We start from the raw sequence: 1,122,727 nt of genomic DNA, 5'->3' as shown, positions 1-1,122,727 counted from the left end.
ATGTCATGATGTCTGACCCTCGAAGTAGCCCTATTGTGACTCTTACTGTTAGAGCGAGATAGCTATTAAGGTCTTATTAGAACGTGACAAATAGGCTACTTGACAATTTTTTTAAGTTGGTCTTAAATGGTTAATATTTGTCCTATTATATCAAAAAAATTAACACTATATTTTTTGCGCCCTAAAAACCGTAAAACTTTAATTTAAAAAAATATTTTTCTTAGACAGGTGAAAACACTGTCGGCCATGTTTGGCCGATAGATTATCTGTGCTCTGACGTCATGCATTTGTAAACAACAGTATAACCACACTGTTGTTTACAAATGCATGACGTCAGAGCACAGATAATCTATCGGCCAAACATGGCCGACAGTGTTTTCACCTGTCTAAGAAAAATATTTTTTTAAATTAAAGTTTTACGGTTTTTAGGGCGCAAAAAAATATAGTGTTAATTTTTTTGATATAATAGGACAAATATTAACCATTTAAGACCAACTTAAAAAAATTGTCAAGTAGCCTATTGATATTTTGTACTTATCACCGTGGCCACTTTTTTTTGTTTGTCAAAATGTATTTGTGCGTGAGATCTTGACAAACAACGTGAAGTGAGGTTATGTTGACCCAAGCATTTTAAAGAAATAATTGATTTGTTTTGTTGTTTTTGTTTTTGAAGTTATTGAAGTTATTGCAGCCTAGTAACTATACTGCAACCCACCAGAGTTGCAGTATACTAGGCTGGAATAGCCGAAGCGAACGTAAAATAGAAAGAATAACATTTCACAAGTAAGTACCTCTGCTTGAGCGAGAGGGACTGAGGGGGCCACGCTAGTTGCAAATCTGTATATATTTGTGGTAGAGGTCAGTGTACCAAAGACCAAAATACATTTAGTGGTACGGGGAACCTCCATGGTTCAGCTTCTGATCCAAAGATTTCTGTTTTTTTGATAATTTCAAAATCTTATATCAAGATGTCATCATTGAATTATAATGTACTAACGTAGATGTCGTTATCATTATATTTAGCAATATTTAGTTCAAAAAGTTGATTTTGCAACCGATATTCTGTTTGAAAAGGTTTGAATAGAGTGTAAAATAGTTAACATAAAATTTTATTTTAAAAGTTATACCTACTGGTACAAACCTTTAATTATATTATTTTAAGTTCTAAAATGGTATATCCCCATCTACTCCAAAGACTTTATAACAAATTGGAAACAAAATTCCGTGAAGCAGGATTTATAGCTGGGTAATAATAACTGATAGTAATTTTTTATGTATGACGTGTATGAATTGTAATTTTTAACTAACTAACTAACTACACCATTTTCTGTAATTTAATGCTTATGAACTTTGCATCTTCTTAAGTTATTAAGTTTTAGTTTATGGGACATGTTTTTTTTAGGAAATCAGGACGACATATGAAATATCCTTATACACTTTCGGCAAAAATTGCCCAATTTCCTTACTTTTTCTATATGAAAAATAATAATATTTGGATGTATTACCCATTGGGATGTCTAATAGCATTTTATGTATTTTCAAAAATACATGCTATGTCAAACTCCGAAGCAAATGTAAAAAGTTGGGCTGAAACTCAGCGAAAAATTGCTGAAAAAGAACATCATCATTAAATTAATATTATCAGTAAAATGTGCAATGAAATAAATTTGTCAAGATAATCGAGATATTCTTATTGTACTATTTTACATCCTACTTATTTTAATTATTTTATTAATTCAAATGGAGGGCAAATTTTCCTTTATAAAATATTATACTTATGACGTGACGTAGTTAAAAATCGTCGTAAATAACTTTTTCTAAAAAATTATATGAAATGTGCACATTTCATACCCTGTAGATTGGTTCGAAAGTTAAACTTCCCGGACAGTATTAGTCCAGAAAAGTAAGTATGAAATTTCATTTCTGGACAGTAGGTATTACTACAGCTGTCCGGTACTATTCAGGGATAGCTTGCATCCCGGAAACAGACATAGGCTTTTTATCCCGGAAAATTAAAGAGTTCCTACGAGACCTCTGAAAACCTAAATCTATGCGGACAAAGTTACGGGCAGGCATTAACTAATACTGAGCAAAAGCGCGAGCGAAGCGAGCGCGAAATTTTCGATGTGAGTTGAGTTCGGTCGCGGTGGAGTGTGGACACACGTCATTCCGAACTCCGTCCAAAATAATCTCGTGTTTCGCTGACGGCAGCGGTGCAGTGGACGCCCTAACTGCCAAACCGGGACAAGTAACCAACAGACCGGGACACCGGGACACAACGCTTCAGAACGGGACTTGTCCCGGTTTACCGGGACGTATGGCAGCCATACACTAGAGGAACCGCCAATGCGTTGCCAGCTTTTCAGGAATGCCATATTGTAATCTAGTGGGAATATAGTGGGACTTATACAAAATGCGTACCTAAACTGTATAATTCTTTTCCTTTTACCACAGTTTGTCTGTGGCTTTGATTTTAAAACTGTCAAAAAATATGTGTTTAATTTTTGGCTTATTTAATCTGTGTTCGACTCAGAAAAAGAAAAATTGTGTTTGCAGGTGTTGGGTGTTATAACGTTTTTCGTCACTAAAAATTATTATAATAATAGTTAATATTAACTTAATTCTTTAAAATCAGTGCAATGAACGACAACGAAAAGGAAGAGGCTGCAAATTTGGTGCGAATCTATAGGTTTTTTAAATATACCTAATTTATGTGTTGTGTCACACCATATAAAATTGTCTTATTCATACAATACAATACAATTGATTTGTTGTAGAAAGAGGAGTTTGAGTGGGTTCTTCGTGAGGAGGTTCACGCTATATTACACCAGCTCCATTCAGTATTAGTGGTAAGTTACAATTTCTCAATAAAATATGAAGACCTATCTCAATATATAAGCTTAATTAATATTTAAATACATGCACCTATTCAGTCCAAACAACTTCAACCTCAACACATATTGAGTTTGAGAGAAAAAAAATGAGAAAATTAAATTATATTGCACTATTATAGTGAACCTAAATTATGTACCTATGTAACAATTTTTTTTCATACCAGAAACATATTTAAATAAAATATGTATTATGTACTTAATAGTTTTAGATTTTAATAGTCATTGAAATAGTTGTAATTGTTTCTTTTCTTTAGGAATGTGCACATAGATTTCCTGTTCCTCTATATGGAAATGAGGGGCAAAAGCAGGACAAATTCATACTAACATCTCAACCTGAACAACTGAAATGTATTGTTACTCTTACAGGCGATAGTATCACACATGCGGTAAGATTTACTTATTGAAAAATATTGTAATTAATACAAAACTCTTTTCTTCTTTCATTCCGGGCTGTAGATAATAATATTATGGTCTGTCCATCACAAACTCCATTATTTTTTACCTTTTTATCTTAATGTACTGTATCTACAGTATGCGGCCGAAAGTAATGTACATCAATCTTTAAAAAGAGATTTGCAGAGCACTGTCCCTGTCGTTGAGACTGACAAAATGTCATATAGGTATGACTGACAGAGACAACGCTCTACAAAGCCGAAATATATTTCTCATTGCCAATGTACATTACTGTGTGCCGCATACTGTACTAGGATTTTGTCTGAGTGGATTTATGTTTTTATAAAACCTTTAGGGACCCTTTGTTTTCTGTCAGGATGTAAGCTATTTCATCTGATCAAGATCAGTTTGCAACCAGGTAAAAGACATTATTTGGTATGTATACCCTACCATTTTGACTATTGATTTAAATATATTGAAGAGCATATGGGACATGAAAGCTACAGCCAACAGTATCTGTAAAAAAGTATTAATTATGGCACTATGATATTAATAATTTGTTCCATTGTATCAAATATAAAACTTATACTACAAGTACATTGTAATAAATTCCCCTGTTTTAGTGTTCACTTAACCTCTTTCATTAATTTACTAAATTATAGTAAATACATGTAATAAATAACATGCTTTAAACTAAATTTCATAAGTTTCTTTTATCTGTACCATTTGCATTGTTTTTATTATTGAATCTGGTATCATTATGTATTTAAATAAGTGATAGCCTAGTGATCAAAATGTCAGCCTACTATTTGAGGGATCTGAGGTTTAATCCCAGGCAGACAGCTCTAATTTTTCAGAGCTATGTGCATTTCAAACAACTAAATATCACCTGCTTCGCTAACAGTGAAGGCATTAGGAAAACTTCGTGAAACCAGCATGCCTGAGAATTTTTCATATTGATCTAAATGGTATATGAAGACTGTGAAGACCTGTGTGCGCCGGGGATGGGTTGATTATGATAATGAAGTTTATAATGATTTTAGGATATCAGTTTCAAGGTATTAAGACAGATGCATACTATATGCCGGACATCTATTAACCAAGATGGTCCTTGGAAACTGCAACAGATCCAGGATGCGGCCAATCACCTGCAGCAGGCTATCGGTTACATTGACAATGTTGATAAACACTATATATTCAGGTGAACAGAAAACCTTTACGTTCAATTGTACAACTCTAAATCAATGAAGTTGGCCTCCACAATTTATCTATTAATAGATTCTCGCATTGAGGGTTACCAACACACTTTAATTTAATACTAGATAATGCTCATGACTTAATTCCTGTGGATTTTCGGGGATAAAAAGTAGCTTATGTCAATCTCTCAGTCTTTAACCATGCAAAAAATCAAATCTATCCATTGCCTCGTGATTGAATGACAAACAAACAAACTTTCGCATTGTAATTGAGTGAGGGTTCATGTCAATTCATGCTTGGAGTAATTAAAAAAAAAATGATTGCATAATACAAGGGTAGATGTTTCTGTATTGAGATGTACATAAATTACAGATCATCGGAGGAAGTATTACACATCATCCAATGTTTAATTGGCTCTCTGCAAAGAGCACGCACTGCTGTGGTACTGCCCAAGAAAAAAACAATTGATGAGCTTATGAAAAGTAGAAATATGGTAAGATATATTTAAACATTTTCCAGTAGTAAACCATTCCTTTATGTTGATAATAAATGGTTATATATAATATATTTATTTCTTTATAATATACAGTATGCGTCACAAATCACAATAGAGTGGTGATAGCCTAGTGGTTAAGATGTCAGCCTCTATTCGAAGCCCTGGGGTTCAATCCTTTTAAATTTTCAGAGTGATGTCCATTTAAATAATTAAATATCACATTTAAAGAAAACAGTGTGGCTAATTCTGTCGTACACAATCTCTAAACTAAACGAAAATGACACGTTTAAATCTATTATTATCCCTTTCATAATGTTGCTTGTGGAAAAGGATAGCACTAGATTTAGACCTGTTAATTTAGTTTAGTTTAGAGATTGTGTACAAGAGAATCGGCCCCATTGTGGGGAAACATGCATGCCTGAGAGTTCTCCATAAATTTCTCAAAGGTTTGTGAATTCTGCCAATCCACACTTGGCCAGAGTGTTAGATTATGGCCTAAACTTTTCTCATTCTGGGAAGATACCCATGCCGTGGATGATGATAATGATGATGATCCTGATCTTGTCAACTATCTCTTTTTATCTGCATTTTCTTTCAGAAGGCTCTCTCACCAAACCTACCAGAAGACTTAGCGATATCATTTTACATACAATCGCAAAAGCTGATATTCGTCGCATACCAGTTAAGTTCAGTGCATGGGACAATGAGAATTGATTCCTGTCAAGCGGACTGTGCTGTGCCATGGCTTAGTGATGTTTTATTCATGTTAACAGCAGCATTGCATATGTGTCAACAGTTAAAAGATAAGGTAAGTGTATCTTAGACTACATAGCTTCTTGAGTTTTTAAAAATTCGAAGTCGCGACCATCGCGAGCATCATCAATTTAGCAAATAAAGGTAAAAAATGTATGACAAACTAGATGATGCCCGCGACTTCGTCCGCGTGGTTTTATTTTTTTGAAAATTCCGTGGGAACTCTTTGATTTTGATGCAAGCTATCGCTGTACCAAATTTCGTCAAAATCGGTTGGGCCGTGAAAGGCTAGCAGACAGACAGACGGACAGACAGACAGACACACTTTCGCATTTATAATATTAGTTTTTCAAATTCAAATAAGAATTTTGGTGAAGTCCTTGTACTTAATACTCTATTGTCTCGTGTTTATGACCTTCGCGGTAATTTTATTTGATAATATTTTAATTGCTTAGCCTGCGTTATCGTTTGGTTTGATAGATAACCACTCTCATAAATACACAAAAACAGAAAACTAATACAGTACCATAAAAATTCAGTTACCAATTATCACTTTTGCATGTGTATAAAGTTCGATAACGTAATTTTAATCGGTACTTTTACATGTACCGAGTACAATAATATGGAGTTCGATTTTTAATAGGATTTTACCTTCGTCCTAACTCCTAACATATCATTCGTTTTCTAATCAGAATTTACTTGCTTTACAAGCTTTTATACAGAACCACTGGGGAAAGAAAAACCTCTGTAAGTTGCCTGCCAAAGAGAGAAAGTTAGAATTTAGATAACTTACTTTGAGAAGAATATCTTTAGGTTAGGTTTTGATAAACCACCCATTTATTGTGACCCATATAGAAAGTTATAATTGGCGATATTATGCGCGATCACTACTAGGGGTTATCAGTCGTGGAACTATGTTGATTAACAGTTCCGGGGTCTCTAAGTTTTGTTTGATCTATTATGCACATAATTAAATTGAAGTTTTTGTCTTAGTTATCATAAAATGTTTTAAAATAGCAGATTTATTAATTTAGCAGTCTATGTGTGGTTGTGTTTTTCGGTAGGTACCGCATGACTACGTCCGCGTGGATTTTGATTTTCCACGACAAATATACCACGGCATATTATGTCCGTTCCCGGGATGCAAGCTATCTCTGAACAGTACGCGGCCAAAAGTGATGCACATCGATCTTTAGAAGCAGATTTGTAGAGCACCGTCTCGGTCGTTGAGGCCGATAAAATGTCATATGGGTATCAGTGACAGAGACAACGCTCTACAAAGAAGAAATGTCATTCTAAAGGCCGATGTTCATCACTTTCGGCCGCGTACTGTACCAAATTTCGTTCAAATCGGTTAGTATTACGTAAGCAGTTAGGTTTCGTATTTGGGCTTATCTGTGTTCTTGGAAAATGAATCGAAAGGAAACTGTCTATTAATTTTCAAATATTTTGTTCTTTACAGCTGTGCGTGTTCTCACAATATAAGGATTTCACTGTTGGATCCAGATCTGCCTCTATGGTGTTAAACTAACTATCCAATATCCTAGCCTAGCTTAAATAGTTACACTTTGTCAACATAGTTACGAGTAATTAGTTACGTAATTACATGTTAATTACAGTCCATTCTCGTTACGTCCGCATTCTACAATGGTGGAATAATTTTTTTTATACAAAGTGTTTCATTCGAGATGTAATTTTAGATTTTTATATACTTACATAATCTATTTTTCCTTAGCTATATTTAAAGGCAAATAAATAGCAGATAATTGTTTGGAGAAACACGTAAGCGACGCGATTTACCCGGCGCTTTAGTCGAAATAGGTTTGGTTTTTCACATTATAAGATCGCGGTTATGAATCTACTAGCTTTTGCCCATGAATTCGTCTGCGGTACATAATATGTAATTTATAGCCTGTGTTACTTCTGAATAACGTAGTTTTCTAATGGTGAAAGAATTATTAAAATGGGTTCTTTAGTTTCAGAGTTTATCGATTACAAACATTCAAATCTTTCCTCTTTATAATATGAGTATAGAAAAGGGAAATTTTTGTATAAAGAGTTGCACACAGATAATATATTTAAGCAATCTCGTAATCCCTGCTTCTTTCTTTATTGTACCTATTCTTTTTCCCTTACAACTTCTGCTTTCTTCTCTCTTTTTCAAGTGACCAAGTGGTTTCTCGCAGAAATGCGATAGGTAAACAAGTGTTTACCATTTGTCAGCAAAAGAAAAATAATATATTGTATTAGAATATTTCTATTTAAAAACATGAACATAACGTTGATTTTAATTTTCCAATTATTTTTACACAGTTCAAATAAAGTAATGAACAAGAAAATTTAATTTTAGTCGTTCATTCGTTCATCGTTAGTCGTTAGTTGAGTATGTTAAGACATTGTTTAGTAGATTTTCCACATTAGGAAGCGAGTATTGAATAAGAACATAAGGAAGTAATTTATGTAATTGGAAACAATAACAGAAATCTCTGCTTATTATATTCGTGACACTGAATGATGTAAAACGCAATGGACGCGTACGGCACTGGACTGTATATCTTACATTATTTTACTATTATATTGTAAACGATTTTGTTTTTATGAAGGACAGTGTTTCTATCTATCTCTCTTAGTAGGTAATACAGAAATTTTATAAATATCCCTCTCATATTAATAATTTCACATCGTATTTTACTATTAGATAAAAGTTATGATTGTTTAAAAATGTATATATTGTGGCTATTCAGTGTTACATATAACCTCTAAATTAAACTTCTAAATCTATTGCTATCCCTTTAATAATGGTCCATGCAAGAAGGATAGCACTAGATTTGTACATGTCAATTTAGTTTAGAGAGTGTGTACAACAGAATTAGCCACATTATAATATACATTAAGCTGAATTCTCCTATTGAATTGTGATTTAAAAGGGTTGAGTTTTAAAGGGAAGGTTAAGGATACTTAAAAAAATCTTGTCCTCTTTTTTTCCCTATAAAATGAATTGATCCTTTCATAAAAATGAGTCAATAAGTATTTAAGAAAAATGGTCAGTTTAATTCATATTTATGGACTTTTAAAAATTATTTTCACAAAAAAGGACCTGATAGTTTCCCTATAATATCCCCTATGGATTTGGATCTCCCCATATTGTCCCAATTAAAAAAACACACTGTATAGGTATAGAAGGAGAATTCACCTTAATGTTCGAGTGGTAGTTTATTTATTTGCTTTACATGTTATTCTCTATCTATAGTAAAGATACAAAATAAATAAAAACTATGTTGATAAGTGTAAAAATAAACAAACGTGTTTGTTCAAAAAAGTTATCGTGTCCATTGTTGATATTCTTGTTGAATTTGTTGTAACATTTGTACCATAGTGTATAGTATAGGACCTTATAGTATAGGTATAATAAAAGGTATGGGGTGGTAGCCTGAATACATTATGTATTATCATATTATTTAAATGACATTTTATCGGACTATGAGCGTGGAAACGGAGTGTACGTGTATTTGCGCACACATAATATTAATTATGTGTATGTCTCCTGCGTAGTTGGCTAATGGGGCCGATTCTCTTGCACACAATCTCTAAACTAAACTAAAATGACACGTCTAAATCTATTGCTATCCCTGTCGTAATGTTGCTTGCGGAAAGGGGTAGCACTAGATTTAGACCTGTTAATTTAGTTTAGTTTAGAGATTGTGTACAAGAGAATTAGCCCCATTGTCTGTTTGCCGCCGTGGCTGAAATTTGGTTGGAAGGAACATTACACGAACAGTATGACAAGGCTCTTTTGGCACTTGAATGACATTAACAGATGGGCGTAGTTGCGGAACGAAGGCTGCCAGCAAAATAAAATGTCAATTTTACGGAATATATAGAAAATGCCAATCGAGTAAGTTTTATCTAGTCTTAACTGCAGAATAAGAAATTGGGAAAGCCGTCTCTGTTTCCAAATCGAGAAAGAATAATAAAAACCATTTATAGGCTATGGACTTGCAACTTATCATGTTTACCTGCTCAAATACTATATTTACCTAGTGCTAAATATAGCTATAAGATGCAGACACATTTATGCTATAGGTATATTATATTATCAGGATAATATATCGTGATTTTATGTATATGGAACGGCTCTAATATTTACCAAAAACAGTTAATTTCAGATTTTTACTTAGCAACACGGCATATAAGGGGACAGTTCACAAGATCCCGGCGTTAGTTCCGATTTTGACCACGCACCAAAAGAGCCTTGTCGCACTGTACTAGTGTCGTGTTTTTGTGTTTTTGGGTGCAAAAAAATTCTAAGTCTGGTTCTGAAAAAAAAAACTACAAAAAGCCAAGCCAAATAAAACTTATTTACGCTACCACCACATTTAGGTATATACTTGTGGAAAACTCCGATGTATTTTCGATACGTAATGATAATGAATTAGATTTTGAATACAATGACAGCCTTGATTGCATTTAGAACTGTTATGTTGTTCTGTGCATGTGTAACTAAAATGCATTTTGAAAAGTGAACCATTATTTATGTATGCAATACTGTAATGTGGCTAATTCTCTTGTACACAATAGTTCTGATTCTAAGCACAACTAAATTTTAGAGCAATCGCATCCCCTCCTTACTAATATAATATTAAAAGGACTGACACAGTTTGACAGTTTTAATTTAGAGCTGTCATAACTCGTGACTTTAGCTGCCATTCGCGAGCGTATCGTTTAGCAATATTAAAAAGAAGAGGATGCAGATACCTACCCTAAATTTAATTGAGAGAAAGACAGCAGAATCAGCGCCCGTGTCTAAACTTAACTAAATTGAAAGGTCTAAATATAGTACCTAATCTTTCGTAACGCTCGTTACAGAAAAGGATAGCTCTAAATTTATACAATTTAGTTTAGTTAAGAGATTGTGTACAACCAAATAAGCACCACTGAACTTTTGAACTTTGAAAAGGTACGCTTTTTATTAGATATCAAAGATCTGAATATATTGTATATTGAGCTACGTTTTATATACCTACTTAGTTGGCAACTCATTTTACGTATACTATACGTGCATATAACGTACTGCGAATCTGACTATATTACCAGATACATAATATTATGTGCTTTAACATTTATATGAAAGATCTTATTCAGTATTTTTTGGTGCTTATTGTCACAAAATATTGTTATGTATTTCAAATAACTATTTATCCAAACTGTATGCACCATATTTGTACTTATATGTACAATAATTTATATAAAATGTAAATACACATATTTTAGTACTAATTTCGTATTAAAGTTTGAGACCTGTGCTGCAGCTCAGACGCAGCTATTGTTTAGCGTCGAAAGTTTTTTTTCATAGTTGCTTCAACATAGAGTTATATTCCCTGATAATACATTATCTATCTATTATATGTTTAATTTCAAAATAAAAAAAACAGGCAAATTAAAAATATTTAAGAAGTCTAGTAAACACATTTTGATATTTTTATCATGTCTTCATTCTTGTGTGCGAGTGAGCGTAGTTTAATATTATATGCAAATGCTTAAATATACTATATTTGCTATATTCTTCAAAATGGTTGAAACAAAGGGTTGCATTGAAGTTGATTGTATCAACAGACATGTATAGTATTAGTTTTCTTGTGTTGACTATGTTTTCTGCAAGAGGGGTGATTAACATAATTGTTTTTTTTAGATTTTTACGTAACCCCTTCTATTGGTCTTGTCATTGCTCAAATATTTAGAAATCCTTCCAATCATGTTCTGTATTTTTTTAAACCGCCGCTTTTATTATTTATTACCTGGCCCTTACAAACCTTTGTTTCTCGCCTATGTAATAAAAATAATATCACAAATCTCAAGGGAATGATAATGCATTTTTTATAATAATAATGTGGCGCATAAAAATGTGATAATATTTTGTAAGCGATATTAAATTATTAATTAATTGATCTAATTGGATATTATTGTTTATCTTGTTGTATATTAACTCTAAACTAAAATGACCGTTTTTTTAGTGCTATCCTTGTCACCATTTTCGCTGAAAAAGGATAGCATTATATTTTATTAGACAATGGGGCCGATTCTCTTATACACAATCTCTAAACTAAATTAAATTAACAGGTCTAAATCTAGTGCTATCCTTTTCCGCAAGCAACATTATGAAAGGGATAGCAATATATTTAGACGTGCTATTTTAGTTTAGTTTAGAGATTGCGTACAACGGAATTAGCCACATTGTGGCTAATTCCGTTACACAATCCCTAAACTAAGCTTAAATGGCACGTCTAAATCTATTGCTATCCCTTTCATAATGTTGCTTGCGGAAAAGGATAGCACTAGATTTAGACCTATTAATTTAGTTTAGTTTAGAGGTTGTGTACAAGAGAATTGGCCCCATTGTCAACTTAGTTCAAAGATTACAACCATATCAACACCATTGTATAATCCATGCATACCAAATCGTTACAATAACGTGTAATCCGCATGTTGGAACTTACTGCATTTGTTTTATTGTTAAAAATTAATTTAATTTTAGATCAACAATAGAGTCAGCCTAACGAAAGAAGAGACTGGAAAAGCGCGGCAAATTTAGCGGCTCTAGTTAATTTGATAATTTTTACAAAGGAATTGGATAATTTTAATGATATAATAATGTACTTGGATATTGTATATCATGCACCTAATAATATTTCGAATTATTCGAGCACCTTCTAAATTAAACCTCTAGTAATAAACATGGCTTATCAATTTTATTGTTGCATAATCGTTTTTAACTCAAATTTTATTTATTAGTTACTATAATTATTTATATTAATAATTATTTACTTGACACGTTTGACAATAAAATTATTGTGTAGTATTACTAAATTAAGTAGTGTAAAAATTATATTATTGCATAACAGTTCTTGTGGTCGTGTTGTATTTCAATAAATTGAAATGCTGTTACTCTTTTCTTTCATTTTATATATAAGTCCCGCAAATTGCGAATGTGCGTAGCCGCCATTTTAGTGACGTCAGCACTAGACTGAAGTTTCGAGCTGATGGTATATTTTTATTTTGGCTGATGTCAAAATGACGTCATTTCGATGTTAATGAGACATGTAAATAATACGGTAGGCACTGACTAGGTACCCATTCAAGTGCACTAGTAATTATTTCTAGGCTTTTGTTCAATCTGTCTGTCTTAAGGTTCGTACGCATCTGAGCGGCGCGGCGCGGCGCTTCAGTGAGCTTCACGTCGCGGCACAGAGCTTCAAAATATCATTTCTATCATTTTGTATGGCGCATATCGCACTAGAGCGGCGCGGCGCGGCGCTTCACCGCGCGTTGCCGCGCGGCACGGCTGGAGAGAATATTTTGAAGCGCACCGAAGCGACGCGCAGTGCAGTGACGCTAGTGCGACATACCCAGCGGCGCGGCGCGGCGCTTCAGTATGCGTACGTCGCTCGAATAAGATACACGCGCATCTTGTTAGGTATTTAAAGTACAGGCAAGAATCGGCAAGATAGACCTCAAAATAAATAACGTAGGTTTAATTTTTGACACATGACGTGTTCCTCATGCTCTTAGAAGTATATCCTCAAAGGTCCCAACCCCTAGGATGTCGGCTTCCCCCCTTCCCAGTGTCTAAATGTATAAATGTCTCTCCGAGCGTTATGAGAAAACATCAATGGTAAAAATAATCCTGATTAAATAACTATAATATATTATGTACATATTATACCTACCTACTTCATCTAGGTAGAATTAATAGTTTCGGAAATATGCCTACCTATTGTTGTACTTGTGTTTATATTATACTAGCTTATGCCCGCGACGTCGTCCGCGTGGACTACACAAATCTCTAACCCCTATTTTACCCCCTTAGGGGTTGAATTTTCATAAATCCCTTTTTAGCGGTTGTCTACGTCATATTAGCTAGTTAGCTAGCCAGCATGCCAAATTTCAGCCCGATCCGTCAAGTAGTTTGAGCTGTGCGTTGATAGATCAGTCAGTCAGTCACCTTTTTCTTTTATATAGGTATTTAGATATAATATGTACCTGTGTTTACCTGCCTATTTTATATATTCTATTGCACATAAAACAAAGACATTTTGCGAAAATGCTTTTTCTAATGTAATTTCCACAGAACCTAAGGGACTAGCTGATGCCCGCAACTTCGTTCGCGTAGATATAGGTTTTTTAAAAATCCCGTGGAACCTTTTTGATTTTCGGGATAAAACTAGCCTATGTGTAGGCACACATAGGCTACTTTTATCCTACAGGGTATAATCTATCTCAGGTATATAGGTACGAGTAGGTAATTCCCGGAAATGTGCTCACCTATAGAAAAATCTAAATCCACGCGGACGAAGTCGCAGGCATCATCTAGTTGCATTTTTTTTTAGATTTTTAATCCCGTGTGAACTCTTTGATTTTCCGGGATAAAAAGTTGCCTACCTCTGTCAATTCCCGGAATGCAAGCTACCTCTGGTCCAAACTTCATATAAATGGGCCTTTAACAATCCCGTGGAAATTCTTTCATTTTCCAGGATAAAAAGTAGCCTGTCCTTCCCCGGGATGTAATTCAACTTTGTACCAAATTTCATCAAATTCGGTTAAGCTGTTGAGCCGTGAAAAGCTAGTAGATAGACAGACAAATACACTTTTGCGTTGATAATAATATAAGTATGGATATGCATAAATATTTTTTTATAATTTCCATAAAAACTATCATCATCATCATCATCATCAACCGATAGATATGTCCACTGCTGGACATAGGTTTCTTGTAGGATTATATTACCGACCTGTGTGGTATACCTATTGTTTCTAATGTAATTTCCACAAAAACTATTAGGCAATCGCATAAAGAATTTTGTCTTTGACATTCTGAAGTAAATGTGAAATGGTACAGAGTCATTAAGAAGGCGAGGAAACAAAATGTGATATCCTTCTTGATAGCGTGACTTTGGTATGTCAGCAATCCATTTCTTCTTCTTTTTTAGGGTTCCGTACCTCAAAAGGAAAAACGGAACTCTTATAGGATCACTTTGTTGTCTGTCTGTCTGTCTGTCTGTCTGTCTGTCTGTCTGTCTGTCTGTCCGTCTGTCTGTCAAGAAACCTACAGGGTAGGTACTTCCCGTTGACCTAGAATCATGAAATTTGGCAGGTAGGTAGATCTTATAGCTGACATTTGGGGAAAAATCTGAAAACCGTGAATTTAGGGTTAGATCACACAAAAAAAATTAAATTGTGGTCATGAACTAATATTTTAGATTAGTATTTTCAACTTTCGAAGTGAGTGACTATACCAAGTGGGGTATCATATGAAAGGTCTTCACCTGTACATTCTAAAACAGATTTTTATTTATTTTTATGCATCATAGTTTTTGAATTATCGAAATCATACGACTGTAGTACGGAACCCTCATTGCGCGAGCCTGACTCGCACTTGGCCGGTTTTTTCTCTTCGATAATTCGTTCTTCTTCTGCACAACAAAGAAATAATAATCAAATCCTCTTCACTGTCGCTCATCTTGCGACGTTGTTGCTCGTACGCGAACGGGTGTAGAAGTGACGCGCAAGTGACGCGAGCTGCCGCGTACTGAAGTTGTAGTGCGGTAGGCACCGTCGAGCGGCCTGAGGTGAAGCGTTCTGCAGTCGGACTGAAGCGCCGCGCCGCGCCGCTCAGGTGCGTACGAACCTTAATCGTGCAAAATATCGAAAAAAATACCCGAGTACGGAACCCTCGGTGCGCGAATCTGACTCGCACTTGGTTAGTTTTTTTAGTTTTTTTTTAAATCTTGTATCAGGCTTTTGGTTTTTATGCATTGCATGAATTGGAATGTAGCATGATATTTTATGTCATTTTGACTTCGACATAAAATTATATGACATTGACAAATTGACAAATGACAGCCCACGCCCGACAGGCGACAGGTCATCGTGTTTGTGATTTTCTGTTTTTGTTTTCATCAGTTTTCTTTTCACTTTGCTCTCGTTTTTTTCTTTTTCACTAATGTATTAAATAAAATTACTGTTCGATATTATAAAATACAAAAATGATTTCGAGATTCCTAGGATGGTTTGGCCTAGTGTCCGTTATAACGATTGCTTTACTAGGTTTTGGATTTTATCTTACATTGTTAACATTTTTGGTTTCCTTTATTATCGGGTAAGTATTAATTAATCATACAAATAACAATAATATTGCCGTGTACTAATTCTTACACTTAAAGTGATTAATTATGTCATTTCTAGACAGCATTACCATACTAATTAATGTGTTCCTCTTTAAAATGGTGTCTCTACTTGAACAATACTAAAATTGCATTGCTTACGAGTCGTTCTAATTTTTGAGGCTACGACTACGCTCCTATAAGAGCTAACTTATGAATATCAAATAGATTTTAACTGTATGGATGGGGCATGATGGGGCTGTGTGTGAAATCAAAGTTTACTGAATTATATCTCCACTGCCCTGCCACAAATTGTGTAAAGTAAAATGATAAAGATGTGCAAAAAAGCGGAAAATTGGTTTCTTACAAATATTTGTATTACGTCCCTACCTACATAGAGTTAAAGCTCAGTTTGCTTTAAACATTTTAGACAAGATGTGTTGCTGTGCTTCAACTGTTCACCAATGCTATCAAAAATCAGTTTTTTGGACTGAGTATCTTTTTATGTACATTTTGGTACATTCCTATCAATCCCTTATGTAACATTTAAAAAATAAGTTTTTCTAAAAATAGAATGATGCAAAAAAAAAGAAGAATAATTTGACTAGATCTGTACAGAAAAAAAGGTTTTTGTGGAAAACTATTAATTCATGAAGTGTCTAAATAAAATAAATTAATATTTAAGTATTTTTTAAGTTGATGATTTATTTTTATTCTATTTTGCAGGATTTTAACTATTTTGCACTTGAGCTACGACCACAGTAAAGTATTTTCTGGTGACATTGATTGTTTAGATGATCCATTGCAACAGACTAACTTTTCAATACAATCTGCAAAGGTATGTCAATAATAAGTTTGTCATAAATTTTACCATACAACTTGAAATAAATTATTGAACATAGAGGCTAAATCCTAATTCCTATCACAGTGAACTGATTATATTATAAGTCCAACAAAAAGCTTCTTATTTTAAAGTTGGCTATTGCTACATAAAATTCACACAAATGTATAAGATAGTATTCTTACAAATGGTCTTACATAAAAAGCGGTTAACTGTGTAAGCTCTTAGTCATGATTAAAATTGGAAAATGGCAAGTCTCATTAATTCTAAATGTAATTAAAATTACAATTACAAATATTTTCAGATACTAGATTTGTTTGAAAATGAAAAACAATTGCTTAAGTTTGACAGTAGAATAACTGGCAGTGAAACTGTTGACTCGTTTATAAATGAAATAATCTCAATCATTATCAATGACTATGTCGCAACTTGGTATGAGGTTGTGACTGATGACCAGGAGTTTACCTCACATTCTATAAAGAGGCTGGTGGTTGCTGCAGGGGCTAATATAGCTAATAGGTAAGGTATTAAGATTTAATCCATACTAATATTATAAATGCGAAAGTGCGTCTGTCTGTCTGTCTGCTAGCTTTTCACGGCTCAACCGTTCAACGATTTTGACAAAATTTACTACAGAAATAGCTTGCATCCCGGGGAAGGATATAGGCTACTTTTTATCCCGGAAAATTGAAGAGTTCCTACAGGATTTGAAAACCTAAATTCACGCGGACGAAGTCGCGGGCATCATCTAGTAAGTAATAAATTTTCAGTCATTGAAGCTCAAGATATGGCAGTGTTGTACAAAATCTAATAGAAAAACAAACAAAACAAATGTACATTAAATTGAAACTGCTTCAAACTTACTTTATTATTATTACTTAGCACAAACTTCACTTTGGTTTTGTTTTGGGGCATGGGTTATATCTGTAGCGAAATATTAAAAATAAGTCTTAATTATAATAATTAAGATGTATTTTTAATATTTTGCTGCATGCAGGTTAAGTAAGTTATCAAATAATTTAAATATCTATTTAACATAATAGTAATATTATAGAGTTCTCGAAACCAGTGTGAGAAATCTTAATAAAAATGTCATTAACATTAAACATAAACTTGATAAGTTACTTTGTATTTATAATAGGTACATAAGAAGCCAGTGTGGGTTGAATTAAATCTTTAAAATTACAGATTTAATTGTTTTTAGTCCCGCAAATTGCTATTGCGCTGGAACCATGTCCCATAAACATCGAAATGACGTCATTTTGACGTCAGCCGAAAAAAAATACACCATCAGCAAAAAATGTACTGGTTGCTCGAAACTTCCCTGCGCTGCCCATTGCCACCTTTAGCAGTACCCTGTAGTTAAAACACCTAGTTTTATTATTATTTTTCATTGCATGTAACTCCGATTGTCAATAAATATTTTAGAGTGAAATGTGTAGATTGGGTCCATCTACTCTCTACAAAATTTCCTGAAGAACTGACAGTACACTTGAAACTGTTCAAGCAATCGAGAGTTAGATTAAAACACTTGCAGTTACTGAGTGCCAAAGAGGTGAATGGCAGCTCAAAAGCAAGTCCAAAAAAAACAGGATGATAAGAAGACGCATAGGAGAAATAAAAGTGAAACTGATTTGACATGGCCTCCAGGTAAAAAATTACAAAATCTAATTTTTTGCATGGCATTCATGGTAAACTTTTATTGAGCAACATTTCATCAACGTTGATGAAACAATGACGAAGTAACCTACCAGAAACGATGGTTATATAGTATTGTTATAGTATTTTTTATCTCTGCCAGTTGAAAGGTTGCCCAAGGAAATATTGCTTTTGTGTCTTTAGTATTTGACATATATAAGACTTTCTATAAAATGTAAAAATGGTGGTGGGTGTGAAAATACCTTGAGATGTTGAGTGATTCTGGAAATGATAATACCATCACAAGTTAGCCCTTGACTGCAATCTCACCTGGTGGTAAGTGATGATGCAGTCTAAGATGGAAGCGGGCTAACCTGGAAGGGATATGACAGTTTTTATTAAACCTACACCCCTTTGGTTCCTACACAACATCGTACCGGAACGCTAAATCGCTCGGCGCTACAGCTTTACTAGAAAAAACTTTATTTATACACAACAATTTACCATGAATATGTGGCTAAATAGCCTTCATGATTGTTTATATTACTTTCAGATTTCAGTTATTCATTTCTATTTTAATTTCAGATTCCCAGTCATTTGGAAAATCTAAATTCTATAGTAGCACAGAGAATATAAGCAGTAATAATTTGAAAGATCTTTTTTTCGACCTGGAATGCTCAATGGAGAATAAACAAATATGTCGCGATACATTTTGTACAGACTCTGAAAAAGAGTATGGTAAGATTATAATATTATCTTGACGATGAGCAAGCACTATTTTCCTATTATCATAATCCTTAAGAGTTATTTCATAATTATATTAAACTGTTTTACTTGCACTTGAAGGAAATTCCGAAATAATTGTAATTTAGTTTATCCAATCCTCTCAACTCCTATTCAATCCTCTCTCTCTTGCTTAAGAATTCTATAGAGATAAGAAATAACGCCTCATTTTTCGACAATCCTACAAAAGCGATACCGCGGACGGTTGCTAGTTTATATATGAAACTAGCTTATGCTCGCGACTTCGTCCGCGTGGACTACACAAATTTCAAAACCCTATTTCACCCCCTTAGGGTTTGAATTTTCAAAAATCCTTTCTTAGCAGATAACAGCTATCTGCGTGCCAAATTTCAGCCCGATCCGTCCAGTAGTTTGAGCTGTGTGTTGATAGATCAGTCAGTCAGTCAGTCATTCAGTCACCTTTTCCTTTTATATATTTAAAGATTACTAATCTTTATGTGTTGGTTTTTTAAACAGTTCATTATTTTCAATCAAAGACATCTGCAGTCTGACATTGCGGCAATGCATTGCCATTTATATTTTTGAAAATCACATTTTAGCGTTACTCTGTGAGGTGTCAGAAGCTGTGTTGTACCTGGTCGCACCGGAGGAGGCGTGGAAGTGTCACGCTATGAAGTTGCTCCTTATTGATCTGTTGTCCGCAATTGTCCTGAAGCCTTTGATCAATCTGTTGAGTGACCCTGACAATATAAATCGAGCTATTATCAGATCTGTGAGTAACATATTCAGATATTGGTTCTAGAGCCTGACCAGAAAAATAAAATATAAGTCCCGCAAATTACTATTGCGTTGGAACCATGTCTCATTAACATCGAAATGACGTCAGCTGAAATAAAAATATACCATCAGCACGAAACTTCAGTCTAGTGCTGACGTCACTAAAATGGCGGCTACGCGCATTAGCAATTTGCGGGACGTATTCCTCTCTATACTGCGGAAAGCCCGCAGTATAGAGAGGAAAACTAATTTAAACAAGGCCCTATACTTATTGACCATAGACAATATACTAGTGGCGCCCCCAGAGCAAGTTTTTTAAATTCCTGGTCAAGCTATACAAACAGTTATATTCTTATGCTTGATTTTTAAATTAGCATAGGAAACTACGAGAAAAAAACTGGTCGTACGTGTTAGAACACGCAGAAGGCAGGGTTCCGTTGCCATAAAGTATAGTGAAAATTTTGGCGGTAATTATTTCTTAAATATAAGGTTCCTTGTTTTACTATGAAACTATAAAAGACAGGTTAAATAAATCGACTTAGTTGATTTTTCTATTAGTAACAATTTTGATTAAATTGATCCTTTCTCGTAATTAATCATTGAATGTGGTGTTCAGTGTTGTAGAGACTCCTGCCTGTCTTCGGAACTGTTTCTGCTGGTTATTAGGTCATGTGGCGACGCTGACGAGTTAGACGCCACGCTCGAACTTGTTCAGAAGGATATACAGAAACTGGTAAGCAGTATCAATGGAATTAAATGAACTGGTGGCCTGTTTGTAAGTTTTTTAAATATCTATAAGGTTTCTTATAAATCCCTACTAATAATATAAATGTGAAATTGTGTCTGTCTGTCTATCTGCTAGATATTCCTAGGAGTGTAGGAATGTTTAATAAAATATGCTGCCAACAAGCCATTTTATAAAACACCAGGCCTTCAAAATAAATTATTACTTGATTTATTTGTAGCATTCAAGAGACAGTGCAGGGGAATGGGAACTACAGGACCGCCAAAAGTTGTCTTCTTTACAGTATTTGTGTAGAATAATTCAAGCCAGACGTGCAACTTTGGGGCCACAGGAGGGTATGTTAAAATACTGTGATTTTATTGTATAAAACAAATATACAGGGTGTAACCAGAACGCTAGCAAAAATTTAGCGTTATTGTTATACTACCTAAACACAATCTAATACCAATAACCATTTGCCTCATTTAGTAGCTTTAGTTGTTTAGTATTTTTCAAACCCGCAACCATCGTTCACGTTGGCCACTAGCGCCAGTCAGATGTTTTATTTGCAATATATCGTAAACTTATAAAATTATAGGATTTTTTATATATTTTGTCACGTTTTTTTGTGGTATCATATCAGTAATCATCAGTGCTATCACTTGTTTTCGTTTTTGCACGCGTTCTGGTTACACCTGTATTATAATACTCCAGATAGGCAAAGCTCATACAATAGGTACAACCAAGCGAGAAAACATCTAAAAATGTATAAACAAGATAGTATTAGCAATAAGCAATCGAAAAAAATGTTAATTTCAGCTTATAAAATTATATTATGAAATTTTATAATTCATTTTAAATAATTCGCTTTTTTATCTACAAAACGCATGATACCGTAGCCGCCACGTTAATTCCGACTGTGACGTCACATGGATTGAAATTGTAATGTATTTCACTAAGAAAACACTGTTGCTTACCAATCCATATGACGACATGACAGCTCTTGAACCTTAAAAGATGGAGGAGAGCGTTTTCGCGGTGAAATTTGAAATGCATTTTTATTGCACTTATCGGTTGAATAAAATATTTGTAAATTTTATTATCCTTTAAGATCTTTATGACTTTTCAAAAAGTTTTCCTATTGTATTTTAAAAAGTGAAAACAAATTCGTACTTTTCTGCGTGTGTGTATACGCGTAGCTACACAGACAACATAGATATTGAGGCGGGGTTTACGCACCTTTTGACACCTATGAGCGTGCTTATAAAATGGCAGCTCGTTACAAGGATTTGTATGTGGTATAACGCGACGTTATTGAAGGACGAACCAACAAATCAATAAAGTAACAAACAAACACACTTTAGCATTTGTAATATGGGTAGTGATAGGTAGTGATGATGATTTACTTTGTATTTTAGGCGCATCAAATAGTAGCAATACAGAAACAGTTTCAGAAGAAGTACTAAGGACATTAAAATTTCTAAGAGCAATTGCTGCATGGAAATCCAATGCGCAATATTTACTGGAGATCGAGTTGAATGAAGCAGGTATTTTATATTTATTTATTACCAGATAATGCTCGCGACTTCGTCTGCGTAGATTTAGATGTTTTAGAGCGGGTAAAAAATAGCCTATGTCCGCTTGCGCGATGCAATCTATCTTTGTACCAAACTTCGTCAAAACTGGTTAAAAAGGTGGGCGGTGGAACGGTAGCAGGCAGGCATATTATCGGAGGATTCATCGGAAATTCCGACACGGCAGTCGTACCGAAACTAGGTAGGTACTATCTGGTAAATACCTAATACGCAATACAGCCGCGCTTATCTTGAACGCGGTTCTGAATCGAGACAGTAGTGATACAGAATCGCTACAAAAAATCGCTATGGACGATCTTCCTAATATGAAATTCGTCTTAAAAAGCAGACAAAATTACTGGCAATGGGGCCGATTTTTTCGATTTCGATCTCTTAACTAAACTAAATTAACAGGTCTAAATGTAGTGCTATTCTGTTCTGCAGGCAAAATTATGAAAGGGATAGCAGTAGATTTAGACATCTCATTTTAGTTTAGTTTAGAGATTGTGTACAACGGAATTAGCCACATTGTCTTATTATTTTTATTCTGAAAAAGTGTAGTTTTCGTTACTTGTTTTAAAATTCAGAAGGTATTGTTTTCAATAAAAAAATGAAAAAAATGTTGGTGAACTTTAAAAGATTTAAATACTTGATAAAGAAAATGTTCACTTTGTACGTTGTTTTTAGACGCCCCACAAACATCAAAGGCTGTGATCGACAACCTCCGTTCGTCAGCGCTGGAACTATGCGATACATATCTAGCACCAAGCCGAGCACCAATACTGGGAGCCCCTGAGAACTGCCACGCGGAACTAGTGCGCAAGATCACCACCGAGGGTGAAGAGTTCACCAATAACCCCGTCACTTGCTTTGATGACATGCAGAAGTGTGTTTCCGACGCTTTGGAGGTTAGTATAACATAGAGTTAGTGAAAAGAAACGTAAGAAAGAGAGTGACAGAGAGAAGAAATGAGAGAGATAGACAGGGAGAAAGGAGAATAATTATTATGCTTCATGGATGACAGGGCTCTTTCTTCTGTGATTTTCTAAATATATAAAAGGAAAAGCTGACTGATTGACTGACTGACGGATCTATCAACGCACAGCTTAAACTACTGGACGGATCGGGCTGTTTGGCATGCACATAGCTATTATGACGTACCGATCCGCTAAGAATGGATTTTTGAAAATTCAACCCCTAAGGGGATAATAAGCTACTAGTAACTAAGTGTAGCGCTGGAACTGTGCGATACATGTCTAACGCCCAACAAGCAAGAGAGAGAAAGAGAAAGAGAAAGAGAGGGGGGGGGGGGGTGTGGAAAGAGAACATAATTATTTTTCACCAACGGATTTACAAATATGTACACATATTTTCACAGGATGATCCATCATGGCAAGCCGACTTTATGATGGAAAATGAGCAAAGCGGATTAAATAACGTAATAAATAGGTGAGAATATAAAAGTATTGAAATTAGATTAAATCAAATATTTCAAAATTCTAATGTTATTTCATGTTTTGTTTCAGTGACTACAGAGAAAGTAAAACGGAAACTCCCAAATATGCTGGTAAGTAGATGTAAAGTAATCAATGTTACTTCTGAATATGATTTCATGAAAACCATTTCCGATATCAGTAGTAGTAAGGTTTTTGAGCAAGGACTCAGGACCTACATTTAGTCGATTCTATTTTTCCTTACAATCCGTGATTTTTTTTTTATTCAAAATGAGAACTCACTCGCCATTTTAACTCTGTGTCATGTCAAAAGTACGGTTCACCTTTAAATTAAGGACTTAGCCTACTTTTGACATGACAGTTGATACAAAGTTAAAGTGGCGAGTGAGATCTCATTTTGTACGCATTATGATTAAAAATGTAGACCGTAATTAAATCGCATATTCCTAGACGCCCCTATCTTGTCTATGAATTCCAGTGTAAGTAAATGTTGCTTTAGTCACTAGAAATAACTTACTAACTTTTAAACTATCGTGACTGATTTCCATTATATATAATATCTCTCACCCGGCTATACTCACGTGTTTATAGTCGGCGTTACGTTAGTCCTACTAGTTTCGAACCCATCCGGGGTCCTTTTTCAAGGGAGTCAGTTCGCGCACGCGTCGCGGTTAAGTAACCAGTCGGGCTAACGTCGACTAAACACGAGTATAGCCGGGTGACAGATATTATATATATAACTTACTAACTCTTCACAAAGTTACTAACGTATGGTACTCTACAGACAAATGCAGACGAATAATGAGAACCTGTTTGAACCAGTTGCCAAAGCTGTTTAACAAAACGAAGCACAAAGGCAACATCTGTAACAAGTCCTCTACCTTTCCCCGTTCCCTAACCCGACGGGTTCCAAGTAACAAGAACCACACGATACCAAAATGCACCTGTGGGTACACTATTTTCGTACATAATTCGCCTGTTTGTGACTACGTGTTATTTCGGAAAAGTGTATTTTTATCCTAGCTGATGTCCTCTACGTCCGCGTCTCGCGGGAACTGTTTTTTTTCCGTGGATTTTCCAAAAAAAAACTTTCATACACACCTTGTCCTGACTATAACCACAGATAATATATTAAACAAGTACAGATCGCTCACTCTCTATTTAAAATTTTAACTAGTTCAATACTATTACTAGATGGCGTCACTTGGTTCGTATGAAATATATTTTAATATATTATAATAATATTCTTTATTAATCTATAATATACTGAACGGTTAATTCCACAGAATACATCATCCGTCTAAACTCGAGAGAAACTAAATCACAGCCATTGAAAATCTTTTATTCTCAAAAATCAAGTTTTTGAAATAACACGTTGTGGTCGCAAACAGGCGCTTGTTTTATTTGAGCAAGTGTTGCTTTGTTTCAATACACTGAAAATAAAAGTGGGACTAAGTTGTAGTATAGAATGTAGAGGTAGATTTAGATGTGTGTACGTTTTCAGACCAGTTGTACCCTTAGTACGCGTGTGTACATTTCGATAACGTTGATTGAAACATTATTACGTTAGACTAATAACGGCCTAAAGCCTCTAGTTTTTAAGACGGTATCGCTGTTTTCTTTTACATTTTTTCGCTTGGCCGCTACGCTACCTGTAGATTTATAAACGAACTAAAATCAAACATATCGGATTCACTTCTCAAAAACCAAATTCTATGTCGAATTTCTTCATAAGCCAGTGCTTGTAGCAAAATATTTGAAAACCAAGTTTGCAAAGTATGTAGAACTTTAAAACACGGAGCTAAGTACATTTTACTCTGGCGCTATGAATGAAATAATCTCTTAATTTCAGACTGAAGTTCATAATATGGCGATATAAAGTATTTTAACAAAACTTGGTTTCGATGCGTTCAAAATCGTACTAGGGGTATTGGGGCTTTATTCACTATGCCATTCTAAATAAGATCGAGGCTTTTTTGACTATACGTCACATACGGTTACACTCATTATTACTATTTAAAACGGATTTCAAACGCAGTGTATCGTCAAATAAACTTTCATTCATTAATGCAAAGCCGAATATGCTTTGTTTGCGTTTTGAATATCATAGCGACTGAGGCCCCCGTGTAAGCTACTTATCACATAAGTGCATATTTAACTACATAACTATCCAACACCCATATTGCAGGCGAGATGGTCATACCAGTCGTTGGTACCAGGCATAATCGGTCGAGATCCGATATTGTTGGGAGCTTCGCGCAAAAACTAGTAAATGAAAATGCAGGTGAGATTTATTCATATAAGGGCCTTTGTGCACTCATCCATGATTTGACGGATCCGTGAAAAAAATACGAATTGAATGTACGTATCCGTGATTCTTCGAAATGGCCGTCAAGAATCACGGATACGAACTGAATACGGATGAGTGCATAAAGACCCTAACCTTATATCGTCAGTCCATAGTGCCAGAGGGCGCCCCAAGCTATACTTAGTAGGGCGCGGTTTCCACACTAGGGGTGAGATCTATAGAGCGCACTCTGACTTAGCTTAGACTTAAGACAGAGTTAAAACGAGACAGCTATATTTCTCACATAAGTCTGTCGCGTTTTAACTTAATCCTAAGTCCCAGCAAAGTCAAAGTGCGCTCTATAGATCTCAGCCTTAGACTTCTTGGCTTCAACGGCCATCACTTGTACGAGAAGCATGGCCTGGACCCTGCCACTTCAGCTTGCTGATGATTTGGGCTATGTTAATTCTCTTGTGGATTGCTGCATTTTGGATCTTATCTTTCAAGGAAACTTCTAATAAACTACTATGACGTTTTGCGAAGCGTTATGGGTCAAATTGACCCAAAACGCTTCGGATTTGCAAATATTTATATCTATATCATAAATATGTCCGGTTTGGAGACCCCTTTTGACAGACCCCTTTTGGAGACATTATTAGATATTTGTTATCATTAATATCTTTGTTATTGTTCTAGGTCCATCCAATCTAAAATCAGCAAATGCGACTAGTTTATCATTATCTCACTCAGCGATAAGTCAGAGCGCTAAAAACTTGATGTCGCCCTTGACAGCGTATATTATTGAAACAGGTAACCTTCTGACACAAGTAAATAAATACAGGGTGTAACTAGAATGCTAGCAAAAACTTAGCGTTATTATTATGCTACCTAAACACAATCCAATTCCAATAACTATTTGCATTATCTTGTGGTTTTAGTGATTTAGTATTTTGTTTTATTTGCAATATATTGTGAACTTTTTAAAAATACACGTTTTTAGTGGTATCTTATCAGTAATCATCAGCACTGTCAGCTGTCTTCGTTTTCGCTAGCGTTCTGGTTACACACTGTATAAACTAATCATCATCATCATGATCAACCCATCGCTGGCCCACCGCTGGGCATGGGTGTCCTCTCAGACTGAGAAGGGGCTACCCCTAAAAGGAAACTGAAATTCGTTTCATGCTTATTGGGTCTATCCAATAGTCAATGGTCCTAAATTACTAAGGTATTAAACATCTTTGGCCTCTAATCCGAAGGCAGCTTAAAAATAAAATTAGTGCTATACTTGTCGTTATGTTCCCTTAGAAGAAGGATAGCTATTTATGTACTTCGTGAATCTGCTAAATCTAGTTTAGGTAATTCATCTATATTCCGACCTTTTCTTATCAATCTATAGTCTGCGATAGGTTGAAATGGCAATCGGAGCATGAGGCGGGGGGACACCCTGCACACCCGCACGTCACCCGCGCTCGCCCGCACTGGGTTAGCGCGGGAGCGGTGCGGGTGTGCGGGACGTTACCTCCTTGGTTGCCACTTCGACCTATCGCGTACTCTAGGTATAAAGTATAAACTCGTCAGAAAGTATCTATATTAAAAAAATAAACTAAATGATTTGGTGCATTTTTGTGTGATAAAAACATTTTAGTCTAATTTTTTCGTATGTTTTTGTAGCTCTAGTTCTTTTGACACCAGTAAATAAATAATAGAAAGTAGTAATATTCAAAAAAAGTAACTAAATAATTTGGTGCATTTATGTGTGTTAAAAATAATTTAGTCTAATTTCTTACGTTTTTGTAGCTCTAGTCCAAGATAAAGGTAGAACGTTCGGAATATACGCAATCGCAGTGACAAGAGCTTCGGATAACGAAGTTTGGCACATATACAGGCGATATAGCGACTTTTACGATCTGCACGCGGCTGTCAAAGACAAGGTGATGATTTACTATATTTTACTATAGTCATAGCGCATAACTGAGGAGGCTCCTGCGGAGCAGTGCAGGAGGGTAACAGTATAGTAATAGTTGACGAATCACTGAGCTCTCGCGTCACGTCATCACACCTCTTTTTTATCGCTGGGAAATGCCTATGTGGGACTCGCCGGCCGAGAGGCGACCGGAATACCCACTAAAACCCGTAAAACCCAGCGGCGCCCCTGCGCGTCGCCTGGCGACTGGGTCACGTGAACACCGAAGCAATCAACCGCGACCCAGCCAGCGATGTCCACCGGGGACCCACTCACGTCCCCCACCGCACGTCCGAGGCGCACCAGCGATATCCTCCTTCCCTCCTCCGTCGTATTCCTCATTGCTGAGGGTGAAGCCTTTCCATTAATCACTAGCAATTTTCTTGGGTAATACTGAGGGTTTCCAGATTTTTCCGCATACATTTTGACTAAAAGAACAAGATTTTGATTCTTGGGTCAGATGTAAGTGGTAATAACTAGGACCGAGCGACGGCTTAACGTGTTCTCCGAGGCACAATGCAGACGAAAACTTCTAAAGTTCTAAATTTCTGGTCTGGTCTAGTGGGAGGCTTCGGCCGTGGCTAGTTACCACCCTACCAGGAAAGCCGTGCCGCCAAACGATTTAGCGTTCCGGTACGATGTCGTGTAGAAACCAAAGGGGCATGGGTTTAATAAAAACTTCCATACCTCTTCCAGGTTAACCCGCTTCATCTTTGACTGCATCACTTACCACCAGGTGAGATTGCAGTCAAGGGCTAACTTGTATCTGAATAAAAAGAAAAGAAAAAGAAAAGGCTAAATTCGGTCCTCCACAATCGGTCACCCGTCCAGTTATCGACTTAAGTCAACGTTGCTTAACAATTGCAATTAATATCTGTTGTCAAAACTAGGCCACACGTCCCTCTGTATGAAGTACAAAATCAAATCAAATCAAATCTAATTTCTTTATTGCGAATATGAGTAAACAGTGGAGATGTTACAAAAACAAAAAGGTACAGCCAAATTCTGCCTATTAGCATGCAATATGTTCCTAACAACGTGTACATAGTTTTGATAAAACATATTATATAAGTTTTTTTTTGTAGTGGCCGGAGCTAGGTCATCTCCCTTTCCCGGCAAAGAAGACGTTTCAGAACACGTCTCGAAGTGTACTGGAGAGTCGGAAACGTATGCTGAACAACTATTTGCAAAGTTTGACGAGTATATCAAGGGATGCTAGATATATGACACTGTTGTCTTCAGAGTACTTAGGAGGATTTCTTAGTCCAGAAATTCAGACAGAAAGGCACGGCAACTCGGTAAGAAAATTGAATTTGATACTTTCTCTGTAGAGTAATCTACATATCCGTGGTATATTTGATGCTCTATAGACATTATTTCAATCTATTGTACCTACCTGTATTTTATTGAATAAACTTGCTTATGCTCGCGACTTCGTCCTCGTGGACTACACACATTTCAAACCCCTATTTCACCCCCTTAGGGGTTGAATTTTCAAAAATCCTTTCTTAGCCTATGTCATAATAGCTATCTAGATGTTAAATTTCAGCCCGATCCGTCCAGTAGTTTGAGCTGTGTGTTGATAGATCAGTCAGTCGGTCACCTTTTCCTTTTATATATTTAGATAAATCATTCATTCATCATCTAGAATGCCACTTGATTGATTTACTTACTATTAGCAAACGAAGTATTCTCTTTGCTGCAAGGTGCTGTTGTATGTGGTATTTTAAAATAAATATTTAGCACAGTTTTTTTTGCAAAGAAGGGCTTAATATTTCATTAAATTGACAAGTGATAAAACTTGAGCTAAAATTAAATATACAAGATTATTTAAAATCAGTGCTATTTTTAGATTGACGCCCTATTAGTGAATTCGATAAAGGCTGGCATGAGAACATTGAAGAGTATGCCAGACCAGTTCGCTAATACTGTGGATGGCGTTATGGATGGTAAATATTATTCGTAAACCTATACCTATTCGTATCGAAACTTTTTTTATATTTATGTTAATGAATTTATCAGTATCGGTAATAAGTACCTTTAGGATTTTACGTTGTACAGTTTTTTATTTTATTAGTAGGTTATTAAAACAATTTGATTGAAAAATAGTTATTGATTAATAATTTTAGGTTATATTTTACTTTTGGGTATATCTTTTTTCTCCCACTTTTTAGACTTACTTACTATTTGTTTTTTTTTAGTTTTGTTACGTTCTACAATTATTAATAAGTTTCCATGATGAACGCTACCCCTTTCAGTGGGCTCCAAAACACATGCATTCTCCCCATCCTCCTTTGATAGCAGTGTATTTATTTGTACAGGTATTTCAAAAGTGTTTCAAGGAAAAAGTGGCGAAAACTATGAAAACTTCAAGGTTGCAACTTCATCTGATATTCAAGATGTGAGTTTTTATTTAATGTAATCTACAATGTATTGTTTGTTTTGTATTATTTTTGATAATTCTGTAATTTTTGATAATTATTCATTTTATCGTACGGAATTTATGGGCGGCGGTGTTCCCATTAGATTACAACATGGGGTTATTCAAGGGGCGTACCAACAAATTCCTGAAAGGCCGGCAACGCATTGGTGGTTCCTTTGGTAGTGCAAATGTTCATGGGTGGCATTAACCACTTAACATCAGGTGACCCGCCTGCTCGTTTGCTCGCCATTTTTATTTAAAAAAAAAATTAAGAAACAACAAATTAAATTAGACTAAAGGTCATAGCATACGTAACGTTTTTTTTTCTTGTGTCGGACGGAACGGGACGATTTTTTTGACATCGTTGCATTATAAAAATACAGCGACAAAATATACAGGACGATACGCCCCGTATTGTCTGTTTTCTCGTCCCGTATATTTTGTCATATTTTTATATGTAAAGATGTCAAGAAATCGTCCCGTCCCGACTGGCAAAAAAAAATAGACGTTACGTATGTTACGACCTTAAATTAAGGATTTCAATAAATTGTTTGATACGGACCCCTGAAAATTGATGCATAGTGTATAGCTCAAACAAAAATCATTTTATTTTTGTTAGGACGGAGATGAGAGCGTGCCCTTGCGGTTATTGGAAGAAGTGCTAGGAATCCGAGGACTTTGGCTGAGGAGACGACTTCTTGCGCCACTAAGGACTATGATAGCTGACCGCGTTAATAAGTATAAAATATATAATAATAGATGATACCCGCGACTTCGTCCGCGTGGATTTAGGATTTAAAAATCCAGTGGGAACTCTTTGATTTTCCGGGATCAAAAGTAGCCTATGTACTTCCCCGGGATGCAAGCTATCTTTGTACCAATTTTCGTTGAAATCGGCTGAACGTATGGGCGGTGAAAGGCTAGCAGACAGACAGACAGACAGACAGTGATCCTATAAGGGTTCCGTTTTTCCTTTTGAGGTACGGAACCCTAAAAATTAGGTGTGTTGTATGGTTCCTAACGAAAAAGATACGACTTTTAGACAATCCCGTTTAGTTTAAAGTATTGTGCCTCACACGATGAATTCGAATAAGCATAGTAATTATGGGAAGATCCCCCAAAAACTAAAACTAAGGTTGATTAGAAAAACCTTGAAAATTATAATTTATTTATACAAAATCCTTTTTTTCCAGAAAAGTATTAGAATTCGTTTCCTCGTTGACATCGCCTCGGAATATGGTCCAATACTTAAAAACCTTTAAGTAAGTCAAGATTAATTAAAATAATATCGATTGTGTTAATTTAATTGATTGTGATAATTTAATTGATTATTTTTAATAAATCTTAATTTTTCAGGCAATGGTTGACCAATAGAAATAATCCTGGCGTAGCGCCGAGAGACCCTGCGACGAAAGCCAGAACTAGGGTGGCCGCAAAAGTGGCACTATTGTCCGCAGCTTCAGGTATGCATATTATGATTTTTCGTCACATTTTGTCAGTCAGTTTTGTACTTTCTTCAGGTACCGTAACATTTTTACGTGTGTCGCAGCCAGTGGCGTGCAGGCCATAGAGGCATATAGGCACTGCTTACCCTACCATTTGGGATCTACAAAATCATACTATGAAAGCCTTTAAAATTAAAAAAAAAAAAACATTTTTTTAATATCTAATTGGTAATTGGTATTATCATAATTAGTATAGAATTATTAAAAAAACTATAACATAATTAGTTTAAAATAATTATGTTAATATTGGGTAAGTACACTTCTTCAAAAACTCGCCGCCCGGCCTATCGATCGCGATCGCATAACGATCGCGATCGGGATCACGCAGTCGACATCGGACGAAAAGCTGCGTCTCGAAATGCTTACGGTTTAGTATAATTACACAAGACAACGTCTTTGTGTGTCTCACATTTCTCCTAGAAATCTGTCAATGTGTGCGTCAAATTGCGGACCTAATAAGCAGAGCTTCTGTCCAATCACAAGAGAGAAATTTAATCAGACCTGTTTTGAAAACCGCGCGCGATTTAAATTCGTAAAAACATAATATGAATGTTTTATCTGTTGCAATCAAAATAAGATTATGATTCTGTACTTTTTCAATTTAATTAATTTATTGATATTATTTTCCGTAAACTTAAGTACGTTTTAGATTCTAAAAAAATAACATTATGATAAAATTTGAAATTTGTTTATTTGAATAGTTAGCGCCCTCTATTGAGGAGTGGACCCCAAAAGCTTTTCAGTTATCTCAAGTATTAACCTGTCGTTAAGTATTAACTAGATGGCAGCTGTTTAGCTGTGGTGTGCAGGTCATAGAGGCATACATGCACTGCGTTCCCCAGTTGTAATAGCTCAGCATATTTTTCATGATGACCTGCCAGTAAACAGGTTCCCTACCTTACCTACCCTGCCCTACCCTGCCTACCCTGGCTTAAAAGTCTGTGGACGCCCCTGGTCGCAGCCATTTTAAAAACAAGTAATTCAAAAAGTTAAAAAAAAACCCAACTGCGGTTTGCACTGCTGTCTCATGTCCGTCATCCATACTATCCATACTAATATTATAAATACGAAAGTGTGTCTGTCTGTCTGCTAGATTTTCACGACCCATCCGTTCAACCGATTTTGACGAATTTTGGTACAGAGATAGCTTGCATCCTGGGGAAGGACATAGGCTACTTTTTATCCCGGAAAATCAAGGAGTTCCCATGGGATATTTAAAAACCTAAATCCACGCGGACGAAGTTGCGGGCATCATCTAGTTCTTTATAAATGAACAAAATATAATTGGAGACCAATTTTTTTCACGTTTGAAATGACGCCTTATTGAATTTCTAATAAAATTATAGTCTGTGTCACACGGGATGATTTAAGGATTCTAATCTAACAATATCATGCAACCAATGCAACCAAATCTGTTCATTTAGAATTTATGATGGAATACATACATAACAACACGCACACACATAACGAAACAGACAATTATTTTTCTTTTTTGTGGCAGCACAGTTATAGAAACCTATATTACCTCTACACAAAGACCTTTTAATCGAAGCCTCTACATTAAGGCATATTATACGCATGGTTATGTATTATGTTTTTTTTTTATTTGTACCAAAATCATTTACAAAAAAGAGAGAAAAAGTGTATACGTAGTAAGTACGTTATAGGTATATCATCGACTATAACCACTTCGTCGATCACTCATCACCATCATTTATCATAATTTTATCTATAATGTGACTCGAAACTTTTTAAGAGATAAAATCAAAATATGAATTTCAAAATGCTGCAATCTGACAGTGCCACATGAATTAAAGTGCTTTATACAATCTCTCGACTTACAACACGAGTTGAAAGAGCAGCCAATATAAATGAAGCATAAAAATTCATTTCGTTAATTCAATGAAAATTCCGAATATAGAATTTTGAGGTTGGACCATGGTTGAGTTACGCGATTCTTAATTTGGCGATGGGCCAAATGTTTCGGGCTTTATCAATGCGATATGAGACACGCTATTGTGTGGTTGATACTAATTTACTGGGTTTTTAAAATATTGCCTTCGGTATTGGTCACGTTTGTGTTGAAAACTAACCATTTTTAGTCTATTTTGGCGGCGGCTAGTGAGGTGTAAACTAAAACCTTTTCTTCCATTGTATTTCTGATAAACTCTATCTTTGAAAGAGTTTTGCTTCTCGCTTAATTCGACCCCATAATTTCGTCTGTTGTTCGTGTCTTACTAAATATAAATGCGGTAGTTTGTCTGTTGCACTAGGAGTCAGACTTTTGCATTTCAATTTGGAAAACATAGCGTATCGGATTTCAGTGAAATCTGGCAGTAGTGGCATCGATTCTGATGTATTTCTCTATACTGAATTTAGGGTATCTACATGTGTTTCTTTTTAATATTGATAAATAAAGGCCAAACAAATAATTTTAAATTAAATACAAAAATTTTAGTGCTACTCTACAAATTTAAACACTACATGCTGAAGCCTGGCACATAAAGACACGAGGCTTGACAGTTCTGAATTAAATTAACTTCGACTGTCCTTTTTTTATTACATTAGTAAGAAAAAGGCGAGTACTCCAAAATTTAATTGTGACCAGAATCAGTACCAATATGTGATAGAACATACGTCTTATTAGTGGGAGGTCCTGGGTTTGATTCCCGGCAGGGGTTTTATAATTTCTAAATTTCTGGTCTGGTCTGGTGGGAGGCTTCGGCTGTGGCTGGTTATCGGATAAGCCGTGCCGCCAAGCGATTTAGCGTTCCTGTACGATGCCGTGTAGATACCAAAGAGGTGTGGGTTTATTAAAAACTGCCACACCCCTTCCACTTTGGCCCGCTTCTATCTTAGACTGCATCATCACTTACCACCAAGTGAGATTGCAGTCAAGGGCTAAAAAAAATCACCTGGTTAGGTAGTAGTAGTGTAATCCATAGTGTTATACAAATTATCTTAAACACCTAGGAATGTGGTTTTTTCTCTGGTTATTGTTTCAGATGACCTAAAACATATAGTAGGAACCGACGCAGCACGTAGAGGCCTTCTAACAGTATTCGATCTATTCCAAACGCAAGAGATCAACAGGAGATTGCTGTTCGTCTTACTTGAAGGTATTATAACGTATTTTTCCCATGAGATACTTTTAAACAAGCATGTTAGTGGTCGCCTACCTTAAACGCTATCGAAATATGTAAAGTTATATCGATTTCTAATAAATAAATAAAGAATAATAATAAATAAACGTTTATTCGCTGGAATGTGGGTACATGTGGGTGTTACATCAGTTGAGTTGCCTTACACATTCTACCAGATCCTGGTGTGCAAATGGTTAAAGAATATTACAATTACATTAAAATTATTTTAGTTCATTACATTTACGAAATCATATATTTAAACATTACTCAATCAGATAAAATAAAATAAGGATTTCCATGTCGTAGTTAAAAACAAAATAAAATATACAGTGATTACAGAATATAAACCAGTCATTTAAAAAGAAGCAGGACAAGAGCATAGTTCGTCAGTGCATATAAAAGTCCAAATTCATCAATTATATTATAAATTTTTATCCATGAAATAGTCATTAATTTTGTAATACATTTTGTTTAAAAGAAGATCATGTAGTTTCCGCTTGAAATGTAGTATACTAGGCGTGTTTTTTATCACTTCGGGTAGCTTGTTATAAGTTTTTATTGCCATGTAGTATGCACTTTTAGAAAAAAGATTTATCCTCGTGTGAGGTGGCTGAATTTTATTATTCCTTCTTCTGCTTTTCAAGTTTGGATTAGAGAGAGAAAGAGCCAGCGCGTGCCAGACCTTCGTTATTTTATAAAATCAAGATTGGCGCAGAGGTTTAGCCTGTATTATTACCGTATTATTACGATATTAAGGCATGGAGATTTGTTTTTCTAACCAAACCTTTTTTTTCACAGTGACGTTATGCAACTTATTTCCTGACAATCAAATTCCGGATATGTTCAAGAAGTTGTATTCCACTTCACCTCGAGTACCCGTTGCAAAGAAATCAGTTAATGTATGATAGAATATAGTCTCAATCTATCTTTAAAATAAAATCAACGCAATTGTATTATAAAATAATGGCGGAGTAACATTTTACTATGGCATTCCGACTAGCGACCGAATTACGAAAAAAGCGAAGTGTTAATCGACGATAAGTTCGCTTATCTTCGGATAAGTTTCATAGTTTTTAGGCCGAATTCGGGTAAAACTAGCGAGTTAACATGGCTGACAGTGTTTAGCTTAACTTAAAAACCATTCGGATTCACGAATTCGGGTAAAGTCATTCGGTTACCCGATTCGAATAACCGAAGTTTAATTCCGCCATATTTATTTTATTGCGTTCTCGTAACTGAACAATTTGTGGGTTTGCAGTGTTCCTTAACCTTAAATGTGTGTCGTCCGTGTCACTTAAACTTTTTAAGGGTTTAAGTAAAGGTGGACTTTCGAGTCGAGCGTCTGTGACGTCGGTTGCATCGCGTCAGTGACGCCGCGACAGACCGGCAGATTAATGTACTCTGCAAGTTGTAGGAAACGTCATTCAAGCAAAGCAATATTGACGGCGGCGTCAGTGTCGCTGCGGTCGAATGACATTTTCTACATTTGCATAATAAATGCATGGCTAGGGTCTGGAATACTCTTCCTAGATCAGTGTTTCCTGTCAATTATAATCCGGGTATCTTAAAAACAAGAGTGAATATGCACCTTCTAGGCAAACGCGTCCCATCTTAGGCCACATCATCACTTCCCATCAGGTGTGACCGTGGTCAAGCGTGCGCCTATTATGAATAAAAAAAAACTAAAAAAAACTGCCGTTTTGTCGCGGCTTCAATGACGCCGCAGACGCTCGACTCAAAAGTTCACTTTAAGTGATATTTTTTTATTCCACGTGCCACCTAATCTAAATGTTTTGTTTGATATTACTATCATATCTAAGCCATTCTCAATTTAGATCTAAAACCAAGTAGTATTAATAATATTAAGTTAGATAAATAAACAACATTCTTTTCCATTAATTAGTATCATCATAAAAAGGTTAAGTAACAAAGCTCTAATGTCTTGTGAAATAGGTACTTATTATTTAGTGCCTTTTTAGTATTATTGAAATTGTTTTTATGTGACCATTTAGTCTCAGTTGTGTTCGTTACAGAGAAGAGATAATAATATGTATTACAATTTGACATAACCAAATTTCGAGATGCCATTCTATATTAGCAACTATTGCTGTTTATTTTAAATATTTTCTAAAATGGTTAAAAATCTTCAAAGATGTATCTATATGATGTAGAAGTTTAAAATAGTCATTATTTGTGTACTGCTGTTATATTGGCTGTTTCTTGCAGTTAGCTAGAATTAGGAATTAGGCTCAAAGCAGATTGCGCTAGACTCGAAGCGAAGTAACGCTAAGTGTTACAAAGGAAACTGAACGCATCTCTACTACATAATGTAATGTAAAGCAAAAGAAAAACAACAAGTGCGGAAGCGTGCGTTTAAATGTTTTTTTTTAAATTGTTGTTGTTTTTCTAATTTCTTCCTTACAAATAGTGAATTATATACAACTAGATGATAGCCGCGACTTCGTCCGCGTGATTTATGTTTTTGAAAATCCCGTGGGAACTCTTTGATTTTCCGGGATAAAAAGTCTATGTCCTTCCCCGGGATGCAAGCTATTGCTGTACCAAATTTCGGCAAAATCGGTTCAACGGATGAGCCGTGAAAGGCTAGCAGACAGACAGACAGACAGACGGACAGACAGACAGACAGACAGACGAACAGACAGACAGACACACTTTCGCATTTATAATATTAGTATGGATATGGATTATAGTGAAGCTAATGTAGTTCAGTTCGCTTTGCAATATTTCAGAAATGACGCGCCACATGACTCTTCCGTAATGTAGCTTGGGCCTTAGGTACTAGTTAAAACGGTGCTTTCGTTGCGAGTTGAAACTGGATTTCCTAGTTAAAGTTTACGATAACTCAACGAGTTACTGGTCTGTGGACATGTTAGTCGTACTGTGATGTTTGGCTGTAACTTAGGTCGTGTGAAATCAGGCCTTTACTCTATGAAAATACAATCGCAAAATACTTCTTTCACAGTGAATACAATTTTGGACTTTTTTGCCGGTTAGCAAATACAAACTTATATGTAACTAGCTGATGCCCGCGACTTCGTCCGCGTGGATTAAGATTTTTAAAAATCCCGTTGGAGCTCTTTGATTTTCGGAATAGAAAATAAGCTCATGTCGCTTTCTAGGTCTTTATATACCCATGCAAAAAATCTCATCTATCCGTCGCGTCGCTCCGTTGCGACGTGTTTGAAGGATAAACCAACAAATAAACACTTTCGTATTTATGATATGGGTAGTGATAAAAGTATGCCAGAGAAACTTATTCTGTGCAGCTTTGCTTTTTGTGTGATTTGTGGGTGAAATTATAATATTCAAAGTTCAACTACGCTTTAAAACAGTGTAGGTACCTAGTCGTATCAAATCCTGCACAGTTGTGCTACATGAGTGTGACTTGTGTCTATATTTATTCGTTCATCACAACTGTCCTGCTTATAGTTATCAAACTATGTATATAATATTTTAATAAAACGACTGTACGTTTTTTCTAAACTCGAATTCGTTCTAGACTTTGGCGTGCCATGACGTCATGATAAATCCAATATGACGGACATAACAAACAATAAATAAGGTAAAAAAATAAGATTGAGATTTTTTTTTTGATTGAAGGCAGAAGGTGAATGAATAAATAATTAATTAATTTGTGTACGAAAATATGATTGGTTGGTTTTCGGTTATATTTTTGGGAGATTTAGTTAGTTTATCTTGCAACTGCATAGTTTAACCTGTACAGATAAGCCTATGAGGAACATGTATGAAGCTCTATTATTAATTTCGTTCTCCTCAGCCTTTGTAAATATATTAATCTTTTATACATTTTTAAAAATTCAGTCATGTGCCCAATTAAGCTTAATTAAAGCGTAGCTTTTATATTAACTTTGTGTAGTTAAAAGAAATTTATATAGCTAGTTAAATGAAATTTATATAGCTAGTTAAATGAGTCTTAACGCTTATATTAAGACTATTTATTTTTGAATATCCTTATACAGCCATGTTAGCTACCTATATAACTAGCTCGATAAAAAATCCATGATGAGAATTTTACCTGTGAGTTTGCACGAAAAAACATTAAATGAGTGAATGTTTGACGTCGTATGTGACGAGTCTCATAACTTGTTGAATTTCTGTTCGCACCGCAGAAAATCGTGTATAGTCCGTAAAAAATTACTCCTCACGCGCCATTTTAACTCTATAGATTGACTCTGTATAATTGTCATGTCAGTAGTACGGTTCACCTGTAAAATAAGGGCTAAAATCGTACTTTTGAAATGCAATTTGACACAAAAAGTTAAACTGGCCCGTGAGGAGTTAAATTTTATTATTCCACATGTTTTTTTGTAAATGTTTTGTCTCAGTGCAAACTGTTCCAGTGGTAACAAGAATATGTTATTGCAATAATTATATAGAAGTGCATTGCTAGAATATAATTATATTCACATATCAATGGTACCGGTACATGGTAATGGTTTACACCGGTACATGGTTATTTTGGTATTTGGTTATACACAAATCTCCAAACTTCAAACTCCAAACCTTTTTAATATGTCTAAATGTTGTTCGCAATATTTTAATTCTGTCAATTTAGTTGTAGATTTGCGTAGAACCGAATTGAAAATTTGTAAATGTTTAGTTACTTACTTGTTTATAAAATAAAAATACTTCTTTAGCACTTTTTGCATAGTTTTGAAGTTTTATCTAGACAGACTTTATTATCTAAACCATAAGGTACCTAATATAGAAATTAAATTATTGTGATATTTTGTACCTAAATGAAATTTTACCGCAGTACCTTTTGAGTGCATATAATAATACGCATTATGTACTTGGAAAGCCAAAAATATATTTTTGATAATTTATCGTACGTTTGCTACAATTAATTTTGGATAAAACATTAATTGTTGTCTCTAGTAAATTTTTCTAGTGTGTCAAAATGCAAATAATAAGAAAGAGCGGTTTTGAATGAAAGATACATTTTCAGTGTAGATAATGGTATATTGTTTCGAAAATGTGTGTTTGACTAACGATAGGTAGCTAAATATTATAAAAATGTTACATTTTTACCCGACTTCAGAAGCATTGTTGTTTTTATTTGATTTACCTCATTCAGTAAGGAATACGCGGGGTGCGCGCGGATATATCCTGTGTGTGCTCAGTATGAGATTTACATCTCACTCAACGTTGACAGAATTCGAAATCGAAACACAACAACGTTAAAGTAAAAAGTCAAAAATTGAGTAACACCATTTTAATTTCACATCTTTACCGCTTAGAGCGCTGGCTGTAGATATATGGATGAATTTGATCTTTAAAATTAGGTAGACAAGCCCCATTTTACTTTAACACTGAAGTGTTTCAATACTCTAATTATTCTATCAACGTTTGTGTGATGTAAAATCATAACGTCAGAGCGTTCAAGTTTGGTGTCATACCTGCTGCTAGTCGGGTTTAGTTTTTGAACGTCATGTTGTTTATGAATGAATAAAATGTAAATTAGAGCACTAAAAAGTTAAGATATAACCAAAAAGCTATATTTGTTGCAATAATTAAGTACATAATTTAGGTACTTACAAATAACGTATTCATAATAGAAAAACTATAGGTAGGTATATCATGTTTTTTTGTTAATTATTGCGTTCGAAAAAAATTAAAAACCATTGGTAATTCATAGTTATTCTAATTTCGAATATTCTGTTAGTTAAAGTTTTTCGTAGAATATACATAGAGATAGACTATAGGTATTTATTGTTAATAGAAGAAATATAAAGAGAGTAATTTATACTACATTCCATCGGAGTTGTACTAAAATTATTACTTACTATATTGCATTACCTGTAAGAGTTTATTATTTATTTGCTAATAAAAATTAAACGAACATAACTTGTCTTTTTATTCCTAGTTAGCTGTTAAAACTTACCTACTCTACTCATAATCATACAAACAAAAATTAAAAATAAAGTTAATAATTTTACTAAAAGGTGTATAAATAAAAGACGGATATTTCGCATTAAGCTATTAAATATTACTTATTCGGTGAAAGAAATCACCGTGAAGAATCCCCCATGCCGGAGAGTTCTCCATAATGTTCTCAAGTGTGTGAAGTCTGCCAATCAGCACATGGCCAGCGAACGTGGTAAAATATGGGCAAACGACTTTCTAAGAGTGCCCGTGCTCAGTAGTGAGCCGGCGATGGCTTAATGATGACACGCACACGTTATACCTTATAATATCTATAATATAAAAATGAATCACTAAATGTGTTGCTCATCGCAAATCTCGAGAACAGCTGAACCGATTTCGTTAATTCTTTTTTCATAATATTCCTTGAAGTTCGAGGATGGTTCTAACGGAGAGAAAAATTTAATTCAACCTCCCCCTCAATTTTCTAAACTCCACCCGAGCTAAGCCGGGGCAGGTCAGCTAGTTGGGTATAAAAATAATATTGGTAATAGGAAAAGTCAGCAAGAACAATTTTTTAAGTCAGCAATTTTTGGAATTAATTTTAAAAGTAACCCTGAAGAAGTCATGAGTAGCACCGAGCGGTGAGCACGAATGTAAGCGCATTATGCACCGAAAGGTTGCCAAATGAAGGCGGTAAACGCGCGATCACTTTGTGTCGCTCGGCTTGAAGCGTTGGGAGCTAGCCAGAGATACGTGTCCAGTGAGAGACTCCCATTAATGTTACTGCTTTCAGTTGATAAAACTGCAATGAGCCTTGGCCCTTGGCGGATACATAGGTACACTTGTTTATTTAATGACTGCGATCTCACCTGGTACCAGTGGTAAGTGACGATGCAGTCTAAATGAAGCGGGCTAACTTAGAACGCCTAATCGATTTCTAGTTTCTGTATAGAATTGTACTGAAACGCTAAACAACGTGGTGCCAAATGCCAACCTATGCACTTTAACAAAGGTAAAGATAATAGGTTGGCACCAAGATATTACTGAAGTCTTTGGCGAATTTTACTAATTTCTCAATCTTCGATCACCGATATTTAAAGACATTTAAAGATTATAAAATCTAAGTAGGTAGGTATATTTTTTTGCTTTTTGAGGTTTTGCTGGAATTCTGAACCAGTAGAAAACACTAAAACGTTCATTTTTTAACCGACTTCAAAAAAAGGAGGAGGTTCTCAATTCGTCGGAATCTTTTTTTTAATTTAATTAATAGTACGTATGACTCTACATTTTAAAGGTACCTAATTTGAAAACAGCGTCTAATACTAAATCCGTAATGCGAAAGCCATCACAATTTGAACGCGTTTGCTGACGCGGTGGAGATCTTCCCCGCGGATCCGACCGCTATTGTCGCGTTACTCTGTCCGGATAACTCGACACACATTTCTTACAACTTGATAAATCGTCCAAAATAAAAAAGAACATTGAATTCATGAACAAATCGTTTTATACTCTCGAACGTTTTTAAAGGTAGAAATACCTAGTAAGTTGTCAGCATAAACAGTATTGTTAGACGGTTAGAGTTGTTTTTCAAAGCTGGGATGCCTTGATATTGAACTCTTGTCTGTTCAATTTGATATGAAAGTTCGGAATAAAGACAATGTTTCCAAGAAGATATTTGTTGCAGCGGATCGATCCAAGGAAATGAGTTTTAGTTTACATTCCTACTTTAACGACTAACGAAAGGGTATCGACCACCTGTCTCTAGAGGATCCTCGATTATTTCAGCCACATTGCCAGAAGCGAGGGAACAACCTTGAAAAGTGAAAACCACTTCAAGGAAATTTCTGAATATTAAATACATATCAAAAATTGCAGACCGGCAGGATTCGAACCCGCGTCTCCTGGGATCGCGCCCGACGCTCTGACCGCTAAGCTACGGTTCGCCTGCTGCCAGTGGCGAAATTTGTTATATGTATGTTCACTCAGTACTGAAGCGACTGTTAATGCCATCTAGTAGCGACACTTTGCAGCTATCGATACTACTTTCAAAGGCCCATATTACAATGCAGCTCTTTGAACGAGAAATGACGTATTTGCTTTTTACTATATTTTTAATTTTTTATAGTGTTTTTACCTACACTTCAAGGAAATTTCTAAATAATTTTAAATACATATCAAAAATTGCGGACCGGCAGGATTCGAATCCGCGTCTCTTGGGTTCGCGCGGGACGCTCTGTTCTAGCTCTAGGTATTTACTAATCTACTATCTCCCTACTATGGCTATCCTAGACGAGCTTTTAATAAAATAAAATGCTTTCTTACCAAACATCGATGTCACATAATTATTAAACTCAATAAATTAGGTCGAATATGTATATTTTTTGTATTTAATTCAACCTATTTCGTTACCAGCGAGGGGAACGATTCTTCTTTCTTACGTAGGTACGACTTTCGTTTCAAACGGTAAACAATTTTACGGATAGTGATTCAATTTAATTGGGAGATCACTTTTTCCATTCAGGGTAAAACCGTTCTCAACTGGATTACGTAAGTAGGTATAAAATCTATTAGATACCTAGGTATATATACCTACCAATCTCCTGACAAGGAACAAATTATATGATATTATGTAGAATCGTGCATATTTATTATTTTTAAGAATACAAGTAGGTAAGGTCGCACGTATGTTGCACGTGTGCTACGCGTCTGTTGCGCATGTGTGGCACGTCTGTTGCGCATGTGTTGCACGTGTGTGGCGCGTCTGTTGCGCGTCTTCTGCCACGTCACAACTCACAACACACAACAACAGTATATTTGCAGTTTATTTCAATCAAAAAGCTGCGCGTTACTAAAATATAAAATAATTAATGAGATGTATTCTTGAAACCTAGTTAGTACCTACATTAATACGTTTGGTACCTACCTAAGCTAAAATTCTGGTCAACCCTCTTCAAAAGTAGCCTTTACGTAAGTCTACGCACTTACATAATCTAGGTATACCTTGCTTGTTAGAAATTAGCATTTCGTTCCATTAAAAATCCGGGATTTCTACCTTTAAAACGGAATCTGGTGCGAGTACAAAAACAGTGGAAATTAAATTAATACAGCCCGGTGATGTTCGCTCGAAATTTAAGCAGTGCAAGATTTAAAGGAGAGCTCAGTAGCGTATGGTAGGGGACGGGGTAGGTAGGAGGTACGTAATTATACCACGGCTCGCTCTCCGAGCGCAATGTGCAAAATCGCTTACTCGCAGGAAGACCTTTACTATTGGACTTTTGCACATATTTGGAAACATAGAGGTAATCAGACCAAGGCACTCAGAGCGCGAGTCACAGACAGTTGCCGTGCACCTACCGCGGTAGCCTGAGACTCCTGCTGAGAGCCAATATATTATATTTTCATAAATGCGGCCAATCACAACAAGTAATAAGAGGTTGAAGCATTATTTGACGTAGCTTTTTCGCAATCGATCGAAGAAATCGGGTTCATGATCTCAACGGTTTCTCAATTTTAGATGTGTACCTATTTAAAAAACTATTTCGCCCTCGCGTTGTAGCCTGTAGGTAATTTATCTAGAAACACTTTAAACACAAAGGCTTTAACACCATTGCTTCAAACAAGTTGTTTTGTTGTTTGTTTTCTGTAAACAGAACATTTAGATCCAACAAAAATGAATATTCTGCATTACAAAGCGTTTACCATACATAACACTCGACGTATGCGGCTTCTTAAAGTTGTACCTAATCCAAGTAACTATAGGCAGGGCGTACGCCCTATTGTGCTATGGCACCACACTGCTAGCTGTCGCGAAGTGTTTAGGATGTTAATTTAAGGTTTCAGCAATAATAATCGCAGTCTAGACTCTAGAGTTCACAGTTGCAGCAAGAATGGCATAAATTCAGTCAAATACAGGAATTTCAACTATCACGACTTTCTTGCTGGCCCACCTGGTTGGCAATGTATTCGACTAGCTATCGAGTATCGAGTTCCAGTGTTACGGCCTCCGTATCCTGAGTCAGCTCTGCGCTCGGGTGCGCTCCGTTTCCTGTCACCTCGCATACTTTCAGCCGATTTCGTCCCGACGCAAGTGTGGCGGCAATTTTATAATAAATATTTTTATCTGGCTTATGTTGTCAAATTTTCTATTAGGTACCTATAGTGAAAAATAGGTGCCTACAATTGAATTAGGTATATATCTGTAGCACAAGCACAATCAATGTGACAACACTTTCTCGCAACTTTTTCGTCTACAAAGTGTTGCTAAAGCCGCGACAGAGACGTGTCATTGTGTGGTATTTATTTATCTCCTGAATGAACTTTGTAGTCAGGTAAATAAGCTTTAACTTTAAAATACGTATTTTTACGCTTAATTTATTTTATACAGTTATACAGTGAAAACAGTTACCAATTTCAACGAAAACACAACATACGAAAAAGCTAATGCAAACTTGGTCAAATTTGGCCAAGCCAAACTGATGGCTTTAAACGCGCTTATCAATAGTGGGTAAGCTACCTATAAAGTACCTATACAGGGTGTAATTAGAACTTAGTGATTTTATTTTATTATCTATACCACATGGCACATACCTAGACACAATCTAATACCAATAACCACTTGCCTTATACTTGTAGTTTTAGCGATTTGTATTTTTCACACCCGCAATGTATAGCGTGCAAAGTTCGGGGTAACTGCCCCGCCTACGACGTGGCATTGACCCCGCGGCACTTATCTACACAACGTTCGTTGACCTCAGCTAATGTCAGTGTAGTTTTGGAAAATACAGGATTTTTTCGCTTTTTTTTGCTATATTATTACTGATAATAAGATCGGTAATCACCAGTGCTATCATCTGACTCCATTTTTACTAGCGTTTTAATTATAGCTTGTATAGATTGTAAGTTGTAACAAGGTCTCTGGACATCAATATAACGTGATCTCAAGGTAGGTAGGTATTGTCATCAAGGCATCTCCAGCCCGCAGATATCCTCAATCGGAGTGTACCGTCACTTATGTTGACAGTTAATTACGGTCAAGAAGCTGCAAAGTGCAATTTGATTGACAGGCATTCACTGCCTTTGCCTTGTTGCTCCTTGTATTGTAATATGGTCACTGATATTACTTAGTGAAAATTATGTGTTCGTACCTATTGTACAAGAGAATATAGTCTTTAGGATATAGAAAATTATTCATATTTTAAAAGCCAAATATTCTTGTTTCGTGTTACAAAAATTGCACTTTTTCATATGAAATACAAAGCGAATTAAACCAGGTTACGAACAATCAGAATAGTAAAGAGAGTTGTAACTCCACCGGGTCCTGTCATAGGTGTCATTTCTAGTGTAATTTCCTGTATTATTCCCATTTCGCAGCTATGGTAGCATAATTACACATACGATTAACATTGAGGTAGATATTTCAAACATTTACGCCTAAATCCATACGTATACTAATACCTATGATAAATGCGAAAGTGTGTCCGTCCAGTAGCTTTTGATTTTGACAAGACCTGGATACTTTGTATCCCAGAAAATCAAAAAGTTGCCATTGAAAAAACCTAAATTCACGCGGACGAAATTGTGGGCATCACCTAGTTATTCATATATTTTATAGGTAAAGCCTTATAAGCGATTCTCCGGATCCAATCCATACGCAAATACGAATGCGAAAGTGTGTCTGTATGTCTGTCGGTCTATCTGTTTATTAGTTTTTCAGCTTAACTGGTGGATCGATATATTATTTGACAAAATAAATACCACGGGAAAATCCAGGAAAAAACATGCTACTTATACTAAATTTGAATTTAGATAGGTACATTACAGTTTACGTATCTAGGTACCTGTACCTATTTAAGTTCAGTTGAGTCCAGAATTACGAAGATTTAGATGAATGAATTTTTATTTCTAATATACGAATCTTATTTCAATCAGTAAACAATTTCACGGATAGTGATCCAATTTAATTGGGGATCTCTTTCTTTCCATTCGGGACAAAAACCTTCGTCAAGTGGCTTAGTGACAGGAAACAAATGATGCATTTGGAATCGGTGTTGGAAGAGTTTTACTATTTCAAAGTCGACCGTCGAAGTTTACTATTGACTTGTTACCGAGGCAAAAGAGACATCTCTGTGACATAAGAATACATTTTAAACCTTATACCTACCTATCTTCCCAATCTAGTAACTAAAAAAATTGAATAAAAATTATTTATTAAATCACTTCTTCAACAATTAATGCCCGCAACTTCGTCAGCGTGGATTCACTCTCTTCCGTTATAAAAAGTATCTTATATCCATCTCCAGGTTAATAGATATCTCTGTACTAAATAGATTATGCTCACGAAGTCGTCCGTGGATTTAGGGTTTGAAAAAATGTTGTTTGATTTTCCGAGCTCAATTAATACTTTTGATGTCCGTCCCCGAGGTGCAAGCTCACACATTTCTGCAAAATCGTTTTAACAGGGCCGGGAAAAGCTAGCAGACAGGAGAACTTTCGCATTTACGATATTATTGTATAACTAGCTTATGCTCGCGACTTTGTCCGCGTGGACTACACAAATTTCAAACCCCTATTTCACCCCCTTAGGGGTTGAATTTTCAAAAATCCTTTCTTAGCGGATGCCTACGTCATAATAGCTATCTGCATGCCAAATTTCGGCCCGATCCGTCCAGTAGTTTAAGCTGTGCGTTGATAGATCAGTCAGTCAGTCAGTCACCTTTTCCAAGTATTGACTAAGAGTTGAAGACTAAGAGTTACTTTGGTATGCCCTGGAAATGAAAATCTATAGTTGGAACGAAGAAGAAAACCCACGTTCAAGCAATTGCTTACACTATGCGAACAGTGCTTCTCTACAACAGTATTTCTGTGCCATCAAATATTTTGTAACGAAAAACAGTGTATACTATTTTAAAAGGCAGAATAGTTTCCGCCATTAGGTACATTGGCCTTCTCAGAGTCCCTGCGCCAATAAATGTAGGTGGGTATTTAGCAGACTATTTAGTACGCGACACTCCGCCCCCGACTCCACTAATGCTCTTAATTATTTTTGCCAGTGTAAGCTGTTTTTCTGACGGGGGGAATGCAATTGTAACGTTTTGCATCTCTCCCTCGCAGTACTTCTGAGTCGTTCTCATTACGTACTCCGCCGCCGTGGCTCAGATCTCTCTTTAATTAGACTTTAAATCAAGTCAAGCAATGCGGTCAGCCACTCGAATGACGTATGAATAGTCAATCGTCATTAAACTGTTCAGCTTTGGTAGTCTAATGCGGTCGATAGAGTGCTCTAATGCAGGAATATAAAGGGTACTTCTAACGTCTTTTTTACTGAATACTCGGAGCCACTTTAAGGTGATTTACTGTATCTATCTAACCCTGCCGCCGATTTTAGGATCATATTAAAAATGAATGGGAAGGGTAGATAAAAATGCTCTACATTCTTATGAGAAAGGATTGATGTGCGTATTAAGGACACATACTCGTAGACACCGCGTTAAAAATATGAACGTTTTAGTATTTCTCTATTAGTCTATTGCTACGTCCTTATAATATAGTTTTAAGTGGTTTTGGCTAGACGATGGCGAGTCGGCGATCTATTAAATAATCCTTTTCCAATTTAGGTATCTTGTTGCAGCGTTACCTGACAGAAGAATTTATATTTTGTTTGCGTTCGCAAAGAATTTCAATTAAAATTTAATAAGTAAGTATTCCTACAACTTCCCTCTTTAAAAATAGAAACTAGCGTAGTGCATAGGTACTCATAGAACAACAGTAGAAATTAAATTAATGCAGCTCACTGATGTGCACTTGAAAAAGGAGGTTAACTACAGTATTTCGGAGAGTCGGGTTGGAGGTAGAAACTGTATTGTTTCCTAGTATAATTTTGTATTACTAAAAATACTAAACATAAAACATACGCAACGATTGTGCCCTGAAAACGATCAAACATTGTTTGTCAAATATTACGTATTTGTGAAATTATTTGATTGTCTGCGTTCGTGTTTGATGCGTTTGTCAAACAAACTACGGGTTTGTCAAGCAAACTACGTGTTTGGTAAATTTGATTGAAGGCGTGTTTGTCTAACAAACTACGTGTTTGGTAAATTTGATTGACGGCATTTTTGTCAAACATGCATGAAGGTGCACGGCTGCGTTTGTCAAACAAACTACGTATTTGGCAAATTTTATTGACGGCGTGTTTGACAAACATGTTTGACCATTTACGGGGCACTTTAGGATAGCTGTTATAGGTAATCAACGCAATTTTGGAAATAATATTTTCTGAAAGTTCAAATGCAAGGCGTATAAAGGGGAGAAAAGTAAAAGAAATGAAAAAGAAATCTTTCATTAACTTATTTAACAGCATAGCAACGGACCTAATTTCAGCAGAGTGAGGTATTATTTTACAGATTTTCCCTGCATCAGCATAATATCTCAAGTGCGGATGCCATCCTCCTCTTCTTTAAGGCCCATTCTTTTTTTTAAGTGCTCTCAATTGGAATTAAGTTATTCCGTCCAATGTCGCTTGTTTCGCAAAACTCGAGCTGAAAAGGAAGAAGCTCGAGTGTAGCCATTGAAATTCTTTGTGACAAAGTTCGTAATAAGTTCGTTTTTAAATTTGTGACAGTGTACAGAGATGAATCTTTTTACCATTGGAGGCAGATTGGAGGCTAAGTTTTCTTTTGTACGTTGAACAGCGGACTTTTCCGCTTATGATAACCATAAGTCTTATTCTATGTAGGTGCACCTAGGACTTTATTATCAATTTGCTAGCTGATGCTCGCGACTCCATCCGTTTGGATTTAGATTTTTACAATCCCATGGCAGCTCTTTGATAATATGCACATTTAAAAAAAATGTTTTGAAATGCCTATTCTAATCACTTCTCTGTACCCATATTATACAAACACACATGCGGAAGGGTGTTTATTTGTTGTTTTTTTTTTAATTTATTTTGCGTAATGTAAAAACAACTTAGCCAAGTTAGCAACTAAGTGTTGATTTATTGGTTTGTTGTTTGTCCTTCAATCAGGTCGCAAAGGAACAACGGATTTACGTGATTTTTTACATGGGTATAGACCTGACGAGTGATTAAGGCCTTTTATCCTGGAAAATTAAAGAGTTCTCACGGGATTCTTAGAAAACCTAAATCCACGCGAACGATGTCGCGGGCATCAGCTAGTCTAATCTATATTAGCATAGATTTACTGTAAATTAGCCAGTACTGTCTCACGACTGGGCAAAGGCCTTCCTGCGATTTTTCCACGATTCTGTATACTTACTTACTGTGTCTCCTCGGGCCACATAGCTATATCACGGTAATTTTATCTATACAGTATTCCAACTTCATACAAACGGACGAAACGCGAGCTATACCTACGCGCCTTGATCTCGCGGTGCGCTCGCGGTGCAGCCAGTCGCGACTGTGCCGCAGTGACGAACGGACGGTGTTTGTTTTTTAACAATAACCGCGCGAAAGTATTTTATTTGTTTATATATTTATTAGTATAGATATAAAAAAAAGTATATTTACAATCACAAAACTAAATGGAAACACAAAGTAGGCAAATGTAATTAAAATGCTTGAGGCGGGCAGCCCTATCGCATGTTTACATACCGCGCTACTGTAGGTATTTATTTCAAAGATACGGCCGAGTTACAATACTGTATGATAATATTACCGTGGCTGTATATTCATACAATTCATACGGCATAATTGCTTCGGGTTGCCATGGCTTTGGCGTTGATGATTCTGGTAAGTCTGAAAGAAGCATAATTTGCTTACAAGTCATTAAGCATATGGCACACATAACATAGGTACGCACTACGTACAAAAATAAAAGACTTGAAAATAAAATCATATTTCATTTCACATAGGTATCCCGCTAGAATTCACTAAAGGACTACAAGAAAAATTATGAAACTCAGTACTAACACGCAAATTAGTAAGCACTTGCCTAAATGAACTGTAATTATGTCCATTAAGTGATATAACAATGGAAGTTAACCAGGCCAAGTTGTGTGTGGAGGTTGTTGGCGGGTGCAAAGGAAAATTGCGTGACCTCCTCAACTCGTCGGCACTACCTCTCGAGTATGACCAGCTAAACCACTTAGCCAGGAATTCATAACATAAAACTAACGAGTGTTAGTAGGCACTTAGTTTTTACACGGTTGTTGTTATCATAAGGTAATATTATGACCATAAAAATTAAAAGAAGGTAGGTAACAGACTAACAGTGCTTCCAGTAAAAACTGTAAAACAGTTGAACGTTTGTTTATTTTATTTTCCAAGCAGATTTTTAGCGTAGGAGTTCTAAGTACTGGGCTCGATTTTCCGATACGAAGTAGAATTCGAACAATTTAGGAAACTGTATTTTCGTTTTCTACATATTTCCGGTTGGAAAAAGTAGTTTAATTTTTGAGACCAACAAAATGGGTCTATGCTACGGAATCCTCTACGCTTAAGTTAACTGGAAATTAGGGCTCCAGAGTAGCTATTAAGTTAATATTAACTGTGCATTTTAAATTTAGTATGGGTGGGAAAGTATGGATCGGGAAAAATAAATTGTTGAAAAAACGTCATGGTTAGACATTTCCATACAAATAACACGTTAGGTAGGTACGCTACTTATCATTAACTTGGAAAGTTACACGGCCAAACACAAACCATGACGACAACAGTAAGTAAACGTCACATTATGGAACGCATGTGCTTTCTGGAATTGGAATTTTACAATAAAAATAAAGTTTCATGAATAATAATAAATTCTGATTATGATTAACTCTGTAAATGAAGCGGAAGTCAAAATCCTTGAGTGTATTGAGTGAGTATTTTAAAGAGATTCTTTTAGATATTATGTTTTTTTTACGCCGAGTTGATCGAAACAAGTTTAATTTGATTACAGGAACCTCATGAGTCTCGTCGTCACTTAATTTGTTTTTATTTTCTTTTGAATAACTCAGCGCTATTGTTCGCTCCGCATTTGGTAGGTATAAAAGACTTGGTAAAGCCTAGTAAAAACTACAAATACAGGTCATAACAGCTTGTATGAGCTACGATATTACCTACCATCGCATATCGCTTTAACTGTACATGCCTTTATTGTTTTTGAGAATAAATTAAAAAATAAGGAATATTTAAAAATGGCTTGAATAATAAAAATTAATTTGCATCAATATTTTAACACCGTATTTTCCTGTGTAAATAAGATTTACTTCTCGGCACCACACATAAATTGTATGATGCGGGGATGAGTAAAGACCGGCGTTCGATTCCCGATGCAAAGCGATAAAGCGTGTGAAAGATTCATCATGGGTCCCGAGGGACCGATTCCTCTTCCAAGTTGTTGCCGACCTCCCGCCCTCTTGCCCACATATATCATATTTTTCGAAATTTACTTCAACTTAAGCGGGGATCTTTCGAAAGCTTTGGCTGAGATGCAAACTTTTGACATCTTATTCAATTACTAATACATCATCATGATCAACTCATAGCCGGTCCACTACTGAGTATGGGTCTCCTCTCAGACTGAAAAGGGCTTAGGCCATAGTCTGATATACTGGCCCAGTGTACATTGGCAAACTTCACATACTTTTTAAGAATATTATGGAGAATTCTCAGGCGTATACTTTGTTTTAGGTTTTCTCACGATGTTTTCCTTCACCGTTAAAGCAACTGTTGATGATGATAGAATATTCAGATAAAAATATTTAACTTGTGTTATAGTGAATACTGCAATAAATAAAAAGCAATATAGGATAGCATTGCTTCTAATTGAGAGCTCTTAAAAACCCTAGAGACGTAGACGACAGCTCCTATTCGTGAGATGTGCTGATTCTGAGAAAATCTGTAAAATAATACCTCGCGCCAGTTAAGCCAGTCCCTGCTGATGCAATAAAATAAATACTCTAGGGCCACAGAATTCTAATTAAGGTAATAGAAATAATGGGTTTTCTTGTCTAATGACTTGAATACCACGAAACAGCATGTCGCACAATTTTCACAACTCATTCTTACAAAAACAATTGTATTTATCATTATCTCTAGCATCCAAAGCACGGTAAAATAAACTACATAATATTATAATGATAGGTATATCGATACTTTAGTTTTTACACTATTACGCACTCATATTACAATAAACAAGTATTCTTGTCACTATTTTACCACTTCTATACCTATTCTGGATTCTGTTTTGAGACTAAACTACAAAATAACGAAGTCCTTGTTCAGCTTAAAATAATTAAGATTCTTTGTCTCGGGCTACGACAGTTTAACTTTGCTGCATAGTGTCTGCAATCTTGGTGAAGGTTACGATGAATGCGTTTTTACAATATTGCTAAAGCAACTTATCCTTTTTTTTTATTTACTTAGTCGCATTTGCGTCGTGGCTCCTGGGCATAATCTCAATTTTAAGCGATATACTTAAGTGTCTGCAATCGCCGAATAAAAAATATGATGATGAAATAAAATATTATGATGAACGATGCCGATATAATCGAAATGTAAAAAAATCTGGGTATCCCGTTTATAAAAGATATTTATATTTCATAAAATAAATAAAGGTTGTTTTTGCTTTGGTAGGTTTTATTTGTCAATAAACAATAATATTAATTAGCAACAGCATTTACTTAAATTTTGATTCCTAAGTTGTGATAAGTAAAGTATGATAATGAAATATCAATCATGATTGTCTACACCTACGAAAATAGAATACTTACTCATATTATCATAAACGCAAAAGTGTGTAGCTGTCTGTCACGGCCCATCTGTTTAAACAGTTTTGATGCAATGTAGACAGTTAGCCCGGAAAATCAATGAGTTTCATCAGGGTTCTTAAAGGCCCAACTGTTTAATAAATTTTTACATTTGGTACAGAGATAGCTTGTATCCCAAAGATTGATATAAGCTACTATTTATACCGTAAAATCAAAGAGTTCCTATGGGATTTCTTAAAAACCTAAATCTACGCGGACTAAGTCGCAAGCATCATCTAAGTAGTCAAAAATAAATCATGACCTACATGCCTATATACCGTCTAATTCCAAACAGATTCCACGGTAGCTAATCCTTGCACTGATACACAGCTTAATATGCATTCCATTAAACTAATAAATCAAACTGATTTCATTATTTCACGTCGGTTGCGGCACGACGCATTCGGTAGATTACATGAGATTCCCTATTATTAGTGTTGCGATTGTGGATGCAGTTATCTGTCTTGTATAGGGCTGTTAATAATGATTAGAGGTGAAAGAAAAGGCACATTGAATATAAATGAGAGTCAAAAAGCTTTTTGATCAAAGTTACGCATCACTAATTTCATTCTTCAGCTAATGACTGATAATATATTAATTTTCAACCATTTATGTACAATCTACCAAACTCGGTAGATCTTCTTACTACTTAGTTGGCTCACAACTTCTCAAGGGCACGACTGAGAATCGTATAAGTACAAAACATTAGACGAGGAAATAAAACGTGACTATGTCTTTCTCTAATTTAATCAAAGCTCTCTACAAGATAGTCTTGCTTGGTTCTGATTCGATTGTAAAAGTACTTATTTTTATACAATTAGCTTCGCCTGTAACTTCATATGGAAATCTAACAAATTACTTTTTCTCCCACTCGCTCGGAATTGGCTAGTTTACTGAAGAAAGGATTTCACTACAGAGAACTGCTATCGAATCTTTACTATGGCCGCACGCCAGCAAGTTCCTAGAGGACTGTAATGGAAATTGCTGGATCATACTGATGACGAGGTTCTCTATGATGTACACTTTTTTTAGGTACACGATTTAATTAATATTCTGACTTATTACCATTGTTTAATTTTTGTTTTTATTTTTTTGAATACAATTTCTTGTTTTTTAATTATTTAAGTATTTTATTAGGCATTAGGTACATCTTTTTTGACATAATATATTTTTATCATTATTCTTTCTTTTTCAATTTATTTTTATAGAAAAATATTAAGATGGGCAGGTCGCTTGTTTGGGATGCAACTTGTGTAGACACTTTAGCTGCATCCCACATTCAGGCGACCTCCTCTATGGCTGGTGCAGCGGCCATCAGCGCCGAACAGACCAAAAGGCGCAAATATGAAAACCTCGATGGGAGCTTCGTATTCGTGCCTTTTGGTGTGGAGACCTTGGGGCCGTGGGGCCCGGGGGCTCGAGCTCTTTTTGAAGAAATTGCGAAAAGAGTTATCGAGTCAACCGGGGACCCGAGAGCTGGCAGCTACCTTGGCCAAAGAATTAGTTTGGCCATCCAAAGGGGTAATGCTGCCAGCATCTTGGGTACAATGCCTCGCTGCGGTGGTCTCGATGAGGTTTTAGATTTAATTTAATTTATTTTAGTTTTAATTTAATATTGTTTTCTTTTTTTTTTAGATTTAAGTTTATTAATAGTTTATTTGTTTCCATCGTCGAAAAATATAAACCATTCATTTATTTTTATTTTTTATCTTAAAAATAAATTTTCATATAATTATTTTTTCAAGATTTATTTTTTTATTTTGTTTTTTGTATTTTTTAATATTTTTTTCTCTATTTTTCCTTAAATTTTTTGTAATTATTTTTATTCAGGTATTTTTTACATATTTTTTAATTTTAATATTATCTACATTTTCATATGAATTAAAACTTTGTTTCTTCAATAAATTTTTTGTTGTTTCCTCATTCTTTTTTCATGTATTTTTAAGAAGGTATATTTTATTTTTTTATTTTTAAATATTATTTTTAACCTTTTCTCTTTATATTTTTTTTTTATTATGTATAATATACAACACCTAAAGATGTTAAAATTTAATATAGAAAGTTATTTTATGCTGTTTGACAACCCTGGAAGAAACGGCCCGTTGAATTCGCCCTAAATTCATATGATGATCCTTACTCGGCGTGTGCCGTCGACTATGACTTAGGTCTCCTAGTTAATTATAACCGAGACGCGACAATTTAACTGACCGACTCTGACCATTACCTACTTCCTTCTCGCTTACAACTTGGATATTACTACTGTTATAATAATGTTAGATGACCAACCATTTCCCACAGCTGGAAATAGGTCTTTCCGAGAGCGTACTAACCTATGGACCTCTGCATGCCCTCTGCAATGAGAATTAAGCAGTCAACTTCTTAAGGTCGGCTCTTTTTGATGCAAACCGGAGCTCGTCCCGTATTTTCTGTAATTAAAAATACGAATATTGTATCTGTATAGCTTTAAGTTGTGGAGGTAGGCGTGGCACTACTATAACACAGTTTATACCTTTTTCATCATCATGGATAGTAGCCATCGATCATAGATAAGTAGTATAAGGTAACAGAACAGATATATAAATTTTCAATTTCAATTATTGTATAATAGTAGATTATTCAACGTGGGGGTAATGCAATGCAGTATCTTATGGGGGGCGTTGATACTCTACTTTTTACACCTCGGTAGACCATAAAATAATGGCTAATAATATAATAAAAACATTATTCATTAGAATAATATATAATTTTGAGCATCTGTTTTAATAGTCTCCAGAGTTAAATTACTGTTGCTGCGTTGCATTGTCACTTAACATTATAATTTCAACATTATCAAGCCGAACTACAATTTTTTTACAGCTATCTCAAAATAATGCACTGCGTCTTCGTATGTGGCAATGCCATTTAAGAGTTTCATTTCAAATGTCATGTTAAAGTACCGTAACCTAAATTCGCTTTGGACGAAATTCTTGCCGTAAATAGTCAATCCTCGGATTTCCCACTGTGACACTATTAAGTACCCTTCTGTAACGTACCTGCACTCCAAGACATCAGTATAACTCCAGTAAAGATCGTTTGTTTTATGACCCCGTTCCGAAAACGCTTTACTAAATTACACGTAAAATACAAAGGAGAGAAACGTACTGTGTTCGAAACCTGAAAGCTGGAAAGGTGTCTTTTGTGTACAGATCTGGCTAGGTCGATAAGCTAAGTTATAGCTGGCTATTTATTAGAATTTATTGAACATGTAACTTTAAAAAAAGAATTTGTAGAGTTAAGAAATAAATTGTGATTGTTTTTTTTTTATTAGGTAACATGTGCTGGATTAATTTTTTTTTTGGGACAGTTACATAATCTGTACCTAACTGTACGTAATTCAGTACGAAGATATGTTTGTATTTATAATCGTTTTTATAATCTCACTTTGTTGTTTGAAAGGAACTACTTATTTACTTGATATATTTAGTCGTATTTTTTTAAACTCGCGAATTCTTTCGCTTTAAATTAGATTTTTTAAATCCTGAAGCGACCTTTGTTTCCCGGGTGCTTACGTAACCGTTATTTACATTATAACATGCCGTTAAATTACAAATTAAGCCTAAAATCATTACCTACGCTCATTTCCTCACGTTCAGTTGAAAAGTTACCCTAGCGCTTCAGAATATCACTCCTAAATACGTCGAGTTAGTTGTGAGCCATGCTTAATAACCAGTTAAACACAAGTAACAAACAATCAGACTAGCGAGGTGAAGTGTAACCCCCTCGGGACCTGTCATAGGTGTCGTTCCTAGTGTAGAATCCACTATAATACAATATTCCCATTTCCCAACTCTGGTGGAATAATTAAACTCGGATTAAAAGCTTAACTTAATAGTGCTTATATCAGATTCCGTTTACCCCAATATGAACCATATCCTGCAAAAGAAATTACTGCTATACTGCACTTTAGATTTTGGTTTGGTTCTCAATATGATATAAGTATATAAATAAATATTTTATTAACATATTTTAATGCAGGTAACGGTAATTATTAACATATTTTAATGTAGGTAACGTTGATGTTTTTATTTGTTGATATTTCAATCCAATTGCACGGATCGTGGTCACGACGGGTCTGCGGTGCTACGAGAGATGAAGTTCATCTCATCTCTCTTCTTCATCTCTCGTAGCACCGCAGTCCCGTCGTGACCACGACCCGTGAAATTAGGTGAAATATCGACAAATAAAAACATCAAATTAATCGTGGTATGTTCCCGTTATCTACTTTAAAATATGTCGTTAAGCTACAAAATAAGCTTAAAATAATTATTTTGTTAATATTATTTTCGCAATAAAACTCGTACGATTCTCAGCAATGAGGATTTCGTATAAAAAGATTGACTGAATGTACAGCTTAAACTGCTGGGTCTAGTAACTTTTAAAAAGCAACCCTAGACCGCTCTTTAGTCATCGATGTATATCTTCAGTGCTTTCCATACTAACGTAGTTTGAATAGTAATTAATTAAACTTAATAAAATTTTGTTGACACATTCAAAAAACAAATATTTGTGTATGCAGCTTTCCCTGTGAAAGATGTAGTATTAAAGTTATCGGGTTAACAATACAGATTAAGCTAATATGCACTCCTTGGTAAAAATATTAAGTTCGAAGGTTATTAAATTTTATTATTAAATATTATTATTAAAGACACATAAATCTTCGAGCCAGTGTAACATTACATTAGACCCCATCTAAGAAAGAATTTTCAGAAATCATCCCCTAGCAAAGCCGAGATGGGTCAACCAGTTTTGTGTAACATAAAACGTTACTTACTTACTATTTACATAGCATTTACGTTCCTAGCACACCTATTAACAGATTATGATGCATACGTAACAGGACTTGACCAGCAAATAAACTGAGTCATTATTTATTTTTTACTGAAATATGCTTATACAAATTAAACGTAAACCCTAATTGTATTAAATATAAGTTTCGCCGCAAAACCGGCAAGACCCGCATGTCAACAGCATCGCGCTCGCGATAAATCAAAATGCACCAAAATAATTGTATTGATTTACTAAACTTACAAACTTTTGCCATAATTAAAAAACAATATCCAAGCAGTATAATCTAGTACGTCATCGTTAGTGCCCAACACCTCTGATTTATAGTTGGCACCATCAGCATATTATTTTCGATGTAGTAGATATTAAAAGTTTTGATGATTTGTCATCATCATCATCATCATCAATCCAACTCCGGCTTACTACTGAGGGGTCTTCTCTCAGAATGAGAAGGGTTGGACAACCACGCTGTGTAAATGCAGATTGGCAGACTTCACACATTTTGAGAACACCATGGAGTCTGGAGAACTCTCAGGCATGCAGGTTTCCTCACGATGGTTTCCCTAACATTTAAAGCAAAAAGATGGTATTATAATTGCTTAAAATGCTCATCACTCTGAAAAGTTAGGGGTGCGTATCCAGAATCGAGACTCCGACTCTCCGAATAGGCGGCCAACGTTATATTATAATGTACCATGATTAATACGAAGATTTTGATTTAACGATATTTCGACTCAGTTGCATGAGACGTGGTCACGAGGGGACCACGACCATTACGTATGTTGTATGTTACAATATGTCGTTAAACCACGAAGTAAACCTAAAATCAGTAGGCTATCACTGCTTAGGGATAATTTATGCCCGCGGGTGCGCGCCGTGCCACGTACGACGCGATTATAAAAATGTTCGCGATTCAAAAAATCACGAACTTTTTATATGAAGCAGTTTATGCTTAACCGTGTGACGTCCGTGCACGGTCACCACACGTTGAAGCATAAACTGCTTCATATAAAATGTTCGTGTTGTTATGAAACCGTGCCTCGTCCGCGCGTCGTACGTGGCACGGCCCGCGCCCGCCACGTGCTGGCATAAATCATCCTGAATCATCCCATCTGGTCGTCGATTTGGCATAGAAGTTCTTAATCTGGAAGAGGTATGGCAAGGAAGTAGTTCATTAAAGTACCGCAGGTGTAACTTGTTAAAAATAAACTACGCAAGATTCTCTAAGAGGAATGTCGATTATAATTAGCAAGTTTCCTTGCTCTGTGTAGAATAATGTACAGGTGTTGCAATCCTGTTTGCACTTAGCGATTATGCAGAACTTATAAAGCTAAGTGCTGTTATTATTAGACTGTATTAAGTTAAGTACTTGAATACTTTTGTAGATAGGTAGGAGAGATGTAGATTCCGTATCTCAGAAAAATATGACTTGCGTTATTTTTATCCTGATATTTTGGCATTTCCTAAGTATTAGATAAGTAATTTATTTTGCCTATATTGTTCAATATAAAAAAATCATACCCATTTATTAAAATCAATTAAATTAAAATACTTAATAAGAAATTAATGACTATTCAATTTTTTAAAAATATATTAATATAAAATTTGAAGCTAGCCTAGCCTTATCTAATTACTATACAAATCATGCCCGCGTGGAATGGTGCCAAGAATGCTGGCTGCATTTCTGCGCTGGACAGTCAGACTGATCAAATTGCAAATCAAATTATTATCAAAGATAAATTATTATAAAACGACTCGAGCTTAATTTTTTTTGTCTTTTCTTCCTTTTATGAGCCGAAGCCATAATGTACTATTATCGAAAGATTACATAGATTTTAAAATGAGAAGTTGTGCTTTGAAGCTCAGTATTACAGCAGAACTTTGAACAACTTTCGTGTAAGCATTTTGAAAAATATGATATAGAACGAAGACTTAGCCGCAACTTTAAAGAAGAATCGGTTTCTTGGGAGCCTTGATATATTTCCACGTGCTTTATGGATTTATGTCTGGAATCGATGCACCTTTGCTTATCCTTGCATTTAAACTTTGAAGGGACATCTAAACTATAATATCACTAGCTGACGCCCGCATCTGCGACCGCATGGTTTTAGGTCAGTTGGATATCCCGTGGGAATTCTTGAATTTTCAGGAAGAAAAAATCCCATGTCCATCTCTGGATGCTCATCTGAGTATCTACTCTAGGCACCAAACGTCAAGAATGATGCAGTGGTTGAGCATTGAAAACGTATCAGACAGAATATACACTTTCGCATTTATAATATTGGCCTGGATGAAAGGAAAAATGAAAAATGAAGCTCAGTTTTACTGATATCTTTGTTACTGAAATGAGTTAAAAATAAATCCAACACCTTGGACTACTTTACCTACTTATTACCTACAATCCAAGTAAAGTAAGTATCAAATTCTTAATTTGTTTGCTCGTTCCCATACTTTTCAACTGATTATAGTTCAACCGTTGAACTAGTGAAACTTTTTTCCCAGTAGGTAGTTTAACTACGTTTAATTTTACAACCACTTTTATGTATAGTCTCTAAAAACCTAAAGCTTGTAGGTACTTGTACAAAGGGCAATGATAACGTATCTAACATGGATCAGAGACGTTGTAATACAAGGAACTGTATTATAACGTCTTATTATTAGCAACAAGACAGGGAGCCGCAGCAGAAATTGCTGAAAACTGCAAGCGGCGCAAGTATGCTTCTCTTATTGAGAGTTATATTTTTATTCTAAATAATTATTTAGAATAAATTTGAATTATTTATTATTTAGAATGGAAATCACTTACGGTAGTTTAAACGCTAAAATAGTTATATTTTTGTTCTGTTTGCCGTGGAGGGCCATGGAGTCTTAGGGCAAAAAAAAATTTACGAGGCATTTCAACGCGATTAATAGCCTCAGCTGGTGACAGAAGGGCTGGCTCTTTTTTTGCACAACGGATCAGCCTGGCTGGCCAGCGTGGAAATGCAGCCAGTATTCTTGGCACCATTCCATGCGGGCATGATTTGTATATGAAGATAAAAAGGAACCGTATAAAGGCCTCATCACAGTAGAGCTATTGGAAAAGTCGCGAAGATGCCATCGCCCGCAGTACTTCATGCCCTTCTAAGTATTACAGATCATTTACGAAACATTCACGCAACTTCCTGACATGGAGTTGTGAATGAGTCGTGCAGGCTATCGTGTTTGGCGTGTAATCACGAATAAAATTAAAAGGCTAAACTAAAATGACGACATAAAACTCAAATCCCTAACCTAAGGAAGCTTTCGGAGGAAAGATTTTTCAGTGCAATATGGAACAGCTAACCTAAATGTGTACGAGCTCTAAGGATGCACTAGGGGTGACTTCAATAAATGTTGTAAAACTTTCACAAACTTGTTTAGCTTTATTCTTCGACGTTCGACATGTTTGCTTCTGAGATTTGGATGAACGAATTTTCCGTTGTCGCTTTGTTTAACATTGACATTTAACTTTAGTTTTATAAAAGTAAGGGAAAAGACAAAGAATGGAGAAAAGGAAGATAACAAGAGTTTCATGGACGTATAATCTTCTGTAGCTGTAAAAGTTGTTTATGCTACGAGTCCAACAAGGTGAAAATTACAGACGAGACGAGCATTATGATGTAGGCTAAGACAGGATTTTTCAAAGTTTTAAATTTGTATGAAAGTTACATCCATAAACATTGGTATTTAGGCTTTTAGTTCAAAGCACAGAAATCCTCTGTGGGGTCGAGTATACGTTTTTATAACATGATTTCGAAAGAATTCTTAGATTTGCCATTACATCGATTTAAACATTGTATTAAACAACATTAGCTTATTCGCGGATAGTATACAGTTGATGAATTTCTAAATGACAAGATTGCATGGAAATGGTCAGCTTTTCATCCAGCAGCCCACAAGGTAGTGTAATAGTTACATTGCTTATGTATTGCATATTTGATTACAAATTGTAATATTTTGCTCAAAAAAACAAAACAAAAAAAAGAGTAACTACTGAGTTTCTTGCCGGCTCTTTTCAGCAGACATTCCGAACCGGTGGTAGAGTCTTGACTTATCATAAGTGGCACCATGATGTCTATATAAAATAAAATAATTTGATTTTAATTTTTTGAACCTACGTTCTTCCAGAAATTCCATCCCCAAGAAGGTTAAATAGAGTGCTGTAGGTACAAAAAGTGACAGAAATGGGAATTTTATGCGCCTAATTTCACGCGGACAAAGTTGCGGGTAAAAACTTGTTTCATATAAAAAATTGTCCAAGCAGTCGCATGAAAATTTGTTTTTAAAATAGCTCAAACATAATTTCAAAAGAAAGCAGGCAGACGTAACAGATTTTAAAATTAACTTATTACGAACTTTGTCACAGACACGAAGAATTTCAATGGTCGAGCTTCTTCCTTTTCAGCTTGAGTTCGCGAAACAAGCGGCAGTGGATGGAATAACTTAATCTCAATGGCGGGGTTTTGTAAAGAATAGGCCAAAAAACGGATAACGTCTGTTTATAAAGAACAGGAATCACCGGATTTTTATGTGATCTTCGTAAACTAATATTATAAAGGTATACTTATTATGAATTTTGTGAGTTTGTGTTTGTTTGAGATAAACTCTGGTTCTACTGAACCGATTTAGAAAATTATTTCAATGGTAGCAGTTAATGGTTATATTGTAGGTATATTTTTTGAAATTACTACGATTTGGTCTGTTTTCACTCGTTGGTGGTCATACTCCCAACCCACTTAAGTTATTATAACACAACTAGTTTATGCTCGCGACATCGTCCGCGTGGAGTACATAAATTTAAAATCTCTATTTTACCCTCTTATGGGTTCAATTTTCAAAAAATCTTTCTTAGCGGATGCCTACGTCATAAATAGCTATCTGCATGCTAAATTTCAGCCCGATCCGTCCAGTAATTTGAGCTGTACGTTGATAGATCGGTCAGTCAGTCAGTCAGTCACCTTTTCCTTTTATAGGTATATTTAGATTATGAAATTTTTAACCTTACAGAAAATTTATTGTGCGTGGTCAGGCAATAAGTAAAATACCGAAAGTTATGAAAAAAATGAAGTCCCGCGAACGAAGTCAGGAGTAGCTGCTAGTCGTATATATAAAGAAAGTCTAAACATCAACAATCAGTGAAGTTAGAAAGAGTGAATAACTTAGGTACCTACCTTTAATTTGAGCATTACACTGCTACTCAAGAAAGTCATGTATGTAAATCATTCTAGCTTCTAAATTAAAAAAGCAACAGAAAAAGATTGCGCTTTTACTCATTACATGAATTATTTTCTACTCATTACTCGCAAAATCTGGGGTTTAATTTAAAGAACCTTAAAAATCTATAGCGTTTCCACCAAGAAAGGAAAATGTGTCACCATTTTCTTTTCTATTTTTGCAAAAGAAGCAAGAATTTCGCTCGAGGTAACTTGAAGGTGCTAGAGAGTGGAGTGGCCGTGGCGCGCAAACTATGTGTTGTCGTCGTGTCTGTTTATTCATGCTATTTTAAAAACATATAAATGGAACACACAAACGTGGGTGTGCGTTTATTTTAAGGAAACCGTGCGGGGTTTTATGTTGATTACCCGAGATACGAGAACGTAGGTATCATTGCGGTTTGTCACAGTATGGAAAGATTTCTATTAGATGTTGCTGTTACCTGGATTAATATTGGCCGACAAGTACTTATTTACCCAACTACGGCAAAGTCAAATGGAAGGATTATGACTTTAACAGGCTATGTATGTATGCTCCATTATAGCACTTAAACTACTGAGCCGATTTTGATCGACTCGTTATCCAGATGACATAGGAAAGATCTAAATATATAAAGGGAAAAGGTGACTGACTGACTGACTGACTGATCTATCAACGCACAGCTCAAACTACTGGACAGATTGGGCTGAAATTCGGCATGCTGATAGCTATTATGACGTAGGCATCCGCTAAGAAAGGATTTTTGAAAATTCAACCCCTAAGGGCGTGAAATAGGGGTTTGAAATTTGTGTGGTCCACGAGGACGAAGTCGCGAGCATAAGCTAGTTTAATATAAATGAAAACATTATGACAGACGTTACATCCAAAAGAGTGGGGATCTTCGATTTTTTTAGGGTTCCGTACCTCAAAAGGAAAAACGGAAACATTATAGGATCACTTTGTTGTCTGTCTGTCTGTCTGTCAAGAAACCTACAGGGTACTTCCCGTTGACCTAGAATCATGAAATTTGGCAGGTAGGTAGATCTTGTAGCTGACATTTGGGGAAAAATCTGAAAACCGTGAATTTAGGGTTAGATCACACAAAAAAAATTATTTTTCTAATCTAACCCTAAATTCAATTAATTATAACGAACGACAGAAAGCAATCTTAATTCCTAATAATATTATAAATGTGAAAGTGTGGATGTTTTGATGTTTGTTACTCAATCACGCAAAAATGGTTGAACGGATTTGGATGAAATTTGGAATGGAGATAGATTATACCCTGGATTAACACAAAAGCTACTTTTTATCCCGGAAAATCAAAGACTTCCCGCGGGATTTTTAAAAATGTAAATCCACGCGGACGAAGGCGCGGGCATCAGCTACTTTTACTATATTTCAGTGTTTATGAATACTACTAGCGCTACCCGTCAGCAGTTCTACCCGTCCCTGTTTTTAAGAGTAGTAGTCGGGTTTTAGTGCTGTTTTAATTTATCTTGTTTGTGTAACAATAGGTTTTAATACAAATTGTAATTGAAATTTTCATCCCCCGTTCCAGTCCGACGGGGATAATGAGGTAATTTGGGTAATGCCAGGGTCCAATCAGTGTAAGGTCGGCCTGAAAACGTGCTATCACAAAGAGTATCATGCGAGAGAGGTAGAGGGCGCTGCGAGGTCACGTCGGCCGCAAAGAGCCCTTCGCTTTGTTCAACTGCCAACAATGCCTACTCAAGCACCACTACGGTGTACTTGTATCGGATGCAAGCGATGTTTCAGCCACGGATTAGGGTCCGTAGTAATTATACGATATTTATGCCCACTTCAAGAACAACTGTGTGACAAAAGCGATGCTTAGAATATGGCTATGACATAATTAAGACATTTCTAAAATAAGTCAATTTCAACCCTTGTTGTTGTTGATGTAGGCACACACCAAAATCAATCTCCTTTTAACTCCTCACAATAATTGAGTAAAGTCAAAACTCTGGAGATCTTCTACGACGTAGGGTGTCCACGACGTAGATATAACGTAGACTCTATGCATTATAGAAAACAGTGAAAACCTACATACATAAATTAATGTCTAGACTTAAACATTGAAAATATGTCAGATTTACCTTTCTTTTTTGTAATAGCAGACTGCCCCGACTTCGTCCGGGTTGAACAACATAATTAATTCAAATGGTGAAGAATTCAAATAGGTCCAGTGATTCCAGATTGTACCCTCAACATACCTATATACGAACTCTCAAAATTCACACGCTTTCTTTATAATATTACTTAGTAGGTATTTTATATATTCACCCAAAGTAATAGTGTGTCAGATTGTTTGCTAAAACTTTTAAAGTAGTACAAGCCGGGGACTCTAGCCGCAACCCCGCGCCTGAGTCTCGTGAAATTTGTAGCGCTGCCCGCCTCTCTAACCACAGGTGCCACGCTATTTGTTACTACTTGTCCGACACTAGTTTGGTTAGACGAACAAGTCACATGAAAAACCTTTTGAGTTAAATCGACACGGATATATGTCTGACATAAATCTGTTGCCAAAAGGTGCGTATTCCCCAAACCAACATCTATGTAGTCAACAACAAGTTTACAAGCGTATGAATGCCTTTACTTTTTAAAATACAATTGTATAAGTTTTGCCTATCTGGAGTTTTATAATATCTTTGGATACAACTTAGTTAATTAAATTGTAGAAAAAATAAAATTACTCAAAGTACCTACTCTAACAGTTTTGTAACCATTTTTTTTAAATAGAGATAGCGAACAAACGAGCAGGTGGGTCACCTGATGTTAATTGATTACCGCCGCCCAATAACATTTGCAGCACCAGAGGAACCACCGATGCGTTGCCGGCCTTTTAGGAATTTGTTGGTCCGCCCCTTGAAAAACCCCATGTTGTAATCTAGTGGGAACACCGCCAATGGGATGGGATGGAATCATAGTTATCTTGCGCTATTTTTTTACTAATGATACTTCAACAAGAAGAAAAGAAAAGAATTTAATAATGTCAAAATAATTAACGTTTCCAATTGAAATCTATTATATTCTCTTGTATTTTATTTCAATCACCTTTGTAGCGAGAACTTTCATTTAAAGCTTATAGAATTAGTAGTTTTTAATAAAGATGAACAAGAACAAAGCTAATTTCGTAGATTTTAAACGAAGTCAATAGGGCAAAGTGATTTGTCTACTTTCACGAACAAAAGACAAATAATAATAAGAATTCCGCTAGGTGTACAAAAGAAGACACAGAGGTAGATGTTTAAGTACAAAGTCCGGCTAAAAGGAATAACGCCAGAGTGCCTTTGCTTTGTTACACCATGCAACAATAGTAAGAAGGGAAATGATTTTCCATTCCACTTTTTCTGAGGTTCGCAAAATGGCGCGTTTTGTCACGGCAACAAACAAGTCCATTTCGAAGTTTTCCACCTTTCATTTCGAGCAGTAGGCTTAATGTGAGCTTAAACATGTCGACGACGTTCATAGATTTCGAGAAAAACTATCATCGCAGCAAAATAATTAGCCTACAATTTTAGTTTTTAGGATTGAATTAATCAGGGTGTTATGGGACACCCGACAGAAGCGAAGCTATACTCGATTTGTCAAGCCCACTTTTATGGACGTTTCATCTCTTTGTTCGTTTTTGTAATTTAGGTCCGCACCACAAGTTTCGTTTCAAAATTGGTAGATCTACACAATAAACAATTCTACGTCCATTTTACTCTGACATTATATAGTGTTTCAAAATTCGAAATCTATAAACTTATATGTGTTCGAGATGTGCAAACTCGTGCTAAGTTCACAGGTGACAGCCGCCATATCGTTTCTAATGTGTCGCTACTCGTTGCTTTTGCGATCGCATCATTTTGAAAAAAAACGAGGCGTTGTTTTAATGACGACTCTTGCGGGGATTATGCGTTTTATGTAGTGTACCTATGCACTTTTTTTTGTTTTCGCTAAATGAAAGAAGAGACTAGAGATTGTTCTGAATTTCATACCCCTTTAATTTTCTGTAGGTATTTCTATATTATAATTTGTACCTAGATTCATTTAACTATACAAAAGCACTTTTTCAAGTTTATGTAAATAAAAAGTCTATCCTATTTCATTATTAAATACGTTAAATTTTTTGTAAGCAGCAAGTTTCTGCTGAAGAAAAGCTGATGACATCAGCAAAAGTCGATGCTGATCGCAGTACTGAAAAATGCGTCTCTTGCGAAATTCTCCCTTCTTTCATCTCTTTTTCTTTCGTACACTCAATCATTGACAAAAATTTACGATGCAAGCAAGTGTAGATAGAGACTATGTACAGTGACCGGCAGGATGTACATCGACCTTTAGAAAGAGATTTCGGCTTCATAGAGCATTGTCTATTTGAAGTTTTGTTGGTCTCAACGACAGAGACAACGCTCTAAGAAACCACTATCTCTTTCTAAAGGTACAATAATTCCTACCGGGTATAGTAAATGTACGAACTATGAGTATATTATTATGTTTGTATGTAGCTAGTAGGTACCCACATTATTCTCACTGCGGCGGGTGTACCGCAAGAAATAAAACCAACCAAAAAAGAACTCTTTGAGAGTTCTTTATTTCACGGGACCGCGGTAAAGTGCCGTTTAATTGCATGGTGGTACTTTTACGGTTCTCACTTTTATTCGTATTCGATGAATTTAGATTTCTTTGAGCACGCCACGCTCGTTTGAAGCGAGAAATAATACAAAAATCGACGATTTTTTCTTTAATGGTAACAAACATACCTACATGCTACTTGTATACTTGGTTCATTAAGTAGTCGGTATGTACGTTATATTTCACTAGCTTTTAGCTCCGGTTTTTAGTGACGTCAGGTCACCTTGTTGATATTTTTTTGGCAAATTTGCACGAAGTATTGTGAGTATATTATAAAATGCAATTATATTACTGTGCTTTCCAGCTGCAAAAGTACTATTTTCAGAGGTTGTGCATGCTTTTTATTACAGCTGTCTTAGAGCTTAATATTTAATAATGTACTACTTACTGATTTATTTTGCAAAATCTTTATGAACTAACTAACTGATACCGCGACCTCGTCCGCGTGGATTTAGATTGTCAAAACTCCCGTGGGAACACTTTGAATTTCCGGGATAAAAAGTAGCCTACGTCACTCTAAATCAATACGTTGCTCCGTGGCGGCATGATTGAAGGACAAACCAACAAACAAACACACTTTCGCATTTATAATATCGGTAGTGATTTAAGTATGTTGTTGTTGATAAACAACCGAAGTGTGTGTATGTTACATGGACTACTATATAATATTTTATTCAGTAATTTCATAAATTATTTAAAAATATACATTTTGCGTAGCTTTTCAAATATCTACTGATTGGCTTAGGTACCTAAGTATGATGGGAGGTCAATCATGCGAGGCAAAGTGCGAAGCGTACTGCAAAAATTACAGAACTTTCAAGTGGGCAGCTAGAGGGAAACTTCGGAGGGGTGCTTCCACCCCACCCCCGCACACACCTATGTCCTCCCCAGAGACAATAGCGAGCCAATAAAAGTTTTATTGTGCGCTATGATTTTGGAAACATTTTTCGAGATGACTTCTATAAAACTCGCGGTCCGGAGCAATTCTAACAGTTTATTCACGTCCACGAGCTTAACTTTTTAACACATTTATAATATAGCAAGGGATTTTTCTTCAATTTCATTTTTCATCACTCCATTCTGTTTTATGAGTCTCATTCTATGATGTTGCCAGGGAAAATGAATGTCCATTTGCAATGCTATTCTTCAAGCGCACAGCCTCGTTTTCAATGCTGGCGTACCGGCGCAATAACACAAGATTTTGTGTAAAATATCTACCTATTCACACTTATATACATGACATACAGGGACATTTTTAAATAATACTAGCTGGTACTCGCGACTTCGTTCGCGTGGAATTAGGTTTTTAAAAATCCTGTGGAAACTCTTTGATTTTCCGGATAAAAAGTAGCCTATGTCACTCTCATTGTCCTTATCTATACCCATACAAAAATTACGTCAATCCGATGCACCGTTGCGACGTGATTGAAGGACAAACCAACAAACCAACAAACTAATAAACCAACAAACAAACACACTTTCGCATTTATAATAAGGGTACAGATTGCTTAGCGTGTTACAGCGGCGAACACATCGACGAGTACAGCGCTGTAGAAAACAATAAAACAATAAATATTTTTTCTTATACTTGAAACTGAAAGGTATCACAATGATTTACTTGGTCTTCAAAACATTTTTTTAGTCTTTTTCTAGTATTTAACGATACTCGTACTTACTGCAAAATTGATTGACAACTAAATACTGACCGAAAACATTTTCAAAGTAAACATAAGTAATATTTGCCTTTGCTTGTTTTGTATTTAAAACATTGCCAGTTTATTTACCGCTATTATCTTTGTTTAACATGAATAATCCGGAAAGTTAGGGCTATAACTATGGTCATAAATAACCGAAAAGTATTAGGGGCTTATCTGTACGCGTAGCGTAGGTGACCCCTAATGTCATTAGGACACCGCTGCAAATATGGCGCATATTATACAAGGTGGTGATACTTATATAATAAGGCCAAAACGTGCATTGTGTGCAAAATCAACACTTTCTGATTAATGCTGATATTGGATTCTGCCTAAAATAATAGGTAAGCGCGGGGGAAGTGCGGGTGGTTTCCTCCCCGATTGCCATCTTGACCTGTCGCTTACAGGTCACTTGACCTGTCTTACTTTTGTTCCTAATATCGCCATGTTATCATCGAAACAACAACAATGCATCGTACTCATATTGCACCAGATACCCCTACATTACTTTTAAAATGAAATAAGTTACAAACAACTATCCTTATGTACTAAGCACTGAATTGGCTGTTTTTTGGATGCCTTTGTTCATGTTACGTTTGATTTGACAGGTCTCTGGATCACGATTTTTTGGTCTAACTAGGTATAGCCTGCAGTGCACGTAGAGCGCTTTCAGCTTGGGTTTCAACTTGCGTAGAGGCATGTGTCTTGTAAGCTGCCAAAGCACTACATGAAATAGCGCATGCTCTACGAATAGTATTTAACTTATATTAAAGTTGCGCGTATTGCGTGTGCGTCACAAACGAGGGAGAGGATCGCAGGAAGAGAGTGCGTCTGTTATTGCGAGCCGCACAGGTTTTGATGCAAGCGCTGTTGCTAGTAAACATGAGGTTTGCGCATAGGCATCTGGGTAGTTAGCGCATGCGTCTAAAGTTAAAAGCGCACCAATGTATAGTTACAGTAGCCGGCAGAAAATATTGTACATCGACCGTTAGAAAGGGATTTTGGCTTCGAAGAGCGTTGTCTCTGTCATTCATACCTATGTGACGTTTTGTCGCTCTCAACAACAGAGCGCTCTACGAAACCGCTATCTCTTAAGGTCAAAGGTCAATGCACAATATTTCCCGCCAGGTACTGTAGACCTATGTACATTGTACAACATAGCCGTTCTATCAATCTGTTTATTAATACTTTGCAAACATTTAATTCACTTTCCGGAAACTTTTAACTTTGCTCGCCCAATGAGTTTTGACTGTAACAAATTTTGAAATAAGACAGACGAATTCGTTTGCGAAATAGAGTTTTGCTTTACAAAGAAAATATTTTACCGCTTTGTATTTTGGATGTTTGTGAGGGCAGTGGTTAGAGTGGAGGGGAAAGGGGGGAGATAAGAATCAAATAGATGTTGTTTCGTTGCACGGCTGTGTCGTAGAGTCGTAGAGCATATGCTGGCGGAGGCGACAAATGGTGTCAACATCTTGACACTTGAGCTGAGAAATTACGATTCTGGCTGAGATTATACACAATATACACACCGTTAACATTGTTGCAGCGGGTCACATGCTGTGTCCAGAAATATGCATCAGCATTTAGGATCTGAGGACCAGATGACAGGGAGCATGAAAAATTTAGCAAATACCTACTAATCCAACCCCGTGCTATTATAGCGACAAAAACCGGCCAAGTGCGAGTCAGACTCGCGCTTTGAGGGTTCCGTACAGACAGACAGATAGACAGACATACATACATACAGATAGACAACAAAGTGATCCTATAAGGGTTCCTTTTTTCCTATTGAGGTACGGAACCCTAAGAATAAAAATATGATATCGATCGTTTGTGATATAGGTAGGTACGTAAACAACCGTTAAAATGGAAAGAGATATTTGAACCCAGCAGTAGATTATTATGTTTAGCTGTAGTGCATTTGCCAATACTACCTATTCTCTACTTCAGGTCTTGCATATATAACCGTTTTTTATATTATTATTTGTCACGATTTATAACTTAAATGCAACATGTACCTATAGTTCGTACAAAGTGATTTCACACGCACCATTTGCGTAACTCTGTGGGTCAACTGTCATGTCAAAAGTACTGTCTCTAAAATCGTGATTTTGGCAAAAAAAAATTACATATAAAGTTAAAATGGCGCGTGAAAAGTCATTTTGTACGCATAATACCTACATTACATGTACGAAGTTTTGTTTATAGTAACGGCTAAAACTTAAATATAAACAGTCATACATCAAGGGACTCGGCGAAATATTTTAATGGCCTTAATTCGCGTGGACGTGTTGCAATAAAAACACGCAACGAATTTAATTTAATTTAAGGTCAGAAATATATTTTGAGCTGCTATAAAACGGCGTATGTAAAACGCGTGGGAAAAGTGCAATGGGTACGTAACAACATTAAATATTTCTGGTAATATTGCGGTTACCTGCGACAAGCAGTTGTGCGGTATTTTCAAAGAGATTTTTATAAATAATTGCTTTTGTACTGTATATTCCAGGGCTTTAATGTGCGTGTATTTCAGCGTTAAAAGAATCGTGGCGCGGTTTTTGTTGGTAAAAATTGCAAAGGGGACAATTTCATTTCTACGTTAACAATTCATTCTGTGTATATAATTATGACGTTGTGTTTCCGTTCTATTTACGCTGGACTTTTGTCTAGAGAATTATGTGAAAATGTTGGCGAGAGTCAAGACCTCTCGAGCGCGGTATAGTTTTTACCTGTAGTGTGTTTCGTCTGACGTAACCGTCATGAAACGTATTTTGGCAGCGCGATAAGGAAATGACACAAAGAAAACAAACTACAGTCCGCTTCGGCCGAAAATTTGTGATGGCGAGCGACGGGGGTCGGGGAGGAGTGGTGCGATAGCGCGCCCGTCAAAGTTATTGGAACGGTGTCAGAGATGGCTCGCGACGGATATCTATCTACCTGCACTCCTTCCTGGCCTCGAGGACTGTTGCCAGAGAAATTACTGTATTATTTTACAGCTAACGCGACGCCAGAGCAAAAACGAAAAAGTTCTAAATTTACTGCGTCGTCCTCTTTTACCTAGCCCACCTTTGTTCGAATAGATTTGCTAGATTTTCGTTTTACAATGAAAAGCCTTTCTTTTATTTTAAATTGTGCTTCAGAGAACTTTAATCAAAAAATCAATCGTATATTTTTTAACGTTGTGCTAATCGTGTAAAGGAAAATTTTCTTTTTGTTTTTTGACAAGTGCTTTACCTTGAGCAGATAATATGACATTATTTGTATACGTAGAATTAAAAATAAAACTGCTGTTTATAACTCACGGCTTAAGGTGGCTACAACAATGGACGTCTGTAGCTACTATGATGATAGATACTATCACGAAAGTTCATACAGGTTTCTGGCTTATGTTATGCTTCACTATCTAGCTCTTAGAATGAGAAGAGTTTAGGCCATAGCCCACCACGCTGGCCAAGTGCAGATTGGGCATTGGGCACACTTCACACACCTTTGAAAAAATTATGGAGAACTTTCATGCATGCAGGTTTCCTCACGATGTTTTCCTTCATCGTTAAAGCAAGTGACATTTTTTTCTTAAAATGCACGAATAGTTCTGAAAAGTTAGAAGTGCGTGCTTGGAATAGAACTTTCAAACGCCCGACTAGGAGGCCAAAATCTTAACCAGTAGGTTATGAGTATCACCGATCTTTATGTCAAGCTTGCAGGTGTGTAAAATGTGCCATTTTAATATGGTTAAAAATGTTCCACTTAGAATAGAAATGCTCTTTTATATACACTTGATACTTATTTTTAAGTGTGCTTAAGATAAGGCCTGCACGTTGACGTTAGGTTACTTGCACAGACAGGTAACCCAAATCGATATTACAGGCATTGTAAATTCACCGACCTCTTTCGGACACGCGAACACGATTGACGCGTTATCGTTTTGTCTGAAAATAGCCTTCCACGTAGCTTCCACGAAACAATTTCTATGGGAGACCCATTTAATTTAACGGACAATGTATATAGGGAGTGCAGAGGACCGATTTGTCAAGGGAATGAATTTCAACAAAGGGCTCATTCATTTGAATGGCAACTTGTTGTACTCGACCGTTTTAATTTCATAAGTCGTTTATCATAATCAAGCGAGGGGGTGCCCCGGGAAGTGAGGGAGGGGTAGTTGCCTGTTCATGTTCACAACCCATGTCACTGTCTACGGCTATGAAGGAAATGTCACATGCCTTCGGACAATGCCGACGTTTCGTGTATTCGCGAAATGCGTTGCAGCGAAGAAAATGTAACGAAAATGATGCCCAAGAAGCGGGGTTTCAGCGTTGCAAATGATACAAATATCATATCGTCTTCCACTTCATAACCTTGTCGGGTAACGTCGGAATTCCAAGCGCATTTTCGCGACGTTGTTGCCTAGAAAGACATTATCGAATGACGTCATTAATAGTCAGTGAGGCAGCGCGTGCCAGACCTTCGTTATTTTAAAAAAGCTGAAAGTTTCTCTGCGTCCCCAACGCTAGAAGGAACGTTTGTTTGGATATTTGTTTGGATCGTGGTGGCTTTGGGAGATAACGGGTGATAAAGGTTACGAGTTTAAAGTCTATTTTTTAATATTTTCTTCGGAATAGTATCAGAAATCACGTCATCTATTGCCAGACACTTAGTGTCATGGCAACGCCCTGCCAGACACCCTTTAACTTTTAAACTTTAAGGGTGTTTGGCAGAGGGTTGCCATGATATGAGGTCTGGCACGCGCTGGCTCTCAGTTCTTAACTTACTTTTTTATCAAGCAAGTTAATTTTTGCCTATAAACTTTACTGTTGGTAAGTAATGACACAGCAGAAGTAAGTGAGTGTATAAAGTGCTTTCTATTATATGGCATCGTAGCTTCATAACTTTCTTATATTATTACCTTAGACACAACTGAAAACTAGTGTTGTGATCCCCGTCTTAATAATACCTAATAGTTGAGTATCCTTGATTGATTGATAGCCCAGTTCCTCTGGTGCTGCAAATGTTCATGGGCGGCGGTAATCACTTAACATCAGGTGACCCGCCTGCTCGTTTGCTCGCTATCTCTATTACAAAGAAAAAACATTTTGTAGCATTGCAGCTCCATACAATATACACTACTTTTAGGAGATGTACTTTACTATCAATTTTAATTAAATAAATTTGTAGTTGTAAAGAAAATGGCTCTCGGTATTTAGGTACCCACCTTTTCTTTAAACCTATTCAACTTATTTTTTGTGAAATTCCTCCGAATTTTCGTTCTAAGATTTACGTTTCCTATTGCCCAAGGTCAAAGCGACCTTTTAAAAGATTTAAGATCTCGTTATAGGAGGTAATGCGACAGGCAATAAAACCGTACGTTCTATACAGAATGTATGAAAGCGTTTTGTTACCGGGGGCGACTGTCCGCAAATGTCAATAGTGACCAGATTTATAGATTTTGATGATTTGACTCCCGATAAAGTTAGGGGGTTTGTTGGTAAAAAAATACCTGCTAGCTGTAATATTGGTTCCTTAAAAAGAAGAGTGAGTTCTAGGCTGGCGCGCTCCACCTTAGAATACATCATCACCTACTATTTGGTGTGATTGCAGTAGTGAAAATATTTTTAAAAGATAAAATTTAATTACGAAGGCTCTATATTGTTAGCGCGTTTTGGAATACCTAGGTGTAACCAGAACGCTAGCGAAAACGAAGATAGGCGATGGTACTGATGATTACTGATATGATACCATAAAAAACGCGAAAAAATATTTAAATAAAAAAACTAAAGTTCACCATAATATATTGCAAATAAAACATTTGACTGACGCTAGAGGTTAACGAACGTTGCTTAAGTATAGACCACTCGGAGTCAATGCCGCGTCGTAATGCAGTGGGCATTGACCTGATTTTTACACGCTATACATTGCAGGTTCGAAAAATACTAAATCACTAAAACTACAAAATGAGGCAAATGATTATTGCCATTGGATTGTGTTTAGGGTAGTATAACAATAACGCTTAGTTTTTTCTAGCTCTCTGATTACACCCTGTATATCTAATTACCTAATTAATTTGCAATGATTTCGTCATAATATAAAGAAAATATAATGTAACTAGCTTATGTTTAACTAGCTTATTCCTGCGACTTCGTCCGCGTGAACTACAGCAAACCCCTATTTTACCCCCTTAGGGGGTGAATTTTCAAAAATCCTTTCTTAGCGGACGTCTGCGTCATAATAGTTATCTACATGCTAATTTTACCCCGATAAGTCCAGTATCTGTGCGTTGATAGATCATCAGTCAGTCACCCTTTTCTTTATATATTTAGATGAAAACATTACATTAGCAGATATAGTAATGTCACTTAAATTTCATGAAGCTTGCGTTTATATTATTGAAGTACCTGAGTATTTGAAAATTAAACGAGCATTCCACGTACCTATTGTATTTCTATAATAACATTTGCAATTCCGAAGTATACGGTCATACAAAGCAAAGCAGTATTTAATTTACGATTTCCCTTAGCAAATATTCAATAGCGAAACTAGTTCATACAAATAAATGGCCACCTCCATTACGGCGCGGTGAATTCGAGTAGGTAGGTAGTTACTAAATAGCTTGTGCCAGCCGACATCCCTAATCTAATATGCTCGTTTCGAGATTTGATGCCTGGCCGGGGACTGCAATCTTCGACCTAGAGCGCCGGTAACTATGTCGCTCGCCTCTCTATATTACTGCCGATAATGGTTAACCGGACCCATGCTGACATAGACTAACTACCCGCATACAAGTTTCAATATGTTGCACCGACGATTCTGTTTTAGAATATAAATTAACTCAATTCAAATTACGACCCACTAGATCGCCGTTTCAAATGTTGTTTGCAAGTAAGTAAATGCAGGCTACTTGGTAATTCCGTTCCGCGAATGTGGTCGACGTAACTATCAGATCAATTTTGTCAATTTGCATAGATCATTAGGTTTGACATTACTGTCGAAAGTGCATTTTGCGGTTAGAATTCGGCGAATTGCGAAGTACAATGGCGTCGCGTTGAACTTTATAGTTCGCAAATCATTCAAAAGTAAGCTATATATCGCTTCTATTCAGTAACAAGTTTACTCTATCCCGACACTGGAGCGAGCGATCGAAATCTAAATAATAAAGATCGCAAGCCAGCCCCTCTGTAGGGTAGGCTTAGTCGTACAAAATTGGAGTAATAAAAGAGGAATGCTTGCGAAAGTTTCGCAATAAAGCCAACGAGTATCGACTGTTAAGAAGTAAAGAGTTCTCAAGTATAATGGTCCGTGTACATAAGTCGTGGTTATTTATACTAGTTTAAACTTCATTCTGATTCCAATTGTTGTCTATGAATCGGAATGTAAAAGGGGCTTTTTTAATGTTTAAAACGAACGCTTGTTGTTTTCAAACAACGCTACGCAACAAAGCTACGCTTCAGCGTAGCTTCTTAACGGAAGTTTGGGATGTGGACCTAACTCGTATAATATGCACAAAACAAAAAGTCCGAAGTTGCATCATGGTAGTTTGCACAGGTCAGACTTAGGAGTAAATAACGAGCCCGGCTAAGATGTGTTTTTGTACCATGCAATGTACAATGCGCTGAAATATGAGATGGATTAAGGACCATATCACTTTGTTAAGCTCTTGCTTAATCAGTGGCGTAAATAGAACGCAATAAAACGACCAAAAAGAACTGAAACAAATGTCTCTTGAAATAGAGACGTATATATCTTGAATCATTAGCCCGGTTCCCAAGCGTGTCGCAAAAGAAATTAGAGGAGTACAAGCCGAAGGAAAACCAATAGACAAATTATGGGTCTGACATAAAGTAACGGGTCCCGCTTCGAGGTGCTTGCAGCGTAACGTTTTTGGAGTGTTTCACGTGAAAATAATTACATGCCGGCACTGACGTACGAGCGCTATTTAAGCCGAGCCCAAAGAGTAATCGCAGCGATAAACACTGACAATTAAACCATTGCTACGCGACGCACGCCTTTCTTAGTTTCTTTGCACTTCTCTTAATGAAGATTTGTGGTGTGGCCGCTTAGTTTGGCGAAGCCTTCGAAATACGCCTGTTAAGAACTTATTATTGCTCCGTGCGGTAATGTTACTGTCTTACAGAACTATTAGGAACGTTTAAGAGTTCCGTTGCCCAATTTTTCATTTTTATAATGAGACCACTAAGTATTCGGCGGTATACTGCAATATAAAGTTATCTCTACTGTTGTAGAAATATAATAGTTTGTGTGTAATCCTGGAACGATTTAGAAAACACTTTTGTAGTTCAAAAGCCTAATAAGTACGTTAAGAAATTTCAACTTTCATTTAGATTGCGACACCGATTGATCCGAATTGAAGGCGTTTCGGAAATCGGATTCGCAAATTGTTTGGCAACTTGGCTTTGTTGGTGGGGTGGGTAACTAGCCACAGTTGAAGCCTCTCACTAGACCAGACCTGAGTAAATTTGGAAAATAATAAGTTGCACCAGTCCGGAAACAAACGCTTAACTCTTATTATTGCGCAAGGGAGGTCGCAAGGTACAAATACTTTTAATTGAATTGGTAGGTCAGTATAGTTCGCTACAGGTTAAGATGGCAATCAGGGTGTGAGGCGGGGAGACGCCCCGCAACCCCACACGTCATCCACGCTCACCCACACCGGGTTAGCGCGGGGGTTGTGCGGGTATGCGGGGCGTCCCCATCCCGATTGCCAGTTCAACCTGTCGCGCACTATACCTATATATGTGCGATGAATATCTAGTACAAATTGTTAATTAATTGCAATTGGAAGATACGAATAATATAAAATAGCTAAGTTTCGATTAGTTTAATTGATGTGTGCTGTATCGTGCAAAAAGGACTCAAGGGTCGATCTTGTACCTAAATGCCCGTTCAGCTGTGGGAATTGGTCAATTAGGTAAAGCACTATACCAAAGCTTTGTTTTAGTTTCTAAAAAGGAAAATCTTAGGTTCATTATTTATTTTACAAACTGTCTTCAGTGTATTATCTTCAGTAATAAAGTAGAATAGACAGTTATTCTTCAGTAAAAGCGATCGGATTATCGTATAGGCAAAGAGCTGATGAATTTTAACCATATATGTACCTACATAGTTTAAACAAACAGACTTTACATTGCAGCAGAATACGATACCAGACATATCAGTAACTTATCATAACTTTTTGCACTATAGTTTATAGTTCTTTTTTGAAATGTAAAGAAAACCGAGCGCATTATAATCACAGGAAGCTTATGTGTAACTTTTTAAATAAAGAATATATAATGAGGACGCTTTGTGAAGTCATATCGTTAGCGTGTTAGAAAAAATGATTTTACACGCGTAGGTAGCATAGGAACGTGGTAGCCATCTGCCCTCTTTGTGACCGCCCACACTTATCTACTATACATAATATATAAAAGGAAAAGCTGACTGACTGATCTATCAACGCACAGCTCAAATTACTGGACGGACCGGGCTGAAATTCAGCATGCAGATAATAGATAGTTATTATGACATAAACATCCGCAAGGAAAGTATTTTTGGAAATTCAACCCCTGAAGGGGTAAAATAGGGGCTTTTTGTGTAGTCCACGCGGATAAAGTCGTGGGCATAAGCTAGTTCTACATTTTTTATCATCTAACAAAACATCGTTCAAGCTTCATGGTTTTATCTCTATCAATAAACCGTTATCAAATTAAAAGTATGATTCGAATAGCCAATTAAACATTAATTGGCAAATAAAGGCATTTTGACATGGCAAATTTATTTCTCAGTTAATCATTATTTGGTGATTAAGTTCGCCAATAGAATTTTGTACGAAGATGATTGGTTGTTCAGCTGTTGCGCCAATCCGAAACTATCCCTAGATATTGAATAACATTCAATCATAGTAATAGTGTACAGCTCTCACACTAGAACACTCTAAAATCTAATCGATAGAATTAATTTGTGAAGTGTAAACAACGATCAGTACAATAAATAAGGAATGTATAAATAAGAAAACGCTTTAGCGAAATATCGAGGATTTGCATTGTAAATGTAAGTCGATAGATGAATAAACTAACGCAGTCCGTCCGTTCGATGCAAATTGTGTGTACACTTACTTTACTGAATAGTTGAAAATGTATTTTAGGATGCTGTATCGATATTCGTAAATAGCAAAACCACTGGTTTCATTGAAAAGACCATCAAGTAAAGCATTGGATAGCTTTCTCAGTAATTGCATAGTTAATCCGAAGGGCTAAACCAAACTTTTGGTAATTCTGTGAATCCTATGGCACAAAAAATATAGGACAGATCGTAATTAAAATAATGTGAACGTTTTAAAAAAATATTTATTTAAGTCAAATGAAATTTTAAAAGTGTAAGTCATGTGCAAGTATTAAACAGTCAAAAATTGGTAATTAAATACTTACATTGGTTTCAGAACATTTTTTTAGCGACGGCTAAACTACACTGACTTTAATAAGTAAATCGACCATGTGCTATGTACGAATATTGCATTTTGGTACTTAACATAAGTAAGCTATGATTTACTTCTGGAAAATATCTTACAAATATATAGAGAAATACAGACATTATTGCGAAAGAATGGCAGGCAAGAACTAGTTCACAATAATTATGAAAACTTTTATACCATAAGGAAACCTCTTCATACAAATACACAGTAAACTAACAAACTCAAACAAGACGTTACGTACTTCTTTTATGAATTTTAAATGTGTAATATTTATGTTACCATTTTTACAAGTTGTCCCATTAGTTTGATATTTTATGTACAAAAATCTGGAAAATTTGGCATAACTTCAGTTTGGAGTTTGCATGCTATTTTATCAAAGTTGTAAAGTTTTTGAAAGGTTGACCTTGTTCGCGACAAACTAAAAATACATACGAGCGCCTAGTTATTTCCCGTTTGGGCATGAGGCCGGGCTACTACATTACTTAACATTTCCTGTGCTGGTTTATGCGATGCGAATCTATTAGTTACCGGAACCATGCATACTTCAGGATTTTTATCGGATGCCTAGGAAAAATTTAAACAAACAATAGTTGGTGGTAATGGAGGTAATGTGGAAACAGTTTTTTGGAAACCGTTCAATTGTTACATGATAACTAGTTAATTACTGCTAGTGGCAATACCAACGATGACGCAAAAATATTTTTGAGATCTAAATACAATACTGTACACAAGAAAAAACAGACTGGCTGACCATAATATTTTATCAATTTACCTACGGCTTAAACCACTGGGTTCAGAGACAGAACATTTTAGCTTACAGGCTTTTTCTGCGATGAATGCGAAGTTCGGTCTGACCAAGATCGAATAGTTTCAACAACCTACATTTTGTAGAACGATATCCTGCAGAAACCCGATACACAGCCAGCCCTGCGCCCGATGCGCGTTGTTGCGAACTTTGTATTAACTGGTTTTCGATAAGGTTTGCACTTTGCATTTGTATTGTGTGCGCAAACGTGGTTAACAAATGCAAATTTATTTTAGTTATTGCACTATCGGCTCATCATTGAAGCACTTGCGGTAATTATGTGAGCGCGGACCGCGGCTGCCCGCGAATATTCAATGCGGATCTGTATAGATCAGCTTTGTAATAAGTTAGGATTTATTTATAGATGATTTTTTCCTGCACAAATATGGCCATTTATTTATGAAATAACCATAAGATGCCCGTGAATTAGTACCACGTGAGTTTTTCAAGCTATGTGCCTATCATCATCATATGGGCACATAATATGTAGTTCGTAAAACCGATAGACGTTGGGGTCCCAAGGTGCTGGAATGGCGACCTCGCACCGGAAGACGCAGTGTTGGAAGACCCCCCATTAGGTGGACGGACGACATCAGACGAGTCGCAGGGAGCCACTGGATTCAGGCGGCGCAAGACCGTGGCGTGTGGAAGTCCCTACAAGAGACCTATGTCCAGTAATTTTCCTTTCCCGTCGAAGCAAGTGATATTTAATAGTTTAAAACGCACATAACTCCGACAAGTTAGAGGTGCGTGCCCGGGATTGAACGTGTTGTCGGAGGTAGATGCCTTAACCGCTAGGCTATCACGGCTCATATCAGGGTAACATGTAAAATGTACGTGTGTGAGGAGTGCACGGATTTCACGAATGCAAATTTATTCTGGTTATGGGATTATCGGTTCATCATCGAAGCACTTGCATCGCTTATGTAAGCGCGGATGTCGGGTGTCCGCGAATATTCTATGCGGTGCTCGTTGCAGATAAACTTCGCCAACTCCGAAATTGATTGGAAATATTTTTGAATAAATATATTTTTGATCCGGTCCAAATTTTAAAATAATCCGGGGATGAGGTTATTTTTTGTACAAAACGATGTCGAATTTTACTCTTTCCGTTTCACTAAGTAAGCACTTAGATTTATTATAAGTTAAGAGAAATATAACAAGAGTGAACGCACAGAGGCGAATGTAGGAAGCATCGTATCTATAATAAATATGTGTTTGTATACCTTTTATAAAAGGAGAAACTGACTGACGTCAACGTACACCTCAAACCTTTGCATGTATGTTTCTGGTTCTCTCTATAACGTTGACCACTAATTCAAATGAGATCTTTAATAAAAAAAAATTACTTAATAAAAGAAACAAAAAATTTTTTTTTACTTTGTAGTCATTTTGGAAGTCGGCTTTTATTTTTATTTTAAGCTTTTTAGTGTAGTAGTCATTGCTTGGTACCTCGAATATCAATTCACCAGCAAAACTTTCCAAATCCACACTGCTTAGGAGTTCAGTACCTTGCAGCATCCGGACTGAAGAGTTGGGACTTGGAATTCAATAACAAAGTCTATGCTCGGCATTTACAATATTATTTCACCAGGAACAGTTTCTAAATCTCTGTTGTTTAGAGGAGTTCTATACCCTGCATCATCAGGTTTGAGAAGTCCGTACAGCCACCAGGTGAGATTGCAGTCAAGGCCTAACTTATCCGTACTAATATTATAAATGCGAAAGTGTGTCTGTCTGTCTGTTTGTCTGTCTGTCTGTCTGTCTGTCTGTCTGTCTGTCTGTCTGTCTGTCTGTCTGCTAGCTTTTCACGGCCCAACGGTTTAACCGATTTTGATGAAATTTGGTACAGAGCTAGATTACACCCCGGGAAAGGACATAGGCTTTTTATCCCGGAAAATCAAAGAGTTCCCACGGGATTTTTAAAAAACCTATATCCACGCGGACGAAGTCGCGGACATCATCTAGTATCGGAATAGAAAAAAAGAATTTTCAGTAATTGGCAAGCGAAGCCGGAGCTGGTCAGCTAGGTTGTACTAGTTTTCTGCTGTTCATGTATTTTCCTAATCATTTACGTTGACAGCGGCGGCCTCAAACTGGTCGTTGATCATACTTAGAGATCTTCAGTACGCCGGGTAATGGCGCGCCGGGGGGAGTCTGCGGCAGACATGACTTATTACTGCTAGGATACAACCCTATCTCGCCCCTAACGATGATGCTTGTATTTAGCATTTAGCCCTTCATTTCAACGCACATTGATTTTTTACACAACTACACAAGAGTATATTCATATCCATCCTATTCATACTAATATTATAAATATGAAAGTGTGTCTGCCTGTCTGTCTGTCTGTGCTTTTCACGGTCCAACAGTTTAACCGATCTTGATGAAATTTGGTACAGAGTTAGCTTACATCCCGGGGAAAGGCTATTTCTAGCCCAGAAAACTAAAGAGTTTCCACGGGATTTTCAAAAACCTAAATCCACGCGGATGAAGTGGCGGACATCCTCTGCTACCAATTTTTTTATATTCAATGTAACTTTTACAAGTACCTTTGAATCGTCAAATGCATATATATAGTCACCAAACTACACATAGATATAGATAAGAGGTTTGTCGCTGGATTCGTCTTAGTGTTCCGATATCATCCATAATAATATTATATTGAGCAGTGACAGCCTAGTGGTTAAGACGTCAGCCTCCTATTCGGGGGACTAGGGTTTGATCCCGGGCACGCACTTTTAACTTTTCGAAGCTACGCGGTGAAGGAAAACATCGTGAATGAGAGAAAGATTTAGGCCATAGTATGGCATGCTGACCAGTGCGGATTGGCAGACTTCACACACCTTTGAGAACTTTATGGAGAACTCTCAGGCATATGCAGAAGAATAAAAGAGTTTGACTTCCGTAGGTAGTTTTCGAGATTTGTGCTTTCAAATAATATTCAAAATGTTCTTTAGTTTGACTTAGTCTATCGATAATAGTGTAGGCGGTAGGGTATGCAATGGGCATAGTGAACACCTTCCCCTACACGAGTTAAAAATTTTCTTTCCAAAAATGTAGTGCCCGTTCAAATATAGGTCGTAAACCTATACTTCTAGATTCAAGATCACATCGGCGACGCGGTGCACTAAATCAACTTTAATTGACCAATCCGTTGACCCTACCTCCAGTTGTTGCGCAACTACTTAATTGAACACAGCACCGAAACGGCGCTATAAAACTCCGGCATACAATTCGTTATCACTGTCACTTGGAGCAAAATAAACTATGCCGAAGAAAATAAAAGTTACTTCAAACCGTCGATGTAGCGGTGCTCGTGGGTCCGAGGCACGCATTTAAAAAAATGGTAGAGCTTATGTACCCGGGAACGGGGAGCTTTGGTCGGGCGGAAAGGGGGAACCGTAGTTTATGGACCGAACTGATACCGGGGACCCAGGAAAGTGTTCCAAGCTTACGTTCAGAATTTGTATCTGCAAGGTATTTATATGGTATTCGCTCTTGATATAATATTACGTGAGAATTTATTGTGTGCGGTTTACGAGATTACCTATATTACGTGGGATATTTATTGGTATCTACGTTGTGATATCGCTATAATATAACGTTATCGAATATATTTTTTATGCATATTGTAATAAAAAACATTAAATTTTATACGATACAACGGCAATTTTCACTATGAATTGATGAAAAGGTAACGGAAAACATTGGAAACCTGCATGCTATATTCCACAATGTTCTCAAAGGTGTGTCATGTGTATCTATCCGCGCATGGTCAGTGTGGTGGATTATGAACTATAGCCTTCACATTCTGAGAGGAGGCTCGTGCTCAATAGTGGGTCAGCGATGGGTTGAGATGATGAACGGCAATGGTAATAATAATTCAAATTTTAAACGTAAAAAAGTAGCGATGATTTAAATTTGAAAATTAAAATGCACAGGTAGTTTTATTTACTTACGTTATTTCCTGATACAAATGGCACAAGACCGTGGCGTGTGGTCCTACGAAGGTCCAGCAGTGGACGTCCAGTGGTTGAGACAATGATGCTATCTGCTCCTGAATATCGAATAATTTACAAAATACATTTTACTTCTTTTTTACACTTCCTTCATAAATACACAAAGGTTCAATGGAAACAGTTAGTGAAAGGTCGCTCGCTCAAATGTTATACGAATTTTGACCTATTTCGAGGGGATACTTAATAAAGGGCAAGACATTATACCTAGTCCTTTGCAAATGGCCTCTGCTTTTTAGATTATTGTAACAAAACTAGAACAATAACTAAACGGTTAAAGATTTATTACTGAAAAACAAAACTGACATAGTTTTAAATTCTAAGCTATTTTACAAGCTAAATTAGAGCTTAAAATGGAGTTACACATTTTTTATTTATATATTTAAGTAATTAAGGCTTTATAAAGTTCTCAATATGCCATGACAGTGATATACAAGTTTTTCACCAAAACCTAACTATATCGTATCGCCAGAAACAGAAATCAAACGGCAGTCGTTTATCTATAGACTTTATTGCAGAGTTTATCAAAAATACTGATACATATTTTGTATAGCACCTCCTGCTTCTATATGATAATATGATATTTGCTGACGATTTGTTATACACCCGATAGGGTAGGTTATGTACGTAATACCCGGATAGGGTAGGTGTAGGTAGGTTATGCAATTATTTATCGAAATATATTTCTTTCAAATTTTCTTTAGTTATCGTTTGCATGTTCAACGATACTATACCGCAAGCGTATACAGTATACACCTAATCTGAATTTGCGAACCGTACTGTGTACATAACGTATCACGACAGCGTAGGTAATATGAAAAATAAAATGCTGATTGCTGACGGTATTTTTATAAAGCCCCTGCAAAGTTTAATAGCTCGCGACAACAGTGTAAAAGAATTATTGTAATTTTAAAACTACTGCTGCAATTTCATTCGTGTGACATCAGAGCGCTTTTAATGATTGTACATAATTTTTTTACTCTGTGCGCATTAAAAATGAACGCTCACCGTTTTTGTACGTTTTCTAGGTCCCTTAGATTTACACAACTTTTGGATTTTCTTTTCAGGTAAATCTCTCTTTTGACGTACCATATTTCCAGTTTTTAATATAGAGTCTGAAATATCGTATTTTTAGTTAAAAGATTTCCTTTATGGTTTCATACTACCATATAACAAAACGAAACTCTCGTAGGATCACTCTGTCCGTCTGTCACAGCCAATTTGCTCCTAGTGAACCGATTAAGTTTAAATTGGGTACACATAATATGAATTTATGTGACCCTGTAATGTAAATATATAAATTTTGAATATGGGAGTTACTTTTGGTAGGCAAATTAAAAAAAACTAATTTTTATGCATAATAGTTTTTGATTTATTGTGCAAAATATCGACAAAATAAGACTGTAGTACGGAACCCTTGGTGCGTGAGTCTGACACGCACTTGGCCGGCTTTTTTATTTATAGATAGATCTATTTCTATTTTATTTATAGTTAGAACTAGATTTGTCTAGATGTAAATTTTCCGTGGTAGAGTTCAGGAACATCCCGTATACATAGAGTTACCATACAAAAATTCGTGAATAGCGAATGAGGTCAATGAGTTAAGAGGTTCTGATTACATAATTAGTGCACTATAATCCAATAACACACATCACTAGATGCACTATAATCTCAAAGCACAGCGTCGACAATATCGTAATTAAAGCAGAAATCACAAACAGAAGGTATTGTGAACGCGTCGCGACTTCATTAGCCTAAACATGTGCTTAGTATGATATTTTTTATCTCATCAATGTTGCTATTTGGTATTCGAAACCCTTTGAAATAAAATGAGCTTTATCATTCTTGTTAGTCATTTGGGAATTGGGATATTGTCATTGTATGAGGAGGGCGATGATCACTGCAACACGAATCATTCTTCTGCAGGATCATCGTTCCCATTTGTTACTGTAAACCATAAGTTCAAATGATAAAGTTTGTAATAAGTTATTAATGTAAAATGGATATGAGAAAATAAAGATTTTTTGACGACAATCATGCTTAAAAAGCAATAATGAGGTCTAGGTTGGAGCGCTTGCCTAGAAGATGCCTATTCACTCTTGTTTTGAAGGTATTTAGGTTATACGTGGCAGGAAACACTGATTCCGGAAGGGCATTCTACACCTTAGCGGTTCGTATCAGAAACGATGGTATCTACAGCCAGCGCTCCAAGCGGACACGAGAAATCAAAATGAATGGTATTTAATTTTTGACTTTAGATAAAGGAAGTTTAGGTCCATTTTACACTGAGATTATTGTTATGACGCTTGAATTCTATCAACGTTGGTGAGATATAAAATCTCATACTAAGCAAACAGATGATGAGCTGAAGTGAGGCGTGCTTTGCGATATCGATACTTCGAATATGCAATATTTACACCATTGTGCACATCACTACTGCGCGCGGTTAGTTAACTCAAATGCCAGTAGATTCTGTTATCTGGAAACTGTACGACTTTAGCAGACTAAACTACCTTTAGAGCACTAACGATCGATCGGAGTTGAAGAATAATTATTCTTTAATTGCACAAAGGAGGAAGGACGATTGCTTTTATCATCATCATCATTAACCTATAGAGGTCCACTGCTGGACATAGTTCTCTTGTATTCCATACGCCACGGTCTTGTGCCGCCTGAATATAGCGGCTCCCTGCGACTCGTCTGATGTCGTCTGTCCACCTAGTGTGAGGTTTTGACAACGCTGCGTCTTCCGATGTGACGTCGCCATTCCAGCAGTTTGGGACCCCAACGTCTGGACCTGTCGCGAACTATAGATATTTTGTCCATCCCTCAGATATACAGTATAATCTAACGAATTTTTAGATTATTTTGCGGTTTCATTAGCCAAAACCGATGTCAATCGACAGCAATGTGTGCGATAGTCGACCAAAAACATTTGGAACAATTTCTATTAAAAATTCTAACATATTCTATCAACCGTAACACAACGGATAAATCGCTGATATTTGACCACAGTGTGATTACGGTTTAAATCACAAATCGAACGTATTGTGAAAGCATCGTTCCTTCATTAGCGTAAATTGATGATGAACTAAATTGAAACGAGCATCACGATGTCGACAATGCATGCCATTTGCACTACTAGAATTTAACTTAAATAGAATAGAACTGTGTTCGCTAGTTTAACTCTACACTTTCTAATGATACTACCTTATAATTATTTACTACTTACTAGATGTTGCCTGCGAATTCATCCGGGTAGATTTAGAATTTTCAAACTGTTCGATTTTAAGGATAGAAAGTAGCTAGTCTATGTCTGTTTCCAGGATGCAAGCTATCTCTATAATAAGTAGATATTCCAAGTCGCTTGGGAACTTTTTGATTTTCCGTGACCAAACGTAGCCTATGTCCTTCCTTGGGATGCAAGCTTTCGCTGTACCTCGTCTTATTCGGTTAAACGGTTGAGCCATGCAGACAGACATCCTTTCGTATTTATAATATTATAGGTATGTAGAAGAGGTAAAATGAACTGCTAGTAGAAATTCACTAGGAATATTCCCGTTTTCATTAGACTAGACACGACATGACATAAATTAAAATCAGATGTGCATCGCGCTATCGACATTGCATTGAGACATCATGTTTACTCATGCATGAACCCACTAAGCTGATTCCCTGTTCTGTGTATAGCCCCTTTGAACAGATTAAGCAAAATCATTGCGACAACCTTTCTCGCGGCTGGTTCAGCGCTTTGTTAATGCGAAAACCGCGAAAAACTGTTGTTGCACTAATTGTTGGGCTGCTGGTAGGATTGTATTCTACTCGTACCATTACGAGAGGTTGCAAAGTCAAAATCTCACTGGTCATTAAATAAATTGTTGAAGTGAAGCTTCTTAACGGATTTTGGGATGAGAATCTACATCGCAAAAAGTAAAACATATGTACGAACGATTGCAGTGATGAAACGCACGTCAAATTGGCTAGGCAGCGCATATTAGGCTATTGTCCATATTAGTGAGAGATGTAATGCCAACGACTTCTATAGACTGATAGTAAGGGGCTGTTAAATTTTGAAGCATGCTCGCAGGTGTCATTTTGCACAAAGGTTTGTGAATACCGCGCCAGTATCTGTGTAGTCTGTGCTGCTCAAAGAAATTTTAAGTGCTATCCTAAGAATTATTATATGGTACATCCATGGTGCCGCTACACGCATACGTGTCACCGTGTCACACATAAAAGGTTATACGAATTTGTATTCACTTTTTTAATAGGTATGTATGAACTTTGCCTTTTTGGAGTTATAATATTATCTTTGTGTAAGTCATATTATTAGCTTCGCTTCTGTCAATGTGTTACACGACACGACACCTCTTGGCTTTTTTTGATATGACCTTTTTCGTGATTGAGGATAATAATAATTGAGAAATAGAATAGACAGACTCATACGTTACGCCACAGATGCAGTCAGCTAAAAACTTTATTATGTCCCAATGTATGTATTAGACGAATGTTTAAAAACATTCGCAACTAGCACGCCCTTGTCTCGGTGACGGCTCGTGCCCAGCCGCAGCCGCGGTGGAGTGTGGCAATTAAAACTTGCGAATGTCAAGTGCGCCCCTGACGAGACCCCAGCGTTGTTATTATTTTTACTTTACACGGGTTTATGCACTCTGCCTATATTTTAACATTGCCCTGAAAAGTATGACACCTCACAGAAGTACCAGATGTTATAACAAAAACAGGATAATTATTATTCTACTGGCGTCTATTCATTCATAGAGTCACTATACATCATACACATAACTTAACAGATTTGTTTCAAAAGACAAGTGTACCACCGCACCTTCTTGAAACCAAAGGTTCCTTTATACAACTTTTTGTTTGAAAGTTTATTATTTGGCTACTTTCACTGAAGGGTTAAGAAAGAATGAACCTAGCAAAATTTTTCATAATTAAAATTAGCCAATTATTTTTTGACTATTGATTTTTATGTGTATAGGGAGAGAAAAAAAATTGGTTTGATACAAATACAAAAAAATCATGAAATATGGTCATAATTATTCATAATATTAAGTATCTGTGGTAAGGTCAGAATTGCTGCTTCACGTCCGACACGTCGCGATAAAAATTAATCTTTTTCCGGCACTCAAATGTATTTTCTGGGTCAACACTGTTATATAACAATGCGAAATAATTTGGGCCAACACTTTAACATTTTTGAAGCTAAATTACGCTTGAAACTTTTGCCGTTTTAAAACCTTGTTTACAAAACTCGAGCTGTCAGTCAGTTGAACACTTCGACAAGTGCAACATTGCCGAAATCGGTGCCAATTAAACGTACAATAGCGAAACAATATTGGATAATTTCGGTTCGCTGTTTAGACTTAGTATTTGCCGTTTCAACATCAATTATTTGCACGAAAGTTTGGCTTTATCTGTGGCGAGTGTTTAGGTATTTTGTGTTCGAGTTTATTGAATATAAACACAATTATAATTATTATAACTTTACCTACGATATCTTTTTATCAGTATGCCATAGTGTGACTTGATTCTTTTTTATAGGTCAGTTGAGGTTAGTGGGAATGTTTTATTGAATAAATAGAATAGAATAGAATAGAATGTTTTTTTATTCATGTAAACTTTTTAAAAGTGCTTATAAATAGTCAGGTAGTTTTAATTTACCACTGGTTCGGAATGCCGTTCCTAAAATTTATTTGCCAATGAAAAAAAAACACAAAAATTAAACCCTGAAAATCCATTTTACAAAATCTGTAATACTCAATTGTATAGACCTTGTTAATTTAACCACGGTGAGCACGTACTTAATAACTTAATATTTGGATTAATAAATTAAAACCACTGCTTTGGTATTGGTAAGCGCTGAGAAAGCGAACACTTTAAAACCCGTGCGCTATCAGCTGGGTCATTAACGTTTTCATAAAAGGCTTATGACCCACGCTTCCTTTCCCCTCAAACATATTTTTCACGGGCTCACCCATTTCCGAAACTCCTTCAGAATGTAGGTGAGACGGATAATCTGCAACAAGTTTTTATGACGTCGTTCGAGTGTTTTTACACATGTAAGCCGTTATTTTGCAAATTTTATGCCTCAGAGAATAGTCCCTTTGCTGTTAAGAGACAAGGCTTAGAGTAGGTAACTTAATACTGCGCATCTTTAAGTTGTTACGACTGATATTTGTTTTTATTTCGTAGGGTTTCTCGATTTTTTTGATAACAATGAATATTTTTAAATCGGACTGTTGTAATTTCCTATATAGTTTAGTTTCAAAGCAAAAACACGAATCATTAAAATATTTCGTAGAGGTTCGTAGCAAACACCACAAACATTCAACTTTTCGTAGATTTTAGTAGCTGACTACGAATGATTTTAACTTTTCACGGAACATATAATTTCTATAAAATATTATTGTTTCGAAGCTGTGATAGCTTAGTGGTTAGGACGTCCGCTTTCTAATCGGAGATCGGGGGTTCGATCCCGGGCACACACCTCTAACTTTTCGGAGTTATGTGCGTTTTAAATAATTAAATATCACTTGCTTTAACGGTGAAGGAAAACATCGCCAGGAAACCTGCATGCCTGAGAGTTCTTCATAATCTTCTCAAAGGTGTGTGAAGTCTACCAATCAGCACATGGCCAGCGTGGTAGACTATGGCCAAAACCCTCCTTACTCTGAGAGGAGACCCATGCTCTGTAGTGAGCCGGCGATAGGTGATGATTATTGTTTCTTATATGTTTATAAAAATACAAATGAAAAATGGTTAGAGGAAGTACTAACTATTATAATTAATTTAAATAACAAGTTAAAAATATCACACATCCAAATTTGTATGTGACCGCTAATTTAATTTTATTTCATTTATAATTTTTCAGTTCAACATGTGCAGCCAAAATGGATCCGGTGGTTTGAGACTAGCCTGCGGTTACATTAAACTGTTACTGAGCCATACACCATAACCTGCGGCTTCACACAGAGAAAAATACATATAAAAATGTAGAATGAGTTGGCTGGACTTCAGAATAAATTATTGATCTTAAAAATAAATTTCGTTTCAAATAAACTGACATACAATGCAAGCGTGAATAAAAATAAAAAAACGTTTACTTTGTTTTAAAATTAAAATTTTGAGTTAGGTAGCTCTCGTGAAAAAATTACCCACCCAGTGAAGTCATGACATGACATAATATCTATACTAGAGTGAACTACCTATACACTATCACAATATATAATACGTAAAAAATGAGTTCTTACACGCCATATAGTCATTTTGCACGTACTATACCTACTTATATCCTTTTATTGAAAGTATAATACAATTACTATGTGTGGTGTATTCTTGTTTAATAAAGTAAATAATATAATGTTTCATTGAAACTTGGACATTTTAACTTTCTATTTGTCTACCATCTGGATTGCCTGAGGACAGTTTATGGTAAATAGCTTCAACTACTGGTAAATCATATTCTTCTTTGTTCTAAGTTTTATGCTTTTATTTTTATGCTTATGTGAGAGAGCGCTTACCTTTGTAATTGACACAATAAAATATGATAATATTCGGAAAGGCGGTTTATCTGTGCAATCTTGGGGAAGCGCTAGAATCAATTGTTCGCTGGCGGTTAACGTGCCAGGAGAGGCGATAAGCGAAACTTATGGCCGCTTTTCCGCTTAAAATAAAATAAATGTATGTATTTGTAAAGGATTTTGCTGCATTCATTACTAAAAGGTTTCCGTTTATTGTTATAGATGAATGGTTATAGCGGTAATGAATCTGAAATATAAAAATAATATTGTTGGAAGCGCTTTTCTGTCCACGTTACTTTTGATCGTGAAAATACTACAGAATTTCAAAATAAGGCTCGGTAACCACGAGAGCGGAGCGGAGATGTGTTTAGCAGGTCAATCAGATTATTGTTTGAAAAGATTATCAATCACGTCATCTATCAATAATCTGATTAGTCTCTTAAACACACTAAAAGTTGACTGGCTGATCTATCAACGCACTGCTTAAACTACTCGATGGATCGGGCTTAAATTTGGTATACAGATAGCTATTATGACGTAGACATCAGCTAAGAAAGGATTTTGAAAAATTCAGCTCCTAAAGGGGTAAAATAGGGCTTCGAAATTTGTGTAGTTCACGCGGATGAAGTCGCGAGCATTAGCTAGTAAGTAAATAAGACTTACATCGCATCATCTCTTACCATCAAGAGCGTTCGCAGTTAATGGCTAACCTGTCAATAAATAAAAAAAAACTACTTATTTTATTTGATAACAATTCTAATCTAATTTAAATACCATCTGAATGATTTCTGACTTTAAGTACAAAAAGATAGGTGATCGTTAGTGGTTCTCTTAACTTTTCGACCATGCTGCTTAATACGGGATTTGAAAAAGTCGAGCTGTTCGGGCGCACCCGCGGGGTGTACTCCGGGCGTCCTTTCCGAGAGAGTCATTAAGCAAAAAATGAACGATTACTCTCGAGGAACGGAAAAACTGCTGCGTTCACGTCACGCTGATCGTACAAAGGATCGCCAAAGAGCTAGAATTCAGAATTTACAAGTTTTAATGCTCTTATTTATTGAGGAAAAAGGTAAAATAATACATAGGTATGTGGTATGGTTCTATGTACTATATTTGACGTGAAAATAGTCAGGATTTGTTGTTACATAGTTGCGATTATAACTAGGTATATTGTTTTTTTTTTACCACAGTAAGTAGATGACGTGATGAACGGTGTTAGAAGGCTTGGCTCATTTTTGCGCAAATATTTTGCTTATTTTAGCCTAGCTATTCAGTGGAATAAATAATAGAAAAGAATATACCTAGCCAGTTTTCTAGGCACCATGCCACGTGGGCATTACATTATATTTGTACAGGAATTACCTAGATAAGGCTAGCTATAAGTATTTTTGTAACATTTTTAATAAATAATATTCAACGCTTGAAATTTAAAAGTTCAATGGATATGGATGGTACGATGGGTACCTTAGTTGTTTTGACAATAAATTCTGTATAATAATAATATTACAACGGTCAAACTTAATCTTATATTGGTCGGATAACTGACCATTATCTATCGATTTTTTATGATGGCAGTTAATCATGGTAGCTATATTTTAAAATCTTGATACAATAAAAAAAATTGTAAACGGAAAATTTCCCTCACTACAAACCTATTAGTACGCGACAGGTAGAGATAGAAGTCGGGGTGGGGTTGCCCCGCACATCCGCACAGGCCCCGCTCTAACCCGCTGCGGGATAGATCGGGTGACATGCGGGTGTGCGGGGCGTCCCGCCGCCTCATACCCCGATTACCATCTTGACCTGTGGAGTACTAAAACTATAATAAACTAAAATTCGAAAAATACTTCGTAATTTCATTTGTCAATTTATCACACCGGAAACGCGATCTAGAATACTTCAAGAGCAAAATAACCACCATAAAATGGGGCAACTTTACAAATACATAATACTAATTTTAAAAATAAGTCACTACCGAAGTGACACCGCACAAAACCCCTTACGGGCTGATAAGGAACAGAATGGAGTCCGAGAGCCAATTTTCCCGGCAATAAACGCCAATATAAAAAGCTCAGGGTTCGGAATGTGGCGTATTGGTACAAATAAAGTTGTACTAGTACTATGTCCATGTCGGGGCGCATATATCATTTTTATCGCTCGCATTCGCTCCGGCCGTTTATTCATTGCTTACCTATTGCACACATGCCTCTATGACGAGTTGTGTGCTACCATTGGTTTCAATGACTGATTGAGAATGAACTTCTTTTAAAACAAATATTACAATTTTGCTGTTTTTTCTTTAAGTAAAGTTTAAGTATTGCCATTGTTCTTTCCCTGTAGGTTTCAAGCAATTAAAATATATCACTTTCTTCAGCAGTAAAGGAAAAACATTGCCAGGAAGCCGACATGCCTGAGAATTCTCTATTATGTTCTCAAAGGTAGCTGAAGTTCGCCAATCTGAACTTGGCCAGCGTGTGAATTACTGTGCCCGAACTCTTCTCATCATGAGAGTAGGCCTGTACTCAGTAGTGGGTGGGTGGATGAAACAAATATGACAGATAAACGTAACTCAGGTGTTCTAAACTTGAAACTTACTCAGAACACAGGCTAGGACGCCTATCACGTCGCGACGTTTTACCGGTTCGAAAATAAGCCAACTTTGATAATTTTTATGAAAAAAAAACTAATCAATGCGGAAGTTTTACTCTGGTGCTAAGAATGATAAATACTAACGAATTAAAAAAAAATGATACAAAATCAGGTGTCATAATACACTGTGCGTCGTTTGTAAACAAAATCAAAGTTATGTTACGGATTTAAGACATGTTTTCCAACAGGATAAGTTTAATATCAAAATGCGAGCTCTATCCGGATTTCCGATAATAAGAAACGCGATACGCGTGAGTGCCCCCGGCCCGGGCGTACCTAAAGTTGTAAAGGCGAACTTTGCGAGTCACTTTTTGTAAAACATCGAATATAACTTCCGGCTATATTCGCACTTCCAAAATTAATCAATATTGTTTTTCCTGTTGTTACGGCTAAGGGTCGGCACAAACTGACCGGTAAATTACAGTCGCATGCTCAAACACACACTACCACCACAGTTAAAAATATCTTCTTACTTATTAAAATTGAAATATAGTTAAACTTGCAGATTTAATTTACTCTTGTTGGCCTGTATGTAGAATTCTATTTTACAACTTAATTAAAAGTGTTAAAAAACTCAGGAAGGCAGAAAAAAGGGAAGAACGGTAGGCGGAAAAAGAAAACCAAATTTCTATTTAAATAAACGTACCTACTCGTAAATAATCTGAAAGAGAGAATAAAATAAAAATATAAATTAATCCCGAAGTCAAAAATGTGAACATTATGTAGCTAACATGTAAAATGGCCAGCCGTAGGGCGGGCGTAGGTAGCGAAAGTTGCAAGGGCGAACTTTTATAAAACACCAACGAATTTCGCTTCAGGCTAAATTCACACTCATATTTTATTTCAATATTTTTATGATGCGTATTTTTTAATACCGACATGGCGCTTGAATAGGATTTCACCTGAGTTGATCATGAGTCATGTAGGTATGGGAGAGTTACAAGAGGTCAATTATTATTATTGGCTTCTTATTATATTATTCTAATACGTAATTAAGATTAAAGAAAGATTTTTGCAATCCATACTAATATTATAAATGCGAAAGTGTGTTTGTCTGTCTGTCTGTCTGCTAAATTTTCACGGCTCAACCGTTCAACCGATTTTGACGAAATTAAGTACAGAGGTAGCTTGCAATCCGGGGAAGGGCATAGGCTACTTTTTATTCCGGAAAATCCGAGAGTTCCCACAGGACTTTAAAAAACCTAAATCCACGCTTACGAAGTCGCGGGCATCGGCTAGTTTGAAATATTTTAAATATTGTGTTAAATTTCAGCGGTTGAATGGAGACCAAGTTAAAGCTTGAATCAAGTTGTTTGAAGCCGAAGGCAAAAGTATAATTTGGATTGTAGGTACGAGTAAATGCGAAACTGTGTCTGTCTGCTACCATTTCTCGGCCCATTCGTTTTGACGAGATTAGGTACAGAGATAACTTGCATCCCGGAGAATGACAAGGTTATTTTTGGTTCCGGAAATTAAAAGAGTTCCCACGGGATTTACAAAAATATAAATCCACGCGGATAAAGTCGTAGGCATCATCTAGTAAAGAAATAACTAGGAACACGAAACCTTCCTAAAATTATTACAGGAACGTAGCTCGGTTATCGCACGGTAGTAGGCGGACATACATACCGTGGCACAGGGAAATTCAAAGCGTGAACTATTTAATCAACTCATGAAATATGCATTCGCCGAAATTCTGTCTTGACCAGTCCATCAGCAAGAGGCCTTATCGACGACGGCGCTTATCATCAACAGGTTCCCTACCGGCTCGTATGCTGTTATCTCTTGCTACAAATACTGAGGGTCCGGTCAATCCTGTATTGGCTTATAGCACGGATGAGCTACAAACGAATTCAAACTTTGTCTAGTTAATTTTAAGTTGAAAATGAGTTAATGGCTGATCAGTCATTTAGCGAATAATCACGCGTTACCATGGTGTATTATGGGCCAGTCGCCTAATGCGCCTAATTCACGGCATTGTAGACAAGTCTCCTTCACTATTGTGCTATGGCTGCATTATAATTGAACTAGCTTATGCTCGCGACTTTGTTCGCATGGACTACACAAATTTCAAATACCTATTTCACCCCCTTAGGGGTTGAATTTTCAAAAATCCTTTCTTAGCGGATGCCTACGTCATAATAGCTATCTGCATGCCAAATTTCAGCACGATCCGTCCAATAGTTTGAGCTGTGCGTTGATAGATCAGTCAGTCAGTCAGTCAGTCACCTTTTCCTTTTATATATTTAGATTAGAGTTTTCCTTAATGGCTTTTCGACTCTTTATGCAAATTAAACGTTGAAAGTAACAGTAGGAGAAAAGATGCATTTTATCTGTGTGTCCGATTGTTAGGTTTTTTAATGTCATTGTACAATTTTGTTGAGTTTAGTTTTTAAGTATTTAAAATAATATCTGCATTCATCAATATCTTACAAATTCAACAATTGTCAATCAAAAAATTTGAGTTTGATTCGATTCTAAAGTCAATAAGTAGAGAATTATTAGTATTGGGCATTGATGTATTGAGGTTCTGTATTCATAGTGTAAGTCTTCTAGTACTTATCATCTAACAACAAATGTGACAGCGGCTTACAATTATCATTTTATATGGTAGGCCCGAACGTCGTGATTTAACACAATTAACGTAACAAGAGTGTCACGTTTGTTAACTTACCCCAGGGGTTTTACAATGTTTTTATTTAATGTGGGTAGTTGATCGCACCACAATATGTCACTTTCATTAGCGGGGGGTTTACGTCTTTGACAAATGGCTGTTCGATATTGCCACTGCGTCACACACACTGTAATTGGTTTTCTCAGCGTAATGAAGAACGAAACGATTTATATTCTCATAAATCTTTTCAAACAATTAACTTTTTTTAGAAATTAAGCGTGTGTTTTTATGGATTTTATAATACAGAAGACTCAGATACATATTTAATTGATTTCAGAATAAGTAATGTTCTGTTCCAAAGGATAATTAAATTGGTTTTTTTAAACACATTGATGCTAATTTGATTGTACACTAATATCTTCTAAATCAAGAACGAACAGATTTTTTTCATTTCAAATAATCCTTCATCTAATTTAGATAAGTCTACTTATACCTACTAAACTAGCTGATCCACCCCGGTTTCACACGAGTGGAATTTTTGAAAATCGTTCAGGGGGTGAAATTTTCAAGAATCATCAGGATTTTTTAAACGAATTACTTAATTTTTAACCAAAACTTCAAATACCAATTTTCATCGATATCTACCAATTTATTAACTTGAAAAATTACGGATTTTAATATCCTAAAACTTAACAGGAAATTTCCAAGAATCTTGTTTCTTTATTTTTAACTAAAAGTCTTATGGTCTATATACACATGGAGTAACTTGAAAATGATGGAATTTCATACAAACTTTCACCCCTTATTTAACCTTCCTCAATGAATGCCTACATCATAAAAGGAACCTACTTACTGTCATTGCAAGTTTCTAACCCCAGTGGTTTAGGCTGTGCATTGATAGTCAGTCAGTCATGTGAGTTAGTCAGTAGAAGTCTTTTGATTTATGTGCGTCAGTTTACAGAGCCTATGTCTAATACGTAATATTTTTTAGGGATGTGTTCGTACAGTAGTGTAGTTGTGTAACATAGTAAGCAAAAAGGCCAAGACATTGAAAAGTTGCTACAATTTAAACTCACTTCGTCTTTAATTACACCCTTCCAATGACTGTTATAGCGCGTAAAATCTCTAACGCCAACCACCAGCCGTCCGTTAAAGTCTAGCTTTATTACTATTTGCTCAACAGGTATCTAAGTTCGTTGCAAAGGAGTTGCAATAAGAAGTGAGAAAACGCATATCGATCTACTCGTATATATATTATTTACTACATATAAAAAAGAAACTGGCTGTATAATCTATTATTATAGCTATATCAAAAATCTACTGAGTGACTGACTAACTGACTCTATCTATCAACGCACAGCTCAAACTACTACACGGATCGGGCTGATATTTGATAGCTATTGTGACGTAGACATCCGCTAAGAAAGGATTTTTGAAAATTAAACCCCAAAGGTAAAATAGAGGTTTCTTTGTCTGTCTTGTTGGGTAAGGAAGATTTCAGCTTTGCAGTATACTTCTCTGTCAGCAAAATTACACCATTAAGTTAAGTCACCAAAATAACAACAAAAAATTAAGGGTGTTTTAAACTGCCATATTCTTTCTTAATTAACCTGTTCAATCTGAGACTGGATCATCACTTGCTTTATAAAAACATCTTCTTTTTCATATTATTATCCTCACTGATTAGAAAGAAGACCAAGAAATAAAATGACATGATTTTTTGTATAAATCAGAATAAGTTTGTCCGCAATAAACCTTAATAAAAGTATATAGGTAATATACCTAACAGCAATGATAGATGCAAAATAAAATAAATCCGGAATTTGTTACATTTTATTGCTATTCCTTCTATTCCTTCAGTGCGTACCGACGTCCTGAATGACCTATACTGTCAGACGCACTTGCTATTTCCAAACGGTCGTCTCAATTGCTTCTAACATTTCCACTTTTTTCATCATGTATGCTAAAATCAACCTTCTCTGTATTGTCATAAGGATTGTCGATAAGAAAATATATCTTTGTCGTACTACCTGGACGTTTATGTCGCTTGAAGGGAAAATGAACTTAAGCATCTGGGACATAGAGGTGCTTTAACATTAATTTTATATCGGACATGTCGTAAACGTAATGTCTACTGCGTTACGTATCGATTTCGACCCACGACGATAAACGACAGTGGTGGTTATTAAAACCATTTTTATTACAATATTTTCTGAATAATTCATAACTCTCACCACGTCTGATAATCTGGCTTTCTTGCAGTACAATAAGGAGCTAATTATTAATTGATATATAACTTCCATTTCTCATACCGCCACATCATATATTTAAGGCGTTACTAAGTTAGAGGCTTATAGTCGTTTTTATTATTAGAGCCATAAGGACTGAATTTCAAAAAATATGTATAGCGATTAGTGCTTCCCAGTACTAGTGAAGGCGAGTAATAAATGTAGCAAAGGGCGTGAGATAGGTACAATAAAAGTGAGTTATTAGCACAAAACATTTGCGCGCACCTAACTTAGAATTTAATTTTCATATTTTCATAAACTTTTACGTTTTACCTTACAATTTTACAGTCTGTTTTTTTGTATTACATCCTGATTCTTTAAATTTTTAAATTATCTACTTTCATTAAATACATCAATTTTAAAATCCTGAAACTGAATTACTCCCATTATATAATTGTTGTTATTAATTTGGGAACGATCTGTAATATTTCTACCGCACATACCTACTTACACAATTAATTATTACAAATGATCAAACCATATTAGTCACAAATACGCAATTAATTTTGACATCCCAAAACTATATTAGCCTCAACTTCAGCAGATTTAATTTTAGAATCCAATATTAGTCGTTATTTTACACAACACACGTATATATTTGAAAATCTTAAAAAATTAACTTTGAAACGCATTAATTAAACAGCATCTTCGACAGACTTCCCATATCTTCTAAATATATAAAAAGAAAAGGTGACTGACTGACTGACTGACTGATCTATCAACGTACAGCTCAAACTACTGGACGGATAAGGCTGAAATTTGACATGCAGATAGCTATAATGACGTAGGCATCTGCTAAGAAAGGGTTTTTGAAAATTCAACCCCTAAGAGGATGAAATAGAGTTTTGAAATTTGTGTGGTCTACGCGGACGAAGTCGCGAGCATAAGCTAGTCTTTGATATTATGGAAAACTCTCAAGCATGCAGGTTTTTCACGACGTTTTCCTTCACCGTTTAACCAAGTGATATTATTTAATTTCTTAAAACGCACATATGAGCCTAGCTCTGAAAAGTTAGAGGTGTGTGCCCAGGATCAAACACCGAAACTCCGACTAGAATACCAACACGCCACTTAAATGACATTAAAAACTTAACAATATAAGAAAATATATTATATGGTGTGATAGCCTAGTGGTTAGGAGTTAGGACGCCGTCTAATCGGAGGTCGGGGGTTCGATCCCGGGCACGCACCTCTAACTTTTCGGAGTTTTCGCGTTTTAAGTAATTAAATATCACTTGCTTCAACGGTGAAGGAAAACATCGTGAGGAAACCTGCATGCCTGAGAGTTCTCCATAATGTTCTTAAAGGTGTGCGAAGTCTACCAATTCGCATATGGCCAGCGTGGCATAGACTATAGCCAAAACACTTCTCGCTCTGAGAGGAGACTCTAGTAGAGAGTAGAGAGTACTCTGTAGTAAGCCGGCGGTGGGTTGATGATGATGACGTTCATGAAATCGCAGACAAAGCATGTAGGTACGGGATTCATTTACATGTTAATAATACTTGTTGGGGAAGACGCCAGCCCAGATGCGCGGTCGATAATGCTGACGTGACTTATTCGAGATCACTTTATTTTCAAGATTAGACCACAGTTTAATACATAATTAATATGGAATAAATAAGTAGGGCACAATCTCCATTATAATATGACCGGCAATAGGGTTAAAAGGATTTGCATGGCTTACAAGATAGAAAAGAAAAACTCATGATAAAGCTGCTTCATGTAAAATTCTTCATGAAGAAAAATTCTGTGCTGAGTAGGTAAGCATAATATTATAGAAATTTTTGCCGGAATAATTTTCGGAGTTCTATTTTTATTTTATTTTAAACTAGCTTATCTGCGTGGACCACACAAATTTCAAACCCTTATTTCATCCCCGTAGGGGTTGAATTTTCAAAAATCCTTTCTAAGCGGATGCCTACGTCATAATAGCTCTCTGCATGCCAAATTTCAGCCCGATCCATCCATAACTTTGAGTTGTGCGTTGATAGATCAGTCAGTCAGTCACCTTTTCCTTTTATATATTTATAGATTCCCTATATTTATAAAAAGTTAGAGTATCAAAACTTGGAATTTAAAGTTTATCTAATCTTATATTCTAAGGAGTTAATTATGTGCTTTGAAATTTTGAACCAGACGCGTTCTTAGAAAAGCACTGAATGTATGTTTTGGATTCATTTACATTTTAATTGTACGTGAGATGCTGTATAGATAGGTAAAACATTCTAAGAAAGTTAGTAGTAGAAATAAAATTCTTCAACCTAGAATTTTTCGGTATCGACTGTAACTTTGTAACTTGTTAAGGAACAGGCAGAACTGACGATGTAAAATTTTTCTTGAATAAAACTTCTGAATATGCTTACTGAAAATTTGTGAAGAGTGAAACCACTGGTATAAACAAGTGTTGAAACGGTAGGACCAAGGTGCTTGCAGAGCTGTTCAGAAAGATTGCTAAATTTACTTAACCGATGCTGACAAAAGAGAACACGAGGCGTGGGATGAAACCATTGTGTACCTCGTATGCAAGGCCTGTTTACGAGGACTACCTACGTTATGTTAATTAATGTGTATCGTGTGATAATAAGCTTGATTATAATATTAGCAGCGCTACGAACCAAAAGGGGAGAAACTTTTATGGTCCTGTTTTTAGCCGATAACGCGAGGCTTTTAGCAGTCTACATCTGTGTGTGTGTGTGTATATGTGTATGTGTGTGCATGTGTGTGTGTGTGTGTACTGGTTCATCGGTTCTCCCATGATTGCCAAACTACTCACTAGATTTTGATATTAATGAAGTGTTGTTGGCTTTGTTTTCGTATCTTTTGCTAAAACTATGCAAGATTAGGACACATGGGCAAAAGCGCTAATAAATCTCATAGTCTGTAGATAGAAGAAATACAGTATAATATAATGTACTATTACAAAGTACCTACGTCAGACATACCATTGATGACTTGTTTTTGAAGCAATTTGACTATCGCCATATTTGGCGTTGATAGTGGCAGTGAGTCAACTGTCAACAAAGTGTCAACACGAAGACCATTTCGTGTCAACTTTAACTCCCGGAACGCTCGGTGGGGCGCTTTGAATCAGCACAAAAAATAACTGTCATTTTGTAAGGCAAGCCATTTTCGCGTACTATGTAACAGTATTATTATATAGCTATAGTGAGTACCTATGTAGGGAGAATGATATATACTTTATCACTCCTAGACGTAAGAAACTTTAAGTGATCTATAACCGGTTCGGAAATTCCCCTCCGAAGCTACTTTTCATGAAGTATAGTTAAAAGTTTGGAGTTCAAGACTTGTAAAAGATATTACGTAACGTTATGATTTACGCAATATTTTACCCGATATCGTTTTGGCTTTTCATTTCAATATAATAAATTTCGTTTTCTCATTGGCTCTTGACACCAATATTGTAGGTAGGTAAGTATTAAAATTAATGAATAGATGCCTCCTTCTCTTAGAAACGAGGTATTGATAGTAATTAATATAAATTAAATTATTGATAACAATATTTCTCTTAGCCCTTTAAGAGTAAAATGGTAAGTATAGGTATAGTTTGACCAATAATGTCATTTATTTCATTCCATTCATGCATTCCAATATTGATAAATTATTAAACAATTATATTTATTACAACATTGAAGCCCTGTTGGGCACAGCAATTTTAGTAGGGAGACAGCGCTTATTAATCGTCAAGTAGTTAGTCATTAATCTTGTAATAGGCTTCTTCGATTAAGATTTTTTTAAATGTATTGATGAACGCTATATTATTTTCAATTTTTTTGATAGGGTTTGGAATTTTATTGTAAATTTTCGAACACATGGAGTTGGGGATTGTAACGAGTAGCAGGCACTATGTTGACAGAAGAGTACGAAATCTACGGAATTCGTACTTTTTATACGAAGTGGTGGAGATAATGCGCAAGTCCATCATGAAAGGTCCACGCTTGGGTCTTACAGTATTGTGCTTTAGTGTAGACTGTAGAAATGGGTTTTTGCCTCGCTCATGTGTCGACACGCTCGCAGGGCTGCCGCTGCGTAGTGTGAAACAACCTAATGACATTAAGGGCCTGTTTCACCATCGCCTGATAAACTTTATCTAACGCATCAGTTTGACATTTTGACAGATTCTCCATAAAAACACTGTTATAAAGTCAAATTTGTTATATAAAGTTAATTGGAGGTTGTGAAACAGGGCCTAAATCAGAAAACCAAGAGCATTTCGATCTGCCATTGTATGATTGAGTAAGGCCCGGTCTCCACCTAAGCGGAGAGGAGAGGAGATGTGTTCAGTCAACTAATCAGATTCATAAAAAATGACGTGAAAAAAATATCACGTGTTTTTTTTTAATCTGATTGGCCGACCGCACACATCTCCTCTCCGCTCCGCTTAGGTGGAGACCGGGCCTTATTGAGGCGACACATTACCCATCTCATAATATATTAAACAAATAATACATCCAAGCATAAATCAGGGGGTTGTTGCTTTACTAAAGCTGGATTACGTAAGCGGATTTGAAAGGCAGTTCGTCAGTCAGCCATCAACAAGCCATCAATAATCTAAAATTATTATGCATGCAACTGTAACGCCTCCGATCAATAGCACGCGTGAACTATATAATTCATCTGGTGTTGAGAATGTCCGGTATAATTTAGCATGTAAAAATAAATATAGTATACCAAAATTAAGTTTGGCCTGGTAGTCATTTAGGTAATCAAAAAATGAAATTTTAAGTCCTCTGATTGCATACATAAAACCGCATTATTGCCTATATTTATGTAGAAAAAGTGAGTCCATTTTTAACATTTTTTAGGAGCTAGAAATCTAGAGCATTGCCCCTCCCATGTCATGAATCCCCGTACAAGCAATTGATTTAATTACCTATTACTGCTATCGAAACACCGGCCTGTCCGCACGTGATTTGCAAATAATTTTACCCATGCCTCAGCCGTGTCTTGTCCAGATGAAATATTTTGTGCTATGTGCGGCGTAGTACAACATATCTTAAAGTAGTAGAGTTAGAAAATCTAAAGACAGCAAATGTTTTCTCTTTTAAGCTAGAGGAGAATAGTAGCTATTCAAACGTGGATTGTACGTTCCATTATTCGCACATTACATTCATACATTGGGTAAATTAATTTCGATGTAACTTTATGAAAATTGTACGTAATCTGCTCAAGATGCTTTCGAAATAGATATAAGTTGCATTGTTAAAGTGGGCAGACGTCGGCTGCAATAGAAACAATCCCCATACAAGTCCTTTGGAGCATTAATGAGTGGAATGGAACGCCATTAGCCAGCTGTAATTCGAGCTAGAACTTGGTCTTTGTCTAAGTTATGTGCACTTTATCTGCTTCTACGCGTGTATTTACTTGGGCAAATTGGAAAGTTCTAAGTTTTGATTCTAGTTAGGTATAGTTGAACGTCTAATTATATTATTTCCCAGATTTCAAAAGATACCGCTTTCATACGGAACGATTTCATTTGAACTTTTAATCTATCAGTAAGATCAAAAAGAAAAAATTACAAACAAAACCTCGAGGTGGTATACCTAGGTACAACTTTTTTTACCTACTCTCACTTTTAATTTTTTTTCTAGAAAATACCCTTCCATCCACGTTTATAACATTTTTTTCTAAATCTACGTGGGAGAAATCGTGGGCATCTTTTAGCTGATATATCAGTACCTATAAGTTTAATTTGGCTGTCATGCGCAACCGCAACACTCGCGTCTCCCTGAACGAGGCCTAAAAGATATTTTAGTATTCACCCGATAGTATTTTTTAATGCCACATACCTATTAAATATTTCTCAGATGAATCCCATTCCATAATTCTAGGAACTCTTGGATTGTTAGTAGTGAGTACGTTCTCCGTTAATTAATTTCACTATGAAGTCAACGGAATTTTACAGCACTAAAGCTACTAATTAAAAGGCATTCTGTCTCCGGGTGGCCTCGTTTTTGTTGACTTTTTCAAATAGGCTTGTTTATCATTCATGTTATTTTAACTTTAATGTTTGTATTTACTTCTTTTTATATTGTAATTGAAGGCCTGGTATCCCTTTTAGTTATTTTATATAACCGCTCATACATATTCTTGTTAGATTTAAAAAAGGGATAAACAAATATATTAAAAAACTTAAATCTAAATTAAAAGTAAAATAAAACAACACTAAATTTAAAAAAATACTTAAATTTATTATTTTTCTTTGTTAGGTATCTTAGGAACTACTAGGTATATCATAGAGTGAAACGTGAAATAATTCGATGATGGCAAATGCATCTTGAAATATTTAATATAAATATGTGTGTTTTAAGTTTTAACATTTCAGTTAACTTTTTTGTCTTTAGATTGTGATATTTGATTTAGAGATTGCAATAGAAATTGCACTTTAGGCTTAGCTGAGCGTGATACTAAATAATTAATCAGTATTCCCTTGTGAAGTCTACATTAACAATCTCAAGTCCAATATACATTAGGTATTATGTTCTAGTACAAGCATAAGGGCTCTATCCCCTGAAAATCTAAATATATAAAAGGAAAAGGTGACTGACTGACTGACTGATTTATCAACTCACAGCTCAAACTTCCGGACGGATTGGTCTGAAATTTGGCATGCATAAGCTAATATGACGTAGACATCCACTAAAAAAGAATTTTTGGAAATTCAACCCGCAAGGAGATAAAAAGGGGTTCGAAATTTGTGTAGACCACGCGGACGAAGTCGCGGGAATAAGCAGTCGATATTATACACAAAGAATAGCTGACTGACTGACTGATTGACAGACTGACTGAGTGACTGACTGACTGATTATCAACGCAACTACTGGATGGATTGGACTGAAATTTAGCACGCAGGTAGCTACTATGATGCTATTATGTAGTGTTAGCTTATTGAAGTTAGTTTAATGAATTGGACAATATTTGACTCATCCGATGTCACGCGATCGGTGGCGGGGAGCCATCTTGAATCGATTTGTATAAATACCCGGTGTTTGAAGGTTTTCAGGCAGTTTCGTTCCGACTCGAGACTCAACGACTATTGAATACTTTTGTGTTTAGGTCGATATTTTGATTAAGTGGTTACAATAGCAATTGTGCCCTAATCAAGTTAATGTTGCAGTTAGGTTATTATAAAGATTAAATCTCTCAATAAGCCTCTACGCGTTGCGATCTATATCCACGTGCAAGCTTTATGTGAGGGAACATTTTAATAACTTATAAAATTAGTTAAATTTAACCTGCTTTTCTGACTTACGCTTAAAGTAGACATCAGCTATTATGAAAATGCAATCCCCAAAGGGGTAAAACAGAAGTTTGAAATTTGTGTAGTCCACGCGGACGAAGTCACGGGACGCGAGTAAGCTGGTAAAAATAAATTTAAATAAAATGCATACTTACTTCGGGATCGATGTATATACTATATTCCTATAAGACTATGTATAAGAATGTAGTAGGTATTAACATCGATCTAATTGAATTAGGAATAGGCTGATCATCTGAATGCAGGATAAAATATAAATAAAAGTATAATTGTTGGTTATTCCTCCTTTTTCATGCAGCAATATAGTGATGATAGTAATGGGTTGAGGTGATTTTTTCAGTGGCAAGCCGGAAAGAGACATAGGCTATTTTTATACCGAAAAGAACTTTTCCTACGGGTAAATTTGAATAAATGCGGACAACTTCGCAAGCAAAAACTAAAGATAAAGTAGGTTGTCTTAGCTTGTATCTGACACGTACAAATGTGCGTAAAAATTTCTATTCAACTGCTTGAAACCCTTGACTGCTTACCGCGTGATGTGTATGACTTTACGGTTGTACTATAAAAGTCGGCGGTTCGTTGTTACGAGATAGTTATAAACTCGTACTTTGTTGTGAAAATAAAAGTTAAACGAGCGGTTATTCAAATACTGTAGCGGTTAATTTCTCCTACGTACATAGGATTGTGGTTTTTCTTGTACGTCGTATTTGTTTTTCGCTGCGTATCGTTGAAACAATTAAAATGAAAAACAATTATGATAAAACAAACAGCTTAGAGTGCCACAACAAAGTGGAAGTTTAGTTTTGAGTTTGGTACATATGTTTTACTCACAGTTGCAGATCGTGATTACAGCAGAATGGTAAAAAAGCTAAAAATTTAACGTAAAAATATGGAAGATAATGGGTTTGTGTCTAATAATTTTTACATAAGGTGTGTTTATACTTTATTTCAAGTTGTATCTGTTTCATTTAAATATACAAATCACTCTATAGATAAGTTTTATTGTAACATTTTCAATACAAATTTAAAAAAAATACAGATTGACAGATCTTGTTGCTGCTGCCATCTTTTTTACCCTAAACAGGAAACGATTAGCACAATACGGAATAGGCATCAGCTTTTAGAAAATCAGTTCCATAAGGAAGAGTCACTAAGGAACTCAGATCCTAGCTGCTCATGACTAATAACTTTCACGCATCTATACGTACCATTTTGTACCATTTTCGTTTTACACATTTGACATTTTTGATGATCCGTCTTTGTCGCGTGGATTTAGGTTTTATAAAAGTCCCGAGGGAACTCTTTGATTTTCCGGTATAAAAAGTAGCCGACCCCGGGATGTAAGCTAACTCTGTGCCCAATTTCACCAAAACCGGTTAATCTGTTGGGCCGTGAAAAGCTAGCAGACAGAGAGACAGATAGACACACTTTCGCATTTATTATTTATAGATGGATTTAAAAGCAATGTAAATGTAAGCGGTGTGTGAATTTTCATTAATAAGTGGAAACAACCATGTTTTCAAATAATATATCAAAACGTAAATACAGTTAGGAGCACCATAAGTCTTCGGTGCCCGATATATCTTTGTAATAGTGTACCGCGTGTAACAAATTGTTGTCATAACATACGCAGCTCTACCGAACACACGTACAAGACGTAATAATTATTGTAATCTAGGCTAGGGACAGATCTAGCGAAAAATCGCGAGCGGAGAAACACGCGTGATATTTAGCTTGACAAGCGCCATGTTAAGGAAAGTTAGAAGAGTGCCATATCTGCGTAGATAAAACGCTGTATAAATTTAATATGTCACCTAGCGTTTTTTCGCTCGGGGGATTTCATTACATTAAATTTGTCTTTAGGAGTAGTATAGTGACAACGAAAATTCGGCGCGTGGAATTTCACGCTGTGGTATGTTAATTTTGAAAGAAAACCGTGTGTAAAGTTTCATTTACGCTAGAACAACAAAGTGTAACATAGATTCATGCGATAGGACCACATAGTACCAACAATAATTTATATTGCAAAAAGAATCGTCGGCAGATACTTTATCTTGTAATATTCCACTTATAAACATGATGTTGTCTTGGTAGAAAATAGACTGCTGCATGCTGCTTGAGGTTACAAAATGAATTTGTAGCATACCGCAGCGTCGCATGTTGTTGCTCCGGTGTAAAACAGCCTTTACAAAGTTGCTGAATTTCCGCATTTCCGCATTCCGCATACGATATCTACGCGAAAATTTAGTAACAATAGGACACGCGGAAATGTTTGCATGGTCTGCGTCCTATCCATGTAGTTATTATTTCCACAGAATACATTCGAGCAGGATTTTGGGAGCGTTTTTTCGCTGCGGAATGCTGCTTAGTTGGTTTCTGGACTATAACTGATTACTTATAATTTAGTATATTTCAAGTTAATGGCACATAAACAGCACTGGGCGGACACATTTATCAGCAAAAAGTGGTAATTGCGCCGATGATATTTCTTGCTGAATCGGTTATGACGATCGTTACGCTCGAGTAACTTCGGTGTTATATTGGGTAGTAATTGAAACTGTATTTAGTTGACTTTAATTATATTCCGATTAAAATAATGAGTATATCTATTTAATGAATAATCTAAAAGGTAGATAAAAATTAATGTTGTGTTTTTATTCGTCATCTATGCTTTCGCGCATAGTAGGTAGGTAAGGTTTTTGTTGACACTAGTGTTGGTATGTTACCATCAAAACACTACGTATGTAGCGCATTGTCTTTTGTGAACGCATTTATTTTGTCTCTTGACAAACATTATTGTATGACAAAAGTGTCAATTGACGTCATAAAATGCATTTCGCGCATAATTATGATTTCAATATCGACAATCGGTTGCGATTTTGAAATGCAAATCAATGTTGCAGTACGCAAGTCGACCGCGGAATGAAAGGAAGCAATGCGCGTATTAATCAGACAATTTCAATAGCGTGCTAATTATATCTGACGGTGACGCGCCATGCTTACGTATTGTATGGCCGTATTGTATGCCGTATTGTACTCTAGACGGTTTACTGGTTTACTGCAGCGCTTCGCTGCCTTGATACGTTTAACAACTTCTAGCCTGAAATACACGTCATAGCCATCGACACGTAAAGTAGGGTTTCTCTATGTAGGGTTTAATATACCACATTTGACATTGTTAAAATTAACCTTGCAAGCGATCGCCGCCAATTACCCAGTATCATAATATTCAAATAATATGGTATCTTATGCAGTGACAATTTTGTGATTTGTTTCCATTTTACTCACTATAGCTGGTGCCCGCGACTTCGTCCGCGTGGAATTAGGTTTTTTGAAAATCCCGTGGGAACTCTTTCATTTTCCGGGATGAAAAGTGGCCTATGTCACTCTCCAGGTCCTTATCTATACCTATGCAAAAAAACACTTCAAACCGTTGACCCGTTGCGACGTGATTGAAGGACAAACCAACAAACCAATAAACCAACAAATAAACACACTTTCGCATTTATAATAAGGGTACTGATAATAAGGCCGCTGATTCCGGAAAAATTCCCGCTGAAGCGCAAAAACATCATCTCCAATTAATTATTCGACTAGAATCACCACTGTTGGAAGTTTATCTTGTATCACGTTCTGCAAAGTTTACTAACAGCTATCTATCTATATGCCACTTTACAGTAGTTATAAACCTAGACCTGAACGCAATGTTACGCTCCTCACGTACTGGGGTAAGCCAGCACGATTGATGTACAGACCAAAACGCAAACTATTTAAACGCGTCCTGTATAGAGATTTGGCTAAGCAAATCGTGTGGGTATTTTAAGCTGACGGTTTCAAACCGTTGGAATTGCCTGATTGTATGAATGTTACTAAGTATATAAAACTGTTGTATATGCCGTGTGGTGACGGCAGAGTAGAATACACTGTTGTCACCACCTCTCCTCTTCCTGCAGGTGTCCTACGAGGCGAATAAAGGAATATAATGGAGAACGGCAAGCAGCGTCCTCTGTGCTTCTACTACCACCTACTGCGATCACCAACCCGTCTGCCAAGCGTAGTGATTACGGGCCAACCTTCCTGTTGGGAGAGGTCTTTAGTCCAGCAGTGGACTGTTATAGGCTATTGATGGCGATGATGAAACTATTACAAGCAAAACAATTGTAAGTTTGCTGATGCTACAAGCATTGTGTCTACTATGACCGATGACCCTTTAAAATCTTTTTGTGTCTTCAAATCATAGCTCGTAGGGATGTAACGTCTGTTGCATCTCCTAATAAAAGTATGCAATGACGCGTCTTTATTTTTGAAGAGTACTTACAGAATGTTTTATGAATATAGATTTGGTAGACGAGTTGAAAGGAGACAATGCGCTTATTAATCGGACAATCTCAGTGCTAATTATTATGTCTGACTGTGACACGCTGTGTGTGCCTATTGTCTAGCCGCATTGTGCGCCCGCTTTGTACTCAAACTTCTGTTTATAACTATTAATAGAGTAACTGAACAACCGTTCAAGATTATTTTTAACCGACTTCCAAAAAAGAGGTGGTTCTCCATTCGCCCCGTTTTTTTTTTGTTATATTCTGTTAGCTATTGTCTACGGCTTCGTCCACGTTACGGCGGTTTTTGGTTTTTTAAAATCCTATGGGGAATTTTTCTTTCCTCTTTGATTTTTGGGGATTCGTATAATAGAATCAAAGAAGCCAGTATGGTTCAACGATTTGCGATGCTGAAGTGACTATAAAACGGGAAACAGCTCTAAGGATCAATAGTAATTTTTGGGGTCTCAAAAATATTTGATTTGCCACGTTGCATCGAAAAGTGCAGCAGTAGGTACCTACTGCTAGATTCTCTTTTAGGTGGACATAATATGATATCAAATAAGTTGCAGAGAATCGCTGGGCTTAAAAGCGACATAAAACCGCAGAGTGCGGAAATTCCTACAAGAGACTGTCCGGCAGTGAAGGTTGGCTGAGACAAAAACGACGAAAATGTAGATCTAACGTTAGATTTTTTTAAAATCGTAAAGTGCTGACAACAGTACTTTACTAACATTACAATCCAGCCTATGAGTGGGGCTAATAAGTAATAATAATCTAAACGTATAAACGACTTATACCTAAGAATCGGTCCAAAGACCTATTTTGGTTTATAGTTAGTTTTATTGGCAGACACTTTGTTTTTGTGTTCTTCAAATTGCACTAGCACTATGCTTTCACTATGTTCTTGTGTTCTTTGAATAGCACTATACTTTCACTCACTATAACTACACAGGCTCAAAAGGTTTAGTCCTTTTAAGTCTACGTACATTACGTCTTACGTCTACGTTGGATATTTTCATGCTGCGCAGTGTGCAAATTAGGCTTAAAAGTCCTTGAATAAGTGAATCACAAAAAATACGAAGGGATTCGTTTACATAGTTACATTCCGAAATGAACATAGGTATACACATACACATATATGAAGCACATGGCTACGAATCACTGAACTCTACTAATTCAAATACGCTAGACCTGCGATTGCTGATCTGTTTTTGTAGCAAATTGATTTTCGCCATTTTAACGCTGATAGCTGATAGTCATGTGAGCGTACTCGGAACTAAATATTGATATTGATATCTGTCAACATATTGTCAATACGATGACCATTTGACATTTTAATTTAAAGTTTCAATATTAATCCCCGGTATGGTCGGTGAGGCGCGTCAAATCGGCACAAAAATAGCTGTCATTTTATATGTCACTCCTCTTCCAGCGTAACTGTATGTCCATTTCAGTGCTACGATTTCAGAACGAGATGAAAGAGAGCTTTATGCTTATTAATTAGACATAACGCTGGCGTTGCCTCTGACACCACTCAGACCCTAATAGATGACAGAGCTGTTTGTATGGCTAATGTCTTTCTACATTATGCCGCGACTTTGTGCTACGGGCTTATTACTGCACTTGCCACTTTGATGCTCTTAAAAAAATGAGACCGTCTTTGAATGCGTCTCCTCATAAACCTTATGGCACAGTGTACTTTCAGAATATACCCACTTACTATTTGTGAAGATTTTTTTGGAATTCAACTTTAATTAATTGTTCAAACGAGCTGCCTGATAATGTTTAAAGAGTGTACTTTATAGTTTTATGTATGATGAATTTTCTTGAAAGAAAGTTCGCGTTCGTTCAAGAAAGAATTTCTTTTTTCAAATGTTAAGTATTTACTGCTTTTTTATTACCTTAAAATGCCTGACATTAAAAAATATGCGCTAAGTGTTTTGACATTGAAATTTTGCATTTAGATTCTATCTGTAATGTAGACGTGCACCTGTTTTTTTTGTTCCGTGACGTGCACTATGAAATGATTTTGAAAAATTCCAACAGGATCCTAAAATAACGCTGAATCCACGTGAACACTGGATACAGTCATGGGAACAGCTAGTGTTTGGCAGAAGGTTAAAATGGGCCCTAAGGGCAGAGCCAATATCAATAAAAGAAAATGGTCACAATTGCCCTTTCCTTATTTGTAAATACATCTATAGAGACAAACTGTACAGATGGTCTCTTGTGAACATTTTACTCTACATTAAAAAATCAGGCAAGTACGAGTCGGACTCGCACACGAAAGTATCATCGTACAAGCAATGAAACTTTTTTTTAATTTTAATGGCGTTCATTTTGAAATTCTTGTTATTTGTTGTTATAGCGGCAATAGAAATACACAATCTGTGAAAATTTCAACTATCTACCTATTACGGTTTACGAGATACAGCCCACTGACAGATAGACGGACGGATCTCTTCTTTTTAGGGTCCTGTTGGGTACCGCTTCGGGTACGGAACCCTAAAAAGATGTGTGACCTGTGAAAAATAGGTCAATGAGTTCGTGCAATAGTGTTAGTGTTTATTTTAAGATAGATCGTCTAATCAATTTACGATCATGGTATAATGTGACCTAAAGGGCCTTTTGCTTTGTCTAACACGATCAGTCAGTGCAGTTGGCGAACATGTACAGGGTCACTTGGCATAGATACCGCGAGCGGTCAGCCTCTGGACTTTTATACAAACATGTGCATTGTACACACATCAAAGAGATCTTAGTGCAATTTGGAAACAGCTGTTTGAGGCGTTCGTGTCGAGCACTAGCACAACGCATTGGGCCAATGTGTACCGGAGCCTTTACCTATTACAGTTTAGTAATAAGTTATTTTCAGTAAAACCACTTAACTATACTTTTCTAATTAAAGCGAGTTTTGCTCGCCAAACACGCACGTAATCAAGTACGGCGACGTACTTCTAAGAACTTAACTGAATAGTTTCACACTTACAACTTCTGCTTTTCCCGCACCTAGTCCTATGTCGTATTTTGAATCAGTTTTCATCTTGATTTGGACTGATGAAATACCTCGGTTTTGATTAATTCAACTGATTTTTAGTGCAACTACTATACACGAAACATGAACCTATACCTATACATGAAAGTATAAATTTTCGTATGAGTAGGAACCATGTAAAACAAGAAAAAAAGGTATGATAAATTAAGTCTTTTTATATATTGGCTTGCAAAAAACTAAAATATTTGAACAGTGAATGGTTCTACTTCTAATCTACTTAAATATCTTAATTTTATTTCGTAACTTGAATAAAAACTTTATTTTAACATCTTGATCGGTCATATAAATGGCGGTAACGTAGGTGATCTTTACTATGAGTTAAAACTTGTGATGAGAGTTGAATCTGTCTTCAAAATTTGTCAACTGAAGCAGAGCAGAGCGAAGACGAGTTAAACGTTTCAATCAGATTATTCAACACAATATATGTTCAATATAATATGTTCAACTCACTTCCGCTCCGCACATATAGCCAGGCTATTCACTCAAGATAGAGCCTCGATAGCTCAACGGTTAAAGGAGTGGACTGAAAACCGAATGGTCGCCGGTTTAAACCCCACCCGTTGCACTATTGTCGTACCTACTCCTAGCGCAAGCTTTACGCTTAATTGGAGGGGAAAAGGGAATATTAGTCAACATGATAAACTTGGCTAATATTCTTTAAAAAAAATGATAGATTTACATAAAGTAGCGCTTGAGTTTACTTAAAAAACAAAGTGGCCCTAGTGAAACTATTCAAGTAAACTAACGTAACATGTGCGTTCGCGTAAATCTGTCATTTATCTCTCTGATCTTCGATTGTAGACTCGACTGAGTGAATAATGCACGTGGACTGTGGAGTGCAGTGACATGATTATAAACAATGTCGTCGCACTCCAGTGCCGAGCCTTTTGAAAGCTCTGTTAATTAAAAAATAAAATACGTTCGGCTCTTGTTTTAATAAAACACTTTTTTAAATTAATTTTATGCAGTTTAGAATTACTATTAATTAATCCAAATAATTTATACAAAAAATTGGGATATTTATACTATTGTCAGCTAATCCGCACTTGGTGAGACAAAAACCCTTTCTTATTCTGAGAGCTGGCGATCATAATGATGATCAGTTATCAGAGAAAAGTTAGCGATTGAATTCAACAGTGAATTTAAATTTCATGATTCTAGGTCAACGGGAAGTACCTACCTAGGTTTTGATTGCCGTGACAGACAACGAAGTGATTCTATAAAGGTTCCTTTTTTACTCTGGAGATACAAAACCCTAAAAATACAGATTTTAGCACTGAGCAACATAACTTGGGTGCTATTGAAATTCCTGATTAATATGCACTCTATCTGGCATTGCTCCGTTTCGGAAGCACTCGAGAGAATCTTGCTAGTGAAGTGTTGTGATTACGAGCTATGCTGTCGCAGTCGAACATGCCGAGCTAGTTGTTTTCGAGAGTTCCTGTAATTAAAAACGAAATTCGCTCGTAACGAAAATGAGGAGTATGTATTGTTAGACGTGGTTTCAGTAGGAGTAGCTGGGTCACTGTGATATTTGCTAACGCATTTTTTATTTTTACTCATTTGTAACATATATTGAAATTCTATTGAACTCGTTGCTGATGAGCACCAAATTATTGTTTGAAATTATACATACTTTGCTGCATTGGATGTCTAAGTACTTAAGTAGTTTGAGAGCCAATGTAAAGTTTTAAGTAGGTCTTGGTAGTTTGTAAACAGGGTTTCTGTGTTTCCTGAATGTAATGTAGATCCAACATTCAAAATTTCCTAATGTCATATCTAATTGGGTGCGTTTTTCATTTCTATTAAAATAAAATAAAGAAAAAACCAGCTAAGCAAATTTAATAAAGAGGTAGGTAAAAATACTGAGATATACGTTTATTGCTGCAGGAACGGTAATACTAAGTTACCCATACTTACAGTTGGACCCCAGTTCAATCTGCCAGCCTGATTTTATATGAACTGAAAAGTACTGGATCCTGTTAAACAGTATTATTTTATTATAGAGTTTGTACACTTCGAGGCACTAAATGGCATTGAATATTATTGGCTTAGACTACCATAAATATACCAGAAATTTCGGCACTGAGGATGAAGGGAACCGTGGCCTAGCAGTCAAAGGGGGTCAAAGCATCGGCACTTTTGGATTTGTATTTAAAAGGGTATAATAATATCATTCCAATGTGGACGTCCCCTTATTTATAATGTAGAAAGTACACCGCTTACAGTCCCTGTCAGTTAGAGACCTAATTAGAGCCATTGAAATAGCTGATTAATATGCGTGGTTGTGTGCCACTGTCCATGTACCATTGTGGATGTGCCCGAGTGAATTATGCACATAAAGTGAAGTGATGTTATTATACGCAATGATGTCGCAATTGATTGTGAATGTACTTTTGAAAGGTTTTCGAGATGGCAATCGGGAAAGGAGCTCCCCGCACACCCGCAAAACTCCCGCGCTAACTCGGTGCGGGCGAGCGCGGGTGACGTATGTGTGTTCGGGGCGTCCCCCCGCCTTATCAGTCATCATACCCTGTTTGCCATCTCAATCTGTCGTGGGCTATAGTGTGTCGCAGAATCGATAACCGGTGGGGTAAACGTATTCTGGAGTGGAGGCTGTGTACCTAAACCTAAGCGTAGTGTGGGACGCCCTCCAGCACAATGGACTGACAATGTAAAGAGGCTGTCAAGAAGTGACTGGATGAGCAAGGCTGAGGAGCGGATGTGGTGGCGGTCTTTAGGGAAGGCCTTTGTCCAGCAGTGGATGTCCACAGGCTGATGATGATTCTATAGATGATATTCTAAAGATCTAAATATTCGCATCTAGGAACTTTAATCTGTTTGGTAAAAGTTAGGTTTTAATCGCTACTGAATTAGAATTAAGCTGATTAAACGTAAATAGACCGATTCGTAGAATTCGTATGTAATCGCGGACATAATGGTGAATAATGCTGTTCAAACGAGCGCTGTCACTGGCACGATGTAGTGGGTGATAGTCTGATATACAACTTAATGTGTTGGAAGCTAATGTAGTAGCTGTGGATATGACAATGGGGTGATTCGTGGAATTTGTTTACATACAATTCATCATGATTGTCAACCAATAGATGTCTACTGTTGGACATAGGTCTCTTTTAGTGACTTTCACATGCCACGATCGTGCACCGGTCTTGAACCCAGTGACTCCATGTGACTCGTGTGATGTCGTCTGTCTACCTAGTGGAAAGTCTTCCGACGTTGCGCTTTCCGCTGCGAGATTACCATTCTAGCACTTCGGGACCCCAACATCCCTGCCTATTGCTAACTCGTTGAGCTATGTCGGTTACACTGTTTCTGATTCTGATTTGTTCACTTAAAGAAACTCCAAATATAGCTTTCCATCACCGGCTGACTTACTCTGAGCTTTTTTATGAGGCTCATAGTTAGCGACAATGTTTCGGATCCATAATAGGCTAGTTGACACTTTTTTTAAGTAGGTCTTAAATGGTTAATATTTGTCCTATTAGATCAAAAAAATTAACACTATATTTTTTTGCGCCCCAAAAACCGCAAAACTTTAATTTAAAAATATATTTTTCATAGACAGGTGAAAACACTGTCGGCCATGTTTGGCCGATAGATTATCTGTGCTCTGACGTCATGCATTTGTAAACAACAGCATAACCTCCCAAAGTTTAATAAACATGACTTCTATACTAGTCTACATGAAAAATATAGTAATTATCGTTATTGTATCATCCGAGAATGTATAAACGCATCGATAAAGACCACAGGAAAGTTGTGGATTAGAGTGCCCAGTGAAATAAATATACGTAACACGCGAAGACTTGCTTAAAGGGATCCTATATGACAAAGACTTCAACCCAAATTTATTTTTGCAAAGATCAGTTTGTTGTAAGTCTTACTTAATAACTTATTCAATTTATAAAGAGAAAACGATAATTTTTTACGTTTACTATGAGTTTTTAGAAATATATAAAGACTAGCTTATACTCGTGACTTCGCCCGCGTGGACTTCATAAATTTCAAACCCCCATTTAACCCACTCAGGGATGGAATTTCAAAAAATCCTTTCCTAGTGGATACCTTCTCTTTACCTACAAAGAACACATCCACCAAATTTCATGTATCTAGGACCAGCTGTTTAGATGTTTAGGCTGTGCGTTGATATATAAGTTAGTCAGGAGGACTTGAAATTTTATATATATGGATACTACGTTAGTCTATAGGGATGACATTTGTTTGTTTACATATTTAATGACGTCACATCATGGCTGACAGCGTTTTCTGAGTTTCAAATAAAAATAAAAACTGTATTTTTTTAAATTGGATTTATATATCCATCCTGCGTTTTAAATAATTGTTATTGATATATTTCGTTGTCTTAAGCAAAATACTATAATAAATAATCATTTATTGGACGAAATTAGATATGAGTCAAGTAGCCTATTATGTCATCACTGGCAACACGCACTTTTCGAAGATTTTGGTATTCAAGCATATAGGAATTTTGGATGAGAAGACAGCTCGAAACTTCCGGGATGCTGCCCACAGCCCAGCCGAGTTGAGTTGAGTAGGCTTGTTTAACTGAAAGTGGGCCTATATTTTGATCTTTTTCCCAATCAGGACGCAAAACTCAGGCCGACGCGACGTGTCAGCCACATCGGCGTATCAACTTTCGTATACGGTACCGTAGTGAGGATAGTAACGAAGGTGGTCATGAAGATCACTTCATTAATCAGATCAGGGAACGATAAACCGCTCCATGTGGTCCCACCATGAAAAAATGGTACTATTGTTATAAAAATATTATGCAAAAACAATTTCCGCAAATTAACATTGTGGTGACCGACCGTATTATATCAAACAACAAAAATAGTTTTTAGGTACAAAGTTACAAACCATCCGGTAGACAATCAATTCGCTAAAGCCGCAGTAGTCACGCCAATCGTCCGTACGCCATTGTTCATTATTATGTTTGTGTTGACAGATGGATTCTATGTGTGGACTTGTTTATGTTCACTCAGCATAATATACCTACCTAAACTATTTGCTTGATAAAATTGGCGGATTGAATTATTTATCGGAACTAAATTAGATCGGTAGGTAAATATTTTGTAGGTAATTTATTAAGGCGAGTCACCGAGGCTAAGCGGAAAAAACTAGTTTGCTAGATCAAATTTTTTAGGTATTTACTATTAAATAATGGCCTTGCTAAAAATATACAATATACCTAAAGACATTGTCTATAGAATGTGCTACTTTGATACACAATAGGAAGTACTTCACTCGATCATATAAAATCTTGAAATAAGCCGCAATAAAAGTCTAAAACGAATTATTTAATTCTAAAATTTCTGACTTGGCAAATAATTTTTATATGGAAATATTTGTTTTTAGGTACTACAGAGAACCTGCTAAATTTTGGTTTTCAACAGGACTTCTATAATTTATTAAATTCAAATTTAACGTTTGAAACACAGAATTTGAACGTTGCCAAGCGGTTTACTTTAAAGCCACGCTGCCCGCCTCGGTGACTCGCCTTAATATAGTGATGAATTCGATAAGTTTGCAGTTACGTGGCCTGAAGAGGCACGGAATAGGAAATGGTGGAAGGATCGGAGGGAGGCCTTTGAATAGACGTGGGACAGTACAGGCTAATTTACAATTCGAGTTAGAATTTATTAATAGTGGAGAACTTTTAGGCATGCAGGTTTCCTCACTATGTTTTACATCGCAGTTACAGCAAGTGATATTTAATAACTTTAAACGCACATAACTCCGAAAAGTTAGATGTGCGTGCCCGAGATCGAACCCCCAACCTCCTGAATGGCTGAAGGGTAAACCACTTGGCTGTCACCGCTCTTCACCTATACCTAATAGCCAGTAATAATAATAATAATTTTATTTTAGTCGAACATAAGCCGATTCATAAAAGGCTGACATAATAAGTAAGTAGTGAACAGCGGTAGGAGCGAGCGCTGTCACTGGCACGGTTCTAACCTTTGATTGTAGACACATAATAAAACAATGAATGTACCTACATGTAGCTTAAACGTAAATCTTTCTTTTATGAATATGTAATTTCCCGGCTGAACTTACGTGGTTACGACGTAAGCCCGACTAGTTTCGAACCCATAATGGAAATCATTCACGATAGTTTAATCGTTTAAAATCTTTTTCAGTTAATACCTCTATAACAAAATAAAATTATGAAATTGTTATTTGAATGTGTGATCACCAAAAATCATAAAACCGAACATGAACCGACGCATAAAGTTGAAATGATATTGAATCTTATTGATATTTAACTCAGCTTTGTGTACTTTAACATAACGTTGAAATTGGTATACTGAAAACAAAACACGGAAGACACGCGCCGCACTTGGTCGGGCCTGGGTTTGAGTTCGCTGCTGTCACAGAAAAATATAAGATTTCTATCGTCGCTGCCCTTGTGTCCACTGGACTTTACTAATCAAGTAGGTAAGTTCACTGGACTTGCGATTGTAAACCAGCTGCGCGATTGCGGTAGAATGATAGCTACAATGTCACGATCGCAATCACTTCTGATTGGTTGACGCTCGCTCACTATTGGCTACAATGCATTGTTGCAACAAGAATACCATAAATTCAGCCAATCACAACAATTGAGATTGTAATAATGATTGATGCAGGTTTTACGAAATCGCCCTACTGTTGTTGAAGCAACGTAATTTTCGCCATTTTGGCGCTGATAGCATCAGTGAGCATCACGTGAGCGTATTCGGAACTAAATGTTAGTGATCATATTGTCAACATAAAGACTATTTTATATAAAGTGTCAATTTTAATTCCTAGTTGTTATATTCGGTGGGTCACTTGGGATTGACACAAACATTTCTATCATTTTGTGTGGAACACCATTTCCAGCATGTATAATATGCCCATTACAGTGTTTCTCTGTAATTTGTAACCTACTTGTAAGTTGTAACCCATTTACACATGTTACAGACGTCTCGGAGTAATCAAAATCGGATTTAGTAGGTAGCTTAACTCTTGTCTTGGGCAGGATAATAATATGATCGCCAGACTTAAACCCTGCGCATTTCAAAATCAGTCCACTAAATCCAGCTTGACCCAAATTTACACGGGGAAGCAGTGGAGAAAAGATATACCTCTTTTATAAAAGGAAAAGTTTAAATTACGTGTCAGAAACAGTATACATAATACTGGGAAGACAAAGACATCCCTTTTCCAGTAATGGATGTGACAACTGATGAAATAAGCTATAGGTATAAGGAAATTAAATTGAGAATCTTATCCTTCATGAAGTTGGTACATCATGATGGACCCATCGCCGGCTGACTGCTGAGCATGGGTCTGCTCTCAGAATGAGAAGAGTTTGGCCAGTCTACCACGCTGGCCAAGTGCAAATTGTGAGTCTTCCCTTTGAGAACATTATGAAGAACTTTCAGGCATCCATGTTTTCTCAGAGTGTTTTCATATTTAATTGTTTAAAATCCACATAACTCGGAAAAGTGCATACCCGAGATCGAATCCTGAACCCTCCGGCTAGGACGCTGATGTCTTAACCACAAGACTATTACCGATATCGATCCAAGCCAGTTAGTAAAGAAAAATTAATTTCCAAGTGCTCATAATTTATATCATGCGGGTATGTAAACGTATGGCTTCATTCAGATAATGTTTGTAGCTGACAAGACATATTTAAGTAGATTGATTGTCAAATACAGAGCGTAATAATTATGAGCTGAGCATGAAATGTGAAAAACTATATTCAGATATTAAGTATTACAATATCTTAATCCATACTATACTAATATTATAGATGCGAAAGAGTGTCTGTCTGTCTGCTAGCTTCACAGCGCATCCGTTCAACCGATTTTGACGAAATTATGTGCAAAGATAGCTTGCATCCCGGGGAAGGACATAGGCTACTTTTTATCCCGGAAAATCAAAGAGTTCCCACGGGATTTTTACGAACTTATTTAGGTGCATGTGAACGAAGTCGCGGGCATCATCTAGTAGTAGACAATTTCTTAGTGCTTGAAGGGCAGTTTTCGAACAGTGCGTATTACCAGTGATAATACATAGATTCCAAACATGGTTACAAACTTGGATCTCATTAGAAAGCTCAGTCACTCAGCAGCCGATGGAGAGAGCTATATTCGGAGTTTCTCTACGTGAGCAAATCAGATCAGAAATGAGGAGAGTAAAATGGAGTAACGAGAGTAACCGACGTAAGCCAACCGAAGTGGCAATGGGCGGGGCACACAGTTCGAATCGCCGATAGGTGTCCCAAGATGCTTAAATGGTGACCTCGCACAGGAAAACACAGCGTTGGCAGACGCCCCATTGTTAATGATATGAGAAATCAAAGGAGTCGCAGAGAGCCGTTGGATCCAGACAGCAGTGCGTGGAAGACTCTACAAGAGATCTCTGTCCAGCATTGGGCGTCTATCCATGAGTACCTATATACCTACTTTTGTGTGAATTAAGCTTTAAGATTTAATAAATAAATTCTTAGTTATTTAAACAAAGTTATACCAGACTATAGTGAAGATATAGGTCAATCTATAACAAAGATGTCTGTAAGAAGACTAACATTTTAGAAAAATAGCTTCGACTCTAAGTAATTACCTAACGCTTGACCCTTACTTGATCTTTATTGTAGTATATTTTATGGTATATGTAACATATTGTGATGAAAGTGTCTTTATATATCTGGATAATTAATTAGTTCTAAGGAAATATTACTTACAATACCAATTATTAATGTACCATAGTGACCGACATAGCCCAACGGATTAGCAAGTTGAAATGGCAGTGGTAGGTTCCTTTCTGTCGCAAAACTTGATGGCTGGCAAATGTGTTCTGAAGTGGAGACCGCGTGGCGTCAAGCGTAGCGTGGGAGAACTGCCAGTCCACTGGACTGGCTACTTCAAGAAGGTGGCGGGAAGTGGGTGGAGGAAGAAGATGGAGGCCCGTGTTTGATGTGGTGGCACGCTATCGGGTGGGTATATGTCCAGCAATACAAATACATAGATTGATTGATTAGTTACTATACTTCTATACATAAATATTTTAGTTTTTAGTGTAGACACCAAAGAAATAGTTTCGCAGAATCCATTAGGAACCTATTACTGTATATACGAGTGTATAATAAACGTGAACATTTGTTCAGGCGTGTACGTACAGACATAATGGCGAACAAACGAGCGCTGTCGCTGACACTCGCCTGGCGGATTGATTGTTGAACACAGCATGACGTGCGGCCTATGAATACTTAGTTCAGTAACAGTGGGTCGGTGAAGTACAACACAATGAAACAATGGTTTTACTAGCTGTACATTAATGTTAGCATTTAGGGTATGTACCTTTGAGCTTTTGACCTGAAAACATGCTTTTAGTAGCGTGTTTTCAGGTCAAAAGCTTAAGGCTACCTTTACTTCCTCAACTTAACCATTGGCTTAGTGTACGTGTTTAAAGCTACGGTCACACCTGCGTGTCATGAATGCGGGATGCGGGACTCGGGAGCGTCCACGACGCGAATCTATGCGTGCACACCTACGCGAGTACAGTGCAAATCGCAAACCTCATTTGTGTGCATTGTTGCCGACCACTAGACGCGTGCGTCCCATTCTGCAGGCGCGGTTGAAACGCATTGTAGTCGCGTAGGGGTATCGACGTTCCTGATTCGTTTGCGCTTTGGTCGCGCAGGTTCGGAAGATGCTTAAACCTTTATTATTAATTTTTTCTTAGTGTTGGTGAAACTCGTATAGAAATTCACTAAGATGTTTCGAAGTCTTATAAACACACAGACAAACAATTGTTTTATTTTTTATATAGGTACTTTAGAGATTGGACGAATTGAAATTCATCACAGCACACCATTCCTATCTAGTTATAATAATATAGCAAATAAGTCTGTCGCATTCGACAGATAATAGAAACAAAAGCTCTATTGTGGGGCACTACAATCATAGCTGTTTACTTGTTACGCTAATGGTAATAGCCGACATTCGCCGTTGTCTCAATTGCTCAGGTTAAGGAAAATACTGACCGTTATTGGGTATTTCTATAAAGGACACCGCGGGCTATCGTTTTTAATGATACAACCATGGGGTTTTAATTACAATTCTTTTTGAAATCTGTATTATTACCCTGCTTTTATCTTTTTCATTTCTTATATTTTAAGTTCACAAGAAAGGGTTTCTGTACTTGTAGGTATATATTAAACATGTTAAAGAATTAAAGATGAATGATTATATTTTTAGGGTTATAGGGTAGGGTTTTAGGGTTATAGGGTTTCCCAAAAGGAAAAACGGAACCCTTATAGGATCACTTTGTTGTCTGTCTGTCTGTCTGTCTGTCGGTCTGTCAAGAAACCTACAGGGTACTTCCCGTTGACCTAGAATCATGAAACTTGGTAGGTAGGTAGGTCTTTTAGCAGACATTCGGGAAAAAATCTGAAAACCTTTAATTTGTGGTTGCATCACACAACAAAAATTAAATTGTGGTCATGAACTAATAATTAGTATTATTATTTAATATAATTTATATAATTTTTGACGTAAGATAACTAGATCAAGTGGGGTATCATATGAAAGGAACCTGTGCGTTCCAAAATAGATTTATTTTTATTTTTATGCATCATTGTTTTTGAATTAACGTGCAAAATGTCGAAAAAATACAACTGTAGTACGGAACCCTCATTGCGCGAGCCTATCGCGTACTATATTTGAAATCTGCGATTTAAGACAAGTTTATCTCTAGCCATTCAGTGATCCAGCGGTTGAGTCGTGAAATGATAACTGATAGACACACTTTTGCACTTATAATAATAGAATACATTCCATTTCTCAAAATAGGTTGTTCTGTTCATCTTTAATGTATTTTTATTCATGTAGTCAACGCCAGCTGAACTCGAACAGTTGAAATAGAGCAACTTACTCAGTCTTCATATTTAAAACACCTGCAATCTGCGATTTAAATCAAGTTTATCATCCGAGAAGGCAACAAAGCGTGTGTACGAGCCGTCCAAGTTTCCCGCGTCACATCTGCTACTTTCCCACAAATTGTAACCGGTTCAAACTCCTCGCAAGTCGCCCGCTCCAACGCCAACTTGGCCTCCACTTCATAATTAATTCTTTATTCGAAACAACTTGGACAGAAACGAGCCGCGTAAGCACTTAAATAGTCTAAATTGTGCTGAAGACGCGCCCATTTTTAATTAGTTCAGAAGTGCGCTTCAATTGTTAATGGCCCTATTGTAACTTTGTTAAACGGGATTAAATAAATTAATGATAAATCAAGCGCGAAACCAGATGGAATTTTACGTTATGCTATATATTGAGTTAACGTCTTTTATGTTTGAAATTGTATAGCATATACATATATATGTACATATATGAAATACCTATTCAAAGCACTGTATAATATTATAATAATATATTGTAATATTTAGAGCCTCGATAGCTCAACGGTTAAAGGAGCGGACTGAAAACTAAAAGGTCGCCGATTCAAGTCCCACCCGTTGCACTACTGTCGTACCTACCCCTAGCACAAGCTTAATTGGAGGGGAAAGGGGAATATTAGTCAGCATGATAAACTTGGCTAATATTCTGTAAAAAATATATCATGATACACATCTCTTAGTGTAAGTACTTTGAAACAAAATTACCCGGCTTTGAGAGACTCTGAATATGTTCGTCTTGAATATAGCTACTGTCAGTTTTGAAAATACGTTTCAGCTGTTACCCACGACTAACAAAATCGTCAGCCCACAACTGAGCAGGTGTCTCCTCTCAGAATGGAATACAAAAAAGGTCTCTCAGAATAAAGCGTAAGCCTTTTATAAATAAACCAGCTTATGCTCGCGACTTCGTCCGCGTAGACTACACAAATTTAAAACCCCTATTTCACCCCTTTAGGGGTCGAATTTTCAAAAATTCTTTCTTAGCGGATGCCTAGGTTATAATAGCTATCTGCATGCAAAATTTCAGCCCGATCCGTCCAGTAGTTTGAGCTGTGCGTTGATAGATCATTCAGTCAGTCTTTTATATATTTAGATGAGTTTTAATCTAATAATCACCAGCGATAGCAACGTTGTCAGTTATTGAAATACCTAATAAAGGTCACTATAATCCTCAACCTTACCAATTCAGACAATAGCGGATGTTGGCGATTGCCATTAGCCTAACAAGTAAACAACTGTGATTGTAATATCCCACAATACGGCTTTTGTTTCTGTTCACTCAGAACGGACAAACTATTTAAAACAATGGAATAATATCAAATATTATCGTGATATTATTTTATAAAATATAATTAGAAATGAAACTTGTACTTCTAAGTCTCATAATGAAATAATGCTACCTGTATTTTAAATGATAGATAATTTAGAGCGGACGCCGAAGATCTGCTTGGAATCACCAAATTAACAAAACTAGGATATCTATAGGAGACGAATTATCCAATATATTTAGCTTGACTTCTATTGAAGTCAATATCTCAAATGTTTGGCTTTATTCAGTCTGTAGGTGCCCGATAAGGGATCACTCCACTGCACTTGGTGAAATTGCAGTCTTGCATAATACTACTATACGAAGATGTCTCCAAGCAATGGCACGTGTATTCTCTAACAAGCAAGTTAAAAGTGGCTCTACGAATAAAAATAAACCTTATATGTATTGTAAAGTTTTCTAGGAAATAAAGTTATATCTTTCTTCATTCTAGTACCTACCTACGCGCAAGTATCTACGTAAGAATTAATCTACCTACAATCTTTTTAGACGAGTTTATTGCCCTTAAAAATTATGATCTTGAATTCTGTGCTACGTTAATATTTTTATCATAGCAGTAGTAGGTATATGACATCAAATGCACTTGCACTAATTAAAATTGATTCCTAATCACCCGTTACAAAATACATAAGTCCCTATCAATTATATTAATATTAAAAATCCTTTGTGGTTTGCGTTATAATAAATTGATTAAAATTAATCACCATATTAATTAATTATAATAATGAGGCCCTTACTAGCATAATCCCCAAATCATTAATCATCTGTTTAGTCATGTATTTAGTTCAATATATTCCAGCTAAGACAATATTGTCACTCAATGCGTTATATATGAGTGGATTAATTAGGAAATCCTGGTTATTACGTATGACTTATGTTGGTTATTATTCTTCTTCTCCCAAGCGACCAGTGTCTCGAACATTGTCAGTTTCGGCCATTGGTAAGACATGCCCGAAAGACTCATAATATCTTCTATGTGCTTATGAGATTTTCAAACGGCTATCTACACCACGGTAAGAAATTATTTTATATCTCTTTAGACATACAATTACATGTACTTTAGAATTATAAAATTTCAAAATTCATCTTTGATTTTCCGTGATAAAAAGTAGCCTATGTTACTCACCCTTCAAAAAATCATTGTCAATCGACTGCTACGTTGCGACGTGATTGAAGACCAAACCAACCAACCAATAAACAAACACACTTTCGTATTTTTAATACGGCAATTTATTACACTATCTTGTGGGCAACCGAAAGCTCAGCCGGTTGCTTCCACGGCTTCCACATAATTTTGTCATAAAGGAATTTGTTTATCTTAGTATAGCCATGACTTAATAAGTGTATTTTTACTTTGTTTTATGTAATAGCAACAACCAACAAAGGATTTTTGTACTTTAAGCAGACGATAAAGTTTCTAGTAAGTAGGTAAGTCAATTTTGTGGACACTCTCTTTGTTTATAAAGATTGAAACATATTTTTTAAAACACCTACTGCATGTTTGTTTTAATTTTTCAAAAAATTTCACGAAGGGATTAGTGTAATCCGAATGGCACACTTCTAATAGTATATATGTCATCAGATCAGAGCTCTTTTTTGCAAAATGATAATAGTCAGAAAAAGTCTACAATCACTATGTGGGACAATATAGCACAGAAAAATAGGTCGAGGCTGCACGATGTTTTGAAGCATCTCCAGTCGTATAACGCTTATTCAAAGCATAAGAAGATTACTTGACAAGTAAGTTATCCTGAGCGGTACAATAATAAAACCTGTAGCTCCGAGAAGTTTTAATTAACCGCCTCCCTTCCACTTTGACGTCGTGACAGCAACAATCACGCAAGTAAAATGTCATTAAGGAGACCTATACGTGGGGCTCTATTACGTGTGAGTTCTCGTAATAGCAATTACGTAAATCTCTGGGAGCTTCATTCTTGGTATGCATTATTACATGAATAATATTTTTTTATTAACATTATGATTGTAAAATACAAGTATATTCATATTACGTAAGTATTACGAGTAATTGTTGCTTAATTTATGAATAAAATGAGTAAAATTGATAGCATCTTAGTTAGATATATATACCTAATATATTTTTGTAAAGATATGGATTTACAAGCTATGATGGCCAAGTGGTTAGGACGCCCGCCTTCTAATCTGAGGTAGGGGGTTCGATGCCGGGCACGCACCTCTAGCTTTTCGGAGTTATGTGCGTTTTTATTAATTAAAATTATCACTTGCTTTAACGGTGAAGGAAAACATCGTGAGGAAACCTGCATGCCTGAGAGTTCTTTATAATGTTTTCAAAGGTGTGTGAAGTCTACCAATCCGCACTGGTTTTAGTGGTCTAAAACAATATTTAAATAAAATAGTTTGACATTTTCTACTACGATTTTTAGACTCTAATGCTGATATTCTCACATATTTTATTTCCAACAACGACACTATCGTGTTGATGATAAGTGTGCAGTGTAGACGCGACGAGTGACAGTGGTAATGAGAAGAAATTCCAATAATTCACTGCGAAAGCTACAACATTTCACTCTAAAATATGCTTCATGAAATTATATAGAGTGTTTAGTCTATGAATGATATCCATATCCATTCTAATATTATAAATGTAAAAGTGTGTTTGTCTGTCTGTCTGCTAGCCTTTCACGGCCCATCCGATTTTGACGAAATTTGATTCAGAAATAGCTTGGATCCCGGGGAAGAACATAGGCTAGTCTTAATCCCGGGAAATCAAAGAGTTCCAATGGGATTTTAAAAAACCTAAATCCATGCGGACAAAGTCGCGGGTATCATCTAGTACAGTTATATTTATAATATATCATCATGATCATCACATTACCGGCTCATTACGCACGGGTCTCTTCTCAGTAAGAGATCGGTCTGGCCATAGTCCACCACGCTGGCCAAGTGCGGATTGGCAGATTTATATATATCATGTTTTTATTACTACTTCATCACCGGCTCACTACTGAGTACGGAGATCATGTCAGAATGAGAAGGGTTTGGCCATACCTAGTAAAATTTTTTTGATTGGCAGACTTCAAACACCTTTTAGAATATTATGGAGAACTCTCAAGGTATGTAGGAAAACATCGTGAGTAAACTCTCACGATGTTTTCCTTCACCGTGATTTTCGGAGTAATTGCTCATTACTCCGAAAAGTAAGTTAGTACTTTATACTTAGCGTAGCAATTTATATTTAAATATACTTATACATCGCACAAGATGTCTTTAACATCAAGCGAAACTGGAAAAAATAATTACATCCTGGTTAAATAGCATCATAAAGACAAAAGGTCGCGGTTACATTGTAAAACTAGGTCTTGTAACAGTTTCTAGCGTTCGTATTGTAATATTTCAATGGATAATAATGACTATATCAGCAACAATATAAAAAAAAAAACAGTGAAGTTGAATACACTTTTTTCTTAGCCAATATATTAATTAGCAGATGTTTTATTTTATTAATGCAATATTGCCACAATCCAATGCTAAGTACGTCCCATGTCACTCTGTTTTGTAATATAAAAATCAAAAATGGTACTTACTATATCGTGTAGAAATGTTTGAATGACGAGTATATCGATAGTAGGTACACTATTTTTATATCCGTACTAACGTTATAAATGCAAAAGTGTCTGCCTTTCTGTTTGCTAGCTTTTCACAGCCCATCCGTGTAAACCCATTTTGACAAAATTTGCTACCGATATAGCTTGAATACCGGAGAAGGACATGCCTTAATTTTGGTACTTGAAACTCAAAGAGTTATTACAGCATTTTCAAAAATCCGTTCAATTTAAAATTTAACCGATTTTTTGGAGAATTAACATGTATCCCGGAAAAGGACATTTAATATTTTTTATCCCGGAAAATCAAAGAGTTCGCACGGGATTTTAAAAACCTAAATCCACGTGAACGAAATCGCGAGCATCATCTAGTATAATATTATCATAATTTTTCTTAATGTTTTTAATAACTAGTATAAACTGTTATACTATGAAGCTAAGAAAATTATTTTTGGGTTTTTAAAATCATCTTTTTAATGCCAAAGTCACAAAATAACTGGGTGACTGTATTAAAGTAGCTGGTCGTCATTCTTAATGAAACGGACACAACAATACGTAATAGGGGACGCTGTCTATGATTAATACCGCTCAGGCGGGTGACTCGTGCTCAATCGCCATCTGCCCTTATTAATTGCCTTGTCAGCCGTAATCGTGTGTCCTACGTTTTACTATTCTCTACACCTACATACTTATAGTCGAGATGGCATTCGGGGAGGGTACACCCCGCACACCCGCAGAGCCCCCCCACTAATCCGGTGCGGTCGAGTGCGGGTGATGTGTGGATGTACGGGGCGTCCCCCCGCCTCATTCCCCGATTGCCATCTTAACCTGTAGCGTACTTACTATATATGTACCTACTTTTATATTTTGACTAAAATCTTACGTCACGTAAAAACGTAAACCTATATAAAAAGAGAAATCCTGACATTACGAAAGAATATTGTTATGAAATTCCAACAAGTTCATAATTCACGGGGATAAAATCGTGAGAGAAAGCTTTATAGGTGACTGATAGTTTGTTTGTAAATTTGTTTCGGACACCCACACTTATCTTCTTATATCTACTACTATCTCTACTCTATCTAAACTATAGGTATTTTTCTATTTTACTTGATTAACTAGGAGAAAGAAGTTTTTACAAACAACTACGCACGTTTAATATTTATTATTTCTAATTTATAAGTTTTTGAACAATGTAGTCGACCGTCTAAGTTTAATACACCGTTTAAGTTTAGTATAATACTTTCTGAATAACTTTTAAATAGGTTTATTCCTTCAACGATGCGACGTCGCATCGCAACTATTGTATAAGAACCTTTGGCAGCTCTTGTCTCGTGCAAGCTATTTCGTAGTATGCGATCAGTTTTAGTCAAGCTAGATCGGTGATCGTCTTATAAAGCCAATTTATTAATGTAGAATTAAAAGTACCGCAAATGCGAAATGCAGATATTCCAAAAAAAGTTACCCGTACGCTTAGTATAAGATTTTACGTCTCACCAAACGTTGCTAGAATTCGAGAGTCGAAACACAATAACGTCAAAGTAAAATTGACCTAAATGGCCTTGAATTGAAGTCAAAAATTCAATGCTACTGATTTTAATTTCGCAACGTGTCCGCTTGGAGCGCTGGTTGTAGATGTGTAGACAAACTTGAGCTTTAAAACAAGGTAGGTAAGATCCAGTTTACTATAGCGCGAAAGTCCTATCAACGTTGGTGAGACAAAATCTCGTACTAAGCGTACTGTAAATTTTTCAAGTAGCTACCAATTAGAACGACCTCGTCGGTCTCAGGTAAAATAGAAACTTGAAAACTACTCAATACAACAATAGGTATACCTACTACAAAAATAAAAACCGGCCAAGTGCGAGTCGGATTCGCACTTGAAGAGTTCCGTACCACAAGATATAACACAAATTTTTATTGTGATGCTATCGCAAATTCGCGTATTTCAGATTTTTCCCTTTACTTGTGCTAAAAGATATTGCTGCCTCCTAATTTTCATGATTCCAGGTAAACGGGAAGTACCCTATTCAGTCTTGATAGGTACACATATACAGAAAACAAAGTGATCCTACAAGGGTTCCTTTTTAGGGTTCCGTACCTCAAAAGGAAAAAAATGAAACCCTTATAGGATCACTTCGTTGTCTGTCTGTCTGTCTGTCAAGAAACCTAGACAGTACTTTCCGTTGACCTAGAATCATGAAATTTGGGAGGCAGGTAGGTCTTCTAGCACACGTAACTGGAAACCCCGAAAACCGTGAATTTATGATTACATCACAAAAAAAAATTAAAATGTGTTCATGAAATCCATTTGAATTAGTATTAGTATTTTCAACTTTAAAAGTAAGATTAACATACCAAGTGGGGTATCATATTATGAAAGGTCTCCACTTCTACATTCTAAAAAAGTTTTTTTAAAAATGTATAACAGTTTTTGATTTATCATGCATAATGTCTAGAAAATACGACAGTACTACGGAACCCTCAGTGCGCGAGTCTGATTCGCCCTTGGCTAGTTTTTTTTCTCTGCAGATACGGACCCCTAAAAAGTAGAACATAACATCGGATTTCCAGTTTCCCAATCGTAATTTACAATGCACCAGATATGCCGGTTGAGAGAGGCTGCATGGCTCTTGCTCGCTCAGCAATTAATTCAATTAATTGCATGTCATCTGTTGATCGCGCTGCTCTTACTCAAGTCATTAGTCAAAACCTATCGTATACGCACATAACCTAATTTAATTATGCACTAATAAGTCAAATCCGCAATCTAGAACGTGATTAACGTGAGCGTCGCGCCTCGGGTCATTGATTACTGTCACAGTGACAAAATATATATTTACATTTGTATATGTTACCGGCCAAACCCGATTTCAGGACAAACTAGTTTTGCCTAGGCTAAACTAGTTCTTCCTATATGCGATAGGATGAACCAGTTTAGCCTAGGCAAAACTAGTTTGTCCTAAGCCCGATAGGATAAACCAGTTTAGGCTAGTTCAAACTAATTTGTCCTAAGCCCGATAGGATAGACCAGTTTAGGCTAGGCCAAACTGGTTGATGGATTTAGGTTTTAAAAATCTGTGGGAACTTTTCACTTTTCCGGGTTCAACTTCAAGCATCTCTGTACTAAGTAGCCCGCAATTTCGTCCATGTGAATTAAGGTTTTTGAAAATCCCGGGTGAATTCCACAGTTGTATAGTGATGTGTATCCCCGCCTTTCACGCGGTAGCCCGGGGTTCAATCCCTACCGAGGAGAATATTTTTTCCTTTTTTTCCTATTTAAATATTTATAATGCAATTTTATTAACATTTGTCTGTTCCTACTTGTTTTTGGTATATAATATGATCTGAGGAGGAGTAAAAATTTTGAGAATATTGTTTTAAAGGTGTTATAAAGTTAAAGGTAGACCTTTAAGTTTAGGAAAATTATACTTGATATTTATTATCTATAACAGTAAAAATATCGACATGCTGTGGTTTTAAATTAGCAATATAACCACCTACGTCGTAGATGGTCTACGGCGTATGCATGCCTACACGTTTAGGGATCGTATTTATTTTCTGATTGTTACTCATGAGTCATGACTGTAGCCATACAGTTCAATAATCAGTAAAGATAACAGCTAAATATTAACAATAGCTGTTAATAAATAATTTAAGGCTTTATAGAAGGCAACATAAATCAAATAATTATGATTATTACTATGAAAATACCTCTTTTAAAATATTAAATTATTTAATGTGACTTATATGAAGTTATTACTAACAAAATTCAAACTGTCTGTCGTGTGTCTGTCTGTGTCTATATGTTACCTTTTCAAGGTCAATGAGATAACTTTCATCCTAAGGACGGAAAAGGACACATGTTAATTAAAAAATCAAAGAGTTCCACGGAATTTGAAAAACCTAAATCTACACGGATGAAGTTGTAGGCACCAGGTAGGTATACAAAACTATATTTCTATTTCTAGCTATAACACCTTGCATCTGTCTCCGTCATGCGCCAGTACCCGGCTCCGAGGCCGGAAGAGGGCAAATTAATTCATGCCCATGCTACCCGGTTTTAATTTCGCTAGGTGCCACTGATTTACGGTGTCCATATTAGAGACAAGTATGCGTACGACCTCTCAATTAAGAGCTGAAACATTGCTGCAGTTATATGGAGGAATGTTTAAAGTAAGATGAAATTCTTGAAGCTAATTGCGATGTCGATTTATGACGGAATTGAAACTCCCTGTTAACAACATTTTGAGGAACCCTCCCTAAAGTTTAGAAATTTAATAAGTCCGCCAGTCTTACGTATACTGTTGTTTATAAGTTCTTCATTACATTATTAATGTCTGACTCCGTAACCGAGCAAAGACCCGAGCAAAGAATTTTCTTTTAGATTACTCGTAATTGTATACCTACTGACTTATAATCATTTCTAGCGGTAAATGTCCATTGCTGGATATTAAATTATAATGGAAAAATATATTATGTAATATTTGTTCGTTCATAATTCAATGGCAATGACAGCCTGGTGGCTGACATTGGCCTCCTATTCGGGGTTCGATCCCGGGAAAGCATCTCTAACTTTTTAGAAAACAGTTTGCGTTTTAAGCAATTAATTTTATCACTTGCTTTAACGGTGCAGGAAAATATTGTGAAGAAACTTGTATGTTTGAGAGTCCTTCCTCCACAATGTTCTCAAAGGTGTTTGAAGTCTGCCAAATCACACTTGGCCCTGGTGGCAAATGGCCAAACATTTCTCATTCTGAGACCCGTTTTCAGTAGAGAGCCGGTGGCAATAGGTTGATGATGATGACGATTTGTCACATTAAAGTGCACAGTAATAGAATATAATTTTACTATTATATCTAATTTAAACGAGAAAGTTCAAAATCAGTCTAAGAAATCACAGCGAAATATTGCATAATAATAGCACACAATTCGTTAGGTCCAGCTTGGGCGTATAGACGGAGATTTAAACGCAGGTGTTACTGTATTTTGTGTGAAATATTGAAACGGAACGTGAGCTGGTTACAAATTAGAGCGCCAGCTGATCTTTGCCATTTAAAATATATGTCAGCCGCACGAATTGCACACGGTTAGGTGCATTCTAGCAAGACAATGGAACGTGCAGTTTTTGTTGTATAGTGCAATAAAATGCCAGTGTCTGCCAATCCGCACTCGGCCATTGTGGTAGACTACCCCTTCTCATTCTGAGAGGAGACTCGTGCTCTATAGTGAGCCGGCGATGGGTTGATTATGATGATGATGAAGATGATAATGCAATAAAATTAGCAACTTTTATTTGGTTTTACTCTGAATACGAGAAATATTTTATATTTTTTTTTAATGGACAGGTCAGGGATTACAACAATACAGTACGCTTAGTACGAGATTTTATGTCTCACCAACGTTCTTAGTATTCTTCTGCGTTGTCGAAATACTTCTGCGTTATAATAAACTGGATCTTAAGTACATTATTTTAAAACTCAAGTTTGTCTACACATCTACGGCCAGTGCTCCAAGCGGAAACGTTGCAAAATTAAAATCAGTGGCATTGAATTTTTGACTTCTATTCAAGGCTCTTTAGATTCATTTTACTTTGATGTTATCGTGTTTCGAATCTCGAATTCTAGCAACGTTAGTGAGACGTAAAATCTTATACTAAGCGTACTAAATTCCTAACGTAAAATATAACATTATGTATTTGCAGTCAAGTCTTTATTAACAAAAAAAGCGTAGCCGCCTTAGTCGCTTTAAGGACAAAAGTAAATGCGTAGGTATACTTACTTACTCTTTTGTTTTACTTAAGGTGTTTTAAAAACTTTGTTAATTATAACTTAGTATTTAAGTAGTGTTAACCTTATTACTTTGTTATACAAAATTTTAATAAATTTGTAATTACTAGAGCATAAGTTTAATAAGTCATTAACAATTTTATCGTACCTTGTGAAAGTTAAGTTGTTCCTTTATAAAAGGTAAAGTGTATTAATCCGTTTTGATTTCAACTTTTAGGTGGTAAATATCGCACAATAGTACGATTACTTAAATGATTAGGCCACTTATTGTGGAATGCGGAGACAAAATTTTCTCACTAAATTCTCCCAAGCATCAGAGCCGTTTCTTGATAATTATGTTTAATTCTTACTGAATTCTATTACTTTAGTACGCGACAGGTCTTGATGGCAATCAGGGTGGCGATGCCCCGCACACCCGCACAACCCTCGCATCGGGTGTGCGGGATAGCGTGGGTGACGTGCAGGTGTGCGGGGCGTCCCCCCGCCTCAGACCCCGATTGGCATCTCGACCTTTTGCGTACTATTGTGTTATTTTGTTTTAGATAAACCCGTTTAGTGTTTTTAGTATTCGCAATAATATGCTGACAATTACTCTGTAGTTACGTGCCGGGATGCGTAGTGGTGTAGTGTAAAATCGGCCGCCAAGATTCATCGAATATAATACGTAAAGCGTATCGTCGCGCGTCGGTTTGGTGTGAACGAAAAGTTGAATATTATGTATGTATGCAAAGGCAGTAAACTTCATAAAGGTATGATTCCGAACCACGCTGCACGCAGCAGCGCTGCCGCAACAGTGCTGTCACCAGCTGTCACAGTCCTGTCGCGGCACTACAGGTCCCCATACAATCTCTATAAGCTTATATGGCATTACATTCCGAGCTAGGCAGCAATGTTCCGCTACATTGCTGTCGCGTCATTGCTGCCTAGCTCGGAATGTAATGTCATAATCTAAGCTTATAGAGATTGTATGGAGACCAGTAGTGCCGCGACAGGACTGTGACAGCTGGTGACAGCACTGTTGTGGCAGCGCTGCTGCGTGCAGCGTGGTTCGGAATCATACCTTTACACTCGCTCACAATACGTTAGGTGTGAACGCGCGTTTAGTTATAAGGCAGTCCAAGTACAATCAGTGCGACTACACTTTCTTGTGACTCTTTCATTGACATAGCGCTGCAAAAACTGCCTTGCAAAATCTTACGTTCATTACCCTCTGGCTACTGGCAGACGTGAGGGGTCTTGGACTTAGAATTTGGGCCTATACTGATAATGAACGCGATCCATTTCCTGTTCCTATTCACACATCATAAATATACTAAAGAAGACTAATCCCAACATATCTAACATGTAGGCACCTAATATCTAAATTTTCTAACAAAACACCGTACATAATTTCCGATTCACGTAAATCTATTAGAAATAATATATTCAGAACATCCGTTATGATAAACATAATAGTACTTAGCAGCTTATTTATGTGTGATAATATTGTGTCAATTTAATTAGCAAGGCTAAATATTTACCTATTTTATTAATAATTTTTATAGTATTTTTATTAACATCATAAATAATACCTATCTACCATGTTGAACTTAAGAATATAGTTGTACGTTCAGGTACTGGTAACGTAGAATTTAGGATAAAACCAGTAGCAGATCAGGTGGCACGGCAGTGCCCCCGCCAAGACGAGCCAAACTAAAGGACGGGGCAGTACGTAGGTACTTTTTCTCAAAGCGTTTCGTCGTATTTTTGAGCATATATTTTATTGTCAATGATAGGAAACGGAACAGTAGCTTGAATATTTTTTTGCGGTCTAAGCAAGAAAACTAACAGAAAATCTTAAACCATACCGACAAAGCTACCGTACCGCCAAGCGATTTAGCGTTCCAGTTCTACACCACTTAGAAAAGTATGTTTAATAAGTGTAGTAAGGAAAGAATAAGGTATAGAACAATTAGCATAGCTAAATCATCTTTTACATTTCACGTAGAAGCATTATTTAGTATAGTACTAGATATAAAAATGAAAACGCCCCATCAACTCTCAGGGGTGAAATATTTTTATTAAAACCGTAGTTTAAAATCAATTACAGTGGGCACTAATTTCGTCGAGTCCCGCTCCGGGGTGGCACGTAAGCCCATAAGGTCCTGTACATCATGTGGACGCGCGCACTGACACATGGCTTTGGGATATGATAAAGCACCTGTTCCCGTATTTTATGGTCCGCACGTTGTACCGAAACGTATTTATGTGCGGCACTACTAGTTACTACACTACGATATTGCGTACTTTCTAGAAACAGATAAATCTAGACCAACTAGATAAATTTTGTAACTTTTGCCAGCTGAAACACACTGAAATTGTCAGTTAAGTGTAGTATTTCATAGTTGATGGTTTTAAGCTTATTTATGTTAAATACCTAGATACCTATATTTCCCTGCATTTATTTTTTGCATCCATAAATCGAGCATTGTTATCAAATCAATTTTAAAGATTTTCTAGATATCTTAAATACCACATATTATTGTAGCTAAACAAGCTAGAATATGTGGTAATTGTACCTATTCATATTTTTGATGATGCTCGCGACTTCATCAACGTGGATGTAGATTTTAAAAAATTCTGTGGGATTTTTCGAGTTTTTATACGACCGGTCTTGCTCAAATCCCCTTTATTACTCTTTCCTTACCAGCTAACAACATACTCTTATACTACTACACCTAACTATTTTTTTTTTTTTATTTGTTTACAAAAAGTACTTACAAGGTTTATTACAACAAACTCAGTTGAGTTTTTGCCCGGGATGCAAGCTCTGTAACAAATTTTGTCAAAATTAGTTAAATGGATGGGCTGTGAAAAGCTAGCACACAGACACACTTTCGCATTTATAATATTAGTATGGATATCACTCGTGAAAGGATTGACATTGCATTTCTTTTATTGTTTTAATGAAATCGCGAGCATCGGTGATTAATTTATATAAACAAACGATTCATTGATGTTAAAAATATTTTATTTTATATCAAACTTAATTATGAGTATGAAAGACACTCAAAAATTACTTGACCCAATTGAATCTTATTATGATACCTAACCTAATTAATAAAAAAGTACACAATGCGCCGAAGGTTTTATTCGCAATTTTCACATGGGTATCTTTGTATGTGATATTTTAATTTAAGGACATTTTATTATTAAAAAAAATTCTAAATTGGCCCTTTGTCTTATCAGGGAGACAGTATCAAGACCGGAAGCCGCAGCAGAAATGACTGAAACCGGTAAGCAGCGCAAGTACCTACCTACACATATATACCTCTCTTATCGAGAGTTACATTTTTGTTCAGTCTGTTCAACGTTCTTTACTTTCTATAGATTTCAGCCTTACGTAATCTGTACATTTGCTTTATAGTTTGGCGTTCTTGCAGTTACCTACAGATCGTACACTCGTACGCGCGCGCTCTGCAGTGTAATGTCCGGCAGCACAAGCACAATCAGTGCAACAATGCTTTCTCGCAGCTTCGTCATCGACTAAACGATGCAAAAGTTGCGACAGATATATCGCACTATATGTTAGAGCTGCTGCCTGTCAGGCTGAACGCTAAAATACCTGTAATATGCCTGTGTGCGTGCGAGAAAGATCGAGAGACTGTACATGACACTTGCGCTTATTCATAGATTCTTCACAAGCGTAATGTGTGAATGTGTTGTACGTGCCTTCTCTAAAAAAATTACCAATACCTTGTTTATAAAACAATATTGTGAATTCAGCATAATAACAAAGTTTACTATTAGATTAATATTAGATGAGATCTTGATATAGGAAATGTAGCTGAACGCTATAATACCTATAATAATAAGCTCCGAAGCCCTACTTACCTACCTACAACCTACCTTCGTACAATATTGTTAATTCAGCATAATAACTAAGTTTACTACATCTTAATATTAGATGCTAGATCTTGATATTGGAAATGTAGGTACAATAAACTTACATGAGCCAAACTTCCGACGCAAGTTTGAGTTTGCAACTTTAACGCGCTCCGTACTTGCGATACTATCTACGCAAATAGCACAATTTATTTGGATATCACTCGTTACCACTTGTTCAACGCTCGAACTTGTACGAGCGAGCTCGGTATTATGAACTCGATAATTTTGCATCAATATGTTTTATCTGCTACGTTCTAAGCGTTTGTATTGTAATAAAAAATTGTGACTTGGAATTTTACTTCGTCTCTTTTTTCAGTTTTTTACGAGTAAGTAGTATTGATGCGATGCTCTTTTGTAGCGTAGCTCCTATGTGGTCGATATTCATAATAATATAATATGGGGTGCTATTGGCTTTAGACTACACGGCTGGCACCACTTAAATAAAACATGTCCGTCGTATGCGAGTCAATCCTTGTATTGATTTTAAACACATTATAGTCTAGTTGTTACTTCAGGGTCCCTGGCACAATTTAAAAAAGTCATTTGTAGAACAAATAAATCATTTCATTTCATTTCAGTTGTCAGCTAAAAAAAGCTCTGATAGCCTAGTGGATAGGATGTCCATTGTCCGCCTCGTAATCGGAAGGTGGGGGTTCGATCTTAAGTAATTAAATATCACTTGTTGCTTTAACGGAGAAGGAAAACGCCGTGAGGGAACCCGCATGCCTGCATGCATGCATTCATAATATTCTCGAAGGTGTGTGAAGTCTGCCAATCCACATGGCCAGCGTAGTAGACTATATACAAATCCTTTCTCACTCTGAGAGGAGACCCGTGCTCTGTAGTGAGCCAGGTTAAAAATGATGACGATGATGATGATGATAGGCTAGTGTAATGGCCAGCTTCATGAAAATCTTTATAAGACAAATGCATCGAGTTTGGTATCGATGCAAGGTCTACTATGTAAATTCCAAAATATGACAGACAGACTGACAGACAGATAAACAGACAGACAGACAGACACACTTTCGCATTTGTAATATTAGTATGGATTACTTATCTTTGAATTTTAAGTAGGTTTTTGTTATTTATTTTGTGAATAATATAAATAATAAATAATAATATTGTGGAAATTTATCGTGGAGGTTAATAAGTAAATATTTTATCAGTTTAGTATAAGACAATTAAGTTGTTTGTGGGTCGTAAGAGGATTATTCCTACCTAAATATATTATTGTGTGCTTTTGTTGCTCAAGAGAAATTAGTGAGAAACCAGTTACTATCTGTGAACTCCAAAATAAGTGGGCGAGTTGCTAAAGTGGTATTGTGTGAGTACACTTACTTTACGTTACGTTACTTACTAAATGTTTAATCCTGGGACCTATTTATTCGGTATTCGCCCGTGAATTTAGGGAAACGACTTTAAATTGTCACACGAACCGATAGAATTGCCGACCTATAAATCGTTATGGCTTCTTTTTAAGGCTTTTGTAAAAACTGTATTTGCATAATAAAGTAAAGAGATTTGCAGCATTTTAAATCAATGCAAGCGAAGGCGGGCGGGTCTACACTTTTAGAGCTGCGGAGTAGTCAGCGTTATAAGCATTCGACTGGATTAACGAACTTCCTCGCAATCTTCCCGCGAGACGAACTTTAAATTCTAACATCAGTTTCGGGCATTAAGGGATTGTTCAGTTCATAAATTTATAAAGCCTGCCTACTCCGTCATAATCTTGTTTGTTAAGAACCGCAACTCTATTAGCGGATAAATCGTGTATAAGCTATTCTCTTTCGAATCACATCTCATTATGAACCTCGAGATCGGCGGATAATTTGATAAATTTAATAACCTAAAGGAAAGTAATTATATTACATTTTGATCGCTCATTAACCTTTACTTTGAAGGAAACAGGATAAGTACCTACTTATCCTGTTTCCTTTAAAGTAAAGGTTAATACCTACCTGGGTACTCAGATTAATTTTTACTTGCCAAAGAAGTTATGCCATGGCTTTACCAACTTAACAGAACAGATTAAGTACGGTAAGGTACTACTACTACTTACTAGGTAGGTACGGTAAGGTTACTAAATATAATAATAAATAATTATTATTAATCGATGCATTAAAAAAAATCCTAATCGAAGTGCCTACTACAAAATTAATGACTATCTACTTGACGATTAATAAGCGCCGTCTCCCTACTATAAATTACTGTGCCCCAACGGGGTTTCAATATTGTAATTATAAAAATAATTGTTTAATAATTATTTATATAATCAATATTGAAATGCATGAATAATAAATGAAATGAAATGAAATAATATGCTGAAAGATATCTTTTGTAAATATCAGGATGAGTATCAATTAGCTTGAAATAATTCTACAGATCAGTTTAAGTACAGTAGGCACAGTACAGCAATTAATTTACCCTTACAGTTTCCATCCAGTAGGTAAGAGAAGAAAAGAAAATTGAAAATACTAATTACTAGTTCATGACCATAATTTTTTTTGTGTGATTTACCCACAAATTCACGGTTTTCAGATTTTTCCCCAAATGTCAGCTATAAGATCTACCTACCTGCCAAATTTCATGATTCTAGAATTCCCTGTAGGTTTCTTGACAGACAGACGGACAGACAGACAGACAGACAACAAAGTGATCCTATAAGGGTTTTCAGTTTTTCCTTTTGAGGTACGGAACCCTAAAAACGGATAACCGTCTGTATTCATAAATAGTCTTATCCGACGCCCTCATCAAAACGTATGTCTGTCGGTTTGACTATCCGTCACACAGTCACAGTCATTATATTCAGAAACTATATGATGCTGTAAAATTTACAAAATTTAATTTAGAATTTTTTCTATCTAATCTCTTGAGACTAGAACTTTAACACACTGGTGTATGTCTTGATCATAACCTTACCTTACCTTACCTTCCTTCTTTAATTTTTACGAAGGAAGGTTAATTTTTATCTTCAAGATTTCATTTCAGTTATAAAATTCATATCAAACATTTATCTTTATTAAGGGGCCTGACCACGCAACAAGTCCGATACGAGTATTAAATTTTTTGGCAGTGAACTCGGCAGATAAAATAATTTTCATTGGCGTTTAAATGCATATCCATGAATTCTCTGCGTCTTGACAATTAGTTAAAATTTTACATAAGTAGCATACGCAAAATGGGCGAGTGTTCCGGAAAGTTAATCTTTAGAAATAGATTAATACCAACTTGCATAAGGACATTTAAACTGAATTAAGTAGTTATTTTTTAATGCTGTTACTTTCTGGCATCTGCATTATGCTCTTGCGAAAATGTGACAGCATTACAAAATTTAACTACAGTGCGACAAGACTCTTTTGGCGCGTGACGAAAATCGGAACTAACGTTGTCGTCAAGTGTCCCCTTTGCTCTTGTTTGAATAGTCTAAGCCTTTGTTCTCTAACAGCGACCCCCTGTCAATGTCATTCAAGTGCCGAAATAGCCTTGTCGCACTGTAAATCAGTTTGATTGTTCTTGTGCAAGTGGGCATAAATCTAATAACAAAATTTTCTAATATCTATTAGATTTACTTTAATACTACCAATTGAGGATTACGTGAAAATGTACAAAATACCCGATGCACTCAGTTATTATTGCTAGAGCATTTTGTTTTAACCGGATAATACCAGAGACGACGATACAGGAAAGAGATTATCTTGGGTTTAGCGAAACAATTTAGTTGTCCAACAGATAAAAGCACAATCGATTTAACCGCGCAAAATTATATTACCTACTTATATTATAAAGTTCACGTACATTCTGTGTGCTCTCAAATCCTAACAAGTTTTATAGGATTACACAGCGCACGTTAATGTTATTTGAATCCGATTTGAAATAGTAGGAGTAAGGCTCTTTTCGCACTGCATCCGATCCGAGAAAATTCAGATCTATACTTAAAGTAAGATCCAATCCATGTGTCAATATTAGGTACCTAATGTACATTGCTTCCGTTTCGAAGGATGTTGCTTACATATTCTTTATTACAACCGTCCGCCCGGACTCGGATCGGATCGGATCGGAAGCAGTGCGCAAGTGTTTAACAAGTAATAGGTATTAGTAGTACGGTTACTTCAGATCAAGGATTTTCTGAATCTGATCAGTATCAGATGGGATGCATTGTGAAAACAGCCTAAGTAATACGAGTATTCGAATATTGTTCAGTTTTAGATTTCTAATAATGATACAATTTTGTTTGGGTATTAGGGAAAGCCTATTTTCACGTCCGATAGATTCCGATTACCCGCGCATTTACCCATTATTTCGATAAACTAATATGTACACTTATTTATTCATTTAGTAAGTATAGTTTATTGAGAGTATTTATTTAAGCGTTTATTGCCTTATGAAATTGTATTTTAAAATACCTACGAGGCGGTAACAAAAATCTAAAACACTTATAAAGTTAAATACGTACCTAGCTACTAATTAGAAATTAGATTGTCGTGGCATAAGTTATCCTAATAATAAAACTATCCTAATTTTAAGAGCACTTATTTTGTCTGACAATTTATTCGTCTGACTTTGACCTTTTAAATAAGAATTAAGTTTGAAAATTTAATAATGAAATGAACTTTACTGTCTCCTTGATTACGAGGATAGAAAAGACGATTTGAATATTCAACTAAGTAATATATAGATTTATAGTAATTATTAATCTACGAAGTAATACATATTACAATTTCTAAACGTGTTTGATTCTTTAACACAACGTCGCATTGGCACACGGCACGCGGTATGCTTTAGAGCCCCTTCATACAATTCATACTAGCGTTTTTCTATGGCAGGCGTTCGTCGAATCTATAGTCAGTGTAGATGCCACTATAACGGGGTGCGTAGCATCGCTACGCTAGCGTCTCGTAGCCGTGACAGGCATGATGTTGACATACATGAAAACTTTAGCGATTGTACAAGACTAGCATGGTGTCATATACAATAGCGAATATTTTCATAATATTTATTTATATATTAAAGCCAACAATTGAGTTTTTCGTTGCAAAATCTATTTTGTTGATGATATCTCAAAATGGTAACGTGATCATTTGGCGTCTGCGTGACGATCAGCGCTTACGCAACGCTGGTTGTGGTGTCATAATATTCGACGAACGTCTACGCTAGAGAAATGCTAGTGAAGAGGCGCTTACCATGTGCTAATGCATCGGTGTACTAAAGGTAAAGCAGACAAAGTAGTAATGCTATAGGAACTATAATACTTGAATTGGTATAGCAATATCTTAGCGTTAGTGTTACGATGTAGAGCATTAGCGCAGTATAATTTCTAGCACGGTATTAGTAGGAGTATTAAATCGAAACCTCTCAAATGAACAATTATTATTATTTGTACAAGCATACGTACGTAGGTACATAAGCGCGCTGTAAACAGCCTACCTTAAGCCGAACCTACACTGTCGCATTATTGTACTGTAATTGCCAACTTATGTCGTTGAACCAATCGCTTTAATTATCCCCACCCAGTCGCCTGTGAAGATTATTTCGCTGCCAAATTCAGATCCCATTCGTTTTAAAGGTCATATCTCGTTAGAGTCACCCATAACCCGACCAGCGCTACCTCGTCGTTCAGCGTTCACTCGTTGTCGATAGGTGGTGCATAGGTGGATGCCGCGTTGTCACCAGTGAACCTCGCGTGCTCAACGAGTGAACGTCGCGTAGTCAACGTGTGGACATCACGTGGTCCACAAAGTCCATTAGTCTGTCAGCGACTCGCACTAGCTCCCGAATATTCCTATAGCATGAACACTCGCGGGCAGTGCACGGTCCACTCGGGACATGCGTAGGCAATAGGGAGTCAACGCAAGGCAAGCATGCGAGTAGATCGACTCGCCGGCCGTGCGTGGACAGCTTGCGAGCGAGGCGATCCGCTGACGCTACGGCAGAATTGACGTAGTGAACGTATCTCCATAGAGGTACATATAAAGAATAGGTGCTAACCGCACGAAGCGAGACTGTGTAGGTCGGTTGCGGGCTGGCTCTACTGAGCTTTGACCTTAAACAGGCGGGCACATGCCGATAATGCGAAGCGCGAAATCTGATTACTTTATTGAATGTGCACAGATCATGAATGTAATTGATAAAATCGTCTGCGGTACGGACGGACAGTGCAATTTACGTTATCGCTCTGTATGACTGCAAAGCTGGTCTTACAATAACCTAGTTTTCGGTTACAATAGTGAAACAGTTGAGGTGTTCGAAATTAATTTCCTGCGCGAATACTGAGGCTACGAGCTTGTATTTGAAAGTCGGTTATTTAAACGGTCCAGGTGCTGTAGTAGTGAATATTTAAGATTACTATATTTCAACTTTTTATTTTTTAATACTATAATAATAATTCTAATTTTTATTAAAGCGGCCGACATAGCCCAAATGATTAGCAAGCTGAAGTGGCAATGGGCAGGTCATGCAAGTCGTAGAACCGACGCGACGGCCGATGGGGCAGACGTGTTCGAATGGAGATCACGGACGTAAGCGTAGAATAGGAGGACGACCTCCAGCCCGCTGGACCGATAACCTGAAGAAGGTGGCGGGAAGAGGGTGGATGAGGAGTGCGGAGGACAATGTTTGATGACGCGCTCTTGAAAAGGCCTATGTCCACTATTGGACGCATACAGGCAGATGGGTTGGATTGGAATATGATTTTTATATTACGTTTTTAGATAGCTAACATTGCCTGCTTAACTTTTTTTAACTACAGTGTCAAAATTTGTTTAAATTCGTTTATCGACCGGCGAACTATCATCATCACTCATGATTAGGAATAAGCACCAAGCGCACGCGCACTCCAATCTAATCATCATACTCTAATCTATTCGATAAATCTAATATGATACTCCAGTCATCATACCTTTTCATTAGGCATGATTATCGTCAAGCACAAGCCTTATTAGACACCTTAAGCACAAAAAACTAATTATTACTACGTAAACAAGCGATACTCAGTCTTCGTGCCTATTTATCATCATCCGCAACTAATGTCATAGCTACTGGTACTGCCGGACTTCTCCTTGTTGTAACGCGAGCGAGAAGCACTGGATATAGATTACGTTTAGCGTTGTACTCGTCCCGTTTGATTAACTTCGCTTAAATCTCAGCCATACCGTTATCCACACACAAAAATCGTGAGGAACAGGCCGGTGTTCGGGTAGTAGTAATTGACAATTAAATGAGTTCGCTTGTAGGTGTGTGCTTTAAATGTTTATAATGTTCAAAAAGTGTAGTTAGTAAGGTACTACTGTTATAATAATATATCTAATGCTAGCCAACTCGCCCCGGTTTCGCTTGAGCTGAATTTCTGTTTTTTTATACAGAAAACCTAAATGTCAAATCTCAAGTTTCTTGACCCAGCGGTTCAGAGTATATATTTTTTTAAATTTATAGACTTGCACTTGGCTGCAATAAGACCTGGCAAGTGATGATGCAGCCGATGATAAGATGGAGCGCGCTTGCCTAGATGATATGTCAGTCAGTCAACTTATCCTTATATTTATGTATTTATAATGTTCAAAAAACATAGTGCTCGAACCATATTATACAAATTAGTTGTACTTTCATATTATAATATAATTGAAGTAATGTAACCAGGTAAGTGCGAGTACGTGTCTTACGCGTTCAAGTTTAGTGTAACCCGGGGGAACGCTCACTTGTTAACTTGTTTCACAGTCGTGAACATCACTTCACCTGTTCTAGCAAGGCCCATAATATTATACCTACGTGTCGTTTTCCTTTAAACGACGAGACTGCGGGTATATTGCAAAGCGTTTCCACTTTAAGACATATTAAGTAGATTGGTGAATTATATCGAGGGCGAAAGTATAAACATACCAGAAGTGAAGTTAAATATTAACCACGAAACACAGCGGCTTATCGAGAGTTTTGCTTTTCATAATAACCTTACTGAAATATTAACTTGATTAGGGCACAATTGCTATTGAAACCACTCAATCAGAAATGCGACCTAAACACAAAAGCATTTAATAGTCGGATGAGTCTGAGGTTGAACACAGACTGCCTTAAGAATCATCAAATACTCGCTTTTATACCAATCGATTCAAGATGGTGATGCAACACATCACGTGACTTCTGTCAGAGATAATTAATTATCATAAGTGCGCTAACAAAAGAAAGTTTTATAAAATAACTAGATGATGCCCGCGACTTCATGCGTGTGGATATAGGTTTTTTAAAAATCCCCAGGGAACTTTTTGATTTGAAAACGACTAAGAGGCCGACACGTCTTAACCACTAGGCTAAACACCACTTTCTAAATATGTTCACGCCCGATAGGCGTGATTATAACATTACCCTTGCCCTCTGCAACCGCATGAATCGATTACAGCCCTAAATACCCCGGTTAAAAGACAGCCCATCACTGCTCTGGACCCCGTAAAATTGAGCTATTTGACTCATCGCCTTGGCGTACAGCTAATTTGTTGAGGCTGCGTGCCTGCGCGCTCCCCGCCTCTGCAGGCTCAGCTCACACACATATACACTTACACTCTCACTGACAATTACTCACACTACCTAGACTACGAGCTGGTCTACTCTGAAGAAGCCTCAAGCTGGTCTACTACAAGAAGGTAAGTGATATTGCCTATTCACGTTCTTACTTCCTCCACAGGTTGATCAGCCGATTGGTTGTTAGTGCGACCCTACCCCTCGCTTGTCCGAGTTCGGTCTTGCTCATGGGCCCCAGGACCTAGGCTCCCTTGGGGGACAAGCAGGGGCCGAAACAAATATGTATATCCAAATTTTATTTTGTAATCAAACGAAACCTTTTCCAAGGTTTACATTCATAACAGTTGGTCACGAAATAATGTTTAGTTCCCTATTGTTAAAGTACAATGCAACAGATTCGTTTGAAAGCGAGTTAAATTGTGAAAAGCGCCCCTTAGGTGTAAATAGAGTCACGTAGTGTATAAGCTGCTTCTATATTAGAGGCGACGGGGTCTTTCACTGTCCGATGGTAAGGTATATCTACACTACGCCAAGATTGTTCATGAGGTCAATTATGTTAGAACACAGTCGAACCTCTAGATAAAATTGGATATGTAGGTAGTTTAAAATCAATTTTATTCGTTTCCAAGCACAATTTTAAAGCAAATATAATATTATATAGGAAGTTAGTTGGTTTCTGTTGGCAATATTTTTTAGGTTTATTTTAGGCAAACGCATTCCATCTTAGGCTGTACCATCAGACTGATGTAGACATACGTCATATGTATGTAGATATACGTTTGACCACAATCTCACGTAAGTGTGATTGTGTCTACCCTTAGAGCGGTTACGCACTGCATCCGATCTGAGTCCGTGAAAATACGTTTCTTTTTGTTTTGTATGGTAGCTTATGACATATGCCGTAGATAATCGCTGGAATACTCAAGGATAACGGATAGAACTCGGATGTGCAGTGCGTTAGACCTGGCTCGTATTATGGAGGATCTACACATGCCGCCGGGTTCACCCGGCCGTGGCATATGTGGATCCAATATTAGGCGGGCATGGTGCAGCGACTAGTAAGTTCTTCCATGATAGAACAGCCAGTGGCCAGTATTGTATAAAACTGTTCGCTGCAGCCTGCGCGCCAGGAGTTATTAAAATTAAATTTAAAAAGGTAATGTTTCAGGCTGATCGCATATCGACTGACTCAGATGACTTGCATGAAATCCATTTTTCAGTAGTGCCGCTGTCATCCGGATTTTTTAAAATTCGCATTTCGAACTCAGAACGAAGAAATAAGAAATTTGCGTATGCGTAATGCGACTCGTCTTGACTTACATTACAATCTTTCAACTCAATCTTCAAAACTCATCTTTCAATCATTACAACTTGATCGTACATTACAATGTACGATTGGCAAAAACTTTACTTCTTTTTCTCTTGAATAGGTATAAAGTCTGACACCCACGAAAGATAGGAAAGCAATAAGTAAAACTAGCTACGGGTACCTAAGCCCCATTTGTTCCATAGAAGTTAGAACTACATACTAGCATTTCAACTTGAACTTGCTTGTCTTTGACGTCATAAAAAACTTCTCTTTTTTCGTGGCGAAATGCCAACAAGATCATTTTTAGGATCCCGTTGGCACGCTTCGGGTACAGAACCCTAAAAATGATCCTGATGACATTCCGCCACGAAAAAAGAAAAGTTTGTTTACTTTGTTCTATAGAACGAATATAGAAAGAAAAATCTCAGCTGCTCTATGGAACAAATTAGGATATAAGTCCCGCAAATTGCTATTGCGCTGGCACCATGTTCGACAACGTCGAAATGACGTCATTTTGACGTATATTTCAGTAAAAATATACCAACAGCTCGAAACTTCAGTCTAGTTCTGACGTCACTAAAATTGCAGCCACGCGCATTAGCAATCAATCAATGTATCATTTTGTTCGATGACGTCAAGTTCTATATAACAAAATGGATAAATTGTATCATTTTGTTCGATGACGTCAAGTTCTATATAACAAAATGGGACTTACCCAAACCTGCATATTTTCGATAAACCTTCATTATTTTGACTATAGATAGAGTATTAGGTACGTAGTTCACTTGGTTTATCAAGTATCTTGTCAATCTCAGCTCCGATCTCTTACCAATGTACCATGCAGAAACAGTAGATAGATGAATTCCGATCTTCCATGCTGGTTAGATGGTTAGAACAAGTACTTAGTTGAATCGTTCAATGAAGCGTTTTAATAAGATGACGCTTAAGACTACGCTACTTAAGCCTGGATTTAGCTTTAATAAAAATCACATGGAAACTCTTTGATTTTCGGGGATAAAGAAAGTATACCCAAGAAGAATAAATAGGCGCAGAATACCCCGTTCTGTGATTTGATGGTTAAGGTGCACACGAACTAGGAAAAGTTTAGAAATCTCTACTTTAACTGTATTCACAAGCGCCAGATAAACTCAATTTATCTAACGGGTAAATTTGTTATTTTGACAGATTCCCAATACAAGAACTGTTATAATGTCAAACTTATTCGTTAGATAAAGCTTATCTGGAAGTTGTTAAACATGCACTTAGTAAAAGTCCGAACCCAAGGTAACGAACCTGGTAATCTACGACATTAACGACTTTCGTACTTTACTGGTAACATATACCTACACTAACGGCCTGACGACCAGATCGAGATTAAACCGTTAAATATCGTCCTCTTAAAATTCCGGCATTTTTCTTATTTGAAGACAAGCTAGCTTTTATCTCCTGACTGCTTTCTTACCTGACATATATCACATCGCATTGCATCGTCACTCATCAACGATGCAATCTAAGATGGAAACAGGTAGAAAGGGTTCGCCTAATCGGTCTATTAAGACAAATTTCCCAAGTCGAAGTGTTTGCGCAGGTTCAAAGATGAACACTTTCGCAATCTTTGTATTTGGCGAATTGGTTTGGAGTTTCATCAACTACCAATGCTTAATTTTAAAATACTTATCTTCTTACATTTGTTTAGGGAAAACGTCAAAAGGTTTCTGCTAGACCGTGATACTGATATTGTGGTTTTTAATAAATAAAATAAAAAACTAAATGCATGTACTTTATCGAAAAGTAATTTTATTATAATAAAATGTGACCATGAAGAAAATAATAATTAATTCTGTTTATGTATGAACTAAACATATTTAGCTGGGTCCAGGCTAATCGCGGCAGCTGCACGATATTTGAAGCACTTAAAAGTGTTCGTAACATCCATATTGTATGAAAGATTTTTTATTTCCATAGGCTTGCATGGTATTTCAGCCAGCGTGATCGTACTTCAAAACTTGAACGTCTCTCGTAGTCGTGCCACTGCCGCGTTAAATTTGGACCTTGCTAGATGTTTACATCTCTCAGAGAACATTGTGAACTATGTTGTGATTTTACTAGGTATCGTATTATCAATTTACTAGTCAAGTTTGGTTTATTTCTTTGTGCACAACGGATTTGGTACCATGGCAGAGTTCAGCGCTAGAGACTTGATGTTCGAGATGAAAACTTACTTAATACATTGAAAATTTTAACATAAATATATTATTATTAATATTTTTAAATTTAGGATATTACAGTAATATATAGATAGATATAGGATAGTGAATCAAATAAAACAACTGGTTATTGTTTGAACAATGTCCATATTATATTTATTACCACATACACACGGCACGATGTGAACCTTGTCTTAAATCATTGTATTATAATAGGTATATGTACATTGCACAATGTGTATACATACATCGCCATACACGCGCGCCCCAAGAGGCTGTATGATTATATATCTCATAGTATTATGTACGTTATAGTAATGTAATATTCCAATAAGTTAAAGTGCACTGGTGCACGAAATCGGGGCGGCGGGCATACACACCGCTTTTTACAAAATGTTTGATATTATCATTATTTTAATAAAGAGATGCCGTAAAACCTAATTTATTCATCAATACGATTTATATCCATATTGTATACAGATTCATGTAACATATTATACACGAAGAAATGACGAAAATAATGCGCCGAGACCGCAACATCGCGTCGCGGTTCGTTCGCCTATCGTTATCTCCTTTCTCTAATATTTTAAATGTACATGACACCAAATTCGAACGTATATATAAATCCAAATTTACTTTAATGTAAAATCTTAGGTAATTGATTTTTATTGCTATAGAAAATCAGTCAGCACGCGAAGCACGTAATCGAGAAGTAACCGCGAGAACGAAACCAAGCGGGCGGCGTTGCGCGGGGCGGAAGGGATGCCGGGAGCGAGTTGTGAGTGCCGGCGGGCTGCGAGCCTGCCTCGCCGAGGTAGGCGCGCAGCTCCGCCTCAGCCCGCCTCTATTCTCAAACGCTATTCTCACAGACACGCTCTGATGCTGCTTGATGCAACCGATCGGTTGAAGTCGGTTCGTGTGGAGCCAATGCGCGTCCGGTCCTACGCGAATAACTATAACTTTGGTCCTTGAAACATTAAGTTGGCCAATGCCGAGTATGCAAAGCTACTGATCTAAGGCCGCCTCGGCGACTCTACGAACTTTACCAGTCTGTCACTTTATTAGATTAAAATTAATTATTATCTTTATTAACGATATAAAGTACATAGTGTAAAATAATGTAGAATGTTATTATACAAAATATAATAAATTATTTTTTTATTAATTTTTACTTAGATGGATATTATACGATAAGTCGCAGTGTTAAGATCACATAACGAATTTTAAAATAAATTTGAGATCTCGCTTATTAATATTATTACGTAGTCTTTATTTGATATAGAAAACATTTCTAAAATGGCGACTGAAATTAATTAACTAACGAGTGAAACGAACAAGCGAGAATGTAGCGGCTGCGGTGGCGAATGTGATAATCTACACTAAGATGTGCCTCAAACTAGGTCCGATCATAATCGTGGTTGGAACTGTAATTTCCAAAAATCTTAAGAACCACTTGAATTTTTCTATTCACTCGAGTGATCAATCCCAAAAATATCAATTACAAATGGCCTAAAATTTCATTCTACTTATTATGAGCCATTCTTATCCAAATATCGTTGTAAAGTTACACGCACACCGAGCCGCGGCAACGTACACGCGGGTCATACCCAACTACTGAACAAATCTATTAATATTCATTTTGAATGATTGAATATTCTCAATAACTCCAAATTTTCGCTAAAATTTTATTTAATACGTCTTATTAAATACATATTGCTTGGCAATAAATTATTTTAATTACCTATATATTAAAAGAGTGTACAATCATTTAGAATGATAATAGTTATACACGATAAATAATTAAATAAACAATAATAATATAAAAGAATGACCCGCGTGTGGAAGCCCTAAAGGGACTAACGAAACAAGCTCACAAACCGTATCAACAAACCATAACAACAACAATGAAACTAATATCTTTGTAAAGCTAATCCTGATTGTAGCTCGAATGAGTCTAATAATATCGATCAGATGGTATCGACTAATACGTTTTTTACACATGCGGCTAACTATTTATATACAATAGTAATTGTCATAGTGTCGTCTCGGTGCAATCGCGGCGAACGGATGGCTTCTCACGAACGAGCGAAACGAACGTCTCTCACTATATTATGTATGTTTTGTACTCGAACTCGCACGGGGATAAGCGGCCGTGTACGCTTTTCCTACATTAAAAAGGTCGGTAAGAAAATATAATTATAGTGAGGATGTAAGAGTGAATGAGACGGCCGACGGCGGTTCGGTGCGCGCGCGCCGCCCCGCCGTCGGTCTGGGCCTAACAATTATAACATTTCATCGTAATAATTAAATATTCTAAGAAAAATGTCTTAAATACCTATAACACCGTAAATATAAAACAAATAATTACGTTAATTTGTTAGGTATGATATCGATTTTCCGACCGTCTTATAATAGACTCACACCTTCGATTTATTATCAATTTCCTAGCTAACGTTTAACAACATAATAGCGGTCGCGTCTCCTGCGGGATGCGTCGTGCGCGAGGCGAACGCGGCGCGGCGCGTGCCGGGCCGCGAGCGCGAGCGCGCACGCACTCACGTAGCGAACGATGCTTCGGCACGAATGAACAAAAAAACGCGAAGCGAGCGCACCGCCCGGCGACGGGCACGCTCCTTTTAACACTCCATTATTCAATTAACTACATACTCATAAGTAATAAATTACCTTTAAAAAGAATATTGATTTATTTCGTATCATTTTCAATATTTTTGTAACAGGAAACATTTATATTTATAACGTATTTATATAATAATAGCATTTAAAAGATTGTTCATTATTATTATCTAAAATTTAATACCTAGATTTATAATATTAATGTTTAATTGATGTTGGTAATGAGTAATAATAATAGTAAATATAACGAATGACTGCAACTGAGTGCACGTGTGTGTAACGAGCGAGAGACGCAGGCGCAGCGCACGCGAGGGCCCGCCAGGCCACGCCTGTCCGTGCTGGACGCGCTTCGCTTGCGTGCCTTACTCCTGTAAACTAGACAAAGTGGTCAAATTTATTTCCAGTACCTAACGAATATGATTAATGAATTGACTTTTTATGTTACTCTATTACCTCGAACCTGCGCACTTGATTTTGATTTATATATCCCTGTCTTTGGTTTATTGAAAAGTTTGAATTGTTTTATCGTCTTTTCTGTATGAAAATTTTAATTGTGTATATTTTATTATTTTGATTAAAACTTTAAATACGACTAAGTACTGTGTGACTCCGCGTTTCTGGTGGAGCCGCAAATATTTTCAACAGTGGTCTTATATTAAGGTAAATACAATCGTAAGAAACAATGAAATATTATTTACGTAATGCACAAAAATGTTATTTATTATAATTACAATACCTACTTTCAAAGGTACAAGATAGAAATGAATTATTATATTAATGCGATGAGAGATATTCTGAAATGTACCGACTTAGCTTTCCAAAATGTCCTTATGAAAATCGTAAATATGATCATGTTATCCTTAGGATAAAATTTTATATCATAATACATATTATTAATATTAAGAAAGTATGTATACGCGTAACTAACATAGTCTTATAGGGAAATAATCCAGAATTTTTCTACAGAAACAGAATAGCCGTCCATAGAGGTGATTTTATACAATTCGAATTAGGCGAAAATAATTACATTCATAGGTAAAATATGCGCAATATGTATTAGTATAGTAATTATGTTAATATTTGACATTAATATTAAAAATAGATAGAATAAAATATGTGTTGGTGGACGAGCGAGATAGCGCGCGGCGATCCGCGGTCGCGCGGTTATTGTCTCCGAAGTGTCGCCGGCGCCGGACCAGCCCCTACCAACCTATGCCGCTACGATGCCGACCGACGACTGTACAAGCAGAACACGAGGGCAGACATCTCACCCTCAGCCCGATGCTCCGCATTCGGCTCCTACTGACGCTCCAAACTCTTAAATATAAAAGCTCACTACCGAAAAGTTTTAGTAGGTACGTTAAACACTCGAACGCTGGACGCGATTCTTAAATGCCACGAAACCGATCCTCTATGAATAACTCAAACGACTCGGGAATGGAAAAGTTGACATGTAAGTTACGTTACACCTTAAACTGTAATTTAACTATGAATAATAAAATATTTTAAGATATACCTCCCTGCAATCGAATCGTCTAGATGCTCTTTATATATTACGAAATGTATTTTTTTGTAGTTTAATCGTTTAATATTGACAACACATCTACGGTACAGTCGAAGCGAGAATAATTTGAAAAAATACCTGTTTAATCAATAGACTATCTCTCGTTCACACGACAAAAAGTAGATTATCATTATTTACAATAGACAAGGTGTCGAATTTTATAGGGTAGGGATCGAGGTCGGGTCGTGGGGTCGGGAGAGTTGGGATTCCTGTTGGTGGGAGTGAGGTTGAGATGCCGCGGTCGACGGATCGGTCCGCGCGGTGGCCGGACGGATTACACGACCGTCGCCGATGCGGCACGTGGCGCGGCGTGCGCGGACTGGCTCGGGGCCGCGGCGGGCGCGAACGCGAACGCTCGCTGGCGCGGGTAGGTTGGTGGGGTTGCGTTGGTGTGCTACTCGCCGCCACGCCGCTCGCCACCTGTTTACACAAAACATTATCTAATTAATACTTGTTAAATCGCATACAACATATAGATTCCCTACTCTAATTATCTAGTTTTAGAAGAAATACCTACATAATTTCGTTAATCTTACAAAATACTACTTCGTCATAGACAGCTGTTATTTTTTAGGTATTTCACTACTTTTTTAAAACATTTGTTAAGAATAATATTCATGAAAAGTGCAATGTAGTTTAGTCAGGCTTTTTATAACGCTGCGAGAATTTTGTAAAGGTTAGCTGTTATGAGGAGTATTGTTCGAGTTAATTAAATAAAAGCACGGCGTAATAGTCTTGCTTATAGCGGTATTGTTAATCTTAAAGCACTATGTAAACGTTTATTACGAACCACTTGAATGTTCATATTTGCGACGGCAACAATTACACACGCCGAGTTTTAAAGCGCCATTACACGTAACGACATTTTAATTATGTACCTACCTATGCCGAGACCACACTGTAAAAAATTATACTCACGTTAAATATTTGTGCTATAACACTTTCAATGATAACCGTTGGTGAAAGCCGCAGGAATCAAGGGTCCCTGTAATAGAAAAAAGACAAAATTAGCCAAACGAATAACGCTAGTAAAACAGAAAACTGGTTTATTTTTAAGAATCGATACAGTATAATAGAGACGGATATTGTATTGTGTTTGAATTGTTCGTATAATTCAATTCAAAAATTTACGGTTCATAATTGAATGGGGGTTAAACGTTCGATTGAACATTAACTTCTTCCGGGGCAGATTTAAAGGTAGTAAGTTTGGAGTTCGCAGTCGATAGAGTGGTAGCGAGCTCAGTGGCCAACAAAATAAAAACAGCAAGTGGATGAGTTAGAGCGGCGCGCGACCGCTCGGCAGCGGTAATTACACCGCTTGTTCTCCTTGATTTACGGTTATTGCCCGTAGGGGCATTCCCGTTACCTAATAAGACCGTTTTACACCCAGGAACCACATGAGCCGCACTCGGAGCGGGCCAGCGGCTGAAAGGTTCATTTTTTCATTAACAAAGTATTGTTCTACCTCAACGATTGCAAATGATCGAGTTTGTATCCCATTTGATAAACGGATTGACTAAATGTGAACGTTAGCTCACAAAACCGCCCCGCGCGACCTTTCTGCCACAGCAAGTCTTAAAGAACTTTTGAAGCACGAGTCAAGTTCGAGTGTATTTGCTTTTAGTATTTGAAAAGGGGATGTCTTACTTCGTACAAAGGAAAACTAAAAGCTTTAAGAGCAGTTTGAAAAATGTCTCAAAGATACGTCGACGTGAGGAGTTAAGATCTCGGCGGCGGTGGCGGCGTTGGCGGGTGCCGACAAGCAATGAAGACTGATGGCGTCTCTGGGAAGCAGTTATGGAGCACGGTCGCAGTTTTAAAAAGCCATTACCCGCGGCAATGCACCGCGTAGATTGCCGCCGCCATCGCCCGCCGTTCTCATATTTCGGAACACTTTATAATCGCATCTCCCACGCTTCACTTCCTCGCTAACTTATGGTGATTACGCCGTAAGAGCGACGGGAAGATCGGTTCGGTAATGAGATTGGACCGTCTCGCTAAAATTTTAGAGTGTCGCCTGCTAATTGCGTCTGTGGTGCCTGTCACGTGCGGCTTGACAGCGTTTAACATAGGGTGGCTCTACATTTAGGAGTTACACTGGCGTGAAATAGAGCGCGACTAAAGGTTTTAAAATTTCACACAAAATATGTTTATTATTATAACGGTACAGGTAACATAGCATATGTTATTTACAATAATTACCTGTGCATTTTTCCTATTGCAAAATCAGAAAATCATGTATTTAATCATTAAATGAATTTAAGATTCCTAGGAGCACAAATCAGAAAAAGAAAACAGAACAAACATTAATTTGAATTCCGTGACAGTTGAAACTTCTCGAGCAGGGACAATTTTCTGAATTGCCTTCATTCGAGTCTTACTGGAATAGGCATTTTTGAGCATGACGTAACAAATGAAAAAAGTTAGAATCGAAAGTTAATAACTTTATCCCATTTATCAAGAAATAAAATAAGTTTGAGTAATTCCTTTTCAATGTTCGAATACTATTTCTGAACTGTGTAACTTCTGCTACGTGGTTTATTCAGATAAAATTACTATTTAATAATAGGTAAGTGAAGAATGTTGTCCTGACCGAATTTCGGTCAGAGTAGCCAATCTCAATGATACCAATTGTTGGCAAGTAGTTACAAGCACAGATTCAGACGGAACAAAACCGTGGCGTGTGGACTGTGGAAGTCCCTACAAGAAATATCCAGCAGTGGACGTCTATCAGTTGATAATGATGATGATGATTACATCACGTTACGTTTTGAAACTTACTGGGGTGTAATTGAGGGGTGCGCGGCTAACTGCAATGGCGGGAAATCCGGAGGGCTGGGGGCTCGCTGCCTGTACGTAGCCGACGCTGTCCGCCGCTGAGCCGTAGACGTCAAGCGCGGGACCCGGCGAGCTAGCGGACGGGAACCCCGCCCGTCCGCCGGCCGTGTGCGGCGACGCTGGAGGCCCGAACCCGGCTGCGGCCGCCTGGTAGTTGTTCATCACTGCGGAAATCATAAGGCAGTGGTTAGTATTAACCTGGTAATCGTAGCTACAAAGAAAGGCGTCCACTAGATGGGTCGAGCCGCAACGGTGCGGCGAGCATTTTTGCGAACTTCCAGTGCGGTCCCGCCGCGCCTCTATTCGACGCAGTTATTTACAAAATGTGAACCAAAATGCAGGCGGATTTTTACGTTACAGTGCAGCCTGACCCAGCCTACCTGGTAGAAGTAGTGGACCACCATAAAGGTTAAGTACCGCTAGTACAAGTAGGCACATCTCGAAAACTTAGATAGTTTTTGTTGAGTTTCGATACAAAAAAACTTCGCTGCCTGATGGGCAGTGACACATCATTTCGTGTTATTGTAAAAGAAGATTTATTTACACTGTGTTATATTTGTTACAATGCTTTGGGTGCTACAGTTATATACTATATATTATAAATGCGAAAGTGTGTTTGTTTGTCCTTCCTTCACGCCCTAACTAATCAACCAATTGACTTGATTTTTGGCGTACAGATAGTTGAAATGACGGAAAGTAACATAGGCTACTTTTTATCCCGGAAAATCAAAGAGTGCCCACGTGATTTTTAAAAAACCAAATTCACGCGGACGAAGTCGCGGGAATCAGCTAGTTTTTATAGATTTTTGTAGAAGTAGGTTGTTCAACATTGTCGACACGCAGTCCGTGTATTAAATACAACAGACATCACTTCTATTGTCTTATTTAGAGTTATGTGGGCACGACGTAAACTAAGCCAAGAAAGCTGACTGACTGACTGACTCATCTATCAACGCACAGTTTAAACTACTGGACGGATCAGGCTGAAATTTGGCATGCAGATAGCAATTATGACGTAAAGATTCGCTAGGAAAGGATTTTTGAAAATGCAATCTCTAAGGCGGTAAAATAGGAGTTTGAAATTTGTATAGTCTACGCGGGCGAAGTCGCGGGCATCAGCTTAGTTTATATATGTTATATTTTATTTTAAAATTTTATAAAGTTTTTAAAGTAAGTAGTTTTAAAACTAGGGATGATACCAATTGTACTTGTACGCGTATGTAAGAACTCGATATCCGATTTAGTTTTCGAAAATTAATTCAAGCACCCGTACTAGTCGTACGCCCTTACAATTGCAAAATATATCGGATATTTTACAATAGTTATTACGATATCTATTTCTGTTTTAGCATTGGTACAATTTTTATATTCACATGCATTCCTCTGTTTCCATATTTTTAATGGGCAAGTCGTTTGTTTGTACATTTTTCTCTGCTAAATTAACGATTCCAAATATACTCCCCTCCCCTTGGATATCATACAGTCTCAATCACTATCAATTTTCAAAACGAAATTGAAGCTCTTTTATTTATCCTCCATTTGATGTGTTTATTTATTTATTTTTACTTTTTATTCCACTTATCTGTCGTCTATTCCTCTCTTATTTACTGTTGTATTTTTATGTGTATATATACATACGTATATTATGTATATTTACTTTATTTAATTAGTACACCCCTTCCGCTTTTTTACTTTACTTTTACTGTCATAAATAAATTTTTTAACGAGGTTGTTAATATTTTTTTACTTATAATAATAATGATTAGGTTATTAGGTACTTATCTTCAACTTAAGTAGCTATAAATATTTAAAAAGTTATTTTTGAGGTTCCTGATATAGAAGTAATTAAGTTTATTTCTCGTATTTTTCAAAATGATGATAGTCAACGATCAAAGGATGTTAGTATGTGGAAATTGTTGATGAATGTGCCTGAATGATGTGAGTTACATGATAGAATGGTAGGTTAGTCACATGATGGTCAAAGAGGAATGTATTCTTATAGGAATGGCATGAAGGCGTCCTCACCTGAGAGCGCTTGCGCGAGCAGCGGTGTGTTGTTATTCGGTGTGAGTTGGCCGTTGGTCAGGTCCACTGCAAACATACACATGGTTCGCATTCGCTCCACGTACGCGAGTGGTACACACACTCGGTAATTATAGAACATACAGATCTATGACTGAACCATCAAACTTTAAATGGAACCCTGCCCAAAGTTTGTGATTGGTTTAAGTATAATGTATTTCAATAACGCTCGACATTAAATTTATCAAGCGCGAATAAACCTGAAGCGCGTAAATGCATGAATAATTTAGCCGTTGGAGACAGATGCCGAGCTGACGAATGAGCACGGTTAAGACTCCCCGGGCTGAGATTATGTTGGAACAAAAAATATAACGTATGTCACGTGCATTCAAATGAAAAAGAGAGCTCGAAGTTTCGCGCGCATAAATCACAGAGGACGAAAAAAACTTTTACAAAATATCCAGTAAATTATCTGACGTGAGTTCTCGGTGGCACGCGGCGGTCTGCTTATTGAATAGGGAGTGGCATTAGCATACGGTGCACGTACCGGCGGCGGCTCGACGCCGCTCGCTCCCGAACTCGCTTCTCGCTCCGCCTCGCCCTCCGCCTCTACTACTATTTCGCGCAGAATTTTAGTCTTCGAATTTTAAATTAGTCTCAATTGCTAGTAAATGTAAATGTAGGTAGGTAAATATTCGGTCTACGCTAAAATGTTCCGCTCGAATCCACTGATTATATTTCTATAGGTATAATTTATCGAATTGGTTTTCCGTATACTTTTAAGTGCTGTTTTTGAAACCGATGTTCATAGATATTCCCAAAAACGAGTGGATTCCGTTTTCGCTTGCTCATAATATAACCATTAGTTTTATTGACTTGTACGACAAATTTTATTTTTGTTAGATGAGCGAGTTGTGATTTAGTGTGAAAAATGAAGGTCCGCGGCCGCACCAGGTGATTACCGGCCTGCGAGTGACTTTGCAAAAAAAGTACAATATAAGTAATGGAGGATGAATGATAGATGGCACGGGCGGCCCGCGCTCGCGCTCGCTCGCGCCCGCTCGCTGCCGGCCCTCACTAAAACGCTGACACATTTTAATAACATTACGCTGCGATGTGAGAGGCTATTTATTTGAGGGTTGCCGAGTAATAAATAGGAATTTGAGTAGTAGCGCAGACACGTCTACTGATCGTTAACGTGTCGATAGCACGTAGCTCATTCTTTTCCCATTATGTCGACGGCACTCATATTTATTGTCTTTCGCAGAAATGAAAATGAAAGACTACAGCATAACCCATGTTATGATTTAGTGCACAGATTTATGACTACAAGGTTCATGCTAAGCAATTAGATCATAGTATAAATATTAAGACAGGGTCGCTAGCTATGGGCCGTATGGGCTCCATAAGAAAGTCACTCAGCGGGCGATGGAAAGTGCTATGCTTGATGTTTCTCTACGTAATCAAATCAGAAAGATAGAAGTTGGGGTCCCAAGGTGCTAGAATGGCGACTTCGCATCGGAAAGTGCAGCGTCAGAACCACCCTCCCCCCACTAGATGGACACACGACATCAAACTAGTTTAAGGGAGCCGCTGGGTTTAGTCAACACAATATGACTGTGACGCGTGGAAGTCTCTACAAGAGACCTATGTACTAATAATTGTTCTGTGAGATATTTATTTTAATTTTAATTTAATTTAATTTTAATTTTTTATTTTTCTGTACACCAACAGCAAGTTTACAAAGCACTTATTAAATAAATAATACATAGTCTTTTTCTGTATAACATGCCACTTATAGGCATTATTTATTAAAAACATGCAATGAAAATTGTAAGCATTACATGCTTAAATCTTAATTATTCAATTAAAGTTTTCGACGGGTCGGATCACAGACAACAAAGTCACAACACGCCCGATTAAACTTGAGCTTAAGACGTGTTTCACGTGTTTCAGTACAGTTAGTATAAGATTTCATAGTTTTAAAAATACCAAAGTCGAAATCGACTGTTTCCATACATCTACAGGCAGCGACACAGCGGAAATATTGCGAACTAAAGATGATCGAGTGTTTGCGAGTATAGCTTTCAACTTTACGATACCAATTACCACATAACTACGTCACCATCGAGAATGGTTTGCGTTTACCTACACCAATACCAATATCGAGTAATTTGGCAGTACGAGTCCTAAGTTTGACGTCCTAAAACTAGTAAATGACGTCATTTTCGCTTATGGATACGAGTCGATAGTCGAATTGTAACTCACCAAAAAATACTCGGTGAGAGAAGCGTGAAAGCTTATTGATAATTAAACAAAATGATGAAATTTAATAAGTGAAGTGCCTTAATTTGCCCACGGAGGCAAGGAGAATGTTTGGGAAGGTAGTCAAAGCTAACCGTCGTGATTGTGTAACTTAAATTTGGTTCAGCGGCGTAATTTGTGATGTGCGCAGTGTATCGGTCAAAGAAACAGGTTCTCACATAGCCCAAACCCTCCAGCAAGTTGAAGTGACAGTGAACAATCCATGCATGTCGTACTGGGTTGAGCATCCGTCAAAGAAACAGGTTCTCACATAGCCCAAACCCCCCCGTAAGTTGAAGTGGCAGTGAACAATCCTTGCCTGTCGTACTGGGTTGAGCATCCGTCAAAGAAACAGGTTCTCACATAGTCGAAACCCCCCAGCAAGTTGAAGTGGCAGTGAACAATCCATGCCTGTCGTACTGGGTTGAGCATCCGTCAAAGAAACAGGTTCTCACATAGTCGAAACCCCCCAGCAAGTTGAAGTGGCAGTGAACAATCCATGCCTGTCGTACTTGGTTGAGCATCCGTCAAAGAAACAGGTTCTCACATAGTCGAAACCACCCAGCAAGTTGAAGTGGCAGTGAACAATCCATGCCTGCGTTCCTACTGAGTTGAGATTTGGTACCACAGCATACCTACAAGTACCTAGTGGGGTACCGACCGATGGACCGTTCATATTATAGAGTAGGTACCTAACGTGAAGTGGCTGAATGAGGATGCCTCAAGACTGGATGTAGAAGACAGACATCCACAGGCTAAAATGATAGATAATGATAATAGTGCATCTCGGATGAATCATTTTGTGCAGCGATGACTGGATGTAGAAGACAGACATCCACAGGCTAAAATGATAGATAATGATAATAGTGCATCTCGGATGAATCATTTTGTGCAGCGATGACTGGATGTAGAAGACAGACATCCACAGGCTAAAATGATAGATAATGATAATAGTGCATCTCGGATGAATCATTTTGTGCAGCGATGACTGGATGTAGAAGACAGACATTCACAGGCTAAAATGATAGATAATGATAATAGTGCATCTCGGATGAATCATTTTGTGCAGCGATGACTGGATGTAGAAGACAGACATCCACAGGCTAAAATGATAGATAATGATAATAGTGCATCTCGGATGAATCATTTTGTGCAGCGATGATTGGATGTAGAAGACAGACATCCACAGGCTAAAATGATAGATAATGATAATAGTGCATCTCGGATGAATCATTTTGTGCAGCGATAGCCATCCATACATATAGCTCGCAGAATGCATTTACTTGTAGCGTTGTAAGATCGATCACAAAGAGTATGTCACACCTTGATCATTGAGGCAAAGGTAAGATATGCACAATTTATTACCTACCTATACCTAGGTACCTAATACCTACATAATATTATTCTAAGCCTTATGGGTAGGTACATCAAACGTGTGGCTCAAATTTCCTACTAAGTAGGTGCCTACTTACATTAATTTATGATTCAATTATACATATAAGTTGGTACCTACATCTGATAAAATCAACCCATTTTTTCACCAGAATAGAAACCTAGGTAGGTACCTACCTACCAGGTATATTAAGAAACATACATACAATAACAGAAAATACCTACCTACTACCTACCATTACTTGCATCCATTCACAAACAAGAAAGTAGGTACTTAATTTATCTATATATAAAAAAGGAAAAGCTGACTGACTGATCTATCTAATTGAAATTTGTGTAGTCCTCGCGGACAAAATCGCGGGCACAATCTAGTATAGAAGGGTATAAGTTAGTAAAATTTTGTATGAAATGGACCTACCTACCAAATTTAGCTAGCTTATTATATTAAGTATTTTTCTAAAATAAATTATTATTTTCAGGTTGCAGATCATCTATGGTACCTAACCTATACTTACCAGATTATGTTGCCTATCTTCCAGCTACCTAAGCTAGGGCCACTAGAACCTAACTTAATTCAAGAGTCAAGACTGCAACTAACCTGGGGGTCATCAGACTTGTAGAATACCTATATAATTTGAACTGTTTATGATGTACCTACTTAAATACACCTTATGAATTTTACAGCTGATGTAAAATACTTATACGCATACCTACCTACTTATAGTATCTAATTTAAATTTAAACAAAAGAATTTAATTTGTTTTATTTCATCCTAAAAAAAGTAAGTTTTCAGATGATACTAATAATAGTTAAAAAGTATTCTGGAATTTGCCTGCCTGGATATTTCCGGGAATCTATGATCAAAACTAAATTAAAATGACAGGTTTATGTGTATTGCTGTTCCTTTCATAAGCTCCCTGCACTGCAGAAAAGGATAGCAATACATTTAGACCTCGTCTAACAGAATTAGCCACACTGTCCCCAACTGTTTGTGCACCAAGTCTCATCAAAATCGGTTCAACACTTCAAAGATTAGCTCACAATTTTTTTAATTATGAGCTTATTGAGAACGTAACAGGCAATTTTCAATTTTGTTTATTTGTATGAACATTTTGAAACGTGCAGCCTTGATGGGGGTAGCTGAGGTAAAAGGGAGGGGAGGGAAATCATTCCCTTGGAAGGAGTGATTTTCCGCCGGGGATGTATACTTTTTTAAATGATTTTTAATTTTGATAAAATTGTCATTGACTTAAAACAGCCTCGGTAGGGGGCGGCGGGGTAAGTCAACCCCTTCACTCCTTCAGCCAGAGACTCACTCACGTTTTGTATGGATGAATCCAGAGACTCCGGAACGTCCCTATCTCCTCTTCTTTTCTCCATCAAGGCGGCAAGTCTCAAAAGCTAGCCCGTTGTATGTAGGTATGAATTAAAATGCCTATAAAAGAATCTTATGGCATGACTAGCTATAAAAACACTATGTTCATTGTATAATTTATAATACTTTAGTATAAATAATATGACAATAAAATAGCCTGCATCAAGTGTATAGAAAATATATTAAAATTTAATAATCACAAATCACAAGATGACTTTTTCTAACTAAGACTAATATCTAATGACACCGACCTCTTGTATCAAGATTGACACAGACTATGTATACTCATAACATCTCCCTTTTTCATTTTGTTTTGTTTTTTAAAACATTAACTTAACTTATGAAGACATTAGGACCAACACAATGTGTGACAATTTTATAAAAATTTACATACTGACATTTGACATAACATTTTAACTTATAGACTGACAGTGGTACGACTATAGTTTGAAAACTTAAAATCTACTTTCACAAATTATCCTTAATCATAGCAATCTTGAAATCTAACTGGGGGTTTGACCTGTCTACCACTTATTGTTGTCTTTATTCCCTTATCTTTACTTTCTTTACAATCTTCCATTCTCATTTCCTTCTTTGGACTGACATGTTTATTACTGACTGGACTTTCTACTTTGTTTTCATGAATTGTATCCTTAGTTGGACTTGAAGAATGCGAAGATAGCAAGTGCTGGCGATTTCTTCTGTATGTAGACCCATCTGGAGCTTCAACTATAAATGATCTAGGTTGCTCACATTCCTTGACAATTTTTCCCGGTTGCCATTTTGACTCTGGTGACTTTTTAAACATAATTTTATCTCCTTTGTTGACATTAGGCAATTTTTTTGACTTTTTATCATAATAAAACTTTTGTTTATAATTATTCTGTTGTTTTATTTTCTTATATATCCTATGACTCATTACTTTAGGTTCAAGGTGTTTTACAACAGTAGGTATAAGTGTTCTGAGACGACGGGACATCAGTAACTCAGATGGAGACGGTAGGTTGTTTCTAGGTGTAGTTCTGTATTGCAATAATGCAAGATATGGATCATCACCTGACTCTGCACATTTAGTAAGTATGCGTTTTACAATTTTTACTCCAGACTCCACTAATCCATTAGAACGAGGCAGGTATGGACTAGATGTGGTATGAGTTATATTCCATGACTCTAAGAACTGTTTGAATTCCTGGGAATTATAAGGCGGACCGTTATCCGTGTTCGCAAATACAGGAATTCCGTGGCGACTGAATATAGGTTTCAGCGCATTTATCAGAGCTTTGGCTCCCGTTGAACTGACATTAGCAATTTCAATATAATTTGAATAATAATCTTCAACGACAAGTATAGTTTGATTTTTGAATTTTAAATAATCCATGCCCACTTTTTCCCAAGGGAAAGAACAAATTTTATGTGACATAAGAGGTTCAGGCGGATTAGCATTCCTGTGTGATAGACATATTTCACAATTTTCCACACACTGTTGTATATCATGTGACATTAAAGGCCAATATACAACTCCTCTGGCAAAATTCTTTGATTTTTCGATGCCTTGATGACCACTGTGTATTATTTTCAAAATTTCTGACCTTAATTTTGTAGGTATTATAAGACTGTTACCTTTTAATAATAAATTACCGACAGCATGGACTTCATGACGACAATTCCAATAGGGTAGGACTAGTTTATTGACTTCTGACTTTCTATCAGGCCATCCTTTCTGATAGTATTTTTTCAGTAGCTGCAAACATTCATCATTTTCCGTAGCCTCGACAAGCCACTGAAGACGTTCTTCTGAAATAGGTAAGTTTTTTACTAGCATATTGACATGAACCATGACATCTTCATCCAACTCATCTTCACTACACTCAGGTAAAGCTGCACGTGATAAAGAATCGGCAATATACATTTTAGTGCCAGGTTTGTATTCAACCTTTAGGTCGTAGGACTGTAATCTCAGCATTAACCTCTGCAGACGTGTTGGGACTTCAGCTAAAGGCTTTTTAAATAAAGTAATTAATGGACGATGATCTGTTTCTACTGTGACTATTTTACCATAAAGATATTGATGAAATCGAATACATCCAAAGACAATGGCATATAGTTCTTTTTCAATTTGTGCCATGTTCTTCTGACTTGACGTTAATGTTTTAGAAGCATAACAAATTGGATGATTATCTTGAAGCAAGACTGCACCAACTGCTGACTGACTTGAATCGACTGACAAGACTACTGACTTTTTGACATTATAGTGTGATAAGACTGGCGCTTGACAAATAATATTTTTTAGACGTGTAAATGTAGCTTCATGACTCTCATTCCATGACCATTCGCTTGACTTTTTTAATAATAGACGTAGAGGTTCAGTTTCCTCTGCCAAATTCTTAATAAATCCTCCCAGATAATTTAAAATTCCTAGAAATCTTTGTAGATCCTTGAGACAGACAGGCGACGGCATATCTTTGATAGCCCTGACTTTATCTGGGTCGGGGGACACTCCATTTTTTGAAAATATATGTCCTAAATATTTCACTTGTGTATGACCAAATTTACACTTACTTTTATTAAACTTTAGGTTGACTTCTTGAGCTTTTTTAAACACTCTTTGTAGATTTTCATCATGTTCTTGACGATCCTTGCCATAGACTAAAATATCATCAGCATACACCATGACTCCAGGTAGTACACCAAATGTTTCTGTCATAATTCTATGAAATATTTCAGGGGCACAGTTGATACCAAAAGGTAATCTCTTAAACCTGTACCGGCCAAATGGGGTGTTGAATGTACACAACATTGAACTTTCTAAATCAAGACAGATAACCCAAAATCCACTGCTAGCATCCAGCGTAGAAAAATATGATGCTCCATGTAGCTTGGATCGCACAATATCAATAGTAGGTATTGGATAATGTGATCTACATATCGCTTCGTTCAAATTTCTTGGGTCAAGACAGACTCTAAGTTGACCATTTTTCTTTTCGACTAAAATAAGTGAACTCACCCATGACGTTGGCTCGGTAACCTTGGTGATGACATCCAGACTTTCCATATGGTCCAATTCCTTCTTCAGTCTATCATGTAATGAGAATGGAACTTTCCGTGGTGGATCAATTTTGGGACGGACATCTTTATTGACAGTAATGTGACACTCACCAGGTAGACAGCCCAATCCATCGAATACAGATTTATACTTAGACAAAAGACTCTGTAAATCATTATTATTATTAATATAATATGACTGTAAATGTGACTGAACATGACAATTATTTTTATAATGTGACTGTGACTGACAATTATTATTGTTAACTTGACAATTATGAGACTCGGACAGAGTTTGACTATCACTTGTGACTGGATTTGACTCATAGTTCTGACATACACTTTGACAATGACTTGTGACTGGGTTTGACTCATAATTCTGACATACACTTTGACAATCATCTGACTTGGCTATATTAAAGACTCTTTTAATAAGACCTAACTCTGTACATGTACTTTTACCAATGACAGTTGGAGACGACACATTTGCTATAATAAAATTAATTGTTTTTGACTGAGATTGACTATTTATATGATAGGTACATTCAAGCTTTTGTTGACCTAATATTGGAATACTATTTCCACAATAAGACGTTACTTTGGCATGACAAGGTGACAAATTCTCAATGACATTTAATGACTGAAACAAATTATATGACATGACATTAGCATCACTTCCTGTATCTAAAATACACTGTACATTTATGTTATTAATTAAAAAATTAACACTCCAATCTGCATTTGTAGATAGACTTGAATTTAAATGCCCGACAAATAAACAGTTTGACTCATTACCTTCATATGTATCATTATCCTCTTGTTGTACATATTTCACTTGTTTAGACTTACAAAATGCTGCATAATGACCTAAAAATGAACACTTTTTGCACCTTGCATTGCGCGCTGGACATTTAAATCGATGAACTTGTCCACACCGAGTACATATATTCCTATTTTGAGACTGTGATCTATTTCTTGACTGAGCCATTGTTCTTGACTGCGACCTTGCTCTTGACTGTGACATAGACTGACTGAGTGACTGACGTTGGAAGAACACATTAGTAGATTCCTTGAATTCGGCTGCATGAGACTTTGCTGACACTATAGTTTTTGACAGATTCCTTGCCCGTTCTAGGGTCAAATCCTCTTCGAGTAAAAGTTTTTCCCGAACATGTTGATAATTTTCATGCATGTTAGTGATATAAATATCCTTTATCATTCTTTCTTGTAAACTCTCGAATTCGCAGGACTTACTTTTGTTTATTAAACGTGTTAAGAAGTCTTCCAGACTTTCACCTACATTTTGTTTTGTTGTAAAAAACTTGTAGCATTCATAGGTTATGTTTCTTTTCGGCACAAAATATTCTTCAAATTTCTTTATTAGTTGACTGTACGTAATTTCTTCTATGTCTAGACTGAAAGTGTTGAATATTTCCAGGCATTCACTGCCTATAAAATGTAAAAATACTGCGACTTTTCTTGCATCAGATTCCTCGGAAAGGCCACTTGCCTTTAAAAATATGCCAAATGCTTGTTGCCACTTCTTCCAATTAACTGCACAATTGCCCTCCAGGCTCATAGGCTTAACGTTTCCGACTATATTGAGCCTTTTTGATGTGACTTCGGTGACATTTGTTTGTCCTTCGTGCTGTCTCTCAACTTTTGTGTCCGGCATGGTTTTTTCCACGACACTTCTGACACCATGTATAATTTATAATACTTTAGTATAAATAATATGACAATAAAATAGCCTGCATCAAGTGTATAGAAAATATATTATAATTTAATAATCACAAATCACAAGATGACTTTTTCTAACTAAGACTAATATCTAATGACACCGACCTCTTGTATCAAGATTGACACAGACTATGTATACTCATAACATACTCATAATAGAAAAGCAGAGACAAAAAACATTTTATTTACTATTAAATTTTTATATTGTTATAAAACTGTAGTTTGTTGCGCAGTGTTACTGCACTTAGATGACTTATGAGGATTCTGTAGAGTGTAGTCTTGATGCAGCAAAATCAACTTGCATTCTTCTAACAAAGTGGATTAGGCAGGTGGTGTGGTCATTCACAGGCTGTTAACATAACGTAACTAACTGGTCCACAGTTATCACTGAAAAAATAGAAATTATTGATCTTTAATTTTTTAAATTGCTAATTAGACAAGAACTATTCTTCTTATTTTACTATCTATCTTAATGAGGTCTAAGTTTTATTTATAATATTAATTAATAAGTAGATGATGCCCGTGACTTTATCCGCGCTGATTTAAAGGGTAAAAGTAGCCTATCTCCTTCTCCAGCATGTAACAAAGCTCCACACTAAATAATTTATACTCGCAACTTCATTTATCTTGTGGGAACTGTTCGATTTTCAGAGCCTAGTTTATTTAAAAATAGGCTATATCCATCCCCAGGATGAAAGATCTTTGTACCTTTTGTCAAAATTGGTTGAACGGATGAGCTGTAAAAAGCCAGCAGATAGATAGACAGATAACCTTTATACATACACTAAAATACAGCTCAAACTCAAGGTCCCGAACTTAATTACATGTCTTAAACAAAGAAAACTGAATTGATTATTAAAGAGTTGCCTTTCTGTAATAGATTACCTAGATGTTTTATTGCAACTTTAACTTCAGTGTACCACAAGATTATGTCTAAAATGTGTTGTCATTTATCAAGCGGTCAGTAGTCAAAACTGTTCTAACAAATATAATTATTAATGATGGCTCAGCCCTTTTTGAACTCATTTAATGCTAGGTACCTAGTAGACAGTAATTATTTAAGTAGGTAGGTACATATGAAGTTATGTTATGATTTAACTATACTCTTCAAACCTGGCCACTTGTCTATGTGTCCAAATTCAGATCAAGAGATTTGTATTACCTAGTAATTAGTACATTATGTGAGCGTGATCCGAAGAGAGAGAGTAAACTTACTTAAGGTCGTCAGTCCAGCGGGTTGGAGGTCGTCCCACACTGCGCTTGCTGATACGCGGTCTCCACTTCAGAACACGTCTGCCCCATCGGTTCTGCGGCAGACGTGGCCTGCCCACTGCCAGTACAGATTTCTAATTCGTTGGGCTATGTCAGTCACTCTGGTCATCCAACGGATTTCGTTGTTACGGATTTTGTCCCTCAGAGTTACCCAACATAGCCCGCTAAGCGACTTTGAACTTGTGGACAAGGCCAACTGTCAGTGTCCACGTTTCAGCACCATACGTCATCACAGGTAGGACACATTCATTAAAGACTTTCGTCTTTAGGCTTTGGGGTATCGACGAATTGAAGACTTGACGCAATTTTCCAAATGCTGCCCAGCCCAGCTTATTTTTCTGTCAGCTTCCTTGTCGAAGTTGTTTCTACAAAGTTGTATTACGTACAATAATATATACCTAATAATCAGTAAAACTTCAGTTTTCTAGTTAAAACTAAAGCGATTGTTCCGTTTGTTTCAGTCTCAACTCTCAGTTTCAGTTATGATAAAAGGTTATGTTGGTTTCGTTGGTTTGTTTTGATTTATTTTTTTACTGACAATGACAGAGTAACAGACTAGAAAGCGGTAACTTTTTTTTTAATCTGATGAAAATTTGGCTCTGGACACAAGTTTCTTGAGGTTTTTAGTGATCTTAGACAAATTACCATAGACACACACACCATAGACTAAGTGGTGGACTGTCACTTGTTTGTTATTGTCACGCTGTCAATCTGTCATTGTCAATCTGTCAAAAACGTCAATAAACGAAATAATAAATGCCAAACTCAACAAAATGGCAGCGTATATCTGTCCCCTTTTTTTTGCGAACGTGTAAGAGAGACAAATTGTGGCGAGAGTTGGACCATCACGTTTACTATTTCTTTTACTCGATGAGTCCAATACTGACTGTTATGGCCAACTCATACTGCCGGACAATACGTAAACATTGACAGTGAGGAGTAAACGAAACGATAAACGATAAATGCATTGTTCAATCTTGTACTAACTGTACTGACCACAAATAATTTACAACTTAAACAGTTGCCTTTTCCAGGAAGTGTGAAGTAAGTTCCCGTACTCAGTGTGCTTAGTGTGAGATTTTACATCACATCAACGTAGATAGAATTTGAGCTTTGAAACATTTCAACCTATATACCTCGACTATCTTGTTTTATAGTTCAGTTTTGCCCATATTTCTACAGCTAGCGATCCGAATGGAAACGCTACGAAATTAAAATTATCATCATGATCAACCCATGACCGGCTCACTACAGAGTCCTCTCAAAATGAGAAAGGTTTTGGCCATAGCCTACCACGCTGGTCAAGTGCAGATTGGAAGACTTCACACACCTTTGAGAACATTATGTCGAACTTTTAGGCATGCAAGTTTCTTCACGATGTACATATTCTTTCACCGTCAGGTCACGATGTTTTTCTGTACGGTTAGGTAAAGCAAGTGATATTTAATTACTTAAAACGCACATAGCTCCCAAAAGTTAGAGGGGTTTGCCCGGAATCGAACCCCCGACCTCCAATTAAGAGGCGGATCTCTTAACCACTAGGATATCACAGCTGGCAACGAAATTAAAATAGGTGGCACGAATTTTTGACTTTTAATCAAGGGACTTTAGGGCCATTTTACTTTGACGTTAGAGCCTTTTTCCACTTGTTGGCTGTCGGGCCCAGATTTTAATCGGATGTTCCAGTGGCAGAACATTTTGACACGAAATCGGTTTAAGACAAGTGTGAATAGCTTCACATAAAATGTTCTGCCACTGGAACATCGTATGGAATATATAGGTATGTAATGGAAATAAAATAAATAAAATACAAATGAGTTACACTTTTTATTAAAATCCGGGTCGACAGCCGACAAGTGGGAACGAGCTATTATTGTGTTTTGAACTCGAATTCTATTAACGTTGGGTGCGATGTAAAATCTCGTACTAAGCACACAGGTCATATCAGCTGTGGCGGACGCTAACTTTGTACATTATAGTGCAACACATGTTTTAGATGTAATTTGTGTGTAAATGGTTAAGTTGTTTATGATTTTATGGATGAGCATTGAGTGTTTTCCAGCTTTATTTGGAATAAAACATTCAGTTTATAAAAAAAAACTAGCAGCCCGCCCCGACTTCACCCGGGTTATATAGTATATAATAGCCTACATCCATCTGAAATAATGCACCTTTCAAATGGCGAAAGAGTTTTTTAAATAGATGCAGTGTCCAGTGGTTCCCTTCACATATTATTATTTAAACCTACACAAACTTTCAAAATTTGCTCTCCTCCTTTTTATTAGATATAAAATTACTGTAAGTATTACGTGGTATGCAGCAAATTGTGGGTAAAATAAAAGTATGTTTACCACAAAGTATATTCTAATAAAATACAAGGAATACGAAATAATTTTACAAGTTTGCACCAGGCAATTTCCAATTTTATTGGCTTAGCTGCGAAGTCGTAGGGACTTTATAGAGGTAAGGTGATTCGCACCCCAAGTAAGCCTCTCACCTTACGGGAAGCACATATTCATCTATAAATTCAGAGGCCGTCTTGCGAGAGCTATTCGAACTTTCATAATTGGGAAGTTCGGGGAAAGTTAATAATTCTTCTTCAGAAGTGGGATGACGGCCGAACAAAATATTCACAGAGCGTACTTCACCTTAACGCCCACCCTTGAAACCATGAGTTGGTATTACTTTTTTTACGTGTAACAATGTCGAAAAATATAATTGACTAAACTATTACGTTTATAAGACTTTATTATAAGACTTTAATTAATGAAACAAATTGGAACCTCTTTAATTAGGTTTAAATTTTAAAGTGCTAAACGATTTTAGAACTAAAAATACAATTAGATTAATGCAATAAAATATTTCTTTAAAATTCTTAAGAGTAGAAAATATTCGTAAGATGAAAATAATATGAATGAGGTGCCTATTGGAATCTTATTCTGAAGCCGTAAAGTTCAAAGTTGAAATCCAAAAAGTTAGCTTAATAGATAGACGTGTTAAAATTGAAAAAAAAAAATGTTTGGAGTCTAACAAATAAAAATACGCAAAATCCCGTATATTTTCAGGTGCCTACCTACAAGTGTATCGTACATATTACCAAAGTTTAGAAGAAAACTCTTCGGTATCAAAATTGAGTACTCATGCCGCTCGAGAAAAAGATCCCCGTTCTTCATCTCCCTACTCGGCGCGATTGAAATGTTTTATTTCAGCCTACACGTGAGCCCCACATACTCGTACAGACCGAAAACGTATATTTAATAGCTGCCATCAATAACTCGCCGCGAAGATGATACGCTTTAGTGGATGATACGTTGGTTTATCATCTGGGACTTATCTCAATTGCAAATTAATGGAATCTCTACGCGATGCTACCCGTTTCGCATGCGCCACCCTCTAGTTTGTGATTCAATGAAAGCTCGTGTCCGTTCTTTAAATCTCACACTAAAATAGTATTTTATTGCATTTCACCATATAGTTAATCTGCATCCGTATAATATTATGAAGACCTGTTTTATTCACTTCGATCGTTTACCTTGGTTCAGTCATACATCGTTGAAACATGAAAAGCGATATCAAAAAGCTAAAATGAACCCAGAAATATAAAATCACACTTTGTAAAATAGAGAAAATTTTCAAAACTCGTCTACTGAATATTATAAAACATCGTCTAACCATGTATTCAAATTATAAAATACTTGCGGCAGACACCGCTTACATCTACATTAACAGCTACAGCAAAAGTTATTACATTTTCTATTCTATGTTTTAAATCAGAAATATGACTACAGAGTCTAATGGCATGAAATTAGTTTTCCAATATTTTATGTCCAGCCTAGAATACCTTTAGCCTAAGGCACAACAGTTTAAAATACAATACTATTCTATTTCTTAATTCTAATTATAACAAATACCACTATAAAAAGAGTTTGCACCACCATCACAATATTTTACCGACAAATTTCTACCGCTTCGATCGCTTACTTAACTACCCGCTAAATGGTTAAAATAAAGCAATTATTTATTTTCCGGCTTTTGAAAACTTCGGAACGAACCTTTCCACGCTAATTTTTAAGCTTCACTAATTTACAATAGGAAGGAATTCGCCCGCCATAAAATACTAAGACTATAACTATACTCAGATACACCGCTAGTAAAATCTTATAAATCGCCAGATCGAGTCTACAAATTCTGCTTACTTAAGGTTAGGCTTTTGGCCTTCTAATTTTTTGTCTATGCTATTTCTATTTTTTATTTTCTACGCTTTACTAACATACTTATAAGTCGAGAACACTAACAATCTACCACACTTTTTTATAAAAAATCTTCACAACAGAAACTCAGCTTACGTATAATTTTGCCTACACTATTCTATGTCTTCAACGGAGATACTGGTCAAACTTTAGTTCAAATTTCAAAGATAAATGTTACTCGCCCTATTCCTGTAGCGGACGGCACACTCCATTCACCAAACTGCTGTTTCTCTTGTATTGCGACAACACTATCGTTTTCATTTGAGTCGACATGAACATGTCACTATTGGAATTCTGGTACACAAATCTATCATCCTTTGTCATACAAGCGTACAAATATTTTCTAAACTCCTGATATAGAGACATTACGATATGCTTACACAGAGGATGATAAATTTGATACAGTAGTTTTAATGGTTCCATAATCAGCTGTAGTGGTACTTTATATTATAGTCTAGAAGAAATTGGAACGCTAATAGATTCCAGGTTAGCATTTCATCAATGAAATTCTACTATAAAAAGGTACGGGCGATGGAGCTTGCTAGGCTAACGGATTACTTTAAGAGGTAATAACATCTATGACATTCACGAAAAAAAAATAACTAAAAATAACTCTGACCCATCCATACACAGCACTCTTAATCTATTGGCGATGTAGATTCGCCGATACTAACTTAAACTAGGAATATCTAGAGTCAAAATATCTAATAATATAGATAAAAAAGTACGGAACGAATACGCATGGCAGCGTTCCGACCTACACAGCAAGCACTAAATCTTAAAGGTAGGTACTAACACATTTTTATTATGTATCGTAATTAAAAAAATAGTAAAGGAATTGACACTGTTGCAACACGTGGCCATTTGCCGCCTCATCTATGTATTTATTTGCGAGCTCATCAATTACTATCAAAGCCCCTCAAAAGTTATTCGTTTTAGGAATAAAAAAGTCGTAAAGTATTAGAAGTGAATTGAATATACGGGCGAGAGACTGTGTTCCTCGCCGAGAATAAATCTACATTCTGAAACAAGTGAGTGCAGGCGAGTTGCATTGAACTATGCAAAATAGTTGCGGGGCTGGTCCGCGGGCTGCATTCTGAGGGCGAGCGTGTAGAATGTGAGGAATGCCGAAGATGCGGCGGCGAGACCGCGGTCGCACGTGCTCGCTCCGGCGAGGGCAGTGTCGTCGACACGACACGACACCTGCCCCTGCTCGCACAGCGTGCGCTTACCGGCCTGCCGTGGGGGCGCGCGCCGCGGACACCAGGCTGCATGTGCCGCATTGGATGAGTCAGAAAACGGAAAGCCAACGTTAACATTCATTTAAACCGCGTACATTATAATAAGGAATTATCAAACTTCACCGCACGCTAGCCGACTCCACGCTACATAGGTACTATTTCTTTAGGTTTATTTTGGTCGCAATCGATAAATAAGCGAATGAATGTTAAATAAGTGGGCTGTGATCGACCTCGATAGTCGAACGATTAGTTGGACAGTAAACGATAAAACGTTTTTTGCTTATATAGCGGAAAATTCCTTTATTTTAAAATATATTGGCTTCACAATACCATAACCTTACGATTAAATTAAAGACGATATGTCGAAACAGTGATAAGAACAATGCTAGTGACTTAACTTACACATTAGAATATTTGACACATGGGTTACATCATTACAATAATTAAAAAATTGTGCTTTAATACCTAAATTATTTTATCTAATATATTGGATAAACTTCCTGAAGGAAACCGCGTTAATTTGATTATGTTAAAACATCGTATCGAGCTATAAGGGCAACCTAGTCGGGCGATATGCTCACGTACGCATCTGCGAATTATCGCTGCCATTGTTATAATTTATGGCACGAGTTTGCGACATTGCATTCCTTAGCTGCGATTCGGGGAAAATGGAGGGCGTGATACCAAAGAGATGTTCGCTTTAGAAAAGATTTATTTGTTTTCGTAAGATATTCCGGGAGCCGTTAACGGTTGTTCCGGGATAAAGAGCGGTAAGGTCGGGGCTCGTGGCAGTCGAGGCGCGGCGCGGGCGGCGGCTGCGGCCTACGAGCCGTGCCCGCCCGGGTTTACATACTCCACACCGACCATCACACCACTTTCCGCCGGTATAACTCCCACTACACCTGCGGCAACAAAATAAAAAAGCTACAAAGCCCGCCACGAAACTGGGGAGGGCTCCGACAGAACCGCGGCGCTTAAATAAAACAAAAGTATGTCAAAAAGTAACTACGTTATCCGGAGCCCAGATATGTCTGCGCTTTGTAAAATTAACATGGAATGGAAAATAATATAATGCCAACAAAGAATTTAAACGCGTCGAGCGACGTGAGCGAGATATGATAGCCCTTTAGGAAATTAGTAATAATTTCATGGTAAAACTTATAAATCTCTAATAGGTAGGTATTTTTAATTTCTGACACACAAATATCGTGATGTTTTTTTATGATCAATCTCTATCTGTATCACGCACAACCAATTTGCAGGGGATAGGTTCATGTTACGGTTGATATATTTAAATCTTTTGTACATATCAAGTTCAACACCTAATATTTTTTAAATTTTGGTTTATCTTACGTAGATAAAACATCGGGTATGTTTAATGCTTATCTCACACCCGGAATATTTTAAACTGATCATAAATTATATTTTTCCGCGTGTATTAATTTTATTAAATAGTACATTAAAATACGTATGCATATTATATAGGCAGATACGTTTAAATGCGAAGCTATTATTTTAATGACGAATTCAACGATAGTACTTATAACAGGTTTCATTTATGACCAAAAGCCACACATTAAATATAAGTATTGTATAATTACATTACACGACATAATTTTTATGCTTATTTTATTTATGACTAGTTTAGAGGATGGCGATAAGGACGGTCGCACACGTAGCGATTTTATGATCGAATTAACTTATATATATATTTCGTAATTAATTTTGATGAAATCATTTATTGCGAGGCGCGGCGATAAAGCAACGACTTTGCCACGATTCGTTGATAATCCCTTCTACCCATTGTTTGAGCGGGACATATTTTATCATTTTTTGGATCTTCGAAAACATTAAACTGTTATAATAACATTAACACGAAGAAGGTAGCATAAAATACTTGCATCCAAAAATATTACACAACAACAACAATAAATATTATTAATGATAACATTATCGCTTAAGCAGTGTAAATATATAAAATATAGAGAAATAACTTTGAAACACAAAGTAGGTATATAGTATCTAGATAAGTATACATTATAATTATAGCAAATATTCAATTAAGTATTAAAATAACACTTTCCAAGCTCGATTATATTATTTTAATTGATTAAACAAAATTCTAAACTAATTCTAGATAGGAATATTTATCAAACTACGCAAATGAAAATCTATTAAGATGAAATATTCCTACTCATCCTCTAAACTTAGTAATTATAGAAATTAATCCCTAAGCTAATCGTCTACATGTCTTATCTGTCTAATAGTTATATTGTAAAAGTTATTCTTAGATATCTAACTGCAATAGTAATGACTGAACACAACGTGTTTATTTAAACTAATCGTTCAAAAGCTCCTATTTGAATTAAGAAAATTAAAACAGACTTTGTAAGTTTGCAGAACATACGGAATTTTTTATACAATAACTTTTACTTACAAATTTACTTCCAAAAAATTATAACAAAATTAGTATAATTAATCATCTTCATCATTATTCTGTCGCTAAGTAGGTAATACTTTAATTTATTCACGAATATCAAATTGACAGTACGAACAATATTACGGGTATATTGACACGTAATTAATTTCCCGTTTTGTACACCTGTGTAACAATGTAATTTTAAATAATCCCGGTACCTTGCAATTTACCCGCAATTCGTGCAAAATAACGTAAGTACAATAGTACTACCCCAAAAAGTAATAATGTATTTCCTATTTTCCCTCAATCCAATAATAATACGCTGATATGATTGCTGTTTCATGCGGTTACACATTTGTAGTAACAGCACGCGTGTGTCAACGTACTGGGAAGCATAAACGCGAAGTCTGGTGGCACCCTTGCCTTACTACGTGGGAAGTAAATGTTTAAAACTACGATTTATATTTAACTTAAGAAGAGTTTATAAGTTGTGTTCAGTCTTGTTTATACGCTAGAAAAATTTAAATTCTACTTGTTAGAACTTGCTAAGTTGAAGATAAATACGTTTATAATGTTACTATCAAAATGCTATGGAGATTATATCTAATGAGTTAAACTGGTTCACCTAACCTAAGTCCAAGCATTAGTCGCTACATGATGAATAATAAGTCTAGGCTAAATTTTCAATAAATATGCAGATTACATTTAAAGTTGATCCAGCATGGTAAAATGACTGGGTGTCGGCCCTTTTGTATAGAAATATTTCTGCAGATACTATAATTAGTTTACAGGGTCTTTTGATAAGACCTATTTTATTAAAACAATTTTATGTGGACACCATTGTTTGGAGTCAATTAGAATCAACTTAGGTGTTGTAAGTCGGCCAAGCATTTTGTAAACTCTACGATTAAAATGGACGCTAAGATCATTGATTGAAAAAAATATTAAATTATGGCAATAAAACCGAAAGAGTCATAAATTACCATTAGCTAAATATCACTTATTCTTTTTGAGACTTTTTTTCGTAAAAAGTAACAATTTAAACACATAATACTCTTGTTTAATGTAGGTACATAGGCATGACAGTGATAATATATTGGTAAATCTTTTACAATTACCTATCAGGGGGCACGGCAGTGCCCCCGCCAAGACGTTATTATATTCAGCGATGGTATACTGCCGATTAAATTCAGCATCGTGGTGCAAACATGGTGCAAAATGTCTTAAACTGTACCCTTAATACCTGTGCATTTTGATAATATTTACTGGCTGGCATTATACTATATATTTTTAAAGAAATATATTAGTAACGTATAATAGTACGATATTTTTCGGATACTTAATTGAAATCAACATTTAAAAATTAAAATGAGCTCCTGACTATGTTATCTAATACTAACAGCTATAAACAAGTTAATTGTTGTGTTTAAAATTATTGCACTTTTTATTTTTACTCTAAAAACAAACTCTATAACACGTGCTTTAGAAACCCGCAAAGATATCGAAAATAATGAACACTAAAATATTTCTGCATTTTTATTTCGCAAACATAGTTATTATAATAGCAAAGGACAAAACTCAGTTTTATTTTCATAAAAAAAGCTTAAGTTGATAAGAGCTTTTCTATAGCAAAAATATTTTATTTTAGAAGCGTATATTTATAACATAACTAATGCTCGCAATTGTCGTGTTTTTATACGCTTGTGACTTAAAACGTCTGTCTCGCGTGCGGTAAAACGGTAGCTTAAAAGTAATTAGTGCGAAACGATTTGTTTGACTAATACGAAAGCAAAACAACCACAGTCGACCGTGGTCACATCTACGATAACATCTACTGTGGAATTAAAAGTACAATGGATCAAATTTTCGTTCAAACACTGTGCCCGAAAAATCGTACTTGTTTAATTTTCCGACGCGTTTGCGAAAATATTGTACTTGCCTTCGGGCCAAAAATAGAAAGCCAAAAGCTTACGGGTACAATTATGGCAGAACGAAAAAGACTCAAATACGGTATGTAGGACAAATAACAAGAAGAGTGTTTGAACAGCTGCGCGTAACTCCCGCTCATACCGATTAGGCACTCTCGTGACCGTATTTGACGGAGCAGTTTATTTTCTTTTGCAGAAATTACATTGAAATTATGAAAATCTACTTGCTATAGAATTGACTAAATTTCTCGAATAATTTGGGTAATTAAAAATTTATTTTCTCGCCAAGTACTTACGATATATTTTAATATCATATGGACATACACGTTAAAGGACGTAATTTTCAGTACTTTTGTTTGAATCTGTTTAGATCTTTTAAAAAGCGTCTCTGTTAATGAGGAGTAGGAATAGTACATGTGACTTGGCGGTGACGCGGACCACGCAGAGGGTGGCGCAAGAGAAGGAATGGGGGGTGCACGTATAGAGACAGAGAGCCAAAGCTAACGTAGAACCTATTTGCGATTAAGAGTTTACTTGACGCGTAGCATTTGAGAATCATTAGGAAGAATCGCTTGTAAACAGAGCGAGGCGCTCGCATTTGGTCGGATTCTTTCAACAAAATTCTGAACGTAAACAATAAATAGCATTTCTCAAAACTTGGACGTTTTGTAATTGACGGCGTGGCAAATTTATCTAGATGGCTCAGTCATTGTTAGAGGTGTTAACTTGTTAGTAAAGTTGTTAGTGAGAGTTCATACGAACTTTTCCCGATGCACAAGTTAGTGAAATAGTAAGTTAGAACACAGCTAGCACAATTATAGATTACGAGAAGCTTTATAGGTATTATTTAAGTGGTATGGAGTAGGTAAGTTGGTTAGGGATAGTGTGGGTAGCGAATCGTTAGCAGTTAGTGGAATGCATTGTCGACGGGCGAGTTCACAGATGCATGGCGTGTACATTGTAAACCCCACTGAGCTCGAGTGGGTGGTATGGCAGTAGTGTCGCCAGATGGTGGTAGTGATTGCCGGATAGTTGGTGGTGCAAGCTCGCCAGGGGATTACCTGCGGGGTACGGCAGCCCGAAGCTAGGATAGCCCGAATAGCTACGTCCTGCCGCGTAGGCGGCGTACGCTGCGGGGAAACCTGTGCAACAAATAAACAAACGTTAATCGTCAAACACACCATTCACGCACAAAGCGTTCAATTATCAGATTACATGCTTTCAATTAATTTGATTTCAATCAGTCATCGCTTTGTTGACGTCGACACCGGGCGTTTCGGTCCATATAAATTTTTGGTACGTAACACGTGTCACAACGCCCTAATTTCAAAATAGAACCGTCACATAAAAGGTAGACTAAAGTATATCGTACAAGCTCGGTACGACATCGTTTTGGACATTGTCCAGCAGATGATATTTTGTAAACATCGTTAAGTGTAGCAGACTATAAGAGGACTAACGACGATTTTATGCAATTAGGGAACGTCTTACAGCATTTCATTAACAAACTTATTAAATTACAAAGTAAACTACGGCTACTCTAGATAGAAATATGAGAACTATGTGGACTAGTTTCAAACAGACATTATTGCTAAAAGTTACATATAAAACAATATGTTTGCAATATCGGCTTTGTGAACATGAAGTCCGGTATAAAATGTTGGTGATTGATGGGCGGACCGGACGGAGGCTGATATGATTACCACACCGGATCGTTTATCATATTATTGCCAATCAAAATAGTGTATCTGTCAGGCCACGTGATCCATTACGGCGGATGGAAGCACACCTCGACACGCTGTTTGATAATCCATTAATTAGGCATATCGTCCTGTCTATTGCATTACGCGTGAAAGTAAATTGTCAAGTCAATTATATGCTATCATGATCCGTTTTGGTACGCTATGTGCAAATTGAATTATTGAGGTACGGAAGCTTATAATATATTGGTCCAACTCGTTCCAATACAACATGATTTGAGGATGCAGGAGTTACAGAGAATGGTTTGACTTTAAAAATATAATGTGAATAGTAATAACAACTTACCGTCAGGAAGAGCACCCAATGACCACATGAAATCTAGAAATGTAAAAACATTTACATAAATTGATCGATCCTTACATCTTAATTTATACATTCGTGTGTAGGTACTAGTAAACATTGAAGTATTTGAAATTTTAAGTGTACCGTGAGACACTATTTTGCTTGGCGAAAATGTTCTTGTGGATTGTACAAACATATTATGTGTGATATACTATATACTTAGATTATAGTATTTTAAGATTTCTAAATTTTACTACCATTCAAAAGTTACTAGTATGACTTCAATGGGGTATGTTAGTATCTATCACCAAAGATGATTATATAACTTGACTTAACTCGTTAATCTATTCTACACATTGTTAGTCTAAATCTAAACATGTTAAACAAACAGACATCTTGAAATATTTTAGAAATGATATTTATTAATCTAAATACTACCGAATTTACCTACTTAATAAGTTAATACAATTAATACTATTTATTAGTTTATACGAGAGCTACTTCTGATAATACACATTTCAGTAAATTATTAATAACACCTTTATTGTTATAGGTAACAAATATTCAACTAAGAGTTAATAAAACTGAAGACAAACTAAATATAACTAAAAAAGAACAAAGTTCATAGAATTTTTGCATTGCACAAGAAAGTCCAAGAAGTAATAATTAATCATCTAATATATTCTATAAATACATAGATACGTCGCTTTCATTACTTTACCTAGTCTAATAAATAATAAATAAAGAAATAAATACGTGTAAAATATATCGACTAAAATTTCACAAAACTCATAAGTAACATCGACTGTTCATAGGTACCTCTTTTCTTCCAATGATAACATTTTTGAAAAGCCGACATCAAGTTGCAAAGCTATTTATAGTAAAAAGCTAAAGAATATAATATCATTTAACAAAATATTATTTTGAAATAACTTCATTAAATCAGCCGTAAGTAACGTCGTAACTAGAAATTGTTTCTAAGCTGCATTAGTTGTTTATAATGGATGGATATGTAGCATAACTGGCAAGAATCAGCAGGACTATAGGGTCCTTAGTAATTATTCCATATTAAAAACTACTTAAAAATCAGAAAAAATACCAGGCTTATTACTATTTCCATCTATCTATTTATAAAATCAAATGGCATTAAGCACCTACAACCTGGTAGAAAAATATTGCTCTCTATTTCCCTACATAAAATTGTTCCAGATGATTTTACTACGTTTCATAAAATGTAATCATTATTATATAAACCTTTGTATAACAACTGTTTCTAGAGCTTTACTAATAATAATTTATGTTAGTACACATTTCGAAAATCTGCTATCTAACTGATTCTCTAATGGCAATTACTAAAATAAGACACTTTGGATATTATTTGTTTCCTTCGATACATTAAAATAAACGCAAGGATACAATAGAAGAGGAATGTAAAAGAATAAGAGGAATGGATAGGAAGGTACGCCAGCGCAGCTCAATTGGCCTGAATGAAAAAGAATAATACTGAGGGAGCAAAATAATACTGAATACTTAGGCAAGTTCATTAAAAAGGTTGATGAGGATGTTGCTGGAAGAGGATTGCGGATCAGAGGGGCATCGGCGTGGGAAGCGTCGAGTGGGTGAGGGGAGAGTAGAGGGTGCGGATGTCGAGGGCATGAGCTCCGAGGAGTTCCGAGACAGAGTAGGCGAGGGGTGGAATGGTGATAGGGGTCAGAGTGGGTCGTGGAGGGCGCGGAGTGGGGCGCAGGGCGGCGAGCGCGCGGCGGTACATGGCGGCGGCGCCGGTAGCGCCCGCGCCCGTCACTAGGAGCTGCGCGGGCGCATGGACGGGGTAAGGAGCGTACCGAACGGCGCCGGCTGCCACGGCGCTACCTAGCAACTCACCGTAGGCACCGCGTCCGGCGGCTCTCGTCTTCGCCAAGTTCGCGGGAAGCATGACTTCTTTCGGTTGTGCTTTTTTGCATTCCACCTGAAACAATGCAGATCGTTGTCAGTTTTGCATTCTCTATCAATAGTGCAAATTTTGTGTTTGTAGGTTTGCCCTTCTTTCACGCGGTAGGTAGGTACTAAAGTAACGCATCGACGTAATAATTATTTTTGCATTGGTAATAACTAAAAAGAGCGGATGATTGACAAGAACTACTGGTTATCCCGAATGGGTCTTATAGGGTCAAAATTACTGCTTGTTTTCGTACATTAAATATCAGAATTAAAAATGACGCATTGGTTTAATTATTTTTTTCATGAAGAACATACCTACAGTAATAATACAATTTTGTTAGGTATTTAAATCAATTATAAGATGTATGTTTTCAAATTTATGTATAATTAGTTGCATTTACTGAGAGATAAATAGGTAGCTCGTAAATTAAAGCCTTCTTAGAAAATCGGTCTCTCTATTGGTTAAAACTGTATGAAAATTCGTATAGCTTTATGAGATTATTCCAAACTTTAATTGTATAAAAATCATCAAAAATGTATAATACTTATGTTAAAATAAAAAAAAATAGCAGTTGTTTTGGGAGCTCACGAATCCTAATGGATGGCAATGTTGAAGAATTAATTGCTAGCATTGTACTTGACAGCATTAAGTAAATATCATCGCAGAATTGGGTGAGTCGCAAAATTATGGAAGAAAAGGGGGTGACAAAATCAGTCGACAATCCGTTCTGCTTCACGGTTCGACTCACAAATTGAATTTTAATATACTTTATCAAGTCAAAGGGCTTAACATTGAATACTCATTAGGCAGAACGATAAAATCTAAATGATTATTATGGTACACTTCCTATGATTTGAAATTATTTGAATTTCATGTTTCATATTTTACTAGATGATGCCCGTGACTTCATGCAGATTCATAGGAGAACTAGAGAAACCGAAATAACTCAATGGGTTGCGAAGCTGAAGTGGCTATGGGCAGGGCACATCGTTCGGAAAACCAGTAGACGTTGGGGTCCCAACGTGCTGGAATAGTGACCTCGCACTGGACGGCGCAGCGTTGGAAGACCCCCTCTCCCCCACTAGGTGAACGGACGACATCAGACGAGTCGCAGAGAGCAGCTGGATTCAGGAGGTGCAAGACGGTGGCGTGAGGAAGTCCCTACAAGAGACCTACGTCCAGCAGTGGACGTCTATTTGTTGATGATGATGATCTAGCTAAAGTAAATCATTGATTTTCAAATTTAATTGGTTAATATTCAAATGGAATAACCTACGTTTGTATGGAATGTGCTGGAGAGTGCGCTAGGGTTAGGTACTTCTCTTAAGGGGACTCAGTTCAGTGCTTTCTTCATACAAACGTAGGAGGGAAATTACAACAATATTCGATATTGTGTGCACAAAACTATGAATTATATCGATTTATCTCGTGATTATCTAGGTTTATTGATATATAAAACATTGAAAAAAATATTGATTTAAAAGTTACGAGGCTCAAAAGATTCTTATTTTAACACTAAATTAATGACAACTTTGGATTTAAATAAATAAGATTAGGGGTATGAAAATTCTAAATCAATTTATCATTAGACGTAGTTTATTTATTCATAACTTGAAATAACTTTACTTTGCAAACATAAATTCAGCAGTTTTTTCTCAAAAATACTTTTCCTAAACCCTTTTCGCGCGCTTGATTTCAGTGAAAATCATCGTGCCTCTCAACTTTCCCATACAATGTCAAGTGAAAAGCAAACATGTTACCCACATGCGCTGCCAATTTCGGTCGAGCGTCCTGCGTCACCTTAAGAAGATCATTAACGGATGTTAAAAACAGCGACGATTAGGTAAATTAATGTATCTTATAATTAAACTCAACATTTAATCGATCCATTAAGCAATTTTAACGAAAGGCATGGTTCTCTTCCAGAGCTTGTATCTCCTACCTCACTTGGGAGGGAGGCTGGAGGCAGATATAAATTACCCAATCTACGTTAACCCTAACCTCTGAAATTTTGCTACCAAGTGAAACCCGTGTAGAAAAGTACATAGGCTTAAATTATCTAAAAACCGTCGATACAGACCACTTTTTTATGTCTTTTGTTTCATTTGAATGATTAAAAAAATAGAATGAATAGATATTTTACCATCCAAAAAAGTGCCATTCTTTCATTTTATTTATTCATTCCAAAAATTAGTAACAGTTAAAAGAAAAAGATGAAAAGTGGACAGAAGAGGTCATAAAGATGTATTATATGTAAATACTTAAACAAATATTTAACATATAAAAATATTTACTAAGTATACACAAAATAACAATGTAGCAATAGATAAGCAGGTACATACTTGAATTTGTAAGAAGCGGTCTCTATTGTTATATCTATACAAAAATGTCTCCTAAAACTCGCGAGCTTTTAAAGAACACATGCATAGAACACATAGATGTTTCATGACAAATTGTTACGTTAAAAACCGCTTGGCAGACGGACTAAAACTCGGAGCTACATTTTTCATCGCCGTGCATAATCGCGACGCGTTCTCGTTGTACGTACGGTGCATAAAGTCCCGTCCACATTTGTCACGCGGACGTCATGAGCCGACAAATGAAGGCCTTGCCGCGGCGTTCGCACACTTTGTGCACTTTGCACAACTTTCTACGTCGACATGAAACTACGTGCTTTTGCATTAACGCGGGGAAGTGAGTGTGAGGCTCCAACGTGTTGAGTGTCTTTCCACCAAGTTTTATGCCTAGATAAGGCTGAATAATCAACACGTGATGCTGAACTTGAAAGCTTAGATTACAGACGAGTACTGACATACGGGTTTTATACAGTGTTTAGATTAAAGATTGATTTAACGCCCATAAAAACTTTTCCCTTTTTTTTAAATGTCAACTATTAATAGTTATGGCGTGGCATCGTGAAAATAATAGGCGTAAATTATTCCATACATTCGGTATTCTTCGATCGTTTGCAACATAAAAGTAGAGAGTTTCGCAATTTGTCACTGCCGTTAAAGCTTTACAAATGAACCAGAGCCTACGGCAGCGACGTGGTCATCCCCATTTGTTCAGTAGCACGCAAACGAGGGGCATGCTTGACAAATGTCACCATAAGTGATAGCGCATGAATTAGATTTGTCCGACATTTACCGAAGCTTCAATTTCCAAATCGATTTACACACTTTTCTCTCTGAAAAAGAGAGGATAATTGAATTTGAATATTTGGCCTTATTTCGCAGTCTATAATAATTCTATTAAATCTATCTTGAATAATACGAACGGCCATGAAGAAAATTTCGTTCGGGATCCGACGTTAATTGATGTCGCGTCGCTGGCGACCGGAGTGGGAAACAAAAGCTCACAAACAATTCGCATCGGAGTTCGCAATCCCGATCGAGCGTTCGAAATCGCGACGCAGTTTAATGACACGAAAAATAACAAAGGTAAATTGTATTTAGCCCTGCTAGGTAGACGGGCCCCCGACGTTATATCGATTGAATCCGATCGAGTATCCGACATCGACGCAAAGATCTCAGTTTAACCGAGCGGACTTAAGACGCTATAGGCTGAAGCTTACTGCCGCTTGAACTTGAGCCTTCCCGCCCTCAAATTGTGCCCTTAATCCCATCGATGTGTGCGAAATTTAATTGTTTCGCTGGAAAACACCGCGTTTCATACTTCGCCACCTTTGCTGATCACTCGCGGTTCGAGTGGTATTAATGCGCACATGAAAGCAGTCATTAAATTTTTACTCCATTGCTTTTGGCAATTCCTTTATAGGTAAGATAAAATTATTTATGAGTTTTTTTGACGAAAAATAAATTGTACATGGAAATTTAAACTATATTAATATTTCTATAGCAAAACTCAACTTAATTAAACTAACTCTTAACAATTAAATATCAGTTGCCTAAACGGCGAAGGAAAACGTCGTGAGGAAACCTGCACACCTGATCATTCATAATGTTCTCAAAGGTGTGTGAAGTCTGCTAATCCGCACTTGGCCAGCGTGGTAGACCATAGCCAAAACCCTTCTCATTCTGAGAGGAGACCCGTGCTTGGTAGTGAGCCGGCGATGGATTGATCATGATGATGATGATAGCAAAAATAACTTATACGAAGACGCCTGTGACTTGATGAATGGTACGGAATGCAAGATCAGTATGTGGTTAAGTACCAACTGAATAAATAGATTACACTTTCAACAACCCCAAAGCTCATAAAATAATATTCTAAGAACATTTAATTTGCCTGAAGAAGATTACGATTACAACTACACAAACATTAAAATGTAATATGTGTGTTCTATAAAGAATTTTGCGTTAGTAAGTCGCTGTTACAACCTTTTCTTCGTTGATACGCTTACAAAATATGCGGCTGCTCGGTTGATGTTTTTTTAATTCACCTTTACGGTCCTATAAAAATGTGTCGACACATAAAAGAGTGATAAAATAATTCTGGAGTAGATTGTAATATGTAAACCGATTTCGTTATCCCCTTTCATTGGAATTTTCTACATACTGATTACCTCTAGAGTCTTAGAAGACAGATAAACAGTAATGAATATCTATTATTTTCTTACAAATAAATATTATTATAAATATACAGCTTGTTTAATAAATCATATAACATGAAAAAATATGAAGTATGTACTACAGTACCAAATAGTGATATAGATTCTTTCGTTGTCTCTGTTACTTGACAAAATGGTCAAACACGCCTTCAAGTACACGGAAGTTTTTTTACAAATTCAGTTCCCCGATCAGCTGCTTGCAGGGCTGTTACACTGGAGTTTCAAACAAATTCTTCATATCTCCCACGGGCATCAAGCTACGAGGCACATAATTTTTTCGGCACATCAACATATTTGTCCTCACCTTAGCTTGCCGGGATGTTACGGGCATTATCCTAACAGCTTGTATACCACAGTTATAGAAGTTAGTATGTTAAAATCAATACGGAATCATTAAAGGAAAGAAACAAAGAGGTCTAACGCCTGCAAAACAACATCGAATAGATGTTCTACATTGTTTTCTGGCGACAATGTTATTTCATTGCTTGTGCAGAATTACTAAATGGTGGAAGTTTTAACATTAGTACCTATGTATACCGTTACAGATTCCTGTCGAGCGTTGCACGATTCAAGAAACTACAAAATAAAGCTGAACTTCTTGAAAGTACAGTATATGTTTACCGAACTTGTTCGCATGTGTGTTGACATTAACTGCATTTTATAAGATTTTGCGTTTGTTTTCTTAAACTGAAATTTCTGTTTCCTTTCAAATTCCTGCAGACTTCGGGCAACCGGCCAAACAGACATGTTTTATAAGAGGACAAAATATTGCGATAGAATCTACCTACATAGGTAAAAATGTGTCATTGATCTTTCTCTAATATCTTTATAGTCGTACCCACCCTGGATTTTGTCCATAAAGCCTAGATTTAACATTATTTTTACCATAACTTCAGGTAAGCGATGTAGCCTATTGGTTATGACGTTGGGCTCCTATTCGGGTGGTCGGGGCTTTGATTCCGCAAACGCACTCTACTTTTCGGAGTTTTGTGCGTTTTAAGAAATTAAATATCACTTGCTTATAATGGTGAGAAAAACGTCGCGAGGAAACCTACATGTCTGAAAGTTCTCCATAATGCTTTTAAAGGTGTGTGAAGTCTGCCAATCCACACTTGGCCAGTGCGGTGGACTATGCCCCAAACCATTCTTATTCTGAGAGCAAACCCGTGCTCAGTATTGGGCTGGTTTTAAGTGCGGGTACCAGTCCAGAGTGAAGAAAGTGGGCCGGTGATGGGTTGATGATGATGACAATTCATAGGTATAGGTACATAGCTATGTTAATATTTCTGCATAGAGTTAAAGATTGCCATCTGATATTGGATGTAATAACGTAGATCGATGGCTCAACAAGGAAGCAAAGTGGCAAGTAAACGGACCAATTTTGTCCCTCTACATTTCAATCATCCGGCGAGGCAGGTCTTAGTATCATAAGTTATTAGGCTTAGGTCAACGTCGATTGACTAAGGCAAACATTCAATATACCTGCGTTGTTACAACTCACCCATACATGTATCTACTTTGAAGTAGAATTCACTTTGAAATCATAAAAAATGCAAACACGATGATTTGGAAGGGATTTGTATTAGATTGCTTAAGTACCTACACGAATCACATGGTGCGAAATGTGAATATCGTAAGGACATGCCTACGTACGTGAGAGATAAACGAAGACGGATCGGCGAAGCGCGGGAGGGGAGGCTGAGATAAGTTTATCAGAGAAACCTTTCGCCTTGGTATTGACAGAGCGTCGTAGCTTGGCCCTGATTGCCGTTAAACGGAAGGCGGAGCGTGGGAACCGGAGACTAGGTGAGAGCTTTACAAATACAGCTATATTAATGTACCTTGTGTAGGTATGTTACTGTGCCCCTTTTACCAAGCTTCTTTAATGCTAAAATCCTTTGTTCCCGTCGCGTTAGAGTGTGTATAAAGAAACGATTTGTTATTTTAAGATAATTAATGAATTACTTTCATCTTGCAGTCTTATCATGGCTATGGCACTAGGGCACTAATAAATAAACGATTCTCGAAGCTGTTTTTGCATTGATTCATCATCATTGTCAATCTATCACCGGCTCACTACAGAGAACGGGCCTCCTTTCAGAATGAGAATGCCGTACTTCACTACATGAGCCAAATGTGGATGGGCAGACTTCTCTTCAGATAATATTCTTATATTTAAATTGAATGGATACATTATTTTATTAACATCTAGGTGATGCCCGCGACTTTGTCCGCGTGGATTTAGGATTTTTTTTAAATCCTGTAGAAACTCTTTGATTTTCCGGTATAAAAAGATGGCCATATCAATTTCCGGGACGCAAGCTATATCTGTACCAAATTTCATACAAATCGGTTAAACTTTTAGAATCCCTTTAAGAATCCCGTGGGAACTTTTTGGTTTTCCGGGATAGAAAGGGACAGTAAGCTGACTCTGTACCAAATTTCATCAAAATCGATTAAACTGTTGGGCCGTGAAAACCTAGCAAACAGACAGACAGACACACTTTCACATTTATAATATTAGTGTGGATATTCTATGATTTCTTATATTATATTAATATAAACCATACAAGAAACGGCACAGTAGCTGACTGGTGGATTTCTATGCTAATGAACGAACTTCTTTAAAAACTGCCACAACACTGCTTGAAAACAAAATTAACTCTTGTACTAAATGCTCCTTCAGTCTTCAAACTTACGCTCAACAGGTCACCGCTAATGAAATGCTCTGCTCTTTAAAATCTTCTCATATTTACGTAACTGTTGTTCCAAGGAAGATAAACGTTAGCCGACGCGACGTTCTACTACGAACGTTTAAAGTGTAGCGAGTGTTTACCAAGGGGGCGCGGAGAAAGGAAGGAGGGGTGCTATGGGCCGTAATGCGTGAAATTCAAATCAGATATACGATCGAGTTGTCGCGTCGCCCGTCTTCGATAAGCGGTAACGTTACCTGCAACGCTTTACAGATAGCCCTCCAGCCACTCGTGTGTTTCGCGAAGCTTTTATATTCAAACATTGCTTGGAAATAAATTTCTAGATAGTCGCGTGTGACAGCCTGATGCCGTGTGAAATTATTTTCGCACACCGAGTGCATTCGTTAAAAATCCATTTACGTAATTTCTCACTCTTAAATTAATGAAATTCCAGTCCGCTTTTATGTTTAACTTATAAACTTTTGACTCCGCTCGTAGTCATGTTAAAACTTAAAAGTCAATGAAAATGTTGTAATCTTATACTTTATCATCTGCATTAGACGCATGTCTGAAAACTTAGTAACTTTATACTAAACTAAGCAAAATGTATACGGCAAAAGTGGAAAAGTAAAGTAATCAATATGCTTTTAGAAGGCTAACGTCTGTGACTTTGCAAAACCTTAATCGTAAGAGGTTTTTTCGGTGTAATTTATGTAGGCTTATGTACTCTCCTTAACATACAAATTAAAGATAAGCCTGTGAATTTCCCTTTAAATTAAAGACATACATTCAACAGTGTAAATAGAGCTTTTCAGACACTGACCCCTACTAATATAAGTAGGTACGCTGGACTTGCTTTTGCCGATCTGTTATTAAAGCAACTTGATTATTGCCTTTTTGGAACTGATAGCAGCGTACTTGGAACTAAATGTTAGTGATGAGGAATCCGTTCATATACATAGTGTCAACACAAAAACCATTGGACACAGTGTCAATTTTAATTCCCGGTAGGTACTCTTGGAAGGGTGCTTTGAATCTGCACAAAAACAACTGTCATTTTGGATGACATAGCTCATCTAGCATACCTACTTTTATATGTCCATATTCTGTATTTTTTTAGATATACGTGTTGACGTACGTTATATTTGATACGTGTTGTTATGTGAAATGAACTATCATTCCATATTCGCCGATTTCATTTTACATTTTTGAAGAGGTAAAATCTAAAAGAAATAAATTTAAACATTATTAAAACTAAGTCTCTTTTAAAATAGGTACCTACAACAGCAACACTAATATATTTAAGGCAGGGGAATAATTGGTGAATTTAATATTATGTTAGCCTAGTAACATGTTATAGAAGTGTTAGTCAGGCATCAAATATTAAGAGACATTGTGGCTGGCGTAAGGCATATGCCTGCAAGATTTACCGCGCTAGAACGCGTGCGCCACAATTAGCTATTTCTAGAAAATTGATCGAGTTATTTAAACTCCTGAGAATAATTTCTTCGTTCTTAAATCGAATATTCTGAATAACGATTTCAGTAAAAGGAGGCACTCGAACTGGATTTTAATGAACCGATTTGTTAAGGATTTCTTTGCTAAACATACTTTGAAAGAAATAAAGAACCATTTATTTTGATAAATCGCGCTGAATATACAACAAAGCAAAACAGTGAACCTTCAGTGAACCAATAAACTTAAATATGCTAATTTAACGAATATTTGTTTTTAAATAAACAAATTCTTTCTACTTTGCTTATACAAATGATTGTCAAAAATTATAAGGCTTTACTTTGACTTGGAACGACGAGAACTTTTGGATGAGTAAATGTAAAAATTTAATCTTTGTTTGCCATCATATTTTAAGAGAATATACCAATGTCAAACATTTGCTTTTCTTTTGAGTTTCTATAGGTATATTCTAAGCATAGTTTACTGTATAAGGTAGAGAGAGATCATTAGGCAATTGAACTCTATAAAGAGTAGGTGAGGCAATATTACAACGCAAAGTAGCTCAGGTAATTGCGCAACTTGGCAAATAGCACTCAAAAAATAATAGTTAAATGGAGAGCAAAGCAAACAAAATGCGTATTGGCAACTACTCAGCAGTGTTAGCGGCCGTTTGCAATTGTAAGCAGATGAGATTACCGTGGACTCGTTGCTTAACTAATTCGTATCAAGCTTAAGAGCCACTCGAATGTACTACAAAAAGTATAAAACGACCGTAAACGACCGGCGGAGACGGCCACCACACCGTTTAGTCAATTGAAACGTGCAATAATGAAATTTGTATAATATTAGGTGGAGACGCCGAGCGAAACCCCTATAAAAGTGTTTCCATGTACCAATTGAAACGCTTCAAGAATGAATTCCTCCACGAATTCCAAATGAAAATGCAAACGATGTACTGGATCTAAAAAAGTGGTATTAAAGACTACTTATGAGAGCGATTTGCATTTAAGTACATAATTGTGGAATGTCGGCATCCGTTACGTGTGCGTTAATGCAGCTTCAATTTGCGAAATTGGATGTTTCTACGGCCGGCGATGTAGCATCTCTTTTCTCTGTCAGACGCCCTCTGCTTTCATTAGGTAATGAAAATTCATTGGTCAAGTTTACATTACGGACGAGCGCCATAAAGGCAAATCCAATCTTATCGGGTAACGTTATTATCTGGATTACATTTTCTAAGTGAACGTTTTCTTTATACGTTAGTTCAACAGGATAAATACCGTAATGGTGTTTTGAAATTAATATCTCTATAGTCGGCGCTGGTTTACATTGTACGTACATATTATAAGCTGTAGCAATTAGTAGCAATTAAGTGGGTCGGAGCGCGGCGGCGCCGCGTCAGACCGCCACGGACTAGATTAAGGCTTGCGGCACGTGGCCCCGCCGCTCGTAACTTGTTTTGCATGAATCTGTACGCGACTTTCATATGACTCTCGGGAGGAAACTCAGTTCAGCACCTCTAATGTAAATGAAATTGTGCACGAGAAATAAAGCAGGGCTCCTCTGCCGCTATTTATCGCCGCGCGCGTCTCCTAACTCCCACGTAATGGGAACGTGGAGACGACGCGCACGGAGCGCAGTAATGAACCGGCCTGCCCTAACGTATGGCCTTTATTGATGATGCTCGCCTTCACTATTATTGCTTTCTTACGCAACCACACTTGTACCTACAAAAAAGCACCTCAAAAGTGCTCTACTTCGATCGTTTGTCGCACGCTATCCAGCCATATGGCGCGGTTCACAGGACTCATTGTCCGGCAAGATATGGGCGTCGAATACATTTCTAAGCTTTCAGGGTGACTTAACTAATATTTATTTGGGTATCCTAATGGTGAATTTACCTTACTTTAATAAAAACTTCCTATCATTACGTGTTATATCAGAAAGTGCTCAAAATCCTGATGCATTAGAAGACTTGAATTTTGATCAATGTTTAATGTCGTATTTGTATTACGTTGCCAATATTTTCAAATTACCTATTGCATAAAAGATTCAACCCTGGTAACGGGCCGCCATATTTCAAAACAGGCTTGTAGGTGTCAAAAGGTGCCTAAACCTTGCACTAATATCTTTGTACCTAGTCTGTTTTAACGCGTATTTATGTCAAAGAAGTCCACTGAATACAAGCTATTCAGTGAACTTCTTTGACATATCTTATTTGGATCAGAGATCTGATGAATGCGTAAGCAATATCCGAGTTTGGTCCGAGTTTTTTATATCCGTATTTTCACGGACTCAAATCGGATGAGTGCGTAATAGGTGAAAAGTATAGAGTTCAGTACAATATTGGCAAGTAGTTATTACAGCTAAATGTAGTAGGTACCTTCAATTCGGTCGATATGAACGTATGTGAGCGGGCGGCGCCTTGCCGCGCCACCTGTGATTAATTAATTTTCTTTCACGCTTCAAATTTAAGTTCGAGGCGAAATCGTTAACGGCCGGAAAGGCCTGTTGAGCCATAATTTACGTCTTTGCGTCGCTTCAAGTTAGTTGCGTCACTCGGGAATTGCGTGCCGTGTGTGCATTATAACCATTAAATTTATATAGTGTAGGTACATAGGAAATTGGGTGGTTGTTCGACTAGCGATTGGCGTTAGATTATAATCGAACTTATAAATTTTAAGTTAAAAACTTCGCGGCCGTTTGATTGTTCCTAACCGTGTAGAACAAGCTTTTACAGCTTAATTGGACATTGGAGCCTTATAAACTGTTTTAAGTTCTTAATAATGTACCTAATTAATATCATAAACTTCATATTTTACACAAATCATTTGTAGTCTCCGTATTTCAGAGTTACGAAGTGAATGTTGAAATCCTGTTTGAGACAAGTACTGCATTTGAAACCCGACAGCGGTGCCTATCATGGTTTGGACTCTATTATTAATGACAATGCGACATGACAGAGTAGAGCTGAAGTACAGGCGCTTTCTATTTCCTCGCATTCTATTAACATTTCGGGATTCTTCATTTAGGCGTGTTCAACCTTCGAGTTGACCTTATTCGTGAAACATCTAATATTGAGGAAACCTTTTATTATAAAGTTGTTCTTCGTTGTAAAGTTTTTCAGAAATTTAGGTAGGATCTGTATATATTTTAATCTAACATCTTGAGAGTGTATTTCTCGGAATTTGATACGAAGATCCAGATTCAAATGTAAATTGCTACAGGTACTACAACGAAATCTTCAGACGGAAATGTACGCAGTTTTCAAACCACAACACGCGAAAATCAAAATAACCAGCACTACCCGTATTATAAATGCAAAAATTTGTTTGTTTTTTGTCTTTTTTTCACCTTACAACTCACAACGGATTGACGTGATTTTTTGCACGGGTATAGTTAAAGACGTGGAGGAGGAGGGTTCTAAAAACCTAAATCCACGTAGACGAAGTCGTGGACATCAGTTAGTTCAATATAAACTTAGGTAAATCTTTGAAAAAAAGAGGGTGTAGCAAATTTCCAAATTCAGACCTACAAGTTGCCAATTGCAAGTTTCAATGAAAAGGGATCTTTACAAAGAGAAGTTGATAAATAGAAGGAATAAAAATGGGTTCGGAGAGATCGATAATGCTTAGAAGAAGCTCTGGGTGCTGTTAAAACGGGAAGTTTATGGTAATCACGCCTGCAAAGGAACACGTGATTGATTGTTCGAAGCGCGCTCCGGGACGGGGAGGAGGGGACGAGCGGTTGCAGATACGAATTATCACTCCAAACGTATCAGTATAAAGTTACGAACACGTTGACTTGATCAAAGAAGAAGTATAAATTATATAATGATACTTTTATTAAATAAAAAGTTTATTTCAAGCAACGAAGACAACATAAAGGTACTATAAGGACCTAGTAAATAAAAAAACTCAAGTTATGCCAAACACAACCGGAAGGTTTTTAGACCAGCTAATACCATGCAGCATTGGTTCACATAATATGCAGTCGAACCTGCTGGTTATCAAGCTTAGGTTTTTAGACTTTGGCCCACACCCAGCCGTTACCCATTCGTTTAAGATAGCTGATCTCAAACAAACTATTACTTTACTCAGATTGGTTATAGAAAACTTAATTTTTTGATTCATAAAAATTCACCATTCGTTTCTTTTAGAGATATGGTCCGATCAATGTACGTACTTAATCTTTTACAAAGGATTCAACGATCACGGAGCAGCATTTGATGATGGTAACCATAAGATCATGCTTACATTAAAAGGAAAAATACTTAAAAGCCGTGTGTCCGCGGCAAATTCCTAATCGAGCCACCAGAAAAATACTTACATATAATAATAAGAACTTTCAAATATTTATATTACTAGCTGATGCCCGCGACTTCATCTGCGTGGAATTAGGTTTTTTAAAAATCCCGTGGGAACTCTTTTATTTTCCGGGATAAAAAGTAGCCTATGTCACTCTGCAGGTCTTTATCTATACCCATGCAAAAAATCACGTCAATCCGTTGTACCATTGCGACGTGATTGAAGGACAAACCAACAAACCAACAAACCAACAAACCAACAAACCAGTAAACCAACAAACCAACAAACCAACAAACAAACACACTTTCGCATTTATAATAAGGGTACTGATTGTCTCAGTGATAGTAGTTTCATAATTTACGGTGTTTGGAGGAAGCTGCGGCTCCGAAGGGCGTATAGGCGGACACTTTGGGAATCACTGCGCTAGACCGTTAAGACGCTAAGAGAAATGGCGATCGAGGATCTGAAGATTTAAGTGGCAGTTTCAAATGTGCCTACTTTTAGTGTTATTTCCTAAACGGAAACCATTTGTTTGCCTCATGTACGATCGGGGAAGAAAAATGTACGCAATACCCAAAATGGTTCCGCAAAAGTGTTTATGCGATTGCTTGAAGGCAAGTGCACTTTTATATCATTGCTCACTTTGCCACGTTCTGAAAGCGTAAATGTATGTTTCTCTTTACACCTTTTAAAGTTGTTTTGCGTTATCATTTTGTACTTTAAAATAATAATGTACCTACATATGGAATGAAGGGTTTAAACGTATACCTGCATTGAAACAAAATGGAGCGATTACTATATTTATTTTCGCATTTTCAGCACATTTTCCATTACTAAGCAGGTTTTATGTTAAACTGTGGAATAATTTACCACATTGTGTCATCGTGGTCTACCTAAGTAGGTATGAGAACGACCGTTGATTTAGGTTGTATAAAATAACAAGAGAAACCGTCGCAAAGGATAGCGTTCCATTTTTTCGTTCACGCCTGTTACTCAATATACACAAAACCAAACATGTATCGTGGAAAAGGGATGACTTGGGTATTATTATGAAATTTCGTGCGTAACAGGTAAAGAAAAGGCTCAGGTGTCAGGCTCGTCTGCTGGAATCCGGCAAATAGAAATTGATGTTAGGCGCGAAGTCCTAAGGCACTGATATTTTAAACATTTCACACACCTCTGTGATTTATTGTTGTGATATTCCTAATAAATTGAATCAAAATATTTTAGCGTTTAGACTATGGCGAGTGATTTCCATTATAAATATATACGTGACTGAATACGTGGGTATAGCTGGACTAAATGCGAAAGTGTATTTGTTGGTTTGTTGGTTCGCTGGTTTATTGGTTTGTTGGTTTGTCCTTCAATTACGTCGCAACGGTGCTACGGATTGACGTGATTTTTTGCATGGGTATAGATAAAGACCTGCAAAGTGACATAAGCTACTTTTTATCCCGGAAAATCAAAGGTTTCCCACGGGATTTTTAAAAAACCTAATTCCAAGCGGACGAAGTTGCGGTCATCAGCTAGTCTATATATTTATAATAAAAATATTATTTAATAACACCAAATATTTTAATAATATTAGAAGCATTCGATTTGGGCATCCAAATCGAATCCATCACCTTGTTTTAAACTGAACTAATTACGAGAATGTAGTAGTTATAATGTAACTACTGACGAGAAATAGTTGTAGTGTTTAATGGTGTAGGTGGTAGGTACATGGCAGAAATGCAGACTTCACGCCTCGGCCCATAAACTATCTTATAGTTTAAACTTTGTACTTACTCTTTTAGTTTTTAATTAATAGTACACTCTCTATAAGACGATGTCACAGCAGTTTTTCCAAACAGTAAAATGCTTTTTATTTTTAAATATTATTTTCATTTCTTTTCTATATTATAATCACACGACTGCTCAGAAAAAGGATCAAATGTTGTCAGGGTCCCGTATATTGTATGTACCTATAGTACACGACAGATCGAGATGGCAATTGGGGTATAAGGGGCGGGGACGTCACCTGCGCTATCCCGCACCGGGATAGCGTGAGGGCTGTGCGGGTGTGTGGGGTCCTCACCCCGATTGCTGTCTCGACCTGTCGCGCACTATAACTATGAGAGTTTCTTTATTCTACCATGATTTCTAAATGCCTGAACATATTTGTATATATAGAATATCGTTAGAATCATTTTATAATTCCGAGTGTCACTGGACTGGCATTTCAATATTTATACTGCCAAATAAAATAAAATAATTTTTAGTTTGTTTATTGGTAGGGCATGGTTAAGCTTATTTTTTTATTACAACTTGCTTTTGGTAGGTTTTTAATGATTTTACAATAATTTGTTATTCCCAATACTTGGATTAATAAAAGTACGGGAAAATTTCACCGTCGAAATAAACTGTCATAAAAGATAATAAAATTCGATTTTTCGTGCTGTAGCGTTTTTTGAGGAAGTGTGTAATTTACCGCGTTCTTACCGTTTAATGTAAAACACGCCATCCCCCCTATCAACCCGTACATGAAGGCGGAGCAGCTATTAGCTTAACGACCATTTTAATATAAGAGATGACATATTAAATTTACGAGGGCAGCTACTCATAGCGTAAACATCGACGATGACGTGACGCCTCTATCTTCTTTATTGCCTACGTAAATATAACTATTAGATGTCTTTATGATATGCTAAACACAAATTTTTAATGGGCGGCATTGTTTACGAGTCACGTTTACACTATGTTGTACCCCTCGGTGTCAAAATATTCCACATAAATTCCGCGTGACACTTAAAACAATGTACCTACTTTGAAACTCCATGGCAACTTTGCGCTTCGAAATTGTTTACGATAACAACGTAAAAAAGGAGTTTACTGTAATATTGATCATTTGTGTCACACGCAACAAAGTGGGGGGCGCACTGGTATGCAATTACCTTTTTATATTTTTTTTACAGTTCAGTGCAGTGATTTGCTATAGGTAAAATCAGTCACTAAGCTGAAAATAACCATGCAAAAGGAAGTTCATCATACTAATATTATAAAATGTGAAAGTGTGTCTATCTGTCAGTCTTCTAGCATTTCAAAGCCCATCCGTTTCACCGGTTTTATGAGATATCTTAGTGCTTACATCTCAGGAAGATCATAGGCTACTTTTGGTCTTGTAAACCAAAGAGTTCCAACAGGATAACAGGTTCTAAAAACTTATTCGTTTAACAAAATGACGAAATGTAGCTTGCTTGAGTCCTAAAAATGGACATAGGATGCTTTTTATCCCATTCTTTATTCCCTATATCTCTTTTTAGTTCCCATATCATTTTAAAAATCTAAATCCAGGACTATGTCGCAGGCATCAGCGAATAACAAATAAGAATTTTGTTAAAGTATTAACAAAAAAAAATTCCAAAAAAATAAATAAAAACCGACCTCAAAAACCACAAAGTACAAACACTAAAAAGTAAAATATAATTTAATTTATTACCGAATTTATTATGTATACAAGAGTAAATTGTAGTTCTATAATAATATTGTATAGCAAACAATACAAAAAAAAATATTCTGTCGAATTGAGAACCTCCTCCTTTTTTTGAAATCGGTTAAAAAGCAAAAGACAATAGCAATGTATACCCCTACTATTACATCAAAAGGCACATATAATAGAAGCGTTCTATGAATGGCACGCAGTGACAAATTCGCAAGATTACGTCTGAAAGGCTTCGATTTCTTCCCTAATTAGTCTCCAGGATTAGACGCGGCGATGAATGACGTGTTTTTATTAAAGACTGCGACGAATACATTACGGCGCGACGGGAGCTCCGCTCTTTGCACACCTCTCGCTTCGCACGGAAGCGAACCGTAATTACTCTAAAACACTACCCATTTGTTTGATGTCTTTGTTCGTTGTTTGCTCCACTTAGGGCGAACATCACCCCCGATTCCTTCTATCCATGCATTCGTACATTAAGGTACAAAACAATGGGGTGAGGCAAAAAACAAGCATTAATAATCAGGAATATGCATCGACAACAGGGGGATGTTTGCTCCCCGGCTTTTCAGACTGAAAGTATGAGGGAAGTTTAAGTGACTAGACAGATAATGGCCCTTGTGAACGCCTGGAGGCATGTGGTGCCAATTTTGAAGGTGATTGAGATAGGGAGGTGAATATACGAGATTTTTTGACAAATGGTTTTCATGAGGGGCTTAGATATCGCGCTAGTGACGTGACATGACGATGTGACATGTCAAAAAATATGGATTACCTAAAACGGATCCTGCAATCTTCTTTATAGCAAATACTAGCTGACGCACACGTCTTCGACCGCGTAGATTTAGGTTTTTAAATAACTCGTGGGAATCCTTTGATATATCGGGACAAAGAGTAACCTATGTCATTCTCCAGATTTTTAATAATATCCATGCAAAAAATCACGTCAACCCGTTGTTCTATTGCAATGTGATTGAAGGACAAACGAATAAACAAACACACTTTCGTATTTATAATATGGATAGTGATTATCATGATTTTTAAAATATTTTGTGAAGTCGGTCAGTAGTAGTAATAACTTGTACGGGTAATACAATGCCTAGATGTCATTCCTTCATTACTTGGAAATAAAACTCGGAATCTTTCAAAGATCTACGGGCCTTTCCACCTTTGTACCACAGAGGTCTTTAAAACACCAGAACGTACCAAATATTATAATAATTAGTTTTGCTTTACAATTTTGACACTATAAACGTTATTAAAGTTACCATTTAATTGCCCTAATATGGGCTTATAACAAATAGGTACAGTTTGTAACCAACTTTGTAATTCTCTGTTAATTGCAATGGTAATATTATAGGCTCTTACTTTTACTGGCTCAAATATTGTGGACTATTACGATAATAATTTGACAATTGAATTGGTTATATTCTAATTTGTACAACATTAGAATTATGCAGCACTATAATTATCATATAAAAGCAGTATCCCGCTGGATATTAGGGGCTTATAATAGTTGTTTAAAAGTTATTATTATTTCATGGTGGCGTGATTAGATTTGTTGCATTACGCACCTCTATCGCAAACTACCTTTTGTTATGACGGTGGTGTTAAATGTATTAATTATAATAACGTTATTAATATTATGGTAGGCTGTGTCGAAACTTTAATGATATTTTAATAATGTATGCCACAATTTTATGAGCTATTTGCTTTTACCTCGCTCTATAAGACGATTGAACAAAAGTTATGATAAAGAGGAAAGATTTGTTTATGTATAATCTCTGAAACTATTGAACCGATTTTGATAATTCTTTCACCATTAGAAAGCTACTTTATTCGTAAGTAACACTTACAGGTAGATATATCAAATTTCACCCAAGCGAAGAAAGGCGGTTGAGCTAGAAGGCTATATTTTAAATCAAATAATTTTACAGCAAAGAGTTAGTTTTTTTTGCATAAAAAGCATAGTCCATTCGTTTGACGGATTTTGACTAAATTTGGTTCGGAGATAGTTTGCATTCCGGAGGCGGACATAAACTTTTATTGCAGAAAATCAAAGAGCTCCCACGGGGTTTTTGAAAAGCCTAAATCCACGCGAATAAAATCGCGGACAATAGTCGTTTATACGCCGTTAAACTAAATAAAAGAATACGCTGTTTCTAAAATTGTATTCTATTCTAGAGGTCACTTCTGTAACATTCAATATGGAGCATGATTTGTCACAAATAATGGTCTCGTTAAGGCAGCTTGTATGTATTGCGACATATGGCCGATATTATGCAATAACTTACAAGTCCAATAGATTATGACATTGCTTTATTGTATCAATTATAAACTATACTACCTAATGCCCGGCATGCGTTGCAATGCGACTTACGCGCCAGCATTTGTACGCTGATGGTGCTAGAAATAAGAAACTTTCACATAAGTGCCAACAATAACTGAATCTGGCATTTCAAAAACGAAATCTCACTCAATTGAAGTTTTTCCGGAATCAATTAAAACGGTTTCATTCAAAGTGAACAAATGGAGGACTTTTTTGGACTGAATAGTAACGTTTTTAAGGAATTACCTTATTTTTTTTTTACATTTATATTGTTAGTCAATTCAATTCTAATATTTAATGTAATCTGCTCCATATTGTGTGTATATTGTTATGGGTTGTAACTTGTTTTGTCATTGCCTGAAATATTTTTTTTTTTTTTTTTTTTATGTCCGTGACTTCGTTCGCATGGACTACACAAGTTTCAAACCCTATTTTACCCACGGGTTGAGTTTTCAAAAATACTTTCTTAGCGGATTTCTACGTCACAATAGCTATCTGCATGCCAAACTTCAACCCGATTCGTCCAATATTTGAGCTGTGCCCGCATTTGGCCAGCGTGGTGGAATATGGCCTAAACGCTTTTCATGATGAGAGGAGATCCCGTTCTCAGTAGGCCGGTGATGGATTGATCACAATAAAAATAAGGCGATGAACAAATATATTTGTGTTAACTAAAAGCTCGACAAAAATCGACAAATACGGTCTCGTAGCACGGCGTGCCTCAGGTTGAGGCGTCATCCCATTTCGAGTTAAGGCGGTGCTTTAATCCGAACTCCGAAGCTGCTTATGGTAGACTAGCTTACGCTCGCGATTTCATCCACGTGGGCTACACAAATTTCAAACCCCTACTTTATCCCCTATATTATTGGGTTGAATTTTTCTCAGCGTATAAGCGTAGTTTGAGCTTTGCGTTGTTAGATCAGTCAGTAAGCTTTGCCTTTTATATATTAAAAGATACGAAGCTCAGTTAACATGTAAATGATACCGATTTCTGACTGTACCTACTGAACGGGCCTGTTATATACAACAATCAAGTAAGTATCGCTTTTTCTTAGATAATATTTCTGTCATAAGTCACAGTCAAATATTATTTTTAAAAAAATCTTAACTTATCCAACCGTGGGGTAAAATCTAAATACGTCGTAGACTCTAGTGGCACTTTATTGGCTCTGGTTGGACCGCCGCCAGCTCAATTCTTACTCTTAATTGATATTTTTTCCCATAATATTAGCATTAGGACGAGGTTCACGGGTCCTGGTAAATATTTATCTACTTGATATAAAGTGAACATTGGAGCCCAATAACTTAACAGTAAAATAGCGGATTAAAATGTCTCAAATATTCTTTAAAAACCATTGGGTAGGTAAGGATATTTTCATTGGAAAAAAAATTTTGTTTATGAAAGTATATTTTTTAAATATTTATAGCCTCTTTTATTTTTCTTCACTTTTTTCAATGTAAGTAGAAAAATAAAACTACTCAACATATTTTTTGCATAGATATCTATATAAGTTTTAGCCGCAACGCACACCGGCAGGTCTAAGGCGCGACGACTTTGTTCATAGCAACTCAGATTAAGTTTTACTTAATTTGCCATGTAGCGCGACGGCACACGTTTAGTAGCCCAGGCGCACCTAAGCGCTCCATCGTTTGTGTTTTGTTTCAGTAAGTACCTGCACCAATTTCAACGTATGTCACTGAGTTCAAGTAGTTATTCCCTCCACTTGGTCTGTATGCTTGACCCTTAGTGTAGATACTATTCAAGTAAGCTAACGTGACGTGTGCGTATAGTAAATCTGGAATTTATGATGGATGCACGTGGGATGCACAAAGGTTTATTTTCATGGAGTCAATTTGATATTATGGCAGATTATAATTTACCTAACTTCGAATTTACGATTTTAGCTTCAAAACCTCAGAATCCTAGCGATACGAAAAAATGATGTAAAAGTTACAGCACGAGTTTTTCACAGTCATCATCAATCTACGTTTGGCTCGACAAAACAATTCATGGCAACATCTCGACTGTATAACGTATAGTCCGCGACAGATTGGGATGGCAATCGGGGTATGAGGCGGGGGGACGCTGCGCACACCCGCACGTCACCCGCGCTCGCCTGCACCGGGTTAACGCGGCGCCTGTGTGGGTATGCGGGGCGTTCCCTCCCCGATTGACATCTCGACCTGTCGCGTACTATACGTCATGTCTCCGTTGTCCCCGTTTGTCCCCGTCTCCTTGTGGCGAAAAAATCTAAGCACGCTGAAGGCTTACTGGCGTTTTATTAGGCCTGTTTGGACGACGCCAGATACTTCTTACTCTAATTGATATTTTGGACGATAATATTAACATTAGGACGGAGTTTACGAATCTTGGTTGAAGCATAAAGCTAGAATGTATGCCACTAAAAAAAATGATTTATACTATGTTCATAGTTTAGTTATGCTGTTGGACATTGGTCTATTGATAGGGTTCTGTACGAGGAGGGTGCCAACGGGACCCTATTACTAAGCCTCCGCTATCCGTCCGTCTGTCTGTCAGCGGGCTACATCTCATAAAGTCATGAACAGTTATAAGAAGATAATTGAAATTTTCACAAAATTGCGTATTTCTATTGCCGCTGCAATAACCAATAATAGAAAACCAAGATGGTGAATTTCAAAATAGCTGCCACGCAAATTGAAAAATTAAAAATTTTGTAACATGGTATACCTATATCCTTCGCGTGCGAGTCCAACTCGCACTTGACCGATATTTCCTAGTTATAATACCTTCAATTAGATTGTTTTTTTTCTAACAGAAAATTATTGAGTTATTTAGCTTCCACTTTCGGTTATAATTTAAATCTTGTGGCAGATTTTTCAATTACTTCTACTTATGCAATTCAAGATCTTCGCTCACGAATCGTTGCTATGGCTGTTAATTGTATTACAACTTTATGTAAACTCTGGGTTCAAACTTTTCAATCACCCATGCTACAGGGATACTGCCCTCCCAAACCGCGTGGAGTAAGGATTTGCCGATTGTGAATTGATATTGTGGGTATAATAAGCGACTTTGTCATAAGTTATACAATACAAGATTAATGATATACAGTAGTAGGTATGTCAACATTATTAATTAATATTACTGCTATGATTAGGTATGTGAATATAGTAGGTATTCTATGTCAAATCCATATATAAATAAATGCAGGTTTTTTCAGGCTGCCTCTTTATACACGGAAATGACGACGAAAAAAGTTTCACATAATATATGTAGAAGTGATTGAGTGGATATCGTTGAATAGGTGTTATAAAGTGCTTTATTTGTTAAGAGCGGATTTTATTTTGCACCCCACTTGATAAAAACTATTTTCAGCTTATTTCGTTAAAAGGCTTTTTTTTGGTTGAAAATGTATTCGGGACTTACCATTTTGTTGTTGATTTCGTGAAAATGGATTTCGCAAACTTTGTCTACAATGTCTTCACTTTGAAATGTGACGAATCCGAAACCTGAAACAAGAAAATAGTTATTAATAACAAAATTTTACATACCTACTTAAAATAAAAGTTTAAGCGATCTTTTCTTCTAACTAAATAAACTATTACAATCATAACCCTTCTTTTAGGCTTTGCCATAGTTGGGTGAGTGCAACCGTAAAATATGCAGGAGGTATTTTTAGTGAAGAAAATGCATGTGACGTCAGTAGCATCAGGTGTGCTGTAAAAATGAGTACGTAAGTAAACGTCACATCGTCAGCGTCGGCTTTGTTAAATATAAGTGTGAGGTTTCAGGTTCAGTTCCGGCAGGAACAATACGGTATTTGACAACTAGTCAACTCAGTAACTTTTTATCAAACGTCAAAACGCGTACTTAGTATGCAATATTCTATGAAATACTGGAATCTGACGTCACATCATAATGACATACTTTTTTAGTTTAATCGATAATTTAAAATGGTTATTACACTCAAAATAACAAAGGACGTGGATTTTACGTATTTGGAAGACCCTTTATTTAATAAATCATCGAGAACTAATTTATTTTAATGTAGTCAAATACCCAATTTGAAAATTTATAGTTTCTAAATTATTCTAGTCAGGTCCGGTGGGAGACTTTGGTCGTAGCTAGTTACCACCCTATCGTCAAAGTTGTTCTGCCAAGCGATTTAGCGTTCTGGAACGATGCGCGTAGTAACCGATAAAGTGTATGGTTTTTAATAAACTGCTTATTTATGAAAGTGAGCTAACTTGGAAGGGTCCAAGTTAGCTCACTTTCATCTTAGACTGCATCATTACTTACCACCGAGTGACATCGCACTTAAAGATTAAGGGAATCAGTAACAATTTTTTTTTAAATTTAATTTTTAATTGAACTGTATTAAAAAATGTGTCGCATGCTCCTCTCGTGCTTTTTAAAAATTTGTCATCTAGCCATGTATATTTTATAATTTATCATTCTAGTAAGTAGGTAGGTAGGTATAGGTGTCTCTGCTTGAGCTGACTGTATAAAGTCTAATGGAATTCCGATCAATTAGGATATAATGTATACTCCTTGAAACGTGTAAAGTAATAAAAGTGTAATGAAACCCGATAAATGTTTACTAGTCTACAACTATTGAAATTGTTTTAATAAAGCGACACTTCAAAAATTAATTGTTGATCTCAAGAAGTTACTTCGTTAGTTCGGAGCGATCTACATCTTTTAATTAAAGTCAATTGTTCTCTTGTAATATTAAAGACGCAACGATTCGAACAAAGGACGTTATCGTCGGATGCAGCTTGGAAATAGCTTTGGCCGTTCCTCAAAAATTTAATAATCCAAGTATTGGCGGAAATCCTGGCAATATTTCTTCTCTTAAAGGTTGCAAGACATTCACGTGGCCTGCAACGAGCAACTTTGCCGATACGTTCCCATTTCAACTTTAAGAGTTCAAGTTTTCCACATACGATTCATGAGTAACAAATTCGAATTACGCATCCAAAAACTCTGAACCGCCTTTCCGATATTTACAGTACAAAACTCCAAACAACAACTTTAACACGGCATGTCACATATCCATAACTTTTGTAACTACATTACTAAAATCGTGTAATCGTCCTTTTGGCGTTGACAAATTTCTACTAAAGCTATAGGTACTATTTGAAATGTAGAGCAGAGTTAAACGTATTTTAGATTTATTTGGCTAAAGTTTTCTTTTACAAAACTGAACTGAATATTCACAACAAAATGTATAAAGGACTCGTAAAATGTAAAATGTGTTAGTAGTTTATACTCGCAACTTCGTTCGCGTGGACTACACAAACTTCATAACCCCTCTTATAGGTCAAATAAATCCAAGGAAAATATAGTTCCTTCTGGGAAACTATATTTTTTCTTTGATTTATTTCAAATTTATTAGCTTTTAGCTAATCTATAATAAAGATTGCCGCGCCCATCGCGTGCGGCGTGACGTCACAAGTCGTGACCGTGAATGTTGTCAACGGATAAGCTAATTAATAAAGCGTTGTTTCTTATTAATATTTAATTGGAAATTTATGACGTAAATACTATAAAAATCTTATTTTAAGCAAACAATTTTTTTTGGCATTTCATTTTATTTTATAAAGAGAAATATGCTGTAACTTGTATCAGCTCTATTTTATACTAATGTCCGCTATTTTGTCCCGAGGATTGAGTTTTTTGAAAATCCCGTGGGAACTTTTTGGCAATATAAAAGTAGCCTATGTTACTCCAGGTCTTTAAGTTCACTTCAATCCGTAGCTCCGTTGTAATGTGATTGAAGAACAAACAAAAAACCAACAAATAAACACACTTTCGCATATACCTAATATGGGTAGTGATATGGGTAGTGAGCACGAAGTGAACTGTTATCTTCCCGTAGTACACTTCTGTATGATAAACTCAATATTGCAGTAGTGTAGTTTAACCTTTTACGCGGCGGAGACAATCTAAACAAACGACGCGTCCTGTTTATCAAAACTAGGGCGTACAACGCCTTGGTATTTCACGCGCCGCCGACGGCTTTGCGTACGAATTGAGGCAAAGATAGCAACACCCCGAAAAAGGCAAATCGGGGTTTCGTAGAGTTCCATAGTTGACCGTATTTTCTTTATGCATTATAAGGTCGCTACAGTACATTTAGTAAACAAGGAAAATCATTTCGCTTACACTGAATAAATATAGGTAGGCAACTGGATTCATTTTTGGTTTGCGTGAAAACACTAATGGCCTTTATTTTCATCCGGCCGGATTTAGCGAACCGCCTACCTATTTAAATATTTAATGTGTTAAAATATGGTATAGGTTGATAGGATAGATTTGTAGAACTCATGCCACTAAAGAACCATATCTCTATGAACCTTCATATGAGAGCGTAATGCTTGAAGCCCTTAAAAGAGATGACGTATGACAGAAAGAGTTGCCCGAGCCGAAAATACGCTAATGTATCTGTTTCTACTAGAGAAAATGGATCAGGCACATATACGTATAAGTTCAAGCTTTTGCGGCTCAAGGGTTGTCTCTAGGTATGCAATCTTTAAGGTCACACTTTATATTACGCTCTTGTCCATACAAACATATAACGCTGATTATTTAATTTCAATTTCAATTTATTGCAATTCCATAAATTATGTACAATGTAGGATTATGGATACCCAGTTTGGGTGTCGCAATTTGGTCTGAACAGAAGACCTTAGTAGGTCTACTGTACATTCTATTCGTTGTTCTAGATCTAAAACTAAGCCAATTATTATTAAATATTATATATCAATGCAACAACACCACGCGCTTACGAGCGACTTGAAGTGATCACTGAGAGCTATGTTATATATTTTTATAAACAACAAAACATTGTTACAAATATAGAGAAAACAATAATATTCTTTTCTCGATATGTTTAGGTTTTTTTTTTTGATTTTTGTATTTACATGACGGACGCAGATAATAACAGATTGTTATTAATTCTTTTTTTTTTAAACAGAAAAGAAGTCTTATTGAAACAGAGATTTAAGGACAATAGAACAGTTGTATTGTTGAAATGAAATGAGGGTAGAACCGATTTCCTCCGTTATTTATGCGGGTCTGTAAACGGAATAAAGTAGGAAGTAAGCAGCAACGGCTCGGCGTCCGGCAAAGTTATCTGCGGGCACAGCGCTTCTACAAATATTAAATCAGGCTCTCGATTGAAAACAAACCATTTTCTTCTGGAGCTTCTGTATCTAATTCGAACTATCAGAAAAAATATTATAAAGCTAACAAGCTGTATCTGCAAGTGACAGCTTACAGGAAGAAGACAATAGCTGTGTTTTAGGTAAAGAGTATGAATTGAGCAGCTGGTGTACAAAATGGTCTAACTGCACGAAATAAGTATTACAGGAGGACCAAAAATTGAGTGATAACCCAAAAGCTTTTTGTTCGGTAAAAACGGCATAGTTACAGTTTAGTTTTTAAATTGAATTAGCGCAGGAGTAGAGTACCATTTAGGTATTAGATATTTTAGCTTAATCAGTTTCTAGATATTTTCTAAACTTGATGCGGAAATAAAAATAATCTTAATTGGGTTGCTGCTTTTAGTAGCAATGACTGCCTGAAGGACGCCTTCTACAGTACTACGTACTATACCTTGCATAGTTGTTTATATTATACTAACAGTTGCCCGTGACATCATCCGCGTAAAATTTCTCCCTCTCAAGATCAAAAATTTTCCCGCTGCAAAAGGCATCACTTACTTACTAACTCAGTCACACTTTAAGGCACGGAACTTAGCATCCTTAAGTGCCAATTTTCATATCTCTAACTTCAAAAACATAGGACTTTCATATAATCTTCCAACCCCCATTTCATCCCATTAGGAGGGGATTTTCGCAAAATATTTTTTAGATGATAGGTAGTTACATACCCCTTAAAAAGAGTCTACTTTCCAAATTTCAAGTTTGCAAGCTTTATAGCTCCTGAAATTTCGTGATTAATCAGTCAGTCAGTGAGTGGTATTCACGTATGTACGTATGTCACAAAAATAGTGTAAAGGCACATGACGCATTCCCACTTTAGCTGTTTCCACGGACGTATCTCTATAATTTGTCTCCGACTGAGGCCAGGGATACACAGTAACGTTAACTAGAATTGTAACACAATATTCGCAAAAGTTGGAAATGAAACGTAAAGAGAATAGAGAGAAATACCATTGTCACTGACCACGTAAAAAGTTTTGGGTTTCAAGTTCCCTTTGTGTGTTCGCCGTAGATAAATGGGGCATTTTCGTGAAATTCGTCCGCGTCACTTCTCGTAACAATGGGGAAGATAAATAATCCCTGCGTAAGAAAAGGATTTCGTAAACATAATTATTTAAACTCGCAATTGTTGCCTGGAAGTACGCTAATGAAAGTTTCTCGGTGACATTCGAGGTATTAACTTTTTCACAGTTTCAATTTGACTTTGGAGCACTTTTGTTGTTTGGAGGCCGATTGGATTAGAATTCTTTAAGATTGCACGTAATTAAAGTTAGGTCTTTAGGTTTTCAATTGCCTTTTGTCTTTGAATTTCAACAAGTCGTAATAAAAAATAAATAAAAAACATGATAGTCGTGCTACAAAGAAACGAACTTAAAGACTTACTACTTACTTTCACATTTGAAAATGGCGCCATACAGCTGTTTCATTGATTTTTTTACAAAATATTTATAGCCCATCTCACTCGGGATGATGTAAGGATTGTAATGATACCCATACTTCCAAATCTGTTCAGGTATATTTAGAAGTTATGGAGAAAAAAAGAAACTCACGTAGGTATAGTACGCGACAGGTCGAGATAGCAATCGGGGAGGGAACGCCCCCCACAACCGCACAGCCCTCGCGCTAACCCGGTGCGGGCAAGTGCGGGTGACGTGCGGGTATGCAGGGCATCCCCCGCCTCATACCCCGATTGTTATCTCAACCCGTCGTACAATATAACACATGAAAGCATTACACTCCTTTTTTGGGTAGTCGTGTAAAACTGAACATGTTTTGAGTCAAAAATAGCGTTTTGCGCTGTTTATCTTTCCTATAATCTACCTAATAACCCTTGCAGTTGTTTAAATCAAATAGAAAAGCAGAATATAAAATGAAAATTGTCTTCAATTTCCTGACAAAATTAATAATACTCGAAAATTCTTTTCGCACCTGCGATGCGCTTGTTATTTTGATATAAGAAACGGGAAGTTAAAGCAAAGATTATGAATGTGTCTGCCGATATCGAATATCTATCTCGACACATCTGTCGGGCGGCACGTGGAGCTGACAGTGGGCGGGTCCGTATCAGGGCAGGCAGTATAATCTGCCGGCACTGTATGAAACACCGACCGGTGGCGTTTATGATGCTATAATAACCGTATAAAACGCGACTTATTGTAGGCGTCGATAACGGACTAGCTCCGTATTTCGTTACGTACTCTACATTTACCCATAGTGTTTATATTTCAGTATAAAAAATAATATTAATAACTAGCTTATGCCCGCGACTTCGTCTGCGTGGACTACAGAAATTTCAGACTACTTATTTTTCTACGAAAGTTCTAAATTTTTCAAAAATCATGATATACATGTTTTCTATATTTATAACAATTAGTGTAAATACACAATCTGCATGCCAAATTTCAGCCCGATCCGTCCAGTAGTTTGAGCTGTGCATTGATAGATCAGTCAGTCAGTCACATTTTCCTTTTATATATATATGGACATACATATAGATATACATATAAAGATGACTTGTATTCCCCTTTCCCCTCCAACTAAGTGTAAAACTTGTGCTAGGAGTAGGTACGACAATAGTGCAACGGGTGGGGTTTGAACCGCCGCCGACCTTTCAGAAATTCCGTCCGCTCCTGTAACCTTTGAGCTATTGAGACTATATAAACAGTATAGTATTGAGTTGAACAAGAACTAATCCTTACCTAACGAAAATTCTTATTTATTCTTCCTAGGCTTCGCAATGACAGATATATACTAATTAGTAAGCACCCAGTGAATGTTTACTCAACCAACAGGCTAGCTGTTTAGATACAGTAAGATGCTGCCGGTGACAGGTCTACTTACTTACGATCTTATCTATTCTGTTAGTGATGATGCCTTTAAGAATGAAAATCTGCCAACCTGGAAAAACTTCCACGACACATTACAGATTTATGAATAGAATGTTATCGCATTTGTATTTGGCGCCATTTTGAAATGGAAGTCGCATGTTCTATTGCGAGACAGCCATCTTGAGTCGATTGTATAAATACGGGTGGTTGATGAATTTTAAGCTAGTCTCGTTCCGATGTACGACTCGCCATTTTGATTGAGTGGTTGCAATAGCAATTGTGCCCTGATCAAGTTAATATTGCAGTTAAGTTATTATAAAAGGTAAAACTCTCGATAAGCCTATTCGTAAGACTTATAAATCGGATGCTTAATACTGGGCAAGGTGAGCGGTAATATAATAAAGCGGACCCTATGCACTTAGGTGGAAAAATGAAACATCGAAGAAGGAGAAGGTAGCTAGCGATGGTCATCTACTCAGATAATGAAATCTTTCATAACAACTATATAAGACTTGTAGTTCTTGACACAATGTACTTTCATACACCTCCACGTCCGCACCACGCCTGTTTACACGAAACGCTCGCTTAATTGAATGAAGCAATGCAAAGTACGAAGTGAATCGTCGGAATTCGCAGTGACTATTTTTGCCCTTGTTTTGTAAAAAGTAACGTTCTACGTTCGCGGTAACAAGCAAGTTTTCGTTCGGAGCAAACTCAACAACCACTCAGTTGAGCAGCGAAGTTGTCCGCTGGCCGCGCTCCGACGTTCAAACTTTTGTTATTGTTCCGCTTCATTATTGTAATACGAAATACGCAGTGCCATAATTAAGAGATGCTAGGGAATTGTCTCATCTGATGGAATAGTTGGAGGAGAGTTTTATCATACTGTCATCTGTATAGATTGTTTGCTTCATAAATAATTGCCGGATTGCTTTTGCTTACTCATCTATGATACCAAGTGATAGTTATAAGTCCGAATAGAGTCTTTATTGAAATAAGAAATAGAGCATACATTTGTTATACGATCTACTCGATTGCGGTTTTTTGAAATCTATTAACTACACCATTTGTTGTCGTACCTACTATGCAACTATAAGGCTGACATAGTTAGTTATGTTACGACTGTAGCCAGATAGGTAATAAATTAATATCCTGCTTATTTTCGTTACTTGATCTTATGATACAAGCAAAATGTATATGTAATTCGAATTTTAAATAAAGTATTAAACTTATATGTCGAAGTAGTAATTAATGTAAGCGAAAGGTGGAAAATTGAGAAAACAACAAAAATCTGTTGAAAATTATACGGTAGCCCACATTATTTCTACAGCCAATGACAAATATTTGCGTATGTTACGTTTCGCCTTAGACTTAAGTTCAGCCGTTGAACAAACAATGTTACAAAAAGCAGTGAGCGAGTGAGTGAGCACATGTTTAGGAATATGTGCAAACAGTTTATAGTGATTGCTGTTCCCGGGAATAATACGAGCTTGATTCCAAGACAAATATGTGACGAGACGCTAATGCATCCCGAGCGAGGTACTATAAATGCAAACTTTCGGCACGCGAAGAAAATGGCGGATAAAAGCTATTGCAAAAAGAATTGGCTCCTCTTCATTTTCTCTATTGTGAAGTTGAATGGAACACAAACAATCAACTTTCTCGTCGAGTTGATTGTGTGGAGACACCCTTATTGTCTACCTTCAGGTAAATAAAGTAGAAACACAATTGGCCCGCTACTTTGTGCGTAGCCTGTTAAACTTTAAAGTTCTCTAACTTAATCCTGTCCAGCTCCTTTTAACTCCCTTTCGGGAATTAAGACGGCATAAAATCTTTTCTTTGATGACACGACATATTTTGAGGAAAGCGCGTGAAAAGAAAAACATAAATTGGCGCCATCGAATTTAAGACCTATACGTCGTAAGAGAAATATTCGCGAGTAGCTGTTAGTCCGCAACCGGTGGAACAATTTATCAAGGGCGACGGAACCCTCGTCCAATCGGTTGATGGCAATGCCATAAATATTTACTTTAATAAGATTCTGTCCCTTTTATTCGCAACTCTTGTTTTACGACACACTTTGGCTCACGATTGCGACCATCGACCTACGAGTAGAGCAGCGTGTGCGCATTATTTTTTTACTATCGGCAATCGCAGTAAAATGCCAAAGAAATCCATTACATTCTATGTCTACCAAATAACTTTATTTCGCAAAAGGAATTCACAAATGGGCTGCGCTTAAATTCTAAAAATGATTTTCATAATTACGTGATATAAAAATAGATTATGAGATGAACATAATAAATGAGTTTCCTTCGGAATTAGAAGGTAAGCGAGTGGAAATCCTACGTTTTCACATCGTATAATTTGCATATACTTCCCACAAGGGTGTGCTTAGGAGCTTCTACAAGCGATTATTACCCAAAAAAGAACATTAAGTAAATTAAAAATAATTTATATGTTGGGGTATTTGCTGGCTTTTATGGCCTTATGTTACTGGACGATGGGATGCGAATTAAGATCTTGTCAGTCTAATGTGTTACCTCGAGTTGTTTCGCGGCGGCCACTTGAAGAGGCTTGAGTCTTTCTATGTTAGTTTAGGACCTCGTAGACCTTACGCTAATGGGAACGTTACTTATTTACCTAGCAAGAATACTTTCGTAAATACTTCTGTTTTGGATCTCGTTTTACACGTGTATACACGTTACTAGACCAAAACGAGATCCTCAATAATCCCCGAAATTTTTATTTTATTTTTATTTTTATTGAACCACCAAAAGAATCATACAAAAAAAATACATTATTCAAATCTTAGTTTCTAAGGAATTATATAATTCAAATTATAGGCGGCTATAGCATGCAAATTTAGACGGATAAGTCGTGCGAAAGAACTTAGAAATAACAGCTTATAGGTAAGAAAAAAAACGAAATAAATCGTACTACCTACCCAAAAAAGGAGTGCAATGTTTCCAGAATACATGTTCATTATTATGTATACATACTTTCTGTATTCCACCATACCTTCTAAGTTCCTGAATAGATTTGGAAGTATAGAGTAGGTGTCGTTCGAATCCATAATCATTCCGAGTGATACCTACTGGCTATACTAATTTAAAAAAAAAACAATTTAATATGTAGTAGGGCGTCGCGTTTCTAATTTTTTAAATTGTAGTCGTATATTTTTTTACTAAAGCTTTTTTTGTTTTGAAATACTTTTACATTTTAATTTGCTAAACCTATAACTATTGAGCAAAGAACTTTTGTTCGAGATTTTGTTTCGATAATAAGTTTATGCAATAGTTACGTGGTTATATCACACGAGTAGATATTCTACAGAGAAGAAGCTTCATACAAGCGGCTGGCTGTAGGTACACTCACTCATAGCGCTGCTCACGCACACCACAACGTGTCACAGACGCTCCTGTGAGCCCAGTTGGATGGCGAACGGCAAGGCTGTGGGTCGTGCGCATTGATATTTGATACTTAGCGAGAATATTTATATTTTACTTCCGAATTAGTTACGTGTAAATTGTACAAAAAATTAGACTTAGTAATATTTTGTAGTAACTATATTAAATTAATTCATTTTACTAAAGTAAGTTAGTACCTAGGCACTGTTAGGCTTTCAGTCAGTCGGTTAGTCTGTTAGTCTGTCAGTCTGTCTGTCTGTCTGTCATTCTGTTGTCAGTCTGTCAGTCTGTCAATCTGTTAGTCTATCAGTCTGTCAGTCTATCAGTCTGTCAGTCTGTCAATCTGTTAGTCTATCAGTCTGTCAGTCTATCAGTCTGTCAGTCTGTCTGTCAGTATGTCTGTCAGTCTGTCAGTCTGTCAGTCTGTCATTCAGTCTGTTAGTCTGTCTGTCTGTCTGTCTGTCATGTCATTAGCAATTTGCGGGACTTATATTTAGTATTTTTTCTTTTAATTTTTCCCTTGCAATAGGTGACAACCCTATAAGAATAGGTATACAATTTTGAACAGTATAGGAAGCTTCCCCTCTGTAGGGATATCTACTCGTGTGGTTATATCCTATATATTAATTACAAATAACAGACAGTATTTGCGTGCTAATAGTTTATATTGGCAATTATTGGTCAAATAGACACATTACGTCGTGGTTGCTGTCACTAATACAATTGAGTTGCGTTGTCGTCCGACCGTGATTTAGTTTCGATATTGAGGTAAAAGCAGCGTGGGTGAAATAATAAACAGGTAAACATTTGTTTCATTTGTTTTTCACCATAGCTTTTTCCTGGTAGCGTGAACTACAACTAGGTATATTGTCGGCTTTTGCAACACTAAGTAAATTCACATATATTGTTACTTATCATTTATACTTTTCAACTAAACGCTGTTTACTTCGACACTGTAGCATGTCTGTAATTGTGTTTAAAATGTTACAAATCTTACTGTTGTTATCTTAATGTTGGAAATCTGTATGCCTGAATGCTCTTCATAATGTTCTCAAAGGTGTAAGTCTGCCAATCCACACTGGGCGAGCGTGGCAGACTATGGCCAAAACCCTTCTCATTCTAAAAAGATACTCGTGCTCAGTAGTGGATCGGCGATGGGTTGATTATGGTTATGATAATAATGATCTACTTATCGCTAAAATGGCCACCGACAGAAGAAAATGGAAACAGCTGATACATTCGAGGCTGGTATTTTGCTAGGACTACGATCTTCAGTAATGAAAGAACTACCGGAGACGTAATAAAATAAATCTTGTTGTTCCTTGTGTGTAATAGACCTTATACCAGTAAAGCACGGCGTACCGTGCCCACATGCTCACTCAGATGGGACGCGATTACGCGCCTAATTGCATTAATTAGTGACAACAAAGATACAATCACGCGTTTCTCTGTCATCAGTAACATTGATAATGACTGTGATGATACGGTTCTGCAGGATATTATATTACTACTAGGTGATACCCGCGACTTTGTCCGCGTGGATTTAGGTCTTGAAAAAACTTGTGAGGACTCTTTTATTAAAAAGTAGTCAATGTCACTCTCCAGGCCTTTAAGTAAACCCAAGCAAAAATCCCGTCGATCCGTTGCTACGTTGAGATTTGATTAAAGGACAAATCAATAAAATAACAAACAAACACACTTTCATATTTGTATTATGGGTAGTGATGGTTAGTGATATATGAAACTATGGTTGTAAATGTAGATAAATAATATCTTTAGTCTAATAATATGATTGTTGCGTTCGATTCAGATACTCGTAGCCTTGTGAAGGGCGTAATCCCATTGGAAATGCGTGCCCGAGACGCGTAAGATAGGATTTGCTGGATCATCGGTCTGTTGTACTCCGAAAACCCTTATCATGGCTACACTACTCCGTGACTACTCCCTATGCAATCGACACGAGACTTCCTTCGAACGCTTTACACCACTGAGAAATTTATGTTACATCGAAGTTTCAAAATCAATATTGGAAACTAACGCGCCGCTAGATATTTTAATAATAACCCCCCCGACCTCTGTAATAGTTATTAATAACGGCCTACGTACCTTCCCCAGGCGGCTATTCCATAATTCCACGATAATCTCGAAACACGAAAGCGTTTTAATAAAGATTGTTCGCTCATAAATGTTACGAGTGCCGATATTAAATTTATTCAGTGTCTGGGAAAACTCTTATAATGATATGAAAGTTGCGGTGCAATGGATGATTCTGATGATATCGTTTTAATTGCGTAGAGAGGGACGGGGGTGGAATTGTGATGCCGGCTGCGATCCGCGGACTCGGGCAGATTGTCAATGAAGACGCCGCCGCTCGCACGTACGCTGCGGTTCACTTGTTAGGAAGACCGCAGCGAGAAGACCAAATATTTACTATTGCATTCGAAATACAAAACTTTGCACTCGAAAAAGAGCCATCTTAAAGCTTGCGAGAGTTGCGAGGGTCGAATTTCCAGCTGTCCTCTGGCGAGTTCTCGAGTGACCGGTCAGTGCTGGGCGGTTTATTGCGACCGCGCTATTTGCCGAGCACTACAAAACTGTTTTGTAGTGATTTTGGCAATATTGTTGTCCCATTTTACCTTGGTTACTAGGATAGACTTTTTATGTCAACGAGACTATTTAATTTTGCTTTTATTTAACAAGGGCTTGTATAGTATTATTTATGTATATTAATATTAGTATCTGCACAATATTTCAATGTTGCATCTTGTTTTGTTTATTTTGCTCTATTTTTGTAGGCACCAGATCTAAATATAACAGATAATATTGAAGGTAGTACAGATACTAAATAAATACCCATTCGTAGAATTGAAAGTAGAATTTAGGTAAATAAGTAATATAAAAATGTACCTCCTATTATTAATGTTTCTGATCCGCCGCCTTTTCTTTTTTATTTATCCATACTAATATTACGAATGCGAATGAATGTCTGTCTAATGTCTATCCGTATTTCATTCTGTCTGCTAGCGTTTCATCCGTTTAACAGATTTTGGCGAAATTTGGGACAGAGTTAGCTTAAATCTCTATTAGGCTAGGCTAGGCTAGTTTTTGTCCCGAAATACCAGAGTTTTTAACCTACGGGTTTTTTGAAAACTTAAATCCTTGTGAATAAAGTAGCGGGCTTCAACTAGTACCTACACAATCCTAAAATAGCTTTAGGATAATTTTGTCACTTTCTTAATATATTCCGACTTGGTAAGATGTTAAAATTTCAATCTGCGGGCATAATATAAATAGAAAATGAGGGTGAACAAAGTGCCCGCTTTCTGATCACATAATTTTCCCTCCCTTTATCTCTCTTTTACACCGAGGTTCATTCGTACTCTTCCGTGTCAGTGAGGTATTAAAATCATGAAATTTCATTGTATTTTTAAACCCGCTCTCCAGCTGGATTTAACAGACTTTTTGTGCTGCGCAGTGAATCGGATAGATGCAAGTATTTTAGTATTTTACTGGGTGTAATAAGGTTCACTTATTCCTTTGTGTAGTTGTGTAGGTAAAAATTAAAAAAAAAAGATTACTATCTGATCTTAGAGGTTCATACTGATTGATAACAATCAGTACCCATCAGTACCCATATTATAAATGTCAAAGTGTGTTTGTTTGTTGGTTTGTTGGTTTATTGGTTTGTTGCTTTGTTGGTTTGTTGGTTTGTCCTTCAATCACGTCGCAACGGTACAACGGATTGACGTGATTTTTTGCATGGGTATAGATAAAGACCTGGAGAGTGACATAGGCTACTTTTTATCCCGGAAAATCAAAGAGTTCCCACGGTATTTTTAAAAAACCTAATTCCACGCGGACGAATTCGCGGGCATCAGCTAGTAATAAATAAATGAATCATTGGTTGCTCAATTGGGGCGGATTGAATTCCAACAATTTTATTTGGACGGTCGGGGGTTCGATCCGGGGATGCACTTATACCTACCTTTTCCGAGCTATGTGCATTTTAGGTATACATAAGGTACTACTTGCTTTAACGGCGAAGGAAAACATCACGAGGTAACCTGCATGCCAACTCCTTCATAATGTTTGCAAAGGTGTATGAAGTCTTCCAATCCGCGCTTGGTCAGTGTGGTGGAAATGGCCGAAACCTCTTCATTCTGAGAGAAGACTGGTGCTCAATATTCAGCCGACGCGACGATAGGTTGATGATGGTGATGAATTTCAAAATTTCCAACCGGTAGTTAGATCAGATCCTAACCGTTTGACTATGATTTTCCCAACCTATTTCAAGCCGAAAATATTTAATTATATCGTCAAAAGAAATGCTGGCACACCTTCGAATATTGCAATGAGCTGAACCGCTCTTTTACATTTACACAAAGTATAAATGTTAATTCCAAAAATGAAATAAAGCTCCCTTTCCTGTACGGAGTACAAAATCTGCACATAATATTAAATATTCTACACCAGTTTGTCAACTATTAACATTGTAATATAAGCAATAAGCTACAGGGGATGTAGCTATGAGTACCCCGGCTCTTAAATACGCCAACACAATGCATTTTATTAAAACGCTGGGGCGGCTTTTTAAGTCGATTCTCCATAGAATGTCGCTCCATCCGCTGCTTTGTTCTCACTTTTAATAGTCTAGGAGTTGACCGTAGATTTTATATGGAACAGAAAATAATAGGTCTCTATAGATGTTATATTCCGAAGCCGAAATGCCGGCATATGCCGATTGGCCTAGGCAATCCTCAGAAATACCTAGAGTGCTTAGTCCACAGTCAAAACTCAAGCTTCTACCTAACAAGTTTTGAGCTAAGTGATCTAGAAGTGCCGCATTTCGTTTTTGGAAGATAATGTAGATACGGATTTTACTTATAATGAAATAGGTAGTAAAATAGGTACATAGTGACATACAATTTGACACATTTTTGAGTTTAGAAACTGTTAGACAATAATTTAACTGTAAAAAGTTAATAATTTTGTTTAAATTGTAGATAAAAGCAATAATTGTGTTTTATTACGGTAGTGAAAGACCTAGAAATATGTAATTGATTATTATCCATGGAATTTTGGTAGGTGTTACAGTACGCAACAGAAAGTAATGAAAATCGGCCTTTAGAATAACATTTCGGTTTTGTAGAGCGTTGTCTCTATCACTCATATCTATATCATATTTTGTCGGTCTAAACGACAGAGACAATGCTCTACAAATCTACTATCTCCTTCTAAAGGTCGATGTACATTACTTTCTGCCGCGCACTGTACTTGCTGGCTCATATAAAACCGCTTTTGTGTTTGATGAATAGAAATCTTACGACTGTCTCTTTCACTATAGGGCCTCCACACACAAAAGCACCTGATATGAGTGGGGCGAGATGAGTGCAAAATGTATTTACGCAGCGCGATTACACGCGGCAGCGGGTGATCGAGTGAACGATTGTACGTGATAAGTCTGCCACAACATCTACTCGTTAGTTATGAGTTCCTAGTCACCAGGCTATTATTTATTTACTTCAACTTACAAGAAAAGATGAGTGGAAAATATACTTAACACGACACGATTAGCCAGCGCGCAGCAAGGTGGGTGGGTGATCGAGTGAAATATTGTCAGTGATAAGAGTATCTTCTCGTATATTATGGGTTTTTAGTTACCAAGTTATTATTTCCTACAACTTAAATGAAAAGATCAGTACAGTTAACAAAAAAATACTGAAAATCCGACGCAGTTTTTGAAGTACAACTTCTTTAGGCGCCAACTGTCAGATTGATTGAGACAGATCTTTTTTGACGGAAGTAACTTCCACTGATAATGGCCGCCGAACAGAGCTGCTTTTTTGAAGCCACCATTTTTTATCGAAGTGGTTAGTACCGTAAATTAAAAGCTCTATTTATAACATAAACTACATAATAATATTATGATAAAAATATTTTGTACACTCATTTTCAAAAAAAAATGTAATTCCACACGCGTTTGATTTTACTTCAACCACGTGTAAACACGCACAAATTTTATTTTGATATAATTTTACTCCAGAATAATGTTTACCTAAGAAATAATAGTAAAGAAGAAAAATATAAAAATACTCAGTGCCTCACTTCTTATACACTCCAACACAAGGCTTTTTTTGAAAGATGCCTTTTAAGCCAACTCTTTTGTTCTTACTCGTAGGGGTCTGTACACACGAGGACCTAACTTGAGTGGCGTGCGATAAGTGCAGAATGTATTTACGAAGTCGAGCGATTGAGTGTACAGTGTATGCGGCAAAAATCTGTCACTATATTCGTCACTTTAGTTTTTGAAGGCATATTCCTACTTTTAATAAATAAAAATTACGCTGGTCTTCTGAATATATAAAAGGAAAAAATGACTGACTAACTATAATCTACACCACCACTAGAGGGATCGAGCTGAAATTAGAAAAACAGATATTTATTATGACGTAGGAACCCATTTGAAGGGAATTTTTGATAATTCAACCCTTGAAGGGTTAAAAAGGGGTTTAAAATTTGTATGAAAGTGTGCCAGTTTTGAAGTATATCCTTTTTAGGCTGAGAAATCTGGCCAAGTGCGACTCAAACTCGCGCACCAAGGGTTCCGTACTACAGTCGTATTTTATCCACATTATGTACAATAAATCAAAAACTATTATGCGTAAAAATAAATAAAAATCTGTTTTAGAATCTACAGCCCTTTCATTAATACCTGCCTCATTGAACTACTTCATATTATATACGTAACTCTCTTGGTATAGTAATCTTACTTCGAAAGTTGACAATACGAATTATTTGTTCATGAACACATTTTATTTTTTTATGATGTTATACCACAAATTCACGGTTTTTAGATTTTTTCCTTTACTTGTGCTATAAGACCTACCTACCTGCCAAATTTAATGATTTTAGGTCAACGGGACAAACACGACAGACAGACCGACAGACAGACCGACAGACAGACCGACAGACAGACAAAGTGATCCTATAAGGGTTCCTTTTTCCTTCTGATGAATGGAAAATGAAAAAATGAAGGAATACGTGTTTACGTCTTCACTATTTTCGGAAATTCTAAGGGGAATGAAAAATTTAAAGGGGGCTACACGGGATTTTTAAGTGCCACGGAAACCTAACTACACGCGGATATAGTTGCGTGCAAAAGCTAGGTAACTAATAAATACAAATATCTACCTGTTAATCAGTTTCATAGCAAACTCGCTGAACGGATCTGATGGAATTTGGCACACAGATTACTTGCATTCTGATGACCGACCAAAATAGAAATTCGACGCCGACGAAATTTTGGGTCAGCAATGAAGATTTTTGAAAAGTTAAAAAAAAAGTTTTTTTCTTATTTTAAAATGTTTAAGTGTTAGGTATAGAAAGCGTTTAAGTTTTACAAAAATACTAAATGACGCCCGCAACTTCGTTCACGTGTATTTGAATTTTTTTTAAATACCTAGGTAACTCTTCGATTTTCCGGGATAAAAGTAGCATTTATCTGTATACAGGATACATGTTACCCCAGCTGTGCCAAATAGATGACGTTCGCGGCTTCATCCACGTAGAGTTAGGTTAGGTCATCCCGTGGGAACTTTTTGATTTTCTGAGAATGGCTATGTTCCTCCCTGGGATAAAAGATGTATTTTCCTTTCGTTAAAAACAGTAAAATCTGTTAAACGGTCGTGAAAAGTAGCAGACAGACAGACTTACTTTTCCATTTATAAATATTAGTATGGATTTTAAGATTATTTTGATTGCTACTCTTAAAAATTAAAACTGAGTAACAGGAGAGCATGAGTATAATACCGATCAAAGGGTTACACTTACACAAGTAACTCGGCACAATACCCCCGCGGCTCTTCCAGTTTTATTGTTCGAACATCTGTCGTGATATGCAAAGTCGGACTCGTAAAGCGACCCTGGCCGACGATTACTTCCCGGAGTTAACTCTCTCTTATAACAATCTTTATAACCTACCTGTAAACGTGCAATCTGATTAATAACGCTTGATTGTCTTGTATATTGCATTTTAATGGACTAAGAGAGAGATTTGTTTTATTTATGCTAATGAATTCAAGTTAAATTTAGAACAACAGGTTGAGAACACATTGGTCGGGTCCACACTAGGCACATAAATTTCACAAGGTATTACTTTGGCTTCTAAACGAAGCGTGATCGATTTTCGGCCTCCTGTAATACCTGTGGCGCTATTAAAAATTTCTTGTTATTATATAGTACTAGCTTCTGCTCGCGACTTCGTCCGCGTAGAGTATTCAAATTTCAAACCCCTATTTCACCACCTTAGGGGTTGAATTTTAAAAAAACCCTTTCTTAGCGGATGCCTACGTTATAATAGCTATTTGCATGTCTCTCAGCCCGATCCGTCCAGTAGTTTGAGCTGTGCGTTGATAGATCAGTCAGTCAGTCAGTCAGTCAGTCAGTCACCTTTTACTTTTATATGTTTAGATGAAAACCGATGCGGATGTGCTTCGTTTGAGATAGTAGAGCTGGGCGCTTCCACACTGGCTGTACTGACAGCCAAAGCTAAGTGATATCAGATGGTTCATTTCTGTCTTTCATTCAGCATCTGGGGAGGCTTTAACCGTGGCTAGTTACCACCCTACCGGCAAAGCCGTGCCGCCAAGCGTTCTAGTGTTCCAGTACGATGCCGTGTAGAAACCAAAAGGGTATGGGTTTAATAAAAGCTGCCATAATTGACGCGAACAAAGTCGTGGAAGTCATCTTGTCCAGTTGCTTATAATTCAATTTTCCCGAATCGATTATTTCAAATATAAATTAGTATTCTATGATTAAGTTAACAAAGTTTAAGGTTTCCTGTAAATATTTAACAGTATCACCGAATTTGTTGAACTCCCCCGTTAGCGGACAACCCACCAAAATCGTGAAATAGCTTAAAATTCCCAAACACATTCGTGAAACGTAAAGCAAAGCCTGTGACGCATTTCACGTAGAGTATTTACGTAAAAAACTTTTTTTTGGATTGAACTAAAATGTTTTGTTCTAGCCTAGGTTTCACTAGGTAGGTATTTCAAAAAAATCTAAATAAATAATACGCTGCATCTGATATTTCACGTTGCTTTGTTATGCGAGGTAACATATTCTATTTTTTTCAATTTTTGAATTTGCAAATAATTGTGAAAATGTTCAATTGTTAAACAGGTATTTTTCAATTTATAAAATATGGGACATAATTAATTGTGCATTTAAATGTATTAAGAGTGAAACTTAAATTTTGATAATATGTAAAATTAAATGGAAAAAGCTTATTACATAAACCAATAATATGTCGCCTGAATCAATCCACCTAGCGGCCATATTACCACGCTCGTGACATTCAAAATTCCGAAATTCTGAGATCTTTCCCATTACACATTACATGATATGCGCACGCAGTTGTAATGCAATGTGTAAAATATTAGAACTCATCATTTGTTCAATAATTTACCCAGCACAATTGGATATAGCAACAAAACCGGTCCAGTAGTATAGAACGATTGTGTTGGTCTACGCGAAATAGTATTATGAATCAATAGTTAATGAGTATCAATGGGAGCCTTTGAAAGTGGTCTTTGTGCATCCTCGGTGCATCATTAATATTGCAACTTGTCCATTGTCTCTCTAGTGGTTGGACTTTGTGTATTATGCGACGGAAATGAACTACTTATTTCCTTTGGCGTAACTTTTCCTTAATACTCAATTGGCTCTGTCTTTCTGATATCGTAACTTTTCAGTAGATACCTAAAAAATTGGTTCGTTTCTGAGCGTGCTCGATTGCTCGATATAGACATAATTTAACGCCATTTTGAATTAAGGAGGTTTTCATTTTATAAATGTCAAATTTTTAAGGTATTTGTTTATGAAAGCAAACATTAAGTAATGGCCCCTAAGTGTCAACTTAGACCTCCTTAAGGCATGATTGTCCTTAAGCGCAAGCCTATCCTGTAAAAAAGCTCAAACAAGTTTCAACATAGTTTCAAGTGAAAAAATTGTATTGTAGTTAATGAAAATGAAATACACTACGTATTTCAGTTAAAATATTAGGTATCGTATGGTTTTATACTAAACTTTTCTATTATTTATCGTTTTTTTTCTATTAAATTAATTCTGCTAGGTAAAGTGCCTCATATATTATGGAATAAAAGGGGTTGTTTAATAAAGTAAAAATTATGAACAAAATCATTAGTCAAAATGAATTCTCGGCAGCGGGATTTTCTCACGCTTTGTGATAAATTAATTAGACCTCCTTAAAGCATGATTGTCCTTAAGCGCAAGCCTATCCTGTAAAAAAGCTCAAACTAGTTTCAACATAGTTTCAAGTGAAAAAATTGTATTGTAGTTAATGAAAATGAAATACACTACGTATTTCAGTTAAAATATTAGGTATCGTATGGTTTTATACTAAACTTTTCTATTATTTATCGTTTTTTTCTATTAAATTAATTCTGCTAGGTAAAGTGCCTCATATATTATGGAATAAAAGGGGTTGTTTAATAAAGTAAAAATTATGAACAAAATCATTAGTCAAAATGAATTCTCGGCAGCGGGATTTTCTCACGCTTTGTGATAAATTAATAATTTTGTACCTCCTTAAGAAAACAAGTCTGAGTAAAATCTAATTTCAACTTTATACAAATTGTACTCTCGCCTTTTAACTAATTATCGTCGTTGAAGACAAATCTCGCACGCGAGAATCGTATGAAACGAATTCAACAATTGTTCATATTTCAAACAATGTAAAAAATTAGAGCGAAAATGGGATAAGTTATCTTAATATATAAAAAGAAAAGTATAAAAGTACATTTCACTCTATTAGCTATTAAGTACATTTCTTTTTTTACTCCATTCATTCTTTCTATCTACGCATTGTTTCTATCACTCTGTCCCTATTGCCAAACTTTAACTGGTAGAGAATACCTCTAGGTATTAAGTTCGCCTTTGTACATTTTATTTTCATATGCAATAAAGAGTTTACAACAAACAAAAAAGTCATGACTAACTCACTGGTTCATCAACGCCCAGGGCAAATTTGACCTAGAAACTTGAATTTTTGCTCAGAGGTTCCCTTTAAAATATAGACAAGAAAGAGGTCAATTTTTTTTCAAATTTCAACGGGAGCAAGCTAGTCCTATTATAAAAATAATGTTTGTATGCTCATTACCTATACATTTGGGCGTTGTTCATCCGATTGAGCTGAAACAATATACCTGCAGTTGTTGTTGAGGCTTGCGGGAAGATTTTTGGTACTGGTATCAGTAACGTACATACATAAGCACACGAGTCACATTGCAATGCAAGCAGGGCATTATATCTAAAGTATGGAATAAAGTTAATTCTGCGCATTGGATCATTGAAAATTGTTTTTACATACAATTTATCAAGGAGATACCCGAGCATTTGAGTATTTCCAATTTTTTAAAAGCATCAGCGAAATTCGTGACGGCTTTCTTCTCTATTTTGTATTCCTTAGCAGCCAATGAGGAGCATTCAATAGGAAAATAAATGATTTCGCGAACGGTCGAGTGCTTTTGGGCTCTCCCAAAAATACAAATCTGAAATACGTAATGCACGGGTTACGTATAAAAGACTTTCAGAGTTCTCTTGCAGTTTTATAAATGTTGAAGTTCATGCAATAATAGTTCTTAGGGAATGAAAATGTTGTATAGATAAAAAGCTCTCTGACAATTTCACTCATTACTTGCTATCTACTCGTGTATAGTGTAGAGAAAAGAGCATACAGAATTGAATTTTCTACAAATAGGATTACATTTTTGTTTCTGTTTACAGTATAGGGATAAAATAAATGTTTTTTGTAGCTAAATATATCTACTTGTAACGCTTAGGTGAACGGAGCACATTTTTAAAATCCAATCACAATTAGCCTTAAAGATTACGCAGTAAACATTAAGCACTGATTGAATCGGAGCCTTCTTTGGGGAATTGCCTAAAAATCCGTAAGGTCACGATCGGGTGAGGTCGCCCTAACCATTTTTTCCCGTGAAACTATTTTAATTAAAGCCGGTCGATCGGAAGGAGTTTATAGGGGGACAAGTCGATCCGGGGTATAGATTGGGAATGTTCCATTTCGGAGGCGCCAGATGAAGCTCTGAGCCTAGTAATTGCTGTGATCATTAACATTTACGATAATGACCTCGTCGGGATTGACGTGCTATCGTCTTCGGCCTCAGATACGGCTAATCCACGGGAATGTGCCACTACGAGGCTATGATGCACTCGCCGTATGTAGATTTTGGAATTTAGAAAGCATTTCTGATTTTGTAATGATTTTACTGGCCTGTTTAATCTAATTACCATTACCAAATGTTCACATCACTACCTATATTATGAATTCAAAACGTGCTTGATTGTTGGTTTGTCCGTCAATCACGCCGCAACGGAGCAAAACGGATCGACGTAATTTTCTGCAGATCTGATAATCTACTTTTTATCTCAGAAAATCAAAGAGTTCAATCGAAGTCGCGGGCATCGGTTAGTATCATAATATAGTCAAAGACCAAAGTTCAGAAATATTGTATTACATTTTTATTTAAAGAGCGTACCCATTTGGTTGTTGCGTAGGTAGAAAGGTCTGTCAATAATATCATATGGAGTGATTTTGAAACTCCCTAAGGATGAAATAAAAGGTCAATAAAAGTAAGAAAGGGAAAATTTTAGGAAAATCAAGAGAAGTACATAATGTTTGCTATTCTTTTAGACAAGACTTCTGAAGGTACTCCGAATAAATATATTATTATGAAATCCTATTATATAAAACACAAATCCAACCGATGTGTCCCAAACAAGTTTCATTAGAAAGGCAATAATATGAAGATGGTTTTAGACCACTAAACAATGCATTATGCACATTATTTTTTTAGCGTAATAGCACACGCCGGGTATCCACTAGTTTCACATAATATTAAGTGTTTGTCAGAAAATCGATGATTCTATTACAATCGCGTATTCGCGTATGACTAATCTATTAACATGTATATCCCATTACATGTGCTTGTTTGCAGACCAAAATCATTAAGGCTTCGCGTCTTCGCTTTTCAACTCGAAGCCATATGCGACAGAAGGCTTTGCTTGATTTGCAGAAATTAATAATGGAACAGGGGCCTACCATGTGAACTTTACACGAGTGATCGCAATTGTACTTGAACCTTTAGTACAAGTTTGCACATTGCGACATCGTTGATAGATTTTGAGTAACAAAACTCTAAAACGTAAAGGAAAACCTTTTCTAAGTTCTTGTATAACACTGCTCCTTCGTTCGTTTGTCGTAGATAATCGCTGGTATTCTCACGGATCACAGATAGTACTCGACTCGGATGACGGAAGTGCAGTGCGTAATCGCCGTAAAAGGACTGGAAAGTTCATGGTAGGGCCCCAGATTAGGTTCATTTGTATGTAGGTAATTCTGATTCTGTATTCTTTGGATTATTATGAGGGAGTCTCTCAAGAGCGCAATATCTCGTAACATTTTAATGAGTGCTGAAAAATGTAGACGGGTAACAGTGATATAATTATTATTTAAAAATTCCATCTCTGTAGGAGGTTGAGGATGAAAATAAATTTGTAATATCAAATTTCATTTGATGAAACTGCTTTAGGGTGAAATTTTTTGGCCGGCTATTAGAATAAAAGATGTAGGTATCACAAGAGCTCATCGTCCAGGGTACTTTTTAGCAAAATATTGGTCGGCGAAAAGGCACATCGACACCTGATATAAAGAACTGTGTAACTAATGTAACAATGTTCCATCAGAATACTAAGTGAAAAAAAAGGTATCTTTCAATCTGGGAACCGTATTTATATGTTCACTAGAACGATTATTACATGACAAAAACTTTCATTGTAATTCAAGGTAATCCAGATTTCTGTTAAAATAACATTGTATTTTCGGTTAAGTTAAGTTCATAATACAGAACGCAAAAATGAATACTAGAACAACTTACTTCATAACGGATGCGGCTTCATTCAATATAACTAGGACATTTTTTAAATGCAACAAAATTGTAAAACGCTCTCCTGAAAACTATGCAGAATCAGATACAATATTCTTCATATCAGGTGTCGATATGTACCCACAGTCTAGGTCACGTAATTATTTGTTCATGAACACATTTTAATATTTTGTTGGGATGTAACCACAAATTTACAGTTTTCAGATTTATTCCATTACTTGTGCTATAAGGTCTACCTATACCTACCAAATTTCATAATTATAGGTCAACGAGAAGTATCCTATAGGTTTTCTCGACAGACTCGACGGACAGACAGACATACAGACAACAAAGTGATCCTATAAGGGTTCCTTTATCCTTTTGTGGTACGGAACGCTAAAAATCGCCATAAGCACTACAACTTAGTTTTTAAGTCGTTCTGTAAATACTTTAACTGGTATGCAATAAAAATTTAAACCAAACACGAATTATTACCATCCCTTACTATTGGCATAACCATCTCAATTTACGTAAAGACAACTGTTGCGTCAGTATCACCCCTAGTAGGTACATAAATACCTACTACTAAATAAATCAAAGGGTACATTATAAATCTACTTCAATATTTTGGTGACATAAAACGAGGAGGAGTAAAGCGAATAGCTTGTACGTGCTCCCCGTGCCATTATATTAGGTTCGGTGCACAAAACCGGGGAGGTATAAAAAGGTATATAACGGAACGGAGGTATCCTTTTGTACCTAGCCCTTATCTCGCGCGTCTAGCACTCACCGCAACCCATTGCTTCCATAATAATGCGTCTAGCAATATGCAAGCCGAAAAATAAGGTAAGTTTAATCTAAAAAACAGTGTTAGTTTTTTAATGCACAGACACGCATGGCTCCTTGTGGTTATTGCTATACTTTATGCGTAGCGCGTCTGATAGATACGCTTCTGATGTTGTGTTTCACAAATATTTTAATCTATACATACTTACTTACTAAAAAAAGAACAGATTAACTTATATAACATGGGTTCATAAACTTGAGGTTTGGCATAAAATTATCGTAGATTTAGGTATTTTAAAAGCCCCTTAGGAACTCTTTCATTTTCGAGGACAAAAAGCAGCCTATGTCCGTCCCCGGGATGTAAGCTAACTACATACCTCATAATTGATAAATGGATGTGCCTTGAAAACGTAGCCGACGGACAGACACACTTTATAATATACTTGGTGATGCCCGCGACTTCGTTTGCGTGGGTTTAGTTTTTATAAAATCCTGTGGGAATTCTTGGATTTTCTGAGATAAAAAGTAGCCTATGTCACTCTTCAGGTCTTTAACTATAGTATACCCATGCAAAATCACGTCAATCCGTTGCTCTATTGCGACGTGATTAAAGGACAAACAAGCAAACCAACAAATCAACAAACCAACAAACCAACAAACCAAAAAACCAATATACCAACAAACAAACACACTTTCGCATTTATAATATGGGTAGTGATAATATGGGTAGTAATAATTGGGCATGGTACTGATTCTGAGCACAACCTAATTTTAGAGTATTCACATCCTCTTCTTACTAATGTAATATGAAAAGGACAGACGCACTTTGACAGTTTTAAATTTAATTTTTAGATAGTAAAACTCGTGATTTTAGCGCACAGTCGCGAGTCTACTGTTTAAATTTGTAGCGTGCACTAAAATTTAGAGTCTTTAAATGTAAAGTTCATGTTCTGTCCCTTTTTAGCATTGTTAAAAAGAAAAGGATGCAGATACTCTAAATTTAGTTTAGAGAAAGACAACGGAATTAGTGCCAATGATTAGTACGGATTTAAGTTTCAAGTAATAGATAAATAAACACATACAAAGATAAAAGAAATCAGCTTATAGGTGCTAACATTATTGAAGCTCTGGCTGGCTTTTCCAGATGTTAGTTATAGTTTCGGCGCGTACGGTATTCCCCGGCCGTGTCGGTGACGTTGCATTTCCTGCGTTGCCTGCCACTAATGAAGCCCCACGTGACCGACAAAGCCGCTCCTTGTCAGACCCGTTGTTAAGAACTCTCCCGAATGTTCTGTGTATATGCTATGTAGACATTTTCGCTGCATTTTGTTTTGATTTATGCTCTATGAAATATTACATAGAATTGGGTTTGACTACATCAAAAATAAATTATTTCTCAGTGATTATTAAATAGAGGGTCATCCAAAATACGTAAAAACCTTCGTTGTTAGTTTTAAGTGTAATAACCATTTTAAATTATCGATTAAACTAAAAAAGTACGTCATTATGATGTGACGTCACATTTCAGTAAGTAGTTCATAGTGTATAGCATACTAAGTGCGCGTTTTGACGTTTGATAAAAACCTTTAATTTTTTACTTTGTCAATGCGAAATCTACAACAGAGATGTATCGCAGTGATTGTGCTTAGACTGCTCAATACGTGTAAGCTTTTTAATAACTAATTGAATATCAATTCACAATTTTGCGAATTATCAGTTTAGCTAGTACAACAAACATACACACTTTCACATTTATAATATTACCTACTAGCAGACACACACCGGATTCACTCGGGTGGAATTTCTGAACATCCTTTCTTAGTGAGCGTCTATGTCATATTATAGAGAATCTACCACCTGCTAAGTTTCTATGTCCAGCCGTTTAGTCTATACCTACCAGGTATTGATTTATGTTAATTAGCCAGTTACCCCTCTTGGATAATAATTTAGGACTTCATCATCATCATCATCATCATGATCAACCCATCGTCGGCTCACTACAGAGAACTGGTATCCTCTCAGAGTGAGAAGGGGTTTGGCCATAGTCTACCATGCTGGCCATGTGCGGATTGGTAGACTTCACCTTTGACAACATTATTGATAACTCTCAGGCATGCAGGTTTCCACACGATGTTTTCACACCGTTTAAGCAAGTGGTATTTAATTACTTAAAACGCACATAACTCTGAAAAGTTAGAGGTGCGTGCCCGGGATCGACATTTAGGTAATTAAAAAGCAACACACAATTCTTTGAAGAGTACTTTCTACTCTACATTTTATAAGATTTGTAACATTTTAAACACAATTACAGACATGCTACAGTGTCGAAGTAAACAGCGTTTAAGTTGAAAAGTTTTATTGTGAATACTTCCACACAAACGAGTGCCGTGTCTGCATAATGAAAGTAGTTGAGGCACAAAGTTTGTACTTCATTACGTGCTAATTCTGTGTAATTGAGGATTCTTCGGGGTCCTTTCCTCGCTAACTTCGATCTACAATACAGCTAATTACCATGTTATGACTACGGCATATTAATTAGTTTTGCGCTAAAATAATATTATAAACTTTGCTTTCGAAGAATAAAGTTATGTCTTCTTTGAAGAGTGTTTAATGAACTGATGTAGATTTGGGTAAATATTATTAAATTATTATGTTATAGCCCAAAACTGAAATGCCGATACACCATGATGTGCCAAGGAGCAATTTTCAGGAATACCAGGTGAGCTCAGTCCAAAGCCATAACTTCATAGGCAATTTTTGGATCCATCCCAGTCCAGTTCCGGATTTAAACTAAAAATTCAGACTTTTCAGATTCAGAATCTCAGTTTAAATCTGGAACTCAATTTCATGAGTTTTTATACACAATTATGAAAGGGTGCTATTTTAGTCGGACTCATTTAAATGTCTAAGGTAATAAACTGGTCTAAAAATAGTTCTATTCTTTTTGGTAGGAACTATTGAGATATGGATAGCACTAATTTTGGACCTATCGGAATATTTGGATCAGAACACCTATATTCTATTATTCATTTAGTCTGTTCCATATTTGCAAAGTTTAAGAGGTAAGCCAATTCCAACTAAAAAAATCTAACGCGTACCTGTACAGACTACGAATAATATTTTAGTATCAAAATAAAAACATAACATCGAACCTTTCTTCTTGTTTTTTGGAACTGATTATAAAAAACGTGATTTATGCAATGTCTTAAACAACAACGAAAATAAGATTACATGAAGACTTTTACTTAGTTAAATATTAGCATAACGATTTATCATGAGATAAAACATGATCGCTCAAACGGTACGCAGATGCGTCGTGTTCCACTGATCCCGACCCTGGAGATAAGAAACAAACATCGTAAAAAGTTGTGAATATCGCAAACAATTCGCGAAGTTGTTGGTAAAGGAGATTGTACACGGCCGCAAGACCTGGGAATTCCATAAGGGCCGCAAAAGTGAAAAAAAAAACACTTTTTTGAGAATCGGAAAGTATGAGTCTACCAATGGACGTGCCGTAAAATGCGTGAGTCAAGATCCGCCCCCCAATTGTGTAAGAATAACCATTTCATGGCTATCGCAATCGTCAAGAATTCTGCCCTTTGATTGGCTGTGAAAAAATGTAAACAGCGAATCAACCAATCAAATGGCAGAATTTCTTGACGATTGCGATAGCCATGAAATGGTTATTCTTACACAATTGGGGGGCCGGTCTTTGCAAATGTTATTACAATACAATCTTGTATTACTTTTATATATTGATATTATTCATTCATAGTTTCTTGCCGGTATCTCAGCAGATTTTTAATTTTGAACTAGTGGTAATCGAGCTTTGACTAGAATGCAAATTACTATCCATATTATATCACTACTAATCACAACTTTACTATTACTACTTAATATTATAAATGCGAAAGTGTTTGCTTTATTGGTTTATCCTTCGATCACGTCGCAACGGAGCAACGGATTGGCATGATTTTTTGCATGGTTATAGTTAAAGATCTGGAGAGAAAGGCTACATTTTATCTCAGGAATTTAAAGAGTTCTCATGGGAATTTTAAAAATCTAATCCACGCGGACCAAGTCACGGGCGTCATATAGTTGTTTCTAAGTGATATGTATATTGTCTGTTATTCGATTGTATGTTTATAATTTATAGACACAACGCACTGTTTTGTCTCTTAAACTTTTCCTAATCCTAAGATTGCCTGGCAGAGGTCGCTACTAAGCGATAAGGATGCCTTTTGTTTCTTACCTCCTACTTACTTCTTGTTTCTTTATTTATGGCTGCCTACCTATTATTTACTTTGTTGTGGTGTACAAATAAAATGCTAAATAATATCATCATAATCACATCATCCTCATCAACCGATAGACGTCCACAACTGGACATATGTCTCTTGTATAGGGACTCCCACACGCCATGGTCTTGTGCCGCCTGAATCCCGCGGCTTCCTGCAATTTGTCTGATGTCTCTGATGTAGTGGGGGTCTTCCAACGCTGCATCTTCCGGTGCGAGGTCGCCATTCCAGCACCTTGAGACCCCAACGTCTATCGGTTTTTCAAACTTTGCCTTGCCCGTTGCCACTTCAGCTTCGCAAGTCGTTGAGCTATGTCGGTTACTCTTGTTCTCCTACGGATCTCCTCATTTCTGATTTGATTACTTAGAAAAACTCCAATCATAGCTCTCTTTATCGCCCTAAATCTGAATAATATAGATTCTCCCAATGCTGCTAAGTCTGCTTTTGCGACTTTTGTGTAGTAGGTAAGTACTTAGTGATCATTTTTCTTGTTTGAAAATTCTTTGTTCGTTATGCAAATTTGGGCTCTCTCAGTAGCCCTAATAGGTATAGGCTGAAGGGCCGAAGTAAATAAGTAATGAAAGGGAAGGGGAAAAATGAGATTGGAATTCGGTATAACGTGAACGATCAAGCGGCAGGGATCCCATGTCTAATACATTTATTACATAGCTGGAAGTCATGATAAACTTTGAATGGGATTCTAAACATTTTTGATTTCTTGACGACCTTCCTAGCATAGTGGGAACCGCTGTGATAAAAAGGCCCGGATTCGATTCCCGGCAGAAACACTTCGGCGATTTATATTATCTGAGCTGGCAAAAGTTATTTTGGCTATTTTCACTCTACCAGCCAGCAAAGCCGTCAAGCGATGTAGCGTTCCGACACGATGTCGTGCACAAACCGATTAGGGGTACAATGCGTCTAATAAACCTGCGATTCCTTTCCAGGTTAGCTCGCTTTCATCTTACAGCCGAATAATCGACCTGTATGTAATTTGTCGTTAAGTTACGTTTAGCAACTTTATAGATATATTGATTAGACGCCACTATCATTAGGTGAGAATGCAGTCAAGGGCTAACTTGTTATCAATTAAATCTAAATATATAAAAGGAAAAGGCGACTGACTGACTGATCTATCAACACACAGCTCAAACTGCTGGACGGCTCGGGCTGCTCGGACGTCGGCATCCGACAAGAAAGGGTTTTTGAAAATTCAATCCCTAAAAGGGTAAAACAGGGGTTTGAAATTTGTGTTGTCTACGGAGACGATGTCGCGAGCATAAGCTAGTAATAATAATAATTAATCATTAGGTAGATACGAATACGAGTGAAGCCCGAATTCTATTAATTAATTATTTATTAACATAAATCACATTTAATTTAACAGCAAAAATTAAACGTTTTAATAACTGTAATGATGTTTGCCAATCAACATTAATTAATAAATTGAATATTATGTTTAACATTAATTATTATTGATTTATAGATATAATAAAGCTTTGATTAATTATCTATTTTATATATAAAAATAAGAAAAACAGAACCTTATTTTGCGTGCTAGGCGAACAATGGCAAATTTGACACGACGGACGTCGAAACATGTTTACACCGTCTTGAAAAGTTTAGTCTTGGGTTTGACAGCGCGTTAAGGATCCCAAATTCTAGAGCTACTCTACTTGAGTACAATACTTACTAGAGCGACATCATTTATATCGTACACGAAGCCGCCTTTGTCCTAGTCTTTCGTAGTTTTGTTTATTCTAAACCTTAGTGTAAGATTTTACATCTCACCAAACCAACGTTGATAATTTTCGAGTGACAAAACACTTTAGCGTCAAAATAAAATGAACCTTAACATACTTAATTTACAGGTCAAGTTTGTTCATACGTGTACAGTCAACACTGCAATATGCGTGTAAAAGATACGGGTTGGGTAAAGATACCACCCACTTTTTGTTTCCTAATAACAACTTGGTTGTTCTGATTGCAAGATTCCTTCACATTAGCGTCTTTACATTTATTATGATTTATTGTTTACATCAACGTTGTAATAATGGCTGACTGTTAAAACATCTAGGTCTAGGAGTTTGAGATTTTGTATGTTTTTGCACTAAGAAAAGCTTTTGAGAAATTCCAATGAGATCTTAAAAAGCTTACAATGCCATGCGGTCAAAGTCGAAGAAATTAACTAAATACTAAAACCCAGACTAGTGTCAGTCCTTCTTACCATGAACTAAAATCTATCATCAGCTATCTTTATGGGTAGGTAAAGAAACTTCCTTATAAAACGGCTGTGACAGACTTACAGTCAGGAACACACCAAGGTGTTTCAATGTGCTGTGTTTGACTTTCGAGTACGGAATACGAAAAATGAACTTTGTAAAAAGTAACAGTAAAGTAGTAACAAAGCCAACTTCGGCAACACATGGCGTACCTACGCGATGTGGATCCGACGATATCTCGACGTCAGATGTCGAGTGTCACGATATTAATATTTAATCTACACAAGTTAATTTCATCCGCGGGATGCCTACAGATATTTTCATAACTGAGGCTTTGCTTACTAATGTGCAGATGTGGTTTCGTATGAGAACGGCAATCGTCGACAGCCTTAATTAAATACAAGCGGTATTCGTATGTAAATATCATATTAATTATTATGATTCGCGAATATAATTTTAGAATAATATTTAACAGGGTGTTATAAATAAAAGTGAAATTTTAAGGTGTCAAATGGATGCATTTGGCCGGCAATATTGTCCGATAAAGAAGCGACAATATATAAATATTATTATTAATATATGAATCAAGTCGTATTTATATTAATAACTAGCTTATGCTCGTGATTTCGTCCGCATGGACTACACAAATTTCAAACCCCTATTTTATACCCTTAGAGGTTGAATTTTCAAAAATCCTTTCTAAGCGGATGTCTACGTCATAATAGCAATTCGCACGTCAAATTTCAGCTCGATCCGTCCAGTGGTTTGAACTGTGCGTTGATATATCAGTCAGTCAGTCAGTCAGTCAGTCTGTTTTTCCTTTTATATATAGATATAATGTATTCTATGAATCAGTAGATGTTTGTACACATAAAAAGTATCAAGATCACAAAAAGCATTTCGATTCCAGACATAACACAACACTTGTCTGTAACAGCTTTAATATTCAATTTTTGTTGCCGCAGGATTTTCAAGTAGTAACGTTATAAGGATAAGATGAGTCGGAGTCAGTTTCAAAGACGAAACATCACCATGCCAAAGTAGGAATATGTTCACAAGCTCGTCAACAAATCTACAGCGGTGAGCGACGACTTACAAACTGTCACCTCGCGCCCGCGGCCGTGCGCTTATGAAAACTCAGGTAAAGAGAGCCTTCGAGCAAACAATTTGTACCGCTTACACACTGAATAAATATCCTTATCTATGTAACAGATTGAAATATATTTCACTATTTCGCTAGCGTCGAATATACGCCAATGTTTTTTAAGTAAACCCTACTTATTTTCCCACACTAATACTGTTTATGTTCTCGTAATATTTACTCGCGACACGGCGACATTGGTACTATCGTAAACTTGAAGAATTTCCTTTTTATTTCGTTCTATTTATTTGTTCGCTATTTTCCAAGCTTCTGTGGCACATGAGATAATTTCATACAGATACCAGATTGAGGATAATCGAAAAATATTTTCTTGTTTTTATCGCGTACGAGAATCATAAATCCATTCCAGTTGTAACAGGTGACTTTTAATTGTTGTCTACGACCGAAAAATGAAAAAATCTTTACTAGAATAAAATAGTCAAATCTCATTACAACTTAAAAAGGTTATATTTGTTGAACTCTAGATAATGTAAAAATAAAGATAAACTTTGTCGTCTAAATTAACTGAAACAACGGCGTCCGAAATGAGCCCGTCGAAAAACATAAATAATTAAAGTTACATTGTACACAATTATTTAAAGTGATTATGTTTCAACCCCCCAAGGAATCGTAATGACGATCTCGACTCAATTATTACCATCCAGCGCCGTAAAGCAATTACCGTAATGGTCCACTTGATACAAACAATGTCTCCAGTAAATAATCTACAATCATCGACATATTTTGAAGTTATTTTATAAACTCAAGTCCAGAAATTTCAATAGTTTACTATCTATCAATACACAGAAGTATTAATAGATAGTTAAGCTGTCTATCAATATTTCTGATACTCATAATATAGGTACTTTTTAGTAGTACCGTTATTTATCTATTCTAATTTGTATGAAATACGTATGCTTGGTTATAAGCTCTACTGATGTTTGTTTTATTAGACGTCCTATTTATCTATACAGAATTACCTGATGCCCGCGACTTTGTATGCGTGGTTTTTTTAAATCCCATGGGAACTTTTAGATTTTCCGGGATATAAAGTAGCCTATGCCACTCTCCAGGTCTTTAACTATACCCATGCAAAAAACCACGTCGATCAGTTGCTCGGTTGCGACGTGATGAAGGACAAACCAAGAAACCAATAAACCAACAAACAAATCGCCTTTCACATTTATAATATGGGTACTGATCATATATGTATTTAATTCTTTCTACAACAGTTTTATTTTTAGGTCCCTGTTCAAACTATTAAAGATCTCTGCTAAATATTAATGTACTTGAATAATTTCTGCCATAATTGCAAGATCAGGGAACTGAGTCGGTTTCACCACTAATGATCCCAAATGTAATAGATATTTTCTGACCCGTAATATAAAATGAAGAGATTTTTAGTAAAGTATATTAATAAAATTGTATACTTAGTTGTTGTTTGAATTGATTGTTACCCTTTTGAAAGACTTTTTATAAAAGCACAATCAATGAAGAATTATGGTCTAACAATTTTTAAAAAATCCACCTGCAAAGGGGTTAAACAAGGGACTATGGTTTTAATCTTAGTCCGTTATTTTTTAAGATATTGGTATTTGGGCTTTCAGTTAAAAATGAAATAAGTTTACCAAGTGGGCGAGGTTTCGATTAATGCCATTATACTATTTTTTTCAACAGGAATGCGTTTATAATTCTGTTGATATTTATAACCTGACAACCGTTCAAAGATTTATAAAACAGCAAAGTGATGACAGCTAGATAACGCCATCAATGATTTATTAAAAGTTCAATGGTAGGCCCTGTTTTAATGTATGGATTTTTATCTTCAATCTACTAGTCCGGAAAGGAGTAAGTGTTATTGCTGTGAAACACGTACAAGTAGGTACATACATATAAAGGGTATAGCACAACCAATTTTGTATTGGTAGCGCGATTTTGCGATTTAATCGCTCGTGATATTAATTGTGAGTAGATATCATGCTCAAATAGTAACAATGGCTTGCAACAAAGGCACAGAATACGAATTCAACCTAACATAATTATTATTATCATTATCTCCCTATTTTTATACTTACCGCGAATGTACTTTTTAATGTTCACACACAAAATAATAATAAAAATAAAGAAAAACTTTCTCAATTAAGAAAATAACCTTCGTTTATTAATTTGATTCTTCATTAATTTTTTTAATTTTTTTAAATGCACTGGCACGGCCTTGTGACAGTAATAACAAATTCAACCAATTTTACATGTTATTTCATAAGGGATGAAATGGGGGTTGGAGGGTTATGTGAAAGTCCTATGTTTTTAAAGTTAGGGACGTGATGGGGGTTGGAAGGTTATATGTGTTATTCGGTGCTGGTGCAGGGTGCGCGTCCTGATGTTTGTTTCTGAGAAAAAAATGCCATTTGCTTCCTGTGGGCCACGCGGGCGAAGCCGCGGGCAGAAGCTAGTCTTATTTAAGTCGCGCTTTGGCTGCTATGTGTAGCATGTCTGAATTAGCCCTAATCGTTGGTTGTCGCGGAAGATATAAATATATTTTCACGCACGCCTTCGCAGGAGGTGAACGGAACTAGGTCGTTCCGGGGTTTATGCGTGGATTCACACCAATTTGTGTTGCATGACTCAGCCTATTATCGCGATTTGAATCTTCGTTTCTGCTTTTAATAACATGGCTCCAACTTATCGCAAACTTCGAAATATCGCTATTAACTTGCCACTCAAAATTTTAGTTGGGTTATCTTCTATACCCATATTATAAAGTGTCTTTGTTTATTGGTATGTCATGACGCATCAGAGCAATGCATGAACGTGATTTTTTTATATGAATATGGTTGAAGAACTGGAGAGCGACATAAACTACTTTTTTATGGAGAAAAGTCAAAGAGTTCCCACGGGATTTATAAAAACTTATATCCACGCGGATGAAGTCGCGGGCATCACGTTATTCAGTAATAAGTGAAAAAAAAGTAGACCTCATATTTAACCACTGCAATATTTTAAATGCTAAGCAGAGCCAAGTTTCGCTTTGCAAGCGTTTTATGTAAAGATCATATGCCGAGCAGAGAGTTTTAAGGAGCTCTTGATAGCTATCCTGTAAGGAGCGCCGAAGTCATAGAATTGCTAAAAAGCACGTTCGCGGATTTTAACTTGAGTTACGTAAATACTTCTAATCTTGTGCTCGGGGCGAAGTTGTTCGAAGCTTTGTACACAGTGCAGAGGAGACTCCGCTCTGCATCCAGTAACCCAACTTTAGGTGGGAATGTGATTACATCGTCACAGCCGCATGCCGTCTCTTCGCCACCTTTATTCAACTTTTTCTTAACTCCTAATAGTGGTAACAATGTGGCAGTTCAAAAAAGCAATTTCGCGCTTCCACCGACCTGCGGTTTATGGTAATGCTGCTCTGTCCCGTCTATAGCTTTGTTTAAAATTGTGCAATACTTGTTCCGAAACTGCGCTTGTGGTTTTCAGGTGCCTTACATAATGGCGGGGCAAGTTAGTTTCAGAATCTTTGTTTGGGGGAGTAAATCGTACTTGGAATAGTTGTTTTTTAAGTATCGTTCTTTGTTATCCGTAAAATGTTTTAACAGCTGAAATAAAATAGAGTGTGAGCCGAAATTATTTTATAGGTAAGTGTAATGCTACTCAGATAATATTATAGCCGTAGGCAACGCGGCGCGGGCGGACGATGACTGGGTTCCGGAGCGGCTTATCAGTGTCGATAACGTGCGCTACATATGTATTCGTACTAGCCTAGCAGTATTGTAGATTCGTGCGACATGACCTACATTTTAATGCTTTGATATCCTTGCAAAATATATGGGGCTTAAAAGATTATCTCAAAAAAATCTTTTTTGCTTAAGATGCAAACGTTCACGTCTTACTAAATAATAACTCGAGATAGCTACGCATAAAATAAATCCGTGCAAGAGACAACGCGCTCACTATCAAAACGCCATTTATCAACTCGTCTCGTTAAACACTGATCCTCTTTTTATAAGGCGATCGTGCAGAAACCGAGATAACTCGGAAATTAGTTCGCAACTACAACGTTATCGAAACTTGTACACGGCTCGATTGGACCAATCTGTGTAATATTACACAAGTTCTTGATTAAATTTAATAAAACCAAGACGGTTGCCTAATTGCGCACGGGAAGTTTCATTAACGACTGTTCGATTCGTACAAAATTTCACCAGATCCGATCGATCTGTCGTCGTACGCTTGCACGTAGTGAAATTTCATCGAACAAAAGATTAGAGAAATTTAATTGTATATCACGGTTTTCAATTGAATCATTTGCGAATGGGAGTAGAACGTACACTGAGATCTATAGATCATACTTTAATAGTCAAAATTCAGACTTAAGACAATATATATTTTGCTATATTCAAAATCTCTGCAGTCATAGTGCGCTCTATAGAGCGACAAGAATCAGCCTGAGAATGCTTAGGTAGCAACGCTTGTGATTAAAGAGATCTATAAATCGCTATCTAATGCTTCATTTTACCAGTATAATTTTACAGACAGACTTTTACTTCAAAAATAGTTTTTTTGTGAATCATGTCAATTGTGGTACTTAAAAGATTATTTGTGTGCAAATAGTTAGAGTGGCAATCAATGCTATTAATATATTCATTCTATCATATTTAGAGTTTTCAATTTCAATAGAGATAAACAATTATTTGAATATTATGCGTTTATTGATACGTTTACCTTTATCTGTTTTCACCTACGCAATATTATTGTAGAAATGTTGTAAATAAAATTTTACGAGCTTCAATTCCGTTCATTACCAGTAATAACAGTTTCTTTTTTATATATAAAATAATTAAAATGCTGCGATAATGAATTTTATAAATGTTTGTATTGTTTTATTTAAATGAAAACCTCTTGTATTTGCATATTGTTTATGTAATTGGTTAGTTTGGTTAAACCTGGTGCATGAATACACGTTTTAGTCATTAATTGTCTAACTTAACAACTAGGTCAAATTTTACAAATGAAAATTTTAGAGGATAGAATGCATAACTGTGAAATGGAAATGCAAATCATATGGAGGAACTTTTAGGCGTAGTCATGCCTAAAAGAAAGTACCTATCGTAAATACCTATAAAAAATATATAATTAAGAACAAAGTATTTTTTTCTTGTGATTTTATCCTCTTGCTTATTCTACATACCCAAATTTTTTTTCGAGAAAACTTTAATTTGCCATATTTCTGTATATCTAATGAACATCTAAGAAATTTATTGTTCCTATTTCACTGTTGATTTTCCAATACCTAATACTCATTAATAAAATTACGCCGCACCAACTGCATCATTTTAGTTCAATATTGCTGGTTAGTCATTGGTTGGCAATACTTTGATAATTTATTGATAGCTTCATACTACATGCCAAGCCTCTTAATTATTCTAAAAATACCTATTTAACGATATTTAAATCCATGGAGTGAGCCAAAAAAAAATTAATTTTTTATTCAAGGAGTAGTTTAAACGCTTAAATAGCTACAGATTTAAAACTCCAACAATACATTTTTTATTAAAACTAAGCGTGAAATAAGTCCTAGTAAAAGTCTACTTTGTACAACTAAGAATTACCTAAAACGCGATTTTTCCGACCCTTAAAATGTTACAATATAGCACAAATCAATTATTCCGTCGGAATGAGCATTTTATTAAAGCTCCGTGCACACCTCGTTAAGTTCTCAACACGAAATCGTCTTGCGGTCGGTGCTTATTAAACTTCTTGCTTGTATAATAGTGGTAACGAGTATCTGTAGCACGTTTACCCTGGGACTTGAGGAATGGATTTTGCTTCTAGTATTATCAGTAGCTGCTGCAACGAAATTGAACGTAGTTTAATAACGTTTTCTGTACAAGGTTTTAACAATTAAAAGTTTAGAATTCTATCGGTTGTAAAATAACTTTTCATAAACAAACTGCAATTACTTTGTTTTGAAATCGATTATAGAGCTGCGGTGAGTTGATCTTTCCGACTATAATGAGCATGAAATTTGGTAGGTAGGTAGGTCTTATAGCACAAGTAAAGGAACTCATCAGAAAACCGTGAATTTGTAGTTACATCACAGAAAATAAAATAAAATGTGTTCATGAACAAATATTAGTATTTTCAATTTTCAAAGTAACATAAGTGGGGTATCCTAATATGGAAGGGCTTTACTTGTACATTCTAAAACAGATTTTTATTTATTTTTTGCATTATAGTTTTTGATTTATCGTGCAAAGTGTCGAACAAATACGACTGTAATACGGAACCCTCGGTGCGCGAGTCTGACTAGCACTTTTTTCGGCACTGACAGCCGTTTTTTTTGTGTGGTTATTGTTAAAGACTGGAAAGTGACATAAGCTATTTTTTATCCCAGAAAATCAAAGAATTTCCACGGGATTTTGTCAAAACTAAAACCACGCGAATGAAGTCGTGGGCATCAGCTAGGTTTTAAAAAAAAATTAACTGCAAAATACAACAAACATTGTTTGTTTGAGCAACAAAGATTGTTTTAAGAGATCTTAGCATTGTGATTGCAATTATCGCAAGAAAGTCTCCTCGTATAAGAGTGTTTGTAAAAAAGCAATAAGGTAATGGTCATTATTTAAATAGAAAAGCAAACGGCGACTGCGAAGTTAAGTGTGCAAAAGGAAACAGTATTAAATCTGGACTAATGAACTATATTTCACCAATTATAGCTCCACAACTGAAACAGGACTGCGAGTAACACGTGAAAAAACCGGTCAAGTGCGAGTCAGACTCGCGCATCGAGGGTTCCGCGCTCGGGTAATTTATTCGTCGTTTTGTACGATAAATCAAAAACAACATACATAAAAAAACTGTTTTAGAATTTACAGGTAAAGCTCTTTCGTATGATACCCCACTTGGAATAGTTATCTTACTTTGAAAGTTGAAAATACTAATTATTTGTTCATGAACACATTTATATTATTTTTGAGATGTAACCACAAAACGATTTTCGGATTTTTTCCTTTACTTGTGCTATACGACCTGCGTAGCTGCCTTTCATGGTTTTAGGTGAACGGGAAGTAACCTATAGGTTTTCTTGACTGACACGACAGACTGACACGACAGACAGACAGAGAGACAGACAGACAGACAACAAAGTGAAGGATTCTATTTTTGTCTTTTGAGGTACGGAACCCTAAAAAATAACTGTTACCAGGAAAACAGAAAATGCGAATCGCAAAATAAAAGCTGTATTAATTTAATCGAAACTTCTCTTCATTAGTTTCAGTCGTGCGGTTGAGTGGGCAAACAAATAAAAATGTTTGATCTCGCAATGGTAACACAATTGGAACGATATTCGAATTATTACAAACGGTCCACCGCACCAACGATTAGCGTGAGACCACACTAGCGACATGTCGTACGACAAAAAATCGCTAACCTATCAGTTACGTTAGTTGCTTTTCAAGTTAACTAGTATGACTTCATATTTAATAGAAACTATGTTCTTCCCCGGGATGTAAGCTAACTCTGTACCAAATTTCAATGCAAACCCCGTTGCTATGCCGTGAAAAGCTAGCAAACAGACATACAGACAGACATTTCCGTATTTATAATATTAATATGGAATAAAAGAAGTCAAATCAATTCCAAGCTGAAGACTTAGTGATCAAAGAAAAATCGGCTGTCTTAATTTCCACCTTAGGAATTCAAGACACTTTGACGTTTCTTTTATTCATATCGTAATAAAAAACCGGCCAAGTGCGAGTCGGGTTCGCACAGCGAGGGTTCCGTACAACAGTCGTATTTTTTCGACATTTTGATAATTCAAAAACTATAATGCATAAAAATAAATAAAAATCTCTTTCAGAATGTACAATTGAAGACCTTTCATATGATACCCCACTTGATATAGTTATCTTACTTCAAAAATTAAAAATACTTATTATTAGTTTATGACCACAATTTAATTTTTTTTGTGTAATGTAACCACAAATTCACGGTTTTCAGATTTTTCCCCTAATGCCAGCTATAAGACCTACCTACCTGCCAAATTTCATGATTCTAGGTCAACGGGAAGTACCCTGTAGGTTTCTTGACAGACAGACGGACAGACAGACAGACAGGCCGACAGACAGACAGACAGACAGACAGACAGACAGGCAACAAAGTGATCCTATAGGGGTTCCGTTTTTCCTTTTGAGGTAGGGAACCCTAAAAATGCTTATTTACCATTGACTTATATATTACTTCGTAAGGACAGGGCCATTGAACAAGCAAAAGGGCACCGATTCATTGGTCCTAAAATGTTTATTTAGCACCAATGCAACCTCAGTGACGTCTGGCTTTCAAACGGGTCGTTCATTAGTATATAAGAGGTGGCGCTGATTTATTTGGTTCCAAAACCGTGAAAAATTTTGTTCGCTTGGGCATATCTTGTCATTTATATCGATGCCATTTACATATTGTTATTATTTGTTTCTATAATATTATCAATGGTTGCATTATGTGTATTGCAGGAATACATTTAAAATTTTTGACAATAAACATTCTCTTGTGTGAGCTAAGCTTAAGAGAGATCCACATGGCAGAATATAGCAGCAGACGAGGTCACCGTGTCGGATCGTCGCTAGATTTGGATGGATATTGTTTCCGTAGTTTGGCGGAAATGGGTCGCAAGTGAACTTTTTATGTCGAAACTCGACAGTCTTATAGAGCAAGATCCCACTGCTGCCAGACTTTCCTTAGTGTTAGTGTGTACTGTTAACAAACGCATATCTTCTAGCTTGTGCCGTAAGAAATTTATATGTTTCAGCTACTGAAAGTACATATTAAAATAAAATTACTCACTTTTCATAAACTCTGACCGCTGATTTTCATGTATGTTTTACAGAATATTGTAAGTAATTAATATTCAACACTGCCAGACACTTCCTATCGGACGTGATTTCCGCCAGACGCTTTAAAGCTCGCAATCTATAACATAGTTTATGTTATTTATAGCCTGAGTCGTAATTTTAATATTATGATACTCAGGAAACATATACATAAAAATCAGCACTCAGACATTAAGAAAAGTGAGTAGGATTTTACGTTCCTTTAGCAACTGATATCCTTAAATTAGCCCGAGGTACAAGCTAGCAAACATGCGCACATTATAAGTACATCCTAGCACTACTCTATCCCATTCATTTTGTTCAATAAAATAAGGAAGGTCTGGCCGCAGTGGGATCTTGGACCATTAGAAACAAAATCAATTATTATAATTATTATTACTTGCTATTGTAGGTTTTGCTTACGGTTAGGCGTTATGCTAATATTATGTCAACCTAACCTGTTTAATATATATATATATATATATATATATATATATATATATATATATATATATATATAAATATCAATGAACCGAACGGTATCTACTATGCTTGCGTAGGTGTACTACCTAGTCTAAATAATCTCGAATACGAAGCATGAAGTATAATATTATAGTATAAGGTTTCAGTTTTTTCGTTTTAGTTTGCTATAGAAAATATCTGCAAAACTAACTACTTAGTAGGTATACGAATTGGATACTCTAAGTAGTGTTCCGAGTTCTTTATGTTGCAAGCAGCTAATAATAGATAAACATTTGGATAACTTATATTTATACAAAACTGTCAAAACCACATTGTTGTAGAGCGCAGAACAGGTTCATTGTTTTCGAACATTGACAAGTTCCGAATAGAACTCCGACGCGTTTTGTTTCGAATAGTTGTTCTTAATGCCGGATGAATTACATTTTTGCGACAAAACAAACTATTCATCCCGTAACAACACTAAAAGAGGTCAAGTGCGTTTTGTTAGAGCACTTCTATTTAATGCAACACTAAAATATAATTTATTTAACTTTTTTCGTTCTCACTTCATTGAAGTAAGACTTTTATGATGTAACTTGATGATGCCCGCGACTTCGTCTGCGTGGATTTAAGTTTTTAAAATCCCAAGGGAACTCTTTAATTTTCCGGGATAAATAAAGCACGTTTCCATAAACGGGATGCAAGCTATCTCTGTACCAAATAGATGACGGCTGTGACTGCATCCACGTGTAATTAGATTTTTTTTCCGGATAAAATCCCGTGGGCACTTCGCTTTTCTGGGTCAAAAAGTAGCCATGTACATTCGCGAGATGCAGGCTGCCTCTGTACCGAATTTCATCAAAATCGGTTTAAAGATGGGCTGTGAAAAGCTAGCGAACAAACAGACGGACACACTTTCGAATTTAAAACATTAGTATGGGTTTCAAAAAAGCAATTACATTTTATGTTAGGAGTTATAACTTTGGGGAGCTTTTATAAATCGAGTTATTTACCGTAAGCGTAAAATTGCGTGAATTTTAATTGCTTTACGTTTTGTTCCACAGTAGTCTTACTGTTATCGCTAGATCACGTAATGGTACGCGATGTGATTGATAAGAAAGAACAAATTATAGGGAACATTATTTTTAACGGCTTTATTTAATAAGTTTGTTTAGAACCCATTAAAACTATTGCTATGAAGACAAGTTAATTAAACAAACTTGCAATTCACCACCATCACATCAACCCATCTTTGGCCCACTGAGCACGGGTCTCGTCTCAAAGTGAGAAGAGTTCAGGCTATAGTCCATCCACCCATCAGTACGCTTATTACGAGATTTTATGTCTCACTAACGTTGATAGTATTCGAGTGTCGAAAACCTTCTGCATTACAGTAAACTGGATTTTAATTGCCTTGTTTTAAAGCTCAAGTTTGTCTTCACATCTACAGCCAGCGCTCCAGGCGGAAACGTTGCGAAATTAAAATTAATAGCATTGAATTTTCGACTTCAATTCAAGGCAGTTTAGGTCCATTTTACTTTGACAGTACTGTGTTTCGACTCTCGAATTCTAGCAACGTTTGGTGAGACGTAAAATCTTATACTAAGCGTAGTGGCTTGGCAGATTTCACACACCCTTGAGAATATTATAGAAAACTCTCGAACATGTAGGTAAATGTACTCACGATGCAGATGTTTGCCTATACCGTGAAAGCAAGCGATATTTAATTGTTTAAATGCAAAATTTGAAAAATCTAGCTATTTGAGTAACAATTAAAAAAAAATCGGCCGCGAATATACGCAAAAGAAATGCTATGCTTTTAGCGCAAAATATAAGTCATTAGCACACATTTTTGTACGTGAAATGTTGGTATTAGATGTGGCTTGTGGTGAGAATATTCGACAAAACGTTCGCGCCTAAAAAACAATACTAATAAGCCGCAAAGTCGCAGCAACCTAGTGTATACTCTACCTAGGTAAGGCCCTCGAGCGAGTCAAGTGGCCTACCGCATTCGTTAGCGACCGCGCGACGAACACTCTCCATCCCACTCTGTCCTACTCTGGAGCTCTTTTCATTAGGAAGTAATTCAGAGTACCGGGCACTCTTCCGCTTCATTCCTCCATGTTTGTACCTCGGAGAGTGCTCGTTGCCCGGCTGATTCAGGTAAGGCTTTTGTGACAAGATTAAAGAGACACGTTTTCTTAGTGGCGTGCACAAGCTCCTATTTCGTCTGCGCTAAATTTGAAATTAAGACCTCAGTTACGCTGTAAGAAATTCAGTGGTTTTTATGAATAAACCATTTTACATAATCGCGTGCGGTTTTACACTTTTTAATTGATCTCCTCATAGTTTCTTTTCATACTTGTTCTTTCGTCATATCAATGCAGTTGAATGTATTTTTCACTTTGACAAGTGGATATTATAATTTTTTTGAAAGTGAATTAGAGTAGGCTGATATTACCTATATTATAATTCAAAAGTTTGGATGATTGTTATGCCATCTCACCACAATTACGGAACCGATTCGGCTGCAATTTTTCAGATTGGACATAGAGAGCTATTATACCCTAAATTTATCAAAGCCTATTTTTTATCTCGGAAAATCACAGAGAAAGCCGTGGTTTAAAAGTTAGCGGATGCGGACAAAGTCACGGGGTATTATCTTGTTTTAAAATAAGTATAGAGAGATCTAATTACTAAGCTTTTTCACTAGATACATAGTAGCAGTTAGTAAATAAGTAGCTCATATTCACATAGAAATTAAAAAAATAAATGTTAAAATCATGTGCTGGAAATCAGTGGGTGAAATCATGACTTGCAGGCGACAGGGGTTGTGAGTGGGTGGAGCATGGAGGCAGACACCTGTGTGCCATTGACACCCTTCTTTCGATATTTCACTTTTCCAACTTCTAATTATTTTGCGAAAAATCTATGTGTATCTAAGATATTGGATATCAAATAATCTTTAATCTTTTATATATAAAAGGAAAAGGTGACTGACTGACTGACTGACTGCTTGATCTATCAACGCACAGCTCAAACTACTGGACGGATCACGCTGAAATTCGGCATGCAGATAGCAGATATTATGACGCTAAGAAAGGATTTTTTTAAAATTCAACCCCTAAAGGGGTAAAATAGGGGTTTGAAGTTTGTATTAAAGTCTGACAGTTTTGTTAGAATCGCGAAATTTTGCATTTTACACTTATCTTCTATCAGTACCCTTATTATAAATGCGAAAGTGTGTTTGTTTGTTGGTTTATTGGTTTGTTGGTTTGTCCTTCAATCACGAGCAACGGTTTGACGTGATTTTTCGCATGGGTATAGTCAAAGACCTGGAGAGTGATATAGGCTACTTTTTATTCCGGAAAACCAAAGAGTTCCTACAAGATTGCTAAAAACCTAAAGCCACGCAGACGAATCACGGGTGTCGGCTAGTCTTTCTATATATAATATATAAAAGGAAAAGGTGCCTGACTGACTGACTGATCTATCAACGCACGGACGGATCACGCTGAAGTTCGGTATGCAGATAGCTATTACGACGTAGGCATCCGCCAAGAAAGAATTTTTCAAAATTCAACCCCTAAAAGGGTAAAATAGGGGTTAGAAGTTTGTATGAAAGTCTGTCAATTTTGAAGTTGTCGATATTGTCTATAAAGAAGTTTTGTAGTTAATATTTTTGCAATTAGCAGTATGACATATTTTATTAAGCTCATGTGTTAAAATCTCATAGTTAAAGATCAACCCTAATGGTGTTAAATAGGGGTTTAAAATTTGTGTAGTCCACGCGGACAAAGTCGCGGGCATAAGCTAGTAATATATTATAAGTGTAAAATTTGAAACAAAACGAGAAAAACAAAATTGTATAACTAAGTTAAAGTTTCAGAGGTCACTATAACCGACAACGTTGTATCCTGGAAATTGAATTTGACTTAAAAATAAGCTTCTAGGTAGCTCTCCGAAGGAGATGGGAACTAAATTAAGTTTTGAGTACTTTTGACATTTGTATCTGTTGTTTAGTTTAGAAACATGGACTTGTCCTAGATTCGACGGCGACACTAGTTTGAGCGGTTTGTGCCAAGACTATTGCAAGGTGTCACTTGTACAAAGCAATTTCTTAATGCAGTTTTATATAGTACAGGTAGGTCAGCAAAATATGAGATTATGTTAGCTTGTATTTCCTAAACTGATTGAAATCAGTGCGGGTCAGGTTAGTGCGGGCTAAGAGACATAAGAGAATCTAGGCCTTCGTTTCTAGGCGACTAATCAATAAACATAAGCAACATAATGGATCCGACCGAAGGTCAATTTGCGACCGACGCCGAAACTGAAGCCAAAGGTTTAATAACCCTAGGAACGTCACTTTTAAAGTGAATAATATTGGGGTTTTAATGTTTATGTTGAATCTTGTTTTGTTGAACTAGTCATAAATGATAACACTGCAACCCGCGCGTCGTCCTCTCCATTGCACTCCTGAGCATTCGTAATAATTCGTTCAATTTTAGCGTTTTGGCCTAAGCTTCGGCCCATTTTGACCGAATTCAAAGGTTTGGTTGAAATCAGTTTTTGGCTGAAAATGGCGGAAGACGAAGCCGAAGGTTCGGACACTAACTTTACCTAAATTGACACATGATTATTACAATGTAACACATTACAAATTTATCTGTATAATATAATATAAAATTCAAAGTAATGACTGACTTATATACCAAACACACAGCCTAAACCGGTCTTAGAGACATGAAATTTGGAGGGTGTGTTCTTTGTAAAGAGTAGATATCCACTAAGAAAGGATTTTTCGAAATTTTACCACGTTAAAAAGTGAGTTAAATGGGGGTTTAAAATTTATGTAGTCCTCGCGGACGAAGTCGCGGGCATAAGCTAGTTTGGTATTAAATAAAATATACAAAGTGCCGCGCTACTGTGTGCTGACCCTAGTACTATTAAGTGGGGTCGGCTCAGTAAAACGTCCCCAGGGATCACCGACCCGATTTACTGGACATAGAATGAGCAATAAAAATAATAATTATCTTCCTACATTGTTTCGTTTTGAATAGAATAAAACTGCCATTCAATCCTTAATGAGATTTCGTTTTGCTTTCTATGTTATTTATTGTTTTTTTTTTATTAAATGTTATTATAAGTCTCTGTGCTAAAAATAAATTAAAGTGTATGCATAACACATATCATTTTTATGTGATTAAACAATGAAAGTAAGGTGCGGTTGTAACGAAGAAAGTAGCGTAGGAAGCACGATTACACATAGTTTAAATATACACATAAATTCCCTTAAGTGCTACGAAATTACGTATGTACGTAATAAAACGTTTCTGGCTGCATAAAATTAGCCGAGTAAGGTATTTACGCAAAAAGCGTATCGGAGGAATCAATCTGGACTTATCGGTGGTCGAAATCTATAGCGCGTGTGTAGGGCACGTACAGCACTATCGCGTCGGCGATCGCAAGAAACGATATTAGTACCATTCGTCTTTGTCGTACCGTTTTCTAATTTGAATAATCGCAGGTGATAATGGACTGAATTACCGCAGTGAAGGAGCACCTTAAGATTCCAAAAATGGATTTTTATATTCAACTAATAATTCTTTAGAAAACAGAAACAAAAATTGCACGAGTCCAGAGTAAATTGAAACGGAGTAAAAAATAATATGAAGGGGCAAGGGAAACGAACGCAGTGAAAATTTTCTCATTACACCACAAATCAACTGTTAAAACAAATATTTAAAAAGAGAAAGGGAATCGCAGACTACGGAATACTCCTCAGCCCTGGCTACTGGGAAACGTGAAATCCGATTTAATTTATTTTTATCGTGGGGCTTTATAATTTCATTTTCGCACTTTCCATTTTGAGAGAGCGCCGGCGCCGCGGCGCGCCGCTCTATCCGAATGAGATCTCTACGAAATCAGGTACAAAAGAACGATAATGAACGTTCACTTCACTTCACGTAATCTAAATTATTACACGAGTCGAAATTCTTACTTGGCAGCAAAAGAAATCTACTTTATCCCCGGCGCTGCGAGATGTTTAATAAAATTAAAACGTCTGAGTCCGAGAAGGCCCCTCTCAATATTTACAGTCGCTCTGCAAAAGTATTTTGATTTTATTTTTTGTATGACTTCCAAAAGTCAAGCTCTTGTCTATCGGCTATTTTTACATATCAGTATTAATAATTTAAAAGCAAAACAATCCCAATTGTATTGTTTGAAAAGTATTGTAACTTTTCGTTCCATTTTTCCAGATCACAGCATCGATTTTAAACTTTAATCAAGACGTAGACACCGCGCAGCTGTCACTTCGAGTTAGCGAAGCGTAGCGGGTACGTTTCCCAAGTGCCACTAGGTATCACGTCAGTCAGCTCGGAATGCAACCGAGGGCGTGGAACTTTCCAACGCTTCCCAAAATACAAGGACCAGTTGCCGAGGCCTCACCGACGCCGCGGCGCCACCAATCGATTCCTCCCGCCTCACTGCACTAAGTCTATTTTTCGACTTTCTTTTCCCTGCCAGGAGGACTTATATTACTTCATAACTTGTTAAACATAACTTTTAGAAATATGAGATAAGTAAGAAAGAGCCCTGTTCGAAGTTCGAAAGGCGGACGGTACCTGCATTACATTTCTGTGAATTATTACTTTCGCTTTTTGTTTCAAGCGATTTTATCATTATCACCATAACTTAGTTAAGTAATAAGACAATTTCTTAAAGGATTTCGTTAGAATAATATCCAGACAGTCGTCGTCTCTCGAAATAACCGTTTCGGTAATCAGAAATTGTCACACCAGTGAACTGAGCTGTAATTAGGCAAATGCAGCATGTAACGTGAGTCGGTAGGAGCGAGGCCCGCATCGCGGCTGCCGTATTGTTCCCCGTAATGATTATATAAACGTACTTTTACTACACAATTAAAATTTAAGCGGTCCTAAAATTGTACGGGAGATTTTCCGGTACTATTTCACCTCAACGAAGCGTAACGAACTGCTTAAAGGGGTGTTCGTTAGAACAGAGGAAAGAGCGCGTACGCTATTACGCATTTTTGATAGTGAACGTATTAAAAATAGGTTTGCTAGTGTAAGTTGTGACGTCTCTAGGAAAGGTATCCCGGTAGGAAAGGCATTCCGAACCAGTGGTAGATGCATTTGTCGATTCAAAAGCACTTGTAAAAGTTTAATTGAATAAAATGAAAAAAATCTAGTCTAACATATTAAGGAAGTAAATGTACCTACCTACTATGTCCGCGCAGATTTAGCATTTTTGATAGTAATAGTAGCTTAGATCACTGTCTACGTTTGCTTTTAAATTTTTTGATACAACAGTTAAATAGACGTCATTTAGCATAAAAAAGGATAATTAGGTTTCGATAACGTTGTAACAAATCCTAATCCTAATCCTAATCCTAATGCTAATAATATTATAAATGTGAAAGTGTGGATGTTTGTATGTTTGTTACTCAATCACGCAAAAACGACTGAACGGAATTGGATGAAAATTAGAATGGAGATAGATTATACCCTGGATTAACACATATGCTACTTTTTATCCCGGAAAATTAAAGAGTTTCCACGGGGTTTTGAAAAATGTAAATCCACGCGGACGAAGTCGCGGGCATCAGCTAGTCTTATATAAATATTATGATATTATAAATCCTACATGATGCCCGCGACTTTGTCTTCATGGATTTTGTTTTTTAAGCTTATGTTACTCAAGGATAATGTTGCATTCTAACGGTGAAATATTTTTTGAAATCCAGTCCAGGTCCAGTAGTTTTTGAGTTTATTCGTTACAAAAATATACACATACAAATCTTTCCTCTTTATAATATTAGTGTACATTACATTGCTATTTATGAAGAATATCATTGGAAAAATACCATACCTACAATCCTGACAAATAAAAACGTTGCTAAGTTATGTCGCGATAGCAATCAGAGTATGAGTCGGGGGGACGCCCGCACACCCGCACATCACCTGCACTATCCCGCACCGAAGATGGCCATCTCGACCTGTCGCGTAGTACAACTTCTCGACAGAATATTACAGACAGGATGGTTTATTATTAGTTTCGACCTAGTCTGCTAAATTTTGTAATGTAAAGGTTTTGTGTGTAATTCTAATCAGAAATTGATATCGGAAACGATTGTGAGCTTGTTATTATGAATAATACCGATTATTAGAACAACTAAGGTAAATGGTTGTGAATTCACTACCAATTTCAGAGTTTATAAAGCACTTTATCTGAAATAATAACGAGAACTGGATGTTTAACTTAAACGTTATTAGATTAATAACTCTATTTCCATGTAGGTACATTAGTAATGTTTATTTTCATTATCAACTGCTAGAAAACTTTAGTTCTCCAGGAAGTCATCAGAGTTGCATATTATAATAACGAACATAATATTACGTTATGCGTTATTTATAGCATACAATATCTTAGATCTTAGATCTGTATAAAACTGCAGCTCGAGCAAAAATCAGTGTCACACATCTCTTTCACAAATTTTGCATTGGAAAAGCGGTGCCGCAAACCGTAAAAAGTTGTCGCACTGAACGTGCTAGCAATTTACGCGGTTGATATTATCAAGGTCATTTTTTTTTCCTATAGGACAATCGGTGGCCCTTATGCTACGTCTGTCACTCCATATTCGGTTCGGAAAGGATATTCTACAGAAGAGAAGAGCCGGGAAGAAACTGTAACTTATCAAACTACATTCATAGCTCGTTGCTGCGTCTTCACGCAAAGAACCTTTTTTTAGAAATCTCGGCATGGAATTGCTGCAAAAGTGCTTGAGTCTTCGGCTAAGACTAGGTACTACTTATTTTGAATTTGAAGCCAATAGATTCTATTGCCTATCAAACAATAGAAATTGGACGCGAGCAGAGTACTAGGTATGTTAGGAGAGAGGGTTGATCCAAATAAAAAATAAAAGACTTAATATTCTACTCATTTTAATATTAAAAATGTGAAAGTGTGTCTGTCTGGCTGTTTATCTGCTAGTTGATTGATGTCATTCAAAAATTTCCTACGGGATTTCTTAAAAACCTAAATACACGCGGACAAAGTCGCAGGCATCATCTAGTTCAACTTAACAACGAGAACGGAATCTCTAAGTTAAATGAGATTTAATATTCCTATTCAGTTGGAAGTTTCCTGAAGAAGCGTATGTAATCAAAATCTTCACTGAAAAACTTTCCACGGAATCTCCTAGCAATTCCAGGAACTAGGAAAAAACTGAAATGGACCTGTCGCTTAAACTAATTTCATTTCCAACTTTGTGTTAGAATAGTTTTTTCCATGTTTCGTAGTTTTTCCCAAAGCAACTCGTTCACAGTTAAAAAATCAATTTCTTTGAACTGTCGGAAAGGGAAACATGCTAGTGGAACTTTGGAAAAGTGCAATTTGAAAATGTGAAAGGAACTCTAGTCTCTCTCTAACTCTACTCTATATTTTAATTTATAAATAAAAGGACAGTGAAGAATGTTTCGCATATCATTTATCTCGGAATGAGACAGGAATTACAAATTTTAATAATAATTATAAGAATGTTTCATTCGTGTGTTTTTTTTCATATGTATGCCTACACAAACATTGTACAATTATGGCTCTTGGATATCTCATGATTCTGCCACCAGTTCAAAAATCATATCAGAAATGCCACTAAAAAAATTCAGCAAGAAAGAAAAGAAGAAGTTCTAAAAAATATCATGCAAGTGACTAAATTTAAAGGTATATTTTTACTTTATAATTTATTTATATACTTTAATTTATACTTTACTATATTTTTTATTTATATATTTACATTAATTCTAGTCAATTTCTGAATAGCATAGCTAAGTAGAAAGTTATTTACATTATGATTTGGAAGTGCGTTGCTGGAAAACTCATACACTAGCTTAAATCAGAAACATAGATGTGCAAAAATCTCGTAATAATTGATACAAATCGTTGGTAGAGCAATAAAGATGGAGTCCGGAGAACATTCCGAAGACAGAAAAACTATTAAACGTGACTAAGTAGATTTGCGACAGAGCGGAGTGGCCCTTGTCCTTCAAGAACGCAATTAGCTCGCTTTTTGCTGCACTCTGTATTTTGACTAATGATTGGACGGAACGCTGCGGTTGTTTGCGTTCACAACAAACCCTGATTTATCATTGAGTTCTGTTCTACTCCTTTTATTTGAACGCTCATAATTCCTCGACCATTCAGTACTAATAGGTATCTTTTTTTGATATCGTCTCTGTACATGAATGATTTTACATTCTTTTATTACATCAGTTTTTGTTTCAACATTTAACAGCATTTTGTGGATAAAGTTCGCAAAAGCCGATAATTAAAATGCTTAGTTATTTAATGAAAGAAAGGACTAATTATATGGCGGTAAGTATTCACTTAAATTATACTTAAAGACGAGTTCATTTAAAAGATGCACACATTAAAACGCAATAACACTAGCATGCGTTCATAACATGCAAATGTGCGGGGCGTGGCAAGAAACTTGGCAGCGAGCAAGCGGTCGCACGATCCTGCAAATCTGCGCACTTTGCTTATCAGCTCTGATTCATACTAACGTCGTATGTAGCGACAGAGCACCCGCACACACGCGTCGTGAGAGTATACGTGTTACTTAGTGAATGCGCTACCAGACGTCATTTTATTTTGTGGATAAGGACGCTCTTATGGCCCAGGGATTCAGCGACGCTTTGTCGAGGGAGAAAAGAATGGATCGTGATGAGAAATGTGCCGGAATAATTTATCTTTGGGTTAGTTTAGAAAGAAGCTTGTCTCTGATGACACTGGGATGGAGGCTTATTTCTAATTCAGGGACGTGTTTTCGAAGGGAAGATAAAGCGCTGCGTGTGAATAACTGAATACAAACGATGACGCGCAAAGTCGTGCGGAGCCCGAGCGAAATGATGGCGCCGCTTAATCCAAACAATGTCTACCTGTATCGCGACAACAAGGAAACGGATACGGTGCGTCGTCAACAACATTTTTTTCACTTGTACCGCGTCGTTACAAAAATATAGATAACAGCGCACGTGCCGTTTATGGATGAAGAGGTTGAGCGCACAAAGCAGTCAAGATTTATCGCTCGCTGTAAACGCACGTAGGGAGTTTGTGTACCTACTCGAGCTCGACAAATTGCAATATTTAACCTTCGTCTATCTTCGTCGGCTTGTTCTATCTGGAGAGGAAAAACTTAAATTGAAGTGATTAAAGCGTGCACCCTTCGTGATTGATTTCTGCGAGACGCTGCCCGCGGCCCCTCCCGATGCCCACCATTGTGCCCCTCGATTTATTTCTGCTTCCTCGTTTTTATTGCGTACTCAGATCTTATAACGAAATAGTTACGGCTGTTAAAAGGTTTTATTGGTTAACCTTCGGCGTATGCGGTAATAAAATAGATTCGTAACCAAAGGCGCGTAAGCGTTGCTTTAGATTTATAACTGTATCACGTGAAAAAGAAACAAATTTGCCCTATAGAAGGATATAAAACTGGAGATATAGCATGAATTTATCGGGAAATTGTGGAAATCTCAGTATAATAAAATATTTTCTATTGAATATTGTATGAAAAGAGTTTTACGGGTCCCGCTCATTTCACTTCATTTTACTACCTACCTTTTTATGTGGAACCTTATTTTCAATGTAAAGCAGTCCATCCAAGTAAGGTTTGTGGAATGGAATTGAGGGTGAGACTTACCTGAAACAAGAAAAAAATATTGATAAATTATACATAACTATATACCTACTGTGATAAATCAAGTTACACACTAGGTCATATTGTATACGGAAAGCTCATTAGGCATTAATTATGCATTATGGCACATATCTAAGATTTTTTCATGGATATACCAAAGCAGAATTGTTTCTCCATATAGCCTTCAATTTCTTTATTGGAAAATAGATTTAAGCAGCGTGATCAGATTTAAGGCGATCGTCCTCTTAAGCCTACGCGGAAATTCACTTAATTTACCGTCCGCCCAAGAGGCTCAAACTTTACGCACTTAATAAACTGTCGACGAATTAAAATTCCGTCAGTTTGGTAATAATCGTGTTGGAACGCGGTTGACTCCTTAAGCGAAAGTTTTGAATAAGAACCAAGTCTAAGTAATTAGGTGCATATTTATTTACTTATAATACGAATTTTAATCATTACTTTAAGTAAGATAAGCTAACAACACGCAATCGGGATGCGTGACTGCAAATTATTAAAAACATTTTCTGGTAATACAGTATTATAATGACGGTTAAACATCGTTACCTCCTGATCGTAATATGTATTTTCTTATAGTATTATAACTATAAAAGTTTGGATGGTTGTTATTCCTTCACGCCACAATGACTGAACCGATTTGGCTGAGGAATGGAGATACCTTATGCCTACCCTGAACTAGCTTATGCTCGCGACTTCGTCCGCGTGGAATAAATAAATTTCAAACCCCTATTTGGGTTGATCCGTCCAGTAGTTTGAGCTGTGCGTTGATAGATCAGTCAGTCAGTCAAGTAGTGATTTAGTTTTAAATTAATACTCTTTATATAAATACTTATATGTAAAAATCACAAATGAAAAATAATATTATCTAAACCACTGTAACGAGGCAAGGTGCCCAGAATGCTGGCTGCGTTACCTCGTTTGAATGGCCAGCCTAATATGCTGATGAGGTAACTGCCAGCTCTCTGGTCACCCATGGATTCCGCAAGACGGGATGACTGGTCCTTAAAAAAGGACCTAGCATTAAATTTACAAGTTCTGTGTAGTAAAATAGGAGGTGTCAATTCACAAACAGTACAGTAGCCGGCAAAAAATATTGTCCATCGACCTTTAGAAAGAGCTTTTGGCTTCGTAGAGCGTTGTCTCTGTCACTCATACCTATGTTACTTATTGTCGGTCTCAACGGCAGAGACGCTCTACTAAACCGCTATCACCTCTTTCTAAAGGTCGATGTACAATATTTCCTGCCGGGTACTGTACTAGAACTTGCAGGTTTAAAAACAATTTGATGACGTGAGGAAAATGTGTCATCATGAAATATTTAAATATGCGAATAAATTTTCTATGTGCGGCGTCGAAGTTTGCATAGGTTGTTTACCATAAACAAATCGGCGGCGCCTTGGCTTTGAACTCGAACTGGTAGGTAAGCTAGGTTTGCACCGGTCATGTATTTTGCTAAGCAATTCTAACTGTCGTGGTCCTACCGAACCTACACATCGACCTACCCAAAAAGTTACTAAGTATTTATTTTGATTTTTATTATTCATATACCAAAATTGTAGTTACAAAGTAATAATAAATTAAGTATATTACCTAAGGGAGTTTAGAGAGTTAATAAAAACGCTTCGTATGATATGAGCATATGGGATTTTCGCAACATTGAAACACGATATACCTAATGTAGAGTTTAGTTGCCAATCGCAAAGCTTTCACTATCATCCAAAACCTAGTAACGAGGATATTCATGCCTATAGCGCCATAAATATTATTATTGCGCTATGTTACTTACGCTTGTTTAAAGCTGGTGAAACAGCCGCGTTATAAAGACATGAGAATAAATATCCCTGCAGTTAGAACCTACACGCGAGGCTGGATTGTAAATAAGAGAGAGAATGTAAAATTAAGACAATGCTACATAGTTTGGGGGATCTCTCTAAACAAAGTTGTGCGTATTGTTGTTCAAATGACGCTTATCTTTTGAACCGGGCTACTTGAGATTGTGTTCAGTGGCGTACCGCATTGCCCTCACTAACGATATTTGCTTTAATACTGCGGTAAGTTTCTTAACTGCAATTATATTAAAGTTTGTAAATATTGTATTACTTTTATATCCTAAATGCAGCACTGCAATGGAACTTAGTATGTTTCCAAGCAACTTGTTAAGGAAAAATAAAAGAAACAAGTAAATAAATATAACTGTTTTCGTCTACTTCTAGTTTTAGTGTAGTTTAATCGATAGAACCTCTATTATATTCTCTCTATTTATAAATACATTACTTCTACAGCTTCAAGGTTGAGGAGTTTGAGTTAGCCCACTTCCACTTCTTAGACTCCATCATCATTTTCCAGCAGGTGAGATTGCGGTCAAAGGTGAAATTGCGATAAAATCTTATGACTTTGGCAAGCAGTACCCTTGCAGAATTAGGTTTCAGAAGCTGGAATCTGGAGGTAAGACATGTTTTGTCATGGAAACAAAATTCATATCCTGTGAAAATCGCTACGATTTCAAAAAAATTACCACGTGAAAAAGAAATTTTGAACAACGACAGAAATAATACTTGTTGATAATACAAGTTCTAGAAGCATGTAGTTTATTATTTGGCGCAAAACGAGGTAACTAGTCGCAATCAAAGCCTCTTACTAGACAATAAATAAATACAGTTAATTAATATGCAGCAGGCATCACGACTTGCCAACTAATTAAAATAGAAAAACATCGCAAATTCAAATCCACTTGAAATACATTTGCGATCCAATATAAAAATGAAGCCTTAATTGAAACACGACTACAAAACACAATTACGGAACGGGTTAATTCAGTTATTACTCTAAATTAACAAAGTTAAGTGCTTGATTGCTTTAATTAATGGCAATAATAACATTTTGTATGCTCCTTTAGTTTCTATCTTGGAGAGCTTTATCAGTAATTGAACAGCAACTATTACGCCTGGTCGGAATTATATCGGCAACTTTGGGTCCTTCCCGCTAAATAACGGTGTAATCCCGACGAATCCCGCCTTATTTATGTGCAATTGTAAGTGGATTTTCTAATTCGAACAGATCCACTTCGATGTCCTGTGTTACAATGCTTTAATTACATTTTAGTGCGTAATTTCTTTTTGTGAATGTAGTGCTTGACTATAAAATGGTATTAATATTTGTTTTACATCTATTTATAACTAGATGATGCCGTGACTTCATCCGTATGAATTTAGGTTTTGAAAATCCCGTGGGAACTCTTTGATTTTGGGAATTGGGAAATAAAAACAAGGCTGTATCTGGAGGCTGGTTTATTAGTTTTTGAAGCTAGTAATAATATGTCAAATGTACCTTACTTAATCCAGTAATAAATAAATACATAAGGTTGAATTTTGAAACAGTCTTGCAAGTGACCATCGCTTTGCCTGTACAAGTGTTGCTTATTTAAAGAACTACCCATACATATTCCTATAAGTAAATATAGGTAAGTACTTCTTATACCGGGTAAACCAACAGTCCAAATAGGTTTTAGCTAAAATCTAAGTCTACTGAATAGTGCCGCAGGCTAGCGCTTGTCAAATAAATTAAAATGTGGTCAACCGAAAAGCATTAAGAACTTATCAAGTAAAGATTCTTACGAAAGTAATTGTGTTTAGCACGCACTTGGGAGATCCATTAAATTTAAATTCTGAAGATGTGTGACAAATTCCACCTAATTGGATTACAGGAAGTTAGTGAGAAACAAATTTGCATAATTTCATTCATAATAAAAACAAGAAACACGCCGGTGAGTGGTAAAAAAGGTAAAAAAGCTTGTAAAAATGATATTTTCTTTAGCATTCTAAGTAACCGCCATAGCTTTCTTCGAGGGTAAAATATTTACTTACTTTTGCAGTGTGGACACTCATTACCTGTTGGGAGCAGTTACTGATATTTCTGACAGCAGCCGGCTCCATTAAAGTAAAAGGAAACCACTGGGTAAATAATAACCGCGGTAGACATCGTCTTACGCCGGTTCAAGGGATGAATAAACTAAGAATCAATATTAAATACAGCTAATTATTAACAAAAATTTTGTCTACAAGGATATATTATGTAGTATAATAATATGTTATGCCTCGTTAGTCCTCATTACTGAACAGCTCAATCAATTATCTACTTGCAGTTAAAATAGGCAAGCGATATGCGTACGTTCTATGATCATCTGAAAAGCCTTCATATGCTCCAATTCGCAAATTTACATATTGGCTAGCACTTGCCGAACTTGTGTATTGGTTTAATAAAACTGCCACAAATCATCCAGGTTTCATAATAGACAGCAACATCACTTACAACTAGGTGAGATTGCAGTCAAGGACTAACTTTTTTTGAATAAAAAAGGTAGGTAAAGCATAATATACATTACTGCACTTCATTGAAATGAAGTGGAAAATATGAGCAGTATACATTAAGTTTTGCTCATAATAATATTATCTGAGGAAGTAATAATACTTGTAAGTAAACCAGTTAATCCAGTGAGATTTATATCAAACCGTAGACAACGTAGTGCGGCTTGCTACGCTGCTACACCGTGTAATTCGTAGATCCATGCTACGCCGTAGATATTGGTGTAGCGTTTTCTTATTAGATTATAGTTTATTAAACTATATTTAACAAAGTATTTAACTTCAAAAACGGAGCTTTGTTGACCCGTATGTGTGTATATATGTGTTTAAATGTTTGATCGCATTTTTTTCAAAAACCAATGAACCTGAAGATTTGGGTCAAAAATAAAATTACACCCCTCGAATTGTATTATGTTCATTAAAAATTGGTGTATTGTCTGGTAAGAAAACATGTTTAATGTTTATATTCTGCAAAAGCAAGGTCATACAGAGAAAAAATAATTATTGTAAAACAAAACTACTTACTACGCGCAAATTTAAACAGATGACCTTATAAATTATACGTGTTAGTTTTACATAGTAAAAACAAAGTGTAGGTGTATGTAATCTACCTTTTCACAAAGAAGATTTTACATTTCCAGCCCCGACCATGTCATTGGCTCAACTATCTAATTTACCCAAAGGTAATCCACTCTTTGAAATAAAATTTCAGTAATTCAACGTGTATCCTCTGAGAATGTAGCTTAGTACGCTCTATTACGTAGCTCTCAATTCAACGAGAATAGAAAAATAAACGTGGCGTCAGCCGTCGGTACAGAGGGCTCTAGTTTTTTCTTTACTGTTTTTAAAAAGTATTAGTCTGGAAGAATTAATTGATAAGACGTGTTCTTACATGTAAATTAGAAGCGAAAGGCACCTTGAAATTTTTTATTTACTTGCTTATATTGTAAGAAGGATGTATTATAATATTTTTGTAAACTATTCAACTTAATTATGTAAATACTAGCTGATCCCCGCTACTTAATCCACGTTGATTGGTTTCACCGTTGCGATATGATTGAAGGACAATTTAATAAATCAACACACAAACAAACATACTTCCGCATTTATAATATGAGTAATGATAATAATTAATAATATAGTGGATAATGATTTTAGTTTTTTTTCTGTAAAATAACTAAATTAAAACTGCTCATTGTAAGAGAAAAAAATTAAAAATGGAATATTTTTTAAACCTAAAACAGATATGTAAATAATCTAAATAAGCGTACAAAAGAAAAATTAATGGAAAATAAATTATTTTGTTGTAAACTACCATATTCAAGGGTTAAAGTGCCATGTTAAAAATAAACAAAGTGGAATTTATGAATTCACAACACGCGAAATATCGTAAACGGCACATTATCAAAATCTATATACCTCAGGATTACTATGAGGGTTCGTGTTGTAAGGATAAAATAAAGGCTTATTCGACATAAACGTTGCACGGTACATTGCTTCGTATGGGGATTGTATCTTTGGAGTAAGTAAATAAAGTAATACTGTATCACCTGAATCGTTCCCACGCGCTTTAGCGTTGCGATGTTGGTATAATACGCTAATTTGCTTTTGTTCTTAAAGTAAAAGCTATTTCGGTTACTAAGTCTACTTTGGATGTAATCTTCACGTAGTTGTCGTGTATGAACAATGAGATATGAGTTAAGTAGCAAAACGCGCGTGCTTTTGATTTGATAATTGGTTTATAAAATAATCTAGTTCAAGTGCCTTGATGCTAACGTGATTTATATATAATGTGCTCAAAGCTGGAATTTATAAATCAATCTGTAATCTGTCGATGAGTAACTTACTAATGTTGTCATTTGTTAAAAAGTTCATCCAATTATTACTAATAACAACTATGAATAACAACGTTGCTGAGTAGAGAATCGACAAATTACAGATAGAATTCATTTTATTTATTAGTTATGGCCGTAAATCAATATTATATTCAGATTAAAAAAACAGATTTCATTTTGGTTGAAATTACTATTGTTCTTTGAACTATTAAACTGATCATAAGCATTTTACTAGGTATTGTCCATTGAGAAGTTCCATCCTACACATCCAAAGATATTTATAAATATAATAAAAGAAGGATTATTTCAATAATTGGTTTAAACTATTTAAATGATGGAATCAAGGTATAACAACGCAGATAAAAATGAACGAAAAATTTAGACCCTGCTCCCTTATTAGAACTCAGTTAAAAATAAAATTCTCGTGAAGTTCACTATCATCGTGATAAACAGTATAAGCCCAATCGTTAATTTCACAAAGCCATTATGACTAGTTACATCACGTAATCAAACATAGACTTGTGGTGTGTAATTAAAGTTGGACTAATTTCCTAAGATTAGATGCTACGTATCGATTAAACACAACACTCGAATGAAACTTCTACTCGAGTAATCAACAGACAAGATAAAACTGAAAGTTTAATCGTAATTCATGATATGATTACCGAATACCCTCGGCTGCCAACGAGAACCCTTTTTACAATTAACGACAAACTTGATGACATTCGACGATAGAGTCAACGACATGACATTCTTTATGACATGTATTACATGCCTCTCCTCCCCCTTTATGTATCGCCCTAATTTCTGGGTAAGTGCGTTAAGATAAGTTTCCCTAGCACACTCCCCAACCCTCTCTATACAAATGTAGTTTCGTTCTCATTTAAATATCAACAAATCAAACTCAGAGAAATTTTGTAGACACATTTTTAAAACTAATATCTGTGTCTGTATAGAAAGTTTTGTATGTAATAGTTAAATGTTTGACTTAAAATTTGCATATAAGTCTTTGAGCTCGTGTAACTTTGAAACTCAATACTTTAACGTAAATTTGGAAAACCATATAAACATATATTAATTCCTAGAACATATTATTTTTGAAGTATGAATATATTAAAACCAGATTTATTTTATAGTATTCCAGTTATAATGCAAAAACTATGGATGGCAACATCTCTGTATATATAACCATAGAGAAAAAGTGTCGTCTTCATTCCGTATCGGTGTCGTGGGGAGATGAAATGCCTGAAGTTGTCGCAATGAACGACGTTGAGCGAGCGTGAAATCATTAAGGCACGATAATATGCTTGGGCTAATGAACCGGCGTGTCCTACGGCTCTACTAAGATAACTCGATCTGCTTTCCGCCGTGTAATTGAGTTCTGTCAGTTTCTGTAATTAATGCCTAAATTTAATTGTTTAACTAATTTTAGACATGTTATCTGTTGCCATACTAATGATTATTTACATATCGTAGAAAGAGCGGCGATAGCCTGATAGTTAAGACATCAGTTTTCTATTCGGGAAGTCAGGGATTCAACCCCGGGTACGCACCTCTTACTTATCGGAGTTATGTGCGTTTTATGAAATTCAATGTCACTTGCATCTGTGAAGGAAAAGATTGTGAGGACACCTGCATACCCGAAAGTTCTCCATAATGTACTCAAAAGTATTTGAAGGTTGGCAATCCACACTAAGCCAGCGTGCAAGACTGAACTTTTCTTATTCTGACAGGAAAATGGAGCTCATGTTGAGCCGATGATGGGTTGATCATGATGATGATAATGACCATTCTTAGGAATTCGAAAGTATAAAAGCCTATGATTTATGGATGTGATGCAAAGAAAATAAATTGATATCAATATAAGTCATAATGTAGATACAGATACAGCAATTTTTTAATCTGGGAAAACAAAAGTCTCAATACATGCGGGCAAAAATCATGTGCAATCTGGAAATCTTTGCATATCCCTTAACTATTTTACTAGTATTTTATATAATACATTCTACAAAACAAGTATTAGTAGTACCAATATTTAGAGTAGTATTCTTTAAATATTATTACTGAATTAAGTTAGACGCACTTACGTCGCAGTTCTAGTGAAATGGTTTAAGATTAACTTACTCCAAAAATCGTATTATCAAAGTTAATTTACGATCACCGAATTAGGATAAAGTCATGTAACTTTAGGTCGAAATTTCGAGAATAGTTGGTTAGATATATTATGTTTGAAGACGAGACCCACGACGTCTTCCGTCGCCTTGCTTAGGTAGATTATTCGCGCACCATTAATCGCTGAAATTGCGTTCCCGTGGTCTACCTCCCCTCCCGATCTGCCGACAATCTTCAATTAGACGCGTCTTTCCAATTTAAATTTTAACGACCGAATAATGTTTGATCAATTATGATCTTATTTAAATAGCTGTAAGGAAATAAGGTATAATCAATATCGTCCCCTCTATTGATGAACCTTTACTTCAAAAATATTATTTTTAGAGTTGGAGTAGAATTATTAATTTATTAATATAGAAGCAAAATCTATAAAGTAAATTATTGGCGTACCCAATTTTAGATATCTCAATGATATAATTTATGGGTAAAAACCAAGTAGACACGTTGCGTTGTTACGTGCTTAAGTGAAGACTTAAAATTATCACGTTTGGGTGCTTTCGTATATAGATAGCTACCTTTTCTATTCTAGTACGTTTTGTATCTTCCGTCTTTCATCAGCGAGAACACATTTTATACGCCATGCAATATAAAAGAAACGCAATAAGGTTCCTTAAAATATTAAATTAGGTAAATATTTGTAAAAACGTTTAGTTTCGTGTAAAATTCAGATGTTTTATGAATATCTAGTGTTTAACAGTAAATTAGAGATTGAAATGTAGAGGGAATAAAGAAGAGAAAGGGGAAGAATACATTAAAAATTTGGAAGTAGCAGTTAAACAATGTATACGTTAATTAAAACCATTTGAGTACTTAAATGACATACTGTTAATTTACATGCATTTAAACCTTAGCGCTTTCGGTTAATTAAATGGAGTTAAATTAAGGTTCATTATTTAACCATCCATGTATTCTGATGACTCGATAGCGAGTGGAGCGAAGTGTTGTCAGTGATCAATCAACAGTGACTATACCATCTATCAATACGTCACGTCAGATGGCAGCACTAGCGAGATGGGTATTCAATATCAATTTTAACTAATTTATTTTGTAACAACTGCTAAATATTATTTCATAACTTGAATTACTTAATAACAATGTAAACATTTTTGAAATCGTAAAAGTGAAACCTAAAAGTTGTTGGTTGGCTGTCACCTGGCGTTTGTTATGGTTCTACGATTGCTTGTATTTGAATGCATCAGGACAAAAAAAACAGCTAAATGACCGTACAGGATGCTAGCTATCTCTGTACAAAATTTCATCTAAAACAGTAAAACAGATGGGCTGTGAAAAGCTAGTAGAAAGAGAGGCACACTTTCAAATCTATAACATTAGTCCTATGGAATTATAATTATTTACAACTAACTTATGCCTGCAATTTCGTCCGCGTGGACTACACATATTCTAAAGTCCTACTTTACCTACTAAGGGGTGGAATTTTTAAAAGTACTTTCTTAACGGATGTCCATTGTCCACGTCTCATAGTCCAGTAGTACTAGACATCAGTCCAGTAGTTTGGGCTGTGCCACGGAGAACAAATGGGCTGTGCATTTAAGGATCAGTCAGTCAGTCACTTTTCCTTTGATATAATATTTAGATTATGCTTTATTCAATGAATCAAAGAGTTTTTAACATTCCAAATCCAATTCTTACATCAGCAGACTCGTGTGAAAGATTCGTTCTTACCATGTGATATGTAGTAAAAATAAAATAGCTATTTGTTAGTCTATAAGCTTCATCCAATATTTGGATGGTTCGATGAGAGATGGACGGAGTTGCGGAGCTGTCAGCGATCAATCAACGCTGACTAATACCATCTATCAATACGTCACCGGCGACGCGTCGTGCCAGATGGCAGCACTGGCGAGAGAGAAATGTCAATTTTCATTAAAATATATTTTTAAAATATTTCCCCAAACTAGATTGAAGTTAATGAAAAATGAAGATTTTTTGTATGATAAACATTACGCCCTTTTGCACCAACTTTTTAAGATTTCTTTTTTGTAACCTGTCATTTGTGTTTTGCGGTACAATAAAAAACATACATACTTACATACTAAACCTTTCAAAAAGGAGGTTTATTGTTGTTAGAATTTTAGAATACTGTCGTGCATTTCTAAAAGACAAAGTTATTTATCGAGCGAAATGACATAATATATTATATTTTTGTAGCATCAACAAAATGTACTACAATCGATTTAAAAGCTTAGTCTGGAGAAATGTGTCACGCAATATTTGTAGCGATCATATTTCCTTCTGCAGGTTTTAAAATAATTGAAAACGATTCCATAAATAGACGGCAGCGTTCAAGAGCGCTTATCTATTGAAAAAAATTCAGCGCTCAACAAAATCGAACAGAGCTTTGCGTTTAGAATTTTAAAAATTTACGTGTAAATTGGATAAAGGCCTTTATTTATTTTTAATACCGGCCAGAGAAACAAGTTAATCGCGGGCGTTAGCGTCCGCGCACGTAGATATCCAGATCGGACACTTTTATGACATCGGACACTCCGCGTTAAATGCGGCGGCTTAAAAAGGGTTGATGGCAATAGCCTTGTCACCTCGAAAGGCTCGGGACATAACGCTACCTTCATCATAGCGTGGCCGGACGTTCATTGATAATTAATGGGCGGTGCCAGTATAACGAAAACAAACGACGGGTGGCACGCGTACGATAACGATTAATATCTTTAGAGCAAAAACAAACCTACGCTCGTAGTCTTGGTGTGATAAATCATATCTCCGAGGCGCAAAAATAAATGAGACTAATGATAAATGGCGACGATTCGCGGAGCGTCGATTGAGTCTGGCGAGTTTCAAAATTAAACCCTTCTAAGACACGTAACTGTATCCGCGGAACGGTGTAATATTCCTTTCCTCAATATCTTTGGAAGATTTGAAAGCTCTTGAGTTATGATAAATAAAGTTTTATTAGCATGTTAATTATGAACAGTTTAACTTATAGATTCTCATGCACTATAAAGTCCTCAGTATGTCATTATACTTTTTTTATAACTATGGGCAATTAGATGTGTATTGAAATATACAAATCTAATTAATTTGTTACAAACCAATTAGATAATTATATATTAGGTACTATTTTATAATTATAATTCAACGAAATTAAAATCCATTTCATATTTAAATTTTAATCAGAGACCTTTTAAAATATGAATGTCAAAGTAAAACAGATTTAACTAGTAACTGAAATATTAATACCGAAAATTAGAAAGTATTCAAACTTGAATTCTGATAGGCGTAGTTCAGACATGCAGAAACGCAAATTATAACTTTTCAATATAAACCGCGGTAAAAGTATCTTGTTCAGACAGATGCGCTAAGCAGGAATGAGTAAATAAATTTTAATGATTTATTTGATAAATAAATGCAGGTACATGAGCAGGGCATGCGAATATAATACAAGAGGGAGGTTTGCAAACATCTGCTAACACGTCCAAAACGCGCGGTCACTGTAAAGCAATCGAACACCTTCTAGGCACTTCATTAATAGGCGGGTCGCATAGGTATACCACCACGCGACACCACGAATACCTAATTTCCGGCGGTCAAGATGTGGCAATCACCCGGATTTACGATCTGTGCGGACAGGTTTGAACGAATATTATTATGACGCGAATGTAAATAGAACCGCGCGGATGACCGACTCAACGCAATTCTACGAGTACTTACCTTGTCTGAACTAAGCCGAATAAAATATTCGCAGCTCGACTGACTAAATACTAAAGACTAGATGATGCCTATGACTTCATCTGGGTGGGTTTAGTTTTTCAAGGAATCTTATGCAAATTCTGATTTACGAGGATAAAATTGTCTATATCCGTCTCCAAGATGCAAGCTATCTCCATACCAAATAGAGGATGCTCGCGACTGCGTTCATATGCATTTAGGATTTAAAGTATCCCGTGGGAACTCTTTGGTTTTGCGGGACAGCTTATGTTCTTCCCTGGGATACATGGTATCTTTGTACCTGGTCAAAGTCGGTTAAGGCGTGAAAAGTTAGCAGACAGACACACTTCCATAACATTTATAATAATATGGATAAGTATGGATATTGCTAAGTATATTTTTTGTGAAATATAAACAACATTTGGTGATATTGAGGATTGGCACGATCTATTTCTTTAATATGACAGTAAAGATTTTACATTCGCAAATCGGCGAAAAGCTCGCTGGATATTGTCAATCATTCAGTAAGGGAAAATACCCCAACTCGAACTGTCAAATATTTATCTTTTTTCTCTTACCCTGGCAATGTCAATATCTGAGTCTGAGGAATGTTGGAATGTAGGTATTGAGACTTTTTCCTTTGCAAGTTATTTTGCGAATCCGCTTTAGGAAAATAAACATATTTTTTTCTATATTACTTGATTCCACGCTGTATTTGAATTGAGTTCAGGACTAATACAAAAACAAAATGAATAAATTGATTCCAAAGTACCTAATAACATTTGGATATTTTTGAATTGAAATTATTTATCTTACGATCTCCTCAGATCTAAATGTTGATATTAACAAAACGCATAAGAATCACAAAATACCAACAATATTTTAGAGTCATGACGTGAGAAAAGTCACAGGACAAAGTTTGTTTTAAAAACAGAAATATTTATAAAACCTAGCCAATATTTCATAGATTTTAAAATTTTCTCGCGTCGTAGTAGATCTGAAAACATGCCAAAATATTTCAAGATAAATAATTCTGGAAAATCGAATCAAGCTCATTTTCTTAATATTTTAAGTTAGGAACATCTTAATATCTCTTATAAAATATGAAAGGAAATTAATGAGAAAATTTAATAATACTGTCTGAAATATAAGTGTAGCACCCGTTTTAATATTAAGTGTACGTCTCTCAGTGTTTGATGTGTCGATAATGGTTTCAAAGCGGGCCACATTCTCAGGTACTCTACGGAAATTGCGTTAAGCACACCCGAAGACCAGGAAATTAGAAACGCTGAAGGGTGTAATCGAATGTCCTTCTCGAGTGGGAATAAAAACGCCTTTGTTACCCTAAAAACGTTGGCACGTTCAGTGAGCGATAGTTTCTTCACTTATATGAGCGAAGAAGCTATACGTTGCAAAAGGAAAACAAAATGGGGCCAATTGTATCGGAGACGTTATTTGAATACCTAAGTATAATGCAGGCGTGATTTTCACATCGTGTTCACATCAAGGACCAAGGCCTAAAACAGGTATTCTATATGTATGACGTAGGTATACATTGTTGCCATTCATCGTTTACACCAAAAACAAGTTGAAACAGAAGTTTTATACAAAACTTGAAAAATACTTTATAAAGATAATTTTGTAAGTTTAAACTAGGAGTGTTGTTAGTGTAAAGCAGTAGACGTCTATTGGTTGATGATGATGAAAATGATAGTGAAACTAGGGGATATAGACACTTGTAGTGCAAGAAAAATAATATACAAGACCAAAAGTCAGCTAAAAATCTACAATTGCACTTTTCTACGATTATAAGCTATGAGAATATTTTTATAAATTACGTGTAGAATAAAAATAAAAATATTTTGTAATATTAGGTAAACTTTGGGTTACACTCTGTGACATTAAAAATACAGTGAACTCAAAGTAAACAAATGGTCAAAACAGTATTTAAAATGGCAAATATGAAGTGGTCATAAACGGAGCTAATTATGTCAGTTATCTCCTCCCAAAGGATGCTACTCGGTTTTCTGTACAAACAGGTAGTCGAGTTTACCGGAAAAATTCACAAACCCACTTATTTAGATCCCTAAGGTCCGCCGCCAACATTCTTCGGTTTGATACTTAGGTATAAACAATTCTTTTGAGGTATTTACTAAAAAGGCGTTTTTAAGGTTTTAAGAAGGAACAAAAAAAGGATAAAAACTTCAATAAATAATTAGACACTGACTTAAGTTCTTCGCCCATTACACCTTAGATGAATGATTACCTATCTCTATGCATTACACAGACTCGTCGCCAACTGCACTCTGATTTGACTCAGAGCAAAACATGAAAGGAAATGTGAGCATCGTGGCATATTCAATATTTAATTGAAAGAAGTGTACGATGCGTAGACCACCCGTGGTTCACGAGGTTACACTTTAATTTCATTTCAATGTTGAAAATTCCACCGGAAGGTACATGTAATAAAGATCACATTTCCATACTTTACTCTGTGTCAAGTCGAAGTTGAATCTAAGTCAAATCTGTTTAATGTGCGAAGATCTTAAAAATAATTTAGAAATGTTAAGAAAAATACTTGATTTTGTCAATAAGTAAAAATACTCCTTCTTCGGCTGAAAATACACCAGCAGTAGCATTAATTAGTATAGATTCTTAAGGCCAAATGTGAAATGTGAATAGACTGACCTATCTAATAAGGAGTTAATTGCTTTAGTAAGCCACTCCTAGAGTAAACGACTCCGATTTCTTTGCAAACAAGTACTCGAGTTTATTGGGAAAAATTCCAAAACAAACTTATTTAGTCTCTAAGATAAGCCAACATTTATTCTAGTGGTTAGATGCTATATTTTGTTTTATGTCCTATAGTTATACTTTACCTAATATGTATATTGATGATTAAAATACAATGATCTTTAATGTTGTGGAAGCAGAGGAGCTATGAAGAATTCAATGACAAACAATACTATGTATTGATATGTTGGTTATAATCCACAAGTGAGAGAAAATCTTTGTGCAGAAAACACGGCAAGCAATAATCCAGCATTCGTCACTCTGCGTTTTTATATTGTGGATTTTATATTGTAGATTTTATATTGTAGATTTTATCTCCTTAGGACACTTCTGCAGAGAATTCAACTGCACTTTAGAAGATTTATACATAATATTATGTTGTTTACTTATATTATTATTCTGAAAATGTATAGAACAGTGCACTACATAGCGCATGTTGCACATTGAACCATAGCCATAATACTGATCGCAGATGCGGCACCCGTGCCGTACAAGCCGCATGACACGTAAATAAAGCATTTTAACAGTGCTGAAAATAAGAATGACGTAAAAAGCAAGGTTAACATGATATTGTCTTCAGCATGCCCCACATTTATTCAGTACGAACGGACCGAACGTCTTGAACTCGCATTGCACGCGCGAGTTTATGACGTTATTTGACAGACAACACGTGCGCTACATCCGTAATGTGCGGTCAGCATAATTTTTTTCTGATTAGATTATATTAAAGCAAAGAAAGCTCTTTATGCACTGCATTTCAATATATCTACTGAATATTTGCTACGTATGTATAACCAAAGCTGTGAGGTAATGAGCGATAAAAAAGAAGCTTACGCATTGTATTTAAAACCTTGTGCAGTGAATCAAAGTGTACAAATCACTCACTCTCATACAATGTCGCTCATTAATATGGAAAAATGAGAGTGCAAGAAAATGCAATTTTCTCTCTCTTGTCCTCACTCGCTTTTGAGAACAACAATACGCGCTGTCCAGCCAATGAGATACGTTTTATTTTATTTTAGTTCATTTGTTTCACTTTTTACGAGGTAATTTCCGATTACTTACTCAGTAATGTTAGTTAAGATGCTTCGCTTCAAAAACAATTATAAGGGTCAAGTGTGAAATGAACGTAGCTAGAACTAATTGCGTGAGTGATCCCTTCTCAAAGTAAATGACTGTACTTTCTCTGAAAACAAGTAATGGCAAACTACCAGACTAAATTTACGAACTCTACTTATTTACCTCCCCAAGGTATACAAGTAACAGAACATTCCACTGCTTGATATTATGCTGTTATTTTTGTTAATTAGTCATTTGAAACCTTTTAATACACCATTTTATTCATTTTTTAGTTATAGAAAAAAGCAACGTGGTAAATACCTGTATGGTATATCACAAAGAGGAAACTAGTAAATTGTCAAAGGCCGAAAAAAAGCAATTTGAATGCTAAAAAAACACTTTGTTAGTATAAAATCCTGCGATAAATGTAAAGCTTGTAACTACACGTCGAATTTCGTATAAATGTTGAATTTAATATAAGAGTGGCTGAAACGTTTGTATCGAAAAAAATTACGAAAGTTTACTCTGCGGTAACATAAATAATAATGAATTTTGTTTCCAACACAAATGTTTTTTCCGATATTTCAATTATTCATCTCGATGTACAAGCAGTTGGTTTAATTAAAAGATTTTTAAGGTCGCTAACTAGATTTTATTTCAAAGTAGGTCAAACTAATTGTGCTAACAAAAGAAATGCCAAAAGATCGCAAGGAATGAAACTATTGAGATATAATATTTCAGAACGTATTGATCCCTCAGGATGGTTGTGTTCGGTTTCGTTTCGGAGGAACTTTTCAAGCCCTCTGTGAATTGGGAGTTGCACTGGACAATCTTATCAAAGAGGGGAGAGATTTTACAGTGTCCGGCGCCCTCTCTTTGGAGGATTTCCCAAGGTGGCATAGCGTTTATCGATTGGATTTCATTTTATGACAAACGATTTTTAACAATCTTCATTTTACATTGATAACGAGGATTTTATGAGCGGCACCGAGAAGGCAATTTATTATAAAGATTTTAGTTTAAAAATTTCGAGTCTTTAATTTTTAATAGATTATTTATACCTATATAGGTATTCCTAACCTTTGTCACAACTCATATCACTACCCGTATTATAAATGCGAAAGTATGTTTGTTTAATGGTTTGTCCTTAAATTACGACGCAAAGGAGCTACGGATTGACCTCATTTTTACAGGATATACCTAGTCGAAGACCTCGAGAGTGACATAGGCTATCTTTTATCCCGAAAAATCAAAGAGTTCCGAAGGGATTTTTGAAAATCTAAATCTATATTCCTTCGATAATATTCCTTTCATGTTACAATAAAAAATGGGTATCTTCTATATCTTCTTCTGTATCTATATCACTAGCCATATTATAAATGCGGAAGTGTATTTGTTTGTTGGTTTATTGGTTTGTCTTTAAATCACGTTGCAACTGAGCAAAGGATCGACGTGATTTATTAATTGGGACCTGGAAAGTAACATAGACTAATTTTTATCCCGGAAAATTAGAGCAGGATTGTAAAAACCTAAATCCTCGCGGACGAAGTCGCAGATATAAACGAGTCTTTAAATATATAAAAGGAAAAGGTAACTGACTGACTGATTCATTAACGCACAGCTCAAACTACTGAACGGATCGGGCTGAAATTTGACATGCAGATAGCTATCAGGTATGACGTAGACATCCGCTAAGAAAGGATTTTTATAAATTCAATCCCTAAACGGGTAAAACAGGGGTTTGGAATTTGTGAAGTCCACGCGGATGAAGTCGCGGGCATAGTAGGTTTTATATATGACACATCAAAGTGACTTTGATGTCTGTGTTCGCCCTTAGCCTCGATCGCATTAGAGCCCGCGCGGGCCACGACGGAGATAATGCCATTGCAATACTCGAGATCCGATTGTATTGGCAAATTGGATCAAATGCAGCGCTTACCGCACAAAAGATAAGAGCCTGGATACGGGTACGGCAGTTATATTATGTTGTGGCTATCGCCCCTAGTGCGCGACTCATCGCGATCGGCAAGACCGCACGTAATCGCTCTATATAGGCCTCGTTTTTATGGTTCCGTAGCCGAATGGCAAAACACGGATTATAGATTCGTCATGTCTGTCTGTCTGCCCGTCCGTATGTCACATTTCTCCGAAACTATAAGAGTTATACTGTTGAAACTTGGTAAATAGATGTAATCTGTGAACCGCATTAAGATTTTTACACAAAAATAGAAAAAAAAACAATAAATTTTTGGGTTCCCCATAGTTAGAACTGAAACTCAATTTTTTTTCATCAAACCCATATGTGTAGGGTATCTATGGATAGGTCTTCAAAAATGATATTGAGGTTTCTAATATCATTTTTTTCTAAACTGAATAGTTTGCGCGAGAGATACTTCCAAAGTGGTAAAATGTGTGCCCCCCCCCCCCCCCCCCCCTCCCGTAACTTCTAAAATAAGAGAATGATACAACTAAAAAAAAAATATGATGTACATTACCATGTAAACTTATACCGAAAATTGGTTTGAACGAGATCTAGTAAGTAGTTTTTGATTTATCGTGCAAAATGTCGATAAATACGATTGTACTACGGAACCCTCGGTGCGCGAGTCTGATTCGCAATTGGCCGGTTTTTATCTTTCCGTGCCACCGTTTCATTTGTTCTATCAGCTGCAGTTTACATCATAATTACTACCTAATGCCCGTTTTTGTTTCATTACTAGATGATACCCGCAACGTCATCTGCTTGGAAACTATTTAATTTTCCGCTATAAAATGTAGCCTTTGTCTATCTCCAGGAAGCAAGCTATCGTTGTACCAAATGGATTATAACCACAACTTCTCTCACATGAATAAAAATAAAATAAATAAAATAATGGGTGGATTTTTGGATTTAGATTTTTAAAAATCTCCGTGGGAACTCTTTGATTTTCCGGGTTAAAAAGTAGCTCGTTCTTTCCTGAGATGCCAGCTACCTCTATACTAACTTTCGTTAAAAACGGTTAAACAGATGGGCCGTGAAAAGCTAACAAACACAGAGACAGACAAACTTTTCCCAGTTACCCGCGAATAATGAGCTAGGCTGATTCATATTATTGCACCAAGTGTAGCATGAAACATAGTTTCATATTAAAGCGATCCTTATCAAGATCCTCATTTTCAGCAACCGAAAATGAGTTCGACCGAACCATAAATAATTGGATTAGACTTCCCGCTAAAGAAATAATAACGATATAAATACTTGTAGCAAAATCTATTAGATAAACATTAGGCATAGAAATAATCCCGCATATCGGCCGACTTTACCTACCTATGTAAATACGCTCAATAAATCAGGGAAGATAATGCAGCACAATATACTCGTAGGTAAGCATTGCGATATGCAACAATTCCCAGAACATATCGTGTGGTTTAAAAAAATATTTGTAATAACGCGCCATATCAAACGCCACCGCCAACGGCGAGCCATTCGTACCACTGTTTTTGTGAGGAATGAAAAAATATAGTCCATGTAAACGACAATGCAGATTATTACTGCCCGACGGGGACTCGTAAAGAGAGTCTATAAGAAACGTAATGGAGGTCTTTCGCACGATAAGATGCGATTTGGTCGATGGATACACCGGAATGGTATAAGATTTCTATCTACATAAATATACAGAGTCATCTCAATGATCGCTCTAATAACGGGGTTCATTTTAGCATCATTACGGGGTGAATTTTAAATTTGCAGCGAGGGCGTTTTACTCAACTATGTATGAAGGACCGGTCCTCTCCGTGCGAGGCGCATCCGGTCGCACGCATACTCTATGAGCCTTCATTGTCTGCCAGAACTCCAGGTAAACCAATTACGTGCTAAAAATTCATAAAGCCATTGTCATCTTCATGAAAAGCACCTAATGTTTAGTAAGTAGGCTTAGCAATTACACGCACGCGTATTTACGTGTAGAAGGAGACGTTTTCATTTTCGTCAGAAAAGTTTATCTGTTCTAATTAATGTAAAATACGTCAGCACCAAGGAGAAATATGTTAATGTTTTAATAAACTCATCAAAGTGCCGTTGGAAAAAATCTCGTGGCGACGTGATAAACAGTGCGGCACGCTTAGGCTTATCTCCGTTTGACGATATCATTATTTCCTTTTTTGCAAAAAATTGCGGAGGAAAAACAGCGCCGGGGATGGCATACTAATTCGTCCCGGTCAATATATCGGTATCGGCGTGTCGGTAGGTTCATTATTCGGTGCAATCTATCCGCAATAAAACAGAAGTAAGCAAGTTCAGTTATAAATCTCATAATTCAAATTTCTCCCGTTGTTTACCCGCGCTTCGGCTATATAAACTCTCAAAATCTACCCACATCCGTAACGAAAGCCTGCTTCGTTATTTATGGAAAGCTACGTTTCATTGTTGTCGGTTTTCATTTTAGCGTTTAATTTTTTTCTGTTTATGGTGTTTTCGTGATCGCCGAGGCATACAAAATCATTTGTTTTTTGTCCCTGTTCTGAGGAATCGAGTTCCGGTGTGTGATTTATTCAGAGCTCGCTGGGCACTTCGCGTACGTAAAGATGATATAGATCACCACTAAGGAAGACTAATGCGTACCAAAGAAATGTTGTTTAGCGGTATGTAAAGCCCATTTGCCACCGCAACACATAAACGTGATTTAGTTGAAAATACCGCTTATTTGCATTGCGAATCCATATTCCCATGTGCGCGTAAAACGTCCAGACATAAAATCGTACGGAGTAGGATATGGAGTGGTATAAATCGCCGGATTGCACTATAAACTATTTAGATTTTATAGCTTACCCATAATAATCCGATTCAAAATTTCATAAAACGAGGTATAAATCTGCTAAAGAGAATATGATTTATTTTTCTTACTTTTTAATATTTATTGCCAGTAAGTAGGTAGAGTCAGAACCTAGAATAGGACGATGAAAACTTTTAAAGATAAAACAGGAGCTACTTTAGATTAATACAGCGTCCTTTTTATGATCTACAAGTTTGTTTTAAACGCATAAAATAAAAAATATAAAAATTACTAAAATCATTGACTCCTTGGCTTTTTGTAACTTATAGAGATAGGAATCCAATTTCTATGCCCGCGACTTCATCTGCGTGGTTTAGATTTCATAATACCCATGGGAACTCTTTGAATTTCCATAATAACAAGTAGCCTATGTCACTCTACAGGGCAACTACAATATGTTAATGATGACATGTAGCAATCGGGACAACTGTAGCGTGATTGAAGGACAAACTAACAAACTATTAAACCAACAAATAAACATACATACTTTCGCATTTATAATATGGCTAATGATGATAAAGATTAAGAAGCTTCTGAAGTCGAAACCAAAATCAAGTGACGTCACATATTGCATTTGCGTTAAACTCGATTAACCTAAAACAACATTCATAACACGTATAGAACCCACCGCCCACTGCTATATAAACAACTTCCATTTAAATAGAAGCAGCAAAATAGATAGTGTGCCCCGACAATATCCCTCTGAATGAGGCTTTCGGAGTCAGCAAGGGTTGTGTTGTTTTTGTATGCGCGTGCCGGAAGCGTTAACTTCCAATGAGGGCTGCCTGCCCTTCATACATACTTAAGTACCTCCGCTTTAGTATCGTAAAAATGTAATTAAAATTCACATCATCCTACGCACCGGATGAGTGGAGATAACTATATTGTTTACATGGTGTTTTTACCATGTAAGAGAGATTCGTTGTGCACAGTGCCTCGCATTCGTATACGAAACGATGCGTGGTCTAATGAGATGGGTATAGAAAAAGAAGAATATTGTTATGAATGAGAATACTGACGGCTTGGTATTTTGTTACCAAGGCTCTATTGAATTACTACTCGTTGAAATCTAAATATATAAAAGGTAAAGGTGACTGACTGACTGAGTGACTGATCTATCAACGCACAGCTCAAACTACAGGACGGATCGGGCTGAAATTTGGCATGCAGATAGCTATTACGACGTAGACATCCGCCAAGAATGGATTTTTGAAAATTCAACCCCTAAGGGGTATAAATAGGGTTTTAAATTTGTGTAGTCCACGCGGACGAAGTCGCGAGCATAAGCTAGTTAATTATATTTGTGTATGATGTTTAGCTCTATATTAGTATTTGAGAACGGTTATATCATCTTTTCATTCAACCTATTGTATGCGACAGGTTGAGATGGCAATCGGGGTATGATGCGGGGGGGGGACCCGCGCTCGCCCCCACCAAGTTAGCGCGAGGGCTGTGCGGGGCGTTCCCTCTCCGATTGCCATCTCGACCTGTCGTCGACGATATTTCCATGTTAAAAACTGTGTGAAAGTTAGTAAAAAATTATTTGTGTTTCGTTATAGGTACTTCATTGTTTCATTTGACGATATTTAAACAAGTCATTCCCTATAGCGTTGTTATAAAGTTAGTAGGATTAATTACAAATAATAAGCATAAACAAACACAAAGTTTGAAAAATGTTCCATTCGATATCAAGTAGGTTCCCATTAAGCTAATTGAATTGCATACCTAACACAAATTGGCTTCGGCATGAAATCTTGATGTTCTATATTGTTTCATTAGTTTATACCCGCGACTTCGTCCGCGTGGACTACACAAATTTCAAACCCCTACTTTACTCCCTTATGGGTAGAATATTTAAAAAATCTGTCTTAGCGGATGTCTAAGTCATAATAACTATCTTTCTGCATGTCTTTAGTCTAATCCTTCCAGTAGTTTGAGCTGTGCGTTGATAGATCAGTCAGTCTGTCAGATTTTCCTTTTATATATTACTAGCTGATCCCCGCGGCTTCGCCCGCGTAGATTTAGGTTTTTAAAGATCCCGTATAGCCTATGTCACTCAGGAATAATGTAGCTTTCTACTGGTGAAAGAATTTTTAAAATCGGTTCAGTAGTTCTAAAGATTACCCCCTACAAACAAACTTAACGACATTACCTCTTTATATAATACAACGGGCCGTGCAGCAGAAATCGTAATATTTTAATTTCGCCATAACTTCAAAACCAAACGTCCAATTTTAATCATTCAAAGACCAAATATTATCTCCATAAACTGTTCTTAGTGATGAAATCATTTATTTTGATAAGGATTAATAGCATGAGTAAAATAAACGCGTTTAAATGTAGTCCAAAAAAAATTCAAGATTTTTAAATAAAAAAATGGTTGCTGTGCCTCACTCGACATAGATGGGTATAGTGTGTCGCGGACTTTTTTGTAGATATTTATAAGATCTACAATGAATTAGAACATTTTATGGTTCTATCTTTTATAGTTTAGGCAGCGTACGCAAAATAAGTAACTTTTCTGGTTGATTTTTTACACCTTGTGTCCGAAAAACCCAAATATCTTACGGAACCCTATTTTTTTCCAAAATAAAATATAGCCTATGTTACTCGTGGATAATGTAGCTTTCGAATGGTGAAAGAATTTTTAAAATCGGTCCAGTAGTTTTTGAGCCTATTCAGTACAAACAAACAAACAAACAAACAAACAAACAAACAAACAAACAAACAAACAAACAAACAAACAAACAAACAAACAAACAAACAAACAAACAAAGTTTTCCTCTTTATAATATTAGTGTAGATACCTAGGTCCTAGGCTACATTTTATCCCGGAATGTTAAAGTTCCCACAGGAATAACTGTGACCAAATTCCTCGTGGATGAGTCATTATTATTTCGCTTTAGGCGTTTATGCGTAGATCAGTCAGTCAGTCACCTTTTCTTTTTACGTATTTAGAAGCTAACGCTAAAACTACTTCATGTGACGTGTATCCAATTTATCAATTAAAGTTGGGCTATTAATCCATACTAATATTATAAATGCGAAAGTGTGTCTGTCTGTCTGTCTGTCTGCTAGCTTTTCACGGCCCAACCGTTCAACCGATTTTGATGAAATTTGGTACACAGATAACTTGCATCCCGGGGAAGGACATAGGCTACTTTTGATCCCGGAAAATTAAAGTTCCCACGGGATTTTAAAAACCTAACTCCACGCGGACGAAGTCGCGGGCATCATCTATTAATATATAAATAGAGAGCAAACGAGCAGGTGGGTCACCTAATGTCAAGTGTTAGCCGCATGTTGAAATCTAGTGGGAATACCGCCAGATGGAGTTGGTTCTACAATAATTGTCATACCATGCTAAGATGTATATCTAAGAAGCGTGTACATATTATATGTATACGTATGATGCACAATCAAGTTTAACATTTAATCTTTACTTTGAAAAAAAAGATCGGAAGATCAGAGTCTCTTTTTGCATAGCTAAAGGTGACTAAAGATAGGTTATTACTGATTATAACAATTCGGCCACTAACAAGTTGCGTTTGTAACGGTGATTACTCATGTAGACCTGTCCACGGAGCGCACTATTTCACCGCCTACCTATGTAATCTCTTAGATAGGTACATAACTAAAATCAAAGAAAAGCTTGATAAATACACAATAAGGATTACACGTAAGGCGAGACACGCAAGCCATTACAAACAATAGATAACATTCCTAAAACACAAAGTAAACAATGAAAGATTGTGGAATGTTTAAGGTGTGGTATCAAATCATTTTTCACGAACACCAGTCGCCTGATAGTAGGTAATGCTTTAACACTTCGTTCCACTGGGCTCGACCGCTATTCTGATAGATAGGAAATGAAGACAGATTAACCCTGCGTGTCGTCGCAGTGACTTTAGCACAATTTTACATATACCGAAAACTTTTACAGTTTTCGTAAGATTAAAATTGTGAAACAAATATAGGCTGTCCTTTTTTTTCGTAACTTGTTTTCGCCTGTTGGGTGTAGTCTTAGTTTGTACTCAACATCTAGTTTCATTTTTGTAAACTGTACATACTTGTTCTAAGGCTAGTTGGCGCAAAGTGACGGTTGCTTCAATAAATATTACGACCAAAAGTCGCGAAATTACGGAAACTTGGTGAGAGTCACAATATCTACTTACTATTATTAAATATCGCGATGTTTGTTAGATTATGAAATGGTCATTCATTTCGATACATATTTTTCAAAACTTTCCGATTCGGAAATTATTAGTAGTAAGACAAGTCTAGGGTTACATTCGTTTGTTATTTATGTTGTGTCTATATATTACTGATACATCAAATAAGTTGATATATTTATTTGAGATTAAAAATATAGAACTGTAGATAATAACTGATACATCTTTTTAGGGTTCCGTACCTCAAAAGGAAAGAACCCTATAGGATCATTTTTTTGTCTGTCTGTCTGTCTGTCTGTCGTGTCTGTCAAGAAACCTACTGGGTACTTCCCATTCATCATGGACATGGGCATTAATCATGGGCAGGTAGCTAGGTCTTATAGCATACATATTAAGGGAAAAATCTGAAAACCGTGAATTTGTGGATACATCACAAAAAAAATATGTTCATGAACAAATAATTTAGTATTTTCAACTTTCAATGAAAGATTACTGTACCAAATAATATGGTATCATATAAAAGAGTTTTACCTGTACATTCTAAAAAAGATGGTAATTTATTTGTATGAGTTAGTTTTTTGTTTATCGTGCAAAATGTCGAAAAATACGACTGTGGTACGGAACCCTCAGCGCGCGAGCCTGACTCGCACTTTTTGTTTTTAAATTCCATGCTTTCAATATGTCACACAAAGAAGGGTTGGTTACCTATGAGTCTTTTATATAAAAATTCAATTTTAATGGGGACTTTCTTGAGCTTTATAGAGAACTTTTACAAAGAGTACAAGATAAATTTGCTTTATAAAATATACTTTAAAGGCAAACCGTTTTCTAGATAAAGATGTTTTCTAAAGTCAAGATATTTTTCCCCAAACAAATATATTTGAAATAATTATTCTCTTTTTTCGCAAGCGTGAAATTTTATTGTTGTTCATGTTAAGTAAAAAATGTTGGCGCAGCATAATATCTTAATGGTTTTCCTGAATTGTGTGATAATTTAATGGAGTAAGCCCAGTGAATCACTAAAGGATTTCGAGGCTTACCGGCCCATTTTGCATATATTAAAGTGTTCATAATAGATGGCATACATGTTCGTATGAACTTCTACCCTTGCCTAAGCCTAATCAAATAAATGTTCGCACTTTATTGAGCCATTAGCGCGAATCACTGATAATATTTTATAGGTGATGAAAAATATGTAAGAAGAAGAAATATGAAGGAATTCTAGGCTTATTTTCGAATATCAGGTCAAGGGGCTTCCAACTTCAACGAGAAGAGCACTCGTGTCTTGTGGAAATCTTCATGCAGATTATCATAAAAGTCATAGGAGGGTAGAATTCAGGATGACTATGGTTGGAGAATTTTTCTCATGTCAAATGATAAAAATGTGTCCACGAGAGAGATTGTTAGACTAATTGCAATAGTCTGCAAAGCGCGCTGCGGGTCTGAGGGCGGAACTAAAAATAATTGTGAAGTCATTAACTTGTAGGTGTAACAACCTTGCACTTGTGGTTTTTCTGACCCATTTTCGTGCCATGTTGACGTGCGTGCTAACAATCTTCTTGATGGGCTCATGTTTACACATAATACGAGTTAATTATTCCTGTGTCTGTCTGCAATATACATGTTCAAAGTAAAATTATTACCCTATTAAGACTTGTTTTACATTTTGTTATTTTTATTTTCCATTAAGGATGCGTGCTACGCATGAATTTTTCATTAAATTAACCAGAACGATATAATATTAAACCATGCATGTAATTACATTTTTTGTTTCAATTAAAGTCGCTTTAAAATTTATTAATGTGGTGATTTTTCCTTTATATGGAAGCAACGATTAAAATTTGTAGGGTAGGTATAAAATTAAAATGATTGTTAATTTATATTATAGTTATTAAATAATTGATTTTTGTTCACAGAATAAAAAAAAATTATTCTGTGAACAAAAATCATTCGATTTTTATATAATATGGTTGAAGAGATTTTATTAGAAATTTTACCAAGACATGCTACTTATTTAACAGCCACCCCGTTAAAAGTCCTGCCTTAAATTTCAATTAATCAAACGTAAGTAACTTGGTAACACTATTTTTGATATCATTTATTTTCATCTAACAATGACGTAGCTTTCATCGAGAAGGCAGAAGGCGCGCCACTCCGAACTGCGAAGTACAACATTTGTTTACGAAGCGAAAAAAATCTTTCACACTTTTTTTGAATAATCTGATTTAGAAGTTAGGTTGGGATAACCCGCTCATGCATCCAGCGAAACCGGGGACTGAGAAGTTCGAAATGACATTTCCACGAGGCGAAGTAAATCCAGATTTGTTTGGTAGACTGACTTTCTAATTCCGCTGGAGAAGTTTGTGAAACGTATACCGTGTTCACTAGACCTGGTTGCAACCGCGAGCACCCTATTTCAATCCGTTTCGGAAACTTGTTCTGGTAACTCAACTGGTTTTATAATCACAGAACACTTTGATTAATTCACACCGCAACGAAACTAAGTTTCGTATGCTAAAAGGAGATCGTTGTATGAATAGGATCATCCCGATAAATATTGTGAGCACCCTGAAAGAGTTTGCTTTAGTCTGACCCTTTGTTTCCTATTTGATAGCAGCGATTAAACTTTTCAGAATTAAACTACAGAAAGTGAATCTGTTTAAAATTGTCTGCCATTAATCTACAATATTTATAAATGCGAAAGTATGACTGTCTGTCTGTCTACTTACTGGCTTTTCACTGCTAGTTTAACTAATTTAGGTGAAAGAAACTGAGTTAGCTTAGAACCCAAAGATGGACATAGGCTACTTTTACGAAAAATAAAAGAATTGCCACACGATATTTAGTAAACTTAAATCATCTATTTGGTACAGGGATAGCTAATATTCTAGAGATACATGGCATGAGCCACTATTTATTCCAGAAAATCAAAAAGTTCCCACGCAATGTTTAAAATCTTTAATCTATGCGGACAAAGTCACGGACATTATCTAGTTAAAATTAAACTAGTTAAAATGTCTAATGTTTATGACTTGAATGACTATGTTTATTAGATTTAACACCTTATGTACCTGCACACATTATGCAAATAAATAATATTATTATTATTAAAATTTATATACAGTAATTACTCGAACACTTTATGTACACATACTGTATACATAAGTACTTAATCAAAAATATCTTTGAAGCCCACGGATAATATTCAAACATACATTTCGATATTCGAGTTCGGTAGAAAATCAAACAATCACAGAACACCACTAGCACTAGCATAACAACGTACTTGTATGTTAGAAATCAATGTCAAGTGGCCGCATAATCATATGTCGTGCTTGCGAACGATCTTGCGGGGAACATACAGAATATGGTACATAATGAGGGTCATTTTTATGCAAGAAATGTAGCCAAGTAGTCAATTTGGCATACTTCGCAAAAATTGGCATCATAGAATGGACAGATGGTAGCGCTTTTTATCTCTGATGATATCACGAAAATTGCAGCTCAGTTGCCAGTTATTACAATTTAATTCAATCTTGCCTTTAAAGAACTGCTTCTTTTATTATGCTTTTTCGCATTTCGTGCGTCGGTTGTACTGTTGTTTATGGAATAAAAATCGTATTTGAAAATTCGGAAAATATTTTAGTATGTTACTTTGCTGCAAATATCACTTGCTTATTCTTTTTCACTCTACTAATTTATAATAACAGTATGTTAATTTTTGTACCCAAATGTCAATGTATTTGTTTGCTTTTCTAGTTTAACGAGTTCCAAGTCTTACTGCCGCACTCAGAGTCGCTTAATCGTTACTTAAGTTTAGTTAATACGAGACAGAGACATACAATCTGTCTTGTTTTAACTCAATCTTAAGTAACGATTAGCGACTCTGAGTGCGGTTGTCTATCAAATAGTTTATAGAGATAACTAAGTACCTACGTCTTATTTTTATTTTTAACCAATAAAAAAGCCTCTATCCTATCTTTAAATGCCTTGTACGTTAAATTAAATTCTACAAAAATTACTGTACAAGGGAAACAAATTTCCTTTATATTAAGGCAGTACAGAGAGATGACAAATGTGAAAGCAGGTGCTGGTATCCTCAGTATATATAATTCATACTGTTACATTTCAAATGTGGCGCGCAGGTGCAGTATTTGTCACCTTTGAAAATAGGGTCACTTCTCGCCTAAACCCATCTTGGGTACACAAATTAATAAAGGTGTACCTCTAATTTTAGCCAAGGATTTCACTTTAAGTGCGTTACCTCTTTAAATAAGATCTGTTGAATATTAAATAGGGTTAGGTATTAAGCTTTTAATAAAGTCTCTTGGGGCTGAACGGTTATAAATCTTGAAATAATGTAGCGACAGCTTTGGAATAAACAATGACGACCTGTTGATAACAAATGATTTTGGGTTGCTACTATGTGTACCCGCTTTGAAATCTTAATTTCAGCCTAATTTAACTAATTTAAACAAAACACGAATTAAACAATAATTCACTATGCCACTGTCAAAAGCCATAATATGGCTATGTAAAAAAAAATCGGTAAAGAAATTATAACTGTGTGAATAAGTACCTAGATTCTTGATTTAAAGGACGATTGATCATTATTTAAATCACATTTCACACTTTAGGAAATTTTTCGGGATAAAGTAGATACCTACTTACATCAAAAGATAAAATTATTCACAAACATAGGGATAATTCATGCATGGTATTCGTTGGAAGGTAGAACGGGTAGCTTACTAGGCAATCAGCAAGGCGTAGGAGGCTTTATTAACCCGTCAGGGTGGTGCCGGCCTACCTAATCAATCGCCGCTTGCGTGCCTACCGCGCTATCTGTCTTGACGATTGGGGAAGATAACTAAAGATAGCCGCCGCAGGATTGGTATCGTATACGAAAATGACCAATTTATAAAATTAACTTTTGCGTTTATCTTCGTAACTGGACAGGAAACAGAGGCATAAATCTGTAGCGCCTTGAGGTTATTCGTATCTGATAATGATAGAGTGAAGCATTTTATGGTTCCATCTTCTGTTGAATTCGCTTAATAGATTTAAGTTTAATAGAATAATCGTTTATCCGAGTTCCGTACCCGAAGGGTGCCAACCAGACTGTATTACTAAGCCTCCGCTGTCCGTCCGTCCTCCAGTCTGTATGTCAGCGGGAGCTGTATCTTATAAACCGTAGGTACTTAGGTAGTATTTTCACAGAATATTTATTTCTATTGCCGCTATAATAACAAGTAATTTTTATAATTGATTGATTTTTATATAATATTTTTCTTTATAAGTAAGATAGAGATTAATAACCGTGAATAACCTATAGACTTCAGGCAAGATATAAATGAGAATATTATAATGTTATGAATGCTCAGACGCAAAAAAAATTATATATATAAAATCAAGACATAAATTTTGACGATCAAACTCTACTTTATAAAATAAAATCAAATAACATACATTAGAAATAAAGCATGAAATACGAAGACATATGAGTTATTTATTGCTCTCGCGTTTCATACGCAAAATCTAAAATTTAAGTCTAGACCGTCTTTAAGCATGACAACAAAGTTTGCTGAAGCAATGAAAAATACTTTATACACTTTAAAATTTTCTAGTTTCCATAAATCACCGAACATTGAACGCCAGTGAGGATGAAGTTTAAAAGTAAAGTCGGGTAAACTCATAGCGGAACTTTCTATGAGATTAAAGTCATAATTTACTTGATGAGACGGCATTATGTTGTTGAATATGAAACCCGGATACCCTATTAAAAGCGTCGAATTACGTAAATGGGAGTTTGCAAAAACTGAGAACGGGAAAAATCTTCTGAGCCGAGATAATTCGCAATGGGTGGGCACTGTAGCCGTACGTCTCGAAGATAACGAAAGGGACCGGGTTATTAACGTCAACGCGGATTTGAGGCCCAGTTTATGCTAACCGATACCCTTAAGATATTTACAAAACAGCTAAGCGGCAATCTAGACGAGCAATGAAAAAAACGCCTTAGCCGTAGTAATCCTTGCGGAATGCCCTTTTAAAGCCTCACAATTTAATGCTAAGTATAGCAATTTCAAGACGACGATGAGCCGGTTCTCGAGAGGGTTGAAAAAAATGATACACAGCGGGTGCTAGGGAGGGGGGCAATCACGGTTAGTTAGAGAGGCAGCTGCTCCCGACCGCGATAACACTTAAGGTGTTCTGCAGAATTCCGTACTACCTTCAAGTTGTTGCGGTAAATTGAAACACAAGTTCAATCAAGGCAACTTTACTGTACCAGTACGTCTAGTCTTTATGCGTTCGATATCACTGCATTGCGTTAAATGACGTTCTATCTTATCCTCGTTATGTATAGTCTAATAGTCTACTGTGTTCTTAAATAGAGTTTTGGATGGTTTGGTTATAGCAGAAGTTTACAAGGCATTAAGATCTGCGCTAGATTACGTGATCTTCCACTGTCCTGTCTCTAAAGTATGAAAATTCTATTCATTATCTAATTAATGAAGTTTAATTTAATTATATTTTTATCGCTACCCCATTACTTTTCTCCGTTACCGTAAGACGGGTTTACATTACTGTGTCGTCAATATTCCATGTATTTGTGCATAACCTTTTGCGTCTTCATTCCTTAATCCATACTTCCATACTAATATTATAAATGCGAAAGTGTGTCTGTCTGTCTGTCTGCTAGCTTTTCACGGCCCAACCGTTCAACCAATTTTGATGAAATATGGTACAGAGTTAGCTTATATCCCGGGAAAGGACATAGGCTACTTTTTATCCCGGAAAATTGAAAAGTTCCCACAGGATTTCAAAAAACTTAAATCCACGCGGACGAAGTCGTGGGCATCATCTAATAGGTATATAATATCTACACATGGTATGAATCTGGAAAATAAAATTATCTTAACACCTTAATTCATGTCGATGAAGTCGCGCGCATTATCTATTTGGTACAAAGATAGCTTGCATCCCGGAGACAGATATATAAAATATTTCACGTGGAATTGATAAAAAACTAAAACTTACGTGGACGTTAGTCTCTGGCATCATCTAGTAGATTTTATAAAATTAAAGTACACAAGCAATTTACTGTACGGCGCAAGCTCGTTAAGAGCATGATCGCTAAAGCCCTCACTTTAAATTATTATTATGTGCGTGTATCTCATTTAACGCAAACAACAATAGAGATATTTTCACATAAAAATGTGGACCTGTTTTTTGTTTGCGAACTCATTTGTTTATTGCAGTTATTTGTCGCGTCGTTTGAATAGTGACGTTTTTACATTGTTACAACTAAGCGTCGATGGCTAAAAGATTGCTTTATATTTTCAGCTATAAAACGTTATTCAGGTTACGTTATATTATTGACTGAACTTCACTGAATTATTGTTTATCTTAAACATTTACACAGCTCACAACAATAGGTAGTAGCTTACGTAAAATTGTTATTATCTAAGTTTTCGGGCCCCAGTTTACAATTTTGCAGTTTTAAGGTTATATTGGTTTATGCCAGCCAAACTCTTATACTTTATACCTACTAAGTTAAGTTAAGTTTAATCGAAATCTTTAATTTAGTTATTTTAATTTATGGTTTTTATTTAAGTACCTTAATAATAATTAACTTATTAATAGTACCTGAATATTAATTAGTTAAAGTCAAAGCCAAATATTTTATTCAAAATAGGTAATAAATTACACTTTTACAGTTGCAGCTAGTTTATAGGCTAAACATAATGTTTCCTTCCTATTGTAATGGCTCATTGTTGCTAAATTTTGAGCCGGAGACACCTTTGCAATGCTGTAGTATATGCCCATTATTGATAGATGTAGTATATATAGTACGCGACAGGTCGAGATGGCAGGCGGGAAGGGAACGCCCCGCACACCCACACAGCCCCCGCGTTAAACCGGCGCGAGCGAGCGCGGGTAACGTGCGAGTGTTCGGGGCGTCCCCCCGCCTCATACCCCGATTACCAGCACATCATGTCGCAAATATTACTATTATTTTAACTAATTATTATGAATGTTGTTAAAATAATTTATCGTCAGCATATCAAATAAATATATCAATTAATCGTTCAAAAATCGGTAAAGATAATCAAATAAAAATCGGTTAGGAGAACTCAAGATACATCATGATCCAAATTTCAATGGGCAAACAATAAAAGCGGCCTAGTACTGATGAAATTGTGTCATTGAATATTATAATTTATGCATTTTCCTACGTACTACGTGGCTACGTAGATGTTATTTACTGATATATTATGTATTCGGAGGAACGGCCAACAGCTTTCGTCTACGACCCAATAATCGTAGGTGTTGTATTCGTCGTAATAGCCTTTACTGAATTAATTAGCGGTATCGTTGGGAGCGGCAGGTGTGCTCTAGGCTTTACAGCGCCATTATACTGGAATACATGAGGATGAAGCGCTTGAGCGATTGGCTACGTAGTTGCGTACAATTCAATCGTGTAGACCTAGCCAATATACCTATAGTTAAACGAACGTTAATTAAGAAAATATGTACAAAGATTTTTTTACCAAATGATTCTTTTGTACAGAACACTCGAAAGTTCTCATAACACTGTCATAAGTCTCACTGAGTCTGCCAATTTGAACTGGGACAGCGTGGCAGACTGGGACCTAAACCCTTCTCGTACTAAGAGGAGACTCGTGCGCATTGGGCCGGCGATGGGTTGTTCATGATGAATATTGTTTCCTTAAGCAATTGAATATAACTTGGTTTAAAGGTGAAGGAAAACATCGTGAGGAAACCTGCATGCTTAAGTGTTTTTCATTATGTACTCAAAGGTGTGTGAACTCTGCCAATCCGTACTTGGCTAGCATGACGGAATATGGCCAAACCCTTCTCATTCTGAGAGGATACCCGTGCTAGTGAGCTGGTGATTAGTTGATGATGATGTATTTGTAATACAGGTTCCATAATCGATATTACAAAATAAAAAGATATTTTATTGTTTAATAAATGAATAATGTAAGTTAATAAAGTGAATTGAATTTAACTTGTTTACTTTAGTTTAAAAAAAATTTAGTGGAATACTTGCTCCACAATCAAAAGTCAAATAAATCTAAAATCACAAGCTTGCCACGATTAGCAGTGTTATATCCGAACTGCGTTTAGTTCATATAACCAAGTCGATAATCAAATCGCTTTTCGAATAAATGGAGCGTGGACGAATCAATATCGTGAATTCAATTTACAATTCAACGTACATCACCGACGTATCAATTGTTCCATCTAAACGAAGACTGATAAACGCAGATCCGATGATCGTCCTCGATGAAAAAGACGAGATTCATCGATAGAATGCGCGAGTCCCAAAGTGAAAAATGTACATTTGGATAGCATTAATTCGTTTAATTTCCGGTGAGAGGCGGCGGCGCGAGGGAAGAGTCCAGATTAATTCAGCGCTGAGGCTGTTACAGATAAGGACACTGAAATAAATTGAAAATGTTCAGAGATTGATTTGAATACTCACTGGGATATATCGGAGGTGGCCGTCGATTACTAAGAAACCACACTTTATTACCAGCTACTCGGCATGTACAGAGATATTGAAAATTGATTCAGTCAATAAATTAAAACACCCTTCTAAAGACCTTGTGTTATGCCGTATTTTAAAATTAGAATTCTAAGATTAGTACTGAAGTATTTGTCAAAATAATGTAAATATAGCTTATCCTCGCGACTTCGTCCGCGTGGACTACACAAATTTGAAACCGCTGTTTTACTCCCTTAGGGGTTGTATTTTCAAAAAGACTTTCTTAGGGGATGTCTAGGATGTCGGGGAGCCATAATAACGTTATTATGGCTATCCATATACCAAATTTTGGCTCGATCCATCCAGTAGCTGTGCGTTGATAGATCAGTCAGTCAGTCAGCCAGTCAGTCAGCTTTTCCTTTTATATATTATATATATGTAGATACAACATTACCAAGCTTTCGGGAAAACTTGGAGGAGGCCTATGTCCAACATTGGATAAGTAAAGGCTTATAAAGAAGAACAGAAATAAGTATACAACTTAGTAAAAATCATAGCATTTTGAAAAAGAACAAACACTAAATTTCTCGTTCACGTCGCCGCTACGACAATTTCGGTGTTTCCCTAATAGCCAAATCAGATGATTGTCTATTAAATCGCTTATAAAATGGTTAAATTAATGCAATCGGTGCAAGCGAGCTGAGATGGGACATCGTTCGGGGCGCTCGTGATTCGAATGTCAAATGAGCCCGAGAGGCACCCTCGCCAAGACCTTTGGACCTGACTGTACTGCCGAACACTCGACCCGCCATTTACATATTGCGATTTTGTATCGATAACAATTGAAAGATGGAAAATCATCTTTGCGCTTAGTAGCTTGAATACCAAACGAAGAACCCGGATATTTTATTTCAATCCTAGGTAAGAATACGTACAAGATTGTGTATGTAGGACTGTAGGTATACAGTGACATAGTTAAACGATCAGGACTTCACAGTGATTGTGAAATTCGGAGAATCAAAACGTTCGAACGTGCAACAAATTGATTGCCGTGTAGAGGAGGCGCTCGACAAGCACCAAGCTCGACGTCCGATTGGTAATAGCGCATGCTAAACTTATTAGCCAAACGGAAAATGCTATTAGCAAACGTACTGCCGCCCGTCCTGCCGTGAAACGTCATTCGTGTGACAGAGTTGACAGCGTCGCACGTAAGTGATTGTTGCAACCAATCAAAAGCTTAATTTGGAAGCTCAAAGAGACTGAATGAAACTGTAAACTAGTTTTGATTAAAAAGTCCAAAAGCAAAGTTGGACTAGGTAACTCAACTAGTAGGTATAGGTAGTAGATCCAGTGAGTTCAGTTTTAATTTGAAAAGATAACACTTGTCGACATCCAGTGAAAAGGCCGCTTCCGAAACGTTAAAACAATTTATCCTAGGTAATCCCGGAGTGTCAGATGATAATAAGACTGACATTTAGAGCGAGCCAGGCGGCGGTTAATTCCGCTGCGGCAGTGGCGACCGATTGTGACATCAACTAAACCCTGTTGCCGCCTATAAACCCATCAGGTGCGAGCTGCCCAATCTAATATCGGCCAGGCGCAGAGTGCCTGTTCACTTAATTCCATTCGTTTCATAAACGGATTGCATTTCATAATAGTCTATATTTTCATTATCTATATCTATACTGATATTATAAAGAGGTAATGTCGTTAAGTTTGTTTGTAGGGGGTAATCTTTGGAACTACTGAACCGATTTTAAAAATTCGGGAATTCGGGAAAAATACGGGATCTTTAAAAACCTAAAACTACGCGGGCGAAGCCGCGGGGATCAGTTAGTCTATATATATAAAAGGAAAAGGTGACTGACTGACTGACTGATCCATCAACGCACAGCTCAAACTACTGTACGGATCGGGCTGAAATTTGGCATGCAGATAGCTATTATGACGTAGGCATTCGCTAAGAAAGGATTTTTGAAAATTCAACTTCTAAGGGGGTGAAATAGGGTTTTGAAATTTTGTAGTCCACGCGGACGAAGTCGCGAGCATAAGCTAGTAATATATAAAAGGAAAAGGTGACTGACTGACTGACTGATCTATCAACGCACAGCTCAAACTACTGGACGGATCAGGCTGAAATTTGGCATGCAGATAGCTATTATGACGTAGACATCCGCTAAGAAAGGATTTTTGAAAATTCAACCCCTACGGGGTTGAATTAGGGGTTTGAAATTTGTGTAGTCCACGCGGACGAAGTCGCGAGCATAAACTAGTTAAATACTATGATGCAGGATTCATTCAGGTCGTTATTCGTAATGAGTACATCATCATCATCGTGATCAACCCATCACCGGCTTACTACGGAGAACGAGTCTTCTCTCGAAATGAGAAGGGTTTGGCCATAGTGCACCACGCTGGCCAATTGTGTACTCACAGACTTCACACACAATTGAGAACATTATGGAGAATTCTCAGGCACGTTAAAGCAAGTGATATTTAATTGGTTAAAACGCAAGAACTCTTCTATCGAAAAGTTAGAGGTTGATCGAACCCCCAGCCCAACACGACCGAGGCGGACGTTTTAACCACTAAGCTACCACTGCGTAAATTAATCCTACTAATATTATAAATGTGAAAGTGTGGATGTTTGGATGTTTAGATGTTTGGATGTTTGGATGTTTGTTACTCAATCACGCAAAAAAGGCTGAACGGATTTGAATGAAATTTGGAATAGAGATAGATTATACCCTGGATTAACACATAGGCTACTTTTTATCCCGGAAAATCAAGGAGTTCCCATGGGGTTTTTAAAAACCTAATTCCACGCGGACGAAGTCGCGGGGATCAGCTAGTAAAAAGATAAATACTGTTTATTCACACCAAAGCGACCTCCACGAGTAATCGTCAAAGTATCATTCTCATTGATATTAATTCGGGTCGTTCTTCTAATTATAACTAAAATTAATAACGATTATTTGTAAACCATAATTTGTTGAAACAAAACGTCAACTAATCTTACTTAAAAGAGACGTCCCTATTAATTTGGGTCGTTTTTGCTACTATGACTTGTTTAAATAAATATTTGAATATTAGTACGCCGCAATGTGGTTATATTTAGCATCATCTTGTCATAAATGAAACATCTCGAAGGAAATTATATTCATAAAAAGAAATTTTCTTTACTATTTGTCCCATACTTTGTTTCACACTTAAACCTTGTGTTTTTTTATTTATTTATTTTAAATAGTTGTAATACCTAAATGTAAATTATTAACTATTTATATTATATGTTTGGGAAGGCACTGGCCCCTAAGACACGGGATTTCCTAATTTAGGGGTCAGGATTCCAGAGAAATGAACTGTACTGTTATTTAACAAATAAATTATTATTATTATTATTATAAAGTTACCTAATATTATTTATTTTGAGTAAGAATACTTACATATCTAGTTATCAAAGAAGATAAATCTACCGACTTTAGATACCTATATACGTTAATATTACAAGAAAGACGGCGTCATTTACAGAAGCCATTAGCTAAGAATACAAACTGTGGTATTCCATTAAAACTACGCGATCCATATCCCTAGAAATAATTCGCATTCAGTCAACAAAGACATGGAAGCACAAAGAGACCATTTCATAAGTTAAAGCACACTGACGATAGTTATCCGAGTCCAACTAGTGATGCAGTAAATCCTAAGAGTACACTTTGCAACTATCCCAACGTACGTACGTCTTCGAAATCTAATCCCTTACTACCGAATACCAATTACTGTCAGTTTCGAATTCAAATAATGACTATTCAAATTTCAATTACCATTAATCGTTTCACATTTTGAAAGCCATCACCACTCGTATTATAAATGCAAAGTGTGTTTATTAGTTGGTTTATTGGTTTGTCCTTTAATCACGTCGCAACGGATCAACGCGTCGACATAATTTGAATTGGTATTGTTAAAGACCTGGAGAGTGATATAAGCTTTTTATCTCGGAAAATCAAGCTACCACGGGATTTTTAAAAACCTAAATCCACACGGAAGTCGTGGCGCGTCATCAGCTAGTAGATATTGATAATATTATTTACATAGTATGCTAGATATGCAATATGCAATTATTTATGACGTGTTTTAAAAGTAATTTGTTCATCACCATTTTAGCGCTGATAGGAGATTGAGCGTACTTTCCCGATAGGCCTGGTGGGGTGCTTCGAATTCGCACAAAAAAGCTGCCATTTTGTATAGCACGCCTTAATATCTAAAGTACTATGTATGTTGAACATATAACTGTATGTTGAAAGTTTATTTACAAAAAAACTGGCCAAGTGCGAGTCAGACTCGCGCACCGAGGGTTCCGTATACTACAGTCGTATTTTTCGACATTTTGCACGATAAATCAAAAACTATTATGCATAATAATAAATACATCTGTTTTAGAATGTACAGGTAAAATCATTTCATAATAAATGATACTTGGTATAGTTATCTTACTTTGAAAATTGAAAATGCTAATTATTTGTTCATGAACACATTTTCATTTGTTGTATGATGTAACCACAAATTCACAGTTTTCGGATTTATTCCTTTATTTGTGCTGTAAGACTTACCTGCCTACCAAATTTCATGATTTTAAGTCAACGGGAAGTACCCTATAGGTTTCTTGACAGACACGCCGGACAGACGGACAGACAACAAAATGATCCTATAAGGGTTCCATTTTTCCTATCGAGGTACGGAACCCTAAAAAAAACGAGCATCTTTATTGCAAACCGGGTTGATGAGGATAAGGAGGTTTAAGCCCTGATTATGAATATTACAAAAAACACCACCTGTGTCCGTGAAGACTAAAAATAATACTCAGTAAATTCTCAGGCATTTAGTGGACATTTAATTGCAACTGTAACATAAATAATAATGAAATTTCAGGCCTGTAATACAATTTTCTGTACTTTAGCCAGATTTTCATTATTTTTATCACAACATTATTTTAGGTAAGCACCAAAGTAAGCACGTACTTTAGAGAAAAGATTCATCTGTAATATGTACCTATACATATATCTATGTATAACTAGCTGCCCTGGCGAACTTCGTACCGCCTAACAGTTCATTTAAATTTTTTAAATTTTTCTCTCCGTAAGAACCATCCTCGTACTTCAAGGAACATTATAAAAAAAGAATTAGCGAAATCGGTTCTGCTGTTCTCGAGATTTGCGATGAGCAACACATATAGTGATTCATTTTTATGTATATGTAGAGATAAGGAGCAACAGACTGACTAAATAATATCAAAGTACAGCAGCTCAAATTGCTGTCTCTACAACCTTAAGATTGTGTATGTATGCTCTTAGACTATAACATAGACTTCAACTGAAAAGGATTTTTAGAAAACTCTAACGGTATCTATAAAACAACTAAAACTACGCGGAGAAGTTCATTTGTCTTCAGTTCCAGTAAAAACTTCAATGTTTCTTATCGTTAGGGCCTTAACAGACACGATGAATTTAGCATTAGCGATTGGCGATTTTGCTACTGCAACGATGCTGCTTCGCGCTTTGATGACTTCCTGCGTTCAATTGCTGTATCAAAATCGCGTGTTTTAGCGATTGTTTCGCTGCTGCATTGCGTTTTAACGACTTTCTGCATTCGATCGCTTATTGAAATAATAAATATAATCGACTTGATAGTTGCGACTGAAGATTGTGTGCGGAGTGGTTCAAACACGGCATCCGAGCTTCCAAAAAGATACGCCGATCGCTGATGCTTAAAGCATTGCGTCTATTATGCCCCTTATATCGAGCAAAAAGAAGTTCTTATATAATATTTTATATACACAAAAGAATATTTAAAAACAAACACACAATATGAGCAGTATCGAGTGCTAAGTGAATATGAATTTCATAGTAGCGACCGTACTAGATCTTGGCCACACAATTCCCTGTGAGGATTACGGCCGAGAGAGAAAAGTAAGACGATTAATACCACAGGGTACCTACTGGAAGGGAGAATTTATTATAAAACGGTTTCGTCCGAGGCTTTAAAATGCACCGGTGTATTCAGAATGTTATCGATGCGGTTGCCGCGAGAAGATATTTATGTTGTTTCCTCGTTTATTACGCTGTGGACTTTATTGAATTGAAATTGCTCAGTTTATTAGACGCTGAGCGAAGGTATTTCGTGTAATTTGAATCGCTCCTTCTTTATAAATTGAGTTGGGTACCTACTCGTATTTATTAATTTATATATTTTAATGGGGATCGCTTTTTATAGTAGATTGTTACTACTGTGTAGACTGCAGTAGTAAAACTGGAGTATGATTGTGTAACTTTAAGTTAACAAGTTAACAACAACAACAACAACAACAACAACAAGATTGACAAGTGCAGTAAAATTGAAACAAAACGATACCTTCCAAATTTTACCGAAAAAATTACTCACCACGCACCATTTTAACTCTGTGGGTTAACTGTCATGTCAAAAGTAAGGTTCACTTTTAAAATACGGACTAAAATCATACTTTTGACATGAAATTTGACACAAAAGTTAAAATGGCCCGTATGGAGTTAAATTTTAGACATTATATACCTATATTCATTTGTTTATAAACAGTTGAATTTTTAAAAATCCTTTCTTGACGGATATCTACGTCACAATAGATCTGTCCAGTAGTTTGAGTTGAGCGTTGATAGATCAGTTAGTCAGTTACATTTACCTTTTATATATTTAGATTAGGATGACATTTTGGTTGGCAGTGTGTGAAATGTGAATGCAGTTGAATAATAAAAGAAATCCTAAAAACTTACCAGTTTTATTACATTTTGATACCTAATCTGTACATATCGTGAGTTTCAATCCCATTTCCACGGAAATTCACACGATACGTCAAGGAATAATCGCACGTGGAACATTTTCTAGAATCGCGTGACGGAAAGAACAAATACCGTTTTTAGTAGAAATTGTAAAAGGTTATTCATTGTGTATCGATTCTTTTTATGCTGCTTCACTAAATTTTAGTACACTAGGGTACACTAAATGTCAGGAACCCACCTGCGTAAATGTCAGTCAATAAAGCCTATTAAGCCGACAAGGGCCTTATTAAATAATTCTATTAGTATGGAATCAAATATTAACAAGTAACAAAAAGCTTTAGCCATATCGATCGGTCACGTTTTTGGTAATATTCATATCTATAGAATGATGTAATTGAAATAAAATCAGAATAAACATTTTTGTATTTTTTATTTATTTTGAGTGTTTTTATTAATTAATACAGAATGAATACTTATAGAGTCAAAAGAGATAAGCATACACGGAAATGGGAACTTGCGAATAAGAGTTTCACTTATGGTTATCGAAGAAGATATTATTGTGAAATACGGGGTGATAATAGTAAAGTCTAAAAAAAATCATACCAGAGTCTATATAGTTTTTACTCCCATCTCAACAAAATACATGGACAAAAATAAAATAAGTAAAATATTCTCTAGTACCTACTCTTCATGTGACAATACTTCACAAAAGTGCCCTTCTGTGAAGAACACCGGAGGGCACTTGACTCATTTTGGCCTGTGACAGAGTGAGAAACTCATATTTTAAATTTGAAACAATCCATTAAAGTTTAAAGTGATTGAAGATCAGTGTTCAATCTCCATAAAGCCGAATTTAGTGAACTTGCGAAATTAAACGGCTCGGCCATTTTCTAATAAAACAAAAACACTTAATGCGAATCCATTTATGTAACGCCAGCATTGCGTTCTAATTTAATTCTATATTTCAGTGTCAAATTAGTGACACTAAACCATAGGAATATCAGCCACAGTGACATTTCTAAACACAAGGGGAACAAAATAAATGGATGTGATATTTAGCGAATGTTAGCGACCTTGGCTCTAATGTGGGGAAGGCAGACAGGTTGGCTCTCCAATTGTGTATTTTAATGATACCATGGCGTAACAATGCTAGGATCTAGAGGAGCGACACAATAACATAATAATTAATTAAACGGAAATATTAATCATGCTTTTTGTAGAAATAAAGATTTAAGAGATAAATTTTACGTCAACGTTTTTTGAGTGTTCAAACTCAAACTCAAACTCAATTTTTTTATTCACAATTAGTAAAATTGTACGATGATATAGTGGTGATAAGTAATACGTACTTAAAACTAAAGCTACGAGGGTTCCAAACGCGCCCAGGTCTGAGAAGAGCCCACAACAAACTCAGCCGGATATTCTTTTTATTATCACCACTTTACAAAATCACTTAGAACGAAAACAAAGCTGTTAAGCAACTCATCCCCAAGCTTTCTTATCATTCAAATAATCCTTTACATTGTAATAGGATTTTTCAATCCTTTTATGATTTTAATTTTTATGCTACTTTTATAGTACTACCCGACAGGATGAGATGGCAATCGGGGAGGGAACGTCCCGCACACATGCATAGCGCCCACGCTAACCCAATGAAGGCGTCTCATACTCTGATTGCCATCTCAACCTGTCGCGGACTCAAGGCACACCATGGGTAGGTACAATTTATGAACAATTTTCAATTTTATAGATATAAAAAATTACAAGTGACAATAAGCGTTTAAATGAAATAGGAAATCTTTATATAACTTAAATAACTTACAGTTTGAAACTATCTAGACAACGATACAAAAGTTTTAGTTGAAGAACCACACACAGGGCGGAGAGCGTTAGGAAGTGACGTCACGGCTGTCGGTGTAAATAATTACTCTGTAGAACACACCTGCCGGCGAAAGAAAATTAAGCGAAACGCAATTTGACTGAGTGATAAAGCACCTAGCTCTGGATCAGTTTAATGAGGAGTTACGGACGAAAAATTGCTCTTGATTAATTTATAATCTCATTCCCATTATTAGCGCCTGCCATTAATTGCCGTAATTATTCTTCTCATTATAATTCTAATGATTTGTTGTCTATAATTGGGGTCCCAAGGTGCTAGAATGGCAACCTCGCACCGGGAAGTGCCGCGTTGAAAGACCCCCCCACTAGCTGGACAGACGACATTAAACGAGCCGCTGGGTTCAGGCGACGCAAGACCATGGCGTGTGGAAGTCCAAGAGACCTAGGTTCATCTGTGGACGTCTGTTAGTTGATAATGATGATAATGATGTATTAAGCTTGCAAAATGTATAGTAGCAGAGGTAGATTTTTCCATTAAACCAGTAACGCTGTTATCTAGGACAAAAAGCAATGTTACAATACTATTGTGGACACACACGCCCCGCAATGGCTTTTATACGTTTCTTGCATGATTACCCCTCTTAAAGACATTACTTAGATTAATCAAGAAGTCGAGACGTCGTAAAAAGGGACTCTTTTATACATATTACTTATCTGATTGCTTTTATTTAAGTAGCATGCTGTATAATGTATATAGATAAAGTTTATGTCTACAAAACGCCCTGTTTGACGCCCTCCCTGGCGCAGTAGTATTCGCTGTGGCCTTACAATACGTGAGAGGTCCTGGGTTCGATTCCAGGCATGGGCAATTTGGGAATTATTATATGTAAATAGTCTCTGATCTGGTCTGGTGGCAGGTTAGGGCCGTGGTCAGTTATATTTCCCTACCAGCAAAGCCATGCCGCCAAGCGATTAAGCGATCCAGTACGATGTCTTGTAGAAACTGATAAGGGGTATGCTATACCCAAGTTTGTCCGCTTACATCTTAGACTTTATCATCACTTACCATCACGTGCGATCACAATCAAGAGCTAACTTGTTTTGGAATAAAAAATTAAAAAACAGAAAAAAGACTGCTCATGTCACAAATATTGCGGCAGCTAAATTGCAAAGCTAACTACGTCCCGGGTGTTTATTGACAAATTCATAAACATTGACTCACGCATAAAATGGTGGCGCCCCGTGCTCCCAAACGTGAACGAGCAAACACGTTCCATATTTTCATGCGATTCAAATAAAAATAAAGTAGATAGCCGGGAACGGTCTAATTTAATATGAACGGAGGACATGTCGTCATGTGGATGATGTACCTGTTTTCATTTTATTGCTTAGGAGGACTGAATACAAAAATGTTTCACGGGGCCGTTTGTCAGCTGTTAAACAGTTTTGTTATTGCCGGACGAACATCGCCTGTTCTATTTGCATAATTGAACGGCCACTTCGAAGCACCACCATTGTTATACTCTGCCGTGCCATTTGTCAGATTCGCCGTATCATTTATGCATGTCGCTCATAACGAGAACCGCGCCATTTTTCTGGTCTTTCATTACTACGTTCTTTGTGTATGCTGGTCTACTGATTATCAAGCCTAAGAATAGATTATATAAAATAGTAGCATTCTAAAGTTATTTCCCGACTTCACATTTAAGCTTGACATTTTTGGGACCCACATAAATCTAACAGAAATAGAATTATTCCACAAGATTTCCACATTTAAGCATGAGCCAAATAAATTAAAAAAAAAGTTAAGTGACCAGATCGGAAACGCAACTTAGAAGTTCGTCTAGAAACTAGGCGAGCACCTATTCGCATATATAGCACTAGCAATGTACCTACCCGTAGGTCATCAACAATATCTAAGTAGGAAACTTTCCAACTGCAATCAAATGCTGTAATTGCCATTGTTTGTGAAATAACTATGTAGGTGAAAAGACGCATCGCAGGATCAGATCAGGGAACAATAAAAGAGCCATAAAATCTTGTAGTAGTACACAAAAAGTAGGCGTTATCTTAAAGGCGTAAATGTTTAATGGCAGAAGCCACTTGGAAGTCTGTGCGCACCTTACGATCTAAATTTTAAACTGATGACTTTAACCGTTACACGGAAATAGCTACTTGAGGTCGTGAACTGTTGAGCACTTAAAAGAAATGCTATTAAACGTTCCCGGGCTGAGAAATACAAATGCATGTAAAAATCTAATTGCCCATTAAAGTGATTATGTAGTTATTTATCTTCATCCCAGTACAATTTAATTTATTTTCATACAAATCTTCATATTTGTTGGTGGACTAGCTTGTGCCTGCGACTTCATCCGCATGGACTACACAAATTTCAAACCCCTATTTTACCCCTTTAGAGTTGGGATTTTCAAAAATTCTTCCTTAGCGGATGTCTACGTCATAATAGCTATCTGTATGCCAAATGTCACCCCGATTCGTCCAGTGGTTTGAGTTGTGCGTTGATAGATCAGTGAGTCAGTCAGTCAGCTTTTCCTTTTTTGCATATATATAGATTAGTATGCTAGGCAATGAAGTAATCAAGGAATCTTAAGGAAGAATATCAAGGGAAAAAATCTACTGTTCATAATTTAATATAACAAGTTTGCTGAATTCAAGGCTCTAAATTCTAAAGTTGAGGTTTTAGCCATTCATTGCACAGTTTTTCTATCTTCAATATTATTTTTAAATACAATGATCTTGAGTCACTTTTCTAACATTATATTTTAACATAGTCATTTCAAGACAATCATTGTGATTTCAAAGTAAACATGCCAGAAATATGATTGAAAAATATTTGCTTTTTAACAAGTAAGTTTGTCTGTAATAGAAATATCGATTTTGTGTATTGAAAGATAAATTTTATTATGACGTTACGTGTAAAATTATATTGGGTGGATTATAATTTATATGAATGGGGCCCTGGTGTTGTTTTGAATTTAGTGGCTATAGTGAAATTTATTGCTACGTTCTACTCGTATATGTATTTTACAATCAGTTTAGAAAATATATAGAGCATAATAACAAAGTTCAAATAAATTGCACGCAGTACTGCATATTATAACGAATTCATTATAAATTCTTTAACGAATCCCATTTCATGCAATAAGAAAAAGCATGACGCAAAATAAGAAAAAAGAGAGAAAAGCAGGTCATAAGATGGTTGCTACATTTTTATCTTTAATGTAAAGAGAACATAATGATTGTATGTTGCTATGCATCAAAACATCTGCCACTGTTTCTTGTTTAAAATTCCGAACTTTTTCCTGAATAGGATCTCTTTGTGCGAATGTTTTCATATTTTTCTTACTTAAGATGAAATTAATCGAGAGGCCTTTGCGGACATCAATACAACCCGAGGCCATTGTTAGGAGTGATTACAATAATGTTTTTTTAGGCAAATGTTAATTTTTATTAATGAAAAACACTCACTCCCTGCGTACTTTGAAGTATTTGTTTTTCGTCGAAAGTCTTTTACAGCGCCATTAACACTTTATTTTTGTTTTGTTTTTAATGATATCCATTTCGAAAGACTTACAACTGGAGAATATTTCTTTTTAAGTTTTTAACACAAGATGTGGCTTTTTTAGCGTTTAAACTACCGTGAGTGATTTCCATTCTAAATAATATCTGTCCCTGCTGTACTCACGTGTTTAGTCGACGTTAGCCCGACTAATTTAGAACCCATCCGGGGTCCTTTTTCAAGGGAGTCCGTTCGCACACGCGCCGCGGTTTTGACTGCGGGCCGCGCGTGCCGCTGCCCGTAGAGCCCGCATCGGGCTAACGTCGACTAAACACGTGAGTACAGCAGGGACAGATATTATTAAGATGTGGCTTATTTTTGGTGATTGACAAATAAAAGACTAGTGCACAGTGATAAGTGTTTTCAATTTTCGTCTAGACATCACAAAGTGTCTTGCGTTGTTATTAGTCAAGAATGGACTAGATCCTTGGCTTTACTACAGCTATATAAGCTTTTGTAATTCCGTAAAATGGGCGACTATTACAGTACTTTAAAATGAGTAAAGAGACTACAAAAATATTAGTTTCAACGACGGATGAGCAGCGATGATATCTTAGTGGTTAACATTTTCCAGTTCGATCTTTACCAGCACGCACTTCGAACTTTTCGGCCATTTATATTTTATGCAATTTAATATCAATTGCCTTAGTGGTGAAGGAAAACATGGTGAGAAAATTCGTGTTTCCGAGAGTTTTCCATAATGACGTTCTCAAAGGAGTGTGGAGTCTGTCAATTCGCACTTGGTCTGCGTGGTGGACCTGGCTAATCCTTCTCATTGTAAGAGGAGACTGAGGAGTAGATTGATGATGATTATTAGTATTAAGCTTACGACTTTGTAATCGTAAGTGGGTGCGCTTATTTAAGTCCTATAGGATTCAAATAAAACAAAAAGGGTATTTAAAGTATGCTGCTCTATTAATAATTAAAATGTGTTAAGAAATAAGTACGTCTCTTTTGAATAATGCTTCATCAGCTATACCTAACCATAGTGGTTTTTGATAGACGGATTTAATAAAGCTCCAGGTAGCAAGGCGCCGGTTTAGAAGTATTTAATTCATTCCCCTTGAGTTTGGGAGGCGCCTGGTACTGTCACTAGTTAACAGGAAAGCTCAGAATCTAGGGGTGTCGCGTGTCAGTTTATGTTTTGATAGTTTGACAGTTTTGAGGATAAACTATAAATTAATATGGTTATATCTGATAACTATTTAATTCATTATTTAACGATAAGTACATGTTTTATTTATGTAATGATTTATGCTTTTGTAATAGTTTTATTTGCACATTTCCCTAACTTTATTCTGATGGTATATTATGTTATTGATTCAGAAATGTATAGGGTACTAGCTGATGCCCGTGATTTAGTCTGCGTAGATTTAAGCCTTTAAAAATCCTGTGGGAACCCTTTGATTTTCTGGGATAGACTATATCACTCTCCAGGGCTTTAGCTATATTCATACTAAAACTCACGTCTATCCGTTGCTTCGTTGTAACTGAAAGACAGACTGATAAATCAACAAACTTACATACATTCGCATTTATACTATTGGCGAGTATTAAAAAAATATATATTAACACCGAAATCAGTATGTGGTAACATTCAATTTTAAACTTTGTTTTAATAATATCACAAAAAGTTATATATAATGCTATGTTACAGCTATGCACTATTCAGCTACATCTTATACCTAATTCGATTTGATGCTGCTGTGTCGCGCAATTCGTAGGACTTATTGTGGCCATACACTTTGTGATTCAGAATGCTAAAAGCCACATTTGTCAGAAAGGCATCAACAGCAATGGGAACAAAAATGGTAAATGGCAAAATTAACGCCCCCACTCAACGGCGATATAACAATAACGTCTCGCCGCGTCGCATAACGGCTTTAATTTGCAAAACCATTATCATGAACATACGACTATGTTCTCGTACTGCTGTCAATAAATCTACTTACCAGAGCCATGTGAAGCTTATTTTCGACGCGGGGATAATTATTATTGGTTCCTAGGTTAGGGCTTACGGATCTGCTTGCGTAGTAATAGCGGGTGGACACTACGTGATTTCAGGTCTATATTCTGCCATCCCATATTTAAAAAGCAGTTAACTACTAAGTCAAAGTCAAAGTCAAATGATTTTTTCAAAATAGGTAATAAATTACTCTTTTCGATTGTCAGTTGATGAATTTGTAAGATATAGTGGTGATAATTATTTCGCAAACTTAAACTTAACTTACTACTTACTAAAAATATTTAAGAGTTATCGCTCAAAAACTGGGCAATTTAGGAAAATTTGTATTCTCAAAGATCGCTATTATACGAAGAACTAAACCAAATACTATCCTGTAAATGTTGAACCAAAAAATGCTACGCAGTCTATATTCATTTTTAGAAACATTCGTTTTTAAAAATTCCCACGTTTCTTGACGATAACTAAAAAACTACTTTTTATAGTTAACAGTTTTTTAGATATCATCATCATCATCATGATCAACCCATCCCCGGCTCACTACAGAGCACGGGTCTCCTCTCAGAGTGAGAAGAGTTTTGGCCATAGTCTACCAAGCTGGCCATGTGCGGATTGGTAGACTTCACACACCTTTGAGAACATTATGGAGAAATCTCAGGCATGCAGGTTTCCTCACGATGTTTTCCTTCGCCGTTAAAGCAAGTGATATTTAATTAATAAAAACGCACATAACTGAAAAGTTAGAGGTGCGTGCCTGGGATCGAACCCCTGACCTCCGATTAGAAGGCGGACGTCCTAACCCCTAGGCTATCACAGCTATTTTTAGATATAGGGTGGTATTATTGACACTCTACTCTTCAGTAGGTGTAAATTTTATTGGAGTGGTAAATACGATTGTACTAAGTCTTTGAAACGATAACAAGAAAATGAAAATAGAGCTAAACAATTCATAGGTGCTATGCACAACAGAGCAAATGCGCTGCGTTTTTCTTGATAACAACTCAAAATAAACTCTGTTTGCTGTGGCAAAACGGCGATGACGCGCAGCACGTACAGGCACGTGCAGGTGCAGCCTCCATGTATTCTTTCCAATATACCAAAAAAACCGTATTTCAATGTACAAAAGGTTGGATTTAAATTATTATCATAAAACTCGGCTCCACTATTCAATTTGTATGGATCAGCCCACGATCGGCCTAAAATGGTTGATTTTAATTGGCACCTTTCAAAGAACGCTTTGCTATGAGTTTGTAAAAAGGACATAAAATGCTATTTCTATCGGGGCAATATTAACAAAGGGCTCCTGCATGATTTCAAAAACCTAAATCTTTGCGCACAAAGTCGCAGGTTCTATTAGATAGTAAATAAATCGAAATCTTGAATTTGTCAAAAATAAATAAATGAACTATGTATATTGACTAGATATTGACCTACTTTATAAAATGAAAGTTACTTAACTTAGGTCTTATATTCGTTGAAGTACTTAAGTAAATTGCTTTCAAAGTGTCTGTTGGGTTCGAACGTAACACAAAGGAAATTTCATATTTCGCGAAGACGTCTCTATAAACAGTTTTAGTTTCATTTTAATCACTTTAAAGGTTATGTTTGATTGACGCTTAATCGGTGTTTCGGTCGTTATTCGTTTGATACCAGTCAATTATAACCTTCTATTCCCGATTTGATGCCCGTTCGGTCCCTGAGGCCTTCCGCTGCTCGCTTTGGCCAGCAAAGTTTAAATTAATTCTCGATTGATACATCACATCTCGCCATTGCGCTGAGTTTTAAATACCCCCGGGCAAATTTTATGAAGATCTAGGTTAAATATTTTTATCAGATATTGTGAAATAGTAAATGTACGGTCGGGCTCAGAATTCGAGTAGCAATTCCGCAAAACGATTGCATGAAAAAGCTGTTGTACTTATCACCTTTTGCTATAAACACGCCACACAGATGTGCGCACAAAAGTGCCGTACAGTGTAAGTGCTACACGAGTTTTGGCCTTTGACTGTACTGGCGAAAATACCTTAATGTATTGCTTTATTGGAGTTCCGTAGTTAGGAGCAAGGAAACCTTATGGTTTTGTTCACTCCATCTGACCGCCGCATCGCATCGTCTGAGTTACAGTAATATTAAAATTTCAGTATTAGATCTGAAAAATTCAAATTTGGAACAGTTGTAAGAACTTGTTACTACCTAATACAAAGATATTATATACTCTGTAAAAATCTGTGGATATTTTAAACCAAACTTCGTCTGTATAAATAGGTAGGTACATAGGTATAGATATGCATTTTTATGTACAAAAAGCCGTTCATAGAAAATACGTATTTACATTGTTCAATGTACTCGTACATACATTTTAACGAGCATTTCAACGTTTTGGTCAAACAAAAAATTTGGAACATTCGAAAAGCTAAAATGATCCACGCATGAATTATGAAATAAACTAAGCTTTATTGTTTCACTCCATAGCTTCATTTTGGCGAAAAATTCAGGTGTATTAAAAGATAGGTTATGATAATTATTACTAGTTTCGGGCAAACTCATCTCACGCACCTGTTGCCTACAATCACTAACTAAAATTTAGTAGTATACGTGTTACCCGCCCGCCTTATGCGACACTTGTGTATAATTTCGTGCGGTTAAAGGGCGTAAGGGTGACCACCAGAAATGATCAAGCTGACAACATAGGTAGCTACGTGTAATGGTAGGACTATCTACGAGTACTACCTATTTACTTTACTTAAAAAAAAATTTGTATAGTTCGTGACAGGTCGAGAGGGCAATCGGGGAGCGAACGCCTCGCACACCCGCACAGCCCCCGGGCTAACCCAGTGCGGGCGAGCGCGGATGACGCGTAAGTGGACGGGGTGTCCCCCAGCCTCATACCCCGATTGCCTTTTGGACCTGTCACGTAACCTAGTATTATTTTAAATGTGGAATGTCTATTTGTAACCTTCCAGGGCTTAGTCAATTTGACGAAATCCCAGACAAGGACATAGGCTACTACATCTTAGGAAATCAAAATTCCCACGGGATTTTTAAAAAAACCTAAATTCACGTGGATTGAGTTGCGGGCATCATCTAGTTATTAGATCAACTTAGGCAAATGCTTTTGAAAGCCATCATACAATTTTACTTTTACTTAAAAACTTTTTATACCTAACTAAATTTACTACCTACTTAAATAATTTCCTTATTACAATTGAACCATAAAATGCAATACTCTAGCGTTAGAGGCAAGAATGCAATATGCAGATATTATTTGCTGTCACTGTTGTTCAGGACTACTTCAGAATAGAATATTGTATCGACCGGTGTGATTAACTTAAAATAGACAACTCGTCTGTCGCATTCAACCTATACACGTGTATGGAAAGTCTTGTATTGCTTTGTTTGAAAAGATATTGATTTGAAATTGCTTTTGCTGTTTGAAGTCTATTTTTAGCGTTAAAACATAAAATATCTTGCATAAGTTAGACGGTCGGGCCGTGGAAACTTTTGAGTGAGATTCAAGTAACGTCGTAAATCCTTTAAAAGTTCCCCGTTCTGTTTCTAGTTGTATGTCAAGAAAGGCTTTATAGCATATATGTACGAATTTGTCTCGAGACAAGGTGCATTGCATTAGAATTTTTCAATGATTTGGTAAGTAGAAATTTATAAATAAGTATAAATAAATATGTAACGGATAGACTCACGTTATTAGTCAGAATATGCTCGACTAATTTCAAACCCGTATTTTAATTTAATCAATTTATTTGTAATACATATCACTCACGACAGTTTCAACGCTAAAATTAAGTAATTATAATTAAAAATTTATTAGTACAGCCTTACTTATTAGGTATGCTCATTATACTTGATAATCATCATCATCATCATCAACCAGTAGACGTCCACTGCTGGACATAGGTCTCTTGTAGGGACTTCCACACGCCACGGTCTTGCGCCGCGCGCCTGGATCCAGCGGCTCCCTGCGACTCGTCTGATGTCGTCCGTCCACCTAGTGGGGGGGTCTTCCAACGCTGCGTCTTCCGGTGCGAGGTCGCCATTCCAGCACCTTGGGACCCCAACGTCTATCGGTTGTACGAACTATGTGCCCTGCCCATTGCCACTGCCCATTGCCATACTTGATAATATTATGCAGCAATCATTTTTGAGGAGTAAAAGTTTTAGCTTAAGAAAGGATTTTTGATATTCATTCATAATTATTATGAGTTGGAGCATTTCAGCGTTTTATAAACTTTATTAGCCATTGTTCTATATTCTAACGGCTTAACAAATTATAATTTGTGATTTCATTCGCATGGATTTAAATTTTTAAGTTTCAAAATCCTTATTTAGTGAGGATCTATGTTAAACAAGCAAAATCACAAGGCTGTGTCTAGATCTAGCAGTTCCAGCTGTACGTTGATAGACTGTCAGTTAGTTTATTATTTAGATATTTACATAATATTATAATCGACTTAAACGATTTGTAATAACCTGCAATATTCTCTTCAAGTTAGCACAGCCTCGTCTCTCGTATCATCATCGGGTGAGATCTTTAGATATCTTTTTTGTAACCTGTCATTTGTGATTTGTGGTGCAATAAAGAATATACAATATACATACATCTTAGTTAAGCGCTTTCCTTTTATTGAATGAAAAAACAAGTCTTTTAATCAGTCAGTAGCGAAAATGCAGTGTAAATAAAAATATTTGGTTTATTTAACATTCTGGCGAGGGCGTGGGATTTACCACAGTGCGGTGCGATTCGTATCGTTTCGTGTCGTATAGCTTCCGTCGTTCACGTACAGCAAAGCGTAACCCTGTTACACTTTACGGTGCTCAGCTTATGAAACGGTGTTGAAATAGTCGACAGTAAAACTTTCAGTAGATTGTTACTTTGGAGCCAACTACATAAAGGCTGTAGATTCCAGTGTGTGTGCTTCTATGGGCGTTGCCATCGTGCCGATTTTATGTTGTACGAGCGAAACACAGCTGTAATTTCCAATACGAGAAAATGTATATTACATTACGCCGAATCCTTAGAAGCTGACAATGCAGGGGATTTCTTAAGAGAGCCTCGGGCTAGGTGAGGGTAGGCGCTAGGCGAGCTTGTTACATAAAAATCCCGTTATCGCAACCGAGCTCGACAGATTACTTTCTTGTTAAGAGGATAAAAACAAGAGTTCGTTTTCATCAAATAACTTTAAATGTACTTTTTATTTGTAATCTAAGGAATAAACATTTTATTCGAAAGTCGACTGCGACTTTTGTTTATTTTTAACAAAGATTTCTATCAATTAGAGCCTCAATAGCCCAATCGGTAAAGGAGTGGACTGAAAACCGAAAGGTCGACGGTTCAAAACTCGCCCGTTGCACTATTGTGGTACCTACTCCTAGCACAAGCCTGACGCTTAGTTGGAGAGGAAAGGGGAATATTAGTCATTTAATATGGCTAATATTCTTTATAAAAAAAAAAACACGAATTCCGAGATTACGAACACTTTAAGTCAAGAAAAATAACTATTTTGCATTGAATACAAAAGCAAATTACGAAGGGAGTATTGTTGTTGCGTAATACGGCTCCTGTAATTATTTCGCTTAAAAGAATAACACTCCAGAGTCATTATGGGGCTGTCATAAAAAACGCTGGAGGAGAAACTTACACAGGCGCGGACCGAATTATACAAGCGGCACCGGTGCGCAGAACAATTCACTTTATATTTCAAATTGTGCAAAAGTAATCAGTCGATTTATTCCTCTCGACTCTGGAATGATCTCTCGGTCGCGGCGGCAAACACGCAATTTGTCGTGAGCGTTAAATCGACCGCAAACAAAACGGGTGGCGGCACTCACGCCACGTCATCATTCACCTGTGGTCGCCCATGGTAATGAGATGGACCTACTGTTCAGCATATTAGACTGATTACAATTGTGCCCGCGCTGCCACCGCCCGATTGGAGGCACGAGTCGTCGCAATGGTATGCCAATTTAAAGGGTTCGATTAATTCATAACCGCAATTACAGCGGCATCCGTATTAGTGTGTTAAATAACTTGGTAAAGTAATTTATTTATTGTGATAATTTTTAATCTTCAATAAAATGAAAATGCTGTAAGCTACTGCAATCTTCTTCTATATATCTATATATATAAAATTTAAAGTCCTGACTGACTGACTGACTGACTGACATAGATATCAACGCACAGCCTAAACCGCTGGTCCTAAAGACGTGAAATTTGGAGGGTGTATTCTTTGTGAAGAGTTGGTATCCACTAAGAAAGGATTTTTCGAAATTCCACCCCTAAGTGGGTTAAATGAGGGATGGAAGTTTGTATGAAAGTCGGTCATTTTTCAAGTTATTTGCATGAAAATTGGCATTTGGGTTTTCGGTAACAAATGAAGAAATACGTGTTTCAGGATTTTTGGAAAATTCGCCCATAAGGGTGGTAAAATAAGTGATGAAAGTTTGTATGGGAAAGTGTTAATTATTGATACTGTTCAGAGTGCGCGTCCTGATGTTATAATGTTTGTTTCTGAAAAAAAAACGCCATTTGTTTCCTGTAGGCCACGCGAGCGAAGCCGCGGACAGAAGCTAGTCTTTCATAAATTACTAAGTGGGCACACGTATTGGGTACTTAATCTCATTTACTTTAAATTACTGATACCTTGATAATCTAGTAGAAGTAGAGACACTATTATTAGGTAGGTTCATTAAAATTAGTATTATATTTTTTAACAGTCTAAGTAATTTGCGTATGCAAAATTTTCCCAAAATTCATACAAAAGTTACTTCTAAATTAACCAGACTGATTCGTACACGCTTAAAACCACAGTAAGTTAGGTTGTGTTCAACAGAAGCGCACTTAGATTGCCTAGATGCGGTCAGTGCAGTAATGAGATGGGCCTTTATTCAGCTGCATTTCATTGTACAAACAACAAAAGCCAACATTTCTCGAGATAAACTCTACAATCTACATACTTCAAAACAAAACGTATCTTTATATTAGACCGTAAATAACAAAATACAAAAACTCTTTATAACTCAGAAATGAAATAAAGAAGTAGTGTATTAAAATTCTACGCCTAATATAATAATTAATACAGGAGCGGTATATTTTATGAGTGATTCTAAAATTGAATGTATAAAATTGAAACTAAAACAATAAGCAAACTGAGTAGAAAAATTATGCATCAAGATAAACATTTTACTACTTTATTATACCAACTAGAATATTACGCAAAACTTCACCAAACGTAGGTACTATAAATATAAAGACTAAAATCATACGTACACTTAGGTTAAATTATTGCTTATTTTTCATTCATAGCACATATGATATTTTTAGTGCCATCTCAAGAGATTGAATAAAAGAGGATTATGTTGTAAAAAGAAAGATTGTCCCGTGTCTTGTATTTTGTTTGTATTGAAAAGAGAAATATCTGGGCTTTAGTTTATAAAGTCAACTCACAGTCGTATACATTAACCCCAATATCAGCAAGGTTTTAATACGTTTTTCATGCTTCTTTTTTTTTTAAATAGATATAGCGAGCAAACGCGCAGGCGGGTCACCTGATGTTAAGTGATTACCGCCGCCCATGAACATTTGCAGCACCAGAGAAACCGCCGATGCGTTGCCGGCTTTTTAGGAATTTGTTGGTCCGCCCCTTGAATAACCCCATGTTATAATCTAGTGGGAACACCGCCGATGGGAGTTCGTTCCACAGTTTGCACGTGCGTGGATGGAAGGATCTGGCGCAGCGGACGGTCGACGTGCACCAGACACCCAGGTCATATTGTGACGTTGTAAATTTTGAACTACTAATTAGCGTTTCGCTTTTAATAAAAATCAATTTTGTTCAAAGTATGTTGGTGCCACCTAGCATCAAGGTGCAGAACTACGCGTGGGTCGATGTTCAGAGTTCATTCGAGCCACAATAGATGGCGTTTGCTTCGTTGTCAATTGTCGTAAAAATAAAACAAAATAATTAAATAAAACCATAATATCATTTGTTTATTGTTAAGTCATTAACAAAACGGTTCTTATAATATATCCTTAGGTTCCGCAAATATTCAAAAATGAATTGGCTTCATGATCAAACTAAATGAGAGCGGCCACACTGGGGTTGCGTCTGGCAACACCGATTGATGAGATTTAGAATTTTCCTGGAGTCAACATGTGAAGACGAATTTTTTTCGTTCCAGGAAAATCTCATTCTTTTTCGCCCATGGCTTCGCCTGGGAAAATACAATAGATAAATTTAGTCATCCTAACGTATTTCAATGTTTCATCAATTATGGTGAGTGAAAAATCAAGTAATGTGGATTCGACAAAATGGCGGTTTGGTTAGAGAAAATCCTAATTTTATGATTTCATTCCAGTTCCAGTTATTTTATCTTCCCAAATAAATGAGGATAATGGGTTGTGGGTGGACTTCTGAAAACCATTGGTGGCCAGGAGTTCAATAGGTGAGTTGTGTTTGATCGGGAAAATTCCACGTGTCGAAATTTTCACACAGCACAAATTATAATCTTGTTTTTCTTTGTTACAGGGTTTTCGTATTTACGTTTTTAATTTTACGTTTACGTTTTACGTTTAGCTTCAGTTTTCCGTTTTAGTTTTCCGTTTACGTTTTCGGTTTCGTATTTATTTCTTTTGCACATTCACGTTGACAACTTAATTGCTATGGATAAGACTTGGTGAAAATCTTTGTAATGAAACATTTCGGTTGTGAAGAATCAAATAAATTGAGTTTTGGATCTTGGCCGATGCCGTCCAGCTACCTTGCAGTCTTCGCACCTACAAGTAAGCATATGTTTGTATCCTGGACAGTTTAGTGAACCTTCTTAGTGTATGTGTACAGTAAGAACCCTGTCTTTACTACTGAGCTTTTATTTTGAAACAATTTTATGAATTTTACTGTGTCATTGTCTATTCCATGCCAATGGCATCTTAAATTTAAAACATAGATCTTATGTACTATCTACCTAAGTCATTCTAATGTATCTAAATTAAGTCTTGGCATTAAGCTAGAATAACTAAGCATTATTAGCCATCATTCTGTATTAAGCGACCCCGGTAAAAGTTACATTAAAAACAATTTTGCCTAACATCTAGCAAATTTCATTTATAACACCTCATATACATTACAAGGGAGTCGACGGCTAGCTTCTATTCTTTACTAGGTAGATAGATCAAGTAAAAATTATTTTTTTCCTCTAATCTTTGTAAGGTGGTAGATTATTCCGTATCCGGGTATATTTCTATTCCGCCCAATTTACCACCCTTACAAATGGCGCCCGAACGTTTTTTTATATAGTTATTTCAGTATATTTTGAGAAATTTTGTGAATTTTATGAAATGTACTCCGCTGATTGTACAATTTTCTAAGTAGTGACACATTGCAAAGAGCACTAAGCTGTTTTTTATGGTTAACTAACTAAATAATAACTAATAGTTAGAAATTTTGTTTGATAGTTTAAGTAATTTTCTGAGTATAGTCCAACATTGGTTTTTTTTTTCTTATTTAATTAACACATTATAAATGGTGCTTATGCCGTTCAATTATGTTATTTGACTTACCTTTGAGGTGTATAAGTGAATGTTTGCCTTCAGTTTAGTAATAAACATTGCTTAACTGAGTTGTTGTTGGGTATTGCTTTCAATAGTAAGTACATCTTATGTTTGAAAATTCCGGTAACTTAGTATAATTAAAGTTTTGAAACGCTATGTGCCGTTAACTAGTTACACACATACATTTATAAATACTAAGAGTTACAACTTGTGAAACTAAATATATAAACTATATTCAGAGATTACATTAAGTTCAAGTATGAAGTTATGAACAATTTTTTTTCAGTGACTTGATACTTCATTATTTTGTTGAAATTTTGTTTAGAGCTGTGTTAAGGTTATGATAAAAGCTACTTCACACACAAAACATGTTAAGTTTAATTGAATGCTGGTAGTTTAAAGTGACATTTAGAAACAGATTTTGTTGTATTTTAGGTTATGTGTTAAAAGTGTAAAGTAACAGCCATCAAACCATTGCACAATCTCTTTGTTTTTTTGAAAGATAATATGCTAGTCAGAGTTCATTGCAACTTTGCTGCCTGTTTACTTTTGTAATTGTAAAGGTTGTAACACACTGTGTACTCATAAAGGTGATACTGCACCTTACAATCATTTATTCAATTTTGGGAAGTTTTATTTTGTTATATTTTGTTTACTATAGTAATAATATGTGCTTGTATTATTAACAATATTTTGGAATAGGAACATAATTGATAAAATAGTTAGGATAGACTTAAGAATATTGTTTTTGTTGTGTATTTTGCTTGTGTATATTTAATAGTTTAAATAACTTCTTTTGTGTTTGTGTTTAACCAATTTGTATAAGGCTAAACATAGACAGTTACACAAGCTCGATATTTTGTTAAATGTGTTTTGACTTAACACAATGGAACAGACTTTTGCCCAGTTTCATTCACTTTTGAAGGACGAATTGTGTTATGAGGTATCCATTCGTTCCGAAACTCCAGCACCTACAGTGCTAGGTTTAAAGAAACAGTTAAAACAATTAATTCAGGAAATTCCTTCTGAATCAATTTTAGAGACAGATTTCTCTTCTGAAAGTGAGTTAGGGGTTATTACTAAAAAACTTCAAGACTTAGAAGATTTATTAAAAAAGTGTTCTGACACTAAAGATAGACATGCCCTCTGTAGGTCTAAAGCTTTAGCTTCACATTTGTACTTTAGAATTTTGAGAATACAGTGTTCCGAACTCAGCTTAATAAGTAGGAAGAGTGAATTACATACAAAGTTGCAGAGTTTGATTTCCAGATTAGATGCTGACAATGAGTCGTCTCACGACGAATCACTGGATTCCGAGAGTACCGCCGTTGACTGCACTGGTGATAAAAATGTTGCCAAGTGGAAGTTAAATTTCAACGGACAGGGTGATCCGCGCAGTTTCATCGAACGCGTTGAGGAATATAAAAGATCTTATGGCGTTTCAGATGGAAAATTATTTGTTTCTGCATTTCATCTTTTTACAGGCCGAGCATTGTTATGGTACAGAGGCAACAAATGTCAAGTTTCGTCTTGGTCAGAATTGAAAACTTTATTTTTAGAGGAATTTGATGCAGTAGATTATGACTACAGGTTGCTAGGTGAAATTCGAGCAAGAACACAAGGCTCTGAAGAACCTGTGTCTATCTATTTCGCTGTAATGTTTTGCATGTTTTCAAGGTTGTCAACACCACTTTCCGAAGAACAAAAGTTACAAATTTTATTACATAATATTCGCCCTTTTTACTCAGAACAATTAGCTCTTGTTGACATTAAGTCTGTCGCAATGTTGAAGGAAAAGTGTCGCAAACTAGAGGCTGCGAGGCAGCGTTCCGCCTTATTTTCTGAGCCTACTAACAGTAAGGCAACTTTAAGTTCAGAGTTTGCTTACAAACAAGTGACAAAACAGATAAACACACTTTCAGTCACACCTGCACCTAAGGTTGATACAAGTAAAGGCACTGATTTTACGAAAACAAATAAACAACTATGTTACAAGTGCGGCAAGGGTAACCATTCCTTTAAATTTTGCAGGACAGTTCCGAAATTTATTAGATGTTTTTCGTGTGGACGTCAGAACTTTACAGTAAAGACATGTCCAAGTTGTAGTAAAAAGGCGATTAGTAAACCCGCTCCGGACAAAAATTCAAAAAACTAATTAGTAAGAACTGTGCAGAGACACAAGTAAAGAACTTGGTCATTAACAACAAAACATCCCTTTTACCTGACACAGTTCTGTATTCAGTGGATAAACGAGACTTTAGGCCACATTTAAAGGTTTTTGTTGACGGTTTTGAGATTACAGGTTTACTAGATTCCGGTGCTTGCGCGTCAATTTTGGGTAACCAGGCGCACAAGGTTTTTTTGAAATTCGGTTATAAATTGCATAGCAGTATTGATACCACATTTTCAGTGGCAAATGGAGACAAACTTGATTGCATGGGTTATATGTTTATTCCGATTACTTATAATTCCGTAACTCACATAATAAAATTTTTTGTAGTACCCTCTATAATAGCGGATGTTATTTTTGGCTGTGACTTTTGGAAAACATTTCAGTTAGCCCCTGGCATTTTTGATAATTTAGAATTAATTAAGGCACCTTCTCAATTTTACAATATTTGTGCGATTGATAATAAACAAATTCATACCATCACTTCTTTTGAAAACTTATCATCTCAACAGAAAGAATTAGCCCAGTCTGTAGTAAATAAATTTTTAGATATTTCTTCAGAGAAAATTGGATTGGGTAGAACAAAATTAATTGAACATGTTATTGACACCGGTGATGCCTTGCCAATAAAATAAAACAATATCCACTTTCTCCCGAAAAGAAGGAAGCTTTAAGTAAAGAGTTAGATAGGATGCTGGAAATGGACGTAGTTACTCCGAGTGAAAGCCCTTGGAATAACCCAGCAATTTTAGTGAAAAAGGCAAATGGAGACTGGAGATTTTGCCTAGATTGCAGGAAATTAAATTCAGTGACAAAGGGGGATTCATACTCAATACCGTACATTCCACAAATTCTAGATAGCTTGAAAGAGGCAAGGTTTTTATCATCGATTGATTTAAGTTCAAGTTTCTGGCAAATTCCGTTAGCTAACGACTCTCAGGAAAAAACCAGTTTTACAGTTCCTGGTAGAGGGTTATTCAAATTTAAAGTCATGCCGTTTGGCCTATGCGGTGCACCAGCACGACAGCAGAGGTTAATGGACCAGTTATTTAATCAAAATTTTTGTAGTGATATTGAAAATGGAATAGTATTTTGTTATATAGATGATATTGTTATTTGTTCTGCTGATTTTGAAACCCATTTAATTTTATTAAACAGAGTTCTGGATAAACTAAAAATGGCTCAACTATCCATAAATTTTGATAAATGTAATTTTTTTCGAAACTCTTTGAAATATTTAGGGTATATAGTGGATGAATTTGGTTTACGCACAGATCCTGGAAAAGTTGCCGCAGTTTTGAACTTTCCGACCCCAAAAACTGCACAGGAGGTAAAGATTTTCCTAGGCACTTGTTCTTGGTACAGGCGCTTTATTAGGAATTTTTCAACCATCGCTGCACCACTCAATAGACTAACGAGTAAAGGAAAGAACGCACCTAAATTTGAGTGGAGCGAACAGGCAGAGGTAGCATTTAATACATTGAAGAATGCGTTGGTAACCGCACCTGTTCTTGCGGTACCGAATTTTGAAAAACCATTCAAAATACATTGTGATGCTTCTGCATATGGTGTTGGCGGTATGCTAACGCAAGAAACCGATGGTTGCGATCATCCCATTGCGTATGTCAGTAGGAGCCTAAATAAAAACGAAAGGAATTACAGCGCGACGGAACGCGAGGCTCTAGCTGTGATTTTTGCAGTGGAGAAATTTCAGGCTTATTTTGGTTCCAAGCCAGTCACAATTATCACAGACCATGCATCCCTAAAGTGGTTCTTAAATTTAGAAAATCCCTCAGGACGACTCGCCAGATGGGGTTGTAGATTATCACAGTATAATTTTGTTATCGAACATAGGAAGGGTTGTGATAATGTAGTTCCGGATACCTTGTCGAGACTCATACACGTAGATGTAGTTGGTGATCGTAATGATAACTCTAGTCAACAAGTTTTGGTAGATGACTGGTATGACAAAACATTTAATGGCTGTAAAATCAATCCAGCAAATTTTCCGAATTTTTGTATTTTGAACGATAAACTATATCGTTACAGTAAATGTAAATACCAGCTTCTCAGTGAGTTCGACTGGAAAGAGGTAGTCCACAAGAACGACATCCTTAGAATTATGCAACAAAACCATGCAGATGCAACTGCAGGTCATTTTGGTGTGTTCAAAACTCATCGCAGATTATCCCTCAGATATTTTTGGCGTGGTATGTATAAGGACGTGGTTGAGTACGTTAAGAATTGTGATACTTGCTCTGCGTATAAACACACGACATCAGCCACTCCAGGTCTGCTTGGGAAGCCTAAAGTCTGCGAGAGACCTTTTCAGGTCATTTCGGCTGATTTAGTCGGACCTTTGCCTAGGTCTAAATCAGGATTTACATTTCTTTTTGTGGTGACGTGTTGTTTTTCGAAATATACAATGTTGTTTCCGTTACGGCGTGCCACAGGTGCCGCTGTTGTTAAAGCGCTAGAGAATTTTGTATTTTTGAACCATAGTGTTCCAGAGACTGTGATTGTGGACAATGGGTCCCAATTTACAGGATCTGAATTCCGTAATCTCATTAAGCGTTATAATATTCCGAAATTACACTACACACCACTGTACACTCCGCAAGTTAACCTTGTTGAGAGGTACAATAAGGTTGTTATGACTGCTGTAGCCGCTTTTGTGAAAGATAACCACAGGTCCTGGGACGAAAACCTGTACAAGGTCCAGTTCGCCATAAACAGTGCGGTTAATGAATCCACTGGATTCTCCCCGTTCTTCCTTGTCCACGCTAGAGAACCGGTTTTAAATGGTTCCTTCTATAAGGACACGGATAAGGAGTACGAGGCCGGAATTCCAAGGGAGGAATACGCAGGAAAGTTTGGAAATTTGGAGGACATATTTGGTCAGGTTAGGAGAAATTTGTTTCAGGCTCATGCAGAGTATGCAACGCATTACAACTTAAGGCGTAGGTCTGCAAGCTATTCTGTTGGGGATATAGTGTGGAAAAAGACCTATCCACAAAGCGACGCTACAAATTTTTTCGCAGCTAAGCTGGCACCTAAGTATGAAAAGTGCAGGGTTGTCAAGGTTTTGTCACCTTTGGTTTATGAACTAGTTAGAGTAGCTGACAACCACCCAATAGGCACTTGGCATATTAAGGATATTAAGAAGTAGATATTTGCCATTACTTAGTTTGGTCTAAACTGTTTGAATATTTAAGTTATCAATATTCAATTAGGAATTTGAATGAGTGTAGTGATGTTCTGAGTTAACAGTTACATTACCATGGTTCAGTTGAGGAGGAATGTAGTGGATGTATGTAGGGATGAATATGTGATGATTGGAATGCTTGTGGTAGACCAACCGGTTGAGAAAGTAAAAATGCAAATATCGTACTTTGGGGATAACGAAAAGGGGGGGTTTTGTGTTTTGTTTTCGTTTTCCTTCTAGATAATGGATCATTTCTGTTATTTTTTCCGATTCTGTTCCGAGATCTATTTTCTAGGAGAGTTATTTCGTTTTTTTTTTCTCATATTCCGATTTTGATTCGGTTTTATTTTTCCGAATGGGATAGAGAACGGTTGCCATATCAGATGGACCCGTTCACAACCAGTTTTTCCGTATTTGTTGAGTAACAAATATTAAGATGGTAGTTTAAAAGAGTGAACCACCGTAGGCCTAGACGCATTCTATCAGTCAGCTGAAGAATGATGCCAAGATGTTTCCACTCAAGTGTCTTAGACACCATGAAGTTTTTTGTATATATTCTTTTTAGAAGTTAGGGTTGTGTAGTTAAGTATAACGTATAAAACCTTACACTGTTTTCAGTATATTTATTTTGTTAGACAATTTTCCTTGTTAGTAGTAGATGTGCGTTCACGCGTAACTTCTGTGTTTTTTTGTTTGTTTGTTTCAGGCAAATTGTTAGTAGTTGTTGGATGACGCTGAGGGCAGCGTGGTTCAACCTGTTGAACCTTTTCGTAGGAGGGGAAGTATTGTGACGTTGTAAATTTTGAACTACTAATTAGCGTTTCGCTTTTAATAAAAATCAATTTTGTTCAAAGTATGTTGGTGCCACCTAGCATCAAGGTGCAGAACTACGCGTGGGTCGATGTTCAGAGTTCATTCGAGCCACAATAGATGGCGTTTGCTTCGTTGTCAATTGTCGTAAAAATAAAACAAAATAATTAAATAAAACCATAATATCATTTGTTTATTGTTAAGTCATTAACAAAACGGTTCTTATAATATATCCTTAGGTTCCGCAAATATTCAAAAATGAATTGGCTTCATGATCAAACTAAATGAGAGCGGCCACACTGGGGTTGCGTCTGGCAACACCGATTGATGAGATTTAGAATTTTCCTGGAGTCAACATGTGAAGACGAATTTTTTTCGTTCCAGGAAAATCTCATTCTTTTTCGCCCATGGCTTCGCCTGGGAAAATACAATAGATAAATTTTAGTCATCCTAACGTATTTCAATGTTTCATCAATTATGGTGAGTGAAAAATCAAGTAATGTGGATTCGACAAAATGGCGGTTTGGTTAGAGAAAATCCTAATTTTATGATTTCATTCCAGTTCCAGTTATTTTATCTTCCCAAATAAATGAGGATAATGGGTTGTGGGTGGACTTCTGAAAACCATTGGTGGCCAGGAGTTCAATAGGTGAGTTGTGTTTGATCGGGAAAATTCCACGTGTCGAAATTTTCACACAGCACAAATTATAATCTTGTTTTTCTTTGTTACAGGGTTTTCGTATTTACGTTTTTAATTTTACGTTTACGTTTTACGTTTAGCTTCAGTTTTCCGTTTTAGTTTTACGTTTACGTTTTCGGTTTTCGTATTTATTTCTTTTGCACATTCACGTTGACAACTTAATTGCTATGGATAAGACTTGGTGAAAATCTTTGTAATGAAACATTTCGGTTGTGAAGAATCAAATAAATTGAGTTTTGGATCTTGGCCGATGCCGTCCAGCTACCTTGCAGTCTTCGCACCTACAAGTAAGCATATGTTTGTATCCTGGACAGTTTAGTGAACCTTCTTAGTGTATGTGTACAGTAAGAACCCTGTCTTTACTACTGAGCTTTTATTTTGAAACAATTTTATGAATTTTACTGTGTCATTGTCTATTCCATGCCAATGGCATCTTAAATTTAAAACATAGATCTTATGTACTATCTACCTAAGTCATTCTAATGTATCTAAATTAAGTCTTGGCATTAAGCTAGAATAACTAAGCATTATTAGCCATCATTCTGTATTAAGCGACCCCGGTAAAAGTTACATTAAAAACAATTTTGCCTAACATCTAGCAAATTTCATTTATAACACCTCATATACATTACAAGGGAGTCGACGGCTAGCTTCTATTCTTTACTAGGTAGATAGATCAAGTAAAAATTATTTTTTTCCTCTAATCTTTGTAAGGTGGTAGATTATTCCGTATCCGGGTATATTTCTATTCCGCCCAATTTACCACCCTTACAATATGGGTCAGGTCACCCATATTTTATCAATACATGTTTGAAGTGCATTTCTTATCTGGTAGGTTTTAAACTATTCTATGGAATACTTTGATACTATTTTTTTGAAAATAACACAATCAATATTGGTGTTAATTCGTTAGTTCATAAATCTATAAACTAAATTATGTGCTATCCTTTTCCACGAGGAACATTTTGAAAAGAATACACGTTAGTACATAATCATTCAATGAGAATACCACTAATTCTTGGCATGCCGCATACACTCAGAAATTGTTTGTCAGAATTTTTTTTGACGCACACCGGAAGAACCATGATCATAATATATTATTTTGTACTAGATTCCGCAGACTCGCTGCAGACTGTCAGAATATAGATTGGATGTATGCTTATTGTCAGATGTTTGTACAGTGAGTGCGGCAGAAAGTTTCGATGACCTCCCTGGCGCAATGGTAAGAGCTACGATCTTGTTAGTGAGAGATCCCGGATTCGTTTCCCGGCAGGGGGGTTGGAATTTTATAATTTATAAATTCTGGTCTGGTCTGGTCGAGGCTTTGGCCGTGGCTAGTTACCACCCTACCGGCATGCCGCCCAGCGATTTAGTGTTCCGGTACGATGTCGTGTAGAATAGAAATCAAAAGGGGTATGAGTTTAATAAAAACTGCCACACCCCTTCCAGTTTAGCACGCATTTATCTTAGATTGCATCATTACTTACCGTCAGGTGAGATTGCAGTGAAAGGCTAACTTTTATCTGAATTTTAAAAAAAATATTTCTGAGAGACAATTTCTGATTTGTTAGTTTGTCGCCAGCCAGCAATTTTGCACAACCAAATATTATACACCTTTTTAAAGCTTTAAATTTTGTCTCCAATCTCTTTATATAACCAGTCATATGCCGTAGATGGTTCATTCCTGACTGTATCACAACTTGTTGACTCGAAAACTTTGTCAATTTCATATAACATGAATTTTGTTCGGAATAGTCGTTCTATACATATACCTAATGCAATGGTTGTCTCGTTCAGTACTTAAATTATTTAGAAATTCATAATTCGTTTCATAATCTTGTGCTTAATTACATTTAACATGAAAGCGTTATATTAAAATAGGTACCTACTCAACATCAATAAAAGCGCCAAAAGGCAAACGACATCAAAAAAATATCAGCGTAAAAGATAATTGAATTGGATTTATTACTTGACTAAAATGGCATTTTTATCGACTAAGTGGAAATTAAAAACATCCATTTGAATTTGAATTCCTCTTTTTGAAATAAATTAACCTGTCAAAAAAGTAAGACTTAGCCCTTCTCTAAAGTTCACATCGAGCTGTAAAGTTGTACAAAGTTTCCAATAGATTATATTACTAAGAAAATTCAATAAGGATGACAATGGCCTTATCCCTAGAAGATACATTGCTTTTTACAGTAAATTATAGGGGTCATAAATAAAAGTAATCGTTCCAAGTAGCCAAAGATTTTTTCCATAATTTTATTATGAAAAAAGTTGAGGGCACCATTCGGAATCGCCCCACAAAACTGGCTATAATCCACAGGGGACTGCCGGTCCACGCTAAGGCACTTGTCCCACCGCCAACAATTAGTGAGAAACGATGAGCTTAAAGCTATACGAGTTGGCGAGAAACGAGTCTGTAGTTGCGATAATTTGGTTACTGGGCTGTGATCGAGCATGCGATTGCGACGGGTGATTACTCGCACCGGTCGCTCGGATAGGTGGACGAAATATACATTTTAACTCTGCGAAAACTGCGCGAGTGTTTTGATCGCCAAGAGAGTGTCACTAAGCAAATGTTTTTCTTTGATAGCAGAACTATAGGCGACAAACTGCTGGAGAGAGATTCATCGATCCGTCTGTCATCGATTGTACGTTTCTTAAGAAAGAAAATAGTCGATAGCTAATTGCTTTCTCGTCGGCAGTCAGACAAGATCCTTAAGTTACCGCAGAAATGATTTTGCTGATAAATGACATGAAAGGATTTTCACGACGTTATGCTAAATTAACGGATCTTTAGACGCTAAGTTTTACCGGCTGTAATTAACTTGGCCTTAGCAATTAAGACGGTTAATAAAGGGGTGCGTAGTGAGATGCTTTGAGATAAATAATGCTAAGAATCCTTTAATATAAGCCAAACAGCCGTGTAAGTTAGTTTGTGGCAAGTTCTTAAACATTAAAGGAATTTATGTACGATGTTTTAATCCTGTTTTGATTCTTTTAAAGTTAAAATTACAATAACTTTAGTGTTTATAAAGTGAAAATACCTAACACTTTTCGTACCAGGTGCGCAATAGGTACCTAACCAAAGTTTATTATATACTTAATTTAAAAAATAGTAATTATATAAACTTAGTGCATATTTTTTCAATCAAAAACCAGTCAATAACTGAGCAATAAATTCGACGTGTTGATAGTTTTTGTAAAGGAAATTAGCTAAATTTACTATTAGTTAGATTATTAATAATTGAATAATAAGGCCTTGGTTATTTTTTTTATTTAATATTTTCCTATTACAAAAACATGCAAGCTACTCGTATATCTACACATGTAAGTAGTTATCTTAAAACTTATACTTAAGTGCTATTAAAAAGCTTTAAATCTACTTTATAGTTTATTCAAATTGAGTACGTTTAACGACTTAATTAGTATGTAGGACATGAAAAACAAATTACTTATAATTTTTTTTTACACAAATAAAGAAATCAGTCTTGTTTGAAAAATTTGACTACTTTATAACCAAAACTATACAAACATGATAAAGTTTGCAACGCGGGGAGGCCCCACACACCCGCACGTCATTCGCGCTTATCCCGCACCGAGTTAGCGCGGGGGTTGGGCGGGTGTGCGGGGCGTCCCCACACCGATTGTCATCTTGACCTGTCGCGTAGTAATTATTGAATGTAATAGAAACATGTCAATCATAATACTTATTACTTTTTAAGTTGATTGTAGCACGCCTAAACCATATAAGTATTAACAATGAAAAACGACGTTAAATGACACAAAGCGTCAATAAACCTTGGCTCCATAATTACAACACCATGGACTTATTTGTCGGTGAGTACCCCGTTTATTGTTCGAAACCCTGACAATGTAAGGCTGCACTCAATATTCCCCGGTCTAAGAATGGATGACTTTTCAATTGTTGCCACTCTATTTACCGAATAAGGACGTTGTGAATGGATTTCCACTATGTCATTTCCCGCACTCACTACTTTTTAACCATCCCCCTTTTCATGGGTAAGCTTTCGTAAGGAAGTGATTTGATAAAAATACATTCTTTAATGTGTATTGTTAAAGCGCTAGGCTCCTTAATGCCTCATTGACGTTCAATTCTTGGTTCGATTTATTGCCATCCGATCTTTGAGAGGCATTTATGTTGGTAAATGAAATTTCCAAGGATATTGGTATCATGCCGGCCATATGCCGGCGGTATATTTTCGACAACGCCAAGAAATGATGTCAAAGAATCGTTGTCTTATATTTATAATTGATTATTCACTACCTTTTTAAATATAATATTAAACTTAGAATTAAAATTACAGTGAAATTCATCATAGATAATCAAATCTGCGATGACCCTGTACCTTGTATGTATCAGATACAAATAAGCGTACGAATTTGTCTTCACATAGCCTTGCCTATCTGCATTTTTGTTAATATCTTTATGCCTTACTTGCTTATATCTCTTTCATAGTGGATATTAAAATATTCATGTTCTTTAAATCCTTCTAAAAATTCTTCCACAACCACGACTAAGCGACTCTCAACAATGTTACCTCCGACAATATTTAACGTTTAAACCACCACCGTGCGCATAAACCCCCAAGGTAATACCCATAGATACACAAGCGGACAGTTTCGCATAAGGCTAGGAGATATCTAACGGAAAACAGAGACGTGTTAAAATGCTTCCCAGTATTTTCTATACCACTTCTCGCCGCGCCCTCCTGGGACCCGAGTCTCCCACTAACGTTATACTAACGTGTAAATAGACTTATTGCAATAGGGAGATACTGCTGGGAACTAGTTAATATTTAAATAAAGGTTATGAGATAAACGAATAAAGGCCATTTTGGACGTTATTAATCGAGTTCTGTTTTAATATGTTATGAGTAGGGATGTCAGAAGTGTCAAAAGTATCGATATATTTCAAGTATTATGTCAATATCAATTTCTATATATCGAACAAAAATATCGTTATATCGGTAAGGTTTTGTAAGAATATTGGCTATTCTAAAATAAATAGTGTATTTCGCCTGGCCTAGGACATTATTATTATTTTTTATTTTTTTTTATTTTTTTGCATTTATTAAATGAAAAATAAAATAAAAAAAAATTTAATGTCCAGGCGAAATATACTATTTATTTTAGAATAGCCAATATTCTTACAAAACCTTTAACAAATTAAATATCTATTCAATCAAACAGTCAAATGAGACAAGTGTGCCGCACTTTTTTACCACTCTGAATACTAACGGTTTGGTGGCTACAACGGTATTGGAATTTTTTTATTATATATATTGATATATATTTTTTAACAACTAGGTACATCGATTAATATATCTATTTATACAACGAGATATTATGTAAGTACCGCGAAAAATATCGATAGGTAGGTATATCGATACATTGATTTTCAACAAGCCTAGTGATGAGCTCGCTGTCCCAAATTAACGGAAAGTAGACACGTCCTATAAATTGTAGCTTATCGCTTACGTTAAAAATGACAACTTTAGTATGCGAACGTATTAATATTGAAAGTACTGACTATTACTCAATATTGTATTGTAAAATTCTATAATTTTATCTCTATAATGAAATATGAGAGAAATTATTAAAACATTTTAAGTTAGGTTATTTTTATTAAGTACTAACTTATGCTCGCGACTTCGTCCGCGTGGACTACACAAACTTCAGACCCCTATTTCACCCCCTTAGGGGTTGAATTTTCAAAAATCCTTAGCGAATGCCTACGTCATAATCTTAATGCCAAATTTCAACCCAATCCGTCCAGTAGTTTGAGGTGTGCATTGATAGATCAGTCAGTCAGGCAGTCAGCCAGGCAGTCAGTCAGTCAGTCAACTTTTTGTTTTATAGATTTAGATTCATCACTAGATTACGCCAGTGATTTGTTCGCGTGTTATTATGATTTAAAAAATCCGAAAACACTTTGATTTTCCGGGATAAAAGTAGCATTTGTTAGTCTCCAGTTATTTACATTATTTTTCTTAGTTTTCATGCACAAAATCATCACATCAATCCGATGCTCCGTTGCGGATTAATTGAAGGACAAATCAAAAAACAAAAATTCTTTTGCATTTATAATATTATCAAGTAGAGTGCATACATCTTGTTTATTCACATTTTAAGCACCACTGATTTCAGCACAATCCCGCGAGTTTTGGATTCAAGTTTATCTTACATACATCTCGTACGCTCTCTGCGTTGTTCGCTGCATCCTCAACCGCGACGTCCCGCGAGAGTCCCGCTTGAACAGAACTCGATATCGTATCGATGCAACTTTGTGCTCTCGGTTCCGTTATGGAACCGTAACCGTGACATGTCATTCCCGGTAAACACTATATTAAATCCTGGTACTAACTATTGGAATATGTACATTTCGTAGTCGGCTCTTGCTGTACTCATTTAATATGGTATCTGAAGAAACAATGCTACGCTCTTGAAAATATTGTAATCTAACTGATGCTTGCGATCTGCTAGCTTTTTACGACCCCACAGTTCAACCGACTTTGATGAGTATAGTGTTAGTTTACATCCCGGGAAAGGACATAGGCTACTTTTTATCACGCCACCGAAAATAAAATAGTTTCCACGGGATTTTTGAAAAACCTAAATCCACGCGGACAAAGTCGCGGGCACCATCTAGTTGACAATAAGTAATACTCACTATATAATATCGCATCACGAAAATCGACATTTTGCTCTCGAAAACATTTTAGATTTAATTTATTATAGTTACACTTCAAGGGAAGCTCAAAATAATTTACGTCAAAATTGTGGCTACTATCTACCTTTTGTCTACGACTATGTGCTATTGATATACCTTAATTGGCTTCTAAACAATATCGCACAGAAATGTTTAGTCGTTTTATGCTACAGATTTCTCAGTAGAGTGGTCTAACCGGAAATCCGTCAGTTGAAACATACTAAATAGGGAAGCTGGAAGAAATCTCTGTTTAGAGATAAGCATTTCCGATGTAACTTAATTTATTATTACTTTGTAACTACAATTTTTGGTACATGAATAATAAAAATAAAATAAAAAATAAAATAAATACCCGTACGTGTACTAGATTAGATCTATACTAATATTATAAAGAGGTATTTCCGGAACTAATTATCCGATTCTGAAAACTTTTTCACTGATAGATAGCTACGTTATGCCCAAATGCTGTTACTATCCAAAAATATATCACTACCCATCATTAGCCATATTATTAATACGAAAGTGCGTTTGTTTGTTGGTTTATTGGTTTGTCCTTCCAGCACGTCGCAACGGAACACCGAATCAACATGATGTTTTGTTACAGTAACAGACGGAAAGTAACATAAGCTAGATACTTTTTAAACCGGAAAATCAACAAGTTCTAACGCTTATACAAAATATTGTACAGTAGCCGGCAGAAAATATTTTACATTGAACTTTAGAAAGAGATAGCAGTTTCTTAGAGCGTTGTCTCTGTCGTTAAGACCGAGAAAACATCAAATAGGTATGAACAAGAGAGAGAACGCTCTACGAAGCCGAAATCTAAATATATAAAAGGAAAGTTGACTGACTGACTGACTGATCTATCAAAGCACGGCTCAAACTAATAAGCGGATCGGGCTGAAATTTGGCATGCAGATTACGTTACGAACATCTAGTAGGCTAAAAATTATATTGTAATATGTATTGCGGACGAAGTTAAGAGCAAAAGCTAGTCTCAAATAAATCGTCACAGCTCGATTTTATAATCATTGACGCAACCAAGAATAATAGTACTGTGATTGTTTAGCCCTCCACCCTTACCCTCTTGTTTACACGAAGGGAATTCACAACGCTGAGTCAGAGAGTGTTTGTTGGTTTGTCCTTCAATTATGTTCCAAGTAAGGATAGTAGTTTAGTCAGTATGAGTTAACCCATAATTTAATAAACAAAAAAACACATTCACATACACACGCACACACACTTACACACCTACACACACATAACTATCAAACTATATCGTAACACTTAGTAAAAATAAGAAGATGTTTTTCTCAATAGATATAAAAATAATATGTGTAAAGATAGGAAGTAGCTGTACAAATGCAATCGTTATAGCTACTGCGCAACTATCTACGTAGCATAAAGAAATTAACATTGTTATGAAGTAAATTAATAGTAATAGACACAACTAACAAGGGCTGGTTCCCCACAAGATGCATCTAAGCCCAGACTCTTAACGTTCCCAGAGGAGACTGCCACGTGCTGCCACTTAGCAGTCGGTGAATACACATTTAGAATTTCACAAAAGCACCACCAAACAACCTTATTACAAGGCCGATAGAGAATGAAATTGCCCGCACATAGCCGTTGTGAGATAGCATCGCCAGAGTCTCTCTGGAAGCTTAGGAGTGTAAGAATTGCCTCGACATGTACAAAAATAGCGAATTGAAGTGTTTTCTAGATTGAATTGTATTTTAAAAATTTCCTAAGTTAAAATGAAATAAAACTGCGGGAGTAAAAATGAAGTAAGTAGTGGCAAATATACACATTTTTATTAGGGTTCCGTACCCGAAGGGTGCCAACGGGACCCTATTCCTCAGCCTGCGCTGTCCGTCCGTTCGTCCGTCCGTCTGTCTGGCAGCGGGCTGTATCTCAAGAACCCGTAACAGGTAAAGAGTTGAAATGTTCACAGAATGTGTGAATTGCCGTTATAACAACAACACAAAAAAGCCGCCATGAAAATTAAAAAGTGTTATTTCTTGTACGATGGTACGGAACACTTCGTGTGCGAGTCCAACTCGCACTTGTTTTTTATTTATCTTACATGCAACGCTTGCGTTAGAGCAACGCACTCCAGTAGAGTCGAGAAGCAGCCACTTTCTTAATAACAACTCAAACTATCTTTAGTAATAAGGCCGCCTATGCACCATAGCATAATCTGCATAATTATTTTCGACTTATATTGTGCATTCTCATGCTCATTGTTTTAGTATCCGTAAGCTTGGATCGAATGCACCAAATTCCTACGGCACAGATTTTAATACGCTACATAGCTAAGTATACTGCACCGACTACCACAATAGCTATTTGGATTTCATGCCGAGTTTCTAGGCATTCCGAACCAGTGGCAGATTCATTTGACGATTCAAAAGCAATCTGATAAAGATTATTTTAATAAAAAAAAACCGGCCAAGTGCGAGTCAGGCTCGCGCAACGAGGGTTCCGTACTACAGTCGTATATTTTCGACATTTTGCACGATAATTCAAAAACTATGGTGCATAAAAATAAATAAAAATCTGTTTTAGAATTCACAGGTTAAGCTTTTTCATATGATACCCCACTTGATATAGTTATCTTAATTCGAAAATTGAAAATGCAAATTTTTAGTTCATTACCACAATTAAATTTTTTGTGTATGTAACGACAAATTCACGGTTTTCATATTTTTCCCCTAATGTCTGCTATAAGAACTACCTACCTGCCAAATCCCATGATTCTAGGTCAACGGGAAGTACCCTGTAGGTTTCTTGACGAACCGAGTTTCCGTTTTTCCTATTGAGGTACGGAACCCTAAAAACTATTCTATTTCTACACTAGTAGGTAATAGTATAAAAATAAAACGAAATGATGCCCAATAGAACGGTACACGAATCACGCGAAGGCCTTCAAACACGAAACCAAATAAAATATAGATAAAAACTGTTCTTATGCAGACTTTACACGCAGACGTGGCAATACGTCCCTGCGGTGTGCGTGAACTCCTCGGTCAAATGGAATACACTTCAACGAGATTGGTTCCACCATTGGGTTCCGCACGTTTTTTTTTTCTTAAACATTTATGAACAGAGCCTCAAGTGTCTTTTAACCTTTGTAATAGCGTTGTTGTGTTTTAATGTTACACTTACTAGTCAAACTTATATCGTCAACTTACCGACTACCGTGCATTTAGATATGCATATGCCACGTCATGTCATCGACATGTCACGCATAATGTTGCAATCGCCACTGAGTGCTGCACTACAAGATTGGAGATGAATACATTATGTGCGCCCTTTTTGGCGAGTGTGTAAATAAACCTTAAATCAGCCAGACAAAAAATACCTGTTTTAAGACAAAAATGTGAAAACTGTAGGAGAACTAGGGAAAGAAGGCAATTTTATAGTCATTATCATCATGAACAACCCATAGCTGGCTCACTACAGCGCACGGGTTCCCTCTCAGTATGAAAAGGGTTTGGCCATAGTCCACCACGCTGGCCAAGTGTGGATTGGGAGATTTCACACACCTTTGAGAACATTATGGAGAACCCTCAATTTTATAGTAGGTACTGGTTTCATATTCTCAATGAGTAAAGTCCGTGATTTTTTTGAAGAAATCCAAGCCCAAATCCAATGAGTTTATTAGTACTGCCGAACTACCTTCAAGGGAACTAATTCGGCAGTAATTGCAATATTACTATCGGTTAACTAAAAGGAGATTGCGAGGTCATCATTAATTCATCAATTTTAGAAGCAGATTAACTCACGTAAACCGAAACAGCAGGTGAATTAATACCTATCGTTCAACAATATTGACTGCTAGATAATAATGTCCTAAACTATCATCAATTTATTATCAATTTCAATATAAAATAATGAAGTGCTCGCTGACGGTAGCCTCTTAAAAAAGTAATTATAATAATAATAAAGTTCGGTGTGTTTACAGGTATTCAAAAATTTTGACTGTAAAATAAATATTAAAGGCAAAACAATGAAAACTTTGCAAGGGGACATCGTTAATTATTTTTTTCAACAGGGAAAGGTCGTAAATAAAAGTAAAGGGTGCTATTAAACGCATTATTCGCGAATATTTAATGTACTGGAAAGGTTAAAAGGTTTTTTATTTTTCAACAGTTTTATATAAAAAATCGTCATTTAATTTAAGCCCACATTCAATATGTGTTTTATAGCATAAATAAGCATTATCTCATCGAAAATTGCAAATGGAAAAATTGGGGTTTTAACCATAATAGCAGGTAAGTATAAACAGAAGAAGCACATCAATAAATTTACAATAAAATAATGGTGCTAAATCAGCTGATGCACGTTAAGAGAAGTAAAGTGCTAGTGTCTAGCGCGCTCCCCTGCACCCTAACGTACTCAGTAAAACCTTCATAAAAAATCGGCAAAGAACTGACGGAGTTATGAAGTAACATCTACAAAACAAGTAGATCAAATTTTTCTATACCTACCGCAAGAACCCTGTTGTCTATTCTGTTATATAAGTGAAAATTCTCAAAAATCTATAATTATATATTCATAACACTTCCTTTTGGCTATGCCGTAGTCAGGTAAAAAAGAAAAACTGGCTGACTGACTGGTCTATCAACGTACAGCTCAAACCACTGGACGGGTCTGGCAGAAATTTGCAGATAGCTATTATGATGTAAACATCCGCTAAGAAAGCATTTTGAAAATTGCTTTCATTGTAATTTTTATGTAGTCCACGCGGATGAAGTCGCGGGCATAAGCTAGTTAGGTATAAATAATCTTAATTAATATTTTAAAAATTCCGTGGGAACTGTTTGGTTTTCCGAGATAAAAAGTTAGTCTACGTCACTTTACAGATGTTAAACTGTACTGCAAAAAAATCGCGTCAATACGTTGCTCCGTTGCAACGTGATTAAATGACAAACCAACAAACAAACACACTGTCGCATTCATAATATGGGTAGTGATACGGTTGCGTTGAAAAAACTTTTTACTTGGTTGTGTTATAGTTACACAGATAACTAGCAGAGATAATATATACAAAAAGAGTAAACAGGGTACAATACAAACCCGCGCCTACATGATTAGATTTTCGGAATTAATAATTCAAATGGGCAGAAGACGTCTTAGGGTCACGAATGCGGGGGCCGCGAAAAATAGATAATAAAATGTATTGAAATGGCTGCGGGCCGGATTATCCGGTTGAAAGTCAATGAATATTTGATTTCAATTTTTTTCCCGACGTCGCCGTAAAGTATTCACGCCATACCTAATTTGATTTTCGCCATTCCGGCCGTTCGCCGGGGCAGTTTGCATTCATATTCAGACAGAATATGCGTTTGGGTTGCTTCTAGCCCCAACTCTGATACAAATAAACAGGGGATATTTTTACATTACTTGCTGGGATAACCCTACCCAACTGATTACGTTTTGGGGATAACAACCGGCACCGATATTAGAGACCCACTTTGGATTTTTTTTCGCTGAACGAGTACTATCAATCTGACGCGCACGCCACCTATTGTACATCGATGGTACTAAAGCAAAAATTGCAACACAATCGAATGAATGATTTCGTACGACAAATCCATCTTCACGATTCTGGATTTTGGGTTTTCAAACCATGTCGGGAAATCCGCGCGTTTCTTTGGCCGTTTATGAGACGTATGCTATTGTCTGTGGCTATTTTGTCTATGATCAGTGTTGCCATTTTAGCCACTTAGTCGCTAGATTTGTCAAAATAATGACTAATTTGCTAATTTGTGAGTAGCTCACGTCAAACTCATTATTTTGACTAATTTCTTAAACTGTACACTTTCAAGTAAAGATTTTTTTTATATAAGCCTGTGAAGATGATACTGAAGTGAAGATGATTCAAATTGAGCCAATAGGGCTCAATTTGAATGCCATAAGCCTACTTTGTCGTATTAGTTTACAAATTGCGAAAAACCAAATTAAATTTGAATTTCGCGGGCGCGAAATTCATTACGAAAGGAACGGAATGGGGGTTCATATGTCAATACCGTATTATATACCAAATCTATAGCTTAATATTATGCCATCATTTTGGCAGCAAAAATATTATAAGATGAGATATTTTATTCCTTTGTTTGTCTAATTACAAAGTGAGGCGGGACCTCGAATATCATCAAAACGACACGCAAAGGGCGTGAAACTTGAAGTGGGGACAAGATGTTTTATTTCTTATAGCGATCATAACAATGTCGGTTTTCCCTAGTCCTACAATGAAACAGGATTCGTTTTTGCGAACTTGCATAAATGACAGCACAACGATATTTCACCAAGCTTGAATATTTGGGTCAACCTGTTTTTGTGTAATGGGGATTACACAAGTAAATTTAACATTATATCTGGTGTAACTGCTACAAGGGAACCTTCGTTGCCAACAAAAGATGGCCGCCCTTGATACGAATTCGTGGATTTTAATTAAAATCTTACGCGTTGTGCGGGTAATGAAAGGAACTGATTCTACAATATACAACTCCCTGATTGTGTTTTGACGCACAATTTGTTTACAAATTTTTTTCTCCACAAAATACAAAATGTAGGAACTTCAAAAAGAGAATTCAGTAAAAAATACTTTGTGAAATGGGACCCCAATTTCACACGAACTTTTGACTATCGCTCGTGCCCAGTAGCAAGAAATCTTTACAAAGAAACCATATATTTTACTCGGGCGTCGATTTGTTATTTATTAGTCGGGAATAGTCGTAACACGAGGGAGAGAATACAATATCGAAACGGTGAACCTATTTAGAGACGACTCTGCCTCGAAACTATACTCGTACGTTTCGCTTCGCTACTCGGGAGCTGTGATGCAACCATTTTCACAAGAGCTTTGATGCCTTTTCTATTCTATTAGTAACGGTTCATAAGAAAGATCATTTGATAGGCTAGACGTTTCTTTGTATAATGGATGAGATCTAGCGAGGGTCGGCGCCAGTATTTATTCGTTGCTAGTTAACCAGCATCGACTTTGTGGCAAAGACGACTAGAGAAATGAGCCGGATCGTGCATGAAAATGATATTGTTATTTCCTCATGCGACATGCAAACGAGGAAATTTGGAAGATATCAAGGTGACAAAAAGCCACCCGTGCGTGTCCTTTCCAAAGAGTTATGAGCAGCTTCGTAATAATATATGTTATTGCCGTACGAATTTATTTCCATTTTTTTATTTACCCACCGTAACCGACAGCTTGCGAAAACATTGACTGATACAGATTACCTTATCCACATCGATATATTATGTATCATTTTATTTTACTTAGCTGTACTAAATTATGGGGTGTTTTGTATTTCGTAAGCGTAACATTAGCTAGCTATGATAAACTAAGACTTACCTCTGTGCCTATTAGTTTGTTTGTCGAACATTAACATGGCGTCCTCGATCTGCAACAAAAATACATAAATAAAGTTCAAATCCTTAAAAAGATCCGTGAGGAAAAATAGCGAAAAACAAGGGCGTCGTGCGCGATTTGAGCCCCGCCCCAGCAATAAAACACTCGGGCGCTGTAATAACGAATAAGCACCGGTACAGAGTAAACCACACGCTGCAAATAAACTTTGATAAGCGGGGGCGAGCAGGTAATAACGTATTCATAGAGAAATAAATGGAAAGTCGGCGGTTAGGACACGAACAATACACGCGAGCAGAGATGCGCTGTCACCGCCTGTGTTTGGACCTGAGTGCCACCGAATTCGGCTCATTGTTACGTTTTTAAATCTCCCCGCTCGCAGAGGCAATACATTCTTTATTGTACGAAATTGCGTTCTAAAATTCATACCACAAACGTGCTACATATGTCCAAATAATACGGGAAATCACAATTAAAAAATCGGATAATTTTTTTAGCAGAGCGCGTGAGATGTTGTTATACACCAAGGACATAGCGGTGTCCTTCACGTGTACTGTATGTTTGTAAAAAGCGGGTAAGTTTAGTATGACAATCCGGCCCGAGGGTCTTGTCTGGCCGGAGTCGCCAGCGTCGGCCTCTCCCTGGGGCGACATTACGCGGGAGCCCCGTACGACGTACTCCCGATGATCGATGTCGAATACCCGTAACAGGTGACCTTTTGCTGAATTATTCTTACCTGTAGAAATGTTTGTTTAGAGGTGATTTGTTTAACCGGGAATTGCGATGCCTTTGTTTGGGCACCCGTGATGGGAATAACCCTTTTTTGCGTTGAATAAAAATTTTCATACTGACAGAGGTGAACTTTTGCCACTTTATATTGATGTTTCATAAAGTTAATTTTTTCGACGCGAAAATAAACTTTTATAAAAATAAAATGGCTTTTTTAAATGTATTAAAATAGACTAAGATACTTTGCGTTTTATACAAAAATAAATTCACCCATCTAAAATGTAGAATAATCTATACCAATATCATACAACATGTGAAAGGTTGTCTGTCTATCATTTTGTCTGTCTGCTAACTTTTTAAGCCTATCCGTTTAATTGATTTTGAAGAAATTTTCCATAGAGATAGTTTGTTCCTGGGGATAGGCTACTTTTATCACGTTAAATCAAAAAGGGTTTCCATAAGATTTAAAAATAAACCTAATCTACTCGAACAAAGTCGCGGGCATCGTCTAGTTTATAAAGTTTATGTATTACATTTTCTAAGATATACTATTTTAACTATTTCATAATACACAGCTCGGCAGAATTACTTATGTAAATGAAATTGATTTGTGACAATGAATAATATCGTCAAATTAATAAAGTAGGCAATTTGCTAATTAAATACAGATTAAATATATGAAAACCATCGGGGCTGATGAAAATTAACTGTTATTTATGTAGGTATTTCTTTACCTTAGTTGATCTTCAAGACTGCGAAGATTATCACTTTCCTAAATCAACAATCTCAAAATCAATAACTTGCTTAGGGATTGTTTTCATTAATTGAATTGGACGACTTATGCTTTGAATATATACGCAACAAGCATTGTTGTATATGTTACCGGCCAAACCCGATTTCAGGCCAAACTAGTTTATCCTAAATTAAACTGGTTTGTCCTACACGTGTCAGGATATATACTAGTTTATACCAGGACAATCAAGTTTGACCTTAATAAGTACTACACTGGGATTAACTAGTTTGACCGAAGCCAAACTGATTGAATTGTTACAAGTGACAAAAATCTTGGAAGGCCGTTCTGGCACTCACCAGCCGCTGCTGCCGCGGTACGCTCGCTGCGCTCACTCGGCTCGTGAGTCGTGCTCTGAGGTAACTGTTCTAACCTCATCTTTATATAGGTATATATTAATATGTACTTTGATTGGTTAGTAATTAAAATATGAATCTTGAATTATATGGGGCGCGCGCCAGACCTGGACGAATACTTTTTGTAAAAAGGTTGAATCATGATTGGCAGAGACAAGGTCTGGCATTGACCGGAGCTAAGCCCAAGAGTAATGTTACAGCAAAACTAAAGTTTGGCCCGGTGATCAATGTGAACTCCCTCGGGCGACATTAGAAACAGCGGGTTTTGATTTTACTCTGTTTTATTCATATAGGGCAATAGACAAGGTTATAGCAAGTACGGAACATTTATTTTACCTAATTCTTGTTGTTGTCCGTTGTGCTGTTTGTTTTTTATGTTTAGTACTTGCGTTTGCTTGCAAAAGGTTTGTAGTACACTGATTATAAGTATACTCATTTATAGTATACTAGCTTATGCTCGCGACGCCGTCCGCGTGGACTACACAAATTTCAAACCCCTATTTCACCCCCTTAGGGGTTGAATTTTCAAAAATCCTTTCTTAGCGGATGCCTACGTTATAATAACTATCGGCATGCTAAATTTCAGCCTGATCCGTCCAGTAGTTTGAGCTGTGCGTTGATAGATCAGTCAGTAAGTCAGTCAGTCACCTTTTCCTTTTATAGATTTAGATATACCTACATCTACACAAAATTGATGATACCAAATATTTAATAATTATGCGTAGATACCTACTAAGTAAGTAAGATATGTACACGAAGAGAATATGAAAGTTTAGTTACTTTCTAGAACTAGAGACTAGAACGTAATAAATTCTAGAGCATTTTACTAAAAGTCTTTACAATATTTATTTAAAGATATTAAGAAAAATATTTTCGTAATTTTAAACAAAACTTAAGAGAATAAAGTTGTTTATTTTGGCAGCACACGGACAAGTTCGCGCCTTGTTACGCTGTTTACAACGCGCATTATTTTCACTTCAACTTAAGCACTTTGTGAGTTTATATTTAATCTAAGCTTTTGTTTAGTGTCGCGTCTACATTCTGCTTTATGGCAAAGTTATGAGCGACGTATGTAAGTTAAAGTGGACCGCAGTACATTATTTGTAACATCTGATGTTGGTGATATTGTGTTTATGCTATAAAGCTGCTCTTTAAGCTGGGATATCTTTACTAGTGAACTGTTTAAAATGCTACTTTCACTCATATCCATACTAATATTATAAACGCAAAAGTGTGCTGTCTAACTGTTTGTCTGTCTGACGCTAGCCAGTTTTTATTCAACGCATACGTAGAAAGCGTTTTCCTTCCTCGTTTCTTTAAATACGCACCGCTAAAATTTAATTTTTTTTCCAACCAACTACAACAATGAATTAGTGTTTTTAAGACAATTTATATATTTATTATAATCCACACACCTAGAAGCCAATTACACTTTTTTGATAACTATTCAAATTATTTCTGAGAAGTCAAACATTTCAAGAAGAAAATAGTTTGTTCATTTACAAAATTGACCGGCTAGAGGCTGCAACATGCGTGTCTGCTTTGACTGTAAAACGGCAGGAGTCACGTAGTCTCAAGTGTGTTCAGTAACAAGTGGGTCCCTAATAAGAACATTTATGAACACACCGCGGCATGACCAGTCTAATTCGCCTTTTAATATTCGGGTAATGTGTGGCGTTCTCGTGTGGAATTCTCTAGAACTTTGCTAATTCCACTCTTGCTGAAATATTTTTCATGGCTGCTCGGATGAGTGAGCGAAATTGGAGACAATGTACGGTGTATACGCCCGGAATTTTTATGACTTAGCCCGGCCATCGCGGGGTAAAACAAGTTTTCACTTATTGTTTACATCGTCATAATTTATGTCTTTTGTATTAAATGAAATTTTAGTGGCCTGAAAATATTAAATAATGTTATGAATACTGTATAACACGGTTTCTTTGATCTTTTATTTGATTTATCGCAAAAACAACATTGCCAAGGAATGTTTTTATTTTCTGTAAGCCTTACAAATAAAGAAGTACTTAAACTAAAATAATATTAAAAGAAGCAAATTAACCTAGAACTAGCACAAAATGTAAGAAAAACAAAAACCAATTCATATTCATACTTACATATCAATAGGTATTATGAATGTGAAAGTGTCTCTGTCTGTCTGCCGGTTTGTCTGCTAGCTTTTCACAATTCACGTAAATGTGATACGTACAGAGATAGCTTGCATTCCGAGGATAGGCTACTTTTTGTCCAGGAAAATCAAAGAGTTTCCTTGGGATTATTGAAAAATCTAAATTTCCGGGGAGAATGTCGCGGGCTTCACCTAGTACAGTACTAATACGCCAATGTTTAAAACTACAGGAGCGTAGAGAATCTCGTAAACGGCAAAGGAGAAAAAATTAAGGTTTCAAGATACCAAGTTACTCTTAAACGTGCTTACGTCGCAAATTAATGCGACAGGTACCTCTGGGGACCTGGCGGGAAGTCTCCCCTTAAATAAAATATCTAATAATAGGACGACTGCTTAGTAGGAATGGCGACATTAGAGAAAATTGTTACAAGTGCGTTTATTGATATGGCTCCTTAAGAAACGTATCTCTAACAGTAAAAATATATGCATGTACTACTTAAAACCGTTACCATTTTATCGAAGAGGCTCTTATTTATTGGTTTTAAGAGATGCTGTATCATAAGTTATTCATGCTTATATTATTATAAATGCGACAGTGTATCTGTCTGTTTGTCTGTACTGTAAAACATTTACTGTCAAGTGCGTTGATAGATCAGTCATTCAATCTGTCAGTCAGTCAGTCATCAGTCGGTCATCTTTTCCTTTTATATATTTAGATTATTGTTGACATTGGCTATTTTTTGTCCAGGAAAATCAAAAGTTCCCTCGGGAGTCCTAAAAACCCTAAATATACGAGGATCAAGTCGCGAGCGTCATCTATTTGGTAGAGAGATAGGTAGCTTGCACCCTGGGGACGGACATGGGCTACTTATTACCTACCAGGAAATCAAAGATTTCCCACGGGATTTAAAAAAACCTAAGTCCACGCGGACGAAGTCAGGCATCACCAAGTTAGTATATAATATTACTTCTTGTAATATCACCTCAAGTAAAACATTTTCTCAATAAATAAATAAGTAAATAGGTAAATAAATAAGTCCTCGTGGCAGTCGATTTGTAGAGTTTTACTCGATTACTGCTAAGTCGCTAGGGAAATACTTCGAAAGGGAAAAGCACAGACTACATTTTTCATAAAATGTAGCGCACTGGAAATAATTTAAGTACAATATACATAAGTTCAATTTGCAAAAATACATATAGTCCGCTACAGGTTGTCGCGAATCGAAAGGAATCGGGGTATGAGGCGGGGAACACCCCGTACATCACCCGCGGTCGCCCGCACCGGGTTAGCACAGGGGCTGTGCGGGTGTACGGGGCGTTTCCTCCCCGATTTCCATTTCAACCCGTCGCGTACTATACCAATAATATTTTATACGAACTTTTTTAGGACCTATGACATTATACCATAGACATGTTATCTTTTATTTTTTATTGTATAAAATTTTTTTACAAAAAAAATAAAAACCAACTTCGTTACACAAACACTAAAAATTGAAAAATAATTTAATTTATTACCGATTATATTATGTATACAAGAGTTAATATAGTTCCATAATAATACTTTTTGGTGCCGGTGCCAATTAGCTTTAGCTGCGCGAATCGTCTAGACTTTATATTCCGACGAATTGAGAACCTCCTCCGTTTTTTTGAAGTCGGTTAAAAATAGGCTTTATACGCTTCACGACAATCATGCTAGACCTCATCATTGTATTTTATAAATAAAATACAATGATGAGGTCTAGCTTACGTTTAGAAGTTAGTGGACAGGACTATTAGTAAGTCAGGACTATATTTAGATAACAATGTTATAAGTGCTGTTATGAATGGCATACATAAGTACGTACTAAGAAATCAAGTATGAGATGGACTGTGGTAGGTATAGATTTATTTGTATGTGCAAGCAAGCCGTAACAAGCTATCGCAGACAAGCACACAACAATTGTTGAATTACGAGCATTACATTCGGCAGCACGATCCATCAAAGCAAGCATGCAATATCGCTATTTGTGAACCCAGCATTTGTCAGTACTATCTGCACAATCACTGCGTTTGTTTTGTTGGTCCGTGTGCAAGACTATGCGGACGCGTGCGGACTTCCTAGGGCTGACTCATCGATATAAATGACAAGATAATAAAATTTATCAGCGCCACCACTTAGATACTAATGAACGCCCCTTTTAAAATCTAGACGTCACTGAGGTTACATTGGTGCTTAAGCACCACTGAGTCGGTGCCATTTTGTTTGTTCAATAGCCCTGCCTATACGAAGTAATATATAAGTCAATGGGCTGACTGCTACTACATTTTAAAATTTTGTGATTTGCCGACTTTTTAGGGTTCACCAGTAAAACTAGAAACTATGAACCCTTACAGTTTCATCCAATCAATCTGTCCGTGTGTCTGTCTATCCATCTCTCCGTATGTTTGTGACTCACAGCCATTATAAAAATAAACTTTTAGAGCTGGCTGTAAAGTTGTAATTTAGCACTATTATAGAAACTCACGAATCACCCGATATACTACCCAGAGGCATATTTAAATTTTGAAAAAAGATTTTTTCAGGATACCTCCAAAAGAGAGTCAATCAAGTGATATCTCTTAGAATAGATATCTGAAAATCAGTTTCTTTTTCACTTAACTAAATTAAAGTAATAACTAACCAGTTAGTTCCTCGGTCACTAAAGCTTTATACAATTAAAATCATAAGAAACAATTAAATTAGTAATACTGGCTACTAAGTAAAAAGTTATTGACAGACCTGTTTTTATCAATATACTTACTTAATTAAATCTAATGGACAAAATATAATCTTTATCAAAAGAGCTTCGTTCTACTTTCGATCATATCGCTACGTTTAAATCTACTAATGTATTACAAATCTAATCTGTTATTAATGTTTTTTTGTTTAATGTTCCATTTTTAGGGTGGTTTCTAATTGTCTGTCCTGCTAAACTGCTGTTGCATTGCTACTGCGTCGTTTTTTGAATACATCCTTAATATAAAATCTTTATCAGATAATATTTATACCTAATCAAATAAAAATAATATTAAGACCCAAAATTCTAACTATGAGTGTTCAGGAATTTATATCTAAATATAGTATACTAGCTGACGTCCGGAGTTCGTCCGCGTGGATTTAGGTTTTTGACAATCCCGTGGGAACTCCTTGGTTTTCCGAGATAAAAAATAGCCTATATCACTCTCCAGGTCTTTGACTATACCCATGCAAAAAATCAGGTCAATCCGTTGCTTCGTTGCGACGTGAGTGAAGGATAAACCAACAAACCAAGAAACAAATACAATTCGCATTTATAATAAGGGTACTGATGAGTAATGATAAATTATACAGTTTTATAAAAGTACAGCATGAAATACCATTTACTGGATCCTAGATAACCATCAATAAGATACCTGCAAAAGACGTTATTGAATAGACACAACCGGAAATTAAACTGTGGTCACTTGTTGGAAAGGTATTTAAAGAAAGATAGTATATTGAGAGGTACAAATAAAAAAGTGGCAGTCAGTGGAGGCAGCCGATAAAGGTGAAAAGTGAAAACTATGAAAATATAATAGTGGTTTTTATTTAGATTTCAAAATTAATTGTAGAATCAAAAATTAAAATTTCATAATATTTTACAACTTAAAATTAGTTTAGTTTTTACATCAGTTATATACTTTAACATTAGCATGTCAGTCACGCAGCCTTGAAGTTTTTACTTCAATAAGATAAAAACTTTATAACAGTGGTAGCCCTGGCTGTGACGCATAGGTTAGCAAACATACCGCGTCCGTGCTTAGCTACTATGCTGTTCAAACTGTTTGTCACCGATCCCTAGAGCCTAATAAAACGTATTAAATGCGTAGCCGAATTAGGTCAAAATCGATTATAATAATATCTTTCTGGGTTATGATCTATAAAACCTTGGCTAACATTTTTCTTAGAATATCACACTATTAGATAAAGCCCTCAGACTGTTTAATGCTTAGTAATAATTTAATGGGATTTTAATGGCATTTTGATTTGTACTTCACTGTAATTTTTGCCTTTTAGCCTAGATAATAGAATGGTAAGTACAAGATAGAGTACCTAATGATAAAGTTTATGGTGTTTGGGCTATGTAAACGTAACAAAAGCCACCGCAAAATTATCAAGAAAGTTAGCTAACAGAAAACAATGTGTTTAATGATTACAATTCCTCATCCTGCCAAATTAGAACTGTCAGTTGTTTCTAGAAATTCTCTAACAATGCGATTGTTTTCTCACTTTGGTCGCTTTAGTGGTTACTTTGGCAGTTCGGAAACAGTTCGCTCGTAATGGTCAGCTTTGCGTCCATCAAATACGAACTATTTCTGGAAGAATGCGTCTTGTCTGAGAGTTTCCACAACTTGGCTTGAATATATTGATTCTGAGCTTGGAAAAGTAACTATATACTTCCCCTATTGGAGTTAGGATATATACACTAATTATGAGTTAATACAGTTTCGGAAACAAAACTGTTTTCATTCTTCAGTTTCATCGGCTTGTTTGATAACAAATAAGATTTAGAATTAAATAATGGCCTTGACTTCATTCACGCGCATTTGGATTTTTTTAATTCCCGTGGAAACTATGTTTTTCCGGGGCAAAAAGTAGCTTACGCCCGTCTTTAATATGCAAACTATGTATCTCTGTATCAGATTTCCTCAAAATCGGTTATAGTTAAACGGATGGGCCGTGAAAAGTCAGCAGACAGACAGACACACTTACAAAGTCAAATTCAAATAATTTATTCAAAAAAGATAATTGACTACAGTTTTTGATGGTCGGTTGTTGATTTGTAAGATATAGTGGTGATAATTATTACGCGAACTTAAAACTAAAGCTACGAGAGTTCCACTTTTGCATATTTTATAATGTTAGCATGGATTAACAATCATTATAAAATGATTTTGTTTAAAATATATTTACTAAAATACGTACTTAAGTAAAACCACAATCTTGCATTTGAATAAAATATTATAGCCTGAAAACGTAGAATGAGAATACCCAAAGTGTATTTATGACTACACAACAGAATTAACTCGTATATTCAACTCTTAATCCGGCTTCCACTTTGCAAAAAACTTCTTGCTGTGTTTCAGACATGTTTGTCGGAGGGAGTTTTAAGCCCTTTGACGGAGGTACGTGAAATCGGACAAGGGATGCTTCTTGCAAAGCAAACCCACAGCGATAAAGCTTCGGAATAGCGGTTTACAAATAGGTTTAGCGGTCGGAAAGTTTTTAATTGAATAACTTCGTATTTGCAATGCAAAATATATTAACATACTAGATAGTGCCTGCGATTACTTATGTCTGCGTGGATTCTTAAAAATCCCGTGGGTACTTTTTGATTTTTCATGATGCAAGCCACGAGTATCTCCGTACCAAGTAAATATTGCCCGTAACTTCGTCCATGTGGATTTAGGTATTTAATTTCGTGGGAACTCTATAATTTTCAGAACAAGAAGTAAGCTATGTCGTTCCCCGGGATGCAAGCTAACCCTACTGCTTAGCTTGCTCGATACTCGATAGGTCGCATCCCGATTGATACTACTTCATCCAAATTTGTTACACGGATGAGTCGTGAAGAGCCAGCAGACAGACAAACAAGACAAACAGAGCCACTTTCGTATTTATAATATTAGTATCGATTCTTATTGTGAACAGTTAATTTCAAATTCGTTTTGAAATAGAAAGTGAAAGATTTTTAATTCAAATAAACCTTTACAACTGCGCTTATTCGTAAACTTTTCTATCGCAAAGAAACTTGGCGGTTGCTCTTTTCGCTTCTTCACTTATCTTAAGTAGGTATAAGTCCACAACAGGACGAGATGGCAATCGTGGTATGAGGCGAGGGACGCCCTGCACACCGGCGCTCGCGAGCACCAGGTTAGCTGTGCGGGTGTTCAGGTCCTTCCCTCCCCGATTGCCTTTTTAAACTGTCGCGTGCATTAATAGGACTTCAGCTATCAAAATTGCACGAAATTCGATTTAAAATTGGTTCCTTTTAAAAGTAAAATTAACTGTATGAACGTGGATACCACCAAAGTGTTTTTATTTTAACGGTAAGTATATTTTCGATAATAGGTACATTGGTTAAAAGATCAAAGTTATACAAGTATTTTTATTGTTCAAAAGTCTGTGATATTTTTATTAAAGCGACAGAATCAACAGGTTGCGTTACATTATGTTCAAAGCTGAATTAAGAAAATCTCGGCGACTCTTCAAATGTTGTAAAACCTTAGAAAGATATTTGGTTTAATATTTTATGAATGCAATAATTAGGAGCTTATACTTCCACCTTCAGAATAAATAGTACAAAAAGCGAATTCATTATTACGTAAAAAATATTAGCAAAAAATATTTGGCATGTCCTTGCGAAAAATAACTAAATCCAAACCTGGATAACATAGAAACTTCCATTTAAGGGATACGCGTGGACACACGACATTTTACATCCAAATTGAATTACGGCCTTACTTTCGGCAAGTCAGTCGAAAGTGGGAGAAAACTCAATAAAAACGAATCAGAATAAGGAGACTTCGGGAAATGGCATAAAGAAAAGTTTTAATTTGTTTAAATATTTCCGCGGGAGGAAGTTCCCTCGGTGGCTCGAATTCTGTGCCAGCATTAAAGTCGCCCGCGGCGGCCTAATGGGACGAGCCACCTGGTCTTAAAGGTGATATAACAATTAACTTGAAGAACAAAATATTAGTCGAGCTAATAGAACCACTCAGATACACTCCGCCCTCTGCCCTTCATAAATAACACCCCTTTCTGAGGACAGACTGTACAATTTTGTCGTATTTACGTAATGATTCTCCAAGGAGAATTCTCGGGGAAGGATAGCAACATTTTATCCCTCTGTTTTTATAGGCGAATTGATTGGGCACAGTCCGGAATAATATCGGAATAGGATTAGTTTTCTTTGTAAGTTCGTGAGAAGCGTGAACTCATCCGATCATTATTAACTTCTAAGAAATATAAGGTCCAAATACCTAAAACTAGTGTTTCTTTGGATATATTAATAATAATATTTACAATAATCGTGTTTATTGTAAAAGACTAATTTCAGAATTTACTCTTTTATTTATTGGAAGGATTTAATACGTGCTTTTGATGAGATTGAATGCAAAGTGTCGCGCGTCGTAATCGCTTACCGCCAAATCCTGGCCGGCTTTACTTAAAATAATAAATAACTCATTTTTAAAGAGATAAAAATTATAATAACTATAGTACATAACACGGGGAGGGAACGCCCCGCAGACCCGCACAGCCCCCGCGCCAACCCAGTGCGCGTAAGCGCGGGTGACGTGCAGGTATGCGGGGCATCCCCCCGCCTCATACCTCGGTTGCGATCTCGACTTGTCGCAGACTATACGATACTTTGATAGAGCTATCACCCTACTTGTTGTAGTGATGCAGCTGATCAGCGTATCTTTCACGCGCGGCTGTATGATACTTGGAGGAGGCTCACCCAACACCGGGAATAGCGCCCACATCAGGAAGCCTATGTCCAATCACTACCCTTATTATGAATGCGAAAGTGTGTTTGTTATTTGGTTTGTTGGTTTGTCCTTCAATCACGTCGCAACAGAGCAACGGATCGACGTGATTTTTTGTATATAGTTTAAGACCTGGAGAGTGACATACTATAGCTACATTTTATCCCGCAAAATGAAAGAGTCCCCACAGGATTCTTGAAGACCTAAATCCACGCAGACGAAGTCGCGGGAAATCAGCTATTAATTGATAAAATAAGGGCAAACATAGAAGAAGAATACTATTACACAAGCCATTCTACTGTACAAAACCATGCGCAAAGCGCCTTACGTATCATACGATTCAAATCTTATCAACGATTACCAGTGTCTTGAACCGTGAAGGATCGATGAATAAAATATGAAAGAAGTTTAGGTAAAGCCGAAAACGTTTTCCGTATTTGAATAATCACTTTATCAAACAAAACTCCGAATCCACTTCATTACTTATTAACGTGGTTGAGTACGAGACAAACTGAAGTCATGGGGGACAGGAAAACGAACTTGCAAAGAATGTAATAGATTTTTTGACTCCTAAATTAAATATGTTTTTACCTCACATACTAAATAAAATAAATAGTTAATAAATGTAAATAGCTATTTTGCAAAAACCGGTGAAGAACAAATCGGACTCACACACAAAGGGTTCCATACCATTGTACAAGGTATAACACCATGTAATTTTTTTTATTTTCATGTTGGCCATTTTGATTTTTTTATAGCGACAATAGAAATACACACTGTGTGAAAATTTCAACTCTCTACCTCTTACGGATCATGAGATACAGCCTGCTGAAAGACAGACGGACGGACGACTACACGGATGGACGGACAGTTGAGTAATATGGGTAGGATTCTTCCAATTATTATGACAGATGCAGAAATCTAAAATTAAATAACAGTAAAAAAATGAGTTATTAAAAAAATCTTTTGCCATCAAAGAGTTTAGTTTGATGGGTCGCTACCACGTGACCCGCATAAACTTATTACCAAAATTACCCGATCGTTTTTAATGATTATTGAGCATTTCGCAAAGTTTATACCACTTAAAACTTGGGACCTGGCCTGAGCTGTAGCGCGATGTTAATTACCAACTTTTTAAAAACTGCAATTCATAATAGACAGGGCGGCTGAAAGATGAATGATGTGTTGGGTTTTTCATTACACTTTTTCGTCGAAGTTTCGTGAAAATGTACGACCAAAAACAACTTGAATTTGACAGCTGGCTTGTATAAAACATGCAAAGGAGTTCGGCCCTCCGTTGATATTGTGCGCCGTTGAAAGAGACGAATCATCTAGATTATCTATTTATTTATTTACTTCCTATCGTTTTATTTTGGGCTTTTAGGACTACCCTCACAATATTGAGGATAATGTTACAAAAAAATTGCGAATTTTACTTTTTTTTATATAGACTTATGTTTGTCTGGAATCACAACTATTACTCAGTGATGATGTTGAGTTATTGCTATTTTATAATTATTATGTATCTTACTGTGGCTAATTCTCTTGTATACAATAACGGCTCATATGCGATTTTTATTACTTTCGGTCCGGCGCCGATCCGACTCTCTTAATGTAGGACGCCAGCCACATCTCTGATCTAAAATAATGAATGATTCCTATAAAAACAAATTTCTAACAATTTTCTCACCTCCTTTAATACTCAACACATTTACAAGATTGATGTACGTTTTCAATACGATGAAACTCTAGATAGAGCAGTCATTAATAAAGTGAAACGGAAATCGAATGTATAGTGAAATTCAGTACAGTGCTAAATTGGCTCAGGTGGTAAACGCTCCGGCCAATATGTTTTGCTATACGATATTGAGATAAATGAAATAGTCTGCAAAATGCCTCAAGTGGTGTATTTGCTATTAATTAAAACAAAAAGAGTATAAAATCGTATTATAATGCATAAAAAATCACTTCACACACGCCATTTCAACTTTTTGCGTCTTTTGTGTTAAAAGTATGATTTTAGTACTTATTTTAAAATTAAACCGTACTTTGACATGACAGTTGACCCATAGAGTTAAAATGGCGCGTGAAAAGTCATTTTGTACGGACTATGCTTATATTTTGTAAAAATCTGCAACAATTAATAAGTAATGTTACTTATTATTACCGAGTAGTAGACAATGTGGGTTTTTTTCGTCCTACCAACCAATTTTAACTGTGATAATATTAATTACTAGCTGATGCCCGCGACATCGTCCGCGTAGATTTAGGTTGTTAACAATCCTGTGGGAACTCTTCAAATTTCCGGGATAAAAAGTAGCCTATGTCCTTCCCGGGATGCAAGCTATCTCTGTACCAAATTTCGTCAAAATCGGTTGAACGGTTGAGCCGTGAAAAGCTAGCAGACAGACAGACAGAGAGACACACTTTCGTATTTATAATATTAGTATGGATGTGAAGTTTTTATTTCAGACATATTACAGTCTATAAATGTGGTAGTTACACTAATTTACATAAGCCTATATTAGTACCTATTCCTAGTTCAAAGTGTTAGTAACTAACATAGTAAATGTAAGAACAAATTTAATTCAATAGAAATTTAAAATTTTAAAATCAAATCAGAAACACAATGACCCCTCCGAGCGAATTCCATATTGCGGGCTAAGTTTAACAAACCATCACAAGAAACCTCAGTGAAGACATAACAATGTTACAAGTTGAGACCACCCCTTTCCATTGAAATTATTCATTCGTCATCTGATTTCGTGAATTTTGCTACTGACGCGCTTCATCTTAGGCACTTATCATGAATAGAGTTGACATCCATTGTGATATTTTATTATTACTCTATGAAATGCAACGGACCGCGAGATATTGTTAAATCCTTACAATAGAGAATCTGTCTTCTTTGGGTCGAGAGCGGAAAAGTTGAACAAAGCTCTTAGCTTCAAAAGTGACAAAGAACCTATCTTATATGCGTTATACATTTGTATCACTCTTGTTACTTATTTTAATAACAATTTGTTTTCCACCGAATTAAGTCGTTCTAAAGTTTAACGAAGTAGTCTTTTCTTCTATAAAAATTACTGTCTTAACTCACTTAAAACAAATAAATATGAGCAGGTATCTGTAACAAAGTAAGTTATACCTAATATTTATAGGTACAATATACCTATACATTGAATAGCTGTATTCGTAATATGCCAATATTCAAAGAGACCGTAATTTTTTATGTATTCTCAATTCAACTTTGTTGCAAAAGAAATATAAAATTTAAGAATCGAATCGGGAAGCCTACTTGCTTGTTTATTGACATCGATAAAAAATTATATTAGCTTTGGATTTGCCAAGTTTTGCAAAATAAATGAGTATTGTCAAAAGTTCGATATTGAACGTCGAATAAGAGCAAGTTAGGTGTTCGATTTATTATTTCAGAGAGGGTGGTGCTGGGTGCATCTTGGAAGTACGGTCGCCAGCGCGTGCCTGCATACCGCCGGCGCTACTTTACTTCCAATCTGCATATAAATCGGGTATCCATAATGACGTCGCTATCGCAAGCATCCCGAAATTCGTTCGAAATCCGATAAGCCCTGCCCGTGAAAGCCCTAATCCACAGAAGTTTGGATGACCCCGATAGGAGATAGACCTACCGTCTTCTATTATGTAAATTATCAGCCACATGGAAGTTTTGGACGTCCACTGTAGCCGCCAAGTTTGCGGCCAAAAGTTATGATATGGATCTATATTATCTTTTGAAGGATCAGGTAACGTAGTTAGCTGCATAGAACATCTTTGGCTAAATAACTTTTGACAAGTTTTGGAATTATTTGCTTTCACAGGTCCGAGTCTATTGTGATGAATGAAACATATAATTATCTGAAATGATGAAGGAATAGGTATAAAGGCCCCGCACGTTAGCCACATGCCCTTTAGAAATGACAAGTGAAATTGGTCTGCTTATTAAACTGTACTGTACTTTTACAAAGCGTGTCAGTACTTAGTACCTATTCTGCTATACCTTAGTACCTATAGTACCTGCTTAGTACCTATAGTGCTAGGTAATTACAGGAAATTTTACTTTTAGTAGCAGGCGTGGCAATATTGACAACACAATGCCTTCTTTGGCGTTAACTGGAGCTGACTTCCAAAATTGCGTTATTTTCATAAGGCACAGGCCTTGCCCTGACCCAGTTCCTTTTAATCCATCGCTTACCTATAAGGTTTTATTGGCAATGGCCCATTACGACCTACATTATCAACATCATCATCCGATTTTACTATTTCCAGTCACGTAATCTTCAACGACGAATATAAACCATACGCCCAGCATAGTTCTCTAGCTAAAACAAGGGACTCGATTCAATTTGTATGAATGGCAAAGTGAGAGGGAAATATAATATATTTTCGCAAAACTTTTTCAATAACACTCGCGCCGTAAAATATCATGTCGTTTTACATCCTTCCTGAGCCTTTTTGGATTTTTTCTTCTGTGCCTAGAATCAACTTCTAAGACAAATAGTATGAGTAGGGAAATGAATTATATGGAAAGCTCCTTCTGCGTGACGTGTGAGATATTGCGTCGCTTTGCGTCGACCTCTGAATTTAACCAGTCGCTTGTGAGCCGCGCAAAACTTGCCTCGAGGTTACATTAAGCCGATTGCCGGCGTCAATCAAAAGCCGCCTTTTTGCGCGATACCGTAATATACGCACAATTCGACCAGATATTTTAGCTAATGTTTTTATTATGGGGCTTTGCGTTCCCTAAACCGGTGTTAAATCGAATCTAGGGATTGTTGTATGTTGAAACATGAATTTCGGTCTCGTAAATTAGATTTTCATATTTCCCTAGCTGGGTACATTTGAATATTGAAATACTTATAACATTTTATAGGTAAATGAATCTGAGAAACGAAATACATAAATTACTATCACAGTGTTCTCTATAACCAAGCCGTTTCTTCAGGAGAAGAAAACATAAATTTAACCATGAAACATGATTTTTTTTTCAAATTCGACTAATAAGTAGCCGTTACGTTGAATATTGGCAGTTAAGAAAGCTATCGCTTGTAATAACTAAGCATTAGGAGATTCATTAAATCTATTGAAGGAATTCTCAACAGAACCCCAATATAACGGGATGAGGCGGCCCATTTTCCGTACGGCCTTTGCCGACCTTCGGTCTATCGAGTCGGGTGCCGTAACTGATAAATTAGAAGTCTTAAAACTGGTGGCAGGTGATTCGACACAAATTCCAAGCTTCTGGCCTTGCGAAAGTTTCAACAATTACTTCTACTTGCAATTTATGTCTCGGGGTGCCGATAAAATGGTGGCACCACCGGCGCACTTGCCCGCCGATTTCCTATTTTTCACTCGGAAAAAGGTTCGGGTCCATAACGTTTATATACCTTTCACCATTGTACTTTTCGGCGATATGTGACCTATTTGTCGAGGCGTGTATCAAATACAAAACAGTGTGTTTGCGATAGTTTGCACTTTTTCAAAGCATTGTGATAGGCAGGGCAGACAAAGCTTAAATTTAGAACAAAAGAAAATTTTATAAAAAAAAATAGGAAACCATTAATTTGACTAGCATCTAGCCAAACGAACTATTGGTATTGAAGTAAATGTTAGTCACAGATGTCGTAGGTATATACTTTTATATACTTTTACAAATTGAACAATCGAACAAATAAAATTAAAACAATGTGTTGATTATGTTTGGCTCTATGAAATGCCGCCGGTCTGACATTTCAGAAAAATCGTACGTATATTTTTTTCAAGAACAGTAGAAATCCTGACAACGCCAATTTAGTTTCAACCTATCCTCTATACATCTATATTATAAAACAAATATAGATCTTGCTAGAGATTGAATAGATTTTTTCCCGTGAACTGTGGTCAAATATTGTGGAAAACAATAAACCCGAGTGCATAGTGATATATCGATTGCTCATCTATCATGGACCGTTTGAATGTTGCATGCATATGCATGTCTGTATCTATGCATACAGTCCGTATGAAAGATTAACAATGTTTACTTTCTAAACACACGAGGACATAAACAAGTAAATTGTATAGGGATCAGATTCTATATCCATCCATTGGAAGGCTACGCCCTAAATGTCACTGGGCAGGTGGATTTGCAATCACAGGGCTATAGACCGATTGCACTGGGTGGTATTACTCCTGCCATGGTACATAAAGACTCGAGCCTTACTGGTAAAACTGTACTGGAAAACGTAGCATTTGGATAGACTATCTACGGACGTCTACGCGAGACGCTACAACGCTGCATCCATACAAACAAGTGTTACAAGACTGATTTCTATAGAGAACCATGCAAAAGACCTATGTCCACTGTTTAGCTGTAGACAATTCTGCAATCACGTCACAACGGTGCAACAGATTGACGTGATTTTTTGCAGGTGTATAGATAAAGACCTGGAGAGTGATATAGGTTATTTTTTATCCTGAAAATATAAGATTTCCCACGAGATTTTTAAAAAACCTAATTCCACGCGGACGAAGTCGCGGGCATCAACTAGTCAACTGTGAACATTTTGGTATTTTTTTTGGAATGTTTTTTTAAAGAAAGGGTTTAAAAGCTTTGTATAATAAACATAAAACAAACATAACGAAACAATAACTTGAGAATATCGCATAGGGAGCCTAATAAAACCGTTGATAGCGAAACGAGGCCTGTGCACAGAGTAGGTAGGTAATCCATTTATTGAGAATGAAATAAAGATGGCGAGATTGGTTGGATCACAACGCACTTACACAAATTTCGCTACCGTGTCTACAACGATGAATAATAGATGGACATGGATACCTGCTTTATTGGATCGTAGCGGCGTTTTAAGTGTGATCATTATTATTTAGAGCAATGTTACGTTTTCCATTATCTTGATCCAACAGTGAGTAAAAGAGTGGGTTGTAAGATGACAAGAAACTGATTAAGACGTGGAAAGCTAGAAAGGAATAAAGAAAAATTTGACCATAAGGTGCGTGATTGACATCAATATAAAAGTTGTGAGTTTACACGACGTACAAACGTAGAGGAGGCCTACGTCAAAGAACACAATCCTTACTAATATTATACATGTGAAAGTGTATCTGTCTGTCTGCTAGCTTTTCAAGGCTCATCCGTTCAACCAATTTTAACGAAATTTGGTACAGAGATAGCTTGCATCTCGGGGATGGACATAGGCTACTTTTTATCCCGAAAAATCAAAGAGTACCTACGGGATTTTCAAAAATTTAAATCCACGCGGACATAGTCGCGGGCATCATCTCGTCAATTATAAAAAAAAATCTATGGTTATTATTTAGTTAGTACGGAACCTGTAACATACATGGCAAGTCTAATTTATTATTATTTGCGTGAATGAAATCAAGAATTTTATACTTTTAACAGCTTACAGGGTTGCGGTATCTATTTTGGACACTGAGCTAACTACAAACAACGTCCTAATGAAGCAGTTTCATTCTCGCTATTTTGGTGCTAATAGCTTAGATAGCAGTACTGAGCGTCCATAGAAGTAATGTTAGAGATAGGACGATGTGTGAAAAAGTCATGTTTGAAATTAAACATTAAATCCATCCAGCTTCGAGATTGTATAATTTATGTCTATGTTACTTTTGGATAAAGTAGCCTTCTAATGATAAAAGAATTATTAAAATCAGTTCATTAGATTCAGAGTTTATCGATTAGAAACAAGCAATCAGATTTCTTCTCTTTATAACAATACAAGTATATTTTAAGTGTTAGGTATACAGTTTATACAATTGCAGCTACATCATATTATAATAATATCTATATGTATGAATATGTACCTACCCTAAATTAAATTTACATATTAACTTTTGAACTAGGTACGCAACGTATAAAATATAGCAATTACATTATTCAAAAACATCAGTCAAATTGTTAGATATCCGAATTCAATGGAACGCGTGCTTTTTCAACGGAAATTCCTCGTGATAGGTAAAAATCGTCGATTTTGTATGTGTACGATAAATAAAAACGAGACCCACATTTCGTAGTGTTACTTTATAAGCGAAGCACATCGGGCCGGGCGCTTGCAAATGGTGCGAAACGACAATTTTAAAGCACAACATTGAATATACATATTACGTATCTGGTGTTCGCACGTACGCCGCGATTACTCGCTCTCTGCGACCAAGTGTGCGCTGCTTTTAACGCATTACCATGAATAATATATGCCCAAATTGAAATGTCGCATCCGTGTCGCTCCAGCTGCCTGTCTCCTCGCCTCTTTCAGTATTCCACTGGTAGATCGCGCTGCCAATGGGCTTTACCTTTTATCGGAAATGGTATCTTTTTAGAAATCTTTACCGTTTGTTGTTAGAACGAACTTTCCATAGACGAGGATTTTGTTGAAAAAATATTTATTTGAATGCGCAAAACTTTTGGGTTTTTGTTTTAGTAGAGTAATTAAAAGATTAACATGAACGAGGCTTCGTGTTTTTTGATAGAGTTAGGGTACCTATGCTTTTAGAGAAAATACTTAAAAAATTCTAAAAGGTACATTTTATTAAAAAGGGGAACTTTTACAGAATCTTTTCCGTTAAAGCAAAAATAATTTCTAGTGTAATGAAAAAGAAAAATCGTTGTACTAATATAAAAAGGAAGGATAATTTAAAAAATTAATTGTCACCTTATCAACAAAGATTTAAAACTCAATTTCTTTCTCGAAAATTCTCGTTAAAACCAAGCCTCATCATTGCAAGATCGAAAGGCGTAGTAAAGACGTAATTCAGAATATTACTTTAACCGAATAGACCTTTGTAAATCACGTAGGACGGAAGCGCTACAAATTATACGGTTAAATATTTAATTTGTGAAGAAAACGGATTAGCGAGTAATTGTCGAGAAATTAATACGCACCAACCCCCGAGTCACGACTTAAATTCCACTAATGGAGTCCTTACTACGCTGTGCAAGGTATTTAGGAAGGTCTATAAATTGGACATTAAACGTAATCACATGTTCATTATGCGAATTAAGCGAGATTTCCTTACAAACTATTAAAAGGGACCTGCCGACCCTAAGACGCGTAAAAGCGAGGGTCACCTACAGAAATCAAAGCCAGTCTTTATTTATGATCTGGACAGGGCTGTTCTATTTGGCCGAGATAAGTCCCCATAATATGCGTATACATAACCGGCTTTATACTGTTGGAGCTACGGCTACCTTACTCTATCTTGGGACAAAGATAAGATCTCCATTAGTCGTAGAGCTCATTCATCGTGTGAGTCAGCTGAAGGAGAAGATCCGGGTCTTCGTAATTACAATTACAAGGGTCACCCACAAAATACGCCAACCAAATCTGATCCTCGCCTTTTATAGTTTTAGGTGAACGATTTTGAATGAAAAAACGGTACCTATACTTACATAATATATTTAATCAAATCGTCAATCCTAAATCTTGATACTGGATTTTTAGATTTTTTTTTAATATTCAGTGTATATTTTCGAGTTAATTATTAACGTTGAAAAGATGTTAAATTTTTTGACATAGTATCAATTACTATTACGTTTTAGAGCATAGAGTTTTCGGACTCTCGTTTATCTCGCCACATAAGCCACGGCCTATCTGCCTAATCCATAAAGCACTACAGAGGACAAATAAGTTTGTTTAATGTTCAGAAGTAGGCATTAGCGTGGAGTGTTGCGTTAGTGTGCGGGTCCGTCCGTAATCAGATTAATTAGACGATTTTGCGGGCGTTATTAAAAGTTGAGCTGGCTGAAGCGCGGCTCTGCAGTTACCTCCGCTAAGATAGCGGGCTTATTCCCGCGTACATACTGCTTAGCGGATATTATACGTGTGCCGGGAGTTCTCTTAAATGTTTTAGTATTTTCGACTGAGGTTGTGAACTCCGTGCCGTTTTGTTTGTGCGCTACAGTGGGCGGCCGGAATAATTCACTTAAGCTTAACTGGGAAAGATAATTAGGATTCTACGTCGGTTGATGCAAAATGAACGCGAAAAACAGGGTAGAAGATTTTTGTGCTCATTCAGAAATTGAATTTTATATTTGTAGACGAATGTTCTAACGAGATCAGCACATATTCCTATCTGCATTTAAAGTTTAAATACAAATGAGAAGGTTCATTTCATTTACATAATTAGACACAACATATTGTGTGTACCTATGAATAAATGTAGGTGATGCAATGTGAATTCACGTTTTCACGTTCAGCTTTTGGTTAGGGATTATCTTGTGAATGGTTCAATGGACTAAAAATATTTCGAGTTCGTGATTTTATTGCAGTGTTCTATTATGCAACGTGTGACAATGTGGGCACAACAGGCAGTGGATAGGTAGGTCTCTTAGCAACGGATCACGGCCCGCTGGGCACGGAACGCGCGACCGAACACGGCTCGTGTGCTGTCAATCATAAAACAAAAAAATCGGTAAAATTCCAGTGGCTAACTCCCTGTTTAGTACTGGAGTACAACAGAACGTGTGAACTTTAACAGTTAAAGCCGCACTGACAAAAGACTGATTCAACTGAAAAATAAAACTATTGTACCTACGTAGTGTTACATAAATCCGATATTATTTTCTTTTAAATCCACCAGTAATGCTGCACGGTTCGAATTGAACGGCGTTTTCAGTTTATTTTTTTCAAGTTCTCTCTTTAAAGCCGGTCAGCGGCAGTCGCGTGTGTGCTCCTGGCCCGGGGGCGATAATGTGCTGTGCACCGATTCGTCTAGTCCATTCTTTTGTTATTTCGTCTTTGTTCTCCGTGAAAGGTGGTATTGTTTTCTCGCTGGAATGGCCAGAGATTGCGCTAAGAGTCGAGATTAGTGACAACGTGACGTGGGTGCGTAATCAACCATTACAGTTTTATTTGATTTCGTTAACTGGTTCCGTGTCGTGATTTTATCGTTCGATTTATTTAACGTGAAACGTTTTAAATTGGCATTATGTACTTTCGGTGTATATTTTCCGTTAAAATAGCAAAGGTTTGGGAAATGTTTGGTATTCACGGAAAACAATGTATAGAACCAGGTCAGAAGTAGACAATGAGATTTATAATATACTATCTGCCCTGGCGAACTTCGTTTCGCCTAAGAGTCGAATCAAATTTTTGAATTTTTCTCTCCGTAAGAACCATCCTCGTACTTCAAGGAATATTATAAAAAAAGAATTAGCGGAATCGGTTCAGCTGTTCTCGAGATTTGCGATGAGCAACACATTAAGTGATTCATTTTTATATTATAGAAGATGATAGTAAAGTGTGTTGAAAATCAATTATTTCCAAGGAAAACTTTTATCTACTTGATAAGACTATCAAAATATAATACCATAATTGGCTCAGTCATTACACAGTTTCAGTTCATTCTATCTAGCAAAGCGTTCTACGCGGACAAGGCAGGCTTAGTTCAATGCACTACAATAGAGCATAGCAGGCAGTTGTGCGAATTATGCAGGCCCTCAATTGGATTAGGCTTTCCCTTGCCGGCGTTCATCTAATCGGTGCTGAGTGACATGGCTGCACCGTCATGGCATTATCATGATATTATGTTTCTTTCATGGGAAAGACAGAGCATTAAATTATGTCATTTATTGAATGATGATGAGAGCTGAAGTGGCAATGGGCAGGGCACATAGTTCGTACAACCCATAGACGTTGTGGTTCGAAGGCTCAGGAATGGCGACCTCGTACCGGAAGACGCAGCGTTGGAAGACCCACCACTAGGTGGACGGATGACATCTGATGAGTCGCATTGCCCAAGCCTTGAATTGAAGTCAAGAAAATTCAATGCCACTGATTTTAATTACGTAACGTTTCCGCTTGGAGCGCTTGGCCGTAGATGTGTAGACAAACTTGAACTTTAAAACAAGGTAGTTAAGAAGTATCTTTTAGAAGTTATTTAATTTTTTACTAAATAAAATCTATTATAGTGTTAACGGCTTTTTAATGACAAATTTTGAATAATGCATAGAAATTGACATTTGAATTATTAATAACATTTACATGATGAGTGATGACATAACAATATTAATGAAATGAGATAATTTATGAAGATAATTTAGAAATAATTTTGCACGCCATGCTTGGCAGGATATGTAACTGATTACCTATCTTTTAAGACCCCATGTAAATAATATACATGTACCTACCATATCTGAGCAAAATAAATAAATGATTATGATTATGATTAAGACCCAGTTTACTATAACGCAGAAATGTTTCGACACTCGAATACTGTCAATGTTGGTGAGACATAAAATCTCGTACTAAGCGTACAGTAGGCAGTTGTGCGAATTATGCAGGCCCTCAATTAGATTAGGCGTTCCGTTACCAGCGTAGGTACATCTAATCGGCACGGACCAACATTGTTGCCTGCGCCGTTATAACATTCATGATTATTTTGTTTGGTTCGTGTGAAGTTAAATTTACATTAGGTATTTTTTTTAATATTTAGCACTAGCGGATACTAGACGTGTGCTACTACGCCAAAAAACTCTAAAATCGTCTTCGCGGTATTGCCTTTCTAATGACACTGGTTTGGGGCACATCAGTTGGATGGTTTCAAAGTATAAACGGACACAGGTGGGAACATTGTTTGTGTTTTATAAATTAAGATTTTACTGACTGATCTATCAACGCACAGCTCAAACAACTGTACCCGTAGTACAAGATTTTACGTCTCACCAAACCAAACCAAATTCGAGAGTCGAAATACTTCCGCGTTACAGTAAAATGGACCTAAACAGCCTTGAATTGAAGTCTAATATTCAATGCCACTGATTTTAATTTCGCAATGTTTCCGCTTAGAGCGCTGGCTGTAGAAGTGTAGAAAAACTTGAGCTTTAAAACAAGGCATTTAAGATCCAGTTTACTGTAACGCGGAAGTATTTCGACTCTCGAATTTGGTTTGGTTTGGTGAGACGTAAAATCTTGTACTACGGGTACTGGACGAATCGGGCTGAAATTTAGTATATACTAGTAGCTATTACAAAGTAGACTATCCGCTAAGAAAGGATTTTTGAAAATTCAAGCCTTAGGGGTTTAAAACAGGGGTTTAAAATTTGTGTAGTCCACGCGGACGAAGTCGCGAGCATAAGCTAGTTTAAGAATATTATTATTATCAACTCTATAATAAGTTAGAGTTTCCTCTATCAATCATGCCTGAAAACGACCAACGATCGAAAGAGTGAAATTTTCGAAGTCAGACTTATTTTTATGAAGTTATGAAATACTCCTGAGTATCTTTTTTCCCCGCTAGTAAAAATGCAATTACGCATCCCGCACAAGAGACATGAGTACTTAGTTTTCAGTATTTTTGTTACGAAATATATTGTTTTGTTTCTAAAATATAAAAGCTCGATCTTTAAAACAAAAAAAAGCAATTAAATTGAATTAACTGTGTGAGTTACGACGGTTGCTTAGAAAATTTAGCATCACGGTTTTATTGCCCGTGAATACTTTTGCAATTTAAAATGAAATTCCGTCGAATTCAGCTAAAACAGGGAAAAGGGAAGTGGTTGTAATGGTTTATTTAATGTATATCCTCTTGGCGTGCCATGCGGCGTTATCGTCGGCAAAATGGACAGTCCGGCCCCTTGAGGAACCCAAAAGGGTTCGGTTTTGGTAGGCACTCAATAATTGAAGTCGTTGAGATTCCGGGCGCATTGTTGCGGCAACACCTGTGACGCGGAGAGGGAGGATGAACGCTTAACGGGAAACAATCACGTTAATGTTTATTATAATGTCCGATTTATTGGCGATTCTCATTTACGGTCCACGTTTGTAAAGCCCGCACCGGCTTATTAGCGCGACACACGCGCTGCGTTCTCGATTTTACTGCGCGGCCCGGCTTAACAGCACGCTGAAGCTTAATTAAAACTAAAACAACTTGGCAAATACATTGATCAGTCTAAATACCCTTTGTTATTTACGTTTATCAAGCTGCTTTGCCTGTCCTAATGATTGCGAACAGAGGTACAATTAAAACTGATGGTGCCTGCGTCATAGATTAACTAATATCGATACCAGCGTGCATCGATACAATGCTGACTGTGCACACACATGTAAATATTTTGGTATAAAACGCACCGAGTTGCTGTGAGTGCTTTGATTTGACCGTTTCGTATGAAGCACTGGTCTGATCATATTAGTTATCCACCTTGTGAGGGACTTCCAAGCTAAAGTGGCAATGGGCAGGGTACATAACTTAAAAATCGATACATGTTGGGGTCCCAATGTGCTGGAATGGCGACCTCACACCGGAAAGCGAAGCACTGGTTGTTATTTAGGTTAATTTAATACCTACATTCATGCTGCTCATTTATTACGCTTCAGGTGTTAACTTGTCAAAGAAACCGGGCAAGTGCTCGCAGTATGCACCGATGGTGTACCTAATTTGATATGTACGAGAATGCATGCGGTTAACTTATGATTGGAGTACAATGTCATCATGAGTAATATTTTTTAGCAAATTACTAGTCAATTTAGTCTAAATATAATAATAATTAGCACGTCTACTGCGTGAAGGTATGATTTCGTTAGTCATCTGGGTCCTGGTATGGGCTGGTATGGACTGGCTGACTGGTATGGACGCGCCTAGAGCGACGGAGACAAGGCGTAGATAGGTATATATTTAGCATGCGACTGCACAGTGGTACTACACCAACCACACTACCGGAATATGCAGTCTCACAAGGTCCCATACAATATACAGTCATCAGTGCAGTCAAAGTTTCGAGTAAGTTGGATAAAGAAGATATAAATGTTAATCAACAACGCTCTATAGAATAACTTTGATGACTATACCGGGTGTAACCAGAACGCTAGAAAAAACTTAGCGTTATTGTTATACTACCTAAACATAATCTAATACCAATAACCATTGCCTGATTTTGTAGTTTAAGGGATTTAGTATTTTTCAAACCTGCAATGTATAGCGTGCAAAAATCTAGGCAATGCCCCACCTACGACGCGGCATTGACTTCGAGTAGCTATGTAACGTAGTTATATAACGTTCGTTGACCTCTAGCGTCAGTCAGATGTTTTATATGCATCGTATCGTGAATTTTTACAAAATGTGAGATTTTTTTTTAATTTGTCGCATTTTTTTTGTGGTAGCATATCAGTAATCATCAGTACTATCACCTGTCTTCGTTTTTGCCATCGTTCTGGTTACACCCTGCACACTTAGCGAGTTAAGCTTATCCATCGGATGACTTATGCTTAAATCATGGGTCTTTCTAGAAGTAATTAAATTAATATCACTTGCTTTAACGGTAAAATAAAACATTGCAGCATGCCTGATAGTTCTCCATAATGTTCTCAAAGGTGTGTGAAGTCTACCAATCTGTACTTGGCCAGCGTGGTAGACTATAGCCCAAACCCTTCTCAGTCTGAGAGGGGACCTGTGCTCTGTAGTGAGCCGGCGATGGGTTGATCATGATGACGATGATGAAACAAAGTTTCAGTAAGCCTTGTAAGTTGTAACAGCACTCAACGTTACGTAGCGGCTACTATGTGTCGATAAATACCGCTTTCCTAGGAAACCCTAGCATAAACCGCTACTTTTTACAACATTATCGGGATATAAAAGCATTAACAACCAAACTATACAATGTAATTGGCTTATCATACTTTATACAGAGCCTAACATGATAACAAACATTTCTCGAATAGCAAGAATAACTTGGGGCAAACACAACTTCATTCCAGACAATAACAATGGGATATTACAAGATTAGTTACGGGAACCTGAATCGAAAGCAATTCCGAAAGGGAAAATGCCCAATAATAATGATTAAGTCCGATAATTGCGAGTACGTATCATACGCGCGCCATTATCTGGAACGCGATCGCTTCCATTATAATTTCCGTAAAATAATCCATCCGTATCTTCTTTACGTTATCCTAATTGCTGAGCTAATAATCTTTTATCTGTCTGTATATATAAAATTCAAAGTCCTGACTGACTGACTGACTTATATATCAACGCACAGCCTAAACCGCTGGTCCTAGAGACATGAAACTTGGAGGGTGTGGTCTTTGTAAAAAGTAGGTATCCACTAAGAAAGGATTTCGAAATTCCTACCCTAATGGGTTAAATGGGGATTTTAAATTTATGTAGTCCACGCGGATGAAGTCGCGAGTTTAAGCTAGTCTAAATATATAAAAGGATTGACTGACTGACTGATCTATCAACGCACAGCCCCAACTGCTAGACGGATCGGGCTGAAATTTAGCTTGGAGATAGCCATTATGACGTAGGCATCCGCTAAGAAAGGATTTTTGAAAATTCAATCCGTAAAAGGGTGAAATAGGGGTTTGAAATTTGTATAGTTCACGCGGACGAAGTCGCAAGCATAAGCTAGTTATCATTTATTTATTTAAAAACTAGCTTATGCCCTCGACTTCTTCCGCGTGGATTTAAATTGGGAACTCTTTGATTTTTCGGGAGCATAAGTAGCCTGTGTCACTCTTCAGGTCTTTAACTATACTCATGTAAAAAAACACACCGATCCACACGTTGCTCAGTTGCAGTGTGATTGAAGGACAAACAAACAAACACACTTTTGCATTTACGATATTCTAATAGTGATTCTTACTTTAGAGGCATGTTATTATAACTCTAGTGTACAAAGTGAAAGTTACACATGTGCTGCTATTGGTTTTCATCCCAATTCTTGCAAACAAAAGATGTCTTAGAATGTAATCATTCACACGTAAGCCTCCTCAGGAGTGTGGGTTAGCGAATTTATGTGCAAATACGCTTCGGGACTGCCCAATGTGCTAATGAAAGGCGATACATTATTCAAACTTTGAATTATACAGTGGCATGTAAATCGATATTCGCACCGCATAGCAGCAGCCCGAATCATTCGAAGAATGAGCGGAATTGTAACTGAAGGGTCTTTGAATCACCGCAATTGTAATTAGTGGACGTCGGGCTATCGTTGTCGCCAGCTATGCAGGGATTCTGACGAATTTATTATTATATTCCTGTCATCGCCTTCTTGTTTTGTATATTTATTAACTTTTATATCACCCATGAATTATGTTGAAGTGTGCTTGTTTGGCTTGTCCTTCTATCACACTGCAATGGAGTAACGGACATACATAATTTTTTCCATAGACATATCTTATATCCTCTGGAGAGTGACAAGAGCTCCTTTTTATTCCGGAAAATCAACGGTTTTCAAGGAATTTTTAAATACCTAAAGTCATGCAGACGAAGTCGTGGGTTTCAGTTAGTAATATTATAAAACTCTTCCGTTATATTATATTCACAGCATTGTTATGATAAGTAATAAAAGAACATAAAATATTTTAGTATTATATCAACAAACTTAAAAGGAAAAAAATATTTTTGTAAGTGTAACTTTTCATACAAAAACTTGGTCAATTACTTTAAAAAAATATGAAAAAAAATCTTGTTTTCCATAGTTTGCAATCTGACTTTAGAAGCAGCTGGTATAACTGGAACTGGTAACAATATAGGGAAACATTTTATTGAGAATCGCAAAATGGAAAATCTCACTCGGATGGCCATGTACAGGCGTTGATTAGTACGGCAGAAACAAAAACTATTCCCGAACCGGGCGCAATAAACGAAGTGGAAAAAGTCGATATGAGAGGACGATCTGATTGTAGAACGTAAGCGGCAATCCCAGATACGCGTTTACAGTGAATGCGCACCATTTTTAAATGATTACTGTGTGCCCTCCCCTTTAGTGCAGCTGCGTCCTTCGGACATCGCGTACAGACTACGGAGAAATGCAAAGGATACGGATTTTCTTTTCTACAAACACAAAGTGCAGGAAACTTTCATCCATAGCATTGTAAATATCGTAGTCTCTGTGGAAGGAAATTATATTTGTTCTGTAATAAGGTTCATTTTGCTATTACTAAGTTATTTAATAATACATACTTTGTTTATACGAAAAAATTAGAATTTTCATAACATGACACAATATAATAAAAGCTCGAGGTTCCTGGCACAAACGTAGCTCTAAATTTTATTGAATAAATCAACGAAAACATTTGGTTTATGTGAACTGCAGCAAGTTAGGTATTTATGATAACATTATATAAAAGAAAATAAAAGAAGTTGATACATTTCATACGTATCTAAAATGCCTTCTACACTTGAGTCACATTTGTAGAGCGCTATCTTTTTTACTCTCGTGCGTTTTTATCTTTTGTCTTACTTATCAGCGAGCATGAGTTTTATAGGTATGCTATGTAATGTGAACGTAACATTGTATAGTATATTTAAGGTGACTGACTGACTGACTGACTGATCTATCAGCACAGCTCAAACTACTGGACGGATTAGGCTGAAATTTGGCATGCAGATAGCTATTATGACGTAGGCATCCGCTAAGAAAGAATTTTTTGAAAATTCAACCTTTAAGGCGGTGAAATAGGGGTTTGAAATTTGTGTAGTTCACACGGTGGAAGTCGCGAGAATAAGTTAGTATTTAATAATTTTATCAAAAGTTAAAGGAAATTCAATGTAGTACATGTAAGACTGGCAAATCGGGGAACTGGACTTATTATTTAAAAAGCGATAAAACAACTGCAATGAGCAAGAAAACTGATATCTTTACTTAAATAAAAAGAAATTACTTATTAGGTACGTTGAAAACACATAAGACAAAGTAAGTTATTTCTTAAGTGGCCCTTTAAATAAGGAAGAGATTACTTACATTTGCGGAAGAGTTTACAAACGCTTTGGAATATCAACTTCAAGCTTTTATAATATGTACCTAGTGATAATATGGAAGATAGAAAAATCAGCGTGCATAATAAAGGCAGTCGATTGAGGAGTTTTTATCGGATAAAAAGATTTTTCATTTAAAGGAGGTATAAAGAGGTTTTTTTGTGATAGGTAGCCTCCTCTTTATCTCCAGTCAGCTTTGTGTGTACATTGCGTCATAAACATTGATTGCTTCTGCACAATCAGACCGCATCGCAGTGCACGCACTGGTCTCTACAAAGGGATGGGGAATCAATTAGATAAAAGAAATAGAACGTCGAAGATTTTCATCCCGCTGTGAGCTTTGACCGATAATTCTTCATAACGTGTTCGAGAATAATCTGATTCGAGCTGTAGCATTCGCTTTATTACATTTTCTATATTACGGACTTTTCCTAATTTGTTATCTCGCTAAAGTAAAATGTATTTGAGGTAGTTTTATGTTTATCATGCAATAATAATAATAATTGTAAAATGATAAAGTTAATTGAAATCGGTGAATAAGAGCTGAATTTATATACTGTGTATATTATGTCATAGTATCGTTGGTAACGAATGGAAACCTGTTGCTATTGGATGTGGACTGCGAAGGTCAGATGGCAATAATAAAAAATATTGTGATTAGTTTGGGTCAGTTAAATATGAGACTATACTGAGTAGGTACGATGAGCTCAAAGACAGGACTTCAAGTAAAATTTTCAATCTACATGCATTGCTACGAATATGAATGGGTAGGTGAAATATTTGCAGTAACACAACCAATTAGTTTAAAAAGTTTTTCAACAAAGTTAAATCCCCGCTTTAGGCCTACCCTTTGATATGGATGCATCGATGCATACAAATATAGGCTGAATTTAACATTTTTACCAATTTCTGGACGATGGAGATATTTTAGCATAAAAGGTATGGTACCTTGCAACACAAACATAAATGTATCAAATAACTGAATAAAATGAAAAAAAAATGTACGCTGCGAAAACGAATTCATTCGTCGGATATGTAAAATGTTAAATATTCATCTACCCGCAGCTCCGTACACCGGAATTCATGGGCGAATATAGAGCACACAAACCTGCCGCTACAGCAAACCTCGCCACATCAAAACAACAACTGGTACATTTGATTAAAATAAATAAAAGGAATCATAGTGCGCGAGCAGTGTCACTCTATCTAACCTCCACAAAGCGCCCTTGCATGCAGCGACAAATTTTCAACAAACGTATCAGTGCAACTATCGTCTATTTGTAATATGTTCAGCCGAGCACATGCTATTTACTCGCCAAATTTCAACGACAAAATGACTTAATATTTGATGACTATCTGTATAAATACGTGTACCATACACATTAGTATATATAGTGGGGAAAATAATGCAAAATTGAACTGCAATGGCCATAAATATCATCCGAAGCATGCCGAATATGAGAAAGACGCAACACTCTAAAATGGCATATCTATTCTAAACGGAAGCTAAAATAGTATCAAGTTACAAATCGTACAGAAAATGTAGACGTTCGTTTGGCCAAGCTCCAATCGAGAAGTGATCATATCTGTCAATATTCTTTGAGCATACGATGTGTAAAACCCCTTCGATAACTAGGAATTCGGAAACAAAAGGGTATAATATAGATATTATACGTCTGGGATTTTGAATCATAGATGATTCAAAATCCCAGACGCATATTTCTAGTTTACTTTCAAAGCACTTTTAATCTAATTACGACAATTCACCAAGTTAAAATTTTCCCTCGCCCCGGGAAATTTCTTTTAATGTCTTCAAAATTTGAGGACGCCTAAACCAACTTTTTAATTAAAGATAATCAGAGTGAGACTTCAGCAGACAGTCACGGTGAAAAATGCTAACAGTATTATTATTCAGATGCGACCCTCCTTGACGCGCAATCAACAGAAACATGTTTCACTGGCAATTATGTCAAGCGATGAAAGAGTGTCGACTTTGTGGTCAGAGTACCCGTGATCTTTGTCAAAGGTCGAGTGCTTAAATCCTGCCTGACACCAATATGTATGTTAAGGCTAAGTACAAAATAGTTATTGTTATGTACCGCCATTTCCATTTATCTGGACTAACAATACAATGCAGTAAAATTGAATTTATTTTATTGTTAATAACTAACAACTATTTTTAGCAAAAATTTCAAAACTTTCAATACGGTGTATAATTTATTAACTTGTTTACTTTTAAGGGGAACATAATAATATCTTCAATTTATTTAAACTATTTCTGTCACCTTAATTTTTTTTTCTACATAATATTTTTATTTTTAAATTTAACCAGTAATGGGAGCACTTAAAATAAAGCTTGATTTATACTTTATACGAATAAAAGCCAGGGCAAAAGCAACTACATAAACAAAAACAGTAGATAGAGAAAATAAAACCTGCCGTCATTAACAAATTCAGAAATACACCAAGGAAACGTTAGAAAAATTAAGTGCTAAAAGTTAACGTTGTGGCAGTTGGCACAATACGTTCAAAGAAATACGCATTTCAGTTCGGATCGATTTGGATTCTACTGTGTAAAATACAATACAAGTAATAATAATAATAATACTTTTGACAATCGGTGCAAGATTAGCTTGAAGATATTTTTTTTTTTCGGGGTAATTTCCTCCAGTGTCAGCACCTAAACACTTTAAAAAACAATAGATGAATTAATGTTATAGAAAGCAAAGTTCTTTTAAATAAATAGAAAAAAACAAATAGTAGATAGTGAAAATAAAACCAACCGTCAAATTAACAACGTCAGTAAAACACGACGGAAACGTTAGAAAGATGATGTTAAGTGGTAAAAGTTAACATTGTGGCGCGATACGCTCGAGGAAATGCGCATTTGAGTTCGCAGTCATGAAATGGATTCTAGTTTAAAACACAAGGAGTGCTTCTGTTGAACATAGTTGGGTGATATCGCACTCGTTAGACGGTTGCACGAGTGCACGGCATAACGACTACCTGTATAGGTTTCCGACTCCTTTATATTATACAGTCCAATTGCGAATCTGTGATTTTTTTATTCATTACTAGCTGATGCCCACAACTTCACGTGCATAGATTTAAATTTTTTTAAATCCTGTAGGAACTCAATGATTTTCTAGGATAAAAAGTAGCCTATGTCACTCTCCAAGTCTTCAACTATATTCATGCAAAAAAATCACGTCAATCCGTTGCTCCACTGTGACGTGATTGAAAAACAAACCAACAAACGAATAAACCAACAAATAAACATTTATAATAATATCGGTAGTGAATGATTTGCTGGTTGTTTCTTGTGACTTCGTCTGAGTATAGTTTTTGTTTTTCTGAGCTATAAAATTAATTCCAACAGTCAGAGTAAGATCAGTACATTACATCTCTGACATTGCGGCTTTCGTAAAGGTTTGCCGATGAAAAAGCGTTATCGTACTGATCGTACTTTGGGATGCTGCTGTTAATAATAGCCCAAATCCGTCTCCAAAATAAAATAAGCCCCTATAAAATCAAGTTAAGCTCAGTGCTTTACCCAAAAAAAGGTAGACAAGTCACAGGCAGACCCAATCTAGTATTTATAATATTATTAGGTAGGTATGATTTATTTATAAGTAGGTATTATTATTATTTGTACAAATTATTTTAGACTACGACCACATCAGATGGAAAGTATTGATGTAGTTAGTCTTGGATGGAATGCAATGAGCTCGTTAAGATTATGTTCCAAAAAGTCTGTTTCACGTCGCAAAATTCTTGGAGACAGATAAAATAATAAAACATTATTTTCGTCAGTAGACTTCCACAAAAGAATTGCAATACAAAGTTAATGCGAAAAATGATTAAGTATGCATTGTATATTAAGTATAATGAAAAACGTCGTATATATTCTACGACTATTGATTCGTGACTTATGCTGACTTGGTACGTACTATCAAAACAATTTATTGGAACGGTAGCTCATAAACTAGAAACTCGCATGTTTTGGTATACTCAATGCAACGTTTCCGTATATTTACAACGCTGTCGAGTTGTCAAGTTGTGCGGTAACATTTGGCCAACATTTACATACAATTTCATATTCATACCAGAATTAGGTGGTGGGTTGAGGGAACGCTCGATGATGACGATCGTACTAAATGGGTTTAATTTTACTACACTGCCATAACGTTAAAAAGGCCGGGCTATGTTTAGAAGGTATGACATTTGAGAACCTGGCAAATAGAACCGGACTTGTCCTCTTTTAACTTTAAACACATTTTTTTACAATCACAGTGTCTAGCTAGATCCAGTTACGTCAATATCGGTTATTATTTTTAATGAAAACAGCCTTGAAGTGGGGCAAAAATAGCGTAAAAAGAGTGTGTTTTTAAACAGTACCAAATTAGACCAATGCCTAGACTAAGATCTTAAAATGCAATCGTAGTCTCAGTTCTTTCACCATCCTATAAAATATAGGTTAACAAAATAGTCCGCCTGTTTGCCATCTCATCATTTCCTACTCTCTTGAAGATAATGAATAATCATTCTAATATTAATAATTGGTCTCATCAGTCGCTGAATCTGTGTCTTATCAAATTGCTTACATTATGCAAACTTTGAAATTCTGTTAACGTAACAAAGGATTTCATTGAAAGGTACACAAGTTGTTTCAATAAAACAACCACTTCAATTGTTTTATTTAGCGCAATTGTAAAGTTACCATAACTCGTGTATTGCTGATGCGAAAAAGACAAACGAAAGATTAAACAGTGCAAGTTATATTGAATAAAAACTTTGCTCTTGCATACTAATGCTAAAATTTGTATTCGACTGAGTTTGCTTGACTTTTCATTAAGTTTCTCGTTTCGTCGGGCGGGAGATGGAAATCATAGTAATCATTAAGTCTGATTAAGCATCTCGCAAATCGCACTTGTAATATCTTCTTTGTTCAATTTCGCTCGAAATTATTCGAGATTTATTTAGTGAATGTTATTTAATGTTTAATATAAATTTTCCAAGCATCATTTCAATCTGAAATTAAATTTTAGATTACAAATTCACTTTAGCAAAAAAAATTACGTGAGAGCGGATTTTGTCTTAAGCAAAATGTTAAATATTCAGAATGAAGCTAAAATAAACTGTCGACACAAAAGTTGATATGACAGAAAGCTGTTACTAGGTAGCGCTAGGGGTTCCATAGAGAAATTGCACTTTTAGTAGGAAAAGACGAAGAGACAGGGCGTGCATTAGGCGAATTAAAAACTCTTTTCGCGCAGCTCTACGTTTGTTTCTCGATTCAAAGCTTGCATGTTTCTGAAAGGGAATAATGAGAATGAGTTGAAATCAAATGTCTAAACAGGCCATCAAAGGGCGCGAAATGAGCACACTCAAAGTAAAACGCATTCGAATAACTGGAAAACGGACGGCCCGTGAGCGGGTTAACGCGACGATCGGTGCAGAAACGTGTTACTACCGAACAGTGGCCGTAATGAATAGACGTATTAAACACGCTACATTTGAGCGAAATGAACAACTAACTATATGTTTTTTCAGGGATAGGCTGTCACGCCTAATAAACGTGGTTTACCTATCTTGAGGCAATTAATTAATAATTTACACACTGCTTAAATATACATTGTTTATAAATGATGATACATAAAGTGTCATAAAGCCATGCATGCATAAGCAGCGTCTTTTTTAATAAGACTGCTAGAGTTTCTCTTTGCAGTTGTTACTATAGGGCATTTGGCAATTACCTAGTAAGATTTTACAAAATTTGTCTGTTTTATATACCTAGCTGACTGTAAGCCAGGTAGATACAAATATATACCTGGCTGTAATAAACACGCAGCCGTATGGTCAAGACTTGTTCAGGCTGTCGTTCATAGAAGTGAGTGGGTAAGTTGCCTAAAATTATAATAAGTACCTATTTGAAAACTTGGTACAAAATATGAAATTTCATATTAATGAATATAGGAGTAGCTCACAAAAACCCTGTAGGTAATTCAAATCGTGGCATAGAAATTAATTATACCTGAAACTATTTTGTAAGTAATAAAATATTTGGTTGCGTACAAAACCGCAACGGGAGAGGCGAGCCTTTTAAAGCCAAAAACTCCCTATACACATTAAGGTTGGAAAATCTCCGGCAAGAATTACTAAGGTCAAACGTAATAAATTTTGTTTTAGTCGGCAAACTATGCGGTCAGATATTCGAGGCATTTTGTTTCGTCGATGCCTACTTTATTTCATGTAATCCATTAAGACACGTAACGAATAGTCTGGGGCGGGAGAGTTTTCATTGACAGGCTCTTAACAGCGCTCGTTTTGCGACAAAAACTCCAGGAGTCTGGTGGTAAATTCTGAGTAAAATGAGTACAAAAGTGAAGTGATGTTTAGTAAGGAAATATTATAAACGCAACTTTGACGTTGCCTTTCGTTGCTTAACCGCCGAACTGATCTCGATGTAAACAAAATGCTGCAAAGAAAGCTTGCAGCTTGGAAAAGAACATAATATTGTGTGTGTCTGTTATTGCATACCAAAAAAAAAAATTGATTACACGAGAAACACAGGTAGGTAGGAAGAGCGATCTCTTCTAGTCAACCTGAAGCCTAAAGAGAAATTGAACAAATAACCAGTGGGTGATGGGGAATAATACAATATTAGATGATTCTTAAACCAAAATAAACTAAAGAAAGAAAACAAAAATCTTGGATTTCTGTTTCTATACGTTAATACTTAACTGTTATTTGTAGTTAGCAGTTATTTTTATGTACCTATGTATTTAATCTATGGTAAATTTTGTGATCGTCTCTTGGACTATTTGTAATGTGTAAAGGGTTCGCCCTTCCGAAGGACAGTTCGGGTCGGGATGCGGTTTTCTAAAGGGCTATTTGTTATGATTTCAAACAAGACCCTGTCAGATAAAATGGCTTTTGTGCCTTATTTTATGTACACGATATTTTCGAAATAAAAGTCAAAACATATTCACGCCGAAGGCCTTGTGGTAGTTTCGGAAACCACTTGTGCGTGCGATTTATTTTGTTTACGGCTGTTGTTACGTTGTTTCTTTTACAATTGATACTCGTTTTGGGTCTCCACTAATTGCGACAACCTCGCGATGTTTCGTTACAGTGTGGTAGGTGCCAAAGGTTATTTTTTTGTACGACAAAACATTCACAGTTACAAAAAAATCAGTGATCTCCATGATAGGCAAACTAGAAACAAAAATAAGCTAGCTACTCCTGCGCTCCGCCTCTGGAAGGTGCGAAAGTCATTTGTGGGAATGAGTGTAATATTTTATAATAAAATTCCACAAGCAATTTTAGACTTGCCTTTACACAAGTTTAAAAAATGTGTTAAAAGTATGCTCCTAAAAAAAGCATATTATACAGTCGCAGACTATGTAAACGATAAAAAAGCTTGGATTTGACTCGCTCCAGCAATGCACGGGGCTGCAATGGCTTGTATAGTACGGTATAATAACATTGTAAATTGAAAAATTAAAAAGAGCAACCGCCGAGTTTCTTGCTGGTTCTTCTCGGTAGGAACGGCATTCCGAACCAGTGGTAAATTAAACCTGACTATTCATAAGCACTTTTAAAAAGTTTACATGAATAAAAAAAACATTCTATTCTATTCTATTCTATTATTATAGACACACACACACAAACACCCACACACACATATATTATATTTTCATGTATTTATACATACACTTACTAACGCATACACGTTTGCATGGATAACGCTGATAATATTGTTATGGAAGACCGGTGAAAAGAAGGCTCCAACCTCAACAACAATTTTCGCACTTCAAAAATTTTCTGCATTTTAACAGCTATTAATAGCGCTGATATTTCACAGGTGTTTTTTCACAAAAAATGATTTTTTACACAAACGATTGTTTGCTACTTTAATTTAACAAGATGCTTACTAGCACATAGCGGTGCGACTTGTATATATGCTTTTCTGTTTTTATAATACATCCACCGAAAAAACTATTCTGAGAATACACGGTGTGCTTTCGTCCTTAAATCACTCCCCGAGATCACTTACAATTTCTTTATATTTTTCCCGTAAAGAACGAGAAAGTAATAACTTACCGGTCAATTACAACACTCTAGTTACACCAAAAAAGGAAAGTTTCAAAACAAGTTGAGCCCGAAAAAACATAAATACCTACCAATGGCGTGAAGGGCCCCTTGACGGGTCCCTTGCTACCATGCATTTTATGGCCTATAATATCGAGATTCAGATATAATCAATATCATATTCCCTTAATAACTGAAACTTTTTCGACTTTTCTTGTTCTCATATACATAATATTACTATGCATTCATTGTATAGCGTATTTTATATACTCTACACTTCATCTAAATCTATAAATACGTATTTTATTCTAATTGTTATAATTCTAATTTTATTTTAAAGTTATACCTTGAATCACAATACTAATTAAGCCTTTAAATGCAGTCTCTAAAAAGTCAACCATTGACAAAAATAAAACCATATTTGTTACCTTTTAATAGTTGTTTTATGGGTGTTTGTTAAAACAATACGCTTAAACGTAGTTACGTGAAGTTTTACAACTACCTAATAAGTATAAAATGCAATTCTGAATTTAAAACAATTTTTTTAAAGCTATTAAGTCACGGTAATGGCAACGTTCTCATAAAACACGAACGTCACGCAGGAATTGTTTGAATACCAGCGCGTTAAAAAAATGACGATTCATTTAGCAGGAACCATTATGAAATCGTTAAAATTTTTCCCCTGTGTATGGTAAAACATGATTATATAATTACCGTTTATTCACACGCACACAAAATCCGCTAAATGAAGCCTACACTTTGATATGATAATAAATTAAATAAACGTCATAAATACCGCGGCGAAATTAAATTAACGGATTATTTGCGTACGCAAATGTAAAGTAAGTGATTAAGCGTTTCCCACACGTGCTCGCTCCCAAAAGAGTAATACGTTATGTAGCATAATTACTTTAGACAAAGCGGTGTGCCAGTTTAGGGAAGATGAAGAAGAATCACAGGTGTAAATGGCCGTCTATTGCGCCTTCCATCACCCGACGTACGTATCCACAAGCCCCGGCTCACCGCGAAAATCATACATGTATCCAACTAAATTAGGTCCGTTTTACCTAAAACTATGTTTAAAGTTGCAGACGATTACCGCGTAGTGTTTGTGGTATAACTATGTCCCAGACACGAAACATTTAGAGCCAATTCCCAGCTGGCTTGTTGTATGAACAATTAAGTGTACCGACTCGCCCCGTACGAGAAGAAACGTAATGTGTGTTTAGTGCTGTTAAGTGCTTTGGTCTAATCCGTGTATCATTATAGCATCCACAGTCAAAACATACGAGTTTCCAGAGTTTGCTCACTTGTTGAGTAACGACCCAGATCGTTTTATACTTTAAAGAAAACCACAGATAATCTCAAGTCCTTTTCTGTAACGTTGATAATCTATACGCTCAAAGAGGTATCCTCACCCAACCGCAGCCATTAGTTTGACGAGAGCTTCAGCAACTTACCTGAAATGATAAATAAAACATATAAAGAGCATGCTCTATCGGGTGTAACAATTTATTTTCTAAGTCTGAACAAAGCCCGTTTGCCGTAATGAGCGTTGCGTGCGGCGCGTCAAACATGTAAGCAAACAATTTTGGCACGCCTGAGTAAATACGACTGGGAAATATCTTCGCCCGGGTGCCGTTAGTGCGGTGTGTACACTTGGATGTAACTCGAATTTGCCGAGTATCATCTTTTCAGCAAAGCTTTTGTTGATAATGAAATACAAATAGTATCCTTCAGTCAACTACGGTGCAGCGGGTTTTGTTAGGAAAATCCGCGAGTATTTACATAGGAAAGTCAAGAAAACTCAAGGGGTTGCGGGGAAAAATAACAGCTGTTTCTATATATTATTATATTGTTAGGATTGCTTAGATCCTCTATTTTACTTGCGTTGAAAATACCACAATGAGCTGCATGGGAGCACGAATAGGGCGGGGAATAAATTAATTTAAATTAACTAAGAGAAAAGGGACTAAGAAATTACTAGGCTGTGTGGTCGGAACCGCGTTTCTATTTTAATAGCGCCAAGACAAAGGTGGGTATAAAGGGATGGGGTTTGTTATTGTTTGATAAATCTCTACGTATATCTTTATATTACTTGTGTTTATAATGAGTATTGTTTTAACTATTTAATTAGGTCATTAATTACAAACAAGAAAACAATGTTGTCCTTATAATATGAGGTTGTATCTGTGATTTCACTTTTTAATATTTGTTAAATTGAGTTCATTCACAGATAATCAATTAAATAGTAGTCTATTACATTAATGACCGTACACCGAATATTAAATAATACTGTGTCACACGACTTTTTTATTTTAAATGAAAATATTTCCAAATTGACACGAATTGCCTGTTTTAACAATGTAGGTACAGTTCTTGCAATTCACGAAGGCGACTGGACTTCACTTGTGGTTACACGGGCATTGCGTAAGTGTGGGTGCATGTTGGACCAATCAGTCGCGAGCAAGCGCTCGCAAACGCACACATTCAGTGTACCTTACTTATACCGATACGACTTAAAGACAAGCATGAGCCACTCGCTTTCGTGAATTGCTAGAACTGTATCTAAGTATGGAACGGGACGTGCGCACATTTCTGCGTCGTGAAGTGGACTACGATAGGAAGAGTTCCGGTACCAGTTTTCATTGGAATATTGTTACTATGATACTTACCTACTTAGTAGACAGTAATAATGTCGCTGAGTTCATTAAAAAAATGACCTAGAGCTGTGTACATTTTACAGCCTTATCGTCTTCATTTGTGTTAATACAATTTCTCAAGTTTAGGTGCAAAGAGAACAGAGAACACATAATATAACGAGGACAAATTTACAAATCTGCAAGTTTGAACGCATAAATACATGCAGCCGAGGAACTCGCTGCATTAAGCAACAATACGTAGAATGCAGAGCCGCATATATTAGCGTCTTGTCCTTTGGCGGGATATCTAGGAAGTTCACCGTGGCCCACGATTTACATGGCTTCCGAAATACTGAGGCTCGCCAAACTGTGGCAACTAAGCTAAGACGGCGAACGTACTGTACCTACTTTCGCACGAATAGTTTTCATGGCGTAAAATGTTCACCATTATTATCCATCACCGTATCTGCTGCAGTCGTAAATCGAGGAAATATTGTGTTAGCGAAATGAAGCGATGCAATGTCTTGGAAAGTAAAATTTATGCATGAAAATGTGACAATTGCTTTTAGTAACTCTGAATTTTAATATACTTTACCTACGTATTTATCTACGTTTTTGTTAAGTTACATTGTTATGCAATGTGTCTGTGTGTGTGTGAAATGTGTCTTTAAACGTGCTCATTTTATTTTGTTGAAAAGAGGCCTTACCGCAATTTATAAAGGACTAGCTTATGCTCGCGATTTCGTCCGAGTGGATTTCATTTTTCATTTTCATTTTTTCTACGTCATAATAACTATATTTCAGCGCAATCCGTACAGTGGTTTGAGCTGTGCATTGATAGATCAGTCAGCCACCTTTTCCTTTTATATATTTAGATCACTGTTATTTTTTTTAAATAAAGAGCGGCGAGTCACCTGATGTTAAGTGATTACCGCCGCCCATGAACATTTGCAGCACCAGAGGAACCGCTGATGCGTTGCCGGCCTTTCAGGAATTTGTTGGTCCGCCCCTTGAATAACCCCATGTTGTAATCTAAAGGGAACACCGCCGAAGGGAGTTGATTCCACAGTTTGCATGTTATGACTCTGATTGATACTAACACCACCTATACAATCCCTACCCATATTATCCCTACGCATAATATTATAAATGCGAAAGTGTTTGTTTGTTGGTTTGTCCTTCAATCACGTCATAACGGAGCAACCACAGGTGAGAGAAATGTCTCTCACCTGTGGGAGCAACGAATCGACGTAATTTTTTGCATGGGTATAGTTAAAGACCTGGAGAGTGACGTAGACCACTTTTTATCCCAGAAAATCAAGGAACTTACACCGGATTAAAATCCTTACAAACGAAGTCACGGGCATCAGCTAGTGGCTATGGGTAATTATAAAAAAAAATATCTCTACAGTTGTATATCTAGTGGTTGGTATAAGAACCACCGCTATACATACATAATTAAAGGTAAATAAATAATAAATTATTGAATAATGAATATAAAAAAATAATTGAACTGGATTTAATCAATTTTGATTGCTGAAGATATAGTATTTTTTTTTACACAAGGTAATATTTATTTTTCTGAAAACTAAGAATGATTTATTAACACGACTGTAATTATAGACAATTCCAAGTACGGAAATTATTAACAGAATAAAACTACTCCTATCAAAAAGGCGTAATATAAGACAAAGAAATAAGGAATTAAAGAAATTTTAATGAAAATACTAAAATAAAAGTAGGTAATAAAAGGTTGGAAATGAAATCATGTTAACACTGGTAAAGGTTAACAAAAGCTATTCTCATTAGGCTAACGAGGCCAAAGCACTATCTAATCACGTTCAGTTGCCAAATTAGGCGATGTGGCTTACTTAATCCTATGTACCGCGAATATCTGGAATATGGTTACTCAAAGGAAATTGTAAAAAGTTTGCGGCCTTGTGATATCATGTAGGGAATGTGCAACTTTTGTAACTTTGCTAATTTTAGTCAGTTTTAACAAATTGTATGTTTTATTTGCTTATCATCATGATCAACCATGCCGGCTAACTCTATTGTCTACGGGTCTCCTCTCAGAATGAGAAGGATTTGGCCATACCACACTGGCCAAGTACAGATTGGCAGAAGCCACATACCTTTGAGAACATTATAGAGACTCGCAGATATGCGGATTTCCTCACAATACTTAATCGCTAAAAATTTTGATCCAGGGCTCGTGCCTCTAACTCCAACAAGTTAGAGACGCGATCAAATAGAAAATCAAACCCCGGATCCCACGACTAGAAGACCGGCATCTTAACCATTACATAACCAGCACTTTTTTACTCTGTAATTTTACCGCATAGATGTTCTGTAATTTTAAGCTAACCTACATGCAAATGTTAACTTCAAGTACACTACACTCTCTTTTAAACAATTGTTAAACGAAACTTTCTATATTCTATGTGTGAATTTAAGCACAATGTAGGTTTATACGCTGCTTTTGAAAGTAGCTGTGCATGTATTGCAAATACTGGCTTAGCTGAACACAAGTGTTAAAGGCAAATTCTCTTCAGTTCGTGAAATTCCTTTCTCAACACGAGGCTAGTAGTAATGCCAAGGAGAAGAAATATTTCGTAAGATAAGCCTACAGTCTTGAATACGTATGCGCGCAAACGTAAGGGGTGCAGCCATCGGCAGGATACGTTTATCGTTCCTCGTAAACCTGTAGGATAAGTCGCCTTACATGAGCTTGGAACGAGTTAAAGCATAAAGCGGACATTAAGGAGAGTCATAGTTCAAACTATTTACTATTCTTAGAGGTTCTTATTCCAGTTAACTTAAGGACTATTTTCCTTTGTGTATTCATGAGTGCGGTAAACACAAATTCTGTCTAAGTTTAGCCGTGACACTTATTATTTTAATTTGCTGAGCTTGTTCTGTATACCACATAATGATTATACCTACTTGTTATAGTTAAGCATATTTATTTATCTTTGGAGTGTACCTAATTAAAAATGAAATGATAGCAATCTATTGAATATTAATTTAAGTAGATAATCTATCAAATATAATTATAAAGAGCTAAAATTTGTAAGTTTCCAGGTATGAGATGATTTCTAAAACTACTCATTCGATTACAATAAATCTTTCAATTCAATTGAAAGATACATTATTCCAGATGGACAATTATAATGTCTACTTATACCTGAGTGAACCCGGGCGAATCAGCTAGTTTCTTATAAGTATGCTTTATTTAAATGTATAATAAATTATTAATAAAATACATAGTGATCTAAAGTGTGATCCCGCTCTAACTTAGAGTCGTATCTATTACAATTTAACTACTTTTTGCAAGGACGTAACACAAACATGCAGAAAGTTTCGCCCAACTCGATGTTACCAAGACTCGTAACTTCTGATTTACCAAACAACATAACTTATCACTTATCCACTAATAAATTAATCTAAAAAGCCCTGCTGGAGTATAGGAGTCGATAATTCAAGAGCATGCTTGTCCTCTGTAGGGCCGATACGACCGTACTCGTAATTTATTCCGTACAGCGCTAAATTAAATATAAAACATCGTCGTGGCGTATCAGTGTTAGTGACTGAGATAAATGAAGCCATTAGTAACGCGAGCTACACTTTTTTCGGTTCATCCGGCGGCGTCAACGGGCCCGGGGGTTATGGCGAGCGAGTTTGTGGACAATTTCATTAGAAAACGTTAAGAGCCAGGTACACATTGGTCTAACGCGCTCGGCAAACGGCTCAGCTCTTGGCAAACGTATACCTACATATTATGTAGTATGTACAGGTATTCGCACATTGCAAAGAATCGTCGCCAACTCCACTCCGACTCTACTCACAGGGAATTGTGAACTTTATATCGTGTTTCTTATGGTGGAATTTTAATAACACACTTCAATGTTTTAAACTCCGCGGTAAGGAACACCATATAATAAAGCTCACAATTTCATGCTTACTTACTTTATTTACTTATTTAATTTTTTAGTCTGTGCAATATGCGAAGTTCTTAAGGCTTATACGTAGAGCAGATTTTTTGCGAGTGACCAATGCTGACCGGGTGGCGCGAGGCTTTTTTACACTTTGGCTGGCACTTGCCAAATGTTTTAGGCCACTGTGTGCTGGAGTCTTTATACGTAAGTGGGCGTCGGGGTGACGTAGAAGAGGCGCGGGGCGACGACTACTGAATTACAAGCGTCGTGATAAATTTTGTTGCCTCGCGACATTAGGCTCGTGGTGGCTTAGAGCGGGGATACGCTGCCGATGGAAAATGTTTTTCGTCCTTACGTGAAATTAAAACAAGGAGTGTCCTCGGTGTACTATAAAAACGTCCTATAAATAAAGGAGGTGAGTGCGAACGATGTGTGGATCGCAAACTGCGTTAAATTGTACAGCTGCGCAGTGTTCCTACTGATTGTTCGGGGACATCTTTAAATTCATTTAAAATTATATTATTATAACAGGAATATTGTACTTATTTTGGATTACAATGCCCTTTCTTCCTTCCTCTTCATCATCTAGTAGGTAGATAAAGAAGGATGATAAGTAAGCATAGACAAAAATACTACAAAATTTTCTTTATTCCTCAGTAACATCGGACAATTGTATGATACCCACGACTTTGTACTCGTGGATTTAGATCTTTAAAACCTGCGGGAACTATTTGATTTTCTGGGATAGGTAACATCCGTTTCCGTGATGCAAACTCAGGTGCCTATCTGAATTAGTTATGCAGATAGGCCATAAAGCTAAAAGACAGACAAACAAATACACTTTTGCATTTATAATATTATAGTATAGATGGAATGAATAAAATAAAAGGAAAATGTTATACGTATCCTTATAAATCAATCAATGAATAAAGTTATCGTCTAAAATTTCGCACTTAAAATACTGAGGGCCTTTGAACTAGGTGTTTTTGAACTTTGAACTTCGTTATGTTAGAAGTCATGTTTACCTTAGACTTGTATCTACAAGGAAAATTCATTTTTCTTATAAAACAACCAACCTAAAAAGCTAAAAGTTCTCTTCTCACTGGCTTAGCTACATGGTAATAATTTGCTTATATTGTGGCGAAAACTGAAATGGCCTCCTGTTTTGCTGCTCATGTGACGATGACAGTTGAACTGGAGATGTATCTTTTTTATTTACATAATCCAATCCAATCCATCAGCCTGTTTGCGTCCACTGCTGGACATAGGCCTTTCCAAGAGCGCGCCACCAAACACGGTCCTCGGCGGAGGACCGTGTTTACATAATAAGTATCTTTAATATCTTCTTTCTCTATATATAAAAATTAATCGCTAAATGTGTTGCTGATCGCAAATCTCGAGAAAGGCTGAACCGATTTCGTTAATTCTTTTCTTATAATATTCCTTGAAGTACGAGGATAGTTCTTACGGAGAGAAATTTTTAAAAAATTTGAATCGGCTGTTAGGCGGTACGAAGTTCGCCGGGCCAGCTAGTTCAGAATAAATACCTTTAGAAGTAGCCCTAGTATGACTTTTACTGTTAAAGCGAGATAAATCCATTTAAGCTCTTATTAGAACGTGAAAAAATGATTATATTTTGTTCTTATCACCGTGGCCACGGAAAAGCCGCGAAATATTGTCACAGTAAAGGTGCTTGGGCTTTAGAAATAAACATAACAAGCGACGACGGGATGCGCAGGAGGAAGGAACAGGTAACTGATTTACTATATTGTTTTGCACTAACGCAAATTGAAGATTTACGCGCTATCAACAGCTGCCTGAGATTTACTACATCTTTTGTGAACACGACATAGTTAACTCATACATTTAGCGTGTTTTTTCACAGGCTACGTGCGACACGACAAAATGCGGAAACGATTCTGAGCGCTATCACTGCTCATATTATTATAAATGTGAAGGTTTATTTGATTGTTGATTTGTTGGTTTGTCCTTCAATCACATCGCAACGGATCGACGTATTTTTTTGCATGAGTATATTTAAATGCAAGGAAAGTGACTGAAGCTATTTTTTTATCAAAGAGTTCCCACGGATTTTTTAAAAACCCAAATCCACGCAGACGAAGTCGCGGACATCAGCTAGCAGATATTTTTATATTCCTATGGACTTTTTACATAGAGGTACCATAGAGCAAGACACACGTTTCCCAAACGACATTTTGGAATTATATCGTCAATGCTACACGTGCTACGTATATTGCTATGTGGTTTCTGCAGTGACGATATTATAGACATTGTTAGAAACTGAAAACTAAAAACTGCGACTACAGTGTCTTTGCGAGAATTCTTATCAGTGGGCAAACGGTCTATAAGCGTCAAAATACTGTTAACATCTTATTTTTTTCAGTGCCTACTCTTTAGACGCGCCATCGTGGGATTCTACCTCTTGGGGCAAAAATATGTAAAGAATTACACATTTTTTCAAAGCAAAGTGAAACATTTCTTTTTTGTTATTGTATTCCTTATGTAGTATGTTAGGGGTTGAAAAATAATAAAGGCAATATGGAAAACAAAGTGCTGATTTTTAATAGCTTTTCTACTTTTCTTGGTGCAGTGTAGTAAATTAATTTGTTTGTTGCGTTAAATGAAAAATACATCAAACTAGCTTATGCGTTATAAACATTTTATTTTCGAATCGTGAAAATAATTAAAATACTTAATATTATCATGTTTTCAATAGACGCTATTAATTTTTATCTATTTCATTACATCAATCGTAGACGCCTACAGAAGTGCCATTTAAATGAATTTGAAAAGTTTGCCAAGAAGAAGATAATCGAGTTATTAAACTTATAAGTACAAGGGAAAAGTTATGTTTTACAACTAAACCTCAAAATAAAATCTATCTATATTTATTTACTTACTAGCTGATGCCCGCGAATTCGTGCGCGTGGATTTTGATTTTCAAAAATCCCGTGGGAACTCTTTGGTAAAGAGTCACTCTTCCAGGTCTTTAATAATACCCATGCAAAAAATCACACTTTTACATTTATAATATGGGTAATGATATGGGTACTGATTAATTTCATGTCAAGTCTTGATAAACATATTTAGTGTATCATTTTTGCCCTTTACAAAACCATGTCGCATAAAACCGAAGGTGACAAAATGGTTTACACATACTTAGGTCTCGTTGAAAATTAAACCATGCCAATTTGAAGACTATCTTTAAAAGAGTAATGTATAATATTTACTTTCCAAGTTTTTCTAAATTAGTGTCATCCATAGGTTCCCACGGGAACAATTTTAGCAGAAGCCTATCCATCACTCGTCACATACAAACGTAGTTCGGTACTTATTTGAATATTAACCCATCAAACTCAATGTTATTTTGTAGACACGTTCTAAAACATCTATCTATTATCTATTAATTTTTATATAATTTATATGTAGTCTGCGGTTTTTATGTAATTTATATGTAGTCTGTGGTTTGCTAACTTTCCGTATAAATAACTTGTTTTAAAGTTACATGGGTTTACAGAATCGTAAGTAAATTCTTGAGACCGTGTAACTTTGAGACTGAATATTTAACGGGAATCTGGAAACCACAGACGTAGATGTTCTATTTGTTATTATTCAAATGCGAACCAAACTGCGTTTGCTTGGAGCGCACTTCGAATAAACCCCTCTTAAAGGTGAAGGTTGGTCGCACCCAAATATATACTGTTAAAGAAAAAAAGAAACTGAACGACTGACTGATCTAAAAACATGAAATTTTGCATGTACCTATTTCCTCTGTTTAACGTAAACTTATACTCAGATAGAATTTTCAGAAGTTGCAGCTGAGCAAAGTCAGGGTGGGTCAACTAGTTACCTAACATAAAACTAAAAAGGAATCCTAATAGCTTATTATTACAACGAGGCGCGTCGTTGAGTACAAGCCAAGAGGAAACTTCTTAAAACGATATGGAAGTAAATAAACGTTAAACACGACCACTTGCGAGTGTTTTCATTAAGAGCATTGCATGTTTGTACCGACAGCGATTACTCCGGGGGAAAAAACTAATTATGGTTGACAGAGGGCGGGAGTAAAAAGCAGAGGTCTGGCGAGTATTTAGAGATTTGAGCAATAACTAACATTGCGACGCGGTATTAAGTCTCTTTCAGTAATGTCTATTACATCGTCTTCGTGTTTTTAATCCGTGGGCTCGAATATGAATTTCGTCCGCATTATACGTCATAGAGTATTATTTTGGTACGTTAAACCATCCAAAATATGCCTAATTTTTGGGGAAAATAACACAAAAAAGTTAAATGGACTGATTTCCGTTATAATAAAATGTTTTCAATTTATTGAGAAATGATTATTATTAAGAGCCTTTCAAATTAAGTCAATATGTAGTTCAATAGGTATCTAATATCTTACTTTGCTATCTACTTATTCATACTATTATTTAACAAAAAAAATAGTGCTGATTAAAAGTTTTCATTGTTTTGACAATATTTTTATAAAAATCCTTATAAAATACTGATGATAAAAGTATCGAAAAAATAATGAAACATATTTGCATGTGAGAGGTAAATTAAAAGAGGAAGAGAAAGTCATCAATGAAAACAACGCTGCATACAAAGTTACGCCCTGTACGGTGGGCTACTCAGTACTTTTGTAATTCCATCGTACTTTAGCCTTTCTGTTAGAACTTGTAAGGATTACAATCGTATGTAGTAGAGCCTACTGTACTGTTGTATTCCGCTTTGTTACTCTGCTTTTATTAGAGCGCCTTTGATAGCTTCAGTGTCGTAGTTTTATGACAACACAGGCGGGGAGGTAAGGATAACAAATTTTTCACGTTTATTAAATCTTTCGCATAACTCTTGGAACAATAAAGAGTAATACAAATTGGTATAATTACCCGCAATTCCGTCGGCGAGAGTTAAACCCGCAAATATTAATTTAATTCAATTATAAATTTGCATTTACATGCCGGTAATTTTTGCATGAAAGGAATAATTTCACGCGAATACCTTTACGTGTAGAGCGAACGAGCAAACGACTTTTTAACTTTTGTAAATTTGGAGAAGTGAAAGCTTTGTGATTTTTATATTAATGTTAGGAACATAAATTAGTTTTTACTACATACTTTTTGACTGCGATTTTGCATTAGCCTTGGCAACTACTGATATTAATTATGTAGCACAAGCATTTTAGATTTTAATATACCTGATTTCTTAGATATTTAGCGTACCTATCTGATTCCTCGAAATACCACACCAAATGAGCTGTTGTTTTTTCAACCTTCCGTCCGCGTCGAATATAAAAAATAATAAAAGCTGCGTTTCCTATAACGACTAAATATTTCCAACACCCCTTTCCATTCATCACATAATAGTAGGAGTTTTCTTGGGAAAATAATTGGCCAATAATGCCTATGTGATTAGAAATTAGTACCAGTGAGCGACCGAGCTTCACGCGGCAACTTTTAGGCTTTTTTCTCAGGCACGAAACCATATGTATATCGGATAAACCAGGTAAACTGGGTAGAAATTCCATCATCTAGACACAGAATTTTATCCCAATCATTAGAGCAGTTTCTGAGAATCAAATTAAGTACATCCATACTAATAATATAAATGCGAAAGTGTGTCTGTCTGTCTGTTTGTCTGTCTGCTAGCTTTTCACGGCCCATCCGTTTAACCGATTTTGATGAAATTTGGTATAGAGATAGCTCGCATCCCGGGGAAGGACATAGGCTACTTTTGATCCCGCAAAATTAAAGAGTTCCCACGGGATTTTTAAAAACCTAAATCCACGCGGACGAAGTCGCGGGCATCCTATAGCAATTATATACTCGCTTGAAGTATCAAAATATTACGATAATTTGAAAATTTTGTAATTTTTCTGGTTACCTTGCTTTTCTTAAAACAACATTTCAACCAAGTTTGGACGAAAACATATTATCCTATTTTCATTGTCTCGGATAACTATAAACCAGGTTTTATTGCTTGAAGGCTAATGAAAGTAGACCCTTTATTGATTTAAAAGAAGGAATGTAAAAGCTTTTCTCAAAGGATATAAAGTAAATTTAATGTTAGGCAGTTAATTGACGAAATTCTAAATTGCCTGAAATTTAAAACGTTTGATTTGTATATAATTATAGGAATTTGTCAGGGATAAAATACGTAACGAAGAAGTTAGCAGAATAACAAAAGTGACTGACTATTTCAAAGGATTAGTACGCTGAAGTGGCAGTAGGCAAGACATATCTTTCGCAGAACCGATGGCTTATGTTCTGGAGTGAATACCACGTACCTAGCAGTAAGCACAGTGTAGAACGAGCTCTAGCCCGTTGGACCGATGACTTTAAGAAGATGGCGGGAAGCGCGTGGATGAAAAGGCGGAGCACCGTGTATGGTTATCAACGTTTTTGCGCAACGTTTCGAATGCCCTTCTAGCATCAGTGGTAGGGAACACTGATGCAAAAAAGACCTATACCTAGACCACATCATAGCGCGATATAAAAACGTATGTCAAGCAGTGGACGCATCCAAGCCGATGGATTGGATTGGTACAGTTATATTTTTCTATCTACTCATGTGTCGATTATGACGTCAGAGAAACATATGTACGTTGATTTAATATTTGGTACTTAGATATAGTTATAGGTGTAGGTATACTTCCTTGATTGTTACGGAAACATTTTCATTAGAAATTTGATAGACCTTCAAATGTCTACATGGTTATTAACTCTGGAAGTGAAGCGTTAAGGATGGGAATATGTGGTTACTCTTCCGATACGAAAATAGTTTCCCATCTTCTACCACAGTCCACAACTTGAAAACTTTAACCTAATTTCAGAGCTCAATGTTAAATTTAAATAAGCACATTACTTCATTCTATAGAATTTTTGGCTTGTAACTTGATTTGAGTTGGCGAAACCTAAGAGCCATAAGCTTGCAGTAAAGATTCATCATCATCATCATCATCATCATCATCAAGATTAACCTATCACCGGTCCTGAGAACGGGTCTTCTCTTAGAATGAGTAAGGTGCCATAGTCCGCCACCCTGGCCAAACGCGGATTGGCAGAGTTTGTGGATCATGGCAAAACCATAGTCTTGCGATGATTCACCAACTAGATTTACGGGCGAGCCACCAAAACCGCGGTCTGACGGTGATCCACCATCTAGCTTTATCGGGGAGCCACCAAAACCGCGGTAAAGCTCGCACGTCGATCAGGATTCTAAGCTTTCCTTTATTCCGTTACAAGTTAGCCCTTAACTGCGATCTCACCTGGCGGTATGTGATGATACAGTCTAAGATAGAAGCGGGGTTTCGTGAAAAAGGTATGGCAGTTTTTTTTCAAACTATACACATATTATTCCTTATCGATTTCTATACTCGGCATCGTGCCGGCTACGTTAAGACCCGAAAAGCCTGAACAGAACCTTACATGTTAAAATTAAAATACAGTAAGAAAATTTTTTCAAACTAATAATGACTATTTTCTCTCAGTATTTAAATATACTGAGTAGGGATTTTCAGAAAAAAAATTAAGCCAAATAAAATGAAATATTAATAAGTTATGGACTGCAAAACGACGCAACTATTTCATTAAGAGACAATGGAATAAATAATCGCAGTAGCTAAAAATATGACCATCGTTTTTACAAGTTACAAATCCCCGTGTACACAAAAACATAATAAAAAATGCAAACGATCGGAATTGGATTCGAAATCCTATTACGACTTTTTAACACTTGTATGAATACGAGTGCACCTTTCTATTCCGTGCATTTCGTTATATTAAAATCCCCGCAGTATTCCGTATTCAATCTGCTATGTACGTAATAGAGAGAGTCTACGCGTGCCAGACCTTCCTTATTTTATAAAAGCTGTAAGTTTCTCTGCGTATTGTCCCCAACAGTGGGAGTAACGTTTGTTTGGATCATGGTGCCTTTGGGAGATGACAGGTAATCAAGGTGTATAAAATCTCATGTCAAAGTATAAAGTCTAATTTTTTTTAATTAAGTGTCTGGCAATGCATGACGTGATTTGTAATACTATTCTGAAGATAATATTTAAAAAAAACTTTATACTTTGGCGTAAGATTTTTTACACCTTTATTACCTGTTCCCAAAGCCACCACGATCCAAACAAACGTTCCTCCCAGTGTTGGTGACAATACGCAGATAAACTTTTAGTTTTTATAAAATAAGGAAGGTCTGGCATGCGCTGGCTCTTAGACCATAACTTGATGTTACGAAATACGGGAGATGATGATAATATAAACACATGTTGCACTATGAGATCTCCAGAATCCAATAATTTAAAAATGAGCCCAGCTTGATAGCATGGTTTATTGCAGCTTATTTATCGGCACTTTTGATTTACGATCTTTTGTTTAATAACGACTTTTTTCGTGTGATGAATCCGTTTTTAATATAACGAAAATGTTTTTATCGTTAACTGGCGCCTCGATCTCGGTAGCCGATAGCGGAACAGAAAACGTTTTATAGGTATATGGGTAGTGGGTATATGTGAACCTTTATAAAAATACTAGCTTATGCTCGCGGCCTCGCCTATTTTACCCCTTTAGGGGTTGAATTTTCAAAAATCCTGTCTTAACGGATGTCTACGTCATAATAGCTAACTGCATGCTAAATTTCAGCCCGATCCATCCAGTGATTTGAGCTGTGCGTTGATAGATCAGTCAGTCAGTCAGCTTTTCCTTTTATATAATATATACAAATAGTTTTAAACATTTCAACATAAATCATTCATAATTTTGAAAGTATTTAAGTCGAAAAGTAATTATAGTAGAAATTATAATAAGATTACAATATATTTTAGTAACTGATTATTCTATTATTTATTTACTTTAGCTATTCGAGTCAAAATGCTCATCACAATATTCGTTAAATTTTAACGACCTTTATTGCTTTGCGATAGCATTGTTTTATTTCAAAATTTGCCCTCAACACTATCGAATAATGAGCCTGTTTTCGCCTGCATAATTTGCTCCAATAGAGTTGTATCTTTGTTCGAATCGCGGTACAGTGTAGCACCATAATCATAAATATTGCGTTTGGGGAAAGAAAATAATGCTTAAATAGAAATTAATTCGCTCAATATATCGCTGTAAGAATTGGCTTACTTTTAGTTAATAGGAAACCTTTCTATAGTCACGACACCTACATTTATACCCAAATTTACCCGGGTCCACCCGAACACCCGAGTAATCCACTGAGGGCCATTCTATGTTCTCGTTTGTTGAAACGCGAAATCGCAGGGCATTATTCTAATTTGCTTTCACGATAGCTTTCGAAGAAGCTATTTATTTGCACAGTACGAACAATCCGCGGCCACTCGGCTTCATCTACGCAAAGAGATCTTCAAGTAATATATCCGGGTGCTACATTTAGTTGCAAAAACAATAAAATTAAAAATAGCCCTATTAAATTGAAATTTAATCTAACTAAGGAAACATTATCGGACTGCGGACAGCTGTTAACGTGCCCATAATTTATTTAGCAACACGTTTTGTTTTATATAACATCTTCTATATCGTCTCATCCATGTTACACATAGGTACATTAAATTATGATAATGAAAGCAAGTTTTTTCTTATAATACATTTTAATATCCGATCCCTTGTGGCAATCTTAATTTCGGAAAATTGCTACAAAAGTGAAAATATTTTTGACGTAAAAATACGTGCCCTGCTAATAAAGTCGCGTAATATCGGAAAAGTATTTTGTATCAATGGTTTTTCAGGGAGCCAAGAAAAAGGGCCATAAAACTGAAAGAAAAGAAAGTGGAAATACGACCGAGTCATATTTTATTTACTGCATACAATCGAACCTTTATCACGGTTTGTATCGACTTAGTATTTGTGAGTATGGTGCCGTTTAGAGAACGGTCGTTACGGGCCTGAGTTTGCTCTTTGTATGTTTATGGTTAGCAGCAATAAATGTCCATACAAATTATATACTTATTGATATCGCTTGCTGATTTATAGTGTATAATCCATACAAAATGACTCCTCACGCGCCATTTTAATTTTATGGGTCAACTGTCCTGTTAAAAGTACGGTTAGCCTTCAAAATAAGGACTAAAATTGTACTTTTGACATAAAATTTGACAACTTAAGTTAAAATGGCGTGTGAGGAGTTAAATTTTACGTGTTATACTAGCTTATCCCGGCGACTTCATCCACGTGGACTACGCAAATTTCAAACCCCTATTGTACCCCCTTAGGGATCGAATTTTCAAAAACCCTTGCTTAGCTGATGTCTACGCCATTAAAGCTATCTGCACGCTAAATTTCAGCCCAATCCATCCAGTAGTTTGGGTTATGCGTTGATAGATCAGTCAGGCCATCAGTCAGAACAGTTATATTACTAACTTTTAAATATTTCACAAAAAAAACCTTTGCATTTCATACAATTAGATACTTAAATGTCGTATAAATACGCACGGGAGCCTACGACCCCCATAAATGTAGTTACGTGACTTGAAATACGAGTGTTTTAGGGGTAAAGCACTTAAAATATTAAATGAAACGGTAAGTAAAAGAAAAACTTTATTACACTAATTACAATAAATTAAGGAATATTGGAATATTGAAATATTGAATACAAGGTGACCCATCCCAGCTTCGCTCAAGTGAAAATTCTGCAACTCCTTTTTTAGCGGGAGTCTATATTTTAAAGAAAACCTGCAAAACCGACATACTTTTAAGAACCATCTTACAAAATTTTTAGACCCAGTGGGTTGTGCTGTATGTTACTATATCAGTCAGTTAGTTTCCCTTGGTCTATAACTAATTTTCACGGCGTGATTCGTGTGGATTTAGGTTTTAAAAGATTACGTTGAACTTTCTTAAAATACATTTTAATTGAGGTTATGAGAGGATCTACATGCAAACTTTCAAGAATCTGGACTCAGCGGTTTGTGCTATACGTTGCTAATAATATTATGTCAGTCAGTTTCTTTTTTCATTCGACTTGGTGTTGTGCTGGAAAGTAAAACATTATATAATTTATTTAAATTTTTAGAGCCGTTTCCAAGAAAATAATTACATTATATTTTGCTTATTTAAAGTATAGGATAATACAAAATTTTAAGAGCTTAGTACTCATTGGCCCAATGTGCTCGGCCAATGCAATCGGTGAACGTAGGTATACAGGGCCAGTTTCCGTATATTTCATGCGTGCAACCAGCGTTGACCGACTGGATTTTCATACAAATATCAAAGGACCTTAGCTCAATTCACATGAAGCCTAAAGACATAATGAGTTCGGCAAGTTTTAGCCGATGTGTATTTACACATCGGCTTAAACTTGCCCAACTCATTTGGCCAGTGTATACTAGAGTTCTCACACCGTTACATGTGCCAAGGTCAAGGAGGTGAAGTGGCTGATCCGTGAGTCTTGATTATTGGATTCCGACAAAAATATTTTTTGGGAAAAAATGTTCGACAATTTATCAGTCAGCATAGTTCTCGGCGAGATCGTGCTTCATCATCGTTTTTAACCATCATCACAAATAGAGGGGTATTAACGTGTGTATTTGTGTATTTGTCTGTGGCATTGCAGCTCCCAAACGGATGGATCGATTTGAATGTGGTTTCTTTTATTCGAAAGCCTGTTTAATCGAGATGGTTCTTAGCTGTTGAATGAAATTCGGTTTAACCGTTTTAAGATTATCAGTTATTTTAGGGAGGACAGTCATCCAGTTGATATTTAAACTTGTACCTACTTGCACCTGTCTTATGGGCTTGATCCCGACGTACTAGGTACCATGCAATAATATTGTGGAAACTTTAAACTGTTGGGGGTTATTTAAATTTTTAATTTACACTTGTTACCTCAAAGTAGCTCTGCTTTTGCCAACTACGCTACGGAATTCTTATTACCCGCCCACTTTGGATACATTTTGTTTATATTGTAGAGAACTTCCTTCAAAAGGAACTTTAATTCTCTTCACCACTCTAAATAGCGGAAATCGAGCTGCTTTATTACTTCGGGCGCGCTTTCTTTTGTTTTCTTTTGCGGTATTAAACAGCACGATGCGACATTTTGTCGTGAAAAAGATTGCGGTTGACTCGTTAAATAGACGCCATTATGTTCAGTGCAAGAAATAAGTTTTCTTGTGGTTATCTATGATTAGGGTGCTTTAAAACTTTAACATTAGTTTGAAATCGTTACTATTATAGCTTTAGAATGTTATTATTTATCAAAACTAATCCTACTAAGTACTAATATTATAAATGTGAAAGTGTGGATGTTTGGATGTCTGTTACTCAATCACGCAAAAACGGCTGAACGGATTTGGAATGGAGATAGATTATATCCTGTGTTAACACATAGGCTACTTTTTATCCCGGAAAATCTAAGAGTTCTCGCGGGATTTTGAAAAATGTAAATCCACGCGGACGAAGTCGCGGGCATCAGCTATTATTTTTTTTAAAGCAAAACTGTGTCTGCTAGCTTTTTGACGAATTTTGGTACAGAGATGGCTTGTATTCTGGGAAAGGGCAAAGGCTACGTTTCGTCCCGGAAAATTAGAGTTCTCATGGGATTAAAAAAACTGAAACTTATAATAAATTCGGTAAAACTCTAAGCCACATGATACTGCCATCGGATGTGTTAGAGCTCCGTTGTTATGGTATATCCATACTAGTATTATGAAACATGCAAAGTGTGTCTTTCTGTCTGTTCATCATTGTCTAATAGCCTTATATTTTTTACAACTAGACTACTTGACACTCTTGATAATCTTGGGGGAATTCTATGGAGTGAATATAAATTCACTCCATAGAATTCCTCCAAGATTCACTATTTCAATCCCAATAATATCAATACATAGGTAGCAAGATAAATACTGAAAATACAAATTCATAATACTGCAACCTACTTTCAGTAGTAGGAAGTCGGATAAATAATATGTTGTTATAAGTCATGCATCGATACCGTAAGCTTCGCAGAGATACCGTTTAGCCGCGATGCGGTAGGCTCACTCGATTCCACGTGTGAAAAATGCCTATTCATCTTGGGAATACGTGTGCCAAACTCGTGTATTTATAAGGCGATACGGAGAATAAAACCGACGGGAAAAACGTATAGTCTCGATTCTGAGGCTGTACATCTTACTGATTGTGAGATACGTCGTACCGCATCTTGAATTATTTGACAGTCTGTATTGACATTGTCGCTCGGGTTTGTTGTTGTTTTTTCTACGCTCTAGGTATAGTACGCGACGGGTCGAGATGGTAATCGAGGTATGAGGCGGGGAGACGCTCCGCATAACCATAGGTACGTCACCCGCACTATCCCGCACCGGATTAGCGAGGGAGCTGTGCGGGTGTGCAAGGCGCCCAAACCCCGATTGCTATCTCGACCTGTCGCGCACTATTATGTTTTTAAGGCACAGTTCACACCGGCACAATGGAGTGGAGTCGACCGTCAAGGCGCAGCGTCTTTTCAAACTAAGCTTTAATTCATCATCATCATCATCATCATCATCATCATCATCATCAACCGATAGACGTTCACTGCCTGACATAGGTCTCTTATAGGAACTTCTACATGCCACGGTCTTGCACCGCTTGAATCCAGCGCGACTCGTCGACTCGTCTAATGTCGTCCATTCCATCTAGTGGGGGCCTTCCTCATTTTTTTATCAATATCAAGCATCAAGGTTTTTCTTAAATTTTTAACATACCTACCTACTCCTCTAGGTCTATCTAACGCTAGGTCATCTTATCATTACTAAGTCTAGTTTACTGTTGTTTTGAATAAAACAAATAAAATGTATTTAAGAGTACCTAAACTATCCAACTATCCATAATAATATTACGAATGCGAAAGTTAGTCTGTCTGGCTGCCTGCTAGCCTTTCACGGCCCATTCGTTCAACCGATTTTGACGAAATTTGTAACAGAGATAGCTTGCATCCCAAGGAAGTACATTTTACACAAGGCTATTTTTTATCCGGGAAAATCAAAGAGTTCCTGCGGGATTTTCAAAAACCTAAATCCACACAGATGAAGTCGCGGGCATGATCAAGTTGGAGAATATTTTCACATAAATAAGGCGCATGACAAAATCCGAAATTTAACGTGCATTCCTTTCAAATTGTTTTTGTCTTCGGGAAACGTCAGCGTCCCATTTAATCAAGGTGGCCGCTTGCCCGAACACCTAATTATGTTTACTATGTCCCTTCGCTCCCCTTTTTCCTTTTCTTCATTTCGCTAAAGTACAGATTCATTTTGAACTCGTAATAAACCTGAGGAATCTGTGAATCATGCTTGTAGGTACATTTTTAGCCTCGTAATCTATAACTTTTATAAAATGTAAGATAATATGGCATCAATTTTTACATTTTAGTCTTACTGTGACGTAAACTGACAGTTTCTTTAGATATTTTTGCATTATTATAAGTATGGATTATATTTAAACCCCTGACGCAAACAAAAGGGTGTAATAATTTTATCGTGTATCTGTGATTCTGTTTGTGGCATCATAGCTCAAACGGATGGACCGATTTAAATGCGGTTTCTTTTATTCCAAAGCCTGTTTCTTATTCTATATACTTATTGCCTTATTAGCCTTAGTCGAGATAGTTCTTAACTGTGTGTGACAAAAACCTGTTCAGCCGTTTGAGTCATCCAATTGATATTTATATTACTTGCACATGTACACTCTGGACTCGATCCCAACTACAATGCAATATTATAGTAACCTTGACTTGTCGGGTTTGATTTAAATTTTTAATTTACACTTGTGTTCTAGGTATAAATTATCATTTTTGCTTTATCTTTTATGAAGCTGTTATTATTCAACCACTCTGCCTTATGTACAAATGATCCAAGTGGACATTGAAGTACAATTAATTTAACAATGTAAATATGCCTTAATCCATCCATATCCATACTTCCATAATAATATTATAAATGCGAAAAGTGTGTCTGTCTGTCTATCTGCAAGCCTTTCACGGCCCGTCTGTACAACCGATTTTGACAATATTTGGTACAGAGATAGCTTGCATACCGGGGAAGGACATAGGCTACTTTTTATCCAGAGAAACCAAAGAGTTCCCACGGGATAAAACTAAACTAAATCCACGCGGACGAAGTCGCGAGTATTCCATAATAGAAAGGTTCAGAAAATCTATACGTAGTGAAGTTGTCCTCACCGGAGCCACGCACGATCCATTAATTACTACCACAGTGCCGTAATAGACGTCGGCCAAAACCCCTTATCCACCCCCTACAGCCCCTCACCCTCCTCACTTCCATCAATATCCGAACACTGATCTTTTCTCAGCGATTTTCTACAAAGCCTTCATAGTGTAAATGAATTAGCATACCTAATTGTCTTTTGAAATGGGTAGAAAAAATCGACGGTCTCCCAACAAAATCCTGATGCGAAATTCTGCGAGGCAATCTAAATTTACGAATATTTTAACATTAGGTATGAATCACATGCAAAGTCGTGTTTTAAAACAGGAAAAGTTAACGCTGGAATAAAAGTTATATAAGATGAGGGATTGGAAGATTTAAATATTTTAATTAAAGCGTGACGAGAAAAAATAACTGAGGAAACATAATTAACCACCCTTAAATCAGCTTTGCGTATAAGTCGACTTATACTGGGCACCCACACATGATCACATGAAACGAGATCTATTCGATTGTGAAGGAGCTTTGAATTCGACTACTCCGGGTTTCTGTTGTAACTCGATTCAAATGCTTGCTTTGATTTTTTTCATTTTCAAGCCGATCTCGTAAAACTTTAAGATTGCGATAAAAGGCTCTAATTATATTACAAATAAAATCCGTTTTAGAAATTTTAGTACATCATTATTCGTATCACCTATAGTGCGCGAAATTAAAATGGCAATCGGGGAGGGAACGCCTCGCACACCCGCACAGCCCAATTAATTTTGCACGCCATGCTTGGCAGGATATATGTTTACCTAACTTTTACCCATGTAAATAATATGAATACCATATCTGAACAAAATAAATAAATGATTATGATTATGTTAAATTTACCTTTAGCAAGATCGTAAAAAGCCACTAGGCTACAAGAGACTTGTGGAAGTACAGTAATTACCTTAGTTGAGACAAAGATGTTATTTTACCGGGGTCAAAAAACTCTTCCCACAACGAAGATATCAATTCACTAGGTACTGAAAATAAATGTAAAAAAAAATTATTGTTATCTGCTTTAAAAATGTTAAGGTTACATTTTCATCCGTATTCTAAAGGTAATAGGTACCTACTACCTACATGAAACAATCATTATCATCAGTGGAATTGAACAGCTATTTCGATACAGATCCAATACAATTTGCTCTTGTTTTTAAATGATCGGCTTATATCGTCTCATCGAGTCCATTGTAACAGGATTAAATACTTGGAGTGGATGCGTGTTTATAGAATATCAATCAAAAAGACTTTATTTTTATTGCAAATATATAAAAGATTTTTTCAGAGGAATAAATAAAACGGCATAACATTTATTTTTATTTGATAAAATGATTGGAACTGGAGATAACTCTACACTTTATTCATAATTCAAAAAAGTTTTGGTACGTTTTAAGTTAATAAGTTTTATCGAAGTTTGGTTTTAAGTAGAGTAGGTACTTAGTAAATTATTTTATAATGTTAAATTTACCTGAATTTGGGAATTGCCGAAACAAAACCTTCCGTAATATCTTGACGAGACTTAAAAAAACCGGCCAAGTGCGAGTCAGGCTCGCGCAATGAGAGTTCCGTACTATAGTCGTATTTTTTCGACGTTTTGCACGATAATTCAAAAATTGTGATGCATAAAAATAAATAAAAATCTGATTTAGAATGCACAGGTGAAGACTTTTTATATGATACCCCACTTAATATAGTTATCTTACTTCAACAATTGAAAACACTAATTTTTAGTTCACGGCCACAATTTAATTTTTGTGTGTGATGTAACCACAAATTCATGGTTTCCAGATTTTCCCCCTAATGTCTGCTAAAAGACCTACCTACCTGCCGAATTTCATGATTCTAGGTCAACGGGAAGTACCCTGTAGGTTTCTTGACAGACCGACAGACAGACAGACAGACAACAAAGTGATCCTATAAGGGTTCCGTTTTTCCTTTTGAGGGACGGAACCCTAAAAATTGAAAATAGTGGTACTCTATAAAATGAAATAAGTGTTACGAACTCTTCTTACGCAGTGGGAATTGCTGTGATAATTTTATGAAAAGTGTAAGTGTGAGTATATCTCACAACCTATTAGTTTTTTCCTTATCGGAGTGCATGAGGCAACGAAACGTAGCCTCAAGGATCGGCAATTACGAGTACAAAACTAGACGGCTAATACAAATCGTTTGCCCGGGGGTACGTTTATCCGAAGCACCCCCGCACTATCTGGGAAACTATTACATCATTGCTTCATCGATTTTTATCATCCATTGTAAAATAAACTCTATAATAATAAAACTCTAGCGCTATAGTTCCTTTAAAATTGAGTACACAGGGTATGGATTCGATTTCCTCCAAATTTCTGGCGCTTTATTATTTTTTGTTTACGATACAAGTACCTGTTTAATATGATTAGAAATTTATTTGAATGGTAAAATATTATAAAGACATCAACTTTTTCTTTACTAAAATATTTTTTTAAGATTTTTCCATGAAATGGGTACTTATCAAGTTTCCTTAAATAAAATGTAAAGAAGTCTCTACAAATGAAATATATTATAAAGCCGTGCTTCTTGAGAGGCACTTGTGTAGCCTTGTAAAATACTTCGAGAGCGTAATTAGTTCACCATTTGCTTAATATATTGGCATTCCAGTGCTCGTACCATTCGAGCAAACTAAAAATTTTACTCTTAATAATTAGGAAAATATCTACTACGTTATTTTATTAAAAACTTGCAATTTTAGTGAAAAACTAGCTTATGCTCGCGACTTCGTCCGCGTGGACTATTCAAATATCAAACCCCTATTACACCCCCTTAGGGGTTGAATTTTCAGAAATCCTTTCTTAGCAGATGCCTACGTCATAATAGCTATCTGCATGCCAAATTTTAGCCTGATTCGTCCAGTAGTTTGAGCTGTGCGTTGATAGATCAGTCAGTCAGTCAGTCACCTTTTCCTTTTATATATTTAGATAGTCAAGGTGCATTTAACTCCTTCAGATATTTGAAGTTGTTACTAGCAGCGAACGTGATCGTAGCGATTTCAGAGATTTTTGGGATTTTTAGAAAAATATTGCTTTAAAGGCACGTTAAATTTTTGGGCGTACAGGTTTGTTTTTATCACGAGATCAATAAATAATTTGCAAATGGGTTCCAGGCGCTACAGAAAACACATTCCATATTCCTATCTAGTCAAAACAAATAGCAATAAATTCAATAACTCAATTCACATTCAGAAATAGGACGCTGACATGAAAGCGTACTACAAAATGGAGCAAAAATTACGAACCGCAACCGAATGTCGTTGGTGGCCGGCGCTTTAGCAACCTTCGATCAACCGTCAGCGTATAACCAAATTAGAGCAATTTAAGTCAGGAAATTGGAAACGCTATCGGGCGCTCGATGCACCGTGCAACGGGAACGCCACTCTACTGGTATTTCAGACATCCACCGTTTCGGCAACCCTGCTAATGTTGGAACAATGCACGAATCTGGACAGACAGATCCGAGCGGCCCTGAAGATAAACGACAATCGTGGATCGTTGTAACAACTGATTGATATACGGGCTCCGATGATATCGTACCTATAGGGTAGTTAAGCTGAATTCCGGAATCCGGACCCGCCTCAGTTACAGTTGGAGTGCTGCTGACAGTAAACGATGTCTTGTTGAGATGCGACCGCGTAAGAGTCGTTTAGCTATCGCCAAAGGCCTGTTTGATTGACATCGTTGCATATCGGTCCAATTTAGTGTTTAACACAAAATAACACGGGGATAAATCAAAACGAGTTACTTTTCTTTAAATTACAAAATAATTGATTAAACAAAGAAACTATATATGTATCTTGATCGTATTTATATACCTTAGATGCAACAAAGTAATACAATAATAATTAAAGCTCATAGCATCTGCTAAATGTAGCAATGTAGATAGAATATCGATATTGGAAACAGTTCCAGTTATATTAAGTAATCTGAATATTGTATATTCGCTCTAGAGAATTAATTATGCAAATGCAAGCAAAGCCTATTTCGAGGAGCCATACTCAGCCAATTGCAATATTCAATATTGCGGTACTTGCAGCTAGCGGAACATGTTGATACCCGATTCAAAGTTAACAGCAAACACTAAGATAACAAGTAATCGTGCTAGTTGCAACGCAAGGCAGCACACGTCTCGGGTGCTAGTTATCGACGGAACTAGCAGCGGTCAGTTTTGGTTGGCTCGACGGCTAAAACAATAGCGAATCAAGCATGCAACGGAACTTCCTCAAAGACACCCTCTTGTGCGTGTGGCGCTAAGAGAAAGCCCGCTCGCTAACTTTATATTGGTTACGAAACTTTATCGTTAGCCGGGAACATTGATCCAGTGTAAGGCATCACATAGCAAGAGTATTTATTTGTCAAAACTTCCCAGTAAATAAACAATTTCTTCCGTATCACGATTCACGAGACGCATTACGTGTCTCAGTGAAATGTTTCCATCGTAAAAAAGACAGCTTAATAAAATTGCGGAGAATATATTTATTAATGTATTTTTCTCGCGCTTCTAAATCTAAAAATAATATTCAACAGAAAAGATCTCAGTGGATTTTTTTCTAAATAAAATTGTTCGCTTATCATTAAATAATATAAGATCGCTTTAGCGAGCTGCGAGGCAGATAGACAGATAAAGGCGGCATACATTTTCATGAGGGAACAGAAAAAATAAAATATAAGCAAACTGCGACGAAATTGAGGGCCGAGTTTACGTTCTGACAACGGAGACAAACTTTGGCGGAGATGGATATTCGTAACCGAAAGGTCATAAAAGACATAAAACCTGGGTGAAATAAAATGTCACCGTCTCACCACGTGTTGGAATACAGTTTAGAAAACAACAAGTCCCTAATCGGTGTAGGCTTCAGAGATTACACCGGTCGTTCGGTTAATTAATTTTTAAGTCGGAATCTCGATGCCGGCACCCGACTTTTGACTTTCAAGTGAATTTGGCTACGATTTACATATTAATATTTTGTACGGTGTCATCTACGCAGCGCTTTCAAATTGTATTTTCTATTAAAATAGGGAGTGTAAAATTTTGAATATCTTTTGATATTTTGGTTTTAGGTCTTTGTTTTATGTATATTTGATTCACATTGTGTTGTTTTATCGAAAGTATCTACTAATCTTATCCGTACCAAATATTTTACCAAACATTCCCCTTCATTTGTACATTATGGTTTAGTAGAGTCTGAAAACAGCAGTCTATTCCAAAATTTTCAATCAAAATATTGTACAAAAGTAATTTCGCATACAAGCATGTTTGCTTTAGCCTTAGCGACCGCTTATATAAAATTATCTCAGTGCTTTATTTTTCACTGGATTCAAGTTCATAGCATGTACTTAGAATAAATTAACTAAAACGTGCTAGGTTTGACTCATTAACAGTAACCGTAAGTTCCAATGGCAATTTAAGTTAAGGATAAGTTCTATAGTAGAATGCTTTAGGGAAGCCTCACGTACAGATTTATTCATGCGACAGAGAGCATGGTGTCGTGACGAACAAAATTTGCGCCGACCGTTCGGGCTATAAATCCGACGTTTCCTAAATCCTTAAAAGGGCACTGTTGAGCAGCTTTCATCAGAAAATTCTCCATTATCTGAAGGAAATCGTTACCGGGGTTAAACCTCGCCCACCCTTCGTCCCCGACTCGACGGGCTTTCATTTACGACGGAGTTGCGTGCACGCGTCCCCGCGGCCTTTGCTTCAGGTGGGCGTAGTCATTGTGTTCAGTATTTAAGTGGCTCATTTGATATTCCGAGACAGTTTGCATTCGGAGAGCTCGCACGTAGGGAGAGCCAGAACGGTATCGAGACGTCGGAGTCACGCATGTGTGCGTGAGCTATCGGTACCGGCTCGTGTACCTGTTTGGTGTACGGTACTCGCCATAGCCAAGCGTGAATGTGATCGCACGTGACACGCTGGTACCACACGATACAGCGCCGAGTACGATACCGCGGATTCCACGCACACGGACACACCGTGGATTATACCGAGTTTGCGCAGTGTTTATCCACAAATACACTAATGAAGGTACCTACAAAAGCAACTAGATTGTTAATTAAATTTGCTCAAAATGTGACACCCTTACGAAATGATGTCGACTCGAGAGCACAGTGCACGGCTTGAATGTTATTGAATTAATTTGTACTCAGAATTCTCGGTGTACGCTCTAAGTAGATTCAATAATGGCTTTCATTTATTTATCTTAGTTGGGAATACACTTTAGGCTTTTATGTGATGTTACGCGCTTTGATTATCCCATTAAGTGTAGCGATTCACTATCTTATAGCAATTACGTTTACAGATTAACTTGGTTTACAACAGCTTGTTGGTAAATGATACTGTAAGTTGTTGAACCGAATGATTTTGTTGCAGTAGGACAATTTTATGGGCTCGTCAAATAAGTAATTCCTTTCAATAGTAGGTAGGTAAATAATAATGGAGTATTTTTTATTGTAAGCAGATATCACACACCAGATTTACTCACGTGTTTATTGTGATATATGTATAATGGAAATCACTCACGATAGTTTAGACGCTAAAATTGTAAATAGAATAAATAGAGAGGCAACCAATATTAGAAGTTTAGTATACCTACAAGAAAAAAAACTTGCTTTCTTCGGACATTTACAGAAAGGAGCCTAATTCTCATTCCCAAGATTAGTGTTGGAGGGAAGAATTAAAGATGTCCAGAGAAGAGAGAAGAGAGAGAAAGAAGAGAGCTCCAGCCTCCAAGTCAACAAAGACGCAAATGATTGGACGACATAAGGGTAACACGACTTAGTTACCCGTAGTTAAAAGAGGCGGCTTTATAGAGAAGCTTTTCGTATCATGATCGCTAAACTTCGTTTCGAAGTGGTATCGATGATGATGAAAAAAGCATGGCACACATAGATTCAATAATGTTTTGAGAAAATAAATCATTTGCTACTGTATAGAATTTGACGAGCGTTATTATAACGCATCTACTTGTTTACTCTTCTAATTGGAGTAATCATGGCTACAACGTTACATAGACACAAAAAATAATTCAAAAGACTCCATCATTAGGCCGCCGACCAAAAGGAATAACCATTCCCTTAATCATTATTCTTAAAGACTCTTCATTAAATTCCTTTTATCTCTCCCGGGATATTTCCTTCGCTCGGCATCAATCACATTCACTCCGAAAAACTCGTTGGCTTTATTCTAAACTCTCATAATAGGTAATGAAGGTTTTGATCGTCGCGGGCGGCTGGCTCAGCCCGATTACTTTGAGAGGCACAATGACTGCCGCCTGTAGCCAATGTTGAATTCTGAAAAGTTCCTTAGTCGGAATCCATGCTAGATACGGGGCTAATTACGACGAAACTTTTGTAGATAGACACCTGCTCAGTGTCGCGGCTGCCAGACAAAGAGGAGAGTTATCGCGGGCTTACAGCCACGGATGTCCCGCCACAGGAATATATACTTTAGTCAACACTAATAAGAATCCCTTTTGCATGATTGTAAAGGAAGTCAGACGATAGGTTTGTGCCAAAGCGATTCCTATTTTACATCGATCGAAGTGGAAATTAAAGAAAAAACTTTATAATTGAAAAATGTCTTCTATTGCAACACCTACCAGTCGATATCAGTTTTCTTTACTCTGATAAATACTATTTGAGTTTTCTTTGAAAACATAAAAAGTCAGTCTTTTGATATCGTGAAACCACGACTTGATATTAAATAGATAGGGTAACATTATTTACGGATCACCAATACTTTGGGAATTAGATATGTTATTACTATGACTGACCTTTTCTCATAGAGTTGTTATTACTTTCGAACTCGAGTTTTTCTGTCGTTATATTGTTGGAGATGGTTTTTTAATGATTTTAGCTTATTTCGTAGTTGAGTGACATAATGTAAGGTGATATCAGCGTTTCAGATCGTAGTGTACTACGATATATACGACGATTGTTTAGTTGCCAATAATCAGACCTCGTGAATCAGAGATCATGCTCACAACGGGACTGCGGTGCTGCTAGTTGTGTTGATATAGGTAGGTCCTCGGATAAAACATTTTGTCTAATTTTTTTTTAATTGTACCTACCTACTTAAATGTCTATATAATTTGGTTTGATTTAATTAAATAAAACTAAATCTGGTTACGGTTAGTAGCTGATGAAACATGGCGGTGAAAAATTGGCCGAAGCATCCGAATTTAGCGAAAAATATTATTTTATGAATTGGCAATGTCAGATTTTATAAAACAAGATGACTTGGCAAGAAGGCATTCTTAATTCTATAACAGATGGTTTCAGTCAAGTTTTTGGTTTGTGAGGAAAATTCATTGGCAATAAAGAAATGAAATGAAATGAAATGATTTTTTTGTTTTAAAAGGTCTTTTTATAATTGTGCCAGGGACCCTGAAGTAAGTTTGCAAAACCTGTATCTCAGGGTCCCCGCTCTCCCTCCTCCATCAGAATCAGAAGAATACTCTGCTGTTGCAAACGTTTATGGACATCGGTAGCTAAATCAGGTGGTCAGCCATTTTGATTGCTCCTATACTCCAACGGAGTAAAGTTGGTATAGCGCTCTCTCTGTTTGTCTTATTTACTTATTTTTATGGGTACGTAACAGAGAGAGAGAGGATACTGACTTCTCCACGGAATAAAGTTAGTAGGTAAAGCACTATCTCTCTTTTTGTATGGGATTAGATAGACAGAGCGCTATACCAACTTGACTCCGTGGATGGAGAATAGTTTAAGAGTTTATTCCATAGATAAAAGAAGTTTATTCGTAGTGCGCTTCAAGTTAACATAGTTCAGCTCTCATTTGAATACTATCGAACTCAATCAATTATATGAATATGTTATAGGAATTATAGAGAGAGAGCCAGCGCGTGCCAGACCTTTGTTATTTTATAAAACCTGAAAGTTTCTCTGCGTATTGTCCCCAACACAGGGAAGAACGTTTGTTTGAATCATGGTGGCTTTGTGAGATAACAGGTATTCACTTCATGCATTGCCAGACACTTAATGTCGTGGCAACCAGCTGCGAGAGACCCTTAAATTTGTTAAAATTTAAGGGTGTCTAGCAGATGGTTGCCATGATACTAAGTGTCTGGCAGTGCATGACAATATTTCTAATACTATTTAAAAAAAAAATTACTTTATATATTTTTAACGTAAGATTTTTTACATTTTTATTAGGTACGTGTTATCTCCCAAAGCCATCATGAACCAAACAAACATTTTGAAACGTTCCTCCCCGTGTTGGTACACACAGATAAACTTTCAGCTTTAATAAAATAACGAAGCTCTGGCACGCACTGGCTCTTAGTCCATTATTATCTGTGTGTGTGGTTTCCCAGCTTTTCATTAAATATTAGTAACATTACATAGTTACACGGAGACAAGGACCTACATACAAATGTAACTAACTTGTAACTTTAAACTAGATATTTTTACAAAAATGTGACAAACATTTTATGATAGGTACCTAATCAATTTGTACGATAGCAAAAAAAAATCAAAAGATAAGAATGTGTTTTTTTTTAAACTTACCGGTCCAAACTGTTCAAAGTAATTCTTTACATCTTCCAGCGTTGTGGGTGCTGATAGCCCTCCTACGAAGATTTTCTTTGTCCTGGTCACCATCTGAAATGAAATTATAACGTTAGAATTTTTTTTTGAACAGAAAAGCAGAGAACATCAAGTGTTTTGAGGTCTTTTTAGCGAAAGATCACCACTGTCTAAAAAACCTAACTCGGATGGCCAGAAACTAGTCTAACAGTTAAAGCAATACTTTATTAAAATTGTGCGGCTTCTTTTTCGGCTTGAAATGAGCAAGTGCGGTATGATCATCATCATGATTACGATCAATCCACCCCCAGCCCAACTGGGAGCAAGTCTCCTCTCAGAATGAGAAGAGTTTAGAGTCTGCCAGTGCGATTTGGCAGCCTTCACGCACCCTTGAGAGCATTATGGAGAACTCTCAGGCATGCAGGTTTCTTTACCGTTAAAGTAAGTGACATTACGCCGAAAAGCTAGAGGTGCGTGCCCGAGATGGAACCCGTGATATCCCGGATAGAATGCCAGCGTATTACTCGCGACTATAGATAGATCACTAGGCTATCACCGTTATTCGCTATAGTTGTGGGATAGCTTACGTAAAAAGATTATCTGTACAGTCAAGAACTCAATCGCAGCTGCGATCTTCCGAAACACCGCTGTTAATTTTTTTAACAGGTGTCCTGTTAAAATTCAATAGAAACTAAAAATTAACAGCCAATTAGTGAAAAAAAACTTCCACTTTTTTAAGAGAAATGGATTTAATCATTAATGCAATAATTTATTTAAGATATTTTATCAATCAGGAGGTTTAGGTACAGGATTTCATTATTATGTCAATATTGAGACGCTCTCAAAGGCCGTATTTTCTTGAATATTTATGGGTAATAACGAAGCAAAAAAGCAGGGGACGGGACTACAATGACCGCCGAGATTTTCATCTCTCTATTGGTGACAAAGTAACCGAATACGCCTTAATAAGTAAAGAATAATTGGCATTGGTTTCATCAGAAAGACATTGATGCAAAAAATCTGTAATTTTCATGCGAAAAAATTCATGCTAACTTTCAGTAAGCCTTGTTCCAAATAAATAGCTTATCTTTCAGAATTTGTCATTTAATCTCCATAATAATATAATGCTATCAAATGAAACCTCATTCAGAAAACGTACGTACGGCGTGGTGAGCGGAAAGTCTTTACGTCAGTATTTGTTTAAAAGTAACCCCTTTGGATAAGGTATTAGAGTCTCAAATGGCATGATAATATATGTTTCCCGGTGAACGTGTCCAAGTGGCAGTCTTTCCCCACAAGCACGCCTTTTCCCTGCAAATCTTGAGTATGACATCCCGCAGCCTCCCCCAGTCACGTTGGCTCTCCAAGTCAAGGTGCTTTCCGTTCGTTTAATTATACGACTATGCGCATATAATTAAGAATAGGTTTGCATTCACGTGCTCGGTGAATTATTAATTATATTCATTTTAGCCGACGCGTTCATACGTGATCCAATTGCATTTAAAAATAGATTTGAATAATACTATGATCTTCACTTGCTTCACGTCCATTTGTACAAAGAAAAAATTAATGTTTAGATTTTTTTAATTTATAACTAGCGCTTGAATACAATTAGACCTGCTGGCAGGTGATGATGCAGCTTAAGGAGGAGTGCGCTTGACTTAATAACGATGCCTATTCATTTTTGACCTACCTATATTAAAAGTAGAGGGGAAAACTGATGCGGGAAGGGCTTTCTATATCCTAGAGGTTCAGATCAGAAACGATGTAAGGTACAAAATCAAAATAATAAAGACAATCGCGTAAGTCTGTACATCCTGTGTGTGTGCGTGTGTGTGTCTGTACTGCCTGTGTTCCTTTTACCAGGACTAAGGTGCAGATTCAAAACCTTGAAATAAATTTGTAAGTAGGTAGGTATAAAACAAAGGCTCAATTCACGTTTGTCTACAGGCATAATCACTTGTAACTTCTAATCTTTTTAATATGGATTTCATTATTATTCAGAACATTAAATTATAATAAAACCCCACTAAGCAAAAAACCGTGCATTTATTGTGTTTTTTATGAATCACAGTTCAAATCATCAGTTTTTTTAATATGCATATGTTTTTTTAATAAAAACTGCATTTTTAAGAAACGCAAGTCGGCAGTTGAGTCAAATAAATATACAGAACCTGTCGCGTTGAACTCAAGGGATGTGGCGGGTTCCCAGACTGAGACTGACGCTTTATTAGAAGACGGAGAAGAAGAAGGGGAAGGTGTCCTCATACCGTCTTCGAGTACGCCCAGGCTTTACTTGGAACCAGTATCAGATGACTACTGCGAAGACTGGAGCATTGGGACACCTACAATAGACGATGTGGGACAAGCTGATCTTTCGTCGTGGCAAGTGCCTGCACAAGAACACCTTGCAGGGCCGCTAGTCATTGCGTATGGTTCATTAACAAAAACGGAAGACATCCAAGAACCTAGTCCAAACTCTACGGAACAGGAAGGTTCCTTTGGGGATGATTATATTGATACCATATTCAATGATATTGACACCTTACCTGAGGATGATGACCCCCCCAATCATTGGTGAAAATCCAATTAAGGACAAACTTTTGAAAGGCAATAGCTGGACCAATGTTATTCAAGTCGCCTTGAGACTGAAAGAAGAACCCAATCGGCAAGTTATAAGCCCCAATCTGGTTATAAACTCCAACCTACAAGTGCCACTAAACGGCACCCAAAGCAATCGGACAGAATCGGACGATGCAGCCGGATCATCATCCTCTGCGCCTGCGGGATGTACAATAGCTCCTACATGCTAACCAACAGAGAATGAAAAATATTACAAAAAAATTGCTACAGAGGCTGCACAATACGGCCTCTGTAAAGTGGTGGCCCCACCAAACATAAGGCCACAATGTGCTACCACAGGCTTTATTTTTTGCCCAAAAATTTATTGCCCTAGTTTTTAACGTAGCCTTAAAAAATTAGAGTACCTAATCAACCACTTCAACCCTTCTACTTTACCCGTCTTATAATCGACCGAATTTGATATTAATCGAGAGCAGAAATTATAAGGCACCTACAATATGTGATGATAGTGATTCTAACGAAACATACCTAATTATAGGAAGCTTTAGATTATGTTAATTTAAATATAAATGTAGTATAAATTAATTTATTAATTAAAAACTAATAAAAGTGAAAGTAAAAAAATAAAAAAAACTTAACTAAAACACGAAAAAAACAGTTTAAATAAGTATCTGTTAAAAAGAACAGTCGAAACAGAAGCAATGGAATTTTCAAGAAAGCAGAAAGTATTTTTTTTATTACAAAAGTGGCAATGCCGGATTTGACTAACAGTAAATCCTTATACCTGCGTAGTTTCTGCACCTTAAAAACGATTCATGATGCTACCAGTAGTGTTGCTACTTTAATGTGGTCTGAAAACATCAGCTGCAGCGGAAGGAATAAAACAGTATCTGTCTTATTTCATTAATCTACTAGAGAAGAAACAAAGTATTCTCGAAATTGTTGAAGAATTGACTTTGTGGTCTGATAATTGTGTCGGTCATAATCGGAGCATGATAATCGTTATGGTTTACTTATGATTATTATAAGGATTACCACACTAAAAGATGATAAATCACAAGCTTTATGCTAAAATGCAACATGTACCTACGTGGAGTAAGATGTAATCCATGCACAAATAGAAAAAAAGGGAACAGCTGAAAACAATGCAGATTACTAAACTAAGAGATTGATCACAGTTTACAAGAACATGCGAAGGAAACAAAACTTTTTGATAAGTTTGATTTGGCACTACAACATATTTTTAAAGACCACATCCCTTTACAAAGGTGATATATCAGGAGCGTTTGTTATATCAAAAAAAAAAATAAGAACGGCGGGGATTTTCAGATTTCGGAATATATTACCTGGCTACAACTAACGCAATAATGCTGGGTGTTATTATTTTATAAAAACTACTTTAAAGAAGACTTTTTTGTATTTCATTAGTATGTTATAGGTACATATAAACTTAAAATTCTTCCCCGCTTTCGCCCAATATACGACATAATGAGAAACCATTATCCACTGTAAAATATAACCAACTTTTGCAGTAGGCACCTGCTGACCTCCATTCTTACTTTACGTACCTAATCATTATAAGGAAAATCAGGCTATGTTGGCATGTTTTAGATTTCTATATTGATGTAACCGTCATGTATGCAATTCCACAAAAAATGTTTGGCCCACTGTAGGTTTCTAATTACTTTGTAATTTTTTTTTTCCAATTTTTGGCCGTTGTTTTTAATTAATGGGCTTTATTTGTGAATTTGTAAATGTTATTTTCATTCATTCAGAAGTCACAAGGTTTACACGGATGCAATGGTCAGACTATCGGGCGAATGCAATTATTATGTTTCAGATCTAACTAATCAGTTTCAGAAAAATCAGATAGGTACATTGTTGCTATCTCACAAAACTCCTAAATGATTTTTGTGAGATAACTACTGTGATCTTTTGTCCGAATATTACTTATGTATAATCAGTTAAGACGTATTATGAAATATTAAGTAATAGATCCGACTTTTATTTCAAATTTGTAATAGTAAAAATTGCAGCCATAAAGTCGGTTTACAACTTATGCACACAATTTTTTAGCACAGTTACGAATATTACCAGCATAAAGTCGCATATCGTCCATTTTGAAGAAATTGTGAGTTTAAATTTTATTTATTAATGATAAAGTATTTCTAGTAATGGTTAATGATAGGTACAGTTAAGTGTTAAATATTACAAAAACAACTGAAATTGTATCTCTAGTAGTTAAGAAATTATGACCCGATTTCCCTAGCATTTTTGTTTTGGCTCTCCTGAAAAGTAGCAAAAATCCACATCCGACCTTATGATACTAGAGTCGAGATTTTATGACTAAGGTTTGACTATAGAATAGAATAGACTTTACCAAGTACCTTTGAATCGTCAAATGCCTGCACTGGTTCAGATTGCCTTTCCAACCGACATAACTCATTTTCATTTAAGTAGGCTAAAATCAAAACATGCAAAGTCATGTAATTATAATACACATCGAAATAATATAATAAATGTATTAAAACTGCACAAAATGTATTAAACGAAACTTTAAACAACAAAAAAGAAGCGACTAAAATTTCAGCTCGGAGATGCAAATATTACAGGGAATATACCAGCAAATAAAAATTGAATAAGAGGCATTCATTAATGGGATTGTAAAGGGTGGCCTCCTGGGAGCGAGTGTCAGGTTTGCCGGCCACGTCAGCCGAAACTGTTGGCAATTACCTTAAATGTGGACAACGCAGTTCATTCCACGGGGAAAATTATTATTCGCCGCATACCCAATTTTTGCCTCGCTCTAAATTGGAATCGGTTTGTGATTGCCTAGATTCATTATCACCGCGGGACACAGCAATTGAATTACAATTTCTATTATTGCTAACATCTTAAATCAATACCTATTTTAAAACAATGAATGATGAATATTTTTTGTGGTTGAAAGAGATTATACAGCTAGAAAGTGAAAAGCCTGAAAGTACGAAAGTAAGAAAGTTCAGACGGTTTTGATTTGCAATGATTTAGTTTTCTACAGGAAACAAAAAAAATGTTAGTCTTTTTTTTAACTAATACTATTTGATTTGGACATTGCAATATTGAAAACATATTGTGTGTGATTGGTTGGTGCCTCAAAATGGTAAGCACCCATTGAGATTTTTGTCTCTATCATTTGTATGGGATTACGTAACAGAGAGAGCGCTATACTAACTTCTTTCCGTGGATAGAGTATCAAACGTTCTATGTGGTTGGTAGTACGTTGCATGTCAAAGTGCCCACTAGAGTATACGCAGTGACTAACAGAGGTGAGACTATAAGAGTAAGACAACATTTTTCTCCTCTGCGACATTGACGGTGATGGTGACCATGAAAGATGACAATTTTTCTTATTTTACTGCCCGGAATTTAAGCGCAAAAAACACAAAAGGAAGGTTCCCTTTAAAAAAGTATAAAGTGCTATAGAGTTGCAGCAAAGTATGTTGAAGGATCCGTTTATACCAAGTTGCGAATTCAAACAAGAAGAGAGCATTCGCGATACAAAATTTCAGAACTTGTTGCGCAAGCATCGAGCAGTGTACTTAGTATGAGATTTACATCTCACTGACGTTAATAGAATTCAAGACTCAATACATAATAACAACAAAGAGAAATGGGCTTAATAATTCTTCATTTAAAGATCAAAACTCAGTACCGGTACCTACGATTGATTTTAATTTCGCAATGTTTCTGCTTAATTTGCTGGCTGTAAATATAAACTTGAGCTTTATAAGAAGAGATTTAAGGTCCATTTTAATTTAACGCTGAAGTGTTTCTATGCTCAAATACTACAAACGTTGGTGAGATGTAAAATCTTATAATAAGTCAACAGAGAGCTCGACGTTCAGCGCTCGGACAAACGACATTACCGCCCCTTCGTTAATCGTACTCGCAGTCATTTTGTTGTGAAAAATACAACAATTTAATTTAGTCTAACTTGACCACAGGCAACAAACAGCGAATGGCCGCTACGATGAAAAGCTACACACATCAATTACGGAATACAGTGGCCTGTCCCTTTGCAGTGCTGGCTGGAAACTTGCTCTAACTCAATTCATAACATGTCACTGGCAGTGCATGTTGCACTAGCAAAATTTTTACATTTTCACCTTTATTTAACACAGCCGTGTACACTATACATGTTTCGTGTACAATGAGATACAACAAAGCAAAAAAGGGTTTTATTTGACAGAAATAATATTTTTTGCAATAATATAATATTTTTATACTTATATACTTCGTACGCGTGGGTATTGTTTTTTAAAATCCCGTGGGAACTCTTTGATTTTCCGAGAAAAAGGTACCCTATGATCTTTCGGCCGTCTATGAAACCAGTGCAAGAAACTGGTTACGTAACACTGGTTTGTCACTCCCCAGGTCTTTAAGTAACTGTCAATACAAAAAATCACGTCGATTCGCTGCTCTATTGCAGCATGATTAAAGAACTAACCAACGAACAAACACACCCTGGCATTTATAACATGGGTCACTACCCATTTTTATTATATTAATTTATCTAGATACTTTTCAAAAACTGGATTCGCATAAACGCAAAATTTTTGCCAGTCTTTAATGAGTAAGTTTTCAAAGATTCTTTCAATTAAATTATGACGTTGTTTTATTGTATAAATTTTTATTGGATAATTCAGATATAACACTAGAAATGAAATAGATAAATAACAGAATAAAAATGGGTAACCCATGACCAGAGCTAAAAGCAAGTCTATGTCGGTTGCAATTTCAAAATAAACGTACGCATCAACACTTACACAATTACTTTGTTACTGCTTCAAATACATTTAGCTTCTTTTGAGCTTTCAAAAAATGTATCATTACAAAGTCCGTTCTAAAACGTTTTCTTTTATGTAAGTACCTAACGTGCAACTTCGTGACTACCTAGATGCATACCTACCTACGGAAGCGTTCAGATACAAACTGTTATTGATAAATTTTATTTCCATGGAATAGTTTGAAAACTCCATTTCACGGGAAAACCCATACCTACAGTACCAGTTGTTTATAAATATTTTCTAGTATCAGTCAGTGCGTATTCATTTGACCTAGTTGATATTTTATTATTATTTTATCACTACACCTTAGCATATTGTATTATAATTTAATTGTAGCTTGAATTTCATCTCCTTTAATAATGTAGGCAGGTAAAACAGATTATTTTAGTTATATTTAATTTAAGCATAATATTTAGCTTATATTGCATGAGACTAGATCAATTTACCTAGTGCAGTTGTGTGCTCATTAAGCAGTTAAGCAACTTAAGGTTCGTACGCATCTGAGCGGCGCGGCGCGGCGCTTCAGTGAGCTTCACGTCGCGGCACAGAGCTTCAAAATATCATTTCTATCATTTTGTATGGCGCATATCGCACTAGAGCGGCGCGGCGCGGCGCTTCACCGCGCGTTGCCGCGCGGCACGGCTGGAGAGAATATTTTGAAGCGCACCGAAGCGACGCGCAGTGCAGTGACGCTAGTGCGACATACCCAGCGGCGCGGCGCGGCGCTTCAGTATGCGTACGTCGCTCGAATAAGATACACGCGCATCTTGTTAGGTATTTAAAGTACAGGCAAGAATCGGCAAGATAGACCTCAAAATAAATAACGTAGGTTTAATTTTTGACACATGACGTGTTCCTCATGCTCTTAGAAGTATATCCTCAAAGGTCCCAACCCCTAGGATGTCGGCTTCCCCCCTTCCCAGTGTCTAAATGTATAAATGTCTCTCCGAGCGTTATGAGAAAACATCAATGGTAAAAATAATCCTGATTAAATAACTATAATATATTATGTACATATTATACCTACCTACTTCATCTAGGTAGAATTAATAGTTTCGGAAATATGCCTACCTATTGTTGTACTTGTGTTTATATTATACTAGCTTATGCCCGCGACGTCGTCCGCGTGGACTACACAAATCTCTAACCCCTATTTTACCCCCTTAGGGGTTGAATTTTCATAAATCCCTTTTTAGCGGTTGTCTACGTCATATTAGCTAGTTAGCTAGCCAGCATGCCAAATTTCAGCCCGATCCGTCAAGTAGTTTGAGCTGTGCGTTGATAGATCAGTCAGTCAGTCACCTTTTTCTTTTATATAGGTATTTAGATATAATATGTACCTGTGTTTACCTGCCTATTTTATATATTCTATTGCACATAAAACAAAGACATTTTGCGAAAATGCTTTTTCTAATGTAATTTCCACAGAACCTAAGGGACTAGCTGATGCCCGCAACTTCGTTCGCGTAGATATAGGTTTTTTAAAAATCCCGTGGAACCTTTTTGATTTTCGGGATAAAACTAGCCTATGTGTAGGCACACATAGGCTACTTTTATCCTACAGGGTATAATCTATCTCAGGTATATAGGTACGAGTAGGTAATTCCCGGAAATGTGCTCACCTATAGAAAAATCTAAATCCACGCGGACGAAGTCGCAGGCATCATCTAGTTGCATTTTTTTTTAGATTTTTAATCCCGTGTGAACTCTTTGATTTTCCGGGATAAAAAGTTGCCTACCTCTGTCAATTCCCGGAATGCAAGCTACCTCTGGTCCAAACTTCATATAAATGGGCCTTTAACAATCCCGTGGAAATTCTTTCATTTTCCAGGATAAAAAGTAGCCTGTCCTTCCCCGGGATGTAATTCAACTTTGTACCAAATTTCATCAAATTCGGTTAAGCTGTTGAGCCGTGAAAAGCTAGTAGATAGACAGACAAATACACTTTTGCGTTGATAATAATATAAGTATGGATATGCATAAATATTTTTTTATAATTTCCATAAAAACTATCATCATCATCATCATCATCAACCGATAGATATGTCCACTGCTGGACATAGGTTTCTTGTAGGATTATATTACCGACCTGTGTGGTATACCTATTGTTTCTAATGTAATTTCCACAAAAACTATTAGGCAATCGCATAAAGAATTTTGTCTTTGACATTCTGAAGTAAATGTGAAATGGTACAGAGTCATTAAGAAGGCGAGGAAACAAAATGTGATATCCTTCTTGATAGCGTGACTTTGGTATGTCAGCAATCCATTTCTTCTTCTTTTTTAGGGTTCCGTACCTCAAAAGGAAAAACGGAACTCTTATAGGATCACTTTGTTGTCTGTCTGTCTGTCTGTCTGTCTGTCTGTCTGTCTGTCTGTCTGTCTGTCTGTCTGTCTGTCCGTCTGTCTGTCAAGAAACCTACAGGGTAGGTACTTCCCGTTGACCTAGAATCATGAAATTTGGCAGGTAGGTAGATCTTATAGCTGACATTTGGGGAAAAATCTGAAAACCGTGAATTTAGGGTTAGATCACACAAAAAAAATTAAATTGTGGTCATGAACTAATATTTTGGATTAGTATTTTCAACTTTCGAAGTGAGTGACTATACCAAGTGGGGTATCATATGAAAGGTCTTCACCTGTACATTCTAAAACAGATTTTTATTTATTTTTATGCATCATAGTTTTTGAATTATCGAAATCATACGACTGTAGTACGGAACCCTCATTGCGCGAGCCTGACTCGCACTTGGCCGGTTTTTTCTCTTCGATAATTCGTTCTTCTTCTGCACAACAAAGAAATAATAATCAAATCCTCTTCACTGTCGCTCATCTTGCGACGTTGTTGCTCGTACGCGAACGGGTGTAGAAGTGACGCGCAAGTGACGCGAGCTGCCGCGTACTGAAGTTGTAGTGCGGTAGGCACCGTCGAGCGGCCTGAGGTGAAGCGTTCTGCAGTCGGACTGAAGCGCCGCGCCGCGCCGCTCAGGTGCGTACGAACCTTTATCGTCTGTGATGTCTTAAGATATTCAAATTTATCTTATTTCTCTTGCATCACATAGTGTCTATATATATTTGCTCGGTAGCAGTAAACATTCCGCATAGATAGAGGGATGATCCCGTCTTCTCATGTCGCACACCTTATCTACTTCACAGCTCATTAGGTCTCGCACGGGCGTCTGCCAACATTTCTGTGCCATTTGTAACAATACAGAGACCGTACGGATGGCAAATGGTGATTCTGAGGCTTAGGTTGCCAGTCTCGTTAGTTCGGTTGGAGAGTCGTGACATAAAATAAGTACCTACTCTGTGGTACTAGACATCAGGCGACGCAAGACAGTAACCGCGTACGTTCTAAATGGCGGACATTAACGGAACGTTATTGCTTCCCCGCTTCACCAACACTTGCACGGTATTAATCTATCTCGTTCTGATGCTCGCTGTCTGTCGTGCAGATACTCGTAGTTCTGAGAACATCTAAACTTGGCTCCGTCCTGCATTGTTCATTCGAAGTTGAGAGGATTTAAAATACGAAGACACGTAACGATAGTTGATCAATGGAGGACTTAAATCGCAGCTTCCGAGCACAAAAGAAATAGTACGAACAACAGAGGCCAACGCTATTGTGGAAGTTATTTAATTTTATCGTAGATTGCACTTTAATAAAACATCGATATAAAACCAAATAAAATTTCATTCAAGTTACCGTATGTTTTTATTCAATATCCGATAAAGAAAGCGCGAACAAGTAAATACGAAAGAAAAAGCGAATGCATGTAAATGAACAAACTTCTCAATACTTTCGTGACCTGAATAAATAATGGCTGATCGATGCGTTGATAAGGATATGTAAAATTTAAAGAGGATCCGTACTGTCGAAGAAATTGATGAAGAAGGTATGATGTAGCTTAATACACTGTCTTTACTTTTTATACATGAGTGTTAAAGCTCTCGGCCCATGAATGGTCAATCTTTTTTTGAATAGAATACTTACTTAACACACGTATTTTTGCTTTGGAAATTTATCTTATAATTATACTAGGTATACCTACTTACTTATATAAATACTTGTTACTATAAGAAGTAAACAGATGTTTTAATAAACTGAGCAGTTACAAATGAAGAAACGAGTGCTTACTTATGTCGTCGAGCAATTTATTTTAGCGAGAGAAAAATCGCCCAGATGCATACCAAGGCGTACTTCTTCAGAAATGCTTACACGAGCGCTCACGAAACAATGGGCGCATTTAGCCATCTAAAAAGAGAAATAGCTCAGCGCACTTGTCATCGAAAGCCATTCGAAACACATCGGAGTGACTCCATTCCATATACCTACACAAGGGTTGCATTCATATAGTATAGTAGGTATACCTACTTATTTCTTTTATGCAGCCGCGCCTAGCGAGTGGTTGAAAGCGAGACGCTACGATGCCTTGTCGCGTTTCCCCCTTCTTGCTTAATGCAAAAAACTATGCCTGTACCGAGCTTGCGCTATTGTCGGGATTGACTACGACGGCTTTGTCTCAAAAAATATGGTGAGATGTAGAAATTTTCTTACATCCAAGTGTAAAAAAGTTTCAATAGAAGCTGGAGAAGTATGCTCTATAACTTATATTCTTTTCTCTGTTTGGAACTTTTTTAAAGTCATCATTGTGTCGCGGTCGTTCCCGAGATTTATCTCGTGTTTCATGTAAAAGGTCAGGTTTTCATTATTTTACTTTTTCTTCACATAATGAAATAAAACTTGATTTTATGTTTCGAGTCAAATTATAAGCCTAGGGGAGGGCGAAATAAAAAGTGAATAATGAATGCGGGGGCCGAATCCGGGACCGCGCGACCGTAGCAATTATTTTGTTTCGAGTACCATCAACATGGTTCGTTCTTTCGAATTTTCATACATTAACCAAATGTCGAGAATGCGTAATTAGGGCCAAAATGTTGTAAGCCGTCGCAAGGTTGCTAAGAGCATTTATACTATAAGGGTCTGGACAATCGGAAATGTTTTAAGCGACCTTCGGGCTTCGCTTAGCAACCGCGATTCAGTGGGTTCGGTTCGAAGTAAGTATATTTAAGTCGACATATTTTTCATAAATTATTCATGATTCATGATTATGGAACTAGTAAAAATTACTATAATATATTTATTAATATAAACATTGAAAGCATATGCACAAGGACAACTTATCACTTAAAGAGAACTACCAGGAGCTCGAAAATGATAGGCTTATATTGTTGTCAAAAAATTATAACTATGGATTTTATATTTTATGGGATAATGTGCATTTATAATGATGGTGTTAGTTAGTTTTATTGATGCAACAACTTTTGGCTATCCTAACAAAGTAGTTATAGAACATTGCTATAGCTACCTACTTACCTATGAGTATAACTAGGCATGGTACCTACCGAAATTGTGAGTTCCTTTGTAGCACTATAAAACATTTAAGTATATAGACTTTATATAAAGGCTACTATAAGTACAAAAGAACAAAATAAAACATTGTAAAAGGAATCATCTTGCGTTCAACTACAGTGATATTCCGTATGACACTTGTAGCGTGGGTTGAGCATTTTCGTCTCCACATCGGTCGATAGTGTTGACGAACAAAATAAGCTCCCCTCCGGGTGGGAGTGTGGTGTCAAGAGGCTATAGGATTAAACTTAAACTGGGTTTGCCCGCAGTTTAATTATACAAAAGGTATGTACTTGCGCACCACTTGCGAAAATGTGCTGTTTCTCTGGCATATAAGTTAGAAATTAGTTAATTATATCCTTTACAGAACTGAATCGTAAATAGAATTTCTAATTAGACATGTAGAAAGTGACACCCGGCGATGATAATACGAGCGTGTTTAATTATTAATGCAAGAGAAAAACATACGTAAGCTAGGTGCTTTTATACTAGCCTGAAGGATTACGACAGGATCATGTTTTTGAATTTCCCTCAACTTTCGACGATGGCGCATTGCAGAATTAAACTTTTCCATAAAATAATTACAAACACATTAATACCGTGTATGTGTGCGTGGCGTCGTATTAATTGTAGTTTTACTCGCTACGAATGTTGTAAATTGTGCGTTTTATGAAAAAGTTTTGCACTTTTAAGCGAAGGAAGACCGGAGTCGATAAATTTTAAGCGTACTCCTACAACGAGCTTGCTGAATGAAATAGGACCTTATATTTCAAGATTACCGGATCGTAATCTCCTTTGAAATTTAATAATGGGGATCATACAAGAGGGAATTCTTATTCATTCATTCTTACATTAAATATTGTATCAGCATATGGGATCAAACTGAGTAGATAAGCCAAATTTCTTTTTTGTTGTAGGCCATTACTTTGACAGAAAGGTCATCAATATCTTCGATGTGATAAGTTTGATATAAAAAAACTTTTCGTACGAGTTGATTGGATGTCGACCACGTAAGGGTCGAACAATTACAGTTTCTCGCTGTTCTGTTTGCAAGATGCTGCTTGCTGCTGCAAGGTTTTTATATTTAGTGATTACTTCATTGAATATAATATTTTACGATCGATTTTATATCACGAATGCATATTATATCATCACTGGCAACACGCAATGTTTGGGCCATTCAATTGTAAAACTTATAATTTTTAAACAATTTTTTTTTTAATTTTGTCGATATATCATTTATGTATCTTTAACACTATTAATATAATATTTGTCAGGGACTTTGTTGGAAACAAATATTTAAAAATTATCAAAAACCCACATATGTACGTTTAATACATCCATACGGAATATTCAGCTGGTTATTAACGGACTAGTTATTTATGGAACGTAGATATGCGTGAGTAGCGATAAAGTAGAGTGGACTGTATAAAACTTCTCAAAACAAATACAGACTATTGATCTAAGACTATTTTTAATTTAAAAGTCAATAGTTGATCAATACAGACATATCATTGCAGAATAATATTTTGCGAAAAATAAAAATACTTTGTTATTTTTACACAGATAATATCACGCTCATAGACGTGCAATGTTGGAAGACCATCCCCCAGGTGGACAAACGACATCAAACCAGTCTCAAGGATCCGCAGGCGCAAGACCGGGTCGTGTGGAAAACCCTACAAGAGACCTATGTCCGGCAGTGGACCTCTATCAGTTGACGATGATGATGAGTGTCATATATTTATAACTAGCTGCCCCGGCGAACTTCGTACCGCCTGACAATCGATTCTTTTTCAGGCCATTTTTTAAATTTATAAATTCTCTCCGTAAGAACCATCCTCGTACTTCAAGGAATATTATAAAAAAAGAATTAGCGAAATCGGTTCAGCTGTTCGCGAGATTTGCGATCATCAACACATTTAGCGATTCATTTTTATATATACCTAGAGAAGTTGACTATGATTTAGAAATAATGATGGTGGAGTTATGAGATGGAACCATAGAACACAAGGTAAGTAATAGAAATGGTATCCGTTGTTTGTAATACGGGGACTGCGAATCGCCATTTAGAGCAACTCGTCCATACAAAAATGTGTAACAATAGGTATAATTCGAAAGAACATATAATTAATTACATTATCATCTCTAGCATCCAAACTCAATGCAATATGCCTTACTTTTACAATAAAGATGAAAATTTTACGCTTCTTTAACACAAGGAACAGACAGATAGACCAACATTTTTTGTATACAAAATAAGTAATACTCTTTTTATTTTTAGTACTTTCTTATATATCTAGATATGCGGTGAAAAATTTGCATGCAAGAGTAGCTGAAGACTAGGGACGGCAGATTTCCATTTCTTGCAGACTATTGCAAAGTGGTTATAAGTACTTTTCTATGTCAGCTCTTTGTATGAAAGTAGGTACCTGGGTACGTCGTCTTTTACGTCATCAGAAAAATAAACGACGCGGAAACCTTGCGCAGTTTAAATTGGTGATAGGTACAGAATGTTTGACTGTAAATCAAGGACTTTCAAGTCCATTTTACTCTGTCGTTATGTTTCGACGCTCAATTTCTATCAACGTTGTGTGACGGACGGCCAAACACACAGACTTAGGCTTAGATCTGTAGAGTGAATTTTGATTTTGTTAAATCGATACAACATTAAATCGCTTACATGAATCTGTCTCGATTTAACTGAAACTTAATTCTGAGCAAAGTCAAAGTAGGCTCTATAGATCTCAGCCACACCATAAGGATTCCTTTTTGCCATTTCGGTACAGAACCCTAAAAAAGGATCAAATCAAATGAATCGGTGGCACTAATTGCTCAGCCTATAAGTCGGATACGTGATTCAATACACTGTCGGGTCGGATGAATGATCTGGAGTGGCGTCCCTTGCTTGATGACATAGCCACCCTCTCCCTCTCGGTGTGCGTTTGACGCATGATTTATTCCTTACGATGTCGCATTCTCTGGATAAACAGAGATCGTCTGCGGTTTATCTAACATTTTTAATCATTTTAAATGGTTCCATAATATTATAGGAATCTACTTAGTACAAACTGAGGTTAGACGCACACGGGTGGTTACATGACTGTTTGGTTAAATAGCCGCCTGAATTTGTCATATAAAATTAAACGATAAAATTAACTTGCCATATTATGATGTAACTATCGAGGTGACAATTTGACCGATGATAATTTACTCTTGTGGGTCTTGTAGCAGCTTGCAATATTTTTGAGAGTATTGACTTACATAATAATATTGCAGCCAGGTAGGAATATTTTTATATATAAAGGTTGGTTCTGTAGAGTTTTGAATAAGGAAATTGTCCTACAAGGAGTAAATTATTTTAAAATTAAAATATAGTATTATAGTACGTTTGTCTTCTCTCGTATACATATACGATTAGCTGATACCCATACACACACAAATACACCCACTGTGGCTGTGCTGTAAGTTAAAGTACCTACTTGAGAAACTCAATTTCAAACTATAACACGTAAGTGACACTTAGGGTGGAACCTGGTACAGTTCACATAGAGTTTACAATATAATATTGTACGTAGGTGTTTCATATCTACAAAGATAATATTATACTTCTCATCAAAAAAATCGAAACACTTCAACACTAAAAGGTGTTTGACTATAAGATAGGAAGTATATTTTTATAAAAAAGTAGATTTAAATAAATGGATAATTCAATTGCACACAAATCCTAAACTAAACATACTTAATTGACAGGTCTAAGGGTGCATACAAATTAGCGATGCAACAGCAGCCTCTCTGTCACACCACACTAATTTAAATGCACCCTATAGCAGCTAGCCTTTTAACAATAATATACTCGACGGAAAATGATGCCATTACTTTTAGACCTGTCACTTAAGTTTCGTATAAAATGATAAAAATTCGGAGGTTACACAACAAAGACAGTAATGCCCCATTGCAAACCTATATAAATGAGTATGAAGCAAATAATAAGTAGTAACTGGTATCAAATACAAAAGTCAAATACAAATACAAATATAAGATGATTAGTCGAATTAGCAAATATTTTACAAAAATATACAAATGGAGGCCGTTCGAATATAGATAGCAGAAAAATCCAGCTGGCCGATACTCTGAAGCCTATAAAGCAGGACCGAGGAAGTATTTAATTAATTACATCCTACTTGTGATGACTTGTGGAGTCGAAACGTGGACATTGACATTGGACCTCGTTCATAAGTTCAAAGACGATCAGCATGCTATGTTGGGTGTCTCTCGGGGGGACTCTTCGTAGTGAGAAAATCCGTAGGAGAGCTAAAGTGATCGACATAGCCCAGCGGATTAGCGAGCTGGAACAGGTGAGCAGGCCATCTGTCGTAGAAGTGATGGAAAGTGGCTTAGACGTGTCCCGGAGTGAAGACAGCGTACCGGTAAGCGCAGTGTTGGACGACGGGCAGCGAGTGGAAGAGCAAAGTAAAGGCGTGTGTTGGTGGGCGCTTTCGGAAAAGGCTTCTATGCAGCAGTGGTCACAAAAAGGCTGATTTATTGGTTGGATTTGTTGATATGGTCGCAAAAATTTTAGTTGAAATCTCCTCATTCGGACTGCACTAAATCTTAATAGAAAAAAATATTCTTAATTTATTATAAGTATTGATTGAAAACAATGATCAAAAAACATCATACTAGAGATTAACCTACCGAGTAAACTGAAAAACAAACAAACAAACACACTTTTGAATTTATTTATTAGAAAGTAAGATTTACTTTTTTTTAATGCATAATAAGGATTTGAAGAAATAAATGTAGATAAAAATAATAAAAATATACACGAAGATAAAATAAGACCTTTCTTTCTTCTTTTTCTATTTCAGGATTCTTAATCTCGATTGAAATCACAGCTGCATCCTTCAATTGATTAAAAGGAGCACTAAAAGATAGTGCAGGCGACAGACATGAGGTTTACGAGTAGTGAGGCATAAAAACTTGTCGAGAGGAGTACTTGAGACTGCATTGTCGACCTTACTGTACACATGAAAATAATTTGAGGAGCTGCTGAACAAAATGGTGTAGTTCTACTTGTGATCAAAATATATTTTTTTCTTTAATCTGAATGTTTTAGCCAACTGAACAGTAAGTAAGTATACGTAATTACTGGCGGCACTGAAATTGAGTAAAACTTGAACTAATGAACTTAAATCTTAAATGCCTTGAATCAAAAAACGTTATTAGGTTTTTCTTGATTCGCAGTCTATTAAATACAGTAAAATTCTTCAAAAAATTAAAATTAAAGCTATTCTACAATATCACACTAACTGTAGTGGTGTATCTACCTGCTTGTGACTGCAAAAACAGTAAACATAAATCTTAACAGCTTGAAAAATAAATCCTACACTGTTGAAATAAGTTTCTATATTATAATTTACCTAATGGGACTTTCGTTCCCTTCAACTTCACAAGTTTCGATCTTAAAAGTTGTGTGTGTGTTATTATGTTAAGTAGCTGTTATGGATATGTGTTGATATACCTACTTATTTATAACACTGTTGCGGTGGATACGTTTTTTTTCAAGGTTATTTCTGTAACGTTTTGTGAAATAACGATAGTAATAAATATCGAAAATTCTACACAAGAATCTTGTTTATTAATTTTACTAGGTTTTAGGTTGATTGACATTAAGTTAGGATATTATGGATCTGGCATAATCACAGTGATTTGAAAATTAAGAATTAAAAAAGGAAAATTATACTTCGTTTATGCTAGGAACACGATAATAGGATGCACTCGTTAGCATAATTTGAATTTATTATGAAGAGGTAATATTTTTTTGTGTTTGTGTAAAAAACACAATTTCGTATTCAGTAAATCTGCAGCTAGTGCCAAATTGAGGCTTAAGTCGGGTTGCAGTTAATTGTAATAACCTTCTGACGAGCGAAGCGGGTCGCGGTGGGAGCGGGCGGGAGGGAGCACTGCGCAGGCGCAGCGGCACGGGCACTCGAGCACGCGCCGGTTGTGGAGCGCTCTCGAGCGGCCACTCGGCGCTCGCCGCGTCGAATTGAAAAGATACCTACGCCGACACCGCACTGAATATTCGCTCACGTATCAAAACCGTAAAATGCAAATCTATGCAGTGCGGTCGTCTAGTGCTTAGCGGAGCCCGCGTTTCCTCAAATGCAATCTGACTCGAATTATCATACACGAGTACTTAGTGAGGCTGCCGACATTGTAAAATAAAATACCCACTCCCGGTTATATTAAAAATTCAAATGGAATTATTATTTTAATAATGAAAAATGTTGCTTTAAACGCTCGTCGGCGGCCTAATCCTCTTATATTCTCTAAGGGCTATAAGTTTAATTTAAATACCTTTTTTCTTGCTAAGTAGGTGTGAAATTGTAATAGAAACCTTTAAATACTTTATAAGGCATTCTAAATGAGATTTATTATTCGTTTTGGGGTTCACAATTTTGAGATTGCAAAGATTAATGAAGTTTAAAAATATGTTATCATGGTTATATCACGCAGCTCACTACACAGATGCCTTGATTTAACTACATGAATATCATAGTGGCTTTATATATTCAAATTTTATGTTTGTCTGTCTGTCCGTTTGTTTGTTATCTATGCGTTTGCAAATTATTCATCCAATTGAATAAAAACTATGCAGGTACAGTTATTTTCGGCACTTGCGTGAAGGTAGCTTACGAGTTGCAAAGTATCGCATAAACATACCGGGTATAAGCTAGTCGTAAAATAAATAGCGTAGACTGCTTAGTTCGCGAATACTTACTGCTAAGTTCGCCTCTAATTTGGGAAATGTATACAATTAAATTACATCGTCCATCTAGTTGGGCTAATAGTATTTCGGACACGTTAATAGAAAACACAAACGAATGTGGATGATATAGGAGCGGGGGTCACAGGACGAGTCGCGACGCCCCGCTCCCACTGTATAAATACCAACCAAGCAAACTTGCACATGTACACACTGCGCTCCAATTTATAATGCGGACAAGCAACACTGAAATGGATTTACAGCTGCAAAACTGCTTGTCTTTGATGAGGGTCTATTTTGAGATGCGGGCCGAGCGCACCGAAACATTCCGATATTCGAACCAATATATTATTATTACGTTACGAATCTGAATCGATTCCGCGTTATAAAATTTATTACGCACTCGTCTCCTCGATGTTTCTTATTTGTAAACAGGCGCTTGGGCAACTCCTATTGGGGCCCTCGATAATGTTTGATGTCTCGTTGAAAATAAAATCGCTCGTAAATTGACACGAATAAATCCGTAACGCAACTAATTTGTCGACAGACACGTCGGGGGACAGTCTAGAAATAATTTCCTGACGTTCGATACGGTAGAAAATTATGATTAAAATTTTAATGAGATTAACAAGGAATGAAACGTTGTGGGTTTTAACTTGTCGGGAGTTGATTAATTTTTTCCAGGAATATCGTTGCATAAAATTATTTTTACTGATTGAGCCATTTTAAAGTGGCATTAGAGGAGCGTGTGTTGGCTTGCTCCAAAAAGCTTTGGTGTTTGTTCAACGCAGCATTAAGCCTAAAAGCCAGCAGACTAATGTTCCGGTTTCGTACGGTTTGTCGCAGATTAAGGTGGTATATTTAAGTTTCGTGTAAGCCGCTGTAGGCGGAGTGAAGTCCGCAGTGTCTTTTAGGCACGAATACTCAGTATGCAAGCGTTTCGCTGCACATCCGTCGTACGCGACCACGGAAGGAGTTCCGTTCACAAAATACTATGTTTATGTTTAGTTCTTTTAGAATTCCTCGTCGCAGTTGACTCTTCGTGCCGACACGCTGCTACAGGGCTCATAAATATTGTTATGCTTTGAAATGTTAAGCAATAATAAGGTTACGTAAAGGAATATACGAGCACATTTGAAATTCTAATTCCCAATTTCAGTCTTTACCTTGGAAGGGTTGAAATGGGTAAACTATTTTTATTGCTAAAATTGAGGGAATATTTTTTATTTATTCATTTAGAAATCTTTATTGCACTAATATATGCAGTAAAATAATACGACATACAATAGAATATAGAAGGGTACAAATACATCTTAGAAAGGAACTTAATGCTATTTCTCACAATTTCTGATTAATGTATCAGAATGATCTAAGGTAAAAAGCATTAATTAGAATTTATTTTATTTTATTTTATTTTGTTTATTTGAAAGTAATAAACAGCGTAAATACATAATTATTATTTAAATTTAAATCTTGTTTTAACAGAAGGCTAAAAGAGATTACTTAAAATTATAATTAAAAAAACAATTTTAACAGAATAGATTCAGAATAAATGTAGGTATAATACAATAATAAAATTACAACAGTGTGTGTGTATGCTTGTGTTTGCGTGTGTGTATGTGTGTGTGTGTAGGTGGGAGTGTGTGATTGCATGCATATTTAGATGTTAGCTACTTTTTTTTTTTGCGATGATGGTTTTTGAATCATAGTGTGGAGGTGGCTTTACAAACGAGCGGATAGTGTAGTTCGAGTTATTTCGACTAATCTCCATTTTAAGAACAGGCGTATCCTCCAGCCTCGGATTAGAGAACTTGCGTGACACTAATTAAGTAGGAATTAGGGACAAGCCTGTATCAAGAACCGCGCTGAGAGTTATAAGTGAAAGGGTACTACGCATGTTTACATAAAACACACCATAAAAACTTGCACGAAGCCTGTGTTTCTTGAACAGTGCTTGTACAAGTTTTTTTATTGCATTTATATAAACTTTATGTTTAAAAAAATGCGTTTTATAACGGATGTTTGCTCAGTTTGCTCTTGCGAATGCATGCACTTGTTTCTTTAGATATCTTAAAATTGGCACAGAAATGAATTTTTGCTCGGCGCTAACTAATGCGATTTTCCGCCGTTCTGTCCCATGCTGTACATAAATTGGTCGGTTAATATGCATAGCTTTAACTTAACAACATAGCTGAATTTAAATATTTAGGTAGGTATTTTCTCCTTTATTCAAATATCTGTAACGAAAACTAAGTTAAGTCTCTAAGTTATATTATTACGTTATTAAAATTAAAATCAAAAGCAAATTTATTTAAAAGTAAAGTTTAAAATAGCTAGGTACTTATTTAATATTAAATCATCATATTTACAAAGCAGCTACCTAATTAACTTCCCTGAATATGTAGTCAATATAATATTTCTATAATCCCTTTCGAGGAGCATAAGTCCTAACACAAATCCTACTTAGCGGTAACTTCACTAAAGTAGACACTCGCTTTGATGGCCGCCATATTGAGGAGCTAAGAGGAGTTTATTCAAACTTTTCTACTTATTAACTTGCCTATTAACGGTCTCGGCGTAGCGTTGACAAGCATTCATTTAAGAGTCGTAAATGGAATGGAAAAATAGAAAGGGAAATCTTTCTTGGATCGGGTCGGCTGAGCGTGGTATTGGGGTTTGGCTATCCGTTGTAAGCCGCGCCGAACGCCTAATCCCCGAGCTCGGCTAACGCCGGCGGTTAGGCCCACTACGTAAATTTGTGTAATTTCGAATCTAGGCCAAGTGCCAAGGGATCGAGCTGCTTCGCGGCAATAGTGATTGATATGACGCTATAACGAACCCGCCTTGCTCCGCTTCCCGGCCCTGTCACTCGCTCAGACTGCTCAATGCATTGTAATAGCCCCCTGGTCCTGTCTTTAGAGGATATAGTTTGAATATTCCATGAAATATTAACGTGGTTAAGGCTCTATTTTCGTCGGGGCAAAATTGTAGATTTACAAATAATAAACAAGTAAGCCGTGTAGAAATATTTATCGTAGTATACCTGGCTTCCCCCTACCTAACATTTTTGAGCCAGTAATCATGAAACGATTAGATACTATTGGAGTAGACCTAATATTTTTGTCATACCTGGGCAAGTAACATATTTTAAAGAAATAAGTTATTTTTTTGCCTTTTTAATAGTCTAATATTACTTCGTTTGATTTTCTAAAATCTTTGTCTACTGTAATGTATTACGTATGATACTGAGAAAAATTTAGTACCTGATAACTTTTCTTTCTTTAAGCCTATTCTAATGTAAATATTCAACAATGGGCCGAAAGTTAAAAATCTAGAATACATTTTTCATATTTTGACAAAATGTTACGAATAAACAAAAAGATTCACTTAGCATTTAATAAGAGTGCAATTGTTTAGATAGTCAATTTTAAATCTAAAATATTTGAATCATTTTTAATTACGAAAATTTCCCTAACAGCTGAAACAAATAATGCTCAAACCTACTCTGGTCAGGCGGAAAATGAGAAACTGAATTTGAAAATTGTGAACTACGAATAGCTGCGTAAAATTTTGTGGTGACTTTCGTGTAGCGTTTGCAATTTATGCCATTAGCGCAGTCTTTCCACTGACATTGATATACGCTAGATTATAAAATCATATAATTTTGCCTCGCATTATTTTATACTCTTAAGTGTACTGGATACAACAGTTCACAATAATATGGTTCGTGAATACCCAGTAGACTTATGAACAAAATTTATGAAATATGTAAAGCCAGATCGACCGCTCTTAATTTTAGTGATTCTACGAGTAGGTAAAGCTTACAAAAACAGTCAGTTACTGTAATTTTATTTATTTTTACTAATTGTGCACCAAAAATTGTAGTTATCTTTAGTAATTCTCATTTGTTATTATCGATAGTATCTTACAAAAATAACATTTTTGTGATATCACAAAATAATCTACGTATAACATTATATTTAAGTGTAAGAAACCGATTATTTATATTACTTTAATTATCATAAATAATTTTATAATTACAATCGGTCATTAAATGCGATTTGAAAAATTGTTTAGATCAAAAACATCCCTTATGTACAGTCCAAATAACCACTACAGTTTGAGAAATTCATTGAAGGTTATTAATGTTACTCCTATTTAGTATAGGTATATTTAAAGTAAATTATTGTTATAACACAATTCTTTTATAAATAATTCAAAGCACATGAATGTATCGAAATCGGGTAGAAAATACAAGTAATCGTTGAACAAACGTATACGGGAACAATAAAAGCAAACCCTCCGTCAGTTTGTAAATTACAATAAACTGGAGGAGTAGTCCGTGGCCAGAATCTGTGATGCGTCGTTCTGGCCACGACAATAGGCTTAAGCCGTCCGCACTGGTGTTGCAGATGTGAGCTCTCGACACCCATTACTGTAACATCACGATATAGAGTTATCCGTCGGGGTCTGCTATTCCACGTATCGATAAGAAAAACATACCATACCACATGGATACATAACGTATCCAAAATAGTTTCGTGTTTGGTTTCGATAAAGTTTAAATGTTTGGATCACAAAAATTAATAATAGCTTTTTTTTTTTTTTTTCAATATAACCATATATTTTATTTGTGTTTGCGAATTTATCAACGAGAATTAAAGTGGGTTTATTCAATTTCTATAGGTTGTTTTGGTAAGAAAAAACTCGTAGGTACGTAGCATTAAAACTATTTCGGGTTGATAATAATTCATTCATTTCATATTATAATAGAGATTCTGAAATAATAATAATAGGACAAATGTTTAGGAAATACTTTTGTCAAAAAATACCTAGGCAGTATTTTGAAATATCTTTGTAGTTAAGTATGTTATATTAGCGTTTAAACTACCGTGAGTGATTTCCATTCTAAATAATATCTGACTCCCTCCCTTGAAAACTCCCTGAAAAAGGACCCCGTATGGGTTCGAAACTAGTCGGGCTAACGTCGACTACACACGTGAGTAAAGCCGGGACAGATATTATTTAGAAAGTATGTTATATGTAGATAACATCCATATTTTACCGTTTTACGTTCAAGTCACGAAATATTAAAATCACTTCAATTGTAAAACCTCGCTGAAATAAATTACATAGCACAAGGTAAAATGTGGCGAAAGATGAAATACTCTTAAGCTTGGTTATTAATAATTACGGTCTTGTATTATAACGAAATTTACGTTATAATTTATTAAAAGTTTCAATTAGCTACCTACAATTTGTATACTAAAATTGCCTAAAATTTATCTCTATCTAATTAGTAACCCTTTCATATTATATTACTAGCTCATGCCCGCAACTTCCTCCGCGTGGAATTAGGTTTTCTAAAAATTCCGTGGGAACTCTTTCATTTTCCGGGATAAAAAGTAGCCTATGTATCTCCAGGTCTTGGTCTACACCCCTGCAAAAAATCACGTCATCCCGTTGCACCGTTGCGACGTGATTGAAGGACCAACCAATAAACCAACAAACAAACACACTTTCGCATTCTTACTAAGGGTTCTGATATTACAGATTTTATTTTGTTTTAAAATTACTGGTTTGTCAGGCAAAATTTTGAAAATATAAGGGAATATAACCTGTTACACCTAATGTAAACATTTAAACATGAGGCCATAGATTAATTATTGGTTTCGCATGCATGAGGCTATTATTTTCTTGTAGACTGTTTTTTATTTCAACAAAACAAAATACGATTATTTATAAGGAAAGTTTTTATTGTCAGGTATATATAATACGTTACACGAGTCAATAAAGTTTTCCCAAATAACATCGATATGTATTATGGTAAAGTACAAAAGGATCGTCCCCGATTACTGCGGAATAGATCAGGCCACGATATCGAACAGGACGACCTCATTATTATTTGAAAGGTCCCATGATATAAATTCTAACGTCACGCAACTTTCTTGGCATACACTCGTCAAAATAAAAACTATGTAATGTGATATTCTATTATCCATTCAACCCCGGTGTACAGGGCACGACTATGAATAAAGAAAGCCTGATACGATGTCTCCTGACAACCGCTGAAGGATTAGTTTTTATCACGCACAAATTTCCCCAAAACGTTCTGAATAAAGTACGAGCACCGATAGTAATCTACTTCGCCGTTCGATAAAAATTGAATTTCTTTCAGACCTTTTGTTTCGGAAAGGAAGCATCCAAGATTCACCTATGAAGGTATTTATTTACCGACTGTGAAATTGTATTTGCTTAAAGGTCGAATGGAGGCAATATTGTGGACGTCGCGACGCTGCGGGCGGGAGATGCAATAAGCGTGCGGCAGCGGAGCCGTCGCCAATTAAAGAAAGCCCAACCTGAACCGAAGACAAGCGCATTGGCGGCTCACGAACCGCACCCGCACCCATCTCCTCTAAGGCTCTCCTATAATTTTCAATCCAGCGAACTCTAAAATCGATTGCTCTTTGTAAGTGTAAAGCAAAATAAAAGTCGTCTATCGTGCATCGCTAAAATTTTTCATTAAGTTTATAAATTATTCCTTGTACACTTTGGTGTGCATACAGTTAGGTGCCGTTTTTGATACGGTAAGTGATGCTAACAGCGTTTAAGCGATAAAATTATAGTAATACTAGCTTCTGCCCGCGGCTTCACCCGCGTGGCCTACAGGAAACAAATGGCATTATTTTGGCAAAACAATAGGACTTTCTTGTAACCATTCAACCCTCATTTTACCCCTTTAGACCCGTAAGATTTTCGTAAAAAATCTTAGCTGAGGTACCTCTAGATAGAACCTACCTTCGAAACTTCAAGTTAATAATAACAATAATCCCCTATTTTACCACATTTAGAGGGGATTTTCCACAACAATTTTTATTATTTAAAGCTGACGACCTAAAATATGTTGATTTCACATCTGTAACTTTAAAAAACATTATTTATTTATTATTATTATTTATTATTTACAACACACGTAAGTACACGTAAAGCGACCAGAAGCTTACATTCGTACAGCTACAGACCTACTCGTAGGTGCAGCTACGCGCCTGCTTACGACTGTAGAGGTCTACTCTACAGCTCAACAGTACGCTTAGTATAAGATTTTACGTCTCGCCAAACGTTGCTAGAATTCGAGAGTCGAAACACATACCGTCAAAGTAAAATGGATCTAAAGTGCCTTGAACTGAAGTCAAAAATTCAATGCCACTGATTTTAATTTCGTAACGTTTCCGCTTGGAAGCGCTGGCTGTAGATGTGTAGACGAACTTGAGCGTTAAACAAGGCATTAAGATCCAGTTTACTCTAATTCGGAAAGTGTTTCGACACTCGAATACTGTCATTGTTGGTGAGACATAAAATCTCGTACTAAGCGTACAGTAGTCAACGATTAGGGAAATCATGCATGCTTATATCAATGTAAAGTTACTTTAAAGTCAAATTAAACTAGTTCATACTGAATCCTCACGTCCTTTAAGTTTAGGCCACTTATTTTGTACCTTGTTAGAAATCTAAAATACCACCACACAAATTAATTTCCATAATTTTATTTTATTTGTTAAATGTTATTTTAATGTATTTGGTTCAGCTTTGGTCCTCTGCAATTACGAGTATTTGCAAATAAAAAAAAAATAGATCCTTAATTCGGAGGATGTAAAACCCTGACAGATGGACCGGTCGGACAATTATGATACAGATTACCCAAGTAGACTCAAATACCTCGTTTCGCTTGGTTATAATCTTGTAAAATTATTTAAGGAGAGGTATAGATGTTCAATAATTACAATTATTCGCATGACGCTTCCATTCAAAGTCCGCAAAGTTATATGAGCAAATGTGTGATCTATAGACTTATCTGTCTCCTTAATACCTGTTTAATGAAAGGGTTGATCGTAAATCTACGCATTTAACTTTCATACAGCGTCCTATTCGGCTTCTCTCATCTCGTAATTAATGTTCTACCATCATAGAGAAAGTTCACAACTGTATTGAAACTACATAAGTATGAAAGTTTGCGTTGAGGTGAGAGTACTCGAGTTCAACTCTAGTACGAGTTAAAATATGTTAATACGATTAATTATATGTGATCAAGGAAATATTCCAATAGAGTGGCCGGCGAACAAAGTTTTAATATGGCTACATTTTACCTTAGGATTACTTTGAATGCTTAATCTACGGGATAAAATTTGATTGATGTTATACCAGGTAGAAAGTTGAATACTTCTAAAGCTTTACTTGTTAAAATATCGATGTAATATTTTCAAGCAATACTTATCTATAGTGTTCATTTAATGGCAAACTTAAACTCAAAAATTATGTGAACCTACTCCAAGCACTCTACTAAGCAAAGAAATAAGAATCCCTTTAGAGCATTATCTCTTTTCTACTTTTGTACGTTTTATATCTTCCGTCTTATCATCTTAGAGCACGAATTTTATATTATGCCATGAAATATAATGTACCTATCATGATATAATGTCATTGACTGTATCCAAATGCGACAAGTATGGGTTTTGAAAAAGAATCCATAGGGTAATTATTGATGGCTTGTCGGTAATTTTATGTCCAAGCAGTATTCTTAAGTTACAAAATGAATTATAGTGAATGACAAAAAAGTATTATTTGGACTATAACGATTCGTCACTATTAATAACATAAATGCAAACGTGTTTGTTTGTTAGTTTGTCCTTCAGTTAAACCGCAACGGAGCAACTGATCGTCTTGATTTTTTCCATGGACATGCATTTCCAGGTCCTTTCCAGGTCTTCAACTACATAGTTGAAGACCTGGAAAGTGAAAAGTGGCTACTTTTTAACCCGGAAAATTAAAGTTTCTACCAGGTTTTTACATCCGAACATATACAGACAAAATCGTGCATGTCATCTAGTAACATTATAAAGTAGAATAGTTTTTTTCTGGGTATGAAATAAGAGCTAGATACAAAAGCTGATAAATAAATTAGTTAATGTTAGAATCGTTAATATAAAAATTTGGCTGCGAACTTAGGTTCACCTGCGTACACTAAACTACTTCGAGCACGGCCATTACAATAAATATCCTACCTAATGAATGAACATAAAAGCAAGACCACCGCTAATCGGCATTAAGTATAGATATATGGCGCATGTTAGGCGTTGAATTAGTAAAGAGCAACCCCTAGCTCTCCGGGGAAGCAGCAGTAATAATAACCTTCTAAACAAACTACAAGTAATTACAACAAGAACAACTATTACTTCGTCAAACAGCTTAAGGCGGCGGTCTTGTTTTATATTCAATTATACAGAGCGGTCAATTAGAAAACAAATACCACGAGTGAGCCTCGCGTTCAAACGATCCGTTTAGCTAAACACCATAATTAACTTATCTTTGACGGCATATTATTCTATCATTATTCCAGGCCGTGTTTAAGAGGTCTTTTCCAGGCACATTTTGCTTCTCTTACAATATTCGTATTACCGCGTATTATGAGTTAATTTTCGGACATGAGGCAATTAGAAAAAATGATTCGGTTAGATTTGTTAATAAAAAAAAGTAAAGGATTAGTACCTACTTTAAATAATGGTAAAAAGCGAAAAATATGAAGGGAAATTGTGATGTACAAAAAGGTAAGGGAATAGGTACCCGGCTGATTTTTGTGGGCTTCTCAGACAATAATTGTTTGTTACATTAATTTATATAGATGTTTTCCTTTCTAACACGCAGCGATTCAAGTGTTCTCGTTAAAGCGCTCTTTAGCATCTTAGCTCGAGTTGATCACTATGTGCTAGTGAAATTTAAACGATAGAGCGGGATTATATGTAATAATTTTTATGGAAATTTGCCTCCTGATTTTTCCCAGGGTACTTAAAGGTTTAAGTAAGTAGCAAGTGTTACATATGAAAAGGCTTTTCACTTAATTTTTCGCATGCTACCTGTGAAATGGCCCATCTATAGAGCCAATGAACCGATAACTATACTAAAACTGCCAAACACTATACCTACCCTTCTGATAATTGGATAAAGACACCGCCCCTAACAATTAGTGTGAAATTAGTAACATATAGTATAAAAATACGAAACTACAGTCATCAAGATGAAGTAGGTAGATTTTTTTACCTGTGACAAAAATAATGAGCTACTAATTATTCGAAACAGAAAGAAATCTGGAATTAAAATCAGTCTTCCTGGTTTGTTTAAAAATAGGCATTTTTCTTTTGAATTATTTTGAAATGATGAGTTCATTATTGTTTTTGATAACATTAAATTGCCTAATTGGACTTTTAGGTAAAGTCAAAATTTTTATAAATTTACTTTATTACGCTATATTAGAATATGGTAAAGACAACATCATTTCTGGCTAAATATTTAATAATCATAATCATAAACATGTTTTACCTACTCTGACTCAAACTTCAGAATAAATCTTTCGATTGAACCAACGACAGACATTATAGCACAGGTACCTACACTACAGCTCATGCAATTTTTTTTAAACTTATAGCTTAGGCACCCAACCTAATTTATCTATTAGTCATGGCCAGGTGGCACGTTGAAATCGGTCTGAAGTGTACTTACAAACTCAACCCGGCTCCGCATGAGTGGACTTACCTACATTTTATAGTTATAATCATTGTCTACCTGTTTTGCAGAATTATGAACCATTGGCTTAAAATGTTCTAAAAAATGGTGAAATCCGAGAAGTTATTCGCTGTTACACAAAGAACTTGCGACTATTATTATACTACATTTGAGGAACAAAACAGCTAAGGTTGTCAATAACATTAGTTGTAATCGGATCACAATAGCAACAGTAACTTAGTGCAAGTTTCACGCATCGGAAGGGGGAATGATATATCACATCTTGACTAACTGCGTATGATATAAGTTTCATCTATCATCATTGTCGCCACTCCATCATTAGCCGTGTTTGCTCCTCACTGGGACAGAAACATTGGATTGCTGTTAAGCTTCACTAAACTTTCGCCAGGTTATCCAGATGTAGTCAAATTGAATTCAGTCTTTATTTCGTGGTTCATAAGAGTGATTTCGTTCTGTTATTTTATGCTTTACCTATATTTTGTTATTTTGTCCATTAAAAAAAGTTGCTAATCGTTTTATATTTCAATAAATTCGATCAAAAAAATTATTACTGCATTGCTCAATTTTTGTTTGCAGTTGCTGTTAACTTTTTCTCAATATTCATTTTATTTTTTCAGATAAAATGGCTAAATATCAAGATAGCTGAAGAAAAAAACTACTTATTAGAAAAAAAACCAAGAACGAAACATAAAATAGGTACCAGTTTCAATCATGAGCTGAGATTTATTTGATTTATCCCAATTCTTAGTCTTAAGGTACTTAAGTAGTAAATATACCTAACATAGAAATAACACGTATTTCCCGTCTATCCGCTAGAAAGAAAAGTGCAAAAATAAAAATAAAACGCTAGATTTTTAATTCGACGTAATTTTAAGCTTCTTTGTCTTTGTCACTCTAAACATATACTTTTTCTTTTGACAGCGATTCAAACAATTTGAATGAACTTTGATGTAAGTAATAGCTTGTTAATTAACCGCTGCAACGTAAGTGCAGACTTTTGATTACAAAAAAGTTCTTTACTAAAAATAGAGGTAGAAATCACAAGTATGCCAAAAATCTACTTAAAAGTTTACGTTTCTTGGCAAAGACATAATCAAAACATTGATCACATAATATTTCTCCGTTTTTGGCGTTATGTGGATCTGCATGGTATTAATAATATACCTAAATACAGGTAAAGATAATAAAAACATGCATACCAAATGTGTTATAGCAATCAACGTTCTTGTTGACCATGTAATATTTAAAGTTATATTTTCACGTACTTAACTTTTTAAAAAAATTACATTATTACATTATCTATTGTATTTGATAATAATATATTTGAACAGGATAAATATTTAGTAAAAATACTGTGTTATACGTTATTAAACTTATCAGCCTGTTGCACAGCGTCTGTGCTAACGCATAGTAGGTATATTTTTATATCGACGAAAAAGTGATCAAGGTTAATATAAATCATCTTTAGATAATATCATTATTCCACAAGACGTGATTTGTGAAAATCCTTAGGAGAGATATTATATGTCTAGCATCAGATTTCCATCGGTTGAGATGACGACGACTAGTAATTTAATTATCTCGCGCGGTGGAAAACATCAGACATTCTGCAAGGTGGACGTTAGCATCCGCTAATAATCCTTATTTTCTGATTGAAGTTAGTAGGTACCTACTACGAGGGAGAACAACGTAGTGTGACAAACGTAGGGTAAGACACCCACTGTTTGGCCGTGTGATTGAAAATCCGTTGAACTTGTCACAAAAATAGTGATGGATAGAACGAAGTTAATAAGTATTAACCGATCTAAAATAAAATATTCAACATTTTTCTTACGTCAATTTTTAATTTTAACCATAGCCTTCAACTTTTAATGGGATAAATGCTCTGAATCCCCGTCTCTACTATAAGGGAATCTACGTGTTTAATGCTACTAGGTAACTCTATCTATGCTATATTTGCCTACAGTAGGTACATTTCTCTATGGCTCTATTGTGCACTACCTACTCGGTTTTAGTCCCTAGATCTATGAATATTTTTATATTAATTAAATTATTACCAATCTACATCTCTGTATAGGTAATACTAAGTCCTACCTAGTGCGTAGCTACACAACTACTGCTATATATTCTACGTATTACATCTAAGTACAATTTTACTTCTAAAGTGTTTCGCACTGTTCAGTCTATACCGATTTCTACTATAAAAATGCTAATGATCATGTTATCTATAATAATACGAGTAGTCCGCGACAGGTCGAGATGGCAGTCGGCGGGGGGACGCCCCGCACAACCGTACATCACCCGCGCTCGTCCGCACCGGGTAAGCGTAGAGCTGTGCGGGTGTGCGTGGCGTTCCCTTCCCGATTGCCATTTCGATATGTGCATGAGAGCACTTTTAAGAGAGTAGGTAGGTACATTTATTAAATGTTCCACGTTTCTTTGCTAAAAGTTTTATTTATTCTTTTACCATTAGCTTTTCTTATGATAAGGGAAACAAAACGGGGAAACGGATAATGCCAAGATAATACCTCATTCTGTGAGTCCCCTACTTTAGTGGATACCCGAGTAAAGATTTTCCATCATAAATTATGTCACAGTAGATAGGTACCTATACTTCCTAGGCAAGATTATTTGAGCATTATTATTATAACTGATCTCGGAATAATCAGTTCTATAGCCTTACCCTCGCATGAGTAATAAGTAGGTACAACATTTATTTACTTCTGTAACACAATGCCTACCTTACCAACATAAGGCTTACTTATCTATAAATAAATATAAACTTATTAGATATACGTATAAACCTTCCTCGTAAAATGATTAAATAATGGCGGAAACCGCATTGAAATCCGCGTTAATTGGAAGTTATTAGGTTAGAAGTTACAAATGCGCAGACAAACTCGGAACGCCCTTTAAACATTACAATGAAAATATAGAATTTCATGGAAAAATTATTATTTATCACAATCAATACACTTTGTATAGTAAACAATCCCGCTTTCCACGTTGCCATGTCACCCATACAATACTAGGTATATAGGTACCTAGCTACTCCCTTACACAATAATATGATTGTTGTTTAATGCACAGAACACAAACTGATTGACTTTTACGAGGAGTCACGCAAAACAAATATTAGAACCTTAACGTAAAGTACTTATGATGAGAATTTTTCTATTTATTACGTATTAAACTTTGATTTGAGCATTTTTTATTCCCTAATAGTTTTATCGTAACTTGTAAGTATAAGTGTATAGTAATAGTTCGATACGGATGTTAGTCATTTTTCATAAGGAATTTGCAAATGCATTCAAGAACTTGCACTGGAAAGCTCTAAATTGTACAAAAATTTGCCTTATTGCAAAAGCATCTCGAACTTTAACATCAGTTTAAACTTTCGTAGCAATTGTAGATTCTCCGAATCGCGCGTTTGAAATGAAATCTCTGTATAGTAACTGCATCCGTTAAAATGAAATACTGCAGAAATGGATTGTGCATGTATTAAAATTAATCGAACGCCTGTGCGATAAATCAAGAATAACACTTGGCTAAAAATATTTTCGTAACAGAAATTTCTTGGCGCGTATTTAAGTAATGCGGTTGAGTTTGCTCGGCCGGCTGTGTGAGCGTGAAAGAAACAAAAGCAACAGCAATGCTACAGGTGATTTTCATCATCTAATTGAAAATATTGAATGCATTTCAGTAAAAATTATATTGCATTTTTTCACTGACAATTTCACGTGAAGCACAAGACTGTAAGTTAGCACAATCTAGTACTTACTGGTAACGAAAAGAGTTATATCAAACTTTGCTATGTTGGTCTATTTATTTCTACAAATCTATGATTTTGTCAGATATTTTGACAATTTTTTTTTTATTAAAAAATTGTCATACTACAGTACATACCTGTTTCCTTGGAAACTTTAGGCAACACTCAAACTTTTATTCATTACTTTTTACCTGTATTTATAATATTTAATCATAATTTTCACTATTTTCGTTAAATTTTTCAACTTTTTCACGCTCACACTGACGGAAAAGTGTCAATTAATACCACCCCAATTTTCGATTCCCATAAAACAGCCGACCGGCATGTTTAAGAAAAGACCCTAAACTTGAACAATTCACAGTTAATATCACCGTTACATGCAATCCTACAATTTTTTCTAGCTATTAGCAACTCTTATCTTATCGTAAAATTTCATACATTAATACAAAACATTACGGCCGTACGCTGATATGAATCCGTTCGAAAGGAGCGTAACGGACGATTTTTGCACTGAATACTTTTGCACGGTCAGGTCGTTTAATCTGTTTGTTGTTTTTATCGAGGGTCGAAAGCGACCGGAGAGCGACACGACGGCGCCGCGCGGCCGACGGCGGCCACTCGTGGCCCCGCGAAGTGCATCCGAGGCGCGCACTCCACTCGACAAACTTTACGCTCCCGAAATAAACTTTTCGCAACGCGCGCTATCGATCACGAGAGCTGGTCTGCTGGACGCGTACTAACCCTGAGCGGTGTGCGGGTCGGGTCCGGCTCGGAGATCGGCTGCGGGAGCACTCGCGCGGTTGCGATCGGGAGCACTGACTTGAGCACTTTGGACATGTAAAGTCGGAGCGGACACGTGATGAGAGCGCGCGGCGCGGCCGGCGTCGGCGCGAGAGGAACGGCGCGGCCGAGTGAGCGAGCGGAGAGTCCCCACGCGAACGGCCCCACGCGCCAGGCAGCGCGCGCACGGCCCGCCCCGCATCGACCGCCACCCCCACCCCACCGCCGCGCCGCCGCCCCCCCGGCCCGCAAGCGACGCCCGACTGTTTTTCTCTCGGCACCGACCGGGGGACGCACCTGATTTTTTCCGTGATATTTTTTCCTCCCTCTCCTCGCGACGCGATCCGTTCGCTTTCATTACGGTTTCGAGTTTGATTTATCACCGCGGCGGCTCTGAAATATTCTGGCGATGGAACCGGCTGTCGAACTCTTACCTCCAATTAGCATTGATTTATCGAAATTATGGACAGTTTAAGTAACCCCCTGACCCTTCAAAGATCACATTTTTTACGTATCATCACTGTTATATATTTTTTAAATAAATTATTAAATAATAGTACAATACGTTCATAAATATTTTTGTCTCCATTTTTTTAATAAACTACTTCCTTAAATGACGCAGTAAATTATTTCACGTTGTATTAAAAATAAAAATTGCTTTCATGCTCCGCTCAGATATGTTGATTTTAACAATGTTACCATTCGCTTATAAAGACAGCGCAATAAATAAAATGTATCCTCGCGACATTTTTTAACGTCGAATTGGTAATCGAATGGACGTAAGTTAGCGTATTCGTTAAGCGTAGCACCTGCTACGGCGTAGCTGATGCCTCCTTTGCATCGACTCTCCGTGGGCTACCGATTGGTATGCAGCGACCACTTGGCCGCACGCGGCTCTACAACTACAACTAACATATTTGGCTGTGATTCAATTTGAATGTTTTCATATTTGTGTCATAACTTTCGGCAAAGAGGAAAACAAAAAGTGGCTCGACGGGAGCAAGAAGTTATTTGTAAATGATGACGTCTCGGTATTTCCATGCAAAGTATGAGGCACCCTTGTTCCATTTTGAAATTGTTTTGGTGGTCGGTATGCGGTTTCGTTTCTGTTTCGTGAAGAGTTATGTTGTTGAGATTGTGTTATGAGTAGCTATTGCATATGTAGCAATAAAAGTTTTTAGACACTGACGAATGCAATGTAGAGAGCTGGCATAGAATTGAAAAACTTTGATAGTTTTTTGATAATCTGAGATATCCCTTTGTTAAGTAATGGTATAGGGGACAAGTATTTATTGGATTCATTCTAGTTTCATAGCGCGTATATTTTGTGCAAAAACTTTTGATTTCGAAAAATTCGTTTTCTTATAAAAGAAACTTGACTAAATAACTTTCATCAAAGTTACTTACAATATCATTGTTGCTACAATAATTCCTTTGATTGTTGACTTGAACTTAACAATGTTTTGAACAAAACAAACTTGGCTATTTGTGATGATTGTTCGTGTGCACAGGTAAGTTATTAACTTTGTAAAGCTTTGTAAGAAAATTAGTCATATTGGGTACCTAGGGATAAATACATATATTATTTTTTCGTATTTGTAGAAAAATCATTTTATGTTCTTTTCAAGAGGATTTTTGTTAACTAGGCATTATTTTATAATTTACTAGCTAATGCTCGCGACTTCGTTCACGTAGACTACATAAATTTCAAACCCCTATTTCATCCCCTTAGGGGTTGAATTTTCAAAAATCCTTTCTTAACAAACGCTTACGTCATAATAGCTATCTGCATGCCAAATTTCAGCCCAATCGGTCCATTAGTTTGAGCTGTGCGTTGATAGATCAGTCAGTCACCTTTTCCTTTTATATATTTAGATACTAACAACCTAAGATCCCTAGGGACCTGTACTTTAAAAGTACAGCTAAGTTATTGTACAAACATCACCTATAGTTAAGTCTGAGATTTCACTTGTATCTTCGAGATCGTTAAATTCCAAGGAAGACAAGTGACACTAAATAGAAAACTCACTTACAGAGAAAAGCGACTACCTGTAGTTTTGCTTTATTTCATTTTGCAGCAATAAAACGTCTAGGTATCGCTTTTGATAACAATGTTTGTTACAAAAACATAAATGGTAGAGCGGGTTCAGTCAGTTCTTATGAATTCTATAGCTACAAATAATTTTCTCAAAGATATTACTGTTTTGTACTTGTAGATAGTTTTAAATCAATGGCTAGTAAAAAAAGTAATAGGTATGCGCTAATGAGAAGGTTCACATAGTAAGAGACTATAATTTAAACTGATTATGTTTTATAATATAAAAGCAGGTACTTAATCGCTATATTGCAAATCTGATATACTTACTCGTACATACCTATTTTATTTTGAATTTAACTAACTATCCCTAACAATAAATTAATCAAATTACTAAACAGACTCTACGTAAATAAATATAACAATTTGCCCTATTAAATTATATTAACAATTTACCATTTTTAAATTATAATCAATAAGTATATTCAAGAAGAATTTATAAAGTTGTGCCGATCCCGCGTAGCGTGGGATAAGGTGAGGACGAAAAAAATAAGAATTTAAAGGCTACATTTAACGTGTATAAAAACAAATTAACTGTGCCAATTATTTGAATTAAAAATATTTATAAAGCAAAAAATTGAAGTTAAGAGGCAGGTCACCTGTAAATATATAACTTAAGCTAGTCCCCAACGGAAACGTTAAAATAAGTGCAAGTGGCGTCCAGTCGCCGCGCTAGTAAATAAAGAAATAATAATAACGCTTTTATTCGACACTGAGTGCCATAGCGGCAGTAACATACGCTGATGGTTCCAGCGTAATGTCAAAGCAAACGTCAAAGTCGTAACTTGGCGGCGTTCATTAAAAAAGCCCACAAAACGGTTTGTACAACATGCTTTCCGACAGCGGAGCGGTAGAAATTAAAAATAATCACCGGTACGCGGCACGAAAGCAGAGATATGAAAAATAAGGGTGACTGCAGACATTAGGCGAGACAATAAAAATGTTTATTTTTCCGACCTTCCGGCGCAGTGACGAATACTGTGGTATAAGTATTACAAGTTAAAAGTGTAAGGCTCTGCTCTTTGATGATTTTCAGTATTTACATCTAATTTCTTAGGCGCCATCTACACGGATGAGAGAATCTTATTGATAGTCTCGCCGTGTGACAAAATTCGTTACAAACTCTATGGGCCAATCTCCACAGGGCGGTGCTATCGCAGGTATACGTCGAGTGACTCTGGTCGAGTATAACGTCACGGACTCGTCACGTCTCGCAGCGATACCATTCAGTCTCGCGACGATACCGTCGAGTCTCGCGGCGACACGGTCACGTTAGCTACAGTTAGAGATGCAACGAGGCGTTGTGGTTACGTCACGCGGTGACCCTTTGCAGTCTCATGGCGTTTCGTTGCAAGTCGCGACGACACGCTGGCGGAATTATCGTTGTACTGTGAAAATTTGCCGACGGACTCGTTGTGATTCTCTCGTCCATGGAGATGACGCAGCTATGTCTTGTTACTCTCTACTCAAGCGACAAACAAGACGCAAATAAGCTATTATGTATTGCCACTTAGAAACAGAAACGTCTTGTGAAAACTTTTACTAACTAAAAATATGTATATAGGTAGTTTTGGACTAATTTTGACGCACCCCATTGAGGCGTGAAGGAGTAACAAACAAACACCATAGTAGTAGAAGTATAGATAGGTATAAATTGGATTTTGGATTTACAATATTAGAGCAGCAGAGAAGTACAGATGAAATGATTTAGTTTACCTATTTTAAAAGACTGTTTCATCTAGCGTGTGTGTTACACCTAAAGGCACATATACCTGCGACTGGGTCAGAATACCTACACAGATCTGGGATTACATAGGGCTGGAATCTTACGTGATAGTACTAGAGCTGAAACGCCTTTTGTTTGCGTACCAGCCATGATTAATTATGTGCTGCGTGTGGCAAGAGCCATATACAGTATGGAAGAATGTCAGCCCCCGTCATCTCCAGATATCGTGAAAAATTGCTGAAGCTAGATAGACTACAGATACTACAGAGTCTACAGATAGGTATGTGTTTATATTTACTGGATGATTAACACTGCTGATTAGATGATCAAAAGAGTCGTGATAGCCTACTTAGTTAAAAAAAAAAAAAAAAAAAAAAATACATACAAAAACGCATCATGATAGGTAGGGTAATCCATACTAATATAATAAATGCAAAAGTGTCTGTCGGTTAGCTTTTTACAGCCCATCTATTCAACTAATTTTGATGAAATTTCGTACAGAGATAGCTTGTATCCCAGGAAAGGACACAGGCTAATTTTTATCCCGGAAAATTAAAGAGTTCCCACGGGATTTTTAAAAACCTAAATTCACGCGAACAGCGTCGCGGGCATCATCTAGCTGTTTATATTTTGTAGTAGGTATATATGTAGTATATGTAGTAGTGATAACATAACGACTAGAGCAAAACATCTCAAATATGAACAAGCAGATTGTACAAAGGTCTACGGTCCCAGAGGAGGGACGAGTGTGTAAAGGTAGTCGACCAAAGCTCGTCGTTACGTCACTGAGCATTGTGATTCGATTAGATATTCCTGTGTGCCATGGCCCTTAGTGATTCAAAACCATACACTGGATTGTTTCTCAAAAGCCTGTGTGACATGCAAAAATCAAATACAGAGTTTACTTTACCGTAAACATTATAGTTAAAGTAGGTATTGGTACTGGTTTAGGTAACCAATAGTCCGCGACAGATCGACATGGCAATCGAGGTATGAGGCGCGGTTACGCCCCGCACAAACTCACCGGGTTAGCACGGGGACTGTGCCGTATATGTACGTTTTTAATTTGACTCCTAAATTGACTAGTACTTATTAAAGCAGTAATATTAGCTTGTTATGCGCAAAGCGTTATGAAAGGAACTAATTCACTACAACTTAATAATTAACTTGTTATACCTAAATAATTTAATGAAATTAGGGCCAAGATTAAGGGTAAAAAAGAAACATTATTAAAAGTGCGCTAATCCAATATATCATTTTTATAGACCATACTCTTACGAACTCATAATCGATTTACTTATATGAGAAATGTTACTGAAACGTTAGTCTGAACTGGAACGGCCTGTCGCGAACTATACCTTATACCTATTGCACATCAAGGAACAAAAAGACAATTTAAACATAAAAAGAGCTACCAGAAAGTATGAGTACAATTATTGGCAGCTATAACACTTTAGAAGCGATTTCTACTAGAGAGCGTGATTTCACTAATTGTATCTACTTCGTACCATAGCGTAAAGATAGTGTACAATGGACATAGTCTAGTAAGCAACTATCGTCAATAATAATCTAGCAACGCAAAACATCTCAAAGATGTACCGAGGACTGGTACAAAGCTCTATTGTCCCCGAGGACTGTCAACCAAAGTCCGTCGTTACGTCAGTGCGGATTGTGATTCGATTAGGAACTGCTATTCGTCCGCTTAGATCTTTAACGAGTTGGAACCTTACAGAGGACAGTTAGGAGCTTGTGCTACATTTTTCAATTCGATTCCATTTATTGTCTCAAGATATATCAATTTACCTAGTTATCGTCCACTCAAATAGTCAATATAACTTTTTCGGTGTTCTAAATTTCATGGCTTCTTTTTTGTTAGTTTTTTTGGATCCTTGGAACTAGAAAGTATAGAAATATCCACATAGTTGCCCTTTATAATGTAGACAAAAAAAAGGCCAGTTTTTTTTAAATTCCCATGGGATAGGGAATAAAGATGATTTAGGTTTTCCCCAAGCCAAGCCACGGACAGTCACAAGTCCGTCCATATCATATTATCATTCTTGATGATCTCCATGGCACAGTGGTTCTGGGTTTGTTTTGCGCACAGAAAATTTGGAATTTATATTTCTAAATTGTCTCTGGCCTGATCTGCTGGAAAGCTTTGGCCTTAGTTACGTGAAGACGTGCCACCAAGTGATTCAGCATTCTTGAGCGAGTAGCATTTCTATGCGTCATATAATGACAAAATAGATTTGAGATAATAATATAAGCTCAATCAAATTACCATAACCCTTCCGAGCTACCCCGCTTCCATCTACTGCATCATCTACAAGACTCACCAGGTCAGATCGTACTCAAAGAGTTCCCATGCAGTCCCATTAAGAACCTTCTCCTTTTGAGAAGTCAGTTGGTAAATAAAATTTATCTGTAATCGCAATTTAACGGAATTTTGTTTTTTTTTAAATTATTACGCGTTACTTTAACAAAAACCCCCATTTTTGGTATTTTTGTCCAGGTTGATTTTTGAAACGGTTAAACCACCAGTTTGACGAGAATTCTGCAGGTAGAAATCTATGCACAAAATTATCCAGGCTCCTTTTTATCCCCAATAAACAAAGGTTCCCACGGGATTGAAAAAATCTGAATCCACGCAAAAAATTCTCGTGAAGCATTCATAGACAAAGCTCAGAAGCAATATTTTAAATTTCAGTTTTAATCATCGTCATCATGATCAACCCATCGCTGGCTTACTATTGAGCGCGGGCCTCCTCTCAGAATAAAGAATCAAACGCTCGACCTCCTAAGAAGGAGGTGGACGTTTTAACTACTAATTAAGAGCAGAGTGAACTTTGCTAAGAGCCTACCTGCTGTAGCTGTACCTACAAGTTACTAGAAATCAAACAAGAGAGTCGCTAGCCGACATTTTTCATTTGTTTGTTGCATTTTTATGTCTAGCATCTTAACGGATTGTAATAGACCTGACAAAGCTAATAGTATTTGGAGAAGGTAGGAAAATCATGGTTTTCTATCTGTGCATAAACCTTATTCGTCAGTACCTATTGTATATTTTTTTAAAGAGTCACTTTCTTCATTTGTACTTTTTCTTATGCGACAGTGTCTGTCTGTCAGTCTGCGAGCTTTTCACGGCGCATCTATTTAACCGTTTTCGTTGTTTGGTTCAAAAATAGCTTGCATTCTAGAAAATTACATTAGTATCTTTTGGTCCCGGAAAATTTTCCACGGAATTCTTAAAAACCTAAATCCACGTGGACAAATTCGCAGGCATTACCTATTTGGTACAGAGATAGCTCGCATCCCAGAGTCAGGCATAAATAGGTATTGACATATTATAGATAGGCTATATAAATTGGCTCTAGATCTGTCAATTTAGCCTAGTTGAGAGATTTAGTAGAACATAATTAGCGCCAATGTTCATAACAAAATCTTATTTATAAACTTTGTAAGTTTCGTGTCGAATAAAAAGCAATTACAAATGTTTAACGCACCCGTAAGCCGTTAATCCAGGAAAATTTGAAACAGAATGGGTCAATTTTCTGAGGCCTAACTTAAATCAATGTGATAATATGATCGGCTGATCCGATAGTATAAAACAGATAAATCTCACATCAAATACAATCAGAAGTTGCCTGGACAGGGCTTAAGGTCTAGCCTTGCCGGTTTCCTCCGGGCAAATTTCATTACCACTTGCTTCTCTCATAATCCCCTGGACCAGTGCTTAATCTACCCTGGTTTGATTCCAACTCCAAAGAGCCACTTGCTTCATTTTTACGTATAATCCATTTTTAATTGCCTTCTCGCTGACATTATTAAATTTTCAAGCGGAAATTAATTACAAAAACAAGTTTCAACCGCAATGACAACTGATTTTATCGTTTTGATGTTTGTTTAAGAACACTTTAGGTTTCGGTGAACAGCTCTGTTTGTGATAATCGGTGTTATTTATTTATTGCTTTAGAAAAGTTTTTCTTCGGAATATTATTAAAGTGAAAACCTCTTTGTTGGGCGATTTTTAGATGGGTAAAAATTTCAAGATTGAATCACCGACACGCTAATAGTATATTATATATCTTACTATAATTATGACGTGTTGCAGGTATGATATGCGCGTTTTCATAGTCTTTAGTTTTCATTTCTGTCAACAGTCCCCATTTACTGCCATTTTTTAGTAGGTTCATCTGTTGTTTTGGATCAATTGATAGGAAACTTTCACAATTTAAAAGAACATAAAAAGCATTAAAGGTATACAAATACCTACTTATTGCTTGAATACTTCCTTCAATGAAAAATTAGTACCTACATAATATCAATGCTATTATCTTGCCTGATAATGCGTTAATGCAGTTATAAGTGGAACACAAAACCTGAGAAGCATCCTATAAGCATAAAAATTTATCTAAAAATATGGATCCAACTGGAGTTGGAATAAAAACGTAAAATGAATTTCAATCAATAAAGGTTAACCTAAAACAAAATATTGAAACTATTTAATTTTGTTTGTTTAAAAATATTTGAGAATTCTGTTTTTTGTTACTTAGTACTGAACAAAAACTATTTAATAGCACAACTGCAAAAAATAGTACTTTTTTAAAAGCTCTTAACGTTATGTAGATCGTCACTTCATTTCAAACTGGTCGTCGCTTCAAAATGGACTGCCGAAATAGAAAACCTATCGAAAAAACAAAATTCAGGTGTAACATGCTAAATCAGAGTCTACAACACGTAAACGGGCATATGGAGTTAGACAAAAACGTTGAACGTTCGAATCACAGTACAGTTAGCACCAAAATATTTATGGAACATTTTAACTATTTGTAACACGACAATATTACGATGGTGTCAGTTTCAAACGTAGTATGACTGAATTAAATTATTGGATTCAACAAAACAAACTTAACTCTACCTTCAGTACATAATGTACATTAATAGTTATTTTTATGAACCAAAATATATTTATGATATAACAATAATAATTAGTCTAAGCAAAACACAATGGCACGTGTTTTTTTTTAAGTTTTGCATCACATAATTTTTATTATTATAAATAGTGGAAGTAACATTCAGTTTACTATGTTAAGTACATTTTTATAAAAAAGACGCTTTGGCAAAACGTTTTGATAAGTCTCATAACATCGTGGTTAAAATTGGGAGGACCTAGACCGAATAATTATATTTATTAGCTTATGCCTGCGAATTAATCCCCGTAGATTTGGATTTTAAAAATCCTGTCCAAACTCTGTGATTTTTCGGGATTAAATAGCTTGTGTCACTTTACAGGTTTTAAGTAGGTAAGTATACTCATGCAAAAACGACGTAATTGAAGGACAAAGCAAAATCCAATAAACCGACAAACAAACTTAAGAATTTATAATATGAGTAGTTATATCTGCTACATTTTTGTTGCCGACTGTACAAAATTCCATTTGGTCCCGTCTAAAGGAAATGAAGCAATTAATTCGGCAGATGGCGTCGCCGTGCGAGTATTAATCATCAACTAATCGTAACTGCAGTCTTCGATTAATCCAGCCTCGATTCACAGCGGTGACAGTATGTCAGTGCCTTATGGAGATGTATATTTTTCACCATTTTAGAATATTACAGACTCTGTTTATTGGAATCATTTGTACAAGCATGGTTTGTGAGTCACAACTCACAATATCCATACTAGTGTCCTTAATATTATAAAAGTGAAAGTGTGTCTGTCTGTCTATCTACTAGCTTTTCGAGGCCCTTTTGCTTAACCGGTTTTTGATGAAATTTTAGTACAAATATAGTTTGCACCCTGGAGATGGATATAAGCTTCTATTTATCCCGAGAAGTCAAAAAATTCCAACGGGATTTAAATAATACCGACACTTACGCGGACAAAGTCGTGGCAATCATCTAGTACACAATATAATATTGTGCCTGCGTTACAGATCCATTGTCTTCGTTGTCAGCTAATTTGATTTGCAAACCGAACTTACATTATTTTGTAAAGAACAAACAGAATAATAAATGAATAGATGTATATGGACAGAAAAGAAATTTGAGGGCTTAAGAACGAGTTAAACTCCTTTGAAAGCGCCGAAAGTTTTCACAAAAGAGGGCCCGCATGATTTGTGAATGCGTGTAATTTTTCAGACGTCATATTTTTTGGAACGGTTTTTTCCGATCTACCGAATAAACTTCGGCATTGTATCGCAGTGACTTTTTGGCATGTTTGCTTTTTCTTAGTTCTGGGTTGAAGCAAGTTTAATAGTGTTTGACAGGAGAAAGAGGCTGGCATAGATTTTTATCAGAACTTTCGTTTCGTTTAATTTTGATATATTATGGTGGCAACATACTTAATACTTAATAACACACGATCCAACCAGACCAGATTCAAATACCACTACTCGACGCAATAATTCAAAACATTAACACACCAGAAGAGAAACCCTTGTCACTTTGAGAGGAAACCCGTACTCAGTAGTGGGCCGGCGATGGCTTGATCATGATGATGGTGATGAATGCCCAGGACTCCATCCGCATAGATATATAGTTTATTTAAAATCCCATTAGAACTCCGATTTTCCTAAATAAAATCCTATGTTCCTCCAGGATGTAAATAATATCTCTGCTCTTAATATCGTCAAGATTGATCCAGCGGCTGGCTTGTGAAAAAATAATAGATGGACAAACAGACGAAAAATTTCCATTTATAAATATTAAAGAAATGAGGATTTATTATAATAGCTAGGATAAAATATGAAGTACTAAAGTTGTATAAACATTTCATGTGTTTTTGCTACATTTATAGCTTCAAGTTTTGCTATTGAAAGCCGTCATATCAGTGATAAACTAACAGGTTAGTAAGATTAGTTGGAATACATCTATTGAAATAAAGGTACTTATTGAAAAAAAACTTAAACCACATGCCAGAAAAATAATATTGGCTAGTAACGTTAAAAAAAAATGCTAAATTGCTGATTCGCCGAGACTGACAGCCCTTGCCTAACTAAGTAGGTATACAAAATTTAACATTACAGTGTTTTATCGCTAGATAAGCTAAACTTCTTTGAGGATCCTTAACAAAACTTAGTACATTGAAAAGCTGTCTTCAACATAAATTTAATAGCAGTTAATATTTAAAAATAATTATGTATTATAATAGTTGTATTGTTTTATACTTTAAGTTGTGAATGCAAGTCAAAAATGTGTCAAAAATAAACTTTTTATTAGTTTTAATTTCTTTAAATAATAATATTTAAAGAAACTAAAACTAATAATGAAAAGTACATTTTTTTTCTTTTGACAATAATCCTTTCTTTTTTTCCATATTGACTTGTATTCTCTATTAATTGATTCAGACTTATTTCGTCTTATTTTTTATTTATGTCAAGTACGTGAAAAAAATTCTAATTGACAAGTTTTGTAAACAACTCATGTCACAACGTGTTTTTGTGTGAACTAAAATGAGCAAAATACACACTAAATGTAGAATACCTACAGTACGTGGCAGAAAGTAATGTACATCGGCCTTTAGAATTACATTTCGGTTTTGTAGAGCGTTATCTCTATCACTCATACCTATATTTTATGACGTTTTGTCGGTCCCAACGACAGATACAATATTCTACAAATCCGCTATCTCCTTCTAAAGGTTGATGTACATTACTTTCTGCCCCGTATGGTACATGTTTTCACCTTGGTGTAAAAGCGTTGTTATTCTTACATGTTTCTTTTCCGTCTCTTTTAATATAAAAAATATTTTACTACACACTGTGAAATACTGCATAATTTAAATTTCTATTTTCATGTTTTAAAATTAAGAAATTCATATCTTATATTCAAAGAGCAGACTGAATAATTTCGATGCATAGCCGGAAATACGGGTTGCAACAAAAAATAAAATATACAGAAGCAAGCTCGTAACTTTCAAGTAGTAGGTGCACTGCAATTAATTGGGATTAGTGTGTGAGGTCGTGCGTTCGTTCAGAGTTATTTTTCACGTCATGAAAAGTCCGGCAGCGGCGCGGGCGCCACGGATTATTGAATTAAACTTGATAAGTGTATTAGTCAATGCTGTTGCTCCATTCCTCTGATTAATGGCTGACCGTTGCTTTTTCTCTCTCATTTATATGATAATGAGTCAGCAGCCGCCACCGAACACAATTATTAAGTGTAAATGAATGTAGTTGCGAAATCGCTTTTTGAAAAATGACTGCGTATTCGAAATGATCAGTGCGTTCCCGACTGCTGAGCTGTCTGAATTTTAAAACAGGATGTTTAAAGTTTATACAAAATTAACTTTGCTTATTTCCAAACCGGATTATGTTAATCAAGCAGCTGCCGTTTCGGCTGGAATCGTAATCGAAAACGCTTGTAGTGTTGATTTACCTAATCAGTTTGTTTTGCATCGCGCACATTGAGTAAACCAATTTAATTGATATAAAATTTTAAGTGTAATTTGTAATAACAAATCTGAAATCGTTCGACCAATTATTTGTATCAATTTTACGTTATAATTTCAGAATAATGTAAACTTAACTGTTACAGAAAGTAGATAATAAAAACTCCTGGTTTTTTGAAGGTGCTGGTTCATTCACGTGGATTAAAGATTTTTAATGCCAAATATACAGAGTAATACAACATTATATTATTAGACCGATCGGGAACATCCCGTAAAAACGCGTCTGAATTTAATTGGGTATTTGACTACATCAAAAATAAATTATTTCTCAGTGATTATTAAATAGAGGGTTTTCCAAAATACGTAAAATCCACGTCCTTTGTTGGTTTTAAGTTTAATAATTATTTTAAATTATCGATTACACTAAAAAAGCACGTCAAATGATTGTGACGTCACACACCGGTATTTCATAGAATCTCGCATACTAAGCGTTTTGTCGTTTGATAAAATGTTACTGATTTGACTAGTTGTCAAATACCGTATTTCTATTAGCTTCATTTGAATGCGTTTATGTCCGAAACTAATTAATAACAATTGAAAACTATGCCATTGCTGCTTTTTTCCACCCGAAACAGAATTATTTAGAAAAATTATTTTCCCCTAAATTCAAAAAGGCGGCTAAAATAATGACTGCATTTTGGTCACTATTTTTAATTTAGACTACTGGTAGTCTGCTCCTAAATGAAGGAAATTAAAATAAGTACCTAATAGCAGTTATTCCAATTTGAAGTAGTTAATTTTACAAACCCGACTGGCCCCATACACTAGACTCGTATTTTTTTAATTTTTTTTTATTCGTTTTTTGCAATCAACAGCGATATATACAATATAATTTTACATAATAACAGACTGAAAATAATAATAATTTTTAAACACATCTAACCTAGGATAGCTAGGATATCTCTGTCTGTGCCTGTATCTGTCTATGTTAAATTCCCGTGAGAACTCTTTGATTTTACGGGATGAAAGTAGCTTATCCCGGGATGCAAATAATCTTTTTACCAAATTTCGACAAAATTGTTTGAACTGATGGGCCGTGAAAAGCTAACAGACAGACAGACACACTTTCGTATGTATAATATTAGTATGGATTGCTTCATCCGTACTTTATATAAATACGAAAATACCTAACTCTGTCTATTTGTTATCTTTTTATGGCTAAAACACTGAACTAATGGCAATAAAGCTTGGCAAAAACATAGCTTGTATTCTGGTGTCAGATATAGAATACTTTTTATCCCGGAAAATCAAAGAGTTCCCACAAGATTTAGAAAACTTACATCTGCGTGAAGAAAGTTGCGGCTAACTTTCTAAAATAATTCTTTAATTTGCAAATTTTTCCTTGTTTTGCCATTAAAGTGCCTTAGGTGGCATGACTATAATATAGTTGTTTATCTGACACAAACCCGAAATTTCTAGATAATAAATTCGCTAACAAAAACTATGCTAAATTATGCAAGCGCATAAATAAAGATGTGACTACGGCGTAGCGGCGTAGCATCCAGCGTAGCTCTGCGAAGGTTCCGTAGCACCAGTTGTACCTTGTACTTATAATTCGGCGCTTCTAAACTCTTTAAAACTATTATCATAATTCTCCGTTCACATTTTGTCATGGCGGTTCTCGCTTGTTTTGTTCGGGCACTTAATTTTGCTCTGTGCAGCGAATAGTAATTAATTGGAACTGAGAATTTTATTGCATCAAAATATGTTGCAGGAATTTATTATGTCAGAATATGTTGTAGGAATTTATTGTCAGAACATGTTGCAGGTTACAATTATTATAATTAACTGAATTTTAACTATATTTTACATAAGTACTTTGTTACATCAGTTTTACTAACGGTTTCAACTACCCCTTACTCTTTACCCGACAAAGGCATAGCCAAAAGGAAGGGTTACGATTTAGCTGTATATGTATGTATGTATGAGGGGGGTAAGGGGGTGCACTAACATCTTAACACCCCAAATGTCAACCTCACCTGACGCGGTGCCCCCTGCGAATCAGCGAACGAGGATATGACGACCGAAGAATGGCAGGATAACCATTCCAAATGGCTTGGCTTTAAATAACACCGACCAGAGACGGGCAGCAGCGTCGCTGGTGCGAAATAGCCTACAGCCCTGCGCTGACCAACCCGCCTGCCCAGCGTGGTCAGTATGGGCATTACTTCTAATGAGCAGCGCCAACAGACAAAGGCCCCCAGTTCCCGGCAGCCCTGCTATTCCCGATTACGGTAAGGTGGTGGGGAGCGGGTGGATGAGGAAGGCTGAGGACCGTGTTTGGTGGCGTGCTCTTGGAAAGGCCTATGTCCAGCAGTGGACGCAAACAGGCTGATGGATTGGATTGGATTGGTATGTATGTTTGTATTAATTATGTATGGTCCACCGTAGAGCCGAAATTATTAAGCTGATTTTGGTGAATGAGGTGTCAATTGATTCATTGTTATGGTCTGGGTGCAATAGGCCACATTTTATACAACTAAAAAAAATATGCGCATGGCGCATGCTACATCCAAAAAGTCATAGTCACGATTCACTTATCGTAGATGTCAAAATTTTTGATATAATATACTTTTGCATTTAAATTAGGCTAAGTCAAAAATCCACACCAAACAAGTAAAGTAACTTTTTCGGAGTATAGAGGCACCTAAGGAATCTACAATGGATTTTCATCTGTCCAAATCCGGCAACTTTGTTTGTTTACAAAACCACTCAACCAGAAATGGGCCTCATCACTAAATATGATTTTTTACCGAAAGCAAGGTCAGCCGCCAAATGCTCTAAGCCCCAATCAGCCCAGCATACACGGTGCTGTCATGTGGTCGTTGGCTTGTAGCTCTTGAGTCAATTGAGCTTTATATAGATGAAAACCCAAGTAATCGACACATAATACGCCAAGTTGATGTCAAAGAAAGACCCAGCTCACGCGGAATGGACTGTCTGTGGTTTCTCGCACACTGTTCCAAACGGCAACAATATTCTCCGACGATCTTGAATGTCTTTGTCATGCAGGCACTGCTTCATCGATCACTAACCCGATTGTCTGAATTTTTTTCACTAAACGACGGATTGAGGACTCCACAGGGCAGTCATGTCGAATGCCCCCAACGCACAGAACGTTAGTGGAACAGAGCACTGACTTTGAATATAAAATTTACCAATTTCATTGCGTTGTGGAAGTGTAGGGTTCCATGGTAGAATGTCATGTTTAAATAAGCATTCTTGTCAAATTTAACAGCTATTGCTTAACCAAGATGGTCGCTATATGCTGTTAAAGTTCGACAGTCCCTATTGAAAAACCATTTTTATGAATTTTTATCAAATGATATCATGTATGTAATAATATGTTATATTTCATTTCTTACATGAAAATTAACTCGCGGGATAGTATCAAAATCAACTCCGTCCTAATTTCAAAAGCGAACATTAAGGCTTCGCGATCCAATTTCATGCCTTCGTGAGCCTGCACCAATAGGCCTGGAGAAATTTCACTAACACAAAGTTATGATTAATTGAGCTAATAATACGGAGACTACATTGTATATAATAATATAATATATATGTCGGAGATACTCGGCAGTAATCGGGACGCAAACGTTGTCTAGTGGCGTTGATCGAGTCTACGCATTATGACACAATCTGGGTTACCATGGACACGTAAGAAAAACAATATGGTTTGAAGATGGTAAGAGAAACGACTTGTGTACTTGTGTAGAATCGTATCCCGCGTTCCTATTAAGCCAACATAATAACCCTGTAGATAAACGCCCAATAGAAGGAAATAAGACGATCCTAGAGCTCTCTGCCGATATCAGAAGCGGGATCAGTGTTGGCACAGACCGGGAACAACGGGAACGGTAATGATAATTGGCGTACACTGTTTGAACAACAGAACGAAAACATGCGTGAACGGATTGTCACCTTACAATAGCCTAAACCAAATTACCGTGGAGATTTACCCGAGTTTGATTACCTGATAACCAGGCACGGATTCAAGATCATGCACGACGAACGATTATGACGTATGAAATCAAAATCAAAATAATTTATTCAAACTACGAGGATCCGAGCTATGGCGTTTACAACTAATATTCCTTTGCGGGACGAGCGCGACGAGGGCAGCTGGTGAGCGACACGTAGATGTCTGCGTCGTACAACCAATTTTAGGCATATTGGAACATAAAGGTGATGTAAATGCATTTTCTTAAGATTCCTGTGCTGAGTGCTCGTTATTTAAATAAAGTTTTAAATTCAAGTTTAACGCTGAATGTGTTAATAATGTGGTTTCTGTGGCTGCTATTGGTCAAACACGAGTGTTCAGTACCTACGGAATGGATTTTATGTTGTGTACGTGACCGTTATACGTTAAAAGCTCTAAATTTAAATAGAAGTTACAAAATATGCACATGATAAATTTAAAAAAATGCCAGTAGGTCATGTACCACTCGAAGAGAGTGATGTAAACAATCAGTAGAATGATCATGATCAGTAACAGCTCGAGTAGAGACTCTATCGGCCATATGAAGTTTGACCGTGCCAGTAGTTATTACGTAGTCGCAGCCCGGTAGAAATCGGTGTCTCTTGGGGCAACTTGAGAGTCCGTGGGCGCGCGATGCGCGTTTAGCTCTGGTGGAGGTCGGGGTCTTGAGAGACCGTAGCGCAGACAGGTACGCGTGTGTATGGGAGATGCACACGGATGGTCCACTGCGATGGATGTGAGAGTGAAACCGCAATCCACGGGGGATGGATGTGCGTGGGCAATTACAATTGCTCGTTGATCCACTGTGATGGATGTGAGTGTGAAACCGCAATCCACGGGGGATGGATGTGCGTGGGCAATTACAATTGCTCGTTGGCTGTGGGAGCCGGGCCGATAGGAGTGTTGACTCGAGTGTTTTAGATTTTTAAAGTAAACGACTGATACATGGCTGTGGTAAAAAAAAAATGATTGAGAACCTATTTGTTTTGTTTATGAACAATAATGCGAAATAAACTGTAGCTCAGTTAAATGGTTTCTAGATATTTGAAATAACTGGCGATAATGATTTTAATGATTCTAAGATTTTCTTTATGGAAGTTGAGGTCAGAATTGGCCGAGGAATCAAGTACTCGTCGGTAAGTGTTTAAATAGCTACTCTTTGGTTGTTTTATTTCTTCTCAGAGTAACTGCAGCTGATGTACTTCACACGAGGGCGTGTGCTGCTAAGGACAGGCGTGTCGGAGATACTCGGCAGTAATCGGGACGCAAACGTTGTCTAGTGGCGTTGATCGAGTCTACGCATTATGACACAATCTGGGTTACCATGGACACGTAAGAAAAACAATATGGTTTGAAGATGGTAAGAGAAACGACTTGTGTACTTGTGTAGAATCGTATCCCGCGTTCCTATTAAGCCAACATAATAACCCTGTAGATAAACGCCCAATAGAAGGAAATAAGACGATCCTAGAGCTCTCTGCCGATATATATAATATATAATAATATAATATATATATAATATAATAATATGTTATATTTCATTTCTTACATGAAAATTAACTCGCGGGATAGTATCAAAATCAACTCCGTCCTAATTTCAAAAGCGAACATTAAGGCTTCGCGATCCAATTTCATGCCTTCGTGAGCCTGCACCAATGGGCCTGGAGAAATTTCACTAACACAAAGTTATGATTAATTGAGCTAATAATACGGAGACTACATTGTACCAAAATCTGACAATAAGCCTATGCTGAAATATAAGACGATGCATTTATTCCTTCAGAACTTACTCTTCATTATGTTGAAACTATTTGAAACACGCAGGCTCATAAGAAGATATTTCTTTATTAGATAAAAACTGACTTCACGAGCTAGCTCCACTAGACTACCAAAAATACTCAGTTCGTCAACAGTAGGTGAATATAATATACATTTGCTGCCTTAACATCCCGAAAAACATTTCAACAAAAAACATCTGATCAAGCTCGAGTCGGACTCGCACATCAAGGATTCCGTACTATCGTATAAGATATACCTAACTTATTAGATAAAAACTGACTTCACGAGCTAGCTCCCACTTGTCGCGGACTACCAAAAATACTCAGTTCGTCAACAGTAGGTGAATATAATATACATTTGCTGCCTTAACATCCCGAAAAACATTTCAACAAAAAACATCTGATCAAGCTCGAGTCGGACTCGCACATCAAGGATTCCGTACTATCGTATAAGATATACCTAACACTTTTATGTAGTTAATGATGGACTGCGCCATCTATATTTATGTGATTTAGTATTTTTTTTTTTGTGAACACATTTTAATTTTTTTCTGTGATGTAACCACTTTGTATTGTAGGGCAAATTTTGAGTCAACTTCGTGCGAAAATAAACTATAAGAGAAACTAGAAAATTGCAAAATTAACAACTTCATATCACACTAAACTTTACTTCATAATCATTTTAAATGTCTTTATATTGTGTACAAAAACGTTTTCTTATGTCAAAAATAGGCGTAATTCCAAACGTCAATTTGTTACTTCCCGTTTTTGACTGAAAAATCTTGTATCTCAAGCGAAAATTCATTCACCCGGCCTCTATCGGGGCGAGGTGCGATTAGAAGAAATGGGTGACATGCACAAATGACGTTTTTTCCGTCATCTATGAAAACAGCACTATATTTTAAGGCTAAACCCGCCAACGAGCTGTTGCTTCGATGAAGCGGGCTCTTAAGCACACGTATGGCTAGCACAATATGGACATCTAGCATGCTTCTAAGGGCAGAGGTTCGCTAAAAATATTAAATTCTAACGCAATTTTATAAAGCAATAAAATTATTGTCAATACTTTTCTGAAACTTAGGTACTTTTCTCGACAAAAAATATGTTCCGTTATGTTTGTTTGAGTAAGTAAATATTTTATTGTAACTCTCGCCTCTTCACCTCGTTAAATAACTCATTAACAAGAAATCTAAATGGTTGCCCAAAGCAATGGTAAAAGTGTTTTACCTACATTTCAAATTTATTTTCGCTTTTAACCGCTATAAATTTTACCCTGGCCTTTACATTATTTAGACCTTTACAAAATATAATAGCTTAGGGTTACAGTAGTAATAATATATGCGTTACTCCTTCGCAAACAAGTGTAATTTTAGTATTTGAGGAGCTTAAAATTCATAAGCTTTATGATCTTATCCGTAGAGAGCTTTAAACATGTAATTGTACTTTATTATGAAATGGTTAAGTATATTTCATATACATTTATGATTACGGTTTTTTAATATTAATAATTAATACTAACTTTTTCACGATTTTTTCTAAATTTAGAGTAGATATAGTTTTTAAACATTCTTCTTATGAGACTTGTAGTAAGGTACCTAATGGTCTTCTATTTTCTTCCGTTTAAGTTTCAGCTACTGAGGCTCTAAATCTAAGAAAAAAAGCCCACAGTAAACTCAGCCCAAATTTTTTAATTTAAATTTAGTACAATATCTGTGTATCAAATATGCCGCAATGTGCGCTTTAAATTATTTTGATAATAGATGATGCCCGTTACGTCGTTCAAGTAGATTTAGGTTTTTGTAAATCTCGTAAAACTCTTTGATTTTCCGAAATAAAAAGCAGCCTGTGTCTAAATTTGGTCAAAGGTACTTAAATAGACGGGCCATTATAAGCTAGCAGACGGACAGACAGCCAGTCAGACACACTTTTGCATTTATAACATGAGTATGGATTTAGCGACGTCACAGCAACTTTATAATAATTAAAAGCCCGATTTCATTACTTAGCCGTAGCCACGTGTTGCACGTCGCGGAGCTAAATAAAAGTCTAGATGTAGATTTTTCCCCGAAACAATGCCCACACACAACTCTCCCGAGAGCTAGATATTCCTTACTGCTCTGACTTTCATAGCGAAGACAAAGAAACTTCCAACATCCCAACAAAACTCACGCCAGATGATGTGTCTATGGCGAGAAATTGCAAAGGAAAATATATGTATGTAGACACGTCGAATTTAAAACAAGGCATTTTTTACTCCGTCTTGTTGAAGATAACTGTTGCGAGGAAGACAAAAGGACGGTACTCCGTACTTTGTTATGGATCTGCTGCGCGACAGCTACTTAGTTGTAAGGTAGAGTTTTCACCGTAAATGCGAAGCACAGTGTAATGACGATACCTCTAGTACCTACTGCGCAGTGATTCTTGCTTTGTACTTAACTTTCAAGTCTCTTTGCAGGCTACGTCAAATTTACTAGGTGTAGGTATTCATATTCATACACTTTCAGTCATAATATTTAGTACAGAAATTAATTTTTGTTTACCTTCAATTAATATGAGAAAATGAAAAACAGTGCTGATTAATATTTATGGCAATAGTAAGGGCACAGCATACTTAAAAAACCGGTAGACGTTTGAGCCCCCAGTTGTTAGAAGGGCAACCTCGCACCGAAAAGTGCAGTGCTGGAAGACCCTCCACTAGGTGGACAGTTACAACAACACAACAACAACGAGTCGCAGGGAACTGCTGGATTCATGTGGCGCAAAACTGTGGCTAGTGGAAATCCCTAGAAGGGACCTATGTCCAGCAGTGAACGTCTATCGATAATATTGGTGATGATGATGATTTTAGTCAGTCAAATAATTGTTGTATAGAAGCAAGCATTACTTTGCGGAAGTCCATGATATACAATGAACCAAAAGCCAGTAGTGGGGACCAGTTGGGGGTAAACGTATTTAAGACGGCGCGTTTGCCGCGCGCGTCACTTTGCAATTGTGCATTGTAAGGTCTACAATCTACATCTCCTGAGGATGCTCCGGTGTTGGGGCGAAACGTGCGTCGATTGTGTTTGGGATTTGTGTGGTGGTGCGTATTGCTTGCCTGGTGGCTGCTTCTTCCTGCATGTTTAGCTGTGGGAGTGCGGGCGGTGCATTTTGCATGCTGCATATTGCACCATACAGATTCGACCTGTTTCAGCGGATTACAGCAAATTAAGCTTTTGGTTCATTGTATAGTCAAATAATTATTTTAAAATCAACCTTGTCACAAACTGTATTTATGCCAACTAAAAACTTACACATATTCTCCAATTAGTGTCTACTAATAAATCCAATGAATCTACATGTACAAGGCCCTTAAGATATCTGGTGTGAATTAAGGCGAGTGTAGATGAGCCTCCCCCTGCTTAACTACTCGTACAAACAAAAGTCCTTACATAAATCTTTTCCTGGTGAGCACTCAGGCGGCGCCGGCTCACCTCTAGAGGTGACTACACACACCCCATCACGACGTATTCCACGCAACAAATTACATTTCCTTGAAGATGTAGCAGTTCTATATTTATAGCAACTAGCTATTAATAATACCTAAAAAGTAAATGACATTTTCTTTCTTTCTTTTTCTTTCTGACAAAGTTTGTATGTGTGTTTGTGTGTGCGCGTGTGTGTATGTTTGTAACTCTTATACGCTAAAGCTACTGGACGTATTAACTTTGGAGTAGAATTAGCACGGAGGCTACTTTTTATCCTGAAAAATCAAAGAGTTACCGCGGGGAAAACACCTATATCCACGCGGACATCAACGTCGTGGGTATCATCTGGCTATATCTATTTCAATATTGTTTAATCACCAGTATTTCCGATTTATTTTGAAATACGATTTATAAAACAATAATCCATAGTCTGTTTCCCTTTATCCAAATACATTCTCAAATATAATATGTATTTAATTAAAAGAAGTGTTTAAAAACTTAAAAACATGCCTGCCCTGCCAAAAAACAGTAATCACATTTAAAAATGGTGTCTGACAGCGGCCATATTGAATATTTTAAAGACATTTATAGCCAGTGTCACTTGAGATAATGTAAGGATTCTAACGATACCCCATACATCCAAATGTGTTCAAGCGTTTAAAAGTTGTGGTGAAATAAATAAACTCACATAATATACATATATACATACATAAACCTGAATACATTACAGTCGTTTTTAGGCGGTCGTGTAAAAACTAGCTGATGCCTTTAGTTCCCAAAATCCTTTGTTAATGAAGCTCTGCGTTATAGAAAGAACCTACCTAGAAAATCCTAATAATAGCCCTACGTACGTTACAGACACTTAATAAACAAGACACCGGACATTTTGTAACATATTTTTCTGCAAAGAATGTAAAATAAAAAAGAGTTCGTTAGTTTGACTCCATCATCAAAGAATCAAAGAAGAATAGAAGCGATAAAACGCTGTGAAAGTTAAACTCCATGTCAAAACTAACTCAAACCCCTAAAGTTTACTTTGCGAATGAATATTCATATAACTTTTATGAAGGTAAACCGCTTTTTACTTATCCTCCTACATTTAATTAGCGATTTCCTACGATGTCCACTGCAGTAGCTCCGCAAGGATTAATTCAATAAAAGTTTCATTCTAGCATTTTATGTGTAATCTACTAAATGCAGTTTAAAATGAATCCATGAATCATATTGGTAGGTTCCTATCAGAATAAGTAGGTATTATTTTATTTACTCTACAACTAGTTTACTATTTTGATGCATAATTATATTTAATGCATGCATAGTAATTTCATAAGTGTACGTCTGGCCCTCTGTTACCTTTTTAGGGCGCAATTACAGAACCGATCTTGATGAAGGAAAAAAGATTGCTTGCGTCCTGGATACACCCAAATAAGTACTAATTTTCATCACGGGCAAACCCATACTTTCAGTATTAAACCTTATTCAAATCTGCCGAAAACACAAGCGCTAGTAGTAGTATTTAGATTTTACCATTAAAGTATCATGTAATATCATATCAACCATTAAATTTAAAGTGCCGTCATAATATGTCACTCATATGCCAAATCATTTGCTGCCTCGTTCATTAGTTACTAACGTACCGTATTAGTTTAGTCTACACTGGGGATTAAGCAAGTTTTGGTATAATTAAGGCGCAAATAATAACTACCTTCCTAAGTTTATTATGTATATATACCCAAAAAATATAACATCATGACGTCATCATCAGTCATTTTTTATAAAGTAAGGGTACTGATAAAATGTTTTCCATTTATTCACTGACTTACAATGATCAAATAATATTATGTATCTGTGAAGTATTTTAAACACGGCTTACTTTGGAGAATGGACTCGTTGATTAACTGAATAAGGGACTCCGGAGATTGTGCCCTTTCCTCTTTAGAGCTATGCATCAAATTATTCTACAAGTTTATGTCTACTAAACGTTTTCAATGAAAATGAGACTATAAAGTTTCCGGGCGACGCAGAATGATTCTATTACGAATATGAAATGTTATTACCTCGGACGGATTATAAGCAGGAGCAGGTTCTCAGAAATGAAATTGCTTCCCTCCTTTGGAATCCATTTTAAGGATGAATAATATAATTCTTACGAATAAAGACATTGTCAAGCGGCGGATGCGTTTATAAGAATGAAAGCGTCTTTCATAACAAAAGACCTATCCCTCCTGAGTCCTGACTTAAGAACATTATATAGTCAGTACCCTTATTATCAATGCGAAAGTATGTTTGTTTGTTGGTTTGTCCTTTAATCACGTCGCAACGGTGCAACGGTATGATTGAGTTCCCACGGGATTTTTAAAAACTTAAATCCACGCGTACGAAGTCGCGGGCATCAGCTAGTCTTTCATATAAGTGCTCAGTCTTAAGTGAAATGTAGTACCTAGGTAATATTTGTGAAATAAATAAAAAATTTTTACAAAAAAAATAAAAACCGACTTCGTTACATAAACACTAAAAATTGAAAAATAATTTAATTTATTACCGAATATATTATGTATACAAGAGTTAATATAGTTCCATAATAATACTTTTTGGTGCCGGTGCCAATTAGCTTTAGCTGCGCGAATCGTCTAGACTTCATATTTTTATGGGACTCCACAATGGCACCTCATTGGCACCGACCCCAAAAAATATTATTATGGAACTATATTAACTCTTGTATACATAATATATTCGGTAATAAATTAAATTATTTTTCAATTTTTAGTGTTTATGTAACGAAGTCGGTTTTTATTTTTTTTGTAAAAATTTTTTATTTCACAATTTTTAGTGGCCCCATGGAATTATGCTACGCCTGGTTAAAAATCTACTGTTTACTAAGCTATTACACTGATCGCGAGCAATTTACTCTTATCCGTTGAGGAGTTCCAGTATCTATCTTCGAAGATGTTCATCAGATCTTCACCAAATTGAAATGGGACCAACTTTGAAGTATACCCTTTCAAACAAAAAAAGAATTTTCAAAATCGGTCCAGGCGTTTTTGAGTAATCGGGGAACATACATAAAAAATAAAAAAAAAAAAAAAAAAAAAAAAAAAGATTCCGACGAATTGAGAACCTCCTCCTTTTTTTGAAGTCGGTTAAAGAGTTCGCAGCGCTTCAATATACTGAAAGGATTTCTAGATTTTTCGTATTCAACACATTTTGACGGGAACGGTTAAGTCAGCAAAATTTGTTAATAGAAAGAGCTCGGCAAGCACGGTGAAGGTATTTGGTTAAACAAAGTTCTATTTACATAATGTAATTGTAATGAGAATCTAACAACCATAGTATGTGGAGTCTAAATATTTAAGTTTCAGAGAAACATTTACATGTGATTGGACTCTAATCAGTACCCTTATTAAAAAGGCGAAAGTATGTTTGTTTGTTGGTTTGTCCTTCAATCACGTCGCATCGGTGCAACGGATTGGCGTGATTTTTTGCATGTGTATAAAGACCTGGAGAGTGACATAGGCTACTTTTTATCCCAGAAAATCAAAGAGTTCACACGGGCTTTTTAAAAAAGCTAATTCCACGCGGACGAAGTCGCGGGCATCAGCTAGTTATGGATGAAATAGAAATTTGAATAGCATTCGTGATAAAATTGAATGAGATTAGATCAGTCAGAAAAATTTACAAGTTTATCGTGTATACTGTATAGATACATACGGCTTGAAACGATGAAAACCAACTCAGCTTACCTGAAAACAAAAAAAAAATAGTAATTAGAGGAACTTAACCATTATCAACCAGGTAATGATTACATTACCTGGTCCAAAAAAGAACCCTGACACAAATCGAAGGATTTCCGATGATTTTAATAAAAAAAAAACCATTATCAATCCATCGCCAGCCAACTACTGAGCAAGGCCATAGTCCACCACGCCAGCGAAGTGCGGATTTTACACACTTTTGAGAACATTAGGTATGGTGATTTCTCAGGCATGCCGGTTTCCTAACGATATTTTCCTTCACCGTTAAAGCAAGTGATTTTAATTGCTTAAAGCAAGCATTACTCCAAAAAGTTAGGAGTGACGTGCCAAGGATCGAACTCACGACCCCCTATATAAGAAGCTGACGTCTTAACTACTAAGCTAACACCACGGTAACTATTTAACAAAACCACAGAATTGAAAAGTTAAGTAAGCTAAATTAGCAGCGCTTATCTTACAGCGCTATCTTTCTATTCATTTCTATTATTATATCGTTGACTCTATAAAATCATAACTGTGACTGTGTAGTTTTAAAAGTAGATAGTGGTAATATTTATATTTTTAAGTGTGCTACAAAACCTACCAAACACGATTCTAGGTCATCGAGAAGTACCCTATATAGGTTTCTTGACAGACATGACAGACAGACAGATAGATAGGCAGATAACAAAGTGATACTATAGGGGTTCCTTTTTTACTTTTGAGGAACGGAACCTTAAAAAAACCTGAATCCAATTGATTCATATAAATATATGAATAAATACGATTTACGAAATGATTGCCTAACCGTTGCTACTTGGTTCACTCGATATTCGAATACAAGTATAGTACGTGACAGGTCGAGATGACAATCGGGGAGGGAACGCCCCGCACCCCCACACAGATCCCGAGCTAACCCGGTGCGGGCGAGCGCGGGTGACGTCCGATCCACCCGCCTCATACCCCGATTGCCATCTAGACCTGTCGCGGACTATACAAGTACGCTAAAGGGCAGTCCAGCGAGCCGGAAGAGCCCGTAAACCGAGCCACGACTGTGCCTGACAAGCCAGGAAACTAATCGTAACTAATACGAATTAGTTTGCATCTCTTTGTTAGGCTCACTGACAAGTTTGTATTTCTTAGAGAAAATACTGTTCATCATCATCATCATCATCATCATGATCAACCCATCGCCGGCTCACTAAAGAACACTACTACGGTACGCTTAGTATAAGATTTTACTTCTCACCAACGTTGATAGTATTCGAGAGTCGAAACAAAATAACGTTCAAAGTAAAATGTACTTTAACAGTCTTGATTTAAAGTCAAAAATTCATTATCATTGATTAAAATTTTGCAACGTTTCCGCTTGGAGCGCTGGCTTGAGCATTTTAATTTAGGGCCATTTTACTTTACCATATTAAGTTTTTATGAAACTACAGCGTAAAATTCTCATTTATAAAACCTTGTTCTAAACAAGGCAATCACTTTGTTTTGGTCATAAGCTTATTGTTATCGAAAAAGAAATTCCAATTTAATGTCTAATACATTAAACGAAAATTCGAATTTCTCTAAAATATAATCCATCATCTCGGTTGATAAAACGCTGGATTAAGTCGCCTTATCACGTCCTACGTAATCTAGGCAAAAAAGACTTGATGGGGACTTGAAAATAATAAAAAAATATGACGGCACAGTTCTAGTAGCCACCATAATATAATTCTTGACAAATTAGATTTTTGCTAGGTACCGGTGGCTTAGACGAAATTATAGCTGACTTTGACTCGAGTGCAGGCTTTTAAACGTGAATTAGAGGCCGTGTCGCTCAAGCGTAATGGCGTATTATGACGGAGTGGGTGTCGCTAAAAATCATGTAGCCATTTTAAAATTTTCCTACAGGACCACATTTTTAATAACCTGAAAGAATTTCTCTGTTTCGTTCTTAGATAAAGTATGTCACGTTTGGTTTTGTTATGAAATTTGGGCATCAAAAATTTACAGCCGCTTAAACATGCAATAATAATATTTACCGTTCCAAAAGAATCTTTGGTGGATGATACTCGGTTTCATCTAAATATTTAAAATGCTTGGCCCATTACACGCTTTGAAGGTAGCTTAGCAAATAAACCTTTTTAATTTTTTACATAATAACATACCAGAGTTCACGTTGAGGTCCGGTAGCGAAATAATCGGGTACCGACCTCCATCTGCCGGAAGTTTTATAATGTTTATGTAATGAGTAACACAGGTTATATAAATTGAAACAAATAAATTGACATAATAGCGTGTTTATTAATATTGTAAAAAGAAACAAACATTAAGATACATATTATGTAAAACAAAAATCCTAAACATGAAATAAATAACATAAAAACATTACTTATACAGACAAAAAACTCAACCGCAAAAGAAAAAAAAAATAGTGATCAGTCAAAAAAATATACTAAAATCTACGAAGTACAGTACGCGGCAGAAAATAATGTACATCAACCTTTAAAAGGAGATAGCGGTTTTGGAGCATTGTTTCTTTCTTTGAGACCGACAAAACGTCATCTAGGTATGAGTAACTGAGACAACGCTCTATAAAGCCGAAATGTCATTTAAAAGGCATTATATTATTTTCTGCCACGTACTGTAAAATTTTTATTAGTTGTACACCAAATTATTTTACGAGAAAAGAGCAAAATTATTTCAAACTCTGCATTAATCCATGAATCTTCCAAGCAACCTTTCCATACATTGCAGGATTTCCGAAAGAAAGCTGCTTCGAAAAACTTCTATTCCAACTCCGTGTAATCTTACTTATAAAAATAAACTTTTGCATTAACTGATTTTGAATCAGGGGCGCGAAACTTCCGAAGGTAGACTAACCCTGCCGTTCGAGTCTTCGTAGAAGTTACGGAGTCAATCAGGGAGAAAATAGAAACAAATAAATATACACTTTGGTAGTTTTGACTTGATAAGCGTAAGTAGACTCAGAAACTCAAATTTATGGAAGAGTTCGGCAGATATAATGTAGAAGTTGTCAGATAAAAGCGGCTTTACTGGGCTTTGCGCTCTGTAAGCGGGTTCGGGCGAGTATGTTTTAATGTGATCATAACTTACATACACATGTGACAGTATTATTTTGAACTTTATTTTGTTCTATCGTGTTATGAGAAAAGGTATTTAGCATAACTACTGTTTTAATTTGAATAAAACGATATTCTAGTACTTATATTATTACATCAATGTATTTATTTATATAAGTTATTTGTAAGAATAATTAAGTAAGTACTATTTAAAAAAAATCGTGTAGGTCTTAATGATGAAAAGAGTATGACATAACAAATACCATCCAAAAATTTAATGGGAAAAATATAAAACAGTGTAGACTAAAGCTTTTAACTCAAAAGCCTTTCCATTATAGAGCTCTATCGTCAACCAAAAAACATGACATAAACTAAAGCTAATCAGCGTTTGGCATCAATTTTGAGTCAGAATATTACACAATTTCTTGTAAAGCACTCTCTTTGGGTATAGGTACGTGAAGAGGCTTGATCTTCAAATTTTTTCACTCCCTTTTTGGATACAACGTTTGAGACTATATACGTGTCGTACTTCGACTGAGCTGAGTGTAATTAAGGTGCAAAGATATCCCAAGTCTGCCGACTAGGGGAGGCTCGAGGGCCCTTCACTGGTCGGCTGTGTACTCAAACCGATGAATGTTGCGTAGGCTGCCATTATTCCTCTGGTTTTTGCGTTCAAAAGATTCAAAGAAAATTTAATTGGGTTAAAAAATAAAATTCCCAAACTTTTTCGTGAACAAAATTCTAAGTAGGTTCTAGTATCTATAGAACCAGCATCTTATAAGACGGGAAGAATATTTTAATCTTATTACGTTACTTTAACTTAGGAGTAGGTAAGTATACTTCGACATCACATTAATTTCTCGGGAGACATCGCACAAACCAAGCAATACCAGCTGCCGGGCGGTCGCATGTTTATTGAGCAATCACCTAATCTCGAAGAGCTACAAAACAAAACCACATTGGAAATGTTGAACTAAAGTATTTCTTCTCTCTAAGGATGCCAGTAGTGGAACCCTTGTCTGCGCTAACCAATCACACCCTTAAGGCTCGCCGAATTACTGTCCGGACTGATTACCGCCTTCGTCCCCTCACCCCCCGCTCCTCGCAACCCCCGCGCCCGTATACCTCGCGCGTCCTGCGTCAACTATTATTTGTGTTTCCTACTTATAATTTGTGAGCTGGAAAAGTTCGACAAACACCAGTCATTTTATTAAATGTAAGAAAACTTCCCCTAAACTTTCGCATTGCGCTCTGGGATCATTCATTAATACGATTCGATTTACTCGATCCAAAAGTTGATCAGATCAGACATCTTTGATTGCCCGAATAATATTGTTAGATTAATTCGTGGCCACGAACCTAAAAGGTTTTTGCGTTTTCTGAATAATAAATCTCGTTTGTAGAATTATTAAAACCTATTTAAATATTATCAGTCCGCTGTAAAATAAGTTAAATCATAGATTTTATGCAAGTAAATACAAACTTTAATATACTGTGATTTGATTTTTATTATAGCAGCTCTACATCAGCACCTCAGTGCCCATAATATTATAAATGCAAAAGTGTGATTGTTTGTTGGTTTATTAGTTTATCTATTTGTTGGTTTGTCCTTCAATCACGTCGCAACGGAGCAACAGTTTGACGAGATTGTTTGCATGGGTATAAGACCTGGAGAGTAACATAGGCTACTTTTTATCCCGGGAAATCAAAGAGTTCCCACGGGATTTTTAAAAACCTACATCCACGCGTACGAAGTCACGGGCATCAGCTAGTTGAGTATAAAAAGCACTGTCACATTTTATAAGCAGACCTTCACAAACGTTTCTTTATTAAATGTTATCTTTATGAGTTGTAATGGCACGCAGAATACACGGAGGCTTATTGCTTTTACATTCCCGATTTTTTGTTCAAAATGTTTGTTCATTGGCGCGAAACGAAATCATCGCACGGAATATAGCCTCAAGAAGAAAAGCTATCACAGTATGTGTTTTACATATTTTTGTATTTTATTGTTTTCTGTCTTACAAAGTTTTTGTAGATTTCTTCTTTTCAAAGCACACTTCTGACGATCTGCCTGGCACACTCGTGAGGTCCTTGGTATGAGTTGAAACGCTAAGTTTGAGTTATAATTGACAAATGGAAAGGGTATCTCCATATCCTGATGGTTTGAATTAGAAACGAAGAAGCAAGTCGTTGTAGACGTGTCGGTGAAATTTCCACTACGTACGGATGTAGACCTTGACGATGCCTTAAGGTAGGTACGATAGTAGGCAAGGGAGGACTCAGATCAATAAGTTCTTGGGCACACTCTCCGAAATAACTATAAAAATAACCATAATACTAATTATCATATTAACTATGCTTCTTTTTCAATCAAACATACAACAGTAATTATTCACACCCAAACGTTAATTTGACATGTAGGTACAACAGTAATTCTACGAATACATTGTTAAAATTGACACTGAAAAATGCAATAATTGCTTCATTTACGGATTGTCATTGCGGTCTTAATAAATTATTGTCAATTCAAGAATATAAAATTGTACACCACAGCAATATATCACGATTGTCATTTATACTGCTCCCACATAATTATCCAGTGTTCGAATTAAACTCACATTAAAGTTATTACTGAAGTACCTATCTTCCGTTGTATAATCTGACCCAATGAACATCTACGGCTGGGCTAGATAACAGGTATCTTATCCTTTAACTATAACAATTAGTTAATCTTAATATTCTACCGTGTTTAAATGATGTTAAATGCATGAAATATTGACATAATATTGTGAAATTCTTGGTACAAGTAACTGAGGCTAATGTGAACGAGGTCTTACAAGCTACAAGGTGGAGCACGTCGGAAGATGGATCGCGGCGGTAATCAGTTAATGCATTATGCGGTTTAACCTGCAAACCGGACGGAACTGTGTGTGCATAAATATTGATACTAATTAAACGTTACATAACTACCATCTAAATACATTGCAAGCAATGAAACCCCTCAGTTTTCTCGAATGTTAAGGGTAGTATTTCTCGAATGTTAAGAATGTTAAGAGATTATTTTTTGAAAAAAAAAAGTTCACTAAAATTACAAAAGACAACGTAACCTGTAGTGCAGTAATATATTCTGAATATTTCATTACACCTAACAAAGACTATTTTAACCGAATAAACAGCAAATCCCTTAAAAAATTTACTCAGGCGCTTAAAAATGCGCTTTTTCACCGAAATAGGAGTTTTTCAGTAAAAACAGTTACCTTTATAAGGGCTTAACGTCGTAGGAAACGGCCGAATAAGTATACGAGGGGGGAGCCTCTCCTGCGCTGATAACAGAATTATCCGAATGGTGCTATCTATCTTTTAAATGTGCACCTTACTTTTGTTACTTTGGGTTGCCATGCGTTGTTCGCGGCGTGTCCATTTTATCCCCGGTTTTTAAACAAAATTATATGCCATCGTGTTATATTTTCACGCTATTGTGATTTTTTTATTTGCTTGCGAGAGTTTTGCTTTAGACGCTTTCTGAATTTTCAGCGGTATTATTCAGGTTTTTATAATTCGCGATTATGATTATATTAGGGGGGTTTTTTATTACCAACTAGATGAAGCCCGCTCGATGATGGTAATATTACAAATATGAAACTTTGGATGTTTAGATGTTTACTACTCTATGACGCTACAATGACAGAACCTATTTGGGTGAAATGGAGATAGCTTATAGCCTGGATCGACTTATAGGCTAGTTTATATCTCAGAAAATCAAATAGTTTTCACAGGATTTTTAAAAACCTTAATCCACGCAGCTGAGGCCGTGGGATTCATTGAGTTAAATATATATAATAATAAATTACAGCCGGTACAAGTGTTTCACAAACACTTATGAAAGACAAGTAGTTACGATTATATCACAAGCATAACGAACAAAAAGTAGATATCTCTGGGACAAGAGCAGTATAGACATAGAAACAAAATTACTTACTCGCAAAGTTTAGATTTATTGGCAACTATGTAAGACTCAGCAGCTTTTAGTTGTTCTTAATACTAAATCATATTGATATCACGCTGAATGTTGTTTAATAATAATGAAAATATTTTTAATTTGTCTTTTTCTTCCTTGATTATTTATACGATAAGGCAGGGTAGTGGTGGATTTTGACAGTTTAAAATCTTATACTTACATAACTTTTTTGCTTGGGCACCATAACATAGTTCTTATTTGAAAAAATTGCTACGTGTTAAAATCATTGCCTAGAGATATACCTACCAAAACACATATTTTTTATTTTATTATTATAAAAACGTACATTCATACATCATACTTTTCTAAAAACCTAAATCCACACGGACGAAGTCGCAGGCATCATCTAGGTATACTAACTTAGTTATTTTACGAAAACTAAAAAAAGTCATAACGTACCTAATAAAATATTTTCTGTATCGGAATGTATTCGAAAAATATGAATACTTGTATCTGCGATGTGTATTTATCCAGGTTATATTAGTACATATTTTAATCATCGTAAAATGATCGAACGCCTCATAGAAGCCACTCCCTACGCAACTACTAAATCATAAAAACAGCTAAATATGTTCCACTGATACGGAGAAAATCAATATAATTGACGCCATTTTCCTTGATTGGAACAATATCTTATTTCAATCTTTATTTTCACAAACGTAGGTAGGTATATTTTAAGATACTATACCTACCTCTTAATAAAAGTGGCGATACCTAGCCTAGTGGTTAGGATACCAGCCTCCTATTCAGGGGCTATGGGGGTCGAACCTGGGCATACCGCTAACTTTAAGGAGCTTTGTGCGATTTAAGCAATTGAATATCACTTGCTTTAACGGTGAAGAAAAACTTGTGAGGTAACCTGCATGCCTGAGATTCTCAATAATGTTAGTGCGTGAAGTCTTTTTGTGCCTGGCCAGCGTGGTGGACTACGGCTAAGCCCATCTCCTTCTGAGAGGAGACTTGTTCTCAGTAGTGAGTCAGCGATAAGATGGTGATAATACTGATATGTTATTATTAATTTAGGTAGATTTATTACCAAAGGACTTAGGTTTATTAACCGACTTCAAAAAAGGAGGAGGTTCTCAATCCGTCGGAATTGAGAAGCTAACCTAAAATCATGTTAAAGTATTATGTCTTAAATTACATCCGAGTCATGTGAAAAAGACATTGTGATTGTTTCTTGTTTTTGTCAGTTCAATTTTATCGTTCATTCCACCATAAGCAAAAAGATTCGCTGAATACAGTAAATTCCTCATTTAAATAAGACTCCCATGTACAAGACTGACATTTTTTTTTACATTTTTTTTTAATAAACTTAAAAGACAATATTTAAGTGTTATGACCTTTTGATTTCAACGTTTTGGTTATGCAACCAAAACTATGTTAAGAAATAAAAGTTATTGAAGTAATCCATAGTAATATTATGAATGCAAAAGTGTGTCTGTCTGTCTGTTTGTCTGTCTGCCTGCTAGCTTTTCACAGCCCAACTGTTTAACCGATTTTGATGAAATTTGATACAGTTAGCTCACATCTCGGGGAAGGACATAGGCTGCTTTTTATCCCGGAACATTAAAGAGTTCCAACGGGAATTTTTAGAAACCAAATCCACGCGGACAAAGTTGAGGACATCGTCTTGTTTAAGAATAAATAATCAGGTGTGTGCAGACTGTAGACATCTAATGACATTTATTAAAAATCATGCAATTAGTTTAACTTTCCCAAGGGTAGGTTTATGAAACGGAATTCGTGATCCGTTAAATAATGTTAAGCGAGTAAGCTGACTTCCGCGCATGTGTGCACGCGCCACGCGTCTCCTCATGTCATGTTGTGCTTATGAAAATGTAGGTATAAGAAGAAAATTAAATATAATGAAAGTAGCGTAAGTTAAATGAAAATAGCGTAAGAATATATTTTCTACTTTAACTTATTTTGAAAATAAATTTCAATTACTACACATATTATACAAATAATTGATTACAATTTCGATCATCATCATCATCATCAACCAATTGCCGGTTCACTACTGGGCACGGATCTTCTCTCAGAATGAGAAGGATTTAGCCATGGCTCACTATACTAGCCAAGGGCGGATTGGCAGACTTCACACACCTTTGAGAACATTATAGAGAACTCTCAGAGGCATGCAGGTTTTTTCGCGATATTTTCCTTCACCGTAAAGCAAGTGATATTTAATTACTTAAAATGCACATAACTCCGAAAAGTTACCAGACAGATTTTAATATCAAGGTTTTTTTTATTATAGAGCTTAGAAAAAGATGAGCAAAATTAACTATTTCTTAAAATATTAAGAAGTTAGAGAAACACTAGATAATATAGCTGTTATGTTATCACTTCGGTATCTGTTATGATGTACTGAGAGCGATATAAAATCGTAGCCTTACGTGCTACGAGTGGAGGCAAGGTGAAGTCTCTCCTTGAGTGGCTAGTTACAATGACGAGGCAGATAAAGTGGGTCGATAACGTGAAATAGCAACGTGAAAACGTGGCGAGAAAATAGCATTATTAACCTCCCGGGCATAATACGCGCGCCAGTGCGCTAGATATGGTAATGATTATGTAAATCTCCTCCTCACAGGTACATCTTGGGAACGTTATATACTTATTAAAACCAAGATTGCCAGACCAAAGGGATTGTACTGTGGAAAAACTTCCACCAAACGTTTGAACTCAAACTCGAGTGTTTATCGCCTTTAAATTTTTACGACGTTAGTAATTCGAAATCTCAGGTTTCTTGAAATCGGACCATCGACATTGCAGTCTCAGTAGAGGACTCTCTTTTCAATTTTCTTAGTTTCTCGCTCGAAGTAGGGAAGTATTGTATGGCTAGATTCTTATCTTTCTCAAAAGCTATTTAACTAAATGGAATTTACAGAGCCCGCACTGCAGTTCGACGAAGTGCATTGTAATATTTAAAATCTGGAAATTTGAGTCTAAGCCGTCCGTTGTATTTATTTAGTGTTTCTCAAGTTTTCGTTAATGTACTCCTTAATTCTTCTAAGTATTCAAGCTTATAATTTTGTTGAAGGAGAAAATATTGCTATGTTTTATTACATTTTCTTCTTAATGCTCACTAAGTAGGTAATTGTAGAATCTATGAACATTGATAGACAATAAATACAGAAGCAGCATTCAAAATGTAAAACTTAAATCACTTAATTGAGACTCGTTAATCAAGAGAATGAAGTTTTCACAAGTGCTCAAATTATTTGGCGCAAACATAATAAGTAAACATGGAAATTCAAAGAGTTTCTCAAATATTTTCACAGACGTAGACGTCGGGGTGAACACAAAGTGAATTACACGAATAGAAAATATTGAAAACAAGCTGAGAGCATTAAAAACACTGACCTGGGGTCTTGTTAATGAACTTAATGAGTGAAGAAACTGAAGTTGTATAGCGAAAGAAACTTCACGAAAGCATCTTGTAAGTTTCAATTCCAGCATTCTGTTACACCGTCGTGGCAACATTCGCAAAACTTTTTGAGAACAAAATGAATGCATCATGAAATAAATACGGCTTAGTATCTTATTCATGAACTTAAGTGTTTTGTATTTTAAGAGTTCAAAAGTTTGCGGAAGAGCAAAATATAAAATAACTACTTAGGGGTTTTATAAGTAGTTAGTGTTTCCTAATTTTTAAACAGAATAATATGAAATAATTTAACAAAAAGCCGCTTTTAGCACAATGTAACTACAAAATTTTATTTATGACTAATATAAAATACCTAAAGTTAAAAACTAAAACCCGCCCGTGGAAGGTCGGTTTATATTTCAATACATTATAAATTAATTATTTTCAGAATCTACACAAAGAAAATTTTCATTTGATATGAAACACGATCCATTATTTTAGTTATTTTTTTCTTTTTGTATGTTTGTTTGTCCATATTGCCGCAATATTGGATTTATCATGACCATAGCCTATGACACTCGAAACGCAAAGATGAAACCAAGTTTTTGGTTGTGGTTGTAATTTTTTTAACATGAAATTCAAAATAGGTATATTTAATACAAAATATATAGTAATAAACATTATAATTTAAGTAACATACTTACTGAATATAAACCTTTTAGCAATATTCGAGAATTCTTGGTACGTCTTGAGTGCGCTGGTCCAGACAGGAAGCACGCTTTTCAGTGAAGGGCAAAAACTATTCCATTCCGCTTGCCCATAATATTACCTTTGATTTAAATTTCATGTTTGCATAAAATAACATTTCGTGCTCTTACGGACTACCTTTCAGGATAGAGAGCTGGTGGCAATTTAGGTATATTTCTTCTTACAACAGAGAGACACCCAATATAGCCCACTCTATGGCACGCTGAGCGACGAACTAGCGTGTGGAGCCAACTGACTGTTTTGGCCTTTTAGGTAACTGGCTAATGCCAGCGACTTCGTCCCCGTGGATTTAGGGTTTTAAAAATCGCGTGCAAACACTTTGATTTTCCGGGATATTTAGTAGCCTATGTTACTCTTATCTCCGTCCTTTCAACAATCTATATATGAAAAAAATCAAGTCGATTGGTTGCTCAGTTAGGGCGTGAAGGAAAGACAAACAAACAAACACACTTTCGCATTTATAATAAACTATAGAGCACTGGTAAGGCATACTCAGTAAACACTTTCGTCCATAGGCTTTAGGGTACTTGTAGATGAATTAGCAAAATGAAGTGGCTGTATGCAAGCTATGTCTGCTGCAGAACCAATGACCGCTAAGACCGATGTATTCCGGAGTGAAGACCATGTGTCAGCAAACGCAGTGTGACCTTCAGCCCGCCCGGGCTGAACTGACAACCTTAAGAAGGTTGTAGGACGCGGCTGATGAGTAAGGCAAAGGATCGTGTGTGGTGCCGCGCTCTCGGGAAGGCCCATACCTAGCAGTGGATGCTTACAGGTTTGATGATTGATTAAGGTTTTAGACCTTGTGAATATTGAAAAATAAAAGAGATGGTTAATATCGCCGACTTTTCGAAAAAAAGGGTTTTTTAAATTTTGATCAACCCATCGCTGGCTCCCAAAGCATGGGTCTCCTCTCAGAATGGGAAGGGTTTTGGCTATAGTCTAACACGCTGGCCACGTGCGGATCGGAGAGTAAATATATTTAAAAAAAATACATTTCCCAGACGTTAACCCATTGAATATTTTTCTGCCATCAGCTCCCTATTTATTAAGATCGGCTCTCTATTTTACTTTGGACCAAACTTTAGTAACATTTTCTTTCAAAACTATTTTAAATCAAATTAAAGTTTTATAAGATAACTTTGCAATGAAGCGGACATTTTTAAAGGTGTTTCAAGCGAATAGCATAGTCATTCCAATTTTAGAATTCATAACTTTTAATGATTAAATTTCCTTACGATCACCTTGTGACAACTTTGTCGCAGACCTAAAAGTTGACGAGCATTAAATAATATTTAGATTAGACCCGGTTTTCACCTAAGCGGAACAAAGACATTTGTTTAGTAAATTAATCAGATTTTTTTAAAGATGGCGTGATAATTTTTTCATAAAATGATCTATTAAGAATCTGATTGGTCGACTGAATACATAACCTCTCTGTTCCGCTTGAGTGGAAATCAGATCTTATTATGTGATAAATACCATTGCTTTTATAAATAATTTTCATTTATAACGCCTCTCACTTAACAGCAACCATTTCTTAAATAAAATAAGAATCCAATGAGAACGCAGCCTATTTATCAATATTTTTTTCAAATAAAAGCATAATCATACTCATATATTAGACTCTTGTAAGATACAGTGACAGGAAGCGAAAGCAAAAATGACACTTAACGTAATAAAAGAATTAGAAAATAATTCCAACAAAAAGCAAGTCTCTAAAACTTACGTCAGACACTCAGTAAAATGAAATACGTTGCCGGCACCGGCCTTCGCCAAATGGTTTAATATCGAAATGTGATCACTTAGCGCAATCTCCTACAAAAGAAAAAAATAACAGAAAAAGCCCCAAATGTACTTAGCTTTTACTAGATCGAAATATGTGTGTGTATTTTTTATGCAGCCCGAAAGTAAAATCGATAGATTTTAATGTACCCTTTTTTTTAGAACTCAAGAACCTTTTTTTTATTCTGTAGGCATGGTAGATTTCTTATTTAACTTTTCACTTAATATCTCTCTCTTATTACTAAAATAAGAACTGCAATATTATTATTTTTAATATAACCAGACCAGTTTCAAAAATAAAAAGGGTTTTTTCGTAAATACGAAAACAACGTCGCGTACAATCTATTTAAATACATGTGAAAGTAAAACATGGCTATGTTGAATTGCATTACCTCTCCTGCAGGTTAGCGCATTTCGTCCTAAACTGTGTTATCTCTATGCATTGTTGAGTTGTTTTATTCGTTTAAATAAACTAGCATAAGAACATTGCTTTTCGGAAAATGGCCGTTCAGATTCCAAATTCAGTTTAATATGTTAACAATTGTCTCGTGAAAGTCGTAAGATGAATAGAATCATAAGAAAAGAAAAAAAAAGGATTTTCAGCTTCTGTGACACTCAAATTAAGCTACTGAAGATATGAAATGAATTACATTTATATGACGTCATGTTAAACACAAATAACCAATTCGCATCTACAAATGGCAAAATACTTTATACTGTTTGTCATAGTCACTGCGACATATTTTAAAAAATATTTTTGTCAATTGTTGGAATATATCCAACACATACCTTTTTTGTTGTTTATCATCCAGCATAGGTCACTGTCAAAAGAATTGCTCATATCGTAATATCAAAACGAGTTGCAAATAAAACAAAAACCATAAATGGTGCGCAGTTACAGATAATAAAATTAATCGATTATGTATAATCTCTGTATTGTTATAACTATCATTACGTATGTCAGACAAAATAGCAACATATCCTAACGAATTGCAAAGCTGAAATAGCAATAGGCGGGTAACATCGCTCGGATCATCTTTTAACGTTAGGGTCCCAAGTTGCTGGAAAGTGCAGTTTTGAAAGACCCTCACTAAAATGGACAAACGATATCAGCTGAAGAAATGCAGGATGATGCTGGACACAGGCACTATAACAGCAACAGTGTAAAAATTACTTCAAAAGACCTGTGTCCAACAGTGGATTGGTTGATGCGACGAAGAGGAAAACCCACTGTGAATATGTAGGAATTTTAAAAAAGTCAGCAAAAATTACGAGTAGGTTTTAGCGCTGGGATATCAAGAGTTTCAAAAAAGAAGTAAGAAAGCTCAAGCCTCCCAAATTAGTTCCCAGCACGCTGTTCCCAAATTGTGCTAAACGAAGGTCAAACATAGGAACTCACTAGTTCAACCAGCAGGTAGGCCAGTCTGAAAATTGGACCATTTTTGATTAGCAAAGGCACATGTGTTTTCTACACATTGGATTGTACATAGTAATTATGCACTTCTCTATTAAATAATCTTCTCTATATATAAAAATGAATCGCTGAATGTGTTGCTGATCGCAAATCTCGAGAACAGCTGAACCGATTTCACTAATTCTTTTTTTATAATATTCCATGAAGTATGAGGATGGTTCTTACGGATAGAAAAAATTAAAAATTGTATGTTTAAAAAAAAATTAAAGATTTGACTATTAGGCGGTACGAAGTTCGCCGGGTCAGTTAGTAATCAATATTATTACCAAAATTCTGTAACACGTACTTTATTAATTTTGACTGAAAGCCCAAATACTAATTTTCATGGATATAGCTTAAAAATGACCGATTTTCATCAAATTTTTCATCCCTTAACTAACTAACCCCTTTGGGGATAGAATTTCTAAAAATTGTGTAAATATACGCAATTGTGTAAGATGTTTATTATCTTAGTAAGACGTACGTATTTATTTTCACTGACAATCTAAATACCAATTATAACTTAAAAAATGGAAGACTTTCAAACAAAAGTTCAAATTAACGTCCATAAGGGTAAAACATGGGCATGGGTAGAATTTCTCAAAATCCTTTTTAGTGAGGGCCTACGTTATAAAGGAATCTACTTCTAAGCCCAGCGTCTTTAAGTGAGTCAAGACAAGTCCTTTTATAAATACACATGGTTTTTTCTATTACGAGTCAGTACCCTTATTATAAATGCCAAATTATTATTTTTTGCTGGTTTATTGGTTTGTTGGTTTGTCCTTCAATCACGTTGCAACGGTGCAACGGATTAACGTAATTTTTTACATTGGTATAGATGAAGACCTGGAAAGTGACATAGGCTACTTTTAATCCCGGAAAATCAAAGAGTTCCCAAGAGATTTTTAAAAACCTAATTCCATGTGGACGAAGTCGCGGGCATCAGCTAGTCAATAATAATGATAATTAAAAAGTTTATATTTTCATATTCAAATGCGCAACAGGGATTTGTCGATTGAATTCTTCATTGCAGCAAAAGCGCCCAAGAGGAAAATATTTACGCTTTTTCGAAATGCAGAAATCAAGTAACAAGGAATTGGTTTTAGCGAGTAGCAGCGCCAGTAACCGAACCGTTGAATAAAACGGGAGAGCTGCGCGGTAATAATGGTTACCTTGCTGAAGTATGAGTAGTGAAATTTGAGTGCCTACGCTACATTGCCGGCAAATAAGTTGGCGAAGATGCTGAGTAATTTGTTGGCTCTTTTTAATATTTCCGAGTAGTCACCCCGAGTGAATTTTTAAATCGAATAGAAAGAAGTGATATTTAAAGCCTGAATATTATGCAATCTGTACATAATCAAAAAGACGTCCTGATTGTCTGAATGATATATCAACGCACAGCTTAAACTGCTGGGGTTAGAAACTTGCAATTTTAACAGTAGGTTTCTTTTATGACGTAGGGGCTCAATAAGAAAGGATTCTCGGGAATTCACTAACCTAACACCCTAAGAGGGTGATAGGGCATGCAGTATTTCAAGTTATATCTATGAAAATTAGTATTTGGGCTTTCAGACCAAAATGAAGAAGTGTGCAGAATTTTCAGAAATTCCGCTCCCTCGTCGATTTTCAAAAATTCACGTAAACGTAAAAAAGCCGTAGTCAACTAAAATTAATGTCCTTTCAATAAACAAATGTTTTTGTATGAAAAATCACGAGTAAAGGTGGTAGCAAAACAGATAGGTACGCAATATCAAAAGTGCTATAAAAGGGTATGGCCGGTGATGGTTTTATTGCAGCGATCCAGATGGGCAGTCAAATGGCACGGGACCTGACCATGATTAGTTCGGGGACTGCAGTGTACTGGAAATAGAGATAGAGAAAAATATAGCGCAGATTGCTTCCATTTACTGTTAAACCTTCAATAGTATGTACACTATCTAGAGATTACAGTACGGAATGACAATCTCAGAGATTTATTTTACTTTGATTCCAACATTTTTTTCTAATAGTTTTAGTTTTATACTTTCCTATAGTTTTATTGACTCTACGTTAGACATTTTGTAGGTACATAATACCTAACATTCTTCATTCATTTATTACTATTTTGTAATGTCTAGTAAATGTGTACCTATAGTTAAAGAACGATATAATTTTGATACGTTTCCGAAAACATCCCAATTTTGTGTACAATACCCAAGTTTTCTATACAATCCTTGAATTGTATTTTATAATAAGTAGGTATTATTGACTTTAATAATCCATACATATTATTTTAATATTCTTTTAAATAAAAATCTGCAAAACTCGAATTGAATTGTATGAATATCGTAATCGGACTTATCGAAAACTTTAATTTTATACTCGTCGGCATATTTTTTATAATTTTTTTTAAAATTTATATTAACTTAATAAAAATACTAATCTAAGTATCTGTACTCGTTACTTAAATTTTTATTTTAAGTATATCAGCTTTTTTCCCAAGCAGCGTTTATAGAATTTTGCCGTCTTTTTCTTATTCGCACTGCAAAATCAGGTCGGCCGCCATATTTAATTCAGTGGACTGCTCTTTGCATTTTTCTTAAGTATTATAAAATTACAATTAAAAAAAATTGCGAAATTAATTCAAATCGTGTGATAAAAATGTATGATCTTCATTATGACAGTTATAAGCCGTTTGCCAAATATGCCCGCATTTTTTTTGCAAAAGTAGTTTCGGGAAACAAAACATCATAATATACTATACTACAGAGGAATGTGCAGTGCTCAGACAAGCCGCCAAGCGCTTACGAGCACGAAGAAACCAATATTGTATGTGTTTTTTATGTTTGGGTGGAAAAAAAAAAAAAAAAATCTAAAAAGCCTATTTTAAAGAAGAATTTAAATAAAAAACGAATTAACATTTATATTTTCTAGTCAAATAATTTTACTTTACCTTCAATATTCTAATATTCTAAATCGGCAGTTCCTCATATACCCTGCATAATCAGGATTAAGAAGTTGCAAACTCGGAGTTTACTCAATATTGTTTTGTCATTGGAACGTAATTCGTGTAGGAAGTTCCATATGTATCGGTTAACAGAGAAGTAAGTAACTGAAATCATTCGTAAGATACAAAACTATAATATTTAAAGAACGTTATGACACAGTCCACACTAATAGATATGTTATATAAATGGAAAAGTATGTCTGTCAGTCTCCTAGCTGTTTACAGCCATTCACTAATTTAAGCAATTTTGGCACAGAGATAGACAAGATGGCCATAGGCTACTTTTGTTCCGGAAAGCAAAGAGTTTCAACGGGTTTGTTAAGGCCTTGAATCCACGTGGATGAAGTTACGGGCATAATACTTGGTATGAATATAGCCTAGCATCCTGGAAAAGGACATATACTTTTATACTGGAAAATTAAAAAGTTCCCACTGGATTTTTAAAAACTTAAATCCATGCGAATGAAGTCGCGAACATCATCTGGTAATACAATATTATGAAATAACATTAATTTTGGTATCGCAGTCAGGAACCGACCAATAACTGTTAACCGAATGGATTATTCTCAACACGATAATATAGTTTTTATCCTCACTCGGCTCAGCGGTAGAAAAGGTAATATCCTTATTTATTTCCGCTGGGTGTTCGCCCGCTAATTGCAACGCGCTACCCAGTGATTTTCCACGATCCCACTTCTTATTGTAATTACTCGCGATATTTATGCGCAGTTTTCAGTATTAATAGACTCTGTCGAGGAAACTTTTGTTGTCCTCATTTCTACAATAGTACACAATGAATAACGCCTCTTCATTTTAATGTCCCTACTAATATCTATTATTAAAAGCTCCATCACTTATTCATACAGAAAATTATTACCATAATAAATCGTCGAATTTCAGCAAACGCAGTGTCATCCCATTAAAACAACAGTTTAGAGTAAATATCATTTCAGTGCTCGGACCATGTTTGATAGGCTTTTAATACAGTCTTTAAACGTTTTGTAAGGGAATTTAATTTACAATCAGCAGCATCAAATGCGAGGGAGATTCGCTATAATGGCAACAGAAATGCAAATAGAACTGATTGGCTCTCTGCGTCCCAGTCGCAGCACTTACCTGTCTTTACCCTGTAAATTTTACCTACGCTTGCACGTTCAACGCTGATTTAAAGTATTCTATAAAGCAATTCCGTTAACACTATGCGTATTTATTGTTAGAATCAAAAGAAAATCAGTTTGCCTAAATCTCATACATTACAAGCAGAATTTATTAACAATTCCCAAAAACCTTTCTCGGTACCAGCGGGCCTAGACGTTACTATTTCATGTAGTTGCGATACATTTCACTGTGGGCTGGTTAAGTAGGCATAGTAGGGCCCAGTCGTAATATGGTCCCAGCATACTTCTATTTACGAATTGTAAACACGTCCTAGTACATAGTTCAAGAAGTGTACCGCTGTGCACCCTTCGCTACATCGACAGTATTCAAATTCTATCCAACTACCGGAGTAAAGCTCCCGTTGTGAATAGATAAGATTAATGGTAGCAGGATCGTCCGTCAGAGGATTGAGGCAGTAGCCGTTTGCCCGGATCGTTAGATACTTGTACCTTGTCGTTGATTACTGCCTGCTAGAAACCATCTGACTCAACTACGTATACGAACTGATTTTAAAGTGCTTTAGGATATTCGTTTCGAAAATAGGTTGCAGCGAAATGTGGCTATCATTTCTAAGTCCGTAAATAGCGTAGTGATTAGTCTTTCAACAGACTAACTTTCGCGTGCATCAGTAATTGAAGTAGCACGTATCATAGACTTTACAAAGGGTATAAAAGCAGTTTGTAGCACGTAAACGCCTACCGTGAGAATATGAGGGACATATCAAATCGTGTGTAAACTCTCGAGACCACCTTACAATAGAATTTTATAGAAGGAAAAAATTGCGTCGTTCACGACAAAGTAACCTATTGAATATGTTATACAACCTTTACAAGTATTGGTTTAGTTATAATAATTACTAATAATTGAATCAACAGTACAGTTTATTTATTATGAACTAGCTGATGCCCGCGACTTCGTCCGCGTGGATTTACGTTTTTCAAAATCCCGCGGGAACTCTTTGATTTTCCGGAATAAAAAGTAGCCATGTGTTAATCCAGGGTATAATCTATCTCCATTCCGAATTTCACCCACATCCGTCCAGTAGTTTTTGCGTGATTGAGTAACAAACATCCAAACATCCACACTTTCACATTTATAATACTATTAGCATTAGGATAACAGTAACACATCCACGTCTTTAAAATCTATCTTACATAGAGTTCTTGTCATTTATACTATACACACCTGCTCGTAGAAGCAGAAAATGATTGATTGACGTAACACTGTAAAGTTTAAACTGAGTCTAGAAACTAGAAATGTTATATGTAAATTCTCTCTATAATGTAGATAAAGGATTTTAAGAAAATCCACTGGAGTGAAGCTGGGACAATCAGTACTGTACTAATATACTACTAGTAGGTAATAAAAGTTATCAAAACTGCCATTTATTGTTTTCTTTGAATACAACTTTACGATGGTGATATGGACTAGCGTGATAAAACACTTGAACAAGATAACACTGATAACATAGTTTAATAATATTATATCAAATTAAAATGGTTATGTGAAAGTACAACACGAAATGCAAGATTTGACTTTTATAATAAACAACCGGAACAAGTTGGTAATAGAGTTTGTTATTAAAAACTGGTCAAATGCGAGACGGAATCGCACACGAAAAGTCCCGTACCATTTTGCAAGATACATATAATACTATGTAGCTACTTTTTGTTGTTTTTTTTTTCAATTTGTATAGCAGCCATTTTGAAATTCACAAGTTGGTTTTTATCGTTTTAATGCGGCAATAGAAACGCACTTTCATGAAAATTTCACTCTACCTATTACGATTCATGAGATACAGCCCGCTGACAGACAGACGGACGAACAGTGGAGGCTTAGTAATAGGGTCCCGTTGGCACCCTTCGGATACGGAACCCTACAAATGATGAAAAATGTTCTGTAATACTTTTTCCATATATTCATTATTGCCGGAATGGCCAATTGGTTTACCAATTTACATTTTAATAGGCGGTCAGAATTACATGCGATATTTAAAGTGCAAATTAGAATCTGCATTAATAGATGGAAACTGATTTTACATTAGAGCTGAAAATTCAGTGGCATGCCCAGTATCAATATTAACAGTTGCCGTTTTGACAATGAAGTTAATTTTACTAATTTAGGAATTTGTATATAATATTGTTTTAATTTTCAGAAAATTTGAAACAGTAAATAATTATGGACGAGTGATTAGTACTAAATAACACTAATCAAGCTATGGCTGTGTTAACGTTTTGCAAAGTACATTAATTGATTATTTAGTATTTATTCAATATTGTTTTTAGTAATTAATGGCCTAACTGATAATAATGTATTCAATACCCATATATTATTATAAATGCGTAAGTGTGTTTGTGTGTTGGTTTGTTTTTCAATTAGCAACGGATCGACCTCATATTTTGCATAGATATAGTTTTAGGGGATATGGAGCCTCTCCTAAGAACAAGAGGAAGGAAATACCAACTTCCCTTAATATCACATTTATTCACATGACGTGTTCCCAATAAGTGAACTGAGTATGGACTAGATACAAAATATAAAACATATTCCTAGGTACGGCGACAATACGCCGAGTCAGGTGCAAGCGTCGTGTTACATGTGCATATGTGTCCCTACAGTACTCCCTTGCCAAAAATTTTTTTTTTTTTTTTTTTTTTTTTTTCCCTTCGCTAAGTCACTCATCCTCCGCAGTAGCTGGGATGGTTTTTGTGAACCTAGCTCCATCTCGCTCAGTAACTTTCTGAATTGCCGCTCGTTAGTCTCTTCGTAAACCTGTAGCAGACGCTCCTTCAGCGCCTCGTATTTGTTATTATCTGGCGGTTCCAAAATTAAATCGCTCACCTGCTCGATTGCACCTTTTGAGAGTTTTGTAACTACCAAGTTCTGTTTCGCCGCGTCCCCCAACTTCTGTCCATAAATAGTGGCTTCAAATTGTGCAAACCACAGTTTTGGTTTATCCAGCCAAAACTCGGGGATCCGTGAAGATATCGTCACGGCCGCTAAACCGTCTTGTCTTTCCGGGGCAACTCGTCCTGGTTCCGCCCCTGCTTTGTGGTCAGCCGGGCTGGGCTGGGCTGGGAACTGTTGTTGTCCGAACATGTTTCTGAGTCCTTGTCCTAGTTCCTATTGAGATTTCGGGGTCACCACTTTAGGGGATATGGAGCCTCTCCTAAGAACAAGAGGAAGGAAATACCAACTTCCCTTAATATCACATTTATTCACATGACGTGTTCCCAATAAGTGAACTGAGTATGGACTAGATACAAAATATAAAACATATTCCTAGGTACGGCGACAATACGCCGAGTCAGGTGCAAGCGTCGTGTTACATGTGCATATGTGTCCCTACATAGTTAAAGACCTGAAGAGTGACATAAGCTATTCTTAATCCCGGAAAATCAAATAGCTCCCATGGTATTTTTATAAATCTAAATCCACTCTGACAAAGTCACGGTAAAAGCTAGTTTTATTCTAAATACGAATGTGTCTGTTACTTATTATCCCAGAAGAAATACGGGACGACATAAATTCAAGCTACACAGTAACTTACAAAAGCTATTCAAGCTATAAATGTTACAGTTCTTGCAATTCACGAAGACGAGTGCACTTTACTTGTGGTAACGTCGTTTACATGGGCATTGCGTAAGTGTGCGTGCATGCCGGACTAATCAGTCGCGAGCAAGCGCTCGCAAACGCACACATTTAGTGTACCTTTTAATTATACTGATACGACTTAAATACAAGCATGAACCACTCGTCTTCGTGAAATGCAAAAATCATACATTATATCTATTATTTATATTAAAAACTAATAATTAACGCATTTAATTTTCAACTCGTTTATGCTCGCGACTTCGTCCGCGTGGACTGCATAAATTTTAAACCCTCCTTTAAGCCACTTAGGAGTGTAATTTCGAAAAATCCTATTTTAGTGGATACTTAGTACTCTTTACAAAGAACACAGCCTCCAAATTTCATGTCTTTAGGTCCAGCAGTTTAGGCTGTGCGTTGTTATATAAGTCAGTCAGTCAGTCAGGACTTTGAATTTTATATCATCTTCATCATGATCAACCCTACACCGGCTCACTACAGAGCACGGATCTCCTCTCAGAGTGTAAAGGGTTTTTGGCCATTGTCTACCGGCTGGCCAAGTGCGGATTGGCAGCTTACCACACCTTTGAGAACATTATGGAGACTATCAGGCATGTAGGTTTCCTCACGATTTTTTCCTTCACCGTTCAAGCAAGCAATATATTTTAATTAAGTACTTAAAACGTACATAACTCCGAAAAATTTGAGATACGTGCTCCGGGTCGAACCTCCAACCTCCGTTTATTAGGCAAACACCCTAACCACTAGGCTATCACAGCAGGCTTTATTGTATTATTTGAGTTTATTTATGAATCGCTCTTCTGTACATAAAGTCAAAGAGGTGGTTTGAACAGGTGCGGTGGTGCAAAATTATTTAATTGAACGATAACAGCCGCAAGTTACAGTCTGTTTATGTAAATCTCAATTACTATTAGACCTTCGTCTGACGATTAGCCAGTTGAAATAGCTTTACGATTCGTAATTTCATTAAACTTTACATTAGTTCTGCTAAACGATATTATTATTATAATCTAAATATATAAAAGTAAAAGGTGACTGACTGACTGACTGACTGACTGATCTATCAACACACAGCTCAAACTACTGGACGGATCGGGCTGAAATTTGGCATGCAGATAGCTATTATGACGTAGGCATCCACTAAGAAAGGATTTTTGAAAACTCAACCCCTAAAGGGGTGAAATAGGGGTTTGAAATTTGTGTAATCCACGCGGACGAAGTCGCGAGCATACGCTAGTAACATATATTATGAAGGCATTAATTTTATTTTATTATGAGTACTTGCATATTACTACATACTAGCTTATGCTCGCGACTTCGTCCGCATGGACCACATTAATTTTAAACCTCTATTTCACCCCTTAAGGGTTGAATTTTCAAAAATCTTTTCTTAGCGGATGCCTACGTCATACCTGATAGCTATCTGCATGCCTAATTTCAGCCCGATCCGTCCAGTAGTTTGAGCTGTGCGTTGATAAATCAGTCCGTCAGTCCGTCAGCTTTTCCTTTTATATAAATATAGATAAGGTCCTAATGTGAAGTAAAGTGTAGCTAGTAATCATCGTGGCTGTTCAGGGCTATAAGTTAAGAATCATCGAATAAAACATTTCTGGACTAAATAATTTGAATAGCCCATACAATAAATGGTTTGTTACCTGCATCACTGAGGCTTTAATGGCCTCAAATAGGCATTTACTGACACCATAATAGCACCAATAGGCTGTTATTCCAATCGTGTTCCAAGAATGTGTTCGCTTCGCTGAAACGACGCGCTTTTACGCCATAATTGAATTATCGCTCACTCATAGGGAGCAACTGATCGCACCAATTGTAAAGGTGTAAAATTTGATGACGCCGCCGTTTGAAAATCGATTAAGGTTACTCTACAATATGGGTTTAACCCACGACGCGAGGGACCAGAGATAGTACTTATATGAGTTTGGGGTAAGAGTCTCTGTGTTCACTTGTTAATTTAAACCTCCGATACCATAGTGTTAACAACATAAATTTTTAGTCCGATCTTAATGAGATGTTATGGCTATAATATATCGAATAAAAGTGCTGGAGCAAGGTGGTGGTATGGCGACTTAGCGCCGGAAAGCGCAAGTTTGGAAGACCAACACTAGGTGGACAGACGACATCAGACGAGTCGCAGGGAGTTGCTTGATTCAGGCGGCGCAAGACCGTGGCGTGTGGAAGTCTCTTCGAGAGATCTACGTCCAGCAGTGGACGTCTATCGCTTGATGATGATGAACGTTTTAATACCTAAGTGTATGTGTGGCCTAATTCAGGTGCTTACTGTTTGGTGACAGATCATTCACACATGACCACATACGTGGAGGCCATATGTTGGTGTGGTTGTGTTGTAGTCCGTCTGTGTAGACCCTTAGTCCGCAATTGGCAATACTGCAACGTACAATAAACATTGATTTTGATCACGCAATCGGTTCGTAAGTGGCCATGTATCCTCAAATACTCACCGAGCTGCCTTAACCTTCCAAATCCTATTGTACATTCACCGTCGATCTGACGCTCTGCTCCGAGTATTATAATTTAGTCGCGATTTAGTCGCAAGTGAATTGGGCTTGAATTAACACGAAATGTAGAAAAAAGTTTAAAACATCAACTTCAGTTTACTATTAACCTTAATTCTTGAACATAAAGTTTAATAGCGTTTGCAAAATATTTATATTTAAGACCTCTTGTCATCGACAGTAAATTTAAAAAGATTCGAAAAGGATTGTTTAAATGAGAACAAAATATTTATCCTAAACATCGATATAAATGACAAATATGTTCGTAGTCATAACTCGTAGTGTTATGACTACGAACAAGTAGTGATTTTCGGAAAAGTAGTACTTAAAAATATATTTCTATTATCTACTTATCTACTTTTTTGAGGCCTGGATATGAGCTTGCATCTCTCTGGCCTTTATCTCGAAAGCAGTTATAGTAAAATCGGACTAAGGAAGTGTGAGGCATCTCATTGCGGCATCGGTAAGTGCCTATTTGAGGCTACATATCCACTTAGGAACGGCGCGAGCCGATAGCGTAATCCAAATCGACATGTATTGTGCGTTGCGATATCTATTGCTAACGGAATACGGCTGTGGACTATTCCGAATGTATAATCGCCATAAATGGATTTAATGCGAATTTAGCTTCGGATTCAACGGCCATTACATTTGAATTTCCAGATTTTATATAAGATCTTATTTGCTCGTTAAACACAAAGATTGCATAGCAATCTGTAATGCTGCATTATGATATAATATTTGTCCTTACTTTTATTCAGATTTAGTCAGTAGAAAAGCATATTATGCTTATTAAGTCGTTGTTTTATTAAATACTAGCTTATGAACGCGATGTCGTCTGCGTGGACTATATAAATATCAAACCTCTATTTTGCCCCCTTATGTTTTGAAAATTCAACCCCTAAGGTTGAATTTTTAAAAATCATTTCTTAGCGGATGTCTAGGTCACAATAGCTATCTATCTGCATGCCAAATTTCAGCTTGATCGGTCCAGTAGATTGAGCTGTGCGCTAATAGATTAGTCATCAGCGTTGTTTACGGAAACATGCAATTTTGACGACGCTCATATTTGCAAATCAATTCAGAATATGCAGGCTATTAAAGACAAGTCCCTTTCATACGAGTTTTACGTACTAGCAGATTCTCTCCACTACTGCTTATCTATTCTATATACAATGTAAATAAAATGTTATTTTATGTTTTTTTTATTAATTATGGTTAACAAATAAACTATTAATAAACTTAAATCTAAAAAAAACATTAAATTAAAACTAAAATAAATTAAAATGCTCGCGGTGGTCTCGATGAGGTTTAAGATTTAATTTAATTTATTTTAGTTTTAATTTAATGTTGTTTTTTTAGATTTAAGTTTTATGAAATAAACTAAATGTTTGTTGAATTACATTGAAACCCAATAAAAAAAGAATTTATAAGCATAAACACAAATAATCTCGGATTGCAATTTACTTTTGTACTATTTAAAAAAGAGAAGATAAAAATAATGTAGGAAATAGAATTATCATATTTGCTAAATCTACGCTTTTTGTGACAGATTGATGCTTCCGACTCCTAAAAAACGAATTTCATGCACACTAGTAAAGCAATTTTCACTCAATCCCTCTCGTAAACGAGTGCAAACTTACACAGCACACGCGCGCCCGTATCAATAGTATAACAAATAGGCTGATATTTCGTCAGAAATAACCCGAATCAAGTTTCAGTGAGGCTTTTGTGTATGGCAGGTGAAAAAGTGAGAGGCTTGATTTATTCGTATACTGGCGCCGCCTATCGCCGTATGATTGAACGGAGAACGTGTTTATACATCGACCAAACCGTGAAATATGACAACTAAAATACGTTGCGGAGTTCCTCTATTTTTAATAGTTGCCGTCTCTACAGGCGGCGATCTTATAAAATGCGGGACCCGCCTTGACTTGAGTTTTAATATTAAAAGTATCGAGTCGGTACGAATATAAAAATTTGATTTATGCCAATATTGCTCCTTGTATTGTTTCCTAGTATTCTTGTTGGCTGATTTTGTTTATGTCAAGCGCTTTCGTGACGTTTGTGCCGATATTTGCATGCGTTTTATGAATAAACTAGCGTTTGCACATGACTGTTTTCCCTTAAAATTTTCCGAAAATCGTGTGACACGTATGTCTTCATTTTCAACCGTTATTACCTGAATTTTTCATATACTTAACTTCCAAACTGACAGACAACTTTTACACCCCTATTTAAGCCCTTTAGGGGTTTAATTTTCTAAAATCTTTTCTTAGCACATGCTGAGGCTATTGTATGTCTTTCAGCGCGATCCATCCATTGGCTTCCTTCAATTCCTTTTATATATTTCATCTAGATATATATACCATACATAAAAATTATATCTATATTCTTTTTTAAAATCTCAGTCATTCTGATCATATTAATATTGCAGAGCAGTTCCTGGGGCACATATTTTTCGAATTTCAACAGAAACAAAGAACAGGAGGACAGCATAACAAAGCCAAACGTCATAAATTATATGAACCATACACAGAATAAAGCTCAATCCAAAGTTGCCCTACGACATTCATGCGTGTGCAAGTAATAGGTACTTGCTATAATATGTGGCTGAGTGTCGACAGTCGATATTGACTTTGATAAACGATCTCGTCAGTGTCGCCCTACAAGGAGCTACGTCACTTACTTTGGTGCATTGCGGTTATATCTTACAACCCTACCCTTGTTTACACACTATCCACGTAGTTTTTATGACTACTAACGTTATATTACGTCCAAAGAGTACTCATGGTGGTCCTTTATTTCTATGATAGGTGCAGTATATTGCACGTAAGCGGTGAATAAGGATTGTTGACTTTCCCTTCAAAGTACGTATAATGTTCGAATTTCTCGGTATATGATATAAGTTCTAAGAAATATTGGATCCTTTCTCGATGTTCATTTCTGAAGGTGTCCTTCCATTACTCATAACTAACGACGTTCCGCCTCTTAGTTTTAGTACCTACTGAGCTGACATATATTTTGTGCCCTTTCTAAATGAAACTGTCTCAACTTGGGTATCTACTAAGTACTTTTACTATTCCTTTTTGACATTAAAAATGTTGTATGTTTCTACGAAAACTCATAAATCCCAAGAGGCGCTCTATTTTTTATTTATGTTAATCTGTTGTACTTATGTTTCAAAAGGCGTTCTGGGATCAAAATATGTTTGCCTTTTTTGGCCAGATCTGATGCATTAAATATAATATCCAAACCAAGATCTGCTTTTTAAACCAATCTAAATGACTAGATGATGCTTGCGACTTTGTCCGCATGGATATATGTAGGTTTTTTGAAAATGCCGAGGGAACTCTTTAATTTTCCGGGGCAAATAGTAGCGTGTGTCCATCCCCGGGACCCAAGCTATCTCTGTACCCAATTTTGTCCAAATCGGTTCAGTGGATGAGCCGTAAAAAACTAGCAAATAGACAGACAAACAGGCACACTTTCACATTTATAATTATAGTATGGGTTGCCTGGAAGAGATCACTTTAGTGATAAGGTTGCCCTTTGTTTTTTAAATATATCCTGTATACTTCCTCTCTGTAACTTTGTTAACAATAAAGTTGTATTAAATTAAACTAAATTTGTATGGAAGTATGGGTAGTATTCACCATGCGTAAATATCTCCTTAGAGTAGGGCATAATCCTCATAATCTGTTTTAACACGGGAAGCATCTATCGCATTTAGGCGGCCTTTGTCAGACACAGATAACGGGGATGTCGATGATGTTCAACAGATGCTCTCGGCGACTACTGATAGCATTTGCATAATGCCTAATCCATTTCGATACACCTCACCATCATCAGTGGCCCTAAATATGATCAGTGACATAATTGCTTCACATGACGGGTATGTAATCAGATTTGTCTTAGCATTGCTCTGTCGATCATTGTGACTACCACAAAAATAAACCTATAGACTAAACTAATATATCTACTAATTGGACATACCTAGTGATATGTTCATTAGATACCTACAAAGCTACAGATTTTTTCTGATCATCTAAATGATTTAAATTCTTGTTTCGGATACGTATGTCATTTATCACTATCATCGTTCAACTGGTAGACTTCAACAGGTGCACATAGTTCACTTCCAAATTGCACAGTCTTGCGCCCCATGAATCCAGAGGCTCCCTGCGATTTGATGGCGTCTGTCTATATAATTTCCGGAGCGAAGTCACCATTCCAGCACCTTAGAACCAGTTTATCGATCATTCGGTTTCTTGAACTATGTGCCCTACCCAATGCCCTTTACCACGTCTTTAGCCTCACAGCCCGCTGAGCTATGTCGGTTACTCTGGTTCTCTTGCGGATCTCCTCTTTTTTGATTTGATCACGTAAGTAGATAAATTACAAGCATAGCTCTATCCATCACCCACTGAGTGACTGGAAGTTTTCTTATGAGGCTTACAGCATATTATTATTTGTTTTCCACGTGCAATTCAATCATGAATAAAAAAAATTAAAGTCAATCCAATTAGTGACAGTCAAAAGTGTAGAATGTACAGCGTGCCTTATTCCCTTCGCGACTTCCAAAAAAGAGGTGGTTCTCTATTCGGCCCGTTTTTTTTTTCAATTTTTTTTTTGAATAAAAGATTTTGACTTTGAATTATTCAACTTTGACTAATAATAAAAATGTTCAGCTGCAAACATTTAAATTACTGAGAATAATCCAAATAATCTCTTTGAACATGAGAAGCGTATAAACGCATTGAGGAGGCTTTTGTTAGGCATGGATATCTATGATGTCCGACTGATGCTCTCGGCTACTGCTGATACTATTTGCATAATGCCTAAACCATTTCGACACATCCAGTTATCATCGACAGTGTGATCTCGTTACAGTATTGAATATCTTCATAATGTTATTAGTTTCGAGCTACATCGAGAGTGGACCTAGGCACGGTACTTATAACATTACCGTGACCTAGGTAAGGTAATGCTATACTGTAACGAACACTAGCGTAAACGAAGACAGGTGATAGTCAAAGTCAAAGTCAAAGTCAAATGATTTATTCAAAATAGGTAATAAATTACTCTTATTGATTGTCTGGTATAGTGTTAGATTTGTAAGATAATATAGTGGTGATAATTATAACGCAAACTTAAAACTAAAGCTACGAGGGTTCCAAACGCGCCCAGGTCTGAGAAGAGCCCACAACAAACTCAGCCGGGTATTCTTTTTATTATCACCACTTTACAAAATTATTGAAACTTATTAGAACTATCACAAAGTCGTTAAGCAACTCATTCCCAAGCTTGCTTATCATTTAAATAATCCTTTACATTGTAATAGGATTTTTCAATTAGTTTACGTTTTATGAAAACTTTGAACTTGTTGAGAGACATCTCCAATATGTCTTCTGGAAGCTTATTATAGAAATGTAAGTATGGAATTACGAGCAAATGAATTGCTAACTTTACTGAGCCTAGAGGCGGGAATTACAAGTTTATTTTTATTTCTAGTATTTATATTATGACAGTCACTTTTTTTTTAAATTTATTTATGTTTTTATGTACGTACAGTAAATTTTCAAAAATATATTGATTATGCACTGTCATAATTTTAACTTCCCTAAATTTAGTTCTCAGCGACTCTCGTGGCCCCATACTGTATATGGCTCGAACAGCCCTTTTCTGCAGCACAAAAATAGAATTAATATCAGCAGCATTACCCCATAATAATATACCATATGACATAATGCTGTGAAAGTAACTAAAATATACTAGTCTCGCAGTTTCTATGTCTGTCAACTGGCGAATCTTTTTTACCGCATATGCGGCAGAACTAAGTCTGTTCGATAAGTTATTTATATGAGAGCCCCATTGAAGTTTTGCATCTAACGTTATTCCAAGAAAAATAGCGGTATCCACTAAATCTAATTCCTCATTATTAAGTTGCACAGTGGTTTTCACCTGCTTAACATTTGGTAAAGTGAATTTAATACACTTTGTCTTTTTCCCGTTGAGAAGCAGGTTATTAGCTTCAAACCACTGTACTAACTTGGTGAGAGAATTGTTTACTTCATCAAAAGTTGTTAAGTATCGATTGATTTTAAATAAAAGTGATGTATCATCAGCAAACAAGACTATCCCGTAATTGTCCTTAGCGAGGTAAGGAAGGTCATTGATGTAAATAAGGAACAGAAAAGGTCCTAAGATGGAACCTTGTGGCACCCCCATTTTTACAACGGATCCGGGAGATCGCTTTCCATTCACGTCTACCCTTTGTATTCTATCATTTAGGTAAGAACTCATCAATTCCAATGCTGCACCCCTAATTCCATAATGGTGCAATTTCGCGACCAATGTTTCATGATCAACGCAGTCGAAAGCCTTGGATAAATCACATAAAACGCCAAGCGCATCACGTGATTCCTCCCAGGCTTCAAATATATTTAGTATTAACTCAACACCAGCATCGGTTGTTGAGCGACCCCGTGTAAAACCAAACTGTTTGGTGTGAAATAAATCATTAATGTTGAAAAAATTAAGCAGTTGAGTTAAAATTATTTTTTCAAAGATTTTACTAAAAGTGGGTAGTACAGATATCGGTCTGAAGTTAGTGGGGTCACTAGTACTACCTGATTTAAATAATGGAATTATTTTACTATGTTTCATTAAGTCTGGAAACTCACCACAGTCAACACAATTATTGAATATTAATGCTAACTCGGGTGCAACAATATCAATTAATGATTTCACAACGTTAACGGAAATGCCCCACAGATCATTTGTTTTCTTATTATTAATTAATTTAAAAGCTTTGATAACGTCAGAGCAACTAACGTGACTGAATTCAAACATTTTATTACATTCAGGCACGTTATCCTCCAATAGTGAGAGAGCGGCGGCTGCTGAAGAGTTCAATGATTTTGTAGTAGAAACAGGAATATCTGTAAAGAAGGTCTCGAAAACGGTTGCAACCTCGGGGTCTGACGTAATCAACTTGTCATGATATTTTAGTTCAAAATTACAAGTTTTATGTGTCACTCTTCCTGTTTCTTCGTTAACTATTTTCCAGGTAGTTTTTACTACATTGGAGCTGTTTTTAATTTTTGCCTGGATATATTTTGACTTGGCTGCAATGCAATCTCTCTTAAACTTTTTGGAAAACAGTTGAACGTACTGCTTGAATTCGTCACCAGTATCATATTGTCGCTCCGCATACAATTCATATAGTTTTTGTCTACTTTTATGTAGTTCTACTGTTGCCCATTCACTAAAAACTTTTGCATCAGTAGTCAAGACCGATTTACTGGTGAATATTGAGTTAAATATAGTATTGAATATATTAAAAAATGTATTATATATTTCATCAGGACTAAACCCATTTGACAAAAATGGAAGGTGTTTTATAAGGCTTAGTCTCATATTCTCAATTCGGTCAGACGTTACTGGTACAAAGGTTATTCTACGTTTAGAATTTTTTTTCTTCAAATTTTCAAACTGGATCAACTGTCCACAATGATCCGAATCCAATTTGCTAATTATGGTTTTAGTAATTGGATTTATATTTGTAAAAATATTGTCTATACATGTGGCGCTAGTTACAGTTATTTTTGTAGGCTCCATAAACATGTTGGATAGGTTGTAGGATTTGAAAAGATTTAATAATTTGCCATTTAAAGGGCTACTTTCCAAAATATTTACATTAAAGTCTCCGCACACAATCAGCTTTTTATTTGATTTTGAGATTTTGAATAAGACTTCATCCATTACCTTTTCAAAAAGATCAAAGTTAGACAAGGGTGGTCTATATACAGACACAACAATGAATTGCTCAAGTTCAACTGAGGATAGTTCTATTGTTCGCTCAACAGACAGGCTCTCTATGTCATTTCGATTCTTGAATTTTAATTGTTTGCTAAGCAAAATTAACGAGCCGTCATGAATCGCATTGGTTCTGGTGAACGAACTACCAACCTGGTGATTACCAAAATTGAATGTATACTCATGATTTTTTAACCAATGCTCAGTTATACATAAAATATCAATATTGAAATTATTCAAAAAAAGTTCTATTTCCAGATCTTTCCCTCTGATACATTGAATGTTTTGGTGCACCAGATTGATAACATTAGATTTTTTGCAACAACTTGCAATTTCTAATTCTTTGCCGGTGAAGCTCTGTATACTTTGATGTACATTTTTCATGTGACAGGGCTCCTCCGTTGTCTTACTGTCTAGTTTAAACAAGCAATAGGGTTCCTAATAGTACTTACACTATTGCTCGAGTCAATAATAGAAAAATTAGTACTAGAAGTACTCGAGTCAATATTATAAATATTTGTACTAGAAGTACTTGAGTCAATATTATAAATATTTGTACTAGAAGTACAGTTTGTATAAGAGTCAAAAGAGTTTGTTACAACACTTGTAACTGAATCATTTAAATTATGTGCTAATAGTGAGGCAATATGCATCTTACATCTCTTCGGCAGATACATACTGTCTCCGGTCAATTTAAACTTATTAGTCAATAGATAGTACTGATGAATACTGGTATGATATCACAAAATGAAACGCGAAAATATATTTAAAAAAATTCTATATTTTGTAAAACAAACGAACGTTGCGTAAGTAGGTCCCGCGGCATTGACCCGAATTTTGCACGCTATACATTGCGAGTTTGAAAAATACTAAATCACTAAAACCACAAAATTAGGCAAATGGTTATTGGTATTGGATTGTGTTTAGGAATTATAACAATAACGCTTAGTTTTTGCTAGCGTTCTGGTTGCACCTTGTATATTACTCAAAGGTAAAATAAGGCTCTAGTTATACAAAACTCAGTGTTAAGGTATAAAGGTATAGAGAGATAATTTACATTTTAAAAAGGGAAGTCAAATTCGTACGTACGCTTGTGTGAGAGACACGAATGCGCATAGCACCACATTCTACATAGATATTGGTGCGGGTTTCAAGCACCTTTGAGTAAAGCAACACCTTTTCAGATGCTTCGAAGAATGGCGGTCGATTTGCAGTCTATTAGAGTCGTTGATATAATATCTAAATATATAAAATGAAAAGGTGACTGACTGACTGACTGATCTATCAACGGACAGCTCAAACTACTGGACGGATCGGGCTGAAATTTGGCATGCAGATACCTATTATGACGTAGGCATCCGCTAAGAAAGGATTTTTGAAAATTCAACCCCTAAGATGGTGAAATAGGGGTTTGAAATTTAGGGGGGGGGGGGGGGCCCGCGGACAAAGTCGCGAGCATAAGCTAGTTTAATATAATATTTAAACCTAAGTTAACCATAAATATATACTGTTTTAATTCCGCTAACAATGTGGGAATGATTGCTAGATACAAATATTTGTATTAGGAGTTTTAAAAAAAGAGAAGAAACCAAAGTGTCCTATTCTACAAGGGCACGAGTACAGTGGTGGTGCAGCCAGATCGTGCTCACAACGAAATGCGTACCTATACACTAATGATTTTACCCTTATGGTATGTACCCGTTATCTACATTAAAATATGTGGGTAAACCACGAAATAAGCTTGAAATCATTAAAATATTAAGAAACTAGATGATGCCCGCGATTTCGTCCGCGGGGATTTCGGTTTTTGAAAATCCCGTGGAAACTCTTTGATTTTCTAGGATAAAGAGTAGCCTATGTCCTTTCCCGGGATGCAAGCTATCTCTGTACCAAATTTCATCAAAATCGGTTGAACGGATGGGCCGTGAAAAGCTAGCAGACAGACAGACAGCCAGACACACTTTCGCATTTATAATATTAGTATGGATGTACACAGCTATAAAATGGAGGGTGCCTCATCTAGTGACCGCTTGGTTGCGTGACCACTGATGTCCAAGTAAGTTAGACCGCTTAATTTTCTTCTGTTAAACTCCTACAGGTCTTGATACACTCGTAACCTGGTTGCGCCACCACTGGTGTCTTTCTTGTTGATTAGATTATAAGGTTTATTTTGCTCTCTGCTTTGTTATGTTCATTGTTCATTGTTGAGGGACGTGACCCTTTCCATTCACATAATGATGGAGATTTTCTAAATTCTTTCCGTCGATTTTAATATATTTCATGATAAACACGTAATTTCTACAAGAGATAAAATAATTTTTAAAGATTATTACTATCAAACATGCGTACTTAGATTCAATTTAAAACAGTTCCTCAGTTGCTTATCGGAAAACGTTAGTCCACAAATTCTGTAGAGCTCGTTAGTTTACAACTCAGAAATAAGCATAACGTTAGCGATACGGATCCTCGGGGCTCATTACCGTAATTGATCGGGTTTCTGCTAGCCCCGAATCAATCGCCACCATTCTTCATCATAGCCGGCTTACTACAGAGCACGGGTCTCCTCTCAAAGTGAAAAAGGTTTTAGCCATAGTCTACCTCGCTGGTCAAGTGCGGATAGGCAGACCTCACACACCTTTGGGAAGATTGTGGAGAACTCTCAGGTATGCAGGTTTCCTCACGATGTTTTTATTCACCGCTAAAGCAAGTGATATTTAATTACCTACTAGACATGTGTCCGCTATAGCTTAACTTAACTGAAAACCGCTGCCGTGCCTATAGCGTACCGTACGTTATTGTCGTAGCTAACAACGGTTATCAGCTAACATCTATGACGAACCACCTGACAACGCAACGCTGCCAACTGGCAACTGACAATGCATTGTTTGGTTTTTTGGTAACTAGAAACGCAATAATTAGGCCTTCTCTTTCTTTCTTTCACTGAAAGCTGAGAAGGAGCGGTTATTGGCTACCGGCTTAGTAACTAAGAACTTGATAAACCAAAGCCGACCTTATCTCTATTACGCTAAGGCTTAACTGTACAAGTACTTGACCATTACACTTTGATCTATCAATCTTGATACAGTTAGCCTTAGAGTAATAGAGATAAGGTCCTCTTTGGTATATCAATCTTCGTGAAATGTTTTTGGTTAACTGGATTGTGGCAAACTATTCATGCAGGCGTCCACTATAGTTTGACCTATGTCAATGATCATTATAATTAAACTTTGCTGCTATGAACTTAAGGTTGTGATTACTTCACGATATTCATGAAAGTAAAATTGGTTTTATTTTAGTGAATATGCGTGCGCTAGCTATACAGACGGTACTGATACGGCAGCTAGCTTAGTTACTACAACGGAAACCGCTGCGCGTTGCGCATATTAAATTAGTTGAAACACAACTCTGATACCGATATTCGGCAACGGTTATCAATATTGGTATTGAAACTAAATAACTGTTGATTAACCGTTGCCAGAAATAGCCAATAACGCCCATCTTTATTAATTACTTAAAACGTACTCACTCGTTTACAACTCAGAAATAAGCATAAGTATTTGCATAATACTGAAACGTCAGCGATACGGATCCTCGGGGCTCATTAACGTAATTGATCGGGTTTCCGCTAGCCCCGAATCAATCGCACGTCCCACCATTGATTTGCATTAATTACCGCACCGAATGTCGCATATCGACAGCGTTCGTAAAGCAAATGATTATTTTGATGGACTCCCGCTTGATTATGAACGATAGCTGTTTACGTTTAAAATCTGAAAGCTTTTAGTCAAACAACTTTAGTGAAAGCTGAATTACGCGTGTCGTTGAAGATACCTATATCAATATTATCTATAACTAACTTTTGCCCGCGACTTCCCCTAAAATCCCTTCTCTCTATGTGTCACTTCTTGGATAACTCTCTACTCTGTGAAAATTCCCTTAAATTGCCCTTCCATGTCCCTAAGAATTTTCTAAAATCTTGAAATAAGTATTTCTTTATTTTTAGTCGAAAACTCAAATATAAATCATACTTATATAACTTGAAAATTATATTAAGTTTCATACAAACTTTCAAACTCTATTGAAAATCGTGAAATGGGTACATATTCCTTTACTAGCTCATGACCTATTTAACCCCTTCAGGGGTTGAATTTTCAAAAATCCTTTCTTAGCGGATGCCTACGTCATAATAGCTATCTGCATGCCAAAATTTAGCCCGATCCGTCCAGTAGTTTGAGCTGTGCGTTGATAGATCAGTCAGTCAGTCAGTCGGTCACCTTTTCCTTTTATATATTAAGATCAAGATAATTTTAAATGAAAATCAAATATATTGTCCATTATCTCTTTACAAAACAATGACAAACATTTCATACCAAATATCGAATACAATGGATGAAAGCAGACAATCGCGTTTTACTAATTTCAGCAGCTTTTATTTTTCTATCAAAATCTCTATTCGAACGGAATTGAAACAAAAATCGCTATCGAAGTGCTTGCCAACAAGATAATACGAATTCTATCTCATACACCGCACAATATAAAACCTGCTAACGTAAATGTTACATCAAAAAGCGAAGCGTAGCAATCTACCAGGGAATATTTTTTCCGTGTGATTGCGATGCGATGCTTTGGCGCATCGCTCGACAAATAGCCCCTCGCAGTCCGCAGGGCGGGCCGCTGACGTTACAATTTCTGCCAGAGTAGTACCGGTATCTAGAAAAAAATGTGGAAATTGGCGAAGAGCTGCGGAACCTTGGGGTGTTGTCGGCCGCGAATTCGCCGCGTTGCAACACGGAGATTGTACTGTTTTGCTTGCCTCTTAGCATCTTATTTCCGCACAGAAAAATTGCACGGAGACCAAATTTTTGTCAGAAAATTGTCTCTAATATTACGCTTCTTCTAGTGGAAACTAAAAGTAGTCCCAATTCAGCACTTACGTGCAAATGAGTAGGTACGCGAGTATGAAGCTAAGAACTATCGCGTAGTATAAAGGTATTAAAAATGAATAAAGCGAAAATAAACCAAATAAAAGTCAACGGTATCTAGTTAGTAGTAAAATAACTTATTTTCATTCTTGGAAACGTTCCCTAACTTAATAAACGACAAGAGTAGGAAGCTTGGCGTGAAAGTTGAGAGCGTATGCTATCTCATGCAAATTACGGCAGATTTATCATAAGACGTCTCCGTAATTGCGACGTGAGGAGATATGGCTGGAGCGCTTAAAGCCACTCCGCAAAAAAAAGGCAATTAAAGGGATAAACTGGAATACTTAGGTCGGACGTCACGGATGCGAAATCTTTGGGAAACAGGTGACAAGCATCGCGGTAGCGTACTACGTACGTGCTACGGAAAAGGGACTGCTACAGCCGGAGACCTGTAAACACCTACGAGTTGAAATCTCGTTCTCTTAGTTAGGTTGTACGCGGTAGGATCTACCAAAAAAACTCCTTCCATTATGTCATTATAAATGAATAGGGGTCACAACTCTCAGCAATGAGGAATATGAAACAGGAAAACAGAAAGCTGTAGACCAAGGAGATTTTCTAAAAGTTAGTTGAGTCTCCGTCACCACTTAGTACTTATACGAACTACTTACTATACCACTATCATGCTTTGAGGATGATGAATTTATGAACAAAAATGATGTAAAATAAATAAATTATTATTTTAATATGAGATACGATTGTAATTGAAATTAACGTATTAGATAATAAAGGCTTTTATATTTATTTATTTTATTTATACCACTATCATAAAAGAAAAACCAGCGCAATATTATGCCCAAAAAAGCCGTACGGAGAGCTAAAGTTAATGCGACAAACAAAAAATTAAGAATATACTTTTAGAATCAACATAACATAAGTCGAGAACACTAATTCAGTAAACATGTATATTGTATATTGCAACAGTAATGCGGAATGCCTAGTGGAAATCGTAGAAAGTATAGTTATTGAGCGACATTCTAGTTACGCGTTACTAATACTCACGCCTCGGTTGCGTAGGTGTGTACGAGGCTTAAGACCCGCTTAACACGTAAAGGGCGGGGGCAATATCATAGACTACAGACTAGAGACGGAGCAGTTACATCCGCCAGCGATGCTATTGCACTTGAAGCCTTATAGAGGGAGAGCCAGCGCATGCCAGACCTTTGTTATTTTATAAAAGCCGAAAGTTTCTCTGCGTATTGTCCCCAAGACAGGGAGGAACGATCAGCGACTATGAAGTTTGGATCATGGTGGCCTTGGGAGATAACAGATAATAAAGGTATAAAAATCTTACGTCAAAGTAGAAAGTCTATTTTAGGGTTCCGTAGCCGAATGGCCAAAAACGGAACGTCATGTCTGTCTGTCTGTCTGTCGGTGTGTATGTCACAGTCACTTTTTTCTGAAACTATAAGAGCTATACTGTTGAAACTTGGCAAGTAGATGTATTCTGTGAACCGCATTAAGACTTTTACACAAAAATAGACAAAAAACAATAAATTTTGGAGTTCCCCATACTAAGAACTGAAACTCAAATTTTTTTTTTCATCGAACCCATATATGTGGATATCTATGGATAGGTCTTCAAAAATGATATTGAGGTTTCTAATACTTTTTTCTAAACTGAATAGTTTGCGCGAGAGACACTTCCAAAGTGGTCAAATGTGTCCCCCCCTGTAACTTCTAAAATAAGAGAGTGATAAAACTAAAAAAAATATATGATGTACATTAATTACCATGCAAACTTCCACCAAAAATTGGTTTGAACGAGATCTAGTAAGTAGTTTTTGATTTATCGTTAAAAAATGTCGATAATATACGATTGTACTACGGAACCCTCAGTGCGCGAGTCTGATTCGCACTTGGCCGGTTTTATTTTAATATTTTCTTCGGAATAGTATCAGGTGTTGCCCTAATATAAAAGCAATTACGCGATCATCGCAAGTTCGCGCGTATTTTACTTGTACCAACGCGCGATTAAACATACTGATCTCGAATAGGTGTCCTAATTGGCATTCGCGCGATGACCGGGTATTCTCGTTCTATTTGACGCAAGCACGCGATGGTCGCATCGCTTACTCGCGCGATCACGTAAGATTTTTTACACCTTCATTACCTGTTATCTCCCTAAGTCATCATGATCCACACTTCATAGTCGCTGATTGTTCCTCCCTTTGTTGGAGACGAGAAACCTCAGCTTTTATAAAATAACGAAGGTCTGGCACGCGCTGGCTCTTAGTCCATTACAGCGCTCAAATGAAAGCAATACAGTTATTTGATTTGAGTCGAGCGTTTGCTTCTGTCTTCCGTTGGATTGTTTCCTGGTTTGCCAGATGTCAAAGTTATATATTTGGGAACAAAGACAGAGTGAACTAGAGTGAGGGAACTCTCAGTTTGATCCTGAATCGACGATATGACAAATGTTAGGCTATTATGGCGTAAAACCATAGAAAAATGGGACTACATCAAGGCTACCTGCGTCAAATGTTACATGTTACAACTGCCAGTGACGTCGAAGCCTCGACGTTTTGTTAGAAGTTCCCAACTCTCTTGAACTGTGACAAAGACTTCAGTCTTTATTTGTTACTAGCTAATGCCGCCGACTTCATCTGCGTGGATTTAGATTTTATTTTAATTTCGTGAGAACAATCTCAAAAAATATCGGCCCAAAGTAGCCTGTCTACTGCTGTCTACAGCTACCTACTGTTAATTCAAATCAGTTAAAATGCAGATAGCTATTGTGACGCAGACATCCGCTAAGAAAGGATGAAATTGATGAAATTTCATACCGAGGCGGTAAAACATGGGATTGTAGTTTGTGTAGTCAACGCGGACGAAGTCGCGGGCATAAGTTAGTAAAAAATATTTTTACTTTTGATTTTCTAGAAACCGTTGCGTATTAATTATACAATTTTATTTTCCACTTATATTAGAGGGAATTACCTAAATCACTAGAATATCATTTTTTTGTAAATTTAAGCTAGTTAGTGTCAATCATTCTTATACTTAACTATCATTACTACAATATTCTAAAGAATAAGGTTAATGGGGTTATTCAAGGGGCGGACCAACAAATTCCTAAAAGGCCGGCAACGCATCGGCGGCTCCTCTGGTGCTGCAAATGTTCATGGGCGGCGGTAATCACTTAACATCAGGTGACCCGCCTGCTCGTTTGCTCGCTATATCTATTAAAAAAAAAAAAAAATTGTCTGTAATAGCCTATAGTCCTATACTTAGCCGTGTCTTAAAACATTTTAGTCGAGCAAGTTAGCGAGTAGACCGTGGGTTAATGGGTTGTCATCGTATGATGGGTCGTCCGCCTTACAAGCTGCCTCATCAGGACCGTGGACACGGGGACATCCTCTATTGACACCCGTTTAGTAGCGGAAATATTGTGCAAGAGGTATTTTGTAATTTTAGTTTTTCATTTTTTTGTTGGTTAAGTGACTCAATATTTTTATCTAACTTGAAAAAAGTTGCAAAAATTTGTCTTTGTCTGTATTTAATTTTTTTTTGGTTTGGCTACTGTACAAAATGTTATTTAACTATTATACCTACTAACAAAAGCTGCCTACCCATTTAGTTTTTCATCATCATCATCATGATCAACCCATCACCGGCTCACTACAGAGCACGGGTCTCCTCTCACAGTAAGAAGGGTTTTTGACCATAGCCCATCTACCACGCTGGCCATATGCGGACTGGTAGACTTCACACACCTTTAAGAACATTATGGAGAACTCTCAGGCATGCAGGTTTCCTCACGATGTTTTCCTTCACCGTTAAAGCAAATTTAGTTTTTAACGAGCATTTATTTCTTTATTTAAATTACTTTATAATTATCCCATGCAAAGAATATAAAATACATGAGACATTTATAAAACAAAGGTCACCTTATCAACAAAGTGATTTCTTCCAGGTGACCCATATTTAAGAATTTAATCATATACAGAACGAATGCCTATTTAAAATAAATGCAAATAGTACCTACCTTTATTAAAATAAAGCAAAGATAATGAACTCAAAATAATTAATATTTTAATACTAAACAAAAACTTACAGAATTTTAATAACTAGCTATCAAATAACAATAATAATAAATAAAGGAATTTCATTTTATGAAATTCCTTTAAAATTTTTGTTTGCCGTGAAAATGCAAGGCAGGAAGGCGACGGGTTTTCTGTTTTACACAATTAAGTCAAAGATTTTAAGATTTGGCAAGAGACCGATTGCTTATATTTGGTATAAAGTTGTACTTGCGTTGTATACTCGAATTTATTTTACACTAGATGATGCCCGCGACGTTGCCCGGGTCGGTTTAGGTTTTTAAAAATCTCGTGGGGACTTTTTGATTTTCTGGGATAAAAGTAGCCTATGTCTGTTTATAGCTATATCTGTACCAAATTTTGTAAAAATTGGGTGAGCAAATGGACTGTGAAGTGTCAATGGACAGACATATAAACAATATTTCGTATTTATAATATTATTATGTAGGTTTTTTAAGCAAGTTTCAAGTTTAAGTACGTAATAGGTATAGGTACTTTGGGCAGAAAGTATCTACCTATCTTATCTTATAAATTCAAATACTTATCATAACATGCAATGATAATGATAGAATGAGTTATTAATGAGACTTAGGTACTTACTTAAGCATGTCTTGAAAAGTGACTTTTCCTCTTTTATTTAAAAAACTTAAAATTAACAACAAAATGGTATATGAATTGACTTTTTCGATTTTCTCTAGTCCGCTCTCTAAGGCGCAGGCTAAACGTTCAACAAATATTGTGATCCACAGCTATTTATTCCATTATTGTGATATTTACTGAAAGTGTAGACTAGAGTATTGACAGATCGCAGGATTTCTAGATTTCCAAACTCTGGATTGCCGTTCCACGGGTCGTGGTAAAAATTAAACGTGTATGTTCCCTTCGTCGTTGAGCAATTGAGGCTTAAAATTATTATTATGTAAAAATACTTTGACCCTGTGCTAGTGTGATCTGCTCGATACCAATTTATTAAATAGGTACATTCTTAAGAAAATAACTACTGTACATCGGGAAGTGGTTGTATTGGAAAGTGGTTTTATCCGGAAATAGTTATAAGTTGTATCGGGAAATGGTCATCAACTCATCACGAACCGAAATGGTCATCCAGCATCTGTGTTTCTTGCTACGTATGTATAAGTGAATTACCTTCAAGGCAAGAGTGTTTCGGCATTTTCATCGACGCGTGGTCTAACCCATTGCTTTCCATAAGGCATGAATCATGATTGTTGTCAAGCGAAAGCCTTGTAATAAAATAATAATTTTGTCGCACTAGTTTTACCTACTAATTGTATTTTTATGCGAAAGTCTTACGTACATCTCTCTTTCACGTTTTAACCGCGTCACTGTGTGCCAATTTTAGCATTAATAAAATGACCAAACGTGACCCGGGCTGTCCCGCCATCCATCACGGCGAGCGTCAAGTGTTGTCCGAGCGATTAAAAAAACTGTTCCTAACCGATGCGGCCCCAAAGAGGAAATTGGTTAAGAGCCGGTGACTTCAAAGATTTTTTTATAAGTCCCGCAAATTGCTATTGCGCTGGAACCATGTCTCATTAAAATCAAAATGACGTCATTTCGAAGTCAGCCGAAATAAAAATATACCATCAGCTTGAAACTTCAGTCTAGTGCTGACGTCACTAAAATGGCGGCCACGTGCATCAGCAATTTGCGGGTCTTATGAAAGGGTCTTGGACTGTACCTAGTAATAAAATGACGTGATGTTTTGTAAAGCGGCAGCATACGTCATTATTCACCTTGCGTATAGCGTGACGTTCATGTTAAAAATAAATAAAAATCATGCTTTTTTAAATTATACGCAGTTTTTGTCGGTTTCTACATGGCATATCGTACCGGAACGCTAAATCGCTTGGCGGCATGGCTTTGTCGGTAGGGTAGTAACTAGCCACGGCCGTAGCCTCCCACCAGACTAGACCAGTGATAATTTAGAAATTATAAATTCCCAATTGCCCCTGCTAGAATTCGAACTCGAGACCTCCCAGTTATATGACCACAGCGCTAATCACTGCACCAGGAAAGTGGTCAAAGAAGGATAGTTTGACAAAATCTGAGTATTAATTAGAAAATAGGTCAACGTATTTTTCAGAATGCGAATGTTGAGATGGATGTGTGGTGTGACAAGGATGGATAAGATAAGGAATGAATATATATGGGGAAGTGTAAAAGTAGCGCCAGTGGTAGAAAAGATGAGGGGTATTAGGTATGCATGGTATGGGCATATAATGCGGAGGCAAGAAAGCCATGTCACTAGAAGAATAATAGAAAACTGGAGAGGACGACCAAAGAAAAGGTGGATGGATTGCGTGAAAGAGGATATGCGTTGACGAATGAGAGAAGTGAGTGGAAGAAGAAGACATGTTGTGCCGACTCCACGTAGCGTGGGATAAGGTAAGGAAGAAGAAGAAGGTCAACGTATATTATTTTTCAGACGACTAAGTAGCCACTTAATCAGTTCTCATTTCGTTTTAAAAGCTTTTATTCGATTGCCTTGTTCGTATAATATTGTCATTCCGTTACAAGATAACTGATTTTTCGGCTACGTCCATTAGTCCGATTGAGTCGAAATTCTACAGACTCCTGTGGTTTGGATAGTAGTCGATTATGAATTGGATTCATGGTGTATATATACACTTGACCCTTTTTATGCATCAGCTGCAAGCAGTGGCGTGCAGGTCATAGAAGCATAAATGCACTGCTTACCCCAGTTGTAATAGCTTAATGCATATTTTTCATTATGACCTGCAAGTGAACAGGCTCCTACTTATCTAGTGCCTACCCTGGCTCCAAACCCTGTGCACGCCACTGGCTGCAAGCACCTTCAAGAATCGCCTTAAATCGCTAGAAATACGTGTGTATGTCCCCAGTATGACAATGCCCTTGTGGGGCACATTACATATCCAAATAGATGACGGCACCAATAACAGCTGTACTCGAAATCCACACTTCCATATCCATACTAATCCATACTAGTATTATAATTAAGTTATTAATAGTGTAAGTACTATCCAACACATCTAGTTTCTCCTTTCACCAAAGGTTGCCTGGAAGAGATTGCTGTGAGCAATAAGGCCGCCTTTGCATACAATAATTTTGTTAGTTTAAGTTTCTGTAATAGTTATGTAATTTTTTTTTTTTTTTGTGCAATAAAGTATTTCTATCTATCTATCTATAATTGCGAAATTGTGTCTGTCGGTCTGTCTGTCTGTCTGTGTGTTAGCTTTTCATGAAATTTGGTACAGAGCTAGCTTACATCGTGGGTAACGACATAGGCTACTTTTTATCTCGGAACATTAAAGAGTTTCCACGAGATTTTTAAAAACCTAAACCGATCCGGACGAAGTCGTGGGCATCATCTAGTATCTAATATTTATTTTATTTTTTCAACTACTTTTGACAATATGGTATGATGAGCGCCAGCTCTTCCTCTAGAAAGTATTTTGGAGTCGGTGAATGTTCTAGTAGAGGGTGCCATTAAATATTAAATTCACGGTCCGGAATTTTGACCTGGAACGCGGTGGGTTTCATTCTATGTCCGTTCTGAAACCCGTACCCACATCCGGACCGTGAAAACAGATATATGTAATTTTTATCGCAGTTATAATTACCCGTGCTTGTACTTGGTTGAAAACATTTTACGTAACTACACGTAATTCTTACATAATATCAGGCATATTTACAATTTACATATTATTACCTATCGGGCGTCTGATAACCACAAATAAATCCAAATATATAAAAGAAAAAGATGAATGACTGACTGATCTATCAACTATTGGACGGATCGAGCTGAACTTTTGCATGCAGATAGCTATTATGACGGAGAAATCCGCCAAGTAAAGTTTTTAAAAATTTACACCCAAGAGGGTAAAATAAGGGTTCAAAATTTGCGTTGTCCATGCGGATGAAGTCGAGGACATAAGCTAGTTATTTATAAATACAAAAGTGTGTCTCAGTCGGCTAGCTTTTCACGGCTCTTCCGTTAAACTGAACTAACGTACAGAAATAGCATTCCCATAAAAGGTCATAGGCTATTTTAGTCCCAGTTTAAAGAAATACTAAGGATTTAAAAAGCTAATTCTACGTGGACGAGGTTGCGGGCATAATTTATTTAATATAATATATATTTAGCTTGCATCCTGGAGAGATACAGGATTATTTTTTTTCTCGAAAAATCTAAGAGGTCCCACGGGAGTTGTAAAACCTAAATCCAGTGGACGCCGTCATGAGCATCATCTAGTACCTAATTAACATAACATATTAATTAAGTTATGACTAGTTTTATCAAAATACAAGTCACAAAAAGTTTTGTACTAAGTCTGTTATTACGGTAAGTAATGTAAAGCTGAGAAGGGAATTAATCTTGTTGTTAAAAGACACTAGTTGTCTCGTAAGCTAAATAGAAATCTGACGTGGGTTTAGTTAAAACCATCGCAAATAACACAAACAAGAGACGACGAAGTAACTTGAAGGCACGTCGTGTGCGAGCGCGATAACGCTCTAATGATTGATATACTCATACGTCTCTGTTCTAACTAATGACAGGGTGAGGGTGTTGACTTTCAAGTTATTAATTAATATTGCTATTATTTTAGCAAATTATACATGCCCTGTCATACGGGACGAGCACCAGGCGGACATAACGATACAGGAGTATCAATGTACGTAATTGCGAATTCTTTTAAAGCGACGAATATAAAAGGGGACTGCCGGTGACGTGTTCACTCAAATACTGGCTTATAAAATAAAAACGATAGCAGCGCGGTGTACGGTAGGAATAATACGTTTATGGGCGTATGGTAAAGTTTTAAATGTGGAACTATTGATGTGAAGCGGTAGGAATAGTTGGAAAATTAATATGAAAGGAGTTCATTCCTTATTATAGGAATCAATATGAAACCGCTGCTACGACAAAGTGAAACTCTATTATAACCGAATTCCTAATACTAATCAATAAAATTGACGTTACAAGAAGCCAGTAGGGAACAATTCCAACGTCGTACCACGATTTGGTTGTTTGAATTCTTTTGAGCAGGAAAATACAATAATTAAGATTTTCCTTTAAGACCCTTCATTAGAAACAAAACACGATCAATTTACATACCTATTCCTTTATTTTTCGTTCGACGTAATTTGCTTTTACATCCGCCATTTTAGCTTTACTGTGACGTCATAAAAATACTTGTTGATAAATAACTACACGGATATATAAGACCTACAAAATCTATCAGAAAACATGTCCTCTTTAAGTTCATTTTATTGACAGCAGAACCAAAAAACATATTGCAAAAATACAGTTTTCTTCAAACCTTGTACCGTTATTCAAAAGGTGCAAATTAATAAACAAAACTTCGTACAACGACTTTTAGTCATATATTACAACCATAATATCTATTGGTATACAAACTGATGAGAGCATAATATAATATTTACCTACATAGGACTTTTTGTAATTTTTTTTATTTTAGTAATTCTTCCTCAATTGTAACAATTCTTCCAAAAATCCCACCCGGTCCCAACTTCAAAGTTGTTCCAAATTAAAATAGTTTGAGGCGTATAAAACCTTACATGACGGCGAAAGTATTAAAGTAATTGTTGACAAGAAGTATGTAGGAATTCATAAAATACACGAGAGAAAGCCAAGTTATGAGGAGGTCCCAACATGATTAAATGCAATTTCTTTACAAAGTATGCTCCGGGCTCTATGTAGAACTTTTCCTTTCAAGACCGTTTTCTAAAACTCGGGATAGTCAAGCGATTTTAGAAGTAATATATGGCACACTATCATTATTTTTTCGCATCGTTCTATTAAATTTACAACAAAACTCAATCTTCAATTTTATTATTTTATGTACTGTTTTTAATTTATACTTTGGACACCAACACCAATTTTTGTCTTATTTTAATTTTTATAATATTTATTTGCCTAGATCGACCGGTGCGCTTAGATTGAGATTGTACATCTCACGAACATTGATAGAATAAGAGCGTTGAAACACTTCCGCGTTAAAGTAAAACGGACATTAATAACCTTGTTTTAAAGTTCAAGTTCATCCATACATCTACAAAAAGCGTTCCAAGCGAAAATCTTGTGAAATTAAAATTGGTGGTACAGAATTTTTTGGTTCATTTTACTCTGACGTTATTGTATTTCAACGCTCGAATTCTATCAATATTGGTAAGATGTAAAATTGCATACTAATTAGAAAAACAAATTCATCGTAGAAAACTCGTAAAAAGAAAATTTGCACTTAAAACCATAAAAAGGATAAAGCGTTGGTTATATTGCGGTTAAACTCACGTGTTCAGGCCACAGGATAAAAAATAGATATATTATTATAGTTTTGATTTCACGTCTCCATAACTCGTCACTGTAGAATAAACTACTCCTTACAATTCTGTCCTATCATAAAAAAATTAATTTTCTGTTCATCTATGCTATCAAGTTGCGGCACCAATTATTTTTATGCATTCGATGCGAAGAAAATTTTGCAGCCGCCTCTTACTGCAGCGTTTTAGTTGATTTCCCACTTCGATAGAACTTGTGTAATCAGCTCAAGAAAAATGTATATAGGGAACGCGCAGCTGTGTCCAATACATGCAAAACTTTGATTTTAACTCTGAATATCTCGGAAACTAATACGGCTCTTACAATGTAATTTAGTTTTATTATTACTGGACGGCTTTAGAGTTTCGTTTTAACAAGAAACTTCTGTAACTTCGATTAGGTCTATATAGATAACTTTAGAATTTTGGACGATTTAATTTTTAATTTTATTTAACTGTGTAACTTTAGAGCGACAATTTCAGTTGCCTTTGCAAATACTATTCAAAAACTTTTATTAAAAAACTTTTGTATTATGTACACTAGATGATATCCCACAACTTCGTCCATGTGGATTTTTTTAAATGAAGTGCAAATTATTTTTCAGGATAAAAGTAGCCTAGGTCAGACTGGTTATGATAGTAAACAAGCGGGTGCCTATAGTGAATTTAAAAAAAAAAAGACAGGTAAATAGACAGACAAACTTTCGTATTTATAATATTAGCATAGATTTTAGTATGAATATATCGATTGAGCAGTGGTGTCCTGGTCTATGCTGCTTCATAATGAAGGTAAGTTCGGGGCATGATGGAACAGATGTAGCGAGTGACTTATGGGCGGGACGGAGCTCATAACTAGCGTCCAGTAGCGCATAAGTCCAGCGACCGCAGAGTGAGGCTGCAGCCGACGCCGCTCGCATTATTCACGGCTATGTTATATGGCGTATTTTACCTTTAATTAACGTTGTACTATTGACCTTATTTGAAGCGCCATTTTAGCACTAAGTAATTCCTATGCAATCAAATTTAAAAAAAATTAACACTGGTTGTTACATTCAGTGTAATTGTAATTTATAATGTTAATAGGTGAGGACTGTACTCACCTATTAACATTATAAATGCGAAAGTCGTCGTTTATCTAATACATTTTGACGGCCCATCCGATTAACTGATTTTGACAAAATTTGGTATAGAGAAAGCTTGCAATCCGGCGACGGCGATAAAATTTTAGTCCCGGAAAATTAAAGAGTTCTTAAGGGATTTAAAAAATCTTAATCCACGTGGACGCAATAGTGGGCATCATCTATTTGGAATATGATAGCTTGCATCTTGGAGAGGGATTTAAGCTAATTTTTATCTCGGAATTCCCATGGGATTTTTGAAAACCTAAATCCACGCGTACAAAGTTACCGGCATTATCTAGTAAATACCTAACTAATTTCAAGTAAGTAGGTAAAATATTTTTTTGATTTGTTTTGTAGTCGATAAGAACATATTATTTGATATAGAGTAACAGTAGGCCAAGATTTTTTTACTACGAATAAGTAAGTACATTGCCATTACAAAAGTGTTCTACTAAAAAATAATATTTTTTTGGCGGCCGCCGTACAAATAAATATAAGTAACACACCAAGAGGCGTGTTGAAAGTTATAAAAACTACAATAAAAGAGCCACGAGTGCGATTTCGTGTAACCAGACATCCAAATCACCTATTCCGCGAGGCGCTACCCTATAAAAAGCCTACAATTTCATTAAATCCACCCTAAATAGTTACAAAGAAGTTTGTTATTTCGCTGTCAGTCAGCGTTTAAAGCCCGGCAACAAAGTTAAAACGAAGTAATTAAAAAAGAAAACACAAAATACTTACGAAGTCGGAAGCCGGTCTCTCTTCACTTAAATTACTTGCGATTACACCGACAAAACGCTTAATGAAACACGTTAAATCGCACCAAATGGTCTTGCTGCGGCCCACCACGCCACGATTCCTAATGTACAAAGCTAAGCGCAAATAAAATCTACGCGCTTCGACTTCCACTTAAATTGGAAAATTGGTTTCCATTTACTCACAATCAATATTTTCAAATTAATTTGTTTGGTATTATCAAATTTAATAATATCCCCAAGGAGTGAATTGTGCTTCATCATCTAGATTGTATTCTTACTTTAATAAATGATTATTTATCAACGGAAATGACTACTATACTTTACTTCCCGTACGGTTTGTGATATCCTTGAAATAACTAAAGCGAAGTCAATTAAGGAAATAAAACTACGCATACTTACGTTATGTTATTTCTAATTAATGAAACTTTACAAGGTAACAATCAAAAATCCCGAGCGGACTAATCCGATGCGGGTGTGCGGACGCCCCCCCACCTCATGCCCCGATTAGGGATATCTACTCATGTGCCCCGCTTGTCTTCTCGACCTGTCGCGGACTATACACTCTGTGGAATGTGGTAGTTTTTAGTCCAATATCATACTCAATAAGGAGAGTTGGAACGACTTCAGCAGTTGTTGCAGTATTTTACATCAATCCATGCAATATTCAAATAAGTACCAAAAAAAAACCAAAGCTTTTCGCTTATTCTAGTTTGCACGGAGCTTTACTTAGTCGACTACAATCTACAGGAGGTGCAGTATCAAATATCATACCGCGTAAGGAGAGTTGGAGAACTACTTTAGCAGTCGTTACGTTACCTATTCAATCCGTGTAAATTTATAATGTTCACTTGAAACAAAAAAACGGAGCTTGGTAGTTATGTCGCGCTCTAGTTTGCACAGAGCTTTACTTAGTCGACTACAATCTGTGCTAGGTGGTAGTTTTGTACTCAAATATCTTACTCGTAATTAGAGTTGGAACTACTTCAGCAGTCGTTACGTTACCTATCCAATCTGTATAACTTTATAATATTTAATTGAGACAAAAAACAGAGCTTGGTAGTTATGTCGCGCTCTAGTTTGCACAGAGCTTTACTTAGTTGACTACAATCTGCGCTAGGTGGTAGTTTTGTACTCAAATATATTACTCGTAAGGAGAGTTGGAACTACTTCAGCAGTCGTTACGTTACCTATCCAATCTGTATAACTTTATAATATTTAATTGAGACAAAAAACAGAGCTTGGTAGTTATGTCGCGCTCTAGTTTGCACGGAGCTTTACTTAGTCGACTACAATCTGCGCTAGGTAGTAGTTTTTTACTCAAATATCTTACTCGTAAGGAGAGTTGGAACTACTTCAGCAAAGTCCATTAAGGAATATAAACTCACGCCGTGGTGATTACAAATGCTACCGATTTCGACGACCGTTTCGGGTCGATTAGAGCTTTTTAATTGAAACCTTCTCGAGTGAACTTTGAATGCACATCATTTTTAAATTAACCGACCCTTTTACTATTATGTACATGTTATTCAACCGTATTAAAGCTTCAAATGAATATTCAAGTTAAATTTCTTATAAAAAGGTATATTGTAAGCCTAATTAAATCAATTTAAAAATAAATAAACATTAAACTTTTTTCACAGAATCAATAATAATACTTACTTATTGTCATTATTCATTAATTAAAAAAAATTAAGTTATCTACTAAATATAATCCAGATTAGTTTACAGATTGTGAAAGAAATAATTAGAACTAATATCAATTACTAGCTAACCACCCCTTATTCTCTCGGCCACAAATTCTGATAGGGATGGAATCTTTAAGCACATATATCCTGATTTTTACATGAACCAAAATAATACTTTTAGGGGTGGAATTTTCAAAAATCCTTTTGCAGTGATTACTTACGTCAAAAAACGAACCTATTATCAACATTTAAAGTTTCAAACCCCTGCAGCTTAGACTTCCATTATTGATAAATCTGTCAGTTAGTCAAGGCAAGTCTTTTTATAAGTATAGATTTTAAATTAAATTAATCTTTTAATAACAGAAAGTTTGGAATGAACACGTAAAATATTAAATCACGGTAGACGAGCTTATACAATTGCTCCATATAAATATGTAAGCTAAGGAAACGCTGACGTCTGCGTTCCGCCGCGTCGGTGCGGAAGCCGCGTCAATTAACTTGGCCACGATGACATATTAGTCTTTGTTCCCTGCTCGCTGCCACGCTGCCACCCCTCCCCACCAACTGTCGTCTCTTTACCCGCAAGAAACTATCTATAAAGCCGTCTATATAAAACATTGAACAAATTATACTTATGCTCAGACTTTTAAATGACTAGAATAAAGTAGACAGGGCGATAGGGTAACCAACTGCTGCAGGCTGCAGCCTAAAGTTCCACGGGGGTATAGAAGAACTCTATCATCATCATCGTTATAATCAATCCATTTGTCTGCGACTAAATATTAGGCGTTTAATAATTAACTAAGACGTTATACATACATCTTGACAAAAAATAAGACATAAAATTGAGGTCAAAAACTGCGGCATCCCCGAAACTATTTCCAATTTTATGCCACGAAACGGCTCCAAATTATTGATCTGAATATATTTGGTCGTGTTGAACCGGAGCTTTTATCGGAAAAATTCAATATCACGTCGGGCTCCTGCCAGATGTCGAACAATTAAATTCTCTGGATCGATACTAAATTAAATAGATCCACTGCGAAAATAAAAAGTTTAGTGACTGTCAATGTCAAACAAAGAAGATGAAAAAAGTTTTTTCTCTCAATTCCATTTTCCTTCACGATTCCTCTTTCACAGTGTCTAAAAGTTTTCAAAATAAGAGGTTTTTGCAAGAGTCTCAATTATCGATAAAGACGATATTAAAAATTCGTTTGTTTTGTTCTTCGCTTGCGCCCGGAGAGCGGTGTCCCCTTTTTTCTATTGTTTCCGTAAGAAGGGAACCAGGAGCGGCGGCAAACGATAATCAGAAATTTGAATTTCGGCCTGCCAGTACTGACTGAATCATCCGATTTTGCGCGTCGTTTATCATAGCGAATAATTAGGCGAAGAAAAAGTTATTTTTCCTTAAGAATAATACTGTTTACTTCGTTGAACAGCTCGTTTAACTTTGCGATAACTTTGCGTTTGTTTCGATTGCGCCGTAATTCAACTTGTCCAAAGGTGTTCTCCCACTGCAATCACTTATAATGAATTCAATAATGCCTACGAATTTACTTAGGATCGATAGAATATCTGAATTTACATGCATAGTTGCAGTTTCGTAATACTATGATAAAGGAACATGCTCTAAATTTATTCGTGAGCATTATAGCGTACCTTACATGTATGAGGCACTACTCCCTTAATGTATTCATGTAATTCGCATAGCCGGCATCCCCTTTGACCGGCCACGCAACACCGCATGGGCTGCCCGGATAGAGTAACATAACGTCATGTTTAAAAACCATCCATCACGTTTAATGTCCATTTATAAGAAGTAACGAATGTTCTCTCTGTCTCAACTATTAAAATTTCGATTAAGTATTATTGAAAATTATCACTTTCCATATTATTAGATTTGGATTGGACTCATGTCTTCAAGCTACTAAAAAACTCATGCATCCAAACTTATTTACTTAATAAACAAACGCAATGCATTAGTCAAAACAATTCAATAAACGTAACTTCCTTTCAATGTGCGAACCCTAATATTCATTATGATGTAGGAAATTCGTCAAAATACAATTGTCTGGAGCGGAAATTGTGCACTCAGGCTCCAAACGCACGAATGTTTTTGATCTTTTGCACTTGGTACCTGTTGCAAATTCATACATACAAAACTTTATTTTCAAAGAAGGAGAATTTTTTTTCGAGAGGAGCGCTTTCGACTAAATATAAAATATTATATTACATCTCTTACTGGTCAAAAGTAAAAATTAAATCTGACGAAATATGAAATTATTATCCTGTAAAATAAGATATAACGCTTGAAGCTTTAATCCCGTAGTCGAGAAGCCATGCGTTTTATATCAAACTTTGTCTTTATTTTCTACTTTCATACATTCATTTCATTCGTTCAAGAACTGTCCAGCTTTCTTTAAACTTTAACTAAAATACTCGTACTTCCTTGGAAAAAGTCTGCGAATCCGTTTCTAAACTTGTAACTCTATACTTTTGCTTTTATTTATAATTTTATTGCAAGTGGTAAAATAGGGGATAAAGGTATTTATGAGAAAGTTTTAGTTGTAGTTATTGTTAATTTGAAGTTTGGAAGGTAGGTTCTCTCCAAAGGATAGTTGTCAGTTAAGATTTTTTTACGAAAATCCACTCCTAAGGGGTTGAAATTTTTTATGAAAGTCCGATATTTTTGAAGGTCTCAGAGATATGAAAATCGGCATTTAGGTATTCTGGGTTCTGTGCCTGAAGGTGAGACTGACTGAGAAGATAAGTGACGCCTTTTGCTGCGAGAACATAATTTCTAATCTCATGAGAAACCAGAAATTTTACGCAGATGAAGTCGATAGCAACTGCTAGTTTTTAATATTTTTACAGTGCTATGAAAAATCTTAAAGATATTGTATTTTCTACAAAACTAATCACATCTGTTTTTTTAACAGCAATTATCTTTTTTTTATTCAGGGTCTTTTATAACTTTGTACCTATATATCAGCTCTATTACTAATACAAACTTGCTAATTTATGTAATAACTAGCTTATGCTCGCGACTTCGTCCGCGTGGACTACACAAATTTCAAACCCCTTTTTCACCCCCTTAGGAGTTGAATTTTCAAAAATCCTTTCTTAGCGGATGCCTACGTCATAATAGCTATCTGCATGCCAAATTTCAGCCCGATCCGTCCAGTAGTTTGAGCTGTGCGTTGATAGATCAGTCAGTCAGTCAGTCAGTCAGTCAGTCAGTCAGTCAGTCAGTCAGTCAGTCAGTCACCTTTTCCTTTTATATATTTAGATTACCTAATAACAATTTAAATAAAAATAAAAATTTCAAATAAATTGAAAACTTAAATTTCATGCTGGAAATATGATGCATTATTATTATATATGCATTGTATTGCACGGAACGCAAATGGACTGAATATGTAGTAACGCGATTCAATCAGAGACCTATAGAGAGTCCGGACGATCTCAAGATCACAGCCCGCATACTAAATTACTAGCCCTTAGTTATTTATGCATCATGAGCCAACATCTTAATAGCGAGCGAGAGTTATGTCCAGCCTAAAATAATATTTTGTGTAAATGTTTGAAAATAAACAAGCCGCGTCCGCCGGTGCTTTAGATTCACAGTATGTCGTAAGTTTGGTGTACACCCTTGCGGCGATTTAATATTTGAATGGGCCTAATAAAGCATGGTCTTAGTTTCAATTTATGTGCCACCATTTTGATGGGTTACTACAAAATTATATCACAGACTTACCTTTGGATGTGCTCTTCTAGGAAACGCCACTTTGGGGTCTATCTGTAAAGAACAAAAATATGATAAATATTTCGATGTTAAGTTATGAATAAGTTAGATCAAACCAGTAGGATATATTTACTTTAGGGCCATGTCATAAATAAATAAATAAATAAATAAAATATATTATTTAATTATTTACATTACCTACATATAAAAAATTATACCTTATAATTACAATAAAATTATAATTTCATATTAGATCCCCCAAGTGACCACGGGGGTAGTGGTCCCCATTAAAGAAAGACTCGTCTCACGCTTGACTTTCATTTTCTAAGTTCTAACAATTAAATAGTTAATTTACTTCTACTAAATATTCTTGAAAAAGTGCGCAATAAAGAAAACAGTAGGTTTGCAATGTAAATGAGCTGACCACGTCAACAGCACTAAGAAGCCGGCTAGTTAATTTTAAGTTAATGACTCAAACACGAAAAAAAATATCACTCAGGCGTTTCCACCCTCTAATCATGGCTGCACGTCCGGGAGGGAAGCAGCCGCGATAAATTCGCATCGCATGCGGTGCTAGCTGCCCAAAACAAACGGACAAGGGTAAGCTGAGCTTGCACGTTCAGTGTTCCGTAATAAAAATCTTTACCACGAACTAATATAAAAAATATGACTTTGTTCTCACATTGTAGATTGTAGAGTAGGTACGATTAGTAAACATTTAGACTTATCGCACTTTGGATGCGTTTTCGTACCAATTTGACTCGTGCGAATATATTAATTTTCTCTAAAACTCCGTATCAGACTCCTACAATGCTACATTTAGCCCGTAGTTCTATATGGCTGTGAGGCATGGACCATAGTAGAGGACTTGCGGAAAAAGATCGAAGTCTTCGAAATGTGGATGTATCGCAGGATGCTCCGCATAAGCTGGACGGCTAAGGTGTCCAACGCTGAGGTTCTTGCCCGGATGCAGAAAAAGACCGAGTTAAGTTAAAACCATCAAGCAGTGTAAGAATACCTGGGCCATAATATTTTGCGATACGATAGGTACCGCCTGCTGCAGATAATTATGATGGGTAAAGTAGCTGGAAAAAGAGGAGTGGGAAGAAGTAAGAAGTCAAGACAATTTGACTAGAAGAAGAAAGGTCTGAAATGTTTCGATAAAGTAGCCAGGTTATGAAATTACTTTCTAAACATAAGTAGCATCTAACTACCTGTATAATACAGACTCAGACAGGCCCTGCAATTAATAACAAGCGGACGCACGTGTCGCTGATGTTGCAGTCTTGTAATTTACTGCAGATATCCGGCGTTTGACGCGAAAATCGGAAGCGCACCTTAAACTCGCATCGCCTATACTGCTTTATCTGTTTTAAAATCCCCACTGCAAAAAAGCATCGGACTGAAACCCCTCCGTGGTCCTGTCACTCGATTTCTCCTCTCGTCTTTTTCATGTAACCGAGCGGTACTATTTCATACGTAGCACTGTTTAAGCCCTCAGATTTTCTCCGGCAACGAGCGGTCGCTTTGCTCTTTTGTCTCGTATTTCGACGCGCCGCTGACCGTTATAAACGCAAAATATAAACCCAAAGAAGCTACCTTTGACATTTTAGAGGTAAAACGTTTCATTTCCACACGTACTCACCGTTTTGTCGACCGGTTGCTAAATTCGTTTTGGGGTGTGTTCGTTGTTAATGTAGCGCTATCGCTTAATGTGTGGCAATAGATCGAATTATAATAATTTTATAGTCTCCTAATAATGTAGACGAGAATAGCGAAAGAAGGTGCATAATTATTATGTAGGTATAATTTTTCCATGCTTTTACCTTTTTCGTGTCTGTGCACACGCTGCAGTGCGAATTGACACGACGATACTACGACACGTCACACGACAATGATGGTAGATAGCGAGTAAAAAGTCGTGTCATATAATTTTAAACACTTTAGCTGGCCAATAAAAAAACAGTCAATACTTCACTTTACTTATTCTACTTTTTCATACAAAGGTACAAGAAGTATCACCATCATCATCATCACTAGCCCATCACCGGTCCACTACTGTGCATGGGTCTACTCTCAGAATGAGAAGGGTTTAGGCGATAGTCCGCCACGCTGGCCCAGTGCGAATGTGCAGCCTTCACACTCCTTTGAATAAATCATAATTATGGAGAACTCTCACACATGCAAGTTTTCTCGTGATGTTTCCCGTCACAGTTGAAGCAAGCAAACAAAAATTTTCCTAAACGTATTGTTGTAGGCACCTTCTCGGCATCGCCAAAATAGAAACATTATTTTATTATTTTACTGAGTTCCTAGAAAGGCATTCGTATAATGCTGTCGGCAATAACTTTTTTTTTTCCGCCGCCTTCTAGAAATCCTAATGAACAAAAAACATTTTTAGTACTCTATACGCGGACAAACAAAAAAATAAGAAACGACCAAAGTGAGTCGTTCTCATAGCAATAAATAATAGGCAAGGCGCCATAAAGCGATAGTTCTGAATACAGTTTTTACGCTCGAGGGTACGAAAATGCGAAACAGATGTGGTTCAGATTTTACCATTGCAACTAGAGAATTTTTTCTGCCGAGTGATTTTTGTTGACAGAGAAGGCGATAGTTTGGAGGAAGCGAGAGGGGACAAACTCGGAAGCGGGGGAGACGACAGGCAAGGGGAAGCGCAGGAGTCGGACAGGGCAGTTGGAATCAACCTCGCAAAGGGGACAGAAGTGTGACGCGGGAGTGCCACGACGAAGCTCTACGTTTCCGAGCGGCCTTCCTTCCTTAAAATCTCTTTGTTTAACGAGTTTGTCCGGGTTTTATCCTTATTTTAACCTTTTATCCTTAATATCTGTATAAAGTCGATAAGTGGAAATTAATTAAAGCCAGTGTTAAGCAAGACGGTCTACACTTTCCAGTCTATGGGTAATGTACAACTTAAACTGTCTTATTATGTAATATCCGAGGATCTCTTAAAATTACAACATATAATTGCTTGCCGGAATTAAATATAGAACGTGATTTTCAAAGTAATAGAAGCGAGTATACTATCGACATGGATAATAAATTACCTCTACAAGTCTGGAATGGCTTAGATCAAATTTGTCTGAGCTTATTTCTAATCTTCTTAATACTGCTGGCTTGTATAATGTTCAAGGAAGCATGGGTCAAGTGCACCCAATGGGTTAGTGGTTACAGACCTAGCCGCGATCCGAAAATACTTAACATAGAAATGTTAAATTTGTGAAAGCCAAGATAGGTTGCTTTTACGATGTCCTCGGATATGATTATTATGTTCGCTGTAATAACACATGTTGTCTGTATTTCGTGTCTCCATATGTAAAAGGTTCGTAGGACTGTAGCTTATAGACTGTACTTCTAAGATTAATGTACATAATTGTAATTTAAATATAAAATGTGTATATAACATCAGCCCAAGGTTTTTTTGGTCAGGGCATTCTATTTTTCCCTTGAAAATATAGCATGGCTTTTGAATAGAGTGCCCGACCACTGGGAAAAGAAACATAAAGGACTTTTCTTCCAGTGGTCAGAGTAGAGTTTTGCTCCATCAGAGATTTGACTAATACATTTAACAAAGTAAAGTACAATAAATAGATTTTGAATTAACCAACCTCTTTCATTTATTATAATATTAGTCTGTTTTTCAAAAGAGGTCAAGAGATAAGGGGCTACATCGATCTATGGTCTGAGTCAAACAAGAGATTAAATTATAGCTCAATGTAATAATATTGTTACTACCTATCTATGTGATATGAGCCCTTACCGCTTGACGCTTTCGTGAAATGAGTTACCCTACCTAGCATTATAGAGACAATAGACAGTGTGAAACAATAGACGAGAGGAACTAACTACCTCTTTGCCACGCAAGGTTCATTCTTTCTTAGAATTATTGATGAACTTAACCTCATACTAACTCGAGGACAAAGAGCTATTTCCAATACCTTCCATAGCTAGTTAATACAGGAATAGGTCTCTGTAGATATCTTAATCTAGACAAGATAGAATGCTACCACCTTAGTAAGCTACCGTTTGCAAATACTGTACTAGCACATAATTTAAATTGCTAGCTTTAGTACGATACAACGACATTGAAACGAGAGGAGGATCTAGCTGCTGTTGGGGACTTCAATGAGTTGAAAGTGCTAAGTAAACATACTTTTCATCTGAGTCTAAGTACATAACGGGGCGAATGGCATTTGGTATAGTGACAACATATATATATACATATCGTCTTACCTTTGGGTTCGACTATCATAGCTTGGCTGTTCCTGATGGGCAACCGCTAGCGGCATCGTCTGGGCATACCAAACACGCCCTCCCCAGCACGAATGAGTTGGTTCGACCTGACTTGGCCAAGTCAAAAACCATACCATAACAATTTATATATATCAAAATCCATGGTACATGGGGCGGGCTCTAAGCCCACATAGTTAGCTCCTGGCACTAGTTGTCAGTCGAGGATATAACCGCTTCTCAGCGTGATAAAAGGACCAACTCTGTGCAGCCCCCATAACTTGATATCAAGGCTGTTTTAACAGCGTAGGGATAATCTCAATGCTACGGGACGATGGTTAGAATGGGCTAGAGACTAGAATTTCTAGTCTAGCACTTGGGCGGCATAATTATCTCCCTCATCCCGTTTCGGAAAACCCTAATTTCATACTTGTTCGATCAGCCTTAGTCTTACGCTTGCGCGAGATCTAATTGGCAAAATTCATTAAATAACATCGCGAGTACCTATAATGGGACGGGACGAAAAAAGCCAACCACTGTTTACCCCAGGAACCCAGCTATTTTGAAAAGGAATTCTAACGAATTCACAAAGGAAAGTACCGCCAAGGTACCTGAATGCATTCGCTCACTGTTATTGTACTGTGACATGACCGGTACACTACCGAGCTCCGACCTATTATTTTACGAAAAAGGGGATTTAGTTACTATCTATCATACTGACTAGATTGATTAGCCACTTGATTAACTTTGAACGAAGTACATGTCCTTCCATTTTATTGTTTGAAAAGAAAATTTGACGATCACGCATCCGGGCCACCACAGTATCGCAATGAATTCAGGATCCTAGGCATCCAGGACTGCGTAATTATGAACCAAGCGTGAGAGAATAATTTAAAAGATTTTGCCCAAGAGGACTGCATTATTACAATACCAGAGAAACGGCTTTTCGGCGTCATTCATACATTCTTAATTATTTAATTATCTTTTGAGTGCGCCGCGGAATAACGCAGCTGCAGAAAATCCGGTATAATTTGATTAAATTGGATTTTCACCCTGGAGAATATTCATTTTTATAACGATATTGTAATAAGGTATGAAGGCTTAAAATAACGACATGTAGTTACGAGTACGTACCGAGACTACAGGAAGTGATTTCTTAACGTGTTTCGAATTCACGTGGAGGCGTTAGCAAAGTAATTGCCAACCCATTAAACGCCTCACGCAAGCAATTTTGTTAACGTTGTAAATGACCACGAAAGTATAGAGAGCAAGCAGAAAAATCATAAAACCCCAGATGGTGGCGCTAAAGCGATTAAGCGGGTCGATGATAAATTTTAACGAGTTATTTTAATGGAAGCGATCGCAGTCAGTGGCTAGCCTTGCACCCTGCGCCGATAGAAAAATAAAACGAAGCACCAAAAGACTGCTCCGTTCGTGATTGCGAGCCTTTTTATTTTAAGATACTTTTAAAAGTTTGATGATAACGACTTTCACATTAAACAATTTGAGCTTAAGATGTTTGCAGCTAGAAACTTTTAAGGTAATTTTTACTTTACTTTTTTCGTGTTTTTATACACTCGTAAGTATGACCTTGTGGAATTTTAAGATAAAAGTAGTAAGTTTGTAGTAAATCACTTATATTTCTGGGTATACTTAGTTATAATACATAGATAGTTGCCATAATAGATAACAACATATTAATCAAACAGAAAAAAAATTGTCGATTTCAGTAACGAAGAGCTATTGTTAAAATTATTTTGTTAAAAGCAAACCCATTCTGATAGTTCTGATTAAACAAAAGTAAAATGTTGACCTACAAAACAAACATTGCAAGGCAAGTGCACAGACTTTCGTAAACACATGCCGTTCTCATTCCCATAACGAAAAAACTGGCCAAGCTTGAATCCACGCAAAATTGACAGCGAAACATTGATATCATACGAATGTGACATTTTGATATGGGAACCATTTGCGTGATTACAATCGACGCAGTGGCGCACCCTCCTTAGTCAACCTCCCCCTTCCTTCAACTTCCCTTGCGATAAAGATTGACATTGGGTTTTAACTTTCAAATTATCTTAAGTCATACCTCGTAGGCAAACTAAAAGGTACCTTAATCCCATCGTATTATATCTTATAATCCCAAACTAACTGATAACTTTTAGCGTGTCATCGCAAGAAAAGATTGCAGGAGGAAGCACATTAGTCGGATATCACTATTGTCCGAGAGCTAATAGAAAATTTTAAGGAGGCGCTTAGTAAAAGCTAAAATAGTTATGTAACATAAAGTGCTTCTTCTACGTTAAATGATAAGCTAGACTGTCAGCTGGATTGTAATAGGTTAGCAAATTATGAGTGTGGAGTTAATTTTAAAAGTTGTAAATGTTTTCATGTATCGTCTGCGTATATATTACATTTTAATCCAGTTATATACATAATATGCAATTATTATTGTAATACATAAACGTTTTTATTCGCATATACATTTTTAAATACAAATTGATAAAGTGTCAATCTATTTAGCAGGCACTTTTTCGTAAAAATACCAGAAAAAGCGAAAAACATTCTAAGAGATTGAAAGTTCACTGCATCTATTTCTTGATATGTATGAGTGTTGTTATAATTGGAGATGATTAAAGCAACCCAAAATTCAAATATTTTGAACTTATTTCAGGCAAATCATACAGGGATCAAATCATACAACGCAAAAAACTTTCATTTTGTGTCAAGCATCTCATCAAAATTTTCTGCTGGCTCTCAGGCTATGCATGTTGAAAAAGAGCATGTCGCGATATGGGCGATGCTTTCGACATAAAGTCGATTACGTTAAATTTTATATTAAGTAAACATTCAGGTAGGTATCGATGTCTGGCTGCAGCTGTAGTTTGATACGCTATTGTTTGGAAAATTATGTTTACTTGTGAGTCTTATGAATGTTCATCGGATTCTGACTTCGCTTACTTAGGTTCAGTCAAGTAAGGTTACATATCAGGCGGTTAAAGTTACGTTACAGTTAGCGTTAAAATTTGATCACAAATAAAAAGCTCAGAGTGTTGTAGCTGGTATGGAATTCGTACCTTCGTAATTACCTTAAGGCTTATGGCTCGGGTTTAAGGTAAATGTCCAAATTTAATAAATCTTGACTTGTACAACCATTTTGCTTTAATATACGGCCACAGTTTAAGGCCCACTTCAACGAAACTGCTTAATCTGGTTTAGTTAAATTTTATGATGCTAAACTTTTTATAAAGTTTATTCCAGAGGTTATAAGAAAAGGACATGAATACAATAGTTAACTTAATAATAAAAAGATCCAAAAAAACTTTAAGTTTTAACTTTTTTCGGCGGTTTCCACTGAATGCCATTTTTTAAATTTATTTATTTACTAGCTGATGCCCACGACTTCATCCGTGTCGATTTAGGTTTTAAAAACCAACAAACAAACACAGTTTCACATAATATGGGTAGTGATATCATGTGAACCAAAAATTGTGAGAAAAATAGATGAAATTGGACAAGGATGTATTTATCGCTTTAAGAAATGTCTACCAGAGACCCTTGGTAGTGGGAGAGAATGTAAGAAAAATAAAATTATTTATTTGAAAAGAGTGGTCATTCGTAGAATCATATGAATAAGATAATGCCCATTGTAACACTGAGTAGGATTATTATCTGAGCTCTGGTGTCGATTCAGTTGCACCTAAGCGTTCAAACACGGCACAAATAGATTCAATGATCTTGAATACCGTGTATGGACGCTATTCAATATAAGTACACTCTAAATAGTTTGTATAGATAATGGCTTCAAAATTCCGAAGATACATTTCATTTCACCGTCATCATCTTTAAAAGTCAAATGGTTTATTCAAATTAGGTAATAAATTACACTTCTCGATGGTCGGTTATTGCATTTGTAAGATGATGATATACTGGTGATAATTTCTAAGTTAAAACTAAAGCTTACGAGGGTTCCAAACGCGCCCAGGTCTGAGAAGACCTGACTAACTTAAACTTATTAGAACTATCAAAAAGCCGTTAAGCAACTCATTCCCAAGCTTTCTTAACCCACCGCCTGCTCACAAGTGAATACGAGTCTCTTCTCAGAATGAGAAAGGCTTGACTCATTTCGTCATCCCTTCATTCAGCTACTACCTACTTAACCTACGTTATGCTGAGCTGGCTCGAGGCTGTATAGCCTCCCTGTAACCCTGTAAGCCTGTAAGAAGAATATTCTTCTTCCCTTCTTAATTCCAAGATTCAAGATTCCATGGATTGTACCTCCAATTTATTTCCATTGTAGAACCATTTTATACAGATCAGACAAATAAACGAACTGAATTGAATGCGATTTCAAAAATAATAATTTGTGAGTTGTTTATCTTAGTGATAATATAATTTAAATTTGTATTGCATTAAAACGTGCGAATAAATAATTTATTAGACCATGCAAACTGTAAGTCTCATTTATTCGTTCTACGAAACGTTATAACGAACCACCACTCTCGATGTGGACATGCAATTTCAATCAGCGGATGTATTGTTACCTTTAATTAACAATAGTTACTGTGCAACGTAGGCAAAGACAAGAAAGAATAATCGCCACCTTCTATAGAGTTGGTTCCAAAACTAAACCGAGTGGTCGAGCAACGAATTTGACCTACAAATAATTTGCGTGATAATATTATACGTTGTGTTTTACCCATCTATTTTTTCAGAACTAAATATAAAGAGATTTCCCGCACTTAAATATGTTTTTATCTTCCATGCTTCCTTATTAACTGTTAATTAAGAGCTCACACAATATCATTTAATTTAAAGTAAAACAAAGCAAATATTGTTTGGTACCATTTTGACTGTGGTCCTTTAATGACGCACTCGGGAAACTGGTGGCTGAATTTATTTACAGAATCGTAAGTGTCTGACTGCGTCGAGTGGTACCGCATCATTTGCTGTTCAGTCAACGCGGTCTAACTCCCCTAATTGGAACGAATTTGGCTGCAGGTGCAATACTTGAGTTGGCTCAAGATTAGATGCGGGCTATTGCGAGCATATTCCGAGCAATTCCGTCTGAAATATTTGATGTGCAACGCGCGACTTGCAGCCTCATACCGCTTCACTCCATTGCACTCCACACCACTCTCCTGCCGTCATTACCCACGTGTGCGCTTCGACTAACTAGAATTAAATTAAGAACAATATTTACCATCTACCGCTGTGATATATGTATTGCACATGTATACCGAGGTAGTGTTTAGTGACTACTTATGTGTCCGCGTTTTCAGAATAAGGTGTACTTTTATAAGGCACTCCTTAAAAAGTTATTATACTTAAAGGGAACACTCTAATGTTTAGTTTATTCGGCTACTGATCACTGCAGCTGTTCCAAGATGGTTCTGCGCTGATCCCGGTCGTGTTGTATTTGCCGTTTCAGATATCCTTTAAACTCAAGAGACTAAAAATTTAAGAGACCCTTAAGATTTAAGAGATTCTTACAACTTAAGAATATTTGGAAAAGGCACCTATATTTATGAACATCTTAATATTTAAAAAATTCGTAAAATTTCGTAGTTTAAGCGAGATTCTATTGCTTTAACTACGAAATTTCATCAATTTAAAAAAAAATACGAAATACTTTCTTCAGGTGATATTATAATAATTCTCAAGTGGTAATTCCACTTTTCAATTTCCGATTTGAGTCAAGGAATGGAGAGTGTATCTGTGTTTGGGCACACACACTTTTATTTTGTAGTTGGATAGTGTCCGTCCAAATTGACTATCGTGACCATTTGGACAGAAAAACATTATAAAGAAGATATACAAATACAAATGCAAGATGAATATACTATGATGCAAGCTTTTTTAATTGCAACAGATTTTTATTTAATAAAGAAATATGCAAACAAACTGCGACACGATCGGAAAACACTTGACACAGATTGTTTATAAAGTAGGGTTTGTTTTTACGTCGACGGAGACATGCGGTAATGAAGCCTCGCCGGGGAGGCTCTACAAACGTCATTACTGGGGCACGCATAAATATGCAAGGCAGGTAACGCACATTTTCATGCGACGTCGCAAGAATTTTATCGCTCGTTTAATTCCGTGTGAAAAAAGTGGACAAGCTTGAGTCAGGTGGATTTGTGGGTGTTCCGTCTTATGCATAAATTATTTTTAGTATTTCAATGATCCGGCCCAGCATTTTTTCAGGTGAAGTTTCTGAAAATATACTTTCTTTGTTCTTGTGTAAATATAATTTCTATTACAGCGGCGTTTTGAGCTGAACGTTGAGTACTATTACTATACTATACGTTGATCCGTTGATCTGTTGCTGCGTGATTGAAGGACAAGGGCGTAAAAAACGCATGCCATACAATTTAAACTGTTTATTTTTCTAAAATAAAAATTAGTCTAGGTCACTTTCCAGGTAACTATAACCCGATCAACGTTGGTTTGTTGCTCCGTTGTTGCTAAGTAATTGAAGGACAAACACGCAAACCAAAATAAATATATACAAAAAAACATATATATATACCTACCTACAATATAATATATATAGGAAAAGCTGATTGATTGATTGGCTGACTAATTTATCAACGCACAGCTCAAACCACTGGACGGATCGGGCTGAAATTTGGCATTCAGATAACTATTATGACGTAGACATCTGCTAAGAAAGGATTTTTAAAATTCAACCCCTAAGGGGGTAAAATAGGTGTTTGCAATTTATGTAGTCTACGCGAGCATTAGCTAGTAACATATAAATTGTTTCTCTATTATTTCCAATTTAATAAAAATTGCTTTATTTTTTATTTTATCTAACAGTGAATATTAAAAGGATATTCTAACATAATATGATATTCAGAGTATTAAGACTGATTATTGCGTGAGAACCGACCTACTGCTTCACTTGGGGCTAAACTTACACCTAAGTGAAGCCAAAAGAAGCTCCCTTTTCGATTGGATGGTATTAAATATTACCTATTACCTCTCAAGAATTATTTTATCTTACTAGTACCACAATAAATTAATGGCCCATATGCAAAACTTTTGAATAATGAAATTGATCTAAATGTTTATAAAGAAGATTAAAAATAATTTGTTTTGAACGACAATATCATTTTTAACTAAACCACGAAGTGCAACAAGATAAAGTTCAAAACTAAAACCCGAGTACTTACGAGTAAGTAAACTGTGAAATATAGTAAAATTGGGTTTTTTTTGTCGCTTGGTATATTTTAATGTTATATTTTAATTTTCTCTTCTTTCATTTGACATCTCATACAGTATGCTAGCAAAAATTTTTTGGATGTAACATCCGCTACATTGATTTTGTTCGAGTAAACTGTAGCCTATGTCAGCCGGACTTTTATAACAAATCGATTGACACCTCATTCATCAAAATCAGCTCAATAATATAAGCGTTACGGTGAACGTAGATTTTTTTATTTAGATAAAAGTTAGCCCTTGACTGCAGTCTCACCTGGTGGTAAGTGATGATGTAGTCTAAGATGGAAGCAGGCTAACCTGAAAGGGGTATGCCAGTTTTTATTAAATCTATGCCCTTTTGGTTTCTACACGGCACTGTACCGGAATGCTAAATCGAAGCGAAGCGAATGGGACGAAGTCTCCCATCAGACTAGACCAGAAATTTATAAATTTCAAACCCCTGCCATTGAACCCGAGATACGTGAGCATACATATATACCCTCCCCCTCCCCCTCTTATAATGAATTTCTGGCTCCAGGCTTGTAGTATGAGCATTCCTTTTCATAATATTCATGATAAACTGACCCACGCAACCCTAAAATTGAGGATCTTGTCGGAGGTAACGTGAGAAGGACTCGGATCGCGTGGGAACCGGCACACTGCCCCGCTCGGGCCTACGCTCACACCTAAGTGCAGCCGAAAGAAATTTCCATCACTTTGAGGGATATTACTTTCTGTTAAATAGGACTACAGAAAGTGAAAAAGGGAAAGAGGAAAGCGTAATTGTATATTATTAAAAGCCTTATCTTTCTATAGCTTAACAACTTCTATCATTGTTTTCTTTTATCACTGCGAGTATTACAGAATATGCATATAAATAACTAGATGATGCCTGCACTTCGACCCCGTGGATTAAAGTTTTTAAAAATCCCATAGGAACTCTTTGATTTACGGGATAAGAAGTGGCCTATGGCCTTCCCCAGGATGCAAACTATATCTGTACCAAAATTTCAAGAAGATAAATCTTCCTAATATTTCAAGAAGATAATTCTTCTTGAAATATTAAGAAGAATTATTTACAACAATAAAAAATCTCGAAAATTTTTAGATTTAAGAAATTATGTAAATATTTGTGTATATCGCTACAAATTGTGATAGAGTAATAAAGAAATTCTAAAATACCCGTGGTTTCTGTCACTCACCTACAACCTCCGTGAAAATCGGCTGAACGGATGGGCCGTAAAAAGTTAGCAGACAGATACACAGACAGACTGACACAATTTCGCATTTATATATTACTAGCTTATCCCCGCGACTTCGTCCGCGTGGCCTACACAAATTTCAAACCCCTATTTTACCCCCTTAGGGGTGGAATTTTCAAACATCCTTTCTTAGCGGATGTCTACATCATAATAGCTATCTGCATGCCTTTAGCCCGATCCATCCAGTAGTTTGAGCTGTGCGTTGATATATCAGTCAGTACTGACAGACAGTCAATCAGTCAGTCAGTCAGTCAGTCAGTCACCTTTTCCTTTTATATATTTAGATGTATGGATTACATTTAATTCCTGCAGCTTTTAGAAAAATCTGTGTTATAATTAATGTAATTATTATTCATAGTTTTATAGAAGGTAGGTACTTATTATGCTGTATGTGGGGCTAAATCAATTTCACTAGATAGAACTATTATTCTCATTTTAACTATCTATCTGTTATCTATTTAAACTATCATTGGATAGTATATTAAGGTTAAAAAAACTTATTTACTATAAATACGCTTTTTTTCCGACGAAGCCTTTTCTAGTTCTAGACTCACTTTAACCCATTCTCTCCCAAAAGATTTAATATAGGTAAGATTATCACCAATTCATTATAAACAGCTATAATAATAATCACACATTATGTAGGTCTGTACGATAAAAAACTATTTTTAATTAATTCGAAAATCAGGGAAATGCAATAAGAATCATGTATACCTACTAAAATATGAAATGCTTGTTAAACTTATCTCGTTATAAGCAATCCGCATAAATATACCTAAGTCGTCTTGTGTTGAAATAGAATCAAAGTAGTTTACTGTTAACTCCATAAAACTGATTAAACTTAGCAGAATATAACAGGAATGACAACGATAAAGCTCTCCCGGTGATGCTGTTAACAGCACCAGCGATAGCAGTCAGTGCGGCCAGTGATCTCGCGAGACAAAGATTACCCACTATTTGTCCTGCGTCCGAGATCTAGATTAAGTTTATGAAACAAGTAAGTACAAGTACTGGAAATGCCAAGATAATATGTTCCGGACGCGTTTCCAGATGGGACCAATCTAACAACTTTTTTTTATTAAGTATCTTATTTTTACGGAATTTTGGTCCGACAAGGACACGCCAACCCCATTTAATTTTATTATAATAAAGCCGTACTTGTAAGGCTTACAGCCGTACTCAGAGTCGCTTAATCGTTACTTAAGTTTAGTTAAAACGAGACAGAGCTATATCTCTCACATAAATCTGTCTCGTTTTAACTGTACCGGCTGTTAGTATTTGTGAACTTTTTCTCTGTATGTTTGTACTGTGTACTTGCTGCGTTTGCGCTATGGCCCCAAATAAATGAGTATTTTATTATTATTATTATAGTTACCAATGTGACGAAGGTACTTCGTTGCGGACTCGATTTTCAGTTATCAGGAATACATAAATATCAATAAATAAAGTTATTTTTTTAATTTTTTAGAAATCTCTGTTTAGAGATAAGCATTTCCGATGTAACTTAATTTATTATTACTTTGTAACTACAATTTTTGGTACATGAATAATAAAAATAAAAAATAAAACAATTCAATTTTCGTTTGAATGTAACCTATACTTTGTTAATAGGGTATCCAGTAGTTCACCAACTATTGTATTATTCATCCAAGCGTATTTATACAGTAAATCTCTAACAAATGACTAAGTTATCCCAACTTATCCAGCAAGTATTCCTGATCCGTGCTCAGAAGTACGGGCAGACATCCGGCGCAGATATTTGCAGTCAAAACAGACTTAGGGCGCTTCGTGGTGCACTCTGCGCATGTCACTCCGTTTCTGTATTATTTATTAACTCCAACGAGCTTCCGATGCTACTTTATTCCATTGTGCAACTGTATCCACGCCGGGTTCTGATGTCCGAGTCCGGGAAGTTTGCCCCGACTGACACGACTACGGGAAACTTTTCGTGCATAGAATGAATACGCCTGTCAGTGAAATGTAAACATGGGAGGCTTGATATATTCCACAATTCGTAAAATCTCCAAAGCTTTTCAAACCGTTTAAATCAACTTAAAATATACTGCAATAAGTTACCACAGAACTTGGGCAAACTTTCTGAAATTCTCCTACAAATGCACTTGATATTAAACGTAAAACCAGCACAAACGAAATTTGTCTACGTTTGCGAGGTCGGAGAGATGTTATTGGGAGACCCCGTAGTAGTAAAGGACTCTATATTAAGCATTCCTGTCCCCCAATCTCTTCAGGTGGGCGCGGGACGTACACTCAACTTGAACTTATTATTTTGGGGTCGCATGCAAAGCGTTTGTTTTTCTGCTACGCTCACTAATTTACATATATTTCATCCTTTTATTAAATTTCGTACACGGTTGTCGTTTTTTTATTCATCAAATATAGTGTAGTAGAATATTCATGTGACTTTGTTAGCGTTACAATTTTTCAAACACTGTTATTTGGACAAGAAATTTATATTTTATTCCCCTTAATTTTATTAATTTCAGAAATAAAAAATATTAAAGCTTTTATGAAAGAATCCCAGTGATAACTTTTCATATTTCTAGAAGTTACAGCAATTCTAGTTCTTCAATGATTAATAATGAATTAGTCAATCAATGAGACAAGGTACCACTTTTAATATAATATTTTACTAATTTTTCAAGATAATCCAACGTACTTAAACGCAAACGTCGAGCTATCTCAGCGCTGTATGAGAGCTCATTTTAAGCTCGGCTTTGAATCGTCCATCATTAATGAACTCGTTATAACGTTAATTGTAGCCACAATCGGGCGAGGCGTGGCATTAAAACGGCATTAAAAATGTACGTATAGCATTTAAAGATTCCCATTTCGCGGTAGTCGCGTGCGGCCGATTTACTAAAGCTACTGGCCCCGTGCCCGTTAAAGCAGATTACGGTTGAAAAAAAATCAACAGCTCTTGGCGTTATGAGTTAATTTTGGAAGAATAACGCGGGCGCCGGTTAGTGTTTCCTTTTATGTGGTGCTGCAGCCGCTCGGTTTGTTTGAGCGGGTAATCCAGCGCAAAAACACGTCGAGTCTGTACCTAGTGGCATCACAAATGTGTGTTTGCTATGTTGTCCGGATGTAATTGTTGGACGATAAAAATCACTTAGTGTTTTCGTAATAACCTCTAGAGTTAACCACTAACTGGGGAAAATAACTTAAGAAAATCTGATTAGATTCGCGCCACTGGTGGTTAAGTACCTAACCCACATGCATCGAAACAATGTTTATTTTGCAACTTAAAAAGCCACGCTATGAATGTAAAATATACCTATGTTACAAATATTTTGTATTTGCATGTACCTTAGTTAAAACTTTGTATAACATTTCCGTTGTGTAATAAAAAACCTGTTGTTATGTACAGTGTGTTTTTTTACTGGGACAGTATGGGGAAATGCAAAACTATAGGAGATACAAGGGAACTGTCTTATTTTTTTTTATTTTTTTTATTCAGGTACAAGTTAGCCCATGACTGCAATCTCACCTGGTGGTAAGTGAAGATGCAGTCTAAGATGATAGCGGGCTAACCTGGAAGGCCTATTCCTATGGCTTTCGGATATTTCCCTTTACCAATTTCATGATTCCAGGACAACAGGAAGTGCCCTATAGATTTTGTTTCCCTTGAGGGGATTAATATATGCGTCATAAACGGCCGTCTTCGAACGATCTTTTAATTCCGTTGACTTAGAAGTTGTATTTTTTTCGCAACTCCAAGGGATTGTAGACCAGAGTATTTGGCCACCTCCACGCGTTCCTGAGAAAAAGGGTATTGACAGCCAGCCAACAAAGTGAGCATAACTTTTGAGGTACGGAACCCTCAAAAAGCAGACGAACGATTATTTGCTTTCCGCCTTGCAAAAATATTATTTAAATTCCTACAGGCCGATGCTTATGAAAATTAAATATTTACACGTACCTACGTGCGTGATTAAAAAAAGCGACAGCAACAGTGTATACTGTACCGAATAAGTAGTCAGCCGACGAATCCCGCATTGGGCAGTCAAGTGTAAAAAACGCTTAATTAAATTCCGATGCGTATTCCGCCGAATCGACTCGACTTTAACGCATTTAATTTGCCATGATCATAAATTCATATTACCACCTAACACGTTCCGCGCAGACTGAATTCAAAAATATGAGCTAGGTAGTCGCCGTCGTCCATGAAAATAAAATGCTTTTCAATGCAGCCATTGAAGTATGTTACCGTGAAGCTGCATAAATTTGCTGTAGTATGCTATTTGAATTGTTGTATAACTTGTAAACACGTCTGAAATCAGGCGCTTGCTATGCAGATACCTTAATTTTTTGCGCATAACGGTGAGTTATTGCGCGAGCGCTCAAAACATATACATCAAAAAAAGGTTATTGTGCTACTGAAGTACAAACAATCACATACCTTTTAGAACATTATACACTAAGGTCTTTTTATTATTTTAATGGTGAACATTAATGATCTTATCAGAATAAGCTGATTATGATGAAATATGGAACAGAAATAGCTTGAAAACTGCATAGCTGTTAACATACAAAAATTCTTGAAAGATTATCGGAGTAGTGGGTATCAACTAGTAGGTAACTCTTTCACTGAAACACTGCACTAGAACTTCACGTAGGTACGTATAGGTACGTACTAGTATATTAATTACTAAGTAGGTAAGTAGATCTGAATTTGGTAACAGCTGGACCGTAAAGTATAAAGTACATCACATTTTTAAACACTGCCAATATGAAACCACGTAAAATATTGAAAGTTCCCAGCGTAAGGGAAAATTTTAATTTTTCGCAAAATTCCGTCGCTACATATTTTAAAAGTCGACATGATTTATTAATGTCAGATCGTAAATGCCATTTAGCTGTATGATGGGAAAGTATTTGTGTCACATTCAGGACACGTCAATGCTCTTTTATCGTTCCATCCAATATCGTTTTCTATTACGTTATCACTCTAAGATGATAAAATAAACGTGAAAAAAACTTACCGATCGTGTTTTGGTTCAAATAATCTAAATATATAAAAGAAAAGGTGACTGACTGACTGACTGACTGATCTATCAACGCACAGCTCAAACTACTGGACGGATGGGGCTAAAATTTGGCATGCAGATAGCTGGGTCACAGCTGAAAATCGGCGTCCTGCATCTTATGTGTGTTAACGCATATGATGCAAACGTCAACTCGTTTGCAAATGTCGTTTGCAAAAAGGTGATTTATAGTTCCATGCCATCTTCGTATCATCATCATCATCATCATCAACCGATAGACGTCCACTGCTGGACATACTCGTAGGTCTCTTGTAGGGACTTCCACACGCCACGGTCCTGCACCGCCTGAATCCAGCGGCTCCCTGCGACTCGTCTGATGTCGTCCGTCTACCTAGTGAGGGGTCTTCCAACACTGCGTCTTTCGATGCGAGGTTTATGGTTAAACATTCCAGCACCTTGGGACCCCAACGTCTATCGGTTTTTACGAACTATGTGCCCTGCCCATTGCCACTTCAGCTTCGCAACCCGTTGAGCTATGTCGGTTACTCTAGTTCTCCTACGGATCTCCTCATTTCTGATCACAATCCTTATCCTCGTATCACAATGTACTAAACTAAGCAACTAAGAAATACGTCAGAATTAATTCATAGTTAATAGCTAAAGTAAATAAAAGTTCTCATACGATAACTTAGGTGTAGTTGCTTGGAGCGATTTCCAGTCGATATGTGTTCCGAACAAAGTTGATAGGAAAACTGAAGTTCCAGTATTTCTTAATAAAATATAAATGGGAAAAGTTTTTATTTAAAGGGTGGATTATGTCGATGAAACGGCAAAGTAGGTACGTTTCAAATGTAATGGTTATGTCAGTTAAAAATAAACAAAATAAATAACTATTTCACTACTTCTTACAAGTAAGATAGCACAAAATTTTTATTTCCGTGCTACTGAAGATATTTTCTGCGATAATAACCTATGTAGGAATTGTATTTTATTTAGCCGACTCAAAATGAATAATAACAAAGTGTACCTTCACCACCAAATGAATTACTATAATCCATTACTAAACAAATTAATTTACATATTAAAAAGCTGACTGACTGGCTGACTGGCTGATTGACTGACTGATTAACTGCTCCTCTCTTCTCCGCACCAGTGCACACGCAGCTTTAAGTAAGTATTACAAAGCAGTAGCATCAACACCGAACTATTTTCCGCGTTGGTTTTATGTAAATTGAGTAAATGCTCTTCTCGCTCGATTTGCGAGGCTTCAGCTAATCTTCCACCAGTCGGCTACAATTTAATCAAAGTAAACAACGACAGCGCTGTAATTTGTCTAGATTACTTCGCGGCGAGCTATAGAAATCGCCTTTTTTATACATCTGTACGTGCCATATACGAGACTTTATTATAGACGAGAGCTCGTAATGTGTCTCGAAACCCGAGATAAAGATGATTATTATCTACATAAACGACTAGACATTGGATAACTAACAATGTTTTCTTATACTTTCGTTTTGTATACACCACTACCTTTTAACTTCTATGTACCATAAAAAATTTAAGGGCAAATATAGGAAAAGTTTATTATTTTAAATGTTTAGTAGCATTTTACGATGATGAATAATATTGGTGTTGCAAAAAATCAACGAACAAAACAGTAGATTCTGTATGTAGGAATAACTCGAAGTTTAAAAGTACAGGAAATCATGAAAGTGAGTCAGCATTGAGTGAAATATTAGTATTATATTGTACGTATACAATAGCAAAATTGGTAGTATGCTATTTTAGAAAGAGATGAAAAAATTCAGCACTGCTTGTTTTCATATTGTTCCAATACTTTTTTTATAGGAAAACAGGAACATTTCATGCGATAGCAATATTTTTAGCTCATAGAAATAACCGTTTCGTCCAATAATAAAACACTTGCAACAGTTGACCTATTCGTCGGTTTTCGTGCCACATTTGAAACTAAGATAAATGGACAATGAATTCAATAAAATAAAGCATCAGCCTGTACAATAAATTGACCATTTAAAATGCTCTTGATTAATTTTAAACGCGAAATAGAGGTGAAACTACCTACACGGCTGTAAATTTTAAATGGAATAAAAACTTACGCATAATTATTATTATTTTATACAATAGATACTTCCATTACTAAAAGTCATGTAATTAAAAAAAAAAACACTTTTTACTTATAAAAACTGATCAGGTATCAGCATTAGGTAATATAAGTAGGTAAGTTAAAATAGCAAGCACATTTTGCCTAAAAAATCGATACGACAATTATTATCATTTCTTTTATATATATTTTTGTACCTTATTACCTACACCTAACTCAAAAATCATACATGTACGTAGGCATTCTAAAATCTTGATAGAAAAACATAAGGCAGCCGTGATTTTACGCTTTATGATGGCTGCAGAGGCCATTTGCCCGGGGACACGGAATTTATGACATTCTGAATGTGACAATAAACTCTCAGGAAATCAGGAACTTATTCCCTGCTGTCATAACGCTTAGAAATTGAGACATGTCTTTGAGATGTTTAATTTTATATGACGTGCACAATCATCTTATATGGCTCGTAGTTTATATCTGTTGCTGTGAGACTTGTTAAGTTAGATCAAACATAAATTATTATTATTATAAAAGTCCAGATAAGCAAAGCTCATAACAATTATTATGTCTTAAAAAGCGAAAATAAATTCGAATGCTTGTGTGTGTGTGACACATCCGCGCAGCAACACAGACTATAGTACGCGACATGTTGGAAGGCAATCGGCGAGGGAACGCCCCGCACACCCGCACAGCCCCTGGTGCGGACAAGCGTGGGTAACGTGTGGGTGTGCGGGACCCCGGTCTCATACCCCGATTGCCATCTCAACTGTCGCGGACTATATGATATAAATATTGGAGCGGGGTTTACGCACCTTAAGACACCTATAGTCCACGACAGGTTGAGATGGCAATCGGGGTATGTGGTAGAGGGGACGACCCGCTTGTCCACACGTCTGCAGCTGTGAGGGTGTGCAGGGCGTTCCCTTCCCGATTACCATGTCGACCTGTCGCATACTATAAAGCGCGTGCTTCAAAAAATAGCGTCCTGTTGGCTGGGAATAGTGTTTCATTAGATCAAAAAAATCTCTCTTCTGATTAGATTATATTATCGTCCTTATAGTTCTATGGTACTTGATTTTCCTCATTTTGTAGCTATGTTTTATTTATTATTGAAGTATTTCTAATATAAAAATAATTATAGGTGTCTAACTCAACCCTGGGTTGAGTTACATACCTATAGATAAAAATATTAAGTAGGTACCTACCTATCATGGAACTATAGTGCAATAATCTTAACCGCTGTCATGCTTTGAAAAATATACCTATTTCTTAAAAATATTAAATAATTTTAAAAAAAATTACATATTTTATTGGTTGTTTTCCTGTATATGTGCATGTAATGAAGATTTCTAAATAAGATTTTAAAAAAAGAGACATGCTTCTGTGGTTTGCGGCAACCTAAATCTGAACGTTGATAAATTAAAAAGCAAAAATATCTTCTTAAAAACAGTCTAATTTCCATTTTTAATAAACATTACATTATTCTTATTTTTTTAAAGAATATTAGCTATGTTAAATGACTAATATTCCCCTTTCCTCTCCAACTAAGCGTTAAGCTTGTGCTAGGAGTAGGTACGATAATAGTGCAACGGGCGGGGTTTGAACCGTCGACCTTTCGGTTTTCAGTTCACTGCTTTGCCCGTTGAGCTATTGAGGCTCTATTATATTAAAGAAAACTTTTTAACTCAGCAAAAGATTTTGTGTTAAGCGAAACAAGATATGAAAAGTTCGTACCTTTTTACCATCTAATTCGTGTGTTGCTTGCGCTAAAACTTTGTCTACGCTGGCTGGGTCGCTGAATGTGATAAACCCAAAGCCCCTGTAACAAAAAGAAAATTCAATCTTACCTAATAGAAAATACAATTTTTAGTTACTATTATTGTTTTTTTTTTTTTTTTTTAATGTGTTCCTCCCTTTTTTCCTCCCACATGGCGGTCGGAGACTGTTCTAGGTCGGTACTAAGATTGGCTTCTTTTTTTTTTCTCTCCATTTGCCTTTCTTATTGCTTTGTTGTAATTGGTGTTTAATAGCTAACAACTGGTGTTTGTACCATACGCTAGTGTTAAATAATTGGTTATTATTTAACACTAGCTTATGCCAGCGACTATGTCCGCGTGGAATTAGGTTTTAAAAATCCTGTGGGAACTCTTTGATTTGCCGGGATAAAATAAAAAGTACCCTATGTCACTCTCCAGGTCTTTATCTATACCCATGCAGAAAATCACGTCAATCCGTTGCACCGTTTCGACTTGATTGAAGGACAAACCAACAAACCAATAAACCAACAAACAGACACACTTTCGCATTTATAATAAGGGTACTGATCGCATCGTATTTCTTAATAAATAAAATATTTAACCCATTGGTACACGTAGTATCAAAAGTAAGCCAAATCAAGTAAGCTAGCATCATAACTCAATTGCCATGTACTTTTCAGTGATTGCGTTAATAATATTCACTGACTGCGTGTCACTTTTTTTTGGCACATTATTTTATCAATCCCTTTTGACCCACTCATATCTTAAATGATATAAAAAACACTGTAGGTACCCTTAAGTGGTTAATATAGAAATAAGAGTGAAGCGGCATCTTCTAGGAATCATCTTAGGCCAAATCATTACTTTCCATGTGTGTCTTTCCATCACGGTCAAGCGAGTGCCTATAGTGAATTAAAAAATTTACCTAAAATAACAATATATAGAGATTACGTATACGTATACCTACTACCAACAAATTATATTTATGTATTGAAATAAAACAATAAAATAATTCATTCAATAAAATAATTTATTCAAATCCATTACAGTGAAACACACTACAGAAAATAAATGCATTTCGTAAAATTTTATTTAGTATAGAGTTTCAATTTTATAAACTTTTATATTCGATACAAAAGACGTGGAAGGTCTTTATAGGCTTAAAAAATGAAAACTGGCATTAAAGTAAAAACTTTAAACAAGTAAATTGAATAATAACAGCGATTTTCAGTAAGTCGACGTCGGCCACGAGCGCTCGGGCGATAAATAATAAAAAGCCTTCTCCACTTTAGGACTTGCAAAAATCGCAATTTATAGAGCATTTTAATTTCACTTAGCCGATCCATATTTTACATGTGGCGGCGCTCCCGACCGGGCTCCAGACTCGAATTAATACTAAATTGAAATTGTAAAAATGGAAATACAATTTTCTCCTTGTACCCTCCCACCCTCCGCTACCTTGCCGTGAGTGCCGGTGCTGTTGCCTGAAACGTGTTATAATAACACCATCTTCCGTTATAAATTTTACGCAACGCGAGATAAAAAACATTATAAATGATTCCTGTGCTATTTTTTGCGAAATTAATTCGTTAATCTTTACAAAAAAAACAATAAATTCACTAAACAACCTTTTAGCAGATTTTTACTTTTTCCCAACCAAAACAAACCATAATGCCACCAAGTAATATTTAAAAAAATGCCTAAGCATATTAAAATATGTACTGGAGCCTTTATAAGATTCATAGCTTAATACACCCTCATACTCGTACACGACAACGTACTATAGTAAGAGCGCTTGTATTGTGACGTTGTAAATTTTGAACTACTAATTAGCGTTTCGCTTTTAATTAAAATCTATTTTGTTCAAAGTATGTTGGTGCCACCTAGCATCAAGGTGCAGAACTACGCGTGGGTCGATGTTCAGAGTTCATTCGAGCCACAATAGATGGCGTTTGCTTCGTTGTCAATTGTCGTAAAAATAAAACAAAATAATTAAATAAAACCATAATATCATTTGTTTATTGTTAAGTCATTAACAAAACGGTTCTTATAATATATCCTTAGGTTCCGCAAATATTCAAAAATGAATTGGCTTTATGATCAAACTAACTGAGAGCGGCCACACTCGGGTTGCGTCTGGCAACACCGATTGCTGAGATTTAGAATTTTCCTGGAGTCAACATGTGAAGACGAATTTTTTTCGTTCCAGGAAAATCTCACTTCTTTTCGCCCATGGCTTCGCCTGGAAAAATACAATAGTCATAAATTTTAGTCATCCTAACGTATTTTCAATGTTTCATCAGTTATGGTGAGTGAAAAATCAAGTAATGTGGATTCGACAAAATGGCGGTTTGGTTAGAGAAAATCCTAATCTCATGATTTCTTTCAGTTCCAGTTATTTTAACTTCCCAAATAAATGAGGATAATGGGTTGTGGGTGGACTTCTGAAAACCATTGGTGGCCAGGAGTTCAATAGGTGAGTTGTGTTTGATCGGGAAAATTCCACGTGTCGAAATTTTCACACAGCACAAATTATAATCTTGTTTTTCTTTGTTACAGGGTTTACGTTTACGTTTTACGTTTAGCTTCAGTTTTCCGTTTTAGTTTTCCGTTTGCGTTTTCGGTTTTCGTATTTATTTCTTTTGCACATTCACGTTGACAACTTAATTGCTATGGATAAGACTTGGTGAAAATCTTTGTAATGAAACATTTCGGTTGTGAAGAATCAAATAAATTGAGTTTTGGATCTTGGCCGATGCCGTCCAGCTACCTTGCAGTCTTCGCACCTACAAGTAAGCAAATGTTTGTATCCTGCAACAGTTTAGTGAACCTTCTTAGTGTATGTGTACAGTAAGAACCCTGTCTTTACTACTGAGCTTTTATTTTGAAACAATTTTATGAATTTTACTGTGTCATTGTCTATTCCATGCCAATGGCATCTTAAATTTAAAACATAGATTTATGTACTATCTACCTAAGGCATTCGAATGTATCTAAATTAAGTCTTGGCATTAAGCTAGAATAACTAAGCATTATTAGCCATCCTTATGTATTAAGCGACCCCGGTAAAAGTTACATTAAAAACAATTTTGCCTAACATCTAGCAAATTTCATTTATAACACCTCATATACATTACAAGGGAGTCGACGGCTAGCTTCTATTCTTTACTAGGTAGATAGATCAAGTAAGTAAATTATTTTTTTCCTCTAATCTTTGTAAGGTGGTAGATTATTCCGTATCCGGGTATATTTCCATTCCGCCCGATTTACCACCCTTACAGTATATGGAAATTGAAAATAACGAGGACCTCCGTTCACACATCGAGCTGACTGTGTATAACACGACCACTAATAATCGACCCACCACATCCTCACGCTAACCCCTATTTTCTACCAATCTTTTGCCGATACCAGAGAAGTGGCAGGTCTCTACAACTTGGTAGCACTACACGGCCGTTGAGTCGAGAGGCCTTTTGCCGAATGGAGTTACGTCCTACTTATCTTTAAGAAGACGACGCCTTATTTTCTTTTTACAAGAAACAACTAAGTTTTCTAACAAAACACGAGGAAATCGGTTGTAAATGTCAAAGTTATCCGTGTGAAAAATAATATAATAATATTATTTTATCAGAACACATTTCAAAATAAAATAGGGAGATATTGGTTTTTGGCTATACTTATGTTTAATAACCTTTCATGTGTGATGACATAAAATAATTTTGTTTTATGGAAATTCTAAGGCAGCAATTTTAACAACAAAAAAAAGTTGCAAAACTTGAACCCTTTCATTATAACATTATTATTAACTTTCCCCAGGTTTAAGCGAATTACTTTTCGGTTTTAAAGCGTCACAAAAGGACAAACTTACATAATATATCTAAATAACTTAATAGGCTGAGCTGTACATAATAATATTATTATTACCACTATTTTTCTCGCAATGGCAATCATACGAAGCTCTATTAAATCTCGAGTCTCAAATATCTACAGCAAATCAAACCTTAAACGTAAATCTCCTGAATCTTCAAGTTTAGTTAAACTAGAAGAAAGAAGAGCTTTTAGTTTTATTTCTAGTTAGAAATAAAACTAAAAGCTCTTCAAATTTTGCAACCCATTTAGTCTCCTCGAGAATCGATAAAAGTTCCCAATAAAATATAAAGTTCGTACTTCCAAGCGTAATTCAAGTTGCATTTCACGTCAAAGATCTCTAAATGTGGACATTATGCCTACATCTTGGCTCCGGACCAGTGAATTTTACGTGTTAGAATTTGTACGTGAAAGTATTCCGCTTACAACGGCTACTTTATATGAAGTTGGATAACTTGACGTAATTTTGTTACAAAGTTCTAAAGTTGTACTTATATAACTCGGCAGTTCTAGATGACTTTTTCTGAACAAGGACAGAAATTAATTGGTTGCACACACAGTTGGGTATGCAGGCACAGTGTTATTTGGTAACACAACTTTGAAATTCAATATTGCTTCCGTGTAGCAACATTTTTCGTTTTTAAACGAGTCTACACAATAGCATCTAAAATAATTTCAGCCATATTTTGTGTTCAGTTGCCTGTTAATTTATAAGTTATCGTCTTTTAAGCGGCTTCAAATTCTAAAGGCTTAATTTTAATAAGCCAGCAGCTGGTCAACAGGATATGAACCATTTTAATACGTACGTAGATTCAGAGTGGTGGGGTTTCCTAAAACGCATCCCATTTTGAAAGCGACCGCTACGCCGCCGTGTGCGGAGTGTGCAGTAGCCGGCCAGAAGTATAATTGTACATCAACCTTTAGAATGAGATTTCGGCTTTGTCGAGCGTTGTCTCTGTCACTCATACCTATGTGACGTTTTGTCGGTCTAAACGACAGAGACTACAAAACCGCTATCTCTATCTAAAGGTCGATGTACATTATTTTTTAATTCGTACTATGGGCTACGTGATGACGTATGGTGCTGAGACGTGGACACTGACAGTTGGCCTTGTCCACAAGTTCAAAGTTCCTCAGCGTGCTATGGAGCGAGCTATGTTGGGTGTCTCTCTGAGAGACTAAATCCGCAACGAGGAAATCCGTCGGAGAACCAAAGTGACTGACATAGCTCAACGAATTAGCTAGCTGAAGTGGCAGTGGGCAGGCCACGTCTGCCGCAGAACCGATGGCCGCTGGGGCAGACGTGTTCTGGAGTGGAGACCGCGTGTCGGCAAGTGCAGTGTGGGACGACCTCCAACCCGCTGCACTGACGACCTTAAGAAGGTAGCGGGAAGTGGGTGGATGAGGAAGGCAGAGGATCGTGTGTGGTGGCGCGCTCTAGGGAAGGCCTATGTCCAGCAGTGGACGCAAACAGGCTCATTGATTGATTGATATGCTACGAGCACCCATGTTCGAGTTATCGGGCAGCTAATTTTACAAGTCGTTATAGTCCCCACATGCTATATAGCAACTGAAATACCTATTGACTATTAAAAATGAGGTTTAAGGCTTACAAAGCTATTTTACTAAAAAACTATTACATAGTTTCTTGAATTACGGAAACAATATTTCATGATGATTTGGTAGTTCTGCAACCACTTAATCGCCAATTAGTATTATCGCGTACAAAGCTAGTAGGTAGGTACTATTGGAATAGTCCTGATAATCCACTCGGCTATTGTGTTTGGACAAAACTCGTAGAAAATAAAATATATAGGACGGGGTCGAGGTAAAACCCTAAACCGCAAAGTCAGGAACAAATAGCGGTAACTCCCGTATTCATGGCTCATGGCTGCAGCCCGGGGTGGAAACCGATCGCAATTACTGGCGGAATTAATATCACGCCCCAAATGTTGCTCACACATTTATACGTATCGAGTGCAATATTGTCTCCTTTATTAGTTGCCGAGACAAATGCTGCCACCGTCGTAATTCTATCCTCATTTCGGTCTTCGATTGCCATCTTTCCTATTTCATTGTGATAATTAATATTTCTTATGGCAGCTGCGTAGCTGACGGATTGCATCTACATTTCTTAGATTTGCCCCCGGGTAACCGGGTAGTAATATAATAAATTAATATATTGGAACTGCTTCGTTGGTCTAGCGGCTCGCTTTTCCGGCTGTAGATCGTGACCTCCCGAGTCAAACAAAAAAGTTCATCATCATCATTGTCAACCGATGGACGTCGACTGCTGGACATAGGTATCTCGTTTATAATTTCTAGATTGAAAGGCGTTAAAAGACGTCATTAAAGTTTGAATACAAAAGTATTTTCACGCGGAAGAATGACTGATACTACAATTTTGAATATAATACACTAATATGATTTCATTATTGTAACGTGATAACTTAATTCATAATTCACAATGAAATTAAGTAATCCCATAATTAATCTAAATGGACCGTACAGCTGAATGGTTCAAAACAATCAGCCCAGCCGCAAAATACGCGCATTAAATGAAGTGAATGGCCGCCTCGGGGGAACCCTGATAAATTAAATTGATTAGGATCCCGTTCGATGCTGCCCGTCGATGTAGCTCCGCGTAAAAATAAAGCCAAGTGAAAAATAACGCGTCTAGCTGATCACGATTTCTGTAACTATCCATGGACTGTTTCCTCTTATTTCTTTTCCATTATAACTAATAACTCAGGATTTGTTTGGCTAATCTTTTAAATAATTTTGCCATTTACGCCCACAAATTCTGCGATAATTTTGGTAGAAATTCATTTATCCTAAAAATATGAGAGCACTATTACGAGTATCTCCTTATAATATTTTGATATTCATGATTCGTAATTATAAAGATTTAGATATTATAAAGAAGCATACGACCTCATCCGCGTGGATATGAGTTTTTAAAATCCCGCAGATTTCCAAAAAGTAGCATATATTCCATTTTAAATTTCAGCTAATTAAATTAAACTAGACAAATTTTAAGCCCCAATATTACGCCCTTAGGGGTTGAATTTCCAAAAATCATAATATGCATGCCAAAATTCAGCCCGTCCATCTAGTAGTTTGAGCTGTGCTTTAATAGATCATTCAGTCAGTCAGTCAGCTTTTGATTTTATATATTTAAATTATCATTAGGATACATATTTGGATTAGGATTATGATGCGTGTATTACTATTTTTTTACTTATATGCGTGATATTCAAATTCCATTAACGTTGATACAAGCCTATTCGCGTATGGTTTACATAATAAACCCTTCCGTAATGAAGCCCTGGCGCGCAAGTAAGAAACTACTGCCAAAATATGTTTCGTAAAGCAGCGATTCAGTGCCTCCGTTAGGTAAGCCTTAAACAGCGATTAAAATTTAAGCCTGAATTTAGACGGCCTAATCTCATCGTTGCCCCGAGTCACTGCATTTTGTGACCTGACGTAAATAAAAGACAATGAGCAAGTATAATAGGGTAAAGGGTTATCTGTTATAGTTGAAGAAGCTGACGTATCAGAATGACGTAGAGCTTTTGATGTTTCTATAGAACTCTGTATTGAATTAATGACTTTGATAGTGATAAGACAACAATAATAACATACTTACGATAATAATAACGACGCACCTCAAATGGAAAAAATGAACCCTTATAGGATCACTGCGTTGTCTGTCTGTCTGTCTGTCTGTCTTTCGGTTTGTCCGTCGTGTCTGTCAAAAAAACCTATAGAGTACTTCCCGTCGAACTAGAATTACGAAATTTGGCAGGTAGGTAGGTCTTATAACACAAACAAAGGATTTGTGGTTAAAAAATATGTTTTAATGAATAAATAATTAGTATTTCCAATTTTCAAAGTAAGATAACTATACCAAGTGGGATATCATAATATGAAAGAGCTTTACCTGTATATTCTAAAACAGATTTTACTTTATTTCTATGCATAATAGTTTTTGATTTTTCGTGCAAAATGTCGAAAAAAATACCTCCGGTGCGCGAGTCTGACTCGCACTTGGACGGTTTTTTTAATCTTTGTATATACTGGTTATTTACATTATAATATTTTAAACATATTTTTAATCGAGTCTTCTGTATACCCCTCCGCCCCTGTACTTCCTTCTCCTCTGCCATCTCCTGAGCCATCGACTTCGACGTCACGTTTTTAAACACTGATATCTACAAAGCCCTGTATGCTGTAAACTTACAGAGCTGTATAGTCATGACAATGGGTTTGTAGACAATATTACTAGGTGAACAGTAGTGCCAAACTTGACAACGTAAGCATAAGACAAGGTTTCTATATAGGTTGGCAATAAACAAACACGGCGTGTGTCGCAGCCGATAAGCCTGTCGGTACATGCAACTACAGTTGAATCTCCGTCTCTCATACCGTGTTTCAATAATGTAGCGTAGGTATTGTTCGCTACAGTATTATAGACAGTTCATAATTCATAATTCATAATTCATAATTTTTTATTGCAAAAAATACACGTGAAGTGGTGTTACAATATTTTTTTGGAAACAGTGTATTACCAAGTATGGCGTGCAATGTTATTAAGTACAATAATGTCAATAATATATACCTAATTTAAATAAGTCATCAATAATTAGTATTTAAAGGAGAATATTGAGTACGAAACAAAATAAAATATTGCGATTACAAAATGTCAATTATTAAAATTAATAAAATATTATTTAAACAGACATCAAAAGTGGAGAGAAGTATGTCAACATGCTGTCATTAAAATTATTATTAGTTATAGTACTTAGATTAGTAATTGTTAACAACAAACACTTTATCCGCCAAATTATCGTTCTTTGAAGTTTAAGAAGTCATTAACCGAGTAAAAACAATGAAATAATAACCACTCGTGTAGCTTCCGTTTAAATTTAGGAAGTGTCATTTCTTTCATGGCCGTTGGTAGATTATTGAATATTTGAATCGCCATACAAAATGCATTTTGTCTATATAAAGTTAGTTTGATTCTGGGTACAAGCAGTCTATCTTTATGCCTTGTTACTCTTTGTAGAACCTGGCCATGAGTTTTAAAGTATTCGGGATTCTTTTTGACGAAGATACAGACTTCCTTAATGTAGATACAAGGTAGGGGTAATATCTTAAGTTCTTTGAACATGGGCTTACAGCTATCCAGAAAGTGAGCGTTACATATAGCACGAATGCATTTTTTTTGGACTTTAAAAATTCTATCTGCATCTACTGAGTTTCCCCAGACAACAATTCCGTAACTGAGTACAGACGACACATATCCATAATACGCGCATAGCACCGCTTCTTTACTTGACACTTGCCTAAGTCTTTTTAGTGCATACACAAACTTTTCTACTCTATTGCATAGGTCATTAATGTGTTGTTTCCAGGTGCAGTGACGGTCTAATGTAATGCCTAAGAATTTAATTGTGTTGACTTCTTCAATGATTGAATTATTATATTGAATCGTTATAGGTATTTCCCTAGCTTTTGTAGTTCTGAACGCAACAAATTTAGTTTTTTCAATATTAATCTGTAGATTATTATTTTCGAGCCAGTGAACTACTTCGGTAAACGTCTGATTTATATCTGATTCAAACAATTTTTCATCTTTGCATTTAATAATTAAGGTAGTGTCATCGGCAAATAATAAACAATGATGCTGGGTAACGTTTGGCAGGTCATTTATGTAAAGTAAAAATAAAATAGGTCCTAAGATACTTCCTTGTGGAACTCCAGAACAGTTGGCAATAAAAGAAGATTGAGCGATTAACTTTTCGCCGTTTATTATTTTAGTAATTTTTGTACACTGCATTCGGTTCCTAAGATAGCTTTGAAACCAAGCATTGGCGATTCCTCGTATTCCATACTTATCTAATTTAGAAAGCAGTATGTCGTGATTAACAAAATCGAATGCCTTACTCATGTCTAGAAATATAGTAACTATTGGTATTTTATCATTTATACTTTCAGTGATTAATTTGGTTAGATTGAAACATGCCTTAGTTGTGGAGCTATTTTTTTGAAATCCAAATTGCTCTTTTTTTAGAACTTTTGAATTTACAATGAAGTTAATTAATCTTGAATACATAGCTTTTTCGAAAACTTTTGAAAATATAGTAATTAGAGCTATTGGTCTATAATTATTCATTTCAGACTTTTCCCCCTTTTTAAATATTGGATTAACTACAGTTTCTTTTAACTTATTTGGAAAACTTCCCAGTTCAAATGACTTATTAATTAGATAACTTAAGGGGACACTAATTTTTTTAACAACTTCTTTAACGATATCTGTTCTGATGCCATCAGTTCCTACGGCGTAACTTTGCCGTAGAGATTTTATGATTTTTACAACTTCATTTGAATCGGTAGGTGTAAGAAATAAACTATTACTGTTAAATTCTATTTTCTCTTTTATGGTATGACGAACTTTCATCTTAGGTTTATTGGTTAATTGTATAAAGTAGTTATTAAAAGATTCCGCAATTTTTTCAGGTTTCGTAATGACAGTGTTATCGTTTTTTATGATGTCTATATTAATTTTGGGAGGCAAATTTCCGACTGTATCCTGGATAATTGACCATGTTGCCTTACATTTGTTGTTGTGGTTAGCGATATATGCAGTGTTTTGGATTTTATGAGACGTATTTATACATTTTCTCAATAACTTATTATAGCTTTTATATTTATATTTATTTATGTTTTTATTGCATGCTGATTTGATATAATTTAAATAAAGTCTTCTCTTCACTATACTTGATTTTTTTATACCCTTCGATAGCCACTTTACGGTATTGTTTTTAAATTCTGATCTGATTTTTACAAGCGGAAAACAAAGATTGTAAAATAATTTAACTTCTTCCAAAAAATAGTCAAATGCTTCGTTTATATCTAATATTTCATATACTTCAACAAAAGATAGCGCTGTTATGCATTCTCTAAATTTACGTGTATTTTCTTTGCTATAATCTCTTTTATAGTCGTACCAATATGTAAAGGTCTTTTGTGTATGTATGTCAAAAGACAATGTCTGTGCTGTTTCGTGGTCAGACAGTCCAAGAAGATGAACTCCACTATCGACTGACTTAATATTACTGGCAAATAAATCTAAGCATGCATTGCGCCTAGTAGGGACATTTATGTGAATATTCATATTATGATTGCTAAGTACGCCTTTAAGCTCATGGGTAAATTTATTATCTTTTAACAATACATTTATATTCCAGTCTCCACAGATTACTACTTTACATTTAGTTTTGCGTGTTAAGATGTCTAGTATTGCATTTAGTTTAATAAAGAAGTTCTGAATGTTTTGATCCTTCGGGACTCTGTATATACAACAAATAACAAGATTACATTTAGGAATCTCAACCGCACAGCATTCACATTCATACTTCTTTGCCAATTTACTGATAGAGGTAAGTGTTCTGAAATCTAAGTTTAACGATTTGTTTATTAAGATACATGTTCCCCCTCTCTTTTCTTTAACTCTTGAGTATGACGATGCTACAGTGAAATTTTTCATTTTAATATTATGCTCAGTTCCTCGTTTTAAAAAAGTTTCGCTCAGACATATAACATCAATATTTATATTTTTATTTTGTAGTTCATGCACCGCAATTTCTAGTGTATCAATTTTTGTTAAAATTGACGCTATGTTTTGATGTAAGATGGTTATACGTCTATGTGGTGCTCGTTTTGCTGTCACGAAAAAAATTATTTGATTGGGAAACTTTTTGACGACTATTTACTTTTGGGAAATAATAAGGTATTGTGCCTTTTAAAAATTTTTGATTGTGTGTATTATTGGTAATAGAATCTTCAACGGCATTTTTTTTTAGTTCAAGGCGAATTGTGGTTTTGTTGGCATTGCATTATTGCCTTTCTTATGAAACCGGTTTGGGGCACATCAATTGGAAGTCTATAACGGATATAGGTAGAAACATTTTTTGTGTTTTATATAATTAATAATTATATTAATATTTAACCTATCCTAAAATTCCCATCTCTAGAATGGCATCTGCAAAGTGAAACTGTCCTACACATATGTACATAATATGGGTGGCTACGTAACTATAATACAATAGTTATTGTACTTAGCACAATAACTCATCGTATATTATTTGTTTAGTCTGCACCAGGCGTTGTTTACCGAATGAGTACAAGGATACCGCGATAGATAGAGGTCAGTGTGTACTTAGTTAATAATTACATAGGCCGCCGTGTCGATATTTCGTAGCTCTATTAGGTATTGATTAATTATTATGTTTACGATAATTGTGTTTATTAGCTTATCAACACTAAGATAAGTTTCATGATGAAATCTTAATTCATTTACCTAGATCGGTATACTTACCTACCTTTCGGTCTTTTCAACAAAGAAAGAATCAAACAGTAGTTTTTGTATTCCTTTTATTTTGCACTTCGCGACTTCATCCGCGTGGACTACATAAATTTCAAACCCCCATTTAACCTTAAGTGAGTTAAATGGGTAAGAATTTCGAAAAATCATTTCTTAGTGGATACCTACTCCTTACATAAGAACACACTCTCCAAACTTCATGTATCTACGACCAGTGGTTTAGGCTGTGCCGGTGCGTTGATATATAGTAAGTCAGTCAGTCAGTACCATGAACTTTATATGTACAGATCATTGAACAGACTGATAAAGTATTACAATTTTGCAATAGATTACATAACAAAAATAAAACAAGCCATACGACGTAGATAAAGTTATGTCACGTGCAACTTAGAAACTATACGAATATGCAAAAATTTATTCAACTTAACTACACGAGGAAGATTCCAAAATACGTTTGCATATTGGCAACAAACTTACTTAATATCTTGTGGATATAAATCAGATCTTCAGGTGATGGAACGCTGAAGATCAATCCGATAAAGAATGAATCCAATTCACGGTCAATGTAAAGTTTGGATCGACGCCAAAACCACATACCTACTTGGTAATAAATAGACCAAACGTAATAAACAAGATTTATTCTTAAGACCTTCCCATGTTTGATCTTGTATCCTACACGTGTCATTTTACGCTACCTTCTTTAGGTTACGGTCCAGTGGACTTAAGGTCTTTCACACTAACTTTAAAAAATATATATTTCTATTATAAACCTTATACGTATGTGTAAGTACATATATTTACCTAATGCTGGACAGTTTAGTTCTCAAATAATTTAAATTAAGTGTGCGGTGCTCCATAATTTTTAAAATTAAAAAATTCTGTTATATATAAAAATGAATCGCCAAAATGTATGTTTATTATTGGCAGGACCGGACCAGGTTTGTATGAAAGTAGTTTTTTGGAAAATCCACGGAAAAAGATCTTCGTTGCATTGCGATGCGATGCGATGCGTTGCGTTGCATTGTGTTGCGTTGCGTAGCGTTGCGTTGTAATGCGATGTGATGCGTTGACTTCCACATGCTACGATCTTGCGCCGCTTGAATCCAGCGGCTCCCTGCGGCTCGTTTGATGTCAGCTGTTCAGTTAGTGGGGGGAGGGGAGGACCTTCAAAGGCTATGCTTTCCAGGGCGAGATCGCTGAGATCGCTATTCTAGCACCTTGGGACACCAATGCCTATCGGTTTTCCGAACTATGCAGCTACGTAATCCGCTGAGTTATGTAGGTCACTCTAGTTCTGCTACGGTATCTCCTTATTTCTAATTTGATCATGTAGAGAAACTTCATGATGTATCAGGCGATGCTGAGTGACACTGAGTTTTTTTTATGAGGCCGATAAGTTAGTTAGCGACCAAGTCTCGAGCTCATCTTAATTCTAATAATAGTATGTAATAATAATTACTGCATCTCTATTAAAAAACACTGAGTTGGTAATGATTTCATTTTACAAAAAGTCTTTCCCATTACATTTAATTAATTTTGATACGCAATGCTAAAACCTTAAATGTGACTGATAGCGAGGTTCTTTCTTACGGCCGTGAACCTCATCGCTATCTCGAATAATAGGGGGATACAAATTAGATTCATAAATTTCAGTCCGTCTAATTGTGCCATTATTCTCTGTTTGCTGTTACCTATTTAGCTTATTACTATCAGACAGGTTGTTATCAGTAACTCCATTATAATTTAACCACAAAACAAATACTCCCAGCGTGAATGGCGAATGTTATTAATTGAAATACCCTCAATGCATTGCCTATTCAATATTTATGTAACTCTACATAATTATTTCGTGACGCCCAACTCGTGACAAATAATTTTCCAAACGTACTATTCCAATTTGTAGAGCTGGACCATTTCACAGGTAGCATGTGAAAAATCACGTGAAAAACCATTTTATTTGATTACGTGACTCATGCTACGTTACATGAAGTCTGTGATAAACCACGACACGAAATATTATAAAGTTTAAAAGAATAAAGCATTCAATCCGCTTTATTGTATAAATATAAAGCTCAAGGGCACCGCATAGCAAGAACACTCGTGTCGCTGCGTTTTAGAAAGGGAAAAACATCTAGTTAAATTAATGTAGCAACAATCGTTTGCTACGTTTATGGAAAGCGAATTTTCACACTTACATTCATAAGTGCGAAAATTTACTGAATGAATACCCACCTATCCTGATCATAATTATTCCTAGTTGAAATGTAGTAAACAATTTGTAAGTGCAAAAATTGAAAAATCACTTTCCGTAAAAAATCACCTGTTAAATCACTGTGAAGAAAAATAAATAAATTCATCAAATGAAAATGAATTTCTACCAATTTCAATGTGTTACAAATGGTTGTCGTCTATTCACTAACATTAATTTTTGTTTTGTTTTGAATACAACGAAATCGTGCCGTCAAAACAATTGTTTGCAATTTATTATAATGCACCGTTAATAATAAATTATATAATAAACAATGCAGTGTTTTGCGTTCCATTAAATACATTTTGCGCGTTAGATAGATAAATTGTTGACACCCGTTTGGATGAGTTTAAATGTAATTGTCATGTTAGTTAATGATTGATGATGACTGTTGCTTGTAGCTTTTATGAACAAGCTTTTGGCTTAATACACGGTTTCAGCTTGCCTATAAAAATAGCGATAAGGCTAACAAGTATCAATGATGTATAATTATACAATACATCATGTTCAAATATTTATTTTTAATAAAATTTTTATTTATTTAAACAGCTTGTCTTCAATTTTAGAAGACTGTCAAGTCTTATTCACGTTATGGGCTGTGGCCGTTGTTTTAACCGAGAGAAACAAAGTTTTAAAGTAGATAAGGGCTCTTTTACAATATAACTTTTTAACATAAATATAACGATTAAAATAAAGGTGAAAATGTGTATTTTTTATTTGACCTAAATATTATTGAACAAGCGACAAAAAAACGACCAAATCGACAATTTCGATTTAAGTTACAGACGAGATTGCAGTTGTTATCAATACAATATGATAGTATGCTTATCATAATATTGTGTTAGACTTTCTCAGAGATCTATATCAGAGTGAACTACCTATATTAATAACAACTTTGAAGAAAGTTTTTTTAATATCTCATTTTCGGAAAGTAGGTAGTCATTATTTCCATAATCTAATCAACGAGTGCAAAACGCTACATTGTCTACCAAAAACTAATTTAAATAAACAACTCAGTCACTAACATAGATATACATATACATGACCAATTAATCCCACGCTAATCTCATTTAATATTTTCGTTTATAAAATGTAAATATAATACAAAGAGATTGTATATTATTGCTATAATCTTACTAGTACCATGCAACCACAGAATCATGAAAATAATTTTTTTGTCGTCATGATTACGATGTACTACCACACTACTAATAGGCAAGAAACACGTCATAATTTAACATTAAAATATTAGCATATTTCCCGCGGGTCAACAATCTAATAAATATTTATCGGACGAATATCGTAATATGCTATAATATTATGGTTTCAACGCATTAAACCTGGATCTTACCCTAATTATATTTTCTTAGTTATGATATTTTTGGTAAGTATTTTCTGTATTTCGTCATCGATATAGCATCACATATTTTATATACCTAGTAAAGTAAGTTTTTGTTGATATTTTTGTTAAAAAAAGTTGCATAAAAACGTTGATTCATTACATAATCTCGTAATCTACTCTGTAATGTAATTAATTTGTGGTCGGTAACTGAAAGCTCTTCCGTAGTAGATTAATGGTTTGTGTATTGCAAACGCATGCCGCACTCAATTGGACTATTTAATTTAATCACTAGCTTTGCTCGCGGTTTTGTACGTCTAAATTAGATAATATTTAATTAGGTTGTATGTATTTCATGATGTAAATCGTATTGATTATTATCTACGGTATATGGGCGGATAAACGGTTTGATGTTGATATTTGAGCATACACTAGGTCTAAGCTATCGTCTCTATATTTCCTGGAATAATTATTATTCCTACTATTTTTCGCGCTGGTTAATAAGTATTTAACAAGTAAGCCCTTTTAACTTTTTGATTTTCCTAGCCTATGTCCTTCCCAGGGACACAAGCTATCTCTGTACCTTCATCAAAATCGGTTTAATGGATGGGCCGTGAAAAGCTAGCAGACAGACGGACAAAATACATTTTCACATTTTATAATATTAGTTGGTATAAATTCTTGAAGGTTTTCTATCACCTTTTATCTACATCTTCATTTTGCCTATTCATACAAAATTACCTTATACTTAATTAGAATGTTACGCATTTTATTACGCATCTTACCATTTGAATTATAAACCACTAGCTTATGCTCGCGCCTTCGTCCACGTGGATTACGCAAATTTCAAACCCTTATTTCACCCCCTTAGGGGTTGAATTTTCAAAAATTCTTTCTTAGCTGTCATAATAGCTATATGCATGCCAAATTTCAGCCCGATCCGTCCAGTAGTTTGAGCTGTTCGTCAGTCAGTCAGTCAGTCACCTTTTCCTTTTATATATTTAGATTTTATAAAAATAATAAATAATATGAATAATTCGGCATAACGTTTGCATTTTTAGTCAAATTTACATTTCGGACGCCGATGCTATTAATGATAGTGTAATGAGTTGAAAGATGGGACTTCTTATTTAAATATTACGAACGTTAAATACAAGTTTGCGTGGAATTAAGAACGCTAAGCAAATTTTTATTGTAGATTTAGGGTTTACATTGTTTTGATTAGATAAGTCGTGCTTAGTTGGACTATATTACAGTGGAGCGGATTAGGCGCCGATAGTATTTTGTGAGTAAGTACTTGTTTTAATCAGTTTCACACCCTTAACTTAAATGGACTGTCCATGCGAAATTTTTGATAAAATCGAGTCCTTATTAAAAGTTTTTGACGAACCTAAAAATTTAAAATTTATAAAAGGTGTTGTTAAAGATAAGTGAAGTCATAATATCATTAATTTTAAGTAAAAAATAAAATATATAGTAAGAATACTGGAGTCATGAAGGCTCGGTACTAATTTAAAGTGCATACTCATTCGATTTCGTCGATTTCGATTGACTCGCATTTTGTTCGATAAACATCCCTTTATTATGTTCTAATACATACTTATCGAGAACTCATTTGTCAAGGGAATAAAACTGTATGGCCCCAGATGGTTCGAAAATAATAACTGACTATTAACTTGAAACAACTTAAAAATACTTTATGGGAGGTACTATTTTAAGTGAAATTATAGTGAACAACAATAATTGACTGAGTGAGATCATCATCATGTTTTCATTTCATTTCATTTATCTGTGAGACTCACTTGTACTAAGTTCAATAATCTGATTTACCTAATTAAATTATCTTGTTAAATTAATTTCAGGGTTGACAAGAAAAGGACAGAAATATAAAGGTTCATTCATAAATTACTTCAGTCGTTATTATAATATTTTATAGGACTGTTTAAGAATTGTAAGAAGAGTTTAAGAAACTAGTTGGGCTAACGTCGACTAAACACGTGAGTATAGCCGGGTGTAAGATATGTATAATATGGAAATCACTCACGATAGTTTAAACGCTAAAACTGTAAGATATTTTGTAGACCACCTAATTACTTAATAAAATATATAACAGGCAGGTACCTTCAGTCGTTTGTAGTGCCTTAACAACAAATATTAAAATCAATCAATTAAAATATTAATAGCTCATGAAAAGTTTTTATGCGAGGTCTAAGTTCGGGGCGAACCACTAATTAAATAGCAGATACAGCTGTATAGCTGTAGACAGTAAAGTTAAGAAGTTATAACTAAATAAACAGAATACAGGGTTGGTCTATATTGCGAATCGTGCACTAAGCAGTCTAAATCACAACCAGCTTGAAACGGGAAGTGTCGTGAGACAGCAACACCGTTCCATTTAGCTAAAATACATTAGGCAATATGGCCATTACGGGTGTTATTATTTGACCAACTGAAGGTGGCGTGCACGAACACCGTTCCGCCACACCGAAATTTACACCGGCAGACTGTTTGATATTAAAACGTTTGCAGATTTTGTAGTGGACTAATCAGTACCTAGCCTTATTATAAATGCGAAAGTGTGTTTGTTTGTTGGTTTGTCCTTCAATCACGTCGCAACGGTGCAACGGATTGACGTGATTTTTTGCATGGGTATAGATAAAGACCTGAAGAATGACACAAGCTATCTTCCTACCAAAGCTAGCAGACAAACATACATACTTTCACGTTTATAATTTTATTTGATGAACGCAATTTACGAGAAAACATGGATTATGGCTTTTATACAATTAAGTAGGTACTATTTCAAGATAGAAGAGGAGTTCGAATCATTTTGTACAGCAAAACACTTTAAGCAATAGGCAAAACCATCAGGGATGTTCTTATTTGACTAACCAAAGGTATAGCGTGCATGAAGACCGTTTTATTCCGACGAAATTTACACTGGCAGATATAGGTACACCAGACGGTCTGATATTAAAGCGTCTGCAGCTTTTGTGTAGGACTAACTAGAACCGTTTATACAGCGTGCCTCATTGGTAGCGAAGATAAAAGTTTACGGCTCATACATAAAACGATTTTCAAATCATATTTATGGGTCGTCCGAACATCTGCAGTGGCTAGTTCGCGAGGAAATTGAAACCGTCGAGTGCATAACGCTTTCACGAACAATTTAAGTTTGTATTGTGTTCAGTACGCCACGGACGATGTGCTTTGTAGGGTTCCGTACCTCAAAAGGAAAAAAGGAACCTTTATAGGATCACTTTGTTGTCTCTCTGTCTGTCCGTCTGTCTGTCTGTCGTGTCTGTCAAGAAAACCTATAGGGTAATTCCCGTTGACTTAGAATAATAAAATTTGTCAGGTAAGTAGCACAAGTAAAGGAAAAAATCCGAAAACCGTGAATTGGTGGTTACATCACAAAAAAATGTGTTTAGGAACAAATATAATTAGTATTTTCAACTTTCAAAGTAAGATTATTATACCTAGTGGGGTAAAATATGAATGGGATTTACTTGTACATTCTAAAACAGATTTCTATTCATTTTTATGCCCAATAGTTTTTGATTTCTCGTGGAAAATGTCGACAACATACGAATGTAATACGGAATCCTTAGTGCTCGAGTCTGACTCGCACTTGGCCGGTTTTTGCAATGGTCAGCAGATCCGACCAACTTTACTGTTGTAGTGTGTTTGCGCGGCCCTTTCAGCGTCTTTTGTGAGTTTGAAACAATAGGTCCGCTAAAGTTTCATGGCTTACCGCATTTAGATTAACTACAATCAGTTTGTATTATTATATTATTGTGAATAATTTCCGGGTTAGGACTTGGGAGCCTAGTTGACTGTGACCAGTCTCCCACGCAACCAACAATGAAAATCCATGATTGTGATGTATGGTTTGTACTTAATTTGTATGTTAAAATAAAAATTTTGTAATAAGTAATCAGAACATAACTTATTTTTAAAATTTATATTTTAACATAAAAGTATTACTTACTTTGTAAGTAATTTATTTTAAACAAACTATTAATAAACTTAAATCTAAAAAAAACAACATTTAATTAAAACTAAAATAAATTAAACTAAATCTAAAACCTAATCGAGACCACCGCAGCGAGGCATTGTACCCAAGTTGCTGGCAGCATTACCCCTTTGGATGGCCAAACTAATTCTTTGACCAAGGTAGCTGCCAGCTCTCGGGTCCCCGGTTGACTCGATAACTCTTTTCGTTTTCTTTTAAAAAGAGCTCGAGCCCCCGGGCCCCACGGCCCCAAGGTCTCCACACCAAAAGGCACGAATACGAAGCTCCCATCGAGAGGCTCCCATTTTCATATTTGCGCCTCTTGGCCTGTTCGGCGCTGATGGCCGCAGCACCCGCCATAGAGGAGGTCGCCTGAATGAAAAAAGTAACTTACTTACTTACAAGTAATACTTTTTCTGACTGCCTAACTGATCTATCAACGAACAGAATTACAAACTTGAAATTTTGACTGCAGATCACGCATCTATATAATGCAGATTTATTTTATGACGTCCTACACATTCACTAAGAAATATTTTTGGAAATGAAATGAAAATTGGTATTTAGGCATGCGATTAAAAATGAAAAATATACGTTTTAGAATTTTTGGGAACTCTACCCCTTCACCGATTTTCAAAATTTGACTGAACCATCGATGGACTGAACAGATGAACTTTGATTGAACAGTTCAGTTGTTTAACAAATAATGAATAATCTTAAGTAAATAAATGATAGATTTCCGTAGATAAGGAGAATAACTTTTATTGGCCTACCTACGTGTAAATACATACCTACTATTAATATCCATATAATATAGGTACCTACCTATTTGAACTATTACCGTAGAAGATAATCACAAAGTCTGTACCTAATCCTAATATGTGGATTTTCATCGACTGAAAACTAGTGACTATGACCTGATTTCCCGAGTGAATTTTGCAAAAATTCGTTTTCCTCAAAAGTACATAATATTTACATAAGTGTTTTATTAAACCTTAGTAGAAAACTACTTGCAGGTTTTAAGCTTCGAGACTTGAGATGCCAAGACGGAATTAAATAGCGGAAATAAGGTAAGTTGAAGAAGACAAACGCTCAAACAGTAACAACAACCAACAAGCGACGAGTTATCTTCCCAACAGTGTGGCCAAGTCAGCAAAACTTGAGTGTAATTTAATTTGCATCCGGCTAAAATAAAGGCGTCAGCAGTTAAGGCGGGACAATGTCACGGGTGGACGCGTTCAAACTAGAGAGCTTGCAATAAAGGCCTGGACAGACAAACACAAAACGCGACCGAAGCCGGTTGGCAGCTCGAGCGAGAAAGAGCAGTAAGTATAATACGCGACAGGTCGAGATGGCAATCGGGCTATGAGGCGACTAATCAGACGCCCCGTACACCCGCACGTCACCTGCACTATTCACACCGGGTGAGCGCGGGAACTGTGCGGGTGTGCGAGGCTTCCCCCCACTTCATACTTCGATTGCCATTTGCCATTTCGACCTGTCGCGTACTATAAGTAAGTATTTGGAGAGCATTGGGGGCATCCTATTGGGCATTGGCAACAAAGGAAAGAAATGTAACAATAAATTTCAATACATATATTAAATACTAGTGACCCGCCCCGGCTTTGCATGAATGCTTAAAATAAAATATAGCCTATGTCGCTTAAGAAGAATCTAGCTTTCTATTGGTGAAAGAATTTTCAAAATCGCTGTAGTAGTTCCAGAGATTACTTCCTACAAAAAACTTACAAACTTTATCTCATTGTAATATTAGTATAGACTACTATTGCTGTGCTCTCTGAGCCGGTCTAAATTCTGAACTGATAATCCACTGTCTCAAAAAGTTAGTATAGGTACGGCATCTAGACTTAAAAGGGACAATATCACGGGTGAACGCTTTTTGCGAGCGTTCCAATGTAGAAACTAAGGGGACAGCAATAAGCTTGATATGTGCAAGTGCGAGGGAACCAAGAGTTTATAATCCTCGAGGAGACAAGTTCTAAGGAAAGCACTACGGTGTAAGACCACTTGTTTAACCTCAACCACAGAATTCAAAATAGTGAAAGATCAGTGTGCGTTTATGCAAACATACCTACGTTTTAAGAGCACTATTACAGTTTAATTTATGTTAAGTACTTTGGATACTAGAAATATTGTATTAATTTTTGTAGACCATACGGTCTAAAACCAATATTAAAGATAGCACATCCTATTTATATTACTTTTTTTAGAATTCAGTAACTGCAATTTCATTTTACAGAATTAAATATTTAAATACATGGACTAAGAGCCCGTGAGGGCCAGACCTTCGTTATTTTATAACAGCTGAAAATGTATATGGAACAGTAGGAACGATCAGTGACTATCAAGTTTGGATCATAGTGGCTTTGGCAGATAACAGGTAACAAAGACGTATCAAATTTTTCGTCAAAGTATAGAGTCTTATACGTTGTGTCGACCAATCATAATATCGAGGAACACTTAAGGCTCCTCCTGAAAACCAATGCTACAGCTTGCTGTAGTTTCGTATTACTTTGTGGGGAGTTGTTCCACGATAATCTGAATATTTATAGTGTTTATAATTTTAAGTGAATATTTACTTATGCATTTGTAAGCGTGAACTGTAATCGTTGTATCGTGGTTAAACACAATTTTTATCTTTCTATTTATCAAGATAAAATAAGAATAAAAGATATTTTTTGAGGCAAAAATGTGAACAATTTTTTTTCAACATGAAAGCTAAAAAAAAAACCTTCACTATGATCATCATTATCGTCAACCGATAGATATTTACTGCTGGACATACTTTAGGTCTCTTGTTGGGATTTCCGCACGCCACAGATGAGCGTGGCGTGCGTCTGTAAGAACGGAAGAAAAAACTTACAAAGTAATAATTTGTTGAGATAACCAACAAATAACGTAGTATTTTTGTGAATATTATTAATATTCTGCAATATTAATTCAAAACCTTAGTGCTGGTGTGTGTAAATTTAAATTTAAATTATCTTTCCTTTCATGGTAATTATCCAACGCAACATTTTAATTATTTTCTAAATACTTATAAGCCACGTTAACACCAAAGTATACTGTACAAACAAGAATTTCAATTAAGTCAAGACGGGGTATGCAGACAAATAAATGATTTTCCACACACACTCGCTTGTTACACCTTGATAAGGCGTCCACTTAATTAAAATAAACGTTCAGTACAAAATAAGTAGACACTTGAGTAAGTACTTAAGTTCGGTGAGCGAGCCACAATCATACTAATATTACCCGTAAAGAGTCATCGTTGAAAATGAGACGCTCCTTTAATTTTCTCGAAATCGCCTAGCTCGATCTCAGTTTTAATTCGACAAGAAAGAGGCTTGCTATCAAAAGAACTAACTGCGTCCCCAACGAGCCATTTCCATACGCGAAGGGGGCTGTATTAGTTCTCTACCGATTACATTCCCCGCTTCGTTGCGAAAGACTTGAGTGGAGAATAAACTTCATTACAATTTAAGTATGGCAAATTATATTAAGGAATTATCTTTGAATGTCGGGTACACGTACGCGAGCTGTAATGGCCCAAGTCTAAGGTAATTCACTTTCTCTAAAGAGCAATATCATATAATACTCTTAAAGGTACTCGAGTTTAGTTTGAAACGCAAAAACTTCAGCTTTAAAGACTATTTAACTAGACAACTTTTACAGCAGTAGGTGCTTAATTAGTATTACTTAGTCACCTAGTTATCTAATTACTAGAAAATGTACTTTGGATTTGTTTAAATAGAACTTTGTTAATATAGAATACTAGATTGTGCCCGCGACTTAGTCCGCGTGGATTTAGGTTTATCTCCGGGATACAAGCTATCTGATACATACCTTTCGTCAAAATTGGTTAAACGGATGGGCAACAAACTCACTTTCTCATATTAAATAAGTAGTATAGATTTATTGCAAAGCTTTAATAAACAATCATCTTTTCATTTATGTCAAATTAAGCTTGAATTTGAGTTGAGTTGAATTGAGCCCAGGTAACAACCTGTAAAAGTTTCTAGGGATATTTTTCGTCTTATGGAAGGCCTCGGTTATAGGTTGCATTTTATCACTCAACCAGGAAGTCTACGAGTATAGGTGTAACGAGTGGAGAAGCGCGTGGGAATTTAATATATTATTATGGGCGAGTGTGAACTACACCACCACTAGCTAGACCACCTCTCATGAACTAAGGTGGCAGGAACGGTAGCATCGGCAAAAACTCGCTCATATTGTAAAAGTTTTGAACTGTCGGTTTAATGGAAATAGGCTATGCAGCTTAGAACATCGAATACCTACCTAATATTGTATTGCAAAGTGAAATCTGTTTGAAAAACTTCAAGTGTGGAAAATCTTTGCTGGCGTTGAGTAGGTGAAGCCATCTCTTACATATTGAGCAAAGGATTTAGGTGCACGGCCTGGAAGAGGCCCCGTGAGTAAAGTAAATAGTAGCCATGAAAGGGCCTCCGCAAAGAGATCTAAATCAGTCTTTGTCTCGTGTTAAACGCATCTCTTTGAGAGATTTTCTATCTTTCAAGAGTTTTCAACTAGGATTGTATTGGATGTCGAAATTGAAGATCGCAACATATTTTTCAGCCACAACATTTTTATAAATTGTTGTTTGAGGATAACTCTCTTCAATCCTAAAATATTATACTCCATCCACAAACAATTGAATGAACAAATAAAAAAAAAGGTACTTAAGTAATTATATTTGTCGTACGACGTAGATTGTAGACGAAACCTAATTTTGTAATTAATAAGACACAGTGTATAAGTTTCGTTTCCCCCTAGTTCCATGTTAAAATAATCTCGTATATGTTCCATAAACAATAACTAAGTTTTAGTTTGGATTACGCGTGCTAACGCTATTTGCCAACGAAGAGGTGTCGTATTTGGGACAAAATAAGTTTTAATTAATGGATTGGTATTAAGAGACGTGAACACTGCGTAGAGATTTGGGATGTTATTTTGGCAAGCTCATGTCATGAAATTAGATAAATGGCAATGTACCTCAACATGATTACAGAGAGATTACATTACACACAATTTAAATGGATGATGTAATTTGTATTAGATAATGCCCGAGACTTTTCATCCGGATAGATTTAGGCTTCTAAAAATCACCAATTTAACATAAGCATGCAAAAATCACGTTGGTCCATCGCGGCTTGATTAGAGGACAAACCAACGAACCAACAAACAATCCCCTTCGCATTTATACTTAACATGGGTAGTGAATTATTAAAATCGGTTCAGTAGTTTCAGAGTAGATTACACATAAACAAACGAATCATTTCTCTTTTCTATAATATTAACTGTATAGATGTGAAAGTTGGAATGTTTGAATATTGTTACTCCTTTACGCATGATGACTGAACTGATTCGGCTGAAATTTGGAATAGACATAGCTTATACCCTGAATGAATACATATGCTATACTTTATATTATCGCAGAAAATCAAAGAGTTTTTGGGATTTTTAAGAAACCTATAGGTAATAGGTATCCATGTGGACGGAATTACGGACTTAACCTCGTCTAGCATACTATAAAAAGAAGATTTTACCAACAATATTAAGCAAACAGATAAATAAGATAAAGAGATATATATTATCACAGTATGATTAGAGCTTCAACAGATGAAATGGTAAAACTTTCTAAGTTAATCTCAAGGATATTGAGAGCTTATAAGGACAAAAATCAGAGGGAAAACAATATTATAGCGACATAACTAATAACAGGAAGTCACCTCGTTACTCACAAGTAAATGTTACGTCGACAATCTCGTGCGCCCTCCACTTCTCGACTTAATGAATGAGAATAATTTTGCCAAAATACTTCGGAGAGACGGGACACACGCCCGGGGAATTTTTCAATTTGCATCTGACGTAATGTAATAAGAGTTACACCGAGGATGCCGGCATTGTAATTAATAACCTGTGAAATATTACCTGTTACAACGAATTTAGAACATAAAAGTTGAGTGATAAATTTAAATAGGTAACAAGCCGGGAGTGTATTCTCGAGTCCCCAAATACTTGGGAATAGTTCGCGAGGTGATAAGTTGATATGTCAGGTCCGGACGGTTTGCTCGAATCGCAACTTTATTCGCATTTAATGAACGCGTGAACACGGAATAACTTTGAGAAAGCTTGAATAATGTATGCCCTAACGAGATGTTTTTCTTGAACGAATCTCATTAACCCACTTTCTGATTGTCTGAATGTAAAGTTTGGGAAGTTCTTATTCTTGAAAATCTTTTATGCGTATAAATCCAATCATCCCCAATTAATACTAATTACTACTTGAACATCATCATCATGATCAACCCATTGCCAGCCCACTATAGGGCCACTACTGAGCACGCATCTTCTCTCAGAACGAGAAGGGTTTAGGCCATAGTCTGCTACGATGGCCCAGTGTGGCTAGTTCATATTCTAACTGTATTTTTGAACTTACCTAACTCATTATTAAAATCAAAACAAAAGTAAAATTATACCTATTGTAATACGGTACGGGCTTAAAACAGTTCTTACAGTACCGGATTAGGCTTCGTACTAAATTAAACCCGCTATTATACAATCACACACACGGTTGGCTAAAATCGAATACCCTTTATTGGCATCCATAAAATAACCGATATTATCTCAAGCGAGCTAACTGTGCCATAAAAGTAATCCTTCTATTTTAATGGCTTTCCAACCTGCGGTATGCAACTATGTCTAATTTACTGGACTCCTGAAATCCTGGGAGGATTTATAAATTTTTGGTTATTTTACTAACTGATATCAATAATCTTTTTTGCATTGAATTAGTAAAAGTACAGATAATAATTTATATTTAAATGAATATTAATGTAATATGAATGAATATTCAGCAATATTTTTAATAAATCGTAAGAACAATCCCATGCTCCTTCACTGAACTAGAACCGATATAGCATTTTAAATATTCACATATAATCCTTCGCCCCGCGTTGTTTAATCGCTGCGTTAAATTCGAGAAAAGTCGAGAACATATCAAATATTAACAGAGCCCGAGCGTTGTTTCGGAAAATTGGATAATATCGCGCTATTGCATCAAATCTAAGCACATTCGCCCCGAGACAGAAATTAACCTACCGAAAAAAGAAACGGCGGCTAATTCGTTTTCTATAGAAAATCGAGCAACCTAAAATCGTTTCCTTTTTCTCGAATCCCCCTCGAATCATCATTAATCAAGTGGAACTGAAGTTTCACGCTACCTCCCGAATCTAATTTCACAAACAAAGAAAGCGAAAACCTGTCTACCTTTATCAATCAAAACTGTTTGAAAATTCTATTCCGTTAGTTCGCACTGCGGAGGCGCGCAACGAGACAATTGGAAAAATGTATCACGAGTAAAAAGTCGTATCGGAATGTAATATCGAGAGGACGTTCGGAATATTCTTGTCAAGTGAAAATAAAGGGTCGAAAAATACAGTGACAGTTTGTGACTGGGCGGTGGTCATCTGAAGCGGGCAGAAGTTTCGAATAAATAAACTCTGGAGTCCGGGCACAAATAACGGCACCATCCAGCGCTTGCCTGTCACCGAAAAGAGCACCTGCTCTTATGACAGCCAGAGTCGAATAGCCAGGTATTGTTATTTTTGTTTTGAAAACACAGTTGTTGAGAAATATTTTCACAAACGATTTATTTGATTTCATTTCATTGGATAAACGAATAAAAGACGCGTAGCTACGAGTAGCGTGTGAGAAGAATTTAAAATGTTTCAGTAATTTAATTTACAGCACTCGCTCAGAATCTTTATAGGATGTATGGAACAAAAGGGTACAACAAACAAAAAATATACTTAATTAAGGAAAATAACGAAGTCCTATAAAGTCGGTTAAGTACGACGGAATATCATGCAATGAAATTACAAAATGAGATTATCGCGTTAAGTGGAGTTTTTAACAACCTACAAGATCAGTTAGCTTAACATTATTATTTAAAGTATAATCTTCTTTCATTTATTTACAATATACTCATTAGCCATTACATACAATCATATTGTTTTAATGTTTACAAAAATAAAATAAGAGAAACAACATTAAACTTAATATAAAGAAATAAAGTATTTTTATTAATTGTTATTATAAATGAATAATATTGTACATTAATATTTAAAGTACCTACACACATATTATTAGTATAAAAATATCACACATGTATTTCTCGCAAATCGTAATTTCTATGTCACATAAACGTACACACATAAAGGTTGTTTCACGGAGAAACCGCTAAATCCACCATTAATGTCAGCCTACAACCACTGAATCCAAAACATAAGGTTTAAATAACGGATTCCGCATACGACACAAGGATGGCAATGACGTAGGTAATTTTTGAGGTCAAACCCTTAAAGGGATTAAATTGTTGGACGTGCCAACATTAAACTTACAAATGCTCTATAATACAAGGGCCTAATTAATTCGGCACGTGGTTTATCGTTTCTGAAGCTACTAACTGTTATATAACGCCTGTATTTTAGTTCAATTGATTAACCAAGTTATTATGTAGTCAAAAAAAGCTACGCAAATCTACCAAAAATTAGAAGTCCCTTAGAATCTCATATTTTTGTAATATTGTATATGAAATAATATTTAGTAATCAAAATTTTATGGAGGTCTTATATTGTGTAGTTACGCTTACTAAAATTCTGATTATTTATTGATTGTTCATGAAAAAAAATTGATTGTAAAACTCTTTCTCATCCAAACTACGACTTCCAAACTTGGCTATCCAAAATCCATACTTGATGTTATAAATTCAAAAGTTGTAACTCTACCGAGGCCTACCTAATGAATTTACCCTACCTCATATACTGATCTACCTAAAGAATACGCTTCCTATTTCATATCTTTTAGTGGCACGCGTATCATCTAACAGTAGAAACCTTTTAACATGTTGTGAACGCAATAACCCAAGGACGTTTAGAGTATCAGAAATAGTGAGTTCATCAGACCTAACGGACCTTACGGGGTATGAGCTGAGGAAGTGGGCATTCACGTATTGAATGCTCAAATGACTGTAGGTGTTCGGGCTTTGAAGGTATGTATTCACGCATAGAAACTAACACATTATTTTGGAACGTGCGTTCGTGTATAGGAGTTGTCTGGTCGATCATTCAGTTGTTCGCGTATTGAATACCAAATGTCTACCGTGTTCGGGTATAGAATTTAAACCATTGGGGTTTAAGATGTGGGTTCAGCAATTGAGACGTATTAAAAGAAGTGTAATAATATTAGTACCCATACTCAACGTGTGTAAACCTAAATGTAAGCTCTTCCTCCTACTGTAGGAAGAAGAAGCCCTGTGTAATGGCACCATTCACTCCAGTTCGTGTAAAAGGGGTTAGGAGTGAATGATGGTTGAAAGCTCCGCCGCGCCTTCAACGGTGAGCTTCTGCCTTCCCTTGGTATCCTATCACATTAAGAACATAAAATACCAACGAACACGAGCTCCCCCCCCCACTACGCGTCATCATTCAAGGGATAGCGCAATGTATGCAAGCATACTGTTAGGAGAGGTGCGTTCCTCTCATGAGATAGCACGGCGCATGCAAGCATACTTTATAGTGGCGTGTTCCACTGTAAATGGTTTGTGTAGTGTGGTGTGGTGTAGGTATATCGATCTCTTAGAGATCTAAAGGATGAGTGGCTTACTCTACGATACCGCCGAAGCAAGCTATAAACGCAGGCCTAACCTCAATCCTTTGTGTGTGAATGAGTGTAATGATCTTAGAGATCTCAAGGATGAGCGGCTTGCACTACGATACCGCCGAAGCAAGTTATAATCGCAGGCCTGACCTCAATCCATTGTGTGAAGGTATGTTGCATTTTATTATTTTTACTTGTAAGTGATAAAGTAGTCCATGCTAGAAATCACTCTAGCAAAAGATTCACAAGCACTGGGGCGCTAGGCTCTCCTTTAGGCAGGATGCACAAACACCAGAGCGCTATGGTCGTCTCTCGCATAGGTGTCTTCAAACGCTAATGCTGGGTTTTTGTATTTTACTTGTAAGTGATAAAGTACTCACGCTAGAAATCACTCTCTAGCAAAAGATTCACAAGCACTGGGCGCTAGGCTCTCCTTTAGGCAGGATGCACAACCACCAGAGTGCTATGGTCCTCTTTCGCTTAAGTGCTCTCGAACGCTAAAGTTGCTTATGTATTATTTATAAATATCCATCAGAAGAATGCAACGCTCCAAGCAATATTAGGGTAACATAGAGATCAACAGACCTATCTGGTGTCTCTAGTCAATTCAATTCAATGTTTAGACACATGCGTAGCCCAATAGGTAAGGAACGTGTCCCTTTACACACATACCCTTGTAATTTAGCACTCAGAGTGCTCGGTCTCAAGTGATAAGTCATCACTTATTTGTGTACGCTAGAAATCACTATAGTAAAAGATTCACAAGCACTGGGCGCTAGGCTCTCCTTTAGGTAGGATGCACAAACACCAGAGTGCTATGTTCCTCTCTCGCTAAAGTGCTCTCGAACGCTAAAGTTGCTTTATGTATTATTTATAAATAGTCATCAGAAGAATGCAACGCTCCAAGCAATATTAGGGTAACATAGAGATCAACAGACCTATCTGGTGTCTCTAGTCAATTCAATTCAATGTTCAGACACATGCGTAGCCCAATAGGTAAGGAACGTGTCCCTTTACACACATACCCTTGTAATTTAGCACTCAGAGTGCTCGGTCTCAAGTGATAAGTCATCACTTATTTGTGTACGTTAAAAATCACTATAGTAAAAGATTCACAAGCACTGGGCGCTAGGCTCTCCTTTAGGTAGGATGCACAAACACCAGAGTGCTATGTTCCTCTCTCGCTAAAGTGCTCTCGAACGCTAAAGTTGCTTTATGTTATATGCGTGTATTCACTAACCACCATAAGGCGGTTAAGTATTCCAACGAATGTCAGAGTACAAACAGAACAGCAGTATTACCTGCCCTCTGTGATCGGTAGTTATTAAAGTATGCTAGAATCAGCTCAGCAAAGGATTCACAAAGCGCCAAGTGGCGCCATTAATGGCACTAGGGTTCTCCTTCGCATAATCATCTTCCAACGCACTCCAACGTATACCAGCAAATAGATCGAAAGTAACCACAGAGTACAACTCCGTCTGCCAGCTCAAGCAAGGATTTACCGAGTATCCTAAAGGACGCGCGGTTCACCTCGCCTAAGCAGCCACATTACCAGATCAATCATGAATCGCTTTTAGACTTTAGAAGTATCGCCCCTATAACATAAGAAAAGTATCCTTGTACTTAAAGTGGTCCCATTCTCAAATTTTCTTACTTGAGTAAAAATCTTATGTGTCGTCCAGCACATAAGTTTAATTAGATAGATTATATTATCTATTTTTATAACGTCGGTTGAGTTATTACTCAATCCACAATCCGGACGTTATTACGTAACAATTTGCGAGCACACACACCGTTCCGACCGATGGGGTCGAAGCGATGCCGCACGCGCTTTCCAACGAAATATTGATATTTGGATAATATTTATAATTGCACCATCTATTTAAACTGGCTTGTAAGTAATAAGAGCTATGCTCTCAAGTTATAATATTCCAAACTTGGTTTACAATAGAGCCATGCTCCCATGTTTCCACCTACCATAGTGGTGTTCTAATAGACAGCACGTACGATCATGTGCATGCCTGCCCGCTCTTGCGTTCATTTTATAGCACCCTGCTTTGAGACTTTGTATTTACATAAGTGTATAACCTCTGGCTATGCCAGTAAATCCCTGTATTTTACCCCTTTTTTCCACTTAGTGGTAGCATTCAATGTATGGCGCAGCGGACCCAACACGCGCAACACTGATTCGGCATTAGGACATTGACCGCTTGGTCGTTCCTTTCTTCCAATTATTCTCCTTTAGTGAAACAGCGATAGACATAGTGCAAGGTGTCACCGACAAGCACGTCTACCGTCTTAGACAACCTCACCTCCATATCATTCAACTAGTTGCACCTTAGGGAAAAAATAGCGATAGACATAGTGCAAAGTGCCACCGACAAGCACGTCTACCGTCTTAGACAACCTCACCTCCATATCATTCAACTATTTTATAATTCCACAGACCTGTTTAAATGAAGACTATGTCCTCTATAAGAACACTTAATGCAAGCACCCATTTCCACAAATATTTCCACCACACGAGCGCTAGACTGCACGCACCTTAGTGCGCGCATGTCCCGCCTCGCCTCTACTCATTATAGTTTCACAGACCTGTTTAATTGAAGACTATGTCTTCCTCCATAAGAGCACTTAATGCAAGCACCCATTTCCACAAATATTTCCACCACACGAGCGCTAGGCTGCACGCACCTTAGTGCGCGCATGTCCCGCCTCGCCTCTACTCATTATAGTTTCACAGACCTGTTTAATTGAAGACTATGTCTTCCTCCATAAGAGCACTTAATGCAAGCACCCATTTCCACAAATATTTCCACCACACGAGCGCTAGGCTGCACGCACCTTAGTGCGCGCATGTCCCGCCTCGCCTCTACTCATTATAGGTGTCTACCACTATGGTCCTCGTCAGCGTGTTAGAGTCTACGAACGTTAAGTGCTCGCACTTCCATTACACTCACACACAAGAAGCCATATGGTCGACCACCAGTTAATTGCTCAGCCCTCGCGGGCCACCCCTTGCAATGATAAGGGAATTTGTTCTTTCACATAAGTGTTCGAACTGTGGCCCAACGCAGTAGAGAAAACTAATGTCAAGTGTTTGATTTTGATTCTAACTCCCGCGACCGTCTGGTCCGCAGGCTCCAACCGACTAGAGACAGTTTTCCTCGATAGACTACATTGACTGGCGGCCGTATGAAAACCTAAATAAAAACCGAATTTCTCATGCACCGACTAGACTGACTGACTTACATTGATAAAAAAAAAATTATATACATAATTTTTTTTTTTTTTTTTTTTTTTTTTTTTTTTTTTTTTTTTTTTTTTTTTTTTTTTTTCAAATTTTTTTTTTTTTTTTTTTTTTTTTTTTTTTTTTTTTTTTTTTTTTTTTTTTTTTTTTTTTTTTTTTTTTTTTTTTTTTTTTTTTTTTTTTTTTTTTTTTTTTTTTAAGGTCCCTATGTTGTATGTAGGCTATGTTCGTTACAAAGTGTCTGTTTACTTGTTACTTATTTACGCTTCAACTACTTAATCCATTTCTACGTGACAAAGCTTAAACTATTCCTAGAAGGATATAGGACATCTACGTTTATCCCGCGAAACAAAGGGTTACCAGGATATGAAAAACCTTAATCGACCCAAAGTCACAAGTAAAATTGGCAATAAAATACACTCATAGCATCTCCATTATAGCAAACAATGTCATTTACCGACACAGCGACAAAAACATTTTTACAAATTCATCGAATACCAACGCCGCGTCCCGGTCCCATTCCATCACATTTGACTAGGCAAACATTCAGACCCCACTATCTACCATTGACTTAAATTCATTGACTTCCCGTACTGAGAAAAAAGCAATTTCACCTCTCCCTTCACTGCGGTCGGCATATTAAGGAAGCAATATTATGCAGATTGAATAGTGACTTAGGTATTAGCTTTAGATTTTTAAATCCAAAGATAAAGGATGAAAACTGGCAGTTCAATTTAACTTCTTTCCTATGTTAATAGCTTCTTCTTTTTTCCACAGAGTATGAAAAAATAAGAAGATAACCGTTTCGATTTTACTCACTTAAGAAACGTGCATACAAATTCTACAGCATTGTACAAAAAGTTGCGAGTTGAGACAGAACTTTCATAGTTGCAAGAAGACTCTTCTTTTCTTAATTAAGTTATAGATGTGGCAGATTGTCTCCGAAAAAAAGGTTGCTCGTGTTTGTGCAACTATAATTTTGGGTTTACAATATTTTTATTGATAAAAGAAATAGCGCTATCAAGAAAAAATATTTAAAATTCTGACGCCTTATATTTTTACATGAAATTTAGCAATGTGGGTAGGCCAAAATTCTGCACAGTATGATACAGTACAAATGTTAAGGAAGCAATATTATGCAAATCCGAGCGTAGCTGCCGCAAATATAAAAAGCTCTCGTTCACCTCTCACTTTGCATCTCAAGGCAGCGCATGCATCTGACTGATACCAGGGATGCCCCTAGAGAAAAAAAATGAAAAGGCTATTTGTAATTCTATGCCGTTTGGTAATATCTGCCTGGGCCTCGTCTACCCTAACACCCTCTCACATTTTTCCATAAATTTGGGAAACTTCATTGCTTCTCTGATTACCATTTTATTTCACACAACCATAATGATCTATCCACTATGCACAGGACTCTACTTATTATAATATGTTAATTGTTAAGTGAATGATTCGTTATCGGTATAAATGAGAGGTAATTGTCTTTGGTCGAAATCAATGAAAAGTAAAAATTGTAAGAGATTTATTGTGTTGAGAATACCGAAATATGGAAACACTAAGTAAGCTGTCCAACGACGATAATATATATTGTGCATTTTTTCATGGAAGCGTCCTAAGTGGACTCCTGAGCATAAATTAATTAATGAAGCAGAACGCAAACTGTACACGTTTCGCTTCATTCTCGGCTGCGAGGCAAGTGGTGGTACCTACTACCTATTCTATTGGTCGTCCAGTATAAATCGCGATTTGATTAAGAGGTTTTTTATAGCAATCACTCTCTTATCAAATGAAAATGTGCTATTAGGCTTATTAACACAATAATTATTATAATTGTTTATAACTAGCTGCCCCGGCGAATTTCGTACCGCCTAACAGTCGATTCTTTTTTAGGATTTAAAAAAAAAATTCTTTGTAAGAACCATCCCCGTACTTCAAGGAATATTATGAAAAAAGAATTAGCGAAATCGGTTCAGCTGTTCTCGATATTTGCGGTCAGCAACACATTCAGCGATTCATTTTTATATAAGTACTAGAGATTATAAATAGTATAATGTCTATAATTATTCAAGTCCACATAGTAACAACATTTTAGGAAAAGGAAATCTAGCTTCATTGGATGTTAAACTGATAGCAACAACCGATGTCGGTCGTCAACGTCGCTCGCATTGTCTAGCACGGGAGCTGCCAAACCAAACTTGGATATTTACATAACAATGGCTCGGATTTCATTCATACCTACCATACATAGGGCGTACGATGCCTGAGCGTAAACTAGAACATATTGAAATAGATGCAAAACTCTGACTGGTTTTGGGAGTGGGTACAAGCAAGTTCCAATTAACGTTTAATCCTCAACCAGATAATGGTACGAAATATTTATTTATATTATTAACCTATTATTATGTATTCTACGTAGTTAATATGAAAGTATACTTAGCTTCAGTGATATACTATAAACAAAGTAAATAAGTAAAATGTGAATAGAGTAAGTAGTAGAAATTTTTACCCTGTATCAGTAGTGTAGGTAATATGTTATAATACGAGTAGGTACTTCACAAGATCTTACAAAAACTATAAAGCTGTATTTATCTAGCCCAATCCAGAATCATAAGTCAGACTCGCTCCAAAATTTTAAACTTCTGGATTATTATGAAACTCCAGATAGGTAAAGTTCAATTTTATTTGTTCAGTTGAATTTTATAAAGTTGAAGACAACACGTAGCGACACAGCCTAGATAATGGCGCAAGGTTTACGCACCTTTTGACACCTACGAGCGTGATTCAAAAAATTGTGGTCCATTTAACGGGGTTAGATATTAATTTAGAGATGGCGACAAAAGTCGTGAGATATATAATACCTCTTTCACATCTATATTCGTAGTTCTCCGTGCGAGCTCGGCCGGGACACAGACTCTTGAAGCTGAAGTCTCTAGCCACTCGATCTATCTGATCTTCGGAAACAAGCCAGCTCCGAGTAGGTACAGTACGACCATTTATGTTGATTGAAACAAATAACGATAGATTTAAAAAATTACAGGAGATTATAGAGGTCATGTCTTCGAATGTTACCTAAAGGTACGCGGTTATGTTCTTAATTTTTTTTTAATTTTATGATGTAACTTTTGCGTTTCCAAATCCTAGAAGGTTATAATAAACAATTAAGTACATTAAAACAACTAGAGTAAGTAAGATAATTACCATATAAGGAATTAGGTTTATTTAAACATAGTGACAAAAACTCTGTATTTGAAAGAACTTTTTATAAAAACCAATTTATTCTTCAAAAAACATTCCTCAAAACAACAACCAACAAAAGTGAGCTACAAAAATGAATTCTGACTATGAGTTACATTTTCTCCGAGATAGCGTAATCTGCTAGACCAGGAAATCTTCAGCCTCCCTCTTTCCTTAATTAGTGGAATATTTCAAAGAAAAAGAAGCAACAGGAAGCAATGCAAAGAATGATGATAAAAGGAAGGCTTGTGACCGTTAGTGCTGCGTAATAAGTCCACATTATCTGTAGGCGAACAAAACCTTCCATTTGAGAGATTAACTTTGATTATAATATGATTGATACTGGGTTTATCGCTCTATGGCTATTTCTGTGGCATCGTTTATCATTCGGTAAAAACTTTTGATGCATTGCTTTGTATTTCAAGCTTTTCGTAGCTAAATAAAATACACAAATATTGTAACTTTTCTAGTTTATAAATATCATTTTAAATTAGAATAGCTTTATCACAGATATGAAGAGGTTTTCGTATCTTTTCTTCATTTAGATAAATATCTGAACAGTTAACTAAGTACATTCATTTCAAATAAAGTTAACGAAATGTAGTGGGGTTATGTATTAGTATTGAGTAGCAGTAATAAACGGGACATAGAACAGCTCACACGTGTTTGATTTACACATCTATCCACTCTACGGAACCTCCAACGACAACATCACATGGCGACCGTGACAGCGAGCGGACTTTTGCACGGGGAGTAGCGGCCGCTCGCACCGCGATAGCAACACGTGTCGGGAATAACATTAAAATAATTACAAAAATGGGACCAAAGTGCTCCAAGTGTGTATGCGAGAACAAAGAGGTGATATCACAAAATGGAGACTCCAACATGGACCACCCCATGTACACAAACAATATAATGATGGCAGCAATATTGGCGATATGCAGCGCAGCAGCTATTTTTATAGGAGTTGCTAAATACAGACAATGCCACAGGAACTGGATTAATGAAGGAGTGAGAGCGGACTTTATAAGGAGGCTGCAGGAGCGGATGTCTACGAGAGGAGATCGAGAGGAGAGTCGAGTATAATGTGTGACAATTAAAGTGATGTGCGCGTAAAGTGCGGAAAGTGCGTAAAGTGCGGGAAGTGCGGTGAGAAAATGAACAGTATAGATTTATTGTAAAAACTATTGAGAAAATGGACAGTGTATAGACTTAATGGAAAAACATTTAAGTAATATAAATAGTGAATTAGAGTACTTAAGAGTAAGCATTAGGAAATTAGGACCAGATAGGAGGCTAGAGGAAATAGGATTAAGCAAGGTAAGAAAAGCGTTAGAAATATACGAAAATTATAAAACATTTATCACGCAATTAAATGAAAAGGATTTAGAATATTCATCATTAGTCATACAAAAACTGTGTGAAAACATTGAGGAAACTTTTCTTAAAATATTAAGCTATGATAAGTCATCAGTCGAAAAAATGACTGGTAAGCAAGAGAATATAGAACAGTCATCATTCGAAAAAATGGATAACTTCGACCTAAAAACGGCGAGTACTTTAATCCCGGTAATGGATGGTAAACAAGAGAATATAGAACAGATAATAGACAGCATCGAAATGTATAGCAGTTATCTAAAAGGTCAGGACAGCAAGGGGTTGCTAATTTCTTTATATTAAAAACTAGACTATCAAAAACCGCGAAATTAAAACTTAATTCCGAATATTCCACTATTGACAATTTGCTATCAGACATGAAAAAATATTTGCTTACAAAAAAGTCTGCCAATTCATTGCTGTCCCAAATAAACAATTTAACACAGAACAATATGTCTATTAGCGCTTATGGTGAAAAGCTGGAGGAGCTCTTTATAGGCCTCACCATATCACAAGCCGAAGAAAATCAGAAGGCACGTGATATATTGAGACCTATAAACGAGAAACTAGCAATAAAGAGGTTTGCGGATGGCCTTCGTAACCGAAGGCTGAGCACCATAATATCAGCCAGGAATTACAGCGAGTTGAAAGACGCAGTACGCGCAGCGGAGGATGAGGAGCTGGCCACCGCCGGGACATCGTCCAACAACGGGGTCTACTCATATTCGCAAGGCCGGAATCAGTCATTTCGTTACCCCAGGTACAGTCGGGGACGTCGAAACTTCCACCGTACGAGTGGCCCTCACCGAGGCGCATATCAGCCCACACCACAGGTAAGGAGAGGTTATTATAACTATAATTATCGTGCTAGGACCACACCTACGAGGTACTACAACCAGTCCAGATACCCAAGAAATAACACCAGGTTTTATAGAGGCAACTCAAATAATAATCACCGTCAGGGAAATGCTTACGTCACAGCGTCTGAGCAAAAGGAGGAGCAAGATATAAATTTAGCAGAGTTTTTTCGAGCCTAATTATGCTTTAGTATGTGAAGGGTTAGATTTCATATATTTGTTTATCGGTAATCGGAAATGCAAATTTTTATTGGACACAGGGGCATCTTTATCTATCATAAATAGTCAGATTATTCAAAATCAAGTAAAAAAGTATCAAAGTACTACAGTTATAAAAGGTATAGGTGGAAAAATACAGTCGACATGCTTAGCGTATGTTCCACTACAGTCAGCAAACGGTTTCATATTTCGCCACAAGTTATACCTATTCGATAACGTTCCATGCGGAGCGGATGGAATTATCGGGCTAGACTTTCTCAGAACTTATAATGCAAACATAGACTTGCCTACGAACAGACTTACGTTACAATTTAATTATTATGAAACATGTACCTTAAGAATATGTAAGTCTACTAGCAAAACCGTAGAGTCGGACGAATACTTAACTATTCCATCACGTAGCGAGTCAATTCATTATTTGAGTGTTAGTAAAAGCTTATATAAAGATTGTGTTATACATCCGAAACAATTACATGAAAACGTATTTCTGGCAGGTTGTATCGTAAAGCCGAATAGAGGTAAAATACCAGTAAAAATAATGAATACGGATGAAAAGCCTATAAAAATACTTAAATCGAGTATTATTCAATCGGGAAACATTGACTATTTAGAAAACTATAACCTATGTTCATTTAGCGAATCTCAAAAACATGTTAGCCGTGTTAAAAAATTATTAGCAGAATTGAAATTGGACCATTTAGACCCCACCGCGAAAAAATCGCTTCAAATAATATGCTCTAAATACTCAGACATATTTTTCTTAGAAGGTGACAAGCTAGGTGTATCGAACGTTGTAGAACAGTCGATTATGGTGAAACCCGACACCAAACCCGTGTATACAAAACCTTATCGCTTGCCACAGGCATCGAAGCAAGAAATTAATAAACAAGTACAACGTATGCTCGATGACGACATAATAGAACCATCTAATAGCGAATGGAATAGCCCAATATTACTGGTGCCTAAAAAGTCAGAAAACGGGAAAAAATGGCGTTTAGTGATAGATTATAGGAAGGTTAATGAGTCAATTCAGGACGATAAGTTTCCTTTACCAAATATAATGGACATCTTAGATTCACTTTCAGGGTGTATTTATTTCACTCATTTGGATTTGTATCAAGGATTTTATCAGGTCAGTTTAAACCCCGAGAGTAGGGATATTACCAGTTTTGCCACGAGTACTGGGCAATACAGAATGAAGCGTCTAGCCATGGGTTTAAAAATTAGTCCTAATGCATTCTCTAGAGTTATGTCAATAGCAATGTCAGGATTAACCTTCGAAAAGTGTTTTATTTACTGCGATGATCTAATAGTATTTGGGAGAAACAGGGAAACTCACAATAAAAATTTAATAAGTATATTTGAACGGCTCAGAAAAATGAACCTTAAGCTTAACCCACTTAAGTGCGAATTTATGAAAACACAGTTACTATATTTAGGTCACGTGGTGTCAGCTGAGGGTGTTCTACCCGATCCAGAAAAAGTAAGAGTGCTACAACACTACCCGATACCTACAAATTCAGACGAGGTTAGACGATTTGTAGCGTTTTGCAATTATTATAGAAAATTCATTCCACATTTTTCTGAAATCACCTTACCATTAAATAAATTATGCCGGAAAAATGCAATATTTTCATGGTCACAAGAATGTCAAAATAGTTTCGAAATATTGAAAAATAAATTAATTACACCCCCCATTTTGCAATACCCAGATTTTTCTGATAATAACACTTTCGTTCTTCAAACTGACGCGTCAGGCATAGCTATCGGTTCAGTTTTGTGTAATAAAGATTTAAAACCCGTAGCCTACGCTAGTAGACCTCTAAATAAAGCGGAATTAAACTATCCAATAATTCAAAAAGAGCTTTTGGCGATAGTTTGGAGTATAAAACATTTTAGACCATACCTATACGGTAAGCAATTTATCATTAAAACCGACCATAAACCTCTAATTTATTTATTTGGCATGAAAGATCCGTCAACAAGACTTTTAAAATTCAGATTGCAGTTAGAGGAGTACGACTTTAAAATTGAGTATGTAAAAGGCAGTGATAACGTCGCAGACGCTCTGAGTAGGGTGACCATAAGTTCGGAAGAATTAAAATCATTGAATAGTAAAGTTAGCTTAGTAATGACAAGAGCTCAGAAAGCTAGATTAGATAAAGAGGAGTTGAATAGGAAGGTAGACATGAGGGATCCTTGTATACCTGTCGAATCAAGGTCTGGCCAACCAAGAGTCGCAGAGATACTAAGGAAACCGAGTGATTACGTAGAATTGAAATTTATGTTAGGAAGTAAATTGAGTAAGAGGAAATTATCATATGAAAGAGAATGTTTAGCATATGAGGAGTCAACTCAGTCTATCTACATAAACCTCAATTATATGTCGCATTTTACGCGAGTCGAATTTGCGAATTTATTGAGCGTATTTTGTAGTGAATTGAATATTAAAAATTTATGTATAATTAGAGATGACAGAAATGTAGAGTTCATAAAACAGTTAATAAATGAGATAAAAAGTAGAGAAAAATGGTCCGGACCGCAGATAAATATATTAAAAGGAGTAAAACGAGTCCATAATGAGGAAGAAAAGATATGCATACTACATGATTATCACTTACTACCTACGAGTGGCCATGCGGGTGTACAACGCATGATCAGCAACATCAAAGGTAAGTACTTCTGGCCAGGGCTAGAATCCGATGTACGGAGATACGTAAGTAAGTGCGGCAAATGCCAAACTAATAAGTATTCTAGAAATATAGTAGAGCCGATGGTCGTGACGACGACAGCGTCGAAAGCTTTCGAAAAAGTATATTTAGATATCATAGGTCCTTTAGATAAAGATATAGATGGTAATGTTTATATTTTAAGTTTACAATGCGAGCTAAGTAAATACGTCGAGGCGTACCCTTTGCAGCGTAAAGATACAGTAAGTGTGGCAAGAGCCTTTGTTAATAACTTCGTGTTACGTTACGGGCTACCCAAAATTGTCGCGAGTGACAAAGGCGGCGAATTTCAGTCAGAAACGATGAAAGAGGTATGTAAGCTACTTCAAATTGAAAAAATAAATTCTACAGCTTATCACCATGAGTCGATAGGCTCCTTAGAAAACACTCATAAGCATCTCGCTGCATATTTGCGAACATTATGTGACGGACATCCAGAAACTTGGAGTCAGTGGCTTCAGTTCTGGTGTTTCTCATTCAATACTACTGTCCATACACAGACTAAGTATACACCGTACGAACTCGTATTTGGCAATAGTTGTAGTTTACCTAGTAATTTAAGAAGTAATGTAGTAGAGCCACTATACAGCCAAGATAATTATGCACTTGAGCTTAAGTATAGGCTACAGTTAGCATCTAAGGAAGCGCATAAAAATTTAGTTTTAAGCAAATTAAAAAGGAAACATGTATGGGACAAAAAGTGTAATCCCATTCAGTATCAGAAAGATGATTTAATCTTGATCAAAAATGAAACAGGTAAAAAACTGGATAAGCTATACGATGGACCCTATACAGTGTTAAGTGAAGATGGACCTAATGTTACAGTGCAAAACGGTAAAAATGTCGAGACTGTCCATAAAAATAGGACAAAACCATATGTCACCTAGTATTAGTGTTTAGCTCATGTTTCTTTACTTATGAATACGCGAGGTACCTACGCTTGTTATTATTAGTATATTATTATTGTAGTCTGGTAGGTAACTACCTAACATTGTATCATAAGTGCCTAATGGTTTTATATTTCATTACGATGACATGTATGTACCATCGTATTGTACCTACTAAGTACATTATATTTTAAATTGTAACTTACCTATAAGATTGTGAATGTTTCGAACAGCTTATTTCTATGTGTCAGGTAATAAGGAAATCAAACAAGTTTATATTAAATAATTTTTATATTATCAAAAAAAAAAAAAAAATTGTATTACAACATTTTTTTTTCAAAACCACCCCGGTGATGTAGTGGGGTTATGTATTAGTATTGAGTAGCAGTAATAAACGGGACATAGAACAGCTCACACGTGTTTGATTTACACATCTATCCACTCTACGGAACCTCCAACGACAACATCACAGAAAACATTATTCACATACAAAAAAGTAACAACTTGATTTGCGACAAGAGTACCTTGCTTTGGCATTTAAGTCAACCGTAAAAACATCGAATAAATTGTAGGTCAGAAGGGACAGATAAAAAAGCTTCAGCGTTTTCTTCAAGGTTTTTTAGTACAGTATTGACTTTATTTTAATTTAAATGTACAAAAAATGTAGGAGTAAAAACGAAATGTAGGCTATCTCATTTACCGCTAACAGATTGAAGGACCTAGTAAACCTAGGCTTTGAAAAGCTTGGATTTAGTAGGTAAATGAGTAGGTCGGTTATAAGAGATTACTAATTTTAAAACAAATAATGTGTTTTAGATTTTTTTATAAGTATTACAATAAAACTTAAAGCCTTATCTAATTGCTATACAAATTACACCCACGTGGAATGGTGGCAAGAATACTGACTGCATTTCCGCGCTGGACAACCAGGCGTTGTGCAAAAAATGAGCCAGCCCTTCTGTCACCAGATGAGGCGGTGAAATGTCTCGTAATTTTTTTTAGCACTAAGACTCCATGGCCCCAGGGTCTCCACGGCAAACGAAACAAAAATGTAACCCTCGATAAGAGTCGCAACGGAGCAACGGATTGACGTGGTTTTTTGCATGGGTATAGTTAAATACCTGGAGAGTGACATAGGCTACTTTTTATCCCGGGGAATCAATGAGTTCCCACGGGATTTTTATAACTAGCTGATGCACGCGTACGAAGTCGCGAGCATCAGCTAGTTATATTATAAAAATTAAGACTCAGACTCTATGTAAGATTAAAATATTTTTTTGCGTGCTTTAAAGCCTCAAGTGGGAACCTTCCCACGGAAGGTGTCTGGCAGTATTAATTTTTTTTTTATAGAGATAGCGAGTAAACGAGCATGCGGGTCACCTGATGTTAAGTGATTACCGCCGCCCATGAACATTTGCAGCACCAGAGGAACCGCCGATGCGTTGCCGGCCTTTTAGGAATTTGTTGGTCCGCCCTTTTAAGAATTTGTTGGTCCGCCCCTTGAATAACCCCATGTTGTAATCTAGTGGGAACACCGCCGATGGGAGTTGGTTCCACAGTTTGCATGTGCGTGGAAAGAAGGATCTGGCACAGCGAACGGTCGAAGTGCACCAAACACCCAGGTGGTGAGGGTGAAATTCCTTCCTGGCGCGCGGTGCGGTTGTAGAAAAATGAGGGTGGAATGAGGTCAAAAAGCTCTTCAGAGCACATTAATTATTAATTAAGTATTAACAATATTCTGTAGAAGGTACATAAAAATCAGCACTCAGACTTTAAGAAAAGTGAGTAATGTATTAACACACATTTTGTTACTCAGAAAATAAGGCAGGTCTGGCTCTATCGGGATCTTGCTCTAATAGGCATAGACCTATAATACTCTAATAGGCTATCTAGCGAGAAAATATTATCTAGAAACATTTGACGCTTGCCAGTGACGTCGAAGCTCTGACGTTTTGTTAGAAGTTCCCTACCACTGTCGTGAACTGTGACTTTGCTCTCTACATACGATGAACTTCGTGGTAACTTTGAGTCGAGTTTTATATCGAAGGTATGTTTTTTTTTTTTAACTTTGACCTGATTTTATTATTTGAATTCGGGAATTAAAACTGGCATTTATGAAAATAAAGGCAAATTTATTAAACACGGCAAAAATTTATCGCGAGCTGTCAAAGTGGGCAAGCGAATAATTCTTTCAAAGGCCAGCTTAATGTGTTATGTTTTATTTTGATATGTCACTCGTCATTAGCCTGTAGAGCCCCACGCTATGAAATTGTCTCTAGATTTCAGGATTTACGTTTGGCGTATACACTTTTTATATTTTTATGGTAAAAACAGTTAAATACCTTTAATTTGTTTGTGAGTTTAAAACTGCAAGCGATGGAACATTGGAATAGTTGTATGTAGGTAGAATGTAGGTTATCTATTCATAATTAATAAGTATGTACTCGTGTTTCATCGTGTAATTTTGAAACTTGGATAATTTTGATGAAATTCAAATTTTAATTCACTCGTAATTGCAATTTTTGTGATCAAACTTGGCTTTTATTGTGTCTCAAGGAACAGGCGTCAATTCTAACGTCAAAAGATGCAAACGTTGAAAGGATGGGCCGTGAAAGGCTAGCAGACAGACAGACAGACAGACACACTTTCGCATTTATAATATTAGTATGGATAGATGGTCATAGGTATGTCTCTATTCGAAACTCGAGTTAGATCATTTATGCAAGATCTGAAGTTTTTAGAGTCAGTGATTTAACCTGTAGGTAAGTTAGTATTTCAGTAAGCCGGTTTCTCTTTTTATACCTATAATATAATATTATCTTTATAGATATTATGGAATATACCTAGTTGAATTTATAACAATTAAGCACGTTCAAAACTATGAAATCTATTTTGCTCGAGGCAAGTAGATAAGTACGTACTTGTGATATCATGCTAAAGAGCAAAATTGCAAAATTTCGGGTTCGTAGTAATTAATTCCGCTTGCTTTAAAGGCGATTAAGACTTCATTGTGGAAGCTTATTATCCAATACTTAGGAGAACGCTATTCTGTTGTATTTTATTGTTTACTTTATATAACTAAAGACTGGTAGAATAAACTATTGCTTATCTTAATCCATCCATACTAAAGTTATAAATGCGAAAGTGTCTGTCAGTCTGTCTGCTAACTTTTCACGGCCCAACAGTTTAACCGATTTTGATGAAATTTGCTATAGAGTTAGCTTACATCCCGGGAAAAATAAATTTTATCCCAAAAATTAGCAGACGCGTATTAACTTCAACGTCTGTTTGGCTGAAGAAGTTCAACAATATCATTCGAATTTCTTCTTTACCATGAAAATTATTGATTCCATTATAATTTATAACACTGTAATAGTACATTACTGTCCAGGCCGGGAAAAAAGGCTGGCCGTGTAATATTGAAAAGACGAGGTGAAGCCGAGGATTTTCCAAGTAAATTTACGAGGAGTCAGCCGAGTGTTTTAAATGAAATCCGTCAATGGAAAGAATAATATCTCTAGCACCCTCAAGTACAGTATCTTCTATCAAAGAGATAATTTTATTATAAGGTCACAAATTATAATAGGAACAGTGAAACATAAAACTCGAACGATAAAATTTCAAATTAGCCCATAAATCTGGTGCAATTGAAGGATCGCGACCCGCGACAAAGACATCAGAACTTCATCCTCAAAATGAGTATCGGAAATTTACATCAACTCGTAATACCGAACCGGCTGAGCCTTTATTGTAAACGCCGTAATTTGAATTTCGTCTTTGATATTCAAATGAACCTCTACTTGAGACACTGCCTTAGTTATTTGAGTTTTTGTAAAGCAATCAAGTTTGTTTATAGAACCCCATGTAATTGTTAATCCAGCTCTGTGGTTTTAATTGATCCATAAAATTACTCTAAAACAATATTTGGTTGGAAGATCCTTAAACGGCCGAAATTAATAATCAATCTTATCTGTTATCTGTCGATAGATAACTTAACAATGTTGTTATCAATATCCATACTAATATTATAAATGCAAAATTGTGTCTGTCTGTCTGTCTATTTGTCTGTCTGTCTGTCTGTCTGTCTGCTAGCTTTTAACGGCTCAATAGTTTAACCGATGTTGATGAAATTTGGTTTTGTCATAAACTGTGTTCGTCGAGAGATTACGGATATATTGATTATATTTAATTACGGCCGTAGGTCAGTATAAAATATAGAATTAATTATTTATTTTATCCTTAATACATTAAAACAGTTTAATTTAATTTGGAAACTAGAAACAGTTGTGTTTAATAACTATCCATACTTCCATACTAATATTATAAATACGAAAGTGTGTCTATCTTTCTACTAGCTTTTCAGAGTTTATTTATTCAACTGTTTTTGATGAAAGGTACAGTATCTCTGTACTTGCATCCCAGGCTACTTTTTACCCCGGAAAATCAAAAAGTCTGCACAGAATTCTTAAAAACCTAAATCCACGTCGACAAAGTCACGGGCATCATCTACTTAATTATATATAAGTGTACATACATAATCGAAATTTCTCATGCTTAAATAGTTATAAGGCAATCTACACAATATGATAAGTACTCGTAGGTACAAGAATAGACAATGTAATTTGGAACACGAATATTCTCATTGTTCTATAACTACTTCACCTCCATGCCTCCATCGCACAATAGACAGCTTACTAATCGAAAAATCTATAATTATACACAACAATTCCTCCATCTAATTCCCTATTACAGTCCAAATTTTCCATATAGGATCGCGTGCGTGCAATGCCTTCCGTGCGGAAACTTTTCACCCGTCTGAGATTTAATCGATATTGGAACGAAATTGACAAGTCACGAATTTGACTGCGACGTATACCCTTGCTTTCTGGAGAACGTCTAATGGTCGATCGTTTAACTTGGCCTATTAGTTCAGGATTATACTACTAGTTTAAGGGTAGATTTCCTTTGGCAGTATTTCTAATTAAGGGTGTATAAATTTTACACCGTGCGGGCTCATACTTAAGCAGGACACGGTAGTAAAAATCTACCTATTATGCCACTATAATGAGGAAGTTTCATGGACAGCTTCAATAAAATTTTCATTGATGTCTCTTGAATATTTTGCATAGGTCGCCACGAAAGAGGAAAAATAATACCTATATCTATATGCTTTAATGTTTAGGCAATGTTCAAAGGTAATGTTCAATCAATGACATAGATGAAGAGTAAGAGCTAGCGTGCACTGAAATTTTCCTTACGTTTCTTACCCACAAAATCTGCGAACTATAATAGAAGTAATTAATTAATTTCGGATCCGATTTAAATTAAAAAAATTAAAGCATATTATATTGTGATATAGATATAGGTATTATTTTTCGTGTTTAGTGGTGGTGGTAGTGGTTAGTGGTAGTGTCTTTAGTGGTGGTAACGGAGAAGACCCGCTCATGATCAGAGATACTGTAATACTGACGTCCCACGGTGCGTGTTTCTGCGGATTATCACGCACGGCCAACGCCATACACCGCGCACAAGGAGACAACGACGATGACGACGCGCGACGTGTCTGCGCTACCACGGACGATACTCTTCCCCATGGTACCGCGTCGGTGCAGTCTGGTCCTCGTCCGTCCACAATATCACGCACCGTGGGAAGCCGGTTTAAGACAATGCTATCTGAGCATAAATCTATTGACAATAAGACGATGTAAATGACTTTGCGTGAATTAAGATGCTTAAAAACTTGTACTCTTTGATTTTCCGTGATAAAAAGTAGATTTAACTAAGTTGGTAAATCCACGCAAAATCACGTTAATCTTGCGGAATAATTGAAAACAAACCAATAAACAAAACTTTTACATTTTTAAAATTAGTAGCGATTGATGAACGCATGAATGGTTTAAAGACTAGGCCCACTTATACTATTGTTCTTTGTTTGAAATATTATGAGGCTTTTATCGACCCGCTCCAGCTTTTCCACCAAATTGGGTGCATTTTCTAAAATCTTTTTTAGTGGAGTCTACGTTATACAAAACACCAACATGAAAAATTTTAAGGTTCTCTACCCAGCTGTATAAGATAACAATTATTTAATAACTCAGTACAGTTCATTTCTCTGGAATCCTGACCCTGAAGATGTACGCTGATAATGCTAATATGTCAATTCTTTTCAATCGTGTCCCTCCTTCATATTTTGAAATCGGAATTTGCGAGCTCTGATTTCAAATATAAGTCTGCGCCTTTACGCCGAAAACTTTTTGTTGTTTTATTCAAGTAATAAAAAATATGTGTCTACCAACACAAGAAGCTATATATAAGACAGTTAAAATGATAACAAAATTGCGTCTTGAAACCTGATCTAAATAAAAATTTGTAACATGAATAATAATTCCATATGAGTAAAACAGGGGCGAAATTAAGTTCCATACCATTAATGCTTATTTACGACGCGCCGTACGTACACCATTATGCAATATTTACCGTGTATGAAAAAAAAGCCGTCATGAGCGGGTAGGGTGAGTGTCGCCGTAATTGCTGGCAATTTGTAATGACCGTCTGATTGCCAGGCGGAACGTCGACTAAACTGCGCTATTAATTTCGTACATTTGATTAACGAAACTACTTGTTATGGTAATGAACGCAGGGAAAGAATGCACGCTAACGTGCTAACGCGACGCCTTGTCGACACCTTGTCGAGCTTGCAATATTTTCGCTTCGCTTGTAATTACTGGCACGGCGCGTTTAAAATTTAAACCTTATTTATAGATGGAGCTGACGGTTTCGAATATTTATAGCTTTTAACTGTACGGATTAATACAAAGCCCGTTTTTTGTTAACGTTATAATAATAATAATAATATCGACCGCGACTTCATCCACGTAGAGTTTTCAATCAGACAGGTGGAACGGGCTGAACTTATACCTAACTTAACTACTTACTCACTTTAATCTCAGATTTTTGTTATTAAAAATGACTACCTATGTATATTTGTTCAGCTGCGCGATTACGGTAGAATGACAGCTACAATGTCACGATCGCAATCACCTCTGTTGATTGATTGACGCTCGCTCACTATTGGCTACAGTGCATTGTTGCAACATGAATCGCACAAATTCAGCCAATCACAACAATTGAGTTTGTAATAATGATTGATGCAGGTTTTACGAAATCGACCTACAGGTGGCGCAAGACTGTAACGTGTGGAAGTCCCTCCACACAACCCCACAGTCCATATCCCTACAATAGACCTATGTCTAGCTGTGGACGTCTGTTGATTGACGATGATAATGATGTTTGATTATCTGATTTTTAGAACGAAAATAATTTGTTGTTTTTTATGTTAATAGGTACTAATTTAAAAATGATAAGTCTGACTGTTCACGACCTTCCGAATCGTGATCCTTTTATCGTTGACCCAATGAAGTTTGAAATTTGAACTCATTATTTTTATTGTAACAACAAAATGCCAGTCTATTTTTGGAAATCAATAGAAAAGAGTCGCTTAATTAATATTCGGGAAAATTTTCGTAGTTACTACCTACTTAGGTACCTACCTGGTACAGTAGGTAGGTACTTATCAAAAATTATTGGTTGATTGAATGAATGCGATACCTATTTTTAAGAGTATATTAGTTATTAATAGATGATGCCCGCAACTTCACAAGCGTGGATTTAAGTTCTCAAAAATCCGGTGGAAACTCCCGGGATGTAAGCTATGTCTAATTTCACTAAAATTGGTTGGAAAAGATAGCAGACAGACAGACAGATAGCTAGACAGACGCATTTTTACATTTATAAAATTAGTATGGATTAGGTACTGAATTCAGGCGGTGCAAGACCGTGGGGTATGAAAGTCCCTACAAAAGACATATGTCCAGCTGTGGACGTCTATGGGTTACCACTTACCACATTCTATGAACAACACCTACATTCATAATTATTTTTATTTATTGTAACAGTTATAATAGTGCCTACACGATAGATCGAGATGGCAATCATGGAGGGAACGCCCCGCATACCCACACAGTCCCCGCGCTAGCCCGGTGCGGAATAGCGCAGGTGACGTGCGGTTGTGCGGGGCGTCCTCCTGCCTCATTCCCCAATTGTCATCTCGATCTTTCGCGTACCTACTGTAGATATCAGATAGATAAGAACTAAATATTTACAATTACTTCATGAAATGTGTTGTATGAAATGCATTCAGGCTCACAATACTGCAATTCATGTGTATATGAATAGATATTTATTTTACTGACTCAAAGGTGAACAAAGCTCTCTCAATTCCTCATTCTTTGAATGATCTTATCGCGATTTCTCAAATGTTTCACTCTTTCGGATCTAAATCCTTTATATTTGCCTTTGGCTTTGGCTACCTCGCATAAAAATTATTTTGTATTGAGATGAGTATTTCCAAAAAATATAAGCGCTCAAATGCAAAATGTTCTTTATGCAAAAGCTTTCTTATCTTATCTGTAGTCAAATAATAAATTGCTGTAGTCATTACAAAGTTTTTTCGAAAACCAAAAGAAAATTAATTTTCCTAAGCCAATTATTATGATAATGTTGTAATTATTTTAGTCCTACTTAAGAAAGATCTTCCCTCGTATAAAATTAAAAAAATTCACCGTATTAACAACTCGGCAAAAGTGACAAGAAGGTAATTTTAATTAAACTTTCCACAATCGTTATCAGATAACATTATTCATTAATTTTTAATGGCCCCAAGTCGAAGGCTGAAAATATTTTAGCGGAGTAGGGAAATAACGTTGAATTTATCTCTAAATCCTTAAAATTACTTTGTACCAACTTTGCGAGATATGAAAATCTTACAGTTTCATGATTTATTTGCGAAAATTAATTTTTTGATACAGAATAAAATTATTAAGATCATTAGATCGTAATATCATCAACAAAGGGTGCCTAGAGATTGATTTGGCAATAAGGCCGCGCTTGCATCCTTTTGTACAGTTTCTTCTGTATTTTGTTTTGTTTTCCTCTATAATATGTGCAATAAAGATTTCGAAATACTTATATTTTGGTACAGACCTTTTCTGGGGCTGGTTACAAAAAATAAGAATCGATAAATAAAATAAATTACAGTACGCGGCAGAAAATAATGTACATCGAGCTTTAGAATGACATTTCGGCTTTGTAGAGCGTTTGTCTCTGTCACTCATACCTATAAGACGTTTTGTCGGTCTCATCAACAGAGACAATGCTCTACAAAACCATTATCTCTTTCTAAAGGTCGATGTACATTATTTTCTGAAGTGTACTATAGGTATAACAATTTAGAGGGTATTATTATGTATGTAATTATGTATCGTCACATAATATTTATAATAATGTTCTAAATGATGCTTAGGAAATATCGAGGAATACAATTCTCCTCGAGATTAATATGATTAAACCACACTCTGAATAAATTATATGAATTGTGAGGATGTCAAATTGTATTACAAATATTGCTATCTATTCAAATATATATTTTTCGTAGGCGATAAGAAATTGAGATAACTTCTTCAATATCGCAATGATCTTCCTATATAAAATGCTTTGTAAAGCTTTTCATTAATAGAGGATTAGCGAGGGCTGCGGAATAACTCCCGAAGTATTTATTGAAGAAAGGGGCCGGCTATAACCCGAAAGGAATATAACGCATTCAAATATCAACGAAATTTATCAACCTTCGAGCACTGGGCCCAATACGTTTGGGTCGTTTATGGCATATTACAGTCGGAGACTCGTCAGCTCTACGCCGGAAAAGTCAATTTGACGCAGATTACGGAGCGACTGAACGAAATCTTACTAAAATACGAATATTTTCTGAGGACTCGCAAGATATGAACAAAATATGTAATTTCTGGTTGAACTAAGATTTCATAAATCTGTGCATATTTCGTTTGTATTAGATTTTCGAAGGATTTATATTTTGTATAAGTACCTAGTATTCAACTCGTAACTTAAGTTTTAAGTTTTCGTTATTAATTAATTACATATTCAACAATTGACTGTCAAAAAGTGTATAATGGTACCCATTGAATAAATGATTTGACTTTGACTCAATTAAGTCTCCATAGATGTTTTTTATACTAAAATATTTTATATTCAATACAGGTAACTAACTATTTTGCCAAAGCTACGAGTATTCGCACTTGTTGATGATCACTTATTTTATACTAGCTGATGCCCGCGACTTCGTGTAGATTTAGGTTTTAAAAATCCCTTGGGAACTTTTTGACTTTTCGGCATAAAAAGTAGCCTATGTCACTCTCCAGGTCTTTAACTATACCTACCCATACAAAAAATCACGCCGATCCGTTGCTTCATTGTGACGTGATTGAAGGACAAACTAACAAACCAACAAACAAACAAACCTTCGCATTTATAACATGGATAGTGATATTTTATCTATAATTTCTATAAAAACTTTTTAATGAGTTTCACATAGCCTTTCATATAAATTAGCATTTCATCATCATCATGATCTCAACCCATACTGTCAACTCAATTTTGTGCAGGTCGTGTACGGACCCTCTTTTCGAAATGAAACGAAATTAGTACCTAACCCTAGAATAAAAATTTTGGGTATTATTTTTGTTTTTAAATCAACAAAGTGTTAAAATATTGTTAATGGAATTGCCAAAATGGGCCGTGTTTATACCCCAAAGCGCTTTCATTAATAACGTCGGACGTTATCAACGCTTTTTATGTTCATATCGAGTTCTATGGAATATCCATAATGGATAAGTGCTCTACCATTAAAGATCCATAATAAAGATTTTGATAACATGAAATGATAGGATGACAAAAAAAGAGTGTTTTAAAAATAATTATTAGGACCTAACGTAAATCTATTAACTAGATATAAGTAAAGTTTTGATTCCAGAAAGTGAATCCAATTATATTCTCTAACCTAAAAGTATTCATCGTTATCAACCCATCGCAGGCTCACTACAGAGCACGGGTCACTCCTGTCAGAGTGAGAAGTTTTGGCCGTAGTCTACAACGCTGGCCAAGTGCAGATTGGCAGAATTCACACACCTTTGAGAACATTTTCCTCACGATGTTTTCCTGCACTGTTAAAGCAAGTGATATTTAATTACTTAAAAAATTTTTACAAAAAAAATAAAAACCGACTTCGTTACACAAACACTAAAAATTGAAAAATAATTTAATTTATTACCGATTATATTATGTATACAAGAGTTAATATAGTTCCATAATAATACTTTTTGGTGCCGGTGCCAATTAGCTTTAGCTGCGCGAATCGTCTAGACTTCATATTTTTATGGGACTCCACAATGGCACCTCATTGGCACCGACCCCAAAAAATATTATTATGGAACTATATTAACTCTTGTATACATAATATAATCGGTAATAAATTAAATTATTTTTCAATTTTTAGTGTTTGTGTAACGAAGTCGGTTTTTATTTTTTTTGTAAAAAATTTTTATTTCACAATTTTTAGTGGCCCCATGGAATTATGCTATGACTGGTTAAAAATCTACTGTTTACTAAGCTATTACACTGATCGCGAGCAATTTACTCTTATCCGTTGAGGAGTTCCAGTATCTATCTTCGAAGATGTTCATCAGATCTTCACCAAATTGAAATGGGACCAACTTTGAAGTATACCCTTTCAAACAAAAAAAGAATTTTCAAAATCGGTCCAGGCGTTTTCGAGTAATCGGGGAACATACATAAAAAATAAAAAAATAAAAAAAAAAAAAGATTCCGACGAATTGAGAACCTCCTCCTTTTTTTGAAGTCGGTTAAAAACGCACATTACTGCGAAAAGTTAGAGGCGCGTGCCCGGAATCGAACCCCCGACCTCAGATCACGAGGCGGACGTCCTAAAGACTAGAGTATCAGTTATCACAGCTTTCCATATAATATGTACAAATCCTAGAAAAGGCAGTCGTTTGAACTAAAAGGGCTATCATACATAAAGTGATACAAAGCGTCCACTGAGTGGATAGTGTAACTCTATGGGCGCGTCTCGCGACGATGTTCTATTACAAAAGGGAATTGGATCTTGATTCATTGGTTCGGAAAATCGGCAGCGTACCTTGATAATTTCATTTCTGTACAATTTGACCGCGACCGTGGTCAGACGATTCTTGGGGGCCCCCGCGGACCGAACACAATACAGGGACTCCCCTAAGGATCTCACACACAATACTAAGCTTTTATTGCCTCCTTTTACAATCTCCCATTACCTCCAAGGCTTCGGTGCTACTGGGAATCAGATTCGTTACAGTGTTTTTTTACTTTTTCCCTTTGAAGGATTTCTATGTCACTCGAGTTGCGATAGTAACGAACTGTATTTTATTTCGCGATAAGAAATTAGATTCCATTTTACGGAAAGAAACGTAGTAAGCGTACTTACTATGAACGAACTTTGTGTTTTGTCGTGGAATCTAAAAGCGTGTATTGTGTAAAGCAATAACGGCTAGTGGGAGAGCAGTTGGATCCAAAATATCATATTAGAGACCACCTTTATCGGCGATCGCTGCATGGACGACTCCGCTCAGCTTTTACACAGATTGTATTGGAGCAAATAGTACGATGCAATATTGTAAATACACTTCCTGGTGGAACAAATTGAAAAATTTGACATCATGAATATGAATAAATGTTCTGTGGCCGTGAATAGGACTTCAGTTATGCAAAATTGACTTGCACTCATTGATCGACGCGCGGTTTGGTGCGGGCTCGATCATCTACATAACCATCGTTATTATCAAAGTTATTAAATATGATGTATGCAATATGATGTATGCATTATACATCATATTTAATGTTATGTGGTTATGTGGTTATGGCAATAATATCAGTAAATATCTCTACCCATATTAAATGCAAAAGTGTGTTGGTTTGTTCTTCAGTCACGTCACAACGGAGCAAAAGATCGACAGATTTTTTACATGGGTGTTAATTACCTGGAAAGTGACAGGCATTAAACAGTTTTATATAGCCCACAATTTTTATTCATAATACTTATATTCAAAGAATCCTCCGCCCTCAAGGACTAAGTGGAGGTTGCGCCAGCAGCATCAGGATTAAATAGTTGGAACTACGAGTTAGAGAGTTAACGAAATGTGTGGACAAAGTTTTATATTATTAATAGGTGAGTAGAAATAGTTGAAAAATCCTTCGAAGGATTAAAATAAGATAAATACGAAAGTGAAGATAAAACTGTTTAAAGCGCTAGTCAACGTCTCGTTCTACTTTAACATTTTAAATTGCTAAGAAATACATACGTAACAGGAAGAAAAGACATCAAGCATCGCATCGTGATCACTGCACACAGACAGAATCTTATAGAGAGACCCAGCGCATGCCAGACCTTCGTTATTTTATAAAAGCTAAAAGTTTTTCTGCGTATTATTGTCCCCAACACAGGAAGGAACGTTTGTTTGGATCATGGTGGCTTTGGGAGATAAAATGTAATAAAGTATAAAGTATAATTATTTTATATTTTATACAGAATATTTTTACACTTTTTTTTAGATCATGGTGGCTTTAAGGGATAACAAGTTATTACTTGTTATCTTCCAAAGCCCCCATGATCTCAACAGACAACAATCAAACGTTCCTCCCAGTGTTGGGGACAATAAGCAGAGAAACTTTCAGCTTTTATAAAATAACAAAGGTCTGGCACCCGCTGGCTCTTAGTACATTCGTGTAACTTGCGACAAACTCGCAACAAAAATAGCTTCGTCGACGTTTCGAGCAGCCAACTAAACTCCTGACGTAAGAGCGAACGTTGTCAACTTGAAATTACAGGGCACAGGAACAGAGTTCGAAGAACCCGCACCTTTTATTCAAAGCTTTGTAAGTCTGCGGGCTGTTTTTCAGCTTAACTTGCACTCTTTGTTCGTGCGATAGTCGAATAGGATAAAAACGAACAATCGTATCCACTCGATCCAACCGCAAAGCATTTACGATTTTTCGTGTTTTATGCACGGCTATAGCTCGGTTGCACTTTATCTTCTTCTTTGTCGTATCGCTCTTGGCAGAGCGGTCGTGGTCATCACGAGGCAACGTCTTTGAGGGCAGATGTTATATGCCTCACGAGCATTCACCATTTCTCCCTGCTGGCTGACAGCCTGGTACACTCGTGCAAAGGACCGCCCACAGCAGACTTAATTTGGTCGGTCCATCGCATGGGTGACCTTCCTCGCCCTCTGGTGCCCTCCACCCTGCCCTGCACGACAAGACGCTCAATGGAGTCACTCTCACGCCGGGAGACGTGCCCGAAGAATTTTAATATGCGACTCTGTACTATCGACGAAAGTCGTTTTTAATGCAGAGTTCTTGGAGTATAGAGATGTTGGTACGAAATTCGGTCCATGAGACTCCTAGCATGCGCCTCCAGCACCACATCTCCAGAGCATCAATCTTCTTCTTCTCGACCAGTCGCAACGTCCACGTCTCCGCAGCGTATAAAAATATGGGGAAAACAAGTGTTTGAACGAGCCGGATCTTCGTTGCACTTTATATGTATGCACTTTATAGTTTCACGAACTTTACTGTTCATATCACACTGTCCACTGGTAAATTGTCTGGAGATTACGTTAATCTACAGCAGAGATGTTATAAATTGTAAACCAATTCAGGAATTATGCCCGCAACTAGGTAATACCCGCGATTTGGACCACGTGAATTTAGATTTATACAAATCTCTCGAGAACTTTTTGTTTATGGATGGGTCGTCATGAAAATCAAGCATAGAGAATTATAGATAGACTGACAGTCTGAAACTTTCACATTTACAATATTATAGTACAGGATTTAGGATGTCAAGAAATCTCAATCCTGTACTAAAAAAATCTTTGTTATAACTGAGATACTGTTGTTGATGTTTTACCAACTTTTAAACATCATAGGTATAACAAAAGAATGAGGAAAACACTAAAACAACCTACATAAACATAGGTTAAAGCAAATCTGTACAAAACACTATTTCTTTTAACTTGTGAGAAGTTTGCAACAAGAAACGGGTTGGTGGCATTTTTAACAGCTAACTAAAAACGTGGCTTAGCAACGAACGCTGTCAACTTGAAATTACAGGGCACACAAAACGTGTTCATAGGAGCCACACCTTCTATTCAAAGCTTTGTGAGACTGGGCTGTTTTTCAGCTTAACTTACAGTCTTTGAACGCGCTATAGCCAATAGGGTAAGTAGCACCACGGGGGTAAAGTAAGGTAGGGTAAGGTAAGGTTATAGTTACTCGGTTGACTCGTCAACAAACGACGTCATGGCAGGTAATTTCCAGGCGGAAATTATTTATTTATTAGGATAAGGAAACCAAAGGCATTCAAAGACTACATTTTCTTTTCTATAGTCTGGCTTGTCTGATTCTCTGGCAATCTTTTTTTTAACCGCAGCCTAGAATTTCAAGTAGGTATGCAAAAAAATCAACAAGCCAAACCTGAGGTGCGTTAGGGCGTGATATTTTAGTTGCTCCATTTGCGAATTATACCTTTACTATCTGATGCAACTTCGTTCGCGTGGAATGAGGTTTTTAAAAATCCCTTGGGAACTCTTTGATTTTCCGGGATAAAAAGTAGCCTATGTCACTCTCCAGGTCTTTATCTGTACCCATGCAAAAAATCACGTCAATCCGTTGCACCGTTGCGACGTGATTGAAGGACAAACCAACAAACAAACACACTTTCGCATTTATAATAAGGGTACTGATCCTGAGGGCTGACTGATGTATCTACCAACGGTTTTACGGTCTGCAACAGACTTCCATGGGTTGTGACTTGTCGCCGAAGCGATTGATGCGCGCGACGGACGCACCGACGGTGCTTTAGCGGTGCTATAGATTTTCATAATGTGTAACAATGGTAATGTGTAACAATGTCGCGACCCATGTAAGTTCACCTTTATTCTTCATCCAATTCTATTACTTGAAATTTGCGGTATCCCTCGTTAGCGTAAAAGATAAAGTCGGAGTTTCTAAAAATTTCCCCTATTCTCACCTACTTTAATTTGAATTGAAATATGTATTATGTAGATATAGTCGGTAGCCACCCAACTGAGAGCTGCTGAACGGATCTTGTTAAAACTTTGTGTTAGAAGGATTTAAGTCTTGAACATACATTGAGGTAAATTTTATCAAGATAATACTCAGTAGTTTTCTTTGAATCTATATAATATATAAAAGGAAAAGCTGACTCACTGGCTAACTAACTGACTGATCTATTAAACCACTGGACGGATCAGGTTGAAATTTGGCATATAGATAGCTATTAATTACTCCTAAGAGGGTAAAATAAGGGTTTAAAATTTGTGTAGTCCACGTGGATGAAGTCGCGGGAATAAACTAGTTTGTTTATATGAAGGTTTAGCTAAACTAACCAAAATTCTTTTAATCTTATTTTATGTTACATCATTAATTACGAATTAACTATGAATACGCGTTTATTTTCTACGATAATTTTAACAGTCCAAAGGCCTATTTAAGAATGAAATAGAAATAAGTCTTCGAACAATTTCCGTGCACATGGCAAATAATAAAACACGTATACATTTTTTTTCTAACAAAAACTTCATAAAGTGGCTCGCTAACAAACGTTTAAAATAATTTACGCGGAAGGGTTGTTGCATTTACATAAATATTAGGTAGCGATAGTCTAAAACATAAACATTACACGCGATAAGGGTAATTTATGAAAATTTTATGTAGGTATTTGTATTTCATAATTTAAAAATGAAAATGCTCTTAAGTACGAAAGTCTACGTTCGCGTCATAGGTTGCATTACTACGTGACATTCAAACTAAAAGTATTTACATATTTGGCTAAAAGTACTGACTATAATTCTTATAACGGCTTATACTTTGCATGCAAGCTGCTTAAAAACATCGTCAACAATCGTACAATTTTTTGAGTATAATGCGTTTTATTAAACTAGTGATAATTGAAAAAAGATTCGTGAATTTAATCTTATTAAAAAATATACACCTATTAATATAAAAATAAATCGTACCTAGGTATTAATTAAATAATTATGAAAACAATAATATCAAGCGGCATCGAAATTGAAACTTTTTTTCATCTCATTATCTTTATATTACCAGGAAATTTAGAGTGCATATTAGGCTAAAAATTATGAATAAACTTCGCGTAGCTAACTGTACCTACATAAATATCTAGATTAATTTAAAAATTAGGTAGCTAATTAGTGGGATTTAAGAAACTTATTTCGTAGACGAACGTACCTACATATAGCCGCTACTTTTATCTAGCAAGCTTCATTTAAATTTCTCTAAAGCTTAGTATGACTTTAAAGTAATGAGACGTAATTTAATTTTACAGTCCGCAAATAGCGTAATTAGTGATGAGACTTGGACAGAACAATTACTTTAATATTCACAGGGCATTAAAAGCAAATTATACTATTACTAACAAAGATTTACCCAAGGGCTTTTGTGCTACACTCTCCATTTTCCAGAAAACAACTCTATCCCAGCACGTTCCGTCAATAATTTTCTTTGAACATCACAGATCTCGCCCGAGAACAAATCGAGGTACAGTAAACATCGAATAAAGTGGCTTGTCTATAAAATATCATTTCTAGCTTAAGTTTTTTTTATTTTTCCATTGGATCCCGTTCTACAAGTGGGCAATAATTGAAAATGAAACTCTTTTGCGCAAAGGCGAGATGGCGGGACACAAAATAAAGGCGCTCCAAATAGATTGAACGTATAAAATTTTCAGTTGAAATTCGCACGAAGCGCCGCCGCGGGTGGTGCTCTGTATCTTTTTACTTTGTAACCTTACTTTTTATTCCATTAGCGCTCATGTGAGGCCCCTGTAGCCAAATATCGTGGAATAATAAAAGCTGTTTAGTAATGATAATACGGAACGCAGCTCACGCCACACTAGCCTAACTGAATTAAACTTGTGCACCATGAATTTCGTGTTTATGCTTATTGCTGTAGCAAATTAGTTACAAACTAACGTACACTTTTCATGGAATTCATGTTAACCGCGACACTACGTACTTTCTCGGCGAAATGGAATTATGAATGCAAAGTTAGGTTTAAACGCTTAAGATAAATGCAAGTTCATCGAGGAGAACTTTTACAATAGCCGGCTGCCTGATGCAAAAAACTTGGTCACATTTTAACTCTGGGAAAATCCGGAAGCGTTTCAAATTGTGATCCTCTTTGGAGCTTTCTCTTTACTTTATATGCGCAATGTACAACGCTATTGCTCTAACACAAACTTTTTATTTTCGTTTATACCGAGTCAATCGTCCGCGAACATTTTTCAGGCAAAGTTTAACAGTGGAGGCAATCGCTCCTGAAATTCGAAAATGAAATCGTTCCAAGCGTCGCCAAGATTTATCGATGGATGTTTGAATTTACTTTCAAACTTTCGGGGCATAAACTTATGACACGTAATCGTATATTATACTCAAGATTTTTTCTGTATTCAGAAAATTTATCTTTTGTTTCAAAGGAACTGTCGGTATAACTTTGTTTGCAATTGTAAGCCAAACTGCGTGCACAGAGCTACAAGTGTGGTCACTGGGGTGGGGTATACCTAAATGTTTAGAAGTAAAAACAATGTAAACCATCGCAATGTGGGGTGACCCGAATCCGATGGACGAACGATTAATGAAAATAACACGACAGGTCTAGATAAATTGGTACAATTATATATTGTACCCTTTGATTACATAGGTAAATATTTCCATATGTTCATGCCGATCACTGAATTCCTGCGAAAATTCATGGATAACATTGTTTTTGTTTTTAAGAAACAGCTCTATCATTTGATCTAACGATGAAATTTTGAATTTAGAAATATTTTTACTTTTCAAGTTTATCTAAATTAGGTGTCACCGATGAGTTTTTGCGGGTATTCAGAGATAACATGGATTCCCGGAAATGTCGATTAGGGTGATGTGTTAAACTTAATATTTTACTTTCTTAGTTTATCTGCCCGTGTATTTATTTTTATCAGGAATAACATCAACAAAACTTGGAAACCTAACGAGCATGATTTTGTTTTCCAGTCTTGAAAATCATTTTGATTTAATTTTTGACTTAATTTAAACAACTTCATTGTTAACAAAATTACAGAGAGTAAGAATATAGGATACACTTAAAAAATCAAAGGGCCAAATCATTAATCATTATACTTATATTATATTATAGATAATTATTATGTGAAAAAGTGTTTTCCGTTCTAGGCGTAGCCATATCTACGTACTTAAATACCTTTACCCCCAAGTGGCCTCCCTACGAACCTATTTTCAAATTACTAATACGGTCGTATAGCTAAATGCGCACGTATGCACGTATCACCGTGACGACGGCCACTGATGTATTCGCGAAAAATTTCCACCTGTAATCGCATGTAATCGAAATATACCACCGTTTTTATACTGTTTTGCGTACAATATTCGAAGTAGCATGCAGTCTATAATATTAATTATGTAAAGGTGATAAGATAATCTACTAAATTCAACCTTTTATATGTATAGTACGCGGTTGAAAGTAATGTACATCGACCTTTAGAAGGAGATAGCAAATTTGTAGAGCACTGTCTCTGTCGTGAGACCGACAAAACGTCATATAGGTATTAGTGACAGAGACAGCGCTCTACAAAGCTGAAATGTCATTCTAAAGGCCGATGTACATTACTTTTAGCCGCTTATTATACGCGACAGGTCAAGATGTCACTTGTGGTCGCCCGTACCGGGCTAGCGCGATTGCTATCTCGACCTGTCGCATACTATACATGCCTACCAAAATGACTTTAAACTATGACAAGATGTTTTATATATTTTATGGTTCGATTTTTTAAGCAATGGGATGGAGACCTAACTCGGAGAGAGTGAAACCGCAGGACGCAACGCTGAAACACACCTCATAGTCTGGGCAGCACGTATGGATTGCCAACATGAGTGAGCGAGACAAGCACATGATTTTATATCATACAATGCGTAGGAAGCTGCACTTCTTTCGTATGGCCAACGGCACCCCACGGCCTATTACTTTTTAAAATAAGTTATGCACTTTTACTTACTTTTTAAAGTGAGCTGATAAATTAATGTTCAATCAATGAATTCATTTTATTCTTCATATAATTTTTAGGGTTCCGTACCTCAAAAGGAAAAACGGAACCCTTATAGGATCACTTTGTTGTATGTCTGTCTGTCAAGAATCCTACAGGGTACTTCCCGTTGACCTAGAATCATGAAATTTGGCAGGTAGGTAGGTCTTATAGCAGACGTTCGGGGAAAAATTGAAAACCGTTAATTTGTAGTTACATCACACAAAAAAATTAAATTATGGTCAAGAACAAATATTGCTATATTCGACTTTCAAAGTAAGATTGCTATATCAAGTGGGGTATCATATGAAAGGGCTTTACCTGTACATTCTAAAACAGATTTTATTTATTTTTAGGCATAATAGTTTTTGATTTATATATATTAATACGATTGTAGTACGGAAGCCTCAGTGTGCGAGTCTGACTTGCACTTGGCCGGTTTTTTTTATTAACTTTCTGTAAGGCTATTTCCAATCATGAAATAGAATTCCAACATAGTGAATGTCTTGCGTTTCCGACGTTCTTTTAGACTGCAAATATTAGAGAGAACCGATCGCTACATATAGCTATAAAAATTCGGTCAAGTGCGAGTAGGACAAAGGGTATAGAGTAAGAAATAACACTGCTTAATTTTTTTTTTAATTTTTCAATGATTCAAAGATTCGAAGATTCTTTATTTGCGGAAACATTTTTTTACAATGAGATGTTATTACATATTGTCTAGTATTTTATGTCGACCATTTGTTATTATTTGTTGTTATAGCGGCAATATAAGTACACATTCCGTGAAAATTTAATCTTTCTATCTATTATGGTTCACAAGATACAGCCTCTGACAGACAGATGAACGGACGGACGGACGGACAGTTTAGTAATAAAGTCCCGTTGGCACTATTCGGGTACGAAACCCTAAAAAGTAAACAAGTTTCAATTGAATGCCACACGTCATCGTAGGGCATGTTCAAGGGATGCGCCTTGAAATTTCCAATAAAAATCTGAAAACCAGTTTGTATTGAGTCGATATTTCATTTCATCTCATTCACACTGCGTCTAGACTTCGAATAGTGGGATTGCTTATATACACTCCAATACATAATACATGAGCTGGAAATATAAGTCCCGGCTTTCATTTTGTACGAGCCACTAGTGAAATTAACAAGTTTTTATTGGCATTTCTCCAATCGAATAAGATTGTTAAAATGATAAAATTGTAGGTACACTTAAATATTATAGCAAAATCCGAAAGAATTCGACCAACATACATATCTAATTAAAGGTATTATTACAATCATAGGACAAAAACCAAAATATCGCAATAAAATTGAATAAGAATAGTGTCAAATTCAAAAGCGGGACGCCTCTGCATCTTAGTAATTCATTCCGCCGTACTCAGAGTCGCTAATCGTTACTTAATATTGAGTTAAAACGAGACAGATTTATGTGAGAGATATAGCTCTGTCTCGTTTAACTCAATCTTAAGTAACGCTTAAGCGACTCTGAGTACGGCGGTGAGTCTACCCTTATACCCTTAGATCACAACGACCGACACCCATGTATGTCCAGCTGTGGACGTCTATCGGTTGACGATGATGATGATGATGATGAACAAATGAGTGAAGGTGGTTCTTAATATCTTTTATCTCGTACCATAATAATTATCATGTATTATATTGTTACGATACTTATTATAATCTATGTTTCCTTTACAAACTTAAGTATAAAACTCAATAAATATGTTGATTTGATTTGAATTTGATTTGATTTGAACTCTATAAATATAAACATATCCTAGGTAGGTAGATATTAAATCCATAAAGAGGATTATACATCGTACGGAAAGCTTCGACAAAGTATTTCCAGCTAATACCTACTATTCCAGCTGTGCATCTCTTTCTGTCACATAGATAATGCCAGCTCTATCTCTTAATCAGCTGCTAAGCTACATTCACATTGTTACGAAAGTCAGTGACAAGTAGAAGCCGGAATCGCGCGTTTTGACGTTAAAATCTATCAAGCACTGATGTGTAATAGTGCCTATTTGTTCTCGTCCAGAATTGCAGTGGTTAATCCTTGGCACGCCGCGGACGGCATGTCCGCATGAAATAATCCATGATAGAACGCCCCTTGCATGCACGCACACGACTGTCGCATCTCTTCTTGGCTTGTTCTTTATGTTTTATTTAGTTTTGTCTTTTTATCGATGACAGTTTAGCGTTTGACCGCAATATTCTCTGATAGATGCATCGATATAAATGACAAGATATGGTCAAGCAAACAAAATTTTCACGGATTTGGAACCACATAAATTAGCTCCACCTCTTAGATACTAGAACGACCCGTTTGAAATTCAGACGTCACTGAAGTTGCATTGGTGCTAAAGCACCACTACGTCGGTGCCATTTTGTTTGTTCAATAGCCCTATCCACACGAAGTAATATATAAGTCAATGGATAGATGAAACATGATGAAAGCTGCAAAGAGAGCAGTTTATAAAAATGATCATCATCATATTAAATCTATTGCCGGCTCACTATTATTAAGCACGGGTTTCCTCTCAGAATGAGAAGGGTTTATAGTTTACCACGCTGGCCAAGGGCAAATTTTCAAACAGTTTATAAAATAACGTTACTTAATTAGATTATTTATTAGTTCTGTTCTGGGCTAGGCAAAGCCTATCCCAGAACCTTATCGTTCTAAACGACAAGCATTTTGTCGACCACAGGTGTAACTGTTGCCGTCGACGGCAGCCGGCAACGTCGACGGGAGTCACTGACACGCGACGGCAGCCGCCAGCCTGACCATGGCAGCCACCGATAAACGACGACGACAGTAGTCACCCCTGTCGTCAACAAAGTACCGCTCGTCTCTAATACTAAGCACCTCAGAAATAAATGGAATCCAGGACCTTGCATAATATACTAAAGTAACAACGCTGAAAAATAAAAAAGGGAAATACTGTTTACCAAAGTTATTGTATAAGAATGTAACTACGTCTTCTAATTCAGTCTAATATTCGATTTTGGCCAATAGATAGACTGCAAAATTATGTGAAATTATATCGAATATTAGATGCAAGTACAAGAGTGCAGTAGTAGTTGTATAGTGGCTGTATATAGCAAAATTGGTAGCACGCTAACGACCTACTTACGCCACTAGATTCGGTGGTAAATTCAACCAAATAGGCAATAAGAGTGAGCAGCGGACTGCAGAAACGCACTGTACACGGTCTTGTTACCGACTCAATCTGGTACCGTTAGGCTGTGGATATACTGGAACAAGCACAGCATATTTATTTTTAACGTAAAATGTTTCGTATACTACTTACACATATGCAATCAATGTCTGTGTCTGTCCATCTGTCACAGGCGTTTTATTCAGTGACTAACAACAATTTAAAAAATGCCTTAATTGTTTTCCAAGTAGACTCGGAGATCTCGCTTCGCTCGGTTACTAATTATTTGTCATCAACATCATTAACAACCAAGAGACGTCCACTGCTGCTGGACATAGAAGTCTCATAAGGACTTCCACACACCACGGTCTGAATCCAGCTCTCTTAACTCGTTTGATGTCGTATGTCCCCTATTGTGCTTTCCGGTGCGAGATTGCCATTCTAGCACATTGGGACCCCAACGTTTATCAGTTTTTTGAACTATGTGCCACTTCAGCATCGCTGCTATATCGGTTACGCTGTAGGGCGATTGTTTAAAACCTGCATCAATCATTACAATCTCAATTGTTCCGATTGGCTGAATTTGTGCGATTCTTGTTGCAACAATGCATTGTAGCCAATAGTGGGCGAGCGTCGACAAATCAGAGATGATTGCGATCTTGACATTGTAGCTGTCATTCTCGGATTTCCTCGTTTCTAATTTGATAACATAGAGAAACACTAAGCATCCACCGCCCGCTGAGTTACTCTGAGCGTTCTTATGAGGCCCATAGTTATCTATCATTGTCTCGGATCCATATGTCATCACTGGTAACAGGCACTGTTTGAAGAGTTTATTCTTGAAGACTTTCTTCTTTGGACTAGTTAATTGTATCGAGATTGAAATTATTCTAGACAATATATTATTTTTTCACTGGTAAGCATATACCGACAAGCAATAGTATTGTTAGCTCGTTCGCCTCGCGTCCTGATCACTCCAACAAGTTTAGCACTCATGAAGATTGCTCTCACATCGGTGTAACTCTATCCATTTATTCCAAACAACCGAAAATACTCGTATGTCTGATGTAATACCGTAGTTCAGCTGAGGGAATTGTGGTCTCCGCATGCAACAGTGTGTCAAATGTTTGTGAAAATCTATTTTTCATTTTCCTTTTCTAAGCAACATTAAATATAGTAGCGGTTATAGGCAGTGGTTATGATGTCGGGCTTCTATTCAGGATGTCGGGGGTTCGATCCTGGACACGTGCCTCTAACTTTTTGGAGTTATGTGCGATTTATGAGCAACTAGCGACTTCGTCCGCGTGGAATTAGGTCTTTAAAAATCCCATGGGAACTCATTAATTTTCCGGGATAAAAAGTAGCCTATGTACCTCTCCAAGTCTTTATCTATGCAAAAAAACGTCAATACGTGGCACCGTTGTGACGAGATTGAAGAAAAAACGAACAAACCAATAAACCAACAAACAAACACACTTTCGCATTTATAATAAGGGTAAGTACTGGTTAAATATTACTTGCTTAAACGGTGAAGGAAAACATTGTGTTGAAACTTGCATGCCTGAGAGCTCTCCATAATGTTCTCAAGGGTATGTGAAATCTGCACACACACTGTGCAGACTATGGCTCAACGATTAGGCCCACTATTGAGCACGAGTCTCCTCTTAGAAAAAGAAATGGTTAGACTCTAATCCCTTTTCTTTCTAAGAGGAGACTCGTACTCAGTAGTGGGCTGGGGATGAGTTGATCATGATGATGATCATAATGACGCAATTATAATCGAACGTCTCTACCTACTCTAGTTATACCGAACGTCGTGCAATAAAACTAAGTCATTTAGCTCGCGTATAAATAATAGTCTCAAATTTACTTCCCTGATAACAAGGACATTTACAAATTCAGCGCACTGATAATATGAACATTTACAAATTTAGAAGCAGCTTGAAAGATTGCGTTTACCGTCCATCCAGAGCTATACGACACGTACAGGCGCGGCCTACCGTCGTATCATAATAACGGGGATAGCTTCATACGATGGCCGATTAATGAAGCCGGCGTGCTCCACAGAACGTTGCCGTAATAGTTTTACGACTAACCCCTATCCCCCCCAGAACCCCACGGCTCTGCCCGGCTCGACTACTTGATTATGCATCGCACACTTCCTACCGATTATCGAACTAGTAATGAACGCTACCGCATACAAAATTTAGAAACTTTTTACCATACCTACTCCGATTTCACTAATTTTTATCCTTAAAGTTTTAAACTGCGATTATCTACGTAATAGCATTATAACGTTCCGAGTACCTATCTGAACTTCCTTATTTTTAACGTTCGTACTAAAATTTTCCATACCGTTTGCAATCTTTTATGTATCTACTTATTTTTTTACAAAATCTTCTAAAATTTTCTTGAACATAGATTACCTATAGATGTACACCAAAATATTTTAAACAAACTTTAAGCATTTAAATTATATCCATACTAGCCTAGCTCATTCCTGCGACTTTATCCGAGTGGACTACACTAATTTGAATACCCTCTTTTACCCGCTTAGGGTTTGATTTTTTATAAATCCTTTCTTAGCGAATGTCTACGTCATAACAGCTATCTGCATGACAAATTTCAGCCCGATCCGTCCAGTGGTTTGAGCTGTGCGTTAATAGATCAGCCAGTCAGTCAGTCAGTCACCTTTTTCTTTTATATATTTAGAAGATTTCCAGTTAATACCTTGGGTGAATTGACGAATGATTCCAAAAAGCACAAAAAACCTATTACAGCCGCAATACAACTGTGCAATCAGCTAGAATCGCAGTTACGTTAGGCAAGAGGTATTATGGCAGCCTGCACGATGCTTAAACCGAATATTGGAGCCTATTCCTGGCGTAGTTAAGTATAAGTTCGAAGATTATCAGCAAAGTAATCCAATGTAAAATAAGCTCTGCAAAAATGCAAAATTCCCTTGCACACGATAGAATTAATGCAAATTCTATCCAGATAAAAGTCCTCGTAGACGGTGCTCAATAGCGATTTTATTAAATTTCATATGATATGCTACGAACACGTCGATCCAATTCAACTATAGCTTGTCGAGTCGTGAGTCGTGAGTCCTCTAGAGCATGAATTAAGCACTTTAGCCGGTCGCGCATCTGTTAAGATATGGCGCGGAGCGGCGACGTCTGCGAGGGCGGGGGACGCGTCGAATCCCTCTCATTTACCACCACTCGCTTCTCTGTAGATGTTTGCCGAAGCGATTGCGTCGAAGGATCCTTCCTTTATGGTGCTACTTAGAGTCTCATAGTGATTCGCGGTTTTATTTTGGACGGCTCATGTAATGGGGCGCACATTTTTCACGCTACGCGAATGGCGGACCCCGATAATCTTTGCATTTATATCGTGATCCTTTATTGATTTTAGATTTTTAGTGGAAAGCGAAACGAATGAAACGAGCGTGAATGGAGACGCGCTCTCTGTAAGCTGATGTAAGCCTCGACGATGATATAAACTTCCATTCAGCCCGGCGCATATCAGACACCCTAAAGTTAGACACGCATTTCCATGAAATAAATATTTTTGTAATTTACTAATGTACGTGTACATTATATCGAAAGTTCCATAAATGAATTAGAAATATTTTCGCAATCTATAAATCATATCATTAGCTCGACCCTCCAACAGGAAAGAGGTATCTTAAGTTTTAAAACTTGAGCCATAAAATTATGATAAAGGGTTTTGTTTTTACGAGTAAAATAATTTACCCAAAGTCACGTTTAAACACTTAACGCCTATGAAATCAGGAATAATACTGTTTTTGCAGAAAATTGCGTCGAGAAAACGTTGTTATAACGCGAAATGCTCTAATTAATTAAGAAAGTAATTTCAGTAAGCAATCAAAACGAAACTAACTTGTCTTGTTTTCGACAGTGTATAAATTCATCATTTATAACGATACACTCGAATTTAACACATTTTCTCGCGGAGACCCTTCATTCCCTTTAAGCCTAAAAGAAAAGAAACAAAAGGAATGGGACCTACCATTAAAATAAATAAAAGGAAATAAAGCACCGACCGCAAATTATTTCACTTACCTACTTCTTTTTATAAAAATGCGAACGACGCATTAAATTTTGGGGAGAAAGGAAACTCCCTTGTAAGCAATATCGAGCAGGCAAATTTTTCAGATATTGCCTTCAGGTAGCGCACATTTATTATGTACCCGAATATATTACTCTTGATTCATTGGCTTTAGATATTGATTTACTTTGCTTGCATAAACTGTAGTTGGGTGAAAGTCCACGGGTAAACTACCGGGCTTTGACTTGAAGAATTAAGGGTAAAGTTCGTGTCATGCGTGCGGACACTTTGGGAGCTGAACTTTACTAACTAAGGACACCTTGCGCAACTAGGATTTCAACTGGTTTGTTACTTGTAAGCACCTTAATTAAATTGTAGATTAAATTAATTGAATTATAAAAATATTTGTGCGATAAAATTGGCCCTTTTTTCCTTCATCTATGCTGCATTTTTAGAAATTAAATACTTTTTGAAATTAAATATTTTAAGACATTAAATTAAATAATTTTTATTAGAATGTAATCTCTGAAAACCATGTTATAGCTGTTGTAAAAAATAATATGATTAAAATAAGAAAGAGTGTCAGATAAAAATATCTGAAAATTGTGGCCCAAAAAATGAAAATGCTGACTCTACAAGAAATTATACAACCGAGTAAAGTAGGCAGGCTGTCACTTAATATCGTTGTTTACGACGGTAACTTCTAAACTGTTATCACTTTCAGGACACCGGCGGTACATCTTGGCCTTTGCCGATGTCCACTTGATTTACGGTTACGATAAGGTGTCGACCTAAAAAGTTTCGTACTGCCCCAAGACGAGGAATATTGTCTCGGAAGATTTAAAACCGAAAAACAACACGAAACATTATCTTTCCTTCTTTTTTGTTTCCACGAAATATCTCTCGGTCTACCGACTATTCGCTATCAGTTTGGGTCGGTACGTGAATTATGTTGCTTACATTTATTTCGGAGCCCTGAATCTCAAGAACTATTGCTTGTTATAAATTGCGATGCGGATATTGATATAAAAAATAATAAGGTTTTTGTATAGTTTGATAAGTTGGGCAGGTAATTTATTATTTTTTACTAGCATTTTCACTGAATATTCTAAGAGAAGATAAAATTGGGTATAAAAACACTTTCTTTTATGACGAATTTACACATTCGCAAAAGAAGGCACTGCTAATATAAGCCTAAAAGAGATTAAACATACACATATTCATACAAATAAATTAACTTATTTATTTTATTATTCTGTTTCATTAACTTTAGATCATCCATTCGAATGAACTTAAACGGGTCAAGTGTCGCCTCAATTTGATTTAACTTTGGCCAAATCAGACACTAGCAGCGAGTGAGCTAAGCTATTTAATTACCAAAGCGCTAACAGTATACTGATGCCAATAAACAGATATCTAAGCATGAACAAAATGTTACATTTAAATCAAAGTCAACGCACGTAAAGGTCTTCGGTAACTGCACAAAAACGTGCCAAAACTGTTTCTAAGGCAGCTGTCAAAAACTTTTTAATACCTAATTTTGATCTATTTTATAATATAATCGAACAGTGCGTGCTTCAACACATGGTCGCTAACTATAGGGCACATAAGAAGGCTCAGAGTCACGCAGTGCGCGATAGAGAGAGTCTTGGAGTTTCTCCATATTATGATCAAATCATAAATAAGGAGATTCGTAGAAGAACCAGAGTAACTGACGTAGCTCATCGGGATGCAAAACTGAAGTAGCAATGGGCATGGGCAATCGAAAAAACCAATAAACAAACAACAACAAAAAGTGAAGTGTTGAAGATTTAAATGCTCCTAGTAGTATTGTAAGTAGTATAGTAGGCGAAGTCCTTTATTTGTAGCAGGCTGCAGACTACGTTCAGATTCCTAAACGATCCGCTTCAATATCGAAGCCAGGGATATTATTTCAGGGTTGAGGCACGGTTAATATTGAGTTGTGAAACCTACGATTTACCTAAGACAGTCGCTGTTAACGGAGAAACTTTACCCTGACACTTTGACAACTTATTTCTTGTCTCGGGACTTGCTAAATCTCTCCGTTTGTTTATATAGCGGTTTGATTGCTGTTCGGATAGTGGTTGTTATTAAACCTTGGGTTTAGATACCGAGAACTGTTTAAAATGTTAAACGTTAGCGTCTTTATATCGTTTATGGAGTTTTAAGTTAGGTTGATTGTGAACTAGCAGATTATAGAAAATCACCAATCATCAATAAGTGTCTTATTTCTTGTTTCGGGACTTGCTTAATCTCTCAGATTTTGACTATTAGGTTTTCACGACGATTTGACGAACGTTAAAATTATTTGGGCGTCATAGCATAGATGTTATATTCCTCCAAAATCTAGAAGACTCGTATAGTGATCCAGTCTATGCAGACTCAGCAGTAGATTACGGAGTGCACTATTTGAGCGATGCGCAAACCGACACAGCTATTAAAGGAATTTAGTTTTGGCAACCTGTAAAGTTGATAGCGAAATCTCCACTCATTCAACTCGCCCAAATGCTTAATTCAGTTGAAATAATTCCGAGTTCCATTGTTCAGTTAGGTACTAAATTTGGAGCCCGACATTTAACTGCTTACAATTCAAAGGTAACCGCAAATTTCTAAACGAGTATGCTTCTATAGAATGAAACTTATTTGCAAACCAATAACTTTTAGCCCGAGTTGGTCAGTTCACGCCGGCGTGGCTTGAGCAACCACGGCTGGCAAACTATGTGTAAAAGCATTCCTTTTCAGGTTTCGTTAATGTAAAACATCCCATATTAGGATGGGATCATTGCTTGTTCAAAACTTTTGATCAAACAACATAATAAGCCCTTAAACATTTCAGATACCCTTCATCCGTTCCTAATTAAAATCAATACTGTTAAGTAAACTGTGCTCTTTTGAGCTATATCAAAATACGTGAATTGCGATGGAAGGCCTTTTAATACATTCAACTTCAATCGGAGAAAAGAATATTTTAACAGGTAGGTATGTGCCTACATACTTGGTACTTTTTTTAAAGGGAAAACGTCAGAGTCAGCTAGCGTGCATATATCATGCTTTGTTTACGAATAGTATGACCATGATTTGCTTATTTTAAGGTAAAAAAAATATTTCAAAAAAAGTACAAAATTATAAATGGAAATGTGTTCTATTAACGATACAGAACCACCAAATTTTTTTTGTGCAAAACCAAAAAAATCTTCCTGTATATTTAAACTTACATAATAATTAATTTATTATTTTCTATACTTTTTTAGTAACCTACCGGTTGTCCTATAAAAGATTTCAAAGAAGTAAGAAGAATTTAATAATTATGAACAGTCACTTACCTAAGTGTATTAGACCAATCTAATTATTTTAAAAAGAATTTTTAAATGACAAAATAAATAACCACAAGTAAAAAATGTTCTTCCTAAATAATAATATTATTATAAAGTATGATGGATGGCTAAAATGACGTACCTCGACCGCCTCGTCGTGGGATCTTTCATAACCATAACCTCTGTGATTTCGCCGAATTTATTAAAGTAGTCTCGAAGGCTTTCTGTAACAAAGAGAAAAGTGTGTAAGTATACTTGATAATTTGGAACAAGAGAGAGTCTGACACTAAGAAAGTCTTACGCACTCAGAGTTTATTAAGAAACCCAGATAACTCCGTAAAAAAGTATGATAGCTTGGCCAGACACAACACATTATGATGGCAGCAACTCGCGATATAAGCGTTCTCACAATAATATTTAGACGATGCACATTTAATTATGCACTTTTCGCACTGCTTTTGATCTATATCCGCGAATGTAGCCGTACTACTTACCTATTTGTAAGTGCGCACTGGATCCGAATTTTGTTTTCCGATGCTGGAAATATTTCCAAATCGGAGCATTGTATCCAGACCGAATTATTCACAGTATTACTTTTATAAACGCTTGGGCAATGCGTCCGATCCGAAAGTTGAGGGTCGAAGATATTGCAAACAATATCCGTCAAAAGAGATGAGGTTTGAAATCGATACCCGGTGTGTGAAGTCTGCCAATCCGCACTTGACCAAACGTGCTGAACTATGGCCAAACTCATCTCATTCTGAGAGAAGACCCGTGATCAAGCCGGCAATGGATGATGATGATGATGAATATGAAGTTGATTAGATTTCTATGTTTCTACAATTCGATAGCCATATTCTAAAGCGGAAGATATTACGCATCGGCATGGGACAAAGAAAGTTCACGGTACATTCTCTGAACACTTACACAATGGAAGGGACGCATTTTGTAACGAAACCTTTTCGATTCCCAGTTCATAAAAGTAAGACGATAAGAGTCGTACCCTCTGAATGACTTAAGAAGCCGTCATCCAAAATGTTTCAGCGTGTACCCTGAATAGGAATATACTTTGAGTTCTTAAGTCACAAGAAATTTTGTGTGACTGGACATTCTTATTATTTATGTATTTAATATCATATTTTAGTGTACCAGGATGAAGTTGTTTTAAATCCTCTATTGTATAAAAAATTAAGTATCAATTTTTCTCTACTTCAATTCAATCTACAAAAAAAAGTCGAACATTTATTTTTCGATGAAAGGTAGGTAGGTATAATATCGTCTATCTTGCTGATCTTGATAGTACATTAGAAACACGTAGGGTATGGTGAGCCCTTTTAAGTCAAAAAATTCTAAACTTAATAGTTTTTGTAAGTTAAGGTAGGCTGTTTTGTTATACAAACCCAAATCTAAAAAGGTTAAATAGAGCCCTTACAAAGTCTAAGTGGTTTTTAGGGTTCCGTAGCCAAACCCTTATAGATTCGTCATGTCTGTCTGTCCGTCCGTATGTCACAGCCACTTTTTTCCGCAACTATAAGAGCTATATTGTTGAAACTCTGTATGTAGATGTATTCTGTGAACCCCATTAAAATTTTCACACAAAAATAGAAAAAAAAACCCCTCAGTGCGCGAGTCTGATTCACGCTTGGCCAGTTTTTATAATATAGAGGTACTGTTTCATCATACAACCTAAACCTAGAAGGGAAAAATTGGCGTTTAAAAATAAACCAAATATAATAAATTATACGAATTAATAAGGAAGATTATCATGATTGCATTACTTTAAAATGATAAACGATTTTAAACTCAAATGTTTGTGGTTAAACGTTATAATTACGAGTATAAATCATTTTTGGCTACATATAGTACGCGAAAGGTCCAGATGGCAATCGGGAAGGGAGCGTCCCGCACATCCACACAGCGCCCGCGCTAACCCGGTGCGGGCGAGCGCAAGTGACGTGTAGGTGTGCGGAGCGTTCTCCCACCTCATACCCCGAATGCCAGCTCAACCTGTCGCGTACTATACGTTAAGCCACAATTGTTTTTATTAAAGCTTAATGGTGAGATTTTTAATTAGTAGGTACAGACATTATGTTGTCTTGAAAAGAGCATGGTATGATGAAAATACATAACACTGACATACGACACTCCTTGCCACGACTTCTGAACTCAAAGCGATAGTATCATTATAAAATCTTTCACGTGGCATGGCATCCATCTATCCACATGGATCGCCGCACCGCGGTGGTCTCGTTAAACAATCTACACTCTACAGGACTATTCTCATCACCATTTAGCTCTAAGCCAAGATGGCAGACCTTAGCTTTTAACCACAGGCTTAAATATAGGCTATCTCCGCCACCGCTCCAAATTTTTCGTAAGTCCGTTTAGTCGCACGGTAGCGCGCTCCAGGTCACCCATACCGCGCACTTTGGCTGCGCTCAACGCGCTGCTGAAGGAGTCCCCTCGCTGTGACATATTTGCTGACAAATGGGCTGACCTCATGGGTCAGATCTTGCACTTTTGTGAAAATTTATAATTTTCCTTTTTAAAATTTATAATTTTAAACAATTTTTGTAAGTATGTTTATGTTAGTTTGTACTCGTAGTTTAATTAGTGTCATTGGCTTTATGGCCTTCTAATTAAATAATAAATAAATAATAATAATAATTAAAGCACAACCTTCCTCGCGAATAAGAGGCAAAGCTTCGTACCTACTGACCATGTGGTCATCAGATAGGAAACCACTCATTGTCGTCGTAGTCATCACTTTATATTGAGACAACTGTATATTCATCCATGAAACTATGATAGAATAAAATGAGTATGTGTGCCTAGGTGGACAGACGACATCAAACGAATCGCAGAGAGCCACTGGATTCAGATGGTATAGCACAAGACCGTGGCGTGTGGAAGTCCCTACAAGAGACCTATATCCAGCAGTGGACGTTCTAATAGGTTGATGAAAACGATGATGATAAATATGAGTGTAGCAGTAATAATGAATACGTGAGAGTAACTAATGACTTATGAGTGTACTTAGCGAGACCGCCCAGACTGGCAGTACCACCTAAGTCGGCCTTTTGTTGAGGTAAGCGGCTGCGCTGCGCGGTTTTAATTTAATTAGTGTATTTTTCATCGACATCATAATATTGTACGGAATACTTCTTTAAAGGGTCAACTCGAGTTTCTCCATGTTTTTAAGGTTCCGTATTTCTAGAGAGAAAAAACCCCCTTATTATAGCACTTTGTTGTCTGTCTGTCTGCCTGTCAAGACCCGCGCTGACCTAGAATCATGATATGTGGATGGTAGCAATGTCTTATAGCACAGCAAACGGAAAAATCCGGAAACCGTAAACTTGTGGTTACATCACAAAAACAAAGTGTTATTTTCTTGTACAAAGATAGGTAAGGAACCCTTCGTGTTCAAGTCCGACTGGCGTTTGACAGGTTTTTTTGTATTTAGGTATATTGGTTTGTTAAAGCATCTCAAATGTCTGCCTCGCAAGAAGCTCCAAGTTTGGATTTGTGGTAGCCGTATTTATTAAAATGAATATGCTGATTTCCCACGTTCGTGTTTTTAAGCTTATTTTACATAATTTCCGGTCAGTAACTGATGCATTATTTTGATTGATATTGTTGATGTATCTACATACTTATAAATAAATAAATTTTTGATAATTTAAAATATTGTGGCATTCCGATGGTCGTGTCCATTTACGTGATTGAAATGTATTTCAGGGATTTGTATTTTATTTACGTTAAAAAATGAATTTGTCGAAATCGAACGCGATATCATATAATTTTTTTCTAGATATTTTCATAATAATTAGCTTTATATATAAGTAATCGTAATTCCTTATGTGAATGTTGGATGTTGGTTATCCTTCACGTCTCAAGACAAAAGATTTAGCTGATTTTTTTGACTGAACTTTTTATACCCTGAATTGATACATAAGCTATTTTTATCCCGGGAAATCAAAGACGTCCCGCAGGATTTCGAAAACCCTATGTCCAAGTGAATGATTTCACGGCCATTTCAGGTTAGAAACAATAATTTTATTATAATTCTTAGTAAAATAGAAGTTATACAAACCTACTGGTCTGAATGTGAATCGAGAAAATATAAATATATAAAATTCAAAGTCCTGACTGACATATATATCAACGCACAGCCTAAACCGCTGGTCCTAGAGACATGAAATTTGGAGGGTGTGTTCTTTGTAAAGAGTAGGTATCCACTAAGAACGGATTTTATGAAATTCCATCCCTAAGTGGGTTAAATGGGGGATGGAAGTTTGTATGAAAGTCCGTCATTTTTGATCGATTAGAAATAAAAAATACGTACCTATTTCACGATTTTTGAAAATTCTACTACCAAGGGGGTTAAATAGGGGACGAAAGTTTGTATGGAAGTTCGTCATTTTTCAAGTTATTTGCATGAAAATTGGTTTTTTGATTTTCGGTCACAAATGAAAAAATACGTGATTTAGGATTTTAGGAAATTCAATCCCCACCTCGATTTATAAATTCCACCCGAGTGAAGCCGGGGCGGGTCAGCTAGTTGATAATATTGTTTGAATTATTGTTAATAATATGCTAACATAATGCGGGAAATATTTTAACCGATTGCTTTTGTTTAATAGAGTTGCTTATAATTTTGGACTAGAATATAATATACTAATATACTTAATAAATCTCTAGTTAATACAGTGTAGCTCCATTTTTCTTATTTGTAAAATTGAGGCAATCATTTAAAATTAGTTAAGGTGATATTTAACTATAAAATAAGTTCCTCTACAGTCTATCCTATGAGGGGTTTCGATTAATACTAATTAAGAACAAACAGGCCAATCACAAGAGGCTTATTGTAGGATACATTCCAATTTAAACTTGCCTTCAATTCGAAAGTGCGGCGCTTCTAAAACCAAATGTTGGGCCTTGCTTTTAAAGTCGATTTTCAACTTGTTTCGGGACTGAACTTTTCTAATCTGACCAGACTCCGGCTTCAGTACCGCACTTCGAAACATTAATGAAAAGTAACGATTGCATGTCCACTTCGCCATTAATCAGCTCTGCCGTGTATGAAGCGACCGGCTACTTAACTTTTATTTATTTCTATGATAGAAGTTTATTTTTATCGGTGTAAGGTTCTTTAGAAAGTTGCAATGAAAAATTATGTTGGTTCCAATCGTGAAGAATTGTTCATTCCGATCTACAAAGTTATTTAACTGCCCATGTGCTCATATTAGTTTTAGATCAAGCTTGAAAATGCATTTTCATTATTATATTATTATTACCCACTTTGTTTAAGCTCAAGACATATTGATCTAAATAGATTCAACGCGTGCGTTCGCGCTACTGTTAGGTACATCCACATCTCAGTTTTTTATTTTATTTATTTTGCCTTTAAGGATATTATTTATACCTACTTTTAATTTCTTTCTGAAATCGGACGTTGCCTACTTACGAGTATACCTACATGAAAATATTTCTTCCCAAAAAGTTAACTGGTGTGGACGCGTCCTCACGTCACCACGATCTTCCAATGTGCCTTGATCTTTATTTTTCTAACTACGCAAAACTTAAGTCCTTAAGCTCAAAAGATTTTATTTGTCGATTTTAATCTAAGGCAGTGGTCCGATCGCCGCCGGCGAGAAAATGTTTAACTATCGACGATTTTCTCTCTCAAGAATCGCACAATAAATGCACATTCCGTGTAAACGAAAGAGATGCATATATCAAAAGTAGCTCTCTGACTGTTCACAATGCTGGCAATGATTCGCTTTACTAGTTTTGTCGCTGGGCGAAGAGCTTTCAAAAATAAACTCGCTCAGCGATATTCGTTCAGCGATGCTCGCTCACTTGAACACGTGTATCGCGCGCGCAGGTTTGCACAGGACTGAGCGACCGCGGGCGAATGGCGCGAGTAATCGCTCGTCGCACTTGCACACTTGCTTATAGCCCGGCGACAAAACTATCGAAACTACACACTCGCTTCTCACTGATCGCCAACTCGTTTATAGTTTTTAGTTATCGTTCATCGTCGGCGGTCGGACCACTGCCTAAATCAAGAAAATGGAACTCTCACAAAAAAAGGAACGCATGCTACAGAATTTTTTGGTCTCACGTTAGATTTTGCGTACATGGCAATAATACTACGAAGGACAGTGGGGGTGGATTCGGCACAGTTGTTTAACGACCATAAAATTAGCATTTGGCTAGCGAGTGGTAGTTTCAATGTGCACGAGTATTAGGTACCTGAGTTATTGGCGCTTTCAAAAAAAAATCTAAAGCTTTGTAACGAAGTTTGGGTAATAGTAAGGTAGTAGGTATTATAGAGTATAGGCTTAGTTTTTTTTAAATAGAGATAGCGAGCAAACGAGCAGGCGGGTCACCTGATGTTAAGTGATTACCGCCGCCCATGAACATTTGCAGTACCAGAGGAGCTGCCGATGCGTTGCCAGCTTAGTTGAAAATCTACAAATTAAATAATTTTATCTCTCCATGTTTTAAGTACCTAGTTATCTTGAAAAAAAAAATTATTATCATCGTGCAAATTAAAGAACGATTCAAACACTCTTTTAAAATCCATTATTATATATTTTTTTAAATCTGAGTTTGAGTTTATGCCTATGGTAGATTCTTATTTTATTCTGATACCATTTTACCTTTCACTAGTTTTGCAAATGTCCGGCAAAATATAATTCAAAAAAATTTTTTTTTTTTTAATATGTTTTCTATTATAAGGGATCCATACCCAAACGATTTAAAAGGGTGCATCGAATAATACCTACCTGGTTTTATAATTAGTAATTACTATGTGATTAAAAGTGAGTATTGTTCAATAAATTCAAGTTAGAGACAGCGAAAGATGAAGAAAACATGATGAATAAAATCAGATTTTATTTGTATTTAGACTTTGAAACGAAATCAGTATAGAATCTGTACTGGTTTGGAACTGCGCCTACGAAGCAATACTGTACAGCTTTTAGTGTCAAGATGGCGGCTCAACCCACCTGGAAATGTCCCATCTTGTGAAACACAAAGTACAAACCACTGCCATTTGAGGTCCTCTCGCATGCACACTTAAGTACATAAAAATAGTACGTCGCTAAATTAGGCGATTCAATACCTAGAAGAGTACAACAATACATCTACCATCCATGCATACATCGATATACAGGGTGTAACCAGAACGCTAGCATCAAAACTTAGAGTTATTGTTATACTACCTAACCATTTGCCATTTGTATTTTTCAACCCCGTAATCGTGCAAAACTTGGGTCAATGCCCTACTTGCGGCGTGGCATTGACTCCGAATGGCCTACTTACGCAAAGTTCGTTGACCTCTAGGGACAGTCAGATGATTTATTTGCAATATATCGTGAACTTTTAAAGTGTAGGATTATTTTTTATTCGCGTTTTTTTTTGGTGTTTATCATATCAGTATCCATCAGTGACCTGTCTTCATTTTTGCTAACTTTCTGGTTACACTCTGTATTTTCGCATATTTAAATTGATCACTTGATCAATTCTACGAGCAGAATCGGCCGGTCCCATCCTACAGAATGATAGCGTCGGTCTATACTGTAGAGGACAGTGTGTGGGTGAATTCGGCACACTTGTTCAACCACCATAAAATTAGCATTTGGCTAGCGAGTAACATTTTCTACCAAATACAAGTAGGTACCTGAATTATTTGCCCAGTCTTCTCACTAATCGGGAATTGCTTCTAGTAGTTTATCTAGTACTTACCTAAATATGCCTTTTATTACATAAATAATATTTACTAAAATTTTGACAAAAATATTAGTTAATCAGATTATCTTCTCCTATTGTTTATGATCAAGACGCAATCTGCATTGTCTAGGTACTGGTAGGTATATACCTATTACTTGTAACTTCAGACGGAATGTTCATATTAATTACTAGCTTATGCGTGAACTACACAAATTTTAACCCCTTATTTTACTAGGGGTTTGAAAAAAAACCTTTCTTAGCGGATGCCTACGTAGCTATCTGCATGCCAAATTTCAGCCCTATCCGTTCAGTAGTTTGAGCTGTGCGTTGATAGATCAGTCAGTCAGTCAGTCAGTCACCTTTTCCTTTCATATAATAGATTAGGTTAGGTAAGCCTACCTATGCAAAGCTAGGGTGAATCCGCTTATTTCCTACAAAACATAGCTTTTATATTAAATGTGAAATTGTTTTAATAAAATATAATAACACCTCCACATTTCTTTAAAAGCATACGTAAGAGAAATTTTAATTATGCTTTTTGACTCTGTCAATTATGTCGGTAATGGACATGACTTTTCAGCATGTAAAGTTCCCCAAATTAAAGTAGTGGTTTGACTATCCAGCAAAAGTATATGTAGGTATGATTGCGTATAAATTTCAGTTGCAATTGGATCAGGAAGCGGCAAGGTTCAATTTAATGGTGGTTGCGCATGACAAAATATGCTGCGTCGGCTCTTCTTCGATGATCACGTATTATTACAGGGTTGACACACGATCCAATTAGATATTTTATATGCATTCAAAGAATCTTATTCGTTGGAAATTTAATAGATTTCATAATATCTTATTATTATCCTACTATTTATATAGGATGTTATGAAAATTTGAAAATATGTTTGTTTAGTGGTTTAAACTTCTTTCACGCAGTGACCATGCAATGGGTCAAAATAACAATTTTTTGGATGATTATTATAAAAATCCTACTACTTTTATCATAGAAAATTAAGGTTCCTATACGGGATAATCTAACTCTACGCGGAATAAATCGCGGGGAAAGGCCAGAATTTTATATTACCGTCCTTTCTATATTAACTAGGTATTTTCACACTCCTCAACTCATTAGATAAAATAAATGAATAAGTATTAATATTAACACATGCGTAATGTTTTTTATTTACCATTTTGAAGTATGTATGCTGGTAGGTGTCGTTTACTAATCATTGTGCTACTATCTATGCAGTCTGTGCCGCAACGTGTTCAGTAACCGGCAAGAAATATTGTACATAGACCTTTAGAAAGAGGTTCCGTATACGTAGCGCGTTGCCTCTGTCACTCATACCTACGTGACGTTTTGTCGGTCCCAATGACAGATACAACGCTCTTTTAGTATACAAATTAAGTCTATTAAGTATACAAATGTATACTATGTCAAAAGTTTTCCGAAAATATTTTCTGACAAAGGAATGAACTGGAGACAATTTTAAAAGTAATTCATTCGAAGATACTAATAAAGCATTGTACCTATTTCGAAGCTAACGAATAAAGAAATAACAATCTTAAATTTAACAAATCATATAAGACAAACGTTTCCTCGCCAAAACTAAAATCAATTATAGTGAGTGGCTGGATTCCGAAAATATTTAATTATTATTTTTGGCACGTATTCAAAATAATAACCTCTCAGACACGATCTCCCCTTTCCGGTTTTAGTTGCACACAAAAAGTATAGATTATGTAATATCTCTATTGACCTAGCTCTTATCCTAGATCTTTATGAGGAGAATGATATAAAATACTGCGTATTAATTACATTCTACATGGTGCTGGGCGCAGCACATAGTTGGAAGAACCGATAGTCGTTGAGGCCTCACCCGACCTCGCACCTGAAAGCGTAGCGTTGGGAGACTCCAGACAACGCGGCGGCGGAAAGATAAATCAAAAGAGTCATAGAGAACCGCTACATTTAGGTAGTGCAAAACTGTGGCATGTGAAACCCCCTAAGAGAGCCTTGTGTTCAGCAGTGGACGTCTATCAGTTGCTGACTACTACGATGAAGATTACCTAATTACACTTTTTCTGTATAAAATGGACTGATGATTTGAAATCCAAAAGATACTCACAGGTTTAACATTATGTAAGTACTTGAATCACAGAGTATTACTGCGGCAATATGTTCCAAAATGGACTCAAACTGACTAGTAAAAGTTCACCAGTAGATACTTTTTGCCATTCAGTAAATAAGTACAATGACTTGCTTTCTCTCCATCCAGATGTCAATCATATCGTCATTGTGAATCTCGAAGACTATAACCAAATTAAGTAAATGTATTCAAAAAAGGTCCGATGACAATAAAATACTCTCAAATTTTCCTTCTCGTCCTTCCAGTAATTGTTCATCGAAGAATAATTACGGGAATTCAGAAACAGCTTGGACTTCAAATGCTCCCTAATTGGCAGTTTTAATCTACTAACTTTTGTGCGGAATCCAGCAAAAGTAGGACCCAAATTGTCGTGGTTGGTGGTAAAACGAATCAAAACCGTCTAACTGTGAATTTATGAATGTATTTCTGCAAATTATGAGGATCGGAACGGTTATTTTAATTAATTCGTATTTCAGAGACTCGTTGTGTGATAATTATGTAAACAAGCGTCATTTTGTTTCTTTCGAGAATCAAGGAGAAGTTGTACCTATGGATGGATACCTATGGATAAACAATTGTGTGTTTTTGTGTTTGACTAAGTACTTCTCATTGAAGTTTATGATATTAATTACTTTATGAAATACGGGAATGGTGACATTTAATCTAAATATATAAAAGGAAAAGGTGACTGACTGACTGACCGATCTATCAACGCACAGCTCAAACTACTAGACGGATAAGGCTGAAATTTAGCACGCAGGTAGCTTTTATAACGTAGGCATCCGATAATAAAGGATTTTTGAAAATTCAACGCCTAAAGGGGTGAAATAGGGGTTTGAAACTTGTGTAGTCCACGCGAACGAAGTCGCGAGCATAAGCTAGTCTCAAATATATATAAAAGGAAAAGGGTGACTGCCTGACTGATCTATCAACGCACAGCTCAAACTACTGGATGGATCGGGCTGAAATTTGGCATGTGGTTTAGCTATTATGACGTAGACATCCGCTAAGAAAGGATTTTCGAAAATACAACCCCTAGCGGGGTAAAATAGCGGTTTGAAATTTGTGTAGTCCACGCAAACGAAGTAGCGAGCATAAGCTAGTAAATTATAGGTAGGTTCCCACTTCCTGATATTTTAAAAGCTATTATTCTTCTTTCGTTATAATTTTATATTTTCGTGAACATTGAAGACTAACCGATCGCCGTAGGCTGCAACTCTCTAAAAGTTTTCCAACGATAGATTTTGTATTCTATAATACATAATATTATATATTCGTAGGCTGGCGGATAGAGCCTTTTGCTACGGCAGTTGCTCAACCACCATAAAATTGGAAGCTAGTGAACTGAGCCCGTTCGGAATAACCTGTAGTACCTATCATTAAAAACACTGCTAGTCCCAAATACAAGATATTTAAATAATAAATATTTGACAATCAGTGGTCTAGCTTATATAAAATCTTGAAATTTCAAATGCAAGTTTATTTAATTCGTTTTCATTATAATCTGAATCATCAATAGACATGATAGTTATTTTAACATCATCTGATTATCACCAGATCTCTTGTAGGAACTTCTACACGCCACGTCCTTACGCTGCCTGAATCTTGTGGCTCCCTGCGACTCGTTTAAGTCATCTGCCCACCTATGAGTATGAGGGGGAGCCTTCCAACACTACCCTTTCCTGAGGTCATGATTATAGCAACTTGGACCCTAACGTCTATCGGTTTTTCAAACTATGTATCCCGCCCATTGGCACTTCAGCTTCGCAACCCGCTGAGCTATGTCTGTTACTTTGGTTCTCCTACGGATCTCATTTCTAATTTGATCACATAGAGAAACTCCAAGCATAGCTCTCTCCATCGCCCCTAGTTAAAGATAATATTTTTGTACACTCTTCTTGCATTTTTCACATTACAAACAATTGATATTGCAAAATTATTTTGCAGACATCATTAAATTAAATTGCAGCGCAGTTCCAACATAAGTCACTTGTGACTGCCGTTATAAATGGTGCTTGGAAACTTGTTAATTGAATTTTACAAGCATTTTGTTTCATTTGTAGGTTACATGAAATAAATTTAGACATGGCGGAATATATTTATAACGTAGAAATAATCATTTCTTATAGGTACGGTCAACCTTTTTAAATGAATAGTAATTGCTTTGTTAACTGACTTCAAAAAAAGGAGGAGGTTCTCAATTCGTCGTAATCTTCTTTTTAAATGATTTTTTTTAATTGAATTTTAATAAAATCAGTTTTGTGCAAATTTTAGTTTTTAATTTACAAATTGAAATACAATTTTGTATACCCTGGGTAATATTTTTGTTGGTAGACTTTTTATGCATTTACTATGTATGTGTAATGTGTTTCGCTGGATACAAACACGAATATTTCACACGGGCAAATTACGACTATGACATTGGTACCTAGTGAGGTGTGGGTCATGTGGGTAATAATTACCTGTAAGTTCCTAGCTTTTCGTCAAAGAAAGATTTTAAAATACGTGCTTTGAAAGGAAGCACACAACAAATGAACAAACTGGTTAGGTATTACTTTTGTTGGTACTCCAAAAAAATTGATACAGTTAGTCAACCAAAACAAAATAGGACAAAAGATATATACTGACTTAATGATACTTTTAACGTTTATACTCTACTTTAAAATGGTGTCCTGCGTATAAAATCGGGCCATTAAATGTATATTGTGGTTGGCGAGGCGCCAGCCACGTACTGCCGCACGTCCGAATCTGTGAATCTCTTAGTCTCTACTACGTTCGTTTTGGATGATTTCGACGTAACAACACTGAATCAACAACAATGGAAAATTTTATAACAATAACAAACATGCCCTGGAACACACCACACAACAAACTCAGCCCGGTATTCTTTTTACTGTCACAATCACCTTCACTTAAATAAATTAGAATTATCAAAGCTGTTAAGGCAACTCATTGCCAAGCTTGCTTATCATTTAAATAATCCTTTACATTGAGTAGGACTTTTCAGTAAGTTAACGTTATATGAAAACTTTGAACTTGTTAAGAGACATCTCCAATATAGCTACTTTTATCTACAAGCTTCATCGACAAAGAACACAATAGTTATTGGAATGATTAAAAAAGTAATTGCCTTGATCTCTGTCAACAACTGCCGCTGTCTCTCTTGAGATATGACCTGGCAGCTTGCTAATTTTGCAGCGTCCATTCATTTAGACATCGTGAACCTGGCTTCTGAATGGGAGCAGACAATATTAGTAGGAGGCCCAATAATGTAGCGCATAAATTATTCTATAAATTGCATTTGGAAATAGAGCGGCGATTAACCGCGAATATAAATTACGTCTCTTATTATCCGTCCCTATTCATCCTGCTGGAATTTTTAAATGTTACGGCAAAGTAAATTGATTCTGGACAATTTACATTCAGACCTATGAAGATGCTACGTGCTAAGTATGTGCGCAATATGAATATTTTTTTTTTTGAAAAAGCTGCAAGTTATTATTATCGCAACGCCCACCACAGGAGTGGAGTGGAGTCGGGGATCTTGCGCGACGCAGGAGTGCCAACCGATCCTCACCCATAATATGGACACTCTAGTCGTACATTGGCAGCGCCGCAGAGTCGTCTCCACTCCGCCGCGCCTCTTGTCACCGCCACTCAACGTGCAGCGCCTCTACTCGCCATCATTCGACGCGTTTGGTCCTTATACTTCTCTACCCTCAAATATTATGAACTTAGGCACACTTGCACAAATACAGTTGAACTGATTTAAGTAGTTAAATTTTGTAATGCTGTCACTTTTTGGCAAGATCATAATGCGGTTGGCAAAAAGTGACAACATTAAACGATTTAACTAAGTAAATCAGTTTAAGTAACATTGTACAAGTGGGTCTTAATGTACATAATAATATTAAGTCTCAAGATGAAACTTTGACGTATGAGTATCAACAGATAGCTTTTATGACCCAAATAAGTATGTGATCCAAATATCGTATTACAGTAAAAAATGGCACCCAATAAACCCTTGACATTTCGCCAAATAAAAATCATAAACCAAAACGATAATATTCAGCTGTGTAACCATAGGGTGGTAATATGAAACATACCACACAGTATTTGGAGATGCTTAAAGATTCATAAACCTAAGCTTTCCACGTCAGCGTCAGTCGTAAAGTTGAGTGTTATGTTCGTGAGTGTAATATTATATACGTGTTATATTGTAACTTGGAGTAGGCGGACTTTCTACACCTGATGACGTCATGAATAAATCGTGCTGCCCTATTGTTTAATATGGATACATTCGAAAGACATAGGAATCTTACAAGAGAGATTCAGTAAGTTCATAGGGTAGTACCTATTACAGAGAGAGAGCCAGCGCGTGCCATACTTTCGTTATTTTATAAAAGCTGAAAGGTTCTCTACGTATTGTCACCAACACAGGGAGGAACGTATGTTTGGATTATGGTGGCTTTGGGAGATAACTGGTAACCCTCTGCCAGACACCCTTACCCTCTAACAAATAAACCTGGAATAGCGGTGGAATAGTTATACTCTGTTTTGTCTTTTTCCTTCAAATGTCAAATTACTGATGACAGAGAAAGACAAAACAGAGTATAACTATTCCACCGCTATTCCAGGTTTATTTGTTAGAGGGTTAAAGTTTTTACACTTTTAATACCTGTTATCTCCCAAGGCCACCATGATCCAAACAATCATCTAAAGAAACGTTCCTCCTAGAGTTGGAGACAATACACGGATAAACTTTCAGTTTTTATAAAATAACGAAGTCTGGCACGCGTTGGTTCTTAGTCCATTAGTTTGCTTTGTAAATTGATTACTAGAGAACGATACTCTCAAAATATTGACGGTAACGAAGTATCTGAGATCCGAATTTCCATGTGTCTTGGTATTGTATTGATAAACAAATACAATATATGATTTACCTTATAATAAGCATACTGAATTTTTCAATAACTTTGCTCCTAAAGTGCTTATTAGTTCATCGCTATTAAAACTATAAAACATACTTTTACGACACTTGTGCGGAAAATATATTATTACCACACAATTATTATCATCATCAACCAATCGCCGGCCCGCTACTGAGAGCAGGTCTCCTCTCAGAATCAAAAGGGCTTAGGCCATAGTCCGCCGCGCTGGGCAAGTGCAGATTGCAATACTTTACTCACCTTTGAGAACATTATGACGAACTCTCAGGAATGCAGGTTTCCTCGCGATGTTTTTCTGCGCCGTAAAAGCAAGTGCTACTTAATTGCTTAAAACGCACGTACCTACCTATCTCCGAAAGGTTAAAGGTGCGTGCCCGGGATCGACTCCTCGATGGTTATCACGACTTCTTAGTATATAAATAACATAACCTAAATATAACTAAACAGTTATTATATAGAACCCACCTAGATAAGTTCAAAAGAAAACCATTCAAAGAGACAAAGTCACGGCTATCTCCTTGTTTAGGAATAAACAAAAGAGCGGTGGCCGAAATGTAATCAACTAAATGAAAATCTTACACAACTTATTAATATTTCGCGTCGGAGTTTTCAGCGAAATATTAAAAGACAGTTCTAAGTAAAGCAACAAGTTAAACTCTTGGTTGTTGAAAATAATTATTTTGCATTACAAACAATGAAACGCTTTGACTTTTGTCGCTTTGATCTGTAGCATTTGAAAATTTAACAGAGTGAATACAAACAAAATATAATGAACACGGTGATTTATATTTGTGAATAATTTGAATGATCAGAAAACTGCTGTAGATAAGCACTTCAGTTATATGATTGCCATACAAGAGTAATTTTTATATACTTGCGTATTGTATAAAAACTTAAATAAATTTAAATAATAATATCATTAATTAGTTAGTAAGAGTTATTAATTACCTATTTTGAATAAATCATTTGACTTTGACTTTGACTTTGACATTATTGGTTGCAATAATTAAGATTCTGTATAATTATTACAGAGCCCACGGTTCTTCAGAAACTTGCATTCCCTTCCAATGGTCTTCCATATTACCCTGAACATCATTACTTGCCATCTTATTTTTATGACTTATCTACGTCAATAATTTATATGCTGACAATAACTAGACCACCCCCTCCCCCCTATATGGACTGACGTCATCAAACTAGTCGCAGGAAGCCGCGGAATTCAGGTGGCGCAAGACCGTGGCATGTAAAAGTCCCTACAAGAGATCTATGTCCAGCAGTGGATGTCTATCGGTTGTGATGACGTAGGTAATTTTCTAATGCCCAATGTACACTTTATTCATTTCTATTTAACTATAGTTAATTATTTATATATACAAAAATTAAATAAAAATGCTCCAGAATCAGTAAAGTACCTTGGTCAGGTCATAATATCTTATGAGAGACAGCGGCAATTGTCGACAGAGAGGTCTAAACAATTACTACATATTACCTGATAATATATTATGCGTTATATCTCCTTAATCATCGCACGTGACGTTAAATGATATGGACAGCGTCGGTATTAGCATAAACGCTATAAAATTACATTGTTAATATGACGTAGATGTTATCCTGAATTGTGTATGACGTATGCATATTAAGAACTCTCCAACTCTCCAACTTATTGAATGCTTACTCTGTCATGTAAGGCACGCTGTATTTAAAAATAATTTTAATCTCTAAGTAGTCGTAAAAATGTCTAGGTAGGTATGTTAATAAATAAAACTTGTTTGGTTGGAGAATACAATCTACTTTTAAACTCTAGCGTTCTAAGAAACTTTAAACATTAAAAATAATTTAAAATATTAAATAATTTTAATATATTATATTTGAAAAAAAAATTATATCAAGACTATAATAAATAAATTAAATTTTAAACTATAAAATATATTTTACGACTTTGTTGAAGTAAAATATTAGGTTATCATTTTAATACAGTTAGAAATTTTTAATAAACAATAGTGGAGAATTATTACACCGTGTAAACAGTCTTGATACAAAGTTAAGATGGCACTTATTTAGTAATATTGGGGAAGATAATATAGAGAAATTTGTGTTGTCGACTGTACACATGCCTCGGTGCTGGCGGTTAGAAGATTAGTTGACAATGTCAGGAGGAACAAAGTTCCCCAAAGTTCATCTCGGATAGAACTTCCGGCGCTGTGTGCCCTTAAATTGAAACTGTACAACATCTGCACTGCTTTGATAGTTATTGAGAATAAATTACCCGTCATCTTCTGTGGCGAGGAATATGTTTCGTAAGTTTGGCGCACGTCAATTTCTTGTTACATCACTTAAATTAGATTACAAAATTATAACCTAACGAAACTATGTAGTTTCGTTAGGTTATAATTTTGTAATCTAATTTAAGTTTCAAGGAGTAAAATATATAAGCAATATTATGTATATTACATACCTTAAGTACATGTACTTTGTCTAAAAATTATTTTAACAAAAACAAATGGCATCGTTTCTTTGCAGAAAATGAAATTTGTTATGTTAAGATTCATTTAAGAAAGAAAGAACTTCGAAATTTAACGTTTTAAAAAAAAATTGTTGATATGACATGTATTTAACCTTAACAAATAAAGTTGGTCTATGCCACTTATGCTATTTACATCGGAAATATATTTGATTAAAACCCGAAAAGCAAACAAAAACACCGCACCGGAATAAAATCGTAAAAAAAAACAATATATTACGATCGCGCACATTATGGGTGAATCTGAATGTGTCAGTGCGTAATTTATCGCAGAACGTGTTTTTTGTGGAGGCTCTCTTGACCTCGTAAAAAACAGCTGGGTGGTGGGCCGAAATCAGAGGGCCACTCGAAAGGCCCCGCTCGCGCCTATCAAAAGTGGGAAAAACAAGCGATCGCCACTCGATTCAGACTGGAGGACGACACTTGACACTCCGTCGTGATTTTTACAATGTTTCCTCTCCACCACGCTTTTTGCAATCGCTTTGATGTGTGGCCTACTTTTTAGCTATTGCGCGTCAAGATCTTGCAGTACTTTCATTGTTTTTAAAGTGCTCCCTTTGCCGGGAAAGAGCTATTGACTTACCGAATTCTATTTATCTGAATCTTCAATTTTTTTCAGCAAATAATATAAGAAATACTTTATTTCTTGTCAAGTACACTCTAATGATGTAAGTCCTTGTCGCTTTGTATATTTCTATCTACGCTTTTCCATTTCTCTAGCTGTAGCTCCATAATCACATCACATTGTCTGCTTATATGCCGGTAGCATGGGACTCAAATAAAATAAAATTAGACTATACTTTATACAGCAGCACTGGCTGCACTGGGTTGATATACCTACATCTAAAAATGAAAAATTTTATATTGCGACAATTTAGTGCACCGATGGTAACTATTTTTTTTTCACAACACATTTATTCGCTGACAGTGACAAAAATTTGAGTCAGGCTAAGTGCCAAATTTATAACATTGGTCTACATTGCTAAAGGTTTTTCGCTAATTGGTTTGGTTAGGCAAGGACTGTTAAAAGATAAAATATGCGATGCGGAATGTTTTATATTCTGATCGATTGCTTTATTACAACTGCGAACCCGATTGAGATGAATTGATGGGTTACGTCAGCATTTAATTCGGTTTTGTGAATAAAAGAGTTGTATCGCACAAAGCTGCTTTGCTGTGAAATGTGAATAAAATTTAATAAGCAGGGCACCATCAGCACAGTCGTTGCTAGTGACAAAATTCCCGTACAAAGTATTAGAAGCCAGTCTCCTCGCACCACGCGAAATTAGTCGGGCGTACTCCGACAAATAAGTGAGTTAAGCCGTCATAAGCACATAATATTATATATTCATATTGAATATCGCTCACGATAGTTTAAACACTAAAATATTAGAAGCCAATTATTATTTACTTATGTGTAGAAGCATCGTTCTACTACAGCTTGCAGCCAGATAGCACTTTTTACTTTTTTTACTTCAAATAGCGCAAACATCTCGTCAAATACAAAATGTATTTCTTTTATTATCACCATATTATCCAGTCAAATCCATCAGCCTGTATGTAGGCACCACTGCTGCCTTTTCAAGAGCACATCACCAAATATGGTCCTCCGCCTTACTCATCCACTAGCTTCTTTAGGTCATTAGTCCAGCGGAGCGGGCCGGAGATCGTCCTAGATTGCGCTTATCAGTACGTGGTCTCCACTCCAGAACACGTCTGTTCCATTGGTCGTCAGTTCTATGGGGCCTGCCCATTGCAATCTTAGCTTGCTAATCCTTTGAGCTCAGTCGCTTTTGTTGTTCTGCGAATTTCCTCGTTCCGGATTTTATTCATGAGAGATATAGCCAACATAGCCTCGCCTCATAGCTCCATCACCCATTGAAAACTTTAGAATACCCACGTATGATATTGTAATAATCATATTTTAAAACGGGTGCCAATTATATTATTAATGTGTCATCACATAACTATGCACAATTTCAACCACTATTTAACACACAATTACCACATCAATGAAAGCCAATATAATAATAATATGTTACAAAATACCTACCCAAACGAATGGACCTAGATTGTTATTATAGATGCTACATTTATTAACGACTAGCTTATGCTCGCGACTTCGTCCGCGTGGAACAAACATATTTCAAACCCCTATTTCACCCCTTAGGGGTTGAATTTTCAAAAATTCTTTCTTAGCGGATGCCTACGTCATAATAGCTATCTGCATGCCTAATTTCAGTCCGACTCGTCCAGTAGTTTGAGCTGTGCGTTGATAGATCAGTCAGTCAGTCAGTCAGTCAGTCAGTCAGTCAGTCAGTCAGTCAGTCAGTCACTCAGTCAGTCAGTCAGTCAGTCCGTCAGTCAGTCAGTCACCTTTTCCTTTTTAACCGACTTCAAAAAAAGGAGGAGGTTCTCAATTCGTCGGAATCTTTTTTTTTTTTTTTTTTTTTTTTTTTATTTTTTATGTATGTTCCCCGATTACTCGAAGACGCCTGGACCGATTTTGAAAATTCTTTTTTTGTTTGAAAGGGTATAGTTCAAAGTTGGTCCCATTTAAATTTGGTGAAGATCTGATGAACATCTTCGAAGATAGATACTGGAACTCCTCAACGGATAAGAGTAAATTGGTCGCGATCAGTAAAATAGCTTAGTTAACAGTAGATTTTTAACCAGTCATAGCATAATTCCATGGGGCCACTAAAAATTGTGAAATAAAAATTTTTTACAAAAAAAATAAAAACCGACTTCGATACACAAACACTAAAAATTGAAAAATAATTTAATTTATTACCGAATATATTATGTATACAAGAGTTAATATAGTTCCATAATAATATTTTTGGGGTCGGTGCCAATGAGGTGCCATTGTGGAGTCTCATAAAAATATGAAGTCTAGACGATTCGCGCAGCTAAAGCTAATTGGCACCGGCACTAAAAATATTATTATGGAACTATATTAACTCTTGTATACATAATATATTCGGTAATAAATTAAATTATTTTTCAATTTTTAGTGTTTGTGTATCGAAGTCGGTTTTTATTTTTTTTGTAAAAATTTTTTATATATATTTAGTTAGATGTTCCGTAGGTACCTACTTGAAAGGCAAAAACGGTAAGCCCTACTCATATTTCATCATCATCATGATCAACCCATAGCTAGATCACTACAGAGTACCTACGGGTCTCCTTTCAGTATGAGAAGAGTTTGGCCACAGTCTACCACGCTGGCCAAGTGCGGATTGACAGACTTCACATACTTTTAAGAACATTATGGAGAGAGTTTCCTCACGATGTTTTCCTTCCCCGTTAAAGCGAGTGATACATACCTATTTAACTTCTTAAAACGCACAAAACTCCGAAAAGTTAGAGTTGCTCGGGATCGAACCCGCGACCTTCCGAATAGCAGGCGGACGTCCTAACCACTAGACTATCACGGCTATCACGGCACGACTTGTATTTACCTACATGGAATACAGACAATATGCTAGTTTTATGTCGATCTCTTAACATGGTTTCAATTTTATTAATATATCTAGAACTAGCTGATGCCCGCGACTGCGTACGCGTGGATTTAGGTTTTTAAAAATCCTGTGGGAACTCTTAAACTTTCCGGGATAAAAAGTAGCCTATGTCCTTCCCCGGGTTGCAAGCTACCTCTGTACCAAATTTCGTCAAAATCGGTTGAACGGTGGAGCCGTGAAAAGCTAGCAGACAGACAAACAGACACACTTTCGCATTTATAATATTAAGTATGGATTAATCCGGTTGTCATATCACGTAAAAACTTTAGTAGGTGTTTACTGATATGCTAGATACCTACGTAATAATAATATAATTAAACTAAGTTCAGACAGTCGAATCCCTAACGTGGCACTAGCTGCCTAGCACTAGTACCTACTAGGTACTTAGTTGGAATATCTGTTCATTGCACAGATTCTCAACTAGTCTGAGTGACTTTAATTCATCGAATGCGATGCCATCTGGGATTACTTGAGGCTGTCTCGGTTAAGACCACTAGATGTTTGATCGTGCTTTAATTTACTTAAGAGAAATTAAATACCTACTTGCTAACGTAATTCTGACAAACAAGTGCTTTTCTAATGAAAAATAATATTTTTCTTTGAAATTGGTGCCAATGTGTAGTTCAAAAAAAATATTGAGAGTATAAGCGGTTCATACGGTTAATTGGCACCCTTTTTCAAAAATATATAGCAGTGGTATCCTAGTGGTTAAGACGTCCGCCCCGTATTCGGGTGGTTGGTGGTTTGATCCCGAACACACACCTCTAACTTTTCGGCGTTATTTGTTTTATGCAATTAAATAACACTTGCTTTAACGTTGAAGGAAAATTTCGTGAGGAAACATCTCATTCTAAGAGGAGACCCGTGCTCTGTCTGTAGTGAGCGGGTAATGGGTTGATCATGATGATGATGACAGAACTACACTATCTCTTTTAGGATACATAAATATTCAGCAATAAATAATTTTTTAGTCTTTGTGGATATTGAAATCGGTTTTTATTTTTTTTAAATAGATCAGTCAGTCAGTAACTTTTCCTTTTATTTATTTAGTAGTAGCTTATGTCCGCGACTTTGTCCACGTGGGCTAAATCAATTTCAACCCCCTACTTTACCCTTAGCGGTTGTCTACGTCATATAATAGCTATCTGAATGCCAAATTTCAGCCCAATCCGTCTAGTAGTTTGAGCTGTGCGTTGATAGATCAGTCAGCCAGTCAGTCAGTCAATCACATTTTCCTTTTATATTATTTACGTTATTTTAATTAAAATTAAGTTTGTTTCCTCCTTGAAAGACGTGTGGCTTACCAAACGTTACAAACGTGAACATCAAATGTAATAAATGAAAAATAATTTAATTTATTACCGAATATACCTATGTAATAAGCTATTATTAATGTAATTAATTATTGTGAGAATGTTTTGAAAACATCAAGTCGGTGCAAGTATGTCTTACAGATTTAATAGACAACGGGGAAGACAGAGTTTCCCGTGAACTTTACTGAAGTTGGAATAAGTTTCTGTGCATACCCTTAAATTTAAATGGATACCGAAATACCATCGTAATGGTAGTTATTGGTTTTTTTAAGTACCTACCCCCTAACTTTTTGGTATTTTTATGTCCTAATTAATATCATACTTTTTAGTATTTTTATGTCCTAATTAATATCATACTTTTTAGTATTTTTATGTCCTAATTAATTTCAATAATTAATTTCATCTTAATTAATATTTTTAATGATGGTTGGACAATATTATCTAGAGGTATTACCTACCTACGGAGCAATTAAAGAAAAATTCATTACACCGTAAAATACAGACACAATTACTATTATAATTGAAACATTTTAGATTGTGTGATATGGAATTAAGACTCTATGTTAATTAAAATACCGGGTTTTAGAACTTTTTTAGTAAAAAAATATATCATTTATTATTATGTTATGAAAATATGTACCTACCTATCAAACCGAAGCGATGTTTCTTTGGTTTTAAGTATACAGGTTTTTTTAGGTACGATTTGATTTAGGATGAAATGTTTTTCACGTAGGTGACAATTCTCTGCATATCTTCAAAAGATGACGCTATGAGGACTGTATCGTCGGCATATCTAATATTATTCATATTCCGGCCATTTATTTTGACTCCACAGTCTAAGTCCTCGACTGCCTCTGTTATTATGGTTTCCGAGTACAAATTAAATAGCGTAGCGATTGTCATTAAAAATGTTATCAACAAAAAAATAAAATTAAAATTTGTAAGCAAAAAGAGCTTTGAAAATATATCTCTATCAGTGTCATAAATAAAATATAGAGCAACTAAAGTCATTTTCGATATATTTACGTGTAATATAAAGGATTTACGTTGCGAGTAGGTACATTTAATATTTTATAGAGTCGCCTCACGCGCCATCTTCAACGGCCCCTGATTGCCATTCGATCGAAATTATATTTCTACATTCAACCCCGCCGGACAAGATTGCTTTACGTCGCCATAAAGGACTTGTTAAATATTTGATTTTGTATAATATTATCACGTAATATTGTCGCAGTTTAAAATACTAAATTCACTTTCTATTATTATAGTTTTCTATTATTTTGAATTTCACAAATATTATAGGGTTTATTTGTAAAAACGTTACATTCCCGTACAACTCTAAAGTGAAGGTTTGAGACTACGATAATTGGGTCACATTCCTGGTAAAGCACTCTCTTCTACTCTTGAGCGTTTTGTATATTCTGTCTTACTCATCACCGAGCACGAATTTTATTTGCCGTGTAACATACTGTCTATTATAGTCTATATTTCTTCGGACTTAATGATTATTAAGATTGAATGATTTTGGTTTTGTTTCATTATAATATTATCACATACAAAAATAAATGTTCGACTGTCGGTTTATCTCTTCGTTACCTATGCGTTGTTAAGTAAGCAAGTTTCGTCTTTGTACAGCTGTTATCGGTACTTGCTTGAAGGTTTCTGGTATAGTAACAACAACGTACAATAGGTGGCACACGTGTAGGTACATGACAACGCTTGCCGGTAGCTAGTTTTCAGGTATTTAATATAATTAAGTGCCGATTTCACCAACGTCGAGTGACGTTTAATCGAGAATAAATTGGGGCTAATAACAGTTTTGTACTGAAAACCTGCCAAAATATCAAATACATTCTCGGATAATTTGGACTTATTATACGTTCGTGAAATCGACCCTGAGAAAGATTGCGAACTTTGTGAGTTTGTGTGCATGTGAACGATAATAATCTCCTTACTATAAAGTACTTACTTATCTATAATATTTAAAAAATCTTTAACATTTGAAAAGTAGCTATATTATTCTAGATGGATATATGCTTTATTATGTTGTTACCTGGACGTAGCACATAAAAGCTACAATGAAATGAAATGCGTCCATGAAAATTGGATTTAGAAAATTCTAGTCCAGAAACTTATTAATCCGCGCTTCAAGAGTAGGTATCTATTTTTAATCTTACAATTCAATGAAGGTGGTATGAGATTTCATTTGTATTTATGAAGGGGCGCGTAAGTTAGAGAACCAATATTGTTATTTCGTATTTCCACGTTCAACCATAAATATTAGTAACCGGTACCGGTACCGGTACCGGTACCGGTACCGGTAATTTGGTCATTAATATTGAGGACATGATGAACACTTGTCGTAATAGAATACTACGTAATTTTAATTTTATCATTGAATTCGATCGTCAGTAAATGCAAAATATTCTGACTTGTGCAACCCACTTTGCTTGTTAGTGGTGGTCAAAGTTTAACGGTAATCATACCTAACCTAATTATAACCACCTGATATACAACTGTCTCTGAGAAATTTTGAAGTTCCACAAACATGGACTGTGACTGCATAATATTATTTAGATATCAATTGCGCTATGGTAACTTAAGAAAACCTGTTAGTTTGAAGGTCCGGAAAGTAATATTTTATTTGAGTGAAAACTTGCCTACCTACTTATATTTCTTTGATCCCTATATTCTGTATCTAATACTTTATAAATATTCAATTTTCCGTAATATCGCGGGGTAATGATATTTGAAAGATTCTCGCTAAAGGCCTCGTCGGCCCACAGGACATTTTCTTTATAACTAAAATATTTATGGAATAATATTCACGGTTTTATTTGATTTTGTAAAGATTTATGAGTTAAAAATTATTTTATTATTTGATGATGCCCGCGACTCTATCCGGGTGGACGAATTTTTTTTTAAATCACATGGACACTATAAATAATATCTATCCCGGCTGTACTCACGTGTCTAGTCGACGTTAGCCCGACTAGTTTCGAACCCCCCACCCCAGCCACCCTCGCAGCAGGCTCTACGGGCGGCAGCGCGCGCGGCCCGCAGTCACAGCCGCGGCGCGTGCGCGAACTGACTCCCTTGAAAAAGGACCACGGATGGGTTCGAAACTAGTCGGGCTAACGTCGACTAGACACGTGAGTACAGCCGGGATAGATTTTATTTATAATGGAAATCACTCACGGTAGTTTAAACGCTAAAACACAAGGACACTCTTCGACTTTCCAGAATTAAAAGTAGCCATATCTGGGATGCAAGCCATCTGTACCAAATAGATGACGAGTCCGACTTCGTCCATGTCGATTGAGGTTTTAAAAAATCCCGTGGGAGCTCTTTGATTTTACGGGACCAAAAGTAGTTAGCCTATGTCCATCCCTGAGAGTCCTGAGATGTAAACTATATCTGTACCAAATACTCTAAATCTACCTAAATTAAAAAATACGATTAGAAGACAATATTGAATTGTTTTCAAAAAATATAGGCCGTGTTACTAAAGATTCTAACGATACTCCGAACTCCAAAAGCCCAAATACAACCAAATCTACATGCAAAAATTTAGGCATTAAAAGTTATGGTGGAACAAAGAAAATTACTAATTATTAAAATGGACTAATTATTTCGGCAGTAGTGTAATTAATCAAAAGTCCAAAACTAAAAACGCTGTCCAAAACTGAAACAGCTATGCTTTATGTCTCTTAAACAAAATATTTAATAAACTCTCTTTACATACTCAACAATAAATAATAAGCACGGAATCTACTGTAGAAAGTTCTACAAAAAGGAGACAAGTTCATTGTAGTATCTACCCACGTAAGTTTCTTTACTCGGAATAAAAAATTAAGTAATATCGCGTGACGTATCACCGTACCTCAGCCCGTCTAAGAGCTAGCACACATTGGGCGCTTTGCATTGCGTCCAGCGCGCGTTGGCACATTGTACGCGACAGGTTGAGATCGCAATCGGGGTATTAGGCAGGGGGATACCCCGCACACCCGCGCATCCCCGCGCTCGCCCGCATCGGGTTAGCGCGGCGGCTGTGCGGGGCGTTCCCTCCCCAATTTCCATACTGGACATACATACACAGCGCCCAGCACGGTCTTCGACGAACGTTAGCAGGGCGTGTATACTTCTGGTTCAGTTCAAAAAATGATCAGTTTCAGTCGAAGTGGTTGTTTGTAATGTGGCTATAAAAGAGGACGACAGAGGCAAAAAATATAATTTTAGATCCTTTTTTGGATGCTTGGAATTTGCATCCAAAAATTGACGCATGGAAGGTTTGTAACATTGTACCTATCCAAAATTAAGACAATATGAACCTAAGTTTATTAGAATTTTAAAAATATTATAAAAAAAATAGAATAAGTGCCTATAATATAATTTGACGAATTACTATATTGTGGATATCATCAATAAATAGCTCCATATCAAAATCAAATACTAATATTATAAATGCGAAAGTGTGTCTTTCTGTATGTTTGTCTATCTGTCTGTCTGTCTGTCTGCTAGCTTTTCACGGCCCAACAGTTTAACCGATTTTGATGAAATTTGGTACAGAGTTAGCTTACAACCCGGGGAAGGACATAGGCAACTTATCATCCCGGAAAATCCCAGAGAACATTTCCACATTTTTAAGAACCTAAATCACTTCAAAACGTCTAATGTGCACCCGCTCTAAAAGAGTAGCTGAGGTATTTGTTAATACTGCCTCCATTATACAGAATTCAGTTTTCTTAAACCAGCGAGGGTTGGTTCCTCAACTGACGTAGAGCTTGTCAAGCTAACAATGGAAAATTTGCACATACGAAACTCGGCATTTTATTTTATGCTTGCGTTAACATATTCTTTAAATATTAAAATAAGCTTTGTTGTAGTATTAAATCAGTTTTTGTGTGAGTTTATTGTGTTTAAATTAACTTGTTAAAGTCACATTATTTGCTTCAGTTCTATAATATGATAATTAATTCATACTATCTATACTAATGTTATAAATGCGAAAATGTGTCTGTCTGTCTCTTAAGTTTTACGGCTCATCCGCTTCACCGATTCTGATGAAATTTGGTACAGAGATAGCTTGCATCACACCTAAGAGGACAAGTCCAAAAACCATGAATTTGTAAGTTGAATAAATAATTATTATTTCCAACTTTGAAAGTTAGATTACTAAACCAAGTGGGATATCATATGAAAGGGCTTTACCTGTGCATTCTAAAACATACTTTTATTTATATTTATGCCTAGTAGTTTTTGATTTATCGTGCAAAATGACAAAAAAATACGACTGTACGGAACCCTCGGTGTGCGAGTCTGACTCGCACTTGGCTGGCTTCTTTTCATTAGGAAATGGCACCATACCTTACTGCAGCCACCATGTTGAGTTTTTTTCATGTAAAAATTATAGCCAGTGTCAATCGGGATGATGCACGCTTTGTAACGATTCCCAAATAGAAGTTATGGTGGAATAAATAAACACATACGTACATGAACCCTGGCAATTTTACACTCCTTTTTTTGGATAGTCGTGTAATAACACCTGCACTTTATTCTTGACTGTAATATTATAAATATTAAAGTCATTGCATAAATGAGGGATCTCAAAGAGTAAGTGTAAATGCACATATTTAACAAGACTATTATAAAACACCGTGTAAATTGAATATTCACGCTTACAGGCCGAGGTTGATGAACTTTGAGGATCTTGTGAATATTAAATACACGCCAAAGGACCTGGAAGCCTGACCCTGAATAATGGAGGACTTTCTTGAAAAAATAAGAAGGGCTCTAGAAAATAAGTAACAATGAAGCGTCCGCATTCGCTTGAGGATACGTAGGTATTTTGTATAAAAAAAAATATTAGGATGTATATTTTATAATAACAATTTTTGCTACTTGGAGATGTACTCATCATCATCAATCCATCGTTGACTCACTACTGAGCAGCACGGGTCTCCTCTCAGAATAAGAAGGGTTAGGACATAAACTACCGCGCTGGCCAAGTGCGGATTGGCAGACTTCACACACCTCGGAGAATGTTATGGAAAAAATTCTCAGGCTTGCAGGTTCCATCGCGATGTTTTCCTTCACTGTTAAAGCAAGTACATAATATAGTATATACAGAACAATACGTAACTTAACTTTTTAGAAGTAACACAGAACTCCAAAAACTCCGCGGACTCCCCGTCTTAATCACAAGGCTATCAGGAAGTTGTATTAAGGTGCATTAAAACAACCATAAAAGCTTAAAAATCTATGTATTAAGCACAAAATGTTATAAGGGATGTACAAAAAATAAATCCAAATTTTACCCCTTATATAAATAATGTACAACCATTGAACATCCCTGCCATTGCTTTTCATGCTTTTCGTGTCATGTGTTGGACAATATACCTGTAACAAATAAAAAATAAATTTAGTTGTCTAATTAATAAAATTCTTTCATTTAGCTACCTATTCAATTTCATATCAATAAAATTATAATTTCCCAAATATCTGTTAAGTTTGACGGGGAATAATGGAAAACAGTAGTTATATAGAAAGTAAGTAAGTAGGTATATTTTAAGACACTCTTGACAGAGATACAAAATTTACAACAATTTAAAAAAATCCCCATTACTAAATAAACATTGAATAGCGGTTTACTTCTGCCTATACGATGTTTATCAATAAGGCCGTATAACCACAAGGTGTTTAAATAAGAATATTCGTCTGGTTTTTATTTTAGTTGAAGTTATTGATAGATAAAATGTAAGTGAGGTGTATCATCGAAGCGGTGAAATAGATCACTCCCTGTAGGGAAACGTCAATCGGCTACTGATTTATTGAGGGTTCCTCGGCGTCGCCGTCAGCAACGTCTACTAAACTGTCCCCTGTACTATAACCGTTTCGCTCGGGCTCCGCCGGGCCACCGGCAAACAAGTCACTCACCTGCCGTCTCTCCCTCATCGAAAATGCAAACCCTAGAAAATGCCTTTATAAACGAATCCATTTTAAATTCTGAATAGTCTACCAAAACACGGACGGAACTTCCAGACATGACATGCGTGTTAACGAAATGTTGGCGCTTGGTCAATTTCAACGGAAATTTTAGAGAGTTTACGTTGAATTTCGTAACAAATTAAATCGTACCTACCCTAATGGATCCGTTCACCGAAGTTCGACGCTTTCAAGTCGAACATTTCTAGTTTTCTTTTAATTAGAGAAACTCGGAAATACATAAAACAAAAATCCCTAACAAGGAAAATTGTTAATTTGCAAGGGGTCTTTTATGCAAACTTTCAACGCCAACTTGACCTAAGAATTCAATCAGGACTCGGTTGGCAATAATTGCACGATCCGAGAGCGCACTATTGCAAAACTTTACATCCCCTTGTTGGCGTTCTATTGAAAACATCTTAGCGCTATTCGTGCTGCTTGGCTGGTAATAAATTGCTACCAGACGGGCTACTCATCATATAAAGTTATTTAATCTGCAAATGCAAATCCAAATTATGACTTCCGCTACTTTAGGGGTAAAATGTGTTTTTGAAGTGGTTGTACGTCGCCGTAACTAAAATATCTGTTCTAGGTACATAATAGTGCCAGAAGCATTGAAAGAAAATTAATAAGGGTCTAAGAATCTTTTGGCGAAAATATCTAAATATAATTGAAACATTTTAGGAGCATTGAAGAAGTTTTTAGTTCAATTTAACGGCAATCAGGACGGCCGTTGAAGACGGGGCGTGAGAGGAATGCCTAAAATATTAAACGTGCCGGAATGACGGGATGCGGCGGGACAGCGGCCCACTAATTTGATATTTGCGTTATACATCAAAATGGATCATATTTCAGGAAAGTCTCTATTATATTATTTACTTCAATTGTGATATTATTATTACTTTGTTACGTAATATAAAAAAGAGGTTTTTGTACCAGTACCTAGTATAAAATAGTAGGCATTGTTATTCGCAGAGCAAAACTTTCAAAACCATGCATGCATTTTAAGGCATGCTTTCAAATCTATGACAAAGGAACATAAACATTAAACATGCGTCGAAATAGAGTCGCCAAAATCCATTAGTGCGAGTTCATATAGAAGTTGGTGGCAGGATCATAATCTGTGTACAGAGCCGCACGCATTTTGTAGGTAACAGGCACAATGTGTCATACTACTTCATCCATCGTCATACTATTATTAAATTTTTTAAAAAGTCAACGCCATGCGCCCGTGAGTTTATGAAAACACGAATTATATATTTACATGTGTTGTATTGAAAATCAATGTTACTAGAATATTTAAACGTTATTACTATTTATTATCTGCATTTTAAATTTTTTGTGTATTCCAATCAAACAATGTGTTAACGCCGCCGCGTTGTTCGGTCGGAATGTAGGGACATCATCAATATGTGAAAATCTCATTCGGGATTTAACATCGGGAATGGTGAAACATTTATGATACGAACACAAGCAGAAACCAAACAATTTCACGAATGAACGTGCCCTAGCATACAATAACGTTGATTTTTAAGGTCATACTCGTTTTAATTGCTCTGTAGGAACGGGTCGCTTGTTTTTTTTTTAAATTTTTAAATTGATTTTTTCTTTACAATTGCTTTTTTGTTCTGTATGAAAGTTAATTTACTTGACCTTGAGTTTTAAAGAGAGCTATGCTTGGAGTTTTTCTACGTGATCAAATGAGGAAATGGAATGAGGAGATCCGTAGGAGAACTAGAGTAACCGACATAGCTCAACGGGTTGCGAAGCCAAAGTGGCAATGTGCAGGGCACATAGTTCGTACAACCGATAGACGTTGGGGTCCCAAGGTGCTGGAATGGCGACCTCGCACCGGAAGACGCAGCGTTGGAAGACTCCCCCACTAGGTGGACGGACGACATCAGACGAGTCGAGGGAGCCGCTGGATTCAGGCGGCGCAAGACCGTGGCGTGTGGAATTCCCTACAAGAGACCTATGTCGAGCAGTGGACGTCAATTGGTTGATGATGATGATGATGAGTTTTAAACGTTAAACGTAATAATAAAAATGTAGTAACGTGTCCAGTAATAACATGATACCTGGCTTTGGCGTATATACTTAGTCCCAAGGGCGGATCCAGGGGGAGGGTCATGGGGGTCATGACCCCCCCCCCCCCTGGGCTGCGTCCAGGACCTAGGTGGACCACTAATTAAAATTGTTAAACAAAATGTTTTTTATATTTTTATATACCTAGATTTTATTAAAAAATAATATGTATTATATACCTGTAATGTATTGGTCGGATTGGTCCTTTACGTTTATTATTTATAGTAAAGTTTTTATTATCCAAGCGCTCGTTGCATCTGGGGACCCCTAAAGATAATAGAACTATTCTTTATACAACAGATGACTTTATAGTTTTTAGTACAAAACTTCTGGCATTTATCTATATCGTAATACAATATTTCTGACATTTATCTTTTCTTTTTTTGTAAATAATGTCATAAATTTTGCGCTCGCTTCGCTCGCACGTTCTGTTCACTACGATTAAAAATTCCTTCCGAGATGCAAGCTATCACTGAGTAGTACCTACCTACCTACATTTGGCCGTGAAAAAGTACCTAACAAGATGATAGACAGACAGAAAATTTCGCGCTCGCTTCGCTCGCGCTTTTGCTCTGTATTAGTTGTTGCCCACCCGCAACCTTGTCCGCATTGATTTAGGTTTTCAAAAAACCGTAGGAACTCTTTGATTTTCCGCATAAAAAGTGTATGCAGGTTTCCGGGATGAAAGCTTTCTCTGTGTAGTACCTGGTCAAAAAGATAGACCGTCAAATGGTAACAGATAAGTAGATAGACACGCTTTCGCATTTATAATATTAGTAGCTACCTTATGATTTTTTCGTAAATATATGAAAAATTTCGCGCTCGCTTCGCTCGCGCTTTTACTTTATATTGGTTGATACCCGCAACTTCGTCTACATATATTTAGTTTTTTAAAATTTCCGTGAGATGCCTTTAATTTTCCGGGATAAAAAGCCGTTTCCGAGTGTAAACTATCTCTGAATAGTACCAAATTTTGATTTAGAATATGAACTTTGAAAAGCTAACAGATAGATAGAAACATTCGCATTTATAATACGTCTAGAACGTGACTTATCTGCTTTCTTTGCCTATTCCAAGAAAATAGTACCTACTCTGTCATAGGGGCCCCGTTATTCTAATGTGCCCAGGGCCTCCAATAGGTTAAAGACGGCCCTGCGTGCGGGTGTGCGGGGCGTCCCCCCCCCCAACCCCCGCTCGTCATACCCCGATTACCAACTCGACCTGTCGCAAGAGGTCGAGATGTTGTGACTTGACCACGACTATGTGACCCCCCCCTGGCACCAAAGCTGGATCCGCCCTTGCTTAGTCCTTAATCTTAGCTTGGCGTAAGTCTGACAATTTAGTAGGTATGAATTGTTTATTTACATAGAGTTTTTACATCTCTTGCATACAAGTTTTCCAAAACAAAGTAAGGGCGTTTATGCACTCACCCGTATTTGATTCGTCTTCGTGATTCGTGTTAATACGATTTATTCGTCTTCATAATAAATGTGTAGTGTTTGTGCACTGCTTTATTTTCATTTGAGAGTTCATAAAAAACACGAATATGAATCGAAACGAATAGAATACGAATCAGTGCCCTAACGCCCTAGCTCTTGTATAAGACCCCCCCACTAGGTAAACAGACGACATGAAACGAGTCTCATGGAGCCGCTGGATTCAGGCAGTGCAAGACCGTGGCGTGTGGAACTCCCCACAAGAGACCTATGTACAGCAGTGGGTCTATCGGTGGATAGTGATGAAGATGATGGTGAAGTGGTTGGGACCTTTGACAGAATGCACCCTATCTGCAGTAAAGTCTGCTGGCATAATACGGTTACGGGCTTCCGATGGGCCCAAATAGATGAACTATATATTCATTGTCTAAGTTCGCTGAGACAGCGCTCTCTGGACTCAGAAGATTAATTTTCTTAGTTCAGATTGTTTCGTGACCCATTGTGCGAGTGATAATTGGATTTTCTCCACTATTGATGATTTAGGTCCTTAAGCTTAACTTTTAAGAGGAATTTATGCTGAATGCTCTGGTAGGTTTTATGATAGTTAACTAGTTACATTATCTCTACACAGTATAAAATAAAGTCGCTTCCCGCGTCTGTATGTATGTATGAACGCGTAGATCATTTAAACTACGCAACGGATTTTAAAGTGGTTTTCACGAATAGATAGTGATTCAAGAGGAAGGTTTATAAGTATAGTTTAATTCTCAAAAAATTAGAGATCCCTAGGGAAATTGAAATAATGTGAATTAGGTCGGAAAAAATCCTCTCATTTGAAAGTTTCCGAGGCGTGCGCTGCCTAATTAATGGTCAAAGTTACACGAAAACAATGTATTACACCACATTAGTATCTACGTTGCACCCATGCGAAGCCGGGGCAGATCGCTAGTTTATTTATAAAAAACTGGTCAAGTACGAGTCGGACATTTTGTAATTCGCCATCTTGATTTTTATTTATTGTAGTTATAACGGCACCCACTCAACTCTCTACCATTCATGGAATACAGCCCACTGACAGACAGACGGACAACGAAGGCTTAATAATAGGGTCCCGTTAACACCCTTCGGGTACGGGACCCTAAATACAGTATCTATCTAAATAAACATACTATAATCAAGTTTTTGTCCATTCTATGGTACAAGGGTTTCATAAATTCGAAGAGGAAAACGCGTAGCTGGCATACGATTTACTAGGAAAGTATTATAAGCATGGTATACAGGAGTGTCATGCCGCGCCCTCTGCGTGCCGACACCTCTAAAATATCAATTATTATGCTTGTCTATTATTTTTATTATTGCACTATATATTTTTTACTGCCTGCCACACACACGTATAGTAGGTACCTACTAGGTAGTGCTAGTGATACTACCTACTATATCTACGTGTGTGTTAATAGTTACTCGTACAATACTTTTCCCTCAACCTCGAAAGATTGCACTGAATAGCAGATTTATGAATAGTATTTACATAATTTGACAAACTTTGATCTGTTTTTACTTATCCTTGAAGTGCTACAAAAGTATACCTATGTGTATGTAGTAACTAGTACCAACAACAAATAAACTCTACCTTAAGGGTAGGTCCACATCTGATTACTAAATCTGAACGTGTCAATGACGCGATCTTATAGTGCAACCTCAAAATAAGTTCATAATTATTTTTCAATCATGATAAGTATATCTGATACGCAGTAGTAATTATCGATTGAGTTTCTATCCTACTCGATCCGTACTAGATTAGCTATCACTTTATAATCATTATCCTTTATTTTGCCAGTAAACATGTAAACAAGAATGCCCCTAAAGATATCGGTGTAGGTATACAGCAATTTCTGGCATGCAAAACTATTATTAATACAGTTCAATAAAATTCTAATTATTCCTATGTCAATTAATTCTAAATTCTACATTATTATTAACATAAAAATAAATTTAAATCCTTTTATCGTTTACTTTAATTATATTCTTACAACGGCGTATCACAAGTTTCCCTATCCACGAATTATTGTGGCTAGGATACGCTAGAGTAATTTTTATCTGCATGTATTATGTCATTTAGGGCTGATTTCACCAACTTAAAATATGTCTTCAGTAATATTTTGGCAGGTTTTCAATACAAAAACTGTCTTTACGCACTATTTATTCGTCGGTTAAACGTTACTCGACGTTGCATTGGTGAAATCGGCACTTAGTATGTAAGGAAAACTTACAGGCAAATGTAGTGTCTGGCAATTTTGGTAGATTACGCACAGTTAACATTACTTTGAAATGTTACATTCAAGACTCAGGTGTGGACCCACCTTTAAATGCACCACACAACCGAACAAATTGGTCTTGTAGAGGACTAGTAGTGACTCTTTCACACTTTTTGTGATGGGTAATCCAACTTCGTAGAGATTCGATGTTCCCGCAATCTTTCAGGTCAGGTGGATGGCGGCAATAAAAGAGTTGTGTTTTATGAGCAGCGTCGTCAAACTGAACATAATCCAATGCCTTGTGATTGTTTGACGATGTTGTTTTAAGTGAATATACGTTGATGTTTATTCACTACAATTTACCCACGACTTTGTGTTCTTGGCATAAAACTTTAACTTATTGTAACTTTTAATGATTTTTAGAAAAAGTCTGTGCATACGCGTTTACGTATTGTTCTGAAGAGTACCTGTACCATGTACAAAATTGAAGATTTTCCATATAACAACCTATAGTACGCAACAGGTCGAGATGGCAATCAGGGTATGAGGCGGACGGACAGACGGACAGATAGACATACAATAAAGTGATCCTATTCCTAAGGGTTCTTTTTTTTCTTTTGAGGTACGGAGCCCTAAAAACAATATTATGAAATGTTGGTTCACTTCTGTTTCTTATTTTTTGTAAATAATTATAAAAGGAATAAAAGACAAAGGTAGAAGGTGTATTATCAATTTTTATTTCTATACATATAAACCGGCCAAGTGCGTGGCGGGCCACGCACAGTGTAGGGTTCCGTAGTCACAATCCTCGAAAAACAGATATAACTCCTTATCCTGTGAACCCTACTTAGCCATGATAGTTTTAGAGCCTCAATAGCTCAATCGGTAAAGGAGTGGCCTGAAAACCGAAAGGTCGACGGTTCAAAACCCGCCCGTTGCACTATTGTGGTACCTACTCCTAGCACGAGCCTGACGCTTAGTTGGAGAGGAAAGGGTAATATTAGTCATTTAATATGGCTAATATACTTTATAATAAAAAAAAAAAAAAAAGTTTTCCTTTAAAATTGATTATATATACTACTGCTGTGAATTACCATTTGGCTGATAGAGGGGGGGGGGGACGACGACATTAACATTTTAAAACATTATATTTTACAAACGGATCTAGTAATCAAAAAAATTATGTTCCCAGACCCACGGTATTTTTAAAAGACCTTATTCAACGATACCCCACACTATAGGGTAGACGAGAACAAAAAAAGTTCATCCGCACTTTACATGTACGGGAGCTACCCTAAAAACAATATTTATCAAAATTTTATTTCACCACTTTGTCGGCGTGATTAATATTTATACCCATGCCAAATTACAGATTTTTAGCACTAATAGTCTCAGAGATTAACCGAGGACGGACGGACAGACAGACGGACGGACATGGCAAAACTATAAGGGTTCCTTGTTTACTACGGAACCCTAAACAGGGGAAAATGACTGACAGCAAGGCCAGGTGGGTCAGCTAGTTACCTATAAATGTTCTAATTAAACAATTAAAAGAAATTATAGACATCCAACCATCCACCTACAATCGTGGGACCATATTATTCTGTCAGTCGCACACAAACAGTTGCAATGGCATAGTTCACAATAATAATTATAGCCGACGTTCTTCCACGGCGGTATACCAACTTTTAAATAAATAAGGTGACTGATATTGATCTTTTCTAATTGTGTTAGAGCTTCAGTGTCGTTCGACGGCCCTCTCATTAAATATTGCTTAAAAGTGGCCGTAAGTAACTTGTTAGTTAGAATGGACGGCCTTTATTGGCTTCGTCTTTTTACGAACTCGTAAAGTCGGTGCTGAGTTATACTAAAGGCGGCGAGTTTTCCTCAATTTAGATTGAAGAAATCAACGATTCTTTTTTCAATCGCAATCTTAGGGGTGCATGAATCAAAGAATAATTAAAAAGAAGTGCGCATAGTAGCTACCTAATTATTACTACCCTGGCCTTGTAGCTTTAGTTTATTAAAAAAAGTACGATTTTAGTCCTTATTTTAAAGATCCTTAATCTATGGGTGAACCGTACTCACGTACTTTTGACATGACACTTGACCCATAGAGTTAAAATGGCGCGTGAAACGTCATTTTGTACGGACTATTATAGTAGTAGGTACATACATATCCATACTAATTTTATAAATCCGAAAGCTTGTCTATCAGTCGCTAGCTTTTCAAGGCCCGTCCGTTTAATCGATTTTTACAAAAAGTACATAGACAGCTTGCATTACAGGAAAGGACATAGCCTACGAAAAATCAATAAGTGACCACGGAATTATTAAAAACCTAAATTTATGTGGAGGAAGTTGCGGGCATCATTTACTTGGTACATAGATAGCTGGCATCCTGGAGATAGACATAGACTACATACTATTTACCCCAAAAAATCTAAGAGTTCCCACAGGAATAATAAAACCAGCCAATTGCGAGTCAGACTCACGCGCTGAGGGTTCCGTACTACACTTGTATTTTTTCGTCATTTTGCACGATAATTCAAAAACCATTGTGCATAAAAATAATTAAAATTATATGTTACTTTATCGTTACGTTTTACCTTTACTTTCCGTTTAACGAAAACTCTTTATAACGCACTAAACTATTTAGATTTATTATAAGATTAAGATCCTTGTATGTTTTTTCAATGTTTACTTTGTGTTGTGTGCAATAAAGTATAAAGTAAGTAAGTAAGTAAACTACCCGGTCCCTTCAAATTCGTTATATAGAGTGTACACTGTACTTTAAATTATTAGCTTAGTTTGAATATTAGCAATGAGTTTAGAACATGTTAGCTGAATATCTGGAAGCGCTATTGTCACTAAATATGTTTGCAGTCCACGTTACTTGTCTGTCAGTAATCAGTCGAGGACACACAATTATCGGGTTAGGTGGAATGACACTGTAGCGTTGATTAGACACATTTCAAGCTCATCGGCTAACTGGTAGCACACGTCATTTTGGCTCGTGGTTGCTAAATGATTTTAGTTAGTTCAAACTCTCTTAAAGTAAACTCTTATTAAATTTATTGGTATTTCGTTCTCTTCTGAATTCTACTAGCAGTTATAATGCGGAATTGCTATAGGTATTGTTATTCATAGGGATTAGCTGAAAACTCTAAGAAGTCGGAAATCAACCGTTATTTTGCTCGCCAGGGCCCAGTAGTATCAGTAGTATCTACTTACGTTTTGATTTACAAACTGTTGATAACCTTTGATATCACCTTGCCTCCAGTGCTAACCTAACACTACACTCTCAGGTGTGAGGTCACCAATCTATGGCCGGTGTGGCCATAACCTTACGCTATGGCCACACCGGTGTTCGGGATGCGGGATGCGATGCGGGAGCGTCCATGACGTGAATCTATTCGTGAGGTGTAGTGTTCGCGCAGGTGTGCTTGATGGCATTAACACTGGAATTCATAGTCAAGATAGGGACTTCTTTAGGGGACCATTCAGACGACATGTGTCATATTCAACCTTAATGTATAATAGAGGATAAATATGACACTTGTCATCTGAACGGTCCCCTAAAGAAGTCCGTATCTTGACTATGAATTCCAATGTAAATATCGCTGGAGGTGTCCGCCGCGGACGTTTCCACGTCGCACAGGTTTGGATAGCTATCTCAATAGAATTTAATTCCTAAAACAGTACGAGATACTCGCTCATAGAAATCAGATGCACCTAATTTCCATTTTCCATAAATTTGTCATAAAGATCATATTGTGTCAGATGCACATCGGAACACACATTTGTCAGTTAATGTGTCTACAGTCCGCGCTATATATCTGTCAGTAATCGCTCGAGCACACACAATTATCACCCTCTACATTACGAAACTTTGATGCAATCAATGCAACTGTCGCGATCCTTCCTACTGACTAAAAAATTGTAATCGCTGGCTCACTCCAGAGCACAGGTCTCCTCTCAGTATGTGAAAAAATTGGCTATAGTCCACCACGCTGGACAAGTGCGGATAAGCAGACATCACCCACCTACACACATCTTTGATAACTTTATGGTGATCTCTCAGGCGTGTATACCTAGGTTTCATCACCGTTAAAGCAAGTGATATTCAATTGTTTAAAACGCACTTAATTCCTAAAAGTAAGAGTGCATGCCCGGGATCGAAACCACAACCTCTCGAGTAGGAAATGGACATTTTTACCACTAGGCTAGCACGGCATACTACTTATCATCATCATCATCAAAATCAATCCATTGCCTGCTCAAGAACGGGTCTCCTCTCAGAATGAGAAGGGTTTGGCCATAGTCTAAGTCGGGCATCCTTCACACACCTTTAAGAACACTATGGAGGCATGCAGATTTTTTCACGATGTTTTTTTTCACCGGTAAAGCAAATAATATTTTATTGCCGAAAAATTAGAGTTGCCGACTCCCGATTTTCATAATAGAAGGTGGACATTTAAACCATTAGGTTATCACAGTATACTGCAATATTGACTACAAAACAGTTCAAGTAAGAGTAGGTAGGTAGGTATGATGGGTATACCGTTAATTCAATCAATAGAAACGACTTGGACGGTCTCAATGCATCAATGGCGTTTCGCAATAGGGGGCACATGTTACGTAAAATGTCACTGCCGTTGAATAGACAAATTTCGCGCGAATCGGCTAACTGGGCGCATACATTAGCGACCCGGGGGCGTATTAGCAAAGTGCTGGTGGTTCGATAATTAGACATCTAAAATGGTGCTAATTATCAGCAAGTCGAGAGGATTCTAACGGTCTCTCCAGAGAAACATTGCAAATGCTTCACAATAAAGTCGATTTAGATTGACAGAAGTTCATTTGCAACACAATTTCTATAAGTATCGATGACAAAATCAATGTATAGAAATGTATAAAGGTGCATTTAGACATACATGCGAAAAAGGGCGCGGTGCTCTGCGTGGCGAACCGGACGTCAACTATGTATTCACAAATTCGTCTCCGCTATCATCTTGCAACTACGCAGTGGCGAGACGAGTAAGTAAACGCAGGGTTAGCTGTATGCCATCCTTCACTACGTATTGTGGCTATCAGCATAAATTCGCCCAGCTCACTCGTTGTTCAAATCCTATACTTTCATTCCAATCATTAAAAAGGTCATAATAATATGGGAATAGACAAACATGATAAAACTGTGTCGCCTGCTGAAAAGAATCCTTGTGACAAAAATCTCTATAACTTTTTCATGTTATTTTTACCAACGTTATCAAAACTACTTTTATTTTTATTTGCACCTTGCATTCACGTTTTTAAGAGCAAAAATATATTCTAGTTTATTAAAAACTAAGACTCAGCGGCGAGCATCACGGCAACCATTAAAGTTACAAAAGGCTGTCTCTTTAAACAATACAGTGAAAATAAAATAATTTATACAGGAAAGCTTAACTTCAAAAGAGTCTTTCACTCAAAAATAAAGCGTGTTGTAGTACCTAAACAAGGTGGAACATTGTTTTGCATAACAAAGAGAAAAAAAACACCTAAAGGAAAACATAAAGCCACACTTTATTCGCAGAATACTTATTCAAATGAGGCTGTCCCTTCTAAGTTTGTTTTCAATCAAAAACTCGCACAGCTTTGTGTCGCTAAACTTTATAAATGAGACGATTATCCGCACCGCGCTCGCGTGAGATAGCGAATGTACGCGAGAGTCGGCGACAGCACTCCACTCTCTCCCGCACTCGTGGTCTGCAGCACCCCGATAACCAGTTACGGCGCTGGTCACCTGCGCCGCATGAATTGCTTTTTAACTCTCAGTCCCCTCATGCTAACTTCATCCGGCTAAAGCGCTCGCACTTTATTTATGACTTCGAACTTGACAACAACGCGGACAGCTCAGTAAAGTTTTCCCGCAGAAAAAGTAAATTTAATAACGACTACGAACGACTAAGCTTACAATTTATTATAACGTTCTATTAAAGTTATGGCTTTAAATATTTTATAAAACGAAACATTTATAACTCACCTTTCTAAATCTAAAACGTACCTAGTCAGTGCTTACAAAAGTACTAAAATATGATACATATTATAACATTATGTTCTTTTGCATAACTTATTAGGGTTCCGTACCTCAAAAGGAAAAACGGAACCCTTATAGGATCACTTTGTTGTCTGTCTGTCTGTCTGTCGGTCTTTCAAGAAAAAGAAGAAGAAAAAGATTTATTTTTTTAGTGTTCCATACCTGAAAAAGAAAAAGGGAACCTTTATAGGATCACTTTGTTGTCTGTCTGTCTGTCAAGAAAACCTATAGGGTACTTCCCGTTGACTTAGAATCAAGAAATTTGGCAGGTAGGTAGGTCTTATAGCAGACATTAGGGGAAAAATCTGAACACTGAATTTGTGGTTACATCACACAAAAAAAATTGTGGTCATGAACTAAGTATTAGTATTTTCAATTCTCGAAGAGAGATAACAACTATATTTTGACACTGTAGGTAATGTGAGACTAATTTACTAACTTTTGAAAAAATTCTACCAAATTCTATTGAAAAACCTAAATCAACCCGTGCGCGGGTCTCCTCTTAAAGTGAAAAGAGATGAGTTGATCATGGTGATGATGAATATCAAGAACTTCGTAGAATATACCTACTACTTATAAATTACGATACGTGAATGCTTAAATAATATAATAATACAAATTCAAAGTTACTCAAATAAAAATATAGTTATTATGTATCCTGAGGTATTACGTAGATAGTAATAACGGCCTGAAAAGAGTACAATAATACGTACATAGCAGTCTAGGAATAGTACATCAAGATTAGCTCGAGGCTGCAGTCTGATTACTTCCCAGTTCCCACGTAAAGAGAGCTCGGTGCCTCCTGCGATTCTAAGATGAACATTTTGTAAGTCCTTTTTTAAAAGGTCCAAGCTCATAAATCTGGATAGTTCAATAAGGTTTCAACGGATACATGAAAAGGTACCAAGTAATAATGCTTTTTGCCCAAACACTTCAGATTAATTATGCTTCTTGGCTTCTATAATATATAAAACTTTAATACCTACAGTACAGTTCAGGAACAGGAACAGTACCTGCGTGGACTGAGTCGCGGGCATCATCTAGTTTAAAATATTTTCGCCTAAGGTGGTCTGAAAGTGAGTTCATAGATAAATTCCATTCAATTCCAATTTTTATCAGGCCCTGCTTATTAGATTTTAAACCAATTTATTATTGTTAGTTATTAATCTCATAGAATCTACATGGCAATATTTTTGTTATTCAGTGCCACGAAAACCACCGTTTAGAATAATGACAAAAAATAGATTTAGAAACATGCTAAAATGAATTAGTTCCTCCTTATTATACTTTTAGCAAATGGTCCATCCAATTACATTATTTCAATAGTATAGCATAGTTTTTTTTCGATTACATGGCCATTGTTTTATAAAGCCTCGCAAAATATCGAGTTAGTATCGAATGAAAATAAATGGACTAAAAGTGGCCAAACGCCTGTTCAAAATGAATTGCAAACAATATTACATTTTGGAAACAATCTACGTTAAACCAAAATGGCCCGAGAGCCCGTAGAGAATTTCAAGGAGGTGGTTGATAAAAAAAAATACTGCTCACATAGCAATTACATTTGCTATGTTTATTTTGACGAGGGCCTACGCATACAGATGGAGTGAATTGGAGTATTTCTGATAGAAAGAAAATAAAGAAGAAAGAAAATGCATTTATTTGTTGTTGGTGTCACAGATAAAAACAAAGTACTTATTGTAACATTTTCATCTGTGATACTACCCCAAATGGGTATACCTACAGCTCAGCATAATATCTGCATCATATGCGTTAACACACATAAGATGCAGGGCGCTGATTTTCAGCTGTGCCCCGGAGGTGGTGGTGGAACAGGAGGTGGAGGAGCGTCTGGGTATGGTGCGCGTCACCTTTTGTTACTGTAGGTATTTTTTTCCTTTATTGCACACAGCACAAAGTAATCATATTAAAAAACATACAAGGGTCCTAATCTAATAGTTGTAGCATGCAAAGGCAGCCTTATCGCTGAAGCGATTTCTTTCAGGCAACCTTTGACGAAAGGAATCACGAAAGCACGGAATGGTCCGGCAACCGAAAATAGCCCTAGGTATGTGTAGGTATGCCATAATTCCAACCATCACCATCATCACCACCACCATCATCATCGTGAACATCGCTACCACCTTGCCACGATAGTTTTCTACCATTCTAATTCAGTGTAATGATATCACCATCATCGTTGACTCGAGGTGACATAGTCTATGTACGATATTTCTGTTAGGCCCATAGGAAAGTGTACCTAACTCATCTCTTCTTGAAGGGCGTACAGACTACAGGAAACAGACTAAGTCTACAGTTTGCCATAATCAGGCAACGCATAAAACCCCCATTTCAACTCTCAGCTTTTATAAAACACCTCTTTGTAGTATCTACAGGCTCTCAGACCAAAAGGGAATGATGTGGCAGCTCTTTATATTGCAATTTTTGTGTCCAAACAAAACGAATTTGCCGCGCAATCAAAGCGGGAATCCGATTGATGACATGGCGGAATAATTGTTTCGTGAAATTGAAAATATCGTGGCTTGTGTCTGCGTAACTCCTTAAAAACAATTCACGGCTCGTTACCGAATTTAAAATTTACAAAAATGAAGTGGTTTTAATATTTTAGTCTTTCATTTTCCATGTATATATTTTTTTAATGTTGACCTAACATAATTTTCTTCGCGTCCACGTTTCGTGTCTACTCCTACATCCGTGCGGGTCACTTGCGTGGGTAAATGTGGGATTTAGCATATAAGCTGATATGTGTACCTATACTTATCATGGATATTATTTCACGTGGAAAGGCACAGCCCATCTCGTTATAAGGGACAACCCATTATAAAGGTTCTTAATTAATATCTTACATATTAAAACTTTTAGAAGTTTAGTAATTTAATTAAACTAATACACATTTTTAGTAAAAGATGACTACTTAAGAAAAGAATACATGTTCGCTTCAGAATAATCCCATCAAACATTTACGCACACCAATAAAGCGTTAGATATAACTTCAATATGTAATACGAATATCTTTTATCTATAATCCCAATATATTACATTATAGCAATAAAAACCTGCCCCCATCACACCTGTGACATGTCCTATAAAACTTTACCAATATGCCGTATTTCACAGTCAACTTCAATCTCAAATAGCGATATATTATGAAGCGATTTCCTACATAGGTACAAGTTAAAGAATTGGAGGAAACTTATCGGGGTGCTTCTCGCATATTCATTCTCTCGGACGTGAAGCCTACAGAACGTAGGGCTGCCTCTAGATATTTTACACCTATTTATACAATAACTTGCTCATAACATCATGATTAACCCATCACCGGCCAACTACACAGCACGGGTCTCCTCTCAGAGTGAGAAGGGTTATGGCCATAGTCTACCACGCTGGCCAAGTACGGATTGGCAGACTTCACACATTCTTGTGAACTCTCAGGCATTCAGGTTTCCTCACGACGTTTTTCTTCACCATTAAAGCTTAGATACATAATTACTTAAAACGCACATAACTCCGAAAAGTTAGAGGTGCGAGCCCGGGATTGAATCCCCGACCTCCGATTAGCAGGCTGACATCCTAACCACTAGGCTATCACAGCTATTCACTAAGCTATCACAGCTAACTTGCCCTCATAGCTATAGTACGCACCAGATCGAGATGACGATCGGGGTATGGATGGGGGGACGCCCCACACACCCACACGTCACCCGCGCCCGCCCACACCGGGTTAGCGCAGAGGCTTTGCGGTTGTGCGGGGCGTTCCCTCCCCGATTGCCATTTCGAACTGTTCCGGAATATCCTACCTATTTATCCAGTCGTAGGTAGCAAAACCATCCAAATCAAAGTCGTTTGCTTAACATCTCAATCTAATTCAACTTTGAGAGAGGAATATATTATTTATTGAAATAACATAAGTATCACAAGAAAAAGTTAGCAATAATCGCAAAAATCACAATGATTGGTAGAGTATTAAGAAATTATTAACACTAGAGCTTTATTGGTCTTTTCATCAACATTTCATCAATTTCAGAAATAACAATAAAACACTTAGACATCATTTTGCTTACTTTGAAGACATTCTATTCTAGTTACAGAGCGTTATAAATTATACTTTTAGAAATATAATGTACAAAAAATATCTCTTTTGACACACGATATTTCAAGGAATTTTCACATAGGGACAGCCCTGTGATAAATGGTTACGTTTCCAAGATGTTTGTGCGTTGCTAGTATGTGTGCAGACCAAAACTTGGTTCTTCACAAAAAGCACTTTATGAAAGAAAATCCGGCGGATCGTTTTGTCACAAACTAGATATTACAGAGTCCTACTCTCTGTAGTATCCAGCTTGTACTGTCTACATTATACTAATAAGATCTTTAACGCTTGTCATAGTAATGTTTTTTCAATGAAACTAATTCAAGTAGGACTAGGTATACAATGAGATGGACACTAAATAGATTCATAATACAAAAATGAAAATTGGCAGTCAGTAGGGTCCACCGACAGTACTGAAAACTTAAACTTTAATAAAAACAACAGTCCTTTAAGGTGACGCAGTACGATCGACCGAACCTGTTTGCTTTTCACTTGACATTGTATGAGAAAGGTGAGAGGCACGATGATTTTCACCGAAATCAAGGGTTTAGGAAAAGTATTTTTGAGAAAAAACTACTAGCTTTATGTTTACAAAGTATAGTTATTTCAACTAATGAATAAATAAACTATGTCTAATGTTAAATTCCTGTACAATTTTCATACCCCTAATCTTATTTATTAACGCCCAAAGTTGTCATAAATTTTGTCTTAAAATAGGAATCTTTTGAGGCTCGTAACTTTAAAACATATTATTTTTTTAATGTTTCATATATCAATAAACCTAGATAATGACGAGATTAATCGATATAATACTTAGTTTTGAGCATACAATATCAAATAATGTAGTAATTACCCTCCTACGTTTGTATGAAGAAAGCACCGAACTGAGCCCACTTAATATAAAGATTTAAATTTCAAAATTTGTTTGAAATCAAACACGAGTTTATTTGTTACATATTATCTATATCAACACTTCCAGCACTTTGAACTACAGCATGTCGGTGACGCTACCTTGAAGTTTTTTAGCCATTCAAAAATTGCCCAACGCGCCTAAAGGAGTTTCTACTTCAAAAATACGAGTGCTAAAAATGACTCATAGTAGTTAGGTATATGGCATTAATTAGTTAATGGCATATAACTACTATGAGTCATTATTATACATAATATTTTACTTTTTATTGTTAGTTACTTTTTATTTAAAGCGTGTTTAATTTATCATACATGAAAGGTTTAATCGGCATTGTGCTATTCTCGCAGCAAGCAAACAAAATTGTTAATTGAGTGCTAAAAAAATTAAAATCCCTTAACGAACTAATCTTTCCCAAATTATTCTACAACACAGGCAATTACATCACACATAATAGGTATATAATAAGAGCCTTATTCAATTAATATTCGTTATAAGTTTCCAGACCATATTTGTCACGCGGGTGTCTCATCTCGGTTGTAGATTAGTATGTGCTGTCACGAACTCGGCGCACCTCAAAACTAAGGATCACATACTCGGGAAGCAACTAGTTTTCATACCACTTGTGAATAGCGGGAGTTTATACTGAAAATTTAAACTTACATTTTATTCAGTTTGTACAAGGGGCAAGTAGTTTCATTGTTATGATCCACGTTTTATTACCGAATGTCATAATACATAAGTTTTATTATTAGTTGTAGTAGTTGGTTTATAAATTAATATTCATCTAAGTTATAAGTTTTAGGCAATAATAATTTTATGGATAACTAGCTGATACACGCGACTTCACCCGCGTGGAATTAGGTTTTTTAAAATCCCGTGGGAACTCTTTGATTTTCTGGAGTAAATACTAGCCTATGTCACTCTCCAGGTCTTTATCTATGCAAAAAATCACGTCAATCCGTTACACCGTTGTGACGTGATTGCAGGACAAACCAACAAACAAACACACTTTCGCATTTATAATAAGGGTAGGTACTGATAGGTATGTGTTACACTATTTTAATCTATATTATTACAGAGAACAATTTTATTACTACAGATTGTTTATTGTTCTCCCAATTCGATAGATAGGTACCTTACTTGATTTGATACATAATTGGATAAGGCCGCCTTTGCAAGCTACAGCTATTAGATTAAGATCCTGTATTGTGCTTTTTCAATGTTTACTTTGTGTTGTGTGCAATAAAGTGTAAAATAATAATAATAATAATTAACATGCCAGCGCACAGAAAGCACAAATACCACCAGGTGTTGACTCGTCGTCTGAAGAGGACTACAGGACCCCGCCGTCATCTACGGGGTCCGTCGATGAAATAAGGGCCACACAAAGGAGAAGACCCCCACGACGAGCAATACGCCCGCCACGGAATGGCTTGGAACAACAGGAGCTGTGTGCTCCTGAGACTGCTCCCGCCGCCAGTGGTGTAGTGCGTCGCATGAGATGGTCTCGAACCATGAATGAGAACGTCATGCGAGCGTACTATGGGGCTACAGATGGGGGAACTAACCTCACTGGGTATCGCTCAAGAATAATAATTGCATTAAATATTACAATTTAATCTAGATAAACATCTAAAGCGCTAGCGCATTTGTTTAATACAATCAGACCATTTCGCTGGTTATTCATGTGTCGTTATGAATTTAAACATAGAGAAATATCAAATCACTAGAAGAACAATCCTTGTACAACAGGCACCAAGAAGGTATTCTAAACATTGGGTAGCTGAGTATAAAAATGTGTTTTATATGAAAGATATTTTAGAAGTAATTTGAAATTAACTAAAGTTTTCATGTGATTCAATCTTTTATTCTCATTACAGCCATTAAGTGAAGAACTATGGCAGTGAGGGAAAAGAAAGTGCTCACCCAGTAGTTGCATCTCGAAGCCCGAGTCCACAGTGCCGGCTACAGCATACGCAATCACCGGTACAGGAGAAGGGAACGATAAGAGTGAAGGAATAGAGAACCCAGTGGTTGCATCTCGAAGTCTAGGTATGTCAAAAGTACCGGTTATAATATACACAGTGGCCAGCATGCTGAAGGGAACTATGAGAGTAGAGGAATATTTCTCTCCTCGAAGGCGGTGACGGTGATGGTGACAGTGACGATGACGATTTCTTCTCATTTTACTCCCCAGAATTTGAGCGCATACTGTTCGAAAGGAAGGTTCGCTTCAAAAAATATCACTCGTGGACATTTTATAGGTACAGACACCAGTCAAGTTTAGGCCAATTTAATGCCAATTTACGAAATATTGCACCCTCTAGTAATAGGTATGTATTATGACACCTCCCTAATTTAAAACGAAACTTATAAATGGAATATTGCATGACGATCCCTTCGAAATTTACTGACAAATAGTTGTCTATTACAGATTAAATGGAAGTAATCTGCAACAGCAATAATTGAATGATAAAACAGGGCATGCAACAGCAGCAAATAAGTACTATTTTCATAGATTAGGAGCTATTGACAAATCAAAATAACGAAATTTAAACAAGCTTTGTACGCTCATAACTGATTATACAAATTCTGCTTCTAAGTTTTACCACAGAATATATAATAGTTGGTTTTACATAGTAAAGCGGAGTTCAATTTCAGTCTTTTCTAATATAAGTGGCAGCTACCTTGAAAAAGAATTAGTTTAGCCATAAGGGGTAATGCTGCCAGCATCTTGTGTATAATGCGTCAATGCGGTGATTTCGATGAGGTTTTAGATTTAACTAAATTTAGTTTTTATTTAATTATTTAGCCTCTTGTTTAGGAAGATAGTTTAACTTTATACATTGTTACAACAGAGGTCACAATTAATCAAGATTGACTTAGTCTTATACATATTATAGACTTATTTACATTTGCGTAAGCCCAACTGTTTTAACTTGATATTACATTACAAGTAACATAGATAATTTATGTATTTCTAAATCGTATAGACAAGGCTGAGATCTATAGAGCGCACTTCGACTTTGCTCAGACTTAAGATTGAGTTTAAACGAGACAGATTTATGTGAGAGATCTCTGAGAGATATAATTATTCATAGGTAATTAGGTAGGTACATAGGTTTTGTTTTAACTAAGTCAGAGTGCGTTCTATAGATTTCACCCTGAGAGATAGTAATGATGATTATTATAATATCACCATCCCTTAGTCCATAACGCATTAAATACTACCTATTCTAACTTTCACTGATATACGCACAGGGAATAATATCCAATGAATATACTTCCAACGCAGGACTATCAAATTTGACATTTATATGCATAAAGTTCGTTTATATGAAAATTCAGGGCTAAAATAATACTGCCTTACCATGAACCTCATATAAATACGTAAATTGAATAAACAAGCCCATTCCTACGGATTCACGTTTACATTGTATTTTTTCAACATTAAATGACTTTGTAAATCAGATTATGTATAGTCTGCGACAGGTCGAGATGGCAATCGGGGAGGGAACGCTCCGCACACCCGCACAGCCCCCGCGCTAACCCGGTGCGGGCGAGCGTGGCTGACGTGCGGGTGTGCGGGGTCCCCCCCCGCCTAATACCCCGATTTTATAAAATTTAGTAATTACACTAACATTCTCTTCTTTCTAAGAAATATTTTTTATTTGCTATGTTTTGCTTTTTTAAGAACAAAAATATTTTAAGTGTACCTAGGTTTGTTCTTTTATTGATTTACACTTAGGTGTAAATATATTATTATTTATTTTAAATACATATATTGTATTATTAGTAATAAGAATTTAATTTTAGTTTAATCCTTGTTTACCTCACAAAAATGGGTATGAATTACTTAATGTAGGTACAGTAATGTACATCGACCTTTAGAAGGAGATAGCAACAATAGAGCACTGTTTCTGTCGTTGAGACCGACAAAACGTCATATAGGTATGAGTGACAGAGACAACGCTCTACAAAGCCGAAATGTCATTCTAAAGGCCGATGTATATTACTTTCGGTCGCGTACTTTATGTGATATCTGTATGACTGATATTAGGGAATGGTAAGATTAGGTTCGTTCTAAATTGTGCCTTGAAGACACTAAAATTTTATATGGCAGTATTCTAGACTTGCTTAAAGCTTCGGTTCTTTTTGTTACATTTTTGTAATTAATAGAAGAACTGTCCCACAGTTCGGGTATTATTTCAGGATTTTGATTTTTTTTTAAATAATTATTTTCTATGTGGAGTGATCAGAAAAATCGCCTGTGTCGAATGACGTGTCGTTCTCCTTCACTGTTCAGGAGCGTACTGACGTGGTAAATATTGAAATGTGTTCATACGTTCAATATTTATCGAAATCCATGGAGTGACAATCCGGAATTTGGAAATCTAGAAATTCTGTGACCGTTCTGTGATCCGTATTGACGGATGGCAATACGGATCACAGAACGGTTCATCGTCTAGCCTACACGCTCAGTAAATATCACGATATGGAATAAATAGCTGCGAAGCACAATATTTATTGAACGTGTAGCCTTCGCCAAAGCAGTCTAATGTAATAAATACGTACCTACCTATTTTGTAAAGATGATAACTGTGATCTATATTTTGGTAAAAATCACGCAGAAGAAATACATTTTGGCAGTTAGTTAATATAATAGGTAGGTATCTATTGCAAAATTTGATATAGGTAGGTAATTGAATATATTGGAACATAATCATAATTTACCCTAATTTACTTGCCCATAATTAGGTTACGTAGGATTAGCAGAGGAAATAATATGATATTAAACCACATTTTCGATCATGAAGGTTAAAAATTAATTTAGTCTTATAAACCCGATATAAGTGCGTAATGAAGCGCACGGGTACCAGGAGATCAGCGTAAGGAGGCAGTGATGCGATCGCTCTCGGACCGCATCAGGAATCAATTAGGAACGGCTGGCGGCCACGACGTGCCTCCCGCATGAATTATTGACGACGTTGCCGGCCGCGTGATCCACCCCTAACACATGATTTCGATCTCAAACCGATTACAAAATTTAAAAAGAAATCGTTTTTCATTATGAAGTGGTTATATTGCTATCAATCTTACTGCTTTGTAACTAATTCATCATTAGATCTACTACTTGTAGACACTACGAGTAATTTGTACTACTAACGTATAATAAAGTTAATCGCGCACAATGCTGCACAATCCAGAAGAGCCTCGTACTGCAATGTCATTCCCATAATATTCTGTATTGAAAAATGCACTGCCTACTTTTCTTCTCTACTTTCCTGTATGATGATGGCCGCAACTTTGTCCTAGTAAAAATCTAGGTCCAACCCCGGTATGCAAGCTATCTCGGTGGCAAATTTTGTCAAAATTTTGTGAAAAGCTAACAAACAGACTTTCATATTTATAATATTAGTATAGATTATTATAAGCTCTCAAAAAACTATTCTTTGAAAATAACTAGTCTCAGCAACTGTATTAACCAGTAGTTGGGATACCGTCCTTGTTAAGGATTATTTATGCTTGACCGTGCCGGGAACGAGCCGTGTACGAGTTTTCCGAGCCCCGTAATTGCCTCATATTCATATTACACCGAGTGTAATATAAACGTGCACGGCCGAGCCACGTCCGAGACATGGACGCATCACGGACACGGCAAGGTGAAGCATAAACTGCTTCATATAAAATGTTCGTGATGTTTTGAATCCGTGCCTCGTCCGCGCCTCGTACATGACACGGCTCGTGCTCGCCACGTTTTGGCATAAATTCATCTCTTAGTCGTCGACTAAATTTCATCGGTCTAATATCGTATGGTTAAACAAAAGCTTGCTGTACGGCTCGATTGCTGGAAAACTCGATTTCCTTGCAGATTATCCTGTCCGTCAGGCATTAAGCTGGAATTGACGGCTAATGTTTGAATGGAAAGTTTAGTTTTAGCGGTAGTGCATTATAATACGTCCGAACTAACAAAGGGAAAAAGTTTCCGTCGTGTTGTGACGTTTTAGCTAGAAATACATTTTGTCCAATATATTTTTAGCTAAGACGGATTTTGCAGAACAAAATAATTCCAATTTATTTTATACTACTAAGTATTATATTAAAAATATATTAAATCAAAATAATATATTGCTAGCTAGGACCTCAGAACACAACCCGGCGGGAAATTTTTCCCTTTGTTAGTTCGGAGGCATTGTACATAGAATTTTACGTTTATAATATTATAATAATGATAATTAAAATGTGGATTATGGTAATTAATTCATACAGTATTTTACACTAATAATATTTTACTCTATGATTAAATTTGATTTGATTGTGGAAAGTATATACCTAAGTATAATAAAATAGCGTATTGCAGGACTACTACTACTACTACTACTACTACTACTACTACTACTACTACTACTACCACTATCGATGGTTCGGTGGTTTGTCCTTTAATTAAGCAGCAATATAGCAATGGATGCTCAAACGTAATTTTTGCATGGATACATTATAAAAGTTAAAAACACAGGCTACTACTTTTTTCGACAAGCTGAAGAGGTCCCGCGGCTTTTAAAAAAACCCAAGCAAAGATGTCTTAACTCCTAGACATCATCTAGTTACATATAATAATATAATAAATAAAGCCTTGACCTATTGGGCTTGAAAAAAGAGTAAACAGCTAGTATATTTAAAAATTATTTTAAGTTAATTTAACGCCATTTAAATATTTTCCTGATAAAGTTGACCGGCAAACTAAAGTGTCAAGAAAGAGCAGGCATTGTTTGTATTTAGCAGCATCGCCTTGTCTGCTTTGGAGTGAAATGTACGTTTCATTATTATAATACTGCACTCAAGTCGGTCGGGTTGTGAGAGAAAAGGCGCGAGACTCCAAAGTTACCATTTTATTGTGTAAACGCGAGAATTTTGGCTTTATTTTATACAGCGGTATGTGTGACTGACAAAATTTACACTTCGCAGAGTTAAAGGGATTTTAAAGTTTCGCCTCCACTGTAGATAAGAGTGTTTGGCCTCTCAGAATTGTATTGTCTGTACAAGATACACACATTCATACGAGTAATGAAGCCTCGCTGAAACGGTTAGACAACTTGTGATGCCTATTTATTCCAGCTTCTGTCAACTTGAGACATCCTTTGAATTGCGTACGCAGTGGCGTTTTCAAGAACACGCAATACCTACTATAAATGTTAAATAAGTCTCCCCTTATTCAGTGTGGTTTTTGAGAGAGTTTGACACGTAATAACTTCGCTTCGTCGCTTAAATTCTAACACTGTTCTAACACCACGCATGACGTAGGTATAGGTAAGTCATTTTTGGGCGATTTCAACATTTAGAAGCCATTCGCTAGAGACTCGAGAGGTGCGTCATTTTGGCCAGTCAGAAACAAGAAAACGTCCGACAGAAACTAAAAACAACTGCACATAATCCACAACAACTCAAACCTCTAGAAACAGCAAGACTTTCGCTCTCCTGTAAAGTTGCTAATTTTAACTTACGTGGTGTTTGAACTAAAACGACAATTTGCGAAATCTTATACAAAAGTAAATCCAGCAAAGGTAAATATGTTCATAGGTAAAACTAATATTGTGCCTAGGAACGACAATGTATCTACAGTACGCGACAGGTCGAAATGGCAATCAGGGAGAGAACGCCCCGCACACCCGCATAGCCTGCGCGCTAACCAGGTGCGGGCAAGCGCGGTTGACGTGTTGGTGTGTCGAACATTCTCCCGCCTCACTCCCAGATTGCCATTTCGACTGGTCCCGGACTAAGTATATTTATAGGTTCCTGCAACACTTCCGGCTCCATGTTCACATAGATAGGTAAGTGCATAAAGTATGAGTGACATAAAACGTAACCCAATACGTATGAGTTACCTACCATATTAGGGATAGCTACAGGCACTACCTGTAAACTTACACACTTCATGACGTGACGTCAACACGGAGTCCCCCGCTGCCGTGCCGTTCCATCGTGAGTGACATTAATGAGATGTAAGAGCAATTTGTCCATGCATGCTTGCATGCATATTCACACGTGGCAACATACCATTATTTTATACGGTAATAAACTAAGCAGCTGTAAAAATCATACTTAATTTTATAAATGTGAAAGTTTGGACTTATTGATGCCATGGGGATCGCTTATAATCTAAATTAACTCAATAGGCAACATTTCATCCCGGAAAACTCAATATAAGGAATAATTGTAACTGAATTCCACTTCTATAGCTTGCATCCCGGAGATGCGAATACGCTACTTTTTATCCCGGAAAATCAAAGAGTTTCCACGGGATTTTTAAAAAATCTTATTCCACGCGGATGAAGTATTCATCATCATCAAAAGATGATCATGTAGTTTTTGACAGCTCAAACCGCTGTCAAGCTCAAATTATTATTTGGTTATATGAATTGTACCATAACTGAATCTGTTTAATTTTTGTCTGTCTGTTTCAATGGGCTAAGCGGCTGACCGTTTCGAAGATTAGCCCGTTCAAACAGATTTTGACGGGACTTTCACAGGCAAGTAGAGGATCAATCAAAGAGTAATATAGGCTACTTTTTTAACCGACATTCAAAAAGGAAGAGTTCTGTATTTCTACCTATATACACCGAAATCTTTTAGAAAATACTCTGGAATTGTGACTGCGCTTTGCAGCTGGAAAAGGGGTTCAATAAGTCTGTGACCTTTACTTAATACGGATGGTGGTCTTGGATATTGTATTTATTTCGCTTATTTGTGAAGCAGAAGAAGAAGAAGAAGAGTAAAGAAGTACAAAACAGAAAAAGAAAATTTATAGTAAGTATAGCGGCTTGAAGCCGCACACTTTGCGGTACTTTCCGCAAATTCGTTCGACATCACCGGATTTAGTTCTAACAACTCACTTCTCTTGCCTTGCATTCTCTTCCTGGGCAACGTAAATTTAGTCTTATTATAACAACTGAGCAGCTATTACAGCCATTAATAGTGGCAAATTGCCATTTTGCATTATTTTTTGTGAGCGCGTATCTTTATTTATTACTGTCCGATTAAAAACGATGCTTTTTATTATACGATGCACAGTAAAAATGATATCATCGACCGCTTTGTAAATAGCTGCTATCAGTTGCGCTAGGACACTAATTAACTGGTAAAGGCTGATTGTTAACAATGGTTGACATTTATTTTGATTTAACTTTACGGCACAGTGTTATGCGATAGACATTTTAGATTACAATTTTAACATCCTTTACAATTTGTTTCGTTTTATTTTAGCTGCAAAGTCAGGGTTTATGTTTGGTATATTATTTTTAAATGACTAAAGTTAGCATCATACTTTATTCATTATCAACATACAGCTTTGGCTGTGAAATTCAACCTCTAGACACCAAACGCGGCTTATTTAGAATATACAATTTGATTTAACTCAATACTCGTGGTATTGTTCAACGTCGAGTGGCGTGTTAAAAATATGTTCCTACCACAATTATAACTCAGGCTCATGTAGTTAATAGATGACAGATCAAACGTAAGGAGCCGCTGATTTCAGGCGACGCAAAACAACAAGACTATGCCTAGCAGTGGACTTCTATTGGCTGACAATGACGACTACGATATAATTAAGTGCAAACCAACATCAAAAACTTCCTAATCTCTGTATCCTAAAAACATACATTTAACATTTCAAACAAGACTCAAAGTAATATAAGACATCATAATGAGCGTTGAATAAAATATTTAAAACGTTGAATATTTCATAAAAATCCGAGCGAAGTTTCGAGCCAAATCTATTTGTTTTACCGTTACCGTGCCACTGGTTCATGAAATTGAATTCAAAACTGCGTTTTGTGCCCCTCTAAAATCTGTTCGGCGTTGCCTAATCTTTTGATCAGTTCACACTTACGCAATCTCATTGCGTTTTTCAATCGCATCAAAAAATCTGAGGAAATACCAAAATTTATAGATATTAGACCATTGCAGTTTTAGATATTGATTCAATGATGAAATTAATGCATTTTGCTGAAATACATCACAGCATTTAACTCTAATTAATATAATAGATAACTGTCATTTGAAGTAGGTATAGAATCATAAGATGTGAAAGGTGTGAAGGTTTTCTGAAGGGTTTCTTTAAGTATTTATTGCTAATAATCGTGTCAGAAGTGCTTGTTGCTGCGTAGTAGTAAGTTATAAGGCTTAGAGCCAGTTTCACAACCTCCAGCTGATAAACTTTATCTGACGAATAAATTTGATGTTATGACAGTTTTTGTATTGGGAATCTGTCTAATGTCAAATTTATCTACTAGTTAGAGTTTATCTGACGATTGTAAAACTAGAACTATTATTATATATCAACTAGAAAGATTATTCATTGGCCGAATACTAAAAAACAATACTATAAGAGCACTTCTAACGCTAAGTGACATGCGTCGTCTATGGTGTAGTATTCGGCCGTAGGTAGGTATACATCAGACAAAATGACATAGAGCGCATAAAAAAATGGTGGCTATGGTAAACGCACCTTTACTATAAGAGGCGCCTTTTCACTTGTTGCGTAAGTAATTTGCAGCACACACACCTATAAACAATTTTCGTGCGTGTAACATGTGTAGGTATATAAGTTCTTACCGGGTTGGAGCACATGTCAGAACCAGTTATAACGCCATGTTCCTTTAATACCTCAGAAACTACGATACTTAATAATTAAATTATTAAATACCCACGCTCTATCGCGTTCAAAGCGCTTTAAATATTATGTTGTAAATATTATGCTCATAATGATGTTATCGTCAAGATATCGTTATCTGGTATAGGTAGAAGAGCACCTATGACATTTTGATCAAGTTCTTCCAGTTCTTCTAATAATTCTATAACTCTACAAGGTGACAGTATAGCTACTAGTCCAAAACGAAACGAATACCTAAGTATCTATTACAAACTCTCTAGTAATACAATTGTAATTATTATGCTAGTCAATAATTTATTTTATTTGTAGAACCAATAGTTTAACGTGCGAAGAAATGAAAATATAATAGATAGGTACTAGGTTTAGTGTGTTTTGATGATTTGTACTTAGAACTAGATGATGTCCGCGACTTCAATCGCGTTTTTGCATTTTTTTATCCCGTTGGATTTCTGCTTTTCCGGGACAAAAGAAGCTTATGTCCATCTCTGGGATGCAAGCTATCTTTGTATTTTTCAAAGTGAAAAGTCACACTTTTGCATTTTATTTGTAAAAATTACGTTTTTACGGTCAAATTATTCTAATCAATGCGAATATTATGAAACTCGCCCAAAATCAGGTCGTATTAAATTATGGTCGATTAACCCGAATTCATTCGATAATGGCGATCAATTTCTAATATTGGACAAGGAAACAATAAAATGAAATGAATTTATTTATTTCATGTAGAACAACTTACACCACTTGGTATGTCAAGACTTTACCAATACGTCGCAAAGCAGATTCTACGGAAAGTGAATCGAAGCACGTAAGTGTCTTTTGATAAGGAAAATCAAGTCAAGCCAAAGTCAAGACCCAAAATCTATCTAAAATATCAGACAAGACAATATCGCCAAGACGAGCCAGACTAAAAGACGGGCACTATACCTACCTACCTTTTCTGGAAGCGTTTCGTCATATTTCCGAACCGTCATAGCTTCGGTCCTGATGAAGCTAGAAAGCTGATATTTTCTAGATAAGGTGTCTTTAGTAAACTGATTGAACATTTTTTGTTATCAACTTAATGTAGTAAACTTCTCTTAGGTGTCTAGAAACCTATTTTTTTACGTTTAGTTAACCTTGGAAATGGTATAGTATGTGATACAACCGCTTCGTAAATGTGCATTCTAGAATTTTCTATCATCCCTAGTTAATCCATTCCAACGTATATAAGTATTTACAAACGAATGTCCCGAGCCAGGAAGCCGCGACGGAAAATAAAATTGATACCGCCCCGCCGCGGGCCCGAGAAAAAGCATTTCGAAATAAATGACTTTTTAAATTTCATCGTTGCACACAGTTTCTCTATCAATTGTCGAGGCTCGTAACGTAACTGGATTTTGCGATGGGCATTTATTGTGTGCGACGTACAAGATCACGACTTTTATATCGCAAACGTTGATAAATACGGGCGGTGGACATGTTTTAAATTGTATTGTTGGATTGTCGGATAGCCAATCAGTTTTCTCGTTCAGTTTTGATTGCTTTAAATACAATGTATTTAATACCGCTGTTTTTTTAAATACTGGCTGTGATTTTGTAAATGATTGTTTCCTCCTGTATTTATTGAGGGTAGAAGTTTTTGTCCACTTATAAGACAAATTAAGAATTTTATGCTGTAGAGCCTAGATTATACTCTGTAGAAGCTGTAGTTTATGGGTCACGACTCACGACACCTAAACTTAAAGGGTGAGGTAAGTAAACTTTTTAACTTTAAGGGTGTCTGGCAGGGGGTTGCCATGTTACTAAGTATCTAGCAATGCATGACGTGATTTTTAATAATATTCGGAAGAAAATATAAAAAAATTAAGACTTTATACTTTGACGTAAGACTGTTTACCTGTTATCTCCCAAAGCCGCCATGATCCAAACAAACGTTCCTCCCAGTGTTGGTTACAATATGCAAGGAAACCTTAAGCTTTTATAAAATAGTAAAGGTCTAGTACGCGTTGGCTCTTAGTCCATAAGACAGCATGTGTTACGACTTACGAGTGTCGTGATATAATATGTTTAGATTCTTACGAAATATCTGCACAAAAACTAATAACTACATTATTTTATGTACCTAATAAGATGTTTTAATAAACTCACAATTCCATTTGGAATTCTGATCACGTAGGTAGGTTAATACGAATCAAGGAGGCACAAGGTCAAGTTGTTTACTTCTGGATTCGTTCTCATATTTTATTCCTGAATTTAAAGCAATGGTAATAACTCGCTGACAACCGTCGCGTGTTTTCGAACAGATTTTTTTTTACCGTATCGACGAATACGAGAATTCGATTGTATATACTTAATTATTGAATTATAAAACGTCTGAAAGGTATTGCTTTAATTCATAGCTTTGGAAATTTCTGCAACATATTATATTATCACATCTAGATTACGCCCGTGACTTCATCCGCATGGATATAGATTTTTGAAAATTCTCGCGGGAACTTTGATTTTTCGCGATAAAAACATTGATTTGCCTATGTGTGGATTCAGGGTAGCTATCTCCATTCCTTTCAGCCGAATTGCTTGAATGATTGCGGCGTGATGGAGTAACAAATCTACAAATACCCAAAACTTTCATATCTGTACCTATTATTAGTAAGCTAAAATAAAATGTTTGAAAGGTATTGCTCTAATTCAATTGCATTGAAGATTTCTACAATAGGTAGGTATATCACAAAAACTGCATTTTTCATAAAATACAATTGCTCATAAAATAAAAAGACTTCTGTAATACACTTACTGAGTAAACCCCAGTATCATAACAATATCAAACAGACTACGTATTTTATAACCTCACGCATCAACCAGTAAAACCTCAATCAAAACTTTAGTAAAGGCAAAAATGTTTTCCAGTAGCTCAGGACCGCACCCGAGCACCAACTCCCCTCGCGGAAAAAGTGACGAAAAGTTATAGCACAAAAATAAAAATGTTAACAAAATGACTTTGTAATCCTATCAAACACTTTACGTTTTCCTCGTTATAAATTAAGTTACGTAACGATTTCTGAATCAAATAAATTAAAAGATTACATCTCCTCCTCATGGAAGGAAAACATTTTCCCACTCGTTCATACCGTCTTGTTTGCTACAATAACCTCATCGCCCGCATTATACTTATTCGAGAAACAATCTCCTTTGAGAGTAGCTCAAACAAGAAATAATTTATATTGCTCTTATAAAATAATCACGAAAGATGAGCCGTGTTCTATGACATATTACCGAAAATTTGCGTAATGCTCACTCCGTAGGGCCCGGGGCATCTATTGCGATATGAAAAGTAAATCGTTTATAATACGGGTGAGAATGAAGTATGGATGGTGGAGTTAGAAAGAGAAAAGATAAGAAAATAATGCGCCCCCATATATCATCACAATCGCTAGAATTCGCCAGTCGGCCGGGCTGGCCACCGACCCTCTTTAGCCGCGTGAAAATTCTTCTAACATTTAGCTGAACAGGAATCATTTACACCATTATGGAAGCGAATATATTTTATTCCTACCAAATAACATTAAAATTGTGGAGAAGTTTGTTTATGAAACGTTTACACCTTACAGAAAGAACACTTTCATAAATTGCAAAAAAATAGAAGCTATAATTTATTTTATAAAAGTAAACTTTGAAGTTATTACTAGATGCACTGTCCAGTTTTCATAGCCTCAATAACATTTACAACGAGGACTGGAGAAATCTAATATTGCTTAAAAGTCAAGGGTCGGATGAAATTATTCCTAGAATTTATTATTATTTGCATAATAAATGCATGTTTGACGACTAAATATTTTTACCCCTAGCCTCTCGTAGTAAAGAATTTATGACAATATGACGGATGAAATTAGCATGGTTGCATCGTCATCATGGTTTCAACTAGTCCACAGCTGGACATACGTCTCTTAGATTTCCAAGTAACAATCTTCTGTGCCGCTTTTATTGACACACTGAAGATCACATGTCATCATTTACTCGCCATTTCACCTCCTTTGGGGTCCCAATATTTACCTGTTTTTCGAAATGTGCTTCATCCATTTCATCCTAACTCATGAGTTATCCATACTAATATTATAAATGCGAAAGTATGTTTGTATGTCCTTCTTTCACGCCCTAACTAATAAACCAATCAACTTAATTTTTGCATAAAGATAATTGAAAGGACGGAGAAGTAACATAGGCTACTTTTTGTCTCGGAAAAATCCACGCGGATGAAGTCGCGGGTATCAGCTAGTTTCAATTATTCTAGTTTTTCTTCCGATCTTCTAAAGGGACATACCTGCAATATATTACAAGCTTACTGGTAAAGTACGCCTAATGACGTGCCCGCATTTACCCCAAATAAGTATCGTACCTATAACTTTGCTTTATAGCAAAACTTCCTAATCCTTAAATAATTTATTTCCTTACAAAACTTGTAAATCCCTAATAGAGTGTTCTTGAACAAAAAAAATGTCATCCAGGTGTGTAATAAAACTTTTTTAAGCATTTAATAATAATTTATTACTTACGGTCTCTACAGCAGTATGAAATATTGTTTTCGAAGGAAATGTAACTAGTATCCACGGTTATGTGACTTTATGGATAATATTATTAAACAAGAAATCTATAAAATGATATAATTATACATATATCACACACCGGCTTTACTCACGTGTTTAGTTGACGATAGCCCGACTAGTTTCGAACCCATCCGGGGTCCTTTTTCACAGGGACTCAGTTAGCGCACGCGTTGCGGTTCCCTCCCCGGCGTCCGCTTCTGAGTCCCTGTCAGAAAGGACCCCGGATGGGTTCGAAACTAGTCGGGCTAACGTCGACTTAACACGTAAGAAAAGTGTGAGTAAACACGTGAGTGTGTAATATATGTATAATGGAAATCACTCACGATAGTTTAAAAGCTAAAGTGATTTAATTAGCAGTAGTAGGTAGTAGATAAAATAATACTATAGTTATATTTTCTCTTTTTCATTTTCCTTTTCTTGGTCACGCTCTGAAGATCAGCTGAAGATCATATGTGTCCAAAAACCAAGAGAAATACCTCTTTAATATAATAACAAATTTGGATTTAAGGATATAAGGATTCCTTGCACTACGATACTCTAAAAAGACTGCAATGTTACCACAATTCTTTAATATTATCAAGAAGCAATCTCCAGACCAGCAAACCACATGTAAGATTTATTGCTTTAAAATAGCACGAGCTCAACTAGAGTTCAACTAGACGTCAACCGGCGGGTAAATTAGTTCCCAGACGGTTGGGCCGTTTCATTTGCTCGCACATTCGGAAAACTAGACAAATTATAGCGAACTGTGCTTCACATTCTTGGGATTAGTTTACTGGTCCGCTTCAAGCGGGCATCTGTCAGTTCGCCATTGGTTAGTCACTTTACGTCTTGTTGAGAATTTTTCAGATTCTTTTGAAGCTCATTAAAATCAGTGTAAGTTCTAGCGCGCACCACGGTAATTTTCCCTACGTTTTTTTTTTGATGCGCGTGCACTACGAAATTAATTCAGCGCCGAATCATGATACATTTAAATTCAAATTTGCGAATTTTAAAACGCACTGCAACTCACCACACCGTGGTGCGCGCAGCGCGCTAGCTTAGAGCTTAGAGCTAGCGTGCACTACAGTGCGGTATTCTGAAAAGCTTTGAGACAAGCAACTCCAGTTGCTATTCATTCGCAACCTGACATCTCATACAAAATAGTGATCGCAACAGGCCGTGTATTAAAAAGGTCGCGAGTGTTGCGCAAATAATATCGCTTACATTACTTACATTTTGAGAATGTTATATCAAAAGTATTATTGAGAATGTAATATCAACATTGACTTATATATTACTTCTATGGACAGGGTTATTGAACAAACAAAATGGGACAGACTCATTGGTGCTATTCACCAATGCAACCTCAGTGACATCTTTATTTCAAAGGTGGCGCTGATTTATTTTGTTTCTAAACCGTGCAAAATTTTGTTCGCTAGACCATATCTTGTCATTTATATCGAAACATATCAAGATTTAAGTCCTTAGGATAAACCGTATTTTTGACATGACATTTTACACATAGAGCAAATAATGTGGTAAGTGCGTTTTCAAATTTTTGCTTTATAAATAGCTACAGAATAGGTCACTAGGTCTTAATAAACTGCATAACCACAGCAAATATCTCCCAATAACCCATTATTCTTTGTCTCGACTCATGACGTCTTTCGTGTAAACTATTATTAGTTTCAGATTGTAGATCAGTCGGTTTTAGTTGGTGTAAAATTAATGTGCGGCCATAACGATCGTGCCATAAATTACACTAAAGTGGTCTGCTAGTCAATCAGTCTTCGTGTTAAGTTTAGTATTCGATCATAAACAGCTTCTGTTGACGTTTGTTTTGACTAAAGCTAGTCATGAAATGTTATTCAATCTTGTGTCGCAAATATTACCCGTTTTACGATCGCAATTATTTCGGCATTGAACTAAATTTGTACCTATAGAATAGCTATTTCAAACAAGAATCGTGATCTATGAAGCTGCCAAAATTAGTATGACAAGTATTTATAGATCTATGGACACTGGACATAAAATTGTAAGCAGAAACAAGTTGCAGCTCGCAAAAAAAATATTCGGAAGCGTAATAGTCACTACTAAGTCTACATAAATGTCGTTGTATTTCGGTTATTAAATTAAAATTATTGACACAAATCGCATTCGTTGTTGTATTTTTAAGTACTGTAGGATTTTGATACCTTCATATTTAAGCATTTGAAAAAAATCACTGTTTCTGGTTGCGTTTTTATAATAATGTTTTGCTTTTTAGAATAATAGTAATTTATCTTTTAATACCTCTTGACTTCTCAGCAATCGTATACTAAGTATTTTTACCACTAATAATAATTTGAGGTTAGTTTTTATAAAATTGGTGCCATTAGTTATAAACGCGTTCCAAGTTCGATCTATAATGGCTGGACGTAAATAAGTCATTATGACCAAATACCCTATGCTTTTGTTTTTACATCACGTGTTTCAGAAAATAAACAAAAATTAATACTGCGTATACCTCGAGCTATAAACATTATTTTCATGACAGCACAATGACTAAGGTAAATAAAAGCCGGGCAATATAACATGAAGAGGCCACTTAATAAAATTACATGAACGAATGACAGCGCGATATCGTAATGGCATAGATAAATAACGGAATTAATAAAATGATTGATAGTTTCGGTACAAAATAGGGTGGTTATAAAATGAAGGCGAGTCTGCCGATATTACCAAGCGTTTATTGAACGTTTATGGGTTTAACGCCATTTTTGGGGAAATATTTTTAAATCGCAAGAAAGTGTATTGGGCTATAGCCTGTAGCTTACGATAGTCATGATTTACCCTTACTTGGGTTCCATAAAATTACGCAGCACATAAAATTGCATATTATAATCCATACTAATATTATATGTATAATGTTATTTTATTCTTGAGTGGATTCGGGGAATGAAACCAAGACTTAATTGCGTTTCTATACAACTACAGAAACAACATTTAAAGCCTTTATTTACGGTTTTAACAATTAATCTTTTCTAATTATAAACACAAAATATCCGTTTACTTCAAAACACCGACAAAACTTCAGATTCAATTGACATAACTGTCAGTAGTGACATTTGACAAGCTAAGTCCACAGACTTCAGGATATGTCTTTTATGCACCAAAGACAAAGTAATAAATTAAAGAAAAGCACTGAATAGGTGTCCATGGGTAAAGTGGTTTTCTTTACATCTCCACCCCCGTCAGAGTAACAATTGCATGTGATAACGTATGTAATTGTTCAGTTATTATCAAACACTGGAGACAGTTTTGTAATGTGGTAAAGATTTGATTCAGCTTTCTTGCGTCCGGTATCAACTTCATAGATTGAATTTGAAATTTTCTTCAGAATAGTGTATGGCCCAATCCTCAATTCATCCATTTTCTTCCTATTTAGCCGATTTCCGTTTTCCACATAAACTCTGTCTCCCACATCCAATTTATATTCTTCTCTATGACGGTCGAATATTTTTTTATTATAATTGTGAGATTTTATTGTGTTCTCCAAAGCTAGTTGTCTATCTCTTTTCAGATCTTCTTTTGTACATCTTGATTTTAATTCAAGTGGTAGAATGTTTACATTTTCGCCTTCTAAGAGGTATTTTGGAGCAAATTTTGTAACTGTATGTTCTGTTTCGTTATATTTTTCTACACATTTTTGTGCAATAGTAGTCCATGCTATTTTTTTCTCACTTTCATTTATTTTGCATCTTATCTTATTGACTAAAGTTTGATTTAGCCTTTCATTAAGTCCATTAGAAAATGGTGAATCCACAGCAGTGAAAATCATTGTTATGCTTTCGTTCTTCAGGAATTCTTTAAATTCTTTGGAGTTTATACCAGGATATTGGTCCGTTAATACCATATCTATATTATAGCTTTGTGTCACATTTTTTATTAGCTTAATAAAATCTGTGGAGCTTTGGTTTCTTGATGTGAATATATAGGCATACCTTGTGAAATGATCGACCAGAAGGTGCAAGTATTTTTTTGTTGACCGTGATCCTCCAAAGCCTATAATTGTATCAATAGAGACAATTTCAAACGGACGTGTTGCTGGACCTAAATGTGACATTAAGCCATATTTTGACTTCCTCCTTGATTTGTTTTTTATACAAATTTCACATTCATCACAAATTTGTTTAATGCTTGCGATGATATTCTTTGCTGTGTAAAATGGTGTTATTTTACTTATCATCTGAGTCCTCCCAATGTGGCAATAAGTGTCATGGACGTCTTTTATTAGAGTTTTGCTAAGTTCTTCTGATAGTATGATTTTTTTTCCTTCTTCTATTGTTTTTGTAATAAATTCCATTTTCAAATACAAGTTTTTCTTTTTGTGGATCTAGATTTGAGTGTTGGTCATTTTTTATATCTTCTAGGGTTATTAAATTTACTACTTTTAAAAAATCTTCATTGTTATCGTTGGGTTCTAGAACTGGGTTTCTGCTTAAACAGTCTGCTTCTTGGTTTGATTTTCCTGGATTATATTTAATTTTAAAATTATATTGGGATAAATAATACATCAAATCCCCTAGTTCTTCGTCAGTTCTAGCCTTAATGTTCATATTTTCTAACGGTTTATGATCAGAGTATACTGTAAATTCTTTTCCCATAAGCCAGTGCTGCCAATATTTCACAGCTTCTTTTATTGCTAGGCATTCTAGATATATTGCTTTCTTAGTTTTTTGAGTTTCAGTAAATTTTTTTGAAAAGTAAGCAACTGGCTTAATATCGCCGTTTTTATCTTCTTGTTTTAACACCGCTCCCACACCTTTGATACTAGCATCCGTGTAAATCTTTATCGGTTTTTCAGGGTTAAAGATATTAAGAATTGGTTCTGAACATAGTAATGCTTTTATTTTATCAAATGATTCTTGACATTCTGCAGACCATATAAATTTCACATCTTTTCGTAGTAAATTGTGTAACGGATCTAGGATAATCGCACTGTGTGGTACGAATTTATGATGAAAATTTACTTTTCCTAGGAATTGTCGTATATTTTTCCTTGTTTTTGGTATTGGAAAGTTCTTCACAGCGGTCAAATAATCTTTCAGAGGTCTGATTGAATTGTTTTCAATTATATGACCTAAATATTTGGCATAATTATTTGCAAAAGAACATTTATAAAATTTTAGTCTAAAACCTTCTGTTAGTATTGCTTCCATTAGTCTTGATAGATGTAATAAATGATCTTTGAAAGTTTTTGAAAAAATTAAGATATCACCTATAAAATTTACCGCAAAATTAGAGAGTTCATATTTTCTAATAATGTTTCCCAATATTCTTTGGAAAATAGCTGGTGCCGTCTTTAGGCCAAATGGGAGACAAGTCCATTGAAAATGGCCCTCCTGTGTTACAAATGCAGTCTTGTATCTATCTTGAATTTTCAAAGGAATTGACCAAAATGCTGAATTTATGTCCAAAGTAGAAAAATAGTTACAGTTTACAGTTTTTGACATTAAATCCTCTATCAAAGGAAAAGGTTGAGATTGAGGGACTACAATTTTGTTCAGTTCTCTGAAATCTATACACAATCTTGTTCTTTTTTCATCTTCTTTTTTATATGCCAGAGTAACTGGAGCAGCAAACGGGCTATACGAATCCTCAATCAATTTTTTTTTTAATAGTTTTGCTATTTGATTTTCTATTTCTTTTCTATCTTCAGGTGTGCATCTGTATGGACGTTTGCAGCAATACTTATCTACCATTAAGTCAATATGAGCTTCATAATCTCTTACAGTACCTATATCATATTTATCTTTAGCAAAAACCGATTTGTATTTTTCTATTAGCTTATCAATTTCTGATTGTTGGTATAAATCTAGATGGTTTACTAAGATTTCAAATCCATCAGAGTTTATATGTTCATTGAAATTTATTTCACATTTATTTGTGTGTCTAGTTTCTTGCTTTAATACATCTGAGTGTAAAAACAAACCTTCTTCATTTTTGTCACCTAGTACATCAGGAATTTTGACATTTGTTATCTTTGATGTATCAGTTTTTGAGTAGTTATCGTTTTTCGTATCCTTTTCATTTGAAGTTACGTTCTTTTCTTTTGGATTGTTACATTGTATAATCTCTAATTTTTCATTTTGTGTTAAGTTGAAATTTTTTATGCAATCCAAACCAATTAGAAAATCATAGTTAAAATTTTCATTATCGACTACAAAAACATCCATATTTCTTTCAATATTGTAGATTTTTATTTTTAGTGTTACCATCCCTTTTGTTTTCTTCTCACCATTAATAGTCTTCAAGTTTACTTTTTGTATACTATCTGTATTTTCGTTTGGATATATCTTTAATAATCTTGCATTTATTAATGATACATTTGAACCCGAGTCATAAATTCCGGAAACATTTAAAGTATCATTTAATAGTAACTTGACTTTTATTAATGGTGGCACCTCTAGTTTTTTTGGATTTTCCTCGTTCAGTTCAATTTCCAATTCTGAGTTATTTACTGTTTTTACAACTGCATTTTTGTTTTTCCCTTTAAACCAGCAATTTTCCTCAGGATGATAACGTTTCCCTTTTTTTTCGCGGACACAGATTTGACATGGTTTTTTTTCTTCATTTTTTTTGGATTTTGTATCAGGATATATAGAACTTTTTTTATCATATTTATTTTTTCCAACTAAATGTTCCAATCTTCCTAATTCATTGTAGAGATCTTCGGTTCCTTGTAAAGTTTCTCTGTCAATTTTATCAGCTACATAATTAGGCAAACCGAATGCTATAAGGTCTATGAGTGTCCCAGTATCAATTGATTTTCTTACTTCCAGTAACAATTTTTCTTTTTTTAAGGCATACTCAAGTAACAAGCCTGTCTGATATTTGAAAGCTAGAGCATATCGACTGGGTGACCATCCTTTGTTTTTAAACATTTCACAAAAATTTTCCTCCCATTTGCTCCATTCTGATTCCACCGTAAGTTTTATTATCATGCAACTGTACCAGTCTACACTAGAGTATTCCAAAAAATTTTTTAGAATTTCAATTTTCTTTCTATCTTCGTTGATCTGGAAACGTTCACATTCTTTATTAAAATCTTTAATCCATTGGTCAGCATTTGAGTTTCTGCCGGTGAATTTCTCAATTGTAAAGTCCTTTGCAATTTTCCCCAAACTCTGAGTTTCTGATTTGATTGGTTTTTCTTCCAGCAATTTCTCTAATAGTTTTTCCAACGTTCCACTTGAGCCACTAGGTATAGATTCAGGACTATTTGTTTTTTCTATAATCTCTTCTAAGTAAAAATCATTAAACTGTAAGTTTTGTTCTTCATCCAAATATACTTTTGATATATCATCTGTCAAGGTTATCCATATTTTCCTTGTTTGATGTCTTTTAAGCAATGATTTTCTTACCTTGGCATAGTTGGAAGTGTTTGTAATTACTTGGTGCAAATTTGCAGGTTGAAGCTCGGCAGGTATTCCAAATATCTGTCCTGTAGGTGTAGCTATCGAGGTTATACAGATGGTATTTGATTTTCCATCCGCTGCTGGTTTCACAACAAAATCAAACCGCAACCGTTCCATGTTTAGTGAAATATATGCAGAAAATGTTGTTTTATAATGTTATTTTATTCTTGAGTGGATTCGGGGAATGAAACCAAGACTTAATTGCGTTTCTATACAACTACAGAAACAACATTTAAAGCCTTTATTTACGGTTTTAACAATTAATCTTTTCTAATTATAAACACAAAATATCCGTTTACTTCAAAACACCGACAAAACTTCAGATTCAATTGACATAACTGTCAGTAGTGACATTTGACAAGCTAAGTCCACAGACTTCAGGATATGTCTTTTATGCACCAAAGACAAAGTAATAAATTAAAGAAAAGCACTGAATAGGTGTCCATGGGTAAAGTGGTTTTCTTTACATATGTAAATGCGAGAGCGTGTCTGTCTGCTGAGTAGCTTTTCACGGTTCATCCGTCTCACCGATTTGTACAGAGATAGTTTGCATATTAGGCTTCTTTTTATCCCGGAAAATCAAAGAGCTGCCAAGGGATTTTTTAAACCTAAACCCACGAGTATCCTCTGTAGCGTGGTTGCCTGGCAGAGATCGCTTCAAAGAGATAAGGCTGCCAATTATTGTACTTGTATTTATTGTTTTACTAAAAGTAAGTCTTTCTTTTTATTATGGTGTACAATACTAAAGCTTATTTCGTTCATTTATATCCACGTGGATGAAGTCGCCGACATCACGTACTTGATACAGAGATAATAGCTTGCATCCTGGAAACAGATATAATAACTTTTTATCCCGGAAAATTAAAGAGTTCGGGACTTTTTAAAAACTAAATCCAAGGACGAAGTCTCGAACTCATCATATAATATTTCCTTATAAAATGTGACTATTACCCTTGTTTTGCTCAAATGACCATTGCCCTTGGTTTTAATATTTTTAGGGTTCCGTACCTCAAAAGGAAACACGGAACCCTTATAGGATCACTTTGTTGTCTGTCTGTCTGTCTGTCGGTCTGTCAAGAAACCTACAGGGTACTTCCCGTTGACCTAGAATCATGAAATTTGGCAGTTAGGTTACAGTTTTTTTTTTTTTTTTTTTTTTTTTTTTTTGATACAAGTTAGCCCTTGACTGCAATCTCACCTGGTGGTAAGTGATGATGCAGTCTAAGATGATAGCGGGCTAACCTGGAAGAGGTATGGCAGTTTTTATTAAACCCATACCCCTTTGGTTTCTACACGGCATCGTACCGGAACGCTAAATCGCTTGGCGGCACGGCTTTGCCGGTAGGGTGGTAACTAGCCACGGCCGAAGCCTCCCACCAGACCAGACCAGAAATTTACTGCCCAGCTGTAAATTTACAGTTTACAGCTGGCTTTAGGGGAAAAATCTGAAAACCGTGAATTTGTGGTCACATCACACAAAAAAGGGCTTCACCTGTGGATTCTAAAACAGATTTTAATTAATTTTTGTGAATCGTAGTTTTTGATTTATCGTGCAAAATGTCGAAAAAATACGAATGTAGTAGTTACGGAACCCTCGGTGCGCGATCCTGACTCGCACTTGGCTGGTTTTTTTAAGATATTTTTAATTCTGGACTAGAATCTGTTAATAGGACTGGTTGAGGTCTTCCACAGCGCAACTAGTTGCCGGAGTAATTTCTTTGGATCCAGCAGCAAGTGCGCTCGGGTGTTCGCAGTTAATAGTGAACGGTATCAATTAAAACTGTCCCGTCTGATTTATTTTATTGGTTCGGCAATTGATTACATTACGCCAAATTGACCGCAATAAATGGCAGTCTCACGACGACGCTTGCGCCGCATTGCGTTCGAAAATGATATGATTTTGGTGACTGTTGCAATTTATCTGCATGCAACCGATAAAATGAAAAATTATGGACAGATAACGGAATAATATTGTTCATTTTCTTACAATAAAATTTACATAACATGGTAAAACGTTGCACATACCTTAAGCACATACCTACTTAAAGACCGCGGCAGCTCAAGATGGTAATTAGGGTATGAGGCAGGGGGACGCCCCGCATACCCACACGTCACCCGCGCTCATCCGCACCGGGTAAGCGCGGGAGCTGTGCTGGTGTCGCGTACTATACTTGAATAAAATTAATTGATTTCTTGCGTTGAAAATTTGTCAAAGTTTTTGTTCATATTTGACTACCTTAGTAGAGTGAACTCACTTTAGTTTTAATTAGAAGCAGTTAAACCGCAGACAAAATGAGAAGGTTGGATTTACCTGTGGGATAGATTACAGTCAACATGAAACGTAGAGCCCTAAACTCGGGACTCAAAACCGTCGGCTATGGGATCGATGCGACGCTTTACATGAATAATGTCAGACCGTTGAACTAAATTACATTACGTTAGACATATGGATCCGAGACATGGTCGCTAACTATGGGCCTCATAAGAAAGCTCACGACTCACTTAGTGGGCGATGAAGAGAGCTATGCTCGAAGTTTCTCTACGTGATCAAATCCGAAATAAGGAGATCCTTAGGAGAACTAGAGTAACTATCCTTAAGAAGTGGTCATTTTTGTAGTAGCGCTCTTTCAAAAAGTTCTTTGTCCAAGAGTGGATGTCTATGTGTGATACAGGCTAATGTTTGAAAGGTGGGTGTTATGTGCGCCAGTAAATGTTTCGCGTTGGTAGATACCTATACGTATTTGACAATCTGGTGAACACATGCATCCAAAGCCGCGTATCCACCTAACGCACAGCCTCGCGCGGCAGCCTCGCGAGCCAAATGCCTCGGCTGGTGTGGACGTGCCTCGGGCTGCCTTGATATCATGGGCAGTCAGCAGAAGTCCATTCATTTAATACAACTGTACAGCAAGTACAAAGTGCTTTGGGATCCCAAAGATCGTTTTCGTTTCTTTAAACAATAAGCAGCTAGGAAAATAGCTGCAGCTGAAAATACACGACTGTCCATTTCGAATACTCGCGGACTTATGATGGCTCAGCCTGCCTCGCGAGGTGGCCTCGTGTAAATTGAACAAAAGTACTGAGACTGGCTCGGGAGCCATCGCTCGCGATCTGAACACCGAGGCTGCCGCGCGAGCCTGTGCGCTAGGTGGGGTACACAGCTTATTCTGATACCTACTCGTTCGCCGCAATTAATGTAATTTTTTTCTAAGCGACCGCAAAATACATAATTTATCCGCTCGAAAAAGATATTTAAATACAGGAGAGGCATTATTTTCACAAATAGCTCCTGTAACGTGTCAGAAATGTATCATAACGCTTTTCACGTTGAAATATGGATTAACTAGGAATCGGAATATATTTTGGCGTTTATATCTATTTGATGGGTTCGAATGGGAATATTCTTTATAGGTAAGTAAACCGTAAATATAAATAAAAAGCGGTTGCAGCTTACCTATCAATAATATCGTCGAGTGGTGTGGTTTTGCGATTTACCTAAGTACACAGCTGAAAGTAAGCTTATTGAATATTGACGGCTAGTATCACTTCATCATCATCATCATCATCAACCAATAGACGTCCTCTGCTGGACATAGGTCTCTTGTAGGGACTTCCACACGCCACGGTCTTGCGCCGCCTGGATCCAGCGGCTCCCTGCGACTCGTCTGATGTCGTCCGTCCACCTAGTGGGGGGTCTTCCAACGCCGCGTCTTCCGGTGCGAGGTCGCCATTCCAGCACCTTGGGACCCCAACGTCTATCGGTTGTACGAACTATGTGCCCTGCCCATTGCCACTTTAGCTTCGCAACCCGTTGAGCTATGTCGGTTACTCTAGTTCTCCTACTATCACTAGTATCACTTACATTGATTTAAATATTTTTGAGACTTAAGTACTGTGCGTTTCATTTTACTAGATGATGTCTGCGACTTCATTCGGGTGCTTTTGGGTTTTTTTAATTCCTCTGTTTAATTTTCCGGGATCAAAGTACCCTATGTTTCGTTTCCGGCATTCAAAGTCTCTCCGTACCAAAATTTGTCAAATCGGTTAAGCAGATGGGCCGTGAGCAGCTAGCAAACAGACCGACATACTTTCGCATTTACAATATGAGTATGGCTATCCATAATAATATTGTCATATTACCTATAGTATGGATTTCTATTCCTCAAAATACGCATGATAGAATTATTTGTTTTCTAGTAGCTAGGTATATTAATAAAACAAGTGTTAGCGATATTGCTTTGCCTAGAGTTGAATTTAAAAAAAGAATTAGTGGCAGATGTAAAATGGCGGCCAGGAAAGCCGGAGCTATTGATTTGAAACAGGGAAAATTAGAATTTATAATTATGTCTTGAAGAAGTTAATAGTTTAGAACTAAGATTGAAGTTTATTAAGCATTGTCATTGTCTAAAGTCAGTTCCTATGAGTTGAGATTATTTTTATTATAAGGTAATAGTGGTGTAAATTTAATTTAAACTTTAATTTAAATAAATATCGATGTACATATTAACAGAGGCTAGGTTTGGGCTAAATATAGAATAATGATCAACTTATTGTGGTCATTATTAAATAGAGGCCGCCAAATATCGTTAATCAAAAACTAAACCAACAATTAGATAGCGCTATTGTTTGTAAAATTATATTGTAAATCAGCACATCGGATAACCAAACAGTTAATTAAACGAAACTAGATTTAATCAAATTGGGTACAAATTACACGGTAGCAAACAATTAGGAACGATAAAACTAGCCTCTGAGTCTAGGAATCATTGATAGGATGTTATATAATTAAAATTGACTCAATTGGGCGGCGTAAGTATATATTTTTCAGGTCACCTGATCGAATGTGCCTGGAACATTAATATTGCTGGCCTGGCCTAGAAGGACCACGCATGGTTCAAGCAGAAGCATTTGGAAGTGGGCAGCCTACTGTGTTATTAGCATTGTTAATGGAACGGGGTTGCAACTCTCAGAAACGAGATCCAAACTTGGCCGGCAACGCATCGGCGGTTCCTCTGGTGCTGCAAATGTTCGTGGGCGGCGGTAATTACTTAACATCAGGTGACCCGCCTGCTCGTTTGCTCGCTATCTCTATTTAACAACAAAAAAACTTTAAACGATGCACTGAGAGCTCTTGCGATTGGACATTCACATGCATTTAAGTACGTAACTCATAAATTGGATGTTGAAGACCGTTCGATAAACGCCATCAAAGATTGGAACATACGAAAAAGTGGAACGTTAGACAATTGCTTCTGATTTTCTATTCAAATTGCAAACTTAGAATGTCCACGTTAGCCGATCGCATGGAAAATTTGAATGAAAACTTCATAAAAGTGTTGACTTTGCACTCGGGAACGTATAACAATCTTGGTCCTGTAAAAAAAGACTCATTCGACCCCGATTCATGCATTCAAATCGTATCTACTAAGTAGGTATTTTTACTCAATCTTACGAGTAAAGTGTAGATTTTAATCATTTTAATATACCTAAGTCAAGCCTAAATTTCTAATGGGTCTGTCAAAATGTCGATGGAATGTATTTCATGATTCATCTACAAAACAATAACAAACCTCTTTCGAATTTTTAAGTGTATAATATTTACTCAACCATACTTTTGACATGACAGTTGACCCATAAAGTTCAATGGCGCGTGAGGAGTCATTTTGTATGGACTACTTATAGGCAGAAACATCATCATGCATTCAAATCGCAACGCATTCAAGCAATTTTTGGGCGAGGAAAAGTAAATGGGAACTCCAAAGCGGTGTTGAGTTAGTGCTCGGAAACATATCGCGTAATGGCCTTTGTCGTTAACAAAAAGCGTCTGATCCGAGATCTGCTTTGTTGCCCGTTTCCTTTAGCCAGTTGACAACATAATTAAAGGGCAGCCAACGAATCGGTCGATATCTAAGGTGTATGGAAATAGACGGGTATCGCCGATAAGACAAATACGATTTTCAATGGTTATAAGACTGTAGGTACCTCACTTCCGTTTGAAAAATGTACGCTGAATTTTTAGCTGGAAATGTGGTAGGTACTTACTTAATGATGAACTACTTAAATTCATCATCATCAACCCATTACCGGTCTACTACTGAGCCAAGTTTCCTCTCAGAGTGAGAAGGGTATAGGCCATAGTCTGCCACGCTGGCCCAATGCGGATTGGTAGACCTCGCACACACTCTGAGAACATGAGGCGCATGCTCCTACCTCAAAAGGAAAAAAGGGACCTTTATAGTATCACTTCGTTGTCTGTCTGTCTGTCTGTCGAGAAAACTATAAGTATAGGGTACTTCCCGTTGATGTAGAATTATGAAATTTTACTATACTGAATAGAATAGGGTACTTATCAATCATCAATACTTATAATAAAACTGTAACAGGTCAAATTCTGTACATTGAAGATATTTTGAAATTTTTTTTTCGAGGGCACTCTATAATCGATACTGAACCCAAAACTGTAATTTTTTTCATTTTTGTCTGTCTGTCTGTCTGTCTGTCTGTCTATCTGTCTGTCTGTCTGTCTGTCTGTCTGTATCACGGCCGCGCATCACGCTGAAACTACTGAATGGATTCCAATGAAACTTGGTACGATTTGAGGTCATACTATGAGGAATAATATAGGATACTTTTTATCCCGAAATTCAGCATGGTTCCCGTAGGAGAGGGGATGAAAGTTAAAATGTATACTGAGTTGTAATTCATTAACGCGTAGTCCGATTTCATTCATTCTTTTTTTGTTAGAAAGGGGATATTTTAAAGATTGTTCCGTAAATATTTCAAGGGCATCGGTTTTTAACCGACTGTCAAAAAGGAGGTGGTTCTTTTTTCTACATCGATTTTTTCGAGGTTACCGGACCGATTTGCAAATTTTTTTTTAAATCAACAAAAAAAGTTTTCGTGGTGGTCACATAAAAAATTATGTATTCAACTCCTTAATCCTGATGCTGCAGGGTTACTGCCCGCCTGAGTTATCAAGATTCAGGAAGTGTTCATAGTGAATTCATATTGTAGGTACCAAGCAACGACTTTATTCTCAGACTTCAAGTCCCAACTCCTCAACCCTGATGATGTAGGGTACAGCACTCCTAAACTATAATGTTTCAGTAACTGCGGATGATGCAAAATTAATTTAGGTACCAAGCATAGGCTACATCATTGAACTTCGGATCCTAACTCCTCAATCCTGATGCTGCAAAGTACTAAAGTCCTAAATCGTGGGGATTTTAGAATTTCTGATAGTGAATTGATATTTAAGGTATCAAGCAACGGCTTCACGATGACACTCCCAATCCGAAATACTCCACCCGAGCGAAGCCGGGGCGGGTCAGCTAGTCATAATATAAAAGGGCTTTGCCTGTAAATTCTAAAGCAGATTTTTTTAAAGCATAATATTGACAAAAATACGATTGTAGCACTCTCGGTGCGCGAATCTGACTCGCGCTTGGCTAATTTTTATATTTGCATAAAGTTTGATTGAGTTTTAAGATAAGCGCACGGTTAAATCAAGTGAAGAACAATTTGAAGGCCCTAGAACCTATAAGTTTTTAACTTATCTGACGGACTAAACCGTGGGCAATCACAGGAATTTGTAAAGTACTTAATTAATATAACATTCTATATAGGTAATATCTGTCCCGGCTGTACTCACGTGTTTAGTCGACGTAAGCCCGACTAGTTTCGAACAACCGCGGCGCGTGCGCGAACTGACTCCCTTGAAAAAGAACCCCGGATGGGTTCGAAACTAGTCGGGCTAACGTCGACTAAACACGTGAGTACAGCCGGGACAGATATTATATTTTACTAGCTAATGCTCGCGACTTCGTCCGCGTGGACTACACAAATTTCAAACCCCTGTTTCACGCCTTTAGGGGTTGAATATTCAAAAATCCTTTCTTAGCGGATGCCAACGTCATCTTAATAGCTATCTGCATGCCAAATTTCAGCCCAATCCGTCCAGTAGTTTGAGCTGTGCGTTGATAGATCAGTCAGTCAGTCAGTCAGTCAGTCCTTCTTCCTTTTATATATTTAGATAGATAGATTAGTTTACATTGCTAAATTTCGCGATTCTAACTTTAAAACTGACAGACTTTCATACAAACTTCAAAACCCTATTTTAACCCTTTAGGGATTGAATTTTAAAAAATCCTTTCTTAGCGGATGCCTACGTCATAATAGCTATCTGCATGCCGAATTTCAGCGCTATCCGTCCAGTAGTTTGAGCTGTGCGTTGATAGATCAGTCAGTCAGTCAGTCACCTTTTCCTTCTATATATATAGAAGACTAGAGGATGCCTGCGACTTCGTCCGCGTAGATTTAGGTTTTTAAAAATCCCGTGTGAACTCTTTGATTTTCCGGGATAAAAAGTATCTAAAAGCTATCGCTGTACCAAGTTTCGTCAAAATCGGTTGAACGGATGGGCTGTGAAAGGCTAGCAGACAGACAGACAGACAGACAGACACACTTTCGCAATTTATAATATTAGTATGGATATAGATAATGAAATCACTCACGGTAGTTTAAACGCTAAAATTCTAAGATAGGTAGTAGGTACCATATTATAACCATAACAAACTCGCTCTACCTAACTAGTCTGTAATTCAGCGTGCACATTTCAATTTCCATGCCGCCGACGATGCAGTTTGCACTTGTTGCATTTGATGAAGTAGATTCCACAGCAAATGCTAGATGGCGCTATATTTAATTTAGATATGGCCTGATAAAATTTTATTCCGACACAACTACAGATGTCGCCAATCGCGATTAATATAAAAACAAGTGCGAGTCAGGCTCGCGCAATGAGGGTCCCGTGCTACAGTCGTATTTTTTCGACATTTTGCAGGATAATTCAAAAACTATGATGCATCATACTAATAATGGTTCACTAATGAATGACAAAAAACGTATGACAAATTATCAGTTCACCAAAAACTTTTGAAAAACTAATCAAATCACAAACGTCGTGTACCGCAAACATATCATTTTACAAAAGATCATTTGACAAATATTCTATTCACAAATGTTTTACTTTGCAAATTTGCTGAATGTTAAAATATCATTTAAAAATTTATTATTTCACCAAATAATTTGGGGCTCCTTTTTTCTGGGTGGTAAAAAACCTAACCGTTCCGAGCTCGCTTCGCTCGCTCTTGATGGTGGGAGCGGGGGGGAGGAATGAGACCCCCACCATAGTGGTGGTCTCTTCTCGTCGACGGGAAGCGGGGCTCCTTTTTTCAGGGTCGTAAAAAAGAAATAACCCACGAAGGGGATGGCACCATCCCCTTCTAACCTAACCGTTCCGAGTCGGAGTGCCTCAAGTCCCGAGCTCGCTTCGCTCGCTCTTGATGGTGGGAGCGGGAGGGAGGAAAGAGACCCCCCACCATAGTGGTGGTGGTCTCTTCTCGTCGACCGAGGCCCGTCGACGGAGCCCCGCTTCGCGGGGCTCCTTTTTTCTGGGTCGTAAAAAAAGAAATAACCCACGAAGGGCATGGCGGGGTCTTACAGACCCCGCCATCCCCTTCTAACCTAACCGTTCCGAGTCGGAGTGCCCCAAGTCCCGAGCTCGCTTCGCTCGCTCTTGATGGTGGGAGCGGGGGGAAGAAAAGAGACCCCCTATTATAGTAAGCGGTCTCTTCCGTCGGCCCGGTCGACATATAAAATATTTGGTGAATTCTTAAAGTATTTATCAAACAGTTCATTTTATCAAACAATTCATTTTATCAAAAAAAAGTGCGATATGTTGTTTTACTAATTAACACGATTAAAGAAATCAATTGTTTGTCAAATGATATTTTATGAAATAACAATTTGTCTGGCAATTTGTTTTATCAAGTGAATTATTTGTAGAAACATAAGTTTTATAACGATCATAAAACGATTCATAATTTTGCCAAAATTTGTTTGGGAAATGAAACTTTGTCATTTGTTTTTTGTCAATTGATCGGTCACCACTAATAATATTATAAAGGTGAAAGTTTGTATGTGTGTGTGTGTGTATGTTTGTTACTCCTTCACGCAAAAACTACTAGACGGATTTGGCTGAAATTTAGATGATTAAAGAGAATAGAGAGTATAAACCCTGGATTAAAACATAGGCTACTTTTCATCCCGGAAAATCAAAGAGTTACCGCGGGATTTTGAAAAACGTAAATCCACGCGGACGAAGTCGCGGGCATCAGCTAGTGGATTATAATTTTGTGCTTATTCAACTCGCATCTTTTATGTTCTTCAATTCGACGTCTTCTTGAATAAACAGAAAAGCAACTTGTCTCTTGTCTTCGTCTACGCTATTTTTATAAACTCGGTTAGCATTCTTCGAATTGGGAACCGGATATTATTAATAACTTCATCATTTTTAAACCTACCTACCTACTAATTACATAAAAGCTCATCAATTTATCATTCATCAGCCGTCCATACATCTGTCAGTATTTTGTTAATCGTCACTTTGTTTCTATTAATAACATCACTAACCAGCTAAATAAAGTGTGGTCCGCAGACTACAGCCGATTCAACTTGGTTTGTTAACCGACTTCAAAAAGGAGGAAGTTCTCAATTCGTTGGAATCTTCGTTGTTTTTTTTTATGTATGTTCCCCGATTACTCAAAGATGCCTGGACCGATTTTGAAATATTTTTAGGGTTCCGTACCTCAAAAGGAAAAACGGAACCCTTATAGGATCACTTTGTTGTCTGTCTGTCTGTCTGTCTGTCAAGAAACCTACAGGGTACTTCCCGTTGACCTAGAATCATGGGCAGGTAGCTGGCTTTAGGGGAAAAATCTTAAAACCGTGAATTTGTTGTCACATCACACAAAAAAATTAAATTGTGGTCATGTACTAATAATTAGTATTTTCAATTATCAAAGTAAGATAACTATATCAAGTGGGGTATCATATGAAAGGGCTTCACCTGTGGATTCTAAAACAGATTTTTATTTATTTTTATGAATCATAGTTTTTGATTTATCGTGCAAAATGTCGAAAAAATACGACTGTACTACGGAACCCTTGGTGCGCGAGCCTGACTCGCACTTGGCCGGTTTTTTTTATGTATGTTCCCCGATTACTCAAAGATGCCTGGACTTTGGATTTTTTTTTTAAACAACACGAAGTGTTGCTGATTATAAGAGTGAAACAAATTCGAGTGTTTTTTTTAAAGATTCGTGTTAAAGTTATTACAAACTTACGAGTATAAGCTTTGGTAGCATTGGCGTATTGCGTTTGCTATTAGAGTCTTTTACTATTAGGGACATTTTGCAGCGATACAGATGGAAAAAGGTCGCGATAGCTACAAGATTGCAAGGGAATCGCTCACAGTGACTTTGTAGCGATACAGCCACATACAGCCGTGTATCTTGACCGCGATTCTAAATCGCAACAGTGGCGATACATTCTGTATTGTGGGCATAAGTAGGTATCTAGCCAGCGACCCATCGCTACTGTATTGCAACATTTCTATATCACCACAATCTTAATACAAGAACGTTCTGAATAGAATTTATTTAAGTACAGGTAGGTAACAGTAGAAAAACATCCGTCGGAGAAGCAACATTTAAACATATTATTATTTATATGACTCTATATTAATTAAGACCATTCGTGCAAAGCTGGGGCGAGTCATTTAGTTTATTATAAAATGTAAATACACTTAAATGTAAATCTGCAGCTTTAAATTTAAAAACTACCTAAGTACAACAAATCTGTCTTTCGACGCATGACAGTAGGTATGTAGTCCGCAACATTGTAACTAAAAATGCAGATTGCTTGATGTACTAAAAGTTTAGGTTGTTTGTGGTGTTCTGGCGTGGGATCAAACGTATTGTCATGGTTTAGGAGCATTCGCGTTGTAACTCAGAACACAATTCGATATAAATCACACGTCGCGTCGTACTGTCAAGTCACCGCAAACATCCGACGTTCACGAATATAACCGCAATACGTACTCTATTATGTTTCCTTAAAGTTATGCAACTTAGTATATTTTGATACTTACCTGGAAGTACCTACTAGGTATATTTGTTAATCTCTACACATTAAAGGATAAACTGACTGGCATATTAACGAACAGCATAAACCACTATGTCTAGACACGTGTGGATGGTCTCTAGAAAGGAATTTCAGAAATTCTACCCGAGCGACGCTGGGGCGTGTCAGCTAGTTTAAATATCATCATCATCGTCAACAAATAGATGTCCACTGCTGGACATAGGTCTCTTGTAGGAACTTCCACACGCTACGGTCATTAGTGAATTGTACCCCTGCGAAACCGGATGAGTCGCTAAACGCTATTACATCATCTTCATCAACCAATAAAGGTCCTCTGCTGGACATAGGTCTCTTGTAGGGACTTCCACATAATCTGTGATAATCAAATTCCACACACGCCACTGTCTTCCGCCGCCTGAATCCAGCGGCTCCCAGCGACTCGTCTGATGTCGCCCGTCTACCTAGTGGGGGGTCTTCCAGCTCTGCGTCTTCCGGTGCGAGGTCACCATTCCAGCACCTTGGGACCTCAACGTCTATCGGTTTCACGAACTATGTGCCCTGTCTATTGTCACTTCAGCTTCGCAACCCGTTGAGATATGTCGGTTACTCTAGTTCTCCTACGGATCTCCTCATTTCTGATTTGATCACGTAGAGAAACTCCAAGCATAGCTCTCTGAATCGCCCGCTGAGCGACTCTGAGCTTTCTTAGGCCCATAGTTAGTGACAATTCTCGGATCCATGTCATCACTAGCAACACGCATTGTTCGAAGACTTTGGTCTTCAAGCACAGAGGAATTTCGGACAATAAGACATCTCGAAGCTTCCTGAACACTGCCCAACTGATTCGGTGGCTGACCTCTTTCTCGAAATTGGACCAACCGAACTGGATTGTGTACGCTAGTACATCGTAGGTATAAAGTAGATAAAAAAATATTATGATGAGACATCCCTGAATACATTTTAATAAAAACAACAGCCAAGTACTTACAAGTAGATGACAAGAAACTAAGTAGGTACAATAATAATTGAGTTTTCTAAAAATAGTTCCCGTTTTTTACGTTCAGTGCGGTCCTGGGGAAAGATTTCCAGTTGTCAGTTCTCTGTTTTAAGAAAATTTTGAATTATTCTCAGATGGGTATTTTATTTTATTATTCTACCTGTTGACAAACTTTTAACTCTAGCGACTTCATAATTTTAATTGTGACAGAATCAGAAGTTTAATTGTTTCGCTTCTGTTACATTTAAATTGTTTTTACTGGGAACTATTTATTTCTAAAAAAAACAACCAAGTGCGAGCCAGGCTTTCTACTCGTGCGTCAATAATAGGTACGTAGGACTTAAATATAGGTACCTACTTATTTACTTAGAACAAAAACAGGAGACTTTTTCAGGAAATTTTTAATTTACTCTTGTTATAAGTGCTTATGTGCTTAATAACATTGCTTTTTACTAGCAAAATGTAATACGAGTTTTAAAAGCATTAGGTAGGTAATAAAAATAAGGGTAAATTTAAATTTTCAACTGCAACACAATTCAAGGAGCAGTTGTTTCCGACAACGCACGTGCCTCAAGAAATGACTGCTTTTAAAATTTATGTGATCTTATTCGTTTAGCAGCGTAGTATTCTTTAATTCTACATTCTGTAAATACGAGAGCTTTACAGTCAAAAGATTTATATGAACTTACTTCATCGCATAATATTTTTAGAAACATCATCATCATCATCATTCATTCGCCGGCCCACTATTAAAAAAGGGCTTGGGCCATAGTCTACCACGCTGGCCCAGTGCGGATTGGCAGACTTCCCACACCTTAGAGAACATTATAGAGAACTCTCAGGCATGCCGGTTTCCTCACGATGTTTTCCGTTACCGCAAGTGATTAAGACGTCGTTACCGTGAGTGATTGTTTAAGACGCACATAAATTCTAAAAGTTGGAGGTATGTGCCCGGTTTCGGAACCCCGACCTCCCGAATTATAAGAGGCCGATGTCTTAGTCGTCAAACATATTGAAGTTAAATCAAATGTCTAACATTAAATTGACGAAGAATATGTCATGATTGACCTTTGAGGAAAAGAAAAAAAAAATGGGCAGGTAAGTAACTATAATGAAAGCCTAAATAAATCATGACCCGAGTTTTTTTTCATAGAAACTTTGTAAAGTTTCGCAAAAACACTTATCGCGCCCGCCTACGACCAACGACCACGTACAAAATTGTCAACGAAGTTTCTGTCGCGTTTCTCTCTAATCTTAATTGAAAATTCAATCATTTATTCATCTGATCAAAGTCGTTAAGGCTCTCTAATGGCTAGCGTGCCTTTTTGCTCCATTTTTAATTCGTATTAAAATTGCTAGCTAATTTTCTCTTGTAAGGGATCGAAGTTATCGGTGCAAAGTGCCTTAAGCGGTTTTTGTAACAAGTCCCCAATTTATTTTAATCGGTTGACTGACCCACGTATACGTAGTAAAAGTACTAAAGTACCTAATTAAATTTTACTCCACCATATTTAATTTTTCACTGGTCCCCTTCCTTTGACACCGCTTATTCCGAGATTCTAATTTTAACGAAAGGAACTACCTACTTACTTATAGATATCATTTTTTGCAATATCACGACAAGTATTTTTGAGTGATACTAACTATCTCAGTTGTATATAAGTCACACCATAAAAAACCTCATGGTCCAAATACCGATTTGAGCTAATGTGGCTTTACTATACCTGACATTCATTTCTCTTTTATCTCAAGTAGTTTGAAGTTCGTTTATATCCGTACACGATCTAAACCATTTCTTGCCTCCACTGATCTTTAGTAATACAAGTACGCTGGTCCTGCGATTGCCGACCAGTTTTCGAAGCATCTAGATTTTCGCCATGTTGTCGCTGATATAGAAGTAGTACTTAGTAGGTACTTGAAACTAAATATTAGTGATCAGATTCATCATACTTAGCGCCATATTTTGATACAAACTTGACAATTTTAAGTCCCGATATGCTTAGTGCAGCGCTTTGAATTGGTACAAAAAATAGCTGTCGCTTTTCCAGCGTACTAGTAGGTAAGTATGTCCATTTTAGTGATCACCCCTCAAAAACAATACAAGGACTTACGTCTTTATAATAAAAAATGGTATTACCGTCCCAATATTTATCCAAGCTGGCAATAAAATAAGCAGGCAACCAAGCAGGAATATCTTCGCCCGTGGGAATAACGGGAGGTAAAAGAAAAATGCATTTATACCAGGCTTATTGAGTTTCCAATAACGAGTGGTAATGAAGTAGGTTCGCAATATTGTCATGACCTCGGTTCATCCGATATTCATGACGTTATGAGTTCTATCATAGCTCCACGTGTTCCTCGGCGAAACTTGTTTTATTTATTGAAAAGAATTCAATAGAATAACTTGATGAGTTTGTATTGGACTATCATACGCTTGGCGGCTTGGAGCGTTTTGTGATGGCTTTAACTTGGGATTGTGGTGGCAGGTGTTGATATTACGTAGGAATTTACGTATACATTTTTGATTTGAAATATTCAATTCCTTTCTTTAATAAACGTGAAGCATTTTCTAGTCTATACGGTAGTGGTCCAACTAATAAATTTTGGAACTAATAATAATCGGATAGGTGGAGTATCTACATTCTACGTAGGTAATTATAGTAAACGTTATAGTCGAGTAGTAGAATAGTACGAAATACCTTTCTAATGACAATATCTAATCTAATCTAATATATAATAGTGTTTGTTTATTTGTCCTTCCTTCACGCCCTAACTAAGAAATCAATCGACTTTTTTGTCATAAAGATAGTTGAAAGGATGGAGAGTAGCATAGGCTACTTTTATCCCGGAAAATTAAAGAGTCCCCGCGGGATTTTTAAAAACCGAAATCCACGACGAAGTCGCGGACACCAACTAGTTATGATATAAATAACTTTAAATTTTAAAATTAAATATAGTATAATTCTAGGTAGTTATATTGGTTAAAATTCCGTAAGCACTTAGTCTAAACATAAATAGACTTTAAAAAATGTACCTACTGTAGTTGCTCTAAATGTAAGCTAAAACAAAACCCGAAATACGAATACACGAAAAAGCGAATGATTTGCCTAAACCCTGTATTCCAGTCCAAGGACCCTATTTGCGGTGGACGAAGCAACACGAGCATCACGAGTTTGATGTAGGGTTGCCATCAGTGACTCCATAAAAACAACGATTTTTACAAGAAACATAGTTGCAAAAGTCATGTCCTAGTGTCAACCCCATGACTTCCACTCACACATGCGTACAACTCCTCACGGGCCAATTTAACTTTTTGTGTCAAATTTCATGTCCAAGGTACTATTTTAGTCCTTATCCTAAACGTGAACCGTACTTTTGACCCATAGAGTTAATTTGGTGCGTGATGAGTCATTTTTTACGGACGGTTTCAGGAAAGCAGCGGCCCCTTATAGCGACCGTAGCGTAGAGAGCTGTTATTGAAACCTTCTTTATAGAAACAAGACGGCTCTCATGGCGTGATCTCCTAAAGAACGGGGTTTGACACTGTAACATCTATAGACATGGTTTGAGTGACAGTAATTAACGCTAAGTTGCGCGACTATGTGACAGCATCGTTTTCTTAGGAAATCACACTAACTTAAGCCATTTTCCTGGTGGTTACGTCTACGACCTAATAGAATTTCGCCGCCTCTTTGGAATCATTCACACCAGAGTTAAAACACCGCTTTAAAATATCTGTAAAATTCACACAAGCTTAGTAATAATTCCTTTTAAATCTTTTTGTAGTTAAATCTATGAAACTTGAAGAAAAAATGTTATTTGGAACGCTTTTTATTGCACCATAGGGGGACCAGAGGAACATTACAGTACGCGGCCGAAAGTAACGTACATCGACCTCTAGTTAGTACGCACCTACCGACATTTATACTCTCGTTCATAATATATTACGAGGTCCAGTTTTAGGCGACGCTCTAGCGTAATTACAGAAGAACACACACACATTACAGATTAGAATAAAAACACCCAAATTGGTGGCAACCCTAAATCGATGGTACGAATCGGTCACTGGCCACCGATAAAGTAACGTCACTTGCCTATGCCATCTGACCGAACGAATAAAAAGACCTATCGACCTAAATCTATTGTTTGCAGTGAAAAAGTTAAGTCAGCTTGTTATTGTTTCAACGTGAAAGGCGAGTTTGCAAAATGAAACATTTTACCAAAACAAATAATAGAATTCCCTTTCATTTTCAACAAAAACTTATTTATTTTAATTGTTATTTGGCTGATGGGTCTAGAAATTTTTAACATAAATTTTATGATATTATTGTACAACGTTTTTCTTTAACCTAACTTGAAAGATGTGATAAAGTCTGCAATATAAGGCTTTCCTTCGACACAATTTTATTTTTTTCTCTTTGAGTGATTGTTTCTGATATTGAAGTGATTGAGACTTTAAAATCAGAAAGTTAAGAAATCTACGATAATTTCACAAGAAATCATAACAAACATGGTTTTTGGTGACATCCATCTTGGTGAAAAACTACATTCTTTGAACAGAATAATTTAAATCATTCAAAAGACCGTTAATAAATTAAATGAGACGGTCAAAACACATAGCAAATTATTCCCCAAATACTCAAACGTGGTACAATAAATGCTATCGCGGTTTTCGCGAAGCTAAGAGCTCAAACTTTGCGAGAATTTATTTCATTCTTATTGTACTATTATGCCGTTCTCAGCTACACAACATAAATAATAATGCGGGCCGTTATAGGGTCATTACAGTGGGAACGGCCAAGAGTGACGTTACAAGCCCCTTCTATCTCTCACGTACTGTGTACACTACAGCCTGAGTTATACGATGAATTAGTCTTTCGTGATCTAATTTTATATCAGTTGTAAAATCGTGAACAACATTCAGAGATGTTGTTTCATTCGGTTCCTTCTGGGTGATTTACAGCTGAATGGTCAAATCTCTATGCGAGTCAGAGCTGATTTTAGAGTAATGTCGAAGTGGGAAGCTAAAGGATGATGGCAAAGGTCATACTTTGCTCATGATAATATTCTTCTTGCACAAGGACAGTTTTGTAATGCTGTCACGTTTAGGCAAGAGCATAATGTGGTTGCCAAAAAGTGATAGCATTAAAAAATTAAACTAAGTAAATAAGCAAGAAGGCCTAAAAGAGCCAAAGCACAAAATAATATGATACTTGTATTGGCAATAAGAGAATTGAGCGTTTTTCGGAAAATAGAAAATGCTAGAAACTCCCGCTCATGTACTTTAGTATCGGAAACCACGCAACAACTGTATGTTTCATTCCGCATACATTCGAATGACTGTCGTAAGGATTTAGTGAGGGTCCAGCACACCACGCTTAAACGCAACAAGTCGCTATAACGCACAGCAGAACCGGAGCAATCGCTTACGCGACAACACTGCCGCTACGTAGCCAAAACGTGTCGTAGACGTTTAGTCTCTGATCTCCGATGCTTAAAATAATATCGTATAATATAGTCCGCGACAGGTCGAGATCTCAATCAGGGTATGAGGCGGGGGGACGCCCTGCACATCCGCACAGCCCCCGCGCTCGCTCGCACCGGGTTAGCGCGAGGGCTGTGCGGGTGTGTGGGGCGTTCCCTCCCCGATTGGCATCTCAACCTGTTCCGTACTTATGTACGTATTTTAGCTCAAAGATGCATCTTTATAAGCTTATATCTTTAAATTTGTAGGTACATGTACAAATTAAATGGTTATAAAGGAATCCAACAAGATTACATTATAAATTACAATCCATAATGAGTTCTCCGTAAACGTAGACGTATCAATCTTGAGACAGGCTTAGGAAGACCAGTGTCTGAATTCTTTGCGAGCGCCATACATGCCGAGATGAAAGCAGGGTCATTACACGAAACAAAGAGGGAAAACCGCTCAAACTGTGCATAAATCGTACCATGCTGTTTACCTACGCCGAGGCTTCCTAGGACGCCACCAAAGAAAACGCAGCCTAGTTTACTAGGAAACGTACGCTGAAAGAAAACCTTTTGCAGTGTTCCTTATGAATATTACCGAAACAAAATGTATATAAATATTAAAAGTAGAAGTAGTTTCGTAGTTAGTCTATTCTACAACAATTTCTGTTAGATATCAGCTGTGATAGCGTAGTGGTCAAGACATCATCTTTTTATATGGGAGGTCGGGAATTTGATCTCGGGCACGCACCACTAAGTAGGTACATAGGTATAGGTACCTACATAGTATAGTAGGTATAGTACGCGACAGGTCGATCACATTCACGACATCTTGATTCATCAACAACCAACATAAGTAGAAAACATATTTTAACAACAAGTATTCGTATAGGTACACAAATGTAAGCTGTGCTACTTGCGAATACCTAGTTTTAAGTAGCACAACTTACAACAGATAAAAACAGACTTTTCTAAATCCGTATTAGAGGTAACATTATAAAACACCTGTCTTACCCCGAATACCATGTTTACTATTTGAGGACTTATCTTGGGGCGAGCAGATTTTATCTGATTCTTAATTAATGTGACGTATGAAACAAGCTACCGTACACTACAGATGGTTGGGCACACGCCAACGTGCTCTTTTTGCTCTACACACAAAATGTAGTGAGGGGGCAAATAATTATTTATCGATACTTTTAACTGAAATGTAACTTAATGATAATGTTCATTTATTATGAAACAAAAGAAGAGTACCATCTGGTGAGAATGGGAATTATTCGCAAAGATGTGTTGATCTTGAGATGTGTAAGTAATTACCATGATGATTAAATCTATACTTAGTAGAAAGCTAAATTATTCCTGAGTGACATAGGCTATACGGGATCTTTAAAAAACTAAATCTACGCGGGCAAAGCCGCGGAGATCAGCTAGTATTTAAATAATTCGCTTAACATGCGAACCGTGGAAAAATCCTTTCTTAACGGATGCCTACGTCATAATTAGCTATCTGCATGCTCAGCCTGATCCGTCCAGTAGTTTTAGATGTGCGTTGATAGATCAATCACCTTTTCCTTTTATATATTTCAAGAAGATTGAGTAAATGGATGATTTATAATAACAACTGAGGTACAATTTAAATCACTGAATTTAGAAATTTAAGATTAATTTGCGAATTTTGTGATGATGCTCTATATAAAGCAAACCATTTCAAAATAGTTTTCAAAAGTCCACCTGAGCGGTACTGAGGTGGATGTCCTAGCTCTACATAAACCTCAACTTAGAGAACCTGTCGGCTGAATCGGAGTGGAGAGGCGATGTGTATAATAGATCAATATTATCAAAAGTCGACGAGTAAAAATTGACGCGTGATTTTTTAATAAAGTAATCTGATTGTTCCACTGAACACGTTTTCGCTCAGCTTCACTTACGAGTAAGTTAACAGGCATCCAGGTCATCAGTTAAACTTTCTTAAGTAACATAAATTGTCTAAGGTTCCAAAAATATTCAAATGTAAGTTCGATAACGATAACATCAGCAGGCGCATCACTAAAATGTAGTACTTACCGTCTGTCTATGTAGTGAATACTCTAGGAATGAGACACTGAATGCGACGGCAACCACAAATCAGTAGCTGCTTTGTTCTTTCACGAACGCAAACAATTCGACGAGAAATCGGTGCTGAACTATTTTAAAGATAATTGCGTCTACTTATATGTAAAATGTTAAGTTTCTCTCCGATTATCTTACTCCATTGTTAAGAGTTGCTAATTACTTTCTTCTCTAATTAGGTTTTTTTTATTTTCGCTTTGAATGTAATTTCTCTATACACGTATATACTTCTCGCTACTATTTCTCTATACTTATATGAGTGCTAGTTAGGACTGTTTGCAGGAAAACAGATTCCTCATGGATAAGCAGCAAGTACCTAAGATACAATATTGGGAAATATTGGATAATAAAATCCGCAAATTTGAATTTTAATCTATCAAAATCCGGTGCGGAATTGATTCCGCAATGCGCATACTTCTATGTTCTATAGTTTACAGATTTTGCGGGGAAAAAACGTACGGAAATTTTCCGTGGTGCGCTCTTAATGTTGCTTGAAGATCTTGCCTTTGTTACGACTTACGCTGAAATGATTTAACATTACTTGATAAATAAGCTATAATCACTGGTTTCAGTTCGTATGGTAAATAGATATTTGTAATAAAATTATGACCTGATGTTCCTAGAGATACAAAGATCGGCTGAACTACCTCCAACACAAACCTTTCAACTTAAAACGGCACGTATATATGGCGTTCATGGGCCAATAGTTGATTACTGAACTTAATGTAAAATAGAAGAGCAACTAATTGTACAAGTTAAACCTTTTGTTCCGGCACTCTATATGTAGTTGAACGAAAGTTGAACACGGTCATTACGTGTTTTGTTCGGGCTATTCGGGAATTGTTGTTTTGTTTCTAGATCTAATAGTTAGGGATATCGCCGTGCATTGGGACTGGCTCCCACTTTATTTGGAGATGTTGGATAATTATCTACATTGCATTGTTAAGTGTTACGAACGTAAACATGGACGTTGTTTGCGATATAAACAGTCATCGGTAAGTAGCAACTATTTGTTGTTGGTATTCAAACAATTACAGCTTACCTATAGCAGTTGGTAGTAATGGTTTAGACTTTAGAGGAGGAGATTATGAGGTAGAAATAAAATAAATAGCGTGTTCGTAAATCAATGAATATAGCCGTGAAAATATATTTACAACTTAAAATGTAAGGTTTATATATACAAATTGTCTGTCCTGTGGATACGGTACAGTGGTTATCATATTAATATCACAGCATTTCCTCTATTGAATAGACTTTAGATTACCTACCTACCTATGGTAGGTAAATATTCCGTGTAAGTAGTCATCATCATGATCAACCCATTACCGGCCCACTACTGAGAACAGGTCTCCTCTCAGAGTAAGAAGAGTTTAAGCCATAGTCTACCACGCTGGCCCAATGCGGATTGGTAGACTTCACACACCTTTGAGAACATGAAGAACTCTCAGGCATGCAGGTCTAATCACGATATTTTCCTTCACCGTTAAAGCAAGTGATTTTTTTTTAAACGCACATAACTTTGAAAATTTAGAGATGCGTGCCCCATCGAACCCCCAACCTCCTGAAAAGAAGGCGGATGTCTTAACCCTAGGCTATCACCGCTTTTTTAAGCCGCGTAAGTAGTAGTATGAAAATATAGTCATAAATATACATACCTATACCTAATTGAAATTGAATAATTCACTTGTAAAACAACGGATGAGGTTTGAACTGCTGGCCTTCTAAATCGTATTTCAGTCCACTGCTTGACTACTGAACTATTGAGGTTAAATAAAAAAGTATGCTAGGCAAAAGGAACCAAACAAGAACTCCAATAAAAATCTTTAAAACAACTTGATAACAAAACTCGAACGGCAGTTTTATTAGTATCAATTTCTTGCAAATCTTGGCCACTCAAAACGTTACCGAACAAACAACCTCCTGGTTAATTAAAGTATGAAACGTTGGCGGATGAAAATTAAATAGGCTCTAGCAAATTGCGTTTAAACGAGGGTTCTGATCCGAGCCGCTTTGTGCTAGTGGCGACTTTGTAAGGTTTTGCTTTGCCATGGTCACTTTTATGTCGCCGAAAATTGTATCCTGTATCATGTTTTGCTTCTGGTTTTCAAGGTTTGTTTATTTCCTCACTAGTTGATGCCCAAGATTTCATCCGCGTGGAATTAGGTTTTTTAATAATCCCGTGGGAACTCTTTGATTTTCCGGGATAAAAAGTAGCCTATGCCACTCTCCAGGTCTTTAACTATACCCATCCAAAAACTCACGTCGACCCGTTGCTCCGTTGCGACGTGATTGAAGGACAAACCAACAAACAAACACACTTTCGCATTTATAATAGGGGTAGTGATTTTAAAACATTTTTTTTTAGTTTAGTTATTTTACAAACCTCCTTCCTTTTATATTTCACTAGATCCGCCTTGTTGCTTCCGGCTTGCCTCAGTTGAGTTTTTATTTAAATCAGTGACGGGGTTAAATTTCCAAAACTCTTAAAACACATTTCTTTTTTTCAGCAAAAGCACAAACACCAATCGTCCCGGATATAACTTGTAAAACTACTATCATTTAAGTTTGAACCCCTGGCCTTAGGGGTTGCATTTTCAAAAAATCTTTTCTTAGTGCTTACGTTATAAAAGGAACCTAAGTACCTACCTAATGTCAAAATTTTTAAACGCAGTGGTTTAGGTTTGTGCGTTGATAGATCAGTCAGTCAGGACAAGTATTTTTATAATATGTACCAACCTATATAGACACGTCTTTTTAGTAAAGATAGGCTACCTAGATTTTTATACAAAATCTTATCTTTTGCTGCTATATTTTATACCGCAGTTTCTAAATTGTGCAATAGGACAGTAATAAAAATCGGTTCTTTTCCGTATAGTTCCTCTGATCGCGGCATTTATTGCATCTCGGAATAATAAAAGTTTCCGCAAAGAGTTCTAAGACTGAGCTCGTTTACAACTCTGATCGAACTACTCCTTCATTTGTTTTAAAACGATCTTTATATTAAAATTGTTGTCGCTGCAGTACCTATTTATTGATCATTTTATTAGCTTACCTACTAGCTAAGTACTAGCGACCGCCCGCAGCTGCGCTCCTGTAAGAATTCCAAAAAATACAGCCTTATTCCTTGTCTATTATAAAAGAAATCTTTGTGCAAAATTTCAGCTTTCTAAATCCAAGGGTTTGGGCTGGGCGTTGGTGAGTTAATCAGTGAGTGAGTCAGGACTTTTCTTTTTATTGTATGAGAATTGAGATGGTAATAAAGAGTACCATAACCTAGGATTTTTATTCAATGTCAATTTTGCCATTAACTGTAATCTCATATTGTCGTGATTAGCCTCTTTCCGCCTATGATGGTGATGAAATCCATCTAAGACGGAAGCAGGCTAGCCTGGAAGGGGTATGGCAATTTTATAAAACCGCTTAGGTATTTAATCCAATCCAAGCCAACAGCCTGAATGCGTCCACAACTGCTCAAAATAGGCCTTTTCAAGAGCGCGCCACTAACCACGGTCCTCCGCCTTCCACATCACCCGCTTCCCACCACCTTCTTCAGAGCTGCTCAAAAACGGCCACTTGCGGTCCCCGTACTTTTTATCCCGGAAAATCAAAGAGTTCCCACGACATTTTTTTAACCTAAATCCACGCGTACGAAGTCGCGAGCATCAGCTAGTTCTTAATAAGTAAGTATTATGCTCTTGCCGGGAATCAAAACCGCTCTTCCATGCGACAATGCGTAAGGGCGCTTGTCAAATGTTGCGACACCATTCCATTTTATTTAAATTGAATGCCATGGTTAAGCAACGTGAATTGTTGTTTAAACGGATGGTAAGAGTAACTAAATGGGATGATGGGTTAACATCAATTAGTTTATTAACAGCAGCTACATTCTAATCAACTAATTAATTGGTTTAAAGGAACTTATCAATGGAGCACAATTTCAAGCAAAATGTTTGAAAGATAAATACCTATTTTGTATGGCTTTTATTCAGTTAATTTAAAGCTACATTCTATGAAGAGCAATATCTTATGAAAACCTGCATAATACTCCTATCTTAGCAGGATATAATGTGTAACCCGGCAAACCGCAGCGTTTGTTTATTCGGCAACTTCTACATAACTAAAGTAACTAAAATGCAAATGTCTTACTTAACTGGTGTAGTATTTTACTTGATAATAGTAAGTACCTAGTCATTTATTTAGTTACTTCCGTCACTTAAAGCTCTATCTGCATGCTATTTCCCCATTGAACTCCATTGTTTATTTGGGCAACTAACACAAAAAGAAAAGTTCTTTGCAATTTATAATCTTTCGCTATTTTCAATTTTTAGATCTACTTATTTAAAGTTTAGCTGTGACTAGCACAAACATATCAAATAATTTCAACTCAGTTTAGTATCTGGTAACAAACAGGTTGAAATTTTCAGTATGTATTTCTATTGCCGCTGTACCTAGCAACAAATAATAATAAACTAAGACGGCAAATTTCAAAATGGCTGCCATGTAAATTAAAAAAATACATAGTGCTACGATACGATAGTGGTACGATGTATGGAACCCTTCGTGTGTGAGTCCAACTCGCACTTGACTGGGTTTTTAGGCCTTGGCCGGTTTTTGTAATTATTATTTATAATAATACGATAAATTTAAGTACCACAAGAGTATACCGCGATCAGTGCACTCTATCGGGCGTTGGCAATACGCGCACTCTTATTGGAATTGTAACCAAAACGAGCATGTCGCATGTAGGCGATGGCTCGTTGAAGCGAAATTATATGCACTCAACAAATACAGCCGACTCCGAGCGTCGCAACGACAATTCACCAAATGTTGTGCATTACATGTAGGTACCCGATAAATTTTTGCTCGTGACTCTCTTGCCAATAGCAGGCAATAAATATTGGGAATGAACTCTGATTTAAACAAATTCATTCCCTATTTTTTCATATGCAAACTATATTTTGAGGAAGCTCGTTCTCTTATCTATAATTTTAGTAAAATATTAGATATAATATAATAATGTGGCTAATTCTGTTGTACACAATCTCTAAACTAAACTAAAATGACACGTCTAAATCTATTGCTATCCCTTTCATATTGTTGCTTGCGGAAAAGGATAGCACTAGATTTAGACCGGTTAATTTAGTTTAGTTTAGAGATTGTGTACAAGAGAATCGGCCCCATTAGGTCCTTAGTTTTAGAAAACTTGTAACTACCTTCTGCAATACAGGATTTTCCTAGTGCAGAGGGTAGGAAACTCGTTCTGGTGTTTAAATTCAAAATTCAATTCAAATAAAATAAAAAATAAAATAAAAAATAAAATAAATTGTTATTATTAGTGCGCTCCTCCTCAGCCTTCTCCATACAAACTTAGTTTGTTTCTCATTTGAATATTAACTAATCAAACTCAATGAAATTTGCAGATATGTACATTCTAGAAATTAATATCTGTTTCTTTGTTTACTTGCCCTTATTTCTGTAAAAATGTGTACTTAGTTTTAAAGTCACACGGGCTCGAAGATTTACACACAAGTTTTTTAAGTCCAAGTAACTTTAAAACTACACGTTTTCACGGAAATCTGGTATACAACATATCACAGATAGGTACACTTATTTGATCCTAGAATGTATCTAAAAAACTTCACTAAGTTTGATTGGTTAATCCATATCCATACTAATATTATAAATGCGAAAGTGTGTCTGTCTGTCTATCTGTTTGCTAGCCTTACACGGTCCATCCATTCAACCGATTTTGGCGAAATCACATAGGCTATTTATCTCGGAAAATCAAAGAGTTCCCATGGAATTTATAAAAACCTAAATCCACGCGGACGAAGTCGCGGGCATCAGTTAGTATTCAAATAAGAACCAAACTTTGTTTGTCTGGAGCGTTCCACAAATGAACTCCACTTAACGTTTGCTATTTAAAAAAATGCAACGCTTATTTCTTTACCAGGGTCGCATAAGTCATGAGGAACATCTTATGTGCACGAGAAAGCTATGACGCGTTTCAATTTTAAATAGAAAAATATGAATCGCGAGCAGCTTGGATATTTCGTGACAATCTGTTGAGTAGTTCTCGACGAGACAAAAGAAAAACTCGCTAAGATGCAACTTGTAAGACCTACTTCTTATTTAGAATGCACACTCACTTTCACTAAGGCTCGCTAAGTCCATGATTTGTTGTACCAAGATTTGATGTTTCTTTTTTGCAGAGAGAGCGTTGTTTAAAATAGATAAAATATGGCTTATACTAAGCGATGTGATGCCGATTGCAGTGCATGCTTTCTGTAACGATGCACCTGTTCTCTATTATTTATATACTGGAGTTTGACCAACGTCACATGCATGTTGTTATTTCTTACATTATAATGCCTTGCGTTCCTGTTGCTATGTACCTATATCTTTTCTAAGAATACGTACAATACAGACCAAGTAATAGAACAGCAAAAATCAACGTAATATAAGTTATAAATAACTAGAGGATGCCCGCGACTTCGTCCCCGTGGATTAAGGTTTCTAAAAATCCTGTGGGAACTCTTTGATTTTCAGGGATATAAATAGCCTATATCAATTTCCTGGATGCAAGCTACTTCTGTACCAAACGTACAAATCGGTTAAACGGGTGGGCCAGAATCCTGTGGTAACTCTTTGATTTTCCGGGATAAGAAGTAGCCTATGTCCTTCCCCGGGATGTAAGGCAACTCTATACCTACCAAATTTTATCAAAATTTAAACAGTTCGGCCGTGAAAATCTAGCATACAGACAGACAGACATACTTTCACATTTATAATATTAGTATGGATGGTTGGATTATGCATTTAAAAAGTTTATTGATTATTTTTTACTATAGTTTAGCTCTTGAAAATGATGTCGAACTGTTCATATTTCCAGTACAAAAACTCAGTCATCGTTTTTCCTATAGGTAATAAGGATAGGTAGTATATGAAAATAATTAATTATATATAAATAATTTTTTCAAATTATTGATTTGCTATTTAAATAACATGATCTGGAATTAAGGAGCTCGGACTTAATCTGTATGTGTTACCAATACGTTATCACAATAATTTATCAACGCGATAGTCGCGAGACAGTAGGTACAGAAATAATTAACCATTACCAGACGCATTTTATCCGAGGGATTGCATTCAGTACGGAATAATGAATGAAACTTCGCCGCTGCATCATCGGCCAATGATAGTTACCTAATAGAAATTGGTAACAGATAAGATAAAGTGACAAAAAGAAATACAGTGTTAATTTGGGCTCTTTTTCTTGCATGCTGTGATTTAATTCTTTTACAATAATTTATAATTGTCATTGAAAATAAATTATTGTAAAAGACGCGCTCTACCAAATTTCAGCAAAAGTATCGCTCATTTTTAGTACTTAAGTACTTTAGATACCTGGCAATATCGAAATTAAAAAAATTGTTGACACTTTTAGTTAACAAATTTGGTGTTTCCTAATTCCTTCATTGGCGCATCGTATTGTGTATGAAAGTGGAAAATTATTATAAGTAACTACCTTAGTAGGTACTTGACTTTGTTGTTTGGTTTGACTACTAGTACCTACTTTAAATTAAAAGTATTTGATCCTTCACAAAACTAAGCCTAACCTCACACATAGAACTGTATGTGTATGGCTTACAAAAAATCTCCGTTAACCTACCTATTTTACATTAAATTTACCTATTATATACCTACATTTCTCCCTGACTCGTATGTACTCTATCGATAAATAACATTATTTAAAAAAAATGCATTGAGTCATCCGATATTGTTCAATAAAAAAGGCTTATTATAGTGGATGTTTACTTTATCAATTTCATTTCCTTTTATTTGATTTTTAAATTAACTCAATGCAGAGTTTGTAACTTTATTTGCTTCAGCGTACATTTTTAATTTTCACACTAAAAGGCACGTGTACTAGTGTCCCCATTGACATATCAATGCCACCTTCGGGAGCCATAGTATGCTAGTATAAATAAAAAAGTGTAACGAAACTAACCTCACAACTATGTAGGTACCTAGTATGTGGATACATTTTGAAATTCATAACAAATTTTTGTATTCCATTTTTTGTTCCAACTCCGCAGCTGTCTCTCCGCTACGATTCCACTTTTGATCTGACGTCATTTCTGGAAAAGTTTTATACTGGTTGGGATTCAATTCCTGGTTGAGTCAGTTTGTAATTAGCAATTTTAAGTGGCTCAAATCTGGTCAAAAAGCGGAGATTTAAGCTAGTTTTTAAGACTTCTATTATGTTATTATGATCCGGAGTTCGACCCCAGGCTCACACATCTAACTTTTCAGATTTATGTGCATCATGAGCAAATAAATATACAACTTGCTTTAACGGAGAAGGAAAAAATTTTGAGGAAACCTGCATGCATGAGGTATCTCTATTATTTTCTCAAAGAAATCTACCAATCCACACTTGACCAGCGAGCGTGGTGGACTAGCCTGAGCCCATTCTGAGAGGAGACCCATGCCCAGTCGGCGCGGCGGCGATGGGTTCTCATGATGAAGTCTGGTCTGGAGGCTACGGCCGCCTCAACTCGTATAGAGATTTCGCGTTTCGGTAAGTAGGTACTATGCCGAATGTTTCCATTTATAACTCGACTACCTTATGCTCGCGACTTCATCCGCGTGGACTACACAAATTTCAAACCCCTATTTCACCCCCTTAGGGGTTGAATTTTCAAGAATCCTTTCTTAGCGTATGCCTACGTCATAATAGCTATCTGCATGCCAAATTTCAACCCAATCCGTCCAGTAGTTTGAGCTATGCGTTGATAAATTGGTGAGTCCGTCAGTCAGTCAGTCACCTTTTCCTTTTATATATTTAGATTTCCTTTTATATATTTAGATAAAAAATATTCTACAATCTTCTAGCTCTATATTATATGCCTAGATAGTTAGACAGTGGAGTTTTGTAACAATAGACACCTACGAACTGAAACACAATATACCTAGGTACTGATATCTATCTTCAAGACTCTCAGCAGTCTCCCAGTTAAGCTGCTAGCGGAAACCGGTCAAGAGGGACGCGGGAGAGTCTTTCCAATTATGAAAATAATAAAAGATCTCAAGAAGTGCCATCTATGCGCCTTTATCAAGACCCAAGAAAAATGTCTCGGCTTGCAAATTTTGTGCAAGTCTTAAAAACTTTTTAATACTTTTTATGGGATCGTAATTATAAAGATCTTTATACCTTCGTGAACTAAATATTTTTCCAGTTCATAAATATTTTTGAGATAGGTATTTATTATGATTATGATTTAAACTATTCCATTAATTTAACAGTTTTGATCGAGCGTGGCGAGGTCTCTGATTCTACTTCAGTGAATTTGCACTTGTCCGTCCATCCGTCTGTCTGTTAGAGCCTTATAACTTCTGAATTACATATATCCTTCCTGAAATTTTTTATTGATATAGCATGTTATCATGCATGGTGACATGAAAACAGCGCGTTCAGTGTCACAACGGCATTAAACTAGCTATCTTACCGAGTTTCATCAGACCGACTATTATTTATCGGTCATTTGCAATAAGTGTAACTCTAATATTATATTTCCAATCAACTTAAACAAAAGAAATAAAACCGGCCAAGTGCGAAATGAACTTCGTAGACAGGTTACGTAGATTGCAAAGAAACAGAAATAGTAATTAATCTACAGTCTCAAAACCTAATTCCTTATATTCAGATCCGGCCAGGTGCGAGTCCGAGGGTTCCGCACTAGTCGTATTTTTTCGACAGTTTGCACGATATCTCAAAAAGATTATGCGTAAAAATAAATTAATAAAAATATAAAAAAACCGACTTCCAAAACCACTACAAAGTAAAAAATAACTTTTGTTTCTACACGTGTATATTTATGTTAAAATTAGGCGAGCTTCACGCTTTGATTTCTAGTTTCTTTAATTATCCTTGCCAATCTAATTACTTGTTCATGAATACATTTTAATATTTTTTTGTGAAGTAACCACAAATTCACTTAGATTTAGATTAGACTTAAATTTTTTTGAAAAAAAAACATTGCATTAGAGGCATTATCCATGAAAGAAAACAGCCAAATACGTTTGTATGGAGAAAGGCCCACTACCGTCCGTCCGCTCTTAATCGTTTGTGCACTTATTCGTATGAACAATAATTCGATTCGAAGATATTTTTATGAGTAAGGACTAAGGATACGAAGTAAATACGAATCAGTGCACAAACGCCCTTAGGGTTCCTTTTTTACCATTTCAGTACGGAACCCTAAAAACGAAATATGATAAACGAATGCAAATACTGTTATGTGCCCGCTTGAACCGGGCGCCTTAAAAGCAAAACAACTCGTCATAAATATTGCCAAACCGCAGCAGGATAGAATCGAATATGAGGGGAAATAAAAAAATTAAAATTTCGCAGTCGCAATCCCGGCTATCGCTATCAAAGCACGTCCAATCAAACGGGACGTGACAATGAATCAAAACCTTTCCGATCTGTGAATAGCTAGCTAACTTATTGGCGGTTCTTTATTTGCTGATTGCTGTTTGACACCTCCGCGGGTGGGTATACGGGCGGTATTTTTATTTAATTAACTTAGGCCCTTGTCCCACAACCGACGAGAACGCTAGAATAGGTATAGCGCATAACATGGGCTCCTGTGGTAGTGGAGCGGTGCGGCAGGGATGGCAGTTATCACGAGTTGACGAATCACTGAATTCTCGCGTCACATCGTCACACACCTCCCGCATCCATCCACTACTGCAGGAACCTACTCAGTTATGCATTATGCCAGGGTAGCTATCGGCTATTTTCTCTCTCAAAAAAAAGTACAATCGATGTATGGTTCTAAATTTATAAAAAATAAAAATATTAATAGTAGATTGTGCACACTGTCGGTGAGAACTCTGTCTTTACTAGTTTTTCGCAACGACAATAGCTACCAAAGAAAACATTCGCTCAGAAACATCCTCCTGGTGGTCAAATCCAAAAACACTAGCCGTACTCAGAGTCACTTAATCGTTACTTAAGTTTAGTTAAAACGAGACAGAGCTATAATCTCTCACATAAATCTGTCTTGTTTTAACTCAATCTTAAGTAATGATTAGCGACTCTGAGTACGGCAGTAAGTAACACAATTTGTGCAGGGATGACGCCTTTCGTACTCATGCACTCGCGCACAGCCAAGCGACAAATTTATCCTCGCTTCGCGTTGCTCGCCGACTCGTTTATAGTTTAAGCTGAACTCGTTTCTTGCTAATCGTCGGTGGTCGGACAAGTGCTTTATACTGAGCGCACGTTCACGGACCACGTGGGGCGGGCGGCAAGGGTGTATTACAATGCTGACTAATTTACGCGCGGTTTCACTTAGTTTTATTTTTTCCACAACCGCTTTTCCCCGCTTAGAACTCTGTTTAATATTTACAAAATTCGTTTCATTTCGAAGCCGGCTAAACGCGATTGTGGACTCACAAATGTGTAAATATAAAACGTTTATTTTTTCCTCTTTAAAAAGATATGGCAGTTTTCCTTTGGTTTCTACGCGGTATCGTACCGGAACGCTAAATCACTTGGCGACATGGCTGTGCCGGTATGGTGGTAACTAGCCACGGCTGAAGCCTCCCACCAGACCAATAGGTATACCAAGAGAAACTGACACAGCTCAGAACAATGGTCAAGGGATCTCTATACCTAGAACGCAAATCGGTAAATCCGTGAATTGGTTTAACGGTGAAAGAAAACATCGTAAAGAAACCTGCATGTCTGAGAGTTCTGCGTAATGTTCTCAAAAAGGTGTGTGAGGTCTGCCAGTTCTCACTAGGCCTGCATTGCGAGACTATGGCCTAAACCCATCTCATTCTGAGGAGAGACCCATGCTAAGTAGTAGGCCAGTTATAGGTTGATGATAATGATGGATGTAGTCGTATACCTAATGTATATCTGCGGGCTTGAATACCTCTTTAAGCCTATTCCTTTACGAAAGACTGAAATTCGTTTGTCAAGTAGGTAAGTACCAGAAAAGCTCTAAAGTATCTCTAATTGAAAGCAACTGCAACGTAAATAGGGGCCAAGTAAAATTCGCTTTGCGAACCTGCGCGGAAGATAAGACGATAATAATTCTTCGAGAAATGTCACAAAAGTTCATAACTGATAAAAGTTTCATCCCTTTCTTAAATTTTAAAAGAGATTTAATTTTCGTGACGTCTATCCGGGCTCGATAACAGAACTAGCTGTCACAATGTGAAACCAAATTTTGTGCCTCCTACGACGTAGATACTTACATGCCTTTTGCTGTGGTACCTACATACTTAGGCAGATAAATCGTTAGGCACTAGACGTAGATCAAAGTTATATATTACTAGCTGATACACGTGACTTCGTCTCCGTGGTTTAGGTTTTTTTTAAATTCAGGGGGACTCTTTGATTTTCCGGGATAAAAAGTAGCCTATGTCACTCTCCAGGTCTTTATCTATACCAAGAAAAAATTATGTCAATCGTTTGCTCCGTTGCGACGTAATTGCGACGCATTTATGTATTTAAATATATGTACATATAGATAAAAATATATGTAGTTATATACTTCACCACAACCTCGATGTGTTCCGCACCAAAAGGAAAAACGGAACCCTTATAGGAGCGTTATCCGTCTATCTGTCTGACTGAATGTTTGTTAAAACTTTTGTTCAGGAACGTGTGGAGGTAATTAGGTCCCTTAGATCTGGAAAGATACGTAATCAAAAAATACAGTGATTTGTACCGCATATTTTGACACTCGTGCTCACTTCGCGTGCGAGTCCGATTCACACTTGATCGGTTTTTTTAATACTTACGTTTGCTTGGCTTATTATTAAAAAGAAAAAAAACACTATACAGATGTTTAAATAATACACTTGAAAAACTAATAACATAGACCTGTAATATTATCAAGTTCAATAACCCCCATACAAGATATTATGCGCGCGCCACGCAAGTTTGTAATTGAAAAAGTTCCCATCGTTTTTAACGTAAAGCCTTTATTTGCTTTTCAATTTATTTCACCGGTCTCGAGTGGTGTGTGTAATATCTAGGCTAAGTTTGTTTATTGAAAATTAAAATTTCGCTTTTGCGCTCGTCTAACATGCATCAGCTGTTATTCCAAGTAGGTATCACCTAAGTACTTGAAATACTAACTAATATTATATTATAACTACTTTTTGGATGTAGCTATGCTGATTAGCAATAGTATGTAGTAAGATTAGGCTTGAGAACGACTGGACCAAATTGGATAATCATTTTTTGTTGTGTTTGTAATTGTTAGAACAAGGTTTATATGAATGATTTTTTTAGAAAATCCACGGGAAAAGACCGTTCCCACGGGACACGGACGGAGTCGCGGGCAACAGCTAGTAAAATCTATAACTTTTACCACGACATAATTTCCGATACTCAGATTTACAAAAAAAAAATACTTAGCCACTTTTAGCTGTAGTCTGAATAAAGCAGCAGTTAAAAGTGCATTTAATTTTTAAGTAAGCTCCTAACAGCTCTTTTTAACTTCTGCATAATTCAAGTTTTAATTTGAGTTGTGGCCTAATTTTTTTTAACTTTTAACAAAGTAAAATGCTTAGGAAATTAAATAACTTTGCCAAAGTTTAATCGTTTACTTTACATTGGATTTTCCATGTGACTGGGGGTCGGGTCTATAATATTATACCCAACAGTTTAGAAAAATTGTTTGTTTACAAAAATGTGTACAAAAACTCTTGATAAGAGTTCAAAAGGGATGCCTATTTATAAATTTGAATCTACGCAGACGAATTCATGGGCATCATCTAGTATAATGATCAAACTTGTTAGAGATATACGTTATTTATCCATTAGTTGATTAATCATCAACCGATAGACATCTACTCACTCCACAGCGGTACATAGGTCTCTCGTAGAGACTTCCACATGCGACGGCGATGTTGCGCCGCCTGAATGTAGCGGCTCCCTGCGACTTTTGTTGTTGTCGTCTGTCCACTGTTATACTTACATAAAACAACATTTTTCATATGCTTTTATACATTTTAAATGGGTTCTGTAAAATTCTTCTGATACCCCTACTACCGTTATAATATGCTGGCGATTTTTATTTTTTTCGCTACCGGCTTACGTCAAAAAAGTGGTAATTTGCAACATTTTACAAGTTTGACAAGCTTTTACGCCGCAAACGGATACGAAACCGGTATTCTATTGAATGTTTCATGATCTCTAAACTTTTCCCTCTAACATGCAAACCAGATTTTTCAAATTTTTTACAGGACCGAGAGATGTACCTTCGTACAGTTTGCCTGAAATCTGGATGCTGAACATTGCTCCGCAACCAATTTAGGTTAATTATTATTATTTCCCCTATTAGGTTATAAATACAATAATCAGATAGTGCTAGTAGATAGATAGTAATTGGCTCCGAGGACTTCACGTACCTACGTGTACTCATTGAAACGGAGGGAATATAAGTAAATCGGTCCAATTCTGACCTTAAAGCTTTGGACCTCCATTCCATCCACATATTACAGTACGCGGCCGAAAGTAATCAGCCTTTAGAATGACATTTTGGCTTTGTAGAGCGTTGTCTCTATCACTCGTACCTTTATGACGTTTTGTCGGTCTCAACGACAATGACAGTGCTCTACAAATTCGTTATCTCCTTCTAAAGGTCGATGTACATTACTTTCGGCGGCGTAGGTACTGTACTTTCTGACTTAAGTCAGCGTTACAACAATGGAAAATCGACTCTATCATCTCTCTCTCTCTCTCTCTCTCTCTCTCTCTCTCTCTCTCTCTGATAGGGAGATTCAAAACTCTCTTTTTACAAAATCATTTTTATAAAATCATCAACAGATATGTACCTATATTCGAAGATATCGAAAGTTTATTTATTAACTAAAAGTTGTAAAATGTATCATATTATCAAAGCCTAATGGAAGCCAAGGCGTGGAAACATTGTGTAGTACAATTTGTGATTGTTCATTGATAAGCACGTAATAAAGGGCCCGTGTAATTACAGCGTTAGTTTTTATTAGCGGAATGTGGTTAGGGCAATAGAACGCCATTGACAATAAACGCCACGTGGCGTGTGTCGTGAATAGGCTTACATGTGATACAGTAAATGCTCTCCCACACGGGTATGCGTTTCATGTGATTTTGAAGGTTCTAGCACATCCCTACACTTCATTTAATAACCTATATACAAACGATTTAATAACCTATTGCTACTACCTGAACACCAGCCTGACCACACATTTGTGTGAGTATAGCGGGCTGACATCTGAGCGCAACCAGTTGAGTAGAACAAAGACAACGCTATGAGCAACATCAGTGCTTCTCGCCCGCTTGACAACGAGGTGAGTGCCAATAGCCGTGTGATTACCTTATTGGCAAAGATAAATTGGTGGGCGGAGTTAGTAGTAGTTAGTTAGATTAACCCAAAACACATTTCAATTATCTTAAAACTAGATGACCCACTTGGCTTTAGTCTGGTGCAGTGGTGGTGTCTGTACGTTGGAGACACCACATGTGTATGCAACATCTCAAGTTCCTAGACTCCAGCAGTTTAAGCTGTTAGTTGATATGTCGGTCAGTTAGTTTATCCCTTTAATAATTATGTATTGTAAAGACTAGACAATGCCTTCGAGTTAATCCGCATGGATATGAGTTTTTAAAACTTTTGCGGAAACTAGATATTCTAGAATAAAAAGTAGTGTTTGTATCGATCAGTGTATAAGCTATCTTCATCCCAAATTTCAGCGAAATCGGTTCAGTCATTGTGGCGTGAAGGAGCAGAAACATTCACATTTTTGTATTAGTATTTTACAGTCATTAAATTTTCTAAAGCATTTTATTTTGCGTTTAGAAGCACCCAGAGAAAAACTATATAGATATGTACCTAATATTATTCAAGTACCTACATTACCTACGTTAGATGTTTATTCTCGACATCTCTTCCGTTTATTTCGTAATTACGTTTACTGTACAGTGTACCCACCATTACGCTCGACATCCGCTCGTGTGTTAGGACTCTAATGTATTTGAGTTGCCCTAATCGTGTGTAAATACGACGGGAACTCGTATGCCGCACGTCGTTAGCTTCAATAAGCTACATCCATAAATAGTTTGTTTGATGGAAACATTCGTCATGCCGGCTGAAGTCTGCTTGTGTAGTGAACCGACGAGAGCTAATCGGCTTTTCTCCTGAATCCAAATCCTGATACATCAAATACCAACTAGTAATCCAAATCTATTTAGGAATACCTAAAGCATAGCTCAGACTTTAATCAACGTCTGGACAGAGCGGTCGTAGTCGTCACTGCAGTGCTGTGTGTCCATTAGGTACTCTCTGATGGTTGCTTTCCTTATGCAGGTAGAGGGACGTCCATCGCAGCCCTGACTTGGTCTCCCCATCTCCTGGGTGACCTACTATGTGCCCTGGTGCCCTCTACTCTTCCTTGAACTACTAGACGTTCAATAGAGACATCGTTTCGGCGCGACAAATATGTTGATCTTTCTGGTTCTAGAACGTAGAAACTAAGATTTATACCTTTCAATAACTTAGATCGCCACTAAGAAAGATGTCTAAGAAATTTAGAAACGGGAACTCTAAAAATTTATATCCACGCAAAGTCGCGAGAGTAAACTAGTTCTTAGTAAAGTAGAAATAATATCTGCCGTGATTGGCATAGATAGGTACCTACCTGACTAATACCTGTCTACTGCCTAGTAAAAATGTAATATTTTTCAATTTTTATTCTAGAATCTCTACATAAGGCTACCAAGATAGGTAAACTTTTGAAAGTATCTTTAAAATGGCAAACTTTTTCCGCATCACACCTGAATATATCCATTTGCGTGCTTTAAAATTCAATTTTAGATAGGGAGCATGTAAATCGGAGCGTTATCGGGAATCGATATTCATCGTGTATTCACTTGAAAGTAAAATGTGCAGTCCTTCTAACTATCGGGAAAGGGGAAAAGGGGAAAGGTGAAAGGTGGGAATCAGCAAAAGCTCCGTCAGCGGAATCAGTAAAATGCATTGTCTGCTGGCCGAGCGGAACGGCGGTGGGCTGCGGCCGCGCGCCGCGAAATAGCATTCGTTTCCAACCGAGCTGCGTTGTCCGCCAAACTTAATTGCTCTATTGTTAATTACGTAACGTTTCAACGTTCACCGCATTTTGCATTGTGACTAATTCGCATGAGACCACTATTAATTATAAGTTTTAATATCGGCACTGGAGCAATTCGAAGCGGTCAAAGTAGTGCAACGCTTTGTGCTTTGTTAGCTCTATTTCAGAGAAATTAAACCTTTACATCTAACTTCCAGTTGAACAAAGAAGCGCTTGAATTCTGTGTCGTAGCAAAATCCTGTCTTTCAAAAGCGCAGGCAATTTCTGTTGGCTAATTTCCTATAATATTTATAATTAATATGAAATATTTTCATATTAATTCCATCATTTTGAGTTATTTAAATAGAGCATGTTTTTATAATTTTATAGAAATTCTTGCATAATATAAAGATGTTTTAATGGTAAACAAAAAGTGTACCTATTTTGAATTTAGTACGATGTTTGTAAAATAGTTCGGGGAAAGGTGACGATATTCGGTTTATTGAACAAACCCTCTCCATTCTAAGTGTCACCGACAGCCCTCTATGCATAGCATGCATGGAGAGTGACGGAACACCAGAGCACGTACTGCTTAAATGCAGCGGTGTATCCAACGAGAAGCCTACATTGGTTTCCCAGCTATATTCCCCGAAGCCCTTGCCCACCTGTGTGGCCTGCTGCGATTCTGGAGTGAGTTCAGTTGACTGGCGTGATCCAGCGAGGAGCCGGACCAGGTGGTGTCACATACAGCGGAAAAGAAACCCAGGATAATAAAGAAAGAAGAAAGAGTGTCTAAGCACTATTTTGCACAAAAACTAGGGAATCACAACTTTTCTTTTATAACATAACGTTAATGAAATTTTATCAAAATTGAATTTTGAAATAATATTTAGGTATATTGAGCAAATAACTTTTAATGATAGGACTAATAGAATCAGGTTTAACCAAACACTTTTTAAATAATTTGGTAACTAGGTTGGTAACGTTTTATTAATTATTTTAACTTTGAAAGATATCCCATCGGAAGGGAAATCCGACTGAATTTAGACTATTTGGTTTTATTATTTCTTCGATGCTCTCCGAGGCATAGAGGGAATAGAAAGGCTCCAAACCTCCAATGATAACTTCTCCACCAACCTACTATCACCTAGAGTCATGGCTAATAACCTGTTATTTGTATTTTATGGTGCAATGAAATATATACATACATACACCTGAGTAACCTGAATACTGACCTAAATAGTCTTATTATTTAAGATATTTGGCACTGATATTTATATTAAATTAACCATATCATGACTGTTTAACCTTCCACACCGCATGTATTACACGCTGTAATAATTTAAAGGTAAATAACGTCACTGGGCATGTCGGAACGAATTCGTCTCAGTCCGTCCTCGATTGAGAAATTACAAATGCAACGATTAGTTTAAAACGAAAGCGAGTCATCATTTATCTTGGCGAGACAATCCGATTGGTTACAGCCCGTGAGTTCAGCTGGACGATTATTTATTTATAACGAAGTAATTACGTATACCATCCTGCAATAGACTCGGAACATTGTCATAAGTGCGTCATAAGCTACGCTACGTCAAACTCGTAAGAATTTAATCAGGACCACGCATTACGTCTATCGCACAACAATTATTTGTAGATGTACGTGCATTGATGTAATCTGTTATTTAATGTAAAATGATAAATTGAAAAGAGTTGTGCTGAGTTTATTTCAGGTTTTTGCTCAGTGGAATCTGGTTTCCGAACGGGTGGTAGACGCTTTACAATCGTACAGAATTTGGTGTTTCAAAAAAGTCTGTAAGTACCTATTAATTTTTATATTGGTTATAACAAAATAATGCAAATAAATTACACTACAACAGCTGTAGTTACCATGGTTATATAGCATAGTTACACCAAAACAAACTTCAAACAGGTTGAACTGAAATTATTGATTGACTTGAAAACAACAATTCTTATAAAGCTCATTGTTTTTAATACCTTTCTTAATGTACTTAGTTACGTAAGTATTATTTTTTGCAGATAATCGGTATCTTAATATTATTATTGCTCATGTAATTCGGCACATTCTATTAATAATATGATTTGGTATAACATGATAATATAGGTACGGAATAAATCTAAAATATTCAATCACAATACAAAACCCATATCTTATTAATCATTTCACTTCAAACTATAAAACAACATAATTTATGAGTACTCTCAGAAGATAAATTTTGAAGTACCTATTTATAGAACGAATTTTATCAAGTAAGTACAGACACAAAAAAGGCCATTAAAAATGTTGGCTGTTAAAGTTTTAATTTATAAAGTTCTCCAGTAACAGCGGCTGTCCATTCTAGAGTGCGATATTTTTAAAACTCCCAAATAGAATATTTAAAACATTTGTTCGTTCATATATCAAAAGTCCACATTGTCGCAGTGTTTGTAACGTTTACTAAGTTGATATGATAAATTGCTCTGTATGATATGAATCGGAGTTGATTTTTAATGATCTTTAACTGTGGAGTTAAACGTTTTACTTTTGTCATTGTGGCGTCGGCAGTTGATTAAAAAAAGGAAAGTATTTTTAATTTTTTTACTGCTATTCAGTTTAATTTTTTTTTTCGGTCCAATGACTCCAAAATGCCCTGTTTGATTTCTTTGATTAATAACTAGCTGATGCCCGCGACTTCGTCCGCGTGGATTTACGTTTTTCAAAATTCCGCGGGAACTCTTTGATTTTCCGGGATAAAAAGTAGCCTATGTATTAATCCAGGGTATAATCTATCTTCATTCTAAATTTCAGCCAAATCCGTCCAGTAGTTTTTGCGTGAAGGAGTAACAAACATACACACACACACACATACAAACTTTCGCCTTTAAGTATAATATTATAGTGTGAAATGTGATTTATCCATCTAAATAAAATAAACTATCAAGATTCGATTATATTTACATTTATTTAAATAGAATCTGGCTATCACTGGCTACTCAGAGAGTTCGACGGTTTACTTAGAGCAAAAAATATTTGTACCAAATAATCAGCCCCAACACGGCAGTTACAAGGTTCAGCAATTATGCTATATCGAGGGAACCTAATTCCTCGGCGAAGTACCTACCATTTGTAGTTATTTATTTACAAAGCGTTGGTGAAATCGATGCGGCTTTATTATTTATTGCGTACACGATATACCAATTTCTTGGTAGATATTCGTAATAGTTCAGAGGGCATTGCTGTTATTTATTTCATGAGCTTGTATTTTTCGAGCACCGTGTCTGCGTTGCCAGACTTTTATTTATTTAGAGGTGGTTCTTTATTTTGTTAGAACTTAAGTTATCAGTGTAATAAATAGGTGTTGTTCCTTTTAGTTAAAATTGGCTTGAACCTGTATTTTGTAACACACGTTCCTGTACCAGAGGTTCGTATTTTTGAACTGGATAGCCGCAGTATAATAACCAAAGGAACGGAATTTACAACTATAATTTCTGGTTTCTATGGCTTCTACGAATTTTGCAACCTAACGTTTACTAGAAGCATTATATTATGCTTCTAACTTTATTAGCTTTGCCTGATAGCATTGAATAGGTATACGTAATTGACAACTTGACAAGCTTTTGTGATATCATTTTGTATGATGATTTTGTGACAACCTCTTGCAGCAGCAAAGTTATAACGACAAAATAAAAATATTCAAAACTTATAAACCCTTGATCTAACAAAACCTGTTCTATGATCAGCGTAAGGACGAATACATTTGTCACCAATACCTAAATCCAGCATACGACATTAAAATTTATTTTCAGTTACCACCTATTCGAAATCCAAAAGCAGTCAAAATGCCGCAATTCAAAACAATCCTATATACCTATCTACTTCTAAAATTATGCCTCATGGGACAAGGAATTGATGGGATTTATATTTTTGCTGAGCGAAGCCGCGGGCTGGTGCTAGTTATACATCATATACTACTGGGTAGCGCCATACCTGCTCTATAATATGTTGATATAAAATCGATGTGAAAATCTAATAACGTAATTTTAACACATTTCTTTGTTACCCATTCCTTATGATGATTCAACCAGGTGATCGAAGTGGAATACAGTTTATACTATTTGAGTGCTTAACAGTTTATATTTATAAGCAGAATACTGCAACTTTTGTGCAATATATTACTAATATGAATGTATTTATATATAAAAGGAGAAGGTGACTGACTGACTGACTGACTGACTGACTGGTCTATCAACGCACAGCTCAAACTACTGGATGGATCGGGCTGAAATTTGGCATGCAGATAGCTATTATAACGTAGGCATCCGCTAAGAAAGGATTTGGATTGAAAATTCAACTCCTAAGGGGTTAAATAGGGGTTTGAAATTTTGTAGTCCACGCGAACGAAGTCGCGAGCATAAGCTAGTGTATTATATTATTTAATTTGAATTGGTAATAAATGTGCCGTATTATAACGTCAAACGAAGCGAGTTACAAGACACGTCACGCCCCAGACTGTGTTTGCGCACACGCGGTTCGAATCAGACGCATCATATCTTGTTACATTTTCAATGCAACTAGTGCAGCTACATAATGAAGCGTTTGTGCCAATAAGACGCTGCTCGATTGTAAACAATAAACATTCATCATGCTTATATTTAGTAGATACTACAGTGAATTTGAATACGCTAAATATAAACCGTGTAGTTTGTACAGGTTTAAGTAAGAAAATTTAATACATTCAGGAAATAATTACTATCTATATTTTTATTTGCTAAAGTAGGCGTATTTATGTCAAGCAAGTTCGATACAGTTTATTTATAGATTTAACAGCATTTATTTAAGCAGTTCCATAAGTACCATCTTCTATCTTTACTGTAGGTCCTTCCTTTACGAGCTCTCCCTCTGCCACGGGTCACTTGTGGTGTTTTTTATAGAGATAAGTGCTCCCTGACCAATTTTGTTTCTTTCTTCTTCTGACGGCCACACTGATTTGCATAGAAATAAAAACTACAAAAACTATAGGTAAATAAATCAAAAATATTACTAAGAACATGTTTTAAGATTGTACAGACTTCCTCTGAAGCCACTAATCCACATTGGGATTTGGGACAGATTATATCCCAACCGCGCGTTCTTAAAATTAATTTAAGAGAGTGTTATCTAGACACTGTTTTAATTTAGGTTGTATTTCGACATATAGACTTCTAATTTTAAATTCTGTAATCCTTTAACGCATAGATAGTAAGTAGCTCAGGGTTAGGTACTTCACAGAGAAAAATTTCGCAAGTTTTCGTCTACCAATCACAAAACAGCGCTCTCTCTGGCTGACACAGCCATCTTAAGACTGCACCAAGTCTCCGATATTAGAAATACGTGCCCGAGATGCAAAACCACGACCAAAGGCAGACGTATGTCTCTTACGACATGCCATCATCATAAATAATGTACCAGCTCCCACCGCACCTGAATTATTCAACGTTGACGGCCACTTTATTAAATTTGTTGTTTTATGAAAATACCTGGCGTCTCTCCCTCACAAATTAATAAAACGGCAATATTATCATAAGCGAATTGAAAAATCAAAATGTCTTAAGCAATTTTCAATGAAGTCTTATCTTTGTGACCAGAGAGCTCTCACATTGCTAGAGCTCGAGGCCAGAATCAAAGTCATTTATTTATTTATTTAACAAATAGGAAAATTGATGTGAGATAATGATTACAAACTATGTACGTCAACTCGAAAGTAAAACTACGAGGATGCCAAATGCGTCTTGGTCTGAGAAGAAGCTCACAACAAAATCAGCTGGATATTTTATTGTAACCATTTACCATAAGTATGTACACCAAACGTTACACTCCTAGCCCAAACTTGTTTTTTTGGTGCATTTTAGTCATTAGCAGAAAAATGTAACTGTCTTAAAAGCAAAAACTTTGACGGAAAATGGACTCATTGTTGACGTACCTTTTGTCATTGAATTATTCCGCTATTACTGTCTGACAAAAGTCTTTATGAAGCAGTATTTCAGTTATGTATCAAAGGAGAAAAAATGAGATGTTAACTTAAAAATGTTTATTACTTCCAAGCTTAAGTCTATCCGACGTCTGATGTATGAAGATTGCTGCTCTACGGTCTAACTCAACGTATATGGGTAACGTTTTAATACTTTTAAGCGCGGTAATTGGATTTTTAGTAACAAAATTTACAACCTTATCTTATCTTATGATAGCGCCAACAAAAGAGGCTTTAGTATACGCCCCTTCTTTGCTTTCATCCCCTTAATTGCATCACTTGAGACGGTACTTTCGTAATCGTTTTCAGGTAAAGATAGTATCATACCATGGAGCATAAGCCTCTTCAAAGACCATCAAATCACTACCCATATAACAAATGCGAAAGTGTGTTTGTGTGTTGGTTTGTTCTTCAGTCACGTCACAATTTTTGAATGGGTATAGTTTAAGACCAGGGGAGTGAGATAGGCTACTTTTGATTCCGGCAAATCAAAGAGTTCCCACGAGATCTTTAAAACCCTGAATCCATGTGGATGAAGTCATAGGCATCAGCTAGTAGGTACTTGCACTTAGCTATAATAATATTATTTATCACTTGATGCAGGAAGTGTTCCGTCTATTCGTACGTAAGTACATTAGATCATAGGACTATAGACTGCATAAGATTGTCTTGTTCAGTATAGATTTCAAAAAAAATATTATTTACTATAATATATATATAAACATCTAGGTGGATTTAAGATTTCTAAACATTCCGTAGGAACTCTTTGATTTTCCAGGATATAAAGTATGCTATGTCAGTTTCCAAGATGCAAGTTATCTCTGTACCAAATTTCGTCAAAATTGGCTAAACAATGTGCGTCTATTTGTTATAAAAGTTTTTATTTTTAAGTGTTCAGCAATAGACAGTGGTGTCAATTCTGTTGTTTTTATTTAAACTAAATTTAGAGAGAAGTAACGGAAAATGAATTTAAATTATAACAATTTCAAATTTTAGTGCTACTTGTCAAATTTTAATACTATGCTCAAGACTGACACCTGAAGTTATGAGGTTGTACAATTTTACAGTAATTTAAGTTTTTTTCTTATTACATACATGAGAAAAAGAGTGAAAACTCTACTAGTTGTACAGTACCAGTGTTTCGGAAAAAGTTTTCGGAAAAAGTTACTAGGTATAAAATTTAAGGGGGCACACACGCCGGAGAAAGTCAGCTACTGTTATACAGTAAAAGTAGGGCTCCATCGGCTTTTCAATTTAATACTTTAATCTCTAAAAGCAAAAAAGGCAATACAAGCTTTACATGCAGTGAATAATGGTGAAAACGATGACTCTGGTATAATTTTGGGCGCGGAATTGAAGTAGATGCTACTTTAATGAATGCATCGCAAACTTTCCCGCTGACTTGCGATTTCCATTTTCATATAGACTACGTTTCTTGTTTTTCATTATGCAACCGCAAACAATTTCGTTGCGTTCGTAGCAATTCTGTTGCTAGTTTTCCATACTGAAAGTAAGTAATATTTTAAGTAATAATATTAGTAAGTAAGTAACTAGTTGAAAGATATAATGAACATGAACACAATGTTTTTAAACTCAAATTATAGTAAATTTAAAGTTCAAAAATTCTCCTGACGTAATTCAACCTTCTGCAAGTATAATAATTTTATTTAAGCAAATGCTATAACTGCATTTTGCTGAATGTTTTACTAAATTGACTTCAAAGAAAGATTTATTTTGATGATAAAATCTTAAAAAGCTATCAAAATAAGTTAAAATGATCCCAAATTTTTTTAAACAATTTTTACTTTATTTTTAAATATCTGCAGCACGAATGAAAGATCGAGAGCGAACTGTGATAAATGTCTATTCAAAATATTTTCCGCCAGTGAAAGATAAATAAAAGTTGAATGCGTAAAAAAATATAACAACGCCATCTTTCTGGTCGCCGGTGGAACTACCTAATGCTGGAAAAGTGGAAACTCATCTAGGGTGGTTTACATTATAGATGCACTACATTGAAAATGCATTTCGCTTTTTCAGCATTTAAGTATTTATACAAAATCTAAAAGTTTTAGAGAACGCCGTATCTATTGCGATATATTTATTGGATTGATATTGTATGTTGCACTGTTATAAATGCCTTGTTATATAAAACTAGACAATATTTTTATTTTAAAAATAGGTACCTTCCTACATGGCTACATACCTAAGTACGTACGAATATCTAGGACTCTAGGCAAGTTTCTTTCTCTTTCTACATCATATTTGTTTTTTACTGAGCGTAGATTTTTTTGATCACATAGGTAATGTTAGAGATTTTCTTGGTATATAATATAAATGCGGTAGGCTTCCCGATACTTTCTTAGAGATGTACTGTCACTATAACTAGTGGGCACTTACTACTTTGCATGATACGTTCTACAACGAGTGTCTCGTAAATACGGCGAAATTGCGAAAGATCGCAATTAATAACAAAGGCTGATGGGTGATGGATTACTGTATGGTTTTCTTCTACTGTGGTTTCGCTTTAAGTTTCAATTAAAATTATTTAGTCGTAAATGTCTTAGTAAAAATATAACTTGTCGCTACCTATTTTCTTAAGATTCAAAAACCTTAGTTTCCTTCGCTCAATGCGTGTTTGTTATGATGGAATCATAATCGAGTTATAAATTTTCGGAGTATTTATCATGATGGGTGATTATAGCTGTCAAATAATATGTTATTCACTGATTTCGATAACGTACAACTATCATAATATTTATATTTCAAGTGAGATAACGTCAATGCTAAAATATTGTAAAGACTTTTTCAATTATAATATGATTCATTTTTGATTATAATTGGTCATAATTATATTATCTATATATAAATTTAAAAGGCAAAGCTGGCTGACTGACTGATCTATCAACGCACTGCTCAAACTACTACACTCAATAGTACCTACTCATATTAAACTGAGCTAGCTACACTACAACTTAAATGCTTTTAGTAATGAGCATTTTAATTTAATATGTTGAAAAATTATAATATACATTTGAGATCAATCTTGTCACTTGACATTGACCTTGTTATGAAGATAAAGTCAGTAACCGAAATACCGCGTTCTTGTTATGATAGGTTATGATTAATTGAAAGAAGATGATGAAGAATTATTCAATTAATTATATAATTAATATTGTAATGCATTGAATAAATAAATGACAAATGATTGAGCTTTAGATTTTGAGACTTAAGTATTACCTACCATTCGTTTCTGTTACGATGTTTTAAATATAAAATAGTTTTTTTTACTTAATAGGTACTTAGCTATTTACTTTACCCAAATCCTAAAGATGAATGACTCTAATATAAACTTTAATATGTAACGAGGTCACAACTTACAATACAGAGATTTATATTAGACAATCTTTAAATCTGTCATGTCGCCATTATGCAACTGCTAGATTATATTATGCTCTTTCCTAAAAGTAACACAATTACAAATCAAATCAGTTAAACTGTCCTTATGCAAGTGAGCCTTACAATATGATAGAAAAGCTAACAGTTGATTTAAACACTGTCTAACATAACATAAAACACTGTTTCGTAATAACATTAATTGATTCTGTCTATTTCAATAAAGAAAATTTTAATTTAGTCATGTCAAATTAGTTAATGTTTGACACACTCTCTAAAAGCTTTTATAAGACGTGATGCAAAATAGATGCCACAATAGTGAAGTTGTTATACGTCACATTAAAACAAGCGTCGACATTTGACAGGATTCAATTAAATAACTGAAATTGAAAGAAACAGATGCACTGAACTTTAATTATGATTTTGAAACGATTGAATCGACAACTAATAGACATCTTTTTTTGTAATGTGTGTCCACTATTTTGTCCTCCGACATCATTATCAGAGACCTTTTATAGCTGACATAGCTTGTTTTTTGCCTTGCTACTAAAAAAACATAGCTAAGCAACAGCTAAGTTTTTTTTTCAGCTTGTTATGTTTTCATTATTATGTTCGTGTTACATGCTATTTTTATTTTATTTATGTGTATATTATCTTATATAATACAAATGTAGGTACATATTTTCTTACTTTTATCGATTATTATACCTACCTATTTATATGTACAGTAAATAGTACAATAATAGAGTATTAAAAGAAGAATATAAAAAGTAATTAGCAAATAAGAAATTGTACATTATAAATAGGTAGGTATAAAAATGAATGTAATAGGCATCTTACAACTATTTAATTATAACCACGCACTTGTTAAATGTATAATCTGCCGTGTACAGAGCCGTGATAGCCTAGTGGTTCAGACGTTCGCCTCCTATTCGTTAGGTCGGAGGTTCGATCTCTAACTTTTTAAAGTTATAATATATGCCTTTTTAGTAATTAAATATCTCTTGATGGTGAAGAAAAAACATCGTGATAAAACCTGCATGCATGAGAGCTATCCATACTAAATGTTCTCAAAGGTGTACAGTTTGCATCTCTGCTCTCATCATCTGCACTTGCCTAGCATGGCAGACTATGGCCTAAACCCTTTTCATTCCGAGAGGAGACCTGTTATCAATATTGCTCTGGCGATTGGGTTTTGGATACTGTACATTTTCATCCGTTGCTAACCGCAGACAGGCTAAGTTAGTTGCTAGGAAGTGTAAAAAATAAACAAGCATAAGACAAAGCAGATTCGAAGTGAGCAAGGCAGGGAGTCTATAGCCAATGTTCCCCAAGTGGCTGTCAAAGATTTTATAAGTGTGTTCGAACGTCGATGACTGCATGCCGCCACTTGCACACGAAGCCATTCTTGCTGGAGTGCAAAGGCTCTTGTGTTTCGAACCTAAAAGTGTCGAGGTCATGCATAGTTGCATAATAAAAATATGACACGTATTGCATCCGTACTTATCGGTTTATTCATTTGTTTCTTTACATAGACAAGATTTATTAAAAAGATAGATAGATTCTTAGTTTTTATTAAAAAATATACATATTTTCTTAGAATAAGGAGGTACTCATTTTTATTAATAAAATAGTATTTTATATACTTAGTCACTAATAGATTTTAATCATATTTTTTATGAATAAGGAGGTACCTACCTACTCATTTTTATTAATAAAAAATGTATATAGTCACTAATAGATGATGCCGGTGACTTTTTCTGCATGGATATGGTTTCAAAAGTCTCGTAAGAACTCTTTGGTTTTCCAGAATAAAAGTAGTAGGTATGTGTTAATTTAGGGTAAAGCATATTTCCATTCCAAATTTCAGCCAATTGGTTCAGTCATTGTGGTATATACGTTTATCAGTAGATACCCATATCACAACCCCCTATTATATCACTACCCATATTATAAATGCAAAAGTGTCTTTGTTTGTTGGTTTATTGGTTTATAGGTTTTTTGGTTTGTTGGTTTGTCCTTAAATTTCGTCGCAACGGACCAACGGATTGACGTGATTTTTGCATCGGTATAGTTAACCCATGCAAAAATTCACGTCAATCCGGTGCTCCGTTGCGACGTAATTGAAAGACAAACCAACAAACAAATACGCTTTCGCATTTATAATAAGGGTAGTAATTTTGTTATGAAGTATATCTATTTGTCTTCGAGGTGGTATTTCTGTGCCAATTTTTTGTACTCTTCAGTAAACCATTCCCTGAGTCTCCAAGTTAGATCTCTAATTAAACTTTTCAGTGTGTCGTCGCATTCGCTGCACTTTGTTTTCATCAACTCGAGAACTGCTTCTGTAATTAGGTAAGATCCAATAAAAATTTATATATAGCACCACCGCTTCTTGTTATCTTTATCTATAATCTATATATTATTTTATATACCTATATATAAAATTGAAAGTCTTGACTGACTGACTGGCTTATATATCAACGTACAGGCTAAACCGCTGGTCCCAGAGACATGAAATTTTGAGTGTGTTCTTTGTAAAGAGTAGATATCCAGTCCACTAAGAAAGGATTTTTTCGAAATTCCACCTCGAAGTGGGTGAAATGAGGGATGGAAGTTTGTATGAAAGTCCATCATTTTTGAAGTTACATTGATGAAAATTGGTTTAAGCCTTCAGTTAAAAATAAAAAAATACGTACCTATTTCACGATTTATGAATATTTTACTACTTAGGGGTTTAAATAGAGGATGAAAGTTTGTATGAAAGTCCGGGATTTTTCAAGTTATTTGCATGAAAATTTATATATATTTTATTTATATTTATATATATTTGGGTTTTCAAAACAAATGAAGAAATAATCGTTTTAGGATTTATGGAAATTCAACCCCCACCTCGATTTTCTAAATTCCACCGGAATGAAGCTGGGGCGGGTCAGCTAGTCATTGATAAAAATGTTGCTATCCTCTGAAACTATACTTATTTAAATATAATCTGTCACTGGTGGTTTAGTATCAAAACTGATGGACAGATTGATAAACATGAGCATTTAGTTTTCGTGAGTATTCAAGCAAATATATTTGAAGTAAATGCTCACAACATAACATGAGTTAAGTCGCACAGGAGCGTTCAACAAAATATTGCTTTGAACTTTTTGCCGAGATAAGCAATCTCAAAGTCTGTGATCTTTTCAGAAGAATAGATTTTTTTGGACGAGATTTACTTGAGCTTCTGCTAGAATGATCAACAAAATGATCATATTATGTCAATCGATTCGTCAGCCCCTTAAAAAATACATCGGTGGGACACTCATTTTTGTTGCGAGTGAATCCTCATGCTTAAGTATATAAACACATCTTCTAAATATATAAATGGAAAAGGTGACTGACTGATCTATCAACGCACAGCTCAAACTACTGGACGGATCGGCCTGAAATTTGGCATGCAGATAGCTATTATGACGTAGGCATCCGCTAAGAAAGGGTTTTTGAAAATTCAAGTAAGGGGGTGAAAGAGGGGGTTTGAAATTAGACAATACTTAGAGAAACTTTCAGCTTTTATAAAATAACGAAGGTCTGGCACGCGCTGGCTCTTAGTCAATTATACCTAAATCAGAATTACATCCAGACTATTAGTTTGAATATTGGAAAAAGGCCTTACATAATTGGTACCTAATCTAAATATATAAAAGGAAAAATGACTGACTGACTGATCTACAACGCACAGCTCAAACTACTAGACGGATCGGGCTGAAATCTGGCATGCAGGTAGGCATCCGCTAAGAAAGGATTTTCTAAAATTCAACCTCTAAGAGGGTGAAATAGGGGTTTGAAGTTTGTGTTGTCCACGCGGACGAAGTCGCGAGCATAAGCTTCTTCTCAATCGTTCACTCTTGACAAAGTGGTCGTGGCTATGAACTCTTCACTGCTGCTCGTGCGATCTCCCTCCAGCGACTTCTGATGTTGGCATTATGTGCACACACGGAGACAGGTGTGTTTGTTGCGGATCGGATTAAGTCCGTCCACCGAGTTGGGGAACGCCCACGTGGACGTGTGCCCTCCATTCGACCTTGTACCACATAAGCATAAGCTAGTTTATGATAATAAAGCTTATAAATGCTTGTACATACCTTTGTAAACTTGTTCTACATTCGAACAGGGCGCGGTTTCCAAAAAGCAAGGCAAAGAAAGAAGTTCTGGTGGTTGTTCAAACTGTTCCTTCGCATAACAATGGCCAATAATGGTAAGAGTTAAGAACGCAAACACTACTGCTGTTACAACCTTCATTTTAGATCTAGGCCTAAGATTTAAACAGTTAAGTTAACCTTTAAGATTTTGGTGTCTCGTACTTTTTTGTATAAGTAATTTTATAAAGTTTAACATAAAAATTTTGTATTAACATTCCACTTAATAACTATTATTACAAAATTCACTAGCTAAAGAGAATGCGCAATTGTAAGAACTCTTAATTGTCTTGAAATACATTTTTATATTAACTTTTTAATTACCTGTGCAATCATTTGTTAAAAATTCTATTAATAACAAGTAGAACTCGTTTGTAGTGCCATTATCAAGATGTGACTTGTTTGTCACTAATTAAGTTATATTGTTATTGTCTGTGGTATTTATGCGTAATTTTAGGGCTCCGTGCCTCAAAAGTAAAAAAGGAACCCTTATAGGATCACTTCGTTGTCTGTCTGTCTGTTGTGACCAGAAACCTACAGGGTACTTCCCGTTGATCTAGAATCATGAAATTTGGCAGGTATGTAGGTCTTATTAGCATACGTTAGGGGAAAAATTACAAAACAGTAAATTTGTGGTCACATCACAGAAAAAAAATGTGTTCGTAACAAATAATTAGTACTTTCAACTTTTAAAGTAAGATTACCAAGTACCAAATTTTTGAGGTAAGTTGAAAGTAGGTCTTATAGCAGACATTAGGGGAAAAATCTGAAAACCGTGAATGTAGGCTTAGGTACATCACACAAAAGAAATTAAATTGCGGTCATGAACTAATAATTAGTATTTTCAATTTTCTAAGTAAGATAACTATATCAAGTGGGGTATCATATGAATGGTCAATACCTGTGCATTCTAAAACAGTTTTATGTAGCATAGTTTTCGAGTTATCCTGCAAAATGTCGAAAAAATACGACTGTAGTACGGAACCCTCATTGCGTGAGCCTGACTCGCACTTGGCCGGTTTTTTTAAAGTTTCTTTAGGTAGGTACCTGAAGGGTGCTAACGGATCCCTATCACTAAACCACCGCTATCCGACCTTCTTGCTGTCTGTTTAGTAGCAAGTTTTATCGGACAAGTATACTAGTTTCCGAACATTTATAGTTCTTACATACTATTTACATAATTTCTTGTAAAGTTACAAGGATTTTAAAGTGATTTCTAAGAATTGAGTAGGTATCGTTAGAAATCACTTTAAACTAAAAATTGGTTAGAAAATATAGTTATGAAAAATAAACTCTTATAAGAAATTGCGGGTAAACGCTAGTGATACCAACTATAGGATGTTTTCCTGTAAATCGAAGAAGTTATGAACTAGGTCGAGTGCCACAATCCCTTGCGAAGCACTTCTTGTCACTTCGAGCTAGCTAGCGATCACGTGCTTCTTGACATCACGACACTGAGAAGAGCGTCTTTGTAAGAGAAAATAATTAAAATAGACTAATAGAACTCGTGAAGTTTTCTTTTAGGTGGAATCATTCTTCTATCTATTTCCGGAAAGAAATACCTACATATTATTATTATAAAAGCACTGGTAATCTAGATAAGTAGGTACCTATACCTACTTAAATTGAGAATATATCTTAGCAAACCTTACATTCCGATTAAAAGCTTATATAAGCATTTGGTTAAACAGGAGAACCCTAGCAAATCGACAAAAAAAAACAAATTTTTGCTGAACTGCAGCCCCAAGCTGACAGACCCTTGAAAAACCCGCGAGGGAGATGTACCTATCACACTGGTTTTACTTAGCCGCTGAGTAGTTCACATTGTACCTACATTGCCAACCCTCGTCTTTCCAGAAGAATAGGTTTTATGACGTGCACTTTCTTAAACGTTTGCCAGAATTATCAATAAAAGTAATACGTTCAAATCGAGGTCTCGTTCTAATTGTTGTTCAGTACGACAAAATTCAAAAACAGCAAATATACTATATAAGTTCATGCTCAGATTATCAAATAAATTAAACACCACAAAAAAATCAATTCTACGTTCTCTTTAGACCCTTCGAGAGACTAAGATAACATCATCAACATGAATTCAATAAAGTTCAAGTCGATATAATATTATGCAAAGCATATTAACGCCGTGCATAAATGTACATAAACATGCAAATTATAGCTGCAAACCATATCCTAGCTTCAATACCTCCAATTCACATTTCGTGCAGTCAGAAACGAATGGAGCACTTCAATCAGCGAATCAATCTGCAATCACGAATGATCGCTACTTGGCAGTGACAATTCTACAAATTTATTGCCCGTGATCAACGACAGCTTACAATGTTTTAACTATTAAAATATTCAATATTACATCTCCAAACTTAATCTATATTTTTTTGGGTGTTTAACTATTTAATAGGGTATTTTACCCTTTTTTGAAAAGTATCTTAATTCGATCCTAAAGTGATAATAAACAACCAAAAAATTGCAATAAAAATTGCACTTTTTTGCATGTCAAATTTCACCACTAAAACGCTACCTGCCATCTTTTTAGTTTCATGAGCTGTCATGACATCAAACGGATTGGTAAGCAACGATATATATTACAATTTCAATCCATGTGACGTCTCAGTCGAAATTAACATGACGGCTACGGTATCTTGGATAAAAAAGTAAAATCTTTAAACTGAAATTAACATTTTTCGGTAGCTTATTGCTAATTCTATCTTGTTTATACATTTTAAGACTTTTTCTCGCTTGGTGTAAAATACAATGTTAGTGTAAAATGGTTATGTATCAAAACATATTATTTGGATTTGGGTGTAAGTACCTACAGGTGTGCTTAGTATGACATTTTCCACCTCACCAATGTTGATAGAAATCGAGCGTTAAAATCATTCTATCTATTGCTATCCTTTCGCATAATTCTTTGTGCGGATAGCATTAAATACAATCCTATATAACTCATTTAGTTAAGAGATTGTATGAAATAGAATCAGTCACATTGTGTACATTCGAATGAACAATTTCCCCCCCCCCCCCCCCCCCTAACCAATAAATACAAAGTCAACAGGTGAAACGTCACCGTTTGGCGTAAACTAAATCTGAAAACCAGATAGTTACTTGAATACAGCAATCTCCGATATCAATTAAGACTGCAGTCTGCACCAGCGCACTAGCTGAAACTAATGGAAGTCTTCAATCAAACTAGTAGCGTGAATGGTTGCTAGTAGCCAATGACAACAATTCTACTAGAAAGTGCAAATTTGGAATCATATTTATTATCTAAATCCATATCCATACTAATATTATATATGTGATGTATATGCCTATCTATCTATCTATCTATCTATGTACCTACGATCTACGACACGCCGCCGCGATAGCAACTGTAAATAATAAGTCAGTAATAAACGGGTGTGTGCATAGTCCGGTCGTTTTATTACTCATCACTGGCGACGAGGATGGGATCCGAACCCACGCGTGCAAGCAAGGCTTGCAGCTTGCAACTAGCTTGCAACCCGGGGAAGGACATAGGCTACTTTTTATCCCGGAAAATCAAAGAGTTCTCATGGGATTTTTAAAAAGCGCGGACGAAGTTGCGGGCATCAGCTAGTTCTAAGTAAATTTTAAAAGAACACTCACTGACTGACTCATCAAAGCCCAACCCAAATTCTTAGATCTGAATCAGGAAATTGATATAGAGCTGAATAGTCAAAGTCAAAGTCAAGTCAAAGTCAAATTCAATACTTCAAATACTAACTCACTTATACTTAAAATACTAACTAACTCACTTATACTTATAGGTAGGTACTTATAAGTAAAATATTTATCTGTGTCAACAATAACAATAATAAATCAAAGCTATTTTTGTTTTATTTAGATTTTCTATAATCCTTCTAAGTTTTACAAATCTGGGAAAATTTTCATTTCATAAAATTATCCAGTTTGTAACGTCAATTTTTTTTAATTCAATTTAAAGATTTGTTTAGTCAATGACATTAAAAGGCTTACAACACTAATTTCTTGCATAAATTAGAATTGCAAGCCTTGATGACTTCTATACAGCATTCCCTGACAGCAATTAAGACTGTACCGGCTCGTGCAGGCTGTAACGAATGGAACTCTTCAATCAACGAATCAATCTACAATCGCGAATGGCCGCCACTTGGCTGCGACAGTTCAACTAATTTGTTGCTCTATGTCGACAATAGTTTTCAAATTTGGAGCCTTTTGTCATCTTTCTATAATCTGTAAGTATGGATAAATCATCGCCATCATCATGATCAACCCATCGCCGGGCACAGAGCACGGGTCTCCTCTCAGAGAGAGAAGGGTTTTAGCCATAGTCTACCACGCTGGTCATGTGCGGATTGGTAGACTTCAGACACCTTTGAGAACATTATGGAGAACTCTCAGGCATGCAGGTTTTCTCACGATGTTTTCCTTCACCGTTAAAGCAAGTGATATATTTTAATTACTTAAAACACATATAACTCCAAAAAGTAAAAGGTGTGTGCCTGAGATCGAACCCCCGACCTCCGATTAGATGGGGGACGTTCTAAACACTAAGCTATCACAACTTGGATAAATATTATAACGTGTATAAAATGAGAACTCACTCGCCATTTTAATGTGTCAACTATTATGTCAAAGGTAAGTACGGTTCGCCTTTAAAATAAGGACTCAAATCAGTACTTTTGACATGACAGTTGACACAGAGTTAAAATGGCAAATGAGTTCTCGTTTTACATGGACTATAATATTATTAGATTAGATAGGCGTTTGTGCGTACTTAACTACCCGGCTCACCAAATTTTAATGCTGTTGAACTTCTGCGCGCACATTCCGTGTATGGTGCTGCGATCACACGTGCCCTTTAGATGTTTCACACATTCTGCAGCATTTGTAGCGATAACATCGGACAGTACAACCATTTGTCATACAATTTCCGACTAAACGCTTCAAAAGTACACTAGCTGGTAAATTAACCTAATAATGGGACAAAAACGAGTACTTAAATGGCGAAATTTTGCAAGACACCACTCTAACGCCAAGTTAGAACGTCACATTGTTTTCAACTCATTATGAGTTTTACCTGCACTCAAAACTAGTTAAGGTGTAGCGTGATTAAGTTGAACAGACGTTGGCTCCACTGCCAGAACCACTTCAGACAACGACGTCGAGTGCACGTTTAGTTATACCCACTCATTTTAAAGCTTTTCTCCATTTGTACCTGTGATTCTGTGTAGTAACACAAATTGATTTAGTTTTAACTTTATTTAACCGCTAATATGCACTACTGAGCGAATGAAGTCGACTGAATGAGATCTAAACTAGTCGGGCTTAAATCGACTAACCACCTGAGTAGAGCCGGGATCATCTACATTTATAATGGAACTCATTCACGATAGTTTAATCGCTAAAAAAGTCAACTGAAGTATACAGTTTCTTTAAAAAAAAGTTTTCAAAAAACCTGACTGCGGTTCGCTATGCATCCGCATGTAGTTATTTATGCCTACCGAGATTTATACCTACAGCTGTACAAGTTTCATTAATTACAAATTCGGTAAATTGACTTACTTTCATTTACTTTTAAAAAATATATAGTTACCTGTAATATTGACCAACCTCTTTAAGGTTTTTATGAAGACAAAAGTAATTACGTTTCACTTAATTTGATAGGAATGACTTAAACATGAGAGGAAGAAAATGGTATAAGTTTACCTACATATTTTATTTTTTGACTTACGACGTTTCTTAACCTTGAATACAAATAAAAATGCTCAAATTCAACGCCACATTTATTCCACGAATTGCCAAAGTTGCTTTAAACAGTACCGTTTTGATAGCCAAAATTCTATTTAACTAATTTAAATCCACCCGGAAACACGTTTTGCCAAATAAAGCATTAGATGCATGGAAGTCACGCGATGGCGAAAAGCGGTCAACAAATCTCGAGGAACCGCTTGTCTCCGTATCTTTCGGCGATTTACCTGAAAATAAAAAACAATTGCGTTAATTTACGACACTGGACACTTGCCAAACATTTCAACTGATCGTCTAAACTTGGTCTAGTCGCAAAATGAATGAAACAAGTCGACTTTGAGCCAGAGAGGGCACATTCTCGTTACCAGAGATAGTGTTGTTTTTAAAATGACTTCAACATAACTAGCAAACAAGAGAGGAAGCTCAATCTTACGTAAATTTCTGGTATACCTGCTTTAAGTCTGTGTGTCAATGATGTCATTATTTTATGGAACTTGTATGAGTTTTATGGCAACTATTGCAACAAGAGTTACGTCTTTTACGTCTATTACGTCTTTTTATATATTTAGGTGACGGTATTTTATTGACGCCTGCAGTTAAGACATCTACATATAAATAGGTCTAACTAACTGTTGCAATTTCAACTTGCATTAAATGCATGCGCTAACTACCCAGACGCATGCCTGTACGCATGCATCAAACCATGTGGTGCACGCAATAATACACGCATTCTTGTGCACCCTCTACCTCGTTTGTGACGCATATGTAACACGCGCAACTTTAATAATTATGAATTAATACCATTCGTAGACGAATGCGCATGCATTGCTTCGGTAGCTAACAATGATGCATACCACTACGCAAACTCAAAGCGCACCTGTATATAGACCATATTATGGCCTATAACTCAATGCTTGCCATCTAAGCCCTATTCTTGATCGGTTATCAGATGAGGTCTAGGTGCGAATAGACAATATAAAACCCATTTATAAACTGTCATCATGACGGCAGAGGCGTGCCAAGGCGTTTTCCGATAGACTCATTTATCAAACGCCCGTCGTAACGAGACACATCTTAACCATTCTCCATACACCCGAAATACTTCGAATTCATTATCATTATTTACAATGGGTAATTCATTAGGAACTGAAATCTTAATAAATTTTCCAGCACACAAACCGGCAGTTGATTTATTTAGATTTCCACGTCTTTAAAAAATAAAATAAAAAATACTTATTCGTCCAAAGTCATAATTTTAATGTTTAATCGATGATAGGCATCGTGTATTTTGAATGCCGGATTTATTTGTTTATTTAGACATCGTTATTGCTAACCATTTAAAGAATTTATCTATTTAGCAATTGTTGCATTTGTATTTAGATTGTAAAAATGTTATTTAAAGCTGAATAATTCAAGGGGACCAACAAATTCCTTAAAGGCCGGCAACGCATCAGGAGTTCCTCTGGTGCTGCAAATGTTCATAGGTGGCGGTAATCACTTAACATCAGGTGACCCGCCTGCTCGTTTGCGCGCTATATCAACTTTAAAAAATGTGAAATCCTTAAGAGTTGGATGTCTAAACTGAGCTTACTCAACCTTAAATCTTAATTTATTTAATTGAAACTGGTGTCTAGAGAAACTTATAGCGTGAGGCTGTGTTACCTATAAGTATAGTTATAATCCTCTGTATATTTTGTACAGACTTATGTGTTGCTAAAAAAATGAATACGCAAATAATATTTCACCACCTAATTTAATTTTACAGTATTTATAGAGGTCATTTTAACGAGGAGTTGAACCACTAACATCTGTTATGAAAACATTGAGCGCAACAAGGCACAAAGCTTTTACTGCCATAATATTTCAGTACAGTTGAAACATACAACAACCACATCTCAAGCAATAACAATAGGGTATATTTTAGATTGGAAATTGTAATTTTCACCAAAGTTAGGACAGGGTCGGTCGGCCTTAGAAGATTGTTATTACTGGGACAGAAACGCAAATAGCGTAAGATAAATGGATGTTCACAACACTGATTTACAACAATCGCTCTAATATTAGTATTGACAAGTATCTACATATTCGACAGTCGACACTATATAACTTTGTGTCTAAGGTCTAAACTATCGATCTTGCTCGCAGGCCCTACGCGATGGGGGTTGCAATCGAAAATATCGTAATATTATTGTGTAGACCCAACAGACCCTTCCTAATGTGAAGTTTAATTTTCCGCTTGGGTCAATGTAGGGGATTGTATTTATTTTTTAAATCTAATTTTGATTTTAACAACGACAGGTTTATAAAATATAATATAAATAATAAAATTAAGTTTTCATGAAAATACCTACAGTTGGTACCCGGCAGGAAAAATCAAATTTTAGAAAGAGATAATCAGCTACATAGAGCGTGGTTTTTGTCACACATACTTATGTGACGTTTTTGTCGCTGACTTTTCTTGTATGTTTTAATTTTCAGCCTTTATCAATGTTGGGAATAATACTTATTTTAAATCTTGTAAATCTGACTTTAGCAATGACACTTTGCCTTTATACAATTAGGTTTGGATGAAAATACAGTAAGTATCAGTTTAGATGAAAATAAATACTAAGTATCAGGGTTATTTATTGTATTTTCGTCATACTTATTACGTTTATTATGTTATTTATATATATATATATACGTATATTACGTTTTTTGAAAATTCAACCCCTAAGGGGGTGAAATAAGGGGTTTGAAATTTGTATAGTCCACGCGGACGAAGTCGCGAGCATAAGCTAGTCCATACTAATATTATAAACGCGAAAGTGTGTGTTTGTCTGTCTGCTAGCTTTTCACGGCCCAACAGTTTAACCGATTTTGATGAAATTTTTATCCCGGAAAATTAAAGAGTTCCCACGGGATTTTTAAAAAACCTAAATCCACGGCCATCATCTAGTAGTAATATTTCCCGCCGGGTAGGTACGGTATTTAGAAAGACATAGAAAAAACTTGAGCCATAATTAACACACGCGAGTTAATTTAAGACTAATGTCAAGACAGATCACTTTTAGACATAGGAAAATAACGGGAGTTATCCACAGTCACATGACGATCGCATTAGCCAACTGGGCTATCGTCCGCTGACGCATGCGACGGGAAAACAAATTTAAATAAACCATAACAATATGCCGCCGCGGTTAGAATTTCATAAAGATTTCATTTTATACTTTGATCATAGAGAAATTCCCAACCATGCAAATAAAAATGCGGGAATGTCATAACAAGATTATTAATATTTTGAGCTTTTTTTTAAGTATTAATAAAAATTATAGACGCTGTTTAAACAAACTGTAAACCCGATTAGCCCATAGAAACACGTGTTTAACGTTAGCTGAACCTTGTTTAAGTTTTTGTGGCGAGACCATTAGTGGTTTATGCATAACTAGCTGATGCCCGCGACTTCGTACGCATGGATTTAGGTTTTTTTTTAAATTCCGTGGGAACTCTTTGTTTTTCCGAAAAAAAAAGAAGCCTATGTCACACTCCAGGTCTTTAACTATATCTATGTAAAAAATCGCGTCAATCCGTCGGTCCGTTGCGACGTGATTGAAGGACAAATCAACAAACCAACATACCAACAAACAAACACACTTTCGCATTTATAATAAGGATACTGATACTTTAAAGTTTTGTACACAAGAACACTCTGATTTTATTTGTAGTTGTATCATGATCAAGTTGATACTTTATTCTGTGGGAACATGAAATTAGTGTTTGTCACAATAGCGGTTATCGCAATCATTATTATAGGTGAAGCTATGGTAATCGTACTGCAACGTAGAAGAGTTTCAGCTAATCAGAGGTTATTTTAATTCTCACACTGTAACTGTTTAGAAAATTCTAAATGACCAAAGATTGCGTGGTATGGATAAAATGCAGCAATATATAATATCATTAATTCTTCCCAATGAAGCGGCACGCCACTAATGAACTGTTTTGAATTCTTTAAATAAACGTCTTCATTTTTAAAATAATTATTAGATATATTAAACAATAATTTGTTGAATATATTAACTAGGTGCCACATATCACGCGCACAATTATAAAATACGGTGTGCGATGCGTTATTTTAGCTTTAAATCGTTTTACGAAAGGGTGATAAGATTTTAAAAAGTTTGAGTCAGACTCGCCGACCGAGGGTTTCGTACTGCAATCGTATTTTTTTGACATCCTGCATGATAAATCAAAAACTATAACGCATAAAATTTAATAAAAGTCTGTTTTACAATGTATAGGTAAAGCCCTTTCATATGATACCCCACTTGGTATAGTTATCTTACTTTGAAAGTTGAAAATACTAATTATTTATTCATGAACACATTTAAATTTTTTTTGTGATGTACCTAACCACAAATTCACGGTTTTCGGATTTTTCCCCTTACGTGTGCTATAAGACCTACCTACCTATCTACCAAATTTCATGATTCTAGGTCAATGGAAAGTACCCTATAGGTTTCTTGACAGACAGACAGACAGACAACAAAGTGACTATAAGGGTTCCGTTTTCCTTTTGACGAACGGAACCCTAAAAATGACGTGTAAAATATTATCACGTCTCCTCTCGAAAACCTGATGGGTGGACACTTGGCTTAGCACAATTCCACTGCACTCTACTACAGACACCCTTAAGTTATTGGTTTAAGCCAAACTCTAGACAGATCTAGGGTAGTTATCGACTAAATAGATCACTTCTTGAGATTCCAAACGACAGTCATATAGAAATCATCCGAGATTTATCTTTAGAGCTAAAGCGGTACATTTCCGTGCGTTTTTTCTGTGAAATCTGTGAACTATAGAATTATATTAAAGCGCGCGCACTGTGAAATTAATTCCGCACTCGATTTTAATTGATTTAAATTCAAATTTACGGATTTTAAAACGCACCGCAACTCACCGCACCACAGTGCGTGATCTCTCTTACTGTTTTGAGGTTAGAAGACCAGAAGAGCATCGCAGGAACAATGACGCGAAGAAACGCACGAACTCGCGAGTACCGAAGCCAGGCCGCATGACGCGCTTTGATGAATGCTTGACAACCGCGTACTGAGGGTTTTGCGTTGAGGTAGGCAAAATGCCAAGAGAAAAGTGTGGTTATTTTTAAAATCGTTTCTAAGGGCTGAGCGAGTAAATACTACGAGATACGTGTACCTACGTGTCATCATCATCATCATCAACTGAAAATATAATCTTGTAAGGAAATCTTGTAAGGACATACCTACTTGTTTGATGTCGTCTGTCTACCGACTCCTGTCACCATTCCAGCACCTTGGGACCCTAACGTCTGCACTATAGGTTTTTAAACTATGTGCCCAGCCTTCAAATCCATGATCTTTTATCATTCACATAATTTTCGATTGTCTACCTAATATGCTTTTTTCAGGGCATATCTTTATTGGATTTTTTAAATTCGTACAAAGGCTCAAGTTTACTATTAAATATAGAATCACCAAAGCATATCTTTAAAAAAATACGATAAGTATATCTAATTCAGAAAATCCAGCAAATACCAAAAATATCCACTCATTTAATACTCCGTTGAAAAATGTAATAAAAACTGGGCAATTTCGTAATTTCGTTAAATACACTTGATGCCTTTTACCTGTCACGCTTAAATTAATGATTGCATAAAATATTTTAACACATCATAATTTAAACTGGCCAAACGCGATCTTTTATTTATAAAAACGTAAAATCCTTTGACAAAATAATTTATGCCCATAAATGAAAAGAATAAATGAGCATTTTCAGCTTTTATTTATCAAAAGGGCATAGGAAGCCACTACAATTATCATTGGAAAGGCAACAAAAAGAGATTGGGGTTTAATCCTATCAGAGTATAATGCCTCCTAAACCTCTAACAAAGCGTGTCGTATCCCTGTAAATATACGATATTGTATGAAAGTATTAGTATGTAGGATTGCATTGATTTATTCTGGTATATTTTGTTTCGTTTCGTATTTAGTAATAAATTTTTGTTTGTCTAATTTTAAACTTTCTTCATATTGTTTGGCTGACTTGAAAATAGTTTAAAATAAATTACCTACTTACGTGTTAATCTATAATAATATTTATATAGTCTTAGATATTGCTAATGCTATTAGTCATATAATATTAGTTCTTTTTTTACTTGAAACGATAATTGCAAATGTTGTGTACATATATCGATACATATATCAGTGTGTGTTTGTATATAAGTATTAAGTGAAGTAGTAAATGTAAAATATATGTATTGTATGTGTTCCTAATTAATAAAGTAATAAAAAAAGAAGGAAGACGGAAGACCGTTTGTGATGATCTAGCAGCAGTGGAGGTAAATAGACTGTTTGTTTGATATAATGCATAGCTTTGCATAAACTAAATTAATGAAAATTACTAAATTCATGCTTCATATTTTTGGTGGAAACAAAATCGTGTGATTCCTTATCATTTATTATTAAATTTAATACACGCTAGCAAAAATACAATATAAATAGAACTCATAAACGAGATTGTTCAAAACCATGTTTTTCCACAGCGGGACACGTGTTGACACGCTACATACTAACTGAATTTTATTCTTTATAATAATATTGTATTTCTTTGTGTTTTATTCTTGTTAACAGTTGTATTTTCACACTACTCGCCCATTAAAATTGTTCAACAAGCTTCTGATATAAAATAATGAGTGTTCGACATGCATTGGATATTACTCCGCTTGATGTTGTTTAGTTAAGAGGGCGCAGCTCAGTGCTTCCTTCATACAAACGAAGGAGGGTGATTTCTACATTATTTGACATTGTACGCTCAAAACCTAGTACATAATCAGTGTGTTTTGTCATTGTCTAGGTTTATTGATACATAAAACATTGAAAAAATATTGATTTTAAATTTATGAGCCTCGTAGAATTTATATTTTAACACTAAATTTATGACAACTTGGGGGTAAGTAAATAAGATTAGGAGTATGAATATACTAAAACAATTTAACATTTAATTATTATTTGAAATAACTTTACTTTGCAAACATACATTTACTTAAGATGAAAAAAAAAAAATTTGTTCATGAACAAAATAATTAGTATTTTCAACTTTCAAAGTAATATAAGATTACTACACCAAGTGATACACCATATAATAGGGCTTTACATTCCTGTACATTCTAAAACAGATTTTTATTTATTATTATGCTAAATAGTTTTGGATTATTCGTACAAAATGTCGGAAAAATACCACTGTATTAAGGAATTATCGGTGCGCGAGTCTGACTCGCACTTAGCCGGTTTTAAAACCTAAATCCACGCAGACGAAATTGAGGGCATCATCTATAGGATATAAGTATGCTAGGGTGTAGTGTGGGATTGATAACAAGCGACACAAACATTAAACAGCAATAAAAACGTATGGCTACTAAAAAGCGGAGTAATAAATAATCGCTACATTCAAATTACATCAGCAAAAAGTAAAATTAACATGCCTTAAGTTGTAATTACAGATTTCCTGAATAGCCACATTATTTACTTAGAAAAGTAGCCTGAATAAGAAGTAAATTTTATTATAGGTAATTAAACGAAATTTAAATTAGTTGTAATATTGCAACAAATTGGGTTGTTAGTAAGATTTATTGCTGTTTTAATGGGCGCTTTTAACTTTGATGGTGGTTTGTTCCGATACTAAACTCATATGTCAGCCAAGAAAGAACCCTTCAAGAAGAATTTTGCTACTTTGTTTCTAACCATAATAATTGTTTTATGAAGTTGTTAAGAGCGTTCTTAAGAAAAGATACTTTAAAATTAATTATTATATAATAAATCGTGCGGACAACAAATAAGTTGGTGACTGCTAATGGGATTGGTTAATATTAAAGCGAGCGGTGTTCAATTAATGTGTTTGCGAAAAATTAACATATCTGGCGATAATCTATGGACAATAATAAATACATATAATGAGGTGATAAAAGGGGGAAAATAATATTAATCTAATCTTGTAATTAAAATTTCAAGTGACTAAATTAAAAAGTAAAGCGTGCGAAAAAATACTAAATGGGCTAAAACGATACTAAGTAAATACCTGCATGAAGCCGTTAAAAAATAGCTTTTGGATACTTTTTTGTGCTGCGGTAATAATATTGTACGGTATTATAATATTATTTAAGTTTTTTTTTTAAATAACAGAAAAATTAGTTCATTAAAATGTGTTCACGAAAAAAGACTGCTTACTAAACTTAACTTACTTTTGGTATATGTAAATCCCTCCAATAATAATTGTCAAAATCTAGTTAGGTTAGATTGGGTTAAGTTAGACTAGAACATGGGCACTTAGGTTCTATTGGGTAATATTTCTAATTTAGTTTAAATGTAGCGATAACTTGATGTAGTTGACTGTACACCAGTTAGCTATTTTATAACCTTGTTTCAGTTATTTTTGTGACCCTAGATTCATTGTCCAACATAGTATTTGAAACATTATCGTTTCAGTTACAATGTAGTAGTCTTGAAATAAAATATTGCAAAATTTTGAGTCTAATGTGTGCTATAAAATTGTCGCAAAAATAGTTTTTTTTTCGCATAATATATACTGATCGGTCAATTTAAAATTTTCAAATCACCGTTTTTCCTCAAGTTTATCCTCAAGTTTTTGAACATTTCAGTATTTTTTTTCACTCGTTTAAATACATGCATTAAATTAATATGAGTACATACCTAGGTCATTGTTTTAATAATATCTGTTTTTGAGTAGGTAGGTATATTTCAGTACACCAAATCAAACCAGGTCTTAGAAATTTTAATTTTGAAAGGTTTGCTCTTCATGAAAATATCATTATCATTATTTTATGACAGAAGCATAAAATAATAACCATGGCGTGTAGAAAGTGTATTCTTCATACATGCTGATGGTGAAATAGTTCACATTGTTGTGCAATCACAACTCATTGTACACTGACATAAGTTATTACACACTTACCATCTTATTATACATCGGATTAGGGACGTTAACTAGCACTAACATTGTTGCACACTTGCTTAGAACAAAGTACTTCTATGGTTGAGAGTTGAGACCATAATTATTAATATAACGTTAACGCATTGTTTTGACAATGCGATTGTCTTGCGAAGTTTGCTTTACAGCTTTATTTTTCCGCCTCTAAAATATATTATTGATCCTTGTCCTTAAAAAGGGGAATCCTTCGTTTTATTTTAAAAAAAAAAATACAATAAAAAAGATTGCAAACAACACTGACTATTTCCATATAAAATTTCGAACAGGTAAACGGCCAGTTTATTCCACATAACAGTGTACGTATTCAAGTCTGAAATATTTTAGTAATTTAATGAGAAAAACGACAGAATTTTGACCAATAAACTTATTTCACCCTTAATTAATAAGGCCTTAAATAAAGTTTATCTCATAGATCAATGTAAGTAGCAATAAGACTTAAAATTTAGGAACCTAAATCAATCAGGGGTAAATTTAGATAGAGTTTAGTTTCGAGCTCGGCTGCTGTTAACGGAAGGGTTAAGTCTCTTAATTAATGCAGGTACGTTAGACGTCAGCATAATTTACCTTTTACCTAAGTATAAGTGCGCGATAGGTTGAGATAGCAATCGGGGAGGAAACGCCCCGCACACCCGCACAGCCCCCGCGCTAACCCGGCGCGGGTCCCGATTGCCATCTCATCCTGTCACGGACTTATTTATGTGTGTTTTTATGCAACAGATTAAAACTGGTCAGGTAAATTTAACTACGCAACTAAGAATAAATAAATACACAATGTGGCCAATCCTGTTGCACACAATCTTTTAGCTAAACTAAATTGATAGGTCTAAATCTAGTTCTATCCTTTTCTGGAGGGAGGATAACAATAGATTTCAACCTTTTATTTTAGTTTAGAGGTTGTGTACAAGTACCCGCAATGTGGCTTACACCTATTCTGGTAAACACAATCTCTTTAAACTAAATTGACAGGTCTAAATAAAATTTAGTGCCATCATTTTCCGCAGAGAACATTATGAAAGGGATAGCAAGACATCTATCATTTAAGTTTAGTTTAGAGATTGTGTACAACAGAACTAGCCACATTATTTATAAGGTACTTGATACAAATAAGGCCTATGCTCGAAAAAGGCCTACTCTCCCGAAAACCCGGTTAAATAAATGTAACATAAAAGATTCTTCACGCACATACATACTACGGCCCTATGATTAGGTACGAACTGCTCAGGCGCCCTGCGCCTATTCCCTGAGCTTGTTGCGACACCTTCTTTGTGGAAGTCGGGTTTTCCGCGGCGCACTATAAAATTTTCGTAATAACAAGGCAAGTTATTAGGTTTTATATTGACATTTTATATAAACTAATAAGTAGTTATAATACCTTAGCCATTATATTAGATAATTATTGCTTTAATTTTCATCATTTTGAATAATGGAACGAATTATGGAACTTTATATTATATCTGGTACGGTACCGAATAAGGCCCTAGGCCTTAATTGTAACCCTAGGTCTTAATATAAATCCCGCATTTTAATACGCATTTTGATGTCTAGCTCTCAAAGTACTACGAATAACTAAATCTAAAAAGGCTCCTAAACGTGCTACTTGGTCGGAAGAAAGCTTCGCAGCCTGCAGCGGCAGTTTAGTGCCTTGTATACAGCAGTGCAATTTAATAAGGCCTATATTTTTTTTATTTTTTTTGGTAAAAAAATTGTTTTTTTTTACAGAATGTGTGCTTTATTTATTTAATTACGAGTGACAATATTTTTTTAAATAGTTTATTCATATTATTGTTAATATGAGAGCTTAAGTCTGACAAGCCATCTGTGTTTATAAATGTTTAATTACTGTAATAAAAAGCTTAGTTATCAAAAGATAAAAGGTAAATAAAGGCTGTAAAATAGTATTTTTTTAAATAAATAGATTTTTAACAAGATTTTATGAGTTTAAAGTTTACAGGCCTTATTTGGTAGATGTAACTTATTATGGCCACTAGCTAAGGTTTTTGTATTGTTGATTTTGTCTTCATTTTATTAGATATTGCTAATGTTTTACTCCATTAATTTGATATTAATAAACATCTAATACTAATTTATTGAAGTTTTTTTGATACACACCGATATTTATTTTGTAATCAACTATTTAAATAAGGTAGGCCTTATTTGTATCAGTTACCTTAGATAATATTGATAGATAAAAAATAAATGAGATCTTTCGCTGTAATGTTATAAAACAAACCATTCTTAATGCCTACCAAATTAATCGAAGGAGGGAAATCAATCATGGGCTAAATTTAGGCGGAATTAAGTCCGAAACGCGGCTGCCATTAACGCGAGGGTTAAGTCTCTTAATTAATGCAGGCACGGCAGGAAAAGCGTAGTTGCTTTAAGGTTTTACCTACGTACGGTTTTTAGTACGCCGAAACAAAATTGAGAAGGGTAAATAATTTACCCATGTGGTGTAATTAAATCCACTTTTACAGGTGTGTGGTGGGATTCGTTGCTGCTTACGTACTGAATCCATTTTACTTGAATGTTATCATAGACTACCTTATGCCCGCGCCTTCGTCCGCGTGGACCATACAAATTTCAAACCACTGTTTTACCCACTAGATCAGTCACTCAGTCAGCTTTTAATTGTATATATTTAGATACCTATGTGGAGGACCTCGCTGGCACAGTGGGGAGCGCTGTGATGTTTTTTATAGAGAAGTCTCGGGTACGATCATCATCATCATCATCATCGTTCAACCGATAGATATATACAGACTAGCTTTTGCCTGCAACTTTGCCCGCGATACATAGTTATTTAATTTATAGCATAATAATAATATGACACTTTTTGATAAAGTAGCTTTTTTATATTTAATGAAATATTATATCTAATTATTAAAATCAGTCTAGCAGTTTCAGAGTTTTAAAAATCCCTTAAGAACTTTTTGATGTTTACGGACAAAAAGTAGTATATTAGGTAGGTATGTCCATCCGCGGGAAGCACGCGCTGTCTCTGTACCTTTCGTAAAAATCGGTTAAAAACAGATACCTAGGCCGTGAATACAAATACACATTCGCATTTAGGTTTAATATTAGTACGGATTAAAACCAGTTGAGTGCTAATAAAAGGTCTTAAATAATATGCATGTTCCAAAAACAGCCGCCTTTTATAGGACTATAATTTTTGTTTCATCATCATCATCATCATCATCATCATCAACAAATAGACGTCCACTGCTGGACATAGGTCTCTTGTATGGACTTCCACACGCCACGGTCTTGCGCCGCCTGGATCCAGCGGCTCCCTGCGACTCGTCTGACGTCGTCTGTCCTAGTGGGGGGTCTTCCAACGCTGCGTCTTCCGGTGCGAGGTCGCCATTCCAGCACCTTAATAATAACCAGCACCAGCAATAATTTTTGTTTAGGAAGCCTAATTCTGATTCGGACCTAATCGGATTAAAATTAGGTATACGAATTTCAATCTCTTTTCGCTGTACACGAGAAAAATATAAAAGGTGAATGTAACGAATGTACCTACTACCTACCTAGTTATCAGTAAAGCAAAATTCATAAATCGCGCCTAGATTTTCAAAACAAAGAGCCGCCGAGCTAGAATTTTGCGTTTCAAAGTTTTTACAAGAGCGAAAAAGCTGTGTAAAATTTTTATCTAGATTTAAAAAATTCTATACGAATACGCTCGAAGGATAAGCCATAAAGTTTGTAGAGTCCGCGGGAAAAATTCCCGAAACTACAGTGGAGCGAAATTCATAACGCGCTTAGCAGTTTGGTTCACCTGTCTCGTTAAACTTGGGAATTTTTAAATTAAATTCCGAACACCGAGTCAACAAAGTTTCGAATTCTTAAAATTCCTTATCGTAATTAATCTTTCGTTTTAATAAACACACAAAGGCGCACAAAGAAATGGACTGCGGGACCACAACAAGGGGTTATTAATCTACAACACTGAAAACCATGTACCTAATGAAGTAGCAATGTAGGTAGTAAAATTACAGGCACGATATACCGTTTGGCACCATGATTGTCAAAGATTCTTAAAACTGGACTATGTAATAATTAATTTACTGAAAATATCCTTGTACTTGTTGGGGCGGGGACGCCCCGCACACCCGCACAGCCCCCGTGCTAGCCCGGTGCGGGAAGTGCTTGTGTGCGGGGCGTCCCCCCACCTCATAGCCCGATTGTAATCTCGAGCTGTCACGTACTAATAGGTAGTATTGATTATAGGTAGGTATGCTGAAAAGAAGAAAACCGATCAAGTACGGCATAACAATAAGTTCCTATAGGTACCTATAACAATTATTATATTTTAGAAGAGTCAATTTTCTTCTAAAAAGAAAAGAACATGATAATAATAATTACTCAACCAGCTCATTGCTTCTTTGCTACGCTCTAAATACATAGTTTAAACTGTTTTTAGGGTTCCGTACCTCAGGATAAACGGAACACTTATAGGATCACTTTGTTGTCTGTCTGTCAAGAAACCTACAGGGTACTTCCCGTTGACTTAGAATCAAGAAATTTGGCAGGTGGGTAGGTCTTATATAGCAGACATAAGGGGGTAAATCTGAAAACCGTGAATTTAGGGTTACATCACACAAAAAATTAAATTATGGTCATGAACTAATAATTAGTATTTTCAATTTTCGAAGTAAGATAACTAAGTATACTAAGTGGGTTATAATAATATGAAAGGGCTTTCTAAAACAGATTTTATTTAGTTTTATACATACCTAATGGTTTTTGAATTATCATGCAAAATGTCGAAAAAATACGACTATAGTACGGAAACCTCGGTGCGCGAGTCTGACTCGAATTTGGCCGGTTTTTTTAGTCCCGGGGCTATCACAAATGACACAAAGCAGTTCCCAATAAGAAAGCTCATTATTAATTAGTAACCAGTAGATACTAATGACTGATGGTTTAAATAGGTACCTACCTACTTACTTTCAAAAATACTGATTACCGATAGTACCTACTTAGCTATTTAATAAAAACATTAACAGACTAATTTTCAACTTGTGAAACTTTGTCAATGTTTAATGGACTTTAGTCTGTTGAGGTGTTGCGTCACGAGTGAAACGCATGAAACGGCTGACGCTGGTCGACGTCATAACGTCACTACATAAACAATTGTTACATGGACGTCGGCTCGAAGCAAACGTCAGTATGGTACGAAACCAAACGCACTTCTGGAGTAAGTACGTTATTGATTTTCACCGCCCGGTAGGAGGAGCCAAATTTGTGAGAAAGGGACCGCACGATTGCCACCTCATTAAAATAGAAGAGAAGCCTCCACTTTCCTCACTACCTATTCTAATTAAGGACGTACCCATTAACCAACTATTTAAAATAGGTAAGGGCCTGAGAAAAACATTCCTATAAGGATTATAGACATGAAGGTCCCTACAAGTTCAAGTGCTTAATGGAGATTTTAATATAAAGTAAGTTTGAAGTTTTAAAATGTACCTAGTTGAAAAGCAACAAGTTGGTTGGTAAATAATATATTTAATTGAAAAGCAACAAGTTGGTTGGTAAATAATATATTAAATTTAATAGTATTAAAGTTAAGCATGTAAAAATTAGTTGAAGATTTCATTAATTAAAAAGTTTTATTTTACGGGCTTGAAAATCGGGTGGAATAATTTAAAAATATTATAAACAAGATTAAGCATAAGTCATATTACTAAGTAGATATGTTTAAACAAGATCTACGTCACTCGTTTGTTTCCCGTTAGCAATGACATTTCTCAGTTTACATTTCAAATGCTCAAACAATCAGATAATATAAGTATCAGTTTCAATTAAACTGAATAACCTCTGATCTCTGTACTTACCTAATGTATTGAGGAAGAATCAACTTACAGAAGGCAATTATATCTTTTTTTTTTTTTTTTTTTAATAGATATAGCGAGCAAGCGAGCAGGCGGGTCACCTGATGTTAAGTGATTACCGCCGCCCATGAACATTTGCAGCACCAGAGGAGCCGCCGCCTTATCTTATCAGCTGACAACGTGGTTCATTAGGATTGAAGCTACTTACTTGTTTTTACAGTTATAAGTCCGTCCGTCCATCCGTCTGTCTGTCGATTCTGACACGTGACCGAGAAGTGCGAATATCTCTAGGAGAGATATTAGTACCCATATTATAAATGCGAAAGTGTGTTTGTTGGTTTGTCCTTCAATCACGTCGCAACGGAGCAACAGATCGACGTGATTTTTCGCATGGGTAAGTATAGTTACATAGGCTACTTTTTATCCCGGGAAATCTATGAATTCCCACGGGATTTTTAAAACCTAAATCCACGCGTACGAAGTCGCGAGCATCATCTTCTTCATCATCATCAAGTCCTTCCCCGGGATGCAAGCTACTCGTATCTCTGAAATAAATTTCGTTAAATCGGTTGAATAGATGGGCCATGAAAGGATAGCAGACAGACACACTTTTGCATTTATAATATAAAGGCTTCCCCACACAGGCGCGTTATTATAGGTCGATAATATCGCATGCGGTATTGCGATAACGCGTCCCGATTCCTTGCACACAGCTGCGTTTTTATCGTCCGATATTTCTTACGAGAGAGCACGGAAAATTGTTTAGAATAACATTCCAAGTCTAGGCTTTTGCTAATGTCGATTGCGGTAATTCCACGCTGTGTTACTTACCTTCGTTTCAGACGTATTTTTTGGTCATCTTCCATTGCTACTGTTAGTAATAAGCATTCTTCATCTGATGATATGATATCCATATTAGAAAAGTTTTTAGGACACTTATACAGTCATGTAACCACTCTCAAACTGTCGATAAAACCAAATGTCCTACAAGTACTACAGGTGTGTGTACGGTTGTTTGCGTCTTGATACAAAACATTCTAGATCTCATATCGGAATATTACAGGACGGAGAAACGCAACGTCCTACTTCCATTGCGGCGTTATTATCGCAGCAGTGTGTAACTACATGACCATCCTAATACAAAATGTACTGAAAACAGATATCGCAATAACGCATGCGATATTATCGACCTATAATAACGCGCCTGTGTGGGGGAGCCTTTAATATGGTAATATGGATTTCGGCATAATTTATATCCCGTAGTGTAAAATAAGTTTCAAAGAGACGTCCTGGTAACATTTCCCAATAGAGTTCAAAGGGTCAGGGCTGGCAGACGTAATCGGGACGCGGTCGACGATCGCGACTCGAATAACAATAAGTACTTCAGTTCGGTGAGCCGGACGTGAATCTGCATAACAGTATGTAAGGTTCGTCATAAAATATGAAAGAACTGAATGATCTGTTGGAAATAAGCTGTGTACCTATAAGACTAGTGGTTAGGGCATCCGCCTTCTTTTCGGAACTATGTGCGTTTTAAATAATTAAATGCCAATCCGCACTTGACCAGCGTGTTAGACTAAAACCTTTCTCTCTGAGAGGAGTGCCCTGTAAGGAGCCGGCGATGGGTTGATCAAGATGATGCTGATGAGATCTACTAGATGATAATGATTACTTACACTTGGATTTCGGTTTCATTGAAAATCCCGCAGGAACTGTTTCATTAACAAAAACATTGCTGTTTTTAGGGTTCCGTACCTCAAAAGGAAAAATGGAACCCTTCTAGGATCACTTTGTTGTCTGTCTGTCCGTCTGTCAGTCTGTCAAGAAACCTACAGGGTACTTCCCGTTGACCTAGAATCATGTTTGGTAGGTAGGTAGGTCTTACAGTAGACATTCGGGGAAAAATCTGAAAACCGTGAATTTGTGGTTACATCACACAAAAAAAAATTGTGGTCATGAATAATTAGTATTCTCAATTTTCGAAGTAAGATAACTAGGTATATCAAGTGGGGCATCATATGAAAGGTCTTCACCTTTGCATTCTAAAACAGATTTTTATGTATTTTTATGCATCATAGTTTTTGAATTATCGTGCAAAATGTTGAAAAAATACGACTGTTGTACGGAACCCTCTTTGCGCGAGCCTGATTCTCACTTGGCCGGTTTTTTAAATAAAGGTTTATTTGAATAAATACAACTTTTCTAATATAAACAAACAAAGGGACAAAATAGAAAAGTGACCTAAATATCGTTCCACTAATTTTTTGTTTACTTAAAATTTAATAAAAACTGCCTTTTGACTTCGAAATGTTTCATCAATGGAAGTCAAATGAGCGCCCCTATTTATTAAAACAATAAGTACCTACCTTCAATTCCAACCCCTTCTTGCAAAACAATCCAATTTAATTTGCAAGTTAAAGTAAAATCAAAACTGGACTCGGTTACACAACGAGGCCAATTCGTTAAAGATTTCCAAACTGTACAATTTTCAATTTGGTTTCGCCCGAACAATACAAATTTTAACGCGTGAAAAGCCGCCATGGAAAAAAAATAAAAGCGGTCAGCACAATCAGGGCCCTCAAAAGCAGTAACATAAATGAGGCCATTAATTATCCACGATCTCAGTTATTTTTTTCCGCCGAAACCTGGCGCCTCCCTTCGTCGATGCCTATTTTACGGCACATATTTTTATATTTTCGTTAATTTGCGCAAATTAAGCAATCATTCTTTAATCTCGGGTGTTTTAAATATTTTATGAGGTAGTAATCATCATGCAAAGCTGTCAAAACCTAGTGGAAAGCTGTGATAGCCTAGCTAGTGGTTAGGACATCCGCCTTCTAATCGGAGGTCGGGGGTTCGATCCTGGGCACGCACCTCTAACTTTTCGTAGTTATGTGCCTTTTGAGTAATTAAAATATCACTTGCTTTAACGGTGAAGGAGAATATTGCGAGGAAACTTGCATGCCTGAGAGTTCTCCATAATGTTCTCAAAGGTGTGTGAAGTCTACCAATCTGCACATGGCCAGCGCGGTGGACTATGGCCAAAACCCGTCTCTCTGAAAGGAGACACGTGCTCTGTAGTGAACCAATTATCAACGCAAACATTGAGCACAGGTCTTCTCAGAGAGAGGGAGAGGAGGTGAGAAGGGTCTTGGCTATAGTCTACCACGTGCGGATTGGCACACACCTTTGAGAATATTATGGAGAACTCTCAGGCATGCAGGTATCCTGACGAGGTTTTCTTTCACCGTGTTAAAGTATAGGTGCCCGGGATCAAACTATCGTGCTCGAAAATCATGCCCGATTTCACTTTTTTTGCTCTGATTCATATTTTGGTTAGATGCGTCCTTTTTTACCGCAGTGGCTGTTTAGCTTCTGCATAACCAATTTCATTCATCCGCATCAATCACGATTGAAAACTCATCCTATGTGCAACAGAATGGAATAGCGAATCTAACAATTCCTCATTTTGCGAGTAGGTGTGGTCATCGGCTTATAGATACCATTTCTATATTAGGCATCCGTACGCATTTCGAAAGGTAGATAAACATTTGGTACATTAGGCTCCAATCTACAATCTGTACCTATATATAGAAGGGACTTAGTCGAGTCGCATGCGAAATAATGATAGCCCACCACGATATTATTATTCCAAACAAAAACTTCTCCTATTATTGGAAATGGTCACAACCCTATAAACTTTTATTTGGCATTGAAAAATACCTACAATGCAGAGTATCATCCAAGGACATTTAAGCACATCTGAACGTCATAAACAAGATATATCCGGGCCGTATTCCTGATTTATTTATAAGAGTCATGCCTCTTTTCATTAATTAAATGTTTGGAATATTTTCTAGGAATAATAATAAATTGCAAGATTATTCCTAATTCTGTAAGAGCTAAACTTCATGAAAATTACTTTTAAATTAATCCTTAATCATCACCAATCGAGCCTTGAAACTAGATTACCTTACAAATTATCTCCTCAATGCTTCATCGGCAGTCTTAGTATTTATTTCCTGTCCTTCATTGTATAGACTAAATTGGCTGATCTACTTGGTACAGACTAAACAGATGACAGAAGCATCACCACATAAAATAAAGTCAGCCCACCACATAGGTCTGTCTGGTTGGAAGCGCTATTCTCAAGTGCTAAACGATTTCCTTCGCGAGTATTTTAATGACTGACCTTCTTGCTTAACAAGAGGTAAAGTCTTGGCCTTCTATAAGAGCCTATCTACACTAATAAATGCATATAATAATAATGCATATTTTGGAGAAAATAAATCAAATAAATGATTGATTGATTTATTTAATACTATAAAATGGTAAAAGTTTGTAAGTTTTGATGTAAAGATAACCATCTCCGGAAATAATAATCCAATTCTAAATATTTTTATCCCCGAAAGCTGTAGGTTACAAATTATATCTAGCGGACAAAGTCGCGAACAAAAGCTAGTTTGATATTAAAATAAAATAGCTTTCTGGGCAGGCGCGCTCTACCTTAGGCTGCATCAGCTCCTGATTTGTGTGATTGCAGCCAAGCGCATGCCTATATCTATATTAGGTATACTAGTTATAAAAATATAAAAATTAGGAGAGCAATAGGAGACACGAAAAAAATTATGTAAAACTGGATTAAGAGTCAGAGCTTTATCAAATTTTAAATAAAAAATAAGGGTGATTATGATTACATTATGATTATTATGTCAGGTGAGGTTTAATTGCAACTACCTACTTCTTTAAGTGATGCCTTTAATGCGTTCTCATATTTTTCTTTTGAAAAAACTTTCATAAAGCAATGTGTGGTTAAGCTTAATTTCATCATAAAATTAGTCTAGATTTTCCATTGGGTGCTTGAAGAACGTATGGTGAAGTAAATAGCTGTGAGGATTGACGCTCGGCCGCGGCATTGTTTAGCGCAACAATAGCCTCTGTGGAGTCATTAACCTGCCTCGGTGTCAGGGCCCGCGCAAACTCATCGAATTTGGACGTACGTTAAAACTAGCATATTCCCGATTTTAAGTCTTCTTATTATATTCAACCGTTATTGACAGGCTAAAACTCATAGCTCATTGGAGCCACCCGTCACCCAATCTGCACCGCTTCATCTCGTGCGGTTGGTATTCTTTGTATCTATGGACTCCTATGGCATAAATAGTACGCGACAGGTCGAGATGCCATTCGGGGTATGGGGCGGGGGGACATCCCGCACACCCGTACGTCACCTGTGCTATCCCGCACCGGTCTAGTGCAGGGGCTGTACGGGTGTGAGGGGTGTCTCCACCCCGATTGCCATCGAATCTCGAAGTCGCGGGCATCAGCTACTTAGTTATTAATAAATCGGGAACATGATAGAAAAAACCGCACGTCCAAATTCGATAAGTGCGTGCTGGCAGGAATTTTGCAATTTTGCATTGTATAGTCGACTCTGTTGAGGATGCCTCGGTGTCAGAGTGAAACGTGCTTAGAGTAGGTATGTCTTGGAGGATCTGAGTGGTTTTGCGTGGTGATGCTTGCTTCTTTTCCATGTATATTAGTAAGACGCATGTTTCAACATACAGATTTGTGTAGCAAATTATAGTAGGTACAGTTTGTTATTTGTTGTGTGTGGGAACTTCGGACAACCTTTGGACGACGCGTTTCAATATGCAAATGCTTATAGCTTGGACCGATGATTACACATAATAAGTAAGTTTGGTATTACTTCAGTTTACAGTTACAACTTGACCGATTTATCTGAACGCCTCGTACGTGACAGGTTGAGATGGCAATCGGGGTATGAGGCAAGGGGACGCCGCGCACACCCGCACGTCACCCGCGCTCGCTCGCACCGGGTTAGCGCGAGACCTATGCGGGTGTGCGGGGCGTCCCCACCTCGATTGTCATCTCGACCTATCGCGTATAGGTGTATGATAAGTTGACGCCAACTTCTGTGACGACTTTAGACACTAAAACACTAATATTATTAAGATAGATAATTCCGTACCTACATCTTGCATACCACGTGACAGCAACTTGGTTACTAGGCTTGCTTACAAGGCGACAATTTTGTGCAACGGTATTATGTACATGCAGTAAGATACAAGAGCATAATATTATTACATCTCCTTGCAACAAGTCGGAAGCGTGCATTGTGCAGCGCAACAATAACCGCGCAGAGTCATCAACCTGCGTTGGTGTCAACGAGTCATTTTCAAACGATGTTTCTAGTAAACTTACTGCGCGCACTTTAATCAACGTTACAAAAGTTTAGACGGAAGGTAGTGCAGCCTTGGCATTATATTATACTAGCTTATGCTCGCAACGTGACTACACAAATTTCAAACCCCTGTGTCACCCCCTTAGGGTTAGAATTTTCAAAAATCCTTTCTTAACGGATGCCTACATCATAATAGCTATCTGCATGCCAAATTTCAACCCGATCCGTCAGTCACCTTTTCCTTTTTAGGGTTCCGTAGCCAAATGGCAAAAAACGTAACCCTTATAGATTCGTCATGTCTGTCTGTCCGTCCGTATGTCACAGCCACTTTTTTTCGCAACTATAAGAACGGTACTGTTGAAACTTGGTAAGTAGATGTACTTATTCTGTGAACCGCATTAACTTAGCGGATACCTGCGTTATAATAGCTATCTGTATGCCAAATTTCAGCATCCTGATCCGTCCAGTAGTTCAGCTGTGCGTTGATAGATCAGTCAGTCAGTTTTTCCTTTTATAAACAGGGTGTAACTAGAACGCTAGCAAAAACGAAGATAGGTAATACTACTGACGATTACTGACATGATAACACCAAAAAAACGCAAAGTAATCTTTAAAAAGATCCTATATATTATGTAAAAGTTCACAATGTAGTATTGCAAATAAAACATCTGACTGATGCTAGCGGTCAACGAACGTTACGTAAGTAGACCACTCGATTTCAGAATCAATGCCATGTCGTAGGTTTACCCAAGTTTTGCCCGCTATACATTGCGGGGAGAAAAATACTAAATCACTAAAACTACAAAATAATGCAATTTGTTATTGGTATTGGATTATGTTTAGGTTTAGCAACAAAAAGAAAAACCTATTCTCTTGGCCTTGAATGTAAGCACGTGTAAGTTTTGAAGTTAACAAACGTGTATCGGCTTTGAGGTAAAGTCATTTCACATGACCGGCTTACTTGCGGAGTGATGTGACAAATTCGACAGATTAACGTAACTCTGATGTCACGTTTGTTAACTTGAAACTACTAGGGGCTTAGAGCCTTGATTATAAGTTTTGAAGGTTTTTATCTGGAGTAACCAGATCACGACCAAAAACTGTGACTTGATCTCCATACAATTATGGTAGACTTACGTAGGACTAATGTTAATTCGAATAGTTACATTTAAGCCTCTGATTAACTCTTTGATTTTCAGCAATAAAAAGCCTACGTCTTTTTCCGGGATTTAAGCTAACTTTATACCAAATATTATCAAAATCGGTTAAACTGTTGGGCCGTGAAAAACTAACAGACGTCACATACTTTCGCAATCATAATATTAGTATGGAAGTATGGATATAAATGCGTCTTAGTAAATTTCAAAGACAAATCAGTAGTTCAAAGAAGTGTCTGAAGCAGGTTACGAGTGTCGAGCGCGGCCACGTGACCGTTTGACGTTAAAGTTAAATATAGACGTACCCCGTAGATCCCGTATCAAGTTCTCCCGACGCTGTTTACTTGGACTTGTACAAACAGTTACTTACATTATAATACAAGACAAGGGCAGCCATACTATCTTATACCTACTTACTTACTTACATACATCTCTCTCTCTCTCTGATCGTTCCTTCATTGCTGAAGATCGTGGTCCTGGCTAACTTCCCTCGAATGGATTATCTGTTTCCACCGGCTTCTGTTGGTGGCCATTTTAACTATGTGATAAAATCCACACCTGCGGGAACCCTTTAACTGGTCTGACCACCTAGTTGGTGAGCGGCCTCTCGCTCTTTGGCCCTCAGTATTGCCCGTCACTATTAGCTTTTCTAAGCTGACGTCCCCCCGCCGTATGATGTGGCCGAAATAAGCGAGCAGTCGTTGGTAACATATGGAGGAGAGTCGAGCAGTGATTCCGAGTTGCGAAAGGATAGACACTTACATACATACACGTACATAAAGGTATGGTTATCACAATAAGTGCGTACCTAGGTAGGTACTTATATATTTAATCTAGCGTACGCCCGCGATTTCATCCACACGGACTACACAAATTTCAAACCCCTATTTTACACCCAGGAGTAGAATTTTCAAAAATCCTTAGCGGATGTCTACGTCATAATAGCTGTCTGCATGCCATGTCAGTGAAAGTTGACTGACTGACTGACTGATCTATCAACGCACAGCTCAAACCACTGGACGGTTCGGGCTGAAATTCAGCATGCAGATAGCTATTATACACACACAACAGACGGAAACATTTAAGTGCGAAAACCAGCCCAGAGCGAAGAAAAAGAAGCTATTATGGCGTAGACATTCGCTAAGAAAGGATTTTTGAAGATTCAGCCCCTAAGGGGATAGGGATTTGAAATTTGTGTAGTCCAGGCGGACGAAGTCGCGGGAATAAGCTAGTAGGTACCTAGACGCCGATAATACAGACAGTTCCACGGGCGTAATTATAGCTTGCACATAAGCGTTACTTAATCCTATGATCGATTAAGCCGGTTAACTTCAAGATCCTTTCAAGTTTATCCATCTTAGTTGTCCATCTCTAATAAATACACGTTTTATTTGTTTTCCAATACAAGTTCTATCAACAGCTCACTAAAGATATTACCTGTATAATTTTAGTTTTAAACTATCGCATATTTCATGAGTTTAAAAATACTAATATAATCCATACTTCTAATATAAATGCGAAAGTGTATTTGTCTGTCTGCTTTTCACGGCCCTGACCGAACCGAGAAAAGTACCCTGGATGGATTCGAAACTAGTCGGGCTAACGTCAACGAAATACGTGAGTAAAGCTGTTTTTAGGGTTCTGTACCTCAAAAGGAAAAACGGAACCCTTATAGGATCACTTTGTTGTCAGTCTGTCTGTCTGTCGGTCTGTCAAGAAACCTACAGGGTATGTACTTCCCGTTGACCTAGAATCATGGAATTTGGCAGGTAGGTATGTCTTATAGCAGACATTAGGGAAAAAAACTAAAAACGAAAAAAATTAAATTGTGGTCATGAACTAAAAATTAGTATATTTAATTTTCGTAGTAAGATAACTATACCTATCAAGTGGGGGTTATATATGAAAGGGCTTCACTTCTGCATTCTTATGTATTTATTTTTGTGATTTTTATTAAATTTTTATTTATTTTTATGCATAATAGTTTTTGAATTATCGTGCAAAATGTCGATAAAATACGACTGTAGTACGGAACCCTCGTTGCGCGAGCCTGACTCGCACTTGGCCGGTTTTATTAAATGGGAATCACTCACGATAGTTTAAAGGCAAAATTTCCAAAGTATTTTAAAAAAACCTAAATCCACTCGGACGAAGTCGTGGGCATCTAGTTATACCTAATATGAATTGCAAACTAAGAAAGGATGTTAAGAAATCCTTCCTAAAATACGAAAACCAAAATCCACGCGGGTGAAGTCGTGGTCGGCTAGTAGGTATATACTTCATAAAAATTAAATAAGTACTTAGTTTTTTTAATGCTCTCACTATTTCCAGGTAAAATTAATTTACCTCGTAAAATTAATAAAAACGTTAGTGCCTTTTAATAACTTTAACGCTTTCCTAAGAGCATCAGATTGTAAATTGTAATCTTGTCAACTATTTTTATATTTTACATAAATTCTTTGAAATTATTGTTTATCGAATCTTTGAATTGAAAAAAAAATGGTTATGACAGAAATATGGACGGACAGATACCGAGGTGTATCGTCCGAGGTGTTTCATATTTACTTCTGATTATGAAACACTAAAAACCGGTCATCGCACGAGGATAACACTATACCTAAGTACTTTTCATTTTTTGTAATTTGCATGGCAGCAGTTTTAATTTCGCCATCTTGGTTTTTCATTATTTGGTTTTATAAGCGGCAATAGAAATACACACTATGAAAATTTCATCTCTCTACCTATAACGGTTCATGAGATACAGTCCGACAGAAATTATAATAATAATGAGTCAGATTTTATTGACTGATTATGGAGTAATATCGCCAAGCAAATACGCGTCGAATTAATAACTTTTTAGGGTTCCGTACCTCAAAAGGAACAACGGAACCCTTATAGGATCACTTTGTTGTCTGTCTGTCTGTATGTCTGTCTGTCTGTCTGTCCGTCTGTCCGTCTGTCTGTTAAGAAACCTACGGGGTACTTCCCGTTGACCTAGAATCATGAAATTTGGCAGGTAGGTAGATCTTATAGCTGATATTTGGGGAAAAATCTGAAAACCGAGAATTTAGGGTTAGATCACACAAAAAAAATTAAATTGTGGTTATGAACTAATAATTAGTATTTTCAACTTTCGAAGTGAGTGACTATATCAAGTGGGGTATCATATGAAAGTTCTTCACCTGTACATTCTAAAACAGATTTTTATTTATTTTTATGCATCATAGTTTTAGAATTATCGTGCAAAATGTTGAAAAAATACGACTGTAGTACGGAACCCTCATTGCGCGAGCCTGACTCGCACTTGGCCGGTTTTTTTCTATATCTGAAGTCGGTTAAAATATTATGATTTGAACCAGGCCGAAGAAACGGTATAATTTTATGACTCTGCGAAACACGCTTAGAATCTTACATTGCCGTAAACTTACGACTCGATATAGATGATTATATTACTATAGTTTAAGTCGTAAATTATATTTTTATACGCAATATAAAACACACGAATGTAAAACATTTAATGTGTTCATGATTAAATGTCTGGTAGGATGCTTCGGCCGTGGCTAGTTACCACCCTACCAGCAAAAACCGTGCCGCCAAGCGGTTTAGCGTATCGGTACGATGGCGTTTAGAAACCAAAGTGGTATGGGTTTAATAAAAACTGCCATACCCCTTCCAGGTTAGCCCGCATCCATCTTAGATTGCATCATCACTTACCACGAGGTAAGATTGCAGTCAAGGGCTAACTTGTATCTGAATAAAAAAAATTATTTTAAATGTGTTACAAATTATAATAAATAAGTATTTAATTACATTACTAAAATTAGCAAACAAAAATTTTATGTGAATTGTATTTAAACGTAGAAAATTTAACGATGAATGATGTTAATTTAATTGCATGACTAGAAATGTACCAACTGTCACAACATCGGTCAATACCCGAAAAAAATGAAATGACATTTCATCTTTGTAGAGCGTTGTCTCTGTCACTCATACCCATATGACGCTTTGTCGGCTTCAACGACCGAGACAGTGCTCTACGAATCTGCTACCTCCTTCTAAAGGTCGATGTAGGTACATTAGTTTCGGCCGCGTACTCAAATCGTTTACTCCGATTATAATTATTTAGTTTCATTTTAGTGTTTTATAGTTAAATAGGTTCAGATATAAGGCACCTTTTATTAGTGTTATGTTTTAGTGATAAGTTAATATAAATTAGAATCTAAATGTCGGTGTCCGTAGACAATTGTTTATACATGTTTACATAGGTGAGTTAGCTTTTAAAAATAATTCGACCAAAATAATGTTAACAATTAAGTTACTAAAAACTGTTGTATGCTTAACTATTTTTGTGATTTTATGACAATAAAAAATAAAAAAGCGGAATTTTCGCATAAAACCCAAATTCCGCGCGCCGATTTATCGCTAGATTTGTACCTGGCATAATGAAGTCATAATAATTATCCATCACAGATTTCCTTTCAATGAAATACCTAGCAGTTATAAAAATAATTTCAATTTATTTTAAAAATATCATAATGAAAAATGATTCGTATCTGGAGCGAACGGTTGCAGGGTGATAGACGCTGACAGCCACATTACGAAAATAATCTTCGCTTCAATATTCTGTTTTGACTGTATATTGTAAGTTTTAATCTCTTTTTAATGGATTCCAGAAAACTCCGTAAACATTTCAATGTTTATTTCAATCTTTATACAATAAAATTTGTATTCCAGAATTTTCTAGGACATCCAATTCCACCGTTTTTATGACTGTTGCTAAGAATACGTTTTGATAAATGCTAGGTAGGTAGGTGAAGGTACCTATACTGGCAACAAATTCTTTTAAAATAATTTATGTTAACGTTTACGTATCAAAAAGTGTTCATTTACTTATTGTTTTGAAGAAATTTGGATGGTCACATCCCTCCAGAGTTAGGGGTTATCTTACATCCCTGGAACGGGACGTAACGGGAACGACTAACCAAATTTGGTCAAAATCAGTTAAACGGATGGGCCATGAAAAGGTACAAGATAGAAAGACACATATTTTCACATTTCATGGATGTTACGATGTCGATATTTAGACCCAGTTGCAAGAATTGTGGTTACGACAAGATTGCTGTCATTTTAAGGAGGTTTTTTCACTCGACCACATTGAATGTTAGCCAACATGATCGATTGCAGTGGTCCAACAACATTTCACCAGAACAACAATGCGACCAATATCACGTGAACGGGCGAGCGGCGCGGCGCCGGAAGCCGTCGCGTGGGCCGCCACATCCGACGTTATCCCAATACATTGAATTACATGGCTGCTATTGAACTGTTTTAATGAATTTAGTTGATGCCGCCTAAAATAGGTATATTTCACAACATAATATTACGTCCCTCTATCCTACTATTTTCTAGAAGAAAAGTAAAAGTTAATAACAATAACAAAAGGTTATGAAATTTTATGGACAGATCGTAATTAATTTTTTTTTCTTTTAATTTTAAATTCTTGGTTATAGGTTATCATATTATGTGAGTAAAGGTACCTAATAATTGTATATCTTGAATTTGAGCCAACATGATCGATACTTTGCAGTGGTCCAACAACATTTCACCAGCACAACAATGCGACCAGTATCACGTGACCGGGCGAGCGGTGCCGGAAGCCGTCACGTGGGCCGCCACGTCCGACGTTATCCCAATACATTGAATTACATGACTGCTATTGAACTGTTTTAATGAATTCCATTGATGCCTACCTAACATATTTCATATCCGAAGTCTGCGACAGATATTTAATAGTTTTGTTAGATTCTGCAAAGTAATCGGACTGTCATGTTACGAGTAGGTTATAATCTACAACAATTTTTAAAATTTAATATTTTTGTAACGATCTCGTATTAATAACAGAAACATGCCATAAACTACCACTCATTCACAAAATTAGTATCGATTTATAAACAAGTGCTAACTATTATATATAATATCTGTCACCAGCTGTACTCACGTATTTAGTCGACGTTAGCCCAACTAGTTTCGAACCCATCCAGGGTCCTTTTTCTAGGGAGTCAGTTCGTCGACCGCACCGGGTGGGTTCGTCGACTAAATACGTGAGTACAGCCGGTGACAGATATTATATATAATAGAAATCACTCACGATAGTTTAAGCGCTAAGTGCTAACTACGACTTCACAAAGTTTACTTTGTACTTGACTTGTTGATAAACCGTTCTTCGCAAAGTATGCATCATTAATAAAATTAATCTACTAAAAATCAGGACTAAAAGAAAAAAATTTCAATTGGCCTATCATAATGTTTCCACAAAATTCAAATTGTGATTTCGGGAAATATCGTTGGCTTGTTGCCTTATAACAAAATCCTTTGATGGGTAAAAGTCAAATTATTCAAATTTCCCCCACAGATTGCCGACACCGATACTAAGAGAAAGTTCAAAGACCGAGAATATAAAAAAAATTATTAAGATTGAAGATTATTTATTTCAATATCTTGTTCTATTATCTTGGGACAAAATCGTTCTTGAATAAATCTCATGCTGAATACGAGTTCTTTTAAGGGGAATATTTATCTAACAGTTATTTTTTGTCTGAATTGAAATAGAAGAAATAGTAGTCGTATAAAATTGCTTCCAACCTAGAAACGATATCGATAATCCACTTATCCGATACAATGTCTTTTACGCTCCTTTAAGTACGCTATTATTTTTTCGAGTTAAGGAAAACGATATTTATTTCGACGGTCAGTCTAAAATGGGTTTCTATGATTGATATAAGGTATTTTATGATACAATTGTGCATAACTTTTTTTGTCCTGCAAACACATTAATTGCTACTGAAAACCTATCCAGCTAAATCATCATAATCAACCCATCGTCGCCGGCTCACTACCTGAGCACGGGTCTCACTAGACTGTAGTAATAAAATGATGTGATTTTTAGTATAGTGGTATTTTATGGGGCTAAAATGAATTATTAAACAGAATAATTAGAAAATAATATGATTATTATATTTTATTTTTAACATAATTCCTCATAACGAATCCGTACAGCGTGACGTTAAAGAATATTCTTTAATAATGCTCCTAGCACAAGCTTGACGCTTAGTTGGAGAGGAAAGGGGAATATTAGTCATTTAACGTGGCTAATATTCTTTAAAAAAAATGAATTCAAGGTCCATAAACTACCGCTATACAAAAAATCACATCATTTTATTACTACAGTCCAAGACCCTATTTGTATATTCTTTCGTACATTTACATAAAAATAATAGGCCACCATTTAAACCTCGCAACAAAAGACGAGAAAAGCATCAGAATAAGGTCACCCATTACTCGCACAATATCGCGAGTAGGTATTGCTCACTGCGATGCTTTAAATAAGTAACAATGTAGCGGTTCGACCTGTCATCGATGTTTGTGACTCAAAAAAGATCTGGAAAAATTTAAGATCTCGGCTACTTCCGTACAGGTACTGCCGTAGGGTAAGGTCACTGCAGGCTAACATGTACATTGTACACTGACGGAAAAATTGTGTCGGTACGATGCAATATATGAGCAATAATAACAAATCAACAATTCATGCGGACGTCGATAGCAGGTATAGATACATTAGTACTATTATATTATTCTGTGGTATAGATACCAATTTCGGATATTTGAATTGAGCACTTGATCAAATAGCCAAGCAGAATTAGCCTTTTTATTATGTACCTCAAAAGGAAAAAAGGAACCCTTATAGAATCACTTCGTTGTCTGTCCGTCGTGTCTGTCAAAATAACAGCTATAGGGTACTTCCCGGTGACCTAGAATAATGAAATTTAGAAAATAGACCGTAGGTTTTATAGCACAAGTAAAGGCATAAATCTGAGAAGCATGAATTTGTGGTTACATCCAAAAAAAAATAAGATGTGTTCATGAACAAATAATTAGTATTTTCAACTTTCAAAGTAAGATTACTTACTGTACCAAGTGGGGTATCATATGAAAGTGCTTTACTTGTTTGTACATTCTTAAACAGATTTTTACTCATTTTTATGCATAATAGTTTTTGATTTTTCGTGCAAAATGTCGAGAAAATGCGTCTGTAGTATGGAACCCATGGTGCGCGAGTCTGACTCGCAATTGGCCGGTTTTTTTTTACTAGGCTAAGATTACACCGGCACGTACCTACCAAAGTTCCGCGATTTCTTGTCAACTTCTATACCTCTACACAAAAAGCTTTTATAAATTGATAGCGACTTCTGCAAAAAATCTTGCAGATGGAGACTTGGGCTTAGGCTGGTTTCGTTCTATAGAACGACCGCGTCAGTCAACGCTGCGTTGCGTCAAACAAATGCACTGTTGAAGGCTCTACACTAAGGTGCTTGTCGCACCTTAACGCGATAATAATCATATTTTTATCCTGATAACAATCAGTGCAGTTGCAGTAGGTATTGCATGTTTATTTCTGACTTAGAATCGCCATAATACTTTTATAAGCACTGCGGGCAATGGTAGAAAAAAATAAAAATAAAAATACAACGCAGTTTTTTTTTATTGAACCACCAACAGAATTACATACATCTGGGTGTCTGGTGCACTTCGACCGTCCGCTGCGCCAGATCCTTCTTTCCACGCACGTGCAAACTGTGGAACCAACTCCCATCGGCGGTGTTCCCACTAGATTATAACATGGGGTTATTCAAGGGGCGGACCAACAAATTCCTAAAAGGCCGGCAACGCATCGGCGGCTCCTCTGGTGCTGCAAATGTTCATGGGCGGCGGTAATCACTTAACATCTGGTGACCCGCCTGCTCGCTTGCTCGCTATATCTATTAAAAAAAAAAAAAAAAAAAATTTTTCTACCATTGGCAGCTTTATTTCTAATACCATCTAGGCTATGGGCTTATAAGTAATATTATATTATTATTCTAGCTTACACTTCTACTTATGAAATTTTGCTCAGTCCAGTACCTAATCTGTGTATTTTTTGATTACGATTTCTAAACTTCTTACGGTCGAATGGAATTAGTGTGGAAATATGAATAAAAATAATATTTAAAACCACCCATGCGGATCCGGCGTGAGTCAGCTAGCAACAAACAAGGTACCTAATGCTACAGTTGCCGTATGAAGAAAAGCCAACTCAATCTTGGTGTATTTATATAAGAGCTAGGGACTTATCGTCTGTGGATGCACAAATCCGGGCACAAAGTAATTTGAAAAGTTGAGTCGACTTCGTTTTAAAGCAAGGTTAAAAAGAATCACATAAATGTTACTTTAAAAGTGCCTATTGATGCGTAGACCTTTCTTCTTCCTAGATTTTTGTTAGAATCATCTTCAAACGGAGTTCGCTTTTGTGTTCTTTCTCTAATCTTTTCTACTATAAAGGCTGTTATATCTATCTGTCGACGCTTTTGCTGTTGCTAGATACTAGATATTGTAAATGCGAAAGTATATTTTGTATGTGTGCTACTTTCTCATGGCTCCTAATTTTAACAAGTACATCCCGGAGACAGACATAGGCTACTTTTCACCCGGAAAAATGCTAAGGTACCTACTTACGTGATTTCTAAAAAACCTAAATTAAAAAACTGTAAATGTGAAAGTGTTTTTTTTGTCGGTTTGTTGGTGTATTGGTCTGTTGGTTTGTCCTTCAATCACGTCGCAACGGAGCAACGGATTAACGTGACTTTTTGCACGGGTATAGTTAAAGACCTGGAGAGTGACATAAGCTACTTTTTATATCTCGGAAAATCAAAAAGTTCCCGTGGTATTTTTAAAAACCTAAATCCACGCGGACGAAGACGTGGGCATCAGCTAGTATATTATAATATAGGCAGGTACGTTTAGATACAGCATGTTGTTGAAACGACTTTCTCGTTGACGAAGACCTACCTAGGTACTATACGACGAAGCCAGATCAGCTTTGTGCCAAGACTTGGCAGACAGACTTGTCGATACATAATATAATTTGGGCATAGATTTATGATTTTGGGCCCAAGCCACCTACAAGTTATTGGTTGGTCATAACTTCGTACACGTGTATATATCGTATTAGTTGCCAGGACGCTTGATGGTACACCATGCCAAATGTTTGATCGCGAATTTAGAATCGTGCCCATGATTTGTGTATATTTAGAAAGTCTGCCGTCCAAGTGCAATCAGTGCGAGAGCGCTTCCTCGAGGCTTTTTCGTCAACAAAGCGTTGCCAATGCCGCAAATGAGATGTATCGCATTTTTCGCCTCTATTTCGGGAGGCCGGAATAGTTCAATCCCAAGCACGGGATTCTAACTTGTCGGAGTTACGTGTGTTTTCAATAATTTTTATCGATGAAGGAAAATATCTTGAGGAAACCTGCATGCTTGACAATTTAGTTATGTTCCCAAAGATGTGCGGAGTCTACCAATTGACACTGGGCCAGCGTGGCACAGTATGGCTTAAGCCCTTCTCATTGTAAGAGGAGACCCGTGCTCAATATTGGGTAGGCGGTGGGTTGATCGTGATGATGATTACATAATAACTGTAGGCTAATATTTATTTTACCGTTTACTAACTTCGAAAAGTTAGAGGTGCGTGCTCGGGATCGAACCCTGATCCTCCTAACTACTAGGCTATCACAGTTTAGTTCTAAGTCGTAAAGTACCTAATGGACTAAAAATAGGCCTCTCAGCAAACTACAACAGGAAGTAAGAAGGGCGTGGGAACGCATGAGCATTATGCACTATTGGCGGATGGTATAAAAGACTGCAGACAATACTCGTCGCCCTAGAAAACCACGTGCTAGGATGTTCACAGCACATTCACACGTTACTCTTTTGATGCAATAAATAATGAGATAAGTGCCAATTGCATGTACTCAGGGATATGAAATTGCAATTTGTATGATAAAGTGTACCTACTTATGTAAAACTTCGTAATTATTTTCATCAAATCGTACTAAAATGCAAATAGTACAGAATTGAGTAAATAGATGGGATACTAAAAATAATAATAATTAGACCCCCTGTTTTAACCCTTTAGGGATTGAATTTTCAAAAATCCTTTCTTAGCGGATGTTTACTTTATACTAATAGCTATCTGCATGCCAATATCAGCCCGATCGGTCCAGTAGTTTGAGCTGTGCGTTGATAGATGAGTCAACCAGTCAGTCAGTCAGGCGTTTTATATATTTAGATAGAAATAAAATAAAAAGTTTATTGGTTAGGTATGTTATTGATATCATTTTATCATGTTCAATGTGTTCAATAGTTAGTTAGGTCCATCATCACACCGGGATTTCGCTTAGCAATTATTCAACTTTAACGGTAACCTTACTTGAATCGCCTGATATGCAACTGGCCCTAAGAAAGAAGTACTTATAACTAGGACTAGGTACGGGCATAATTAAAGTGTAAACAAAACCGCTTTAAGTCTTTGTAATCAAGAAGCAAAGGCGACAACTTATTTAATTTACATAAACTGCTTGCCGTAGACGCGGAATCTTAAAGGCAACGTTTAAATTATTTACAAGCAAAATGTCCAAGTTTTAATAAAAACAGTAATAACTAATAACACTGCATAGGAATGCTTAACCCAAACATTCGATAGTAGGTACTGTTGATCTATCTATATATATAAAATTCAAAGTCCTGACTGACTGACTGACTGACATATATATCAACGCACAGCCTAAACCGTTGGTCCTAAAGACATGAAATTTGGAGGGTCTATTTTTTGTAAAGAGTAGGTATCCACTAGGAAAGGATTTTTCGAAATTCCACCCCTGAGTGGGTTAAATGGGGGTTTGAAATTTATGAAGTCCACGCGGCGAAGTCACGAGCATAAGCTAGTTTTTATATATTTCCAAAAACTCATAGTAAACGTAAACCTTCTCTTTACCTACAAAGAACACACCCACCAAATTTCATGTATCTAGGACCAGCTGTTTAGATGTTTAGGCTGTGCGTTGATATATAAGTTAGTCAGGAGGACTTGAAATTTTATATATATGGATACTACGTTAGTCAATAGGGATGACATTTGTTTGTTTACATATTTAATGACGTCACATCATGGCTGACAGCGTTTTCTGAGTTTCAAATAAAAATAAAAACTGTATTTTTTTAAATTGGATTTATATATCCATCCTGCGTTTTTAATAATTGTTATTGATATATTTCGTTGTCTTAAGCAAAATACTATAATAAATAATCATTTATTGGACGAAATGAGATATGAGTCAAGTAGCCTTCTCGTACAAGATATGCCTTGTCGGAGACGTGACAACAGAACCGAGAAGAAGGATTTCCTGTAAAGGCTTCGACACAACGACAGTTCGACGACATAGCGGCACGAAACCGCAACGTCCTTACGAGCTTTCCTATGTCAATGCTTTCAGGAGTCGCGGCCAAAGTGAATGACATGAGCGACAAACGCGACAATAGGTACATACTACACTCTATGAAAATGGTTGGCGTCAACCGGATGCGTATGACGCGGGTAAACGGCATCATACTTAATATTATATTTTCATAGTGTTTAGTATTGTCGCGTCAGTTATGGCGTTTCCGTTGCGCACGTTAATCGCTTCGGTCGCGACCCACCTCAACAGTGTTAATATAAGGCTGGTTTCAGAATAATGCGTATGTTGGTGTGTGATCTTCTGGAGTGGAGACACTTGTAAACATTAGAACATCGTTTTACAGTGACGCAAAATGTTCCGTACGGAACACGCTCCACCTGGAGCCAGTTCAAAGAGCAAATATTCGCTTTAAACTGAACTACTGCTGACTGAACAAAGCACTGCGAACGCTACATTTGTGTGGACGGGCTGCAGACGGACGTTCCGTACTGACCTTACGCATTGCTCTGAAATCAGCCTGAAGAACCGCTTTACTTTCACACTTCGTAGCGCTTATGGCTCGTGTTGTTGCATTATTAACCGTTGCCTTCACGCTGCTCAGAACTTCATAGTAAATACTGAATGAATGAAAATATTCCTGCTCAATTTGTAATAAAAGTTGTTCCTATTACAAATCGCACGTGTATACTGTATGTCGTTCTACCGTAATGCTGCAGTCGCACGTCGCTGCCATTGTGCGTCTTGTCTGTCCAAACCTTTAGGGTCGGTAAGAGCTTTTGAATTATAGCCATGGTCTGCCCCCGGCGTAATGACACTGACAAGATCGGGTTACGTGATTAACTTTTTGTACAAATTAGAACTTTATTAAACTGAGAGCAATTTTTGTTGCATTATGCAAACGTTAAAGTTTGTTGCGTTGTTGCAAGATGATAGGTACCTAGTATAATTCAAATTACACATAATAAACAAATTTCAAATAAGTTCTCAAAGGTACTTCAATTGTACCAAAAATCACTAAACTACACTAAATTGACAGATGTCTTTCACATAGTGCTTTCCTCTTCAAAATTCCCTGAGGAAAAGGATGCTGCACTACTTTTAGACCTGTCAATTCAACATTATAGCACGCGACAGGTCGAGAAGGCAATTGGAGTATAAGGCAAGGGGACGCCCCGCACACCTGCATATCAACCGCGCTCGCCCGCCGGGGCTGTGTGGGTGTGCGGGGCGGGCCCACCCCGATTGCCATCTCGACCTGTTGCGTACTATAGGTACCTATCGGCAAACAAAGTCATGCCGCCAAGCGATTTAGCGTTCCGTACGATGCCGTGTAGAAACCGATAAGGGGTATGGGTTTAATAAAAACTGCCACACCTCTTCCTAGTTAGCCCGTTACCATCTTAGACTGCATCGTCACTTACCACCAGAAGAGACCGTAGTCAAGGGCTAACTTGTAATGGAATATAAATAAAAAACCCGACCAAGTGCGAGTCAGACTCACGCACCGAGGGTTCCGTACTCGGGTATTTCTTTCGACATTTTGCACGATAAATCAAAAATTATTATGCATAAAAATAAATAAAAATCTGTTTAAGAATGTACAGATAAAGCCCTTTCATATGATACCCCACTTGGTATATTAATTATCTTACTTTGAAAACTGAAAATACTAATTATTGTTCAGGAACACATATTTTTTTCTGTGAACTAACCACAAATTCACGCTTATCGGATTTTTTCCTTTACTTGTGACCTACCTATCTGCCGAATTTCATGATTCTAGGTCAACGGGAAGTACTCTATAAATTTTATTGACAGACACGACCAATGGACAGCCGGACAGATGGACGGACAGACAGGCAGACAGACAGACAAAGAAGTGATCCTATAAGAGTTCCTTTTTCCCTTTTGAGGTACGGAACTCTAAAAAGAGTAGTTGATTTGATCAATTATTGATTTGATTGAATGGTGCTTCAGAAGAGTTTCTAAAGTTAAAATATTGCGCAAGGGCACCAAAGCCGCAAAAGGCGCAAAAATAAAAATGCAAGTGACGTCAGCAGCATCGGACGAGATGTAAAAAAGTTGGAATAGACTGAATAGAATATCAATTTGCTTCGATACGCGCGATTCAATCGACTCTTGTCGGCCGTATCGTTGTATGTGATCAATGATCACTATTCATCGCTAAAGGATGCTGTAACGCTGGCCATACACGATCAAGTTTAACGCCAAGTTTGCAGAAACTTAAAGTGGGCCACGTCCAGTAAAACTTGATCGTGTATGGCCAGCGTAAGGGATAAAATAAATGTGGAAACGAATAATACTAATGTAATGTACCTACTTTACGAGGGATAAAAGATCATCACATCCTAATAAAATGTGACTAAAATAATTACATCGTAATTAGTTTACGTAGACCCTAAATTTGCTATTCTGGGTAAAGGTCAAGCGTCTTCAGACCAAAAAGGAATCATCCATGAATGTATAAAACAGCGGTTTTAAAATTTATGTTGGATTTAATTTTAAACAACTCTTTTCGTCGTCCTTTCTAATACCCTAATTTTTTTTTAGATATAAATCATTAATTATTAGTAAAGTAAGATAAAAGTTAGGTTTTTAATTTTTTTAGAACAATATGTATCTATCAATGTACATATGAAAGGAAAATAAAGCTATTTTTATTTTATTTTGTTTATTTTTTTTATTTTAACCCTTTTCGTAGACACATCCATGGGTATGAGATGAATCTTTTTTTTTTATTGATTAAAAGTTAGCTTTAGAATACGATCTCAACTGGTGGTGACAACGAGAGACATGAGTCTAATACGGAAGCGGGCTAACTTGGAACGGGCATGGAAGTTTTTACTAAACCCATGCCAATCCCTTATCGGTTTCTACATGGCATCGTAACGGAATGCTGAATCTCTCGGCCGCATAGCTTTAGTGGCTTTGGTAACTAGGCACGGCCGAAGCATCCCAACAGACCAGACTATAGAGTCTATAGACAATTAAGAAATTTAAAATTCACAAATTGCAGCTACCGGTAATCGAATCTGGGATCTCCCACAGCCTTCATCACTACGCCAGGGAGGTTATCAAACCTATGTTAGGTACATAACGATACGAAATGAACTTATTGCCCCTTTTAAGTCTTCCGCTATATATAGTTACAGACACGACGCTAATCCAACACCGTTCTAACTCGTACTTTGATTGAAGTACACTTATTTCAATTGAATGTGGAAAATTCTACCGTAAGGAACACGATAAAATCTTACATTTCCATGAATTACTGTGAGTCGAGTCGGCTTCAATAGCTCAATGGTTAAGGAGTGGACTAAAATCCGAAAGGTCGGCGGTTCAAACGGCACCCGTTGCAGTACTGTCTATCCGCTGTTTTTATACCCACTCCTAGCAAAAAAAATATTAGTCGTCAAGTGTGCGAAGACCTTCAAAAGGCTCAAAAGATGTTTTTGGAAGTTAAGGCTATAAGATCCAATTTCAGAGCTTCAATATAAAAATTTGATGATAACGTCGCAGGCAACAGCTTGTGTTATAAACTAATAACTCAAGTCTCCCACAGAAATAATAAATTTTAGTTGAGGTCAAGTCTGTTCCTACGAGAGATACCTATATAGGTATTATATCTACCTATTCGGTAGAGTTTATGATTAGCCAACAACGTAGAACTAATCGTTCTAATAGGAAGGACCATGTAGGGAGGGAGGCGGAATTGATTTAAGTGACGGAAATTGCTTCATTTACCGCTCTAGTGACAAAACAGAGCTGACAGCGTCAGCCTACCTATTTCCTGCATTTCCGTGTGTGTAATTATTTAAGAAATGTGTTTTATATGGTCAACTAAACTAAATAAGTACAAGTCACATTCGACGGTCACGAATGCAGTAGGTATTTTTTTGGCAAACAAAACAAAAAGTTGCAAATATTGTGTCTATATAAGTATTTACCAATAACTTCTAAGAGCATTTCTATGCAGTTTTCTTCAAAATATTTCACCAGCAACATGCGCCCCGCGAGAAAATTTTGTCTACGCATTATCTCGTGTTTCTTCATACAAATAAGACGAGTAAATGCGTAGACAAAATTTTCTCGTGGTGCGCATATTAGCCTAACAGGAATCAAAGTCAAAGTCAAAGTCAAATGATTTATTCAAAATAGGTAATTAATAACTCTTTTTGATGGTCAGATGTTGGATTTCTAAGATATAGCGGTGATAATTATTACGCAAACTTAAAACTAAAGCTACGAGAGATCAATATAATTGTATTCGCATTTACCTAGTGCGAAATAACTTGAAAGAAATTAAGTGGAAATTAATGATGTATAACGATTTTATCTAAATACTAGATGATGTAGTAAAAGTAGCCTATGTCCTTCCCCGGGATGCAAGCTATGTCTGTACCCAGTTTCGTCAAAATCGGTTGAACGGTTGAGCTGTGAAAAGCTAGCAGACAGACAGACAGACAGACAGACAGACAGACAGGCAGATAGACAGACACACTTTCGCATTTATAATATTAGTATGGATTTCGTTTCGTTACGTTATAAATTATTATACTTTAAAACTAAAACTACATATTTTGTAGAAATCTTGAAACACAGATACATTATATTTGTTTCTATAAAGTGTTTAAAAATTTAATTGAGTTTATTGGTAGTACTCAAATCAGAACCAAACTAGGTTTGTATGGAAAGCGCTGGGGCGCGCTACGAAAACTTTTCGTTCCTATATTTTGCTACGAAAACTTCTCGTTCCTATATTTTCATTACCATTTTATATACTTGTACTTACGGCAACTTCGTTATTCATACCACATTCATTTAATGTTCCACGATAAAAATAGAATGCTCAGAGTCACTCAGCGGGCGATGGAGAGAGCTATGCTTGGAGTTTCTCTACGTGATCAAATCAGAAATGAGGAGATCCGTAGGAGAACTAGAGTAACCGGTATATAGCCCAACGGATTGCGAAGCTGGAGTGGCAATGGGCAGGGTACATAGTTCGTAAACCCGATAGACGTTGGGGTCCCAAAGTGCTGGAATGGTGACCTCGTACCAGAAGATGCAGTGTTGGAAGACCCCCCACTAGGTGGACGGACGACATCAGACGAGTCGCAGGGAGCCGCTGGATTCAGGCGGCGCAAGACCGTGGCGTGTGGAAGTCCCTACAAGAGACCTATGTCCAGCAGTGGATGTCTATCGGTTGATGATGATGATGATGATGATGATGATGATGATAAAAATAAGTTATGTGTAATTATCATACTCTCACAATTTGCACTCATGCAACATATTTCACAAGTCATATAGAGCAATTTTGCAAGAAATGTTTTGCTTCTATTAAAGTAATAGCTTACAGTGCAAGATGAAAGCCTACATTTTTGATGAAAGGATATTTAGGTGGAACTCGGAATTCTCTGTAGTTGGGCGAATGAATACATTTTTCAAAACCATCACTTGAGACGTTACACAGAAACTTGAGCGTTAAACTTTTTATTTTCACAGACATTCACATTTTTATGGCATTTTTGACTTTTTACTTACTACAAATTACAGTACGCGGCCAAAAGTGATGAGCATCGATCTTTAGAAGGAGATAGCAGATTTGTAGAGCACTGTCTCGGTCGTTGAAACCGACAAAATCATGTCATGTCACTCATACTCATATGGGTATGAGTGACAGAGACAACGCTCTACAAACTAGATTTAGGTTTTTAAAGATCCCGTATAGCCTATGTCACTCAGGAATAATGTAGCTTTCTACTGGTGAAAGAGTTTTTAAAATCGGTTCAGTAGTTCCAAAGATTACCTCCTACAAACAAACTTAACGACATTCCATCTGTATATAATAGTATAGATTAGTTATTTCAGTCTACATAGTACATATGCGGCTTGCTCGTAACATTTCACTTTGAAGCGATCTTCATATCCCTTCCTTGCTGTAGTTTTTATTTCCTGAAACAAATGAGCTCTATCCCATTTCATAGCTTGTTAGATACGCATTGTGTGTTCTCCCTGAAATGTTCATATTTTTTCAATTTTCAGCAGCCAAAATATTGTGTATGAGAGAATTCTTTGTCAGAGTCTTCATCATTCGTGATCCTTTCTCATGAGTAAAGAACGGAACCTTTGTTTACACATGTAACGCCTACGTTACCTAGGTACTAATATTAAGTAACTTTTAGTATTATTCATATTATATTTATTTCTTTATTTATTCAGGTTTAAAATAGTACATTATTGCAAAGGCCGGGAAGTAGGCAATTGCAGGTCGAGTATGAGTTTGAAGGCCGAGCCGCAGGCGAGGACTGCAAAGTTTATTTGAATAAAAAAATATTTCTATTTCTATTTTATTACGTTACCTATTTACTTTAATTAGGTACTTACTTATAAATTACTGAAGTATTTATTTTTTATTTAGAAATCTTTATTGCATACACAAACAAAAATACACAATACCTATTATAAGTTACAGAAGAAACTATAACAAGGGGTGCAAAGGCGGCCTTATTGCATTTATTAGTACCTATGTAATAGTAGAAGTATGCCTACTCGTATATAGATTAAAGATAGACATTGCTTTGAAATGCTTTTGAAGCATTATTGTAGAGAATGGGTTCAAGAATACTCATCCAAGGCTAATATCACACGCTGAATACCAAAAAAAAAACAAAGCCCCGCTCGTTTAGGCAAGTCTCAAACTCATGCCAACACATGCAAGTTTTAATCAGCACTTAATGGCACCCTGCCGCGCGTCCAAAAATTTTCGAAACAGGACACCTTATTCTCGAACCATTATTTTATTATTAGGTTTGTCTTTGTATCCAATGGCATTTTTAAGTAAACTCAATTTTCCTTTTTATACGACTTCCAAAAAGGAGGTGGTTCTCAATTCGGCACATTTCTTTTTTTTTTCACTAAATGTTCAAGATTAATTATTTTATTATCTCAACAAAATGGTCTTGGACTGTAGTAATATTATGGGGCTGGAATTCATTAATAAAGAGAATAAAATTATAAAAAAACATGATTTTTATTAATTTTGGCAGCTAGCATTGGCTACAAGAATGTACAATCTTTGAATATTTGCTAGTTCTAATAATATTAAAAACTGTCTCTCACTCGACGCAGGTATTTAGGTATATTTTTTAACGAGCGAAGTCTGGTGCTGGTGTGTTTACTAGTATTATTGTATTTTATAAATATCCCGACAGAGCCCATTAAGCTAAAGCAAATTAAAATTAAGCAATTAAGTGGCATATGCTCTGCAGTTTTAAAATTATTACTCAATAGCCTCGAAAATTATTCAAATGTGTCATCAAGTCATGACAACTCCATTAACAATGAGTGCTGAATGCATTTCGATTAATAATAATCGTTCGCCAGTAAATGTCTATTGATAATAAGCAATTATTAACTGTTGCTTACATCCAACGAGATCTCTCTTTAAACATATCAGTCAACATTTCGGTATCGATTACAAAATCTGTTTCTCAATCGAATTACAATCCTTCCCTGCTTACAGATTAGCTACCATCGAGTCTGACCTGACTGATTTTTCTTTTCGTAGTAGGTGCGTGTAGTTTTTAGATTTATTACAATTTTTGTCCGTTGAATGATGTAGATTTTAACAATACCATAATAATATAACAAGTATGTATATCTACCACAATGAATAAGATGTTTGTTGCAATGTTGCTGCATATATTGCAACAAAGGTACGATACCTTAAAAGGTACGATCGTAGTGCTTAATCTGTATATACATTATGATATGTCTTCAAACCACGAATTAAGCTTTACATCATTAACATACCAATAGGTAGATAATATTTTAAACAGTTAGGTATGTTAAATCTAACCGGGCTACAATATGTCGGTAGTTTTCTCTTCGAAAGCATAAGGTTACCGGGCGATCTCATTAATTCGATTAATAAATAATCGTGTGCGAGCTGATAATAATAAGCAATTACTATCTGTTCGGAAATATATTCTGCATGGAAGCATGCAACATAAATGGTCCATAATTTAGTATATTTTACAGAGGGATATTCTGTGTTACATAATAATTAAATAAAGATATCGATTACAGTGAAATATTTGTTTAAAATTTATGTACGAAATTATCTTCATTATCATGATCAACCCATCGCCGGCTCCTTATAGAGCACGGGTCTCCTGTCAGAGTAATAAGGGTTTTGGCCATAGTATACCACGCTGGCCAAGTGCGGATTGGCAGACTTTACACCCCTTTGAGAACATTATAGAGAACTCTCAGGTATGCAGGTTGCAATTCCGCGAACATTTTTCTGCGGGTATGGACTTTGCCCCGAGCTGAAATAATAGCTGACAGTTACCACAAAAACAATAAAAGAATTCTGCTGCTGTCCACTCTTATTTTTGAATTAATTAAAAACAATTTGAATCGCATAAAATTGATATTTACTTAAACACCCCACAGAAGTGCACGCAGCGTTTGAAATTCCCTGCGCTGGCTTAAACACAAACAAGTCTATGTACCTAACAATAAACTGAATAAACTTTTTCCGTCCCTCACATCAAGCACATTCAACAAATCCGGCAAAGAACAAGAAACTTCACACTACTCTCGAGGAAATTCACGTACAAAATAAGGCAAGTGGCGTAATACTTACACGTCCTCAAGACCGTAAAAGGCCCGTTTACATTTTTCACCGTGCTAATTTTATTTGACTCGCCCTGAATATATTATGCCCTATTATAACGCCCCTCCGCAAGCGTTTAAAGCTAACAATGAGAATTTTTCCCTGTTTAAATTGTTAACATTAAATTTCGCAGTAATGTTAAAAATCTGATACCATTGCCGTTTTATTGCTTATTATGCTTCCTTTGTTTTACTCTTAAATTTCTAAGCACATTTATTTTTTTAAGGATTTTATTAACCAAATCTCTGCCCTGTAGGTGTTGTAGACAAACATAATTTATTTTTATACTATTCGCAAATATAATTTACAACGTAATTTCTTATACCTAGTGGTTAAATCTGATACCCCATCTCCCTTATGTGAATCTTTTTCATTGTTTACTTTATGTTTAATAGATGATAGTTTTTACCGTTACTGGTTCCGTAGTAAAACAACGAACCCCAGTATTTCAAGTCCGCTTATGACAGCTCTCTTTATTCATTTCTTCATTTTGCGACTAGACCAAATAACAATGTTATATTATATCCTATATAGTTTATATAAAATCCTGTATCCATTAATTCTATGTAACTTTAATTGAACTAATAGTTTCAACTTTATCATGAAAAGTGCCCTAGCTACTTACGTTTCTTCCTCATTTACATCAGGAGAAATTGAGTCAAAGAACTTCTTGCAATTTATTGCATAATTCTACCTGAAACAAGAAGAAAATGTATTAGTGCCAGGCTATTAGCAGCTTTTATATTAGAAAAGAAAAATTCCATTAATTATACGTCTTCGCTTCGTAACCTCTTTGAAATAAAACTACGTACAATATTATATCTCATTAGCTTTCCAATAAGAGTCGAGGTGAGAACTTTAAAATATACCTACGTAGATTATACCAAAAATGAAATGAAATCAAGTCTTCCGAAATCTTTATATCTCAGACTATAAAGATTTCCTCTGCCTGTATGTGCTTAAAAATCCAGTTCACATCAGCGAAAAATTGCTTAGAGTGTTCTGCTCGGCAAAAATTGTTGTATCCGTCAAAGATAAAGTCTATACATACCTACGTGAAAAAAAGATTCGAACGCAGCGTTCAACCCTCGACACAAATTTTCACTGGTGTGTACGTGGATTTATAATTACATCTCCTTGTCTGCTCTATTCAGAAAAAAATGAGCTGAAATCTATTATCTCATGAGAAATATTGAAATACAAAATTCACCATAAGACACTGTACCAGAGATACAACCGGGGCAGCGTTTATTTTTCATCCAAAAATCAGGATTTTCGTTATTTTCTATACTTAACAAAAAAGTAATTCTTTATATGATATACATAAGTAGGTACACTAGCTTCTTTAAGAATAAGTAAAAAGCTAAAGCCACTACAAATTTCAACTTAATCTTATTGTTATGGTATAACTAGTCTCTCAAATCAATTCATAAGTGAAATTAAAAAAAAGAAAACAAAAACATTTTTTTCAAACTCTCTGAATATTTATTTACAGAAATACTCCAACCACATTACCAATGGGTACGCACGTAATAATTTAATAAGTGCGCAATATCCCACCAATGAGAATCAATAAACAGACAGGGGCATTAATAACCTGACTTTTAATCAACGAAACGGCTGCATGACATTATGATTCAGAGCGAAAAGGGCAGGATTTCAGAAGCGTTCGACTGAAACAATCCAATAATAGCGCGTTTCGATCGTTCCAACTTTAACCGACCCGGTTAGCGAGACTGCCTGCCTGCAACTTTAATGGACCCGTCGTGTCATTTGTTTTTAAATATAAACCTCCACTTGTGACCCACTCCATCCCTGACAGCTCCGGAATAAGCCGACGGTTCGGTTGTATTTTAAGCGTGTTCGCCGAATACATTAATGTTTCAATGCAACAGATTTAGAGCACTATTCGTAGTTGAAAAAGTTTAAAAGGGATGTAGTAGCTATGTGATTCTAATTTTATTTTTGTACCTACTTTTTAAGATTTATTTTTTGTAACCTGTCATTTATGTTTCATGGTGCAATAAAGAATATACATACGTACCTACATACCTAATCGACATGTCGCCGGGCCGTTACTGGGCAAGGGGCTCTCAGAATATGAAGGCCAATATGAAGGCACACGAGTTAAACGAGTAGGTGTTATTGCAGTTGTACTTAGCAGATCTATCATACCGAAACAAGAATGCTTTAATCCGAAACGCAAGCTGCCGGTAGAGTTCAAAATGGTTGGCAGGGCATTATGTTGGTAATACCTGTCGCATATCTAACTTCCGTTCCAAAGCTACCACACAATGGGCTCTAAATAACATTCTGGCACTGCGAAATTCATTGAATACCATAGTGGACGATTGAAATCATAGAATAGTAAGATGTTCTAAAACTACAAATAGAGGAAGTTAGAACTTTACGCAGTAAATTTCCAAAATGTAGCATGCTTCTCTTAAATTATGACCTACCTAGAAGGTAAGTGCGAAGTCTGGCACTTGTAATATCTGATTCATTAAAAAGTGGTCGAATTTGTGGGTAAGCTGTGGTAAATGATAATGATACCCGCGACTTCGTCTGCGTGGATTTAAAGTTTTAAAATCACGTGGCAGCTGATAAAAAGTTGCCTGTATTTATCTCCGGGATTTCTGTACCAAAAAGATGATGCCAATGATGATGACCAAGTGGATTTAGATTTTATAAAAATCCCGTAGGAACTCTTAAATGTTTTGAGAAAAAAGTAGTCTATTTCTTCCCCGGGTTGTAAGCTAAATCTGTACTTACCAAATTTCATCAAAAACAGATGGACCGTGAAAATCTAGTAGACAGACACATAGATCGACAGACAGACACATTTTCGTATAAATCATATAATTACTATGAATAAGGTATACCTACATAATATCAACTTTCTTAATATACCTACCTATACATATAACCTATACAACACAAAAATGTTTTTACCTAACTAAATTCATACCTAAATTTCAAAGTCTATAAATTACCTTTTATAGACTTTGAAACCATCCAACCGATGCCGATGCGCCCAAACCAGTTTCATAAGGCAATAATGCGAAGGGTGAGATCTATAGAGGCTAGAGCGCACTCTGATAAAACGCGACAGAGCTATTCTCTCACATAAATCTATCTCGTTTTAACTCAATCTTAAGTCTGAGCAAAGTCAAGTGCGCTCTATAGATCTCAACATCTCAGCCTTAGAGTGAGGTTTTTTTAACGTAATAGCACACGCCGGGTATCCACTACTATAACTAATACTAGTAGATATAATATACTTTAGTATTGACTTAGAGTTTAGACCATAGCAGAGATGCGAAATACATCAGGCGACTGAAAAGCGCCTGCACTTTTCATTTGATAGGTCTATATTTAGCAGTCCCGTACTTGAGCGAGTAACCGCAAACACACGAGAAGTTCAAGTGCGTATGTCGGTAGGTTAAACTTGATACTTTGTTTAACTTGATATGGTAGTAGGCAAGGTAGTTATGATAATAAGTATTTCTATTCATATGTAAGCAAAGTTGTAACAATAAGTAACTTTATATTTGTGTAAGCTACATAATATTATGTGTACATAATAATAATAATAATAATATCTCAATTCAGATAAGTAGGAACACTTGCGTGACGATCGCGATCACCAATGATGACAGATAATAATATGGTGTCAGCGTCCGATCGTGTGATTGGCCAGATCATGAAATTCCTCGTTGTCGCACATGTAGTCGCTGTCTTTTGAAACGGAAATCACGTGATCTGTTTCGGGAAAGCCATCTTGAGTCGATTGTATAAATGCGGGTGGTTGATGGTTTTTAAGCTAGTCTCGTTCCGACTCGAGACTCGACGACTATTAAATGCTTTTTGTGTTTAGGTGGCCATTTTGATTGAGTGGTTGCAAGAGCAATTATGGTGCCCTATTCGAGCTAATATTGCAGTTAGGTTATATAAAAGGTAAAACTCTCGATAAGTCTTTGCGCGTTGTGATTAAAATTTAGTCTGGTATATTTATATCGGCATATCATGAAACACTTCCATTTCATGATTTGGTTCGGTTATATCACGATATTATGCCTAAAACCACCATTTTACCACCGAACCGCACGACGTCGGGCGAGTTTCCATCCTTATGTCGTCAACATTCCCTTTACACGCACGAAACGTTTTGCGTCATCATTTCTCATACGCATGGCTAAGATTTAGAATTTTCTTCCGTGATCTGTTTCCTACCAATTACAATCCGGGTATCTTTAAAACAAAAGTGAATGGGCATCTCTTCTTATCTCTTTCTATCAGGTATGATTATGGTCAAGCGTTTGCCTATATAGAATTTTTAAAAAAATAGGGTAGATCGACGAGAGCGCCTACGTATTCGTCGATATTCTCAGTAAATATTTAGTGTCTTTCCTTATCAACTTATTTTTTTTTAATTTATAGACCAGCACTAACGGTCAATCAGTCAATCAAACCTACTGGCAAGTGACGATACAGCTTAAGATTAGCGCGTTTGCTTAAAAGATGCCTATTCACTTTTGATAGGTGACAGGTCGAGATGACAATCGGGGTGGACACGCCCCGCACACCCGCACAGGCCCTGCGCTAACCCAGTGCGGAATAGCGCGGGTGACGTGCGGGTGTGTGGGGCATGCCCCGCCTCCATCACCATCTCGACCTGCCGCGTATTATACAGGGTGTAACCATAACGCTAGCAAAAACTTAGCGTTATTATTATACTACCTAAACACAAACCAATACCAATAACCATTTGCCTCATTTTGTAGTGTTAGTATTTTTTCAAAACCGCAATGCGTGCAAAACTCGGGTCAATGCCCACCTACGACGCGGCATTGACTCCGAGTGGCCTACTTACGCAATGTTCATTGATCTCTGGCGTCAGTCAGATGTTTTATTTGCAAAATATCATCAACTTTTACAAAATTGTAGGATTTTTTATATATTTTTTTCGCGTTTTTTTTTTTTGTGGTATCTGATCAGGATTCATCAGTACTATCACATGTCTTCGTTTTTGCCAGCGGAAAAAAGGAATAAAGTAGGGCATAAATAAATAGATGCGGCTTTATAGTGTATCCGAATTTGATTGTTCAGCCCCAGTCCGTTACTATTAAGGTTACAGCGTCAATGGGCCTCGGCCTCGCACTTATGTCGTAAGCCGAATAGCACATAAGGCAAGGAAGCATAGAGTGCACAGAGTAGCTGGGAACAGAGATGGTTGGCTCAAACGCGGCATAGAAAGCGCGGGCTTAGCCACTATCGCATCGTCGAGTGCAGTGCAGGCAGCTTCACATTCAATATTCAGGTTTTAAATAAGCTATGATTTTCCAGAAGACTTGTTCTAACTTTGTTTCAACATTTTGAATACTTTTGACAATACCGTAGCTAATCCTACATGTTTATTATTATTCATGATCTTAATTAGTATTTTCTTGAAATCCCTCAAATATTGCGTTGCAAAAAGGAATAAGTAAGCCATAAAACAAAATAAGAAGAAGGAAAGTGGACAGAATGTTTTTTTAATGCATTGCACGTAGGTACATAGTACATACAGTACAGCTACACTACAAGTTATAGTATTTTTCAGACAAAACTGATTTCAGTAAAATGAATTGCTAATAATAAATTATTTCACTTTATCTTTATACCTACTAGGTTATGCTCGCGACTTCCGCGTGGACTGCACAGATTTAAAATGTCTATTTTACCGATTTTTCAAAAATATCCTTTCTTTACGGATGTCTTTGTCATAATAGCTGTTTGCATGCCAGCCCGATCCGTCCAATAGTTTGAGCTGTGCGTTGATAGATCAGTCAGTCAGCTTTTCAGCAAACTGTTCTTTGGGTGTAGAAAATTGAAATTTAGTGTACTTACCTAGATTTTTTCTATACCGTAGACTCATACTAGGAAATGATTACATTTAAGAAACTCCAACGCGGTCTTTAAAAAAACCTAAAACCTTTGGAAACCTACGCGGATAAAACCGCGGGGAAAAGCTAGTTTTAACTTTTAGTAAAACAAAAGTAGATATTGCGCTTTTTTAAATGTGGAAATTTGAATATGTAAGTAGGTCGTTTAAACAAAAAACCAAAGCTCAGCTTAAAATTGCGTGGTATGTTAAAAAATCGAGATCAAGGCCCTGTCAAAATTCTTTTGTAATAAAAATATATGTGCCTGGACAAAAATATAATACTTTATTCTTGGAATTAGATGGTCTCTTAAAACATAGTGAAAATTTCTAGATTTTGAACTCGTGATTGTGCTAATGGTTTCGTATGTCACGCTAGCTGACACGACTCTAAATAGAAACTTTTTCAAATTGTTTATTAAATTGCGCTCGGTTTATTTAAAAGTTTTACTGTGGTGCGTCGAAATATTAAATACTAGATGATGCCCGCGACTTCGTTCGAGTGGATTTAGGTTTTACAAACCCCGCGGGAACTTGATTTTCGGGGATGAAAAGTAGCCTATTTCCTTCCCAGGATGCAAGCTATCTCTGTACCAAATTTCGTCACATGAAAGGCTAGCAGACACACGGACAGACTTTCGCATTTATATTATTATTAATATGGATAAGTATGTATATTTCGATGCTATAGTAGAATGTATTACAAGATTAGTTAGGTACGAAGCAAATAATTTTATTTATTGTAATTAACATTAATTAGTATTTATGTTTTAAGAGGAGTTTATTCGTAGTGCTCTCCAAACGAATATAAACCAATCAAACTCAATGAAATTTTGTAATACGTTCTAGGGATAAACTAAATTAAACCACTAGTCAGTGGTTTACCAGGTGTCAGTTTTATTTAATTTTAAGTAAATTTTTGACCTTGGTTTAACATCGGACTTGACATGGGACCATCGAGGTGATTGTCCTCCACGATTTTTCCCGGTACTGTTTTTGATTCAATCGGGTCCATCGGTTATTAATTATTTACATAGGAACATCTTCGATCTGGATATTTTTATATATGATGTAACAAAGTAAATAAAATCATTTTTAACATTTCCTTACTTACCTGATGAGGCGTTAGTATAAAATTTTTTCTTAAGCTTTCTTTAACACGTTTAAACAAAGCGCTTATAATAATAATTATATACCTACCTACCGACTTAACGAAACGAAAACAAAGCTTCAGCCACTCAAAGAGATAGACAAAACAATACAGATTACCTACAGAATAATCAAACTAACAACAAAGTAGTAAAATTAACATTAGCGGATATTTTGGTGTGAATTGTCGCCATACAAAATATTTGGATTTTACGTCTGTATACCTATAGTAAAAGATAATTTAAAAGGACCTAAGTACCTTAAAAATATTGCCAATAGGGGCTTACTAACTCAGCGTTTAATATTTAATATTTTTCATTTTATTGAAGCCCCAATCCCTTCAAGCTACAAAAATAAAATACGATATCGGAAATACGTAACGACTCTTAATAACGGTTTCCAATATAACTGTGTGAAAAGTCTTATGTTTGCGCATCCTCGTAAGATGTATTACAAGGTGAAAAAGCAAGAAGAAGAAGAAGAAGAAAAGGTGGCAAAGGTGTAAAATACAACACCAGGCATCGCCACTGACCTCGACAACGCAGTATTCAATAACAGTTTCTCAGGTTTAATAAAGTGTCCTACATTTGTACAATGCTCTTAGTAATAAATAATAATAATATGTTATTCTAGTTCATTCGTTTTAAATAGTAATTTTTTCTTGCGTTTTTAAACAATGCTGGTAAATTAACAATTGAATGCCATATTGTTTCTGTTATTGCGTATATTATTCATAGAATCAATAGGAAGCGTAATTTTACACTTGATTAACGTCTCTTTAGTTTTTACCAATCAATTACAAACAATTATTTATTAGTGATACAAAAAGTTAAATACTTAGGTATTAAAATATGGTCTTATTACGTCATGGTCTCGTTTATACACACATGATCGATTTGATTTGATGGTTGACTGAGATTTTTATTCTTTCGTGGAACATAATATTATTGTAGGGCTGCATCAGTAGTAGTTATGCATCCTCACCTTTTTTTGGCTACTACCTTGAAGAGTTTCCACGAGATTCTCACTCTCTAAGGGTCTGCCTCAATTTCCTTCAGGTGTTGGATGGTCGACCAGATCATTAGCTTCCATTTTTTTTTTTACTTTCAACATAAAGAATGTTTAACAAGTCCGCTTGTGTCACAGCAAAAAACACATACATTACATAAAGAATATCATTCCGTCATTAAAACGCCACTTGTACAGCGTTTCCCTCATCTCGTTTAAAAGGGATACCAGAAGTGAGTTAAAAAGTGAGACAGAAAAGCAGGGCATTATAAGCTATTTTTGTATTGGTTATTGAAATGTCCTCTCCTTTAAACTTGCTCGCAGACATTGGTCACACGCGCAGAGCTTACCGAGAGGTTTAATCTTTATACTAACCTAACTACAACATAAAACCTGATCAGGCACAAAATTACTACTACAACCAATCAATTAAAATGACCTGAACGCAAAGCATTTAATAGTCGAATGAATCTGCAGTCGAACGCAGACTGCCTTAAAAACCATCAACCGCTCATATTTATACTTCTCGACACAGAATGTTGATGCAACGATCACGTGACTTCTGTCAGAGATAATAAATTATAAAGTGCGATAAGTGTCTCTTCAATTCCACACGACATTGGCGAAGTAAATTGCGCCCTTTTGGTGCAGCCGCGCGCCATAAAAAAAAAAAAAAAGTGCGATAACACGTTGCAAAATATGAAAGACCTATCGTTATCTCTTCAGAGCATACCCTTGTATGCCAGGAGTTATTTAAATTATTTTTGCAGATCTTTGTCATTGTGTTTGTAGGTCATAAAATGCGACGAATAAAGAATGATTTTTGCCAACACGGGCCGGGCGCGGGCCGTGCCACGTACCACGCTCGGACAAGGCACGGATTCAAACATCACGAACATTTTATATGAAGCTTTATTCAAATCTTATTATTATTATATTATTATTAAATATTAATTCAAATCTCGTTTATAATTAATTAATTTTGTGAAAAGCATAAGCAAATTAGAGTTATTGTGTCATTATCTCCGTAAACACAACAATAGGTATTCAGTAGCAGTAAACCGAGAGCCCACTACCCTATTTTCTGCTATAATGTCTGTCAGTCTGCCTACCGGACAATACATAGCTCCTTGCTATTCAATATCCAAGCTAGCTTCGTAGATATTTTCAAGAAAAATGTAAGATTATTTTCTCTCCAGGCACTTCACTTAAACTATCTTAGAAACAAACTTTGCATAATTTTCTCAGCGAGCCTAAGACTCAAAATGAGAGGAAAAATATACAGCACTTGTATCTCAACGCGGGCATCTCATTTAAAACACGGAAGCTTACGTTTTAAAGATGATGTTTGTATAAACGGCGAATGATATGTTTACACGACGTCTTTGGTCGCTATTCAGTGTAGAACCACATAATAACTAGGGCTTAATGTATCATTATGAAAGACGCTAGTGTAAGGATATACAAATTTTCAGATGATAAATATTTCAACCAATCATTTGTCATTGTTTCTTTATTTATGATATGGACGAATTAGACTGACTCTTACTGACTTAGGCTTAAACTTACCAGTATTTTTTTGTTTAATTAATTATTTTATAATAACTAATTGTACCGTCTAGTGAGACCATGGACTTTGTTCCCGATCGCGATCCTAGATAGAACAAATCGACCTTGAATAAAAAGATTGGTCCTTTTGCCAAATCGGTAGGACATATGGAATTTAAAAAGCTTCATATGTAAAACTCCTTTAAATTAAGTTAAGAATGGTTGAAATCAGGAGCGAGACCAATAATAATTAATCTATGGTTGAAATACTTACCTTCTTGTCATCTAAAAGCTAAATCATGAGCTATAAATAATTTCCTAAACCGAAGTGCCTGTTCAGATGTCATTTACCACGTCACTGCAATATTCAGCATAGCTAGTTCACACTGACATAGCTAAAATCAAAGTGCGGTGAACTGATAGGTATAATATTAGACTATGCCAAAGGCGCTTAAGTTTTAAATATAGTATAGGTATTCATCATTTGTCATTTTGTAAGGCACAGCCTACCTATATGGTAGCTAGAGTACCTACTGTGTAAATAGTATTATTATAATAACAATCTATCTATGTTGATGTCAGACAAAAAGCGGTCGTCTGCGTTAGGCACGAGACGCAACGTTCAGATGACAGTCAATAAATATGTTCATTTGTTATTAACTTGCATTCAATGTTGATATTTCATTAACAGCTAAGCGCTTTAGAATAACAAAACTTGCTTCCTCGTTCTGTGTCTAAGTAAAATATGTGTTTAAATAGATTGTTTTATTTAGTTCCAGATTAGAGTCGACGTGACACTTAAGCACAGGAGCCTGCGATCTTGCAGCACTTAAGCACAGTAGCTGCCTGTTTACTGTCTTTATCTCATTACTGTATTCTCGTCTTTAAATACGATCATTGTGAACTGTAAATCAAAGTTACGTTGAAAGTTACTTCTGGAGTAAATACCGACCTGATGTTAAGTAATAAATAGGCTAGTGGTTAAGACGTCAGCCTCCTGTTCGGGAGGTCAAGGGTTCGAACTTCGATCCTGGGCACGCACCTTTGGCTTTTCAAAACTATGTGCGTTTTAAGCAATTAATAGCACTTGCTAATGACGACAAAGACAAACATCATCAGGAAACCTGCACATCTGAGAGTTCTTCGTAATGTTTTCAGAAGTGTGTGAAATCTGCCAATCCGCACTTGGGTAGCGCGGCGGACTGTGGCCTGAAGCCTTTTTATTCTGAGAGGAGACCCGTACTCAGTATTGGACCAGCGAGCGGTGGGTTCATGATGATGATGATGATGATGATAATGATGTTAGGTAATTAGTGCCGTCTATAAAAACTGCAGCGCCAAACACCTTCTTTATAATGAGATGGGAACTCTAAAATTTATTTTTCCGTCGATACAACTTTTGAACCAACTTAGATCAAAATCGATTTTCAACAACCCAACATGCAGATAGACTCAAATTAAATGTGAACGAAACTGCGGGCAGTGATAGTATCACATCAACAGTTGCAACGCAAAGTGCAACTTTTAAATCGAAAGCTTTTAAGGCCGATAGCATAAAGTTTCCCGCAGAAAACGTTTCCTACTTTAAATAAATTTCTAGTCGTTATTTTGTCATAAATTTAATTTTATATCCACACCGTCATAAATTTTATACATAATATATTGTTAAAATCACTGTCGTCCATATTTTATAAATATGTGTCGAATTTTGCGAGGAGATGTCAATGCTCCAGACCTACATGACCAACTCTGTCGTATACATGTCCCTAAATCTGACAGTAATCTTCGTCCACGAAAAACTAAACTTTTCGTGGTCCCACATCATCGCACTGTTGGAGCTATGTCACCTATACCGCGTTCATTAGCATCGTTCAACGCGGTTTTGGACAATAATGCTCAAATAGGTCCCCTATTTAATGACGGGTGTACAATTTTGATTCGGGAGTTATAATACTGAAATACGCGGAGAGCATTGCATGAATATGTCATAATGTTCTCAGCGTACATTCAAAAATCCTTTATGAGTTTAATATTTTATCGTTTTGTATTTTGTGTCTTTTTTGTACTTTTATTTGTATTTAAATGTATTATTAATCATCTATTTAGTGTTAGTGGCACTGGCGTTCTAATTAGATATAAATAAATAATAATAATAAACTACTTCGTCACAATATATTTAATCCATTCGCGATCCGACAGTAAAATCTGTACTCAAATGAAATGTCAACCTCAAGCTTCCGTCCGTTTATCGATAAATTATTATGTAATATATATGTAATATGTATGTAATATGTATGTAATATGTATGTAAATTATTATGTATGTATTAGTTCATGACCACAATTTAATTTTTTTGTGTGATCTAACCCTAAATTCACGGTTTTTAGATTTTTCCCCAAATGTCAGCTATAAGATGTACCTACCTGCCAAATTTCCTGACTCTAGGTCAACGGGAAGTACCATATAGGTTTCTTGACAGACAGACGGACAGACAGCCAGACAGACAGACAGACAACAAAGTGATCCTATAAGAGTTCCGTTTTCCCTTTTGAGGTACGGAACCCTAAAAATGTAAAATAATGTGTAGCTGTTAAGGATTACTTTTATCGCTTCAACCACAAAACGAGTCAGATAAGGAGCTTCTACGAATTACGTATGTGTGACGTTATCATTGTATAATAAGCTTAACTGTGTTTTTGTGTGCGTGCGCTACGAGGTATACTAATTTCAAAGAGGTCAACGGTCCCGATCATAATACGGGTGGGTACATTCCTAGACAGTGATTGATCGGTCATAAGACCTCAGCTTATGCAAACATCTTCAGCAAAGCTGGAGTCAGTAAATCTGCGGAAAAGCGAATTACTTGTGTGTCACGGAAAGACGGATTGGAGCGATAGACTGACTTTGTTCCTATCACCTGTGAGGCTCTACGTAACAGGTAGGTAAGGCTCTAGCGCAACGGGTCATAAAAAGAATACGACATCACGAGGATATTTGAATTTTTACATGCAAGCTTAAAAGGAGTGTTAAGTTTTCAGGGTTCATGTAATACGTAAGTATGTGAGTCCGTTTATTCCACTATAACTTCTAAATGTCTGAACAGATTTGGATGTTAGAGTCCTCACATCATCTCGAGTGACACTGAACAGTGAATACATATAATTTTTTTGAAAAATAAAACAGTACGGCGGCGGTTGCATTAAAAAAAAAACGGCCAAGTGCGAGTCAGGCTCGCACAACGAGGGTTCCGTGCTACAGTCGTATTTTTTCGACATTTTGCACGATAATTCAAAAACTATGATAAGATTATGATAAAAATAAAAATGAAACTGTTTTAGAATGCACAGGTGAAGCCTTAAAAAGAAGGAAGAAACCGCGAGCATTGCACGACCTACCTCAATGAGCTTCAAAGAAGTTTGACCTTTCACCTCTTAATAAAACTTACTTAGGGATATAGAACAAGTACTTGGTGAAGTAGGTATTATAGTTGTATCTTTCATTAGGTAAATTGCTGAACGAGATACCTACATATAACGTTTACGAAGAGTTTACATTTATTTATTTTTAGGGTTCCGTACCTCAAAAGGAAAAACGGAACCCTTATAGGATCACTTTGTTGTCTGTCTGTCAAGAAACCTATAGGGAATTTCCCGTTGACCTAGAATCATGAAATTTGGCAGGTAGGTAGATCTTATAGCTGACATTTGGGGAAAAATCTAAAAACCGTGAATTTAGGGTTAGATCACACAAAAAAAATTAAATTGTGGTCATGAACTAATAATTAGTATTTTCAACTTTCGAAGTGACTATATCAAATGGGGTATCATATGAAAGGTCTTCACCTGTACATTCTAAAACAAATTTTTATTTATTTTTATGCATCATAGTTTTTGAATTATCGTGCAAAATGTCGAAAAAATACGACTGTAGTACGGAACCCTCATTGCGCGAGCCTGACTCGCACTTGGCCGGTGGTTTGTTTAATTAAAACCGGTAAAATCATGTTTTTACTATCTTAACTAAAAGTATAATATAAGTTCGTTAAAGTTATAATATAGTAGAAACCTATAAGACCGATCCATTTATATGTTTACTAGCTGATGCCTGCTACTTTGTTCGCGTGGATATAGGGTTTTTAAAGGGGATTAAAAGTAGTATATGTGTCAATCCAGGGAATAATCTATCTCCATTCCAAAACTCAGCCGAATTCGTCTTGTAGTTTTTGCGTGAAAGAGTAACAAACATACACACAAACTTTCGCCTTTATAATATTAGTGCGATAGTGTGATATAGCTACTTAAGTGAGATCTCTCCAGTTGACATGAAAAGAAATTGCGTGTACTGATTTTTGTAATATAAAAAGGGATGAGTGGACAAGGAGTGAGCAAAATTACTCCGCTCATTGTTATCTTGGAGAGAGTTTATCCTTTGAATTAAGCTTACACTATATAAATTATTGAGGCTGTGATAGCCTACTGGTTAGGACGTCCGCCTTCTAATTGGAGGTCGGGGGCTCGATCCCGGGCACGCGCCTCTAACTTTTCGGAGTTATATGTGCGTTTTAAGTACGGTGAAGGAAAACATCGTGAGGAAACCCGCATGCCTGAGAGTTCTCCATAATGTTCTCAAATGTGTGTAAAGTCTGCCAATCCGAACTGGGCCAGCGTGGCAGATTATGGCCTAAACCCTTCTCACTCTGAGAGGAGACCCGTACTCAGGTAGTGGGCTGGCAATGGGTTGATCATGACGATGATCATGATAAATATACTTTCAATCTGTTACAGTTAAGTACTTATTGCTAATGGTTTGCATTGTCGTCTCTTCTAGTGACAGAGTGGTTGGCTAATTTCTTTTGCATAAAAATACTTTACTTAACATTTTCTAAGTAAAAATTAAATACAATATATAGGTACCGTTACTATTTTTTGCAAAGTTTAGGTAAAAGATTATCTTTCACAACACTAAAGAGTTAGGTTGATAACACTAAAGAAAGAACGTGTATTAGTAAGGTAAGAGGGGATGAGTGGTCAACATCCCGAGGGAATAACGTAACTATCATGCTATGGTACTTACCTTTATGATTTCTTCACTTCAATATAAAGATACAATATTGTTTAGACAACGATATAATTAACTGACTGTGATTCTTATCGTGAATTGAATTAAGGATCTCGTATTTGCTTTGATTTTGATAACAATCAGTGAGGCGTATTTAAGCTATCAAAAATTTTGAAAATAAAGTAAATTTGGTTTAGTCCTTGTATTGATTTCAGAAATGAGAAAATGTGATTTTTTTTCGTTGGGAGGCCGTACAAATCTTTGAATCGGTATAACTTTGAAACTACATAATATTTTCGCGGAAATTTGATAAACCACTGATAAAGATATTTCCTTTTAAAACGTGTCTCATTGAGTTTGATTGGTTAATATTTAAAATAAGAACCAAAATACTTTAGAATGGAAAGCGCTTGGAAGCGTGCTAGGGTTACTTCTCTAAACCGCGAGTCACGCAAATGGACCCAAGTAAAAATTATTTTTTAACAATTTAATAAAAATTATAGAACCTACTTGACCACAGATTTTTGTCCTTTCCGTTATTTCTATAGCAGTGTTTTACATGAATTTTATATAGCTGAGTGAAATAAAGAAGTGGTTAACCATTTTGTATGAGCAAAGTAAATATTAAAGACACCTAGTATTTTATACAAACACGCAGTCCTGCTACCAGGCAAATTGTCTACTTAAAACCGAAATAACGAGGACAGTCCTGAACAAACACTCCAAAATACTTGGGCATTACAGTTATTATCTCTACTGGATGTAAAACCTAATTCTTTGGTTACTGAATCGGTAGTCGAGGTGTAACGAAGTAGACTTCGAATTTAGGTATACTTAGTACTAGCATCTGCTGAGCTGTTACTGGAATTTAAATTGTAACAAAAATAGCTAACTGCGCGACGATATGCCTCTTCTAATGATAGAGCTCTAAATATTCATTGAATAAAAAAACATAGACTACATCTTGCAGAATTAATGGGCTTCGAATTAAATATAAATTTAAAATTTTGATATTATTCAAAAATAAATTTAAAGGTTATTTTCATCATCAGGCCTATTTCTGTTATTTCAATTGTGATACTATTATACGGATGATGCGCGGAACTGCAATTACGTTTACACATCTATATAAATATAAAAGAAAAGGTGACTGACTGACTAATTGACTGATTGACTGACTGACTGACTGATCTATCAACGCACAGCTCAAACTACTGGACGGTCCGCTAAGAAAGGATTTTTCAAAATTCAATCCCTAAAGGAGTAAAATAGAGATTTGAAATTTGTATGAAAGTCTGTCAGTTTAAAAAAAATAAAAGGGGTAAAATAGGTGTTCGAAATGTATGTAGTCCACGCGAACGAAGTCGCGGGCATAAGTTATATATCTAATATTATTGTAATTTGAATGTTTGAAAATAACCAGCGAGATATTTGCTGATTCTTTTTTGTAGGAAAGGCATTCTGAATTAGTGGTATCTACATTAGACGATTCAAAAGTAACTACTAGTGACTACACAAAATTTCAAACCCCTATTTCACCTCCTTAGGGGTTGAATTTTCAAAAATCCTTTCTTAGCGTATGCCTTCGTCATAATAGCTATTTACATGCCAAATTTCAGCCCGATCCGTCCAGTAGTTTGACCTGTGCGTTGATAGATCAGTCAGTCAGTCACCTTTTCTTTTATATATTTAGATTGTAGCGCAAAATTCTAAATTTACCTTTTACTAAACAGTTAAAAACGTGACTAGGCGTTTAGCACTAACCAACTCTGCTACGTCGAATAATATTTGTAAAAACGATAACGAGGGTTCTGTAATGTTTACTTTAGTTGGTAGACGATGTTTGTTTTGTCGGTCACAGCTCCGGACGACTGTCGCTCGAGTCGTGCGTCTCTAATAACCGAGAATCCAACATCTGATACGTTGGAGAGCTTGTGAAGCAAAAGCGAAATGCTAACGGAAATAAATGAACTGTTGCTTACTGAAGGATAGCTAGCGCTGTCGATTTCAAGCGATTGCCGCCCTTTAGCGACGATATTACAGTTCGCTTTGGTATAAAAAGTAGCATAAGCAAACAGGTCCGGTCGATTTCAACGTACTACATTGCATTCTATTGCGGCCGCAGCGCAGACGGACGGGGACATTTGACACGTCCTCGGTGACAGTAATATGTGTGTAAACCGACGCGAATAATGCGATAAACAAATAATGTACCTGCATACTTCGATATTATTTTAAAGGAGATATTTGCTTGGCTGCGCGCGTCAATTTGTCCAGGTAACAAGAATTAAACCTTGAAACAACTACATATTTCTAGAACCCTTTTTTTGAAGTGTAACCTTTGTAATAACTTCAAGGTTGCTTCACTGACATGGTAATTTTATTAGTGCCTTACATAACCTAATAAGTTTTAATTTTTTGGTGAAAGTGTCGTATGTTCAATTTTTCACATTTGTCGGCAGTCCACCATCCCCATTCCCCACTGACCGCCATTTTTAGGGTTCCGTATCTCAAAAGGAAAAACGGAACCCTTATAGGATCACTTTGTTGTCTGTCTGTCAAGAAACCTATAGGGAATTTCCCGTTGACCTAGAATCATGAAATTTGGCAGGAAGGTAGGTCTTATAGCAGACATGAGGGGAAAAATCTGAAAACTGAGAATTTGTGGTTACATCACAAGAAAAAAATTAAAATGTGTTCATGAACAAATATTGCTATTTTCAACTTTCAACGTAAGGTTACCTACTATACCAAGCGGGATATTATATGAAAGGGCTTTACTCGTACATACTAAAACAGATTTTTATTTATTTTTAGGCATAATCGTTTTTAATTTATCGTGCAAAATGTCGATAAAATACGATTGTAGTACGGAACCCTCAGTGCGCGAGTCTGACTCGCACTTGGCTGGTTTTCTTAAAAGTAGTTATATTTAAAACTCTTTCGCAAATCATCGAAATCATTCAGAACGCTTCGTTTAATAGATTGAAAATCCTCTCCCCCAAATTGACACCTGAAACCGGACGGCAGTAACTTGCTCATCTTGTCACTTTAAACTAGATTCCGACGTCGATTGGAAAATGCTTCCGGATTTTTTTGTGTTCAGTCCAATCCAATCCAATCCATCGGCCTGTTTGCGTCCACTACTGGACATAGGCCTTTCCAAGAGCGCGCCATAAAACGCGGTCCTCCGCCTTCCTCATCCATCCGCTCCCCACCACCTTCTTCAGGTCATCGGTCCAGCGGGCTGGGGGTCGTCCCACACTGCGCTTACCCGTACGCGGTTTCCACTCCAGAACACGTCTGCCCCATCGGCCGTCGGTTCTGCGACAGACATGACCTGCCAATTGCCACTTCAGCACTTTGTGTTTAGTAATTTTAAAAAACCTGAGGGTTTATTTTAAAACTACTGAACATATTTTTTTTATCAAATGTGAAATAGCATTATAATGGACTTTACTACTCGTATATTTTCCCAGCTCGGCTGGATTATTCTATAAAACTTCTAAAGAGAGTTGCCTTTCGTTTTCCTCCGACTGACAAGTGAATCTCCAGACGGCAGTAACTTGTTTATCGCCAACTTGATTTTACAATCACTGAAAAATTATTTTCCACTCAACTGCACTTTATTTAAAATGGCAAGGCGATAATAATTCTCGATCAACAGTCTGCAGCCGTACAGCATCCCACTGACCTCTACTAATACAAGTACGCTGGACCTGCGATTGCCGACCTGCTTTTGAAACAACTTGATTTTCATAATTTTGCGCTGACAGCAGCGGCAATGAGGATCTGTCACCAATTAACATAGTGATGACCAAACGCAGTGTTACCAAGACCATTTTGACACAAAGTGTCAATGTCATTTTTCATTTCCGGTACATACCTACGCTCCGTGGCGCGCCGCTTCGAATCTGCACAAAAAATAACCGTCGTCTTGTACGAGTGACACACCGCTTCCAGCGTACTTTGTGTCCATTCCATCAACAACATCTGGCTTCCGAACGAAGGGCTGCTCTTACCTCTCGCCAGAATGCCGTTTGTTGGTTTGTCCTTCAATCACGTAGCAATGGATCGACGTGATTTTCACACGGGTAGGTATACTTAAAGACCTGGAGAGTGATATAGGCTACTTTTTATCCCAGAAAATCAAAGAGTTCCCACGGGATTTTCAAAAACCGAAATCCACACGGATGAAGTCGCAGGCATCAGCTAGTATCAAATATCTACATCACATCGGTTAAGGTTAGTAAGTTTACTAATTATACCATTAATCTATGAATTATACCTTGTACTATTTGTAGGAAGTGAATGGAAATATCAATTTAGTACAGATGTTAGGAGCGCTCAACTCCGACAGTCGAGCAGGGTTGACAGTATATTGCACACTGCACAGGCCCGCGAGGGTGTCTGGTCTGGGGAGACTCCCTGCCACCGGAGATTGCGCCGCAGTCTCCTGCGCAAGCTGTCTAACTCAATAATCCACGTGAAAAAACACTGATATGAAAACCTCAAGGTCAAGATACCCACCATGTAAATGTCGAAAAATTTGAAATAATATCAGAGTAATGGAAATGATTTGGTAAATATTAATTTATTCATGGCTAAAACTACAATAATCTACTATCACAATAAACGAGCAAATAAGGTATGTTGCTTTTTTTCAGTAAATCATAGAAGCACAGTGGAACTTTTTGATATTGTAGGAATACGAGGGGAAAAATTGGACACTGTCAGGAGTTGCATATTTTCTAAAGAACTGCGCATTTTTGATTTTTTATATCATTTGAAAATATCGAATTTTTTGTGCCGCCAAGCGATTTAGCGTGCCGATACGATGCCAACGTGTAAAAACTAAAGGGGCATGGGTTTATTAAAAACTGCCATACCTCTTCCAGGTTAGCCCGATTCGATCTTAGACTGCATCGTCACTTACCACCAGGTGAGATTGCAGTCAAGGGCTAACTTGTATCTGAATAAAAAAAATAAAAAAAACTGACTTCTGGCAACACTTTAATAAACTTACCTACAGATAGAGAGAGCCACGGTCTCGAGAATTTAATCTCACGAAATAAAGTCTGTCACAACGCATTTAGCTCAACTGAAAGTTTAGTTTGATATCATTTATTTTTATTTTTATAGCATTGTGCTAGAACTACCAACATAAAGCAAAAATTTAATAGTTAAGTATAAGTATAAGCCTCAATATCGCTATATGTTTGAAGTTGAAAGAAATTAATCTTTTTACCAAAGATTTATCCGCTTAATTAAAATGGAGTGCCCAATAATGTTCTGATGGTTCTGATGTGTTATTAAAGATCCATAATTGTGCTCAAGATGCATGTGAAAAAATAAGTATCTATAGTTCATTAGCTCGGGTGATTAGCCTTCTAGTGTCGGGTTCCAAAGAGTTAAAAAAATTGTAAGCATGTCGCTTCTCACTCCTTGTTCTTAGCGGCGTACGGGACGTCAAAAACAAGCACGCATGTAGCTAGACATCAATCAATGTGTTTTGTTTTTATTTTAGGACGGTCGCCGACAATGATTGCCGCGTTTTGTAGTTCGCTACTGGTACTTATAGAGAGAGAGCCAGCGCGTGCCAGACCTTCATTATTTTATAAAAGCTGAAAGTTTATCTGCGTATTGTCCCCAACACAGGGAGGAACGTTTGTTTAGATCATGCTGGCTTTGCGAGATAACAGGTAATAAAGGTGTATAAAATCTTAGGTTAAAGTATAAAGTTTAACTTTTTTATATTTTCTTCGGAATATTATTAGAAATCACGTCATGCATTGCCACTTGCCAGACACCTGTCGTGGCGACCCCCTGCCTGAAACACTTAAACTTTCAAAGAGTGTCTGGCAGGGGGTTGCCATAATACTGTCTGGCAATGCATGACGTGATTTTTAATACTATGTTGAAGAAAATATAAAAAAATTAGACTATACTTTGACGTAAGATTTTTCACACCTTTATTGCCTGTTATCTCCCTAAGTCAACATGATCCAAACAAACGTTCCTCCCAGGGTTGGGGACAATACGCAAAGAAAATTTCAGCTTTTATAAAATAACGAAGGTCAGCCCGCGCTGGCTCTTAGTCCATTACTGCAATAGGTACGAACTGAATGACTGTTACAACGGTTTGCCAGCTGTTGTTTTTAGTTAATATCCTGGTACATATAAATAACCACGACCATAATGTTGAATTGAAACCAACAATAAAATAAATAAATTGACGTCTAGTACCTACCGTATCTTTTTGCAGGAAATTCTCTAAATTATCTGGATGGTTTGATTTTTAGATTAATCATATTATAAGTAATAATAATATTGTGGACTCACGTCAGCTTCGGGTCTACGTTACACAGAAAGACTACGTAGGTAAGTATATGAAATTTCAAGTTTCACACCGAGACCTGGCTGTTTGCGCTGTAGATGTATCAACATTCAGTTCAACTGCTGGATCAGTCAGTCAGTTTTGCTTTTTTGTAATAATTTATTATAATACCTACCTCGAGCGTCTTTTGAGTTTTTTTTTTGTGTTAAAACATTTCTGAACGTATCTGAATATCGGTAATTACTTCGAAAGTAAAACATAACCTATCTAAATACAAAATTTCATCCAAATCGTTAGAACTGATTTTAAGAAACAACTACTTAGGTAGGTACTACATCATCATAATTATTTTAATGTACCTACTAAGTATAAACATTCAGTATTTTTCAGTATGTACACTGTAGTTTACAAATAAACTCACAGTTACACATACTTTCGATATTTTTAAAGAAATCTTTTTTTTTTGTAGCAATCCACGAGCACCTACTTGCGACGACTGACGAGATACGAGCATGCATTATCCGAGTATTTTTAAAAGCAGCATTTGCGTGGGGTAAATGACAGATATTACCTAGTTACCTTGTGCCTAAAACACTTTTTTCAGCAGCCAAAGGCGTAGTGTACCTCGGTCTTACCACATAGCTGGGATGCGAAGAAACTGAATGGTAGGCTTATAAACTTTTCACGCTATTTTTGGGTCTGTATAATTTTCTTTCAGCTCTTCTTATTTAGGCTCTGGATAAAGCAAATACCCTTAGATATTTAGTTTTTGTAACCAGGCTTTCAACTAGCCTTTATAAAATATGATACGATAAATATAATTAGGTATTACTATACTAATCAAAACTCTTTGGCATACCTCTCATATCAATCCTACTTGTAGGTAAATACTATATTATGTTATCTCAGTTTGATTTACGATATTAACCTCGAGTTCAATGAAATCAAATTAACTAACTCATAAATATTTTACTATGGAAGACGTATTAGATTTATATCTTGTTGAACCTGTTCTAAATGTCTCTACAAAACAAGTGTGGCATATCCGTTTAATCACACCAGCGATAAATATGCTATGAAAATCGGTGAATATTGTTTATTCAACGTGATTTTTTATCACTTACCATCAAAAATTAATTTTATTTTGCCCGAATACCCGGTATAGTAGGTAGGTATACTTGGTCTAACGCGACAGGTCGAGATGGTAATTAGAGTGGGGACGCAAACCTGCACAGCTCCCGTGCTAGTCCAGTGCGGGCGAGCACGGGTGACGTGCGGGTTGCGGGGCGTCGCGCGTCGGGGTGTATAAGTTTTTTCATCCATATTATCCATCTTATTATTATAAATGCGAAAGTGCGTCTGTCTGTCTGTATGCTAGTTTTTCACTGCCCAACCGTTCAATTGATTTTGATGAAATTTGGTACAGAGTTAGCTTATATCCCGGGGAAGGACATTGGCTTTTCACCCCGGAAAATTAAAGAGTTCCCACGGGATTTTAAAAACTTAAATCCATGCGGACAAATTCGCGGGCATTGTGTAGTTTGTTATAAGATTTATAGTCCATATAAATAAGAAATCACTCGCCATTTTAACTCTATATGTCAACTGTTATGTCAAAAGTGCGGTTCACCTTAAAAAAGGGCTAAAATCGTACTATTGACATGACATTTGACACATACAGTTAAAATGGTGAGTTCTCATTTTGTATCCATTATAAGTACTTATATAGATTTGAATATAATTTTATAATTTTACATTTGTACAAAATGACACTTTTCTGACATAACACGCTGTAGTCGCAAACAGGTGATTGGATTTTTGCATGGAATGATGGATTATATTTTTTGCTATACCTAAGTAATTTTACTCCCTTGTCAACTAGCTTCGTATAAAGCTAAGAAAAGATGTAGAGTGGATTTATTACTGTTTTAGCAGCACTTTCCCTCCCTCTCTTAGAATATTTATATGATATACCCGACAATCTATGCGCTCTGTCTGACGATAAAGTTCATTATTATTATCCTTTCTACAAAGATGGCAAACAATATCTTCTAAGGCCTGGAACTGCGCCAAAATTTGATTTTAATGACGACTTATAGTCGCGTATGTCAGCTTATCCAGTATCTTCTTTTTGCATTATTTCTACTGAATAGCTCTCATAATATGTTTCGTGTACTGCAAAAATACACACAATTAGTCGACGTGTACGTAGTCTTTTTTCAAAGAGCTGTTTTTGGTCGATTAAAGCGCGTTGAAAATAAACGTGCTAAATTTAGACGAGAACCGCATAGTTTGGCCACTGCAGTATATCATTTGTTTTGAAACTAATGGTTATATTGAAAATGTAATGAAGAAAGTTCAGGTCGTAATTTTAGATGATTGGTTTTCCGCGTGAATGTGATTTCGCCTGGTAAGTATAGCAGACTAAGCTGATTATTAAAAGTGCGCCAGGTAACTAACAGCCTCAGTTGGCCTTGAATATTCGATATCCGATTGAAATGCTCGGATAGGAAGCTCAAGAGTTAATAAAAAAGTAATTTGTCTGTATTTTTAAATAAGCCGTAAATATCCTGACCTATAACTCAACGAGCAGCTCAAATCGCCGGCGGAATATTTATAAATACGGTAGCGAACTAATGCGGCTCGACAGACAGTTGCTAAATTTCAATGTGTTCTAGTTCGGATTCCTTGCTTGTTTCTAGCGTGACTGAGAAACTTGACGGTTCCTCTTTGGGACAAGTCACTTTTGCGAGATTAAAGCGCACTGTTCACGAACTAGCTAAATCAACGGTTTGACAACTAACAAATGAAGTACTATTTATATTAGTAGTGTAATTTATGTAATAGTGGCAGTTCTATATCATTAGTCCCGAGTCCTGACGAGTGAGTATTCTTAGTTCACCGTTCTACCTTCATGTTGTTACCTACTTTAAAATCTATAAGTATTACAAAAGCTATTGCAATCAAAAATATTCTTAGCATTTAAACTACCGTGAGTGATTTCAATTCCAAATAATATCTGTCCCGGCTGTACTCACGTGTGTAGTCGCACGCACGTAGTGCGGGACGCACGTGCCGCAGTCAAAACCGCGGCGCGTGCGCGAACGGACTCCCTTGAAAAAGGACCCCGTATGGGTTCGAAACTAGTCGGGCTAACGTCGACTACACACGTGAGTACAGCCGCGACAGATATTATTTGGAATAAAAATATTCTTCGCTAACTTTTGTAAATAATTCTATTCATACTGAAACTTCTACTGGACAACCGCTTAATAATTAAAACTTCTTACGCTCTAAGCATATGTCTAACTATCACTATATACTATAGGTAATATGAAAATATATTTCACAATATTTCCCTAGTGTTGAAAGCTAATATTCCATAACACATACGTATTAAAATACGTTATCACAAGATTCGAACTTACGAAAGCATTTTAAAGCAAGGAGAGCGTGAACTCACGTCGTATTTATTCCTAGAGCTTCGGAAATACCCTAAATCCGACGTACATTGTAGACCATATTACTTCGAGCACTTCCATTTGTACCCGATATGGACTCTTCAGCCAAATTTTTAACGTATGTCCATATGAAGTGAAGACAGTTTATGATCGCGTATCCCATTTTCTGAAAACGCCTTTCCGAATCCATATTGCCATCCACTTGGCTGCAAGAGTTGCTTCCGGATTATTCGATTCGTGATGACTCACGAGGAACTACTACGGAATTTGTAGGAACGTGTTCAAGAATACTTAAGGACTTTGATTCATTTTTAGGATTTTCGGTACGGTTATGGTTTTATTATTTATACTGTAATCGTATCATAGATTTTATGTCCGTTCAAAAACTTTCGTCAATTTACAATCTCCATCGATGACAATCTCACTACATATAATATTAGTAGTGACAGCCGGCGGCATCGCTCCCGTGGAAATTAAATAAAAGGGCTAAATTGTAAAGGGAATGATGAGGAATTAGTCAGTAAGTGAGTCGGGACTTTTATTTTTATACGTATTGATGTTAAACTAACTGCTTATAATTATCTGCTGATGTATTACCTAAAGATTATAGGTTGAAAAATCATTTCAAAAAGCAATAAAAATTGTAATGAATAAAATAAAGAAAAATAAATGCGCATCCTTAGAGTGACGCCACACGATGCGTTTTCAGTGCGTTGCGACGCCGCACCGCTGTGGATTTGAGTATTCAACGCACTGTGTTGCCGCTCCAGCAAAAAGTATGGTGTTGCACCGCACCGCCCGGCGCCCCTCCCCTCTGGTTCCGAATCCGTTGCGCGTGCGGTGCGACGCATCGTATGACATGCTTTCTATCATTCGTCATTCTATCTCGGATGACGCAGCAGCACCGCTCAGGCGCCACACCACCAAGGCAACACATCGTGTGGCTTCAATCTTAATTCTTACCCCATGCGCATGTAGAAATAAATGGTAACAAATTAGCCTAAGTATTACATTTCAATACATATATTATTACTCACGATATTTCTTGTGTCGTACAAACTGCTATCCATTTTAAAAGTCTTATATAGGTACCCTAAAATCTCTAGGGATGGCAATAAAGGCAGAAAAAAATATTTATAGCTAGTAATATAATGTTCGTGAGGACATGCTCGCGAGAGTAATTGCGTTTCTAAGCGTTGTGACATCGTTCCTCGTCTTTATAGGGCAATTACTGCCATTATCTGGCATTGATATTGCATCTTATTTATTCTTGCCTCCCATCCACATTCAAATAACTAGAGATGGACCATTTCACAGAAAGCATATAATAAAAACACGTGAAAAGCCTTTACATAATGTAACACTTGAAAAATCACAAAGCAAAATCTTAAAGTTAATTAATAAATTAATTTTGTTCACGATGGTCATCGACCCGGGCTAACGAGCACACGAGCGAGAACACTTACATAACTGTGTAACACGCCGAAAAAGAAAATTATCTAGTCAGATTAATGTAGCGAACAATCGTTTACTACGGTTTCATTAAAAGAGATTTTTCTACGAAAATTCACTTTCCTAGTTAAATTAATGCCTACCGCAAACGATTGTACCTAAGCACAAAAATTGAAAAATTACTTTCCGTGAAATCGCAATTTTTTTATTTTTTTATTTATTGAACCACCAACATGATCATACAAAAAAATACATTGAAATCAATGTGAAGAAAAATAATAATTTCACCAAATGAAAATGATTTTAAATTAGCAATAACGCCCATCGCTATTTAAATAGAGCACATGCCAGCTGCATTGACCCCCGAATCCATTTCTTCCTTAGATTTTTCGCTTGTTATGAGTTTTATTAACATAAGACAGCTATTATATCGTCTTGGCAAAGCCAAAAGATTTTTAAAGGACGCAAGCTAAGCACATTCGACTCGATTCAATAGATTTACTTATTTCAATTGGATTGGACTTTCGATTGTTTTCGTTGAATCTTTTTTATTTAACAGGCTAGGATTTGCTGCTTTAGTAGGTAATGTTTTAAATATAATAGGAATACGATAACAACAATTTCTTCCTTCAAAGCATACCTACCATATTTTTTTCTATGACATGTGCTTGACAGATGCTTTATGAACTTGCTGTTGATCAGGATGTATGCGAATAAATTGTAATTTATTTATTCAAAGTAAAACGCACCCGTTGCTTGGACAAAGCGTGGACGTCGTCATTCATCAGATCTATAAGTACATACAAAAAGGCTTGTCCTGACTGACTGTCTGACTGATCTATCAATACACAGCCTAAGCCGTTGAGGTTAAAAAATTTAAATTTTGATAATAGATTTTTTATGAGGTACCTAAGCACTCATTAAGAAAGGTATGACAATTTCCTACCTAAAGAAGTTAAATAGGGGACGAAAGTTTGTTTGAAATTTTCTTGAGGCTGTCGATTAATTATGATACAAATTGTATCATACAATATGTTTCGCGATTTTCGGAAATTCCACACCTAAGAGGGGATGACATTTTGAAATTATACACACGAAAATTTATATTTGATAAAAATTAAAAAAAAATTATATGTACGTGTTTTAGGATTTTCGGAAATTCCAACCCCTCACCGATTTTCAAAAATTCCACTCGAGCGAAACCGGGTGGCCCAGCTTGAGTCACTACCTATCACTACCCGTATAATAAATGCGAAAGTGTGATTATTTGTTGGTTTATTGGTTTGTTGGTTTGTTGATTTTTGATTTATTGGTTTGTTGGTTTGTCCTTCAATCATGTTGCAACAGAGCAATCGACGTGATTTTTTCCAGGTAGGTATAGTTTAAGACCTGGAGAGAGGCATAGGCTACTTTTTGTTCCGGAAAATCAAAGAGTTCTCACGGGATTTTTAAAACCTAAATCCACGCATACGAAGTCGCAGGCATCAGCTATCTGCTAGTAAATCCATACCAATATTATAAATGCAAAACGGTGTCTGTCTGTCTGTCTGCTAGCTTTTGACGGCTCAACCGTTAAATTTGACCGATTGAAATTGATTTGACCGACCGAAACCGATTTTGATGAAATTTGGTACAGGCGTAGCTTACATCCCGGGGACAGACATAGGCTACTTTTATCCCGGAAAATTAAAGAGTTCCCACGCAATTTTAAATACCCAAATCCACGCAGACAAAGTCGAGGGCATCATCTAGTAATAAATAAGCCATATAAACAACTCAAAAGAGTACTAACGATCTCATGCCTTCCAAGCCACAAAGAGATAAGGTTTTTTCTTTTTATCATCTAAGCACATGGTGCTTTGAACACATTTTCCCCTAGATGACTTGATCAATACGCATGAAACGCTCCATTTCATCATCACTAATGAGTAGGTACATTTAAGATGTAGAGTGTCGAATCACCTTCCGGCGTCTTGTGTTTCCTGTCACTTATATTAGAATTCCGAAGTATATTCTGACCAAGTTTAGCTTTGTCGGAGGCGAGCGCTTTCTTATTAGGTAAGATTCCGTACCACACTCATAAAAAAGAATCCGTATGATGTATATTTTTAACTAGCTTATGCCTAGTTTATGCGTTGTAATCATACGTACCTACTACTTTTTTTTATTGAGGGGCTTTTATATTATGATACCCGCGACTTTGTCTGCGTGGATTTACCTCTCCGCACCTACAAATATCATATCTACTTTCTTTGCGGAATTCAATTCGTTGGTCATCTTCGCGTTACGTCCCAACTCTCCCACCAAAAACTGAACTAGGCATCTATCACAAAAATTGTTCATAGATAACGCCTGCCTTATCGCGAGCACATCCTGATTTTTTATCCACAGATTTGTCGACTCGAGTCAACAGTTTGTTATCTTAAACACTCAATCACATTATCGCTATGACGACGAACTGCGTCGTCGTGTTGACGCCAGGTATTTCGAGGCTTATAATATCCTAAAGGTCTGTACGCAGTTGCGCTGCGCTGCGCGTCGCTGCAGTCCGACTGCAAAAAGCGTCACTTCAGGCCGCTCACGGTACCTACCGCACTACAACTGCAGTACGCGGCAGCTCGCGTCACTTGCGCGTCACTTTTACACCCGTTCGCGTACGAGCAACAACGTCGCAAGATGACCGACAGTGAAGAGGGAAAGGGTGGAAGCTGACATCCTAGGGGTTGGGAATTTTGAGGATATACTTCTAAGAGCCCGCCATGTGCCAAAAATTAAAACTACGTTATTTATTTTGAGGTCTATCACGCCTTTACATTAAATACTTAACTCGATGCGCGTGTATCTTATCTGAGCACCGTACGCATTCTGAAGCGACGCGACGCGCCGCTGGGTATGTCGCACTAGCGTCGCTGCACAGAGCGTTACTGCGCTGCGCTTCACAATATTCTCCCAGCCGCGACGCGCGGCAACGCGCGGTGAAGCGCTGTGCAGCGCCGCTCGAGTGCGATATGCGCCATACAAAATGATAGAAGTAATATTTTGACGCTCTGTGCCGCGCCCTGCAGTGACGCGCAGTGCAGCTTAGGTGCGTACAGACCTTTAGTGTTGCAATAATTGTTGTGAAACACAAATAATGATATAGGATTTTTGCACCTCATGTCACTTGTTGGCGAACTCAATGGTAGCCAAATACACAAACACGATATTGAATAAGGTTACGTTATAATATGACTTCCTTGACCGGTCCTAATGCAAAACTAATTGATAGGATAGGACTGTAAGGTGTAGAATGCCTTTCCGGCGTCCGTGTTTCCTGCCACTTTCGATTTGAGACACTTCAAAGAGCACAAAATATAGACTGTATCATCGTTCTATATCGCGCATGATACTACGCATATGAATTAAAGGTAATGAGCTAATTTAACAGTCGGTCAATGCTATTACACAATGCAACAAAGTAATAGACTATTAAATTGACAGCGCTGTTTATTCTCAACACTACTCGTACTCGTATGTAAACAAAGAGTTCAATAAACCATTGTTTAAATACATCTCGCACATTGTATTCGTACTCCTAAAATGTTAAGTAAGTAGGTACTAGTTTATTCCCGCGACTTCATCCGCCTGGACTACACAAATTTCAAACCTTATTTTACCCCCATAGGGGTTGAATTTTCAAAATCCTTTCTTAGCGGATGTCTACGTCATAATAGCAATCTGCATGCCAAATTTCAGCCAGATACGTCCAGTAATTTGAGCTGTGCGTTGATAGGTCAGTCAGTCAGTCAGTCAGTCACCTTTTCGTTTTATATATTTAGATTGCCGGTTTGTTTTTTTATTTTTATTCAGATACAAGTTAGCCCTTGACTGCAATCTCACCTGGTGGTAAGTGATGATGCAGTCTAAGGTGATAGTGGGCTAACCTGGAAGGGGTATGGCAGTTTGGTTGGCCATGCCCCTTTGGTTTCTACACAGCATCGTGCCGGAACGCTAAATCGCTTGGCGGCACGGCTTTGCCGGTAGGGTGGTAACCAGCCACGGCCGAAGCCTCCCACCAGACCAGACCAGAAATTAAGAAATTATAAAATTCCAAACCCCTGCCAGGAATCGAACCCGGGACCTCCCACTATTAAGACCACAGCGCTCACCACTGCGCCAGGGAGGTCGTCAAATTAGGTTATGTCTAAATTAACTATTGAATAATTGTTTTATTTATTCTGAACCACCTAACCCATTTACATGATTGGGCTACCACTTTCGAGTAGTTAGATAAAGCAAAATGAGGATTTCTGAATAATGAATAGCCCATTTTGCAATTTTAATCGCATTTTCAAAATCACTTCAATTTTGATCTAGTAGCTTCTGGCAAAGCTATAGAAGCCGCCTCTAAGTTTAACGTTTCAATAGGTACGTGATTAGACCAAAAACAAAAAACTATCCATGCGACGGCAACGGTTATTCTGGACAATAAACAAACAGTTCAATAGACTGTTGCAAATATATCGCGTTTGTTCTATTCTCAACCTGATAGATGGTTCAGCTTACGCTGATTATTCACGATCACGGATGCACTCGAAATCGTTTTTAGCCTATGACCAGCCAGCGATCCGATGTCTGACACACGTAATATTATGTATTGTATGAAATTTGTACTGATATTTTTTAAATAGTCTTTTTGTAGTTTTACTTGTCTCAATATCGTAAGTAACTGATGCCGATCTATGCCTCCGATACTTTAAGCTCCTACGTACCGACTATGGTACGTAGGAGCTTAAAGTATCGGAGGTAGACTGCAACACTCAATTTTAAAAGGTATTAAAATTAATGTGCATTGTACTTTAGCTAAATTCTCGAAACAGAATTATTTGTTGTCGGTGAATAATACATGTTTAGAGCGATCACGCACTCATCCGACTCGAATCCGTGAAACTACAGATATAAAAAATATCTACGTCATTATTTTGTCATAAGCTACCATACAAATAGTTCAATGACTACTTCGGAATGTATTTTCACGGACTCGGATCGGATGAGTGCGTAACTACCCTAAACGGACCTATAGTACTTGCTATAATTTAATTTGATCTGAACTAGGCCCAGCCTAATGAATATCTAGGTCTGACTCAATGATTTGTTACATTAAAATTGCTATTGTAACATGTTGTCGTTTGCAAAGCCATGCCTATGAAGTTGGCCAATAGGCAATTTGTCCCGACTACAATTACTGTACCTACAGTATCAACTGACTCAGGTCAACAATGCAAGAATGGATAGGTAAAAACAGACAAACATTATTTTTTATATATCGACACTTTTATTTATATCTTTAAAATTTTATAATTTAAATATTTTTTTTAAACTGCATATTTTCTAATTATTTGGTAGCTTGGTAAATTATTTGCTTTTTTTAAATTCACAGTTCTATCCTGTTAAAATATTCAATTACTTTAGCTAATACTCCAGCTTTTTACAAATTTCAAATTCATCACTACGACCACGTCTGGACGCAAGTCTGCGCTGTCTACTAAAGCATGTCCACCATAATAATATTATGCAAGTTAAGTGCTGCTTTCCTGTCGCGGAAGTGAGTGTTGACATTTTATTGTTATTTCAATTGTTGCCGATTTTTGTGAGTCATCATTAACGCGTATCTACTAGTTACAGTAATTTATACGAATAAGGGCGATGCCTCATTAGCACGTTGCGTTGCGTCGTTGCAATGTCATTTAAAATATATGGAAAACGACGCAGCGTCGATGCTTCGACGACGCAACACAACGCACTAATGAGGCAGAGCTCTAACTGGTCAAGTGCGTGACATAACGCGCAGGTAGGGTTCCATAGTCATGCCTATAAGAACTGTCTGGAAAAACCAAAAAGAAAAATAAGCAGATAGAAGAATAATTAGGTTTTCTCTCAGTATCGACCGCATTATCTTAATCGGCTGTACTAAGTTAGTTATTGGTCTTATTAGTTGTAGTAGTTTCGTTTATGGCGTCTCATTAGGTACGCTATAGTAGCTTTAAGGTTTTCAACTAATTTTGAGTTGTAAAAACTGGGTCGCAAAACTTTGTCGTAAGTCTACTATAGGCACACAACGTTAAGAGCTGATTTCCCACTGAGGAAGTCAACACTAATGCTTAAGTTGTGTAATTTCGTAGTTTAGTTTTTACTGGCTCTTACAAGACCTAACAAACGGTGGCTGGTTTAATCATCGTAGATTAACATTAAAAGCGATTTAGCGTTACGGTACGATGCCGTGTAGAAACCAAAAGGGTGTGGGTTTAATTTAAAAAAAACTGTCATCCCCTTCTAGGTTAGCCCGCTTCCATCTTAGACTGCATCATCATTTCCACCAGGTGAGATTGCAGTCAAGAGCTAATTAATTGTACCTGAATAAAAAATGTACATATTTTGACTACGGATTATGCAGTGGCGTGTGGGCATAGATGTGTGGCCTAGTGGTGGCACTGCACATCAATCGATTGCAATTGTTAAGCAACGTTGAAAGGCAGTAACTGAATAGGTGACTGACTTTGAAGGTCCGAATTTAGCTTTTTCGATGCTTTAGAGAGCATGTTAACCCGTTAGTCCCGGTTATTAGATGATAACCTAACATCTGATAATAACTCTAAAAACCTAAGAATCGAAATATCGGTCTTTTATTCGAGTTGTATGCGGAAGGATCTGGAATCCCACCGCATTGTTATCCCAAGAAAACTTCTACCATTAGGTATGTGATTAATTGAAAGGTATCATGACCCTCAGAAATGAGGAACACGACGCACATAGAAGTATGCAGCGGAGTGCATTTCATACATGAACAAACGCACTGCCTGCTCATTTCATTTTTACGGCCCGTAATAAAGATTTCTCTTAAGTTCTAAGATGGGAGTGGCAGTTGTATAAATAAATCCATAGCCATCAGCCATCATCGATTTTTACTCGGCATTGTACTAAACTCTTGAATCGCTTGGTGTGCGTTATTGTTGTTAGACTTGTAGGTAAATAGTTACCTACAAGTCTAACAACAATAACGCACACCAAGCGCCATCATGATTGAAGCCTCCCACCAGACATGTTATAGACCTGCCTCGACGTCATTTGAGTGAAATTTCTGCAGAAATTTCTTCCTTAATTAGGGTCAATATTAGGTACAGTTTAAAATCTCAAGTTTGAAATAGCTGTTTGAGCTCCATCTTTATATTGTGCCAGTCAGTCAGCTTATAAAAAAGAAGAAAAATATATTTATATTCAACTAAACTTGTACAAGTATTTTTGATCGGCTCGGAGAGTAGCAGAGTACCACTGGTTCGGAATGTCTTTCCTACCGAGAAGAACCAGCAAGAAACTCGGTGGTTACTCTTTTCAAAAATGGGATATACAATATTATGCCATGTATAGTAAAAGAATATGCAGTCCTGCGCGTTGCTGGAACGAGCTGCAGGTCAAATCCACGCTCTTTTATCATTTAGATAGGTATATCCTTTTATATAATATTTTCCTGAAAAATGCTACAATTGGTATCATCTTCTTACCTTATGTAGGTACCTAAGCACTTAATATTTCTAAAGAGAAAGCCAAGAAATTAGCTTCCCCTATCTCTTATTATTTTATGTTTTTCATTCGCAAGCTATTAATCAATTGCAAAACGGATTAGGATAAAATAAAACGCAAGTCATTTTTCAGCTCCGCCGCGTAAATTTAAAAAAAGGATAAGCTTTGATTATCCATATTATTATTCATGCCGTTCGTAGGTACCTAGTATTAAGGTTTCTAGAAATTCTTGTAAAATACTTTCAGCACAGAAATTATATCATTTTCTATTGTACTGTATAAATAATAATATTTACACAGTTTCAGTTTAAATTGATTCAATTAGGCTATTAAAAGCTTATTTAAGACACTTTCCAAGAGACGGAAAATCGTTAGACGATGTTATATTAATCAATCAAACTCACGCTCTAAAAACGTATATGAATTTGTGATGAATGATTTGTCCGTAAAAATATTATGTGGTTTCAAAGTTCGGGTTCAAAGATTTGTATGTAAATATTTGACCCGTGTAACTTTCAAACGGATCTTTGAGCCCGTATTACTTTGAAACTAGACATACTAGTTCACACTGATACTTCACTAGTCTTATTATGTGCGGCAAAAAGCTAATGTTTCTCTAACATTTCTTATCCAATCTATTCCGAAATCAATGACTAAAATAACATTTTTAATGAGTTTAGTAACTTTTTACACGAGAACTAAATTATATTATGAATATTTGATTTGAGCGTTATTTTAATGATGAGTCTCAAAAATTAAGTAAGTACCTATTTTTAACAAAGGCCTGATGACAAACTAAGGAGATTTATTCAACCTAAATAATTATATTAGAGGCACTCATGTATTACCTCTTGTATATTATTATGCCTATACGAGTTATTTAAGTCGTGGTAGGTACTATAGTATAGAAATATTATACTCATAACTAATAATTACTCAGTAGGTGATTAAGAAACTCTACAATTTTAACCGACTTCCTATACCTACTATCAATTGTAATCTTCAATGTCTTACAGTATCTCATTAATCTTATACTTATCCTTATATAATCGGCTTGTTCACCCAAAAAAATTAAGTAAACGTTTTGTTTTAAAAACTTTCGAAAAGCACTTAAAATATTACTTAAGAAGCAATGTTAATAAGATAAAATCCTGACTACCGGCAGTTGAAAGTCTATCTAAATCTTAGTACCGTGTCGTATTTACAAGTGTAAACGAGTATCCCATAAATAGTAGATTATTAACCAAGGGGATAAAGCAGTGTCTTCTGCCGCGGGTGACGATTTAAATCGCGAGCGTAACGAAGGACTGGAGGTTTACTCCCGAGCGTAGCGAGGGTGTTAAAAACTTAAATCACGAGCGAAGCGAGGGATTTAAGACGAGTCCTGAGTGTAGCGAGGGATTTAAGTTCACCCAAGACTGAGACAGCTTTATCACCGAGGTAAATACTCTACTTTTCGTACCATTTGCGAAAAAATTTACACAATAATAATATGATATAAGCATTTATTAAACGTATTTTTAGAACATTAACTTATTTATAAAAATAAATTAAAATAAACTAAACGTTTTTGTATTGGAAGAAAACAAAAACACGGCAAATTCCTAGACTAATATTTTTTTGTCGGAAAAGCAAAGGCATCAATCTCATACGGCCTTGTCGGTTTTCGTAATTTTATTTAATAATCATAACTGCATAATAAATGCGTATTCCTTTTTCAAAAAGATGTATAATGCTTTATAGCACTCAATGGTGTAAACCTTCGTGGTTTTTGCTGTGTCTAAATTGGATTTGTTAAACATTCTTTATGTTGGTAATTTAAAAAAAAAACACAGATGTAGTCTGTCTGTCTGGTGGGAGGCCTCGGCCGTGGCTAGTTACCATCCTACCGGCAAAGCCGTGCCGCCAAGCAATTTAGCGTTCCGGTATGATGCCGTGTAGAAACCAAAGGTGTATGGGTTTAATAAAAATTGCCATACTCCTTCCAGGTTAGCCCGCTCCCACCTTAGACTGCATTGTCACTTACCATTAGGTGAGATTGCAGTCAAGGGCTATCTTGTATCTTAATAAATAAATAAAAAAGAAATAAAAATTTCAGTAAAAATTTCGGTACCTAAGTATTCCAAATTTAAATCACATTCTCTCCCTAGGGGATGAATGAAATTCAGTACAATTTTCTTTCCCTGTTTTTAACAGATTAAAAATGACTATTGTTATGTACGCTTTTTGTGGCATTGAATGTCACTTTTTTGAGCAAGTGGTACGAAAAATACATTATCAACTAAATATAAATATCTAGGAGCGTGGTTGGTTTCATGGTTAAGTTGTCAAAATCATCTCTCGAGTCGGCGTGCTTTATTATTCCAAGTAATTTTGAAGAAAGCTTCAAGACGCTGTTGTGATACAGGCCTAGAACCAAACCACACACAAAACCTTTAGCACCAGCGATTGGCGTTTTTACGACTACATCAAAGCTGCTTTTACGTATTAACGACTTACTGGCAAGCAATCGCGGTGTAAAAATCAGCCGTTAGCGATTGCACCATTATGACGCTAGGACCAATTAGCCTGGAAACCTTAAGGTCACTTGTTGTACGTGGCACCAAAGCGAAAGTTGTCAAAGCCTCACTAAATTACTACTACTGTCATGTGTGCAGAGTGAAACGTGGTCGCTGTCTACAATTTCCAAGATTTGTTTTCACGTTAAACTGATTTTACCTTAGTTTAGACTTTAGTCTTTTAGTCAGTAAATTTACAGATTCACAGGTACAATTATTCTATAGTCTTGTTACCAAAGAGCACGTTAGCTATAAACAAACTAACCACTTACCAGTGCGTGGCAGAACTCAGCCAAATTCGCGAAATAAATGTCACTCGACAGTATAGTTCATGAAAGCTCACTTAACCGTGGTAGGTGTATTTTTTGTGAATGTGAGATTTTATCAGTGAGTTTGTAGATGGGTGAATTGTATCAGTGTATATAATTATGTCATAACTGCTGTCTGCAGTACATAACCCTTCAAATAAAAGCGTGTAGAACGCGCATCTTCAATTTGTATGAATAGTTAAGCTATTGATACAAATATTGTAGTCAGCAGTAAGATATAAAACGTAATTTTACATTACCATGTCTAAAACGAAAGGGCGCAGCAGATCAAACTTTTTTTTAAAGGAAAAATAGAAAAATAATGACCATAATTTATAAGTATGTTTTACAATAATAATTATAAAGATTTCTAATTTCCAAAACACACTATTAATAATGCGAGTCTTAAAAGAAGTTAAATAATATTTTAATGTTCGTATAGTTAATCATATTTTTTTAATTGTAGATAAACGGCGGGAACGGTTAAGTAGGAATTATGGAATCAAATGTCGGAAGGCCGGGAGGTCACGGGAGTAACAACATTTTGTCACGTAATCGGATTATAGAACTCTGAAGACACCGTCTCTGTAGTCTGTACATTTGTACGCTACTTTTTTTGATATAACCAGCGTAGACGAACGAGAATCTTTATTTAATTTGAAAGAATAAAGATTTTAAACGTTTGCAAAGTGAAAGTATCACTATCACACTAATATTTAAAAAGCGAAAATAAATGTTGTGTGTGTGTGTTTGTGTGTGTGTGTATGGTTATGCGTGTGTGAGTGTTTGTGCGCGTTTATATTTATATTACTTAACACATGGAGTACAAGTTTTTAATATAAAAAAAGATTCCGACGAATTTAGAACCTCCTCCTTTTTTGAAGTCGGTTAAAAATCCTAGGGAAATTTTCAATTTAAAGTACCCAATATTCGTTATACGGGATTTAAGCTGTTTTGGTGCCAATATAATTATGATGCCTGCGATTACGTTGACGCGTGGAATTAGGTTTTTTCAAAAATCGCGTGGGAACTCTATCTGCTAGTGTTGCGAGCTAGTTTTTCGTAAATGAATAATATCCGCTAAATTATCGTCGCCCAAATTTGAATTTTCTTACTAGATTATAGTTTTAAGCAAGATTTACAGCAAAGATGCAATTTGTATAGCCCGTTCACGAGACTCTAGACTGCAAAGTATAGAGTTGTCGGACAGACTGACCGCGGCATAGCGTAGCATTTTGTTACACATAAGCGGATTAGCGAGTGTCGGCTGCCGAGTGTCGCCTTGTACGACGTCCGCATATAAATACATTTCCGCGGGATTTACGTACCTACTTACTACGTTTTGTTTTCAGCTAACTGCGAAAAAAAAGAATTCTTTTATTTATCTATCACGTTTCATAAGGAAAATTTGGCACTCATTAGGTAGGAGTGCGGACAGAAGTGAAAACTTAAAACTTTGAAATATTGGTGGTTATTTTTTTGGATTTTCAAATTATGGTCCAAAAATACAAATTCATATAAGTAAACTATATTTGCCGCACAGAAACTCATATCAGTGCCCTTATTATAAATGCGAAAGTGTGTTTGTTTGTTGGTTTGTTGGTTTGTCCTTTAATCACGTCGCAACAGAGCAACGGATTGACGTGATTTTTTGCACAGGTATAGTAAAGGACCTGGAGAGTGACATAAGCTACATTTTTATCCCGGAAAACTAAAGAGTTCCCACGGGATCGTTAAAAAACTAAATCCACGCGTACGAAGTTGCGGGCGTAAGCTAGTAAATTATACTTGCCGGGCCGCGTCGCGTCGCGCAGTGCAGCTTAAGTGCGTTCTGATCTTTATTTGTGATATCAAAAATTAAAATTTCAAAATTTGTAAATGAAAACCATTAACATAACTTAGCTTAGTTTTTACATCTATCGACACTCCGAGCACATGTTATGCTCTCGGACTAAACTTGTGGGCAGGAGACACAAAGCTATACCAGTACCTACCCATTTCGAATAGGTTCAACAATAATGAGTAACGTACTCCAAATTGTGTCGCGGTTGTGTATGGAAACGATCGGCTTTACATTCAGCAGCACACAAGGTAGTGTAATAATTACATTACAAGCTATAGTATAGTATGGTTTCATATTGTAACATTCTGTTTTTTTTAAAGAGCAACTGCTGAGTTTTTTGCCGACTCTCTCAGTAGAAGGTGCTTTCCGAAACAGTGGTACCTGAGTATATAGTATGTTTTCATATTGTAACATTCTGTTTTTTTTAAAGAGCTACTGCTGAGTTTTTTGCCGACTCTCTCAGTAGAAGGTGCTTTCCGAAACAGTGGTACCTCTTGACCATCTTCTGACAGTCTTGACATATTATAAGTGGCATGGGCTGTTCTACATGAAATAAATATATTCATTTCATTTCGAATGGAGTCGACAGTAAAATTTAATTATGCGTAGGCCAATTCAGTCGAAATAAACTCCGGAATAAAGAGGATTAGAAAAGAAAATTAGACTGTTCATTGTACTCACTCAAATATAGACGTTACCATATGCATAAAGAAAATAAGGATGAAGGAAAACGGTGTGCCTAAATTCGCAGACTCCCATTACACGCGCCAGTTGCCTTGCCTCAGGTTCACTGGGTAAAGCCCTTCCTGGATCTCCCGCGATTACATCGATGGCTTCCTTCAAATTTCACCAAATTTTCGTTTTAATACAAAAATAGTTCAATCGTAACATGTAGATTGTAGATATTTAAAAATACATTAATAAAAGTAGTAATAAAGGTGATAAGTAAAAATATATAAAAAAGTGCAGTAAAATCATATAAAATGTTACAAAAAGTTGGCTAACTAAATGACAAAATTAGACAAGGTAACTAAACGTGCTCTTATCAAATAATCATGCATAGCGTGACATCGACCGTTAGACGCTCTAAACTATTAAGCTCTGAGTAGCGCTAGTCTACGTGTGAAATATGCTTCCGGTGGTTCCCGGGAAAGATCTATTTATGCTTGATGTTCCGCACTGATTCTGTTCGTGTCAAGCTTGTGATTCAGGGCACGAGCGGTACAATCTACAAAATATTTCTCTCCGGAATCACGACGGGCAGACTGTGTAATAATGGAGTGCCTCACTTACCAAACTTCGGAGGATGGCAACTAAGGTGCTCCACCACAATTACCGCTTGCGTAACCCTGGGAAAAATATTTTTCCGTGAATCTAACGTGTAAGTTATTCATATTAAACAGTGATTGGTTCTTATAATATAGGGCATGTCAATACTCCGTGAAACATTTGCTTACGGTGTGACTGATACCTTACAACTAACATGCTCTGTTCTGTTCTCTAGATATAAGTGAATATGGGGATTGTATATAATCTGAGGGTTTCAACTATAAGTGGGTTGAGATACAGTTTAGTGTCAATAGTTACTCAGATAAAAACTGCATTGGATATATATATCTACTTCAATGTAAAATTCAAAATAAATTACTAATGACCGCTAGTCGGTACCTACTAGAAAATCAACTCTATGTCTCTAAAACAGGATAATTGGTTCTATGTATACCTACATGTTCTAACACACAGTTTTTGTTACTAGACAAGGTTATTTCAATGTTAATACAAAGACTGAAAGATAAGTGAGGAAAATACGAATTAATCGATTATATCTACTAAATACAAAAGAAGTGAATTGAAATCGTTTGTATGTTATTACCATTATTAATATCTAAAGGAGGGTATGCTATTCTGAATACCTGAAAAAAATGTTATTCAAATTAATATTAGTCTTATATGAGGTAGGCATTATTACTTATTACATTAACATAAGGTTTGAACAGTTAAAATGGAGATGAATTTTTAAGAATCATTACTCCTTGGAATAAAAGAATAGGATGTTATCTTCAGTATAATATTATTCAGTGGCGGACTAAGGCTTAGGAGGAGCGGTCTGCCCCGGACCTCGGGTAGTATACTTAGGTAATTGAGAAGTCCTTGACTGAAATCCCAAATAATATGTTCAATAAACAATATACAGTATTGTAACTATTTATTAATTCATTATTAGTACTTATTGTAATGGTTATAAACTAGTGCTTAAGAAGTCCGCCTGATATTTGGGGAGTCCGGAGTTCGATCCCGAGTATGCATATCAAACTTCACCGAATTATTTTAAGTATTATGTGCTTAAACGGTGAAGGAAATCGTGAGAAACCCACATGCTTGAGAGTTTTCCATAATATTCTTAGAGATATGTGAAGTGCCACTGCCAATTCTGAAAGGAAACCCTGCTCTTTCGATAGCTGCAAAGTGTCGCGACTAGATGACATTAACAGTCGCTTCAGTACTGAGTAAACATAATTATGTACATATCACAAATTTCGTCACTGGCAGCAAGCGAACCGTAGCTTAGCGGTCAGCGCGTCGCGCGCGATCCCAGGAGACGCGGGTTCGTAACGGACCGGCGATGGGTTAAGATGACGTGATGACGATGACCTATTCTACAATGTTTACATGGTCGCATACAAATGCTGGCAAAAAGCACATTGTCGCAAACAAATACGCATTGTGGGACAACGCGGACGGGCGCGGTCTCCGGCGCTGGAGGTCGCTCATTGCGAGTCGCCATTGAGATAATCGGCGCAGTGCACATGATTACTGACCCATTCATTGCAACTAGCTGTTGACTCTCGATTTACTTATACGACCTATTATAAAATATTCACTGTTGACGCGTTGAATGTTGTACTTATGCCATCAGGGCCTGAGCCTTGAATATAATATTTCTGAGCGGCCTGATAGTAGCCCATATACGTATACGGAATGCAATCTATGTATGTACCAAAAAACAAAAATTCCGACAAGTTGAAAACCGCCTCCTTTTTTGAAGTCGGTTAAAAAGATGATGTCCGCTACTTCGGCCACGTGAATTTATGTTTTTGTTATGAACTTGTTTTATTCAGATCTTTCATTTTCCGGCACAAAAAGTAGACGCAAGCTATCTCTGTACCAAATTTCGTCTAAATCGGTTAAGCGGATCGTCCGGTAAAAGCTAGCAGACAGACAGACACACTTTCGCATTTATAATATTAGTAAGGATTGACGCGGAAGTTTACCATCAGCCGTGATGTATTTCTGTAGGTATACCTATAAGTTTTCCTAAATGTATGATGATGTCAAATCACGACTTTTTCTACCCTATCTCTTTAATCACTACCCCTATTATAAATGTGAAAGCGTGTTTGTTTGTTGGTTTGTCCTTCAAATACGTTGCAACGGAGCAATGGATCGACGTGATTTTTTGCATGGGTATAGTTTAAGACCTGAAGAGTGACATAGGCTACTTTTTATCCCGGAAAATCAAAGAGTGCACGCGTACGAAGTCGCGGGCTTCTGCTAGTATCTACTAAATGATAGATATAAGAGCCTCTGAGTCCTGAGTGAAAGATGTCAAGTTTAAAAAACGTAATACCGGAGTTACCTACGTTATTAATCTGCCAACATTGTATATAGAATATAGATGTCACAAATCACAATACATTTGCGCGTCCATTATTATACTCGTAGGTATTATGTCAATTTACGTGAACGCACATGTGACGTTAGTTGACTTGAAAAGTTACACCCGTTGGGCTGGGTCGGATTGAACGAGAATAGTTGTCTTGCCGTTGCTTAGGCCCTAGCCACAAAGCGATGCATGGGATACTATGGCCTTTAGTTGGTTCGAGTCCAACATAACCTTCACATCTCCTCCCTGGATGCCTTTGATACCCACGATTTCCCACGAAAAAAGGGCCTCTGAGTTTTATAAACCTCTGAGTTTTATTTCTGAGCATTAACCAAACCTAGATAGGTTAAAAATATAAATTACTGTTAGTAGAGCACTTTATATTTTAGTGCTGTTGACTAACAGCAATAATAAACATAATATCAATAGTCCGTCTCCTTATCTAGGTACTAATAGGAATAGTCAGTCATCTCGCGTGCTATCAAAACCTAAAGGTTACGTATTTATCAAAATAAATACATAAGTTATTTAGCGGAACTAAGGTGGCCCTTCAACGATCACATTCTGCCTAGTTGGTGCAGTGGCTAGGTTATTACGCTGCGAATCATGAGGTCCCAAGTGCAAGCCCGGGTCAGGCAAAAACAAGTTATTGGGTTTTCTTATCGAGAAAGTAAAACTATGTACCTAGATAGTTTTTATCAATCTGTCTATCCACACATTACATGATCTGACGATCGAGGTTGCAAATTGACCTTCTAAAGTCCAACTAAATCTTAAAAGTTGTTGAAGTTTTAATGTAGAGTAAGTGAAAAGTTACGTACTGATGTTCCATTAAAATCATCTCGAAACTATGAAAGAAATTTACTTGACATTCTTAACTCGTAAAATGTAACTGAAAATAGTTATGCCCAAAAAAGGAGTATGTATAATACTTTCAGGGTGTAGGTATACTGTGTTTCTTTATTCCACCATAACTTCTAAATGCCTGAATACATCTGGATGTACCTACATATATCGTTAGAATCCTTACATCATCCCTAATGAAACGGACTATCATTTTTTGGAAAAAAATCCTAACCTGACCAGCTAAATTACTGTATTTACCGCATTTTCTGTGGGGAGGTAGGCACCTACATGTAAATCACAATAATTGTATATCTTACTAAATTGTATTTAAAACCAGCACCGATTACACAGTGAAGTAATTAGGTAATACACGACTCACGAGTGGATTAATAAAAAACGATAACCTAATTATTACAATCAATGTTGGGTAGGTACACATTAGTGAAATTTATTGTCAATTGCTTCTTAACTAATCTGGTGTAATTTTATTATCGTATACTGCAATAAAATTCAATGTACCATTTAGTCGTGCTTTGGTTGATGATTTACAACATAAGTTTCGTCGTAACCGAGATTTACGGTGTCGCACTGACGGCTATTTTTGACGCCGTTCGACTCTCTTCGCACTTTAAATATAGAAGAACAATATGACGGATATTGTTAAGCCGGGATTTGGCAGCGTGCGACCGAAACAGAACACCAGAGTTACGAAGGACTGAAGCGTGTCCACTGTCCAGGCCTCTTGTCTCCGGGCGCCGCAAATTCAAATGTTTGACAAATGGATGATGGCATGTCAGCGACATTCGTGAAGCAAGAACAGGAAATGCTGATTTTCTTTGAAAATTTGATCCGGAGTGTGACAAATGTTAGGGATTAGTTATTTGTGCTTTCCAATAAGATTACAATTATTACGAAGATTACGATTTTTAGAACAGGCTAATTTTTTATTTAGTAGGTAATCTTTATTCCACACACATAACATTACAAGAAAACAATAAAAGATACAGAAGAAACTATGCAAAAGCTGAAATAAAATTAACTAAATTTATCAAAAACTAGCTTTTGTTTGCGACTTCTCCCGTGGTACATAATATTATGTAATTTATAGTCTATGTTACTTCTGGATAAAGTGGCTGTCTAATGATGAAAGAATTATTAAAATCGGTTCTGTAGTTTCAGAGTTTATCGATTACAAACGAGTTAATAAATATAAATACTACAACATTAAAATATGCTTAGTCAAAATTGGACGTGTTGTTCATTTCGTTGGAACACTAATTGCGATCAACCGCAGTATTGTAAATACTAATAGCTGTAATAAATTAAGTTAATAAAATTTACAGAAGACGCGTAGCAGTTCATTAAATCTTCAAAGGATTAAGGGTGCCATTTAATAACTGCTTCGATAGCGCCTTGATCTCGGTTTCAAATTGCTGCTATTTACTTATTTATTTATTTTTCGTTATTTGAGTAATTTGGGGAAGGTGTCTTCGTTTCATGTTCGGAGGTGCATTTATAGAGAGTCGTATGATTCGCGCAACAGCTCAGTTGGAGTTTTTTTTTTTCAGCAAACCCCCCTGGTATTTATATTTCAGGGTTTTTGAGTGTCGGTAAATTTAATATTAAATTTTCTATAAACTTTCAAAGTTTATTTATTGATTATTTTATAAGAATATAGTAGGTATAATTTAATTCATTTATTTGTTTTCGCCACTGCCCTCATAGCACCGATGCAAAAGTCGGTGAATTTTGGTCCTAAACGTTCACCACATAACGAGATTGTAATTTCTGAATCAACCTTGAACTCGAGCTCCAACCTGCTAAGTTGGAGTAAACATGCATTTCCTTAGGCAACCCTTCTCGAAACTGTTTTAAACAGTCTTCGCAGTCAGTAAAAAGTCAGTTTGAATAAAATCCTGGCTAGCTCTTAGACCTGGTTCAGGGTTCTTCAAAGACTTTGAAGTCTTTGAAGCAGTGTTGCCAGAAGGATACAAAATGTACGAAATTCGTACATTTTGTACTTTTTGTGCCATGTTCGTATCTTCGGTCTTATTTTCGTACCTTTTTCAAAGCGACTTCATTGGGGCTGTTTGTCATTTTGTGCTTATTGTTTACACCCTATTAAATCGACAAGGTAAATTCAAATCTATAGTTCAAAATTCAGCAACTATCAGTTTTTTTACCGCGCACTTGGCCGATTTTTTACATAAGTCAGCAATGCAGCACCGTTACATCTTTTAAAGCTTTAGTCGATACCTTTCAGGATCTCGTTCGTAGGATTCGCCACAAATCATCTGGCAACACTGCACTGAAGCAAAGATAACTGCGTACCTACTTTGATTTATTTAAGTGAAAATGTGTAATCTGCACACTCGTAAAACATACTCACACTCAGACAGCGACAAAGTTTACACGTGTCTCTCGTGTCGTGCGTTTCTATCGTTCGTACCCAATATCCATGAAGATGAATTATTACAACTGGCAACTTGATAATTTACGTGTGCATGTTTTAAGTGAAATAAACTTGTATAAACAAACTAACACCTCGTAAGAGATTCAGTCTCTATCCAAACACACAAATGCTCTAAGGAAAAACAAACTTTATTAGGAAAAATATAGGTCGAAACGCTCGTAGGTAACTACATACTCGTAGCTCATAGCATTGCTTGTATTATTAGAGTAAATTTTTTATGAGACGGTCTCAAGCACACTATTACACCAGTACGCGCCTCCCCGTCCTTAATTTTATCGAGAACCATTTTATAAAAGTTTAAGCATTTATCCAGGAGGGTTTCCTGGCCGTTTTTCCGGCCTATCCGTCAGAATTTTGTCGGAATATTTGTCGGTTAAAGAGAATTCGGCGTCCATTTTCGGTTCCCGCTTTTGTTTTTCCCTTCACTCTATATTGCTTCCACGAAGTAACTTTCAACTTTTGCCACCAAAATTTTTTTTGCTTATTCAACTCAAAACGTTTAAAAAAGGAAGCGGGAGCTCTGTTTGTACCTATACCTACCAACATTTTTTTTTTTTAAACTTGAAAGATTCTATTTTCATTTTATCAGGTCGAGTAAGGTCAGAAAACTGTCAGTGTTCAAATATTCCAGAGTTTTAAAACGTTTATCTTATTTCATAGTAATGGTCGTAAATGTAAAAATTCAAAGGAATATTCTGTTATCTTGTATCTAATATGATATTTAAATGAGAGTCATAAATATTCCCAAATTTTATTACTTCCTTTGCCTCAATTTCGCGGCAGACATATAAATTTTTCATGAATTATTCTCAGGTAGGCGACTAATTCATATACCTTAGTAATAAATGGTGACTACGAAACAGAATAATAATGTACCTACCTATCATTAATAAGCTTCACCTAAGCCCCCATACGATTGGCGAGGATTGGCACTGAAACGCTCAGTAGAAATGTCAGCGCAGAGTGAATGGACTCAACTTTTGCTTGTTTATTCTTGCATACGTCCGCATGCATGTGCCAACAAAGCAAAGATCAAAATTTTTTAAACAACAAAGCATCTAGGTGATGCTGACGACGATGCAACGAGTAAGTTTTACGCAGAATATTGAGATAGGTACCTACTCTGGATTCTGAAAGATTACAAGTTACCTTAATTTTGTTACGTTAGTAAACGTGAGCTTAACCGTTTTATCTGCACTAATATTATAAAAAGGTAAAGTTTGTAAGTAGGTGTAGGAGACAAAAAACCTTCAGCCGATTAAAAATTATTTAACTGATCTACAGAGCTACATTATCCCAGAGGCTATAAATTATCATCACGCAAACGAAGTATTTATGAGTTAGTGACCATCCAAGTCTATCACTTAGATAGACGTTAACTTGTGATCTTTCATTGAAACAATATGATAAGCGTGAATTGTATAACAGAGTTCAATAACGTAGCTAATGACGAGATGACCGAGTAACAGAGTCTAAGTGGATTAGTGCATCGGGCTATCGGCGAGGCAGGGACAGTGCGCTGCGTGCACGCAGCGCAAAGGTCATCTGTGCATCTACTGGCTAGCCGTCATTCACGCGCGACACAAATAGGCAGTTGCCTATTGCATAGCGTGATCATAAATTAGCGACATATCACTCGATAAAGAATTTCTAAGGTGGACACTTAGAGATGTCGAGCGCACACGATGAAAATTCGAATTTAATCCCAATCAATCCATATTCCATACTAATATTATAAATGCGAAAGTGTGTCTGTCTGTCTGATAGCCTTTCACGGCCCATCCGTTTAACCGATTTTGATGAAAATTGGTATAGAGATAGCTTGCATCCCGGGGAAGGACATAGGCTACTTTTGATTCCGGAAAATTAAAGAGTTCCCACGGGATTTTTAAAAACCTAAATCCACGCGAACGAAGTCGCGGGCATCATCTAGTATTGTTATAATTATTTTAAAGGAAAATATCGTGAATATTCTGAAAAGCTACTGAAAAAAAGGACCGATTAGGAGACAAAAGTCAACGAGCTAAAAACCGATTTAGTAATTTTGAAATATCAAATAAAATATTTTTCCAATTATCGATATTCTAACTTCTAACTCGGGCTTCTTCTACGTTCGGGCCAAAACCTAGGCGTTAGACACCTTATGCGGTCGTCATGTCAAAGACTTCGATTTTTTTTCGCAAGTCCTCTACTATGGTCCATTGCCTCGCAACCAAATTATACTCATGTAATACTTACCTACAGATTTACGGAATGGTTCATGAAAGTTAACGAATAGTTTAATTTATCAACAGCAATAATAGAAACGAAGACAGCTCTAAAATTATGCATAGAATTGTTCTGAAACTAAATGCACTGTCTCACATAAATCAAAGTACTGAGCACTTGTCAATTAGAGCGTATATAATCATTTTAAAACACAAAAAGCGCGCGCTAATAGTTTTACGATGCTAATTTATGTCAGGCACGGATTCAGGAAACGTGTTTATTTCACTATCTCCGTGATCTTATCATATTAAAGACACGTGTTTTGGCTACGTCCCAAGTGCTATCTCTTAAATCAAGAGCCCTGTTAAAAATGCTCACCTTTCAACCTTGTTTTTAGCGTATTTCTTTTAACAACATAATCATTCCTTTCAGGACACTTTATGAGAGTACTTATTAAGAAAAAAATTCCCAGCGCTCTCCAGCAGCGGTCTCTACATATTACATAAACGTCGTTTATATTTGATTATTATTATTAACCAATCAACCTCAATGAAATTTTCTAGGCACGTTTTAAAAACAAACAGCTGTGTCTGAAATTAGTCAGATATCTATAAAAAATTGTAGTGTTACAAATTACAAATTGTAAGCCTATGCAACAACATTTACAATTTGTATGAAAATCTTTATACCTGTGTTCTTAAAACTACACATTTTACAGAAATCTGGTAAACTACTGAAACACGTATAAATAGTTTCTAAAACGTGTCTACAAAATTTTATAGCGTTTGATTGGTTAATATTCAAATGAATATGAAACTACCTTTGTTTGAAGTGCGCTACGAATGAACTCTTCTTAAGAAAATCGCACACAGCCGCAAAACCCGCTGGGAGATGTAATTATGAGCTTAGGAAAGATGCACAGGAGGCGCATTTCTCATAGCAATAAAGAGGAGAGTGTTACTACTCTTAATTCTGAAGAAAGTCAAAGTACTCTACGATCTATAGATCACAGCCTTATTGCTGACGTCACGCACTATCAGTTCCTGTTGAAAAATACCTACCTACGTCTCATTTACTCTAGCATCTCTAGTCTCTACGGCCCTTGCGCCTCATAGCGGACGTCTTGTCGTAGGTATGCGGTCACAAATTCCTATAGCTATAGGTACCTACTAAATGACATTCTTTGAACGTGTAGAAAATGATATTATACTAAAGTGCGTTCCTTTCTGAACTGAAGCTGTTCTTCTACTATTTGTGTAAGCATTGCAGATGGAAACCATCTGCATGCCTGAGAGTTTACCATAATGTTCTCAAATGTATGTAAAGTCTGCCAATCGGCATTTGGCCAGCGTGGTGGAAAGCGTTATCATTCTCTCCAGTGGACTTAGTGTTCTAAGACTTCTATCTAGTGGTTCTCTGTGGTGGTCCAGTAATAAGTTGAGACGATGTGTAGGTAGGTAAGCTTTAAAATATGATGGCAAGAATTTTTAGAATTAAAAAAGAACATTGAAAATTGGTATTTTCATAAAACATTTTTTGAACAGATTTGATACGGGCATGTTTGTGAATATACTTGCCCGTCCTGCATCTAAGGATGCTATAAGTCTGTTTGAATTCATAAGCCTTATTTCTTGAAGACAGTAAAACTATTATTTGGTTTTTTCTTTAATTTTTTTGTTTTGTATTGGGGTTATGTCGTTAGGTTAAGATTTTGTTAATTTGATTTTATGTATTAGATTATAATGGGGCTGACATGTATTTAAATATAAAAGCCCCTAAATAAATAAAGAAAAAAAAAAAAAAAAAAAAAAAAAAACATTTGCATTGTTTTTGAGTCTTTTGTCATTGGGTATTACCGCGTATAAAAATCAAAGCTATTTTCCATTGTTCCCGGAAGCTAGGTACTTTGTAGAAAATAGATCGGCACGATAGATTAATTTACTCAAATTTTTCTACCCTATCTGAGTATGAGAAGGAATCCGGGATAAAGAGTACAGATGTTGCACACACACATGTGCACTAAAATATTTCCGTCCTAGGTAGTTGTCTAGTTGGCTGCCGAGTCTTAAATTCGGTCGGAAGGAACTTTACATAAAAATATTGTATCCAAGCAAAACTACTTTTACCTGATTACCAATTTGGGCGGTAACGTATGTTTCCAACAGATAACTACTCGAATAGAACAATACATCAAGTTTGTTTATTTCTTATAAGTAATTCGCCATTAGCCAGAAGTGAATCTGAAGGAGAGACATTAATTGTGATAAATGTGGCATGGCATACATTACTGCTATTTATTGACTATTGACATGTATACCTACAGGACTAGAGGATTTTCGCGGCTTTGTTTGTGTAACGAAACTGGGTGGTCTGTGAAAATTCAATCTTACTAATCACATCACACTATTTCATTTCACTAATTACATTAAGTATAAAGGCGAAAGTTTGTACATGTGTGTGTGTGTGTGTGTGTGTGTGTGTGTGTGTTTGTTACTGTTTCACGCAAAAACTACTGAACGGATTTAGCTGAAATTTGAAATGGAGATAGATTATACCTTGGATTAGCACATATGCTACTTTTTATTCCGTAAAATCCATGGTTCCCATGGGATAATTTAAACATTTTATCCACACGTGGACGAATTCGCGGGCATCATCTAACATTATATATTCTGTGAAAGTTTGGATGTTTGTTACTCCTTCATCACGCCACAATGACTGAACCGATTGGGCTGAAATTTTGAATGAAGATGAAAAATTATAGAGGTACCTATATTAGGTATAAATGAAAAATGAAATGAAAATTAAATAGGTAAGAACCTAAGTAGGTAGGTACCTACTCGAGATGCATATTAACAAATATATAAAATTCAAAGTCCTGACTGGCTGACTTATAATATTATATCAACGCACAGCCTGAACCACTGGTCCTAGAGACATGAAATTTGGAGGGTGTGTTCTTTGTAAAGAAATGGTATCCACAAAGAAAGGATTTTTCGAAATCATACCCCTCAGTGGATTAAATGGGAGTTGAAAATTTATGTAGTCCACGCGGTCGAAGTCGCGAGCATAATCTAGTTAACAAATAAATAGTCAAAATCAGTGAAGGTTACTCTTCACTGGTCAAAATAAATCTTAAATTCACGCTCTGCAAATTGTGAACTTCTAGATATTTGTAATAAATAGATTAGTCCTCAAGCTCAGAGTAGTAAATCTCTCAACATCGTCAATTGGCAAGGATTAACAGTGCATTACTGCATATTGTGATGCATATTCCGATGAAATGAACGAAGGCCGAAGTAATAAACTGCTAACATTATACGGCCGGTCAGCACTATATTTACATATTAAAACAAATTGCAACATATGCGTTTTAATGATCTTGTTCGGACAAAGCGTTTTCCACGTATTTGAATTTTGAACGGCATAGCTATATTTCCGTTTTCTTTTCTAAGAAATATTAATTATGGTCATGTGTAGAGTCTGTTATGGACAGACCGTTGGATAAGCATAATTTCCCGCCCAAAATATATTACGCGAATATTGCGAAATGCAAATCACAAATAATGTATTTATTATATATGTACTACACAAACAGCAGACACAAAATTCTGAATTTCATTATCAAAACTACTTTAAACTTTGTTATAGTGTTAAATCGGCAACACGTCGTTTACAAACTAGGTAATACCCAATTTCCAAAATGCTTTTCACGATCAAATTGGCGAAAAAATCGTTAATTTATACCATATTGGATTTCATTAAGGATAACTTCGCTATACTTACGCTATGTTGTTATTTGATTTAGTTGGTCATAGAGTTACAACTATCTACTTTTCAATAATCTAACAATAATCTTACGATGATGATGGAAAACATTTAAAAATCGGTAAACTTTCCATATATAGTATGGACAATACTAATCCATACGAATATTATAAGTGCAAGTGTGTCTGTCTGTCTGTCTGTCTGCTGGCTTTTCACGGCTCTACAGTTTAAAATCGATTTTGATGAACGGTGCAGAGTTAGCTTACGTCCCGGAAATTAACATATCAACTTTTTGTCCAAATATCTTAATTTTTGTAAATAGCAAAGAGTTCCCACGGAATTTAAAAAACATCTAAATCCACACGGACGAAGTCGCAGGCATCACCTAGTCCATACTAATATTATAAATGAGAAAGTGTGTCTGTCTGTCTGTCTGTCTGCTAGCCTTTCACGACCCAACCGTTCAACCGATTTTGACGAAATTTGATACAGAGATGGCTTGCATCCCGGGGAAGGACATAGGCTACTTTTTATCCCGGAAAATCAAAGAGTTCCCACGGGATTTTCAAAATCTAAATCCACGCGAACGAAGTCGCGGGCATCATCTAGTACTATTATAAATGCAAGTGTGTCTATCTGCCCGGCCCATTCGTTTAACCGAATGTAACGGGTAGATATAGTTGCATCCCGGAGATGTACAGAGACTACTATTTATCCCGAAAAATCAAGTATAATATAGGTTACATCCACACGGACGATGTCACAGGCATCATCTAGTACCTATCACATAAATCAAATCTGACGAATGTATGTTTGCCTAGCAAAAAGATAACAAATGATACATTGCATTGTATCTACCGTGGGTATCTACATAGGTACGTAGTGATTGTTATCAAGCTACAGTTTGCATTAACAGAACGCATCCTATCATAACAGACGATACTCATAAAAACTAGTTTCTGTATTGCCGAGATAATTACTTTCGCCTGCATCGAATTCAATGAAGTTTTCAATTAATATTGCGAGACATATAATATGAACGGCCTGACGATTATTATGATTATCAAATAAAGCTTAATCCTCATAAAAATATTATCTACACTGATTCATATCCGATCATGACTTACCTGCGATTTACGAACACTAAGTAAATACATTTTGTGAATCGCGGCTGTTGCTAGGAATTTATTTCGGTGGGAGTTTCATCAGAGCCAATGGTAAGTTTTTGTCCAACCCGCCTGTTTGTATGAGATTTTTTTTGCCCTTATTTGACAAAGTTCTTGCTTGTTTCCTGATCAGTAAAATTTTACTTTTTTGTTTTTTTTTACTTACTTATAAGATTTATTTTTGTGACGAATAGCAGAAAGCACTCATTGGAAGCTAAATATGTAACAGTCATCAAATTTATATTTGTAGCTTGAAATTGTTAAAAAAACCTAAGTAAAATAATTCTGATGTCGTGTCGTGACCTAATAACTTCAAAAGAAGACTGAACAGGCAATAGTGCGACTCAACAGATCACAAGTAAATATTGATAAACAGGCTATACCTACTGATAAATAAAAACATATCGTTTAAAGTAAGTAAGCAAAAACATCTTTATCTTGAAATATAAATCAAAAACGAGATATCAGTTAGACTGCTTCAGAATGAAGGCCACTGAATTATAGAAACGATCTCGATTCATAAATAAAATATAGAGGGACCAGATGTGTTAACAAAAATATTTGGTTAAAATAAAGTCGGAATAATATTTTTAGATGAGAATGAAACAATGCGAAGCGGATCTGCTAAATCCTTATGAAAAAAGAAAGTCTTTATTGTCTTTATGTATGTTTGTTGGTTTTTTTTTAAATAAACGTTAGCTATTTATTTGACAGAGTTTTGGCTCTTAAATCTCATCATCTTATATCTAATTAGTAAATGTGCCGCCATGGGATCTAGTAGTCAATAAAGCCTGCATGTTTAGCATTCGTTAACTATAAACTATGACTGAATAAAACGGGACTTCTGTTTCGGTCTAAATGTTCTTGGTCTGCTGACTATTTTGTGATTCTATTAAGCCAGCTGCGACCCAACATAGATATTTACAAAATCAATGAGTGCAGATTGGATTCAGCAGCAAGCAACGTTATTATTGCCTATTAAATGACGCGGAAAATAAGAAGATAATATTAAAGTTACCCCTCACAGTACCATAACCTACTGTGAATTATGATTCAGGCATTTAAAAACTTTAAGAACATATTAATATTCCTTCTTATAGGAAACACACGGAAAATTAGATTGTATTTGTATTTCAGTGCAGGCACGATGTCTGATGATGACTTATTTATTATATGTCTATCTCACAATGTGGGCATATCCTTAAATCTGAAGAAGCTTTACCTGTTGAAGGCAGCAGCCAAAGAAAAAAAAGCCAGCTTATTACCAATAATTATCATTTTCAAAATGTTTACCTAAACAAAAAAAATAAGTTCAGAGTCTGTAATAAACAAAAATATTTTCAACAAATTATTAATTTATTAAGTAACAATAATGAATCAAATGAGGAAATAAATAAACATACTAAAATTATTGTGGTTAAAAACGAGGAAAAGTCCTTATCGTACCTAGTCACAATTTTTACACAATAAGTAGCTACATACCATGTTGTTCAAAACATTGATCGACTGGCGGCTATTCGATTTTTATATGGATCGACTAATATATTTACTTATCTCTATAACAAATAGAACTAATTAGTAGGTCATAAAATAATTAATTGCTTTAATGATTGGCACAGCCCAACGCTCCCAAATAATAAACATTACCTACCTAAGTCCCTAAACATTACTTAAAGTCAATGTCATAGTTAAAGTTCCTACAGGGTATAATTATGTTTTTGAAAAAAAGTTGCAGGACTCTACGTAAAGTAGTATCAACATGTTATCTTATAAGTTATAATAAGCATATCTGTATAATATAAATAGATAGATAGATCCTAAGGCCTACTCAGTGACAAAATAATATGACAGTGTGTGGTTGATAAAATCCATCCCCAAAACGCAATGGCGTAGTACTCACGTACAGTGCATCTAGTACCATTATCGCTATTATCACTAAGTATTATTACCCAAGTCTGCCTGTTTGAAAGCGCTAGACCTACGAATAAATTGTTATTCGTAGCTCTAGACGGATTTTATATTTAGGTTTTAGCAGAGATAATTACGGTGATTTCCCAAGCATTCGACTCGACTCAGTGTACCTACTATTTATTTTCATTTACCTACCTAGGCACCTATTAATGTGATTAACATGCTCTCCGAGGCACGGTGGCAGCGAAAAGGTCAAATTCAGGCCTCCAAATTCGGTCACACATCCAGTAACTTGCGTTAAGGTTGCTTAGCAATAATTTGAGTTGTCATCAAGAAAGACGCCGCGCCGCGACTCGGTTCACTTCACTCTGCCGATGTGCATTGCGCCTAATTATGGTTAAGTGCGATAAATTAACTAACTACATATTATGCAGGTTAGGTCGGTTCGAATAACTTTTCTGTCTTCTATACCGACACTGGCCTGGTTTTCTCAAGGAGAGACTCAAAGAGTACCTACTAATAATAATTAGACAAAGCCTATGTAGGCAGGTTAGTAGGTGCAATATTAAGTAGATACTCGACGGTAAATAAATACTTAATAAGGCGATTTCATTGCAGTTCGTTGCTAATTGCATAATACGCAGACATAAATGCAGCTAAGACTCTGCGCAAACGGGCCACTCGTCACAATCACACAAGACGCGGCGACCTGATGCAAGACCTCCTTGACGACTACGCTCGCGGTGCACGGTATAGCGTGCATTATATCCTCCAGATCGGCCCAGAAAGCTTCTTTTTCCGAGTCTGGACACCCAGATTGACGGGCTTTTACCCTTATAAATTTGATTATAGTGCCGTTAAGTTACACTTTAACCAGCATAAGCTGTTCATTAACACTGTGAACGTTAAGGATGTCGTTTTGGATATCTTCCGATAGTACAACGTCAACACTATTTTTCCCGGAAGGAAAACCGGTTCGTAACCCTGCCCGATGTTACGAGACTTGTTGCCAGTGGCGTGCACAGAATTTGAAGTCAGGGAATGCATTAGTTGGTAGGAACCTGTTTACTAGCAGTTCATAATGAAAATATGCATTGATCTGTTACAACTGGGGTAAGCAGTGCATGTATGCCTCTAAGACCTGCACGCCACTGCTTGTTGCCTATCCAACGCGTCTGTGGCAAGAATGCTAAGTGCACACGCTGCCTTTCGAACACGTTAGCCAGTTCTCTGTAGCGTCCAGGTAGAGAGACAATGTTCCAGGTGGCAAAGCGGAGCTTTAGTACTAGCGTATACCTTATGGGGTAGCCCTTGCCACCTAGGGCGGTGATTACCTAATTTTTAAGACCCCAGTAAATAATATATATGCACCTACTACATGTGAGCAAAATAAATGATTATGCTTATGACGCCCTATCCGTTATAGTACTAGGTATTGCTTTTATGACATAACTAATTTGGTGAAATTGTACAGGTTTAGTACTGAGCAACTACCATCTGATCTCTAGGACCCCAAGGAGTAGTGCACTGTGCCGTCAGTGCTCGTTCGTTGTTCAGCGGGGTGCATCATGATCAGGTGAAATTGACTTAGCCGACATGATGCTGGTGCGGCCCATTACACCCCAACTTTCACTCGTATCTTCATCTCATATTCTCTTACTTAGTTGCAATAAGAGAAGAATAGAGTGGAATGGGTTGGCATTTTTGTGGCCACCAGCCACACATATTGAACTCTCGCTATAAAATGTACGACAACGAAATTCAATCATCAGCTTGTCGCTGACGTGTGGCAGTGGCAACTGGCCCGTTTGCGCGGGCCCTTGAATAGAATAGATATAGTAATATTATGTACCTAGGTACGATTACGTATTATCCTACTGTGCGTGTAGACCGATAGTTATAAGCCGACCGATCCAATTTGTTCACTTCAAAGCAGTATTTGTTTGTCTGTCAGTCGATAGTCAATACATAATGTAGGTAGGTAGGTAGGCAACCCACTTGAATTGAAAATCGTTTGAGTGTGTAGATACATAATAATATTATCCTTTTCAGCTGTAGACCGTGTATTAAAATAGACAAAAATGCTGCGCTATCATATCTTCACTTTATTAAGATTTTATAAGGTTTTATTTAACCAACTTTAAGGTTGAAACAAATATTTACCTATTGTTTTAAATTTAATTAAAAAAATATTTTTCTCTATACCACTTTTTGAAACAAAGTTTGCTAATGTCTGCAGTAAAAGAACCCTTAAAAATTATTTATCAACTCACAAGCTATAAAATATTTGCGTATACCAGGAGGAATATTGGCAAGTTAATTTAATTAATTATGCAAGTAGGTACCTATACTCTATCCGCGGAAAGGAGTTAGTATAGCGTTCTCTCTTTTACGTAATCCCATACAAATTATAGAGCCAAAAATCTCTAGGCGAAGGGACGCCCCGTACACCCGCACGCCGCCCGCGCTCGCACTTACCGGGTTAGCGCGGGGGCTGTGCGGGTAGTTCCCTGCACTATTGATATCTCGACCTATCGCGGACTATAGGTACCCACTTACCCTATCCCTTTGTCTCATCATACATTTTCTGACTGTAAGCCTAAGTAGTAGGTAAATTTTTGGTCTGGTCTGGTGGGAGGCTTCGGCCGTGGCTAGTTACCACCCTACCCGCAAAGCCGTGCTGCCAAGCGATTTAGCGTTCCAGTACGATGCCGTGTAGAAACCAAAGGGACATGGGTTTAATAAAACCTGCCATACCCCTTCCAGGTTAGCCCACTTCTATCTTAGACTCACAGATAAGTGAATTTATCTATGTCTAGACTGCATCATCACTTACCACCAGTTGAGATTGCAGTCAAGGGCTAACTTGTATGTGAATTTTAAAAAAAACCTATACAGTTTGCAATCGCAGAATAATTTCCTATTTATTTCTATTTGCTCGCATTGTGTCAGATGTAATTAACATTGCACATTATTTATGAGCTTGGAGAATCATCAATCAACAACAATAATAATTAATATTTATATTATTACTTCCTATTATACGACATATTGGAGAAAAAGCTGCTTACACAGAATAATAGATTTAAATGCATATTTATGACACTTTATTCCTTTTCCTTTATTCCTTTCCACTTTATTTCCATAATTGAAACAGGAGTGCCTACCTTCCTATTACTTAAGAATAAACATTGCAGTAAAACTAAAAAAACTAAAAAAATTGTCTCAGCTTTTAGTTGTTGCTTCACACCGACGTCAATTAGCATGTCGTTTGAAGATGTGCTGCTCTTTCTTTGGAATTCCAAAAGGGAGGATAACAAAAGTTTGTGAATGTGAATTATCCTCTACGGCACTAGATTTAAAGTTCAGTGTCTGTGACAGCGCACATGATATGTGACATTTCACGGATGCGACAGCAGCGGCTCGGCAACGTGAAGTCGTGTGCACGACATATGAGTAATGACAATAACGCAGCCGCGTGTGTCTAAAGCCTGACGAACACACATGTGCGTTTAGAAGTTTAGATGTACCTATGGATTCTAAGTTACGTAAGTCTGAAGAAATTGAAGGAACTCTTTATTAGCAGTACCTAGGTATAAGTGACTATCTACTATTTTTCTTGTAAAATATACATAAACTACTATTGACATTGGGGCCGATTCTCTTGTACACAATCTCTAAACTAAACTAAATTAACAGGTCTAAATTTAGTTCTATCCTTTTCCTTAAGCAACATTATGAAAGGGATAGCAATAGATTTAGACGAGCTATTTTAGTTTAGTTTAGAGATTGTGTACAACGGAATTAGCCTCATTAATTACTTAACTCAGACTTTTCTATTGGTAAGAGATAAGGGGGGAACGGTATTTCCTTCGACACTTTGCACGATAAATCAAAAATTAGTATGCATAAAATAAATCAAAAACTGTTTTAGTATGTATCTACACTAAATACCTTAATCCCTTTTATTTTCAAAGTATGATAACTATGCCAAGTGTGGTATCCCCGATTGGTTTAGTTATCTTACTTTGAAAATTGTAAATACTAATTATTGTTTGTCCAAGAACACATTTTAATTTTTTTTTCTTGTGATGTGATTCGCGGTTTTCGGATTTTACCTTTACTTGTGCTATAAGACCTACCTAACTGCCAAATTTCATAATTCTAGGTAATAGGTTTTCTTGACAGACAGACAACGAAGTGATCCTATAAGGGTTCCTTTTTTCTTTTGAGGTACGGAACCCAAAAAATTAAATATTTTGTATTGATTTTCATATTTTATTTAAATTATCATCTATAATAAAAAAACTTTCTATAAAGCAATATTTTCTTAGAAGTGTTACACGATGAGTTGGCCCTAATTTCGTCCCTCTCCTTTAACTTGAAGGTAACACAACTTAAATAAACTTAGAAACTTTGAAGTAAACACAAGGAGTTATTTAACACATTCGCCAACTCACTCTAGTTCATTGAACAGGTGGGAACCAAAATTCTCGCATCTCAGTACATAAGACTTTTTGCATCTTCGTGTTCCTACCTATAGGTAGGTACGTAGGTAACTTTTGTGTACGCGTTGTTTACGCGGCGTTTGTGGTTTAACCATGACGTGGTTAGCCTTTTAATTTTTATTTTTCTCTACAAAGGATACCTGAAATAATCTCACCACATTAAACACGAAAGATCCGTCGATTCTAAAAAAATGGTCACAATAAATCACTGTTGTTTGTAAGTGGTAGCCACATTGTGTGGTTTGACATGTCTTTAAGATTGTAAAATGTAGATAAGTTAGAAGTGAGGACTCTGTCTACGATAAACAACGTAATTAGGCCTTCATTGGGACTGATTCTCTTGTACACAATCTCTAAACTAAACTAAAATGACACGTCTAAATCTATTGCTATCCCTGTCATAATGTTGCTTGCGGAAAAGGATAACACTAGATTTCGACCTGTTAATTTAGTTTAGTTTAGAGATTGTGTACAAGAGAATAGGCCCCAATGTGTTCTTTTAATTAGGTATCTAATAGGTACCTAATGGAATGTATACCTTGTAGGTACCTACACCACAGGTTGAAATGGCAAGCGGAGTATGAGGCGTGGGGACGCCCCACACACCCGCGTTATCCCGCACAGGGGCTGTGCGGGTGTGCGAGGCGTCACCACCCCGATTGGAATCTCAACCTGTCGCGGACTATGCCTATACCTATGTAACTATAATAATAATAATTAATTTAAAAGTAGGTATGTAGATAATTGTAGAGTTACTATTTTACTACGAAAGTACGAAAGAGGGTTAACCCATTGACTGGATATTTAGCAGTTTTACGATATATTAGTCTGTTGTAGGTACTTAGTAGGTACATACCACGTAAAAGACGTGAAACCATTCATCGGATTGTTCAAACAACTTCGAGGCGCAAAGAGGAGGATCTTCCTACGTTACTTTCGTTCCATGTTTCAGCATTTTCTACCAACTGTTTCATTTCTACTCTTCCCTGCCACGCTAAAAGAACTTTTACGCTCTAGCGTTGCTGCCTCTAACTAAACACTACACAATGTCCCACCCATACCCATACCCATACCCACATACCCACCACGTTTTGGCATAGATCATCCCTAATAGAGCAAGATCCCCGAGGCGCCAGACTACACGAATCAAGATTACCTACACGAAATAAAATTATACAGGAGCAAAAAACTGATACAAATTTCGGTAAATTACTTACTGGAATTATAACGTTTTGATCGAAATCAAGAACTTTGGACTCCATTTCAGTAGTAGAAATTTTAGGCTGCTTTGCTTAAAAATGAATTCAGATTTTTATGCACTGACTGGACCAAAAACGTTCGGATTAAACAAAATTATGATCAGAAGTGTATACCTATATAGTACGCGACAGGTCCCGCGCGAGCCCAGCGCGGGTGTGCGGGGCGTCCCCCCTCGGCCCTCGTTATACCCCGATTGCCATCCCTACCTGTCGCGGACTATAGGTACACCATCTTGTTCGCCAGCTCCTTGTCAAGTGTAAAACGATTTAGCGTCTCATAAACTTAGTCAAAGGAATTTGAGTAACAAAGCAGTTGAAGTCGTTGGAGGCAATGCGCGGCGCGCGAAGTGCGAACGCGGTCCGTGCAAACAATCGCTGTAGTAATAACCGTAACGAGTTCAACCTGATCCCGTTCCCATCTGTATTGTGTCGCGTCCAGCCGACCACGCAACGACCTGAAGCTCACTTTACAACTAGGTAATTCTCCAAAGAAATTCATTTTTCATTCAATGCATTTCAAATGCTGCGACTATCTACCATACCTATTCAGTATTCCGTGCGGCTTTGGATACGGTCTGTACCCGAAGGATGCCAAACGCGACCCTTGAGCCCTTGACCCTTTAAAACTACCTTTGGCTCCGACTAAAATGGGCCGAAGTTTTGACCGAAGCAAGAGATTATATAGTAATTAGACGCGACACGACAAAATACTCTAGAGAGTATTTTGTCGCGTCCAGCCGACCACGCAACGGCATAAAGCTCATTTTACAAATAACTGCGACTATCATATTTGAAGGTTCTGTACCCAAAGGATGCCAACGGGACCTTACTACTAAGCCCCCTGTCCTCCTCTGTCTGTCTCAGGAGTCTACAGCTTCAGCCAAATAGGTAGCCAATTGGGAATTTTCACAGAACACATGTGACTATGGTTTATGTTCCGTCCTCATACAAAAAAGAACCTCAAAAAATAGCATTTTTATGGTAGGTAACACCACGTTCGAAGGAACGCTACGTTAGTGTTTCTTCGCAAAGTAAAATTAATCTAAATAGCTATTATGACTACGACATACGCTAAGAAATGATTTTTGAAAATTCAACCCCTAAGGGGGTACAATTATAGGGGTTCAAAATTTGTGTAGTCCACCTGGACGAAGTCGCGGGCATAATCTAGTAATATTATAAGCAGTCATTTTCATACAGCTAGTTGCCCAGGAGAATATCCGACACTTAAGTCTATCAGTTTTGTGGACATTAATAAAAAAATCCCATTAAAATAATGCGTTAGTGCATGCATCAAGGACTCGCATTTAACACGCTCAACGGCGTGCATTTTAGCAATGTTTATTTCTGTAATGTTAAAGTCGGGCAGTTAAATCTTCGAGTCGGTGTCAATGATATGCCAGGCGCGAACTGAGCCAGATCATGGAGCTCTACCTTTTGTCTACAAACTACCTCGGTGTGAAACGGCTTACGCTCGCAACGCAACTGAAATAATGAGTTTCTCCTTTATAAACAAAGTTATAACTAACCTTGCCCCGTTTTGCAGACAACCGTTTCAGATAACAAAAAGTAGATATGAAAATAGTACGTTTTCTAATTGTAATAGTTGTATGGAAAGATTAAAAAATTAAAGAAGAGCAACCAATCCCGCTTGGTACGGTACCCCTGACACTCCAGACAAGATTTAATTACCAATTACTACTACCGGAACACCAACCTGTCCGCACACGATTTATGTGTTTGAGTGGGTACTCAACCGCGGTAGGACTGAGGTCTGAGCGAGGCCAATCGGCCGGGACAAGGACACCGCTATAGGGCCTATAGGACAAAGGTAACCAACAAGAGTGCTTCTCGCTCGCGTGGCAACAAGGTGAGATATTTTCTGAAAATCAACTTGAGTACCACCTCAATATCACCTCGGTACGGGCCACTTCCGACACTACATACAAGCGAACTGATTTAATTACCTATTACTACTACCGGAACACCGACCTGTCCGCACACGATTTGTGTGTGTATGGGAAACGAACACGAGACACATTCGAATACATAATTACTGTCAAGTAACAAAATGAAGTGTTCATAACTGGGGTGGATCTACGACAAAACACAGAAAGTACCTACCTACCTAAGTACCTACACGTAGATAATAAGAAAGACTATAAGATCAACATTGAAGACAATACAATCCAAACGTGCGTCGTAAAATCGATTATGCGCATCGATATGTATGCACGTGTAGTGCACCGGCGCCAGAGTCTACTGTGCGCTACTAATGTTCTCGATAAGAACTCGGTTTTTCAAGCAGAGTGCGTCATTACAGCGACTTCCACGGTCCACATATCTGTCGAGGAGTAATTTCTGCCTTCTTTTTATGCTAAGACGGACGTGTATGACACCCATACCAAGTGGCATGACTCTACTTTTTTTTTAAAAAATTGCCCAATAGAAAACGAATTAAAACGTAGAGACGGCTTGTTTTGTAACGTCCACCGTAAAAACCGATATCGCAACTCCTAAAAGCGTACAAAATTTTTCCTAAAATATCTTTCCAGTTAAAACGTCGTTAATGCCTATGTCGCAAGATTACGAAAAGATAAGGTTTCCCTCCGTTCCATGATTATATCCGTTATATTCAACTTGTCGCAATGAAATTTGTTTTATACAGGGTTACAGGAAAAAAGGACACGATCCCGTTAAGGGGTGTACAAGACATTAGCTATCAAACAACCCCTAAAGTGCTTATACAAAAGTGTATCATTTTCGAGTTATTCATTTTTTTATTATTTTTTAGGTAAAGGGGTGTGTGCCACTTTAAAAATTTGTAAAAAAAAAGAAACAATGTATCTTATGTGACTTTTTTTTATTTCTTGCTAGTACATATCCTTGTTAGTAATAAACAGTTATAAAACAAGAAAAATCTTCAAGCATTTTAAAATTACAGCCCCAAACCTGTACAAGTTTTCGATTTTTAAATTTAATTCTTTGAATAACTTGCAAATTTTCTGTACAAATTACTATAGCACTTATCCTGCGGATTATTTTAAAAATATCTACGTATTGTTAGCAATCCATTGGTACATAAAAATACAGGAAAAATTATAAAATCAAGAAAAAATGACACAACAAAGAGACCAGGTAGAAAATTCTAGCAAATGCTATCGTCAAGGATTAAATCAGGATCAATGTAAAAACGACTTTAATGCAATTTTGCAATTGCAAGGTTGAAGATTATTTTTAATGGGGTCAAATGGTAAAATAAAATCAGTCAAGTGCGAGTCGGTCTCGCACACGAAGGATTCCGTACCATCGTACAAGAAATAAAACTTTTAATCTTTTTTTAAATTTTATGGCGGCCATTTTGTAATTTTAGGAATTTATAGTTATAGTTGCAATAAAAATACACAATTTGTGAAAGACTACAGACTACAATCGCACTACTAGAAGTGTAAACACAATATTATACATGCCAATCTTATCTGTTTTGATTGATTGTATGGTATTTATGTTTGAAATGCATACTCAACTTTAATATTGACGACCGTGGAATTTTCGTCTGAGATTAGGTTAAGACGTCTAAAATATTTTTACTTTTATCTATCTAACGATAACCAGGTGTCGTGATATTAATTTTAAAAGTTATCTTATCAACTCTGACTTGCCTACTAGCAAACATCTTATACTAACAATAACGCCTGAAGTATCTCACGCTATACAGCTCCTCTTATATTTTAAGGCCATCTAAAGATCATTGTCATTTGTATTTTAGGTACCCATAATCCACGACAGGTTGAGATGGCAATCGTGGTATGAGGCGAGGGGACGCCCCGCACACCCACGCTCGCCTGCACCGGGTTAGCGCGGGGGTTGTGCGGGTGTGCGGGGCGTTCTCTCCCCGATTGTCATCTCGACCTGTGGCGTACTATAGGTATACCTAAAAAAGACCGCCAGAATAAAGGGTTTCAACTTTCAAGTCGTACCTACTTTATTTCTACTCTACAAAAGAACATAAGTTTAAAGACTCAACAAACTAAGTTGTGTTAAAAGCATTGTCTGAGATTGTCACTCGAGTGACTCTGAAATAGATTTTTATACCTACTTTTTATACAGTTCGGTATCGATATCGCTCAATAAAACTTCTATCATCTTACTCGACACAGGAAAATAGTGCAACAAATGATTTTTGTCGTCTGACTTTAGAATAGCAATTCAAAATTACTTTAAGGTACTCTTACACGGGCAATTGAAATTCCGCAATTCCAGGAAATTCAGTCAATTATGACGCCACGACCGCGTGAAGCAATTTACTCAGCTATACCTGAAATTTTCAGGAATCTTTTGCAAAATGATTGCTCCAGATTTTTCCACTCAAGATTGATCCAAACGTGTTGCCCGGTGACGATTGGTTAAAAAATTGCCCATGTAAGCGCACCATGGTACTCATATGCAACGCGTTTAACCTATTAGTTGTGCATTGTAGTAGCTGTGGTACAACCACTGATTGAACACAGTCCTCACCAAATGCTTAAAGTTCCATTTTTCATGGATCTCCAAAAATCCCCCAGTATCTCCGCTCAAGTAGTTTTTGGCACCAATCCATAAGTTGAATACTGTAAAAAACAGTCGATATACCTACCCAAGAGTAAAACGACCTTTAAGAAAATATCTACCTAGCCTAGGTGCATGCCATAGAGAGGGAGAGTTTATCTGTTGTCTGTTCAAGTTGTATTTACCAACTAAATATATATTTTATTTAATGCACGATATAATTTAGGTAGAGTTTGATAACTAATAATTTACGAGTTTATTCCAGATAGTTTATGAATCGTTTCTGATTGTACTTGCGAGTATCTAGTCTGAATATAATATGGATGGCCCTATTATTGGATGAATTATATTTTCGCATAATCATTGATATATCGGCCTAGATAACTCCAAAGAAGAACATAGTTGGCATAGATATAGGGATCAAAGTGCAGCGTGGGCGAACGACCCAATACCGCAAGCGGTTCATCACTTGCGCACGCGCACCGGACCTTTCATTACAATTAACGTTAGCGCAATTAGTTTGAACTGAACTACACATTGAAACGCGTTTGTTTATCGCATGTCCTACTATGTGATGAGGAAAATAGCGGAAAGTAAAACATTTGATCGACATTTTTATGGACCTCTCGGAATTTTCTTTAAAGATGAAAACTAGGATTAAGTATGACTACCTACCTACTTATTGTGAATTGTGATACAAGAATTTTGCTGTAGGATTGGAATAAAACAATTTTTTATTTTTTATTTATTTCAAAACATTCTTTATTAACAGTTAATTGCCAATTAGATAATTTAATACAGATTTTGAAAATGAAATTCAAAGGGCCGGTGCCGCGCTCTATGTCGGTGTGGTACGTACTTGAAATTGAGGTTATGTTGTGATATTTGTTCAGAATAAAAACAGACTAACGAACTTCGTTAACAATTTGCTACTAAAAGTCTCTTTGAATACGGACGAATTTCGCATGGGCGAGGAACAAGTCAGAGCAGCGAGGAAGCTGCGCGCGCAGCCGGCATGGCCGCTACCGCACACCTGACTGCCAATACACCTTGATATCATAACTGAATTACAGCATCTATCTATATTATCGCGTTCCCGACACCTTAATTTCCGCCAGTAATCATCTTCGACCGATATCATCACGTGCACAACACGCCAGCCACCATTAACGAAAAGTTTGAAACACAACGAATCAGCTGATTATCAAACTTTCCCCGATGTTTATTTTATGAGCGAACGATTTATCACTGAAAGCGGACCGCATTTTCCGTTCGTTACAGTTTTACAGGCCGAGACGGAGATCTGTCGTAATCTAAGTGGGCGATCAGCCGCCGCCGTCGAGTGCATCGGATGCACTTCCGTCGGCGGCGCACACCGCGCGCGGCCGGTGTTCGACTTGCGTACCTGGACTAGTCTGCCAGCTGAGACCTCCGACGAACATCTTCCTGCAAGATAAACATGATGGTTAGAAGCCGGTACCGGAACGGAACGAGTTCGTCACGCACATGGAGCGACACGTACCCCGGGTCGTTGGCCACCTCGGCGGGGCTGTGGGCCACATCCTGATTCTGGGTTTCCATGGATTCGAACGCCGGCGGCGTGGGGCGGGCCGGCGGACGCACTACGACTACGAGCGGGTGACGACGCGGCGGGGACGACTCCCGGAGTCGCTCGGTTGCACTACCGACTACCGGCACGAGACTGCCGCGGCCGGCGCCGGGCGCACCCCGCCACGCAGCGGCCGCCGCGCCCGCCGCCCCGCCGCTCCCGCGCCACCGCCGCATCGATTCATTCACTTCGTACACAATTATTCATACGGGCCGCACGATGGATGCGAGCGCGCTCGTCACCACCACGTGAGCGCGCGACACGTGCTCGGCCCCCCGCGCCGCCCGCCGCAAGCACGCGCGCCGCGCCCGCCCCGAGCACGCCCACCGCCACCGGCACCAACCCACCCCCACACGATCAAACTGCGAGCCATGCGATATTATTTACAATTTGGATTGATAAACCAAGTTCTCAACTTTTACGATAGACAACCGCAATAAGAACGACCGATACCCAACCATCATATATAATCATAATACCATGTCTCATAGACACCTATATGTTTACTCGTATTGACGTTAAGTTTAAATCGCTAACATTTAAAATCGGGTACCTAGGTAAATAAAATCAAACCGATAAAACTAGAGCGAGCTGGAGCTCTCGGTTTGATCTTTGATTTAAATACTTATTTCAAATATCAGGCATTTGAGCACTATAGGTATCTAAATCCTACCTAAATCATTAATCAAAGATTTAAAAATGTTATAATATTTAAAAGTCACATACCTAAGTAAGTCACTAGTCGAGCCTGCTGCATTAGATGCCTGTCCGTGTAGGTGAAGCCACGAGGTTTTGCTACACGACACGATAATAAGTATTAGGTATTAGATTGCAACACAATTCTCTATATTATGATAGCTGACACATGACGCAACGTAACACGACGAAATAACGATCAAATCTCTACTACGCGATCGCTACGCAGTGACATAGCGACTACGTGCGTAGACCTTGAAGCCTTAAAAGTAAACACTAGCAAAAATACCTGTAGATAATATCCATTTTTATGCTGATAATGAGGCTCTTTTATTTATATTAGACAAATTCATATTAATTATTACGTATGTTATGTTAGATACGCAAAATTTCCGTCACTTTAAATTCCCGTTTTAGATAAATAATAATTTAAAATAAAATTAAAATACTTACCTATTTAAAATTAATATTTAAATTATTTTAGCGTTTAAACTATCGTGAGTGATTTCCACTATAGGTATATGATATATTTCTACGGCTATACTCACGTACCTATCCAGTCGACGTTAGCCCGACTAGTTTCGAACCCATCCGGGGTCCTTTATCAAGGGGGTCAACACAACGGGCTGTGCGGGCAGCGGCACGCGCGGCGCGCAGTCTTATACGAGACGCGTGCGTGAACTGACCCCCTTGATAAAGGACCCCGGATGGGTTCGAAACTAGTCGGGCTAACGTCGACTGGATACGTGAGTATAGCCGTAGAAATATATCATATATATCTAATATTTAAATTGCATGTAAGTACCTACCTATACACTGAGGAAAAGGACCACGGAGTTAGGAATCAGCTTAGCTTAAGAATTCGGTAGTACGGTGGTAGGTACTTTAGTACCATCAAAATTCGGGCACCAATTCTGTAACTGACTTTGCTCCAGCGCAATCACCTTGATATAGGTGCTACGCTGGTATACACCCCATTCTCACTTCCCTTGTTTGCGTCATCAGTGCGTCGTCATCATTGATGGCGTCATCAGTACAACAGTCTAGCGTGACTTTTGGTCGTTATTTTGCAAAAAAAAACCTTTTTTCCTAAATGGCTGACAACTAGGTAGGCCAAAATCATCGAAACCCTTTCTATATTATTAGTTGTACTATATTGGTAGATATTATAAAGAAGTAATAAAAAACATTTCATGGTACATTCAAATTTAAATGTATTACACAGCCACAATATTTAGAACGACTTATATCTATTAGGTAACAATAAATCAAAAAGAGCAAGTGAACACAAATAATAATGACATACTTAATTTAATGTATTATAATACCCCGAAGTTGCGGTATAATACGGACGGACAGACAGACATCGAGGAGATTCCTAAAGATCTGTTACATCAACATATTTAACAAAGACGTAACTTTAAAACATCGCGCTAACGAACTGTTAGTGAATGATAGCATTGATTCCTAATCTATTAGCGCTAGCATTCGCTCTAAGTTACGTTTTTTTAACCCGTGTTCGAATCATTGGTTATCGTTCGGTTCGTTACTTCCTAACAAGTGGTAAGTAGGTATAGTTACGCGACAGGTTGAAATGGCAATCGGGGAGGGAAACGCACAGCCCCCCGCTAACACGGCGCGAGCAAGCGCGGGTGAGCGGGGCGTCCCCCCGCCTCCTACCCCAATTGCCATCTCGACTAATCACTACCCATATCATAAATGCGAAAGTGTTTTTTGTTGATTTATTGGTTTGTTGGTTTGTCCTTCAATCACACCGCAACGTAGCAACGGACGAAGTGATTTTTTGCATGAATATAGTTAGACCTGGAGCGTGACATAGGCTACTTTTTATCCCGAAAAATCAGTTCCCACGGGATTTCAGAAAACTAATTTTACGCGCACGAAGTCGCGGGCATTAGCTAGTCTATATATACCTATATACATAAAGAAAAGCTGACTGACTGACTAATCTATCGACGCGCAGCTCAAATTACAGAACGGATCGGGCTGATTTTCAGCAAAATCGGGCATTTTCGGCATCGGGCAAATTACGGAAATTTGGCATGCAGATAGGTATTTTATGACGAAAACATCCGCTAAGAAAGGATTTTTGAAAATTCAACCCGTAACCCCTAAAATAGGGGTTTGAAATTTGTGTAGTCCACGCGGACGAAGTCGCAAATTGACGAACTGCAGTGTTATAAAATATGATAACGGAATCAATTTTATTTAATACTTTTCATAGTACAAATAGTTTTATCTATCAACCGGCCCAATGATTGTACTTTCTGTTTTTATTGTACTTTGAAATACCTAGGCAACATTAAAAATAAAGTTCCTAAATACCACGGAAGTACCGGGCCACGCCGCGGCAACGTAGGTATAGAGAGAGCACAAAGACCGACGCGGCGCGGCCACGTGCTACAGCGCGGAGCTGTACCGTGCTACGATACGGCACCGTAGCGAGTTCACGCGCTCCGCGCATAGTTCAATAAAGTTTTTTTTCTTGTGATTTTTTTGTGTAGCTAAATAGCTGGTCCTACTAGCATCACCCGAGGTCTAACAGGTGTTCTCAATATGTCGCATACAAGATGATATCTGGGTTAATAGATGTTCAAAACTTGATAATATAGACATTCTAAAATAAGCACAAAATTGACGTTCCCAATTTTATCTAACTGATGAATCGGATAATATCACCTGGTATAAAAACGGTATATAATTTAGAAAACCTGTAAGACCTTTGAAAATAGGGCCAACTAAAAAAAATTACTTGCATAATGAACCAGGCCGACGCGTGAACTTGCTACGGTGCTTGTGACTCACGGCAAGTCGCGTCGCCGTGACTAGAGAAGCGCTGCGCCGCAGCCCGACTCGACACCGCGCCGTAGTACAAGATGTCGTGCCGCAGTGATGTGTCACGGCCCTAATTCTTTTATCACTTGAATAATTAATTATAGTAGCCGCTAACATTACGAAATTTAAATTTTATATTTCATTATCATCAACATCATCATCATGATCAGCCCATTGTCGGGCCACTATTGAGCACGGGTCTTCTTTCAAAATAGGCCATAAATCATAATCTACCACGCTGGCCCAGTGCGGATTAGCAAATTTTATAGTTAACTAGCTGACCCGCCCCGGCTTCGCTCGGGTGGAGTATTTCGGACTGGGAGTGTCATCGTGAAGCCGTTGCTTGATACCTAAAATATCAATTCACTATTAGAAATTCTAAAATTCCCACGATTTAGGACTTTAGTACTTTGCAGCATCAGGATTAAGGAGTTAGGATCCGAAGTTCAATGATGTAGCCTATGCTTGGTACCTAAATTAATTTTGCATCATCCGCAGTTACTGAAACATTATAGTTTAGGAGTGCTGTACCCTACATCATCAGGGTTGAGGAGTTGGGACTTGAAGTCTAAGAATAAAGTCGTTGCTTGGTACCTACAATATGAATTCCCTATGAACACTTCCTGAATCTTGATAACTCAGGCGGGCAGTAACCCTGCAGCATCAGGATTAAAGAGTTGAATCCAGAATTTTTATGTGACCACCACGAAAACTTTTTTTGTTGAATTAAAAAAAAAATTTGCAAATCGGTCCAGAAACCTCGAAAAATCGATGTAGAAAAAAGAACCACCTCCTTTTTGACAGTCAGTTAAAAACCGATGACCTTGAAATATTTACGGACCAATCTTTAAAATATCCCCTTTCTAACAAAAAAAGAATGAATGAAATCGGACTACGCGTTAATGAATTACAACTCAGTATACATTTTAACTTTCATTCCCTCTCCTACGGGAACCATGCTGAATTTCGGGATAAAAAGTATCCTATATTCTTCAAACCGTACCAAGTTTCATTGGAATCCATTCAGTAGTTTCAGCGTGATGCGCGGCCGTGATACAGACAGACAGACAGACAGACAGACAGACAGACAGACAGACAGACAGACAGACAGACAGATAGACAGACAGACAGACAGACAGACAGACAAAAATGAAAAAAATTACAGTTTTGGGTTCAGTATCGCTTATAGAGTGCCCTCGAAAAAAAAATCAAAATATCTTCAATGTACAGAATTTAACCTGTTGCAGTTTTATTATAAGTATTGATTAATAAATAAAAAATAGCATGAAAATAAGTACCTCGGGATATTATCACACATAATACGAAAAGGCAAAATAGATAGATACCTACAATAAATATAACTGGCACAATTCAATGTTCAGATATTCCATAAGTATGTATAGATAGTAGTCTAGCTTAAATAAATATTTATAACAAATAATGTTAATTTATATAATGGAAACGATATAAATATATAGGATGAGTTTTTGGGGCGCGTATAGAATAGCAGCTACACCACATTTTTTTAAATATACTTTTGATTCTGTTATTGTGTTGAGTTAAGCTCCCAGAAGACAATAATATATTGGGGATGTCTCTCAACAAGTTCAAACATTTCATAAAAAGTGAACTTATTGAAAAATACTTTTACAATGTAAAGTATTATTTAAATGATAAGAAAGCTTGGTTGAATGAGTTGGTAAACAGCCTCGATAGTTCTAATAAGTATAAGTGAGAAGAATTAATATAGTTCCATAATAATTGGCACCGGCACCAAAAAGTATTATTATGGAACTATATTAACTCTTGTATACAAAATATATTCGGTAATAAATTAAATTATTTTTCAATTTTTAGTGTTTCTGTATCGAAGTCGGTTTTTATTTTTTTTGTAAAAAAATTTTATTTCACAATTTTTAGTGGTCCCATGGAATTATGCTATGACTGGTTAAAAATCTACTGTTTACTAAGCTATTACACTGATCGCGAGCAATTTACTCTTATCCGTTGAGGAGTTCCAGTATCTATCTTCGAAGATGTTCATCAGATCTTCACCAAATTTAAATGGGACCAACTTTGAAGTATACCCTTTCAAATAAAAAAAGAATTTTCAAAATCGGTCCAGGCGTCTTCGAGTAATCGGGGAACATACATAAAAAATAAAAAAATAAAAAAAAAAAGATTCCGACGAATTGAGAACCTCCTCCTTTTTTTGAAGTCGGTTAAAAAAGAATACCCGGCGGGCTCTTCTCAGACCTGGGCGCGTTTGGAACCCTCGTAGCTTTAGTTGTAAGTCTAGGTACGTATTAATTATCACCATTATTGCAAATTCAGGATTTGAGTTTGAGTTTTTTGAGTCTGTTCTGAAGTTTCTGTAACTTTTATTTAAATTATTTAATCTTATAATGTGTATTGAAATTGTTAAATAATCAGGATTTCTCTTTAGAATGCATCCCGATTTCCGATAGGTGGTATCTCCAAAGGTGCTAAATTTATTGCGAAAATCATTGAATTAAATTTTAATATACGTTGAACTCTAGATTAATTTTTTTGTATAAATCTTGCTTAATCTGTAATAAGAACCTCTTAAAACTCATCCTATATATTATAACGATTATGGTACAATACATTAAACAATCGGAACAATTTAGAATTTATTTTCAATAAAATGCCACAAAGAATAATTAAAGGAGCATACAAATTACGGTGTTGTCGTGTGTTGCAATGCACACTGTCGTGCCCATCGACCAGTAATAATCACGCAACAAGAAAATTAATATGTCGATAATCCGACACTAATGCACACGTCATTGAAAATCGTGTGCACGTTCTCTGAACTCCTGCTGGCGCATCAAGACACCACAACACGCTAGTTTGTATGCATCTTAACAACTAGCAGTGATAGGAATTGTAGAAGTGTTGGCTTTAATCGATTAATTTTTTAATCGATTAGTTAATTTGATTAATTTTAATCGTGATTAAGTTAATCGCGATTAATATAATAATCGCAAAATCGCGATTTACAAAATTAATCATTAATCGTCACTTTGATTGATATTTTTGACAGATTAAGGTAAGTATTTTTAAAGCAAGAAAACAACAGGGTTGAGGAGTTGAGACCTAGATTAAACTTTTGCCAACATTGTTGCGTAGTATCCAAGAAAATTAAAACAATCACACCTAGTCCTACCCAATAATAACTTAAGCTTAGACAATGGGTAAAATTAGTACTGTTTCCGGACAGTAATTATTAGGTATTCGTGATTAAGATTACATAATATACCTACATCCATAGATATCATAATTGAATACTTTATCGACATTAACTGTTTAAGCCATAAGAAAATCAAGCACATTTAAATATTACATAAGTATGTCATATTGCTCATCTAACAATATCAATCTTAATACCTAGACCATAAATAAAAATAGCTGTAGAAAAATATATACCTAATCAGATTTTTAAAAAATACATTGTAATAAGGAAATAAGTCTTTATAGATTCACAACCAGTATTTAAGACGACAATGAATTAATTTTGCCACATACAATACAACAATTAAGTGAAAGCCAAACCACAACACAATGGGTACAAGATTTAGGGATACCTATACCTGTAGCAAAGACTCGCTACCCGCGGGGCAATAAGATAGAACGCCGCCTGTTGCGCTCTCATCGCACTTACGGGCCTTACGGCAGGCATAGTGCCGCACCACTATCGTGTCGATGTGAATATTATTTAAAAGTGCCTACATAAAACAATTACATTTAGATCAAAAATACATACACAGGTCACTGATTAAATAAAATGAATTCAATTGGCAGTTAGTTCACTAGCTTGATTGAATTTCTCTTCAATTTTTCGGAATCTTCTTTAACTTCCGTTAGCAAATTGTTAATAACAATGCGTGCTTGAGGTTGAATTATGTTTAGACACGTGTAAATTTAAAAAAAAACCGGCCAAGTGCGAGTCAGGCTCGCGCAATGAGGGTTCCTTACTACATTCGTATTATTTCGACATTTTGCAGGATAATTCAAAAACATAATTATGATACATAAAAATAAATAAAAATCTGTTTTATAATGCACAGGTGAAGACCTTTCATATTATGATACCCCCTACTTGACATAGTTATCTTACTTAGAAAATTGAAAATACTTATTATTAGTTCATGACCACAATTTAATTTTTTTGTGTGATGTAACCACAAATTCACGGTTTTCAGATTTTTCTCCAAATGTCAGCTATAAGTTTTATAAGAAGACCTGGCAAATTTTATGATTCTAGGTCAACGGGAAATACCCTGTAGGTTTCTTGACAGACAGACGGACAGACAGACAACAAAGTGATCCTATAAGGGTTCCGTTTTTCCTTTTGAGGTACGGAACCCTACAAAACGTCCATTTTAACGTATGTTTAATCAATAATCAGCAACGTCCAAATAGCGGTTATCGATAAGTGACGCACCGCACGCGTCTGTCCCTAGTGCACCGATGGCGATTTTAAATGACACCGCGGGCAGCAAGTCTTTGCTATAAGTATAATATTCACCTTTGTAAAGTTCTAATAGATTCTAACAAGTATATCGAACAGTACGACTCAACAGAAGTTACATCCAATGTTTCCTTATTTGATGACAATCATTCATTTTCGCGGCATTTATGCACTACTGACGCAATTCGCTGGCGCAATGATCAGTGAATTCAAGTCTTTGCTATAAGTATAGTAGATATTTACCTTTGTAAAGTTCTAATAGATTCTAACAAGTATATCGAGCAGTACGACTCAACAGAAGTTACATCCAATGTTTCCTTATTTGATGACAATCATTCATTTTCGCGGCATTTAAGCACTACTGACGCAATTCGCTGGCGGAATGATCAGTGAATTCCGCATATATGATAAATTTTAACAATTAATGTAAGGCAGGAAATATACTAGCGTGTCGTGTTGTGCCGTGATGCGTCAGAAGCATATCAGTTTCATACGTATAGAGACACACTACAGATAAATAACTACACTACACATAAACAAGTCAAATCAAAAAATAAAAGTTTTGGGCGCAATCTAGCACGATTCGTCATCGTTTGGTATTTACACTGAACTCAAACGTACGATATTTAAAGCTAAGCACTTGTTCTTCGCTAAGCACATTATAATGGCGGTAATAAGCCAAAAAATCAACACAACAAATAAAACCATAGCTGGTAAACAATAAAACATCAACAAAAAACAACATAAATTGCTACGTGTAAGCCGTATAAGCACAAAATATAAAAATAAATAAAAGCAGTCTTTTCGTCGAACTGAGTCAATCATTAATAAAGCTTAAAAAATTGCCAAAAGCATAATCTATTATTGCTACAATAGAGAAATTACACGCCAACATAAAAATTAAAGTTACGCTAACATTAACACTTTTAATAAGCAAATAAAACGCTATGTGAGTCCATTTTTAATAGCAACATAATTATGGTTGGGCCATTATGATCGTGCGAACGGAGTCATAAATAATTATGATCATAGGGTTGCGAGAATGCCGCAGATGTCGTTATCGATAAAGAGATGCCGTTCGGACGCAGGTAGCTAGTAGCTAATGTTGTATTGTTTCCCGTCACTATAACCTGTTATCAGCTATCGATAAATCCTATTTTTACTGATATACACAACACCAGAGCATCATGTTCTAGTTCCACAAGGCCTATAAGTGCGAGCGAGAGGTCTGATAAAAATGATTTATGACCCCGTTCGCACGTTCATAATGGCCCAACTATAGTCTGCCGTAATTTGTATGCCATGAGTAATAACTATTCGTACTATTATGAAGTTCCTAGAGAATTATTATTTATAACGTTTAGTAAAGTTAATTATTAAAACAAAAATCCTTTACGTAGGGTAACTGATTTCTCGGAAACTATTTGGATGAAATTTTATATTCACATAAGTAATGTTTTACTTTCCAAGCTTATCTGGATGGGTATCATCACTGAGGCTGAGATCTATAGCGCACTTTGACTTTGCTCAGACTTAAGATTGAGTTAAAACGAGACAGATTTATGTGAGAGATATAGCTGTCAAGTTTTAACTCCGTCTTAAGTCAAAGCAAAGTCAGGTCTATAGATCTCCCCCTAAGTTCCTGCAGGAACAATTCGAAAACGCACTCGAGCGCTACTGTTGGTTACACCGCAAAGATGTTGAATGTTTATACCTTACTGAACTATTTTACCTTAACTTACTTAATCATGAAGTTGTATACCTTGCAAAAATACAAGCATTCAGAAAAACACAGAATACTTGATTTGGAAAATCTCTAAAAAATAATAATTGATCATCATGATTATTCTAACAGTCAAATAAAGCAAAGCTAACTTATCCTAACGATCCTTATGAAAAATAAATGCACAAAAATAAAGCCATAGGTTACAAAATATACTTTAGCAAGTATTATGTACTTATACTTATAGAAGAATATTCTAACTTACATTATAAGATACTTAAATACTGTTACTAAAGATTAAGTTCCACAGCCTCAAATAACATAAAACTTAACGTAACTTAAAAAACAGGTCAAGTGCGAGTCGGACTCGTGCACGAAGGGTTCCGTACCATCGTACAAGATATATCCAACTCTTTTATGTAGAACACTGCAAGTTAATGACGGACTGCGCCATTTGTAAGTGATTTAGTAAATTTATTTTTCCTGAATACATTTTTATCTTTATTTTTTGTGATGTAACCACGAATATACGGTTGTAGCATTTCTTTCCTTTACTTGTGCTATACACCGACCTACCTGCTAAATTTCATAATCCTAGGTCAACGGGAAGTAAATACCCTATAGGTTTTCTTGATAGACACGACAGACAGACGGACAGACGGACAGGCAGACAGACAACAAAGTGATCTTATAAGGGTTCCTTTTTCCTTTTGGGGTACGAAACCCTAAAAATTGTAGGCTCATAAAATTCACTTTCTTAGTAATTTTGGATTGGAATGGAATATGTATGATGTCATACCTGTGTATAGCTAACAATAAAAGATAACAAACTATAGCAACAGTTATACATTGGCCCTGATTCTCTAGTCTCTCTCTAAACTTAATTTATAGTAGCTGCATCCTTTTCTTTTACTAATGCTAAAAAAGGAACGGAACATTACTTTCACATTTAAAGACTCTAAATTTTAGTGCACAATACAAATTTAAACAGTAGGTTCGCGAGTGCGTGCTAAAATCACGGGTTTTACCATCTAAAAATTAAATTTAGAAATGTCAAACTGCTTCTGTCCTTTTCATATTATAATAGTAAGAAGAGGGTGCGAATACTCTAAAATTAGGTTGTGCTTAGAATCGGTGCCAATGTTTATAATATTCTGATCTATAATACTCTGCATGTACAACACACATTTGCACGACATTTATTTAGCTTTTAAAGAGAACCTTCTAAGCACAGACAATAACAGCCGCACTCAGAGTCGCTTAATCGTTTCTTAAGTTTAGTTAAAACGAGACAGAGCTATATCTCTCACATAAATCTGTCTAGTCAATCTCAATCTTAAATCTTAAGTAACGATTAACGACTCTGAGTGCGGCTGTAACCTATTATGAAATAAATTATTTAGTTGGAACATTTTTAATTATTGTTATCTTATAAGAACACCATATAACATAAATTATCATTCTTTCGAGTAATAGATGGAATGCAACGATTGCTCTAATTCTTGGTTAGTTTGTTGCCATAGTTACTTTAAAGATTCCCACTAAGACCATAAATATTACAGCTAATTCATCAGGTAACATATAAAGAGGTAGATATAATTATTATTATTCATACAATATTACTTTTTGATGTTTAATTTAACGACTTCACAATAAATTAATAAAGCAATCAAAACACGATTGTAAAAAAATTACACTCAGTAAAACAATGTGAAAAACGTAATAAGTACAAAAAAATACACAACACATTGAGATCAAAACGGTTATAAAGAACTGGAATGTGATTTAACAGTATAATACTATCAATTCTTGTTAGCTTGTGCGTTTTCGGCGTTAGAAGCCAACAAAGCAGACAGTGTGGCATGAGTAGCGCTTAAGTTTCCAGATGTCGGGCAAACAATATTTGCCCCGTTATTGTTATTCAACATACCTCCACTAGTGCCCGAGCTAACAATGGTAACGTTCGGCGGTGGAGTGACTCCGTTAGCAAAACCAGTGGACAAGACCTTTTGGGTGTTATGCATCATAAAGGATTTCGTGGCTCCCGAACTGCCTAGAGTCAACACCTTTTTCAGCATAACAGAGGAGTTACAAGCGTTGTCAATCATGTCTTTGGTTGTAGAAATACTATCGAAATCAGTAGATGAAGCTGTGATTAAAGTGCTCTTTGGGGTGGTCGTGTGCAATATCGGCCTTACACCCGACACGTTGAACGAGACTCCCGAAGTAACAGTGCTCCGGTTTATGATATTCTTTGAAATGATAGCATTGTGTAGAATGTTGCCTGTGGGGAAAGATTTGGAAGAAACATTGACATACTGTGCGGGCGTCCCGATTAAGGTAGCGTTGGATGTTCGCGTTCCGAAGCCAATGATCGTACTGGCCGTCCCTTGGGACATCACCGTGCTGATTGTGCCGGATTTTGTGTTGATAGGGATGCTGTAACAAGTAACATATTCAATCATTATTTTATGACAACTAATTCTAGGTTATTTAACATCAAATAGAGGACCTCTTCTTTGAATTAAAACGTTATTTATAGGTAAGCCAAAAATAGGATATAATATTATGTTATAATATGACAATAATTATATGACTGGTTCACTGTGTACTGGTACCACTTGGTTAATGTGTACCATTCATTGGTTCATTGTGTACCATGCCACTGGCTCCTTGAGTATCATGGCACTAGTTGTTGATACTATGATTACACATGTGAATTACTTACCCTCGAATCATATGCGAATTGGACCTCGGGATACTCTGTATAGTGACAGTGGCCTGCGGGAGATGATGTATGGTCCTTTGTCCAGTGGGCTGCACTCCGCTGCTGGTGTAGTAGTGGACAGTGCTGCCAGTGATGCGGGGTGGTGCGGCTATGTGCACCACTGTACACTGTGTACCATGACGCTGGTACACAGTTAACAGTGTACCATAACACTGGTACACTGTTAACCATGCTACTTGTTCATTGTATATCATGCACTGGTATCCTGTTTACCATGCCACTTGTTCATTGTGTACCATGCTATTGGTTCATTGTGTACCATGCCACTAGCTCCTTGAGTACCATGGCACTAGTTGTTGATGCTATGATTACACGTGTGAATTACTTACCATCGAATCATATGCGAATTGGACCCCGGGATACTTTGTATAGTGACAGTGGACTGCGGGAGATGATGTATGGTCCTTTGTCCAGTGGGCTGCACTCCGCTGCTGGTGTAGTAGTGGACAGTGCTGCCAGTGATGCGGGGTGGTGCGGCTATGTGCACCACTGTACACTGTGTACCATGACGCTGGTACACACTTAACAGTGTACCATAACACTGGTACACTGTTAACCATGCTACTTGTTCATTGTATATCATGCACTGGTATCCTGTTTACCATGCCACTTGTTCATTGTGTACCATGCTATTGGTTCATTGTGTACCATGCCACTAGCTCCTTGAGTACCATGGCACTAGTTGTTGATGCTATGATTACACGTGTGAATTACTTACCCTCGAATCATATGCGAATTGGACCTCGGGATACTCTGTATAGTGACAGTGGCCTGCGGGAGATGATGTATGGTCCTTTGTCCAGTGGGCTGCACTCCGCTGCTGGTGTAGTAGTGGACAGTGCTGCCAGTGATGCGGGGTGGTGCGGCTAAGTGCGCCACTGGTACACTGTGTACCATGCCACTGGTTGTTGATGCCACTGTTATGCATTTTGTGTTTTGGTTTCCTGTGAACTAGAGATTAATAATAAGGTCAACAATGGCGCCGATTCTCTTGTCTTTCTCTAAACTAAATTTAGACTATCTGTATCTTTTTCTTTTTAATATTGCTAAAAAGAGACAGAACGTGAATTTTACATTTAAAGACTAGAAGATAATTTTAGTGCACGCAACAAATTTAAACACGAGGTTTAACAGCTCTAAATTAAATTTAAAACTGTCAAACTGTATCTGTCCTTTTCTAAATGCATTAGTAAGAAGAGGATGCGAATACTCTAAAATTTAGGTGTGCACAGAATCATTAACATTGTTTTTCAGCTCTTATAATTCAATATTTGGGAAACATAAGTCTAGAAACCTACATTTTAATCTATTTGGAACAGATACCTACATATTTTTGGTAGAAACAATGCATTTATGATTCTGGATCGAATAATATGAACACTGGTGGTATTAAATAAACTTCTTACAATATAAGCTTTTTTTTTGGCCTTTAAAGCAATGCGCTCAAGTTCAGAATATTTAAAACAATATTTTTATTATGGCAATGAAAGTCAGTGTATCTTGCAAAGAATTTTCTAACACTTACATTACTTGTGTTAAGTGTTGTTCCCAAATCGAACTCGTCGCCAACGAGAGTAAACGTATCCGGATTAGCTCCTGTCAGTTTCTCGATAGTTTTCCTAGCATCGGCATCGCTCTCGATATTGCCCAAATTGCGGCTCAAAAACTCGATATCTGCCTCCAACAAGCCTTCCACAAGATTCTGATCGTCGTCTGTTTGTTTGCAGAGATCGAACGCATCCTCGTTTTCCAACTTGATGTCCTCAACTTTGATCGCATCAACATTTATACCTTCGATATTTTCTACTTTAACTCCATTAACTTCTAATCCATCGACTTCGTCCACTTTTATTTCGTCCAAATCCTCCATTTTTATACCATCAACTTTAATGTCATCCATGTCTTCAACTTTAATGTCGGCAAAATCTGTGTCTTCTTTCATGAGTTGATCATCAGCGAAATCTCTTGAAGTATCAGAATTCGTCATGTACTGACTCGCATTGAAATTAGCTGAATCGAAATCATCGTGAGCTTCTAATTTAATGTCATCGATTTTGAATTTGTCCTCTTGAGAGGTACTCGTTGATGGCTGAGGACTATCCGCATTACTGAGGTCTCCGCTTAGTGCTCTCCTCAATACGTAAGCCTTTATTTTTCTTAACATAAAAGGTGGTACTTTGAATCCCGTTAATTCACCCAGCAATGGCAAAGAGCTGTGTTTATACGCATCACTGGTGGCAAGTTCTTCAATATCTTCTAACACCTAAAACAAATAGAGCACTAAGGGTCAGGTTAAGCATTTTCTATGCATCAAAATCTGCTTCACTTTACAAGCTATACTAATAATATTGCTACGATACAATAGTAATTAATAACCAGGTACAAGACAACCATTTTAATAGCTTTTGTTTAAAACTTCCTCCATAAGGATAGTTACCAACTTACCGCATTTATAGGACTTATGTATTTATACAGGGGACTATATAAGAACCATTCCACTTCATTTCTTAGGACTTATCTAATCAGCCTTATATAGAGAACTAGATGATGCCCGCGACTTCGTCTGCGTGATTTAGGTTTTTGAAAATCCCGTCGTAAGTCTTTGATTTCCCGGGATAAAAATTAGCCTATGTCGTTCCCCGGGGTACAAGCTATTGCTGTACCAAATTTCGTAAAAATCGGTTGAACGGATGGGCCGTGAAAGGCTAGTAGACAGACAGACAGACAGACACACTTTCGCATTTATAATATTAGTATGGAGTATGGATTAATAAACGTCATACCATAATGTATGTCTTGCCACCAACTGCATTGACAAGATTGTGTGTGGCAATCCATTCCTTATCAGCTGGATCAGCTGGATATCGCAGCAAACCGGCGTGTCTTGTATAAAGTCGCCCACGCGAATTACCAAGTCCTAACACCTGAAATAAGTATGAATAACATTAAAAAGCTGTGATAGCCTAGTGGTTAGGACGTCCGCCTTCAAATTGGAGGTCGGGGGTTCGATCATGGGCACGCACCTCTAACTTTTCGGAGTTATGTGCGTTTTAAGTAATTAAATATCACTTGCTTTAACGGTGAAGGAAAACATCGCGAGGAAACCTGCATGCCTGAGAGTTCTCCATAATGTTCTCAAAGGTGTGTCTACATCCGCACATGGCCAGCGTGGTAGACTATGGCCAAAACCCTTCTCTCTCTAAGAAGAGACGTAGTGTAGATGTAGTGAACCGGTGATGGGTTGATCATGATGATGAACATTAAAAAGAGAAAGAGTAAATATGAAAACTATAACAAAACGCAGAAAGATGTAAAAGAGTAGACATTTAAGAAAGTTAAAATGGCGATGGACTGGACACAAATGATAACAGATAATGGAAGAAAACAGAAAAATGTGAGTGAATGGTATCCTAGGGATGGCAAGAGGTGTAAAGGGAGTCAAATGAAAAGATAGGAGAATGATATGAAGCTGGAACTCTTGCTCCTCCTTAGGAGACAAGCTGATGTCCAGTAATAAAGTAAATGAAAAACATTGTAACTGTAAACTGATATTCAAATCAGGCTATGATTATAATATAACACCTGAAATACAAAGGGATGGATGATTTAAGTTTGAACTTTTCATATAATGTTAGTTTAATTTAGACAAAGGCAGAATGCCAGAAATTCCAGAATGTCCTCAATGTTATTTTGTAGTATATATGCCAGAATTATGAGCATGCTGCCTCCATACCTCCTTGAATTGTGCATTTTGCTACTTGCAGCAAAGTTTTGATATCATTAACTGGCCTGCTTGTTTGCTTGCTACTGTGAAATGCAGCAGCAGAATTTTGAAATGCAGCTCGTTTCAGCAACGCACAAGACTGCAAATACTATTTTATACATGGCATAATCTTGTACCTATATCAAGTATTTGAAAAGAGTAACCGCCGAGTTTCTTGCTGGTTCTTCTCGGTAGGAAAGGCATTCCGAACCAGTGGTAGATGCATCCGACTATTCGAAAGTACTTGTAAAAGTGTATTTGAATAAAAAATATTTTTATTTTATTTTATTTTATTTTGAAGCGTGATGCAATACTTTGCATCACGCTTCAAAATAAAATCATAATGAAAGCTTTGTGGCAGTTGCCACAATTGCAACTAGATGGCGCAATTCAATTGATAACGTTTCATGACGTAGTTCCGACAAATGTACCGCCGACAGTACTCGTACTAACGGAGTTTTCTGCAATCTGGACTATATCAAGAATAATATATAAAATAAATAAATAAAATATTTTTATTCAAAGCAACTATGGCTCAATTTGTTAGTAGACAGACTCACTTAAAAACTAATGTTACTACTATATTAGTGGCAAAAAGACAGTTTAATTTATTTTTATTTTTTTACATTTACAAATGTGGCCTCACCAACACTTGAACAAAGTGTTCAAGCATTGGTGAGTCCATCTTGCTCGCAAACCTGTTCAGGATGCGGTTGGTACTTGAGCGCACTTTGTCAGCAGTGATGATGACTTCTTCCGCATTATTGCAATGAAGTCATCAGTCTGTTCATCTGCAAACTTTCCTGACGCTGAACAGAACCGCGGCAGTCCCAACAGCATCCTGAACCCATTCTTATACTACACCCTTAAGGTGTCTATGGCCTTTTTCGAATAATTGACCCACAGGCTACCCGAGTAGAAGTTTTGGCAGTATGCCTTGAAGAGCGTTACATAGTGACCCAGGTATTTAAATTGTTGCACACGTGTGAGTGTAGCGTCGTTCAGTGTAATTTTTCAAATGAAAATCAAAAATTACTTACTTTATGTGCATGGGATCCCATGATAAACAGTGTGTCTTGAGTGAGTCTCGCTGGATTCCATTTCTCAGGGTCTCGAAGCGCGGGTGACGGGATGGGCGACGACGATCCACTATCTGTGTCCTCTTGCTTTATTTTCTTTATTTTAGAAAAGTCAATGTCTAGTTCCATATCTTTGCGTTTGTTTTGTGATGAATTCTGGAACTAATTTTTTTGTATGTAAATATGTTTAAGCAGTTAATTAAAGGCCCGAAACGCATTTGAGCTGCGCGACGCAACGCGACCCTCCATACAAACTCATATTATTATAAAAAACTATATTTGCCGCATCGCGCAGCACAGCTCAAGTGCGTTGAGACCTTTATCCACTTATTTTATTGGTTTCACTCTCTGAACCGTTGGAACTCATTTTAATTATTATTAAATTTATGTTTATTAAGTAGACACCTACTAACGACTACTAAATAACAAATCAAGACGAATTTTCAGCTTTGCCACCAATTTTTTTTTAATCATCTGTGCCGACAGGCAAGCACATTTATGGCTATACAGCCACGTAAACGCAATTTGTACTAAGCAAAGCGACATGCCAAGAAATGCATGCTATGGTATGCCAAGAATGATAAATGAGATCCGATCAAAGGGTATTTAATAAAGATGGGCGTTATTGGCTATTTACGGCAACGGTTAATCAACAGTTACTTAGTTTCAATACCGATATTGTTAACCATTGCCGAATATCGGTATCAGAGTTGTGTTTCAACTAATTTAATATGCGCAACGCGCAGCGGTTTCCGTAGTAGTAACTAAGCTAGCTGCCGTATCAATACCGTCTGTATAGCTAGCGCGCGCATATTCACTAAAATAAAACCAATTTTACTTTCATGAATATCGTGAAGTAATCACAACCATAAGTACATAGCAGTAAAGTTTAACTTGATCATTGACATAGGTCAAACTATAGTGGTCGCCTGCACGAATAGTTTGCCACAGTCCAGTTAACCAAAAACATTTCATGAAGATTGATAAACCAAAGAGGACCTTATCTCTATTACTCTAAGGCTAACTGTATTTAGAATGATAGATCAAAGTGTAATGGACAAGTACTTGTACAGTTAAGCCTTAGCGTAATCGAGATAAGGTCGGCTTTGGTTTACCAAGTTCTTAGTTACTAAGCCGGTAGCCAATAACCGCTCCTTCTCAGCTTTCAGTGAAAGAAAGAAAGAGAAGGCATAATTATTGCGTTTCTAGTTACCAAAAAACCAAACAATGCATTGTCAGTTGCCAGTTGGCAGTGTTGCGTTGTCAGGTGGTTCGTCATAGATGATAACTGAAAACCGTTGTTAGCTACGACAATAACGCTACGGTACGCTATAGGCACGGCAGCGGTTTTCAGTTAAGTTAAGCTATAGCGGACACATGTCTAGTATTTAATAACCCCAGCACGCCGTTTCATACAACATTGCAGGAGCGTTGTAATGTTCCAAATTCAAAAAACGCTCCTGCAATGGATTTGATTTTCTTTGTCCGAAAATTCGATACTTCGCTTTTTTCGAAAATAATGACAATATTTCTATGCATGTTTGAGAAAATGACTATTACGTACTGTTTGTCGTGTTAATTTATTTTCTGTATTGCTTGACTCAGCATCACTTGTGACATCAGCAAACCCTGTGGTCACAGTGCGTGGAGGAGTGGAATATAGTAACCGTGTGGCGTCCAGCATTGCTCGACAGACAGCTCGCACCTGTTATTTAAATATGATTAGAGGTGCAAACCAAAAAGTGTCTAATAGTTATTTCGTTTTTCCCAAGAAACAATGTGACAAGGGTGGTGTCTACTTTTACACTTATGATTTTATTTTAGTTTATTGTAAGAGCGATCACACACTCATCCGATCCGAATCCGTAAAAAATCGATATTCAACGTCATATGTCATAAGCTATCATACAAATAGTTCTATGACTACTTCGGAACTTATCTTCACGGACTCGAATTGGATGAGTGCGTAACCGCCCTAAAACTCAATTATCACCAATATGGCTAAGTCTATTTTAATCTCTCAACTTTTAATTGACTGGTCTAAATCTAATGCTATCATTTTCTGTAGGGACTAGGGAGCATTATGAAAGAGATAGCAATTCATTAATTTATTTTATTAATAATTTGTCCTAATTAAGTATATATAAAAGGAAAAGGTGACTGACTGACTGACTGACTGACTGACTGAATGACTGACTGACTGACTGACTGATCTATGAACGCACAGCTCAAACTACTGGACGGATCGGGCTGAAATTTGGCATGCAGATAGCTATTATGACGTAGGCATCCGCTAAGAAAGGATTTTTGATAATTCAACCCCTAAGGGGGTGAAAGAGGGTTTTGAAATTTTGTAGTCCACGCGGACGAAGTCGCGAGCATAAGCTAGTTAAGTATATTCTTTTTAATTTTTTTTTATTTATTAATATATATCTCACACATATAATTTAGAGTCATTAAGAACTATATGATGCCTGCGACTCTATCCGCGTGGATTAAGATTTTTTAAAATCCCCTAGCAACTTTTTGATTTTCTGGGATAAAAAGTAGCCTCCTTCCCTGGGATGTAAGCTAGCTCTGTACCATAATTCATCAAAATCGGTTGAACGGATGGGCCGTGAAAGGCTTTCAGACATACAGACAGACACACTTTCGCATTTATAATACATATTAGTATGGATTTATCTCTTACCTGATCCTCACTTACAGACTCGTCTCCCAAGTTTAATCTTATATTATTTACAGCAGGAACAAAGAATTTCTGAAAATAATGTTTTCATTGTTGAGATAATAAAAAAGCAATGATAGCATTGTGGCTAAGACGTCGGCCTCCAATTGGGGGGGAGAGGCCTGAATCTATTCACGGGTTTATACCCGTCAACAAACGAACTACAGTACGCGGCAGAAAATAATGTAGGTACATCGACCTTTAGAATGAGATTTCGGCTTTATAGAGCGTTGTCTCTGTCACTTATGCCTATGTGACGTTTTGTCGATCTCAACAGTGGACATCTCTTTCTTAAGTCAAAGTCAAATTTTTTAATGAGAATAGACGAAAAAAAGACAGAACACAAACAGCGTTTTCTTGCCAAAACTTGATTACACAAAACTAGGTTTTATGAGCAAAATAATATTATGGTCTAAATATGGTTAAAATGGTGGTACAATAATATGGCCTAACACAGCCATGTTAACACTTTATAATGTCCTTTTAAATAAATGCAAGCATTTCAATGATTAACATTGCTGAATTTAAAGCCTCCCGAGTCCTGCTTACTTCTCTCACAGCTTCCTAATTATTACTATTCCATATTGTTATTACGAGTAAGTGGGAGGTATTAAGCAGTGCGTTTTAAGCAATTAAATATCACGCTCTTTAACTGAAAAGAGTTCCTCCAAGCTCTAATCTGTTTCTAGTCAAAGGACTGATCAGTTGATCACAGATAGAAGAGGGAGAGAAAAAATCTAAAAGATGGAATGAAGGAATTTAAAAAAACCATGCTCAATAGTGGGCCGGTGATGGGTCACTCTTGATGATGATGATGATAAGCATACTCACTTCTAAATACTTTTTAATAACTTGGTCGATTTCCCTAGTGACAGCAGACTGTATGGTTTGACGTAACATGTCCAGAGATTTATTAGCACTTGCTCGAAATTCAGCAATAGGTCTCGAGTGTGGTTGTACTGGACCAGGGAGACTGAACCGTCGGTGCATGGCTGCCAAAGTACTTATGGCTATTTGCCGTGTTATAGGCTGTTTCTAAAACAAAAATCAATCAAGTATAAGTTGGTGGGACTCACACATGAAGTGTTCCGTACCATCGTAAACACATGAAATAACCCTTTTTTTTAACTTTTCAATTTTTATAAATTTTCATGGCATGGCCATTTTGAAATTTTTTATATATTCGTTGTTATAGCGGCCATAGAAATTAGAAATACACATTCTGTGAAAATTTCAACTCTCTACCTATTATGGTTCACGAGATACAGCTCACTGAAAGATGAAAATTACATATCACTACTGTGTAACCACAATATAATCAACATACAGCGACTCTATATAGCAAAATTGAAGGGACATGGTATTTTAGTGTGTTATAAAGGGTTAAAGGAACCTAAAAGAAAAAAACAATATAATTTTACAAATAACTGTTTAACAAATGAACATTTCTAACAATTACATTGAAATATTTATGACTTTATATCAGTATGGTGTTTAAGGTTAGTTAAATTAATGTTCCAATCCAATCCAATCCATCAGCCTGTTTGCGTCCACTGCTGGACATAGGCCTTTACAAGAGCGCACCACCAAACACGGTCCTCAGCCTTCCTCATCCACCCGCTGCCCACCACCTTCTTCAGGTCATCGGTCCAGCGGGCTGGAGGTCGTCCCACACTGCGCTTACTAGTACGCATAGTTAAATTAATGTTTATTGTGGTCTAAATAATGATGTATTGTTTCGCTATTGAAAGTGGTTGCTACACTTTATAGAATGTTTCAATATAAGGATAACAATGTAAAGCAAGCGAACGTTTTCATTAAGTAGAGGTTCGCAATAAAGGGTTTACTCTGTATTATAATCATATTTAAACCATAGCAACCATAGAGACTTATCCACATAACCAGCCCTTACTTTCCAGGATACAAAAACTGTATACTTTTGATGTTGATGGTGAAGGTGATGGTGATGATGGTGCCAGAGAGTTCTCCATATAATAGGTTTAAACTTGTGTGAACTCACACTTGGCCAGCGTAGTGGACTATGGCCTAAATCCTATTCATTCTGAGGAGACCCTTTCTCAGTTGTAACACGATGAAGTAAGTAAGACATACATTCGTAAATAAACCTCAAACTTACCGCTTGCATATTATTTACTGCTGTGCTCGTACGTACATTAATTATTTTCGGTGGCGCCTGAAAATTCCATGTACTTGAAGTGCTATCGAACGTTGACAGATTACTTGTATCTTTGTCCTTTTGGATAACCATTTCGAATTGAAAATAACTCACAAATAGCTGATTCAACACCTCGCATACCTACTATACTACCATCAAACACATTTCAATTTCGGGCAGGATAGAAAATTCTACTATTTCGTACTTGTGCAATTGAACTGTCAAGTGAATACTATACAGCAAAAATATATTATTACATTTTTAAGTTATTGCTCTTCTAAAATTGAGGTAGGTATTGAATTGAAAGTATTGATTTCGATTTCCGACAACTGAAAAACCCAGGCCAAAGAGTATAATATAATCTTATAATCCTCAGAACCAAAGAGAATATAATCACTACGTTTTACTCAGAACCTTGTTCAGAACAATATCTGTACCTATTCCACTGGAAATAGCTTCCATGTACTACTAACAGATATACCAGATATGCAACTAGCGTGGCTCCCTCAGCCCCTCTCGCTCTAGCAGAGGTACTTAATTGTGAAAATATGTTATTCCATTTATTTTACGTTCGCTTCGGCTATTGTAGCCTAGTATACTGCAACCCACCATCGCACAATAACTTCAAAAACAAAAAACAACAAAACGAATCAAGTATTTATTTACAATATACTTGAGTCAACTTAACCTTAACTTTTTTCAAGAATACATTCAAGAAGTTGCAAAACAAACTTTGAGATTTCGTGGCGTAATTGTATTTCTCATGAGTTATTTACTTGTTTTCACATAAAAAACGTTTAATACAAATAATATTGTTGATCGGTTAATACAAATTTTGACTACTAAACAATGGTAATAATAATTTTCGTGTTATTCATCGTTACGTCGTGCTATTGCTATCTCATACTCGGTTACACAGTACTTAAATATTAGGTAGATTTAAGTACTTTTACTTAATTCTATCTATGAATAACATATAAAGTCATACTCTTTGTGTGCTCTTTGTATAGTAGTCACAGAGTACTTTTTACATAGGTACCTACCTAGTGAATGTTATTAAAACATAGTAATTAGGTATCACAAGAGTAGGTACATTGAATATACGGGTAATTATATTATACTCTTTGGAATGTTATCAACTTATCAGTTACCTTACCTATCTTTTTTCATCTTATTTTTGTAAAAATTACATAGACCGTACTTTCATATCGCGATTTTATTGTGATTTGCAATTTTTTATCGCATCGCCTATTTCTACGAGTAAAACTAAGGAGGATTTTGTTCCGAAAGAGGTAATTTTGTGAACTGAAAAATCCCTCATTATTATTTGGTTACCTATAAAAACTGGAAAGCCCTCAAGCTCAAGTGGATACGTTGGGTACGGTATCGGACTGAGGTGATAGACGGTGAAATGCATCGACATAGGAATACAGTTACGTAGTAGTACTTCCAAATTCTTTGGTGAAATATGAATAATTGTGATACACTGACAGCTCTAACTTCAAACAAGTCAGAGGTGGTCAGCACAAGTCACGAACGCACCGCAATTTACATTCACTTTCCTCACGCTTGTGGAGACACTTGATAAGATACGACGTGTAACAAATACTAAGCAAATTATTTCAGTTCAGATAATAACGAGCAACTTCTCGCGGTAAGCAATGCACATAGTATTTTTCCAAATTCAAACCTATTTGTTACAATATTTTTCCCCGTAGACCATGATTTTGTCGTTTAAAGTTATCATACCACCATTAAAGTTGAACTTTGTACTAGACAAACTAGTTCTGTAAAGTGTTAAATAAATAGGTAGGTACAAGCATTACATTGTGATTCTTATAAATTTTCCTAAGTTTGATGTTTGACTGAATTTCTAGTAGATACTTATCATCTTATTGGTTATTATTTTAATATTAAGTAGTTAATGGCACCGATTCTAAGCACAACCTAATTTTAGAGTATTCGCACCCTCTTCTTACTATTGTAATATGAAAAGGACAGAAGCAGTTTGACATTTCTAAATTTAATTTTTAGATGGTAAAACCCGTGATTTTAGCACACACTCGCGAACCTACTGTTTAAATTTCTATTGTGCACTAAAATTTAGAGTCTTTAAATGTGAAAGTCATGTTCCGTTACTTTTTTAGCATTAGTAAAAAGAAAAGGATGCACATACTCTAAATTTAGTTTAGAGAGAGACTAGAGAATCGGGGCCAATTATAATAATTATGTAACTATATTGTTATCTTTTTTCACCAGTTTACATAAAACATCAATTAGGTACCTACTTAAGTAAATAATATGCATTGCATGCAAAACATTTCCCTCCTATTTTACCATCCTTAAGGGGGGAATTTCCCAAATTGACTTATACACATTTTTATTATTTAAAGCTAATAACCTAAATGTCGATTTTCACGTCTCTAACTTCAAAAACATAGGACTTTCATACAACCTTCGACCCCCCTTTCACCCCTTTAGGGGAAAAATTTAGTTAGATCCTTCCTTGCCTGATACCAACTCACTAGAAAGAACCTATGTTTCAAATTTCAAGTCAAAATAACAATTATTATTTATTATTATTATTTATTTTATTTTATATCTAATTAGAACAGCAGTGCCACTTACACTAACTAGATGATTAATAATAAATACAAATAAAGGTACAAGAAAAAAGACATAAAATACAAAACAATAAAAGATCAAAGAATTTTGAATATGTACGCTGAGAACATTGAATGACATATTCATGCAATGCTCTCAGCGTACTTCAGTAACTCCCGAACCAGTATTATAGACCCATCATTAAATGGGTCCCATTGAGCATTATTGTCCAAAAGCGCGTTGAATGATGCTAATGAACGGGGTATAGGTGACATAGATCTAGCAACAGTGCGATGATGTGGGACCACGAAAAGTTTATTTTTTCGTGGACGAAGATTACTGTTGGATTCAGGGACACGTATGCGACACAGTTGGTCATGAAGTTCTGGAGCATTAACATCTCCTCGCAAAATTTGACACATAATTTTGAGTTGTTCGCAAATGCGTCTGACCTCCAGGGAGTTGAAACCTAAGCAACCTAACAGAAATTTGGTTGGGTATAGGAAAGGGTAATATCCATAGCAACGTTTATACAGGTATCTTAGGAAGGCCTTTAAAACTCTTCTATAAAAACATTTCCCCCTATTTTACCACCCTTGAGGGGGGAATTTTCAAAAATGACTTATACAGATTTTTATTATTTAAACCTATTACCCAAATGTCAATTTTCACGATTCTAATTTCAAAAATATAGGACTCTCATACAACCTTCCACCCCTCATTTCACCCCCTTAGGGGGGATGTTCTCAAAACCGTTTCTTAGCTGACACTTACATCCTAGAAGAAACCTACCTTCCAAATTCCAAGTTTGTAGGCTTTATAGTTCCTGAAATTTTGTGATTAGTCAGTGAGTGAGTGAGTGACTGGTATTGCTCTTTTATGTATTTAGAAGAAGATATGATATACCTATATCTTATAGCAATCATAGTGGACTTATTGCTCATCAAAATTTGGTGATCAGTGTACCTAGTCATAGAAAAAACAGCTGTAATATACTTATTACTCGGGGAGTACGCCCCGCACACCCCCTGCGCTTACCCGGTGCAGGTGAGCGCGGGTGTGTGGGGTGTCCCCCTGCCGCATACCTTAATTGCCATCTCAACCTGTCGCAGAAAAAATGTTCTCAAAGGTGTGTGGAGTCTACCAATCTGCACTTGGCTAGTATGGTAGACTATGGCCAAAACCCTTCTCACTCTGGGAAGAGACCCGTGCTCTACAGAGCTGGCAATGGGTTGAACATGGTAATGATGATGAAGTCAGTTTACGAAAAATATGTTTGTACAGTGTTCACCACTGCTTTTATTTCATCATGTTTGTTTGCCTATTCTAGTTTGTTAATATTTTGATATTGAAGGTTAATGCTCTTAATGTCATATAACAAATAAGATTTAAATTTTACCAAAGAATGTTTACAAAATATGATGTAGAGATTGCAGGCCCTAATCTAGCTGTTATGCGTGTTTGCTTTTGCCACATAATTTACAATAACATATTATGTACCTACTTATAATTTTTTCAACATTCTGAATTTGAATACCTATATTATTATAACAAAGCTTACTGTGCACATTAAGAATTTCAAGCAGAAGTCAAAATAGGCGCCTGGATTGGAATTGGCATTTAAGCTTGTTTTAAACAAAAAAAATTTTTTTGTTTAAAACATGCTTAAAACTGGTTTTTATGTAAAACACATGTTTCAAACATTTTTTGACAAGTCTCATTTATCAAAACTGGTCGAGCCGTTGAGTAGTTATACAAGCGGACATACACACAAGTCAAACACATAACCCTCCTTTTGGACTTCGCTGCAATCGGGTAACAAGACCGGCCGGAAGGCTCCTACTATTTTAAATTAGACCCTGTGGCCTGTACACTGTCTGGATTTCGCTGAATCATAATTCGTACATCCGCTTCTGAAGCTCGCCAGATGCACGCCAACCAGACCTCAAAAAACCATATCAGATTCTCACAAGGTGTGCTGTCCATGCATTTTTTTATCCTAGACCCTGTGTACTATCAGAAAGCTTTAGTATGCGAGAATTGGCAGCCAATTGCGATATGAGAATTCGTCGAGAAATACGGGTATTCGGAAGGATTGCATCAGAAATTTTTCTGACAGACATTCTTATAATAATTATGCGGCCGGCCCTAAAATACCTTGTACCTACCTACTTTAAAAATAACTTCAACATTTTAATCAAAGTATTAACTATGTATGTGCATTTTAATATTCCGAAATGAACTATGTAGTTTTAAATTTTCAATTCAAGTCCAGTTAGTTGATTTGAATCAAATTCTTAATAAGTCATGTTTTGTATAGGAGGACAAAGGTTGTTTATGTAATTTGTTTACTTCAAATGAACCATTCGCATCGTAGAAGTTTATCCATTTCAAGAATTATTTAGATACATACCTACTGGTTATAAACATTTATGATATAGACATTTGACAACACAATCTGGGTACAAGAAGTTTAATTATGAAAATGTGCTAATAATTATGTAATAACAGCAGTCTTCATAATATTCATTTACATACTTATCTATTTCTTCTATTTAATTGTTTTTTTTTTTCATTTACAGTTAAAATGTCGAAAATAAAGGCTGGTCCAGTTGTTGACATCCTTGGTGATGAAATGACTAGAATCATCTGGGATCTTATTAAGGATAAACTCATTTTACCATTTTTGGACATTGAGTTACACACCTATGATTTAGGTATGGAAAATCGTGACAAAACCGAAGATCAGGTAACCATCGATTGTGCAAATGCTGTTAAAAAGTATAATGTTGGCATAAAGTGCGCTACTATTACTCCTGATGAAAAGAGGGTGGAAGAATTTAAATTAAAGAAGATGTGGAAGAGTCCGAATGGTACAATTCGTAACATCCTTGGAGGAACTGTCTTCAGGGAAGCAATCATCTGCAAGAATATTCCTCGTCTTGTTACGGGATGGGAAAAACCCATAATTATTGGTCGTCATGCTCATGCAGACCAATATAAGGCTACAGATTTTGTTGTACCTGGCGAAGGCAAATTGGAACTTATATTTACTCCCAAATCGGGTGAGCCCATTAAGTATGTTGTGAATGATTTCAAAGGGGCTGGTGTTGCAATTGGTATGTTTAATACTGATGCATCGATTATAGATTTTGCACATTCGTCATTCAAGTTTGCATTGGATAGAAAGTATCCTCTATACTTGAGCACAAAGAATACTATCCTTAAGAAGTATGATGGTCGTTTCAAGGATATCTTCGAAGAAATTTATAATAAGGAATATAAAGCTAGTTTCGAAGCTGCAGGCATCTGGTATGAGCACCGCCTTATTGATGACATGGTTGCGTACGCAATGAAGTCCGAGGGTGGATTCGTTTGGGCTTGTAAGAATTACGACGGAGATGTACAGTCTGATTCTGTAGCACAAGGATACGGATCATTGGGACTTATGACTTCAGTTTTAATCTGCCCTGATGGTAAAACGGTAGAAGCCGAAGCCGCCCATGGAACTGTCACTAGACATTACCGCTTCTACCAGCAAGGAAAGGAGACCTCCACGAATCCTATTGCCTCTATATTTGCATGGACTAGAGGTCTTCTGCATCGTGCTAAGTTAGACAACAACTCTGAACTTCAAAAATTCGCAGAATCACTCGAAAAAGTCTGCATTGATACCATAGAATCTGGTATCATGACTAAGGATCTTGCTATTTGTATCAAAGGCATGAACAATGTTAAGAGATCTGATTACTATGAAACATTTGAGTTTATGGACAAACTGGCTGAGAATTTGAAAAAGAGTTTGGGACAATGACTGAGTAGGACTCAGCGGAAACTCAGCAATTTGTAACATTTTATATCTACTTATTTAAGTGAACATTTACGGGCTTGAGGATAATTTACCGCATTTATTTATTTTTCTTGTTTATTTATAATAAATCAATTCTTAATAATTATTATCTTCTTTTATTTGTCGAAGCGTTTACGAAATTCGGTGACGTACTGGCTACACCGGACATTTGGGGTATTTGGCAAATCGTTGAATCCAATAAATAATAAAATTGTAATTTGAAATCGACCGCAAAAGACCGGTAAGTTTTTTCTGAGTAGCCTACTGTTGAAACAAAGAGCTAACTTCGGTTAAGTAAAGCTATCGGCTTATATGACGCCATATCCGTTACAATAAAATTACTTCCGCGTTCCATAATGTTTCCTCAAATGATGCCATGTCCATTTTTCTTCCGTTCCATAGCTAGTAGGTGGATACGTTTCCTCGTGTAACTACACACGCCCCGGCAGAATTAGCGGAACACAAAAAAAGGCAGCAAGGAGAGCGTTATCCAGTCTAATTTTGAAAACAGTGGCATAATCGTTTGCTCGCTATATCTATTAAAAAAAAAAAAAAAAAAATGTCGGCGGCGGCTCAATTATGGTCTTGGGGGGATATGTTTAGAAGCTCGCGTGGAGTTGGTGGTAGTCGGCGACGGGAATTTGACTGGTGATCGGTGTATCAGGGAAATTTTGTGCCATTTGCCTCCTTTATTGGCAACGACTTCATTCTAATGCAGGATAATGCTCGGACTCACAGTGCTCGCTGAATAGACATATCTAAACCATGTTGCTGTAACGGTGATGGCGTGGCCAGCACGATCCCCGGATATGAATCCAATTGAACACGTTTGGGACTTGCTAAAGAGGAGTGTCAAATCAAAAATGTCACCTTCCAATAATCTGGGGGAGTTGCGCAATGCTTAACTTGAAGAATGGCAAAGGTTGCGAAAAAAAAATCATTGACAACATCATCCGCAGCATGCCTAAACATGATAATTTAATTGTTGTTTCATATTTAAATAATTGTTTAAAATTAAAATTAAGTATTTCGTATTCCCCCTTTTTTTGTGTTCTGCAAATTCTGCCTATCACTTCATGTGGCACGCCCATGAATGTAGTGTGTCTTTTTATGCCGATAAAGAAGTTTTACTTGTCATATTCTGGAAATTGTATCAGATTATTAACAAAACCGACGCTTGCAACAAATAACACAATAAGAGTACCTACCTAAGCGATAAACTTATCAGTGATAAGCATTAATTACGGTCGCTGTGGTCACAATATGATAATAGATCCAAAAAAAATACGTAGGTACCTACGCCACGAGGGCATTTTGCGTAAAATATGCCAATCAAATAAATTAGTGTACCTACCTATTATCATTGACAGAAATTGTTCACAACAAAGTAGGTACCTAGTTAGGTAGTGAATTCGATTCCCGCTGATATCTATCTACCTATGCCGGAGTTAGTTATAGGTAGGTATATCTATAACTATCTATAGCTACTTACGAAAATCAGTCAATTGCGGGTCGGACTCATACGAAGGGACGGAACCCTTCGTATGAGTCCGTCGTACAAGAAATAACACTAGGGTTCCGTACCTCAAAAGGAACCCTTATAGAATCACTTTGTTGTCTGTCTGTCTGTGTGTCAGTCCGTCTGTCTGCCTGTCAAGAAAGCCTATAGGGTACTTCTCGTTGACCTAGAATCATGAATTTTGTAGATAGGTAGTTTTTATGGCATAGGTAAATAAAGAAAAAATCCGAAAATCGTGAATTTGTGTTTACATTACAAAAAAATTTATGACCAAATTAATTTACAAAGTCACATAATATAGATGGCGCAGTCCGGCATTAGCTTGCAGTGTTCTAAATAAAAGAGTTAGGCATGTCTTGTACGATAGTACGGAACCCTTCGTGTGCGAGTCCGACTCGCACTTTACCGGTTCTTTATTTTCATGGTGGCCATTTTGAAAAAAATATCAACTGACTAGATAATGCCCGCGGCTTCATTCGCGTGGATTTAGGTTTTTAAAAATCCCGTGGGAACAGAAATACTCATTTCGCACGGCAAGATGTCACAAAATATTCAAATTCCAAGCGTTCTATTTGGGTTCCGTTTAAACCATGTTTAAACACAATATTTCTACGTGACATTGGCGAAGTGCATTGTGCTCGGTGTGGCACTACTGAAATCCATAAAGCAAAAAAAATAAAAAAATAAAAACACAATATAATATTACCTATCTGTTCTGACGAAATAGAAATAGCTACTTACGTATTTATATTTTGTTGTGGCAAGTATTTTAGTATTGAATGATGATGGTGAAGTAAAATACATGGCAATCGAAAGTCTGTCAACTGTTGATATTCATTTTCAGCAGGCGTTAAGTATTCTTATCTCTGCAATAATTAATAAAGATTTTTAAGGCACTTACAAAATAGCTAAGTATAAGAATTTCGGAAAAGCGTCATGATAGCCTAGTGGTAAAAACGTTGGCTGCTTCGGGGTGTCCCGTGTCTGGGGTTCGATCCCGGGTACGCCTTTACTTTCGGAGTTAGGAAGGTAAGTATGCACTTACCTACCTAAATGTCTGAAGCACCCTTCTGAAGAATAATGAACTTTTACAAAGCTAAACACATTCAATATAGGTACTAATACTAGCGGTTCGCCCCGAACTAAGACCTAAAAAGTCATCGCGGGCGTTCGCTTGTTAAAATGCTGAGAGCAATAACGCAAGAAGTTCGCTTCATTAGATAGTATTTTCTGGACCGATTTGCAAAATTTTTTTAAGTACCTACCTACCTACTTTATTTTGGCAAGCATTTTGAAACATGGGAGGTTTGTTTCGTCGCAAGCATAACACATATTACTTATATTGTTCAGGATACTTACCAACTATAGTGAAGAGAACGGTTTACCTAACACAAAAATCGTCCCGCGAAAGGTCTTCGATTTTATTTTCACAACTCCCTTCGAAGCAATCAAAAAAATAACTTTTCTTGGTGAATTACCGGAGGCGGTTGACGCGGTTTCCCCTACAAGAACGTCCCTCCCGCCATTTCTCCCTCCGTGGAGTGGGCCATTCAGAGACCGTTCGCGAAGCTCTCACGGTGCTTACTCTTCAGTTTAGCGGGCATACCGGCATAATACACTCGTGTATCGTACTCCCACATCTTTGGCGGGAATCGCGACGTATATCCTAACAGAAAACCATTAAATTGAACCGTAAGTGTCTATCGTGAACGATGTATAAACTTGGTTCCCCTACACTTTGTCAATGGCTCGCCGTAGTAAATATTTTGGTAAGCATTGCATTCTATCAACACTACGAATAACTATAATAATTTTAATTTAATAATAAAAAACTAAAAGTTATTAAAAAATTAATTTAAAAAACTATAGCTTTATTTTATGTTTAAATACTTAATGAAAAATAATTTAGTACGTACCCCTATAGTAGGTACGCGACAGGTCGAGATGGCAATCGGGAAGGGTACGCCCCGCACACCCGCACAGCCTCCGCGCTAACCCGGTGCCTCATACCCCGATTGCAATCTCAACCTGTCGCAGACTATACCTAAATCTATAGTTTACCTATATCAAACCTGCAATATTTGAATACTTAGCCAGTAGGTAGGTAGCTAGGTACCTATTATAAACCAAAACACTCATCGAAAATCATAACAAAGGTAAATAAAAAATCTTATAATAATGCTTAAATTATTTTAAATCCCACAAGTCTCACGATGTACTTAGCTACCTATCTATTACCTAAGATCTGTAAAACCAGTAGATAAGACTGGTAATACCTACTAGACAAGTTGTAAAACAATCACAAAACATGCCAGTCGTAAAAGCGTTCAACCAATTAAGCACGACATGCCTACCAAAACGGATTAATAAACCATACATATTTAATACCGCTTGTAAAATAGTTTTACAAGTCAATATATCAATTTGTAGACATTGAAATTCAACGTCTTCTAACTGTATCTACCTATTGCAACATAGTGAAGAGGCAGGTTGTTAAATTGCTTTTCACCCAGAAGCACCAGTCCCATTGCAGCATGTCTTACCTAAAGTGCTTCCGAGACGGTCAAGTGGCTTGATGTCAAGCACGTAGATTTTTGCTTGAGTCAAGCATTTTTATCGTTTACAAAGTTTGCTTGTTGCTTTAGTCAAGCATTTACGTGCTTGCCGCTTTTTGGATGCGACTAATAGATTTTTGCTTGATGCGACGTTCGGACAGTGTTCGATGTATGAGAAAAGTGCTGTTTGCTTGATCAAGCGCGCAAACAAAACAAATCTACGTGTTTGACGTCAAGCCGCTTGACCGTGTCGGAAGCTCTTATCAACTTAAAGATCGCAGCCATACAATCAAAGGGCGCAGATAGGTACAAGTAGGTAGGTATCGATAAAGCTGAAGAACCGCTAGTCTGCCGTATCAATTACAAGCGCCGCTCGGGTGCACCCAATTACTAGCTCTGCTTCACATGATTCCTACTCATAACCGTAAGATTACAGGAACAATCCTCGAGTACGGCGCGAGCTTAAAGATGTTGCTCCAAATGTACATTTAGAGCCCTTATGTGGCTTGTTCTCAAGCATGTCAGTGAAAATAATAGGTATGCCCCTTATCTCTCTCGTATTTCTTAGAAAATCTAACTATATATACAAGGAAAAGCTGACTGACTGACTGTGACAACGCACAGCTAAAACTTGAGAAAGTTATTATGACGTAGACATCCGCTAAGAAAGGATTTTTGAAAATTCAACCCTTGAGGGGGTACCATAGGGGTTTGAAATTTGTGTAGTCGCAGTAAGTTAGTAGGAAAATATGTAGAATTAATTTTGAAGAGTGTACGAGTAGAATACTCGTAACTATGTAATACGAGTATAAGCGTTTTAAAAACCTAATGCTTATTAGTTCCACTTTACCTAGCCAAGTTTTCGTCGTGTTTTAAAAGTATAATATAAGTAGGTATGCCCTATGCTTGTGTGGTTTTGCTCTCAGGCACTGGTGTAAAGGACATTTCCCTTTTTTCTCTCGTAGGTTTTTTCTCTCTTAGAAAATAGGAAAATATGTAGAACTCATTTTGAAGATTAATTTAGAAGACAGGATTTAACTTAAATCTAATATTAGTTCCATTCATAGCCAAGCTTTTGTCACTCGTTCCCTTACTCTTATGGTGTTTTAAAAGCATATAACTAGGTAGGTTAGGTACGTTGGTAAGCTACTTAACCGGTGAAGCAGGGACGAGGGTCAGTTTAGTGCGGGACGAAGTACTTTACAAGGCTCGGTTAAACTCCTTGCGCGTAGGTAAATCTTTTATTATTCTCGTCTTAGTTCATGAATCATGATGCATATTATAGCCCCTAAAGACTTGTGAATTTTAAGGATAAAATGTCTACGAATTGGTACCTAATGTCTTCATCCAATATCATTATTCATTACAATATCTGTAAGGCCCCAAATTTTATCTAGGCCCCAAAAAACATCACGAGACCACTAAGTACTTAATTAAGTAGGTAAGTATGTCATCTATGTTATTATCGATCGGCTTATAGACAAGCCTTCCTCTTTTACGGAATTTCGATTAGGTTACATAAGAAGCCAGGATGATTCAAGGCGTGGGAAACAAGCATGCAATCAGGGAATGTCGGGAGGGTGCTCAATTACCTACGCGATCTGTTTTTATTGCTTCGCTCTTTGATGCTATGAAACCATCTCCATTAGATCCGTGTAGTTTCTTGCAATTCCCTTTTTGTAAACTTCGGGATATTTATTCTTCTGCTTGGGTACACATAGGGAAATTAATTCTACCGTTACCTTCTACGCGGCTCCACCGCTGATGACGTAACGTGAACAGAACCTATAGGGGCTTGCTTCCTGAAGACGAACATAATAAGCACAATGAACACAATAAGTACCTAATTGAGATTAAACAAAGTTTAAATAAAATGACAATAATTGTGGGTACCTATAGACTTATAGAGTAATAGGCAGGTAGGCACCTAGTGTAATCAAGGGCCATAGAAGTTATCAATATTAATTGTTTAAGACAAGACAAGGAATTTACAAAGGACTTGTTTTTTCTCGCAGAATTTCAGGTTTAGATGGCAATTGGGGTATGAGGCGCGGGGACGCCTCATACCCGCATGTCACCCGCGCTCGCCTGCACCGGTTTATGTGGATGCGAGGGTTGTGTGGATGTGCGGGGCGTTACCTCCCCGATTGCCATCTCGATCTGTAACTTTGTACTAATACAGTGAGTACTGCCAATTTTTGGATAATGCCATTTTTGGTTTCATTGTGCGATATCGTTATACACCTCGGAGAAATATATAGTGCCATAGCCGTTCTAATTATAATTTTTGTCTTATTAGAACTTGGCTTTGATACGTCACTAGCCGTGTCTTGATAGGACCTATAACCGAGTTGTTATTCTAAGCCTATAACCTACTTACTATTATTTTCACATAATTTAATATTTATGGTATTATGGTATCTCTAATGAGTACTTAGGTAGCTACTTATGGCCATTTTATCAAAGTACGACCGGCACCATTAATTTATAAAAAAATAATGACTTATGGTATGTTTATAGTTGCGTGTTGCACTTTTAGTGCAGTAACATATTATTATGTGAGGTAGAGTTCAAGTAATAAGTACCATTGTTGTGGTCTGTGGAGGTGTAACGCTGTATTATTTTCTCCATTGAGCCTTGTGATTATTTTACACGCGAGGTTTCTTTCCGATGCATCTTTACCGAGAAACGTCCATTACTCAAGCTAATATTTGAATGGGCGCGTGTTTTCAGCTGGTGTTCTAACAATAAGCGACGTGGTTCAAGTAAGGAAAACCACTTAGCTTATTTGTTTTACTTTTTAAGTGAAAAAAAGCATTTTAGGGCTCAATAACAATGACTCGTAGGTACTTTTATTTCAGTACTTTTTCTTTAGAGATTAACTGAACAAATGACTGGGCCTTAAAACCTTAGTACTTTTTTCTTGACCAGTGATGGTTTTACTAAGCATTCTTTTTAAGCATTTGAATAACCGTTCACAACGCAGGCGACGAACAGGGATACAGTATTATTTCAGGATGTCGCAGGTTCGAACTTCAAATCCCACTCACAAAATCGCAGCATCGTTTTTTTTAAAATTTTATAAATGTAGCTTAACGTAGGTAGGTAGGTAGGTACAGTTATTTAAATTTTTTTATGTGTTTAAAATGTCCGTTTAAATTAAAATTCTTACCTTGTTAAAGCTACTCGTGGTAAAGTTAGGTCAAACAAACATTTTTTGACTTCGTGTCAATGAACCAATCCAATTATATTGCATAACAGAATAGGACGATAGGTACCTACACACCTTTTTCCAAAGCAAATTGCTTTTTTATGCGTTTACCAATTACGATTCAATTCGATAACGGCAGAGTCTATAATATTATTTGGAATATGGGAGAGATGTCTAAGATAGTAACAGAAGTAGTCAACAGACACGTCAATATAGATCCGATTGCAAAAACGTTTAAACAGAATCTGAGCTTGTCCTACTTTTTAATACAATTTGTAGCCAGATTATATCGATCAAAGACGGCTGAAGACCAAACGGTTTTTTTACCTCTAAAGGATGGTTCGCAAAAAAATTTTTTTCAGAGATATCTGTGCTAAAATGCTATCAAAAAGGCTGTTACAAATAATAAACGTGAAAGTTTACTGCGTTATGTAGCTACAATCGTGACTCGTAAGATACTCATATAGCCGTTTTTGGAATTAAAAGCTTCATATTCTTTATGCATCACTTGTACGAGTATACTTTTGCGTGATAATTCTATTTTTTATGAATGCTATTGTACCTAATTCGTTAAGTTACTTAGTATGTATCCGTATTCAAAATCAAAAATCTTGGAGTAAAATCTCTACCTTTTGAGCTTGCAAAATCTACATCTGGGCACCAAAGAATATACTTAACTACTAATGAAAAGAAAATTATTTTATAAAACTTCAAATTTCATTATATCGAGTAATAGGTATACTTAACCGAAATGTATTTTAACGAGAAGGTTTTTTTTTTTTTTTTTTTTTTATTCAGATACAAGTTAGCCCTTGACTGCAATCTCACCTGGTGGTAAGTGATGATGCAGTCTAAGATGATAGCGGGCTAACCTGGAAGGGGTATGGCAGTTTTTATTAAACCCATACCCCTTTGGTTTCTACACGGCATCGTACCGGAACGCTAAATCGCTTGGCGGCACGGCTTTGCCGGTAGGGTGGTAACTAGCCACGGCCGAAGCCTCCCACCAGACAAAAATTGGTTGGTTGGTACACAACAGTTGGTATTGTAGGCGCATGACCACAACCCCACAAGTCCCACGACCGAACTGACTAGCCCTGATGGTAGGTAAGGTAGGTGCCTACCTAGTTATATCATAATATTATTTTGGTAAGCTAAAATTTATTGATTATCATTTTATTTATGAACTTATAGTTCATCATCATCATCAACCGATAGACGTCCACTGCTGGATATAGGTCTCTTATAGGAACTTCCACACGCCACGGTCTTGCGCCGCCTGAATCCAGCGGCTGCCTGCGACTCGTCTGATGTCGTCCGTCCACCTAGTGGGGGCTCTTCCAACACTGCGTCTTCCGGTGCGCGGTCACCGTTCTAGCACCTTGGAACCCCAACGTCTATCGGTTTTACGAACTATGTGACCTGCCCATTGCCACTTCAGCTTCATAACCCGTTGAGCTGTGTGTGTAGTTCTCCTACAGTACTAGTACCTAATACCTATGTAGTTGCGTAGCTCTAAAGTCATGTTTTTATAGTAAGAACTTGTTGATATAACCGAAACAAGCGGGCGGTTCGCGGTAGGTCTTTAATGCTTAATCGATCTTTTTTAATTGATCAAGAATCATAGATGAGCAATCAAGCTAATCAGCAATGTTCTTCTACATATCTAACGGCACTGACTATACCTATATCTGTTAGCCAAATAATCTGTTTATAGTTCAAACACCGATTTATTCATTTAATATTAGAGATCTAATAGAGCACAACGAACTTTTAAATGTATGTCGGTTCAATTCCATTACAACTTTGAAAAATAAAAATAAAAATTTGCACTTCAAGGCGAATTTCATCAAAACATAATAGGCGAGTGTTATCGTCACGCCTGGTTCGAATTATCTGCACTGTTATTTTACCTACCTGATTCAGGTGACACTTAGGGCAAACTCAACATTAAGGCTCGATAAATATCTGGTCTTCACACTTCAGAAAACGACCAGTCTCACAAGCGTACGTTTTTGTATGTACCTACATACCTTATCGAGCCCTATACTGTCAAGAATTCCACTTTTTACAGAGCTTTTGCGCCCGCCCAAGAATCTAGCCAACCAAAAGCTTTTTGACATTTCGAAATCTTTAGGCTAGCTAGGGCTTTCGACTTTTGTAATATTTGGAGTACTTACAACCAAACATTACAATGGTTGGTAAAAATCAAGTTGTTCCTTATGTCCTCTGTCGACTACCTACCTACTTATTATCAAATTTTGTAGTATCTACCTATAAGTGGTATGAGAATAGGTAAAGCTAGTAAACTACATAATAATTGTGCTCTTCTTACTCTAACACGGTTTTACAAGATGATACCCGCGACTTCGCCTATGTGGATTTAGGTTTTTAGAATTACGTGGGAACTTTGATTTTTCGGGACCAAACGTAGTCTATATTCCTCCCCGGGATGCAATGGCTGTGAAAGGCTAGCAAACAAATAGACACTTCGCTTTTATAGTAATACTATATGTAGTATAGTTAGTACAGTTACGTTAGTACTATTATATTATATTCTGTGGTACAGTACGCGACAAAAAATAATGTACATCGACCTTCAGAAGTAGATAGCGGATTTGTAGAACATTGTTTTTGTTGTTGAGACCATTGATGTTGGAAAGCCCACTTTGAGACCGACAAAACGTCATATAGACACCGTATGAGTGACAGAGACAACGCTCTACAAAGCTGAAATGTCATTCTAAAGGCCGATGTACATTATTTTCTGCCGCGTACCTACTGTCATTATAATGGATGTCGTATCAATATCAAAAAAACTTAGGCACAGTTTGTACTCACCCTTATTTCTAAGCAGCCGTGTTGTATCGAAGACGTGATGAACTATTTAAATTGCCTTAAGTTATCCACGCTGAGCCTACATACCTAATCAAAACAAAAAATATATAAAGTGATATGCGTGTCTCCTACTGACCCAATAAACCACTGTTAGTTGGACTGTATCGCATACTCAATCACACTTTTATATTCTACCTATGTGTAGACTATAAAGAAGTCACGCTGTATCGGTGTCCAAAAAAACATTTTTCCTCATTTACGTGACTCTAGCAGAGGGCATTGCGCTGTGTGGGTTCTACTTCTAGCAATATAAAAAAATTTACTTACCTACTTATTAGGTATATTATTTGAAAAAAAGTCCAATGATCGACTATGTTTTTAACGCAAATAGCTATAATCTAATTATTATTATAAGCTACAAGCTCAGGTACTTCTTAGTACCCAATCTTATATATTATGTAGATACTTACTCGTACCTAGGTAAAAGTGGCGTGCAGGTCATACAGGATTAAAAGCACTGCTGACCTAAACTTAAATGCTCATCATTGCTATCAGTAATTTTATGCAACCTAACTAACTAATGCCTACCCTAGCTTTAAGGCTTTTGCAATGTGCATGCCACCTGCTAGGTACCTAATACCCGGCTTCTTTCATATTATCATTATCACTATCCTGAACAGTCCCTATCGTTTTTCAGGATGAAAAGTACTTATCTCACTTATTATTGACGTGTCGTGATAAATGGTTTTAGGGCGGCAATGTATTTGTACCTATGTACAGACAAGTTCCTATGATGGATCAAGTATACATATAAACGCCTATTAGTTGATCACATATATAATTTTATTACCGTTCCTTACGTGACCGTCTTTGCCATATCAAACCTAACATGCGCGCCAAATAATTCAAATCTATATTCATATTATTACTTTGTTGTAGTTACAAGTACCTCACACTGATTACAAAACAACCGCTTTCCTAATAAGGTGTGAACTGTGAAGACCACTATTTATTACAAACGTCCTTTGCTTATTGGATGCAGTTAATCTAGGCACCTTTATGGCAACTTGTACCTGTGGTTTAGAGGCATTAAATTTAGTATTGGCATGCTGGTGAATCGACTGGTCATAGTACCGTTGCATGCGTTCCAATGTCTATGATGGTGAGGTTGCGCGACCATGTGCCCTAGCTATAGAATATTTACGACCTGTGAACTTCCAGACCCACATGCAACTTTTATGCTATAGTGAGATTACTAATCGGCAGGTACGGACGTGATTTAAAATTCATTAGTCCTAAATAAGTCACAAGTAGTAATTAGATAGAAGGGGCCTATGGTAGGTACGCGACCCGATACACCTGCACGTCGCTTGCGCTCGCCCGCACCGGGTTAGCGCGGGGGCTGTGCGGGTGTGCAGAGCGTTCCCTTCCTGATTGCCATTTCGATCTGTCGCGTACTATACGTGCGCAGATTCTAAGGCTTCCCTAATATAAAGTTTTAACTTGACTCCAAGCCATAATTTTATCGTCCAATAACGGCCTACGCAGACGTGAGTCTTACCTATAGTCCGCGGAGGACAAAACTGGCTCACTAAGAACTGCAGCGCATAACGCTCACGATATGGACTAATAGTACGGCGAAACTTCTTCTTCTTTTCGAGTCGGCGAAACGCCGCAGTAAAAGATGAGGGACTTTAGTCCTCCACGAACCATAGTCCCACGTGTGTGTAGGGGCTTACTGATACAATTTTTTAAGCTATGCCTAGCCATTCTTATTCCAAGTGTTCATTAGCAATAAAACTTGCAGTCATCTTTGGCAAGTAATTTCTACTGCGTGTAAATGAATTCGGCTTCGCAGAAATTTTTCCACTGGAAATTATCTTCAGCAATTTTGCAGTTACCTGCAAGTTTTAGTGCTAATGAATACGTATTGGCCTTATAACCTCGCAAAAAGAAGGAAGGTGTTTTGTAAAACCTTAGATCAGCCGCCTACATCAAAGGTGATAGTGAAATATTTACTGACAATTAAAGGACTAAACGTTTAATTAAGAAAAGCTTTTAACGCTAACGGTTCGCGTTCGCCTAGAAAACTTGTTGGTTCTCAATTAATTTTGTAGTCTCTTCACTTGTCGCCCTACTTGTTCTTGTCATGATTTGATCTATTGTAGAGATATATAAATAAAATTAATAGCACTATATTTGCCGATGTTAATTGGTACATCGATTATTTTTTGCTATCGCGGGCGTTTAATTCAATTAGAGAAGTGACAGGCGGTGTCAGCATACCATTAAAACAAGACAGGTCACAAAAAATTTGTAACGATCAATACAATCGTGTTATCTATTTAACATCTGACATACGGCCTACTTACCCTAATAAAATTAAAAGTATTTAATCAGGATAGCCATCATTGAATAAAAAAGGTGTGTATTTAGAGCGCGCACCAAACAGTTTGGTCGAACATCCCGCTATACAAAGACCTTCAGCTATTAGATATCTGGATGAAAGTTGTTTTATGAGTCAAAGTACATGAACCCTCCCCTTATAAGTCAATACACATTCCTCTAATGGGTTGTTGTTGGTTGAATTTAAGTTATAGTGTCTGTTAGGTGATAGCCGTCCGAATTTGATACCAATTGAGAGCAGGAAGCAGAAGGAACAAGGAAAGATAAGATAAACCTTAAGGAAATTCAGTAAAAGGTCAGGATTGCTGCACTCATCTGTTTGATGCCAATCGAGAGCAGGAATAAGAAACAAAAATAATTGAGGTCCCTGAGAATAATCCTCAAAATTGTATTGAGTTTGATTGGCTAACATTGAATTAAGAAGCAAACTTTGATTGTATGGGGAGGCGCTTGGGAGCGCTTGAGGGAGACTCCTTTCAACACAGTTACTTATTTCCCAGACAAAATAATCAGCGAGCAAGTATAAGGCATAACGGAAAGTCTTGTTTTCTTACACATGGCCGTTAATGTGCCAAGTAGGTACTAATATGGATTATTTTCGTGGATAAGGAAAGTGTTGTTAACATAAAAGAGAAATTGTAAAATTTATAATACGCTAACAAGGTGTTACTTAAACAGCTACCTAATTATTTACATCTAATTTAACAACTCATACGATGTATTCACTATTAAGATTGGAAATTAAAGAAAGCTTTTGTTAAACATATTGTAGATATTATTCTTTTGTAATTTGGTTATTAAGTAGATAGATACTTAGGTATATTTTTTGGCAGAAGCTGTTCGTGACTGCACATTTCAGAGACAAAGTTTTCTAAAACCAACTTTTTTTGATTAATAACGCAACCTAATCTTTACAATTTTACATCATTGTAGTGTTAGTATAGATATGTAGAACTTTATCATACTTACAACTAGTGTTTGCCCGCGATATCGATCGCAGTAGATAGGTATACAATTATTTAAAACTTCATACTTACATATAAACCTAACATAAAATTTATAGCATTCGGGAATCGGATATAATGTAGCTATATCTATCAGTGAAAGGATTTTCAGAATCCGATCATAGTTCAAAAGTTAAAAATGTATAAAGCTAGTGTAGACTGTAGATTTAGCTCGAATCTACTGGCAATGGCAAAGCCATGTCTATAAGAACAATATAGACAAAGAATGAGGTACCTACGTGCATTTATCTCGCATCATTCAATCACGTCAACTCAAAATTTCTTTCGATTTCAGAAATCAATGTTTGTTATTGCGGTGGCCGGTACCCCTGCGAGGGTGGCACACCCCCTATATAAATCACTATCCGAAATACGTAGCGAATTTCTATAAGTTGGCAAATAACCCCGATGGTCGAGCACGCGTGCGTTTAGGCGCACAATTGTTACAACCAATGCTGACATCGCAAATTAATATAGGTAGGTACATCGACAAATTGATATTGCTTCATCAAGTTGTATTTTGGGGGTCAAATAATTGAACTTTATACCTACTTACTAAAATATACTTACGAAAAATAGATACTTAAGTCAGTACACAAGTATGTTTAAATAAGAACCAGGCCCTACTAAGCAGCTATACCTTACAGACAGCAAAGCCTGTAATATTATAGGCCTTGCTTACCTAATTTGTCTTTACTAGAAACCAGTCAATAGGTAAGAAAGCTGTTCTTTACTTAGGGGTAGGTATTTATGCTACTTCTTAGAAACATAATTTTGATCTGAAGAAAAGCTTTTTGAAATTTTGGATCTGTGATATTATAGAGGATCGCAATATCTGCCCAATTATATCCTCCTCATGTAAGATCGCCATTCGGATGATTGGAAAGAAGATTAGTTTAACAACATTTTAGAGGGGAGAGATTTAGTAGGGCTAGGTATGACACGCATAGATTTTTTCGAAGTTATGTTCTTTTTAGAGAAAATGAGTAGATAATGTCATAACATTTTGGTGTCCTTTATCGTGATGAAATGACTACTTTATTCTGTATTATTTGGCTTATCGGCAATTATCTACAGACTTACATATTGATTAGGTACTTAACCATGCCTGAACTGATTTAAGGTCATATTCAGAATTTGGTGTTTTGGTTGACTTTTGATCTGTAGGACTCCTTAGAATATTAAATTATTAACTCTCATTTTATTTGTAGTATTATATATATATTATATATATATAGTCTGCGTTTTATAAGAAAAAAATTTAAGGTAAAGGTAAAACACACGGAAGAGCCATACACACATTAGCCGAAACAAAACCATATGTTATGTTGAAAGCCGTAGGTACATAGCTTCACCCGTGTAAAAAGATTTCGTAAGAAAGATTTCCTGTGCTAAACTGCTAAACAAAGTAAAAGACACAATAATACTTAGGCAGGTAATTAGGACGTAGATATTTGCTGGGTAGGCATACGAAATAGGCAGCGAGGGCTAACAATGTTGACACATCCTTTGAAACTTTTTGAAAAAGAGTTTTCAGTTCACGTGAACTGCAATGTTTGCGAACGTTTAAAATTAGATAAGTTGATACGGGAGTCTAGACGGCCCGATCCCCTGGGACGCGATATTGACACGATATTAACTTGACATTCAATATACCTAGCTCTACTTTGTGAATATTAAAGCTACCGGCATTATATCTACTTGTAAGACCCAGGTACAGATATTTTAAGGCGACGATGGCTATACGTTAAATAAATATTGTTATCCACAGCTATTTATTCCATATCGTGATAATTGCGGAAAATATTCAAGATGTCCTACAAAAAAATTCTAAAGTCGAATAATTATTCTAGTCGACGTTATACAATCTAATGGAGCCTAGTACTAGCCCATATTCACAGTCAGTCCAGTATTTAGAGGTTCGTTGGATATTTCATTATCGTAACCAAAGCCGTAGTTAATTTTATTGTTTGTTTAGCCGGGTAAAAATAACTGAGCCAGTGTTGATGGGAATTTCGGAGGCGGGTAGAAGACTAGGTATGCAAAGAGTCATCAAGGCGCTACTTAGAACCCTGGGAATAAAAAAAATTGTGTGATATTTACACATCTAAATTCAGCAACGAAGTAAGAACCCCTTCTTACTTCGTTGCTGAATTTAGATGTGTAAATATCACAATAGGCAACAGCTAGTAAATAAATAAACTACACAGATAATAACAATTATTAGGTTCATTTCCAATATTGGATCATTTCACAAGCCATTATGTTGTTATCATAGAACGAGAAAGTTGCTGGTAATTTTCACAGCACGAGCCACTGGGTTGTGTCGAACGCTGAGACGAACCTAATCATAAAAATGAAAAGTAATTCATAGCAAATAATGGAAAGCCAACCGCGATCTTATCAGATCGCGAATTATTACTTATCAATCACATAGAAACAAATTGAACCTATTTCATCAAATTAACTTTTTCTTTAAAAAGAACTCATAAAATGTGAGGCTTTTACGTAGGATAAGTACTTAAATAAATTGTTACTTTTTACCTTCTTCTTGCCTGGTTGCGTCTTCACATTTAGATGATGCTATCCGTCCGTTGCACATCGCTGGTTATTTAAGTCTTAGGTCTACCTACTAGGTATCATCAGTATTCTGGTTCAATCGAGGGTAGGTATGAGTTTAATACACTACCATAGGTCTTCCAGCCTCGAAATTAGCGTGCATCTTAGTAGGTAGTTAACTACCCAAATTTCAAAATCTAAGTATTTTTTAGCACAACACTAGTTCGTTATTGATCGTTCGTTCGTTATTAAATTATTAGGTTTGGAGTTTGTTGTCGGCTTTTCTCAGGCCTGGGCGCGTTTGGAACCTTCGTAGCTTTAGCTTTTACGTAATTAATAATCACCAGTATCTTACAAATCCAACAACTGACCATCAAAAGACAAATTAACAATTTTGACCATTAGTAAGTAACATGTTACCTACTTTGAATAAATGATTTTGATTTTGGTTTCTAACATCGATGGTGCCATCAATACAAACCTATTTCTATCGCCAAACAAGCAGAAATAAGTACCTACGATAGTTAGAAAGCTGATAAAAGTGCGTAGGTAGAGCTTTTCCTTTTCTAGTATCGGTAGATATTATAAAAATCGACCTTGTTTTCGAATAAGGCATGCGATACCTTATAAATACTACGAACAAAATGCCTACAGGTTTGTCTACGTTAGATACAAGAAGCATGGCATCATAAAGTTCAACTCTATATTTGCGACGAACCGGAAAAATAACTGATAAGTAAAGTAAGAACCTTACTCACTTATAAGTGAGTAAGCTTATTGGTCAGATATCTTACTTTTCTTTAACCCGATTTCATCATCATCATCATCATCAACCGATAGACGTCTACTGCTGGACATAGGTCTCTTGTAGGGACTTGCACACGCCACGGTCTTGCGCCGCCTGAATCCAACAGCTCCCTGCGAGTGCGACTCGTCTGATGTCGTCCGTCCACCTAGTGGGGGGTCTTCCAACCTGCGCCTTCCGCTGCGAGGTCGCATTCCAGCACCTTGGGACACCAACGTCTATAGGTTTTACAAACTATGTGCCCTGCCCATTGCCACTTCAGCTTCGCAACCCGTTGAGTTATGTCGGTTACTCTAGTTCTCCTACGGACCTCCTCCTGATTCGATCTCATGACCCAATTTAATACCTATTTGTCGAGTAGTAAAAACCGTAATTAACACGATTCCATAGTTTTTCTTGAATAATCGGTCAACAAACAGACAATAAAAAAAGATTCCGACGAATTGAGAACCTCCTCCTTTTTTGAAGTCGGTTAAAAACAGAATAAAGATGATTGATAGATACAGTTTTAATCTCAACTCTACATACTAAACCAAACAGATTCAGTTTTAAAATGGTTTCAAACCATCACTAAATAGGTGGTGCGCTAAAAATGCCACCGACGTCTTTTATGGGAACCTAACCTAACCTAACGGTCAAGATGAACTTTGACACAGTAAACGAAAAAAGTTCACACCGAGTCTATTAACAATGCCAAGTGCTGTGTCAGAACTCAGAACTCGAAACACGTCGTTATAGGTTTGGGTGTTAACATGTTTAATTTTTATAAGACTATAGTGCTATATGCATTATTAGATTCATTAGATCGAAAAAAAAATTGCACACAATGAAAAGTTTTGGTCAAAGCTAATATTATAAAGAGGAAAGATTTGTTTGTAATTGATAAACTTTGAACCGATTTTAGTAATTCTTTCACCATTAGAAAGCTACTTTATGCAAAAGTAAGATAAATAATATACCTACCTACAGGTTAGCGGACAAAGTTACAAGTAAAAGCTAGTTATTTATAATTACAAGGGTCAAGTAAATGGGTTAGTAAAATGAAGAACTACCTTATCAAGATCAACCCATCGCCGCGCCGGCTCACTACAGAGCACGGGTCTCCTCTCATAGTGAGAAGGGTTTTGGTCATAGTCTACCACGCTGGCTATGTGCGGATTGATAGACTTCACATACCTTTGAGAACATTATGGAGAACTCTCAGACATGCAGGTTTCCTCACGATGTTTTCCTTTACCGTTAAAGCAAGTGATATTCAATTAATTAAAACGCACATAACTCCGAAAAGTTAGAGGTGCGTGCCCGGGATCGAACGCCCAACCTCCAATTAGAAGACAGAAGTCCTAACCACTAGGGTATCACAGCTTTAAGAACTACCTACTTAAAAAGAAATCATCTCTATTTTATCTCAGTTCCAATTAAGTAGGAGTTTCATCCAAGTTACAACAGTCATCATTCATCAATATCGGGGACTGACGAACTCCAAAGCTCACATTTATGTTGCACTAATTATATCACGTATTCAAGCTTTAACGATGTTATCAGTAAAAGAATTAAGGCAATTCTAAGCACATTAAAAGCAAAGCCGCAAGGCGCGTGTGCGGTCAACGACCATTCATTGCAAGCACGGGAAGTGACGATGATCGTGAGTAAAACTCTTCTAGACGCACTGTGATGTGTAAAATAGATTAAAAAGACGACGATGAGAAATTCTACGACATCTTTGGCGTCCACTTGGTAAAAAACTCCAATACTCGAGTTATTCAATCTTTTTAAAGAATAAATGACCATTAACTGCTATACTATTATGAAACCTGCATGCCTAAGAGTTTTTCATAATGTTCTCAAAGGTGTGTGAAGTCTACCAATCCGCAAATGGCCAGCGTGGTAAACTATGGCCAAAAACCCTTCTCACTCTGAGAGGTGACCCGTGCTCTGTAGTGAGCCGGCGATGGGTTGATCATGATGATGATGATAATGAATGTGGGTGATTTTGAACTCCAGCAGCTGTTGTATCTATTTTTGATTCTAATTTATTAAATTGTTAATTGTGCACTTACATTCAATAACGCAAATTACAAAGTATATGTTCCATTCCTATTGGATACTAGCGACCCGCCCCGGCTTCGCACGGGTAGCTTAAAACAATTATTTTCGTATGGATCACCAATTAAAATATATATATAGTATGTATATAGCCTACTAGATAATGCCCGCGACTTCATCCGCTTGGGTTTAGGTTTTTAAAAATCCCGTGGGAACTCTTTGATTTTAATATGGATGTCACTCGGGAATGATGTAGCTTTCTAATCGTGAAAGAATTTTTAAAATCGGCCGGTAGTTTTTGAGTTGATTCATTACAAACATACAAAAATACAAATCTTTCCTCTTTACAATATTAGTGTACGTACCTACTTAAATAGATTTTAGACCTAAGTGAACCCCCATGCTTTAGTTAAGATTCTGTGTAGGTCTCACTCATGAGAAACATAAAGTTGTATTTGCATCTAACTTGCATTTAAATTGCTTTATGCAATCGACGCCCTCGAGCATTATGTTAATTGACGAACCAAAGTGAATAAAATATAAGTACTTATTGGCACCGATTCTAAGCACAACCTAATTTTAGAGTATTCGCACCCTCTTCTTACTATTGTAATATGAAAAGGACAGAAGCAGTTTGACATTTCTAAATTTAATTTTTAGATGGTAAAACCCGTGATTTTAGCACGCACTCGCGAACCTACTGTTTAAATTTGTATTGTGCACTAAAATTTAGAGTCTTTAAATGTGAAAGTCATGTTCCGTTCCTTTTTTAGCATTAGTAAAAAGAAAAGGATGCAGATATTCTAAATTTAGTTTAGAGAGAGACTAGAGAATCGGGGCCATTGGCACCGATTCTAAGCACAACCTAATTTTAGAGTACTCGCACCCTCTTCTTACTATTGTTATATGAAAAGGACAGAAGCAGTTTGACATTTCTAAATTTAATTTTTAGATGGTAAAACCCGTGATTTTAGCACGCACTCGCGAACCTACTGTTTAAATTTGTATTGTGCACTAAAATTTAGAGTCTTTAAATGTGAAAGTCATGTTCCGTTCCTTTTTTAGCATTAGTGAAAAGAAAAGGATGCAGATACTCTAAATTTAGTTTAGAGAGAGACTAGAGAATCGGGGCCAATATCTTTCTCCAAGTTGAAGATAGGAATACAGTCATTCATCTAATAGTACCTACTTCTATACTTTCTATAAAAAGGTATGTTTGTATAAAAGGTAGGTAATTTCTGGAACTAATGACCCCTGAATCTGAAAACTATTTTACTGATAATTAGCTATAGGTAGATCCGTTATACCCGGAAACCGATTGGTACTTAGTTTTTATTTTTAATTATAAATTCGATAGATAGTATGGGTACTTGGGTAAGTAGGTAGGTACTTAAAATCTGTTTGCAAACAGCTAGGAGCAGGATATATTTTATTGATAAGGGAAATATTTTTAAAGCTCGCCAATTGCATATTCACAGAAGGAATAAGCACTCGAGACACGCATTGTTAGGAGTCACGGGTACCAACTAGTAAAACAATACATTTCTAGCTTCATTACCGAAGCTCGAAGCGTTCGCATGCACGTTAGTTTCCGGTCACAGCAACAGGTTCCTCTAATCAAACGACTGTAAATCCTAACACAACAGTACAAAATACAATATCGTTTAACTATTTGTCACCATTTAGATTGCATACACAATATTTGAACATACTTAACCAGAATGGCTCTTAAATTTTAATTGGCCAACGCCGTACACGAATAAACGTTTGCTTTAAACAGTTTATACCATGCTTTGCATTAATTATAATAAAATTTTATAGGTTTTGCTTTGGTAGGGAATTTATATAGGTACGATTATAACGATAATAGGTACTTATATGGTTAAGAAAGCTGCATGACCTAATAATCAAGAGGTTACACCACGAGGTTACTGCACATTAGCATTATAACTTATCAGGGAAATACGACGCGAATCAACTGGCGTCGGCTGGGTGTCCTAGAGTCCCAATGGAAATCTATTCCCTAGAAGTTATTGAGTTAACCTAAGCCTAGGAATCACCTAAATAGAGTAAAGGTTCTTTGTAGCTATGGCTTGCTAGACAAAGTTTGAGAAAATGCGTGCACTTTTGATTTTCGCTGAGGCTTTAAATGTCGATGTTAGGAAGTGATTTACTGTACTGTACGAGTGGATAGATATAGTTCACGCCAGGTCGAGATGGAAATCGGGGACGCCCCGCATACCCGCACGTCACCCGCGCTATCCCGCACCGGCTTAGCGCGGGGGCTTAGGTTAATGTTTAAAGATTTCCCATTATCCGATTAAGAAATCGTTAGTTTGTTTTCCTATTATGAAAGCTTGTTTCTCAATGATACTTAGGTAAGTACCTAATTATTTATTTTATGCACGTAGCGTGTAAGTAACTAATTAGTTAGTTACTTATGTATACCTACCAATTCAGTCGATTTATAATATTGATTACTTAGTACTTATATACGTAAACTTTCCTACGTTTACTTTACTTACATGTCACAAGATACGAGTATTACGAAAAGGCCTCCACTGCATTCGTAGGTCTTATTGTCAGGACTTAATATGGCCACGGTACAAAACAGGTTCAACGATTAGCTAGAAATGCAAGAGATGGCACTTCGTAGATAGTTTTTAGTAGCCGCTGCACCATGACTTCACCAACTACTACATAATTTACGTCGCAAGTTTATTTATTACATCATTTTACTGTACTTTAGTCATGTGTGAATAGTGCGGCACCGCGAGGCTTTCTCAAGGCTCATAAAGATACAGTTAAGTTTTTGTTGAATACAGAATATTCGCCATATTATGAGTAAAATTGGAATTGTTTCTCGTGGGACAAAGACAAATGAACATTTATCTAACTAGATATGTTCATCACTACCCATATTATAAATGCGAATGTGTTTGTTTGTTAGTTTGTCCTTCAACCATGCAGCGACGGAACAATGCAGCGCGGATCGGCGTGATTTTGAAGATTAGTATATAGGTAGATACCTAGCCTACTTTTTATTCTGGAAAGTCAAAGAGTTTCCAATGGATTTTTAAAAACCTAAATCCACGCAGAAGAAGTCGTGGGCATCAGCTAGTTATTTTATAGGAAGGGAGAGGAAAATCAGTTCCTACATTAACTGCGGTGCGGAAATTATTACGCAGCGACAAAACATAGCAAATGAACTTTTTGCCCCAATGGAAGCTTAGCTTGATAGTTGATACACGATATAAACAGCATCCTTTTCCTGGACTTAAGTCATGGGAGATGAGACTAACGCGTCACGCTCTCTTGCCTCCATTAATAAGAAACATTCTCATTTCGTTATCTGATATGTTATCTCGCTGTACAGCTAATTATTTACAAAATAATCACATATTGTGTCATCACGGAATGTTGTAATTAGTAGTTTGTGATGGAAACCGTACGAAAAACAACAGTAACAGTTTGTACATATTATAGGTAAGTACTTAGGTATCTAAACAGAAACAAAATTTGCAGCTAAGGTAGAATCTACTATACCTAGTTAGTATCTAAATTGTACTTTAGCTGCAAATTTTGTTTCTGGCCCTTGACTAATAAGGGGCTCACTAGCAACATTGGGGGCTATGCTCGGAAAAACATTGTTTCAACCGATGGACGTTGACTCAGGTTCTGAAATTCGAAGTTGGAAGGGACTCTAGGAGTTTCCAAACTTTAAGATATTGGATCGCTTGTGTCCATTGACCAGCGGCTTCTTACGACTATAGTTTGATCTCGTTATGTCCACATACTCATAGCATGGGGTCTACTTTTCGGTGCGGGATCGTCATTACCTTTGAGACCTTACGGGACCTTGAGAATCCAACTCCTGTCGATCCTCTGCCCTATGAAATGGCATTAATTATTACTGCTTACTTCAGTTTCAGAACTCGTTGATTGATTGATTGATGATGATTGATTTATAAAATATTTATAACTGCCTTGACGATGCCGAAATCAGGACTGGTAGAGAATATGTTTGTTCATATAAAAATTCGGCTAAGTACAGGTTCTCAAAATATGTAAAACATAGGTAATAGATAGGTACCTATACCTAGGTAAATGACAAATTTTTAGTAAAATCCCGATTGATTTATAAAATATAATGTGCTTTTGCATAGAAATGAAGAATCAATTTTGTCGCAAACATAAGAATATGTAGGTAAACCGGTAACATTCATATATCATGACAAAGAGTTATCCACCGCTATTCAAACGGCATCAGTCAATTGAATGAAAGTTTTCCTAAGATACCATGATATTCTAATTCCTGAACATGTTACAGTCATCGGCTTGTGGATGACGAATGGAGACAGATGAATGGCTGAACTGATGGCAAGATCAGAGTACATACCTACCTATCTTCGTCATAATATTAGGTATATTTTATCTTGAACGACCACACTTACTATGTATGGTTTATTTTATCTATCTTCAGAATCAAATTAACTGTCAAACTACATTTTTCTAATTTCTTTACTTATTAAATAAATCTATGCAAGAGAAAACTTACCAATTGTACAATTTTAATTGACTTAATAAGTAGGTACTTGACTTATAAAAAAGCTGAAAAACGGGATAATATCTCGACACAATATAAGGATATAGGTATCCAAACAGATATTCCCATAGATTACTACATAATGGGGAAATTGTAGATGAGGAATCTGAAAGCACCTATCGAAGTCACGACGATCCCTGTGGGCCTGTTGATATTTGCGGTTTCAAATCAATTCTGTGTATTCTGATGATTATTGTACCTAACTTTGGTCCTGAGGGCCTAGTGTTACGTTTCAAGTTAATTATACAGGATGGGACCACAACGCTAGCAGAAACAAAGACAGGTGATAGTACTGATGATTACTGATATGATATCTCAAAAAAAGCTCGAAAAAATATTTAAATAAAACCCATATTTTGTAAATATTTACGGTATATTGCAAAAAAACATCTGACTGACGCTAGAGGTCAACGAACGGTGCGTAAGTAGGCCACTCGGAGCACGTTATAGGTACATTGCGGGTTTGAAAAATACTAAATCACTAAAATTACAAAATGAGGCAAATGGTTATTGGTATTAGATTGTGTTAATGTATTATAACAATAACGCGAAGTTTTTACTAGCGTTCTGGTTACACCCTGTATAACGTGACATAAATGTCGTCAACCATTGCTGAACTTGTTTCTTGTAGATACTTCCACACCCCACTGTCTTGCGCCGCCGCACCGCTTAGATCTATAGTAGCTCCCTGCAACTCGTTTGATGCTAGTTCCAATGGAGCTCTACCATTTGCAAACTCTTCGCTTACGGTGCAGTCACCATTTCGGGTTTTCGAATTATGTGCTCCGCTCAATGCAACTCAGCTTCACCATTGGGATAAGTATAGGTTACTCTGCTCCTACTACAGAAGTCCTTCCCCTAATTTCTGATTAAGTAAGCTGTGATAGCCTAGAGGTTAGGACGTCCGCCTTCTAATCGGAGGTCGGGGGTTCGATCCCGGGCACGCACGTCTAACTTTTTGAAGTTAGGTATGTGCGTTTTAAGTAATTAAAAGGAAAACTTCGTGAGGAAACCTGCATGCCTGAGAGTTCTCCATAATTTTCTCAAAGGTGTGTGAAGTCTACCAATCCGCACATGGCCAGCGTGGTAGACTATGGCCAAAACCCTTCTCACTCTGAGACCTGTGTTCTGTAGTGAGCTGGCGATGGCTTGATCATGATGAGGAGTACCTACTTCTGATTTGGTCAGGTAGAGAAATTCCAAGCCTACTTAGTTCTCTCCATCGCCCGATGATTGACTGAATTTCCATTATGAGACCCATGGTTAGCGACACACATTTTCAAGACACAATTCAAAGACCTGAGGACCCTCCTCACTTCCTGATCTTCAAGAACTGAGGGATTTTGGATGTGAGCAACATTTCCTGAACGTGTCATATTTTAGCAGGTAGTGGTGGATCTTGTATGGACGGATATTTTGGTAGAAAAACGTAATTCCGTTGTCATATTTTTCACATTTAAAACATTCACTCAGGGCTCTGAAAATGATTTTAAGTAGGTTGTCTATCGGCTGACTCAATTCTTGACCGTTGTATCTAAAGTGATGAATTAGGTAAGTATACCAATTTTTAGACTAGGAACGCATAGCTATCTACAAAAACTTTATAGGCATATAATTCATCATAGATTGCATTTGTCTTCCAGTCCTGAAAAGCTTCTCATAAAATATTAAATTAGTGTCTCATCGAGGAGCGTCGAGCGGTGCGTGATTTGTAATGTTAATTAAATTAATCTAATGCTTAACTAGACGCTGCCTACTGCGAGAATTCATGATGGCGCTTACGAAGTATGTATTCGTTCCAGTAAATGTGTAGGTACCTAATAATAAACTGTGTATTCTTGTCAGATACTGTATCCAATAGTATGAGAGACTTAACCCGCGTGTTTTATTAATTCACTGATCTTTAACTAAGTTTTATACACTTTAATAAGTAAAATAAACCTAGGAATTCTTATTTATCGTTTCAGTAAACGTAGCAGAAATGTAATCAAAGTTTAATTTATTCAGAGCTAGGTAGTATTTACTACAGACTCGAATAAATAAAATGAATTACATCCAAACCTCTACAAGCATAGTTCAAGGTTGAATAGTATAATAAACGTAAAGGGAATAAACAACGGAGATAAAAGAAAAACAATAGAATTATGTCAAAGGAAAGTTTTCCCTACACCCATTTGGTATTTTACCCTATTATTTATTCAGGGCATAAAATTTTCTTTTATCAAACAGTTGATAGGTACCTATGTTTAAATAAAAGAAAGTTAGGTATAGGTAGGTACTCGTAAATTATGGAGCATCGCAACATGTCGGACCCTTCTTCCTCTGTGAATAATTTCATGTTTCCGGAGCTTGAATAACTTATAGATACGTTTCTGAACCGGTCCTTTCAAATTTAATTTGTCGCAGGGGGAGGTCTAGAGAAGCATTATAAATAAAGTATTATGGTGAATCGATATTATTTGGGGGTAGTGTGCTGTGTGTCCTAATTTGCGACAACGTATCTATCAATTTTGTGGTTAAACTAATCTAAATGTAAAGTACATTTAGATTAGTCTGTTTTCCTGTATGTCCGTCTGTCCGTCGTGACTGTCAAGACAACCTATAGGGGACTTCCTGTTGACCTAGAATCATAAAATTTGGCAGGTAGGTTGGTCTTATAGTAGTAAAGGAATAAATCCGAAAACCGTGGATTTGTGGTGACATCACGCAAAAAAATTAAAATGTGCTAATGAACAAATAAATTTATTTGTTCATTAATACATTTTTTTTTCAAAGAAAAATTCAAAAATCATGATAAGTAGGAGGGTATGATATAAAAACCGGCCAAGTGCGAGTCAGGCTCTCGCAACGAGGGTTCCGTACTACAGTCATATTTTTTCGACATTTTGCACGATAATTCAAAAACTATGATGCATAAAAATAAGTAAAAATCTGTTTTAGAATGTACAAGTGAAGACCTTTCATATGATACCCCACTTGATATTGTTACTTCGAAAATTGAAAATATTATACTAATTATTAGTTAATTTTGTGTGATGTAATCACAAATTCACGGTTTTCAGATTTTTCCCCGAATGTCAGCTATAAGACCTACCTACCTGCCAAATTTCATGATTCTAGGTCAACGGAAAGTACCCTATATACAGACAACAAAGTGATCCTGAAATGGTTCCTTTTTCCTTTTGATGTACGGAACCCTAAAAATCAGTCAAGTGAGAGTCGGAGGGCTTTACCTGTATATTCTAAAACAGATTTTTATGCATAATAGTTTTAGATTTATCGTGCAAAATGTCGAAAAAAATACCCGAGACGGAACCCTCGAAACCTCGAAACCCAGTTTTTTATTGTATTACGACTTAGCGTCGTAATACAATAAACTAATCTAATCTAGACTAATCTGTGGAAGACTAAGGTTTTGAAAATTTCGTCGAGATAACCTGGGCACAAAGTACCTACTCTACATTCTTTTTACGTAACAATGGGAATCAGAATCAATTAAACTATTGTTATAATTCACTTTCATATACCTACCTATCTACATTTATAGGTCTATGATACCTACTTACAACATATTTTGATCCTTGTGTTTCTGGATAAGTTCTAAAGATAAGTTCAATAGTAGGTACTATTGAAGGCATCGAAATTTGCGCTGGGTAAATTCTAACATAATCTTAATTCTGACTTACGTGTGCATCAGGACCACCAGTGCATTAAGAAAGCATTATAATATGGTAGATTTTGGTAGACCATAATACTTACCTACCTATTTATCTTTCCTTAATCATCAATTTCCAGTTGGTATACGAAGATCTTATCAAATTTCAGTCTATTTTGCATGTTATGACATAGCGGACAATTGGTGAGACAATCTAACAAGTCGCCGCGTATATGAGGATGTCCGCCAGGCCCACGCTGGTGATGTAGACTATCACGTAGTGTCTTACCTCTTAATAATTACCTCTTTCAATGTAGTGTAAATACCTGTTCTATAAGAACCTAGTACATATCTAGTTATTTCTATAGATAAAAAATATATGACGATTGTTGAAATTCCACTTCCTCACCCATTTTTGAAGCATTTTCCACTCGAGCGAAGCCGGGGCGGATAAGGTAGTCTAACCAAAATTAGATTGTCTTCATAGAATCATTATTTTTAGTTTTAACAGTAGGTATAGTTCATATCTTATCTCTTTTGTACTTACGTACAATCGTCTAATAAATGAATAAATCTAAATCTAGTCAAATAAGAAAGCTAGATTTTAATGATTAGGCTCCAATGGTTACAAGCTTTGCCTGCCTAGAATCTACGTACCACCCTTCTGGCTCCACCATACGACTCAGCTACTTAGTTGCTACTATTAAATAGCCACTTACTGTGAAAAGACAGTTAATACAAGATATCACCATTCCTAAATACGAATAGGTAAGTAGGTACTTCATTAACTTAGAGAATAATATTAACACAATTGTTCGTTATCACCAGTCATTTGCAGACGTCATCAAGGGAAGCGTCCCTCTTTTAATCTTATCTTAGCTGAGCTTTTACGACAGCTTTATGGCCTCTGTAAAGCCTCTATACGATATAGGTACCTAGATAAGTAGTTGATATGTAATACGTACCTTGATTTACTACATACCATAGTCTACAACACAGGGAGTGATATCACCATTAGGTAGAGTCGTGTAGAGGCTGCAAGTATTTTAAACATAGGAAAAATTATCTACAGTTAAGCAAAGTTCGTTATGGCCCCTTAATTCTTACTTAGAAAAATCTTTTTGTTACAGATAGCACTAGTCAACGGCTCGTCTTTGGGCTCAAGTTGTCGCTCCAGCGCAGACTGTAGCGCAACAAACGCGCATTGCACGCGCGGAGTGTGCGCTTGTCAGCCATACTACGCGCAGGTGGACGAGAATACATGCCTCCAATGTAAGTATATTAGGCAGCCTAATAACATAATACTTATTTATACAAAAAAATATGTGAACAAAATATTCCGAGAGTTTTTCCGAAGGAGGATGTTTCCAATTTCCGCATGGGCTAAAATCAGTACTACTAGGTATCCCGCCACACTGAGTTCGTGTTTGTTCGGACTTTAAGGCTTAAGATCAGAAATGGTTTTTCATATGATTTTCACCAATAGACAGAGGTATTGTCTAAAACATTTTGCGAAAATAAACTAACCGTAATTTCGGGAAAAATCGTCCCATCCCAATAGTTAGATACCTACACCAATTTTTTTTACCTTTAGTGCCTAGTGGAATACCTAGTTCCTTTCCCTTAGTAGGTACCCGTACGAAGAATAAGAAGCTTCGTACCGGGCGGGTCGCTAGGTAGAATCACAGTTTTACGAGTGGTAGAATAATAGATATTCTCTAATAAAATTTTAATTAAATAATTAACTCATTTTGATTGCATTTCTGGTTATTTATGTTCCATTGTCTAACTCGTCTCACTGGTTAGTAGGTAAGTACCTAATACCTACCTACTTAGCTGCTACGACTATTTTTAACTTTAGAGTAAATTATACTTTTTGCACCGTTTCAACTGGCATGAAATCTTGCTTTTATTGCATTTTAGTTTTAAAATAGACAACCATAGCTATAGCTGTTTAAGCAGGTACCTACGTAAATAATTCGTAAAGAGGTACACCGTACAATTACTTATTAATCTAATGAAAGTTAAAACATAATATTAGTCTCCACTTTTTTGAGATGATATTAATTAAAAAACAATAAAATATTTCATTTAAAGATCCGACTGGACTGTCGTAGTCGTAGATCAAGTCAGACAACCTTTAGAACCAGGATCTCGCCAGTATCCCGCTAAGCACATTTACCCGGTACAGGTAGGTAGGTATATGTTTGTTTGACCTAGGATCATAATTTATTAGAACATCTTTTACCGTTTCCATATTTTCTAAAAAAATAAATTTAAAGTTGATCGGATTCTTAGCGCAAGACGCACGCGCTGGGTTAAAAAAAACATTTTCCATGGTGACTTTGGCAGATAACAAGGTAACGAAGACGTATAAAATCTATCGTCAAAGTATTGGGAACAATGCACATAGAAACTTTTAGCTTTTATAAAATAACGAAGGTCTGCCACTTACAGGCTCTAAGTCTATAGGCAATGGTTGTGCAGCCTTAACATGCGAATGTTCACCTACTGTTGAAGTAATTCGCGTTTTCATTAGATACCTACTGAAAAAATGCATTGCGTTCGGCGCGTGTAAATCGGTTATACCTAGGGTCAGTGGCGTGCACAGTGTTTGAAGTCAGGGTAGGCATTAGTTAGGTAGGAACCTATTTACTGGCAGGTCATAATGAAAAATATGCATTGAGCTATTACAACTGGGGTAAGCAGTGCATTTATGCTTCTATGACCTGCACGCCACTGCCTAGGGTTATACCTAATCTGCATGTCATCTAATTGAAATAATAGTAGCGTTAATCCAACTTGTCACTGCATTTAAATGGAAGCTGGCATCTCTACGGCCTTCATGTCAAAGACTATTATCTCTTTACACTTGTCGGTATTTGAACAGCTATAATAATAATTAGTATGAAAGTGGAAGTGTCTGTATTTAAAGTGAATACTTTCGTTTTTCATTCCTTTTCTATTAAGTAATAAGTTATTACTAAAAATATATGTAATATACATATACTAAGTAGGTAGGTACGGGGTACCTATATGATTATACTTACCTACTTTATGTAGGTATTTTAATTGCGAAATAATTTTTATTGTGTTTTTTAATATGAATTGAACCGGATGGCATGTTCGCTTTCATTCAGAGATCAAAGAGTCATTTCGCAGATATACCTACCTATTTAAAAAATAATTATGCAAATAAAGATTATACAACATACGGTCTATCTAAGTTTGTAAAGTAAAGTAAAAGTAAAATATTATTTACTGTACACCAAATATCATCATCATCATGATCAATCCATCACCGGCTCACTACAGAGCACGGGTCTCCTCTCAGAGTGAGAAGGGTTTTGACCATGGTCTACCACGCTGGCTATGTGCGGATTGGCAGGCATGCAGGCTCACGATGTTTTCCTTCACCGTTAAAGCAAGACATTTAATTAATTAAAACGCACATAACTCCGAAAAGTTTCACACCAAATATAAGTTCATATATAACAAAATAGATATAAATTTCCACAAAAACTGGTTGATCAAAATAAACTGCACGTTTTATTCGACTACCTAAAATTAAACTAAAACCACCTGAAACTACATACATGATCGTACCTTTTGTATTTAGATAATTAAATTGATAACTTCGACCAACGCATTGAATAAGTACCTACTAAATAAATGGCGAAGATTGTAAATAATTTCATTGTTAAAATTAAGTTCGCATGTGAGGTGCATGTGAGTGACTTTTTTGTCTTTTTTGAGAATTAAATGTCTTTAAACCTAACCTAATATCATAGTAATAAAAAATATACCTAAGTAGGTATATCGAGAAAGGTAAAATATTAAGAAGATTGCAGACAAAATTATTACGGTCTCCCCCAACAAACACACAATAAACAGTGCGCCAATAAATCTATATTAAGGTTCGTACGCATCTGAGCGGCGCGGCGCGGCGCTTCAGTGAGCTTCACGTCGCGGCACAGAGCTTCAAAATATCATTTCTATCATTTTGTATGGCGCATATCGCACTAGAGCGGCGCGGCGCGGCGCTTCACCGCGCGTTGCCGCGCGGCACGGCTGGAGAGAATATTTTGAAGCGCACCGAAGCGACGCGCAGTGCAGTGACGCTAGTGCGACATACCCAGCGGCGCGGCGCGGCGCTTCAGTATGCGTACGTCGCTCGAATAAGATACACGCGCATCTTGTTAGGTATTTAAAGTACAGGCAAGAATCGGCAAGATAGACCTCAAAATAAATAACGTAGGTTTAATTTTTGACACATGACGTGTTCCTCATGCTCTTAGAAGTATATCCTCAAAGGTCCCAACCCCTAGGATGTCGGCTTCCCCCCTTCCCAGTGTCTAAATGTATAAATGTCTCTCCGAGCGTTATGAGAAAACATCAATGGTAAAAATAATCCTGATTAAATAACTATAATATATTATGTACATATTATACCTACCTACTTCATCTAGGTAGAATTAATAGTTTCGGAAATATGCCTACCTATTGTTGTACTTGTGTTTATATTATACTAGCTTATGCCCGCGACGTCGTCCGCGTGGACTACACAAATCTCTAACCCCTATTTTACCCCCTTAGGGGTTGAATTTTCATAAATCCCTTTTTAGCGGTTGTCTACGTCATATTAGCTAGTTAGCTAGCCAGCATGCCAAATTTCAGCCCGATCCGTCAAGTAGTTTGAGCTGTGCGTTGATAGATCAGTCAGTCAGTCACCTTTTTCTTTTATATAGGTATTTAGATATAATATGTACCTGTGTTTACCTGCCTATTTTATATATTCTATTGCACATAAAACAAAGACATTTTGCGAAAATGCTTTTTCTAATGTAATTTCCACAGAACCTAAGGGACTAGCTGATGCCCGCAACTTCGTTCGCGTAGATATAGGTTTTTTAAAAATCCCGTGGAACCTTTTTGATTTTCGGGATAAAACTAGCCTATGTGTAGGCACACATAGGCTACTTTTATCCTACAGGGTATAATCTATCTCAGGTATATAGGTACGAGTAGGTAATTCCCGGAAATGTGCTCACCTATAGAAAAATCTAAATCCACGCGGACGAAGTCGCAGGCATCATCTAGTTGCATTTTTTTTAGATTTTTAATCCCGTGTGAACTCTTTGATTTTCCGGGATAAAAAGTTGCCTACCTCTGTCAATTCCCGGAATGCAAGCTACCTCTGGTCCAAACTTCATATAAATGGGCCTTTAACAATCCCGTGGAAATTCTTTCATTTTCCAGGATAAAAAGTAGCCTGTCCTTCCCCGGGATGTAATTCAACTTTGTACCAAATTTCATCAAATTCGGTTAAGCTGTTGAGCCGTGAAAAGCTAGTAGATAGACAGACAAATACACTTTTGCGTTGATAATAATATAAGTATGGATATGCATAAATATTTTTTTATAATTTCCATAAAAACTATCATCATCATCATCATCATCAACCGATAGATATGTCCACTGCTGGACATAGGTTTCTTGTAGGATTATATTACCGACCTGTGTGGTATACCTATTGTTTCTAATGTAATTTCCACAAAAACTATTAGGCAATCGCATAAAGAATTTTGTCTTTGACATTCTGAAGTAAATGTGAAATGGTACAGAGTCATTAAGAAGGCGAGGAAACAAAATGTGATATCCTTCTTGATAGCGTGACTTTGGTATGTCAGCAATCCATTTCTTCTTCTTTTTTAGGGTTCCGTACCTCAAAAGGAAAAACGGAACTCTTATAGGATCACTTTGTTGTCTGTCTGTCTGTCTGTCTGTCTGTCTGTCTGTCTGTCTGTCTGTCTGTCTGTCTGTCTGTCTGTCCGTCTGTCTGTCAAGAAACCTACAGGGTAGGTACTTCCCGTTGACCTAGAATCATGAAATTTGGCAGGTAGGTAGATCTTATAGCTGACATTTGGGGAAAAATCTGAAAACCGTGAATTTAGGGTTAGATCACACAAAAAAAATTAAATTGTGGTCATGAACTAATATTTTAGATTAGTATTTTCAACTTTCGAAGTGAGTGACTATACCAAGTGGGGTATCATATGAAAGGTCTTCACCTGTACATTCTAAAACAGATTTTTATTTATTTTTATGCATCATAGTTTTTGAATTATCGAAATCATACGACTGTAGTACGGAACCCTCATTGCGCGAGCCTGACTCGCACTTGGCCGGTTTTTTCTCTTCGATAATTCGTTCTTCTTCTGCACAACAAAGAAATAATAATCAAATCCTCTTCACTGTCGCTCATCTTGCGACGTTGTTGCTCGTACGCGAACGGGTGTAAAAGTGACGCGCAAGTGACGCGAGCTGCCGCGTACTGAAGTTGTAGTGCGGTAGGCACCGTCGAGCGGCCTGAGGTGAAGCGTTCTGCAGTCGGACTGAAGCGCCGCGCCGCGCCGCTCAGGTGCGTACGAACCTTTAAACCACTACGTACCTACTCGCAAAATTACTTTAAACAAGTTGAACAGTTACTTCACTCAACTTGCACACTTTACAGGGCTCTGTACTCGAAAGGAGTCGTCTGTCAGTGGGCTGTATCTTGTGAACTGTAATAGGTGGAGAGAATAAAATGAAAATTAAAAAAAAAGTGTAACTTCTTGTACGATGGTACGGAACCCTTCGTGTGCAAGTCCAACTCTCACTTGACTGATTTTTAGGGTTCCGTACCTCAAAAGGAAAAAGGAACCCTTTCAGGATCACTTTGGTGTCTGTCTGTCCGTCTGTCCGTCGTGTCAAGAAAATCTATAGGGTACTTCCCGTTGACCTAGAATCGTGAAAGGTAGCTAGGTAGGTATAGGTCTTAGACTCTTATAGCACAAATAAAGGAATAAATCCGCAAAATCGTGAATTTGTGGTTGCATCACAGAAAAAAAATTAAAATGTGTTCATCAACAAATATTAGTATTTTCAATTTTCAAAGTTAGACAACTATAACAAGTGGGGTATCATATGAAAGGGCTTTACATGTTACATTCTAAAACAGATTTTTATTTATTTTTAGGCATAATAGTTTTTGATTTATCGTGCAAAATGTTGAAAAAATACGACTGTAATACGGAACCCTCGGTGCGCGAGTCTGACTCGCACTTGGCCGGCTTTTATTAGTTGCTTGTTCAGTTCATCTTTGTTTTGAGACGAACTAATTTGGCAATGAAAATATGTAATTACTATGCTGGATTATAATGGTAACTAGGTACATAAAGTTTTCTAAAAATAATGGGAAATTATAAGGGGAGAATAATAATATTCTCCCTTTTATAATTTCCCATTATTTTTAGAAAACTTATATTTTATATAGGTACTAGCTTAACGGCACAGTTAAAAGTTTTATGCGATAAAGAAGATAACTGTGCCTACACGGATACAATATGCACATAAGACATATATAAATATTTTTTTATGACTTAATTAACTAATGGCCGAAAACGGTCAAGCTATTAATTTCGCATCGACTCAATCGACTGTTTAGCATATAAAATAATAATTGTTGACAAAGCTTATATATATGCAAATTTCTTCAAACAGGTTTGCAGCGGAATTAAACTCATAAAATGTAAGCTATTCATGACAATGCTCCTTGTATAATTTATTTACTTAACTAATGAACGTCCCCAACTACTAAAATACTTAGAATATTAAGTACATCGAAGGTCGAGTTTATTCTAAGGAGAGATTATTCTAAGATGGAAGCACGTTCGAATAGTCTAAATATTACTGTTTATTTGAAGTCGTTTGTACTATAGTCGAATTAGATAATGTCAAATTGTAAAATAAAGATACCATATTCAAGATGATAGTGATGTATGTGGTTCAGTTGTGTCATAAGAATGAGTCAATGAACCTATGTAGGAATTCGTGACAGGTGATAGATATAAGATGACACGGAAAACAGAAAAATGCTTGAATGTGAACCAGGTGCTGGCTTAACATCCGTAAGAGTTTATGAGCACATTTACGATCAAAAAGATCGGTTAAAGAATAGAGCATAAATTATAATTTTATAACCATGCAGGTTTTATGTAGATATCTAACGCACAATAGGTAGGTATTAAGATATAAGCGGATATAAGATTATTATGTACAGTCCGTACAAAATGACCCCTCACGCGCCATTTTAACTCTATGGGTCAACTGTCATGTCAACTTACGGTTCAACTTTAAAATAAGGACTAAAATCGTACTTTTGACATAAAATTCGACACAAAAAGTTAAAATGGCGCGTGAGGAGTACCTACGCGTTATATGTATTGAGTTATACTTGACTCTGTTAGTTACTTATTAGATGGTATTAGTTAATAGTATGTACGTATAAAGCTGTGATAGCCTAGTGGTTAGGACGTCCGCCTTCTAATCGGAGGTCGGGGGTTCGATCCCGGTCACGCACCTCTAACTTTTCGGAGTTATGTGCGTTTTAATTAATTAAATATCACTTGCTTTAACGGTGAAGGAAAACATCGTGAGGAAACCTGCATGCCTGAGAGTTCTCCATAATGTTCTCAAAGGTATGTGAAGTCTACCAATCCGCACATGGCCAGCGTGGTAGACTATGGCCAAAAACCCTTCACACTCTGAGAGGAGACCCGTGCTCTGTAGTGAGCCGGTTATGGGTTGATCATGATGATGATGATGTACGTATCTACTTATATAAATAAAATTTAGGTAGGTAAATAAATGTTTATTTAATTACTTATATTATTTTACATATATTTTATAGTAAGTATTTGTATTAATTATTTATTATTTGTTAACTTATTTATATTGATATTAATATCCTTGCTCCACCTATCTCTAATATCTGTAACTATGTCCTTTTACATATTGTATTGGTTACATATTGTAAACGATCTCTGTGATCGTAGGAGTCTTTTTACGGCTAATTTAGTGATAGTTGTCATTTACTAACTTGTTAATAAATGGTAATAATTGACGTACACAATTTTGTCTTATTTGGTTAGTACATATATTATAATTTGAAAGTAGAAATTTCCATAAAATGAATAACCGCGAGATAACATCAACGCTGTTTTTATTCGCAGAGTCATTAATCACATTATTAGAGTGTTGTGGAACATAAAAGAAGTAATTTGAATCTGTTGAAATTATCTAATTTGTAAATAAGTTTATCTTTTACAAAATCCTTAAGTTTCAGGTGTATCTGTTGCATTCCATTACCTTAGTAATTTTAATTGTAATTTAGGCTACGATGGGGCTGGCGTGTCCGTGTCGGACAAAAGTTCCATAAAAATTAACATAAGTATAAAAAAACATCCTTAGGTATGACTATATATGACTAACATAACGAAATATTATTGCTATTAAGTTAAATCACTCATAAAATATTGTAAACATAATTCGCCTAGCCTGATAAATATTAGGTACAAAGTTTATTTTATAAACTAACACAAGTTAACCGTTACATTATAAATTAAGCGTCTTCAATTAATTAATTATTATTATTTAACATGCAAAATCCAATTGATCCGAAACATACTAACATTTTCTTATTAGCTAGGTTTTATTTATTTAGAAACAAAAAGAAAGTCTAGTGGTAAATGGAAGCCTCCTATTCGGGAGGTCCGGGATTCGATTCCGGACACGCACTTCTACCTTTGTCGGAGTTACTTTAGATACGTTTTAAATTATAACTAAATATCACTAGCCTTAACGTGGGGAAACCTGCATGCCAGTTCTCCATGAAGTTTTTCAAGAAACAGATGTGTGAGGTCTGCCAATCCGCACTTGGCTAGCGTTTCAGACTATAGCCACGTCCCTTTTTCTGGCGAGAGAACCATGCTCAGTAGTGGGCCGGTTTTGGGTTGATGATGAGATTTTACCTATACTACCTACCTAGTACCTACCTATTTATAAAAGCGTGTCTGACTGTTTATTATCTTTTCATAGCCCCTTTTGATGAAAGGTACAGAGATAGCTTGCTCCCGGAGATTCACAATATGATTATTTTTATTTCGGAAAATCAAAGAGGGTCCACGGGATTTTAAAAATAATTCCACGCGGACGAGGTCGTGGGTGCTGTCTAGTTTGTATATCGAATTAAGCTTTAGCGCTCGTTGAAAATTTTAATACTTATGTTTGATAAAGGTTGAAAAAATTGGTAAGTAGGTATAGTGTTTTTTCTGACTGGTTATGGCAAACTAGACTAGAACTGCTCTACATATAGATAACGGAGAGTAATCTCCTAACCCGCCGTTCCTACTTGTCGTTTGTCGCTTGATATGTTCAAGTGGCAGTACATTTTGACACAAAATCGGTTTCCGACAAGTGTGAATAGCTTCATATAAAATGTTCTGCCACTGGAACATCCGATTTAAATCCGGGTCCGACAAACGACAAGTGGGAACGGGGGTTACACACTCAGATTTGTCAAGCACCTCTCTCATTTCCTACGGGTTTCGGGGCCGATGACGTCTTCTTACAGAAATGAAATTACTACATTATTTTAATAAAATAGCGTTCGTGTTATCAAACCAACCACGAAAGACAAACGTAACGCGGTCACTAAGGCGTTCTGTCAAATTAGGCCACTAAATTAAAAGCTTATGACTGTTAATCGAAAAACGCTCGAGTTAAATTTTCACGCCTGTCGATCCATAACCGATGTAATAAACGCAAATCGTTAAGCTTACCTATTTCAAACTACGGGATATAAAATTGTATTATAGTTCGGTCAAAATTAAATATTCCTAGTAAAAATACCGATTAGGTACTTATTACTAAAAATTTAATATTTTTAGTAAAAATTGGTACGATTGTTTGGAACGCCAATATTGACCGGACTATAGTATAATTTATATCCCGTAATTTGAAATAAGCTTTAGAGGTGTGTGCCCGGGATCGAACCTCCAACCTTCCGAATGGGAGGCGAACGTTTTAACCACTAGGCTGTCACGGCTCTTAATAGGTAAATAAGTAATTTGTTGATGGTAGTAAGCGTGAAGTTATTATGTGCATTATATAATGCACATCATAATTACACGTCTCTCCTAGTCATTAATGTATACATATTACATATTTAAGTACCTACTCAGTTATTCATAGAGACCGCTGACAAACAAAATTACTTGTTAAACGACATTATCATTAGTCTGTAATCATTCGAAAGTGGTATGTTTATACAAGCGGGAAGGTAGTAACACTATCATTAAACGATTGGACAGTACTATAATTAGAAAATAACTTTGCGAATATCCTACTATAAATTACTGTCACCGTGTCGACAATATTATGGACGTTCATTAGTTGCAGCAATTCAACTTCCTATAATTGTTCCTTCAGTTTTAAATATAAATTTTACTATACCAACTGAATTTAAAATATTAATCTTCAACTCTTCATCACTATAACTTTGGTAGGCGCAATTGTATTTCCATCGCATTTTGACTTATATCTCCACAACGTCAAACCCCAATTTCTACCAAGAAAGAAAATTCGCGAGACTTCGCGGACATTCCCGCGAACTTTTCATTTGGACAAGGTGTTTTACGTGTTGTTGATAAAAGTCAATATGCTATGTATTGAGTCCCTACCAATTTAAATTGAACCCAAGTATAATAATTAACATTTGAAAAAGTAAATAAAAAACCTACTACGTACGTTCAAATAAAAGGATGTCTAACGAATAGGTACGTTTATTGGATGCAAATTGAAGGTCGCACCGCAACGGTGAACTTGAGGATCGAGATGAGAGGAATAGGGTCGCGAACGCGCGGGGTCACGACCTCGTCATTCAATTTTCACTGTCCACCTTCATTCATTACGCGTCAAGTGCTGACAGCTAACGCCCAGCCTTTCAAATCTTAATAATAGCGTTAGTTTTTGTAACTTTCTACCTTATTATATTTTGCTTTTCCTCTAATCGATCTGAAATCATCATCTCTGATCTCTCCAACAAATTGACCAAAATCTTCTTCAAACGTCCAATAAGCACGGCTGGCACTGTTTCAAACAAACGTTTAGAACAAGTCTTTTAAACAAGTTCCAAGTTCCAGCAATGCGCAGGATTTCAGTAAATCGAATCTTTGAAAAGAGCAACCGCCGAGTTTCTTGCTGGTTCTTCTCGGTAGGAAGGCATTCCGAACCAGTGGTAGATGCATTTGACAATTCAAGAGTACGTACAGTCCGCGACAGGTCGAGATGGCAATCGGGGTATGAGGCGGGGGGACCCCCCACACTCGCACGTCACCCGCATTCATCCGCACCGGGCTAGTTGTACGGGTGTGCGGGGCGTTCCCTCCCCGATTGCCATTTCAACCAGGCGCGTACTATTACCTGTAAAATTTTATTTGTTCATTATATTCTATTCTAAACTTGCTTTTATTTAAAAAAACTGTTTTAGACAAAAAAGGGTTTTTTTTAAAAATTACTTACCTATCGTGTTTTTCCAACTTTGTATCTGACCCGATTGAATTGGTGCAATTCTGTTTAAAACTTTTATCTTGTCCTGAAATGGTACCTAACGGAATCCACTTGAATTTTTGTTGGCACGAACTTTTGTCTGATGCCGAAAGATTTTTCTTGTTCAGTTCTGATACCAATCATGCCTAACTGCACTTGACAGGCTTGTCTGCCTTTATATTGTCACATACCTAGTAACTTTTAATATCGATAGCCAATCGATTCTGTCTAGCATTTTCCTGGTATTACAATTTACCAGAGATTTGCTTGTTGATCTGGTTATTCGTGTCAAATTCGAAATTACCGATTTTGATCGCTGAACAGTATAATTTTCTGGAAACACTTCAACTGGTTCGTACCACCCACAGAAACTAAAGCTCCTAAAAAACATCAAACTCAATCCTAAAACACAACATCATTATATCAATCATCATCATCATCAACCTATATACGTCCAGTGCTGGACACAGATATTTTTTGTAGGAACTACCACACGCCAGTCTTGCGCCGCCTGAATCCAGCGACGATATCAATACTAAGACCCAAACAATCAAATATCAAAAATATTACATTCGTCAAGGTGTCTTTGTGACTCCTAAGTCGTGGTACCGGTTTAATTCCATTTAAGTATAATATGATAGGCTTAGCGTAATCTTAATAATATGTAAAACCTGTCTTTGATGCAATCATTTCAGTCCTCGCGGTCGCAATCTTTTTTTAAAGGCTTTTACTATGCTTTGCGATCAAAAAATTGTGATGTTCGTAATCCTTCACTCAAAAGTTCAAAATCGAGGAGTAGGTTGCGGTAGTCGGATTGTAACCAGCCCGTATAAAAGTTCGTAGACAATAAAATCTAAAGTCTGTGCTGTAACCTAGTTTAATAAAAAAAAGGATATATTGTTGGTCTTATAGCTGTTAAAGAAGATAACTCGCCCCGGCTCCGCCCGGGTGTTTTTAAGGAACCTTCTCTAAAAAATATTATACTACTGAGAAAATTTGAAAATTCATAGGTTCTTTCAATATTCGCGCATTCAAACAGGCACCGCCACAGGCTGGGTTTGTCGATGTAAAAACTATAATTATGATTTCCTTTTGTTCCAGCAACTCTTCTGGGATCGGAATGCCTGGTTTCAGAGCAGTGTACTCTGAAAGTTGCTTACAGCGCTTGTTTGGATAACGTTTGTCGATGTTCGGACGGTCATCTGCAGTTCAGGAAACATACGTGCCTCTCTCGTAAGTATATTAATCCTGAACAAGGTATCCAACAACAATAACAAATTACTAAAGTACATATAAATGCCCATTTTGTCCCTACAATCGTATAGAGAAAGTTAAATTTAGTTACAATAAGTCATTCCCATTCAATTCCTTTACAAGCTAATAAATTACACCTAAGCAGACATGCAAATAAACATTATCGCTGCGATAATACTCACAGGTTACGAAGTTCAGATGAGAGTCTCTGATTAAATATCGGGAACGTGCCAGGTCGCAGAAGAAATTTTCTTCAATGCAACGATAGAGAAAAGTATTTCAATAATGCGTGCCATACTTTCGGTTTCTTCGTCATGAACTTAAACCAAATCGGTCACGTCACGGGCTCGGACGCTTTGATAGCAGATAAATCACCATGTAATTCTGTAGACATAAAAACAGATGAAAGTCGAGATAACAATTTAGAGTAAGCCATTTAGGTGCCTTGCAATATGAGATTGCGTTTTAAGAATCACGTCTCTTCTCAAACCAATTTCGGTAACGAGGTAATAGGTACGAGTATCTCTGATGTATCTAATGATGTACTGTAAATTAGAATTCAATCCGTAACTTATAAGTGTAAGAACAATGAGGGTTCTGACAAATGAATGCGGCATCTTTTTTGTATGTACCTATATACGGATGTTATTAACCGGTATATAGTCGTTTTCCGCGTTTTCATCTGTATAATATTGTTTACTTTCTTTAAGTCCCACGACGCTATTAAAAATGGTGGAATACCTTGCTCTACTTGGCTTTTGTAAAATATACTTCGATCAAAACTGTAGATAAAAACTTTCAGAATAAAGTAGGTACTTTTTCTGATTCTGCATTTTTGTTGGTAATAAATTCAAGCGACTTGACTTTTAAACTTAACAAAATGTTAAAATATGCATACAATTTTTTTTAAATGTAGACCGCAGACTAAATCCGGCATCACAAAAACTTGCGTGACGATTTACTGTGAACAAAAATTAACACATAATAAGTAATAACCGAATGTAACATATTTCACGGCTTACATTCGTGACACAATAAACCAATTATTATGATCATGAGTTATGTATTACCTACTTTAACTATACTTCCTTCACCGTTAAAGCAAGTGACATTTAATTACTTAAAACGCGCATAACTTTAGTTAAAAGTTAGGAAAAGTTAGAAGTGTGTGCCCCGGGCATCGAACCCCTGACCTCCTATTAGGAGGTGGACGTCTTAACCACTAGGCTATCACAGCTACCAGAAGTCACATACATAGAAAAAAAGCTTCTTTTCGAACAAAAATATAGTAGACTGTATAGGTCACATCCTTCATATCGTTAATTTTGATAAGTAGATCATGTAGATTCTATTGAAGTTTTGCCGATAGATAGACTGATCTTAGAAATAACTTACGTGCTTTCTTTTTCATAAGTATAGTTTTTATTGTGACGGTTGACTATGCATATCGTACGTTAATTACTACAACAGGTTACATATTAGCTATTGTTATTGAACAGCTTATTAGAGCACACAACGACAAGTAGTTTATTTACTGTCCAGAAAATTGCTGTCCGCGGTTCAGAACATACGACCACTGTACACTAATGATTTTCACGGCTCATAAGTTCACTACTGTTATCGAAGCTAACATCTAATGTTTACCGCAAGGTAATACTTACATACTATATTTTCCTTTATAGCTGCACCACCTGGTCACGTGTGTTATAGTAACGAGCATTGTCGTTTGTGGGATAAAGAAAGTCATTGTGAATTCGTGATCCATAACCTGTTTGGAAGATGCGCCTGTAACCCATTTTACAAACAAATTGGAGAGAAATGTATAGCTCAAAAAATACCATCATATGCCACAGAGGCTGTAATAGTCGAGCAAGACGCAGTAGTAGGTCCGACTAAAGGAACTTTAAAACAGGAGTTGCCTTTGAAATCACCTCTTTCACCAATTCATCTCGGTTCAGAAGAGGACTTTAAAAAATCAAACCCAACAGACAAAGATGTAGCGCCTAGTAATTTGCCTATGTTTACAAGTAAAAATGACGTCCTTAGTACCCAAGAAGATAGTCCATTAATGCAAGCCGTAATGAAAGTACCAACAGTTGAACCCAGCAAACGGCTACCTGCTTCAAACAGAAAAGATGGCGAACCAAATGAATTGATTCGAGTTGATGAAATGACAGCAAATTTGCATGCCAATGATCAACCGATTTATAGGGTTGTAACTCAGCCGTCAGTTGAAAAGAAATCAAACAAGAAAGGATCATCAAAAGAGCAAATAAGCAGCAAATCAAAAGGTGGTCATCAGAAAAAATCATCGCTAAAAGGTTAGTTAACAACAATTTTCCAATCTGTGGACTAAAAGACTTTCTTTCTTGTTTCTGTACCAGTTAGACCAACATGATAAACGACGCGACGTTAATATTAATTATTTTTCTACTATCTACCTAGTCTATTCGCTAATCGCTACTATTGTTCTAACTTGATGATTAATTTGTACAATGTATCCAAAAAATGTAGAATGAAATCGTTTGCCATAAAGTAGTCATATTTTACGAATGGAGTAGGAAGTAGTTACTTATTTAGTTCTTGACGGATTAACTTTCATTTTTCAGATAAAAGTCGTATACGGGCGGATGCTGTATTACCTTCCGACCTGGGGCCCGCGTCTCTGGGGATGCCCTGTTTCACAGACAATCAGTGTCACATGGTGGATCCAAACACGCGATGCCTGAATAAACGATGCGATTGCGCGTATCGAACCAATTCCACCTCGGCTTGCTCAGCGCGCAATCGAGGATGTTTACCTGGAACATTCCAAGTGAGTGGCGTTCGTGATTTGACTGATGGCATTTTAATAACCTTAATAAAAGTAAATGTAACTGTAGATTTAGAATGCTGATTAAGAAACTGTGAGAAGAAAACTATGAATGGGCTTACCTAGTTTAGTGACTAGCAATTCTATGAAATTTGTGCTTACTGGGTTTCACCAATAAACATTTCATTTTATTAAGTAGTTCAAGCTGCAACGTTCGTTTAAAAGTGTTTTTTTGTTACCAAAATCTTTGTTGAAACTAGGTAAGATATGCTTAGAAATACAAATAGAAAAATGTTTATTAGAGTCATCAGCATTATTGTAGGTAAAAATACTGTGCTGTGAGCGATATCGTCTCTTGTACAGCAGGCAATGCAACACCGCGAACAGGTAGGCCACTCAGCTTGTGTTGAAACGTCGGACCAGTCAGATACAAACCTCCATGGAAATCTGAATCTGAATGTCTCTATGGAATATGGAATGTTGGGGAATCTGAGGTACCAGATTCCCCAACGCTGATTTTCAATGGCCGCCTTCTAAAGTATATTAAATAGTCCCTACTATCCTTTCCACAATGATCCCAGCAGAATAGAATAGCACCGAGAGATTGTGTACAGCCGAAATAGCACCAGTAATTTTGCTAAAATGTTAACAGTGTCGTTCAACTGGTACGTGCATCAGTTGGTACTTCGTGTGCGATGGCCGCAAGGACTGCCCGGACGGCTCTGATGAAACATGTCAAGGTACTGGTAGAGGTAACTATCTATGCACTTTTCCTTTTCATTGCACAGACATCTCATCTTATCTATTTATCTGATTTCAAACATGTAATTCTAATTAACTGGATGGGTAACCGAGTTTTCAAGCCAATCTATTTTCACTGACACCTTTTACAACGCTAGCAAAAACTTAGCTTATTGTTATACTACCTAAATACAATTCAATACCAATAACCATTTGCCTCATTTTGTAGTTTTAGTGATTTAGTATTTTTCAAACCCGCAATGTATAGCGTGCAAAACTCGGGTCGATGTCCCGCCTACGAAGCGGCATTGACTACGAGTGGCCTATTTACGCAATGTTCGTTGATTCTAGCGTCAGTCAAATGTTTTATTTGTAATATATCATAAATTTTTACAAAATTATAGTTTATATTTTTTTCGCGTTTTTTGTGGTATCATATCAGTAATTATCAGTACTGATCATCTGTCTTCGTTTTTGCCAGCGTTCTGGTTACACCCTGTATACCAGTTTTAACTTAAGAATCGAAATTATTGTCCTACTCGTTCATCTTTAACCGGTTGCGGATACATACTATCATCATCATCAACCCATTGCCAGCTCACTACTGAGAACGGTCTCCTTTCAAAATGAGAATGGTCTAGCCCTAGTCCTAGGGATTGGCAGTCTTCACTTACCTTCGAGAACATTATGGAGAACTCTCAGACATGCAGGTTTTCTCACAATGTTTTCCTTCACCGTTAAATCAAGTGATATTGAATTGCTTGAAACGCACATAACTTCGAAAGTTAGAGGTTCCTGCATGAGATCGAACCTCTGATCCCCTGAACAGGAGATATCACCGCGGCTATACATACATATATACAAATAGCAATATTTCCTTGTAAAAACTTGCAGCCTGTCAACATAACAGAAAAAAGAAAGGAGGAAGAAGAGGTTAAGAATAACATGCATACCATGGTTTAAAAATACTGAGAACATGTTAACGTGACAGTAAGAAGCAGGTATAATAAATAAAACCTTATCTTGCATACAGATGGTACAGGCGAACGTTGTCCAATGCACTCGTTCCGCTGCGGAGGACCTGGCTCTCCTTGCGTGTCAAGAGCGTCCAGATGTGACGGAAAAGTGCAGTGTCCCGGCGGAGAAGACGAGAGAAACTGTCGGGCAACTAAAAGGAGAGGGTAAGTTAAATCATATTGCCTAAGGGAATTTGTGCACTCATCCGTATTAGGTTCGTATCCGTGATTCTTCGAAGTCGCCGTCATACAAATACGTACTCATTCGATTCGTATTTTTACGGAATCCGTGATTTCACCGTACCTACTCGATTCAATAATCCCGGCCCCATTAAGACGCGCTCCAAGTCCAAGAGCGAAAAACGCAAGAAAATGCGTGTAATAGATACCAAGAAAGCTCAACAAGTTGCAGTCTATGTAGTTTCGTGCGTGGGTGAACTAAGCCATCGACAGACCCAATACCTACTCGTGTCGGTATGCGCTCCAAGTCCAAGAGCGCAAAATGCAAGAAAATGCGTGTAATAGATACCAAGAAAGCTCAACAGGTTGTCTATGTAGTTTTGTGCGTTGTATAACAGTACGGGCGTGTTTTTCCAGTTGTCCGCGACACACATTCCGCTGCGGGTCGGGCGAGTGCCTGCCCGAGTACGAGTTCTGCAACGCGATCATCTCGTGCAAGGACGCGTCTGACGAGCCGCCTCACCTCTGTAACGAGCAATCAAGGTGAATTACCGTCGGTTGAATTACAACTAGACTAAGTTACAGTTATCATTCAAACGAGGCCTGACATAAAATGTCACGGCAAAAAGTAACATTGAATGCGTGGACGGTTTTAGGGTTCCGTACCCGAAGGGTGCAAACGGGACCCTATTACTAAGCCTCCGCTGTCCGTCCGTCCGTCTGTCTGTCAGCGGACTGTAATAGATCGGATCTCATGAACCGTAATAGATAGCAAATTGAAATTTTCACAAAATGTGTATCTGTATTGCCGCTATACCAATTAAATTACCAATAGGTAATAAAAAAAAAAAAAACTGCCACCATGAAAATATAAAACGTGTTATTTCTTGTACCATGGTAGTAGCTCTTCGAGTGCGAGTCCAACTCGCACTTGACCGATTTTTAATACAAGGAACTTTATGAAGCACGTCCTATTAAACAACGCAAAAACGACGGCGCGTAAGGGCAACAGCGCCGTGTGCTTAGTATGAGATTTTACATCTCACCAACAACGGTCATCAAATCAACATCAAAGTAAAATACACCTAAAGCTCATTAATTTAAACTTTAAATTTTAAAGTCAATATTAATTCAGTAGTACCCTACCACCGATTTTAATTACACGTTTCCGTTGGAGCGCTGCCTGTAAATGTATTGATGAGCTTTTTATATTATGGCGATTAAGGCCCATTTTACTTGGACGCTGAAATCTTTCGACGCTCGACTTCTATCAACATTGATGAGATGTAAAATCTTGGCATGCATGAACGCCTTGCATTATATCTATAGTACGCGACAGGTCGGGATGAAAATCGGGGAGGGAATGCCCGGAACACCCACACAGCCTCCGCGCTAACCCGGTGCGGGCAAGCACGGGTGACGTGCGGGTGTCCGGGCATCCCCCCGCCTCATACCCCGATTGCGATCTCAACCTGTCGCGGATTATATCTAACTCACTTTGAACTATCTCTTTTTGAGCTATCTCATTTTTCTGTAATTACCTAAGTAGTTCTTGCAAAACATTAATCTTGTTATAATGCAAAATTATTGTTATGATAGCAAAATTATTGTGCTGAAGATAATAAGTTCAGTAACTTTTTAACATGAAGCAATTCAATGTTAAAATACCGGAAATATCATTATGTAGGACGAAGGTATGCCATTATGATAACCATCATGTTGCAACACAGAAATGCACTTATTTTGAGGAAAAATGATATAGATAAAGAACGCGACAGGTCGAGATGGTAATCAAGGCGCCCCGCACACCACCCGCGCTATCCCGCACCGGGTTAGCGCGGGGAGTCCCACCATGATTGCTATCTCGACCTGTTGCGTACTATACATAATGTTGTGAAATGTCTATTTACTGTGCTTTACTAGGAGCATATACCTATTCATGGAAAACAGTTAATAGTTATAGCTCATAAACATTGAACAACTTTGTTGTTTAGAAGATGGTTTTGCACCTAGCTATACTTATAATATCTATGATTTTATGTAATAACTAAGGCACTAAAAGTGTACCTACAGCAGACTATCATATGCCAGAAAATAAATTAGGTACATAGAAGTACCTAATTTATTTACACATACATAGAAGAGCTGTGATAGCCTAGTGGTTAGGACGTCCGCTTTCTAATCAGAGGTCGGGGGTTCGATCCCGGGCACGCACCTCTAACTTTTCGAAGTTATGGCGCGTTTTAAGTAATTAAATATCACTTGCTTTAACGGTGAAGGAAAACATCGTGAGGAAACCTGCAGAGTTCTCCATAATGTTCTCAAAGGTGTGTGAAATCTACCAATCCGCACATGGCCATCATGGTAGACTATGGCCAAAAGTCAAAACCCTTCTCTCTGAGAGGAGAGCCGTGCTCTGTAGTGAGCCGGCGATGGGTAGAGCATGATGATGATGATTATTAAGTATAGAAGCACTAATTTATTTGTAGGTGGAGGGCGGCAGACTTCTGCCCACTAAGATGCGGGAACGGCCGGTGCCGCAGCACAGCAGTAGCTTGCTCGGGTCGGGACGGATGCGGCGACAATAGCGACGAGATTGCATGCTCAGTCTGCAGTAAGTACCGAACAAACCTCTTCACATAGACATTAGACGACGTCATCAAGCGTGTCGTGGTGACACAAAAGGCACAACCTAAACCGTGAAAATCTCAAGAGATTAGTATAACTGAGTGTCCGTATCGGTAGAGACGACGAAAAAGTATCGGCCCAGCTAACATACTAGGATGAACTTAACTTAAACCGAGCATGTGTATTTGGAACCTGCTCAGTTATGCAACATATACATCAGAATAATAATATTATGTATTTAAATGAACAGTTCAGATACCATGCCCCGGCTTCGTACGGGTAGCTTATTACAATTTTCGTAGAAATCTCTAATTTTTTTGAAAATAAATATTCTCTCTCTTATAACTCAGGAATAATATAGCTTTCTACTGGTGGAAGAATTTTTAAAATCGGTTCAGTAGTTCCAGTCTCCATTACCCCCTACAAACAAACTAACAAATTATACGTTGTACTAAGCTAGCTTTAAGAATTACGGGGAATCGGTAGGCAACATCTCTATCAGCGAATAACAACACTCTACCACAAAAAGTCTTAAATCCAAGAGTAGGAATGGTCATCACTAAGGTCTTAGGACAACTAAGTATGAAGTAGTATATAATGATGAAGTAGCAAATGCAACACTACTGTTATACAAACTTAAATGTCGTATAGGTAGGTAGATAATACACAATGCACGCATGACGTTATGAAGTTGCTGAAGATGCTTACCTATAATATAGCGATTACTTACCCAAAATCAGTACCCTTATTATTAATGCGAAAGTGTCTTTGTTTGTTGGTTTGTCCTTCAATCACGTCGCAACGGTGCAACGGATTGACGTGATTTTTTGCATGGGTATAGATAAAGACCTGGAGAGTGACATAGGCTACTTTTTATCCCGGAAAATCATAGTTTCCACGGGATCTTTAAAAAACCTAATTTCACGCGAACGAAGTCGCGGGCATCATTTAGTAAGACATAATAACCCCAATTTGAAATAAGCAGAATATCAGCAAAATAAAAACTATGATAATATTACTATGTAATTCAACTTTTGGTTAGTGATTTGTAGAAATGGCAAAGATTTATCAGGTCCGGGCGTATTTGGGTAGGTACGGGTAAATTTTTGTAAGCCGCAATGTTTCGATAAATTAAGTAAACTTAATTGTTTTTCTTTTTCAGGGTGTCCATCTCCTCCAAAGCTGCCATGAGATCTCTAAAGATTTTACAAGTGGAAATACCCGAAGGATCTCACCGCACTTCTGATGCCCACAATCCACATGCATGAAGCTTGTCAACAAACTGCCAAGAACAAAATTATAATGTGTACTTTAAATTAATACTTAAAAATTAGAACCGACTTTACTGTCGGATTTAGGTACGCATCTTGTGAGATATTAATTGACGAATAACACCGACATTCTGTTTAGTTATGTAGAATTTTAAACTGCTGTTTAAGAAATATATAAGTATTTTAAAGATATTCCTGTCATAATTTTACACATTTTTCAGTTTTTCACGCAGTTTCTGAAACGCTGTTCTTTGATCAAATTAGTGAATTAGCCGAATAATAATATAATCGTTGGTCATTTTCAAATTGGGTGTCAACCACGTTGCAACAAACCCGCTACGGCAAGAACAGAATATGAATGCTCTTCTGGGTTCCGTTTTCCCCACCTCCGTAACATATTGGTACCTTCACAAAAATAGTGAACAAGCGCGCTCAACCTAGACTGCATCAGCACTTGCGTTGGGTGTAACAACAGTCACTCAGCAGTCAATAGGGGTGACTAAAAAGAGATTATAATTAATTTAATGTAACTTAAGATGGATTTTCCGTAGATTGATTTTCTTAAACAAAATATTTGGCGTTTCAAAAATTATTTGAGCTTTTTTGTTCTACTACAATATAAATAGCAGCTCAGAAACTAGGTGTTAATATTAGACAATGATGATCTAGGTAAACCGGCTAATCACAATCGTTCTCGGGCAAGAAAGCTTTTAGTTGTCGATAGATTGAGATTATTTTTCTGATAATAATGTATTGAATTGAAACGTTCTAAAATAATGTAAATAAGTTGTTGTAAATTATTGTTGTAATAACTACTTATAGTAATCAAATCGTAAATGATTAATGAACTAGGATATAAATATAATAATTTTTATTTTACCTGTATAAATCGGATCGAAAATGTCCCTATCAAAATACCTTTAAGCGAAAATGGTCCGTTTTTGAGTTATTAATGTGTTTTACAGGAAAAATACGAATGCATACTGCTTGTTCACTTATTTTTTTTATTTCTAGATAGAGTAAATTCCAATAAATAATGACCTACGAACACTAAAATTAAAATAATCTTTAAAGATTTTCCGATTAGGGCTCTGAAGAGTAAAGACTGAAACTCTACCAGTTTCAAAACTTATATTTTGTTAACTTGATAAAAGTTTTCTTTAAAAATTTCACTGAGGTTCTTGCCATGCAGAATATCTTTAAAAACATTTACACATTCTTAGCTAACAAGATACAACAACCTAATTACTTAATAAATATATATACTTAACTGAAAATTAACTGAAAAACCCACAAATAATGAACACGAAAGAATTTTCCTAGCTCTGAAATTAAAAAAAAAAATGTTTTTTCTTTGTTTAACCTGAAAATAGACCATTTTTGCTCAAAGGTACTCCTATTTGGGGATAATGTGATAGCATTATCGGGATCGTGAAGTTTTGCCGTTCACCCTGTATACTTGCATTAGGTACTTTTATAGCTGCACTGAAAGTAATAATGTTATCTAGTAGTATATTAAATAGATTTAGAGCAAGCATAAAATCTAGACAACTTTACCTACACGCTGCTGTAAGAATTTATAATTTAGAACACAAAGGAATAAGACTGAGAACTGACACTGAGCTACAATTTTATTGAAAATAGTATAGGTATTATAATATTATAAAATAAAGAAGTATTTTTATTATTAGCTTGTCTAACTATTTATACTTAAAAAAATTAGAAAAATGCAATTTGGAATCGTATGACTACTATTTATGTTTTCTTTTTGCATTTATTAAATAATTCTTTACATAATAATAATTTTAAGATTTAGATTTATCAATAAACTCTTGTACATACAAATTCTTTAAAAAATCTCTAACTTTAATTAGATGTAGACAACACGTTTCTTACACAAGTCTACGTATAAATAAAATAAAATCACAATAAAAATTTTGCCATTAAAATAGAGTAGGATTTTTTATAGAATTACATAAATAACTTTGGTTTACAGTATCATTCAAAACCGTTATGCATTATCTGCGTATACCTATTCTATAGAAATAATGTGGGTATACTCGATATCTAAATATTTTTTACTTAATTACTATAAAAATATAATTGCAATCATTAAAATATTTTTTGGACTTGATTAATAAACCACATTATTGGATTTGAGTAAGAACAAACATCAAACCTGGGTATTTTTTTAAATATTTTTTTTAAACTTAAGTAGAGCTTACACATGTGTGCGAGTGTAACTTATTGTAATATAGTGTGTGTGAATGTGAACAAATATTATATTTATAATTAGTAAATAAATTATTTCAAAGTATAAAAATTATATTTAATTTGATAACGCCATTTTCAACCCACTGAAATACAAATAACTGCTACGTACTACATAGGTACGTTACGTACCTTACTGATATGGGTATATCTAATTGATATGTCACAGTAAAATAGAAACAAACGGTCGGCCAAGGTGTCGGCATTTTACGAAACTCGCTAGATTGTAAAATGCAGAATTCAATTTGTCGATGTGCTTAAATCTGGCTGTAGGCGTGGAGTTCGTTCTGGGCCCACCCAGAACGCAGTCCCAAAATCAAACTCAAACTCAAATCCTTTATTCAGAATGAGTATTATTGTCAATGGCTGAATTTGCATGATGCCCACAACAAACTCAGCCGGGTATTCTTTTTTATTATCACCACTTTACAAAATTATTTATACTTATTAGAATTATCAAAGCTGTTTGGGAAATCATTCCCAAGCTTTCTTATCATTTCCATAATCCTTTACATTGTAATAGGATTTTTCAATAAGTTTACGTTTTATGAAAACTTTTAACTTGTTGAGAGACATGTCCGATTGCCTCCTCATTTCTAATTCGAACCGCTAGGATTTGAAACTCCCTTCAAGCATCAGTTTTCCCCTGCAATAATTATATGGGCACCTTCAAGTCAAGAGTGAATAGGCATCTTCTGGGCAAGCGCGCTCGATCTTAGGCTGCAACTGCATCATCACTTGCCAACAGGTCTGATTGCAGTCAAGCGCTGGTATATAACTAATATTAAATTCAAGTAAAATAAAATATTTTAATCGAATTTTGGCGTCTACCGTATGAATTTATCTCACATCTAGGCATTGCGTAGATATTGATACAAGCTACTACGAGCATGCGTACTGCAGTTCTAGCAACGATTGCGAAAATCTCACACGAGCTCATTCATCTCTTTGCGCCGAGTGTTTGTCTCGAAATTGGTACCTATATTACAAAATCAAAATATTGTTTTTGGAATTTGCTAAAACATGGGTAAGTGGAAACTGAATCTCCTACTTTTGTAAATCAACCTATACCTGTAGTACTTAAGAGGGTTTATACTGTATCGAGTGAATTTAGTAGCGAAAGGAAACTTTAGTGTATTTAACTTTACCTACTAGTATTATTGTAAACCATTACTAAAATATTTTTGCCAACCTCTGAATTATTTTGTAGCGCCAAATGTTCTCTTTATCAAAGCTATGAAGTAAACTACTAGATAAATAAAAATATATGATACCAAGAAATAAAATTAGCATTATGTGGTTGCTTTTATTCATTTTTATTTTCAGGGTTCCGTACCCGGAGTCCTACTCTGTGCCCGGAGAGTGCCAACGGGACCCTATTACTAAGACTCCGCCGTCCGTCCGTCCGTCAGCGGGCTGTATCTCTCGAACCGTAATAGGTAGAGAGTAGATTATTTTACAGAATGTGTATTTCTATTGCCGCTATAACAACAAACAATAAAAATTTCAACATTACCGTCACTAAAATTAAAAAAATTAAAAATGTTATTTCATGTACTCCGACTCCGAATCCGACTCGCACTTGACCCAATTTTTCTAATTGACTTTTTTGATGGAGTCTGCATGATCCTAATATACTTAAATTAAATATGTTTGTAGGTACAAGTTTTTAACTAAATATCAACCTACCTACTTGTACTTATTTCATTTTATTATGAATAATAATTCTAAAAACAGAAAACACGAAAGACATCATAATATTATGAAAATATTACTTACATAATAATATTACAAAAATAAGACAGAAGTAGTAGATAGGTACCAAGGTACCTAAAAAGTGGAACCAGAAGTTTTTATTTAATAACATAATTTAACACTTAATTTAGGAGTTAAAATACATAGAGCTGCTCAGTTATCAGTTTATTACAATGATAACAGAATATGTACAACAATACACCTACTAGCTAATGGTAGGCAATGCGTGGTTATCACAAGGCAATTAATCATTAAAATGGCTCAAAACTACGCAATATCGGGGAATAACCTTACAGTGAAACTATTACCCATCTATTTTTCAGATTTTTCATGAGTATACTACAGAACATTACAGAATAAGTATTGAATGAAATTAAATGTTTACATATTTTATAAATGCCATTATTTTCGTAAACAATCCCAACATTATTTGTTTATAAATACTTTACTTTGAACACGTCGCTTGTAACTCAATCACGGTTCTTGAATAGGTTGGTGGTGCATTTCACTAACGAGTAAATATTATGTCTTCTATGGAAAGACGTAACCCGAAGTCTCTTCTTGATACCATTGTAATAAAATGTTTTGTAACTCCCATATCAAGGTTAGTGAAGTTCTTCTACCTTGAAATAAAGATACCTACTTAGTTAGATTTGCTTAAGTAGTGTTAACCTTCAAAGTTCGTGGTTCCTTAAGTTACTTCGTGATTTCATCTGGCAGTTTATGCGTGTTAGCAATTATAATAATTGAACATACACGGCGTGTTATTACACCTATGTATTTTGTTTCTTCTTTGCAGATATCTAACCGTGTAGTCAGTTTTTAGCGGCTAAAATGAACGTAATCGACGAGTTTCGGCCATTTTCCTATTTTCTCAAATTATTATCTGATAGATGTGTTTGTAGATTCGATCATAATTGTTATTATTGAATAAATTATGATTAGCAGTCTTTTTATTTATTTTTGAGTTTGAATAATTTTATTAAATAAAAAAACTTATTTTCATTTCATAAGGCAAGGAGTCATTGATACCTAATAACATTATGACAAAAACCACTTCAAAACAGTTTTAATTGAAGTAGTTCTTGTTTAGAACTAAACGAAAATACCCCTGCCTCGCACCCACCCCTATCCTACACCCTGCATTCCGCACCCTGTGTTTTGCACGCAATACTGTTGCTTATGGTTATGTTTGTAAATAGGTATATATTTCGATATCTACATCTTCTGCAATAAGTAAGATAGAGAACTTAAGTTCAGAATAACTTTTGATAATAATATTTGTAATATCTATCGATGTAAACTATTTTTGGAAGTGGCTGCATTGAGTTCATGTGAAGATTATGCCCATTGTTCTTTGGGTAACAGAACTTATTTTTTTCAGATTCAAGCATTTAAGACGAAGACTGAACATGAATGCTGTAAAAATAACTTTATGGATGGTAACAATTAGTTTCTCCATTTTTGTATTAATTATATACCACTTACACCATTTTTCATTCACACGGAATCATCACGAATCAAACAAAATCTATCAACAACTCCCATCAAGCACGAAACGGACCTACGGCACCCCCATGAGGCACATCCCATTAGATGAGATTTATAAAGACATCCCACTCCATGATGATATTTCTCTTGAATTAGAAGAGACTAAACCAGGTACGTATTCTGTTTTGAATTTTGATACTTAACTCATATTTAGGATTTTTAATTTATTTACTGGCCGAACATCTAATGACAAATCACGTAGGTAGGTAATAATCACTAATCAGTTAGCTTCTCCTATATTTTTTTTTATTAGAGCACAAATTTTCAATATAATTTATTTTTCTGATATTCCCTAAGTAAAAGCTAAAGAAAGAGTTATTTATTACTAACCCAAGATACAATATTCAATAAATTATATAAGTAATTAATATTAACAATGTCAATTCATAAAACTACTACCTAATTATAAATTAATACTTTTCCGTAACAACGTCGTCAAAAAGTCAGCCCCTGGTTGCCCCTGGGCCAAAGCACATAATTATCTACTCATGTCGCCAGAGGTGCCCATCAAGCTTCAAATTTGTCTGATACTATATTTATTTAAGTATTTCCAATCTACTACCTAACTTATATTTTTTTAAATCTAGGTATTTATTCTGTTCATTTTAGTCCAAAACATGATTAACACGCCGGGCTGCCGTATCCCCGTTGCAATGGTGAATTATAAAAAACCTCAGAGAAAAAGGAAACGAGGTTCGTGCGGATATCGGGCAATTTTCTTAAAAATGGAAGATTCAGATAGAGTGCGCATAGTAATAAAGGAGAAAACGATAAGAAAATATCTAAGAAGAACCAAAAGTTATTACTGTTGTTATAGATTCTTTCAAAGATCAACTAGACCCGGCTCCGAACATAGGACTCTTCGGTGAGTTAACCTTTAGCCAAGTAAACATCACACGAAAAAAATTGGCATAGCGATGCACGTCACCGTTTATAAAAAATTAGGCAAATCCATTAAATTTTTAAAGGGGCAAATTTCTGCTGCTAAACTCTAGCATCCCGTTGTACCTACAAACATAATTCTGTAAATTATAAATATGTAAATGATATCATCGTCGTCAATAGCAGACGTCCACATTTGGACAAAGATATTTTATAGGGACTTCTACACATAACACACAGAAATATTGCGCCGCATTTACTTAGTGGTTCCCCGCACTCATCCAAAGTCGTCTGCGGTCTGTCCACTAGCTGAGGTGATCTATAAGCGCTGCGTTTTCCGATTGGAGGTTGCCATTCCAGCACCTCGGGACACCCGTTGCCGCTTCTTTGCAACCCGTTGAGCTAAGTAGGTTACTCTAATTCTTCTACGGATCTCCTAATTTCGGATTAGATCACGCAGAGAAACTCCCAGCCTAGCTCTCTCCATCGCCCCACAAGTGGGTCTAGTTTTCTTAAGCATTAGTTAGCGTGAATGTCTATGATCATGAATAAAAATAACCTTAAGTATTTAATTATTAAAAAAAAATAGTTTAACCTAAATCGTAAGCTTTCAAACGCATCTTTTCAGATTCTCAAAATGTAAAAAAGTCCGTGATAAAGAAACAATAGTCCTGGAACAAGATTTTATTAATGTTCAATGTTTCGAAAATGGTGCCAACAATCGATCTCATCTGATATATGATGACAAATACGCATTTTGTAAAAGAATTAACATCAGAAATGTAACAAGATGCGGGAAGAAGTACAATGTTTTGCTTCTGGGAATGGACTCAATGTCTCTACCTCGCTTCGTTCAAACAATGCCAAGAACTGCAAAGTTTTTAAATGGCCAATTTTGGCCAAGCTACAAAGGGTACCATAAGGTATTTCATTCCTGAAAAGCTCTGATAAAATGATATACAGTAGAAACTCGATTATCCGGCCCTCGGTTATACGTTAGTCCGGTTAATCGAGTTTCCACTGTATGGGCAATTGGACTGATAAGTATCTTTATAATTTACAGGTGGGTGATAATACTTTTCCTAATTTGATGGCCGCTTTAACAGGCCATAATATGTCCTCTATTGTGAAGGCATGTTCGAGAAAAATGAATGAATGCAACGATAAGTTTATTTGGTCTACTTTTAAAAACGCAGGCTACGCTACTGCATATGGTGAAGATTATTTAAGACTGCCTGATATTTTTAGTAAGGATTACATATTTCGAAAGTCTCCTACGGACCATTACATGAGACCGTTTTTCCTAAAAGGGGAGAATGAAATAAACAATCATTCTTTACTTTGTGCTGGAAAAATCTCATCCGGCCAGCAGCTGTTGGACTACGCAATAAACTTCGTTTTGACTTACAGAGATGATCCTTTCTTTGGCTTTTTTTGGATGAACTCTTTCAGTCACAACATGAACAACCATCCAGAAGATGCTGACAACATGTTTGAGAGATTCTTTAACCGTCTCGCCTATACGGGAGTATTCGACAATACCTTCATTATATTTTTAAGTGATCATGGTATTCGGTTCGGTGAAAATCGTCTTCTAATAGAATCGTTTTATGATGATCGTATGCCAGTATTATATATCTGGCCACCTAGAACATTTAAAATAAATTACCCTAGTAAATTGAAATCAATGATAATCAACCAATTCCGATTGATAACTCCGTATGATCTATTTGACACGCTCTTCGAAATAAGTGAATTATCTCAATGCGATCAAGTAGCAAAATATTCCTTTGATTCCAAACATCAAAGTATATTCAGTGTTATTAGCCCTAATCGCACTTGTCAGGACGTTGGCATTCACGATAAATGGTGCAGTTGCCACAACTTGAATCCCCTTGACGTTGAAGACACAGAGCGGATTAGAAGTGTTCACTTTGTAGTATCACATATTCAGTCCGTAATAAAAACTATGAAAACAAAGCGATGTTGGAGCTGTACGCATCTTTCACTTAAAAATGTAAGCAGAATTCATTTTTACTATGACAAGGAAAAAATCAATCTGTATTTTGTTGTAGCATTTTCTATGAATCCAAAGAATATTTTTTATGAAGCTATTGTGCAACATAAAGCCACGCAGATGAATCTTATTGGCTCTGTTAGCATTATTTCACCTTATAAAGGATTTGGGGATTGCACTATTAAACACGAAGATAGAATCTATTGTGTGTGCCAAAAAAATAACGATTGTCGATTAAACTCTATATTTTAACACCATGTACTTACTTAATGTTTATTCTATAAAATATCAACCCTACTGGAATGAGTAAATCTGTGATAATTATACTAATTTTATATTAGGTTTATGTATAATTTGTAATAATAGTAACAATATATATTTATAATAATAATAGAATAAATGTTTGTTTAAAGTTATAATATTACTAGCTGACCCGGCAAACTTCGTACCGCCTAACAGTCGATTTTTTTAATACTTTAAATTTTTCTCTCCGTAAGAACCGTACTTCAAGGAATATTGTAAAAAAAGAATTAGCGAAATCGGTTCAGCTGTTCTCGAGATTTGCGATCAGCAACACATTCAGCGATTCATTTTTATATATGGAAAAGAAGATGTTACAGTCAATAACAATAAAATACTGAAGTAGTAAATAGTAAAGCACTTTTGACCAGTTAAGAGTTCTGACTGTAACATAAACATTTCCATTTGAAACTACTTTAGGCTAAACTACTTTAAAGGCTAAACTAATAAGCCTCTTGCCTCTTGCTCTCTTGCCGCAAACAATAATTTATTTCAGCGCTGCATAAAATCATTTTCATCTAAAAACCATCGTTCTCAATTTAGTTTTCAACAGCAATGGGTACCTACTTATTATACTGGGCATCTGCTAACATGTTTGATGCGGTTTACATTTTATTATTTTAACGTTACTGGTGAGAAGGTATTTAGTTTCAGTTAATATAAACTACATACATATTAAATTATTTAAAAAAAAAATTGTTTTCAAAATTTACCCGCTCCGAATCCGCATTCCGATTTAGAGAGATTTGGAGATTTTGGTAGAGTCACCTCAAACTCTACTCGTGCTTATAATAGGTAGTAATATTTATGTTTTGCTCAACCTATTTATTAGCATTTGTATAACATCATTCGCCAAAAACTTTAGAAATGTGCAGCTCCCGAACTCAAGAATAGATTTTAACGACCGAATTCACAAACGTCTCTACGCTTAGAGTGGCTTTAGTTTTAAATGTCTTATTTTAGATAGGTATTCAATTCATATAGAGAAAGAGCCTGTGATGGCCAGACCTTCGTTATTTTATAAAAGCTGAAAGTTTCTCTGCTCATTGTCCCCAGGGAGAAACACAGGGAGGAACTTTAACTTAAAGTTTAAAGGTGTTGGGCAGGGGGTTGCCACGATACTAAGGGTATGGCAATGAATGACGTGATTTCTAATATTCTCTTTTTTATATTTTCTTTCTTTGACGAAAGATTTTATACGCCTTTGTTACCTGTTATATGCCAAAACCACGATGATCCAAACTTCATAGTCGCTTATGGTTTTTACCTGTGTGGAGGACAATGCGCAGATAAACTTTCAGTTTTTTTAAATAACGAAGATCTGACCCTCATATGCTCTTTGTACAATATAACATTAGGTACCTATGTCAAAAAACAGTCACTTAGCTTTGGACCTTAAAATACGTTTCAGTATTCAGCCGTTAGAAGATCACTTATACTTATACGATATAAGTTATATCTCTCAATGCAACGAACGTTAATGAAAATTTTGCGTTTCGACTTAAATCGAATTTGATAAAATAATAAAATATGATCAGAGATCCTTGCCACTTGTATTGTAGTTCCATGTCAAACGCTATGACGATTGGATGTGTTATTTGCAATTGATACAATATTATATTGACGTGTATATTAAATAACACGATATAAACATGTGCGGTTCACGAGATTTATAAAATTAAATTGCTAATTAGTGAAAATTTTGCTAAGTTCCTACTAAAAAGCTGTCAGTGAAGATGGTTAGAGAATAAAAATATTATTTTTTTGGAATTAATCCTTTTGATTGTTTTAAAATAAAAGTTATGTAAAGTGGTGTTTTATTATTTTACACAATACCTAGTGAATTGTATTAGAAGAATATAAATTTTAATAAGCGTATGAGATCTTCTTTGTAGATAAATAAAAACGCAACTCGCAAGGTAAATAGTTGTTTTGTTTAGCTTATCATAATTTAGTTAGATAAAATTTTAATTTCCTCATATTATCCGCCCACTTCACTTAATCTTTTATTTGAAACTAGCTGCCCTGGCGAACTTCGTTCCGCCTAACAGTCGATTCAATTTTTTTTAAATTTTCTCTCCGTAAGAACCATCCCCGTACTTCAAGGAATATTATAAAAAAGAATTAGCGAAATCGGTTCCGCTTTTCTCGAGATTTGCGATGTAATATACCTACTTATTTGATAACATAGAGATTTGATAATGAATCCTTTCAATTTTTTTAAAATTAGAAATGATGTAAAGTGATGTTTGGCATATTTTTTTTTCAATAGTGCATTTTATTAAACAATATAATTTAAATAAACGTATGAAAGCTTTTACGTATTTAAATAAAAATCGCAACTCGCTAGATAAATTGTTCTCTTTCGCTTATTATAATTAATTTAGTAATATCATTTAATTTCCTCTGTGCGCCTACTCCACCTAATCTTTTATTTTAAATAATATTTTAAATCAAACACCTACTCCAAGTAAGCTCCAGGTAAAGTGGTAACTGGTAACTCATTTGCTATATTTCAAATTCTACATATCTTTACGAACTTACGAAGACGCCAACAGTTAATTAGATAAATAAAACTATGATAAGTATACTAATAACTATTATTAATTCAAGTCCATTCACATTACCATTTACTACATAGATATCTAGTTACAAGGACATCTGATTATACCTAACCCACTGTTTATCATAATATAGGTAGCTACCTAGCTAGCATTATTTTATCTTTATAGTTCAAAGCATCCGTTTCCCTTTTCATTAAATCTGTAAAAATTGATATGCTATTTTTTACTAGGACTTTATCACCATTTAATACTGACTAGTGGCAGGACGGACGACGTCACGAGTCGCAGGGAGCCGCTGGATTTAGACGGCGCAAGACCGTGGCGTTTGGAAGTCCCTACAAGAGACCTATGTCCAGCAGTGGACGTCTATCGGTTGATGATGATGAATAGCATTCTTCATTCAAAACTTTTTCTACAAACAATATTTCGTTTACGTTTAGCTATCGAAAGTTGATTCAAATAAGGATGTAAGTAAAAGTCGGAATTTCTGATTGTTACCCGCAACTTACGGTTATAGCGGTGATAGCCTAGTGGTTAATACGTCAGCCTCGTATTCGAAGGTCCGAGGCTCGATCCGGGCATGCATCTTTTAGGAAAGCAATCAAATATAAGTTGCTTATACTGTGAAGGAAAACATCGTGAGGAAACCTGCACGTGTAAAGGGTCCTCTGTCATGTTCTCAAAGGTAAGGTACTTGACCTATAAACGTAGCCTTAGTGGTTGACTATGGCTTTTCATTCAGCGGGGAGAATCGTCCCCTGGCTTTTCATTCAGTGGACCGATGATGGGGTGGGATCACACACGACATTTTGTGTGCGTAACAATCAGATATTCAGAATGCATGTGTCCGTCGATTGTTTACGAAAAAGACATTCTTATTTGAATCAACGATGACATGGCTTTATTGTGATGGTTCAACGCTCTCATTTCGCCTTAGGTCTAGGTTAGGTAATCACCTAACCTAAGGCGAAATGAGAGCTTAGTAGTATATATGAACCTTTCCCGCGATTGCGGGAAAATACTAAGTACAGATTTATTATTATGCTTGAGAGAAATCGAGGACATCCAATTTTATAGAAAGTTGATAAATAAATACCTAATTATAATTAGGTAGGTACCTAAAAACCTATTATTTTTTTTCAGCAATAGCTTTACCTGGAAAATGTACTACACAAAACGCTTAAAGTTATTGTTACTTTGTTGGTTGGTAATACTATCACTTTTCTACGTTGTAAGTTTGGTTAACGTCGATACCAAAAAATCGTTATTAAAAGACGCTTTTCAGAATAGTTCTACAGAATATATAGAGTATTATAGTGAGTATATCGCAATTTATATCACCATCATGATCAACCCATAGCCGGCTCACTACAGAGCACGGGCCTCCTCTCAGTATGAGAAGGGCTTGGCCATAGTCCACTACGCTGACAGACTTCACACACCCTTGAGAACATTATGGAGAACTCTAAGGCGTGCAGGTTTCCTCACGATTTTTTCCTTCACCGTTAAAGCGAGTGATATTTAATTTCTTAAAACGTAGGTACATATTATAACTCCGAAAAGTTAGAGGTGTGTGCCCGGGATCGAACCCCTGACCTCCCGAATAGGAGGCGGACGTACTAATAACCACTAAGCTGTCACGGTTTCAATTTCTATCATAAGAATGAACCTACCTATAAAATTACCTGTTGTCTAGCTAATTAAACTAATTTTGTCTAAACTTCTTTATTGATTATTCTAGAGCACACAATTAAATTACGTATAACGCGTAAAAATTAACTCCTCACGCGCTATTTTAACTTTTTGTGTCAAACTTCATGTCAAAAGTACGATTTTAGTCCATATTTTAAAGATGAATCGTACTTTTGACATGATATTAGGTTGGACCCATAGAGTTAAAATGGCGCGTGAGTCATTTTGTACGAACTATATGATTTTTTGTGTCTAATTATTTGTCTAGTAGTCTACTCTACAGGGACGGGGGTGCGTCACGCAACCTTTTATTTTAATTTATTTCAACCAGTCGTTGTACACTTACTACGAAACTGGGAAAATAGAAAAGTTAGCTAAATAAGTACCTATTACCAATCGTTGGTTCGTTCCGAACATTGACCGCGTTAAAAATCTTTTACTTATTAAGTAAGCGTATTTAGAATTAGCCATTTAACGTTTAGATAGTCCCGGGACGAATTGATAATTTTTGAGGCGTTTTAGGAATCGATAGTACTACAAAGGCAAAACGTTCCTACATAGTAAAACAACGCATACCTACCTGTATTTTCGTAAAGTCCTTCAGTATATTTGTATATCACAACCATTTTAAAATGTTATGGTACAGACGGACGGAAAAAGAGAGAGACTTTCCTTAGAGACTTCTTTTCACTCAATTTAAGCAAGTAAGTTTTTCTTTTCTTTTCTTTTTCAGACCAAAGTATTGAAGAAGTTAACAAAAATTACTTAATTTACACTCCTGGATGTTCTATACCAAACTATTTAAATACATATAAAATAGTAGAAGATAAAAATAGCAAGCATAGTACATGTGGAACACGAGCAGTATTTATTGACAAAGTATCTGACGAAGAAATCGTATTTAGGATTGACATGAAAATGAAGAGTTACACAAAAGGGAAGAAATATTCCTGTTGTTATCAATTCGGTTCACCAGCTATAGTTGATGGAGAAGAAGACTACAGAAAACAGAGGTAAATACCTACAAGAGAACTAGGCTATGCTTGCACCTTCGTCCGCGTGGACTACAAAAAATCCAAACCCCTATTTACCCCTCCCTTAGGGGTTGAGATTTCAAAAATACTTTCTTAGCGGATATCTACGTAATAATAGCTACCTGCATATCTTTCAGCCCAATCCGTCCAGTGGTTTGAGATGTGCGTTGATAGAGCAGTCAGTCATGACTTATGCAGCAGTCAGTCACATTTTCCTTTTATATTATTTAGATATAGAAGAACATTATGTCATCAGAATTATTAATTTCCAATCAAATGCTTAATATATACTTATCTACTCTTCATGCCATCACTTTATCCACAGATATTCCGGCTGTGTAAATTTTAAAAATAATACCAAGGCAGAATTGAAAAATGAAGTAATCAGCGTAACTTGTGCACTAGAAGCTTCCAAAAAAAGTGTAATTTATGAAGATGCATATATAATACTCAAGACACTAAACAGAGACGTTACAGGCGATGAACAAAAAATTAAAGAACCTTGGAATGTTTTGATATTAGGAATGGACACCGTGTCAAGAGCGCGAGTTTATAACAGCATGCCGAAAACTATTGAATATATGTTACAAAACGATTGGTTAGACTACAGGGCATATCAAAAGGTAACGGTCACCCGCTAATTACTATGTACCTACTTACATTTTTATTTTAAACATGGTTTTAATACACATTCATCATCTTTTGTGGAAATGAGTGTAATATTTTATAATAAAATTCCACAGTTAAGTGTATGCTTCTAAAGAAGCTATTAATTTTCTATTCTAAATAAGCAATCGAAGATTATGTAAATGATAAAAATTTGGATTTCAATAGTTCCAGAAATGCGCGGAACTCCAATTATATAATATGCCATAATATTACTATAATTATTGTAAATTGAATATTTGGAAAGAGTAACCACCGAGTTTCTTGCTGATTATTCTCGGTAGGAAAGACATTCTGAACCAGTAGATTTTTTTGGACAATTCAAAATCTTTCTACCTACATCTATTGCATTTTAAGTGTAACAAGGTCGCTAGGAAGTGACAAGAAAAAGAAATAAATCATATAAATGTTTTTTCTGATACAAATAAAAAACAAAATAAAATAAATAAATACATATAAGTAAATCATTTCCATAGGCTAATAAAATAATCTAGGATATTGTGTCCCAAGTGAAACAAACTATTCAAATAATATTTTGCTTGTTTTCATGAATATCATGCGTTTTTCTTACAGGTGGGGTACAACACATTTCCCAATGTGATTTCTCTATTAACAGGCAAGAAAATGTCTACAATTTACAAAACCTGCTCATCAGGCATGGATCATTGTAACCATCTATTACTATGGTCACAATTTAAAAAAGCTGGATACATTACAGCTACTGGAGAAGATGACCTGAATCTTCCCGACACATTTGGTAAATATGGGTACAAGTCTCGACCTACAGATCATTATATAAGACCACTTTTTCTGACTGGTGAAAAACACTACGGCAACATTATATGTACCAAAAAGATACCATCAGCAAAACATATCATAGATTACGCATCCATTTTTACAGAAACCTATAAAGAAGATAATTTTTTTGGATTTTTTTGGTTAAACTCCTACAGTCATAATTTAGAAAATATACCTACCCTTATTGATAAGGATATTGTGAACTTTTACTCGAAATTGAATGAAACGGGCGTTTTAAAAAATACATTTGTATATTTTTTAAGTGACCATGGTTTAAGAAGTGGTAAACTGAGAGTGCCTTACGAATCGTATTATGACGAACGACTACCTATGTTTTTTCTATGGGTACCTACAGAGTTCCGAAATATTAGAGAACAAGAGTACAAAAACTTGAAAATAAACCAACACAGACTGATCACGCCTTACGATTTGTATCTTACTCTCTATGACACTTTAGAAATATCCAAGAACTCCTCGGAATTGTATTCTGAAGCTTGTCCAAAGTGCAAGAGCATATTTAATAATATCAGTATCAACAGGACATGTGAAGAAGCAGGCGTTGATGATAAATGGTGCTCTTGTCATGAAATGATAGACATCAGCCACAAGAACGATGACGTTGTTGAAGCTACAAACTTAGCAGTAACTTATATACAAAACAAAGTGAGCGCAATAAAGACTACACATTGTATGAAATGTGAAATGTTAAAATTAAAAAAGATTTTACGGAGTCACACATACAGAGACGAAAATCGAAACAATACTTATTATATTATTGCTTTTGTTATGTCTCCAGCCGACGTCGCCTATGAAGTTTCATTTGTAAAGCAAGAGAAATTAACTATACTTCAAGTAAATACAATATCAGTCTATAATATCCGAGGCAGGTGCGCTATTGAACAGAATGATCGTGCGTACTGTGTGTGTGCTAGTAGTTGTACAAAAAAACATTAACTAAGCTACTAATAGTAATTAAGCAGATACTTATTATTAAATTATTAAAAAAGAATTAATATTTATTTAATTTACGTATTAATTTAATGAAAGACCGATCATACCTGCAACATCCCTTTCTTGTTCAGAAGCTAGTTGGTCATCCACGGAAAACATTGGCGATCGTGTGAGAGCTTTTTATTTTGAGAGTCCACTCCTTTAATCCTTCCTTGATATCATCTTCAATCTACATCGTCGAACCATTAATTTGTATCTTTTAAGTGCTCTTTTTCCGGATATCTTATCTTGCTTTCTACCAACTGTACCTGCAAAGGTAGGCACATTATAACTGATAATAAGCAACTAGTAATAATATAACTAGTCAAGAGATACGAAACCAATAACTTTACCTTTTCATTAAGTATTGGGGATACTATAATTTATACCTAAGTTTTAATACTAGGAATGACTAGTTTAAAAATATATGTACATTTTAAGGAAATATGTGAGATTAATGTTGTTGTAATCTGTAGGAAACTCACAGATTGCCATAAAATATATACTTTAGATATCAAGGTATAATTGTTTCTAGTGTGATATAAATTCTAAATAATTTAATATGGGTCTTATGGATAGAAATATAATATATTGTAGGTACCATCAAAAATAATTATAACTATTACATTTGTTTTCCGAAAATTATGAAATAGCCCATGTCGACATAATATTAGAACCGATACATATTCAATTACCCAGTTACAATAAAAAGCAAATAAATTGTACAAAAATTTTATTTACTAAAATGATCGAAATATAAATTTCGATAAAATAAATACATATCAACACAAACTTATTTATAAATTACTGAAAACTGAAAACTAAAAGAAATAATAATCTATTAAAATAGTATTTTATGACCTTTGTTTTTTCGGAAAACTTGTTGAAATTCTTCACGGATATTTATATCCAACTAAACGCATTCAATACTGACGCAACAAATTTTATTTATATTGTACATCTAGAGAATGCCCGCGACTTCGTCCGCGTGGATTTAGGTTTTTTGAAAATACCGTGGGAACTTTTTGATTTTCCGGGATAAAAAGCCTATGTCCTTCCCCGGGATGTAAGCTACCTCTGTACCAAATTACATCAAACTCGGTTAAACCGTTGGGCCGTAAAAAGCTAGCAGACAGACAGATAGACACACTTTCACATTTATAATATTAGTATGGATATATAAGGGCTGTTACGCACTCATCCGATCCGAGTCGACGATTTTCTAAATCCCACCCGAGCGAAGCCGGGGCGGGTCAGCTAGTATTATTATAAAAGTCTACAAATTCTACTTCGGTCGACAGTATCGAACGAACCGACGAATGCTTGCTAATTTGTGCGGGAATTTTTTAGCAAATTACGTACTGTACGCGTCGTGTGATAACTCTTTTGAAATACTATGTTCACTTGGGCACTACCGCGCTAATTTAGAAAATCAGTCAACCAAAAACTATAAATTAAAAATAAATAGTGATTCAGTCAGTCTAATTCGAACACATAGGTACAATGAATGATAACAAAAGTAAGTAGGTAAAAAACATATTATGCCTAGACATAAATTTGTAGACATCTCTATAATTTTACTCTATTAATAAATACCACAACCTTTTCAGGTAAAAGAGATTTTAGAGCTTAACAATGGTTTTCTGGATTCTGAGCACAACTAAATTTTAGAGCATTCGCATCCTCTTCTAACTAATATAATAAGAAGGAAAGGAAAAAGGACAGACACAGTTTGACAGTTTTGAATTTGATTTAGAGCCGTCAAACACCGTGACTTTAGCTGCGAGTCGCGAGCGTATTGTTTAAATTTGTAGTGTGCACTAAAATTTACAGTTTTTAAATGTAAAATTCATGTTCCATCCTGTTTTAGAAATATTAAAAAGAAAAGGATGCAGATACTTTAAATTTAGTTTAGAGAAAGACAACAGAATCGGCGCCAATACTTAATTTAAATCATCCTTTCAAATTATGGCACTTAGTTATAGCTTTTGCTCGCAAATTCGTCCGCAGTACTTAATTTGTTTATATTTACAGTCTATCTTCTGGATAAAGAACCTTTCTAATAGTGAAACGATTAAATTCGGTTCAATTAGTTTCTGAGTTTATCAATCACAAACAAATAAAGAAATCATTTCTCTTTATAATATTATTAGTATAATTAAGATTATTAAAAAACTTAGTAATATTTGTGTACCTTTTAAATTAACGGAATATTTAAAATTTAATGTGCCATGCAATTAGCATTAAATGCACCAATAGGATAGGTACCCTAAATCAAAATAGTTTTTTTTGGATTCATGGTCCAGAAAAAATTACACAACCTCTATACAATACATCAACGAATACGGCATTATAAATTATAATACTACATATTAATACTAAAGCATTGTATTGGCATTTAACACTTCATTATACCTAATAGTCATTACAAGTTTTAAACTTTTAAATTGTATTATCTAGCTATCTATCTATCTTATCCAATTAATAAGGTAAGGGTCCAAATTTATGCTAATGTAGTCTTCATTACAAGTGATGAATATGGAGTAGCTGGATATATTATAAACAAAGAGAGCTGCACCACTGCCAATCCACCTCCAATGGAATTTGGTACCTGAAAATAATACTGCTTAAAAGAAAACATTGCTTAGTTACAGCGATTACGCACTGCACTTCCGTCATCCGAGTTCTATCCGTCTATATGTCATATGTCGTAGATAATCGCTGGTATTCTCACGGATGACGGATAGAACTCGGATGACGGAAGTGCAGTGCGTTATCGCGCTTACAGTTTGCGTATTTATTTTTACTATTTATTAATTTTTATTGATGAATAATCTGATAATGGGCCGAATTTTAAATAGACTTTTTAGGCGCGATTTAAATAGATGTTTACGTAAACAGACCTAGAGTCGCCTAAAGTGCCGTTAAGGGAGTAAATCTTTCATATTTTTTAGGATTCCATACCTAAAAAGGAAAATAAAAGCTTTTAATAAGGGACCCTAATAGGATCACTTTGTTGTTTGTCTGTCTGTCTGTCAGTCCGTCTGTCCGTTTGTCTGTCTGGCAGGAAACCTATAGGGTACTTTGCATTGACCTAGAATCATGGGATTTGGTTGGTAGGTAGGTCTTATAGCACAAGTAAAGGAAAAAATTCGAAACCTTGAATTTGTGGTTACATCACAAAAAAATTAAATTGTGGTCATGAACTAATAATTAATTACCTAGTATTTTCAATTTTCAAAGTAAGATAACTATATCAACTGGGGTATCATATGAAAGGGCTTTATCAGTACATTCTAAAACAAACTTTTATGCTAAACAGTATTTAATTTATCGTACAAAATGACAAAAGATTACGACTGTAGTACGAAACCCTCGGTGCGCGAGTCTGACTCGCACTTAGCTGTTTTTTTTTTAATTTAAGTCAAGAATAAAATAGACAAAATATTTTACCGTCATATAATAGTCCTGCTCAATTAAACCATAGAAGAACCAAAGGCTTGACACAATGAAGGACATTAATATCATGGGAAACGGAAGACAATCTGTGCACTTGCTCTTGATTACATATAACAACTTGCTCATTGGCGCGGCGATCGTTATCAAAGTGAGTGTACATGCTGATAAACCTGGAAACAACACACAATACATGAGTATTAAACGTAAAGTGAGTCACACCTAACGTAATCCGTCGGCTGTGAGCAGACTCACTGTGAGCCCTATTATAAATACAAATACAAATCCTTTATTACTGATTTTCAATTTACAAAATTAGTATATGTATGCATATCTGTCCCACCCGCTCACTAGGTGGATGGACGACATCAGCTGAGTCGCAGGGAGCCGCTGGATCCAGGAGGCGCAAGACCATGTTTGGAAGTCCCTACAAGAGACATATGTCCAGCAGTGGACGTCTATCAGTTGATGAAGTGTTCTATTATAGTATTTTCGCTGCAAATAAAAACCTTTAAGAAACCCTGGACAACAGAGGAAGGGATGTATCTGAGCATAGGCACTGTCCTTCAACTGGCATTCCACACTAGCATAGACCTCTGCCATGGGTCTTCACTCCATACCACCAAATGAAAAATCGTGTACTGCGCAGATATAACGATATTTTTATGCAAAACAAACTGTGTACTATATTGCTTCCTTCTGCATTTTCTCTTCAATTATTTTATACTTAACTAGATGATGACTGACGCCCGCGACTTCGTTCATGTGAATATAGGTTTTAAAACACACTGGACATAGGTCTCTTGTAGGGATTTCTACATGCCTGAATACAGCAGCTCAATGCGACTTGTTAGATGTCATCATCCACTTAGTGCAGGGTCTGCTAACCCAGTCCTTTTCGGTGCAGAATTTTTATATGCATAAAAAATATTAAATTCAAATAAAGTTAACACATACCCACTCTGTTTAAAAGTACTTCATTGTCAGTCTCTACTGACATATATCCCATAATAAATGAATACAACAATAATGATAAAAGGAACTGTTTCAACACACTAGATTTCTTGAAGGTGTAAATATAAAATATGAATACATATGAGATCATAAGAGTAACCCCGACTATATTGACTAAAATTATTATGTTATCTTGCTTAATTAATCCATATAGTAACCAAACACCACATCTGTAACAATAAAGATTTTTATTTAAAACAATAACTAGCAAAGCTCCACTGTATATTAAAGCAAATTGCCCAAGAATGCAGTGACATCAAGTTCAAAGAAATCAATTCTAAAATAGATTAGACAATTAATTAATCTTACTATAAAGAGGTAAAGTTTATAAGTTTGTTTGTAGGAGATAATCTTTGGAAATACTGAACCGATTTTGAAAGTTCTTTTACCAGTAGAATGCTACATTATTCCTGAGTGACATATGCTATATCTTATTTCAAAAAAATTCGAGATCCCTACAAAAATTGTAATGTAAATCAAAATTTTAAAATAATGAACTGTGATGTAAATGCTTAAAAATAATATAGGTATATAAACCACTACACTACATACACGCTTGAATAGAAAATATTTTACTTACGATAGAAATCCGCAGACAAAAGGTAATGGTGATGATTCCGCAGTTGTACGATTAACTACATATTGCTTGCAAACCAATCTAAAAGGGGCATAGTGATAAATTTTCAATTTAAAGATCTTTTGTAGGTCTTTATAGGGCAGTGATGAATCTAACTTACGTTCCGGATAAAAATTGAAGTATTGTAGTTACAACAGCTGAAAATGATACTAATTCTTTTATACCCACTAAATTCATTGTAGACCATTTATAATTATTGTAAATATTTAATCGTTGAGATCTAGCAATTCACTTATTTCCAACTCACAACAACAACATTGAATTGAAGAATGGTTTGAATTTTTTTTGACATTTTAATTTTGAATTTTTGACAGACTTGAGAGTACACTGAAATGGACATTATAACTATGATACAAGTACGCTGGACGAGGTGTGCCATACAAAAAGATGGTTATTATTGTAGAGATTCAAAGCGACCACCATACCATATCAAGAATTAAAAAAGACACGTCTTAGTATCAAATAGCTATTTGAAACCGTCAACATATTATCTTCTGCGCAAAGGATCAGCCTGGCTGTCCAACGCGAATATGCAGCCAGTCTTCTTGGCACCATTCCACTCGGTGCATGATTTGTAGGTTACAAGACAAGACTAGCTTTAAGTTTTATTAATTTCCAATTAATAAATAATAGTAGGTAGGTACCTATATCAACGCCAAGAAAAAAAGTCTTTGTTGAGATTTGAGACTAACTTCACTGACATAAATCTAGTTCGGAGTATACTTGCATGACGCATATTGCTGCTATCAGCTCAAAAATCGTGTTCAAATCAAGTTGTTTCAAAAACAGGTTGGCAAACGCAATTCCAGCGTGTAGACATCATACTGTAGTTCAGTGAAGGGACCGTCATCTTTTTTTAGCTGGCTTTAGAACTCTGGGTCCTAGCTCTTTGAGCCTGACCTTTATCTTTATTTCTCCAACTAACCTTACAGTTCTGGATTCTACCTCTTTTGAGACTACCTTTAATAATATGATAGCGATACTTAGAAGAGTATTTAAACATAGCGATAGGATAGTGCGTAGATAGAATAATAGGTAGATGTAAGTACTGTGTAACCGCGTATGAGATAGCGATAGCACGACGTAACGATAAATAACACGACAATTATTACCATTGTTTAGTAGTCAATATATTTTGTATTAACCGATCAACAATTTTTGTATTAAACGTTTTTTATGTGAAAACAAGTAAATAACTCATGAGAAATACAATCACGCCACGAATTCTCAAAGTTTGTTTTGCAACTTCTTGTATGTATTCTTGAAAAAAACCAGTTACACGATAAGGGACAAAAAATAGGTTAGCTGCGTCTCTGTTTATCACATTAGTAACTTTATCTCTGCTCTCTTTTTAGTGCGAATGAGAAAGCAAACGTTCCTGCATCTACCTTTATTACTCTATCTACGGGATAGTGTTTTTTTGTTTTCTGTTTGCTCTTTGGGTGCATTCTATTTCCAATCACGGTCTGTGGTTGCAATGGTGTTTTTATGGATTGAAGACTTTTGAAAATTATTCATCCAAGGATTGAAGGCTCAAACCATAGTGATTATATTCTCTTTGGCTCAAACAAAAGAGCTAGAAGTAGAAGGAACCCAGAGCCTTTTTTTTTCTGGTCGGTGCCCAGAGCCTGTGCCCAGAGCCGTACCTACAGTCAGTTGTTGGCGGTTGCTGTGGTCAGTTGGAAAAAAAAGCGAAAGGAAAGAAAATAATGAGAAATTTGTGTAACTCCAAAATACCTATATTAATTTTTAAAATTTAAATCAAATAAAAGCACTCATTTTTAACAGCGAATGCCAGTGGAAGCTAATAATCCTTACACTACTATTCGTTTAGCTTAAGTAGCTATTTGTTACAATGGAATATTTTGTCGACAAGATGTCTCCTCATAAATAATTTGTAAACAACAATGAAATCTTTTAAATTGATCGTTCATCAGTCTAGTTTTAGTTGTAAGTATTTTGTTCTTTTATAACACATTACATTTAAAGTGTTATTTGATGGATTAATGTACCTCTACAGTAGGTACAACAGCTATTGTATGAATGTATAAATGTCTTTTGAAACTACAATGTAATTCAATTTACTCTTTGTTGAGACATTTCTAATCTGTTATTTTGAAATTTCCATATTATTTAAGCTGAAGATCTGATAATAAATCTGAAAGATTATCCTGGATTAAAGGAAAAAGATATTGTTGAAATTTATCATCCAGAAAATGATTACCCGAGGCTGCTTTTGCAAGTTACTAAAGTTGATGCTCCAGGACGAGGGAGAGGTAAGTTTCCTAAACACACCCATTTAAGTTATAGATGTGGCAGCAGAATGCATTAATTCCAACCAAATGAAGTAAGACCTGTGTGTTCATATACAAACTACATAGGTGCCATGCTAAAATTTAACTACCCCAGAGTCGTAACTGCTTCATACTATCAGGTAAGAGTTCAGGGCTTGAACTTGTAACAGAATAGATTTAAAAAAAATCTTGAGATCAATAGATTTTTAGTATTGGTAATAACTAATAATTAAGAACACTATATTACGACTGTTATTCAGTGTTTATATAAATTATAATGTTTATTTCCAGATGCTATCAGCGTGGAGCAAAGCATTGCCACAACCTTCCAACTGCGAACATTTGCAGATGTGTATGTGAATATTGTTAATGTAGCAGATGTAGCTCTAGATTCTGTGGAACTGACTTTCAAAGATCAGTACTTGGGAAGATCTGAGATGTGGAGGCTGAAGAATCATTTGGTAAAATATACATATATAAATCTTATAGTTAACTATTTGTTCATTTTATCCATACTAATAAGTATATTAACATAAGCTGTGATAGCCTAGTAGTAGAGTAGCTAGCAGTAGTAGGGTAGTAGTAGAGGTCGGGGGTTCGATCACGGGCACACACCTCTAACTTTTTGGAATTATGTGTGTTGTAAGTAATTAAATATCACTTGCTTTAACGGAGAACGAAAACATCGTGTGACAACCTGCATGCCTGAGAGTCCCACAATGTTCTCAAAAGTGTGTGAAGTCCACCAATCCGCACTTGGCCAGCATGGTAGACTATGGCTCTGCTCATGCTCTGTAGTGAGCCGGCAATGGGCAGCTCATGATGATGTTGAATGTGTATTATAAATGCAAAAGTTTATCTTTCTTTCTGTTACCTATTCACAGCACAATCTCAGAACCAATTTTTCTCAAAAAAAATACTCAAAACGGTTAATGGTATGGGGATTATGTAACTAAGACAGCCATCTTATACTAACTTCATTCAGTAGTTAGAGTGTATAAACTATAAAGCATCTAATCAAAAATTATACTATCCCGACTAATACTATAAAGGCGAAAGTTTGTATGTGTGTGTGTGTGTATGTTTGTTACTCCTTCACGCAAAAACTACTGGACGGATTTGACTGAAATTTAGAATGGAGATAGACTATAACCTGGATTAGCATATAGGCTACTTTTTATCCCAGAAAATTAAGTTCCCATGGGATTTTGGAAAACTTAAATCCACGACGAAGTCGCGGGCATCAGCTAGTATTGAATAAACCATTTGATTTGATTTGATTTGATTACTGTTTATTTTAGGTCAGTACTTGTGTGTACCTGAATAAAAAGATAGAATATTGCGGAGGTGCAATCAGATGTCAGGTGTACGAAATGTGGTCCCAGGGTGACAGGGTCGCCTGTGGTGTTATAACGGAAGACACGAAAATTGTGTTCCGCTCCTCAACATCTATGGTGTATCTTTTCATACAAATGTCCTCTGAGATGTGGGACTTTGATATTCACGGTGACTTATACTTTGAGAAGGCTGTTAATGGATTTCTTGCGGATCTGTTTGCTAAATGGAGGGTAGGTTTAATTACGACTACTACCTTTTACTTACTTTTTTAGTGTTCCATACCTAAAAAGAAAAATGGAACCCTTATAGGATCACTTTGTTGTCTGTCTGTCTGTCAAGAAACATACTTCCCATTGACTTAGAATTATGAAATTTGGCAGGTAGGTAGGTCTTATAGCAGACATAAGGGGAAACCTCTGAACACTGTGAATTTAGGGTTACATTCCACAAAAAAAATTGTGGTCATGAACTAATAATTAGTAAGTATTATTAATTTTCGAAGTAAGATAACTATATCAAGTGGGGTATCATATGAAAGGGTTTTACATGTGCATTCTAAAACAGATTTTTATTTATTTTTATGCATCATAGTTTTTGAATTATCGTGCAAAATGTCGAAAAAATTCGACTGTAGTACGGAACCCTCGGTGCGCTAGCCTGACTCGCACTTGGCCGCTTTTTTTGTGATGTAACTACAAATTCACGGGTTTCGGATTTTTCCCTTTACTAGTGCTATAAAACATTGCTACCTGATTTACCAACTATCATTGAAGCCCATGATTCAATATAGGTCAACTGGAAGTACTCTATAGAGTCTATAGGTTTCGATTCCCTTGACGACAGACAACCAGGCAGACAATGAAGTGATCCTATAACGGTTTCTTTTTTCCTTTTGTATGTATGGAACTCTCTGATAAAATGACGCACAAAACAAATTTTATTTGTGTGGATGTAGCTTAAAACCCAAAGTGATCCGTTATAGTAGGATGGCAAGCTACAAAATATTATACTTTTCAGAAAAATGGCAGTAATCATGAAGTGACAATTGTATTATTTTCAAGAACATTTTATAAAGCCAAAACCTTAGAGGAATTCCCCCAACACATGAAAGAGTGTTTACAGAAAGACTACAGAGGACGGTTTTATGAAGATTTTTACAGGTTGTTACCATTTATAATCATTACCCTTATTATAAATGCGAAAGTGTGTTTGTTTGTTGGTTTATTGGTTTGTTAGTTTGTCCTTCAATCAAGTCGCAACAGTGCAACGGATTGACGTGATTTTTTGCATGGGTATAGATAAAGACCTGGAGAGTGGCATGTGCTACTTTTTATCACGGAAAATCAAAGAGTTCCCACGGATTTTTTTAAAAACCTAATAACACGCGGACGAAGTCGCAGGCATCAGCTAGTAGCCCATAAAATTAAGATAATGAAAATACCTTTACCATACACAATACACATACATAAATATTTTATTATTTACAGTTACAAGGTTTGCATTTGATTTTTACACAACACACGAAATTAATTTCATATATTAGCGTGTTTTGTTTTATTTGTAATGCCAATTATTATTTGTGGTTTTAGAAACCTTTATTTTAATCCTAATTCAAAAACTGCAAACCTACAAAAATTATTTCTTAACAGTAACATCAAAAAAGTATATAAGTATATAATTCTAAGAAATTTTCCATGTGGACCTTTGGATTATTTTGTCAAATGCAGGGTGGCAGTCCAGAATGAAAGGTATGAAGATTGGTCAAATGTCTTACTGCAACTGAGAAGGCTTTTCACTGACTATCAAAAGATTGTACTGCAATACCATGAGAGGCCTAACATGGAAATACCAACTGCCATTAATTCTACTGCAGCTCAGGGGAATTTTCTCGAAGTTCTGAATATGAGTTTAAATGGTAAACATTTTTTTTATTGAACTAATTACTGTACAAATCTATCTCTAATCTTAGGCTGCATCATCACTTGCCAGCTGAGGTTTGATTGCACTCAAGTGTTAGTCTGTAGATATAAAAAAATCCACGCAAACGAAGACGCAGGCATCATCTAAGAATATAACTTTAGTAGTTATAATTTTTTGTTTTTGAGATATATTAATATTGATTTATTTTAGTTCTTAAGTTGGGTTGCCTGGAAGAGATCACTTTAGTGATAAGATGGCCCTTTGTTTTATAAGTGTACCTATCCTGAATTCATAGTCTCTGTAATTTTGTTAACAATAAAGTTTGTTTTAAATTAAATTTTGTATTGATCTTATATTAATTTATTTTAGTAGTTGTTTATTTTGTTATGTTGATGGAGTTTTTACAATAACTTTCAGTATTCGAAAAGCATTACTTGGACCGATGCTTTGACCGAACCGGTCAACTCAGTGTCGTGATCACACCCGGCGTAGGTGTCTTCGAGGTCGATAGAGAGCTAACCAATGTCACCAAGCAGAGGATCATCGACAATGGTGTAGGAAGCGATTTAGTTTGCGTCGGAGAACAACCCTTACACGCAGTCCCCTTGCTAAAGTTCCACAATAAAGACAGCAATATCAACTCTATAGACGATTACTCTATGCCCCATTGGATCAATTTGTCCTTTTATTCCACCAATAAGAAGGTTGCATACTCGAATTTTATTCCGAGAATTAAATTGCCGCCGAGAAAAAGTCAGGAGCCGTTGAAAAAGATGTACGAAGACGAGTGTAAAGGGAAACTGTTGAAGGAGGATGATTATATGCACAACTCCATATTTGACTATGACGCGTACGATGCGCAAGTGTTTCAGTTGCCGCCGGCTCATAGTACATGGTATGTTTAATCAATTCATCCATCCATATTTTAATCAATCAATAAATATAATAAATCAATATATACAGGCTGTAACCAGAACGCTAGCAAAAACTTAGCGTTATTGTTATACTACTTAAACACAATCCAATACAAATAATCATTTGCCTCATTTTGTAGTTTTAGTGATTTAGTATTTTTCAAACTCGCAATATATAGCGTGCAAAACTCGGGACTCTGAGTGCCCTACTTACGGAACGTTCCTTGACCTCTAGCTAGCGTCAGTCAGATGTTTCATATGCAACTAGCTGATACCCGCGGCTTCGCCCGCGTGGATTTAGATTTTTAAAGATCCCGTATAGCCTATGTCACTCAGGAATAATGTAGCTTTCTACTGGTGAACGAATTTTTAAAATCGATTCAGTAGTTCCAAAGATTACCCCCTACAAACAAGCTTAACGACATTACCTCTTTATATAGTAGTATAGATATATCGTGAAATTTTACAAAATGTAAGATTTTTTTTATTTATTTTTTTGCGTTTTCTCTTGTGGTATCATAATATCACTGATCATCAGTACTATCACCAGTCTTCGTTTTTGCCAGCGCGTTCTGGTTACACTCTGTATAATAAAAGCAATAAATCCATACTTATATCCATTCAGGGGTGGGGAATTGGAATCTATCACTTACTTTAACGATGAATGAAAACATCGTTAGGACACCTGCATGCCTGAGTTCTCCATGATAGAGCAAGATCCCGGTAGAGCCAGACGTGCCTTATTTTCTGAGTAACAAAATGTGTGCGATATAGTGTTTGTACATTACCTTTAACGTTCGCATATTCGCTGGCTTGAGCCAAGGGTCGTAGTTTATAGTTCAAAATACGATATATTGGTCTTAGGGTACAGAAAGTGGCCCGTACAAAGAAGACATCCGTGGCGGGCTTAGAGGGCATCAACAGACGAAGTCCGCCGGTGTCCGCTATTCATCACAGGAAGATGTCCGACCCTGACATCCATCACAGTCTGGGAACTGACATACTGAATAGTCGTGAGTATAATAAAGCTTATAGCTCACTTCGTTGCCATTAAAATGTATCCTGCTCAGTGGAATAAAATCAAAAAACCGGCCGAATGCGGGTATCCATTTCATCCTAGGGACGGATACAAGCTACTTTTTGTCCCAGCAAATAAATACCGCTATAAATTCTATTCAATTCACGTAAAGCGGTAACTCCTAAAAAAGTGATGAGCCTAGTGGTTTTAACCCGATATAGTTCAATCCCGCAGCAATCGCATCGTTTTAAGCAATTAAATATCACTTGCTTTAATATAATAATATATATATAATATAATATAATAATAAATAAGGAAAACATCCTGACGAAACCTGCAATTACGATGATGATGATGATAAAGTCAAACTAGAAGGACAGATGTTTTTTACAATTTGATTTTTATATTACAGCAAAATATGGCGTCAACGAACCCAACAGCGATTCCACGGACTCCTCGATGTCAGTGAACCGCCTGTCGCCTCGCAGCTCTGTGTCCAACAAGCCTGTGATACGGACAGGCAGGGCGCTCATCAACCCGTTCGACCCCTCCCACGTCACTGTCAAACTCACGAGCAACCGACGCCGGTGGACCCACATATTTCCAAAAGGTAACTAAAATCGTCATCGTCGTCGTCAACCGACAGACGCCCACTGCTGGACGTAAGTCTTATAGGGGTACCACAGTCTTGCATCTTGCTCCCTACACGTTTGATGTTGTCTATACACCTAGTGGGGGTCTTCCAACGCTGTTGCTTTCCTGATTTCCCACTACCAAATAAATCAATAAATCGCCCGCTGCGTAGGTTCAGGTCGGAACTACCGATACACCAAATAATATGTTGATCGATAAGTCACCCTCTGTGCAAGATCAAGTTCAGAGACCCTTTGACGTGACACCAACTGTAGCTCACATGAGTAAAGTACCAGGAGAGCATTTGTCATTCGGCTCGTATCTTTTCGTACTCGTTCAGGCCTTGATATTAATCGCCAGATGATGCGGGACGCCCGATAAAAGAGAAGCAATTTTTCGCTCTTTCATTTGCCCTTATGAGTGAGCGAGATAGAGTAAAGCTTCGCTTCAGACGGCCCGATTTTTAGGGCTCCATACCCAGACTAAACTGAGTATTTGGTGTAGAACGTTGACCCAAAACCGAATATAGAATTAGAATTAGAATCAAATTATTTTGGTTTGTTTGATCAGGTCCTACCGGCGTGCTGATCCAGCAGCACCACTACCAGGCGCGGCCGGCCGGCGAGCCCGCCTCGCGCCCCGAGGTGCACCGCTGCGACAGCAACATGGGGAAGGAGAACGGCGCCTCCAACATCAATACCAACCACTCCGTGTACCAAGTTGATGGTAATTTCTTAAATACTCATACGTTTTGTTATTAACTATTTATATTATACTAGCTGCCCCGGCGAACTTCGTACGGCCTAACAGTCGATTCAATTTTTTTTTTAATTCTCCGTAAGAACCATCCCCGTACTTCAAGGAATATTATGAAAAAAGAAATAGCGAAATCAGTTCAGCTGTTCTCGAGATTTTCGATCAGCAACACATTCAGCGATTCATTTTTATATATAGAGATTAACAGTGAAGGAAAACATCGTGATCAAACTTGCATGCCTTATAGTTCTTCATAATTTTCTCAAAGGTTTGTGAAGTCTGCCAATCTGTACTTGGCCAGTGTGGTGGACTATGGTTTAGATCCCTCTCATTATGAGAGGAGACCCGTACTCAGTAGAGGGAAGAAGATGATGATGATGGTTTATTTGTTAAACTAAAACTTTAATAGCGTGACTTGAGAGTAATTCACTGTACCCGGCAGTAAATACATCGACCTTTAGATAGAGATTCGTAGAGCGTTGTCTCTGTAGTTGAAACCAACAAAACGTCACATAGCGCTGTCTCTGTTACTCATGTAACAGAGACAACGCTCTACAAAGTCGAAGCCTCTTTCTTAAGGTCGATGTACAATATTTTCTGCCGGGTTCTGTACATCGTCTTTCAGACGGACGTAGCGTTCGCAAAGGTACCGTTGTGTCGCGGTGGTAATTTCGCAAATGTAATGTAATGGCTTCCATTGTATTTACAGGCAATATAATGAGTCGCAAACGCATGATAAGTGCATCTGGCACTTTAAGCGTAGTCGGAGCTGCTTTGAGCGTTCCGTCCACTACGAACAATGCCTCTCTCGCCCTGCTGTGGGGTGCCACGGGCGAGCAGGAGTGGACACCGGCCCTAACTACCGGTAAGTATTCATACACTACAATAAAACCACAATATCATGTAAAAATGTGACTGCACTTACGTAAACTTAAGGATCTACATATTTGGTACATTATAAAATATAGATATATACTTAACTTACGTGTTTCGTCGACGTTAGCCCGACTAGTTTCGAACCCATCCGAGGTCCTCCTATTCCAAAGTTATAATTGCGAAAGTTTGTCTGCCTTTTCACTGTCCATGAAATATGGTACAGATAATATAGTGGCATTGGCTACTCGTTATCCCGAAAAATCAAAGAATTCCTTTAAAGATTTTAAAATAATCCATGTGGTAGATTTCGTGGGCGTTTCTATAGTTGTATATAAAATTTTGTCTCTCACTAAAATGGGCTCAAAGATTTACACACTAATCTTAAGGCAGTGGTCCGACCACTGACGATGAACGAGAAACGAGTAGAACTAGAAACTATAAACTAGTTGGCGATCAGCGGGAATCGAGTGTGTAGTTTCGATAGTTTTGTCGCCGGGCTATAAGCGAGTGTGCAAGTGCGACGAGCGATTACTCGCGCCATTCGCCCGCGGTCGCTCAGTCCTATGCAAACCTGCGCGCTTGTTATACGTGTTCAAGCGAGCAAGCATCGCTGAACGGATATCGCTGAGCGAGTTTATTTTTGAAAGCTCGTCGCTCAGCGACAAAACTAATAAAGCGAGTCGTCGCGGGGAGTGTGAACAGTCACAGAGCAACTTTTGATATATGCATCTCTTTCGTTTACACGGAATGTACATTTATTGTGCGTTTCTTGAGAGAGAAAATCGCCGATAGTTAGTCGTTTTCTCGCGGCGGTCGGACCACTGCCTTAAGCTGGTACAGTAACTTTTCTTGAAATTACATTTTTGTATGTACATCTGACAAACCATAGATACAAACATTTAGTTTCATTGGTTAGTACTTAGGTATATTCATATGGTATTCATACCAAACTACGTTCATATGGAAAGCGCTGGGGAACGCGCTAGGGTTCCTTCTCTTATTTACAAATGAATATTTTATATCAAAACATGAATAATATTAACAAAAAAAAAATGTAGTCTTAACTGAACAACACTGATCTCCGTGCTATTTAATTCTTTGAATCATATCCAGACCTAATCTTATAATAGTCCGCGTATAGAGTATAGACTGATGCAAGGTACAATACGCGGCCGAAAGTGATGAACATCGGCCGAATAACATTTCATCTTTGTAGAGCGTTGTCTCTGTCACTCATACCCATATGACGTTTTGTTGGTCTCAAAACGACCGAGACAGTGCTCTACAAATCTGCTGTCTCGTAAAGATCGATGTTCATCACTTTTGGCCGCGTACTGTAACATGGAACGTAACATGAAAGGAGAATTTCATCAATGTGGACGTAGCGCGTGCACAAACTGGACATTTATCTACGAGCATCTGTATCCGGCGTGCGCTCGGATGTAGCGTCAGTCTGCTGAAGTAGCTGTGTCCCTAACGGGTCCAGTTCGTCCCGTCCACATTGAACGCTCTGAGCACACTGAGCGCCTATTTGTTGTTCATCAAGAAACCGCCAAATTGCGAATCTGAAAATTGTGAACTTGAAATGCTCGTAGCGTATGAATTGCACAGTTCGCGCGCGCATGGCGTCCTGACCAGAGTATGAGAATTTGTTACAAAGTGTGTTACATTGCATGATACATTGCGCTAATGTAGACGGCAATTTTTTTCATTCCATGTTACATTGCATATGTTATCTTAAGCTGGGTCCGGGCGAGTGTAACGTGTAATGTAACACGTAAATTCTACGTGTACGAACATATTTTCATGTAACGCTCGCGCCAGCACTTGGGTTGATCCATCGGCTGTCGGTTTTTGGGCGAACACAAAGGCGCTCGCAGTGCTCGTTTGCTGCAGTTTCGTGTGCCGTCCACACTGATGACGCTAAATTACAAGTAATTTTACATTACACGTTACACTCGTCTGGACTCGGCTTTACATCAGTCTATACGCGGCATAAGAATATCACTACGGCCGAGTCGTAAAACTCGTGCGCAAATGATTCTTTATCCATTTTTTGAACGCAAAAATTCATTTATCATCCTATTTTATAGTGTAATGTTACTAAATATTCATTTCAATTTTAATGTTTCATGACATCGTCGCATTGAAAATATCTACAAATCATTTGGATCGAATGCGGCCCAAAGCGAACCGAGCTATAGGTTTGATATCCCTTTCAATGGATTTGCATCACGTAGTTGCCATTCCCTTTATATAAATCTGATTTACTATTAAATAATATTATTTCTGGGGGTTGTTAAAAGTATATATTTCGCTTTTTAGAATTTCCGTAGCAAATCCAATTTACACCTTCAAAAAGTATATAAATCAAGGTAACTTATAATAACTTTCAATTCTATAAACCTTACACAATAGTAATTCTAGAAGTGTTGAAAAATTAAGTCTTCACTGAGAAAATCCCACGAATTGATATGATAAAAATATTTTTGTTTTATAAACTTACCACAAAAACTTTAGGTAAGGTTTAATTAAACTAACGTTAAACAAGTTTTATGGGATAGTCGAATTTAATAATAATGAAACTTTTTTGAGGTAAAACAGTGTAAGTCGTAATCTCATTTGAAATACTTGGGTTACTTTGTTTTATGTCTAAAATCACAACGTTGAGTAATTAAAACAAGGCAAATTTTAGTAGTGAAAAAAGACTTATCTGTGTATTGTATATGAAAATTAATATTTCTTTAATTGTCCCATGTGATCCTACACCCCATTGTGACCCCTGCCCTCCGCGCGTCGTCTTTTCTATTGAGTTCTCGCGCATTTGCAGCTCGTTCAATTTTGGCGTTTGCTAGAAAAATTCTATTGTGGACAAAACTTCGGCCAATTCTGGCCGAAGGTTTGTTAGCAGAACCTTTGTGTTTGACGCCCTGCCTTACTCAATTTTGTGATTTGTTTTAAAATCATGTACTAATAAACAAAATTAAACATGTGCTTATAGCCACGTGCAAAAAAGGATTACCGTAAAATTATCTTAGTAAAAATTATATGTATTTATAAACAGTGCATGCGACACCAAGTCAACATACTAACGCAAATTAAAGCAACTAGTTGAAACAACGCTTTGGGCCTTATTTCGGCGGCATTCGATTGTAACTAACAATTATATAGTGTGCGACAGGTCGAGATGGCAATCGGGGTATGAGGCAAGGGGACGCTCCGCGCACCCGCACGTCACCCGCGCTCGCCCGCACCGGGTTAGCGCGAGGGCTGTGCGCGTATGTGCGGCCTTCCGTCCCTGATTGTCATCTCGACCTGTCGCGGAGTATACGTATTTATTACCATGTCACTAATAAGCTTTGCCATACAATTATTGTTACTGTTTTAATACTTTCCAAGATTTTTATGTGAATGTAAAAGTCGCCTAGTCAATAGCAGGTTTTTTTTGTAGTACCTAAGTCTATTTAAATTTTTCTAAGTCTAATAAAATATTGCTTGATCATTTCGTCGTGTATATTTCATCAAATAGTAAAACTACAAATCTACTGCTATTGACTCTTCGGCAGCATTGAAAATTAAAATAACGAATCGCAATGATTCTTAACTTTAATTTTCTGTTATTGACCAACAAGACGGAAACATACTTTTGAAACCAGAAGCAAATCGATACCAATACTTTAGTATAATATCGCACCGCTTCGAGTCTAAGTAGTGTAATTCTAATTTCTAAATATCACGTTTGAGAAGTATATTTTTCCCATTGAATGCGACTTGTACAGAAATAGCGAGTGGAAGAGATGAACGTTCGGATACTACTTTCCTCCATAGAAGTCCATTATTGTGTGGCATAATGGATACCGTTTGGCAAATGTTTCGAGCTCGGGCGAATTTTACGAAAGCTTATAGCATTTGGCAAATCTTCTAGTCTTTTTAGTAGTTTTTTTTTGGCCGAATCTGGCTGAAGTCGAAAGTTCGGTTTGACGCTAATGGAGGATAATATGATTTCGCATCATGCCACCGTCTCTCGCCACTTCTGTATATAATACCGAGTTTAATCACTACCCATATTATAAATGCGAAAGTGTGTTTGTTTGTTGGTTTATTGGTTTGTCCTTCAATCACGCCGCAACGGAGCAACGGATTGATCTGATTTTTTGCATGGATATAGTTGAAGACCTGAAAAGTGACATAGGCTACTTTTTATCCCAGAAAATCAAAGAGTTTCCATGTGATTTTTGAAAATCTAAATCACGCGTACTAAGTCACGGGCATCAGCTAGTAGCCCATAAAATTAAGATAATGAAAAAAACCATTAACATACACAATACACATACATAAATATTTTTAACCGACTTCAAATAAAGGAGGAGGTTCTCAATTCGACTGTATGTTTTTTTTTTGTGTTTTTACATTCGTAATTACTAACATTCTATAGCAATAAAAATATAATAAACTATTCAGGTGTGGACTGGAAGTCATTGACAATCCCGGCGTGTCTGCCGATCACAACTGATTACTTCCCCGACAAACGGTCGCTACAAAACGATTACTTAGTGTCGGACTACAATCTTCTGCCAGACGATGTGAATGCAGACTTTGCGCGAAATAGAGCCATCTATAAGGAACCTCTTACGACTATGGAAGTCTTTAAGGAGCTGGTATCACAGCGATTAGCGCAGGTACGTATTTATTTTATTGTGCGTTTGAAAAATTTATTCTGCTTCCATATCTCTATATAAAAATGAATCGCTGAATGTGTTGTTGATCGCAAATCTCGAGAACAGCTGAACCGATTTCGCTAATTCTTTTTTATAATATTCCTTGAAGTACGAGGATGGTTCTTACAGAGAGAAAAAATTAAAAAATTGCCTGAAAAAGAATCGAATTTTAGGCGATACGAAGTTCGCCGGGGCAGCTAGTAATATTATATTTTCAGCCCCTCTCCGATTGTGTAATAAAAACTTATTCATCGTAATCGAAATCAAATTCTGTGCCCTGTTTAGTTGAATTCGCTGTTCATATTTTTTCACAGCCAATCAAGGGCCAAAATTTGTTACCGATCACAATTACGATGAATACGATTTTCTTAGTTTTTACACCGATTTTCTTCGGGGGTCTAGCGAAATGGTTAATTTCTTCTTCGTTCATGGAAGTGCCTGATGCTTAACCAGATATTAATAGGTATAAAGTTTGTAATGTACTAGAAAAGACAATGTGCTTTATTCTGGCGTAAGGACACTGAGCGATTGCTATTTGAACTTCAACTATAGTCCACGACAGGGTAAATATTTCTGATTAGACAGAGATAGCGATATAGCATTTTGAAGTCACACCTTACTAGTGCCATAGTAGCTTCGTGCGGTTTCATACAAATTTTCGTTTTTCGAGAAAGGGATAGAAGACCCTCCCACTCCAAAATTAAAATGCCTGTAACTTTGTAAATCTTTGTTGGATTTTAATATTTTTTTTAGCTTACGTCATTATTTTTATCCTAGTTTATAATAAAGTAATAATATTTATCAAATTCAAAAGTAGGAAAATACCCAATAGTGACATATCTGTTACTTATATTATTACTGCTTCTGTACACACTTTTTTGAAAGTGGCTAGTTTTTATAATTCATGAGTATTACTTTATTTTTATTGAGAATACAATAGAATAGCATACATTTTTATTCAAGTAAACGTTTACAAGTGCTTTTGAATCGTCAAATAACTTAATTTACTATTTATCATTGGTCATAATCTGTTATGTGTGTCTAATAAATAAAATTAAAAAAAAATCTTACAGGGCTTTCAACTTATAGTGGGCATAAGTGAAAATGAGGTGATAGAATCTCAATTTCCGTCGACTCATACGCCGCCGCCTTCAAAAGTAGCTCCCCAGAGTAACAAGACGGCCAATTCAGCACCAACAAAGATCTACCTGCTGTCTATTGGTAGAATCTTCCACAAACTGACGCTTGTAGGCTCCACGATCACCGTCACGCGATACAGACCGAGGTAAGATTGCATTTTTGCTGGTTTCTTATCTCTAGGTGACTTCTTAACAGAAAGCCAATCAAAGCAACCAATGATGATATACATACAGTCCATAATGTGTGGTCACTATTATCAGGCCGAGCTCACTTGATCCAAAAAATATTTTTACTCGTATCTCTTGCGTAAACCTTATCTCATAAGAAAGAGAGGGAGAGAGAAAACTAAGAGTTTACGCGATAAAAAGAAAGGCGTTTTTTAATTATTAGGCTGCAGCATTGTGTGAACCAAATTTAATTTTGAAAAAAGATTTGCTATTACGAAATGCGTATTTCTTTTAGAGTATTTGCGAGTGATCCTTCTGTCCCTGTAATTTGTAAGGTACAATTAAGTATTCTGGTATCATTTTTCACCAAATGGTAGTGATCGATGGGGATCCACAGGCAAAACTGATCTCAGAGAGCGCCACAAGCGGTCGGGCCAATGCAAGCTGTCATCTTCATAGTTTATTACTTAGATTAAGGAGGTTTCTTACATGACTTTTTTTTTTTAATTAAGACGTTTGACAGCTCTAGTCGGTTCCACAGATGATACCACCTCTATGGCGGGTTCGCTTATGCGCCACTTATTGGGATAAATTGGCAGTGTGGATCCCCATTTTATTTTTCCCCCAGAGTTTTCTGAAAGTAATAGCTCTCCAGCTTATAGGTCAATGCAGCGACCAATTACTTGGCCAGATGCCTTGAAAAATTCAAGAGATATCTATGTACAGTCAGTACAGTCAGAAAAGTCCATGCGAATCTCCTCTGACAGAATCTTTTTTGAGTATTGCTTTATTGAAAAATAGACCAATATTTTTCCCTATTCAAGTCAATATTGGCCCAGACATGTGGTCTTGAAACTTATTGATAGCTAGTACATTGACTTGACATTATTTATTTTCAGGCATCCATATCCTCCATTCAACATCCACTACAGATATCGGTTCCACGCGCCAAACCACGACACGTACGAGGTTTCGTGGGTGTCCTTTACTACGGAGAAGTTGGAGAACTACAACTGGAACTACATGGACCACTACATTTGTACCCGAGGAGATACCGATTTCACTCTCGTTGAAGTTCGTTCAGTCATTTATTTAAAAGTCTATTATGCTAAGGATAAAGTATATTGCCCACAGTTTGGTTTAATAAAACCTCAGTGCCCAGATATTTGAGACGAGCCTTACGGCCAAAGAACCTGCATACCCGAACGCCTGATTCACTACTTTTCAAAATTAATTATATTGTTCTGCCGACTTTATATGCCGATCGTTATAATCCCTTCACCGTCTCGACTCTGTGACCCCACAGGATTGCCAGGACAAAAAAGAAAAGTATAAAATTAAAGTATGTATTCTTAAAAGCATGGGCCGTATAATGTTAGCACAGAATAAAGACACATACAGAGGTAGATGAAGCTGTCTAGACTCTAGACAGAGCAATTGTGTAGGATGAAGGGGCGACCCGAACTGGCTTACGTGTTAGGGCCCTATGTTCAAGGGTCGTCGTGATCATTTACCACGAGATAAAAGGCGTCAGACTACTATGTCCCTCTTGATACTGTGATATTAGTATGGATTTCAGGCCCTCAAATACTGGCGTTTCCGTACCCTCCTCCTGCCGCTGTACAACCCAGCAACAAAGACGATCCTCGAAGACGAGTCCACGCACTGTGACATCTACCCCACGCCCACTCGGCACGACCTCGACCATCTCACCGAAGGATTCCTCAAGATGACCGAAGCCTACTTCAACAAGGTCAAAAGACCCAACAGGCAGAGGGTAAGTATTTAAATTAACCGTAAAATTCGATACTTTAAACAAACATAGTATAATACGTCTTAAGGCCGGGACAGACAAAGTGCGACGGCTACAGCACGTCAGAAAGTCATGTCATACGATTTTTACATACTCTGTAAGCTTAGTACAAGATTTCTATCAAAATATAAGATTTCTATAAAATTCTATCAAAGTTGGCGAGACCAACTTTGATAGAATTCGAGCATAAAAGCACTTAAGCGTTGAAGTAAAATACACCTTAACTGTTTTGTTTTTAAGCTCAAGTTTGTCTATAAATCAACAGCCAGCGCTCCTCCAGACGGAAGCGGTGCAAAATTAAAAACGGTGGTACTGAATTTGTGATTCAAATCAATGTTCTGAAGAGCATTTAAAATAGTCTTTTTCCTTTTAGACCTAAATGTCTATTTTAAACCTAAAGGTCTATTTTAAGCTGATGTTATTGTGGTTATAAGAACTGCATTTGACCTGTTAAAACACGTATCGTGTGCGTCACACTTTGTGTCCTTCCAAGCCTTTATTAGTGTGTTTTTAAAGATATCCTTTATAATTTAGTGTCTATAAAAATGTAAATATTCAACTGTACTTAGATCCACGTCTAACAAAGTAAGCATGATAGTTATTTGCACTCGACTGCCCAGTATGTAGAAAATGTAGCACTGCATGGTCCTTAGATGCACAAGTCTTAGTAAACTGTGTCTTAAGCTGATCGCACATTACGACATAAGCTGGACGCGCTTCATTTTTTATTACTAAAAATGCCACAGATATACCAGATATGTAACTAGCGTGGCCCCCTGAGCCCCTCTTTCTCAAGCAGAGGTACTTACTTGTGAAATGTTATTCCATCTATTTAACGTTCGCTTCGGCTATTGTAGCCTAGTATACTGCAACTTACCATTGTACTATAACTTCAAAAACAAAAAACAACGAACAAATCAGTTATTATTTATATTTAAACGCCACTTGATTCCAAGGTGTGTAATTTTGTTCTATACGTACTTAAGTGTTGACGTTTTTGAATGTGACAAGATAACAGGTCCTAGTCTTCACTTATCAGCAGACAGCACGCGTCGACCGTAAAATTCGGATTTGGTCAGCACCAGCAAACCTTCTGCCGACTGATGACGTCATTTGCATATCCAGAACTCAAAAAAAAATAGCTTGCGGTGCGTAAAGTGCGTGCGTAATGTGCGTTCAACATCAAAATGCCCTTTTTAACATTGACACTGTTCGTCTGTGAAACCGGTAAAAATGATTAATGTGATGGTAGTTTGATTATTTATGTTAAATCTTGATGTATGCATGTAAATTGTAAACTAATGGAAAAGCTTCTATACCCTGTTCTGTTTATTTCCGTAAAACATTTTCCTCAAATAGATAACTAAAATCTTTCAACAAGAATTTTGAGTTTCATCATGATCAACTATCGTCGGCTCACAACAAAGCACGGGTCTCCTCTCAGAGTGAGAAGGGTTTTGGCCATAGTCTACCACGCTGGCCATGTGCGGATTGATAGACTAAAAAAAAGTCATATTTAAAACAAATTACAAACAGTCTTTTTCTTTCGGTCATAATATTAATTATTTATATTCTTGTTTTGCTAAAAGTTTCCTGTTTTACAGACAGATGGTTCAATGTTAATATGCCATGTTATATCAGTTTCAATAATAATGTATATTTTAATTTTTATTAACTGGACTCAAACATGAAAATATTATGTCTTTAGTCACAAATCTTTAAAGGCATGTTGCATGTTGTAGACTTTTCGTGTAGAATCAAATCTATTATATTTTTATAGAATATAATACTTATATCAAAATGATGATGAATGGATAAAATCATTTAGATAGTGTTTTTGAGATTCATTCTTTTACAATGAATTTTGTTTGCAGAACAATATCACATGCATGTGTTCCTGCCTATTTATTTATTAGATGACATTACGATAATACTTTCCTGTTTGAGTACAACTGCATGTATGTTCAATAATATTTTATTAAAAAGCTCTGCTACGTGTTTTAACAATCTATAAAACTGTACATAAAATAGTTGTTCTACAGTCTTCGGTAGTAAATGTTTTGCAACAATATGCCTCATGAGCACGGGCCACCAATTATTTGTTGAGTGTCCGGTCTACCGGAGGCAACACTTTAAGACAAGTCAACCGGCCCTACACCTATACTTGTTTGTTTCAGAATCAATAGTCAACTTGTTTAAAATAATTCAGTTTTCAGTATTTCGAGCATTGCTGTGTTTTATATTGCATCATAATTTTTTGTAGGGAAAAACAGTAGCACAGTTCTTTTAAAAATTAAGTATAACTGACACAATTGTCCAAAAAAGGACACAAACTAGTTCAACACTTGGCCGAAACGATCAGTCTAAGATTTCAATTAAAAAAACCGACCAAGTGCGAGCCAGGCTCGCGCTACGAGGGTTCCGTACTACAGTCGTATTTTTTCGACATTTTGCACGATAATTCAAAAACTATGATGCATAAAAATAAATAAAAAACTGTTTTAGAATGCACAAGTGAAGACCTTTCACATGATACCCCACTTAATATAGTTATCTTACTTCGAAAATTGAAAATACTAATTATTAGTTCATGACCACAATTCAATTTTTTTTGTGATGAAACCGATCAATTTTGTATGAAGTTGACGAATCTAAATGACAGATTGACGGCCACACCAAAGTCACGTTAGTTTGAACATTTACACTAAATTCAATAATGGTTAAGGGTAGGGCCGGTCTTCTGGGTTCGTGGGTTAGAGTGGGATGGGGTTAGGAATACAGCACGGATGCTCCAGGTGGCGGGAGCGTGCGGCGCGTCGGACCCGGCGCTCACGAGGCGGCGGCACTCCACCTCCATCCTCACGCGGAACGCGCAGGTACACGGGATTCTTGCGTTTACCATCTTCACTATAAAGACGATTATCGATTGATCTAGGCTTGAACTTCGCAGCGATCATAATATCACAGCTGTACCCGGCAGGAAAGATTATATACGTCGAACTTTAGAAAGAAATATCAGTTTGGTAGAGCGTTGTCTTTGTCGTTGAGACCGACAAAGCGTAACATATGAATGACAGAGCGACGCTCAATTTTTTTCTTAAGTTTAATGTGTCATCTTTTTTATCGGTTACTGTACCTATAATATTCGCTGGGAATTTTAAAAAATCATTTTTATACATCATGTATTGAAGATATAAGCCTCAGAAATAAACAATAGCTTTGTAAAGAAATTATGTCTCAGCAAATTGCAGTTTGTTCTAGAAATGTCGAAATTCACGTGCAGTATGTATGTACATGAAAAAAGTATTCATACCTATTTTCAAAATGTTTTAACATCGCAAACCTAAACATAAATTCAAGCCAATTAGTGTCATGTACCAAATATTGATTAAACATAACTACATCATTAGGGTCTCGAATACGTTGTGTTAGGTTAATTTTTAATTCTAATCCATCATTGATTTATAGAATTTTTAGTGTTTTCAGTTACACAGAGTTTTTGTTTTAAAAAATTTGAGCTTCGTTTCTTTTTGTTTTTCTTTTTTTTTATTGAAAATGTTTCGCAGCATTCGATATATTTATTTGCGACGTTTAGAATAGATGAGTAGGGCATATAAAATATTTAAAAACTAAACTGATATACCAATTAGTACAGATATTTTTGCTTTAAGGTTGAAAACTAATTATAACATTCTAAAACTCACGTTAATTAATGCATTTCTTCGATTATTAGAAATAACAGTGGTATTGTAGATAGTGCTCTTTGAGGTTTAACAAGTTTTTGCAAACGAAACGTAGCAAGCAACATTGAGTTGATATCACATTAAATATACTTAACATGTTAGTTCCTAAGTGTATTTAAACGAATGCTTTTGCGTATATAAAAGCACTGCTTATAAAAGTGGATAAATAATGCACGAATTGCACTACATTCTGTAATTATGTTGGCTAGCTTATTTTGTTTATTTAGTGATTATTTCTATTATATTCATAAACATGGCGATCGTTTCTTTGGCACGCTCATATCTCCAGAGTGTACGAAAAATATTAGGTTCTGGAAATAAAATTATTTTGCACCTACAATGATTTGGTCAAATAATATTAGATAGTCCAATATTATGTAGCGTCCAAAAATCGATTGCTATTTTCCCATTTTATTTTTGAAAATTCAGTTTTTGAAGTTTCAGTCTACATATTTATTTTATCTATTTTGCAACGTTTGGTTTTTACAGAATAAGACCCAATAGCAACAAATGCCTTTCCTTTTATAAATAAACATAATGTTCCGCAACAAAACTCGTGATTTTAAACCTGTATGATATGCATTTGCTTTCCTCTTCCCCCTGTTTATGTGATCATTCTTAGGCATCTTGTATTATTGTCTGTTGTACAATAGTTCTTGCATTTATCTGTTGTACAGTATATTATATATATATATTATATTCTAAGGACCTAACATTACGAAACATTAGTGAAATAAATAAAATGAAATCACTTGTCCATAGAGAAATTATTATTAGGCCAGATCTTTGTTACAGAAAAAAAATCCGGCATCAGTTTTCCCCTCCACTTTAAGTTAAGAGTCGATAGGCATCGGCTAGGCAAGCGCACTACTTCTTAAGCAGCGTCATCACTTGCCAGTAGTTCTGATTGCAGCCAAGCGCTAATCTACAATTTTTATAAAGACCTTTTGTTTTGTTCTGATATACAGTAGTATCGTACTAAGTGTTGTAATGTAACTAGGTAGTGATTGTAAGTTAACGTGCGTGTTGTGTGGTGTAGCAGGGAGGCGTGTCCAACTCTCCGTTCAGAGAGCGCGTCGGCAGCACACGCCTGCCCGACCGCCCGCGGCTTCGGGTCGAAGCCATGTCAGTACCATTGTATACACGATCCTAGTTGGACTAGGCAATCCAAATAGAACTTTAACAGCTTCCAAGACGGTCAACCCGCTTGACGTCAAGTACGTAGTTTTGTTTTGCTTGATGCGCCCGTCAAACGGCTTGAACAAGCACTTTTCTTACATCTCCTAGTCGGAGATGTGAGAAAAGTGTCTTACTATCCGAACGTCACGTCAAGCAAAAATATAAAATCGCATCAAACACGCGTCAAGCACGTAAATGCTTGGTTCAAGCATCAAGCAAACTTTATAAATGATCAAAATACTTAGCTCAAGCAATAATCTACGTGCTTGACGTCAAGCCGCTTGATCGTCTCGGAAGCCTTTAACAGTTTTCAAACCTTTCAATTACTCTTGGAACAAAATGCACATCAGATGTTTAAGGCCGGGTGTGCAGGAGCGGTTAAATAACACGCCTAGCTTAAAGTATCGTTAAACTAAGTCAGATTTGACCACCAAAATACAAGAAAAATGGGTTGCACAATGCACAAGTCAGTATTCGCACCTCCAATTCCATGGTTAAGTTTGAAATGTGTGACAACACGATCGGTTGTGTCAGAGTGTAAACCTGATTTATTTGGTTACGTGTTAGGATGGGCTAACTTTTACAACTCAACTCCAAAGAATTTGGTGATCTATCTTTAACGGTAACCTTACTTTAAACTCCTGATTTGCAACCGGTCGTAAGAGTATAATAAAATGTTAAAAGAATTTTGGTTGACTTTCACATGTTCTAAAGGAAGTAAAAAATTCTTAACCTATTTGTATTGCATAGTCTATTCATAATAATTATTAATTCACATTGGTCGAATATGCAAACAGTTTTTTCTACTGCAATATTCTCTTAAAAGTGTGATTGTGTATTCGATTTTGTATTTAATTAAGTTCCCTAAAAATAGGAATTACTAAAGACATCTAAGTTTTCTCACTATTTACATTTTATTGATAACACATTGGCTTGCTTTTGGGCATGGTTTGACGCTTTTTAAGGTTCATTCTTAGAACCAATCATTTGTTCACTCAGTAACATTTACCATTCACATTGGTCATTCATTAGGCTCCATATTATATGAAGTACAAGTTTCTCGCTATAGTATTTATGCTTTATTTTGTGTCATATTTTGTTGTTGTTTAATCGGTTTTGTAGTTTGGGGATTTTACTGAAGTGAATAAGTATCGTCAGATCACTTTACTTATTAGGGTTGATAAAAACGATGGTGGATACATTTTGAGAACACACTTGCCATTTTTGTCATGTGTCAACTTTTGGCATAACGGGTGACACATAGAGCAAAAATGTATGCATTATAAACAATTTTGAACGAGAGATGTGTATGTCACAATTTCAAAAAGTTTCAGCAGGGTTGTTTTCCCTGAATTTAAGTTTTCATGCTCGAATACGGAACACTCGAGTTACATTAATCTGCCAAAATTATATGGAGACAAATCACAATGTTTACCCGTCCATACTAAACTACAGATTTACCTCACGTTTACTTGTAGTTACACTAGAGCACTAAACTTATTGAAACCTTTACCTACGGCTTTCAGCAAATACTTGCCATGGATGACGTACCTTTAAATGATATTTGAAATTTGATTTAAAGCGTTTAAACGTTATTAATAATGAAATGAATGAGCTTAATAATGAAAAGTGAAAAAAATGAAATATGCCAAAGGTTCGTCCATCCATGGCCTTGTAAGTTTTACCTTTATATGTTGCACAATATACATACCTTTATTTTTATGCCTTGAATAAAATAATGTTTTGTTTATTTGTTTACCCTATTTTTAATAGAAAATTGTTCTTACTCTATTTCAAACTTCAATAAGTTTTATAACAGTTTGCTTCCCGACTTTTTCTAATAGCTTGCCCAGATTTATTTCTTAAATGCTTGTTATTCTTATTCTTATTGAATGTTTCATTGCAGCAAGTTTCACCTACTAAGTCACTAAATTCTAGCCAAGGGACCAAGTAAGTAAGCTGTCAAGCCTTCGTCATCTAACATTTTAGAGAGTGACTGAAGTTACATTTTATTTAAAAAGTTCACTCCTTTTAAAGCCTGGAGTAGTCCTGAGGCGCGCCGAATCGAGCAGAAACGCGTTGATTGAAATTTGTATGACAAATAATTCTATTCTGCGCACGGAGACGCAGTTCTATAGTAGACGGTAGTTCTATAGGTGGCAAATTATTGCGATTCGACTTGGCTCAGCGAGCCTAGTGGACGCCAGCCTAAGACTTACGCACAGTTAACGTCAACTTATAAAGTTACGTTAGTAATTTTGATCTTTCGTAACTTCCGTCACTCGCATATCGCATTCAAATAATCTTACATTCGAATCGTCTTTATTTCTTGCATCATAGATTTTCTTTGCTTGAGGTGCTTTAGCGAATTGCAAACTTCATAACTTTTCCTTTAATCACGTCTCATAATCATCGTTTAAAATAATAATAAAATACAATGCACTAAGAGTTGCTCTCAACATTTCAGAGCTGCTTCCAAAACCGTACTGGAGAGATCGCAATCTCAGACTGGTGAATGCGACGACACGTATGATGACGGGTAAGAGGTATACTTTATATATTCTATACTAGATGATGTCTGCGACTTCGTCTCCGTGTATTTAGCTTTTGTAAAATCCCGTGAGAACTCTCTAATTTTCCGGGATAAGAAGTAGCCTATGTTAGCTAACTCTGTACCAAATTTCATCAAAATCGGTTAAACTGTTGGGCCGTGAAAAACTAGCAGACAGACAGACATACTTTCGCATTCATAATATTAGTATGATATTAATAATAATCCATATTATCTATATTCATATAAAAAGACTTGTTTTGATTGACTGATACACATCAACTTACAGTATAACCCGCTGGGGTTAAAAATATGGAATTTGAATTTTGAATCAAAAATAATTTTCATCAATAAATTGAAAGTTTGTTTGAAAGTCTTCAAATTATATCTATGAAAATTAGTATTTGGCCTTTTGGTCAAAAATGAGAAAGTACTCTTCCAAGTCCTCACTGATTTTCTTATTAGAATACGGACCACAAAAGAGGCTTATTGGGTCCGAGCTTGCGTCGGTGCCGCTTTAACTGCGCAGGGGCATACAATTTCTAATTACACTTTTTCGTTTGCAGAGTAATAGAGCCAAAATTAAAAGCCAATGCAACGTTACAAGAGATCTTAGAGCGCATGCGTCATCCGAGTTTAGGCGTTGGCTTCTTACAACAAACAGTCAGTTTACCCTCGCACACGTTTGTGTCGATATACGCCATTCAATGGTTGCTAGCTAATATGGAGAACATGACGTATGAAAAAGCGACAGTAATTATGCAGGTAACTTGTGCGGTAAGGAATTCTGTGCGCAGGAGTGATTTTTGGACTTTACCTACTGGGAGTGTAGTCACAGTCACAAATACGTCTTCTTGCATTTCTTTTACTACTATAGTTTTTTTGACAGGCAGCGACGCTTAAATCGCTTGCTTATAGGGGCTTGTCTGTAGCCTCTATAGGTTGGTAATAAGCCGCGAGAATAGTCATACCAGACCAATCTTAACCTATCATTAACAGCAAAAATCATTTAATTAACTTGAGAATGTTTGTAACTTCTTGCTCTCTTCAAAGCGTTGTGTTTTAGATATCTTAACATTTGGTGCCAAAAGGACTTGGGAAAGGGTATAAAATGACTGATTTGTGTGACGTAAACACTCTTATTACACACACATGCACGCACATGCATACACATACACACACGATGTTACTTCGGCCGCCTATTTTTAATTGTTTTTTTTTTCCAGAAACTACTACAAGAAAAAATGATTTGTCACGCTTCAGGTGACACTTTGAAACGCTACGTAGCCGGGTACTATATGTACCACATACTGCCTCAAAAGAATAATAAGGGTAGGTTAACAGTTTACCATTCTTTGAGCTAACATTGTATCAATTTTTGACGTAAAGATTGTTTGACCACATGCCATCTATAATGTGATTGAGGATACCCTGGAACAGAAAATATAGCTTTATCTTAACATATAAAAGGAAAAGGTGACTGACTGATCTATTAACGCACAGCTCAAATGGACGGATTGGGCTGAAATTTGGTATGCAGATAGCTATTATGACGTAGGAATCCGCTAAGAGAGGATTTTAGAAAATTCAACTCCTAAGGGGTTTGAAGTTTGTGTAGTCCACGAAGTCGCGAGCATAAGCTAGTAACAATATATTTTAATAATCAGATTTTAGATTAAAAAAAATTATGTAATTATTTATGTATTTACTTTTATCTCATCAAGATCTTCAAGATAAGAGATACATACATAAAAAATAAACCCGGCAGGCAATGGAAAACAGTTCAGTTTATGCTCTGTTTTTGCTACGTAGATAATTATATATTCAAGGAGCCGGCGAATAAAACAGTGCACTTTACGCTTCTGATTAATAAATGAAAAAATTAAACAAGTAAATTTAAAAAAAAAACCTTTTTTTGCTAATTCGGCCTCTGCTCTCAAATTCATTTTTTAGAAAAGCACTATACATGTCTGGACCGGGAGTGCCTTTCTGGTTGAGTGTGAGTTAGACGGCCGAGCCTTGGCAAGGACGTCTATAAATGCTTACTTCCCGGTCTCGTGCAGTAATGTACTAGATTATCTCACGCGTTTTTTTAATGTCCAGAAATAACAGATTACGTAACCCCCCTGGGTGACCTTCAAAGCTTCGAAAACGAGTGGATGGAAGTTGAAGTTCTAGGACCCAGGTCGCCGTTGCTCCCTCCTGAAGCGACTTCTGGAGCGATAGACATATCAGGCTCGAGTCCCGTTACTAACGAGTCTGGTATACCAGCCTTCCTCTGTGATAATATTGATCCTAATTATATGCAACTGGAGAGCGATGACAGTAAGTACATTTTTGGTTTATTGCAAATAGTTTTGGGCTGGTTTAATGGATTTTTTAGATATGTTAGGAGATAAAGAATTGTATTCGATCGTATGCTACAGACGATTTTCAAATTGCAGAAGATATCTATCTGAATAACTACTATGAAGTTTTACTTAAAACTAGTTCAATGCATTATCATCATCATGATCAGCGCACTACAGAGCATGGATCTCCTCTCAGAATGGGAAGGGTTTTGGCTATAGTCTACTAAGCTGGCCAAGTGCCAATCTGGCAGGCTACACACACCCTCGAGAACATTATGGAGAACTCTCAGGCATGCAGGTTTCCTTACGATGTTTTCCTTCACCGTTAAAGCAAGGGATATTTAATTACTTAAAACACACATGACTTCGAAAAGTTAGAGATTGAACACCCGACTTCCAATTAAGGAGCAAACGTCTTAACCACTATCACAGCTAGGTAGTTCCATGGATCAAAAAGACGAAAAGGGCTTAACGGTGATCCAAAGAAGATTCTAGTCAACGGCACTTCAATATTTTGTATCAATTTCAGTGCCTTTGTACAAAAACACGCATCTAGATATAGACGTGAACAATAAAAGCGACCGCATAGAGTGGGGCCACGCGCGTTACCAGGCCACCTTCCGCCCCGACCAGGCCTATGAAATGTGCATACAGTGGGCCGTTGCCAGTGGAAATATTGTTGCCGAGTTGGTGAGTGCTTAAACGACTCTAATCTGAGGATAGCAGGTTCGACTCCAGGATAGATCTTTTTTGTTACATCTCATTATCAAATATTATTTACTAAATGATGCCCGCAACTTGTTCGCGTTGGGAACTCTTTGATTTTCCGGGGAAAAAATTGGCCTATGTCACTCCAGGTTTTTAATTATACCCATGCACATAAATCACATCGATCCACGACGCTTCGTTGCGGCGTGACAAACTAACAATACATCCGCATTTACAATATTAGTAGGAATAATCAATACGGAATTTCAATGCCGAATTGTAATTATCAAATAAGCAATAATCTAAAATCATTGCGTTTGGAACAAAAGAGTAGGTAGAATAAGAAGTGGATGTTTTGTTGAGTAGATATCAAACTAATGATGTATCAACTTATCAAACATAATAGTTTTCGATGATAAACCTTGCTTTGTTTGTCTGTCACAATCGTTATCGACGAAATATATAAATATACAAAAGATTTACGAGTTGACTCCCCATGAGGTGACCTCCTTTTAAAGGTCAGTGTACCTATACGTATGCGCTAAAGTCGTCAAAGGTCGTTAGTTCAACTTACGATAAGAACGACCTTTCATACGTGTTAAGGGGTATTGATTTTGCCGCATTATTGCTGCATTCGCTTTTTTACTTTCATGTTAACTTTAATTTTATGTAATCTTTCAGATAATCGGCTGGTTCCGCAAAGCGCAAACATGTCGTCTTCAAATGGTGCCCATACCGGCCGACCCACTCGCGTTGCCGTTTACAGAAAAATCAGACCCTCTACGTGGTCCCATTTACGTTCCTTTGAATGAAGAACCGCTATTAAGAGGGAAAAGCGCTTTGTTTGAGGGTAAGCTTGTAAACCCTTATAGGATCAGATGGTTGCCTGTCTTTAATCCACGCTAGCCCGCGAACGCTGCAATACAATAGTATGGTGGTTTTGCACTGTTCTCCATTCGATGTCGATTTTGTTGTCCGCTACACATTTTTCGGTTAACAACTGAAATAACATTTCCTACGCTTGCTTTAATTGAAACTAGATGATGCAGGGAACTGACCGTTTGGATTTAGGTTTTTAAAAATTCCGTGAGATATCTTTGATTTTCCAGGATAAAAAGTAACCTATACCAATCTTGGGGAAGCAAACTATCTCTGTACTTAAATTTCGTCACTAGACTGATTAGATTTAGATGGGCCGTGAAAAAGTAACAGACAGACACACTTTCTCATTTAAAATATTAGTATGGATTAATGCTTAAAACGTTGTTTCAGGCTTCCCAGAAGACTCATGGCTGGAGAGGCTATTCCTGTTCCAAGAAGCGATAGTGGGTCGCTTCGGCTTCATCAAGTGTACGGTGGAGAGCACCTCGCACGCGGCCGACGTCGGCGACCACCTGTACGTGCACCTCACTGGGAACATGTTCATCCTGATACCTACCACTGTGAAGTCCGAGCAGAAAGGGTTGAGGGCCAAACCTGTGAATAAACTGGTCAATGCTGGCAGGTAAAGCTTTCTATATTTATTTATTAAACTTTTATGCTACTGCAGATACTATACTTTATCATCAATATCCACGGAAAGAAGTTGGTATAGCGCTCTCTCTGTTACGTAATCCCATACAAATGACCGAGCCAAAAATCTCAGTCAGCGTTAACCTTTTTGAGACACCGTTTGATTCATGTTAACGCATAAACCCCGCTAGGCGTCGAAGTCCAATGAACGTTTAACTCATAGACAATGACCTTTGTAGGAAATATTATATTATATACTTATTACCCTACATCAATCAATACATTGTGATTTATGATCCGAATGAATGTACATTAAAATATGTCACTAAAGATGTTGGCTATCTAGACAGTATGTATAAAGTCATGGGTTCAAACTTCACTTCAAACTTATCATTTATCCCACTCAATTTTAACCAACATAGCGCGGCTAGCTATATAGTGATTTACTGTTGTATAGAAGCAGGCGTTACTTTGCGGAAGTCCATGATATAAAATGAACCAAAATCTTACTTGCCTATGATATACAATGAACCAAAAGCTTGATTTACTGTGTCCACTTGGTTCATTGTGGCCACCCGTACCCTAGTTAATTTTTAACAAAATATTAAACATTAGTATATAAGCAAATACTATAATATAAATTGAAACGAATTTTTTTAGGGGCTCTAAAAACTGTGTATAAATTGTAACTTTTGGCGTAACTATCTCAAAAGGTTGCTGAGTGCCGACCCCTGGTCTAGAGTCTAGAACAATGAGGCAGTTACCTAATACCTACCCTACTTAATATTTGTTTTGTAAACATTTGTAGATATCCTGTACATCCAGAAGCCGCGCCCAGTCCACACGAGGGCTACATAACGCGGCACGTGGACGTGAAGAATAAAGACTGTTATGATAACACTCGAAGGGTAACAATCTATAGTTCCGTAGACCGCGAAAAAAATTTTTTTTCTGAGGGAGTTTATTTTTCTGAAGGGGTAATTTTCTTTCTTCTGAGGATTGACTTCCAGGCTGAACTTGCGATCAGTGATCTTATTGTAAACAAATAAAAAATGCAGTCAGTGATGGATTTTACTTTTATACTATACTTAGTTGTGAAAGAAAATGTTGCTCTTGGGAAAATAGCTGTTTCAGTATTTTCCTGTTGCAAGAACAGTTCTAATACCAAACACCAATAAGAGTCGACATAAATTATCACAATGTAGGCACAATACAGTGACCAAATCATTATTTTTAAATATGAAAATCTTTCAATTTTATTTATCTAGAGATTTTAGTTAACATAAAAAACGAACCCTGCCAATGTTTGAAAACATGCCCGGCGATTGGCGTGCTATGAATTACTAGCTGATACCCGCGACTTTGTCTGCGTGGATTTAGATTATTAAAAATCCCGTGGAAACTTTGATTTTCCGGGATAAAAAGTAGCCAGGTTTTTAACTATGTATCCATGTAAAAAATCGTGTTGCTCCGTTGCGGCATGATTGAAGAACAAACAAACAAACCTTCGCATTTATAATATAAGTAGGAGTACTGATGTTTAATTATTAAAAAGTGAACTTCTTTGGTTACCAAAGAAGTTTCACTTTTTTTGCATGTACACAATCATGGTGTACAATTTTTTGTCTATTTTCAGATGGGATTTTTATGGTCCTGGAATCACATGATATCCAAGAAGTGGAAGGGTTCGCAAGCTCCTGCGGCCGGCGACGAAGTGTTTCAGATGAGAATGCTACGGGATTTCAAGCACTTTTGTGCAAATCATGAACAAAGATTAAGTCAGTTCTGGGATCAATGTTGGGAAATTCGGGAAAAGGCAACAGGGATACAGTGTTGTTGAATGTTTTGTAAATTTGTAATAAAAATGTTATAACTTTCTATTTTATTTTTATTTTTGGCAATATCCTATAATTGTTATTTAAACAAGCATTTCTTGTATACTTACCTACAGATTCTGTTTCTAAACTTACATTACTTTTTTGCCAAACTTTACAAAACTAGCTGTAATTATGAACAGCTATTCGCTGCTCACCATTGCTGGCCAAAAAGGGTAATGAAATACAAAGAGGAGTGCAGAACTTTGAATGAATTTATTGCTTACTCAAAATACAAAAATAAGGCTTGTTAGCAAAATACGTCATTTCGTTGCATTGCAATTGCAAAAGTCTATGAAGAGATTCATCCAGTTTAATATACTTCTGATAAAATAAGCTAGTGTAATACTATCATATAAAATTTTAGTGTCTTCAAGGCACATTTTTGAAGGGGCCACAATTTAGTATTAAATCTCTTCACAGATATTTGACCCTCCTTACCAATATTCAGTCATACAGATATCACATACATTAATTCATACCAATTTTTGTGAGGTAAACAAGGAATAACTGAAATAAAATGCTTAATGGCACCGATTCCGTTGTCTTTCTCTAAACTAAATTTAGAGTATCTGCATCCTTTTCTTTTTAACAATGCTAAAAAAGGAACGGAACATGACTTTCACATTTAAAGACTCTAAATTTTAGTGCACAATACAAATTTAAACAGTAGGTTCGCGACTGCGCGCTAAAATCACGGGTTTTAACATCTAAAAATTAGATTTAAAACTGTCAAACTGTGTCTGTCCTTTTCATATTACATTAGTAAGAAGAGCATGCGAATACTCTAAAATTAGGTTGTGCTCAGAATCAGTACCATTGTTAGGTTTAGTAAATCACTAGAATGGCAAACTGTTCATGCACCTTACTCTTAAGACTATTTTTGTTCTTAAAAAGGCAAAACAGCAAATAAATGCCATTTTTCAATCTAACACAGTAGTTGTATGAATTGAAACTTATTTCTTAGAAAGAAGATATTTGTTAGTCTAACTTACTTTTTATTAAAACTAATATAAAAAATTGACTAAAAAAGGATTATGAATATATAGAATACTCCACACAATTACAATAATTACATAGAGTAAAGCCAATAAAAGATTTCAACTAAAAAAATCATTCAATAGACAAGTACCTACCTTATCATAAATTATTAAATTAATTTACATTATAAAGAAAATCATTAAAAGCTTGTACATATAATATGTAGAGCTCAGTGCTCACAATAGAAAAAGTTTTGCTGGATTTTTTTTGTATACCTACTACAATAACATCTCTTTCTGTATCTAATATGATATGTAAATATGTATTTAAAATATAGATCATAAAATGGTCAAACGAAAATTTTAAAGTGAAGTTCATTGCAAAAAAAATTAAATCAGCTTGCATGCCGGTAGTTGATATCAGTGAAGTTTTGATTATGTATAAAAATTACTAAAACCAATTTCTGGCATACAACTTACTGTTGCACTGCATTTACTTATGTACTTAGATAAAATAAATGAAGAACATCTGGCCTATATGATTTGAACACATCTGATACTTTTTACAGTAAAAGTTTTTACAGTTGGTTATTGATTTTTTAGAATATGAAAATTTCAAAAATAATGTTTGTCAAATTGTTTTTTGTGTAACTACTTAAACTAACATAAATTTTAAATAGCAGGTCATGCAGATCATTTAAAATGGATGGCTTATAAATATTTAAATTTTCTTGAAAATTCTGTGACACCTGACCTTGCCACGTTATTTACCTAAAAATATTAATTACTACATAATATCAATCTCATCAACAAGCTAAGTAAATACCAAAATTGCCATCAATATACTAGGATATCATGTAATGTTTAATAAGGTTACTAATATATTATTGGCAGTTTCCTTAAGTACATACTTTCTATCGAGATAGTTTTCTTTTAATTACAATAGAAAATGTTAGTAGTTTAGTACATATACAAGAATTACATAAAAGCTTGAAAATGCATTTGCTTAATATTTTTATCTAAATTTGAGCTCAATAGTAAAATCTATATCATTCTTTTTAAGGTGTTATTTACTGTATGAATGAAGACATAATACTAATTCATGTCTGCAGGTTATCTACCTTACAATCGAAATACAAAACAAACAGGGATGCAGTATCCTAATATTAAAACAGATAGCAGTGATGGAAACATGATAAGTAATAATAAAATGCTATCACTTTTGGTTTCAACTACTACATTACTTCTTTCCGAAAACAAGTAATCGGATGAGCATGCTATTAATGCATGGCACTTGTTTCTGTTGGTGCATAGTGGGCATGTCTGGTGTATTGGACTCAAAGTCGAGTGCTACCCTCTGTGCTACAAACGTGAGCAATGTTAAGATGTCTCTATCGGTACCTGAATAACGAAGCTCCTCGCACAGGGCCTGCATGAACCAGGAACCGCGTGTGGTATTCCTCCAGGAATAATATCCAGGTACAGTTGAGTATGCAACCAAAAAATCTGCATGAGTGGGAATTCTATATGATGCGCTAGATAAACCATCAGTTTCCGTTCTATTTGAGAGGGTTACTCCACCATCTAACTTATCGCCTTGGCAAGCTTGTATGAAGAAAATTTTCGGTTTTCCAGCCAATGTTGGACACTTATCTGCAGTGAAATGATAGAACAGATTATCAGGCTTGTAATGAGTATCTTTTGCATACAACATTCCCAATTCTCCATGGGACAGCACTGCGATAAGTAAGCAGTCACTGTCAGTATGGTCCATTTCAGATATTTGCTGTAGATACTTGTTCACATCATCAGCTTTGCGGTCGACCAGAATGGTCACACGGAATCCTAAGCCTTTCAACACTCGAGCCAAATTGTCACTATCAACATTGGTACCTGTTCGAGCTTTCAAACTGTGAATATCGAAATGTTCATGATTGAAGATTATAGCCATGCCGCGATTTTTATGGTTCATGTTATAGTATGCAGAGTTTCTGTCTACTGTCATTCTTGCATAGCGACGTACAGAAGAAGATTCGTGACTTCCCCATGCATCACCTTCGTCACCACCACCGCCGTTTGGTCTTTGTTCTGGCTCAACCGATGATGGTTCAGTAAAACCATTGTCTTGAACTTCAGACATTTTTTTCAGTCCTAACAATTTATTACGATGTCCGATTAACAAAGCTTATAGAAATAAATACAGTTTTTTGTAAAATAGTAAGACAACAACCACTTCCTCAACGAGACCACGAGAATTTACAATTTAGATAGGTATCAACAAAAAAGCAAAATTTGCACCACAGAGTACATTGAATTTGCACATGAATTGCACACCAAGGTAAATCATAGACAAACAAACCAAAGAGTAAAAAAATATAATCATGAAGGCTGCTCCACATGCTTGCGATAAACAACAAGCACTGGCAAGCATGTCAGTGATGATTGCGATCGTGACATTGTAGCTGTCAAACAACCGCGGTAGGGCCACTGTTCTCCAACAGCGCCCCTCTGTCAATGTCATTCAAGTGTCAAGAAAGCCTTGTCGCACATGCCGTTACTGGCTGTTATATTATACTCTATGACTTCACACCAAGCTTCACACACAGACGTGTTCGTTTGCACGTCTTTGTGCGCATGTTCAATAAATACATGATAAATTTACAAAGCTATAACTCAAAAACTACTTTTAGGGGTTAGCCACTTTTTAAACATAGAAGGCAGCGTTGTTAGGTAGGGCTTTGAATTTATTGCACCTGGCAAATAACTTTAAGAAGTTTGGCGCCTCAGAAGAGCCTCTTTGGCGACCTTACTGACGCAGTGGTGAGCGCTGTGGCTAATAAGTGAGAGGCCCGGGTTTGATTCCCGACAGGACAATTTGGGAGTTTATAATTTCTAAACTGTCTCTGAGCTGACCTCCGATTAGGAGGTGGACGTCCTTATAACCACTAGGCTGAGTTACCCATTGTACTTACCTTTAAGTCCAAAAGTCATTTGTGGGTATGGGTATATATAACCTTTTATAACAAAATCCCGCGAACTATTTTGGACTTGCCTTAACACAAGTTTAAAAATCTATTAAAGTATGCTCCTAAAAAAGCATATTATTACACAATTGAAGATTATCTAAATGATAAGAGCGTGGATTTGACCTGCAGCTCATTCCGGCAACGCGCAGGGCTGCAAATACTTTTCTTATACAGGGCATAATATTGTATACCTATCAAATCTTTGAAAAGAGAAACCGCCGAGTTTCTTGTTGGTTCTTCTCGGTAGGAAAGGCATTCCAAACCAGCCTCTGACGATTCAAAAATACTTGTAAAAGTTTAATTGAATAAAAAATATTTTTATTTATTTATTTATTTACCTACTTGATTTAGGTGCCTAGTTTGTGTACCTATATGTTCTAACGTATATATCTATAAGTATGTTACCATGGTGCCATTGGTATCCAAACAGCACAAACAATTTAAATTACCTTACCTACCTACCTAAGACGACTATAATTATAAGGTTTCCTTTATTTTAATATCGTACCCATCTAAGACGAAATAATAACTGTATTCTAAGTAGTTCGATATGTCGATATTCAAAGTAAATCAATGGTGGTCCAATGAAAAGTCGCAAAGTGAAGAATATGAGGACGGTATACAGAACGAGAACTGTTTAATCGTAGACAAGTTCAATTTGCATAGCGATAGTGATCTAATTCTTCTCGGGCAAAGTTCTGTTATGAAGGTTTACAAACCTTGTACAGATCAAAACGAGTCGCATGCAATTTTAGAGTCGCAATTGGATGATATTGTTTTACAGATTGGAACAGGAAAATTTTTAACGTGAGTAAATAATTTTTGTAAATTGAGAATAATTAGTAGAACCTATAATAAAATTCAAGAATCATGAGTAGGTCCTACTTACGTACTTACCCTAAGCTTTTAATGCATTGCGTGTTGACCACGTGTTGACTTAATTTATGTCAATTTCAGTAGCGTTATGGTTATAGCACGGGGTTATAATATGATATGACGTCATGACAAATCCAACATGGCAGACATTCTAATCGCATTTGTTCCTAAGACTGTTATACCCATCTTAGGTAAAATAAAACTTAAGACAGAAAAAAAAATGTTCTTCAGTTCTTCTGTGGTTAATAGCGGATTGATAAATAATAAACGGATTTTTATTTAAAAAATTAATGAAGTTTATCTTACTTTCCTCTAAGGGACTGCGCCGATCGTCAGATATTAATATTACATCCAAATAGTTACGCTATATATCTTCTGGATAAACAAGGTGGTCATGCTGATGTTGGTAAGTTGTTTGATTGAATTTATTTTTCATTAAGTATCTACTTACAAGAATAACATGAGGTACATATGAGTAATGAGACCCTATAAGTGTATAGCAAAATACACATAATTATTAAATAATTCACTTGAGTATGTAATATTTACAGTACTCATAAATCAAAATAACAGACTTCAGAGAAAGAAACAACAGTAGATTTGAATTTTTAAAATTACTTTGTTAACTTGCTAAAAATTGAAAGTCAAAGAACAGTTAGATTACAGACCTAAGCTAAGAGCCCTCCATCCATCGTTGGTCATAAGTCATGAAACCTGCAGATGCCCTCATTATGCAGGTCCTGACAATGATGATATCATTTGCAGTGCTGGACAGGCTCACCACTGATCCAAGCCACATGTATACTCCTACATCAATACAAGGGTGGTTACCCTTACTTACATACCGTGTACCTAATTAATATTCAATTCAAATCCCATTTCAGGGGACCAAAACTACATCGCTCCGGTAATAAAACATTCCTTCACAAGAAGAGCTCACAGGGCAACTTGTGGTCCATTCGGAAACTCGAAAAGTAGAGACCTCATTTGTATTCAGGCTTTGGATGGCACGCTGAGTTTCTTTGATCAAGACGCATTTTTGTTCATGTGTATTTTCAGTGATATCATAATACCTGGACCGATTAATTACATAGCCAACAGTGACTTATTCGTAATTTGCAAATCGACTTGGATATTGGAAATCTACAGGTAAAGGGATTTTTTTTCGATCATCTTAACTGAGTATTCGATATTGCAATATTAGGTATGTATAGTCCGCGACAGGTCAACATGGCAAACGGGGTATGAGGCGGGGGGACGCCCTGCGCACCCGCACGTCGGCACCGGGTTAGCGCAGGGGCTGTGTGGGTGTGCGGGGCGTTCCCTCCTCCATTGCCATTTAGACCTGTCGCTTACCTCCTATAGGACTATATTGTCGGTGAAGTTGTATTCGAAAATGTAGCACTAACCTTCTTCCCGATTTTCCTCAAAAATTCACGAAGGCAGTTTCACTTCTTTTTTAATTGGTGGTAATTATTATTTCATAATATATTATCATATTATAATATCTAATGAAAAAGATTATTCTGGTTAATTTTCAGTTATCAACAGTTATGTGAATTAAGTGAGTTAAGCGTAAGACCAAATAAGAATAATATACCGCAATGGACCTACAATGCTGGGGAAGAAATTATGGCAATACAAGTGATTCGGGTATGTAAGTTTTTAAAGGGTATCAATCAACTTTTATATTTTTCTGTGGTAGATGTCTATAAAATATTTTTTGCTCACATTTTCAGACGAGCACGACTTTTGCCAGTATTGTTGCGTTGGGTGAAAGATACCTTTACTGTTTCCAGGATAATGGTTTAATGAAATATATGATGCGATTTGATTACATACCAATTTGCTTCCACGCTTATTTAATTGGATGGTATTATGGTAAGACTCATTTTGCTAAAAGGTTCCTTATTGCTGTGATATTCCTAGGCTGAGATCTATCTATCTATAGAGACTGAGTTAAAACGAGAAACGAGACGAAACGAGACGATATGAAAGATATAGCTCTGTCTTGTTTTAACTCTGTTTTAAGTCTAAGCAGTCAGAATGCGCTCTATAGATCTCACCCTGAGTCTTGTTGATCACTATTTTATCAACAGAACCTAATTCAAGAATGCTTGTAATGGTAGCATCAGAAGATTTCAAGTTATACGTTTACGAAGCCACGACACTGTTGTGGTCATGTGATTTGGGGCACAAAGCAATATCTCTTTCCCGATGTTTTCTAAGCACCATGCCAGGTGGAATATTAACATTATCGACTAACGGGATAATCAATGTTAGTTATTTGGGAACCGAACCAGACTTGAACCCAAACGCTAGTCCAATCAATGACGCATTTGATCCTAAACAAGTGCAGGCAGAATTGGAAATGGTGGAGGAATCATTGCAAAGAATTGTGACTGCTAAAGAAGGTAATAAACGAAATTGTTATAATTTTCCAATTAGGTAAAATGTCCAAAACTCACATTGTATGGTTTGGGTTTGGGTGAATTAATGTTTTTAACAGAACATTCATAATATTATGAAAATGATCATATCAAATCAAACTTTATTCTCACTACCTATTTATGAATTTCAGCATTGGACGTACAAGGTGCGGAAATAGATGATAATATAATCAAAATAAAAGTTGATTTTGGAAAACCGGTCAACAATCTTGCATCACAGTTTTCAATAGAAAATAACTTTGAACCTTTACAAACTTGTTCAGTGATTGCTGTGATAACGTGTGATGACCCAACATTAGTACAAAGTCTACAGATAACTTATGATTGTATACCGCCTATAAGTTCATCTGATACCACTATATGCCTGGACACTATCAATGGCACAGAAATAATTGAAACACAAATTTTCCTATCTGGCGATACTGATATATCGGACAATGGGATAAATATTATATTTACGGTTATTGATAATATTGGAAAAGTGAGAGTACTTTCTAAGAGGGCGTTGCTTCCACTGAATCTATATTGCCTTCCTGTGGAGGCGGTAGAAGAAAACAGTTATCAAATAACTATTCAAACAAATCAGATCAAAACTGATTTGATTGAATTATTTACAGGTAGGATATTACTCGCAGAGAAGCGACAAAGGTGTTAGATAGTGACACCTATAACTTTTATTTTACGTTATATACTTTTATTTTCAATTAATGAATTTTCCAGACTTTAATAAAGAAGAACTAGCGGGCTACATTTCGAAAGAAACGCTGACTTTTGCATATCGGACATCAAATAAAACTGTTACCATCAAAGCATACGATGATAATATGTACAGAATAGAGGCAAATGAAGTTTCAGAAATAGCCCCAATGTTAGACCACTTCATAAAGAAGCTAGAGGACTATTACACTCGAATCGGAGTGATGGAATTCGAAGTAAATATTGCGATAAATGGAGAAATAATTCGGCAAATAATGCATAAGTTTATAAAAAGCGTCGAATCACACGCTAAGGAAAGAATTAAATTAAAAGATTTGGAGGTATTGACTTCATACAAATTTTATAGGACATAAATTTAACAGACTATCTATTTTAAAATTAACGAATTTAATCTCCTTTTTAGGAAGAACTGAACGTCCTTCAAAGACAATTTACTTTGGTCCAAAAGAGATTATTGGTTCAGTATGGATCGTTACCACCGGGCGATTGTGATCCATTGGAATTTTTGATGAAAGATACACTTGAACGAATCAAAACCGTAGCTTATGAGATTATACAAGGCAAAAACTGTGTAGTTAGGTATATAAAAGAAAATTATTGAACTTTAAAATATTATTATGGATTTTAAGTACTTAACTGATGATTTAAATTTCAGAGCAGGTAGTACTTTGCGGACAATCGGTTCCCTCATTGTTTACGTTATGAAAGAAGCAGTTACCGATAACCTAAAGGTCAAACTTATCGAAGAAATGTTATCTTTAGAGACACTAAATGGTCATTTTCAAGTGAGTAATCTAAATATATAAAAGGAAAAGGTGACCGACTGTCTGACTGATCTATCAACGCACAGCCCAAACTACTGGACGGATGGGGCTGAAATTTGACATGCAGATAGCTATAATGACGTAGGCATCCGCTAAGAAAATATTTTTGAAAATTCAACCCCTAAAGGGGTAAAATAGGGGTATGAAATTGGCGTAGTCCACGCGGACGAAGTCGCGAGCTTAAGCTAGTTAAAAATATGAGGATCATCAATGCATTATTTTGTAATGTTGGTTTAGAGATGACGTCGATTGATCATTCTTGGTCTTGACTCACTCACTACCGATGTAATATCTAAATTCACTCTTAATTTTTTAAGGAATGGGAGGAAGCCGTTGCGCAAGTCTCATCCTACATTCTCAATAAGATCATCAAAAAATCGGAAAAGGATAAAGAAAAACTAGCGCCTGTTACTGACCAAGACATACTTTCACACACTAACCTTAAAAAGCTTCTGAAACAATTGCGCGTTATTTTGGAAAAAGTGTTTTTCAATGTACAAGAAACAGCTAGTGAGGGGAGTATAACACGTATAGAAGAATTTGTTGAAGTTATATAACTATATATTTATTACAAGTCAATAAGAATTTACAAATTCGTAATACGATAAAATTGACAAACAAGAACAAGCTTTTATGCTAGCTCAGACAGAATGAAAACCGCAACGGAGGATATGAAAAGTGCGCTGAGCGGTTGTAAAATATCAAACACATAAAATATGATGGCTATTCTGTAAAAGACTATTGATCGAAGACAAACTTTTATTTACAAACTTTAATGCAACCAATGTGACAATTGCAATACTTTTTATCGAAATAACACTTGCGCTTATGGCTAAAATCGATTTTTTTGTAATCTTACAAAAATTCAGCCAATAACCAAGCCAGATTTAATGTATAAAAATCATGGATTTTGTGTACTTACGGTAGTATCTACATTATATTATTATACTAACTAAAAGCTGCTGTTTATTTTTAAAAAATTACCAAATAGAGAGCCGCAACAGTTCAACCGCACGGATCGCACTGTGTCTGAACCAGCTTAATTAATTAAATGCTGAGATACATACTATAAATAAATTATTATGTATAAAAAAGTGTCCACCCTTCAAGCGACGTGTAGGAGCGAGTAGAGCGCAAGGTTGAGATACAACATGTGTACGAGGAGCAGAAGCAGTTTGTCGCGTCATTTCTTCTTGGCGTCCTTTAGACCTGCCCCCGCGTTGAACTTGAAGAATATTACGTCACCGTCTTCAACTACGTAATTGCGACCTGAAAAAAGAAATTGGCGGTTATCAGTTTGTTTTTTTTTTTTAATAAAAATGTTGATGTTAAGTGATTACCGCCGCCCATGAACATTTGCAGCACCAGAGGAACCACCAATGCGTTGCCAGCCTTTCAGAATTTCGGACTATACGAAATTTCTGTCATACTTAGTACCAGGCCAGGCTCACTTGGTCACGTGAACCGAGATATACAGGGTTACAAAAAAATAGGACACGATCTTGTCAAGGGGTTATAGTACAGGACATTAGCTATCAAACGACCCCTAAAGTGCTTATGCAAAAGTGTATCGTTTTCGAGTTTTTTTTTTTCTAGGTAAAGGGGTGTTTGCCACTTTAAAAATTAGTAAAAAACATCAGATTTTTTATTATTTCTTGCTAGTACATCTCTCAATATTTACTAGTAAGTCTCTACCTATTACGGCTATTGGACCTCTCGCTCGCACTTAAACTATAATTGAACCTGATTCTCTCGTGTTGTGTATAGCAGTAAAAAAAGGATTTGTCGATATCGCGTCGCCCCAGCTACCTGCGTCCGCACTCCGCACGACATCCCTTTCATCGATAACAACTTATTCAGCATTCTCACAATCATAATATGATCGTAATGATTCATAACTCAGTTCGCACGTTTGTAATGGCTCCACTATGGTACTTAAATCTATAGGCACTAAAAGAGCATGGTAAGTAGATACCTTGTTGTCGGTATTTGCCCGCAGATTTACACGCGGCTTCGGAGCCCTCTTCCTTGAAGTCTTTAAAATGCATCACTTCAGCCATTATGAAACCTTTCTCGAAATCCGTGTGGATCCTACCGGCAGCTTGAGGCGCTTTTGTGCCTTTCTGTTAACAAAAAAATATTTCACTTGTTATTCAATAGTTATTTTAAGTAAAAAATTGATGGTATTGTGAAATCACAACGATAACGCTACGTAAAGTATATAAAGAAACACTACACTGGCAATAGTTAAAAATATGCTTCATAAAACCATTATAGCCAAAATAAAAACGAAAAGTAAGGATACAAATATAGCAAATACCTGAATGGTCCAAGCTTTAACTTCATCGGGACCAGCAGTGAAGAAGTATTCCAGTTGTAGCGCTTTGTACCCTTGCACGATTATTTTATCTAGGGCACTGAAACAACATTTTTTATAATTTTAAGCTTATATCGTGGTTTAACGGCATATTTTATTGTATAAAACGGCTACATACCACGATTAATTAGCCGATTTTCAACTGTCGATATTTCCACTCAGTTGCATGAGCGAGTCAGTCCCATCGTAACCACGACTCATGCAACTGAGTCAAAATATCGGCAGTTAAAAATTGTGTATTATGTGCTTTGTTAAAATCAGGTTAAAATATATAAACTGTCTAAAACATATTTCGTTGCTGATTTTTTTGTAAGTGAACACTCACTTAGACGCTCTAGGCGATTTTTACATGGGTAAAAACTTCAGTCACGTCACCGACATGCTAATTTTTATAACTGTAGCTATAATTATTGCGTGTTAAGCGTAAGGTATGCGCGTTCGATACTGTATATAAATATACCTACGTATAAATATTGATACTACAATTAATATAATACTATCTCTATGAATTAATATGAAAATTTAAAAAAAGCACTGTTATTTCATAGTTTTACGTTTTCACTTCTGTCAACACACTGACTGCCAATTTTTTTCTCTTTTTATTTCACAAAAATGATTCTCTTAAGATGAAAAATAATAAAATATGAAAATGCTTATAACGTATGAATAGTAAAATGCCTACCTTGTAACGTTGTTTTCTTTAAGGAATTTCTGTTTTTCATCAGGGTCCATGTCCATTAATTTACTCTCTAAAACACCAGAAAACGGTATAAGAGGCGCTCCAGGGTCGTTCTTGTCAATCCATTCCTTTAACTTCGGTAACCTATACAGGAATGACAAACATGGTTTTTCTGTATGGACTTCGTAGGGAAACTATTTGATAGCAAGAAGCAAGTTTCGTAGAAATATACTATATATTTGATAGTAACTATAAGATAGTACTAAGATTGAGATATTAGGCCTTAAAGCCTAACATCGACATTAATTTACGGCCAATTTCCATCGGTTAACTTAGTAATTAATCTATCTGTAGTCTGTCGATAAGTTACTATTTATAATTATTGCAAAATAAATGCAAAAAAATACCATACAATTATTGACAAATACCTACCTAACTACGTTGCTGTAACTGATCGATAGATTTAAGATACAATATATATAAAAATTGTAAATAATATTATTTAAAACTTACCATTTATTCTTTTTTCTAATGTAATCCTTTTCCGACAAATTCACAAGGTACAAAGCTGGCTTTGATGTGAGAAACAGGTATTTGTTCAGCACTTCAATCTGAAATATATCAATGGAGACTTTGTCACCGGCTGTATAAATACAACAATATCTATTGTATAACTTGACAAACATATTATACATACATCAGCAGCACTCCAATCGCCAAAACGAATATGCTTTTTTTCTTCGACAAGAATCGTTTTGATTTTCGCTAGTGCTTCCTGAAAAATAATAAGACTTTTGAGTACTTACACATTATAATTATATTATGGGGTGTGGGGGTCATGATTTGTTTATGTGTAACTTACGAATTCCGGTTTAAGTTTCTTATCTCCACCGCGATTGACGGTCCTGTCTAGTTTCTCAATGTTTTGCATGAGTTGTTCTATATCTTTCAGACGCAGTTCCTCTGCAATAGTTTCTAAATCTCTAATCGGATCCACTTCACCGTCTACGTGAATTACACTTTCATCGTCGAAAGCTCCTACAATATTCCAGAATAAAATTAGGTTTTGTATGGGTCCCTACACTTCAATTGTTCAGTTTTTTAAGGTTCCTAAGTTTCCTTAGAAAATATAAATCCTTTCTGTTTCCTTTAATGTGGGAATTTTAAAAACCTCTCTGTTTCACCTTTCTAGGTCCAAGGCCTTGGACTGGGCGTTAATGTGTCGGACTTTTCTTTTTGTTATGATACTAGCTTCCTGTGACTTGGTCCGCGTGGACTACACAAATTTTAAACCCCTATTTGATCCTATTAGGAGTTGATTTAAAAAAAAATCCTTTCTAAGCGGATGTCTACGTCACAATAGCTATCTACCTATATGCCAAATTTCAGCCCGATCCATCCAGTAGTTTGAGCTGTGCGTTGATAGATCAGTCAGTCAGCATTTTCTTTCATATATAGGTAGTATACCTACCTAGATTTAGATTTTGACTGTGCTTTCGCTTATTCAAAAAGTGTGGCAGTTTTTTTCCATTTTATTTCATCCATACTATAAATTATATTTTGGATCCATGAAGGGATTTTAGTTAAGATTGGAGCCAAATCGACTGATCTAGTTTGATTTGGCGCAATAAGCGTACAAACTACATATTGAGTCTTTATATAAATCAATGATTATGATAAACTACTCACTGCATAGATTAAAAATAGCATCACAAGCTTTTATATGTGACAAGAATGCATTGCCAAGACCCTGCCCCTCTGCGGCGCCTTTAACCAATCCCGCAATGTCTACTATATTCAGAAACGCTGGGACTTTACTGAAATTTATAATAACATAAGTATTTTTATACACAAAATAGAAAATGAATATTTTTATCTACTTACATTTTTTTCACAATTCTTTAACGGTCGAAATTACAGTACGCGGCCGAAAGTAATGAACCTCGAACTTTAGTGTCGTTGAGACCGACAAAACGTCATATAGGTATGAGTGACAGAGACAACGCTCTACAAAGCCGAAATGTCATTCTAAAGGCTGATGTACATTACATTCTGCCTTACTAAAATATTCTGTATGTACCTACCTAAGTTGTCGATAAGTTACACTAGTTACAGCAAAGACCCGTAGATATACTAAGTACTTGAGTATGTACTTCCTACTTCCATGTAAAGACCAGACAATTTTTGACAAATACAACGTAGCTTAATAACTTATCGACAGATTACACAGGTCGACATGGCAATCGTGGTAAGGACTGGGGGGACGCACTGATCCGGTAAGGGATAGGGCGGGTGACATATCCCCCCGCCTCATACCCCGATTGCCATCTCGACCTGTCGCCAACTATAAATTGATCATTCTTTATTTCTGCCGTTACTAAAATATATAAGGTGGTAGTACCTGGCTGGTTTGTGATACTCGCAGAGAAAATCAAACCTCTCGTCCGGGACTGGTACCCTACTTGCTGAAATAAATAAACCTTTATCAATATCATGTTACGTTAATATTACTATTAGCTTTCGTACTCGGTCATGGCTCATGAGTAACACATTACACAGTAGTGCTAAAGTAGCGCTCGATAAAATACAAAATATGTAAACTAAGTGCCCTAGGTTGTCTTTAGCGTATGTAACAATCTATTTTACATTTATTACTAATATTATAAATGCGAAAGTGCGTCTGCCTGTCTGTATGATAGCTTTTCACGGCTCAACCGTTCAACCGATTTTGACGAAATTTGGTACAGAGATAGCTTGCATCCCGGGGGAAGGACCACATAGGCTAATTTTTATCCCGGAAAATTGAAGAGTTCCCGCGGGATTATGAAAAACGTAAATCCACGCGGACGAAGCCGCAGGCATCAGCTAGTATCAAATAAAACAACTTTTACGTATATTTGTTCATATTTATTAAAACGAAAACTACCATAATTAACATAGTTAAAACATCAAAATAACTGGCCAGAACACGCTTAACGTCATTCTATTAACTTTTTATTACCTACCTATAAAAGTAAGAATGATATTACTCAATACAACTAAAACTGCAAAATAATAATTTTTTCTTGTTATTGTTTATAACCTCTATCATTGAAAATGAAAATGAAGCTCTTGTAAACAATCTATATCTATAAACTAAATTGGGAGGTCTAAAATATGGAGTAATATCCTCTTCCACAGAAAACATTATGAAAGGGATAGCAATATATTGCTATCCCTTTCATAATGTTTAATATGAAATAATTTAATAGCAATATATAATTAGGAATATAATTTTAGTTTATTTTAGAGATTGTGTACAACAGAATTTTATCCGTATCATTATGATCAACTTCAACGGTAATTTTTTTATGATAGTTGTTCGGATGAGCTTTACGAAAAGGTATATAGTTTATGAGTAAAATGGCTGGCAAAGACGAAAGGAAGGGCAGGCTGAAAGAAACTGCAAGGGGTTCCTTCCTTATTTTACTATGGATCGATAAAATAAAACGTATTTCTAAAAAAATTTTGTATAATCAGCTTCTATAAAAAGACTGGTGTTACTTGTAGAAATTGGGGTTGGATACTTTTGTAAAGTATCGGAATAATTTTTTTTAGATTGATGTTCTTTACCACAACATTTCGGATAGTTGGCAAAAGGATTATCCATTGATCGCAATCGTAGTCCTATTTCAATAATTAGTTTACATCTGGCCTCATAAACTTTAAAGGTTTTACTGTACATGGATAATAAGGATGCATTAGAATTAGAATTATGAGTTTTCAAATATAGTGCTATATATATGACAGCTGACAATTGTGTAGATAAACCAGGATATTTTGGACGAATTACATTTACAGCACAACATGCATCTGTCATGATGTTACCAACCGTTTGCTCAAGATAACCAATATGAGGTAATTTATTTAAGGTAATTTTTGGAAAAATATCAAGTTCTTTAAAAACCTTAATATTGTAATACATATGAGGTTTAAGTAGAAATTTATTAAGACACTCGGAACTGCAAAACAAATAAGTATTTTTGTTATAAGCAGCTGCAAATCCATTTTCACCCCTGATAATTTTTTGCGATGGTAAATTTTCAGCATATGTTACTATACAAATTCCATTTTCATATACAAGTGAAAGATTTACTGATTTAACAATAGCAGGAATTTCTGGAATAACAATTTTCTTAGAATGCAAGAATAAGTGTGGGTCTTGTAGTACAAGGTTGAAATGCTCTGCACAAATCCAGTAAAAGCAGTCTTCATATTGGACGAGGCCTTTATTATAGAGTGGGAAACCACTGTGGCGTAAAGTATTTTTGTTGAAACAAACTGGACATAGATTTTGGTAAGAAGACATTCTTTTCTGGAATGTTTCTTTAGAAATACACATTACGTCTACAGGCACAATTTTGGATTTGAAGTTTGTTATGTAGTAATATATCTTTTCGATTATAAATTCTATTATCTTGCAAGCATCAACAAAGCATTGCCATTTAGAATTATTTCCGTTAATGACATAAAGATTTTGTGTATCTTGATTAATCCAGTCTCTAAGTCTTGCACATTCATCATACCATTTGTTATATCTGTATTCAATAAAAGGACGAGGATATGGTGGTTTTCTATCAAGTATATTATAATGAATTTCGTATTGAGAGTTTCTCAAAATTATTTCTTTATCAGTGTTAAGATCAAACATAATAAGAGGAAATAGACCAAATCCAGAGAGTTCATGCACTTCATGAGGCGATTCTGGAAAGCCATCTAGTATAAAACCATTTGTAATTGTACGATAATCCATTGCAACTGTAAGCACAGCTTTCATAATAAGTTCTGTGTCAATAATTTGTCCTGCGCGTAGTAATGCCAATATTTTCATTCCTAAAACTGTCCAATCCATGTTATCTAGTACATGTCGTATAGCCATTCCTTTTGATATACAAATCAGTCCATACATTTCGGCAAGTTTGGCTGCTAATTTACTTTTTCCCGATTTAGGAGGTCCTATAACACCAATCCTTAAAGTATATCCTATAAAGTGTTTAATGGTATCATCTTGAACATATTTTAATGGATTTTTCCTGAATTTCTTTACATTTTCTTCGGATGAAATAAAGTATATGTATGCTCGATGAATTACAGGATATATTTTATTTTTACGTTTGTTTATGTTGTAGGAGTTGAATATTGTATGAGGATTTTCCATGATGAACACTGGACACATTCTATTAAATTTGCTTAGTAAAAAAAAAACCTTCTAACAAAAGTATTTTAGCTATATCACAATTTATAATAAAAGTTTGTTCAAAAAAAGATTCAGATCTATTTCGAAAATCAGATAATTTGGTCAATGTTCTTCTGATAACTTTATATATAGGCTTCTTAGCATCTAAAGATGTAATTTTAATTTTTTGTTCTTCTGCAATCTCTTTCAAGTTTTGAATATTTTCGTCATCAATTTCAAAAATACTTTCCAATCTATTGTTTATTTTTTCAAGAACATCTTCAGCTTTTTCCCACTGACTTTCATCTACTGGTTCTGGATTTTTTCGAACAAACTCATTATAAGTTGTAAATAAATTGGCGTCTACGTTAGCAGAACCAGATGGATGGGCATCTATTATCGTACTGAGTTGTGTGGACAAATTTGCAATAGGGTAAACTTCTTCTGTGTCTAAAACAGTATTGTTTAAAATTTCATCAATTATTAGTTTAATTACAACTGATTTAGTAACAAAGTTTCGCCATTCTTTTCTTTTTGCTTCTAATTTATTTTTAGCTTTATCTTTTGCTTCATTTAGTTGTAATTTCCAATCATTTAATTTAACAGCTGAAAGTCTATTTAAAGTAGTTTCCAAGCTTCCTTCTAATTCTATTATTATATCAGGGATGCAAAAGCAGTTTGTCATGTCTTCTATATCGGTAGGAAATTTGGGATACCCATCGATTATGATTCCAGTAGTTTTAAATGGATTTTCAAACCAAAGTTTCTTGATTAATGTTTGCATAATTAAAGGCAATAAGGGTGACCCTCGTTCAATATAATTGCTTATCATCCTTCGCAGTTCTTGTTCATTAGAAAAAAGCTCAGCAAATATGTTCAAATTTTCGTCATCCATCTGAAATTCTACCACTTCATCATCCTCGGTAATAGTGTCAGTGAAACTATTTTCATATTGCCACCCAACTTTTTTAAAATGTTTAGGAATTAAGAAAGTATTTAGAAATTCGGTAAAATCGATGTGTATTAAACCAAGTTCTTTCGCTAGAATTTTAGATACTGCTGTTTTCCCACTTCCTATAGCTCCGATAACACATATTCTCAATGGTGGAATATTTTTAAACGGTTTATTAAATGATAAATACTTCGTTATATCATACTGTAATGTTTCACGACATTCCTCGTTGCTGAAATAGTAACGTTTATTGTCGTATGTTGCCGTCAATTCCGGTTTACCTTCCCGAAGAACACGATAATCATAAAATGCTATTGGACAGTATATATTTATTTCACCTAAATTTCTCGAATCATTATACGCCAAATCATCTTTAGGGAACTCGTATTCATCTGCATGGTTTTCAGGTTCTTCCTCCTCATTACTTGAGCAAGGTTTGCAATAGCCTTTACGTATTTTAAGCAAGACCTCATCTAGTACTTGAATATCACTTTTTCCTCCAAGCTCTGTTTCTACAAATAATTTATAATTTTCCTGTAACTTTATTTTTAAGTTATCCCAATCTTCACGAAATTTTTCAATATTTCCAGCAAAAGTCTGTAAATCGTTACTTTTTTTTTCGTACCCAAATATTGGGTCAAGTGCATCCTTTATTGTCTCATCAATTATAATTTGCATGTCTATGAGTGTCGAGTCTGAAGGCTTATCTTGAAGTAATTTAGTTTTTAACAAAACATCATTTGCTAACGAGTATCTTTCTTGGTATTTCTTAACGCATGTTTCTATCTCAAAATAACGCTGCATTAAGTCAGCGTCAACTTCTCTATTTTCAATTAAAGCTATTGTGTAATCGGGTAATAGTTTAGACACTGTTAAATAATCCCAATATTGCGGATCTGATGGAAACCCGTCGATTATAAATTTGCTAAACACTTGATTTTTAAACTCTTCATTAGACTTGGAATCTGTCTGTATAAGATTAATAACTTCAAACATTAGTTCTTCAAGTGTTGGTTCTATTTCTTTTTGTAATTCATTGACTTTTATATAATCAGATATTGCTTCAGTGACATCGTTATCACCTAGAACTGGTATTGTAGGTTTGCATGTTTCAATCGTCAAAAAAGCAGGAGCATATTTCAATAAATTTTTACCTATTAATGCATTTTCACACTCGAGTAAATCATCTATCGGTAGAAAGGAAAGCTGGTTCCTTAGAGAATTAAATTTACCTAAAAATACAGTATCACCTTCAATGCTTTCATCGTTTAATTTTTTGGAAAGTAATTTTACATAACTAGATAATGTGCTAGATACTGTATTGAACCATGTATTCAAATTAGATATTCTTTCTAACTCTAGACTTTGCCATTGGGCAAACCGAGCATCTTCAATGCTTGCTGTTATTTCGGATAATATAGTTTTAGCATAGTTGTTGTATTTTTTAAGTGCTTCATTTCTTAACAATGTTTGGTAACAAATAATAGGTGCATTGAACAACCAAGATAAACATTTAGCAACCATGGTCTTTCCCGAATACCTTGTACCCACTATTATAAAACGACAAGTTGGTTCCAAATATTTTAGCTTTAAAAAAGGACGAGGATTTCTACAGAATGACACCATAGCATCAAGTGAAGATAGTAGATATATGTGCTTAAAGAAAGTTACTGCAAACTTGGGACTTCCTTGTACAGACTGTCTTTTCTTAAGTTGAACTGGACATCTATTATACCAAGGTGAGGCATATCTGTTAAATTTCATAACACCACTTCGGATTACGTTTAAGTCTTCCACTTTAGTCCAAAATTCATCTATATCCTCTATGGATTCTTCAAGATACAGGGGTTTTGGAATAAGTACTGGTTTTATGGGCATAAGTTGCAATATTTCCATTGTGTAATTTATCATTTGATGAACAGAAGTCCGCCCATCTAGTTTTATAATAAAACGTGGATCAAACTCCTTTAATTTTTCATCAAGAAAAGATGTGATCGTTTTAAAATTGCAGATTTGTTCTGTTGCATTTTTCTCAAAATGTATAGGTTGTGCACAGTTGTATTTAGGATTGATAACATAGGTATCAAATGGTTTTTTATATTCGGACATAACATAAGATGTCGGCCATCTTAATTCAATGTCTTCACTACTACTAAACGGATTAAAATTATTAGAGCTGTTAATATAGTTTAAAAAAAGTCGACTTCTTTTTGTAACAGTATCTGCATTTGGGCAAGTGATATATATAACAATATCAGGTATTAAATCAAATAATTCATAAAGTTGTTGCAACAATATAGACTTTTTTGTGCTATAGTATGCTTTTGAAGGAAATACAATGTCACTGCAAGAATCTAGCAAAAATTTAGGAAGCTCAACTACTTGTTTTTCATTTTCTACTTCTTCTAATTCTGGTTCAGCTTGCTCTTCTTCTACCTCACCTTCACCAGGTATCTCAGAATTGTCAGAACGCAAGGAATATTCAGATGTTTTTTTCTTTTTCAATTTTTTCTTCTTTAGATTGCATACTAAATCAAGTAATATATCTTCAATAATCATAAGTGATTCTTCTGCTTGTAATGTACTGAATAAATATTTTATATCTTTGCTTGAAGTAACTAAAGGCAATCCTGAGATAACAAAACCTCTGTGTTGTACTGCAGGTGATTTTAATTTTTTTTTCATAATTGTCAATATTGTATTAAACTTGCAAACTTTATTATGTCGCATATTGAAGTCTAAGCATTTCCCTGTAATACTTTTTTGGTCAAGTTCATCCACCAAAACGTTTTTTGGGCATAGGTGAACACAATTAATTTTTTTAGACAGAGATTCTCCTAAACTGTAGCATCCAGTCCCTTGTTTCCCGAGGATCAAAAAAGTTTTGGGTTTCAGTTTTAGGTATGCCTCTTGCGCATCCATATCTGTCCAGCAATTATGGTATTCTACATCATTAGGAAGTGGGATGTCAGTATTATTCAAGCCCAGAACAGCTGCTGCCAAAGGTTGTCTTTTGAACTCATTTGTGGTGTTACATGTAAACAATTTCTGATGGCCATTGTATATAACATTTTTATTCACATTTGTTTGGTGTACATTAAATTCATCAGTCAGCTTAACATTATTTTTAAAATCTTCAAAGTTTATCATTTTCTAGTAAAAATATTTATGCAAATGTCAAATTTTGACAAATTAATTTTTTTATTCTTATAATTATTTACTTTTATTATTTATGGATTGCTACCATAGATACCTATTAATACTATTTATATTATACATCTATGATTGCTACTCTTTGACCAAAAAGCTCAGAAAAGCTCAGTCCCGCAAATTGCTATTGCGCTGGCTGGAACCATGTCTCATAACAATCAGCTCGAAACTTCAGTCTAGTGCTGACGTCACTAAATTGGCGGCCATGCGCATTAGCAATTTGCGAGGCCCATGTTGGGCTGGCCTCAAATAAGCTCAACTATATCATTTTTACTTTTTACATATTTTAATAATAATATAGTTAGGTATAGTAATACCTAACTATATTATTATTATTACTAATATGATATATGTATAAGCTCATCTATACTTTAGGAGCTTAATTAAGAATCTTAAAATCTAAAGTGTCACTAGTAGCTTTATAGCTAATGTCTTTGCTAGTTAACTCTCTCGCCGTCTCCCTACTAAAATTGCTGTGCCCCAACGGGGTTTACATATTGTAATTATAAAAAATTGTTTAATAATTTATACATAATATTATAATCAATATTGGAATGCATGAATAATAAGTTAAATGAAATGAAACTAATATGGTAAATAAAGGTCAAATCTGACTGATTACCTGGCTGGCTGAATGACTGTTTTTTATAATTCACTACACCAAAGGACTCTTCACTTCACAATTTACCAAAACATTTCAGGGGTAGGACAGACAAGACTGGCATTAAGACAAGGGATGTGGAGTCTCCGTGGTACTCCAATTTCTTTCTGGACGAAATTCGACGTAAACTTATGAATAGGTATTTACGATCTTGGTAATTTAATCTAGCAATGAACCGTACCAAGGCCACTGTAGGTAAAATAGCTGTGTTCACTGTTAACTACCATGCCACTTTGCATTTTATAATATTAGTATTAATTATCCCAAAATATCCTTACCTACAATCAAGTCAAAACTGAGATATACAAACTGTTTACCAACTGGCAAAAGCAAAAGAAATACCTATCCTTCTTTGTGATGCAACATGTCATATCCTTCATTCTATTATTATATATATATATATATATAATATTATATTATATACTAAGATTAAAGAAAAAATGGATACTTATTTTCATTAGGGTCGATGGTGCAAAATGGGAAATTTTCAGCAGCAGCTTGACTTTTAGTGAGCACATTGAAAAATGTTGACTTTCCAACATTTGGTACTCCAACAATACCCACTTTTAAGTTAGTACCAACTCTACCAATGAGTGGTTTCTTTTCTGGTTCCTCTACTTTTTTAGGAGGCATTCTGAAAAGTAAATAATAAGATTTTCTTATAGTATGAGCAAAATAAGTACCCCAGTCTAAACACGAGGTGCATGACTGCGCCTTGTAAAAAACAGATCCCAACAGAGCTAATGTATTTCATCTTTAGTCTATGACTAGCTCAAACTGCCATGTGCAACTTCAAATTGGACTACTTGTTTTGTACACACTATACATCTGAATGGTCACTGTCATGGGGTGAATAATAATAAATCTTTATTGTGAGGTAAGCATAACCTGATTAACATATATAAGACAGTATAAAAGACAACAGGTAAAAAATATCAGTCAAGTGTGAGTACTATTGTACAAGAAATAACACTTTAATTAATTTTTATAGCAGTAATTTTGAAATTTTCATTATATTTTGTTGTTATAGTGGCTTCTGTGAAAATTTCAACTCTCTACCTATTATGGTTCACAAGATACAGACTGACGGATAGACATTGCACGATTAGTAATAGGGTCCCTTTCTACCCTTCAGGTTCAGAATGCTAAAAATGGAAATTGCATAATTTTTATTCAGCAGTTCATTATCAGTGAGCATTGTTTGAGCTGAGCTGCTGACTTTCTAGCTCATTCTTCTGAGTAGGAAAAGCATAAAGTCATTACTGACAGACAAACCTTAGACAATTCAAAAAGTTCCTATATAACAGTACTTATTTAAATTCTAGCATAAAAATATACCTAAACATGAGTTCATAATGATTTTTGTGTCTTAGATTCAGGAAGTTGCAATATTGCAACATCCTGAATTAGGATGTTGCAACTTGTAGATCAAAAACTCTTAACTATTCTTAATAGGTCTATTTTTAATGTTTAAAAATAAAATTTAACCAACCATAGTTAGATAGAAGGCACTGCATAGACATTGAATTTGTCAAATATACTTAAGATGTTGCAAGGAAAATTTAGTAAAAGTATACAGGTACTTAACAGTAGGTACCTATTGTATTTGTTATTTCAATTACTATTTATACTGCGCGCAAGATAGGGTAGTCTAATATAGACATGCTGCACTGAACCGGGCTTGTGTGTTTAATTCTTAGTCTATGAGCTGCGTAAACCGCCATCATAGGATTAAATACATATATGCCATGTTGCAAGCAACTTCAGATTAGACTACTTATTTTGCACACACTATAACATAGTTTCATTCACATAAAATTATATTTTGTGTGAATATTTTCATAACAATCACAATAACAATCTTAAAGAATCTTTACTTCTTTTAGAGAGAATACTTTACTTGTTGTTTTTAACTTTAATATTTTTGTGCTATGTATTCATACAGAAAAATAAATTAAATAATAAAAATTCTTTAGGTAAAAATGATTGACAGGAAGATAACCTCTTTTTCATACCTGGATTTATCCAAAATAAGTAGCTTTGATAAAACGGTATTAGCTTATTTTTACACTTGTTTTAAACACAATAAAGTAAGCACAACTTTGTACATTAATTAAATAGTAAAAACACGAATACAAATTACAATCACGTCTGACAAGTCGGCGTGCGAGTTGTGACCACAGACTACCCTTCTACTACAATCATGGTATGCTATCTTAGAACTCTGCTGCTAAACTAGATTAATAGCGCCATCTAGGAGCTGGATTTAGAAATAATGTTCCAGTGTTAACATGTAAGTCATTTTTAATGACAGTGTTAACATAATAAAAAATACTCAAGTTCCAATATTGTGAAAAATTAAATTAAAAACATACTTTCTTTTTATTTGGAAAAAAGAAATATTCAATTATTATAAATTTTGCTAAAATTAAGCTTTATTTTTAAAATAATAGTTAAATGTTCTTCAAATTCTAGATTTTCATATCTATGGTCAAGAAAACTGGTGACAACTGACAAGTATCAGAAAAGTTTGAAATCTGAATTAATTTCATAACGAAATTCTATGGTGGTTCTACAGTTTTGGGAGTAATTTTATTTGATATTAAAGATTTCACGACTTTTGCTTTGCTTTCGGACTCCGACGATCCCTCCCTACGTTTATTATTTTGGCTTGTTTTTTGGACTACTGTTTCTTGTGTAAACGATAACTTGGCTTTCCCCCTGAACTCTGTTGCAATCTGATTTTGTTTAGTGGTTTAGAAGTTTAGATTTGTAAAATGTCTCAAAAAGTATGTTCTGTGCCTGGCTGTTCAACTGTTGCAGGCGATGGTAAGTAAATTCGTTCTGTTTTATATCAGAAAGTATTGCTTGCTGCCTCATATACTCAATTGATTCAATCGGAAGATTGCCCTTGAAAGTTATCATTTCAAGGATGCAGTGATGCAAGGATGCCTTTTTGACAAGATGCGTTAGCTCTAGCATCACAGTTTTGTTTAATTGCAAACGTGAGATGTAGGTACTAAACCCTAAAATGTTGATGTTTGAACAGTGACTTAATGTTTTTAGCACTTTTCTCAATAGAAATAAGCTATTAGTCGGATCACTATAATTAGATAAGCTTGATGTTTAATATCTTTACTTCATTATGTATTTCCAGGTATCTCACTGCACCGTTTCCCCAACCCAAATCAGCACATTGATTTGTTTCAAGTGTGGCTGAAGAAGATTGGGGGTCATGTAGCGGAATTAGATAAAGATTACATTTACAGCAACAGAAGGGTCTGTCGTAGACATTTTGAGGACATTTATTTGTACCCAACAAAGTTGTGTTCCCTAGCCATCCCATCACTCTGTTTAGCAGGTTGGTTAGACATTTTTAAAGTACCTTTGTAACTAGCAAATATTGTCACTTGCTAATTGGTATATTTTAGATATTATGTAACTTGTCACAGAATATCAGACAGCTATGGTTTCAAGTTAATTATTTAAAAGAACTTTTTATGTAGAAACATGGACAAGTCTTACTCTCTAATGTGAATAATTCATATCTCAATGTATTTACTTTATTATGGTTTTGATATTGATATTTTTATTTTAGAGAATATGGCTGCTGCTGAAGCAATAATTGTTTCTGAACCGCATACTAGCTCCAGTTTCATATCAAATTCTAATGAAATGGAAATGGCACCAGGTAATTATAAATCTTAAATCTAAATATATAAAAGGAAAAGGTGACTGACTGACTGACTGACTGATCTATCAACGCACAGCTCCAACTACTGGACGGATCAGGCTGAAATTTGGCATGCAGATAGCTATTATGATGTAGGCATCCGCTAAGAAAGGATTTTTGAAAATTTAACCCCTAAGGGGGTGAAATAGGGGTTTGAAATTTGTGTAGTCCATGCGGACGAAGTCGAAAGCATAAGCTAGTAACCCTATAATTTTAAATCGCCTTTAAGTTTATCTTTTAACATGGCAGATATGTATATGCCATACAATAGGAAATGCAAAAAAATTGTGTTTTTGATTTACATGATCATATCTTTTCAATTTAATTAGATACTAATAGAATAGTGTAGTATAACTTAAATGAACTACTGATGTGAAAGTTTGATACCTTTCAAATCAAACATCATTTTTTCATTTCCATTGTTGGTAGCTTTAGTATTAACTAGTGACCTTACCTTCGCATGGGTAGCTTATTACAGTTTTCATGTGGATCTCTAATTTTTTGAAAATAAAATATAGCTTATGTTACTCAGGAATAATGTAGATTTCTACTTGTAAAAGATTTTTTTAAAATTGGTTGGTATAGATTATCGTATTATTATCTCATGTGTTATTTTTGGTATTTTGCAGGACTTGTTGCAACATTAAGTAAAGCAGTACCTGCAGTTGCTATTAAGTTAAACTCAAAGGACAATTTAAAAGGTATATCAGAATCCTTAGTTTTAAACTAAAAAGTTTTTATAACTTACTTGGCTTAGTTAAATATTATAACTTACTGTGGTGATCATGCCATGCTTCATACTCTGTCTGTAGCAGACACTTTTAAAAACAAATTCATGTGGACAAAGTCTCAGGCATATCAAGTTGGGATCAATATTTTTTCTGCCCCAAAAATGCCAGGTTGTCTAAATAACTCTGTATAATATGACTTCAAGACAACAATATTATACACGGTCAGAAAGACTAGCAGCAGAATAACAGTAAAAAAAAGATTCCGACAAATTGAGAACCTCCTCCTTTTTTTTGAAGTCGGTTAAAAAGGCTCTATTTTGATAACCCTAAGAATTTATTGCTCATTGATAATATCTTTAGTCATGATCAACTCATTGCCAGCTTATTACTGAGCATAGGTCTCCTCTAAGAGTGAGATGAGTTTAGGCCATCGTCTGCCATGCAGGTTTCCTTAAGATATTTTTTCGTTCACCATTAAAGCAAGTGATATTTAATTTCTTAAAATGCACATAACTCTGCAAAGTTAGAATTGATTGCACCCCCAACCTGTCGAAAAGTCATAGCTACTAGGCTGTCACCGCTTTTTAACATAATGGTTATACGATTGCACTTAATGACGAACCATGATTAATCATGATGGTACTTAATGAACAGCAATTTTTAATATTTGATGTCATTTTACTTTCAGCTAAGAAGTGGGTTCTCACCAAACAAGAGAAGGAACTCTGCAAAGAAGTTTCAAATATGAGATATCAATTAAAAAAATGTTGAATACAGAAAGACTACTTTAAGAAGAAGGCTGCTATTAAACTTAAAAAGACCGAAGAATTTGAGCTTTTGATGAAAAATATGAGTGAAGAGACAAAAACTTTTTTTGCTATGCAAGTCACTCAATTTGGAAAGAAAGCAAAAGGAAGACGCTTCACAATTAAAGAAAAAATTCTTTCCCTTGCATTGTACAAGCGCAGTCCAAAGGCATATAGGTTTCTAAGTTCTTTTAGTGTTTTGCCTAAGAGAAAAACACTTTCTACTTTATTACAAAAAATAAACCTCAAGCCAGGTAAAACCGTGGAATTATTTGAAGAATTAAAGAAACCTGTAACAAAGTTAAATGACAACCATAATTTTTGTACGATTATCTTTGATGAAATGGCAATTTCACCAAATTTAGCCTACTGCAGAAAAAATGATGAAATTATTGGTATGGTGGATGACGGTGAGGAAAAAAAGAAGCAAATTTGTAACCATGTTTTGGTGTTTATGGTGAGAGGTATCATAAAAAAATTCAAACAACCAGTTTATTTCACATTTTGTAGAGGCTCTATTAAAGCAGACAGCTTAAAGGCACAAATAAAAACTGTCATAAAAGAAGTAGAAGCCACAGGTTTAAAAGTTGTGGCCACTGTTTGTGACCAGGGGGCATCAAACCGAGCTGCTATAAACAGTTTACTAAATGAGACTAGAATAGAATATTTAAGAGACAACAAAGAATGGACTGGTGAGTTTTTTGAATTAAATAAAAAAAAGATTTTTCCTTTATTTGATGCACCCCATCTGATGAAGGGTATAAGAAATAATTTGTTGTACAAAAATTTAATGTTTACCCAAGATGGGAAGCAAAAAGTTGCAAAATGGCAGCATTTAGAAGAAATGTACCACAGGCAGCCAGGCTATAAAGGTGTCCGCTTGGTGCCTAAATTAACGGCGCAACATGTTGTGCCCAAACTAATACCTAAAATGAAAGTGAAACACTGCACTCAGGTATTCAGTCGGACAGTCGGCGTTGCTCTTGGATATATGGCAGGTACCTACTTGATTTGTATACTGATGTACATTGCTCTCTTTACCATTGTCAAAGTTGGTGGATTTTACTCTTTATGCAAGGTTTTCTACTTCATCATGATCATCATGATCACTCCACCGCCGGGTCACTACAGAGTACGGGTCTCCTCTTAGAGTGGGAAGGGTTTTGGGCAGTCTATCACGCTGGATCCCTGAAGCCCTGGATCGAACCCGTGACCGCCGAGTAGGAGACGACGTCATAACCACTAGGCTATCCAGCTTATTTGTGTATTGTGTTCCATTCTTATTAATTAGTAGAATAGAATATTTTAATTTTTACTTATTATAATTTATTTTATGAGTATTTAACATGTCCTTTTATTCTTTTTAGATTGTGGGCAACTTCCAGCTGAAAATAAAGACACGGCCGATTTGTTAATATTGATGGACGAATTATTTGATTCTGTAAATGGGAGTTACAGCAAGGAACTGGAGGCTTTTCATAAACATATTAAAATTAGCGAATACAATGACAAAGGATGGCTATGTTATCCGACGAGAAACATTTTTGATTGCTTCGCTGAGATCGAAAATCACCTAATTGAAATTTTGAAAAACAGAAGTAATAAAAATAAAATACAAGAGTACGTAAAATTAATACTATTATCAAATATAAATTTTAACTTTATATCATGTAGCTCACATAGAGACAAAATTATTAATTTTTTGACCAAGGAAACTGTCATTTTTTTAATAAATAACTGGTGCAAAGATATTAATTTTATTTTAAATGGAAAAATTCACTTTTTTGATTCAAGAGATCCACTTAAATGTGATGCTGATATTTATTATAAAATAAATAAATTGAAAAAGTTTAAATAACTTATAATAAGTTGTGTTTAATTTTTGAATTAAATTTGATTGGCGGGAGTTAAATGCCATTGTGATATTGGTAATTATCAGTATTGCCAAGATAAGTACCATTCAAAACTCCCGCAAATCAAACACCACATTCCTACCTAATTTAAAAAACTATAAAGTATGTATATAGGTAGGTATATATACTGGGTATTGGCTGTATTTAGTACCAAACCCGTCTCCTAGATGGCGCTTTTCAAGTGGGCGCCTTGACGGCCCGACTTACCAGTCTATCTCCTATATACACTGTAGTCTGTGACTACAATCAAAGAGAATATAATCACTACAATACTACAATAGTGACATGACAGCGTAGATAGAATAATAGGTAGATTTAAGTACTGTGTAACCGCGTATGAGATAGCGATAGCATGACGTAACGATGAATAACACGACAATTATTACCATTGTTTAGTAGTCAATATTTGTATTAACCGATCAACAATATTTGTATTAAACGTTTTTTATGTGAAAACAAGTAAATAACTCATGAGAAATACAATTACGGCACGAATTCTCAAAATTTGTTTTGCAACTTCTTGTATGTATTCTTGAAAAAACCAGTTACACGATAAGGGACAAAAAATAGGTTAGCTGCATCTCTGTTTATCACATTAGTAACTTTATCTGTGCTCTCTTTTTAGTGCAAATGAGAAAGCAAACGTTCCTGCATCTACCTTTATTACTCTATCTACGCGTGACAGCAATCATTTTTATGACAAAATAAGTTTATTTTTAAAGTAGGTAGTGATCTTGTAGTGATCAGTAGTGATAGAAACGAGCAGGCGGGTCACCTGATGTTAAGTGATTACCGCCGCCTCAGAACAAGGACTATTAGAAGCTCAGAGCCCTATTGTGACACTGACTGTTAAAGCGAGATAGCTAAATGCATTTAACTTGGATCAATGATTACCATCTCTATGGCATTTAAGCTCTTATTAGAACGTGTCAAAATGATTATGTTTTGTTCTTATCACCGTGGCCACTTTTTTTTGTTTGCCAAAATGTATTTGTACGTGAGTATTTGGCAAACAACGTGAAGTGAGGTTATGTTGACTCAAGTATTTTAAAGAAAACATTGATTTGTTTTGTTGTTTTTGAAGTTATTGTGCAATGGTGGATTGCAGTATACTAGGCTACAATAGCCGAAGCGAACCGTAAAATAGCCGGAATAACATTTCACAAGTGAGTACCTCTGCTTGAGCGAGAGGGACTGAGGGGGCCACGCTAGTTGCATATCTGGACATCCCAGGTGGTGAGGGTGAAATTCCTCACGACAAAATCGTAAAATAATAATATGTGTTTTCAATCAGAAAACATAGTTTTCGTTTATGATTGGTTGGTGACTCAAAACAAAACAGTTAAAGATTTTTAATTTATCATAATAAAATCTATAAAATAATATAGGTAGATGGCAACACTAATTAGCATCTTTAGTGCAGTCCCAGTTCTAAAGATACAATCACTTATCAGTGTTGGGGACAGTACACAGAGTAAACTTTCAGCTTTTATAAAATAAGGCAGGTCTGGCACGCGCTCGTAGTCCAATAGTTTACACCACTTTTCACATCTAGGACGCTTATTAAAAATAGAAAACAAATTGAGTATATTTTTTTAGGTGATTTACATTACATTATCCAAATATATAAAAGGAAAAGGTGACTGACTGATCTATTAACGCACAGCTCAAACTACTGGACAGATTGGGCTGAAATTTGGCATGCAGATAGCTGTAGTAGGAAATAGCGATCTGCTAAAAAGGATTTTTGAAAATTCAACCCCTAAGGGGGTGAAATAGGGGTTTGAAGTTTGTGTAGTGGAAGCGGACAAAGTCGCGAGCATAAGCTAGTAAATAATAAAGAGCAAATTCATTAGGTACTTAATAAATTTATTTTTTTACAAATGGATGCTGCTAATGCTATGTGGTCAATGCAGCCCATGGTGGAGACATCGGTGCTGGATTTTGCAGATAGGACATCACCACAGCAGATATTGAAAGCATAAATGAGCTGACAATCTGAAGAGAAAAATTGAGTTTAATTAAATATATTTTTTATATATGTCAGTAGCTCTTTATTAAATTCGCATTCATCATCATGATCAACCCATCGCCGGCTCACTACAGAGCACGGGTCTCCTCTCAGAGTGAGAAGGGTTTGGTCATAGTCTACCACTCCACACCACCGGATTGGTAGACTTCACACACCTTTGAGAACATTATGGACAATTCTCAGACATGCAGGTCTCATCACGATGTTTTCCTTCACCGTCAAAGCAAGTCCTATTTAATTACTTAAATCTCACATAACTCCGAAAAGTTAGAGGTGCGTGCCCGGGATTGAACCCCCGACCTCCGATTAGAAGGCTGACCTAACCTACTAGGCTATCACAGCTTCATTCGCATTACCTATTTTAAATATTGTAAATTTCTGCCTGGCTTCTATGAGTGATTTAAATCTACAAGAATGACAAGGGTCTTAGAAAGATTTTCCTTTTCCTTTTGAATAACACACTTGACCCATAATCAAAGTTTTTATATTATTTTATTACCACTCCTCACCTGAAGGTCAGGTTAGATCAGACTTCTTTCTCAAACCCAATTAAAAGAAATTGGGTTATATTCATAACTAGATGATGCCTGAATCTTTGTTTGTCTATGTGGATGTAGGTTTTTTAAAAATCCTGTGGGAACTCCTTGATTTTCTGGAACAAACCCTAGTCCTACCTATGTCTCGTCCAGGACCATCCCTCACTTTGACCTGGGATGCATCATGCAAGCTATGTCATTACAAAATTTTGTCAAAATTGGTTTAACGGTTAGGCTGTGAAAAGCTAGCAGACAGACAAACACACTTTCCCATTAATGATAGAATGAATATGTTGATATTTTATACCTGTTTGGTGTCATCAGATACTCTTGAATTGGCAAAGCTTATGCTGGAACAGAAGACAGCGGTCCATGCACACCACTTAAGACGCATCATCAGTCCACACATTGAAAAGACCATTCCTGAAATAGAACAACAAAGTAATTACTAACACAATAAACAATTCAGTAGTACATGCAAATGCTAAACTAAACCTTACTACCTACCTTAACCTGTTACTCACCTAAATGTGAAAGTGTGTCTGTCTGTCTGTCTGCTAGACTTTCACAACCTGATTTTGACGAAATTTTGGCAGAGAGATAGCTTGCATCCCGGGGAAGGACATAGGCTACTTTTAATACCGGAAAATCAGAGTTCCCACGGGATTTTTAAAAATCTAAATCCACGAGGACAAAGTTGCTGGCATCATCTCGTACTTTATACACCTTAAAATTCTACTTAATCTCTTCAATTGGATATTAAATTGGCCTACCACATTATCCATTATTGGAAGTTCATCTGTAGAGGATGTCTGATATTCTTGATTTTAACCAATTTAAGTAATCTTTAATTAATAATAAAAACTACTTTATGATCAGCTGATGCAACATAGAGATCTTTAAGATCATTTACTACAGCTTTAAAATGTAGGTAAAGCGTTGTAACTTGTAGGTTCCTACTTTAACTTTTAACTATGTTTTACCTACCCAAAATGTTCATATAATCAGTAGTAAGATCTTCAGCAGGCGCCGATGTCGGTGGCGGAGGTTTGAAGCGACGCTCGCGATCAGCTCGCCGAGGGTCCGCAGTGAGTTGCATCTGAAATGGACCCGAAATACGACAAAAACAATGTCGAATGTCTGCTTAAAAACCTTAAAGTATTTGTATCGTAGGTAGGTACATAAATACCTTTTGCGGTTTTATTATTGGTCCACAAATAATTGAAACTTATTTAAAACAACCCTAATTTGTTTTTTAGGAATACTGGATTATTTAAGAGTGCCAGAAATTGTAAGTATAATTATTTCAACAAATATTATTTATTGATGACTAACGTCTAACACTGAAATTACTAATTATACTTAGACCTATAAATACGCCAATTATACCACGTTCAAGTTCCAAAATATTATGCTATTCACAAAATATCTCCGAGTTTTCTAAACATTATTCACAAAATCACCTCAAAACTCTCAAAACGTCAACGTCACTGTTAAATTTTGCTATTGGTTGGAAGCCCCCCCCTTGTCCCCCTTATATTCTGTGGTTGATCACAAAGTGTTGCCAAATGATAAGTGACGAATCCTACGAACTAAACCCTGAAAATCTCTATGCTGAAAAGTACGAATCAAACAAGATGAAAACCTCAAAAGATATGACGCCGCCTATGGACGCCGCTGACTTAAGCAAAACAAAAAGGGTTTAGAAAATCAATTAACTAAATGCTGAATTTCGAACAACATTAAGGTAGATAGTGAGTTAGGTTTGTTGATTTTAGTGTAAAAAACCACAAAATCTTTGTAAAAGGTACAAAAATAAGACCGAAGATACATAGATAATCCCACGACCACGACCCATAACGTACAGCGAGAATTGTACGAATTTCGTACATTTCGCACCTTCTGGCAACACAGCCTTTTTTACCAGATCAGCTGTATGATGCACGGTGAATGTGTTCTCTTTGAATGTGGGTGAAGCTTGGATGAATAAAGGGCGAATGAATAGGAATACTCTGTGTCTGTGGTGTACCTAGTGATATTACATGCATGCCCATAGATAACACACTATATACCAGCATGCCTATGGACAGTACCGAATTTAAATCTTCTCTATCTATCTAGGTATACTTTTTATGTCTGTAATTTCAAAATAACTAACTAAGGTAAGTTCGCCTAATAAGGAGCACGTTTTTGCAAATCCTTATAAATTTGATTTAAGAAGTATTTCAATTTAAAAAACATCCAAAATATACAAATTGTTCACATTTTAACTATAAACATTGAACAAAAATCATGTATCAAAAGTAAATTCATCACAAAATTCGTTTTTTAAAGTTCGTCAATGGACCTTATTAAGAATAGGTGATCTCAATAATAGTCATTTCTATTCGGTACGTATTTCCGACACTACATTATTTTATTATTTTATTTCAACTTTGTGGTAGGTATAGTATTGTTGTCGCACTTGTGCTTGCCGCTTTTTTAAAGCGGAAGCTACGTGACAACTATCGGAAAAGTTTTACGAACGCCACAGAAGTGACATCTCGGCAAAGGAATGACATTCGAGAGTTCTACACTTCGTTCCCTCCCTGCGAGCTGTCAACTGTCAAGGGACCGTCACAGTTTGGTTCGTGGGACTTAACGTGTATTTTAAGGTTATATTCAGGATATATTCTCAAATAGTATTGTAAATGTAAAAGATCGTTCCAGGGTAAGGTGTTGCAATAAATGTATATACTTATGTGATTATAATATCCTGGTTTGCTTTTATCAGAAGTGTTCGAACTACGCCTACGAAATGCCACGGGAACGCAAACGAAGATCGAGAAAGTCTCCCACGAGCTCGAGTTCATCGGATTCCAGCTCTAGTAGCAGTGAAAGTGAGCGGAAACGACGCAAAAACAAGCGAAGGCGTAAAGGATCGCAAACCGTGAGTCAGAGTGTTGTGTTGTCATCAGTGATTCCCGAATTTGACCCACTCGTAGATAGTATAGATATGTGGATTAACGTTGTTGAGTCCAACGCCAACTCGTTTGGCTGGTCTGATAATATGATAAAGTATCAGGCCCTCCAGAAATTGCGTAATACCGCCAAAATGTGGCTAGATTCGTTGCAAAAAAATGAAACCAGGTGGACCAAGTGGAAGTGGAGGCAATGGCGTGATACACTGTCTGACACGTTTCAAGTTAGAAGGAATATGTTTAGCTCCCTTAAAGAATTGATAGATACAAAGCCTTCACCAAATCAGTCATTATATGAATTCTATTTTGAACAAAAAGCGAAAATAGATCGGTTACAATTAGGGTTCCATGAGCGTGATATTATTTCAATAATTGTAGGATCTATTGGCGATGTAAATATTAGTGTAGCAGCCGAAGCAGGCAATTTCCGATTCTGTGATGACCTAGCATCCTTTTTACACGGCAAAACCCACACTCCTAGTGGAAAAGAAGCCCCTCAAAGGAATTTAGTAACACATAGGCTTCCTTTTCGACTTCTTCAACCAGGGGGCCCGATTAAATCTGAAACTTTTGCAAGTACTAGCAATGCCCTTAATACTCCAAATATGGGTCTAATTTGTTACTGTTGCGGGGTAACTGGGCACAAGAAGATTACCTGCCCAGTTAAGGACAATGCTAGGTGTGTCTTATGTAACAGAATAGGACATTTAGAGGTAGCCTGCAAATCGACACTAAAACGGAAGGCTGAAAAGGACGTTGAGGTGAAAATGATTTCTAATATAAAAACAAAAGAAAAATTTTTCAAGAAAGTGTTGGTAAATGATGTCGATAGTGAAGCCTTCTTTGATATGGGCAGCGATTGTTCTTTAATTACAACTGCCTTAGCGATTCAACTAAACTTACAACCTTTTTCCTTGAGTAGTCCAATAAATTTGGTAGGGTTTACGAATGATTCATCGGTTCAAGTGACAGAGGCTGTAGCTGCTACACTTCATGTAGATTCCGTAGAGTTAATCATTACACTTTATGTAATTAACGCGCTTTCTGGTTGTGACATTCTAATCGGAAGAAACTTTACTGAAGATAGAAGTTTAATGTATGTGCGTGTGGGAGATACATTAACCTTTCAATCAGTGCAAGCTTTAAACATTTGTAGGGTTAACACCACTAGTAATGTACCCAGTGAACACGAAACGATTTTAAGCAATATTTTATCGAAGTACACCCAATCTTTTTCGGAAGATCTCTCATGCCTGGGTAAAACTTCCTGTGTCGAATTAGAAATACAGTTGACTACGAATAAACCCATTTGTCAACGACCGTATAGAATGTCAGAATCAGAAAGAGCAATTACGCGAGAAATAACTGACGATCTCTTGAAAAACGGAATCATTCGTAACAGTAACTCAGCGTATGCAAGTCCAGGCCTCTTAGTGAACAAAGCGTCTGGAGCTAAAAGGTTATGTGTCGACTATAGACAACTGAATAAAATAACCGTCAAAGAAAAATACCCTATGCCCCGAATAGAAGACCTCATTGACAGACTGCAGGGATGTAAATTTTATACTTCTTTAGACTTGAAAAGTGGGTACCACCAAATTTGTATAAAAGATGAGGATGTGCACAAAACTGCGTTCATTACAAACGATGGGCATTATGAGTATTTGCGAATGCCTTTTGGCGTTTGCAACGGGCCAGCGGTTTTTCAAAGGCTTATGAATACCGTTTTAGGTAACCTACGTTTTGGGAGAGTGATATGCTACATGGATGATTTACTAATCGCCACTAACAGTTTCGAAGAAAATGTAGTTTGTTTAGAAATGGTCCTAAAATTACTCATTAAGAACGGACTGACAATTAATTTAGATAAATGTTCATTTTTCAAAGAGCAAGTGACCTTTTTAGGTTATGATATTTCAGAAAAAGGTATTCGTCCAACTGCTCATAAACTCGATGCTATTGAAAGGTACCCCACTCCAAAGAACATCCATCAACTAAGACAGTTTTTAGGACTGATAAATTATTTTCGAAAATTTATTCGAAACTGTGCGCTTCTCTGCAATCCCTTAACTAATTTGCTAAAGAAAGAGGCTGTCTGGCAATGGGGCCCTTACCAAGATCAGGCTTTAAAAAACATAAAAGACTCATTAATTAATAATGCAGTGTTAAATGTATTCGATCCAAACTTACCCATTACACTGTATACTGATGCTAGTCGTGATGGAATAGGATGTATACTAATGCAGTCTACTGAAAATGGAGAAAAACCAGTGCATTTTTATAGCCGGCAAACTACTAATGACGAAAAGAAATTTCATTCGTTTGAACTAGAGCTTTTAGCTATTGTAGCAGGGTTACAAAAATTTCGCCACTACCTGTTAGGAACTAATTTCAAAATTACCACCGATTGCAACGCTGTGCGCCACGCGTTAAGTAAAAAAGAAATAATACCGCGAATAAGTAGGTGGGTATTGTATACTCAAGAATTTACGTTCGAAATTGTTCATAGAGCCGGGTCGCAAATGCAGCACGTGGACGCGCTAAGCAGAAACCCTGTTAGCGACGTCGATAACGTGTCGGCAGTAGTTGAAAACGTGAACACTATAACCGAAGGTGACTGGTTGTTGTCAGTTCAATTACAGGACCCCAGTATCTGTAGCATTCGTGACATTATATTGTCAGGTGAGGCCGAATCAAATAAACAAATATTTAATCAATATGAAGTATTAGGTAACAAAGTTTATCGTAAAACAGAATTTGGGCGACGTTGGTTAGTACCAAAGTCATGTGTATGGTATGTCATTCGAGCTAATCACGATGATGTGGGACACTTTGCGGTAGACAAAACTGTAGAAAGAATTAAATCAAAATATTGGTTTCCGCGCTTGAAGAAAACTGTTACAAAATATATTAAAAACTGTTTAAACTGCATATATTACAAAAATATTCATGGAAAAAAACCAGGTAAATTATATCCAATTCCGAAACACGCTAGGCCCTTCCACACGCTTCACATTGATCACCTTGGTCCATTTGTCAAAACCACACAGGGTAACTGTTATCTACTGGTACTGGTCGATTCATTCACCAAATTTGTTTTTATCTCCGCCGTCAAAACCACCAAAAGTAAGGCTGTTGTTAATGAGTTAAATAAGATATTTAAAGTATTTGGTAATCCAAAGCGGTTGGTATGTGACGCCGGTACGGCATTCACATCAAGATTATTTAATAAATATTGCAAAGAGCGAAACATTAGGGCTCATATTATCGCTACAGCTGTACCGCGCTCGAATGGTCAGGTAGAACGGTATAATCAGACCATTTTAGAAGCATTACGTAGTATGGGTGCTGATACTGAGAATAATAAATGGGATCAACATATAACTAACATACAGCAAGGCATAAATAGTACAATTAATAAAACCACATCTGCTGTACCGAGTGAAGTATTTTTTGGGTATAGAATTCGGATGAATAATGATATGATCACTGATGATAATAACGTGGAACATTCTGTTGACGTCACTGCTCTGAGAAATACGGTCGATGCTAACATTAGGAGAGAGGCTGAAAAACAAAAAGCTTTTTTTGACGCCAAAAGAAAAGACGCACCTAACTATTCTGTTGGAGATTTGGTGGTGCTGAAAATTCCTAGTCACTCCAGTGACGGTCAAAGCCGCAAACTGCTACCTCTCTATAAAGGCCCATTTCAAGTGGTGAAGGTTCTAGGTAACGACAGATACCAAGTAGCGGATATGAGGGGAGCTGAAAGATCATCAAAGCATTACGATGGTACTGCATGTGTAGAAAATATGAAACCGTGGGTCCACGTGGCTGATTTAAACCCGGATGTTGTCAAGCATAAAAGTCATTTTTAAACAAAATATTTCGGTAACTATAAGAGTATTTACTATTTACATTAAAATAAAGTTTTAATTTGCAAAAGTTTAAAGTTTAATGTCTGAAATGAATGAGTATATCTCTTGTTAGTTTTTTTTTTTCTTGGTCTAATGTAATCGCTTCAACATGGCGGATAGCATTAGAGGAGTTGGTTACCGATGACCAAATTGCAACAGGTTCAACAACAAATTGGATCCAGGTTTTGAACGCTGTTGTAGTGTTGGGATTGATTCTGCAGACTGCCGCAGGCATTCATTGTGAATGCTGTCGTAGTGTGAGAATTGGTTATGCAAACTGCAACAGGTATCCATGCTGTTAGTGAACGCTGTTGTAGTGTTGGGATCGATTCTGCAGACTGCCGCAGGCATTCATTGTGAATGCTGTCGTAGTGTGAGAATTGGTTATGCAAACTGCAACAGGTATCCATGCTGTTAGTGAACGCTGTTGTAGTGTTGGGATCGATTCTGCAGACTGCCGCAGGCATTCATTGTGAATGCTGTCGTAGTGTGAGAATTGGTTATGCAAACTGCAACAGGTATCCATGCTGTTAGTGAACGCTGTTTGTAGTGGGTGGTGATACACGGCTAGGATGATCCTGAACATCATCTAGCTCAAACCACAGGTGATACAAGCCAACCCCTCCTTTGCAATCCAATGAAGAAGTAAAACTGTAACAGGCATCCATGCTGTAAGTGAACGCTGTTGTAGTGTTGGGATTGATTCTGCAAACTGCCGCAGGCATTCATTGTGAATGCTGTCGTAGTATGAGAATTGGTTACGCAAACTGCAACAGGTATCCATGCTATGAATTCTATTGTAGTGAGTGCTGATCCACGGGTAGATGATCCTGTATGAACATCATCTAGAACTCGTGTATCAACATCATGTTGTGTCACTTGATTCCTTGAATCTGATTCGTGTTAATGTTTTCAGCTCTTCATTAGACCAGTACGCTGTCCGAGGGCGAACGCGTCACCAGGACGGCCGGATGTTGTCGCACTTGTGCTTGCCGCTTTTTTAAAGCGGAAGCTACGTGACAACTATCGGAAAAGTTTTACGAACGCCACAGAAGTGACATCTCGGCAAAGGAATGACATTCGAGAGTTCTACACTTCGTTCCCTCCCTGCGAGCTGTCAACTGTCAAGGGACCGTCACAGTTTGGTTCGTGGGACTTAACGTGTATTTTAAGGTTATATTCAGGATATATTCTCAAATAGTATTGTAAATGTAAAAGATCGTTCCAGGGTAAGGTGTTGCAATAAATGTATATACTTATGTGATTATAATATCCTGGTTTGCTTTTAGTATACCTACCTAGGTAGTTAGTTACAATTATTTTTGTCATTCCCGAAAGATTAATCCATTAATTCATAAAAATTAAGTGATGGTCCTTATAAAGACTATAGAAACTTGAATGCAGAATAAAACATTTGGTTTATGTCATTTAATAAAACACTGTTTGATTTTATATTGCTATTTACTAAATGAAATAATTTTAAGCATAGGAGTAGTTAACAATATATGTCAACGCTTCTTATTAAGTTGACAGTGCGTCCGCGGCCTATCGGAACTATCATGTAGATTATGCCTAAAATTAGTCTATGGTCAGAATTGTACCTATATAAGAACTGTCAAATAAACCGTTACATACACACACTCTCCGCTGAAGTACGTTGTTTCATTGTTCCTTCTCCGAACCTAAAAATTAGAAGATCTGCCTATCGGGTCTTCGGTGTTAGTTCAAATAACTAACATAGTGGCGACCGTAAACTGGACACCTGAGAAGGAAGAAGCCAAGCCATCCAGCGAGAGAATCATCGTCGTTGACGCCAGCCGGGACGCCAATCGTTTCGCAGCATCAGGTTCAACGCAAATCATCGTCGTTGACGCCAGCCGGGACGCCAATCGTTTCGCAGCATCAGGTTCAACGCAAATCACCATCGTTGTAGCCAGCCGGGACGCCAATCGGACCGCAGCATCAGGCACAACGCAAGCAACCATCGTTGACGCCAGCCGGGACGCCAATCGTACCGCAGCATCAGGCTCAACGCAAGAAGACGTCTGAAGCCATCGCCGGGACGCTGATCGGACCCGCAGCATTTGGGCTCAGACAGAGGGAGCACTTTCTACGCCGGCAACAACGAGGCCGGACCAATATTTCAGATAAGTGTCCTATCCCACATAAAACACAACACATTCATCCAAACATCCATAATTCCATTTCACAGCTACCTTATTCATACATCCATTGCTCCATAATCATCCGTACTTCACGCACTATTCAAAGGGCCATACCACTTTGCACAATCAATCACAAAATTCAAAATTTGCACGTTATTCGTCACTTCATCCGTTACGCATTAGCCGTACCTACCTACTCATTACTTCATATTATCATAATTCATACGATTTTTAACTGGCGCGTGCACTTATTGGAGCTGCGCGGACGACTGGAAACCGGTTCATGTTCATCGGTTGGACGACAACTTCAAGCGACGTGCATAGGTAACGTACCTAGTCATAGATAGATATACGTTTTACTTATTATTTTGCAGCGATCTAGCGGCCACCGATAACAAACCAGTTTTTGTTCACCTACAGCTGTTATAATAACGCTTCAATATGTCTCTGAAAGAATTAATTATTAAACGCAGCAGCGTGAAAGGGCGCGTTACTAAATTTAAAAACTATATTTCTAAGATTAATAAGCTTTCAGTGTTAGATTCATTGGAATTAGGCGAATTAAAACTTAAATTAGGTAAAATTGAGTGCTTAGCTACTGAGTTTAGTGACGTGCAAGGTCAGATTGAATCTTTAAGCGGGGATACATTAGATGCCGAACTAGATATTCGCGAGGAGATCGAAAATGAATTAGACAGCGTGACTTCGTTAGCTCAGGACATTCTGTCGCGTAATTCGAAGGTTCCGTGCTTTGAAGACGCGCACAGTAGTTCTTCGGGGCAAAAACTAGGCGTCTCACAAGGCATTGGGTTCAAATTACCTCTAATTCAAATCTCGAAATTTGACGGAACAGTTTTTAAATGGTTAGAATTTCGAGATACTTTCCGGTCTCTCATTCATGATAACGAGCACATACTACCTATCTATAAGTTTCATTATTTAAACTCGTATTTAGAGGGAGATGCCGCGCGTGTTATATCCAATCTCGAAGTTTGTGCATTGAACTACAAGAAGGCTTGGAGTTTATTATGTGAACGTTATGATAACAAGAGGCAGCTAATTAGCAATCACCTCAACGCCTTATTCAATATCGAAACACTGTCCCGCGAATCGGAACAGTCATTGCGTTCATTAGTAGATAATGTAAATAAAAACTTACGTGCGTTAGCGAGTCTTGGCCAGCCAGTTGATAAGTGGGATAGTTTAATAATACACATGGTTAGTTCTAAATTAGACAGCCATACTAGTATGAAATGGAAGGAGCATCGAAATTCGTTAAGCGATATGCCGACTTTAGATCAATTTCATAAATTTTTAAAGGAGCGTGCAGATGTTTTGGAATCATTTAATCAAAATAAAACTCAAAACAAACGTGTTTCGCCTATTGCCGCGCCAATCGCGAGCAATAGTAATAAAAATACAAGACATAATCTTTCGTATGCTGTTCAATCAGGGTACAAAAATACTGAAGAGCCCGCTGTGGCCACAGTTCAAAATTCAGTCGATGAACTTAGTGTGAACCTAGCTAGGCAGGCAACTTCTCACGTCATGTTATCCACCGTGATGTTAGAAGTTCTGAACCCTCTAAACTCCAAGACTGAAGTCATTCGCGCGCTTCTAGACTGTGGAAGCCAGTCTAGCTTTCTGACGAAGCGCGTTAAAGAAAAATTAAATTTAGAGGCGATACCCACTAATCTCACCGTCGTAGGTATAGGTAATAATTCAAATAATCACGTTACCGAGAGGTGTTTGGTTAGGTTTAACTCATTGCAAGGCGACTATCATGCAAGTTTGTCTTGTTTTATTATGCCAGAATTAACGGCGAATATTCCAAAAATAAATATAGATTACAAGCTATTTAGTCTCCCCGAGAACATTCAACTCGCGGACCCTAATTTTTGCAGCCCTGCGCCTGTAGATGCGCTTTTAGGGGCCGACCTATTCTGGGATGTAATAGGTAACACCGTCAAATCATTAGGTGACGGAAAACCATATCTGTGTAACTCACGATTTGGGTGGGTTATTTCCGGTCTTATTTCATTAAATTGTGACCCTAAGCAAACTTATTGCAATTTTTCATCAAGCGAGTCGTTCGATGATCGCTTAGATAATCAAATAGCCAAATTTTGGGACCCCCAAAAAATATTATTAAGTAATAGCGAGAAGGGTTGTGAGCAGAATTTTAAGACTCACACTACTCGCCTAAAATCAGGTCGATTTCGTGTTAAATATACTTCTCAAAGATCCCCCCGCGACCTTGAGAAATGCATTAATTTAAAATCGATCGACGCGTTAGGTAGGTCGAGCGTTCATTTATCGTACTCGAAGTCGTGGGTAGCTCCGGCCGGGAGGCCTATGACGATTCCACAACTAGCGTTATCCGCGGCGCAGCTCGCCGCTAGTCGTCACGTACCTACAAATCTGAAACCGGCAGAATGTTTCTCTGTTAACGTAGCTACTGCTAAAGGAATAACTCAATTTTTAAATTCCAATCCCGTCATTTCTGACTTTGCAGTTGACGAACAAATAAAATTTTCTTTTACGTCTTTATATTCAAGAGAAATTGGAGAGGTTGGGATCAATTCCGCCAAAAACATTTTTATTAAAAGATATTTGGCTCATAATAGTTTGGCTTTAGAGAAATTAAATAGTCTTTTTTTCGCAAGTGGAGGCTATACTGAATAGTCGCCCCTTATATCCCATGACTTCCTCTCCTGACGATCTTTTCCCTCTTTCCTCAGGACACTTCCTGATTGGATGGCCTCTGGCTGCGCTGCCGTCAACGAATGTCGAAGACTTCAGTTTCAGCAGCCTCGACTGCTACTCGGGGCTCGAGAAGATACGCCAGCAGTTCTGGCGTGGCTGGCAAAGAATCAGCGAACTTCTACAGCGCACTACGTGGCCCACGAAACGAAAAGGGCTGAGCGTGGAAGATCTCATGCCGCTTGCACCTTGCTTCTCCAGACGAATTTGTTTTCTCTTAAACGACGTTTAAGAGGGGGGGAATTTATGTCAACGCTTCTTATTAAGTTGACAGTGCGTCCGCGGCCTATCGGAACTATCATGTAGATTATGCCTAAAATTAGTCTATGGTCAGAATTGTACCTATATAAGAACTGTCAAATAAACCGTTACATACACACACTCTCCGCTGAAGTACGTTGTTTCATTGTTCCTTCTCCGAACCTAAAAATTAGAAGATCTGCCTATCGGGTCTTCGGTGTTAGTTCAAATAACTAACAATATATTTAGGAACTTTTTCTGTCTTAGCCCTTGGGCCTTATTAAGTCTACAAGTATACATTTTTGGCAGTGGGCCTTATTTCGGCTATCTAATACCTAATACTACCTACTATTAATAGCGCAAACATAAAAATTTAAATAATCAACTTAACAGCTGCTCTTCAACAGTTACAGTTACTATTAATAGCGCAGACATAAAAAGTCTTTGGATTTAAGTTCATCGAATTATGTGAAGAAGTCGTTTTCATACACCTAATAAAGACCGGTCCTAATTTAGTGACAAGGAGATGGACCTTCTTAAGCACTTCATCATCCCGGAGAAAACCAAAATCGACAAAAAAAACAGTGCTTTCAATAACTTACCTTTGTAATCCTCGCGCTCGCTTCACTCGCGCTTTATCAATTTCTGAGTTTTTAAATTCCAATACATAATAGCCGCTAAATTTTGATAAGTTAGCTCTTGAGTCTTGACTGCAATCTCACCTGGTGGTGCACGTCTAAAAGACGATTCACTGTAGGATGGAAGCGGGCTAACTTGGAAGGGGTAAGTAAGTACTAAGTATGGCAGTTTTATTAATCGTATACCCCTGATTGGTTTCTGAGCGGCATCCTATCAGAACGCTAAATCGCTAGGCCACACGGCTTTGCCCATATGGTGGTAACTAAAAGCCAAAGCTGAAGCCTCCTACCAGACCAGAAAGAAACAAATTAGAAATTATAAATTCCCCTAAATGGCCCTTGCCAGGAATCGAACCCGGAACATCCCATTTATAAAACTAACTCTTGATATATTGTATAAGAATTTACGCTCGCTTCGCTCGCATTCATAGGTGTATCCTGTATAAATATCAAAAAACTTTGTGCTCGCTTTATCAAGTTGTGAACACCTACCTAGGTTTGATTTCGAGGTATGCTAGAAAGGAAAAAATTAAGTGGGAGCCTTCCATAGGCAATATTGTAAAAAAATCGCACTCGCTTCGCTCGCACTTTATTTGATCTAAGTGGGGTGTTGGGGATGCCCAAATGGACACAAATATGCGCGATACACATAAACCCCTTCGGCGATATTGCAAAAAGTAATTCATAGTCGCTTTGGTCGCGCTTTAAGTATACATTTTTGAGCAAATACCTAGATTCCATTTATGTTCTGAGAAATTTTTCTACACAAATATTTAAAAAAAGTCGCGCTCGTTTCGCTCGCGCTTGTATGCTGGTGATTTTGTTCTTTTAATGGTATATGGGAGAAAATAATCTTTTGGATGTATGTCTAAATTATAAAGTATAATATGAAGAACAAACAAAATAATGTGAAATAAAATAATTGCAAACTGAGGCCTGTGGAGAGGCAAAATGGAATTTCGCAACGCAGACAAAACTGACCCATACCAGTCTGATTATTATTAAGTATTATTTACTTGGTTACCTATTAAAGTTGTCCCTAAGAACTGTACCATGAGCTAAGACTCCCCAGAAACTTGGACAGAATAAAAAACCGACTTGTACTTGGCCGATTTTCAGGTGGCCGGTGGCCCACAACCTTTGGGCTGGATCCGCGCCTGCACACCTCACGAATTTATTAACGGCTGCGATTGCATTAACAACGAGTATTGGCCTCGTGTAACTTAAGCGTTACAATGCTACTTCCAGTTATTTCAGATTTCACATGTAAATATGCAAGGCGTTGCGTGCGAGCCGCGGGCGGTAGGCGGGAGTCGGTCGGCCAATGGTAAACGCCCGCGTCCGAGCCAAAGCCTCCGAATATTTCCTTTTTTTTACATCACTTATTGTTAATTGAGCGGTTTTGCATAATTTCTACATTTACCTCGAAAATACTACTTATGTGCTGTGCTACCTATTTTAGGTATGTAGCACATAAGTAGTAGGTACCTACCTACCTACTTACCTACGTGTATTTTGACACTAGAACTTTTAGTGTCTAAATACACGTAAGTGGGTAGGTAGGTAATAATGACCTAAAGTTAGTGTAGGTATGCTTAATGGTTTATCCTAACTTCAAAAACCAAGGGCCCTTCCACAATAGGTTATTAGCTAGCGGTGCAACACGGTCGTATTGCAAAAACGACGTCACACACCGCACTTCAAGTGATTCCCATGTAAATTCCCACAATGCGTCGTTCAATAAAGTCTTGGACTGTAGTAATAAAATATGTGATTTTTTGTATAGCGGTAGTTCATGGGGCTAGAATTTATTATTAAAGTGAAAAATTAAAAAAACCGGCCAAGTGCGAGTCAGGCTCGCGCAATGAGTGTTCCGTACTACAGTCGTATTTTTTTGACATTTTGCACGATAATTGAAAAACTATGATGCATAAAAATAAATAAAAATCTGTTTTAGAATAAACAGGTAAAGACCTTTCATATGATACCCCACTTGATATAGTCACTCACTTGAAAATACTAATTATTAGTTCATGACCACAATTTAATTTTTTTTGTGTGATCTAACCCTAAATTCACGATTTTCAGATTTTCCCCAAATGTCAGCTATAAGATCTATCTACCTGCCAAATTTCATGATTCTAGGTCAACGGGAAGTACCCTGTAGGTTTCTTGACAGACAGACGGACAGACAGACAACAAAGTGATCCTATAAGGGTTCCGTTTTTCCTTTTGAGGTACGGAAATCAAAAACACGATTTTTATTTATTTTTTCCATGATCGTAACGCTATACGGAAGGTGATTAGGTAATGTGACATCCCATAAACGACAATTTTTTTAAAATTTTTTAAACATAAAAATAAAGTAAGTAGGTAATTTCTGTGAGAACATAATATTTTTTATGTTACAAAATTGAAAAATTTGTCAATACCTACGCCTTGTGACGTCATTAATCGCTTTCCGTACATGCAGCGTGATGTTACTAAATAATTATTTTAAAAATAAACTAAAGTAATTTTTTTAAATTATTCTCTTTAAAACAATGAATACTAGCCCCATAAACTACCGCTAAGTATATAAAAACATCACGTCATTTCGTTACTGCAGTCCAAGACCCTACTTAAGTATACTTATTGAATTTCTAATTCAATATTCGGTTTAGGGTTAGGTAGCCTTCTACACCAAATACCAATCAGTTTTGTAACTTATTTCGACTACGACCTAGCGACTTGTGAAACACGGACAGACAGACAGACTGACAGCAGAGTGACATTATAGGGCTCCGTATTTACTCTTTGGGCACGGAACCCTAAAAACCTACTTAAATCCACGCGGTTGAAGTAGCAGGTATCATACCTAATATTCTAGTAGGTTATAGTAACATCTAAGTACTTGGTATCATATGCCAAAGTAGATAAATAATTAAGTTATTTACCGACATTAAAAAACACATGAATTGCTGTACCTACCTATTGTAAAACACAGCGTACCGACTAGAATGGTACAATAATTATCCGTTGTGCGAGTGAAGCGTAACACAGGGGCGGAGGAGGTGGGCCACAATTAACTAATATGGCGGATTAATTACTAGTTTTCCCACTTTTTGCGCACCGGTATGATTACGCTTCGTAGCTCCGGCTTTTTCAAATGAAATTAGCCTTTGTAAGTATGGCAAAATTACATGTTTGACTTACAAAGTATGGAAATAATTAGGTAGGCACCTAGGTTAACGTCTCGCTGGTCTAGTGGCTAGGCTTATTCAGTTGTTGATCATGAGGTCTTGGGTTCGAGTCCCGGGTCTAAAAAAGTTATTGGGTTCTCTCAGGCTGAGATTTATACAGCGCAGGTACCTACCTAAAACTACGCGACAGGTCGATATAGCAATCGAGGAGGGAACGCCCTGCACACCCGCACAGCCCCCGAGCTAACTCGGTGCGGGCGAGTGCGAGTGACGCGCGGATGACGTGCGGGTCCGCCTGCCTCATTACCCCGATTGCGATCTCGACCAGTCGCCGACTAAGTAGGTATAGGTATACCTACTATAACTTTAAGTTAAAACGAGACAAATATAAATAAGTAAGTAGGTATATAGGTATCTAGAGAGTAAAACTCACTGCTAATGCTGAGCTGATTTCTATGTACGGTCCTAGTTTCATAATCAGGCACACAGGTAAATAGGTAATTCTGTTTCGTTTTGACTGTATCTTCCCTCTATCTCTAAAATCTAGATCTACGATTCAGCCTAAATATGTTATTATTACCTACCTGTTAATTTAGATAAGTACCTACCTACTTACCTATATATTATGTTGGTAGGTACTTACTTATAACTTAGACGGTACGTACTTAACTGAATAACTAAGGTACAGTACCTACATAGTATGTATACCTATGCTAGATGAGCTGTTAATCCATCTGAACTCCAAATTCATATTCAGCAATCAGAATTTGTATTTCTAATTCGCAAATCTGAATCAGCGATGATTGTTGCAAAATTAAGTCAAATTACGTGCCCAGCCTAATTTTATGAGCGATTCGAGCTAATATAGGTCATTACCATCAGGTTTGTATGGAATAAAACAATGCATGGGTGTTATTTAGATAAGATATTTATTATTTAAACCGAGGGTACGAGCTTTAAGTATAGACGATGAGTCGGTAATTCGGTAATCAGTGGTTGCAAGTTCATGGCATAGCAAGGTCAAGCTTGGACGCAACGAGATAATTCTATTTAAGTGTTGATAGCGTCTTCGGTCTGTTAGACACTGTTATTATATAATTTAAAAGTAAGTATATTATATTTATAATGTGACTGGCCAATTCATCGTATTTTCCTAACGGCGCTCGGCGGCGGCGCTGGCAAGTATAAGATACCTATTTCAAAGCCCAATGCAAATAGGAATGATAATGTTACTAGGTAGGATTTAAAAGCAAGCGCCATCGCGTCGTCGCGTCGGTTTAGTTGTTCCTTTTTCTGACCGACTTCTAAATCACCACGATTTAGAAATGCAATTCGTTACAGCATCAGAGTTGAGGAGTTGGGTCCTCGAGTTGAACGATAGTCTTTACTTGGTAGGTACCTACCTAGCTACCTCCAGTATCAATTAATAACCGAGTTTCTAAATCCAATCAATTTTGGTGATCAGGTCCTCTGCAGCATCAGGATTGAGGAGTTGGAATACAAGTTTTTTATGGAACAATGTTGCAAAGTTTCGAAGAAAGTTCCGTCAAAATAGGTTCAGCCGTTCCAAAGATTAGTCCGTTCAACCAGACAGGCAGACAGACAGCCAGATAGACAGACATACAGACAAAAAAATTAAAAACGTGTGATGCATTTATGGTTCAGTTCAAATAACTACTTAGGTATGAGCTTAATATTATGGGCTAGTTATTCCGAAATTACAGACAGACATTTCAATTTTATTTATTAGTAAGTAGTATAGGTAGTAACTAGTACCTACTATAGATTAGTAAATTCCCAAATTGCCACTGCCGGAAATCGAACCCGGGTCCTCTCACTTATAAGACCACAGCGTTCACCACTGCGCCAGGGAGGTCGCTGCTCCTGCCATCCTACTGCAGCCTGCAGCTGGTTTCACGTATGGCTGCCATCGCAAGTTGTGTCTGCCCAAGCCTTTGCTCAGTTGAAAAATAAATGTGTGACCGTTGTGAAACACGAGCCCTATAAAATGTGTGTCACGCGCTGACTTGTCGCGTTGAAATCTTGCGGGGCGGAGTTCTTACAACAACAATGTGATACCCGCAGAGTCTAAGGACTCCTAATTCCATGGTGAGGGTCTGACTTCCGTTGCCTGCTGGTCTCCAAATTGCCGAAGAAAGGGTACCGCGCGTCGGCATTGTGGACCGATTCCGTCGCATAAAACATTGTTAACAACGTGTAGCCGATCGGCTCTTTGTCCCGTTGCGCACTCCTTAATTATGTGGAACGGTGAAAGGGTCATATTTTCTATTAAATTTGTACAATAAAACATACATGGTGTTTTTATTTTTATTGATTCTTATTATACTTACTATCAGTCTAATTCCCAATTAACAAAAAACAATCGCATGAACAGCCAAATCGCACGCAAGTTCTTTCATTGGTTGCGCTAAATATTCTATTGTCGAGCCATAGGTAGGTAGGTATATCTGTCAAAAGAAAGATCTTCGTACTCCGTCTTCTACCATCTTACCATGTTCAAAATATTACTAAGTAGATGGTACAAATAAGTACCTAAAGGGTCCACATCAAAGGATGAATTAAGTACCTACCTATTTGTCTGTCCTACCTAGGTATCTAAGTAGGTAATTAGGTAGTGCAAAGTATCCACATCAAAGGATGAAATTCTCTATTTTCATAAGTTGTTAGGCTACAGTGCACCAAAAAGGATGAAATTTTCTATTTTCTAAGTAGGTACAACTTATGAAAATAGAGAATTTCATCCTTTGATGTGGATACTTTGCACTACCTAATATAAAGAGAAAGCATCCTGTAAGTTGGTATGTAGTGGCAGGGCGAATGCAACGCCATTGTTCCCTTATGAGCAGATTACTATAATCATTGCTCACGTAATGTGGTAAATGATAAGGTGTGCTCTAGCGTTCAAAACATATGCTTTTGTAACTCATTCGTTCCACCAGGTCAACCTTATGCTAGCCTCGTTTGCTTAGCAACTCTTCAAATTGAGATTTTCCGCCTTACCTACTTAGGTATCCTACAGAAAGTTAGGATTAGTGCCTTTAAATATTACCAGTCTATAGCAGCAATAAGGCCGCCACTTTAGTGGCCGCCTTATTATTTCTATGTGTACTTAATTATTATTGGCCAAAAACCATGACCATACTAGGTAGGTATTTCTTGTGCGTCATCATCGTCATCATCATCGTCAGACTGTGGACGTCCACAGGCTGTTGGACGTAGATATTTCCTAATGAGCGCCACCACACCCGGTCTTCAGCCTTATCCAGCCACTTCCGGCCGGCCGGCTTTATATCGTCGGTCCATCGCGCACGAGGCTTCTTGAGTGATTTTCTGCTTTTTTCTACCAGATTCTCCATTGGCAATTTTTTTTTAAAGATTTTTCCAGAAAGTGATTATAAATGGTTGAACTAAAAAACGTAGATATCTAGTTAGGTATACCTAAGTCCCGCAAATTGCTATTTGCGCGTGGCCGCCATTTTAGTGACGTCAGCACTAGACTGAACTCTGAAGTTTTGAGCTGGTATATTTTATTTCGGTTGACGTCAAAATGACGTCATTTCGATGTTAATGAGACATGGTTCTAGCGCAATAGCAATTTGCGGGACTTATAGGTACTACACCTATTTATATATTTCTTCCGAAGTAGATTGACCGGGCTTAGAAGGAACAAAGTTCTACTGCTAGGAACCTAAGGCCCGTAACCAGCCAATTGATGTTAAAACTACGTAAAACTTAATTTAAGACTGGACATGAAGGAGCCTGATAGGTCTCGAGGTCTTCAGGTATCACTTGTGCCGTTAGAGGAAGTAGGTACTTATAAGGTACCCAGTGACGTGCAACTCATAGAGGCATAAAAGCGCTGCTTACCCAAGAAACAGTTAACTCAGTTAAAATTGCTCAATGGTCATTATCCTTTGGCTTGCTTACCTAAGTAATGCTTACCCTGACTTTAAACCCTATGCACGCCACTGAAGGTACCTATGCAATAACCTAGGTAGGTAAGTATTCCCACAACTAAAGGTATAGAGTAGACTATAGACTAGCAGTGCCGTTTAATTATTGCCACGGTCGGCCTACCATGGACCAGTGGTTAGGTTGCTGTTACCCCGTCACGCAAATTGCTCGCGATTAAAACAATTTCCATTTCTGATGTCATTCCCTTGTGTTGCGACTATTATCGGAGGATATGATGCAGGTAATTCCAAGCTGTTATGCGTCAGGAAAAAGAGTTTTCTTCTAGAGCGTGTTAGAATTTTAGAACTCGGAACACGCTTCTAAATAGGCTAGTTGCTAGTTTTTTTAGGGCTCCGTAGGCTCAAAAGGAAAAAGAACCTTTATAGAATTACTTTTGTCTGTCTGTCTGTCTGTCTGTCTGTCTGTGGTGTCTTTCAAGAAAACCCATAGGGGCCATACATGGGGTAGGTACTTACTTTCTGTTATCCTTATAGATAGAAGTACAGAAGAACATCTGATAACCGTGAATTTGTGGTTCCATAATTAAAAATTAGCAAAAAATTAAGCCATGTTAAAGGACTACTGTTCCCCGTACCTCTACCTGTACCTCTCCAACTACCTAAGCGTCAAGCTTGTGCTAGGAGTAGGTACGACAATAGTGCAACGGGCGGGGTTTGAACCGTCGACCTTTCGGTTTTCAGGCCACTCCTTTACCCGTTGAGCTATTGAGGCTCTTTTTAAGTATTTAACTTGCCTTGCAGTGTTCTACCCCATTATAATATTTATTAAATCAATGTTTCAAGTTATACCTATAAAGGAAAGACCATACCTACCTATTATTTAACGCTGTCAGTAACTTCGTTCACGGTAACCTTTATGTTGCGTAACAATGCGGTACCGTTACATGCTGGTTACATGGCATTTGTATGTAACTGCCTAAAGAGTATACCTACCTACGTACATTAGATCAATCGGCGAGGTTCGGCTCATTATGCAGACTCCATGAAGTGAGGCCGCGGCCTGTCATTACGACGAATGGAGGCAAATTGCGCACATCTAACGCACCGATAATGCCACTGCCGGTAAAAGCATTGCTCGATCGCTTTGGCATTAGCGTATATGCTAATCGGTATTCAGCAACCTCACGCAGACTACAAAATATGCATCTAGATTCTAGATACATTGCTTAAGCTTGTAAAGTTGTAGGCACCTACATGACGTGTACAACCACTGCTTTCATTATGTGGCTCAACTTTCTGCGCGGATTTTTAAGCTTCGGCTATCATTCTTGTACTTAGGGTACCATCATTGCGAGCATATCCTCGTATTTAGGCTTTGGGATTTGGGAGAGTTATAAAATATGCTAATTCAATGAGGTAGTTGTTTTTATAAAGAACTTTTACCTGCTTAGGTAGGTACATTAGGTAATTTGTCTGTAATGAGTAATGACTCTCCCGACAGTAGATGAACATACACTATGCATGAAAAACCAAAAGATAACTAATGCTCTTAATGTAGGTAGGTAGGCAGGTACCTGCCTAACTTCTATTGCGAACTAAGTTCACCTGGATTTAGATATCTATCTAATCACCTATTAGTTATTAGGTAACTTGATGATAGATATAGAAATAGGTAGGTACTTACTTAAGTACCTAGGGTAAGGTTGCCACTATTGGACCACATTTTTTTACATTTCGATAACTTGGAAATATTTTATTGTAGAACTATTACATTTTGTCATTAGTTAGCAAATATGATTAACTGTAACATGAAACTATTCAAATGTCATAAAAACAACATATAGTAGAGAGAACCTCGAATAAAGCTCAGGTAGAAAGTTGCTTTGATTGGACCACCAGCACCTTGATTGGACCCCCAAAGACTCCACGATTGGAACACAGGCTACTTATACAACTGGTCCAATAATGGAAACTCGAAAAAAAATATTTTTAATAAGAAATGAATTTTTTTGTATACTTAATTTTTATAATTTTAATTTACTTCTAATAATGAAACAACTTGAGATCACAATATTGCGACATTACAAAGCTTAATTTTTCACTTAAATAACAAAAGCAGAAGAGTGGCTTTCAGAACTCCGTAAGATCTAGCTGCCCCATTGAGACCAATTTTTTTTGGACTTATGTGCTTCAAGAGCAAGCGCCATACTTGTTTCGTTACAGGTATAGTATAGCCTTAGCTTTTTGCTTTTACTGGGCTCATTTTCATCATTTTCAGCCATCCTAAAAATAAATAATAAATTTTGTTTTCCGTACAGATCCATCATTGGACCAGTTCAATGATGGCAACTAAGACTGGTCCAATGATAGCAACAGGGTACTTCATTAGTAAAATGTCATTCACCACTTATACGTTATCCTAAAACTTACTAATCGCGTGTACCAAAAGCAAGCCAGTTTCATATGAAACCCACTAGCTGTAGTAAAATTGAGACAATTTAAAGAATAAAGTACTTACTTGCTACGTCAAACCACCACATGAAAAAATTTACTGCACTCTCTGATACACAAAAAAACGTCACTTCCAAATGGACGTTGCTGGTACACTGGCGGTTGTGGAGTAAGCAAAAGAGTTCTAGAGAATGTGTTTTATCTCTTTCTTTCACGCACAGGTCCTTCCAATTCCGAGAAACATCGATGGTCCAATCAAAGCGTCGGTCCAACGATGGCAACCTTCTATGGCAAACCTATCTACGTAAGTTAACCTTTTATACCAAAGATTCTTACCATGTATGGCGTATGCTATGGTACATTAGGCAATTCTTATTAGGCAATATACTTATTAGGCATACTTTTTTATTACCCCTACTAACCAATTGGATATATTTTTCAACCAATTAGCATATTCAACTACAATCGCACGTCCGATTGAATTTGAGCAATTCCAAATGATTGGTTATTTCCATTTCCTTAAGCAATATTTAGCTTTAGGGCGATTACGCACTGCATCCGATCCGAATCCGTGAAAATACGTTCCGAAGTAGGTAGTCATAGAACTATTTGTATGGTAGCTTACGTACTAGCTCCGACTTCCGTCATCCGAGTTCTCTCCATCATCCGTGAGAATACCTCGGATGTGCCTCGGATTCAAATAAGACATTTATGACGTAGGTATCTAGTCTACCTATAGATATTATGTCAAAGAGGGACCTATACTGAATTAACTTGGATTTAGTCGTACACTGAAGTAGCTCGGAGTTCGGGCCGAGATTTTTATTTCCGTATTTTCACGGACTCGGATCGGAAGAGTGCGTAACCACTCTAGGCTATTGTAATGAGCTTTAGTAAAGTGGAATTTGGGTACACTATAATGAACTAAATACCTAGGTGTAAAAAATATTTTCCCGCAGAAAAGGATTTACAGGGATGGGCTAATGTCTTTTTCACATTATAGCTCGCAAGGTAAGTCAAAGTAAGGTCGTATCAAACAGAATGATTATTTTGATTGCGTTTAATTTGCATATGGGCGGCGGAGCACCCGCCCCGGGGCCCAATGCCGCCCGCCGTCGTTACGACCCCTGTACTTTTCTGTTATGTTTTCGCCATTTTCAACAAAATTCCTCACAAATCATATAATTTCTGACATTATCATCGTTATTATGAGATACCTGTGTTCCTTGTACCGCTATAATAGGCCGGCCGATACTCAAATCTTCATAACTACGAGTAATCAACATAGAATCGGCTACGGTCGGTTTATAGCCCAGCCTTCAATTATTGGTACTTAATGCCAGGTCTTTAAACGTTTTTAGGAAGCTGACTGGTGGGTTCTTGAAAATCGTGTAGTTCTTCTTTTCTTCTATAGGTAGGTATAGATAAAGGTATTGCAATGCTCTACAAGTTTTACAAGTACCTAGGTACCTACTTAAAGTCCAATTTGGTAAAAACTGTTCATCATACCTAATATCCGACCCTCGGGTTTCATCATCATCAGAATCATACTTAGATGGTAGAATGTTTTTCATTCTGGTAGGTTCCTAGGTATACCTATACCTACCTAACAATGATGTAAGTACCTACTAATAGGTAGGTATACTTATACAAAGACGTCAGCTTCCATTTACCCACTTGTCAGATAAGTAAGTACTTAAGTAAGTACAAATTGGAAGCTAAGGCAGCTTTTACCAGCAATTAACTAGGAATTCATTCAAAGCCTCAACCAGTAGGGCGATTGTCTAAAACCTGCATCGATCATTATTACAATCTCAATTGTTCTGATTGGCTGAATTTGTGCGATTCTTGTTGCAACAATGCATTAACCAATAGGTAGGTAGGTATGATGTGAAACTCCTAGTTCTTACAATATCTCTGCTTAGCTTCAGTGGAGTTCTTCGCTTTGGTGGATACTAAGCACATTGTTCAGTGCAGTTCAGCGTTTTGTAAGTCAAGGCGCATGGGGACTACTGTGCGGCGCACGCGCATTGGCGCCATGCGCTCCAATCGCCGGCCGCTGCGGTCACGCCCACGTCTCTATAAACTTTATACGAGATACGAGCCCTCACATTTTATACGATTTGCCTTTTTTCGATCGAGCAACTAGCAAATGCCTGGTGTCTTTATATAAATCAAAGTCCAAGCCATTTATTCAAAATAGATAGGTACCTACAATAGATAGATATGTACTTGCCATTTAGGACACACTTTTTGATTGGCATTATGTTGAATTTATAAGACAACTAGCTTATGCCCGCGACTTCGTCCGCGTGGACTACGAAATTTCAAAACCCGTAGGGGTTGAATTTTCAAAAACTCTTTCTTAGCGGATCTCTACGTCATACTTAGCTTTCTAAAGACTGTATGCCTTTCAGCCCAATCCGTCAGGTAGCTTGGGCTCTGCGTTGATAGATCAGTCAGTCAGTCAGTCAGTTTTTCCTTTTATAAGTAGGTAGGTACTTACCTAAGTACTTATAGCAATATTGATGTGGTGATAGACATTAGCCATAATTACGTAAACTTAAAACTAAGCTATGAGCATCATATAACAGCTGGTGAGTGTAGAACGTGCCCACAAAATTTCATCAATAAGTTTGATTGATTAATATTGAAATGAGAACTAAGTACCTATGTATGGAAAACGCAGGGTAGCGCGCAAGAGAAACTTATTTTAAAAAGGTTATAGTTATCCATCTACCATTGGACACAATTTGGATATCGCCATCGGCTATAGTCCGCGCATTTTCAACGGTTTCGATATGCCAGATTGTCCATCTAATGACATAATCAGGCCCTGCGGCGGGACGGGCCGTGGAGTGATAACAGTGATTGGGTCTGCGGAAAGCGGAGTCGAGGACGGGGGAGATATCGAGTGCCGCGAATCAATTTGTTCCTCTAGGCACCGGCTAGCGCACCTGACCATTTGAATACCATTTGCTATCGATTCAGCATTGCGACCAATGATGCTTTAGAAGTTTCTACATAATTTGTTTAAGCGAAAACTAGAGGTAAGTAGTTAATAGTTAGGTCGTTGGTAAATTATGTGTTTATGCTTCTGCCTAGATGAATAAATTCTTTTCCATGAGATAAATCGAGATCTCAAGTCAGAGTTTTCTTTAAAACTATAAGATTTCGATTTATCTTATGGAAGAGAGACAAGAGAGTACCTATAAAGATACTCTCTTGTCTCTCTTCCATGAGCTTAGCAGTATGGTCAGAAATCATTTTGGCTCTATTCGGACGATAGGTCTTAAAGAACTTGGACCCAACCATCGGGAGAGTTTCCATCAACCTGTTGGTTAGATCATCCACAGAACCGCAATCGGCTAGGCAATCGAATCGGATTTGCAGTCCAAGTTGAAAATTTTCGGTGGTTTGGATATTAGCACCCGAAGGTCGGAGCGTAGATTCACCAGTCTAGCCCTTTCCAGCTTTACGTTGAGGTTCAATGTGTATTTTACCATACGGTGATCACTCCCGATGTTCACCCTATTGATCACAGAGACATTGACGGGTCAATGACGCGACAGGTCGAGATGGCAATCGGTGTATGAGGCGTGGAGGCACCCCGCACACCCGGACTATATATACCTACCTATGCATTATGAATGTGATGAAGTCAATCTCATTTCTCATGGAACCATCTCAACCATTAGGTACCTACACTCACTGCCTTTTATGAAAAGGAGTTATACTTAGTGTTCGCGATGATTCCGTCAGTAGGTACTAATTTAGTTCGAGAAAAGATTCGAGTCAAAATACGTGCAAAAAAGGGACCATTGTGTTTACGCCAAAGAACAATAGGCTAGTATCGAAAAAGTGTAAACATCTATTGTCTGCGTAATTTATGATCCACTCGAGATTTCTCGAATAATCTGCGAAAGGGACGGGCGTATAAGATAGTAAGGGACGGACATAGCCCCCAGATCGTATATAAGCGGACGAATTCGACGACGCGGCAAGTTTTGTATTACAGTGGAAAGAGTGCGAATCAGAACAGTGAACGCTCTTAAGTGAATAGTGAATATTATAAGTGTTAAGTGTATTTAGTAAATTGAAAATATTAATTGTGATTATTCTAAAAGTGGACAATAAAGTGGACCTTAATTTGAATCAGTCTTTAAGTTTAAGTAGTCGCACGTACCTTGTTAGATATACCTACTTACCCGCCAGTGCTAAGCGTTCAGTACGTTACAATTGGTCCTTCGAACCGGATCGGGATACTGTAATAGGTATTACCTACAGGTGAGGATGCCGACTACAAGATCAGAATCTTTACGCTCAAAGGTTATGGCGGAAACCACGGCAAGGGATGATGGTGGGAGTGTCAGTATGCCAATCGAGACTACTGACACATCAACTACCAGTCAATCTACGCTAAGGACGCCTCCGCCCTGTGTAAACGTCAGAACAGTGGGCTCCCCGGCGCGACAGGTTGGGGACATAATCAGTGGTAATACAGACCCTGCCCCCACAGAGGGGGGCATTCCGGTATTCACTTCTGGTACTAACGACGTTTCACCTAATGTTGAGCCTTCTGGATTATTCAGGATGAAAGACAAAATTAAGGAATCACATCAACAAGCGCTGGACATACGAAGGACTTCTTTGAACCCTTATAAGACTACGCGTGCGGATAACGCGCACCCGTTGCCGAGGAAAAAGAGGTCAGAAATTGAAAAAGAGATAGCGCAGAGAGAGTATGAAGCTGCCAAAGCCGCTGAAAAGCTGGCTCGAGCAAAACTGTTGGCACTGCAGGAACAAGAGGAAACCGAAGAAGAAATTTATGAACATGTTGAAGAATGGGTTATACAGAATTCAGAAGGAATCCAAGATAAAAGCTACCACCAGGTATCAAGGCAAGATGAAATATCGACAGTACAATTACTTGTACAGGAAATCAAGAAGTTAAACGCAAAAGATAAAGATAGCATAGAATTTCCTTCATTCAGTGGTGCAAGCTCAGAGTGGATAAATTTCAAGAAGGCTTATTTTGAATCTGCTGAGAACTTTTCCCACGCAATGAACCGAGCGCGTCTTCGCAAGGCTCTACGATCAACTGCCAAGGAGGCAGTGGAAAGCTTGATGAATAGCGTTGATGATCCAATGATTGTTATGCGGCACCTTGAAGATAGATTTGGTAGACCTGGATCTTTAGCATTAGCAGAGTTAGAAAAAATGAAACGAATAAAACCAGTGAAAAATTATCCAAGAGATATTTGCAGATTCGCCAGTCAGGTAAAGGCATCTATTTCTGTCATCAAAACTTTGAAGAAACCACAGTATCTGCACTCACCGGAAACTTCCAATTGCATAAAGGAAAAAATGTCAGTGAACATGTTCGATAGATATGTCGCCTTCTATAGCAGGTACAGAGATACAGAAATAGCTGATTTAGAAATAACCGATTTATTCCTTACCGAAGAAATACAGAATTATGGAGTTTTTGCCCCACCTGAAGTTAGTAATGCCATAGAACCGCAATACGAAAGCACAGGAAGGACAGTTCACGCTATGCTAGAGCCAGAAGACGGAAAGCAAGAATCACCAGTGACAAGTCGGGAAATAGCCATTCGCACAGCTAAGAGTGCATGTATCTTATGTGATGAGTATCATCGCCTATTGGAATGCAAGAAATTCAGAGAAGCTAACGTAGATGAACGATGGGAAATCGCGAAGAAAGCAAAGATATGTTTCAAGTGCCTTCGTTACAGACACCAGAGGCTGGACTGCAGGGCTCCACCCTGTAGAAGATGCAGGAGACACCACCATGTAGCTCTTCATTCTGAAAGACCCGCACCAGCGATCCAGCAGAAGAGAGAGTCGTCCAATAATGTTAACCGCGAGGATGATAGATATTACGACGAAAGTGATTGCCATGATGAAAAACCAGAAGAGAAAATTGCATCCATCAATGCCGCAACGACTAAAGGAAATGTATATTTGAAGATGGTGCCAGTGAACCTATTTGGCCCTAAAGGACAGGTCCAAGTGTTAGCATTGTTGGATGAAGGATCCACCATTACACTGGTAGATTCCTCGTTTGCCGATAAAATTGGAGTTGAAGGAAAGAGAGAACCATTGACAATAGAAACGGTTGGTGGTAAAGAATTGAAGAAAAATAACTCCTCAAGGGTCAAGCTGAAAATAAAGGGCGTCAACAGTGGAGAAACAATGACAATGGAAGCCAGGACAATAGACGATTTGAAGTTGTCAGAACAAGAAGTTGACGCGGAAGTAATAAACAACTGTCCCCATTTAGTAAAAATCAGAAAGGAACTCATTTACACGGGTGAAAAGCCAAAGCTTCTTATAGGACAGGACAATTGGGGATTGATTGTCACAAGGGAACTATTAAAAGGAAAGGCCAACCAACCAGTCGCATCACTTACTAGACTGGGATGGGTTCTGCATGGATTTGATAAAAGTACCAATGCTGTAGTTAACTTCGTTAACCATTGCCGAACAAAGGAAGATGAAGTAGAAGAAATCGTTAAAAAACACTTTAAACTGGAGTCATTGGGAATACAGACTAATTTTCCGAGTAATGACAGTGAACGAAGACCTTTAGAAGTTCTAAAGAAAACCACGAAGAAACTACCAAGCGATCAATACGAAACAGTGCCTACTAAAGAAGACTCAGCTGATGATGCGTCAATAAGGACGTCAAACGACTTTGACCAAGCAGCAAAATGGTTTCAAGGCTCTTCTTTCTTGCGTAAAAATGAAGAAGAATGTCCCGTGAGATTTGGAAAAACAAATGGAAATCTGGAAGAGAAAGAAATAAGACAACAAGTCGCACCGGTGAAGATACCAACGATTGACTTACCAGATCAAGAAAGGGTTTCAAGTTGGACCAAGTTGCCTCGAGCTACTGTAAGAGAACGATTCTATTCTTTTAAGAAAGATTATCTCTATTAAGAAAAAGGAAGCATAAAACTGCCAATGCTGCCGAGCGGAAAGAAGAAATATGGAATCCAAACTCAAAAATCCAGCGGAACAAAGAACGAATAATAATAGAAACTAGGAAGAACGAGAATAATAATTTTGGACGTGAGAACTACCGGAGGAATACTAGGATGTTTAAATCATATTGGTGGTTTCCACGGCATCATCGCTTTAAACTGTAAAAAGGTGCTTTGGCACCGGGGGGAGATTGTTCGCGATGATTCCGTCAGTAGGTACTAATTTAGTTCGAGAAAAGATTCGAGTCAAAATACGTACAAAAAAGGGACCATTGTGTTTACGCCAAAGAACAATAGGCTAGTATCGAAAAAGTGTAAACATCTATTGTCTGCGTAATTTATGATCCACTCGAGATTTCTCGAATAATCTGCGAAAGGGACGGGCGTATAAGATAGTAAGGGACGGACATAGCCCCCAGATCGTATATAAGCGGACGAATTCGACGACGCGGCAAGTTTTGTATTACAGTGGAAAGAGTGCGAATCAGAACAGTGAACGCTCTTAAGTGAATAGTGAATATTATAAGTGTTAAGTGTATTTAGTAAATTGAAAATATGAATTGTGATTATTCTAAAAGTGGACAATAAAGTGGACCTTAATTTGAATCAGTCTTTAAGTTTAAGTAGTCGCACGTACCTTGTTAGATATACCTACTTACCCGCCAGTGCTAAGCGTTCAGTACGTTACACTTAGGTATATACCTAGATGTGTAAACAAAGAAAATAGTTATCATTAATTTAACTGTATACATTCACAGAAAAGAATGTAGGTACCTACACCTCTACCTACCTATTTTTGTTGAAAATTACCCCCAGTAATAACCTCGTTAAAATTACACCCGTCACACGCAAATGTCCCAACATTGCCTTTTTGTTTATTAAAAATGCAAATCTTCTTCCGCTCGCAGCAGTCTGCTAACAATTGTCATAGTTTAGCAAACATACAGTTCGGGTATCTACTTACTGGGGGGTGAACTCAAGTGCCTATGGACTATCCCCACAAAATATGTAGCTCAGTTTGTGGGGGGAGCGTCCAGATACCTAGACCATAGAGATTGTTTGTTACCTATGAGTAACTTGCCAATAAAATGTACCAATATTACGTAGTACTTAATAGCTAGTAATAGCTGCCTTATAGGTAGGTAGCTGTAGTTATGGATGTAAGGAGAGCAATGCTTATGTCAACATTCTAAGTATAAGTAGGTCATAGGTACATATTGTGTATAGGAATGTTTCGTTGCAAACTGACGATTGACAAGCTAATCACACTAATAGATAGCTACCTATAATAATAATAGTTTTTCATTTTCAGGCATAAAAAAAAAAAAAAAAAAAACTATTATTAGGAATTATTATTATTATAAAGGCGAAAGTTTGTATGTATGCACCTATGTGTGTGGGTATGTGCAGTGTGTGTGTGCGCGCGTGGGTGTGTATAGGTATGTTTGTAACAATTTTACACAAGAACTAACTGCTGGACGGATTATTTGGCTGAAACTATGAATGGAGATAGTAGGATACCTATACTTATCCTAGATTAACAAGGCTACTTTTTATCCCGGGAAATCAAAGAGTTTCCACGGGATTTTAAAAAATCTATATCCAAGCGGATAAAGTCGGGGCTATCAGCTAGTTTATAATATTATGTTATATTTGACAATACCTCATATAAATTAGACGAAATATGAGTACAAACCAGCTATAGGTAGACCAGAATCTCATGAAATAAAATTCCACATTTAGCAACACTGCACCTACTCGTGTACTTACGTAGTACCTACTCTGTGATGAATATTAATAATTTACCACAATATTCACCACAGTACACTATGTAGGTATGTACACAGGATACTCACAGAGTACAGCGCTGCTAACTGCGGAATCCCACTTCAATATTTTTCATGAGATTCTGGTCGACCTAGTTACTTATTCTTCCACTTTGCAGCTGCTAGGCTGTGTGATTTGTTTGCTCGACTATACCTGCCTACTTCTATCCTACTGTGTATTTTCTGCTCTGTGATAATACAATGTGGTGGATGCATAGAAGGTAGGTAGCTGTAATAGACTGTAATAGCTTTTGATTTTCCACGTAGCAATGGCGGGAGTTTTTTATTGTCCTAACAGGTATTTCCTATGCATAATGGGCTAGGTGAGATTACAGAGTTGCCAGTTGCAATGATATGTACCTATAGGTAGGTAGGTACTTACTGGTGTTTCCGTGAGACTTGGTAAGTACGGGAAACCTTAAACAAAAGAACAATTTGGTTATGGTGTCCTTTGGTATTGTTTTCTAGCCGGATAATAGCAGAACCTAGCTTTTTAAAATTAATATGTATACAAATAAAACCAGTCAATTGCGAGTCGGACTCGCACACGAAAGGTTCCGTACCATCGTAATTCGTACAAGATATTTTAACATTTTTTGTGTGCAACACCAAGTCAAATGACACTGGCACCATCTGCATATTATATGTGATTTGGTAATTTTTTTTTGTGAACACATTTTAATTTTTTTTGTGATGTAGGCACAAATTCACGGTTTTCAGATTTATTCCTTCACTTGTGCCTACCTTTCTACTAAATTTCATGATTATAGGTCAACAAGAAGTACCTAGGTAGGTAGGTAACTACCCTATAGGTTTTCTTGACAGACACGACGGAGAGACAGACAGACAACAAAGTGATCTTACAAGGGTTTCTTTTTTCCTTTTGAGGTACGGAACCCTAAAAAATTCAAAAAACTTGTGGGTAGTATAAGAGCTTGCCGTAAGTAGGTACTTATGATTTTTATTTTGGTCAATTTAGAAACCTTAAGAAAGTATAATCCGCATGATACCTAAGTACCTACCTATTCAAAACTGTACCTATGTCTCGGGTTTAGGGAACCGTTTTGATCAAAGTTGGAGCTGCATTTATTTTAACAGCCGAAAGTAATATTTAATCAATCCAATAAGTGTCTAACATAAGAGCCGTGATAGCCTAGTGGTTATGACATCCGCCTTCTATTCGGGAGGTCGGGGGTTCGATTCTGGGCACGGACCTCTAACTTTTCGGAGTTATGTAGGTACGTTTTAAGAAATTTAATAAAATATCGTGAGGAAACCTGCATGCCTGAGAGGTCTCCATAATGTTCTCAAAGGTGTTTGAAGTCTGCCAATCCGTAGTTGGCCAGCGTGGTGGATTATGATTTAAGTATGGCCAAGCCCTTCTTATACTGAAATGAGACCCGTGCTATAGTGAGATCCGTGCTATGGGTTGATCATGATGATGATGAAGTACCTAACATAATATTATAAGATACGATAAATATCCCAAAACAGTATTTTTTTAATTTTTGTCTGTCTATCTGCCAGAGTGCGCAAAACGCTGAAACTGCATACAGAATGGATTTGAATGTAACTTGGCATCCTACTTACCTACTTGTAATTAATGCTTCGGATTAATATTTAGGATAGTTTTTATCCCTAAAAACAAAATGGATCTCTTCGGCATGGAGACTGAATTTTTTTTGCGATATTACTTACCCACTCCATATTTCCGTTAAATCAACCCTTAACACACTTTTTTTTACTAAGTAATAAGAAAAGATTATTCTATTATGAAAAATTGTTATTAACCACAAGGATATTATGTCAGTAATACATCCGATGGATCGGTCTGATGTCCTTTAAAATGGGTCATTTTGCTTTAATTGTATGTTTTAGAGACCGCATCGAAGTAAATGCATGAATAAACTGTATTTTATTACACTTAATTGACACAAATTTGACAAAAATGGTGTCATTATAGACCTTAGTTATAAAATAAATAGCCCTTTATCTTGTGAATTGAGGATTATTATTGTAAGTACATATTAAATAGGTAAGTAGGCAACTGAAAACATGATCGGTCCGGTGTCGATCCTTTGACTATAATAAAAGTATTTCCCAGTTTTATTACACGAATTGATATCTGGTTAAGTTAATTTGAGAAGTGAATTAATTATGTTTTAAATTGACCATAGCTGAGGGATTATTAATTTAATTGGAGATGTGTGCAAAGGTACCTACCTATCTAACGGGGCTATTACATTTGAGAATCTATTGGCCGAAAAGTCTATAGCAACGGTAGGTAATTCCACCGTGACATACCCTGTACAAAAGACTGGCTAAGTGCGAGTCAAAAAAGCCTCAATAGCTCAACTGGTAAAGGAGTGGACTGAAAACCGAAAGGTCGACGGTTCAAACCCCGCCCGTTGCACTATTGTCGTACCTACTCCTAGCACAAGCTTCACGCTTAGTTGGAGAGGACAAAGGGGAATATTATAGTCATTTAACATAGCTAATGTTCTTTTAAAAAAAAAAAACCAACAAGTATAGATACAGGAGTGGGCTGTGAACTTTTTCATAGCCTAGGTGGTAGGTAGGTACCTACAGTACGCGGCCAAAAGTAATGTAGGTACATAGACCTTTAGTAGGAGATAGCAGATTTGTAGAGCATTGTCCCTGTCGTTGAGACCGACAAAACGTAACGTAAACGTACAAAGCCGAAATGACATTCTAAAAGCCGATGTTTATTACTGTGGTTTTCGAGAAAATTGATACAGTAGGCTCTCTGCACTCAATTTTGCTGCTTTGAAAGGATGATGAGTACTCCGTGCTCAGAGCACGGTGCTCTCCAATGTCCCCTCTCCAATCTCCATCCTCCATCTCTCCCTCACTGCATTGGTGAAAAAGGTAGGTAGGCCTGCGAGATTCATCACCACACCGCAGCTATTTACGCGGAGGTTTCCTGTCTAGAAGTCGTTTCTGATGCTTAAGAAAATAATGGCTTTAAAGTAAGGGGGATAAGCTATTCCAATGTCCAGCATTTATTACCTACCTACCTACGCGTTCGCGTGTTTAGGTTTTTAAATGTCGTGTCGTGTCGTGAAATTGTTTGATTTTCCGGGATATAAAGCAGCCTATGCCACTCTCACAAGTACCCATGCAAAAAATCACGATGATCGCTTGCTACGTGATTGAAGGACAGGCCAACAAAGCAATAAACTAACAAACGAACACAATTTTGCATTAATATAGGTAGGGATTATGTATCTACAATATTTGGTCATGAATAATAAAAATAAATATAATAAATAGTATTCTTCAAAAGAGCATACATGAATTTTTTAAACAAGTTGCTATCTACTCGCCACTAGATGGCGCGACTAAGATGTAAACGAAGAAGATGGTTGAAAATAATCTTTAGAAAATAATAAAGCAAGATTAATCCATGCTAATATTATAAATGCAAAAGTGTGTCTGTCTGTCTGTCTGCTAGCTTTTCACGGCTCAACTGTTCAACCGATTTTGACGAAATTTGGTACAGAGATGCTTGCATCCCGGGGAAGGACATAGGCTACTTTTATCCCGGAAAAACAAAGAGTTCCCACGGGATTTTTAAAAACTAAATCCACGAGGGCATTCTCTAGTAAGGTACTTGATACAAATAAGGCCTATGCTCGAAAAAGGCCTACTCTCCCGAAAACCCGGTTAAATAAATGTAACTTAAAAGATTCTTCACGCACATACATAAGTACTACGGCCCAATGATTAGGTACGAAATGCTCAGGCGCCCTGCGCCTATTCCCTGAGCTTGTTGCGACACCTTCTTTGTGGAAGTCGGGTATTCCGCGGCGCACTATAAAATTTTCGTAATAACAAGGCAAGTTATTCAATAGGTGAATATATATAAATAAAAATAGGTATAGGATAGTAGTTCAATAGGTGAGTTGTGTTTGATCGGGAAAATTCCACGTGTCGAAATTTTCACACAGCACAAATTATAATCTTGTTTTTCTTTGTTACAGGGTTTTCCGTTTGCGTTTCCGTTTGCGTTTCCGTTTTTAGTTTTCGGTTTTCGTATTTCGCTTTCGTTTTCCGTATTTATTTCTTTTGCACATTCACGTTGGCAACTTAATTCTATGGATAAGACTTGGTGAAAATCTTTGTAATGAAACATTTCGGTTGTGAAGAATCAAGTTAAATCGAGTTTTGGGAGCTTGGCCGATGCCGTCCAGCTACCTTGCAGTCTTCGCACCTACAAGTAAGCAAATGTTTGTATCCTGGAACAGTTTAGTGAACCTTCTTAGTGTATGTGTACAGTAAGAACCCTGTCTTTACTACTGAGCTTTTATTTTGAAACAATTTTATGAATTTTACTGTGTCATTGTCTATTCCATGCCAATGGCATCTTAAATTTAAAACATAGATTTTATGTACTATCTACCTAAGGCATTCTAATGTATCTAAATTAAGTCTTGGCATTAAGCTAGAATAACTAAGCATTATTAGCCATCACTATGTATTAAGCGACCCCGGTAAAAGTTACATTAAAAACAATTTTGCCTAACATCTAGCAAATTTCATTTATAACACCTCATATACATTACAAGGGAGTCGACGGCTAGCTTCTATTCTTTACTAGGTAGATAGATCAAGTAAGTAAAATTATTTTTTTTTCCTCTAATCTTTGTAAGGTGGTAGATTATTCCGTATCCGGGTATATTTCTATTCCGCCCAATTTACCACCCTTACAAATGGAAATATAGGTTTTATATTGACATTTTATATAAACTAATAAGTAGTTATAATACCTTAGCCATTATATTAGATAATTATTGCTTTCATTTTCATCATTTTGAATAATGGAACGAATTATGGAACTTTATATTTTATCTGGTACGGTACCGAATAAGGCCCTAGGCCTTAATTGTAACCCTAGGCCTTAATATAAATCCCGCATTTTAATACGCATTTTAATGTCTAGCTCTCAAAGTACTACGAATAACTAAATCTAAAAAGGCTCCTAAACGTGCTACTTGGTCGGAAGAAAGCTTAGCAGCCTGAAGCGGCAGTTTAGTGCCTTGTATACAGCAGTGCAATTTAATAAGGCCTATAATTTTTTTATTTTTTTGGGTAAAAAAATCGGTTTTTTTACAGAATGTGTGCTTTATTTATTTAATTACGAGTGACAATATTTTTTTAAATAGTTTATTCATATTATTGTTAATATGAGAGCTTAAGTCTGCCAAGCCATCTGTGTTTATAAATGTTTAATTACTGTAATAAAAAGCTTAGTTATCAAAAGATAAAAGGTAAATAAAGGCTGTAAAATAGTATTTTTTTAAATAAATAGATTTTTAACAAGATTTTATGAGTTTAATTAAAGTTTACAGGCCTTATTTGGTAGATGTAACTTATTATGGCCACTAGCTAAGGTTTTTGTATTGTTGATTTTGTCTTCATTTTATTAGATATTGCTAATGTTTTACTCCATTAATTTGATATTAATAAACATCTAATACTAATTTATTGAAGTTTTTTTGATACACACCTATATTTATTTTGTAATCAACTATTTAAATAAGGTAGGCCTTATTTGTATCAGTTACCTTATAATTATATACATTAGTTAAACAGTTAAGCTCGTTTCCCTACCGCTTTAAATTTTTCATCAAAATCGGTTGAACGGATGAGCCGTGAAAACCTAGCAGACAGGTACTCTTACTACTAGACAGGCTATGCTTAGGCACTCCTACAGAAGCTAAATTGTTGCGTCTGCATTCTACCTTTATTAGGTATACCAGCTAGATAGGCTACAAGCTCAAACTGCTAGAAAGTGGCACCAAATAGAAAAGCATGAACAGCTTCACTTTTACGTCAAGCATAATATGCCAATAAGTAAAAAAAAATAGTTTCGGGGGTTTGTGCTAACACGTGCTTGCTGGTGCTACAAAGAGCGGCAGCTGGGGGGGCGTTCAGGGCGGCACCGCCCGCCTAGCAAATCGGGAACACTAAAGATAAACCCCTTAATACACATTAATTTGGTCACGCTATTTACTTGAGCTTTATAATAAAAAAAACGTAAGGGAAACATTTTTGGTTCTTAATGTTTTTTTGGAATCCGGGAGAGGATGGACAAGATGGACCCTGTAGCGTCCTAATTTAATACCTACTCAGCCGTCAGGTCTTACCTTAACGACGGTTACGCGCTCATCCGATCCGAGTCCGTGAAAATACGTTTCTTTTTGTTTTGTATGCGAGCTTATGACATATTATGTCGTAGATACTTAATCACTGGTAGGTATTCTCACGGATTGCGGATAGAACTCGGATGACGGAAGTGCAGTGCGTAATCGCCGTTTGTCTATTTTTTAATCCCGGAGACAAAAATGACGTTTCGCGTGTTGCCTGTTTTTGGGCATTGGTGGTTCGGATGTGGTGCAATCGTTACTTAGGTATTAGGTACGTACCCATAAAATATTTGTCGATTTTTTTGTCAGATGTACCTATAGGTTGAAACAACAAAATGTGTAGAAAATAATTCCAATTAAATGAGATAAGTTTGGACTGCTTCTCAATTTATGAATTTTACATACGATTGAAAAATTCCTCAGGTGAATTAGTTTTTGTATTTTTTTGTTACTAATTATTCTTTAAATCTCTCAAATAGGTAATAAGTCTCGCAATTTGATCTCGCAATTACACATTTTTTATGTTTATTTTACTTTTTATGCACAAAATATTATTTTATTAGGTAACTTAGGCCACGATCACGCAGCCCTCTATTTTCTAAGTGATCAAAATGCGCCTCTCAACATTAATTTGGTCAACTAGGCATATCTACTTGCTAATTATTGCTTATCCGCGTGAAACATCCTTATGATATCTCAGTTTTGAAAAAATCAAGGATTACACAATAGACTGCTTCGTTACTTTTCAGCGTTTCAGAAACGAGTTGTAACTGATCTTGCATTTTCCAAGTTTAGATCGGGTAACAAGATAAAGTTGAAAACTAAAACCCAACTACGATCGTCTTAATAAACGCTGAAATATTATAGTAAAATTGTTTTTCGCAATATAAATAGCAAAAAAATAATAATTTTAAGACCCCACTTTTTTGGGTGCAATATCCGTCATATTGATTTTGTTTATTTAAATGTAGCCTATGTCACCCGGACTATAATGAAAAATCGATTGACACCACATTTATCAAAATCGGCTCAGTAGTTTTGGCGCCACGGTGGAATAGATATAAATACAAACATACTTTAATAGACTGAACTAAAACGTAATCCTTCCTTTTGGTTTTGCCGTAGTTAGGTAAAAGGAGATCAGACAATCGGTCATAAGATAACTGCAACAAAGTCTACGCAGCGTCATCGTGTAATACACGATGTTGAATCGTTCCCGCAATAAAACCGAATGAATTTTACAGCTCCATAAATAATGGTCAATATGTCGAACAGCATTGTCGATCCTGACAAATTGCCGCTCTCGCTTGCCGCCGCATTGTGAGCTTCTGCGGCGAGGGGCTTTTGTCATCCGAAAGCACAAAGCTGCAACATTACACGATGACAATTCTCTGTATCATTTTCACCTCTCGTAAAGAATGTTGCAAATCGGTTTTTATTATGCTTGGCGGGTCAAAGGCGGTGGTTTCTACGATTTGATTAATAGCAGACTTTATAATGTTTGCTTTACGAGTTTGAAGCTAGAAAATGTTGATAAAAAATCTGTTTGTGTAATTCATGAAAAGATAATATTTAATTCAAACATGGCTGGAGTGAAAAGTAAACAAAACGAGAAGTTTTTGTTGGCACCGCATATTTGCCTGAGTAAGTACTTGTCATTTATTGCAGGCACTGTAAATATAAGGTACCTATAGGAAAAGCCAATATTTTTTATAATTTTTCAATAGTAGGTAGGTACAGATTTTAGAATTCTTTCGTACTACCTACCTTTTTAGACTCTAAAATCTATGTTTTAATACCTAGATAGGTAGGTACTCCTAAATTGAAAATCTACCTAGGTACATACGGCTTGCGGACAGTGGCGTGCACAGGGTTCAAAGCCAGGGTAAACAGTATTTAGGGAGGTACCTACTTACATTGAGCATTAAGCTATTTCAACTAGGGTAACTATTTCTTAGGTAAGCAGTGCTTTTATGCCTCTATGAGGTGCACGCCACTGCTTGCGGACAATACTTACCTACTTACCTAATTTTCAAGAAGAGTGTAGTGAGTATAGGGAGGAGTGTAGTTCAGATAGGTACATTAGGTTTGATGTTAAAACTCGTTTCTGATTTCTCTATTAGGTATTAAATATTTTTTCAAATTTTTATATCTTTGTTAACGCTTTAGATTAAATATTAAGTAAGTATGTACTTATTTTCGTTTTTATTATTTATTTGTGCCAGCTAAAGAGGGTGTGAACCGTAACCCGGTACTCCCTCAAAACTTAACAGATATTTGCTTTAAAATCGAACTGCACAATAACATTATTGTGCCTATACAAAAATAAATTACTATGAAAATGAAATAAAATCCGCGTCCCCTTCTACTTATTAAGTGATGATGTAGCGATACTACGCGGACGTAGCTTAGGCCTTTGCGAGTGCGAACTTAGTTTATCGATACATTTGTGAGATGGAATATCATTACAAAAATGAACTGTACTGTACAGAGATAAAGTTTTAATTTAAATAATTTAAATTTCCACATATCGTTGCAATGAAATACAATATCTATAGTGCCCGTGACGGGTGAATGGAGTATAAAAAATACATAAATCAAAGTCAAAAAGGCATAGAGAATAGGCAGAGCGACGGTCGAGTTGTTTGTCACCAGCTGGAGCTGCCGATGACTGACAAAGCATTATTCTCGTGTTCCCATCAATAATGAGGGTAATTTTGTCACATTAGTTAGTAGACGTATTTGACTATTGTTATATTTTAGATATTATTTCAGGAAACTATTTTTTAAAGGTATATCAATGTTGGTTTACAATTTTGTGTCGGGAACCCTGAAGTAAGTTTAATAATAATCAAATAAATAAGTCTAAACTCTTAACAATTAGCATGCAATGTGTCGTGTGTGTGTGTGTGTGGGAGTGTGTGTGTTGTGTGTGCGTTTCTTTATGTTGTTGTTTTGATATCGCTTTAATTATTTACTTACTTATTTTAATCCATATCCATCCATACTAATATCAGTAGGTACTATTATAATATATTCTGTGCTAATATTATAAATGCGAAAGTGTGTCTGTCTGTCTGTCTGTCTGCTAGCTTTTCACGTCTCAACGGTTTAATCGATTTTGATGAAATTTGGTACAGAGCTGAGGTAGGTAGCTTATTACATCCCGGGGAAGGACATAGGCTACTTTTTATGTAGTTTGTTATATACGTGCGGTGCGTTATACCTACCTACCAGTACCTAGGTATATTTTGTTGGCTTTTAATAATCTGACGTGTTGGCTTAGGAGTGCGAAAATATATCTGTCTGTCTGTCTGCCAGCTCATTTGATTAATCAATTTTGACGAATGGTACGAAGATAGGTACTTGCATCCCGGAGAGGCACATTGGTTATTTTTTTTCCAAAAAATCGAGGAGTTTGCACGGGATTTTTAAAAACCACGCAAAAGAAAATGAAAAGTAATCATAAATAGTCGGTAGGTTAGTAGATACCTACCTAGATATATTTGTGAAAGTACCTAAACAATTAAATTCATGGTCATGATCATCTCAACCCATCGCAGTAGGGTTGAGATGATCATGACCGAGTAGGCATGGGCCTTCTTTCAGGATGAAAAGGGTTTAACCCTTAGTCTACCACCCTGGCTAAGTGCGGATTGGTGGACTTCTAACACCTTTGAGAACATTATGAAGAACTACTTAACTCTCAGGGATGGAGGCTTCCTCACGAGTTTTCCTTCACCGTTAACACTAAGTGCTAATTCAAAATTGTTCAAAACGCACATACATAACACTAGCTGCGTGCCTGGAAGCGAACTCCGCACCCCTCGAATACGAGGCCGAAATCTTTACCGCTTTACCACTAGTCACCACTTTATACATACAATGAGGTGCACATACCAGTCCTTAAAATGCTTAATCAGTTATGAGGGGAAAAGTAGCAAATTGACCTTTCGATAGGATTGAATAAAGATTAACTAATAACCTAATTAACTAGGTTGAATATTAGGTAGGTACAAGTACAAGAAAAGAAAACACCATAAAAATCTTATAGCAGTAAGCTAGAAAATTAGGTAGGCAATAGGCACTTTTTTTTTTTTTTTTTTTTTTTTTTTTTTTTTTTTTTTTTTTTTTTTTTTTTTTTAATACAATAAAACTTAAAGCTAGCAAATAGGCACTTCAAATTTTCATTTTTATCACGTTATTTGACTTTAAAAGCTTTTGTGGTAAAGGCCCTAAATGAGCACTGAGTAGTGAGTAGCAATTTCTAAGTGTGGTATTAAAATGTCTTTATTATCCGTAATTCGCCTTTTGCCACATTCGTGACTAAAATATTTAGCGGCAGTATTTGACGAGAGCTACAGTGAGTGCTATTAGGGTATTGCGGCGGAAGTATTTTATTATTGCAAAATTTCTTAACTCTCTTTCCGCCTAATGGAGTTTTTATGTTATTCTGAGACCATCTGACTGATGCGTAGGAATAGACCTGACACAGTATCATTAGAATACCTACAGTGCGCGGCAGAAAAAAATGTAGGTATATCGACCTTTAGATCGAGACAGTGGTTTTGAAGAGCGTTGTCTCTGTCGTTGAGAACGACAAAACGTCACAGATACAATGCACTACAAAGCTGAAATCTCATTCTAAAGGTCGATAAACAATATTTCTTGCCGGCTACTGTACCTTCTATTTTAACTAACTCTTAGGTGACTGACGTAGTGCATTTTACTTTGGTACAATATAGGTACCTACCTAACAAGTTAACCACTAAAAGCCGAATAGAAAAAAGAAGAAGACAAATCGATCGATCTAACTGGCATTAAGTAAGTAGGTAGGTAGGTACCTACGCATCGTTCACATGGATTCAGGTATTTCAAAATCCCGCGGAAACTCTAATTTTCCGGGATAAAATGTAATTTTTTTTATATCTTTATTACCCGTTATCTCCCGAAGGTACCAAACAAACGTTCCTCCCAGTGTTGGAGACAATATGCGGAGAAACTTTCAGCTTTTATAAAATAGCGAAGGTCTGGCACGCGCTGGCTCTCTCTCTAATAGGATTAGGATTGAATGATCAGCCCATTAGTTCTTACAGGTAAGTAGTTACATACCTACCTATTCCTTTTACCTACTGTAGATACGTCAATGTATCTAGATAGCATATGGAAGCACAAAGGTCCGTCACCGGGGCTTGCGGTTACGCACAGCGCCATCTGGCGCCCTAATTACTTCCTACGCTTTGAATCCACAGCCTTTACTGCCTTTGTTAGTCAACATTTAACTTTTTTTAATTTTTTAAACGCAAATTACGTAGTACAGAAATAAGAAAGTACACCACACAAAAGCAAACTGGTAGAAAGTTGTCGGTTACAATTCCTGTTGGAATCAAACTGCCGTAAAATTGATACTTAGTTTGCTGTTTGATGTTAAACCGCAGCTTTGAAGTAGGTAGATTATAATTATTGTGTTAGATGTTAAATAGAACCAACTTCAAGTTTAAAAAGTATAATTACAATATTTAACTACACATAATAAGTACTTACTTATATACATCTAATAAGCGAATAATTACTTAGGTAATTAACGTTTAACATTAAGTAGGTACCTACATAGGACCTTTATGTTATTAAATTGAATTTATTCCTGAAATTAGGCCCTACCTACATAATAAGTAGGTATTATGATTTTCTAGACGATACCCGCAACTTCGTCCGCGTGTTTATACCTACCTACCTACTCGTTGACTTTTAAAAAATCCCGTGGCGTGGGATCTCTTTGATTTTCAGGGATAAAAAGAACCCTACCTAGGTTCATTCTTTTTACCAGTGGGTAGGTAGGTACTATTATTATTAGGATTACGTGTCCTGTGTAATTTTACATTATTATTGTAAATTCACTTACTAATATTAGGTAGGTATATTAATTTTATCGTTGGTACAGAACAAATAATATCGCTGCTGCCAGAGATTTGCTGCCAAGGGTTTCTTGTACAATCTCCGCTACTCCTCACTAGATGGAGTTAAAAACGCCTTCGTAGTTCGTAGCTCGTACCAAAGGGTAACCTACTTAAGTACCTACTTACGTAAAAATTACCACGTTACATAGATTGAAACTATTGTCCAATAAATCTTTGACTGCTCATAAAAATATTAAAGATTGATTTTCTATCTCCTAGACTCTAGACTAGAGTCAGTAATAATTAATATGACTAGAACTGGGGCGATGAAAATCGATCATAATAAATCGGTAGGTAAGTAAGTACCTACCCTACCTACTGCGTGGAGGTATCTCCTAGATAAGTGCTCTCCACTTTGTCCATTTTTAAAAACCTCGTGGGAACTCTTCGATTTTCCGGGGTAGAAACCAACCCTAAGTCCGTTCTCTGGCATGCACGCTATCTTTGTGCCAAACGTTAAAAAAATCATAGGTATGGGCCACAAAATGGTGACAGATATCTAAGTAAGACATGCCTAGTGCCTACATTTCAATATACAAACAGAATAGGTAAGTACTTACCTACCTATAACATTTGAATGAAAAGAATTTCACCTTACACACAGCTTTCCCTTTTCTACTTACTGCTTAAATTATAACAATATCACAGAACATTAGGTACCTAGTTGCGTATATAGGTATACCTAACTAATAATTATATTTTCTAAAATACATTTTCTGAAACCTTAGTTATAGATTTCAAGAATCTGTCTTCTAAATAAATTACTTCTTTTCTGCAATAAAAATCGTCATCTAATTATGCTTTAATGAAATTACGGCTACCCCATCAAACATTAAGCAATTAACTTATAGACTGAATTCAACAACATAATTCCCATAATTAAATATGTGCAACCCATTTCACCTGAAAAACAATTCCAAATGAATGTCCAAATATTTAAAGCAACCGACGTGTTGGTCTCAGCTCAAGCGATCTAATTCAATTAATTTATTTCATCCACCAATTAATGGAACAACGGCGAAGCGACCGAGCGCAGAAAACGCAAACAAAATACGACTATTTATTATTTTCCCTTTGTGTCGCCGGATTTGGAATAAGCCTGGGCGGTGCCTCGCCACAATGGACCCCGGGCTCTATTATATCGATAAAACAATAAGCGCTTTATTAAAAAAGACATTCAATAAGTAATTTATTTTATTCATATTTTATTCGCACCAAACGCGCCTGCTTCGGCAAAACAAAAGTGTTCAATACAGCCGCGGCAGATAAATTACGTGTCTAAGCGTTATTTTATTTTGATCGGATTTTATACCTATAACGATATTTTAATAAGTAGACGTAGACGTGATTTTGGAAGGATGAAGCACGAGCATCGAGTCAAAAATGATTGACTTTTATAAGCGCAAAACCAGAATTTTTCCGGTGGATGCCAAGCAGGAGTTACAAAAGTGGTTATCTATGGTTGATACTTACCTTTATAAATGATTAAAGTAGATAATAATACTTAATAAATAAATATAAATAAATAATAAATAAATAAGCCTTTATTCAGACGTTTCATTTTTACAGTAATAATTGTTAGTCGCTAATAATAGGTACAAGATTACAAAATATTAAACTACACGATTTTACATAACTATTATTTCTAAAGTAACTTATTTCTAACACTTATAATATATTATATTTCTTATTTATTAAGTCTTGTACTGCCTCGATAGCCTACAGTTCGTCTGTTTGCCACTTTTTGGCAAAGGCCTCCTCCAATTGCCTCCATATATTTCTGTCGCCAGCAGTTCTAGACCATGTGGCGCCTGCTGTTTCTCGGATATCATCAACCCATCTTTGTGCTGGTCTACCCCTTTTTCTTTTTAAATGTCCTGTGTACCAGTGCATTACTGTTTTGCTCCATTTATCTTGTCCTCTAATTGTGTGCCCAGCCCACTTCCATTTAAGGTTCCTAATTGTTATTGAAACATCCTTTGTTTTTGTGTAGTTCTTTATTGTTGTTGTTCTTATTCTATCTGACAGTTTTTTTTCCCATCATGCTTCTGTTCATGGCGTTCTGACATGATTCAAGTTTTTTCTTTTGGGCTTTAGTCAGGGACCAGGTTTGACAGCCATACGTAAGCACTGGTAAGATGCAGGTATTAAAAAGTTTTCTTTTAATGGTCATCTTTACTTCCTTATTTTTCAATATTTCTTTGAAACTCCAGAATTGCTTCCATGCGTTTCCTATACGTCTTTCTATTTCTTTGGTTGCTAGGTCTTTTATTGATATGATTTGGCCCAGATATATATATTCTTCAACATATTCAATTGTGTTATTCTTGATATTTATAGGCACTTTCGTCCCATTTGTCATAGCCTTGGTTTTTTGTGCGTTCATAATCAATCCTACTTTCCGACTTTCTACATCCAGTTCATTTAGCATCCTCTCTAGATTATCCTTGGTTGGAGAAAAGATTATGATGTCATCTGCGAATCTCAGATGTGACAGATTTTCGCCATTTATTGTTATGCCGCTTTGTTCCCAGTTCAGTTGGCGAAAAATCTCTTCTAGGACCGCAGTAAATAGTTTAGGCGACACAGGATCGCCCTGGCGGACGCCTCTTCCTAACTTTATTTCTTTTCCTTCTTTCTCTAGTTTTATCTTTGCTTTGCTGTTTCTATAGATGTTTTTTAGTAATCTTATGTACTTATTTTCCACCCCCTGGTTGTGAAGAGCTCGCCAGATCGCTTCATGTTCGAGTGAGTCGAATGCCTTACTGTAGTCAACAAAGCAGCAGTAGAAGGTAGTGTTGTATTCCTTACTCTTTTCAAAAATTTGTTTGACTACATGGATGTGATCTAAGGTTGAGTAACCACTTCTAAATCCTGCCTGCTCTCTCGGTTGATTCTCATCCAGTACCTTCGTTATACGGCTAAGAATGACTTTAGCGAAGACTTTGTAGATATTAGACATTAGACTGATAGGTCTATAGTTGTTTATGTCACCTTTGCTTCCCTTCTTATGCAATAGAACTATTGTTGATGTTGTCCACTGGTCTGGGACTGACTCACTCTTTACGACGTCATTGAATATATATTGGAGTATGGGTGCTAAAGTATTTTTGTTTTTTATAAGAAACTCGTTTGTGATGCAATCTGAACCAGGAGCGGTGTCCTTTTTTTGTGATGCTATTGCCTTTTCCACTTCGCTGAGCATTATTTCCGGTATTATGTCCTCTCCTGTCAGATCTGTTGAGAGTAAGGTGCATTGGCTCGAGTACAAGTTTTTGAAGAAATTTGTGGCTAATGCGTTTATGTCTGGACGTCGGGTTACATTTTTGCCGCTTGTAGCTTGCATTTTAGGTATCCAATCTCGTTTTTCAATCAATTGTTTGACCGCTTTCTTGGCACCTCCTGTTTTCTGTATACATTCTTCTAGCTTTTCTAATCTGTATTCTTCTCTGTCTTTTCGTATGCTTATATTTATAAGTTTGCTAGTCTCAGTTATGAGCCTTCTGATGTATTTTGTCTTGTTTGGTGTACTAATTAGTTTGGTTCTGTCTTCTAAGAGATTTCTTGTTTTGTCTGATACCCATGGCAAGCTCTTTTTTCCATCCACAGATGTTTTTTTGTTTGTTTTTGTATTCAAAAGTTCTAGCAATTTATTATATTTATCCTGGGTGCTAAGTTTTTTTGTGATTCCAATAAAGTTTTCCGCTTTATCCTTTAGTTCTTTTGTGTCTAACAGTGTGTGTTTATTCTTCGTCTTAACTTTGAACGGTCTGTGCTTGTATGTATCCTGTACAAGCTTGGCTCTGAGTGCTCTGTGGTTACTGTTGAAATTTAGATTGTTTATTACTCTGCAATCCTTGAAAGCTGTACTTCTATTGGAAAGAACATAATCTATCTCGTTCTTGTAACTTCCATCTGGAGATACCCATGTCCATCTGTTTCCGATGCGATTTTTGTACTGGCTGTTTAGTATTCTAAGATTGTGTTCATATGCCAGCAGAATCAATTTTTCACCGTTTCTTGTCCTCCTGCCTGAGCTGTAAGGGCCTATCACTATCTCTTCTCCATTTCTTCTGCTACCAATTTGGGCATTAAAATCTCCCATAACTATCAAGTTTTTATGTGTGTGGTTTTTGATGACTTCCGTGAGAGTGGAATAAAAGAAGTCGATTTCTGTGCTAGTAGATTGCTCAGTTGGAGAATAAATTTGGACGATAGACCACATTTCTTCTGATGGCGGCAACTTTATGTTTAATATCGCAATGCGTTCTGATATACCTATGAATTCGTTTATGTAATCTTTTAGTTCTTTCCGTATTAAAAAGCCTATACCATATTTGCCAGGTGTATCTCCTTTGTAATATAGGATGAAGTCTCCGTGGTCTTCTATGCTTTCTCCTAAGCGTCTTACTTCGCTTAATCCTATGATGGACCAATTTATATTTTTTTTTTTTTAATGCCATCATAAGTTCTGACAGTTTCTCGTTTGTTCTTAATGAAAGTGTATTGTATGTGACTATATGAATGATATCCTTGTGGCGATGTTTTCTGGGTGGCTGTTTTATTTTTACATTTGGAGGGTAGTAGTCGTCTTCCCCCACGGTGACTAGCCGGCTTGGGGTGCTTTTGTTCTGTGTTGGTTCAAATATTATGGAGTTATTAATTATATTGTTCCGGCTATCGAGGGCAGTTAATTGTTTTTTGGAATCTCTGATAACGAAGATGATCTTCCGCGTACTACATAGTCATTAATATTAAGCTTTTTTACTTCTTTTGCACCAGTTGTGAACGATGTTTTTGCGAAGTTCGGGTTTAATCTCTTTTGCGTAGGCGAGTGCGGCGAACCTGTCTGATCCCTCTTCCTTTTTTCGCGGCCTGGGTCGTTTGGTTTCTTAACTATAAGTTTATCGTGTTTTATATATGCAATGTTACCCTTTTTTCGTTCCTCTTCTACTTTCGGTTGCAGCTGCTTTCGAGTTTCTAGTACGTTTTTAGAGTAATCTTCTTTGATATAAATACCAGTAGGAAGGTTGGACTTATTTTTAAGTAACAAATGCTTTTTCCAGGTTGTTGTTAAACTAACTACAACAGGGCGATTTTTGTTGGTTTGTGATCCGATTCTATAAACATTACTTATTTCCTGACTATCTAAATGTAGTCCCGTTTCTACAACAATTTCCTTGATATAGTCCACTAGCTCGGTTTCTTTTTTTCCCTTTTCTTCAATGCCAAAAAATATCAAATTATTTTTTCTTTTCTCTGTTTCGACTTGATTTAATTTTTGTTCGAGCTTTGCTAGTTGATTTTTTAAATTTTTGTTTTCTTGTATGATTGATTCCATTTTTTCATTTAACGCTTCCATAACGTTTGTGGTTACTGCTGTGGTTATTGTTAAAGTTTGTTGGTTTAATTTGTCCTCTAACTTTGCCCACAGTAATTCCATATTTTTATCCATTTTGTGGGAGTATTTGTAGTTAGGTAGTGTAACACTTAGTGGTAATTTTGTTTTATAAGCTAGCCACACTACTGGATAATGTCGTGTCGTGTCCTAAGATTTAGTATATACTCTTGGGTGTTTTGCGTGGTTATGTTGGTAGCACGGTTGGAGTCTATTGTTATTATTATATTTCAGATTGACATTTCAGATTTGACATTTTTAACTGTTTATTCGAAACACAAAACTTTTTCGCAATAAATTCAATGTTATTATTCACTTTCGCGCACAGCAAATTACGTCGTTAAGTGGAGTGATGTTATTTTTAAAGAAGTACAGTGTTTTTTGTAAGTTAATCGCACTTTTCACAGCAAATTTGATTTATTTCGTGGAGACACATTACAACACAACTTTATCGCTTGACGGCCGGAACCGGAAAATACTTAATAGGTAGATAAAATAGTTGCTACATTTTTCTATCTTGAACTGAACTATTGAAAAAATGCAAATATCTTTAAATTATTTTCGAAATACTTATTCAAAGACTGCTCGTTAAGTAGGTACATGCCACATGTCGGGGGTGAATTGAGCATTTGGATTGAGAGATTTTTGCGAAATAGCGGCATAATTATTACACACTTCCGCAACCGGGTGCGCGTGCGCAGACGTCGCCGCCCACGCCCACCGTAGCTAGGAATTTATGAAATTTAACACCGTTTTTGTCAATAATACATTTTTACTTCATACAAAAAATATAATTCAAATATCCAGGCATGGCTACTTTCGATAAAATATCAATGCAAATGTAGGTATTACTTAAATAAATAAAGTTGATGTACCTTCTGCAGCCTGATCATATTATTTTTCTTTATTACAATAAAGAGACCAACATTAAATATCAAATAGGTATATTTGTAATTTGATCAGATTTGTAATGATTGAAATGATTCTCAATAAAGGAAATAACTTAGTATTATTAGAATGCAGGGTTGGATAAAAGGAATTCACGTAACAATTTAAAGGTCTCGCATAACTAGCACGTTGCATAACTGTAAAGATTTATTATAATTAGGGAATGTTAGTTTTTGTTCCGACACACGACAGTCATTAACAGTTTGACACTACTAGAGCTCTGTCGTTAGGGAGCAGTATATTCCTTCACTAGAGCGCAGCAAAAAAAGAATAGGTATCCATAAATAAGGTCACAAATTATTGCATTGACATTTGACATAACTCATGTGATCTCAGAATAATACCTATCCTATCTACTGTCGTTTGAGTAAATAGGAAGAAAACGTGCAACAATATTCAGTACATCCGTGAGTTACCTTTGATTGGCGACGGGTGCGACTTGCCGACAAAGCCGACATTTGCATCCACTTTGTCATTCATGTCGTACGCCAACCTCATTCCTATTCCGCACCGAATGTTGCTATGCTAATGACATTCGATCGTCACCAAATTTCTTTTACTCACCGTAAAACTTGTGAAGCAATATTTTATTCGAAATGTGGTAAGTAGGTATACGATTCGTAAAATGCCCGAGTCACATTATTTTTAAAACCCAGTCCAATCCAGATTTTCTAAGCTGGATTGTAATGGAATGGCTTACTCTGCATGGTAGGTACACAGAGCAATAATACGTAAGTCTCTGTCACTCATACCTATGTGACGTTACGTCGGTCTTACCGACAGAGACAAGGCTCTACGAAACCGCTATCTCTTTCTAAAGGTCGATGTACAATATTTTCTGCTGCGTATAACAGGTCCGTGTGGTCCTTAGCCCTTACCAAGTATATTTTTCATCATAAAACCCAAATATTTTTTGCTTTCACTGATTAGCTTAAATAAAGAGAGCAAAAGTCCTAAACCAACAAAAGTATTTGCACAAAGCGGCACGATTGCTTTCAAAACATCAAAAAGAGCAAAATGAAGCAGAAACTAATAAAGTGTCGCAATGGAAGATTGCTTTAATGTTTAAACCCCAAACGAGGGCTGATTGAAACGCTCCCCTTGCACTGAACGAGCAGTCTTCATTTTAGTCAATAGATGTGCTAATTTGCATCGTCCTTTGACTAAATTACAATTTAGAATAATAAATACAAGAGATATGTTTTACGAATATGTTAGTTCAAAATTAGTTCACTCACTCCGGCTTCAAAAGGGGGTGCCTGTAGGTATACTTAAATAAAAGCACAGTACCTAACTAGGTTCTAATTAGTAAATATTTAGAGGAAGAGGAAATTTCGAAAAATACTAAGGGTTTGTAAAAACCCAATAGATTGATACCTACCCAAAATACCCAAACAGCAAAATTGTAAAATGATTGTTATCTGTCCTGTCTTGTCTATTTGTCTATGAAAACCTCAAAACAGGTGTAAAAATCATCGGAATGGGTAACAATTTGGCAGTCTTCAAGGTATTCACAACGGGACGCGTCTACTCTGAGCCTCAGGGCAAAATAATTACTGTCATTATTTTATCACGTCACAAAAGGACGATCCAAGATTCCGATAACATGGATCTGTTTATTATGGATAATATTTTATGGAAACTAAATTTAGTTTCCATAAACTACATATTAGGTATTGTTTCCACAAACAATAAAATTAATATAAACAGATTTTGGTTTTTGGTTCAAAATCGATCATAATTTTATAAAAATGAATAGGTATCTGAATTAAATTTATAAAATAGCCAGAGGGATGCAAGTATGCAAGTTCAACCCTCGCCGGTTCTACATTTTTTTTGATAAGTAAAAATTATTTCGGCCTTCAAGTGCTTAAGTATTTTCCATGCTAGTTTATCTAGGATTAAGTAAATTTTAAAAAAAACGATAATTTCTAAAATCTTTTCTCTTCTCTATTTCAAATTGTTTTAATATCCGCGTCACTTATGCCAAAAAAGAATAAAACTTTTTCCTAATTCGGAAAACCTAATCACGTATTGATCTTTCTTTATATTTCAGAGGCTAGGTTTGTTACAACATTTATTCTACAATCCACTGATGTATAGGAATATACAACAAAATCAGTTACGATTTTTTTTTAAAGTGCAGGTTTTGAAAATCTTTGCAGTTGCAGTTTTATTTTCTTTAAAATCAACGCTATGGTGCGTTTGACCAAATTCCTCTATCTCTTTAAGTTTAATACTTAGTTTATTCAAATTTTGTCTCTCTGACCACTTTTAAAATAGGTACTACTCTGCTATAGGTATATTATTTGTGTCAAACGAGAACAATTGGTAACTACTAATTTTTACTTCCGCACATGGTAGACTATGGCCAAAACCTTCTCACTCTGAGAGGAGACCCGCGCTCTGTAGTGAGCCGGTGATGGGTTGATCATGATGAATTTTTACATCAGTTGGCACTATTCTAAATGAACCTGAATTTGCAGATTTTATAATTGCGGCATACCACATTCGTAATATGGATCCCTGTGTTCCATTAGTCCCAAGGCAATTTGCTGACATTATTTTTATCGCGTCACAAAAAAAACAAGTCGGATTTGCGCGGCGTCGTGCGTCGGCGTATTTACAAATTTTAAACTCGTCTGACAGTGTGTGTGAAAACATGACACCCTACGCGTTTTATTGGAGTCGGATGGGAGTCGGTGTTTATTATCTAGTATTTGTTCTCGACATGCGTACGGGATATAGATACGTACATATACTTACTTACGTTGTTTGTTTACTGCCCTGTCAGTGTTTTGGTATTAAATCAAAGCGAATTAGTCAGTATTATTTTTATAAAGCCAACTATTTTTCTTGGATAAAAGCAATAATAGGTAGTCTATAGAAACAATAGATAGGTACTTTACGAAAACAAGGAACACCAATATTAATTTCCTATATTCCTATATTAGCTTAAACCATTAATTAGATAAATCTGTACGGTGCAGCTCGATTATGCACCATTGTGCGCGTCGTCCAGATACTTCACATGCAGGAAAAGAGAATAATAGGTATTGTTTGCTTTTCCTGCATATTTAGTACTTACGTACCTACTTATCAGTTGTCACCACCAGTCATCACCACCACACGGACCACACGGATCCTACAAGACATGCTGTTTGCTGCTCGATCCACTATATCTAGGATATTAGTTAAATGTACCTATCTGGATCTAGAGGACAGGTCTAGCAAGATGAGCTCGTTGGAGTCGTTGGAAAGCCTGGAGCACCGCAGAGACCTCTCTTTGCGTGTTCTATCGCCTTTATAATGGGGAGTGCTCTGAAGAGCTTTTTTACCTCATTCCACCTTCCTTTTTTACAACCGCACCGCGCGCCACCGTGCAATTTCACCCTCACCACTGGGGGCCTGGTGCACTTTGACCGTCCGTTGTGGCAGATTCTTCTTTCCGCGCATATGCTAACTGTGGAATCAAGTCCCATCGGCGTGTTCCCACTAGATTACAAGTTACAACATGGGGTTATTCAAGGGGTGAACCAACACATCCCTGAAAGGCCGTCAACGAATCGGCAGCGGTAATCATTAGATGACCCGCCTGCTCGTTTGCTCGCTATTTGTATTTTTAAAAAGATGAGCTTTTTGATCGTACTGCACAGTGCGTGCACACTATTTTAAATCTCTTACAAGGTATACGTTTAATTTAAAATCAATTAACATTTAATAGCTTATTATTCAGAACAGCAGGAGAAACAAAGGGTTGTTTTCATTTCCATGATTAGTGCCGCCGAGTCAGTAAAGATTTATCACCTCTCAGAAAACGAGTGTCAAATGGCGGTGTACGGGCTACGGCGGATGGCGGATATGCCTTATGACAGAGCGCGCTACTAAATTATAACATTTTAGCTTGACAGCCCTTGTCACGCTTATTGAGAGCACCTTTAACGGGGATTTGCCGAATATAGAGAAGAGTGGATGCGCTTTGTAGTTGTAATTTTTAGCCATAAATATACCTATACCTACTCTATCCACGGAAAGAAGTTAGTACTGTTACGTAATCCCATACAAATGATAGAGGCAAAAATCTCAGTGTGCTTTAAGCATTTTAAGGCACCAACCAATCACAATGTTTTCAAAAAACGTTCTAAATTCAATTCGTCAAAAATGTAGACACCAATGGGTCAGCAATAGCAGAACATATCCAAAATTCGGGTACGACGCACTACATACGATTCGACAAGGTTTCCGTATTGTCCCGGGAAAAGTTTCTAGTACCGCGGAAGATAAGTACTTACGGGAAGCGATCGAAATTAGTCGCCACCCGAATTTCAATCGTGACAATGGTTGGATGCTACCCTCAGCGTGGGAACCGCTTTTTGACGCTAAGACAAGGGCATCAGTCGTGGGACGGGACACCATTAGCTCCGCGTGCCTGGATTTCGGTGACGGTTCCAGTGATGAAGAATAGCAGGAACTGTCGGGAGACGATCGGCAGCTGTCTCCCCCCCCACCCCAGCCACCCTCACAACGGGCTCTACGGGCAGCGGCACGTGCGTCCCGCAGTCAAAACCGCGGCGCGTGCGCGGACGGACTCCCTTGAAAAAGGACCCCGGATGGGTTCGAAACTAGTCGAGCTAACGTCGACTACACACGTGAGTAAGGACAGATAGTATTTATAAAACTTACCTATGTATCTTATAATTTCCTACTAATCTGACTCTGATGAAAAACCTTTGTTTTATTGTAATTTTTTAATGACTCCGCTCCATGGATTTCATGTTTCTTCAGCAGCTAGCAATATGTCAGTGTAGTTGGAAAAATAGTAATATGAGCTACTGTTTTATGAAGTATGTTGACAGTAGCTGTAGAGTGTAGATGAAGAAGTACTTCAAAAAAATTTGAAATACTTTTTTAACCAAAACTATTAATTAGATATGTCAGGCGATGCTACGCGATGTTATCTGGTAGCAAATTAATTAGTTATATTATAATAGAAAGTAGGTGAACGATACTAAACGAACGAACGATAATAAAATAAGAATATTTCATATTCTTATTTTATTATTTTTATACTGTTTAAAACTTTTGTTTATTTTTATTCAGATACAAGCCCTTGACTGCAATCTCACCTGGTGGTAAGTGACGATGCAGTCTAAGATGGAAGCGGGCTAACCTGGAAGGGGTAAGGCAGTTTTTAATGAACCCATGCCCCTTTGGTTTCTACACTGCATCGTATCGGAACGCTAACTCGCTTGGCGGCACAGCTTTGTTGGTAGGGTGGTAACTAGCCCCTTCCGAAGCTTCCCACCAGACCAAATCAGAGAAATTATAAAATTCCAAACCCCTGCCAGGAATCGAACCCGAGACCTGCCACTAATAAGACAACACCGCTTACCACTGCGCCAGGGAGGTCGACAAAATTATTATGGTTTTAGGGATTATGTACCTAGATCTAAGTATTCTGTATCTATATTGTAAATACAAAGCGACTCTATATCAAAATATATTTATTTATTAAGACGCGTTTTTCGTAAAGCTGTAGGAGTGTTGTCTTGTTGAGTCAACAATAATACTAATTTAGTATTGAAAATAATGTCGTTCGCTGTCATTCAGGGATTCTTATTTTGTATGAAGATGAGTTCCTAAAAATTCTGCTTATTGTAGCTTCCTTTGAGTATTGAGGAATGGCAGATTAATGCCTGTTCGAAGAAGTCGATATTACTTCTGAAGGGGGTCTAAAACTTATGATTTACTGCGGGCGGCTCGCTGTTAAAAAGTTGTAAACTGCCAGTGTTTCCGTTCTTCGCAACATTGTTGTGACGTTTATTTTGCTATCTGCTTTACCACCGCATTTGAATGCGTTATTGGCTTTTGATCATACCTTTGGAAAGAATACTTTTATGTTAGGTTTATTGCTTTCTGAATGTTGTATGACCATTTTTATTGGAAGGAAATTGTAAAAGCTTTCATAAATGACTAAAATAAAATTATTGACATTAATTAATTAATATGCATAAAAATAAAGGCGACCTACGATAACATGACGATGATAACAAACAACTGGTCTGACTAAAATGATTTTCTGTCTCTAGGTACCTATAACGGTTCTATTCGGGACCGCAAAACTGTTTGTTTGTAATAGTTTATTGCTGATTTTAAAAAAATCTTGTAAAAGTACGCTCCTGAAAAACATAATAAGTATATCTGCTTATTACAAAGATTGTGTAAATGATAAAAGAGTGTAGATTTAACTCGCAACTCACTCCAGCATGCACGGAACTGCAATTAATTAGGTAGGTACTGGGCACTGGCATAAAAATATTATTATTGTAAATCAAATCGTTGATAAGAGCAACCGGCAAGTTTCTTGCTGGTTCTTCTCGGTAGGAAAGGCATTCCGAAATCCGAATCCTACCTATAGTAGGTATACCTACTTGTAAAAGTTTATTTCAGACATGCATGTAGGTTATGTAGGTATAGAATATATAATTATACTTATTTTATTGCTTTAACTCTTTGTATTTAAGTATATTCTTATGACGACCAATTTTTGTTTATGGCAGTTTTAATTAGCAGCAGTTTGGTAAAATTGCGAATTCGGCCAAAGCTTGTGAAGTTTTCTAAGAAACGCGTTCACATGTTTCTGGCGGCGGCCCTTTGCATCTAGGGCGCCAAAATTTACGACCCCTTATTAATCAAACGCAAATTACTGTAATGTGATATTTCTTGTTACGGTTTTTAATGTTATTTTTCTTAATATACCGTAATTAAAAACATAATACTAGGTCGTATACGTGTGACCCCACATGCGATAGTAATTGAGTTCTTATATAGACTTCTTTTCTTATTTTCAGAGACCTACTGTTATTTAGCATTATGGTACCTACCTATCCAAATATCTTAGATATCTTAGATATCTATCCAGATATCTTAATTATGCCAAAGTATGTTTGTTTGTTGGTTTGTCCTTCAATCACGTCGCAACGGTGCAACGGATTGACGTGATTTTTTGCATGGGTTGGTATAGATAAAGACCCGGAGAGTTACATAGGCTACTTTTCCGGAAAATTATTTATTTATTTATTATTTTTAAAATCAAAGAGTTCCCACGGGATTTTAAAAACACCTAATTCCACGCGGACGAAGTCGTGGGCATCAGCTAGTCTAGAATAAAGGATACATCTGTGAAGCGTGGCTAGTAGCTCCAGCGTGTTGTTGCGTCAGAGTGTAGTCTGCTTCCTATAAATTCAACAAGTATGTACTTAGGTACCTGCGCGCGCTCAGTGTGTGACTTCCTGTGGCGCGCGCCCTTGTACATAGTTAAATTACATACTATTTTATATGTTTTGCAAATTCCTGGAGGCTACTAAAATTTACCTGTTAAAAATATCTTTCAAAGTACCTACTTGCTTCTTCGGTGTTCAGTTATCCTTTTGAAGTTCCGATCCATTTCGCTAAGGAACACAGGGAGCAATAAGACTTAAATGTATTACTTCTCACATCACGCCTCGTGTAACGTAGCGTCGGCATCAAAGACGAAAACGTATGAATCTTGTAGCTAAGTACCTAAATAAGTAGGTACAGAGAACGTAAACTTTACAGCATGCGTGAACTAAACTGAACACCTGTTGAAAAATATTACCTAATATATTATTTGCTTGGTTCAGAAATGTTGTGAGTAAGTATAATCTAGTAGGATTTAGATCTAAGTATGTAGTTACGTTCTTATTGCTGTTTTTTGAAATGCCCATACCTACTATTGACGGGTCAGTCATGCAGACAGACAAAGCGATCATACTTACTTATAACATCCTACTGACCGTATCACTCACAATTAGGTACAGTTTTAGACACTAACCTACGACGGTGATTATACCTGAGTACTAGTATAGGTAGTAGGTATACCCTACTCATTCACTCCTGGAACTTCAGACATCAATATTATATCGAAATTTTTCATATGTAGCTATTATTATGTTTGGATTCCGTACCTCAAAAGGAAAAACGGAACCCTTATAATATAGGATCACTTTGTTGTCTGTCTGTCGGTCTGCCAAGAAACCTACAGGGTACTTCAATCATGAAAATTGGCAGGAAGGTAGGTCTTAGAGCACACGTAAGGGGAAAAATCTGAAAACCGTTAATTTGTGGTTACATCACATTAGGATTCCTTACCCAAAGTGCAAAACGGAGTCCTGACACTCTGTCACACTATCTGGCTGTCAAAGTTGTCAGTACACGGCCGTTTTTATTACAGGGTCTATCTCAAAAACTACTTAATTGTTAGGAATTTGGAACTTCTGAATTTACTTACCACATACTGTATTTAGACAGCAAAGAAATAATAATAAGTACTTAGGTATAATAACCGGTTGAGTTTGTTGTGGGATTCTTCTCAGATCAGGGCGCGTTTGGAGCCGTCATAGCTTTAGTTTGAAGTTTAGCAGCAGAAGCAATTAATGATATCATCATTACGTGGTTATCTTACAGATTCCAAAATTGACAATCAAAAAGTGTACAATGGTAGGTATCCAATTTGAATAAACGTTTTTAGTTTGAGTTCAAATACTGAAAACACTGATATTTCCTATTGTAGTTTTCAAGCTCTGAACGAACAATTGGTTATAACTATGTACAGAACCCTAATAGATAGAATCCTGACTTGCACTTGGTCGGGTTTCCCTTCACTTGACAGATGAGGGACCCGTCGCCACTGGAATACGAAGCAGGCAATGGGAACGTAAAAGACCCTCATGCTCAATCAGTTTGCGAGTAATTCAGTTAGGGAGATAAATCTGTGTTTAGTTAGGGAACGATACTTAACTTCATTACACAGCTCTACGTAATACGAACTTGATTTGATTAGAGAGGTCAAATGGTTTATTGTTTGAAATGTAATTTCTATTTGAAATTGCACGATGATCGACGTTGGTGCCCAAATTTAAAAAAAAAATTCATTTATATAACACGTAGTTAGATACATAAATGTAATAAGTAAGTACGAGAATATTTTCGTTTAAATTAAAAAATGTTTGTGTTAGGCGGTCATTAATCGGATCCGTGTCTTTGAGTTGATGTCAAAGATCAAAGTTGGATGTACCTTCCATTATTTATAGTAAGTATATTTCTACGGCTATACTCACGTATCCAGCCGACGTTAGCCCGACTAGTTTTGAACCCATCCGGGGTCCTTTATCAAGGGGGTCAGTTCGCGAACTGGCAGCTCGTGGATATAGCCGTAGAAATATACTAAGGATATATAATAGAATGTACCTACCTACGGCTGCTATACTTAGGTAATAAGTATTACGTATAGATAAGTATTTTTATTAATAGACCAATGTTCTCATCAATAATCAATCGAACAATTTAAAGTTACAGATTGATTAATAATTTGTAAATAAATTACGAAATATATCTATACAAAAAAACTGACTTACAATATTTACCAATATAATGTTAGCATTCCTCTTGTAAAGTTGGTTATACCTTAAAATCTCTATAAATATAAATGAATCGTTAAATGTGTTGCTGATCGCAAATCTCGAGAACAGCTGAACCGATTTCGCTAATTCTTTTTTTATAATATTCCTTGAAGTACGAGGATGGTTCTTACGGAGAGAAAAATTTAAAAAATTATAAGTACCTAAGTATTAAAAAATAAAGAATCGACTGTTAGGCGGTACGGAGTTCGCCGGGTCAGCTGGTAAGTACCTAATAAATATAATAAAGAAAATGCAGTGTGCTTAGTGTGGTGTTATTTCAATGAATTATAAACAAATATCTGGGATATCTATTACACAGACACCAGCAAAAACATCATTCAAGCAAATAGAGATATCAATGGCGGCTCGACCACCATCGCGCGTCATTAATAATGGAAAATTAAGCTAGGCTGCGACACGAGCGCCTTAATAGAGTCTGCGGCTTGTAGTAGACCTTAAGGTGCGTATCCACCATGATCGTGCAACTATATAGGGAGTGGGAGGGACTGGAATCCGAAAGGTCGGAAGTTTAAGGACCAAAATACAAACTACATACCTAGGTACCTAATCCTGAAACACCACATTGTGGAATGGCATAGTGAACGCGGGCGTACGCGTTTATGCTTTAAGTATAATATAAGGAACTGTAAGTATAAAGCTCGCTAATCTGTGTCAAACTTCACGGTATGAAGATTCTAACACTTTCATAGATTTGCATGATTAGGTACAACTTCTTAGAAGCCGCCGCGTTACTGTCGCACGTTCAGTTTGTTTCAGCCTTTATTTTAATGGGAGGAGAAAATGATATGTAATATTGTATCATAAGTAAGTACCAAATTCGATACATAATACGATCGTTGGTGGCCAGAATTAGCTTGTAACTTGTAAACTATACATTCACTTTTAACTTTCTTTACCTATATATTCTATTCTAAAAGTTCCTATAGATTATTGGAAATCTTATGAGTACCTAATTAAGTAAAGTATTATTTTTCTGATTTTCCTCTGAGTCTACTCATCTAAGTAACTTATCCTTAGAGAAAGCTCTTGAGACCTGTGGGGTGTGGTTTGGGCTAGCTCAGTGATCATCAATTCACTCAATGAAAGCCAACAAGTAGGTCCATTTAACATTACCTATTATTTTTAATCTAAGTACGAGTATTAACACTGAAATTATAATTCAATGTCCATTAAAGGTTTGCTACAAAATATTACTTTTTATCCCTCTGTGAAGCAGCAATGTAGAACCAACCAATGTCAAATGAGTTTGATGACTTTCATTTAGTGATAATTACAGATTACTGAGTTAGCGAATCACTTCACTGAGTCATACGTGATACGCATTGCGCAGGTTGCAGATGCACGGAGTAAAGTTGATGCTCAACTTGAGCATAGTGGATACGCAGCTTTAGATTTGCTTAGTTTTTCGAGCACGAGTTGATGCCCACCCGCAGAGGCGACACTCGCTTCCCTGCCTCATTATTTGCGGTTTCAATTGCTTTTTACGATGAGCGTCGCCCTCTTTGCGGGCTCGCTATAAATTACTTCCAAACGTCGTAATCAATGCGTGGTGTGAAGTGGATATACAACATTTTACAGGAGCGTTAAGACTCACTTTCAAATGAGCCTTGGTGTGGCTTCAAAGTTGTTTGTTTGTTTTGTGTGCACCGAATTTCTTGATTAAAAAGTTGTTGAATATCCAAAGCGTGATGATGCTATCCCAACAAATTGATATCAGCTCTTCTTTTTCATTTTCTACCTACTTAGGTACTACTTTTTCATTTGATATACTTATGATATTTTTTTCTATTGTCTCTGTATATTATTGAATTTGTATACCTACCACAGATTAGTCTCCGCTACGCTAGCGGAAACTACCCTTAATCTATGCTTGGTTTTGTATACGTAGGTACATACGCACTTACCTACAGTTAGCTTCGACATGTGTTTTCGCAATAAGTGCGCCTATAGTCCTCCTTGCGTCGCCCCTTCATTACTAAGGAATAACGATCATAGCTCCATTCTGATAATACCCTCTTGATAAAAAAATTCAACTTATCATCTTCTCCACCATGTGATATTAAGCACAGAAAGCAGTGCCAGAATCAAGTGCTTCCTTCACCTGGTCCGTCCAACGTCTCGGGTTACTCCGCGTGGCCTCTTTCCTTCGATCTTCCCTGTTACCATGAGCTTTTCTCTGCTTGTCGCATCTTTCCTGGCTATCTGACCGTAGTAGATAGGTTTGAATACTCAGAATGTTTTAATAAGAAGAATTCGCAGACAGACGATATTTTTTAAAATGGGGAATTTTAATTGGCTCAGTTCAGGTGATATTCAGCATTCACCTTCAGCACTACATATCGATGCTTGTATTCTTTTCCCGTCAGCAGCAGGTACCTAAGTACTTAGTAGGTAGGTACTAGGTGCGTAGGTACTAGGTACTAGTATCTAGGTGCGTCTTCGTTCGTCACGAGATGTTTTGATCTCTCCCTAATAATTTAGGGAGCATAGACATAACGGTATTTTCCATTTCCATACGACGACGGAGTTGGACCTCTCACGAAGTATTATAAATGTATAACCTACCTAAAGATTTATTTTTGAAGTAAAAACAATTTTAGGCATGTTGAGTGATTTTTGTATGGATAAATACTCGTTCATCAACTGAGTGTCGTGTCAAAAGATGCAAAAACTAAACTAATGTTAGTGGTTGTAACTTACAAAATTATAAAATTTAAACTTTTGGTACTATAATCACAGTTTTACGGTGCTATTATTGTATGCCGACATACTGTAATTAATCATACTTTAATATTATAAATGCGAAATTGTGTCTGTCTATTTTTCTTTTTCTTTTTCGGCTTTTCAAGGCCATTAAACCGATTATGACGTTTGATACAGAGATCGGGAAAAGACATACATAATAAGTATATACTATATACTACTTTTATCCCGGAAAATCAACCGATACATATACCTACGGACAAAATTGCGAGCATCATCTAAGTAGATAGTAGGTATTATAATAAAAATGCAAATTCCACTCGGAAAATATATTTCAATTTTTATAAAATCATATTATCAGGCATTTTTATTAGCACAATTTTGTACACAATATATTTATAACAAATAGTAATTTACAGAGATATCTTCTAAGCTAACAATAGCACTTTTTATTATTTACTCGAGTTTTGTAGCAATTAATCAAAATAGCATCATCAATCATAATTATTATTTTTTATCAACAATCATAGATGCTTAGATACCTTTTCACAGACGCCCTTTTTGATCGTGAAATTGTAAAACGGATTCTATATTATTACGGTTGAATTGTCTAGAAAAACTTTTCGGTAAATCGCATAGGTACATTTTCTATATTCGTCTAAGTAAGTAGGATAGGTATTTGTTTTTAATATAAAAATAAATTGTGGTTAATTATGCCAGTTGCCAAATAATAACGAAACAGAATATTATAAATATAATAATAAAGAAAATGAATAAGTAGCTACCTAAGTAGGTATAATTAAAGTCTTCATAAAAGTATTAAACTTTTAAAATGTAAAAGTCTACTCTGTGGTAAAAGTACCTACCTATCCAATACAGGTAAAATTATTATTAATATTATGTTAAATGTTTACTTGCTTGTTTGAGTAGCATTTTTCACAACTTCTTTGAAATATGATTTACAAAGTAAGAGTTAAGTAGGTATATCAAATATAAACAAAATATAATATAAATACAATTTGCTATTGTGAGTTACTGAGGTAATTAGAATAGAAATATTATCTAATACTATTATTTTTACAATAGAAATAAACTCATTATTTATTTAAATAAATTACAACTGCGATTTTGGACTAAGAGTGCGGTTCTACTTAATCTATTTAATCATAATAATATATAGATAGACAATATTTGATAATATCTATTTCTATACTGTACACTTTGAAGTCAGACCACAATACACTATTAAGGCAGCGTTCACACTGCTAAATGTTTAACTGTTAATCACAAATTGTCGTTACACAGTGTTTGATATGTGCTATAGGTACAAAGACGGGGGCGGCGGCACAGGCAGGGTCTCGCACGGCCAGCGATATCACAGCAGCGACGAGGCATGGTGCGGCACGGCAAGCGCCGCGCCCCCGCGTCACACCAGCGTCCCTGGCTTTACGTCCAGTGGGTGCTCTGGTGATCGGCTCCCGATACCACTCTCTCCCTGACTATTTTCCTCCGAGTCTGAGCACGATTCTGAACTACCCTTCTTGCCCCCGTTATGTGTCTTCACATGCTTAGCTAGATGATCAGATCTCATGAAGCGCTTGTTGCATACTGGACATGCAAACCTTTTCTCCCCCGTGTGCGTCCGTAGATGCCGCTGTAACTCATCCGAGCGCGTAAATCGTTTACCACAAAATAGCCAGTTGCACACGAACGGCCTTTCACCAGTATGCCAGCGTAAGTGAGCTTTCAGATGGGATGTCTTTCCGTATACTTTACCGCATCCGGGAATATGACAACTGTGAATATTTTTCTTGCGAAGGTGCGCGCCTGCGGGGCCGAGGCGTTCGGCCTCTTGACAGTTAGGGCAGTCGCACGTGGCCCGACCGGCGTATCTTCGTTGAGATCTAGGAGATGGCGCCTGGGCGGTCGGTGCGGGAGAACCTGGTCCGTGGAGACCGAACGATCCTTGAGTAGGTAGTACTGATTTGTAAGCGTCTTGCAAGAGGTGCGGTGCTGGAGGAAGTAAGTGAGCTCCACCCGACAGCGAATGTGTTAATTGAGAATAATCTTGCCCGGCATAATTAGCCATCTGTCCTCCTACATCGAGCCACCCGCTGTGTACATCCCACCACGTGCTACCGACGGCGCTGACACCTCCCATTTCAGCCGCTTTAAGTGCACCGCTGCTGCCTCCACTTCCAACGTTAAAAGGCCAAGACTCATAGGGGTGCCTAGAGTACATGGAGCCGAGACTCGCGCTCGATTCACTTTTGCCTAGTAGTTGATCACCGGACGAGGGGAAGTATAGGTCGTTGCCGTAGGCAGGGGCTGCGGCGCATGACGTCGGTGCGCGCGCGTACGACGCACACGCCGGTGGCTGCGAGCGCGGTGCGATGCCGCCACCGGGCGGAGAGTGGGTGCCAGGGCTCTTCTTCCATGGATGGAAACCTTTGCCGACGGCCGCGTCGGCTAGCGGTGGAGGAGATTTACTCGAAAGCTTGTTGCACTGCGCCGCAAGCATCGCCAGCGGCGTGCCGCGTAAGCTCGGGTGTTCCTGTAAAGAAAGACAACATAAAATTAATATTGAATGTATTTTTATTTAGGTTTAATTATGAAACCGTGAGAAAGGACTGGCTCTGATTTATGGCCTAATTTATATGTGAACTAATACAGCGGTGTTCAAATTAAGCCTGGGGCATACGAAAACAATATAAATAAATCGTAAGAAGTTTATAGGTAGCGTATTTACAATTAGGTAGATCGGCGACAGCTCCCGACCGCTACCGCTTGCCGCGGGACGTCGTAATTAATAAATACTGTCGGTTACCGATGCTCTTAAAAACCCTGATTCATTGGCAACACAAGTGTACTTAAGTATTTACCTATGTACTTGCAAGTCTACATTTTGTAGATAGTTTTTTTTTTTTTTACCAACTTAAAGAATGTTTAACAAATCCAATTTAGACACAGCAAAAAACCACGAAGGTTTAAAAAGAGTGCTTCTATAAACAACTTACATTGTTTATAGAAGCACTTATTACATTGCATTTAATACAAAAATGGGGATCATTACAATTAAAAAGCTACCGTTAAAAAATCTGTTCTACCTACTTTAAAAGATTTATGTCTTTACTAGCTGATGCCCACGACTTCGTCCGCGTGAAATTATGTTTTCAAAAATCCCGTGGGAAATCTTTGGTTTTTAGGGTTCCGTACCTCTAAAGGAAAAACGGAACCCTTATAGGATCACTTTGTTGTCTGTCAAGAAACCTACAGGGTACTTCCCGTTGACCTAGAATCATGAAATTTGGCAGGTAGGTGGGCCTTACGGCTGGCTTTAGGGGAAAAATCTGAAAACCGTAAATTTGTGGTCACATCACACAAAAAAAAAATTGTGGTCATGCACTAATAATTAGATAGTATTTTCAATTATCAAAGTAAGATAACTATATCAAGTGGGGTATCATATGAAAGAGCTTCACCTGTGGATTCTAAAACAGATTTTTATTTATTTTTATGAATCATAGTTTTCGATTTATCGTGCAAAATGTCGAAAAAATATGACTGTACTACGGAACCCTCGGTGCGCGAGCCTGACTCGCACTTGGCCGGTTTTATTTGGGATAAAAAGTAGCCTATGTCACTACAGTCTACAGGTCTTTATCTATAGTACCTACCCATGCAAAAAATCACGTTGATCCGTTGAACCGTTGTGCCGTGATTGAAGGACAAACCAACAAACAAACACACTTTCGCATTTATAATAAGGGTACCTACCTACTGAAATAAGGGTAGGTACCTACTGATTTTTGTGACCATAGGAACTTAACTGCAAACCTAGCAGAAAATAACAATAATGTGACAGATTAAAGAATCCACTGGAAAAAGAAAAGGTATTCAAAATCACGTTCTTATAGGTATAGGTCGAAACAGAGGTAGAAATCGTTCACAGTAAAATAGTATGTGCATAAATTACATACAATCCTTTCGTCGGTATTCATTTCGTTCAATAAAGAGCGGAGAAGGAACATCCGACCGGATATTTCACCCTAATATGAGACAAAGGCTCGATAAAAAGCTTCATTGTACGCAATAATATAATCCGGGGATCACGACTCGGCCGGGACGGGGTGCACGGCCACGCCCAGTGTATTGTGATTGGCGCAGCTGTCGCCGCAATGTGAGCGCGGCCTTACAACTGCTGATTTCGATCGAGTCCTAGTTCAGCTTAGAAGATCTAATTCAACTATATAAGGTTTGACAGTGCATAGATGTTTTACCTATACCTACTCCTATACAAGTTTTTTTACTTGATTATCGCGGTGGCAAGGGATAAGACGGGATCTGGTCTTATAGGCCATAGGTAGGCACAACACTACCTACAACATAAGGGTGTGCGAAAAAGTTTGTTATTTGTCCTTTTCATTATAATTTTTTCTACGAACATATCACTTAATATACCTCGTACCTACATCTTAATTAACAACGGTCAAAAGGAAACCTTGTTTGTCTAGATAGGTATATAGATATTTTAATGTATAAAACGGGTACATAGGTACCACGATTAATTTTTTGTTTTTATTTGTCGATATTTCGACCCAATTGCACGGGGGTTTGCCGGACAGCTCGTGAAGTTCCAGCGAAAAGAACAAGTAGGTACGAGGGTAGTTCGCTACTGCGCTTGACAGCTTGAACTTCATCTCTCGCAGCACCGCAGTCCCGTCGTGACCACGACCCGTGCAATTGGGTCGAAATATCGACAAATAAAAACAAAAAGTTAATCGTGGTATGTACTTATCTACCCATTTTATACATTAAAATATGTCGTTAAACCACGAAATAAGCTTAAAATCATTAGGTATATAGATAGCTTTCATAAATCAGAGAATTAGTATAGAAAATCCAGGAAAAGTTATGTCCAGGAAGAGTAAATCAAGAAGAAAAGAGCAGAACTCCTCAACCAAATTACGATTAACCAATCAGCAGAATCAGCCGAAAACAGCGACAGCGATGCAGAAAATTAGCCCTTTTTGGATGACCTACTGCGGTCTGTACCTATTTGAACCAAAATGAAATGGGCCCACTAGGCGTGCACAGTGTTTGAAGCCAGGGTAGGCATTAGTTAGGTAGGAACCTGTTTACTGGCAGGTCATAATGAAAAATATGCATTGAGCTATTACAACTGGGGTAAGCAGTGCATTTATGCCTCTATCACCTGCACGCCACTGACTTTAGCTGTGTTGGTGTTGCCGATAAAGATGACGAGGCAATAATAGTAGGTATTCATGCATGAATTTTATGAACATCATCCATCCACCTACCCCATCTTGCCCCTAGTATAGGGACACCTACTAATCTTGCCCGACGTAGTGTAGTACCTACTTAGTAGTAAGATGGGATGTTGAGACCATTTGCTATTTTTTAATTTTATTTTATTTCAAATAGTAAGTAGCTATACTTAAGTAGGTATTCCTCATAGGTAATATGACGCATTACCAAAATTATTGCAATGTTGGGTGACATCTATACCTAATGTATGCCGAGGCATCTTCTTAATTACCTATTAGGTAGTTGTACCTAACTGTAGGAAGTAATGCCTACCTGAGGTAATGATGTTACTTAGGAGCATGTAATGTACCTACCTAAACAATTATGCTAAGTAATAACTCCATATCAGTCAGTTCTATAAGCCGTTACAAATATGGCGGTTAATTAACCCTGCGACAATTACGATTACCATAAAAAAATAATAAAACTCTACCAAATTGCCGCGATGACTACCCGTAATGGTTAGAATATAAATTGAAATAGATGAGTTTTTGCTTGGTGCATGCCGCTTCGATGTTTTAATTTTTGTGTGTAGGTAGGCAGGCACATTAAACGCAAGTTGAACTAATTTCGATACTTAAACTTAATGTTACGAATCAAATGATGGTGCGAAATGGGTTGATCTGATACCAGACAAAAGATTAAAATATCAGCGGACAGTAAGCACGCTTGAAAATCATGGACTGCAGTGATTGTGTTAAGGTAATATTTACGACATTATTAAGGTTTGCGCAAAATATGCTTTCAATCTACCGCGTTAAGCCGTGCGTTGGCGATCATGTCAGTCAGGTGTTTTCCATTCCGAAGAGGGCATGGGCAGAACCGGTTATCCAAAACGTATGGGATAAGTCGGATTGTTCTTGAAATGTTGTGGATGGGAAATTCTACGATATTTACATAATATTCAAAAGGATTTAGAGAAAATACTTAATTATTAATATGGATGAAGTCAGGGAATCAGCTAGTAGCTTATATAAATATAAAATACACCTACGTCACACCAATTTAAAGATAATTCCCGTACGTGAGTGAGATGGCTGAAGTCATAATTACCCTAGGCATTATCCTCCATTTGGGCGCGGGTCAGAATGATATAGGTAATTGGTCGTCAACTCTCCAAACCACCAGATTGGATCAAAGCGCGGATGAGCCCAGAGCCGACAGTTCGGCGCCGGCCGTCGCATTATTTGATGGCCTTTTCCTTGTCAAAAATGACGAAGATCATTGTCGTAAAAAATACGAGCCGGAATGAGACGAAACCACCTTACGTGAGCACGAAAGTGTAGTATCGAAACAGGTAAAGAACATTTTCGGACAGCGATAAGCAGTTTCAGCAATGTTGTGATTTTTTTTTCACTATAACTGACCCACCCCGGATATGCTCGAGTGAGAACCCCTTTTCTCAGAGTTAGAAACTTAGAGAGGTAGAGAAAAGTTGCAGGCTGCATGGAAACATTTATTTGTTTCTTTTATGTATACCTACCTATTATATAGGTATACTTATATATTATTATGTATCTACGCAAAGTTGACCTCTGTAACTAATCTAAATACCTATTACAAAAAACCACTTGACTAATAAATTATATATTCAGATAGGCTGTTTAAACTTAGGTACCTACCTACACGAAGCTTGACCCTTCACAAGGAGGAAGTCACAGACAAAAAGTAAATATTTGTTTTTAATTTTTAAAACTGTTTTTAAGGATCTTTTGAAAGTAGGTATAGTACGCGACAGGTCCACCACCTCATACCCCGATTACCATCTAGACCTGTCGCTCTCGCTGACTTTAGGTATAAGTAGATGACTTCTAAAGTAAATTACCTACCTACGTTAGAAAAGTAGCCGGATGTATTTAAGTCGAGCAATAAATCGAATTACTGAAATTGCGGTCAGGCTTTGCTATTAACTAGAGACGGGAGTTATTAACTTAATCAATGCCTATTTAATACGTCCTATACTGTGTTTGTATACTACTATAGCTGAGTATGTAATACTAATAACGGTTCTGTGGACTACTAGTTATTATTTACGGTATATTTGTCGGTGATAACATCCTGTAACAGCTGCAGATTTATTTTGACTTTGATTTCAGTTAATAGAATACTTAATTAAAATAATTACAAATTCATATCTATACTATAATATACAAAAGAGGTAAAGTTTGTAAGTTTGTTTGTGCGAAGTAATCTGTGGAACTACTCAATAATATGTTGACTTACCTATTTTTCTTCTTAATTTGTTCTTTTCCCAGGCACATGGGGTTCCCGAGATATTATTAAGCATAGTTTAAAGAGAAACCATGGTAATCGAAAAAGCAAGTATTTTTGGTACCATTTTGACTGTGGTCCTTTGTTTTTCATTATTTCTATTCTTTTCATCTTACTTTCCTAACCATGAGTAGGTACTTATATCTATCTAAGCTATAGCAAGAGTGTTTGCACGGAATTTATAAAAAGTACACAACTCGAACATAATTTATTGATGTTAAAAAATCCGACACGAAGGGTTCCGTAGGAAAAATAATATTTTAATATTTTTAGGGTTCCGTACCTCAAAAAGTAAAACCACTGTACCTACAGGGTGCTTCCTGTTGACCTAGAATCATGAAATTTGGCAGGTAGGTAGGTCTTATAAGCAGACCTTAGGGGGAAAATCTGAAAACCGTGATATGTGGTCACATCACAAAAAAAAAGTGTTTTGAACAAATAATTCGTATTTTCAACTTTTAAAGTAAGATTACTAGGTATACCAAGTGGGGTATCATATGAAATGGCTTTACTTATACCTATCTACATTCTAAAACAATTTTTTATTTATTTTTATGCATACCTAATAGTTTTTAGGGTTCCGTACCTCAAAAGGAAAAACGGAACCCTTATAGGATCACTTTGTTGTCTGTCTACCCGTCTGTCTGTCAAGAAACCTACAGGGTACTTCCCGTTGACCTAGAATCATGAAATTTGGCAGGAAGGTGGATCTTATAGCTGACATTTGGGGAAAAAATCTGAAAACCGTGAATTTAGGGTTAGATCACACAAAAAAAGTTAAATTGTGGTCATGAACTAATAATTAGTATTTTCAACTTTCGAAGTGGGGTATGATAATATGAAAGGTCTTCACCTGTACATTCTAAAACAGATTTTTATTTATTTTTATGCATCATAGTTTTTGAATTATCGTGCAAAATGTCGAAAAAATACGACTGTAGTACGGAACCCTCATTGCGCGAGCCTGACTCGCACTTGGCCGGTTTTTTTTATATATCGTGCAAAATGTCGAAAAAATACGACTGCAGTACGGAAACCTCAGTGCGCGAGTCTGACTCGCACTTGGCCAATTTTTTTTATGTAACCCCTCCCTTTACTTGTAGGTACGAGTAGGTACTATAGTGCATTATGCTACCTGCCAAATTTCATGATTCTAGGTCATCGGGAACTGGGAAGTACCTACCCACCTACCTAGGTTTTGATTCCCTTGACGGTTTCGATAGACAGACAGACAACAAAGTGATCCTATGCCTAAGGGTTCCTTTTTTAAGGTTCCGTACTCGAAGGCTACCAACGGGACCCTATTACTAAGATTCCGCTGTCTGTCCAACCGTCGTCCATCTGTCTGTCAGCGGGCTGTTTCTCGTGAACTGTAGTAGGTAGAGACTTGAAATTTTACAGAATAGATATTATGTATTTATTTTCTATTGCCGCTAAGTATATCAAAAAAGAATAAAAATAATAAATTAAAAAGTGTTATTTGATATTTCTTGTGCGATGGTACGGGACCCTTTATGTGCGAGTCCGACTCGCACTTGAACAGTTTTATTATTTTCTCTGGAGTTACGGAACACAATAAATTAATATGAGAAAAATAAATCGTGATACCGAGGCTATCTGATGTTGGCGGCTCAGATGGGATAATTTTAAATTATCTACCAAAATTATGATGAACCGAAATGAATATTCAAGCGAAACGCTTAGCCTCGACGTGTTATTAAGATGATCGTGGAGTCGTTACAGAGAAAATTGTATTTCATAAAACTCATAACTATACTTATGACCTAATATTTTTCGACAACACGCCGTTGGAAATAATGATTCTAGTACTTAATCGAAGATCGGGCTCATTCGAATTGCTTATTTATTACTTTAAAGCTTAAGTTTGAAGCCTACTGAACTGTAGAAATATTGAGATGGATGCAACAGTTGTGATTGGGTTTACCTAATGTGAAATAGGTAGGTAGGTGCCCAAGATACATGATTATACCTAGTGAGTGTGTTGTTACCTTAAGTGTTAAGTGTTAGTTACCTATATCTTTAAAAAATTAAAGATTTGAGTTCCCGACAAAATACCTAATTAGTTTACTAAATCACACCAAGATGGTGCTGTCCGTCATTAACTTGCAAGTTTTCATTATAAGTACTTACTACTGGTTTGAGATTTCTTGTAGGTACGACAGTGCGAAACCCTTCGTGTGCGATTCCGAGTCACACTTGACCGGTCTTTTTAAGTTAGCTTTGCCAAAAATAAAATGAATCCGGTTGCATAGTAATTCAGCATTATCGACGTTGAATTATGCAACCGGATTTACTAAGTAGTAAGTACTTACCAACTAATCCAAAAGCCAACAAATAGTCGATAGATAATTGCACAATTAGGGAATTATCTGGTTAATTTCAGATGAAACACCCTTTGACCGCCCGTCTCTCCCTATCTATTCTAATTCAAACCTAACACATCTACAAATTATGCCATATTGTGTGCTTTTGACGGCTAAACTGACTCTAAATTTGAATGCGAAATTAGTTTTATCTACCCTCACAAAATCCATAGGTAACTACTATAGGTATAGTAGTTACCTAGATATGGATATATATCTAGGTATAGGAGTATAAGTGTCTATACCTAGACACTTTGTAATGGGCTGATCGATCTATCAACGCACAGCTCTAACTACTGGACGGATCGGGCTGAAATTTGGCATGCAGATAGAAGCATCCGTTAAGAAAGGATTTTTGAACTTTGTAGTCCACGCGGACAAAATCGCGAGCATAAGCTAGTACCTATATGGCTAAAATTATCCTAAACTTACAGTTCGTTGGATAAGGTCGTTTTTGAGGTAAATCGGGGTGGGTAGAATCTACTTATTTAGGTAGATGTAACACAGCTGCAACATTGGTAACATGCAAACTAGAAACCGTAATAATCTTGCGACTCCTACGCTCCGCTATTTTGGACTTGCCTTTCCACAAGTTTAAAAAACCTATTAAAAGTATGCTCCTGAAAAAAGCATATTACACAATCGAAGATTATGTAAATAAAGAGCGTTGATTTGACCTGCAGCTCGTTTCAATGCAACACGCGACTGCAATTGGCTCTTTATATACTTAAATGGCAAAATATTGTATATCAAATGTTCAAAAAGAGCGACCGCCAAGTTTCTTGTTGGTTCTTCTCGGTAGAAAAGGCATTCCGAATCAGTGGTAAGTAGGTGCATTTGACGATTCCAAAGTACCTACTTGTAAAAGTTTAATTTATGTCAAAAACCACATCTCCATGGCTGCCATCATCATGAGGTATCCAGACTTATACAATGGATTGATTGTTATTTATATCTGGCGGGAATGGACTATGAGTCATATTTAATTGTTAACTATTTGAATCAACATATTTTGTGTCATGTTTAACATCTAGCTGATTTAATTGTTACGTTAATGATTTGTGACGTCACAGGAAGTATCATTTAGTTCAATCACTTTGCAATTTGTAAAATACTGGAAGTTAAATAATACCAACCTTTAAAATATGTCAGTTTTGCTGTCCTGTCAAATTAGTATAAAAGCGTAGGTTTAATAAAATGGCGGTCAATTGTGAGAATTAAGTCGAAGGCGCAAGCTATGCTTAAAAATACAGTGAAGTGAAATTGGAAACTGACTATTATTGAAGACCATCCCTATACTTCTGCAACATTTCAGAAGTGGGATACTAAGAAGAGAAGAGAGCAGAACATTGAAGAATGTCAAAGATTTTTTTTTTTTCTCTTCTGAAAACACCACGCCTCTGCTTAGAAAATTACGCCGCGGGCCTATATCGACGCAAACTCATCTTCAAAATGCGACCAGAGGACTTTTCTGTGTATTATAACATCAGAGGACTTGAAGTTGAAATATCTACGTGCAAAATTGCGGTCTACAATACCAATACCAGACGCCCTACTTACTTTATTGAGAGTACCTACTTATCGTCATCGGAAAATTGTGGAAGAATCTACTACTTCAGCGCGGGCTTCAAGATGTAGAAAAGGGGATTAAAGTTCAACTACGTCTTTGCCACGCGTGAACAAGAAGCGCTGCTGTAATCTACTGACGATGACGGATCAATCACGAGCCACGGGGTTGCTGATGTCAACAAATCCGGCATCGGGTGATCGGGGCGCAACGAGCCACGCCGCGCCGTGCGGGACGCAAGGGCAGCGACTCCTGTGTCGCCATAGCAACAAGTCGAGCATACATACACTCGGTGAGTCGTATTAAATCTAACCAACAAATTTTCTAAGCATAATATGCAAATTACTCTCATAATATTACATTAGTGCAGATAGAATCTTTGCCTACCTACATTGATCCCGGAAGTTATTTTTTGTAAAATGAGTTAAAAATACCATAAGTATCTAAAGATTTCATCATGAGGAGAGGCTTTAGGTGCACTCACATTATATAATCACTTTATGTAATAATTTGTGTAAAATAATGTGCATGTGTGTGTAATTACAAAAAAATAGGTGTATACTTTTTGTGATCTCTCCGATGTAGGTCTGATTATCATTATCACTAGGCAGCCGATAAAATTAAATAACCTTTGTACACGTTACTAAGTACTCCAGTCACCGCAAATCCTGAGGAATAAATCGAATCACAAAATCTGACCATCGCATAGGTCCATGAGTCCCATGACTACCGCCTCATAGGGTGGCTCAGTGTGCTGATTAATACAATATTTAATGTTCTTATTCGTAACTAAAATAACTTATGCTATTCCATCTCTGGAGAGTTTATCTGCATTGAAGTATGTATGCTACTTTATAAACGTAGGTGATGTAGTAAGTAGATTCTGTTCCGGTTTCAAAACTAAAGGCTCATACATATAAATATTAATCTTGGTTTCCAAGTTGCTGGTCTGATTTGTTCGGATCGGCCGCAATCAGTTCACCACGAGACTTTAAATACGAGGACATTTGAATTATTTAATCCTTACCCAACTTTAGTGACTGTGTGACCTATTCATGCTTACCTACTGGTAAATTAAAACTACCTGACTATTCATAAGCACTTTTAAAAAGTTTACATGAATAAAAAAAAACATTCTATTCTATTCTATTCTAATGACTTTCCAATATAATGTCTGTGTGACTTATCCAAGTTAAAAACTGTGTGAGAAACCCAATAAAACTAGGAAAACTACAATACGTCTAGCCAACTAATCTTAATGTAACAAAATTTATAAAATTAATTAAACACCTTGAAGACCAGAAAATAGAGCCAGATTAATGTTGGAAATTTAATTTTTGCTAGGAACTGTGTGTACTGAATTCTTTTTAGATAAGTAGTCATAGATACACTATTTCAAAGTCAAAACATTTATTCAAATTGGGTAACATTGTACACTTTTTGATCGTTAATTGTTGAATTTGTAAAACAATAATGTAATGGTGATCATTAATTACTTAAACTTGAAACTAAAGCTACGAGGGTTCTAAACGCGCCCAGACCTGAGAATAGCCGACAAAAACTCAGCAACTATTTTTTTTAATTTATATTTTGTTTATTTGACTAACCAACAACAATGACGACTCGAATTTATTGTTCCTACGTTAAAAATCAATCTTACGAAAAATTTTAAGAAAAATTCTCGACATAAATTACAAACGTAAACTTAAAAAAAAAAGAGCAATCTATATAGTGTGTAATAATTACCTACGGATCACTACTACCGGTTTCACTAACAGCAATACCACGATGTTACAAGTTGAGCTGCACATTTTTCTTACCTACCCACTATCTCAAATATTATGTAGGTTACCAGGTTTTGTGGCATTGAATTTAACAAAAATAATGCCCTGTACAGTGTACATTCTATAACTTTAATAAAAAATAAATAAGTTAAAACAAAATTCATACACAATAAAACTAGGTATTTATATAAAAGAGACTATCGTAACTAAAAGATAGATAGCGTACAGGTTAACCATTGGCTAGTACCCTAGAATAATAAAGCTAGTACAGATAAAATTCAGTAGGTAATAGGATTATGCTTACAAGTTAATAAGTAATAGTAAGATAGGTTTACGAATTGCAGGAAGACAATAATGTTACAATGACAGCAGTGGGTCAGTTGCGGATAAACTGTATCAAATATTATTACAATCTCAATTATTGTGATAGGCCGATTTTTAGGTATTCTTGTTGCAACAATGCATGATAGCTGATGAGTGATGGTGAGCATCAACCAATTATAGGTGATTACGATCGTGAACTATTATTTTTCGAGCACGGTCGTCATGACTTCGAAGCATAAAATTACTAAACTGACAACGAAATATGTAGTTGAAAAAAAAGACTGATGTGCAAAATTAAGCGGGCAGGGCTTAGTTCAAGACACAATTTAAATGTCATCAATAGATTAAATAAAATTCATTATAATAAAAATACACAGATGACAAAATATACATCATCGACATCATCATCATCATCATCAATCGATAGACGTTGGGGTGTCCTGGGGTGCTGGAGTGGCGACCTTGCACCGGAGGGAGCCGCACTGGCAACGTTGAAATATACATATTATGAGCTAAATAATATCGATGTAGGTACCTACTTAAAACTAACAGTTATTAATTTTGAATTGAAAGGTAATATATCGCTAAATCAGCAGATGCTAATTATCATCAAACATGTAATGTCTGAGTGACTTCCCTAACGGGACGACTGTGTGACTTCCTTAACGATAAATCAGAGTGACTTCCCTATCTGAAAGACTGCGCGACTTTCTTAACGGAACGTCTGTGTGACATCCGTAACGAAACATCTGAGTGACATTCCTAACGGATAATCTGTATGACTTCCATAACGAAACATCTGAGTGACATCCCTATCTAAATGTCTGAGTGACTTCCCTAATGGAACATCTGTGTGAATTCCATAAAAACATCTGAGTGACTTCTCAATATCTGTGTGACTTCCGTAACGAAACTTCTGAGTGACTTCCCTATCGAAATGTCTGAGTGACTTTCGAAAGTGACTTCCCCTAAAAATGTCATCGTCAAGAGTGAAATTAGATAAAAAACAATAGTAGGTAGAACTTATAGTTAAACGAAGCTCAACTCTACTTTAATTTAATTATACTACAGTCATTACATTAAGTATTACAGTAAATCTAGTAAGTATGATTAAAATACAGAAATCACGATTAAATTGAAATATTGGTCCATAAGTTCAAAATCCTAATTAATTAGTAATAAACTTTTATTATGAATAACTCATTAATTAAATAATAGTGTTATATAAAATTAGAAACTCCTTTAGTTTGATTTTATTATTTAATATGCAACTGAGACATGCCAGTAACATTACTCCTGTAATTTTATAAATTTAAAAAAATCCCGATAAGTGACGAATGACATTCTTGCATTGTCAGAATTACTCCCCTACATGCTTTAGTCTGTATCAGTCCTGTTTCTTGTATCAATAATATTATGATTCTTGTTTGTAAGATGATTCTTATACTTTCTATCCTGACTGTTTTATTCTGTACCCGTGTTCTGTTCCTTATTCCTCATGGAAACTCATCATTGGACTAAAAATGCATTTGAAGTATGATGTCTGTCACATCCCTAGAGCATATCTGTGAGATCTTCCTAAAGAAGGGACTGTAGTAAATCGTAAAGAAGACTGTTTGACCGACGCAAATGGTCTTGGTGACCTGCGCATCGAGTCTGTGTGACCTACCCAACGGGGCTGTGTGACCTGCGCAAATAGTCTGTGTGATATGTGCAACGTGTGACATACATATGTGTCGCCTACCCAAATGGTGTGTGTGCCTCTGTGTGTACGTGTGTGTGTGTGTGTGAATCACTCCAACATAGTCTCTGTGTGATCTCTATTCTCTCCAACACAATGACTTGGATATGGAATCTATTTGACCTTCCCATGATAAATTGTTCGAGATGAATTAAAAGTACCTACAGTAAACTCTGCTAAAACAAGACCATAAGAATATAAAATTCAATAATCGTCCCCTGCAGATTTAAAAGGGATAGAAATGAAATCTCGTCTAAGTATGCATACTGTTTTTCTTAAGTTTATAGGTGTCATGCCCATGTAAAGTTCTTCCTAATGCAGAACTCTAGGAACGTCGAACGTCAGTTACTTACCCAGTTATTAACTTGATAATAATATAATAACGACCTTGAAAAATAACCCGTGATATGCTACAATGTCAAACCTAGCTTTTCTTGTGCAGTAGATATCTAGACCAATTTTAACTTCTTAAGTGGGCCCAGTTCAGTGCTTTCTTCATACAAACGTAGGAGGGTAATTACTACATTATTTGATATGATATGCTCAAAACTAAGTATTACATCGGTTTGTCTTGCCATTATCTAGGTTTATTGATATATTAAACATTAAAAAAAATATTGATTTGAAAGTTACGAGCCTCAAAAGATTCCTATTTTAACACTAAATTTATGACAACTTTGGGCGTAAATAAATAATTAGGGTATGAAAATTCTAAAGCAAATTAACACTAGACATAGTTTATTTATTCATAAGTTGAAATATTCTATTTTGCGAACATACATTTAGTATTTTTGTTTTCTCAAAATACTTTTCCTATACCCTTGATTTCAGTAAAAATCATCGTGCTTCTCACCTTTCTCATACAATGTCAAGTGAAAAGCATACAGGTTAGGTCGAGCGTACTGCGCCACCTTAATAAAATGGTCTCATGAGTCATGACGTCAGCTGTTATAAACTTATCTGGATAGACAAGTACCTACCTACAATTTTGGATTGCAGATACAACGAAATCGTTTACATTTCATAAATTTCAAACACCCACCTACTGGTAATCAAATGTTACCATTATGTATTACCTAAATACTATAGCAAAACATTTAAAGTAATGATTAAAAGAGGAACATTAATAACAATTTTGATTAGAAGTAGTTGATAACTTAATAAATCAACTGAATATTTTATATGGTATATGCTATTAATATGTAGGTACATATTTGTAATAAAATTAAGTATCAATCAAGTGAATACTGTTCGGTATTTCTCTTTTGTCAGGTGACTGATGGTGCGAAAGCGGGGATGTTATCTGAGTGCCGTGAGACACGGCCTTTCCAGGATGGCCGAATGTCAAAAACCACATCTCCATGGCTGCCATCATCATGAGGCATCCAGACTTATACAATGGATTGATTGTTATTTATATCTGGCGGGAATGGACTATGAGTCATATTTAATTGTTAACTATTTGAATCAACATATTTTGTGTCATGTTTAACATCTAGCTGATTTAATTGTTACGTTAATGATTTGTGACGTCACAGGAAGTATCATTTAGTTCAATCACTTTGCAATTTGTAAAATACTGGAAGTTAAATAATACCAACCTTTAAAATATGTCAGTTTTGCTGTCCTGTCAAATTAGTATAAAAAGCGTAGGTTTAATAAAAATGGCGGTCAATTGTGAGAATTAAGTCGAAGGCGCAAGCTATGCTTAAAAATACAGTGAAGTGAAATTGGAAACTGACTATTATTGAAGACCATCCCTATACTTCTGCAACATTTAATAAAAAATATTTTCATTTCAATTTTTTTTAATAATTACTTAGTTGTCTAAATAAAATACATACTTAGTTTAGTTCTGCCAGTTCACTCAGGTGGGTTACATACGGGTAGGAGTGAAAATTGACTAATTTATTGGGGGTTTTTGGATCCAATTAGAGTGTGGCCTCAAATTACAATATAATTCGAAACTCTTCTATAATAAAGAACCTAATTACGGGCAAGGATATCAGCAGGGCAAAGGGGTTGTTCAGTGTTCTGTCGCCAGCAATCTGACACTTAAAGGGGATTCTATCGATTCTGCGGGTGTTTGTTAGATATAAATAAAAACAGCTGATGTTTTATATGAAAGGTACACACAACAGTACAAAATACAATTTTATATTATACAGGTCCTTTCAGTTGAGTCTATGTTTTTTTCAAATCGACGATGTTTGAACTTTGAAACAGCTATGGATAAGTACGTATACCTATGTACTATTCTTTTAGTTTTATATTTATATTATATAATTAAGTAAACACTAAACAGTAAAACATTTCATTATGGTTTCATATATCCCTCTATTTTATATTTTATCAAATGACGCTCACAACTTCGTTCGCGTGAATGCCTATAGATTTTTTAAAAATCTCGCAGCAAATCTTCGATTTTCCGGGTTAAAAATTCCTAGCCTATGTGTTATTCAGGGTATTATAAGTAACTCTCTCCATTCCAAATTTCAGCCAAATCGGTTCAGTCATTGTAGCGTGAAGGATTAACAAACATTCAAACATCCAAAACTTTCGCATTCATAATACAAAAATTAATATTAGGATGTACCTACTGCACTCAATAATTGTTCTTAGGTAAAGAAATAAAAAAAAATATAGGTACCTGACTAGTTATTTGTAATTAGGTTCGACGTTGTAAACTCGGTGGTAGTTAGGTACGGATTAAGTAAAAGATAATGGCAGGGGACATTATTTACACATTAACCACCATGCCACTATTTCCACCCACACGCGAGCGACCGAGTGTGAAACGTCGCGTCGTGCGGGTTCATTGCGACTTATTAGAACCTACTTACCTGCCTGTTTCAGTGGCGGAGGCACATGAGGCCTATTACTACACGAGGCTACCTTTGGGCCTCAGAATCTCTAGGGCGGGATTGGCAGATTTCATACCCCATTAAGAAAACTCATAGAACATTAGAAAACTCTCTGGCATCAGGCATGCTGGTTTCCTCACGATGTTTTCCTTCACCGTTAACGCTAGTGATATTTAATTGTTTAAAATTTGGAATTTGGATAAATACATGCCCGATACGTCCACTAAGCTATCACCGCTCGGATGAGTTCGGAGTTTTGGTAATAAGGGGTAGGTACTTAGTTATCCATTCATTTATGGATGGCTACTAAGACAATAACCAAGTAATTAAAAACGAGAGCTAATTAGTATAAGAAGTAAGACTAATAGATTTCTCCTCTACTTTTAAAGCACAATGAAGTGTAGGTAGTTGTAAGTGCGAAAACCCTACATCAATATTACATGTATATCTAATGAGTGTTTTGAAAGTGAGTATGTTTTACCTAGGTAGGCACTTGTGCCCCGCGGCGAGCCTTCAGAAAGCGCGGGCGTATAGGCTTTCTTAACATGTGATTAATATTTATATCTATGCCAAATTACAATTCTAGCACTAATAGTCTCTGAGATTAACCGAGGATGGACGGACGGACGGACGGATGGACAGACGGACGGAAACAATAACTATAACTATGGCGAAACTATAAGCATTCCTACGGAACCCTAAAAAGGTTGTAGTACCAATAGAGAGTGTCAATTTGATCTGGTTACAGAGACACAAAAACTAAACCCAACAACCACATATGTCGGTCAAATTAAACACACATGCCCGTGAAAAGCGGACATCACAGGCGAAGGCGATAATTTCCATTTAAATAAATAATTTGCCGACACAACTCGGGACCGACATGTGGGCGCGTGAAGCGGTCTAATGACCATTATAACTAGCGCGGTTTCACGCTTCCACCAAAGTTGTTACTGTTACCGACGATATGGAGTACAAGCACAAAGTAAGAAGGGGCCTAGCGGGCCGCACCAAAATTTGACAGCTGTAAACGCAATCGGTTCCGATTGGTTGACAACAACGATCTACTGCTGATATTCTCCTCTTACTGCAAGGTCCACTTGTAATTATTACACCTTGCTTAGTCTTGAGGAGCTAGACTTGAAGGTATCTCTATTAAAGATAAGCTATTACAATGTTCACTTTATTTACATGTCAAAAAATATATCGGCTACTTATTGGCTAAAATGCAGTGTTGGTCAGAGGGACACAAATAACTATCTGCTTAGTCGATAAAACAAAATCCGATAATCGCAATGTGTTTATTGATTAATCCACCACTGGCTGTGTGACTGATGCTATTTTCCTCATCGCATAGAAACTACATAGGCAACGTGTGCTGTGGTGTAAAATAGTTACACGAACAAGTTTTTATTAGTTTAACACTTTCCACCTACCAACTTACGACTCGCGAATCGGACGAAGATACGTAGCAAAACATAATTTACTTTAAAAAGTTATTTCACAAGTTGATAAAAACAAATAAAAACCATCATAATTATATTAGAGATTCGAGCCATAAAATAATGTAGCAATATTTTGCGTGACGGAATCTGTTCTAAAATATCAAAGTAACGCCCGACCTTCACCGACGAGGCTCAGATAATAGGAGTACCAATTCGAAAAACCAGTTCCAAGGCTCAATAAAAAACCTACAGTCAAGTGGAAACAAGGGATCCCCTTCGGCCGGTCTTTGTTCTGTGTCCATTTATACAGTGCCTCATACAATACGCTGAATAATTACAAAATTATTTTTAAAATTTTTGTTTACAAAAGTGAAAGGAAGCCGGGAGCCACTTCTGTCATGGCATTAAAAATACTCGTTTTCATCATATTTTAATCGGTTCTTCGTATTTCAAAAGGCTAAGGTGTGAGGGACGCAATTCTATTGAATCAAATGTGCGTAGAAGAATTAGAAGGCACAGAAGGTGCCTATTTTTCATACCGTTATGTTTAAGTCACGGTACTGTTTAGATATTTTATTTAAGCTTATCAAACTTCAAAATAAATTAGCTGATTATGCTGAAGTATCCGGATGCCCCGGCAATCCAACCCCAACCAACGCAGGACGCAGCCACAGCTTAATAATTATTATTATTGACGAACTACGTTGACTAAAAGTGCGTCAACTCACTACGACCTAGCGCTACCTATCTATGTTACAATAAGAAAAACAAAATAAATGCGGTGTGCAATTTTAATTTTTGACCAAATCCTTTAATATTATAAATGCCAAAGCGTGTGTCTGCTAGCTTTTCACGTCTCATCTAACTTATATCAAAGTGACGGACATGGGCTACTTATTATCCCGTGAAATCAAAGAGATTCTTAAAGTTTGATAGGCTACTTTTTGTCTCGGAAAATCAAATAGTTCCCACCGGATTTTTAAAAACTTAAATCCACGCGGATGAAGTCACAAGCATTTTATTTTTTTATTTTATTGTTTTATTGAATCACCAACAGAATCATACAAAAAAAATATTATTCATCAGGCATCATTTAGTAACTTATAAGGAGCTTTAAAAATAAAAGTGATGATAAAAGTTCAAGGTTATATTGCAAAATCACTCTTACAGCATTGCGTGCAGCCCGACATCGCCTTGGGCCTCGCGTCTCCCTGGTTCCGAGAAAACATCGTTAAACTCACGTATTTTTGGTAGCAACATAATTCCAGTAATTTTCACAGAAATTATAATAATTAGCTCCATTTATGCGATAGTAACAAACAAATAAAATGCTCGAAACATATTCCCGCAGGGTGTTGCCGTCAGTCACTTTAGTTCTATAGTTCGTCGCTTTAAAGCCGTTTACTGCTCTAAGGACGTTATAACCAGAATAAGTCTAGCTGCATGCCATGTTTTATTTTACATGGTTTTTAGAAGAAATAATATCCTATAACACAGTCCTGTCAATATAATGGGGCTGAGACAAGAGATATTAAGTTGACATTCCATACCATACATAGCTATTGATATGAAGGAAGGACTTCATTCTTTAAATTAGATATTATTAATCGTTGTCCTTCGAAAAACTATACTTCAGCTACCCAATACTTACATGCCTAGGGGCTAGGGTTCTAATTTCATCAGTACCTAATAAAAATAACTAACAATGTAATATATTATGTACCTATTTATTCAAAGCTACGCGGTAATGCACATTGCACGACTGAATTTTTTACTTTTTCTGTATCAAGGCAAACAGTAATTTCCATACAATTTGTAGGTACAATATAAATCTGCATTTAATTAAAATTGATAGAGTAAGTGAGGACTTTCTGACGGGTGATATTCCGAAATTGATAACCGTAGCAGACACCGTAGCAAATAACGTAATAAAGTCTGTTAGATAAAGGAAGGTTCCTCGCAACAATAGCAATAATTAGGTAAGTAATAAAATAAAACATAGTAATTTGCCGTCACGAACCGAGTGGAACAGTACAATCACGCGCGAGTTAGAGAGATAGCGAGCGATTACAAGGCGCTGAATGTTCAATCGTCACGTAGTTACGGTTCGGCACAAGAACAAAGCGGCGATATTAAACAATGAATGGCCACAAAAAGTCCCATAATTCAATTTGCATCCCGCTAGATTAATGTAATCGTTGGTAAGAACTGTGAGTATAGGTACTGCAGAGAGCGGCGCCCGCGGGCGACTCTCCACGAGAACCGCTTTCGCCATTTTTCACACTTCTTGGAATCGATTAGATTGCATCATCTCGTGACTTGACATTGATCGTTATTATGTACCTATAGGTAGGTATATCATGTTATAGAGCTATGACAAAATGAATGCTCTTTTTTCCCCTTTCTCTCCAGTCGGTGCCTCATGAGTCATGACTGACGCTTGTGATCACCTCCCTAGCAAGGCCACATTTTGCGGTTTGACCCAATATTTCCTTCCACTGGATCCTGTTTTAGCCATTAGTAGAGCATCGTAAAAGTTGATCGCACCAATTCTTCAGTTGGTCTGACCACCAGATAGGAGATCTTATACTCGTCTCTTGTCTTCCAAGATCCCAACCATGATCAGCTTCTCAATAATTTCATTTCTGCGGCGGGCGATATGTCCAAAATAACTAAGGATGTGGTGGAAAGGTGTTTTAAGTCTGAAGTTGCGAAACATTCGATGCATTTGTGCGTTTAGCAGTCCACAGAATACGCAACATACGCCTCCATCAGTACCACATTTCGAATGCTTTAATTCGCTGTTCTCTAGCACGAGTAGTCCAAGTTGTGACACCATAATACCTATAGGAAGATAGGAAACATTATTATGGATTAGTCGCTGATCGTTCCTCCCAGTGCTTGCACCAGACGTGACTTGGTTCTATTCGTGATGCTTCCTTTTTATAACCCTGGTTATGACGTAGATACCTAATTAGTCTACTAAAAACCAGCCTAGAATTTAATTTCAATCTCAGGAACATTAACGAAATTGAGTGTACATTGTGGTCTCAAAGACATAACCTGATGTGATGGTTTGATCACACTAGCATGGCATAGCGTTAGCATTTGCGGGCTACGGCATGCCGGCATCAGGCTTTTGCAAGAAACGCGGGTTTCATAATAAACCGGGGACATTTACAATATTCACTGACGAGTGACGACACGAACTTTTACTTTATGGTGTAGTTTACATGTTAGCAGTTAGGATATTATTTCTTGTTGTGGATCGGATATTGAGCGTGTCGAGTGTCGACAGAGCCAAGGCGCGTCTGCGAGGTGACTCGCGCATTATTATGATAATGCGGGCGGAGTCGATGGTATCGCTCGCCGCTATCCGCTCTCATAACACAATTGAATTAGCATAGCGCAGTGTCGGCCGCAGCGGGCGGTCTAAGCCACGCGACCACCTTAGTACCTGCGGACATCGTCGTATTTGATTCCAATAGGAAAGTTCTCTTATCACAAATGTTTCTCATGAAACTTTATTATAATTATTTTAATCTAAGATAAGACTAAGCAGGTTTAAGCCACAAGAACTTTTTCATTTTGCACCACAACTGAAAAGTTTTAAGATGGCTACATTCATATTTTATACTCACGTCCATTGTCCACCATTATGTGAAGGAAACTCTTTTTTTTGGACTCTTCATTGGTATAGCCCGCGACACAGGTTGAGACTTGAGATGGCAATCGGGGTATGAGGCAGAGGGACGCCCAGCACACCCGCACCGTGTTAACGCGGGGGCTGTGCGGGTGTACGGGGCGTTACCTCCCCGATTAACATCTCGACCTGTCGCGTACTATAAGTTCGTAAACATAAATGGCTTGAGCGAGTTTGAATGACCGTCAAGCGTGTTGAATGAGTAGACCACAGTGACCACAAACCATAAGTTCTGTACATGGGTATGTAATTGCGGACTAATGGTAGGTACAGATAGGATTGTATCTATTGTAATTTGTTACGACGTACTTTTCATACACTAGGTATTATAGTGGCACTCAATGATTTAACTTAAATTTTTACTCAAAGACTTATTGTGATAAAGATTATTAACAATTCTATAAAATAAACTGAAATCAAAATTAAAACTAAAATAACAAATATATTTTAACTACTTACTACTACTAATATAACTATTCATAAAGACTATCCGATCCACCCCATTGCTGCAGGCCAGTGGAATAAAAATTTCATTGACGCAATAGCACTCACTGAGGAGACAACAAGTTTGATTTTCCTTGATCTTTCATTTGGGTTTGGTTGCTTGTTCGTGACAAGAAAATTCCACGCTTAGATATGTGTTTCTACAAAAGATTTGTTAGGTAGTCTGCGCCAATGAATAAGTCGTTTCTAAATTTAACCGCGAGACGCGTCGCAATAGAATGATTTAAGTATCAGTGGGGTGTTACGTACGGGCGAGCGGAGCATACCACACCGCGTTCACCATCTGCATTAGTGCGAGTGCTACATCCGTACACAGTGCACGAGCGCGTGGAACAATACCTGCGTGAGTTCGCAATCGCATCGTAGGTCAGAGATGACTATTTAGTTGCCGGTAATTTAAGATTTGTTTATCTTTTTATATAGGAAACATTAGAATAGTCACACACGTTTACTTTAATTTTCAAATATGAATGTTCTATCAATTATTATAGCAAAGACCCTTCAACGGATCAACGATGTGAACATTATGGCCATCAATGGCAGGCGCGATTCAAAGCCCCTTGACTCTTGAGCGAAGTGCGGAGTATTCATGGCGGTTTGTCTGCGTCGTGGAGGATATAAAATATCGCTTCGGAGGGAGCTAATGGCACACGACCCTCTCGTAATAAGTGCCAGAGATTCTAGTGAACGTTTCCAAATGTTGACAATTTACAAATATGAAGTTTGAAGTGTTTGTCTTTATCGTGAATCGCGTGAACCAAACTACCAAAAATCCATACTAATATTATAAATGCGAAAGTGTGTCTGTCTGTCTGTCTGCTAGCTTTTCACGGCTCATCCGTTCAACCGATTTTGATAAAATTTGGTACACAGATAGCTTGCATCCCGGGGAAGGATACATGCTACTTTTTATCCCGAAAATCAAAGAGTTCCCACGGGATTTTTGAAAACCTAAATCCACGCGGACGAAGTCGCGGGCATCAGCTAGTTATAAATAAGAGGATAAAATTACCCATCACCGGCTCACTACCAAGCACGGGTCTCCTCTCAGAATCGTTTGGCCATTGTCTATCACATTGGCAGATTTCACACACCTTTGTGAACATTATGAGGCATGTAGGTTTCGTCACGATGTTTTCTTTCACCGTTAAAGCATCAATTGCTTAAAACACACATAAATTTGTGTGCAATAAAGATGTCTAAATAAATAAATGTATTCCGTAAAGTTAGAGGTGCGTAGCCGGAATCGAACTCCGGCCCCCCACTAGGAGGCCGATACCTTAACCACTTTAGGTTATACCGCATATAAATTCAACCATAGTAGTCGAGATCATTAATTTGACTTCTTAGTTTGTCTATAATATAAGTTACTAACCAAGACCATAAGTTTGACTTTTAGTTCATATCACTACAAAGGCGTATTTTTTTAGGGTTTTTTTATTATTAAAGGGTTCCGTACCTCAAAAGAAAAACGGAATCCTTATAGGATCACTTTGTTGTCTGTATGTCTGTCAAGAAACCTATATAAGGTACTTCCCGTTGACCTAGAATCATGAAATTTGATAGGTAAGGAGGTATAGGTAGGTCTTATAGCACACATAAGGGGAAAAATCCGAAAACCGTGAATTTGTGGTTACATGGAAAAATAAATTGAAATTTTGTTCATGAAGAAATAATTAGTATTTTCAACTTTTAGAGTAAGCCAACTATACCAAGTGGGGTATCATAATTATGAAAGGGCTTTACCTACCTATATAGGTACACCTATATTCTAAATCAGGTTTTTATTTACTTTTATGCATTATATGTAGTTTTTGATTTATCGTACAGAATGTCGAAATAATTCGACTGCAGTACGGGCCCCTCGGTGACTCGCACTTGACCGGTTTTTTTTAAACTATTTTAAACTCATTACAACTTTTTGAACATTGTGGTACGGACATAGTAGGTACCTATAGGGAAAAGCAAGTTGGTACGATAAAGTCTAACGCATCAAAAGGTTTTCTTGAAGAGAGTAAAATAAATATACCTTAGAATATTTTAGAAAATGTTCCTAAAATCCCCCAACGTTTGATACAGGGTACCTATTTGTTTAATCCAGCAGTCCACAATAACAAATTGCGGACGGAAAATTTACAGTTAAAAGCCGGATGCTACAGTTGATAGTTGCAATTTCCGATAGCACTTATGATGGACATAATGGGATGTGTGCAATGGATTTTACAGTAGCTGTGGATTTATTGGTGGCCCGATTAATAATAATGATTTTTCTATTATGCTGTAGGATTTTATTGTAATGTTTTGACTCACAGAGGAGCTCTTAACTATACTTATTTGAGACTGTTTAAATCACAAGTAGGTACATAGATCATTTTATGAAAGACTAAGTATAATTCAAAAGACAAGTCTGTATAAGTAATCTATAAAAAACCGGTCTTATGCGAGTCAGACTCGCATACTAAGGGTTCCGTAGGTACCATCGTTCAAGAAATAACACTTTTTTTGTGATGTAACCATAATGACTTATAATGTATTGTAACCACAAATTCACGGTTTTCGGATTTTTGCCTTTAATATTGTTAGAAGACATTGCTGCCTGCCAAATTTCATGATTCTAGATCAACGGGAAGTGCCCTTTAGGATTTGATTCACACAAAAAAAAAACGCGAAATAAAAATCCTAATTTTGTAAAAGTTTACGATATATCTATTGCAAATAAAACATCCTGACTGACGCTATAGGTCAACGAACGTTGTGTTAGTAGGCCACTCGGAGTCAATGCGGCGTCGTAGGTGGGGCATTGACCTGAGTTTTGCGCGCTATAAATTGCGGATTTGAAAAATACTTAATCACTCAAACTACAAAATGAGCCAAATGGTTATTATCTAGTATTGGATTGTGTTTAGATAGTATAGCAATTACCTGGTTATTACCTACCTACCCTGTTTATGAAAGTCTACTCAAACTAAAATCGTCTAAAGGATTTGAATTTTTTAAAGCATGAGCTTTTGCACAAATTATATTCTAATATGCAATGCCGTCGTACCTATCCATCTATTATTTTATTATTCAGTTTTTATTACGATAATTCAATCTATAATTTTAAACAGTGTTGGCTAATATCTAGATTGACAAGTCACCAAATTAGGTGAATAATCTGATATGATAAGTTCGAATCGTTCGAATGGTGCGATCTATGTCGCCCACCCGCTGTTCGCGCAGTGCTCTGATGCCCAATGGGGCGTCTTTCTTCCTTTTAACGGATAGTATAACCAAGCTAATGTGCTCTGTTACTGTGATGCCTAAATTGACATTTAGAACTTTGATCAATAATTACACTTAGTGTTCCTGACAATATCAGCGCAACCACGATTAGACGTTAGATACGCCTAAAGGTATATTTGCGATTTATATTAATTAATAATATCATTATCTGATTAAGGTAAGTTTTACAATTAATGTTTAAGCACTTTTCTATTTTTCTTTCTTGGTCCTGCTTTTTTATGGCGAGATTTCCAAATAAAATGAAACTTACCACAAAATAGATAGGTAGGTAAGTACATACTTACCTACTGAGTACTGAGGTAATAATGCATTTAAGTACCAATGCAAATGGCTAGGTGCCTTTGACGACGGGTAGATATCTACTAAATACTAGTTAAAGTAAGAAAAGTTTCATACTTTTTTTATTTATTAAAAGCCTTTGCTATCTCGCCTTTTAGTTTTAGTCCAAAACCGTAGCTCAATATTTTCCAAAAAAAATTTTTTAAGTTTTTTAATCATGTTAGTTTGATCGAAGTTCTTCGCTGGTGACGGACACCGCGCCCCGCTCGCATTAGGTACCTACCTACCTATTGGACTAAAGGCCAGCGCGTGCTAGACCTTCGTTATTTTGTAAAAGCAGAAAGTTTCTCTGCGTATTGTCTTCAACACTGGAAGGAACGATCAGCGCCTATGAAGTTTGGATCATGGTGGCTTTGGGAGATAGCAGGTAATAAAGGTGTATACAATTTAAGTCCAATTTTTTTATATTTTTCTAGTAGGTACCTCTACTACCTACTTGGTTTATGAGATATATCCGATATTAGGCATTTATCCGATATTCGGGTCCCTACCTAAGCTTTTTACACCTTTATTAGGTAGGTAAGTTGTCTCCCAAAGCCACCACGATCCAAACTTCATAGGCGCTCATCTTTCCTCCCAGTGTTGTGGACAATACGCAGAGAAACTTTAAGCTTTTATAAAATAACGAAGGTCTGGCACACGCTGGCTCTTAGTCCACATGTGGTATGGCCGCGTCTCGATGGGGCGCCTTTCTCCCTTTGTGCTGGAGCGACGTGTTAAATTAATTGTTGCCGTGACGCGCTTAGTGACATTTGGGACGATGATCATTCGCAGTGTAAACAAAAAAATCTACTTGGGTGACAGACGGACGGATGCTGTAGTTTTGTTACGTGCAAAAACTAATTAGCTCTACATTTTGTGTTAGGTATCTTCTATCTACCTTGAGTGCTAAGATATCATCATCAAGTTAGAGTAGGATAGTGATCTGACCTACGAGTTAAGGTAAGTATAAGCTACCTTGTATAGTTAGAATATAATGTGGATGTAGGTAGGGTTAGGTGTTTATTTAAATTCCGATTTTATTATTGTTTACGCATACCTACAGCATATGAATGAGATCGTTAGTATGTATATCTATCAACGGGCAGAAATAGTCATCTAATGTAATCTATATCAATACTAATACTATAGGTTACCTATTATTATTATTATTATTATTTATTTATTATTATTTAATTAGAACGGCCATAAAGCCAATTACACTAATTAAACTACGAGTACAAACTAACATAAACATACTTACAAAAATTGTTAAAATTATAAATTTTAAAAAGCAAAATTATAAATTTTCACAAAAGTGCAAGATCTGACCCATGAGGTCAGCCCATTTGTCAGCAAATATGTCACAGCGAGGGGACTCCTTCAGCAGCGCGTTAAAAGCGCAGCCAAAGTGCGCGGTATGGGTGACCTGGAGCGCGCTACCGTGCGACTAAACGGACTTACGAAAAATTTGGAGCGTTGGCGGAGATGGCTGTAATTAGGTACCTATAGGTACCTAAATGCGAAAGGGTGTCTGTCTGTCTTTCGGTCTGCTAGCTTTTTATGGCCGACCGAGTTTAACCGATTTTGATGAAATTTGGTACAGAGTTAGCTTATAACCCCGGGAATGGACATACTTTTATCCCGGAAAATCAAAGAGTTCCCACCGGATTTTCCATCCCATTCTTAAAGGTCCATCCGTTTAACCGATTAATATGTAATTTGGTGGGTACAGAAGACGTAGCTTGCATCCCGGATATTGACATAGGTAACTTTTATCCCGGAAAAGCAAAGAGTTCCCACAGGATTTTTAAACCACGCGGATGAAGTCGCGGGCATCATCTAGCATCTAAATAATAAGTAATAGTATAAAAATTAAAACGTGAGTTCGCAGCGGCTGAATTATTATTTTCTATCGAGATTCAAAGTCGGACACAAATAGGCAACCGTGTTGGCAGATCGCGTTGACAGTAGAACAAAGTGGAGCCGCTCCTTTTTATCGAGTAGTGTCTATTAATTAGTGGTGCATCTCCTAAAATAACCTTGCCCGTCATTGGGAGCGTATTGACAGGGCGCGATGACGGCGCGGCGCCTCTGCCCTCGTGACTTGCAACCTTCCTTTATTATCGCTCGCACCGACTAACAAGGCGGGCTAATGCAGTGAGTTGCAAAACCATTGCCTATTCACCCTTGGACGCAACTATCGCCTTTATGCTGTTTGAAAAGATTCTAATTTTCCGTACAAGCCTGTATTTACTTATGTACACAGAAGCTGGCAACAATCGTCCTGATGGCATTAATGACTTTCATATCAGATCATTTTGGATCTTGAGGATCTCAAGAAGATAGAGTAGATACCTACAAGTGAAGTTATTAGCACTGGGTAAGAGGTAAAATAATATGGTTCAATTTAAGAACCTAGTAGGTAGAATCCTATTCCTGAGTCAGAATTTTATTCTTTTAATCGCGTTAAGTTTAGACCGACAAACTGCTTCCTATGCTACTAGGTATATACATAAAGATACTAAATATTGACTAATTTTAAAAGGTTCTAGGTGCTAAGTAATCATTTAATCCTTTTTAGGATACGCTTACCTAACGCTTGCCTAACTATTTAGGTAAGTAATAGGATCCTACACTAGGCCCTATTACTTACAATAAATAACGATAGCAGCTTTAGTCTTTAGCACTAAGGGAAACGCTGGTATAGTCGTCAGTGTACCGATACCCGTCAGATTGTAAAAAATGGTCAGCTATTAATTCCTAGCTAAAACTAAATGAAAACTTTTTATGGCAACATATTTGTGATAGTATTTTCCATAAATTAGTATAACAACATTTAATCCAAACTATAATAGCGTTGGAGAAAAACGCATTCAAAGTTAGCATTTTCAAAATTTGTGTTTTTAGCCCGGTTTAGTCACTCAATCGTAGTCCTACATGCTAGTATTCGAAGAAAGTTTTGAAACATCTATTGGCCACTCTGGTAAATCTGATTATTTTATACAACAGTCAAGTTAATTTTCTAACGAAATAATCTATAAAACTGTGTTTATTTTATTATTATTTATGATTTAACGCATGTGACATCTATTGGTACTTTGAAATCCCTACTTGACCCAATACTCGTCAAAATTCATACTATTTTGACGGTTACTGGGACACACTAGAAAAATGAACGTAATACCGACACTGTTCAATTTTAAACCTTATTACAACGTGATAAGAGTTTCAGTTGCGGTACACAGACAGTGACTGTTTTGGACAGTTAATCTGTACTTAAATTGACCTTTAAATTGAAGATGCAATGTTTTTATTTTTTAACCTGACTACGACGAAGTTAAAGTTTTATAATTTTAGCATGCTGTGTAATGTTTATCTGTTCCCGTATATATTTGACCGAGCGAAGTGAGGTCTCAGAGTCTACTTGAGTGAAATTGCACTTGTCCGTCTGTCCGTCAGAGCCTTATAACTTCTGAATTACTGACCGCAATTACTTCAAATTTAAACATAATATGAAAACTGACGGCCTTCAGCCGAATATTACAAAAATACATACAAAAATATAAAAGCTTTATTTCAGCGGGGCTCTCATATGAAATAGGGAGTTTTAAAGTGGCGATTGAATTCACCGCTATATGTCAAAAACGGTGACATAATATTAGAGATTGAAACGTGTGTATAATTTTGGTTATATCGTGCATCGAGACCAATAATTAATCTATGATATCGTGTACTTGAACAACAAAAATTAAAATCAGATATATGTTATAAAGAAACGAAATTATTTCATTTTTAATGGGCATCAGTATTTTTAACATAACTTTACAATAATCTTAATATTTTTGGGGAAAAAGTTTCTTCGCATTTTTAAGAAAATTAAAAAAAAAATAGTATAGTTTATTTACATTTAACTAAAGTATGTAGGTACCATTTTGTTCGATAACTTTTTGCCATCTTGTAGGTAGGGACATGATCCCATTGCTATAGAAATTTTGGGACTTCTGATCAAAATACCGCGACAAGTGGTTTTGGCAGTCCTCTAGTGATGTTGTAACCTGACACTGCCTAAAGAATTCTGAAGAAACCGAAACAGCTGGAAATCTGAAGGTGCAAGGTCAGGACTATACGGCGGATGCATTAACACCTCCCAGCCAAACTTTCTTAACTTTTGCTGAGTGGCTAAAGATGTGTGAGGTCTAGCGTTATCATGATAAAAAACCACACCCCTTAACAGTTGATTAATTCCAGCCGCTTTCTCCCAACTTCTTGCTTTAATCTTATCAGTTGTTCGCAGTAGAGTTCAAAATCGATGGTCCTGCCTGGTGATAACAGCTCATAATAAATAATGCCCTTCCAATCCCACCACACACACAGCATCACCTTGTTGCGAGTTAACCCGGATTTCGCCACAGTCTGTGAAGCCTGACCGGCCTTTGACCACGACTTTCATCGTTAAAGCAAGTGATTTAATGATTTCAAGCTTATTTCGTGGTTTAACGACATATTATTATGTAGATAACGGCTACATTCCACGATTAGTTTATTAATTTTATTTGTCGATATCTCGACCAAATTGTACGATCTTTGCAATTGGGTCTGGGCGATGGAGAGACTCTGAGCTTTTTTATGAAGTTCATAGTTAGCAATCATGTCTCAGAACCATAAATGTCAACAGGTATACATACCTACTCAGTACTCATCTACAATGTCGAGTGCAGAGCTCTTAATGATTACTGGGTGGGGCAGGACATGAGCCTTAGTCATGATTTTTGTCTTACTCATGTCCATCTCTAGGCCCACCTGTTCTGAAGCTCTGCTGTCATTGAGCATTGCATTAAGGTCTTCCAGAGTCTCTGCAATAACGACTATACATTGTCATCGGCAAATCAAAGGTGAGTGATGTACACGCCATTAGTGTTAATGCCAAGACCGTTCCAATCCTGAAACTTAAAACAGTCTTCTAAAGCAGCGGTAAAGGGCTTCGGGGGGGTTACGACTCCTTGCCTGGTCCTCAATGCGGACTGACATCGTGGCGGTTTTCGTACAAGCACTTCAGCACTTGAATATGCCAGAAGTCGATTCGGCACCTCTATGGCGATCTCAATACAGCCTATGTTTCCAAGGAATCTAAGGCTTTTTCACAAAAACATTAAACAAAGTGGCCGATTATATTCTTCAGTCTTCTGTATAACCTGCCGCAGCGTGTGGAAGTGATCCAGGTCCTGAAGCCCTTTCGGTATTTTTTGCTATCGAATTGAGTGGAGTTTCAAATGAGAGAGCGAGAAAATTTGGGGTTCATAAATATAAATATTAAAATATAACAAGCAACAGAAAAACAATTTTAAAAAGATGCCTATTTGACTAGTAGTCATCATCCCTATTTGAACAATATCTAAAAACAACTTGAACAATATAGTAGGTAATGCTACCTAATACTCGTAGGTGGACCCCCCACTACGTGGACGGACGATATCAAACGAGTCGCAAAGAGCCGCTGGATTCAAGTGGCGCAAGACCGTGGTGTGTGGAAGTCCCTACAAAAGACTTATAATAATATATAAATAATAATATAATAATAAAATAGTCATTTATTTAGGCAACTTGAACCCATTTGAACATACATAAAAGTAAATACAAATACAAATGTACAATTGTTAAAAATAATAATAATAAACTGAAAATAATAAAGTTACAAAATACACAATAATAAAATTTAAATTAAATTAAAATTAGAGATTGAGACTTATGTCCAGCAGTGGACGTTTATCGGTTGATGATGATGATATATCATAGACAACGTAAACGGCCAAGGACGAGGCGCGGATTTCCCGCCATGGCTTGAAAGCCCAGAATCCAATAGTTTTTCATTTAAAACGACTAGTTAAATTTATATTTTGCACATTTTCTCAGCTCGAGTGGCGATGTAAAAAAAAAACACAACTTGAAAATGAAATTAAAATAATCCTTATGTCTACGGCAATAGAGTTTAAATTATTGTTAAAAATTGACGAGTTCTGGGACACATTGACGATAATTAGGACAAATCTGACGGATACTGGTACAAATCACTCATTTTTGTATTTTTTAATTATTTAATAACATTAATGAAATTTATTAATTCCAAAATTATATTTAATAAATACATTATAATATCTGCTTTCTTGTCATGTAATTTGTTTTGTTCTAAATTCACTAACAGCAACGTGGCAAAGCTGCAAAGTCAGCTAAATTGAGAAACCGACGAGTATTGGGACATTTCCTATAGAGCACAGAATAATTAATACACAGCAAGTAAGTAAACTTAACTATGTAAGTATTATTTGCTGATTATATGATCTAGTTGCATGACAGGCAGTCAAAGTTACGTTCCTGAACGTCAATAAAATCAATGTGGGTTGCATAAGTCAGGGTTTGTTAACTTTGGACCAAAATTTTATCTTTAACCTCAGATAATCCTGGATGTATGAATACCGACTTGTGCATCCCACTTTGTTTTTATTCGTGGTCAAAGTTTAACACTAACCGTGACGTAGGTAAATGTAAACTCCGGTCATGCATGTTTGACGAACCATTCGATCGCATCATGATGTGAAATTGACCGGCGCGGTACCAAGGTGCCCTTTACGTGAATACCTACTGTTCGTAAATTCACACATTAATTACGTATTCTAAAGCTGATGAGAAAACCTCTTTTACGTTTTTTACTTATTCTTCTTTTTCATGTGATTTTCTTCTTAACTAGGTATCTAGTTACTGATATAAAACCACAATATGCATGCCCATATTATTTTAACCAGCACAAGTCCAAAGGGCCTATCGCCATAGGTTGAGGCTTGTAAGCCTCACACTGTAGTGTGATGATCACAATCACCTCTGATTAGGCGACACTTTTTCACTATTGGCTAAAATGCCATTGCTGCTGCAATAATAGGTACCATAAATCCAACCAATCACAATAATTAAGATTGTATGAGCTTTTCTATAATAGACCAGCCGGACTGCCAACCTAAAAGAGATTGTAAAAGGCGCAATGAATTTCGAAAGGTGACAAGGACTTACCGTTGGATTGTAGTTGTACCTACTTATTACCCACTTTTAATAAGTTTATTATACCTAATTTAACTATGCCTCCAGTGAAACTATGGGCAACAGACAAGAACTTTCATATTTTTACTAATTACATAATTATTCACATAATTTTTGCTGTCTTTAACTCCGTTCAACGTTTTTCTAGAAACACCTTACCCATTACAATACATTACAGCTGCTACGACTTGCGGCCTAAATTATATGTCGCAATTTGCATCAATACGATCGATAACAATCCCATATTAACATGACTAACAAGCAATATTGAAAGGTCATTTGTGGTGATGGCAGGAAACTGCAACCACTCTGCGGTGAAGCCGTTTGAGGCACTTTTTACGCTTGAAGCCTTAACCACCGCAATAGACAAGACGTCTATAATAATTACACTTTGTCCAGTCAATAGTCGATAAAACTGGGGATAGCTACAATTTACTACACACACGCGATTTATATTCCTAGGCCGAGCGCAGGTTTTTTTTTTTGCCTTTTTGCTTGTTCTTGGGCAGGGTCGAAAGAAATATTGACCTTTTTTTCCTTCATTGTAAAAGTAAGTAGGTAAAATGTAGCGAGAAATGCTAATTATATTATCATTTATCAGTAGGTTATTATTACTGATATTTTAGATAGTAGGTATGTACTTACTTTACTTACCTAAGGTATTTATTTTATTTATTTAAAAAAATCCTACGTTCGATTTTTCGTATTATTGCAGTAATCTAAAAGAAAGATTTTAATGTTCTCCAAACTCAGGATTATGCAGAAGTTTTAGAATAGATACCACAATATAATAATTTTGTACCCATTTAGGTAAATAGAGGCGTATTAGAAGCACCTATAGGTAGGTTAGCAATAACCAATTATAACAATGTAGGTAGGTAATGTTGACGATTTGAAGCGTCCTATTTTTAAATTATGATAATACTAACCGACAATATGTATAGCCATTATAATTTATATCTGTAATTATAAATTATGAAATTATAGTTAATTAGTCATTAAACATGGCAGTAATCTGAATATGGAATTATTAAAAATAATAATCAATTGACATGCCATAAATTAAAAAGTTGGAAGTTATAAGATCCATTGTACGTAATAGGTAGGTATGTACCTGTAGGCTGTAGGTAGGTACGTTCCTACAGGCTAGATTCTTGTATGCTCCTACGAGTTTATTAGATAGAACAGTTATTCTGAAGTGATAGATTCTTTCGATGATTCAAAAGCACTTGTAAAAGTTTGTTTAAAAAAGATATCTTATGATTAATTAATCTAAATATAACATATTTCCGTCTGCCAAAATTAGCAAACCATTACTCGGGCCATTCAATAAATTTTAGGAAACACTTATTTAGACAGATCCGCACATTATTAACTTTTCTTTTAGCATTTTATGGGCGAGTGCTACGAGTGGCATTGTTAAATTTGTCGCGTCGGTGACGCGGACGCGGCCGGGAGACGGATGGTTACCATAAATAACGTAGACAAGATTTAATGAACGCCTCACTTAGCTTTAATATTTCATAAGTTATTATGGGTAAACTAATTAAATGTATTTAGAATGGTCACAATTAAGAGGATATGTCAACACGCCTGTATCAGCTAACATCAAGCTTCGACGAAGAATTGCTATATCGTATTTAGTCCGCAACATGTCGAGATGGCGATCGGGATAGGTATGAGGCGAGGGACGCCCCCGCTCACCCGCACTTCACCCACGTTCGCCCGCACCGGGTTAGCACGAGGGATATGCGGGGCGTCCCCACCCTGGTTGCCATCTCAACCTGTCGCGTACTATACCTTACCTTTTAAGGTATCTACCCATACCAACGCTAAGTGATAATCCATTTATTCCATACTAATACTATAAATACGGAAGTAGGTATGTCTGTCTGTCAGTCCAGCCGCCAGCTTTTCACGGTCACCGAAATTTGGTACAGAGACATCCCGATGAAGATGGGGGCTCGATCCTTGGCACGCACCACTAACTTTCGAATTTACGTAAGTATCACGTGCTTTTACGATGCAACGAACGGAAACATAATCGTGAGGAAAAGTGCACGCATGAGGTTTCTTCATAATATTTTTTAAAACTGTGTGAAGTCTGCCAATCTGCAAGCCTGGTAGATATTATGGCTACGACCGAACCCATCTCATTCTGAGAGGACACTTTACTTAGTAGTGAGCTGGTGATGAACATAAATAAGGCACATGTTTCATCACAACTTACTCGTACTAAAATATTATCTAAAACGGTAACAGAAATCACGTGTGCATTTAACGGTTGGACGGAATGTCGTTGCGCAGTAAATATCATTTCCTGACAGCTTCATTTAAATACCTTTTGTCAATGAACGGGTTAACATGTCCCGCGACGCGATAAAAAAGATATACGGGGATGTGTGTGATATATTATGAGCTGCAGTCGCTACTGTGAACGCGGTTTTATTTTTTCATAATTACTTCATGAGTTATTTTAATTAGATAATTTGAATGGTAGTTATGATTTCCAATTCTTATTAACATTGTCACAACTTGACTGTATGTACTATAGGTATGTTTTAAATAAGCGTATAGGGAGGTGCATATTTCCAAAGTCAAATCTAGGCACTCAGATATTATTCATAATGCGCGAGCGAAGCGAGCGTGAAGTTTTTTACAATATTGCCTATGAGAGGCACATATTTTTTTCCTTTTCTACACCCGGCACCCCCCCAAATCTAATCTAGGTCGATTTTCGCAATTTGATAAAACGAGCACGAATTTTTGTTTTAGCCACCGGCCTTCGAGGGCTGTGAAGTGTGGAGCCCTTGGTCCGAGGACCCGTGACATTTTGCCCGGCCACCACCACCGTATATTGTTACGCCACTGGATGTGCCCGCGGCTCCGCTCGCGTGGTCTCAGTGTAGCGTCTTCTATCTCAGTGTAACCTAACCTAACCTATACCAATCGACAATTATGGCGATCGTCTTACGCCTCCTAGGATTCGCACCGTATACCCCTTGAACACCCGGGTAAAGACGGCCCTGGCTACTGCCTGAACAATATGAAAAATTTATAGATTGACATAGGTAAGTTAAAGTTATACATAATTATGAAAAGTTACACCAGTATCCAGGATTACTTAATGTTCAAAAATATGTTTACCGAACATTTTAAAAATTAGTTGACTTTTACACCCTAAAAAAAGAATTCACCAGTCTAAACAAACCATCGATAGATATAGAAGAAGCAAACACTTCATAATGCGAATGACCCTTCCAAAAAAATAGGTTAGTTTTTCTGCTTAGCTATACATATTCATTTGAAGCGTTAAATCCTTCAACAAAAGGTATCTTTGCTATCAAAAGTGACAGATCCTGAGCTTTTGTGCGCAACACCTTACGGTAAAATTCGGTTCTCATTCTACCATGCGCTGATAATTTTACTGAACTTTGAAAACAGTGCAGTAGGTACTTACACAAGAATAGTAATATCTTTTTCTATAGGTATACTTACCAGATACTTATAAAAATGAATCGCAAAATGTGTTGCTGATCGCAAATCTCGAGAACAGCTGAACCGATTTCGCTAATTCTTTTTTTTAAATCCAGAAAAAGAATCGACTGTTAGTGGTATAGGAAGTTCGCCGGGGCTAATACTTACCTACCTACTCAGAATACAGAATTAATATTAATATATTAAGAAGATAATTTTTTTTAATTTTTGTAATTGGTTTTTTTTTTTAATTTCATTTTTCAAATGTAATGATCTTGAGACTAGATCAGCCGGAACCGGAAACCTAATGTAGGAAGGTAAATAATTTAAAACGCCAGACGTTTTGGTAAGTGGACCTTTTTATACTGGACGTTTTAGAACGTTTTAGACATTGTGGGACTGGAAAATATAGGACTAGACATTTTGAGACTCTAGACGTTTTGGTAAGTGGACCTTGGCCAGCGTGGTGGACCATGGCCAAAACCTTCTCATACTGAGACGAGACTTGTGCTCTGTAGTGAGCCGGCGATGGGTTGATGCTGATGATACTTCCTATCGCTACTATACGCTTTTTTAACATAAGTAATATTTCTATTCAAATTTAGTACCTATGTTATATGTACCTACTTTAAATTGATAAAACGGGCATGCGTTTTTTCTGTGCCTCATGTACCTGCCTAAATAACATCTTTTGACCTAATTTTAACTAAAAGTGCTAATCCGCCCAACAAAAAGCATCTTTACTATCATAAGTGACATATCCTACTATTGTCCATGCCACTTTACGCTAAAACTCGAGAGCTAACCCTGTTATTTCGGATTTGTCGATTTCGCAGCACTCAGGGATGACAATGCATCAAGCACCTTAATCCCGACAACAGCCATTTAGGGGCATTACAAATAAAAGTTTGTCGGTCGGTTCGGTGCCACAATGGCCATTGACGGGGCTTCACGCTGCGCGTCGTGAATGGGCCAGCGCCAAAAAAATCTATTAGACACGCATAATGGATTTGATGTATCGATGTGTCCTTACAATTTAACGGATCTTTAACTGTACCTATACTTATCGATTTTATTTGGAGATTTTTCAGCTCAGTGTTCAAAAAGACTTTGTAGGCATATTTTTTTTAAATTGCGAAAATTTCATGCACGGAAATTTGAACCACCGAATTCCATAACAGCGATGATAGGATTTGTTTTTGTTATTATTTCTTGGACTGCAGGATGTCTAGACTTTAGATAAGTATTTAAATTATTTGTTACTAGCTGATGCCCGCGACTTCGTCCGCGTGGATTTACGTTTTTCAAAATCCTGCGGGAACTCTTTGATTTTCCGGGATAAAAAGTAGGTAACCTATGTCCTTCCCCGGGATGTAAGCTACCTCTGTACTAAATTTCATCAAAATCGGTTAAACCGTTGGGCCGTGAAAAGCTAGCAGACAGACAGACACACTTTCGCATTTATAATATTAGTATGGATTAGTATGGATGTCTTAGGTAGGAGCTATTATTTCGTTATAATATGTGATGTGTTAAAAAATAAGTAGGTACCTACCTAAGATAGCTCTAATTTATAAATTGTGGCCCAAGCTAGGTAGGTAAGTATTACAGTGGGTACGCGGCCGAAAGTAATATAAAAGTACATCGGCCTTTAGAATGACATTTCGGGTTTGTAGAGCGTTGTCTCTGTCACTCATACCTTTATGAGGTTTTGTCGGTCTCAACGACAGAGTGCTCTACAAATCTGCTATCTCCTTTAAAGGTCGATGTACAGTCAGCAACAAAGCTACACACAAAGCTACTTATAAGTAGGTACACCTGCCCATTAGTCGCTTGTACTGGCGGTTCAAGGTGATTCTAGTACGCGACAGGTTAAAATGACAATCGGGGAAGGAACGCCCCGCACACCCGCACGGCGGCACAGCCCCCGTGCTAACCCGGTGCGGGCGAGCGCGGGTGACGTGTGGGTGTGCGGGGCGTCCCCCCGCCTCATACCCCGATTGTCATCTCAACCTGTCGCGGACCTACCGATTATTTAATCTCAAATCGTAATAAGGTGCATCTATTGTTCGCCCGTAAAATGGAATTATCAAATAAATTGTATTGGTGAAATACTTGGTAGATTATTTTCAATTGTAAATCGTATTAGAACAATGCCTTATTGTTCTCCATTTCAACGCTTCATAAATCTAATAATCGAGTCCCGTCTTCCGACCGGGATATCGACGATAGATAGGTACCTACAGTCAACAAAAAAAATATTAAGTATGGCCAATTAGGTAATAATTTTGTTTTAGAATATTTTGTAACAATTTTGTTTCTTCGTTCGTTGTTTGTTTTATTTCAAAATTAAGGATAGGTAAATAAGTACCTTGATACCCATAGATCATACTATGGAAAAGAAATCAAAATCAGTAGGTAGGTACGTAGCCTTATTATAAATGCGAAAATGTGTTTGTTTGTTGGTTTGTCTTTCAATGACGTCGCAACGGTGCAATGGATTAACGTGATTTTTTGCATGTGTATAGATAAAGACCTGAGAAGTGACATAGGCTACTTTTTATCCCGGAAAATCAAAGAATTCCCACGGGGTTCTTTAAAAACCTAATTCCACGCAAACGAAGTCGCGGGCATCAGCTAGTTAAGAATAATTAGGAACTTATCCGTCTATTGTATTGACATTTAAAAAATATGAGAAGTAGGTACAGTTACAACTTACCCCATGCTTGGGGCTAAACCCCCCCCCCCCCCCCCCCGCACGACGCACCTCATACCACAATTTTATTGTAATCTCAACCTGTCGCGAACACTATGTAGGTACGTACCTACCTATCTACTTACTTAATAAATTATAGGTTACACTGATAGGGTAGACTGGGGCAAATTGTACCATCGTGCATTGTAAAGTAATCTTTTTATATCTATTTCTAAAACAACAGTGACAAAACTCAGTAAGCATGATACTTATGTAAAAACTAGTCAGGTGTGTCGGAACACGCATATAAGGTAGGGTTCCATAGCCGTGATAATTGCGTAACCCAAAGCCAAAAACGCCATAATGATTTTAAAACACGTACCTACCTATTTAACAAGGACAAGGGGGTAAACCATTTCTTTTCAACTCACGCTTTCATACAAGGTGCAGGATAGGTACGTACCTACCTACCGTAGATACCTACCTACCGATAAACCTACCTAGGAATCCATTTTTTTCATAATTTAAATAAGTAGGTACCTACCTACCTAACATGCATTATTGTAGCGGTAGGTAGGTATCTAGGTTCTATAATAGATGGGTACCTAAGTAGGTACTATACCGTATGCCTAACTGTACCTACATAAGTACCTATGTATCTTCTAAATTTCTACCTTATCTACAGCTTTTAGGTTGACTTGGACAAACCTTTTAAACGGGTTTAGATAAGTACTTACCTACTAAATTTTTCTATGTGTCTTTAAGGCTCCTGTCAAGACTGGAATAAACTTGTCAAAATGTGACTGCATTACAAAATTTAGGTGCATATTACTTAGATAATTGGCGCCGATTCTCTTGTACACAATCTCTAAACTAAACTAAATTAACAGGTCTAAATCTAGTGCTATCCTTTCCCGCAAGCAACATTATGAAAGGGATAGCAATAGATTTAGACGTGCCATT

The 1,122,727-nt window shown here is 36.4% G+C and overlaps 17 protein-coding genes and 2 long non-coding RNA genes across 57 annotated transcripts in view; 9 read left to right on the top strand and 10 right to left on the bottom strand.

The window, feature by feature from the left end:
- Positions 1–2,534: 2,534 nt before the first annotated feature.
- On the top strand, positions 2,535–12,675 carry rogdi (rogdi atypical leucine zipper). 2 transcript variants are annotated; one of them, XM_034984848.2, is made up of 7 exons: positions 2,535–2,675; positions 2,778–2,849; positions 3,149–3,280; positions 4,331–4,488; positions 4,857–4,977; positions 5,582–5,788; positions 7,196–12,675. In XM_034984848.2, exons 1-7 carry the CDS (start codon positions 2,640–2,642, stop codon positions 7,262–7,264), a joined length of 795 nt encoding a protein of 264 aa, XP_034840739.1. In that variant the 5' UTR covers positions 2,535–2,639; the 3' UTR covers positions 7,265–12,675. The 2 variants fall into 2 exon arrangements, with proteins under 2 accessions (XP_034840739.1, XP_034840738.1); XM_034984847.2 differs by having other exon boundaries at positions 5,579–5,788.
- A 2,981-nt stretch (positions 12,676–15,656) lies between these two features.
- LOC117996712 (sorting nexin-13-like) lies at positions 15,657–40,854 on the top strand. Its single transcript, XM_069509297.1, is given in 24 exon segments — positions 15,657–15,886; positions 16,617–16,728; positions 17,036–17,250; positions 18,160–18,313; positions 18,315–18,381; positions 18,955–19,107; positions 19,713–19,885; positions 20,507–20,623; positions 20,856–20,970; positions 22,033–22,161; positions 22,876–23,096; positions 23,567–23,637; positions 23,715–23,755; positions 25,831–25,926; positions 26,626–26,739; positions 27,730–27,863; positions 28,981–29,193; positions 29,748–29,844; positions 30,217–30,296; positions 30,937–31,055; positions 31,511–31,579; positions 31,674–31,780; positions 34,828–34,941; positions 35,764–40,854. Coding segments are annotated over 24 exon segments (2,931 nt in total). The 5' UTR covers positions 15,657–15,773; the 3' UTR covers positions 35,871–40,854.
- A 111,932-nt stretch (positions 40,855–152,786) lies between these two features.
- Rbp6 (RNA-binding protein 6) lies at positions 152,787–856,346 on the bottom strand. Of its 10 annotated transcripts, XM_069509332.1 has the most exons (16): positions 855,993–856,342; positions 855,876–855,916; positions 621,036–621,117; positions 548,088–548,172; positions 526,519–526,560; positions 411,282–411,374; positions 341,569–341,617; positions 208,910–208,992; positions 186,608–186,692; positions 184,727–184,759; positions 183,742–183,822; positions 178,325–178,360; positions 161,721–161,786; positions 159,639–159,859; positions 157,776–157,842; positions 152,787–157,277 (listed from the first exon to the last, which is right to left on the bottom strand). In XM_069509332.1, exons 1-15 carry the CDS (start codon positions 856,253–856,255, stop codon positions 157,801–157,803), a joined length of 1,302 nt encoding a protein of 433 aa, XP_069365433.1. In that variant the 5' UTR covers positions 856,256–856,342; the 3' UTR covers positions 152,787–157,277; positions 157,776–157,800. The 10 variants fall into 10 exon arrangements, with proteins under 10 accessions (XP_069365433.1, XP_069365434.1, XP_034840398.2 ...); XM_069509333.1 differs by lacking the exon at positions 184,727–184,759 and having other exon boundaries at positions 855,993–856,346; XM_034984507.2 differs by lacking the exon at positions 178,325–178,360 and having other exon boundaries at positions 855,993–856,338.
- On the top strand, positions 550,029–550,779 carry LOC138404702 (uncharacterized). Its single transcript, XR_011238525.1, has 2 exons — positions 550,029–550,418; positions 550,500–550,779. It is a non-coding gene; the product is annotated as an uncharacterized lncRNA (long non-coding RNA).
- On the top strand, positions 753,297–884,943 carry LOC117996744 (isocitrate dehydrogenase [NADP] cytoplasmic). Of its 4 annotated transcripts, none has more exons than XM_069509350.1 (2): positions 753,297–753,303; positions 883,570–884,943. In XM_069509350.1, the coding sequence occupies exon 2, from the start codon at positions 883,575–883,577 to the stop codon at positions 884,799–884,801; it is 1,227 nt and encodes a 408-aa protein (XP_069365451.1). In that variant the 5' UTR covers positions 753,297–753,303; positions 883,570–883,574; the 3' UTR covers positions 884,802–884,943. The 4 variants fall into 4 exon arrangements, with proteins under 4 accessions (XP_069365451.1, XP_069365450.1, XP_034840788.1 ...); XM_069509349.1 differs by lacking the exon at positions 753,297–753,303 and adding an exon at positions 879,508–879,675; XM_034984897.2 differs by lacking the exon at positions 753,297–753,303 and adding an exon at positions 879,874–880,037.
- On the bottom strand, positions 857,973–878,702 carry LOC117996741 (uncharacterized). Its single transcript, XM_069509366.1, has 9 exons — positions 878,345–878,702; positions 877,039–877,242; positions 876,172–876,240; positions 875,044–875,184; positions 873,441–873,641; positions 871,421–871,561; positions 870,163–870,900; positions 869,356–869,588; positions 857,973–868,288 (listed from the first exon to the last, which is right to left on the bottom strand). Exons 1-9 carry the CDS (start codon positions 878,474–878,476, stop codon positions 867,652–867,654), a joined length of 2,496 nt encoding a protein of 831 aa, XP_069365467.1. The 5' UTR covers positions 878,477–878,702; the 3' UTR covers positions 857,973–867,651.
- Positions 884,944–887,926: 2,983 nt separating the features above from the next.
- On the top strand, positions 887,927–936,686 carry LOC117996743 (uncharacterized). 2 transcript variants are annotated; one of them, XM_034984896.2, is made up of 10 exons: positions 887,927–888,125; positions 913,172–913,313; positions 925,572–925,703; positions 927,407–928,045; positions 928,334–928,539; positions 929,189–929,276; positions 930,311–930,458; positions 930,891–931,016; positions 932,963–933,087; positions 934,264–936,686. In XM_034984896.2, the coding sequence occupies exons 1-10, from the start codon at positions 888,069–888,071 to the stop codon at positions 934,290–934,292; spliced, it is 1,692 nt and encodes a 563-aa protein (XP_034840787.1). In that variant the 5' UTR covers positions 887,927–888,068; the 3' UTR covers positions 934,293–936,686. The 2 variants fall into 2 exon arrangements, with proteins under 2 accessions (XP_034840787.1, XP_034840786.1); XM_034984895.2 differs by having other exon boundaries at positions 929,189–929,288.
- LOC138404706 (uncharacterized) lies at positions 930,319–951,180 on the bottom strand. The gene is made up of 3 exons (XR_011238528.1): positions 950,961–951,180; positions 930,823–930,998; positions 930,319–930,445 (listed from the first exon to the last, which is right to left on the bottom strand). It is a non-coding gene; the product is annotated as an uncharacterized lncRNA (long non-coding RNA).
- Positions 937,552–950,921, top strand: LOC117996742 (uncharacterized). Of its 9 annotated transcripts, none has more exons than XM_034984892.2 (6): positions 937,552–937,670; positions 937,970–940,060; positions 940,559–940,814; positions 941,460–941,754; positions 941,895–942,848; positions 946,856–946,980. In XM_034984892.2, exons 2-6 carry the CDS (start codon positions 939,742–939,744, stop codon positions 946,859–946,861), a joined length of 1,830 nt encoding a protein of 609 aa, XP_034840783.2. In that variant the 5' UTR covers positions 937,552–937,670; positions 937,970–939,741; the 3' UTR covers positions 946,862–946,980. The 9 variants fall into 9 exon arrangements, with proteins under 9 accessions (XP_034840783.2, XP_069365415.1, XP_069365413.1 ...); XM_069509314.1 differs by lacking the exon at positions 946,856–946,980 and having other exon boundaries at positions 937,970–938,082; positions 939,783–940,060; positions 941,895–945,300; XM_069509312.1 differs by lacking the exon at positions 946,856–946,980 and having other exon boundaries at positions 937,970–939,002; positions 939,198–940,060; positions 941,895–945,299.
- A 430-nt stretch (positions 951,181–951,610) lies between the features above and the next one.
- Positions 951,611–956,346, bottom strand: slv (sugar transporter SWEET1). Its single transcript, XM_034984899.2, has 5 exons — positions 956,100–956,346; positions 955,943–956,020; positions 955,306–955,532; positions 954,346–954,521; positions 951,611–953,503 (listed from the first exon to the last, which is right to left on the bottom strand). Exons 1-5 carry the CDS (start codon positions 956,174–956,176, stop codon positions 953,396–953,398), a joined length of 666 nt encoding a protein of 221 aa, XP_034840790.1. The 5' UTR covers positions 956,177–956,346; the 3' UTR covers positions 951,611–953,395.
- A 1,297-nt stretch (positions 956,347–957,643) lies between these two features.
- Iml1 (GATOR complex protein Iml1) lies at positions 957,644–987,508 on the top strand. Of its 9 annotated transcripts, none has more exons than XM_034984754.2 (27): positions 957,644–957,949; positions 958,138–958,275; positions 958,585–958,754; positions 959,595–959,861; positions 960,649–960,791; positions 961,359–961,546; positions 961,969–962,446; positions 963,330–963,478; positions 963,896–964,093; positions 964,687–964,842; positions 965,582–965,737; positions 967,938–967,952; positions 970,210–970,427; positions 971,540–971,751; positions 972,673–972,847; positions 973,353–973,550; positions 976,382–976,462; positions 980,415–980,458; positions 980,976–981,047; positions 981,626–981,836; positions 982,286–982,391; positions 983,163–983,384; positions 983,940–984,100; positions 984,800–984,968; positions 985,391–985,622; positions 986,439–986,538; positions 987,267–987,508. In XM_034984754.2, exons 1-27 carry the CDS (start codon positions 957,907–957,909, stop codon positions 987,468–987,470), a joined length of 4,506 nt encoding a protein of 1,501 aa, XP_034840645.1. In that variant the 5' UTR covers positions 957,644–957,906; the 3' UTR covers positions 987,471–987,508. The 9 variants fall into 9 exon arrangements, with proteins under 9 accessions (XP_034840645.1, XP_034840642.1, XP_034840641.1 ...); XM_034984751.2 differs by lacking the exon at positions 980,415–980,458 and adding an exon at positions 978,372–978,454; XM_034984750.2 differs by lacking the exon at positions 980,415–980,458 and adding an exon at positions 978,369–978,454.
- Positions 987,509–987,706: 198 nt separating this feature from the next.
- Drice (Death related ICE-like caspase) lies at positions 987,707–990,807 on the bottom strand. Its single transcript, XM_034984761.2, has one exon. It carries the CDS (start codon positions 990,622–990,624, stop codon positions 989,725–989,727), a length of 900 nt encoding a protein of 299 aa, XP_034840652.1. The 5' UTR covers positions 990,625–990,807; the 3' UTR covers positions 987,707–989,724.
- Positions 990,808–991,988: 1,181 nt separating this feature from the next.
- BBS9 (Bardet-Biedl syndrome 9) lies at positions 991,989–997,083 on the top strand. Its single transcript, XM_034984758.2, has 11 exons — positions 991,989–992,317; positions 992,704–992,792; positions 993,271–993,535; positions 993,928–994,039; positions 994,126–994,267; positions 994,486–994,800; positions 994,968–995,453; positions 995,557–995,873; positions 995,957–996,132; positions 996,209–996,338; positions 996,695–997,083. Exons 1-11 carry the CDS (start codon positions 992,061–992,063, stop codon positions 996,932–996,934), a joined length of 2,529 nt encoding a protein of 842 aa, XP_034840649.1. The 5' UTR covers positions 991,989–992,060; the 3' UTR covers positions 996,935–997,083.
- Positions 997,084–997,467: 384 nt separating this feature from the next.
- Positions 997,468–1,011,663, bottom strand: LOC117996642 (obg-like ATPase 1). 2 transcript variants are annotated; one of them, XM_069509352.1, is made up of 11 exons: positions 1,011,492–1,011,663; positions 1,009,920–1,010,109; positions 1,001,835–1,001,891; positions 1,001,123–1,001,250; positions 1,000,296–1,000,471; positions 1,000,131–1,000,208; positions 999,947–1,000,044; positions 999,437–999,577; positions 998,698–998,794; positions 998,353–998,500; positions 997,468–997,646 (listed from the first exon to the last, which is right to left on the bottom strand). In XM_069509352.1, exons 2-11 carry the CDS (start codon positions 1,010,102–1,010,104, stop codon positions 997,561–997,563), a joined length of 1,194 nt encoding a protein of 397 aa, XP_069365453.1. In that variant the 5' UTR covers positions 1,010,105–1,010,109; positions 1,011,492–1,011,663; the 3' UTR covers positions 997,468–997,560. The 2 variants fall into 2 exon arrangements, with proteins under 2 accessions (XP_069365453.1, XP_069365452.1); XM_069509351.1 differs by having other exon boundaries at positions 1,009,920–1,010,105; positions 1,011,487–1,011,662.
- Positions 1,004,463–1,009,059, bottom strand: LOC138404695 (adenylate kinase 9-like). Its single transcript, XM_069509289.1, has one exon. It carries the CDS (start codon positions 1,008,748–1,008,750, stop codon positions 1,004,653–1,004,655), a length of 4,098 nt encoding a protein of 1,365 aa, XP_069365390.1. The 5' UTR covers positions 1,008,751–1,009,059; the 3' UTR covers positions 1,004,463–1,004,652.
- Positions 1,011,664–1,011,705: 42 nt separating the features above from the next.
- Positions 1,011,706–1,016,600, top strand: LOC117996448 (uncharacterized). Of its 2 annotated transcripts, XM_034984506.2 has the most exons (6): positions 1,011,747–1,012,300; positions 1,012,629–1,012,832; positions 1,013,070–1,013,162; positions 1,013,834–1,013,905; positions 1,014,624–1,015,739; positions 1,016,109–1,016,600. In XM_034984506.2, the coding sequence occupies exons 1-5, from the start codon at positions 1,012,249–1,012,251 to the stop codon at positions 1,014,704–1,014,706; spliced, it is 504 nt and encodes a 167-aa protein (XP_034840397.2). In that variant the 5' UTR covers positions 1,011,747–1,012,248; the 3' UTR covers positions 1,014,707–1,015,739; positions 1,016,109–1,016,600. The 2 variants fall into 2 exon arrangements, 1 of the variants encoding a protein (XP_034840397.2); XR_011238524.1 differs by having other exon boundaries at positions 1,011,706–1,012,832; positions 1,014,624–1,015,735.
- A 1,911-nt stretch (positions 1,016,601–1,018,511) lies between these two features.
- On the bottom strand, positions 1,018,512–1,020,731 carry LOC117996208 (protein Asterix). Its single transcript, XM_034984238.2, has 4 exons — positions 1,020,412–1,020,731; positions 1,020,210–1,020,321; positions 1,019,530–1,019,645; positions 1,018,512–1,018,652 (listed from the first exon to the last, which is right to left on the bottom strand). The coding sequence occupies exons 2-4, from the start codon at positions 1,020,319–1,020,321 to the stop codon at positions 1,018,554–1,018,556; spliced, it is 327 nt and encodes a 108-aa protein (XP_034840129.1). The 5' UTR covers positions 1,020,412–1,020,731; the 3' UTR covers positions 1,018,512–1,018,553.
- Positions 1,020,732–1,067,123: 46,392 nt separating this feature from the next.
- LOC138404732 (uncharacterized) lies at positions 1,067,124–1,067,888 on the bottom strand. The gene has a single exon (XM_069509529.1). It carries the CDS (start codon positions 1,067,886–1,067,888, stop codon positions 1,067,124–1,067,126), a length of 765 nt encoding a protein of 254 aa, XP_069365630.1.
- A 13,437-nt stretch (positions 1,067,889–1,081,325) lies between these two features.
- Sp1 (transcription factor Sp8) overlaps positions 1,081,326–1,122,727 on the bottom strand; it is a 117,917-nt gene continuing 76,515 nt past the window's right edge. For 5 of the 7 annotated variants that reach the window (XM_069509344.1, XM_069509346.1, XM_069509342.1 and 2 more), the window contains one exon: positions 1,081,326–1,083,539. In XM_069509344.1, the coding sequence (XP_069365445.1) occupies positions 1,082,412–1,083,539 (1,128 nt within the window). In that variant the 3' untranslated portion in view covers positions 1,081,326–1,082,411. Of the gene's footprint in view, positions 1,083,540–1,087,935; positions 1,088,029–1,099,034; positions 1,099,096–1,122,727 lie in introns of those variants that run through there. The other 2 variants (XM_069509347.1, XM_069509348.1) reach the window with 2 other exon arrangements.

Source organism: Maniola hyperantus, chromosome 3 (genome assembly GCF_902806685.2).
Source record: "Maniola hyperantus chromosome 3, iAphHyp1.2, whole genome shotgun sequence".
In the NCBI taxonomy this organism is placed as follows: domain Eukaryota; kingdom Metazoa; phylum Arthropoda; class Insecta; order Lepidoptera; family Nymphalidae; genus Maniola; species Maniola hyperantus.
Note: the sequence above shows the minus strand (reverse complement) of the source record. Positions and strands in the feature narration are given on the sequence as shown.

Coding starts and splice junctions, on each gene's coding strand:
- LOC117996642 (XM_069509352.1), bottom strand. CDS start 1,010,104: ATGCCTCCTAAAAAAGTAGAGGAACCAGAAAAGAAACCACTCATTGGT. Junction 1,001,251..1,001,834: donor GAGTATCACAAACCAGCCAG/GTACTACCACCT, acceptor TATAAATTTCAG/TAAAGTCCCAGCGTTTCTGA. Junction 999,578..999,946: donor ATTAGAAAAAAGAATAAATG/GTAAGTTTTAAA, acceptor ATTCCTGTATAG/GTTACCGAAGTTAAAGGAAT.
- LOC117996742 (XM_069509312.1), top strand. CDS start 939,742: ATGCCCATTGTTCTTTGGGTAACAGAACTTATTTTTTTCAGATTCAAG. Junction 940,061..940,558: donor ATTAGAAGAGACTAAACCAG/GTACGTATTCTG, acceptor TGTTCATTTTAG/TCCAAAACATGATTAACACG. Junction 940,815..941,459: donor TCCGAACATAGGACTCTTCG/GTGAGTTAACCT, acceptor GCATCTTTTCAG/ATTCTCAAAATGTAAAAAAG.
- slv (XM_034984899.2), bottom strand. CDS start 956,176: ATGAATTTAGTGGGTATAAAAGAATTAGTATCATTTTCAGCTGTTGTA. Junction 954,522..955,305: donor AGTACTTTTAAACAGAGTGG/GTATGTGTTAAC, acceptor TGTTGTTTCCAG/GTTTATCAGCATGTACACTC. Junction 953,504..954,345: donor AGCAGGACTATTATATGACG/GTAAAATATTTT, acceptor TATTATTTTCAG/GTACCAAATTCCATTGGAGG.
- Iml1 (XM_034984750.2), top strand. CDS start 957,907: ATGAAATCTTTTAAATTGATCGTTCATCAGTCTAGTTTTAGTT. Junction 984,101..984,799: donor GAAATATTGTTGCCGAGTTG/GTGAGTGCTTAA, acceptor GTAATCTTTCAG/ATAATCGGCTGGTTCCGCAA. Junction 984,969..985,390: donor GAAAAGCGCTTTGTTTGAGG/GTAAGCTTGTAA, acceptor ACGTTGTTTCAG/GCTTCCCAGAAGACTCATGG.
- LOC117996448 (XM_034984506.2), top strand. CDS start 1,012,249: ATGTCTCAAAAAGTATGTTCTGTGCCTGGCTGTTCAACTGTTGCAGGC. Junction 1,012,833..1,013,069: donor CCCATCACTCTGTTTAGCAG/GTTGGTTAGACA, acceptor TTTTTATTTTAG/AGAATATGGCTGCTGCTGAA. Junction 1,013,906..1,014,623: donor CTCAAAGGACAATTTAAAAG/GTATATCAGAAT, acceptor TTTTACTTTCAG/CTAAGAAGTGGGTTCTCACC.
- LOC117996208 (XM_034984238.2), bottom strand. CDS start 1,020,321: ATGCAACTCACTGCGGACCCTCGGCGAGCTGATCGCGAGCGTCGCTTC. Junction 1,019,646..1,020,209: donor TGATTATATGAACATTTTGG/GTAGGTAAAACA, acceptor GTTCTATTTCAG/GAATGGTCTTTTCAATGTGT. Junction 1,018,653..1,019,529: donor TATCTGATGACACCAAACAG/GTATAAAATATC, acceptor TTTTCTCTTCAG/ATTGTCAGCTCATTTATGCT.
- LOC117996743 (XM_034984895.2), top strand. CDS start 888,069: ATGTATAAACTTGGTTCCCCTACACTTTGTCAATGGCTCGCCGTAGTA. Junction 913,314..925,571: donor CGAGAATACATGCCTCCAAT/GTAAGTATATTA, acceptor CTTTTGTTCCAG/CAACTCTTCTGGGATCGGAA. Junction 925,704..927,406: donor GAAACATACGTGCCTCTCTC/GTAAGTATATTA, acceptor TTTCCTTTATAG/CTGCACCACCTGGTCACGTG.
- LOC117996744 (XM_069509350.1), top strand. CDS start 883,575: ATGTCGAAAATAAAGGCTGGTCCAGTTGTTGACATCCTTGGTGATGAA.
- Drice (XM_034984761.2), bottom strand. CDS start 990,624: ATGTCTGAAGTTCAAGACAATGGTTTTACTGAACCATCATCGGTTGAG.
- LOC117996741 (XM_069509366.1), bottom strand. CDS start 878,476: ATGGTTATCCAAAAGGACAAAGATACAAGTAATCTGTCAACGTTCGAT. Junction 876,241..877,038: donor TTATTAAAAAGTATTTAGAA/GTGAGTATGCTT, acceptor CATTATTTTCAG/AAATTCTTTGTTCCTGCTGT. Junction 875,185..876,171: donor AGTCTGTAAGTGAGGATCAG/GTAAGAGATAAA, acceptor TTTAAATAACAG/GTGCGAGCTGTCTGTCGAGC.
- rogdi (XM_034984847.2), top strand. CDS start 2,640: ATGAACGACAACGAAAAGGAAGAGGCTGCAAATTTG. Junction 2,850..3,148: donor AGCTCCATTCAGTATTAGTG/GTAAGTTACAAT, acceptor TCTTTTCTTTAG/GAATGTGCACATAGATTTCC. Junction 3,281..4,330: donor GCGATAGTATCACACATGCG/GTAAGATTTACT, acceptor TAATGATTTTAG/GATATCAGTTTCAAGGTATT.
- LOC138404695 (XM_069509289.1), bottom strand. CDS start 1,008,750: ATGATAAACTTTGAAGATTTTAAAAATAATGTTAAGCTGACTGATGAA.
- Rbp6 (XM_069509332.1), bottom strand. CDS start 856,255: ATGCGGCGGTGGCGCGGGAGCGGCGGGGCGGCGGGCGCGGCGGCCGCT. Junction 526,561..548,087: donor ACGAATTAGATGGTAAAAAG/GTACGAACTTTT, acceptor TGTTCTTTACAG/ATAGACCCCAAAGTGGCGTT. Junction 341,618..411,281: donor ACTTTGAACAGTTTGGACCG/GTAAGTTTAAAA, acceptor TTTTTGTTGCAG/ATCGAGGACGCCATGTTAAT.
- BBS9 (XM_034984758.2), top strand. CDS start 992,061: ATGTCGATATTCAAAGTAAATCAATGGTGGTCCAATGAAAAGTCGCAA. Junction 994,801..994,967: donor AATTGTGACTGCTAAAGAAG/GTAATAAACGAA, acceptor TATGAATTTCAG/CATTGGACGTACAAGGTGCG. Junction 995,454..995,556: donor TTTGATTGAATTATTTACAG/GTAGGATATTAC, acceptor TGAATTTTCCAG/ACTTTAATAAAGAAGAACTA.
- LOC138404732 (XM_069509529.1), bottom strand. CDS start 1,067,888: ATGGATAAAAATATGGAATTACTGTGGGCAAAGTTAGAGGACAAATTA.